The following is a 1,052,530-nucleotide window of genomic DNA, read 5'->3' as shown; positions in this document are numbered from 1 at the left end:
TGTCCCGGCACATTGGATGCTTTTCTCCCCCTTCCGGGACGGGGCCGTCCCTCTGCCCCGTGGGACATGCATGAACTGCGCCTTCACTAATACGGCTGTGCAAGAATGTACATTTTGCTGTTCCTTCCCAGTTTTGTGGATCAATAAATCCTTAAATTGCATGTTTCGGGTAAACGCGCTGTACGTGTATGGCCCCTTGAAAAAGGATTTTGGGATATGTATATGCTTTTCTCTCTGGGATCCAATAATCCCACATGGCAAGTTGGGGGCGCGTGCACTTGTGAACCTAAAAAAAAGGATTCGGCCACATCATCATTCATTATGGAGCGAGGCTGCTGTTGCCGGTGCGATAAAATAGTATTAGAAGTAGATCTCTGCAATCGCTGCTAGTCCGAAGCATATCGACCACGGGAAGTTCGCTCTTCTGCTCCCTTTTTGTGTGTTCCTGTGGAGTTAGGTTTGTGGGACGAGGACCAACCGTCGGTTTTTCTTTCGGAGAATTCAGTAGGTCACCGGGAGCCAATGCATATGCCTACATCAAGGATTTCGTGCTGATGTCCATGTCCAGGTCGTACATTGATTTAGGGAAAAAAAAGGAAGGAGTTGCGGCACCGACAGTTTGGACAGCAGACTTGGATGTGGAACACCAAGGAAAATAAGAACCCACATGCCTCCACGGCAGCCCGAGTGCTCGGTATGGATTTGTTTTCCGCATCAGTCTCCCATTATTCAGACTTATCTCTCAAATCCTTCTGTCATGTAGACAAGCGAGATCAAAGATGCTGATAAGTCGTCATAATATGTAAAGGAAATATTGCACGCAAGAGAAATTTAAAACCAAGCATCCTTGTCGCACATCTGCAGAAAATCGGGTTAGCTTGCATGCAGTTGTTTCAAAGCAAACCCCCAACTTAAAGACAAGCGGTGAAGATGACGGAAATGAATCAATCCACCAGCAAAATCCCGAGGGAAGGGTATCCAACGAGCTGCTTGCTGATCGTAGCCCGTCAAACCCCACTTCAAGTCTTGAGGAGGGGGAGTTTGCCATTGTGAGACTCAGCTACATAAGCAAGCCACTTAGCGCCGCCGTTCTGCATGCAGATTGGTCGCCGAGGTCGGGGCTGCTTCGGTGTGCTGGGCGGGCGTGTGTGAGTGCAAGATTATCGTTATGTTGGAAGCCTGTCACCGAATCGCTGGTCCAATTGCTGGTTTTTGGTTTGACTGACAGCGGGATCTGGCGAAGATCCATTCCCGTGCCTTTGGAATCCGTAATGCAGGGCTTTCGTCCGGCCTGCGTTCAGCAAGGGCTGGTTTGGATTCCAATCATCTTGTCTGCAGCGGGCATTTTTGATCATCATTCGTTCCTCATGACTATTCTTCAATGCTATTTTTCTCGTACAATGTATGCCCACTTCATGAGTCATAGCTCCCCCTCTTTCTCTCCCATTTGAATTTGTTGCAATGGGCTCCTGAATCTTCTGGTTCGTGTTCAATGGTAAAGAGAACATTCTCCTTTCTGTTGCTTTTGGGTTTCCACTTTCGGATGTTGGGTGCTTCCAGGCCAAGCATTCATTACATCATGCTCGTCCTTTGTGTGTTTCATAGTTTTGTCGTCTTGTAACGCAGAATGTTGGTCTTTCTGATGAGGCAGTTAAATGCGAAACTATTTAGAATTCTATGATCTGGCGCCTCAGCCGCTGAGTGTCACGTAGTGCCCCAGTCATAAAAAACACACGAGTAAACTACTAGTGCATGTTGTATGCATTATGACGGGACTGGTGAGGCAGTGGTACCGGCAAGACTGGATTTCATTTGATCCACTCTTTCGGGCGCTCTTGGACCCTCGTGGTAAAGTAGGTCATATGCGATACAGTAAATTCTGCATTAGCTGACGGCACTGCCGCCTAGTCGCAAGGTTCATTAGCTTGGCCTTAACCAGGAGAACGGGGCCGAGCCTATCCTGATAGTTGGTACCTCCTTGGAGTTTTGCCGGCACTGGTTGTGAACCACTCCTCGGTTACTGAACCGACCCGCCATTTTCGTCCTCGTCGCCCGTTTGAATGGACATACGACCCAACCCCTCGGGAGTAAACAAAAAAAGAGGTGCACATCAAGATACATCAGTGGAGTATTAGTTCATCAATCGGCCAGGGAAGAAGCTGAAGACCGCCGGTGGCTCCTGGAAAGCATAAGGAAGTTTCGGAACAACTAAGAGAAAATCTGCCTTGGTCGTATTTTGGGCAGAGCTCAACGAAAAAGCCCCCTCCAACCACAGTAACGCGATCATCACCAAAGACTTTTTAGGCAGGAAAGAGCTGCCATTCGCAGGAGAGGGGCGCTTTTCACTCCCAAATCGGTTGGGCTATAAGGTCTGCCCTTTCAATGGCACACTGGTAAGTACGTGCCTTGTATGAGATTCCGCGCCCCTCATACAGTGGGTTAACAGCCGCCCAAAAAGCGTCTGAATGATCCTCGAGCCGCCATCCAGTCCATCTCTGCCGTTGCCGCCGAACGTTCTTCCCCCCAAACAACACCCGTTCGCATTCATGAAAATCGCAGCACTTCATTTCCTTCCCCCCATTTGACGTTATCGGTTGATGCGCCCCTTGATCTGGAAAATTCAACCCCCGCCATTTCAGAAAGCCGGAAGACGAAACACATTCCATATATCGGCCGACTTTGCTCTTTTCGTCAACAACATTCTGGAGGAAAGGGACCAAGGTTACAATGACGTACTGAAACACCACTTCTTCATTTTTCTTTCGTTTCGACATATCTTGAATGCTGACATCGACTTCTTGGGACGCAAAAGCAATCCCGATTCACAGACCGTAGAGCTAGGTCCCGAATTTTTGGATACCATCACGGTCCAAGGCCGCGAGTATCACAAATATTCGATTGACCACCGTACATATTTCGGACCTGTCGACGACGTGAGACAAGGATGTATCTTCGGATAGAGACCCTTACTGACATTGTAAACAGGAAGAAGCACAACGTCTCGATAGCCAACAGCAAGTCTTCCAGAGGCTTTTTGATGACCGCCTGATATTCCCTCCAATCCAACGACTTCAAAGAGTGTTGGATTGCGGACATGGTGCTGCGTCTTGGGCTGTAGATGTTGCTGAACAATACCCAGATTGCGAAGTGAGTCTTCTCACTTAATCAGATCCATCAGAATCTAACTGGAATTGTGCAAAGGTCACCGGCATCGACATTGCCCCGCACATGAGCCCAGATGATGTTCCGGATAACCTCTGGCTACAGGTCAGTAGTTCACCATCCCCTGGTCCACTTCTCATGAGATATCTTGGGAGGAGAAACGAAACATTCACTCCATGAAGCCCATGAAGCACTTCAATTTGTCAAAATCCGCAAGGGTTTGTGGTGGCCCTAGCTAGGAAAGCTCGGAGGGGTTGAGCTGGGTTAACGGTCGCTAACAAGCCCCAATCTAGGTGGATGACTTGAACCGACCATTCACATTTCCTTCCAACCACTTCGATCTTGTACACTCCCGACTTCTTGCGACCGGCATCCATCGTCGTCGGTGGCCATCCTATGTTCGAGACATCCTCAGGTACGAGAAACCCCGGCGATGATTCCACGTGGCGTCTCAATGTTTCCGTGACCTATAAGTCATTTCCTCGCTCACATATATTCTTTCTTGTTTAAAGAGTCTTGAAGCCCGGCGGATGGGTTCAAATGGTCGAAATATATTACAATGTCCAATCCGATAACGGTGCCATCACCGATGAACATGCTCTGAGACGGTGGAGTACCCAGTATATGCGTGCCCTAGAGGATAGAAAGGATCTCCGAGTCGGATCAAAGTTGCAAAACTATCTGACCGGACTAGGATTGGTGGAGGTTGACGCAAAAATGATTCCTCTGCCTCTCTCGGGGTGGTCGAACGGTTAGTGCATATCTATATCTTCCCAATGATAGTTGTCTGATGGAAGCACAGATCAGAGGGCACGATCAATTGGGCAGTCCAACGGGGAAAACATCCAGCAGCTTCTCCATTCTTTGGCACTATACCCCTTGACCCAACGATTGCATATGTCACCAGAGAGTTTCGAGTCATTGGTACAAGAAGCCCAACAAGAAGCCAGGGATCATTCCTTGAAAGCATATTTCCCACTGTAGGTACTCATCCTTGCCAAGCTGCGGTGGACTCCAGATTGACAGTGTTAGATATGTCTGCATTGGCCGAAAGCCGCCCCAATAACACAGCATTGTCTCCCACGACGCCGAGGTTCCAGAGCTTCGAGAGAAAAGAGAGCTTTGTTGTTGTTCTTGCATTTTTGGGTCATCCTAGGAGTGGTGTCGCCATTCTGGGTAGAGTATTACATTTTGTCGCATTTTCAGCCATAAACCCATGTTGAATTACGTGAACGCCGGTTAGTTGAACAATTTTCCATTGCATCCTTGCCAATTAAGGCTTGTCGTATCACATATCTCTCTTTATTTTCCATTGTTCTTCGATTTCCTCTTTGCTTCCATACGTCCTTGGGCTGGGGGCGAACCGAGAGAAGAGCACTACGACCTGTTGGCATGGTCGCACAAAGGGGAGGGTCCGAGACTGGCCTGGCTGATAGGTTTGAGTCATGTAGTACACTTGTGCAGAACAGGACAACTGCCCCTGGTCCAACCCCGACCATTGAACCCAGAGAGTAGAGATTGAAGGGGCCCCAGGCGCGTCAGATCGTCATTGCGGATCGGAGCTCTGTGCGGATCGGGAGGATCGCAAGGATCGCAAAACAAATCGGGATCGAGGATCGAGAGCCGCGCTAATGACTGGCATGAGTGGTTTCGAGTTCACCAATGACATACATATTCCATTGCGATAGAGGAAGTCGACGTGTATCGTCGAGGCTGTTCAATTAGTGGTGCCCTCCCCTGTTGCGACGGGACAGCCCTTGTCGATAAGAGCCCAACCTTTCTGGCCTGGGGGTTTCGACCCGACCATTTAAGCTTTCCAAAACCGCCAGGGCCACCTCGAGTCAATGCCCTCTGTACTCCGAGGCCTTTCGTCAGATGGTCCTGCCATTTTTAAGGCGGGGAGATGAATTGGAAGACAGGAAAAGGAGGCACTGGAGGAGAGAGAAAGAGGGGGGGGGATGTTGACCCAAATTCCCGGGAAGGCAAGAACCAAATATGAACTACTAACCGCTCAATGCCGCATTGACTAGAGTTGACGAGGGATAACTCTGGGGGAGGGTTGTTCCTTCCTTGATTTCTACTGTCGCCACCGATCGTACACTTACCCCGTGATCAGATCTGATGAGGCTCTTTCAGGAGATCCACAGTGTCTAATTCATTCGTCATTTTGATGGCATACAACAAACTACGATGCCGGCTTTGTGTTGGTCTTTCACGAAACTAACCAAATAAAACCAGCCTCGGAAAAAATTATAGAAGAAAAGAAGGTCTATCAAATTTGCACCAGTCTCCTTGAGGCCATTCTCCGGAGAAGGAGTACAAATACAGCGTGCAACAGCTCGAATTTGATGGAGCCGGTGACCCAGTTGATGGTGATGGGGTCCGATCACCCGTTGACGTTCTCCTATTCATGGGCGACACCACCCGGCGCGTTGGGCCGGGTTCCAGCGTCCTATTAGAGTTCGTTCCGGAATGCCCTCGATGGAACGGGGCCCAACTTTGGATCCTCACCAAGATGATTCCGAGGTTTGTTTGAACTTCAACCGGGCAGAGAGAGGTACAACCGCCGGAAACAGTGTTTGCAATGCTTGATTTACATGATTTTCCTTTTCTCTCCTGGTTCCCCTGTCGGTCAAGGTTGCTATAGATACCGGGCTAGCCGAGACGATCTCTATTGGGGCGATGATCCATTTATTCGTCCGACCATGTCAGTGAATGGGGGAAGCCCCAGAGAAAGAGAATATAAGTCATTCAAAGGAAGCAAATCAGGATCCCGCATGATTTTATACAGCAAAAGCAACTTCCAGATTTGCTTCTTGCTTGAAATTGAAATCGAAGACAAAGATACAAATTAAGGCCGCCCTAACCATAAGACACCACTAGCACATACTTATGCTCCGATTTACTGCCTACTGCATTATAGTGTACCTGGGAGGCATTCTTCTTCCAAGGGGTTAAAATGTCCATGAGGGCCATTTGAATTAAAGAACTAGAACACACCTCCAATCCTTTGCGTGCGATGCTCTTATGTTGTAGGCCCGAGTTACCTATTGGTGGATAACTAATTGCTCTTATGTATGTGAGGCTCCAGACCATGACCTTGACTCAAAATTGCTAGTTTGATTGAGAAACAAGTAATTCTGAAATTATAATCAACCATCTAAGAGAGTTAGCACCATGTATTATGAGTTCTAATTGAATTACTATGAATGACTATATGATGAATGCGACCGGAGCTTTGCCGCAACAGACGGGTATGGTGCCTGACGCGCCAGGCACCAACAAATGCCCAATTAGGTAAAGGCGGGGACGGGAAAAAAAAAGTTGATTTGAGCTCCATCAATCCTCAAGCCCAACACCATCACCTCTTTTAATCACACCACTCACCATGCCTTCCACCTACAAAAAAGAAAAGCCATGGGACACAGACGACATCGACAAGTGGAAGGTGAGCATACAACTTCCCATCAAATCCTCCACGCAATCCCCAAAATCACAGAACCGCAGGCTAACCAATTCACCGCAAATAGATCGACGAATTCAAACCCGAAGACAATGTCTCCGGAAACTTTGTCGAGGAGTCCTCGTTCATGACCCTCTTCCCTAAATACCGTGAAGTCTACCTAAAAGAAGCATGGCCGACAATCACCAAAGCCCTCGAGAAGAAAGGCGTCGCCTGTACCCTGGATTTGGTCGAGGGAAGCATGTCCGTCAAAACTACCCGAAAAACCTACGATCCTGCCGCCATCCTCAAAGCCCGCGACCTGATCAAGCTGCTCGCCCGTAGCGTTCCAGTTGTACAAGCGATGAAGATTCTCGAAGACGACGTCGCATGTGACATTATCAAAATCCGCAACCAAGTGCGCAACAAGGATCGCTTTGTGAAGCGTCGCCAGCGTATCCTTGGACCTAACGGTTCAACCCTTAAGGCGTTGGAACTTCTTACAAGTACCTACATTCTTGTTCAGGGTAACACTGTTTCTTGCATGGGACCGTTCAAGGGATTGAAGGAGGTGCGCAGAATTATCGACGACTGCATGGCGAATATTCACCCGATCTACCATATTAAGGAATTGATGATTAAGCGGGAGTTGGCGAAGGATCCGACATTGGCGGAGGAGTCTTGGGATCGGTTCTTGCCCAACTTCAAGAAGCGCACGCTTTCTAAGCGTCGTGTGCCACATGTTGTTACCGATAAGGCGAAGAAGGTATATACTCCTTTCCCGCCTGCACCGGAGAAGAGCAAGGTGGATTTGCAGATCGAGTCTGGAGAGTACTTTCTTTCCAAGGAGGCGAAAGATCGTACACACAAGGAGGAGCTTATGGAGCGCCAACGCGTGAAGCGGGAGGAGAAGATGCGCGAGCGCGAGAAGGACTTCATTGCGCCCGAGGAGTCTGTGCCTGGGGATGTCGATGGAGAGAAGAAGAAAAAGAAGGACAAGAAGGAAAAGAAGGAGAAGAAGGAGAAGAAAGAGAAGAAAGAGAAGAAGCACAAGCGCAAACGGGACTCCGAGGGCGAAGTCGACGTGGAAGATTCTGCCGATCGCAAAGAGAAGAAAAAGAAGAAGAGCAAGTCCAAGGATACAAGCTCGGACGAAGAGTAAAACAAAAGCGATGTCTCCGGGTTTCAGTGTTTTCGGACTTTGGCGCTTTATGGCAGAGCATGGGTCTGGCGTTCTTTTGCTTTTTGGCTCTCTTGCCTGTATCTATTATCTTCGTCGGCAAAGAGCTTTGTTTCTGTAGAATTAACAATCACAATTTACAACACACGTTCCACGAAGGATTTGAATAAGTAAACCAAAAAATCAAAATCAATTCAATTCCAAATTAAAAAATCGGATAAAGCTAAAATATGAAGAATTGAATGGGTAAACTAAAGCCCGCAGAAAAATCCATAGAATCAACAACCCATTATCATCATACTAATCCACCTCAAACTCCAAACATTACCTTATTGCATTCTCTGTTCTCGAAGACTCTGAATTCCTTAGGATCATGCAGCGGACATAGAGCCGGATGTGTCATAGACAGAAGGATCATGCTCCTGGTGACTGATGGTAGGCTCAGCCTTGTCGGTCAGACCCATTTCATGCGCAAATGTCTCATGAGGCTTCCATTTCGCACTGGTCATGGGTGTGGACTCCTCGAGCATCTTGTCGACTTGTTCCAGACTCAATCCCTTGGTCTCGGGAACGCAGAAGAATGCGAACAAAAGACACAAGAAGAGAGCACTACCCCAGACAAAAAAGACTTTGACTTTCAAGTCGCCCTCGTTTTCATCCACGATGTAAGGGGTGATAACTGCAATGATACAGTTCCAGAACCAGTTCGACGCAGTTGCAAGAGCAACACCTTTGGCTCGAATTGGGAGGGGATAGATTTCACCGATGACTACCCAAGCGGCTGGTCCCCAGGTAGTGGCAAAACCTGCGATGTAAAAGCAAGTAAAAACGATAAGACAGACGCTCCTGTAGTGGTGGTGGTCAGCTTAGCCTGGAAGAAATGATGTTTAAGTACTCACGCGGCATGGCTTCCTTCATGAGTAACGCCCACTATCGCAACGATGTACTCGCAGAGACACATAACGACGGCGCCCCAGATGAGCAAGGTGCGTCGACCGAATTTCTCCACCATGTAAAAAGAGGCCGGGGTGGTGGCAACATTGACAACGTTCATAATGGTAGACATCAGAAACGGGTTGTGCATGCCTACCTCTTGGAAAAACGTGGTGCCATAGTAGACTAGAGAGGTTAGCACTAGTATCACATACTCGGGTGCTTGTCGCCAGATTTAAGACTCACAGATGAAGTTGATACCGGTCCATTGTTGGAACATCTGAAGGGCGACGCCAGTGATAACTCGACGTAGATTACCTTGCGGAAGGCTACCTCCCTTGAAGCAGTCGGCCCAGGAAGTGCTCGCGATTTGCTTTTCGTACTCGAAGTTGGCTTTGATTTCAGCAAGCTCAGCCTGGACGGCGATATTGGAGCTCGACTGGCCACGAACTAGCTCAAGGGAACGCAGTGCTTCATCCATGAGACCGCATTTAACAAGATAACGAGGTGATTCCGGGAGCATAAAGAGTCCACCGGCAAGGATCGCTGCCCAGATGAATTGGATGCCGATAGGAATTCGATACGAGGAGCTGTTATCGCGATCCTTGCAGCCTTGATCAACGCCGGAAGCAACAAGCAGTCCAATCGTGATCGCCCATTGATAGACAGAAACCAGCGTACCACGGACCCTGCGAGGAGCTATCTCAGAGACGTAAAGAACGACAGCGGCGGAAACACCACCCATTCCGAAACCTGCAACGAGACGACCGGCGACTAGGCCAGCAAAGCTGCTGGTACTAACTTGAATGGCCACTCCGATAGCGAAAACAAAACAGGCGAACATGATAGTGAGACGGCGACCGATTCGCTCAGCAGCTTCACCACCGATCAAAGCCCCGAAGAAGGTACCAGCCGAGAGAATAGAGGTGATGAGGGACTTGTGGGAGCTCTTGATGATGTACTCGGAGGGGTCATCTTTGGTTGGAGTCCGATGAACACCCAAATGTTTCTTCACATAGGGCATTCCAAGAACACCCGAGATGTATCCAGAGTCATAACCGTAGAGAATACCTGCGAAGGTAGTTATTAGATTAGACCAATCTTGATCTTTCGAATGCCAAAGTCTTACCCCCGAAGCTGGCGAAGCCACAGATCAGATATGCGCGCCAAGTGATAGGAGCCTCGATCAAGTTGAGATCATTCGTGCCCACGAGGTGATTGGTGTTTGCCATGACGATCAAAGCAGGCCAGACCGGCGAATGAGTGTAGAGTGATAGACGATATCAAGGAAAGTGGGGGCGGTAGAGAAAGCTTGGTTGTTACGTTCAATAATGGAAGATTGGTAGGAATCATGGAGATGGAAGAAAGGGGAGGAATTCGAAGTGAAGCAAGACAAGAGGAAATGAAGGAAGGAACGAAGTAAACAAACCCAAGTGAATGAAGGCCTGAAGGCCTAAATAGGCACCGGGGCTTAATGCGGAAGGTACCGTCAGCAATACTATCGTCCTAAGCAACGGTGACACACCCGTGACAACTGATTGCTACATTTGCTTGTTAGACAACCTGATTCCGTATCTTATTCTCATGGATGTCGGAGAAGATATGAAAACTGACGATGCCAAGGCAGAATCCCCACGAGAAAAAGAACCGAAGCCCTCACTTCCTACAGACCACTGATATATGCCACATATGATAACTCGGGGGTGGTTAGGTAAAATGACTGGGTATATTGCTTTCTAAATACCGAGAGTAGATCAATTAACATTTGGGGAAAGGTATCAGACATGATTTATAGTTTGCAATCCCCATGGATATCCAATACCTTGCTTCCAATTTCAAGTCTGCAATGCTGTGCTACAGAATCCGCCATGGGAGGCCAAGATGTTGATAGAATGGAACAAAGAAAGATCTATTCTATCGACCTAGAAGGAATCCAGCCGATCTTTTGCATACTTACTATCGACCTTCCTCAAATCTGCTGATGTTGACATCCATGTAGACAGTCCTTGAATTTGTCAACCTGAGTGCCACGACGGTCACCTGCAGACAGCCACCTGGCCGAGAGAAAGCTGTCGTACTGCAATAAACCCACTCTTGGGTAGGTATTAAACTTTAGGTTCAAGTTTGATGTACAAGGCACCTGATCAACAGGGGGGATGGTGGTATGCACGTAACATTTCAATCTTGGAAAGTTTCGAGTTAACGGAGTATTCCTTTTGCCTGAGCCTTCTATAGATTATTTTCGGAAAAGGTCTATTTTGTTGAACATACGGAATATATTAAAGATATTCACATGTCTACACTACAACTTGAGAGTCTGTTCATCATATTGGCGCAAGATGTGGACATTCTAAACAGTAAATTGGCGAAGTCTCAAATTTTAATACATACACTGAATCCAGAAAGTTCTAATATACTTGTACATGAATATATCCCGAGGCAACTCTCTAACTAATTTACGCGCCGTGCGCATTTTCCTGCCCATCTTTACTCATCAACATCCAATCGAAATGCAACTTGCGACACAGCGCCATCCAAAGCCTTCGCTGCATCTGATGGTAGCTCGCTTGACCTCCAGGCAATGTATCCGTCCGGTCGAACAAGAGCACAGCCGCCCTGTGAAACTCCAAAAAGCTTCTGAAAATCACCCTGTGGGGTAATGTTCGCATCAGTGCCAAACTGAACAGAATGCACTTGAATAGGAGACTTCCCGTTAACTTCTGAGACAGCCTTAGTCCATTCATCGCACTCAGAGAGCAGTGTCCATGATTCATAACCAACAAGATCAAGGCTTGAGACATTCTGCCCATCTCTTTCAATCCAGAAATGTGGCAAATGTGTACCCGGCTGACCTCTCCACTCGTCAGGCTTCATCGCTCGTGGCAAGCTCTCGTCAGCGCCAATAATTCCTTGAGAAATATATATCTGTCCGAATTCTATCGCATCGTCGTCTATCTTTTCACCGGGTGCTGTCGCGGTATCGAGGTGTACTTTGTAATCTGCACGAACAAAGATCTGGTCGTGTCTCAACAGTGCGATGGGTCTTCTTTCGGTGTTATATGTATCCAGGAGATCGGGGAATGATTTCCCAGAGAGCACGGCGGCAATTTTCCAGGCGAGGTTGTGCACATCGTGGATTCCTGTATTTGCTCCGTAGCCACCACGGTTCGGTGGGAGGGTATGCGCCGCATCGCCTGCTAGGAAGACCCGTCCGGATTGGAAAGTATCAGCTACGAGAGCTGTCAGTTCCCACTGGGCCGTGGTGATAATCTCAACAGGGAACTCGGTAATTCCAACTGCTTGGTAAATGGCTGCGTGGAGGGCTTCATCGTCGCGCTCGATGGTGTCTTTGAACATGAGAGCCCAGCGGCCGTCACTGTAGGAGGCGAGGAAGGCTTTAAGATCTGGTTGATCGATGTCGAATTGAACAAATCCCTTCGTCCACTGCTGTAGAGGGGCTTCGAAAAGAACACTCTGGATTGTCTGCATGAAGCCACGGCCTTGGCGGGGGATTTGTAGTATCTCACGGACGGTACTACGGTTCCCGTCTGCGGCAATCAAATACGAGCCCTTGATTTGTTGTTGAACACCCTGGGAGTCCTCGACAGTGACAGTCACTCCGGATTCATTCTGCTCAATGTTCAAAAGCTTTAGCTCGCGTCGAATATCGGCGCCCAGCTCGCGTGCTCGTGCTTCGAGAATCGGTTCCAGTTTGTCTTGCGGGTTGGCGTATCCCCGAGCAGCGGAGTATTCCTTCTTTAACGAAGGGCCCTTTGGCGCATCGCTTGCTTTTGTTTCCCCCTTCTGCTTTTTCTCGGTGTCGGACCAAGATGAGCTCTCATGCCATTTGCCAGCCACGCTTTCGACGTGCGCTCGTTCAAGTTTGAAGTCATCCGGGGCAGGGTCGTTGTTCTCAATCCCAACCGTGTGGTATATTTCCATCGTACGCGGAGTGAACCCAATTGCTCGAGGATGTTTGGAGATACCAGCATGCTTCTCAAGAACAATAGTTGGGACTTTGTGAGAGGTAAGACAGAGGGCGGCGGATAGCCCAACTAGGCTGGCGCCAACCACAATGACAGGCTGAGAAGCAGTAGAAGGCATGTTGATAGAAGAGAGATTTTTGTTGCTGTTTGCTGTAATAATATTAGATATTATATTGTTTATGACAAGCTTAGGATTGGAAAGTTCTCCAATTTATATAGAGTTCAAAATGAGACTCGGCGCCGATCAATGCCATTCCCCTCGGCGCCGAATAATTAACTTCGGGCCTGATTAATAAGGCCACCAATGTTGTTAGGCCTTCCGAGGTCCGAGCCACGGGTCCATAGTGCTCCATGCACCGTACATTCTACCCCGTACGAGTGAAGAAAAAGATATCATATAATAAAATGTACCAATTGAGAGCTACAGTGAGGATTAAGGATCAGAGTGGTAACAGCAGGTATGTTCATTTATGTCATAAATATAAATTTGAATTTCCTTCGAATGTCCAAAGGTCTCATGCTTACCAAGATAATGATAATAGTTACCCATAACGTTTTAAGGTTTGAATTCAGGCATTTGCCGATCACGCATTTCCGCCCGATTGTTTAGAATTGATATTCTGTAAACGTCGAGCCTTATCTTGCAAAAACTCATCCTGCTCTTTCTGACTCTTCTTCAGATCAACCCCAAATGCTAGAATACCAAAGCTGAACACGCTCAAGGCAAACAGGAAGTAAAATGGAGTAGACGTATTGCCAGTCGGGCTTGCGTCAATGATAGCACTCGACACGATAGGTCCAATGAAAGATGATGTCTTGCCGATGATGCTAAAAAGACTGAAAAAGAGGAACTCATGTCCACGTGGTGTGACTTCGGAGATCATGATCTGTGAATAGCTGTACCATGGACAAACGAAAAGTCCATAAAAGGCTTGATAGACCTGTGCGATAGTCAGTTTGCCGTCTTCTTCTTGCTTTCTAAAATTTAATGCGCGAGTGACATACCCAGACTTCCCAGACATTGTGGAAACCAAATTTGTTTGTCCAAATTCCTATCATCCCCCAGCCATCGAGAAGAATAATGCAGAATGCGATAGTGTTGAACATGGTTTTGGTTCCTAATTTGAAACGCTGTTGAATGAACCAAAACGAGTAGATACCGACAGCCTAGAAGTCATTTTTGTTAAGACATTGTCTTGAAATTTGGGAAAATAGCTTGAACTTACCTGTGCTGCAATTCCCACAATTAAGAGGTATGTCAATTCTAGAGTGTTATAGGCTACAATGCTATTCTGTAGCGTAGAAATTACCGTAACCGTAGTGTTCAGCGAATCTCCCAACAAGAAGTATCCTACAAATCGGATCAGTTCTCAAGCGCCCATATGTTGCCAACGTGTGGAATCCCGCTTACCAATGAGATACAGCAAACTTTGTTTGAGATGCCAAATCTGCCTTAAGGCATGCCAGAGCTGCCATACACCTGCAACAAGTATAGATCGGTTTCCTGGGTCCTGGCCTGGGCGACGTTTTTCAAGAAAGAACCAGGGCATGGCCACAAGAAGCCACACACCAGAAACAAACGCAATCAAGACACTGAGTCCCCAATTGTTATTTGCCTCGCTTGCATTGACATCCAAACCAAACATAATCCCGACAATTATGGCCAGAATAACAAGCTCACCCAAAGATTGAACGTAGAAGGCGATATTAGCTAGACGACTGCGCATCATAGTATCGGCGTAATCATATTGTTCCCGCGTGATCATTCCAGAGGCGTATTCGTCTGCTTTCTCCTTCATCTCGACTGTATTCCGAGCGAGTCCAGGGAACGCAGCTGTCCAGAAGGTCAATGTTGTTTGGTAGGCGATCAACCCAACCATGTAAAGGCCAACCCCGACCCGCCAGTTTTCCCAAGTATGAACACCCAGCCATGCGAATCCGATTGCCCAGGCGATAATAGATAAAACGATCAAAATGTTGGGTCGCCAATGACCGAAATCGGCAAAACTTCCAATAATTAGGAATACAACAACCTGAATGGCGAAAGAAATACCATTGCAAAGTAGAACGATGCTATTCACGACTCGTGGCTGTCCGATGAAGACTAGCATGCCATCGGGTGGGGCCGCTTGGTAAAGTAGATTCTGGAAAGCCGTGGGCGCAAAGTCTAAGCAAAACCTGGTTGTCAGTTGGCTGCAAAAGGAAATTTTCATTTGGTAAAATATTGCCAACTTGAAACTTACTGAACAGAGACAGTCCATTATTGCCGATATAGTAGCTAGATGGTCGGAGTGTTTAGTTTCTCCTAGTTCCCAGACTTCCTCAACGAAAAACGCACGAGTAGTAAGCCCAGATCTCCCTTTTAGACGTGCGGTAGTTTTCATCGAATTGATCCGGAACGATATTTTCAACCTTCCTTGATCCCTCAACCTCCTGTGGTAGTGAACCTTGTCGATCCATCTCCACCGTGGAGAGAGCGTTGTCCTTATCTTGATCCATGGCGCACGTACTACTCCGACCGAGGGCTCATTCCAGCTAGAGAAATGATCGTGCAAATATGCAAAGGGAAAATTGAGATGCAAAGAATGGAAAGAGGGGGAAATTCAAAAACCCCGGGGCAACTGCTAGGCTATCTGCCAACATCCAAACCATTTAAATTGCTTTCTGGGCCGCGGCCCCGCGTTCCAAAACCCTGAGTCCGGCAAAGGCCAGTCGCATTGGAATCACGGTGCCGATCGCGCGATGATAACCTGCATTCGGCTCCACCGCTGGCCCGACCGGGCTTAGCGATTGCTTGGTGAATTCGGCGTATGGCCCAGTGCCGTATCATCGCTGCTATTCGTTAAAAACGTGCAGACATATCAAAGCGTGGGTTACCATTGGTTCGATTGCTGGAAGTTTTCCCCTGTACTTTTGGCGGGAATAATGAAATGCCGCTATCCTTGGCGCTAGCATTGATGCCGGGATGTCGCAGCACGAAGGAGTGAGTTGAGATAGGCTGATTCGCTGAGAGCGACATTGATCAGATTGAATGTAGATAAATAATCCCGATGTCACAAGAGCACAATGTTGCATTGAACTTAAAACGCCAGATATCCTGGATAAAAGCCCCAGGATAAGGAAATGACGTGGCGCATAGAGCTCTGTTGGAAGCGGGGGAAAGCTTAAACTCGAGACACAGAATATGATTTATCGACCTGGGAGATTAGCACAGCCTCCTGAATTGCAACGACAAAGCCATAACTGTCAACTTGAAGGGGTTGTGTTGTTCTGCGGCAAAAAGAAAAAGTGGATTTTATGTCTGTAAAACGGTCCGGATAATAAAATTTGACCCACCATATACACAATCTAAAGGATGCGACCAAAAAAGTACCACCACTAAATTTATCGCACGAATATAGCAAGGCTATCATCGTGGGAAGGCCCCCTCAAGCATGTTCAACAGGCCGTTTGGCTACAACAACCACCCGCGGAATACATAGTGCTGTACCCTTGACACCTTCCTGATAGCCAGTCTGAATCAAATGAACAAAACGCGCCGCAGCCTCGTGCTGGCCTCTGCTTGCCAATTTTGATGCAAACTCTTGCATGGTCAATAGATGCAAATCGTTGAAAGCACGGACCAATTCCGGAGGATCATCATAATAGTCGCTCTTCGCATCGTGGAACCCTCCCTCCGTCAGGAGACGCGGCAGATCCAAAGCCCAATCATGTCGCCCCCCTGCATGAGATGCTTCTCTAATCTCTTCCAATGCAGGCGCAGGTGCATCAGCAGCTGAATCAAGTCTCTTGACTCGCATGTTCACACAATCTAACTCGTCCCATTGTATGTAACCACCGGGTTTCACCAAGTGGAATAAGCGGCGAATGACTGGCATGGGATCGAGACCAGAAAGGACCAGCACAAGCAAACGAACATGTACTAGATTGTACTTTGCCTCCGTACCAGTAGGAATATCATTGAAAAGATCCCAGTGGCTCAGGTTGATATTGGAAGGAAGCCATCCTGGCTGAGGAGCCTGAGTAAGGTCGATATCTAGACCGTCGATTTGAGCGCGAGGAAGCTCCCGGGCGACGTCTATCATCCATAAACCGCTCCCACATGCTACATCGACGATTTTTTCGGGGCCTGGAGGAATATCTGGGTGGATGTTGAAGCCAAAAACCTCACGCCAAAGGTAGTGCTGGAGGTTCAGCCGGATGACCGACTGGTGATCTTGTTGGAGGCCATAACCGATCCCATCTGCGAGGTGAAAGCTGGCTTCAGAAGATCTCGAGGCCCCGGGGGCGGTATTTGAATTCGACATCTCTAGCTATCCTCGGGAGCCTCGGGAGAGATTGAGGGGTAGAACTAAGCGCGATGAATGGCGCGATCTTGGATGGCCTTCAGAGAGAGGAGTGCGGAACGAGGACGCGATTAAGCGGTAATGAACAGCAAGTTTATGATTGAAATCGCTTTCGCCTTGCTAATATGAATTTGGTTTGACTCGACTACTGTGATCGGGACGTGTGCTTTTCCCAGGCTTTCTTTGTTCAAAAGAATTTTGCTGGGAGTGTTGGCCCCCACCTTCCCATCCTACGGGGATCATGACCTACGTAGATGATAGGCTCAATTGTACTGGATACATAGATCGGCAGCCAAACAGCAGTACATTGAAGGAAAAAAGAACAACATGAAGCGTGATCTTGTCTTTGCCTAGGTGAATATTTTGGAGTTTGATTGCCGTGTGCATTCGGCTCATTCTATTCATTGTCTACAATGTTTTATTTGTTCCTTTTCCCGCATTAGCATTTCCCTTGTGGCTTATACCTAAGCTAGTAAGTATCATGAATCAAACATGTCTATGACAAAGAACGTAATTTTGAACCTTGCAATTGACCGCTAGGTGCCCTTTTTAAGCACAATGCTATTTATGTTTCTCTTCGTCTTTGTCCGACTTTTTATAGCTTCAAGTTCCACTGGCATGGTCTATTGGCATCACCTAGTATATGTACTAGTTTATGGCAACACCTCAAGTTGAGCTTGGATATGCAAAACATCCGGGTCCAGGGCTGCCAGTGAGGACCCTGGATATAGCAAAACCTCAAGGAGGATCAATACTTGTATATCCAAAGATATATTCTGCGAGACTCGAAAGGCTCGCCGCAACTTGAACTTGAATATTACAAGAGCTGTTTGAGCTTGCCGCAAGTGTCGACTTCCCACACCAACTTGAAGCCGAATGCATGTGAGTTACCGAGCAGGGAAACTTGACTTTTCAACACATCATTAATCCAGCCTCAGCTTCACAATCTCAGGCTGTACCAAGTCCCCTCGTCTTCTCTTTTGTGGTGACTTTGAGCCTCACTGACATATTTATGCCTTAGGTATCCTCTTAGGTAGCCTTTTGTACAGATTCCTATCTTCTCATAGTCTAAAGCGACGACACGGGGATCCTCTCAAGTCCCAGGCTAGCCAATTTGGTTCTACGGTAAGTTCGACCGGGCTTAACTTCTCTATGTTCGCAAATAATCCTTGTAATTTGATTTTAATATAATTACTAACCATTGAATTACGAAGAGAGTTACCCTGCTGTTTCTGGAATTATGTTTGGCATCTTATAAAACACATATTTCTTTTACCAGGAGAAGGCTGGAAGATTAAGGATCGCTCAATGGCAATAAAATGAGCCAGAGTGCTCTCGGAGCCATTGCAGGGCAGTTTGAAATATTCAGTGATGATCATGACTTTCAATGAAAACATAAAATAAGGCTGAAATTGACAGCCGGGAACTTCCTAGGCCATTTATATGGGACTTGCCACAATCCATTAGATAAATACTATATAGTACGCATAGCTAATTTTTCTTCTCGTATCGCAATTTTTTCATGTCATCCACACTCTCAACTCGGATACGTGAACTTCGGATCTCGGGGTTAGCTAATATCGACTTGTACACATTTGAAAAGTCCGTGGCCTTTATAACACCATGTTGTACTGCGTCTTCATCAACTTCGACTCGAAGAGCGAGATAGAGCTCGTTAAAGCGCACATTTGTCGATTCGTTTTCACGAGCCGCGGCTGTAGCAAGCGTGAAAAGGGGGCCTTGGGTCATGCCGGGCAATGGACGCAACGGATAGTCGCCCGATGCTCCTGTGCAAATCGTCCATGTGCTGACAGGGTTATTTTGTTCCAACAAATAGCCGATAGAATCTCTATAAGCAACTGGGATTCCTGTTAGGTGTAGGCATATTTTAGAGGTTTGCGATACATACAGAAATTGGACTCGAATGAGTTGTTCATGTTCCTGCGTAGCATCTCGGTCGTAATCTCCTGCAGAGGGGTCTCAGCGTACTCGCCGCCCACTTGAAAGTGTCAGTAGTCCATATTGACTCAGAAGGGCCTCGAGGTATACCAACCACATGAAAATACATGCTGGAACGCTGGTAGCTTGCCAGCTCGGACTTGATCCACGACTCCTTTTATCCCCGAGTCTGAGGTTACATCGGCTTCGACAAACGTGATTCCTTCAGACGACTCAATATTCTTGATGAGTTTGTTTGCTGAGTTTTGATTGCGTACAACGGCTAGAACACTTCTCTTGGAGTGCAATGCCGCCGTGACAGCGGAGACACCGATATTGCCAGTGGCTCCAATGATTAAACAAGTTTCCATGATGATGGCTACGCGCGATTTAATCTGCTTTTCCGATGACTGGTTGTCTTGACACCGATTTATTTTCTCCAGCGCTCCAAAAATGACATATAGCGAATAATCGATTTCTTAAAGTCAGTCGTTCAAGGGCGAGAGTTGGCGACGCTAAGCTGATATGTTGATCAACAGCCCCGCGCAGGTTGACTGAAGGTAAATTGTGCGATTCAATCAAGGGCCCACTTAGCGCGATCTGGAAAAAGTGTAATATGAGAGGAACATAGCGCCCAGATTGTTATTTTAGACCATTTTATGAAGTGACCGACGGTTTGTGAATTTCACCGTTCGACCTTGACGAAATCTAGGAGTTTTCTAGATAGAAACTAGAAAGAAAACAAACCCCTGTTCATTGATGCATAAGTGTCACGGTTTCAACCAATGAGGGTGCAGCGCCTAAAAGACTCCTGCCCCGACATTCCCCACTTAGCAATACTAGTATGTCGCCCTTGCACTCCCGCAGTCGATCCCTGCATCTCCGATAGATATTGCTGAAATATACTTCATGCTGAAAATGTCTGTGTTCGGTATTCGGGAGGATATGTGTAAAAGACAATTTAGGAATGGCCCGTTGCACAGGTTTCATTGATATGCCTTATTCTGCTTATGAGCATTATCCATCAATTGTGGTAACAAGAGAACGAGACTTGTTGAGGGTTTTTCTGTGTCATAAGGGTCATCATCTAATCGCCAGAAATTGGTGGCCAGGGCCACAACGCCAATGAGATTTGTATGATCTGCACATGGGCTTTCAAGTTGTACAGCCTGTTCCTACGTAAGTAAGGCCTTCGGGGCCAAGCGCCTCACAGTATGGCAGTTGAGACAGACTGGAATTGGAGAATTCGACGGGTTGTTTTTGTATTCGTCCGTGAAGTTGGATGATGGGCTAAATGGACCCATAAGTACCGGAATGATCGTCATCAGGCACCGAAGAATGGTGGAGAAAATGCGAGTGGTGAAAGGCTCCTCCTAACTTCATCATGTTAAAGTTCATCATGTTGTGAATGCCGAGTCATGACATACCCCTATAAGGAATTCGCATAGCCAGTTTTTGCCTCCATATCCAGCAGACCTCAAGGATCCATATCCCTATTTTGTATATTCCGCCGACTTGGCTGCACGGCTATGGTGGTTTAGCAGTCTATACCACTACTGCTTGGGGCCACAGGATTAAACTATTAATGATAATTCGTCGTATTTAAATCTGGCGTGAATCTTTTCACATTCTCCAGTATTGGAGACAGACCTAAAGATATCATTGCGTCGTACAAGTGCTCGACTATAAAGATCGCACCGAATCCTCCAATCCATTCCCCAGCAACCGCGAAACAGCAGGCCAACAACAATTTATCACGCCTAATTACCTAGAAGCTCCATTGCTTTATTTTCATTTCGTGTCATATGCCCCAATACGCGCAGATGTAGGGGTTGATAGCCTTATCAAAATAATCTAATTGCTTGGGCTTAAAAATGCTGCTAGTCAGATGCCAGTCCGTGGAAGCTACGGAATGGGATCTATAAAAATCCATTGATATCATTGTGTTGGTGACTGTGAGTTAAGAACTCGGATCTCACCAAACAGTACATATACCATCGTAAATTGACTAGAGTAGCAAATAAAATTGGGGAATCCAATTAAAGCCGTTCAAACCAACCGAATCATCCGACAATTACTGATTCTCATGTGATAGAGTCAATGATTCGGCCACGATAAGTATAAAACATAAAAAATACACATAAAGCCGCCCATAATTCATATTTAGCATGCAAAATTACCATCATGTTTATATTGGATGACATCCAATCTGGCATGGATCTCGCAATCTACGGATGGCGCATACAAGCAATAACCCCGCGCAAAGTGGCGTGGAGGCTTGCATTAGTTCGACAGATTTCAGCTAGTAATTTGCCAGGGAACCAACAAATTCCCCTCAAATTTATCTGTGTGGTTCCAAGATTTCAAGTTCCAATGCAACCGCTGGGATCTACCTCGTGCTGCAAATTTTTGTGGTCGGGATTTGGACTGTTGACGATCCGAAGGCTCTTGGCCCGTGAGCCCGTGAGTGCGGATGTATCTTCCACACTAGTTTCAATGGGTTCGCGAGTCATTGCAAATTCAAGTAAATATTCCAATTGTGCCCTCAGCGGTGCGAAAAACGTTGCAATTGTGGTTAGTTTGATCATTCGGGGAGACCACCAAGATACCCGTGCGGAAGAACCAGTTCATGTTCAAGTTTGGGGAAGAACCACAAATTGGAGGACGAAAATCCCCTGTTTCCTCAAGATTGTCGAAATGACTCGACAAATCACAAGGAAAGTCAAGCGAACCCTTCAGATGCGGCTCACAATAGCAATTGTAGGCGGGGGACAAAATCAAGCAAACAAGTCCAACCTTCGAAGTTATGAATTACGCAACCCACAGCGACAGCACGGTTCTTAATTTCAGGAAATTGATCAACTATGATTTGTGTTGTTCAGAGGGTCTTATCAGAGTGGAGACTGCAATCCCTGTCAAAAAAGTTGATTTTCGGATCAAACTAGAAAAGATTGAGGCGACGTTGATGTCATCTTCCGCATAACCGATTCCTGTCCGTCTTTCCTTCTCTCCTTCCTTCTCGCACAACCAATATGCACAACGCACCCGGGTAGGACGGGACATAACCAAAACCAATATGCAGAGTGCATTGGGACCGTCCTGGTCGGCCTATCAACGGTAGATTCAAGTTGGCCACAGCGGGGTGGTGAAGCAAGACCAGTTCCGACGGTGCCAAACCATGGCTCAATCAAAGGCACGCGTCGCGTCCACTTGTGGGTATTTGTGGATCAGGACAGGCACTAAAAGGCTTGCACATTCCTTATGGGCTGGAATTTCTCTCCTGATGCGAAGCTTGAGTACGCCAATTGGGAGATCTCGATGATCTCGAGCCATTGCGTCAAGTTTCCACTCACTAGGGAAATGAGTGAGGGGATGCTCATATTTCTCTGGCATCCACTTTGATATCAAATTTTTATCTCTTTCTCTCTTTCTTCTTTACCGCCTGTTGGATGCTTCATCCGACCGTTATTTTCGGTCACTATCTCGGGTTCGTCGGCTCATCAGAACGTGCTGATCCCCGTTGGTCTCGGGAGCTTTCGTTTCAACCCAGAAGCTTGCCGTTTCCCGTAATAATTAATCATGGACGCTGAAGAAGGAGACCGCAGGAGACCTCGGGCGGAGGTAAGCTATACTGCATGCATGCATACAAATTTCGCTTTGCATCCTCATCCCTTTCTATCTATTCCAAATGTCATACTTATTCCGAGTTTTCACAATTTAGTCCGGTGCAAGTGTAAGAAACGAGGGCCCGACTTCTCCTACCCGGAGCTCTCGCTTCAGAGATGATGCCGTCTCTCCGAGAGGAAGAACCTCAGATGTCGCCGAAGATGATGATGGGGGTATGCGCCGACGTAGCTCAGCTAGACGTAGCGGGGATGAGCCAATTCCAAGTCTAGCCCCCCGAACAACCCTCGCAGGTCGAACACAGGGCAAGTTCACTCTTGCCGGACCTGATGAGACACCCCAATTGCGCTTGGCCCAAGAGCCTTTCGTGCAGCCTGGTTATGCTGATTTGAATCCATCATACGAGCAACCTTCCAACGCAAAGCCAGTATGGTCTTTGGCCAAGCCACTGCCCCGTGTCGTGAGACCAGGCATGGTTCCTACCAAGGAGGAGCTTCTTCAGCAACGGGCCAATGCCCAGCTCCCGACCGAGAACTCTCAGAGGCTTGGGCTGGACGTTGATCCCAATGAGGTTGAGGCGGGGAGGATCGAAAAAACCTCCGACCCGCGGAAAATGGCGGCGCAGGTTGAGGATGCTCGGTTGCAGCGTGAGCAAGCCTTCATGAACAAGGTTCTGAGTGGTGATACTCAATCTACACGCCAGGGATCACGCATGTCCCGTACCTCGTCTACTCGCCGCAGACGTACTTCTGCTTGGAACGGCTCTCACGATGCCCTGTCGGTGGTCCAGGAAGGAGATTCTCAAACAGAGGATGAACCCGCTAGACCGGGTGAATATTACAGCGATGATCCGCTGCGTCCCATTCCTGAATCGCAGGAACCAGGCTTCGATCTCGAAGACAAGATAGAGATCCCGGCTCTGGATGAAGCGACTACCCCCGAAGACCTGCACCCATTGATCCAGGATCTTGTGGAAGATGAGATTCACAACAACCACACCACCTGGTCTGTCATTCGTACACACCATCGCGAGGCCCTCGCTGAGGCTCTTGCGGTCTTCGTCCAGCTGACCATTGGTTTCTGTGCCGATCTTTCGGTTACCGTCGCCAACGCAGGTAATCCCAACACAACCGCTTGGGCTTGGGGTCTCGCTTCAATGATGGCCATCTACATATCTGGTGGTGTTTCCGGTGCTCACCTCAATCCCGCCATCACCCTCATGCTCTGGTTCTACCGTGGTTTCCCCAAGAGCAAAATGCCCGAATACTTCGCTGCCCAGTTCGTCGGTGCCTTCTGTGCTGCCCTCGCTTCCTATGGTCTCTACTATCGCTCAATCCATTACTATATCGCTAGTAATGCTGACAGCGGTATTATCACCAGCTTCGTTACCAGCCAGCGCGAAAACTGGATCGACGCAGGAACTGCCTTTGGCAATGAATTCCTGGGTACCACTTTCCTTGCATGTACCGTCCTAGCGCTTGGTGATGATCAAAACGCTCCACCTGGTGCTGGTATGAACTCTCTTATCATTGGCTTGGTCATCTCCTGCCTGTCTATGACTTTCGGATACCAGACTGGTGCTGCCTTCAACCCCAGTCGTGACTTTGGTCCACGTCTTGCTTTGCTGGCGCTTGGATACCCGAGTGAACTGTTCCTGAACCCATACTGGTTCTATGGTCCTTGGGTTGGTGCAATCGCTGGTGCATTCAATGGCGCGTTCTTGTACGATTTCTTCATCTTCACTGGTGGAGAGTCTCCTGTCAACTACCCATGGGAGCGAACGCAACGTGCCATGAAGAAGAGCCGTATGAAGTGGGGTCGTCGCCTCCATATTTCGAAGAAGGAAGACAACGTGACTCGAGTCTAGACGCTCGTAGCTGTAAATATTGTTTTACTCGCGTTAACTCCATACTTATGGGGTCCTGTCCACATCAGTTCGCTGCACTAGACATGGCCAATTGTATTTACCCCCCTGGTCCATGCCTTCAGCACAAAACGGTTGAATTTCTAAAACTGAGATCTTGTCTATATCGTTCAAATTTTTGTCGATATAAATTTTTTTTTGAATTGGTGGCGAAGGGAGTTCGGCATGCGACAATGGGCGGATAACCAAATTGATCAACTGAATATATTTCTCTATTTCTCTATTCCTTCAAAACTTGTCTTTCAATATAATGCTTTATTTTATCATATAATCCCTTTTTATGCGGTCGTGTTTGCATCATAATGATTGGATTTGAGTCTAGCGTGGGGGCCGTTTTAAGCTTGGCATCCAGGGAATTTGATCTTTAATTCTGGCGATCCGGAGAGAAATCCTAATATCTCTTCTCCTTTTTGTTTCTCGGGGCCACCGGCTGCCCGTCAAATGCCAGAGAGGCGTGAATGATCATTCCAATACCCACAGAACGTATCAGCGTCGTTCATTTCTAATCATCGCATTTGACTCGGTTGGATTGCGTGAATCTGGAATCAATCGCGTCGTTAGCGTCATCCTTTCAATGCCCCGCACAGGTATTAAAAGAGTTCGCACGGGATGTAAAACTTGCAAGTATGTGGGACAACACCATATGTTATCACATATGTCAATTCATCGTACTCTATCTAACGTCTTTTCAGGGTTCGGAAAATAAAATGCGACGAAGGCAAACCACAGTGCCTAAAATGCTTCGCAGCAGGAAGACTGTGCGACGGGTATGAAGAACCTCCGTCAGATGCATTACAGCGCAATACCTTGCTGCGTATGCAGCCCTCTCAATTTACCTGGGCAGAACCGAGGGAACTTCGAAATCTAGAATGTTTCCGTCAATTTGTAGCGCCCATGCTAGCGGGCCCGGTTCCTGCATATGCATTCTGGACCGATATCGTCCCTCAATTGACAGAGCGCGAGCCAATAGCCAGACATGCGATGATGGCGCTGAGTTCATTTTTTGTTAGTATCGGACAAGACTCACCACCTCAATTCGAGGATTTAAAATTCGCTCAGCGCCATTATGGCAGCGCTATTAAACAAATGATCTATGCCAAGCCGGCCGACATGGACATCGTCGTGACAGCTTGTATTCTTTTAATTGGGGTGGAATTCCTGCGTGGACACCCTGAAGCCGCCATTTTCCATACTCGACACGCCATGCAGCTTGTCAAGTCTTACAAGCCTAGGGCTGGACTAGAAGCGACCCTTGCATTATTCAACGCTTTTATACTTCTACTTCCGGGTTTCTTCGCAGATATGCCACGACCCATCGAGTATAAATCTTCGTGTGGTGTTGCATCTTTCAACGATCTGACTCAGGCCAAAGAAGCGCTCACAGAACTTACCAGTCGTACTGTGGAGATCGCATTTACCCGAGAAGAACAGCAAAGAACGCGACTGTCAACGCCACTCTCGGAATCGCAGGAGTCTATCGAATTCCTAGAAAAGCGTCTCAACGAGGATCTCGACGCATTCTATGCAGTTCTACTTGGTCTTGAACGATACGATGCAAATAACAAGCGTCGTGGAAATCGCCTGTTCAAAGCCCGATGGCTTGTATGCAAGATATGGGCAAATAATGGACTTGCTGTCGCTTCTTCTTATGGTTCACATGAATATTATTTCTTACGAATAATTGACCTTGTCTCTGAGGCTTATTCTGAGGGTCCGAAGTACATATTCGCGATCGAGTTTGCTACGATATTACTTTTTGTGATACAGCAGTGCCGAGATGAAGATATAAGTAATGTTGCACTTGGATTATTCAAAGATGCATGTTGTGCCAATCCGGAGAGCATTTCTCGCTCACATCCTCTGTGTGTGCGTGCCAAATCGCCTTCCAATCCCGAAAGCGTCACTTCGACATGAATATAGCACTTGAAGAGGATGCTAGTGGTCTGGACTAGAACCTAAAAATATAATTTAATAAAATATATATTCCAACCTTTAAATTCAAAATTTACTTTCCTTTTCCTACGATAATAAAACTAGATTGTAACCAGTATCATCTTCCCATGCTTGTTCTGGCGCCCGAGTCCTTTAGGCCCCCTGATTTGGAACCCCGCTTTGTTTTGCCAGGTTCGTACTAGTAGGAATCAACAATAATTTCTAGTCTGGTTGTTGGTTGCCTAACGAGTTCTTTGTTCTTATCGAACATAAATTCAGCCGTGGGCCCAATTCAACCTTCGAGTTCTCCTTACATTCTTCAAGTTTCATCATGGCAAGCAATCAGAATCAAATTTCCACCCGCATGGCGGCGATAGTGAAGGCTCTTGAACCCATAACATCTGCCACTGGTGAAGTGCACAAAGCCCATCCCAACGATATAAAGTTTGGTGATGGAGAGAATAAATTGATGCAGAGCAAGATGATTGACGTCTGCAAAGATGCAATGGCCAAAAGTATTTCCATGAAGGTTGGTTCGAATTCACTTTCTTCAAATTGAATGAATCATCAACTAATCATCATCAACGGCTTAGACATTCGCCAATCCAAACGGGTTTGAAGGAGATGAGACACTGAAACAAGCATTTGCGAGCTATTTCAATACATACTTCAATCCTTCTATTCCAGTAGAGTCAGAGCATATCGTACCCACTGCCGGATCTGGTAACGCGCTCGAGTCTTTACTATGCACCATCTGCGATGCAGGCGACAGTGTTCTTTGCCCAGCGCCCGCGTGGAGTATGTTTCATCACTACATCAATAACTTCTTTCACAATAATCCACTAATCTAAATCATGTTCAGGGGCCTATGGTTTTTTTGGAATGTTCCATGCGGGGATAAGTATTATTCCGGCGTACGTTGAGACAACATCACAATCATGGTGGGTAGATAGCATGTCACTCAGTGTTATAGCTGCACTGGAGAAAGCTTATACATCTGCGCCGGATTCTCACAAAATCAAAGCTGTCTTGATTTCTAATCCGAGTAATCCATTCGCAAGATGTTGGCCCGAGGATGTGCTTCGGGAAATGGCGAAGTTCTGTAATAAATATGGTCTTCATTTTATCTCTGATGAGGTGTTTGCGAATACTGCATTTCATCCCCAGGATGAGAAGTTCACTTCCATGCTGTCTGTTTTACATTCACAAGAGGCGATAGCGGATGAAGATTTTTCCACTACTACTGAATCGCAAGATACGATTGATTCGAGTCGCGTGCATATTGTATGGAGCATGTCAAAGGACTTTGGGGCTTGTGGTGTCCGATCAGTAAGAAACCCTTCCTTTATCATGAAACCTCTGCTATGAATTACCTGGATCAAGTTCTGACAAACTTGCTAGGGATGTGCGATGACATACAACCCTCTCGTCCGAAGTGGTGTCTCATATGCATCATTTTGGCAAATCTCATCCTTGACTGCTCATTTTACAACAGCAGTTTTGACTTCGCCACTCACACCCTCGTGGGTATCAGATACCAAGACCCAATTGCGGAACTTGCATAACCTGTGTCGGGATATTCTGGTAGTCCCGGAACTTTCAGGTAGATTAGAAATTTTACCTGCTAATGCTGGTTTTTGGGTGAATGCGATTGTCACACTGAGAGAAGGCGAGACCACGAAAGATATCGTGGTGAGGGCTAGAACAAATCATATATTGATTGATGTTGGGAATGACTTTGGTCGGTTCTTGGGTGAACGTCAGGGTGAGTTCAAAATCACATTTTCAAAGGAGGAAGGCGTTCTCAGAGCAGGCTTGGAAAGATTGAAAGAGAGCTTGGTGTGATCTATCGATTCTAGATTGCTATGGCGCCGTGCTAAATCAGCGGACAATGCAGTGGTCTAGTTTGTATGCGAGTAATGTGCTTTCCTATGGTAACGGGTTATAGCGATCCTACTTGTGTCTCTGGTCATTGGTTCGTGCGAAATGACTTGTTTATTGAATTATACATGAGTTTTCTATATAGATAGCATTCTATAAATCAAAATGGACTAGGTAGCTACGATACAACATATCTATAACGACCTCCGTATCCATCCAGGCAGTAATCACAATTTGGCCTTTGCAGTCTCTATTTGAGACCAGCTCTGGTCATCCAATGGCTCGTATTTAGTACCACTCAGCCACCACAACCCATCTCCGGAGGAATCATTGCGGGGATCCCAGGTCTTTTTCACCAAGTCACCCTTCGCCTGTTTGAATGTAACGCCAGTTGCAACTCTAAGTTTCAAGGTTAGTTTTGGTACATGCATACATTGCTTGATATCAATATCCACTTACTTCTCAGTGAACCTCACAAGTCGGGGAAAGGCATATGATGGTACGCCTTTAATCTTCAATTCCGGGTAAAGTCTAGAGGCAAAACTCTTCTGGAAGCTGGGTGAATGGTCTTCTAATGTGATACCAGCAGCGCCAGCCTGGCCATCGTATCTAGACAATGCGTTAGTCAGGTTCGGTCACATCAATACTCATAAAATCTCATGACTCACCCAGCAAGTTTCACACCATATACGACGGCATCATGAGCTCCATCAATATTGCAGATATGATCCCGAATTTCACCCGCACTAACGTTTTCACCCTTCCACCGGAATGTATCACCAACGCGGTCTTGGAAGCGGATCCAGCCATCTGTGTCTTGAACAATGAGATCACCAGTCCTCTGGAATATGTCACCCTTTGCGAATACATCACGCAGCAGTTTGTCTTCTGTCGCTTCTTCATTGCCCAAATATTCAATCAACAAGCCCCGGTCGCGCAACCGCCCAATGGCCTCGCCTTCCTCCCCCAACTTCGCCCGAACACAGAATCCGGTTTGAGGATCTCGCCATGGCATCTCCGTGTCTATATCATACTTCACAATCAAAGTGTCCTCTTCTAAAGACCGACGAATTGGACCTGAGAAGCCTATTTTTCCAGCTCCCCAAACACCAGGACCATGGTTATCAAATTTGGCAACACCCTCTGTGGACCTGTAAATCTCACGAATCTCAGAAACTCCAAAGCGAGACTTGAAATGTTCCCAAATATCACCACGCAATCCATTGCCCATAGCAACAATACAGTTATGATCGCGATCATACGGAGAAGGAGGTGAAGCAAGAAGATATCGACAAAGTTCACCAATGTAAAGAATTTTGGTTGCGCCTGAATCATGCACATCCTTCCAGAACTGGGAGGCAGAAAACTTGCGTCGAAGACAGAGTGTTCCACAGTTTCCGACCGAATAGCAAACTCCAGTGAAAAAGGCGGTGCCGTGGAAAAGTGGTAGAGAGGAATATGTACGCAAGGGAGAGTATTTGGATTTGTTGTTGGCATCGCTTGACAATGTAGTTGCGGTGATGATGGTCAGCATGTTTAAGATTGCGCATGCCTTGGGCTTCCCTGTTGTGCCTGACGTGTAGATTAAAGCGGCAGGGTCCTTTGGAGTGCGCTTAGCCGGCTTTAGGTCCGATGGTGAGAATTTCTGTAGTTCTGGGGATGTGATGAGGTCCCAGGAGCCTGTGGTCGTATCTTCAAAAGATGATAGGTTAATTGCTAAGTGCGGTAATTCTATGCAAACGTATTGCGACAGGTCTGGGGTTGAGATTATAGATGTTGCACCAGAGACATTAAAACAATGGGTGAAAGTGTCGTCTGGAGCATATGGTCAGCAATCACCTTCCTCTTTTAGGATCATAAAATAAAAGTCTACCTCGTAAATTGGTGTTGATCATGGCAGAGACGGCACCCAGTTTCGCTAGTGCATACAATGTAACCACCATCTCTGGCGAATTCGTTGTGAAAACGCCAATGAAGTCGCCAGCTTTCACACCTCGCGAGTGAAGCAAGGCGGCAAATCGATCGACCACTGTAGAAATTAGACATCTGGGTTTGATTCTAGATCCGTGGAGCACTCACAGTCTTTAAGCTCTGCATACGACCACGTCTTTTGTTCGAACCATAAGGCATCTACCTTTCCCTGTTTTTCGACTTCGACCACTCTTTCAAGCATCTTGTAAATAGTAGTCGATTCGCCCAACTGGGCAATGTGATGTCCTAGCCGTTTTCCAAACGCCTTGTCGTTGAAATAGGCAGATAAATCTGTTGAGATGGACAGTTTCGCGTTCAGGTATGCTCCTGCCGCGACAGAAAGAGCCGACGCCATAGCCACGGCGGGCATACTGGCTTCGGAAAGGATATCCATGGCGTGAAGATATTAACCAAGTTTGTCGCAGTGATATGTGTGATGCGCAAGGAATGGGATGTTTTTGTGGGTGAACTTCAAAGGCTTCCGACCGGACCAGCCCACGCGTCTAATAACTAATGTTCGACCAAGTCCCGGTAGAAGTCCCCGGAAATGATGCAGAGCAAGTCCAACCCACCCCCACACTAATGGGCGCAAAGCGGAAGTTGGCTGGATGTGATTTGCCGGATAGGATGAAGCGAACTCGGTTCTCCGTACTAATGGTAGAGCTAGCACTCCCCCAGACCGAGGCGGAAATCGGGGCCCCGTAGTTAGTGGCCCGCAGTGTCATATATCGAACCCCGGCCTTTGGATCTTGGCACGTCAACTTCAATATGACTGTCACAGAGTTTATACTCCAGAAGATTCAATTTCTAGGGAATGATTCGCGCCCGTACATTCGCCAAAGGACACGTATAGCTTCGTATCTGGGTTTTCTGCCCAAAGGCACGTTCAAACCGAAATCTCAATTTTTTGGCCGTTGATCGGCACCATCTGCAAGTGAGGCTGAATTCCGGAAAGCGTTATTCCGGTAATTTACACGAATCCTCCAATGAGAAATCCCCTGGACGAGCCGAGGACTCATAAATTACGGTATCGTACAAATCTCTCCCTCATCGCAACGGCATTTCCCTTCGGCTGGCGAACAGAACCTGCTGTCAACGGACATTTCTTTCTCTTATTCTTTATTTCGGCTTCGGATCAATTTAACATCGGATGATACCTGTTGTCACGAGAGCAACCGCGGCCCATTTTGAACCCCCCGCATGCTGCAAGCTCGGACATTATCTTAAATAGAAAAAACCCCGGAAGCGACAGCTTTCTATCCTTTTTGTAGAAATATCTTCCTCACCATTTCACCAACCATGTCGTCTCCTCAGCAGCGACTATCCTCTGTCGCAAATCAATTATCTGCCCCTGGCGCAGCCAAGCAGCGGATTCTTGCAAAGAACTCCGATGATGTTGTGAGTACCTCATGCGCCGAGCTCGTCGCATATGGAGCCGGGTCATTGATTTTTTTTTCCCCTTTTGTACAGGTCATCACATATCTCGCGCGAACACCTCTTACAAAAGCTCGCAAGGGTGGTTTGAAAGATACAACATTCGATAACCTCTTAATTTCGCTGCTTTCCGTAAGTCGAAGAGGAATATTCATTATTAGATTATGATTATGACATCAGCGAAGGTCCATACCTACTAACCACCTAACTTCAGACCGTGCGAGAAAACTCCAAAATCGACCCCAACGTAGTCGAGGATGTCTGCGTAGGTAACTGTCTAGCCCCCGGAGCTGCATATATCGCCCGCTCAGCCGTCCTGGCTGCAGGATTCCCGGTGACAACCGCCGCATCCGTCACCAACCGATTCTGCTCGTCGGGACTGCTCGCTGTCCAAAATATCGCAAACCAGATCATCGCAGGCTCGATCGATGTGGGTATCGCGGTGGGGGCGGAGAGCATGAGCTCAACCGCCGACGGTGGTGCGCCTGAGATGGCTGAGCGTATTAATTCTCACCCAATTGCGTCACAAAACTATCAACCAATGGGTCAGACATCTGAGAACGTTGCGTCGCAGTTCAAGATCTCGCGTGAACAACATGATAAGTTCGCTGCTGGGAGTTACCAGAAGGCCGAGCATGCGCAGAAGGCTGGATGGTTCGAGGATGAGATCATTCCTATTAAAACTCAGATTAAGGATCCTAAGACTGGAGAGGTCAAGGATGTTGTCGTGAACCGGGATGATGGTATCCGCTATGGTACTACTGCTGAAGGATTGGGCAAGATCCGTGCGGCATTCCCTCAGTGGGATCCTAGTGCTACTACTGGTGGAAATGCCAGTCAGATCACTGACGGTGCCGCGGCTTTGGTTTTGATGAAGCGTTCCCGAGCGCTGGAGCTCGGTCAACCTATTGTTGGCAAGTTTTGCGGTGCTACTGTGGTCGGACTAGAGCCCAGGATCATGGGTATTGGCCCTTCTTACGCTATTCCTAAGATTTTGAACAAGTTCAATATTTCAAAGGATGATGTTGATATCTTTGAAATCAATGAGGCTTTTGCCTCTATGGTAAGTTTATACATTTCATGTTGTACATTGGTGTCCTGGGTCTAACAATCTCGCACAGGGTGTGTACTGTGTTGCCAAGTTGGGTCTTGACGAGTCCAAGGTTAACCCCCGAGGTGGCTCTATGTATGTTTTAATCCAGTTTTTTTCTATGTTTGGAGGTCCATTTACTGACATTCAATAGTGCATTCGGCCATCCCTTAGGCGCTACAGGTGCACGCCAGGTCGTCACTGCGCTGTCAGAGCTACGTCGCCAAGACAAGCGCATTGCTGTGACGTCCATGTGTGTAGGAACTGTAAGTTTTGCATTCACCATATTTTAACTTATTTTATACTAATAACTTCTGATAGGGTATGGGTATGGCTGGTATCTTTGTGTCGGAACATTAAAATTTTCAAGTCAATGGTTTTGTTGAAAGTACATATGATGTGAAAAAAGCCCAATCCTTTGGTTGATTGTAGTGATGTACATAGTATACGGAAACATTCAAGTTGGTCTCGTGCCCAAATCGCACTTCATTATTTTTTTCTATCTATTCGTGACGCTCCCCCATCTCTTGAATCATGAGTGACTTTCAAATGTCCAACGGTGACGATATTTTCTAACAAGTCCGGGAAGCACCGACGAATCCGTCCGGTTTTTGACAATTTTGATACTCCTTGGTGGTCATGTTCCGATCTCTTTTACTTTAAGCTACCACTCATCTGGGAACCAAACCACTGTGGCCACAATCCGATGTATATTTGTCCCATTGATTCTTCGAATGTTTTGAAGACCTCGATGCGACCGTTCTTGACACCGCGGAGAAAGAGGTAATATGATTCCGTGATACAGATTAAGTCTGACACACATGCTAGAAACACCGGATAGGAAATGTTAAAGGATCAGACCGACATCGTTTTTATCGCATTTTGAAAATTCAATTACTCTTATATCAGATCCAATCTATCAACTAGAGCAAAGTTTCGGAAGGTCAGACGATACTCGGTCTGGTTTACTTCTGGCTTACTTCTTACCTAGTGTACCTTCGGTAGACAATCAGAACTCTCCATTTTTTCGTAGAATATCTCCAGTCTATTAAACTTTTTCATAATTCGAATGTGGGTACGTAGGCAACAATCAGGTTACTCGAAAAGGGGCCCTTCATTACGGAGTAAATCCACATCCATGACATGTCCCACTTTCCCTGTTAGGGTAGTTATATATCCGTCATTGGATTTTCGATAGTGCCCTATACAACATCTAAAATAAGCACCCCCTGAGATCTTAAATGATCGGCGAATCCCAATGATCCAAAAATAAAGATACATTAATCTATATGTGCGGAAATTGGATAGGGGATTGACATTGGAGGCCAAAAGTTCAAGTCTAGACCGATCATGATGGAGTCGAGAATCTGCGAATCATTGCTTTTCTTGTTTATTGGCTTACCGCAGTAATTTCTATGATTAAATGAAATCAGTCAATAAAATCCTTTGGTCGGGAAAACCGCGAGTTTCGCCGAGGTAAGGAGTTGATGCCTGCGGTACAAGGCAATAAGGCATCACAGCGAATTCTGATCGCGCCTAAATCGGACTAGTGGGACCATGACTAATAACCAATGACACATCAAGGACCACCCATCGTCATCGGCATTCCCACCCGTCGATCGTTAGTCCTTCATTGTGGCTTTGCCGATGCTAATGTTCCTGTCTATCGACTTGAGACATGTGGCTGACCACTGCAACATGAATCCTCCCCTATATGCGAACGGGGAAGCAGGTACATGTAATACCAAAAAAAGCTCACGGCGTTCTCCGCATGCAAGGTACCCAACGGACTGCATTAGGTGCCGGCGTTTCCGGCCCGAGAAGATGTGACCTTCGAAGAACCATTTCGAACACCATGTCCCATGGAAGAGACGTTCTCGTCGATTTCTTGGCCCAGTAAAAGGAAGAACCGAAGTTCGCCAGACAATGGGCAGAATATGGGCAGACCCTCCTGTACGGCGTTGAACCAGCCAAGAATTCCCCGGAGGCAACGGAGAACACTACCTTGGAATTGACAAGTCGTTCTGCTGCCAAGTAAGAACCCACTTGTAGTCGATCATTGGACGATGGCCGGTTGTGGGATTATTTTTAGTATTTTTGACTCGCCCTATAGCCAATTGTAGTACGTAGTACCAGAGACAAGCAAACGTGTCCTGCTCCACTTCATCCACTTGTTCCACGTAGGTTCCACCCGCGTCTTCGCTGTGGCGTTGTCTAGACCGGAGAAACTCAGAGACCCAGAAACCTGCAGTTTTTCGATTTCCCCAGAAGTACTCCGTACAGGGCCCTTTTTCTCCTCTCTCTTCTCTCTTTCTCCATTTTTATCTTTTCCCTTCTTTCTTAAACATCACAGTCACTCGTTGCACTTTTCTTTTCCATCTTTATTCCTATTTTCAAACACATTCGCTACATACACATTCATCATGCAGATGAAGCAGGTCCTCGCTCTGGCTTTGGCCCTCGCCTCCGCTGAGGCTACTTACACCGGTTTCAACTACGGTGCTACCAACGACGATGGCAGCACTCGTGTTAAGGCCGACTATGTCTCTCAGTTCCAGAACGCTAAGAACCTCAAGGGTGTCTCCGACTTCAACAGTGCCCGTCTGTACACTATGATCCAGGGTGGATCTACAACCACCCCCATCGAGGCTATTGAGGCCGCCATTCAGGAGCAGACTACCCTTCTTCTGGGTCTCTGGACCTCCGGTGGCAACATCGACAACGAGATCTCCGCTCTCACCAACGCTATCAACACCTACGGCGACTCTTTCACCAACCTCGTCGTCGGTATCTCCGTCGGTAGTGAGGATCTCTACCGCAACTCAGTCACCGGCGCCGAGAGTGATGCTGGTGTTGGTATGAACCCCGACGACCTGGTTACTTGCATCAAGTCCGTCAAGTCTGCCATCTCCGGCACCAGCCTCAGCGATGCTACTATCGGTCACGTCGACACCTGGAACGCCTGGACTAACACCTCCAACGCTGCTGTCATTGATGAGGTCGACTGGCTCGGCTTCGACACCTACCCCTTCTACCAGACCACCGATGACAACTCCATCGACAACGCCAAGAACCTCTTCGATGAGGCTGTTGAGAAGACCAAGGGTGTCGCTAACGGAAAGGAGGTCTGGGTTACTGAGACCGGCTGGCCTGTCAGCGGTGACGACGAGGCTTCTGCCCACCCCTCCGTTGCCAACGCCAAGAAGTTCTGGGACCAGGTTGGCTGCTCTCTCTTCGGATCCGTCAACACTTGGTGGTACATCATGCAGGATTACGGTGCCAGCCCTAGCTTCGGTATCGTCGGCGAGACCCTGAGCACCACCCCTCTCTTTGATCTTACCTGCTCCAACTCCTCTTCCAGCACCACCACAAGCTCTTCCGCCACTGCCTCCTCCACTGGCTCCGGCTCTAACAAGGGCTCTGGCTCTGGTTCTGGTTCTGGTTCCGGTTCCGGCTCTGGTTCCAGCTCCGACTCCACCTCCACTGGCTCCAACGCCTCTAGCACCCCTGCCTCTTCCTCCGGCCACCGTGCTACCTCTACTGGCTTCCGCTCTAGCACTCCCCTTGTGACCGCCACTGCTACTGGCTCTGGCTCCGGCTCTTCCAGCACTGGCTCTAGTGGCTCCGGCTCCGGCTCCGGTTCCGGCTCTGGTTCTGGTTCCGGTTCCGGTTCCGGTTCCAGCACCAGCGGCTCTGCCTCTGCCTCCGCCAGTGCCTTCAACACCGCCAGTCGTCCCTCCGGCTCCATCTTCGGTGCTGTCGTCGCTGCCCTCGCCCTCGCGATCGCTGTTTAAATACCTTCCTTTCTTTGGACAAATGGCGTGATGGAATGGTGAAAATACATTTATGCGGGAGTCTAGCACGGTGTGATTATTTGGGAAAATCTTCGATTCTCACTTTCGTTTATCTATGTACAATCTTAGAATTTAACTTCTAGCTCCGGCAATTCTGGGTTATGGCGCCTCTGGCTTGATTATATTCTAGACTGGTAAATTTATTTTTCGTTCACTTTAAAATTGCCTTCGTTACATCCTCTCGAGCTTCCTGGATGTGTAGTAGAACGTCTCTCATTGCTAGATTTTACGTTTACGCACATGACTCGCGGGTCGGGCTAAGCATCATAGCGTAGAGTTAATATCAATGTGTAGGTTGATCATTGCCAAGATAATAACTTGAAATAGAGCTTTGTTTGCAAACAACGAAAATGACCCCTTCTGACGCCAGAAACGGCCATCTGTCCACCAATAACTAGCCTAATCCACTCAATGATCCTGGTTCATCTTCATAACATGTCATGACTGATATCAAGGCAGATGCTGCGGGCTATCAATGTAGACATAGTACAATAGCACATATTAAAGGAAATACATCAAGTGCAAGATGAGGCGTAGTATTTGAAGCATCCGTAATGATGACTTTATCACACGGAATTATGAACCCGTCGAAGGCTTGAATACCTCAGTACATTATGACCATTGACATTCGAAACACACATCCCGCCGAAAGAAACACACTGAGAGTGACACCGAATTAAATCCTAGCCGACTAAATTAAGATACCGACTCAGCAGGAGCCCATACCCAATATTTTCCAGCTGCTCTACAATTGGATAAATGCTGATCGCATAGTTCATAGGTCCGCTATTAACAAACTCAAAGTCTTTGGTATCCAACTTCAAATTCAATGTCATTAAGAAAGCTGTATTAGCAGCCGAAGCAGCTAAAGTGGCATGTCCAAATATTGCTCTCGTGCGACCATAGAGCTACACGGTCTCCCCATTTGCTTTTGATCAATACCCGAACAGCGCTGATCCCGAATCCTAACAGCCTCTTCAAAGTCTCTCTAGATTGGAGACTTCTACTACTTTTGGCGACGAACGTGACGTCGAGTAGCACGCTTGGATTTGCTGGAGCTATCACTATCCTTGGGTGGATATTTAATGCCTGAGCTGGGACAGCTTGAATCACTAACTGCAACATCCAAATTCGTTAGCAATTAAACTTGATGTAGCAGAGGAAACAAATAGCATAAACTCACGAGGCGCAGTGGGCTCATATGTTCCATTCACAGCGCTTCCATAGACGTTGAAGTAATATTCGAGCTCATAGACTGTATCGTCATCACATAGCAAGGTAACCTCATAGCCGCCATGGATATCACCAAGGGCACTCTGGAACTCCGCGAGGGTATATGTTTTGTCGTTTGAAGGTGTAATTCCAGCATCGGACAGCGCCTACTAAACTCAGTATTTCCCACAGCCCTTTTTATGGTCGGGATATACGTACGGTATAGGTATCAAGCGTCTTGAAAAGATCAACCACCTCTTGAAAGAAGTCTCCCACTTCCTCATTCTCAGTGTAATCAGTGTAGCAGCTAGGGTCAATCGTGTTTATACATGTCCCGTGCGTGTTCCACTCATGAGCCCAGAACTCATTTGATGATTCATCGTCACTAAGCCAGTACGTTTCCATGTACTCCAGTAGTTCGGTGCGACCCTGGTTTTTTAGGATTGTCTCGACGTCCGAGACCTCGCGCGACGAATCGCAATCCTCTCCATAATCTCCGTCGCAGTAATCAGGCCTAAGACGTCTTAGCTTAATTTTATTCTCCATCGGGTTAGTGGCCTTACCATAGACCGTGGATTGTCCATGAGTCTGTTGGACCAGTTGAGGGGTCGGTGTCCCAGAATTGGACTTGGAGGAGGGCACCGCCTGGGTAGTTGAAGCAGCAGAGGTCAGAAACTGAGGTTGTATTGTGACAACTAAGGACCTCAGAGCTACTACTGCATGTTGTGAGGCTTGCGTAGGCTCCAATGGTGTTAAATGCAGCCAGGGCTAAGAGCACGGATTTAGGCGTGTAGGAAGGCATTGTAGATTTGCGACGATGTCTTGACTGTAATGATTCGAATATCTGAGGCGACAGTCACTCTGCTTTTATATGTCGAATCACAGAATTATTCGAGCCATCGTATGTACAGTTATCTAAACGAGGTGGATGAAATCAACTTGAAGCAATACAGCATGCAATGCAACGGTGAGGTTAATCGAAACCCAATGAGAGCTAATCAGGAACACACATGTAAGAATTAAATTATTACCCACTTACGGAATGTCTACAAATTGCGTTACTTCATAAAGATAGCTTTCTTCACCCGAGTAAAGATTTCTGCACGCGAACTCGCGCTAGTACTCATCTAATCATAATCCATTATCGACGTGGAAATCCCGACGGACGCCCGGGCCTATATGTAGGTGACCTGCGGCTTGACAACTTGCTTTCGCTGAAAGCCAAGCGATATGCACTTATACTCTCCAAACAATTTATTACTTTAGTTGCACGTTGTTGGTTAGGTGCACGTGTATGTTTAAGCACTATTGATGATTTTTATTGGGTTTCTTGTTTACCCCTAATTTGCGAAGTCGGACCCCGCAGGGACTAAAGACGGCTGGTCTACGCCAAAACGCCATCGTGCAGATGAACGCGTAAGCAGACAGGTACATAGCACCGTCTACGGGGGGCTATGATAGAGCCCATCAGAAAAATTCATCCTTTTCAATTCCAAGGTTCCAGCCTTGGAATATTCAAGTTCAGTAGTGAGTAACTTCGCGAAATCGAGCTTTATACTAATATCTACGAATATTCACAACAGATATTCATCTGCTTGTCTTCCTACTCGTCTTTTGACTTGTTGTTTCTTGAGTTCTCATTCTACAGTGTATCAATTCGGAGTTTATAGTACAGATAGCGGAGTGCAACCCCTAGTGGAGGCTGTAAAGGTTAAGTATGCCCAAGTACATTTTTTCCATATGTGCTGGGCGTTATTGTCCCCCCGTAGCCGTCATTTATTACGAACACGATTCTTAGATAGTAAATAAGAGTGAAAGCATTTGAAGTAGCGCTCCTAGACAAAAATCGATTTCTGCAACAACATCTCATTGTAAACCACATGCCTGAGTACTAGGTGTCGGGTATTCTGGAACGGGGTAGATTATAGATGAAATCTATGCCAAACACAAAATGAAGTATGTATTGGCATGCATGGGTAGCCCTACGCGAACCCAGTAGATCAGCCTTCTTATCAGCACCTTTAAAAACCCTCTATAGGAAATTTTCCCGTGCCCTAAGGCATTCGCTCAATTTCAAATCGGATTTGAAGCCGATTATTTCGAAACCAATTAACAATTTGGGTAATCTTACGCATTCCCCGTCCAAATGCTCCAAGTATCACACGTGCCACGAAGCGGCCGAATTTGGTACCCAGTAACGCCTCATATTCTTCAGTGCCAGTTCTCCAAAAACTATATCCCAGGTCTCTCTCTCCAAGCAATACAATTCGATGGAACGTAAAGCTGGACCTTCGAAAAAAGATAAGTTTCTGTGTCATCTGGAAGGTCGATCACAAGAATATGCCTCAGGTCGTCGATGGAAAAGTACTTCTTATAGAGCAACTGCACGATCTCAGACACATATGGGTCATTTATCCGGAACATCTTTTCAATAATCAGAGCTCTTTCGGCAATCATCACCTCCACATGATTTGAGTGTGATGTCGGGGTCAATCCGGGGAGCCGTTCCGATGCAATGGGTTTCAAGAAGGTTTTGTCGGTAATGGACTTGATGCCGATACTGCTTGCTTCTTCTTGTATCAGCTTTGATAATATGACAGTATGTATATGGGGGGTTTCTTCGCTGGGATTCTGTTGCAAATGACATTCCTGAGTTCTGAGTTTCCATGCTCCGATGTTTTCGTATCGAGTTTGGCATAGTGGAATTGGACATGGCTCGTGGTATGAACTGAGGCGTTTTTCGATCCATTGCTGGTACGATCTTCCAATACGCTGGCAGGCGCCGTACTTTAGTGCTTCACGCTTAGGCTCAAAGTAGTCCATTTTGCAACTGAGTCAAAACAGTAAAACCGCATAAGGAACAGCAACAAGAGAGACAGGCTAAATAGGTTCAAACGTGAAGCTAAGCCCAGTGCAGGATATAAAGTTAAGTAATAATGCTTGTAAGAAGGATACTTATACTATTACGTACTAGTTCCTGCAAGACTCATTCACTTCAAGTTTATTCTGGCTATTCACTTTATTTAGCTATTGGCTCTATTATGTGAGAATGAAGTGAGGGCTACTATGTATAAACAGAATCATCTATTGTAGATTCATCATAATAAAGTTTTATCTATATATTAGGTATCTATATTCTTATTAAGAGCGTGGAATAGTCTTCAGTCGAACACCCTGAGCAGTAGTCTCCAACAGAACCTCCATATTTCTAGAGGTATTCTCCATATCTCGGAGCGTAGGGTTAGACTTCAACGGAAGTGGATCATCAACCAAAAGCTGAGAGAAAAGTAGAGCTAAGGGTGAAGATTTCCAAATATATTGATCTCTGGTATGCACGATCGTGATCACCAAAAAGATGACGCTGAACAAAACCAGTACTCCTGGTAGAATCATCCATTTCCACCTGACTTGAACGAAGGACTGGTCAGTCCAAGGGGTTCCATTGACTTTCTCTTCGCAAATTTTTGACCGTGCATTGATAGTCAAAGTTGTTGCTAAAGATTGGAACACGGCGTTTATTTCTGTGAAATTGCCATAATCGCCGTAGAGGGCCTTAAGTGACTTTGGGGACCATTCTGGTCTGTTTACCATACCGAGAGATCCGGTGCCTTCCAGTAGAGGAGAAAGTGAATTTGACATGGACAGTTGACTGAAGGCGTTGACGTTGTAGGTGCAGTCTTCGGGGTTTTCCTCGGGGTATTCTATCCTTGTTCCATTCTTATAACATGTATCTGGCGTCAAGGAAAAGTCTTCGAGGACGTTAGAAGAGGCGTTTGACGATGTGGAGAAGGTAGTGCGGTTCTCCGAAAATTTGCCTCCTTCAACATTGGCTTCGTAGGTATCGACACAAAAGAAAATTGCACATTCAGTTGCGCTGATTTGGGGTGGTACTCCGTAACCTGCAGCACTAATCGCGGTAAAGTTGACAATTGGCTTTGATCCCGCTGTGTCAATCTTGACTAGAGGAATATTCGCTGTCGCATTCATCAATTTCATGTTGTTTATAGAGGTTGAAAACACGAATTTGTTTGGTAGTGTATAGTTGTATTCCATCTCAGTAGGCATGGCCCCGCTAGTGGTCGATAGCTTAAGGGAGTCTGTAATGTTGGCACAACTACTACAAAACCCGAGAGACTGATATGTCTGGAAAGTACAGTTTCCTGTCGGACAGTCCATCATAATACTTCTGCTGTTCGCCGTTTGTGTTTCGAAAAGACCGGAATATATAGCCCCAAGTGTTACAAGAGGAACTTCGTTCATTCCGGGGCCTGCACCCTCGCTATAATCTGTATAGGTACTCGTATTGCATCTCTGGATTGAGGAGTTGCCGGGAGCCTGGATTTGTCGTTCCTTCACGGCCATAACTTGCTGAACGAACGGATCTGTAGCGGTTGCCAGAACTAAAACTAGACATCCAAATGTGACAAGATGCCTTGTCGGATGTTAGTGTCCGAAAATGTATCAATGTGTATGTATTTTGCAACTTACCGAGGTACAGTCCTAAAGAGAACACGAAGAGAGCCCATTGCTCCACGACTTCCAGCATCAAGCATTGCCAGATCACTTAGCTTATTTCCACCACGAAACCACGACCACTTCAGTTGAGCTAGGCATTCAGCGACAATGAATGCCATACTAGCTTTCATAATTGTACTGAAAACGGAGATCATGGCGTTGAGAGTGATACCGTAAGGCCAATCGGGCATTGACCTTCCATCATAGTACCAGAGAACCACAATAATAGCGACAAAGAAAGCCATTGCACTGAGACAGCTCAGAATCTCCCATGTCCAACTTGTGCCCCAGAAGCTATTAACTTGGGACTGCAAGAACACTTGCTCAGCCGAAGACAAAGGACGCGTCCTAGCCCTCGCTGAGCTCTCTGCATCATCGTGAAGAGGGACATATGAAAGTCGAATTTCTTCCTTCTGGGATTCCATCCTTATGTAACGCGGTTGACGGGCCCCGACAAGAAGTATGTATCACTACCAGGCACCAGCTATATGAGACCTTGAGAAAGAAGTGGGAGAATAAGAATTCTCGGGTCTGGGGGTGACCAGGAGCATTAAGCTGAAAAAACCCCCATTTTTATTCTCTTGAGGGTCTTCGAGTGAAACTAGCGTTGAAATCGCGGAGGAATACTGGTACAGAGATGGAGGTTTCAGAAAATCTATACCTGGTGTAGATTAGCGTCCACAACAATTTTTGGAACAGACCCACCGATTTCCAGGGTCACGGTATGGTTCCTCGCCGTTCACTCCCTACAGGCCGAACTCGGTTAAATAAAGAATTTAAGGTGGAGAACTTCAATAAAAAGCAATCCTGCTCCTGAAAATCAAACGTGAAACTTTAGAAGTCAATTGGTTATTGAAGGATGTTGACTAGCCTTAGTGTTTGTAGATCCCGTGTCGCGGGTTGTTGTAGCTACTTAGTCTCGTATCTTGGCGTAAATGATATCATGATTCAACGTATTCTTTTCTTTTCTCGTGCTCATTGTTTATTCTACATCATGATACGTACTAAAAGTAACGACAAGCAAAATTTAAACAAGCCGTATGGAATTCAAGTTCGTGGTTGGGACGTCCCACAACTCGCCAAGTACATTCCCGCTATAGGCCATGGAAGCGCCCTTAGACAATCATTTGATGAGTTCAAGTTTTGGGAGAGGATATAGATGTCCTATGGTTATAATCGTGATTCCATTGTCTTTCAGAAGATCTCGAAGGCCTCTAACATCTGCTCATGCACTAGGGCTTTCAGAGGCACGATCAGTAGGTAGGTAGTACAAGTACTAGACTCTCAGATCTATCAAAATTTACAGGTCTCTCTATACTAGTATATGCCGTCACGGTACTACTATGTAGTAGTACTAGTAGTACCTAGTAAGTACGTGGTACTGGTAAATATCTTTATACAGGTAGTCAAAGGGTATAACCTGGATATCGATGTTTGTCCTTCGGGATCATGTTTGCGATGTGCAGGGGAGAAAATTATAAACTGGAACTTGAAGTGGCGATGCAATGTAAACTAAAGATACCTCTCTTTGTTGAACAGAAATTCCGTTCGGTGACCACGTAGTAGTGATACGATCATGCCGGCCGGCCAGCTTATCGGCATGGCCGATAACCAGGTGGGCCAAAGTGGATCACTATGGAGTAGTGTTCGGCCGCTTGGAAATAGTGATGAAGGAAGAGAAATTTATTGTAATAAAGCAAAGAGTGATCGTTTGAGACTGAGGAAAGCCGGGAAAGTTAAATGGCTGGCGCAAAGTGACATTCAATGCAGGAACAAGATGGAGAAAGCAAGTGAGGAGAAGTTGCGACGATCTAAACCTAAAATGGACGGATACAGTCACGTGTATCTCGTCATCTGGGCAACTGACACCAGCCTCAAGAGGCAACTCTTCAACCTTGCTTGTGTTCCCCTCGACCCCCTCACCAACCCTGTCAGATACTTTAGAAGTTCAGTGACATAGGCCTAACGACTGCCTGCAACACTTGGTCTGATAAATTACGGTTCAGCTATCTTTACCCCCCTTGGAGCTCTCGAGTTCCCCGGTCGACCACCGCAATCATGAAGTTCTTGGCTTCCACCACTCTCCTCCTCGCAACCCCGTTGCTCGCCTCGGCCGCTTCTCTTCCCAAGTTCTTCGACCCGACTCAGGCTACGCTCCGTGTCAATACCGATGACAAGCCCAAGGTCCCTGGCGATAATCCTTTGAACTACTGCAAATCCCCATCGGACTACGTTCTGCAGATCGACAACGTTGACTTGGACCCCAACCCCCCGGCTGCGTACGTATGACCGTTGCTATAGACAAAAATATGCATAATGTGGTTCATGACTAACTTGAGTTCATTAAAGCGGTCAGAAGCTTCTTATCACCGCTAGCGGTACTTTCAATCAGAGGATCGAGAAGGGCGCTTATGCGAATCTTGAGGTCAAATATGGTCTTATCACCTTGGTCAAGCAGACTGTCGACCTCTGTGAGCAGCTTGAAAATGTCGATCTGAAATGCCCTCTGGAGGAGGGCCCAATGGTTCTGACCAAGGAAGTTGACCTGCCTGGATTCATCCCTAAGGTAAGAATTGATGTTGAATCCATGATCAGGAAACATGAGAACTAATATTTGAACAGGGCACATTCTCTGTTCTGGCTGATGTCTACAACCATAATGATGACCAGGTCACCTGCCTAGAGGCGAACGGCATCAAGTTTTAATTGCAGTAGCATTACTACCTCGTGCGGCGAATCTCTTCCATTTTCTTGCACCATCATTTGCATAAACGTCCCAGATGATCTTGCTTGATCTATACACTCATGATGATTGTTGTTTTGATCCATTTCTCTATGCCGGCAACGCTTTCTATTACGTCTCGTCACGACCTTACTCTCGTTCTTGATTGATTTGTTCTTCGGTTTTTCGGTTTTCTCTTAGTTCCTTGCTGGACAGCATTGCTTTGAATTTTCGATTGTCACATTGCATCTTTGTTGTCAATATGTACCTTGACTAGAGCTTCTTAAAGCCGTGGTCGCTAATATACCTCTCAGCATTCTTCAGCAACTATGGTACTTTCTGCTCGTAAATCTCTTCGTCGCTTTATATCTCCCCACACGCATTATAGAAATGCCTACATGATACGTTCAGTGGGATTCATTTACACACGGTATGTTTTAAACCCAGGATGCCGTGCAAGTGGCTGAAAACCGGATATATTGAGGTTGTATATGTATATTTTAGACATGGGTATCTTCCTCCAAAGATTTTCATCACCCGACCAAATAAAGCGCTTTGGATGATCCGATTGGTCAAAAAATAAAATACCGGAATAGTGGATGTTAGACATCGCCGGGACAATCTAGCAAAGCAAATGAACACTGAACATGCAACGCAATGAGACAAAACTGTGGATGCCCGAAAAGCTACCCGCTTCCTTGAAAAGCCTATTCGCCAAAGAGTCGGCGCACACGCTTGAGAACGCTGTCCTTCTCCGGATCGTAGGGGTGGTCTTTGCTGGGGATTTCGAGAACGGCAGGGAAGGGATCGGCGAAAGTGTCTACGCTGTGGCGAATGCGCTCCGCGACCTGGAGGGATGTGTCAGAATAAATATGATCGGTTGAAGTGGGTGCGAATGCGACGAACGTGTTGGTTGATTAAAACGACAGCTATGTCTTTTCTCTCTTGGGTGAAGTTCACAAATGCACGCTCGATTTCAGTGGTCTCGGTCTTGGAGTCGACAACGAGGAAGTTTCGTTGTGCGTCTGGGGGATCGGTTACGTGCTATAGGATGGCACTCTGTATTAGCATGGCTGTATACTGATAGCGACAGATGTGCTGGTCGTGATAAAGCTGAATAGAAGGTACATACTCCGATGCCGGCGAGGAGCAGGCCAGTCACTGAGCTATACGAGCGAACGGGGTTAGCGAAATTGAGATACATATAGAGGTAAGCTTTGGAAGGAGAGGCATACTCTTCATCGCCAATCACGGCCAGTAATTGGCGGTCCTGTTGTGGAGGAGTTGTTAGTAGCTTTATCGGAGGGGTGTGGCGTCGAAGCTTAGGTGTCCTGGCTCACCTTGTATGATGCGGCCGACGCCGCCATATTGATAAAATGTGTGGAGGATCAATAAACGGAGGACCAGGAAGGTCAACCTTAAAAGAATTTGTCGAACACTGCGAGCGTTGTAGATTCCCGAGTGGACATTTGTTCGCCGATCGTGGTTATCAGGGAAGCGGAGGGGACGGGGCATGACTAAGCTGATGCAATTTTGTTTACAGCTCCGTTGCTATCGTGAACTATTCCAGTCCACTTCTTTGTTGTGCTCTGTATGCCTTTGTTTTCCCTATTCAACCGAGGACGAAGCTGCTGAGGAACGGCTTCTTTCTCAATAATTTACCAACACTCCTCGAGCATCATGCCGCGTATCGTACGACGTCGCCCGCTCGCAGAGCGCATCCAAGCCTATCTCAACCCGTGGGACTTTTTACTCTGGGTTTCTGAAGAAATCGATGGACATGATTGGGAACAAATGGAGAAAGATTGGGGTCTTGCTATTGGAGCTGGTCTCAATTTCGTGTTTCTTGTAGCACGCGCAAACAGTCGATCAAGTGGGAGCAAAGCTATTGATGATGTGTTTGGTGAAGATGAAGGCGTACCCTGGCTTAGTTGGCTTGTATGTGATCTCCTTCCCTCTAAATCGAGAGCATCACCATTTTTTCACGTCGAGAAGAGCTGAGGAACTAACCTTTTACTTTTCATTTTGCAGGCAGCGGTCATCACTCATTCGTTACTCCTTTTCTCCGCGGTGAATGCCATCTATACATTTTTCCGCAAGAAGCGCTATCGCATGTTTGAGGCGCCTATCGACAAAACTCTCGCAACACCCTCAGCTCACCGTGTACGAGTTGACTCAAGCCCAATGTCATCCTCTCCTTTCCGATATCTCGCCAATGCCATCTCCACTGAATCGGCTCAGTCGCGTGCTCATCCGGACGCACACCGTGATGTATGGGAGGTTGCAATGTGGGATCCTTTACCTATGAGCATTCGACTGTTATGCTTATTTAGCCCTGGACATGTCTTGATTTACTGGCTTTTCCTACCAACGCAAATTTCCGACCCCCGCCCAAGTGTCACAATCGTCACAACCGTCTTCCTCACGACTCTCCTTTCAGTTCAAATGTCTTTAATGTCCACCTCCTACGCACAACAAGCTAAAGATTCTACACTAGTACACAAGGAAGTACTAAAAGAATACGATACCAAGTTCGTACACCCCCGCACTCGTCCATTGATGAGGGATGTTGGCACACAATTTTCGGAAGAGGACGATGCCAAGTCCAGCGCGGATGCTCAGAACAGAGTCGAGGTCTATACACCAACGTTTATCATCAATCGCGGCTTCAAGACAAGTCCCAATCCAAACTACGTCAGCCATGTCGATCCCGATGGTCTGTCTCCAAGACGCCCTACCGGACCTGCTACGCCGAGCGCCACGTCCATATTTCAAAGTCAGCCGTCATTGCGTACACCTGTTGTCTCGCGCGATGGCTCTCCAATGGTGCGCACGGGAAATAATTCAATGCGGCAACCTCAGTTTCGCCCAGCGTCCACAACTACGGGCGATGGGGGTAGCTTAGGTGTGTATACACACTCTAATTCCCCGCTGAGAAAGTCTGCATCAACTGCATTTGAACGTCGGGTTCAAAATAATGGGGACTTTATCTATACACAAAGGGCGGCTAGTCCCACTAAACCTAGCCCGCTCAAGCGAAGCAGTCTTGCACCAGCACCAATGAGTCCTGCAACGGGGATGGGAGTTCATAGGGCAGGTAGCCTCAACCGTCGGGAGACTGGTCGGTTCTAGAATGAATCCATGAATCAATTTATGCTTGTTTCAACATTTTGTCATCATTGGCGTTCAAGGGTCTATTCAATCAATTTTCTTTCTTCTCCTGTTTCTTCATCCCTTGAGAACGCTACTATCTATGCAAGGATTAGACCATGATGAACTCAGTCCGGTTAAGCTTTTAGCGCATATCAAACTTCGCAATATCACCCTAATTCAGCATCATTTTGACGTCTGGACAATCCTTTCTGTGACCTACCACACTCAGGAATGTGGGAAAACTCCTCATGATGTCCTCTTAAATCTAACTAGGTTTAATTACCCGTGGAGTAATAGGAGTCGCCATTTTCAGCCCGGACTGCCGGCATAAATTTGAACGGAGGTGTTCACTTATCCAGTGTCCGAGTCGCACCTTCTTTTCGGACTCAGACAGGAACGCAGATATCGTAGTTTCTCTCCCACTTACAACCTCTATGACGGCATTGCCATGCTCAAAGTTCCATTGGTGAGCGTCATACCAGATGGAGGCGGGCCTATATCTCAAGGCATTCCAGCGCGGGGCCAGCATTCCTCACCACGGCGCATGCCATTCCACCCAACCAGACCACAGTATTCTTACTACGCGTTAAGCACACCCTCGTTTGAAAGTCGAATTGAAGTGGACGACCCCGCGCATTCTCTATCTCTGTGCTTTGTACACTTTCGACGAACACTTTCCGCAGCCGTACGACCTACATCGCCGAACAATAGCCCTAAATTGCAGCGGTCGCCGCAAAATAACTACTCACAGGGACTACGTATTCACGGCATGGGACAGGAGAAGCCTCAAATCTGGCTTGACGGTCGGGCATACTAGAACGCCTATCAGCACAAAATGGACATCGAAAGCTGTGTCGAATTACCTGACGGACACCTCGTGAACCTCTCTCCACGACCTCAACGCAAAACTCAACAATACCAAGCATATCGGGCCCACTACACGACAAATAAGATACCTGGAATTCCTACTGCACGAAACAGTCATCGCGTGCCACCTGAAGAGCCTAGAGTATCACCCGATGCCATGTTTCATAAGGAGAAAACAACCAAACTTCCACTGCCAAAGGCAGTCCCTGATAGGGCTAGAGAACAGCGAAACCAGACACCGAGTCCAACCGGAATACCCAAGCCATCTTCTGCTGGGATTTCATCTGGAGCATCTGGAGAACCTTCTACTGATCGCAACCGAGACCCGTGGAGGAAGATCCGTGACCGATTTGAAAAAGAATCACCGTTAACCCAGAGAAGCTCTTATGTTCGGACAAGAGAGGGAGACGTGGCTCGATCAAGGGCAGTTGTTGAACAACCTAAATATGAGAAGTATCCGGCTCAAATTGCCGTAGACGACCAAACGCCAAGTCGACCAAGCAACACTAGGAGCGCAATTCCGAACCCCAATGCCAATATTAGTCGGGCAGCACCAAATGCACGACAAGATCCACCTCGCAATCCCGAGTCGTCCAGATGGCGCGCAGAAAAAGAACAGCAGACCAATCGTGAAGCCCGCGTCTACATTGCACAGAAAGTAAATACGACCGATACATCTGATTCTAGCTCTCCCTCTCGTCAGTCTATCTCACCGGTCTCCGCTGAAGAGTCAGTGACGGATTGTGACTGGGAAGACCGATTTGTGGTTCACATGCCATCAGCTAAGGATCCCAACCCGCCGACCATGACAGCGGACCAAATCGCAGAGTACCAAAAAAGTATCGAGAGAGTTCGCCGCAGTGGGCGCCGCATGGTTGATCCAAACACCAGGCCAAGCCCACGGAACTCTTTGGGAGATGGAAAACGTGATCCCCCGACGCACCGGGAGAGAAGAAGAGCTTCTGCTCAATACCATACTTACGATGGTCGCAATTCTGACCAACCCGACTCTGATACTCAAGACAGTCCACCAGAACCCGATCGATCGGCAGCTACAAACTCCCAGCTTCATCCCTCTCAGGCTCAAGGACATTACTACAGCCCGGATGAGATTGGCAAGAACCGCATCAGTACTATATGGGAGGAGTCTCCCACCAAAGCTAAAGAAAAGCGAGGATCACATATTGCAGACGGCTCTTTTTTAGGGTGCAAGGAGATCAACGGGCCTGGAACAAAGAACCCGGACGAAATCCTTCTTTTCGCTTCAGGAGAAGACTCGGCCACTCTACAGCCGAGGCCACTGGCGATAGGAGCGAAGAAGAGGCTGAAAGAGAAAGCCTCTCGGGCAGCCCGGAAGTCGGCCGACAAAGTTGCTCTGGAAGAAGAGTGGTCACAAGTTTCTCAGAATTCGAAGCATGCCCAATGCTTGAAGCAGTCGTCGGTAACAATGTGCCAAGAACCCAAGTGCGCGGAGCAGGAGGTAGCAACGCCAGAGTCAAAATCGAGCAAGGAGAACTCCCGTCCCACAGAAAGCAAAGAAAACACCCCAGTGAAGACGGACGACGGACGGGGGGACGACGATGTGTTCATTATCACACCCACTATCACGCGTACTATGATTCCCACTCCAACCCCAGAAAAATCACCAAAGACCGCAAAAACAATATCCATTTTAAAAGCGCAAGGCCTGCGTCGTCCCGGTGGAACTGGTCACTCTGGGACCGGAGAGGCAGTCAAGGCCGTTCGGGCAAAGGCTCAGGTCATCTCTACACTTTCTGGGCTGCGACCCGCGACGAATCCCGCGCAGGTCAAATCGACAGTTTCCTCACTAGCTGCTTCAAAAAGCGGTCTCACCAACCTCCCCATGACCAAAAAGAAGAGCATAAAAGAGGGGTTGGCAAAAGACGAGGATACAAAACCGACAGAGACCGCCACCCCGGAGAAAGAGAAGGACAAGGAGAAACCCGAAAAGACGTCAAATTCCATCCGTGGGTTCATCCGTACCTCCGGGCTAGCAAAGTCCACAAGCATGGTTAGATCGCCAACCGGAAGTTTGGCTACAATAATCCGAAATGGCACAGAGTCACTACGCCATCGTGCTGAGTCTTTCCGCAATGGATCTGGCTCTCTTGTCAGCCGAAAGAGCTCAAGCTCACCTGTTTCTCAAATTTCTCCGCCATCTAGAGACAACTCCGAGTCTTCCAGATCTGACCGATCCTTCAGATCAGCTAAAGAAACACCACCATCTTCTACGAAGCCTTCCCCTGTGAAAGCAAAAACTCGACAGCCAAGGGTATCACTTGAGAAGCCTTCACCTAAGGAAAAGCCTCCTGTGGTGGAACCGAAGCCTCCGCCCAAGAAGGCTTCACCTCCACTAGAAAGGAACACACCTCCACCGGAGCAACCAAAGCTCGAAAAGTTGACCATCTCAGAGAAAGCGTCTCAAGCCGAACGTCTCTCTCGACAGGAAAGGCTCGAGAGATTTAAAGAACAAGCGCGGGCTCGGAGGGCAACGAAAGTGGTTGAAATTGCAGAACTGGATGGTCATCAAGTCTCCGGTGCAACCGATACCCTTCAAGCCAACATCACGGATGTTCGTGATGATCTTGGAAAACTCGATCCCATCGACAAAGACGACGACCTACCTAAAGGACCTTCTAATACCGTTGCTTTGTCCATGATATTTGAAATCGTCCTCGTGGCTGTTACAAACATGCACAAATTCGGCCTACAAACTACAGACAGTGCATACGCCAAGTTCATCATCTTGAATATTCTGAGTATGACTCAACACTGTTACCAAGTCTTCGGCACAATTTATCAGACAGTATCGGTCTACCAGGCCACAGGTACTTGGCCCAAACCAAAGAATGATAAAGCCATCAGTCGATTCATGGTAGAAACTCTCCAAGCTGCAGTTTACCTCGTTATCCTTGGCTTTGGTGCCTTGGTTCTCGGACGTACCGCAGGATACCTTTTCCTTATTGCCAGCTGGATGCTCTGGCTCGCAAAACCATTTACCTGGACATTCCAGTGTTTTACCCGTGCACTCATAACATGATCCTCTATCTTGCTTTCCTACTTCTCCCTTGATCCTTTCCTTAAACTCAAATATCCCCAAGCAGTGGTAGGCGCTTATACGCTGCAGTTCCTTTGTCTTTGATTTTCCTATTGGTCTATAATATCACGTTCTTGGTAATGGGCTTGGCGACCTGTGTTTACTTCTTTTTTTATGTGAGAGAGCGCTGTGGATAGAGGAGCAGAGAAGGTGTCCAGATAGCTGCTTTCTAGCTATTATCCTTACTTCATTCATATGCAATTATTCACCTACATTATTAATGTGCTCTTAATCTTGAAATGGTAATTCTCGATACATTGGTCTAAACGAGATGTTTCATGCACCGCCACACAAGTATGTGCATGATTCAAAAGAATACAAGACAGACCATGTAGATCATCAATGAATTACACAATGACCAGATAATATTCTCGAAGTCCGCTCAATGGCTGAGGCAAATCATGACCCGAATGAAAAACAAAGCCCAGAGCTTTCTTCACGGCTGAAAGCATTCGCACATGCTCCAATGCGCCTCAAGCTCCACTCTATGTGCGTCAAGCTTTTGTCGTTACTCATCAAGGTTCGAGAATTGTCCAAACTCTCGATCAAACGCTTCATCTTGATCCTGCAGATCAATCGCCTCTTCATTTACCGCACTCTGTTCAGCAAAATTGATACCCTCCCGTGCATTCCATGTCTGTATCCGCTCCTCAGCAGAGACTTCTGTCTCTGGAAAGAACGCACAAGATGATGGGCTCGAATGCAAATCGCTGAAAGGCAGAGGTGCCTCGTCGGCATTCATAGAATGATGCACATAAACCTGCGCGCTTCCTTCATTGGGTTCCTCAAGAGCCTGGTACTCTAGCTTTGCCTTAGGCTCAGGACGCTGGAACGTAGGCTCGGGCTCCTGTAAGTGCCGCTCGCTATTTTGACGACCTAGATCAGTATCAGGGATTTTGTTGGGTCGAGGTACGCCCAGGTAATTGTAGCGCTCAGGGTCGTGGTCGCCCCTACGGATGCCTTCCCACTTAGACCCGGTATTCGTATGGAAAACCTTCTTCGAGTGCCGATATTGGATAGTACCATCCGCAGTTTCTTCCGTTTCGAAGAGAAGGGGATGGTATTTGTTGCGCAGCAGGCGGTTGCTAGAGGGCCGCCAGTAAACTCTGGATGGGTCGATTTGTTTGCAGTGGCATGGTCTGAAGTAGAAAGCTTGTCGCAGCTCGTCATCTGTTAGGACTAGATCTGGAAACGTCGATGGAACCTCAACTGGGTAAGCGCTATGTATTCCATCGAGTGGCATGCGGTCAGCTCGACCATCTTTACCGTTATTTTCGACGGGATTGGTCGCCAATTCCCCTGCTGCGTCCATATTCATGTCGGGTATGGTCGAGTGCTCCATGGCTGACTGCGAGCATAAAAGTTGTCGGTTCTTTTGACGAGGGGTTGATAGCGCTCTATGGAGTAAAATTGAGTTGTATCACGTATGGTTTATCAGTTATTAGTTAAACATAGAAGATCATGGTGTAAATTGGGTTTGATTGATCCCATAAATGGAGTCATGAAGACAACTGAAAGGTCGAAGTATATGGCAGAGATGAAGGTCTGGAGGAGTAGTATAAGAAGAGACATACTGTGATCTTGGTGCTCAAACTGCTCTGATATCTCTAGCGTTGTTGGACTAACAGGCCACGTAAGTTGACGATGCACCTGCCCAGGTGGTATCATGAGCAACTGATACGCCCTTCTCTCAATTACTTGATGTCAAGGTTCACGTACTTAATATAATACCTATATTCCCTACTACTAGTTAAGAACTCATAAAATATACACAATATTGGAAATGGAACTCTGAAGCTTCAACTGACTCTTCCGATCCTAGTACAGTATAGTGTCATTGGGGTCTAGCGCAAGTATACTACATACTATGTTATATGATCAAGTGCAGCAAAGTACTGATGAAGTCTCGGCGTAGTCTACAGGTCATAGAGAGCGTGAAATTCCGAATTTCATCTAGGATTCAAAATGCAAGAGGACAAAGAAGAATGATTAGATGTATCATTCTGTTAATCTGCAAATCATTCGTGGAGTGGAGTGTATACCAAGAGAGAGGAACCGATGGGGGAATTAAGCGAGGCAGAATGACATTGAACGAGTAAGCGGAATATCAATATGAGTCCTATAATTACTGAAATTCAATACAGTCTACCAGGCCTTATCTGTCACATCGTGAAGTCAGCTTCATAAATCAGAATCTGAGCAACCAAACTCCAGACCTACCCTAATGTTCCAATACCAAAGTCAAAGATACTAGTATTCTTTAGTAAACATCTCACTGGGCAATCTGACTGCAACTTCTGCGGGATTCAAGTACGATGATCTCGAGGTCCCAGCTAAGTAGAGTGGGGAAACCGACCTAGGTGTAGAATAGACGGAGAGCACAGCAGAGCGGGTATATCAAGATTTCGAGGAATTGTATTTGAATGAGACTTGATATTCTTTAATATTGATTTCTTTGTTTCATGGCAAGCTTATATACCTCAACTACCCTCACAGTGGTAAGATAATCAAGTAATGCTTGTCAAAGAGGGGAAAGGAGCACGGTGTAAAACAAACTCCTGTGCTTGCAAAATGGAAGGAAGACTTCAGTCGCACCCGAGAGAAATAGTTCTCGATGCAATCTCTATAATCGGAAACCCAACAGCGGAAAGAAGAGAGAAGGCAGAATGGGAAGAAACACAAAGACAGAATAGAAAATAGTCCCTGATGGGGAAATTATGATGTTGAATTGAGCATTTTTATTTCTTTTGAATCCTCCTTTTCATCTGCACAGTCCTACCATGCCTATCAATCAATTCATCATGGATTTTGATTAATTGAGCGTAGTATGGACGTAACAAATGAAAAAGCACCAGGCCGCGGAGGACAAATGCGGAAAGAAAAGTACTCTGAGCGATGAAGCGTCATTGTTAAAAGAGACGGGGTATCGGTACAGTGGGAATGTTGGATGTTGAAATAGAAAAATGAACGCTCAGGAAGAAATCGTTGAGAGGTCTTCAATCGTGACGCCATGACACATTGCATAGAGAAGCCGAGATAGGTGTTGGATAGTTTACCTCGGACAGGTTTTGTTTTCGTTGAGTATCGTTGAGATAGGTGATGTTGAATTAAGTAAAGACGTTAAAGAGTAGTGTTGGCAGTAGATCGGAATTTTTGTTTGAGTCCAGTGGCGGGGACATGTTGATTAATTTTGCAGCTTGGACTGAACTCTCCCGGTTGAGTGGAAGAGTCTCTTAGTTCTTTGTTACGGTACCATTGGTTTCAGCGGCACCGTTGGCCTCGGGTTGCTTTCCGGGCACTTCGGTGTTGAGCTCCTTGACTTCGAGGTCCTTGAAGAGATCGAAGACGATGTTTGAGCGATGGAAGTCGTTGTCAACTATTTAATGTTAGTGATATTCGGAAGCGCTCGAATGGAAAGGGTAGTTTGTCTTACCAATGTTGACAAGGTACCAGTCATTCATGACCTGTTGGATCAACTTTCGACTGGGGCTGCCAGCATCGTGGCACTTGGACCAGTCCTCACCCAGTCGGAAAGCCTCATCCTTCCATGCCAGGAAACTGACTGTCTCCGTGATGGTAGGTTGGATGATTTCTCGTCCAGCGAAAATACCCCAGGTCAAAGCGTTCGGGCTGTCGCGCGTGTTGGTTCTTAATCCACCTTCCTTGGAAACGGCGTGGTAGGTAAGATCTTCGTTGTTCTCAATGCGGGTAATGAGTTCATCGATCAGGTATGAGGGAACCAAAAGCTCCAAGTAAGCCTTCTGGTAAACAAATCCGTTCTTGGGACCCCAGCCGTAGATTGGATGAGATGACTTGACACCATTCACAGCAGGCTGTGAGTTGATGGTGAGGAAACCTCTGCTGTTCAGGTCAAGCAATGGATCCTTGATTTCATTGGCCTCGATGGTAATTGGACTATCGCTCCAAGGCAGACGCTCCAGCTTTCCATCCAAGAAATTAATGAAAATATTGGAGATATCTTTCACTGATTTAGGCTCGCCCCACAGCTTGATGTTTTGGGCGTTTGAACCCTTCAAGCCGACACCATAGGCATCAAGCTCGCCGAACGCAGGCGACCGAGAATCGGTCCAGCGACCGTTTGGATACTCGTCCCATGTTTGTGTACGGGCAACATATGATGAGTTGCGATTACGCCAGAAGACCGGTCGCACATCCTCGCCTCTGCGACCCAAGGCCAAAGATGGTCGCCAAGGCAATGATCGTTGAATAGGAGACTCCTCGGATGGGACAAGTCCGAGCTCTTCCAGAACGAGCTTGGTTGCTTGAGCCAGGTTCATGGTGTAGAAGTGAAGGTGGTTAATACCGAAGGCGAGAAGTTCTTTGCACATTTCAGCAATGAGGCGCTTGCCAATGTCACGGACAGCAGCATCGTCGTTCTTCACAGGCTCAAGGGCCTCCATCCATGGTGAGGGCACATGGGCCTTGGTCCAGGTAGACCGGCGAATGAAAGAGTCGTAGGTCTGGATAGGCATGATACCCGGAATGATCGGGATGGTGATGCCCTTCGCACGACATTTGTTTACCCATGTCTTGAAGTTCTCTACATCATAAAACATCTGTGTAATAATGAAGGTACTTCCAGCATCCACCTTCTCCTTCAAGTGGTCAATCAGAATGTCCACGTCGGAGTTATCATCAGCGCCCTCAGGGTACGCACCCACACCGATGTCGAAGTGGTTTCCGTACTTTTCGCGAATATATTTAACCAAATCCTTGGCGTATCGGAAGCCTCCATCAACGGCCTCCCATGCCTCCTTCTCACGCGGTGGGTCACCTCGCAGGGCCAAAATGTTGGTGCATCCGGCCTTATAAGCGGTTTGGAGGGCCTGGTCAATCTTCTCGTGAGGCATATCCGTGCAGGTCAAGTGCATACATGTTTCTAGTCCATACACCGATTGAGCAACTCCCACCATCTCGCAAGTCAGGTCCGAAAGACGACCACCCGCTCCCCATGTGATGTCGATGAATGAGGGTCCTAATCCATGCATACGGTCCATACGGTCGTAAAGGTTCTGAACACCCTGGGCGGTCTTAGGGGGGAAGAACTCGAAAGAAATTCCCGGCTCCCCCGCGGCCTGCTTTTGGGCCAGCTTCTCTCGGATATGCATGATGTCGCGTCAATGTACTCTATGTATTCTGTTAGAGCAGTTCTCTTGAAGGGCAATGAAGCCCAGCCGTTATGGCTATATTTGAGGCAGAAAAAGGAGACTTACTAAAAACACCTGTGTCGAATAAATTCCGTCACGTCTATTTTCACCTAGTGTGGATCTGCGGCGGTCCGTTCTCGCAGGGTCTCGTAAAATCACCAGGATTTCTCGACCAGTGTGCTGGTACCGGATTCAAAGAATAAGGAATAACCCTTAATTTGTGAATTCCGGGGATGTAATCAAACTAAAGGCAAAAATAAAGAAAAAAAGATAGAGATTGAAGGCTCCAGAAGCAAACGGAGGTGGAAGAAGGAAAGTCGAATCAGATTGGGGATTTGGATTTGGCGGCGGGGAAGGCCGGCGATCGGAGCACGTGTTCTAGTCAACTGGCGAGTTTATGTTGTTAAACGGAGTAAGAAGTTTAACTAGGAGCTTAACGGTGATCAATTTATATATTGAACTGTTTATATATATAGATATACAGATGTACAGTTAGAATACTCAGCATACAAGTAAATAATCTCCGACTCTATTACTATCTACCTCTTCTCAATCTTCTGTACTTCAAGAATAAGCACTGGCCCCTCTTCTGCCGTGCCCCTCCTTAATAAAAAAAAATTGCCAGTCTTAGCTAACCCATCGCGGGGCGGAATTTCGCCGATCCCGCTTTTTTTCTCTCTCTAGACATCCCACCGCTTGTATATCCTCGATCCCCTCAATCTCTGCTATACACAATACAAATCGGAATTCTAGTAAGGCAACCCTACCACCCTACATCATGTCCGCCCCTCAAGAATACAAGAGCGAGCTGCTCCCCCTCCTCATGTCCAACAATGTCCTCTCCTTCGGCACCTTCGTCCTCAAGTCCGGTCGCGAATCTCCTTACTTTTTCACCTCCTCCCTCCTGCACACTGCTCCCTTGCTGCGCGCCACCTCCTCAGCCTATGCTAGTGTGCTCGCCAGCGAACCTTTCGTGAGCACCGCCGCCGATGGCACCACCAAGCCCAACTTCGACATCATCTTCGGCCCCGCATACAAGGGAATCCCTATCTGTGCCGCTGTCACCAACGAGTTGGCTGTGCGCGACTCCTTAGCTGCTACTCCGAAGGGTACCTGGGACAATGTCAGCTACTCCTTCAACCGCAAGGAAGCCAAGGCTCACGGCGAGGGTGGAAACATTGTCGGCGCTCCTCTGAAGGGCAAGCGCGTTGTTATTGTTGACGATGTCATCACCGCTGGAACTGCCATCCGTGAGGCTGTCAGCATTATTCAGAAGGAGGGTGGCATTGTTGCTGGTATTGTCGTTTTGCTGGATCGTGAGGAGCGTGTTAGCGACACCGAGTCTAAGAGCGCCATTGGTGTTGCGCAGCGCGATCTGGGTGAAAGCATCCCTATCCGTGCGGTGATTGGCTTGCACGATTTGATTGAGCAGCTTGGCGATAAGATTGGCGCGCAGGAGGTCCAGCGTCTGAAGGACTACCGGGCCCGCTATGGCGCGGAGTAAATATGGCATCCAATGCCTGTTAGCGCCTATCTATACGATGCATTGAGACACGATGTTAGAGACTATTGGAATCTCGGGGAAAAGACGGGAAAAGAAGAGCGGTTATGATACCAGGATAGTTTGGAGTTACGAATTAATATTTACGAGCACTTAAGACATTGAAGCTATGTATATTAGGGAGTGGATGCTCTGCCAAATCCATGAACTGGTAGTACAGTCTTTCAATACTGCAAACCCATCTAGCATCCAATCGGGCAACTTGGATCTGGGCTCTTCGGTTTCTATTCCAGAGCTGCTTGCCTTAGCTCAATGAGGAATAAGAATCTCTCGGAGTCTCTAAGGGGAACCAACGAGGCTTTTCATAGAACCTCGGAAGTGCCACATCCAGCTAATTGTCCCCGTTCAGAAGAGTCGGGATGTCGCACAGGATGATCGGGCGCCCCGAGTTCAACCGCAATGTCTTAGAAGGCGTTTGGGTTTATTGGACTATGAAGCCCGTGTATCTTATCCAAGGAAAGATGTATAAAGCAAGGCCCGCGTATGTAAATAGGTCACCGGGGGCGCCGGGTGTGCTGATGTTCAACTTAGGAATACTAGTCGCTCACAACACAACAGGGTTAATGCCTCAACCCGCACTCGGGGGTCATGTATCTATCCATCAGATAGAGTTGTTGCTATGAACAGGAGATCAAGCTCGTTCATGGTGCCATGAACCCACGCTCAGACAATTGTCAGCTATTCAAAAGTGAATGTTACCTTGGAAGTACCCGGAGTCAAACATGCATAGCTTATGTTAAATGGCAAGTTCATTACGAGAGAAAGTTCGTGAGATTTTACAAAGCTCCGTGGCTTAATTTTTCTACGGACGACAACGAACTGTATTGTCTTAAGGGAGGAATTACCATTCGTCCGTGGGAGCGGCAGGTCCCAGGCACTAAGACTTGGAATTAGGGACAAGCCGAAACCCCACTCCTAAGGCACAGTACTCGTGATGAATAAGTAGTAAATGTCATTGTTGCATTTTTATACGCTTCGAGTGCTAATTGGACAGCAATGAACCCAAAATCGGATCTTTCCGGCAGCTTCCTAGTGGTTGTCTGGGTGTCACAAACAGCCGAACGACAGGATCGGGTTCCAAACGTGGAGATCTTTGAGCAAAGATTCCGGAAAATGCATTCAGCGATCGAAATTGAATTTTCTCGGTCCTTGTTATACTTGGAGTCTCTTAATGAGCTATTATCATCGTACTATGGTGGTCTTTCAAAAAAAATATCGGTCTCCAGATTATATAGATCAAGAAAGGAAAGAGCACTGGCAGCAATTTAGAACTTGCGAAGTGAAGCTGATGGTAAAAACTAGTAGTAGTAGTAGTATACAAACTTGAATATCACCCATATAAGATCTAATATGTAGAAAGTTTACATTACATATTCTATCCAATAAATCGTTAACCACCTTGAGCCCCTGATAAATCTACTCATCTTTTCATCGGCCTCTTGCATCGCTCGGCGAGATGCAGGCGCCACTCTCTCGGAATACCAATGAACCTCGAGGAACTCACGGTATATTCCAAGCAATGCGGTTTGCTTTACTCCAGAGCGAAACTGTCTCCCGTGTACTCTCAAAGTACAAGAAAGGTATCATGTATGTCGTGCTATTGCATTATGATCTTCGACCCATCGATGCCACGGTTCCTTGTTCGATCAAGGCTCTTGACACCGTCGACTTATGTAATGAGCATTCCAGAGCACAAAGTGCAACAAGATAAAAAATTAAGATCGAGCTAAACTCATCCAAAATCTATCAGACCGTTGACCGTTCCATCGAGCGGCTATGGGCATATCAGTCGGCCTGGGATGGTCACTAGCATCCTGTCGGTCCCAGGATCATGGATTTTTGCTAGGTGGCCAATAGACTGACTCACTCGTAGTTAAATCAGGTCTCGAAAGGACAAGCTGTTCAGAATCAAGATAAGATAGACAAATCTACTCCGAAGCATGCACAAAGCATCAATGACGGAACTGGTCAATCCCTGGGATTAGGATCCGTGCAAAACAGGGAAAGCCCATCTACCACTACCTAACTCTAATTATACTTTTCTAGTTAGCCGAATAGAAATATCGGGATGCTAGATATGAGCTAAGAGCTGCTAAGAGCTCGTTTAAAGACTGCCGTTTAGATGCAACCCTATTCACGATACTAATGTCGGTGAATGGATCGCACGCGCAGATGTGGTAGAGATGCAGGAAGGTCTTACAGTTACTCAGCCCCCTCGTCTGAAATCAAATTTTCTGAATGAGAACCAGATTCTCTGTGAGATCTCTGCTGTAGGGCTCGATGCTTTACTATCGTACATATAAGCACGGTCTTCATTTATAGTATACCCGATCTCGCCGGGGACGCATGCTGTAGTGGTCGGAATATGAACATATATTATCTATACGGCCTAGCAGGAATTTTAAATAGTGAGTTGACTATCATTATTGTTGAATTAAGTTATAGATGAATTTATTCATCTACCCTTCAAGTTGGACGTGGGAATCAGAACAGCGATTAGAGTCGGACTATTATGATGAGCATACTATGCAATAGGTGAAGTGAACAAATATCTGTAGACCTTGAGATTGAATGTAGACAATATAAATCTCAACTAAACCTCAAGGTGAATATTCCCTCTACAGTCTCGTTAGGGCTGACAAAGCCAAAAACGGATATTCAATGCACATATGCACATGTGTATATTTTGGGCGTAGAGATAGTCAAGGTTGAAATTGGACCGATAGACGATCTAAACTTCATGTCTTGGTTTGCTCCTCTTTGTTTTACTACTCTCGCATGGTCCCTTCAAGTTATCATCCTTGAGGATCAACGTATCACAATACTCTGTCATACAAACACTGCATGTCTTGCACACTTAGGCTTATCGAGCCACAACCATTCCACGCCGGCCGTCTGGAATGAAAAGAGCTATGGATATTGCTAGAAGCTGCCAAAGGAGGACGACACGTCGTGAGACAATCTTGAACTTTGTCGTCTGAGCTCAATTGCTCTTCAAATAATATTCTTCGATCATGTGTACTTTCAGGGCCCCGACGGTTCCAGATGTATCCTCAGGATCTACCTCCTATCAGCAGCTTCTGGGAATTCCACCGTCCATTCCGGTGGTCGGAACGTCTAACCCCAATATCCACTTTCATATGGAAAGAAGGTATCTGACAATGTACTTACTAAAGTGAAAGATGTGACTTGATTATTTCCTAGAAGTATGCAGTAATAGTTGGCTTATGCGAGGTCTTTTTCTTTTGCCTCGCCTGTTTATTTGCGTTCCTGTGATTTCACTTATTTCTACCTAATAGCCCACAAATTCCATTCGTTTCGATCTTTTCTTTTTCCGCTTTTTAGGCCGAGTTTATTGATAGGACGCTTGATTGGAGCTGTTCTACGGAGTATGCCTCGAGGGTCTCCTTCAAATTGATCATTTTTGGTTCTGGTTTTTTCATTCATTAATCCCGATCTATGAATCTATACCCACCCCTCGTCTCTCGTCACTTCAATAAGTGTATGATCTAATTTCATAGTCTTATGTCCTTTTCATACCAGTTATTTTGACTAGGATATACCTTCTCTTGCTTCCAGATCTTGCTGATCTAGTTCATGTTCACGTCGTTCATATTTGATATCTACTGAAATTATAGCTTGATTAACGGCATTATACAGGAAACAAATACACCACTCGTTTCTCAAGACCTTTCGCTAGTCTTACGCGTCTGTTGGATTTGGTCTTCAATTCCAATGGGCAAGACATATGCCACGGAAATAGTATTTGTTTAGTTGTGACTTCTACCTGCTACGATGCGTTGGAAAACCACAAGTGTCGTCCTTGCCCACCTCACAGGGCTGGGACTATCTTGGCCGTACGATGAAGCACTCACTGCATACAACATCAATGAGAATGAGGCGGCTACCAATCCTGCTGAATACTGGGGAGAATGGCCCAATCATACCTATCATCCATCACCAGAAAACTGGCGCTTTCCTGTTTACACACTCTTTTTAGATCGCTTTGTGAACGGTGACCCAACGAATGATAATATCAATGGAACACTATTTGAGCATGACTTGAACTCAAATCAAATGCGACATGGCGGTGATGTAGCTGGCCTTGTTGATACCCTAGATTATCTTCAAGGGATGGGCATCAAGGTAATATTGGCGCTTTGTGCTAGAACATTTTAGGGCATTGTTGATTTTCAAATTTTTATTATAGGGAATTTATCTTGCCGGACTTGTCTTGATGAATCAACCTTGGGGCTCAGATGGCTACTCTGCAATGGACACTACTTTACTCGATCAACACTTTGGTACTATTGAGACCTGGAGAGATGCCATCACCGAGATTCATAAACGTGGCATGTATGTCATTTTTGATAACACAGTTGCAACGTAAGTGAATTCTCAGTCTGAAATGATCTCCTGAGCTCCATCGTTGATATCAGGGTTAACATGCTATAGAATGGGTGATTTAATCGGGTTTCAAGGATACCTCAATACCACAACCCCGTTTTCGGTCGACGAACACCAAGCGCAATGGAAATCAGATCGCCACTATGTTGACTTCCACTTTGGAAATTCATATAACAATACTTGTGAATATCCACGCTTCTGGAATGAAACCGGCTTTCCTGTCGACCAATACGTGGATGATGAGCTGAAGGGCTGCTACAATAGTGATTTCGATCAATATGGTGATATTGAAGCTTTCGGTGTTTATCCTGACTGGCAACGTGAGCTTGCGAAATTCGCCTCTGTACAAGATCGACTTCGCGAGTGGGTACCAAGCGTACGGGAACGAATTATCAGACACTCATGTATGATTATTTCGTCGCTTGATATCGACGGCTTCCGGTACGACAAGGCGACACAAGCTACTGTGGATGCCTTGGGAGATATCTCTGGTGCCTACCGAGACTGTGCGCGTCGTGTTGGAAAACATAATTTCTTCTTACCAGGTGAAATCACCAGTGGTAATACACTAGGGTCTATTTTCCTTGGTCGTGGAAGGCAGCCAGACATGACGCCCAAGACGCTCGACGAGGCATTCCACATGACCAACTCTTCCGATGCGAAGTATTTCGTGCGTGATGAGAATCAACAAGCTATCGACGGTGCTGCATTTCATTATTCTGTTTATCGCTCCCTCACTCGTTTTCTTGGCATGGATGGTAATCTCGCCGCTGGCTATGATATCCCCGTTAACTGGACAGAAGCCTGGTATGATATGATCCTCACCAATGACCTTGTCAATGCGAACACGGGCAAGTTCGATCCTCGACATATGTATGGTGCAACAAATCAAGATGTCTTCAGGTGGCCAACTGTAGAACAAGGAATTGAAAGGCAGTTATTGGCGCTCTTTATCACAACATTGCACATGCCCGGAATTCCATTATTGCTCTGGGGTGAAGAACAAGCCTTCTACACCTTGGATGCCTTAGCTTCGAACTATATTTATGGTCGTCAAGCAATGTCCCCTGCCACAGCTTGGAAAACGCACGGTTGTTTCCATCTTAACTCGACTCAGTATTACGATTGGCCGATCAGGTCCGGGCGGGAGGGTTGCTATGATGATTCTGTTACTTATGATCATCGGGATCCTTCAGCACCTCTCAGAAATACCATCAAGCACATGTATCAGATGCGACAAGAGTACCCTACTTTGAATGATGGATGGTGGATTCAATTGTTGTCAAATCAAACCCACAACGTGGTATATCCTGGTTCTAACCGCATTCCTACCGAAACTGGAATGTGGTCTGTTTTGCGTAGCCCATACTTCCAGAAACAAGATCTTGGAAAGGCAGGAAATCATACAATTTGGTTTTTGTATCAGAATGACAATCGCACCGTGACATATGACTTTGACTGTTCAGACCGGGATGCGGCACTTGTTTCTCCGTTCGATACCAACACCACCGTCAAGAATCTGTTCTATCCACACGACGAACTGACCTTGATAGATAGCCCGACAAAACTTCATCTCAATGGCTCATCAAAGTGGAATGGCTGTCTTGATAGTCTAACGCTTAGTCCTTACGAGTTCCGAGCCTATGTCCCCAAGAGAGAGTTCATCCCTCCGCGACCTATGATCACAAAATTCATCCCAGGACACGACGTGCCTGTACTCTCAAAGGTCGGCCCCGGAGAAAGTGAAAGTTTGGACGTTAGTCTTTATTTTTCCACGGAGATGAATTGCTCCACACTTACTCAGTCTATCTCTATTGAGTCCACCACAGAAGTCGGAAAGACCCCTTCGATCGATGACGGAACGGTGGATTGCCACTCTGTTGACCCAGAGGACTCTCCGCTTACTGGGCACATCCCTGGTGCCTGGGTGTGGACAGCAACTTTAACTGGGGTATACAATGGTATTCACCGGCTTACAGTCAACAACGCGACAAGTAGCGATGGGAGAAAAACCCACGCGATTGATCATTTCCTAATTCGCATTGGACGACAGGATAATCCAATAACTTTCACGTCAGCCAATTATTCAAGCAGTCTTCTTTATAGAGATAACAATGGTAATCTTTTCATTAGACAACATGCAGCTGGAGCAGACATGTATCGCTATTCAACAAACTGGGGTAGCACATTCTCCAAGTGGCTGCCTTATGAAGGCGGAAACCACACGATCAAGAAACAACATTGGTCAGGAACCAAGGCACAGGAATGGAAGGGAGAGCATGTTCGTGTCGAGTATTTCAGTCGCTTCACAGGTAGCAGTGATTATGTTCAGGAGGGTGATGCTCTTGACTGGGATCCGAAAATGCCACGACGTTTCCCTCATCTCTTCTTCAATGGACCCTTTAATGAGTACGGTTATGATGCTGGATTGGCAAACATCTTCAAGCAAGCTGGAGATCGTCTCTGGAAGTTCCGTTTTATGGCTGAGTGGCCTGCTCAAGGTCAAGTGAATGTCTGGGGCATCAATCCTGATGGCCAACCAGATCAAAGTTATATTTTTGGAGATTCAGATGGAGACTCTGTCCTTGATCGGCTTCCTCCTTCCTCACTCAAACACACCACGATCAACATCACCCAGCACCCACCTAGTCCACATCTGGCATGGAGAATTGAACTCGATGATGCGAATCTGAAATTCAGACTTGTGCCAGCTGGGTCAAAATATGTTCAAATGGCTCTGTTCTTCATGCTTTGGCTCATCCCCGTGATCAGCGGTACAATATGCGCATATATCTTCATGAAGACGTTCTATCGCATCAAATTCAATCAAGTCGGCGTGAGCGAAAAGAAGACTCTGATCTCCTTGGATTTCCTCAACAGGTTGAAGTCAAATAATTTGGAAGCCGGCGGATCGCGAAATATACTTGTCCGTCTTGCGAACAAGTCCAAATTTCTCCAGAGCAACTCGGCCTTTGGCAACCGTACATCTCAACGGCGAAAGGTGTTAGTCGCTACTATGGAGTACGATATCGATGACTGGGGGATCAAAATTAAGATTGGTGGACTAGGTGTCATGGCACAGCTAATGGGCAAACAGCTCGGCCACGAGGACCTCATCTGGGTTATCCCCTGCGTGGGAGGCATAGAGTATCCTGTTGATAAGCCAGCTGAGTCGATGTTTGTCATGATTCTCGGGAACTCCTGGGAAGTGAAAGTCCAGTACCACTATCTTCGCAACATTACCTATGTTCTTTTAGATGCCCCTGTCTTCCGTCAACAAACGGCTGGAGAGCCTTACCCGGCTCGTATGGACGATATGGACAGCGCAATTTACTACTCCGCTTGGAATCAATGCATCGCACAGGCTCTCAAACGATTCCCCATCGATCTTTACCATATCAATGACTATCACGGTGCTATTGCCCCGCTTTATCAGCTTCCGGAGACAATTCCCATCTGCCTTTCGCTTCATAACGCTGAATTTCAAGGCCTGTGGCCAATGCGAACTCAAAAGGAAAAGACTGAAGTCTGCTCCGTATTTAATTTGGATATAGACGTTGTCACTCGCTATGTTCAATTTGGTGAGATCTTCAATTTATTGCATGCTGGAGCAAGCTATCTACGTCTCCATCAGCAAGGCTTTGGAGCTGTTGGAGTATCGAAAAAGTACGGGAAACGCTCTTACGCGAGATATCCAATCTTCTGGGGCCTAAGAAAAGTTGGAAATTTGCCAAATCCTGATCCATCAGATACTGATGAGTGGAAGAAAGAGCTCCCCAAAGAAAGCGATATCAGTGTGGATAGCGAATTTGAGCTTCGACGAGCTGAGTTAAAGCGCCAGGCTCAAGAATGGGCTGGTTTGACCCAAATTCCCAATGCCGATCTTCTCGTTTTTGTAGGAAGATGGTCTATGCAAAAGGGCATTGATCTTATTGCCGATGTATTGCCAGGTGTGCTTGATGAACGACCGAATGTCCAGCTTATATGTGTTGGACCCGTCATTGATCTATATGGCAAATTTGCAGCATTGAAATTGGACCGAATGACGAAACTGTATCCAGGGCGCGTCTTCTCAAAGCCACATTTCACCGTCTTGCCTCCCTTTATATTTTCGGGGGCAGAATTTGCTCTCATTCCGTCACGAGATGAACCATTCGGTCTTGTGGCTGTTGAATTCGGTCGTAAAGGTGCTCTTGGCATTGGTGCTCGTGTTGGTGGCCTTGGTCAAATGCCTGGTTGGTGGTATACCGTTGAGTCGACGACAACAACTCATTTGATCAGGCAATTCAAGCTTGCAATTGATAGTGCCTTGAATTCGAAGCTTGAGACGAGAGCTATGATGCGTGCACGTTCAGCTAAGCAGCGGTTCCCCGTTGCCCAGTGGATTGAGGACTTGGAGATTCTACAATCAACAGCTATGCGAGTTCACGATAAAGAGCGCGCAAAATCACAATCTCAAACCACTCCTGCGAATTCCGCATACAATGCTATTTATGGTATGATGACTCCGCAGGTTGCTGTCTCAATGAGATCTGGTATGTCCAGTGGTACTCTCACTCCACCTTTGCAATCTCCTAGTCGCCCTGGTACCATGGCATCTATGCAGCGCGGTTCAGTAATTTACAGTCGCGATCCCAGTCCGAGTGGTGAAAGTCGACCCAAATCGGGTCTTAGTCGACAAATGCCTTTTGGCGTGCGGCCTGCATCTGTGTCACTGGATGGTCGTGGTCGACGAGACTTGGGCAAGGGGGTTATTTGTGATGTGGATGAACATAGAGAAGGCTCAAGCACACCATCTCCGGTTGCTGATGATGATAGCGATGATGAGATCATGTCTACCTGTTACGGAGATGACGAGGAACCAATAGGACCTGAAGCGATTGACGCAGGGCGACGCATAGATAATCCATCACCCGGTCCACAGTCTCTTGGAGTCCCTCTTACTCGTGATTTACTCTCAGCCCAAAGGACAAGTCAAGGCTCCTTGGTTGGTCGTTCAATTGGTACTTCATCTAGCTCCGCTGCACCCAGTACGACAGGAACGGACGACACACTTCTTCCACCGGCCCGACCCTGGGCTGATGCTGAAAGTCGTCTTAGCAATGCATCGCAACTGTCGTTCGATTCAGTTGTCGGTGACAAGAAGGACTATAAGCTACAGAAGGTTGATCCTACATTCACAGACGGCAATGAGGAATTTTATCGAGCATTTGAGAAGAAACTCGAGGATCTCAATGGCGGTAATTCGGACTCGCAACTTTGCATTGAGCAATATCTCGAGAAGAGTGAAAAGAAATGGTTTGATCGATTTAGAGATGCACGTCTCGGAAGAAACCAGTCCCCAGCTGCATCTATGCAATTCGGCAAAAATGGCACCGGTGGCTCTCCCCCAGGATCTATCAATAACGACGACATAGCATCAACCTCTCATGAAAGTGGCATTCCGGAAAGAAAAGAAGCCACCGGTGACGAATTCTTCCTCGGTGAAGACTACGTTCCACCGACGGGTCTCAAAAAATGGATGCAAATCCGCGTTGGCGACTGGCCCGTTTACTCACTTTTCCTCGGTCTTGGACAGATCATCGCAGCCAATTCGTATCAAGTAACACTTCTTACCGGTGAAGTCGGTCAAACGGCAGAGAAACTATACGGGATCGCTAGTGTCTATCTAGTCACATCTATTCTGTGGTGGTTTTTCTTCCGATTCTGCAAGTCTGTGCTTGTTCTCTCTGTGCCTTGGTTCTTATATGGTCTTGCCTTCTTAATCATTGGACTTGCTCATTTTGAACCCAATCCCTTTGTGCGAGGCTGGATCCAGAATATCGGCAGTGGTGTCTATGCGGCAGCCTCATCAAGTGGTTCGATCTTCTTTGCACTAAATTTCGGTGATGAGAGCGGAGCTCCGGTTAAGAAATGGGTTTTCCGTGCTTGTCTTATCCAAGGCACGCAGCAAGCATACGTTATTGCTCTTTGGTATTGGGGATCTACCTTAACTAAGGCCACCAACGCTGGTATTGCGAATGCCCAGGGTAACATCACAAACACCTGGCGTATGACGTATGTTCTCTTACTTTACCCAAATATCATTTCATTGAAATAAGCCAATGTTGACTATTTTTATAGGGCTGTCTGTACTCCAATCACAATATTTCTGTGGGGCGTTGGACTTATCCTATATTTCGGTCTACCAAACTACTACCGTCAAACCCCAGGCAAAGTACCATCATTCTACAAATCCGTCTTTCGAAGAAAGATCGTTCTCTGGAACTGGGTTGTGGTAATCCTCCAGAATTTCTTCCTAAGTGCCCCTTACGGTCGAAACTGGAACTGTAAGTCCAATTCCCCCATACAAATGCTCACTCAAATCTCTATTTCTCTAACAAAAAGACTACCAGTCCTCTGGATCTCAAATCACGCAAAACCATGGCAAATCCTCCTCCTATGCGTCGCATTCTTCGGCTTCGCCTGGATAGCCATCCTCTTTCTTCTCGGATACATATCTCGATCTCACAGCTGGATTCTACCAATCGTCGCATGTGGCCTTGGTGCACCCCGTTGGGCCCAAATATGGTGGGGTACGTCAGGGTCAGGCCTCTTCCTTCCTTGGGCAGGTAGCTATACGTCTGGAGCACTAGTATCCCGGAGTCTATGGCTGTGGCTGGGTGTTCTGGACGCATTGCAAGGTGTGGGGTTTGGTATGATATTGTTGCAGACGCTTACGCGAATGCATATTTGTTTCACCTTGCTTGTTTCGCAGGTTTTGGGCTCTATCGCGACTATTTGCGCGAGATCTTTTGCTCCAAATAAGATTGGTCCGGGGCCTATTTCGCCAGATATTACGGCGGGGGCTGGTGCGTTGGCGAATGCTTGGTTTTGGATCGCTCTTATGTTTCAGCTTTTGATTTGGTGAGTATACTACTCTTCCGAGGTTCTTTATATGATTTGCCTGAACTTGAATCTAACTTGGGTTTCTTACAGTGCTGGCTTCTTGATGTTCTTCCGTCGTGAGCAACTCTCAAAGCCTTGAGCGTGTTGGATTTTTCATGTTTGAAAATTTAAGTAGGGTAACAGTTAATATGTGAGAAGGGTCTTGATTTGTCAAGCTTCTGATTTCTTTGCACACATCCCTTTCTTATGTTCATTTTTCGCTTATTCTTGATATTTGGTCCCAGACCCCTTAGTATCTAATGTAATGACCTCGCATCACATCTCATCTTACGCAAATTGAATGCAATTTCGGGGATCAAAGGCATGTACTGATACTTTTACGGGAAAGAGAGCTTCGTTCTTGTTTCAAATTCATAACTCATTCTCGTTGATATTCGTAGACTACTTGTAAAACTTTTAAGCAGCCTAAAACTAGCTAAGCCCCGAAATATGCAATTCAAACAGGGAAATAAAATGGGGGAATATTGTTTCTCAAAAGACATCCAAATCCCAGACCAATCTGGGCTTATTATTATATCCATGCCCGATACCTTCCTCTCAACTTTACCAATCCAAGGGGCCCTTCACTTCACCCTTGTTTGTCTTGGGGACGGGAGCAGCGTCGATGCGAGTAGCACCGCCACGGGTACCACGCTTGAGGTAGGCAGTACCATCCAACCAAGGAGTCTCAAGGCTGCGCTGAGCCTCGAATGTGCGGATCTTGCTCTCCACCTGAAGGGTGAGACCAATGTCATCAAGACCGTTGATCAAGCAGTGCCTGCGGAAACCATCGACATCGAATGAGACAATCTTGTTACCCTGGGCATCCTTGATCTCCTGGTTATCAAGGTCAACCTCGACCTCACGACCGGCCTTGGCCTCGTCGGCGATCTTGGCCAGAGCAACTTCGTCATCGACAACAACGGGCAACATGCCGTTCTTGAAAGTGTTGTTGAAGAAGATATCAGCGAAGGATGGGGCAATGATACACTTGATACCGAAGTCAAGGAGAGCCCAGGGGGCGTGCTCACGAGAGCTACCGCAACCGAAGTTGGGTCCAGTCACGACAAGAATCTTGGAGTCACGGTAGATTCCTTGGTTCAGGATGAATTCGGGCTTTTCGGTTCCATCAGGGTTGAAGCGCAGCTCGTAGAAAAGAGCAGTGCCAAGACCAGTTCGCTTGATGGTCTTGAGGAACTGCTTGGGAATAATAGCGTCTGTGTCGACGTTGGAGCGGTCCAGAGGAGCCGCAATACCCTTGAGAACGTTGAACTTAGGGAGACCAGTGCTCTTGCCGCCACCACCAGCAGAAGTGTTGGTGTGGGGCTCGTTGTCAGCTGGTAGGTCAAGGACGCGGTCGAGCTCATCCTCAGTGGCGGGGGAGTCGATAGCGGTCTCGGCCTGCTCAAAAACGGGCTGGACCTTAGCGGAAACAGGGCTAGAGACGACATGCTCGCGAATGTCGGTGAACTTGCCGGTGATGGCAGCAATAGCGGCCATAGCAGGCGACATCAGGTGGGTACGTCCCTGGGCACCCTGGCGACCCTCGAAGTTACGGTTTGAGGTACTAGCACAGCGCTCCTTGGGGGAGAGAATGTCCGGGTTCATACCGAGACACATAGAGCAACCGGCCTCACGCCACTCGAAACCAGCATCTGTGAAGATCTTGTCCAGACCCTCGGCCTCAGCCTGCTCCTTGACTAGACCAGAGCCAGGAACGATCATAGCACGCATAATATTCGCGGCGATCTGCTTGCCGCGAACGACCTTAGCAGCAGCGCGAAGATCCTCAATACGAGAGTTGGTGCAAGATCCAATGAAGACCTTGTCCACGGGAATTTCAGTCAGGGGGACACCGCTGGTAAGACCCATGTACTCCAGGGCACGCTCGCAAGCAAGCTTGCGGGCGGGATCCTCGAAGTCATCGGGGCTAGGAACGACGCCTGTGATAGGAACAACGTCCTGAGGAGAGGTACCCCAAGAGATGGTAGGGATAATATCCTTGCCGTCGAGGAAGACGTCGATGTCGTACTTGGCGTCTGGGTCGGATTTCAAGGTAGACCAATAGCTAGTGGCGCGGTTCCACTCGGAACTACCGTACTTGGGAGCAAGAGGACGACCCTTGAGGTACTCGAAAGTAATCTCGTCGGGCGCAATCATACCAGCACGAGCACCACCCTCAATTGACATGTTGCAAACGGACATACGAGCCTCCATGCTGAGGCCACGAATGACGGAACCGCAGAACTCAATGACAGCACCAGTACCACCAGCAGTTCCAATAACACCGATGATGTGAAGAACAACATCCTTGCTAGTAACACCAGCGGGAAGCTCGCCGTCAACCTGGACGCGCATGTTCTTGCTTCGGCGGGTAAGGAGGGTCTGAGTTGCGAGGACGTGCTCGACCTCACTGGTTCCGATACCGAAAGCGAGGGAACCGAAAGCACCATGGGTGGAGGTGTGACTGTCACCGCAGACGACGGTAGTACCAGGGAGAGTGAAACCCTGCTCAGGACCGATAACGTGAACGATACCCTGACGCTTGTCGCTCATGCCGAAGTAGGTGAGGCCGAAGTCCTTGACGTTCTGCTCCAGAGTAGTACATTGCAAACGCGAGTCGTTCTCTCGGATGAAAGTCTCGGCATTCTTGAATTCTTTTCGGGATGAAGTAGGGATGTTCTATAATGAGGTGGTGGTTAGAGACTGATCCCCGTGGTAAATACTAATATGAGGAACAATTGTACATACGTGGTCGACAGTCACCAGGGTGCAGTCCGGCCGGCGGACACCGCGACTGGCATTCTTTAGACCCTCGAATGCCTGAGGGGAGGTCACTTCGTGAACAAGGTGACGATCTATTCAAATCATTCTCGTCAGTCGTTATTCTCGATCGGCAACCAAGTCACACAGCTAAAAAGACAAAGAAAAAAAAAACAATTCGGCATACCGATATAGAGGAGGCAAGTGCCATCTTCTTGCTCGTTAACGATGTGGTCAGCGAAGACCTTGTCGTACAAGGTCCTCGGTTTTGTCTCTACAGAAGGCATTTTGTATAGGAATGGAATCAATGGCCGATATCAGGACAGCAAGAGTTGCAGACTTATATTTTGCGGCAACCGCGATGTCGCTGAGGAACAGCTCGAGGGGCAACGCCGGTTTCGGCCGGTCAGCGACCAACATTTCCAATATGATTGGTCCGTGTGGCGAATCTAGGGGGGCCCGAGATCGGCCACTGAAAATCCAACATGGCGGCTAGTGGCGCTTGTGGGCGGCTGCGCCTTATAGTTGACTCATTCATATGGAGTCGAAGGTGAATCGCACAGAATGGAGCCAGAAACGTGTTGACAGAATAGGTGAAGCATTATTACTGCCCTTCAGATGGTATTAGTGCATAATTCAGCAGCATAGCACGCTGCGAGCTGGTTCTTTGATTTTCATAGCACATGACGTAGACGACCGACTCCGGGGTGCCAATGTAATCCTTCCCCGCTAATTGGATAGAACCGCCGGGGTCCGGTCGGCCCCGCTTGAAACATTAAGCCTCGATGGAGCGGTGGCCTTGGGTAAGTGGGGGAAGGAGTGTGCACGCCGGCAACGGATCATTGTTCAAGTGAATAATATAGCTGACTCTTTTAGGCATATACTTCGTAGGCACAATGGAGGTTGGCACCAGTGCCGAAGTATATTAAGTGATAACAATCAATCTATCAGCAACAGTAGGTCGTCTCAGTATTCAAATCAGATCAAAATTCTGCAACTTGAAGGACTGGGCTCAATCATGAACTTGAACTTCAACCTTGGAAGTTGAACAGGTGACCTCGGGAGAGTCAAGTACTAGTACTAGGGCACCTGTGGACGCGTGTTTATCCAGTAGTCTCATCTACTAGTACTGGCAATAAAGCTCCTTCAATGTTGGACGGCATGAATGTTCAAAGAAAAAAACATGAATCTATTTTATCCTGGTCATCCCAAATTTATCTTGATAATTTCATCCAAATCCCAGCACCACAGTTCATTTCCTGGGGAAATCTATACAACAAAATTTAAAATCTATGATGATCATTATTTAGATCCCAAATCAACAACAATCCTCTTCCCAGAAGCCTCCCCACTTCGAAGAACGTTCAACGCAGCATTAATACCTTCCAGCCCACCATCTGCATGAACAATTTCCGGCAGACTCAACGCACCCGACTCCAGCAAGCTTTCCAACCAAACAACCATACCTTCTCCCACAGTTGGCGCTGTATGGAAAAGTTTAATCGGGACGGTATGATATTTTATCGCAGAATTCCTTTCCTTCGGTAAGCCTGTAAGGCCTAGAAGATGCGCGCCGCCAGAAGTGTCAAGTGTCTTTTCCAATAATGTGGATGTCTCCCTGCCAACGATATCGATTGCATAGCGCAGTTTACCACCCGTTACTCCCCGGATGATATCTACTGCTCTGTCGGTATCGTGGCGATCTACTAGTAGATCCGCCCCGGATTGTATGAGCTTGGCGCCGTGGCGAGCTGCATCTGCTACACAGATAACGCGTAGCCCGGCGAGCTTTGCTAGTTGAAGAGCGACTAGACCGGTGGTTGTGGAGGCTATTATCATTGTTAGTACGGTTTTCAAGGACTTGGATTCAATCAAGTTGAAAAGTTACAGGGATTATGTGATTTTATCTTACCTCCCCAGATTGCAATCCAGTCTCCTGGTTGAGGCCGATCAGATTCAGATCCAACAAATAATTCATCATGAATATCAGCTGGGATATCCTTCTTATCAAGCTTGTTCACAATCTCTACCAGATTAGGACCCGGTGACTTTGTAAATCGAGAAAAGTCTAATCCGAATGATACTCCCAGTGCCAAAACGGCAGCAACGAATGCGACGCCGAGAGATGCGGATGCATGAATGGATGTTGATGAAGGTATGCGTGCGGCATTAAAGTCGGTCGCGATTGCATATTCTTGGAAGGCTGCTTTTCTAATGTCCCGGTAATCTGTGGATGGGACCAGTACGATATCTCCTACACGAAGGCGCGAAGAGTCACTGGGGACTTGAAGTACTGTTCCCGCTAGGTCGCGTCCGTTAATCCATGGTAAACTTGGGATTCCAAAGTTGTATTCCCTGCGTTCTATGTTAGTATCATGCTTCGGAGGAATATTCGATCAGATTTGAAGAGGATCGGTACATACGGTCCTTTCCAGTCAATAGGGTTGAGGCCGATCGCCAACACCTGAATATCAAGTTAGAGATGCGGACGTTTATTTTTATCTGATGAAAGAGATAATAGATCACGTACCTTCACTAATATCTCGCCGGAGTGTATAACGGAAGGAATCTGATGATTATCTACTAATGTATATTGTTCTCGGGCCGCCTTGAGGAGCAACGCTCTTTGATTTGTCTCCGAAGGAACTGGTGTTTGTGTAACCTCTCCGATTTTGGCCGTTTTGGGGAAATGAGACTGAATATTAGCCTCAGCAAGCCTATGGCTATGAAAATTCGAGGGCTTATTGTGTAGTTGTTCGATCTGGAGACAAGTGGTGGTAGACATGATGCCGGGTGTATCAAAGTGACGATATGAAGACCAAAGGCCACTAACTTCAAAGAAAACGCAAGTTCCGGGAAGAGTCTCTATACTCTAAATGAATTCTATATATTTGTAATATTGGACTGTCTCTCGCCCGAGAGACACTTATACTCCTTATGTATAGAAGCGGGGAGCACTATTATATCAGTGCTTACCGAAAGCACGTACGTACGGTGTACCTCCACCAGGCACTTCCAGGGTTAGTCCAGGACTTCCATTTGGCAAAAGTGGATCAAGATAAAAGTATCGTAGTGTTCATATTTGCCATCCAGCCCATCATGTGGCACCGAGACTTTGTTCTGGAGTTGCTCATTGCGTATGGTGGACCTAGATGGCGTGATGGGGGGTTCTTATTCGTAGCCTGTGGGTTGTAAAAGGTAGATCAAATTCGGGGTTTGTCCCTCATTTAGCTCTATAGGGTTAAGTATCATTGTCACAAGTTTTGGTCTAAACCGAGATCATTCTATGGGAGATCTTAGGGCAAAAGTCTAAAGGGATCATAAAGTAAATGACTTGCATTAAAGAGAGAGAGAAAGCCAACTAGTAATGATATTTTCTAAATTAAAATGAGGTCCAAAATTCGAGAATGAATCAGTCTGGTTCGTGAATCCTACAAACTTCCAAGGTTCGGTTGAGCACGACAGAGAAGGTGTGTTTTCGATGTAGTTTGATGTGATCCGGGGGTTCGATGACGAAAGATTGAGTCTGTTTGGCTGGGGGGTTTGGGTCCTGCAACTCCAGATGTCCGCGTCCCGGTCGCAGGGCTACGACGGAGCATATATAGATAAGATGGTTATTAATTGATAAGAATTTACTCAAAACCTTCCGATTGGAGAGTATCTCATCTGGTAGTGGTCGAAATGTATTTCTAGAACACATTTTCCATTGTTCGCTGCCATCTAGGCTAGTCCAAGTCTACGGAGTATAGTACTACAAGCGGGCCATTTCTTCTTGCTCGACATAAACTACTTTAATACCTGGAATTCTCGGTCATGATTTGTCTTCGAATAAAAAAATGAATTCATAAATGCATGCCAGTTCTATCCCCAAATACTCCATCTACGTACACTTACAAAAACCTCCGTGGCTGATGAGCGGCTCGGGGGTAAACCCTCTTCGACGATAGACGCGGGTAATTGCTCCAAATGAGGCTGTTATAACCTAGTTCGATCGATTTCAAGCAAGATAATCTTCTTTAATTTTTTTTTAATCTACAAGTTCTAGACTGAACTACTGTACTCGATGCTCCCATTCTCTTCCTAAAATGGCGTATGCATGTGCCGGGAGTTCGTGCGAGCACGTAATATTCGTCGCAAACAACAACATCCCCAGCACTAAGAAAGTATGTCATTTTTCGAAACATAGATTCTCCAAATAGAAACTTAAACGGCAATCTTCTCCAAGGCCATCCCGTTAGACGAAATGTCATTTTTTAAGTGGAGGAATGCCGATGCTAGTATGACTAGTATAAGTATCGGCCGTTGAGACGGCTCTTCGACCCGTGATTGCTTTTTCTACGAGGGGAGTTTCATTTTGAAGGTTAACTAGAGTGAAAAATTACCTTCATCAACAATGGGAGTCGAAGAAAAAGGTGTGCCGCCTAAGGATGAGGAGATCAGCGACTCTTATGATTCCCAGACTGGGGAATCGCATCCAGGTACGGATAAAATGAGACAAATCCTTTGCTAACATTTGAAAGATATATGGCTGTTTCTAACTCATAAACAGTAAAATGGTATCGCTCAACGTTTTACAACTCCGTTATCCTCGGTCTCTGCAATTTTCTCGCCCCGGGGATTTGGACAGCAATGAACTCTCTCGGTGGAGGAGGTGAAGAGAAGCCCTACCTTGTCAATGCCGCAAACGCCCTAACATTCGGTCTCATGGTCATCTCTTGCTTTATGGGAAGTACCGTCGTACGATTTATCGGGATCAAATGGACATTGATCGCTGGTACAATGGGCTACGCACCCTATGCTGCGGGTCTCTATACAAACAACCGCTTCGGAGATTCATGGCTTGTGATCCTTGGCGCAGCACTCTGCGGTGTCTCTGCTGGTATCTTTTGGATGGCGGAGGGTGCCATTGCCCTCTCGTACCCGGAACCATACAATCAAGGCCGTTTCTTGGGTCTTTGGCTTAGCTTCCGTGTTGGAGGACAAATTCTCGGCGGTGCAATCAATCTTGGTCTTAATGCCGATCGTTCTGAGGCGGGTAGTGTCTCATACACCGTTTATCTGGTTTTCATTGCGCTTCAAGCTCTAGGCCCCTTTGCGGGTCTACTTTTGAATCAGCCATCTCAGGTGCAGCGCAAGGATGGAATCCCCGTCAAGCTTGAGGTTAATAACAGTGTTGGATTTGAGATGAAGCAAATGTCGAAATTGTTTATTAACCGGAAGTTTTTGCTCATCATTCCGTTCATTTGTCAAGCTGTGTATACCGAGGCTGTCATGTTCTCGTATGAGGATCTTTGGTTCTCTGTTCGAGCAAGAGCTCTTGGCTCGTTCCTGGGTGGAATCGTTGCTTTGATTGGAGGAAATGTCTTGGGTGCTTTCCTTGACAATAAGTCTATTTCACTCAAGACACGTTCGAGATCAGCCTTCTTCCTGGCTGTTGGATGGCAAGGTTTATGTTGGATTTGGGCCACTGTGAACGTGACCGAGTTCCATAAAACGAATCCCGTTTACGATTGGGTTGATCCAGGGTTTGGAAAGGCTTTTGCTCTTTTCCTCTTCTGGGTCGCTAGCTTTCAGCTGAACTATATGTACTTGTGAGTTACCTATTCGATCAGGCACATTGCTCCCTTGTTTGTTGAACGCATGCTAACCCCTAAATTTAGATTCTTCTTGGTTGGTAATCTGGCTGATAACGACGATGAGATCGTTCGAATTGCTGGTTTGCTGCGAGGTGTTGAGTCTGCTGCCCAGGCAGTCAGCGTAAGTTCATATTTTGCCTAGGCTCTCCATCGGAAACATTCGAACTGACCAAAGAAATTATAGTATGGTCTCAGCAGTGTGACTATCATGGCAGCCATTGGAAACATCTATCTTAACATGTCACTGTGGGCAGTAGCGATCCTGCCAGCATGGTTCATTGTTAGAGAAGTCGGAACAGTCTTTGGAGATAAAAAGATGGAACGAGAGGCTCGACGTCTACGTGTGCCATCTGATAGTGAATAATTGGGTTCTAGATTCGATAGAACTTTAATGTCGCTGATAAGACGCGTCTATCTGTAAAGCACAAAAATATATCAAGTTAATTTATGTTTTTTTTGGAGAAAATAATCCACCATCGTTATCAAGAAGATCAATATTTACAAACAATAAACCGTTTTTATAATCTGACTATGCATGCGAATTGTTTATACCATAAACTGCAATGTGCGGTTATCGCTATTGAAGACGAGCAATGCCAGACGATGTCGGATAAACAAGCCCAATAGCCCACACAGAACTTGAACTCCGACCATATGCCATGCAAGAGTATCTTCTCTCATAGGTCCCATCCACACGAGCCAAAGGTTTAAGATAGTCAGATTTGTAGATTCGATAATTTGACCATCATTGTCCTTGGTGACGCGCACTAGACGAAGCTTATGTAGGAGATCCAATATCCACGCAATGAATGGAGATGGAGGAACGGTCCACTCCGTAACAGAGGTATTCAAAAGCCCAGTCGCTGCATTGAATTTCGGCAGCCGATGACGAGGACAGGGGATAAAGTGGAAGAGCTGCGGTGTAGAATACAAGAAGTTGAATATCTGAGGCACAAACAACAAGAGCAAGGTCTTGCTGAAATGCCCAAGAATACCCACAACAGCGAAAACCATTCCCGCAAAGTAGCAGTAGGTGTCGCCTACAAAAACCTTTGATGGGTACCAGTTATGACACAAAAGGGCTGCCGATACACCAATAAATGGTAGTAGAAAGTAAATGGAGAACAGGTGTGAGTCTGTAGCAGGATGCGGGTATGGCGTGATCGGTGCCAGGTACATGGCATCATTGAACAACAGGAGAATTGCAATGACAAGTGACTGCGCAACCTCGATTCCGTTGATTCCTGCCAGCATGTTGATTGCATTTGGACAGAAGATCGCCACCGCTGCCATGTACATGTAATAGAGCCATCCGAGATCAATGAAGTCTCCAAGATAGCCCTGCAGAGGAACTGGGACCACCACTTTCGTGACACCAAAATCGACAAAGTACACAATGAGCATGGGAATTGAGGCAAATGCAGGAATCAAGACCTTGTGTCGCCAACGAATATCAAGGAGATCGTCGCCGATTCCTAGGATAACCACAGATTGCAAGGATAGCAATCCTGAGAGATACGACGCAAGCTATTATGCAGACACATCAGTCTATTGCATGAAAAAAACACCAATGCTTTAAATGGCATAAACAAACCTTTCCATGGGGGAATCTGTGTAGGTAACGTCCGGTCTCAATATGTTGATCTCCAATAACCACGTCACGGTTGCCGCCACCTGAAGTTGCTGCCACGATATCCTTGTAAAAGGCGAAAGGAATGAAGATAATCAGAGACAAGATATAGACTACCGCGCATACAGCTCCCATGGTTTCAGGTCTAAAGCGCATAGTCAGCTTCGGTCACTACCATAGATCATGGAACAGGTGTATACTTGCATTTCAGGTTTTTTGGGCTTAGCCATATCTTTACCCTTTAAGCCCGCCTTGATAAACACAGGACCAAGCCATCGGATCATACTAAAGGCCACAGCAAATGATATGCAAGTCAATGCAATCGAGGCTATCAAGGGCGCGCCATCGCCCTGGAAAGTGTTTACCAAGACGCCGAGACCAGCCCCCGCGAGGATCAATAGACGCCATGTTTCCGTCCATGTCAGGACATTTGGGGTGTGCATCTTGAGCAATTGACTTCTGTGCTCAATTCTCACAATCAATACCCGAACGGAAACAAAGAAATAAGCTCGGTGAATAAATTGAACACCTTTCCTATGGAGCGCGGCTTACGCAATGTGGCTTCATGCCGAACATTATCCGATAAGCTTATCGTATCTGCCGGCGCTATCTGACCGCCTTGCGGGCGGCAGATGGTGATGATCGCGGCCAAGAAGGGAAGCCCGCGCAGGCACGCTGAGACACCTCTGTTTCATGTCACAGCATGCAGATGTGTAGGTGAAGCGCATTATTGGCCCATTGTCTAAATTTTCCAGCTTGAGCTAGACAAGGTTAAATATATATTCAAATGGGGGCGGTGGAGCACCCCGACATGGTGGGCGGGTTTGCCGACTTCGATGCTGGCCACCGGGACTTGGTGACAGTTACCAAGTTCAACTTTTACGGGAATCGGATTGTCACGGCCTCTTCCGACCATCGCATGAAAGTATGGGATCTGAAGGATGGCCAATGGCAATTGACAGACACGTGGCGAGCCCATGACGCGGAGATTCGTGATGTAAGACTTCAAGACCCTACTGCGACTGCCTGCATCGTGTAGGAGTGTGCTCTAACGTCTTACCCTAGGCAACATGGAACGGCCCCTTCACGGGTCAACATATTGGAAGCGTGGGAGAAGATATGAAACTTAAAATATGGCAGGAGGATGTCACACAGCCCCCAAATTCCGGCAGACGATTCAGATCTATCTTTCGCATGACAGCACCTCAACGGCACCCATTTGTTTCGATGGACTTTCGCAACATTGATCTAGAATCATGGATGGCTGCCATCACCCGCGATGGCTATTTGATGGTAATGGAACCTGTCAGCCCGGATAGTTTGGCAGACTGGCAGCCAGTAGACCAGTTTCGAGTATGCACAGCACCTGAGCGTGGAGAAGAAACAAGTTTCAAGGTCCAGTTTCACCATGACCCGGCAGATATCACACATTCGCTTGTCCCAGACTCAGATCCCAAAAGTCTATCGCTGGTCGTTGCTGCAATGGACACAGTGAAGGTTTATAGAACGGACGCATCCCGTCGTTTCTACCATGCCATTGAGTTGAATGGACATGCAAGTCTTGTTAGAGATATATCCTGGGCCAATGGCTCTGTCAGAGGCTATGATCTCATTGCTAGTGCAGGGAAGGATGGCCTCGTGCGCATATTTGAAGTGTACACAGCGTCGACCAATCAAGGTTCTCAATCCTCCAATTCTCGGAAAACTGAGCGTCGGCAGCAACAACAGCAATCGCCTTCCACGCGTGCTACTTCGCAATCTGGCATTGGAAATGCTCTTGCGAACCGCCCAACTTCCTCGGTCTCTAATCGGCAAGCTACTGGGGATTCTCTGTTCCGACACTCCTTCAAGCAAGTTGCATGCATAGATAGTAAGCATATCGATGTATGGCAAGTAGAATTCTCTTTTGCTGGTAGGTTCTGAAAATCCATGGCTGGGTATATCGGTTCTAATGATCTTTCTTTTTACCACAGGCGATTCATTAATATCATCTGGTGATGATGGCGCAGTTCGGTTCTGGAAGAGGTCTTTAGCGGGCGAGTGGCTCGAGTATGCTGAAACCGACCTTGTATCCCAGTGAAGCGATTCCTTTGACGGAGCTTTGTAAGATGGAGTATATCCAAGACTGCTCTGACGCACTACCAAGATAACCAATGATACCCTTGCATTTGTGTTTAGATGATTTATATACTGTCTGGCCTTTGAATCTAATTTATTCGGGGCGTTAATGCCATGTCTTGCGGGATTGAATGGATGGCGGCAGGAGCGACTTTGGTATGAACCCGCTCAACCTCCAGTCCCTTTGACTTGGACCCGTGAACTTTTGTCTTTTCTCCTTTGAATTCTTTTCCGGGGCATCCCCAAGACTTTCATTCACTCTCATCATATCTTTATTGGCTAATTCCTCGGTATGGGTGTCGGACCAACCTTGGGAACTGGTGTATTTCTCGCCGGCGGCCAAGCGCTGGCCGTCGGCGGACCGGGCTCCCTTCTCGTTTCATACATTTCACTTTCACTTCTTGTTTACTTTATGGCCACGAGTGTAGGAGAGGTCGCTACCTATGGGCCAAGACGTCATGGCACGATGATCATGCACGGTTACCGATACATGAAGAACAACAGCTTCGCATTCGCCACTGCTTCTCTCCGTTGGTATACTATGGCGATGTTTGTTCCGTACGAAATCATGACCTCGATGGTCACTATCGGGCAATGGACTCCTGGGAAGCCAATCGGAACGTGGCTGATCCTCGTCACCCTCAGTACTGTCGCGTTAAATATCGTCCCTGATCACATTTTCAAAAGCTCGGAAAAGTTGCTTCATCGGGTCAAAATCGGCACTCTGGCTTCTCTTGTCGCCCTTTCTTTGTCTATCTGCTTAGGAGGGCGGACAGGCTACGATCGTTGGGGGTTTCAATACTGGAAGAATCCTGGGGCTATGCCTGAATATTTGGCTCGTGGATCTGTGGGGAAATTCTTAGGTTTTCTGCAAAGCCTTCATCTTAGTACCGCCGCTTTCTCTTTTGTTCCAGAGATGATCGTGCACCGGGCTGAGCTGGCCGAAGCTACGGATGAGACTGAGATCACGGAACAGATACAACCCGCGGAAAATTCCAACATTCCCAGGAAGGTCACAGCGGATGTCTTTCAAACAACGGTGCCTTACATCTTAAGTTCCTTGTGTATGGGAGTCATGGCTCCTTACAACGACCCTTTACTCACCAATAACGGAACAGGGGCCGGTATGTCCCCGTTTGTCATCGGTATGTACAGGGCAAGAATTAAAATCATTCCTGTCACGGCTACGGTTGCGATCTTTCTTTCGTCGGTGGCATCGAGCCACACTTTCTTATACCTTGCTTCTCGCTCGTTACAAGCCATGGCACAAGCCGACCAGGCTCCCTCGATGTTCAAAATTCAAAATAGCTGGGATGTCCCATGGGTGTCTGTACTCTTTACTTCGACCTTCACCAGCCTTGCCTTGTTTTCAATGGCCACATCAAGCTCCATCATGACAACCTATTTTATTCTTTTCGTGAGCAGCTCTGGATACCTCTCCTGGATGCTTTCGTGTGTCATTTACCGCCGTTATCGTCAACACCTGCATGCGCACAAGGTTACCACTGCTTACCGACATTCCGTCCAACCACTTGGCTCTATCGTGAGCTTTATTGTCAGCACTCTTCTACTGTTATCCAATGGGTTGATTTCTGCCGTTCCAGGGAACAAGACTGGGCCCCGCGGTGCTAGAATTGCGATGTCGTATCTCAGTATCCCCCTCTTCGTTTTCCTATATCTCATTCATCGGTTTGGAGAGGCGATTCCACGTCATTTTGACAGCCAAAAAAGCAGTGTGAGGGAAGCACCTGAAAGTCCGACCAAAACTCCGATCACTAAATACCCTCCACCAGTACGTCTGCCACATGGGCGCTCACTTCAGCCCCCAGCTGCTATCGATTTGGATCAAGTCTGGGTGATGGCCAGAGAAGCACGAGATACCTAAGTTACCACCAAGCCTGCATCCACACATGCAAATTGGAAGACCACATGTACCTATTGACCTTTCTTGTATTCTTAATCCAGCGATGTTTTATCATTATTGCTCCTTGCCATAACCCATTTCAAACTGCATTCTGGGGTTCTTGAGATTCCTTCCTACGCTCTGGTTTTGTATAAAGAAAACAAATAGAGGACAAAAAAATAAATTTGTTTATCAGAACTAACGGTTGGGTATTTTAAACTAATATGGCAAGAATCGTGGTATCAAGCAGGATCTGGCATTTGTAGACGAATTCATACTACCTCACAGTAGAGTGGCCCTATTGGCCATTGTACCATCTAATGTCGGCAATTATAACTTAAACCTTAGCTATTGGTTCTCGGTCGATTTTTTACTCCAGATTTCTTCTTCCTTGTCGGTTTCTTTGTTGAAATATCACTATTCATTGATTTGATTTGATTTTGAAGTGCCAATGTATTAGTCGACTCTACTAGTATCGCTGTCATGTGCTGTCTCCGACCACCTGAGGAACTCTATCTTCGCTTGATCTTCCTCCTCTCACACAGCACTCTCCATCCGCCTCACCTCTATTCAAATCAATCATTTGTCAGATTCGAAAGATTTCCAAAGCATCCAGCCACTACGATCTCCCTTGACCCAGCGATATGGTTGGATGACAAGGAACATGTTCGGGAGCCCTGAGCGGCCCGTTACGAACCCGTTTCAATACTTACCATTCTCATTGTGTGCCCGTGTGCCCAGGTGATCGACTACTTAACGGTTCGGCCTGGTTTGGATTTAATTTGATTTGATTAGTCTTGTTCCTTGCGCACCTCCGACCTCTATAGTGGCAAAAAAGGCCGTCAAATCACCGGCCTGCATTCATAATATCGGGCGCTAGATGATTCTCTTTTCCCCCCCTTTTGCCAAAGCCGGCGACTGGCCCTTTTTTCTCCCTTTCCCAGCAGATCTTTTCTTTCCTTTCTTCTTCTTGGGTCTTTTTCTCGGGACTCATAAATTTCCATCTTTTATCCCGGTCTTCTCAAGAGTTCTCGTTCTCTTCGGGTGACCTTTTTCCCCCTCCCGAACACACCTGCGCCACTCTGCCACTGCCCAATCTAGTATTTGCCCATCTCCTCGGGTGATCTCCCTTCTTCCCATGGCCCATATCTCCATATCTTCCCCATTATTCTGTACTTGCCGTTTCCACTACACACACACTTATTGGGTATACTCTTCTACCGTGCAGAAACCCTGATTTTTGCAGTTTCTTCGTCCCCCTTTGCTTTCTTTTATTTCATCCCTATTTCATTCCTACTTCATCTCTACTACTGTGAAATGGTTGTCTGCCTTATTTCCTGAGCTCTTCCATGGCTCACAGGCTCCATCTTCAACAGATTTCTCCTGATGATCCATTTTCAAGCGCTTCCAAGTCTGAAAATGCGGCTCCATATTCTTCTTTGTCATTTTCCTCCTTTTCCGTTTTACTTACGGTCCTTTACTACCGGGGCTTTCTCCAAAGATGAGACGATCGGGTTTTTTGCCAGTCTCTTTGACATGATGCCCCTTGAGCAAATCAAACGGAATTTGGACCGCTTATCAAAGTAGCCTTCGGCTACTGCTCAACATGCATGGGCGTATCGGAGATATGCATCCATTTTCACTATTCAGTGCTAGGACTGTTCTCCTGGAACGATCTTCGATCCAAAGTCCATATCATTTGGGATTTTTATGATATGATATTGTTTATTACAGATGAACTACTAACGAGCAACAGATGCTAACCCAGTCTCTCTCGTGGTCTCTTGCTATGCTTTTTCCAGGTCTCTTTGACAGGGTCCCGTGACCTCCCCACCGGATAAGGCTCGCCCGACACTAACCCAATACAGACTAGTGTATTTTACGATGCTAACACAGCAAATTACAAACGTATACGAATACCGAAATTTCGCGCTATGATTGGGTGAGACTGACCAAGTCCGGCTGGAACTGGTCATTTTTGGGTGATTTTCGCGGTGTTTCCTGCGTGTTTCCTGTTTTGTTACAGTCCACGGTGCAAACAGTGTGAAGTCTGGCACTTTTCTGATCCGGTTTTGCTGTTCAGTTCGTTTTCGGGCTTTTTTCGAGTCACCAACCGCGACTTCCCACTCCCACGCTAGTCCCATTTGGACGCTCTCCTGGTTCGGGGCCTTTCGTTGCCTTAGGCCTGCCCCTTCCTCCTCCTCCTTCCCTTCCATCCCAGGTTCAACTCAGAATCACCTCTTTTTCTCTCCTTTTTACCTGCGCGCTGTTTTTCCTCCCTACCCTCGGATCCCATCCCCCCATCTCATTTGTCTTCAAATCCTCCGTTCCTTCTCTCTACTACTCTTTCGTCCCTCTTATCTTTCTCTCTACGCGATCCCGTCGCTCTCAACCCTTTTCGCCTTCGACTCCTCTCCTAAACGACTTCGACCAAGCCTTCCACACCCATCGCACCGAGTCGACTCTTGGATTTCGAATCGCTTCGACGCCCTGAACCACCTGGTGTCTTTCCCCCGTCGATTTTTCCTCTCTCCTACCCTCCACCCTTCAGGACACGGGTCAGTCGCATTCGGCTAGGATTTTTAATCTGCCCCTTGGACCGCCTTCAAGGACTCAACGGCCTCGAAGTTGGATTCCATTCTGTGATCAGTCGTCTTGCCTGTCAGGCTCGTGAATTTTCTGGTGTTCATTGGGGCTGGTGCCCTCTGCTTTATCGTAGTGGTGCCTCCCAAGTCCAACGCGTCCGGCACTTATCAGGCAGGACCGTGAAAAGATCCACCCTCCTTGGTGGTCGTTGACATGCCCTTTGAATAGGAACGGGTCGGCCACGCCATCGTTCCCTCATATAATACATTCTTTATCCTGAGAGGGGGTAAACTGTCGGACTATGACAGATACCTCCTCCCTCGCCATCACGCACGCCACCACGGATCCGTATCCGGTCCCCGCTCCTCTGGGTTCTCCCGCCAACGGTGCACTTTCTGATTCGGGTGCGCCCGATGAAGAAGAGCCGTACACCATCAAATGTATCTGTCAGTTTGACGAAGATGATGGCAGCACGGTTTTTTGCGAACGCTGTGAGACGTGGCAACACATTGTCTGTTACTATCCAGATAAACGGGTACCAGACGTGCACAACTGCATCGAATGTGAGCCTCGCCAGTTGGACAGCCGTCGCGCTGCCGACCGACAGCGCCAAAGGCGGGTTCGAGAACGGAGCGAGGACGGTGACCGACGGAAACGATCTAGTGCAAAGGCGCCCAAGAAAAAACCCAAGGATGGTGAAGTGAACGGATTTGGTCATCAGCGCAGCGAGTCTGGACTACGTGATCAACCTCCCGCGAAGAAGACGAAGACTGCCCATCGATCATCTGCTTCTATAAGTGCACTCTCAGGGGCTCCTAATCTTCCCACAGAGCCTCGTAAACGACGTTCTTCCACATCTATTGCACCGAGCCCTACAAAACCCTCTGTTCCCTCTATACCCCTATATTCGAACGAGTTCATGCATCTCTATGATCGCGACGAAGAGCATGCCGAGATGGACAGTAATCTGTTCGTCAATGTAAGCCTAGTGGGGGAGTCGGCTTCGTGGGTCAAGAACCCAGATGCCTTGGCCAAAGTCACAAATGGGCGCCGGGCCGCAGCGGATACATTCAATTGGTCTGATGCTGCTCTCGATCGCTCTCGTTGGCCTTCCCTCATGACCGACACCATAACCGACCCGAATGTCGAGATTGGTGGCCGACATCCCACATGGAAAGTTGTGAAAACTCAAGATTCAGTACAGAAGGACGAAATCGTTGGGGAAATCACAGGCAAAGTTGGAGTTTTCGACGACTACTGCCTTGATCCTAACAATCGGTGGTCCGAACTACGCCACCCTGAACCGTTCGTCTTCTTCAGTTCACACTTACCACTATACATCGATAGTCGACATGAAGGTAGTAGTATGCTTCGCTATACTCGCCGCTCCTGTCGCCCGAACGTTACTATGAAAATATTCATCACTAATGATGTTGAGTACCATTTTTGCTTCGTTGCAAAGGAAAATATTCCCGCTGGCTCGGAAATTACTATCATGTGGTACTTAGATGCTCAACTGTCTGGCTCATCTAATGGTCTTGTCAAACAAGAAGCTGGTGATGTTGCGACGGATGCTGCAGCCACGTTTATTAGCAACACTTTGTCCAATTTTGGTGGCTGTGCATGTGAATACCCTCAAAACTGCCTTCTTGCCAATATCGACCGCCGATGGCACCCACAATTGTCTGATTCCGCCTCAAAGCAAAACAACGGCAAACGAAAGAAGGCCAAGATCAAGTCTGGTACATCTCCGCTCGATTCCGGCAATGCCTCCGTCAGTCGTGCTGGTAGCGAAACCACGAAGCATCCCGAGGATGATGACGCTGCCGCTGACAGTCGCTCTACGTCTGGCTCTGTGCGTGGACAGCCACTTAGTCGCGACCTAAGCCCGACTGCGTCAACTACAGGTATCTCTGGCCTCGAATTATCGAGCCGCGAACGACGAAAGATTGCGGATGCCGAAAAACAATTTCAGGCACTAGAACACGATCATAAAGGGCCAAGGAAAAAGAAACGCACCAGTGGTCCTTCAGTACAATCTCCCGCTGCTGTTACAAGCTCAACATCAACACAGACTGGATATTTTGGACGTGCTTCTGGTAAAATGCTGCATATTGACACCGCAGCCAGCCAGTCTCGGTCACCAACTACCGCTCTCTCCCCAGGCTCCTTGCCTCCCGGGCGATATCCCTCGCCACGCAAGACATCTGGATCTAATACGCCATTCCGCTCCCCTTTTAACCGTCCTGCTTATGTGGATGCGTCCGTTCAGGTTGATATGGATGCTGTTGAACGGTCGTCAAGCAACGAGTCTCCTTTTCGGCAGCGTGTCAATTTTGTGCCCTTGACGGTGCGACTTTTGAAACGCTTCAGCATGGATCGGTTACGGGCTGAAGAAACTGTCCGCCAACAATTGTCGTCAGCTGGTTCTGATAGCGTGGCACCGGCAGATTCTTCGTCTCCTTTAATTCAGTCACCAATTGCCGCGGGTCGAAATCAGGTTGATATCTCGATGCTGGGCGCGGATACTCCCAAGGCTGCTCCTGTAGCTACCGCTGCTTCTGCAGATGTGGAAATGCAGGATGCTCCTGAAAGTTCAGAGTTCAGACATCCTTTTACCGAACGGGACCCGAGTGGACCACTAATTTCTCCACCATGGCCATCTACTGCCGCCCACAACATCCGCCTTGCGGGGTCAACTTCTTTCAATCGCGCGAACCTCCGTGTTTCCATGCCTCCTCCTAGTGCTCCCCCCACCATTCCTGTCGCAGTCAGCCCTGGGTCTGTATCCACCGCAAGTCTTGCTTCTCCTTCCACCGTTGATGCAACCTCGCCACAATCTGTACAAACACCCGTGGCAGCCACACCAACCCCGGCCAAGAAGAAACTGAGTCTTGGTGATTACCTGAGTCGTCGAGGTACTTTGACAACCCCAACCTCGGAGAAAACCCAAGCCCAAGCCAATGCCAGCTCTTCCGCTCAGAAGTCTCCCACTACGCCGGGATTAGGGCCCGCGGCAAATCCGGACGAAGCACCGACTCCAACCAAGTCTTCATCGGACAAAAACTCTGATCCCTTAGAGTCCCATGATGTTGCGATGAAAGATTCCTCCGACTCCACACAGCCTCATATACCCTCCATATCCTCGTGACATCAACTCTTCTCTTCACCTGCTTTCTAGCTCTTTTGCTCTCTCTCCCTCTTTCACGTCTCTCACGAACCCACCTCTCTCCTCTTTCGCCCTTTATTCTTCTCTTGTGGTGATAATAATGGTGTGGCGGGTTGATGAAACCTCTTCGAAATGACGTTTCTTACGACCTCAAAAATTCTTCTCTCGTGTGACTTAATTTCGACCCTTACAAGGGTGGTAATGGCGTTCGGACTACATGTCTGTGTAACGGTTTTCTTTTTCTCTTTTTTCTTTCCGAACGGCGTACACGGCGTGTTCAAGGAAATGGGAAGGTCGGTTACGGAAATACCAAGGAATCAGGCGTAAGGCCTTTTGTGGTGTTCTTGCCCTCTTCAGTGGCGGCACCGTTTTCATCTTCATGATTTGTGAGATTATTTACCGATTTCTTCTCTCCTTCGACATGGGTCATCATTCCATGATACAGGAATAGCTTGTATGATCACTATTCAATCTTGATCTTTATTTTTCTTCAATTCCGTGTATATTTTATTTAAAGATTATATATTCTAAGTTGATTCAAGAACCGACGAATTGTATTATTTTATATTACCAAAGGCACTGCACATGTGGACAGTCCCTATGTGGCGGATACATATGGATCATGATGAATCTACTACTAGTAGTCCTTTTAAGTCCCACCTTGAAGATTCAAGTTATTAGCAAAGGCTAGTATAGCCCGCCTACATAGGCAAGTACTACCTCCAGGGCTGATCTCCAGTACTCCGGATGTCTCTTACGTAAATAGGTAGTAACGGGTATATGCATATGCTTCCCTTAGTCCTGCCCTGGTTCTTTGAGCACTTCATATACCCACATATAGATAGGCACACGCGTCTAGCCAGTTCTGTAAGTGTCGGATCTTCCTACTGAAAGATACTTCTGATGAAGTTGTCCAGTTTGAGTGCTCTGAAGCTTCATTCGTGAGATTGATGCAATGTAAAGAGGAAACAAATAGGAACACTTCTTCTCGTATATGTCTTCTCCGTCTGAATGACACAAGTAGGAACAACTTTGTACTCTTTTGAGATTAACTCTTTAAACAATATCATTCCCCAAGTTCCACGTCCATATATAAGTCTCAGCAACAAAGATCAATGGGTCAACCGTTAATGGCTCCTCTCAGTGTATAGTATAAAGGCTCACCCTCACCCCAAGTTTCACTTCTCTCACCTTCAACCTCCCCATCCATACTGACTCACCTTCTACACGTCCCCAACATCTTCAATACCATCCTACTTCATACATCGCACCGTTTCTCCCAACCAAAACGTTTCCTTCAAGTCCAACTTCCACACCTCACTGAGGTCTCAACCCGAATGAACCATCATGCCTCCAACCCCCCGTCCCCGCGTCCTCTTCATATCCCTAAACAGAGCCTCAATGTTCGAATCCGACTTCGAAAACCTCGTCACAAAAATAAGCCATCACTCCACAATCCACCGCGTCTTCCTCCCCATTGCCGCAATCCGCCTCCTCGCCTCAAATTTCGCAGCAGTCTTCCTAACAGACGAAGCCCTAACCCAAACAAAATACACCCTCGTCTGGGAAGCAGTAATTGAATACCTCCAAGCGGGCGGGAAAGTAATCTGCCTAGGCTGTTTCGGCACCCAAGCCACACAAGCTGGTATGGCGAGATTCTTCTCTAAAGTGCATTTCCGCTGGACAAAGGATGAAAGACATACTGCGCCTGTTTATGTTAATGCGGAGAGTCTTTCGAGGGCTATTAGGAGGAGGGTTCCGGCTGCTTATGAGACTGATGCGGTTTATTTGGGGGGTGTGGGGGTTTGTGATTCGTGGTATCGGAGTGCTGAGGAGGATATTACTTCGGAGGTTGTTGATGCGGGGAATTCGGGTATTAATCCGTGGACTTATTCGGCTGCTGCTGCGAAGGTTGGATCGGGGTTTTTGGGTTTATCGGGGATACGCATACTACGGAGGGGTTTGAGCATGTTGTGCTGGCTATGGCTGAGTTAGTTTGATTGAGTTGAGGTGGTTTGTTAGTGGAGTTTTTTTTGTCTCTTTGCTTTGTGCTGGGAGATGAGATTTTATGGTTATGGGGCTCTGGTTATGAGAATGAGAATGGGCATGGGCATCTACTTTCCAATGGATTTTAGGGTTGGGTTCGGGTTTAGCGGTGATACAGGCGTTCAATGGGCTGAGTATCAGATCATGCGGTTTATTTGCGCATTTATTTCATGAATATTGATTACTTTATTTCAATGAAAGGTATTTTTATAAACAGGCTTCAAGTATATCATTACTATATAATATTGTGGATATTTAGTTCGGACTTGTTTATTCATCAGATTATTGCCAATTCAGGAACTTGAGGCTCCAAACATATGTAGTACACAATTGATATCGTTATACCTGAATTGAAATCCATGGAACCCCGGGAGATAATACCGTGATACGAGCTTTTCTTGGACTACTCAGCCTCTTCTTGATGTTCCCTGTAAGGGGGTCAGAAATAATAGACGAAGTGTATCTATAGCAATCCACGGAGTTCTGCAGAGGATTACTAATGCAAACTATGTGGTCATCAATTGATCTTTGGTGAGATTCAAAGTCTTATTAGGTACTGTTTACATGGTCTTAAATATTAGCTAGCATGAAATAGATGGGATGTCCATACTAATTGCCTCTTTCTACAATGATGTACAGCATTCTTGCCTAAATGGGTTAAGAGGGAACAATTTAGAAGGTTTCAGTGTTCACCGCGAGTCGCAGAAATTCGTGGAAATACACTTGGTTCAGCTGCCCCGCCAGCTTAATAATGTTGATTACTTATTATTATTATTTTTTGGCCCTGCTGTCCCCAGGGGTATTTATATGTCCCCATAAACAGTGATGTTGCCATAACTATACAAAATTGCTCATTCTTCACCATAATTCCCCCGCATTTCTACTATCTCTACGCTTGCCAAGATGTCTTCTTCCCTCTACAACACAACCGTTGTCCCTGCCAAGCAGGCCCTCAATGCCCTTTCCAACATCCTCCGCCAAGCCGAGCAGCACGAAAACGCTGCCAAGCTGCTTGATGCCGCTCTCTGCGAGGATATGAAGCCATTGAGCTTCCAGGTTTCTTTTTCCGTCCAGTTGGCCGAAAAGATGGTCGCCAGATTGACTGAAAGCCCGATCGGAACTTATGATACCAATATCCCCACTTTTGCTGAGGCCCAGTCCCAGATTGAGAAGGCTATCAAGGTTCTCGACGCCGCTGATGAGACTACCATCAACGGCAACGCTGAGAAAACTGCTGAAATTGGCATGGGTCCTGGTGTCAACATTCCTATGCGTCTGGAAAACTATGCCCATGCTTTCAGCATGTCTAACCTTTACTTCCATGTTGTCACTGCTTACTCTATCCTGCGCAAGGAGGGTGTGCCTCTTGGCAAGAAGGATTACCTGGGTAGCTTCATGGGTCCCTATATGCCCCAGGGTCAGGGCCAGTAAGGTCAAGCTCGAAAAATACGAATTCAACAGGGAGATGAAAATCGGGGATGATTTGTTGAGATGAAAAGTTACGCATTTTAAACTAGATCCCTTTACTTGGACTATATGGACATGTGGAGCTATGTTGAATAGTTAAAAAGTCCCCAATATAAAATCCCTGGCTTTCGCTGGGGACAACCAATCAATAATTCAAAACATTTTGAATACTTTCAGGTTAAAAAGGCCTTTGACACTCAGATATTTCAAATCTTCGCTGCTCATCCAAGTATGTCATAGTATTGGCGGATTTAGTTAGTTCGGGTTCCGTAATGACTCAAAGCACGGAGAGGGGCAATAGTGAAAGTACCTCATTCATCATTCCTCCCGCATCTTGCTTATTATTCTTCTTGACCATCATCTTGAAGCCCATTTCAATGAAGTCCCAACAATGAATCATTCAAACGATGAAACTCTTCATTTGGAGACTATGTCGCGACCGTCCGGAGTTCCTTCTCCATCTCTATCGGAGATCGAGCAGCCCGCTCTACCTCCAACCGACAAAGGCAAAGCTGCTTGGCTACTTCTAGCATCCTGCTGTCTTATCCAGCTTCCTGTCTGGGGTGTGTCCTGATTGAATGAATAGAAACTTTAACAGTCACTCACAATACATAATCAGGGTTCTCAACCGTGTTTGGTGTATTCCAGGAATACTATTCCACCCACCAAGTGCTGCAGGGTAATAAGGGAGACTTGGCGACGGTGGGAACAACATCAACCGTATGCAATAGCATTGTCCAAGAATTTGTGGCTTGCAAATTTCCACTCTAGTTCTAACCTCAACCTTCAAAGGGAATCTTATACCTTCTCTCGCCTGTTACTTTCACGCTATTAACTCGGTATCCACGACTACAAGTCTGGTGTGCCCCCGCAGGATTGGTGATTACAGTTATTGGTTCTTTGCTCTCTTCATTCTCAACTCAAATATGGCACTTGATTGCAACTCAAGGTGTTATTTGTGCATTGGGTAATGGCCTGTTGTTTAGTCCCTCATCACTTTATCTGGATCAATGGTTTCTACGCAGAAAGGGATTGGCCATTGGGATTATGTGGGCTGCTAAAAGTATTACTGGTGTTGCTTTGCCATTTATTGCGAGTGCTTGCTTGAATAGATTTGGTTCCAGTACCACTTTGAAGGCGTGGACTCTGCTTACGGTATAGTTTGGACCTTTTGCCCTTTACTCAAATAAATCCAGCCCAAATGAAGATATAACTCGGCATTGAATACTAACTAATTATGTACAGCTATTCACAGTATTGTTATCACTGCCATACATGAAGCCTCGCATTCCAGTATCACCATCAGCGTCGGCTCGACGTCTGGATCTCAGCTTCCTCAAAATGACTACTTTCTGGATGCTCCAAGCAGGAAACATCATTCAAAGTTTCGGCTACTTCTTACCATCTACGTATCTGCCATCCTACTCAACTGGAACAGTTGGCCTCCCAGACTTCATGGGCACATTGCTCGTCTCCCTATTTAATGCAACTTCCGTCTTCGGCGGGATTGCAGTGGGTATACTCTGCGACCGCTTCAACGTCAGCAACGTGCTACTTTTATCTTCCGTGGGATCCGCACTCTCTGTTCTTCTCTTCTGGGGAATGTCATCGTCCGGTCAAGGCTCTTCACAGGCTGGGATGGCTTTGTTAACTGTATTCTCCATGTCCTACGGTTTCTTCGCTGGTGGGTTCAGCTCGACTTGGTCGGGTGTTATTACTCAGATAAAGCGGGACTCGTCACCGTCGCTGGAGACTGGACTCGTCTTTGGTCTTTTGGCTGGTGGACGGGGTATTGGAAATGTTATTAGTGGGCCTTTGAGTACGGTGTTGATTAACCAGGGTTCTCTGGGACATGATGGGACAACGGGGTATGATACTCAATATGGGACTTTGATCCTGTTTACTGGTATCACTGCTCTTTTGGGTGCATGGAGCTGGATGTGGAAGTACATAAGTCCTGGGGCATGCTACTCTCGTTGAAAGATAATTGTGAGTGGTTGAAATATCAACATCTGTAGATCGAACCTGGGGAGCTTGTGGAGCCGTGACAACATACAACAGTCGCCTAGTTATGACGATTGAATGGGAAGGACTTATTTTTCTTCATTCAATTTACATTTCCAGTGCATAATTTATTTATTCGTAGCCTCAGGGCTAATAAAAATTAAAGTTAAAGTTCCACAATAAACAATTGCCTTAGAAGCCTCTGAATATGAAAAGTCACCATCTCCATACTAAGACCAACTGGTGAACGCACAAGTCACGTGCATCGCGCCGAGCCCCAATCGTGAAATCCAACCAACCTCACGCCGCAACCTCCGACACCTCAATCCCAACCCCCAGCTTCCTCAAGGGTCTCGCTCCCTCATCCTCATCAATGGCGACCACCGACCCAACCCAGCAAGACCCTCTCCTCTCGCTGCGTCGCGCCATTGCCTCGGACAGCCTCCCAACACCAACAACCTCTCCAGAGCTCTCCAACGACCATGCGACAGAGAACCTCGCCGAAGCAACACACCTCCTCTTCTTGCAGCCAACACCTCAGTCTCTCCCTCTAAACACACCCACTCGTTTTGTCTCCGCAACCCTTACATCCGCCGTCGACCTGCGCAGTATCTTCTTCGCGTGGCAGAAGAAAGACGTCGCTATCCCGGAATACATTGCCTCCGCCCAGGAACTCAATGAAGCGCTTAAACTTAAGGAGGCCGATGAGGTCCAGAACCTTGTTTTCGTTGAGCGTTTGGATCTGATTACTTGGCTTGAGGGCGCTTCAGATGAAAGCGAGTATATTAAGCCTCTTGAGGGCGCGGCTGCTGCGGCTGCTGCTGCTGCCGCCGCCGCTGCTGGTGCTGCGCAGGCTGATGCCTCGGCCGGTATTGCTTCTGGTGCGACGGGCGTTCCTACTGTGCCCAGTGGTGCGGGCGCGTCAACACAGGCTGGTGGCCAGGGTCGTGCACAGAAAGCGATTGATCCCCAACTACAGGAGATTTACAATGGAGAGAGAAAGACAGGAGACCGGAATACTGTCCTGAGAGGAATTAAAGCAACTGTGAGTCTTGATTCTTGCCTGCCATATATACACTCATCCATTTTAAATATCCACTTTCTTCAACATTGATTGAATTCCAACACACGAACATATAACTAACAATATATGTCCACAGGACTTCTCTCACGTCCGTAAAAGCGCCGAGATCTTCCTCGACCGCAACCGCAATCGACCAGGCCAACCCGCCAAACCAGGAAGCAAGCCCTTAATCCCCGCTCCATCAGCCGGTCTCTCAATGAGCAGCTCCCGCAAAACACACTCAAGACCAGACCCGATCATCCTCCTCTCCCCCTCCGCCTCCTCTCTAATCCGCATGTCAAACATCAAATCCTTCCTCCAAGACGGCGTCTTCGTCCCACCAGACCACCCAACCCTCAGCATGTCCACAGAGGCAAACTTCATGGAACTTAAGCGCCCCCTCCGTCTAAAGGCTGACCCATCCAATCCGAACGCCAACGCCGTTGGCTCAGGAAGCGGTAGCCGCGGCCTAAAGCCTACGAAGTTCATCCTTGTCGATGGAACAACTAACTTCAAGCCAGAGTACTGGTCTCGTCTTGTTGCTGTTTTTACGACTGGTCAGACGTGGCAGTTCAAGTCTTATAAGTGGTCTGCGCCGCCGGAGCTTTTTAAGCATGCTACGGGTATTTATGTTGGGTGGAGGGGTGAGGATATCCCTGCTACTGTTAAGGGGTGGGGACGTGGTGTGCAGAGTTATGCTGTTGAGCGGTGGGACGAGAAGGGTGGTTTGCATGGGGGTGGACGGTGGAGGGATCGGGAGGTTGTTGAGGGTATTTGGACTGCTATTGAGGAGGGGATGAGGCTTAGAGGTTGGGGATCGAAATGATGATACGTACCGTACTTAGGTAGTATCTTTTCTTTTCTTCTCTTCTTCCATACTCTGTCTCATCTTGTTGACCTCGGTTCTTTCGACTCGACTTACCCACTTACCGACTTTGATTCCCCTGTTCTTCCTGCTCTTTTCGTTTTCTTTCCTTTTCAAAAATGTAATTCACCGATATGATAAATAGGGTACATGGTTCTCTGGCGTTGTGGGTGTGTAAATCAGCCTTGAAAACATTTTCACTTCGATTTCCGGTTCCTATTCATATTCCTAATCCGTATGAGAAGTAGAAGTAGAATTAGATTAGAGTTCTGTTTTACAAAATCAAGAAGGAAGAATAGAAAAATTAAACGAACCACATGATACACATGTTGAGTCTAGTCTAGTCCATCCTCTAGTATCTGTTTATTATACTAACCTACTTCTTATTTAATATTTAGTAAGTAAACCTTGGAAATCTAAAAAACAACAGCCTGAGGGTCTAAAAGGTCTAGACGCCTGTCAAATTCTTGTAGGGCACCGGATATCTGATACGAGAACTGAGTCTGGGCCCATGTGGCGAAAGTTGGGGGAATTGGGATATCCATGGATCAATCACGCCAGGTTAGGAAAACTTGAATATGACAACCAGGCTATCAAGATCTAGATCGACATGGAAATCTAGACTCTATGTACTAGTACTTTATACATGCATATTATAAATGATACACTAATGAAGCACTTATTGAATTTGCTGGGTCTAGATTGAATCTAAAATAGGAAGGCAGTATCGGTATCTACTACTACTTTAGTTTGCCTTGGACTATGGATTGGAATTCTATTTCGACTTACTGGCTAGAACGGAATGTAGGAGATATGATATAGAAAATAGTAAGATGAGATCGTCATGTCCATTGCAATTCCATGGGAATCAATATACTATGGCATACAAAAGTAGAAACTCACTCGCTGTGCCCAAAACAGATTATAATGCAATCGACAAAAAGAAATGGACGTAATGCTCACGTAAGGAAATCATGCATGCAAGATGGACAATAAAGAAATGAATCAAGGAAATAAATGAAATAAGAAGCTAAGGCACCAAGCAAAGCATTTATGCAGAAGAGGGTAAATAAAAATAAACGCCGTGTCTGATGCTCAACAGAAAACAAAAAGGCTTGCAGGAATCAACCACCCGTCTTTTTTGAGGTCGTAGATATTTTTTTTTCTTTTGCTTTATTTTTTGCGTGATTCGGTATCCAGATAGATGACTTGGTCAAGTCAAGTATCTGATGAAAACCGGACTCAAGGGGGAATCAAATAGTCCGGGAGTAAAAGGAAAAGACAAGAAATGAAAAGAGAAAAGAAAAGAAAAAGAAATGTCGTCCAAATATTACAAGTGGTGCCTGATTTCGGCCTTCTCTATGACATGAGGCATCGATCATTAACGTCTTTCATCTGATGGTGAAAAAAAAGGAAAAAGAAAATATCTCGTGGCGGTGGAAATTATAACGAGATGAGACGAGACGAGAGCATCAGTACAGAAATCCCGTACCAGTCTCGAATCGGCATAGCATGAGTGTAAAGTGTGCAAGGAGGCGGAAGGGAAACATATGGTCTGTATAGCCAAGGCGATTCAATTATGACAATGTTGGTGTCATATCGCTGGGGTAGAAAATAGGAGATAACCCAGTTCTAACTTTCCCTAGGGAAAAGCATCCCCGTCGCGGGTGTGATCCCCGAGTTGCAGTCGCACAGCTTTACGGGAGCGGAACCGACTCGATTGGCTGGTTTCGCATCTGTCAAAGCCCGAGTCCAAGACTTTTGAAAGAAGTGAAAAGGGACAATGTCGTTGGAAGCTTGGCGATCATGAGCTGACAGGGGTAGGGAGAGCGATCGAATTGCGATGCGGCCGGGTACCGTTTGCTATATTGTAGGGAACATCAACGCTGCCTCGCGGTAATTGTCATGTTCGAACAGAACGGCTCATGCTGCGTTCCGGGGCGACGGGTGTCGGTGAGTACGAGCGAGATCCACCGAAAATGTCGACGTCGTGCTCTTGCAGAACAACGGAGTACTTGGGGTCACGGAGGAATTTGGGAACGGAATCCTGCAATAAAAGTCAATACGAATGAAACGAGGGACAAAAAAGAGATTAGCACAGGGAGACATACACTTGACATTAACTTGAAAACGGATGTCTGGGCAAGTTCGAAAAGATGCACAACTTCCTGAAGACTCTTGAACATGGACTCATCATCACCGACCGCCTTGGTCATTCGGCTAGCCAGACTGTTGCGAAGGGCGTGGTCGATGTTCAACTCGCAGGGGGAACCAGGGGCCAAGAAGGCGTTGTAAAGGCCTATTTCAGATTGTTAGATTGCAAAACAAATAAAAAGTCAAACTTTTAGATGAAACTCACCATAAGCAGCAGCCAATGTCTCCCGAACGGAGTCTACCCTGCTGAATACACCAGCCTTCTCGGCCTTGTGGTAGTTGGCAGTGAATTCGGAAACATCCAGATAGAACGACAGGTTCTCTTCGCAGAGGGAGTAACGGAGGAACTCGCGGAACAGGAGGCGGAGAGCAGGGTCACCGAGGATGTGGGTAAGGCGGGCGTTGTTGGAGTCGCGGGGCATACCACGGCTATCATAAGTAGTGTTGGCGACTTCACGGTTCTTATCACGAGCAATCCATCCACACACACGTTGACCGCGCTCTGTAATGCAGTAAATAGAGTACTTGGAAGGCTGGAAAACGGCGTTCGAATCGGGGAAAGACTTATCATCCTGAATCATAGTCATCAGACCATACTTCAGGAACAGCTCAGCAATTAAGCAAGTCTCCCGGCGCTCAATGGTAGTAGAGCAATCCATCAACCAATCTACGGCCCCCTTTCCAGTGAAGGTGTTGCTGTAAATCTTGCCATCCTGCAATTTCCGCTCCCGAGCCATCTTCACACCAATTAACCCATTGGAGTAATCGCTTAATGAATCGTTGTCTGAGGTTGAAACACTGCTTTTGATATTGGGGCCTTCCTGACCGGCAAATCGGCGGAAAATCACTTCGATTGTGGCGCGATCATGCGACAGTTTATCGGTTTCAATGTCTCGCTCCAAGTTCACCAATTGCATTGTATTACGCGGTGACTCCAAGACATCCATCACGTGACGGGCTGTGATTCCATTCCGTTGGCAGAAACGCTGTAAAATGTTGATTCCCTTTGGCGTAAGTTGGAACAAAGCACCCTTCAATGGGAAAATCGGTAAAGCCTTGCCGTCCACGGACTCGATGAATCGGGCGTCGACAAATCGTTGACAAACGGAACGGGCCATTTCCTTGGCCATGGAGAATGTGGTGGTCGTGGTAGTGGTGACAATTCGGGAGGGGTCCTTGGGGTCGGGCATGCGGTTTGATTGGGAGAATTTGAGGGAGCCAAGGTTGTTAATGGCCTCCTCTGAGGTAAAAGTGTGATCATAACGAGTGAAGCGAACACGGTGGGTGTCCAACTTCAAGCTAACCATCAACGTGGAGAACAAGTCCATAAAATCCTAGAAAATACCAATATATGAGCACTCAAATCCATCAATCGCCTTTGTTTCGCTTTTTTTTTTCCTTTTCCTTCTTTGTTCTTTTCCTCCGCCAAAGCCATTTCTCCTTCTCTCAATTTGCAATTTTCTAGTAAGTCAAACGTACCTTGGTGAAAGGGCGCTCATCTTCGGTCATGCGCAACAACCGAGACGAGGTTTGGTGCATCTTGGGAAGTGCGACTGGGACTGTGCCCGAGGAGACAGGGCGAAAATCCGAGGGAGTCTGAATGCGCTGTAAAGTCAAGCGTCGTTTCTGCGTGGTGTTCAAGTCGACCAATGCGGGAGAATCAGGGCGCGCAGAATCCGGTAGGTCGTGGGCTTCCCCGTCTGATAGTGGTGGGGTCAAGGGGGATGTGCTGAATGTTCTCGATAGTCTGGATAGGCTGCTATTTGACGGGTATGAACGTAAAGGCGCAGTTTGGCTGATTGTTGATAAACTGGCAAAGGCACTGGAAGTTTTCTGGGCCAAGGCAGCGAAAGAGCGACGATTGCGCCGGGAGATGGAGCCTACAACGGAGCCTGTGAAGGTGGTATGTGAAGTAGACGGGCCAGAGGCAGATGTTAGGGAAGGAGGGTGTGGGTGAGTAGCAGTTATAGAATTAGAATGAGGATCAGGAACTGCAGGAGAGAGAGAATCGTCTCGGTTATGATTCACGGAAGGTAGGGTTGGCATTGAATGGGTTTTTGGGGGAAAAAGGAATTTGGGTGAACCAGACTTTGGGAAGAGTGTGAAAAGTGGGTATACAGTCAAACAAGTGCCACGATCTGTACACTTCTGTAAAAGGGGAGAGGGGGGCAAGTAACAGAAAATAAAATCATAAAAAAATAAAATAAAATAAAATGGAAAAAATGGAAATTAAAAAAATGGAGACCAAAATAATAAAAGGAATTTGTATAATAAGAAAAATCAAAAATCAAATAAAAAAGGGATTATACAACCGGGAGAGAGACTGGAACTAGAGAAAGAGAAGTGGAACTGTCTCTTTGGTTTTTTTAGTGTACGAGCAACAAGTAATCAAAAAAGGGGGGATAAAAAGGGAGAAAGAATAGGTGTAATAGAGGTATTGTTCAGTTTAAGAAGGGGTTGGGGGAGTGAAAGTGTAGGGCACTGTCCATAATACTAGTCATATATATGGGAGTGAAAAATAATAAATAAAAATTATTCTAATATTATAATAGAATGGGAATAATATGGGAAATATTATGAATAAAATAAAAATAAAATAAAATAGTGAATAAAATAGTGAATAAAACAAAATCGGGAAAAGAAAAAGAATAAAACAAAATAAAATAGTAAGAAAAAAAATTAAAAATTAAAAAAAGAGGGGGGGAATGAGAAAAACGGCCCAAAACGAGTAATCATCTGGGCCGTCGATCTTCTAGAAAAATAGATAGAGGACAATAGTCTCTACTATAGGGAGTAAGTGACAGATAGGAGAATAAAAATCCTATTTCTATTTATGCATTCCAATCCCTTTCATCAAAATAAATCTAGCAGGAACAAAAGAATATATTTTTCTCCCCCCTTTGATGGTGAATACCTATGAATGCCTGTGAAGAAGAAATGCCTGTCATCCTTGACCCACAACCCACGCGTGAGCCCGGAAACAGTTTGGTGTGCTGCAATCCAAATAACGTGGGCAAGGCCAAGGGAAAGGATTGCCTCATGGTTTGAAGATCGGTGGGTTCCTTGTTTCTGATTTCGTGCAGGGTGGTATCATTACCTGTATTACACGGTATCCACGGCTCTTTCAAAACAGCCTCGTTCAAATGTTGCATCTTCCATACCCAGATAGTCTCAGGGCTTATTTTTATTCATTCTCCAGGGCTATGCTTAATTTACATTATTTATCCCTGTATCAAATCACTACCTCCCGGAAGTCCAAGAGTATATACAATATAATATATAAACGACTCAACTTCTCTATACAACTCTACTGTTGTATCTGTTATTCCTAGAGTCAATAATTCTCCTTGCGCGATACAAATATACCCACTAGTATTTATCTCTACCCCCATGCAGTCCCACCTTCAATTACACTATCGGAATTAGACATCCTCCGATCGTGTAATCGAGAAAATTGTCTAGGAGTTTACTACGTTCACACCCCCAATCCTTTCGTTCACACCCCTCCCCACATAAACTCCACGGCTGTAGCCAATCATTTTAACCTCATTCCACCGCCCTTCCCACCGCCAAACCCTCTATGTATATGTACCCAAACTTGTACAGAGAGCTTCAGGTCTCTATCCCAACAAAGTATTGAATGAAGATGTTGTATAACTTCATGTCGAGTACATGTAGCCACGATGCGACGTCGGTACCCCGCGACCTTCCCGCGCCGAGCCTAACGCTCCTTAGTCTATATAGTCAACGGTATGCATCAAGCAATACACTTGCTTTTTGAGGCAATTTTATTAGGGGCAGGTATTTGGGAATTTTCTGCCGATTTGAGGTCACGTGTAATATGGGGAGGGTGTGTCCGCAAGTATTGGGGGTATGAACGTAGTAAACTCCACAGTCTATCAGGTAGTCCTGGGGCTTCCAAATTCCCCTACTCTCTCCCATTTCTCTATTTCTCTATACTATTATATTAATTAATCAATCTCTTCAAACCAATATTTTCAGTCAATGATTTCACCACCCGCTGACCCAAGCCTTGGGCCAGGGCCAAACCTTGGAACCTCAGAGCCGAATAGATCCGTGAAGATCCTTCAAGTTGTGCTGACGACCGGGATCAGAATTACAGGTAAATACCGTACCAGTGTGAAAGGGCGGGAAAACCCCCTCTCATTCCGCGCTTGAATCATGATGTGCGCCCCTTGTATTCTGACGGGTATTAGCTTGAGTCTAATACCGCCCAGCTGTCCATTCGACATAATGAAGAGCCTCCAGAAACTGCTCTCTGCACATGTGGTATTCTCTTCTCGTACCACTATTACTACACAGGTTAGGCTTTTATGTTGCCTAATGTAGCAGGTGCTTCTATCCATTATCAGGGTGTTCTAACTCTTCATGACTCAATAGATACTCTGATTGGTTCATGATGGCGTCTTTCCCTGTTCATTGGCCCCACTCTTACTCCAATCGTGTTTCTGTTTCGTTTTCGCGATCCCCCTCCTTCTCTCTCTCTCAGGCTCTCCATTCTCCATAGCCACTGGAAATGCCCCACCAATATGGACCCAATGTGGACCTTTCTCGGCCCCCTAGACTAATCGGGTAATGATGACCTTTCGCCAACTCAAGTTGAGCCCAAAACACGTGGTAAATCCCTACAGTACATGCCCCTCCAAGGTTACTGTCAGGAACCTTATCGGTGTGGCAAAAAAAAAAGATCCATGAAATCAGCGTGCAATATGGGTGTAGATACACTGCGGTTTACACCGATCTCTCATGTTCGGGTCATACCCCAATCGGAATTATGTCGGAGGATATTCTTTGTTGCTCTCGGAAGACTGGAAAACCCCCCAACGATACGATGGGTTTGATGCCGATGCCGACGAGTTTGGATTCCGTGAGAATTTGAGTAAAGAGGGGACGCACATCACATGTTTCACTACGGTAGAACCTTGGAAGTAAAAGCGTAAGTGTACTCCGTATGGAGCTGTAGAACATTTTCGTCTTTCTAAGCAGAAGTGGAGACCGCCACTGTTTCTTCTCAATCTTGCCAGTGATCATGGTTACAATACATATGTACAGCTATTATGATCTAAGATTCCCAAGATTCCGATTTCGATTCCGAATATTATTAGATTATGATTAATATGATATGATATTTATTGTTTATCATTTATCATTTACTTACGGTTCGCTACCGAGACCCTGTTAGCGCCCAACACTATTTCTGACTCACCCCCGTGTGGTTCGAAACAACGGAGTTTCAAAGTTGTTATGGCCCCCGCGTGGCGGAGTAGATTTCTCCAAAATGTTCCACGGTCTTTCCAAGCGTCTTCGTGCGAGAGGCCCATGTGGCCCGGTTTTCATGCCCACGTGGACACGTGGAGAAAATTATCTGAGCGCACAGGAGAACTTATACGGGGGATCTGATCCATACAATTACGAGCATCGGTCCATTCCACCGCTTTTTTCACTGGTCCGGATCCTGGCCCAGCCAGTCATCGGTTCCAATCTGGGGAACCGCCATGGTTCCTGGCGCAAACAAAAAAGGGATTTTTTTGAAACTTTCCCCATTTCCCCACTATCAAGAGAGCAAGCGGGAGTACAGTAACTAAATTAAACCTTGGATAGCAAAGCCCCCAACAACAAATGGTTTGTTTCATATTGGCGAGCGATCTCGTGTTGTTCCTTGTTTTTTGGCTTCATTCTAGCCCCGGCGCGTTTAAGGGGGATTGTGGCGCCTTCTAGTTCTGATCTTTAACTAGCAAGAGTTAAACGCACGGCCGTCGGATCAATCCAAATGAACTGTGCTGTCATACTGGCTGTCCCCTGTGGAATCAGGGAGCAGCAAATTAGTTCAGATTATTCTCCGTTCCTTTCGTCTCAGGATAATGAAAATTTGGGAGTGGCATACATGACTATGATGTGTGTCATGTTTCATGTACAGTATAGAGTTAAACATAGCATATAGCCCCTTGTAATATTTGAAGAAGGATCGCATGTGTCTATCGCCATCTGTATGCACCGTTTCGATTCAGCGGTCGGAAATCCTTTAGTTCGATTCTTTTCTTAGATCACCAGATTCTTGAGCCTCACGGGACGTTGGGACTATTCCCTAATGGTTATAATATCAAACTCCGGAGTACATATCTCCATGTATACACAATTATGTACCCTTTTTCTCCTTTTTCTCTTGTTCCGCCCTTCCCGCTCCCTTCTATCTCGCCTTGTCTTCTTCCACGTCAGTAGATCTAAAACTCCACTATATCCTATAGCGCCCCAAGGAACTCGGATCCAGAAAAGGCCGCAAGCCCGAGACCATAGGTCTCTATCTTATACATTTGTCAGACACGTCAGCTGTCTTCTCTAGACTGTGCCGAGCGGTCCACAGATCATCATGTCGGGACACCAATAGTCTGGGCAGCACAGTTCGGAGATACCGCGCATGTCCTATAATCCTACAGAGCGATATTAGCGTTAACCCAATATCATCCGCCATATCCCGGTTCATCCTCATTAGTTACCGATTATCGCTCGCTCCTTTGAAGGCAGGGGCCCCCTTACTGCTGTTATTGCGCTGAGCAAGCTGCCAAGAAGACTGGTCCAGGTATCCGCGGAGTTTGAGGAAAGTTTATTATGTTATACATAGATCCAAGTGGTCGGATACAATGCACATTGATGCCATGTACTATACAAGGGGGCTTGTAATGGACTTGGCTAGTTCTTCTATGGAGATTCTATACAGATCGAGAACATTCAGTGCGTGTGATACGTCACTTAGATCTATCTATCGGATATGCTTTGAGCCACGTGGATTGGGGTTGAGCGTCGTGTATTTCGTACCCCGTGCATACCTAGGCTACAATTTGCTCGAGTATGTACAGTAAGCTCATCCATTGCTTCATTTTGGCATCTAACTGGCTCTTTCTTTCAATGCATGAACAAAGTACAAGGATGGACCTAGGTATCCAATCCGCACTGACTAAACCCATTGCTACAATGTAGGATACACGAGCATAACGTGCATAAGTCCTTGTTCCTATCGCGGGGGAAAGTACAGATACAGTAGTTCCTCCGCAAGGGGCCAGAAACAATGGGGGCTGTCAGCTCTGTTATGATGAGGTACGTGTATAGCCGTATCGGAAAGGAATATGGATCGGCCCCCAAATACACTGTATGTGTATGAGGCTCACTCTGGCACAGTGAAGCTGTCAGATGGCTGGGCTGTGGCAATTTCATTGGTCGGAAGGAGTAATCCTTGGCACTCGCTATGTATGTTTATCATGATCTTACTATAGTGAGGGGCACTTGTTCTGTACATACGAAGAGGGACCGGGACCGGGACCGGATTCGGACAGATGGCACAAACGCGCGCATAGGCAGCTGCACTAAATTGGTCTATCCGTGTGGCTGACAAGAGAAAATGACTAAGTAAGTGAGTTAACTACGAGCTTTAGACGATTATCTGTTATCTGTTTTAGTTAAGCGATAGCTTGCCAAGATATTAAACAGATGACTAGGGCTTGCTATAGTGTCTAGTGTAACCCGTACTCTGTCTGCACTGTGGATGAGTGTTAACAATCCCTGTCGCTTCAACCCGCAGTCGTGTGGGGAATCACCGGAAGACATACTGATCAAGTCGATTGAAAGGCAAAAGCTCCAATTTTGAGGCCCCGCTAAGATGTTTATGGTGAATTCTCCTTGCACTAATCTTACAAAGGGTAAGGTTAGGCCTAACCTTGCGGTCGGACCACCTTAAGTGTCTTCAATACATGGATTCGAGTGTTTTGATTTGAACAATAGCCGTCAAGACTATACTAAATAGAAGGCAAGGTAGTGATCCTCGAAACCCACCGTCGATCTTCACTAGAAGTTCAATCATTTTCATTCTTCTCCCTTTTAACGGGGAATAATTGATTCCAAATGCCAAGTGTTCCGTGGTTTCAATGTTGCTCGGCCGAACCTTAGGTATTGTAACTTTCCCTTGTATGTATCTGTATCTGTACGTTTACGTATTCCCTCCCCGACCATGCACATGTGTCCAGTAATTAACATTTGCAGCGTTGCGCTGTAAATTACACTAGCCCCGCTCCTCAGCGACTTTCAAGGTTTCTGATCCCTGACCGCCACGCGAGCCACGCATGCAGCTGCCCACTCATGATCCTACGTTTGCGGGTAACGAAGGAGCAAATGGGCTAAGCCAAAAAGGGGGTCACTAGTCCACTGTGCTGGAAACGAAAGGTATGCGCACTTGACTATACCTTTCAGGTGCTGTTGAAGGATTCTAGCACTGCCTCCTCGTGGTTCGCGTTTTTCTGGGGTACAGCGCGGCTTAAAGGTAAACTTTGCGAGTCATGTTCTCGTGTTTGAAATCGCCATGGCTAAAGGCCAAGCTTGACGGAGTAAGACATGTAAGGGAGCTCCGGGGTCCGAAGCTACGGCATCCATCCATGTATACTAGGTATTTATTTTCTACTCGGTATGTATGGGGTAGATGCATTTATGCATGGAGACAACATGTAAGTACCGTATATTTTAGGTATACATACTACAGACGGACATGAAGTACTATTCGCTAGCCGAATACTAATGCCAGTGCATTGATTTCAAATAAATAGTCAATTACCCAATCCAGGGATTTGTGAAAATAACCTACTTCCAACGAATTCTTAGGCCTCCTTCACACCTTGTTCCAGGATTTAGACGGCTGGAGCATAAACTTTTTGATAGTGCTAAGATAGAAGATCGTCAGTCCTAACCCGAATTCCAGCCAACCACCTGCACCCTTAGTCTGAATGCACATCGGCTGCTAGTGGGGGACGAGGTTCCCTACGCCTGCATAGGAAGTTGCCTAGCCAGCTCGCATGTGGTGCGACATGTAGTACATACTCACTTGCTAAGCTAAGTCTGTACGAGGGAGAAATCAGTTCTATCCGGGGAAAGAGATGTCATCGGGAAGACAGGGTTGCACAAGAACAAACACCCTCTTCTGACACAGCGATTCACCAGGCTCTAGGTCCCCTCCCTTGCTGGTCGGCATGAAGATATGTACTGTACTGTACGGACATCATGTCGACACCTACCTAGTAGCCTTACTCAGCATGGATATGCATGCATTCAAATCAAGCTACGGGAAGCATGTCGGCTGTTATGCCACGCAGGCAGTATAGTTTTCGGCTTTAGTTTCGGACTATGCTCGGATGCGCTGTTTGAGTTTGTACTGTTTTATCATTCTTTTTTGGATTTTAGTTTAACTTTACTGTAGTTTTGCTTGGCTTTGCGATTAATATTACTCCGTATGCCAAGCCTGTGATCCTCGCTCGAATCCAAGGTTCGATGTCAATAGAAGCATGCATGGAGTATGGAGTCCTGGAGTATTTACTCCGTATACATACGTATGCATTTTTTCAGATCCAATGCAATTCTAAATAATAAGTAATATTGTAATAACTCTTATCTTTTGTGGAGACATGCAATTTGGAATACAATCTACTAGCAGATGGGGTACAGATTCTCAAACCAACATCATAGGCAGAAACAAAAAGAACCTAAATTTCAGAGTGTGGACCCGGAAACAAGGAGGACCAGTGACTCTCTTACGAAGACTCAATCAATTCAAGTTTGATGTGCTAACTCTCTTTGGCTTGTCAGCAAGATTAAATGAACACATTAACTCCGCCACCGCTCAGTCCAAATCTCAAACTACAGTAAACACTAATCCTGTCGCAATTCCTTCCAGCATAGTCAGTCTTGCTTGTCAATTTTTTTTTAATTTTAATTTTAATTTCAATTTTAATTTTACCTTGCCCGCGAGACACGATGTGGAGATTTTCCCACGTGGTGCGCTCAGGGACTAGTATCCCCTAGACCGTACTAGGCAGCGATCTGAGCATGGAGTCTGAACACAGACTCCTCCCCGTATTGCTGCCATGTGGCTTGCGCATCACCACTCATTTACGTCGGTGGACACTGTGCTTTGGGCATCAGCCGCAACCGGTAGGTATTTTGCGTCAGCCGAAAGTAAAAAAAGGGGGATCAGGGGATCAGGTGGAAATGAAATTGGATTGCCGTTGAATAATCATCTAAGGTTTTTTGTCTTGAAGCTCTGATGCTAGTGCTCGTATATGGATACAGAGTACAGAGTACAAAGTACAGTCAGTATACAATACTTCAGGGCTCCGCGGAGAATGAATGGCTACTACTGTATCTTGTAGGGTTTCTCCGTAAAATTACTAGGCCATCAAACTAGTTTTAGTCCTATCTACAACAAGGTGTAAGACTAGTCTTTGGCGCGAATATCCCTGTAGCACATCATTCTCAATTGCCGGACAAGACACGGCTTCTAATCGTAAGGCTAGCTAGTCGGGCTCCCCGAAGCCGAAAAGGATTCAGCGAATATTAGGCCTTAATTGTTGGCGACATTGATGTAGCTAATGCCAGCCCAAAAAAAGGGGTAATTTGCCAAGACAGCCATCTTGTATATACGGGCTATACTAGTAGGTACTCTATACAGATACAATACAAATTCTGTACGGAGTACACGTAGATCCGTCGGGACGATCCGCTAAGACGACCGGAAAACCCGTTAAAACAGTCTCGTACAAAACGGACGGAGTAGTTAGCCGAAGCCAATCCATTATGTTGGCAATTATAACATGTCTAACCATGGTTCCAGAGCGCTCTGAATCTTGGGAAAGAAGATACGATAACCAGAAAAAATGAAGAAAAATTACGTCGAAAGCAGTTTGCCCCACTCCTCAGACTTACTGAAAGCAGTCAAGGTCTGCGAGCAATAATACTGGAGCCCCTGTAGATGGATCACGTCATTGACTTTCAAAACTGTTTGTATTGTATGTTACTACTCCCTGCGACCGTGGATATATAGAGCAGTATGGTATGGCATATACTATGTCTATTAAAGGCTTGTAATCTCTTTCAAACTAGGCGTCACCCTAACCTGTCAAACTTCGCCAAGCAAACATTGAAAGGATCAGATCTGATTCAATCGGCCATTCCGGGTGGATGGTGGCTGGCTGGTTCCAATGCTAGGCTTCCGCGTGGCGAAATATTCCAGAAACCTTCTAGAAGGATTATGGAAGACGCTAAGAATACCGCTATTCCGTACTCATCCATGGTACAGAGTGTATGGATCCACTTGATGATTGAAAGGGATATTTCTCCTTTGGCAAACGCCATGATTCAGGGGTTCGTGTTCGGGTATCTGCGCCAAAGAACTATGAGACAGACAATCTTATTGCTTGGGTCGCATATGGAATCCTCCGAACTGTGGTTGTTTCTTTGTCAATTTTTGCCATCGGTTCCTGGACCCAAGATTTGGTGGTGAATCTCCCCGACAAGAATGGCTTGGCAATCCCACTTACTACCTTGGGAGAACAGGAACCGTACAGAGTATGAACTCCGTCTTTATAGTGGGGGTCACTAGTCAAGATTTTAGTTGTATCGGAAGTGGCTGACTTACTCAAATGGCAACTTGAACACCTTTCGCCGAATACGTATGTTGGGGCGCGGAGATGGAGGAGATGGAGAAGAATAAGGAAAAACGACCCGATCTTAACCGAATATTTTCCGTTGAAGGGTACCTTTTGGTTGACCGCTAGTCAGAATTCACTTCATGAATGTCAAATTGACGGTAGAGACCTCCACTATTATCCCAGCCGAAAGGTACCACGCGGGAGAGCGAAAAAAAGCCTTCTGGTTGTTGTTCCACGTGGCGATCGACAAGAAAATCATAGACATTGAGAAGTTTTTCTTTCTTTTGATTTTGTAATAGGTGTTTTGGACTCCGCAGTGTTGAGCGGTTAAAAGGTACAAAAGTCATGCGACCGTCTGCAGCTAGTGGTGCTGGTCGACGATCGTGATTTCATTAGACGCAATGACTTGCATACAGAAACGTGTTGGATCACCTAATCCATGTGGCTCCTAAGTTACAGCGTATGTATTTTGTCGTACTTTGTCACCTTTTTAGGTGCATGAGGCAAATGCTACTGCTGTAGGAAATTGATGTCACTCAATATGCATACTCAAAATTGTATAGAGTTCGGCCAGGAATTCTCGATATCACTCCCAATCCTCCTCGTCTGAAACTCGTCTCAAGTTTGTTTGAGGTTCATCTCCACATCTTCTCTATGAAGACTACATCTTTATGTGGCCCTTTGTTGACCCTTAGCCACCCCCCCTGTAGGGCGGTCGGGGTTTCGGCGCTGCAGGTCGGAATTAATGCTGACACTCGGGCTTGATTCAGAACTATGCCCCCGAAAAGTCATCTTGGGGGCCAACTGGATAGGTGCAATGACGATAACTCCGCCAATCTTCCTGGGGAAGAAACGTCATATTCGGGTTTACTGTTTTCAGGTTTCAAGCCACCAAGAATGTCAATTGGTCTATACTATAACGGCGTCATTGAGTTGCAGAGCTAATAACAGACTGCAGAACTGAAACGCCCCCTCGTGGCACGTTATGTACTCTGTCTACCACTAATACTTCGTGCGTGGATTGGCTTTCATGCACTTTCCCTGGACATACATCGGTTATCTTCTTATTCCGCCACAATGGTTTTCTTTTGGTAATCTCAGCTAATTAGCACAGGCTTCAGACTTGTACAAGGCAGTGCATCAATTTGATCGACTTGCGCTAAAAAGCGCCATTACATGGTGGCGAGCAGCACAGGATCACTTTGATGATGGTGATCAACACCACAAATCGAATCAAGTGGCAGTATCAGCGATCTGACACCCAAGCTATATTCTAAATTCAAACCTTTACCCCCTCCCTCTCCCTCTTTCAGGTCCCTCCTCGGCAGTCGATCATTCAACAGAACCCGAAATGATCTAATTCAGCCATTAAGTCCGGAAACCCCATGCAACAGTATATCGGTCGCTGATTCGAAGGCATGTGGTCCCGCTTTTACTATTATCCTCCGAGGCCGCAGTCGCCGCAATCAACTCCTTCTGTCCCAATGTGGAGATCTACACTTCCTGTAATATGATTCCTGCAGAAAGATACTAGAGCGGAGTGATAATTTCTCTCTGCAGGTCGCACACAACCATTTTTACTTTCTGTGTTCTTCCCTGTCGCGATTGCAGATTGGCCCCATGCCAGTGACGTCTTCACGATAATTTTCTTCTCCTCCCCGAGGGAAACACAAAGAGATCGGAAGATCAAAGGGGAAACGAACAGGGGTAAAAGGGTAAATCCTCACAAGCGAGAATGAAAACGGCTCGTCTGCAACATCAAAGCGGGGTTGAGATGCATCCACCCTGGTAGCTTACATTAGTAGTGTCTTTTGGTTTCTCGTTCTTCCCGTCAACACGCGGTTTTAATAGGTGACGAGACAAGCTTGGAAAAGGCTCCACCTAACTGATCCTGGAAGAAGGTTTCATCGCAAGATTGGGACTTTTGATTCTGCAGAACACTATCGATGACCAAGTGTTGACTTCTGTTCCTGGGTACAAAGGAGAGAGATACATTACTACATGTCGGACGGGGCGGGATCCGCTGATCATCAACAAGGACTTGTGGTCTGAATCCCTGTCACTTCATCTATTCTAGCACCAGATCCCCGGAGCCTTGCTCTGTTCTTGGACTAAAACACCTCTATTGTTCTCATCCTGTACGAAGGACCATAGAGGCCTGGTGACATTACTAGAAAAGCCTACGCCAATATAATCTGTTCCCTACACCTTGCAATTCCTCAAGGCTCTAGTTCAGTCTAGTCTCTTTTCCAAGAGCGAGAAGGATGCTTGACTTGTACGGCCAAGCTAAGACTTTCGGGTTACTGCAGTTCAACGATCGGGCCATTTCAACCAATTTAATTGTAGTCCATTACACAGCGTAAAATCAATTCGGAAACCCCCCAAAATACCACCAACAATATCATAAAAATAGGTATCTAATATACTGTACGCAGAAAAAAAAAAAACAGAACAAAACAGACTCTAGACTTAAAATAGGTTAAGAACCGGAAACCAGAATATTGATCTGCACTCTGCATCATACTATACCATGCGCCTAATCCCTAGATGGATTCGCAACGGCACGGCGACCTTTTCCAAGATTCCGTCCCTTCCTTCAAGCCCTTTCCCCTCCCCGAGCTGGATCCAACTCGGATTAAATGTTCGAGCACAATGCATAAATTCCACTAAAAAACCAGCCCGATTCCTTGCATTGGGCATCTGTGGATTCCCATGAGGAGCACCATGCGAGTCCTGCAGAATTGTGGAGTCCTGCACCTCGACGAAAACTGATACCAGCCACGCACTGAATGGGTCCTTTTCCTCCCCGCTTTCTTTACCTCCCAACAGATCTGCTTCAATGAGCCATGTTCAACTAGCTAGCTGCATGGCCATGCGAGGAGCTCCGCTGCCTTGCTGAAATCGAGATCCATCGGGTCGGGTCGTAACGCACTTATTGTAGCTACGTTTTTGAGGTTTGAGGTTTGAGGTTTTAGAAGGACTGAAGATAGTCGACTAGGTACTTAGCTTCGGAATCGGAAATAATACTGTAGCTAGCTACATGGTGCAGATTTCACATGGTACCCCGCGGCCCAGTTCCCGGTTCATATGAGTGGAATTATGCAGAATTGTAAAGACTACAGGAAATAATGAAGCTGATTTTGCTTATATGCAGTGAGTATTATAGTTATCTTCTCTTCTTGTTTTTGCTCTTTTTTTTTCCTGAATAGGGTCCAAAGGGGCAGTTTGTTTGCTATGGTCGCCTGAAATCACGTTATGTAGTTATACCAATAACCGCTTGAGTGAACCTATCTATCGTGTCCTAGGTAAATTATCGGTATTTCTACATCTCAAATGATCGTCCCACACAGACTCCTCCCCGTCGCCACTTTTACCCTTTATGGACAATATTTTGAGAAGGCCCTGCGACATGTCACTTTTGACACATGGTGAGCACGCTTGCATGCCGCGTGCTTCCATAAACTTAGCCTCGAACCAATCAATCCGTCTTAGCTGTAATCCGGTCTCTGGCAAAAAGAAAAAAGAAAAGAAAAAAGAAAAAAAAAGTAAATGGGGGTTTCCTGAATAACTAAAGTTCCTTCATGGGAAGATACCGTGTAACAATCCTTAGCGACTTGTAGATCTTATCCACGTTATCCTTTCTTTGTACAATGTGAGTAAATTATCACTAAAATATTTAATTCTTTTTCAGAAAGTCAAGATATGCATATCAAAGTCGCAGTGTTAAGATTTCATGATGTAAATATCCATCCTGCGATCATGATCGACCTCGTACGAAATACGAAAATCCTTCTTGCTTATTCTCGGTTTTGTTTGCTATACCTCTGTCCCATGTGGGCAGCATAGTACAGGCATAGGTTTATGCTTGTCTATTTTCGTCTTGACTGGAACTACATGCCTCGTGGCTGAAGCTATTTGCCGGTCGACTGGGCGTAGCTCTGCCGATACATCCACCGACGAACCATCTAGTCAGGCAGGGTTATAATCCGGACTTCTATCTCCATGGCTACCTAGATTCCTCTTATTCCGCTCATCCAGTCCTCTGTGTTCTTAGCACGTTGTACTCCGTGTCGAGCGGCAGGATGCATACTCTAGCAAGGATGGCCTGGGTCAATTCATGGAGAGAAAATTCTACTAGCTAGTACTAGTCGCAGGCAATGAAGTGAGAAAATGGATCTAGTTACGATATACTACATATTCCGAAGCAGGTTGCAGGTATTGCAGAGAAGACCTTCATGATATTTAAGTGAACAAGTTCAATGTTCAACTCCATAGGTACATGTAAGAGGTGCGAGCTTAGGATCTCTCGCTACCTGATAGGCGTATGGCCCATTATACATATTCGAGTTGTGATATGTCATATCCACACTGACATTTACCGATATGAGCACGCGCATAGTCCGACAATGCACTTAGACCGCGGCGATACATACAGTAGTGCCGCGGATCTGTGTCCGTCTCCGATCTCTCCTCCCCGGGTCACCCGTTAAGGTACTCCGTAGTGAAACTTGGCAGGACCTGCATGTAGCGAGGGATGGCGAAGTTCACCATGTGTTAGGCTTTTGGGGCGTTGGGCTAGGTTCGCTAGTGTATTTGTGACGAATGCTAAATTTGGTGGCGTTAGTCACAAGGACGCGAGTGGTTTGAGAAATTGATTGACTGGATGTGTTTATCCTGATGAGGATTCATATCAAATGTTTGGATTACATATTGGATTTGATTACTCAACATATTCGTGATACTGACGGAATGCTTTGATGACTGCGTTAAGGAATAATGCAAGTTGAGTTTGTAAACTTCTTTGTAGTCACAATGTTTGAATGTTAGGGGGAAATGATTAAGGCTGAAATAGATAATATCATGATGGTTTTCGTAGAAGGAGCCTTGAACATAGTTCGTATTTGTACAGTATGCTAGAAAGCATTAACCATCTCTCCACCACTGTCCGAGGGAACTACTCGAGCCAGCCATCTCAACCACTTCTTCGAAACTGATCTCAACACGGAACATCTGTCCGTCGGCTGTGCCGTTACCGCTGCCAACAGGCGTGACAAGGCCCCAAGTCACAAGTTTCTCCCAAGACTCGCGTGCTACATCACGACCCCAGACACGACCGGGGGTAGCAGCGGCACCAGAGATTGAAGCTGATACTTTGGCGGATGAGAGGAGACGGACGTATTCGGCGTACGCAGCTGGGAAGGAAAGTGCGAGCGGTGCTAGGCTTTGGGTTTGAACGCCGTCATTGCCCGGGTCGAAGAGGGCTGCTAGGCGGGTTGCGGCGAGAAGTAGGGCCAGTGGGAGGGATGAGGGACTTGAGGATGAGGCGGCGGAGGCGAAGAATGGGAGCGGTGCGGGATCGGGGCAAGAAAGGGATTGCCAGGCGAAGGCCTTGGGTGATGGGATTTGAATTGCAGATTGTCCGGATGAGTGTGTGCTGAGATTGAGTTCACTGATGGGGACCAGGGCGCTCGTCAGGAACTCTTTCACAGATTTGGTTTGGTTGTAGATTCGTTTCAAGTGGAATTGGAAGTCCTTGTCATCCCATAGGTGCTGAAGTATGTATGTATGTTAGCATGCTTTTTCCATCGAAGCCACTCTAATATATGATGGGACTTACCTTCAGGTATAGTTGCCAACCCTGAAGAAGCGTTTGCCAACTTGTCGTTTCCAATATAGCACGATCCTCAGGATTGAGTGAATTTGCCAGTTGCACGGATTCCTTTTCATCAAGGCTTAAGCTTGCGAGACAAATTTCTGAAAAGGATTCATATGTTCGAGGAAGTGGAACATATACATAGCGATGACTGAATCGACTCTTGACACGCTTCTCTAACATCTCGGTAACATCGACCTTCGTGGTGAGTCCAACGACTGCAATTGGGGCTTTGCGTGCTTGTGCAATATCGAACAAATTATACAGCAGTGTTTGACGGGGATGAGTGACGAACAAGTCGAACTCGTCAAGAAGAATAATAATAGACTTGGCAGCCGTCACACCATCCTTGTTACCAGACGCCCCGAAGAGCTCCTCGGGATGAGATAACAGGGCCAATAGAGTTGCCATAGTATCGGCGTAGGAGTTGATTCTGACTGTGTCGTCCTCGGTGTTCGTCTCGCGGCCAAGTTGGCGCCACATCTCACGGAGAGCTAAGCGGTCATCGGTGTGCAGAAAGCCATTCAGTCGAACAACATGGAAGTCTTCCTTGTGACCCTCCGCAAGGGAGGAGATGATTGTTTCGATCATTGCTGTCTTTCCAGAACCTCGTGATCCAAGGAGCAGCATTGAGTTACCTTCGCCAACCGTAACAGTCTGTTCAATCAAATGGTTGACCTTGTTGTATTCATTTTCGAGGCCTTTCAGTGGAATTTGTCGCTTTCCAGAAAGCTTCTCAAGAACAAAATTCGTAAGCAAGCGAGTTTCCCCTCCAAGTGCCTCATTGCAAAGATTCTGCATATCTTCTACATAATCCGGATTTGGCTCTACCATTTCAGTGTTCTCCTCTACCTCCCCTTGACCCTGATGCAGATCTTGCTGAAGTTGCAGAGCAACAAGATCATCAAGTCCATCATTATACATCTCCGGGCCCGGCGACTGGTTCTCCGCTTCTACAGCATCCACATCCTTTGATTTGGGCTTGGCGATATTCCGTCTCGATCTTGTCCTCGTGAGTTTCGCAGTAGGCTTGGGCGAAGGCTCGTCAACGTCCATATCAACATCATCCACCGAGTCTCGTTTGGGCTTCTGAGCACTTCTTCCCGCCCGAGTACTGCGAGGAGTTGCAGCCGCCTTCCGTGTAGATGTTGGCGTTGACCCTTCGTATCGTTGGGGTGCTTTGCGCTGCCTTCCACTAGCCCGGGTACTCTTCGGAGTTTCAACAGCTTGTTCTTCATTTGTAGTATCTTCGCCTAGTCCATTGGGCACTTGAATGCTTTTTCGTGTTGATTGTCGGCGTGATGGCCTTGACCGGGGTCCGCGGTAGTCTTGGTCTTCTTCGGAGTCTGGGTCGGCAACAGAGTGGGCGGAGAAGGTATCTTCGTTGCCACTTTCCATAGCAATGTCTCCATCGTCATCGGGGGCAGGTTCTTCGGAGACTCTTCTCCGTTTGGATGCGCGGGGATCTTTCATGATTGCCGTCTTAATGATCGTATGGAATATATAGGGCTGAGGAAGTTCGGGTCTAATGGCGGTTGGTTCCGGATTTGGGATAGAATGCGGTAAATTTCAAGGCTCGGATTCGAGTCTGTCGAGGTTCTGCGACGCTGGTTTAATCGATATCAAGCTCAACTTGCGCCAATCAAGGATATAAGTCACTGGTCATGCCGTGCCAGGTATACTAAGTTCGGGGAATCACTGGCTTCCTCAGTGGTAATCAGGAATCCAGATTGTCGATTTTTAGCTCAATCGCCGAGTGCGAATTGTCGATCTCAACCTCGAGTGGTGAGCAATCCAGCAAGGGAGTTTGTTGATGCGCGGGAACAAATCACCATCTCCGGGTTGTAGACACCTTAGGCCATAAGTTATTAAAGCCTTGAAAATCGGGTGTCTATTAGATCAATCTAATTAGCTAACTAACTACCACAGCGATGATTTGATTGATAAAAAATGGCCTTATGGAGAGAGTCGGGATTTTGCACTCGAATACGTGAGACTTCAGCCTCATAATAGATGTTAATCACCTTTTCAGGCCATAAATCCTTATCTTAGATCGATACTATACACAGGCATAATGCAACTATACTATATATTCACCTTCAATAGAGTAGATATAGTTGTGGATCCGAGTTCTGCAGAAACTTGAACCAACTCTTTTACTAGTAGATGGCGCTATAAGCCTCAATGCTTTCAAATCCTCGAAATCTGTAATAAATGACTGCTAATAAATAGAATCAACACTAAAGACAGAAATCTATAGCCTTAGACTTGGTTATTCCCGACACAGAACCGAATCCGAGTCTAATCATCCGCACCGGGCGATTTTACTCAGTCTGATCCGACCTCGGGAGCCGAGGCTCAATCGCCGCCCCAGGGACCGAGCTACACTCCAACTGCCTTGAGGTTCGAGCCGTGACAATCCACTCTGCATCCTCATCTACCCCCAAAAATACAAGCCATACCTTTCTTCTCTCTTCAAACCACCCTATCTCATAGACATAGACCTCCAACCGCCCCTTCACATGACACCATGTCTCACAAAATCCTCGCGCCAACACACGAGCTATCCGAATTCGAACAACACGTCTACGAATGCACAGAACTAATAGGCAAAGGAGCCGGTGACATTGTAAGCATCTGACCCGCTATATGCCAACCAAATAAGCCCATATGATAGCCTCCCAATAAGTTCAATGAAACTAATGCGTCAACTTCCTTTCTTCAGCGCTGGGACGTCAACGCCGAAGACTGCCAACTCCGTTTTGAATCCGCATCCCGTGGCCCGCCCGCGAAAGTCTCATTTACTTTTACCATAGCGCCTTCGTTGTGTAATACGTTGGGCAATTTGCATGGTGGATGCGCCGCGACGTTGGTGGATGTTCTTTCTACGACGATTTTGTTGGGAGTTTCGCAGCCTGGGAAGTTTGGGTTTGGTGGCGTGAGTCGGAATCTCAAGTTGACTTATCTCCGGCCCGTGCCGATGGGGTCACAGGCGAGGATGGTTTGTGAGATTGTACATGTTGGGAAGCGGTTGGCGCTTTTAAGGGCGGAGATTCAGAAGGTGGAGAATGGGGACGTTTGTGTTGTTGGGGAGCATGAGAAGGCGAATACGGATCCTGAGGTTGATCAGAAGATTTGAGTTGCATGTGGTGATGGATTCGATAATATCATAGATGTATTTTTGAGTCTACATATGGCCTGGAAGGGGATGTGGGCTTATAGATGAGATACCCGATATGTATATAGATTAACGTAGGCTTGTCTCTCTCAGGCTTCTACTAAGATCTAGTACTTACTAGTATTTGTACTACCTATGCAGTGTAAGACTGTCATACTAGCCCAATGGGTAAGGCACAGTCGACACCTAGTAGGTACTAAGACCATTGGAAGAGGTAAAACGATTATGCAAAGTAGACTGTAGTAAACAATGATGCCCAGGTGCGCGATACATATTTGTGGAGACTTACAGGCATTGTACATACATACATTTAGCATATTATGTACTATGGGGCACCCCACTGGCATGGGTTGATTCTACAGTAGTGACGAGCTAATTTCCTTGGTACCTAGGTACTAGGGTTTGTATCCCTACAATGCGTAAATGATAATGAGTCAGGTATATTTGCGCTTGATACAACCTCCTGTTTAATCTGATTGAGCATCTGAGGCTCGTGGAGGAAAAAAAAGAACGATACAGCATCAAACATGTCCAAGAGAAATATAATTCTCCAGCATCTAAGCCATAGATTATCCCAATAGAAGGACTTTTACTCCTGGACAAGTTGCTGATCATCGCGGAGACCCTCAACCACCAGCTCCTCGCCAGTGGCGCGGCGGTAGAGGTCCCGCACATCAGCTAAAAACATGAATGGTAAGTAAAGCGAATAGAAAGATAAAAATGCGGAACGTTTTGAAAGCTTACCAGTTGTGGTCTCAAAGTGAGATGTGGCATCGTAGCTCTTGGAGATGAAGACATTGTCGCTGGCACCGCCCTCCAGGGGCTCGTAGAGAGGGATAGGAGGGGCCATGAATTTCTCTTCGATAGCACCCAGGCGCTCGAAACCTGCCTCGAGCTCGAGGTGTGGGTTGGCATCGTTCTCTGCGATGGTAGAAACAATAGCGATGTAGTAACCCTTGGGGCAGACGTTGTGTGCAGACGAGACCATGGCAATGTAGATATCTGCAAAGCGTTAGTAAAAAGGCTGGTTGAATTCAAAAATCAAAACACAGATCTACTCACCGTGCTTGCGTCCGACCTGTGACTGAGGAATGATGAGCTGGAGAGAGTCGCTGGAGTCGGTCTTATCAATGGGGTGCTTCAAGATGCAAATAGCCTTGAGCAAGTATCCAGTGGCGCGGACCTTGCCAGGGAAATAGGAGGGATCGGCAATGATCTTCTTAGTCTTAGTCTCGAACTTCATTTCCTCGGCCTTCTCATCACGGTCCCGCATGGTAGCCTTGATACCAGACACCTTTCCGTTCTCGTATGTTACCTCATCAATGTCGGTGTTCAGCATGTAGGTACCACCGTAGATGGCAGAGAGACGAGCAAAGCCCTGGGGCAGTTCACCCAAGCCGTAGAGAGGGTAGATGTAAGGTGACTTTCCGTAGCGCGCCATAGAGTTGACGTAGAGGCGGATGCGGTCGATAGCCTCGGCAGCCTCGCCGGACTTGTTGATGTAGTTGTCGGATGGGTACAAAGCCATAGAGTGGCCAACAAAGTCGCGGGTGTTATCCTCGAGACCGAACTTGTCATAGACCTCCTTCATGGTACAGTTTGCGATGTTCAATCCTATACGCAGTTAGCTACCAATGTCCCCAGCTGCCAGTCGACTGCAAATCACATACCCTGGTGAGTGGCTGGGTCTTCTGCCTTGAACTCGCCAACCCACTCCAGGAACTTCTTAGCACGACGCTTCTCGAACAGACCCATGAGGGAAGAGCGCAGAGCTTCGCCAGCATCGGAGGGGACCTTGGCAACAGTGGCCTTGGGACCCTTGCCCTGCTGGACATAGCTGCCTGCAATTTGCTTGAACTCCAAGTATCGGGTGACGTCGGTGGAAACCAGAATGTTGGTCAACTCGCCGTTGGCCATCAACAGCTTTGGAACCAAATCGATGTTCCAGTCATTGACACGGCCGTACTTCTTCCAAGGCTCCTCGCCGGCGGGGACGTTTCCGTACTTCTTGAAGAGCTGCAGGAGGAAGTCAGCGAAATGTCGCTCTTGATATAGTTATTGGACGTACTGTTTCGATGTTGACAGAGGCAGCCTCTCTGAATCCATTGTTAGCTACTTCGTGGTGGTGGCGTTGTCGACGGTTTCGTTTACGTACCCTCCGTAGTGGTCATTGCGATCAATGTGGAGAACCTTGTTGCCCTTGACACTCAGAACACTAAGAATTGCGAAATGCGAAGTTAGAAGATTTCGCATATCAGGGTCATTAAAGAGGAGCTTACCCAGACAGAACACATTCGGTCAAGCCTGCAAGAGAATGTCAGTGCTGGGGGTTAAAGTTGGAATGGCGGGGTAGCAACAAACCAGTGCCGAGCACCACGACGTCGTACTCGGGGGCGATCTCATCCATGATGGATTTAATAGGAAGATAAAGGGAAACTTAACAGATACAAAGGGGAAGAAATTATGACGGAGGCAGAAGGGAAAAGGAAAGAAGGTTTCTCCTGGTATCTTGTCCCCGCGGATCAACGAAGCGGTAAGAAGGAAAGACTATTTGACGGGGCCCGCCACTAGTGACTTAGTTACCTCATTTTCACGCAGACATTCATAAACAACCCCTTCTCCAGACAATCAAGATCCATAGGAGTCGTATATTTGACATTAAATCTCTCCTGGATCTATAATTAGCTTGTTGATTTGCCCCTATCCACTCTTGGGTAGTTTATGAATAATCTATCTCACGATATTATATTGCAATGGAGCTAGAAGCTAAAAGGCCCCTTAAAAAACACATGTTATGGCAGCTCTAATGATAAGTATTGCGGTGTTGATATTTTACATGCAGAAGACTATATAAGAAAACATCAAATGATAAGCCAACCAGAATATTGCTACAAGTTCCAAATAGTCCATACTCGCCTACAATGGGCGAGCTTTAAAATAATCCACTTAATGCCTTGGTGGTCTTCTCCTCTGCCACAGGCTTGTCCTTAGCCACGGAACTCTCAGAGGACTCCAAATAGTCGACTTCTTCGTAGGCCGGGCGAGCTCCTTGGTCGTACAGACGCTGAGCTTCTTCCCAAGCATGCCAGCGTTCACGCAGAACGTGCTTGATGTTTTGCATAGTAACGAAAACCTACAAACATAGATTAATTAGCATGATGTGATTTTAATCAGTGATGACGCTCGAGGGGAAGAGGAATAACAAATTGCTCGAATTGAATCTTGCGACTTCCTTCTCTCGTGACAGAGCTGGCCTAGGGGGCCATAGGTATGAACTTACAGCCTGGTCACGCTTCCCAGCTTCGTGGTCTCCATAACCGGCCTTCAAGCGCTCTCTTTCCACATTCGTAGTGGCAATGCGGTTCCGCTCCTTGACACAGACCCACCAGAGGGAATGGATGTCTTCCCAGCTCTTGTCACGAAGCTCGGTGATAGCCCATGAGCGACCTAAGTTCGAGGTTAGTCAGTGACCCGCGAAGAAAGACCGAACATATTCGCATGCGCTGGTTACTTACCAAATTCCAAATCAAACTCCGGGGTACTCAATGCCTCGCGCGACGGAGGGAAGAATCCCCAAAGTCCATGCTCGGGGTTATTATGGCGAGCAGGCAGAGATCCGGGTGCCACAGGCTTCGGTAATGGGTATTTGGAAACATTAAGCTTGAATCGTGGGCCGGTACGGTGAATTGCTGATACACCGCGGGTTCGGTTGAGATCGCGTCCTCGGCCGGCGGCGACGGGGGTCGTGGAGAAGTTGGAAGACTGGGTTCGGGTCATTGTGAAGTGGAGGGAGGGCGCCAGGTAAGGTGGAGGCAATTCGGCTAATGCCTGACCTCCATATTGGGCCAAGCGAGTGACGACTGGCCGATGCATGGTGTGGGGGGACAATGGGGTTCTAGAGAGAGGATGCGAGTTCGTTTTAACCAACGATGCTTTTTTTCCCGGCTTGGAGGTCACGTGCCTCCGTATCTGAGTGACGCTTTCCTTAAGTTCAAGATGCGACATTCTACCACTTGTGCCTTGTATGCTGGTCAAGGGCTATTTCAAATACCTTGCTTCTTCTACTATAATCTGGAAATATACATTTAACAGATATTTTCTCCCAGTCCTTTCTGTTTAGGAGCATTTGCTCGCGGCACGTTCAAGTTGGCCTGTGCTCTCCCCCCCAGCACCCGCGCGCCTAAATTACCCAATCGATTCGCTCCACCTCCAGGCGGAGCAGTGCCGCATCAAAGTGATTGAAGAGGGCATTTCATGGTAGACGACTACCCCTCCACATATTCGTCTTTAGTCTGGTCTTCGGCCGATTTGATACTATCTAAGTGTTTAAAGGTCCCCAAGACCATCCTCCTAACTCTGTCTTCAAGACCCCAACTATGAATCGACCAGGTTCGTCAGTTTCTTCACTATGCCTCTAGCACCTTTGGCCCTGGTCTACCTCTCGTCCACCACATCGAAACCACCTCGCTACGCCACTGGGACTTGTCTTGCGGAATTGGAGCTGGCGAAACCGAGGCCCGCTTAGTGAGATGGAAGGTTTATGCCTTTCAATGGCAGCCCTGGAATCGGACCAGTCTTCCATTTGCGACCGAGACAATTTTTTTCTCCCTTTGGCAGGGATCTCTCCACACATTCCAAGGCTGGGCCAAGGCATGGGTGCTGCGATATGACACAGCGTAGATCATGCTAACTAACTCCTTACTCTCTTCTACCAGGACCTGGCCCGCAGCCGCTACGAGGCATGTCCGGATTCCCCGCGCCACAGCAAGCACAGGCTCGAAATGCAACATTACCCTCCACGCGATTGCCAAACGGAAAACTGGGTATGTGGTCTTGGGGATCCTAAGGGATCGAGTTTTTCTATACGGGAGCTATTGGTGGATGCTAATACTGTGGGGGGTGCTGATCTAGGTGGCGCAGCGAATTGGAACTTCAATCTGCCCGCGAGTGGAACTTCCACTCTACAAAGTAACCAACAACGCACCATGGGGACCATGGGCAGCTTTGCGCAGAGTTTAGGTGGTTCTCAACCAGCTACACCACTAGATCTTTCGTAAGTCATATCCCATCGAGAGGAGGGGGTGGGCAAACGATCAACAACCAAGTGATTTTGACTGCATGATGGATCGAAGAACTGACGCGAACTTTGTCTTCTAGCGAATTCCCCTCCCTCTCAGGCGCGCCGCAGCAATCCCAATCACAGAACCCTGGGCAACTTGTGTGGGCGAATGCAAGTCAACGAGCCGCTCAACATACACCTGTTCAGAGACAGCAACACCCCCCGACATCACAAACCCCTTCTCGAACATCACAGACTCAACCCCATCCTGTACAGCAACAAGCTGAAGGACTTCACGATGACATGTTCCCGTCCGGCTCTCAGTTCGCGAATCGACTGGATGATTTCAGGAATGGTGGGCAAGGGATCAGTAGTCAGCTAGGAGCTGGCAGTCAGCCCCAGACAGGCAACATCGACGAATTCCCTCCTTTGGGTCGAAATGTTGCGGCTGAGATTGGCCAAGACCGCCAGACCTCGTTGATGCAGAATACTGCGTTTGGAAGCTACAACACCGGTATGGCCTAGTGGTGTACCCCGTTTCCATGAACGAAGAGATGGAAGAATGGGGATTAAGAGCTAATCCTGATATGCAGGTATTGGAACGTCGCGGTCGCCCGTCAACCAAGGGCCTAATGGTGGATTGGGGCAGGAGAAGGAGGTAGGTAGATCGGCGATTGTCTTTCCCAGGCCCCGCACTCACCGACACAACCACAGGAATTGACCAACATCCTCATGTCGGGTCAACGCAACTTCAGTGACCCGCAACAATTGCAGCAAAGGCAACAACAAGCCAATGAAGGACAAGATGTTCCGGCAGGTGCAAATCTTCAAAGTGCAGAACAACCACCTCTCGCCCAAATGAGTGAACTGGACCGATTCGGCTTGGCCGGCCTGCTGCGCATGATCCATAGCGAAAGTCCCGACGTGGCCAGTCTCGCCGTTGGCCAAGATTTAATGACACTTGGTCTGGACTTGAATCAGCCAGAGTATGTGCGATCATTTCTAACAACTCATTGAGCACCGCAGCTAACGTTTTCTGTGCGTTTTAGACCCCTCCACACCTCTTTCGCAACACCTTTCGTCTCAGCCATGTCCGCTGTTCCGCTGGAACAAGACTTCTCCCTTCCAGCTTGCTACGAAGTCACCAGCATCCAAGCACTTCAATCACGGATCCCTGGGTTTAGTGACGAGACCCTTTTCTATATCTTTTACAGTATGCCTCGGGATATCATGCAGGAACTGGTCGCAGAGGAATTAATGGGTCGCAAATGGCGTTACCACAAGCTTGAGCGCTGCTGGTTGACGCGAGACGAGACATATCCTGGACCGGTCGATGTGGAACGGGGCGTGAGTGAACGGGGCGTGTACCTCCTCTGGGACCCAGCGAGCTGGAAGAAGATTCGGGTAAGTCTTTGAACATCGCCTTACCAGCCCAGTGAGAGGAAACAAGATCAAAATTTGCTGACTATACGCCCTGTAGCGCGAGTTCGTTCTACGCTATGAGGATTTGGACAACCGACTGGATCCCAACCGGGCAATTAGCCGTCCAGTTGGTCAGACACACCAGGCTTCATAACTAGCATGAGAATGGTCGGGTTCGGGCACGGACTATAGCTTCGTTCGATCAGCAATGGCGTTCGGTTATCTGGTTTCTGTAATATTGCTCCAATGGGATGACCGATAGTACAGTATCGTTCGGGATCTGGGCGTGTTGATTTATCAAGAAAACTATATGGGCTATGTGAGAACCGAGTTATGATCAAATTAAATGGCCTATATGATCTTCCAACGTCTTCTAAACAGACTATTTCTTTCCAAAGTTATGTAGGACATTAAATGGTGGTTTCTATGTCTTGACAGACATCAAAAAGAATGACCATTCCTGCAAGTAAAATCACGCTACGGCTTTGCGCGCCGTGGATACAATTGCCTTCCACTCTCCTGGCACCTCTCCATCTGCACCGTAAGTTTCGACCAGATATTTCTCCAAGGTTGGTCGAATCTTTTCCTTATGTGCCTGGCGCATTTTCTCTGACCAGAAGTGCTCGATGATCACAGGGACCATGAACATGGTCATATCCACGAAACCAGCCACGGGCATAGTATTGTGTTTCGTAACGGCGTTGACACTGATATGACCAAATTCTCGTTTCTTTAGCTCAGATTCGATCCATTCCACATTGTCCCATTCACCGCTGTTTAGAAAGCTCAAGAACTCCTTTGCAGACGGCCATGGCAAGTCGTAGGGAAGTGTTGCAATTGCCTCTGTGGTGACCGGTACCCAGCCCGCTATATCAAAGCAATTAGCTCCACGCACAGGTGAAGTCTTGTATGCGACCGATACGATTATACAGTCCGTGACTGTATGTTAACTTACGTTCAATCCAGGTGGTGAAGGCAATTATACCTCCTGGCTGTAGGATACGAGTAGTTTCTGTTGAAATATGATAGTTAGCATTGGTTTTTCAGAAGCGACTTTCAATCAGATAGATGGTGAGCGAGGCTTGCGGCAATCAACGTACCATCCAGAGCACTCAACCCCTTGGGAAGGGCCATGTAGGCGAACGAAGTGAAGACATGTGAATAGTGATCCGATGGCAACTTTGTATCTTGCGCATCGACATGTTTCACATCAGCATTGACCCAACCTTCCCTTTCAATTCGGCGTCGCGTATACTCCAACATCCCCTGCGAGAAATCGGCGCATGTAAGCTGCATTTTGGCCTTGACTTCATCGTCCAAAGAGTTTTGAAGGATGCTCGAGACAACTCCAGTCCCACATGCATTGTCTAACGCCACCAACGGATGTTCTTGATGCGACTTGGAGTGAGCTACCACGTCAGTCTGGTCCACGAGAGCTTGGCCGAACACCCCGGTGACTTTCTCCCCAAGTTCGTATTGTTTGATGAACTTCTCGTCGTTGAAAACTTTGTTCCAGTCCGGAGTGGTTTCGGTGATGGAGGGCTTGGCCATGGTTGTTGGAAGATGCCTTGAAGTGGCGTTGACTCGGAATAGTATGGGTCGAAAGTTGAAAGAAACTTGAATAGCGAAAAAGTTGTTTGTTACGAACAAATAAAGTCTATGTAGTTTGGAAGAATAATGGATTGTAGCCCGACATGAGTGGCCTATTTATGTTTTTGAGAGAGACTAGACTGTGGCAATGACCTTCCATGGGCCTTGAACATTTTATGCTTGAGCTGATATATGGGTTGAAAAGTGTCCGATAATGTCTCCGCAAAAGCTAATAAAGTGGGTTGGAACTCCCATAATAAGCCCTGGAGCAGTCGTGAGATTTTAACGAGCCATTCCATATACAATTCGATGAGCAAGACCAATGGCGTTCTATCTATCGGCGGCCTGAGTCAGTCTGGTACCTGGGGGCCGAGGATTAGCGCGCCCATACTGGGTTGTTTTCAGTTGATGTCTGATGTTAGAAAATAAAATACTGGAATCACTATAACAAGTTCCTAGAGCCCTGGAAGGCTGGCTACCTCAGAAGTATTAAATATTCTTTGGGGCTTTCTGACATAATATAATATAATGGAGATAGGGGAAAGCAAGGAAAGAGAAAGGTAAAGAAAATGAATAAAGATATTTATCTAGATAGTAGGTACCTAGGCAACACTCAAAGTATTATGTATTGTTAAGGAGCCTATCCACTAGTAGTAGAATATAAAAAATAGGTAATATTAGCTATAGATAGAGAAGAAAGGGTACTTGACGCTACTCAGAATAATGAGGTGGGGGCCTGCTATGGTCCCGGGCTATTGATAATCGGGACTATGGCCACTGTATTATGGTATTTGTAAGGGCGGTATCGCTTGAGATCTTATATTTTACATGGGCAAGAACCTAAACGAGTTTTGGCAGTCCAAGTGTAATAAGAAAAGTAAAGATCTGGGGTTGTCGGAGACATTCGAAGGATATACAAAAGTATCCGAGCTGTTAAATCACAAACCGATACGGGGGACCATAGCGGCCAGCGGGAAAAAGCCTCCTTGGCGTAGTACACGCCTAGCACACCGCTACATCTTCTGTACTGTGAGTTCTACAAAGATAGAAAGACAATTAAGAAGACCAGTAGAAAAACAAATAGAGTAGCATCTCTTGTAAACATCTCGTATTATGGTAGTAAGTTTGTTTAAAAGAAGATTATATCCCAAAGATGTATCTCAAGATTAGTAGGTTTGGAGCTTCCAAGATGGGGTTTTTCCTGTGGCTGTTATGCCCTCCCCATAAACCGATAAGCACTCGTCAGTAACGCTTATCCCCACGTGATATATGTTGATTGTGATTACATCATCGTGATGGCGCTAGTGCAAAACAGGCAAACCATAAACACCTGATTTGCGGGCAAAACAACGGGTCGCGCCCCTCCTCATCTTTCCCGACCTCAAATGTACTCCGCCTAGCGAGCCGACTCGCAGTCGCAACCATGAGGATCACAGAAATTGTGATTGACGTAAGTCACCGAGCTCTGTCTATCACGTTCTTGGCTAATTGTGTTATTTCAGGGCTTCAAATCGTACGCCGTGCGTACGGTTATCTCAGGATGGTGCGCAACTGACCCGGCTTTTCTATTAAGAGGAAAGGATTGATCGCAATGAAGAGAAACTGACTTTATCTCTGCAGGGATGAAGCATTTAACTCCATTACCGGTCTCAACGGTAGTGGCAAATCTAATATTCTCGATGCGATTTGTTTCGTCCTCGGTATCACCAACATGAGCACCGTTCGAGCTCAAAACCTCCAGGATTTGATTTACAAGCGCGGCCAAGCTGGTGTGACCAAGGCCAGCGTAACCATTGTTTTCGATAATCGCGATACCTCCAAATCTCCGATCGGCTTCGAAGAATACGCCAATATCTCCGTTACTCGCCAAATTGTGCTGGGCGGCACCAGCAAGTACTTAATCAACGGCCATCGCGCGCAACAGCAGACCGTCCAAAATCTATTCCAAAGTGTCCAACTGAATATCAACAACCCAAACTTCCTGATTATGCAGGGTCGCATCACCAAGGTATTGAACATGAAGGCGGTTGAAATTCTGTCGATGATCGAGGAAGCGGCCGGCACACGAATGTTCGAGGACCGACGAGAGAAAGCGATCAAGACCATGGGAAAGAAAGAATTGAAGCTGCGGGAGATCGAAGAACTTTTGAAGGAAGAGATCGAACCTAAGCTGGAGAAGCTGCGCTCTGAGAAGCGTGCATTCCTCGATTTCCAACAAACCCAGAACGACCTGGAGCGCTTGACTCGACTTGTTGTGGCCCATGACTACGTACGCGGTGGAGAGCGCCTGCGAGTTGCAGGATCTGATTGTGACAACAAGAGGGACAGAGTCCAGGCGCTTGAAGAGAATGCGCTCAAGTTGAAGAGTGAAATATCGCATCTGGAAGAGGATGTGAAGCGTGTTCGCGCCGCTCGTGATAAAGAGCTCCGCAAGGGCGGCAAATTTCAAGGCCTCGAGGACGAAGTCAAAAGTCACTCCCATGACCTGGTTCGTTTGACAACGGTCTTCGACTTGAAAAATTCTAGTATGGACGAGGAGAAAGAGAAGCGCCAAAGCATCCAAAATTCTGTCAGTGATATGGAGAAAACTCTGAAGGAGAAGAAGAAGGTCTACGACAAGCTGCAAGCTCAGTACGATGCTGCCAAGGCTGATCTAGATGCGCAGAATGTTGAGGTTGAGCAAAAGGAGGAACTTTTACAAACATTACAGACTGGTGTCGCTTCGAAGGAGGGACAAGAGAGTGGTTACCAGGGACAACTACAAGACGCTCGAAACCGGGCTAGCAACGCCTCTACAGAGCAAGAACAAGCGAAGCTCAAGATCACCCACCTTGAGAAAAGAATCAAGGAGGAGGAACCCCGTGCCAAAAAAGCGAAGGAGCAAAACCAGGATCTTCTAAAGGACTTGGAGGGCTTGAAAGCGCAGGCCAAGAAGCTAGAGGCAGAGCTTACGCGCCTAGGCTTCGAGCCCGGCAGAGAGGAGCAGATCTACCAAGAACAATCACAGCTGCAGCGAGACATCCGCGACCTTCGTCAGCAAGCGGACGCCTTCCGACGAAAAGCGGCCAACATCGACTTCAACTACGCCGATCCTTACCCGAACTTCGATCGTTCGAAGGTGAAGGGTCTAGTTGCTCAGCTTTTCACATTGAATAAGGATCAAGTACCAGCTGCGACTGCCCTTGAAATTTGTGCTGGTGGTCGCCTATACAACGTTGTTGTTGACAGCGCCGAGACGGGTACTCAGCTACTTCAAAAGGGCAAGTTGCGCAAGCGCGTGACGATTATTCCGTTGAACAAGATCTCCGCATTCAAGGCATCTGCTGAGAAGATTGGAGCCGCCCAAAACCTTGCCCCTGGCCAGGTTGATTTGGCTTTGTCTTTGATTGGATACGAGGAGGAGGTTATTTCGGCTATGAACTACGTCTTCGGCAATACGCTTATCTGTCACGATGCCAATACAGCAAAGAAGGTTACTTTTGACCCTTCTGTGCGCATGAAGAGCGTAACGCTCGAGGGAGACGTTTACGACCCGTCCGGTACATTGTCAGGTGGTAGCTCTCCCAACTCCAGCGGCGTCCTGGTAACTCTGCAGAAGCTCAACGAGATCACCAAGGAGATGAGGAGCAAGGAGCGCCAACTCGCTGCCTTGGAAGATAACATGAACAAGGAGCGGAAAAAGCTCGATGCTGTTCGATCCATCAAGCAAGAACTTGACCTCAAGACTCACGAGATTCAACTCACAGAGCAACAAATTAACAGCAACTCCTCCTCCTCGGTATGTATCTTACCTGTTTAAATTTGCACAGAAACTAATTCCCGCTAGATCATCCAAGCCGTTGAAGAAATGCGTGCAAACATTGAGCAACTGAAGAACGATATTAATGACGCAAAGTCCCGTCAAGCAGAGGCATCCAAGGACATCAAGCGAATTGAGAAAGATATGAGCGAGTTCAGCAATAACAAAGACAGCAAGCTAGAAGAGCTTCAGACCTCGCTTAATTATCTCAAGAAGAACCTCACTAAGAACTCGGCGTCTGTAAAGGAACTCCAGAAAGAGCTGCAGTCATCACGCCTGGACTCTGAGCAGGCTGGAAGTGACCTTTCAGCCGCTGAAGAGCAATTATCCGAAACAGAAAACACCCTGCAGGCCCAGTTGGAGGAAATTGAATCCTTGAAACGCGAGCAAGCGCGCTTGAAGGATGCTCACGATATTGCACAAGCCCAACTTGACGACGAGAGGGCTAAGTTGACCGGCTTCGACGAAGAGATGCGCGAGCTTGAGGAGACCATTAAGACAAAATCGTCGCAGATCACAGAAGAGGGTCTGGAGATGCAAAAGTTAGGTCACCAGCTCGAGAAACTTCAGAAGGACCAGCATACCGCCTCCCAAGCTGTTGCCTATATGGAGCAAGAACACGAGTGGATTGCAGACGAGAAGGAACAATTTGGCCGCCCGAACACACCATATCATTTTCAAGATCAGAACATCGCCGAATGCAAGTCGACACTGCGCAATCTCACGGAACGTTCTCAAGGCATGAAGAAGAAAATCAATCCCAAGGTCATGAATATGATTGATAGTGTCGAGAAGAAGGAAGCTGCCTTGAAGAACATGATGAGAACGGTCATTCGTGACAAGAGCAAGATTGAGGAAACCATCATCAACCTTAATGAATACAAGAAGGAAGCCCTCCACAAGACCTGGGTTAAGGTCAATGGCGACTTTGGACAGATCTTCAATGAGCTCCTCCCAGGCAGCTTTGCCAAGCTGGACCCGCCTGAGGGTAAAGACATCACTGATGGGTTAGAGGTCAAGGTGTCACTGGGTAAAGTCTGGAAGCAAAGTTTGACAGAGTTGAGTGGTGGACAACGGTATGTTTCTCACTGCGGTAGTATACGTTCAAATGTCGTATATCTAATACTTTCCAATTACAGGTCCCTCATTGCCTTGTCTCTGATCATGGCCCTTTTGCAATTCAAGCCCGCCCCCATGTACATTCTTGATGAGGTTGACGCAGCCTTGGATCTATCTCATACTCAGAACATCGGGCGACTCATCAAGACCCGATTCAAGGGATCTCAATTCATCGTCGTCTCCCTTAAGGACGGCATGTTCCAGAACGCCAACCGCATTTTCCGCACCCGGTTCAGTGAGGGTACTAGTGTCGTTCAGGCACTGACTCCTGCTGACATGAAATGAGCGTCATGAACGGCCCATCGCATACTTGGGGTGTCTTTCGTAATGGTCGTTTCTGTCCTTTGTTCTTCTTGTATTGATCTAAGTGCGAAGCATTTGCTATTCCACGACTCATTTGGTCTGTGGCAGCTGGTGTTATGTGGTTTCCAGTGTTTGGTCCGGTTTTTTTGTTTGGGAAGGGATATTGGCTCACGATCTATATCATGAAGGCTTCTTATTTTCTTCTTTTCTTGCACAAGACTTCGATGTTCCTTTTTTTAGCACGAATCAAGATTCATGCACTGTGAATTGGTGTAGACCATATTATTCCAAGATGTGCATCTTGCACTCTTTGAAATGGCCTCAGTAATAGTCTATGATTTTAGTAATCGAATGACTAGAAATTCTTATTTACTACTCTTGCATGATAGCTATAATAATGCACTGCTACCTATAACTCAAGCTCTGTACGAACGAGGCTGTGGCTAAGCAATCCTTGATATTCACATGATATCATTGGGACTAGCACTTGGGTAAAGCTGGGAATGTGGAGACTAAAAGTATACCATCAATTTGAAGAACTTCTCGACACCTCGTTCACTATTCATTTATTTCTATATACCATCCATTCCCTCAGAAATACTTTAACTATTTAGCGAATCAATATGGTTATCGGCTGGACCTTTGGTTGGGCCCTTTTCGTAGCTACAGTCCTCTTCGCCTCTGACTTGTTCATTTACCCATGATGAGCTTTGAGGTACATATATGTGTGTGGATATCATGACGGTAACCTTAGAAATAGCTCCAGGGCTGATCCGAATCATTGGTTAACCACAACGCTATGGGTAGGCTGAGCCTTTGGAATTAGTACATACCTTGATATAGACGCGTAGCTTGTCGCATATCTTTGCGAATGTTTGCTCTCCATTGGGATTATTAGCCAACATCCTGTCATAATGCCTACGAATAAATCTAAGCAATTGCGTTGCACGTTCTTTGTGCTTGATCACTCTTCTGAGAGCATGATTTCCAAAACCACGTCGCGAGCTCATTGCTCAGGTCCAGAGATTCAAGTTTTGGTTGTATAACTGAACTCGTTGCCCAGGCGAATTATGATGTTTCAATATCCGTACTTCCGAGTCCCTCGGCGGCCATCATGCATCAAGGTGGTCAAACGTTTGGGTGCCGGTGCGCTCAAATGTAACTCTGTTCAGCCTTGGAAATGCTGGAAGTTCCAGGGAAGGTATGTTGTCTCCAGGAGAGAGGCCACGCCGTTTTCAATACCATCTCCAGGGTCAAACTACCCTTCGACTCGGAGTTGTATAGAAGTTGCTCATCATTGAATTGGCACTCACTGGCAACTTGAAGTGCTACTAGGATATATATATCCATATACCTATACTAGTACCCATCAATATGAAAAGCTTAGGGAATGTACTATATTTAGTTGCTTTCAGGGCTTTCTTCAAATACATGCGAAGGGCAACAAATGGTAGAGTCAAAGATATGATTATATAAACTGGAATGAACAAAGAAAGAACCTCATGGTCCGGGGGCTATCAAGTGTTTGTTCACTATTTGTGGTTGCAGAATCAAGTATCCGGCACGTGCAGCCTTCGCCCCAACACTATCCAACATCAACAACCGCCACCAAATTCCTCTGTGTTTGCTACACAAACTTTTTCCTGCTCTGACGTATCCATCTTTCGGTCCGGACTTGACCTTTCATACGTGATTCGCTTCCCGAGGTCGGCATCTCCCATCCCGCCACATGACCTCTTGCCCGACCCGGAATTACTCCGCCTCCACCCGCATCTACGACACATTTGAAGCCTAAACTAAACATCCTTCAGGGCGCACACCGCTCACGGCACAATGAACGACGATGAGCCTTCGCTCAACATCCCCTCGCTCTTGACATTAGCGGTGGTATCATATTTCGTCTTCCGATGGTTCTTTAATCGTGACGAGGGTTCTAACGGTGGCGGCCGGCCCCGCCGTGTTGACCCAGCCCAAGTCGAGCAAATATCCCAAATGTTCCCTCAACTGAGCACTCGAGAGATCATGTGGGACTTGCAGCGCAATGGTGGGAGTCCCACGGCGACAACAGAACGTATTTTGAGCGGACAAGGACTGGAAACGGTACGTGCTGGCACCTCCGAGATGTTGTCATTTACGGATATCTCGTCAATCAATCCAATGTCTCCTCGAGAGTTACTATCGTCTTTCTTCTTATACTGACTTTTGATTATATTTAGCCGCCCCCATCATTCCAGCCTCAGACCGCAATTCCTACGGCGCAAGCCCCGGCCGCTCGCGCTGCGGCCGCTGTCGCAGCAGCAGCCAAGTTTGGTGGACAAGACCTCATCACTCGGTATAACCTCGGCGGGAAAGTCACAGATGAAAGCGCTGATGACAGCCAATCTCCTATCTCTAAAAACGCCTGGTCTCAGAACAAGGATGAACGGCAGCGTTTGCTCCAGAAGCGTAGGGATGACATGATCCTCGCCGCGCGGAAGAAGATGATGGACAAGAAGCAGAGTCCAGCCCAATAAGAATATCAGCCTCCTTAAATAATGGCACCATATCTGTTTTTACTCCTGTTTCGGCTTTATCGTGTTTTTTATGGGCCTTAGCAGACTCAGAAAATCGCCGGAATTATGTTTATTGAAGGACATGTCTCCCACTCAGTTGTGCGTGCGGGTTATATACTCTCCACTTTCGTTTTAGTATTAGAGCGTTTCGCATGCTGGTATGGTGTTAGGTAAATTGGAATAACTTTGGTCTTAAACCATTGATCTTCGGACCAGAAAGTCGGGTATATGAGTCTATAAACATTGAATATTCGTTTCGGGGGCACCGATTCACGTCGCATATGCACCTTGAACGCCAAAAAATTAAAAGAAAGCCGCCGAAAATGTTGCCCATGCTTTTTTAAAACTCCATGTAGTCTTCTTCTTCGTCTTCTTGGGTTGCCCCATATCCACCGTTTGCGCGCTGGTCGGCGAGTTGTTCCCGCCGGGCTTGTTCCTTTGAAGCGCCGATTTTCCTATTGTCTCAATTAATAAAGTCATTCCAAAAAGCCAATATTTTGTGATAGTAGAAGAACTGAGAATTATCAAGGCATTGGCAACATACCGTAGATTATCCACGACGCCTGTGAGGAAGCCACGCTCTTCACCCAATTCCATTGCTCCAACACCCGTCAATGCGACTCCTCCACCGCCAGTTGCTGCTGCGTCCAGAGCATCCACACCAGATCTCATTTTTGCCATTCGTACCTCCCGTAGATCTTTCAACATCCGCCGGAGTTGATCTGGCTCCACTAAATCATCGCTTGCTGCATCAAGCAACATGTTTCCAACTTCCACCCAATGAAATGGCAGTGCTGGTACTTCTCCCTCACCACTTCCAGCCCCCGAAATATTTTGTGGTAGGAATGGAGGAGCAGCATAATATCTCTGCCCATCTGGTGTATATTGCGGTCGAGCTATAGATTCTGTTTCATGGTCTGTGACACTCGCTTGGCCTGGAAGGGGTGGAGGTGGCGAGAAGGCGTTCCTATAATCTTGATGTTGTGACTCAACCTCAAGGATCAAGCTAAGTGGCTCTGGATGTAGCCATGAGGGAGGTATTATGTGTGCACGTCGTTGGCGTTTTAGCAGGAGCGCGAGCCAGAGGGGTAAGGAAGCGCGGCGTGGTGGACCGAGAGGTTCAATAGAGCCCTGGATCAAGTCAATCCATGATCGGAACAATTAAAAACGATTAATTTAACCATATACTCACACTAAGCAATTCCATGCCTTCAAGACGTTGTCGAGGCACAATGGTTATTGTCTCCATCTCCGCAAGAAAGGCGATTTCCGAGGGCGTAATGCCCCGAGGAAGTGGGAAAGCCATTATGGCCTCAGTATGAATTTAACAGGCACAATCCACGTATAAAAGGAGCCAATTGACAGATATTCAGGTGTTTGCGCCGTCAATGCGGCATGCTTGATCTCGCTGCGGGACCGAATCGCGTCGCGATGATTGCTAAATGAGGTGTTTGGTATGTTTGCACCGCATAGCTTCTTCGTTTACGTCGTCCATTTCCTTCTCGAAGCTTGATCTTCAACTTCCATAAGACGCTAATCGAGGTTGAGAACCTGCTCTTTGAGCATTGGAACAAAATGAGTTCCGCGTCCGATTCGACTTTGAGCCGCGTGGCACGTTATGCCGTTCCATTCGGACTACTCTTGATTCCTATCTGGAGAGCCAAAGTCCAAGCCGAAGTCCCCGAAGCATACCTAGATGAGGTCTTCCATGTCCCACAGGCTCAAGCATATTGGAAGCACCAGTGGACTCACTGGGATCCTAAAATTACGACACCACCTGGCTTATACTTGTGGTCGTACCTGCTGTGCGCTATCGTGCTCTCTCGCGACGAATCCCCGAAGGAACTTGGTATCGATGCCCTCCGCCGAACCAATTTCTTCACCACCGCCATTTTTCTTCCTTGGAGACTCCAGACTCTTTCAGATGCCGTGCATAAGATTAAGAATACCCGGAAAATGGGTGCGTGGCTCAGTCATTCAGTTCTGAATATCTGTTTGTTCCCCCCACTTTTCTTCTTTTCCGGTCTATACTATACCGATATACTCGCACTCCTTGTCGTGATAGAGGCATACAATTGGGACCTGAAGCGGTCCGATGCAAAGGGTGCTAAGGGTTTACTTTCCACCCTGATGTTTCTTGTGTGTGGTTTGGCTGCTCTTGCTTGTCGTCAAACAAACATCTTTTGGGTTTCGGCGTTTCTGGGTGGACTGCAGGTTGTTCGTAAGATTCGACTTTCTTGCGAACCTTCTAAGTCATCCGATTTGTGCAGCATTGTCAAGGGTGGGTTTAAAAATCAAATTTATGATCCTCTTGTCTCAGACGCTTCCTTAGAAGGTAAGTTTATTACTATCTATCTACTATCGACTATACTGATTGTTTTCAATATAGATTACTTCAAGTCTGCAATCTCATTTGCGACTGCTAGTCTGAAGAATCCATTCTCTACTGTAGCTTCGATCATCCCCCACTTAGCCATTCTTGGAGCTTTCGGTGCATTTGTTTTCTGGAATGACGGCGTGGTACTTGGTAAGTGTTTTATGACCTTATTCTCGTTATTTCTATCCAAGATCTTCAGCTAAACCTGAATTATAGGCCACAAGGAATTCCATACAGCTGGCATCCACTTAGCTCAAATGCTATACATCTGGCCGTACTTTGCCTTTTTCTCTTGGCCATTGCTCGTTATCCCAGTCGCCAATCTCGTTTTACCAACATCGGTTTTACCCAAGTATTTCAATTATGGCTTCCCGAAGAGCCAGAAGCAACTTCCAAAGTTACTTACTGTCCTAGCCGTTCTTCCGGTTATGCTTGCCATTGTTCATTTCAACACGGTTGTGCATCCCTTCACGCTCGCTGACAACCGGCACTATGTTTTCTATGTGTTTCGCCTTCTCTTGGGCGTTAATCCTGCTGTGAAGTATGTTGCCGTATTGATATACTTCCTCTGTGGATGGGCTGTTCTATCTGCCCTTGGTTTCACAATCGACCAGGGGCCGAGAAGGATTCAGCTTCCTCCTATGGCGCCTGCAGCACCCACAGCAGCACCTGCTCCTGAGCACCCAAAGGAAAATAGAAAAACACGCCGAGTAAATGAGAAAGCCTCTGCTAAGAAGAGTTCGCAGCTTGAATCAAAAGAAAAGCCAAATAAACCTGAACCCATGTCCCCTGAAGCATTCGCTAGGCTTCAACAGAGCCTGGTCCAGCGTCGCAAAGAACAATCGGTAGCACCACGAGTTAGCTTCGTTCTTGTTTGGCTCGCGGCGACGACTCTTTCCCTTGTGACAGCCCCACTTGTCGAGCCGCGCTATCTTATCATCCCTTGGGTGTTGTGGCGTCTGCATCTCCCAGAGCTGCCGAGCCCTTCGGCATTCCAGAAGCAGCGACCTGAGAACGAGCGTGAAAAGAAACTTGTTGATCTGTCAAAGAATGCTTCTAAGTTTATCGAGACTGCCTGGTTCATCGTGATCAATGCAGTGACCGGATATCTGTTCCTGTACAAGGGCTTTGAATGGCCCCAGGAGCCTGGCAAGGTCCAGCGTTTCATGTGGTGATTGATCTGCTTCTCAAAGTTACCGTCTCATTGCAGACATATTAGTGTACATTATATTCATTCATGTAATCATTATTTTTAAATGCCAAGGAAGCTCCAATATTAATGAGTTGATCAAACCTTGGGACAGTCCTGGCAGTAAACAGTGCGTAAGAGAGGTCGGCAGATCAAGGGCGGTAGTCACGATATACTTAGCAATGACCTCGGTATTTAAGGTTATTCAGATTAAACCTGCTCTCATCACTTGTGTGGACTCAACTAAAAGAAAAATATTTTCCCAGCAACGCCTGAATGTCTCGGGGAAGAATCATTTCCTTCAATCCATTCTACATCTCCTGCCGGGGTTCATCTTCTATCCTTCAAGTTGCCATCAACTCTCGGATACAAGGCCCCACACGTCCCTTTTCTCCATCTCAATTCCATACCAGTCCAACTACCCTTTTGAGCCCACCCTTAATGGAGCGCCCTTCAAAGCGGGCAAGGCTATCGCCGGCGCTGTCTGAAAAGGCAACGGAAAGTGAAGAAACCGTACGAACACCATTGGCATCACTGCAAAGGTCCATCTCACCACCAGCCAGCACGCGGTCTGCGCAACTGCACGCGTCTGTATCAGCATGCTCGGATCTAAAAAATGATCGGTTCGATATCCAGGATGCAAATAATGCTCTACGCTCTCCTTGTCAGGTTCCTTCGCCATTCCAGCTCACTCATATTCGAGACCTGCCAGACCAAGGGGGCTTCAATGATGGTACGGTGAAACTGAGGGATATCCTTGGAGATCCGATGATCAAGGAGTGTTGGCAATTTAACTACTGTTTTGATGTGGATTTTCTGATGTCTCAATTTGATGAGGATGTTAGAAGTCTTGTGAAGGTTAAGATTGTGCATGGATCCTGGGAGAGGGAGTCCGCTAACAAGATCAGAATTGATGTGAGTTGGTACAAAGTCTTCTGTTTTCGCGCATGGAGTTTTTATCTCTCTTTCTGCTTGCCTTGGTTTTCATGTATCCTTTTTGGCACAATATTGGACTCTAGCTCATATTAACCGCGATCAGGAAGCATGCGCTCGGTACAAAAACGTAGAGGCGATCGTGGCATATATGCCTGAACGTTTCGGAACCCATCATTCTAAAATGATGGTGCTTCTACGACATGATGACTTAGCACAGTATGTTGTGATTTACTCTCATAAAAACCCAGTTGCATGACTGACCATGAACCAGGGTTATCATCCACACAGCCAACATGATCCACGGAGACTGGACAAATATGACACAGGCTGTTTGGAAATCCCCATTGCTTCCTATTTTGAAGCCGGGTTCACCGTCTTCACCACAGGGAGATACATCACTTGGTAGCGGTGCAAGATTCAAGAGAGACCTTCTTACGTATTTGAGAGCATATGGTCCTAAGAAAACTGGTCCGTTGGTTCAGCAACTAAGTCAATATGATTTTGCTGCGATACGAGCTGCTATTGTGGCTAGCGTTCCGTCAAAGCAAGGCCTCATTGATATAGATTCAGATACAGGAACCTTATGGGGTTGGCCGGCCTTGAAAGATCTCATCGGTCGAATACCCGTGAGCTCGAAACCCAAAGAAAATAAACCTTCAAAGCCTCGGATTGTCATACAGGTATGTCTCTTTTGATATCTTGATAATTATTATGGAAAAATGAATATTTAATATTATCCAGATATCCTCAGTCGCTTCTCTCGGCCAAACAGATAAATGGCTGAAAAGTATTTTCTTCAAGGCTCTCGCACCAACACCATCCGATTTGGCACCTAAATATTCAATCATATTCCCAACACCGGAAGAGATTCGAAATTCCCTGGACGGTTATGGATCCGGTGGCTCAATTCATATGAAGACTCAAAGCGCACCTCAACAGAAACAACTACAATATCTACGTCCTCATCTATGCCATTGGGCTGGAGAGTCAAAAACCATCGATCTCTCTGATGACAAGTCCACGACACGTGAAGCTGGCCGTGGACGTGCAGCGCCACACATCAAAACATACATCCGCTTCTCAGACGAAGAGACGATGGATACTATAGATTGGGCAATGGTGACATCTGCCAATCTATCCACACAAGCGTGGGGCGCAGCACCGAACCCAGCCGGCGAAGTAAAAATCTCCAGCTTCGAAATTGGGGTTGTCGTTTGGCCGGATTTATATGCAACTGCTCTTGTTTCCCCATCTGCTTCAAGGTCGGAGATGAATCAATCTCCAGATGTGCTGATGGTACCTGGTTTTAAGCAGAATGAGCCTGTGTTAACCAGCATAGCTGCAAATGCCGCTACTGTAGTTGGACTACGCATGCCGTATAGTCTTCCACTTACTCCGTACAGCGCGTCGGAGGAGCCATGGTGCGCTACAGCTCCGCATTACCTTCCAGACTGGAGAGGAATGAGCTGGCTCATCTAGAATAATTACATGATGGATCTTCTATATTTCATACTTTTATACCAGGCTTATCTTGTAGGCACAATGGCAATATGCAGAGCTGCTTACTTGGATTCCTTCATATACAGGCCCATAGTTCAAAGCAGTATAATAGCAGACAGATGTTCATTCGTGGATGCATCGCTTCATTTCTTAATACAGCAACGTTCGTAAGGTCTGATTCTCTTCTCTTTCATCTCCACAAGCTCCGGCAGCCCGATTCAATATGATTTCTCCTTCGCCCGGGCAAATCTTCCGATTCTATTGTATTGGAACTTGTTTATCCCTTCACTCGTCACGGGTATCGTACTTGCCAATGTACTCATTGACATGCTTGATGTATTGAGCCTGAGCCTTCGGGGTGCTGATGTGCTTGATCTTCTCCCACGCGTTGAACATCGACTTCTTCTATAATTTGAATACTTGTCAACACAGCTCAAGAAAACACTAAAAAACAAATTATTCAACATACCTTCATATCAAACATGCCAGGCTTCTCAACAGTTTCACCACGAGCAACCTTGAAGTTGGCGTAGAGGTCCAACATCTCGAAAGGTCCAGGTGCGGTCTTCAGCATCAGGACAGCCTTGACGGCGAACTCGAAACCAGCCTTCAGGGCGGCGGACTGGGCTTCGTCGGAGATATTATCGGTCTCGCCCATGGCAATGGCAGCTGCGAAACCGGCCTTAAGAGCTTCGATGTCGATTCCTTGAGCGGCCTCTTGGACCTCGGGAGTGAACTTGGCCTTGGCCTGGGCGGCCTCGAGGACAGTGATGAAACCGGAGATGTCGGACATGGTGTGTGGTTTTGGAGGGAGCTTTGGGAGGCGTTTGAAGTGTGTTTTGGCTGTATTTGAAGCTTGGTTTGAGGTGGTGGGTTTGTTGGGTTTGTGATGCGGAAAGGTTGAGGAGGGGTCCGGATGGTGGGGTTGCTGACAGTACACCCACCAGTTGAATGGGTTGGCCGAGTATATAATTTAGCTGTATTCAATATGCCTTGGGGACAATTTGAATCTAAATAATTGTCTTACGTACACTTAGTGATGGCTTAGTGGAAATATATGGTAATGTACATAGTTCATTGGATCTTTCAGTCTATCAAAGACGCCTGCAGGTACATGAAATAAGTCGCAGATCCTATGCTTGTTAAAATCACTCGCTATGCTCCTGACCTGATGAAATAAACAAAGAAAAAGCTATTTACAGACAATAAGGACAGAGCCAAAGAGAAATATCAGACTACCAATCTACAGCCCATCCGTTGTTGGTCAAAAATTCTTCACAAGCTGCCTTTAGCGCATAGTTGGGTCGTAAGTCCTTGACAGTCATGGAAGCCCTGGTGATTGGATCCACGCCAGACTTTTCCACATACTTGACAATACCAATGCGGTCGAAGCTGCTACCAGAGGGCGTCATGACAGGATCATGCATGATCTCGAACGTAATACCATCAACAAGATGGTCCGGCACGACCTGGATAAAGTTAGCATGTCCCGAAACATTGAATAAACCACCAAATAAAAGTTAAGAAACCCACCCGTTCCTGCACCTCTCCCTTGGAAGCAATTCTGAAAGCATCTCTAGTATCCCGAATCATTTTCTCCGCATCTTCCCGGAGCGCCTTGCAATCCTCTCCATATCCAATCTCACCAATCTCCCCTGCATCCAACTGCGTCTTCAACTCAGCCATTGAGCGCTCCAGATCTCTCTCCACAAGTCCCTCAATACCCCTTAACGTTTCATTCATCTCTCGCAAGCGAGATGTTTCCTTCGCCGCCCAGATCCGTTGCTTAGCGCGCAGTACAGCTCGCGAAAGGTTCTCCGTCTGTGAATTCTTCTCCGCCAGGCTAAGTTCGTATGCTTCCACAGCGACATCGTAAGCTTCCTGGGGACGTTGGAGCTCCAGAAGCGCCTGAGCAAGGTAATTTGAACTTTTGAGAGTTGCTTTATTCTTCAAGCCGTATATTCCAATTGCGGCGCGGGCATCATGCTCTACATCTGCCCATTTCTCTAGCCTTATGCGGGTAACGGCGCGGTTGGTGAAGAAGGTTGCATCGCGGGGGTCTTTTAGGATTCTTTAGCTCAGAATTATTGTCAGCTAACAAATCTTGTGGAGAAAGTGAAAGCAGTGCTTGCGCCTGCGTGTTTCTTGGGGTATGGTATGTCATCGCGGAACGATGCGCGTGTGGTTTGGCTTACGCTTGAGAGTAGAACTCCTCGGCACCAACGTAGTCACTTTGTTTGAAGAGCTCGTTGCCCTTTGCTTTCAGTTCTTGCGCCATTTGGTTATGTGCTGCTTTCTGCTTTATAGTCGCTTCGCTAGAGAAATGAAAAGAAATCAAAGAGAGAAAAAAGATTGCTTTATTTGAGGGCGATGTCGCTGATCAATCCGTTCCCCAGGTGGGCCTGCCGCCCCACCTTTTGCAGTGAGTATCAAACACGGTAAGACAAAGGAATATTTCAATGTCGTGCGGAGGATAAATGAGGTTGGGAATCTGAAATAGTGTTTGAAATGGTTAGAATCACCTAGATGTCGACAGCATGGCCATCTACTATTTTACTGACAGAAAGTACAAAGAGAGTCGTAGGTGCCTGATATGGAAGGTTTTCGATCCCCGCAGAACTGGATGAGTCAGCATGTCTTAAGTATCAACATTGAACACTTGAAGAATAGTGTAGCAACATGATGCAGCTATCTATTTCACGGTGGTCTAAGAAGGAGTAATGTTCTGTATAGAAGAAGCTACTGGTAAGAAGAAAGTTCAAGACTGCATGGATTGTATTGTGGTGTGTACAGAGATCTCAGATCAGTATGTAGTTTATCATTCTAAATCACAACCTGAACAGCAGGACTCGATATTAGATTCGTGGTATCATGATGCGCTTGGTATATCGACAAAGAAAAATCGAATCAAGATGCGCTTCGCGCAAATGAATATGCCAGTATGCGGAGGGATAATCTGGTCCACCGGAAAAGCAACGTCCGCGTCAAAGACGATAGGGGGCATATAGTCTCTGGCCGCAAGAAGAGAAGAGAAAACCCCCCATCATTCAAATAATTATGGTCTGGGTTGGGTTGCAATTAGGAAGAGCCAGCGAACTTGGTCTCATAGTCGGAGATAGCCTGGACCTTGGCGGCAGAGCCACTCTTGGGGTCGAAGCGGTACTGGAGCCAGTCAACGGCGAGCTTCTTGGCGAGCTCAACGCCGATGACACGCTGGCCGAAGCAGAGAACCTGGGCGTCGTTGCTCAAAATGGCGCGCTCAACGGAGAAAGGGTCGTGGGCTGTAACGGCTCGGATGCCGGGAACCTTGTTGGCAGCGATTGCGACACCGAGACCGGTTCCGCAGATGAAGAGGCCGCGGTCAGCCTTGCCTTCCTTGATGAGCTTGGCGCCCTCGACGGCGGGGTGGGGGTAGGCGGTCTTGTCGTCGGCAGTGTTGACACCGACGTCAATGATAGAGGCAACGCCGGGGTTCTTCTCGAGAACGGCCTTGAGGGCATCACGGTAGGGGACACCGGCCTCGTCGCAGGCCATAACGAGACGGAGGGGTTGAGGAGCAGACATGATGATATGTGTTTGAAAAAAGGAAGTAAGGCGGTTTAGAGTAGGATTGTTTGGAGAGTGTGAGTTTCAGAAAAGAAATCTTTCTCACTTCAAGGGCATTCCCAGTACTCTTTTATACCTTTCTGGTGCATCAATCCCCCCATGCAACCACAGCACCACAGCACCCTGGGGAGTGGAGCACGGGTTGATGGAACCAATCCTCATGGCTGAGATGCATTTCTCGGGCGACGACCAGTCTCCACTTGTTCCAATTCCAGTTGCAAATGAAGTCGGATTGGTCTGGCGCGCAACCTTGATATCGTGTTACGCCGCGTATTCCCAGCTAGCGGGGGTGGATGGGCTTTGCCCCACCATAGCGTCATGGTACTGGGCCCCGCACACTCTGACTGGCTCAGCACCGGTTCGAGTCGCTCAACGCCGGAACCAGCTTAATGAGGTCCATACGGTTTCATACACAGAGATTACGTCGTATTACATGTTAGTTCCAGAGCGAAGTATACCAAGCCCCCAGGTGCCCCGTTGGCGCATCTAGATCCCCAGATCCTCAAGAGGCTTTCTTCAAAAAAGCATCATCAGAACAGCCATCGATGTCACTGGCGCCCGGATGTGGCTTGTGCACATGCCAGCTGCATATAGAGTTCAACAATTGGTTGTAACCTGTGCGATGCCAATGGACTAATCTCCCTCCAGGGAAACGCTAGCTTTGGGTTTTCCGCAGCCATTAGGGGAGCCCGTGCGTGGTATGTTTGCCTTTAACCCCTGTAAGAAACGAAAACCCTCCTGCCGAGCCAACGGTAGTGAGAGAGGGGTAAGAGAAACCGGGTGAGGCCATTCCGGAACAATTGAGTTCCCCCTGAAGCCGAGAAAGCAAGAAGATGTGATACCAAAACCTGGCATGCTGTACGGGAGCCGCAAGACTACGTCAGTCACTTCTAACAAGTTGGAACAACTATGTACTGCTTCTATGTAGATACGATAGACTACAATCCAATTAAGTGGACACTCAAATTTCAGGTCCCATTTTCTATCTCTTGCTCGATGCTCTGATCTGTTGTTTTTCCTCTCGGAATCCAGCCTATTCGTAAACTACACAACAAAATACTGGAGCCTTTCTAGTCCAAAAAATTGCCTCGAATCGTAATGCGCATAGACCGTCAACTCCCGCATGTATACTGATTGACCCCCACTATGCAACTCCACTCCGTAGAATATCGTTGGCTAGCTAGTTGAGCGACAGGCGTGGCTAAAGCTATTTGGATTTTACTCCGGATTCTTGGGATGATCGGTCGTGTGTACTCCGGGGGAGGATTCAGCTGTCACTGCTGGAGTAATTAGACTAATTATAGAGACTCACAGAGGACTCAAAATGCATATTACTTAGGTACGAATGGACGTTTATTGGTGGCTCTATGTAATTGTTGCTATGTAAACGTGTGGACACGGCGGGGGATCATCGGGCAATACCGTGTATTTCTATTTCCCGCAACAGGTTTTATTTTCTTCCCCTTCACCCACTCCACCCCTCTCTGGTACCTGATTAGACCTGGTCTTAAGACTGTCACAGAACCGGGTTCTACCTGTTTGTAACTGGCTAGCCTTGCATTTGCTTTTAAACCGGCCTAGGTTCCGCAGATAGAGGTTACGACGTTCCAGATGCGTCTAAAACGCCGTGACATCATATCTTTCCATAGAGCTTCGAGTTGGACTGTGCACTGTGCTCGATCCCTACAGAGTAAGTTGGCGATCTGCCTAGTAAAAACTTAGAGTAGCCCTCTGTGTCGGCAACTAATGCGCGGGCGGGATGGGCGCTGACGCTCAGACACAGAAAAGGAAAAATATCTTAACTTTCCCATCTTCCTACCACACAGCCCCCGGATTAGAAGGGCACTTTGTTCATACTAGCCCTGGAGCCTAGACAAGGACACCCCGCATATCAGGATACCCCATGCAGGGAAAGTAACGCGAAAAAACAGAAGTCATCTACGGACTGTACCCTGTTGCATTGACCTTTGTAAACTACCTTTTTACCACCTCCCATCTACCTCGCACGCAAGCCAAACTACCACACTAGTTACCACTTGCCAAATACCCCGCCATGGCTCTAAACACTTACCCCGTACTCCCGCAGAAGCTTCCAATGTTCTCCTCATTTTGCTGAAGATATACCTTACTCCAGAGCACACTCTAAATTATCTTCGCGCCCTCCTAGCTCCCAACATCCTCGACTTCCAAGGTTCCAGTTTGAATTCCACAAACCGCGAGAAGAACCTCCTCGCTCTAACCCCAGACTTCCTATCTGGCCCTGCGTCGAGATTCTCAATGAATAGGAGAACCAGCTCATTGCATCTGGGATCCCTTCATCTCCACCACTGCTCCTCCCTGATGCCCAAAATTGCACATGGGAGGAAAATGGCGCTTACACAGGCGAAGAAAGTTGCTGTCGAGGTGAAGGACAGCCTGGAAATTGTTTAATTATACTGCGGTATCAGCGTTGAATATGAGCCGATGGGCCACGGATACAATGGCAATGACAACGACAGCGACAGCGACATACATAATACATTGTCATTCAGTCGATTATATTATCTATTGCTACGCCTAAATTTGCGCATTTCCAATGCAATTGGAACATCAACATTGACACAAATATTTCCAAGGTTGTCGCTGGTGTTTTATGGTTTTGTGCATTACCGCACCCCGTCACCGTTATACAACACATTACCAGATGGAAATGCATAGAAAACAAGACACGAACCGAAATGAAAAGCCAAACAGTCAAAGAAAATGATCAAATCGGTCTGGATAGCTTTCTTCGACCCACTATTTTCAATATTTTCATGCGAACAGCACAAACGCTGCCCTTTTTTGCTCTGTCCAGTGGGTCGTTCTATCTGAGTAGGATACTCCCCGGCATCTCGGAAAGCCTATCTGGGGGATCCCGAGCTGATGGAGTCCTGTTATCCACTTTATTCTGGCACTTTTTATGGAGCTGATGGAGTTGAGGGTCTTTCCCCCACGTCTCTCCCCGTCACGAGGATGATCAGAGATTTGCTCTTGGGTACAGACTCACCATGAAAGCTGGGTGTTGATGGGATTTGCTGAAGAGTGATATTGTGTTCGAAAACGAGGAGTATTGATTTCTGCCTGCGATTTTCGACCTTGGCTTGGCTTGTAGATGTATCGGATGCATGAAACTCAATTTGGATTTTCAGTGGGATGTTTGTTTTGCGGAAAATCGGGCCAAAGCTCGGATTACTGCATCAGTTCGGTGAGTCCACTATAAAGTGGACTTGAGTACCCATTGTGGGTTTGCTCCATATACGGAGTATGGTAGACGGTCACGGTACTGCCTAGATGGGCAGGATGTGTTCTATCAATAATTTGTCGCACGAGAAAAGAATTACAAATTTAACGAAGAATCAAAATCAAAATCGAATGAACGCAATTCCTTGCCATATGCTATTTACAAAAAAAAAAGAAAACATGATCGTTTATCTGAATGCGTTTCTACACCGCTTCATTTCTTTTGCAGCTCCTCGCGCATCTCCTGCTTAACCCGAGTCACCGTGCCGATACCGCCATATGTGATACCAGTGTACATCATAGCTACAGAGGCACCGGAATTGAGAGCTGCAAGGGCCTGTTGGCCATTGGTGATTCCACCAGAGACAAAGAGCACCTTGCGAGGCTGCTCAGCCGGGGCCTGCTCAGCTGCAGCATCGGAAGTCTGCGACGGTCCCTGATCAAGGAGGGAGCGGTAACGGGCAACCAGGGCAGTAGAACGGTCAAATAGCTCAGGGCCAGAGTAGCCGCCTGTCTCCTTCATAGTCTGCTGCTCCTTCTCTGGGAGAGTAGACTTAGACGGATCAGGGCGGCGGTTAGTAGTGTTTCCAACGATGATACCGTCTACACCAGAGTTCCAGACTGCCTCGCATATACCGGAGATCTGTTCGTCTGAGTCCTCATCTGGGCTAACCTTAACCATAACGTGGGGCTTGGTCTTGCGCTCAACGCTCTTTGCAGAACCGACAACAGCTGTCAAGATAGCTGTTAAAGGTGCAGTAGCTTGCAGATCGCGGAGACCGGGAGTATTGGGGCTGGACACATTAACGACGAGAATATCTGCGTATTGAGCTAGACGATCAACACAGTAGACATAGTCGCGACTGATAGCATCGATGTCATTGTCGGGTGTGAGCTTGTTTTTGGCTACCTGTACAGCGAGCAGCTTGCCTGGAACCAAACTTCCTGGAGGCACATTGGCTTCGCCGTTCAGAATACGCTGCTCGACGTTCTCGTAATCGCCGAAGCCGGTAGCGTAGGCGAAATCGCGCACACGTTGTTTGAGAATAGCGGCCATGTTATCAGCACCCTTGGAATTGAGACCGTACCGATTGATCATACCGTTTTGTGAGGGTACACGGAACACGCGTGGTTTCGGGTTTCCATCCTGGGGAAGAGGAGTTGTACCACCGATTTCGACAATAGCAGGGCCGAGATCGAATAGAGGGTCGGGGATTTCGCCATGCTTGTCTAGACCGGCAGAGATACCGATGGGATTGGCAAGAGTATGTCCGAAAACCTTAAAACGAGAAGAAGATATTAGTCTATTGTAATCAATTGAGTCTGGATATGAAGACCAAATACAAACCTCAGTACTCAAATCACCATTGCGATCTGGATTACCCCGCTCCCGGGGGTGAAGCCCATACTGATACAGCTCCTTCAAGATATCCACACCAAAGTGGTGTGCATCTTCCGCATCAGGGTATACCGCTCGAATCAGAGGCACCATGGCATACCGGTGAATGCTCGCCCGGGTATCAGTTCCATAGACATAACCCACAAGCAACACCAAAGCCAAACCAGTCGCGTAACGGCCCTTTCGAGACTTTCGAGTCGTACGCTTGGCCAATTCCTTGGGTGCCTCCTTCACTGTTTCCGCAGCTGCAGCCGCATTCGCAGTAGCATTTGGAGCTGACTCCGAGGCATATCGCACAGTGTTGGGCAAACGTTCGGTCCGTCTTGGTAGCAAGGCCGAAGGACGCTGGGTCCAGCGGGATGCAGGGAGCGAACGAGCTCTCAGACCGGCTCGGAAGGCTATCATGGCGGAAATAGAGGTCTTCCTTGGCGAAGGGGCGCCTTGGACCTATGGGACTGGTAAGTTTGAAGCCCTTGTGCTCGTTCAGTGGTGATCTGGTGGGTTTTGCAGAAGCTTTGTCGCCAATTGAGCTCAATTGGGTGAATTGGGGGTTTATCCAGAGCTCAGTCGATCCAATGGGCTGGTAGAGGGGCTCACTTACTGCAATATGGAGCTTGATCCGAGGTTCTTGCAATACACTGCAGATCCATTATTCTTCTAGGGCGAAATCGGGTTGGCGGCGCGGGCGGTGAAAACGTCAAATCGTTCAACCACAACGGGTTAGCGCGTAAGACTTTAACCGGACAGTATACTATCTTGAGGCTCGGAGATCGATCCTCTGGTCGAATATCTGAGTCTTCTTCTCTCTTTTATTTGGATTTGATGAACGGGAGGATATCGTGAACACTCTTATTTTGCCTTTTCAGTGGACCCTTTGGTAGACAATCCTCATGATTTTCGACACCACTCGAGATATCCGAGCTTCATCAGACTGCCTCAAATCCAGGCGTCAAGCCTGCGTCACTTGCCCGTGGCCGAAATGTAAACTTGTTAAATGAGTCACAAATTCGAAATGTGAAATACAGGTCGAGCCTTGAATGGTCGTTTTTTGACTCTGTATATCCATGGGCCTTGAGCCTCATCCACAACCTTGAAAGTCTTTCGATCTTCATAGTACAGATCATGATGACGCCTAAGGTCTTCTCAACCCCGTCTATTTGTATAGCTATATATATGCGGCAGGTTAAAAGCGGAATTAATAAGAAAGCAGATATTTTAAATTGATTCTTTGAGTCCATTCTCATGATTCTTTCGGAAAAGATGTCGGAGGCGCCCGGATTACTTCTCGTGGGTAAAAAGAATCGAGACAAAGTGCATATCTGTGTGCTATGCGGATATGTAATAGGCATTCTTACTCCGCGTTATTACCATCCTCCGAGTCCGCGTCGCAATTGGTTATATAATACTTATTCGTTGGTATCGGACATGGATCTTATCCGAGGAGAAATATTGCAAGAGTTAGCACCGGAATGGCTCGAAGAATCAAACAACTCGAACACCTCTTTCTGTGGAAATCCCATGGATTTGCAGAGAATTTATTTGCAACAACCATGGACTTGGGGATTTTTCTATCGAGGCAGTAAGTCTTCTCATTTCCAGAACCATAAATAATCAAGACTGAAGTTGTTATTGTTGAAAGTCTACAAACACGACGCTACCAGCCCCTTCAAGCTCACAGGCGCTGCGATGGCTAGTAACTGTCATTATTACTATAACATTGATGATGTTCCGACTCTATCTCTGCCTCTTAATCCCCAAAAGCTCATCCTAGGTACTCCTAAGTTGAACGACCCCGATCCATTAATCAACTCTCGTGTATTATCTCTCCATGGCATTTCTAACCTCCTGTGGTGGCTGGGCCATGAAGACGATGTTTCTGACCCTCCTCTGGAATATCCCCTTGTAATTCCAATGCATGAGAGATGTTGGACTTTGATGACCAGTTTATTGGGTGAGAGCCTTATCAAAGCGAATCTTGATACGTTTTTGAGCGCAAATTCCGCGACTCACATCTTTCCAAGGATAAGCTTGAATTATGATGCAAGCTGGACCGAGGAGGAGAGGGAACAATCGCACAAAAACGCACGTGTCAGTTGAGTCTTTACCTAATATGGATATGCAATAGTTACAAAGGAAACTGACTACTGTCCTTCTTATCTTCCAGGAACACAGGTTTCTGGATATGAACACCGATGATCCCTTGAATATGACGGATATCAGAAAGTTACTTGAACGTGCAAGACCGCAAAACAATTCCGATCGCCCTGTATGTCGTAGTCACAGGGGCAAGCGCAAGCAAAAGAGAATAAGAATGAAGAAGAATGTTCAAAGACCGAAAATTTCCAAGAGCCATACTCCTTCCACGTGGCAAGCTCCTGTTCCGCCGGAAATCTGTCTTCAAATTCTGGAAAACATCGATGAACCTCGAGATATAGAAGCCTTTATTGAAGCGTTTCCTGATTTGCAATTAGGCCAGAACTTTTGGCGACAAATGTTCATGAATAAATATCCAGGTGCAAGTGTTCATCTTCCACCAGTCGAATCCTGCGTGTGGAAACCTCTTTTATTGCATATTCAGCGATACTGGTCACTCAGAGAGAATGGCAGTTGGTGGAATCGGGTTCGAATCATGTCAACTCTATTTCAGACCAGAGATAATTTCTTGCGTCTCATAGATGCGAAGAAATTGGAGGTATAGGGTGTCTTCGTGGTCTGGATCTTAGGCTGGTTGACTTGATCGTGACAAAATGGCTATTTGTTAGATGAGAGACATTTGATTGCTGAAATACTTGACATTGCTATATTTACATTTACGAATTTGAACGGAGATATTAAATCGATATGAATCAGGAGGTGAAAGGCTGGCAAAAAATGCATTTCATCATGGTTTATCCGCTAGAAGCCTTAGAAACGCCCCCTTTTGTCTTTTACTTCCTAGACGCCCGCGCCCGTAATTACTCCAGAATGACCATGTGCAAGAAAGAAATTGGCCGCGATGCCCATTTACTCATCACTCATATGGGCATCCTCATCGGCGGAGGCATGCTGTGCGCCTTCCTCATCTGCAGCATCGGCAGGCTCTGGAGGTGAGGGGAGGGACCTTGCAAACTCCGGGTCGATGTTTGCGCGGTGCCGAGCACGCTTGTAGGTCTCTGACTCGTCGGGGTCTCGGGGAGCAACTTGCATCTGATCGATTTGGTCCTCCTTGACCTGGGAGGCAGTCGGAGCCAAACCAGCTTGGGCGATGGTGCGAGCCCGCTCTGGCTTGAGGCGGGTCTTGCTTAGGATGGGGTAGTAGTAAGCGGCCAGTTGCTTGTCTTCACTTTCAGTTGGCTGGAAGAGAGTCACAGCGAGGTCCCTCTGAGCCTGATCTGTGTTGAGAGCTTGAGCACTGGTTGCGTAAGTACGCAGCCGATCGTAGCGGTGGAACTTGTTACCCTCAGCGCTCTCGTGCGAATAAAGGCTTTCCTTATTGCGGTCTGGGTTCTTGATATCCATACTGGCACGGATGTTTTTCGCATTCTCTGCCTTATCTGCAAGGAAAATGTCATAGTTCCAAGGAACGGGGCCAGGGTCAGCGTAGGCCTCTGGGTTGGCCTTGTGAAGCGCGGCCTTATTGGCATGGGCCTCACATACGCGCTCCTCGGGAGCAGATGGATGCAGGAGAGCAGTGTCCATGCGCTTGTCTCGTTTACCACCAATAGCCGTTACTGGCGCCTTGTCAAACTTGAATTGGACCAGGCCACCAAGATCCGTGAAGCCCTCAAGGTCAGGCAACACAGGGAAGAAACCAACAGGTTTCAGCTTCGGGTTATCAGGGTGAACGGGATGAGCCCAGGCGTCGATTTCAGCCTTCGTAGCGGGAAGGCCGCGGACATGGCTTTCCGTCTCCTCGCCAGTATGCTTACTCTCAGGGTAAGCGATGTCGAAGCCTTTCACAAGGAATTTCTTGATGTGCTTAGGGTCGTCGAGTGCGAGCTTTGACTTTCTGGGAGTTCGACTCTGAGCACCAGTGGGAGTTGCACCGGCTGATGCGGTGGTAGCGGCGCGATCAACGGAGATGTGTTGAGTTCTGCGGAGGAAACTAACGTTGGTATTTTTGGGAGCGGGATTGCGGAGTTGGTCAAGAGTCATCAGAAGTGAAAGGTCGGCAGGATCAAGACGTTGCGGGTATTCGGGTGTCATAATGGCTTGGGATATCGTCAGTATGAGTTCATGACCGCAATGAAAGCCGAGATTTGAATGGAAACCGTATACATACCACTTTCATCGCCAAGGTGCAAGCCCGGAATTCCGACCAAGTCAATGGGCATGCCACCTTCAGCATCCACGTCGATGTTAGGCTCCTCACGACGCGCGAGGTTGGAGGCAAAGCCGGGGGTGAGAAAGCGACTAAGCCCTTCATGGGGAATATCGAGAAGTTTGGGAGGCATATCAGGAGGGGGAAGATCATTGCGATAGCGTAAGGAAGCTATGTAGTCTTGGTGAAAGCCACCGGAGGACTGGCCCTCCTTCGGTTTGGAAGACATATTGGATGATTTCGTGGTGGTAATGGCAGGTTAAAGATTGAGGGTTGTCTCAGCACCCGTCGTATCAGGCTGCTTGTCAAGAGCAATGCCGCAGTCCTGGTTGCTATTCAGGTCGATGCTCGGATCCACTCCAGCGTTGGGCGTTCTTGCTAGAGTCAGAGATAGAGCCAGTAGGGGGCGTGAAGTGGGCGTCAGATCTAGAGCTGTCTCCTGGGGAAGATTGTTCCAAGGTTCCTAAATACAAATACTTGTGAGTTGTTGCTTCGCGTGGGGTGGAACGCCATAACTTACTCGGATCGGGCGCAAACGAGATGTGGTGGGGTGGGGTTCGACCAGTGCGGTGATTTCCAGTAAGCGACGAGGACGCTGTATACGAGGAGTCTCAATTTGTATCAATTACTAGCATTGATCAGTTGGAACGGCGTACCTGCGATAAAAGCAGAATCTTGCAAAAAGTCCGAGGATGGGTTAGGAGCGGTTGAAGTGCTGGGAGGGGTCGCGGCGGAGAAATCGATTGAAGAGGTCCTAGTGAGCCGAGCCTTCGATTTCTTGCGATTGAGTGGGAGTTTAGATCGCTGACGACGAACCCAAGGACCAATCTTGGAGATCCAAGCTGGAGTAGTTGACTTGCGGTCCATTAGGTTTAGACACACCGCCTGCCTTTCTTGCGGACGGCCAAAATTCGGAGTATCTATCCACCGAGCCGAACTATGAGATCGGAAGGAAGTAATTCCGATGAATGGGATGAAAGAGCTTCAGCAAACTGTAGGGACAGTATGTTTTTGAAAAAAAGGAGATGGGTGAAAGTGGGTGAATGGGTGGCTGTATGATGGAAGGGTAGGAGATGGGTGGGAAAGGAAGGTGGGTTGAGAGAAGTGAGAGGATGGCGTTAAATAATGCACATGGGTACTTCGTCTAGGTACCAAGGGCTGTGTGATACCTCAGTCACTACATTGCAGATTCTCACGTCTCTTAGGGAATCCAGCAGGGGATTTTTATCAATCTGGTCTATTCTAGCACAGAATATTCTACTTCCAGTCCATATGATATGATATGAATCTCTAGAGCTAGTTCGAACCCATCTATATTGCAGCCTCATATGAACAGGAATAATATCATGATGACTGGCTGAAGGCGTAAGAATGGTGTTTCTACGCGAAGCCTGCGTGACAGAGGCAAGAGAATCAGTTGTTCATTTAATTAAAACATAACCTCAAAATCCATAATTTCCGAAACTCCCTTTGCGCAGTCCTTCAAAAAAGAGATTACAGCGGCTATAATGCCTCAGTATGACCACATACACTTATACGCCATGACCCGTGCGCCCAATCGGTCATACTCCAGCTGTCCGATCCAACTATCATTCGTGCCACTCAATTTACCAAAGATACTAGCACCCTTCCACACAACAACCTGAGGATCCAAGTCTCGAGGTGGAACTCCAATCATGATCTCCTTGGCAAATCCTGGGCGAAGGCTTTGAAGACGCTCTTCCAAGAATAAATGGAACCCGCTGGTCAAAGATCCACCTCCAACAATCATGATGCCACCAATGAAATCTCGCATCTTCTTCTCATCAGAGCGGGCAGCGTGAGCAATCGAGGTCAGGATCGCAGTATCAAGAGAATATACAGCTAAGATATCATCTCGCTCTTCTACTACAGGATGGGACGTTTGAGTTGTCGGCACGGAGACAGCAGGTGTACCAGCTCCTCCTGCCTGAGAAGTGCTTGTCTCTGGGCCTGGAGAGCCAGCGACTGAAGAATGAGGCGTGGCTTCTTGATCTTGCACACGGCCTAATGCGCTAGAGGGTTGGGGCTTGCTGGGTGTTGCTTGTACATCCGCTGGTGTTGATTGCGAATCCCCATTTGTTTTTGGAAGTGGAGGAGCAAGGGCTGTTAATATTTCCGATTGAGCGGCTGAGATGGGATCATTATACTGGCCGTCATAGATGTCAACTGAACGTTCAATCAGCTGCCGACGCCTATGAAGCTTTGCAGAATTATCAAAGATTGTTGGCTCAAAGAAGCCCATCGGTGCGAGATGAACTTCATCGAAAGCTTTGAATGTGTGCTTCTGAGTGTCTTGACCAGCCACCCGGAGATGAAAGTCAAAGACTTGCGGGGAGACACTGGCCTCGTTCATGGTGCAAAGATTCCTTTTCAACTCTTCTGCCAACAGAAAGTCGTATCGCCGCCACAGGTTAATATCGGCGTAAGGGAAATGGTCATGGAGCATCATTTTGGTGAAAGTTTCCGTAACATCGCGACCTCCCATCTTCAGATTCACCCGAGAATTCTCCAAGCACATGCCTTCCTCAACACAGCAAATTGATGTTTTCTGTGCTCCAATATCCACAACACAAGCAGAGGTAAATCCAGCACCAAAAGTCGCAGCCAAACTCTCCTGAATAAAGCAAACCCGGGCAAAAGCAAACTCGCGCATCAGCATATCTAGTACCTGCGTGACATATGACTTTTCGTAAAGATCTGGGATGACGAACACACAGGAGTACTGTGGCCAATCCTTTTTGCTAGTCAAACCAAGTTGATTCTTGATAGCATCCTCAAGAATTAATGAAATATCTAGGAACAGCATTCGCTTGCTGGCATAGTCGCTTTCGTTACATTGACCATTTTGGATTGGCCAGTAAAGCTTATAGCGAGGCTTTGATGCGTCCGCCACTCTCAATGCGGGATGTCCAACAATATACTCTGGTGGGGGGTTCGAGAGTTCGGTCCATTCAATACGCATGGGATCATTGTGCTCGGAAATAGTCTCAGGCACAGTTCGCCGGTTGAAGTTGACCACCATTTCCTTGGAGTTGGGCAGCATTCGTCGCTTGTTTTGGCGCATGTGCACTTTGAGATCGGCTGACATTTTGTTGAAATGAGACGACCACTGTGTTCAAATGTTAGTCTCCGTTTTCCACTCCACATATATATTTATTAAGTGAACATACCTCCGGTCCAAATAGTTGTTCTGGCTCTTCGAGCGTCCCGTCTTCGAGCTTTTGTCTCTTCGGCTTGGGCTCCTCCCGATCTTCACTTTCACTCGTCTTCGCTTTCCTCGCAATCACCATTGGCACAGTTTTTGGTAGTGCATCACTCGATAATCCAATGCGTAGGTTTTGGCTACCAATATGAATAACAATGACTTTGGAACCAACTGCTTCAGTTTGGGCCTCATCCGCATCTTCCATATTGGCATCGCCGTCTGCTTCCGTCTCTGCCTCCGCGGCTTCATTGGTCTTTGCTATTGCGAGGGCACGGTCCTGATCCTTGGCGGACTTGGTCATTTTGGTTCTTGCTTCTTCGTTTGCCAATCTAAAGGCCAAATATTGGTCGTCTCGCTTCAGGTAATCACTATACATAATGAAATACGATTAGCATCGTTATCCATTTGCCGAACAATCGATTTGTCTCAAAGGAAGACGTACGTGTAGTAGTTTTTTTGGTTGATCGCTGGGACCTGTGGCCAGCTGGAGAGATCCATGTTATTGTCCGTCCGTTCAAGGCCTGGTATTTCATGATTAGCAATTGGTCTCTCGTTGTAGCCAAGGTAAATATGCCATAATCTCAATTACTGACCTTCATCCCGAAGGGCCTTGCCCGACTTCTTTCCGACCATGATGAGCTTTGCTTTGCGCCGCCTCCGTTCAATTGATGGCAGGAGAGAGTGTATCTAGGGAGCGCGCAAACGAGCGGGCCCACTATCTCGGAGGCGTGAGGTCTGGATAGTGTGTAGGTCGATCGCGAGGCGCGGGTCGCCTGGTCGGATGAAAAGTCGAAAACGTGGGTGGATTCCGCGAGAAAGCGGAATGAAGGTGAATGGAGAAGACAAGGAGTCTTTTAACACGGATTTCCGGGAAGTGGGAAGCTTAGTTCGGGACAGTCTAGAAGCGCCATTCTTGACCCCGATTGACCGCCCACACGCACAGGCCGATTGTTCAAACAAGTCCGATGCGGTTGCCACCTTCACTCTCTCTTTCAACTCCACAGAATCTCTTGAGAGTCTCTGATCGACTCCGTCTGAGCTAAATATTGCTCTTATTCACATTTGACCTCGAAAACCGCTCCCCTGGCCCGCCCACGACACCTGAATCTTACACCTCCGACTCCGTCCTCACTAGGACCCTCCACCCTCCACCAACTACCTAACCTACCTCCACGCGCCCTTACAATACAATCATGGGAGGCTCATTATCTCGTCTTTGGTCCTTGGTTTGGACTAAAAAGGAAATCCGAATTCTCATCCTGGGTCTTGTATGTGCAGATGACGTTGCGCGGGGGGGATGGGGACCTCTAATGCGCCGAAGTGTGGAGTCTTTGTGCTAATACAACTGTTTGAATTAAGGATAACGCTGGAAAGACCACTCTTTTGTACAGACTAAAGGTATGAGTCTTAGATCTTAAAGATTCTGTTCCACATCAGACGCGTTTGCCCTTGCGTGTTCATTAGACTAACAAGCTGGCGTTTCCAGATCGGCGAGGTCGTCACCACGATTCCCACCATCGGATTTAATGTCGAATCTGTGACATATAGGAACTTGAATTTCAACGTTTGGGTATGATACTCGCAATTCCAAACTATCTTGGATCCTCTGCTGACTGGGCAATTCACTCCAGGATCTCGGTGGCCAAACATCCATTCGTCCGTACTGGCGGTGTTACTATGCCAACACAGCGGCTGTCATCTTCGTCATAGATTCCACAGACATCGAGCGGTTGGGAACCGCAGCGGACGAGTTAGCGGCTATGTTGAACGAAGAAGAACTTCGAGACGCAGCTCTCCTCGTATTCGCCAATAAGCAGGATCAACCTGGTGCAAAGGGCGCGGGCGAGATTTCGGAGGCATTGAAATTGGGAGAGTTGCGTGACCGGAATTGGAGTATTGTCGCTTGCTCTGCCATTGATGGCAAGGGTGTCGAAGAAGGCATGGACTGGCTGGTGGTATGTCTCCATTGTTCCACCCCATGTGTTGACCCTCTGTCTTCGGATTACTAATGGTATTCATCTACGAACAGCAAACCATCCAAGCCGAAAACGCATGAAACGTTTTTTATGATGTCGGGCGATAGATTTGATTTTCTTTGATATACCTTAGACCCAAGGTGCTCACGCGACTTGGGGCTGCTCTGCTGCATTCGGGGGTGCGCTGTAGTTTTTTCTCTTCGGCTCTGTGGCCAGTTTTGTCTTATATTGCTATATGTTTGGGGTATCACGTCTCGCAGCCGTTTAAAGATAATAGTTTAATGAAACTGCTGTTGGGATCGGGTAGGTATATACATTCCAAGTATATAAGTAGGGATTAAGAACACCGAGGATATCCCCATGAAAGGTTATTCCCTCTTCAAATCGCACTTGAGGGTAGTATTTGTGACATACTAAATGCAAATTCACTGATTTAATCATTGCTATCTTCCGAGATAAGACCTGCATTGACCCCCGCACCTTAAGGCACGACCCCATGTCTAAGAGTCGGGTAGTACTCATGGCATTAAATTATTTCTCTTCATCACACCATACCCTTGTTCGTAACACCGATACACTCCAGCTTCCATCACTTGCATATTGTCTCCATATTTGACCTTGGAATCTGTTCTGTGATATCAACATGGCTAGTCCAACTACTCAAATTGCAGCAGTAATCCCCGCATTGGGTCCAAGCGACGTATCGAATGTGCAGATTAGCAACACCCATCCGGTGCCCAGCCCTGGAGAAGGCGAGGTGCTTATCAAGTTGGAGTTCTCGGGAGTTTGCCATTCCGATGTGCATAGCATTCGAGGTGATACGCCCATGCGAACTGATGTAGCTGGCCATGAAGGTGTCGGCAAAGTAGTATCTGGTAAGATGGCTCAGCTTCCAATTTTACCCCTAATTTAAAGTCCCCCATTGAATTCATGTTAAAATTGGCTTTAGTTGGAACTGGTTTGGATGGAAAGTTGTGGATGGGTCAAATGGTTGGCATCAGGTTTGTGGTCTCAATCATCTGTATATGTTCTCTCGAGTCTGACCTCTGAAATACTAACTCTTGATTTTGAAAAGATGGCTGTATAGTTCTTGTCTCGAATGCGAGATCTGTGAGATAAATCATACGGCGTGCCCTAATCAAAGAAACGCCGGTGCAGTATGTCAACATCTTCCACGTTAAACTGGCCATCTTTCTCCAAGGGCTGTGATTTAATATCCGATCATCACTAACATAACGATATTTAGAATGTCCCGGGGACGTTTCAACGTAAGTATACCATTCCGACAAGAGATTGCTCCGGTCTGGGCTGGGTCAAGGCCGCTAAATTTCGATATGGCTCACGAGTTTGTTGTTGCGGATACTAGAATACATCGTTAGCCCAGCTATCCATGCTACCAAAATACCAGCAGGGCTGTCTCCCGATCTAGCAGCACCTTTACTATGCGGTAAAGTTATCAACTTCACATTAGTTTGAGTACTTCTGATTCAATACAGCTGGAATCGCCATGTACTCCTCGATAAAGAAAAGCAAAGCCAGACCAGGTGACTGGCTTGCCATCCTGGGCGCCGGTGGCGGCTTAGGGCATATGTACGTCAACATTTGCGGCCAATGGCAGAAAACCATTGATGATATTCTATATTAACAAGCAAGAGCAGGGGTATTCAAATTGCGGCAAAGCAGGGGTTAAAAGTTCTGGCAATCGATACGTGAGCTTACGATACCGACCTTGATCAATAATTGAAGAAGCTTGAACGAGCAGGTCCACTAATTAAACATTACAGCGGCGATAAGAAACAGGACCTATGTATGTCACTCGGGGCTACTAAGTTCTTAGATTTTCGCAAAGAAGACATAGTTCAAAGCGCCAAAGCAGCTACGTCTGGACTCGGTGTACATGGTGTAATCTGTACGGCGAATGGAGAGAAAGCCTACGAGCAGAGTATGCAAATGCTCCGTCCTCTGGGGACTCTGGTTTGTGTTGGTATTCCACATATTCCGTTCAGGCTCCCGGCTACTCCATTCGAGATGATAGTTAAAGGTATTGGAACAAATCATACTTCGACCTTGAGCTAGCTTATCATAATTGCTAACTGAGTCGTTCCTATGAGCATAGGTCTTAGTATCGTCGGAAATTCTGCGGGAACAGCGCAAGAAATGGACGAACTGCTGGCAATGGCACTCGTAGGAGATGTAAAGGCACACATCGAAGTGTTTGAATTGCAAGAGATTGTTGATGTGTTGAAGCGGCTTGAGCGTTCGGAGATTGAAGGAAGAGCGGTCTTGAGGATTCCAGTAGGATAGCGAAGTGCAGAGAGGAGCGAGCCCCTTTTTTAAACTGGTAAAGAATATGAGACCTTTGAGTTCAAGCAATAGATAAAAATCAAATAACAAAAAGTCATCAAGTTTGTAGTACCAATGATTGATGTTTTCTTTAGTGCGACCTGAGCTGTGATTGGCTGGAACCCATCAGCTGCATAGCCACATATCACCTGACCTGCCACTGACCAGCCACACTGTCATCTCAACGCTGATTGGTCCAGTTCAAAGGGACACTTTGCTTCTGTTTTCCAGAAACACGCATTCAGTCACTGCGATCTGCGATTTCCCTCGGGCTTCCATCTCTCCTCCCAACAACCTCTACACAATAATCATGGATGTCCCTGAGCCAGATCAGTCGCCCTTCACTGCGGTGACCGCACACACCTCCAAATTGACTAGGGTAAGTGATCCTCCGCCGTGACAGATAACATGTCTCCTCGAGTCGAATCCCCGATTCCGGAACTCAGTATCCCGCACGAACGATCACTTTATTAACACCTCGCCAGCAATACCAAGCATATCTGGATGCCTCAACTCCCCATTCCACCGGTCGCTGGGTAGGAACTGGTGTCCTGCTCCTCTGCTTCTTCCTGCGCATCGTCCTCTCTCAAGGATGGTACATCGGTACGTACCCCGGTCCCGCATGCGCCAGCCACGCAACCAAAGTCCCAACCCCAATTGAGCCTACACATAGCTCTCAGCGCAGAAACCCGTCAAACCCGTCTTATCATCCTATAAAAACAAAACAAAACTAATCAATTCTTTCCATAGTCGCCTATACTCTGGGAATCTACCTCCTGAACCTCTTCCTCGCCTTCCTAACTCCCAAATTCGACCCCTCCCTCACTCAAGACGAGGGCCTTGAAGATGGCGACGCAGGCCCCATCCTCCCTAACAAAAACGACGAGGAGTTCCGTCCCTTCATCCGCCGCCTCCCCGAATTCAAGTTCTGGCACTCCGCCACCCGCGCCATCTTCATCGGCTTCGTATGCAGCTGGTTCACCGTCTTCAACATCCCTGTTTTCTGGCCCGTCCTCGTTGTCTACTGGTTCATCCTTTTTGTCCTGACTATGCGTCGCCAAATTCAGCATATGATTAAGTACCGCTATGTGCCTTTCTCATTTGGAAAGACTCGTTACGGCCGTTCATGATTAAGTCTGTAAGCATCAGTATCAGAAGAGAACAGAAGCATGACTTGACTTGATTTCATTTTGTCCTTCGCCTTTCAATTCCTTCATTTCATCCATGCTGGTCTAGACTTAATTCACGCTTAATGGTGGGATGTGATGCTTTGGGTTCGGAGCTAGGCTAGGCTAGCTTGGCTTGTACTGATCATGATGGATTGCGATTCTGTTAGCATTAGCGATGTGCTATGATCGTTGGGAGTCCGGCGAGTTGGCTCCGTGTATTTTGTTGGAGCTTTATTTGGTTCTTTTCTCTTTCTTGGCTCCTTTCTGTTGTTATACTTGTGTGCCCCGTTTTCTTTATTTCATGTGAGATATGATTATTAGACTGGGGCTAGTAAATACACTGGCTTGCAATGCTTGGTTCGAATGTTTTTTATGATGAGGTTCTTTACTATAATATTGTTAAGATTCGAAATTTGTATAAATCTTCATTTGATCACAATTTATTCAAGTTAATTGTCATATATACAGTCTTCACTTCATGTGGAGATTACTTCTGTCCATGCTACACGCAGACGGTCATATAATCCAATCTTGTCATATCAGTCTATGGCTCCATACACCCCAATAACTATGTGCATAGAAATATAAAGAAGAAGCATGAGCGCGCAGAGGGGTAGTCATTGAATGGAAAAAGAAAAAAAAATAAACAGGAAATGAACAATGGTATCTAGGAAGGGTTGGGAACGGTCTCAATCTCAAATCTTTAGGTCCTCGACGCTGGTACTCCGTTTCGCTGTACCGACGGCACTGTCTCCAAGAGAGAGAGCAGACATCGAGCGACTGGACTGGGGGCGAATGACATCCTCGTTCTTTGTACAGATCCAAGTAGAGGCATACATGTTGACACTAAAATAAGGTGAGCTTGGGCTAATGTGAACGTTAGGTCGGACAAGACTTACCGATCAATGCATGTTCCTGGGAATCGGGAACCGACCCGGCGGGCTGTGAAACCATTTTCCTCGAAGTGCTTGATGTACCAGGGATCGATGCTGGCGGAGCGGAGGAGAATACGGCCGCCCTTCTTTAGAGCGTGGTTTAGACGGCGAGCTTGAGCTGCAGCGGCATCTTCAGCGGGATCAAACCAATCCATTGAGTCCATGACCTAGAATGCTTGTTAGAAGGTGTTTCGAGGTTAAGAGACCGGCTCTATTGTTGATACTTACCACTGCGATTGTCAATGTACCAGGGGTAATGCGATTGATCACCTCGTTAATCTCATCGGTATGGATCCGAAGACCATCGAAGGCACCTGGTGTGGACATCTTGACATGTGCCTGGGGCGAGAGGTAGGTAGGATGGCAGCTGTCATCTTGTTAGTATACAAGAGTATCATATTCGTGCTATGGAGGAGACATACCGGCGCGAGAATTTGCCCTGTAAGCAGAGATAGTAGAAGTAGTTGTCGTTGCTGAGAAGTGTATCCTTGGCCACGGGGTCAAGTGTGTTGACAACGAACTCCCAGATAGACTGTCCACTGACATCTTTGCTTTGCTTCATATCAGAGTTCAAACCATTACGACGGAAATAGTCGTCGACAATCATGTTGCGTTGGTTGCGAGGCACACCAGCAGCCTTCCAGGCAAACCACTCAGTGCTCACGATGGCCCAGTTAAGCGGCTTACTCAAGAGAAGTCTGCGAACGCGAGGCCAGATAGCTCGTTGCTCATCAAGAGTCTGGGCTTCACACATCTTCTTTACCGCACCCTCTAACCCGAAGAATTTTGATAGGTAGCGAACCATGCGAATAGCATGGCGTGAGCCACCGGTCTCATATAGACCTTGGCCAGAAGTAGAGGTGAAGACGTGGCTATGCTCAAGCCAGTACTGAAATGCCTGACTAGACAAATGAGGACTCATTTTAGAAATGAGCAGCTCGCGGAACTGGGCATGTTTTCCCTCGGCAAAGAGCTTCCACATATCGCGGTGACCCAGGGCCAGGTAGCTAGCAACCTTAAGCTCGAGAAGATGGTTTTGGTTAGGGTTCAGATCGACAGCATGCACGCGGCGTGGGTTCTTCTGGAGATAATCTAGAATATTATCACCAGCACTGGTAATTGCCAGAATCACATCATCTGGGCCAATATTGAGGAGTCGGTGGTCAACACGGGGATCTTCCCAAGTAAAGGCGTAGATATATTCGTTTTGGAACTGAGTGTGCTTGGGCAGCATGTCGTTGTAGTGGATTCGGTAGTGGTGGTTCTGGTAGAATGAAGATGGAAGAGGTAGGTTGGCACTGAGGTTCACAACAGCGCTTTCGTAGGCCTTTGATCGAACTTCCCGAGAGCTCCTTTCAATAGCCTGGTCCCTCTCGACCTGGTGGTTGGCAGGGGATAGATAAGGAGATTCGGTGAATGAGGCATCAAGCTTCTCAATAGCATCTTGACTGGATGGAGTGGAGGCGATCTCCTTGGGACAACCAACGAAGATGTAGTAGGGAATTCCGCCCAACAGATAGTTGCGGTCACTTGCAGAAATGACAGTTCCAAATTTGTACTCCAGGTAGTCTCGACGAGCAGCCTCCAAGCTAACGCGATCAAAGTCAAACCAAGCTCGCCAGAAGATACGACCGAGCCAGTTGACATGACGGTTGAAAGCGCCACCAGTATAGTTGCGAGATGAAACATCGACAATGCTCTGCACTGTTCTGAGGTTAGAGGATTTGTCTCTGCAAAATTTCAAGGGTACTCACCATAGAAGTCACAGACACCCAATACACCAGTCTTTGTTAGGCGCGAAGTGAGGGAGTCTACCACACTGTAGTAGTCTGAAAGAGTTAGCTCAAATTATCGAAGCCCGAGTAGTCCTGCTTACCTGGAATCATGGAAAGACTGTAGCTCATGGTAATCAAATCCGCCCGATCGCTCGTGGCAGAGTTGTTGGACCGTGGGTCGACCGGGCGTTCTGGGAGTTGGAAAGATCGGGCATCTTGGCAAAGAACCGTGATATTCTTCCATCCAAGGCGTTGGAAACGTTGACGGGCCACATCGCAAAGAGAAGGTGAAAGATCCACTAGATATACTTGATCGAAAAACTTGTTAACAGGTACGAAAGCGGACATGGCTTCGATGTTGTAACTATCCGAACACGCGGTTAGCTTCAGTTACTATACGTAATAACCCAAACTAGCTTACCCAGTGCCACCGCCAATCTGGAGAGTTAAGTTAGCGTTATTCACTTGTAAGTGAAACGGGCTCAACTCACGTCTACCCATACGGCCTTTCCCGGCTTGATTTCCTTGCTCTCAACTTTGTGTTTTAACTGCGCCGCCACTAAGCCCAGCATATCCTCCCTTCCCCGGAGAAGACGGCGACGGGTAGCATCGTAGACAGTCGCCTATAGAGTATTAGTGGTTTGAACAAGGTCTTGTGATCTCGGTTGGACATCATGCCTGTGTTCGGTAGAAGCTCTCCAGCGCATCTTGCTGGGCAAAAGTGGATTTATCGTGCGGCTTGAGGAAGTTGGCCCAAATGAATTTGACATAGGCTAATGGCCCATGGTCCATATCGACCTTGAGCTTTTGAGACGAGACAAAAAGAACCAACGCCACCAGGGCGAAGACCAGGAATGCCGTGCCGGCAATGTAAACGTGTAGTAACTCCATATTGAGCAAGGGAAGCGTGAACCCGGGAAGTGAATGGTCTCAAAGAAGTAGCGGGGGAGGCACGAGCAGACCAGATTCATATATACAGAGAGACGAAAACGCCAATGGAACACGCCCCATTGCGAGGGGTAGAGGGCACCACCCATATCCTATCACCGCGACACATGGGTGGGGAGGCGATAAGACGAAAAGTGGTGGGGGAAAGGAAGCTATGGCAATCAAAATGGACAAAAGTACCAGGGAACCTGAGCCTAAGGAGAAACTCTCATAGTCGGGCTATGTCACTGGTACCTACCCGTTTTAGACTTCAAACTCGCGAAGATCGAATTATTGGAGTCATTATGGATTTTGCCTCTCGTCGATCAACCAAATTTACATCTAATTATTCCGCTATCGGAGAGTGGAGTTTCTATTGCATTACGAAGTGCAGCACGGAAGAGGTCTTTGACCAACCTCTTTCTTAGTTCAACTTTAAAAGGAATTGGCTTTAACCTCCCTGCAGTAGTAGATCCGTCGTGCGGACATGGGAGCCATTCAGCGCTGGGGGCAGCCGCATGTGCTGGGGATCGCTCCACTGGGGAGCCGCTTGGGCCCCACTACAGCGACGGGAAGCCCATCACTCCGGCTCGTGGGAAGAACGAGGAGCCCCCATAGGCCCATTCTCACACTCCAATCAACGCATCGATTATAAGCACATTGGAGCTTCCCCGGGTTTGTATGGGACTCTCTCAATAGCAATGGTTGCTTGCGTCACTTTCAAATGTTAGTCTACTTAGGCAGTGTCTCATGCCTGCATTCGCATGCAAATGGTGCATTTTCGCCGTTCTAGATATAGTAGCACATGCACATGTGGGACAGATTAAGGCCGGTGGTCATCTGTACTAGTCGAAGATGGCGCCCGGACATTTACATAGAGAGTTTAGATTTATTGTGAATTTCTGGTGATATTCATGAAAGCCAGCACTAAATATGCAAGTAGATAAACGGATACTAGTAACCGGATATTCTTCGAGTTCCAATTAAGTCGCACGTTTCACGATGAGAAATACAATGGCACGAGTGACTGTCTCACAGCGACCCTCCAGATGTCCATCTAACCTGGGATAGATCCCCGGTGTGTTATAATATACCAAACTGTATAGACAAATAGTGGAAAATCAGAGGGCAGCAAATTTAATTCATTGAGGAAACTGGGAAGACTGCCAAGTTTTATACACAAACATCTAAATAGAAATTAACATAAAAGAAGTGAAGGCATATCAGCATATTTGAGCTGCAGTTTTGAGTGTCCATAGTAGTATAGCAAAAATTTGGTGCCCAAATTATCGCCGTTTGTTGCCCGATGTAGCAGTTAAGGCCCGAGGAATTAGCTTCTTCATGCATGCGAATTTGCTTCGCAACATATAAGCCGTAGTGTCTTGGAGATTTAGTAATTTCTAGACGATAAAAAAAGGGATATGTGAATATCAGAATGAATAGAACGATGTTACTATAGCTCTCCCAAGTGTTGCAGGAAGAGCCATTTTATGGGCCATCCAGGCATCCAGGCAGCGGGAGAGAGACCAAGAAACGCGCACATATACCAGGGGAGAACTTTCTTGTTATAGGAATAATTTGCTTCCTATCTCTTGTGAATCTTATTTCTTAGGAAGTAGATAACTTTAGCTAAGACTTGGAACGAATGGAAATAGCTCAATCAAGTGAGAAATCATGGATATCCCATCAGTCTGCAGTCGATCTAATGCCAACGATCCACAAATTTGATAACCTTCCCAGCCGTAGCGCTTCTTTCGAAACCCTGAATATTTTCCAGGATTGTAATCTTTGAAAGATGCTCATTTTCAGGGAAAAAAGAGAAGAAATGTGCTAGGCGTCTTAAGAGTTCATCATCAGGGATGATGCCGTCTCTTGGGGAAGACCGCAGTAAGCGAATCTCAAGAGTCGCCTCAGGTGTACCGTCTAATTTATCCAGAATAACTTGCCACTGCAGAATACCACAATCCGGGGTCTGCATAAAAGCTTCAATAGTATCAAACTCAAAATAACAAGCATACCATTTGAAGCTGAACCGCCTGTCACGGCCTTGCATTCGCAACACGCGAAGGTACTTCCTATCGGCCTCAGGCACCTTACTGTAGGCGGACTCTGGCAATGGATAAAGTGAGCCGACATCACCAGTGATGTAGCGTACTAGCGGATTGCGCAGTCGCTGAAGAGAAGTCTGCACGATAAGACCTTTCTCTCCATATGGAAGCACAGTTGAACCAGACAAATGTTCATCCTCTAGCGTGGACAAAGGCAATATCTCAACAAAGACGTGACGAATATCAAAGACAAATTCATTAGATCCAGACAAAGTCTCGGGCTGTTCTCCCGTCAATTCAGGGTTGCTGACTGCCCAAGCGCCCGCCTCGGAACTACCGAGGACCGATAATATTTTCACATTACCCAGAACGGTCTTTATGAAACTGCGCTGAGGATCAGTCAGAGGCTCGGAGGTGTAGATAATCTTATTCAGACAAATACGGCTGCGATCCTCTTGCTTCATCATAGAAATTGCATGAACGACTTGAATGATCTGACTACTATCGCCGGTCAGAGCGTTGACATGGTAATCTGCGAGAGATGATGCAACTTGAGCAGGTGGCATATAGCTACCAGCGCTGAGGACAGTGGCTCCGGCCATTTCGAATAGCTCTACCATGAGATCGAGAGACCTTTGTTCTTTTGTTAGAAGATCGCACGTAAAATTTATGTTAGGATATGGGTAAATTACCGATAGAAACCTCCTGCCAAATGTGTAGATAGTACCCAGTCTTTCGGCTCGATAACTCCGGTAATCGATAAGAATTTGCCGACTTGAGCTCTCTGTCGCCGATTTTCAAAGGCGTCCACGGCAAACAGCATAGGAACTCCACCAGAGCCACCACCAGTGATGCTCATATAGCAACCATGACGGTAGGCATTCTGGGGATCCACATCATGCGTAAGACGTGAAATTGCTTTGTACCTGGTTTAAAGGCAAAAATTAATTCATGTTCGTATAGTTGATATTCAGATTTTCCAATACGATCATACAGTGTCTTTTTCTCAAGCAATGGCTGCTCTCGAAGATCAGGCTGCACTTCTTTGTCGACTACCGAGTGGCGAATTTCTTGAATTTCAGCCGCAGTGCCGGGGTATGTAACATCCGCGTTATAAAAAGGATGCGTCTTAGCGACAGCCAGAATTTCTGCCAATGAATAGCTTTCTGTGGACATTTTTGCGCAATTGGACTGCAAATGGTCGTTCTAGTCAAAAGGTAAAATAGTAGATGTCTGACCGATGAATCGAACGATTTTTAAGACCGAAAAAAAATCCACAAAAGAGCTCAATCCAGTGGAGTTCACACGATTGACCTGAGATGAGAACAGGCAAGAGGAAGCGATATTTGAGGATTTTGGCCGTGGCCAAGGTGAAGAAAATAAATAACATAAGAAAGAATACCTGTATTACGGCTACCAATACATGCCTAATGCCCCTGCGTAAGATCGGCGGAGGAGCTGAATAGGGATCCTCCCTCCAAACTCAAGCGTAAGATCGTGGAGGAGCTGAATAGGGATCCTCCCTCCAAACTCAAGCGTAAGATCGGCGGAGGAGCTGAATATGGATCCTCCCTCCAAACGCAAGGCGCCGCTAAAAGTGGGCTAGAGCGGCACTAATGCACACGGAAGAAACAGGATATCGATTTTCAGGTCTGGCCCCTTTCAACTAGTGCAATCGATCCGTAATATACCGGTATGAAATATGGCCCTGACGAAAAAAACACTTCCAAAGATTACTAGCATTGGTTAACCTTGTTTTACCTTTGGATTAAGTTTTATAGTGCAGAACTGCCATGTGTACTTAACATGGATAGAATGATAGAGGAGCAGATACTGTATAATGTCAAGCTGACCTACAGTTTGATTTGGAATATGCTAGTTCAATTTGAAATCATATCAAGAGTACACTTGTAGTAGTACAGCTACATACAGGTGCATGCAGTGCGGTATTTTGTCTCATCTGACTGCACTCTAAATCGGATCAATCCTGTACAGACTGCATTGCCTGACTTGCATACGAGACCTCACTTTGCACCTCTTCTTTTCTTCGACCTTGTTTTCGTCTGAGCTTTCACACATTTTCTTCCTTCCAGTTAGATCTATAGGAATTCATCACCATGCTCATTAAAGTGAAGATACTTCTAAATTCTAGATGTTTTTAGATAGAAGTGATAAATAAAAGGGAAGCATGTTCTATTGTTTCGACTGTAAGTAGCCGTGCGTGCTATATTGCATTTTTACATCGCTTCAAAGACTTTCAAGCCACTGCTTTCTTGATTAACTATTATTAGACTATTGAAACCATTGAAACAACGTTACATCTCGTACATGGGAAAGCAGCGCCGTGAAGACTTCGTGTGCGAGTTCAGGAAGAAGCAACTCAGGTTTTAAGTGTGTTCCTCGGAGGGAGACGAGTCGATGTCGCTGGGGTTCAAAAAGCATCCCACAAGGACAACTATAATGAGATACAAGATACCTACTATGGTTAGCAATGTTAACAAAAGGTATGAAATGGCTTACTCCAAGTCCAATTCATATATTTCCAGCCGGCTAGCTCCTTAAGGGGACCGCCTATGATTGGACCGATCATGGTCCCGAAGGATACAGCCACATCAAGCAAAGAAAAGATGCGCGATGTGCTTCCCTGCGATCCAAAAATGCCTGGATTCTGCTTTTCGCGTAGTTTGATAACAGCTATAATGACATATCAGTATCATACAGGTGAGACCCTAGAGCTAGTGCAATTTACCGGTCATTTCTGCAGGCGCTATCCCAGACACAAATGGCCTCGCTGCTCCTATACCGATGATAGCAGCGATGTATACTGGCTTGCTCCACGCTGGAACACTGGTAGAATGGGTTGAACTACCACCGGCAATACCCAGCGTGAAGAGCAGTCCTATTTGGACTATTGATCCGGCCATGATAGGCAATCGCGCACCAACGCGATCCCGAAGCCAACCAGCAAGAGGACCGATTATAAGACCCGGAATGACTAGACCGGAAAATAATAAGCCTGCGGTGCTTGGGCCCCATCCAAACCTTTCTTCGATGTACAGAGGAAGCGTTGCATGGAAACTTGTAGTCACAGTGCTGCTGGTAAGAGTTATAAAGAGGCAGGTTAAAGAACAGCCGTCGCATAGAATGATGCGCCAGAAGGAGCCACCGTGGTCTGGACCCAGCTGCTCTTCACTGGAAGATAAAAGATGTGTAGTAGCGTCCTCTTCGTTGGTTTTTGTGTTAAGAACCGGTCTCTCAATCATAGCCAGTCGGGCTACAAGGTCTATGGCCAATACTATCAAGGGGACAGACCATGTCACCCAGTAGCTTGTAGCCTCGATCATTAAGCCGGAGATTGCCGGCCCACAAATTGTCCCCGAGTTCGCAAAAGACATCATCAGCCCCATCGCCGACCCCATATTATCTTCACTGATGATATTGGCCACAGTCGCCAACCCGACAATCCACACGGCAGATCCTGCAATACCCTGTACGACACGGCCAATAAAGAGAATGGCGACTGAGCGTGCACCCGCAACCATGAAGGTACCGATGATACAGAAGCCGAGAGACCATAATAGTGTGATCTTATGATTGGGTCGTTTATCCGCGAAATGGCCAATTATCGGACCGGAAAGCATGGCCAGAGCGCCATGGAGACCAAGGATGGCAGAGGTCAACATTTGTGTCTGAGAGGGGTCGGTATGTAGGCGGTCTTGGAACATGTATTCAAGGATGGGGACGAGGAAGCCATAGAGGAATGTTTCTTCACGACTTTAATGTTAGCGCACTGGTTGACACTCCTCATTCGGGTTCGGGGTTGAGGGGAAGCGGGAAATGACAAACCCGCGAATAATGCTATTGCAATAGTCATAAATGTAAACCATCTTGATGACCGCCATTCATAAAAGACAGCCGTAGAATCTTCATGATAGTCGTCCATGGTAGAAAAGATGGAATGGGATTCAAAAAAGGTGCAGCATCCCTCAAAGCTGCCTCAACGAGAGTGTCATCGCAAGGGTAACCGATTTTGGCAGATGGAGGTATGGGGTCAGCCACACCATCTTCACTGCGTATGCAATTAATCAATTGTCTCACGCTAGGAGAGGCGCTAAGGTTGTATTTTTGATCGATCTAACTTTCGATCTCGATCCGAGCAGTGCATATGGCCTAAGACCCGATTGGCACGGGTCAAATGTGGATCTCTGACCCGTGCGGCGTGTGTCAATGCCCCCTCGAACCAGATCTACAGCTCTTTGTGGATCCTGAAAATAACGCGATATGCATGTATTTTTGCCTCTTCAAATATTGGGATCCACTAAAATGAGCTGTCCTAACTGTACTAGTAGACATGCGGTGAAGAAGAGGAAGGCCAAGGAACAGCCTTCCCCCAAAAAGTACAATACAGAAAAGCAAAAAGACACATGTGCACTGAAAAAAAGAAAAAACTCCGTCCTACTTCGTCCTACTTCGTACTACTTCGTAGTATCCCGGGGCTGCAGACCAGTCAACCTGAGAAATCGTCGCTAGTAGTACTAGCATTAGCTTGAATTATCTGTGAGACTTCATACCATAAAAATAATTCCCAGGTTTCAGGTAATAACACCCGTGAACGAGTCATTTATGTAACTATCCACCTGAGCATTACATAAGTCAGTAAGCTTGTCCTCCTTTTTATACCAAGTCAGAAGCTGGTCGATGATGAATTTATGATGATACAATTAAGTATACAATAGCTTGATTCGTTAGCCGATCAAAATGAATCGACTTTTTCGTGTTATTCCCACAGCGAGGGCACATGTCGCTGCTTATTCTACCCAAACAATACGTATGTCAGTTTCAAATGAGATTCAGTTCTCTGGTAATTCATAACATTTGTTAATGAGACTAATTGCGACCAGGAAATCCACACATCTCAAATGCCATTCCTCTGCCAGTGGTTCAAGTTTCAGCTCCTGACTTTGCCTCCCAGCCTACTCACCTGCGACGCGTCCATGGCAATCTCCAGGCAAATGGAGTAATTCAAGTTCAGCTTCAGTTCAAAGATGCCGAAAGTAACTATTTGAAGAATCTCATATCAAATCTACACCAATACCATAACCACGGCCTGCCAATCACCCACAGTGCCGAACGCGGCTGGTTTTGGGATGTTCGACCTTCGCCCGCCAGTTTTCAACCTCAAGAACATCAAGCTCGATCCGAGACAATGTCCCAGTTTGAATGGCATACTGATTGCAGCTATGAGGCAAATCCACCGAGATTTTTCGCGCTCCAGGTTCTTCAACCAGATCGCTATGGCGGTGGCACGCTATCGGTGCTGAATGTCGACCGACTGCTAACTCTGCTCTCGCCATTTGCGCAAAAATGGCTCTCCAGCAATGATTTTAAAATTACGGTCCCTCCGGAGTTCATCAAGAATGAATCGGAGCGGCATATCATTGGGAATTTACTTGTGGTCCCGCCTGGAGGCAAGTCTGGTAGTCAATTGCGGTTCAGGGAGGACATCACTGAGGCCTTGACTCCAAATGCTGCCAAGGCATTGGATGAGTTGAAATCCATTCTAAATGGAGGTGAATCTCAAAAGGAAATTCTCCACTTAAGCCCTGAGAGACTGCCGGAGGGATCTGTCATCATGATGGACAACCGACGGTGGTTGCACTCACGTAACGAAGTCAAAGACCCTAATCGACACCTCCGAAGGGTCCGGTGGGATGCGACGCCATTTACTTCAGGAGATCATGAAGCATGTTAGTTCTGCATTAGTGTATTTATTGTTTCACAAATACACTCTTGCCCCTTACATACCGCCCACCATGCCGCCTTCCTATTATAGTATAGTGTACCTACGCGTCCACGCCGTCCACGCGTAAAATAATCCATATCACGTCTTTTTTTATTATTAGAGCATCTTTCAGAGACTATGCCACATCGTGTACAAGTAATTATTGACTCCAATGGTTGGTATACTAAAATTAGTTAGAAGTTTGATATTTTCATAAGGTTTAATCCGGCAGAATTAGTATGGCAGAAAAGGGCGGTGTATAAGGGGGGGGTCACAGACTTATGACGCGCCACTGTATGTGGCGCATTTTCTTCTTGCGAACCGACCCAGTACGACACCGGAGCTGCGGACCAGCGAGCTCAGCCGCAGCCCCCACATCGTTACTGCATACAAAATCATTAGTATACAATATTGACACTGGAGACCTTGGCACGCATGCGGTAGCCCAGATACATGCTCCAGGCCAGCGAGCTCAGCCGCAGCCACCACATCGTTACTGCATACAAAATCATTAGTGTACAATATTGACACTGGAGACCTTGGCACGCATGCGGTAGCCCAGATACATGCTCCGGACACGAGATTTCGGCGACGAGGAACTAGGATCCACTTCACTCCTTACCATCCTGGGCCCCAGTGTACCGTAAATTCATTACGAAAATAAATTTTTGCTCTTCGGAAATCTATTTTCATTATGATGAGGATGATTGTTGCTTTTGTGTTTTAATTTACAGCTAGTTGGTGTGGGGTATGTACAAGAGGTGGTCGGGAATCTTAAGTCTCGAATGTGTGGACATGCTAATTTGAGGGGAGTCACGGACATATCTTTATTTGAAAAGGATTTTTCTGTCTTTCACCCCTTTATTTTCAGAAAACTTCAAACTTGAGACTTCTTCCCAACACCAAATCAGCACAATGAGAAACAGACAATTGGATCGTCTTCATTTGGTATCTTTTCCAGGTCCTGAAGGCAGTCTCCCTTTACCATCAGGTGGACTAGATTCTGGCCTTGTAGACGAGACTCGCCGCAAGTATATCACAAAGCTCAAAGACTGGTCCTCTTCTTGGCCGGCCGAGACTGCGGATGTATCATGTCCGTATCCACTAATGATCACCAAGCGGCATCAAGAGGAGGTGAAGAACTTATTCACATCGCTGAATCTTGCCATTGCGGATATAGTTGAGCGATGGTGGACAGACGAAGAAGCCCAGTATCCTCTGAGGATGCCATTAGAGCCAGAAGAAGAGGACTTATTGCGTGTTAGTTATCCCATATCTACTATATTTGGCGCCGAGAAGGTATAATGTACTGAGTGATCGCTGCTACAATAGTGGATACATTCGAACCCAACTCTTTTTCGACCATGGAGAGAACGACAGGGATCGATGAGACCGGACTTTTTGATCGAGTTTGATGAGGCTGGGAACGAGGTTTTCCGCATCTGTGAAATCAATGCAAGATTTTGCTGGAATGGTTTCATGATGGCTGGCTTTGGTCAGCAGTCACTGTCGATATTTGACCTGAAACCCCGTGGCTTAGAACATGCTGCAAAGGGTGAAGAAGTAGGTTTTACACATAGCAATCTACCTAGTGGTTCAATCTATGGTCATGCTAAAATATTGAAACCTTCAGATCCTGGGTGGATTGTCAAATTTGTTTGACAAAACTCTTCCTTTGCATCTTCTTAAAGGCAAAGAGCATGGATATGACATACACATGTTTCTCGAGCATGCTAAGAGATCACTCGGCATCCAGACACGTCTCATAACTCCAGATAAGCTCCGGGTTTTCCCTGATCCCTCCGGAAAGTTTGGAGGAAAACTATATTGCGTTACAGAATCGGATGCTGCTTGCACTCGGGTGACTGAGTCGGGCGAAAAGCTTGAAGAAGTTCATCAGCTTGGCCTTGAGCTACACCAACAAGAACTTAATAGCCTTGACCCGGATGTGAGACGTCAAGTCAGCTTACGATGCTTTAATGATATGCGAACAATCCTCCTTGCCCATGACAAGCGAATGCTAGGAATCGTGCAGGAGGAACTTGGATCTCTTGTCTCAAGAAAAGTCATCACCCCAGAACAGGCCGAATTACTCAGTCGCGGAATAACGCCTACAGTCCTTCCGGGATCAAGATCACTTGACAGGTTTATCGAAGATTGCAAAGAATCCGAAGACCTACAGAACAACTACATCCTGAAACCAATCCGGGGTGGAAAAGGAGCTGGTATCTTGTTTGGCGATGAACTTCTACATTCAGACTGGATGACCAAGGTAGAGTCGATGCGATCGCCGTATATCGAGCCTGGGCAGACTCTCTACGTTGTTCAGCGTAAAATCAATCAGCCATACTATGATGTTCTTTTGGGTTCAAAGACCCAGACGGACCGTTGTCATTTAGTTGGCACATTCCACACAGTTAATGGCGAGTACTTGGGATTAGGGATCTGGCGATGCAGTCCTCGAAGACTATGTGCAGTGTCCGATGGGGCCACTTGGATGTGTTCTGTCAAACGAAAGGAAGAAGTATAGTTAAATGGCATGGAATTAACTTGGGAGAATGACGGATTTTCAAGTACTCACGCTCGTGAAAATGAAAATTGACTTTCGGTTTAATTCCAATGTTCTTTTAAGCTCCGAGTAACAGTCCAAAGTCTATATTTTCATGCTGAAATTGTAGTGTGTACCTACCAGTAGAACAGATACTATAGCAAAACAACAATGAATATAATAAAGTAAGCATTTATATAGAAAAGGCAGTAAAAGTAGGTCTATCTAAGCAAATAGGGTACCAAAACCGAAATTATACCTCCGGATGGAAATGTCTCTCGAGTTTGACACCCAATGCAGAACTCTTCATACGCTGAGCTTAATGGCTCAGATCAAGAGCTGAGAGACCTATAGCATGGGTTAAAAAAGTGATATGTGACTTGATTTTTAATCTAGTGATGAATGAAAAGGACCGGTAGGAGCAATCCCCCGATGCTATTGATTGATTAACAAGCTTTGGTAAAGACATTGTATGTTCATTTGAGCTGATAAGACAACGGATTTTTTCAACGGGGACTGGGGCTCCCAAATCCGCGCCGCTAGGGGAAAAGGGCTCAAGTATACGTGGAAGCTGGCAGCTGGTTACGCGTAAATACTTTGTTGCATCTGTTCCCTTGGCTGATCTGCGGGCAGCTACTAATGAATGAGATGGGTGATACAACGACTGAATCAAGTAGAAAACAACTCCACAAATTGCCAGGGAAAGCCGCACTCTGTCGGGCCAGGTTGAACTGTATGCGTTGAGTCCAACGCTATTTACGCGTATTACGGTCCTCCTAAGCCACTTGCACAGCCCAAGTCTTCTAGTATGGGCTACGAAATATTCTTGTAAGTCAAAGGGAACTTTGATTGTTTTTATTTCAGAAGAAATGTGAGGCTATATATACATCAAGGGCACGAAACTGATTTCTTGACACTTCATAGAGAATATCCGATGAACTAATTTCGACCGTGCGGCTCTGTTTTGAACAAACTCAACTTGCTTCGACAGGGGTAACCTTTTTCGGGTTTTGGCGTATGACCACGGAATAAATAGTACCAACTGTTTAATACTGGAGACGGTAATTACGGCAATTGTGCTATTTCTCACAATTTACTCAGAGTACACCAAGAAAGAATGGTGAGATTTTCCCTGACCAAATTAAGTCAAGAGTATGAGTGGGGCGCTGAGGAATAGAGCTTTTTGTGTATCTCAGTAATCTATTTTCGAATTCTTTTGTACTTGAAAAAGCAAGTTCGGTGTTTATTTGAGCTTGTCATACATAAGAATAACGCATGAAATATGTACCACAGCTGTAAAGCGCGCAGCTTTTGGTCGCTGCGCCAAAAAGACCCGGACTCACGTGACAAAGTCAATGACGTATCAAGTTTGTCACGTCTCCTGCACCTCTAGTGCCGACCTAATCCACATCATGAGCTCCAAAGGAAATATTCTGAAATTTTCCAGTACACCCTCAAGATATGCAGTCTGGGCGCAAATACTCACATCCCGAGGTGAGATTCTCACAGTAAATCATGAAAAGGGACGCTAACATTGTCTCAGCCGTTGTCGGAGAGTGAGAAAATGCATTTTAGCAAGTACGGGAAATGGCCAGGTGGGGCCGTACAAGGGAAAATTCCCAAGGTAGTTAAGACCACATGTTGTATTGCCTACTTATTGACAATATTAAGGAACGAACGTACTTTGACTCTGGTGACTTTGCCTTAGCTGAGGGTCATAAAGTCACTGATAAAAGCACTATCAAAACCGGCAAAGCTCATCCTAGTCGCGGATCTATTTCACACCCTTATTGTCCAGTTCCAGCTACCAGTAATGTTGAGGAGGACGCAAATCGGGATATGTATAGGAAAAGTGCAAGCCCTGAAAGAAGTCCTCTCCTTCAACATTCAGGCATTGAAGATGAGGAATTTATCAAAAAAGAGGACAGAGATGATCATGGGATAAGCAGGGGTTGATATGAAATCATTGGTCTCAGATTGAAAATAAGTATTCCGTTCAGCTGTTTGAATTGATTATTAGTGCGAGTTGTTCGAGTATAAGTTCAAGCTCGTCGAGCGTGAAATGAAAGGTACCGATCTCTTACCTTTCGAAATTAATTTATGTTTTTAATTATTTTGGTCAAAAAGAACTAGCTTCTGATTTTCAATCAAATGTAAGTTTAAGTCTGTATGATGGGAAATGTCAGACTAGCGTGCCACAATTGGTCAGCGTTGTTTTGGAGATGACTCGAGAAGAATTGCGTGTGAGTTGGGGATTTAGTCTCGACCTTCACTGTATTGTTGCCTATAATTCATTTGAAACAGTATAATTGGAAGTGCATTTACTTGCTTTCTGCTTAAACTCAATGGTCAAAAAAGGAGCTTGTCATAGGTAGAGACTTGGGGCGTCTGCTCTCTCATAATACTCGATCAAGATACGGAGGAAAATTTGCCATTATTCTCGCTTATCAGACGGCAAGGTGATAGCTAACGGTAAGACCCAACTGTAGGAGACTGCTATTCTAGAGACCATCGGATTCCTTTATCCTGTAATCATAGAAAGACTCCATTATGTCCCGAAGCTGATGCAGATTAAATAGGCCCCATAATCATTATTAATTACTGTATTATCGATGGACAAGTGAACGCGCTGCCAATTCAATTTCGTTCTACGCGGTTGCGTCCACTATACAGAAAATTAGCCATTACTACGATAGTTAAGCGCCAGAGAACTCTGAAATGATGGACAACGTGGATAGCTAGGATTGAGATCTATCATTTAATTTTATCAAAACCGATCCCGGCATAGCTTCCTGAGTACGACTAGACCAAAAAAAAAAAGAAAAGAAAAGAAAAAAAAGCGATTCCGTAGTTACCTACCCTTTGAGTCCCAAGAGCTGAACACAAGGTTCGAGAAGCAACAAAGCTTTCAGGGATTTTTAGATCATCTTTGGCACTGAAGAGAGTTTATATTAAAAACTCCATAGTCGACACTAGAAATAAGATGTAGCGCGAGGGAGCAAAAGAAAGATAGCTTCCTCGCGTTCAGGGGACCCAGGTATTGTTCATTATTGTCTTATCAAGATTACCTGATGGCTTCCAGAGATGCCTCTGGCAGCAGGGATTTCCTGTACGTGGTCGTTTGAACAAAGGCCGGGACCAGTTTTTGGGAACTTACGGAACAAGACCGACGATGACGCCGAGATACGTTCGGAAAAGGATGGGACTGACGACTCCGCCCTCGCGACCTCGAGCTTTCTGTCTTGCTGTAGCAGCCATCTCACCCAGCTTTACCAGCGGTTCCAGCAGGCCCTAGAGATCCTTTACGCCTATCTCGTCCTCGTGACCCAGTAGTACCCCTTCTTCCATCACGACCATCTCTTCCAGATATTCCTCTTGATTCAGCGGGACCTACATGCCCAGGAGATCCTTTCCTCCCATTACAGCCATCGCGCCCAGTCAGCTCCTGAACGCGTACAGCTCTTGGAGCTCCAGGGTATCCTTGTGGGCCTAAGGGGCCGGGCTGGTACCTGTCACTATATGATCCAGCGGCTCCCCGTTCTTCTGGTGAACCTGTCTTCTCTTGCGGTCCTTAGGGCCCTATTGGTCCTAGCGTATCTTGAATGCCCTGAGATCTTTGCCCCCCTCATTCTCCAATTGTGCCTTGAAACCTAATGTCTCCCGGGGAGCCTACAACACCTTAGTTGTCCTTTGGCCCTATGGGTCCTTGTGGCCTAGAAGGTCCCGAGAGACCTTGAATTCCAGCTTTGTCAGGATTGCTTCCCTGCCCTCGGGTCTATGAGTATATCGTCTATAGTATAAAAACTATCTAAAAATGACGAGTAATCTAACAATTACCGGATTATCGTATTAGCGGGTGAAATGCTTATTTTCTGTAAGGCGAGAAGCTCATTGACCAAGCTCGCGTTACCAAGTGTTCTTTGCGTTACGGGCTCCACGTTATCGTCTTTAAGCGCTGACTTTGAGTCTAGAAAACCATCATTTTCGAAGATTGACCTTTGCATTCGCATGTTTATATATATATATATATAGGGAAACCTAATCTGATAGGGAAAACCTATATCAAGGCCAAGTTCGAAATAATACCTGAAATAGTACTTCCCGCAACTACTCTTCCCCTGATGGATGATGCTAAGCGCATGCTCTGTCCCTGGTCCTTGCATTTTCAAGTTCGTCACTCGCAACCGACCGATAGCCGCTCCTTTAAAAAGCCATAGATAGCTAACAATCTTCAAAGTTATCTATTATATGCGGTGAGAAGTGGTATAGGTACCCGTCAGGGGCAATGGAAGCCCGTTTCCATGGGTCTGCATCCAGCAGGAGCCGTTACCAGCAAGTGTCTTTACTCTTTACTCGCGTAAACACAACACAATGTGGTTTCGATGCACACAACTCAGCACATGCTTGGTATGACAATGCTAGTGGGTATCCCGAATCCCAGGTTCTGTACTGATTCACTAAAACCATACAACATGAATTAGTGGCCTGCTAGTAAAAAAAAAGGGTGACAACTCGGAGGCTTACTCTTATTGTAGTGAAGTTTGAACCCTTTGCCGTTAATAGTGTAAATACAACCATCATCCTGTGCAGCTTCTCATTGTTAGCATATTGGTTGAAGAGAGTGTGATAAGAACTCAGATTTGTTTAGGGTGAAACCTACTTGGAGCGTTCCTCGCCATATCGGTACGGCAAGTGCCCTTGTTGAATCATTTCGAGGACGCCTCATCTAGCTTCTTCTGGCAGACTTTATTTTCCGCTTCGAGGTCGTTCCTTTCCCGTTGACATATTTTGTCTTTGATTTCGAGGGTTTCTTTCTCCCGCTAGAGGGTCTTGCTCTTGGTGTCGAGTTCATCTCACCTCAGTTTTTTTCATTGGATGCGATCAGTTATTCGAGGCCTATATTATATCCCATATAGGTGGGAGTATTGTAGTACAATGGATTCCAAGGGTGTCCTTAACTATAGGGGAAAAAGGTGAGGCCAGCAGGTACGATGGATTCCTCTTGGCGATTTTAAGTAGTACGATGCCGGCCCTTAATGTAGTTAGATAAAGCTGAGATTCGAATATACTTTTCAACGGTTGCGGAAATTTCTTCGTTTAAATTTCAAATCGTGTATCAACTTGTATAGATGAGTAGAAAATATTTTTGCAGGGGGGTTCCTGTGATGTGATAAGCACCGATGAGCCCCATTGCAAGTCTGCCAACAATCGCACAGTTTACTTTAAGTAGCATCACCCAACCGCGCCTCTGTCTGGTAATGACCAGGTAAGTTTCGCTCACCTCCTCACCGCGCGGGCCGCCGCCCCCTCTCAGGGCGCACTAGCAACAGGAACTACTGCCGCCGGTGGTGTTATAGGTAAGACTTTGCTCCAGTATACGCCATTAACGTATTGAATATCGCGCTAAATATTTGACTACGCTCTGTGATTTATCCTATTGTGCTTCACAAGCTCCTCGGCCCGCTCGGATTCGGTTGGACAGCCCGCATAATAGCCTTCATCGCCCTAGCTGGTCAGATCTTTTCCATTATTGTGATGAAGCAGCGCCTGCCACCTGCCAAGAAAGCCCGATCGTTTTTTGACCTCAGCGCCTTCCGAGAGCCCCGATCTTTTATCTTTTCCTTAGGGCTTTTCTTCGCTTTTGTGGGCCTATACTTCCCATTCTTCTATATACCATCGCTCTCCTCATCCTCTCTTCATACAGGCTCCAACATCTCATTCTATATTATAGCCATACTGAATACATCATCTGTATTTGCCCGAATCACACCGGGTATCTTAGCGGACCGCACTGGGTCCGTGAATACAATTATACCTATCAGTCTGGTTGCTACAATACTCATGTTTGCATGGATTGGCATTAAGAACGAAGCCGGGGGCTATCGTGTTTGCCTGCATTTGCGGATTCGCTTCTGGTGCTATTGTTTCGCTACCACCAACTACTATTGCAAGACTTAGCCCTGATTTAAGCATGATGGGCACCCGAATGGGCATGTGCTTCGTTTTCGCTGGCACAGGTCTTCTAATTGGTAATCCGACTGCTGATACTCTGCTGAATTAGGAACAAGCAGAGGTTTGGAAGGCCCAGGCTTTAACCGGTGTTATGGTGGCGACGAGCTCAGAATCCTTCATTGGATTGCGCCTGTTGAAGTGGAAGCAGGGCGACGGGTAGAAAGTTTGATTAGAATGTATAGATATTGCGAGGCTTAAAAGGCAAAATAGATGCGGGAGGACGTATATGATTCTAGAGGAAGTACCGCTCGGTTGAGAATTATCAACACACATTTGGGCCACGAGGAATGAGGCGACTTCCCCGCTGGCGGCTTAACTTCATCAGTGAGATGTATTATCTTAGAGTGTTTGATGCACATATTATTACTATTTAAAGTTCCAGTCTCAGGTGCTTGGTAGCAAGAGTGTCAATAGATTTTATAAAACTTTCAATAATAGGTTGACAATAGTCTCATCTAATTGGAGGTTCGTTGTTACGAAAAATATGAAGTCTCGTCTGTATACCATGCCTGGCCATAGAGCCCTCTAAATTGCATAGACACCAAAAATTTACAGGTTGGAGCTAGCAGTAACGTCTGAGGTAGAAGAAGCCGAAACATTCTTCACGATCACAGTGTTTCCACTCTCACCCGTCACCCGCACATCAACGGTGTCCGTGCCAAAGCCAGAACTATACTCAAAGTAGTTGTAAGATGTACGAGTAGTAGATGTCCAGGTGCTACCGCCATCAGTGCTAGCCTCGAGCGCAGTAACAGGCTCATTAGCATTAACAACCTGCATGGAGAACCAGTATTCCGATGTTCCGGATTTGTTGCGTAGCTTCAAGGGTCCAGAGAGGTCACAGGAGGTGAACTCCCAATCGATATCGATGACACCGGCTGAAATTTCAGCAATCTCACCGAAAGCGTTCTCGAATAGATCGAAGTGGTTTGCTTCACAGCCTGGACATTCATCGACAATCTAGTAACGCAAGAGATGTTAGCATTGGGATGATATATCTTCAACTTTTGGCTTCGGAAGATATGTAGTTACCATTGCCTTGATAGTTTTACCGTTGGGTCCCTTGACAGCAACGCATGCACCGCAGTTCGCGGAGTCGCTCCACTGGTCACCTGAGATTGCGGTACCAAAAAGGCTGCTGGGCAATGTGTAGTCGGAGAAGGAGCAGGCTCCGCCCGAGAGGTTACCGCCGTAGTAGGTGGCTGTTCCGGCGGTTTCACTGGACGAGGAGCTGGATGAGCTGGAAGACGGTGATACTGAAGTGGTGGCAGATGTCGAGGAGGTGGAAGAAGTAGAGGCCTCGATGATGGATGTTGAAGTGCTGGCCTGTTCTTGGACCTTTTGGACGGGTGCGGTTGTGGAAGGCTCAACTGGGGCCACGGTAGTGGTAGTGGTGGGCTCTTGGGGAGCTTTTAAGGTGGATGTAGCAGCAACAACAACACTGGTATGCTCTAGACTTTGAACAGTGGTGGACTCAGGGACAGAGGTCACAGATGAGGACACCTGAGCCTGAGGAGTCGATGCAGCATCGTCGCCCGCAGTAGTAGAAGTTTCAATGTGAGCACTGGTGATAGGGACTTCCGTAGTCTTGACAGGTGCCGGAGTTGGTGTGGTAGCAAACGTGATAGCCACAGTCTCATAATAGACGCTCGGCGTGTACCCAGATGGGCATGAGTTATCGCGCTTCACGAGTGGGCTAGCGGAGACGGTAGCAGCGATCCCAACAATGGTCGCACTCAGCGAGGCGAACAGTTGGTATCTCATGTTGACGTTGGATTTTGTCGGATATGTAGCGATATGCAACAAAAGTTGCTATACAGAAAGGATTGAACTTGGGATAATACAACAAAGTCGAAATTTAGAAGTGAGAGGAGCGGCAAATCTGCCAAAAAGATCGAATGGGAATGAATGGACGTCAGGATTTCAAATCCTCGACTGATGAATGAACGGCACTGTCGCAGACAGACTGGTGGAAGAGAAGGGCAAAAAAGATTGAACAGCACGAAGAGGCGCCCGAAGGGACTTCAGTTATTTAAAACGCGAGTCTCCATAGTATGAGCACATAGCCTGATTCATGTCCCTGGTGGATCAGCCGATAATTACCCTGGAGCCAAAGAAATGAGATTGAATTTATTTGAAACTGCCATCGTCCACTAGCGTCCGGATTGATGCCCGGAAGAAGCCGCAACTTGGACCCGCCGTGCCTTGTTGGGCTTAGTGGGGCTGCTTAATTAAGGGAAATGACGCTAAATGTTCTAGGCTGCACACATCAATAAATAAATTAGAGACAAAATTTCCACTGCGGCGCTAATGATATTAAGGGTAAATGGATGCGCTCAAGGCATGATAAGCAGGATCAGCTTATAAGGTGTACCCTTTTATGATGTACTATCTTGCATCCGAGTCGTTTGCTTCCAAATTAATGGTCCTGGTGACTTTTTTAAACATGAATTGACCAATATGTCAAGAGGGTCATATTCAAGAAGAGCCACAGGTATTCCAAAGAGATACTGGAGTCAGATAGTTGAATTCAATTGCTTTTGAAACCTTCCCAAGTACCCAGTATCATTCAAAGAGATACTTCATAGTATTTTCAAGCCCCTCCAGATCTCGCTCAAACAAGTTAGACTTTTCTTTACTCACCCAACCCTCCGTATGGCCTCCTCCAAAGTCAATCAAGTATACATAATTGTTTTTATCGATGGGGACATTGAATGCTTTCGCATTTCCCCAAATTATATTATGTGCATGGAGCTGTTTGATGGTGTGCGAAATCTGATCCACCCATTTAGTTCGGAGGGATGGAAGTTGAGGATCCTGTTTCTTGAAAGGATGAAGTGTAGATCCACAATAGATATATGAGAAGAGCAATCCCAGGATGTAACCACTCTCAGTACGGACTAGCCCTTCTAGTTGCGATGTCAGAACGGCTGGATTGAAATTAGCCGTGCGGACTTTTTTATAGCTATGAATCTCTCTTGTCATCATAGCCGCATCGCCCCAAATGCCTACTTTGAAGAATCTTGGTTGAATCAACACCTTGTGAGGTAGTCCTAGTGAAGTCAAATCCTTATTTAATGACATTTGTATGTCTCGGGGATGATAAACAGGGAACATCGAATAATCCACAGAGGGAGGTAGAAAATCACCAATGGAATGGGTTTCTGTATATTTGGTAGTGTCAAGATAGACCGGAACCACTTGATCTCCCGCTATATGCACGGTATAGTGGAATTCTTCTGAAAATAAGAAATCCTAAAGTGTGTATTTGTGACTCGGGTCCAGAGGAGCAATTTTGTGCATGATTGGTAGAAACGGCTGTAAAATCCAGTCAAGCATTTCCTCGAGGGGGTCTGCAAATTTTCGATTTAAATCGAAGTCAGGATCATTTTTTGAGGTCCATCCACCCTCTTGACGGCGGACGTGTCGAAGATATACTACCAGTAGAGTAGGGGAGCTTTCGAAAGTAGAAGTGAGAAGATCAATTTTCAAACGCTTATCGGAGACATGGATGTTTATCTATGTATCTTTATTCATGGTGCTCCCTCCGAATTGGCCGATCTCATAGATGGGGCGGTTGTATTCCATCTCAGTGGTTGTCATCCCGCGGTGAGAGAATCAGAGGCAAGAAGGCGGATATAGAAGGCAAGAGAGATGGTAATGAATGATATAAATAATTTATTCAATTTTCATTACGGTGGAGCGAATGTGGTGATCAACAGAGGCTGATAAATGATGCTCAAAGGCTAAGAGAGGGAGGCGACATCTAAAGGGACTAGAATCTTCAGCGCCTCAGGTACCCGTGCATAAATTCATTGCTAGCGATTGAAACGTCTTGGTGAATGCAAAGACTAGGGTTGGACTTGCACAGGACATATATAATCTCATATAAAGACCCAGGTAAAGTTTTATCAACAGACTTTGTAATGTCCCTTTTCAGTGAGTTTATGCAGCAGCCTCCACTTGACCATAAGGAAGACCTTTTGTTTTTGTGCCGAGGATTCACTTTGTGGTCCGCTGCCATACTAGTAATTCTATAGAAAAAAGAAAGTTGAAATACCCTACCTACGGGTGACCAAATGCATGATTGTTCTTGTTCGAGCTATAACTCCTCAAATGGAATAATGAAGGAGTGAAGACACTCGTGTTAGGATATAAAAATAAAGGGAAACAGGTAGCAAATCCTAATTCATTGGTCGTATGTTAGCTAATAATATGATATTTGTCATCCATTTATCTAGCATGACGAAACACGTTACCCCTCAGGCGCCTTTCATACATACACCATCCCGACAACGGCTGAATTGAGTCGATTTTGGCATTTTGCGCTAGAGACAAGCTGGAATGGTTTTGATGTTTTGTTATACTTGACGTAGCTTGAATACCAATCGACCCTGCCACCATAATCGTCTCATACAACGTCCCGTTATCATCGACAGTGACTGGTACAGAGGCAAAACCCGTTGGAACATCGGATATGTCAACGTGGCGTAATAAGACATCTTTTAGCTCCATTTCAGTGTTCCGTGATTGAAACTCCGGTGACTCCCTGGGGCGAAATATTTCGCGGCAAAAAGGTAATCCGTTCTGATCCCAGAAGTAAAACACGGAAATTTAACCCGACAATTCGTCTGACCCACTTCCATAGGCATCTCTGGCGGCACATTTACTCCAGAAGGCAGTTGACTCGGGTGATTGCGGGCTATCAAAGCAAGCAACAAAATGGTTCAGGATAGGACGAAGAAGCTGGCCGAATCGTGCAGGCTCGTCGCCTAGCTGATGAAGCTTATCAAGTTTGTTCACGAGCTTTACCCAATCCTCTCGTTCACCCAAAAGGGTCACAGACGGGATTCCATTAAGCATCACCTTGTATGAGAAGAACTTCTGCATAGCGCCCATCATTAGGACTGCCGCTGTAACTGTGTCAGACTTGGTTGTCGTGGTAAAGTCTGGTATGATCCAAGTGCGTAGATCCTTGTCAATCACACTTGCTTCAATTTGCTCAGTCATCTGCACGGCCAAGCCACCAATGTTGGCGGTAATGATATTTCCTAAACCCTTCACTGTAGCTCCTTTTGGTCCCCGTGTTCGACGAAGAGGTGTCGCAGTTCCTCTGCATGAGCGTTTATAAAGAAATTCAGCTGTGCAAGGATAGAAAACCACACATCTTCTGGTCGTATGGTGAGATGGTGATGACCGCTGTACGCCTTGAATACCGCTCGGACAAAGACATTTTCGGACGGGGAGATGTGGGAGTCGTTGAAGAAATTTGGAAGGAAGGAATGCTGGAGTAACCTTTGCCTTCTTTGATGCTCATCAGGGCATGATTTTTCGAACCACTCTTCAACATTCGAAACCGTCGGATATCTCCATTTCTCAGATGAATGGCTCGCCGCCGTGAGAGTAACAGGCTTGATTTCGGTGTGAGTTGAAATAGAGGAGTGAGATTTCAATCTGGTGTTGAAAGAAGTAAAAGCAAACTGCGGTGATTTGAAGGTCTTGTTAAGAAAGAGGGTAATTGTCACTGCAACCTTTAGGCGGTAGCAGCGATTGGCGACGGAGCTACACAAAATGGGCGATGGAGCTACGTGGTGTGTTATGGGGACGGGATATAGCAGTCACCATAGTCACCTGGGCAATGGGGATTCTGCCAATCTTATGCCTGATTGACACCTGAGACCAGACCGTCCTAGGCAGCACTCTCTCTAAGTTAGTTATGGCAGGTGACTTTGCAGTGAAACGAGGCACCAAGGCATCAAGGCGCAGAACAAGGCGTCAAAATTGCCAAATGTGACATTGGCTATGCTGGCGTCTATACGCCCGTCATATGAGGCAACGCAATGAGAGATGAGCGGGAAGTATATCAAAGTTGATAAGCTGTCGAATCTCCATGTAGGATATTACAGGATACGTTTCGCATTAATCGTCATGTTACTATATTTTCAAGGGACGTTTTACAGCTCTGCTATGCTATCAATAATTTACTTTGCAACGCGTTTCGCGGCGCGTCGGAAAACACGACGCGCGCTGCAACAGGATATGGGGCCGATCACTTTCCCCCACAGCATCAACTGCACAAACTGAATTGATTTGAAGAGCTGGAAGTAAATTTGGAAGCTTATTTATCGTTCTATCGGGTTTCATTAACTTTATGAACATTAATTCGTGAAAGAGACAGAATAAACGCCAATGTATCTCGAAAAGGGAATAAGCGGTCTATAAAACTGGGATTGTATCATGAAATGGAGCACAGATTGCAATAATCATTAGACCATTTTGCCAAACCTAAACAAATATTCGTCATCCCACAGACTACTTTCGTGATGTGATCAGTTCAGAATCCTTTAAATCATAATTCAAATGGGGAATATGTGTTTTCGCCATGAGTGCCTCAATTGTCATCATCGAGTTCTGTAAAGACTCCTGCAAATAATTGTCGTCCTCGTCTAGCATCATAGTATCGGCTGTGATATTGAAACTTTGGGTCTGCTCATTAACAATGATACGATCTTCTAGATCGGGAAATATACTTGTACTGGCGCTTGGAGTTGATATAGAGCTTTGAGACCGGGACGAATGACTGGACATGCTACCCTTTTTCGAGACAGTCCCTGCGATTCGCAAGCTTTTTAGTCTCAGTTGTTCGGTCATATGGTTGAGGCTTTTGAGGGTTCTTTGTAGAAGTAGATCAACAACGAGACGTTTCTCCTCGCGAGCCAGTCGATATGTCCCTAAAAAGGTATAGTCGGGGTTGAAATCTGGGGATGAGGGATCTTGGATTGGAGGTCTCAGTTCGGCATCACTGGGAGCCGACTGCTGTCCGGCAGTTTTGATTAAGTTGAGTAATGCACGAAGAGTCATTACGGACAGCACCAAAACATCCTTGTCATAGCTTATGTGACAGCTCTGACACGAGAGATGCATTTGCCAATCAACAAGAGCATCTCTAGCTATTGTAAGCACAAAATCTGGCTGAAGGAGATGCCTTGAATGACTGAGTGTTTTGAACTTGGAGAGCTGATCTGCTAACTTCTTGACACAGTTACACGCAAAAGGCGGGAGGCTTCCTGGCGTGGAATAGTTGACCGAAACTTGCTCGGGAACGCATCCCGAATTAATGGGGTCTGCTAATTTTGCACTCTTTTGTATATCACTAAGGTCGGAGTACTGGGGTGTGGCATCCGGGGCGGCAAGAAGAGAGTCAATCCAAGATATGTCAGGGGGGGTATAGTTGGACATATCAAGATAATTTGATGGAAGAGAGGTAGGAGAGGCTGTTGGGTCGCTTATGCTAGAATCCTATAGAAGAAAGAATTCGTCAGTTGGAGAACGTCCCAAAATGGACATAGGAAGGGGTCATTACTGTTACAAAGGGCGTGAAATCTGATTCTGATTGGCCGGCATCGCGCATCGAAAGAAAGCTCCAAAGATGACTTGGGGTATCGTCTTGATCTGTCAGGTTTGAAGATTGACTGAACGGTTTCGCAGGTGAACTTTCGCCTGCTTCATCTCCGCTCTTTGCTGCCGAGGGCCGACGATTGTTTTGGACCGACGTGATCTTCCGGCAAAGATTAGTGAAAATGCTCACCGGAGCGTTGGACAGACTTTCTTCAAGCACACGTACACATTGGCTATTCTCGTCTTCATTATCTTCAAAGTTTGCCGCACGAAGTTGTTTGATCCGCTCGAGTGTTTTCTTGTTTTTTACCCCCTTCGGACGCCCTGTGCGATTGGAAGTGCTGTATATACACCTGACTCCGAGCTTGTCACATCCTTCACACGGGGTTCCTCCGCCGCATTTGACCTTTCCTTGGTGACATAAATCGCACGCGGAGCGAAGAGTCTTCTGCCCAGTGGTGACCTTTCCGGCAAGAGAGTTCATAGTGCACGGATATGGATCAGGTTAGATCTCCGCTGGATCTGCCAAGCCCGGCGGCCTATTCAAAAGTGGATATGAGCTGGGTATAATCTGGGTGTAATGGCTATTTTAAATATACCATCATCTCTTTCGTGCCCCAACAGGTGCCCATGTAGTGCGAGTCGCCAAAACTGGAGAGTTACCATTTATGGAGACGCCCGAAACTATCTACTCTTGACAAACAGGGAAACCAGAACATAACTTGTAGCGTCATCACTAGCCAGTAGTTAAGCGTGTCTCATATCTTTTTTTTGCTTTTCCTTTGAGTGAAGTGGATGCATGGATCCATAGCAGCATGGCAAAACACCAATAGGAAGACGAGCCTTTCCGTTCTAAAGATAATATGCAGCAGATGTTGCATCGAATTAACGCCCGATGAAATGTCGTTGAAGGATAATCTAGATCGCCAGTATTTCCGAACCTCGTGGCTTTCTTCGCTTTGATCGCTGCGCGACCTGCGATCGACAGGAGCAATGATAGCGTGGTCTTGAACTAGACGCCTATTTGACCTGGTTGATGCTGTGGGCCTGGCAATCGTAAGATAGGTTCTCCTTAGCCTCATTCGACCCAGATGTTTTACGAGGGATAATGGTCGAAGCGGGGCCCATCTGTGAACCTTCATTTGAAGCCGAGTCTTCAAAATGACGTCCGTGAGAATGCTGAAACACATCCATGGTTGTGGCGAAGCTCTATATTTCCATAGAGTTAATTCACGGTTAATATTAAATGATTGGCCATAATTTCGTTTGAAAGATAGCAACATACTTTTGAAAGTATTTTTGATCATTGAACGACCTCGCTTACCTTGACCCAATTCTGCTAGTATGGCTGACCTCGTATCTGCATAGACTTCCCGCAATCCTTCTGCCCACCCGGTTAATAAACGTATCCTGATTGTGCTTATCCATGCGGGCATTTTCTTTGTGAAAGGCTATATTGATCTCCGATAAAAGACACCGTGGAAAGTATTTTTGGGTCGCGCTGATCACCCGCAGACTTGGCCTGCCACCACCGTCCCTCTTTTCATCCGCCTGTCACCTCGGGAGTTCGTCACGCACGTAAGATCCACCATGGCCCACAATACTAGCATCGACCTCGTGTTACTTGCGTCCAACCCCACTTGTGAATCATTGGAAAGTCTCGAAAAAAGCCCCTTTATCGTGCTTATTCAAGACATCGCTGATAGCCAAGTGTAATGGACGATCATAATCCGCGAAGCCAGCCGGATTGCCCCTTCAACAACGATGGCTGTGTCCAAGAACCTTTTTTGTATTCAAATCATGTAGAAGTAATCTGGATATCATCAGCTTACCGCATGGTCGAATTTATCAGAAGTAAACATGTCACTGATAGTAAATTGTCATTTTCAAAAGCTCGCGGAAGGGACTGCAACTTCCCCTTCTAGGAAGCCGTGAAGATCGATCAATGCCATTGCCACTAAGCCTTCAGATCCGGCAAGTGGAGACACCCGGAGTTATTCAGAGGTTGATATGGGATCTTCCGGAAGGGAGGCGGCACATTTGATTGACCATGTGGAAGTTCAGGGTACAATCAGTGGCTTGGCACTTTAAATTTTGAGTTTCGTCGTATTTCCCTTTGCGGTGCAGAAGTCAATCGTCCCCTGTAAAGGTTCGGGTCGTTTCAGACCTGTGGGTTCATATGCGTGCAAGGAAATATGTACCAATTCAGAAGGAAGCCACGTCATTTTAATTTGATCAACCTGTTCCTATCAAGCCAGTTCGTCTCACTGGTATGACTGTCAGATATACTGCTGTGTCGGACTGTGGCGTGGGATAAAGTTGATTCTTGCATATGTGAAGTTAGTACACTCCTGGAAACCAATATGAACCTACGCGGACGTAAATTTGGAGTATATTGTTTCGGATTTGGAATTTTCCAAAACATTTCGTATCCACAGGTGATCGATGCTCTTGTTGAGCTTTGGGATGGGCAGCCTTGAAAACTACTGTCGACCAGTCGATCTCTTTTGGATGACTTGGGGAATGTTTTATAAGAGAGTGTCTATTGGGGACTTATTGAGTACCGCCCTTTGGCTTATTAGTAATGCAACATCGGTCGTTAAACCCTCCGACACCGAGTGAAAGTCTCTCGAATATATAGGCTCGGTAAACGGCGATCAGGGCATATCTGCCGCTACAATGCCCATGCACATCGGCATGTCGGCATTTAGATTCCGAAAGAAAGAAGTATTTGAATTTGGACCTTTCCAAGTGGCAAGCCAATAATTAGTATGGGCTAAGCTGCCTTATTTGATAAAAACAGGAAGGCTGCAGCGGTCATTCCTTATTATTTGTTGTTTCCAAGACTTCAACTTCCAGCCAATTTATTTTGTCACTTTTTCTCTTCTTTCGTTTTTGAATATAAAGAATCAAAAGCTGGAACATGGCTGGACCATATCCTTCGCGGTATTGGACGCTTGGGTCGGATCCAACATCTCGTGTCGATATACCAATCACTGGTGTCTTCACTTTACTCTTCCTCGCTGGTGCCGTGACACACTTCACAATTTTCCAAGTCAACTTGCGTCGACAGCATCGATTTTTTCTTTCCATCTTCTGTATCGGTATGTAAGAGGATAGAAATAAGGTAAAATAACTCTTTCTAACTCACATTCTCTCAGGATACTCCATGTCCCGAGTGATTGCATGTGTTCTACGTATAGTCACAACTACCAAGCCAGAGAACTTGAATGTTACTGTGGCTTATACTATCTTTCTGAATGTTGGAGTGGTCTTCATGTACCTGCTCAATCTTGTTCTCTGCCGACGCATCCTTCGATCAAATTACCCAGCAATCGGAAATCATCCCATCTCCTCTATGATATTCTGGGGCCTCTGCATTTTGATAATTTTGACTATTATCATGATTTTGACGGTTATTATCCAAAGCTTCTTTACTTTGAATCTCCACACTCACCTCATCGACCGGGATATTCAACTATATGCTCTGACATTTTTTGCGGTGATATCGTCTTTACCACTCCCAGTTGCCTTCCTGGCATTAATATCACCGGATGTGTCAGGCGAGAAAAAAGTCTTTCGAAATGGAAATCCCCGCTCCAGAGCCGCTCTCTTGCTAGTTGTCGCCTTTTTTGTTTGCCTAGGTGCCACATATCGCTGCGCGACAACATAGTTGGAACCGGTTTCCTTAAAAAAGCCAGAGCCAGACTATATGGGTTTAGGATGTTTCTATGTCTTTTACTTTGCTATCGATCTCATTGTCATATTAGCCCATGCAATTGGACGTGTGGATCGACTTTTCATTGGATTGAACGAATCCTGTGAAGAAAAGGCAGAAGGCGATGGAAGTGAGCATTCACAATTTGAGCTTTGAAGCACAATTCAAGACCGCGATATATTAGTAGAGAGGCATAGAATAGAAATATACGTAAAATTGAATATGTAATGAATTGACGTCACTTGAAGTCGGGCAATTTTGACTTATTTGATTCCCCGTAAAATGACCCCCGAGTCTTCACTACGGTCGGGTGGGGCCATTTTTCCAGGCGCCATAATGCGCATTTCATAAAACAAACATTATTGTCCATTCTGTTGGTAATTTCGGGTTCGTCAACGATTTAGTTGAATTTTCTGTCTTTAACCAGACTCGCTTCACATAATCAAGGTTCACGCAAAAATGGCTACAACTTACTACGACTACATCATCGCTGGAGGCGGTACAGCCGGTATTTTCTCACTCAGAACAGACAGTCCGAATAAAGATTAAACAGGTTTATAGGCTGCGTAATCGCAAGTCGCCTTTCAAGCTATAAGCCCGAAAGCTCAATTCTGCTGGTTGAAGCAGGGCCCAAGGATGACCCACGTATTCGGCCAAGCTTGGGCCTCGTTGGTCAAGCAGCCAACGAGATCAAATGGAACATTCAGAGTACCCCGCAAGATGCAATGAACGGGAAAACGCTTGATCTGGTTCAAGGGAAGGTAATCGGGGGCACCTCGTCAATTAACCATCAGGTGTGGATTCGCGGTGCTGCGGAAGACTAGTAAGTCACATCAGCGGTATTTAGCTACCTCCAAACTAACAAAATTCAAATCAGCAACCAATGGGCAGAGGAGGTTGGTGACCAGCGTTGGTCTTGGGATGGAATGCTGCCTTATTTCAAAGAGTGCGAAACGTTCATCCCTGGCCCAGAGCTTGAGGGCAAAGACCTCAGCTCGTATCGGGGATTTTCTGGTCCAATCACTGTGAGTCGATATCATTTTCAACCGCGTTTCAGAGGCAGACTTTTAACTATGTCAATGATTTAGGTCTCCCAAACTTCCTCCAGTGGTCGTCCCCGTCGTTATCCTCTCAGAGATGCCATCGCCAACATGTATGAGGCCCAAGGAGTGTCACGTGTTGCCGACATCAACTCTGGTCATCACCTAGGCTACGCAGAGCACAGCACCAGCAGCTACGATGGAGTTCGCTACTGGGCCGGATCTAACTATACAATGGGTCCCAATGTGAGCATCATGGCAGAGACTCAGGTCACAAAGGTTGTTTTCGAAGGAAACCATGCAAAAGGCATTGAGTGTCTGTCATCCACGGGAGAAAAGAGTCTTATCTCAGCCAAAGTGGAGGTTATCATATCTTCCGGTTCTTTGGGCTCTCCTAAGCTGCTGCTTTTGAGGTAACTGGGTTCCTGGAATACAGATCGTTGAGACAAGGCTGACAATCCTTGTTAGTGGAGTTGGTCCAACTGAAGAGCTAAGCAAGCATGGAATCACTCAGGTTGCCGATCTTCCCGTCGGTCAGAACTACAGTGACCACGCCATGTTAGCAACATTTTGGCATTTGGAGAAAAATGGACTAGCAATGGGTGATGTTGAGATGCGGAATGAGATTTGCGACTGGACTTGCGGCCTACCGATTGACTGGCTTGCATTCCACCGCCACGATCAAGATCATACCATCCAGGCCCTTGCGGCCAATGATCTCTCTCCGATTGAATTGGAACGCTTTAAGCTTCCCGGTCGGGCACATACTGAGTCTGGGATCTTGTGAGTTGTCATATCTGGGTTGTCAAAGAGAAAATTATTCTAATTCAAGGTGTTAAGGTACGGACATATTGACTTCACTGGCAAAGCTGGACCTCCTCCCTCTGGCTCCAACATTACCATCATGACAAAAATTGTGACACCATCTTCTCGGGGCTCAATCACTCTTAACTCTGCAGACCCATTAGACCCCCCAGTTTGCAATCCGAACATGTTGTCGACGGAACTGGATAGAAAGTTGTTATTTGCGGCAGTCCGCCTCACGGCTGAAGGACTCGAAAAGAGCATTGCCCCAGAGTACGGACTTAGAGAGAACAATGTGGAGGAGAGCCTGAGAGGCGACTACAGTGATAGAGCTATGAAGCAGAGAGCTTTGAGCTTCGCTCGAACTGTGAACCATGGTTGTGGAACTTGTGCTATGGGCACAGTTGTTGACGCAGAATGCCGGGTTAAAGGAACCACCGGGCTTCGCGTTGTAGACACGAGTATTATTCCTTTGCCACTTTCTGCGCATTATCAAGCGCCTGTCTATGCCGTGGCAGAGCAGGTCAGTATTCACCTTTATCAACTCCAATTCTCAGATTACTAACCATATACGACTTTATAGGCTGCTCGTATGATTGCAAATGTTTAGTCGGGGCTGCTTGGGTATATAGGCTTGCCAGGAGACATAGTACGAGATTGGACATAACCAGTAGGGCCTACTTGTCACCTACATAGCATAGAGTTACAACATACTTTATTAAGAATCTAAATTGGTGTCGCACAGAACAATGGTCTTCTGACTGTAGAGAATACATACCCGTTCCTCACATAAGATAATGACATCTTGCATTAAAAGTTACCGCAATATCCTCCCTAGATCGCAGAATACGCTTGGTTGGTCCAAGGGCAATCAATACTGCTTATGCCATGGCTACAGAAAGCCACTGAAGTGATCTCTTGCAGGTAAAAATAAACTTCGTTGTCGCCACAAAACAAGTTTCAAAAAGTAGTCTACCCGGCGACTAATTCCGGCTATTTTTGTATACAGATGTTGCCCTGCAGAAATCCCAACATAGCCTAGTTGCAGATGCATGAAAACACACCGGAAAAGTTCTCACTTTCCACAATGAATCTAACCTAAAACACCAAGTGGAGGGTACTTCTGACCCACATGGCAACGTGGAGTGGAAATTCCCCGAGGGTGGGTTCTAGAAAGCATAACGAGTGTCAATGTACAATATTCAAAATCCAATACATAATGACCTAAAGTATTGTTATTTTTGGACTTATCTGAAAGATTTCATTGATCATTTCCGTTGTCTGTGTAGCTCCGAGGCTTTACTCCACTATGGTTGAAATAAAGAGCAAAGAGGTGACCCAGGTTCTCCTCTTTGGGGATCAGACAGTGGACAAGCTGCCCGCTATCAAATCCCTCGTCAACCACTCTGGAAGCTCGGTTCTTTTGAGTCACTTCCTTCGACAGGCATGTGATATCGTTCAAATCGAACTGTCGCGTCTTCGCCCACATGAGCGCACGAATATTAGCAATTTTGACAGTTTATTAGCTTTGGCGGAAGATAATGCCCAACAACAGGACCCGAACGAGATTGTGGCGACAATCCTGATGGGTGTCGCGAGAATTGGAGAGCTTATTTGGTAAGTGACTTTTTCTATAGATTTTCTCTTTGTTTGGAACAGCCTTCACTCTAGGGGAATCAATTCGCTCACAGATTCATTAGGCATGCTGAGCGTGATTCTTCGATATTGGGCTCTTTACAAAATGCGACCCATATTTTAGGACTTTGTACCGGAGAGATTGTTGCTGCCATCCCAGCAGCTTCAGAAAGTCTCCCCGAGCTATATAGCTTGTCAGTAGAGGCTGTTGGTATTTTTTGTCGATTCGCACGCGATGTTATTCGACGCTCCCTGCTTGTTGACTCCACCAACGATAGCTGGGCAACTACAATTGTTGGTATCCCAGGCTCCACAGTTCACACTATTCTAGATGAATTTCATCTGTCTCAAGTAAGTTAAAAAAATTATATTGATAAATGGAGGCATATTCTAACTTTCTCTAGAAAATTCCATCTCTTAATCAAGTCGCTGTCGGCTTCGTCGCTCAGGGATGGGTAACTCTTTTTGGACCACCTACGACGACGCAAAAATTATTGAGTTGGTCAAAAATGCTCAATGAGGCCCCTCGAGTACCCAGCGATGCACGTGGAGGCGTGCATATGCCCCACATGCCTGAGCTTGATGAGATCGAGATCGTTGGTCCGTCTCCACTTTTTGACAAGACCCTGTCACCTACAGCTATCGTCTGGTCACCGTACGATTGTCAGCAGCGCCAGGGTGGTACTCTGAGACAGCTTCTGTCTGAAATAATTCGCGATGTCACACAAAGGCCATTGCTGTTGAAAGATACGATCGCAACTTTGGGAGAGCATCTTTCATCTCATGCAAGTGTCAATATCACTGCTGCTGGATACACGCCTCACCTACCTGTGATCCATCGGGCATTTCTCTCTCGCGGTATCACATGTACTGTGACCGACGATAGGCAGAAGGATAATCAAACTCCCCAAAATCTTAGGGGTGGAACAGATCGTTTTGCCATTGTTGGCATGTCAGGTAGATTCCCTGGCAGCGAAAGCGTGGCGGACTATTGGCAATCTCTCTTGGACGCCGAAAGATTTGTTCGAGAAGTATGTATGCCCACCATCGAATGGCCAAATTATTTTCTAATTTATATTTTATATAGATTCCAAATGAAAGATTCAACCTCGATAAATGGTTTGACCCGACCGGCAAGCAAAAGAATGCCACCGTGAACCGCTCGGGAGCCTTCCTCGATCGACCTGGGGCATTTGACCACCGACTATTCAACATGTCACCCAGAGAAGCATTCCAGGCAGATCCTTTGCACAGACTATTTTTGACTGTCTGTTATGAAGCTCTCGAGACATCCGGCTACTCACCGAACGCAACTCCATCCACACAAAGCGATCGCATCGCGACCTATTTTGGTCAGACCTCCGATGACTGGCGTGACTTACTCCTTACGAAAGGTGTCGATATCTATTATGCACCGGGTATTTGCCGCGCATTTGGCCCGAGTCGTGTCAATTACCATTTCAAGTGGGGAGGCCCTTCATATGGTATTGACTCCGCTTGTGCATCCAGTGTCACTGCAATCAGTCTCGCCTGTGCGTCACTAACGTCCAGGGAGTGCGATATGGCGTTAGCTGGGGGTGGATCAATTCTGAATTCTCCGGCGCCATTCGCTGGCTTGAGTCGCGGTGGATTTCTGTCTCCGGAGAAGGGCTGTGAAACTTATCACGATGAGGCAGATGGCTATGTCCGAGGTGAAGGTGTCGGTGTCGTGGTTCTCAAAAGACTAGAAGATGCAATCGGGGAGAACGACAACATCCTTGGTGTCATTGTCGGTGCTGCCAGGAACTATAGTAGCGATGCATCATCTATCAGCCATCCGTCTCCTGATGCGCAGCAGCGTCTGTATCGCCAGGTCCTGCATCAAAGTGGAACTGATCCTTCTAGTGTCGGATACGTTGAGATGCATGGAACGGGTACTCAAGCAGGCGATGCAGCAGAGATGTCCTCGGTCCTTGGGACGTTTGCAGTTGGCCGTTCACGCGATAACCCTCTGGTTGTCGGTGCCGTGAAAGCTAATATTGGGCATGGAGAAGCGGTAATATTACACTTCTTACACATAACCCATAAAATGCATCAGAATGCTAACACATAATAGGCTGCTGGTGTGTGTGCCCTTATTAAGGCTGTGATGATGTTTCGGGAGGGTAAAATCCCTCCTCAGCCAGGCATGCCATTCCAGATCAATCGTGGATTCCCAGATCTGGCTCGAATGAACGTCCACATTGCTGGTAATGATATGTTCCTTGGTTCAAGTGCTAATGGTGATGGGAAAAGAAGAATATTCCTGAACAGTTTCGACGCTTCGGTATGTACAATACTTCGTATTCAGCTGTTAATGAATATTTGCTGAAAGATACAAAGGGCGGCAATTCTTGTCTTCTCTTGGAAGAGCCTCCGAAGGTCGCAGAAAAGCACGAAGACCCTAGGTCCCATCATATAGTGACACTTTCTGCCCGGACACCAAAGTCAATCAGAGACATCACGGCTCGTTATCGCGGGTATATTCAAAAGAACTCCGATATTCCTTTGGCCGATCTTGCTTATAGTACAACTGCTCGTCGCATGCACAGTACATTGCGGGCCTCCTTTGTTGCGACATCACTGACTGAACTGAGTGCTAAATTGGAGACCGCGATTGCCAAAAATGAGTCTAACCCTCCACGCAAGGCCGTTAGTAACTCTGTTGTATTTGCCTTCACTGGACAAGGATCTCAATATGCTGGGATGGGTCAACAACTCTGGAAAAATAGTAATGAGTTTCGACATCTTATCGAATCTTACCAAGCCATTGCCTTGGCTCTTGGGCTACCCCACTTCATCGATCTCATTTCTCAAGATACCATTGACCTGACATCGGTCAGCGCTGTGTCAGTCCAACTATCCATTGTTGCTGTCGAAATTGCAATTGCCAAATTATGGATCTCATGGGGCGTTCAGCCTAACATGGTCATAGGTCACAGTTTGGGTGAGTACGCTGCTCTATGCATCGCTGGAGTCCTGACTGTCAGTGATACAATTTTCCTGGTTGGTCGGCGAGCGCAGGCGCTGGTCGAGTCCATTCCACAAAATCAAGCAGCAATGCTCGCCATCGGCAAATCGGCAGAAGAGACCAAGAAGCTTCTTATATCCACCTGCTGTGAAATTGCTTGCTTGAATACTCCACAGTCTACCGTTGTCAGTGGTTCCCTAGACGATCTTGAGAAACTGCAGGAGGAACTACGCGACCAAGGCATTCGTTCTACACTCCTCCGCGTACCATTTGCATTCCATTCATCACAACTGGAGCCGATATTGGATACTTTCGAGTCGACGGCTAATGGTGTGAACTATTCAGCCCCAAGTATCCCAGTGGCCTCGACTCTCCTTGGACGCGTTGTACATCGTGGAGAACTTGGGATTTTCTCTCCTTTGTACCTGAGAAGACAAGCACGAGAACCGGTCGACTTTATTGGCGCTCTTCAAGCATCGAAAGAAGCAACTATTGTCCGACCAGGAACCATCTTCATTGAGGTAGGACCAGAGCCTGTGTGTTTAGGGCTTGTGCGTGGAAACTTGGCATTGAGCGTCAAAGACTTACAGTTGCTACCAAGTCTTCGATCTGGAGAAGACAACTGGGCTACTATATCTAACAGCTTGTCTGCACTCTACGAAGCTGGACTTTCAATAAACTGGACTGAGTACCACCACGACTTCGTTCAATGTCTCTCTTTGTGCGATTTGCCGACGTACTGCTTTGATGAAAAGGAATTTTGGGAGCCCTATCCTGACCCAGACGCTGCGATCAACTCTCTCCCTGAAGGAAAACCAGAAGTCAAACCCTTTATGAATGGATTCCCAACCACTTCTCTACAGCGAATCGAGAGGGAAAAAATCGATCAGGATAAAATATCAGTATGCTTTCAATCGCACACTGCCGAGCCACATTTATTGTCTGCAATTCAAGCCCATGCGGTTGCAGGTATCAAGATATGCTCGAGTAGCATTTTTAGTGACATGGCATTGTCTGCTGCGCATTACGCTCGCGAGCGACTGCAACCCGGAAGTTCAGGCGCCATTATTACCATTCGCTCACTCGATATTCGTCACGCTATTGTTGTTATGGACATAAATCCTTCGCAGATCATTGAAGTGGAAGCAGAGTATATCAACGGGACATCATCTGCACACGTATACTTCCGAACTAAGACTGATGAGTCCCCTCTGGAAGATATCGGAATCTGTGAGATCGAGTATTCTCAAAGCAGTGTCGATCTTCCCTGGAAAAATGATCTTTCACGTCGTAAACTTCTGATTGATTCCAGGGTTGAGGCTCTTCATGCGGCAGGCGAGTCAGGAAAGGCTCATCGAATGCTCCGACCTGTGATTTATCAACTATTTTCTGGTCTCGTTGAGTACGGAGATGGATTCCAGGGACTGGACGAACTTGTCATGGATGATAAATTACGCGATGCCGTTGGACAAGTCCGACTACCCGCTTCGAAAGATGGGGGTAATTTCCTTTACAGTCCTTACTTGCTGGATGCGGTTGTTCATTTGGTAGGGTTCCTGGCAAATTGCGGCCTCAAATATCCTGCCGACATTGCCTTCCTCTCGACTGGATTTGACACTTGGCATTTACTCAAACCTCTTTCTCCCAGTGCTTTGTACACTAGCTACGCCTATCTCGAGGAATCTACAGATGGCTCCTTGTTAGTTGGTGATGTGTATGTACTGGAAGGGACAGAGCTGGTTTCTGTTCTTTCTGGCATTCGGTTCCAGAAAATGAAGAAGATGGCTTTGTCCCGCATACTGCTCAGTGCAGCACCCACCTCGGGTCGCAAGAATACTCGATTTGCTGCTCATTCGGATGCGGATGATGGTCTTATGTCGGGAATGACGACTGGTCCTTCTACTTCCAGAGTCACCAGTCCCCCAACTTCCGGGGCTTCTACACCTGGTACATCTGTTGATGGGAGCCCCATTCTCGTTGAAACATTTTTGAAGGTTGTTTCGGAAGAAGCAGGAGTTGAAATTGCAGAGCTACAGCCTGATATGTCCTTTGTTGACCTTGGAGTCGATTCATTGATGACAATCACTGTCATTGCCGCTCTACGCAACGAGACTGGTTTAGAGTTATCTGGGTCTTTTTTCTTGGATAATGCCACAGTCGGAGAGGCTACTAAGGCTCTTGGAGCAAGTGAACGAGGTAGCACTCCTGAGAAAGAAGAAATTCCACTTGATGCGCAGGCCAACACGCCAACTGAAGTGCCCGTGGAAAAGGCCACCGAGATTGAGCCTTCCACTCTGGCCCCCGCCAGAGCTTTACTTCTTCAAGGTTCTGCTTCGATATCAGAAGTTCTTCCTTTATTTGCTTTGCCCGATGGAACAGGCTCTGTGTCATCATATGTCCAACTGCCTCCGCTCATGGACTCTCAGCGAATGTACGGACTGGAGTCACCGTTTGTGCGCCAGGAGTCCACATCACTGGCTCAACTGAACGTTGAAAACCTAATCGATAGTTTTGTCCGAGCAATCCGTGAGATCCAACCCGAGGGTCCTTACATGATAATAGGTTGTTCCACAGGTGCCACCTTTGCTTTCGAAGTGGCCCGTGCTCTCCTTGAAGCAGGCCAAACTGTCCAAGAGTTGGTGCTCGGTGGGCCAGCTCCAGCTCCAGCTTCGGATCAATTGCAAAATCTCAGTGTCGGGGTGCAAGAAGTTGATCAAAGTGGACTACTTGGTGTTGGCAAGAGAGGTGGATCTCAGGCCCTTCATCAAAAGTTGCATCTCGCTGCGTCCTTGCAAGCTTTGACAAAATACCAGCCTCGGAGAATGCCTGCTGAACGGTCGCCGAGTCATACCACAGTTATCATGCCTACCAAGGGGCTACATTCCATAGTCTCGGATACTTCCATCAAGGCATCTGAGTTCTTGTCTTGGGTGAACATTAATTGGTCGAACCCCGAGAAAATTGGCTGGGCCGAGCTGATGAAGGAAACCGAGGTTTTAGAACTTGACAGCGATTACTTGTCAATGATGCGTTACCCTCAGGTAAGTTAAGTTGAGCATTAGTGTCTACGTGGGTGGAGCTGACATATGATTTTAGGTTGAAACTTTGGGGCAAATGATCAATGACACAGTCACTCGCTCTTACTAGTAGCCTAGTAGTAGGAAGTCGGGACCTTGAAGAGGTGATTCAACGCGACTCGCAAGATGCGTAACTAGTTTGCAACTTGAATGACGGCATTTATTTTTCAGAATGTATATATGAATCGAGCCAGTCAGATACTGAATGCTTTTTTTGTTCACGAAATGCCAATCCTATTGTATGCAATAAACTTGAACAGATCAAGTTGAAATTCATACTGCTTAAATAAACCATGGATCAATGTTTTCAAGTTATTAGTAGTAGCATGATTATACCAAAGGCCTCGGGACAAGCGACATCATTGATGAAACCTCAACTGTCCACTGCCAGTGGCAGGGCAGGCCGCTGCATCATGCCAGTCACGGTGGCTATCTTGATACGACTACCTAGTCTCATAATATGCTTCAAATTGATACTTCAAATGTCGAGTGACCTGACCATGACCAATAATGATGTTGATCTCAGCGAGATTTCGAGGTGTGATTTAAACTAGTAGTATATGGAGGTGACTGAAGTGACTTCGTATCTCAAATTTGAACTTTGAAGGCATGATATTATCTAGCCTGCTAGCACATCATGATACTGGAAATCTCGTTCTTTCCAATTCCAACTTGGTTGTAAGGAAATTTGAACTTGAATTTGGCAGACCTCAAGTACTAGGTTCAACTTGAAGTTTCAATAATATCATGTCTCTCTTGGAAATAGTATATGTCTCCTTCATTCAAGCGCTTCTCAATATTCTTTCACATTCCTTAAAAACATTATACCCTGCATCGTGTGCAATTCTAGTAGGAAAGGTCTCGGGAACTGTCAAAATCTCCGTTAGATCTTCCAAACTTGAAGTTGAAGGATCGCGAGATAGATCAGTATATCATGCACGACTTCCAAGGTTGGACTCACATGTAACACCTTCCTCCATAAACTCCTGGACCCGCTCCTTGACCATTGCTTCCCGATTGGCGCGTACAGATGACAGAATCTGGACACGCGTTGCACGTCGCATTCGAAGTCGCTCAAACAGCTCGAGTCTGTGGGGAATTTCTGACGGTTCATCGACACCAGCTAATAATAATCCGAGGGCGCCGCCATCTTCAATGGCTTGATTGGATCCTTGTCCACCAAACGGAAGCATCTGCTCGGATTGGTCAGTCTCGGCAACACAGTGGAGCACATCCGACGCGACTATTCCTACAGGGTGTGCGGCATCGCCGATCAAAACAAGTTTGCCCGTTGTCCACTTGGAGAGCGGGCTTGTCTCAAACAGGGGCCAGCATTTGACGTCTTCAGCGAGCCTATACATCGTGAGATATTTTTTTCAAAAGCTAGGGATACAGGGACATACTTCAAAATTTCGACTACCTTTGGATCGAAATGGCCAAATTGCTGGAGCATTTGATCTTTGTGGTCCCCTGATTCCAGGCATGTTGGGTGAATACCCACGAAGTTTTCGACAGTGCCACTATATATATCAACATGGGCATTGAATCATTTGAACTAATAAGAAAATTTTTCAAATATGAAGGGAAAACATACCCGCGACAAGAATACCACATCAGGTGTCGTTCTTCCTCCTGGGTGACGGAACCTGGATCGCCCAGCAATAATGCGCCAGGCACTTTCCATGAAAGTAGCTCTCGTCCAACTGGGTGCTCGCGAATTTTTTCTGTCGGTAGAAGAAAACGAAACGCGCTCAATTTGGTATCTTTTGGGCTTGCCAGCGAAGCCACCGCGGGACGCGCGACCGAATGAAGCCCGTCCGCTGCAACAATCAAGTCAGCATACTTGACAGAACCGTCCGCTAATTTCACAGATCCTTCGTCCGGGTTGACTTCGAGAACCGATGAAGAGAGTTGAAGGGTAGCGCCCCCGGGGCCCTCCTGTGCTAGCCGCAGAAGCTCGTCGTGGAGGTCTACCCTGTGAACACTCAGGAATGGCGCTCCAAACCGCTCTACCGATGTACTCAGATCCTGGCATGCGATGCGATTCAAATTAGTTCCGTGTACTGTATCCCAATTCTTGACCGGGACGCCCCGTGCTCGCTCAATATCGAAACCGAGGCCCATGAGCGTTGCTGTGCCATTAGGCGCGAGATTGATAGCTGCTCCGACCTCGCCTGCAAAGGCAGATCGCTCCAGCACCTTAAGAATGGTCAATATTGGTTTGGTTACAAAAAAAGGGTGGCATACTTCGACGAAGTGGCCTGAGCGTCGCAAAGATACAGCCGCTGTTAGGCCGGCAATGCCTGCCCCAATGATAATTACTTTCAGAGGCATTGTTACAGGTTTATCGCAAGTGATGTGTCTTTCTATTCATTCTACTTTATACGTTGAACTCTTTATAGATCGTTCATCTATCCTGTTCGTCTATCCTGTGCCCGGCATACTATTTCGGCGTCCAAGCCGGCGACTTTCTTGAATCGCATGAAATATTAACCATTTAACTTACAATGCAAAGCCTGCGGGGTTGGAACTATGTAGCTCTAGACGTGTGAATGTCCTATAGTTGAATTTTTACATCAAAATGTCTTCATCTACAATAAGTGCTGCCATTTAAATGCTTAGTTCCTCACAGGGTACTTCTCCCATGCCTCTGGGAAAGCACACCCACGTACGAAGTCAAAATGAAGAACTCCAGACATGGGCTTATCAGATCCCGAATCAATAGCAGCCTGTGCCGCAGGCAAAAACATATGCTTCTTCATCCGGAAATCTGCATCATCCTCGTATGGAGCAGATACTTTCTGTGCGTGACGAATAACACGAATCAGTTTGATCATGTGCCCGTCATCGGGATGCTCGCAGCCTCGCTTCAATACACGGTTCCAATCAGCACCTGGCTCCTTAGGCGACTGTGAGAGGAGCCAATCGATGTTTGCTTCAGGTGATCCCATTCCAGCATACAGCATTAGGACTGTCCGACCGGTGTATTCGATCAGACGTGCCTTTTGCTCTCGAGTGAACGAGGCCTCGTTCGTCATGGCTGTCTGCCAAATTGCAGCGTTACTCCCGTGGATCAGGAAGAAGTCAAAGTGGCATTGATATGGGGCGCGTTGGGCCGATGCCGCAATCCAAACTTATAACTGTTAGTAGTCATTCTATAGCTACTGCTCATCGAAGACAAATACATACCAGCTGCATTGATTAGCTCTGCAGTCGCACGCTCGAGATCATCGTTGGGATCAACGCGATAGCGCGCGCAGACCTGTGCCATTTCGTCGAACGCCCGGCCACACACGTAGTCGCGAATCATCTCTTTTTCGACCTTCCACGAGCCGCTGACCACTTGACGATGCACGTCGATACTGGAACAGTTCAAAATCACCGGGTCCTTTCGACATTCTTCGGCACAATCTGCTAGCGAGAGACGAGGCTCTTCTTGGAGAGCGGCTTTCTTCTCCACATGGAAAAGGAATTCGTTGTAATACATGTCGTCGTGAGAGGCGGCTTGTGCTAACCCTTCAGCCAATAGTGGTAGCTGTTTGAATTCGAGTGCCTGGCCAACGTACATGAAAGAGTGGACGTATCCTAACCAGTTAGTATATCCTGGATATCTCCGGATAGCTTATTTAGCGAAGACAAACCATGATACATCCGGCCGAGAATGTCATCGGCGAGAGAAGATCCGCCGACCATGTATTCCTGCAGGACAGCTTGATACCCAATCTTCTCAATTTTGCGTTCGAAGAATGTAACAAAGTCCAGAAAGTGATCTTGGCTACCAACGTATTTTGTAAATCCTTCAGGGGTGTCCATTTCTTCGACAATGTGGTCGTCGGGGAATTTTCGAGGCAGAAGTTGATAGTTCTCGTTATTTTTCTTGTGAGTGATCATGGTATCAGGATCAGCCCCCAGGGCCCAGAGGGTCAAGACGTGATGCACAATGTGATTATGGAGATAGGCCTAGTTTCAGAATTAGATAAATTCATCCTTGAATAATTCGGTCCAAAACTACAATACGTACACCCATTATGTCAAAGTCAGTTGTGAAAACATGGTATGCTGTTCGGTTCGACTGAAGGATAAGGCTTGCCACCTTGGCGCTTTCTTCAGTCAGTCCATCGACATGACAGTAGCCAGGGGTCTTGATGGGATCGAGCTTGTAGCGATAGGGAGACTCCATTTTGAATAATTGCTGTTATTGTCAAAGAGGGTTTCAATGGTGATAGATTCCAATGTTGCCGTGATAGATTTGACTTCTATAATATACTTTTGAGGTTGCCACTCAACCTAAGCTAAGACCCGAAGTGCACATTGTGTGCAGATCATCGGTCTTCCAGACTGTACTAGCCGTCGAATTGATCGCCGAGATCAACGCCGAAAATGTTTGATACTTCCAAGGCATTAAATTAGAATCTAGATCACACGGAGACGAAAAAGATATATGAAATAACGGGGTTTAATTAAAGAACTAAAATTTAACTAATTTGGCCCCAGAAAACAATCCCATCGTTTGTAAAGGTCATCAGAAACAATGTCCTTTAGTAAAAACCCCAACTCATGGACCTGTAATTAGTTAGTACTGTCACCAATTGAATCCCCAGATGGCACTAAGAACCCTCAAGTTGGAACTTTTTTAGAACTCACATTCGGTGGGCTGATTAACGTGAAATGATTGCCAGAGATCTTGGTTGTATATAATTTGCCGCCAGGAAAGAGACGCTCCCATCCATGAGGAGTGAAATTGGGCTTTCCAACCAGAAGAAACCGAGAGACTTTGATTTTCAGATCCAAGCCTGTAGGTTCCAGTTGATCCTCAAGCATAACTCCATCTGCGCTCCAAATCACATAGACTGTAGGTGGCGGTGCGACCATAGGCGTGGGAACGTATTGCCGCACTGCACGGAGCGTCGATCGGAAATGCTCCACCAGCCACGCCGGCGTTCGCTCCGACACTCCCCAGTTGCCCATCAATCCGTGTGCGGACAGATACTCAACCACTTGGATTGGTAGCTCCTCGAAGTCAGGTCTACATGGCGAATCGAGCAAGATGAGCTTGCTAACGTGCTCTCCCTGGCGACGGAGGTTCTCAGCCACTTCGTACGAATAATAGCCACCCGCAGACCATCCTCCCAAGATGTATGGTCCCTGTGGCTGGCGTTGTCGGATCTCCTGGGCCCATTCCCGTGCCATATCCTGAATAGAGCAGCGATAATCTTCTGGGCATCGCAAATAAGGACTGTTCATCGCGATAAGGCACGTTGTAGGGGATATGGGTGGGATGCCAGCGTATGCCATTCCGGAGCCACTTCCATCAGGGAGAAGAAATATGGTCTCTGTAGAATTCGATGGGCTTCCTTGAAGTATCACTGACAAAGGAACGCGTGAGAGATTGCCCTTTGATCCATTGCTGGTCGATTGACGATTGTCATTGCCCTTCGCGATCGCGGTAAGACGTGCTAGACACTGGCGGAGAGAATCAACGGTTGGACATTCGTCTAGAACTGCGACCGGAAGATCGGGCGCCAACTCCCTGAGGCGAGCAGTGATACTGCGACTTAATGGAGCGCTTACTCCAAGATCTCCTGCAAAATCGTCTTGCTCGTGAATATCTTTAACATCAACTCCTATCTCGACCGCGATGATCTCTAGACACTCGGCCCAACGCTTGTCAAATGTAGCCATATTGAGAGAACTGGTTGATCGGACTTAGTAAATCATAGTAAATGATTTATCAAAGAGAAAGAAAGCAGAATATCCGCTGGCAAGTCACAAAACAGTAACCAATGATTCTTGTTGGTCTACTGCCAGATGCTTGCATAGAGGCCAAAGCACCCAATGAAACCTCCCGACGGCGATCAGATTCGGAGTTTTAAACAGCCATGACAGCCATTCTTACCATTATATTGCAAAAACCATGGGATTTGATACTTGATCTGAAACCGAGAAGAAAATGAACAACGAAAATTGTACAGAAAACAAAATATGGTGTTCTTTTCGACCACTCTGATGCTGGCGAGCCTTGGGTGATTCGCCGATATCAAGCTTTTGCTACTGATGAAATCACGGACAGTATTATGCCGTTTTATCTCAAGACGTCTATACTTCTAAGAATATTGTCTTGCATAAAGTATGCATTCCTTTTTCCAATAAATCGTCGTGCCACTTTGAAATTTCTCAATCGGTGCGAATACTACCTCAATGTTCGGATGTGATGCATGATTCATCCACTATGACTTCCCCACTGTCAGATATTGCCGTTGTTGGCATGTCATGTCGTTTTCCAGGCGATGGTGACTCCGTTGAACGATTTTGGAACCTCATCTGCGAAGGAAGATGTAAGTATACTCTAAATTCTGGATCCGGATCTCAAGTGCTCACGAAGTGATTAGCGGCATATTCCGAGAATCCTGAACGCTGGAATCCGGATGCATTCCATTTCCCACAGAAGAAGTTGAATACAAGTCTCCCGCGAGGAGCTCACTTTTTGAAACAAGATGTGGCTGCTTTCGACGCAAATTTCTTCAATATTTCTAAAGCCGAAGCAGAGGCTATGGATCCTCAACAGCGCATGGTGATGGAGACCACAGTTGAGGCCATGGATCAGGGAGGTCTCCCGGCTTCCAAGCTTTCTGGAACACAAACCGGTGTTTGGATGGCCAACTTCACCAGTGATTATCGGGAGATGCTATACCGTGATCCCGAATCCGCCCCGATGTACACCCTAGCTGGTGCTAGCAATACCTCCACCTCCAACCGAATTTCCTATTTCTTCAATTTCAAGGGACCGAGCTTCACACTCAATACAGCCTGTTCGTCTAGTCTGGTGGCAACTCACTTGGCCTGCCAGAGTTTATCACTCGGAGAAACCAGCACCGCCATCGTCGGCGGGACCAGCTTGCTCCTCAACCCCGACCTCTTCATGTTCTTATCGAACCAGAACTTCTTGGCCGCCGATGGCCGCTGCAAAGCATTTGACGAAAGTGGAGATGGATACGGTCGCGGTGAAGGTGCTGCTGTTGTCATTCTTAAACGTATCGATGATGCTATCGCCGATGGTGACCCAATCCGGGCCGTCATTCGGGGATCCTCAGTTAACCAAGACGGTCGCACCAAGGGAATGACTCTTCCAAGCGCCGATGCTCAAGTACAACTTATTCAGACCGCCTATAAGAATGCCGGTGTTTCCATGTCCGAGACACGCTACGTTGAAGCTCACGGGACAGGAACTAGAGCCGGAGATACCACCGAGACCGAGGCTCTATCACGCACTCTTAGCGAGGGACGATCACCTTCCGACCGACTTCTTATTGGCTCTGTTAAAGCCAACATCGGCCATCTTGAAGCTTGTGCTGGCCTTGCGTCTATTATTAAATGCGTGCGCATTTTGGAGACCGGGTACATACCACCAACGCCGAGTTACAAAAAGGGAAGCCCAGGTGTGAAGTGGGATGAGTGGAAACTCAAAGTCCCAACAGCCATGACAAGATGGCCCACCGATGGCTTGCGTCGTCTCAGCACTCAAGGATTTGGGTATGGTGGTACAAATTCCCACCTGGTGATGGATGATGCGTATCACTATCTTGAATCGCGAGGCCTGAAAGGAAATCATTGCACCATTGACCTAGCGCAGACGCAGATCAACGGATTGAAATCAATTATCGCCAAAAACAGGCCTCGCGTCTTTTGCTTCAGCGCGCAGGACCGCGATGGATTGAAGCGAATGAGAACCTCGCTCTCTCAGCACTTAGCTGGGAAAGGAGGAAAATTAGCCTTGGTTGAGGATGACAGTTACCTGGGTGATTTATCCTACACACTTAGCCAGAGAAGAAATCGCTTGCAATGGAGAACCTTCCTCATCGCGTCCTCTCTGGCTCAACTACAACGTGCCTTGCTCGAGGAGCCGTGGCCCAACCCAGAGACACGCAGTTCCGCAAGGACTACGCGAATCGGTTTCATCTTCACCGGACAGGGTGCGCAATGGGCAGAGATGGGTATTCACCTTATGAAATACGATGTCTTTCGAAATAGCATTCAGCGCTCATCTCGTTATATCAAAGAGACCCTCCATTGTCAGTGGGATGTCATCGAAGAACTATCTAAGCCCAATGACTCCAGTCGGCTTGGGCTTGCCATCTTCAGCCAAACAATTTGCACCGTTCTTCAAGTAGCGCTGGTCGATCTTCTCGCTACTTGGAATGTTGCGCCGTCTAGCGTCGCGGGTCATTCTAGCGGAGAAATTGCAGCCGCTTACTGCCTTGGAGTATTATCACAGGAAGACGCTGTTAAGATCGCTTATTATCGCGGTGTCCTTTCTTCTGAAATGAAGGAGGCAGACTCTTCTCTAAGAGGAGCCATGATGGCCGTTGGTGCATCACCGGCTGAGGTTCAACCCCATATCGATACTCTCACCCAAGGTGTTGTAGTCGTTGCCTGTATCAATTCGCCCTCTAGTATTACCGCGTCGGGTGATGTGCCGGCAATCGATGAACTGGAAGCTAAACTTCAACAGAAGGGGATATTTGCCCGGAAGTTGAAGGTCGACACAGCCTACCACTCTCCACATATGCAGACCATCGCAGGTGACTATTTCGATGCGATATCCGACATATCTACCAATCCTGCTTTGCCAGATCGCCAGATGCATTCCAGTGTTGTAGGAAAGGCTATTGCCCCTCATGAATTGGGCGCTAGTAATTGGGTTCGCAACTTAGTATCCCCCGTTCGATTTGCCGACGCGGTACATGACCTGGTCCGACCAATGGGCGAGAATGGCGAGCGAGCAACGGAGAATGCTGTCGATTTGCTGATCGAGGTTGGGCCACATCCCGCCCTCCAAGGCCCCGTGAACCAAACCTTAAAGCATTATGGCGTTAACGGCGTCGAATATCTTTCCATCTTGCGTCGAGGACAGAATGACGAGCTGATGGCTCTTTCTTGCATTGGCAGTTTGCTTTCAGCAGATATTGCCGTGGATGTGTCAGCTGTCCATGGAGACGAGTCTAACAAGCCTCTGGTTGATTTGCCCGCGTATCCCTGGAACCACTCTGCTCGATTCTGGTCCGAATCTCGCATATCCAGAGAGTATAGACTCCGAAAGCATCCGCGATTGCCTCTTTTAGGTGCACCTTGCCCTGTGATGGACGCAGAAGAAAGGCAATGGAGAGGCTTTATTCGATTGACCGAAGAGCCTTGGGTTAGAGAGCACGTCATTCAAGATGCCATTCTTTATCCTGCAGCCGGGTTCCTGGCTATGGCAATCGAGGCGGCTATCCAGAAGACCACAGATGAAGACCAGACCATTGAATCGATTAATGGCGTTCGTCTGCGCGATATTCAAATTCACACAGCCCTGGTTCTAGAAGAAGATACCGTCCCCGAGGTCATTCTTACTTTTAGACCACACCAGGCCGGCACCTTGGATTCGAGCTCTACCTGGACCGAGTTTACAATCAATTCCTGCACTGACGGTCAGCAGCCAGTGAAGAACTGCTCTGGTATCTTGATTGTTGAGAAGGAAGCAGCTGAAGGATCGTCAATGCAAGTGGAACGAAACGAGGAGGCGACTCAAGCTCAGACAAAATACAACGAATTGCGTACGGGCTGCTCAACGGAGGTTAACGCCAAGGACTTCTACAGTCGTCTTGACAAACTTGGTCTTCAATATGGTCCCTCATTTGCTAGATTGACCCAGATCAGTCACGATAACGAGACAGGCTCATGCGTGGGTAAGCTCGAGATTCCGGATTTTGAATCCATGAATCCACCGTGGCGCGAGCGTGATCATATCGTGCACCCAACAGTACTCGACAGTATCTTCCATCTCATGTTCGCTGCAATGTTGGGTCACCAGAATGGTCTCAAGGGGACCCTTGTCCCTACCTCAATAAGCGAGATCTTTGTTTCAACAAAGATTCCATTCCAGCCCGGAATACAGCTTAACGGCTTTGCATCCTCCTCTCCATTTGGATTCCGAGAATGGGTCTCCGATATCAATATTCTTGATGATGTCACCACCAAGAGTCATATCCGGATTCGAGGATTTACTTGTGCTGATGTGTCATACGGAGGTAGCATGTCGGAAAATGAGTTCGTCAAACCGATCACCTTTACCGATACATGGACGTCGATACTTGATCTCGTCCCAACAGAGGGCCTTGAACAAACAGCAGAAACAACTTTCAGTGATATCACCTTAGTTCTTCCCCAAACACTGGAAGGCGTATATACCGACATGGCTTCCAATTTGGAAGAGTTGCTTGCCCTGAAGGGAATCTCAACCTCTCGCCTGCAATGGAATGCAGAAAATGTTGCTACCCTGCATGGAAAATCTTGCATTATCCTTACAGACCTCCAAAGGTCTCTTCTTGCAGACATGTCAGAGGAAGATTTCAACTTACTCAAAGATCTCATCCTTCAATCTCAGAGCCTTCTTTGGGTTAGTGGTGATATTGGCCCCCAGGCTAGCCTTGTTGCCGGATTGGCGCGAAGTGTTCGCAATGAGGTACCTGGCATGGATTTTAAAACACTTGAGATCACCAAGACCTCCTTGAATAAATTCTCGGAGATTATTGACCGGGTCCTTTTGCATGCTGGACCTGACACAGAGTTCGTGGCCATTGACGGACAGGCTGGTGTTAGGAGATTGCTTGAAGATCAACCTCGCAACGAATCCCTGGCGACCATTCTTGGAAATTTCCCAGCAAAAGTGAAACATGTACCTTTGAAGGATGCTGCAGGACCTGTCAAGTTGGGCATTAGAAACCCTGGAATGCTCGATTCGTTATGCTTTGAGAGGGATGACATCCCAAATACTCCACTCAAGGATGGGACAGTGGAGGTCGATGTTAAGGCAACAGGAATCAAGTAAGTGAATAAGTCTAAACCAAGTTTGTTCTCTGCTTATGTGAATGGATCAGTTTCCGCGATATTATGGTAGCAATGGGGCAAATTCCAGATAGCCTACTCGGATTCGAAGGTGCGGGCATTGTTCGTCGCTTGGCTGCAGACGTTACTACAGTAAGGCCTGGTGACCGGGTTTGCTTCCTTGCTCACGGTGCTCACCGTACTGTTCATCGAATTCGTGCCGAATACGCCGTGCCTATTCCACCTGATATGCCATTCGCCGATGCGGCCGGACTTCTGCTGGCACACAGCACAGCCTGGTATAGCTTGAAGAAGATGGCCAATATCGAGGCGGGCCAAACTATCCTTATCCATGCTGCCGCCGGTGGTGTCGGACAGGCTGCGGTTATGCTTGCCCAGCATGTCGGCCTCGAAATCTTCGCGACAGTTGGGTCCGATGACAAGAGAGAGTTGATCAAAACACGCTACGGTATTCCTGAGGATCATATTTTCAATTCTCGCGACCTGAGCTTTGTTCAAGGAGTGATGCGAATGACTAAAGGCGTTGGGGTAGATGTTATTTTGAATTCGCTATCTGGTGAGGCACTTCGACAGACATGGTCATGTATTGCTCCATTCGGCACATTCATTGAAATTGGTATGAAGGATATTCTCGGAAACACACGACTGGATATGAGACCATTTATTCGCGATGCGACATTCACTTTCATTAATTTGAACCACCTTGAGCGTGACCGACCACGTCTTATGGCTGAGATTCTCCACAGCTCTATGGATCTCATCAATGCGGGTATCACGAAGCCCATCTACCCAGTTACTGATTATCCAATCTCTCAAGTCGAGCAAAGCTTCCGTGTGATGCAGGCTGGCAAGCACCGAGGAAAACTCACATTGACATACGGCAATGAGGATGTGGTCCCTGTTGTTGACTCGTTCCGCTCTGCTGAGCTCTCAGCAGATGGCTGTTACATGCTTGTTGGTGGCCTTGGAGGACTTGGGCGGAGTCTTGCCCAGCTCTTCGTTCGTCTGGGTGCCAAGAAGCTGTGTTTCCTTTCCCGGTCGGGTGCTGAAAGCTCATCTGCTCAAAATCTGGTTAAGGAATTGAAGAGTCAAGGGGCTGAAGTTCTGGTATGCAAATGCGATGTCGCTGATGCCTCATCCCTCCAAAATGCCATCCAGCTTTGCTCGACTTCTCTCGGTTTAGTTAGAGGCGTAGTACAGTGTGCCATGGTTCTTCGAGATTCTGTATTCGAAAACATGAGCTATCAGCAATGGATCGAGTCAACGCAGCCCAAGGTTCAAGGATCTTGGAATCTTCATAGCTGTTTTCCGGATGTTGACTTTTTTCTCATCCTCAGCTCCTTCGCTGGTGTCTTCGGTAGTCGGGGTCAAAGTAACTACGCGGCGGCTGGTGCCTACGAAGATGCCTTGTCAGCTTACCGCCATTCTCTTGGTATGAAGGGCACAACTATTGACCTTGGAATTATGCAAGACGTCGGTGTCCTCGCAGAAAAGGGTATCACAGATTATCTACGTGAGTGGGAAGGGCCGTGTGGTATCCGCGAAGCTGAGTTCCATGCGTTAATAAATCACACACTTGCATGTGAGCTTTCTGGTGAACCCTCGCCGTCACAAATTGCGACTGGGTTTGCCACATCACGTACAGTCCAAAAATCCGGCATCAGGACGCCATTCTACTTCAGTGATCCACGATTCTCCATTCTCGCCCAGAGTGGTGTGACTGAATCTGCAGACTCTGAGCGTGAGACAGCCTCTGTTCAAACACAGTTGACAAAAGCTTTGTCTATTGCTGAAGCTGCCAGTGCTATTACCAACGCTCTCGCTCGTCGTCTTGCTGATTCCCTTCAGAGTCCTATTTCTGAAATTGACACTGCCCAGCCCTTGCATGCATTTGGAATTGATTCTCTCGTTGCCGTTGAATATGCCAACTGGGTATTCAAGGAAATAAAGGCCAAGGTGACTGTCTTTGACCTTCTCGCCAATGTTCCAATTACTTCACTTGCAGAGAAATTGGTGTCAAAGTCTACATTGATTGCTCATATTCCTGTTGAAATTCATTAATCTGTTCTTTGGCAATAAATTTGATATATAGACTTTTGAAAGAACTTTATGTTTAGATATGAACATCTATCCAGCATTAGCATCGACCTTTAAGCTGAAGTCTAGACTTGAAGTTAATTAGCGCGAACGCTTCAATGTTGTAAGTACCCTGCTAAAATTGCCATCAATACCCAAATGTGTTTATATGTCCCTAGCCGCTTGAGCCCTTGATTATCCTTGGATTGTAATGCGCCACCCAGGCTGGTATGACCTGGTTAAAAGCAAACGATTTGGATGTTGTCATATTATTTTAGATTAGCAGCGCAGTCGCGGTTAGTGCCGTGGTTCGTCGTATTGCCGACTCGCCGTCCTACCCAGGGTTCTTTCACTCATCCTCGGTTACCAACCAAGGGGCAATTTGATGGGCTCCTGATTCTCATCCTGCGGCTCGCCCAGTAGGTACATTCCTCAAGCGAGACTGGTTTCTGAATGGCATCTTACAGGCATTTTCTTTGCTATTCATCCCCGTCGCTGGGCCGCACAGCATCAGGCATCTTCCCCACTTGCAAGGCTGAACCAGAATTTTCGTGAATTTGCAGCTATTTTCCACTCAAACAACAATAGATTTCAAGAGATTTTAGCCAATCAACAACGAGGCTTGTAATTTTTTGCCGAAATCAAGAAGTCACGTTGGCCTGCAAAAGCTTATTTGTTATAGTAGCGGAGTTGAGATACCTGTTGCTTCTGTACCTCTAGGCGATCGACATCGCCGATCGACATCCCTTGTTGAGGCTCTCAAGCCCCTTCTTCTAGATGGTAAACGTTACTAGACGCGGAATGTATCGGTGAGCGTGGACAGAGGATCACCTGACCCCTCGTGCATGCTTTACTTTGATTTTTACCCCGCTGATGCCTGGACCGTTCGAGATTCAACGCGTAAATCCCCAATCTCGCACAAGAGGTGCGATCTCATAACGAGATGAAGAATTATGCGAGTTCGAAGCATGATTACGAGTCAAATATTGGGCTGTTGGACAATGAAGCTCACACATCATTTCCATGTCCATAATCGCGCTCAACTCTAGATATGGAGTGCATGTTTTCGGCGACTGGGGCTATTCTTGAAATCTTTTCAAACCTGTGACCCAATCAATTACTTAGGTTGGATTATTATCTTTATTCTCCTTGGTTTTAGTTCAACAACTTTCGGAATTGTTCTTTGGAACCGATTTTGGTATAACTGAAGCCCGGATCAAGCCCGGAACTCCGAGCTTGTGTACTGGTTCAGCTTTAAGATCGAGTCCGCACCAAGTATAAAGTACATCTATAAAGGTCGATCGGTACGCAGTAACTACTAAATTCATCCATCAACTTACCATGTCTCCTTTACTTATATATGGCGCGACGGGCTATACTGGCCATATAATCAGTGAGCGTGCGAAGAGTATCGGCTTGGACTTTGCGATCGCTGGAAGAACAGAGTCGACGCTTAAGGATCTAGCATCTCGACTTCAAGTTCCTTACTACGTGTCCGACCTACACGAAAATTCTATCCTTGATTCAATTTTGAAAGATACCCTTGTCATCCTGAACTGCGCTGGTCCCTATTTACCAACCGCAAAGCCCCTTTTGGAAGCCTGCATACGGAGCGGAACACACTATCTCGATATCTCAGCAGAAATTGCAAGCTATCAACAAGCACAGCAGTACGACGAAGCGGCCCAGCAAGCTGGTATCATGCTTCTACCCGGATGTGGTGGGAGCGTCGCCATGCTGGGCTGTCTCGCTAGTCATGTCATCAATCAAGTCAAAAGTCCTAAGACGATCGACATCGCCCTTCATGTGGCTGGATCAATGTCACGAGGATCGGCCATTAGCGCTTCGAATATGAAAGACGGATGTCTCCAGCTTATAGATGGAAGGCTAGTTGAACAAGACACCAACAAAACTGCCGATTTTGATTTTGATGATGGGAATGGGAGTGTCGCGTCATTTCCAGTTACACTACCTGACCTGCTAACCATCTCAAAATCATCTCATATTGCAAATATTCGGACGTTTGCCCATGCATCTGGTAATAGTTTTTCAACTGGCGATATTGCATTACTTCCTGATGGTCCGTCTACTGCAGAGAGAGACGCATCGCCCTATCACGCGGCGGCCATTGTGACTTCGGAGGAAGGAATTACTCACCGGGCGGTTCTGCATACTCTCAATGGATACACTTTTACCTGTTTGGCATCAGTGGAAGCGGCAAGGCGCGTTTTGCGAAATGAGATGGGAAAAGGATTCCAAACACCTGTGGCAATTTTTGGAAAGGAATTTCTTCACGCTATACCAATGACGCAGATCAAAGATTTCTAGCTGCAACAGCTTTTAATCAGACTTTATTATCCGGCGCTTACTGCTAGATCAGATATTTCCAATCCGAATGAAGTTTTGGGCACAATGTAGCATCTCACTCAAAGTAATATTCCAGAACTTGGAGTTCCGCTTCCAGCAGCACATATATAGCTCCAAGGTCATATTTGGATTCGTAAACTACAATTGAGATTTCAAAAAGTTCAACGAGGCATTTTTCAGGCGAAATGGACTGATTTTGAAATGTAGTATGGATCTCAAGCGCTAGAAGTGGCATATGTAACGTAGGGTCAACTACTCATCATTGTGACTTTTCTCAATATTTCAACTTGAACTTCAAGTTATCGGAGAACCTATTATATATGTGTCTCTAATGGTCATGTGAGCCCATGATCGAGTCTCTTCTAGTATATAAGTGACCCCCAGTGTCTGTGAACTTGTCCTCTCCCTTCTCTCTCGGTCATGCCTTGCACATATACAGATGTGTTCAGCAGAAGTTTGAAGATTTTCGAAATTACAATTCACTGTTACCCCAAACCATCCATTTGTTCCACCCACTTTACCAATTACGAAATTGGCTTTTCCCTCACCACCAAGACTATGGCAACACCCCTATCCAACCTCGAGCTCATCAGGAGCACAATCTCCGGTGTCGTTATCGCATTCGATAGCAAGAACTTTCAGAACCTCAGAAATTTCTTCACCGAAGATTGCCTTGCTGACTATCCACGCTCACTTGGGCAGCTGCAAGGAGTCGACTCTGTCATCGCGGGCCTACAGAAAGCGAACGGACACATTGGCACCTTTCATGCCTTGACGACTCGAGCAATACATCTGACTGGGGGTAATACCGCAGAAGCTACCACTTACTGTTCTGCTGGTCATTTCTCCGTTCACAAAACATTTTTTGCGGACGCAAGATATTTTGACAAGCTTGTGAAGGTCAATGATGGAGACCATGTCAAGTGGATGATTTCCTCCCGCCAAACCAATATGGTGGGCATTCCGCGTGGTGATTTTTCCATTCTCAACATGAACTTTGATATTTGCCTTGACGAGCTGAAGGGCGAGAATGCGGCTTTCACTACATTTGGATGAGCACACCGATGTGATTAAATTTTGAAATTTTGAAATGGGTTTTAGCTGCGTCTCCGACCCTTTAGGGCTTTCGAACAATCTTCTGTAGTCTATGGCATTCACACAAAGGACTTATGTCAGTAATCCTACTAGTGGAGAGCGAATTACATTGAAAATTATTCTCTTTCATTCCAAAAAGTCTTCGGGTATCACTAAGTTAACGGTAAAGAAATAGAATATAGGGCAGGCTGCTGATGAATCTAGGTAATAGTCGGCTTTTCACGCTCTTTATACCCAGGGGGTTCAAAGTCCGTTGCATTGACTTCCACATGTGTCAGTTCATTCATCCAGGGTTTAAGCAATCAGAGAAATGACTTACGGATTGATGCCATAATAAATGCAAATTCATCAGCCTCTCCCAACCATCTTTCTGCTCTGGTGCTCAAAACTGCGCCCGGCGATATATGACCAAATTCTGCCTGCAGATAAATATGACCACTCCATCTCCCAAGCCAGAGTATGTATTTCGTGTTCCACTCATGTTCAGTATGTGCCTGCCAGAGAGCCTTTGGCGCTGGGGCTGGCATGAAGCCTAGATCTCTACAATCAAAACACGGCACTTTATGTAAAACAGAATATGCCCAATGAAGGAGATATAACGTGAGTATTGCGCGTCGCTTAGAGGTGACATGTATCCAGGCTACCCAAGAAGGCCTTGTCTGTGCCCGTTCCTCTGAGAGAAAAAGACCTCCACGAACGACGTGCCAAACAAAGAACTCAACTTTGCGAAAGACGATGTCATCATTCGTGCGTTCGTTTTGAGAGTCCGCAGATGGAGATAGTAGGATAATCGTGTACATGACGACTGCTTGTAAGCTGGCTAGAAGCATTTCTTCGTCTGATTCTTCGGACTATATCCGGATCTGCACTCAGCCAAGCTCCAAATGTTGAATTACCATGAAGAACCAACCTTTTTAATGACCTGGTCGAGTTCCTGTAGTATCGTAGCACGGACCATGTCTTCGGCGCCCGGGCATTGCCCATGCCACATCTTCGCCAAAGTAATGCAAGTTGCTAGCGGTCGCGGGAGCTTCGCCTGTGAGCTCAGCTGTGTAGAATGAAATATAGGTGGATCCTGAAAGCCTTCAGCCAACATCTGAGGCCATGTTCGAAGAACTCGAAATATAAGTTCCATGCTATGATTTGCTAAAGCAACTGAATTTGAGTCGAAGATTGATTCATACTCTTGACTTAATCCAGACTGGGCAAATCCAGGAGACGCGCAGGTGATGGGGTCCATAAACTCTAGCATCTCCCGCCCGTCTGTGGATTGAGTAGGCCGCAGGGCAAGCTCCGAGGGCTGCAATGGGGACCAGGATTCAAAGTCGGCAAAAAAGGGTTCAAACAAAGCCGTGTCGAATTTTGATGAGGGATGCTGGGGTTGGAAATTTTGTGTGGTATCAAGACCAAAGCCAAGGGTGGTACTCGCAACTCGGAGCGATGGGGGTTCCTCGGCCTGTTCTATGCTGAGGCTAGTATATACACAAGGAGTCTGGCGCAAAGCGCAACGTGAGCAAGTGGGGCGCTTCAGATTGCACTTCGACTTATTTGCAACACATTGAGCGCAGGATTTCCGTCTCTCTACTTTATTTTTGTTGCATTTGTTTCTCATATGGCGAATGAGCGATGAACCTGCGAGTGCGATGAATCAAAATACAGCACTTTTTTGACAAAGAAAAGGTGAAGATGAGAAGGGTAAATCTAGAGACTCACGATGATTGAACTGAACCCCGCATGAGGCACACCCGTTCTTTGCATCTGTAGATCGTACCTCCATACTGTACCGGAGCTCTGGCTAACTAGCTGGCCAATTACCCGGAGTAAGTCATGCTAGGATGGCATTATGCTGGAAAAGATATAAAGTCCGTCTGGATGGCGTTGAGCCCGGAATTCCGGGTTGCTTAGTCAAGCTGGCTGATGCCGGGCCCGGGCCGTCAATCTATGATGCGCCGAGCCACTCCAGATTATAGTCTCCTTCATACTCTCGCCCTAACCTCGCTCAAAAACTCGTTATTTCAACGAGAAGAATAGAGATTCCACTGAGGTGTGTTCCAATTTGAACGAGGTCACTCTCAAAATCAGCGGAATCTACTCATGCTATTGAATCAGCTATGCTCCGTGGATCGGTCGCAAGTGGGGATGTCTAAAAATGCAGATCCAAAGAGAGCGCCAAGGTGCCCGAGTGGGGGTTGAAAGGGAGTCTGGAGCCTGGAGCCTGGAATTCCGGGTTTCGATTACTGCTTACACACATCAGCCACAAAGTTTCTACTAAATATTTTATTCTCACATCTCCCCTTTTTCAAATTCCCAACTCAAAGGCAGTTAACATGGCGACTCAAATGGACAAAGAGCGTATTCTGGTAAGCAAGTATCACCCGGCACTGAATTATTATCCAGAATTTATGGCTCTAACACTGGCCCTAGATTACGGGTGTGACTGGGTATATCGGCTACCAAACACTTATTCTTGCTCTCCAAAGGGGCTATCGTGTTCGCGCAGCGATTAGAAGACAATCATCGATCATCGATTTGAAAAGAAATCCTACCATCGCATCTAGCCTTGAGCAAGGAAAACTTGACATTGTTATTATCTCGGATTTTCTCAAAGAGGATGCATTTTTCCAACATCTCAACGGAATCACTGTTATAGTTCATCTTGCATCACCTCTGGCTTTTTCGGTAACTGCTCCTATCTTCCGCTTCCTTCCTTATTTCATGCTGATTTTTTCGAATAGGCTGAAGATTTCGTCGGGGGGATTGTTAAGCCGGCTGTTGACATGGTTACGACCGTCTTGGAAGCGGCCGCCCGTACGCCATCCGTTCACCGCGTGGTGTTAACTTCTTCTTGTGGGTGAGATTGACTGTTTATTTTGGAATTATGAAACTGACAATATTTCAGGCGTAACACTAATTCCATTCTCATGGAATATGAGCCCAGACACAGAAAGACTGTATTATGGTGAGATCAGTCCAGCTTTATTAGTCAGAAGATATACGCTAATTCAATATTCAGCCAACGACATCAATCACGAGCTAGATGGGCCATATGAAACTGCGATGGAGGCATACTGGGCCTCTAAGGGCCTTGCTCGAACTGCTGCAAGCGTTTTCGTACGCAAATCACAGCCGCATTTTGACTTCGTCAATTTGTTGCCATCAGTTGTACTAGGTCCCGACACTCGCCTTGACTTTGACCCTGCTGCGACTTCCGATGGCCTCCGTCAAGGGGCAAGGGCTAACGTCCTTGCGCCTGCGCTGGACGCCTCGTTGAATTCCTCTTTCCCCTTTGTCGGGACTCCTGTCCATGTTGCCGATGTTGCGAAAGCTCATATTGACGCAGTAGATAGAGGTCTCGTACCAGGAAACTCTGAGTATATCTTGTCATCTGATACACCAGATGGAGTCATTTGGGACAGAGATGTTCAGGCTATCTGTCGAGAATTCTTCCCAGATGAAGTTTCGAGCAAGAAGTTACCTATGGAGGGATCGCTGCAAGCAATCAAGTGGAGGCTTGAGGCCGAGAGCACGGAGAGAGCTTTTGGTTGGCAGTTTGTGTCATTTCAAGATACTATGAAAGACCTCATTCAGCAGTACCTGCGTCTTGATCAGAGTGGAAAGAAATGATAATTATATGCGACTATGCTATTATGGAATATACGCCAAAACAACCCTCCTTCGTCAATTGATAGTCCTATATACAGGTCTGAACTAAATCGCAGATAAGCGTCCTTCTACCCTCTTTATTCTCCTCGGACCTAGGGTTGATATCTTTATATAAGAGATAATAATCGTCATACATAACGCTGGGCCGTAGGCCCTTGAAGTATTTAGGAGCACCCGAGGTAGCTCAACGGCAGATTTGACATGCTAAGCTTTCAATATCACGCTCCGGATTCTGAATATATTGAAGGCAGGCAGGAACTGACAATAGCTATTCAGAATTCAATTCTTTGCATTCACTCTGGAGTTATCCTCAGGATCCATGAATATCATGATGTTCATTTTTGTCTATTTTGGCGTTCGTTCCATCACTTCCCTCTCTCCTCTATGCATCTATCACTCTCCCTCTCATCATTCGTCCATCCATCCCCCCTCTCCGATCTCTTCAATCTCTTCAATTTCCTTCCTCTCAAACTCTTACATTTGATATTGAAAAATTAGCAGAGATATTCCTTCCTCGGGTGAGTATTTTTCCTACCTCAAAATAATCATGGAGCTCATCGACACACGGTCGTCCAAGCCAGATCTTCACTCTGCCTCCGATGGCTTCCAACGCTTCCGAGAGCCCTAATTCCTATCGTGATCGCTCTGAGCCTCGCGATACTGTTAATGAAAATGATCCGAGTCTCACAATTCCCGCGTCATTACTGCATCACCCAGGCTCCCCTTCAACTCTTGGTCCCTTCATCCATGTACCTCGTTCCTGGCGTGGTGACACGCTGGAGCATTTCGACCCAAATCTCTTTAATCTCAAATATAAACCTGAAGTCGGAATGGGGCCTCTGTATAATGGTTACGACTACCTCAGGCTGGCGATTAAACGACTGCGTGGTCTTCACGCGGCCGAAGACAATTGTTTAGCCGCAAGTACGGGTCTGGAGAGACTATCTACACAAGGATTGATAGCCACGATGATCAGGCTTGAAGAAGCGTTTATGAGCTTTAACATGGACTATCAACAAAATATGAATATTCGGTGTCTCCTGGATATGTGCCGCTTTTTTTACTACGCGCCACTGGTCAAGCGCGATATTGAACAGTTTCCCGATGGCGTGGAGAAGGTTTACCTGAAGGCACTGTATACGTCTATTTGTCCTATAAATCATAGCAAGGAGTCGCTTGAGTGGGATACTTGGCCGGGAATATGATTTGAACCTTAGTTGGAAGACTGGTGGTATTTGCGGGGGACATTCAAGTTTATATACGGGATGAATTGAATGGAACGGTCACGGTTCAACTCCGGAGGTGAACTTACGGAATGAAAACTTAGAAAAAAGAATATTTTGCGACAAATTGCAGTACCTTTACCTTGTCTTTCCATTATGTGTACGGAGAACGTAGAATTTATCTTCAAGAAGAGCATTTGTTGAATTACTAGGACGAAGGAACTAGTGATGCTTACATACAAGGGACTTTGATTAGATGGTAAGTTAACGAGGGCCACATTCCAATAAAAAGAAGGAACAAACGAGAAAAAAAGAGAAAAAAACTACGCAAAAGACGGTGTTAAGGCATTCAGCTGTTTCAACAAACAGTGATGTAAAGACCCAATCTAACCAGCAGTCAGTAAAATCCACCAATATTTTTGCCGAATATGTGACTTACGGGGAGGGGTTATAATCTTGAAAGAAGTCCAGGCTAGTACTGCCGGCATCCTTCATCTCAAATGCAATTGCTTTACCAGCGGGACACGAAAAGGTCGAAACAACGTAAGAGTTCCCGGGCGAGAGGGTGATATCGCCCAGGTCCTTCGAGACAGACGGTGCGTTATTAAAAGTAGTCGAGCTAGACGCAGGACCAGAGAGCTCGGAGACATCAACCTTTCCATCTCCACTGAAGGTGTAGCTGGAGGTTTCCAGGTCAGCCTTTTCGGGAAACAGAAAGACCAGACTGCATGTCTTCCCGGAGTCAGACTGCGGGATATCGAAGTTGAAGATACTAGAAATGGTAGATGTCACCTTGCCGTTGAATGAGGTGCCACTAGCAGTGCCTGGGGAGCTGGAGTCGATGGGAATGATTAAATGAGGGAACTCAAAATTTCCAGAAGTTAGAGTTGTTCCGCAGGTGGTGCTGGAAGGCGGGCTGGGACTATGGCATGAGTCTGCCGTCAGCGTGACAGTAGAACACTGACTCAAGTCATTGCTGTCGGTAGTATAGATGTTCATGCCACCATTTTGACCAGTCTGACATGAAATAAAGTCGGGGCTGCCCTTGTATTCAAGCTCGCCAGAGGGACTGATGGAGAAGCCTGGAGTAGGGGTAGCACCCTCGTCGCATTGGAATTGAGTGGTTGGTGCTGTGGCCTGTCAGTTGGGGTTCGGTTTAACATTGTAGATGGAATGCCTTACGGGTCAAAATACAGCCACGGCCGTTACCATCCGTGATGGAACCATCTGAGCTGATACAGTACTCGGCAGCATCTAGGCTATTGTCGCCAATACGATTCTGACCATCGCTCAGCTGGCCGACGGGGCCCGAAGGGCTGCTTAGGTGAAAACAGCAGCTATCCCCTCGACTTACCAAAGCCTGAGCAGTGGCAGACAAAGTAGCAAGAGTGAGAACGGACTTCATTTTGTCCGAGATAAAAGAATACTAGAAAGTATAGTGATGATAGCCTTTGTTTGATAAATTCAATGTTAATCTGAATGAGAAAAAAAAGAAACAAAAAGAAATTGATCATACCTGAGCTGGCTCTTTATAGCTGAGGTCCGTCAGTTAAAGCAGCATAATTTGGGACAGCTATACAAGCACCAAAGAGAGAGAAAGCGAAAGCGAAACCTTAATGGCACCTGGGCAGATCTATAGACATAGCAGACGTCATTGTCTCAGTTGTAGCCACTGGTTTGTTCTTTTCAGATCCTGTTAATTAGCTGTCAAATTTGGTTAAGTGCGTCGCTAAACTGGAACCCCTCAAGGGAATGGGGTAATTAGCTTGGTTAAAGTGGCGCCCAGGATGAGTTGGAAGTCCTCCAACAACCGATTAGGCCTGATCTTCGCAAGTCGGCAATACCCGCTTCTCGTGTTGGAAGGGTATTGGCTGGGTAGTAAACCATGGTTGAATATGGTGGGGTTAACATGCTATACCTTCATCCAAAATAGGCAGCTGTATCTGATTGACTGTCAACCCATCACCATTCAAGCGTCGATCGACTGGGCATTTGAAGAATTCCTTCAACCTTGAGCGTGTGTACTTTGTTATCAAGAATATAGTTTGCACGTAATGTGGTATCCGAAGGCTGTGCATTTTGAGTGAAGGGATTCTGTGGTGTCCATATCAGCATTTTCAGTTAGAATGACTCAGGCTTGGGGTTGAACGCAACAATATGAAGTTTTGGAGGGGATTGGAACTTGAATAGTATGATAGTGGATTTACACTTCGTAAGCCAAGGTTTCCTGGGGCCCCGGGGGGCAAATCCTCGCTGGCACGCTTGCCAATACATAGCATAGAGTTATGTTTGATTCACTTGAACATAACTACCAAATTCCAACATATATGAGTCATTGACTCTTCATTAATGGGATGGAGCAATGAAGATCTTCAATCCAGTTTCTGATGAGAAGCTGTTGAAAAAACTCAATCGAGTCTATAATTAGTGACATATACAATACATTTTGGAAGGAACCAGACTTTGACTAGATTTGGGTCCATTGTCCGATGACTTCCATGCGGGGTTGTAAGTAAATAGAGCAGTGACGTGCTTTTCGTTGTTGGCTAGCGTACTAGTGTGCAGTTATCCAAACAAATTTTACTATCCAAGACGTAGCAATTGAGGGGTATAGTACGCATAGACATTCAGGCCCTGAGGAATGGTAGAGCAATGATGTCAGTAAAGAACAGAGCGCCGCCTAACCGAGCCCTGGATAGCGTAATATCGATGTACAAGAAGATTTCATTCAAGATGCCGTGAAAGCCTTAATGAAGATTTTTTATTGATCATGTTGCTGACTATATCGATTCGGTACGGCGTAAATGTGGTTTTGTATGTAGTCGATATCCAGTAGAAATGAAATACTATGCAACCACTGCAAGTTTCGAAGTTGGGACCCGTCAAGCAAGAGAGCGACCGAATCAACCAAATATGTAAAACCCTGGAATTGCATATAATTTGCATTCTCACTTTTGAGAAAATTCGAAACAGAAAACGAAGAATTGGATCCCATAGTGGTGTGAGTTGATCAACATGTCAGGTTGACGCTATACGTGTAGAGCCTGAGGCACCAGTGTGGACTGTTTCCTGATTCTCAAGGCCGAATGTTCCACCGCTTAGTCATGATAACACGTGAAATCATTCGAATGGGCCTTGAATTAATGGATTTGGCGATAACCTACTAAAATTATATGAAATGCATAATCCTTTCCTTGAAAGTACATTCATCGCAATCTTAAAAAGCACCAACGTCCCAATTCGCATAATGGTTCATAAAGGAACTTACAAAATCCCTTCTGCAGAATGGAGCGGCAGCTATACCTCGGGACGGTTAACTTCGGCCCTTTCCCGGTCTAGCGGGGATCATCTACATCATACCCATACCATCCCTTTCCCATCACCAACTTTCCCGGATACTCAACAAAGCTACAAAACAGCTACGAAACACAATCAGAATGTTTGCTCGTCGCTGCGCCCGTCTAGTCAACTCCCGGACATCTGTCCCCCTCACATCTTTCCTTGCCAGAGCGCGCCCCTACTCATCCGGGCCAAGCTACGAGCACATCCTCACTTCGTCCCCGAAGCCTGGTGTCGGATTGAGTGAGCAATACCCATACCGCACGGAATACATTGAAGTCAATTGGGAAATATGTCTAATCTGATTATGTCAATTAGTTACACTTAATCGACCCAAAGCTCTGAATGCGCTCTGCAGTCCTCTTTTTACTGAGCTCAATGATGCTCTGAGCAAGTATGATGCTGATAAGGATATCGGTGCAATTGTGATTACGGGAAGCGAGAAGGCTTTCGCAGGTAAGATAATCCTGAATCCGAATTGAATTCAAATCAAATTATCTCTCCAATCCAATCTTAACAAAGCTAACATAATACCCTCTCTACCAGCCGGCGCCGACATCAAAGAAATGGCCCCCCTAACCTTCGCCTCAGCCTACAATTCCAACTTCATAGCCCCCTGGTCCCACCTCACAAACATCCGCACCCCCGTTATCGCAGCAGTATCAGGCTACGCCCTCGGCGGCGGCTGCGAACTCGCCCTAATGTGCGATATAATCTACGCCTCCACCAACGCAACATTCGGACAGCCCGAGATAAAGCTGGGCGTCATTCCTGGCGCGGGCGGCTCGCAGCGCCTCACCAATGCAGTGGGGAAGAGTAAGGCTATGGAACTTATTCTTACAGGGAAGAACTTTAGTGGGAAGGAGGCTGCGGAGTGGGGTGTTGCGGCGGAGGTTGTGGAGGGGGGTCATGCGGAGTTGATGGATGTTGCTTTTAAGACGGCCGAGAAGATTGCGGGTTATAGTCGCGTTGCTACTGTTGCGGCGAAGGAGGTGGTGAATAAGAGTCAGGAGCTTTCGTTGAGGGAGGGGGTGGAGTATGAGAGGAGATTGTTTCATGGGTTGTTTGGGAGTCAGGATCAGAAGATTGGTAAGTTGCTTGTTACCCATGGATGATGGATGAGGTGGAGGGATTTTGGAAGGCACAAAGTTGCTAACGTGATATTAGGTATGACTGCCTTTGCTGAAAAGAAGAAGCCTGAATGGTCACATGAATAAATAAGATATAGGCCGGTACACCGTACTAAGAACTTTATCAATCCCCTTTGTAATGCAATACTATTTCGCTGAACTGGTAGAAATGTATCTCGATTGTTCGCATGGAATGTCACGAAATCTTATTCCCAGCCACGGCCCGCCGCAGCGTCATTTTCCCAGTCATCCTCCACTCTCGCGGTTTTATTGTCCCAGCTTCCATCCATCATCTCTTCTTCGGGGTGAGCGTTGCCACTTGGGGTTCCGAGTTTGTACTGTTCAAGCGATCGGTTGATTCCCACAATACCCCATGCAAAGACAGCAACATCACGAATAGTGTCCATGAGATCATGTGCCTGTGGGCCGTTGGAGCCCTCAGCCTTGCTCTGAGGCTGGGGTTGAGGAGCTGAGAGAGTATGAGCAGAGGTGCTTGGTGTATAAGCAGATGAAGAGGAGTGGTCGTCTCTACACATCGTAGTCTTAACCTCTGGATAAACCGTGTGTGGCGCTGTATTCTCCTGTGCATGCGAAGATGAACCGTACGAGTAAACCGGCTCAAGTGCCCACGGTGCTGCAAAGATCCCATTTGAATAAACAGGCACAGGGCGCGGTGGTTCAGTACTAGTTGTTGGAATTGGGGATCGAGCCCGACGAAGAATCACAACTAATCCGTCTGAAGTACACGAAACAACTGCCTCCAGTTCAAGTGGAGGGATTGGATCTGAGTATGCGGCTAGCCCATGCCGAGTGAAATCGGGATGCTCGTCTTGCATTGGGTTCCGGAACCAAAATCTCAGATAGGCGATCGAGTCGTTCGCTTTTGCGCTTTCGAGGCACCGCACCGCATCTCTTAGACAACTCTCTTGAATGCAGTAGAAGAAGCTTTTCGACATGAGTTGCTCTGGGCTTATTCCGAGGATCTGTGATACGCCACTGGTCGCGTACATGATCGTCGCGGTGCGGGTAAATCTGTTAACGAACATAGCTGCGCGTGGCTCGTGGAGCGGCTCATCGAGTCGCTGTGAGAATTTTCTGGATATGAATGTAAGCATGTGGTAGCGTGGGTCATTAGGTGAGGATTCAAAAAGCTGTCGGACAATAGGGGCATCGACAGCGCGTTCTGAAATCAAGTTAGCACTGCACAAGCAACATGATGGCATCGCATCAAGCAATCAATCATAATCCTGAGATGAGAACACAATCCACATACTCTGAGTACCCTTCCCACGGCTATAAACCGTCGTACTAGCAATCAACACATCATAAACAACAGTAAAGACACATTCACACCCAACCCAATGCCCATCCCTATGCCGAATCGAACAATAATTCAACACAGCAGCCCTATCAAGCCTCACACCCCGACCATGCACACTACGCGCAAAAGGAAGTTCCTGCGGATGAAAGTATTCCCAACATGACCGATTCAGCACCTCATGCGGCTTATAGCCGAGCACAATCTGGATGCTGTCAGAGGAATAACGGATCGATGCATCGCGCGAGAGATCTGTGTGTCAGTTAGTAAGGTTAACTTTAAGTACCTACAGAAGGAGCGTTTGGCGGTCCCGACAACTCGTTAAGGAATGCTGATTGGTGCTTATGGCTTATGGGTTAGACGCGAGAATCGGGTATCACTTGCCATGGATTGTGATGAAAGTGGTGTCCATCCTGCAGAAGAGTGGGACCTGCGCCTGACCCCGCCTATTTGATCTGGGATTTGTGTGATGATCGGGGCACTGGAGAACTCGGAAACTGGACCTGAATCAACGGTCTCTCCTAGGTGATTCCAGGTCAGAGCAGATACCGGTGTAGAAATGGAAAAACGATTGCATGGGCAGCGGGAGAAGGCGTGGTCCAACGGCTGTCAACCGCGGATCGTGGGGCTGAGCTCATTCAGGGCTTAGTCGAGAGGGGACAATGGAATTGTTCACCCATGTCAATAGTATTGGAACTTGTATGTCCACGTATCTAAGCACGAAATTCTTTCGGTATATTTATTAGAGTAGAAGGTAAAGTTTGAATGCATTGATGAACAATCTAATTAGGTAAATTAAAGTTAAATACAGGTGAATATGCTATGTACATTGTAGAAAGTAATATCTCTAAGTTCTGCTTCTATATGTATGTGATGCAGTGATGAAAATAAGAATCCCAAATCATAAACATGAGACATATCGCATTACGCCGAGCCAGCATTCTTCTCTGCTTGACTCGGGTCATTGCGGGCATTCTTCTGCGCCCGATAGTCATTGATGACTCGTCCCTCAATAGTCTCGTCAAAGACATCAACTTGAGTGGTCGCAAACTTGCGAGCGCTGACGTTGCGTTCGAACAATAGATCCAGTTCAGCGAACGAACGACCTCGCGGCTCGGGGATGCGGAAAAATGCATAGATAATGCACAGGAAGCAGATACCGCCCCAGAAGAAACCGGCATAATTGCCCCAGTTCCAGGAGCCGGGATTGAGCATATATGGCGTGAGAACACCACAGATAATCGCAACGATGTTGTAAAGGCAGCGACCGAGGACAACGGTCTTGATCTGGAGACGGCGGGTGGAAAGCTCGGCAACTAGCGAGTAACAGACTGTTCCGACTGTCAATTGGTAGAACAAAGCCCAGATAAGCATCATAGAGCCAGTGGCTAGCGAAGCCGAATCCTTGTGCGCTTCTGGAACGAGGCCGAGGAAACCCATAATGAAAAGCATGAGGCAAAGACCACATAGTCCGTAGAGAATAAGTGACCGACGACCAATGCCTACAGCCATGAGGAACCAGGCGCCGAAGGTACCGACCATGTTAATTCCGTATTGACCCATTGCAAATGAGTAGGAATTGTCGGAAGATAGACCAGCTTGTTCTAAAAAGTAGGTAGAGTAGTTCGAGAAGGAGTTACCGCTGAGATTTTGCATAGCCCAGGCCATGCAAACAATCTCCGTCCGGCGTCGATCAATGCCCTTGAAGCAGTCTAAGTAACTAGCTCCTTGTGTGATTTTCGCTTCCAACGCGGTTGTATGAACCATCATGGCGATCGTCTCATCTGGATCGAAGTCCGTCTCACGGTTCTTGCTTGTCAACCGTTCCAGAGACTTCTTTGCATCACCTGTTCGTCCCTTTCGCACCAACCACCATGGAGACTCGGGCGCAAGGAAAATTCCAATAAAGAGCGGCAAAGGCCACATCCATTGTAGACCGTATGGGATTCGGTATGCCCACTCATCTTGTCGGTTCAGCATTCCCTTTATCACACCAATTCCAATCAATTGACCCAATCCCCAGCAGAAGTTGACGTAGGTGGTGAGATATCCTCGCAACGCAACAGGACACACCTCGGAGGCGTAGGTGACGGTCAACGTCTGGAAAACACCCCAAGGAATACCACACAAGATTTCCGCTGCGAGAAGGGCTTGGACGTTCGGTGCTGTGAAAAAGATTGCTGTCCATGCAGTGACTAGGATGAGACACCCCATGATAGTGTACCGGTATCCAAATCGCTCCGAGGCCCAACCATTCATAAATAAGCCGATAATCTCGCCGACGTAGGCACCGTTGCTAAGACCTGATTGCCACTGCAAATTCAATTGATATTAGTCTCACGTCACATTTTGTAGATCAAAGCCAATCCTTATCGCTGAGAGGGAAGGAGTCCTGCTTACCGACGCCGACACCTGGTATGATCCGTTCGCTTGCAACGTGCCGTATTTCTGACAGAATTGAGGAAATGCATAGAAGTTGTTGACTAAACTGATATCGTACCCCTCCATCACAATGCACGTTGAGATCAAGATACTCCACGCCACAGCCTTAGGATACAATTTGATCCCCTGTAACAAGCTCATATTCTGCTCTTTCTCCGTCGCCGCTTTGGCATTTTGAATAACCTTAGTCATAGATGAATCCGACGACGGACTCTCAACAGAATGATAGTGATCAAGAGTCTCATCCGGCTGGTCAATGGCATTTGGTGCCTTGTATTCCCTATTGCCCGCATGTTGGGAATCAGGAGCCACCGAGGTAGCGGCCTCTTGCACGTAATCTTCAGTCATCCTGAAGCGGCGTTCGGTGCAGAGGCACAAGGGAATGAATGGATGTGAGATAGGATGAGGATTTGGAGGGAGAGGGACCGAATCGCATGTGTTGAATTAGGTGGTCAAAAGGAGTTGTTTCAAGAATTGCCGACGTGGGGACAGAGACGGAGACGGAGACTTGCGGCGGGTTGAGAAAAAAACTGCACTGTACCCACCCACAGGAACATCACACACAAGCACTCAGGGGTTGCGCGATTCGAACTTCCCCGGGATCTAACACAGCATAGAAAGGTCTGAAAGTGTAATTGAGGCTAGACAGGAGATCGTGCAGCCCAGACACTTTTTATTGCGGGGGCTTTACATATCTTAATGGAAATTTTCGCGGGAATCGACGCTTGGCGAGGGCAAAGTAAGGAACCGCGTGTGATTGGGGGGAGGAATTGGGAAGCGAACGAACATTTGAAGAAAAAATCTGTCCATTGATCAATTAATGTATGTTATGTTATTATCTGTACTTTAAGTCTGTTTCTTTCAATTTTATTACCCAGAGTGCTATCGTAAAAATTAAATGTAATAACTCCCGCCCATCAAGATCCCCCGCCAATATGCTTGCATCCGCAACAGGGAATGCCGCATCCGGCATCGGAGTTGGTCCGTGCTATATACAATTGCACTGTTCACTCGACATGCTACTTTTGACAGCTAAGATGCTATGATGATGTTAAATGCTCAGAATTCTACATATGACGTACTGCCCGTCTTTGTTTGTTCTCCTTGCCTCTTCGTTCTCTCACCTCTCTTTTTCTACTACTATGTCTTTATCCTCTTTTATTAATGACTTTCTTTAGTCATATACGGATTTCAAAATCAATGACAGCTGTTACAGGAAGACAATGGCCGCCTCGTTCCAGCTTACTTCCACGGCGGGCCCAGAGGATAGTTCGCAGCAGGCGCGGGGGACTCGTATTTCTTCCTGGGAATACACCAATAGGTACCGATTTTATGATAATCAAAGCAATACACTGTACAGGGAAATGGTCAATTGGAGGCGTTGAAGTAGACATGCACCACTACCTTGTTCTGAAAGATTGGGATATCCATGTTGACGATGATGGCCAATTGGTCACATTGGCGATGTCGGATATTCGAGGTTCTGAATTTGAAAATTGAGAAGCAAATTTACGAGGGATAATCAGAAAATACGACAAGATAAAAATGAGCATGAATGAATGATTATTCTTCTCATAAGTAAACTGAATACACTTCATAAAACAACTCAGTTTCACCTCACGGCAGAAGAAGCGGATCCTCTATCAACCGTTCCATATCCTCCGCCCGAAGATGAAGAGACACATCAACGCCGTGATCAGTCCAACTACCACCTAAATCACCATTATCCTTTCCAGGGGGAGCCTCTTTAATAACAGCACATCCATCCAAATCCGCGACCACACCCTCAGCAAACCGAATTATCGGCGACGCGCTCAATCCAAAGTCAATATCATAAATACCAGCTCGAGCCCAGCTCGTCACTAGCAAGTGTCGCGATCCCAGAAAAGCCTGCCAAATTCGCTGCGGAGATGTCTCGTACGATAGCTTATGTAGATGGGCGCCGACAACAGCAGGTCGAGTCATCTGGTCAATTGTCTTGCGGATATTATGCGCAATTGTACGTATCCGTTCCTGTGCGGGTATCTTCGATGAGGCAAGTTGAACCCCACTCATTTCGACATTGACTATCATGCTCGGTGAACCTATGAAGTTCGTTTCAAGATGGAGGGCAGGACGCAGTCCAATTGTGAGATCGCAGTGTAATGGGCCTGTATCTTCGTTTTGGTTCCTGGCGCGAGCGATGCAGGACATCATGTGTGCGAGAATCGCGTCGTGGCGACTTATTCGGATAGCGCCGCTCTCGTGGGGACTTCCTTTCACTGCGTCTTTCCAGAGACTTTCGACTTGTGCATGGGTGAGATGGATTAAGTAGTGGGACACTGGAGATACTGAGTCCCATTCTGACCAGGGCATTGAGTCGCCGATCGGTTGGATCTCTTTATCTCGGTATTCTGGGGGAATGAGTGGTCTCCATGGACATTCGGCTGTCGAGATCCACCAATCGTACCGATTTAAGGGAAGACTTGCGACTTGTTTGAGAATGGCAGGATCGGGGGTTTCGGCATTAATATCTCCTGCTGCCATGGAATCTAGTTGATCTGGCTCGAATACGGGATCCAGAATTGGTGTGGGTTGTTTGGATCCAGAAAGAATCCAACGGCTGATACTCGCCCAATCTTTGACGAAGGTGACTACCGATGTTATATCGGCGAGTGGATGGCCAACCTTCACTGATAATGCGAATCCTCCACAGGCGAGCTGGGTGACCTGGACAGCCATAATAGGTGGTAAGAGACCCGGCGTACTTGGATCCTTTTCTCTGACAGCATTGACGGCAACGACCGATGGAACGAAATCCTTTAATGAAATCTCTTGGCGGTCGTAAATCGGATGCTCGGTTGTTCTTGAAGCTGGGCTGAGCGTTTCGAGGGTAAACGGGCTTTCGGCGGTCACAAACTCTACCCCGGGATCTGAGGATGTGCCATAGTGAGCATATACCCGGCCATAACGGCGCGCGTGAGGCTCAAAATGCGCCGCCTCGCTTCGAACGTCCGCTGGATCGACAGAGTGTATACTCTTCAGATGACCGGTCCACTGTGGATACGCATTAAGTGTGATTTGAAGTGACTGGCGAAAGTGGTTGAATAAGTTGAAATCTGTCTCTTGTTGATCTGGTGTTTCACAAAGCCAGATAGCACAGGACGTTGAAAAATCGACTGTTGTGGCATCTATCAGAGACAGCGCTACTGCATGTTCTTGCGGTCTCTCAAACGGAAATATTCTCTCTGACGTGAGTTCCTCAACGACTCTGGACACGTCGATGGATCCCATCGTGTTTGGTTGTGTCTCTGCACTGAGGTTACTCCTTGCTTAGGTCGGCGCGGGTAGGTAAGATGGGTCAAAACCCAAACTCAGCCATGAGCAGCAGGGGCATTATATACATGCCATCATTGGAATGTAAACACTTAATCATAAACAAATTCCTTACCGCCTCAATAATACGCCGCATTGGACCGTCCGAGTGATCCTTACCTCTAAGGTAACACATTGATCCCACCGATAAACTGCAAGGAGTAAAAGCCTAAACTTTTCCTCGGCAACTATACAACTTTTCTGTTAACTCTAATAAAATGATTGAAGATGATTGGGCCATAACTAAATATAGTTCTGAGTCAACGTGAGCAACGATATCTTTCCAGATGCCTCGGATGTTGTCCGGGGGTGGGGGTGCATGGGGATCGGAACAAACCCCAACCAACCTTGGAGAATGCGGGCACAGTGGCCCCACAGCTTCAATGACCGGGTCTGACTCACCCTGAGCAATTAATGATCTTTAAATATGAGCCTGGAAACCCAGAGGAAAGATGGTTACACCAACCGTGGATGGAATACCTAAAGCGTGGCCTGACCTCTCTGAAATGGCATTTTTGACATTCTAGCCAGCGTCGTCTTACACTCAAATTTCCAGCGCACAATGCAGGACGCCCGACCGAGCGGGGAATAGATATTATTTCAGTTCAGATCCAAGAATCTAAGATAAGGATATCGGTACGGAGTACGCATTTCCCCTGGACCCCACTATGCAATCAAACCCGGGTATTGCTTGAGGTCGTATGTTTTTGTCCTCGGCACTATGCTAGATAAAGCAAAACAAAACAAATGACCGGAGTCAATATATCTAGAGCTCGAAAATACAATGCAAAGCTTTTGTTTTCAGATAATATCTATACAGTGAGCCATGTTAGGAGAGACTCGGATCCGACGGGGCTCCGGGCAAGGCTAGCATTGAGATTGACCGAGTTGACTCTGGCCTTGACTCGGGGTTGACCAAGTCCCGGATCTATTTCAGTAAGATATTAGCCTCAAGATGATCTATGCTATGAATATTTGAAAATTTATTGTCCCTCCAACGCCCGCAGCAGAAAAAAATAATAGACTCTGACAGTTTGGTCCTTGTTTATCGATCGCACTTTTTTTTAATCGGGACTCAATGATCCTTGCTGAATATGTATTCCGACGAAGATGGGATCGCCTCAAAAGAATCAGAGGCAATCTATCGGGCGCAAGTACGAAAGTTGTTATACTTGACCTCTGCGTTATCATTCTCGGGGGTCAGCGCGATCACTCTAGGTGGCGGATATGCAAGGGAAGAATTATCTTGGTATACACCCGGTGTTTTGAGCAAGCTGTCATGGGTAAGCAATTCAAATTCAAGCAAGTTCTTGAGATAAAATTACTATTATGATATGGTATGAGAATGGAATACTTTTAAACTAACACCATATCGCAATCTAGCCCATCATTTCAATTTATAGCACTTCTTTGCATTGGCAAGAACACCCACCCAAACTATATAGCTCAGTTATCGGAGGGTCGCTTCTGGCTATTTTGATTACCTTGACTGGGATTTATACTAAACATTTTGACGATGAGACTGAGTCTTGGAGTATATCAATTACTACATCATTGGAGATATGTCTGGCTGCTCTTCTGGCCATTGTTCAAATCTTATTTCCCCGCCGACCGCAGGTTTTCCTCGCCGATGGAAGGCTCGTCGATTCAGAAAGTAGCTCTTCAGCAGTTTCACGGTACTCTATGCGGTGGTGTCAAAATGCACTCAAGATTGCAGGCCAGAGTCTTTCACTAGATAAACTCCCGGCTCTGAACTATGGGACTCGATCCATCTCCCAGCCACGGATTGTGCTCTCTGAGACTTCGCTATGGAATCATATTTTATCTGAACGTTTTCGTGGATTTGCAAAGCAATGGACGCTCATGGTCATTCGATCAGTCATCACCTTTGGCTCACCTTACTGCACTATGCAGTTATTGAGATGCTTGGAGCAGAGTGGTGCGCCCACAAATGCCGCATGGATCTGGATGATCGGTATCACGGTCTCAGCCGTGTCCGAAACCGTTCTTCATTATCATATGGCTTGGATCCAGTGGTCGGAGATGGGAATCCCAGTTCGTGCACAGCTCATAATGGCGATTTACTCGAAGCTTTTGAGGGTGAGAGATACCAAATTTACAGGTGATAAACCCGAGGCGACAAATCTATTATCCTCTGATGCGGTTTCATTCAGCAAGTTCACAGCCGTGAACTACATTTTACCATTTTCGTTCGTCAAGTTTCTCTTTGCCATTTTGTTTCTTTTGAGACTCCTGGGATGGAGAAGTACTGTTGTGGCAATTGTTGTGACAGTCGGAATCGTACCTATACATAAAATGGTCATCAAGCAGGAACGAGATGCGAAAAAGAGATTAACGGGCGCAAGAGATAAGAAGGCAAAAACGATATCTGAAGCGGTGGGTTCTCTTCGACAAATAAAATTTTCTGCCTTGGAAGCACAATGGGAAGAACGTATTGAATTATGTCGTCAAGAAGAGATCAAGCAAATACGCCAGCGATTTATCGCCACGAATATCCGATCCGCGTGGAACGTTGCGTCGCCCTTTCTTGTTACCACCGCAGCAATTCTTACCTACGCATACACTGAAGCTGAGGTCTCTTCGTCGATTATCTTTCCCATGATTGAGCTGCTGCCACATCTCCAAGGCACACTCGGATTTGTGCCCGTTGTCTTTCAAGATTATTTTGACGCTCGGGCAAATGCACAGCGTATGGAATCATTTTTGAGAGAATCCGAGCGAAAGGAAATACGCAGTCCCAGCACCCAAGGCTCAATTTCATTCAAAAATGCCTGCATTAAATGGCCTTCTGAGGGGTATGCGACGAAGCCAGACACCACTCGCCATTTCTCTCTTCGTTGTACCGATCTCGAGTTTCCAGCTGGTGAGCTGAGCATTATACATGGGGAGACCGGTTCAGGGAAAAGCTTGCTTCTCGCATCTATACTCGGAGATGTGGATCTAATCAGTGGATCTATCATCGCACCCTCAAGCCACCCAGTCGCATACGTCTCTCAGACTCCATGGCTCCAGAACGCCACTCTGAAGGAGAACATATTGTTCGGAAGTGAGTTCGACGAGATCAGATATCGGAAAGTACTTCAGGCTTGTGCACTCGAGACCGATCTCGCGTCTCTATTGAAAGGAGACCAAACGCTTATCGGGCTTCGAGGCGTCAAGCTTAGTGGGGGTCAACGTGCCCGAGTCGCTCTCGGAAGGGCATTGTACTCAAAAGCGCAGTTGTTGGTCCTGGATGATATACTATCTGCGCTTGACAGTCATATCGCAAAAGCTGTTTTCAAAGCGCTGACTGGTGAGATGTGCCAGGGGCGCACAAGAATACTTGCCACTCATCAGGTGGCTTTGTGTCTACCAAGAGCCAAATATGTTGCCAAAATTCGAAATGGCTCCGCAACAGGCATTGAGAATGTTAGTTTTATGGAGAATAATGTGGGAATATTGGAATCAGAAACTTCGGTGCAAACAACCCCGCCATTGAAACAAGAAACAACAAATATTGTTGGAAGCAAGACAAAATCCAAGCTCTTCTTACCACAAACTGACTTGGAGACATACAAAAGCTATTTTGCCGCTGCCGGGGGCGTCAAGTTTGGCTCTCTGTGTGCAATTGGGCTATGCGGTAAGCAGCTTGTACTGGGACTGACGACATGGACACTGGGGAAAATCAACTCCACGCGCCCAGAGAGGGCAGTTGGACTTGGAGAAGACACTGATCACGGCAGCCCCAAGTTCTTTCTCGGGTTATATCTTTTAGCTTCTGTGTCGGCCGTTATCTTAGAGCTGATGTTCAACGCACACGCCTTTGCAGGATCCATGCGTGCCTCAACAGATCTATTCCGGAGAATGACAAAAAATGTACTCCGCATGCCACTTCTATGGCTGGACAACACTTCACTGGGAGAAATTTTGATAAGATTCAATGCGAATATCAGACAAGTGGATGATCTTCTCCTGGAAGCCATGTCGGGATTTGTTGACTGTATGATCAAGCTTTTCATCGTCCTCGCAGTCGGGTAAGCTTTTTTTTTAATACCAATGTTCAATTATTGAAAGCTAAATCGCATTAGGATGTATGCATCTATATACACAAGCATTTTGGCCTGTATTTTGATATACTGGTGCTCAACGGTGGCCGAGGGCTATGTCAAAGCCCGAAAACTTGTGAAACGCGGTGAATCAGAAGGCAATAATGAGATATTGGAATATTTTGCCACGTCTGCAGCCGGAGCCTCAACTATCAGGGCATTCGGGGCGGACAGGTTTATCGATCAAATGCACCACCGAATTGATAACTTGACAATCTCCCAGCGACACTTTTGGATTTTCAATCGTTGGCTTGGTCTACAAATGTCTCTTTCAGGTATTCTCTTCACAACTGGAGCAGGCATTATTTTATTATTATCGAACTCTGTGACGGATCCATCTCTCATGGGATTTACTTTGACATTCTCGATGGGACTTGCCAACGCATGCTATACAGCCGTAAATAACTTCGGCATGCTTGAGACCTATATGAATGCCGCCTCTGGGGTGGTCTCTTATTCCAATTTAGAACCTGAACCACAAGGGGGTAAGTCCCCTGCAGAATGGCCCTCTAAAGGCGAAATTCAAGTTAATAATCTGAGCTTGAAATATTCTACCGATCTTCCACTTGTGATAAACGAGATCTCTTTCCAAGTCCGTGGTGGGCAACGAATTGGAATAGTCGGTCGCACAGGAGCAGGAAAATCATCATTGACACTAGCACTTCTTCGCTTTATGAACCCAGCGACTGGCTCCATCATAATTGATGGAATTGATATTTCCGAGATTCAGCTACAACACCTTCGATCGAGAATCGGATTCGTTCCGCAAGACCCGGTTTTATTCTCTGGCACAATCAAGTCTAATCTGGATTACTTCGGGCAGTTCTCACAGCAAAGTCTGATCGACGCACTTCGACGCGTGGGACTACTCGCAGAAAACGATAACGAAAAATCAGGTTTTTTTACGTTGGACTCACAAATCAGTGCAGGAGGAGCGAACATGTCACAGGGCCAGAGACAGCTGTTGTGCCTTGCGAGAATATTTTTGAGGGGGCCAAAAATGGTCATTCTTGACGAGGCAACTTCTGCTGTTGACGACAAAACAGATCAAAAGATTCAAGATGTGATTCAGAGGGAATTCAATCGAACGTTGCTTGTTGTTGCCCATCGGCTAAGAACGGTCGCATCCTTTGACAAGATTATTGTAATTCAAGAAGGCTGTATTGCAGAATCGGGTACACCAGCTGAACTATTGAACTCAAAGGGAGTATTCTATGATATGGTGCAAAGTAGCGAGGACAGAGAATTCGTCACCAAAATTGCATTGGAAGGTGGCAGTTACTGATGGCCCACTTTCGACACTCAACAACGTTCAGCATTGACATATTTGGGCGGAATGGCGGGGAGCCATGTGCGACTGACTTCCCTCCAATAAAAATGCAGAATGTTTTAATCAATCAACTGGAGGCTCTTGGCGCGCCTGTCAAAAACTATTTCTTTGCTTTCCTATGGCGTGTCCAAAACCTCCGGTGATGCAAGACAGTTGAGGGGGCCAGGACAGCCGAGGAGCCAGGGCCGCCAAGAACACGATCGCGAGGCCTAGTCTTTTAGTTGATACATGTTTCGTTAGGATCGCTCATTGAAACAAGATGCACCTTTTAAATTGTGGCGGCAAGATCAAATTGCTCAATATACCTTAAATATGTTGCGATTCAAATCCTTCACTATTCGGTGTTTGGCAAGCAGGAGATCTAGCATCGATTGCTTCATCCATCCTGGTAGGCACGACATGTGGCTGTCGCAGCTCACTATTAACCGGGATGCCGTGATCATGCCTTATCAACTGAAGTCCGTGCTAAAAATTATCTCTTAAATAAATGATGCATTCAGATCGCTGTACATCTTGTTTTTGTGAATCGCAGCCTGTCTAGTCGTGTTTACTTCGGACAATCCTTAAACATGTCTTCCGAGGAAAAGAACGCGACTGCTATTTCGACAGACCCAAAGCAATCGCAAGGAACTCTTACAGGAGATGACTCTGACAGAGAATGGCAACAGAGCACAACGCAGCTTGTACATGGTACCTTCGAAGCAACAGAGGACCATTCCTTCTACCGCCCAATTGATGGCTATGAGGGCCTTCACCGATGGGACCCAGAGTTCCAATGGACTGAACAGGAAGAAAAGCGCATTGTTCGAATGGTATGTATCTTTTTCCTTGCTATTCTCAATCAAGCGTCAATACTGATGCGCCCGAGCTAGATCGACGCGCGTGTATGCACCTTCGCCTGCGTGACGTTTTTCGCACTACAACTTGACCGAGGAAACATTTCCCAGGCACTATCAAGCACCCTCCTCGAAGATCTGAAAATGACCAGCAATGACTATAATCTGGGACAGACGATCTTTTTAGTAGTCTTCCTCCTTGCTGAGATGCCTTCCCAGCTCGTTTCGAAGCGACTGGGTCCCGACCGCTGGATTCCCATTCAAATGGTCTTATGGAGTATCCTTGCAGCCTGTCAAGCGTTTTTGACGGGAAAGAAGTCTTATTTGGCATGCCGAGCTTTATTGGGTTTACTTGAAGGAGGATTGTGAGTGACAATGTTATCTGTTCTCTACTGATTCCAACTAATTGTGCTTTCCAGTATTCCGGATACGGTTCTCTTCCTCTCGTTCTTCTATAAATCGAACGAACTTCCAAACAGATTGACTTGTTTCTGGATCTCCTACACGGTCGCTGGCATTATCGGCTCGTTCCTAGCATTCGGTTTCCTGCATATCACCGATTCCCACGGTGGTGGATCTTGGCGCTATCTCTTTGCTTATGAGGGCCTCATTACCGGCGTTATTGGAATAATCGCTGCATTTTGGATGCCTGCATCCCCGGTACAAACCAAGGGTGGGTTCCGCGGCAAGAACGGCTGGTTCACGGAACACGAAGAAAAGATCATTGTCAACCGGGTCCTCCGTGATGATCCCAGCAAAGGAAGCATGCACAATCGCCAACCAGTCACCCCAAAGCGGCTTTGGCATTCACTAAAAGATTATCATATGTGGCCCATTTATATAATTGGACTTGTCTGGCAAATCCCGACTACACCAGCCCAGAACTACCTCACTCTACAACTGAAAAGTATCGGATTTACAACGTTTCAAACCAATCTTCTTGTTATCCCTGCTGCTGTCGTGGCTATAATTACCATGTTGGGTACGACATGGCTGGCAGAGCGATTCAATCAACGTCTCCTTCTTGGTGCCTGCGCCGAGTTATGGTACTTGGTTTTGGTGATTACGCTCGAAGTCCTTCCTGAGAAAGCCATGCCTTGGCCTCGATGGGCCGTACTCTCGCTTCTGGTTGGCGCACCGAGTATTCATCCTGTACTGGTGGCTCTGACATCCCGAAATGCTGGATCTGTACGGACAAGAACGGTCGCTTCTGCATTGTATAACATGTCCGTTCAATTAAGTAGTATTGCAAGTGCTAATGTGAGTATTATTCTAAATTTGAATATAGAGATCAACTTGTATCACAAGTTGATTTCTTGTATGTGCTTAAAGCTGATCATCATGAACAGGTTTACGTTACTAAAGACGCTCCATATTATAAGCATGGAAACAAGGTTCTGATTGCGATGGCGGTTACTAGCTTTGTGATCTTCCTTTCTGGGAAGTTCTACTATGAGTGGTTGAATAGGTAAGTGATAGGGCTTCGATTATCTTCCTGAATACTTTGACCAACATAATATACAGACGTAATGCCGCGAAATGGGCCGCAATGTCAAGTGAACAGAAAGAGAATTATCTGCGCGAAAATCCAGTGATGACAAACAAGAGGTATGAGCATTGAGTCAAATCCTATATAATTGACCGTATCACAAGCTAACCGCATCTTTAGACTTGATTTCCGATTCTCGTACTGATTTTGGATATATGATATTGGGATGCAATCCATGCGATGGCATATTGTCTTTAGTAGTGAATTATTCGATATAATACTACTGTCCTAGATGAACTATGGTTCCCAAATTCAAAATAGACTATTGTCTAAAAACAATCCCTGTCAAGTTCATGTCCGTGGCACCTATAGAGCCATAGTTTCACCAGTAAACTACGAACGTATGCAAGGAAAGAACACTGTATTAGCCATTATACCGAGCTATTGCGTGCAAACGTCCCAAGAGCCCAGTCTAAATTCAAAGGTCTCGTGGTAAAATTCTCCATGTGCTTCATCGGTTATCCAAGCCCCAAGATGTTAGATCTGGGGAGTTGCTGTTATCCAGCGATGCGTTATTCAGTCAACGGATGGTTTTATTAGCTTTCCATATTTCGTTTCCAAATGTCGGAGCTTAACTCACCTATCACGTCTCTGCTGTTCTATCTTCTTGATCTGATTAGTGGCTTCCTCCTCAACAATCATGTTGCAATATGTCGTCAGTGAGGGGTTTATAGTTATGCAGCCGACTTTTCGGTAATACGCCATTGTCTCTGTGTATAGACCATGGTTTATACTGAGTTCAAAAATATGGTGCAATGTAAATCTTGAAGAACATCTTGTGCACGCTCACTCTGTAAATGGTGAGACCATTCGTAGACAAGTTTATTCAGTGGCTGTTACCTTCAGGGTTGGTCCGCTGTATTCTGACAAATGACTGTAGCTCGAGTCGCAGATATAAAGAGCACCCATATTGCACTGTAGTTTTGAATATTCAACCTTCCAAGTTTTGATCAGAAGTAATCATTACAGATCGATATTTTGCGATTTTTATTTTTATTTCTATTTGAATAATCACGATCGGTAGAACGAATATTCAATCATGGCTCCTTCAGTTGATGTGATCTCGCCTTCTGCTCCTACTCCCACTGGAAAGTTGGCATTGGCGCAGGAAACCTCCCAGAAAACTTATATTCGAGAGCCTTTGAAGTACTCTGGCTCCTTGAATGAGTACAAGAACTTCGACGTCACCCCGGTTATTGGTCGCGAGTTTTCCGGTGTCCAATTGACTGATCTCTTGAACGATGATGATAAGCTTCGTGACCTTGCCATCACAGGTAATTCCATGTAACTACCCTATAGGAACTAAAATAAACTGACGCCCTGAAGTTTCCCGTCGTGGTGTGGTTTTCTTTCGCGGCCAGGATATCAACTCTGACCAACAGAAAATTCTCGGACAGAAGCTTGGAGAGCTAACCGGGAAGCCTGCTACATCAAAGGTACGGAGTCCCCCTATATTGCCAATCAATTGACATCTTAGCTAAAAGACAATATCAGCTACACCGTCACGCTGTCAACAACAGTAAGCGAAACATTACAGTCAATGAGGGCAAGCTAGATGACGAGATCTCTGTGATTTCATCTGATGTGAGAATTGCCTCCATCAACTGTAAATATTTTAAATCTAATGAATATTCGACAGGTCAATCGCCAATTATATGGAAGCCGCTTCTCGAATGCCTCTCGTCATCTGGCTAGCGAAGGATGGCATGCCGAGTCAGTTTATACCATGCAAATCGCGTCATTTAGCGAGACATAATACTGATATTTTCTTTATAGTATTACATTTGAAAATGTGCCATCCGACTATGCTATCTTGAAGATCACCGACACTCCCGAGGATCAATCTGGTGGTGACACTCTATGGGCTTCTGGTTATGAAGTTTATGATAGGCTGTCCCCTTCGTTTCAGGCACTCGCAGACAGCCTGCAAGCGGTTCACTATCAGGTATAACGATTAAACTTTGCGATATGCCACTTGCACTTTTACTGACCATTACTCAGCCTCGATTCAATGAAATTTCCAAAGAACATGAGATTGATCTCATCGAGGGCGACCGTGGGGCTCCAGAGAACACTGGCTACAGTTTCAAGGCCACACAGTATGTTAGCTTTTTGAAATTCAAACAAACATGATTTTCTAACAAATCGAAAGCCCTCTAGTACGAACCAATCCTGTGACCGGATGGAAGAGCCTCTTCGGTGCCGCCGGCCAGGTCGAATCTGGCTGGATTGAAGGTGTCACCAAGCGAGAAAGCCAGATCTTGAAGCAATACTGTAAGTTACTTCTTTCAAGTTGTTTCCGTAGTCAGTGAAAGAAAGACATGATTAAATTTTTTATTTAGTCAACCAACTCATCGCCGAGAACCACGATCTTCAGGTGCGATACAAGTGGAACGAGAATGATGTTGCGATCTGGGACAAGTAAGTCCATTCCTTCCTATAAAGCGAATTTACCACGCTAATGCCTTTTTTCTAAAGCCGCTCGGTTTTCCATACTGCTACCAAGTAAGTAATCTTTCTCTGTGCTAAAACTTGCCGATCAGCTAACAATGTGTGCAGTGACTATGACGGAAAGAGGCAGGGTAACAGGGTTGTCTCACTGGGTGAGATCCCTTACTACGATCCTGCTTCGACTTCCCGGCGTGAGGCGCTGGCAGCGGAAGTCTGAATCAATCTCTCTGGTGGTTTGAGAAGTGCTTTGATCACACGTAATGATTTTGTCAATTAATTCTTTTTTTGGAGATATGCATTAGTCCCACAGACATGAGTTAATAACATTAAATTTGCTTTTCAAAGGAAAAAAAATCTTAACAAATAACTAAGAATAGAATAATCTCCAAATTTCGATACTTTGTGGGTTTGAAGATATGAGTAGTCTATCAGCCATGGCTCAGCCCATGTCTGGGTAGTCAGGGTGTTATAATTAGGGGTACCAAATCTAGTGTATAGAAGGAACTTCTTCCTGGTTGGTAAATCATTTAGGGTGATGTTATTCAAAAAGGTGTTATCATTGGCCCACTTTTCAAAAACTCACCTGTCAGAAAATTCCAGCAGATTCGTGGAAAGGGACTGGTTCTGCACATGTGGTGTGGGTTGAGTTGTGTCTGGGTGAATCTTCGGAACAACAGGATAATCATAATTGGTCTAACCACTTTGGGTAACTTAAGGTCCGCTAAGTCACTTAGTCATTTCTCTGTCCCACTTTACGGTTCTCTCCGACGACTTAAGTGGAGAAGCTTACGTTCAAAGAAACGTCGGCAACTGTTGGCCATGAGACTCGTAGGAACAGATTAGGGGTAGACTGATTCTAATACTTTTTTTGCTCCAAAAATTATGAGGCGCAAGGAGTAGATCAACAAGCCATGAGTCATTCAATCTTTCAACTCCAAAGTTCTTTTCACACAATATCATGTTAGCCAGTTTAGAGGTATGTACTATCTCCGAACCTTGGAACAAAAGGCCTCGGAGATAACTGCCCAAGTGGAGAATGAAGGCTTGAACAATGGATCTTTTGAAAGACCGGAAATTTTATTATGCAGAAGATATAACCGTATTCAATGTCTCACACAGCGGAAATTTCAAGTTTGAACGAACTATCGAAAGATCTGTACTGTGCGTTCCAATGCAAGCCTCCCGGGCCCCTGGCAGATCGCTAAGCCTTGCGAGTCCGAGTCTTGCCACTAAAAACTTGAAATTGGCTGTTTTTGCTTCTTATCACTGGTATTATTCTAAATGGATCCTGCGTTAGTGCGGTATCAAGTGGGACCTTGAAATGTGCCTATTCAGGGACACAGGCACAGACACTCTATCTCTCCTTGAGAGTGTTTGATTCTTTTCACTTGTGTTCGAGATCACACACCACAACAGTGAGCAATGTCAAACTAATCATTCTTTACAAAATCCCGATTTTCTACACGCCATCCACAATGGCATCCATTCTTTTGCGTGTTCTTTTCCTTCTTGCCTTCATAATCTTTACAACAGGGGCATCCTCGTCTGTAACCGACTGCAACCCTCTTAAATCGACGACCTGCTCTCCGGAAGCTGCGCTTGGAACTGAGCATACATGGCTATTCAACTCTACCCTCGACGAAAAGTTATGGGATATGGAAACGGGCAAAATCGAGTACACCGATGAAGGCGCAGACTTTGCCATTCGAGCGGAGAACGCATCCACTCTTTTGGTGTCGAACTTTTACATCTTCTTTGGGATTATGGAGGCACACGTGAAAATGGCAAAGGGCGCTGGAATCGTCAGCAGCGTGATTCTTCAATCGGATGATCTTGATGAGATTGATTGGGAATGGGTCGGATACAATACAAGTGGTGTCCAGTCTGACTTCTTCGGGAAAGGGAATACCACTACGAGCGATCGAGGCGGGTATCACGCTGTTTCGAATGCAGACACTGAATGGCACAACTACACCTCTTACTGGGATAAAGATCGTCTTGAGTGGTGGATTGACGGCGACCTTGTACGAACAGTTAACTACTCCGAGCCGCTGACTGTCTATGGAAAGAACTATCCACAGACACCATCCAGAGTAAAAATCAGCAATTGGCCCGTTGGTATCAAAGGAGAGTCACTGGGAAACCTCGAATGGGGAGGTGGTTATGTGAACTGGACTGATGTGCCCTTCATCATGTCGGTGCAGAAGGTTCGTGTTCAGGACTTCCATTCAGGAAAGGAGTATACGTATAATGGAACCTCTGGAACGTGGGAAAGTATCAATGTAATCAGGTAAGTATCCCAATTCATTCAATGGAGTGCAATTATCCGAATGCTTTGAATATCCGATTACAATGACTGACATTCCTACTCCCAAAATTAGTGGCAACTCCACTGCAAAGAAAGAGATCAACAAAGTGCCAGCAGAGACTACTGCTGAGAAGTGGGATGATCTAGGTGAAGGAGCGCATATCGGGGTATACGTCGGCGCAGCAGTTGCAGGAGCGCTTATGGTTGGCGCCCTCGGCTGGTGGTGTATACGCCAGCGTCGCCAAGGCCGGCTACAGCGGGCTCTGGATGATGATGCTCATGGGAGCCAACTTACGGATATGGCGAAGCACACTGCTCAATGGAACCAAACACAATGGGGCCGCAAGAGTTATCAACCGGTTGCCTAAAGTGTCAATTTTGTGGCATTATACAGCCAAATACACGATTAGCGACCACCCCCACCCCCCTCCCTCCCACAGAGCTCATATCTTTCTTTCGCTTCATTTTTTCAGGTGATTTTTGATAATAATTCTTTTGGACAAAGCCTCCGTCTCATGACGGTGAACTGCTACATAATTGCGTTTATATCGACGGACATATTCAAGTGATCCGATTTGCACACACAACCATTGATCGCATGCGGTATATCTATAATATAGCCCAAGAGGTTTCAAAGAAGCGGTATACCGTTAAAAATCCCATCCCATTTTATTCAGCATAGAATATACTCAAACGCTGAATGTAAGTTATAACTAGCCAATAAGAAGCGGATTACATAATGGATTATAGTTAACTATAAGTTAGTACGTCGTTTTGCTCCAAGACCAGCAAAGATTACTCTTAATGGATCATTGACGTTCTCAAGGCAAAAGTTATAGACTAGAATTTGTGCGTGAGGGGGCACTTGTACCCCAGGCGATTCGAAACTCTGCACATGTCTCATTCTCGCTCATAGCCAAGGTCTTTTATATATGTAAAATGATAGTAATAGCAATTTTGAAACCCGACACGTCTCACGTGCCATAAATGCCGACAGTATTGTGCGTGGCTTCAATGTTGGGGAGGAGGATAAAGATAGTAAGGTGTCCGTATATTCAGAATTTGTGGAAGGGAATCAGGAACTGGATAAGAGGAGGGGAAGAGACATTATACATCCGACAAAACAGCTGCAGTGTGCCAGAGACTGATGGTGATTGGTTTACCTTGTGATAGGCGCATGTTCCAGGAAACGCCGGCTGCACATTTGGGCGAGGGTCATCTCACAGGTACCCGCTCAGTAGACCTAGGTAATTTCCTCTCTTCTTGGATGGCCATGAAAGTCTATATGGCTATATACTCCGTGCCCTTTTAGCATCAAAACAAATGAATATATTCAATCTTGGACCTATCTATTTGAAACAATAATTGCGTTAATATGTGCATAGAGTATGTGAGTTGATTAATACCTTCTTTGAACTGAAAAAGAATTCGGTGCAGTCCGCCTCCTGCCTCGTTGCGATGAAGTGAAGGAGCAGGTCAACCTCGAACTGACTGAGATTCTTCGTGAATACTTAGAAAACCCCACGAGTTCTCCATGTCCACCCAATTTACTGCGACGAAGTTGATGAGGTATTTGTTATTCGTAGTGGGGTAAAGGGAACTTAGTTGGCTCGAAAATAGATGCCTGATCCGATTCCCAAGCTCCCAAGCAAATGCCGACCATCTTCGTTGTCGAGCCGTCCTTTCCCACAGACTTTGCTCATTTAGCTCACTTTGTCGATTCTGACGCGCAGTTCGTCTGCGCTGACACTCATACTCAATGGTTGTCACCAGCCCTATGTGTTCAGTCTTGCACCATCCTAGACGACGTCCGAAACTTGATATCAGATCATAGTGCTTCTAGGCTTGACGTCGAATAACATTGATTTCTATGCATTCCAGCTCACGCTTTGGTCATAATAACTGGAATATTCGGAAACCCCAATAAATGACCTTCAGTAAAAGCACTCACGCTGAATTGGAATGAGGAAGGCCTGGTACCCCAACATTCAATAAAGCTTTGTATGACCGTCGTCAAATCTCGGGGATGTCAATGAAATCATTCCCCAAAAGGTTCCCAGCAATCCAATTGACACTGATAGCGGAACAGAAGCATTCTGGAGATCGCCGTAGTGACTCTATTGAAACAACCACGCAAATAGAAAATAGAATGAAGGAGTCAAAAACACGACACTGTAAGCCGCCAGCATCCATGTCGAGCGCTCCTCAACAATGTATAAGCCCCAGAAAACTTCACGCGATGAATCCTGTTCTTCAAGGTGACTGTCCCGTTTTGGAAGCTTTTCGCTAACAACATCTCCGCATCCTGAATTAATGGAATATACCTTCCAAATCCTCTTCAATATAGTACGTGAAATACGACTGTACCAAGTGTGATATAGAAACCAGTGATTGAACTCATGTGGGGACACTGGTGGGTCAGGGAAGATGGGCTTGGGGAAGAAATGATAAGATGCCTGCTGCGGGCCAGGAAACTCGGGGGTCAAGGGAGCATATGCAGCTTGTAAAAATCTCTCGAACTATCACAAAATTAGAGATTGAGGTAGGACTATTTTCGTTCAACAAAGCAACCATGAACGTACCTTGAAAAATTCACAATGTGAATACCTGTAGATCCCAAACCAGGTTGGAAAAAACCCTCGATAGGCATAGTACATCGATCGAACCCATGAAAAGAACTCCTCATCATTCATAGAATTGACTGAGGTTTGGGCAAGTCGTTTTGAATGTCCAAAAAGGGAAGAACTTGTCACAATAAGAAACACGTGGCGATTAGGGTTACGTCCCGGACCTGACTGCTGCTGTTGTTGGGAGGGTCCAGGTTGAGGTTTGAGAGAATCTGGATTGTGAGTTCCCCGCTGACCTTGATTTAGGGGCTGACCAGACTGGCCAATTCTGGTACTTAAGCTTTGTGATCCGAAAGCAGTCGGAGTGGTGTTTGTCGGAGGTAAAATCTTGGTAGCGCCAGTGACCTTTTTTGCAAATGATAAAGGGACTTCGACCCATCGAGCTTGACCACAAGCCTAGACAAATTGTATTAATATTGAATGGAGATCATTGAACCATCATACAAACAGAATAAACAAACTCACACATTGCCAATGTAAGCGAGCCTCATCGTTCCCTAAAGCGCGCATGTAGGGCCTGAGAGGCCACCAATCCCATCTTTCCGCTGTAAATGCCTCCCATAAGCCCTTGATTGTATTGAGGATTGAAGTATCCTCATCAAAGCTCAATGCTATCTTATCCGGCGGGACATGTTGCAGCTCACTCACTACTACTTCAAGATTAAGAAGCTGTGTACTCATAAATTCTCCATTTCTCCGTTTTTCCAAAATCCATTTAAAAAGAATGGATCGCATAGACGGAAAGACAAAATCGTGAAACTCTCTCTCCATCATTTGGAAAGCATTCGACTGGAAAATGAGGTGCTCTATCCTTTGAAGATCGTCCACCAGCGTCCGTTCCGCGATCTCAGGGGCATCGGGAATGGAATCTGCCTCGGAGTCGGAGTCAGAATCCAATTCGTCACGACCCTCTGGCTTGCCTTGAATATCTGGCTCTGAATTCTTCACAGCGAATTGCTCACTTTGAATTAGCTGAGATGTGTCTTCTCGTGTTTGAAGATAGTCCAAGACCTTAGCTCTAGAACTCTCTTCCTCGACTCGGCGAATATTGGATTCCTCTAGCCCGGAGGGTCTCGTTTTGCTGAGTGATTGCATAGTAAGGCTTGCGATTCTGAGCTGTGCACCGCGAAAAAATTTGATGACGTGAGGCTCGACTCCTAATTCGGGATCGCGAGTTAAATGGGATGCAAAGCGACCAAGCGCTTTCTTCAAGTTTCTCCGAATGCGCTTTTTTGAGTAGCCGCTTTCCTCAAGCGCAAACCTGCAGACTTGTTGAAAGCTCTCCATACCCAGAAGTGAGGCCGTGAAGACTTCAACTGCGGATGTGACAATCGAGTTATTGATGGATGTAGTTGAAGAACTACTGCCCGGAATGGACAAGCTGCTAATGACGGATCCGAATTCGGAAATATCCGAGTTATCATCCTCGTCAGGAGATATACCTTGAGCTAACTTCATCTGAGAGATTTGCTGAAGTAGTAAAGTTGCTTTTGTTGCATCCGGACTATGCTTTCGGGGTTCCTTTGCTCGAAATTGAGTGACTGCCTTTGCTAGTCCTTCGGCTTCTTCCCATTGACCCATGTCAAAAAGCAAAACCGCCAAAATCTCCATGCTATCTAGGGTGTCTCCATGCTCCATGCCAAGGATTCTCTTGCGACAACTTACGACCCGACGCTGAACTTTTTCGGCCTCATGAGGGCGTTTCTGTTTGGTAAATATTAAGGCCAGGGTATTCGTGCCTTCCAGAACAACGGGATGATCTGGGCCAAGTGCTTTCTCGAGGACTTCGACTGACTGTTTCTGCAACAATTCCGCTTCTTCAAAATTCCCTTGATCGAGGAGAACTAAGGCCAGCTTCCCTAAGCTCTTTGCGGTGTTTGTATGGTCTGACCCAAGATGGGCCTTGAGTGTCGTTATTAATTGGCGGTACATTGCATTGGCCTTTGCCAGTCGTCTTTGACTTCTGTAGATAGATGCTAGAGAATCCATGCTAGAAAAGACATCTGGATGCTTAAGGCCGAGTGTTATCTGTTGGCCTTTCAGGGCTTGCTCTTGAATTGCTTCAGCTTCATCCCACCGCCTCTGGCTCGAATATATTGCTCCCAGGCTTACTTGGCTCATCAAAGTATCGGGATGGTTTAAACCAAGGATCTTTTGCCTTCCTTCAATCACCTTCACTGCAAGTACCTCGGCTTCATCCTCTCGATCTTGGGCCCGATATATCCTTGCTAGATTATCCATCCCGACAAGTGTGTCACGGTGTTGGATCCCGCGGAGTCTCCTATAGATATCAAGCAGTTGGAGAGAGAGCTCCTCAGCCCTTGAAAATTCGCCTTGAGCATGATAAACCGAAGCAAGGTTGCTCATGCTACTCAGGGTATCCGGATGCTCTGCGCCTAGGATATCCCTGCGTATCTCGAACACTGGTATGATGAACGTTCTCGCTTTCTCCAACTGACCTTGCTTTTCGTAAATTACTGAAAGATTGTTTTTGCTGGTTAATGTGTCTGGATGCTCTGTACCTAGAATGCGCAAGCGTCTCTCGTATACTTGTGAGTTCAATCTTTCGGCTTCATCCCATCGACCTTGGTTGTCATAAGTCGCCGCAATATTGCTCATGATGCTCAAAGTATCTGGATGCTCTTCACCCAGCGTGCGTCGAGCTATGTCGAGCAACTTCAAACTTGGCAGCTCTGCCTCATCCCATCGACCTTGATACCATTTTGCCAATGCGAGTTGCCCTGTGACAAAGAGGGAAATACGGTGTTCATCCCCTAGCACACGGCTGCAGCGCTCCGACTGCTGTTCTGCTAAAAGTTCTGCTTCGCACCACTGGCCCAATAGCAGATACGCTAAGATGACAGACGTGAAAGCATCTATTGTCTCCGGATCATCAGGACCTAGCAATTCCCGTCTCACCTCCGCCGCAGCCGTGGCCATTCGCTTCATGTCTACTGTTTCACTAATAGTCCAGGCATAGCGCGAGCCTCTGTGTAGTAGGGTTGCCCATTTAAGAAGTGATTCACTCTGGTCCGGAATTGGACGTTGTTTTATCATAGCCTTCACATGCGGGAAGAAAAATCGCCAATGGCTTGTACTCTCGAAGTTCATTTCTGCCAGCTGATAGCAAAGGCATTTAATAGACTGTGCTATCCATTGATTGGTTAGACCTTCTAACTTAAGCTGACGTTTCAGCTCCTGTTGCACTGAGCCATGCATTGTTATTGCGCTCGAGTCTTTGACATATATTAATGATAAATCGGCGAGAATGTCGATGGAAGCGTCTAATTCTGTGCGTGGCTGATGCCGCTGGTAAATTTGATTCAGTGATTGCGTGGAGGTCTTCATTCTAATGCTTTCATCATTCTCACTGAGGCTATTGTCTCCTCGTGTTTCAAAAAAGGTTTTAGGGATTTCCTGAGGTTCAAAGAAACTCATCAATGACAATAGCTCAAAGGCTGCCGGTCTTGTTTGTCTAATGTGATTGAATGCAATGTTCAATATGCTATGAAGCGGATGAGAATGAGGAGCAGTATGCTGAATTGGAATATGAGCATCTAGCCGTTCACAAAGGGTTGATATGCTCAACTGAGGAGGCTGAGACTTGATCAAGAGGGCTGCTTGGACAACCGCGAGTGGGTGAAAGTTAAGCTTTTTGACAAGGATGCCGAATCTCTCACCATTCGAGCCTCGACCGAGCTTTCTATGAAAGAGTGCCATTGCGAGAGGCTCGCTCATAGGCTCAATGCCAATAAAACCATCACTTGTAACTATTTCCTTGGCTACAAGTAGGCTTCTTGTGGTCAAAAGTACAGAACCGTTGAGGCCCTGAGGTAGAAATCTTTTGAGTGGGTTAGACAATGTCTTTTTTTCGTCATTCGGTATGCCTTCTAGGCTTCCTGTTGGAGCTATTTGAGGAAGATCACTATCACTATCCATGCCATCGAGAACAATGATCCATTTTTCTTGCTGCTTCTCAAGCCAGTCATGAACAACGTGAAAAATGTTTATGTCGGTGGAATCTCGATATGGTATATCGAAATTATCGGCAATATCGCGGTAGCACTGATTGAATCGGGCCGCGCTATTCGCGTAAATCCAGAAAATCAAGGTCTCTGGCGATTTGTCTCGAATGCGGTACATGCATTCGATGGCTAGGTGGGACTTTCTTCTCGATGTGAGTATGCAGTCTATCCTTGGGGAGAGGGACGTCACCCTTGGGAAACCTACCCAATACCACCCAGTCCAGCCAGAGCCACTCGAGATCCAGGAATAGAGAGCTTGCTGCTGACTTGGTCCAGGAGCTTCTGGTCCACAATGAAGTCGTTATCTCGTCGAAAAGGTACAGTAAAACTCGGATTTCGAGAAGTCCTAGGTCTTGCTAAAATAGTATCGCCATTAGCAAGTGCTTAGCCAGTGGAACGCGGAGCGGGCGATGTGTTTGTTAGATCTTACCAGTTGGGAAATCAAATTCAGAAGATCTGATCTGTCCATGATTCATGCCCACCTGGAAGCCATGGTTTGAGCTCCCAAACGTGATAGAGTTCATGATTATGAGAGGGATTCATGCCAATTCCTGGGTATTCGAGTGGGTTCGGTTTGAATGTGCTAAGCTGCGTAGCTGGAGGCCAGTGCGACGGCTGCGGGGTTCTCGCCCCATGCAGCTCATCTCCGCTCAGTCACATTCAAATGAATAATCTTTCAATTTCGACATGATGATTGGACAGGCGAGCGAGTGGTTTCATCTCTCAACTTGAAGGGGAAGCCGGTGCCATTTCAAATAATGTTTGCGTCTTTCCAAGTGTTGCTTACAAAGCGATGGAGTAGATGATGATGACTAGGTTGGTCCTCGTACGCGTACCTGATGGACCCGCACCGCAATAGATCTACGGCACGTCCTGTCTACCGTGGCAAGATATGTCTGGCAGGCGAGCAGGGAGAGCTTGTGGGGATTTATCAAGCTTGATAGAAAGAAAGATTGTTAGAATATACGACGCGTCTAGACTTTCTATAAAAAGGATCCTCAACTTCAGAATATAATACTACTGTGAGCAGTCTGACTGGTGCTCCTGAAAATTCCGTCTATCATGAGAAAACATATTGAACCCTGAGATCCTGAAGACCTGATTCTGAAGCTGATTCGTGTAAGCCCTTCCTTTTCGTTCTTATTGTTATTAATCTTCTATCTGAAACAAAAGCCCGGGTATCAAATATCAAAGTAATCTGAAACCATATTTTAGAGAGACAGTATTATCATTGTAGAATTTTTACTGCGCCCGGACGAAAAGGATACCCCAGCCCAGACCAGATTGATCTTCCCGAATATTGGCTTATTTGACCAGCATACGGTCCGTCAAACACGCCAATTATATCCAAGATAAAACGGCTTCTAATGTCGAAGTCAATGTACAAAACACTATGGCATGGGTATGAAGTATCGGTTCAACGGAGTATCGGTTCACCGAGTTCAAGTTTAAGTTCACTCGCTTGCTAAGTGAGAATTGCTTTTTGTGAAATAGCGCTATCTTAGTTGTATGACAGGAAGTGGCTGGACTCTCTGCAGTCCCAGCACTTTCATCCGGTACTCTGTAAAGCTCCCACCATCACCCCAGCCTCCCATGGGCAACTATGGGTTCTCTTGGCATAAGATTCAGATCGGATCTAATGATGTTGGCCTGTGCGAGAGCCAGGATTTCCAAAATCTGTGAACTTTGTTCTCGAGATTCTTGTTCACAAAATGGGTGAACAATATTAAAGCCCTCCACTAGAAGCCTAGGCGCAATTGTATCCACCCGAAGCCATCATTTACATGGCTAAGGAGAGAAAGAGGGCTATTGTCGCTGTTGACATTCAGTCCATTACCCGCGGCAGCAGTGTCTCGGGAATCGGCAACTCTAATTGTGCCGATCTTCGGAGATTGCCACCATCGGATTTAAGACATTAACTTCATTGTGATGTCATTTGTTTTGGGGGTCAGGCAAATTGCTTGTTTAGGTTGATTTGATGGATCTAAGCATCCAGTTATTCCGATTGATGTTATGATGACTTATTTAGAATTCATGTGACGAGGATGTGCCCCTCGTGAAGATCTCTAGACAGAAATCATATGTGTCTGGGACATATTGATGGGACACGGGGAAAGCCTCATAAGCATCAGCATTATCTTAAGCGCAGCAACGCAAGTAAAATAAATAAAATTATAATTATGATTAAATCCATCATATTCAAAAAAAAAAAAATCCAATTATGAAATTCGTTGACCTAAATCCTGGGGAATTTTATCTATCATCATCTATCTAGGATCGTGCTTTTGTCAAAAATCACAACGCATGAAAGAAAAACGTAAGTCATTGCTCTCGACAGAGGCTTTTATCACCAGCCGACAAGATCTCAATTGATGTTCTTAATCAACATATTTGGGGATAGTCTTCGCAATGCCATCTCGCGAAATATCTTCCAAAGCCTTCGTAATCTCAGTCATAAATCTCTTATCGGCACGTAAATCGTCACCAAAAAGTGTCTTGATACCGAGGATGGAAGAAGGATCAGTACCGCCAGCACGGGCCTTGGTCTGAAGCTCCTCGCGCATGGGATCGTCAACCTCAAACTTGTTTCCGGCGTCATCGATGCCGTTCACGTAGCGGAACCAAGCGGCTGCTACGAAGCAGAGACGACGGAAGGGGCCGCTGGACCAAATTGCTTCGGCGATAGAGGGCATGATGAATTGTGGGATTTTTCCAGAGGCATTGAGGCAGATGCGAGGGAGTTGGTCCATGATTGTTGGGTTGGAGAAACGCTCGACTAGTGTCTTGGTGTAGACGTCTAGATCAACGCCGGGGATGGCGGGGAGGAGCGGCTTGACTTCGTCTTGCATCATTTGGACGACGAATTTGCTGAAGACTGGGTCTTCCATCACTTCGTGGACGAATTTGAATCCCGCTAGGCGGCCTGGGTATCCGATTGCTGAGTGGCTTCCGTTCAAGAGTCGGAGTTTGTGCATCTCGAATTGCTCGACTTCGTGGACGTTCTTCACAACTTGTACACCAACCTTTTCAAATGGTGGGCGGCCATCGCAGAAATGATCTTCAATGACCCACTGTGTGAAGGGCTCTGTCACGACCGGCCAGGAGTCTTCGATACCAAAGTTCTGGGCAAGGTCGACCTTGTCCTTGGGTGATGTCTGAGGGGTAATGCGGTCGACCATAGCATTAGGGAAGTGACCTTTCTCGGAGATCCACTTGGCTAACTCGGGGTTCTTCAAGCGCGCGAAGGAGTCCAGCATGTGACGCGTGATGGCACCATTCTTCTGCATGTTATCACAAGACATCACGGTGAATGGCTTAAGGCCTTGCTGATGGCGACGAGCAAGGGCAGCGTATAAGAATCCAAATGTTGTGCGAGGGGCATTCTCGTTGGCGGGGTCGAGATCGAATTGGATATCGGGGTGGTTGCTTTGCAGCTCGTGTGTGTTTTCGTTGTAATAGTATCCGCTCTCGGTGATGGTGAGTGAGACGATGTGGGTATCAGGGTGTGCGAGTTTAGCGACAACAGCTTCACGGTTGTCTGGTGCGAAAAGGAAAGAGTTGATGCTACCAATGACATTGGCGTAGCTTCCCTTAGCGGAACGTTCGATGAGGGTGTAAAGGTGATCTTGGGAGCCCAACGCATCACGCATCGTAGCATCGAAAGGTTGCAAGCCAACGCCACAGATAGCCCAGTCCTTCACGCCTTGTTGCATCAACAGATCGACATAGTATGCCAGGTGAGCGCGGTGGAAACCACCGACACCAATGTGCACGATGCCTTCCTTAATGCCAGCGCCACGTGGATAGGTTGGAACCTTGATTTGGGCTTCACCTGCTGAAGCAATCTGCGACAGGTTGTTTTTGTTAAGCTTGAGAGGTGCCATGATGGGCAGATCGAGGGAGAAGGTGATCAGACGAAATCAATGGCAAAGATGGGAGTGAAAGAAGGGAGGAAGAACACGAAATGATAAAAATAAAAATAAGAAGAGATCCAGTTTGCCACGACTAAAAGAGCGAACAGGCAGCTTTATCAAGGTCACCGCTGGTTTCTTCTCTGCTGACAACATAGGAACCGGAAAGTGTACAGCGATGGTATTACATCATGCGGTGGGGGTTAAAATACGGGGCTCAGTGGATCTCTTTTGTGGAGTCGGATGCGATGAACTCCAGTAGAAATCTGAATCCGGATCCCCATTTCTGGACATGGAGGTGAGAGGAAGCAGGGAATCGCCACGATGAGAAACTCCACCCCGAGCCAGCCTTATCGATTGCCTCCTGTTCAGATAACCTAAACTCTCTCCAGGGGAACCCCATCGCGAGCTGTCAACCCCATAGAATCCTTCAATTGTTCTCGAATCCCCTTCGCCGAGGATTAACCCCTGAATAGATTTTTTTTTTATTCTTGATGATCCGCAGTGCTGGACGCGAGGCTTGTAATATTCTCGTACTCATTTTTAATTGGCTAAAGCTATTGTGGGGTCACATGAGCATCTTGCTACACTGAATTGGCATTTTAGCCGAATTCAATCATCCATGTTGGTATTAACACTACCAGATACTACTCCAGATACTACTCCAGATACTACTCTAGATACTACTCCAGATACTACTCCAGATACTCAATGTATCCTTGCCATCCAGTCAAGGTTCTTCATCTTGCAAGGTCTCTACCCCTCGCTTCGGCTGAATTCCCAATCGCTCCAATTTACGGAGTACAGCTCGCTTGCAGCATCAGCAGACCCGAAACCAAGAAAAACAAATACAAAAAAGCGTAAGAATCTACTTCCCGCTTTTGTAGAACACTGCCACCTCTTTTCATGGCAGATGACCTCTACGCCTCTATCAGATGACCAATTGTCTCCATAATTTGTCCTTTCTGCCGACTCAATTGATCACAAATCCATGGGCTAGATCTTGAAAGGCCCGAGATGACCCCCAATACGGGTGACAACTCGTAGATCAAGCTATAATGCAGCCCTTTATCAAATGTTAATACAGAAACTCAATGCGATCTTCACTGGCTGCAGTTCTTCGGTCGGTACGAATTGAATCCTTTTGGCGCATTAATATTCAACAGTTTCAAAGATACATGACTAAATGAGTGGTGCTTTTGTTCAATATTTCCAACGGGCTCGGCTAGAGGTACACTTATCTGTGTATCCATTTATAGTACAGCCAACAGAATTATGAAACAGTGATTCAACCAGATGTTGCCTACTCGTCCTCATTTTCCACTGAAACATTCGTTTGAATGTACTGCTTTGTCTCAGAACTACTAGCCGTCTCAATGTTTCTATAGATTCTGGTTCATGTGGAGTCATTCGTCTTACGTCGGTATCCACTTCCTCTAAACTCCAGTACAGCAACAACGTAGTAAATGTACTGCGGCTTATTTGGAAATCTTGCTTTTCTGCTTATGCTCATTACGGGATCCTCGGTGTCAGATTTTGATTTAATAGCTTTTGCATTGGGTCTGTTGTATCTTCCCAATTTTAAGAGTAGGCCGAAGAAGCCGCCGGATCCGCTAGCCCTGGAAGCCGATAATTTCACTTCGTATTGTTAAAGAAATACATTCCAATCATCCCATCGCTCAAAATTCTTAAAACCGAATCTTCTCCGTTATGCGCGTATGCACTGGCTCAGAGTCGTCAATAGCATCTTTGAAGTGAGCCATTTTGATCAGCCATTTTCATCCATAATACGAAAACGAAGGCCTTGTGTCGTGTGTCGTGTGTTCAATTCACACCGCAAGTCTTTTTTTTTTACTTCTTCTTGCCTTACGGATGGACCCCTACCGCCTTCTCATATTCTATGTAGGACTTCCATATCATCATTAATGCACTCATTTGATTTGGTAAACATTTGTAGGCGTTGACGCCTCAGGGTTTCGGGACTAGGAGAGTTGGCTAGGAGAGTTGGCCTTTGGGGGCCACAACCAAATGCCCCACGTTGGCACGGAAATCCAATCTAATTCGCATATGGCCCAACAACGAAGGCATTGAGCAGGCATTTTGCTCAATTATGCAAATCCTCCAAAAGCCGCTCCTGGGTCAATATGTGCGCGAAATAAGATACTACCGCAGGCCGACTGTAGCTTCGGTCTGGAAGAAGGAAGTGCATGGCCAACACCCTCGTGATTGGACCGATTCAGACTGCAACTTACTCGATCTGGCCATAGACAGAGCTGGTTTCTCCGGCGATGAGACGAAAAGGACCAATGTGAAACTTACTGATGGGCTTCCTGATAACCTGAAATCACTTTCTATTCTTGGACATCGAAGTGAGTGAGAAGGGAACTAACAAAACCCCCTACAAGAGTATTTCAGTTGTGGAAGATTGGTTCAAATTTTGACCGGGCTTCGTGTAGAAGATCTGAATGTGACTTCGAAGTCATTCTACAACACAATGCTATTACAGAGTATTTTGCGTCTGTCCCTAGAAACCTTTGAAAATAGTATTCCCCGGGGCCATCAATCAACGTAATATAGTAGTTAAAATCTCAGCCACGTGCCACCGTCAAACTTTAAGCTTGCTTTCAAGCCTGAGGTTCCAACTTGAAGGTTAGATATTTGATCATTATTCCACTTTCGTAGAGGACGTAACTAAGTTATCAACATTTCGCGTTGACGGTGTCTACAGGCCCATCCGATACTGCACAAATGAAGCGTCCGCCATCGTGTCATAAAGCCGACGAGCCTGCACATTGTCATGCTTTGTATACCATTGCAGACGAAGACAGCCCTTCTCCTTCGAAAGGTCCGCAACGGCTTGGATCATCTTGCGACCGAGGCCTTTGCCTCTTAATGATGGGTCAACGAAGAGATCTAGTGACTCATGTCAGTAAAACACCGAAATTCCTGTGCGAACAGCAACATCAAAGAGAACTCAGCACATACCATGCAAAAGCATAATCTGTTTCTCGCTCCACGGAGTCTGTTGAGGGAAGAAGTGTGCAATGCCGACCATTTTGGTCTTTTGAGATTTCCCTTGACGCTCTCTCATCACTAAAGCATCCAAGTCACTTTCCGGGTCTAGGATTCGTTGAAATGTCTTCTCATATTGCTCCTCGGGTATGGAGGCCCGGTAGAAGTCGATGTAGCCCTTGAAAAGGGTAGCCCATTCATCAAAGTCATTTTTATTCAGCTTTGTGATGCTAATTTCATCTGCGGATGCCATTATGGAGAAACGGGAACTTTGTAAGGAAATGGACTGGCGGTGCTTGAAATTGATGTTCCTTAGTTGAGCTTTGGTTCGAGAACTTGAACAAAAATGCGTCACGCCCGTGTTAAACGCCCTTGAGTGAGAGCAGGTCGTACTAACTATTCGTGGTTGCTGTTTGGCTATAGTGTTTGTGGTATTTGCGACCGTACGAGGAATCTTCTTCAGGTTCTGAATGACCATTCCTTATATTGTTCGTGGACGTGAATTTCAGTGTTGACCTTTGATCTTGATCGTGCTGGGAATCCTGTGTACTTTATATGGATGACTCTACGCTTGAATGATCTACGGTTGTCCGCTCAGCGTTGGGATTTGGTGCGATCCGATTGGTTCGCGGCTCCGAGGTGCTTCGCTCTCCCTTATCGGGCCTGGTGTAAACGCGGGGGATAAGAAGCAGGTCGCTTTAAAAGCAGGGTAAAGCGTGCATTGAGTCAGATTTTAACTTCAAAAATTATGCTATTTGAGAAACTGGTTTCAAGGCCTAATGCAAAACAAATGAAGCTTTTGTTTTCAAGGAATCGTCAGCTTAGACGAAATCGTTGTAAAAAAGATTGAGATAACCTTTCATGACAGCAGAAGGCAGAAATTAGAGCCTGCTCTTGTTGGGTGCGAATCGATTTGCCCATTCCGGCTGCTATTATTTTTGGAAGTGTTGCCCCGAGTCGCATATATACCGTGGTGAAACAACCAGAGTCTATATAGTGCCGAATGTACTAGTAGAAACTCATAATTAGTTTAGACAATATAGATACAGTGTAAATGGCTTATCATTAGTAAATCACTCTGCAAGACTCGAATATCCCTCACGATATCTGCTGATAGTGTGCTTCTCTGTGCCTTGGCAATGAACATACTTCCCACGTCAGCATAGCCTGCCGTAATAGCCCCAATGCTGAGCAGAGGGAATATAATAGAACGAAGGGCCATGCCGTCAGGGTCTACATGCGTACCTGTCCTACTTAAGAGATAAGGCAATTATGTCCGGAGAGTAGTCGGCGATTGAAACGGAAGATCCTTCCATGCCATGTGAATATATTGGTCGAGGAATACAAATTGCATTTCCAATGGAATCGTATTTAGCGGACCTGGGAGGCTAGGGTTGAGAAGGGGATGATAAGATGATTTGGAGGCGGCCAGCACCTGGGAAATATAAACCAGAACATCTTGATGCTGCTGACTTTGTGGTCTCGCTCCGGGATCTATTTGTAGACGGTCGTTTGATTGCAATTACAAGTCTAAGATAAGACTAAGTACGGCGGCTGATGACGTAGACCCAAAGGCTCTGGTAACGGTCCCTCGTGAGGACAGCCTGTCGCTTATTCGAAGGGTGTTCAAGATCATCTGTAGCTGGCGCAGATCCCCGTCCATCCCCACCGTGGCAAGTGACGAGGTAACATTAGTCAACGAAGCAGTGGGGAGTTGCAAGGGGGTCGATGAGATGCGCTGACTGGAGGCTCCTCCGGCTGCATCGATTTCCCGTCTCCGTACTACCTTTCAGAATTTACACTGCACCGAAGTTTTTTTGCACCGCTCACAAGGGATCAAGCCATTGCATTTCAATTTGCGTTGCCGACAGGCTTCGCATGCTTTGTAAACATTCGATCGTTGAAGCTTAGCAGTAGTCAGAATGACGTTCGATAGTCTCATGGCTTCGTCGTAGGGCATTCCCGTCATGCTGGAATTGATTTTGGTTGCGCTGGAAGTTAAGCATCAAGTGTACCCGAGTGGTTACTCATGCGGGGTCCGCTAGTAGGTCTCGGGGAATAAGTACCCCGAGGGGTCTGGACCTCGAACAAGTGTACCTATGAAAAGCAGGTGCAATAAGTGAGGCCATTGTTTCTAGCAGTATATTCCTTGTCGGCAATTCTGCTGTGACCACCTAGTACGGCTCGGGAGGTCTATACCATTTGAACACTGCGTTGATTCCACTTTTGAGGAGACTTACCACCAGGGCTCCTTTGAGCCTTGTAAACTGGAACTTTGATATCTCGAAAACCTCGGTAATTCATTTTCTTCCCTTTATTATCAATGGATATCAAGAGGTGACATGTTATTTGATGAAGCTTGACAGGCTCGGCGATAACTAACGTATTTCCCAAGCGAGCGGCCACCCCAAGCGAGCGGCCACCTGACCGCCTACTTTATAGTTTTAGTTATAATTTTAGAACAACAACGCCAATATATTAAAATATTCAACTAACTATCGCAATGGTCTGATCTATGTCCTTCTTTTCCACACTTGCGGCATGTTGGTAATTTTCTCCTAGCTGGCTGAGCTGGCAAAACGCGTGCTACTGGCTGTGCTACGGGAGGGGGAATTGGTGCTTCAATCACTTGTGTAGTGCGCTGTATAGTATCCTGGGCCTCTTGAATAGTTATTCTACCCTTATTAGGCATCTGCCTAGTAGACTGCTGGCGCTTTTGCTTTTGTTTCTCATATGCGGCGCGTAATTTGTGTGTTTTAATCTTAAGTAAAGCAGTCGAATACATCTAAATTTCACAAGCCTTTAGAACTTGATTGATCTGTTGATTCAGGGGACTTGGAGGGCTGTTTGAGCGCTGTTTTAATAGTGCTTTAATAGAACTAGCCTATTGCTGAAGTTGTTTAAAATTCTGGGGTGTTTTTGGTGAGAATTGGTTTAATCGACTAGTTGGATGACTTCCGGGAGGAGTAGGTGTTCAAAGAATAATATTTAACTTCGATAGTATATACTTTAGATCAAATAGTATTAATCCGGCTGTTGTAAAGCTATTTTGAATAGTTTTAGCCTGGAAGGCTTTCTTACAAGTAATTAGATAAGCTAAAAGGAAGTTGAACTTGTCGATATGGTTAAAACCAAGCCGCATCTAATTTTTAATAAGCCGCCTATACGTACGTTTTAATAGCGTAAAACATCCAACATCAAGTAGTTAATGAAGATAGGAAGAATATGCTGGCATACAGATCGGAATAATATTATTCTCTTTATAAATTTAATTGAATTAAGAAGTTAAATGACTCCTATAACTATCTAGAATTAGAAGTTGATATTTCCCAACTGTACGATTAGTTGTTGTTGGAATAAAGTGTTTTTAAAGCCATCGAAGTCCAATCTCATCTGTTGTCCATCCATTTGGACTTGTTTTAAAACGTCAATTAGATAGAAGGTTATCGAACTAGTCTTGAATTAGTACTTTGCCTTTAAAAATAATTACAGGAGTAAGTGTATATCTAGATCCACAGATAGTTTTAATAATTGTTACCCATTTATAATTTCCAGGCTGTAAAAGTGATTGCCGACTATAGAATTCAGAGCGAGTAATAACTTTAGTAGTTGCTGTTAATCCTATTGTAAAGCTAGTTTTATCAAAATTATAGATATTCTCTAAAAGAATACTATTCTCTTGAATTGTCTGAAAAACAAGATTAAACTATTCTTTAACAACCTTTGGATCCTCTATCTTTGTACGCTTATAATTATATCGTCTAGAGAACCGAGTAGTCAGTTCTAGATGGTGTTTAACGAAGTTTATAACCCAATTCTTGTCGACAGTATAAGAAGGGGTCTCGCCACGTACTATAAGTAGAATATTAGCCATTTCTTAAACAGTAGCTGGGCGGGGGGTAGCTCTATGTATATCTATAGAGATTATCCACTGGACAAGCGAGTTCTCTTCATTCTGATTCAGTTTGTGACTATTGGCACGAGTTTTAGAGCGATAAAGATGACCGGTAAGACGACGCCGTAATGTAGAGCGGGGTATATCGAATAGACGTGCTGCTGTGGCGACCGCTGTAATTTCTTGTTTTTTTATAGCCTCAATAGCAAGTAGGATTCTACCTTCCTGTTCTAGAGAACTTTGGCTTGATTGAGTGCGTTTTGGTGGCATGGTGGGTGTTTGAAGATGGTAGGACGCGTTCGCGACGCGATTTTTTGGTTGGGTGGCCGCTCGCTTGGGGTGGCCGCTCGCTTGGGAAATACGTTAGTTAGTTAAGTTAAATATTTGATGCCTTATTCTGGAGGCTTCAATAAGATCGATGCCTGACCGATAAGGAGATAGGCCTAACTGTATTGAGACTAGTGTCATTTAAATTATTCAACTCTGCGGCCGCGATCTGGCAAACACCTCCTGGTCGATGATTGTCATTGTCGTCTGTCGGGAAAGTGCACAATTTGGTGTACATTGTCCGATTAAATTTCAAGGCACGAAAGGGTCAGACGTGCCCTGCATTGTTTGATTATGGTCCTTCCAGGATGTGTCTCAAGCAGAGCTCTGCGCAGCCGATTATTACAGCAACAGCTCACGCGCTCCATTACTCGACAAGCTGCACCATGGACAACTTCGACAACTAGGCGATTTTCCTTGACTTCGGCGCAATCCCGCAACGAATTTTCTCCCCGTCGAGATCATGAATTTCGCAAATCCAAACCCAAATTCAAATCTGCGCCCTGGTCCAATCGTCCAGGCAAAACTTCCGTCTCGAGCACTCCGTCCCAGAAGATATTTGATCGAGGATTCGGACACATAGGCGATGATGATTTGTTGATGGAAATCGCGCAAGAAAAGACGCAAGCTGTGAATCGCAAACGAGTTCGCCTAGAGATGGAATGGGTGAAAGATCCGCTTCTGTTAGCCACGCGAGTCTCTTCTGCTTTGCGCGCTGGAAATCCAGAAATGGCAGCGAGGCTGGCTCGCGAGGCAGTAAAGGAGTCACCAGGTGACAAATATACTGTCGCATGGAATCGTATCTTTCAATATTGTATGGACCGGGGGCACCCCAAGCCTGCCTTGAGATTTTTCAATGATGTAAGTCCATCTTCTATGAGTCGGATATAAACCAGGCGCTGACCCGAATCTTTCCCGATAGATGAAAAAGCGCGCCGGAAAACCTAACACTCGAACCTTCACTATCCTACTTACTGGGCTTCGGAAAGCTCCGAAAATACCTGGCTTCAATATTGTGAAAACCGCTGAACATATCTATAACTCGATTTCTGCGACAAACTCTGAAGTCAAACTCGATATAATCCATACAAATGCTATGCTGTCGGTCTGCCAGTATCACGGCGATGTTGATTCACTGTGGCGCATTGCCGGAGAGCTCTCGGAGCAGGGGTCCGGTGCACCGAATATGAGAACCTATACGGTCATTCTAGGCGCTCTACAATATGCAGCCCGCGACGATGTGAAAAGGATGGATGCTTATGATATCAACGGTATCTTTGCGCGAAAAAATCAGCTGATGATTGATGCGAAACGAATTTGGGCCGACATTATTCACCGGTTCAAGGATGGGGATGTATTGCCTGATAACCGTGTGGTGAACAGCATGGCCGAATTACTTCTAGAGGGTGCCACTGAGCAGAATTACTATGATGTTTTCTCTTTATACAATCAAACCATGGGTATTCCAATCCTCTGCCCCCGCCTTTCAGCAAACGCCAAAAACAGGCCTTCCATCGTTTGGGAGGTTAAGCAACGAAGAGAGGGTTACCAAGCACCCGAGGAAGAGAATGTTCCGTTTGTCGACGAGAACAACCAAACTCTGAAGTTGGGCAAGGATGGAAACCGACAGGAAGAGCTTATTCGTGGACCAAGAGAAGAGACGTCGGATGTTGAGGGGGAAGAAGAGGTTGAAGAGAACTTCGATGAGCTTTTCGAACCTCTTGCCGATGGGCCTGTTCCAGAGCTCCGACCGAACAACAAAGATCTTACTCTCATTATAGATGCATGTCTCAGCATGTCGCAAGGCCTCGGGCCGGGTGCTAAATACTGGAAGCATCTTACGTTGGAATCAACGCCATATAAGATCCAACCGGATAGTGCTGCGACTATGCATTTATTACGTCTACTTCGCTTGTCACGAGCAAGTAAAATGTCCGTTCAAGTCATTCGGGACCAACTACTGCCGCTAGGAGAAGTAGATGGAAAAGCGTTCCACATTGCTCTCTCTGCTTGTCGCCGTGATAACCACAATCACGCCTGTCTCGTCAACGGAAACGAGATTATGAACATGATGGGTAAAGCTTTGATTCTGCCTGATCCTCGAGCTCTGGAGAGCTACGTCGATCTTGTCAGGAGACTTGAACGCCTGCCAAATATTCTTATGTATTTGAAAGGCCTCGACATTGATGAAAAGCGCGAGGCACGCAACATGCAATCATTAGGCAAGAAGCTGTATGTCAAGCTTCATTTACTTGCAATTGAAACTCTCCGCCCTCATATTGCCAAACTCCACGAGGCTGTAGAGAATGGAAAACCGGCTCCGCTCACTCGTTGGAATTCGGTCGCCGGCGGGAAGGAGAAGGTACATTCCCCTGTCCAAGGACTTATGCTTGTGAAGACAATGCCTCACATCCGTCTCATGATTGACGAGCTTTTGAAGTCTGAGTACTCCTCTTTCATCTCGAAAGCCGAACGTCAAGCTCTCCAGTCTGATTCTAAGCTGCTGAAGCCATACTCTGACCAAGCCACAATTGAGAAGCTCAGCGGCGAAGTTGTCTTCCCCACACAGGAGCAGCGCACCGCGCACCGCGAGGCAAACGGAGGATTTCAATTCCCTGAGTTAGAGGAGAATGCTGGAGGGGAAGAAGTGGAGACTTCTCCCTCGGACTCCAAATCTGAATCTTGATTCCTTCCACCCCCTTCTTCGGTGGTCAAGACACTGGTGTGGCCTTGATCACTTGTACAATACATGTATATCAGACATTTATTTTTATTGGCGTTTTGGCTCGCATCTGTACAGGAACATCATGGCCCGTTTCTACTTTAAGATATTTGCAGAACATAGAAATACAACTACATAATTCACTCAATATTCCTCAATCACCTTGTTATCATTGTAACGAACATATGCCCGCGTGCAATCGTTCCAGGTCCAAGAACCTGCCTCTGATTTCAACGTTCAAGTGAACAAGCTAAATCGTAGGATCAACATCTCAATCCAAATGCTAGGCCGAAGGCAACGTTGAAAAGGAAACATGACGGTACATAAAAACGGGCGGGACTGCGGAGTTCACGGTAATATTACCACGTAATGACCATCTGGGCAGCACGGGACAACGTAATGCCACTCTAGCCTTTCCGGGACAGCTTGGACCATCAACACTGCTTCGTACATAACCCCCAGTCCGAATATCTGGACACCCGGCCCTCATCAAGGAGCTTATGCTTCTGCAATCATAATACTTCAAGTCCTCCTACCCCCTTCAATCGAGAATTATACCCCGCGCAAACAATCATGGCCGGTGTGCAATACAGCCAGGCGCACGGCGACCTGCATGACGACGAATCACTCCTGGACGACGACCTGATCGATGCTGAGGACGGTAAGTGTTTATGCGCCCATCGTGGAATTACTCCGTCCGAGTGGTCCTATATTCACAGTAAACTAATGCTCTGCTGCTCATTTAGCGATCGAGGCTGATGACCCCCTACACGAAACATCCGATACAGCCCCTCTCCGAGGCAACATTGATTCCGGCTCCAGCTCGCGAGGTGGTGGTGCATCTGGCTATGGAAACTACCTGACAACCTCGATTCCCGGCGAGGACCGTCGTGCGACCCAAAATACCATCGATGAGACTGTCTGGGCTACCCTGTCGCGCGACATGATGGCTGTCTGGGAAAAGATGCGCCTGGTTCTCTGGCCTAAATATCTCCTGGGAGGCATGATGCAACGCGGTGGTGGTGGTATCAATGATGCTGCTGAGAGAGGCGAGGTTTCTGGATTCGGTCACAACATACGCGGGCTCGTTGGACGTTGGCCGGATGCCGATGTGGTTCTGCAAGGTGGCATGAGTGAAGGACTTCGGGATTGGGATCTGTGGTATGTTGCGATTCGCAAACTTCCTCTATTATGATTTTATGTGTGGATGAAATGACTAAGTCCTTTCCTCGTAGGGGTCCGTTGATCTTTTGTTTGGTCCTGAGTCTGTTCTTGTCTATCGCAAAGGGAGGACAGTCAAATGTGGTCTTCTCTGGTGTTTTCTGCATTGTCTGGATTGGAGAGGCGGCTGTGACTCTTCAGATCAAGCTCCTTGGTGGTAAAATGTAGGTTCCTTCCTCGATCCCACCCCCTGCTAATAAGCTTAATACTAACAACATGCTTCGTCCATAGCTCTTTTTTCCAGTCGATCTGCATTATCGGTTATACCCTATTCCCGTTGGTTATCGCTGCATTGCTCAGTGCAATTGGTCTTCCTACAATCGCCAGAATACCCGTTTATCTTGTTCTCGTGGCTTGGTCGCTAGCAGCCGGAGTCAGCATCTTGGGAGGCTCGGGTGTCCTTCGAAACCGAGTTGGCATTGCAGTATACCCTCTTTTCGTGTTCTACATTGCGATCGGATGTCTATGTTTCATTAGCTAAAGGTGTCTGAGCTTCTCTGTTCACTTTTTTACGATCAACAATAAGCGTTGCTTGGTCTCCGCCGATGCCCAAACTCTCCGCGGAAACAAATCCGTATGAAATTGCAGTACTGACATGTATACATATTTGATTTGCCTTGATTTCCTTTTCTTTCCTATAGTAGCTATTCAAATGATAGAGTGTATCTAACATGCGTTGTCTTGAACTGGTGCCTGGTAAGGGCGTTGCTCAATTAGGCTGTTTTGTTTGTATACCCAACATTTGTCTTCCTTTCACTTTCTCCTCTTCAACTCACCCACGTCGCAACTGCCCACGACAACCCACGATACGCTCCATTCTCATCGTTTTAGTCTTCTTCGAGAATCATTTGCTCTGCTAGATATCTCTGAGTCAAAAAACCGTCTTCAATACACTCGTCAACGCCTAATCGGCTGCTTGCTTCACATTTCAGTGAACAGGCCAATTTTGGTGAAGTGAAGGTTCACGATTTCCTAAACGAGCATTGTAACTTCTAGGCTTCACTCGCAGAGTCACAGCCTGTTCATTCAAACCTGTTGTCATACGCACACATCTCCCAAATCGGTCCAAAACGGACATTGTATTGATTTGTTTTCAATCAACGAATTCTGTGATTCACTATCCGCTGCGGGGCGGAGCGGTGACCCGACCAACGCTATTTTAATCCTCGCCGATTCCCATCTTCCACTCTCTTTTTCTCCCAACCCTATTTCCGCGTCCATCTTTGATTTAGCTGGTCTGAATCGTCTTGGATTCTTTTGTCCGTTCTTTCAATACCACCCTTTCAAGTCTCATACCTCGCCCTCCAGCAGGTATCCATCAACCTCACTTCACAAACCGATACCCATCACTCCTCGGTACTCGAGGTCTGTGTGATGACCTCCACTACGGATCCGGCACCGGCAAGCGGTGGTGAGTACAAAATTTCCTCAAGCGCATTGTCTTGACGATCCCCCGAGAAACGAGAATGTCTACTGGCGACAGCTGCAGCTGTGGGGAGAACAGCGAGGGCATAGGCCAACCACATGCTCAAGGATTCTGTGGAGAACCGTTGGTTGCTACAGCTTCCCAGCCGCGCATAATCCCCCACACACTTGCTCGCTTGCGCCATGACTCTGTTCCTTGCGCTTTTAACACTCTCTTCTTGAATTTGCGTTTGCAGCAGCTAATTACCTCACTTCTATTCCAGTGACCGGACAACCTCAATCCCCACCTTCTGACAACGATAGCGGCGAACGCCCCGTCCGAAAGCAACTCAAAGAAACGTCCATCAAGTCTGCTCCTACCACCACCGAAGAACATGGCAACGGCCGTAAGCGTTCCTTCGAAGACTCCCGCGACGAGCCCGACTCCCGCGACGACAACGGCGACAACGGCGAAAGCCGACGAAAGAGATCCCGAGACTGCACACCCCTGGATGATACTGAAATTACTACAAGCCTAAACGCAAGCGCTAGCGCAAAATCCGAAAATGTGAGTGCACTTAACCCCATGGATTCCCCTTTGGCAGACCCCCTGGATACTGCCGAAAAAAACACCTCCCCTGGACCCAAAACTGGACTACTGGAGCATGAATTGTCGGAAAATCGCCCTGTTCCAAAATCACCAACTTTTCAAACCGATTGCACGTGGAAACCGACAAGCTGGATTCCTTATGATGATCCTGTCATCTCCAATGCCTGGCTCGAATTGTTGAGCAAGAAGGCAGATCCTATTTTGAATGGCAGCAGCTCCGAAAGCGATGAAACTTCAGAATGCACGGAGCTGGATCCTGAGATCCTCCCGGACAGCGAGGATGAACAATCTGAGTGGAGTAATGAATCTGATGAGATCAACGAACCCATCGACTCGCCGGTGTATCCGCACGCTCATGAACTTTATGGATCGAATGTCACCGAGTCGACTGCGCGCGCTCAATCGCCACCTCTTGAGTTGTCGCATATCTCGATTGAGTCTGGATCTCGTGCTCAATCTGCTCTTCCAGTCAAACCCAATACACTCTTTGGATGCAGCTCCCACCATGAACAACTTCCCCATCCTGATTGCTTTAATCTTGGCTACTACGACGATTGCTATCCACCGTCCGAGCCGCTTCATATTCATTCCCCTGCTCAAGTTGGCTCCAGCAGTGCGCCGTACTGTCCTCCGGAATATTTTGATCTTGACGACGACAACTACCATCCACGATCCGACTCGGATCATTCTTCTGTTCGAGTTGAATCTCACGGTGCGCAGTGCTCTGAGTCTGACGATGACGACTGTGTTTATCTACGAACCGAGCCAGTTAAACATCCTTCTAAAGTTCGTTCCAATGGTGTGCCGTGGTGTCCTCCCCCTGAATGGGATAGCCCGCGCAGCCCTGTCCGATTGGATAATGTCAACCTCGAACGTCTCGAGTTGGCTGAAACCAACTCTGGGCATCAACGCTATCCCTCAGCTTCTTGTCACCCTCCCGAAGCTGTCCGCAATCCGCAAGCTGCTCCTGCCCTAATGCCACTCTTTTGTTTCGCTGGATACGCTCCTCAACCTATCTGGACTGGACCCTCTAAACTGCAGACCCAATATCCTTCATATTCGGATTCGCAATCCGACGGTCTAGGGATACCCTACCCACCTGATCTTTTTGATCCTCTCGATGCCAAATATGACCCCGCCACACTCGAAGCGGATTATGGTACTCCGCGAATCTGCAGTGGGCTAGCGATAAGCAATGCTGGATTCGGTGACTCTTCAAATTTCCTATCCCAGGAACCCGTGCAATCGTCATTGGATCTTTTACCAGAACATCTCTACGACCAAGCTTCGGATTATTCGGAGCTGGACATCTTCCCCCCTGGTCCTTCCGATCATGACGATTCCATTATTTTTAAAGTAGAATACGATGAACAGCCCTCGACTCCCTCCGAAGAGCCAAGTGCCCATTTCTCTTCTGAGAAAGAACTTTCCAGCCCACATACCCCATCAATGACAGACCTGGAAAAAAAAGATAATGAGAATAATAACACCAACGCAAAATTACAGGACCCCAAACGATCGACGACGACCGATACCCCATCTAGTACCATAGACGATGAATCCTTCAAGGCATTGAACAAAAAAAGAAGCCTTGAACAACTCGAAGATTCCGGTACCAAGAACGATACAAAGAACGATCCAGTACAAGAACCCACGTCCACTAGTCCCGCCAATGCGAAATCTACAACCGATGGAGAACGAGAGAAGAAAAGACACCGTGATAATTCACAGGAGCGAGAAATCAAGAATGAAAACGTATGCACATCCAGCTTCACCCTTCCCTTTTGTGTTTAATTTTTCTTCTTCTCCGCAGGATACTAACAACCCCATTTCTCACCAACAGGCATTTGCCGCAAGTGCATTTGGAAAGGCAGCAGCAGCTTCTCCATTCGCCTCCCTAGGGTCTACTAAAGACTCTGCAGATAAGCCAGCCTCCGCCTCGCCATTCGCCTCTTCTAGCATGGCTGGCTTCGCGGGTTCTGAAAATTCTCCATTTGGTACATTAGGAGCTTCGACTCCTTCTGTTTTCAAGCCTGCCGCCACTGGAACAAGCAGCTTTGCCGCCCCCTCCACAACTTCTGGCTTCGGCGCCCTGGGAAGTGGGTTTTCAGGAGTTGGCGGGGGTTTTGCAGCTGCAGCAAAACCTGGCGGCTTGACCAGCTTCGCTTCCAGCAATGCCCCAGCAACTCTGGGTACAACCAAGACCAAGACATTTGGCGCGGAAGACTCCGAGGGCGACGACAGCGATAACAATGACGATGAGGAAGAGACAAATACCTTTGAAGCGGCGAAAACCGATGAACGTTTCTATGAACAAACCAGTATGTACCATCGGCATTCTCATACATGCCCAACTTACTAACCCTGAGTTCTCAGTTGAAACTGGCGAGGAAGAAGAAGTTACTGTCTTCTCATGCAAGGCGAAATTGTTCAGCTTCGTCAACAAGGAATGGAAGGAGCGTGGCATTGGCACTTTCAAACTCAATGCTACACAAACTGACGACGGCTACGCAAATGGACGTATGATTATGCGTGCTGATGGAGCCATGCGTGTCATGCTCAATAGTCCCATCTTCTCGGGAATGAACTATGGTGACAATGATAACAATACCCCAACTACGAAACAAATTCTGCTTACTGGCAACGAGGAGGGCCGCAGAGTTCCTATGCTGCTTCGCGTAAGTGATATTTCTACCGTCGCTACTGATATCCAAAAACTTGACTGACATTTCTCACAGACTGGGAGTGAGGCCCTGGCCCAGGAACTCCATGAACATATCAAAGGATTGTTGGGCAAGTCCGACTGAATTGATCGACGATGAGAGTTTAAGATGAGGAATGAAGACATGCAAAGAGTACACTGGGGTTAGGTGCATGTGGAGTTTAGTTTCTGTGATGCCTCGGTGTAGCATATTAACACCTGGTGGGCATTGTCTGATTATTAGCGATCATCAATCAAGTTAATTATTTACACTGAACTTAGATTTAGCATGAAATTCTACACTTCTTGCAACTTGCTACTCCGACCTGCTATTCATTTGGAACTGTAATACCTATGCTTGAACCGACTTGGCGTGCTATGAACTGGATCGTATTCGTGGGCACGCTGTAAAAATAATTTGTTTCGTCCAGATCTATCAATTAAAAGCTTAGGTGTTAAATTGAAGTGTCAATCATCTCGACGCTCAGATCGCCATCCATCATGCTATGTCCGATCTCGCCACTACCAACCGCTGATGCTCCTCTCCTTTCCGAAACTCGCACTCCCCACTATAACTTGAACCACCCAAGCTTACTTTTACAAATGACCTAATTGCGCAACACTGAATTGAATTTATGTGTATCAACCTTACAGTAACATCGGAATCCCTTTGTCTACACCGATTCCACAAGACGTGACTCCACCATGGCACCTCGACTACAAATCCAGCCCCGTTATGTCTTGAAACGACCTCGAGCACAAGAAAAGTTATCAAGAGCCTGTATATGCACATCCAAACAGGATCCAGTCTCCATGGGCCTTCTAGACGACTACCTCAACATATCGCCCGCGCACTTCGCACACATCCCATCATCAAGGCTCTCCTTAAGCGTCTTCAACGATGCCATACCACCATTCTCACACCCAAGAACAACCCAAGAACAAAAGACATCACTAATAACTCGCCTAAAGCCATTCGAGGTCCTATCAACCATGCGCGAGCGCACCCCCTTCCCAGCCTCCTTGCTGGAAGAGCTCCCGAATCTGAAACTTCTTCTGGCAACAGGAACCCAATTCGAGACATTTGATCTTACAGCCGCACGCAAGCTAGGCATCACCGTTGCCGCTGCACCAGGAAAAGGCCGTGTGGACGGTAAGACGATCCCTGGTCGTGCCGTTAGCCCGAAACTCGATATCAAGAAGGGTGGCAGCCACCCCACGACGCAACATGCCTGGGCACTTATACTTGCATTAGCAAGGAATGTGGCTACAGATGACGCGGTGATGAAATGTGCTCACCCTGTCGTGGATAGTACGTGGCAGACCGGCCTTGCGAAGGGGCTTACGGGTTCGACCCTGGGCGTTGTTGGGTTAGGAAGACTTGGTGCGGCGGTTGGCAGAATTGCGGCGTTGGGATTTGGCATGCGAGTTGTCTGTTGGAGCGAGAATCTCACGCAAGAAAGGGCTGATCGGAAAGCCGAGGAGATGGGAATGGATATATATGGGCCTGATGGGACTCGGACGTTTCGAGCTGTCAGCAAGGACGAACTTTTCCGTGAAGCTGATGTTGTCAGTCTGCATTATGTGCTTAGTGAGCGGTCCAGGGGACTTGTTGGAGAGCGAGAAATAGGGGCTATGAAGAGTAATGCTCTTCTTGTGAATACGTCGCGTGGGGCTTTGATTGATGAGGATGCTTTGTATGAGGCTTTGAGTGAGGGTCGAATTGGTGGTGCTGCATTGGATGTTTTTGATCTCGAGCCGTTACCTGTGGATAGTAGATGGCGCTCGAAGGATTGGGGGTTTAATGGACGGAGTCGGTTGTTGCTGACGCCTCATATGGGGTATGTGGAAGATGGGATTATGCATAATTGGTATGAGGAGACGGTGGAGAATCTCGAGCGGTATTTGGATGGAAAGGAGATTCTTCATCGAATTAATTAATGGATTCGTTGATAGAACATCATCATATACAAGTGAATTTACCATCTATCACATTGCTATAAACTGATTGTACAGAGAAAATGGCGACTATCCAGTTTGAACGAAAACAATCTCACTGCTTAATAGCAACCACAAACAGTCGTGGATACTTAAGTAAGACTCGGCCATCGACAGAGGATGGATAAGCCTCCTGCAAACGCTTCAAGTACTCTTTCAAGAATGCCTCCTTCTCTTGAGGATCCAAAGGATCCACGTAAGGTCTGAGTCCCGTCCCCTTCACCCATTCAATAATAGCTTCATGATTTTTGAGAGAATGGTAATAGCTTGTATGGAACAAATTAACCTCCGAAGATAGAGGCTTAAGTTGATCATAAATCTCCTGTGGCGATTGGAAAGTATCACGACCAACAGACTGCAACTTAGTTGCCCACGGTCCACTTTTAGCAGTCTCTCGCATCAATACATGCGAAGGTTCACCCAAGTTATCGGGGACTTGAAACGCAAAGACACCACCGGATGGTTGAGTCGCCATCAGTCTCTTGATGACGTTGATTCGTTCTTCTTTTCCAAGCCATTGAAAGACAGCATTGGAGTAGAAGATATCAACTGGCTTTTGGGGCTCGTAAAAATTCAAGTCTTCGACGCTAAACCCAAGATGCGGGATGGTTGACTTGGCTTTTTTTATCATGTCTGGGGATGAATCAATCCCCACCAGGTGTGCATCGGGGTAGCGGGATTCTAGCACCGCGGTTGAGTTTCCGGGGCCACAGCCTAGATCCACGATTGTCTTGGGGGTCTGTAAAGGAACCCGAGCAAGAAGGTCGCGAGCTGGCTGGGTGCGTTCATCTTTGAATTTCAGATACTGCGTTGCGCTCCAATCGTGCGCGGCGTTGGCAGTTGCGGATGTAGACATGGTGACTCGTGTCTTTGATAATGCGGGGGAAATTCGTTGAGATAGAAGTAGTCTTCTTGTTGACTGTTGAAATAGACAGGACATCACAAAATAAAGTTTTTGGTTTGTGAACAAGCAACGTTAGATCCAGATGTTCAGTGGATACTGGGACTTGGCTCAATAAATAAGCAGGTTCGAGTCATCGGTTTAGGGGGCAACTGAGGAACTGAACTGTGTCGATCACTGTTCAAGCGATTTAGGATGGATGTACCCCTAGACCGGCGAATACTTTCTGTCGAATTACGTTGAAACGGATATGATCCGCTTGTTGTAAAGGTTGCACGGAGGTCCGAAACATGCTCGAATTGTATTGCGGAGTGACTCCGTGTGTGGCGTTGGAATGCCCATTGAAAGCGCCGATAATCGGAGATGGGGTAGACATCGCCGCAACGAAGTTTAATATGCATCTATGCCAACGCGGAGATATCCAGGCAGCCATTCATTTTCTAACACTGGCAGCATTGTGGAAACTACTCAATAGTCTAATATAGCTTTGTAGACAATTGATATACAGCGGTCTTTCAATTCCACGCGCCAGGCCATTTGTTTTATCAAGCCCTAGCAAAACCCGCACCGCGTCCGCTCTCTTCTAATAATTGATCACGTAGACTATCCATTTCAGCTTCCATAGACTCAGTATCATCATAAAAGCTACTGTTCTCAAAATCGATAAGTCACGCATTTTCGTCTCGGATAATGAAGTTGTATCTGTTGACATCTCCATGGAGGATGCCAATTTCATGCAAGCGCTAGAGGCTTGCTTCACAAGAACCTAGATCATTTATATCCGCGTCCCAACCTTCAAGCTTTTCTAATAAAAAGCCAATGACACGGCCATGCTCGTGGATATGACCGAGGAATTTTGGAGCAAGTCCAGTACTCTCCAGCCTTTGATATGCACTAGTTTCTTACGACAAACGAGGCACCTCCCATTCAAACCGGGCCATTTTTGCAATGAGTGGCGATTGATTCGGAATTGAAGACATATCGCCAGAATAGGTAAATTCATACGTGGTGGACGTCAATAGCGCTGTCTTTTCAAGTTAAGACAGTCGATTGAATTGGGATGCCATCGGTCCGCCATGCCCTTGAAGACTTTTTGCTGCAGTTTCATTTTAACCTGCCCGTTTGATGAATCTCAGCCAATGTCTGCTAGATTTCAGGTATTTTTGTCTTGAGGAAATTCGGACAGTGAGCTCAAAGGCATGGAAAGTGTTGAACGATCGAATGTGCCGACTCTGGTAATCAGTTATTTAATCTGGTTTCCAAACAGGATTCTGTATTTAATCGCTATAGTCCATGCTTGAGACATCCATGGAGAGTACCACGGGAAGAGAGAAGACTCGGAGCTCATCTGTAGCCTATCCTGTTTAAAACCGCACTGCCCTGCGTGTCCAGCCGAGACCCACAGTATGATGTCAAGCCGCGAGACTCACATGTCGCACTACTTCAATACCCTATCCTTCGTTGCTGGTTTTGACTTCCGTTCTCTCTGGTCCTAACCGGCCCTTGGTAACACTTCTCACGATTGTCTTGAGAGTTTACTAGAATCATTCTGTCATATTACCCAATTCTTCTTATCCTTAAGCACCGGTACTATGAAAGATGGGACGTACCCACGGTGCCTTTTTTCCTGTAGTCTGCGCCACTCCGCTGAGTAAAGAGGTCAGTATCGTCTTTCCTCTCCTCTTTCCCTCCCTGGCCTTAGCTCGATCCTAACCTCTAGCGAGGTTTGCAGGTAATGGATCGTTTCATTGAGAAAAACAACATTGATAAGGATCAGTGGAATCTTATATTCGTGGACAGCATTGACGACTATTATGATGAGGCATCAGAGGCACCAGTAGAGGATGAAAGCAGCCTAAATTCTCCATTTGCTGGAAAGACGCCTCAAGAATGCCATCAACTACTCTCGAAGCTTGTCAAAGATACAGAGTCGGAAATCATGACTGAATACTTTGCCATTATGGATGAGAGGTCAACAAAAGACGATACTGTCCTACTTGTGTGCGCAGAGAGGGATATTGAGGAAGAAGTCGTGGCCTGGCCGACTGTCCGTGCTACCTTCGAGGTTACGGCTGTCTCGCTAAAGTCTTATCATTCAGGGCACCGCAGTACAGGGGAGGATTCAGAGCGTGCTGAACGTGAACACGACAATGTCTATCGTGCACGGTAATCAACAGATACTGTTAATAAATCTATCTTGATAGACAGTAAGAGCGGAAGGAGTTAAGGGGGAAAATTGCATCGAAATAGGAAGAGGAAGAGTTACTCCCTCCGGCCAGAATCGAATTCTTACAATATCTCGATAACCAGGGCCTCTTAGGCCTTGAGAACCAGTTCATATATCAAATAACTTGCACAAAAACTCTTACAGAAATTGATTGAAGAAGAGAGGTGTGAAGAGGAGTGTACGATCGACATGAGTACTATTCCTTTTTCAAATATGCGCCGGCGCTAAATATTATTTAGCCTAGCCATAACTTGAACCTCGTCAATTCGAATGTGTTTGCACTCGTCTTGAACCTTTGATATCAGCCAGTGAGCCAGCTTTTTACAGTTCTATGACCTATCAGTCCGGATATTTCAAGAAAGCGATCCACCCATTACTCGAGCACATGCGGCCTCTCTATACTACGACCAGGACTCGCCCCGCAATAATATAGAAGGATTTCGAGCCTCAAAACTTCCCTCAAAAGACACTTGTACACTTTTCGCCTCCTGACCACGGTCGAATTAGCTTCAAACAGTTTACTGTTTCAAATATTTAAACTCATGTTGCCTTTTCTCGATATCATATTCTCAAAGATTACGAGTGAAAATATGTATACTAATTTTAGCTATAGGCGTTCTAGGCCTTGAAGACTATAGTATGAAAGAGGACTTCAATTTAAGTCTTACTTATCAGATAAATGCAGCGTATGGAGTCAGTTTTGAGCCTCTTTGTTATTATCCTGGTGATAGTATCTGGGATGCCATGGAACTTGGGATCAGATTTGATGACGACGGTGAAGACATGTATAGTGAGCTGTAATTACTTGAGAATGAGTTATTTACGTTGATCACACAGACGAGAGCTTTAGTACTTCATGGGAACAAACGAGGCTCTTCAAGAAAAAAACTACACCCTTGGGGTTTCATCATGTAGGACTTTGTCATTATATCTACTCTCGTGACGCTGGGATGCTTGACTATGTGGCCGTTTATAGATCCCTGGCGCTATATTAATTATGAATTACTAGTTAAAAAGTATAACCAGTTTAGTACTAGACGCACTTTAGCTGATTTCGAAACTCACGCCTTCAAATTTTAACGTTCTTGTCGGAAATGAGACTGATAAAATACTTTTTCTCCGATACCTAAGATATTCAAGTTACTCCAGATGTGACTCATGCGCTTGCAATGGCTATCCGATTCGTGGAGCTTATTTGTTCAAGCCCATGAGCAAGTTTGTCTTCTATAATTATCAGTATCCAAATATCTGTCATCTGTAATAGTGTCTATAGTTCACCATTAGGTACCTAACAATATGATTCGAGAACATCACTGCAATCACTCCCTAAACAAAAAGTTTGAAATGATACACATTACAGCAAATCAAACAGAAAGAAAAAACTAGATATTAATGCACTGATGCATTATCCCCTTCAAGTTCCCATTAGCCGTGTCTTACCCTACGATCTGGACACCAAACACCACTACCCGCATTTGTTCAAGGCATTGAGCAAAAAAGAAGCCGTGAAATGCGGGTACATAGTCGTGTTTGGTGTCCAGACCGTAAGGTAAGACACGGCTAGTTGGTTAGTTACTTCTTGGCCCAGCCCCACTGCTCACAACTTCCATTTTGCGTTAGACATCATGCCTCGGTGTGGGGCACGGTGCCGAATTCAAGTTGATGTGGGACTATATTGGGGACAGCGGCCACACGGGCAATGCTTCCTATTTCAAATCAAATGATCAAGTAAGAATCGAGTTCTAGTAGATCTTTGGAGTTTAATTATCAATTCGAATTTTACATATATATATGAAGGTAAAGATATTTGGCCTTTTACACATAGAGCATCTTTTGCATTCTGTCTTTCCATCGTGAGTGTCCATCAGGGCTCCTATCAGAACCCTCAATAATCGTGGAGCCATCGAAGACGATCCTCTTTTACCTCTGAACGCCCATTTAAGATACCCGACATTCGAAAAATGACGGTAATAGACCAGGAAATTGATTTCCCAGGAGAAAATGATCACTATCCAGAAGGAGGAATCAAAGCATGGTCTGTTGTTCTTGGGGCTTGGTGCGCCATGATACCATCAATGGGTCTATTGAACACTCTAGGAGCTCTTCAGGCTTGGACGAGTACTCACCAACTCAAGGAGTATTCTGAATCAAGTATTGGCTGGATCTATGGAGCTTATACTTTTTTTTTTTTCCTTGGGGGAGCACAATTCGGTGAGAATATCTTTCGGTATTTCGAAAATTGATCTAGTTGGCCTTGAACTGATCCGGATTTTAGGTACGCTTCTTGATTCTCATGGACCGTTATACATCATAGTTCCTGGTTCGATTGGAATCGTACTTTCATTGGTATTTCTGAGTTTCAGTGAAGGTAAATTCGCCGATTTTCATTATTCCCCGCCCAAAATATTGCGTCTCTCAAGTAAATACAGACACATGCAGGTCTTGAACGGCAATACTAACTTCAAAAAGAGTTTTATCAGATATTTCTTTCTTTCAGTCTATTGGGTGGTATATCGGCTAGTGCTCTCTTCACACCCCCCGTCGCCTCGATAGGTCACTGGTTCAACGACCGCCGCGCTTGGGCAACGGGGGTGGCTTGTACAGCAGGGGCCATTGGAGGCTGTTTGTTTCCTCTCATTATTCTTTATACGGCTCCCAAGATTGGCTTTCCGTGGGCAATCCGGATAATCGCTCTACTGTGTGCAGTTCTATGCTCTATTGCATGTCTCACAATCCGGACAAAACTCCCTCCCGCGAAAACCGTTGCATCCCTGAATTTCAGAGCCCTCGGAGATATCAAATATGCTTCAGCATCGCTTGGCATTTTCCTTGTTGAATTTGCAGTCTTTGTTCCCATAACTTATATTTCATCATACGCACTCGATTCTGGATTAAGTGAAAAGATGTCCTACGCGGTTTTGATATTTCTTAACCTTGGTGCTGTATTTGGACGTTTTATTCCAGGTATATTGGCTGATAAAATAGGTCGATTCAACGTCATGGTTATAAACTGTCTGATGTGCTCCCTATTAACTCTTATCCTTTGGCTGGTCGGTGATTTGAAAATTCATCCTCATAGTCTGGCGATATTAATCACTTACGCGGTATTCTTCGGATTCTTTTGTGGGGCAGCCATAAGCCTTGCTCCGGTTTGCATATCTCAAGTTTGCGAGATACAGGACTATGGCAAAAGGGTTGGTACAACTTGGACATTGGTCAGCTTCGGCACCCTCGTTGCTATTCCTATCGCTGGGGCTATCAAGCAAAGCACAGGTAGTTATTACGGTCTGATCAGTTTTGGGAGTGCTTTGTATCTCTCGTCTACTGTTGCTTTTGCTGTGTCTCGTGGTATTTGCAAAGGTTGGAACTTGTATGCAAAATTTTAAGATTTTAATTAAAATGCATTATGGTTGATCATTGTTCCTATCTTAAAACTTATGTCATGTTAATCAATCGCCATTCTCTGCATTCAATGAAGGCGATGGGTGAGAGAGACCCGACACCCGACATTCGACGACTTCTAAATCTCTCCAATGGAGCTCTGTCAAATTGAGATAAGCACACACTAACTTTTGACTATTGTCATAGAATCTCTATCGACTGGCCTTCATATTCTCCTTCTCCGCTTCTGACAAGTACCTCTGTCTCCCCGCTCTACAGCTCCTCATTTCGTTCCACCAAGATTGAGCCCACTGACATTCCCGGAAATGAGACATGAATTCATCATCGGAAAAAACTTTTCGTAGGCCATAACTATTATCAGGAGACCTTGATGAATACTGTTGACAGCCTTTACAGGATCGTCCACGTTCAATAACACCTGATTCGACGTCAAAGTAGGGCAAAGCGGTAGCTACCATGTAACGTAATGATTCCTTCTCTTCTGTCTTTACTCTGCGTCTGAAGTGGAACATTGATGGCTTGCGCTCCGACAGAGAAAAACTACGAACAGCTTCTATTGGCACTATCTCGAGCCTTCTTTCACATCGCACCTGATATTCTGTGTATTTACTCGGCAGCGATCTGACAATCGGCAGCAGATTGTAAATGTCACTTCCAGGCTTCATCTTGAAGCGTCTTTTAACGGCAGCAATAGTTAGAGTCGAAGGAATGTGGTCGTCCCGAATGCAAGAGAAGCAACATCTCGTAAGTGATGGAAGGAAAATAAAGCCACCAAAGAAGCCACAGACGGAACAGTCTCTCGTACAGAAAGTTGTGTATAGATCGGGTAATGTGAACCATGATGCAATACTTGTTTTGAGAATGACAAAAAGAGCCTTGTAAGCATGTGTCACAATTGTTTCAAAACCACGAGCTGTTTTTACAATTTGCCGAGCGCGGCGATTGGCATGGCGGAAGTTAAACAAAGACCGTATATCAAGCAAGAGAAATATGTCACGAAGAATCTCGAGTGGCAATGACTCAAGATTTCCAAGAGTTGACGAAGTAGTATCATGAGATTGAAGAAGAAAATCCCGCATCTCCTCGTGGTCAGGGAATGCTGGCAGCTGTGGGTCGCCAATGATATTACTTCCTTTAGCAACGCATAGCTCAAAGAAACCGAGATAAAATGTAGTATCATCGAGTATCTCCGCTTTTTCTGTATCGGAATACGCGCAAGCTAACGATGTCGCTTTCCCTGATACCATTTTTGGACGCGAGAAATATTGTCGGATGCGAAAAGCTGTATCTTCCGAGATTTCTATTAAAACGCCAATGGATACCAATATCGTAAGATGATCTATTTTCGAGAGGATAGAAGAGGTTTTCCTATGATATTTCAGTAGAGTCTGGTGTCTTAGGCAATATAAAGCTCCTTCATGCCCACATTTTGGTGTTGGTCATTCACTAGTCCGGAGCCAATAGAGGCGCGCATTCGTGGGGATTTAACCTCGCTGGGGGAGATATAGGGAGCAAGGATCAGGTAGGTAGGGCCCCAAGCAATGTGGTAATGAGGACACGAAAAGTTACATATGTCAGGGATGTTCAAGTTGGCTGTCTCATGATTGAAGGGTTGAAATGTTGTGGCCAAAGATAGGGGAAATGTCACAACAGACTAGTAGTTCGCCCCGGGCTAGAGGAAACATCGGATCCACTGTATTCCACCTATGACATATATACACTCTCTTCAGTTCATTCATAGTATCAAAATGCCTCAATTAGTCGGTAAAAAAGGTAGGATACATTTCTCTTGTACATCCATGGATTATTTTATTTCACTTGCCATTTTGGGTTATATTCATTGGGGTCATGTGATCTCGCGTTTTCTGGAGCCAAGATTATCAAGCTCCGTGAACCCTTGCATCTTCATATTCTCGGTTCTTGTCGAACAAAAGCCTTGAATACACTCGCGATGGAGCCATCAATATGACAGACAACTTCTTAAATACCTCCGATCATGCCAATGTTCTCAAACGCAAACAACCCCAGAAAAACGACGAATGGGCCACCGGACCCGCCGCGGCGGCATCCTCGACGGCATCCTCGAACGCGTATCTAGAATCAACCAGTGCAACGACATCTACAGAATCTCGTCAAAATACACCGGAATCGCAGACCTCGCAGGATACGCAAAACAAAAGAAAAAAGCCCACGCAAAGCAAAACGAAGGCTCCGAAAAAGAAAGCCCCCTCCACCCCTTGGCCAGATGCGCTTCAACGCCTGTCGAAGACCCACCGCGCCCTCAATCTCGTCTATACTTTCTGCTGCACGCGTAAACACTTCGCAACTACATTCGATAATATCAAGCAAGCCGTCCAGGCACAGTTAGGTCAAGGCCAAGAAGTCACAATTGAAGATGTTGCGAGAGTTAAGGCGTTGATCCCACATGCAGTGCGGTTCGAATATGTCGATGAAGCGCGGCTAGAGGTCATGACTGTTGGAGAAAAAGACACCAGTGACTACGAGTTGAAACACAATCGTACTTTTGGTACTTCGGAAGACTTGAGCGTGGATAATTCAGGTCATAATGACAACCTGGACATAAAACGAGATGTGCTATTATTCGAATTCCTCGATGGAGATCTCAAGCGAGAGATCCTGAATCCTAAAACGGGAGAGCCAACTAAACCTTTCCGTCGAATGAAAGATGAGGACTTGAAAATGCCAGTCTACAGTCAAAAGCAGATGCTGAAACTCATTGAAAAGCGAAACAATAAATTTTCTGATGCTATCAATGCATTTTTGGTCCGTTGCGAAGATCAGACTATTGACCCCGTTCTCTTGCTGGAACAAGAGAAAGATACATTCATTCCTACACCTCCTGGGAGCGGAACAAATACTCCCGCTGCATCGAAGCCCCCAGCTACTATTCCAAAGGAGCGCAAATCGATTGCCGAAATCGTTGCAGAAATTCGAGATATGGAGTGGTATCATGCCCAGATCGTCCCAGAAGGTCACCGAGTATTTGACGCTCAATCCCCTATTTATGGCGATTTGAAGTTCCAGCTCTCGCAAGATCTCGTTAATGCCTTGTACAATACAAGAAACATTACTCAACTATATTCTCATCAGGCGGAAGCGATCAATCATCTTTATGATGGTCATAACGTCATCGTTTCTACCTCAACAAGTTCCGGGAAATCACTGATCTACCAGATTCCTATGCTTCATGAGCTGGAAAAGGATCCCGATAGCAGGGGAATGTACATTTTCCCTACTAAAGCTTTAGCACAAGATCAAAGAAGGAGTATGATGGACCTTCTGCAATATATGACCGCCTTCCAGCATACAATGGTTGAAACCTTCGACGGTGACACACCCATGGCAAGTCGCAATCTCATTCGCGATGAAGCACGGATCATCTTCACCAACCCGGATATGTTACATGTTACTATCTTACCTCAAGAAAATGCCTGGCGCACATTTTTGAAGAACCTCAAATTTGTGGTCGTTGATGAGCTTCATGTCTATAATGGGCTATTTGGATCCCATGTTGCGTTTGTGATGCGGCGTCTTCGCAGAATTTGTGCTGCGGTGGGCAATCGACATGTGAAATTCATATCTTGCTCTGCTACCGTTTCGAATCCAGAAACGCATATGAAGTCTATCTTCGGCGTACAAGATGTGAAACTTATAGATTTTGACGGCTCTCCGTCGGGTCGTAAGGAATTTATCTGCTGGAACACTCCATTCAAAGATCCAGCAGACCCAAGCTCTGGGCGCGGTGATAGCGTCTCAGAGACGGCACGACTCTTCTGCCAATTGATTCTCAGAGGTGTTAGAGTGATTGCTTTTTGCCGAATCAGGAAACTGTGCGAGGTTCTTCTTCAAGCTGTTCGAAACGAATTCAAGGCTCTCGAGCGGTCCGAAATTGGTAAAATGGTTATGGGCTACCGAGGCGGATATAGTCCTCAAGACCGTCGCCAGATTGAGCGAGAGATGTTCGAAGGGAAGTTAATGGGCATCGTAGCCACCAATGCCCTTGAACTGGGCGTTGACATCGGCTCTTTAGACGCTGTCATCACCTTGGGATTTCCTTATTCCATCTCCAATCTACGTCAGCAAAGCGGCCGTGCAGGAAGACGTAACAAGGACTCTTTGTCCGTCTTGGTTGGGGACAGATATCCAACAGATCAGCACTACATGCAAAATCCGGACGAAATTTTCACCCGGCCCAACTGTGAGTTACAGGTCGACCTAGCCAACGAGCTCATCCTAGAAGGCCATATCCAATGCGCCGCTTTTGAGGCACCTATTCGCCCAGATGAAGACCAAATCTACTTCGGTGAACAACTCTACGCAGTAACAGCCACACGCCTCGTGAAAGACAACATGGGCTTTTATCACTGCCATGAACGATTTCGACCACAGCCTTCCCGCTGCGTCTCGATCCGCGATACAGAAGACCACCATTTCGCCGTGATCGACACAACCAACAACCGCAACGTGGTCCTTGAAGAAGTCGAGGCCTCGCGCGCCTTCTTCACAATCTACGAAGGAGGTATATTCCTCCACCAAGGCGAAACATACCTAGTCCAGGAACTAAACACAGAACGCTTCCTTGCCCGCGTTACCCGTGTCCACGTCGACTGGAGCACAATGCAACGCGACTTCACAGACATCGACCCCATAGAAACCGAAAGTATGCGAATGATAACTACGGATCCATCTGGCAACCGTGCATTCTTCGGCGCCGTCCAAATTCACGCCGTCGTATACGGGTTCTTCAAGATCGACAAGCGAGGCCGTGTCCTCGACGCAGTAGCAGTCGATAACCCCCCAATCGACATATTGACAAAAGGAATGTGGCTCGATGTCCCATCAAAAGCAATGGAAATCCTCAAATCACACAAACTGAACATCGCAGCCGCCATTCATGCCGCAGAACACGCAGTGCTCTCTCTCCTTCCCTCCTTCGTCATCTCCTCCCCCGGCGACGTCCGTACAGAATGCAAAGTCGCCAAAAAGGAACTCGGTCGTTCGCTCCGTGTAGCTAATGAGGCCTCTTCGTCTGAGAGGAAGGAGATTCAGAAACTTCTCCAGCCACCTGCTCGTCAGAGACCGGCTCGTCTTACCTTTTATGACGCGAAGGGTGGATCTTGTGGGTCCGGAATCGCTAGTAAGGCATTTGAGTTTATTGGATTACTTCTTCGGAGGGCTGTTGCGCGTATTGAGGCGTGTACGTGTCTTTCTCCGCAGGGTTGTGTGGAGTGTGTCTGTGATGAACGGTGTAAGGAGATGAATGTTGTTATGAGTAAGGCTGGTGCTGGTGTTATTTTGAGATGTTTGCTTGGTTGGGATGTGGATGTGGATGCGTTGCCGTGGGGTGAAGATGTTGATGGGGAGGAATTTGGTGGTGGTGCTGGTGAATTGGCGGGTGGGTTGGAGACTGTAATCCGAGCTGGGGAGATTCCGTGGAAGGCTGGCTGTAGTGCTAGTGAGAGGGAGGGTTGATGTTGATTCAATCTTCCCTCCGTGCACTCATTCTATTTGTTTGTATATTATTGACCTTGGAAAATTCCAGCTTGGGCTGTAAATAGCTTTCAGTTGAATATTAGAATATGTCCACGGATGGGATGGGCTGTTTCAAACTTGAACATCATGACACTTTGTTTCCTCGTAGGACCTTGATCAATAAAGTTGTGATTGCAGTCGATCTATTCCTCATCCCACCGTCTAGGCGCAAAAAGAGATATAATAAAGAAAAGCGAAACTAGCGCGGTTCGCAAAGGAATCACCCCAAGAAATGCGATTTACGTCTTTTCTTTTCCAATAATGAAATGTCCGGACAATGGGTATATATAATAAATTTACACGTCAAGTCATGACCGAGGAAGTGCCCAGGTGGACAACATGGACAGGAATAGCATAGGATATCAAGATAAGGAGGGTAATCGCGAGCGGAGTTGGTATCAAAGTGGGTATACATGAAGGTCAAAAGAAAAAGGAGAGGATGTGGGTGAGGTAAGGAATGCAGATGATTGGGTAAGGAATAGGATAGGTAGTTTGCTTTGAGCAGGGTTTGAAGCTGAACCGATCATCGGAGTTGTCCGTTGGTTGTATGGTTGAGTTGGTATTCAACTGCGCGAGGCGTTTTCGGGGATCGATAGACGAAGCGTATGGTTGGCCTAGTAGAGTCCGCTTTGACTACCACCTTGGCTGCCACCCTGACTACTACCAGGACTCAGTTCGTCACCCTCGTCATTCATATTAAGGGACCAGAACATCGACTTCATGTCGCGCACGTTGGAGCGGAAGTCATCGCGTGGCTGCTTTAGGCGATCATCGGTCATATTACGGATATCGCGAATAAGATCTGAGAGACCTTCGTCGTTCGGAAGCCACCAATGGTTTAATTCAGGTAATTGCCAGATAGCGGAGAGGAGTGCGCGGAATTTAGGCTGCAAGATGTAGCTATAGGGAAAGAAAAGAATTAGTAACTCGTAACCACCCCTGGGGTAAATGAAATATCCACCGGCCCATGGACTTACCCGGATTGCTCCATCTGGGCGATCTTGCGCCGAGACCACATCTGATTCTTGATGTCTCGGGGAAGAAACATGCTGGTTATTCCAATACTATTCTTGAACCCGATTAAAGCGCCGTTCCCTTTATCTCCCCAACGATCGATTGTCTCCATTAATTGGGCCTGTTCCCATGCTAGATCTGTCACGTCTGTTTGGGGAGGTTGTCGCAGCGCTGACATTGTTTGGTATTTGTACATCAGTTCTGTAGAAAGGAGATCAATCCAGATATAGTTTGCGTCCCAGAGAGCTTCTTTGTGTATCCGTCCTGGAACATAGGGGTCCACGATATCATCTTCTGTCAAGGGTTGTTTATCGGGATACTCGCGGACAGTGTACTCAGAGTCATCGAAAGCCCTCATTATATCCTTTGCTCTCTCGATTGTTTGGCCGAGGAGTTCGTTTTGAACGACAAATTCTTCGAAGGGGATCATTCCTTGAGATAACTTGGCGTAGAGCGAGGCCATATCTAAGCCGAATCGGCGATTAATGGAAGCGACTAGTTCGAGCTGTTTTCGTGCATCGGATGGGTAGAGTGCGGCTTGATCTGCGTCAAATTGTTCTTTGGTGAGATACCACTCTCGACCGAGTATAGCTTCTGTGCCGGCTAGAATTCCCGCGACGACATCGAAGCGTGCGTACCAGAGGAAAATGTTGGTGTGTAGTTCGTTTAAGTTGGCGGATTCAGGTGTGAGAAGTTCTCGCATTAAGGCGTGGGCGGCTTGGTGGTGATCTATTAGGTTTACCCAGTCTCCAATGTATTCCTGTGAAATTGAGTAGTGTGATTAGCGGGGATTTCTCAAGGTGTAACGGAAACAAGGGGTCTCGGAATCAGTCAGTCAATACCTCGAATGTAGTCAAGACCAGAACAGTGCACAGGGTTGCTTCACTGTGCTCCTCTCCAGATCCGAGTGACTTTCGTAAACAAGTCAGGGCTTTATTATAATATTTTAGGAATGTGTATAGTTTCCCGCCGGGACTCTGTATTGTGTGGTGGTAGGCTGCGAAGCCCACGAGAGCATATAGCAAAGGGTCATATTGTAGAGCAAGCTCGATAATGCTGTGGTGAATGAAGGTAAAACTGCCTCGTCTTAAGAAGAAATGACCCGGGGTGATGAACTCTTGATAAAAATTGAGATAAAATCTCACATCCTCAGGTAATCGTGCCGCATTGAGCATATCAGCCGTCGACTGCGTCACACTCGCCGACCGCACGCTCACCGACTCAAATCGCGACGACGACTCCGTAGAAGGGGAGCTACCAGGATCCATATAAAACGAGCCCGATTCGGAAACTGTCTTCAGGCTAGGTTTTTGCAATGACTGCCCGCTTTGCGTCCTATGCAGATCAGGCCGAGTCTGGCTTGTGACGCTAGACGGCGAGGGTCGCGAACCCTGCCCGGCGGCACTATCGGTTTCATCTTCATCGATAATTGGTTCCAAGGCATTGATCTCCTCCGTCTCGATTTTCCCAGAAGAATCACTTCCCTGAGAAGGCGGGCGCGCACCACGCCCCTTGGCCGAGGTACGAGCGCTAACCTTGGACGAGCTAGATGTGGGGGACGGATAGACACAATCACGATTTCCTTTCCGGCAGCGTTCGCACATAGGGCGAGATTCATCGCATTTGATCCGGCGAGCGCGACAGGTAAAGCATCCACTCCGGGTGCGTTTATGTTTCTTTTGGTCCGAGATAGGGTGGAGTAAAGTTGGTTGCTTTGAATATGACGGGGTAGGCACGGTTATTGGCGCGGCGGAGGGATCATGCCAAAAGGCGAGGTTTTCGGGATATTGGGTTGCGCCGAACATTGAGTAGGCGGACATGCTTGGATCCTGTTGCATTGAATCGAATAAGCCCGCCATAGTGGCTTGGGACTGGTGATATGAGGAATCCATAATGGTTCGTCCCAGTAGTTAAGCTCCGCGCAGATCTTCCCCCCCGCATGGAATATTAGCGTGAATCTCCCGATAATTGCATCATCGGGAAAAGGGAAAAGGGAAAGGGGAAAAGGGCGCGGGCCAAGTTTTGTCCTTGGAAGATAATCTTATAAAGTAAAGGTTTTTTTAGGGACATTGGAAGTAGAAGTACGGAGATGTATTATGTGTGGGGAGTGTGTGTAGGGGGTGGAGTGAGGTTCGACCCAGACTATTGGATCCAGGATGTGCGGAGATTAAAGAGAACCAGAAAACCTTCTGCGTTTGGGAGAGTCTTTTTTGATTTAATTGATATTTTATTCTGTTTTCTTTTTCTCTATTTTTCTAGATATTTTCCAGATTTTTATTATTCCTTTTATGCATAGCATGGATGATCTGAGTTGGAGTGCTATTTTAGTATGCCGAGACCAATGAATCATGATCGGCGTATGGCAATACGAACCCAGCAGAAAAGGGGAGTTATGTGTAGGCTGGAACGGTCAAATAGGAAAACAGTGATTTTTCTATATTTCCTATCACCTCAGCTGATTCAGGAACTACATCCTCCGCGCTATTGAACTTTTTGGTTCTTCTTGTCTTGTACGGCGGAGAAGAGCGGAGGTCGTGGAGCCCACGCAGAATTTCTAATCTGGTCGAGTTGCTCCGTCCTTTGAATTAATTAGAAAATATAGAAAATTAAAGCAATCAATCTAGCACAGAAAAAAGAAACTGATCCGCACGTCGTAGTGAGGTTGTACTGAGTTATGGCCCCTTTCTTCCCCACTCTCGAGGATCTGCCACTTGGGCTTATTTTTATCCTTAATATTCTCCCACTGGTCTCTCTCTCTCTCGGAGTAGACGGCATGAGCAATAAGAGTGGCTAGTATATTCACTAATTCCTGACTAAACTAACAAAATATTTAATATTTATATAAATTAAAAAAAGGGGGCCGGAACTCTTTCTTCTCTCGTTTTTTCTTTTCTGGATGACGATCCCTTCTACGTACTAGCCACAGGGGAAAGACAAGGTGATATCACCGGTTTCCATTTTCTACACAAGGTTTGTGGCTCGAGCCCCGACTATCCGGCTCCATACTTATTGGAGGAATAAGTGCTGTAATGCAGCCTATATGCACCCTGAATGAAGAAGGGGGGCCGATCCTGTATGATCAAAGCGCCTGTCATCCTCCGACTGGCAGTCCAGATTATGATGCTGCAAGCTGAGAGCCACTCGGGCCATTTTATTCGAATGGAACAATTCCAATGCTGATCATGGTGATCATGGGTGATCGACCTGGATCTCTTTTGACTGATTGCCCTTTTTAAAATAGAAAAAAAAAAGCCTCGCAAGGATCCTCCAACCTTGGAAAACATAGAAGGACTCCGTTTTACGTAGAGCTCTGGAGAATAACTGTAGACAAAGAAGGAAATACAAAGTATAATCAAAATGGATCAATAGATCCGCTGAAAACCAGTGAAAACCAGGAAAAATTCCCCCCCCGACGGCGGACCCCGTCCGAGATCCGACCAGGGAAAGGAAAACAATACCATGAAATCAACTCATGTGGAACCCCGACGACAAGAAATCAAAAATCAACAATGGGGCTCTTGAGGTGATTTTCCTCTTGGCGTGGGAGAGCAAGGCAGATACAATTCGGAAAGGTTCTTCTCCCGAGCAATATAGAGTGTGTGTGGTGCTACTAAACTTAACTAACCAAGGTATTTGGCACGAGGCGCATACTACTATATGCAGGCCTTGCATGTATACGGAGTAGTGTATATTAGTAGTGTATATTAGCACGAAAGGCAAAGGGTCAGCCATTTCTCGGCATATCATGTCCACGCGGGTAGGACGGAGGTTCCGCTAAGATAACCATACTCGGCAAATCTGAAACCTTGCCAGTCACCGACGTATCTCGAAAAAAAAATGCCGAAAACGTTCTGTTCGTGACGGCGATCAGATTGGGTGGAGTCGGGTTGACTAAGGGACTTTGCGGAATTCGGTGGAAACCAAGCTTCATTCCGGAAGGAAGAGACCTTTTATGATTCATGGGTCGTGATTCGTGATTGGGACCCCTCATTTAATTTTTAGTGTGAAGGACGGAGGAGCTGAAGGGGGTGGGAAGTCGGGGATCCGGCACTGGATGGGGGGAAGAGAATGGGATTGAAGGGGGCGTGCGGAGCCCTTAGAATGGATTCAATCTCTTGGCTGGGAGTTGTACGAGTTGTACATACATGGAATGCACATGTATGATGATGCTTACGAATAAATTTAGGAGATTGGTGTCTTTGCTTCCTGGTTCATCTTTACCCTTTTCCATGGAGGAATGAATCGGGGGCGTGTGCCTGATCGACAGAAGGTTTGATTGACAGCAGACACATAGGTGGGCCAAGAAGATCCAAACCACGCTAGGATGAGAAGGCTTCTTTGGGTTTGACTACTCCGTCCGGAATACTCCATTGGCCCCCAAGTCTAGTAATTAGTGTACCTAGGCCATAGACTTGGTTACGAATACGGTCGACGGAGTCCGGATATCATTGGGGGTGAAAGTGCGAGAGGGAGAAAAAAGGAATGATCTCACAATTCCAAGAAATTCCCCTGCAGACCATCGTATTCTCAAAACAAGATCATGCCCATTTTCTCAGCCCCCATAGTAAAATTGCAGGAACAAGACATACATAATGGTAGATCACAAACAAGAACAGGGGACGGATCGTGGTCCTATTCGCCCATAGGAACAGCGGCTTCAGAGCCCTAAGATTTCCCAGGCGCTACTTCGACCTGCCGGCAGCTGCACGCGCACCGACCCTCCGACATTTTCGCCATGTGGGTGAAAGGTGGCCCGACCAGGCGCTAAAGACTTAGCAGACCGTGCTTCCTGTGGGCCGTCGGTCCCATGTGGCCCGCGCCCCCTTGAATGTCTTGTCTTTCGCTGCTCCCTTTACTACATACGGAGAAGAAAGCCAAGGCGATCCTTGGTCTTTCGACACGCTTGTCAAACTAAATATTCGCGCTGGGCCGAGATTGGTAACATCTCCGAACAGATCTATGTCTCCCCACCCTATGCTGGACTTGGGGAAACGCTGGTTGATGGCCTCCACTTATTACTAGCCGGATGTGGTAGGCCTAGGGAGAGGCAAGAAAAAGAAAAAAGTCAGCCTCACAATGCACTGTCATCAATGCCTAAGCAAACTGGATCTACTCCTGAGGGGCCGGGTAAAAAGGGGGTGCGTGCTCGCAAGGTCGTATTCATCGTACAAGATCAAGATCACGACCTTGGTGTTCAGCCCTATATATTGGTCGATTGAACGGCTTATGATCAACTTGAAATTCTCATCATATGTATGTACTTATTGCTGGATTGGCTGACTAGGTAAAAATTACCCGATTGCGGGTTTAGGTACAATGAACATCGAAACGGTTGATAGGGAACTTTATAGACAATTTGAATAGATCTATAGAAGCTAGAGTGCAGCTCAGTTGCAATAGAGCCAACGATATGCATGTAAATTGATAAACTCACCGGATCTGAGCTAATTTTTGGCCAGCCAGCCAAGGCCAAAAAGAAAAGTTAAGATGGATTGCTTTCAAGATAATCAGTACCATACTAAAATAGTATGTTTCAGCTACGTTGGATCGTCAACAATTTAACCATGGAAAGAATTTCTTTTCTCCTGAGAAGACATATCAATTTCTGTCGGATAGGATGAACCCGAACACTCATGAATCCACAAATCTTAATCTCCGCTGGTATACCCTTACTATGCTAACAGTGGAACATTTGAAGTCACATCAATTCCACCAAGAATAGAAAAAAAAACGGAAAATACCTCACTAAATAAGGTTTATTTACCGACTGGTCATATACTAAGCATACAGTATGTATGGCTATAAAAATATCAATACTGTATTATCAACCAGAGCCTCCGTATAAAGATTTAGGTGTAGTACCTCGAGACATCAAGCTCCCAGGATTGAGATAATGTAAGTACCAATGCCAAACGCCACGCACCCGGGGAATTTTTATTCCCCCGACCCAAAGAAGTGTAAAGATCGGCCGATCAAACTCTCCGTCGGATATGACTGCCTGCAATTGAGTTGATGCCGGCCGTTTGGACTGTGGCCCCCGGCGCCCTGAAAGTCTGTGCGGAAAACAGTTAGTAGCTCCTCCGTTTTGCTGGATCTTCGTCCATCCTAGACAGTCCCCATCCAGGTACACCCTATATCCACCAGATTATCCACCGGACCGTATCCTGGGGACCGCACTTCAAGTTGGTTGCATGTACTTTTGTACTAACCCTTGTCCATCATGCTTACGAAACACCCCGTAGCTGGGTCACCTTACTTAGGATTCGGGACTAACTCAGAGGAATACTACGTACTCCGTCCCTTTACCAGGATAGACAAGGTTATGGGAGCGGGAGCTCGGCGCTAACTGTTCTTTGACTCGAATTGGACTAGTGGCACATAGGTACTGACGGAGATAGTGTACGGATTTTCCGTATGAGAGTAGTTTTCGTATTGGAGCTTTGGGGCTTTTGAAAAAGGTTCAGCAGGTACTATGACTACGTACAGTATACGGAGTACGGACCTCGGATGTAATTGGTACTTTACTGTACTGTGTAGTGTAGGCTGGGCACTCGATGTGACTAGGGAATTCATGGCGATGATCCAGATGGTGATCTCGGTGACTGAACCGGTGGATCGACCAGCGCTTCGTTGGCGCTGAGGACAGCCACATTGATCAGCACCTACATGGACTTCCCTGTCGATGAGTCCAACGGTGTGGATTGTGGATGTCCCAGGATTACTGGGGTATTATTGCTGGTGCGCAAGGTTGCAGTGCAGGAACATCCACTATGGATGATCCAGTGAACAGGTGGCTGAATTTGCCTCGGATTGGGAACTGTGCAGGAAGTTGCACCTATCAGCATGTGACGAGGCTTCGACCTGTGAGATGAAGCCAATTTCACATCCCTGTTCGAAGGGCGTTTCCACACTTCTTCCTTTGAGGGGTATCGGTGTGAATTGTGGACTGTGGACAATTTCTTTTGACTTTGGCTTGGTGATGAGGATTCTGGATTTTGATCTTGTTGTTCAGCGGCAATGTTTGCCGGTCTGTAATCTCCGGGTTGTATTATCCAGATTGCTTTTTAGGCACTTCATACGGAACAATTAAAGGTTCTTTCTAATCTCCACTGGCCCCAGTTCTGGCGTCCTGCTTCCTATTACAGTGGATATTGCATCTAGGCAATCTTTTTCAGATGGATGGATACTTGCCAATTGCATCATCTGCATGTTGCATCTCATATTTCTTGGCTGGCAAGTTTCTCTTCCTTCAATTCTCACGGTAGTGTATGACGGCAGTCAAGTTCTTGGTGTATACTTCTCTTATCTGCGCAAAAGGGGGAGAAAAAACCCGGGAGAATGGGAAAGTAAATCGGCAATGGCCGTTTTTTCTGCTTTGGGTTCTAAGATTCGTACATTGTATTTTAGATAGTCATAAAATCGTCAACAGGCCGATGATCTACATCATCGACGAGGGGGCCGCCTTTAGTGGCGAGTAAGCCTCGTCCAGTGATGGTCTTAGGTTGTTCGCGCTAGCGGACAGGAATATATCCGCTTCAAGCTAATTTCCGGGCCCCCAGCTCCTTGAGTACCATGGCCACACCCTCGATGACGGTACCCCATTCTGTTTCATGAACCCGCTTCTCAAATGCCTCGAGATCCTCGTCTTTTCCTTTTTGGAACGGAATCTCACGGACAAGGATTGGAGTTCCCATGTCCACTTCGGAAATGACGTCGTGGATCATGACGCCGGTCTTGTCGATCTTGCCTTCCATCCACGCGGCATGAGCACGCTCAATCGCATTCTATAGACAACAATTAGCAACGGAACTAATTATGATGCACTAACATTGTTCTGTAGAAATGAGGTCGTCACGGGGTTTTACGTATCCTCTCTTCCATTCTAGGTTGTATCCAAACTTACCACACCATTGAAAGCACCTGGCAACGCAGGGTGCAAGTTGATAATCCGCACCTTGGCCACCTCAAGTGGCTCCAGGAATTGCGGGAGAGAGAATATGCATAAAACCAAGACAAACAACCAGCTCCGGTTGATCAGCGATGATCAACCGTGCTAACTCAGCGTCGTACTCCTCACGCGCAGCCTGGACACCCTCCGTCGTAGCGGGATGCTGCTTCTTGTACTTAACAAGGTTATGATATTCTGTAGGGATGTTGGCTTTGCGCGCGCGCTCGAGACCGAAGGCATCTTTGCGGTTGGAGAGGACGCGAATGATATTGGCGTTTAGAGTGCCGGCGGCGATTTGGTCGATTACGGCTTGGAGGTTTGAGCCGTTCCCGGAGATGAGAACTGTTGTGCGAATTGGGGAAGACATTTTGAGGTATATAGGTATATTCTAATGAGGACTCAAGGGCGTTTCGTAGGTCTCGAAAAGACCGAGTATTTGGAGGGGTTGGAGGGGTGTCGGCGGAGGTTCAAGCTTGGGCTAACGGGTTGCTTTGGTGAGTTGTTGATATATACTAAGAGGTGCCACTTTGGGCGGGAGAGGATTCAATGGAGTCCAAGTTATCATTTAAGGATAAAAAAAGACATACCTGTGCAATTGAGAATGTCAAAAATCCACGATCAAGTATTTCGAGCTTCCAGAAATTCCATTCCGCACTGGGAAAGTTTTCTTGCACGTGACCTCGTGGGGCCGCGGGGCAGATTCATGTCTTGTATAGTTCGCTATGTACACTAGACTCGAAGTAGAGCTACAATTAATGGATATTTTTATTTTATTTTTTTTTGAAAAAAAGAGAAAGGAATTGAGATTGATATCATGAGATAGGACTTAAGGCTAATAGCTCCGAAATATCCAATGGCCTCTCATTGCGCGCTGGGTATTATGAAATGCCTCCAAACAGCCAAAACGCCAACAAGGAATAAGGCAGATACAAGGGGGCTTAATTGTAAAATGAACAAGACCAAATTGGAAGGGCTGAGAAACTATGCAACTTCTAGACCTCATGGAATTTTGACGATCGCAAAGATGTAGAGAGCAAAGGGCCGAAACACAGCCTGAAAGGACGGAATGCCGAAGGGGATATCAATGAGAAAAAGTCGTGAGTGCTCTAAACAGACGCTGAATGCTAGTGGTAAATGAGAAGAATACTTGAGAGCCTAGAATAGGAGTAGGGATATTTGCATGCACAGCAAATCAAATCGGTGTGCTTGTAGGACCGGGAGCTGGAGCTGGTGCTGGCGCAGCAGGATCAGAGGGGGTAGGTTCATCAGGGCTGGCTTTTTCATTGACGCCTTGGCCTCGACACAAAGGACACGAGTTTCTTCCAGTAGTCAACCACTGGAGATTTTGTTAGTAAAGATTCAACGAGGAGCTGGCTGTCCGGTTTTGCACTAACCTGATCGATGCAGTCCTTATGGAACACATGCTTGCACTGAACAAGCTCTCTGACTTCTTCGGCCACCTCGTAGTCGCTCAGACAGATCAAACAACGCTCTCCATCTTGAATCTGGATGTTTCCGGCATCATTCAAAGATTCTGCGACCAAGGAGCCACCGTATTCAACTAGTCGAAAGAGACCACCTGCTGAGTTGATGTCCGCTTGACTAGCAACCGGAGGCTTGGCTGGGCCCAGTAGTGATGAAAGAAGAATCATGTCTTCATATGTGGGGTTCTAAAGAACAATGTTAGCAAGATTATTCAGCGATACTAAGGTATGATATGATGAGGTGCGAACATACATCAGTGAAGAGACTTGGGGTAGTAAGAGCAGGATGGTTTTCCGAGAGATTTGTTCCGACAACATAGATCAGCCAGCTGCGGCCTCCGCTTGGCGGAGGCTGGTCAGGTTCAACAACGCCGTTGCGACGGACTGATCCAGAGCCGAGGGCGCGATGGCGAGCGAACTCAGAGTCGCTTCGACGACGCTGGCGCGCAGTACTCGGTGGTGGTATAGAATCTTCGGTCGATTCCACGGCCGGATGCATAGATTGATTTTCATGCAATTGAGGCAATAGACTGGGCGACATAGCCGACGCAGACGACGGCCGTCGGCTCGGAGTCGAGGTGCCGGATGAGACAGCCGATAATCCCTGATCAGCGGGTGTCGATGGTGGAGGATGAGGGCCCGGGGGGCTTTCAGATAGTGCGGAAAGGGGGAAACTGGGGATACTAGGGCGACGGAGTGGATCAGACAGTCGAGTAGATGGGTTTGTACTTGACCCTGGGTGGCGTAGGAAATCAGGAATAGCAGATGTCGGGGATCCTGCAGCCCCCGGACCGCGTGGTGGTAGATGCAATCTTGAGGGTCCATCGCCAGGTACATCCGGAGGTCGATGCATAGCATTTGGTGGCAGGAAAGGCATGCCAAGAAGAGCGTCAAGTCCTGGACCTGCTGGGCCCCCTGGACCTGGTGGTCCTTGTTCGCTGTTACCGCCGCTTCCCGCTGGCACTGATCTGACACCAACAACGACCAAAGTAACCATACGCCCTTCTCCTGTTTCCGCAGGCTCGTCTATTGACATTCCATCAGACTGAGGCGCCTGGTTCTCAGAACCAGTAGAGCTTCGGCCGGGTTGGTTAGCCCCTAGCGGAGATTCAGAATTGGCAAATCTGAAAACTCGGAGGAAATTTACTGGAGGCGATGGCCCTTCATTGACGGGGTTGCTCGGTCCCTCCCCTGGTGCAGTCGGTTGTGGCTGACTAGACGTGGCGGTTTGCAGGCTCTGAATGAAGTTTTCTAGGGAACCATCTAATCCATCATTTCCCAGTGCCTGTATGTTTGGTAGTGGTGGCCCATTAGTGCCGGATAATTGAGCTGCAATCGCAGCTGCGGCAAGTTGAAGTACCCGAGAGAGAGGCGTCTGGTCTTCCCTCCGTATTGCCCGGGTAGATCTTCGTGTTCTCAAAAGACTAGCAACATCGGGAAGCCTTGTCGCTGACGGAGAATTCGACTGACCCAAACCAGTAGTCCCATTTGGTTGCACGCTTGGCTCCACCGAATCAAGTTCGTGTAGGGGCTGTCCAAAGTCAAGACTGGTGTCCATGCTGCTCGGCAGTAGGCTGTTGTTCATAGATAACCCGGGTGATATATGAGGTGAGTTCTCATGCGGTGATGGGATACCTGATGGTGGCTGGCCGAACATATGTGAAATAGGTGACGATATGGAATGCCGGAATCGAGTAGCACTGCGCCGCCAAGATGCACGATGGGTATCGGATAATTCTTGGGCAGCATTTTCGAGGAATGATAATTGTTGGGCGGCATTATCGAGGAATGATGGGTTCGGTGTAGTATCCGCCATAATTGTTGATTCCGCACGGGGTGGTATTGAATATCCTCCTCGGGTAGAACGGCGGCGAATGCCTCGCGAGCCAATAGCACTAAATGGGCTAAAACGGCCACTGCTATGGGCCGATTCAGATCTCGGTGGTGTCCTTGATACCAAACCATGTCGATGCGCAAGTCCCTCGGCAGGTGTCTCTTCTTGACTACTGAGGAGACCACGGATCACAGAGTTAGGTAGTATTCGTGAACCTAACCTTGACATGGCAGATTGCCTTCTCGCTGCCAAGCGTCTGATGAGTGTGGAGCGGTATTCCCGTTCACTTTGTTCCATGCTAGAGACAAACTCTTCCTCGATGCTTCGCATTTGTTGCGGTGCCTCTCCGGGCTGTGGTATGTTCTGTGGACCTGGTTCCGACGGGGTATTCGATTGGACCGGATCCGGGTCCACGCCATTATTCAGGTTCATGTTCGGTGTAGATGAGGGACCTGCCTCTCTATTCTGCTCGGGGGGTTGCCTACTATCCATATCTTCATCGCGCATTCTAGAATCGCGCGCATTCGAGACCGGGGTCGAATTATCCGGGGAACCAATATCAGGAGGATTTCGTGCCGTGGAAGAAGACTGTCCCATAGTAGCAAGGTCCGATATGTCTTATTGAGTGCGGAGGATTTCAAAGGCCGTCCACTGCCATAGAGATGCCTAGATCACTAATCGCCATCATATCAGCACCCAAAGTCCGCCCAACGATAAGAATTAGGATAAATTGAGGGAAACGAACCTAATGACGGTCTCTGGGTGATGCGAGAGGGAACCAAAAATGATACTGTTTCTCTACACCATTCAATGTATGAACCTCGGTTGCTCGAAGTATGTGTGAGGTGATGAATTGAGGGGGAGTTAATCACCCGGTGTTTCAAGATGGCGAAAGAAGCAACAAAGGGGAAATCAAAGAGACGGTGAAGGGATGATTGCCAGCAAGCAATGGGCAGCTATTGTGTAAGATACGCCACTGTCCAACGTACACGAGTCACAGCAGCCGCGGCAGTCTCGAACAGTCTGACAAACCCACAGTCGAGGTCGCCGATACCCGCCGGGCGTAGCGAGAATGTAGCGATCGGAGAACGGGTTATGACGACGCCCCCAAGGCGGCGCGAGACTGTGGGGAAACGACAGGTAACGGTGTCGAAGAGAATTCAGGGGATCGAGTCTGAATAGAGAGGTAAGGGGGAGGCCTAGAAGACAGGGGAAAGGAGAAAGAGCGACGTATATATGTGAGGGAGAGCGAGAGAGGCCGGCGATAGCGATAAGTGATGTTTGTCTACTTTGTTTCGGAAAACGCCCCATTTCTTAGTCAACGACATCGGAACCAACTAACTAGATGGTCTTTCACCCTTTCAACTTAGGCTTCTGCAATAGTCTCGGCTGTCTAGTAGCCTTGGATTGAAGAATCTAGATCTTTCCAACTCTGTTAAATCGGGTTTCAGTTTATTTTCATAGGAACTTTAGCAGTTAGCATTCTAAGGGGATTTCAGGAGAAACCTTTAGCTTGGGGACATGGAGAACGTCGGCAAACCTCTAGATCATTTATACCGATATTAGAGACTAAATGATTGAGAACTAGAACTTGAACTGAATAAGCTTTGAATAAATATACTAGTATTACTACTTAAAAAAATGAATGCCAGATATATCCATCATTATATATATTTATAAGTATCACTGGCAAACAAAATATATATTCCCATATATCTCAACGTATAAAATACTTCCAACAACGCAGTTTCACCTCTTACATGACAACCTATTGTATAAGAGGTTTATAACACAAATTGACACTAATAATAGTTTAAAACTCATCTCAAATTAGACAATACTTTCATCCTAAAGCTGTAGCATGGCCATTTAACCTGGGCAGGAGGAATGGGTTCCACGTGATCACGCGGTGATCTCGTGTCGGCTCAGCCTGATAAACCGTTCCAGAGATTCTTTACCCCTGGACAAAACCAGTTATTGAAATCAACACCGGCTGTTGGAATTCGTATACAAACCTTGTTCCAGGCAAAATCCAACAAACTTCCTCCATTCATCATGGGAGTGGGCGATTACGTCCACTCCAGAGAGCCTGGCCAGCCTCGCGCACCTACAGACTTGGCACCCTCTCAACGCCAATTGCGGGCTGCCCAGGCAAAAGTCGATGTACCAAATACTCAATTAGGTGGCTTTCAAAGTCCCGTCAGGCCTTCCCCTCCAAGCTTCCAGGAACCAAGGTCCATTCCAGACCAGCAGCTTCGCTCAGCCCAAGAAAATGGAGCGCGTCGCGATGCCTTTGACACTGATGTGGAAGGGATCGATGATTCAACCATTGCTGGAACTAGTGTCTACGGATTCGATGATGGCCAGCCCCATGCATTTGTGAATCATGATGCTCCATACACGGAGACTTCCCCGCGTCCCTCTTACTTGCCCCGCCCTGTCTACCGTTCCAGAGCATCCTGGCTTGACGAATTGGGGAACAAAGCCATGAAGAAAGCAGCATTTGATTCCGATGATCCAGATGACACTTCTAGTCAAGTTACATCGTCTGCAGGAGCAGATGATGAGGGGACTGAACACCTCTCACAGCCAGCCCAGCAGCAGCAGGCACAACCACAGCAACAAGAGCAAGAACAACCGCAACCACAAAGCAGTTGGTATCATTCTCATAAGTATCGTTCAGCAGAAGAGCCGCTAAGCAAGCGCCTGGAAAGTTTCTGGTCTGCAAGCAAGAGAACATCGAAGTCAGTGGACCAGTCACAGACAAACCCCCAGCCCCGAGTTACGGTAGACCCTATTCCAGAACCTGGTCCTCAACCACGTAAGCTTGGCCACATGCTGCCACCCACAGCTGCTAGGAAGATTACTCTTCCACACAGCATGTCAGCCACACCAAGAACAAGAACACGCTTCAGTCCGCCAAAGCCGTCACTGCTGGACCAGCTAGATATTTCACCAAGCCGACTTGCTTCAGAACCACCACCACAAGCTGGACGAACCCTCAGCATTACAGCATTTGCTATAGATGATCATAGCGACCATGATGCAGGCGATGTAATGGATGAAACAATCAGATTGAGTAGCAGAAGAGACAGCGGGCATTCATCAAACGTATTCGGCATAACCAATATGTCAGACTTCGACCGTGACGAATCTTCTCTCCAAGTCGGTCAGGATCCATTCCTCAATCACACATCATCCACACGCAGCCGTCGCAATACAGTCATAAACACCAACAAAAGACACCTGGAACCAGATTACCCCCCTCAACAACTCTATCAAAAATCATTCGCAGAGCTCCAGGACGAACCATTCGAAAAAGCACAATCCACTCAACCCCCAACTCCTGTCAAATCACCCTCTTTACCACCCATGCCTGCTGTTGTCCCTAATGCCGACTCAACCGATGAAATGGGGTCTCATCTCCTAAACCTGACTGGTGAAGACCGCCGAACTTACCTATCTCGCTTGTCTGTGGATGAATGGGAATCCTGTGGAGATCAACTCCTCGACCAATTCAGTCATCTTCTATCGGAAATGAAGAACTTGCGTCGTGCTCGCAGACATACAGCGCGGGTGTTTGAAGATGAAATTAAACGCCGCCATAACCAGGTTGAAGAGCAGAATCAGGATCTGTCTGTGAAGCTGGAGGAAATGAGAACCGGAGGCGCAGAGGTTCTGCGTGGACGGAACTCATGAATATACTCCCTTTTTGCCTGATTCATACTATCGACTTCTTTTCGGCCTTATTATTTGGTTGCTATTACTTATGATATGCTCCGTCTTTCGTTTTAAAATTTATGGATTGAGACGTTCTCTCTGTTCATGCCCAATACCCCCTTATGCACCAATTACCCCATTTTGATGATTATGTTGTTCTCTTCTAGGGAATTGATTGATATTACTTAAGTAGATTTTGATACTTATTCATGAATAGAAATAATTTCCGGTCACGTTTATATGCTGTGACGAACTACTTCTCCTACCTATATGTTTCCAGTTTCCAGTCTATGTAGGTTATACGTAGCTGAATTATGAATAGGGTTCAAAATGGCACTTGATAAATTCCAAAATTCTATAGGTATCACATAAAATGAGTGTCGATGAACATATTCAGCAGCGCTTACCGAAGGCATGTAGAATACAAATGAATGAATGCTTGTAACGCCATACCTAACCCGCAATGCAACACCGTCAGAAATGTATAAGAATCAAAAATAAAAGCCAAGAGACGAAGAAGCCCTCCATAGTGGGGTAGGCTAATAGCTCAGCGAGATCCAGCCGCAGATTTTTGTAATGCAGCTGCAAGTCGCTTGTAGTCCTCTAGCAGGATAGCGACATCTCCAAGACGTAAATCACTCGCATTCTGCGTATCAAGGAAGCGTTGAATAGGAGGATCAATCTTCTGTAGAGGCAGCGGACTTGCTGGCGAACTCTTTATCTCAATTGAACTGGGCGAGATCCTTAGACGATCCATCGCTGCAGGGGAAAGCGGTCTTGTATTGGGGTTGGGAGTGTCTGGAGTAGACGGGGCATTGGGAGTGTTACGACCAAAATTTTTGATCATTCCCGGAATGTGATTGAGAGGGTTTAGTGAGTTTCCGAAATTTCGCATTGACTCTAGTGGATTCTGGGGGTTTGCTGAGGACGGACTTTGAAGGGGTTCATCGCGGAGAGATGGGGCAATGGATCGTCTGCCGCTTGCTTGTGTTCTTGCGCTGTCTGTGCTTCGATCACGAGGAGTGAATGTTCCAGCTGTTAGACCTGTGGCTCTTGAACTGCTTCGTGTTTGGACACCGTCGTCGGATGGGACTGAATTGATCGATGAGATGTCATCTTGGATTTGTTTACTGGCGAGTGGCTGGGCAACGAAACGACGGGCCTCGGCTAGAGTCTTGGGCAAATTAGGTCCACCTTGGGAATTGGGAATTTGATTTTGTAGTTCCTTGAGACGACCAAACAGAAAATTGAAAGAATTGTCTAGTGAAGTACCGATGTTCTTGAGACTTTGGTCGGCTGTCGTGCGAACTGCATCATTTGCTGCTTCGAAAACCTTTGCGGGTGGTTGGAACAAGTTGCTAAGTCGTCTTTGTTGGGGTGTGGGCGAGGGCCGAGGCCGAGGCAGAGTAGCAGATGCTGGCTCTTTGTATTCCGGCTTGGATATTTCAGGCGATGCAGAGACTGTTGTTACGGACAAGGTTGTACTTTCTTTGGTTGGTTTGAATGGATCAAGGCGCTCGGAGGAGGGAGTTGCGGTCTCGCTGGGGGTTTTAATAGGTCCTTCCTGTTGTTCATCTGCGCGCAGACTGGACAACTCGACATTCTCCAGGAAGCTGATAGCTGCTTCGAGATTGGTCAAACAATAGGCAGTTTCACCATCGATTCTGTTGGCAGATCTGAACCGTTGGATGAAGAGCAAGTTGCTAATAACGTTGATTCCATCGGGTGGGCTAGTGATAAGTGTATAGATCAAAGTTGGGAGGATTTCATCTGCAGACGATGATGATGGCAAAAGTTTCGTTAGGGCATCAACAATAGCTTTGTGCGCTGCCGCTAATTGTTGAAGTTTACCGAGAGGATATTTGTACTCGTTCATTTTTTCCAAAAAGTCTCTGGCCTGGCCTAAGCAATCGTTTGCTTCCTGTTGCTTTGCTTCCTCGATTGTTGATAAGTCGATATCGATACCCAAGTCTTTCAAATTGATACCCACCAGCAACAAAGCCGCAGTCTTTGAACGCAACTTCTCATCTCGAACATCGTCCAGGGTAGTTTTATGTCTCCAAACTTTGGCATATACCATTTCACAGACTCTTCTCTCCGCAGCCTCTTCAAGCGCAGCTCGTTTATACTCCAGAGCTTTACGTGCTTTCCGCCTCTCGGCAACTTCCGAAGCTGTCAACATCTGTCGACCACTAGATCCTTGTCGAACATCATCCTGGGATATCTTGTTGCTCAATTTTGAAAGTGCACCACCTCTCAACTTTGAAGTAACCTGAGGAGCCGGGTCACGATTGATACGAGAGGCAAGAGTAGATATGTGTGTAGCAATGTGGGATTCGGCGCGATCGTAGAAGACTTGGAAGAGGGAGGATATTTTATCGATCGTCGGTGGCGAGTTGTGTACTTTTGCGCTGAGCGAGTTGACGAACCTAACAAGTAATTAGTATATGAACATGGGTTTAATCATTGACAGCGTGTCCACCTACCGATCTGTCAAGCTAATCAGCTCTATGGGAAGCTCTTCGGAGGGATCTTGTACACTCCTCGAGAGCACAAATCCCTCGTCTGCCTGGGTATCTCCGCCACCAGAATCTGCAGAGCCTCGCCGCTCGAAAACATCAGGTCCATCTTGCTGCCCCTCAGAGTCTACGGGGAGAGACATGGGCGGTGTAGAAGTTTCTCCCTGATCGGTCGATGTTTGTCTAGCCGGTATGGGAGGTCGAGATTCTGGGCTCTCCATTCTGGTAAAGGAGCGGGTAGTATGCAGTGAATGGCCAGAACCATCGTCGGAGGGGCCAGACATGCTCTAATTAATCTCAAGGGGCGGCGACTGGCCCTATGGCACTAAGTCGTAAGTGACTCCGCTAGGGCCAGCTGATAGGCTCATGCAGATCGATGTCCGAGCTCCCGACGTGCGGCTGGTGTCCACACACGCACTCGCAAGGTAAAAACGCCCGAGCAAGAGAGCAAGAGGAACAGTTAGACACCGTTACAAAATGAGGGTTGATAGAAGGTGTTTTTCTTGCCACCTTGCCCATTGGACAAATGAATGAATGATTGATAAGAGTGATTATACTGTGAGATCGAGCACTTGAGTTCATGGTGGATCAATCACGCGTCACCTGTCACGTGGACGATAAGCTGATTAGCCTCATGCCTCGCGTCAGCCAAGGCTTTTAGGCAGTCACTTGTCCACACTTCGATTAATAGGACTCATGATGTTTTTATACGCTCATATGCTGGCACTGCGCATTCTGTTACCAAATTAGGATTCCATGTCTTACGGAGACCAAATAACTATGCGGCACTACGGGGCAACCGGGCAACCTCAAATCCTCAATAACATATTAAGTAAAAGGCAACAATCAACCAAAAAGCTTTCTTTTTATACATTACAGTATTATGTTACAGACGCGCGACAGGAGCCACGTTCGCCTCAGTAGCGGCCTCAATCTGGGAACCAAGATCCTTGTTCACATGACGGAACATCTGGTAAGTCTGCTTGCGAACACGCTCATGGGCACCGCACAAATGACCGGAGATATTCTTAACAAAATTCTCCTGCTGGCCGGGTTGACGACCAAGGACCTGCCAGAGACCATTGGCCTGAACGTAATCCTCATCGGTGACAGGAGCTTGTTCAGCAACGACAGCACCAGACCACTTCTCATGCTCCTGGCTTGCCTTGACGGGCTTGTAAGCCAATGGACGGAAAGTCGAGGGGTAATTGGGATTGGCGCCATAGTTGCCATTGACATTCATGGGACCGTCACGGTGCCAAGGGCTAAAGCCGCGAACGGGGCAGTTAACGGGGATTTGTTCGTAGTTGCCGCCCAGGCGATGACGTTGGGTATCGGGGTAGGAGAAGAGACGGGCCTGGAGAACTGGATCGGCGGAGGGCTCAACACCGGGTACCATGTGGGAGGGCGAGAAGGCAGCCTGCTCGATCTCGGCGAAAAAGTTCTGTGGGTTCTTGTTGAGAGTGAAACGACCGAAACGGCGCAGAGGAACTTCGCTCTGGGGCCAGACCTTGGTCAGATCGAAGACGTTCCAGCGGAACTTCTCAGCCTGCTCGGGACTGAGCACCTGGACATAACAAGTCCATGAGGGGTTCTCGCCCCGCTCAATGGCGCTGAACAGGTCCTTAGTATGCCAATCGGGATTCTCGGCGGACAGCTTGGTAGCCTCTTCATTGTTAAAGGTCTTGTTGCCTTGGTCGGTCTTACAGTGGATCTGAACATAGTTGAAAGTACCATCAGGCTTGATCCACTTGTAAGTGTGGCCAGAGTAGGCATTCATGTGGCGGTATGAGTATGGGGTACCGCGGTCGCTAAAAAGGTGCATCACCTGGTGAACTGCTTCCTGGTGAGTCGAGAGGTAGTCCCAGAACATCGTGGCGTCCTTGAGATTTGTCTGTGGGTTACGCTTTTGCGTGTGAATGAAGACGGGGAACTTGGATGGGTCACGCAAGAAGAACACCGGAGTGTTGTTGAATACCCAATCCCAGTTACCCTCCTCTGTGTAGAACTTGATGGCGAAACCGCGTGGGTCGCGGGCACTGTCAGGGGAGCCCTTCTCACCACCCACAGTAGAGAAACGAGTAAGCAGCTTTGTTTTCTTTCCAACACCTTTCAACATGTCGACAGTAGTCTATTGTGTTATTACATTAGTGAAAGGTTATAAGATATGGTTGTGTATGAGGCGGATACTAACGATATCGCTAATGTCGTCGGTGACTTCAAACTCGCCGTAAGCGCCAGCGCCCTTTGCATGGACGACACGCTCGGGAATACGCTCACGGTCAAAGTGTGCGAGAAGGTCGATCAAGTGGAAATCCTGAAGTAATAGCGGACCATTGGGTCCCACGCGCTGAGAGGCCTGGGGATCCATGACCTAAGTTTCCTCGCGTTAGACTGTGAGCTTTCCTTTGGGCAAGGTGTACATACTGGGCAGCCATTGGAAGCTGTGTAGACCGGAGTCTCATTATACCGGTAGGTATCTGTTCAGATAGTAGTCTCGAGGTCAGTCTTAGAGTACTCAATAGTAGTAGAACCAAGTAGATAGATAGACATACTGGGTTCATCGTCTTTGCCCATCTTGATATTGGTGATTTTCCCGACCAGTCAATTGATCAAAGCATGCAGAACAGAATTGCGGGGTCTCAGTGCCTTACTAAATAGCTTTTGAATCTGGAAAAAATAATCTTGTCATGGACCCACTGTTGATTGTGTTGATATGGAATCATCCGCTGCCTATTGGCCCAAGCACCAACATCTGCGCGGTGACCTGCCGAGTTTGTTGAATTGCCATTTTGGTGCCCAGCACGATGGCTCCACGAATACAGACTGATCTTGACCAGCAAGTAAGCTACAGGAAGCTCCCTTCTCTTTCTCCGGTCTCTGTCTAGCCTGTCTTCGGAACAGTTTCATCGCCGTTGACCAAACGATACTTTCCGGTATTTTCCGACATTCACCAAGTAATTTCAACGGTAGAAATGATCGTTTGTCAGTGGAGCAAACTGGCTCGAAATAATCTCGGGTATCAGCCCGAAAGAGCTTCACTTTAGTCATTCGTTGCCCGTTCCTGGCCCCAATGATGTCGTCGTCCCAGTGAGGAATACGGAAGCTATTCCGATCCAGAAGGTTGATCCGAGCCAATCGCCGGGGGAGAAAGTTGAAATGTGGAACACCCTATATCAACATGGTGGTGAAATGAGAGAGAAAAAGCAGGATGGTTACCTACGTGCTTAAATTTCTATTCATGGCGCATCGAGAAATTAGCATTAAGCAAAGGCAGAGCCAACTCTCCGGATTGTTCCGCTTCTCTCGTCGTATTTATTTTGTGTATTTATATCGGTGACCAGCGGGTCCAAAACAACTGGTGTAACTTGAACCAACTTCAAGCGGAGCCTCACCGAATTGTCTCTCGGCACAACGATGATGTCTTCTCAATCGACCGCATGCATTGATATTATCCAAAGGCTTATAGTGTTCTTGTACAAAACATGTATGCAACCTTGTAATTACTCACAGTGGCTTCGAGATTACATAGTACTATTATTTTAAAATGTTGTACTCCCTACTACTAGTAGCACATTGTATAGTAGATACTAGTCAATAGATACTACATAGTATAAGGGATTGAACTGAATGATTCTTTAGTATGGAGCCGGATGACCGGTAAAAGAATATATTGGAAGTTTATTTCTTTTATTTCTTTCTCTTTTTGCAAAAGTTCATCTTGCTGTTGAAACTAGAGGTCACCACCGGGGTTGTTTTGTTCGTCATTCCCCGAGACATAGGCTTGATCCGCTTGGCATTGAGGCCATTTCAGTCATAACGGCAAGTTTTAGTGATGGAACGAGATGGTATTGAGCATCAGTTGATGATGAACGTAGATTTTGCAGTGTGAATGGTGGCGATCGAGACTGCATCTGTCCAATATCTTCCAAGGGTGGCAGTAGGCATCACTTAAATGCAGCTTCAGCATTCTAATATAATGACTCTTCTTTATGGGTGATAATGACGCAATCGCTCAGCGGATAAGCGACGCAGAGTAAAATAAACTTTGCTTCAAGATGATCATCGTCTAGAAAAGATTGATCACTCTGATCAACCTCACCCGAAACGACATGTCCAAAAAGCTGATAGCTCCATTACCCCTCAATCATATATCTTTTTGTGGATCCTTGTTGTTATTTCTACTATAGCGCGCTTCAATTCAGTTGACTCAATATCTTGTATTCTTTTTTATCTTCATTCCTCTCAATACCAAGAGATTACGTTCGCATCATGTCAACAATGATTGAATCACTTCCCAATCTGAATTAATATCGCACCTAGCCAGCCTCACACCTCCCACACTCCTGGTAATTTAATTTTACACGCCATGGACAGAATACTCCACGCAAATGAGCACTGGGATGACTACCCTCTCCTCATGATGCCAAGCCACAACCCTTCCGACCACATCGTTCGTCCGCATCAATGCCAAAGAATTGGTCAGCGTAGCAAAAGAATATAAAGTCTCAAAAGCAACCTACTCCCCTGTATACGTGACAGTCAAGTAGTCGAGTCAATTGGAGGGTTTGACGTCTCAAAGGTCCATATTGCTCTGGAGCGCCATGTGGGCGTCGATAACATCACGTTTTCTCCCCCTGTTGACCCATCTCCTACACTGGAAGAATCAAAAGAGGCAAAGGAGGCGAAAGAAGTCATCATCGCCCGCCTTACTGAGTTGGTAAAGTCTACACCAGTAATGCTATTCATGAAAGGTACACCAAGTCGCCTCTATGTCGGTTTAGCCGGAGATTATATTTGTATTTTCATCTCGGGGTTTCCTACCTTTCAAGGTTAGGACTCAACCTCAATCAATGGAACACATTGGCGGGTGTGCAGAGGATCTTTATCGCTCTAAGTCAGTCGAACTTACTAGACTGTGGTCAATTAAAGGCGATATGTGCTCCGGTAAAAGAGTTCAACACCTCTTGTACTACTTTGTCCGATGGGCGGCTGGGCTACCCCACACGCGGATACTCACGCAAATGCCAATTTCGTTTGCATATAGAGAGACCATGAAGCTTTGCGGCCTAAATAGTTCATGTGACTAGAGCTGGGCGCCTAGCGCCTTCTCAGCGCTTTCACAATTTGCGTTCCGTCGCTTAAAATACTTGTATTGAACTATGCCAAATCCTTATCTTCCAACTAATTAATATTGTAAACTGAAAGACCCTCGCCTAAGAGTTATGGCGGTATGGCCTTTAATTAATTATGAGCTCCGTTACATTAAAGAGGGCGATAGAGGCTAGGATAATATCCCAGCACAAGCGAATCGGAGAATATTGAGTTTCAAGCCAGTGACATCTCCACGTTTAATGCCTGTCATTTTTTTATAGAAAACTTAAGATGTAAGCCTCGTTCGTTTTACACAATCGCCTTTACACATATGAATTGCTGATTTGCTTGGTAATTCACTCCCATTGTCATTATACCGCAACTCCAAAATGGGGTATCGCTTCAAAAATGACTCAATAGGTCCAACAGTCAACGTGATTAGCTGGTTTCTCATGGTGGTCAATATTCTAGCCGTTCTCGCAAGAATCGGGGCTAAATTCCGACTGTTTCACAAAGTGAAAAGTGATGATCTCATCATCATCGTATCAATGGTAAGGATGTATGGAGAGCGAGCAGGCACCTATCCCCATATGACATTTGAGACTAACATTTTTCTCGCTTTGGTAGTTGTTCAGTATTGTTCAACTTATATGTGTTTCTGTGGCCGTCGGCTCTGGCTATGGCAACCATTCAGACAAGATCAGTGATGCTGAAGCCGTTATTGTAATGAAGGTAAGCATAATTTCATTTCTTCCGTTTTCTCTTGCCCATTACTGGATACTATTTAATGAGATGCTAAGCATTGTGATTCCAACCCAGAACCTTTATTCAGGGTATATAGTCTTCATTGCGAGTCTCTGCCTCTCTAAATTATCGTTAAGCACATTTATCCGAAACTTCACTTTGATTCCTGAGCATCGTCGCTTCTCTAGAGTGGTCAGTAGCTCTATAATTGTGTAGACTATTATCGCTCTCATCGGCGCTATCTTCGGTGCTGCTTTTCGATGTGGAGTTTCTCGGATTTGGGCTCTCTGGAATGTTACATGTTATAATTTGGTAAGCATTGAAAAACCATCCACACCCCTGAAAACAGCTCAAGCGACGAGAGTTAATACTTCATGTCATGCAATCATAATTTAGATATCATGGCGTTACTTCATATGCATATCGAATATCTTGACAGATGCTTTAAATAGTCGCCCAGGGCTTAATGATCGCATTTCAAATCCAGGCCGCTTTAAAGAAGCGTGTGCTTGTAGCTGCTGTTTTTCTATCGAGAATCCTGTCAGTACGATCTCATGATTAACCCGTGTCAGGCCTTCTCGTTGATCATATTCAATCAAATTGTTAACTTGCATCAATTGTAGTGTGACCGGTGGCATAATTGCTGAACTCGTCTTTACGATTCGCGCCATCAACTCTGTTGATACTGCATACAAGTTCTGTATTGTCCCAATATTACAAGGCTTAGTCCAATGTTTAAGTATTGTTACGGCTTCTCAAGGCCAATTGAACCCTTTCATTGTTTTGATGTAGCCAAGACGACATGAAGTTCGCGATGACACTCTGAATCAATCTGAATCTTTGACTTCAACTTCTGAGCTCCCTTTACTAGCAGTTCCTAGGGCAGCATACATAGTTTGACGCAGATATTATACCTTGGTTTATAGAAAAGAACGAACATGCTTTTTGTATAAACATCAAATATTGATGTGATACATTGTTGCGGAAGGAACGAGACCGCCCTCGAAAGGTAGTAGCTGAGGCACTGGAATAGTAGGAAGCGATTTAGGGGAGAAGAAGAGATCTTGGAATTAAGACTTATATTATTCAGACAGATAGTTGAAAATTGAATGAGCATAAATAAACATAGTAGATCCAAGTCAATATTCCTCCAGGTATAATGTGCGCCGAATCGATATAATCTTTACATAATGCGTGTTAACCTTGAATATCCCGTTTCCCCCAGTGAAGCTCCACAATATCTTCTCCATAACGAAATCCTCTATTTTTCATGGCCACAAGGACATCCTTGGTCCATTGCCATTCATTGTGCCATCCCAACTGCCGAAAGGCCGACAAAGCTGTCTTCAAAGGAAATATGAGCCATTGCATACCCTGAAACCCGGTTGTCAGTTGCGTGAAATACGGGACTGACTTGGCGATATTACAGGCACAGCTCATAATTTCTGCATCGCTGTCTTGGGTCACGGCGCCCTGAGCAATTGAGAGGCCACGTGAAATGGCGTGCAAGAGGATGCGCAAGGACCAGAAGAAGGCCATGGCGTCGGCGACGTGGAGGTTGAGGAAGTCAAACGAGGTCGTAAATGTGCCCGGCGAGATGTCGGCAGAGCGTGATATCAGCTCTGCGGGCTGCTCGCAGTACGGTAGAACAGAGAAAATATTTAGGAGGTTATCGTGCCAGGCGTGGAAACGGCTGTCGATGCGCTGACATCTTTGCTGGATTTGTTCACGTCGCGGGTCTTTACGCAGGTCTTTTATCTCTCTCAGCTCTTCGAATATGAATGGCAGGACCAATCCAATGTCATATAATTGTTGGACATAATCTTTTGGTTTGTCTCCCCAGGGCTCGGCACACCATCGGTCTTCACCCAAGAAAGAGGCCTTGAAGAATTGAAGGCCACGCATCATCTAATTTTTTGGTCAGTAATAAGCGTCGGCATATTATTTGTTTGAACCACGCTCAGAAGAGCAGCAGCATAAAAAAAAACTTACTGCGCTTCTTCTGGTTTCTGCAAGCAACGCATAAGCTAGCTCACTTTCATATTCACTGTAGCTTGACCCTCTCAACTGGACTATCTGATCAACCGCTTCTTGATGACTTGTCCAACCGGCGATACTTCCAATCGTTCCCTCGTGCAGCTCATACGTTGCCAACACTCGTATAGCCGCCTGCGTTTCGTCTAATATTGCTTTGTTTTTGTCGTTGATTACATGCTGCAACATCCGCAAACCTCGACCATGTTCAGTCATACCTTGTCTCAGTAATACCTGGTCACCGATCTCTCTCGCTGTTTTTGTCATACAAAGAGCCCGCAAGGCGACAGTGAGAAGTGATCCACGATTGGGGAGAGTAATTGCGACACGCATCCAGGATGCTGCCGGAGTTGTGATTTTATTGGCGTGTTGAGTTGGTTTTAGAATCGATGAAGAGGGTAGATAAGCGCGAAGGAATGTATTTAACATTCCGTCAAGATAGATCGAAGCACAATTAGGCTGTGGAGGCATATTCACGACCCATATAGAAGTCACCCCACTTTGATCCTGGCCACTGGACACCGGAGTCTCCCAAGGAGCAGGCTTCTGGGATCGTTCTTCGCCCTTCCGAAGAAGTCCCTGGGGCGTGCGGTGAATAAATGCAATTTCCTTCTTGAAGCCCTCGCACTGACGGCTGCTTTTTCTGCATTGTCCACATTGTGGTTCTTGCATATCACACTATACGAAGCTTAGCATTCCAAGTTGATTTGTCATCGCAGGTGCTTCCCTAGTTATTTGATTTACCTTAATTTTTCGTCGCCTGCATGTTTTACATCCTTTGGACCGACCTGGCACCCCAACCATGACTGCCTGGTCGAGTTTCAGGCTTGAATGGCTAATGATTATACTGTTTCAGAGACGAGTAGAGATGTAACCTTGCCCATTGAGCGTTGAATCTTTGGGCTGTCCAGCCTTAGCCTTACAAAGGCTCCAAGGCGCGAGGGGAAGTACATGTGGGGGCGGAATAGGCCGCAGTGAAGAGCGCTGTTGGTCGCAACTTGCATCACACTAGACCCTATTCGGTGACACTTGCAGGACGCTAGGCTCAAGCTATCTTTATCCTCCAGTCCCCTCAGCCTTGTTACAAAAGGGGAGCATCGGGGGCAGGGTTCATTCACTCCGCCTTATGCCAGATGCTTTTGCCGACAGAAATTTAATTCAAGCTTTAGATCCCTAAAATAATAAGAAATCCGGATGGGAAAACGAGTGCTAATAATAGTTTGAGCTATATTGAGTGGTATCAACGGTAAGTCTTCCTAAGGGTATCTGGCTATGCATGGACTAAATCCCTATCTCTATCCCCTTCTCATCAATAGCGCAACTATAATAATATACAATCCTAGTGAAAGCGCTTTTTTTTAGAGTTGTGTGACGATCATCTGAGTTTTGACGAGAATGGTAGAATGTCACTCAAATGTCTAGAATTGGAATACGCGATTCTTCAGACTATATAGATAAACACAACAAAGGTCAAGAGCATGATTTACTCGGAGTTATAAACTCAGGGTTTTAGCCTTTCACTGTTTCAATCTTCAGCTTATTTCACGATGCGTCCTTATGCTCATGAATGATTCCAATGTCAGCGGCCACATTAGCCACCTAAGCTCATTCGCAATGCGATCACGCTAGAGACAGTCTTCCGCGCTGGCCTCATCTGCAAAAACAGCGTCAATCTCCTCAGGTGTCAAGCCCTTCAATTCAGGAAAAAAGAAATACACCGATAATAAGCCAGTCGCATAGAAACACATGAAAACTAAACAAGTCTCATAGCCAATGTTCGAAATCATGACGGGCGTTAACTTGTGCGACCGCGAAATTCATAATCCAATTCACTGCAGAGCCAATAGCAGACCCTTGGCACAGATATCGAGTGATGACGATTCGGCAGCGATGATCCATCCGACGGGCCCATAGGGCATCGCGTAATCCACAACAATCCAGTTCATGAAGAATGTTGCGGCGTTACCGGCGTTTTTATGTGAAAGGAAGGCATGTCTATACTGGGAAATGAGAACGGCAACGATAGCATGCGCGACAGCCAACATGAAAACAATGCACCAAGCTGAAATCGAACGCTATTTTTGCATGTTATAATTCGATTATAGACTTACCTTTCTAGAGAACTTGTCTGCAAGTGGACTGCTGCTTAATGCCTCGAACATAGCTCCCAGTTCTAGAAAGCGTACTGTGGCGGCATAGCGATGTTCGAAGTCGCCCATGACCTGGACCTTGCTGAATACACCCTATATTAAGGAAATGGTTAGGTAAATGTCTCCTGAGGGGGCTCGGTACACCCTACATTGCACCCTGATACTGTTAGTCAAGTCAGCTGCTTTCTTCTCGAATAATTTCGTTCATTTCGGTCCCTTCGCTTAGCTCCCGGCTTATCTCGGTCGCGTTCGTCTCGTTCATTTCGTTCATTTCGCTTATTTTCGTTCGCCTTGCTCATTCCAACCTTGCACCCACACACATGTACATTCAAAGGTAACTAGTCTCCGGGGCTTCAATATGCTGCTTGAATTCACGGGCTTGGGCTCAAATTGACTCCGTATCCGTGTATACTTTAGAGGTCCGTATCCGTGTCGGCACTCTCGGTTCCTTAAGTCATCAAAATCCCTCTATTTTGATACGTCGAGGTCTGAGGGCTTGTGATCTAGGCTCCACAATTCTCATGATATTTTGCTGATATCACCATTGGTGATACCCCGCAACAGCCTTGCGCATTCTAACCGGAATTCGCATCTGGCCGCTCCCGAGCACATCATCACGTGTGTTAGGGATTTCTGGCTTTTTTAAAAGAGGCCTTATATCCTTTATTAAGCCCCATGGGCATCTTTGTAATTCATATATTGCGATTGTTCTGTCAAGAAAAATGAATAGCATTCTGAATTTACAACCCAGTGTGGTACTTGTGCTGGTCACAGTACTAGGAGCCATCGCCTACATATCACTTAAAGGCTTCTTTATCCGTCGCCAGTTTGCACGCGCTCATGGCTGTGAACCAGTGGCCAAGGCCGCTAACAAAGACCCCTTCTTTGGACTCGATACGATACCAGAGACTCTCCGCGCGATCAAAGAGAACAGGATCCTTGCGAGAAGTCCCGATTTTTTTCGCCGCTTTGGCAATACACACACTTTCAGGGGTCTAAATAGTTACCAGATTGTGACTATCGAGCCAGAAAACATTAAGACTGTACTATCGCTCAACTTTAAGGACTACGGTCTCGGATTTCGTCTACCCTCGTTCAAACCACTCCTTGGGGAGGGCATTTTCGATACCGATGGCGAGCAATGGGCTTCATCGCGTGCTTTGATTCGACCCAGTTTCACTCGCGACCAGGTAGCTGACTTGACAATGCTTGAGAATCTGATTCAGGATTTTTTCGCATTGCTTCCGAGCGATGGTCAAACCGTCGATCTTCAGGATCTCTTTTTCCGCTATACAATTGACTCTGCGACCGAATTTTTATTCGGTCAGTCTGTTGGGACCTTGAAGAAGTCTGATACGGAGCCTGTGTTTGCGGAGGCCTTTCACAAGGCCCAGAAATCGATCTTGACGCGAGGTATTCCTTTCCCATTAAAACTGGTCTTCTCTCATGATGAGGCTGAAGAGTATAATGAAATTTGTCGGACATTTGTTCAGCGATTCGTGGACGAAGCCTTCGAAGCTGTGGAGCTTAAAAAGAGCGAGACGGAAACCACAGAATCGGAGACAAAGCGACCAAGGCACATTTTCTCACATGAGCTCGCAGCACGAACGACTGATAGAACTCGCGTCCTTGATGAGTTGGTGAATGTTCTGCTAGCTGGTCGCGATACTACTGCAAGTCTGCTCAGTAATATGTTCTTTATGCTGGCAAAGAACCCAGCTATATGGGACAAACTGCGCAGAGAGGTAGCATTTTTGGAAGGCCGACCACCAACTTATACAGAGCTGAACAACCTGAAATATGTTCAATGCTGCATGAATGAATGTAAGATAGCCCCATCGAGCTCACCGTCATCACCATCATGATATTCTTCTCCCCTTTATCTTGAAGAACACCACTAACTGTCCTAGCACTGCGTTTACATCCAGTCGTACCCCGTAATCAGCGCAAGGCGCTGCGAAATACCGTCTTGCCCGTTGGTGGTGGAAAAGATGGCCTCTCGCCGGTTTTTGTACCGGAAGGTGCTTTCGTGTCTTACAATGTATACTCGATGCATCGACGAGAAGATATTTACGGACCAGATGCAGAAGTCTTCCGTCCCGAGCGCTGGGAAGATGGAAAGTTGCAGCCACGCTGGGGGTATCTGCCCTTCAATGGTGGTCCTCGAATTTGCATAGGCCAAAGATATGCCCTGACTGAAGTTGGATATGTTCTTGTTCGGATGGTTCAGAGGTTCAGAACAGTAGAGAGCCGCGATTCTGGGGAATGGGAGGAGTCGAGGGGGCTGACTATGACTTCTAAAAATGGAGCGAAAGTAGCCCTCACGGCTGAGTAAATACAACGAATCGGGTGATGGCGTAGGAGTGCAAGCTCTTGTTAATGTTTTATTTTCAACCTTGATCAAAACACTATTGTCAATAAGGATCAGTGTATTATGCTGAGAACATCAGCCTTATTTATTGTCAAAATTATTCCATAATTTTCTTCTAGTCATTTATTCATTCATAAGGGAAATACTTGAAATTTGTTCCAGGCGTGGATGTCGAGAGAAGGCTCTAACCGACGACCAACGGTGACCTAGTGGGACCAACGCCGGGTCGCCGGCCTGTGGCGGATTCTTTGCCCATCGCCGGAGTACGTCAATAAACCGTTGGCATGATTGGCTTGAAGCTCGTTGAATGTCTCTGAGACAGTTATGACGGATTTTGCTGCTTCTGAAAGTGGAGACCAAGGCTAACGAAGGTCAGTTAAATTTTTTGAATGCTTTTTTTTTGAAAAAGTCTCCGCTATATCTGTGAGGAGCCCTGAAGTAAGGGAAACGGAGTCGTGATCCTCGAATCGGTCAGAGATATAAGCGGTGACTATCCTGGTCATTAGACGAGCAAAAAGGATTTATGCCTATCTCGGAAACTCACGGTTTGTTGATCAATGGCAGACAGGTGAAGCATCAGCATCTCGAAAATTATGTTAGAAACTTGCCAACCCCTAGACATGTGTAATCAGCTTACAACACTCCATCATTTCCGACGTTGTGCCTCTGTTGCTGTGTCATCCAACTTACGCAAATGAAGATCCATAGCACTAGTGACAGCTTGATTTGCGCGACTCCGCATTCGTGATAGGTTTCCCCGTTGACAGTATCCGTAGACACTCAAAGCAACAAGCACCAAAATGGGACGTAATCTTGTCCCATTATCATCGACGACAAGAGTACGCGTTCTAGTGCACCCTGTAGCCATTCCGTCGAGGTCATTCTCCATTTCACGAAAGGCTGATTCCGCATACGGATGTGCATGTGCACGCCTTTGCTGTGTTTTGGAGGGAGAAAATGCATTCAAGTCGTCGAGTATCGGTATCAACACCAAAATAGCAGATAACGCTAGAGTTAGGGAAGTCGTTGGCCAATGTGGGATGGAGGATCGATTCACAAATGTATCATGAGAATTTAAATTGCCCATCGGCGCATGATTGTCGCAATATAAGGGTGATGTAGGTGGTGATAAAATCGGTAAAAATGGATCTATGTATATGTAGTACATTTAATCTGCAGACATGTGAGCTGTAAGCCCAGTTGTGAGAGAGAACGGATAAAACACAAATGCGATGCTCAAAAACAGTACTCGCACACTCACATGTCTTGATCGGAGACATATAAACGCAGTCTAGGTGTCTCAATGCTATGAAAATTTTCGATTCCTGCACTATCACCATTGTTTGCAGCCTGTATCCAAGGGCTTGTTGGGGAGTCATTGGGGATAGCATCCAAATTTCGAACCCCACCAAAAGGATTCAACAAATCAACAACACTCTCAACTCCATGAGACGATGATGGTTTACCTGTGTTTGGCAGATTTTGTTCAGGTATTACTGGTCTTCCCTGTTGCCCCATTGTCTAACGGGTGAAGCAATGGGTTGGCCTGAGTCAAAGGAAGGGACATCCCAGCATCCGAGGTATAAATAGGTGTCCGTCGAACACCACCACGCTGACTAGGGAGATAGTAGCATGTCAACTCTTTGAAAGACCACTACACCGTTGGCTCAGTAATCACACTCCAGATACCCAGGTACAAATTTGCGACGCATTGAGTCATACCCTTCTGCAGGGTTGTTTTCCATCCCACCGGCATTTGGCGGCACGACTAAGCAAAATATATTGATTTACGGCTTTGGGCTGTGAAAATTGAGGGACGAACCAGGATATACATTCCGCTTAAAGTGGGGGCTTATGGCTTGGGCGCCCTGGTGATCCACGACTCGGCATGGTTGTGGTCGACAATGTGAAGTTATGGTCGTATCTCCAAGCCGCGCGGGTGGTTCTGGTATCTCGCCTCTACTAATTTCCTAACATTTTTGTTACATTTAAAACTATCGAGATATAACAATTTCCAGGATTTTATGCAATTTTTTTAAGATAACTAAAATAGAAAAATGCCGTGAAAGTATCCAAATTCTGTAACAAAACGCCGAAAATTAAACGAGAGCACTATTCATTGTAGGCGTCTATGATATCCTTGCATTGGACAGAGTGCCATTTAATCTCAGGAAATGTCTCATCGCCATATGCTTGGCATTCCCCTTCTCCAATGGATGTGAAAGTTTGTGAAGTATTATCAGGATCTGTACAATCACTAGTAGTGAATACATTGCATACCGCATCGGTGAAACCCCAAGATCCAGGGGTTGTTAATGGGCCGTCGGCACAGGATGTCCATGATAAGTCAGTGGATACGTAGTTCCAGTAAAGAATTTCATCATCTGCTACGGTTGTCGTCATGTCGCTTTGGAGATTGACGCATCCTGTTGTGGTACCTGATACATAGTAATAGTCACCTTTGCATTTCTCCTTGGCAAAAATGAGAAGCGACCAGCGACCGCCTGTTTCTGTGGGAGATGAAGTACTTTGGGTCTTTGTACTCATAGTTGTAGTCTTGGTTGAAGATAAGGACATGGTCGATGTCGACTGCGTGGTGGAGGTTGAAGACGAGGTAGAATGTGTAGTGGAGGTATATTTTGCGCTGGAAGCAGAATCCGTGATTGATGTCAAATCCGTGGTAGAACCTGAAGACGAGCTAGTATGTGTAGTCGACGTATAATTTGTAATGGTAGTAGTGACTGGGGACGTAGATAAGGAAGCCGAAGAAGCTGAAGAAGAGTGAGAAGCCGATAATGAGGCTGTTGTAGATGTTAAGAAATAACCTGTAGAAGAGACCAGGGAGCTGGAATACCAGTGCAGGTATCGCCGAATTTAATCAACGTAGACGAACATGCAATAGTTTGAGCCTATTCAAAATTTAGTAAATAAAGTTGACATGGTAAATTATTTTGATATCACAAACGGACAGTTGCCGACGCTATAAGTACTAGCATAAATATGTAAATGAAAATAGAGCAGTGGGCGGCCGAATGCCAACATATGGATGCCTCTCCATTATGTATACGTGCAACTGGTAAAACCCGCAACTAGTACCTCAGATAGACACCTTCGATGGAATTAATCTTCTGTTGGATATCTGTTGTTTTATATTCGCTCAAAGACAATGTCTAGGTATTCAGAGAGTATTTGAGCCGCAGGAATCTAGGCTCATAGACAAAGCCCGCCTTGCAAAAATTTTCGAAGCGACATATATGCGATAATAGATTACTGAGCACCACTGATTCATCTATGACCCATTAACAGACAAATTCACCTATCAGGTCACTTTTATCGAAACCCTTCTTTGTATTCCTGCAGTACTCGATGTTATATGCCCCTTCATCGATCGATGAAACATTTTCAGCACTCTACAAACAAAATGGCTCCCCCTCTTTTCCAACGTGAGATCTCCTTAGTCATTGAACTTTCTTTTTGTTCGTCCATATAATAAAGAATGCAACCAAAGAAGGGCCAGCAAAACAAAGGAGTCACGAGTTAGCTGGTGATTAAGCAGAAACAGCCACTCGAAAGAGCGATCACTTAGCCTATCACACATGAAACTCCTTTGTAGGCCCCTAATTGTTTCAATTATGATACCCTTTCATCCGACAAGTTACCTTTGATATTCTTCTCAATATCATGTTAACTGCACCAGACCACTGGCAGCTGTAGGGGCACAATAGTGAGGGCCCTACGATCGGATATCTAGTCAAAGTCGATAATTAAAGCTTTACCCTATCAAACCCCCTCAGTAAGCTCATTCAAGTACACTTACAAATTTATCGCTCGAAAATCCCAATAAAATCACCTATGTCTTCGGTAATCGTAGCCCCAAAATTCACACACGTATACGCACGCAATCACATACTATATATCCACTTCAGCCCTATAGATTTACTTTTCACCGGGCACCCATGGATAGCGTGGACGCCTAGAATACTGACATGTCAACTAGGTAGGCTTAAGAGCCACATACGGCTTAGTGGTTCAATCTGAAATTCTCCGAAATGCTAGTTTGTGGCCTAACGCTCGAGATTTATGCTTAAATGGCCCACAACGAGGCTGTGCTTGCTAGCGTTTCCTGGCACTAGTAGCGTTTTCACAGCGTCGATTAGGCTTACTGGAAGAAAGGTAAAATAAGAATACGCTAATGCGGTGGTGGATTTCTTTTGCTTTTTTGGTTTGGTTTGGCTTATTATATATGTCTGTTCGCGGTTTATCTGTAAATATGATGTATGTTTACTACTAAATACAGCTACACTAAGTGTGTGGTAGTACTACTACTAGGTATTACCATGATCTTAGATTAGGTATTTTGCCAAGCCAGATATATCTGGGGTTCAAGTTATGAAAAGAGCATGATTTTTTCTTTCGCTTCCAGGTTTCATTTCTTTTCATAATTAATGAAAGCAAAACTAATGGTTGAAGGATCAAAGACATGAGGGGAAATTGAAAGGCGTATGCAAAAATCCCAAATCGAACCCCGAACCTTGATCGATCGCTCCTCATTTTTGAGAAGCGCTTCCAAGGTAACTTGCCTATCTGCCAACTCACCAAAGTCCACAAAAGTGTTCATTACCGACCGGATGCAACTCGCATGCATTGAGCCCGAATCTCCTTAAACCTGCATACATTTCCTGCACCTAAATTCCCAAGAAAGCATCGTGCAGTACACCAAAACTTGAACTGCATAAGCGCCGTTGACGTATCCATGCCGTATGTTTCGTGGGATTGATTTATGTGTACCACATTTGCACACATCCTTACATCTGGGGAAGAAGACAAGAGGCAAAATCTCCCAAAAAGGAAAAAAAGAAAGAAAAAAAAACAGGCTAATGGCCACCTTCTCCTTCCTTCTCTGGATCAGATCCCGGTCAGTCTTACCTTACTGGCCTGAGCGTCAAGCCGCATTCCTGGTGGCCAACGGACGCCAACGCAGGATGCGCTAGCAGGCTACGGCCCCTGTCATGCAATGCAGCGGAGGGGAGAAGTTGGACCCAACCCGATTTCCGTCTGGTGGTAATGTACAGAGCAGCCGTAGAACATGCATGGAAAATGTAACTCTGGTCGGTTGCTTCGGCTGGTATCGTGCTTAGGGCTTGCTGGTTGCCTCTTTATTTTTGGGTTTTCATGCCCGATTTGCCTTGGCGCCTGTCAGCGTTCTGTACGGAGTATATGCCCAGGTGTAGGTATCAGGGCTTAGGGATTTGTTGGATTTGGATCTGCAATGGTTGCATGGGATAATAGATTTGGGATGTTATTATTATTGTGATGAATATTTTTAACAACTTTTCCTTGTTTTTTGTTCGGTATCCTTTATTCTTCCTGCAATCATAAGGCAGATTAAGCCTTTCCCCCACATCATGATTCATGATCATGCAGGATTCACTCCTCCCGACCCTGTCTGTATGTAAGTACAAGGTTTTTGAATTAGTAGGCGCATAGATATTATTGGTGTGTTGGACGTTGAGAATGATGATATTTGGAGAACTTTCATTAATTGTATTTCAAGTTGATCTGGGTTGATTTTATCCGGCTTGGACTACCTAACATAACCCCCCTGTCTCGGGGATTCGGATCCTTACCATCATCCTTTGAGAAAAAGGTCAAGTCTAAATTCATATTACGGAGAAACCTTTTTTCTGTCTCCTTTGGGTGGGTTTTCTTCCCCTTAATTCTTTTTTTTGTTTTTTCTATTTTTCCCTTTTTTCTTTTTATCAGCCTCTCTTAGCCCCCCGAATTCCCACACCCCCTAATTCAAATATTGACCCATTCAATGTAATTCATCTCTAACCGAGGAGGGGCCCATGTCTCACGCAATTATCTCCTTCAACGACCCAACTTACCAAATATAGGCCCGGCCCATACAAGATAGGGGCAAACCGGCACAATTGGATACAGTATCGAGGGATCATCATTTGGCATTGTTTTGCTTGCAACAGCAACCCACACTTGCTCCGAAGCGGCCTAAGTCGATTCGATCTGCCGAAGGGACAAGCGGGTAAGACTTACCGTGTACGGCGTAGTGCTGCCTAGCACGCCCATTAGCCAGCACAAGATTTCCACGGTCCCGCACAGGCCATTGTAGTGTGGATCCCAGGGAGATTTCCTATTGTTGCGGTGGCCGAGAGAACCACACTGACTGGTCCATTCTCTGAGCACGGGGCAGCTTTGTCCTGATTCCCTGGAGTCTCGGCAAGAGTGGTACCGTACTTAACTGGTAAGCAAGCTCTGGTGGGTGAGGTACCCGATGCACCAGTCCCACTGACAGGTCCGTCGTCCCTTTCCTTTCATTTCTTTTCTGTGGTCCTTGGGGAAGGATCATCGTGAAGACGTGTTCCCGCTGGCGTTGGCGTTGGCGCGCAAGCTGGGATTGGACTTGGACTTTGTTCTGGGGAACGCTGGGATCGGCTCGAGGACTTAGGTTGTGTGCACTTGCACTAGTTGACGGAGCCGGAGTATACCCGTGTAGCTCGACCAGTCTATCTGGCGATGCTTACACGTGCATTTTTGTTACGCATTTCGGAGATAATGGTGAATGGAGTCCTGTTTTGGGATAGCCCCATGTTTATTTTATTTTGTAATTTTCTGTTGAATTTTATTTTGACTTTGAATTTACTGTACACGGCTGAGAATCTTCGTCTTTCTCAACATGTGCATTCACAAATACAATAAGCCACAGCCGCGGAAGCCGCCTCATAACGGTGCCCGTTATTGCAAGGTAAACAATCACAACAAAAGATGAAGATGTTAATGATAATGATAATGATCATTGTGTAGGTAGTAGGTCAGTATCACCAAGCTCCCTAACGGGCAAATCCCGACCAATTTACTCCGTCTACCAAAAAGGCGTAATCGTATGAATTACCATCTAAGGACACGTCAAAAAAAGAAAACAAAACAAATTAACGATTCCATCCTGCAAACAAGAAAATGATAAAATCACGCCAAGCTCTCCTGAATTTCATGTCCGTACTCACCATCACAGTGGGTTCTGATTCGATCAACCAAATAGCGCTTCGGTGGTCATGAAAACATGAAAACTGGGGACACCGAGCCCACTTTCGGAGGGATCGTCCGAGGTTACAGTACGAAGGTCTAGCATAACCTCTAAGTACCTAGTCCAGTCTTTCTCTCCTCTCCCGCAACTGGAGCCCAGCGGCTGCGGCGTCCAATGACTGACGCGCTATATGGATTTGATATCGATCATCCCGGCCTTGAGTCCGGAATTCCCGTACACAGCTACTTGTGTCCTGTGCTCTCCCTCCGCGGAGCTCTCCGCGAGCGGGGCCAGCGGAGCTACGAGGTGCCGATGGATGGGTGTGGGAATTCCCATTCAAGTTCATTCCATTTATGTTTCCTGGGCCAGACTAGAGACCTGACTTGATTCCGTATTGCTTGTTTATGTATACATGGGGAAAGTTCGGGAGGAAAAGAGTGGTTCGGTTTTGGTTTTGATTTTCGTTTGGGGTGGATGGAACGAGGTTGGTTGGTTCTATTGGAGTACATACAGCTGTGTAGGTTTTGATTGATTGATTGAAATTGAAATTTTGGATGCATTATCAGTTTTATCGTATATTAGAGTACACCTGGTAGAGAGCTGAAAGAAAGAAAGGATTATGCCGAAATTGCCGTATTGCCAAGCTCTTTACTCCAACTCCAAATTGTTCTCCATACGGAGAACAGTTCATAATGTAGTAAATTAAAGCGAAAGCGATAACGCAGCATTTACATTTCGGACCCCATTCTGCTTTTGTCTTTTGTCTTTTGTCTTTTGTTTTATTTTATTTTATTTTCTCCTTCACCGGCAGTGGAATCAACAGGTTTCCGCTCTCGCGCGGGGGTGAGATCATACCCACTTGTTGTACCTTTAACCAATCAGGGCATTCACGCGGCGAAACTTAAGCAGTCGCTTCCGAGGTGAGAGCCTTGCAGCACTGTGCACCGAATTGTCCGTGTTCTCCTATCTAGAAATGAAAATGAAAATGAAAATTGAAATAAATATGTAATATGTAATTTTGTAATACAATAAGGAAGAGAAATTGTTTCTCTCGTCTTTCTCAGTAGTCCATAAATAATATCTCTTGATATGTATTACAGATATTAGATCCGCTCACTGTACTTCTCGAGGCTCCTCTAGATCTGTAGGTGCATGCACCTCAATGTTGTATGTAAGCCGGAGAGCCGCCGATGCTCCGTCGAACCAAGCAGGCCACTAGTCAAGCTCCATGGTCAATCTGGAGTAAACAGGAGCCAATGACCAATCACTGACCAATGCAAGACAGGATCGAGGGTTGTTCCATGGTGGGCGGTAAAAAGGCCGCCCCCTTTTTACTGTTTAGGGATTTTGGGTTTTGGGTTTGTCCCATCGACTCTCCCCGGCGCTATAAGAATTAACCTGATTAGCCTGGTTCATATCGTGAGTCTGGATTTGTGAAGGCCATGATGATATCCATGATACGAGTATATACTCCTTATAGTATAATTATAATTATATTATAATTTGGTTGATGGTTGATGTAGATTAATCTGGTATCTGTATCTGTATCTGTATCTACACAGTACAGTACCACGGTTTATCAGCATTATCTTTCTGGTTTTCTTTCTTTTTTCTTTTTTCTTTTTTTCGTTTTTCGCTTTTCGCTTTTCGTCTCCTCCGGCCTCTTTTCGATCAGATCAGATCAGGAGAACCTCGAAGAAACCTCAGTGGGGGTCGACCCATGCACGAAAAAGGGGCATTTTGCGACATTTCTTGTCATCGTATCGTACCTTTTCCGAGGTCCACCTCTTCTCTTCTGGGGAGTATGTATTGTTAGTTTTGGTGCAGGGTTGTTAAATCCATAATCTATAATTCAATCTCATGAATAATAATATTGGAGGCTAGTCCTAATGTTGGAGGTGTCAGGGAGATATAGCCTCCGATCACCGGACGGTGGAGAATTGAGTGTTGTTCGCTGGTTTTTTTTGGTCTTTTTTTTTTCTCTAGGGGATCCACATACGCGTTCCTGAGATTGTATGGAGTGTGACATCGGATTACGTGAGAGCCGATTTGATTTTGATTTGTATCTGTGAGTAAGAATGGAAATGGAAATGGAAAACCCGAAGTTGGAAGACGAGAAATGATACAATACTCAGCTGTCGGGTTTTGGAATAAAAGAACTTGAACCTTGGGAAAGAGTTTAGGCAAAGGGGATAAAGTGAGATGTTATACGCAGCTACTGGTGATCGTCGACAGGGGATACGGAGTACTTCTTATATGTATATCATATTAACGGTTTTGCTTCTCGAGTCCAAAGCCTTATATATCATTATGAGTAGGGTGAAGCTAAAAGCACGCTACTTTCCGGGGATATCAGAAGCCTCCAAGGGCTGTAGGTTGAAGCTGGTTGAAAGCTGTGAAAAGTACCGTAATTTAGTGTACGGTACTGTCACGCCCGGCTTCAACCGCCTCTCGGCTTTTTTCATACTTTGGCGCTAAACCCAAAACAGCCTCGTCTCCACCCTTCCACACCGTCCACGCTAGCCATTCCACTAGCCCTGGTCTTCCCGAGTACCATCGCTTCACCTCCAATCGTGCAATCTGTGTTCTGTGTTGTGCACAGTAGACAGTGGACAGTGGACAATTGTTCAATCTGCTTTCCCCAAACCTACACTAGCCCCAAGATAGGTCTAGTTCTGAACAGGCCCTAGTCTGCTTTTGGCTCGGTTCCACCCTGGCCCCCGTTGAGAAGCTCAGGTTCCTCGGGCACGCCATTCCTAACACCGGTTTGGTTTGGCCCCCTCTTTTCTTCTTTTTTTTTTTTTTTTTTTTTTTTTTTTTGACTCTTCTTTTCTCTGGGTCAGGTGAAAGAAGTCCACTGGACGGAGTAAAAATTACCGTCTAGTTCTGCCTTGCCCTGGTCTGCCCTGTCTGACAGGCTTTGCACGATCTTGGTTGGTACCCACGGACAGGAGACGCTAGGTTCACCGTCGTGAGACGCGCCCGAGTTGCGGGTAGACTAGTCTGGTGGGAGGCTAACCCTTATCACCACTTCAAGGCCGAGATCAATTTTGATATGATATTGAGCAGCCTTTTGATTTTATTAAATTGTACTTAATTGTACCCCTAGGGTATCTACTTTTCTTGAGAAGGGCGATGTAATGAATTTCGTCACATTGACGTCTTGGAAGGATCCGCTTTGAAAGAGAGAAAGGGAAGAAATAAAATAAATCTAAAATACTAAAAAATGACATAAATTCAATAATAATGGGAAGAAATAAAACAAATATAAAATATAAATATAATTCCTATCACACGGACATAAAATGGAACACTTAGCCGGGACTTGGGACGTGTGAGGGGAAAAGGGGGCCAACCCAGATCAGTATGTTCGGAGTATTGGAGGGAAGGGGAAAGGTCCGACTCATTACAGATTACTCATTTAATTCATTTTGATTTTGGTTATTATGATCGCTTGGATTACTGAGTGATTCCCCGATATTTATTATCAATGTGTAATTAGCGATATGCAAATCTAAGGGGTAAAGCGTAATCTCCAGTTCTGTGGTTTGGCTACGTTGCATTTGATGTGATGATTATTTTTTCTATTTTATTTCTATTGTATTTCTATTTCTAATTTACAATTTACGTGGATCGTGGATTGTCGTGGCCAAAGAATCAGTAGGAATGTGTCCAGGATGATAAACCTCAACGACCTATTGTAGGTATACAGATACCCAGGTGTAAATCTTCATTTAATATGTATGTAATATCATATTGTCATATTAATCCCTAATCATGAATTCCCATTAATATTATATTTATATTTATCCCATTTCCATCTGTTAATCCATTTCCTGGCTCCAAAATTACACTCCACCCGGCTCCACCGCATCCTCGGATCCCACGAGGACGTTCTGCGCTGCCGAATCGTCGTCCGCGGCCTTTTAGGTGCTTTGCCAGCCCCTCAAACCTCTTTCTTGTTCATTCTTCTTTTTTTTGTGAATTGGAGAATCTTTTACAACAATTCGACCAGAAGTGCTCCTAACCCCTAAAAAAGTCTACTACCAAGCCTATCTTAGTACGGTATTTCTCCGTACCTCGTGCTTACCGCCACCCTGCAAGGCATCTTCGTCCTAAAAAGCGAACTAAGATTTAAGCATCGGGGTATCGCTTGAACGCGCTTTGACAAGAACGCGTCGATCCGCCCTTTCTCTTTTTTCTCTTTTTTTTTACTGCTCTTTTGATTTCTTTTTATTTCTTTTTGATTTCTTTTCTTTTTGGTGCTTATTTTTTTTTTTTTAATCTCCACCATCGATCTGCATTTCACTGCTCGCCTCCCCCGGACTCAAAGTAAGTCATCTTGGTTCTTTTTTCTCTCTCTCTTTCCAACGTGGTGTTCCTTTAGTACATTGTTAGTCCCTTGCTGTTTGGCCTGGGTTGTACCCGTTGTTTCCCCATCTTAGTCAATTTCTCCGTCTCTTCTTTTTTTCTTCTTACCCTTGTACCTCACCAACCCTTCAACACCCCCCCTTCTCCATTCCCGCCCTCCTGGAAACCTCAACCTCCTCTCCCGCTAACCGCGCGCCCATTACTTGCGATTAGGCGTAGGGTGAAATTTGGTCTCCCAATTCCAACCCTGAATCTCTCTCCAACGCGCACCCCTCCCCTTTTCAATTAAAAAAAAAACGCCCCGAGTCCAATTCCTTGCGGACGCGCCGATCTTTTTATGGACACCCGGCCTGCCTCCGAGTACGCACAGTCAGGTTCGCACCTTCCAGCATCTTCACAGCTCCGGCTTTAACTACCGTGTGCGATCAACACACGAACTCTTTTTCTGAAACTTTCTCCCCCTCTCTCGCTGCAGACCAAACTGCTGCTGCCAGTACTCACTACGCTCATACCCCGCAACCCGAGGTCCGCCCAACTCAGTACACGCCCCAACCTGAGGTGCGACCCGCCAATATTTCGTCCTCCAACACGCCTCAGCCCGAGTACGGTCTGAATCCTCCACCGGCTCGTTCCCCAGCTTATCATCAGGACTACCTGCCTCGACCGCAACCGTACGCCCCGAATTCTCAACCCGGTGGTGCTCCCAGTATGGCTCAAGCATCCAGTCCGTCTCACCCCATTTCTACAACCCCGCGCAGTCCGGAAAAAAAGTCTGACGCGGCCCTTCCTATAGATCCCTCGCTCCCGGCCAACAGCCCGACCTACCCTCCTCCTTATTCTCCCTACCAGCCCCAGGGACACGAGATGCAGTACCAGGGTCACCCGCCCCCTCCACACCAGCTTTACGCGAGACCAGATTGGCCTCATAGCTATGGACAACATCACCAAGGATTGCCCGGCCCCTACTCCTCTCCCTCTACTACGGTTGGTTCCGCCTCTCCTATTACTCCTACTGCTACGACCGTTGCTCCACGTGGTAAGGTATGTTTTTGATGGTTCCTGGTTCTAAAGGCTTCTTTTACCGTTGTCTTGGACGCGCCTCTGGGCTTTCGACCGGTGTCTTTTCCGGTGTCCGGTCGCCCTCCCAGGGATCGTCAAAAACAGCACCTTTCCCATTTCCCCATCTGTTGATTTTTGTTGTCGCATGCGACATGAAATACCGATGTTGTGATTTTGAAAATTTTAGGATTTTTTTTGGCATTTTTACGACTCTGGTCCAGATCACTGATCACAATTCTTCACTATCTCAGGTCTACTCTTTCGTCCCTATTCCCGGTGCTCAACAGCACAAGCGTCCTCGTCGTCGGTACGAAGAAATCGAGCGCATGTACAAGTGTGGCTGGCAAGGATGTGAGAAGGCTTATGGTACCCTGAACCATTTGAACGCACACGTGACGATGCAATCGCACGGTGCGAAGCGCACGCCTGAAGGTGAGTTTCAATTGAGTCGTTTTGCATCATTCGCGCGTTTTGTTTCCATCTTGAGTTGGTTGTCGCAAATCGCTGGATTGGGTTAGCGCCGGCTGGTTCGCGCTAGTGAGTTACACTAGATCTCGCGGGGCCGCAGTAGCGTGGTCGACGGCGTGGAGGTTTAACTTGCCCTTGTTATCCCTTCCCGCCCCGCCAGATTCTTGTTTTTTGTAGCCGCTCATCATTGTCCCCTGCCCTTTTACATGCCATCACTTTACATTCCTCACTCATTTGCGCATTACTGACTTAACTTCCTACTACTAGAATTCAAGGAAATTCGCAAAGAATGGAAGGCTCGCAAGAAGGAAGAAGAGACACAGCGCAAGGCTGCTGAGGAACGTGAGCGCGCTGCCGCTCAAGCTTCACAGGCTAGCCAGGTCGACGCCCCTGGTGGTCCCTCTGATCCCCAGGGTGGACAACCTGGTGCTTACGGTGGTGGTGTTCGCCCTCAGCTTCCTCCTATCGGCTACCAGCCGGCGGATAGTCAAGTTCCCAGCCAGTACGGCCCTGGCGGCGGCATGGTTTACCAGAGCAATGGACAAATGGGATACCCTCCCAACTACCCGCACTCGCCTTACCAGAGCGGTCCCGTTTATCAGCAACGTGAGTAAAACCAAAAATCAAAAGGATCATTCAACAGCCAGTCGCCATCTCTGCTAGGATCGACTCTTTACCCCCCCCTCCCTCCACACTTGGACCTTTTGACCCCTTCGATCTACAATCGAAACGACCTCCCAGGAATCGGTCGGCTGATGAACTTCGCTACGGCTATCCAGAGACTCCCAACTACCCACAATAATCATCTAATCGGCTCTCTCATCAACGTTGTGGAACGGACTGCATCTACGCTTTTCCCTTTTTATCTGCCTTCACTGTTAACCATGCTCTGTCTATTTTCCTTTTTCTTTTTGATCACGATATCCCATTGCCTGTGACTCATGTCGTCTCGGATTCGGTTACCTCCCTGCTAAGTTTTTTTCCTCGATGATACCAACCTCTGCGGCCATAATCAACCCAACCCAGTCAAAGTATAAACGACTTTTGACTGTCCTCCCCTTTTTATCCCTGCAATTATCCTCCCTCTTACTCTCGCATCCAGCTTGATGGGAATGCAATACTTTCTCTATTATCGAGAAATGAAACGACCAGAAACGGCCTCATCTTCTCTTCTTCTGGCTGCTTATTGCGATGCGGGATTGCCTCACGGAACGGTTAGGTGGCAGAATTTTATTTGCATCAATGTCTTTCCTTACTTATGCCCATGCCTAGTTTTTCTAAACTTTTTTATACGTGGTGAAAACAGTTTTTTCCCACAAAACGGTTCCTATTTTTCATGGGGGTTTTTTCTTTTTCTTTTCCTATCTGTTCTCAACTGGTTGCCTTGTCTGTCTTATGGAACTTTTTGCTTTGCAGGTATGCTTTTGTTTACCTTGCCTTTACTCTCTTATCTCTCCTCTACTCTACTATAACGTACATTTCTGTTGCACCGGGTATATTGGCCTGGCATTACCTTGTGCATTTTTGATCTGATTGAGTCTGACCTGGTTTCATGCCGTTTCTCTTCTCTTCTGTTCTGCCCTTCCTTTTCAATCCGGATGGATTGTATTGTAATTTGTCTTATTTGCTTTACTTATTGCTTCATTCGGGTTGAACTCGGGTCGTCTTCCGTACATATTTCGATGTGCTAATAGTCAGAATAACAGACTTTGCAAGCTTTGATTACGATTGTAGATAGAATAAGATCTTCAATTTACCGGATGCAAGTTTAGTAAATTCATTAAGAGTAATCAGCAAAATGGCACCAGCAACGAAATAAAATCAAAATCTCCGTATTAACTCGACTAGAAACAGTGGCAAGAACGGTGCAGTCTACAATACAAACATCTGCCCACTCCCCACCAACTTGGTTAAACCCTACTTTAAACCCTACATCATAGCCAGGCAAGCTAGTCAGCCACATCCGAACCAAACTAACAAAGCAAACCCAATCGAAATAAAATAAGGTTAAACAAGCGTCTGATCTAGTCCAGTCTAGTCATGTCAAACTAAGAACATGAAATAAGAAACAGAATTTTCAAATCCACTAGTGTCATATTTCCACAATCCCCACAGGGCTGTACTTACTAGCTGGGCTGGATTGTATGGTTCGGTCCGGTTCAATTCCTTGGCTTGATTAGCTTGATTAGCGGGAGTCTAACTCTGTCAGAAATGGCGCTTACGGCGATCTTACTAGGCTTGTTTTGCCATGCCTTGCTTTGCGCTAAGTGCTGCACGGTGCATACGCATGAACTATCTATACGAATGAACGGACGGGGATGCGTCTGCTGCAGGTACAGATTATGAGGATACATTAGTGGGAATTTTGATGACGTATGCTGCAGGGAAGGTGCTATAGATCTGTCATGTAGGTTGTGCTGCGGGTATGTGCATCATGTACTCCAAGTGTACTAGTTTAGTTTATTCTATTCTATTCTATTCTGTAGAATGTGGCTTTGTTCTGTTCCAGTTCTTATTCTTGTTCTTGTTCTACTTCTCATTATGGTTAATTTAGGCTATGAATTGATGTATGATTTTATTACGATAAGGCTCTCCAGGGCTACTGCACCACTTACCGCACAAAGTACTGTGTGACTGTGATTGTGACGACTGCGTGGCTGAGTTAGTGTCGGTTCCCTGCATGGACTAGTTTGAACTCGATTAGGGTTAGTTTGTGCGGGTGGTTGCCACGTGGGACCCTGCCGATCATTGTCACGGGGTGATACTTGTACAGTACCGGCTTTAGTGTTAACCTTGAACTGTTAGCGTTGGTTAGTGTGGAGAGGTGTAGCTTTTGATCTTCTTCCAAGGTTAATATGGCAATGAGCATTTCATCTGGGTGGAATTTTGTGTTAAGTTGAAAGATGATATGCATTGATAATTTTGAGATTCGAGTTCCTAAATCCTGCACAGCCATGATCATATATTCAACTTCTCAAATCGCGAATGTCCTCCTTTAAGTCATGTCCCTCCCTTGTAAATCGCCGTTCCATTTGGTTAGAAATTCGTCGTTCGTTTTGCGATCTGTCGAGCTCATGGCGGAGAGCTTTCTTGCACATCATGGATTTTAAAGACGACCCTCAGGATGAGAGATACCTCTAACGAGTCTCATAAATTCATCCGCAAAGTTAATCCATCTCCAGCATTGTCCCAGACTTTCTGCAAGTCTTCAGCGCATAGATTGGACATCAGCCAAACCCTCACTCGGCGCGACCAAATGTCCAAGATGATACCATCCGCGTTATTCTCACGGGGGCGCATTTGAAATCAGCAAACTCTAGATCTATCGCCTAGGCCTTCAGCACTTTTCCAACCATAAACCCCACAGAATGGTTGAAGGCACTCTGAAGGCCCGTCTCGTCGCCAATGAGGTGTGATTTGGCCTCAGGGCTCTCTAAACGACGGATGCACTTGATTACTTTTTGGCTCCACTTCTCTTTAAACCTAGGTTTCCACGAAACGAAGAAAATTAGACCAACGGTGCAGCTGACCCACGAATTTGAAATAGTGAAGCGCACTGGACTTCGTCCCCTTGGGGGTGGCCGTTCAGGGGAGAATGTAGGCCGGCGTCTCCTTGGGAGCGACTGCGTGGAAGATATAACCGTTGCTGTAAGAGAAATTGTTTCCACAGAGATAGTTGTGGCCTCGGACGAAATTATTGCTCGGCGCCTTGAAATTGACTCAGTAAGGGAGAGCGTTTCCTGGTGCTCTACCCAGTCACCTTGAGTAGACGAAATCGTGGCCCGGCGCTGCGTTGCAGTTGACCGGACAGGAGAAGATGTGTTGCGGCGAGACATAGTAGTTGAATCTCGTGAATGAGGTAGAAAATGAAATTTGCTTTCAGAAACGAAGGTGGAAAGTGAGATTTCGAAGTCCACAAGATGACGGAAGGTGGAAGAGTTTAAGATGCTTGGAAGTGAGAATAAATAGGTGCCGTCCCCAGGCACCACTGGCAGGTGACCATATAAAATATTCTGGCATTCAATGTTATTTGCTCGATTTGCAATCAATCCAATAGTGATTCTTTCGAAAGACACTCTTACGCTCGCGAATAAATATAGCATAATTGATGTATATTAACTTATATATAGGACTTCTGTCAGAGAATCTTAGCAAGATGATTATATACTAACCCGTTGTAGCATTCGAATGATTAATAGCAAAGTCGGAGAGGAGAAGGGAGGACAGTGAGGCAGGCGACATGAAGATATACATGCAGCCATATGGAATCACGGGACTTCCTTATCATCAAGGGCGTTAGGCGCAGTCCGTGACGATACTAGTACTGCTCAGAATGTATGTTAACAGCGATATGATCAAACCAGATGTATTGCTATCAGTCACTCAAATCTCCAACTTTACCACTCTGACCCTGCTGCCTATTCAATCTCTTGATACTACTAAGAGGACTTCCTTCCTCCAACTTCCTAACAAATACAATCATTCTAACCAGTGAGCGTCGACCCTCCTCATTTATTCAATCCTTCCTGGGCCTGATGATATCAAGTGTACTTCGATGTTAAATCAGACTACGTTGGCAAGTGAAGGTTGTAGGCGAAGAAAAGTATTATGTACGACGAATATTCGACGGGGAACGAGTCAGTTCGTAATCAGATACTCCAAAGAGTATGAATATTGACGAACCAACTGAATTTGTGGAGAGTCAGCAATATAGCTCACCTAGTCCAGGCAAGAAGGCTTATACTCTTCAGGCAGGTCAATGGATCCACTAGTCCAGGCGAACAACCTCAATCGGTATCTTCGCATGGGACAAGGCTTGACCGAAACCTCAGGAACATACATCAGGCTTCAGATTTAGTGTTTTGATACGAGTGGCTAACACGTGACAATATAGCACTGAGCACCGTAGCCGCAACCCAAGAAGTATCTTCTTCATGATTTTGTGTGTATCACTTTCTTCATGTACTATAGAGGAAGGGGGATATATTGCTGATCAATCTCAGGCTCATATAGCGTCAAATGTTCTCCCACATCATGCAACGGGTGCTGTGGTCCAGTGGTCAAGACCTGACATTGTGGTATTCTTACTAATCTGTCATAACCCCGGTTCGATTCCGGGCAGCGCCAAGATCTTTTTTTTTTTCTCACTTCGCATTCACCTGTTTGTGGGCCGACGATTTTTTATGCCACACAACCCGGCGAGTTGCCATACACACATTACCTGGAACCAAATTTGGGAAACCTGCTGTAGTGTAATATAAGTCGGGAGCTATCAATGGCCATGTCGGACGGCCAAACTTCAAGGCCAGCGGCATCGCCATACTAAAGGCCTTTGCTTACAAGCAGGTTATTTTTTATTTTATTTTCTGTGGTCCTTCGGACCCGTGTTAAAACTTCATACTAGTACGCCCCCGGTGGTAGGATCCTGAAGAAGTTTGATATCCACGGTAACTTTCCAAAAAAAAAAATTGCAGTTCTAGTAATTCTTGAAAGCGAAGCCTTTTGCAACGCACCCAATGCTAATCTCCTACGGGCTCTGGGAAATTCCGGCATGATGGCTTCAAAACATTCAAGTTGATCGAGGCTGATTTTATACCTATATCTCAGCCTTGGAAATACGGTAGAAGCTTGGAGTGTAATCGGGTTATAGTTGTATAAAGTAGTACTCTCATGTTGCGACGTATAACATCAGCTCAAGTTATATTATACAGTATTCGGAATGTGCCACCTGCTAGGAGTAGTGAGTTGTCCGTTCAAGTTGAAGTCACGGATGTAGACATATTTTCCAGTTGGGATGGAGTGGACATGGTACCAAAGTTGGGAATGGTGGGCCTGAGGATTTCTGGGTACTAGAGGTACTCTAGGTAGTAGTAGTGTACATAGTACCTACCTACTCTCACCTGGGCATCATCCTTGGAAGTGATAAATGTTTAATTGTTTAGCTAAGACCACAGTATGGATATAAGCCCTAATTTAACGTTGTTTAATCCGCTTCAACATGCATCTATACTACCGCCAGAAATCCAAATCCATGGACTTGGCCGGTTCAAGTTGTGGACTTCACACGTTCAATTGACAGCATAAGATACAGTCGTAAGGAGAACTTTCACAATTAAAGATCTTGAAAGCCAAAAATTCGTAACTTCCAACATACTGATATGCCAAGAAATAATGTATATGCAGAGTGGCTTCTTGTACTCTTTGGCCCAGTCATGGATGTTGAGGGTCGTTATCTCTGATCGGAGTGTAGATTTACGAAGCGTTATTTTTCGTCCCAATACATCAAGCGGGTGCTGTGGTCCAGTGGTCAAGACCTGACATTGTGGTATTCTTACTAATCTGTCATAACCCCGGTTCGATTCCGGGCAGCGCCATTTCATTTTTGTTGCACCAACTTTTTAGTTGGCATTATAAAATTTTCTTTCTGGATTTTTTACTTTCAGTTTCTGTTATAAAATTAAATCATTGAAACGAAGGGGTGCTTTTCATATAATAATAGTTAGCTTTGAAAAACAAAGCAAGGAAGTAAGTTGCGGACCGTCACCTCAAGGCGCCCTGTATACCATACCGGCTTCAGCTCACGCCTTACATCTCCTATTTCTTGTCATATTCTTGCATTGACCACTATCTTGCCCCCCTATTCAGCTAGAATTTTCTTCCAGAAAACAATTAAGATCGTTCAAAACTTTCCCGGCCCGCCTCTTCCATCCGCGGTGGAGTGTGACAACAGTCAGACTACATAAGGGGAGGCGTCAGCCAGTGTCTCAGATTATCGCCGTCATGTATCCCGTTCAGCCTTACCCGCTACAAACCAATGCAAGCCTTGAAACGAGGCAGATTGGGCGAATGTAAAAGATTCAAAGGAGAAAAAGAAAATCTAGAACAGCTCTCCCAAAGAAAGTATCGTGAGAATGCACTTGCTCAGCGAGATACGCGATACTCACAGATTAACAAGCCATTAGGTCAACCAATGAAAGCCCGCTTCGAGAGAATTAACAATCGATTATCATGAGAGATCAAAATTATATAGTACAGATGATTGCAGTCAGGCGAGGGATTGTAGAAGTCTTGACGTTCAACTGGGAAATTAAATAGCTGATCATGACCATATTTCACTAGATGTACAAGAAGGGCCGAGCATCAGCACCGGTGACTGTCAGCATGAGTCTGAAACAGGTACTTATAGAGCAGCTCTATTGATTTAGAATATTAGATACTGATTCTTCTATGCAAAGTAACACTGAGCGGGTTAAGCCTTACCGAACTTGAAATTCCACACGACCAGCCATTCAGCCTAGACGATGTCGGCAGTGTGGGCTTCACCTTCCAAACCCCCAGCGATATTTGGGACTCCGAAATCATTCCACGGATCCCGCAACAAAATACGAGCCCTGACAATCTCTTCGGTTCAGCATCAACACAGGAGTTAAATGAAACCACAAGTAGCGAGTCGAATACCGGGATCGGCAGGACGAGCTCTAATCAAACTATACCAACAATCCCAACCTCCCCTATATCAGTAGCTGCGATATCTCTCTGTGAAAGGGTCGAGCATATTATCGAATCGAATGTGCCAAAGAAGTCGGCTTTAACAACGTTGACTCCTTGGCCGCAGCATACTATAACGAAAGCTTCAGTGATTTGTCCTCTGTTGCTTATGACACGGAACAGCGACTCAGTCGGAATAGACGACTTCCTAGAGTGGTTTCGGATATATTTCAAGCAGCCTGTGGTTGGAGTGAGTGGGAAAGAAGAGGCTTGCAGGAAGAAATATTGAAACAGACGGAGTCCATGCTCTTACTTTTTATTTCGCTAAGGCAATGAGGTATATCTGTATGATGAAAATGGTCGCTTGAATCACGTTTGATCTTGGAGCTAGGCGAATGGTGTTCCTTGCGATGATTCAGGGGATTTCTCCAATTCTACCTGTAGTATTCCCCGTATGAGAGACACACAATGCATCGCATAAAACATCATATTCCCCTGGCGAGGGTATATGTCTCATTGTAATTGGCCCAAATGAAACCTTTTCGCTTTGCAGTTATCGCCGCCTCAAATTATTCATCATTTTCGGGTGACATGTCTTTGAATGTCGATATTTCTTTGAACATCTTTACCCTGGACTGGCCCGCTTCTGATCGACTTGAACCTTCATAACAGATATGAAGCGGCGCCCTAGAATAAGCCTGGAGCAGAAACGCTACGAAGACAAATCCCAATAGCGCTATACTGACTGAACGCCATAGTGATATTTGCTGCGCAGAGAAGCCCATACTTGAGATAGGTGGATAGTTCAAATCTAACTTGCAAGTCAACTTGATGAGGATCGAGGCATCTGCCAATCACCGAGATGCGTTAATCGCAGAGACTAGCACAAGATCCAAGCATGTTTCACGATTATTATGAGAATCTGGCTCGGAAATTCCAACAACGATCTAGAGCTTGGTTACAACTTTAGGCGCCCAGCCCAGGTCGAGGTTATTAAAGAACATACCTTTACATTGGCCATTTATCTATGTTCATTTTCATTTTTTCATAGTTGAAATGCCATTTATCTCGATGTTTAATCGCGGAGGGTTCATAAATTTAACCTAGCCGTGAACCCCAGGTAACGGGCTTAGAATAGAGACCAGATAATATGTAGTACTCTCGGTGCTCATAGTAGCGGGAGCAACGTAGTGCAGCCACCCCTACCTTGGAGAATAACATGCGGGGTTGATTGTAATAACTCATTTACCCCATGACATGAACCTAGATCGATATTAATGTTCGCCATTAAGTTGCAGACACGTAATAAAACTTACCAAGGTTGAATTATCTCCCTCGGTGTTGTCGCAACACCATCTGGGCAATAGAATCCTTAATTGAGGTAGTAATTACTGTTTAGATGAGACGAACTTGCTCCCAGCTTCCAATTTTCTCTTGTCTACCATCTCTTATCGAATATGATAAGGCGCCGCACAATCCTTTTAGTTCTAAGTTCAGTTTGTTGTTAAAAATCACATCGCATCTTCAAGGTACCATCCCTGCTGTATCTGAACGATCAAGGACTGTTCCAAGGTCTGCTTCAACACAAATTAAATCCTTCAACGTTATAAGTAACCATAGCATATTAGCTTAGTATAAAATAAATACATCTAGCCAGGTTGTCTTTAATATAGCCATTCGGATCAAACTTAAGAATTGGGTGGTGCTTGCGGCCCCAATTTTTAACCTTGTCGAAGTCCCAACAGCTATGAACATTGTTCGCATACGCGACGGCCCGTTGACTTCTTGAATCAAACGTCTAAGGAATAACACTGACATCTGAAGCGCAAGTCAAGGCCTGTCCAACAATTTCGAGACAATGACTGATATGGCCCCATCCCGAATTGCCGTCTTCTTCGAATTCCTCTGGTCCGTAAATATCCTTGTAGTATTCCACAAACAAATCTTGATGAAGTCGATTCTATGACAAAGGTTATTATTTGTACAATACTTATCGAGGTACTGGCACTTACCAAGCAGTGAAGCTGGTGGGATACAGCCAATTCACCAATGTAGTAACCTGGATCACCAGGGTAAGGGTATGTCTTGTTGAGTAACCGACCAGCCTCATCTCTGTTCATTCGAAAAGTACCCCATACTTTGATGGAAAATCACTGTTAGCATTTATGTAATGGACTAGCAACTGTGTATGACACATCAAAGGATCTCCTCACTGTCATTTAGGTCAATCCACGCTTGGTCAACTTCCTGTGAAGGCTTTTTCTGATATATGCTAATATCATGATAGAATCCCGTTATGAAAGCGACTGGGTTATAGTTGGCTTCGTCTTGGGCTGGGGCTATTCAGGAGTTAGAAATCAACGCCAATATAGGGAGGAATCGCAATTACAGTATGCCGTTTGCTTGTGCAAAGGCCCACTTTCTGTTTTATAGATCATAACTTAGAGTATCGCTAATGCAATAACCACGTTGAGAAGACAGGAAGCTCCTAATAGTGCTTTCAAGACTGGTTTTTGAGATGTTCATGTATCGATGGGCTCGATTGTGTTACTTGGTGGGAAGGAGTGAAGCTGTCAAGTCAATCGACTCTTCGTCGATCCCTGCATCGTCAAGTTTTCCGTAGCGAACATTTGAGCTTGATATTGTCATTTTTCAGTATATTGTTCCAATACAGGTAACTTCACGTCTTGAGAGTCAGAAGGGTGCTGAAAGTTCCAGGAAATGGAAATTGGAGATCTATACTCGGGGATTTGATTCGCTAGATTTCAGCCTCAGTTCTTGTTCCACAGTGTTTAACCTTTCACCATCTTGGATTATCACCGTGTTCATCCAACGTAATGTGGATCCTCGAGTATTAAAACTTGGAGAGTATCAATCTTACATGAATCGAACCACTGATAATTGCCACGCCAAGATTCACTTAACTCATTGCACGACTTTGAAATCCCCTCCCATAACACCTATGAGAATTTAGAACTTAGATTGCTCTCTGCCAAAGACCATTTGTCTTATTTAATGACTCGAACTGTCCTCGTTAGTTTCGAAAGGACCAAAGCGGTTAACACTACACTCTTCGACGGGAGTGGTTTTCAGTATATTGAGCAGCGAAAATCGTTTTCAATATGAAGAACATTCTTCAGATTGTCCTTCTACTTCAAGCATCTCTTGCTCTCGGAGCTCCAGTGCCTGGAGTAGGATATGAACACGCCGTGTGAGGTACAACTGATGCTTTAAACAGTGTCCCCGGCAGCCGGACTCCTCCGAGTCCCCCTCCGAATGGCATCATGGTCATGACAAGAGAGAAAAGATCGATGCCTCAACCGAGGCTTCGACCGATATTGTGAATAGTGGTCCAATCGCTTGGATTTGTCCCCCGCCTCCTCCTCCTCCTCCTCCTCCTCCTCCTCCCGCCGAAAATCATGGTGATCATGATAAGAGAGGCATGGCCGATGCTTCGTTCGATGCTATGAATACTAGGCCTGGTATCTGGACTCCTCCGCCCCCCCCCCCACCCCAATGTGAATTATGTCACAACAAGAGAGAGCAGCTCGATGCCTCGACTGATACTCTAAATTATCGTGCTGGTACAGAGTGGGCTATTAATCCTTCCGTTCCAGACCCAAACGTATGATATTGCTTGGGCCCCACGCCCAAAGCGCAAGATTCAACCAGTAAGTGCCGTTCTTGCCCCTTTGCCATTAGCAACAAAATGAAAGCGGGCTAAGACGCTGTTTATAGAGTATAGCGCGTTGTTGTTCTTTACTATTTACTATTCTTGTTGTTCCCTCTAGTCGGACTGCTTTCCCTCTTTCATAAGCAGATCGCATTTGGAGAATGAAAATTGGCAGGAATTATCCTCTCGTTACAATATGGGAATTTGCAAGGTCGCGGTTGATTATCATTTTACTATCTAACTTGTGTCGAATGAAGGTTGCTGCTGTATGATACCTTCTTCTTAGCAAAATGAAATATGATAGTCGTTGTGTTACAACTAATCCTTTCCCCATTCTAACGTGACATAACATACATTCATGCTATAATGATCATCAGGAAATGATAAGAGTCCCTTACTAGTATTTAGCTACCAGACGTTGCAATTCTTATTTTATTTTCCATATCATTTTTTCCAAATAAACATATTCCAAACGTAGAAACACTGGAGAATAAAACAAAGTCCTACCATATAGAGCCAAACAAAGCCAAAGTTTCAATCGGACAGCATATCGATCTACATGATGGGTATTGTGCTGTCATATACGGTTATGGGGCCTGTGGTCACTAGATTATTTTAGCGGGGTGCTGGAGGCTTTTGAACCTTTGAACAATTCTTCTTCCCCGGTGATTTCTATGGAGCAAGCGTATCGTTTCACTCTCAGATCGACTCTTCCTCAATCCATAAAAATCTTCAAGTTCACTCTCGGTGTTGGGATAAACAAATCCGACGGAAAATTAATTTCCGTTCATGCAGATCGAATTACCCCGGATACTCAGTGATATGCGGGGTTAGATGCCAGATGCAGATCCGTGGACATTTATATAGGGTCGATCTTCGAACACGAATATGCAAATACTTGCGAACATCAGAAGACTGGAAACCGAGCCTAATACCTGCTATTTACGAATAGGGAATAATTACTTCACAATGTTACAATCCACTAGTAACGTGATTGTGACTGCTCTCGCCCTGGCATCGGGGATCACCGCATCTGCAGTGCCCAGATCAACAGAGAAGTTTAACTGGTCCGCCAAGAAAGGCTTGTGAGTCTTCATGCACTTGTGAAAAGCTTGAAATTACTAGTCTATTTTGATTCTTCACTTACATCTTGTTTAAGGCTCGCTTTCGGAGATTCGTATACTTATGTCCAAGGAACACACGGACATCAGAATTTCAGCTTCATCGGCGATCAATTCATTTACGCATATGATGAAGAGACTCTTCTTTCCAATAAGATTGTCCAAAATCAAGTGAGTAGCCCTCAAGTCATCCACATCCACATTCTCATCTGCATAGCTGATATTGACCATACCTTCTTCTTCATAGACAGGAACCGCAGAAGGAGGTCCAAACTGGGTAGAATACCTTACAGGATGCGGCGAACAGCCAGGCCTGACATCGCCACGTACATGCAAAAAGCAACTCTGGGATTTTGCCTTTGCCGGTGCAGATATCTCTACTGAATAGTAAGTATTCTCTATTCTATTCAAGCTAATCAGCATTTTAACTTCAAATGAATACTAACATGATACATATCAGCACACCCCTACACCACAATTTCACCGTGTCCCTCGTAAACCAAGTCGAACAATACGCAGAATACGGACATAAAACTCTCACCAGCTTTCTACCCACAAGCGAAACACTAGTAGCCATCTGGATCGGTATCAACGACGTCGGCGACAGCGCAAAATACGCTGTGAATTTCCCAGACTTCTACGCAAATTTGACAGGCACCCTGTTCGATTCAGTGGAAACGTTGTATGATTTTGGATACAGGTCTTACTTGATTATGAATTTACCGCCGATGGATCGCGATCCATCGAATTTGGGAAGTAGTCTTCCGACACCGAATGCGACGCAGGTGAGTTGGTGGAATGAGGCGTTGACTGGGAGGGCGGAGAGGTTTGGAAAGGAGAAGGGGAATAGTGTGGAGATTCGTGTATTTGATGCGCATGAGCGGTTGAGTTGGATATTGGATCATCCGGCGGAGTTTGGGATTGTTAATACGACGGGTTATTGTGCTGGGTATGACCAGCCGGATATTGAGTGGAATTATCGGGCTTATGGGTGTCCGACGCCGCTGGATGAGTATTTCTGGTATAATACTGGGCATATGACTAGTCATACTCATCGGATTCTGGCGAGTGAATTGGAGGCGTGGTTGGAGAGAGTTTAGCTTGTTAGCATAAGGAAGGACATAAGTCTGCACATGTAGTCTATTTTGTCTACTGCTACGAACGAAGGACGACTTGTTCCATGAAAACAAGACAATGATGAAACATATGAATGATGATAATCGTATTCAATTATGGACATACAAACAACACTACCATCGGCGAAGAGTACAACAAGGCAGTGAGCCACCGAGACAGAAAAGAAACTTTTTGCGGATAGTCGACATGCATGAATTGGCGTGAGAATCCAAGGTCTAGGATTGCCGGGGAACTGGGAACAAATATTCGAAACAAGGAGCACGTCGATATGGGAACCCCCAGAGAACAGGTGAAATCATGTAAGACTGTCTATGACATCGAAGAAAAAAACGCCGTCCGTACCGAATTACGCGGGAAACCGTAGGAAAACAAAATGGAAAAACGGGAAAGGAAGTCTACCAGTATCGCAAGACGAACAAGCTCATGAGTGCGTAAGATAACGCGTCTACCAGCGGCGGTTGCCGGCAACAGGAGCAGCGTTAGAAGCAGTGTAACCACCGCCGCCGCCGCCGCCACCACCACGACCACGACCACCCCAGCCACCACGGCCACGGCCACCGCCCCAGCGACCGCCACCGCCGCCGCCGGAGTAGCGGACCATCTCGGCCAGACGAGGATCGATCTGTTGCTTTGCCTCGGTGAGAATGGTGACCAAGTCACGAGCCTGCTTAGAGTCTGGAGAAGAAGGCCAGTTAGCTATCATGTAACCAAATTTGGTTCGAAAGGGAGAGGGGACGAGAAAGACGTACTGTCAGTGGTAAAGAAGGTGATGGCGGTACCCTTGGCACCAGCACGAGCAGTACGACCAATACGGTGGACATAGTCCTCCGAGTTGTTGGGGTAGTCGTAGTTGAGCACGTGAGTAATGTCGCGCACATCTTTTTACAAAATTGTTCGTTAGCAAACAGAGCATTAGTGGGATAATAATAGGGTGACCAAAAAGAGGGCCCTTTTTTTCACAGTCGTGCAGGACTTGATGCATCACTGCTCTCTTAAATGACCTTAAGGGACTTTCTTGAATAATCATCTTTCTTTTCAAGAAAGCCCCAAGGGGAAGCAAGTCCATGGGAATGGCGGTGGATACCGCGGTCCTAGAGAAACCTTGGAAAAAATGCAGGTTTAAAACAGTTCAGGAAAAACGTGGGAATATATAGACTCCAACTCGCTTGCGAGTTTCTGCCAAAGGAGTCGGAGAAAAATCCTGTTAGGTCTGCTTTCTGTTACGCTGCACTGTGAGTCCAAGATCCTCCTGGCATTATAACCATTTGAGATGACCTGACGATCCGCCTGGACGAGGCGTGTTCACACCAACACGCTTCGAGAGAGGTTGAGCACCGTGCCATTGTATTATACAACGTTCAACACGGGTGAGTTTTACAAAGGGCCCCATCAAGGGGGTATAGGGAGGGGGAAAGGAGGGGAGGGGGATAGTAGTTTGATCATACCGATACCACGAGAAGCCACATCAGTGGCCACCATGATTGGGCTCTTGCCCTGCTTGAACTCGTTCAGAACCCAGTCACGCTCGTTTTGTTGCTTGTCACCGTGGATGGCTATAAGATAAGAGGTTAGTGAATGAAATTGCAAAGTAACAGGCGGGAATTCAAAAACGTACAAAGTGCGGGCCATCCGTCTTGGCGGAGGAAACGGGTAATCTCGTCGGCAACACGCTTGGTGCCAGTGAAGATGAGGATCTTGTTGGAGCGGTCCTCCATGATCTTCTCCATGTGCTTAATCATACGGTCACGCTTCTCGAAGTCGGACATAACCTCGACGATTTGGTGAATACGGTGGTTGGCAGACAGGTCGGTGGAACCAATGTTGACCTGAATGTACTCATTGAGGAAGTCAGAGGCCAGCTGGCGGACCTCCTTGGGCCATGTAGCGGACCACATGCAAGTCTGACGGTCAGGGCGAATCTGGCCGATAATCTTGCGAATTTGAGGCTCGAAACCCATGTCCAGCATGCGATCAGCCTCGTCGAGAACAAGGTAGGTGACACGGCGGAGGTTAGTGCGACCAGCCTCCAGCATATCAATCAGACGACCAGGAGTGGCAATGCACACCTCAACACCACGAGAGAGGTCACGAATTTGAGGACCCTTGGGGACACCACCGTAGACACAGGTGTTGCGAATGCGGGAAGACTTGCCGAACTTGGTGATCTCAGTCTGAATCTGAACAGCAAGCTCACGGGTAGGAGCCAGAACCAGGACGATGGGACCATCGCCAGGGGCGAGGAGAGGCTGAGCGTTGATGTGAACAATAGCGGGAAGACAGTAGGTAAGGGTCTTTCCGGAACCAGTCTCCGCAATACCGACGACATCACGACCGGAAAGGGCCATAGGCCAACCTTGAGATTGAATAGCGGTAGGGCGCTCGAATCCCTGAGACTTGACCTCAGTCAGGACGTAGGTAGGGAAACCAGCCTCGTCGAAGGTCTCGACGGGGCGAGGGACATTGCGGCCTTGAACAGCCATATCCTGGGCCTTGCGGTACTCCGCAACCTCGGCATCAGAGCGAGCAGCAACATCAGCGTGCTCCTTATAGAAGGACTTATCGAACTTGGGGAGAGTGTCCATGTCTAAGATATTCTTGTTAGTTATACTGCGTTGAGAATCACCAAATGACTAAGGTACGCTGGAACTTACCCCAGTCTTGCTTCTTCAGGCCAGCGCCGAGGTTGGACATGCGATCACCACCGGCGCCGCCGCCGAAACCACCACCACCTCCGCCGAAACCACCACCGCGGCCACCACCGTAGCCGCCGCCACCGCCGCCGCCGTAGCCACCACCTCCGTTGGAGTGACCATTTTCATAACCACCACCGCCGCCGCCGTTGCGGGAACTGGTTTGAAACTATGTCAGCGCATTATTCATTTGGATGCAAGTGATGTTAAAGAATAGCGGATGATGAATGTTGGAATGAAAATCGGCCCTGGTCGCCAGCCCAACAAGGCCCAATGGACCATTCTGTGCAGGTTGTCCCAGTTACAGCCAAAAACATCCATTCCAGGGTATGAAGTAACACAGAAATAAATCCGATCACGGGAATAAGATGTGCAAAGAAGAAGGATAGTATGAAAAACAACCATGAATTGTTAGGCAAGGACATACCGGTAGGAATCACCGCCGCGCTGATAACCACCACCGCCGCCGTAAGACATGATGGATAGAGAGAAGAGTGTTTCGGTAAAGTGAAAGAAGAAGAATGTCACAAGAAACCGTCTGAAACACTGATGGAGAGAAGGGAGAGAGAGAAAGAGAGAAGAGAAAGAGGTACACGAATGAACTTGAGAAGGAGCAGAAAAAAAAGTTGTCGCGCCAGGGGAGAAAAAAAGGAAGGAGGCAAAAAAGACAAAGAAGACAAACCAGACAAACCGAACAAAAAGAAAAAAGAAAAAATCAACTCCTTTGCCGTATTGGGCTTAGGGTACACGTGATTTGTAAATTTTTTCTTATTGTAATTTTATTTTTAGTCTTTGAATGTATACAGAAGTGATAGCCCTGAGATCCATATAAATCATAAGAGAAATACTATATATTAGATGAAAGAATAACCTTAATTTTATTTCAGAACAATAAAATATGATCGTAGTTTAGATACCTTACTATTTTTGCCCTCTCATTTTATTCACAGTTTCTTCTCGCTCATTCCCATGTCCCAGAAGCTGATTTCCAGCTCGGTGGCTCGGACAAATATTTTAATCAAAGACTCGACGCGATCGGGAGATACTTTGTGCATATGCTTTTCCAGTAAAGCTGTATTGTGAGAATTAATTAGTAATGAGCAATCGTAATAAGAACCTTTAGAAGAAATATATTCTTACCTGATCCAAGTCGTACGGCTTCACTATAGTCATCGGCGACGTAGTTCTCGATCCATTTCCAATAGTTATTTCCCTCGCGAAGAGTCCCTTTGTCGGAATGAAGTCGTTTGGCAATGGCTCCATACCCGATCAAGCAGGGGGCGAGAGCCATCTGCAAGGCAAGCCAATCCTCAGACTGACCCACATCAAGAATGTAGCGGCTGTATGCGGTGCATGCTAATTGATAAAAAATCAGTTAAATATTTTCTTGCACAGATGTAAAAGGCGGGAAGCCTATTTATATATTTATTGATCATACCGATGGTCTCCGGGTGTGCTTCCATCTCCTCCTTGGTCAGGCCAAAAGAGGCACAGTATTCCAAATGCAGCGCCATTTCTCGCTGGATGTGCAGAACAATCTGGGCAGACTGAGGTATAAAGTCAGATATGCTCAGTATCAATGCGCTTCGAAATATACTTACTGCTGCTATTGAGTCCATACTTTGGGACTTGTATGAGGCCAGTGCGTTGCTTCGGGCAAATTGAACCTGTGCCGGTATTATTAGACACGTTCTTGCCACTCAACTCCAGTTCCAATCACTCACCAAGTACAGATAGTCTTGAACAAGATACTCTTTGAATCTCTGCAGGGGTAGTGTTCCATTACCCATTCCCTCGACAAAGTCATGATGAGTGAACTTTTGCCATACCCGTTGAGTATCTGGGCGATCCAGTACATACTCGATAAATCGACCACTAATAAAATCAGTAAATAAGCCATATATTTATAGCGAAGAGGGAAACAAACGGTGCAAAAGGCATAGTATATATCGAATGGAAGTGGTTAATCGGTCCACTTCCCTTTCCTAGATCAACGCTGGTTTTGATACCCGCCTCAACAAATCGCACGGCATTGCGCACAGCCCGCGACATATCCTTCCCCATCGCAAGGTTAGCAGCGATCGCCGAAGCGAGCGAACAGCCAGTTCCGTGTGTATTTTTCGACACCAGGAACTCCGTTTCAAAGAGTTGCGTTTCGTCGGTGACGCTGTCATAAAGAATGTCGATTACTGTTGTTGCTTCTTCGGGGCTTCTGGCGATCTTGTGGTCATTGGTAAGTGGGAGATGGCCGCCTTTGAGGAGGACAGCTTTCGGGCCCATTGCGCAGATCTTCTTTGCAAGATCAATTAAACCAGCCAGATCGGAAGGTTCCGGGGCATCAATACCAGAGTCCTTGAGTAGGAGTTGTGCTTCTGGAATGTTAGGGGTCAAGATTGTGGTGATTGGGAGTAGCTTGGTGCGAAGCTCCTTCACGGCTTTTTCTGGGAGTAGCTGGGAGCCACTGGTAGATACCATGACCTAAGGGAATAATCAGAAAATCTCATATATCGGTAAATCAAAAGACGTGATTGAATTACCGGGTCGAGAACTATAGAGGGAACCCGGTGCGCTTGTAGCGTCTCGGCAATGACATCAATTGTCTCCGCGGACGACAGCATGCCTATGTACTCAGAGTAAGCAGAGATATAGAACACGGAAGGTTTAAGGTAACGAACCTAGTTTGACTACATCTGCACCGACATCCTCAAGGCCTGCATTAATTTGCTTCCTTACAAATTCCGACGGGACGACAAAAATGTCCTGCACGCCGAGAGTGTTCTGTGCCGTCAACCCGGTGGTAGCTGTGAGGGCATAGCATCCATGGGCGGCAAGAACCCGTTGATCGGCCTCAAGACCACTTTGAATAAGTAAGCGATCATGTTATGTATATCTCCCTGGTTACTGAGATTGATGATTGGCGAGTGAGGATAAGTGTGATGAAATTGCCGAAATGAGCCAGGTTTGGACACTTCCGCTCAAGGTATTGATACATCATATCGGGAAAGAGGATTGACTTACGCGCCACCGGAGCTGTCAGAGCCGGCAATAACGAGCACACGCTTGACCGACATAGTTGCAGGAGCCAATCGGGGCGAGACGACGATAGTTCGATGAAAAAGCCGAAGATGGAAGAGCGTGGGGGACTTGATGGGGGGTTGATAAGGGAGATAAGATAAGGATATACGAGGGGAAAATTTGACACCGAAAAATTCTACAGTTTATACAGTGACGAACAACAAAGTCATAAAATAAAATGATAAATGACATTATGCAAACTCAATCCATCAAGTAAAGAAACCCCGATCCCAAGAATGTAGTAGCTATTTACAAATCCCCAAAGTCATACGCCACCGGGGCGGCACTCATTGTATCATGAACTGGAACAAAGTATCCATCTCAACCCATTGTCGACCACACTTCTTCAAGTAGGCATCCGCCACAGTCCGGATCGTGTCGAAGCGACCACGGTTGAATTCGGCCATGGCGGAGATACTGTCTTTTTTCTCGCCAGCCTCCTTGCTAGAAGCAGCCTTGGCCTTATCCACATCCCATAGACCCGCAAAGTACAGCAACTGGTTGTACATCTGTTTCTCATTATACTCGTACGACATACGACCCGAGCAGCCTTCAGCACGACCTCGGGATCCCAGACAGCGATGTCCATAAACACTTATTTGGCGAGTTCGGTTACCACAGGCAGAATCATCACAAACCAGCCAGCCCTCGTAGTATCGGTTCGTCTGTTCGCGAATCTGGCTCTCCAACTGGGCGACCAAAGTAATGACTGAGAATGATTTCTGACAGCTCTCGTTAGGGCAGACAATACCGTTCGCTGTGCACATCTCTGGCGAGCCTGCCAAGCCTTCAAAAACTGACTGCTCTTTACAGAATCGGCATGTCAGACTCAATCGTGCTGAATTGGCAAAGCGGACTGCGTCGGGGATCTGCGATTCCAGCGGGAAGATTTCCGCATTTTGTTGGTTGCTAGCGCTGGAGGTGTTGATCTGGTACTTGCGAGTATCGAGTCCCAAGCATTCTGCCAAACGAACGGCGTCGGTGCCAGGAATTGGGGCACACAGACGCTCAATGGGAGGGAAAATTTGCTTGAGAATATAGAACTCAATATCAGGTTTGAGCTCTGATGTTGGCTTAAGCACATCTTGTGGGGTATAAGATCGCTTGGCGGGTGGAAGAGAGGACGTATCAGCGTCACCGGTTGTCACAATGTAGGAGATGACATCGTTGGGTCGAATATTCCTGCCTCGGGCGATCTCCCTAAGAGCAACCTGCGCTGGAGGCATTGTCTCCTTGTTGGGATATTCTTCTGGTCGCTTTGAGAGTTTCTGTAGAAAGATTAGCATTGAATTGAGAGCTTTTGCTGGGGCGTTGACATACCGTGTAAATGACATATTTCTGATTAGGAATCTGATACTCTTTCATCTTCTCTGCAAGCTCTCGCAGGTAGTCATGTACGTTGTTAAGGACGACTTCTTGATCCTCCCCAGAGAGAATCTCGTTCAGCAGTCTTGACGACACCTCCTTTGAGAGAGCACAGTATTCACGTCGCTTCATGTCCAAGCCCTTGACCTCAAGCTTTTCAACGTACTTGCCATCTACTTCTGTCATGTTGACAGCTGCATACTTCTTTTTGGCATGTAACAGTAGTCGACGGAAGACATTATCAATGTCAATTTCCAAAAGCCTATACCGCTCATTGACCGATCTCTTGAACTCCTCTCCAACCTTAAGCGCTTCGCTCATGGTGTCCATATTCGTGTTGATCATGACGGAGTCAGTATCACCATAAATGACACGCAGCTGCCTGCTCTCCGCCAACTCTTTGGTGCTTCGTAAAATCTCACGACCCTTGAATGTGGTGAGCATGGCCAGAGGACGGGCATAGAATCGACTTTGTGTGTAACCCAAACAACCGTACATAGAGTTGGCAGTCAGCTTGAAGGCAAGTTGCTTTGTATCCCACAAAGCGAGCTGTTCAGGCGTGGCATGTTTGTCTTTCATCAAACTCTTCACTTGACGACGACGACCGACCAAAGTCGCAATAAGCTTAGGAAGAATACCCTGAGATTCCTCCGAAGAGGGGATTTCAGGAACCTTCTCTTCATTTTCGTTCTCCGCCTAGCAGAAGGTTAGTATGAGACTTGGGTAATATCAACGAAGGTTAAGCATTCCATACCGAACTTGTACGATCAACTGTAGTGAAACAGATGTTGTACTCTTGAATAATCGAAGGGTACAAACTGTTGAAATCCATGACCAAGATGAATCGGTCGTAGAGTCCTTTCTCAGGCTCGAAAACGAGACCACCCTTGTATTTATCCTTCTTTTTCTTGTCACCGGCTTCATCGTCATCGGCGTCCATCTTCTCTTCAGCCTTTTGCATGCGAGAAGAGTACTTGTCTGGGCAAATATACTTATTGCGATGGAACTCGTGCAGCAAAATGTACTCGTTTCGCTCAGCACGAGTACCACTGAGAGTACGTGCCCACGAGTTACCGGCAATGTTGGTCAGGACCTTTGTGAGTGGCAGCATCTGCAATCGCAATGCCAAAGCAGCAATGAAATACGTGTCAGTATCGCAGTGGTTTACAAAGTTCATCAGGCCATCCTTGGTCGAAGCCCAAGACTTCAAAGCTCCTTCAACATCCACGTCTTGACGGCCGTTGCCCTCGCCGAGATAAAGTTGACACATTTCTGTCAAACTCCAAGATTGACATTTCATCATCAAAGACTATGATAAGTTAGCACCTACATTTTGATAACTGTTAAGTGATGTCAAGGGAACTTACTTTGCCCATATCGTTGGCCAGATCACACATCAGTCGCCCAGCAATCAGCTGTCTCTCAGCAAAGAAACCACTGTTCTTACTGTAGTTCTTAGGCCAATCGCCACGCTTGAGTCGACCAAGACGATGCCATCCAGGAGTTTTCTTTTCTCGTAACCGATTGAGAAGAATTCCTAGGTCGACATCTTGTAACTGATGGCCCATGATCACATCTGGGTCCATTTTCTCGAAGAGGGCCAAGAATTTGCTGAGCAGAAATTGCTCACTCTTCTCAAGCATGACAGTACCCCGCTGCTTTCGGCACTCGGCTTCAAAATGCAGTGGATATGACGAACCAGATGGACGCATCACAGTGAATGTTTTACACGGGAGTTTCTCCGGTGGTGTGGTATCTGAGAGGGAAACATTCTCGTACACTCGTGCACTTGCGACCAAAATTTCCTGCTTATTCTCCTTCACATTAAGTTGGGTTCGGAAAGAAAGAGAAATCAGAGTCATTGGTGGCATCTCCAGATTTTCCGTGTCAGGAACAGGAGTTATCGATTGAGGTTTGGATGCTTGGCACTCGAACTTGCACCAAGAAGCATTGTTGACAGCAGAAAAGTCGGCCTCGTCAACCCTGAGCCAGCATGGTCCCATAATGTTCTTCCACAGAACGAATTGCTCGAAAAGAGAAGTGTTTGTGCCGAATACATGAGAGAAGGTCTCACCCTTTGTATCCATCTGCAGTTGTGGTTTATCATAAGGATATAGTAACTTCAGGTATTCCGCCTCCTTGGGCACACCGCGAAGCTCAAACGCATATTTTCGGGTGCAAGGTTTGATCTTATGCATGCCAACCTTAAGACGAGTCATCATCTGATCGACTTCTTCGTAGACATGCTCCATGCCGACCTCCTCGTCTGTCTCTTTCATATGTTTGTAGCGGTGTTCACGGGGGAGGAAGTAAAGTTTTCGGAGAATGTTATCGACTTTCACGAAGGCACTGGCGTATGAGTCGGTTTGCTTGTTCTTAACTTTTCCGAATAAACAAAGGCTGCCATTGACTTCTGTGAAATCAAGCCAAAAGAAGCGCAGACTGCCATCCTCTTCCACGACATCTTGGGGCCGGAGCTTTCCGAAAGAACGCATTTCCGGTGCAGGGCTACTAAGAACATTCAACTTGTTTCGTACATCGTTCCAAGAGGCATCGACGACCTCTGGTGCAGCCTTGACTGGTGACGAGCTCGCGGGTGTTGTTAAGACTTCCTTCTTGAGCTTAGGCGGCGGACGACTTCCAGTCATGTTGATGTTTTCTGTCTTGATGTTTGAGGATACAGTGGCTTCTGCAACATCCATCATATCAATATCCTCCTCATCTGAGTCCTCCTTCTTGATAGGCACTGTGATCTTTCTCTCTACAGCCTTGCTAATTGGAGAAGAGGGCATTGGATCGCCCATGGAGATATCATCGTCGTCCATTATAGGTAGCGGAGCGTCATCAAGGTCATCGGAGTGAAGTGATGGCTGGCCCTTCGGTGGGGAGCTGGGAACTTCATTTTCGTCTTTCGGTTCGAATTTCGGGCGGCGTCGCTTCTCGACCAGTGGTGGTGAGAGAACGCGAACTTTTCGGCGGGCATCAGACTTAACAATGTTTCGCGTTGGAGCAGGGTTGGAGACAACGTTGCTGGATACCTCTCCGAGAAGGTCTGCCATGAAGGCATCATCTTCAGCAGTCGCAGCTTGCTGTTGGCGAAATCAGTATTATCATTGTAGGAAAATCTGAGATGGAAACGTACCTTAGGCTTGGGAGCCGCAGCCGCCGCAGTCCCGCTGTTAAAGTATTTTGAAATGCCATTATTCATTTTCTCTTTGCGTTGTTTCTCCTCTTCACGCTTTCGCTTAGCCGCTTTGCCTCTTGCCGGCAATTCATCGCTGTCGTCACTGTCGTATTCAGCTTGGCCTTCATTCCAGACCTCCCGACCGTCGTCTGCATATCCGGCACCATTGTCGTCGACGACAAAGTCGTCCTCGTCTAGTCGGCTGCGAATGATCTTTTTGTAGCCGTCGTCATCGACCTCTTCGTAGATATCGCCCTGTTCCTCGACTTCATAAGTGGAAAGACGTTTTTTTCCGGAGGCACGAAGAGCCCTGAGCTCAGCCAGTCTATCTCGAGCAGACGGCATGATTGTTGGAAATTATGGACAATGGCCCATTCACAAAGTGGGAACACAAAATCACAATGGTTGCGGGGAAGGAGAAAAGGGATCACGACTTGAATCCAAATCCAGGGCGCGCGACTGGAGGACGCGCAGATCCCGCGACGCGTTATAGTGGTTTAGGTAAGTTAGGAGTGGGTTGGCTCCTGAATTGTAAGGCTTCAAGGCATCAAGGTACACGACGCCAATATGGTTTAGCTTCGATCTGATATCCAATCCCCACCAAGATTTTACCAAGGATGTATACATGTATTCGCATTTGAATTGGCATATACGACGATCATTCATAATATACCCTAAGTATTTAGGCTATACCAATAAGCTACATGAGCCTGGAGCTAAATAAATTAGGAGTTCCCAAGCACTACTAATTCTTGCTTTACAACATCGAGAATCCTCTTCTCCCCATGTATCCTTAACGATTTGCAATGAACAACTTTAGAATGCCAAGTTCATTTTCTCTCTTCTGATTTCCGCCGACCACAGGTGTAGCCTATGACATGAAAATCATCTTGTATAGTATAATTTCTGTCAGCCGAACGTCGTAGCTGAACTATATAGGTAACGCGAGGGTATCGAAAAGCATATTAGCCATATATACACCTAACTCTAAATTGCAACTATGCATTTATCTACACTCTAAATTAGAAGTATTCAGTACTATGCATAGGTCTAGTGAGATGACTGACGTCTTCGGCCAAGAGGATACTAAGGCGTCTAACGAGAAAACTTCAATTGGCCAGGCAAACTAGCTTCGTACTCAAATTTCAAGGAAATGGTTAGTCTCTATTATTACACTGCACACGGCTATATCCATGAATGCGTGGCATCAGTTTCTGCCCAGGTGCAACTTGAACTTCAAGTTTAACTCGTACTACAGTACTATCACGAAGCCGATCCCTCCCGTGAAGACATCTTAAGAACCTTGGAATATGTATATACCTTTGAGAATCGTAAATGAACATCAAGTAGTATACTATGTACGCTTTCAATGTCCACTTTACGGGCTTCCAATTTCTATCTCTCTTACAACCCCATCCTTGTTGTCATAGACATAGCTAATAATGTGGTCAGCAGCCTGAGGATGTGGCTCGGTTTCCAACATTCGGCATCGGACTCACCATACCTACCCGAGGAGCTAAATCTCCACATGGAGCTTACGCGACCGGCCTTTGCAGCTCTTGGTCTTACTAGTGATCTATTTTTCAGAGAGAAAGAGCGACAGAGCACAAGGAGTAGTGGGAGAGAGTATATCTAATACCGTGGGTCATTGCGTAGGAGCAGGGAGTGAGTGATATCACCGCTATACAGATCTGTGAAGCAACTCCGTATTTGAGTGAGTTCGACTTGGGCGTGAAAGAGACTAAGGCCATTCAGTGGCTTGTCAAGCGATACATGGGTCTATCAAGAGACTGTGTGGCGTACTATAGTGGGGAATCTGGTGTGGAGTATGCATTTTCCAGTCTACAATGAGGTGGATTACGTCTGTTTGATTCATTGCGGGTTCAAATTGAGGGAATCAAGTTATCGTAAGGTGGGTGTGATATTGATTCGGCATGCAGTATGGATATGGCGGGTGGATTTTGAATAAGTAGCTGGCAGAGTATAGATAGATATCTCCGTCATCGTATGTGTTGTCGGCCGCGAGGTTGAGTAGAATCCAGTTGCGATTTGCGATTTGCCCATGCCCAATATTCGCAATAGGCACAGCCGTTTCCTACATATCAATTTCCTAGTTTTCCCCACAAAGTTCACTGTCGAGATTACCATGCATACGTGGAAGAAACATACGAGCACGGACTATGCAACCCAATGAAATGAACAATAAAAACCCGGTGTATTTGAGCAGATTTTCCTGACCTATGCTAGGTATATTTTCCAGCCATCGTGAACAGCGCCAGTGAAAAAATGACATAGGATATCCAATCCTCCACAACACATCAGCACCGGCACCGGGAACGAGGGCCTTGAAACGTAGACACCCCGCGACACCGATCCTGTTCTCGCCAACCCACGAATGATCCAGTTACCGAATTCATCCGCGGCAACAAATCCTCCCTAGTTACCCAGTCCAACAAGAGTCGATGGAAAACAAGTCGTAAAATGATAAAATGAAGACATAATTTTCCATAAACCCCAATATTTTTCCCGTTTTGTTTTGCAAATTTCCTTCGTCGCAGTTTTTCTTGTGTAAAAACAGAAAACGGAGAAAATTTAACGGTAAGACTTCTGGTAACGAGAGCGGGCACCGCGACCTCCGAACTTCTTGGGCTCGGCGCGACGGTTGTCGGCAACGAGCAGGGTGCGGTCGTACTGGGCGAAAGCCTGCTTGAGCTGGTTCTTGGAGTGCTCGTCCACGTACTTCTGGTAGTAAGCGACAATGGACTTGGCGATGGCCTGACGGATGGCGTAGATCTGGGAAGTGTGACCACCACCGGTGACGCGGACGCGGATGTCGACACCAGCGAACTTGTCAGAGCCGACGATCAGGAGGGGCTCGTAGACCTGTAGCGATTTCCGTTAGAAAAATGATTCCGATATTGTTTGCTCCACCATGTAGATGGGAATGTTTCCGGTAGTAACGAAACATTCTCGTATTCAATTTTGGCGAGTTGGTGGTTGAAGTATGGGGTCGGCGAAAGGAAAAGGGCAAGTGCGTACCTTGAAGCGGAGGATCTCAGGCTGGACCAGAGCGAGGGGCTGGCCGTTGACCTTGATGAGGCCCTTGCCTTGCTGTAAATCAAAAAGTCTCAGTATTCTGTCTCTCATTTTGTGTTGTAGTCCCATGCGCCATCATTGCGTTGAATATTGCCCGTCCAAAAATATCCATGATCAAAGTCTTATATCCACCGTGCACCATGTTTATTTTTGGCATAATTCGATCCTCCATGTCGTAGTAAAATTGCCAGGCAGTTCCATCGAGCTCCGATTGACGCAGTGGGACGTAGAAATTGGGGGGAGGCATCGTCTTCATACCTTGCAGTGGGCGACAGCGGTGGCTATTGAAAAAGGCGATTAGGAACATATTCACGGAGCGTTTGGAATTTCGAAAATGCAAAACTCACCCGTCTTCTTCTTGCCGAAGCATTGCACACTCTGGACGGAAGCCATGATGGTGAAATGGCCCTTGTCGGTTGTCGATAGAGGGAGGGAGTGTGTTGTCGAGGGAGATGGAAAAGAAGTCGACCGCGAATCCCACACTGCAGTGATTCGCCTGAATTGCTGGTTTGTTAGTGCGGGTTTCGCTTAGGACGCGCTATTCCGAAAGAGGGCTAGCTGATTAACCTGGCTTAGGGCTTTGTCACATGACATCAATTTACAGGCACGTGACCGGGTCCAGGCGGAGTCCGAATCTGGCAGGCGCAGAACTTCGGGGATTTGCTGAGTTGCGGTTGCTGTTGTTGTTACAAGTTTACCCTTCATATTCACTAGATACAATGTCGCAAACAGTCGGCAGGGTAAGTCTATCCCAAATCCTTCTGTGCTACATGGAATATTGCTCTTTCCATTCAATTGCATAACGGAAACGCCGATGCTAAAATTTATCTTCTCCCCAGACCCGTCTTGCCTACTCCCGCGCATGGCACTATGTCGATGCCGGATCTGATTCACGTTCCCTCGGTCGTCTGGCTTCTTCAGTTGCACTCGTTCTGATGGGAAAGCACAAACCGATCTATGATCCCTCCACCGACTGCGGTGACTACGTTGTTGTTGCCGGCTGCCACGACCTTAAGACCACCGGCAAGAAGCGTTTCCAAAAGCAGTACTACCACCACAACACACGCCCAGGTAGCTTGAAGAGCATGACAATGGATCAAATGTTTGCCAAATGGGGTGGTGGAGAGGTTCTGCGTCGCGCCGTCAAGGGAATGCTGCCCAAGAACCGTCTCCAGGACTCGCGATTGGCACGGTTGAAGAGTGAGTTTCTCTTCATGAATCGACTTCATGAACCGACACTACCCGTCAAATCATGCGGACTACTAATATAATATGTCTTACAGCTTTCGAAGGTCTTGCCCACCCCTACAAGGATAATATCGTCAAGTTTGGCGGCCAGTCAGTGATTGGTGCTACCCGGGAAGTCGCAGAGGCTTTCAAGGAAGCTAAGGAGGCCCAGCCTTCCGCTTAATTATCTCGTTCTATCTTACAACATCTCTTCTGCTCATAATCCTTGGCCTTTGCCAAGATCTCCTGTAATTTATATCTGCGTTATGATCCAAAACCGCAAGCGCATGGGTGTGGAGTCCATCTTGGGATTTTTTTTATCTTTTCCATTCTCCTTTCTTTTGAACTACTTTTGTTCCAATACTGTTGACATCTAGGATGTTTCCTACACTGGCATGTACTTATATATAGCAAAGCTCCTGGAAATAAAGAAAAGAGAATGTGTTGCCAAACTGAAATTGGGATGTTCATTCCCAGAGGTATATAGAGATAGGTATGTACAAGAATAAAACATTTGAAGGGAATGAAATGGTATGCAAGGGACTCCAGAGTCCGGATCCTCCACTACGCGTTTACAGCTTGGCCTTCTGTCCGGAGCGACCAACGGTGCACTTGATAAGACCGTTGGGGTTGGACTGGGGAGCGTACACCTCGGCATCCTTGCCGGTGTTCTTGATACCCTTGTGCCAGCTGAGATCTATATATTCCATTAGTTCGACGGTTCCAAAGAACGAATATTTTGGAAAAGGAAGAAGATGACATACCAATCTCGAAGTAGTGGTTGTTGGGGAGCGCATACTCCACAGTGTCGATCAGAGGTGCTCCAGCCAGAATCAGCTCGCCCATCTTGTACATGGTAGCCTGCACACTGGCGCTGTTATCCTCTGCGAAAGTCTTCAGGGTGATATCACGAGCAGATTGCCAGGCCTTATCGAATCCGGCAGTGTTGGCCCGAACCTCTGAGACGCTGCCGAAGCGGCGCCACTGCCAGTTAGCATTGACATCAGTGCTGAGAATACGGTCCCAGGTCTCCTTGAGAGTAGTGAACTCATCACGGAGGAAGCCCCAGAACTGCGAGCCAGTGCTCTTCAGCACGGTCAGGCCGTTAATGGAGGAGTTGATGTCAATGCCCTTGCCCTCGATCACATCGACCTGTGTGTTACGGGTCTCGGGGCTGTCCTTAACGAACGAGTGTGGGTGGGGCTTGCCCTCGATGTTCATGCGCACCCAGCGGTGGGTGATGATGCTGACGTGCGCGGCGTGGATGTGGTTGTACTTCTCGACGAAGTGGGTACCGAGAATGGCACCGAATACTTCGGGGGTAGTAACGGGCTGCTGCTTAGCAGTGATGTAGATGGTGTTTTTGATGGAGTCGGTGGCGACAACAACGCTATTATCGGCGCGAGTGTAACTAAAGCGCAATTGTGTTAGTTGTCGGTTGCTTGTGATTCCCCGCTGATAAGGCTATGTGAAGCGTATCGTTCGGAGGTTTCGGGATTATTCTCGGGAAATGTTGATTACTTACGAGGTTTCGATGTCGCCCTCTAGCAGGACGCAGACGGTCATCTCAACCACAGTCTGGACACCGGTCTTCTCGTCACGGTGCACCTTGTACACACGGACATTGTCCTTGCCGTAGCGGGCAGCAGCGAGAGCGCTCATGATGATGTCGGTTTTGGGATAGGGAAGGTTAATGGGGGAGAATATTCGTAATTGGACAAGCTTCAGAAATGCAAATTGAAGATTGGGGTAGCTCTCTCATGAGAAGGAAGAGCGATCCTTATTTATTTAAGTGAAAAATGGGCTGATGCGCTCGCCAGCGACTAGTATCGGGCACCTCCGATGCCCGCGAGTGGCCGCGGATCCCCACTTTGCAGCGATCTTATCGGCTCCTGCAAACGGTTGAACGGCATTTCCCTCCCTTTTGGATAAGGGTTCAGAATGAAAGGAGTAGATATTAGAAAGAGGAATCCTCAAATACATATGAAAATCTAGCTATATGAGTCTCTAACGCGTGCAAACACTATCTAAATCATGGAGATATCGAGCTGAGTTTTCTCCCCCAGGTTTTCGGCCTCGAGCCGCAAGAGCTTATTATCCGGCAACGAGAACGCGCATTTCTTTTTACGTATCAACTATTCCTACCTGGGCCTTAGTTCCTTTCTTGCTGCTGTTTTCCAGGTCCGAATCCCGATAATCCGACGGCCGAGTTTTCCATAGCCCTTTTTCCCCCTGGTGTCTGCTCCAAATCCCTTTGTTCAGCAAATCCCGCAATCCGGACGGCGATCTCCACCGGTCGGGGAAATGCGATTATGCGGCTGTTTTGGGATCGAGGGATCTTTATATAGCACGTCAGACCATATGGACAGATTAATCTGCGGAGAAGAAACGGTAAAATAGATAGTTGGTTATCTTAATTTATTTTGGTCTGTGATAGGTATGCACGCATAGGCCATCTATTACTATTACCAGCTTTTGATTGACGACTGACGTCATTCTGGTCATGGATCTAGAATATTTACAACAATGGAATCTTTAAAACACATCATTAGCTTTGAACTCCGTAAAACAATATCCCATATTCGAGTTATATTCCTCATTTTCTCACAGACGATGTTCACGGGCAACTCGTAGCCCATTTTGTGTATCTGGGGGCATACATATACAAGATAAGCACACATTGAGCCCTGCACATGTGGAGTATAGAACTAACATGGTTCATATCGATCAAAGGCAACATACACAACATTTGGATGTCTGTTTCCTCTAAGACAGATTTTCCCAACCTTTCTGATCTCCGTTGAAGATTGTAATTCCTACCTAGAGTAGTTCGGGCGATTTCCAAGCCCTGGCGGAGGTTGTTTTCAATTATTTATGTATATATATATCTCGTAACTGGTCGTCATCTTCATCATGATACTAGTAGGTACCGTTCATTGGTGAAGGCTCTCACCGCGGAAGCGTGCCCTGTTGATGTTAGGGTAGAATTGAACGTCTTGTCCTGATGACAGTTGACAGTGCAAGAAAATGATCCGTGAAATTTTTCACTCATAAACGATGCAGTAGTACTTTGGTATTAGACGTAGAGCAATATTTTGAACTTGCATTCTTTTCGTGCGCTAGACGAGGTCGGCGTTCGGTTGGATTTACAATCATCGAATCAGATAATAGATTCGGTAATACAAACCAAGCCCAGTTGATCGGTGGTGCTTTTATGCAGTTTCGATCCGAAAGTGGTTTGGACGATTTATGATTAGGCTGGGACATGGAAACGAAACTGGTCGTTGCAGGAGATTAATGCACTCATCGACTCACAAATTCAGCGCGATTAAATTGCAAGGAAGACATCTCCTTTCCTATTTAACTGTCCCTTCTCTTCAAGGTTGTTTCTGCCTGTTATGATTCTTTTACTGTCCTTTTTCGAGGACGAAAAAGATTAGTATTGCCGATAACCATGGTGTCCAATATTATCGCGGGAGATAGAAGTACTCCATGTCTATTACGGATTCGGTCTTCGAATGGCTTTATCATAGCGGCTATTTGGATGTCTACATTCACGATATGTTAGATGTAATCAGTGGAGTTAAGAAAATTCAACTAATAGAGACATGACAAGGATTTCTTGTTATATGCAATGGTAAGTAGTATGCGAAACAAGGCTCCTCTTGAATCGCTATACAGGAAATAACCCAGATCTTGTAGATCGTCCCAGTGATGCCTAAGGCGCTCATGACCCGAGCAAATATCCCATATAGTGAACGTAAGCGCTTCAATCAAGTAAATCTATCAGCTTGCATATACTTATTAGGATAGGTGAATATTGGGTTAGCGTTCTACTCATGTGCGAAGCTGACACCGCACTCGCTTTCTGTCCTATCTTCGGGTACCTCGTCGATAGAGCTCGTACGCGCCGATTCCCTTTCCTAACCGCCCTGGTCCTGTTAGCCGGGTGCATGATTATCCTGCATACAGCCCATTCTATAGCGATGTTTATCATCGGTCGGCTGTTGCAAGGCTGCGCAGCCGCAATAGTTGTAGTTGCATCTTTCGCGCTTCTCAATGATTCCATCCCACAAAACCGCCTTGGTCAAGCGATTGGGTATTTGGGTTCAGCGATTGCGCTTGGTTTCTTGTTAGGTCCACTTTTGGGAGGTCTTGTTTACCATAGCGGTGGGTATAATGCTGTTTTCTATGTGGCGTACTCGATTATAGTGATTGATTTTTGGGATGCGGGTGACCATGATTGAGAACCGGGTTGCAGATGAGTGGAAGAAGTGCTCACAGCCGGAACAGACGATAAATGGGGATACTGTTGATCCTAGCGTTGCTGATGCTCCCGCCGAGCCTGTGATATGCGAGCAAAGCCGGGATGACTGATCTCAGAGGCTGGGGGTTAAATTTGCGATCTTCCGGAGTATCAGACAACGACGAGTTTTGATATCTTCGTGGGCACTGTTGGTGCAGGGGATCCTGCTGTCTGCATTTGATGCTGTTCGTGATCCTTCTTGAGCCTTCTTTTTATTGTTGAACTGCCGAGTATGAGCTGACTGACTCCCGTTAGACACTTTCTATCTTCGTTGAAACACGATGTGGCTGGTCGGCATTAGGAATGGGCATGATCTTCCTTCCCATGGCGGCCCCCGCGTTTTTCGAACCAATATTCGGTCAGGAAATGCTCCACTGTGAATCTTTTGCGAATATCGCTAACGTGACACAGGCTTTATCACCGATCACTGCGGCACTCGAATTATCGCCTTTGTCTGTTTCACCCTTCTATCTCCCGCACTGATATGTCTACGATTCGTGGATCGAGATGACACGTCAAATATCGCCCTGCTTATCACCCTTCTTTTTCTGATCGGTCTCTTCATCCACGCGTGTGCGCCCGCAATGTTCGTAGAGACACAGCAAGAATTGATAGCCATGGAAAGTCGAGAACCAGGTATCCTGGGATCAAAAGGTCCGGTGGCGCAGGGGTTTGGGTTACAATGTATGTGCCAGTTTGCGGGGGTGTTCTTCGGGCCACTCTGGGGAGGCCTGGTGGAATATCGGTTCGGGTGGGGCACAATGTCGGGATCGCTGGAAATATTGGCGGTTGTATCGGCCGTGCCGATGCTCTGGTTGGGAGGGGAGAGAGAAACGGGAGTAGATGAAGACGAAGAGCCGATCTGCGGGTGCTGAGAATGCATGAATTTCACCTATTTAGGCATCTGTGAAGCATTTCAAGATTTGCTATGTCGCGTTCTCTGGGGGTTGCATGAAAGAGGAAGTTAAACTGAGTTTCGCTGTTGGATCATCGGTTCCGCTTTCCCTTTCGGGGCAATAACTGACAGTCGCTGCGATCGACGTCACGCTGGGATCCACGAGTCAACGATCCACGGGTCTTTTTTTTTTCTTATCGAAGTTTTTGAGTGCAACCAGTCATAAATATTTAATACCGAGGAATGCCTCATTCTTTTATTCAATGTCAACTCGACTTGTGTCTTATTCTACGCGCCGTGGACTTTATCACAGCTACACCGTGCCTATAGCGAATGTGGGTCTTGTCATCTGTCTATGCGCTGCAGGGTCCAATTTTAATATATGACTGACTTTGATATAGAGCTGCCTGAAAATTCCACAATTTTCTACGAGAATCAAGCTGTTTAACTGGAGAATACTCCCATTAACGCCATACAATTGCTTTACCACCTCAACCACCACCATGGCAGCAACAAAGACCCTTCAGACACAGAATGACCCCACAAAACAATACACATATCTCACCGAAACAACTCCTCACATTGCCACGATCCTAGGCTTCCCATCGCGTCCTTCAACCTTCCCAGCGCTGTATACTCGCACCTGCACCGAGATAGTTGATCTAGCATGCACAATCGCAGCCTTCGAGCCCGTCCGACTCCATGTCCGCCCAGAGGATGTCCCTCATGCCCAAAATCTGATTTCCAAACGTCTCCCAGCAAATGATACCAACAATGCCACGCAAAAAGCCAACATTACCCTCACGCCTGCCCCGACAAATCACTGCTGGGTCCGCGATACTGGCCCTGTCTACGTACGCGGTGTTAAAGATCCTAACCAACGATACGCAATCGACTTTCAATTCTGCGAATGGGGAAACAAGATCAAAGAACTTCTCTACAATCATTCGGAAGACAAAGCTCTCGCTGGAACAGAGGAGGGAGACTGGCCAACCATGGACTCATCGCGACAGGCCGAAAACGGACAATTTGCGCGCCGAGTCCTGGAAATCGAGAACACGAAACTAGACTCTAACCATGTTATCCGGGTTGAGTCAGCCATACGCCTGGAAGGTGGTGGGATAGAAATGGACGGCGAGGGAACCTTCATGGCGGCTGAAAGTAGTGTGATTGTCCCATCGCGAAACGCAGGTATCTCGCGTGAGAAGATCGAGACCGAATTATCGCGACTACTCGGAATTAAGAAGTTCATTTGGATTCCCGGACGAGAGGGACTCGATATCACAGACTGTCACATTGATGCGGAGGCCAGATTTGTGCGGCCCGGTGTAGTTGTGGTATGTAAGCCACATGTGAAGTGTGAGGCTGTTTACTGGGATATCTACCGGGAGGCACGGGAAGTTCTGGATAATGCCGTTGATGCCCAGGGGCGGAAACTGGAAGTTATCGATATCGAGGAGCCGGATCCTGATCTTGTCAAGGGGGATGTGCCTGGCGAGGAGTCTTGCCCTGCAGCATCATACGTGAATTACTATTTTGTGAATGGGGGACTTGTAATTCCTGCCTTTGGGGACGCAGAGACCGACAAGAAGGCCTTTGAAACGCTCAAAGCGCTTGTACCGGAGCGTGAGGTTAGACAGGTTTCTGTGAATGCGTTGCCGAGGACTGGCGGTGTCTTGCATTGTACGACACAGCAGGTTCTGTGAGATGCCTAGCTTGTTACTGTGTTTATGGCTTAGCATGGGTACTTGGAGTTTTATCATTACCATCTCATCTTGTATTTGCTTTATTCAAGAAATCAATCATCATTCTGATATGACTACTGAACAATCTTTCAATGTATGACGGCTAGATAAGAATGAAGATTCTAAGGCCTCGAAATAGGTAATCTGCTATAGTTCTACATTTGATTTGATCTCTTTCTATTGGCTATGTTTATACTAATTAATCCTCTCACTAGCTGAATGCTTCGTATTTCTTTGCTATTGCTCCTCGGCGTCAATAACTCCTCGTGGTTCAAAGAAAGTCTGATATAACTTTACATCGATAATCTGCTATAGCCTTACAGTTGCTCTTTTTACAATTTTTTGTCTATGCGTACAATTGATATCTTTCTCGAAAACTAGATGTTTCATATTTCTTTGATATTACTCCGCGTCATCAAAGACCCATAAATTATTATCAAGGCTACTACAATCCTCAGCTCTTTGTCTAACGCGTATCAGCCGAACAAATATGAAGCTTTCAAGGTCTTGATATTGATAATCTACTATAGTCCTTATTTTACTTTGCTTAAATTTCTTTCTCTGTATACAACCTTGGAAGCGATCCCTTTGTCACAAGCTGAATGTTTTTTATTCCTTTAAGATTGCTCTGCAGCGTCAAGGACTCGTTGTAGTCCAAAGGAATTCCGATATAATTGTAGGACCAATGCAAATCAGATATCACTGTATAAAGCGTTGAATCTTTCCTCGTGTGCTTCATCTTTTAAGATATTTTAACCATTATCACTACTTCAAATTATCAGTTCACGGGCGACAGTGCTGAGTACAAAAATACTTGAATCTATCCCAACATTCCATAATCACCGTGTTTAGACCAAAAGACCAAAATTTCCAGACTCCAGAACAATTCTTTTGCTTTGTCTCGCATAACTCGAGCTCTTGTTCAATCTTAAGTTTTCTCTTACAGCCTGAAATGGGGAAGCCAATGGACGTCGACGTCGATCCAAAACCTTTGAAACGAAAGGGGAGTCCAAGCGGCTCAGATGACTCGGGTATGTATTCACCTCGTGAATTCATCTTTCAAATGAAACCTCAAAAAAGAGCAAAACTAAAAACCCCATCTAGAAAAAGCGAGAAAGAGAAGAAAATCTCGAGCAAAGTGTGACGGCGAGCCTCCAGCGTGGGCATCGGTAAATGTTGCATTTCCCATTATATGGAGTAAAGCTAACCGCTTCAAAGGAACGATTTGACCTTTGTCAGACGATAAATTGGTTCCAAAAGTATTTGGCAGGTAATCATGAGATTAAAAAACGGAACTGCATTGGAATTTTGATAGACGGTAAATCGGTTACGGGTGAATATATGGATGAAGAAATTATCATAACACGAATAAGGTGCAAAATTTTATAAGTCGCTCTACTTATGGTCTACTGGGATCCTTGCTAATCATTTAAAGTGATGGGAAGCCTTTTGTCAACCCCGGTGATCAGACCGTCAAGGAATCCTTCAATGCAAAGGCGATCGCTCACAGTATGAGAACGGGTACACCAATTGGGGTAATTATAGGTAATTGCGGCTCAACCTTTTCTTGTGAGAACCTACAAAATGGATATCAAATTGACGTAAAGGTTAGGCGACAAGAGTGATCTTCCCAAACAGAAGATGCCACATCGTTATAACGTCATAGATTTCTTCATGGTTGATGCTATCTGGCATGAGAAGATAGGAGAAGATACTGGAGTTAAATTTCGACTTCAAAAGCTTGATCTCTCGAAGAAGAGTTGGTGGGCTGAAAAAGGTTCGCCTGATCCGACTCTTTGTAGTGAAAGAGACTTCGATCTAACCCCCGACTCTCATACATGTGGCACATGCAATACTACAAATCATCGGGTTTACAGAAATATGGAAATGTGTCTTAATAATGAGTGTCCTGAATTCTGGAAAGTAAATGGAGTCGATCCACCTGAGACGCGAGAACTTGATCCAAATTTCTTGGCCTGGCGCCAGAACTATGACCTGAAAAAGCACCTTGATCTAGCCCCTCACGAACTGATCCCTCAGATTCCGGATATTACACCCGAAAACCACAGAGAGTACCGCTCAGGAGACAAGGCAAAGATGGGGATTGTTTGTTCGCAGTGTGGGAGATGCCTTCCTCGGATAAAACTCAACGGTTGGAGGTGTGACTTTTCGCATATGAATATTGTGAGTTATTATAACTTGGAGAACTCAGAATCTCGAGATAATGACACTGGCTGCACCTGGAGCCTCTTGTGTGACCCCGATCCTATCCGAGTCGAAGGGTTAATCGACCTGGATAGCCTAAGCCGGTTTTATGCAAACCCTCATAGTGATATTAGCGGGGAAGCCATCACGAAAAGTAGTGATTATACTTCTTTTGCGCCTTACAAAATGGAAATGTATACGATTGCTGGTGTAGGAACAGTGACGCATTTTATCTCCAATACAGACATCAATCAAAATTTGAATGGACCAAATCATCTATTCGAGAGCTTCCAGATAAATGACCTTGGGCTTCGACGACATCGCCCTGATAAAATACAGGGTGAGTTATGGGGATTATGAACCCGGATATCTAGTAAGATGGTCATTGCTAACATCATGAATAAATAGATAACACAGCAAGTGCAGTGACAAATCAATTCTTAGTCAACATCGTAAGTGTTGAACAAATCTGTCATTCCTATGTTTCTGTTGTGAGTACCTTTGCTAAGCAAACATTGAAATAGGGTCTGCGATATCAAAATTTTACTTCACTTCACTTTTATGAGACGCATCGGGATGTTCGTCTCGCATACGCGCGCCTCGACTGGGCTATTCGGCGTGTAGTTTTAGCATCCCGCATTCAATACGAACTGCCAAACGAACTTTCAATTATAGGCTATGTAAAGAACATGGCAATGGAGGTAATGAACCCATATCTACAAATAGATGGAATATTTGGAAGTCCGCTAATGCAGGTTTTTCCCTTAGTTTCATGATGACGGAACGGTAGGCTCAGCAATTGCAACCCTTTCTCTAGGAGAAAGGGCCACCATGACCTTCCGGATGAAGCAGGAATACTACTACGGTATGAATAAGTCAGGAAAATTAGTTGAAGATGACCCTGTACTACCAGGGTGCCGGAACTATAATGCCAGAAGGGAACTCAAGGACAAATTTGATGGAAATTTGTTAACCAAGAAGGAGTACGATGATCAGCGAAAGGAAGTTTGCAAAAAAGCCGGCACTTCTCCAGTCTGTCTCACGATACAGCTTTATCATGGCCATATGACTGTCATGAATGGAACTGATATTCAGAAATATTACGAGGTATGTATCTACTCTCTTTTCTCTGTTTTTTCTTGCCACATCGAGTGATTCTGATCTCTTTAGCATTGTGTGACACCTGATGGTGGGCTGCGATTTGCAGTAACGGCTCGACATGTCCCTGAGAATACTGTTCCGCGGGAAGATCTCTCGAAGGGTCAGATTGAACTTGATGTCGACGATTTTTATGATGGAGATCCATTGTTAGCTTAAATCTCTCGAGTGGTCAGATTGAACTTAATGTCAGCGATCTTTATGATGGAGATAAATTGTTAATTTAACTTGAAACTGGATCAATCAATCACAGTAGGCAGATTAGGTTGGTTTTCCTAGCAATGGAGGCATCTTTTATCAAAGTTCTCATGAATAAAGAAAATCATGATATAATTACTACTATGTATTCAGGGCGAAATTTGGAATAAAACTTGTACATTACAAGACTAGAAACCTTGGAATATATATGATCATATTTAACCGATCTATACTCCACGATGCACCAGCTGACCTATTTTTTATATAAGAACAACATCACGTTGGATCCGTCAGCACTTGAGCATTCTCTGGAGGCCCTCATAGAGGCGGAACACAATTACGAGGCATTGTGGATAAACTTGTGTATGTACAGAGAATAGAGAAATGATAAAACCATGTTGAACAGGCAACCATGATCCTCAATTCTCTCTGATTTTTGTAGTCCTCGTAACTCTCCCGGGGCTCATTCATGGGAGACTAGATGGGAATATCTGAATGGACATGGTGTTGAACCTCCGACGCAATAATGGGAGTGCTACCCACCGACACAGACGAATTTCCTATCACATCCGCGGTGTTAGATTTTTCCGAGGCGGTACATCAGGGAGCAAATATCAACATCCCTTTACAAGAACTTGAACACAATGGATCGTCCTCAATCCCCAGACTACCAAAAGCTTTATTTAGAACTGATGCAGACAAGTGACAAAACTACATTTGCTGAGTTTCTACGCGGTTGTCATGATTTGTTGTCTCGACCCCTGCAAATAGAACCGCCCTCTCGCCCCACTACCGGACAGGTCCCGTCCCCGATAGGAAAATATTGCCCAACGAAGCTACGGCAATGGGCGGATTGCGCATCCCGACAACAAAAGATTTATGATTCTGTTTGCAAATACTTCGGAGACATTGATAATCAGCCACACCGCTTGTTTTGGAGTATTGGTTGTCTGCAAGCCACTGCCCGACATTTACCGAAATCAATACATAGTGAAAGGACATTACGGTTCTGTGAAGACATTGTTGTCAACGCAAATGTGAGGAAGATAATTGAAGGGCTATGTCAATTCCGTCGGGCTCGTCAAGAATTTCAAATTGAAAGAGGGGTGTTTTTTGACAGACATTCCAATTCATTAGAAGTGGACAATCCAGGAGATGAACAATCACGACCTGATCATGACTGTATCCACCGACTTGATGGTACACGCTCCTTGCTTATGACGTTGAAATATCAACCGCCGCATATATTGACTACGGAGCATCTCCGACTCGGTCTACGTGAAATGGACTTTTGGCAAGATGTAGTACGCAAGGATTCGGAGACTACAGCCGCAGAAAGTTCTGAGAAGATACAGCACGATGCGGAACGAACTGTAGGAGCTGTTTTAACTCAGGTGTATGATGATATGATTTGCCAGGGGCTCGAATATTCATGGATCACAAATGGCCTCGCACTTGTTCTTCTCCACATACCATATAACGAACCCAGTACTTTGGAGTACTTTCTGTGCGACCCTCTCCAAGTTAAACCGGGCGATCTTCAAGAGCCAAATACCGCCGTCGCTCGGGTACTCTGCCTTATCTTAATGGGCTGTCTTTGCTCCCCCCGGGATACTCCATGGCGAGAGTCTACGAAACGCTCGCTCCACCGATGGGGTTCTGCTCTTATCTCCAATGAGAGACAAGAAATTTTCAACTTTACATACCCCGGCTCTAGTGTTGATCCTGATTTATCATCCTTAAGACCTTTTTGCACCCAAAAATGCCTCAAGGGACTCCAACAGAACAAAGACTTAGATCCTGTTTGTCCTAACGTTCATCTACATCAGCAGGACAAGAAGGACCAAACCCAACATTTGATCACGATTGAAGAATTTACTCAGCAGCTGAAAGAGCAGATAGTCCATAATATCGATCGATGCTGTATATCTTTAGGAAACTGTGGGATTTCAGGTGCACCTTTCAAAGTTATCTGTTCTCAATATGGCTATACAATCTTTGGAAAGGGAACAACCGACCAGCTGTGGCCACATGTGTCTCGGGAAGAGCAGGTATATTACATTCTACGAGATCTGCAAGGCTCAATTGTTCCTGTTTTTCTCGGTCCAATTGATCTCTGCACGACATTTTTCCTTCACGGAGCTGGACGAATTCGACACATGTTACTAATGGCCTACGGAGGCGAGCACATCGATTATGAAAAACCTTACCCCCGCCAGATACCGAAAACCAACCGTGCACGGAAGGCAATAAGTTCCCGGGGAATAGAACATGGCGACTTTCGTCTGGAACATCTTCTATGGAGTGCTGAGATGGAGTCGGTCATGGTTATTGATTTCCATGCGGCCATTTTATTAAAGAAACGTCGACCTGGACCCAAAGAGAAGAAAAGAAAAGGAAATGAAGATCGACATACATCCCATGTACGCCAAAGCGGCCTTAAAGAAAGCATGTCGAATTAATACCGATTTTCCGCTGTAAAGATACTCTCTATAAGAAAAAATAAAACAAGCCCCGTGTACGTGGGACAAGAACGATCACCTGGGAAAAAACCTACCACATATATATATCTATTACAGCGTTACCTGTACTGTGAACTCTACATAAATAGAAAACCAAGTGGAAAGACAAATGGAAAGACAAATGGAAAGACAAGTGGCATATTTGAAAGGGAAATAAAGAAAAGTCATTTTTTCAAATATCTTAGATTGTTTTAGTGAGTACATTTAAAAACTCAATAAGAAAGAAAGAAAGAAAGAAAACCTATATCTCGAACGTATACCTTAAGCCACCTAGCAAGATTGAAACTCATGGACTTACAAAGGCGTAATGGGGTGTTATTGCAATACAGATATCGTGGTTTTCTGCCGGCCGAATCAGGCAAAAATGAAGTTTTTCCAGATGATCGCTATTGTCCCCGTACTCATGATCAATTGGATTCCTGAGAAACTCTCAAAATTGATTAGCGCCGCTCAATCATTAGAATACTTCCAAAACATTTTAAAGCAATAAAAAGCTGCACATGAGGCACCGGGAACATTTGAACATTCAAATGTTGAAGACTATACATGTATTACGTAACCCGCGTTTTCGCGATTCTGGAACGCGAATCTCAGACAAACCATCAATCCTAAAGAACACAATATCCACTCTTTTTGCTTCAGAGAGAATTTTGAATATCTCAAATCCTCGTCCAAAATGACGAGTCTAAAATTATCACTCGCCCCTCCCGCTTTGGTACGACTACACGATGCGTTGACCTGTCTGGCTAAATTCAGCGACACCGTCGCCATCGAAGCCGAGCACGACCTGGTTAGACCCACAAATTTACAATACTCACTTGAGCACAACTAATTATGCTACGCTATAGCTGCGACTAAGTGCCCTTAATTCGACGAAGACGGCATTTGCATCTTTTGTGTGTGAACGGGAGCCGTTTTTTGAATCTTATGAATTTACTCTTGGGATGGCGAATCGAGCTTCGGTTCAGAGTCAAGGTGGAGATAGGTTTTATTGTCAGATTTTACTTAAGGTGTGTGAGATTTTGTTCTTATGAAGACTTAGATTCAGATTAGGATTTGAATTCGGATTTGAATGTCTAAATCATGAGAGAAGTTTGATATTTTCTGTGTTCGGTACTGATATTCTCAGGCTTTATTATCTGTCTTTCGAGGAAGAGTCGACCGAAACAAAGATACTGCAGTTGAACGATGCGAAATGGAACTCCATGAGGATCCGAAACAGACAGAGTGTCGACTTACTATCAAGATGATTTGTGGTCTGGACGTTATTAAATTGTATAAGTTGACCTATGAGCCTGCAGCAATTCAACATGCTGTTTTTGATCGCAGGAAAACTTCGAATCAGTGGAGTGCGGATCCGCGCTTCTTAAGAAGAGTTGTTGATCATTTTAGTATGTCGGCTGAGCAACTTGATATGTTTTCTCAGGGGGAGCAGGCCGTGTTTACGAGTTTCACGACTAAGATTACAGAGGGGAAAGGTATGTGAACCATCACTGGTGCTTCTGTGAAAGATTACAATGCAGTGTATGTGAGAGGGTCTTTTTTAAAGATATCTAATTGCTTTATAGAAATTCTAAAACACCCAGTCCATACATCCGTCGCTGCAGATAAGAGAGATTTCGAAGAATACCTCGTCGAAGACAACATGCACGTTGCTATAAATTTAAAAGATTTCAAAGCCGTCGTCTCCCACGCCGAGACAGCAAATGCTACTGTAACAGCCCGATATACTCGACCATGCAAACCACTTCAACTCGCCTACGAGTTCGAAGGCGTCAGTGCAGAATTCACAATAATGACACGGGGCGAGACAGAGAACGAGGAAGCACCATCTTCGTCACGGGCGACTATTCCACAGCTCTCAAGACGGACTCAAGCTGCGCCAACGCCTACTCCTGCCCCTGTACCGATTTCAGTGAGGAGTGAATCTTTTCGTGCGACGCAGAATTCGCAGATGCCTCCGCCTCCGTCACGGAGTAGATCTATTAGGCCGTTGAATGGGTCTTCGACGCAGCAGCATCTTTCGCAGACGCCTGTGGTGGAGAAGATGGAGCAGAAACAGGAACAAGAACAGGAACAGGGACTTACGGGGTCGGCGTCTATAGAGTTTGATAGTCTTTTTGTTCCGCAGGATGATGATAGGCAGTGGGATGAGATGAATGATGAGGAAGAGCCGCAGGATATTCTGGGTTGGGATGCGACGGGTGGACAGGTATGTTATCTTCTCTTTCTTTTTCTTTGCTTTGTTCTACTTTACTTGGTTTGTGAATATGTCTAATGTGTTGAAGGATACATTCGAGGGATCACTTCGTGATGCGGAGCCGGATTTCCCTAAGACAACGATATCTCACAAGCCACCGCAGGATGATATGGGCATTCCACCCACACAACGCATGTCACAGGTACCTCCTTCCTTCTCTCCTTCTCATCTTTCCTGTTTGCGTTTGTGCTGATGTTGATATTTAACAAATCCAGGTCCGAGGACTCGGTCTCTTCGACTAAACACTTTATTATACAAATCCATTCATCCAATGTGAAGAACAGAATAGATTCAACGTAGTTCAATTCAACCTTCAACCTTCAATCCAAAATAACCCAACTAGTCGCACACCCAGCCCCAACACCAACCACCCTCCCACTCCCTCGCACCTTAGCACTAGTATCAGGAAGCGAGATCACCTTGTACCCGGACACATTGCCGCGATTGTCCGTATCCGGTCCACAATTCCCATGCTCGCCCCACCCAAACGCCGCCACGGACCCATCCCCCAAAAGCACAAGCGCATGTTCACTCCCAACAGCAAGTTTATGCACTGATGGAAGTGCAGCGTCTGGAAGTTGTCCGCGATCATTTCTTCCCCAGGACACAATGATTCCATTCCCATTCCCATCTTCGTCTTTTTCATCGTGCTTATCAGAGTTGGGATTAACAAATCGGCCATGACCATGACCATGACCACGAGTGCGAACAAGCACATATATTCCATGCCAACTAGCTCCGATATCCTCAAATCCAAATCCCCACTGACACCATGACTGTGACATACTAGTACTACCAGTAGGGCTAGTAGCACTAGTACTAGCGTGAGAAGATAAACCCACACTAGCTCTAGCTCCATCTCCATCTCCACCTTTTTCTTTTTCTTTTTCTTTTCTTTGTTCTCGGTCTTGGTCTCGGTCGAGTTCTGATTCTTCAACTTGAATCTCCGAGTCCCATTCTCGTATCCGTGTCCGTACTCGTTCCCTCAATCCCTCCCCATCCCTAACATCACATATCCCCCACCGATTAAATTGATCCCCAAAAACAATAATTTCTCCCTTCTCTTTATCCCCAACAATGACTGTGAATTCACGTCCGGATACAGCGTTCGTAGCGTGGAACGGAACATCGATTTGCGATGGAGTATAGATGATTTTCCCGGCTTTCAGGTTCTCGCCCAGTTGACCTTTTCGTGATGCGCCCCAGCCGTAGACTGTACCGTTGCATAGAACAGTAACGGTGTGGTTCATGCTGGATTTAATGCTTCTTATGCTGGTGTTTGATGGTGGGAAATTGGGTATTGATGTTCCGGGTTGAAGAGTAGATCTTTCAACTCCCAATTCTCCCTTTGCTGACGATCCATGCACGAATACTCTATCTTGTGCAGTTCCGTCGTTTAGTTCGATTTCAGAAACAAGAAGAGATCCCTCCCACGTAGCGGCGATACATTTGAATTTCTTCACGGTAGTGCCCGTTTCGTGATCAATGAGGACAACCCTTTGAAAAGTGTTGATGTTGATGTTGCTATTATAATCTTGAGTCCCGGCTTGGGTCTCGGCCCGGGGTTCTTGGTCGTTCAATTCTTGTGCTGCTGGTGATGGTATCCCACAACGACTGTCTGTATTGCAGCCTGATGCGTAAACAGTTCCGGTTTCTGTGAGGATAAGGGTATGGTTTCCTCCAGCGACTATCTGGATGATTTTGTCATCTTGCTTTTGTTCGGTTGGATGTGTGAAGAGACATTTGGTTGGTGTTGATACGTCTTCCTCGTGGCCGAGTCCTAGTTGACCGGATCCGTTGGAGCCGAAGGCGAGGAGGTTCATGATAGCCCCGCTTTTTGTTCAAATTGTTTTTGCTTTAAGAGTCAAGATCTGGTTCTTGTTTTTGGAACTTTAGGACATGCCTGTGGGTTATTGGTCTGCGGTGGGGTTTAATTGTGTCTGAGGGTGTGATTTGAACGGATTGGCAGCATTACGTAATTCGTTGAAGCTGTGTTCAAGATCTTAACGTCGAAGGTCCTCGTGGTTTAATTACGGTAAAGATGGTTTTATGAGACTTTAAATGAAATGGTATATTATGTCAGAATAAGATTCAAATCGAATCTATTATCATTCAAGTCGAAGCAGGGTATGTAAGGTATAAATCAACATCTAATAATAACCAGGCGCCACATCAATGCAAGTCATGTAATGTCCAAACAAGCGACTAATGTGCTTGATCCAATGTAAACAGCCCAAAACCAACTTTTCCCGGTCCCAAACAGAAAGAATAAAAAAATGTATAAGAATAAAAAGAAGCAATGCCAACGTATGCTATATGTACCGAAGAGTCTGAAATTTACAAGACAGCGTCTATGAGTGTTTCTCACTCGAAGAATATGTATATGTCTCGCTTGAGGATCCGCGTTGCTCGCTGCTATGCGTATGTGTGTTTGTGTTTGTGTTCGCACTGGCAGATAGCATCTGCTGCTCGTTTGGAGGAGTCACGGAAACCATTGCGGGGTTATCGTGTCGCTCTGAGTGATGGTATGCGTCTTCATCCAATTCTGCGGCGGGGGGAAGTGTGAAGTCGTCCTTCTTGATTGCACTTGATGATCCGGGCTTCTCCATGGGACTCATACCCTTGAACATGGGACTGGTGCGGTGGAAATAAGTATGCACGTGGCCTTCAAGGAGGGAGTCATCTGTGTCTTCGACGATGCTCTCTTCACTCTTGTCTTTCTCGGCAAACTTGGATGCCATTGCGGCTTCCCATTCGAGACGGTATTCCTCGACCTTGTGCTGATAGTCTTTTTCGGCATCGTAGTTCTTGCAGAGACGGAGCACGAAACGCTCGTACCAGGAGAGATGCTTAGGGTGTACTGCGGGGCCGTGGTATTCTTGATCACGACCTTGGCGGATGTACTCCCAGCGACGCTCTTGTTCCTTCAAGTCCAGACCTGTTGTATCGGGGAGGAAGGCCAGAGTCAGGACAACACCTGCCAGGCCGAACCAGGGCACGACTAGGAACTTGGTTTGGTCGTCGATGTAGTTGTATAGCACGGCGGCGAGGAGAGCTCCGGATTTACCGGCTGCGGCGGAGAGACCGTGGGCGGTGGCACGGATGGGGGTAGGGTACACCTCAGCTGCGACCAGGAAGGTCACGGAGTTCGGACCGAATTGGTTGAAGAAGGAACTGAGGAAGTACATTGCCTGAAAGCCCTTGATGTGTTCGGACGAAGTATAGTACTTGTAGTGGAAGGCGGGAATGACGAAAAGAATAAAGCACATCAGGAAGCCGAATGTCTGCATCCATTTGCGACCATAGAGCTTGTTGTCGATGAAGAACGAGGCACAGTAATATCCGCAGAGAGATACACCGACGTTGACTAAACTCCATAGCCAAGTAGGCATAATTGAGTCTGATGCTGGGCTAATCACAGCAATGAATTCACTTTGGAAGAGCTTGTTGCCGTAGAAGAAAACGTCATTGCAGAACCAACCGCCTGCAGTGGCAATCAAACGCGGACCGAAGAATTTGAATGTGAGGCGCAAAGAGTCGAAGTCGTAGCCTGTCACTGATGCCTTCTTCTTAGCTGCAGCCAATTGTTTACTCGCAGCCTTCATGTGGTAGGCACGGTAGTAAACCAGCCAAAGTGTTCCGACGGCCGGAAGAGCGAAGGAAATTCGGTATGTCCATTGAGTCGAAACGGCGGAGTAAGGGTTATTGCCACTGCCATGGTGGAAAATGAGCAGAAGAATGATAAGCAGAGCCTGGTTGAAGAATTGACCCCAACCCTGCATCAAAAATGCGCTAGTGACTTTGCGACCACGGTGGAGACGGTCCTCCTTTGTCGAAATCTTTCCTGAACCCACAGCATTTTCCATACCACTCGTCGCAGTCATTGGGTATTCACCGCCTGAATAAAGTGTGTTAGTGACCGGCAGAACTATTTTTTTTTGGGTGAGGCGCAGCGCGAAGGCGGCGAAACTCGAAGGCGGCGAAATCCGAAGTTAAGACTTACCGACTCCAACACTGTAAAAGAATAGGGACCATGCATAGCAGATCACCCAGCCGTTCATGGTCAGACCCCACGCGGCTGTGAGCATAATGAGACCGAGAAACATGATTGTCGCATCTTGAATTAAACCCCAGCGACGACCAAGCCTGTATCCATGTTAGACTGATACTAAATCTTTTTGTTCCCACCGCCGAGCTTCGACCGAAATCATGAAACTCAACAATTTTTTTTTCCGTGTTCGAACATACCAATCACCAACAATTCCCACCAAAATCTGACCAAAGATAATTCCAATAATTTCCAAATAATCCACCGCATTAATCCATTGTTTATTGCATGTGGTCGCTGTGTCCCAGCAGTCGGGAAAGGTTTTCTCGAACAGCGGCTTGATGTTACCAATGGAGAAAAGCACGTAACCTTCCAAGCCGAGACCTGCACCAGGCAGAACCATGTTGTGAAAATAATATGAGATTGGCGAAAGAGGATCTTCTTTAATCATTCCCCAGATTGTACCGAGTTCCCGTTTGGCCTCGCTGGCATCGTAGGAGCTCACGAATCTGATCTTCTGGCCCAGCGGCAAATCCGCCCAGTAGGTACCATCCTTGGTATAGCTGTCGTCTGGGCGAATTAACTCGTCAAAGGCGCCTTTTTCGTTGGGATCCATATTCATCTTCTCCAATGGGTTGTGAGTACCCGTCATATCTGGCCCATGAGGGGCACGTAAACCGAAGTCGGCCATGGCGAATGGAAGCTGCCGCCGAGCTTGAATCGTAAGTTCAAGCAGGAATTGGCGATGTTTTATACCGGATCGGAGGGGAGGAGGGAGGGAGGTGAAGGAGGAAAAGAAAGTTCAGAGTGGAAGGAAGTGGTAGGTATGGTAGGGACCACTATTAAAAAAAATTGGGGGGAAGAAATGTGTGTGGCTACTGTTCCCTAATCCGGGCGATCAAGATCTTATATTTTTTTTCTTTACTACAACCTGGGCAGGCAAGAGAGGAACGGGACAAGCGGAAGGGAAGAGTCGAGCCCCGCTCCAGAACTCCAAGGAAATGGTAACTGATGAAAGATAAGTGGTGGCAAGCTCCACTGTGTTCTGGTTTTTTTTTCCATGAGGCAAAACGGAGAGGAAACTGGAAACTTGGTGGTGGTTCGCAGTAAAATCTAGTAAATTTCAATATTTTACGTTCGAAATTTCGAAATTTCTAAATGCGGTGTTCATCCCCCGAAAACAGAAGGCGCGAGTGGGGCTCCTCAGTGGGGCTAACTGGACCCCGATGGAGAATACCCATAAACCAATCAACTCTGCACGTGGTGGCAGAATCCGCCCATTTTCGCACGAAAAGGACCCCACCGCCTGCGAGATTAGGTCGCTAGATCTACAGAGTGGAGTCATGGCTTTGCTGCTCGGATCCATCGCGGCCGCACAGAGCCCCCCAGACCGACAACTGCTCGTATGAGGGGGGATGCGATCAACAGATAATCCTGGGGTTTACGGCTCCCAATTGTAAGAAGGGTTTTAAAAAAAAGCAAGAATGAATATCATCAACCCCCAGGCTTTGAGTCGATATACATGACATTTGTGCCTGGACGCTAGGGGACCGGCAATGTCCGAATTCCAGTGCTCGCGTGCCTTCTCCCGCAGCTTCCAGCAGCTTATCCATTGCACACGTGCTGCATTTCCTGAGTCTGACTAGCATGAGAATCCCTCGGTCTTGCGTCATCTTGGCTCTGTGGTTTTATTTTTCAGTTTTCATCTTCTTCCCGTTATTTTTGTATGGAAGTGTGAAGGATCGCTTGAACCCCTCAATGATCTGACGTCGGAAACCTTTTAACTTCCACGCTAGTCTCTGGGGAGGAGGTGCCCCATCAGCCAGTCAGATCCCCGGATATGCGCACATGGTGTCCTTAGCGCCCTTTTCATCTCAGTCCGTGTCTGTGTCGTCTGCGGTCTGCCCCCTTACGGACAGGAATGGAACTTGAACCGCCCAGATTCAAATCACTGTACGGAGTACCAGCCAACAAGCATCTTGGCTGCTTGGCTACTGTCGCTTGCCGCGGTATTTCATTTCATTTCGTATCTTGAAACCGAGACTAATATTGCAATATTCATGTTGATTTCCCAATTCGATCTACATACCGGCTCTACCTCCCACCGAGCATGCATCGTCGGCTCTGACATACTGCGGATCCACCGAACCGTTGGATTGCTATCAAAGCTGTGGGACTCTGGATACCGCTGACGATTGTTCGTTTAATCTTTAACCGAATGATAACTAATCAACTGACAATTTTGATCCTTAACTATACAGTCTGAAAGTTATGCATTGTCAATAATCTCAAAAGCCCTTTCATTCATCATTACCATTAAACACTACATCATCTTCCCGTTCAACCCCAGCCCACATCAGAAACCAACAAATAACTCCGAACTTCAATAGTTCACCCGTATTGCGCCCGCTACGAAGAATGCGAATGCCGTCTCCACTGAAGCTGACGCAGGTCGGCATATCAAATCTTCTTTGCATACCTGCCAGGGGCTGGTGGAGAGCTCGTCGATCTACATCAACCCTGGAGCTAACAGCTATACCCCAGCCAATAAGATTGCCCAGTCATGCCATGTTCTCGTCCACAGGTGCTTTCAGCCCAGCCAGGCCAGCCGAAGGAGCCGCCGCCTGCATGAACTACCGACTTTGTCCAGGAGCCCAACCCCTTCTAGAAGGTTGCCTTGTAGAGGAAAGTGCCCCGGTGGACCTACCTTTCATCCTGGCGATCGTATTGACAAGGTCCCGAGTCTGGTGGATCTCATGTTGTCATAAACCTGTTATTTTGGGTTTCAGGTTCAACTACGGTGCTCTTCGGAGTACAGAGTTTATTCTAGACCTTTCTATTTCTTTGTCAGGTATACTGTAATCTCCCTGCCGTCTGCATATCCCCTTTTGGGGCTATCATTGCGCCCGACTTATGTACAGGCACTAAGATCAGCTACTAATAGTACAGAGTGCGTCAATAGATCGTCCTTCAGTACTCGGGAGAGCGGCATCTTTCTCGTTTTGTTGGAAAAGCTGGATTATCGTTAAGTAGTTACGGTATACAAGTGCGAAAACGTGTTTCAGCCAACTGTTTAGTTCAGGGCGCTTTATCTTTTACTAATATGGCACAAGAAAAAACAAAATTCGATTTGCGTTCATTAAACTTTTCTCGTTTGCAAAATTCGAAGTTCAAACAACCCCATCAAGATCAAGATCCTCCCAACTCATTTCCCATTCCACATCTCACATCATGAATCCACGTCCATAGGTCCCTGTCCCTGTCCTTGCACTTGTACTCCTCTCTCCTCTCCTCCTCTCTCCTCTCCTCCTCTCTCCTCTCCTCTCCTCTCCTCTCAAGTATCCACCGGCTGGATAACAGAAGCATCTCCCTTCTTCCAAATAATTTGCATAACAAACTTTCTAACGTACCATAACTCCCATCCTCCGAGTCCTGTTCCTTCTCATCCCTAACAAGCAAAAAGTGAAAATCCCCCCCCCCAGTCGTGTACTTCGAATGCTGTACCGTCCCAAGCGCAAGAATCAATGCGCATTTACTTGCTTCCCTTTCGCTTGCGTACACACGAACAATACTCAACATGTGCGTGGTATCCATTGGTCCGATTTGGTGAGTTACCCACTTTGTGACAGAATTAAAGCCGAATATAGAGCGTGACATATTGGGCTTTGGTGGGTTGTTTTGTGTAAGATCGAGGTTAAATTCGGCATTGATTTTAATTTTGGGTGTTCGTAGGGAATAGTTGGTGGATATGAGATTTGTTTTGACGTTTGAGGTGCTTTTTGAGGGTTGAATTGGGTTCCCTGGGGTTGATTGACTCTTGTCGGGCTGGATTGTTTCAGAGCCGAGGATCTCGTCTTCTTCGTTCAGGTTATTGGTTGGTGCCATCTTGCTAGGTCTCGTTGATTTAATGATGTTGGGATTGGGGTTGGATTGGATTGGACTGGTGATGTGGAAGGTAGAAGGTGGAAGGTAAGATGATAGATTGTTTGTAGCTTGGCCCCTTAGGTGATATCCCCAAAATTTAGATTGTGTCATTCACAGTTGACATTTTCGGCCTAAAATCCTGAATGGGAATGAATGTGAAGATACTATACTCGATGTGGCCCGAAGTAGTACTTGTGAAGGAAGCCTGGTCATTACGCGGCTGTCGTCAACATCCCATTTCACCTTCTTGGCCGGAGGTTCTTGCTCGCCCTCGTCACTGTCACGCTCAGGGTCATGCTCAGTTTCCGATGTCGGGGCGGGTGCAGGGAAGTTCGCAGGCGGTAGTCAATTCGAGAAAAGAACGAATTACCTGGTCAATGAGTTGTTTGCACCATTTGGATAGAGAGTATGGCGCCATCTGTCCTGGCAGATTCGCGAACGTAGTCCAGGGCTATATCCCCACGTAATATATTAGTATTGTATCTTCACACAAGGTGTATAGCAATGCTAGTAGTGTATTCCACCAGTGAGTTCGACAATTCCAAGGCCTCAAGAGGAAAATTGGATGCACAAATTCTTCCTGCGTACCCCTTGAAAGCAATACAGCACATCCTGGATATCAACATAACAAAACCAACGTTCCTCATCAGCAAACACGCGCATCTTCACCCCCTTTGCATGAGCAAGAAGCTTCTCAGAAACAAGTGCGATTTAATCTTTGTAGATTGGAACGAAGGCAACTTCAAGTTGAAGACAGCCTTTGGTTGGCTCTCTCTTTGAGGGAAATCCGATGGCGAGGCCTCAAGTTCTTCGAGGTCAGATTTTGAAATAGTGTTTGGCACTATCAGGAGTTATTCGGGATCGGACTCATCCTCTTCACCTCCCCACTGGCTCTGCTCTTCCACTACCAGTAGGTCTTGAGTTAAACGATAGCCCCGACTTGAAGTACTTCTGCCCAAGTGGTTGAAGGTGTACAATATTGAGCTTCTCTTGATTGTAATTGGGATCGGGGTCGAGATCGGGATGGCCTGATATCCTCTGTAGCCAATCTTGCTGCTTCACAAAGATGCTGTAACTTCTTTCGAGCAAAGCGTATTTGGACTTCAAGATTATCAATATCATCATTTTCATCCATCGAAGATGCAGAAAGCATTGTATTACCTCTTCTTGCAATAGCTGCGAATGTTTTAATGATTTGGAATGGCTATAAATATATACTACACCTTTGGGGGTATATCACGGCGCAGGGCTTCCTAATCATGGCAAGCCATTTCCCGAGGTCCTTTCAGAATTCTGTAGCCACTGTTACAGGCAAAGCTGACGAGTCGGGGGAAGCATAAGATTCTAAAATCCCTGGTGTGCTATCAGTATTTGTGGTGAATGTCTACTTGAAACGAGATCAATGTACTTTGTTCCATTGTTGAAGTTGTTTGCGCTGGCAAGAGTGACAAAGGTAACATCGCACAGAGAGTGGTTCACATCCCTTGACGCCGAATACATCGATCATTTTGTTGTTACCCGTAAAATAACAGACCTAAGGTACTTCACGATGAAGTGGCGGGGTGAGTAAGATTAAGAAGCATAGGAAGGAAGCCTCGGAGAAATATAAGAAAGAAAATAAGAACCAGTACTACTAAGAAAGGGGGATTAGGTAGGGTATCAGTGAAGAGAAGATAAGTGAGAAAGCTGCTGGACATCAGGTTTGATTTTTCCAAGTCCTTCGGCTAACTTGTCGTTAGGCTTTCAATCGGTACTTTCTTCATCATTTTCTGTGGTGGACGCTGTCAGGCTCCTTCTGTCTATAAGTATCCTACTAGTAAAGTAGATTGACCCAGTGAGTGGGGAGGCTTTACTTACTTCGTGCATCGCATACAGGGTTTGCCTGAGATGTTTCTAATTGCCATCTGGATTCGAGCACCATTCTTATGCACACGCAAGGCATACAGTATCATGGCATGAATTATGTGGAAGGCAAAAAACGCGTTCATTATCGACCTTTATCAGATTGCATTTCGGTTTTGCATGCTGAAGCCATGACCTGAAAACCGCCTCTATATATCCATTGATATGATGTATGTTACGGAGAAACAAGAAATGTGGGGAAGTCTCTTGATATTCTGACTAGGCTATCTAGCGAGGAAGAAGGAAACGGGGGCCACATGACACACGGCAACAATGTATGTGGTTATGAAAGCATACTGGTATCATGATGTTTTGTATCTTGATGAAAGGCGGTCAATGTGTCATAATATCGATTGCGAAAATCTTCCTAGCGGTTTCTTGAGGATGGGATGCTTCAATAAGCAGATATTTCTTCCTCATTCGACGATTTGCATATATACTCGCATATAGGCAATGGTGTCTTCATAGATGCGATGCGTTTCTTGGAACTGTTCAATTGCACACGTAGAGAAGGTATATAGGAGATACCATGATGAAGCTGCAATGAAATTGGGGGGTTTGAAAGGGACAGAAGAAAGGATCATGTATCTTGCGATTTGGCTAATTGCTCACGGTCGATTAGGCAGTAGAATGACTTGTTCCGCCACTTTTTTGCGAGCTTCTTCAGTCGCGTATGCCTTCGTATTCCTTTTCTGAAGAAATCTTGCACATGTAGAGTTGCCTGATAAGAAGATATCAGAATCGAGACTTGCTGTTATTCCCAAGGATAACAACAAAGTTACAGAAAAGAAGAGAGAAAGGAATGAATCAAGTAAGATGAAGAAAGGAAGAAGGAGAAAAAGAAAGAAAGGAAGTAACTTGAATATATAGGCGTCCGTTTGATATTATGGGACTTCCATATCTGCACATACTACTACATCCATTGCTGCCTGGATAACCTCATCGATGTACAAACAAGGCAGATCATTTCAGGCACCTACCAGGTTTGACTCATATAGTAGTTACAATTTGATCTCTCTATCTCCCCAAATCATATTTTCTCTCAGTAAAAAGCTGCCTTATCTATAAAAAATAGCCGCTTACTTCAAATGTTGGTGGTGTGGTGTGCAAGATCCCAGGTGGCTGGCAACATTCCAACCACATCGTCCGCCCACTACCCCTTCCCGGGCCAGATCACCCACCAAGCCAAGCCCAGGATGAGAAAAATTCAAGAATACTGTTATCATTCTTATCCCGATCGATACATTTTCGGGGAATTCATCCTGAATGACAGCCCCCCGATATGAAGGGTTCTGCTTAATCTTGCTTCTCCCTGTTTGATGGCTTGCTAGCCTACAGTAAGAATGAGGCACACATTCACAGTGGGGGATTTTCAAGCTGGTGGGAAGTTATAAGAATTAACGGACTTGCTGAATCGAAGATTCTTACTTTCGTTAATCACATTTTATCTTCATCATTATTATCTACAACTTTTGTAGGTCCTTCATCTGTTGAAGTACTAAGCTTGCTAGTACTAATCTATATGCAACCAAATAGGCTTATGCACTGTTGATCCTTTGATCTTCAAAAGATCTGAATACTCTAATCCCAGTTCTTGGCTAGGTACATCAGATCGACTTGGTGCGCCCCAATAACTATGAGGCTCATCCATACTCCCTGTACTAACTGCATCCATCCAGTCAACTCCGATCATTCAAAATGGCTCGCCCAGACCTAAAACGCATCTTCCCTGAAGTAACAGCATTCATCGCATTCATCCTCACTCTACTATGTTTATTCGCGGGCACACAACGAAACCTTCTCGACAACGCCGATATCCTCACCGTATGTTCATTCGATCTCAAGCCCCTTCTCTTCCCCGCAAATGCAGTGCATGAAACCCAAACCCAAGCCCTAAACCAAAAGCTAATCACCACGTCAGCTTTACACACCACAAACAGACCTAGCATCCAACGCCTCAACCTTCTACTCCATCCACGTCATGTCATATTGCCAAGGAACAATAGGATCAATGGAATCGGGTATGCCAGGTAGTGCGCGCAACGTAACTTCGTGTTCCGATCGCAATATCCTATTCTCATTCGATCCTACTGAAGCCTGGCCGGAGGAAGAGACGAATGGGACATCTTTAACCTGGCCCCGGGTTATTAGTGATGATTTCCATGCATTCAGACTTACTACCCAGTCCATGGCTGTGTTGTATTGTATTGGACTTGCAGCTATTGGGGCTGTTCTCCTGGTGCGCGTGTCGTCATTTCTTGCGCCCAGATCACAGTATGGAATTTTTGAGTTTGGATTCTTAGTGGTGAGTCTCTTGTTCAATGCTTTCATTTGTTCTTGTTCTTTTTAGAAGTGCTCGCACCTCTTTTCTTACCCCCTTGATTACTTGAGATCATCCATGAACCCAAAACATGGCCAAAAGAAGAAACATGCGGCTAACAGTCATTTGTATTCATCAGCTGGCTTCTCTAAGTATGAACATTGCCTCGATTATTACCACGGTCATTGCGTTTGAATTCGTGGCTTTGATCAATGCACATGGGCATGGGCTGGATGTTTCGGCTAGATACGGAGAAAAGTTTCTCGGCATGACTTGGGCTGCGGCGGGTTTGTTGCTTGTGGGAAGTATTGCTAGTTTTGTTAATGTTTTTGTGAGGGAGACGCGGGCGGAGGCGCCCCCTCCTTCGAAGGATGAGGAGGACCTCGAGGGCTGAGCCGATGCTGAGGTCGGACTCGAGCTTGAGGGGTTTGGGGTGGACGTGGACGGATGGAACGGAAAGAGGGGGTAGTGCTTGTGCCGGTGCTTGAGCGCGGCGTATCGCACTAGGGATGCATTTTTCGGGGAAATTCGTACGATGTACGGAGTACAGAAGCGCATCTTTTTTTTCGTTCTCTTTTATTATTATGTTATTTTATCTTGTTCCGATATTTAGTATTATATGAGCGGTGATGCCACCTGAATGAAATTATTATTTGCAAACTAAATTGAATTAATATACTAGGGACATCAGAGCATGATCAGATCATGATACTTGAACTAAAAAGAAACGGAGATGATTTTGCCAAGCACTATACTACGGAGTAAAGAGTGGCACTACGGGGCTAGGTTAGGCTAGGACTCCACTCCATACATGAGGTTAGAAGATCCTAGAAAGACCAAGAACAGACTAGTTAAATTGCCAGCAATGAGCATCAGGATCGTATCCCGGCGACTTTCCTGACTTCGTTCCCGGTGAAAGAAAAGGCAATGAACAGAAAAAACAGACAAGAAAATCACTCAGTGCACTGTTACTGTCACGGCCAATGATACTGCACTGTCAAGGAAATCAAAACCCGTGCTAAACTAGTGACCAATAGACAAGAAGATTGTACCCCTTTTAAGGCAACAGGATCGATTAGGCTATAGGCTATACAACCCCCTCTCTTTGTCTCAAAGGATCAGATCAAATCAAATGCAAGCACATCATCAATAGACAGTGATGGAATGTTGAAGACGACAGAGTAAACTCGATTAAACCTCGGGATCCTAGGGTACTCATCTGCGACTAACGGAGAAAAACTGGGTCTGACGGCTTGTGACGACCTATCACCCGTCGCACCCGGGTGCAACTCCTCTATGAGAGTGGGGAACGCGACAAGCCGATCAAGTAGGTTGTTCTGAACTTTGCAGCCAGTGCGACTATCGCGTATCAGATTGATGTGATGCGATGCCACCTAGTCAGCGCCGTAAGCCATAGGACCACAGTACTCCGGCAGGGCTTGTTATAGTCCGGGGTTAGTGAACAACCGGGTTGAGTTAGGTTGGGTTGGGTTAGGTTACTCGGCTAAGCCTCTTCAGCCCAACCGTTGGATGGAGAACTCTGGAAGGTTCGGGGTACGGAAATTCGGGAATACTACGGAGAGTTAGTACATCATCGTGGAGTGCCGGGTTAGTGGTGGTGCTGGGGAGTTGCGCGATACGGGATTTCCCGGTGGAAGGGAATAGGTGCATATTTTGCATATGTGCATGAGTTTCTAGTTCCTATTTACCCCCCCCCCCCCACCTTTTTTTTTCTAAGCGTGCTCTTGTTCGGGGCCTGGAACAAATAATCATCGAGATTTGGAACATGAGGTGGAGATTGGGGAATGAGGGAATGGGGAGGGCCTGGGTCTAGCAAAGTTTAGGTTCCCGACGTAATGCAAGCCATACGCCATCACTTTTCGCATACTCTCTACTATGAGAAGTTACCGTTGAGGTTGTACATGGGGAGATGTGTTACACTAGGGATAGTGATAGTAATTATTGTTTTTATTATAATAATGAATTATAATTGTAAAAGGAAAAGTAAAAGAGAAATGGAAACAATCAGCTATCATAATGTCCTCATGGCAGTGATTCATATTTGGCGCCCAAACAAGGCGGAGGGGACTTCCGTGCGCACCAGGGATCGATGAAGTCATCCACTTGATACTATCGTGGGTTCCCTATGACATTGACAATGACTCTGACTCTGACCCTAATAATAATAAATAAATAACCTTGGAATAAATCAACTTAAATCGTACGCAACAAAAACCCCTCATTTACCCTTTCTCCTTGATTTCCTTCCTTCCCGATTCGGTCTTCCCTCCAGAGCTCCTTCCCTTTCCCCCACCTGCTTGAACTCTTTAAATACTCGCTATCTCTCCCTCTTTCACTTCTTCCCCTGCATCTCAATCACCTGCATATCAAGCCACCACTACGACCACATCAGCATCCTCTCAGATCACGGGATTTATATATCCTTCTCTTATTCCTTCTTCTGTCCAATTACTATCCTCCATTTCAATCATGGCTAAGAAAGCCATCCATTTTGGCGGCGGCAACATCGGCCGTGGCTTTGTGGCGGAGTTTCTTCATACCGCAGGCTATGAAGTTGTCTTCATCGATGTGATGGACAAAATCATCTCCGAATTGCAAAACACCAAATCCTACACCGTCACAGAAGTCAGTGATGAGGGTGAAACCACCAAAACAATCACCAACTACCGTGCCATCAATTCCAAAACCAATGAAGAAGATGTCATCAATGAGATCTCTACCGCTGATATCGTCACTTGTGCTGTTGGTCCTAATATACTCAAATTCATCGCCCCCGTCATCGCCAAGGGTATCGAGATCCGTTCCACTCCAAAGCCATTGGCTGTCATCGCTTGTGAGAACATGATCGGTGGTACAGACACTCTGCACGGTTACATCAAGGATAACACCGACTCGGCCCGATTGGACTCTCTCGGCGAGCGTGCTCAATTCGCCAACTCCGCCATTGACCGTATTGTTCCCGCGCAACCACCTAATGCCGGTCTGAATGTACGCATCGAGAAGTTCTACGAGTGGGTCGTCGAGAAGACTCCCTTCGGCAATGTCGGACACCCTGATATCCCTGCTATTCACTGGGTCGAAAATCTGGAGCCCTACATTGAACGCAAACTCTTCACCGTTAATACCAGCCATGCCACCGCTGCTTACTACGGGAAACACAGTGGGAAAGCAACCATTGCTGAAGCTATGCGCGATTCCTCCATCAAGGATGCTGTCCGTGACGCCATGAATGAGACTGCCTCGCTGATCGTCGATAAGCATGAGATCACCGCGTCGGAGCAGCAGCAATACGTCGAGAAAATCATCAAGCGTATCTCCAACCCTTATCTGGAAGATAGTGTCGAGCGTGTTGGACGTGCCCCCATCCGCAAACTGGGTCGCAAGGAGCGCTTTATTGGTCCTGCTGCACAATTGGCTGAGCGCGGTGCACGCTACAAGGCACTTCTCGGATCGGTGGAGATGGCACTTCGTTTCCAGAACGTCGAGGGTGATGAGGAGAGTGTGGAATTGGCGAAGATCCTCAAGGAAAACTCTCCCGCTGACGCTACGGTTCAACTTACTGGCTTGGAGCGAACGCACCCTCTCTTTCAGTCCGTGTCGGATGTAGTTTACCAGGTGCAATCCGAGTCGAAGTAAGTTTTATTGTGGCGAACAACTCTTTTTTCTTTGCTTTTTCCTTGAGGGAACATTCAGACTAACTGTTCCACCTCAGGGAAACGGGTCAACCCCGTATTTAAGGGCTTCTTTATGTTCCCTTGTGTACTCTTTCTCAGCATGGACCACGGGCATACACGGCGCGTGGAGTGGCTTCTGTCTTTTTATTCTTTCTCTTAATATGATGTTACGATTGTGAAAATATAAATAGCAAGCAGTGAGCTTTAAGCTCAAACTTGAAATGAAACAATATACTTTAAGAAATTGTGCCTCGTAGATATGAATAAGTTCAAGTTGTTGGCAGTAGTTCTTTGTGTACATTGAGTAATCAACTCCACGCACCTACACTACATCTGCATCAAGACGCTTAACTGCTATTATCTTCACAACAAATACTCAACTTCCAAACTTCCAACTTTACCTTCACCCAACCCAAAAGTATCGAGAAACCATGTCCTCCATCGAAATACCATATCATTCCCTCCAAGACACAATCAACACCTTCTTTTCCAACCGCACCATCACACAAGAAGAATGCGACCGAATCGCAGTTGAACTTACCAGTTCAGCTGTAGAACCCGTTCCCCTCCAAGAATCATCCAGTTATACTGTAGCTACCGGTGAGTTTATTGTAGAATTCCGTACTCCCAGTTCTCCCCTGGATGTCGAAATTCTCGATCTTTCCCGAAAGATCTATGGTCCCTTAGTGCCAACTTATTTTCATAGGGGTATTGTTGGAGCATCGCTTTCTCTTATTGTTTATGTTATGGAGAGATGTCCTGGGGTAACTTATATCGAAGCACCCAGTATAAAACACTGTACGCCACGGCAAGAGAGAACACTATCCGATTTTGCAATGTATACTCTACATACTCCACTCTGTTCTAATCGACTCTGCCCGACTCCATTACATTCACGACATCAAACATAACTACAGCTTGAACCTGAACTAAAAGATACAGATTCTTCGCAAAATCATGGATAAATAGAATATCCACTATCAATGGCATTCAACCCTCCACAAAACCATCACTCGACCTCCAAAAAGACTCAATTTACTAATCTACTACTTCCCACTCCGCTTCACAGGTACAATCCGTACTCTCCTCGAAGAAATTCCCACTCTGTTCAATCAAAACTACCCCCTCATCCTATCACACAGCAATCTATGCGAAAAGAACATCATTTCCGTTCCAGATTCAGGGGGGATCAACGGTATAATCGATTTTACCATTTGGATTATCTTTGTGGAGTCTTTGAAATATGCTTGGATCTATGGACGCGGGTAGTTGGACTTATTACGAGGGATATGAGAGATTAGAGGCTCTCTTCTGGGATAAATTTTATGGTTATGCTCATGCTGATGTTTCTCATGATGATAGGAAGAGGATTAGAGTTGCTGAAGGGGTTGGATTAGTTCTTAGGTATGGGTATACGTTAAAAAGTGGATTTGAGATGGTTGCCAATGGTGATGATTCGTCGATTAGGTATTTAGATGCTTTTTTGGATCGTTTGAATTATTCGGGTGATTAGCTAGAGCTATGGATATTGCTTAGAGTCTAGCGGGTTGTATTCGGAATTGATGAGTCGATGTCCCGGTCAACGTCGAGTCGACGGCTAGATCCACATTTTTTTTTCCTGTGGATGTCATTCATGTTTCTTATCTGCCTCATTCGTCATCGTGCAATTGTAGTATGCATGTGTTATACCCCTGTCCGTCATGTTTTCAATCCAGCCGAGCTGATGCAATGCCTACGCAATCTAGACTGCTAGTGGGTCTATCAGTACCGACTCCACTTCGGCTTGAAACCCACCTATAGAAATGCGTCGAAAGCGCCGCCTAAACGTATATCCACATGAACATTTACATCATATACGGAGTAAATAATCTGGAAAGTTCTTTGTTTATTTCAGCTCTAGAATATTCTTTGTTGGTGTTCGGAATGAATTGCTTTGATATTGAGAGAAACACCAAGAGGAGATCGCTCGCTGCACAATCTTTCTATGGCGTGTTCTGAAAAACCGAGGACGACCAACCATTGATTCCGAGTTTCGTCCTTTTGGAGAGACTCAAATATATCCATTGAAGCCTTACGAGATTGCGGAATATTAGACCAGGTTCGGACAGTGTATCCTGGTGGAAATTGATCCATGAAACCACTAGACGCTCGGCTTGCTGATTGTTGACTTGCGAAAGACATTGTAGTAATCGTGCTTGCGGTCAGTGCCCTCGAGGTGGCACTCAGGCTGTCTCCACTGTCAGAATATATTAATGCCATCATGTTAACTGGTCTAAGTCAAGATTGGGGTGATATGAAATGAGACGTCTACATACTGAGGAAGATGGACTGAGGGGAGCAGTCATCAGCAGCACACCCTATGGAACTTGAAGGTTATAATTATCAAAAAATCGTTTCCAATCTATACCTGGGATATAGCATCTAACATGCTCGTTTTCTTCTCTCACAGCATCGCAGCCTCAGGCTCCTTATCTAGATACAGATACAAAACATCCATAACACCCGCCGCTTTCTTTCCCTCCTCTTTGTTTCTTTTGTTAATGATGGATCTCTATAATTTTAATGATTGATATTATTTTGATAATCATACCTGGATATTTGAGGTTCTAGGGTCTTCAAGTTCCCCAGGTCCATAGTCCAACTTGAAATTTGCCTATACACCATCATGTAAATGCCTTGGTAGGTAACATGTGAACATTGAAGCACTTGAGGTTACTTATAATTTTACTGCTTTCGAATGACTACATTTGATAAATCTGGTGCTTTAGTGATTCAACGTTCTATCATTTTATACCTATATAAATGAGGTAAGTTCTGTCAGCAATTGAAGACTCGGATGAACTGTGGCTGCTCTAGTCTTCTCAGACACAGAGCCTCATGAAACAACATCAAACATCTGACATCTTCCCGCAACAACTTGAAAACCCCACACTCAAAATATTTTGATACCTTACCTCATCCCAATCTTTTTCACCCTCGCTTCATTTTCTTCCAAACTCTCATTCTACGTCCAAAATTCATACCATACCCGCGTGGTATTCATCTCGCGGCGCAAAAGTCACGTACAAATTTCTCAGTTTATTCTCACTCGGTGCCCAAGAGCAAGAAGATATACTACCACCTCCGAATTTGCCACAAATGGCTACTACGGACATGTTCCAAGCGAACCTGGTGCCAAATTTCTCTAGTGTGCGAGGAGAAAACGTCAACGCGTACTTTCGATCATGTAGATTGATGTGGATGCATCTTCACCCTGGCGACGAGTACCCAACCGCTGCTCTAAAGAATTTCAACGAAGCATGCGCAATCCAGGCATACAATGGTCTTAAGGATGAAGCCCTAGAATACGCAAATCAGCTAGAGGACTTTCATCTATCGAACTGGGACATGCTGCAGATGGAGTTGAAGGGCCGTTTCCCTTACGAGCCAGAGGAATCCGAACCAGTATCTACCCGGGTTTTTGGCCTGAAACAGCATGGCAATACGTTGGATGCCTACTTTGAAAAAGCAAGAGACATCCTTTTTTGCTATTGAAGGCAATAGATCCCTGGAATTGATACTTTCTGTATGGTGGCTTCGGGGTCTCACCGACGAAAGGATCCGTGATCACCTGTGGAGTCAATGTGGTAGGCAAATGTCGGAGGGAAAACATACCGTGTTATCGACATCGTGAGAGGTATTCCCCAATATTACGATTCTGTTTAGCTTCCACCGTTAAGGAATTTGCTGGGACTGCTTAACTTCTCCGTGTGCTGGTTGATGGGGCGAGTCTATTGAGTGGTGATGGGGTGATTTATTGCAAAGGATTCATATGGGGTCTTAGTCAAGGGTGCGTCACGTTTCCACGGTTTCAGATAGTTTGAATGAAAGTTAAGCATGTTCTCTTCGTACTTTCGTGGTTCCTTTTTATGGGAGTATACTTTTGTCGTTATTTTTCTTATATCGTCCTGTATCCTGTATCATCCTGCCTTCTGAATTTTCCTTTATGGGGCCATCTACTTTGTTAACTGCAGAGTAAGGCCATCTAAAGTACTGTAATATGGTGGGACCTCTCACCTCACTTGTGCCGGTTTTACTACCACAAGTTTTGGTCACGTTCTCACACCATGTGGACCCCAAGCTACTCTTACACGCCACCCGCCACCGGTGATATTCCTCGCGAGGACTGGGAGGTTTTCCCTGTCAATTGCATTTCCCACTTCTACTTCAAATTGGGATACTCGGGGTGTTGATACCTATTTCTGCACTTCAGACACCTGTAGAATATAGTACTACCTTCATCGGCACTCTGGCGCGCAACGACTTTCAAACGAACTTCTATCAACCCAGGATTCGATGACTGGTATCCTGATGGCGCGGAAGGGAGAACTAGCGGAGCTTCAAGTGGAGGATTCGCTGAAACTGCAGTTTCTTCGTGGTTTGATTGATGAAGAGGTACTTACATTGAGCGGTGATGATGCGGGCTATCGTAAAATTCTCATTCGAGGTTTTATTCAAGGATGCGCTACTGGTATTTCTGCGGGTTTGAATGATTTGAATTATGGTGAAGCAAAGTCTCTTCATACTTTTATGGGGAGTTAAGGATTGCATCATGAAGAATAGCAGGACCAGAGCGACTCATATTCAACAAAATGTGAATTTCCACAGTCAAAAACCAGAGAACGAATATCAAAATCTCTACTACAATTTACTATCCTTCCAAACAGGCGCTCTCTTCTCCACAAAAGCCTTCAATCCCTCCTTAATATTCTCCCCATTATACAACCTCTTCATCCAATTCTCACTCAGCATCACCGTCGCCTCATCAGCCCCAATGCCCTCCCACCCAAGCTTGATTCCCTCCCGAGTAACCAGCACCGCATCAGGACTATTCCCCGCAATAGTCCCCGCAACAACAACAGCACGCTGAACAAGAATCTCATTGCCCTTTTCAAGAGATAAATCCTTCTCAATATCAACAACTTCATTCACTAATCCCCATCTCTCCGCTTCAGCAGGTAAGACATTTCGTCCTGTAAGCGCCATCTCCATGGCCCGTTGCTTTCCCACTGTTCGCACAAGACGAGGCAGTGCACCGGCTTGCGCTACGACGCCGCGCTTTACCTCTGGTAACCCGAAGACAGAACGGGAGGATGCAAGAACCAGGTCGCTGTTGATGATCATTTCGCTGCCTCCGCCGAAACAGAGACCGTTTACTGCGGCTATAACGGGCTTTTTACCCTTTCGGCGGGCGAGACCGCCAAAGCCGCTTGATGGTGTTGTTGCGCGGCCGTTGTTGGAGGCACGGTTGTTCCATTCTGGGATTTGTTAGTGAGGATCTTATGATTTTATTCGTTGGTTTTGGTTTCGTTGGGGTTTATTTACCTTTTAGATCTGCTCCTGCGCAGAATGCTCGACCCGTTCCTGTTATTATTCCTACTCGTAGCGAGGGCTCTTCGTCCATCCATTCCCAAATGTCGTGGAGGTCATTGTGACCTTGTGAATTGATGCAGTTTAGTTCTTTTGGTCGATTGAGCGTTACTAGGAGGACATATGGGGCTGGGTAGGAAAGGAGGGCGTGTTGAGGGGTTGGGGGTTGAATGGTGAAGTTCGGCATCTTGATTAGCACTTTTTGTGCTTTGATGTGTGGAATGGTGTTGAGCTAGAGTTTGCTCAAAATTTGTTATTTATAAATGCGCGTTGATGTCGAGGGTCAAATCTATTGATTGGAGTGAGTATTGATTTAGGTGACGATGTTGGAAATGATGGGGGTTTAGTGCGGAGAAGCTCCAAAATGCCGAGGGCCGATGTGGAGAGGATTCGGGTATGGATGAGCTGGACAAAGACTAGTGATTTTGGGGATATTTGGTTTTTAACGGCCGGGGTGTATTGGTTTACGTTCGTTTATGGGTATTTGATGTTTGGGTGCTCGGTTTCTACTAAATTATGTATTACGATCGATAGGAAAGGCATAGAATATTCCAATCGGTGTATCATTACCACCCCAGTGTCTTGGTATGTGAACACATCAAATCAACACCATCCGTCTTTCACGTTGTAAACGCCCCAAACATACATAAAACGCTTCCAGATCAAATCACAAATAGATGTCGACAGCAACAGAGACTCGGAAAGGTTCGCGCTCAAGCATCAAGCCTAAATCTTATTGATCCATCCACTATGCACCATGAATTCGTAGATACGGCTGGTTTTGGTGCCCTCGATCTAGAGAAAATTTTAGCTTGTTTACTGATAACCATTTTTATCAATTATTGGAACTCACCTTGCAGATCGCGCGTGCATCCTTCTTCTTTAAATTGCCGCCTTGTTTCATGGCCTCCTTCAGTAATGTTTCCTTGACAACCAGGTATGGCTTTGGCATCAAGCGAAGCATGTTACACACTTCAGCCTCTTCTTTTGTCAGGAGGTGCATGTCAGCCGCTCCTTCGCTATCCAGTTTCCAAGGTGATACCCCACTCAATGGCTGCACCACGTATTTCGTCTTGGCTGGTGTAGGTGGAGGGGCATCGCCGTTCATCTCAAGAAGACGATCAAACTCGTTTATTTCTGCAGGGTCGGGCTGTTTATGTGGGTTTGCAGCGCTCTGAAGACGTAGGGGAAGCTCGGGTGTTGTGAGTTGGAGCGCGGCAGGCGAAGCCTCAGGCACCTGGTTTTGCTTAGGTCGAGAGGTGGCAAAGCGATCGAAAGACCCTTGGGGCAGCATTCGCTGTACTCGTTGCTGTTTGTCCGCCTCGAACTTCTCGCCGGTTTTCAAGTCACCGATACCCATTTGGCGCCACTCTTGAAGTTGTGAAATCGCCAGGCGCAAATTGTGCTCGTATTCCAGACCATTATTGAGGTCCTCGAAGTCTTTCATGTTCATCATCCGAGCTAATGGTTTTGCTTTGGCGAGGAGATCTCGCTCTTCTTTCGAGCGTTTCTTCTCTAGCGCAGTGTTCTTTCGATACTCTAGGAGATTATGCTGAAAGAGGATCTTCTTGCGCTCTGTACGTGCTGTGAGTCGGGAGTTGTAGATATCAACAACAGTCATCTTCAACTCGGACTCCGCATCCATCTCTCCGTTAGGGCCAATGCCTGCGCCAGGTTCAAAGGCCATGTGTTGAACAGCCTCTTCTGCATCGTTCAAGAATTCTGTTTCGAACTCCAGACGACCGGGCATGTAGCCTTGTACTTCGTGACAAGCCGGTACACTGGCAGTGGGCTTCTGCTTAGGGGTTGTAGGGGGTGCAGCCTTAGCCGCCTCCTTGCGCTCTTCAATGCGCCGCTTCTTGCGCGACTGAAACTCTTCTTTGGGAATTGTATCCTGAAGACTATGATCCTCTGGATCGGCGCGGTCGGGAAGTGGGAAATGCGAGCTGTTTATATAGGTATCAACGTAGTGATCGCGTACTTCATCTTTGCTGCGGTAACCACCGATATGGTCGGCGATATCGGCCCAAGAGCCGAGTCCGTAGATCTCAGCGCCCTCGAGCAAGAGGAGCTCCTCATCAGCACCCCATTCTTCTTGAAAGATAGGGACGGAGTTTTGTTCGATAACTTGGAAGGGGTGGGTGGCAGGGTCGTGGTTCTTTGATTTCTCGCCAGCAGCGAAACAGGGGACACAGAGGTCGTATTCAGGGCAATTTGGGTGGGCGCAGGAGATACGGACCTAGACCGTGTATCAGTATTCCGTGATAAATGCGGTCGCATCATCCATATTCCCATAAAAGACTCACTGTTGATGTCACGTCGACCGAACACACGTCGCAATGGAACTTGGTGCCAGCTTCGGTGCCGCGCGAGGCGGTCTTTTTGCGTATTACACCCATCGGTTCTTGGGTCCTTTCATCCTCCACTGAATCCGAAGCCGTCGCGAAACCCCAAAATCGCCCTCCAGATATCTGAGAGGACAATGACTGATGTAGGTTAAGATTCCAGGAAGGAGGGAAAGTAGAGGTGAGGTTGACGTGATAGCTGGGGTAGGATCTCCGCGCAGATCGGGAGCGTGGGGAGATTCGATTCGTCGAAGGGTAAGAACACGCAGGGAACAAAGAGTCAATGCGGGACAAGGACAAATTGATAGGAAGAAATCAGGATTTTGAGAAAACAATTGAATAATTATTGGTCTGTTGTCTGTTTGAACTTGCAGAGATAATTCTCCACCCAATAACGAGTAATAGCACAGTGAACAACAAGCTTAAGCGTGTAATGAGCCGCCAAATCCCTTTTGTGGCGCAGTCAAGCACTGCCCTGTGGCTGGTATCTTACATAACCACTGCAATACGCAAAATAACCAAAGTTACAGCCCTATTGCATATTCAACTAACCCCCTCGTGTCACTCCCGAGTGGAATCCTCGTATTATCCATACACCCACTTCCCCTCTTTCTTTCTTCTCCCCTGGACAACTTCTTTCTAACCCTCGAACTCTCATAACTTCCGGTTGTTCTCTCCTGCCAAGAGAATTCACAGATCCGTCGAGGAAAATAGGAAACAACTGTCCCGCGAAAAAACAAACACAAGAAAGAGATCAGGATAGAGGTAGGATCGTCTCGCTGATCCTGTCCCGTGTGGATTGCAGAAAGGGAACTTTCAGATGTTGACTTTGTTTGGTGGCCCAGTCTACAACAGTCGTGGTCTTGGTCTTCCTTGTTGAACCGTTTTTGGAATAAAACAACAATATAACAAGACCGCCCACCATGTCCTGGAAGCTCACCAAAAGTATGTTCAGTTGGTCTCCCTATTCCCTTATCCTCCCCCCTCTTGATTATACAAATGTCGCCCCTCCGCGGTGGATCGGTGTGCATGAAGTGATTAAAGGGATTCCCAGGGGTAGAACACTCCGGCTAACATTCAATTTTTTTCTACAACAGAGTTGAAGGACACGCACCTTGCACCTTTAACAAGCTTTGGTCGTTCCTCATCTACTTCGACTATCAAGGGCGGCGAGTCAAATGGCGGTGGTGACGAGACACCGGTGGCCTCCCAGGCCCCGAGTATTGCTCCCACACCCTCGTCAAATGGCATTGGTAAGGCAGAACTTTGGAGTCATATGAGAAATTCCGGACAATCAAGAATTCCATGCTAATACTCATCATAATTGCAGTGGCTTCAGAATCCTTGGTGTCGCCTCCCGTGACGCAAGTCAACCCCGGCATTCTTATTGTCACACTCCACGAAGGCCAAGGACTGGCCCTCTCCCCTCAACTTCAGCAGATCTTCAACTCCCATTTCCAAAACAACTCCTACGCCCCCTCCTCATTGCGTCCGAGCACATCCTCTTCGTCTCATTCATCTCATGGCCAACCCGGTTCTTACATGCAGTCTTCCCGCCCGCAGTCCACCAGTGGCGGTATCAACGCAGCACCGACTATCCACGGCCGTTACTCCACTAAACACCTCCCCTACGCCCTCCTCGATTTCGATAAGAACCAAGTCTTTGTCGATGCTGTGTCGGGTAATCCTGAAACCCCGCTGTGGGCAGGCGACAGTACTGCCTTCAAATTCGATGTCTCACGGAAGACTGAGCTGAATGTTCAGTTGTATCTGCGCAACCCCGCGGCCCGCCCCGGTGTTGGTCGAAGTGAAGATATCTTCCTTGGAGCCGTCAAGGTCCACCCTCGTTTTGAGGAGCCAGGCACTCCCTTCGTGGAAGACCCCAAGCTGAGCAAGAAGGATAACCAGAAGGCAGCTGCTGCCCATGCCGAACATGAACGCGCACGGGGTCAGCTCGGTGCTGAGTGGCTGGATCTTCAGTTCGGAGGTGGCTCAATTAAGATCGGCGTATCATTTGTTGAGAACCGACAACATAGCTTGAAGATGGAGGATTTCGACTTGTTGAAGGTCGTTGGTAAGGGAAGTTTCGGCAAAGTCATGCAGGTCATGTAAGATCTTAGCCCTCCCCCCGCTCTCTACTTTACCCCCGTTTTTGAATCTCATACTGATCGCTATTTGGTGAAACAGGAAGAAAGATACCGGCCGAATCTATGCCCTCAAGACCATTCGCAAAGCTCACATTATCTCCCGGTCTGAAGTTACACATACACTTGCAGAACGTTCAGTACTTGCGCAAATCAACAATCCCTTCATCGTCCCCTTGAAGTTCTCCTTCCAGTCACCAGAGAAGCTGTATTTCGTACTGGCATTTGTGAATGGTGGAGAATTGTTCCACCATCTGCAAAAAGAACAGCGATTCGACATTAACCGGGCTCGTTTCTACACCGCGGAACTCTTGTGTGCTCTTGAGTGTCTCCATGGGTTCAAGGTTATCTACCGTGATCTCAAGCCCGAAAACATTCTACTTGATTACACTGGCCATATCGCTCTATGTGATTTCGGTCTGTGCAAGCTGGATATGAAGGATGAGGACCGTACCAACAGTAAGCATTCTTCCCTCCATCGTTATTGAAGATATTTATTAACCCGATTTATCAGCATTCTGTGGAACACCCGAATACCTTGCACCTGAGCTTCTACTTGGCAATGGCTACACCAAGAGTGTGGATTGGTGGACCCTGGGTGTCTTACTTTATGAGATGCTTACAGGCTTGCCACCCTTCTACGATGAGAACACCAACGAAATGTACCGCAAGATCTTGCAAGAGCCTCTCACATTCCCAAGCAGCGACATTGTACCACCTGCTGCTCGTGATCTTCTGCAACGTTTGTTGGACCGTGATCCCATTCGCCGTCTAGGTGCCAATGGTGCAGCTGAGATTAAGTCTCACCACTTCTTCGCCAACATTGACTGGCGCAAGCTGCTGCAGCGCAAATATGAGCCTAGTTTCCGCCCCAATGTGGTATGTCATGATTCCCTCTCAAAATAATTATAAATCACAACAGATGTTCTAACCTCTTATCCCAGGTTGACGCCCGTGACACCGAAAACTTCGATGAAGAATTCACCTCGGAGAAGCCACAAGACTCATACGTCGACGGTCCCGCCCTGTCCTCAACCGTACAGGAGCAGTTCGTAGGATGGTCATATAACCGTCCTGTGGCTGGCCTCGGCGATGCTGGTGGCAGTGTCAAGGACCCGTCTTTCGCTAGCATCCCCGAGTAAACCGCCCACAGGGAGCGGAAAGGAAAAAAAATGGAAAGAAAATTAAAGCTGGATTTGCTTTGGCCTGCTTGATACATCGACTAGATCGAGCGTGATCATGATCATTCTGCGATTCGGGCCTCATAGACACGATTCTCCTTTGTACTGTGTTTTTGTCTTGACTCCTACATATCACCAACAATCTTGATCATCGCTTTTCGTCGTTCTTCCTTTCTCGATTCTTTCTCTGCTTGGTTTTCTTGTTTCTGTTTCTGTTACTTTCCATCCCAAGGAGTCCGTGGCATCCTGGTCTCGGCGTCTCTGCCAATATCCGAGACTTGGTTTTGTTTTTTTTAACATTTTCCATTTATCTTTCTTGTTCTCTCATATTGTGTCCCTCTTTCCCATTGAGCGCTTTGATTCTTTTTGTCTCCTGGTGATTCCATCTCAGCGTCATCGAAACCCTTTTAGGCAGGCTCCTTCCAACCCTTGTTTTTTCGTTCGACATTCTCAAGCGGTCGTTACCTGTTGTGTCTTGTCTTTCTGTTGGTTCGGGTGTGAGATTCCTCTTTTTTCATGTATACTTGAAAATTTGCAATGGACAATGCCAAGTACATTTTCTGATCTGAATTCCGTGACATACTATGGTCAACCCAAGTAGTTAACTCTTGTAAGAAACATGGCAGAATTGAAAATGTTAAGGTGTAGAGAACGTATTTACCCATCACTACTATGGTATGGATGGAATGAATATACGTATTAAGTATTGCAAAATTAAGTATTGAAGCGCGATCAAGATTACTGTCTCTATCATGATGTATGAAGCGCTGGAGCTTTTTAAAGCGCAGGACTCATATATGGTGGTCATACTTTCATAAGGTACGAAGAGTATACCTCCAGGAAGGGTTGTTGAAGGTCTAAGGTTGATATTGTTGATTCACTGATACCTATCACATCTTCCAATTAGGATCAAATGTGGAGGACGTTGCAGCAATTAATAAAGGAAGAGCATATAGAGAAAAAAAGGATCAAATAATAAAAAATAAGTTAGACACACGTTAGGACGCCGCTCGCATCAATCAAAAACGATAAATGATGTCTTCTATCAACACTTCTTCACCCGAGAACGTACGAATACAAGCCGAGTCTCTTTTTACTCTTCATCATCGTCAACTTCGGCTTCAGCCTCCTCCGCCTCAGCGGTATCAGCCTCTACCTCAGGTTCACCATTCGCTGCGCTCTCAGGCTCCTTGTCATCATCCGCATTGATATCAATCAAAGACTCGGATGACGGGGGCTCAGGAACAACACCCTCTTTCTCCATGCGGATGTACTCATCCCACTCTGGGAACAGGTCATCATCAGTTGAGATGATATCGGGAGCACCGGGTGGAACACCAATCAAACGAGCAACCTTGGACTTTCCTGTGCTCTCGAGAGACTCCTTCCACTTAACAACGAGTGCCGGGGCACTGCTGGGCTTGTACGTTTGGGCGAAGAGAACAGCCTCGGCGACTCGGTTGGTCTGAACAAGTAAATCGATACAGCTATCGATGTCACCGAGAGACCAGAGCGTGGAGAAAGCAACGTTGTGCAGGCCAGATTCCGAAGCCTGGGTAACCAGGGCGCGGAGACCGGGGCGGTTGTTACTGGCGGTGTGCAGGAGGAGAAGAGAGCCTACGTCCTTAGCTTGCGTGAAGCATTCTTCGGCGAGAGAAAGGTTCCAGGCGGCCAGGGCGGCGTCACCTAAGCTCTTGTACTTGTGGGTGTTCTCTACCTTGGCCTCGCGGATGATCTCAAGAGCTGTTGTGAGATCGTTCAGGGATAGAGCCAAGTCGAAGCGGTGCTCTGGATCTGTGGCAACTTCAAGGGCCATCTCCTTGTATCCTTGGCCCTCGAGGAAGCGAGCGACCTTGTTCATTTGGTCTTGGGGAACATCTTGGAGAAGGTCCGCGGCGGCTTCCATGTCTCCGCGCAGAACGACGGTTTGGTACTCAACCATGCTGAGAGAGAGACCGAAAGAAGTAACGCTGAGGGATTTGTCGACGAGATAGATTCTACCATCGCGGGGCAGGTAGCCCAGGATGTATGCTGGCTGGTCGAAGTGGGAGATTGAGTAGGTTTGGTCACCCACCAGGTAGTTCATGCGGTTGGCGGAGTTGACGTAGTTGAAGATATCTCCAACCCAGGTGGCGCTGACAACGGTTTCGTTGATAGAAGCGACGAGTTCAACGGCTGCTTCGACTCCATCTTCATCGGCTTCTCCGTTGTCCATGCCCTCGCGGAAGGCGTCCTTCGAGTATCTCAAGACGTAGAAAGCATCCTCGCAGGCCAATGTAACAAGCTCACCAGATTCAGACCAGTGGACCTATATACAAAATTAGTCTATCGTGTTTATAAATGATAATTGGCTGTGAACTTACGCTCTTTGGGTCAACCTCAATTCGGCGAACCAAGCTACCAGACTCCCAATCGAAGAAACCAATACCGCCTTGACCCTTAACACCGAGAAGAACACCGGAGCTCAGGCCCTCTGCTTGGAACCCGACATCTAGACCACCACTTTGTTCCTTGAAGTTCTTGTAAATCTTGACACTGGTTGCAGATTCGCGGATAGCGAAGTCATTGCTGTTGTCTTTGGAACCCCAGGCGAAGTCCAGACCTTGACCGAACAGGCGGTTTCGGAACGCTAACGATGTGTATACAATCCACTCCCCGTCACCGCAGATGGAGACAAAACGTCCATTGGGAGAGTGAGTCAGAGTCTGGGGGTATACCTCACATGTTCCCAAGTCCTTTGTCGCCAAAATGAGGGGTTCGCCGTCCTTGACTGTCTCATCGCCACCTTTGATGAGTGACGACACAACCTCGCTGTTCTTTGCCCAGATAAGCTTTCCAGATCCGTCCATTGAAATAGCAGGCTCCTCGCGACCCATTTTGACGACGACCGCACCATCGTCGAAACCCATGGCAACGCCCTGTTGGCCCCTTTGGTAGGCTACACACCATGCTCGCTCCAAACCATAGCTTAGTGATTGTTCGAGGCGGTAGGTGTTTGCGTGCCAGATCTTAATTGTTCCATCCTCAGAACCTGAAATAATCACAGGCAATTCAGGGTGGTAACAAGCAAAAGAAACATTGCTTGTGTGGCCCTCCAATGTAGCGACAAGAGCTTTGGTTGTGTAATCCCAGACCTTGATGGTCTTGTCGTCACTAGTAGTCAGGAGGTATGGCTTATCCGCGCCAGGATAGTAGTCGACATGGTTGACACCCTTAGTTTCGTGGGCCTCCAGAGTCGAATTGGGGTGTGGGGAGCCGAGATTCCAGATCTTGACTGTTCTATCCAAACAAGCGGAAGCAAAAGTATTGGTGTCCTTGGGGTTAATCGACATTCCCATCACGTAGTGGCTGTGACCCTCGAAGACCTGGACACATTTCCAGCTCTTGTCCCAATCCCACAACTTAATGGTCATGTCATCACTGGCGGTAAGAATATAAGGAAGGGTTGGGTGGACGACAATAGAACGAATATAATCGGGGTGCGCTTCGAAGGAGGTGATTTTCTCGGAGGTGTTGTAGTTGTAGACACGAAGCTGGAAATCATCCGAGCCGCAGACAATCCAGTTCTTGCGCGCAATGAATCGACCAGCACGAACGGGGACATCGGTGATCTCGAAGGTTTTGATAATGGACTTAAATTATCATGTCAGCTCGGTGCAGCGCAGTCTGCTGCTTTAGAACATACCTGTGTCTCGTATGACCAAATGTAGACGTGACCTGTTGCCATTGGGCATTAGCATAAGGGAGATTTGCGGCGATGACATCCCTTCGAAAACATACCGCTGTACAGTGTAGTCAAAATCTAATAAAGTATTAGCAGTGAACTGGACCTCCGAGAAGTATCATTCAAGCTTACCCAGGGCTCTGTGGGGTGGAAATCAATACCCTTCACCCGCTCGGAGCGGGCAAAGAGTTGTCTCTGTATCCAACCATTGCTGTCAGCAACCTCGCCAATTCCAGTAGTGAACATTCCACCAAGTCATCTCCTGTGCCGCTAAATGCAGCTGCCACCTCATTGACTGGATCTGCGTACCTTGATGTCAAGCCGCATGTTGTGTTGTGTGGGGGGTAGGTGTGTTTGTGTGATGCGACGGTTGGGCGTGCACGAGCGAGGAGGTATCCGCGAGCCGCTCAGACAGCCCGAGGAGTAATAAACAGATTAAATCTCAAAGTAACCAAGGAATCCTGCGAGAGAAATACAAAGCTTTTCCAGGCCGGAGAGAGCACTTGAGCTGGATGGCACTCAGGGACAATGTATGTGTCCACAAGGGATTCCCGCTCTCACCGCCTTCCGCATGATTCGAGATCTGACCCACGTACAAATAGGCCACTAGTAAGTGTAGGTGCAGATATCTAGTATACAGAGTATATTCATCTCTGATCTTTTGATATTCCTAAATGTTTTCCTAGTGTGCGGTGCACTTCGGGGGTCACCTCCAAGCCGAAACACCTGGGAACCTGCATCAAATTAAACTACACCATCTGTTAACTAGTGCCGAGCTACTATATATCCTAATCTTGCTCTATACCTAGCCAGTTACCCATTTATTTACTTTGAATCAATGCGTTATATACTACCAACCAAAACATTGATGCGATACTAACCTCTAGGGCTCAAGTAAATCAAATGTCTACACATTAGCTAGGTAAATACATAAATGCCTGTAAGAACTGGGGCTTGAGCTACAGGGGCAATAATTAATGCTGCAACCACTGGCAGGTTGTAAGATTAATAATCTTTCACGTCATCAATTGCATTCAGCAGTCAAAAGTTCAAATTAAAAGTGAGAAAAGATATTTATTCGAACATTCAATCCTTTAATAGTTACAGAAACTGGCATTCGCGGCCTTTTTCTAGGTATCTCTTAGTTACCACGCTCAAAGTAGGTCCACTGACCAGGAGCGGGCTTCTCCTCCAGCTCTTCCCAACTATAAATCATATGTCAGTTCGTAATTTTTGAGCCAAAAGAAAAAGACCATTCAGCCACGACTTACACCTTGGCCTTGTAGAGTTCATCGACAAGCTGGGACTCGGCTTCGGCGACCTGGACAACCTCCTCGATAAGACCAGCGCCGATCTGTTGCTCGATTTCAGAGATCCTATTTTCACTGTTAGTTCTTGAACTTGTTGGAACAAAATTGATGAATAGAGTGTCGCGTACTGAGAGGCCTCCAGGGCAGGCTCGTTCTCCCACTTCATGGCAACTTCGAGGAAATCACTGTGGTCGTTGGCCGATTCGCTACCCTCCTCAATGATTTTCTTCCACTCAGCCTCTTCCTCCGGAGTGCGAGTAGGACCCTCGGTAGTAGCGGAGAGCTTCTCGCCATCCCACTCCTGACCGCGCGCATTATCTGTAAAATCCCGCTCTTGCGAAGCGGCGTAGGCGAAAGTGCCATTCTTAAGCTGGAGTTGAGCGAATCGCTCGGGCTCGGCGCCCACGGTCTTCTTCACGCGCTCCAACCATTCCTCAAATCCTGGAGGCTTCTGCGATTCAACGATTTGGAGACGGTGGCGGGTCAATGCCTCGACGGACTGGCGGTAGGCGGAAGATTCGGGGAAAGACTGCAGCTTCTGCAGGGTGTTGGTGTAGAGGAAGATCAAAGTCGGGCGGGGACTTGGGTGAGTGATAAGACCAGTCAATCCGGTAGGAGCAAAAGGCTCCAGGTACCGGGGCTTGACATTGGCCAACAGTCGAAATGTAGACCTCATTGTGATTGTGGTGTAATTGGGGATGGAGGGTTTGCTGATTGCGGAGCGCCCAATTGGCCAGGGAGCAAGTTCGACGGTCGGGACCCGGATTAACTCAATTTCCTCCCCGTACACTCAGACGCAGGGGCAGGCCACCTTTTTATTAACCACTTTATCTTCTTCACGCGCGCTTAAGCCGAAACTTCGGTGTGTTGTCTTATTTTGTTCTTTTAACGGCTCAGGGCCTGGTACATCCTCCCTGCTGCTTTCAAGCGTCCCCCCCCTCCTATCCCGCGAACCATCCCGCGCTACGATTCGCCTCCCTTTGTCCAATGTGCCACCTGTGATACTTCGCAATTCCTACTCTTTCGCCCCGGTCCTTCGTTTGAACAGCCTCGAAAATCATAAGGGGCTGACCTTGTACTTTCCTTCCGATTTCTCCCTTTTCGGATCAATATACCATCTCCCGCCACAATGAGAACCTCCTGGTTGGGGCTGTCCCTTATCTCTCTATTAGCCGGTCCGTCTTTAGCTGCTCCTTCGGACGTTGAATCGAGCGATGGAAACCGACTTCAGAAGAGAGCTACCAAAGGGGTTGACCCTGACGAGCCCTCTGTATTCAATGGTCTCGACGTACCCCCGCTTGTCCACCTGACTGCGGACAATTTCGACGAGCTCACAAAAGATGGCACTTGGTTAGTACTCTATACATTCAACCTGTCTCAATGGTAGGGGAATTCGCGGCTGATTATCACAGGATGGTGAAACACTATTCTCCCAATTGTGGTCACTGCAAGAAGGCTGCTCCTTACTACCAAACCGCCTACGAATACTATTACGTGAGTGATGGACATTTCCACAGAACTGATATCAATACCATATACTCATATACAGCCTAGACCTCGAATCCCGTTTCACCAGCTTCGGCGAAATCCCCGGATCCCAAATCCCTCAACTCATTCACGAATTACTATAACTTCCACTTTGCGTCTGTGAACTGTCTCGCCTACGCCGATCTTTGCGAGAAGCTTGGGATCACAAACTATCCAACATTCGGCTTCTACGAAAATGGTGTTCAAAAGGAGGTTTCTATTGGCGCAAAGAAGATTTCAGCCCTCAGCAAGCTCATTGAAGAGAAGCTTGAGACCATCAAGCCTGGATCTCGCCCTGCGTCAGGTATTAAGTTGCCAGAGGTTGGCGCCACTCGCGTAGATTCCACTGCAGAGCCAGACTCTCAGGTTGTCGAGGACGAAGACCAAGAGACGGTTGCAAAGACCGGGGAACAACAGGAGCTGATCTCAGAGAAGGGTTCTGGTTCTCCTGTCGATACCAAGGCCACCGATTACACTGTCTCCAAAAACAAACCTGGGAGCGCCCCTCCTAATCCGCAGGGAATATCTGTTGACTTGACCGCTGAAAGCTTCCAGAAGCTTGTTACCACCACTCAAGACTCCTGGTTCATTAAGTTTTACGCTCCTTGGTGTCCTCACTGCCAGGCCATGGCTCCAAACTGGCAGCAGATGGGTAAAGAAATGAAAGATACTCTGAATGTCGGTGAAGTAAACTGTGACAGGGAGCCCCGCCTCTGCTCAGACGCTCGCGTTGAGGCTTTCCCCACTATCTACTTCTTCCGAGGCGGCCAAAGAGTCGAATATACTGGTTTGCGCGGTCTGGGCGATCTGCTCTCTTTCACCAAGAAAGCCATCGGTCCCTATGCGAGAATCGAAGATGTGGATGCCGCAACGTTCAAAGAACTCGAGGAGACTGAGGAAGTTCTGTTCCTGTACTTCTATGATCACGCGACAACTTCAGAGGATCTCAGGGCCATGGAACGTCTCACTCTCAGCCTCGTGGGCCATGCTCGCATCGTTAAAACTAGCAGTGCTGCTTTGGCGGAGCGATTCAAAATCTCCACTTGGCCACGCCTCTTGGTGGTCCGTGATGGTCGCCCCAACTATTACAACGCTCTTGCTCCCAAAGATATGAGAGATTTCCGACAGGTTCTTACCTGGATGCAAGCCGTGTGGCTGCCAATTGTTCCGGAACTCACAGCTGCAAACGCCGAGGAGATCATGAATGGAAAATTCGTGGTTCTTGGTATCCTCAGCCGTCGCCGTTCCGATGACTTCAAGCAGTCCAAGCGTGAACTAAAGGAAGCAGCGTCCGAGTGGATGGATAAGCAAATTCAATTGTTCAAATTGGAACGTTCCGAACTGCGCGACTCTAAACAGCTGCGTATCGAGGAGGCCGATGATCGAGACGACCAACGCGCTTTGCGAGCGGCCAAGAACATGCGTATCACTATCCGTGAAGATGACAAAAAGCCCGTTCACTTTGCCTGGATCGACGGTGATTTCTGGGAGCGATGGCTGCGTACCACCTACGGTATCGACGTAAGCAACGGTGACCGCGTCATCATCAACGACGAAGATGTAAGCTCTCTCCATTGACCCTCTTGACCCTCTCTGAAACGATCCTTTAATACTAACTTCTCTCAGAACCGCCGCTACTGGGACCTTGCCTCTAGCGGAGCACCCATCATGGCCTCGCGCACATCGATCTTGGAAACAATCCCTCTTGTCATTTCTTCTCCACCCAAACTGTCCCCCAAGTCCACCATCGGTACTATAGAATCCTTCTTCTTCTATACACGATCCTTCCTTAGCAGCCACCCCATCCTATTCTTCATTCTCTTGGGTCTGACAGTGGCGGTGGCAACCATCTTTGGCCGTGGACGTTTCTTGCGCCGCACTGGCCTTGGCCGTGGTGGAATCCTGGGCAACTCTCCCAGCGCCGGCAGTGGTGGCTTTTTCCACCTTGATGGGAAAGAAGGATTGTTAAACGGAGGCTCGACCGGAAAAGTCGATTAATGAGAGCATGCACAGTTCCGGTGTTTGGCTGCACGGATTCTTATATTTTCTTGTTTTCCCTCTTCTCAATTGTATTTGATTCATCCCAGGCTGTTTTCATATTGTGCAGTCTCCTGGTGTTTGCATGTTCGAATCTGGGGGTGTTGTAGCACATACTTTTTTTATTACTGTTTCATTCTGTCTTCATCCCAATGACCAATAAAGAACACAATTTCTCAATTCCCTCTGTTCCAGACTCATTACAGTAAGATCATTGCGTATTGAAGGTATAGACAAATGGCACTTTAGTATTGTGGCAGCTCACCTGGGCGGTTGGCTATATACATATATGGCGGCCTCCGGCTATTTCAATCAATTAAGCGATCTCTGATTGGATGAGCGTCTCTTGGTCACGTGAACTCATGAATACTGAGCAGTGATTGGCTGGAGAGTCGGGCGCTCCCGGTTTTCGTCGACCACCAAAGTGCCAGCTCCTGCTCTCCAGTAATTGTCCCACGACCTGCCCTCGCTGACAACAATGGTATGTTGCTATCAATTGCGTTTATTCATGCGAATATTTTTCCCTCTCCTGAATCGATTCCCGGGACTCTCACGGAATCCGCTCAATCTGAGCGCTTCGTGTCATTGAATGCGACCTCCCGGGATAGACACGGAACGTACGACCGCTACTTAGAATCAACTACTGACGCGGACTTTCTCAATTGATAGGTTTTCACTCCTACTCTCCGCCGCGCTGCGGCCCAGGCCACCAGCTCTGCCTTTGCTCCCAAGTGAGATTCCCGGACCCCAAGCCCTGATTACCGACCCTCCGATTCTACGCCAGACCAGTCTTCCGAGATGGACGATAGTCGAGAACAAGCAATCACCGTGTCGAATAAGGAGTTACAATCCATGATTCATAGAACGCCTACTTGTGCCATATATGCTCTCCCACTCAGTGGGGCTAGACCATGGATGGCTTCAAGGTTCTGGCGGACTGTGCAGTCATCGCAAAATCGGCCATCTCGGGAGATACTGTTCTTGGAGCGCCACGAGTTTCGGATGAAAGAAAAAAAAACAGACGACTAATATCTCTTGTGCAGGATTGCCATCCCCCGCCGTGTTGCTGGCTTCGACCTGACCAGCGCCATCAAGGCGTAAGTCTACCCCATATAACCCGAAGTTTCTTGGCATTATCATATCGAAACATATCCTTACATCTCACAGTGGTACTCTTGCCGGTTCTTTCGGTGTCTTCGCCGGTACCGCTGCCCTCTTCATGCTCGGCGAGGTTCCCCGTGTTCGCCGTGATATCCTCCAGCAGTTCCCCTTCCTGGACACCTACTTCGACCGCACCATTGCCCCTGAGGACAACGTGAGTCTATCCGCACGAACCTTTTTCAAATCTTTGCCGAATACTAATCTCTGTGATAGCCCTTCTAAATTATACCACTGGGGTACATAAATTGGTGGCGACAGGTGATCAGCCCCTTATTGATGAAGAGGCTGTGTGTAGAATAGCGATGAAAGTCCCTTATGTTTTGAATAGCACATAGAGGCAGCAGTTTCCAACCAAATCCATGGTTAATCTTTTTTGTGGATATTATTTATGCCGATCTAGACCTCTAGAAGATCCGGGTAGGCCGTATAATCCTTTTAATAACCATGTGGTGCCCAGATAGGATAAGGCCCACAAGTATACCGACCTTCATCATCTGATATCATCTACCTCGCACCAATTTAGATAGATACTTAGAAAAGCCATTAAGCCATCAAATCTGAAGTCAGTTGATATCAAGTAGCCCAGATTCCTATCCAGGCAAGTCCATCCAGATAGACAAAGTATACCAATGTCGTTGATACATGCACAGGCCGGAACGCGCGAGGCTTATCTCTGGCCCCTGATATCATGGACTGATAACGTACTTCTCGCCTCCTGCGACGCTTCGAGCTTCCCTGATAGGTTTGGGCACTTTCCTGCCAAGCTAATCAGGGTAGCACGGATCTCATCTTTCGATCGAATGACAAGAAGTTTAAGTTTTGAGACTACGAATCACAGCACCGGCCGTGCGGAGAAGCCCATGCGCCCTGCCCAAATCATGAATCAACTTGGACTTTTACGAGACAGCGGCTCGCTTAAAGATTAATCTATCGCAATAACTATGTGTTTAATCGGCTGCAATTATTATGCAATCGAATGTTTTTCGCGTGCTTTTCTACACCATGTGGAGAAAGATTGCGATTATGTCCACTTTCCTCGAGGCTTGTTGTCCCTGTTCGTCCCACCCCTCTTTTTTTTCGGAATTCCTACTGGTCTTCCATGGTCCCACTAGATCGGGTTGGATGGGGTGTGGTTGGTCCCAGTCTTGAAACAAAGTAATCCTACTGCTGCCGTGACAATCGCTGAAGCGCGGGGAAGCCGTCCAAGCTACCGTCATAGATAACAGCCGAGATGCTCCTAGCTTCCTGGCGTGCGATAATGTGGCTGCGGATCATTTAAATCACGCCCAAGCCCTCTCGTGGCCATGGTTTCCCACTCTATATCAGTGATACATTAAAGGCGCATTGCTATTTTTGGTTCATAATCGAGTCTTCGCATACTCTGTTTCTCTTTCGAGCCTCACTGTCCTCGGGGTTATTCTTCATGAACATATTTCAATACAAAGATGAGTTCTGATTTATCTCCATCTGGCACGAAGCAAACATCCGATGTGTATAATGATGTTCATCATGCCCCTGTCACGTCCGTGCTTGCGGATGGCGATGTTATATATGCGGACCATGAAATGGACGCTGATGAGCGCGTGATTAGAGCTCTGGGGTATAAACAGGAGTTCAAACGCGAGCTTTCTTTATGGACTACTTTTTGTATTAGTTTTTCTGTTCTTGGGTTACTTCCATCGTTCGCGAGTACAGTCTATTATGGTACGTTCTTCCGAATTCTCATGCGGATGATTGATTGATCTAGCTAACATTCTCTCGTTTTAAAAGGTATGGGATACGCAGGGACAGCTGGCATGGTTTGGGGGTGGCTCATCGCTATGATATTTATTCAATGCATTGCCTTCTCAATGGCGGAGCTATGCTCTGCTATGCCTACAAGGTATGCAAGCCCCGGGCTTTCATCGCTTCTCAATCATGAAAGATAGTAGAGCTAACGCTTCTTGTGTCTTTCCAGTGGCGGGTTATACTACGCAGCAGCAGTCCTTGCACCTCCAGGCTGGGGTCCCTTCGCCGCATGGCTTACAGGATGGTCAAACTGGATCGGACAAATTACCGCAGCTCCCTCGGTTGACTATGCCCTGTCTGCAATGATTCTAGCAGCCGGATCAATCACCAATCCAGGCTATGTCCCAACAAATTGGCAGATATACCTTCTAACAGTCTTGATACTTATCATCCACACCGTGATCAGCAGTCTCCCCACAAAGCGCGTTGCCCAATTCAACTCCTGGGGCTCAACATTCAACGTAGTCGCACTCATAGCAACAATCATCATCATCCTAGCAATGGTGAAAACCAAGCCAAAATTCACAAACGCCCACGAAGTCTGGAGCGATATCAAAAATCAAACGGATTTCCCGGATGGCGTCGCTGTACTCATGACTTTCGTCGGGGTAATCTGGACCATGTCCGGATACGACTCGCCCTTCCATTTGAGTGAGGAGTGCTCCAATGCAAACGTTGCTTCACCCCGTGCGATTGTTTTAACCTCCGGTGTTGGCGGTGTGATGGGTTGGTTCTTACAGCTTGTCGTTGCATACACGGTTGTTGATATTGATGCCGTTATCGATTCGGAGCTTGGACAGCCATGGGCTTCATACTTGTTGCAGATCCTGCCACAGAACGCTGCGCTGGCCATTTTGGGATTAACCATTGTTTGTGGCTTTTCTATGGGTCAGGGATGTATGGTTGCCGCTTCGCGTGTGACATATGCCTATGCTCGCGATGACTGCTTCCCTTTCTCGAAGTACTGGAAGAGCGTAAACGCAACTACACAAACACCCGTTAATGCCGTTATCCTGAATACTGTTCTGGGAATATTAATGTGTCTCCTCGTTCTAGCTGGAACTGTCGCTATCGGTGCTCTATTCTCCATCGGTGCCATCGCACAATTCGTCGCTTTTATCATCCCCATCTTCATTCGAGTTTTCTTTGTTGGAACACGCTTTCGCAAGGGTCCGTGGCATTTGGGTCGCTGGGGTCCTCTTATTGGTGGCTTGGGTGTAGCATTTGTGGCGCTCATGGTGCCCATTCTGTGTTTGCCTAGTGTTACGAAGGGTGACTTGTCGCCGGATCTGATGAATTGGACTTGTCTGGTTTATGGTGCACCTATGTTGGTTATTATCATATGGTGGTTTGTTGATGCGCACAAATGGTTTAAGGGGCCGAAGGTCAATTTGGAGCATGCTATTCATCCTGTGCATGATGAGCCTGAAGTTAGTGAGGGCGTGGAGCCGGGAAATGTTCAGGTAGCGGCGGATGCGAAGGGGTCCGAGAAGTCGGATGAGCCTCTTCCAAAGTAGTACATATTGTTGTCAGAATATTTAGTTCAATTTCCTGTTTTGTATATATTCTTTCATTGGACTACGATGCGAGTGCGTCGTGTGTATAGCTAATATCTCTTCTGTGGTAGCCGGTGGTCGAGATTTTCACACCCCATATTCGCCTGTCCTGAAGCAAGTGCAAACTAATTCTCTAATGTTCATATTTTCAAGGCTTATTTTGCTGAACATTATTATAATATCTTATTCTTTATATTGATCATAAATAATCTCTTAACTCATGAATTTCAGGTTCTTATTTCTGCGATGATAGAATTTGGCCTTTGAATCCACACCACTTCCAAGTACCTCCATGACAGTCACTTGCTTTATTTGCCAACCATCTCTGAGGTTTGTATTTAGAAATCAAGTTGGTACAGCTTTTAATGTTCATAGAGCTCGTCAGGTGCGTTATTCAATATTTAATTCAATAATGTACGTGAATATGCTTTAACCTGAGGGACTAGTAGTAGTCGACATATATTTCTGATGAGCCCTTTGACGATTCCCACATTTTATGAGACAATTATTATCTTATTTTTTCGACCTTGAAAACTTGAACTATTTAGAGACCAAAATTGTCTAGACCCACGTGTATCTTTGACACCTTTCAAGTTCTCCATTTAATTAAACTCCAAAGTGGATTTGTGTATATCGCTCCACAAGGCTGTCAAGAAGTCTCTCCACAATGTACCGCTGGGTCTGAAACAGAAACATAAGTCAATGAGAACATGCCATGAGGCCAATGATTTCAAGTTTTAGAAAGCCTTTATAGATTCAGTTGGTACGTCCTCCTAAACATACTATTTTCGCTTTGTTTGACTGTTGCAGTGATTGCTTATATAGCTAACCTCGGATCATGTACAGCTATGGGTGACTTTGATAAACCCCAAAGGCTTCATTCTGTTTATTGTATCAAAATAAAACCTCTTTTTATCCGAATGTATATTCTTTCATATAAGAATCAACGGCTAGACATGCATATGCAAATAGCCGATTAATTCTGCCTACATACCCACCTGCCAGCATCGTACATCGTACATAGTACAATAGTACCATGACGCAAAGAGATATGCAGCACTAGTAATGAGATCTGATCCCACCCACATAACCAACGAAAACTGACAGGCATGCTCGAGCCCACTCAATGCAAGTACTAAAGTGGGCGATCACCGAAACCTAGCCCAAACACCATGCAGTATAAATGTACAAAGTATATACGCAATCTTAAAGTATTAGGTACCCCAAACCTCGCAACGAGGAACCCAAAAAACCACACCCAAAGCCACCTAGAAACCAACCAAAGCCCTAAACACAAAACAGAGTAAGCCAGAACAACCCTGCTACAAAAACTGACCCGCGTCTTGTAAAAAGTTCCAAGCCGAACTCCATCTCTTCATCTCGATAGGGTACCCTATACATCTAACCCTCAGTATCCATCCATGTACGCTGGGATCCCCGGGGAGAATCCTGCGAATAGATCCACCGGCTCCCCTCCCCCCAGGGCCCCCTGAACAGGTCCCACAGCTGGCGGTGGGCACTGGACATGGATGCAACGGAGAAATACTCTAAGCCGATGGGACACACAGATATGCTTAATCTGACTCCAGATGGGGGGCATCCACATTCCCCCCTCTTTCTTTTCTTTTTTTTTTCTTTCTTCGGCGTTTCCCACCCCCCTGACACGAGGGTGTTGGATCCACATCATCTACTCGATGGTGAACTCTATCTCCAAACGCTCTCCAATTAATCTAATACAAATACGGTGTGGAATTACAGCTATTAAGTTTTTATTTGGGGTTGGGGCTATCAGGAATCAAATCAACCCGACAGTATGTAGTAATGTACGTACGTACTCACCGTCCACGTCCACGGCGTGTAAGTACTTTGCCCTGAGCCGCGGAAAAACCAAAAAACCCAAAAATAAAGAAAAGAAAAGGAAAGAATTAAAAAAACTTTTGGTTTCGGATAATTTGAATTTCTGATTTCTCATTTCTCTGACTGTATCGTGTTCACCCCTATTTTTAGTAGTATATAGTACGTACCAAGTAGCCCTGTAAGGATTACATATTATTTTTATTCGCGTGAAGCGAATCGAAACAAAACAAAACAAAACCCCGGTGAGATAATATCACTCAACATGGTTAATCCTGCTCGTTCGATTCGTTTCGGTTCGGTTCGGATGCACCACCTATTTAGGAATTGAGCGCGTTTTCCCTTGATTTCTGGGTGCCAGGCGGCCGATTGATGCGTGAAAGGCACAGTACACCGATCGACAGTGTCAGGAGGGTCTGCGACTGGTCTACCTTGCCGAGGGATGATGTATGCGGTTCCTGGGATGCAATATTTGGGTTCCTCGCCACAGTTCCTTGCTGGTGGATCATTTCGTGGCTGTTCCTGAATCGGGGACCCATTTCCCGAGGGACCGAGGGACTGTCACTGGATACGAATCTACCCAGGTGACCAGTGACAGTCGTTAATTAGTCTATATTGGGTCACTTTGGCTTGGTTGGGAGTAAAATTGTCGCGGTAAGCGAGTGGGTGGTGGAGGCGAAATATCAGAAATGGATTGAATTGATTGATTACATTGATTTGCCATGGGGTTTTTGTTGGCGGATGAAGATATTCCTGAATCGAGGAGAAAAGTTGGTACGGAGATGGTAATTTTGGTAATTCGGGGGGCTGTGGAACCGTTTTGCCATTTTACGGGCCCGCCACTTTGAGAGGGAAATCACAGAGAATTACGGGCAGCTGGGCACCTGGGCAGCACACTATGAAAATTACATCTGGTTAACTCTGTTCAAGGTTCATTCTTGCCATAATGATTGATGTCTACTCTCTTTCTCATGTACTGCGTACATAGGGGCGAATTAATGCATATCGTCGGACTCTAATACCCAATCATCAAAGACTCGATCTGGTAGCATGCATGGTTCAGGCAGCCATGGTCGTGGACGAATTTCGATTTTTTTTCTCCAGATTTTCACTTTCTCCTTTGGTGCATTCCATTACACATAACCTGATGAATGTTTTTTTTTTGCAAACAGTAATATGTCCCCGTATGTGAATTACATACCCGTCCACGGTTTAACTCATCCTGTGCCGCAACTCGTACCATTGCCGCTGCGACCATAAAACACGGTAGAAGAAATCATAGCAAATTATCTCAACCTGCTTTTCTGAAGGATGAAATTTAAACTTATTTTGCCTTCTGCTGTTTTACTCCATTGAAGTCTATACCACATGACGTGGCTAGTACCAGAGCAAAGAGGAAAATAGACTTGCTATTGTCAATTGATGGTCTTTCCACGACACCGAATACAATATTCGCCCCAATACAGTAATTTTTCAATTTACCTTTATGGAATTCCAAGTCCACGGTTACAACTACCGTATAGCGGCTAATAATGTTAAAGTGACTTTTTTGCGGCGCTCCCTAACCCCCCGATCCACCTTTCAAGCACATGGCGGAAGATTTTTTTTCTGTTTTGGCTTCATTTTATTGAATTTTGATAAATGGTGAAAAACACTAATTCTCGGAGCGACGGCGCTAATTTACATACCGAGCCTGCAGTATAGTTCTTTGTAGTAGTACCTATGGAGAAGGGAGTAGGTGATCTGTTAAATTTTATATTGTATGTGAGCGTATCAAGACCATCCGATTTTAGCGGGATGCATCCGAGGACCTTTGGGATGAGAGTAAAATGAAAAATAAAAAATACTGAACAACTTCTCTGAGCCTATGAGGTGGGTGGCGTCCGTGATCCTCTTGTCCGCTAGGGTCCGTGGGGGGATTTTATTGGTTGTTGGGGTTCTGAAACTCGGCGATCCGGACTTGGCTTTGTGCTGTTTTCCGGCCTATGCCGGCACAAGGCTCCTAATGTCGGATGAGTTGCTTGGTGTGGTTGGGTGGTTTTATCGGAAGAGGACTTTATTTTGAATTTCAATTTGCTTTTCTGTTGGGCTTTGGCTTTGGCTTTGGCTTTGAATTTGAGAATGGGGCCAAATACTACGTCTACATATTTCATGTTGTTCCTTTTTATTCTTTTTTCTTTTCTTTTCGGTACTGTAGATATTCATACGTACCGGCAAGTATTTTCATACTAGCTGAAGGCTAATATTGAATGTCTTACCATGGCAGTTCTTATTAGTAGAATATTCATGTCACCGAGTCAAACGGGCCGACTGGACTGGACTCGACCGACTCACCGTTTTCTCATGTCCTCGTGAGATGCTACCACGACCAGTTCGGCCGAGGTATTCCCTTTCCGAAGAGACTAGGATTGGCGGAGACAATTAGCGGAAATCGACATGATCTCAATACCGCCGCGCGCTATTTTGTAATGAATGCCACTATGATGCATGGTGAGCCTGACTACTGTTCTTCCGGGTCGGGATATAGCCCTACTGGCGGGGACTGAACAGATTTACGGAGTATGCTGTCGGCAGCTGGGGGGCAGCCGAAGGGATTGCCGCGGGTCCAAAAAATTGAACCAAGCTTTACATTAGCACGCAGTACAGTAACTAGCATATTATGCTATCTGTCCATAACCTGTATGGTAGCAACTAACCGGCCCCACAATTTTTCTTTCACAAAAATAATGAACCCTCGCTTACGAGGGTCCGCCACCCATATGGAACAGATCACCCAAATGGAACATTTTTGCTAAATCGTACTACAACTACTATTTACCACACCACCATATAGTTAATTAATTAACTAAAAATAATAAACAAATCAATCAGCCATTTTAATATTAGAATACAAAATCAAGTTAATTTCCCCGGCGTTTTTTGGCTCTTCCATGCTTCCTAATTTCAACCAATATCTTCTTCCACTTCCGCTTCGTCTTTTCTTGATCGGCTTTTTCAGTCAATTTATATTCTTTTAGCTTCATTTCTTTGATCTGGCTTGAATTGATAATACCAGTGATTTGCGTATAACGGCGAGAAGCATCATACCTAGCGTGACGTGCTCCCATAATAGCTTGTGTAGAATCGAATTCCCGTTGCAGTTAGACAGCCAACATTGCCTGAGTCTCAGCACCCTTTACAAGCTTTGCTAGCCCTTCTTTAAAACGTTCAGTAGTAGGATCATATTGATTAATACGATCGCTAATTCTTCGAACTCTCTCAGCGGTTTTTGGGGTGCTAAACTCAGTATTTTGTGAGTTAACTGATAGTGTATCTTCCCGGGATATATTATCATAATATGGATCGTACGAATCCAATTCATCGGTAATAAGCTTAGAATTAATTGGCCAAAGGCCAGTTAATTTAAACCCAAGCTTGATTATATGTGGCCGGAAGGTTTTGCGTCTAATTTCACTGATTAAATGTAGGAATTCATCCTTTGAAAATTTACGGCATCCAGTCATTGTAGCCGCCTCAACTGCCTCACTATACCAGTGTTTATATACACTAAACACTCCAACATCTAGAGGTTATAGTATATGGCTAGTATGTAAGAGTAAGAAGAATAGAATGATATCATTCTTCTCACAAAATTCAACAAATTAACGCGTTAAATGTGATCCAAAACGATCGCATAAAACTAGCCTCTTTTTCCCAATGGTACGAGAAATTGTCTATTTATAAAACAGCTGAATCCATTGATATGCTAATATATTATTGATATAGCCAGTATCAGTTATAGCAAGATGCTCATCGTCTTCAATTTTATCAAACCAACGTAGTAATGCTTGTTTAGCGCTTAGAATAATCAGCGGTGGGCATATAAAGCCATCAGCCGAAACAGCCTCTAAAACAGTAATAGACTCGCGATTGGTAACTAAGCCATTAAATAGCTTCTTTTTTGGATGTCTTATAATAATAAATTGATCGCGACCGACACCAATTTGGAAGCCAGTTTCGTCAAAATTGTAGATATCTTGTTGACAGATGCTATATTTAGCCACTATACGTTGATAGTCTTAAAACCATCTCTCTATAACGGATTTATCCAGTACAGTAGCTCTTTCAACATCAAGAGCTCGCCGACGTCGTATATAGTACTTAGGATACCGTTTAAGAAAACGCTTTAGCCAATGGTCGCCAATTTGTGGGGGATCTGTGGTGGTGTCGGTATGATCTTCTTCCAGAATTGAATCGGCAGCAATAGCAATTTGACGGCGATTTATTGATGCTCCGACCGCATCAAAATAATCAATATATTCACATAAAGCCTTCTCCTGTGCAATACTAAGCTTCCGGCCATTAGGTTGTCGTTGGAAAAGCGATTTTCCACCTTGCCAGCGCCGACGAAGACGGCCTTCAGGAACCGCGAATTCTCGCGCAGTCTTCCTAATATTAGGCTTAGATTGCTCAGAGAGAGACTCTATTGCCAGCTGAATCTGGTTCTCTATATCTTTATTGGTTTTAGGCATTGTTGGTGGTGTGGTAGATGATAATAGTGGTTGTGGTAAGATTTAGAAAAAATGTTCCATATGGGTGATCTGTTCCATATGGGTGGCGGACCCTCGTAAGCGAGGGTTCATTATTTTTGTGAAAGAAAAATTGTGGGGCCGGTTACTAGCAAGACGGGTGGACATTTTGCCGATCCTTGTGGATTGGATCTCTGCGCTACGAGGTTTAGACTCGGGGCGGAGGGGATTCTTCAGCGCCGCAGTATGAATCTGGTAAGTCTTGGAACTCTTTTGGGATTGGGGGTTTTTTGGATGCCGGAAAACCGTCTCACCGTAGTTTTGTTCGTCGGGCTAGTTTGTTAATTTTTATCTATTTCTTGCTCCTTGAGTTGTTGAAGTTACTCAGACCGTATTTGTAGTCTCTCGTGGACCGAACCGTCTTCGGGAGCCCCTGGAGTGGAGTTCTGTAAGCCCCCGGCTCTGCTGCCGAGCCTCCATTATTGTACGGTACATACAGTGTTTCAATGTTGTATGAATGGATGACTATTAGTTCCTATTTTGGGAGGTGGGTTTTTATTTTATTTTGTTTCCTTTGATATTCTAATTCACGTATTAATGTAAATGTAAATAGGCCCGATATCCTCACCTGCCAGATTCGACACACCGCGATCGTGCAGTAGTCAAGCCACAACTTGAGTGTTCGAAAATGTTTATCCCGGAGGCCGCCATCGCAACATGCCGAGATTAAATTGAGAAGGTTAAGCGAGGAGTTCATTTTTATTTTATTTTAATAATTTCAATTATGGGATTATTTAATTATATTTTTATAATCTTCCATTTGGCCTGCCTGTTTAGTCGCTAGCTTAATACCAGTGTCCAAGTAGTTTTTCCAGATACCAAGAAAATAATAAGGAACATCCATGGCACGGATGATGGTCATCTTCGCCAAGGATCAGATAGTTTCATATGGTGGAAGTCACGAGATATGATGGTCAGATCCGATTGATTATTTCTGCAGAATCCTGGTCGAAGCCTTTTTGTAGGTCCACAATCGAAGCGGGAGAAGCTCTTGCGAATTTCTGCTGGTGGAGAACGGAGGGGCCAGGGTCGTACCTGGTACCTCTTTCCACATAGTATACAGAGCATAGGAATGACTATTATCTTTCAGTTTTTTTCTTTCTTTCCAAATATCAATATCTGAATTTATCCGGGCAACCCTGGTACAGAAGGCTGAGACATACCATGATTCCCCTCTTCCCAACCCCCTGGAAAGTGGCATTGCTGGCATTAGGTAATCCTGGTGAGTCGAGATCGGGCCAAAGTACACTGCGAACGCCGGAACTTACAGTCGGAAAATGACACGCGGTCCAATGGAAGCCCCTGACGATGGCTGATACAGTACGGAGTACATAATTGTGATTTATAATTTGCCTTCTGTTGCGGCCAGAAAGTTGACTTTGACTTTGACTATTCAAATGTTGATGTTTAGACTTAAAAGTATTCTATGCATTGCGAACCATATAAATTATAAAAAGTAATATACAAAGGAAAATATAGACAAATGCGACCATAATATCCCTCGGTCCCTCGGAAACAGTCAAGAAAGAAGGCGGCTACGGCGCATGCACTAAAGTATGTAGGGCAACAATGCATGACCGTTACAGGAAAGAACGACCGTACCAACCCCAACATGAATATGAACACCTAAACTAATGTCGAGGTACCTAATGAACCGAGTCTACAGCTACACTACACTACACTCAACTAGGTAATTCTAGTCGTCTTTACATAGGATTGAACAAGGTATACTCCATCAAAGACAAAGAATAAACCCGCACCCCTCCGTACCCACCTGCATGTACTTACAGAAAGCCAAAAAGCCACCCTGCAGGCCTGCATGGGGGAATACATGATTATTGGGCTATCGCAATGCACGATGAGGTTCTTTTGGTACTCCCTAACTACGAGGTGGTATGTATTTGTACTTGATTGAGCTGTCGCATCGGGGAAGAATCCAGATTGCGTGATGTGATGCTTTCCCGTGTCGCGATCAGTGCGAGTGCAGATTGAGCTCGGCTCGTGCTCATGCGCGACTAGGATGCTCGTGCCTGGTTCGCTGGTAGAGCTCCGGGAGCTTTGACGGCGTAGATTCTAGATTTTTCAAGTTGTTCTGTGCTTGGTGCTTGTGCCAGTGCTTTGATTACGTTGTAGTGTGCAATGGATGCAGAGATGCATGAGATGTGTGATCTGTTTACCTGCGGGGCGTGTCAAGCCACTGCGGAGCCTGGCTGGGATGTCAGAACCGGCGGAGGTCTCCAGGGCTCCAGTGACTCCAGTTCTCCATCTCCATCTCCATCAGTCTCCGAGCTCCAGTGCGATCCATCAGATCTGGTCTGTGGTTATGTATAGAGTTGATCTTTGGTATGTACATGTCGTACTACCTGGAGTACATAATTCTATATTATACGGTCGCGTTGTTTATGATCGTGTAAATTGATAGTAATGTTGGTTTATATTTATTTCATTACTATTAGTTGTATTATTTATTGTTTTGTCTTCCAGGAACGGCATTGGTCGTGTCATTCAACAGGGCGTTAACACGAGGCAGCTTGTAAGGGCCGCGATCGGGGAGGATGAAGGGAAATTGGGGTCCTGAACGCAGTATGTGGTTTTTTGTCTGGTAAGCGGTCCTCCGTACATAAGATCTGATATTTGGGTTCTTTTGTTTTAGAATTGGATTTACCATTTACTATTCTTAGTATTTGGAGTAGATACAGTAATAGGGGATAAATTGGAAGAACCAGATGATTATAAATCTAAATCTAAATCTCACAACATTATAATATTATAAAATTATAAAATTAAATATAAATGCCATAATATCTAATGTCTTCAAGTATATTCTATATTCTCTGTATAATTCGGAACTGTACACGTACTCCGCTTGCGAGCATTTGGGATCGGCCATTCCTCTCTGGGCTGTCTTCGGAAGAAGGCCGCGCATATCGTCATCGTTTCCAGAAACAGCGGCATTCTGGCTCGTACGGTATTACGTATGGTAAGTTACGACCTTGAATAAGGAGGCGATAACTATGAATAGTGATTACTATGGAGAATATTGTAGAATTATCTTCACTGTTAGTGATATTAGTTATTCTTCTCATCCATGAATTGCCTATGTCTGGTAGTCTTTATACATTCATAATTCATATTATAGTGTTCGGCGGTAGTTAAGTCTCTGATCATCCATTCAGGAATTTTCATCTTTTTAATTTTTTTTTACCAAATAGTTTTTTTTTTTCAGTTGAATTTTATTTCGATTTTATTTTATTATTTCAATTTTTCCACTGAAACTTTCATGTTTTTTTACTAATAACCATCTGGTAACTTTGCCCGCCCCCCATTTCGCTATTCCCTCTTTCCCTTTTCCCCCAACCCAATTCCACTCTTCTTCTTACTTCCCTAAATTCGAAAAGTTGCAGATTTTTTTTCTCTCTTCTCATCCTCCCCTTCCATCCCACTTCACTTTCGTTCGAAGATTCGAAATTGACTTGTTTGAATTTCTTTTTTTGGGGCGATCTCGTTTTTGGGATCTCGACGCATTCCGTGACGCGAAGCAGATCTGACTAGTTGTTGTGCTGCGAGTTGCAGACCCACTTGCACGCCCGCTTCCTTGGTGGATACAGAACCCATCGAGACGCTGACAACGTGCGGATAACACCAGTTCCCACACGACTTTCTTCGGTGGGTGACCGTGGGGAAATCTTCTTTCCCAAAAGCTTCCTACACTTCTTCACTTCGTGTCTTGAATCCCAAATCCATCGTGAACTGACCTTTGTTCGGCGGAAGTCCCAGACATTTGCCAATTGAGAGAGTTTTCACCTCGTGACCTGGCCACCACCGTTCCGCTTCCGGGAAAATTTTCAAAGAAACAAGGAGCTCGAATTCTTCTCTCCCCTCTCCCGGATCTTTTTTTTTGAAAGAGGGTGAAAATTTGCGGTGTTCGATGATTGCTTGATTCGTGTTTCTCACCTGCCTCGAATCAATTCTTCCTTCCCTCCTCCACCTCACGTCCCTCTCTCCAAAGTACCCACGCGCTTTTCACCCGATCAAACAATGGATCCCCGATCGCACCCTTCGCGGCCTCCATCAACCACCATGCCTCAGGGTTCCACGCCGCTCTCCTCCACTCCAATCTCGAGCATGCCTATGCCTCAATACCAGATGCCGCAGTATCCGGTGACTCAGGCGCATACGCTGCCTCCGCTCCAGCCTCACCACACGCAGTCGCCCGCACCGCATCCCTACATGGGTCAACCTTACCGGCCTGATCTTTCCCGGTATCCCGCGTCTACTCACGACGTGTATGGGGCTTCCACTGCTCCCATAATGCCGCATTCGACTGTCGGTAGCCAACCACCGTCATATTTGTCGCATCCTAATCATTCACAGGGCCATCACTCTCAGTCTTACCCGCCTCCTCCTCAGAGCGTGTTGCCTCCCGCATCCTCCGCTCAGAGCTACCCGCAGCCTATCGCTCCCGCGCCTCCCCGTGACCGTCGCGACTTCAACGGCCTTCCTTCCGGTGCATTCAGTTACTCCGATGGCAAGTCCTGGGGAATGGGACCCGAAGTGAATGGCGGGAATGGTTCGCCATACGGAGCTAAGGAGCCACCTCGCACGCAGGTCGTGGGCTCCCAGGGCCGTCGTGGTATCTTACCGAGTGTCCCGGGCCGCGCGACTCCGGTTAGCAATGGAGTCAATGGCACACCAAAGAGCACCACTATCCCCGCGAAGGATGCCGATGGCAAATTCCCTTGCCCTCACTGCAACAAGACCTACCTCCACGCCAAGCATCTTAAGCGCCATCTTCTGCGACGTGAGTTAATAATATTATATTACCCCTCTCTAACCCGCGTGGGTTCTTTCAATCTTGAATTGAGATTTACAAAATGTCCGAAAATTGAAGACTAATGACGCGTTTAAATCTTTTTGATGACTTCTAGACACCGGTGATCGTCCTTACATGTGTGTGCTTTGCAAGGATACGTTCTCTCGCAGCGATATCTTGAAGCGTCACTTCCAAAAGTGCTCAATCCGTCGGGGTAACCCCACTGGTGCGACCCACTTGTCGCACCCTCAGGCCCATCTGAAACGGTCACAACAGGCGGCCGCTGCAGCTGCAGCTGCTAACCCGGCTAAGCCTTTGGATGAAGTCAGTAATCCCGTCCCAACCTCCAATGGTGTTATGGGTGCGCAATTCAGCGATGGGCATGTGAATGGTAACGGGATGGCCGTTGGTCGTCCCGGATACCAAGATCAGCAGCATCTGGGGTTCAGTATGTCACCAGCCAACGGCATGAGCCGTGGCCCTAGTGACAACGCGTATGCCGATCAGGCATCCGCGCGAGCCTCTTGGATGAATGCGCCTAAGCAGAATCCGTACCTCATGCAACATGGTTCTGATGCCCATGGCCAGCCACTGAGCGTTGATCGTACTATTGAACAGGTAAAGCCCCATCTCCTCCCCGATCACAAACACCCGGGTATGCCCGGTCCCCATTCGACCCAGCCGGGTGTTGACTGGTCTTCGATGTTTCAGCACGGACCCTCAGACGGTTACATGAACCCCGTTTTCCCTCACTCCATGGCTGCCGGCCAGGAGCCGATCCACGCTCCCGTTGACTCCGACCGCAAATTTTACCCCGCTACGACCGCCGGCGGACCCGAAAGTGGCATGAACGGATTGTACCTGGCTTCGACCACAATGGGTGGTGATGGTAAGTGAAATCAATTGCTTGTTTTTTTTTATCTTATACCGCGGGGCGTCGAAAATATGGATGTTTGAAAAAAGAGAAATTTTGATGAACGACCATATTAGACCGCATGTTAGAACAGTCTTATTAATTCAAAGCCCCCATCCAAACAGGCACCGTCCAACCCGCACGACAGTAAATCGTTTTCCTTTTGGATCAACCGGACGCGCACCGTTCGCTCAACAGTGGAATGACTGAAAGATTGATATTGGATGGGAAGCAAGAGTAATGACCTATTCTGACCATCGTGAGGATTCCTGATTCCCCCCTCTTTTCCTCTTATATATACGCGATGGATGCGATTTGCCTTCGTTTGCAGCCTCGACTTTTTGGATCATGTTCGAGGCAGCTCCAGATATAGTTTTTCTTTTTTGCATTGGATATCTTGTTTTGTCTTCTTCTGTCAGCAACGGAAATCGTTCTCAACTTTTTTTGGGGTTTTGTTTCTTGGTTTATATACTCTTCCTTGCTACCACCCCCCGTCTCCTGTCTGATCCACCCGACTCCGCTCGACCGAGCTCGCAGCGACGTTCTCTTGTGATTCCGGCGTCTTGTCTTGGTTTGTTTTGACTCATTTATACTTTTTTTCCCGTGTATTCTGCGTCCTTGATGGCTTCCTTTTATTTTGTCCCTTCTCTACTGGTTCAGATCCCATCCGGTGTGGGACCGCATTCTTCTCTCTACGGCGAGTACAACTTACGGTGGTTGATTGCGAGTCAGGTTGTTTTTTATGCCCTCTTGATGAGGTGGGCAGACAGTATGGCGGGTGGTTTCGTTCGGCGTCCACAACTATAGACTTGGGCATGTGTTTTTGAATGATTCGACAACAGAAAGAGAAAAAGCTTTTGTGGGAAGGCTATTGTCGACAGCTTTTTTTTGACTTGATTTTTCGATTTTTCCTTCTCTGTCTCTTTTTTTCTCCTCTTTTTGATATTTCTTTCTCTTGTGGCTGTTGGTCTCGTTTTATCTTTTCCCCTGATGCATCCGCATGGCCTTGTTCCTGTAAGTAGATCGGCACGGACATATGCGCTTGGGAACTGTGAGAAGGTGTGATATAGGGTGTTGTGTTATTTCCCGTGATATCTTTTCATTTCTTAAGGAGAGAATCTGTTCTACTCGAAAAGCATTCTAGAAATAGACCCAATGATCCGTTTTTCACTTTGTTCTGGTAGATGAAGTACATCATGAGGCATAATAAGCCTAGTTGATGATGATCCCGACGATCTCGACTGCCAGGTGGACTCTACTACTACCATCTACATACTTAGTATGGATGTTCAAGAGCCTCATCACTAGTAAACAATCTACTTCATTTATTCACATTCTAATACTTAAATCCCCCCATATCCCTCCACACTCTCAAACCTGTTCATTCTATTTTTTGAACCCGGAATTTCCCTGTCCGACGTCATATCCATAATCCCCGCCATCTGATTGGACCCTTCAACTCGGAAGAAGTTGGATTCGGGATCTCTGAACTTCCCTCTTTCCCCGCTGTACTCCATGCTCCATGCTCCGCAAATCTATCCCGGATCAAAGGATACAAGACTTATACTTACTTACTACACCTGCCCATGCACACTGACCTGACCTGATCTCCATTTCTTACTTGGATCGAAAGATCCCCAACCTAACACACACATACGCTCGGGATCCCAAGCGCCAACCCACACAGACACAATGTCAACCAACAGACCCTTCCTCTCGAACTTCCTCGCCGCCTTCAGAGCCCAATCAACATTCAAGACTACCCAGCAATCTACTCAGAATGTTTCTCTCTCCTCGTCTATCTCGCAGAGCGCTCGCGCAATAGCCTCAAAGGCTGCTGGTGCCTCTGCTGCACAATCACAATCACAACCATCATCTGGACCTACCTCTACATCAACATCTGCATCTACAACCACGCCGTCAAATGCCCAATCTACATCTCAGCATAATCATCAGCGTCAGAATTATCACCATGCCCCTGCGGAGCAGTCACATTCGACATCTCCACCCCCTACACCGGCTTCGGCTTCATCAACGCCTATCCCGATAAATGGGTCCGCGGACCGGAGAAGGCGGGGTAGTGATTCTTCTAGTGGCTCGGGTGGATTTCGAGATGCGATCGGTGCTGAGAAGTGGTATATAGGGGGACGGAATCAGGCGGGTGAAGAGCGGTTTTATCCGCTTGGTATGGTTAGGAAGAGTGGGGGGAGGGTTGGGAGTATTGATCAGTTGAGTTTATAAGGACTGACTTGATGGGTTCGACTTGACTTGATGAGGATATGAGTTATGGTTATGGTTATGGTATGGGTATGGATGGCGTTGGATGATGGAGTTTTTGACTTCTTTTTCTTGTTTTATTTTATTTTCTTCAAGCCTGTGGTGATTCATTTTCGCAGAAAAAAAAGATAAAGTTACAGCTACAGCTACCGTTGCTGCGTTTCTTTGTTGGTGATCATGATGGTTGTTTGATATCATGGTGTTGGTTTTGGTGTATTGGGCGATGGATGGATGTACTGGAGCAGAGCATTGGTTTTGTGTATATATGAAAAATTCATATCTCGACTCTTCCTCCTGGTTTTTGATCTTGCTCTTCAGAATAACCTAGGGGATATGCTGGACACTGGATTTTTCTATAAGTCGTGATGATCGATAGAGGACCTTGGGGATGTTTACTATGGTTAAGTTACAAAGAGTCATTTGAGAGTTGGCACAAGGGACTACATAGGATTGTTGGGTCTGGGAAGTGGGAATATGAATGAGCATTTAGGTATAAGTAGTATACATGTATGGAATTTGCACAATAGCACAGAATCGATGAGATGTCATAGTTCAACTTCAAGTTATCAGAAGCATTATCAAAATCTTTTGCCGGCGATTCTGAATTGCAAAAGAGAATAGTGATTGTCTTCACATGGATTTTTCAATCGATTGTTCTGCAATCTGCCATTTCCGTGAATGATGATGCTCATTTCTATTCTTGGTTTTTCTTACCATCACAATAGGGAGTTATTCTTCTCCAAAATGTCCACGGTCTACATGACATTGATAATGACGACTTGCATCGCCCTTATCGTTCTCTTGCGCTGTCTATGGCACAGACATTGTTCTTATTATCTTGTCGACATTGGCATCGATTATCATCGTTCTTGTTATCTGCCAATGGACGATACTATGTGTCTATATAAGGAAATGATCATGATGGAGAAGACAATGATTGGGGAAGGGAAAAGATGAAGGAAGCAGGTTCAAGTTTGCTGATGTTTAGTATATTAATCTTGAGGTCAGATAATCTCCATCGTATACAAAGATCCAATATTGGAAGAAGAGTTTAAGAACCTGAGCATTGAAATAAGGCAATCTACTTTTATTCCCCCTCACAGCTTAATATGATACTGGTGGCAGTGATGGAACTGCCACACAAGCACTACCTAGTGCGTAGGGAACAGAAACGAGGGAATAAGACACTGTATTCTGACTGCGAATGGTGGTGGCGGGAGGTTATTCCTCCCAGCCCTATAACTATCTAAACTTGGCGAATGGCGGGCAGAATGCACCGCCGGCCTAACTCCGCGCATGGCTGCATCTCCCATGCCATCAGATACCCCGATACCTATACTACTACAATAAAATAATGTACGAGCTAAAAATGAACTTGTAGTAGACCGCTCACAGATTCAACAACATATTATAGTGGATCAAAGTGGAACCAGCATCGTTCCACGAAATAGTACATAGCCCCGAGACTAAATTTTAGTGAATGGATTAGGTCCATCCACGCTGATCCTTTGACACATTTTCCAATTTGAATTTGTCTTTTCACCTTCCATTCTGGCCACACATGTTTGTGATGATCATCATGTAAAACTTCCTAATTGGAAAAAGGAAAAAAAAATGTCGGTTGCAATGAGACTTCCATATTTGTTTTTTTAATAGAGAAACTTTCGGGCTTTTACGTTTGCCTTCACTTAGACATCGGGAAACAGTGCCAGCATAATGTCCAACTCTATCTCCGATCTAGAGGAAGACGCTGGACAAGTTGTCCACGAGGTGGACTGGGACGGCCCCGGTGACCCCAACAAACCGATCAATTGGCCAAAATGGAAGAAGAGAGGAATTATCACTGCTGTTTGTGCTATGAGGTTCACAACGTATGGTTTATTTGATCTTTCAACCTCGGTATGGCCTTCTTGCTGACAGTTGGGTCTTACTAGGCCATTCGCCTCGTCTATGATGTCCCCGGCCTTGCTAAACATTGGCAAAGACTTTCCAGGCACATCCGATACAATTCTTAGCTTTACAGTCTCAATATATGTAAGTAACAGCTGATTCATGGGATTTCTTCACTTCATCCGCTCATCTCTCTAGATTATCGGCTTCGGTCTAGGCCCCTTAATCCTTGCTCCTCTTTCTGAGGTATACGGCCGTAACATAATTTATCATGTCTCAAATATTCTTTTCACAGTTTTCACGGCATGCTGTGGATTGTCTCCAAATATTGGCGCCTTGTTAGCTTTTCGTGTTGCTGCGGGCTTTTTTGGAGGTGCGCCTCTGACGAATGGTGGGGGCACTATTGCGGATCTTGTCGTTCCCCAAAAACGAGGATTGTACGTTCCATGAGACTATCTTGGCTAAATACGATAATCGACATTCAGTCTAGATGTGAGCAAGAAGATCTAACGTATCTTTCAGAATCATGAGTATCTTCTCCGCAAGTATGCTGATGGGCCCTGTTTTGGGCCCCGTGGTGGGTGGATTCCTGGCAGAGGCTAAAGGCTGGAGATGGATCTTTTGGATCTTGACAATTATGGTATGTTACAAAATTGTCCTTAAATTCCCTCCAATTGGAGATTTTATTCTAAAATATGACAGAGCGGCGTGACCAATATCTGTTGTTTCGCTTTTCTTCGAGAAACTTATTCTCCTGTTTTGCTGGAATGGAAAGCTCGCAAACTGAGCCGGGAGACAGGCGATCTATATCAAGCTAAAGGCAAATCGCCGAAAAGCTTACGCCACCTCTTATTAACTTCTATCACTCGGCCAATTCGTATGCTTTTCAACCCTATCATCCTTGGAACTTCATTATACATGGCTGTTGTGTATGGTATCATCTACGTCTTGTTTACGACCTTTTCTATTGTCTTCCAGGACACATATGGGTTCAAGGAGGGAATTGCTGGTCTTTCGTATTTGGGGCTTGGTGTCGGGAGTGCCTTAGGAATGGCACTCTTTGGTCGATATAGCGATCAGATATCTGCTAAACTGACTGAAAAGCATCAAGTAATGAAGCCTGAGTATGTTGAATACCTATCTTCGGATAACAGTGCCATGTTCTGACTTATTGATTTCTTTGACTAGATATCGATTGCCTGCATTATTGCCCAGCGCTATTGCGATGCCAATCGGGCTCATCATTTACGGGTGGACAGCACAATACCATGTTCATTGGATAGTGCCTATTATTGGAACTGGGTTCTGTGGATTCAGTCTGATGGGATGTTTTGTACGTCCCTTTACCCCTTGATTAACATTGTTCTTCAAACTAATGGGCCTCTTAGGCTGCTATCCAAACTTACCTTGTCGACGGGTTTACTGTTTACGCATCTAGTGCCCTTGCAGCTAATAGTCTTGTTCGCAGTCTTGCTGGTGGTCTCGTTCCTCTCGGAGGACTAGGTCTCTATGACCGGATAGGCCTAGGATGGGGTAACACATTACTTGCATTCCTAGCCATTATCTTCGGCTTCTCACCTCTTTTCTTCTACAAATACGGGGAGAAATTAAGAAAAAGTCGAGTTGGGATGGATTAAAATGTAATTTAACCCCAGATAAAAGTTAAATGTCATTGATACCATAATATAAAAACTTTTCTTGCAATCTGATTATTTGAACTCGAGATCTATCAACTCCACATCCTGCGGGAGCTTCCCTTCGGCATCGCAAGCGAAGAACTTCTTCATAACTCCCTTCTTCGAAATTTTGTCCGTGTACGTTAATGGCATGGTCTCATGTTCCTCAAGTAAACGTAACGCACTGGGAAGCATGTGAGGCAGAACTAGAGCTGCGAGATCAGCTCGTACTCTGTGAATATCAACTGGTTCTGCGGCAGGTCGAGCAATAACTCCAACTCTTCGTCCCACCACTTCATCCTCTACGGGGATAACGTATGCCATTTTGAAGTATTTAAGGTTTTGAACCACATCTTCGAGTTGGCACACTGGGACTGGACCGCCAGCAGTTTTGATGACTGCGTATTGTTAGTAGAGGTTTGATGGGAATAATGGGTGAGACTCACAGTCTGCAGATGCCCGACCGTCGAAGAAATAATAATCTCCATTTTTGTGACATAAGTCTCCTGTATGGAACCATCCTTCTTCATCGATAGCTTTCTTGGTTGCAGCTTCGTCGTTCAAATATCTGAAGAAGGTTAAAATCCGAGGACGTAGAGTAGAAATTGGAAACCTTGACATACCCAAGAAGAGTCGTCAATCCTCCAATTAACAATTCTCCCTCATCAGAAATCTTGAAAGGGTGTTCTGGGAATAGCTGTCTCCCAATGCATCGCTAAATTTATTTGTTAACCGAAATTTGACCTTGAATCACCAAGCTGTTGTATGTACTCACATGCTCCTCAATACTGGCATCCTCTTCATCCGTCATTCCAGCGATTAGCTTGCCAGTTTCCGTCGAGCCATACCGATGCGAAAGTGGCTTTTTCAATTCATGACGATAGAAATTCAATAAAGAAGGAACCGGTACGCTAGCACCAATCATAGGAGAACGCAAATGATGCAGCCCAGCAACATAATCTTCCCTCTCAGGGTGATCCATAAGATGATCCTTGAAATGGTGAGCCAGCTTCTCCCAGAGCACTACCGTCGAAGTAATTCTAGTGACTTTATCCGTTCGTAGACGATCCCAAAATTCCTGACCCGGCGCATAAGGGCTAATAATCTCGGCACGGGCACCGCCCAGAATGGCAGCTACTAGTGGCATTGTTCCTGCGAGCCAACTGGCAGGTCGATGGACGAAGAAGCCTTCATCGGAGTCAAGACGAGGTCGGTCGTAGAAATAGGCTCGGCTGTGAACGATGCCTTTGGGTACTCCGGTTGAACCCGAGGAGAAGAAGATGATACCGGGACGGGATTCTGGAATGGTAGTTTTTTCGGAAATTGGGAGGTTTGGTAGATCCCATAAGGTGGCGGGGCAGGTGTTCATGGTTGGGATTGACTCGACTCGGATTTCTGGGAGAAAGTTCTGGTTTGCGAATGCCTGAAATTGGCTTGCTGTTTCGCGGAAGTCGGCGCTCGCAAGGACATATTTGACGGGGCTTCTGCGAAGGTGGTGCAGAAGAAGCTCGGGGCTGGTATTTGTTGCTGAAAAATTGAAAAGGTTAGTTTTTGTCTGCATGGATTTGTTCAAGGAACTGTTGTGGCTAGAGCCGCGGATTCACGTACGTATGGGCACAAGTGTCGCTCCAAGGGCTAGAATTGCGAATGCGGCAACTGCATATTCGTAGTTGGCGTGGGATAATGTGCAAATCAACACTGAGTCCCCAAAGATTGTGGGATTTTCAGGGTCAAGGTATGTCGAGAGATGTTGTCTCAATTGGTGGCGCGTATGAATCACATCAGTGATGAATTGGTCATATGTGGCATTGACGCCCTTCGTGGGGTCATGAAAGATGGCTTGGTCTATTTCACGAGCAATTGGGAGAAGTGTGTTGAAGATGTTGTCATTAGGAAACCCTCCATCTTCCTCCATGAAGGTCGCCAATGTTTTCGATACTGTGTCTTCCATATTTGCTGGTATGAATGAAAACACAGATTATGAAAATTCAATCGTTCGGCAATAGATCGCGACGGAAAACAATTAAAAAAATCTGCCATCTTGAGATCTACAAGAGCAATCCTCCGATCGACCCCAAGCGCTACACACGGAGCACATCATTTCTCCAATTGCCAGGGAAGGTTGCAACATGTGGATCTTGCCGAGTCACGGTCCATGGTGGCGTGTTGAAGCGGCCCCCAATGTGGATCTTAGATGCTCCGTAAAGTGGACAACGACACGGCTGATGCCGGTCTCACCCATTGTCCAGATCATATTTTTCTGAAGCTCCATATTTTTTGTGCCAGTAACTCCTAAAGTTGCTGTTTTTGTAGATTGAAATCGTTCCATAAGCCCTGTAATTTCTGTGGAGTATCTTAGGATTGTCGAAAAGGGCTCGGTCTCATAGATACAGCCCAACTCGGCCAATTCCCGTCGGAAGAGTTCGGCATCTTGTCACTTTTTGTTGATCAGTCGTGACCTCTCCACCCTGAGAGCTGATTATAGCTAGTACTCCGAGTAGCGTAACAATGCAAGGCATGGCCAGTCGGACTGGCTGACTAGATGCCAATTCAGAGCTTGTGTGCAGGGATCGGCAGATATGTGGATCAAGCTAAATCCTGGAAGCTTAATTAGGAATAGGGGTTATGGTTTGCACAAAATAACCTGTTCGTGTTCGCATATGCAAGTGACCTCGCCTAGACACGGCAGGAATTAATATTTTTGAGAACCTTTCATATGACCATGAAGCTGAGCTAATAATTTTCAAAATGGTTAAAGTAAATAATGGGACGGGGAAAATGAATAAGTCTAGGAAAAAGGAGAAATTTGCCTTATGAAAATGATGTGGATCACCCATTGACAGGGGCTTCGTTGTCCCCAACGCCCCATCCAGCGACTACGGTACGGACCCGGGGTCCTCGTTAGGGGCCATTGAACGTAATGTACTTGTTTTCCATTGTATGCTGTGCAGCATAGCGTGCTGGATCCTCCACGCGCCCTAGAGTTAAACCTTGAAGCCAGAATAGATATGAAATGCAGCGGGTATGATAGTGAAATTTTAGATAGACTTTGCAGATCAGCTACCGGGACTCGGTATGCCTTCGCAGCAATTTGGCCACCGCTTTATGGCCATTTCGAACAGTAAGTGCTAATGCTGTATTTCCCTCGTAATCACAGCCCTCCACGTCGATGTCTTCCATCTGAAGTAATCGTTTCACAATGCGTTTATGGCCCTCCTCTGCTGCCTTCATGAGCGCCGTTCGGCCATGCCTATTTTCCTCAACATTCAAATCTTCATTTCCTTTTGCCAGCAATAGTTCCACAACAGATTCATGCCCCGACTCTGCAGCTAATAATAGAGGTGTTCGATTGAGGAGATCCCTTGCATGAATATCAATGAGGCCTGATCGAAGCAACATTTCTACCACCGCTGCATTTCTCCCCCTTGCAGCTTGACGTAGTCGAGTCTGTCCAGAAGAGCTTCTGACATGTGCGTCAACGCGTTTAGTTGCGAGTACAGACTCCACAATATCCCCTAGTCCCTTCTACACGCGTCATCTATGGTGCTGGCTTATCATCCAGCGATTTATGAGCGATGTATGGGACCCTTCGCTTGTTTTACAATAATCTACCAATGTCTCCGGGTGAAACGCAAGATACATAAAAAGTAGCCGAAGAAAGAAGAGAGAGAAAAAGAAGGAAAAAAGACTGTAAAAGCACTTTCAATGTCTGGATCTTTTACATGAACGCAGAAGTTTTGCTTCATTCATAGAGAATCATTGAGAGATCCCATGCCAAGCTCTACTAACTCAGACTCTAGGCTTGAGAACTCGGGACAAAACATATTGAAATCAGGTGTAGGAATAAAGCACGGCTCTGGAAGTCTCGTATCAAATGGAGCATAACGGCGGTTCCGATCGTCGATCGTGTCAATATTTTGAAGAGGCTCGTAAGCCTGCGGTGGCTGTCGGAGACGGCTGATGCTGTTCATGACATCGAAAGGCGCGTCTCTCCCTCTAGAAGATTGCTGCCTGTCGGAAGCCCACATACGCTTGAGCAAGCTTGCAAAACGGCTAGCAATATGGAACTCGCTGATCGCTGCTTGCTCCAGCGCTTGAATGTATTGTTGAACCAAGTAGGCTATCTCTGTATATTCCGTGCTCACTAGCGCACCGAATACGTCGGCTTTGTATAGGAAAACGGCGGAGTAGACGGTGTACCTATATAAGACAGAGTTAGTCAAAGTGTGCGAAGAGAAGCGGAAATATATGTCTCAACACCAAGTACGAAAGAGATATAGGGAAACTTACACGTAAAATCGGAATGGCATATAGCGAATCTGTGCTTCAGAGCTCGTCTGGACCGCTATTGTTAGAATTCTTCGAGCAGCATCCACTGATTCAAGAATGTATGTGCCCTCTGCAGTGGACAAGATTCCTCGCGGGAACAGTGAGGCGACATCGTTTGGCCCTGATGTGAGAGGGCCTGGCTCTCTTCGGTCAAGATGCATAGCTTTTGAAAGAAGTGACTGGAAGGAGAAAGCACTCGCATATAAACGGACATATTCTTTGAATATGTGCATAGTGCTGTTTAGCTTTGGCGATGCTTCAAGACTATCCCATCGTTCTTCCCATGCTGCGATGGACTGTCGGAAATCATCGAGATAGCGATTGTAGTCTCCCCGTCGTACCATTTGGGCTCTGCGTTCTTTGGATGCGTACAGTATGTCATGCACATTATGGAGAAGCTGAGTGAGCTCTATTGTAGCCTGAAGAACATGTGCATATTTGTGCTCTGCATCTGCTGGAAGCCGAAGACTTGGGAAGTCGTTCGCCGTGAAGTTTGTGGAAAGAGATGGCCCGCGGGACCAGAAAGATTGACCCATTCGGACAGATATCTGCCGGTCGGAGATGTACACAACTGCAATAACAGATAAGACACTGTACAAGTTAGAAACAGGGGATGGGCAGACGTACATATCCATGCTAATAGCTTTCGATTCTCTAGTTCCTGCGTCTCGCCCATTGCTGTCTCCCGAAAGGATGCCTTATCTAGACGGAGCAGATAGGAATGCCTCACTGCTTGTCCAATAAGAGACCAAGCCATGTTATCTTCCACAGCACTGAGGTTCATCGGGAACATATTGGGATAAGAGCATGTTTCCAGCTGTAAGTAGGGAACCCACTCTGCGAGAAGCAAAAGACCCTCGACTGATCCCACCCTCAAAGTCGCCGGTGTGGCAAGTAATACGTCAAGCAAGTGCCTTTTCAAATATTTCCAACAGTGTTGATGGATCTCTCTGTATGCGGTCTCATCTTTGGATGCGATGGTCAAGATTACAGTCAAGAGGAAGGGCTCCTCTACTGCTGTTTTGCGCGGATCGGTTGTTGCTATGACTTTTCTCGTTGCGAGGGGGCAGAATGTGTGGTATGTGGCTGCGTAACTAAATATGAACACGTTAGAAAGGTGAATGCTTTTGAGCGAGATAGTTATGGTTCTTACTGTTGGACCAAGATGTTCACCGTGTCTATACCCAACACACCAATCACCAATGTTTCTGTTTCGGAAAGCGTCGACTGCAGCATAGGAGGTGCTATCGGATTTGCAGGACTACTCCCTGCGGATGCCACGTTCGGTGGTCCATCCGAAACAGAAGAGCCAAATGCATCTGAAGCCGTGGAGTTGGGCAAATTGGAAACTCGGTGATCGTTCGCTGCAAGCCGAGCAAGTATCTGGAGAGCATCGCCTGGATTAGTGAGCTCGGCGTATATCGGATCCTCATCTCCTTTCCCTGAGTCTTTGTTTGGTCGATCGGTAGACCTCTGCTTTATTCCCGGGCGGCGGACGACTGGTGTGGAGTTCTGCTTCTGTTGCGACCCACGAAATCGTGAGAAGTCGCCCCCTCGCCGCGATCCGGCAAGTACACATTCATTCCCAGCTCGGAGGCATTGTACACATGAGATTGATGCTCCGTCCGGTGCGTTTGTCCTCCGTAATGTTAGCGGGAAGGCTTCTTGGGAAATATTTAGAACAGACTCAGAGGTACATATATCCACTCACTGATCACATTTGAGCTTTCGTTGACGACATCGTTGACATGCACGGTAAGCACGAACGTTTTGACTGCGAGTCATTGTACTTGTCCGTATAATCGTGATGGTGAAGTGGGAGGAGTTTGGAGTCGGGGCAAATCCGATCTGGGGAACGTCAAGTGCTGCTTCCCCACATTTGAATAATCCTCGGCAATAGATGGAACCAGCCGTGGCGTTGTCCAATCTCACCCATGGTCCTAGCTTTAACAGTCTTTCCCATTTCGATTTATTGCTCATCTCTTGCCGGATTTTGCTCTCAGTTTATACTTAAATATACTTTGACCTTATCTTTTACAATCATACCGAATAGATCTTTATACAGCTAGATGGACTGGGCTACCCGAGAAAGAGGATGAAGTAGAGCAGAGAGGCATCTTCGCTACGCAGCTAGTGGATCTGAAAGCACACATCTTCTATCAAATAAAAATAAGAAAAATCTCGCAATAGAATCCGTCTAATCAGATTCATTTACTACACTAGGGCTATTTAAAAACATGTACAACTTGGGTGTTACAGTATTCGAGAAATCCAGTGGAGCCCCATTCCCCTCCCAGCCCACTCTCCTTGTGTCCTGACAACATTGCGCGGGGTGTTGTCTTCGCCCAAGAATTTACAAAAACACTTCCAGCTTGCATTGATCGAGCAACTCGTTCCGCACGAGCGGCATCACCACTCCACACCGAAGCGCCGAGTCCGGAGGTAGTTCCGTTTGCACTGGCGATAACATCCGCCTCGTCGGACCACTTGAGAACCGGCACAATTGGGCCTGATTTTCAAAAATGTTAGAACTTGATGTAAGACAAAGAGTGAAGATATCCGCATTCAATGCGTGGGGCTTACCAAATTGCTCCTCGGTGACAATTCGAGATGTTGCAGGTGGGTTGTCGACAATACTTGGGGCGAGGTAAAATCCTTTGTCGGAGGCAATGGATTGGGGTGGAAGAGCAAACTTGTATCCTTGGGCTTCGCTGTCTTTGATCAATTCTTTTACCTTCTCGTATTGCATTTTGTTTTGCATGGGACCCATCGTCGTGGTAGGATCACTTGCCTTTCCAACAACCAACCGGGAAGCGGCATCAACCATGGCTTGTAGAAAAGGGTCATAAATACTCTCGTGGACATATACGCGCTTTGTGGCGACACAGACTTGGCCAGTGAAGACGAAGCATCCTTGAACGACTTCTGGGGCAGTCTTCTCGATATCAGCGTCGGGATAAATGATAGCTGGATCATTGCCACCCCTGAAAATTATTAGCAAAAGTGGGGTTGAATAAGTTTTGCGAAGAATGTACTTACAACTCCAGAGTCACGCGCTTCAAGGTTCCAGCAGCGGAGGCCATGATTCTCTTCCCGGTAGCACTGGACCCCGTAAAAGCGATTTTGTTGATATTGGGATGATTAACAAGTGCGGGACCAATAGAATCGTCGCCACCAATAACTTGCACCACACCGGGAGGGAATATCTGCTGGGCAAGCTCGACCATCTTGAGTGCAGAGTAAGGTGTGAAGGGTGACGGCTTCACAATGATAGTACATCCGGTCAACAAAGCAGGTATGATCTTTCCGACCGAGAGAACCATAGGGAAGTTCCATGGGCAAATGGCGGCAACGACACCAACAGGAACATGCCGAGTAGTCTGAATACGTGTCTCGTCCTCAATTCGCTCTTCTGGAATGCGAAGCTCAAGATTGTGCTTGAAGAGAGCCAAAATCTCATTTGCCTCGCCGGATGCCACAGCATATGGCTTTCCGCACTCCGCCATAAGTAACTTGGTGAAGTCTTCCATATATGACATGTAGAGATCCCTCCATTGTGCTAGCTTGTTGATTCGCTCTTCAAAGGGTGTGGCGGACCAGAGTTTGAAGGCTTCATTCGCGGAGCGGATAGCATCCTCAATGTCTTGTGGGCTGGCTACAGGTACGTCCCATAGCTTGGACTCCGTCGAAGGATCGACGCTGGATGTTGTTTTGTCGGAGCTGCGGCGCTCGCCATTGACGATGTTGCAGAAAACTTCGAAATTGAGATCCGTTCGTGTCATTTTGGGTAATGTGAATCTTGTCAGGTGTTTGAATTCAAATGTAATGGAAGTGAGGGTGGTTTAAGTATTGGTCCACACGTAAGGACCCATTTTATGGATGGATGCTCGTGTGGATTCTCAGCACGCACCTCTTCGCATGAAAACGCCGGGGAATTCCATTGCAATGGTTTCTTCCCACGCATCTATAGCCGTGCCGTAAAATAGAGACTTGTGGAGGGTGGTAAGGAGTGGTATGTATTTTGGACCGTCGGACGACGGCTGTAGATGGAAAAATTAGTATGGGCCCATTACTCCATACCCCGGACCATGTCTCCACAATCTTCTCCCGAGGTCGTTTTCAACGGGATTGGAAATGGAATGGATGAATTTAACACCGTATAAAGTGCAGCAGTCGCTGTTGACAAAAATTCAAATTTTTTTATGTCTTTGCTTGCCTCTTTCGCCATCAAGAACTGAAAATCCATCTCAATCGTTCACTTGTCCAAAATGCAGATTCCCATAACCCACAAGGCTATCGTCTACGATAAGCCTGGAGAAATTTCCACGAGCATAGTGGAAGTGAACACTCCCACCCCAGGACCTGGGCAGATTCTGATCAAAATGTAAGTGAAGCTACCCGATACCAGGTGAACGTAAGAATATTGACATATCAATACAGGACCCATTCTGGAGTATGTCACTCCGACCTTAGTCTCATGACAAAAACCGTATGTCGTTAAATCCAAGAACAAGAACTATCCACTGGAAGACATAATTAACATCGCGTTTCCTAGTGGAGTTGGCTCCCCGAAACCATCAAAGCCGGACAAATTGGTGGCCACGAGGGCGTCGGCATTGTTGCCCAGCTAGGACAATCATGCGAGGCTTCAGGTGTCAAGATTGGCGATCGTGTAGGAATCAAGTGGATCGCGTCAGCATGTGGAAACTGCATGCCTTGCTTAGCCGGAGCAGACGGTGTGTGTGACAATGCAGTGATATCCGGATTTACATGTCCTGGTACATTCCAAGAATATGCCCTGGCTCCCGCACACTACGTAACACCCATCCCAGATGGACTTTCCAGTGAGATTGCGGCACCTCTGCTCTGTGGTGGCGTGACTGTATACTCGGCTCTCAAGAAAAGTAGGGCTCAAGCTGGAGATTGGGTAGTCATTGCCGGAGCCGGTGGTGGACTTGGCCATCTCGCAGTGCAACTTGGAGGCCGAGGAATGGGATACAGGATCATTGGTTTGGATATGGGGCACAAAGAAGAATTTGTGAAACAATGCGGTGCTGAGGCTTTTGTTGATATTTCAAAGTATCCAACAGCCGATGGCAAGAGCGTTGCTGATGAGATTTTGAAAATTACCGGTGGTGTGGGAGCTGCGGCGTCTGTAATTTGCAGCGCCAGTAACGCTGCATATGGTGAGGCATTGTCCTATTTGAAGTTTAACGGTACACTTGTTTGCGTGGGTGTTCCATATGATGCGAAGCCAATCGCAAACGCCTTTCCTCATGCACTGGTTGGAAAGCAGCTGGCAATCGTTGGAAGTACCGTGGGAAATCGCCGGGACGCTATTGAAACATTGAATATGGCCAAGCGAGTTGCGACAACCCCGTTCCGCCTTGAGAAAGTTGAAAATATTGGCAGTGTCTTCAAGGAAATGAAGGAAGGAAAGCTGCAGGGACGGGTGGTGTTAGACTTGTGCTCATGTACATAGCCGTTCTAAGGGGATATAATAATATAACCCTGGAGATAGATTTGATTAGATTCAAGTTGCTATATTTATTCATAACGAGATGTAAAATTGTTCGGAATTCACAAGCTGAATGGTGTTAATCCGCAATAGGCTACCAGTATCATGGTAAGCAGCAGCCTCCACACCTTAAAGTTTTTTAATCAAATGCATTTGATATCGGCCCTGGATAGATTTAGACACAACCTGTGAACACAAAGACGCGTTCTAGATATTGATAAATCAAACTTGCCGATAGAAGTTTATCCGGATGGAAAAGAGAGAAAAATAGGAAGAAATGGAGGAAGGGGAGAGGTTGGGGTTGAGGATGAGGCCTAAAAACCCTCTGGCCGCTATGGTCCCCCGTACTGAACCCTGGAGTTATCTACTGTAGGATATTCAGGAAAACTTCAAACGCCCAACTATCTTTCGTTGAATATTAAGAAACGAACTCTTCAACGTAGTATACTATAAACATAATACAGCGACGAGAGCTACTAACCGAGAATTTGTACACATAAAGAATTAAGCCGATCACTAGTATGGAGCGGTCTAAGCCAATGGAAAACAAATGCCTCGGTGTTATTCCTAGGAGGTCAAAAAGCAAATATGACAAAATTGAATTTACCAATTGATTGATACTGAATTATTCAAAGCTAACGTACTAAAAAACACTGGAAATATTGGATGTACAATTTGCAAATTCAAGGAAGGCCTTGTCGGACGTTGGTATGCTCATTCAATCCCCACGCAGTAGAACTCGAATCATGCACAGTAGTCCGTCTCATATCGCGCTTGTACTTGCGAAGGAAAGGACCTCCAACAGCCCGGTGCATTGTGCAAGTGTTATCCCAGATGACCAGATCACCAACGTTCTGCCACTCGATTTCGACTGTGTTTTCATCGCGTTTGGCATAATTATACAGCTTGTCAAACAGCTCTTGCGATTTTTCGGAAGCAACACCTTCAAGATGGTGAACATGTGCTGCAATGTACAAGTTCATACGGCCGGAGGCTTCATGGTGCTGCACGAGCTTGTGTCGTCCCATGGGGTAATCAAGGGGCTCTAGGTCAGCGAAGGCCCCGGGCGCAGCCAGCTTTCGAGAGTGGAACATCGAGTGACAGGCCACATAGTCCTTGGCTAGAAGTTCTTCTTTGAGTTCCGGAGAGAGGCTTTCAAAGGCTGTTCGTGTGTCTGCAAATGCAGTGTGACCGCCCATACCGCGTGGAGGAAGCTCGTGTGCCAGAAGTAACGAGTACCCGGCGCGACGAGGGTTGAAGCTCGAGTCAACATGGAAAAGATCATTTCCCTATGCAAGAATTGTCATCAGAATCAAATACATCTTGATAGGAATGATTTGTGAGACGTACCCTGTTGGCCTGTCCGCGGAAGCTGTCGGGGTTGAGAATAGTTCCGTCGGCCTCGACGTTACTGACATCGAAAAGTTCAATATGTTTGAGTCGGTTTTGACGACCCTTGGTAATGTATGGGGTCACATCATCCAACTCTCCAAATTTTCGAGAGAAATCAATGTGCCCTTCATCATTCAGACCAGTGCTGCGAAAGACTACAACTCCATACTGGATTGCAAGAGCTCGTCAGATCAAAATCGCGAGGAACCTCAAGTGGGATGGACTGGAATATACCTTGGTTACAGCTTGATAAATCTCTTGGAACACTTCGTCACTCAAAGGAGACGCAAAATTTACACCACTAACTTCAGCAGCGAAAGTAGAGTGAAGTGGTCTCACGGAGATATGAGAGAATTGGGTGGTGTTCCGAGTAGTACCCGTGGTGGTGGTGGTCGACATGCTGAATGTATTCAAGTTTTCCGTTGATTTATTTGATAAATGCCTCGCTTACAGACTTCCAGGGTTTGGATAATGATCTTTTGGATTTCAGGTAGCTCGAATAGTGCGGGGTATCGCTTATATAGAACTCATGCCAATCGAACCCCGCATGATCCTTTCATACGATAGAGTAAAGACATCAACACAGGGCAACTGAAAGCACTTTTTTAAATCCGCCCATTGCCGAAAGTTTGTTGGAACACCTGAGCAGTGAAGTTAGACGATGCCTTGGACTGAGGTTGTGGCCGGTGGGTACACAGGACTCTTCATTTCCCGCATCCTTCCATCAACCCAATTGTACTCTGGCTACGTCAGCACTATGTAGATTTGCTTCCAATTTCGTGGTATCTACCTATAGAAGGCTAATATTTAGAGCGGAATGAATAAATCATGAAAGAAGATTCAAAGTTTGAGAGCTTCTATAACCGATATTGATTCCCCACATGAACGGGTCTTGAACCATCTGTAACCGAAGGCTTGATATTCCGTACTGAGAAGATACACCCCGAGGAACATAACGGATGAGGTCCACCACACCCTGACAAATATTTGGCTTTCCAATAATGAGTACTCACCAGAACCTGTACGTATGTAGTTATTATATATGGGAAGAAGGTGAACAAGAGAATAGAGATCCTGTTATGACTCGAGGTTAGTTTCTTATTGATGAAAATAAAGAAAAAAACAAACAAACAGAGCCTAAGATCCACAATGAGACTAATATTTAAAAAGAAATTTTACGCAGGTTGACTTTATTCTATACCCGTCTCGCTGCAGATCAGTCACTGTTTGACATTCTTCCTGGTGGTGGCCGATGCACATCTCGCCTCCGGGAACGCTTATGGCGCGAGCACATTTTCAGACACACCAAGTCGCTTGGAATGTGTACACTAAAGACCCTAAAGACATCGTTGCAGTTACAATGCTATCGCATAGCTGCGTTGCATTGTGGCACAGCACGAAGCCACTGTCCACTGATACTTCATGCGTGGTATATGAGGAATGGCTCAGAAATACCATGATATTCTACATTATTGAAGACCGTTGGAGCGCCAGAAAAAGCCGTGGAGGTCAAACCGATGTGTCTGACATTTGAAGTTGAATTAATAAAGTTTTCTTTTCATGATGATTTCAGTTCTTTTTTGCCAGCCATCTATCATACTCAATGATTCCATATCGTCTTGGTTGAAAAAGTCCCTATAAGCAGAGTCCGAATTTGGCCCAAATTACTAGTCAAGCTTGGATAGCCTGACTACCCTGTGGTAATTGCGCTTTCATAAACTCGCGGGCCTACGGAAATTGTACCTCCTTGATTCCGGAAAGACTTTCCATCGCATATCCGAGGTTATCACCATGTAAACCACACTCCATCTATAGCCGTCCCCACATTTACGCATCCTCTCAGATGACGTTCTCATTGGACTTTGACACGCCATAGAGTTTTAAAAGTGGGGCAACATCCCCGAAAAACACCAATATGCCGAACTTTCACTTTATCGTCTGTGAGAGTCGAGAGCTGCGGCCGGAGGTATGGCTATAGATGTAAACGCACCCCGATACTTCCCCGGAATCTCCCCACGAGCTCAAATCTGGGGAAATTAGGGCCTCGTCATTTCTGGGGAACTTGACATCTGGGGCAGGTCGATTGTATATTAAGATCCACGAATTCCTTTGCTTTAACACTGGGGAAAGAGTCTTCTTTTTATTTTCATAATTTATGACAGAGTCTTGGAAGTAAAGCTTTTGACTTTCAACTCGACGATATGATCACAAATCTATATGTTATCACGGCAATATCCGTGATCGGAGGGGCATTGTTTGGTTTCGATTTGTCCTCTATGTCCGCGATGTGAGTTTCAAAGCATAATAATCTTTCAAATCGACATCATGAGCTAATATTAAATCAGCATTGGAACAAATCAGTACAGATGCTACTTCAACCAAGGGCCTCATGGGCCCCCATTCAATGACTCGCCCAACTGCTCGGGCCCATCTTCTACTGTACAAGGCGGAATAACAGCATCTATGCCGGGCGGTTCGTTTGTCGGCTCTCTTGTCTCGGGATTTCTCAGCGATAGGTTCGGTCGCAAGTCCTCAATCCAGATCGGCTCTGTGATCTGGGTGATTGGAAGTGCTATCTCCTGTGCAGCGCAGAACTACCCCATGTTAATCGTTGGCCGCTTTATCAATGGCGTCTGTGTAGGAATTTGTTCAGCACAAGTCCCGGTCTATGTTTCTGAACTTGCGCCTCCAAATAGAAGAGGACTTGTTGTAGGTACGCAACAGTGGGCTATTACATGGGGAATTCTTATCATGTTTTATGTCTCATATGGGTGCTCGTTTATGTCTGGGCCTGCTGCTTTCCGAGTACCATGGGGAATTCAAATGTTACCCGCATTTGTTTTGATCGTGGGTCTGTTCTGGCTACCAGAATCTCCGCGGTGGCTTGCACGAAACGATCGCTGGGAGGAATGTCAACAAATCTTACAGTTAATCCATTCTGGCAAGCATGAGAGCGACGATTTTGTGAGCTTAGAAATGAGACAACTTAGGGAGGCCTGTGATGATGAGCGTCTCCACTCGGATGTTTCATTCGGTGAACTTATTGAGCCAAAGATGCTTTGGCGTGTTCATATTGGTATGTTTGTACAGATATGGTCTCAGCTGACAGGAATTAATGTCATCATGTACTGTAAGTATGCGCTTTCCATTTGATAAAGTTGAGGCAAAGAAACTAATAAACCATGAAACAGATATCACATTCGTCTTCGGCATGGCAGGTCTCAGTGGAAATTCAAACTTGGTGGCATCCTCCATCAGTTACGTGATCAATGTTATCATGACAATTCCGACGCTATTCCTTGTTGACCGCATAGGCCGCCGAGTTATTCTACTGTCAGCCAGTGTCTCTTTAACCGTCTGGTGGTTTATTTGTGCCGGGCTCATGGGAGGATACGGTCATGCAGCTCCGCCAGGTGGCATAGACAATGTGCCTGAAGAAAGCTGGTCTATCACAGGGGGCCCAGCGAAAGTCGTTATTGCATGCTCATATCTAGTCGTCGCTTCGTTTGCCCCGAGCTGGGGTCCGATCAGCTGGGTTTATCCTCCCGAACTCTTCCCGCTGAGACTAAGAGGCAAAGCTGTCGCCCTTGCTACTTCCAGTAACTGGATTTTCAATTTTGCTCTGAGCTATTATACCCCGCCAGCTTTTGTTAACATCAAGTGGAAGACCTACCTAATTTTCGGTGTTTTTTGCTTTGCCATGACTGTGCATGTATTCTTTTGTTTCCCAGAGACTGCTGGAAGAACTTTGGAGGAGGTGGATGCATCTCTTAATTCTAACACGCCTGCGTGGAGAACTAGAGTTGGGAAACGCAGTTTCAACGATGATTCGTCGGATTCGAATGAAAACGAACGAAACAACATCACGGAGAACTCGGATAAAGGTACGACTAACTCGGACGCGTTACACGTAGAGAAGGTGTGATTGAGATTTTTTGAGCGAAATGGCAGGCCGAATTCTTTTTCTTTCTTGATTATTTTGCCGTGGTTGTACAATGATATCCGAAGAGGCTCATTCAATGTCGCAGGAAACGTGACAGGAAATAACTGGCAGCGCAGCGCGAGGGGTCGAAGGAAGATCGCACTTAAAGTTTATTACCTAAATTCAAATAAGAAAACCATGATCTAGCCTTATCGTTGCTAATTTTCAACCAGCAAGCCTTTCCGAAATCAAAGTGGCAGTTGTCCCCCGGAACAGAAGTCATCCATAACCAAACCCCCCCCCCCCCCCCCCACCTAATCTGCTGGCGATAACTTCCTATATTCAATTAGCGCGTAGCGGGGTGAGCAAAACACTAATGAACCCGCAGCCCCTCAAAACCTATATAGTAGCGAGTTGGCTTTTCTTGGCCACAGCTACTTTTTAACCATTGCCCTCAATCTGCGGACTTTCATGTAAAGCAACTATATTTCATCATGACCAAGAGCAGAGTTCTCCTTGTTGGCACTGGTGGCATAGGCACCGTATCGGCATACCATCTGGAGAAGGGAGGCCTTGCTGAAGTCACGGCCGTAATGCGATCGAATTACGAGGCCGCAATGAAAAATGGTATCGATATCGACTCCGTGCAATTTGGTCAAATCAAGGCCTGGAAACCAACTGCCAGTACGTCGAATTTACTTGCAATCAAAATCCGATTTCTTTTCAGAGAAACTAATCTAACTCGTTAAAAGTTACAAAGAGCGTGCCAGATGTCTCCAAAGAAGACACTCAACCGTTCGACTACATCCTCGTCACCACCAAGAGTATCCCTGATGCCCCTCCAACAGTTGCGGACATCATTGCCCCAGCCGTCACCCCAGGCAAAACAGCCAATGTACTTTCTCAAAACGGCATCAACATCGAGAAACCTCTTATTACCCGGTTCCCAACAAACACTCTAATTAGCAGTGTCGCATATACCGGTGCAACAGAAACAGCACTTGCAGAGATCTACCAGACGACGACGATTGCCAGAAGATCGGCGCATTTTTCAGTCCCCAAGTTCCCACTGAAGCCGCCGAAGCCGCCGCAAAGCAATACGTACAGATATATAACCCAGACGGCAAACTGGATGTCATCTACGCACCTGAAATTGACAAGATCCGCTGGCGCAAAATCGCGTATAATGCATCAATGAACCCCGTGGCTACTATCTTGCGCATGGACGTTCCTCGCATTAAAATGAGCAAACATATCGTTGATGACTTGATTGTGCCTATCGTACTGGAGATTCGGGCTGTTGCCGAAGCTAAAGGAGTTACACTGCAGCCTGATCTTATTCATGCTGTCACTCATCAGGATCCGAATGATACAGCTTTCAAGCCGAGTATGTGCCAGGACTATGAGAAGGGAAATCTTATGGAGATTGAGAACATTGTTTCTGAGCCATTGCGTGAGGCAGAGAAATTGAATATCCCTACACCTACACTAAAGACTGTTTATGGTATCACGAAGGGCCTGCAGTTGAAGGTCAAGGAAGAGAAGGGTCTGTGGGGGCCGAAGTTTGAGCCGGGAAATCCTTATGAATAATTACATCAGTTGTGATTTATATTTATTCTGGCATGACAATGACAAGACCCAGAATTTTTACTGCGCTGCAAGAATATAGATCCTGGGGAGGAATAGTATTATAACTTGAAGTGTGACGTCCCCGTTTATAGATTAGAAATACTACAAGACTACATAGTATAATGCGTCCCCTTTGTGCTTGCGACGCTTGTTTCTTTTTTATTTGTATTTTTATTATTATTATTTCCACAATGTTCAGCCTACGACCGTTGACTCAATCAGATGATTCGTTCCATCTTATTCCTAACTCTGAAAACACGAAACGAGCCTCCCAAATGAACTTTTGTGTAGGATTATTGCTGAAATATTGTATCCGACTGGGGGAAATCCATTTCCTTTACAGGAGACAAAAAGAACACGGCATTCCCCGATGATCTTAGTTGGGATCAGTTGTCAGATTTATTTGCGTCATTACTGAGACCACGGGCAAATAACGCTGCCTATCGACTTATTGGTGGGCTTTGCTTTTGTGTTTACTTTGGGCCTGTTCCACTAAGATTCAAGCTTCGCCTAAAACTTATAACTAATTCCCACCGTTGGCTACATTTTGACCTGCTGTTGGTAATGTACCTGAAGTAGTGAGCTGGAATTCTTTGCACGCAAAAAGCGGATCGTATATGGAGAGGAGAATGTTGAGAAGCTCGTCTGAAGAATTTCTCGATAGGCCCCTGTAGCTGATACGGGGGCCCGCCACATTAACCACCCGCAGCCCAACTCAACTAATCCTGCGCGTGTTGACCGGGGAAGTGTAGGAAATCACATCCAGCCAATCAACCCTACGTCTTCATTATAGATCCACTCCACATCATTCCTGATCAAGCCCCCGAGACGAGGATGACATATTACCCCGCAAGAATAAACACGCCTGTTGGCTGTTACAACCACAGTCGTGCATGATATCAAGCCACTGTAACGATGGATGCACGAATGCCCTCAAAACGGTCCCGCGTACGAAAGTCCCGCGGTCGCGGTCTGCGAACAACAAATGGCCCCAAACCCACTTTTGCGGGGGAATATAACCCCCCTGCTAAGGAGTTAAGTTTAGAGAAAGCTGTCATTGTCCACATGTCGGTCACTCCAGCTTCATCTTGAAAACAATTGCACCATTCAGGTGGGACTTCAAACCTGCTATCATGGCTTCTCTTGCGGCCAGAGTGACCCGAGTGTCGCTGTTTCAGAAGTCTTTTATCTCATCTAAACAGTCTTTCACTCGCACCCTGGCTACCCGAGCAACATCATACACACTCAACACTGGCGCGAAGATCCCAGCGCTCGGGTTCGGCACATTCCAAGACCCCGATTCTCAAGAAGAGACAGTCAGCCGAGCTCTACAGAAGGGCATGCGCCTAATTGATACCGCCCGGGTTTACCACGTCGAAGAACAAGTTGGGAGAGGAATCAAAAAGAGCGGAATTTCTCGTGAAGACATTTTTCTTGGCACGAAATTATGGTGCAACGATTACCACCCCAAAGACGTTGAGCGTTCCCTCGATGACTCTTTACGCGATCTGGATACTCCCTATGTCGACCTTTTGTTAATGCACTACCCGTGCACCTTTAAGCGGGGACCTGAGCGATTCCCTCGAGATGCCGATGGCAGAATGATTCATGGCACAACCACATTTGTGGATACCTGGAAAGCAATGGAAAAACTGACCAATACTGGAAAGGTCAAGGCCATTGGAGTGTCAAATTTCAGCCAGGGTGAAATTCAAACCTTGCTCAATGAGAGTTCTACAGTCAGTTATAGCAACCACCACCGAATTTAATAAAAAGGCTAATCAATTATCCAGGCCCCAGCTGTTCATCAGATGGAAGTCCATCCCTATTTACAGCAGAAAGGCTTCAACGAATGGCTGAAGACCAATGGCATTCATGTTGTTCAATTCAGCCCACTTGGTAATATGAACGATTTCTACCGACAGACTGGGTGGTCTAAGGATGTTGCACATATGATGCGGGTCATTGATCAACCGATTTTGAAAAAGATTGGCGAAAAATATGGCAAAAGTGCCGTTCAAGTGGTTCTTTCGTGGGGTATTAACAGTGGTCGTTCTGTTATCCCTAAGAGTGTTGTTGACTGGCAAATCGAACAGAACCTTGAGGCAGATTTCGAGTTACAGCCTGAGGATATTGCTCAAATCGCAACATTAGACACTAAGGCTCGGTTCAATGATCCAAGCTTAGACTATGAATGGCGTTTGTATAGCGATCTGGAAGGTATTGACGGTACTATGAGAGGAAAGACCCATTAGATATTTACAGCAAGCCCCGTGAAATTTTATACTAGTTCTTTGACCAGGCTGAAAATATGATTTCTCCGAAGTCAAAATGGTGACACATATTCTACCTGCCTTCAAATTACGATCAGAGAATACTAGTCACATATGGCTATGATTGTTCATCTATTTAAGTAATGTGAAAGAGACTATATTCAAAGATAAAACTTAAATGACCCAAGTACCAATCTTGATGATGATAATAACTATCTACTAGTAGTCGCTAATAATACTAACTTGAACTACATCATCATTCAACATTCCAATGTTGCTCTCCCACGCCTACAGTCCACTCTATTCCAGAATCTCTCGCAGGCTCAATCTAGTCCTGTAGCTTCGCAATATGTGATGTCAAACATACTTAAATTTACGAGTGCGGAAATGAAGGGTTGCTAGTAGTTTGCTGACTAGAACAGTGATGCGTGCAAAAAAGGGTTTACTGCAGGCGACCCACTATACTATACGATTTTGACTTTCGTGCAGCAACGCCGGGAGTGGACCCTGGCGGGAAAGCAGGGTCATTCGGCTATTAGTAGACCCATTTCAAAGACGAATAGTAGGAAGGAGAAGAAAAAAAAATTCGATCAATAGAGACGAATTGATGGTCTTCCATTTTCTGAGCTCCTCTATGACTTGATCAATGGCTGCTATGATTCCTTTCGGGGCAGTAAGGTCGGCTTTAGGCGCGAGCTTCCCCAACTTCTTGCATGCCTAAAGCTAATATTACCTTTCCATTTCTGGAAAGGATTATCGAATGGTGGATAGAATTCTCCGTTCCTCTGTCCTCGTGTCGAGTGTACATCTCCATATCACGAGAGAATTCGAGGGAGGACCTTCATCTGCACATGCTGGATTCATATCAATACCCCCCTCACCGAAACAAGCCCGCTGACCTTACTCATATAGAGTGCATTAGTGGGGGACTAACTAAGCCGTCTATTAGTTGTCTTATGAACACCCAGCCAAGCTCATATCCCGAGTGTTCATAATGAGGCAAGCTATGACACAGGGTTAAGACAGATCTTATAACCGAGAGACAACCCGCTCAATATTAGACACCTAAGACCACCAAATAATCCTTTCATTGTTTTTATTCAAGTTACCAATTTTTTTTAGTTCGGCGGACCGAATTTAAATCCTTCATCATGTTTGCAGCGTTGAGTGATGAACGGGCGACGTGGAAGGTAGCCTCCAAGCTGGAAAAGAGATCACTTTTATTCTCCGTTAACTGCCTTGCTGGTCTTGCGATTTTTTCCTTCGGTAGGATCTTTGGCCACCTCCAGATACAGACCGAACTGTGAGATATTGATAACTTAGACAGGCTATGACCAGGGTATGATGGGGGGGAGTCAATGACTCTCAAGCCTACGTGCACCGAATGCGATTAGGATACGAAGACAATGGGTCAATAACTGTAACAAATACCTTTGTTGCAGGGTGGTATCATTTCAGTTTATTACCTTGGGACACTTCTAGGATGCTTCATGGGCGATTATGTCAGTGATCGATTCGGTCGCATCAAGTCATTTGCCTTTGGTGCTGCTTGGGGGATACTTGGAGCAGCACTCCAATGCACAGCAATAAATCCGACATGGATGATCGTATCGCGCCTTATTAACGGCGTTGGCACGGGAATTTTGAACGCTACTGTACCGGTATACGGCTCCGAGCTTGCTGACTATGAGTCTCGTGGAATGTTCATCGCAATGGAGTTCACATTGAATATTGTCGGTGTAGTAGTAGCTTATTGGCCCGGATTCGGACTCAGTTACATCAAAAACGGGACATCAGACTTTCAATGACGTTTTCCAATTGCCTTCCAGATTATTATGTTACTTTTCCTCATCACTGGATGCTGGTTTTCCCCTGAATCTCCCCGTTGGCTTTGCATGATGAACGCCGGGAGGAAGCAATGTATGTCCTCGAGCGTCTTCGTGGTTCCGGCAACGAGCGTGCGATCAGGCTGGAAATGTCAGAGATCGAAGCCATGGTCGAATTAGAGGCTGAGTCGGAGGCAAATATCACATATTTCCAGATGCTATTCGGGACTGGCCAGGGAGACTTGCATATTGCGCGACGTGTGCAGCTTGTCATTTGGCTGCAAATTATTCAATGCTGGTCAGGGGATTGCTGGGGTTACCATGTATGCACCAAGTAAGTCTTTTGTCCTCTGATCTGAATCATTCTAAACGCATCTACAGCCATCTTCAAAATTGCTGGCTTCGACTCTCAAAAGACCATGTGGATCTCGGGGCTTAATAATATCTTCTACGCATGTGCAACATTGATTTGCGTTGTAACATTGGATCGAATTGGTCGGCGCTGGACCCTGTGGTGGGGAGCAGCAGGTCAAGTGGCTGCTATGTTCCTCGCGGGTGGTATGGCTCGTGGTGGAATCGCCAATCCGGATAACCAGGCTCCATGGGGTATTGCAGCGACCTCGATGGTTTATCTGTATACCTTCGTCTTTGGTGCTACATGGCTCACTGTACCGTGGCTATACCCAGCAGAAATCTTCCCTTTGAAAGTTCGGGCCAAAGGGAACGCTTGGAGTGTTGCGGGATGGAGTGTGGTAAATGGGTATGTGTTTCGTTCCGAGAGGTCATTTGCATTTTGTGCAGTCTAACAAGCGTCAGGTCCTTGACATTGGCACTTCCCTACGTTTTTGCTGCCATTGGAGAGAACACCCTACATGTATTTGGCGCAGTAAATCTTATCAGTATCCCTATTGGTAAGATGACCGATTCGCTACTTTCAGATAACGAAATATCCGGACTAATGATTACTAGTATGGGCTTTCTACCCTGAGCCTAGTCAGCGTAACCTGGAGGAGATCGACATGCTGTTTATCTCTAAATCCCCCTTTGTGTGGGATGCAAAGTCGAACTTCGCGAGACTCATGGCTGAGAACCCACATTTTGGAGCGGCTTGTACTCGAAAAAGTGTTGTGAATGATCCTGAAAAAGAGATGAATCTTCAATGTGAACATGAGGAGATAGTCTCGACTCATAGAAATTGAGATATCGACTCAGTGTGTATATAGTTGAATAGAAGCTTGGCCATGATTCGCCTACATGATCCCTTTTAAAACTTGAATTAATGAAAGCAAGGAAAAATGTGATAAAGTTTCCGTGGTGCATTTACTAAGTATCTCTTATATGCAATTTGAAAAGTAGAGGCAAAAGATGTTGGGCAGAGTGGGCGATCAAATAAACCACAGCAGTGAAGCAAACGCAATTCTTAGGCTAAACTACGAAAACGCTTGAGTGGGTTGAAATAACAAGCAAGCAGGATTAAATTGAAATTGAGATGGAACTTCATATTTTCTATTATTGGAGAAACCTGTACACATAGTCATATATAAGAGTTTTAATTTCGCGGGGTTTTGGGTCCACCACCATTTAGCAAACTGTTTTCGTTAGGTAAGTCTTCATATTATACGATAAACGGAGGCACTTACTTCCAATAACACCATTAACTGGAATATCAATAGATGTGGTGTAGCTGGCTGCCTCACTCAAGAGGTAAACATAGGCACCGCCGAGCTCCTGCACCTCAGCTAACCTTGGAAAGCCACCATAGTACTTAAGCTGCTGCTCCCAGTCTGGCTGTTGAGGAACCCAGTATGTCATAGCAGTCTTAACCAAACCAGGCGACACACTGTTGACGCGAATACCGTACTGTGCCCATTCCATTGCCAGAGTGTGGGTCATGTTGCGAACACCTGCCTTTGAGGCACCATAGGGGGTGGAGGGAACGCGCTAAAAAAAAGGAAAGAAAGATTAGACATGCTTTTTGGAAATTTGAAACTGCAGGTAATACCTTATTGGGACGATAAGAGGCCATCGAAGCTGTGAAAACAATAGATCCCTTGATCCCCAATTTGATAAATGCACGGGCGGCGGCGCGTGCGCTATAGAAAGCCCCGAAAAGGTTCACGTTGAACAAGCTCTCAATCTCGTCCTTGGTGAAGTCAAGAGCAGCCTTATGGTGTGTGCGTCCAGCATTAACTACCATTCCGTGCAGAGCGCCGGCCTCCTCGATTATTTTGTCAATCGCAGCAGTGATAGTCGATTCTTCGGTCACATTGGCGGTGACAGCAAATAGTTGATCGGGGTAGCGCTTCAACAAGGCAGCGAAGTCATCTCCAGTCTCTCCAATGTCGATGGAATAGACCTTGGCTGCGCCGTTTGAAAGGCAGCATTCGGCAATACCGAGACCGATGCCGCGGTTGGCACCAGTAACTAAGCACGCTTGAGATTAGTTAACGTATTTCTAATTTCAAAGTTCTGTTTCCAAAATCCATACTGGCAATGACTTTTCCATTGAGGCCAACTTGGGTTTGAGGGGCGTTTGGTGTCTGGGCCACAGGCAGTTGGTCCGAAGTCACAGAGGGGGCCATTGTGGAATGAGGTGCGTTCAAAGCGGGCAAAAATAATTTACAAGAATGAATCTTAATCAAGAACAGGATACTTCTCTTTTTTTTATAGACTACCGAATACCACAACACTTCTCATGTTTCCCCGTAACACGCACATCTGCATCGATACAATACCCCCACTTCATACGTCCTCAGCCAAGTGGCGCCCGAAATGAGAAGAAGTTGAACTTAGAGCAGGTTGACCCTCGAGACGAAATAAGATGACCCACTTCACGCCTGATTGGGGGCGATTTCGAAGATCGGTGCAGGACCACGGGGTCAAAGAGGGGTTGGAATTGCATTCAGCCGTTAGAGTAAAATAAATCCCAACTCAGCTAATTCGGTTAAAGCCCAAGCTCTCATCATCAATGTACCAACATATTCACCTTGTTCTGTGCTCTAGCTTGACTGCTTGATCAACAATGGCTGCGCTTCCCGCCTGGAATCTCCTCAAAGGCAAAACTGCCGCAATAACCGGCGGCACTACTGGTATTGGTCGTGCGATTGTTTTGGCATTTATCACACAAGGTTGCAATGTCGCTGTGAACCATCTGGGTATGCCTCAAGATGAAAAGCATCGACATAGTCTCCTGGAAGAGATCAAGGCAATCAAAAACACGGGTATCAAGGCGGGTGACATCCTAGAGCTAGCCGGCGACGTCACAAATCCTGAGACTAGCTGCAACCTCGTCAAAGAGGCTGTATCCCACTGGGGCAAATTGGATATCTTTGTTGCCAATGCTGGCGTATTCAAACAAGCAGAGTTTCTCAAGTGAGTCAAAGGATTTGCGTCTCTTCTTCAAATCCCGAGCGAAACAAGCTAATACAATTGTCCAGAATTGAACCGGCTCTTCTTGATCATAGTGTTGACGTAAACATCAAAGGCACCTTCTATTCCTGCCAAGCTGCCGCTCAACAGATGGTGAATCAAGGGCACGGAGGTTCGATCATCGGCATTTCTTCTGTTAGCGCTCTACTCGGTGGCGGCTTTCAAACCCACTATACTCCCACAAAGGCCGCAATTCTTTCTATGATGCAGTCTATGGCTATTGCCCTTGGAAAGGACAAAATCAGATGCAATGCATTGATGCCGGGGACGATCGCCACTCAATTGGCTGATCATGACATGAAGAATCCTACGAAAAAGGCCGCTCTTGAGGAACGCATACCCCTCGGTCGCATCGGCGACCCGGAAGACATGGCGGGCCCTGCGGTCTTCTTAGCCTGCGAGGAGATGAGTCGCTATGTGAACGCGACAGGACTGTTGGCTGATGGTGGCATGTACAGCAAATTGCAATAATTGGACGGGTAGTATAACTTGAATTTCAAATGTTCTCCTCGCCATATCATGTAGACCAAATGGACATATACTATAATTCAAGCCAAACCCAATTGATGTCTCTTTTTCTCTAATTTCTCCATTTAGAAATATTCCGAATTATAGACTAGCTCAATCAGGCACCTCCGGCTCCGAGTCGCTGGGCCTGTCGATATCATCATTAGAGGCTCCCTGCATGGATAAGAGGATCAGTGTTCCTTTATTCAGTCCCTGAAAATATGTACCAATTATGTATGGGAGAAACATACACAGCGACTGGGTAAATTTTAGGAATGAACTGTTAAGAAAATTCTTATGATACAATATTTCTATTTATGAGTCAAAAACTCCAGTTACACCAATATTTTCACAGTTTTGCACAACTCTCAGCATCTCGTCACGCCCTACCAGCTGATCCGCAAATCTCCATCCACTTGATTGTCAAATCAGCCACCTTCTGAATACCTTCCTCAATAAGCTGGGTATGCGGTATCTTGCCCACATTTGCATAAAGGTGGTCATAATAGTCATCTAGCACCAGTCGATTTACATTGATTTTGGTGACGCCGGCGGCTACGCAGCGTTTCAATAGCTCCGGAGCGAACCCATTGGTGCCGTGAAGGGCTAAATGAACTCTTCCATTCGCTTGAACACGAATCTTCTCGAATCTGCCCACGTAAATGTTACCAACATTGTCTCCCGGAAACTAGTCACTCAAGCTCACCTTTCGAAATCCAACTGTGGACCACGGAGACCATATTCCCCATGAACATTGCCAAATGAAGGGGCAAGTACATCCACTCCCGTATCGACAAACTCGTCCACTTCCTCAGCGGTCGTCATGCATGCATCCAGTCCCGCAGTATCCATGACTCCATCCTCTCCTCCTTCAATGCGACCCGGCTCGGCTTCTGTCGCCTTTTCGCGCTCGTTACAATATTGTACCAGCTCGCGAGTCATTTTCAAATTGGTTTCCTTCTCGTAGTGCGACATATCCACCATGATGCTATCGAATGGAAGATCTGCTGCGCGCTTGATGATAAATTCAGATTGAGCATGGTCGAGGTGAATACTGATCGGTACGTTTGCTCGCTTAGCAGCATCGGCTGCGACACGCACTAGCATGCCATCTGTGGCTTCGATGGCCCAAGGGAAAAATTGGATGATGAGTGGTGAGCGGGCAGTCTCTGCAGCTCGAACCAGTCCTAATATTTGTTCGGTGTTATAGGCAATGGCGGCGATGACGCCGTACCGCCCACTTTCAGCGTCGCGGAGAATGCGCTTATGGCAATTTGAGTCTTTCCAAGACATGGTGGGTGCTGTGGAGGAAGCAAAGAGGCGAGAATTTGATTCAATTTTTTAATATTTTTATTTTTCAATTCCTGCATAACAGCTCTTCTTTGTAAATCTGAATACTCAATTTATTTCAACTTCGCGTTGTACCGCGTTGAAGCGGGACAAGATGACTCGGGACGGGGATATGATCTACAAGAACAGGCTGTTGGCCGTTAGCCGTGCCAGACGAATACTAAGGCAAATTCGAAATATAAAGTTTCATTCTTTTTAAATTCACCTACTAGTATGATCTAAAGTACTAAAAAATGTGTTCCTTCATTTGTTTTTTAATTGTCGTTTAAACCCCTCTTTTTAAACGTCTTTCTAAATATCTTTCCACTTGGGTTTCTCTTTATGTCGAAATTACAGTATAGATAGCTGTGCCGGAGGACACTAATTGCCCCCCCCCAATCAGTGCCACCGTGACAGAAAATATCACCACAAGAGAAAACGTACCTTTTGTATGAATGTGTCATACAAAAGATACCTATTTGTGCTTCTTGAAAATTCTTGAATAACGAACTACTTTTATGAGTAATCCCTATAATTTAAAATATAACGTGAAAAGAATTCGTCTGTACCTTCTCCGTTCTTGCAAGACAATGTGCCGTCCTCGTCTCGGGGGTTGCTCAGGAATGATGTCACTGGTGTAGTTGATCCATACTGAAGGCGCGGGATTGGCTGGACGTGATTTACCGCACTTGCCCTTATCAACGCAATCATATAGTGATTGTTATAGCAGGCTGGGATCGCCTTACAACCGATCTCAACTTGTTGCTCAGCTTCTTTAACCCAGCAAGGGTACCCCTAGACAAGATATCATTCTTCGTCTGGGGTATTAGAAGGCGGCCAGATGACCCATCGATAATGAGAGATGAACCTCGCGACTTCCATAGAATCAATCTACGTGGTGTATGGAGTTTTTGCCAGGCCGCAAGAATAAACACGCCTGCGACTAATCAAATTACCCCGCACTCACGATATTACATATCGTCGCATTTTATCTCCAATCACGGAACTTTCCAGTCGGGAGAATTGCCGGCCACAGATTACACTCATCATGTCTAGCAACTTCGAAAGCTTTTTTCAAATCCATGACCAGCGTTTTGCAGCAATTGTCGGCCCATCCCCAACGATAGAGCTTCTTGCAGAAAATAAAGACTATCCCTTTGCTCACGAAGCTGGAGTATTCTTTCCCGAGACCAATTCCCTATACATTACGAGCAATAGATTTACTAGCCATGAAAACCAAAAAAAGATTTATATCACCCGAGTGAATCTCGATCAAAAGCCAGTTACCTGTGAGGAAATTTCCACTGATGTTCCCATGGGCAATGGAGGGATCAACTACGGCCGGGACCACGTCCTCTTCTGCGGCCAAGGAACCATGACTGAACCAAGTGGATTATATCGTATGTCTACAGCTTCGCACAAATCTGAACTTTTGAAGGGTGACTTCTTCGGCCGACCGTTCAATTCTGTAAATGATGTGGTGGTACACACAGACGGGTCAATCTGGTTCACTGATCCCATTTATGGGTATGAGCAGGGATATCGGCCTCAGCCCTGCCTACCAAATCAAGTTTACCGGTGGTGTCCAAGTACCGGAAACATACGAGCTGTGGCTGATGGATTTGGGAGACCGAATGGGATATGTTTCTCGCCCGATGAGAAAACTGTTTATATTACCGATACGGATCGAGTTCATGGCGATGGAAGTGTCGTCGATGGGCGAGTTTCTTCCATGTAAGAGAACACTGCCCTGTATTATTGTTTTAGTTGACTGTGCATAGCTAATCGTGAATCTAACCAAGATATGCCTTCGATGTGGCTACGTACCATGGAGAGCCCTTCCCCATCAACCGACGTCTCTTTGCTTTAGCGGATAGTGGTATTCCAGATGGAATTAAGTGCGATCTCAATGGAAATGTGTATAGTGGCTGCGGAGACGGAATTCATGTATGGTCTCCGGGGGGGGTCCTACTTGGAAGAATTCTTATTGAAGGAGGCGTTGCAAATTTTTGTTTTGGAAGAAACGGAGAGATTTTCGCTCTGAATGAACACCGATTATGGAGAGTCGAACTGAGCGGGGCTGTTAAAGGAGCTTTACTCGGGTTGTAGGTTAATTTTTGGGATAGAATGATATAAAGAGTGGCTGCTTACGGTAGAAATCATAATAATTGTAACACGATAATCTCTATTTAGGTCCGTGGAATATCGCCAACCTTGGAAGTTGAGCTTCAGTCCTGCTATGTCAAGATCATATCGATATCTTGGAAAGGGAACCTTTATCTAACATATTTGGAATTAAGAAATTTCTTCATTGCCCTTGTGTCTTTCCATACATCTTTTTGAAGGTCTTTTTGAATGTCTTTCCATTTGGTTTTCTAACGATATAGAGCTTACAGTATAGGTAGTAGTGGAATAGGCGGTAATAATATCTATGGCCAAGTGGCTTCTTTCTGATGATCACTTTAGGCCCCCGTATCTGCTAAAACAAGCATTTCAATTGATCATCGAAAAACCCGAGTTGAAAAGTCCGTAACTTCTGCGCCCGTTGTAGTTCCTTGATACTCCCATTCCCAGAACCTTTTTAGCTCTTTACCTAACGACTTGACTGGCCATCCACTTCGCTCTCGGGAGGAGTCCAGCAGTTCTATTATAAGATCCCGGGCCCCTAAGTCCATAGTAAAGAGACCCGCTGTTTATTGTGAGCCTTGCCAGTTATTTAGTGTACATTTGAAGAACTCACCGATGTATAAAGCTTGCGATGACATAACACTTGATGGATTGTCTGTAAGTGTCAGCGCAATAGAGTAAATATTCTCTGTGTGGCCCTTGATTCTGCTCTGCCGCTCGAGGTGTTGGTCTATACCGCCCAAGTTGGGTTCGTGCGCGAGTAATAAAAGTTTTGAGACGTTGTAAAATTGTACAGCCACAGCTACGGGATCGGGTTAGTCGTACTGCAAGAATCATGCATAAGCTTGGGAGGGGGGGGGGGTTATCGATACCAAATGAAGGTGGCCGGATCCAGATCGCCGGACAATATGAGTGCGAGCTTCCACTGAATGGCAGTGGTGAGAATTCAATGGCCAGATGTTTATGCCATTCATCTAGCACGTTGTCAAGATGAATCCCCTCGTCAATTCGCCGTAGAATGTTTGCCTGGGTTGTGATATCAGCGCAATAGCTGATCACCTTTGCAGTATTGTATATTGATCGAGCGGCAAGTTCGTGAGGCGATAGCACAGAAAGGGGCTTCTGTGGAACCCAAAATGTAAGAGTCTTGCGTTTCTCGCGGAAGGCTGCCCAAATGTCCTGACATAACCATGCCCACCAAACCGCCGAATGTAGCCCTCCGGACTCGCCATGGATGACCTGGGATCTCTGTATGAGAAATACACCTTCAAGGTGCCTCTCCCAATCTTTTGTGGAGTTGTCGAGCATCTCGTAGGCAGAAATTATGAGTGTGGTTGCAAGGAGCTCCAGGCTCGTTTTATAGCCAGAGTACTTCATGGCTTTTTGCACATAGTGGAGGGTCTGGTAATAATATTGCAGAGCCTGTTCGTCCTTTTTTGGCATATTTTGATCATCGAGTTTGGGGTTCAACGCCAGATGTCGAGATGAAAGAGCTATTATAGCATTCATAAGGCCAGCATTATATATCTAAGAATAGGAAGTTAGTCTTCTGGTGGAACATGGGGCTTTTTCTTTTTCTTTTTCTTTTTTTTTCACGGCATGGGGCTACTGTACAGCCAAGTGTGCAACTAGTGTGGAGAACTGGGCTGTGACATCAAAAAGGTCAATCTGTCAAGAATCATTATGAGTGAAAACTATCAATACTGCAAATAAGACGATCAGGCTTACCCAGGGGCTGACGCGATTTATAAAATGTTCTAGTAACTTCGTTTCAGTTGTCAAAAGCTGGATTGGCTCCCGCGACTGCCAAATCTGCCCCCCTGCTACCAGTGTGCTATTCCCTGAAGCATCAACCTGGGTTGGATCATGATCCGCATAGGCAGCAGGGCTGTCCAGCACGCGAGTCGCCCGTTGAAGCGATGTAAGAGGGTTCTGACCCCCAGAATTAGCATCGTCTAACGAGAGGCTTTCGTTCGCCCAGGAGTGATGGACAGTCGAATCTTGTAAATTGTCCCTGGCTGCATCATTCGCTAGAAGCCCGAACCATCGTAATGCAGCTGTCGATGCATTTGAGGGTGACAAAAATGCATGTTGAAAAGCTACTGGGCTGTGGCTCAGGACGGGGTCTCTCTCTACGAACTGATCGTCTTGAACGGAGGGAGAAGGGTTATTGTCCGCCTCATAACCAGGCCAAGTCGGACCGGTGGTCTCATCTGGCTCAAAGAGCGACTGATATGTTTGATTTGTAGTCGGAAAGTTTTCATTGGTCCCCAGGGCAGAAGGAGTCTGCACTGGTGTCCGGGGCGATGTCACTGAAATTGACTGGTTCGAGGGCGGAGGGGTTTTGGCCCTGAGCCGGCTTTGAGATGTGGGAAAATCGCAGGCACTGCCTTTTTTGGCACACGCACCGCAAATCGGCTTTACCTCATCACATTTCAAGTGACGTTTCCGGCATGTAATGCTGCAAGGATCGTTTTAGACAGAGCATGACGCGCCCCAGTCTGGACGCGAGTCACTCACCAGCCATTTGTTGTCCGCAGACCGCGACCGCGGGACTTTCTTACGCGGGGCTTTCGTACGCGAGACGGTTCTGAAGACGTTTGTAAGTCCATCGTTATAATAGCTTGATACTATGCACGACTGTGGTTGTAACAGCCAACAGGCATGTTTATTCTTGCGGGGCAATATGTCGTCCTCGTCTCGGTTGATCAAGAATGATGTGCATGTGGAGTGGATCCATAATGAAGACGCAGTATTGGCTGGATGTGATTTCCTGCACTTCCCCACGGCTTTGGCTTTGGTCTCAAGTTGTAGAAGGATGGGGTAGTGAAGAATTCATAGATGTGTGTACGACGACACAATAGCTATACAATTGTATCGATATCGTATTGTTAATTGGAAGTTCTTAACTATATAAACCAGAATTGACTGTGTAAGTTGTATACTTCATTTTGTATGGGCGGTGATACGGTATTACAGGTATTTAAGTTTTCTGCCGGATAAAATTACATTGGCCGCCGAGGGCCGCTATCGTCGCCCGTAACGCCCCATACTGGCATACCCCTTACCCCGCGTTCTCTTTCATCATTATGTGGGGGAGATGTGAAATATTTTTAATCCCTATATATTTTTACATGGCGTCACTATGGGTAGTCCGTCTCGTGGCTGATGGTCTTTGTTTTTGTGAGAAATATCCAGGCCCGGGGCTCTTGCTGCACGGGATGGACGGGATGGACATGCAGGAATAAATAGTCGGGATTGTCTCCGAAATCTGGGGAAGGCCAGATGCCAACATTTAGAGCATACACTACAGAGAATGGTCGACTTGGCGAAACCGTATTTTGGCCTTCGAGGCGCATGGCTGACCTTCTGGATAACGTTGGCCTGCGGTGCTGATATGACCCTCTACGGATACGATCAGGTGTGTAAGAGAAAGTGACCCTCCAATTGCGCGGGACTAAAACTTTTTACAGGGTGTTTTCAGTGGAGTTGTGATCTCGCAGGACTTCCTCCGTTTGCATGATCTTCAAGGGCCATCTAAAACAACTCTCCTTGGCACAGTCACTGCCATCTATGACATTGGCTGTTTTCTCGGATCTTTATTTGCCTCGTGGCTAGGAGAAAGGCTAGGTCGCAGAAACACTGTCCTAGTCGGCACTACTGTTATGTCAATTGGCGCCCTTTTGCAAGCTTCTTCCTACAGCTTAGGCCAGATAATCACTGGTAGGATCATTGCGGGGATTGGGAATGGTAAGCATACGCATCAAACCCTCAAGCCGCTATATTGACATTCGTGGCCCCAGGTCTCAATACATCCACAGCACCAATATGGCAAGTTGAAACCTCTAAAGTGCAACTGCGAGGCAAACTTGTTATTCTAGAGAATGTCTTGGTGCTTGTAGGGTTTTCCCTTGCCAATTGGCTCAACTACGGCCTCTCCTTCGCCAGTGGGCCTATATCGTGGCGCTTCCCCCTGTCCTTTCAATTCATATTTATCATCATTCTCTTTGCGACAGTGCCATGGTTACCCGAATCCCCTAGGTATGGAAGCAAAAGTTCGATACCCATTGAGTCCCCAAAGCTTATTTCGTCATAGGTGGCTAATTTCCCACGATCGCTCGAGTGAAGCCGTACAAATTATTGCGGATCTTGAAGAAAAGGATATCAACGATCCTTTTGTCCGACTTCAAATGAGCGAGATCGAATACAGCGTGGAGTATGAAAAAACAAACAGCGTCAGCTTCAGTGATATTTTGCATGGAAGAGCCCATGAAAAGGCAGGTACAAAGACAATTCGTCGTCTCATCCTTGGCATGGGTGCCCAGGCGATGCAGCAATTCTCGGGAATTAATGTCACATCTTACTATCTGCCTACCGTACTGACCACGTCCGTGGGCCTAGATGAGTCTTTGGCGAGGTTACTCACAGCATGCAACAGTGTGCAGTATCTGCTTTTCTCCTTGATTGGCATTCCCAATGTCGAGCGATGGGGTCGTCGTATGCTCATGATGTTCGGTGCAGCGGGCATGTGCTTCTGTTACATATTCATTACAGCGCTTATCCGGTATAACGAGATGCCTGGATACTCCCATCGCGAAGAAGTAGCCTCAGCATCAGTGGCTTTCTTTTTCTTATATTACATCTTCTTTGGGATTGGCATGCAAGGTGTGCCATGGTGTATGTTAACTGTTTAACTTCCATCCTCTCTCAAAATATGCTAACCGCGTCCTAGTATATCCCACCGAAATCAACTCTTTAACCATGCGCACGAAGGGTGCTGCGCTTGGCGCCGCGACAAATTGGATTTTCAATTTCATGGTTGTGGAAATCACTCCGATTGGTATTCAAAACTTGGGATGGCGCTTTTACATTGTTTGGGCCGTGTTGAATGCGGCTATGGTACCAACTATCTATGTCTTTTACCCGGAAACAGCTGGCCGTACGTTGGAGGACATGGATGACTACTTTCGTCGCAACCCTCCTCTTTTCGCTTTCCTTGATAAGGAGGCAATCTCAAGTAAGCGTCCTGGGAGATATGAAGCACGAGACGGACACATCATGCGTGAGAAGGAAGAACAGGGTGCGGTACAGTACCTGGAAAATCCTGGGCCAATGGATGCTTGATGGTCAATATATTCATGCTATCCCCGTCACTGGCATTTTCCAGGGTCATCAATTTGGCAAGTTGTACTATGGCACACGTTGTCACTAGAAGGAGTAACATGGCTATTACTTTATTCTTCCTCTTTCAAATTCAAGTACTTCAGTCGAGTAAAGTACCTGTTTCAAGTTTCTTCCAGTGACATTGGTGCTTTCTGTGGGCTTCAAGCTTGAATTTTATATGAATTCTAATAGATTTTTATATCCAAACTGGACCCGTATACTATGTCAATTACCATAAACTTCAAGCTGAAGGTATATACTAGTACCGTTTGCTTTCATTTTGGGAATATCATTTTATTTCCACAAGATGGTAGTTCATTGGGTTCATATCCCCCCCCCCCCCCTCCACATAGTAGCCCTCATGAAAGGGAATACGAGAAGAATGTTGAAAATGTGGGGCCATTTGCATGCCTCCTCCAACAACCGCACCTCATGCTCCCTCGTCCCACCAAAATGATCGGCAAAATCATTACCAAATACCTCACTCGCCACACCAATCCTCGTCTCGGCCGCTCTTCTCCATTCATGCATTCCCCGCTTGCTTGGCCGATCATCTACCCATCGAGATTTGACTTCGTCTCTTTTCAAGCATATCACCCCGAGTCTCTCTGTATATAAGCTTGAAGTATTTTATTTCAGAGGTATCTCAAATCGGTAGAACGTTGTCTCATCGAATAGTGAACTTCGACTAATCAACTTCGACTATCATGGGAAGCATAGGCTCTTTTAATTTACCTCCTTTGATGCGAGCCCTGGGTGCGTTTCAACCTGCATTGGAAAATATCAGCATGAATCCCGCTAATATTCAAGCATGGCGGCTCAGAGTATAGCGAAGCTCGAAAATTTAGTATTGTGAAGAAAGCTCTTCCAAAAATCCGAGAGCAGGATGTTTTGGTAGGCTACAAGAATTGTTAGCGACGAAATGACGTAAATTAATTTCCGAAGATTAAAGTAAAGGCCTCTGGGGTGTGCGGAACAGACTTGCATATCCATGATGGCGAATTTGGAGCTCAGGTAAGCCACATCAGTCCTGTCAATTTCGCGCTTGCTGAGAAGGAAAATAGTTCCCACTTGTACCAGGCCATGAAACCGTAGGTGAAGTTGCTGCATTTGGTAGCAGCGTCCAAGGCTTCAAGGTCGGTGATCGTGTGGTCGCAGACAACTCTGAGTTGTGCGGGCACTGTTTTTACTGCCGTCGGGGGCAAGAGCTCTTCTGCGATAACTTCATTGCTCATGGCGTTATGGTCGATGGTGGCTTTGCAGAGTATGCTAACTACCCGGCATGCCGTGTATTCAAGTTCAAGAATCTATCCGATATAGAAGCGACGCTTTTGGAGCCTGCATCCTGCGCGGCGCATGGACTGGATAAAATTGCGCCTCGAATGGGGTCAAGCGTACTTTTATTCGGAGCAGGTCCTACCGGGTTGATCTTGGCTCAACTTCTGCGCCAAAATGGCGGTTGTCATATGGTGATTGCTGCACCGGCTGGCTTGAAGATGGACCTTGCAAAGTCTCTTGATGCCGCTGATGAATACATCGAGCTTCCACGCGAGGCACAAGCTTCAGCTACTAGAATGAAGCAGCTTCAAGCGGACCACTCTTATGGCTTCGATATTGTTGTCGAAGCTACGGGCAACGCGAAGATATTGGAAAATGCTATTAACTTTGTGACAAAGGGTGGCAAGCTAGTTGTGTATGGTGTTTATGGTGATGAAGATCGTGTTGCATTCTGTCCAAACAAGATTTTTAAAGATGAGATCAACGTGATTGGGTCTTTCAGCCAAGTTTACAAATTCCCTGCTGCCATTGCTTATCTTGGTTAGTGCTCTGCTATGCTTATCCTATTTGCCTGCTAACTGAGAATCAACTGAACAGATGAAAAGCGAGTTAAGGTTGAAGGAATTGTCAACAAAGTATTCAAGCTAGAAGAGTGGCAATCATGCCTGGACGCACTGAGCAACAAGACCGTTATCAAGGCCGCAATCGTTTTCGACTAGATTGTGAAGGCTCCACAATGCGACATAAATGGCTATCGGTTATGAAAACTCCAAATAAAAAAACTTTGCTAGGTCAAATTTACCAATCAGTCCCATCATTTTTCTGTATCTCCCATGTGTGAAGTGCCCGCCCCGTCTATGAGAGCATGGCACATTTTGGTCGCTTGATCGCCATAAACTCTCACTGTGACGATACCCCTCGTATCCTTTCTATTGTAGTGATATCTATGAGCTGCCTTGCCACAGTTGGAGGAATTGATATAAACATTCTGAGGGCTGGCTCGTGTCACCTTTCCGAACTTCTGAAAGTATCGTTAGTAAAGCCTCTAGCACCTCGGAGGCTTCTGTTCCCGTTTTTCTTTTGGAGTACTCTAACTTCTTCGCACCGCCCTCCGAAAGGAAGCAGTTCACTGAGTTTCGTACCGAGGTGCGCAGACGCGATCGAGGAAACCCAGTGAACTCAATATCGCTCATGATTTCTCTGAGGGGACCCTGACCCAGCACGATGGGTACATTATCCGACGGGCTGCATGCTGTATTCTCTGGAGATTTCGAACGCAATGACACCGTACGCGTATCACGTGAGGTATAGCATGGCGAAATCTTCGAAGGAGCATCTGTGATGTCGTCTGGAGTACTGCACCTTGAGTATGATGGGCTAGTATAGGCTGTACTAGACGAAGATGACCGATTCAAAGATGTGTCACTGGTATCATTATCCTGAAAACTTGATTTTGAAGACGCGGAGGTATTGCAAGTCATGATGTAGGACTGACTGAAGCTGAGTATCAAACAAATACAAATTATAAGATAATGGATCGCTTTTGACTGATGCTTTCCGAAAATTGGACGAAGACTATAGGAGATACTTATATATAGGGCTCAATAAAGCATCAATTGATACAATGTTCTTATACCATGATGGATGTTTAGTCTATATAGTTAATAATCGATTCAACTATGCCCCACCATGCAATGGAAATACTCTTATAGGGAGCCTGAAAGATAAGGAAATCACAATAGTGCCAAGGAAGGGATGATGAAGCGCAGCTTGAAGGCGAAGAGAAGGCAGATTTTCTGTCATTTATGAAGGGCATAATTCAATGGCGATCTGAAGATCGCAAGACAGCCGCCCAGCTCCTCGAACATCCGTGGTTAAATTTTAAGAAAGAGTATTGCTAGATTCGAATGAGTGCATTCCAACAATTCACAATTGAGTCTTTTAGTTGTAAATGTGATTGAAAATGCGATTCTTTTATTTCCTAATCTTCATGCTGAAAGTTGAATGAGAACAAGTATGCGGGGGGAAAGAATGGACCAAAAGTATAGAGTGTAATAGATTAAAGTGCCGAAACATGGGTAAAATATGCCAAGCTCCATATGTCCCCTTGAAAGGCCGCCAAGGAATCTCTTTGAAGCAAATACGGCTCCTGTCTTGGCAATATTGCACTGCCACCAAACTGCCACCAACAGTGTCTGTGCAGAATGGGGGCGTCGAAGGTCAACGAGAATCGACCTATCATTTGTTCGCTGGCTTTGAAGATTGAACCTGTTAGCTATTGGTCTCGGGGTCATTCCAAGGCATGAATTTTACTATTTTATTCATCTCTTTACCCTTTGAACTAACTTCAAAGTACATGGCTGAATAACAATATCTTAACTTGCGATGTTAGAAGGTGGCTCGTGCTCCGTAGTTCAATCTGGTTGGTTTACTTTCAATAGAAGTATAAAACAAATCTCAGAGACAGATATCAACATACTACGCATCCATAAATATCTTGTAGTGTTCGCAAATCAAATTCTTCAATTTAATAACTCTTCTCATCGATGTGCCAAGCCGACTGACATGGTTTTAAATCGCCACACGCAGAAAATGAATGGTGTGTTCCACCGAGTAATTTTCCGGTATGCATGGTCCTTTTCAGGGGGCTAGAACTTATGAGCTATTTTCATACATGACTAGTTACATATTTTTTCTGTGCCAATGTTACGAAATTCAATTTTCTATCCAGCTGGTTTGGATATTTTTGGACGGGTGAACAATGTTTAGCTCTCGATCCACCCACCTCGTCACATACTAGTAAATCTCGCACTTTGCGCATTTATAATAGCCAATATGATATAAATAAAAAATCGGCGACTTCATAGAAAGAATTGAACTTTGTAGGATGCCTGTCAGGCCTCTATAGACCCACCTCACCCTCATGTAGTACCATTTCCGCACAAATTCCGCGTGAATAGCACAAAGGGCCCCTTATGTTCTCATTCATCTTGGCATGTTTCTATTTTGACGCAAATCATCCATGTGAGTCTCCCTAATCCTTGCATCTGCCAAGAAGCTTCCGCCCACTGATCGACGTGGGTCTCTGGTTCCTTGGGACACTACAAAACATTGGCATGAGATCATGGGGCGAGAATCGTGTTGGGGGTGAAAAGGAGCGTTGACAGCTCGTTTACAAGTAATTACGATTATAAAAGAGCCAAGCGCGCCAAGTAGCTTAGGTTACGGAAAGTAGATATGTTTTCGCTGTCGCGATAACCAAATTAGAGCCGGGAAGTCATGACGCGAATCGGCCCCATGGGGCCACAAATGGGTTTCGCAACACTATTTTAAGGCTCCCTAGTAAGTGTGCGCAGGGGAAGTTCATTGGAATATTGTCGCTTAAACTACAATACAAAATGAGAGCGGTTTTTGTGAGAAGTAATTAAAATATTAAAAGTAATATGGTGGAAATAACGTGAAACTAGGCCTGCAAATATCAGCACTTAGTTATTTGTCCTCTAGCTCCTTGAGCGCAAGCGTGAGTGCCAAGTGGGGACAATAAACCAGTCTAGCGGGCCTCGCACTTACAAGCCAGTCGTGAGGCTCGCGTTTAAGGTGATGACGTTATATTGGATGGTGCCAACACTCCGCATCCTCCATCGTGGGGGTACCACTAAGTGGGTAAACCCCCAGAGTATACGGAGAGATAATCGCATGCGATCAGTACGCTAAAGTCATTCGGAGCACGCTAGACTACTAAGATGCTAGATGCATTGTTAGAATATGGAAATAGGTACGAGATGTCCTAAATTAGATTCTAAGAGTATAGCATTGGCAACAAGCCTGCAGCGACATCTTGCCACCGAGAAGGAACAACTTCGCAGTTTCTTGCCATGTCAGGCTGCCAATGAATATCGGTAAAGCTCGGCGGCCCCTGGGGCTACCTAGAGCGGTAGCCAAGTGAATCGTTGCGATTATATGGGGATCCTTTATATTCTAATTTTCAACATTCTATTGATGAAGTCGAAGGATAAAAGGTAGACGATCCTCCGGCAAAGTTGATCCATTCATTCATCACTCAAATCATCATCCCCATCTAACTTACTTTCATTTCTATTCCTCCAGCGCCGATCAAAGAGCTTTGCAGATATGCGTTTCTCTCATTTCTATTTTCTCGCCTCATCGGCAGCAATCTTGCAAGCTCTTGCAGCCCCTACCACTCAGGCTTCCCTCAAAAACGCCGCCGCAGCCGTACCTGGCCAGTCGGAGCTTTTCGCCAGCTACCAGGGTAAAAAGACACCACTTGCGGAAGATTGGAACCAAATCATCCATCCTACTGCATCTGGTGACCCAGGCCCCGACGATCAATTATTCCAGAATTTGCTCAGTGCCGAGTGGGTCATTTATAACTTCTATCAGGAAGGTGTTGATACTTTCACTCAAGTAGACTTCACCAAGGCCGGACTTCCAAAGAATACCTACGAGCGTCTTAAGCAGATTCGAGACAACGAAGCCGGACATATTCGGATTTTCCAAGACCAGATCTCAGGTACCTCACTCAAGCCTGGTCCCTGCACATATGACTTCGGCTACAACAAGAGTAGCCCGTTGGAATATTTAGGACTACAGGTTTACATCGAAGTCACTAGCCAGGCTTTCTTGACTGGTCTTGCATTGGAAGCCGTCTCAGACAAGTCTAAGGCTGCATTGATGGCTATTGGCCAAACTGAAACCCGTCATAACGTATGGGGTCTTATGGATACTTTTGGTGTATCTCCGATGGCTGGACCCTCGGATACCACCTACCCATATGCGGAGCAGATCTTGGAGCTCACCAACTCGTTCATCACGAAATGCCCCAGTGAGAACCCTGTCTACCCCAGTCCCCGCCAGGAACTACCACAGATCGCCATTTGGGCCAACGGAACCACCGGTGCTCCTGGTGATAAGATTCAGCCTATATTCTACCAGCCAAAGAACCAGCCAAAGTTCGAAGATGGAAAGGACTACTGGGCTGTTTTCTTCCACGGAATTGCCACCGTCAATGTCCCTTACACTCCCGGTCAAGAATTTATTACTATTCCCAATCAGTTTGAGAACAGCACTGGTATTATCATCATGAACATTGCCGACACTCAAGACTCTCCCACCGCCGAGAGTGTTGTCGCTGGACCTCTCGTTTTAATTGAGCAGCCTAGGCTTCTCACCCTGAAGGCCCCTAGTGTCGTTTCTCTCTGAGCGTGAAGATTTTTAGAAGTTGCGAATGAACTGGCAAGTTGGAGATTTGGGTAATTTCTTTTTCAATTTTATATAACCTTTGCGTATAGATTTGCTTTTTTTTTTTCCTTTTCATTTGTCTTCAGCTTTCATCTATAGATCTGGTATCCTAGTTGAATGCACACACTCTCCTTGCTTATATATATTTCCCCCCAAAACGAAGGTGTAGTTCTTTCTTGTTGTAAGTCTTTCCACTAGTAATGGGAATGCTCATGAATGTGGACTGGAGACCTTGGAACTTCTATATTTGCCGGGCGGATAGAACAAAACAAATAGTCCTCCGTCTGTAACCGAGGGTCTATGAGCACAATCGTCTCTGGAGCTTTATGTCAATTATTCTCGAAGAATGTTTCACTGCATAGACATGAGCGGCCGCGCTAGGCCGATTGCAGAACCGATGGCCTCGGAAAGCGATGATTTGAGTTGTGATCAACATCCGACCATCCGAATAATAGCCCGAGTAACCGTGTTATGCAGATAGTTAACTATTATTTAGTTATGCGCTCATCGGATGACTAAGACTTTTGTGCTTGATGTTAGTTACTTGATGTGAATATTTGATCGTACTTAATCTTGACAAAGCCCAGGATCAAATTTGCATTAAATTTGACCTTTGGTGCATGGCCACAGTCCGACTCCAAAATGGCTAACTATTCTGTTCATACCGAAGCAGCTCGTGTGCTAAATGAGCACCTTATGGAATCCAAAGATATTGACCTTCCCCAGTCATTCAAAGAAGCCGCCAGATTCGTGAACTTTGTCGGCAGTGAGACCCCTTTTATCCCAACTCCTCTTAAGATCCCAACTCCTCTTAAGATCACCGAATCCAGCTCCGCATTAAATGCATTGGTCGCTTCCGCTGGTAGTGTAATTTCGAAGGATCGATATGGGATTGACTATCAGGAAGTTGAGGTCAACAGGTAAGAAACTTTCCCTCCGCTTACCAGACCACGGTTTTTAATCAAATCTCCAGTGATGTTGCCTCTCTTTTCTTGATGTCGTCAATACTCTCGAGTACCAATGGCATGCTGGCCTCGAACACCCTCAAATACTGGCTGAGCTTCAGAAGGGAAACCAGTATTCGATGGAGAAGCCCATTCATCGCCAATGCACCAATGTTTACTAAATTAAAGACGGTCGTTGGTTCCATCTTCATGGTTCCATGAATGCTACTTCCACTATGCAGATGATGGGCGTCCCTGAACAAGATGTTACCCACGAGGAAGCGATGAAAATTTACATGGCTAAGGTCGCCGAATGGAAGGCCGACGACATTGACCGCACTGCCAACGACGAATATCAACAAGCTGGTGTTATTTGTAACACTCCCGAGGAGCTTTTTGCCTCTGAACAGGTAATATTTCTCAATTGGGGTTCTTCACCTTTGGCATCGTATAAAGCTTATTACGTTGATTAGGGGCGAGCTATGGGGGATGAACCTTTGTACAGGCTGAAGAAACGACCTGCACGGATAAGTTCATGGCCTGCAGCCAACGACAGCCGTCGACCACTATCTGGAATTCGCGTCATTGACTTTTCACGATTCATTGCTGCCCCAGTCATCTCCAAGGTTCTCGCTACATTTGGAGCTGATGTGCTCAAGGTGACGTATGATCAGCTTCCCGATATTAGTCCCACCTGGGTTGACATTAGTGCTGGAAAGCGCGACACAATTCTGAATTTGAAGTCTGCTGAGGGCCGCCAGAAGTTCCAGGAGCAGCTCATCGACAGCGCAGATGTTCTAATCGATGGATATCGCCCCGGTGTCCTGGAAAATCTAGAATTCGATGCGGATACTATGCGCCGAAACAATGAATCTCTCATATATCTTCGTGGGAATTGTTATGGGTTCGTGGGACCTCTTGCCTACCGTTCTGGATGGCAGCAGATCAGTGACTGCCTAGTGGGCTTGGCTTGGCTTCAAGGAAAGTTCTTGGGATTAAACGAGCCAGTTGTTCAAACAGCCAACTCAGACTGCCAAATGGGCCTTGCTGGAGCAGCAGCTGTCTGTCATGCATTGTTCGCTTGTACCAAGAAGGCCGTCACATTTGATATCGATATATCTTTGACACAGTATAACATTTGGTATTACCGTTTGGGCCTTTACGATTATGAGCAACAGAAGGCTCTTTTGAATCTCAATCAGGGGATCTCCTTGCGTCATTACGATGAGATGGCAAGTCTCATCACGAAAACACATGCCGCGATCACAAATTCTCGTCCAGATATCTTCGAACCTCCTGAGTATTTCGAAGAGATGAGCGGGAAAGAGTGGGGTATACAGGAAAAATCCAAAATACTAGTCCCTCCCTTCAAACTTAGCAACTCTACTCTAGACAACATGATTCCATCAGGAAGCCGCGGTCGCTCAGAGCCGGCTTGGCTAAGCCGTCACGCATGAGCTGTTCATGCAATAAGGTCTTTCATTCTGGCTTGTCGAGCGGAGTATTTTGAACTATAAAGCCAAAGAATATATGCATCAGACTATTAATTCATTGTCACTAGTATCTCCCAGTTTGAGAAATAATTCATTAGGGCACCCGTTGCTTCTCCGAGTTGACTTCGCTATTGCCTGGTACTAACTGAGACCAAGCTTGATCTAAATGTACCAGGCCCGGCGGGTATGACAGCATTCAAAAAACAGGAGATGTAGATGATTGTGCCCAGTGCATCATTAAGTAAAATCGTATTTCAAGACCCACCGAGAGCCATATGTCGGATGTGAGGATCTCGGGAACACGGACATCTATTCCTGTTTGGGCTTATAAGAGCCGCACGCATGTATCTTCTGAAAGTCGGTATCGATCAATTCCATTCTACTAAGTCCCAATGTTAGATTCATCGGACTAGAGCCGAATCCATCATTGATTCATTTGAAGTCAATGTATTGGATTCTGAAACAACTTGAACCTTAGAAAGTAAATCCAGCAGAGACTCGGATATATTCCACACCACTTGTCTGGGCAGATCGGCTTTCAGTATAATGAGATTAAGCAGCAAACATCACACCTTGAACGCCACTATTCTTCAGAAAGAGTACCAGGGTGACAATGAACAACTCTGTGCTTGGCCGCTCCGCCCTTATTGGGTTAACAATGGCAAGAACTTGACTTGTCAGTATGACCAAAAATCTATCGACACATTTGATTACAACTTCGATGCTTACAAGCTTTCCTTGTATTATATGGGGATGAAAGCGGAGTTGTATTTGAGTCTCCGGCATTGAAGAAAGCAGAGTGCCATTTTGACTCTTTGGTAGAGCTTGTGTCTGAGCTGTAGTTGATCTTTGTGCCATTTTTTCTTGTCTAACAACACTTTTTTGTTTCGATTTTGCCCTACCCATTTCTTTCTCTATTCAAATGACCGCAAGTTTACTGTGGACACAATTCCTTCCATATATCATTTTTCTATATCAATTCCTTAGATCTAGTGAATATTTAATTCATCGGGTTACAAAGAGGATGAACACTCAAGGGCAATATACCTTTGTAAAGTAGGCCCCGGGTGAGAATAGTAGAAAAATGGCACAGCTTCCCAAGGTAAGTGCAAATATACTTTCATACTCACAGCAGGCCATTGGTATTATATCATGCCCTGGCTTTTTTCAGCAATGACAAATGAGCTTCCCCACAGATTGTATGCATGGTTAATTAGACGGTAGCGCGGACACTATGTGATTGACGCGCGATGGCGCGTTCGATCACGTCCCAGACGATACGCGCCTCGGATCGCCTGTTTGAAAGATTGACAGGTCAAATTGATGCTGAGTAGCCCACAAAATTGAGATTTCCGCCATTGGGGAGCATCTTCTGTATGAAAATAATTCATTTGAAACTCAAAACAGTCGAATGACACTGGCAGATTTATCCAGGACATGTCGTTTCGCCCTTGGGCCATACTCTGTACCAGAACAAGCAGACCCACTTTTACCGCCACCAAGATCATCTTCAATCGTGGATCAAGACGAATAAATCTTGACGCTTTTTTCTCTTCGCACAATAGCAACGCATTGGGTTCATTTGTTACCCACTTCGCCAATCATTATGGCACAGTGGCCAAATTAAGACCTTAAAGCAGATCAGCATGATGGACCCTTTGAGCTGGTCGATAAATTTAAGGGGTTCTACCAGGAGATATTCTTCCATACAACGAACCACCCAACTGCCTCTGCCCCGGCAGACTATGTCATGAATTTGATGTTTCATGCAAACAAAATAATTACTCTGCTTATGGATGAGGCATATATCTCTGAAATTCGCGACCATGCAAGAGAGCAGCAGAAGGCTTTGCCAATGGCAGAACCTCGTGCCAGGCAACCTGCGCCTGCCCCTACTCCCCATTTGTCATCTGCTCCAGCTCCTGAACCAGAGTCTGTTCCACAGCGAAAAAAGCCTCATTTACAGTCTGCTCCATCTTCTGCTGCTGCTGCTGCTGCTGCTCAACCGAAATCCCATCCACAGCAAAAGAAGGCAGCCGTCCCCGAGGATCCAGAATTCGTTCTTGAGCAGGCCCCGGGGGTCTCTGAATCGGACATTGATTATGAGAACGAGGATGTTGTTTTTGGCAACATTGACGATTTTGCGTGCGAGAATGACACTTCTGCGAGTTACAACTTCTCTGAGGACGTTGTCTACCATATCCCTGAGAGCTTCGATGGTGGCAGTGGTGATGAGATTGATCAAGAAGAGATTGATAATCTCCGTGTCAAGGACGAGCCTATCAGTCTTTTTGAGACTGACTTTGCTGAAAATCATAAATCCCAAACCAACGCTGTACACAATTTTCCTCTCCATATAGAATCCATGGGAACAACTGCACGTCAAAGCGGCGCGCATTTGAAACCACAAATGAGCGGTCAGGATGGTTCTGGTAACGTTTCTACCGACACATCTGACGTGTCTATACATCCAAGCGATGAATCAGATGATGGCACAGACCTCTCTGATGACGAACTCTCTGCCTGCATTACTCCACAAAGTACGCCACAGCGAACAGACAATGCTGTACCGCTTTTCTCAAAGCCAGATCCAAATTCGTGTTCGACAACCTTCTTTTTTACGATCCGATGACCCTTTCAATCTTCACCATATTTCAGACATCGCTTGAGTCTAGAATCCGAGAAACGATTGCAAGAGATAATTGAAACCATGTTCAAGCGTAGCGGTGATCCTGTACTTGAGACTGTGGTTCTTGGCGGGTTTCGAGCATACTCCCGGTCTGGAGATCTCAGACTGTTTTTCACTCACAAAACTTGGCGGGACGCATGTATAAAAATGTCTGATAAATGGCTTCCTTGTTTTCCGGGCGGGAAGTCTGCTCGAATCTCAATTCCCAACCCTACTAGAGGAAACACCACTACATCATCAATCCCGAATTCCTCACGGAGTCACTCTACTTGTAATCCGCAAACCTCGACATCTATTGAGCTATCGAGAAAGCGCCCGCGCATTGTATGAGTCTCATTTCGATTCTAGTCTTCCCATCTTATTGTCTTTTGGCTTTCGCCACCAAGTCTCCCAGTCCGCCTAAAGGCAAACCAGCGTTGTCAACCCAGGTACTCTGTTGATTGAGCAAAGCCCTGCATACCGGATTTATGGCAGCAAACAATTGGGGGGCGGCTGCCACGTTCGACGCTTGTGGTGGTGTCAAGGATACCACACATTGGCGTATTTACCCCCATGCTGTGAATGATAGACAGCTTGCGGCTCCAATTCAACAACAGTGCTGATCAGCCCAACAATCCAAGGGCACTCAAAGGGATATGGCATCTCCAGCTTAAGTTGCAGAATTGTGTGGCTTGTATTGGACCGGACCTGTGCTTGTCCAGGCTTACGAATATTCATATTTTGTTTGCCCAATTCCTCTTAACCAACGAACAAAATCTTGAAATGCACAATTCACATGCTGCATACTCTTCACCACACAAGCAACATGATATCCCGTTTTTCCTTTACATTTTCTTCTTCCCATCTCATTTCCCAGTGGACAGTCACTCTTTCCAACACATTGGGCATTTCTTTTCTATCAATTTCCCACATCCTTTTTAATCTCATATTTTATTGATATACCCATGCTTCGCGGCATTGGTCACAATATGAAACTACTTTTTTGATATTGTATTCTTGTCCATCCTCGGGTTCTTTGTCTCTGTCTCACACTTAAAACTTACTAGTGTGTAGAGTGGAGTGCGAAGTTTCTGACCATTCAGGATGAAGTTGTGGGTCATTAGCACGTCGTCTCTCCCAAAATGAATATTGGATTCCTCTTCTCCCCGCTCTTTAACTGGTTGGATGATTCAATATGGGGGCCAAATGATTGGTGTCCAACGTCCACGATCCTTCGACGCACGCCCTGTCAATGAGTCCCTGCTGCACGGACACCGCTTCCTCCGTTTAAAATGGTCAATTTACAAGTCTTCACTCCTTTTGATCTCACTGTCAGGTAGCCCGACATCTAACTATCTCCTTGTCGTCTCCCTGTTTAACTACGACAATGGAGGACGTGACAAGTTCTCACCTGTCATCAAGTGAGATGGAAAAGGGGTATGACGTGCAGCAAAATGGGTCAACTGGCGCTATTCATCTGTCCACCGATGATGAAGGCGCACGGGAACTCCCACCCATTGATCGTGGTATGGATGCGTGGCTTTTCCTCGCTGCGTGTTTCGTGATGGAGGCTCTTGTTTGGGGTTTTGCGTTTTCATATGGTGTCTTCCAAGCTTATTACAGTGAAATGGATGATTTCAAGAACTCGGGCAACATCGCCGTCGTGGGAACCTGTGCTATGGTAAGATAACTGAACGTATTTCATACGCTGACAATGAATAAAAATACCCGAAGCTAACCTGCTTTAATTTCCAGGGAATCATGTACCTCGATCTTCCCATCGTTTTCGCTGCCTACAGGCAATGGCCTAAATATCAGCGCATCGGCTGCGGCGCCGGCGTAATACTTATGTGTCTTGCGCTCGGCCTGAGCTCCCTCTCCACAAACACCACACACCTAATTCTGACTCAAGGCATATTTTATGCCATTGGTGGGAGCATCGCTTACTCACCCTGTATCCTCCTGATGGAAGACTGGTTTGAGAAGCGCAAAGGCCTCGCTTTCGGTGTCATGTGGGCTGGTACTGGTCTCGGCGGTGTCATCCTCCCCATTGTGATGGAGCAACTCCTCGACCGATACGGGTTCCGAATTGCCCTGCGCGCATTCGCGATCGCTCTATTTATCCTGACAGCGCCACTAGTGTACTTTGTGAAACCTCGCGTGCCGATCGCAAAAAACAGACCCAGTCCACCACCCCCGAACCTGGGATTCTTACTTACCTCCACATTTGCTTTGTTTGAGGCTTGCAATATTGTCGAGGCTCTCGGGTTTTTCTTGCCCTCTATTTATCTCCCGACCTACGCAGCTATGCTTGGAGCATCTAGCAATCTTCAAGCGTTAACGGTTATCCTTTTCAATGTCGCTTCTGTCGTTGGCTGTGTACTGATGGGTGCCATTGTTGATAAAGTTGATGTGACGACCTGTATTCTTATCTCGACGATAGGATCTTCAATCGGCGTCTTCCTGCTGTGGGGATTCTCCATGTCTCTTGCCCCACTCTACATCTTTGCCATTGTCTATGGTCTTTTTGCTGGCTCGTACACGAGCACATGGCCTGGTATCATGAGTGATGTTGTTAGAAAGAAACCATCTGCTGAATCCAGCATAGTCTTTGCTTGCCTTGCTTCTGGCAGAGGTATTGGGAATTTAATCTCAGGTCCCCTGAGTGAGGCTCTTGTTAAGGGCTTGCCTTGGGAAGGTCAAGCGGGATACGGATATGGGAGCGGATATGGATCTTTGATCGTTTTCACTGGAGTCACTGGAGTTGTTGGTGGTGGGAGTTATATCGCGAGATATTTCAAGTGGCTGTGAAATGGTGGTGCTTGAAACCTAGGCTACGGCTAGACATTAGACATTAGACACAAATAAAAATGTCCAATCCTACTATACTAAAGCCACAGAAAATTGAGATGATGACAGTTCGGGCTGTCCACGATATCGTCTGCAATTTTCGCACGGTCGCTTCGAAATAAACCGCACCTAAACCCACCCACTCTATCTATGCCAGCTACATCTCGCCTATAAACACGAAGCGCACCACAGTGCCAATAGCTACTACTACCACAAGTATAGATGGCAAGCCGAATTTCTCAGACGGGTTTCCAAATGCAACCAGCGTGACATTTGCCAATGGCAGTTGTAATATCGGATCCATATACCGCGTCGAGGATACAACAAGCCAGACGAGAGTCCAAATAAACCCGATAATCTTATATCTGATCAGGGTGACCGTTGGCATCTTCATATCAAACTGAACCTCGCAAGAAGCACTTTTTCCTTTCCACAATGCCAGCACAATGTTTTTGATCATGAAGCCTAACGATCAAGTTATATCAATAAAAGCAAGTCTCCCCAACACACCAGTTGGCTTAAACAGATGGCCGAGCTCTAGGGTGCACTATTGTTCGTATACCCTATAAAAAATCCTCTAATTTTTGTTTCAAGACTAATCTCCTTCTAGCAACTTTGAAGATTGTCTTGGTACGCTTAGTGTATCTAAAATCCCTGTATCGAAAGATTCGTGGGTTCGAATCCCATTCTTGTCATCGCTTCACTTATTTTCCCCACTTTTTCAATCTTTTATCAAATTCTATCTCCCCTTTCCTATTCTCAATGGTTCCCTCCTTTTTTATCTCAACATGACAAGACTGCAAAAATGTGTATCCAAACGGCAAGATGGCCGAGCGGTCTAAGGCGCAGGATTCAAGTTTTATCTTGGTACACTAAGTGTATCTGAAATTCCCTGTATCGAAAGGTGCGCGGGTTCGAATCCCGCTCTTGTCAATTTTTTTTTTCTCACCTCATTAAACTCAGGCCAACCCTAGCATATCCTTTCGCGGCCTATCTTCTTCTATCAATTGTAGTGGGGAAAACCTCCACCCTATGTAAGAAACAGAAGAACTTTCGTACAATTTAACTGGAGTATCAAAGATGAGGAAAAGGAAAAGAAGGGAGGAAGACTTCTACATATTATTATATAGGAGAATCAGATGGGTTATAAATTATATAGTCCTATTATATAAGTTAATTTCGCAACCTCGACATCAGTACGTTATCAACTTAGTATCGGTTCATTATATTGTAGTATAACTACATGGAGGAGACTCGGGACGGGTATGTTTGCATGTTTACATGTTTGTGCGGTTTGACCCACTCTCGGATACAGACCAATTATTTATAATTAATTTAAGCAGTTTCACGCTCAATTAAGTAGTATTAGCTTAATATTTAAGTATTCCTTTTCTTATTTAAGACTTTGTAGCATTAATATAATATTAATATTAATTATCTAACCCTTGCTTATATTATCAGCGGTATTTCGAGCCCGGTCGCACTAATCAAATATTGGAATCATTTCCGCCTAGGAGAAAGAGTAAGCCAACTTAGATCTAAACTAGCTAACATACCTAGTTTATACTAACTACGATTTGTAAGAATATATTTTGCAAGAATGTAAGTAACACAGACGCAATAACACAGTCTAATAAGTATTATACGAAGGAATAAAGAGAATTCACCCAGTTTAATCTCGTTACTATTATTTATGACGATTTTAGTTCGACTCGGAGATTCAATAGTAGGCTCAGTTGTCTTTACAGCGAAGACCGGGATATCCATCCAGTTAAGATCTCTTAGCGCCAATATATTCTCGGTAGAGAGTAATTTTAAAGTATAGTAGAACAAGGAGTCGGGAGAGATACACGGAGAGCTGAAGAAGTTTGAGAAGGCTCACTACCGGGACGAGAATGGAGACATCGTGACATGGAAAGAGAAAAGAAAAATACTCTCCGGAAAAGGTGAGAAGCTCCCTAGGTGGTGTTGAGAGTTCATAGCATGAATTATATGGTTGATGCGGAAGATTTCTGATCTCACATTGTCCAATGAATCTTCATCGTTGGAGTGTCTACTACCATGTGAGCTTCCTCTTGAAGTATGGTTAGCATCAAATTTGATCCATCGGCCCCATCCTTCTAGAAATCCCCTTTCCCTGCAACAACTCCCCCTCATTTCCACCCTTTCATGACATCCTACTTGATCACTACTAACGCGTCATCTGTGGGCAATTGGATCCTGTGAGTCACGCTATCCTCTCTACGGGCGAGGCTCCGCTATGTGAGTGGGTTGAGGTTGATTGCTTTTTTTTTCTCTCTTTATCTTCCAATTCAACTTCTTCAATTGTATCAATCAGGTTACTGTTATTTGTCTTGCTCAGTCCCTCCAGCAATGCCAATAGATAAATATCTCAAATGTTCGTTCAAGCACCTCTAAGTACATTTCTTACTGCGCTGGCGTCTTCATGTGGCTTCATAAGATAATGTATAATCACACCTAGGGCCAAAATGACCCCATATCGCCATGGTGATCTTTTAGGTGTTGCGACAATGGCAATGGTAGGGATTGGATATGCTAGTATTCAGCTACCCAGGAAGTCGAGCAGGCCAAGGGGCAAGTACATGAAGTCTGATCTCACGACCGGAACGGGGTTCAAGTGCGAGAAAAGGGACCGCTGGATCCTGTGCCAGAGGTTGCTCGATGAACTCATGACTCTTTATATCTTAAAGCCTCGTGTGTCTTCCAAAGCTTATTCTCAACATGGAGCGCATGACTCAAAGATTGCTCAATCAAGACAATGTTGAGAGATGGATTACGCCGGAACCAATCAAAGTCCTGGTTGTTTTCCTAAACAGGTTCACGTCGGCGGGCTTTGATCAGCACACAGAAAGAAGACAGATTCAATAGCCCCAGCTGCCATTGTGTGTCAGTCGCTGCTTTTTAGAAATTCTCAAGTGTGCATAGCTGCGCTTGACTCTTTGCAGTTTCACAGAGTACCTCATCGATAAATTCTGCACAAGTGAGAAATTTTCTCCCATTTCAAAGTTTAATTTTTCTAGTTTGCTTATGGTAAATCGACTGCGCGCAACGATGTCGGGAACTATTCGGAAGAGGCTGCGGACCAAGCGTGGGTACCGTCTTTCGTACTAATTATTCCCTAATGTAGCCTTTGTTTCGTCCTCCACAAGCTGCTTCCTCGGGCCCTTCGATGCTTTCATATGTCCTAAATAATCTACAAACATAACACACTACCAGGCGAAATCTGTGTATGGATTTAGTTTCTACAGATGTGTGGGTGGGTATGCACGGTCGGTGTGGCTGCACGTTTTGGCCCCATTTGGGATCGACATCTCAACCAAAGATTCAAGCTGTGTGGGTGACGCTAAACTCGAAATAGGTCGAGTACATACTCGATTTTTCGATCGGTTTATCTCGACGGAAAAGGCGCAAGTAGTTACTCCATTGGCTCCATTGATACCTTTGCAGGTACTTCAAGCTTTCGATGCATTATAGACTAGTTGAAATATTCTAAATATAAATAAGAGAGCATGGCTCCAAAACCTGGTAAATTCTTCTCCTCATATCAGCCACCTAAGCAAAATACAACTTGAATCGAATTTCCAGTCAATCCTAGCAGTAGTATGCATTTGACAATCCCGGAGAAGTATCGTGACAGTTTGGAGCTCATAGAGCCAACTGATCTCCGAACTGATGAAGAAATCTTGGCAACCTTCTCAGAATACAAGCCCGTCACTGGTGAAAAGAATGTCTGGGCCTATTGGCATGCCGGAGTGCAGAATATGCCTAACTGGAATAAAAGAAATGTCGCCGACTGGGTTCGGCTCCTGGGTCCCGAGTGGACTGTCCGTGTCGTGGACAATTTACCTGGCTCAGTTAACAATGTCCTTCAATACGTTTCCAAGGACCTTTTTCCATCGGCCTTTGTGAGCAATACTATGGATGGTCAATTTGTGGGTCAACATGGATCTGACTTGTCACGGACGGCTTGCTTATACGAGTATGGTGGAGTATACATGGATGTCGGGAGCCTCCTTATTCAACACCTCGACCGTGTCTGCTGGAACGAGATTGGAGACTCTAACTCGCCATACAGAGTCGCTTTGCCAATGGTCTGGCCCCTCCTCGCTGGAAACTATTTCATAGCAGCTCAAAAAAAGGATCCTTTCATTTATTCATGGTGAGTCTGCAAGTTATTCAAAACTTTCCTACTGGATATTAACTGACCGCCATCGTAGGCATCGCCTCCTGCTACACCTTTGGGGTGATAGCACCCGCATGGAAGGAGGTGTCAACCATCCTTTGATCGAGCTGATCGCACCTACGGTATTCGAGCACATGGACCCAAAGTTCAACTTAGACTGGAATGATATAAACCTCTCCGTGGTATATGCCTCGCAAATGGCATGCGCTACCCGGCTTTTCTGTCTCGAGGAAAACGATGAAGGGTTCTCGGGCGTTGATTACTACCGAAATCACATTCTCGCTTTGTCTGGGGAACTCGATTTCGCGCGCGCAGAATACGCAAGGGGAATGCCTGGATTCGGCCCTTTTGCTCTCGGAGTCCTGACTCTTCCATACTCAGGACCGGATGCAGATCCGACCTCTGAAAAGTACAAGGATGCCGAGGACATGATTTGGGATCTTCTGGCAAATGCTACTATGTGGAAGATCTACCACGCCAAGAACTTGACTCTCACACCCCATCTGGGAATTTTATTGGATCTGCCTGAGAATGAAGGCAAGGATGCGCTCCCTGGTAGTTTTGGTGAACTTCTTCGGTATGGAACATTGCATCTTCGCCAAACGAGGGAACGCTCTGCGAGACCGGAGAAGGTGGAGCCAAGTCAAACTTGGAAGAAGGGAATTATTGAGCCGTAGTAGTCAACATGTTACTGGGCTACAGATGTGCTCTTTTTGAGTGGAAGTATATCAATGGTTTATTTTAGCCGTTTTATGTTTACAGATTTACACAACTGTACAGTCAGCCTTTCTCGTCATGCATGTGGCTGCTCTCAAAAGCCTATTCCATAGCAACTCGTTCCCCGCGCCATCATGGGACTGACTTTTACTGATAGGTGCTTGGATGATAATGCCATATTACACTACGAATTATCCGCTCTTTACCCTAAGCTTGAAAGGATATAAGGAAACAGGTGGTAAAACGCCTGTGGACAGGATGTTCTAAAGTTTTATTACCTGAGTCACCTCTAAATTCTAGGTAGGGTCCGTATTTAGTATTCAATTGGCTTGAACGATATTTGGTATCAAAGAAAACCTTCATGAAAATCCCAAAAATTATATTGCGCCCAACTCTCTCCTGCCTTCGGAGGGAAAAGAAAGGGCATGATGGGCATCCGGCTAAATATTTATTTGATGATTTGCTCATTCTTTGCCTTCTTCAAAGCCTCATTAACGAGTGTCTCCAACGCAGCACTGGACCCTTTGCTTTCGCACTCGTCCAAAAGATGCCTCCAGATCTTCTGCGCTTGTTGATCTTTTGATAGTATATCCTCATACTGCTGGATTTCCTCATCAATTGAAATATTTCCACTACCCTCGGGTATCAGCTCCATCATCCTTGATGCTGCTGCCCCGATATCCTTCAATTCAGGCAAGGTTGCCAATAAAATCATATTGATTACCATTTTGAACGCATCTTGTGTTTCCTTTTCTTGGAAAATCCATGTTGTCAAAAGCTTATCCTCGTCGGTAAAATGCGTGGCCTGGGGGTACTTTCCGCTCGCTTGTTCCAGCAAGACCCTTTGCGGAGATAGCAGATGCAAACGATAATCTAAAATTCCCTTCAAGAGTGATGTTCGCTTACCATCCGCGCTCTCGTACCCTGGAATATCCTTCAACAGTTGGAGGACTGGGGATACTTCCGACCCCAACGGTATGGTTGGGTCAGAGATGACGATAGAGTATGTCATTATTGAGATTGCGATCCATTTCACAATCCTATCCAATGCCAATTCGTCGATCTATGTCTCATCAGGGTATTACTTCTTGATGAATACTCGGAGTTAGGGTTGACAAAAATTATACTGGTATTCCCAGCTATAAGACGAGCCATTCATGAAATTTTACACATTCCTTCTGGCTCTTTGAATTTTCTGGTAATCGGTTTCTGCCATCACGTTGATCTTTTGAGCCGTGCGGCGGATCTCTGCTTCACGTATCGCCTGGGCTCACTAAGGCGGTCCCATGCTGCATTTAAGCGGGATTGGCCTCCCCGCAAAGTACTGACTGACTGGCATCTAGAGTATAGTATGGATGAATGAGTTGGTACGATTTTTTCTCAACAAATGTAATTTCTTTTTTGAATGATTAAATATTGGCCACGGAACGGATGTAGGTTAACTAGTAATCCCACACGGCAACTTTCTCCTTTCCATCTTTTCTATGCTACTAGTACATGATCGCCACTGGCAGGAGGGCTATATATATATTTTGTACAACCATGATCCTGCATATTATCTAAGCCAACCAGGCACACCGACAACTTGAAACCCTTGGTCCACCTCATTGGCAATAATATTCTTGCATACCCTGTGTAACTGCCGGAGGGTCTAAATGAAGGACTAGAACCCATGGTGGCTTATTTTTATTTATCTCGTCTTCCTGTCCCACTTTTTCATGGAGCTTTGACTCAATAACGGAGACAAAAAATAGATTCCACTGTATAGTGATCTATCAGCAAAGCTCGAGTGTGGCAGTATGTAGATGCTAAGACACCAGCGTTTCAAAAGCCTGCGCAGGCTTCTCACCCTGTCTAGTGAGCACTTATACTTCTTACCCTCACCCTCATGCGATGAGGATTTCTGTTTTTACGTGATATCCATGGATATGTTTCACTTAAGGTCGTACTTCCAGTACATACGACCACAGGGTGTGGAGAACAGGGCTTCCCGTCCGCTCAGCCGTACTTAAGCCACACGCCGGTCAGTTAGTAGTATGGTGGGTGACCACATGCGAATCCTGACTGTTGTATGTTTTTGTTTTTTGATATTTCTATCTTTTGAGAAGCGCTGGGTGCCTTTCCTGGAGTGTCGGTTATCGATCGGGGTGAAACCTGCAAGGCTGGTGTTGAAATTTGCCGTTGGTTCTGAGAAGAATCAAGTTTTTGCAACACACAGCATATTTGGTTCTACGATAGTTGCCTTGTATGGAATTCATCGGAAGAGCCTGAGGTACTGATAATACAGAGCATGTTGAATTTGAAATCTCAATATCTAAGCCCCGTACTGTTTCTCTGGAGGATTGGCCACAGTCGGAGTTGGAAGCATGCATGCTCTTTTCAACGATTTCCAGGCAAGTCGAGCGATGTAAAATGCCAGTGTGCCGACACTTATCCACGCAGTTATAACACAAAATATTATTAATTTGGGCGGCATCCAACCAAACAGCTTGACAGGGTCATATCCCGCCTCTTCATGGAACTCAGCTATTTTAGCCATGGCCTCCTCCAAGTCTATCTTTGCCTTCTCCATGTCGGTCGTTAATTCAGCTGAATCTCCATCTTTGGTTTCGTTGTCATGGATGGCGATCTCAAGGTCCTGCATTAAATGGAGGGCAATCATGGCGCTTGACATGAGTGTCATCAGCGCCAATACAAATATTTTGCATACAAATTCGTAAATCCAGCCGCATGAGAACACGAGGGTCGCAAGTGCTCGGCGACGCGAGCGGGAACGTGCAGTGACGATCATATGTGCCCATGAGCTATCACGGCCGGGTTTTTGGAAAACCACGATCAGGCGACAGATCAAATACGCGAGGAGACTGAGCGAAAGGAATTGATGGGTGTAGCCCCAGCCGTCCACAAAATCGAGGACAGCGAACCCGGTTGCAGCGAGTATCCATAGGGTCAAGAAGGTGATCGTGATCACTTTGTGAGCTCGGTGGCTCAGTAGTATTAGAGTAGGAGACATCTTTTGGTTCACGGATGATGTTTCCAGGCACACGCTTTCAGGAACGAGTAGTGTAGAGGGTTGAGGTGAAAAGTGGAAATCGTCAAGATGGCGGATTTCAGGGCGTTGTGTCTTTTCTTTTGGCCCCCAAAACTGCGCAAACTCCATCCATCTTTAAATTGAGGCTCAGCAAATTCATTTATCAGGCTAAAACTAGTAAAAACTAGTAAATGTGGAAGCCTTGTGCTAGCGCGTTAGTGTTGATTTTCCATACAGTATCGGGGAGCGACCGGGGCTCGGGCGCCGGCCGCCCGAGCCATTCTTGACTCTTGAGTTGGTATTCCATCACGACGCAGAACTCGACTGCAAGGCTAGGTGGACATTATTCAAAACTGAATGGGCCAGTTGATTTCATTCGATTTGTAACGGTCCTATGAATCACGATACCAGAGGAAGGTTACATGGTCAATGGGACGAACGTAGATACAAGGATGGAAGCAGAGAACTCTCAGTCATTAAATGCTGGAAAATTGTTCAAGTGATAAGCCTGGCTGACCTACATCTATTTCACAACATTTCTGATAATTTTGACGCAATTTACCTACCTTTTGAACGAACCTGTTGCTCTATTTTCCTCGGAGAACTAGTGCGGGGGTTCTCCTCCGCACGAGGGGCGGGGTTATCGCGTGCTGCTCACGGCTTTATAATCGTTCAAGCTCATTAATCTCGTCGCAGTGCTAATAGGTGTCTTGTTTCGATTATTTCTAACTTACCGACCGATTCTCCAATTTGCACCATCTACAACCTCAGCATGGCTTCTCCGGCACAAGTCCCCATTCTTGACCATTTTGTCATCCTCGTATCTCACAAAACTCTCCTGGAAATCTCCAAATACACCGAGGGGCAGTTTACTTTAGCACTAGGTGGAAACCATGCGGACGGGCTGACAACCAACAAGCTGGTTCTTCTCCCAGACGGTGTATACTTAGAGTTCATCGCATTCTTCGACGACGTGGACCCGGAGAGACGTCGCCAACACCGATGGGGCAACGAAAAAGAAGGAACTATAATTGACTGGGCCTTCACTTTGCCTACGGAAGAAGATTTCAGCGCTGTTCAGCAGAGATTTCAAAATGCAAACATCAATGTCTCCTATACAAATCCCATCGCGGGTGGTCGCACAAAGCCAGATGGAACTGTTCTGAAATGGGCAGTCTGCACCCCTAGAGATGCTGGAGATAAGGCTGTGGCCCCAGGATCTCTGCCATTTTGGTGTCTTGATAGAACACCCCGAGGAAATCGGGTTCCTTATGAGTCAGAGCCATATCTCACTCGACATCCCAATGGGGTGCAAGGGGTCTCGTCCGTGTCGGTGCAGGTTCCCACTGGTAGTTCTTTGAATATACAGGGTGCCTACGATGCTGTTTTCAATGGTGTTTGGAGTTATAACGTGCCTTCTAGTTCAGCCGCCGGCAAGCGTGCAGTATCTCTGTCTGAGGGTGAGGCAGGTATTCGGCTCGTCTTTTATGGATCAAACCCTGGTCAGGTACAACTTTTGCCTGGGCTTCTTATTGATATTGAGGTCTCGGAATAGTAGTACACTCCCATTGAATTTAACATAAATCTTTATATGAGTGTAGAATACTATCTACATGGATATACACTCGAAAGTATATATCATCCGTGGGTGTGCACTCCAGCCAGTCTTTTACCTCTCTCGAGAGATTGAACCATTGCGCTCCTATCTCATCATTGGTATATGGGCGCTGGACGCTGTTGTCAAGGACGTGCCAAATGGGGATCATTCCAAGTAGCAGCCTCTGTGACTAGGGTGAAAGACCTAGAATAACAGATTACCAGATCGAAGACCTGGTATTTGATCACGCTTTATATAGCAAGTCTTTAGGTACGTAACAACGTGGAGTATCATCATGAGCTTTCTCATTACTGGCGGGAGTAGAATCGCGGGTCATGCGGTGATAGGCGGTGGCCTTCATTTGTTCCCTGGGTAGATTTCATGTTGCTGAGGAGTTTCGTAGGGTATAGCATTCTTATGGATTCCATGCGTTGGCAATGGCCCATTTGACATTCGGGTTATACCGGAATTTGGGACGTAAGTGTTGGGGTATCTCGGCGTTTAAGGCTGAAGAAACAAATTTAGATCTGCGTCACGTTCGGTGGAAGATGCTTCCGAGCGCGTAAAACAGATTTATTTCACTTATGAAGTGAAATTCATCATCTTTAGCTCGTGGAAACGCAAAGGTGGCGTCCTTCGGCAGCGAGAAAGGTCTCAAAGTTGTCGATGAGCTCGCATCTGCTAGAAAGACATGCTATGCTAAAGCATGGAAGAGAGGAGGAGGAACTTGAAACATATGGCAGAGAATGGGGTCTCTTATATAGTAACATTTGAACCTTGGAAGAGACCTGATCACGTATCATCACTCATCACATGACCCATCATGACAGAGATAGTAAAACCGACCTGGTTGATGAATTATGGATATATAAACTGCATTTATGAAAACATGTAGGCAGTGGCTTGGATTAAATAGCCGTTATGATGAACTATAGATGGTTTGAAGTAAAGATACCATGACATTTCATGTAATGGACTTTCTCCTTGTGGTTGTTACATAGTAGTACCGGCCCAGATGACGTATCCACGATAAAGCCATCAGATTCTGATATAGTTGCACAGTTAGTCGAGGTTCCAAAATTGAGCTTCAGCGATGTGGCAACCAACCATCAATCTTGGTTTTCGCCGACTATAGAGGATGGTAAGGACTCGCTGAGATAGTAGATAAGATAGTAGACTTTAGGATATATCCAGCACCCAGGATACAATTTCATCGTACTAGTTCAAATTTCTATATTCACACAGCAGTAATCATTCCTTAGAAGAAGCAACACTCTCAAGGTAATCCTCTGGGGGCCAAATTTCTACTATATCACTGCCATCTACATTGGGAGATTTTACTGTAACGCGCTTGGCATGATTTGAGACCATTCTGTAATTCAAGTCTCCGCATCGTGGGGCAAATATTTAAACCTATAACGTGCCAAAGAGGCAGTTCCCGCTTCCCTTTTTTGGATAGCTTGGTCCGACATTATCATACACATCATGAATGTAAGCGACTGGTGATTTTAAAGTTTCAAGGCGATGACGATCGCTGCGGCTCCATTTAAGGCATGATGATCGGGAATTGTTCATCACGACCCTATTCTCCTTTTTCACACCTGTTATATGTCCATTCAAAGATTCAAAATGTTTTCACCATTATGATCTCTTTCCAAATCCGAAATCTTCGACCAGAGGAAGCATTACAGTGACGACGCTTGACTAATCATCCCCGTACCCCGGTATCCACTAGGGAACCCTGGCACAATCTCTAGACTAAGACATGAATGATGTCAAGGACCGACTCAATCATGTTTATTTAGTTTTCGTTATTCGCAATGAATGATAACACGTACGACATCTTCAGTGGCGTTCTGGCTTTGTTCGATCCGATCGGGATCCGAACGTCGTCCATTCATTGACCACAATGTACCGTTATCTCTGCCTTGGCAACTGAACACCGCAGCAACAACCAAGGAAACCATATGCGACATAGTAAAGAAAGGGGAAATTATCTTAGTAGATCCTTACGTACGTTGTTCTAGCTTGATCCATGATCTATATTTGCATAGGGCTGAGTGCCCATCTTTTCAGGCATAAAAGTAATGTGGCGTGAATGACGTTACCCGTTCTACCATGTCATCGATGTTTTTTCCAAGCTTCCAAGCTTCCAAGCTTCCAAGCTACGATCTGCACATCTCTGGATGGTTTTCCCCACATTTAATTCCAGCACGTTTGAACTTAGTTAAATTAACCACTTGACTAACTTGATATCCAAGGCGATCCGATTTGCGGGGCACGTCATATTACTAGCTTGTTTGCCCCTCCAAAATGGCGTCACGATGTTGGACAAAGCTATATAATCTGGCGTTTGCTATTTGGATATTGTCATTATTCAACAATAAATTCTAAAATACAATACCTTGAACCTAACCTACTATCTCTTCTACATTTTTTACATCTTCAATTTTCAAGACGATACCTACCATCACATTACAATCATGTCTGGCATCATCAACAAGGTCAAGGACACTATTGCCCACCACAAGGACGAGAAGGCAGAGAAGAATGTCGAAAAGAACTATGCCGAGTCCGACCAGACCGCTGGTACTGGATACAACACCGGCACCACCGGTAACACCTATGACTCCCCTCAGTCTTCCAACCGTGGTCCTCACGACAGCAACATTGCCAACGAAGCCGACCCTCGTATCGACAGCAACCGATCCAACTTGACCGGCTCAACCACAAATAACTATGGTCCTCACGATAGCAACATTGCCAATAAGGCCGATCCTCGCATCGACAGCGATCTAGACAGCCGCAACCGCAACACCTCTACTGGCTATGGATCAACAGGTCCCACTGCCACTGGTGCTGGTGTTGGCGCTGGCTCTGGCTACGGATCTACTGGTCATACTGGCACTACCACTGGTACCGGATACGGATCGACTGGAGGTTCCACTTACGATTCCGCTCGTTCTTCCAACTATGGTCCCCACGACAGCAACATTGCCAATAAGGCCGATCCTCGTGTCGACAGCGACCTAGACAGCCGCAACCGCAACACGTCTACTGGCTATGGATCAACAGGTCCCACTGCCACCGGTGCCAGCTATGGATCCACTGGTCCTACTACCACTGGTGCTGGTGTTGGCGCTGGCTCTGGCTACGGATCTACTGGACCTACTGGCACTACCACTGGTGCCGGATACGGATCGACTGGAGGTTCCACTTACGATTCCGCTCGTTCTTCCAACTATGGTCCCCACGACAGTAACATTGGCAACACTGTCGATCCTCGTGTTGACAGCGACCTAGACAGCCGCAACCGCAACACCTCTACTGGTTACGGCACCACTGGCAACACCTTCGGTACCACTGGATCTTCCAACTATGGCCCCCACGACAGCAACTTGGAGAACAAGGTCGACCCCCGCGTCGACAGCGACCGTGATAGCCGTGCTGCGCACCACAGCACTTCCTCCGGCCACACCGCCGGCTATGCCGCAACTGGCGCTGCTGCTGGTGCTGGCGCTGGCGCTGGATACGCCGCTTCCCACCACCACCCTTCGGCCCACTCTACCTCAACTGGCCCAGCCAGCTCTACCACCGGCCCTCACTCTAGCAACTTGGAGAACAAGGCAGACCCCCGCGTCGACAGCGATAGACCTAACGATCGCTACTCTTCCTCCACCGGCCCTGCCTCCTCGACTGCCGGCCCCCACTCAAGCAACGCTGCCAACGAGGCCGATCCTCGCATCGACAGCGACCGAAGCAACGCCAACTACAGTGGCGTCTCTCGGTTCGACAATGATGTGCACAAGGGAAGCCTTGGTGGCGGTGATATGATGCACCTCTCTAATAACAACCAGAGTGCCCCTACCACCACCCACACCTTTGAAGAGTCGCAGAATGAGAGCCTCGGTGGTGCTTCCGCTGGTAGCAGCTACGGATCTAAGAAGACTGCTGGTCCCCACAGCAGCGATACTGCCAACAAGCTCGACCCTCGTGTTGATTCGGATCTTGATGGTTCCAAGACTGTTGGCTCTCAGCGTTATTAAGTTAATTATGAAGTTTACGATACCTAGCTACGTTAGTTATGTGAAATGAGCAATTCTGAATTTTCCCTTCAAACGATCCGATTCCTTGACAAATTTCGAAGTAGTCATCAACAGATAACGTTGACCAGTATCCCACAATTAATTGCTGTCTGATTACCATTCCATAGAATAACTGAGAAAGTTTACACTGCCATACATAGTAATCATTCCAGGGCGTACATTCCCAGCTCACAGTACGATCCAGGTGCCTGAAATCCAGAACAACCCAGTCATGTTTCAAAGACGACCAGCTGCACAATGCAATATGACGACTTGATTACGAAATTCTTTCTAGCGGATTGAAAGTCTCAAATTATTGGTCCGATTGAAAAAAGTATGCATAGTCATTCGGAGGGGATACACCTAAAGTCAAGCAGCGATACCCTTGACTTGAATCAGGGCTACCTGAACCCTGTGCGAATGGGCTTTCAATATTACCTCATCAAACAACTTTTGTTAAAAGATGCTTGTGCTACTATTAGGCCCCACTTGGAGTCCTTTGAGGGTTCATTAAGAGCAATATCCAAGAAATGCCTTATGGCTTAAATCTCTGGGTCGTAGTCGTGTGAAAAAACCGCACCGAAACGGGGCTGAGGCTCTTGGCATACATGTACCCATGCCAACGTCATCGCCATGGAGATCCTTGTTGTATATAGAATATGAGCTAATTTGAATTAATTTAATGACACCATATGCCAAACGTCAGACATCAAATACTGGAATTTTCGTAAGAGTTATTTCTGAATTTTAATGTCAATTGGGCTCTTTCATTTAGTTGGCACTACAAAGAGAATATCATCTAGTACCTCTGGTCCGCATCTATTGATGCTCAGGCACGGCTGTCTAAGACATTGTTAGACGAAATACCTTTGAATTACCGAGAGTTGATATAATTTAGCTACCTACATGGCTAGAATTCAAAGATGCAACCACGGTAGTCGAAGTGGCGGTAGTGTTAGCCGAAGATTGTGATGCAGACAACCCGGCATACAACTGATTGGTTTCCTCGAGGCCTTTACCAGATGTTTCAGGAAGCCATACAACAGCGAAAGCCAGTCCTATGAATGAGATCCCTGAAAAGAACCAAAATGTCCCGGCTGGTGTCAAGGCAGATTCTAGTAGCATAGAAGGTGTAGCCTAAATGTATATTAGGACCTCATCGATTCAAGAGCAAGGATCAGATGCGTACTACCTTCGATGTACCAATTCGGTTACCAAAATGAATGCATGTTGCCAGACTTGCACCACAAAGTCGGACACGAAGAGGGAAAGTCTCTGCTGTGACAAGATACTGAATCGAGTTCCACCCAATGGCCCAGCCAATACCAATAAAATACATGAAAACGATCGATCCGACCGCAGCTTGTAGTGATGAAGTTGAGTTTTTCGCTGAATTGGAGAGATTTGAATATACTGTGAGGAATATCGAGTCGTAGATAAGTGCGATGAGCTGGACAGTAATACCGATGTAAAGGGTTCTCTTCCGGCCCAGTCTGTCGATAAGAAATACTGCGCATCCAAATGCAGCCACGAGCTTGATGAGTCCAAAGATCGCTGTGACAAAAAGCTTTTCATTGTTTCCGGCAACTCCAAAGAGCCCAAACAGTTCGGGTGCGTATGCTGAATACTATCAGTAAGGTGATTTGATAACCATGAGCTAGACGTACTTGTTACTGAGTTTGGACCAGACCACTGGCTCAAAATCTGCAAGCTCACAATAAACATGATTCGGCGAAGGTTGTCCCTAGCTGTAAGTAACTCCTTCAAAGATGATATTAAGGATCTATTGTGAGACTCGGTCTGCTCTTCTTCGAGCTGCTTCCTGATATTCCGCATTTCAATTTGAATGGCAGCATCCATAGGGTGAAGATTCCACAATGTAGCAAAAGCCTCGCATGCTCTTTCGGGCATATAGCTTTTGCACAAGTATCTAGGGCTCTCTTCACAGAAAAAAGAAGCAGTCAACAACAAAGTTGCCCACATCGCTTGTACACTCTGCGGGACAATCCACTGAGCAGCATTAGAATTCGAGATATGAATCGATGCACCCCAGATCGCGAAATACTATCACAATTAGCAACATCAAATGAAGAAAGCATATGTGTGGGCCGAAGCTTACTCCAATAAAAATTCCAAGGTATTCGGACATGCCATACATGCATACCATCATCCCCCGCATAGTTGGAGGTGCGACTTCAGCCAAATATACGGGCGCAATCACACCCGCTTGTCCAATTCCTAACCCCATCACGAATCGTCCTGCGTATACCTGTCCAATATTATGAGATGTCATGAAAATAATCGACCCAATTATCCACGTAAAGCACAATTCCCTCATTGTCCAGAGAATCCCAACCCATTCACATAAGACAAAACCAGCAACTGCCCCTGGGAGACTTCCAATGTGAACCATGGATGTGACATTCGATAGACGGTTTGCTTTTTCGGTAGCACTTAGATCATCTTCCTGTAATTTGAATTGCTGGATGAATGAGCCCTCTGCAACTGTGCTAGCAATCAGTCCTTCATCCAATCCTATAGAAAGGTAAGCTTCATGAAAAAGACACGAAATTAGAGCCTCCGCATAAAGAGGTGGGAAGTACCTCTTGCAGCTCCTGATAATCCAAAACATAATGCCGCAAATAGTAGTTTCCACGTAAATTCTTTAGGAATCAGATTTTGTATCATGCTTTTGGACATGTTCTACCGATTGAAAGGGACCTCTGCTAGGTAAAAATGGTTGAAGAATGGCTGTGATATTGAGAAGCCTGCGATTTAATTGATAGATTTGCTCTCGGGGTATTTATCGGAGAAGTTAAAACTGAGAAAATGATAAATCAGGAGTCTGCTAAGTCTTTTGTCAATTCTCCGCGGACTCATTGTGGATACCATGCGATCCAGTCAATGTGTTGTGGGGAACTTTGGAGTGTTCATTTCACCAATCCACAAGTTAACATCGTTGCCCAATTCTACTGGTGCAGATTGTTACTTTTAACTGGGACATTTGAGATTGTCCTCCAGCTAATCGACAGATATGAGTACAAATTTCTCTCATGCATCCGGAGTCGCGAATGGCAGATTACGTGTCTAACTGCAACACGGTGATCCTACCTGACTAGAGGTATTCTAAGCTCGTGGAAAGGTGATTATCTTGGTGATTGAATGTGCCTTTTAGGCCGAAATATCCGAAATGAGCACAATAGGGGGGCTCTTCCCTACACAATAGTGGAGTCGGAACCAATTTATTGGCCACGACGTTCAGCCCTACGGCAGGGCTGAGCTCCACATATTCCTCTAGTCAATTTTGGATGCTGGTGTCTCCTTGGTTTGATCGTAGTTCTGAGTATAGGGCAGGCAACAATATTCTTTGAATTTCTACAGGGTTGTTATTTTTGGCACTTGGCTTTTTGACTCGTTTCAGGATTTCTCTAATAAAGCTTAACTTCGTTGAGAAGGTTAAACCGGAATTGAGATACTTATTGGAAAAGATGGCCATATGTTGAGAGTCGACTCGCCTTACGATCCACTACAGCAAAGTGCTCCGGGGGGGTTTGGTTAGATCATATTGTAGATGACTTCATATGGCCAGTCACCTTCCATGAAAGATGGGGATTGATCTCCACACGCATTCTTCACGGACTCATGCCCCTTTTTCGTTTTAGAAAGCGCGTACCGCATTATTTCCCCATTTGATTCGTCATTTTGAAATGGATATCACCAGATCAAAACTCCAAGGTTTTCCATTGAAATAGAGAGCCGTGTAGTGATTAAAATTTTCACAAAAGACAATCCAGTCCAGATAATAGATGTTGAGTTTTAGATAATTCCCAGGACATTTGTTCTAATATTCGTGTATGTGCAATAGAAATGTAAATTCAACATGCAGGTGGGATATCAATACCGAGTTAGCATCAAAGACAGCATCAAGTTCAAAACAGATTGGAATTAATGTACTATCCAATTTCCTGGCCCACGCCAGTCGCCGGGAGCCCGTCTTCCTCATTTCTTCCGACGTCATTCTCTTGGTTTCTCCCGATCTCCCGATTCTGTGCCCTAGGCTGAGGAGGAACTGGCTGTGGAAATTGCAGCTCCATAGCCTGCCTCCCCTGCCTCCCCTGGCGTCTCCCTGTTCGCACGACTTGCAAGTAATTAACGCCAACTTGAGCTAGAAAAATTGCCAAGAAGGCCCCGATAACGAGTGTATGGGGAATGTACGTCTCGGATGAAGTATCTGTGGTATTCTGCAGGGGCTCTTTTGGATTGCCTAGCTGTCTTAGGGAGCCTGGGAATGGCCCTGAGCCACCAAATGAGACTGAAATCGAAAACGAGAACGGGGTAAATGACGTAAGAACATTCGGTGTTATTGATGAGAAAACATCCGAAAGAGGACTTAGTGCCAGTGGGATGAGGCAGCAGAGAAGAAGAGGGGCGGCTAGTCATAAGATAGAACTTATGGATGAACGAGATGACCTGAAAATAAGAAAGAAAAAGCCATTAGATATTTGATAATGAGCGTGCTGTGTAAATTCACTTACCAATCGCGGGCTTCGAGTTCTCTCGCCCACCGGGCGCAGATTTTAAGTCGCTCTCTAACACTCACGGCTGACAAAATGGGATATTTCTCTTCTTCAGCGATCGGTAGAATACTAGCAAACCACCATGGGAAACGGGCCGCATCCGTCGGAACAGGTCCATACGCCAACATCACACGCGGATGAAGCCACGGTGCACCCGACTGCCGCTGCTTGCGAATAAATTCTCTCGTTAAAAGCATGAGGTCCTGAGTCGAAATTGAATCTAAGGGTGCTTGCGTGAGATTTTCGTCGGGCAGTAAATCTGGGACCGCGTTAATCACTGTCTCCAATGCCTCGAGCCTTTCCTCTTCAGCTAGAGAGATGTCATCTACTCGCTCTGTTCTGGCAATATGGTACCCATCGAGCATGCCGGCTTCAAGTACTTTGAAGCGTGAGACTCCCGTGGCAATTACTAGACTTCTTCCATCTGGAAGTAGCTCATAGCGCTCAACCATTAATAAAGTGCCATACTGCATGAATGGAACACTGCCGATGTCGCCACCTTGCGGTCGGCCTCGACGATTATACATGACCATTCCAAACTTGCCATCGCCGTTTTCGACGACTCGTCGTACCATGAGCCTATATCGAGGCTCGAAAATATGTAAAAATGTTGGCATTGTTGGGAATGATAACGTGCAGACGAAAAGGGGTAATTTCTTGTCGTGCATCCCGCCCAATTCATCTTGCGCGACGGCGTCTCGTCGAGCTATAATTTGATCGGCAAAAAGATTGTCTATGAGACTTGAAAGAGTCGCATTAATCGGTTCAGACTGTATAGATGTAGGCATTCCAACTTTTCGTCGACATATGGGGCATAAATCTGAGTGATCGAGTACTCGTGCAATACATGTTCGACAGAAAGTATGTCCACAAGGTAAAGTCATGGGTTCCAATATAAGAGCATAGCATACTTGGCAATCCAGCTCTGCGCGAAGCCTTTCTCTGAGGTTTTTGAAACAGAGCCGATCGTCTTGCGACAAGGTTTCTGGCTTTAAGCTCTCATCTGCTAGGTTGGCATCTTCATAATAGACGTCTCTGGCATCATAGGGGAATTGACCTTCGGATGTAGATTGATAAATCCCATGTAACCATCCTGGTCCACTTATTTTAAGGCTGTGTGGTTTGTCTTGTTGGCTTCCGCCCCAGCGAACAACCCGACCATTATCATCATGGCGTGGGCCCGGCTCCCTAATATCCGGCGTCATTCGCGTGAGCTCCTCATGAAAGATCCCAGCCACGAAGCAAAGCACAACGTCAGTGCCGCAATCTTCAACACAATGCTCGCCTACGCAGCCATTTTTGCCTTCCCAGTAACATGTAAAGCCTTCTTCTCTACCCTGCGCAATGGGGTATGTAATACCCGTGCGCGGCCGCGAAGCCGGCAGACATTCCCGACATACAGTATTACCGCATGGTAATCGGCATGGGTTGCGTAGTGGGTTAGAGCAGTGCTGGCATAGGATAAGTCTTATGATAATGTGAGGGGGGAGTTCTAGTTCAGAAGAGCTATGTTCTTCGGAGCTGGAGATGTCTGTACTCGATGTGTTGGAACTCTCCACGGTCGCGGGTTCAGCCTCGGCTGAGTGCGGGGCCTGCGGGGAGGATGTGCCAGTTTGCTCCATGGCGTTGGCCCTGTAGGAATAGCAGGTTAAGTAGTTTAGAGGCGATCTTCAATCTGTAAAATACTTGGGGCATGCGAAGAAGGAAGTAAAGGGAAATATCGGGGCGAAACTCTGGAGCACAGGTGGAGATCGGCAATCAAAGCGGGTCAACTTTAGATAATCGCCATCTGCAGTGCAGATTGAGTAAATTGTGTAACCTGTTCATGCATTATCTCGGTCTTTAAGGGACCAATTCAATTTACGTAGAAAACTTATTTGATATCATTTCGTGTCTCATTTCCAAGGCCAGTCCGCCGCCATGCCAAATACAAATGCTGAGAACCGGAAAATAAAATAAAAAACAAATAAACAAACCAGTACCCAGTGCAAACCAGCATCCACGCCTTTATAGAAACCTTCGTTGGTGTTTATAGCTTACAAAAATTGCCAGCTTATAGATATCGAGGGTAGAGGAAGAATTCAAAGGGCGCCAGCATATAAAGAGAAAGGGGGGTGTTTTGTTGGATGATCACGAGCGCGTGGAGGAATCGGAATCGGAATCTGACTCGGAGTCTTCTTCAAGGACGATACGCCTCATGACGCTCTTATCGAAGAGGTCGAGAGCGAACCTTCGGGATGGTAGTCGGAAGTGATGGCTTTCTAAAATGCACAAAGCCTTTCGGAAAAGGTGAACCTGGTGGAATCGTTCGGGCTGCTTGGATTTGATCCTGTAACAATCATGAGTATTAGATTTCAAGGAGAGGATGAGGTGGAACATTCAAACTTACTTGTGCAGTTCCGATGCGGATCGCTTGGATAGGACGGTATTACCCATATCCACAATATGCTTGAGGATTTTCTGGTTGGTGGGGTCGGGGTCGGTGGTAGCCTCCTGAAGGGCTACTTGTATGCTGCGCTTGGATGGGGAGGTGTATCCAGGGAAAGAAACCTAGACTAATTAGCTTTGCTATATTGGGAAATTTGTCTTGAAAACGTACCAGAAATAGCCTTCGGAAGTCCGTCGGCAAGCAAAGGCCAAGTGAGTCATGCTCTTGGTCGACAGCTGAATCCCAACCCAGTCGACGAAGTACCTTCAGTCCATGCCGACTGCGGGATATCAAGCCAATGACGAAGAAAGCAGTACCTCGCATGGTCAGAACACCAGCACCCTCCGCAATCTCTATAATCTGCTGAACGATTTCAGCTTCGAGGAATCGGGCGCCAAGCTCCATAGAGCCGACATTGCCCACCGCCCATAGACATCCTTTCACTTTGAGGAGAGACTCATGGTCTTCATCGTCCAAGCTGAAGTCGCGGATTGTCCACGCAAACTCATTGAAATGCCCAGACTGCTCCAGCAGCTTACAGCCTTCTGCAGTCCGTGCGAGCTCGCGATAGAAGTGAGGTGGAACCACTCCGATATCCTGCATATCCACCAGATCCTCTGGTGCATAGCTATTGCGTCGTGGTTGGTCCACATAGGCTCTCGACAGAGCTGCTTCCACGAGTCCAACGTAAGAGTCATTCCGACCGAGGAACCAGTCATCCATCTCTTGTGTTATATAATCTAGGCCATCAAGATAATGGTAGCCGACTGAGGTTGATAGGAAGCGTAAGAGGAGCGGTGCACCGATCTCACCCAAGTGATCAAGAGAAGGGCGGCATTTGACCACGAACTCGAGATAGTCTCGTTGGTTGCACGCCTCTTCAAGGATCTTCACGGCAACCTGGCAGACAGTAACATCTGGGTCGTAAAGTTGAGTCACGAGAAGTTTCACCACCCACTCTGCATTTCCAATGGCAACGTGGGGTGTTATTATAGCATCTCCGACCGCATATTTTCGGAGAAGTTTGGTTGCAAAGATACGGATTTCTTTGGAACCAATGGTAAGTGCTTTGGAAAGCATCACTCTGAGATGGCTTTCCCGGCTGTAATCCATATTCCCCAGGAGAGTCTGAATTAGATCATTTCGATCTCGCAATTCAATGATATGATAAAACATGTTCAACATGTGCCATCGTTCCATCATCAGAAGCCCATTCGCATCAGCACTCAATGTCCCCAGCATTGCGAAATAGCCACCGCTCAAAGTGTCTGTCATTTGCTCTCGCGAGAACAATGGAGAGGCAGATGTCAATCCACTCATACGGTCCAACTGTGCCAGACATTCGGCAACTTGCCGGAGAAATTTGTTCTCGGCAAGATATTTGGTACCTTCCGGGGTCTGAACAAGAGTGCGCATCAGAGCGCACCCGGTCCTGACATAGCGCTGATTCGGTTTCGAGTTTGAGGCCATTGAAAAGCGATATTTAAAAGGTCGGTAGAATCCAATGAGTCGTTTTATGAATTTCGAGCCCTTGATGGCTTCATCCATCCTCTTGGGATTGGTGAGTGGTCCCTCGACAAGACGGTGAATCAAATCCCATTTCCATTTCATATAGTTGACGGTATTTAAGACATGTGTCTCCAAAATCGCGTTGCGGAACTGTGTCTCATCCATGGAAGGACTCAGCTTATCTTTGCCTTGCTCGACTGGCAACAAAGAAGCTGATATGTCAGTGTCCACGTTATATCGGCCAACTCCATTTGGGACAGCTACGGAGCGTGCCAATGTGCGATTAATACTCTCAATTTGAAAGATGGTAGAAGTTGAAACGTCGTGGTTCTCGGTGTCGAATTTTATGGCGGGTGGGAGGAGGTGTGGGAGTACCTGCAAGTTTGCACTGACGGTTGCAGGGAGTGAATGGTGGGCCAGTTTCAAGACTTCGGTGAGAAGAAGGGTGGCTTTACGCCTGAGTGACAAATCTGTTTCGTCTTCGATAAGATCCGATAGGGCCTGGACATAATTAGCTTGGTATTAGTATCTTTCTTAGTGAGACGCCATACCTTTGGTAAGCCAGCTGCAACTAAGGCTGCCAGAATGAGAGTAGAGAAATGGGCCGTCAAGTCAAACTTGTTGGAGGCGCTGTCTGAGAAGGTACGTGGGTATTTTTGTTCGGCATCAGATCGTAGATTCGACACGCGGCCATAAGTGGTCAGTCTCCTGCCCGCAAGGAAAGAAGACGACCAGGAGGGTGGCTTTATTCGTAGTGCGTCAAACAAGAGCTCCATGATGAGATCACGAGCTTGGGGATCTGGGTATTGGAGAGACTCTAGTAGAGAACGCAACGGCTTTGCATCGTGCCTAGCAAGGATTACCAGACCTGGCCAAGTCTTGAGCATTGCCGATATTGCTCGGGCGGCAGATTTTAACCGACCATTGCGTAATGAGTCCGCCAACGAGTCGGTGTATGGCGCCAGAACAGCTTCCAGTTCACAGCCTTGTAAATACTTTCGGCTGCATGGGGTATCAAGAACGTGCAAGAAACTTGAAATCAAACTCTCGGAGGCACCAAATGTACCTTCAGAGAGAGCGTCATGCAAAGCAGCAAATCCACCAGCAGAAGCTACAAGCTCTGGATCTTTGACCAACATCTCCGCGAGGGTCATTATAGATATGTTACGCAAACGGTCTTCGTGATGCTCAGCGATCGAAACGATCGTTCTCACAATGGCACGAGATATCTCCTTCACGCCATCTTTCACATCAAGAAATGCCCTCACAAACTTCAAAGCTTGCTCTCTCTCAATACTGACTTTGCTCTCTTTGACAAGTGACAATATCACAAGTTCATCGGTGTGTAGTGCTCTGATTGTTTGTAGTGACTTTCGATCGGCAATTGCGTAACGAGTCAACCGGTACCCAGCAGCTACCAGTTCTTTGCTGTCGCTGAGAAGCATGACTTGGACACGAAGCCCAAATACAGGCCACGCGAGATCATATTTCAGTGTGCCGTACCGTTTGAACAGCTCGACCAAGCTGTTTGCATGGTCAACATAGAAATCGGGTGCCATTCCCTCAATCTCCAAGGCTTGAAGGGTTTCCGAGAGGACGTAGGTTGGGGATTCCATATCTCCTTCTGCACCATTTCCTTCACCCTCGTCCCCTGGCACATTATTAATGTGGTTTCGTGAAGGCGAACGCATAGGACTCCCTCGAAAAAGGCTCGAAAGGCGACTGCGCGGGGGGGTGGAAGACGGCGCCTGCGCACGTAAGAGCTCCTCCTCAAGCTTATGTTGAAGCTCAGCCAGTTTTCGATTGGATGAGCTCAACTCTGATTCCACTTTCAGGCGCTGTTCCTTGGTCTGTTTGGGGGGTTTCGCGTATAATGCCTCTAGCATGTTTTCCGTCCCAGTCTTGATCTTGATCTCCTTCGCAATCTTATCTCGTAGAAAAGCCTGGCGTTCCTCGGTTGTGGGGAGATCGTCTTCGCCGATTGATCTGCTCGCTCGCCTCGTGAAGGTGCCGTCAGGACGGGGTGTTACGTTGCGGGAACTCATGCTCTTGAGCTCCGAGCTGAAGCCGCCTGGCCCGCCGAAAGACGGAGCCAGTGATGATGCTCCGCGGGGAGCTGTGGACATGCTGCCTCCAGAACCCGAGCGCCCGTTGCGCACAGATCGGGAGGTCCCATCAACATAGCTCCCGTCGACTGAGGTGCCATCTTGGCTGAAAGAAGAGCGACCATCACCCAAGGCGCGGTGCTGGGTCGAGGCGGAGAACGCTGAAGTATGTCCGGAAGCCATGAAGCTCCATCCAGCCACGGAGGCAATTTATCACCTATGACGAAGGTTCCGAGTACCAAGGCGCTGCATTGAGGGGGTCGTTGGAGGAGGAAGAGGTGGGATCGCGGCGCAAGGGTCTGTGGAATATACGGGGAAGCGGTGGTAGGAAGTCAAGGGAGGGGAAATGCCTCCGCACGGTCACGGGTAGAAGTGCTGTTGATCACAGAACACCTGCATCTGCCATGGCCATAAAGTGCGCAGGTCAAAATTGAGGAGGTCACGTCTCAAGCAGACGATCATCGCCTAGATAATCGATTGTCCCACTCCGATCGGTTCAGCCTGATCCACGAAAACACAAGGATGATGACTAAGGCAGACATCTTCTATGGATATTTCAGCCCCAGAGGTTGAACAACGTGTAAAATATTTAACTCAAGATATATTCAGTTATTCAAGTGTCCAGGTGTTTTATTATATGCTTAAGAAATTATGACAGTGTGCAGATTAATCCTCAAATGGGACTTTCCCTAATCAACACTCAAACTTCAGAAGCTATACTTTGCCCAGCCCAGGATGTTACTATGTTATGTTATGTTATTCTGTTCAAAGGTGCTATATACCAGTTGTTGCACATATCACTCCATTTGAAAGGGTTCAAAATCAAAGAATTGTGTAGGTGATACTGCAACGTCATCGCCATACCGAAAGGTCACCCCATACTAGTCTGCAAGTTGTTGTCTGGCCCTGTTCGGTATATATAGGCATATCGCTAGTGCCTTCATGTAGTAGCGATGATTGATGATTATGTGCCACCGAAGCCACCGCTGGTGGCACTTTCAATCTTGTCAAGTGGGGCTTAGAGGTTGTAGAAGCTCCGGGTCCAGGAGAGAAGGCTCAAAAATAGGAGGTACAACTTCAAGTTTGTTAATCTCAAGAATGTCGCAAGAAAGGCTCCGATCAATATGAATGCTATCATTGTTTGAATCCAATCTTGACTGGTAAGAAGCAGATATGGAATCTGAATGCTTAGGAAATTTTTCGGCCTATAGACTGTCAGTTAAGCTCAATACGCAAAGGAGTTTCATTACCATATGAGAGAGTGCTGGCCACACTTTACCAAGCTGCTGTAAAAAAGGATGTCTGTAAGTATCTCAGTTACTAGATACGAAACCATATGTAATTACAAAATGCGCCTGGTCATCTCACTAAATCATGACGAGGTTGATGTCTATTATAGGACCACCCTTCAAACAGCTCAATCGTTTCATCCGAGATGCGCACTCCCAAGGTAGATTCCATGTCATACAGCAAGTCTCGCATCTTTTTGCCCTGAGTAATGGACTCCCAATCACATCTGAATGAAATTGGGTTGCAATTATATGCGCGGTCTGCTGGTAAACAACAATCCGAAAGCTTCTGAAGGAAAATGTGTGGCGGGTTCGCGAGCTCTTTCACTGTCCGTGATGAAGGGGATGCTCCGTGACCAAGTGTCTCTTGACTTGCATCTGGCCCCTTGTCGCCCAGTCAAGTGCAGCCCAACCATATTTATCGGGGGTATTCACATAGACCTCCGTAACATCAAGGAGACATTTAACGTCAAATTTGCCTATCGACATGATGCTCGATTCCGTTGCTTATCATCTGATGAGAATCAACACTTCAGCTGTCATTCCTTTGAGGAGGCATAAGAGAACGGGGTTTGAGACAGTTATCAAAACAGTCTCAGAAGATATCGCTCATGACCCGAAAATGTGTTGATCTTCGCTGAGGCCATCGGTTCTTCCGGAGAGGTCCTGAGAAGATCGAGGCCTGTTCAGGTCAAAGATCGTGCCCCTTACAGTTCTCAGGAGTGGAGTTTGGGACCCTTGGGCCACACTGGAATGCCGCATCTACAGAATGTTCTTGAGCTATAGATATATCCCATGTTCTTATATTCTGCAAGATATCACGTAGAGACAAAAGTCGTACTACTTGTCTGACGTTTTTGAATCCTGCAATGCGGGCATCGTCTATGAAAAAACCATGTTTACCTACCCACTTATTTGATTCAACTTGATCCTCAAGGATGTTTATAATACTAGGAAGAACCCTAATCCCTGTAAAATCAATACTAATAGTAGTCTAAAGTTTATATAGTATAATCTATTACTTACATTATTAATTTCTTCGTGTAAGCAAACTTAAGAACACGTAGGGAGCTTTGACTGCCGAAAAAATATATTGAAGTGGCCTTGCGGCGAATATATCCGAAGTTAATGTTGCTGGCCCTGAATAGGAGCTCTCGAAGGTGCCCGGAAAGTAGATCGAGGTCCCTTTAGCGGGTCTCGGCAACCTAGAAGCAGATAAAGTACATGTCGTTTTCCCTTCATCTTACAGCGCTTGATATCATACTGCGACTTGATGATATCAAGGGTTGTTCGTGGTCTTTTCCAGAATTGTCTTCATCATCTCGTTTCCAAGCGTAGCTGCTTCCGGGAAACGAGGAGCGAAGTACTGTGCAATGCGTTCGAAGCGATCGCGGTAAGACTCGAAATCTCCAAAGGAGACACAGTCGGACCATGCCTGATTGATTTCATGTGGGGTTAGTATAATTCCTTCAATTACTATTCATAATTCTTCTTGCGGACTTACTCGTGCAGCAAATGTAAATTCCAGATCATCTGATCGGAAAGTGTTATCATCAATGGCAGTATCCAGGGCTTCCTCTAGGAGCTCAGAGTTCCGGAACAAGTATTCTGTCACACCCAGCCAGAGACGGAAAAGCTACAAGATCATTAGCATGTTAATCCGAATGTGTATCGGCGATTACTCATAATCTCATACCGGAGTAGAACAAATCATGTGGTCATAGGGGACGATGCCGAGCTTAGACCAGCAGTCCACGATGGCAAGAAGGCTCAAGTGGCTGTTTGGGGGTGACGCTTCGCGAGAGCGGTTTGACAAAGAGAACCGATCTAGTACTTCGTCCTTCAACAACAAATCCTGTCCTTCTGTGCCCTCTTTGAATACAGATGCACACGCAGCCTTCACTCGGCGCTTCAGTTCTTCGCGGTGTCCCCCAATCATCAGTTTGTACAGATCCGTCACGGACTCAGAGTACTGTCGAATCTGTTCTTTGGCGGCCGGATTGAGTATAGCGAGACCAGCGTAAACATGCCATTTGTTTGCATAGATGCGCAATGTAATGTTGATCTTCACGTTCTCAATACCACCAACCCATCTCGACATCTCCCAAGGGAATTGTTGGTTGGCCTGCCATGCAGTGCCCATGCTCAGGAAAGCAGCGTGCGTAACAGCCTGGGTATCGGCAGTGATACGATCATGCATCTCACCGGTGAGGTAGACATGTTTGGAACCGAACGAGGAGAGGATTTCTTCGACGAATCGAACGCTTTCATCGGATGCACGATGTTGAATGATAACCTAGTCCAACAAACTGTTAATGTCGGTTTGATCTGAATTGGGAATGGGATGCATGTTAGCGTCAAAGCCTACCAATGGCTGCCCTTGAGTATTGACTTTGGGTCCGTGCAGCGAATGGCACGATACAATCTCTACATCCTTCGGCAGGTGTTTTTCGAACGCAGCAAGTTCCGGGGCCTTGCATGAGGTTTGACCGCCAACAATGGCGCCGACCTTGGTAGCTTTTTAATCCACGAGTCAGATATACAAGTCCTAAGGTTTGTTTGGCTTGGGCTAAGCGGGTCCGAAACATACATGGCCCATACTCTGAGACGACTCGGTCGATCACACCAGCTTCTACACTGTAAAGAATAAAATCGCTAATTCTGGAGACCAGATGGCCATTCGGGAATATGGTGACTCCTTGCTATATACGATGAGTGTCTGGGTGGGATGATCCCAGCGGGAGACGTACTTTAGAGGCAAACTCATGTTGTAAAGATTCATAATTTTCAAGTCTATCACAGGCGTTTATCCTTGGGAAGAAGAATGTAAAGTATGTTAGTAAAACTGATATCCAACCATGTCGACCTCGAAGATGAGCATAAAGGTGTGCCAGACATCCGGTATGATCTATTGATATCACTCGTTAGCATAAGATTTTCAATAGATAAATCAAGAGCGATGCAGTATCAAAATATTCGATCAGACAAGAAAATTTTAGGTAGCGAGATAATTTACTTCATGGACAGCCCAGGATTGCACAACCGACCATAACGGCGTGGAAGTGCAACCGCCAAACCATACTCGAGCCAAATGCACTCAAGTCATCATTCGAAGTGGGGGATGTGTTGGTATAACGAAAAGAAACTGGGAAGCTTACCATCTCAAGAAGATATTGCGAACATGTTGGCGACTGAACACAGAACAAGATAGGTATTTACCTCCATCCAGCATCGCTCAGGCGCTGGGCATACATTTTGCCCATGTCACCCATACCGATGATGCCAATTGAGGCATTTTCTTTGGTACGTGCCATCGTAGCTTGAGTCACACCAGTCACTGGGGCTCTTGTGCTTGCACTCTCACTGGTCCTTTCGTCGTATCAAGTTAGTGAACTGGCTGGTTTTGCTTTCTTGGTTCCAAGACTCTGGTTGTACACAGGGTCTGCAGAGTTTGAAAGAGCAATTGCAATGACAGAGAAGGTGTAACCTGCGTTCGGTGAAGAAAAATTAAATAGGCGAAAGGAAGCTAGCACTCACCGCTCTCGGGCCGACTATGAAACCGGCAAAATATGAGTCAGCATCTCGCTTATCCACCATTGAGCAGCTAGCCAATCAGACCCCACTTTGAAGCCGAGGGCACACATCCACTTTTTCTTTTTCACGATTTCTTTGTCGGCTTCCTTTCTTTCCATATTCCATCCACGCCAACTCCATCCAAACCGTTGCAATGGCCCCTACCAAGAAGGCTCCCGCCGCCGCTAAGGAAAACGTCTCGCTCGGCCCTCTGGCCGGCGATGGTAAGTCGCGCAATGCCTTTTTTCAATTTTCGTCAATTACGGTCTGTCTAATAAATGCATAAAGGCAAGCTCGTTTTCGGCGTTGCCCGTATCTTCGCCTCTTTCAACGACACCTTCGTTCACGTTACCGATCTTTCGTACGTTCACCCAATACAATTTCCCTAAAAGTCTCGCCGCCCATATTTTCTGATATGGTGGATCGATACTTGGCGGGGTCTTGCCATGGATAAGCCCCAAGACAAGAAAACTAACAATCTCTACAGCGGCCGTGAAACCATCACCCGTGTTACCGGTGGTATGAAGGTCAAGGCTGACCGTGACGAGTCCTCTCCCTACGCCGCCATGTTGGCTGCCCAGGACGTCGCTGCCCGCTGCAAGGAGCTCGGCATCAACGCTCTCCACATCAAGATCCGTGCCACTGGTGGTAACGGCACCAAGACCCCCGGCCCCGGTGCCCAGTCTGCCCTCCGTGCTCTTGCCCGTGCTGGTATGCGCATTGGCCGTATCGAGGACGTCACCCCCACTCCTTCCGACTCTACTCGTCGCAAGGGTGGTCGCCGTGGTCGCCGTCTGTAGATATTTGCGGGCTTTTCCTATATCCGACTGCGACTTGTTTCGCTTTTGGATTGGAGACTCCTTGCGGGTACTACTTGCAACTGTGGATGGAATAAACGCGAAGAACGGCCCTCATTGCCTGGTCTTCAATTATTTTCATACCCTGAAAAGTTTATGCTCAGTTTTGGTTGTTTAGTCCGGTGGTCTTTGGCTGCTTGAATATAATTTTCTGATTCTGGGTACTCATGTTCTTCATATTGTAGATTTCTTTTTATTTGTAATATTCGTAGATCAATTTCTCTTGTAAACGTGATTACCCATGGTCAAGCATGATATCATGTGCAAAATGTGCCATGTGCGGGGAGCTTATCGTACCCTCCGATAGCAAAAAAATGAGAGCTGGTCCATTCAATGTTTAGCCTCTCTAGCTATTTAAGCTCCCAACTCATACCAAAACAACTATCGCGTCAGCATTCGAAAGAAACACAGATCAAGCCTTTGTCTTAGAACATGAATTGAATCTGAGAAGCTAAAATATCTGCTTCCAGCCCAAGTGGCATCCTCATCACTACTACTCTCGTCGCGCCCGCCATCCCAGACAACCAACCCCATAAGCCTCCCCACACGCTCCCCTCGATACATTACACGTCCTTAACCCTCATCACAACGATCAATAATACAACCTCCACTACAAGCATGTCTTCCATCCTCGACCCAGCCCCAACAATGCTCCTCCCCGGGCTTCCACCGAAGACCCTCGTCGGCATCGACCTCATAACCTTTACTTCGACGCCCAAATTCCACGGAATCAGAGATCTCCCAGATGGATGGCACTTTCTGTACACTGGAACGACAGAGAGCTTGTCCCTTCGCTCTGGCGCATGGTTCTACGTTGGCGATATCGACGCACTTCATCGCGAACACAAAGACACAGCGCTAGTCCTGCGCAAAACGAACGAAGACCAGAATTCCGGACCGGTGGTCTACATCTGGAACTGGAACTCTGATATTGAATCTCTTATCTCGTTGAAACCCGGTGACGCTGCGGATACTCGGATGGCGATGTACTACAAGGCCAATTTGGCTGGTATCTGGCAAAGTGGAGGGTTATTTCGATATCGAAGTAGGATAACTAGACCACCGGCAAAGAATCCAGAGTCAAATGAGGATTCTGAGCAGGTGGAACAAGCGCAGATCCAAGATGATGAGGAAACAGAAGAAACGGGGCGCGAGGATTGGAGACTTCTTACCAATCGCTTGTCGCCTCCTCTTCTAAGCCGTATTGTCGGTGATCCGAACTATGATGTCGATACTCATCCTCGGTGGATGGTCACGTCGGCTAGCACGGCGGAGTGTGATGCGGATCGTATCCCTGGACTCGATCCACAGACAGTTGGGGGAGATGGTGTTCCGGGGACAACTGGGGAGCAAGAGCGAGCCTTCAGGTTCATCGAAATTGACCTGAAATATACATGGCGGGAAGGCGCTGTCGGGCGCGAAAGAACGACGGCAGCTCTGGATCGGTCGTGGGCACTGGGAGACTTGATACATAGTTTCTCCCGATATACGCATCCGATTTCTGGAGAAGTATCCTTCGATGAGACTGTTGGCGAGCGACAGCTGCTTGGAGAAATGCAGTTTACATTTTTAATGGTTCTGACAATGATGAACTACTCTTGTCTACAGCAGTGGAAGCGAATCCTGGAACTGGTTCTGACTTCCTCCGTTGCTATCATTGAAAGGGAGGCATTTATGACTGAGTTTTTGGCTCTGTTGCTTCGGCAGCTGAAACGGTGTGATGATGTGGAGGGGGGATTGTTTGATATGGATGGTGATGATGGGGGTGCGTTTCTGCGTGACCTGCTTAAGAAACTTAGGCGGTCTGTTGATGAGCGTGTTGGGGTGGACGACAAATCTCTGGTTCGAAATGAGCTTGCTAGTCTGGAAAAATGGGTTAAAGAGGAATATGATTGGGAATTGGCGCATGAGAGTTTTGTTAGGCGTGGAATGGTTCGTCTTGAAGATGGTGAGGAGGTTGAGATTGATATGAATGATGATGACGAGGATGAAGAGACTGGTGAGTATGCGCCGATGGTTGTTGACTCGGAGCAAAATAAATTTTGAATGGGCTGCGATGTCAAATAGCAATTTACATGAAATGATACCATGAGTTACGTCTAAAACTGGGCAATTAGAGTATGCTGTAGATATAATAATATCTATCGTGATCTCATTTCTTTAGATGAAGTTCAAACCAAACTAGCTATGTGCATAACTTGAGACTCGTCCAAAAAGCACACAATATAAATCAAACTTCTATCTATTTAAACTGAAAAGATGCAAACAGACCTTCCTAGTTCTCCTCGTTCTCAATGACATAGGCCCACTCATGCTCTTCCTTGCCATACATAATCTGCCCCAACCAAGACTTGATCAAAGCAGCATAACCGGCAGGCTCACCATCAGGACCCAAAGTACTGATATCATTATCATTCTCCCGAATCATCGCAACAGGAGTAATGAAATACTAAAAGAAACCACAAATTAGCATCAAGATCAAGACCAATCAAACCAATCATCAACTTACAGCAGTACCCGACACAAACGACTCAACAAGACGTCCCTCCTTCGAAGCCCTCTCAATCTCCTCAATAGTAAACGTCCTCTCAACAACCTCTAGCGGCTCCAAAGACCCAGCGGCCCCCTTAGAAAGCTTCTCTGAGACTAACTCCAAAACACTCCGCCTAGTCACACCAGGCAGAATAAGCTGATTACCCAAAGGAGCAGTAACAAGTTCTAACTTCCCTGTCTGCGCATTCTTCCACACAACGAAAAAGTTACTAGCACCCGCCTCAGTCACCTGGCGATCTTCACCGAATAGCCAGAGAATCTGATCGAAGCCCTGTGCTTTTGCTTTTCCGTGTGCTTGGAGCGAGGGCCCGTAGTTTGCGCCTAGCTTGGCGTAGCCGAAGCCGCCAGGCCAGGCACGGATGGTATCCGGTGTGGAGGCGAAGAGCTTCAGGCCCTTGGAAGGAGATGTTTCGCCTTCTTTTGTTGTGTTTGTGAAGTCTGGCCAGAGGACAGCGATGATGAATAGGGTTGCTTCTTTGGGGACTTGGACTCCTAGATGGGGTCCGCTGCCGATGATGGTTGGGCGGATGTATAGGAATGAGCCGGGGCGGCTCTTAGGTAGCCAGCCTATATAATAAATATAAATTAGTATGGGATTTCAATTGGAATTGGGGATATATGGGAGGTGGTACGTACGGGGACCGTCAATTTGAAGCAGCTTGCCAACTAGCTTCTTTAGCTCCTCGTGCTTGAATCCTGGCATCGAGGAGCGCTGGGAACTGTTGCTCAGACGCTCACCGTTGCAGTCTGGACGGAAGAGACGAAGCTTCCCGTCGTAACCACGGTATACTTTCATTCCCTCGAAACATTCCGTAGCGTAGTGCAGGCATGAGGCTGTGGGTGGTATGCTGAGATTCTGGTATGGTTTGATCTCAGGTGTTTCCCAGCCATTGACATCGGTCCAGCGGACAGTGACCATGTGGTCAGTGCAGTGGGAATGGCCCAGTTCCTCGGGGGACCCGGGGAGAGGCACATCACGGAAATTGGTAGTCCGGGTGACCTTGAAATTTGAGGCGTCGAGCTCAGCTAGGTGCTGTGAAATAGAACCCATGGCGAAGTGATATTTGGATTTCGGATATAGTGGCTAAACAAGACCAATTGATTGAATGAAGGGGATTCTGGGGATATTTAAAACGTATTGATATGTGGGGAATGCGGAATCAATGAGTCAATGGCCCCTGGCTGGTGGGTCAATTGGATATCCGACTGGCGGTGTTTATCGAACAAGATATATATTCCAATGGAATTATAGACAAGGAGAAATAATGACAGATAACAGGAGTGAGACTTATTTATCTTCAATGTTCGGTTTGCCCCGGACTTAACGTTATCTTGAACCGATGAAGAATTTTCCCGCCGAACGGGTAGGGAGGGTAGGGCGTGTTCTGGTTTTTCGCCACGCCTTTTATCTTTTCGGGAAATTGGATCTCTATATTGATAGGCGTCTATACTATATCTGGACTCTTGCATCTCGCACTTCCAATCCTGATTGTCAATTGTCCAATGGAGTTCACTGTGCGATATCGTTTTTTGCATATTTACTACTATGAGGGGCGACGCCCTTTCCATGACATGACAATAGAGGGGAATCTGATACTCTTATCGCTGATTAGACCCACTTAATATGGACAAGTGCCGAGGATAACCGCCTGGAATGAAAGAATGTGCGCTAGAAGGACTAGAAAAACTTTGAATGTTGGCTTTAAATCATTCAAGTTGTTGACCTAGAAAAATGCTTCGTTGGGGATGGATCTTTGATACAAAAGGGATGGCCAACCACGTCATAGTCATAGTCATACTATGCTGCATAGATCGCCAGAATCTATAGAATTATTTAGGTATAGTGCAGGGAGGAAGACATTTCACGTTGCACATATTCTACAAAAAGGTTATCGGCAATTCATTCCGAGGGGCTTGGTTGTACAGCATGCAGGAATTTTCCAAAAAAAGATAGACTTGCCCGCTAAGAGTGGTATCTAGCACATATGCTTCTACATCAGTACGACTCGTTTAGGTGCTCCATTACGGGATCGAGCCAATAACAGAACAGGATCAAAGTAATAATAGCCGTGTGGCATAACTTAATCATTGAGCTGCGTCATCTGATTGCTAAGTCCATATTATGGCAGACAACAGAAACTTCCATGCAAATTGACGATGTGCTTGGAACAAAGAAAAAAGAAAAATCAAACTCGTGTTTTGCAATTCCGTGTACTTCATGACTGACTGGACTTTGTGGTTGACTGGACTTCATGGTGGACTTGCGGGAATACCGCCGTAGTGAATATTGCGGGTCAGATCATATATCTGCGCCTTTCTGGCGTTTGTTTATTATCCCCATCCCGTTTCTCGCGCTCGTCCTTCATACGTTCCCAGCAGAAATCAGTCGCGAACCCAGGGACACTTTCAATGAATGAGCGATCCAGTTGAAGAAACAACTTGTTCAAATTAGTACCGGAAAAACCAATCCGACACAAAATAATTGATCGGAGCTCCTTGTAATCTGCTCTTGCTGACCACAACTCAAGAATGAGAAGTTCCAGTTTCCAAACGACAGTGCAGGCTCTAAGAGATTCATCAAACTTGTCCTTTGCCTGCTCTTTCAAATCGTCGAGTAGAAAAAAGTCTGCTTCAGCAAATATTCGCGCATGGAAGTAGCTCGGTGGGCAGGTGTTCAATGGGGGCCAATCTTCGGCGGGTTTCTCAATAATCTGGCTCAGTGAGCTATCTGAGGTCTGGGGGGTCCGTGTCTCACTTGGCTGGCGTTCATGAGTCAGATTCACTTTGATGCTATCACCTGGAAGCTCCAAAGTTGATCTAGTTCGCTTTCGTGGTGGCTCCTTTGGAGAGGCGGTAGTCTTTGTGCTGGCAGTGGTGCTAAGCTTTCGCTTTCGGAGCCCAAACTGATTGACGCTTGGCGAGTTCTCATTCACGGGGGTACATAGGTCCATGGCAACCTTCTTGAGGCTGTAGTCGGAATTGTACAAGTATTCCAGGATTTTCTGGACCAAAATTGGATCTTTGTCGGTTAGGTTGATCTCCCCAGAAGACTCCTAAAGGCCATCGTTAGATCCCGTAATAGAGGGTAGAACTTTCATGAATAACTTTACCTTGAACCCACTGCCACACGCCACTTTGAACCAGGTTGAACGTCTACAAACGACTAGCTTGTGAGCCGGGAAAGTCTTATCCCCGCAGACGATCTTCATATCGCTGTATTCATCTTTCAAGAAAACACTGATCACTTTCGTTAGTCGGGTGTGGTTCTGTTGAGACTTCTTAGATGAGCCGCTTACTCTTCGAATGGCTTTTCCATGATCGCGTTTGGAGGCGACTTTGGAGACCACGGTGAAGGTGACTTTGGAGCCTACTTTGGTAGATGAGCTCGCGGGCTAACAGCAGTAGGACGTAGCGGGGATAAATCCATGAAACCAGCTTTCCAGCGTCGGACGCTTGGTAATATGATCTCTTCTACCGAAGATGGCGCGTGTTCTTTGATAAGACCGTGACTTTGAGGTTGATCTCCACGGTGTAGGTTTTGAGGGTCACGAGGGTGGTGATGAGAGTCGCGTCGTGGAGAAAGCGCGCCAGTACTAGTAAAAGAGGAGAGATACTGGGGTAAGAGCGGAGCCGGCTGGATAGAGGTGAAGGAGTAGATTGAAGTTGCAATGGAGTCATTGTGAATTCAGCGCGTGAAGGGCGTTTGTTGTAAAGTCAAATGGCAAGTTGGCTGAAAGGGAAAGCACACAGCTCTGATCAAGCTCTAGAGAATTTGAACTTGAAATCAGAAGCCAAAAATTACAAAAAGAATATTCCCTGTGAAACATATCGCTCAATTGATGCCAAAGTGTCGATGAATATTGGGTGCTATATCTCCTCTTCTCTCACTTTCAAAGTTGGCACTAAATCTATACATAAATATAGCTACCTTACCAGTATCTATTAACCACAAGACATTCAAGTTTGAAATTAGACAAATTCGAGAATTTAAAATTCCTGATATATTTATTTTAAATTCGATTTATAAAGGTAACAAAGTTGAATAAAGATATAGTATATATACGAACTTAGGATAGGACCTTCCAAGCTTAGAATCCATAGTATAAGAAGAGTAACAGGAGAGACTTACTACATATACTACACCGTGACGACCGTGACTCCACCAGGGACAGCATACTTATTTTTATACTTACAGAACAGCAACCACTGTAACAATTATTTGTAGTATTTCCTAAGCACAGCCCTGGAGGTGATATTCCAACAAACCCTCATAGAACAGAATTCCACCGAGCAAACCCCAAATAGAACCCAGCATCATGGTTACCCCTACCCTACAAAAAAATACAAATACAAATACAAATACAAAAAGCCAAGTGTATGATGGATAATACAATGAGGCAAAAGCAACATCGGCAAACAGTCTTGATTTCCAATCAGAGTCAACTCAAGTTGATCAAACAATATACAGTACTTCATAGCAAACAACAAACAAAGAAAAGTGCAGCCTAACCACTTCAAAAATAATGACAAAAGTCCCAATCTCAACCCCTTTAAGTAAGTTCAATGCACGATTCAATCCGAGATCTACAAAAACGACACACTTGGTTCCCGGCGTTAGAGCGACCAGGTCGTGCAAGATTAGCGCCAGCCCCCTCTCTTTGCTGTCAGAACTAGACCCCGGGACCCATTTAATTCAACGGTATCCACTCCCAGCCGCTTGCCTTATACCAATGGAGTAGGAGGGGAATCGTGGTAAGACGCTAAATCGACAGGGGTTCAGAAGTACGACAAACAATTTTTAGAAAAGGATGGAGTTATGCAAGAGGGGTAATCTTTGGGATTGGGTATCAGGAGACTAGATGGTGATTTGATGGTATGTATGATTTAGTTTTAGGATCCGGATGCAAATGATTTTTTTGTTGTTTTATCTTGTTTTCTTTGTTTTCAGGTTGTGCCGATGGTATCGGAATCCATTAAAATCACATCCTAAATTCATAAAGACACACCCCCCTACATAGGCTAGTCCTATTTAGATAAGGCATAGAATCTGTGTTACCGCCGTAAGCTATAGGTATATGTTACGGCTGATATACATGTTGATATTCCAAAGGAATGATCGAACAATGTATGTTGATATCTGTTACGGCATACATGCGTGTTGATATTCCAAAGGAATGATTATCGAACGGACAAATAAATTACCGAGGGTTCCAGCCCTGGACCCCTCACGTGAGGCACACGAACCATGGTTGATATAAATGTATGAATGCTTGGAAGTAGTAGTCTTTCAAAGATTAGTTTCTGTACAACTTCATCAAAAGAACTCTATCTAATATCATCATTCTTTATCTGCCTAACCCTTTGACGTCAACCTTAACATATTTATTGAAACTAGGGCCTTCCGTACGTCTACTATACTAGGTTGAGGCTGTAGAGTATAATAAATTCGTTGTTGATTATATAGATGATATAAACCTGGATGATTTTTTTTCTATAATGATTAAAGTTGATGTTATACGTTGATGCGGTCAAGGAACTGCCCGTATTTTAGGCGGGGGTAATGTAGTATGTATAGCTACATAGAGGAGGTCGGCCGGCGGGCATGTTTATATGTTTGGACGTTTGCTTGGTTTGACTCACTCTTGGATACAGACTAATCAGATGACTGGTCCGGGAGTGCGCTCTCTACATATACGTAGTATAGCTCTCTCTCTCTCTTCTTCCCTTTTCTTCAACGTTGTTATTCGTTGTTTTTGCACCCTTCTGCCATTCTGGTAGACACAGGCACCCTATCACAGGACGTAGGCCTGGCTTGGCACCTACCTACGATTGAACAAATAGCGGGGCTATTCTTATCTGCATTAGGTGGTCAATCGCTATCACAGCCAGAACGGTAGGATGTACTCCATTTAGATATTGTGAAATACAACTTTTAAGTAGAAGATTAATACGAAACCTCGGTACCATTCAGGTGACAGAATCTTAGGTAATCGTAGGCAATGGCCATCTAACAAAGATGTCCATGTCAGCCCGGGGAGCGGAATATGGATGTTAAGCCCATCCACTCGGGAAAGCTACCAAAGCAAGTATGTATACATAAGTTCGTGAACGTCATCTCCTGCGCGGGTTATAAGACCAACGATATATGGTCTCTTATGGCCTCACGACTGTTCATTCCCACATGGGCGGCGCCTACTAGTCAGTAATAAGGTTATCGGATGCTAAGCTTAGGTGGCTTTAAGATAGGTTTCAACTTCATATCCAAATCATTTCCCGGTCATTCCAGGTCAATCCAGATCCGCACGGTCGGGTATGTTAGCAATCGCGGAGTGAGCGAGGGAGATGGCCCCACGGCGTTCTAACCGATTGGACGGTTCACTTCCGGCCAGTCAACATCGTCGGAAGAGATTTGACCACTGGTATTTTGAATGAATAAAGCTGGTGCTGAAAAAAAGAATTGGAAGTTCTCCATCTCCAGCAAATGATGTATCGTCAACAGTGATCTATAATACAACGAAGTACCGCTAAAGGTTGCCTGGTTCAGATTTCATACAACACCGTCGCAATGGTTCATATTGGTTTCGCCACAAAATCGAATGCTCGAAGGTGGTGCATATGTATGCTCGTATGGAATTCCAGAGCAAGCATTTCGTACATATGTATGTATGTTTCCCAGGACACGAGTCTTGATTGAGACTTCAAGACATTCGGACCTAATTCTGGAGTATTGGGAGTATTGGGCCATATAGTCGATTAGATTCCGCTGCAACAGAGTGGGTCGCTGTGATGTAAGAGCGTCAACTAGTTACGAAGTCTACTGTACAGTATGTTCAAGTTGACAGAAGGAAATATTAATAATAATCATGATATAACCAACGAACCGGCTTCCAACGCATCCGCAGTCTATTCTCCATGTGTCAAGATCCGGATTCGACCCTGACAAAGAGGGAAGATTTTCATGTCTGAGTGGACCGAGATTGATCGACCATCACGGGGCAAATTGACGGAATGGGCTGTCTTCTCGCACGCGAAGGCTCAAATTCTCTTTGTATTCTCCATTTTTTCCCATTTCTTTTTTGTAATTTTTTTCTTGTTCTCCAACATTTCAAGGATCGCCACGCCCTTGTTTTGAGACGGTAATTCAACTGTTTCCTTCTTGGGCGATAGCGGTCACTTTCACGCATTAGCTCCAGTCGCAAATATCTCGCTGAACCAGACTCTGGTCTAGCCTTGTCTTCATGGAAGACATTATGACCCCTGTCTTGATTTGTATGCCATAGCGGCACAAAAGATTGGCACGCCGCCAGATCCTTCCGTCCTCCAATCATCGTTTTTTGCGATCTTGGGCCATTTGCCCACTGGGCCACCCTGGCTGTCACACAGCCGCCGACCCTGGTGTGTTTGCAAAACGCGTGCCCCTTCGACTAGGTTCGGTTTTCCTTAGTCGCCTGCAGGTGGAATCAATCGGCGCCCCGCAAATATCATTCCCTATTATAATCCTTCGCCTCTCTTCTCTTCCCACATATTGTTGAGTAAACGAAGAAAGCGAGCCGTCGTCAATACCTGTAGCCTCGGATGTTCCCTGGAGCCTCAACCGTTTTGATGGAATCGAGAATGCTCTGAATCAAGTTTTCTTAGTTTAGATGTTGATAAGCTGGATACGCATGCGTGAAGTGATATTGTTAGTGCCCTCCATTCCATCATTACACTGGTGGTTGACGAGATAACCAGCTGACCGTCGTTGTCCACAGCTTATAGCGTTATACCGGACCGAGTGGTATCTCTTGAGCCAACGTTTCTGGAACAGACGGTACAGAAGTTTGACCCGAGGATCAATCATTTGGTATACCATGAAATGAACCATCACGACGCTTCGAAAGCCTTCCCTACATTGGCCCCAGGACCACCCCGTACATTTGCGCAACAGGCAATGGCGGCTGTAGGCAAGCCCAAAAAGAACTCCACGGCCTGTCTAGCCTGCAAGGCAGCAAAGAGGAAGGTAAGTCACGCGTAGCCTATTGAAAGGAGAAGATCTCATATTAAGAAGATTTGGACTAACTTGTCGCTTTCATTCTGCTAGTGTTCCGGAGCCCCTCCCCCCTGCAAAGCCTGTATTAGCGCCGGTGCTGAAAATGAGTGTCATTTTGACCCAAGCCGAGATCTGAGACGCAAAGTCGCCGTGAAGCGCACAATTCAAGAGTTGAGAGATTATAAAGATCTACTCGACTCTCTGCTTTCGACAATCCGCGGGGCGCATTCCGATAAGGTTGAAAAATTGGTGGACTTAGTCAAGAGAAATGGACCCCTGCGTGATCTCGCTCAGGCAGTTGACTGTCCGGTTACTCGATTCACGGATTCAAATATACTCTCAGCAGCGAGTCTATCATTAGCAGAAGACGCGGATTCAAAACTGGAGGGGCAGTTGATAGGACAGACTGAAATCGAAAACCGGAGACCTTCAGATCTCGACTCGGCATCTAGCTGGTCTGAACATGACAAGCCCATTAGCTCCTCGAAACTTGCATTCGACCCATATGCACGAGTCACCTTGGATCGTCTCTGTGACGTTCCCTTGCTCGAGGTGCCAGCTAGGCCGTGGACCGAGGTCACTGGTGATGACGATCTTGTCTCTCATCTCATTTCACTATATTTTACATGGGATTATCCATGTGCACAATTTTTTGACCAAGGAATATTTCTCGACCACATGAGACAGGGAGTGCTCAACTCCGAATTTTGCTCGCCAATCCTGGTCAATAGCATTCTCTCTGTCGCAAGTGTACGAAGGCCCTCCCAACATCAGTCGACTTGTTTCTAACAAATTGAAACAGACATACTCGGATCGCCCAGTCGTGCTCTCTGATAACGGCAACCCATTCTCGCGTGGTCAAAACTTTTTCGCAGAAGCGGAGCGGCTGCTACGTGCTGAAGATGGGGAACCACGCTTAGCTACTGTGCAGGCTTTGCTTATTATGTCCTCTGTGTAAGCTTATCGACTGTTGAATTTGTGTAGTTTGAATTCGAACTGAGACGAAATATTGAATAGGTTGTCTTATCAGGGTAGGGCCAATATGAGTTGGCAGACATTAGGAACGGCAGTCCAAATGGCACGAGATTTGGGACTGTTCAAGCATCTCAAACGGCGAAACGTTCAGCGTCGTGAAACGCCCTTGTCACAGGATATGGAAAGCGTTCGCACAATCACTGAATGGGGGATATTTAACCTGGATACGTGAGTGACGTATTCTCCGTTAACCAAAGCAAAGAATGCCATTAACCTACAATCAGACAAATTTCGATGAAGCTCCAAAGAGAACCCAATATATTACAACCCACACATGGAGTTGAATATGCAGGCAATTTTGATTGTGAGTGGATTGCATACCCACGGGCAAACCAAGTGGTCTCGCCTACACGGGCAGCACGGCTTCCTCAGGTCAGGGAGGCCCAGGTAAGGTTGAACGAAATTATGATCCATATTTGTGACCTGCTAGACGAGGATTATCTGCGTGAAGACTTTTTATCCCTACTAGGTGTAGCTAAAGGACCATTTGCCCACCTTCTGCAGTGGCTAAGCAATTGGCCCGATTTGACCCAAATTGGCAAAGAGCCAACTCCACAGCTTTTAGTTCTCCGGTAAGCATGACACTTCTTCCCAGAACTCCAGTCGCGAGCCATATTATCCAGAATCTCTTATTGATCATGCCACTTCTAGTATTCATGCTCTCCATATGATCATCAATCTTTACGAGGCGCTGATTGAACGTGACGACGGGGAATCAATGGCCCTCCAATTGCGGCAGGGTTGGCGTGAGCACACCAAGGAATTGACACAATGTCTTCATCTTTATCGCGTTTCCTATGCACTTGGGCAGATCCCCAGCCAGCTGGTTGGCGTTGTTCAATCGGCCCTCCACGCTCTCGTCTATCAGCTTGACGATTCCAATGAAGCAAGGCATGCGTTCATTGAGCTCTGTCATCTTGCTATGAGCCTGAGAAAACGGTTCAAATCAATTGCAGACTCAATCAACATCATCCTGTCCTTGGCTCAACACGGTACTGCGAGACTCCCTGTTGAGGCGATCGCAATTCTTGATGATTCCGATCTCTGAATGGCGTCTTTGTCATCTCCTGACGTGAAACCAAGAGATGTGGATCATTTGAGGCCCATAATTCCACTTGAATGGTATCAGAATGGCAGTCCGGACGGCCGGTAAGAGATAAGAGAAGGGGTGCAAGGAGGTGCCGATGAAAGCGCGACGACGTTGGAGACTCGTGACAAAACAAGGGTTTCTCGAAAACGGAAGACTTCCATACAAAAATTCAAAAGGGGGCTGGATCGGTTCCGGTACGAGGGAGGCCGTCTGATCAAAAAGCTCTCTTGTTGATAGGCCTTCCAACAGCATGGTCTTGACCAAGTCGTGTTGTGTTGTGTTGTGTCTAGGGGACTGGGGGTAGAAGGTAAGAGTGTCCGTAGTAGATACCCTTCTCTCAATAGTTCCTGTCCCATATCACCAATAGACCATTCGTGAAACCAAATTTGGACCCTCGAAGGGACTGAAGAACGGCAGAAACTTGGGATTGGGCTTTATTTGCTCCTTCCTCAGGATCAAGCGAATGGGAGAAACTGCCAGGTGGGTGTTTGATGATATTGTCACTCATGCGGAATAAATTTCCGGTAGCAATCAATCAATCAATCAATCTTGGAAGTGGGTACGCAAACCCAAACCAACGCAACACCAATCGCAATTCGGCCTGACTGGAAAGCACCTGACGGGGTGAACTTACCTCATAAATCTTGTCGTTGGTTGAGGGTCGCTTATAGCCCAAGAAAAGGAAGAGCGCCACCCCCCGATCCCTATTCTTAGACCCTTACTATGTGAACCATCTATCATGTCCAGTATAGTCCCAACAGAGATCAATCTGTCTCTAAGTAATTTCTATTTCACTGCTTCTTTTTTGCTCTAAAGGATATGTTTGTTCCCTTCGTTATACTAGACTACCATTCCAATGCTTGTTATTGTTAAGTTTACCGCGATTAAATAAAACACAATCATTCTACATTAGGGCTTCAACATCAACGTCGACGGGTCCTAAGTGTTTGGTCACTCTGGTTGAAAAATGTAAGAAAATAGGACTTGAAATGAACGGTGGCTGCCTTTTTAGCAACTTGGAAAAAGGCCTTTGCGTGGGAGTCGTACGTTTGGAATAGTCCATGGAGTTGAAATGGTCTAATGAAAGCCCTGGAGTCGGCCCTCTGCAAATGTGATTGACCCGTGCACAAAAATATGCTGCTTAGTCACCCACATCTGTTATGCGCAGATAAGATAAGCACAAACACCGAAGCGAAAACCCTCAAAATTCAACTTCTGGTAGTAAATCCCACACGCCGACGACGGACGTGCACCCCCACACCTTCAACCCTCCCTTTCCGATCTTTGCCGGCATCTCGGCATCTTGGACTAGAGACATTCTCCTGTCATCTTTCTCTCCACTCGCAATTCCTACCGGTCTCTCACAACTCTCCCACAATGTCATACGAAGACCGCGCCAATGCGCGCCCCAACCTGAACGATGAATCCGATGTTGAGGAGGAAGCCCTGGTCAACGATTACCGTGAACAGGTCAACTTCGATGATAGCATGAGCGAGCTGGATCGCTCAAATTCTCTGGGTGGTTCACAAGCTCAGGACCTCCAGGCTCAGCTGGCCGCCGCTGCTACCCCGCTGGAATACCAGGCTACTCTGGAGACCAAGTTCGCCAGCTACGATAACTACTGCAGTCTTTTCCACTACATCCTCAACTCGGAGGGTCCCGTTGATTTGGAAGTCCCTTCGGTAGGTGTTCAATGAGGCTCCTCCGACCTCTGATGATCAAACAAAGAAATTGAAGATCGAGGAAGTGATATTGTGAATAATCAAGAATCCCTTGCTGACCATCGCTTTCTTTCCATTTTATCTAGTACTACTGGGCCTGGGATGTCATTGACGAGTTTATCTACCAATTCGAGTCGTTCTGCCGCTACCGCAACCGTGTCGCTCGCACCGGATCCAACGAGGAGGAGGCTCAATTGCTCCGTGAGAACCCCAACACATGGGGCTGCTACTCCGTTCTGAACGTGCTCTACTCGCTCATTCAACGCTCTCAGATCAACGAGCAGCTCGCCGCCATCAAGCGTGGTGAGGACCCCGTCGCTTTCGCCGGCGAATACGGCTCCCGCCCCCTCTACAAGATGCTGGGCTACTTCTCCATCATCGGTCTGCTGCGCGTTCACTGCCTGCTCGGTGACTTCAGCTTGGCCCTGAAAACCCTCGATGACATCGAGATGAACAAGAAGGCCATGTTCGCCCGTGTAATGGCCGCTCACTTCACCACCTACTACTACGTGGGTTTCTCCTACATGATGCAGCGCCGTTACGCCGACGCCATCCGCATGTTCAGCCACATCCTGGTCTACGTTTCCCGCACAAAGAACTTCCAGAAGGGCGGCAACAACTACGACGCCATTGCCAAGAAGAACGACCAGATGTACGCTCTGATCGCTATCTGTGTGGCTCTCCACCCCACTCGTCTGGATGATACCATCCACTCCGCTGTCCGTGAGAAGTACAGTGAGCAGTTCCACCGTATGCAGCGTGGCGGCCCCGAGGCCCTGCCCGTCTTCGAGGAGCTGTTCCGCTCCTCTTGCCCCAAGTTCATCAGCCCTACTCCTCCTGACTTCGAGAACCCTGCCTACAACGTCGACCCCGTCGACCATCACACTTCCATCTTCATGGATGAGGTCAAGAACACCATCTTCAACCCTACTATCCGCTCCTACCTCAAGCTCTACACCACCATGGACCTTAAGAAGCTGGCTGGCTTCCTTGAGGTTCAGCCTGAGCAGCTGCGCTCCTGGTTGCTTGTCAACAAGCAGCGTAGCCGCCAGATTCGCTGGGTTGAAGGTAGCCTGTTGGAGGGTGACTCTGTCGTCGCCAATGACCTTGACTACGCTCTTGAGAAGGACCTGATTCACGTCAGTGAGACTAAGGCTGGCCGTCGCCTGGTGGACTGGTACCTCCGTAACCTTGCCCGCGTGTATTAAGTGCACTGAGTCACATATATATGCACATGCATATAGTACATCCAAAATAGACGTCGTGCGACGCTGGTTCTGTGTGGGGTTGCAAAAAAAGTGAAGAATGGAATTTTTTACATGCAAGAAAGAACGGACATGACTCGAGATGATTTTTTCTTTCATATTATTATCCCGCCCCCCCTTGTTTTTCTCATCTTTTATATTGTCCTCATTGCCCTGATTGCTATCCGCTTTCTTATTTTTCCATCCTTCTCCTTTTTTTTTACTCATATTTCCTGTGATCTTTTTTGTGTTTGATTCCTGGTCTCTTGGTTCCATGGAGTCCCTATGGATTCAAAATCAAGTCGGGCTTCTGCGACGGTTCAGGAGGGCGTAAGATTTCTCATATTTGCCCCGGTTCTCTATCCTGCTTCGTCCTCCACGAGAGTGTACGGAGTGAGGTAGTAAAATAAAATAAAATGAAGACTTGATGAAATGCATAGATCGATATTGCCTACTTTTCCTCACGTAGCGTAATCTTGTTATACTTCAAAAATACCAATGAAGCCAAGTAATCAACCCCACCATATTTACAAGTAGTCCACAAATATCAAGAGAGGAGGGTATAACATGCAAATTAATCTATCTAGCCGCCACGAAATGCCATATGTGTACACGCAAAGTAATTACAATACAATTTTTCCTCTTCCCAATACTATACTGCGGGGAATCTAAGCTTGATTGATCATGATCAACCATTCACATCGAAACTCGTTCCACACCCACAGTTACTTGTTGCCCGTGGGTTATCAACGATCTTAAACTGGCTTCCAATCAGCTCGGTCGTATAATCAACTGTACTTCCAGAGAGAAGCTCCAAAGAGGGTTCGTCCATAACGACTTTGGCTTCTCCGGCAGACTCGGCTGCTGCGCCCTCTGCCTCGCCTTCGAAAATCGTGTCTTCCTCCGCGTCAACCTTGGACGCTGATTCGAGAGACATCATGTATTGGAAACCGTGACAACCGCCACTGGTAACAGTGATACGGAGATGATGGTAGGGGTTTTCTTCTTTAATGGCGGAAGGTGAAGATGTTGGGTCGGTGATTTCACGAAGACGCTAGTATATGGTTAGAGTCGTTCAAAATAAAATCCATGAGAATAAAGGCAGGAAACCAAAAAAAAAAGGATCAAAAGTAGAAACATACAACAGTCAGGATTCGCATGTGGTCACCCACCATACTACTAACTGACCGGCGTGTGGCTTAAGTACGGCTGAGCGGACGGGAAGCCCTGTTCTCCACACCCTGTGGTCGTATGTACCAGCTAGAGCATTGAACTGGACTAACCCGCGCCAAAACTTTCTCATCCATAACAAAACAGAAGAATACGACCGCAAAGTCACGCAAAACAAGTCGAGGGAAACACCATAAGCGCATTATCAACCTACCTCAACAGCACGAGGAGAGATCTCAACCATCAATGTTTCCCCATCTTCTCCCGCGCGCGGGTTCTGTACTACCTTGGTAGCCTGTCTCACCGACGAAGACGAAAATGAAGCAATAGGCGCACGCAAGTGAGAGTTCGTAATCAAGGACTGTGAAATAGATCGTTCATATCGCGGTGTAGAGGCGAGGGTTGTTTTCCGGAGAGGAGTGACTTCGCCGACGGAGAATGTAGAGAGTCGTGCCGCAGGCCGAGAAGAGAGGAATCGGCAGGGTTGTTGGGAGAGTCGGCGAGCTGGAGCGGATGACCAGAGTGGTCGAGTCATGTCTGGAGGTTTTGTGTGTGTTTCTCTTGCTCTTTGGGGGATAGGTGGCAAGAAGATGTTGAAGGTTGATTAGTAGTTATTTGATTGCATCGTCCCATCCGATTACAGATATCGGGTTTGTCAGATCGGGAGTGGCGCGATTGGTCAGCGTGGGCGGATCGGAGTGGCAGAATTGTTTAATTAGAGGAAAATCGCGGGGTGAATGATGCAAGTGTATATAGTTCACTTCATCTTACACATCTTCAATATCTTTCAAAACTTGAATGTATATCTTCTCGTGTCAAACATGAACACGCAAGTGGCACTTATGGATGTGGACTCGACACTCCTAGCTTGAAATTTTAGTTTCATTGTCAAATAGTACTACTAGTACGCGAATGGGCAGCCCTGCACTCGGAGGATCCATGGATATATTCATTGAAGCCTTCCATGATCTACTAGCACTACCATTTGACGGAAATTTTCTGAGAAGAAACGTTTACATCAGGACCCGTGGACGGGTGGCATCAAGATCAATATTTACACTAGATATTCTACCTACCTGTCAAAGCACATGCACTGCAGTGATAGGCATCATCATGATCATCATGATGGTGACTCAGATGTGAATTGGCATGTCTCTACATAGTATAAAATCAATGATTTTCCAACTTCCCGATCATACATAATATTCGAATCATACATTGACATCATCGCAGTCTGTAGAACCTACAATCTCTTTCCAACTATCAAGCATATCTTACTCTTGCGTAACGCTGTCCCTAATAATAGTCAATGAGTCTCTACCTAGAGCCAATCTTCCAGGAATACTCCGTCCCTCCACAAGGTCCAGTCTTGGTAAGATCTTCAAAAAGAACCTGAGCACCCTTGACCGGATCACCAGGCTGGTGTAGACTATAGGCAGAAAAGACATCACGGGAAGATTGAATGGCGCAGTCCAGCTCGGGAATCCGTTTCTTAGCAGTGACTTTGTGGTTTCCAGTGAGGAAATTGGTTCGGAAATGGCCAGGTTCAATACAGGTAACCTCGATGTTAAAAGGACTCATTTCGCTCCGCAGGGTCTCGGTATAAAGAGCAATAGCAGCTTTAATGACGCAGTACAGTCCAGCGGCGGGAACTCCACTCCAGCCTCCAAAGGATCCTAGATTGGCGACTAGCCCTGATGTTCGGGCGCGCATGGAGGGTAGAACTGCTTGGAGGACACGGATCTGCGAGAAGACGTTCACGTCGAACTGGTCGACGATTTCTTGGTGACTGTATCGATTAGTATCAGGGCATTCCAATGAGACAGATCTTCGCGTTGGAGTTACAAACCTAACCTCCTCCACTGCTTTTTCTAAGATATAACCTGCGTTGTTCACAAGGATGTCGATTGGCCGAGCCGTGGACAGCACATCGTCGATTATTGTCTTGATTTCTGTATCGTTGGCTGTCACATCAATTTTCTTTGCGATAACGCCCAATGGTGCTAGATCGGCTAGTTGAGGGATCGCGGGAGGTGGCTACAACGATGTCCTTCTTCTGGGCTGCTTTGATGGCTAAATGTCGACCAAAGCCTGATGAACAGCCGGTGATGAGCCAAATACGAGGCATTCTAGCTGATTGAGAGAGTATCCCGAAAGAACAATGTAAGTGACAAGATTATTTGAAAGGTATCTTGGCGTACAAAGACAAGTAGAAAGAGAGACGACAACAGATGGGACAGAGTCTTATTTGTAAATACTTGATGTAGCTTGCCATTCTAATTGATGTCAAAGTCCACTATCTCCGAATCGTGCTGCTGGAACCCCTCGTTCTCAAGGATTGGCACTAATCCTTCTGTTTTTTCACCCGGGTCTATCGGTTTTAAGGCGTCATAGCCATACCCCTTCATCTTACAAATCCAATTTCTCATATATGAAAACCCTCGCCAAGAGACTATAAATCCGATAGATCTAAGACTTTCACGTTTTATCCTAATGCGGTAAGTGAAAGGCACGAAAATGGCCGCGGATGCATTCTTGGCGCTGATCCATTTTTGGCTCTAGATTCTTCATCGTACCTTTTTAAACGAAAAGTCTTTGGGGGTTCGTATTCTATGTATTGATGTCACTCTTTCAGCATACCTGTACGTCGACTGTTGATCATGTCAACCTGCCATCATGAAGTATGTCAAAGATCTGCGCATACCCAGTTGAGAGCCAATGCCGATGAAACTCATCTGCTAGCCTTCTATTTTTTCTCCTTTTGAGAAACTCTAAGATTAAATTCAGCTGGTATCTGAAGTAGTCTGATAAAATGTAGTATAAGTTTGCTAGGTGAATATCAATTAGATAGCGGGATAGTTACTAGAATTGGGGCATTTTCCGCATTGCGGATAGCTGATTTTGGCAACACTCCGCTACTCCACCAAGGATTGGGGTTCGACGGGGTTCGACCTGAGATTGCGGGGTGACTTCCCCAACTTGCCCCTCTAATTCGCATCATTTCTTCATAAAAGTCATCTGCTCAGCTGTACTTCAATTCAATAAACACAGTATTGCTGGATTGACACTGCGAATCTTTGTTACTCTATCTAGGATCCAAGTCCTCACATATCCATCTACCTTAATACCACTTTACCGTTCAATTTGATTCCTGGCAACTTGAAGATCATGGGAAGCGCCAACACTCAGACATGGCTCGATGTTGTGTCAACACAGCGTGAGCTACTCTAATACTACCCGACAAGATAGAATTTGTATCGCTGACTTCCAATTGAATATAGTCAACGTTGACCTCGACTACATGGACCCAGCTTTCACATTGAGCCTCCTTCCTGTCATACCACATGATATGACTAGCAACCAGTTCATTGTACATGATCGGATGTGCCACCCCGACAACGAAGCTCTCCTCAAAGATGTTGCGAAGGAATACAAAGATCGTGGCTGGCTGGCGATTTATACACGCATGGTATTGCTATTTATGCTCCGACCTATTTCACTTCATTGATATACTAACATCAGTATATTAGGCGGTCCTGATGTGCAAAGCAAACATTGACAACATTAAGGGTCGAGTCCTTCTTCAGACTCTCCCATCATACGCCTACGACACTGATAAGACAGTGGAGCACGCTCGGGCATACGCACGCGAATTCGAGAGTGTGGGTATATCCAAGGATCGTCTCTGCATCAAGATCCCAGCCACTGGTCCTGCCTTGAGCGCATGCCCAATCCTCCTCAAGGATGAAATCCGTACCCTTGGAACTGCAGTTTTCAGTGTTCACCAAGCTATTGCAGCAAGCCAAGCTAGCTGCTTGTACATTAGCCCTTACTACAATGGTAAGTCATCATGGCCCACCGGAAAGGCATTCTGGACTTGATACTAACGACGAGCCTTTTGTAGAGATTCTCGCCCATCTCGACCAGACACACTGGCCCAAGTCCGCTGATCCAGCCCTTCTTCATCCATTTTCATCTCGATTCATCCAAATTCTGGAAACATACAAGCGCCTCTACAAAGAGACGGGCAAAGAGCAACCTTTTATCAAGCAAGCTGGGTATGTCAAATATTTGATGAACCTTAAGATCTTTGATAGCAGAATAACTGATTGGATACTAGATTTCTATCAGCACAAGAGGTCATGGCATCTGGGGAAATTGGTTGCCACTCAGCAACAATTCCCCGTCAAGTCCTCCAGGAACTCTCAGAGCTTAAGTATGATGCCTCTCGGCAACCTGGAGGAGGATTAACCAAGCTGCCTCATCCCTATTTGGATGCACCGCCAGCTCCTGCTCGACTGCAAAAGGTTCTAGGAGTGGACCCGCTTACCAGCAATTGGGATGGGAAATTGGCGGGTGCTGATATTGATTATTTGGCGGATAACGGTGCTATCTTGGACAAAGCCAATGAGGCGGATCCTGAAACCAAAAGACGACTTGCTGAAGCCTTGGAGGCGTTTGTGGGAGCGGAGAAGAGAAGTCAGGCTAAGATTGAGGAGGTGATGAATGCTTCATAGATCTGGGTATGCTTTATGTCGTTAATAGAATCTACAATAGACTGGTTAGACATAAATTTCCATTTGCAGCACATTGAAGAACTCAATAAAAGATTAGATCCATACATACTTTTGTAGGGACTCTGCAGGAGTTAAGCGGGGGTAACCTTGCAAGACCCGCTTTTCGCTTGTCAGAACAGTCGGCAACTCGGCACAAGCACGACTTTGGGCTCCACACTTGCCTCTCGAATATACTGCAATTCGTAATTTTTTGGCGGCAAGTGACTCTAGGTAGCTTAGCTTGGTCTCATCATGCAGAAATTCTGACTGGGTCCATTCAGGGTTCGTTGAGCATTTACTTCTAAGATCTATGTTTGTTCCTCTTTAACACCTCTTAGGGATACTTACTGCCTTTCACCCGAGATTTGGCCTTTAAGTGGCCATGGAAAATTCTACTACCCCGATTGATCTGGAGAAATCTCAAGATCAGAATGTGGGGAATCACCCAGTGCAAGTCGCTGATGTCGACTACTCGGTCTTTACAAGGAGCCAGAAGAGATTTATTGTGTTCATGGCATCCTGGGCGGGGTTCTTCTCCCCGGTTTCTTCACAGATCTACTTCCCAGCGTTGAATACCCTTGCTAAAGACTTGAATGTGTCTAATTCATTGATTAATCTTACGCTCACGAGTTACATGGTTAGTACATCCAGCTTGAGATAAAAAATAAACATAGAAGCTTTCCCATGCCTACATTTTATACCCTCGGCGACTGAGCTAACACGCCGAACTGAGCAGATCTTCCAAGGCTTATCTCCAATGTTCATCGGAGATTTCGCCGACAAGGCCGGCAGGAGACCAGCATACGTTGTATGCTTCACACTTTATACGGCCGCCAATATCGGCTTGGCTTTACAAGATAGCTATGCTGCATTATTCGTTCTTCGCTGTTTACAAAGTGCCGGAAGCAGCACCACTATTGCTCTCTCCTCCGGCGTTGTCTCTGATGTCGCAACTGTAGCCGAAAGAGGCTCATACATGGGGTTTGTTACAGCAGGTTCGCTCTTAGGTCCCTCCGTCGGTCCTGTCATTGGAGGTCTGTTAGCTCAGTATCTGGGATGGAGGGCGATTTTCTGGTTTCTCGTGATTTTTTCTGGGGCCTTCATGGTTCCCTTCTTGGTCTTCTTTCCTGAGACTGCTCGTGGTGTGGTCGGTGATGGATCGATACTTCCTCAGAAATGGAACATGTCCTTGATTAGCTACCTTAAATCTCGCAAAGCTGGAGAGGAGGAAGAAGGATCTTCGACGACTTTGAAAAAGCAGAAGCTTGGCTTTCCAAATCCGTTTCAGACCCTTGCTATTGTCTTTCAAAAGGATACTAGTATCATTTTGCTCTGCAATGCGATTCTGTTTGCAGGCTTCTATGATGTTAGCGCGACAATTCCATCAATCTATAATGAGTTGTATGGACTTGATGATCTTCAGATTGGTTTATGCTATATTCCATTTGGTCTCGGGGCTACCATTGCATCGATACTGAATGGCAAATTCCTAGACTTTAACTATCGCCGCCTCGCAAAGCGATTGGACTTCCCATTAGTGAAGAATCGCTTCGTCGATCTGCAAAAGTTTCCTATCGAGAAAGCACGTCTCGAAATCGCGTTCCCATTGTTAACAATTGGAAGCCTGAGCATTATAGCCTTCGGATGGTGCTTGGATTATGGTGTTCATCTTGCTGCCCCAACTACCATTCTGTTCATTATGGGTCTTTCTCTGACTGGGTCTTTTAATACTGTCAGCACGCTTCTGGTCGATTTATATCCCACCCAAGCCGCCAAAGCTACCGCTGCGAATAATTTCGGTCGGTGTCTACTTGGAGCTGGTGCTACAGCTGTTATCGATCTCATGTTATCAGCCATGGGCCGTGGCTGGTGCTTTACATTTGTTGCTCTTGTGATGTTGTGCACAGCACCGCTGCTTCTGGTGGTCATTTCCAAAGGTCCGCAATGGCGAGAGGAGCGCCGTTTGAAGGAATCCACCAGGGCTCTTGGAGCTGAGCCCAGCCATGAGATATCTCAAGAAACCGTCAAGAATGGTTAAGATTGCTCTTGTAGATCATCACTTGTATGTTTAATGGAGTTACGATCGAATGATTTATGTTAGATAATGCCTATCTCCTCTTCCGTCTTGAAATGAAGTCTGTAATATGCACTTAATATTTGAGGACTTCATTGATGATGAATACAAAGTTCTGTCAATGCAAAATTGCTTTATACTACAAAAGACACCCTGTTATCTGGATAAGATCATTTAAAGGCAAAGTGGGCCCGCTTCAGAGGCTGTCGTTCTGATTCCCATGCTAGCCAGTCCGATCTCGTTGTTCTAGAGAAATATTAGTGCTTGCTGTAAAAATGATAAGACCAAAATCGGTGCAACTTACGGCAGTAATCCCATCGCATTAACTTTCCAAATTCCCAGAGCCAGCAGTCCCAATTGTACAAGCACATAAACAGCCTTCACACCGAGCAAACGCCCACGAGTGGTCGGGGTCTCGAATTTCGCGAACACCGCATTGGTGCCAATCAAGCCCTGAATGGGGCCCTTGAATAACATGAAAACCATCATAATACTGAAAATCTGGAGACTGTTGCCGGACATGTACATCATAATCGCGTTCATGGGGATTTGCTTGGAGGGCGCGATGGCGATTTCCCAAGCCTTCTTAAGCTTCAGGGCGTCGGTTTCTTCGGGCTTCTTCTCGATCGGTTGCTTCTGCTGTTGCTTCTGCTGAAAATTTTGTCAGAACCTATTTCGATATATAGTGGGGAAAGGGTCCTCTTACCTGTTTACCTCCGCGATTGCTGGAGAAGCCTGGTGGATCCGGAATGCTGTTGGCGGCTTTGGTGGGACGCGGCATAGGAGAGTTTAGTGCGACCACCCATTGTGGAGGAGGCGGAGGAGGAAGCGCAGACGACATTATGTGATGATACCTTGATGGCCCCGGTTGTGGTGGTGGAAAGACCAGGTCAAAAAGTGGGAAGGTGATGACGGGGGGTTCTGGATGAGAGGTAGGAGGTTGCTCTCTCCGCAGCTTCTCCCACTCCGCCTTGAATCCCACTCCTATTCTCTCCTGAACTTCTCACCTTTTCCACACCACCAACTTTAACCTCTTCCTTCTCAATTCAAGCGGTCTTTTCTTTTTGATCATGCTCAATCATTGATCATTCAGTACCTACTATTTTGAACAGGTTACAATGCAGTGAAAAAAGTTCCGGATTCGCCGTCCTTTCTTCAACGCCTGTTCTCTACACCTACAGGTCAATCTCACCTCGATCCATTCCCTATTTCGGCCAGCTACTATCTGACGTCGATAAAATCCTCGATTTACTCTCGATCCTCCCTCTACAATTAATTCCTTGATACTCGAATATCGCCTGTTCAATTGTCGCATGTGATTGAATGCACGGCTGCTAGATCCGCCTAAAACACCGAAGTGAAGGAACCGCGCTAAGAACCCCTCGCGATTCGTCCATACCATAACCATGAGTTCCGGAGGAGATGCGAAGCTATTCGCTAGGGTATGTGCCGTGTCTTATCGTCTGATCTCCCGCCCAAAAGTCCCAGAGCCTATTCCCCTCTTCCCCGCGCACCACTGGTGAATGCATCTTGCGCCTTTAGCGATAAGCAGGAAGATCGTCGCATCGCTATTTTTTACAGAATTCGTGTCTATGCCCATTTTTGTTATCACTTTGCTCTTTTATTACGCCCTAATGTTTCTCGCATATCCTATGAATGTACCACATTACTCACTCTTCCCTCGTACTACACAGGGCAAGGTCGCTGAGCTGCGAACTGAGCTCCAAAGCGGCGGCAAGAAGGACAAGAACTACTCCGCCAAAAAGATCGCCCTCAAGAAAATTGTCGCAAATATGACTATGAGCAATAATGATATGGTTGCACTGTTTCCCGATGTGATTGAGTGCATGAATCTGCCGAGTTTGGAGATTAAAAAGATGTGAGTCTACGCCTGGCTCACGGAAGGCCGCTCGGAATGTCTCCTATGATGACGCTTTGCTGATACGTAATAGGTGCTTCTTATTCTTGGTGAACTATTCGAGGATCAAGCCCGAGGTCGCATTAAAGGCCCTACCTACTCTGGTTGATGTATGGCATCTTCTGTACTTGGATACTGGTTGCGCGCAGGATGATTTGCTGACCAGCCACCATAGGATATGGGAGACAATAACCCTCTTGTTCGAGCACTCGCTCTCCGAACCATTTCATACGTCCATGTCCGCGAATTCGTCGAGGCCACCTTCCAACCCCTTAAACGCCTCATGCAGGACAACGATCCTTATGTCCGCAAAACTGCCGCTTTCTGTGTCGCCAAATTATACGAGCATGACAAAAAGATGGTTGAAAACTCAGATTTGATTGATCGGTTGAATCGGATGTTGAAAGACGAGAACCCGACTGTCGTTTCTAGCGTTCTGGCTTCATTGACGGATATCTGGGGTCGTAGTGAATCTATCTCCTTGACCATCGACTATACTAGTGCTTCAAAACTGGTGTCTATTCTGTCGGACTGCTCAGAGTATGAATACCCGCTGCCATTGTATCCTATATGATGAGAATGCTAACAAACACTCCAGATGGTGTCAGACCTATATCCTCGAGGCTTTGATGTCTTATGTCCCTCAGGATACTGCCGAGGCGCTTCTGCTGGCAGAGCGAATTACTCCACGGTTATCCCACCAAAACTCTGCAGTTGTCCTGACATCTTGCCGTGTGCTTCTCTATTTAATGAACTACATCTCCGATGAAAAGCACATCACCTCATTAAGCAAGAAAATGTCACCCCCACTTGTCACCCTCCTCGCCAAACCACCTGAGATTCAGTACCTGGCATTGCGAAATGCCATTTTAATTCTCCAGAAGAGGCCAGAAGTCCTCCGAAATGACATTCGTGTATTCTTCTGCAATTACAATGACCCGATTTACGTCAAGGTTACGAAGCTGGAATTGATGTTCATGTTGACTACCAAGGATAATATCTCTGTGGTTCTGGCGGAGTTGAGAGAGTAAGTTCTTCTGCCTGTGGCTCGCTTCTCGCTATTTTCTGATTATATTCTAGATACGCCACTGAAATTGATGTGCATTTCGTACGCAAGGCGGTTCGCGCCATTGGAAAGCTCGCAATTAAGATCGAGTCAGCTGCACGTCAATGTATCGACACACTGCTGGAACTCGTCGATGCCAAAATTCCTTACATCGTCCAGGAGGCTACAGTTGTTATTCGCAATATTTTCCGCAAATACCCTAACCAGTACGAGGCCATCATTGGACAAGTGATTAGCAATATTGATGACCTTGACGAGCCGGAGGCTAAGGCCGCTGTCATCTGGATCATTGGCCAGTATGCAGACCGAATTGAAAACTCCGACGGCCTCTTGCAAGACTATTTGGCCACATTCCATGACGAAACAGTAGAGGTACAGCTGGCTCTGCTTACTGCCACCGTCAAACTCTTCATCCAGCGGCCTACTAAGGGTCAACAACTGGTTCCCCAGGTACTTAAATGGTGCACAGAAGAGACAGACGATCCAGATCTCCGAGATCGTGGTTACATGTACTGGCGCTTGCTTTCTACCGACCCCGCAACCGCCAAACAGGTCGTCATGGGCCAAAAGCCACCTATCACAGCCGAGAGCGAGAAACTCGACCCGCGCACATTGGAAGAACTGTGTCTGAACGTGGGAACACTAGCCACTGTCTACCTCAAGCCTATCCACCAAGTCTTCCGCGCAGCCCGAGCACGCCGCCTACAACCTAGCCCGGCCCTCCAGAGACCCCGCGTCGAAGATGGCACAGCTAGCATGCTCGAATATAACCCTCCGACTGCCAGCCTTGCCCCCGCATCAACAAGCAATAGCGGTCTCGCTACCATTACTACTACCGGCAACCCAATCAGCCCTATTAATGCCCCTCCGCCTCCTAATTTCCCAGTTAGCGCCACTCCTCCGTCTGCAGGAGGCTTAAGTCCCAACTCTGCCGCTATTCATGCTGCAGACTCTTACTTTAACGGTGCTGGGTCGCAGCAGATGGCGCATATGAATCTTGGAGGACGTGATGATGGAGATGTCATTGGTAGCGGCGCGCCAAATCAATATGTCGTGACGCAGAACTCACAGCAGGTATACCAGCCTCAAATGGCTGGTGGTGCAGCTACTGGTGAGTTGCTGTTGCTGTAATTTTACTTTTACTTAACTTTTTTACTTCATTGGATATGACAGTTTGCATTGTAATGCGAGAATATGTGAATGTTCAATTCTCGATGTGTTTGCCTCCCTAGTTGTAATATTCGTTGGCCAAATATGTGCTCTTGTCCGAAATCTCCATAACACATTCACAATTACGAGGATAAGTGAGCAGAGAGATGTATCATACTTGAGAAAGCACAAGAACCCAATTATTGGAACTTGAATCAATAATCCAAGAACTAGTGAAATAACCGCATGAAACCACTTTACGGCTGTAGAGGTGCTGTATTGCTGAGAGGCTCATACGCAGAAAGTACCACATTCCAAGCTGCCGTCTGGCAGGCAGGCAGTCACTGGCATTTGAGCCATTCGCGCTGCATACCCTGGAGGCATCTGATCCTTCGACGACTCAGCATAGCCATCTGCCTCGGGGTAAAAACTTTTCAACGTGATCCGAATCCAAAACCCCTAATTTCGGTCTTACTCATGATCTATTTCATTGTATGACCAGGCGTTATAAATGTTCAGAGAGCGTTCTGAATGCTCAGAATCCAAAAGGGCAAAGGCTTTTTGCGGTTTCTTCGTATGCGTCAAATGTATGAGTACTAAGTTGAGGGAGGTGTGGCTTCACATAACCGCGCTACCAATTTTCCTTTCTCTATTCAAGTTGTTGAGAATCAGCATCCCCGATGACAGGTGTTTTAGGTGTTTTCAAGATCCAATAGCTGTTAGTGGAATTCAAGTTTTTCCCGCCCGATTAGATCATGGAAAAAACGTGTGTAATGCCGCGTCGTGGGCTCCTCCTCCCCACCCTCTTGTCGTCACTTCCATTATCAGTGATATCCTACTTTCCGATGAACGAACTGAAAATTCTCAATTGAAACTCCGGTAACGGCGTCATGGCTTACGCCTCTCCCGCCCCCTGAACTTGGAAGTCGGAGATCGACAAAAGACCCACATTTACATCCGAACTTTGTTTCAAGTCTCGAACACTTGCCGTGCCACAAGACGAGATTCCCTTCGGATGAGGAAGTTTGGAGGGAAGATCGGAGATCAGTGGCCGCGTAAAGCAACTATCGATTCACTGACTTTTAAAATGCGGCGCCGCCAGCATGAGACCGCAGCATCCATTCTTTTCTGAATTGTCCTTTCGTTTCCCAATTCATTCGTTCATTCTGTATTCTCTTATCGGGGCTTTTCTTTCTTCCCATCCATCATGAAGCTGGCCTCCGCACTTGCCGTTGTGGCAGCTTGCGGCTCATCACTCGCTTCTGACCTGAGCCCCCCGGTCATCCATACTCACTATGGAACCATTCACGGCGGTCTCTCCCCTTTCCGTGGAGGCGACAAAGCTTTCGTTTACAAAGGAATTCCATATGCTCAGCCGCCCACCGGTGCAAACCGCTGGACCCAAGTATCTGGCCCAAGCTACTGGGGGAAGTTGAATGCCACTGAATTCGGCCCACAATGTGCCCAAACAATCAGCGACGCGGGGATCTTCTCTAGTGGCAAGAACACAACCAGCGAAGATTGTCTATACATGAACATCTGGACACCGGCGTACAAGAACCAAACCGATATGTCCTCCAAAAAACTTCCCGTGCTTTTCTGGATCTACGGTGGTCGTTTCACAGGTGGCTCTGGTGATGTCAAGACTTACGATGGAACCGGTTTCGCGCAAAAAGACATCATTGTGGTCACAATCAACTACCGTCTCGGACCCTTTGGATACCTGGCGCATCCTGAGTTGAGTGCTGAATCAGGCGAAAATAGTTCGGGTAACTATGGTATCTTGGATCAGCAGGCTGCTCTGCACTGGGTCAACGAGAATATTGCCAAGTTTGGTGGTGACCCTGATCAAATCACCGTTGGTGGACAGTCCGCTGGCTCGGCTAGTGCTCTCGATGCTATGTGGAGCCCCCTGGCTGAGGGTCTTGCAGCTGGTGTTATTGCGGAGAGCGGTGCACGCGGTCCCCATGATCCAATGACTGGTACGGTGGCTACTTCATACCGCACCAAGAAGGCCGCTGAAGCACAAGGAGGTACGTGAAAAAAAGAGTGAAAAAAAACAAGGGCAAAAATAAAGCTGCAATACTAAAGTTTCTTTTTCATATAGTCAGATTCCTGAAGACCATGGGAGTCAAATCCATTGCTGAGCTCCGGAATGTATCTATGGATAGCCTTCTTGAATACGATGGACTTTCCGACACTATCTGGGAGGGAACCCCCTTCGAAAACTTCACTGCTGCATTTATGGAACCGCCTATGTGGCGTCCCAACATCGATGGCTACGTCTTTCCCGACACCTACTCTGAAGCTTTGCGTAACAACTCCCATGCCAACATCCCCATCTTGACCGGAAACAACGCCGATGAGTCTGGTGCGACTCCAACCCTCACCTACTCTGCCTCAAGATACCACGATCTCTTCAGCAACCTTTTCGGTGATCTTTCCGACGAATTCTTCTCCCTCTACCCAGGTCAAAACAGATCCCAGGCCGCGGAAAGCGGCAAGGAGTTTTGGAGAGACCTGTCCCGTGTTGGAACTTGGCGCTGGGGTCTTGACTGGGCTGCTGGCGGCGCCAATGCATCAGTCTACACCTACTACTTCAACCATTGGCCGTAAGTTGAGCCTGTACTGCCCTAGAAGGAAAATTTATATGTACTTGTTGACTAAATATGTTGTAGTGCCGAACAAAAGTCAGGGGGTGCTTACCACGGCAGTGAGCTTTGGTATACGTAAGTTATTTCTCACCTACAATACTCTTCATCGACAGCAACTGATGAGAATGCAGCTTCAACAACTTGCCGTACAGCTCATACTCAAATGTGACATGGTCGGAAGAGGATTACGCTATTGAGACCAAGATGGCAAACTATTGGGCCAACTTTATTCGCAATGGTAACCCCAACGGTGATGGCCAGCCTCAATGGAAGGCCTCCAAGAAGGAGCCAGAGACTATGTGGCTGGGAGACCAGTGGGAAATGGGTCCCCTGACCACAAACAGCAAGCGTATCCAGTTTCTGCACAAGTGGACTTCTACCTTGCCTGCCTGGTAATTGAGCTTCTCGTGGCTCATTATTGTGCCCGACCTCCGTGGGTTGGAGATTGGTTTGACATTAGAATCTACTTCACTTTTGGGTGCGGGGCGATACATGTTTCTAGAATAATTTTTCTCTCCCCATGATGTGATTGAGCCCCTTGGTCTTTCATTTCTTATTTTTATCTATATAAATACACAAAATGGCTCTTCCAAGGTTGACGCTGAAAATATAGTTACTTTTTCCTGATCTTCATATGCTTCTTTGCTTTCTTTATTCTTAGGCTCGTACATCATGGTATCGATACTCCGACTTAATCTCTGTGGGGTGTGATTTTAAGTAATAACTTGAATAGGTTATGACGAGGAGGCTTCATCTGCCGAATCCACAATTACCTACACTCCACTTCATAGCATGGGACTCAACTCACGGAGACTCCGCGTTAATCCGCCGTTAAGAAAAAAACGGGGCCCTGGACAAGGGGCGTTTACACTATTTCACCCTGTGCCCACCCTTGGCCTTGCAGATCCTCTCGACCCCGTAAAGCCCGAGCTTCTGGAAATCTGCAAGGGCCCACCCACGCCCCGTAACTGGCAACTAAAGCCGAGCAGAACCCGGTTTTTTCTGCGAAATGGACCACTATTTGATTCTCGAACTTTTCAGTCTCGACTTGTTCTGCCAATTAGCCTTTTAGGAGAAGATACGACCAAGTTAATCTTCGATTTATTACCTAGGAGTGCAGTTCTGGATTTGAAACGTACGCACCTCCTTGGCTCGGGAAGTGGCCACTACCTGATTGCAGATATCCATATACATGTAACCAGCCGCAATCGTTCTCATTCTTCTTACTCCGCAATTGCAAGGTTCGATTCTCTTTTGATTGGACATACTTGCTAAATCAAAGTTTGGGAAATAGTATCCTGGGTATAACTTCTTCCCTCGCGGTACATACTTGCACCTATCCTTCAGGCCGGAATGGCATGATGTTAGAAATGGTCCTGACTCCAGCCGTAGTGGTTCTCCTGGGAGAACAGAATAGCCATTTATAACCCCACAAGTCAAACTGTCATTTCTTTTTAAGATAACGAACGTAGTTAGAGGCCTTCGGTTGGCGCGGAAAGTCCGAGAAGTCCATATCGGAAACCACGAATGTTGATCTATTGCGTTGCCTTGGCAGATGGGCACGACCCATCCAAAAAGTCTTTAGCTCCATTCGAAAACACGTTGTCTAGGTGTCGGCAATAATCTGATAGGCTATTTGTTCGATGGTCAATCTCGGACATATGAACGGAGTCTTCAAAACGTAAGCGCAGAAGAAAGAAACTATTATAAAACCTGCAAATGGTACCTTGCGTCGTTCATTATCAGCAATTATAACTTTTTTTTGACCCTACAACTACTTGGGCTCTTTATTTGATCGCCATAGACAGCCAGAATGCGTCTCAGCATTGCTTCTGTCGTCGGTCTCGTCATCGCTCCTGCGTTGGCGGGTTGCCCATATGCTCGGAATCTAGGCTTGGATGCCGACAACGAAAAGAACCCTCACATCAATGTAGCGCGAGATGCTGCATCGGTGAGCTCTTCGGCATCTATCCCATCTGCAACGCCTGCTGTTGGGAAGAAAGGCGTTTTCTACAGTAAGTCGAGGACATCGATTTTCAATCATCGCACAGCCTGATTCAAAGGATAATTACTTATCTCCAACAGTGAACCGTATCGGTCCCTCAGGATCACAGCTTTGGATTTCTAACGCAGATGGCACCAATGCAACTCAATTAATGGGTAACCAAACTGGGGCATTCGATTACCATCCTACTTGGTCACAAGATGGAAAATGGATCGTATTCACCGGTGAACGACGCGGAGCAGGCCAGTCAGACCTATACCGTGTGCATCCCGATGGAACTGGCTTAGAAACCCTGATAGATACTGACAGTGTGGAGGATGCTGGCACACTGTCGCCGGATGGAAACACTCTGGCATATGTTTCCACACATGGAAATTATACGATGAATATTTGGGTCAAAGATCTTCGCACAGGCGTCGCTCGCAATCTTACCGATACCCCGGCAAACCGTGCGGACAACACTTGGCCTACTGGTCACTACCGTCCTTCATGGTCCCCCGATGGCAAGTGGCTTGCGTTCAGTTCTGATAGAGATAACGACTGGACCGGCCATAGTGAAGGGTAAGTCGTTCTGCTTTTTATTTTCTCTTCTTTCACATAGAAGTGTTACATTCAAGTTCGCTGATCAATTCTCTTAGAGTCGGTTGGGAACATACCCAGAATCTTGGAATCTATATCGTTCGCCCAGATGGTTCAGGATTCCGCAAGATTCTTCATCAGCATGGCTTTGCTTTGGGTACACCCCAATGGTCACCGGATGGCAAGCGCCTTATCTACAACAACATGACAAGGGAGAACACATATTATGCGCACGGTGTTTCTACAGAACAATTGTTGGTTCCCTCTCAGATCTACAGTGTTGATGTTGCCTCGGGCAAGAATATCATCAAGCATGTCTCCGACGATAACCTCAAGGTTGGCCAGCACTATATCGGCAATTCAACCAAAATCGGTTATTTGATTAAGGCTGGCACCTCAGAGGGAATTAGCTACAGTTGCCCTGATAGGACGCATAAGTCCTTCAACTTGACGGGTCTTCGAGAGCCATCCTGGTCTCCCGATGGTTCCAAAATTGTCTATAATGTACTCAACTGGGACCAGCAGGCCGGTGATCTTCAACTGTGGAGCTTCGATAGCGAATGGGATTATCGGTATGAAGCCAGTCACAATCTGATATGATTTAATGATTTCTGACTGTTCACTAGGTATATGGATGTCTTCCCCATGCACAATGTTGCTTCCAACACACTTGGTATCACTCAAAAGGTACTGGGAGGTGCAAACAGCTCACTTGTGACTTCATCGACCAAGTACACCGATCTGATTGACTCGCTCGACTCTTACGACATCTATTCCTTCGATAATAGCACAGAAGTTGAGTGGTTGGTAGAAGGTAACTCCGGTGCCTTCCAGCCTTCTTTCAGCCCAGACGGCGACGAACTCGTTGTGGGATTCGGTGCCTGGTTTGTAACTCGCTCCACCGATACTGGAGCTATCTACCGTGTTGCAGCCAATGGTAGCTCCCATACCAATTTGACTGATTGGGAAAACAACGCCGGATTTCCTTCGTGGTCTCCTGATGGAACAGCAATGGTGTACCGTCTGTGGAATATTGAGTCTGGCGCCCCTCAGGGAATCCAGATGTATAACTTTACCACTGATGAGACGACCAAGTTGACTCATGGTTGGGATAACACTCCTGGTTGGTCACCTGATGGTGAGAGGATTGTCTTTACACGTAATAACAACTGGACGGAGTCTTATGGAGCCCGTTGGTATGCCGATCGTTTTGATATCTATACCATTCGCCCCGATGGTTCCGATTTAACCCAGGTCACCGACAGTCTGGCCAATGATGCACAGTAAGTTCCCTTTATTTTTTTGCAACTTTATCAAAGCTTTGTTACTGACTCTTTTTCAGTGCTGTTTGGTCTCAGGATGGTCGTATTATGTGGTCTACTGGAATGTACGGTTTCAAGGATGAGAGCGCCCTCTACGACAACACCTTCCAGCCATACGGTCAGATCATGGTCATGAACTACGACGGAACCGACAAGCATATTGTCACAGACACAATTTGGGAGGACTCCATGCCCCTGTACATGCCTAATGAGTACCTTCAATAAGTGTTCCTCAGATATGCACTGTGCTGTGTATTATAGATGGTTGAGCAATCTAGACTCCTCATGTGAAGGTATAGAATTGAAATGATTCAATTAATCTCATATTATCCACTGGCTCATTCCTGTTCATGGATCTGTATTGGCTAAAGAGCCAAATGATTCGAGTAAAGGGGTTTGAAAAGACGTATCGAAAGTAGGTGTACTGTGAAAATCCCTCTACTCATCTAGAATCTACCAAGGTGTCTAGACCGTGAAGTTTAGAGTCGTAGTTCAATTCGGATTTAATAGCAATAAAGAGAAGGTGACATAACCCACGGCTAGTCCAACCCCGAGGCCCACTCGCGGAGTTGGTCAAAATTATTGCATGCAGATCTGGGAAACTTTCCAAGGTTGATATAACTAGTTTCAGATATACCCGCAACCTACAAGCCGTGTGGACCCTCGCCTTTAACTACTTAGAATGGATAGGGCGTGGAGTCCCAGTCGGGGGTAAACAAGATCATCTACTAACCAACCTGGATAGTTTATCACTAGCATACTCAGGCTCCAACGTGACAACTAGTATTTGCGGCGCTCTTACGACACATGATTACGTGTCGATAAAGATATTCATATCTGTAGCTTCTTTATATAATCGAGAAGATGGATGGTTTACACCTGTATATCGGGATTATTACCTGTATGGGTGAGTGCCATTATTACCTGATTAGCGTCTTAGATATGCAGTAAATGTTAGATACCTAGTTATATGAGGCAGTTGGATACTAACCCGTTCGGCGGCACGGGGTTGGTCAAGCTAAAGATAGCCCACGGAATCTGATGAAGATATCACCTGGAACCGCCCGATTGTAAGTTTATTGCCCCGAAAAAAACTCAAAGGCTCATAGAAAGATTAACCAGTAAGAACCAGATATATTACGCAACTGCGACAAAGAGCAAAACTGATCGCCAAGAGGCTATTCAGCGCAGACGCCAAGCTGCCGTGGCTTTATTAGGTGGACATGAGATGCCACTTGATCTCATCTTCCCGGCCCTATCAGGGTTAAAGAACGACTGGTTGCTGGTGATCATCCCACGGATCTCAAAAGATATGACGATGCTCGCAATAACGCCAGTACAATGGGATCAGATATCTTCTATTGTGTCAGCGACCTTGGCCAACTTTCAAATGGCTCTATAAAAGGGCTCATCTTTGGTCTCGAAATTCTTTCCTTCTTCATCTTCTCGCCCCAGAGCGTCTCAGCAAATGTTACGGAATCCTCCCAGAGGGCTCGAAACAAAACGCGAGGAACAGCGGGGAGTTGTCATTGTCGACAAGTGACTTTGCTACCTTGGGGGAGGATGTAAATGTGCATAAGGATTCGGTCACTCCAGCCCAAACCGAAATGGAGGCTGCTCGCGACACAAGTCTAAACAATTGTGACGAAAGAGAAGTGATGGGTTTTGTGAGACTGCACATGCAGAATGCCATGCAAGACAGGAATGGACAATCCTGAGTCTCGAGATCAATCCCCAATTCAAACGGAATATGCGGTGATTTAGTTAAATATAAGCATCCATCTCATGCCAAGGTCATGACTTCAAATTGGATATCAACGCTAAGAGGATATTGAAATGTAATAAATACATAATGTATAAAAAAACCCCGAACCAAAAAGAAAGTACAGTAAAAAGAAAACAAATGCTTAAAAAGCCTTACAAGACTTGAAAATAAAATACCTTATTCATCATCCATCTTAGACAATCCACCACGACTGCGCCGAATACGCTCATCAAGACTATCTTCTTGCGCACGCTTGTGCACACCAGACATGAATGCACCACGATCAGAACGTAGCTTATCATCAGATTCCTTCTCAGCTTCTTCCTTCTCGGTAATTTCATTGATGCGCTGCACTCGGTCTGTTTGTAGTTCGGTAGCATTCGATTGCATCTCAGCTAGCTTGCGAGCTCTCTCTTCTTCTAGAGCGTTAGGATCAGCCTTTGGCTGTGAAGGTGCAGGACGAGATGGGCGATTAAACGGCTCGCGGCGGGTTTGATGAATGACATGATTTTCGCGTCGAGAGTAGTCGCGCGCATTTGTTTGACTGGGAGCACGGTCATTACGCTCGGAACTTGGGCGCGGAGAGCGGCTGCGTCGGCGCTCCTCTTCTCGTCGGGGAGATCGTGCGCGCTCTTTATCATCTCGATCGCGGTCGCGTCTGTCTCTATTATCGCGGTCTCGGCGGGTGGAGTATGAATCTCTTTTTTCGCGATAGTCGCGACGCTCTCGCTCTCGGTCCCGATCATCTCGACGACTCGTATTGTCATCACGGCGTCGGTGTGATTCTCTCTCCTCTCGTCGGGGACGATCGTTTTCAAGGTCTCTCTCACTGCGATGTCTACGCGAGGACCTCTCCCCCTCAACAACAGGTGATCTAGATCGATGACGATGCGAGCGATGTCTTCTCTCCTCCCCCTCATCACTATACCGTCTTCTCTTCGAATCATGCTCGCGATGTCTCCGTTCACGATCATGATCGCGATCCCTTCCGCTCCCCCCACTCCTCCTCTCCTCCCTCTCCTTCTTCTTAACGGTCTCCTTAACCATGTTCTCATAAGCAGCCTGTTCCCGCTTCTTAATCTCCAGCAACGGATCAGCCATGACCTTACTCATAGTATCCCTCGCCGACCCAATAGAAGGTCCCTGGCTAGCCGCCTGCGCCGCATTAGCCCCAACTAAATCCGCGCCCTTCTCAAGCTTCTGCGTATCCGTATCCTTCTTCAATAATATTCCATCAATCCGTCGCTTGCCAAGCAGGTAACCCTCCATTTCTTCGGTGTAGTGTCCTGTCGCGCTTGAGGGGGCTTGATACATCCAGTCGACGCGGTTATGCTGCTTTGCTTTTCCGGAGGCTTCTTGGAGGTTCTGGAGTTCTTGGATTTGGCGCTCTTCTTCGCGCTCGCGGCGCAGTTGTTCGACTTTTTTGCGCTCATCTAGGGCTTTCTGTTCTTGCGACCAGACACGCTCTTGGTTCTTGAGGAGGGAGGGGTGCCATGATCTGTTAGAAGTGAAGTGGAGTTAGTGAGTGCTCTTTCTGAGTTTGTTTCGGGTGGTATTGAGAGGGGATGGAGATGGATGCCTACTTCTTCAAATTCAGATCGCCACCCATCTTGGCGATTATATGGGGGGTATCGAGTTGGTAGAAAGAAAGAAGTTGGAGGCTGGAGATCGAGAACTGATTGCTCGATGGGGAAGGTGCAATTCTGGCCTGAGGCAGAAATCTATATCATGTGATTTAATGCCTAATTTCTAAGGCTGCAATTATTGCCTACTTTGTACAACTACTATACGTCCCTGCAGGTGAAAATAAGTTTTAGAGCTTTTGCTTCAATGGAATCAAAATGAATACATTGCAAATAGGTACATATAATGGAGAGTAAAATAGAAAAGGTCATAACAAGCAAAAACACATTTCATCATGCAGGATCTGCTGGACAACGACGGAAGGCGAAGAAAGAGGGTACACGCTCGCTCAATTGTCCAAGGCAAGAAAAATGGGTTACCATCCTGTGTCTTCCTCATTAACACATAAGCAGGATGGGTGAAAGGTGGAGAAGGGATGATGTAGAGAGAGAGAAAGAGAGAAATTGGGGCACAAAACACAAGAAGAGAGTAAAAAGGTGCCAAGATACACTCGTACACAAATCCAACAGATCTAAATGACGCAGAAAGGAGGCATTGGTAGGCACAGGGGGTGGCATGTATGACTCCAGGCTTATTTGTTGCTTTCCCAACCAACCCAGCTTCGAGGCATCACTCGCCAGACTTTGCACTCGCCACTGCGCATGTCATTCAGTTTGAAGCTCTCCATTTTGACCTTCTTGCTCTCTCGTCCTTGTTCCCAGGCCCGGATCTTCTTCTTGGTACCGTCCCAATCGACAACAACACCAACGTGATCAGGCTTGCCTACCTCGGCACTGTACTTCTGGTGCATAGTACCGCGGTGGCCCTGGAAGCGAGCATTTCGGAAGCTCACAATATCACCGGCACGAATTTCATCATTCTGCGAAACGGATGCGTTGGCCAGATTGGAGTAAACCAAAGCGCCATATGCCCGGCTGCCAACAGGGAGCAATGCATCACTCAGTGGGTTGAGCAGATGTTGAACAAGAGCTAAGGGGGTGCCATCTCCAACTGTGGAGTTTTGGAAAGATGTCACTGACTCAGCGATTCGTGTACCGATTTGATTATGTGCTTGCTCCAGTTGATCTTGACGAGGCTGGAGTGGAGGCGACTCCTGACGTTGCTCAAGGGAGACATCGGCAGGGTTCTTAGAGTCGAACTGAACCGCTATAACAGTCTGCGAATAATCTATGAAGAGAATATAAATGTCTTTGGATATGGTTGTCTTTCCACCTCGCTTCGTGGAAGAACTCTCCTCAGTCTCGTACAGGACGTCTGGGCGATTTTGGAGTGAGGGGGGCACGGTGTTGGGTTGAGTCCACCAAAGAGTGCTCTCCGCAAAGTCCACGTCTGTAGCAATGTAGCCTTGGTCAATGGAGGGGCGAGATACATCCATAGATCGTCGAAGATTAGATGAGCCTCTCATCATGTCCATGGAAGGTCGCCCACTGCGGCTTGCAGAAGGCGATGGCATAGGTGGGGCCTGGCTTTGGGGAGGCATTGGGGCAAGAGATGCACGCTTCTCATGCTTTGGAACGGGTGGCGGTGCCTCATTTGACGGGCTTTGCACTGGAGATTCATCGTACAAGTCATCGTATCTTTCATTTGCTGACTGCGGTGGCATAGGAGGTGGGACCTCTGGGCGTCCACTGGGAGGGGCCGGCGGAGAATACAAACCGTGACGAGGGTCAGCGTAGTTAAAAGGATCATACTCTTCATCATCATCACCATTATCATCGCGTGGAGGCTCTCTACCCGGTGGAGGTGGAGGCGGTCCCCGAGGTGTATCAATAGAAGGCCTGTGGGGAGGTTGGGAGGGGGGAAGTGGCGGAACTGCTCTGGGGGCAGCAGTTGGTGGAAGTGGTGGAGGACCCCGGGATGCTGGGGGGCTCCGAGGAGATTGAAGAGAATAGTCATCGGTGATTGTGCCCTCGTCGAAGCTGGAATCGCGCTCGTGAGCTCTCAGCGCATCTTTATGCGTGGCACCAGATGCGATATCAGTATCGTAATCTCCATCATACTCTGTGACCTCTCCTTCAGCTTCTTCACCAGCCTGACGGGGGGCAGAAAGAGCACTAGTCCGACTATCTGCGGTTGAACGGCGGCGTGGCTGGTTTGGAGGAGGTGGAGGTGGAGCGCGGCTTTGCGCAGGTGGCACAGGTGGGTTTGATGGGACCGGAGGTGGAGCACGACTAGCTCTCCTTTCGGCATTCGATGCTGGAGGTGCAGGGGGCGGGGTTTCATAGGTTGAAGAGCGACGAGAATCAAGATGATCAGGAATGGCGGGGGCGGGCGCTTCTACGTCTTTAGAATCTAGTGATAGATCCTTTGCGTGCACAGACAATTCGTCGTCAGACTCATCGCCCTGATCAACTACCGGTGGCCTTGGTGGCGGAGGAACAGGCCGTCCTATTTGTTGGTTTGTTAGTATAATCTTCCGGGGGAAAATGTATTGGATTTGCCATGAAAAAACTTACCTCCAGGAACTGGCGGAGGAGAGCCCAAATCGGTAGGGACTCTTTGAGGAACAGGCCGGGTTTCTAGAGGAGGGGCGGGGACTGCTCGTTCTAACAAATGTTAGTTAAGGTCTTTAGATTTCGGGCAGTGAAGAAATAACTTACCACGGCTAGGTGGAACAGGGGGAGCTCGGTCAGTTGATGAACGTGGGGGAGCCTCATGAACAACTTCCTCGACATCCGGTACTTCTTGTGGAGCATGCTGTTCACTGACAGGAGTCGTTTCTGGCTCTTCCTCCTCCTTTTCAACATTTGTAGGCGGAGCTGGCTTGGTGTTCAAATTCATTCCAGGGAGAGGAATCATTTGAACTGGAGGAGCACCGGTAGGGCTACTTGGCTCAGGCTCAGCAAGTTTCTTCTCAGACTCTCCAGGAGTCTTGGGCTTGCGAGCTGGAGGAGGACCGCCCATGCCAGGTAAACCGCCTCCTGGACCGAAGAGACCCATCATACCCATGCCGCCACTCATCTTCGCCATTCTCGCACGAAGCTCCATCTTGTGTCTAACTTCAGGGTCCATTTCCTCCTCCTCCTCCCCCTCCTCCTCCTCGTCCTTTCCTTCCTGTTCTCTCTCTTCCTCCTCGGAATCCTCTAGCTCGTTCTTCTGCTCAACGGTGCGGGCCGGTGGTGCTGGAGGCTGGCGCGGACGTTCATCTTCATCATCTCTGCTAGTAGAAGTCTCACCGGCATCCTCGGAGTCCGCAGCAGCAGAATAATCAGCATCGTTAGATTCACTAGCGATCTCCTCCTGTGGGGAAAACGGCGGAGGCTGAACCGGGGGAGCTTTGCCTCTCAGTGTATCCACACTTGGGTCCCGCGGAGCCGAGGGAGGCTCAATGGGGGAAGCCTCCAGTAGCTCATCTCGTTCCTCGTCAACTGGAGCAGGTTCCACTGGCCGCTCAACGGTCTTCTTAGGTGGCTTCGGTTTCTCCTTCTTCTGAGCAGCATCCGCATGGCGCTGAGCCTGTTCTAGTTGCTGCTTCTGGAGAAGTGCAATACGGTCCTTGAGACTGGTAGGTTTAGGCTGATCCTCCGCACCTTCTTCCGACTCCTGTACAGGGAGTGCAGGTGGTGGTGCTCGGGTTTCCGAAACGGGCGGTTCGCGGGAAAGTTGCTCCTGGACCTCCGGGTCTTCCTCTCTTTTGTAAATCTTGGTGGCAGGCTGACTTGGCGGGGCCACGTAGAAGTCCTTACTCGGGGGCGGGGCAACGAATTGCTTCTTCACGAAAGAAGATGACTGCTGGCCACCAGGCTTGATCGGAGCAACTGGCGCCGCAGATTTATTAAACGCGGCAATTCGATCTTTGAATGAGTTTCCGGAGGGTTTATCTGCTACAGCCGGAGGTGGGGGCTTTGTAGATGCCTTGGTCGGGGGCGGGGCTGGGGCTGCCGGAGCAGGGGCAGGGGCAGAAACCGGAGCAGGCTGAGGAGGAGAGGACGGAATTGCGGAAGCTGTAGGACTTGAAGCCAATAACGGAGACTGAGGAGTTGGCGGTTGTTGGGGAACTGGCTCGGGCTCTTCCTCTGCAGGCGGCGCAGTAACTTCGGGTTCTGGTTGAATTGGACTCTCCACAACCGGAGTAGGTTCGACTGGCGGCGGCGCAGGCTCGGATTCCTTCTTCGGTCTGGTCGGACGAGTCGGACGAGGAGGTGCGGGCGGGTCGTATTTCTCAACGAAGTTCTTTGGGAAGATACCTTCTTGTTTGGCCCCCGATCCGTCTGTATATGCACCGCAGTACCATTCGGCATCCTCTTCCTCGGTCACAGTAATAACTTGACCGATTGGGAAGCTTAGGTCGTCATCGTGGCCCGAAGCATACTCGAAGACCGCTCGAACCGTAAAAGGCGGGTTGGACATCTGGCAAGTCGAGACACACCCACGATCGGCGAGGCGGGAGGGGTGGCTTTAAGAGACGCTAAACGACAAGTGTGTAAGGGAAATCAGGGTGAAGAAAGAAATGTACAGGACCGAGCACCAGCTCAAGTAACTTGCAGCATGCAGTAGTCCGAACGTTGAGTTATTAAAGGAGGGCAGATTTGCCTGGAGACCGGAGAGTCGGTCAGCGGTGGGATGATCTAACTGGTGCCTAGGGGAGTAGGAGATGAGGGGGGCAGTGTAGGGAAGGTCCAATGTTGGAGAATGAGGGCGGGTCTGTAAATGGAACTCACGGTGTGTCCAAGATAATCGATGGGAAACTATCACTTCAAATCGAACTGATATGGGAAACTCAATCCTCAAGAATGATTTACCTAGGTAAGAGGAGAAAGAAACATGGGGTGGGAAAGGAAGGTGAGGTGTGGTCGTCACTTAGCGGGATGAGGGAACAGGCTCCACTGAGATCAGCGGCTAACAGGAATCAATAAACCAAGGTACGGAGTCACTGTAAATACTGGCAAGTATCATCTGAAGGATCTCATGACTTGTCAACCTACGTGGTCATGCATGCAGCCTCTGAGAAGCTTTATTCTATGAATACAACATTGAAGCAAGTATTGATAGCTCCGAGTACGTCAACTGGCTCTGCTTTGCGTACGGTAACTCTAATACACAGGCATGACGCAGCTGGTCATTATTGGATCAATATAGATGCATAATCACAGAAAACTAATATTGATTTGCCCCGGGGTGAACTGTCAAAGTTCTGATTGGTGATATACTATTTATTTTTCCCATTATTTGGTTTATTCGTTGTGTCCTGTACCTATTAGAAATCGGTCTTTTTTTTCTTTTTTTTATCTGGAACAAGCAAAGACCCGCAAACCATAAAAACCATAAAAACCACCGACAAACTCTGGGTGCTTCCTCTCTCTCTATTATCTTCTTCCTTCCTCACCTCTCCCCTCCGTGGCAAACAACACCCCATACAGAAAAACAAATCTCCACCAAATCAGAACTGTATCTACACCTACACATTCACCATGGCCCCATCCCAAGGCCCCTCCAAGTCCGCCCTCAAAACCTCCCTCCCCTCAGCATACGCCGCAGTCAACGCCGAACAACCACAAACAGACACAAATACATACCTCTCCCCCTCCCAAGCAGAACAAGAAAAATATCTCCAAGGCAGGCCAAAAGCAACCCCACATCATCTCGGAATCGCTCTCCAACATGCCCACCAGATCCAGGCCCAAAAAGACGCCGAGGGAATGATCCTAGACCGCACTGTTGAACTTCTCGCTCTCCCAGCGGACTCCTCTGCAGACCCCGCCGCACCCTCTACAGAAGATGTACAAATCTTCAAATCGGCTCTGACTGCCTTTCGACCAACCGATTATGATAATTACATTACTGAACGAAATTATGAGAATCTATGTGGTTATGGGCTTTGTCCGCGCGAGAATAGGAAGGCGGTCGCTAATGCGAAGGGTCAAGGCCAAACGTTTCATTTTAAATACGGAGCTAAAGGGAGTGGACCTGGTGGGAGGGGAAGGAGCATGGATATTATATCGAGGGAGAAGTTGGAGAAATGGTGCTCGGATGAATGTGCGGAGCGAGCGCTGTTTATTCGAGTTCAGTTGGCTGAGGAGCCGGTTTGGGAGAGACGAGCTGATGATATGAGTGTTTTGAATATTCTCTTGTTGGAAGAAGCGAGGGCTAGACGAGAGAACCAGCCACGGGCACAACAGTCACAGGGTGAGAGCTCTTCGGCGGCAGCAGTGGCTGCGGGCATAAAGGACTTGAAGATTCAAGACCCACAGCGTTCACGAGATCTTGCTATGGAGCGTGGTGATAATGCACCTGCTATTCGTGATGGAAGGGTTGAAGTGACTATCAAGGAGAAGGAATATGGTCCCGAATCTTCTGCTTCTGCTTCTGCTCCACGATTGCGACCGGAAGATGCAATGGGAGGTTCCATTGAGGGATACGTTCCACAGGGACAGAGGGATAAACGCTCTGCTGAGGATCAGCATCCAGAGGATGAAGGCGATTTGCTTGATCAAATCTAATTTCATCATGACACTCAAGTTATGGCATCGTTGGCGTTTTCGGCATTTTTACAATGGTTCTGCCTGCTTTTCTACTCATAAATACCCTGGAAACACGTACTGCATACGAGAGCATGAATCCAAGTCTACAATGACCACATATCATAGTTTCGAGCTTGAGCTGCACAATACTTAGTCTCAATGAAACCAGTACATGAGCATAGCATCGACGATAGATGTAGGTCCGGGTCTGTCTCGAAGAGATCCAAAAACCCCTACGCAGTTCAACCTAGGACATAATCCACAGGCGCTAGAACACGAGGAACAAATATTGGCAATCAAGCATCATCCAGAGGAATCAGCGACACCTTTGTCATTGGAACATTTCTTTTTTCATTCTCATCCATAGATAGCCTCCATTCTCAGACTAAGAGCCGGGGAAACAAAGCCAGCCAGAACAAGTATGGGCGGTGGCGGTAGCCGGAGCCGGGCGAGTCGACCGAACTGAAAACAGCGCTTTTGAGATTATCCAAAATGCTGAATTTAGCGGGGACCGAAGCGGCGGGGACGCTCGGCCTGCTGCTGCTGGGAGACGGTGACAAGGTTGACCTTGAGGCTGTCGAACTGTTCATTGAATAAAGTTAGTAAACGACATCCCAAGTACATATAGCATGTAGTATGTGGTATAGGGTAAAAAACTTACGCCAAGGTTCTTGAGCAGGTCCTTGGTGTCGGCGTCAACGTCGAGCTGGCCGGACTCGGTCTGGGAGACATCCAGAGCAGAGACCTCGGGGACGTACTGATCCTTGCGCTCACGCTCCTCCTCCTGAAGCTTGAAGGAGATACCGCGGACGGGACCACGCTGGATACGCTTCATCAGGTGAGTGGTGTAACCGGCGATCTTGTTGCGCAGGCGCTTGGAGGCAATGATGGCGCTATTTCAATGCGTTAGTATGTTTGATTTTGCCGTTTCTCATGCGGTTTTGGGTACTAACATCTCATCGCAAATGCGCTTGTTGGTCTCGAAGTCCAGGGTGAGCTTGGGGTAGTAGCGCTCAATGATGACCTCTGTATAACATGTTAGAGACTGTTTTTGCCAGATATGCGGAGATAGGGGTACAAACTGGCAGAGCGCTTGACGGTCTTAGTACGTACGCGACCCATTTTGGCAGTTTGTTGTCGGCTGGAGGGATGTTCGAAGAAAGCAGGAAATAGTTCGCGATATCAGAGGTTTTGGATAAGACCCGGCGGTTGGATTTCGCTTGTGTGATGTGGATCCATGCCCTAGGACAGCCCTAGATCACGTGAATGATCGGGTTGATTATGTCATATTGCTGAGCTGCTGCCTCAGGTATCAACATCTCAAAAATGGCTACATACAGAACAAGGTGTCTTGTCACAAATTTTAAGTACAGACGATGAAGGGATAACTGAACAAGCTAGTCCCAAAATTCATGTAGTGAGAACTCTATGCATATCATCGGTCAAGTAACTTACCTTACATGAGTTGTTATAACCGGAGCTAGTAACTTATCAGCTTGAGGTTGGCAATGGCTCCACTGTAACAGTCAAGAGTATTCAAGTTACTTTTTGAACATGATATGAAGTGTGGATACATGAGCATGGTGCTGAGATTGGATACGTGAAATTTCACAATATACATATGCCATTGAATTCAAATAACGTACGATTGATGCATCGAGTTTATATCACATGTTTAAAAATGAAGATAAGAGTAGCTTTACAAAAGTACCAGGTCTATTCGTACAAATCGCTGAAATCTCGCTCCGCCTGAGTTCCCCAAATCGAAATATTGGTCTAGTTTCCAAGGCTCTCAACAAGGTTACGAGCAACCTCATCAGTGCTCTGCGAGGGCTGCTTTTGCCGACCTTGGCGGCCGCCCTTGAAGCGCGCCGCTTTGAGATCTCTGTCCAATCGCGGAACAGCAATAGCGTCACGGCGGGCAGCATCTGTAATGCTGGTAGTTCCTGGCTTCCTGTATTCTTCAATGCCATATGGTGCCTTTGAGCTGGCACTAGCGCGGAAAGTGGACATGCGGATTCGGCCCTCCGAGTCAACAGCAGCGCGAATGGGGTTGACCCAGTACTTGCCACCTCCCTCGATGGTTGCGTCAAAGTAGCCCATGCCAGCTGGTGTGCCCTGGTCGGAGAAAGACATGGCGTTGAGATCCTCAATAGCCACACCACCAACACCGGCAATGGCCTTGGAAATTCGTCCCTTGAAGCGGCCCTTTGGTCGCAGAATACGTGCCTGCACGGGGCGCTGGTAGATCTGAGGACCATACTTGGGGTGGTTGTATGTCAGAGCGTGGGATCGGGCGTAGGAGAGACCGGCGGAGGGATGTGTCTTCGGTGGGCCGGTCACGGCATATTCAGTTGCAGACATCTTGGTGCCGGGTGACTGGAAGTATTGAGTGCCAATGCGTTCGCTGGGCACAGCAGGGGAGGAAGGAAGATCCAGCAGTTCGAAAATGACGGGACCCATGGAGAATGGATCAGCTCGTAGAGACTTGATATATGTTTGGAACTCTGCATCAGTGACCTTGGTTGGCTTCAGGTTCTCGAGATCCTCGCCCTTGTCCTGGGCCTGCTTCCGGGCTTCAGCAAAACGCTTGGCTTCGAATCGTTCACGCAACTTCTGCAATAATTCAGGCTTATCGCGACGAATCGTCTTCAAATAGGCGTCGAACTCTACTTGACTCAATCCAGACAACCAAGGTCCAGAATGTCTATATTGTTTGGCGCCAGGCTCGGAGAGAGTCTTGCTAGTCTCTGTGTTATCGACATGGGCATCGAAGGGACTTTGATGACGTGGGACAATGCTGGAAGCGTAGTTCATCTTAGTAGGAAGAGACATGGGCATGTGTAGCTCTTGGAACTTCTCCAAAGTCATCGTGTGATCGGCTGCGGATTCGAAGTCGGTGACATGCTCGTAGGTGTCCAGCGCTTGGACTCGAACAACGGGTCTCGATGATTTCTCCGAGGTCGACTTAGCCGGTAAAGAACGTTTCAATCCCCAATCGCCTCGAGCGAGGGACTTAGGAGGTGTGACGATGGAGGCTCGGATGGGGTGAGGGAGTGTTGCTGTTGCCGACTCGAATACGGTCTTTGAGGATGGCGGATCCTGTGGCGGTTGCAAAGCTTGAGGAAGCGCAAATAAACGGGACTTCCGTAGAAGATTTGCCGTTGGCGAAACCCTGACGGCCGCCATATTTGCTCAATGCCACGATATTGCGGAGCTTAACGGACCTTGGGGTCGCGCAAAGAAAAGTTGTCTTGCGGACACGGATCTACGGTAGATTACAATACCCAAAAGCGCAGTTCCGCTATTATGGGCTCCACCGTGGATCAACATCTACGTAGTATCCTACATCCATGCCATGCAATTGATAGGATACTGCTTTCGCAAAAGCAAAAAGATTTCTTTGTAACAAAAATTAAGTTTGGATACATAGATCTAACATTGTTTTTCTTTCGTGATTCATGGCCATCCTTCGGTATTCTTTTATCGATTCCAAGAAAGCTGCGCCTCCAAGGAATTCTTTGCACGAGTGTCTTTTTTTTAAATTACTTGAGTTTCTCGCGGCCTACATCACAAATTCAAGGGTCTCCTCTACAGATTCCGAGCCAAATTAGTTAGATATATTTATTTTCAACATTGATTCAAAAGGGTTGTTATGTAATCAATCATATAAGTCACACAAATACTAGTATATAACTAAGCACCAACTTCTAACAAAGAATCGACTGTGTCCGAGATTGTCTCCTTAAAAGGCTTATACTCGATTCCCAGAATCTGTCTGGAATTGCTGTTATCAATCTGGAAGATATTACCGGGAAAGTCGTCCGCCACATCTGCAGGAGGTAGCTTTGATTCCAGCTGAGGGTGTGTCTCTCGAATAGTATCAGCGATCTTCTTGTTGGAAAAGTAATCTGCGACAACAAAGAATCGCTGGCCACCTGCTCCCCGAACTTTGATTGCCTGAACATGTGCTAATGCAACATCACGCACATCGACCCAGATAAAGGTGCCGGTTGGTGGAAGTGACTCTTTGAATTTACCCTGGATCAGGTCTCGTACTCGTTGGTTGGAGGTGTTGAGTGAATCCAGAGAATTCAAATAGTGAACGATTGGTCCCAGAACCAGTGGTGGATTAATAGTGGAAATATCAAAGTTGGGCTTTTCTTTCTCAACAAAGTCCCAGGCCGCTTTCTCGGCGAAAGTCTAAGAAGTATATAGGTCAGTATATTTAATTTAAATTCTGAGATCGAAGACAATAATTCTTACTTTACTGCCTCGGTAGACATTAGCATGATCCAGGGCTTCCTCCCAGAGGATGGGATTCCACACTGTTTCGTTATAGAGCTTCGGGTGCTGTTTGCTGTTGATAATCGCGGCAAAGGATGATGTGATTACAACACGCTTCACGGAGGGAGCATGGGCTTTGATCGCCTTAAGAATTCCCGTGGTTCCCTTAATAGCGGGATCTAAGAAATCCTTAACAGGGTCACCAACATTAAAATGGAAAGGCGATGCCGTGTGGAGGACGTAGTCAAATGGGGGGTCTGATTTCACAGCCTATGGAGCAGATTAATGTCGATTGCGCTATAAATCAGCCATTGGTTTAAGATATTACCTCGTCAAAAGCTCCATCCTCCGCAACGTCCTTGACAATGACATATGAAAGCTTTCCCTTGGGTGTGTCGGGGTGAGCATCAATAATGCGCTTGCCCTTCTCCTCCGATCGAACAGTCACCACAGTATCAAAGCTGGTTGTTATTCGTATTAGCACCCGAGTATATTCGTTGGTGTGACTCATTTCATACTTATTCTGCAAAAGGATTTCTACTATATGAGCAGCGATGAAGCCACTGCCGCCTGTTTGATAAGGACATGGTTAGATCCATAACAGTGGGTCATGAGAGAAATGAGGAATCCATACCAGTGAGAAGAACCTTGACCATTTTGGAGAGCCCGAATCAGCGAATTGGTCCAAATAAATTGAGGAAAGAAGTGTGAGAGGATGATAAGAACCAGCGGGCACCCCTCCAGCTTTATGGTTCTTCATACCCCTCGATCCCGTCATCGATCCCCACCGCAGCCCACCATAACGACATCTGGAGGACCATAGCCGATTACAAATAAGAATTCGCCATATTTAATTTTCAGTTTCCTTCCCGAGGATACTGAACTTAGTGTCGATATAGAGGAATGAATCCGCTTAATTCCGCTTTCGGTCATGGTGCTAAGTCCTCCTGCAAACCTCATCCGTGAGATAACCGGTCAGCATGCACCTGCGGATGTTAAAGTCCGGTAGCCGCTGGAGTTAATTAAAGCCCAAGGACCAAAGTCCGTGGTCGTCATGATTCGATATCAGTTTCACACCTTACATTGTACTTTTGTGATGTACACTTAATTTAAGGCGCATCATTTTTTGGGGGCAGATCTAAACTGTATGGTTCACCCAAAAGATACTATTGTCCTCCCCAAGTAGATACCTTAAACATAAACTACCTCTACCTGTATCTTTTTCTACGCCTTTTCTACAACTTTGGCTATAAATTTGCCTACACCTTTCCAAGGTTGTGTGTACATACTGCTGCCTATAATTGTACCATACTTTAGTACAGTATGGTCTCAAAGGGACAAATTAACTGCATCTGTATCTTAGGATAAGTCAAAGTGAATAGGTCAACTGAGATCAACTGACGCCGTATGTAGTGTGGCTTCAGAGGTCTTGTCCATGTGTACGACATGATGTCATGGAGCTTGCGTAACACTGGTTTCTACATATACTGCTATATGGAGAGGGTTGATAGCAATTCTAGAAACCTTCGATCTTCAAGTTTAAGAGGGGTATCCATGGATACTGCACATGTGCCACCTGGGCATCTACTAGTCCAGTCGCATGTATAAAATGCCTCATACTACTACTAGCATTATCTATGAGCCTACATAATTATCATTCAACTGCTGATTCATTCTATGCATGACTTCGAATGTTTTCCTTTTGAAATTCCCCCGACTGGATAGGCTGATTGTTGGCGGAATCCCGCACCCCACAATTGACAAACGTGCATGTTGACATATTCTGGAAAGGGATGGATATCGTTTGCTGATACTTATGGTACGTGGTCTTAGATCGCGTGTTACCTCAGGACTGAATATTTTTTTTATCCTGTAGTGGCATATATAAAACCCGTTTGCCTATTTGAAATAACTGTTACTCGATAGGGTCCGCTGTCTAACGGCGAAGCTGGGGAAGCGTTGATAGTCAAGAAACAGTATCTAGGCTTATTTTGCTCAAACCCTTTCAATTAAAGCTCATAATCTGGGTCAATAATTGAACATGCAGTTGAACCCTGCTAGTTCTACAACTACAGACTAATAATTTGTTCTAGACCAAACGAAAACGCCCGACGGGGGGAACAAGCACTGGGGGAGAACATCAGGTGGCCGAAGAGGCCCGTGCACACTGCGGTCATCAACCCGCCTTCAGTGAGCCTCACCACATGACCTTCCCTCCTTCACCACTTATGTGCCTTGCCTGCTTTCTCCTGTAAGGTTGGTTTCCAATGTCCACCTTGGGGTGTAGCTCGCAAATATGGCGCAAGCAGGCCCCATCACCGATGTCACCCAAAGGCTCTTTGGGGATCTGAAATCGAAGAACGAAGAGACCCAGGTCAGAGCTGCCTATGAGCTCTACGACAATGTCCTGTCTGTCTCAAGAGGTATGGAACTGACTCAATATCATGCAACACACACTTGACACTTAGCTGACATGTATCTCTCACTGATAGACTGGCCCTCCGAGAAGTTTGTGGAGTTTTACAATGCCGTCAGTCAACGAATTGCCCAGCTGGTTGTAACAGGTAGCGATGCAAATGAGAGAGTCGGTGGACTTCTCGCCCTTGACCAGCTGATCGACTTTGACGGCGTCGACGCGGCCCAAAAGACGACTAGATTTGCCAGTTACCTCCGAAGCGCCCTCCGAAGCAATGATATTATGGTATTGGAGCGTGCCGCCCGATCGCTTGGCCGACTGGCTAAGCCGGGCGGGGCACTGACCGCGGAGCTGGTAGAAAGTGAGATCCAGTCGGCGCTGGAGTGGCTCCAATCAGAGCGCCAGGAAGGTCGACGGTTTGCTGCAGTGCTCGTGATTCGGGAGCTCGCGAAAGGCTCGCCAACCCTCCTGTACGGATTCGTGCCGCAAATCTTCGAGCTTGTCTGGGTTGCGCTCCGTGACATGAAGGTTCTCATTCGAGAGACAGCCGCAGAAGCCGTGGGACAATGTCTCGAAATTATCGTGGCTCGAGACGCACAAGTTCGTCAATCATGGTTCGCTCGAATCTACGACGAGGCCTTGCTTGGTCTAAAGTCTCACAATGTGGACTGGATCCATGGATCTCTCTTAATTCTCAAGGAGTTGATCCTGAAAGGTACCATGTTTATGAACCAAGGAGACAATTATCGCAACACCTGTGAGATCGTCCTACGCCTCAAAGATCACAAAGACGCCAAAATTCGCACCCAAGTCGTCCTTACCATCCCTATCCTCGCATCCTACGCCCCAACCGACTTCATCGAAATCTATCTACATCGCTTCATGATCTATCTCCAAGCACAACTAAAGCGACAAGGGGAGCGCGACGCAGCTTTCATCGCCATCGGAAATATTGCCAATGCCGTCGGACCGGCCATCGCTCAGTATCTCGAAGGTATCATCGTTCACATTCGAGAGGGACTCGCCATGAAAGCGAGAAACAGGTCCCATGTTAAGGAGGCTCCGATGTTTGAGTGTATCAGCATGCTCTCCCTGGCGGTTGGACAAGCCCTCAGCAAATATATGGAGGGTTTACTGGACCCCATTTTCGCCTGCGGTCTGAGCAAATCCTTAACGCAAGCCTTGGTCGATATGGCCCACTACATCCCTCCTATTAAACCCGTAATCCAAGAGAAACTCCTCGACATGCTCAGCATTATTCTTTGCGGGACACCCTTCCGCCCACTCGGCTGCCCCGAAAACCGTTTGCCGCCCATGCCATCGTTCGCGAAGGACTTTGCACCACGAGATCTTCATTCCGACTCCGAGATTGCACTAGCACTTCATACCCTCGGCAGCTTTGACTTCTCCGGTCACATATTGAACGAGTTTGTTCGAGATGTTGCAATTGACTACGTTGAAAATGACAACTCCGAAATTCGAAAAGCGTCAGCACTTACATGTTGTCAACTATTCGTCCATGATCCGATCATAAACCAAACCAGTGGCCATTCAATTCAAGTAGTCAGTGAAGTCATTGATAAGCTATTGACGGTCGGTGTTGGTGATGCAGACCCAGAAATTCGTCGCACAGTTTTGTGGTCACTAGATGCCAAGTTTGATCGACATTTGGCACGTCCAGAGAACATCCGTTGCTTGTTCCTTGCTGTCAACGACGAAGCGTTCGAGGTCAAAGAAGCGGCTATATGTATCATTGGACGTCTTTCGAGTGTCAACCCTGCCTATGTCTTCCCGCCATTGCGTAAGTTGCTCGTCAACCTTCTGACTGGACTAGGCTTTGCAAACACAGCGCGTCAAAAAGAAGAGACTGCACAGCTAATCAGCTTGTTTGTTTCAAACGCGACCAAGTTGATCAGGTCTTACGTTGATCCTATGGTGACAGCGCTATTGCCTAAAGCCACAGATACCAACCCTGGTGTTGCGGCTGTCACTTTGAAAGCCGTCGGCGAACTTGCTAGTGTCGGTGGAGGGGAAATGAGGCGTTATCTATCGCAGATCATGCCGATCATTCTGGATTCCCTTCAAGATCTATCTTCGCATACCAAGAGAGAAGCTGCCCTACGAACTCTGGGACAGCTGGCGAGCAACTCGGGTTACGTGATCGAGCCATATCTCGAATACCCCCATCTCCTTGATGTCTTGATTAATATCACTAAGACAGAACAGACTGGATCCCTAAGGAAGGAGACCATCAAGCTTATTGGTGTTCTCGGTGCGCTTGATCCTTACAAGTACCAACAAATCAGTGACGTGGAGCCTGACGTTCACCACATCAACGAGATCCAGAGCGTATCAGACGTTGCGCTGGTCATGCAAGGCCTAACTCCCTCTAATGAAGAGTATTATCCCACTGTGGTCATTCATACCTTGCTGCAGAATATCCTCAGAGAGAATTCTTTGGTACAATACCACTCGGCTGTCATTGATGCAATCGTCACAATTTTCAAAACTTTAAGCTTGAAATGCGTGCCATTCCTTGGGCAGATCATTCCCGGCTTCATCGGAGTGATCCGAAGCTCCCCTACAAGTCGCCTCGAATCCTATTTCAACCAAATGGCTATCCTGGTGAATATTGTACGACAGCACATCCGTGCATTCCTTCCGGAAATCATCGATGTGATTCGGGATTTCTGGGACACTTCGTACCAAGTGCAGGGTACTATCCTTTCTTTGGTCGAGGCCATTGCTAGATCTCTAGAAGGAGAATTTAGAAAGTACTTGGCTGGCCTAGTCCCACTAATGTTGGATACTCTTGACAAGGATACTTCTCCTCGTCGTCAGCCATCAGAGAAAATTCTCCATGCTTTCTTGATATTTGGCTCAAGCGGCGAAGAATACATGCACCTCATCATTCCGTCTATTGTTCGTCTCTTCGAGGGATCACAGCATCCTCAAAGCATTCGAAAGTCTGCCATTGACAGCTTGACAAAGCTCTCTCGCCAAGTCAATGTTTCGGATTTTGCATCTCTCATGGTCCACTCCCTATCACGAGTTGTGGCGGGCAGCGATCGCGTTTTGCGGCAAGCCGCGATGGATTGTATTTGCGCTCTCATATTCCAGCTTGGTCAAGATTTCACGCACTACATGCATCTTCTGAATAAGGTCCTCAAGAAGCATGGAATTAGCCATGTCAACTACCAAATATTGGCAAATAAGCTGCAGAAAGGAGATCCATTGCCGCAAGACCTCAATCCCGAAGAAAGCTATGCATTCCCCGCTGACGATTCCAACTTCGCAGAAGTCGGACAGAAGAAGATGGTTGTTAATCAGCAACATCTCAAGAATGCATGGGATTCTTCCCAGAAGTCTACTCGTGAAGACTGGCAAGAGTGGATTCGCCGGTTCAGCGTGGAGCTTCTCAAGGAGTCGCCATCTCCTGCGCTACGGGCCTGTGCCAGCTTAGCTGGAATCTATCAGCCGTTGGCCCGTGACCTTTTCAACGCTGCATTTGTCTCCTGCTGGACTGAGCTCTATGACCAATATCAAGAAGAGCTGGTTCGTTCCATCGAGAAAGCACTCACCTCGCCGAACATCTCTCCAGAGATCTTGCAGATTCTACTTAATCTTGCAGAGTTCATGGAACATGATGACAAGGCCCTTCCGATCGATATCCGCACCCTTGGCAAATACGCGGCTAAGTGCCACGCCTTTGCCAAAGCCCTTCACTACAAGGAGCTCGAATTTGAACAGGATCAAAATTCAGGTGCGGTTGAGGCTCTTATCACAATCAACAATCAACTCCAGCAGTCTGATGCTGCGATCGGTATCTTGCGTAAGGCACAAGCGTACCGTGACGTGGAATTGAAAGAAACCTGGTTCGAAAAACTTCAGCGATGGGATGAAGCCCTTGCTGCGTACAAGAGACGCGAGAAGACTGATCCTGACTCATTTGGTATCACTATGGGTAAAATGCGTTGTCTGCATGCTCTGGGCGAGTGGAAGGTTCTTTCAGACCTTGCTCAAGAGAAATGGAACCAGGCGTCATTGGAACATCGCAGAGCCATTGCTCCGCTTGCTGCAGCTGCAGCATGGGGTCGTCGCCAGTGGGAGTTGATGGATTCATATCTCGGTGTCATGAAAGAGCAGTCTCCCGATCGATCATTCTTCGGTGCTATTCTTGCTATTCATCGCAACCAGTTCGAAGAAGCCAATATGTACATTGAGAAAGCACGCAACGGGTTGGACACCGAACTTTCGGCTCTTCTTGGAGAGTCTTACAATCGTGCTTACAACGTTGTAGTCCGCGTCCAGATGCTTGCTGAGTTAGAAGAAATCATCACCTACAAGCAAAACGTTGGTGATCCAGAGAAACAGGATGCCATGCGCCAGACCTGGAACCAGCGACTGCTTGGCTGCCAGCAAAATGTGGAGGTGTGGCAGCGGATGCTCAAGGTCCGCGCACTTGTGACCGCTCCTCATGAAAATCTTGATATGTCTATCAAGTTTGCCAACCTTTGCCGAAAGTCGAACCGTATGGGTCTGGCTGAACGATCCCTCGCGGCCCTGGAGACAGTTATTACTGATGCGAGTGGAACACAAACAATCGCACCTCCCGAGGTCACATATGCTCGACTGAAATTCAGCTGGGCGAACGGCCATCAGCAGGAGTCATTGGAGATGCTGAAAGAATTCACTTCTAACCTCAGCGACGATCTCTCTAAGTACAACACTCTCATGGTTTCCAACTCTTCCCATGAACACCACGGTGTAAATGGTGTCAATGGAATTGCAGATCCAAGTCATCCTGATGCGATCAGCCTCCGTGACCGGATTGGGGATCCTAACAAATTCCGCAAACTCCTCTCCAAGAGTTACCTCCGACAGGGTGAATGGCAGACAACGCTCCAGAAAGGCGACTGGAGGCCGGATTATGTCCGGGAGGTCCTCAATGCCTACTCAGCAGCCACTCAGTACAATCGGGATTCTTACAAGGCTTGGCACGCATGGGCTCTTGCCAACTTTGAAGTGGTCACAGCGATTTCTAACCAAGCAAGTCGAGACGGCAAGCCAGCACCGGTTCCCGCGCATATTGTCACGGAGCATGTCATACCCGCGCTCCGTGGTTTCCTACGATCAATTGCTTTGTCCTCAACATCCTCCCTGCAGGATACTCTTAGATTGCTCACCTTATGGTTCAGTCACGGCGGTGATCACGAAGTCAACACAGTCGTCACTGAAGGTTTCACGACAGTGAATATTGACACTTGGCTTTCCGTCACACCTCAACTTATTGCTCGTATCAATCAACCTAATATCAGAGTCCGTGGTTCCGTCCATAGGCTACTGGCGGAGGTTGGCAAGACACACCCTCAAGCTCTTGTGTACCCATTGACAGTAGCTATGAAGTCAAATGTGACTCGTCGCTCGCAATCTGCCAGTAGCATTATGGACAGCATGCGCCAACATTCCGCGAAGCTGGTTGAACAAGCAGATCTTGTCAGTCACGAACTGATCCGAGTGGCCGTTTTATGGCACGAACTCTGGCATGAAGCTCTTGAGGAGGCCTCTCGTCTCTACTTTGGCGCCAGCGATACCGAAGGCATGTTTGCAACTCTCGCGCCCCTTCATGACCTACTGGAGAAGGGAGCCGAGACGCTTCGTGAGGTGTCTTTCGCCCAGGCATTTGGCCGTGATCTTGCGGAGGCCAAGCATTATTGCGCAGTTTACCGCTCAACCGGTGAAGTCGGGGATGTGAACCAAGCTTGGGACCTTTACTACACTGTATTCCGCAAGATCCAGAGACAGCTTCCACAATTGTTCATTCTTGACCTCAAATATGTGTCTCCTCGACTCAAAGATTGCTCAGGCCTCGATCTCGCTGTGCCAGGAACTTACCAAAGCGGTCGCCCTATTATCCGCATCATCAGCTTCGATCCAATTCTACATGTGCTCCAGACTAAGAAGAGACCTCGACGGATGACACTCAAAGGCAGCAGCGGCCACTCTTACATGTACGCACTCAAGGGTCATGAAGATATTCGCCAGGACGAGCGAGTCATGCAACTCTTCGGACTGTGCAATACTCTTCTGGACAACGATGGTGAGAGCTTCAAGCGCCATCTTTCGGTCCAACGTTTCCCTGCCATTCCATTATCACAGAGTTCCGGTCTCCTGGGTTGGGTATGCAACAGTGATACACTACATGCTCTTATCAAAGAGTACCGAGAAAGCCGCCGCATCCTGCTTAACATTGAACACAGGATCATGCTTCAAATGGCACCTGACTATGATAGCCTCACTCTCATGCAGAAGGTCGAGGTCTTCGGATATGCTATGGACAACACCACCGGTAAAGATTTGTATCGGGTTCTGTGGCTTAAGAGTAAGAGCTCTGAATCTTGGCTTGAACGACGTACCAACTACACCAGATCTCTGGGTGTCATGTCAATGGTTGGATACATTCTTGGTCTGGGTGACCGACATCCTTCCAACTTGTTGCTGGATCGTGTCACGGGTCGGGTTGTTCATATTGATTTCGGTGACTGCTTTGAGATCGCTATGGTTCGGGAGAAGTACCCTGAAAGGTAAGCTTCTATCTACCACATTACCTTTCCTCCATGATATAAGTTCCAGATAACTAACACACCATTTACAGGGTACCGTTCCGACTTACTCGTATGTTGACCTTCGCTATGGAGGTCAGTAATATTGAAGGCAGCTATCGCATTACCTGCGAGGCAGTGATGAGAGTTTTGAGAGAGAACAAGGACTCTCTGATGGCTGTTTTGGAAGCCGTAAGTCCCTTCAACCGTTTTGAGCACAAGAAAGTGGTCTAATATCGCATTTAGTTCATTCACGATCCCTTGATTACTTGGCGTCTTGGGGCTCAAGAATCCCCCGACCGCACATCCTTTACCGCCGAAAGACGCCAGAGTCTCATCGAAGGCATCAACTTCCAAGATAATGCGCAGCCAAGCAACTTCTCTCGTCGCCGACCCTCAATTCTCGAGGGCGGCATCCTTGATACCCAAGAAGGCGTGCCAGCCGAGGCTCGCGAGGCCCAAAATGCCCGCGCCGTACAAGTTCTTGCTCGAGTTAAAGAGAAGCTCACTGGACGTGATTTCAAGAATTACGAAGAACTCAATATCAGTGACCAGGTTGATAAACTTCTTGCGCAGGCTACCAATGTAGAGAATATCTGCCAGCACTGGATTGGATGGTGCAGCTTCTGGTGATCTCTTGTGAAGACCGTGTCTTGCTTTTGGAGTTGGGTGTGCCTTTGATGCGATATGAATCGTCTTAATCTCCCTTTTACGTCCTTCTTTTCTTCTGTACGTTCTTTCGTATCGTGCGACTGTATCTAGATAACCTTGCGTCTTTTCTGTTTCTCGTCGTTTCAACTTATACTTCTACCTGTCGTCTTCATGTGTACTGGTGAACGTTGTTACGGCCCCAGCCCATAATGATCTGGACTGGTCATGTTATTACATTTGATACCGATTGCAATAAACTTTGAGATATCCATTGCGTTGAAGTATGTTTTGCTATTTTCTGTTTGGAACACCAGCGGTTTGCATAGTAGAAGGTGCACTGGCCCAGACCTAGATGATAATGACCGACAATCCACTTAAAATTAGAAGCAACAATCTAAACAGCGCTTGCCATAACAAATAAGCCCATATCTAGTATAAAAGCCGCCGCTAAGTCAAGTTTCCAAGCTTTAGCGAAGCTTTGACGGCTCACGCCTAACAACGCTCGGAATGCCGAGGTCCATTGGGGTCCGTGTACGGGGTACCTCATCGTCACTCCTGGACCCCATCTGTCGCGACCCCCATCTCTTCCGACCCCAACCTCTCACACAACATTTTAAACATTCCATGGGCGACTGATTTGGCTGCTGGCACAAGTCTGATCATGTCTGCCCCTACTACTTCCGATAGCCCAGCGGCCTCGGGGGATATACCAGACGTCCACCCCGCCGTCCGCAATGCCGTCCGACTATGTCTCAGCGCCAAAGAATACAGGGCTCTCTATGAGCTCGCAGCGAAACGCGCACCCGCTCTGAAAGATAAACTACCGATTGCGCTGCGTGATGACTCGGTCGCTCAGTTAAAAAACCGGCATAGCATTGCGGCGCTCCGTACGTCATTGCGTGTCTTCGTCGGGACGGGTGTTTCGATGAAGCTGTTCGAGTTGATTATGAGTCGGGTTAAAAAGGATGCAGCGAAGTAAGCGAATTTTATCATTCCAAAGTATTCATTTCCTTCATTGAATATTCTATCTCACGTGTTTCCCATCGTTATCTAGGACCAAGACTCGTACTCCGTTCCTCCAATCGCCTAATGTCCGACTCTCCTTCTCCCTATCCCTCCTACTTCTCCTCCATCGCCTCATATATCGATTCCTCGTGAGACTACGCTCCAATCTTCGCACTGAATATGCCCGTCCATTCCGTGAGCGAAACCCGCAAATTTCGCGCGCGTTGACATCGCAATATGCGCCCGCTATCGGTGCTAGTTTGGCTGGTTTCGCGCTGGGCGGATGTCCACAGGACCAGCTTCGTTTGACGGCGTCTATCTGGACTTCTACGCGGAGTTTGGAGTATCTCTATGACGCGCTAGAGATGAAGGGGTGGAAATTGCCAAATTGGTTCGGCAGCTGGCTGCTAATGCCTGTTTCTTGTGCACAGCTTTTCCATGCTTTTGTATTTGATCGCGAAACTACTCCTAAGGTGAGATATGACTTAAATGTTGGGAATGATGTATTGGGGTCATTTTGCTGACGTTTCGGTTATAAATAGTGGTTTGAGGCGGTTGTACGCAGGCTCTCTTTGAGCTATATTCAGGGCCGACCGGAGTCGCTTCCTGATGATGTTGCTTGGCCGGAGAGAGAGGAGATTGTAGACTCCCTCGCATCTATTGCAAATCTTCGCTGGCCGTATGTTCATATTTTTCTGGTTTTGAATGCCGCTTCAACATTTGTAGTCCTGTGCTAACATGGTATTTAGGGCGTTTGTGTCTCCGATTCTCCACCCGTCTGACCCTAATACCTTACCAGCAGCTGTTAAGGCTATTTCACCTATTACTGGACCTGCGCATCCATCAATCTCCAGTCTATCATGCGCACTACTTCACCCAAGCCTACCTAATTGTAGCACCGCATTCTTACATCAGATCCTACTCTCAGTGCCCCGGCTTGCCCGATTCATCACAGCTGTCGTCGTAGGATTCAGCCTACTTGGTTTCAAGAAAGTCCTGGCACATCCTATGATGGCTATTAATGGCATGTCGAAGAAAATTCTTGTGATGACGGCTGTTCTCTCTACTGGTATTGCCTCCTCCTGGGGTAGCGTCTGTATGCTCAACAACACGCTTCCTCGCTCGACACTCCCCACCAAACGCTTTTTCCTGAGCGGTGCTCTGGGCTCTCTCCCATTCCTATTATTAAGTAATAACCGCAGCTTGTTCACTTACTTCTTCCGTGCATCACTTGACTCAGCCTGGAAGGCGGGTGTTAAGCGCAAACTTTGGAAGGGCGGTCGTCGTTACGAACTGACTGTATTTGTACTGTCCTTGGCTCTCATGGGCTCTATTCTTGAGTCCAGCCCAGAGGCTGTTCAAGGTGCTGGTGTTCGTAAAGTGTTGACTTGGTTACGGGGAGACGGATATGTCGATCCTGTTGAACTTGAGAAGCGCAAAGCCCGACGGGCATCGAAGAAGGCAGAATAATTGGAGCCAGACTGTTTATTTTCTTTTTTTATTATTATCTCATTTCCCATCTATCTCATGTCTACACTCATGTCCTATGGCTGGAACTCACTTTCCGACCCCGCAGATCTCGAATTTCGGGGTTCGTCGCTTTCTCCACACTCGGATTTTGGCCTCCGCACCTGCAATTAAATATCCAGCTTGGCTTTGGTAGAGAGTATTTATTACGTCTACAATAATTGTTCGGTTCCTGTTCTTGCTCCTGTTATATTTGTAAAAAAGCTCCAACATGTCTGTGCAAAGAATGAAAATTGGCTGTGCTGGCCTTGGTCGCATGGGCAAACGTCATGCTCTGAACTTTTTACAACGAACTCCCCGAGCTGAATTGGTTGCTGCCAGCACACCTGATCCCGTCGAGCTCGAATGGGGCAAGAAGAACCTCGAGCCATACGGTGTTCGTCTATACCAGAATTACGATGACATGTTAAAGCACGAGGGCCTGGAGGCCATTGTCGTCGCATCTGCAACAGCCGTGCATGCCGAACAAGCAATCAAGGCAATCAACGCCGATAAGCATGTTCTTTGCGAGAAGCCACTGTCCACCAGTGTCGAAGTTGTAAGTGAACTAGAAGCTAGGACCAATCACACATAAAACCAATGCTAATATCGAACTTTCTAGTCCCAATCCGTCGTCGACGCTGCCAACAAAAAGCCACACCTAAAGGTGATGTGCGGATTCTCCCGTCGCTTCGACAGCTCCTACCGCGACGCATACAACAAAATGCAAGCCGGCGTAATTGGCGCCCCCTCCATCCTCCGCAGTCAAACCTGTGACAAGCTCGACCCATCCGGCTTCTTCGTCGCCTACGCCCAATTCTCCGGCGGAATCTTCGTCGACTGCTCCATCCACGACATAGACCTAACACTCTGGTTCTTCGGCGCAGAAAGCAAAGTCAAGACTGTCTCTGCAGTAGGCAACACAGCCGTCGAGCCTGATCTACGCAAACACAATGATAGAGATAACGCCGTGGGACTTGTAGAGTTCCACGATGGCAAGATTGCCTATTTCTATGCCTCTAGAATGATGGCTGCTGGTCAAGAAGATACAACGGAGATTATTGGTACAAAGGGCAAATTGGCTGTTAATACGCAGCCGCAGATGAATCTTGTTAATGTTTCTGATGCCTCTGGTGTTAGGAGGGAGATTCCGCAGACTTATTGGGATCGATTCGAGCATGCTTTTGTTACTGAGGCTAATGAGTTTACGGAGGCGGTCTTGGAGAATAAGCCTCTTGCTTTGCAGTTGACTGCTGCTGTGCAGGCTGTTAGAATTGGGGCTGCGTTGCAAGAGGCTATGATTTCTGGGAAGAAGATTTCTTTTGATCTAAGTGGGAATCGGGTTGAGGCTGCTAGGTTGTAGATTGGACTCGAGGGCTTTGGTTATAGTTCTTCGGGGGTGTTTACTTGGGATATATTGATTTTGTCAGAAAATTATTCTATAGACTGCCAGTGGTCTGGTGTGACGAAACAATACATAGTATCAGTTTTGAATATGAATTTGAACTCGATCTCTTAATTTGCAAACGTATTGTATCTCAAGCTTTTAGGCATTCGAGTCTTTCACTTGCCTTTCGCATTTACCCCATCGTATAGGCTCAAGCTAGAGCCTATGCGAATCTTTGTTCAAGATGAATATCTTCAACTTCAATTGTGCCCAGAGCCTTGGAATAGCCGGTCTTTGTCAATAGCGGGGTTGATTAAGTCGAACAAAATTGCTACTAGTATAACTACTACCTTCACAGACTTCAGGAAAGCTAAAGTATACTAAAAGTACTACAGATCAAAGAATATGAAGAAGAGGCCAAAATTTTCTCTTTGAGAATATCCAGTAGTGAGTAGCTGGATTCGATAGAATTCATTTATGTCGTGTAGATATTTATATGAACGCTTCATCATAAAAAAAAGGAAGATAAAACAAAACAAATATGGTGTAGAAAATGTATGGGAATCTCATGAAAGTGTAGTGAGAAAGCAAGAAATGGAGAATAGTCTATCAAATGTCTTTTCTTTTCGAAAACATTTACCACCGGATAACCTTGTTGGGGAAATACTCATTAATGAGCTCCATGTAGTAAGGCTTCAGCTCCTCGGCACTGGGAATACCGTCACTCTTGCTGTACAGGTCGTATGGGTTGAAAGCCTTGACAGCACGCAACATCTCCTTGTCATGATCATCCATGAGCTCGTGGTAGGCACCAGCGCTGTGCCAGGGGTAGAAAGAGTGGTAACGGATCATAGCGAGAGCCTCATCGGGAAGAGTAGACTGCTCCTTAGCGATGTGGTAGAGGTATTCGTCGTGGCCCCAGGAGAGCATAACCTTGTCAAGGCCACATCCAGGAGAGTAGATGCCGAACTTAGAATCGTAGATAGGGTGGCCGAGATCCTCATTATCCTTGAAAGATTCACGGCCGTAGATAATACGTTCGTCAAAGGCACAGCCGACAGGGAAAGTGTCACCGACAACATCCCACTGGCCCTGGGCGTTGTAGAAGAAGAGCAACTTGCCCAGGTCGTGAATCAGACCGGTCAGCTGCATCCAGCGGGGCTTGCCGTCGCGGCGGATGGCCTCGGCGGACTGGAGAAGATGCTCGATCTGTGACAGGCTGGTGTCAGGGTCGGACTCGTCGATCAGAGTGTTTAGCTTCTCCATGGCTTCCCAGATGGTCATCTCGGCACGAGTTTGGCTGTTGAACTCGTGGCGGGCCTTCAGGTTGTAGGCGACGGTCTGCTTGGTGTGTTGCTCCTTGTAGAAGTTCTTTACCCGGTCGCAGGCATCTTCGTATTGACGAAAGTTTGTCTTGTCTTTGGACTTGTCGAACTCGGATTCTTCGTACAAATCCTTTTCTTCTTGCTCCTTCTTCATGTTGGCCTTGAGGACGTTGACCTCATCGATGGCATCGGAGGTCTCCTCCAGAGCCTGACCGTCCCGCACCTTGTTGATGGTGGGAGGTGGGCTGTTCTCGATGGCGATGGGTGCCATTGTGTGTGTTTGAGAGGTAAGAAAGTGCTTTTTTAAAGGACTTTGTTGTTTTTTGTAGGGTGTGGTCTTAAGAAACCCAACAAATCAAGTGTATAAGTCTTGTAGAACACTCGAATATAATTTTCAAGAGTGAGAAATACAAGTCTTCTTATTTGCGAGAGTCTGAATGCTTGATGGATATCCGGGGAGACAGGAAGAAGTCAAGATCCATTTATGCCATATATAGAGTCGCCTACACCACGGCGACCATAATAGCAAATCGCATCTAAGTTTCCGATGATCATAGTATGATATCGGGCGAAATTTCTTGTCCCAGGCAACTTTCCCCAGAAATAGCCCATGATTTGCAGCCATGCCTTGTGCGAGCATGCATCTTTCACCAAAAATGTCGGATTCCAGTATCCGGACCGACCACACTCCAGGAAAGAACAGGGGAGACCCCACAGAAGGCTAATCCGTGAACGAATCACAATGGGCCCGGGTCAGCATCGTGGGGGAAATGATGTCAGGTGGAACCGATGCTAAACCAAGACTCAAATTGTCTAGGATTTCGGTTTCCGCGTTTTACTCGATTTGGCGCATTAGGTAGTTGCCGCCGAGATCTCCTTGAATAGTGTGGGTGAACACTCTTTGAATCATGTCTGGCGTGTATCTAAGCATAGTCACGAGATATTTTCTGTCTCTGGCTTGTGTTCGGTAGAGGAAATTGCTTGCCACTTTATTCGTGATCCTTGCTGATTTTTCATTGAGACAGGACGGACTGTGATTGATGGGTAAAAGGTGGCGGGGAATGAAAGACGGAGAATTGGTGGGGGGCGGACTTGTACCCCGCGTGAGCGTGGGGGGAAGGAATCTAGTTAGTCTCGGTATATCATTATAACGAGCTACTTCTACGCGCCTCTCGCCATTTTTTTTGACTTCTTTCTTTTTATTTTTGTTCTTTCTTTCTCTGTTCATATTCTTCAATCCTGAATTATTGATCAGTAATTCCAAAATTTCAACCAAGAATTTGTATACATCATAATGGCCGCCTCAGACATCCACTTTAAGCTTAACACTGGCGCTGAGATCCCAGCTTTGGGTCTTGGAACATGGCAAGCTCCCCCTGGAGATACTGCTCGTGCTGTATTCCACGCCATTAAGTCTGGTTACCGTCACATTGACGCTGCTTTCAACTACGGAAACGAGGACGAGGTGGGCGATGGTATTAAGCAGGCTATCGATGCTGGCCTTGTCAAGCGCGAGGAGCTGTTCGTTACTACTAAGTTGTGGTGCTCATATCACGCTAAGGTCGACGAGGGTCTTGCTCTGAGTCTGGAGAGATTAGGTCTGGAATATGTGGATCTGTACCTGATGCACTGGCCATTGGCCATGAACCCCAATGGTTAGTCTTCTTCCCCTCCAGTTCCAAAGTTGCCGAGGGTGCGCAGCATGCATACACATGCATGCAAAGATGGAAATGAAAGCGGAATCCAAGAAATACAAGACTAGAAAACTAACTATTTGAAAAGGAAACCACCCAGTCTTCCCCAAGCTGCCAGATGGATCCCGTGATATTATCCACAGTCACTCCCACATTACAACCTGGAAGACAATGGAGAAGCTCCCAGCTACCGGCAAGGTACGAGCTATCGGTGTCTCCAACTACAGTGTCAAGTACCTTGAGCAGCTTCTGCCCGAAGCCACCATCACCCCCGCTGCCAACCAGATCGAGAACCACCCATCTCTGCCACAGCAGGAGATTGTCGACTTCTGCAACCAGAAGGGCATTCATATCACTGCATTCAGTCCCCTGGGTAGCACTGGTAGCCCACTGTTCACTGCAGAGCCTATCGTGGCTGTTGCAAAGAAGCGTGGTGTCACACCTGCCGCTGTTTTGCTAAGCTGGCACAGTAAGCGTCCCTCTAAGCCCATTATCCTCTCATTTCCTATGTTTCTCTTGATTCTCTCTCAATTCCTTTCCATTTCTTCTAAACTTAGTCCTTGGAACTGTGATTAACTCGTTTCTTTTCTTCTAGTTGCCCGTGGCTCCTCTGTTCTCGCCAAATCCGTTACACCCGCTCGCATCGAGGCCAACCGAACCGATCTCATCAAGCTGGATGCGGACGATGTTGCTATTATCCGCAAGTACTCGGACTCTTTGGCTGCTACCAACTCTTTCCAGCGTTATGTCTACCCTCCTTTTGGTGTGAACTTTGGTTTCCCCGATAAGCAGTGACTATTCTGTTCTTTATAGATCTTTTTTTAAAATTTAGGATACATAGATTGTATTGAAATGATTCATGATACCTTTTATGACTACTTACTCTTATTATCCGCATTTGAACTGACTAGAAGCATGTGTAAATTGTATAGAAGGTGTCAGAGATAGACTGGTTCAAATCAATGTATCAGTTTCATGAACTGTGGCTAATTAGAAGTGTTATAGTAGCGAAAGAACAACATTGAATAGTCTTACACATGTGCACATGTGCTACTACTATTGATATGTACATAGTGCATATCTTTCTTTGATACACTTGATGTGCACATCCATGGATGACAAATGCCCAGGGCCACTCGCCGGCTCTTTCCTACATCTGCAACTTCCACTCCCACCCGTTAACCTCAGCTCCACTGGCTACATTAATTGATCCGTTACAACTTAGAACCTACAACAGATGATCTATGGATGAGTTTCTCATCAGGAAATAGCCTCCAGGGCTTCCTTTTTGAATTTTCAAGTCCACCAATATCTCATTGATACAGGACCTGCCTCACCTGGTGGACACTGACTGCATACATTTTTCACTGGTCATCTCAGGAACCTGCTCTCAACCCAGATATATGCTTTTCTGCACCATGCTCCTCCCAATCCTTCTCTTCCTCATCATCATAGGTCAATCATAAAGATTTCTTTTCATGGTAGCCATCAAGGTTGTCGTCAATCTCGTTCTTCATACAAAAAAAAGACGCTTACCAATTTGATTTCTACCAATTCTTTTTTCTTTGCCAACGAGCGCCAACGTGCAGTGCATGAAAGTACTGTACACTCTCAGACGGAATTGACAAACTTTTCATCGATACCCAAGTGGTTCACTGGCCAAGACATTCGTCGTACAACGCGTGGATGCTTCCGTTTCCAGACAAAGGAAGAGTCTTTGGTGAATTCCCAGAGAAAGTCGGGCTCTTTAACGGCACCAGATACACCGCCAATTGGAGTGAATAACTTCGGGGCATCCCATGCAGTGGAACTGAGAGACGACGTGGGTGTGAGCTCAGGGATGTGTTTAAGAGACAACGTCTCTACAGCCATGCCCTGGCTGGGTGAAGGGTCTTGGGGTGGGGATGGACCAGGAGAAGATGTATCATCAGACCAGGTCATCTGATTTTTCTTGAATTTAATCTTCTTGCGCTTTCTTCTCGGCCACTGCTTTCTCCTCCTTTTCTTTGGCTCGGGAGAAATCAATTCGGTCTCTGCCGGGGCGGCAGGAGGAGTACCGGCAGGACTAGCAGGAACGGCCGGCGCTTCCCCTCTCTCGTCGGGAGACCTGATTGCCTCTTCTTTTTCTTCTCTCTTGTCAGGCGTCTTGGTTGCTTCGTCGGCCTCAGAAACTCCGGGGGCAGCAGGAGTAGAAGTGTCGACCTGATCAGGAGAAACGGACGGTGCTTCCTCTGTCTCGTCGGGCGACTTGGGTGCTTTTTCGGTCTTGGAAACCGGGGTTCCAGGAAAACCTGTCTCGGCATCGAGTGCAAACTGACGAAGATATCGCTGATAAGCCGCTTTCTGACCAGGATAGTTGCAGTAGCTGGGGTAGTGAAGGCAACAACACCAGCGAATGCGTTTCTGACACTTTGGACACCAACACAATTTGTCCGGGCTATGCTGACGGCACTCGGTGCAGAAGTAGCACGCTGAAGGGTCATCCTCCCGATTCAATGTTGAGATGTCGACCTTCACCGTGCTCCAATCCTCATGTATCCAGTACAAGTGCTCCCTGTCGTGTTGGTGAATGTTCCACCAGGAATAAAAGTTCGGCTGATCCTCGAAGCTAGACCAAGAGATAGTGGTAGGGTTGAACGAGTCTTTTGGCGATACCTCTGGTACATTATCTGGTGTTGCTGGCACTGTCGCTGACAATTCTGGCTCCGTCTCTGGTGGTGTTGAGGACAGCTGAGGAGAGGACCTGTCGGAGCCTGCATGCCGGGCAGGTGACGGAGGCGAATCCGGTCTCTCAATGTCACTCGCGATTACCTCCTGGGGATGATTCTCTGCAGCCAGCTCTTCAGCCGGCCGAAGAGCCACATCATTAGGACTGAATTTCCCCAGGTAAACCGCGGTGCAGGTTGAGGCCGGGGAAGAGAGAGTGGAGACTTTGCCCGTGCTCTCCTCAGTCGAAGGTAGGATTGGGCAAGTAGGCGAAGGGCCCGACTTCTTTGCCAACTTCTTCTTCTTAGATTTCTTTTTCTTCTTTCGCGGCATGCTGGGCTCAGAGGAAATAGGCTCAGAAGTCGTTGGCGCGCAAGTTGTCGTTGGAGAGTCCAGGACTGGGGAGCGTGGAGGAGAAACAATTGGGTCGGTGATTCGTTGGATATGGAAAGGAATTTGAATTTTTGTCACTCCATCGTGAGCTTTTGAGGATGGAGAAACTGTCGTGTGAAACGAAGGCAGTAATGAACAGCTTCGTTGTGATATTTGAGTCGAGGCCTGAATAGGCTCCTCGGTGCCATTGACCAGCTTATTGACAATCGCGCCAGCCGTAGCCTGCTCCTGCACCCCATGGACCATCAACCTCAGAATATGTCGAGCTGATGAGATGAATTCTTCATTTCGGCCACGGCCACTCGAAACACTCACATTGCCGAACTTGCTTCGGAGGTGGTCCTGGAGAGCCGAATCTGCGGTTGAATATCAATCAATATCTATTGTGCTGAGCCATATTGGCTAGGCATTCAAAGGGTCTCAGAGTATCTCACCATACTCAAAAGCTTGATCTAGAGCCGCATCGTCCGCATCATAGCTGGGGGCCTTGGATTGTCGCTGTTGCTGTAGCCCAAGCTCATTGTCATAATCCTCGACAGTCATTTCGTTTGCCTCAAAGTGGAGCCCCATACATCCACTAGCTTCTGCTTTCCTTGCAAAGTTGGTCTGGTTGGCAATGATTTCTTCTTCTCTCTGTGGGTTATGGATGATTCTCCACGCCTGGCTGGAAACAGGAGGCAAGTATGAAATCCAGGCACCCGACTGCCTCATGTTGAAGTATGTATCCCCCAAGTGCTCACGCGCGATGCGAGACTTGCCTGGTGCCATAGGAGCTCCGAATTTTCCGCGTTTCAAAGAATCGAGACTCGATATTTGGCCGAAGGAAAACAAATCTGGGCGCGTGCGTGTCAAAAGGAAAAGAGTGTGTTTTTTAGAGTGAGAGTATTCTCTCAGCTGCCTGAATTTAGGTAATCCTATTTCTTAAAGACAACTTCTGCCTCGCTGAGAACAACTATCCTTTACATTATACCTCCATAGTCTCTTGCTCAAAGTAGACAAATCGGTGTTTAATCAACTTTATTTTGCACACTTTTGGTGTTTAAGTGTAGAGATAATAGCAACAGAAGTGAAGTGCGGCTTTGCTTAATACCAACTAGTTATGAACTAGAGATTAATTAGATACTCTTAGCATGAGAGGCTATTAATATACTACCTACTAATAGTAACTATAAATAACAAGACGTGGAATATCAATAATACTAGCTAGTTACTTCAAGTTTATAGACAATAAAGAAATTTTAGAAGTCAACATGTGCTACGTCACGGTGCAGGCACATCCCTAATTAGACAATCTGTTAACCCTTATATCAATTGATTATTTAGATCAGCAAAAACTTCAAGACTATTAGCTAATAGTATATTAAGATATAGATTTAAATCTAAGCAAAACACATATTACAATATATAATAAGAGAGAAGATTATATTCGTCATAGTGAAAATCAGTATTTATCCATTTAATTTTTATAAAAAATATACCTGGGTACACCTCCGCTCTGGGATATTCACGAAACAAAAAGAAAATAAGACATAGTAGATAGACAAAGATAGAAGACAGAAGATAGACGCTCAGAAATGCACCAGGTGGTATATGGTCATGAAGAATCAGAATCGGCAATTAAAGAAATCGGGCTAGAGCAGCCAAGTTGGAAATCCGAGTGTATATCGGATAAAGAACGTAATGTGCAGAATTATGCTTTGAAGCACAAACATAGATATAAAGAAATCAAGATCAAAGAATGCATAGCGGATAGGTGAGTTGGTATAGATTAGAACATGCCACCATTCACAGGTATCGCGGGAGGAGGATAATGCGGTACAGGTAGAGCTGGTGGGGGACTCATAGCTACCCGCTCACGATCACCTCCCTCAATTGATTTCTTGCGAAGACGGCTGCGGGAGCGAGGGCGCTTCTCATCGTCGAAGGCGAATGCACTAGTCTCATCGGAGATACTGGGTGCTGGGGACGAGACGCGGGATGAGTCAGGCTTGAACGCTGAGAGAATTGTCTGTGTGCCGCGGCGGCGACGGGGGTTCATGGGTGGGAGTGGAGGCGGGGCTGCGGCGCCATTTTGAAGACCAACGGTGGGAACGTTGGAGGTGCAAGAGACGAATGTTGGTTCGGAAATGATCTTCTTGTTCACTGCGCGCTTGTGGAGCAGGTTGTGCCCTGGGGCACGTTGGGGGAGAGCCTGCGAGCTTGCCGCGGAAGATGAAGAAAGGCTTGTTGTTGGGGATGCGTCCTCATTTAGAGGAGGAGTTGCGTTGGCAGAGTATGCGGGTGTAGCGGGGGAAGGACGTGGAGAAGCTCCAATCATGGATGATGAAGCAGGTGCCTGGGCCTGGTTGAACTGGAATGGGCGCTCGTATTGGAAGCTGGGGGTTCCTGATCTACTTGCGCTTCGGTACCGGCCTGAAGCTGCGGAGGTAGATCGATCGAATGGGACGGAGTTTGAGTCGCCTTCTAGTGATGGGCGTGCGGAACCAGGGACTGAGGGTGGAATGTATGGCTCAAAGTTTTCTGGGGCGACGAAGTTCTCGTGCGCGATTACTGCGCCCTCTTCGACAGTTTCGAGATCGTCTCGGTCTCGGTATCTGGTTCGGCTTTTGGAGCGGCCGGAGGCATCGGAGCCGGATCGGTCTCTTGGTGCCCGGTATCCTGGCTGTGGAGATGTGCCACGGCTATGGCTTGACTCTCGAGATGCGCTGCGGCTGAGAGTTGGCATGCGGGATCGGAAGGATCGCTCTGATGATATTTGGGGCACGCTGGAGTTGGAGTGGCGGCTGAACACGGAGGGACGGTCGTCGCGGGGCACCAAGTCATCTGGCACAAGGGAAGGAGTGGAAGAGCTGTTGAAACCGTATAGGTCTGCCTTTGAGACTCCTTGTTTGTTGGACTTGTGCTTCAGAAGAGAAAAGGCGTTGCCAGTCTTGACATTCGAGTCGGGAGTATGCTGGCTCGGTGTAGGGCTACTAGAACGACTCTCGCTTTCTGCGACACTTCGTAGCTTCTCCTGGATCTTTCTGCGGCGTTCTGCAATCTCCATAGCAAACTCTTCGCGTTCTCTCTGGGTCTCTGTGCTGCCGTCGCGGCGGTGATGGTAGGACAATTCTTGCTCCCAAGTGGGTACATTTCTTCCAGACAGACCAGTGTCTGAGGAATTTGAAGAGTCCTCGCTGCCACGGCTAGTCATTACCTCGCCAGACTGGCGGGATGAATCGCGATTGCTTGAGGTTTCTGGCTCGGTCGATTCACCAACGGTATCTACGCGAAGGTGGTCCTCTGATGTAGGACTAGGCTGGACCTCAACAACTGAGATCTCAGGCTCGTGTTTCTTCGGCTCCAAGATGGCCACAGGAAGTCTGAGAGGCGATGGAGGAATGTCAGATGATTGCTCGCTTGCAGACCGAAGGCGAGTCTGGAAATCATTGTGAACGACTTCAGATGCTTGGATTGTTGGCGAGTCTGGTCTCTCCGGGGTCACAGAGCCAGTGATATCAAGAGGCTGGTCCTCCTCTGGGATCTCATTCTCTTCGATTGGCTTGAGATCACCAAGATCAGAGTATCGTACTTCGGGCAAGCTCTCCAAGTGGTGCTCACCGGTTGGTGTAGGCGGTTTAGAAACATTATTACACTGGTGCAGTGGCGGGCCATAATCCGTAGCTTGAGATGTGATAGAAGACACTTCATATGATTGATGATCATCTCTCTCATCGCCTGAGTCATCGGTCGATGCCGCGTAAAATGTTCGAGCACCAGGAATGCGGGGAGATGCCTCCACGCTGGATGCTCTGGAGTGCTCTAATCCATGGTGTGCATCACTGCTGTAGTGTGAGGAGGCAGACTCGGCTCGGGAACGGTAGCTTGATTTTGAAAGTCCACGTGGACGAGTTGGCTGTTCCTGGGACATCATGCGGCGAGGAGAAGAAGGTCGACGAGGTGGTGGTGTCTCTCGTCCCTGATGCATCTGCAGCTGTCGACGAACAAATTGCTGTTCATCAAAACCTGTAGCGGGCCTGTTGAAAAGACCCATCGCAGTTGCTTTTCCACGATCCTCTGGGCTCAGTGCCGCGGCCAACAATGAATTTCCATCACCTGTCTCGCTTGAAGGCGGGCTCAGAGGGGGTGCGCCGAAGTTGGAGGCTGTCGGAGAAACATGATCCTTGGGTGCAGGTTCCGGGTGGTACAATTGCTTCGGCGACGTAGCAGATGAAGGAGGGCTTGTAGGTCGAGAAGCAGTAGGCTCGTTGATAGCAAGCTTCTGTAGTCGGTCACGGAGGTTGGAAGCGCTCCTTGAGTAGTTGCGGTTCAACAGGTCTGGGGTACCGGATCGTTGACGGCTTAAACTTTCCAATCGGTGCAATGTTGAGTTTTGTTGGCTTTGCACGTTCTGAGTCAGACCTTGGCCATAAAGGCGGCGGGATCGAACTGAGCCAGGGCGTGGGTTCATAAGGGGAAAGGGTGGTCGAACATCAGCCGGGGACTCTGAGGGTTGTGATTGGGATGGATTGAAGTGTGACTCGTCGATAGAAGTAGCCGCAGTTGAAGAACGAGCGTTGGCCGTTGGTCCAGATGCTGTCGATGAGAATGTCGTACGGTTTGCGGATGAGACAGAGGGGGTATCCTCGGAATCTGGTGTTGCAATATCGAGGTTCAGTTCCTCGGTAAATCCCTGCTGTTGTTGCTTCTGTTGAAGCCTCATGCGTTGGAAAGCAGACATATTAAGATCATGTTCATAAACTGCTTTGCCCATTCCTCGCTGGGTTTCAGAAGCAGGTGAAGATGGTCCACCTGGTGAGCGAACAGGAATTCGGTACACCTTTTGACGACCTCCAAATAGGTTGTTGCCATCTGCTCGTCGAGCTCGGCTCATGATACTCCCACCATGTGATCGGTCATCGTCTGTGCCGTAACCTGCATCACCGCCAGATGCGTATGAGTCAGTGCGGCCCAGGGCAAGGGAAGGCCGACTGCCATCATTGGAAGAAAGTTCGTCGATGTCTGTCAACATTGCGGGGGCGTGGCCGAATAGATTCAAACGAGATGCTCGTTTGGGGAAAAGGACGCTATCATCGCTAGCCTTGCCGATCAATGAGGCTGGATCGTCTTGCTCTCGTAGCATGCTGAATCGGGCAGAGAGCTTTGGCATAAGTAGACTGGTGCGGAAATCATCTGAGGAAGGTAGGGCGTCGGCTAGTTGGAGCTTTGGTTCTTCCTCTGGTACATCTTTTTTCTTTGATAGCTTCAAGCTGAATGGTAACGGAGATGGGCCATTCTCCAGGTCGTCCGAGGCCGAGATCTCCTTGACCTCCTTGGCCTTCTTATTCTTGCGGAACCGGTTCATCATTGGATCGATTGGGCGAGGGGCGTATATATATGAACGAGCGACTATAGTTCACACAGTGTATATATCTGGTTCGGGGGAAGGTAATGAAAGACAAAAAGTGCACAAGAGAGTGACTGTGACTGTGGACAAGCAGTACATATTAGCGTCTAGATTTGATGGGGTATATTTCTCCTGTCGATACTCACTAGGCAATGCTTATCTACGATATGAAAAGAGCGGCATGACCGTCAATCGCCAGGTCAAGTTGAAGCTGAGTCGAGAATAGATCGAAATTCGGGACTCCTGAGGGGGAAATGCGCGCGTAAAGAATGGTTCTCCCCGCGGTAGGTAGGATTCCTCGCGTACAGTGGACAACTTGGCAAGCTGAGGCAGGGGGTTCGAGCACCAATGAAATGCAGTTGGGGCGAAGTTGAGTAGCGAAATTGGTTTGATTGATCACACACGAGTACAGTAGGAGGGATTGGGCGGGACCGATAGGGAGTCAACTTCTGGGACCTGCAGGAGACTCCGGACGGAAGTGCAATCTTTGTAGATTGGGATTAACGAGCGTGTAAAAGAGAGGGAAAGCGAGTGTGAAGTAGGGGAGACAAAAAAGAAAGAAAAAAGAAAGAAAAAAGCAAAAAAGCCCAAAGAGAAAGGGAATAAAATATGACAGGACCTCGTCGAGGAATGCAATTGGAGGTCGAGAATGGGGGGGAAGCCGAAAAAGCCAGCCGGAGAAGGTACGCTGTACCTGTACCTGTACCTGGATACGAGGGACCCGTAATTTTGATAGATTTGAGTGTGGCCCCAGGTAATATAAGGTTACAAAAAGTGTAAATACAAGGTATGACACTAGAAATTCACAGAATTTATTAGAGATGAAATTGAAAAATTGAATTAAAATTAAAAAAGAAAAAAGGAAGAAAAACGATCTGGATCCGGATCGTCCCCGACTTGGTGTCCACCAGTCCCATTGATCTACTCTGTCGATTATGATGTGTACACATAGTTTGAAGGGGATGGACACCTTGATCGGAACTCTGGAACTCTGGGACGTGTTTGTTTATTTATCGAGATTGTTGAATCCATGGGTATTTTCACGGATATTTCCACCGTCAGCTACTCCGCCTGGCAGCTGCAGCGGGTTATGCCCATGAGGCAAACCAGGGGTCTTTCCCGTGCATCTATGGGGCCTTGGAGTACTGAGACATGGGGATATCAGGACTACCTAGTACATAATATCATGCACAGTAGATGAGAAATGAGAATTCGAAATTATTATTATTAGGTACATGTACAATATAATTAATTTCATGGATCATCCATCCTGCAATGATTGGACCTGCTTGTTCTAATAGTGCAGTCCCTTACAGTCCGTTTCCAAATTACCATCTCTTCCAACCGGGGGTGTCTGTTTCCTGTAAATTACCGTAACTTTCCTCGTGCTGCGGCATGTGGAACCTGGGGCTGAACGCCACAATATCCCGGTCGCACCCAATTATCGTGTTGTTTGAACCCTCATAATTAAGGATGGAGCGAGATCCATACCGGCGCGGGGCCTTGTTTACCAAAGTCAATTTAACACCTACACGCGTTCCAGGGTTAGTGCTATACTCGGCTATTCAAATAAGCTGCTAAATTGCTAAGTAGTATCATCGGCTGTAGCTAGTATACATACGGATAACTGCAACTACGGACTCGCAGTAGAAAGTAAACATGTTGATGGAACTTGATCCCACTAGTCGTTCCGACTGTTTGGGACGCGGGAGCCTTTCAACTGCCAGCGCCTGCAAAATGGATTTTTTCCGTGCCGAGGACTGACTAGTAATTTCTTTTTTTCTGATGGATTAGGAGAAAGGAGTTGCCAGTGGGTAAGTGGATGAACTTCGGTACGACCGGTGGGGAACTTAGGGAACCGGTCGTTGATCTCAAAGAGGCTGAGAATATGTATATCCTTATGTCTTTTCTGTCCCTGTATCCGTATGATTCAAGTTCAAGTTGGACGGAGTATCCGTACGGAGAAGGTAGTTTATATGTAATATGCAGGTGGCCTAGCACATGTATGGTATATCCCGTCCCCATAGAAAGCGCATGGAGCTTTAAACTATCCATTCCCCTTGCATGGCGGCAAACGGCAATCAGCGAGAACAATGGAATTAATCCCGGCTATTCGTCTATCATATTGATCGGACATGAGTACCAGTGCATAAATGCAGTATATACTTTCTCCAGCCACGCTGGACTGTGCACTGTGTAAGTACTCGCAGAGACGAGATGATGGTAAATTTAGCCCAAAGTTCAGGATATTTCTCCGATGTGCAGCACCTCCTGCGTCGTGCAGGACATGTATCCGATCATATTATTTACATGTTGTGTCACCAATGACGCCAAATGACATCTGGATACTAGTATTCGGGAGTATCTACTCGGAGGATGTATGCACACTATTCAGTAACTATTCCGAGATGGATATGGATCTGGATGTCACAAGTAGAGCACAGTAGATTATGATATACATCTGATTTTTCTGATTGATTTCAAGTTCATCCTCCGGAGCCCTCCGTAAATGTACCATCACAGTGGGCTCGATTGAATAGGGGACCTTTCCCGATGAACCTATCCCCCACTGTACCAGGATAATTGCTTGTTTTGATTCCTGTTCCGAAGCGCGACCCAGAGTTGCATCATAGATTTAGATTTTTTGGCTGGACATGGACCTGGACCTGGACCTGGATCTGGGTCAAATCCGGATTATTCCCTGTCCCAATTCTTTCCAGCCAGCCCGGTGGATCTATGAGATCATGAGCACAGGCCAAGAAGAACTAGTTGTTATTATCTGTAATGGACCATGACCATAACAGAGCCGGGAACAAGGAACAAGAACAAGGAAAGAAGAACATTACAAAGACACCTTCGTCTAGCGCGTTCAAGCGTTTCCGGGTCGCGTTTTTAGTTTTTAGTTTTTAGTTTTAGGGGCGTGGGATTGACAGCCGTTTTTGGGCCCAGCCGCGGGCAAGCTTTGCCCAGTGTCATTTGAGATTTATTATTTGCGGAAAAAGTACTCCGTACCTTTTTTGTGTCTAGTTTAGATTGTGGAGCGAGCGAAGAGAAGAGAGAGAAAAAATAAGGGCTGATCTGTAGTGGGGACTTGGACTCGCTTGGATTAATGAGTTTCAAGTGCGTCGTTGTTGGATCCACGCCCTTTTTTGTCGCCTCAAGGCGGGTTTTTAGTGCGTGGAGGTAATTGTTGCCAAGATTTGATAGTAAAATACCGTGTGAGTAGTACTAGGCTAAGAAAAACCAAGAAAAACCAAAAAGAGTCTTCCTGTTCCCCGGTGGCGTGGATTGGTTGGATATCGGATGGCGCCCCTGACTAGTCCCCGTTTTGGTGGATTCGGTAATTTTGATATTTGTACGGAGCTGGGGTACAAGATGCAGGATGCAAGATGCAAGATTCCTTTGCACCTGGTCTGGTTGGATTGGTAATATCGTAGGTCTTGGATATGGTTTACGGAGAGAATATCAAATCATTGCAGACATGATTGAGTGGGATGAAGAACTTTCCATATCTCTGTTGACTTTGTACTTTGTACTCGGTACCTGGTGCCTGGTACCTGGTGCGGTGGAGTAACCGGTAATGAACCCCCCACCCGGTATGAAATGTGTTCAATACGCGACATTCTTCTTCGCTTGTTGCTCCGTCTTCGCTCCGACTCTCTCTTTCGGTCTTTCTATGGATTTACATGTCTAATGAATGGCCAGGGCTCGAGGCTCTCTCGATATTAATTCCGTTTGATCTTATTACGATCTATCACTTCCAGTCCGATTTACAGGGCTGCTTGTCATGCATTGATTAAAATAGCCCGTATAAACTTCGACAGACCCTGCAACTAATATTAGTCAACTATCAAGTACAATTGCAATTGTTTCCGGTGATTAAAAATCAACCTTTCGAAATTCGAAATCGATCATTCATCGCAACCCTACAATCCTGCACTGATCGCTCGGTACGGGAACCAACGCGTGCATTGGTTCGATCGGTTCTTAGATTCCGGGTCCAGATCCAGCGATTTCGATTTCGTGTTCCTGCTTCGTACATGTACATACAAATGAAGGAAGGTTTACTGATTTGGTTAAATGAAGGTGAACGTTGGGGCCGCGAAAACGGAGTCCTACTCCATTGAATTTCATCCATTCATATCCCCTGGATACGGGGTTAGTGACCAATCCCCATCGGCTAGTCTCCGCACTATGAGAAGGTTTGACCGATAATTCAAAGCCCCGCGGCGCCGTTGTTTCACGTCCGATCGGAGTTTCTGGCTCTTTTCCCCCTCTCGTACTGTTGGGGGGTAATCTGTATGAGGGTGGGGGGCTGTTTTCATTGATGAATTGGCCTAGCCTAGAGTATGAATGATTACAATGGTTGGTTCTTTGGTTGATTTTACTGGATCCTGTGTTGTTTCGCCTATCCAACGCAAACCTTCTTGCATTTGGTGTCTAGAGAGGAAGGAGGATGGGTCCTGGGTCGGTGGGGCCGTGTTGAATCCTGGCGTTGAGATGAGCTTCTAGAGCTCCCGGGAATTATTCCTTATAATCTATTCCAAACGGCTCGAGGGCTGCCATGCTCTAGTTGAAGGATTGAGATCCCTGCAATTGTTCTCGGTCGGCTTCCAGAGCAATAGCTTTCAATGAACTTCAAATTTGAGGCGGGTTAATTTCATCTCGGAATCCTCAGGCTCAAGCTTCTGTGGGTGTAACACTAGTCGTACGATCCTCTACGGCCCCAATGAACCCCCGAGATATTCTCGAGATGCATATTATTAATATGTATCTAGACCTCGGGTTGAATGATTGGCTCCTCGGGGCTGCAGCTGGGAAATACCGGAACATACCTTCCAAGGTTGGAAGCAAATGACTTCAGGGTTTGTTAGATATGCCTCATTTTCAAGCTTCTAGGGTTCGACTGGGGCAAGGTTTCATCTCACGAAATGAAAGGAATTTCAATGTTTTGCCCCGTAGACTGATTGCATTGATCGTGGGTTCTGTTCTTGGAATTCGGCCAGGAAATGTCCAGGTGCTTGTGTCAACTTCCACGTTCCTTCCACCTAATTTGAGTGTACGTAGCCATGCCCGTGTAGGGCCCTCACAACCCGAATAGCTCCAGGTCTGATTGTTATACACCCATATCAACTACACCAGGTTGGCTAGCCATTGGGCTCCAGGGCGCATAGATATTGGCGGTCTAAATTCGCCTTTTACAACGCCCATGTTTTTCCCCAACTGATACTTTATTCAAATCTAAACGTCGCGTTATTCGAATGGTTTCTCTGTGATGCTACACGAATAATTGATCTTTTATCTTGGTTGCGACAATCTATCGCATATAATGATTGGAAATGGACAAAACCTATCAGTGAAGTCTACCTACCATTCTTTCCACCTGACTTGCTCTAATTTTCTTAGAATCGATGGGTTAAAAATTATCAGACGTCCGACTCAGTTCATGAACTTGAGATGGTTTGAGTCTTGGTCTTGATAGCCAGTGTTCCCTCTTTCAATAAATTGGTCACTATTGAAGACTTCAAGTTCATGGCACACAATGTGAATTTGTTGAAATCAACTCACCCTGATGACTTGTATGACATCCAGAACTGGAAAAACAGAAAGGTTTCGCAATTATTAGCATGATCCCAACAGAGGGTTTGTGAGTCGATCGGGAGAATATTTTATCCACGCTCTAGATCCACGCTCTAGAACTGAGGTCCGATGTTCACATTCAGTATTCAAGGTAAAGAGCGCCGTCAATAGTAAGCACCATCCTCAACACAACAGCTTACCTTGCGAATCCTATCATGCCGTGCGTAGCAGAGCTTCAACCCAACAGACTATTACCTACACCCATGTGGGTATGAATGATCCCTTCTTCTCCGAGTCCTAGATCCCTAAATAGATCACGTCGAAAGTCCACTCCTGCACCAGGTCTATCAACTAAGAAAAAAATCAAGCATTTTTCTACCGGAAATCACCTGTCAAGTTTCCTGCACGGCTCAGAATGAAATATCCTCATTGGATGAGTGGGCTCGAGTCGGTCCATGATGAAACCGGGGATCCAGACTAATTCATTCAATTTGCCGAATATCCCCCGATATTCAAGAATATAACCGAAATTTACACGGCTTTCTCGCCTATACTGGCACACTTCCCAAATACCCCTGTCGATCGACTTGTGTATTCCCATATATGGAGCTGTCCGCTCTTTATGAGGTTATGATAAGCATTGTTGGGAGATTGTCAGGGTTGTCATTATGTGGCGCTTATATTGGGTGGGTTTGGTGTTTTGTTGATGTCTCACGCGAAGAAGCTGCTAGTATTTTGAGGTAGTTATATAGCCTAGACACCTATGCTAAGTTCAAGTTTTGTTTTGTTTTCTATTTAAACAGTCGTTCTCTTTTTTCTGTCTCTTCTTATTTTTATACTTTATTGAGCTGGTTCTCATACATTCATTCATTTTATACGCCTGGACGATATGCGTACCTCTTTGATATCTCTGCTGGCTGTGGCCTCCGTGGCTTTCGCCGTACCTACTCCTTCTCGTGTCTCGCAAATGAAAAGGTCTACCTCATGTACCTTTACTTCAGCCGCAAGCGCAAGCGCAAGCAAGAAGTCCTGCACCACAATCGTACTAGACAACATCGAAGTACCAGCTGGTGAAACTCTGGATCTGACCGACCTCACGTCTGGCACTAGAGTAAGAAAGGGTGTCCTTTGGACCCACAGTTCAAATTCACAGACTAACAGACATGTTTTCTTCGAAATAGGTCATTTTCAGTGGTGAAACTAGCTTCGGTTACGAGGAATGGGATGGTCCACTGATTGAGATCTCTGGATCTAACATCATTGTTGCTGGAACTTCTAACCATACTATTAATGGTGGTGGAGAGAGATGGTGGGATGGCGAGGGAACAAATGGTGGCAAGACTAAGCCGAAGTTCTTCTATGCGCATGATTTGGATGATTCGACTATCACTGGTTTGAATGTTAAGAATACTCCTGTTCAGGCGTTTAGTGTTGAGTCGAACAATTTGGTTCTCAATAGTATTACTATTGATGACTCGGATGGTGACGCGAACGGTGGTCATAATACCGATGCCTTTGATGTTGGTGATAGTGACGGGGTTACTATTCGAAATGCTGTTGTGATGAATCAGGATGACTGCTTGGCTGTTAACTCTGGCAAGGTAAGTACTCAGTTATCAACGTTGTAACGCGGGATAATTAACGTGTTTTATTTTAGAATATTGTCTTCACTGGGGGTTCCTGTTCCGGTGGCCATGGTTTATCCATCGGCTCTGTTGGTGGCCGCTCCGACAACACTGTTCAAAATGTTACTATCTCCAACTCTGTTGTGAAGGACTCGGAGAACGGTATCCGGATCAAGACTAACTCTGGAACTACTGGGTCTGTTTCTGGAGTCACATTCTCCAATATTCAGATCTCTGGAATTACCGACTATGGCATTGTTTTCGAACAGGATTATGAGAATGGTGATCCTACTGGTACCCCTACTGATGGTGTTCCTATCACTGATCTCACTGTGGAGAATATCACTGGTACTGTTGAGAGCGATGCCATTGAGGTCTATATCCTGTGTGCTTCTGGTGCATGCTCGGACTGGACTTGGTATGGAGTCAGTGTCACTGGTGGGTCTAGTAGTGAGAAGTGTGAGAATGTACCATCGGGCGCATCTTGCTAGATCTAAAGGTAATTAAGTAGCTCTAGAAGAGCGAATTAAACAGACCTGACTCGTGGTTTCTCATAAAATCCTATTTTTCTCCTTTTAAACATGTTTTCAGGGCTATAGTGCCCTATAATTCTGGATTATAAATACCATCCATTGTGCTTTTTCCATAACGTCATAGCTGACCTGCAGCTCCCCCACAGGCCACAGCTGCTTCATCTCAGATGAGACGAAACAACCTACCTTATCCCACTACCCCACAACTATTTTCAACTGAATCAAAGGTTCCATATTCAAAATGCATGTTCTTCTTCTTGGTGGCCATGGCAAAGTGGCCCTACACATGACCCCGCTGCTTCTCAACCGCGCCTGGACTGTCACTAGTGTTGTGCGAAACCCCGACCATGAGAGCGAGATCCTAGCACTTGGAAAGGGCCGGAAAGGCAAGCTGGATGTGTTAATCTCCAGCCTAGAGGATGTTACGAGTGCCAACGATGCTAAGAAGATCATCGATGCTGTCACGCCAGACTATGTGGTTTGGTCCGCTGGTACAGTGCCCCTCACCCCACTTTCACCCACAAGCCGTAGATCCATTACGAGCTACCAGCCCACGATTCAATTTATACAGTACAGTTTCTACATGTACTATGTATAAGAATGGAACAAGCAAAACAATTAACACTAACAAACCCCCAGGCGCCGGCGGCAAAGGAGGCCCAACAAGCACAATCGCCATCGACCAAGAAGCAGCCAAACACTTCCTAACAGCCTCCTTCGCATCAACAAGCATCTCAAAATTCCTAATGATATCCTGGATAGGTAGTCGCCGAAACCAGCCTAGCTGGATGCCCGACGACGCATGGGCAGGTATCATGCTCGGAAAAACCGAACGGCTACCCACATATGCTGCGGCTAAACTCGAAGCGGATGAGTACATGACTGCGCTGGCTGCTAAACGGAAGCGGGATCCTGCATCTGTCTCGCGCCCGTTCCAGGCTATTAATCTTCGACCGGGCGTTTTGACTGATGAGCCTGCGTCGAGGAAGGTGGAGTTGGGTACTACGGCTAAGGGGAGGGGAAGTGTGAGTCGTGAAGATGTGGCTATTGTTGCGGATCAGCTGCTTGCTAGGGCTGATGTTGATGGGTGGTATGATCTTGTTAGTGGGGATTTGGGGGTTGAGGAGGCTGTGGAGAAGGTTGCTGTTGAGAAGATCGATGCGGTTAAGGAGGAGGATGTGGAGGGGATGGTGAAGAGGTTTTTTCCTTGAACGGATTCGAGGCTCTTTGGTTTGGAATGGGGATGGAGATTGTGAATTTCATGATCGATTTGCATACTTCATTTGATACTCGGAGGGTTTCTGGGTTTCTGGGGTATATTGACTGATGAATTATCTTTTTTCGGCATATCATTTTAACAAAGAAAAAGAAATAAAAATTATTCACATGTTCATTTCGTCTTTATTTCCCATCTATTGCTGATATTTGCAAGGTTCTTTGTATGTTTTGTCAGAAATACAGATTTACAGCTTGGCCTTGGGACCCTTCAACTCATCCTTGAACTTCAACTTCAACATGCGACGGAGAATCTTTCCACTGGGGTTCTTGGGAATTTCATCCACAAACCGGACACCACCACGGAGACGCTTGTGGTGAGCGACCTTGCTATCAAGCCACTTGACAATATTCGCTGCCTCATCCTGTTCACTCGAACCAGAGGACTTGCTCTTTGCACTGCGAACAACACAGGCAAGCGGCACTTCAGATCCATGAGACTCGCTCTCAACACCAATAACAGCTACATCGTCAATAGCCTCATTATCAACCAAAATGCCTTCCAATTCGGCAGGGGGCACCTGAAATCCCTTATACTTGATAAGCTCCTTAACTCGATCCGTGATGAAGAAGTTACCCTTGGAATCCTGGTATCCCACATCACCGGTCCGGAACCACCCATCAGCAGACAGGCACTCACTGGTAGCAGCCGGGTTCTGGTGATAACCAAGGAAAACATTGGGTCCGCGAAGAAAGAGTTCGCCAACCTTTCCAACAGCAACTTCTTCTGACTCGGAGCCATCTTCGGGCATGCTCATGTACTTGGCTTCCATGTTAGGCATGAGGCGACCGACTGAACCAATGTGTTCGCGCCAATCTTCCCATCGCTGGGAGTGTGTGGTAGGGCTAGTTTCACTAAGACCGTATCCTTGCTTGATTCCAACTTTGATGCGAGAGTATACGTTCTCCACCAGTTCTTGGGTAAGGGGTGCTGCGCCAGAATTCATCATGCGAAGACTGGAAAGATCGTATTTGGCGACGGCGGGGTGTTTGCCTAATAGCAGAACCACGGGAGGAACGATGTAACTAAATGTAACGCGGTATTCCTGGATAAGTGAACACCACTTTTCGATCTCGAATTTCTTCATGACAATCAGGTGGTAGCCCTTATACAAGGATTGAGTGATAAGGCAAGTCAGCCCTAAAAGAAGGAACGTTGTTAGTTACACCCATCTCTCACGCTGGGAAAGGTTCAAACTCCCAATGAGCTAGAAAATCATACCATAGATGTGATAGAATGGCAGGAATGCCAAAATACGATCTCCCTTTCCATCAGGGCCACCCTGCCAGCTTAAATGGCCGCCTTCGCCTGCAACTTGTTGAAGGACATTCGCAACGATATTTCGATGCGATAGCATCACACCCTTCGGAACACCAGTGGTTCCAGAAGAGTAAACCAAAAAGGCAACATCTGACTCTGGACTAATCTTCTGCCGACGATAACGAGTAGCTCTCGAAATATTCAGCACAGAGGTAAAATGCTTAAACCGGGCCTCTGGATCACGCTCATCCCCAAGAAGGATGATGTGGTCCTCGGCAATGCCAACTTTCTTCGCGGCAGTCTTAGCGACAGAAAGAACAGAGGCTTGGGTAGCGAGAACTCTCGCACCGGAGTTCTTTAGCTGAAAAGCTAACTCCTCCGCTGTGTATGCTGGGTTAGCCGGGGATACGACACCGCCAGCCCACAATGTGCCCCATGTTAATACAGGGGTGTCGATGCTGTTTGGTGTGAAGAGGGCAAGGACATCACCCTTCTTCCAGTCATATGTAGCCTTGAGGCCCTTTCCAAATTCCAAAGAAGCATCCTTCAGAGTCTTGTAGGTGTGATAGCGCTTTGTGTCGGCATCCTGGTAGAGAACTAGGAGTCACGCGATGAGTTAATACAAATCCACTAAGGTATCCAAGAGTGTTATTGTGCGGATTGGAGGCCTTACTCTTGTCATCTGGAAATGGCCTGTCTTTTCGCTCGAACAGAAAGTTCCAGAGGTCGGTGTTGGGGATGTCAATTGGGGGATAATTGGAGGCGACGGGCATTTTGCGGGGAAGACCTGACAGCCAAGTGCCGATCAGGGAATATGGGGATATGGGGATATGGGGAGTGAGATCTAGTGTAACGAGGGGGTAGTCCCAATTTGATCACAGGGAATCAGATGTAAGAAGGTAGTATGCAAGGATTTTCAAGGAGAGGTAAAATAGTAGAAGAAATGCGGAGTAGAAAGAAGTTCCCTCCGCATTATTTGGTTCTCGGTACTTTCGGCGGCGGGTTGCCTCGGCCCATTGATGACTTCAGTTGGCTATACCCGAGAAAAGGTGTCCCACCCACGTCGGAGTTGACGAGTTAAAGAGCAATATGGCTGAAAAATAATGGAATTTATAACTAGAAGACCGAGATTCTAACAATGGAATCTTTGGGACTTGAAAAATAGGTGTTAGAACTTCAAGTTGGAATTCATTGTCTACTAGTCGTGAAGGCTAAGTCAAGATATATAAGGTGGGAACCTCGGGCCTTTGTATTGCCAGTGTGAGTCACATCATAATTCAGCCATGGATTTAGAAACATTCAAGAATCAACGTATAATCTCATAAATAGGTCTAAGTTGAGACAAGCTCCTAGTAGTATCATGTAAATACTAGCACTAGCCCTAAAGTCATTGCCGGACCTATACTAGACTTCGGAGCTGTATTATAGCTAGGATGGATATATTCCTTTTTTTCTGAAAATCATTATTATTTGGGATTTTTTATCATCCAAAGAATTAGATTTCGATTAGATAAATCTGAGATAATAATACGTTGCCCTTTGAACTAGTGAACTGATTTGATGAAAGCCTTTCAATGTTGAAGAGGCATCATGCGCAGGCATGTCGATAGACCAAGTACTATGCAGTAACTTGAAGTTGGTAATCTGACATGACCACCAATCAACGAAGCAATATTTGCGATATGGGGTATATGGGTCCACGCAGGGTTCCAAAAGGACTGGCCCCAACTTGAACCTACAGCCTGAAGCTGGGTCCTACATGCAGCATTTCATTGATACAAAGCCAACGTCAAGTGCTATCGGTATGCGAAATATACGAGAATCTACGGAATAATCTCAAAAAATCTCATACTACGATGTTGCAGGAATGAAGTTATCATATCATGAATTTCACGCCCTCCCTAGCAACGTAATTGTAACCAGAAAAAAGGGCCTTTGCTTCGTCAACCTTAACAGAAGCTGGAAAGGAGTTTGAAAAACCCCATAGTTTTTATGCCGACAAGATCTTAAATTGAGCTGGAAACAGCTGACCCGCACTGGAAATACAAGCTGAATAAAGAAACCCAGTTAAGGGTGCTGGTTTCCATTTTTCTGTTCCTAGCACCATCTCCACCACACGCCACTCCAAGGGGAATCGTTCGAATCGTTTATTTGAGGGGAATGAAACGGGAAGAGTGGGTGGCACCAATACCGGGACGACCGTGCTTGACGGGCTTGCTAGAGGACTGTTAGAACCATGCGATATGTCGGGGTTGTATATTTTGGAAAGAGAGTAAAAACGTACTAAGAGATAGAGAACTCAGCCAGGTAGTGGCCAACCATCTCAGGCTTGATCTCGACCTGGTTGAACTCCTTACCGGAGTAGATACCGATGACGGAACCGATCATCTCGGGGACAACGATCATGTCACGGAGGTGGGTCTTGACGAGGTCGGGCTTCTCGTTGGGCTTGGCCTCCTGCTTAGCCTTGCGGAGCTTCTTGATCAGACCCATGGGCTTGCGCTTGAGACCACGGTTGAAACGTCTGCGGGCACGGGCGTGGACAACATCGCGGAGCTGCTCAGAGGAGAGGTCCAGGAGCCTGAAGTTTTGTTAGAATATAATTTTTTTTTTAAAATTTAATGACGATTCTTTTCTGCATGCAACGTGACAAGTCTCGACCACAAGGACCAGAAAACGGTGTCGCCAAACGAAGATGATATCCAGACTGGTCCTTGGTGGCTCTCGAAAACTTGTGCATGTTGCAAGTGGGGGTGGCGGGCAAATGAAGTTTGACGGAAATAACGTACTGGTCGAGGTCGATACCGCGGTAAGAAAACTTGCGGAACTGTCTTCTCTTCTTGATCTCTGTTGGCGAAAGTCTTGTCAGCAACCAGTGACGTTGACCATGGTGTATCCTGTCGTCCTTGTCCCCCTTCCTTCAAGCGATATCGAAATTTCAATCCAACGGTTTTTCCATCACGCAGCGTTCATCGTTCCACCAGTTCCAATTTCGTTGTATCGCTTGACGGTCTTCGGGTGTTGACAGAAAGAAAGGATCGAGTTAAAACGTACCGGCAGCCTCCTCGGCGTTCTAGATTAAAACATGTAAGTGATTGAGACTTGTGGGCGCAGGGCGTGCGTAGGCGAAAAAGAGGTCAACTCACGTATTCAATGTCAGCCATTTTTGCGGTTGTTTCCTGGAGCTCGCCTTCCGAACGGTATCTCGAAAAGCGAAGGAAGATAGATTGTCGGAATTGTCGTGTCGCTAGAGCGATCTCGCCTGTACACTGAGACTGGTGAGGTGGGCAGGGGCTCGCCTAAGCGACGGGTAGGTTAAGCCCTAACCCGCTAGTCCTAATGGGGTAATATGTAATGGGATTGTAATTTACGGTTTTAATGGTAACTTTTGTCTGATGGGTACATTTAAATCAGTGCATATGGCCGTGACTAAGACTGTACCCTTTAAATCGAAAGCACTGTATCTTAATTACATATCCATTTGACCCATCCAAGTCGGCGGTTTTCCATACTCTCCAAGTAGACATCATGTATATCAGATCGACACCATGACGCTCTCGATAACCAAGTTTATACACTTTCATCAAGATAAGCAGCTGAGTCGAGGCCTCATAGCAAACCAACTGTTGACTGAATCAACAGTAAATGGAAGTATAAAAAGAATGAAATGGACATTACGAAGGGTTCAAGTCATATCCTACGGACTACGCAGAAAACAGTAGTGGAGGACAAATAATCTGTATTGGCTAGGAACTCTTTCGAGCTCACATATGTAAAAGTCGTAACTGCGTCAGGACAGCCTGAACAAAGCACACTTGAGATACCAGTCGGTGAAACTCCTTCCCGAACTGACAAGACCATCCAGATATCTGTTCCCCCGGGTCGTTCTTTTTGAGGTCATGAGGTTTAGAATTGGTGCACTTAGTCGAAGAGACCGAATCCCATGTCCTCGTCGGACTCCTCCTTCTCCTCCTCCTTGGCGGCAGCGGGGGCGTCCTCAGTGGCGGCACCACCGGCGGCGGGGGCAGCAGCAGCGGCACCAGCACCACCGGAGGGAACGGAAGCGAGCTTGGAGGTACCCTCAGCAATCAGCTATAGTAGCAATTTGTTAGTTCATGCAACGAATTTTTCATTTCAGGTTTTGGAGTGATCACTAACCTCCTCGAGGTTCTTGCCCTGGAGCTCAGAGATGAGCTTGTCAAGACGGTCGGACTCAGCATCAATACCGACGGAAGAGAGAACGCTCTTGATGTCGGCGGCGGAGGGAGCCTCCTTGCCGGCGAGGGCGAGGAGAAGGTAAGCGGCGAGGTACTTCATTTTGAATGTGCTATTTTTTTCGCATTCGATGTCAGTGGATTTGGTCTCGAAAAATGCGAACAGCGTGCGATGAGGCGAAAAGTCTTGCGAAGAGTATTTGTAGTAGATGATTTGCATGAAACTTACGTTGTCTTTTAAAGAACAAGAGAAACAATCGATTTAACCGCGTAGTTGGGCGGAGACTGCAACGTCGAGTTCGGGAGGAGGTGGTTGAGAATAAGACTCAAAAATGCACTAAAATCGTGAAAAGTGCGTTGCGGCTCCATGTGGCTGTGCTACCGCCCGGCAGAAAACAGTCTAAGCGAGTGTGGCGCAAAAGTCACGTGAGGAGATTCTTTGTCGACAGCGAAAGTTTCCAAGTTTAGATGGTTCAAGCGTGGCTTCTTTTCCCCCACTATTCACGGTCGCCTACTTGTCTATAGAAGTGCTCTAGGTCTTGCGTGAGTGGCTCGGCCTTTTCTTTCATCAAATCCTTCTCTGGACTTTCCAGTGATTTCTTGTCAAGTGGCGTGCATCCTTAGTCTCTCCGAGCGGAGATCCATTTTTATGGTCTCGCGTTCGGAGTCATGAAGCTTTCTACTTCGCTCCTCTAATTGATACCCGGCAACTCCCTCTGTATCTGGTCTATTTGGCCATTTCCCACTCACCTTATCACACCACCCTCTTTTAAAGCTGCCAAAATGAGTGTATGTCGATGTTCTCTTTGTCTTTTTCTCTAGTTTCGATATGTCTTTACTGACGCATGGTATAGTTCCTCGACTCCGTTCTCTCATCTCTCCAGACTGGCAAACCTTCTCAACTGCCAACCTCAACGCCCCCCGCTCCTCCTGCTACCTCTTCTACCAAGCGAGATGACCGCAATTTGAGTTCTGCGCCCCGGCAGCCCAACCCGAGCGCAAACGCCAATGGAGGTATCAAGCGCAAAGCCGACGATCAGCTTCCTCGCCCCGACGCCTCGAAAATCACAAAGTCGCCCGTACCTCGGCCGCTAGCCACACCAGCAGCCTCCAGAGTCGCAAATAAGCCGGCAGCTGCCTCTACCTCTAAGCCAGTTCCCAAGAACGGCGCATCTGGCACTGCTACAGCAGCCAAGAAACCTTTACCAGCCAGACCAGCACCAGCTAAATCCGCCCCGGTCAGATCTGCGCCTGTCAAGCCTGTCAAGCCCGCTGCTCCTGCCACTCCTGCCGCTCCTTCGAAAGCGCCACCAAAGGGCTCATTTGCCGACATCATGGCAAAAGCCAAGGCCATGCAGGAAAAAGCTCCCACTAATCTGCTTACCTTTAAACACCAGACCGCCGCAAAGGACCCGTCGAGCCATCGAGGCCTGAAGAAGCGGATGGGCGAAGCGAAGACGAAGGCCAAGGTCGAGGCGCAAGGAAAGAAGTTCACCCCTAAATCATCATCTGCAACACGCTTTGGCAAAAAGCCATCTGCAGAACCTCCATCCCGCAAATCATCCGAGGGTCCGACCTACAAAGGCACTGCGAAGCCAACAACTCAGACTCCCGAGCCCCCCTCTTACCGTGGGACAGCAGGCCTACCTGGCAAGAACGGTGGCAATGACCACCGCCGCCAGCAGGGCAAGCGTCGTATGAATGAGTATATGGGAACCGACGAAGAGGACGAAGGAAACTATGGAGGTTATGAAGATGACTTCTACTCCGATGCGTCCTCTGATATGGAGGCTGGCTTTGATGATGTCGAGGAGGAGGAAGGTGCTGCTCTGAAGAGGGCTCGCAGAGAAGATGAGGAAGAGCTGCGCATGGAGATGGCCGCTAAGCAGGAGAAGATGGAGCGGCAGAAGCGACTGGCTGCCCTTGCGTCTCGAAGACGCTGATTTCACTCGAACAATTTCTGATTTTTACATACTTTTTTCTGTCACCACTTGCTCACCCACTGCTTATAATTTTCTTTTGTTTGGGATGGGGTGTTTTTGAGGAGCATTCTGAGCGATTTGAGGTGTTGACTCTAGATGGTAGTCTTTTCTGACATTTTCAATACAATCCATAGCGGGCGTCTTAGCAATTCTAGTTAATTACATCTCGGTGCTTTGAAAATACATGACTACCATGGCGTCAGTAAAAAGTGTACTAGAGCAAGGTGGTCGATCTAGCGCGGGAACCCATCTATCTAAGTTCCTCCACTGGATTTTCCAGATTAAGCCTTCACGTTCAAAAATTCGGAGCCAGTCTATGCTTACGGACAAGGGCGATAGAGGACCCCAAGGTGGCGATAAGTCTGGCGCGTCAAGCTGTTGAATCTACTCCACCAGACTATCCGGACCGAGCGGGAAGGTTAAGCTATCTTGGAAGTTGATCGGTGACCTCCTGGCCTATAGTCAACAACGTTTTCTGTACGTGATCAGGCCAATGTCCTGTTTATTCTGACTGTAGGAATAATGTTATTAGTGTTCTGGGAATGAATAATCTGGCAGAATCCGTGAGAGGGTTAAAAAGTCAAAGGTTATTGGCTTGCAGTTTTCTGTTTGCTAGGCAAAGAATCATCCATATCAAACAGAGAAGCCTTGGGACCCACCTAGGGTACAATCCAGTAATCCGATTGGCCACACTGCAGAGTAGGTTAGGCGATGATCGCTCGGGATTGCTGTAAGTTGAACGGCTACGTAATAAGGTCATCGGCTTGTGACAACTCCACCTCCAATTACTGTACTTGGCCAAAGTTTGGCATGCTTTAAACATGCTTTAGATATACTTCAGATATACTTCAGATATACTTCAGATATACTTCAGATATACTTCAGATATGCTTCAGATATGCTTCAGATATGCTTCAGATATGCTTCAGATATGCTTCAGATATGCTTCAGATATGCTTCGACGTACTTTTAAATATGCTTTGAACTACATTTAAATATGCATCGCAGTATACTTTAAACAGCGTTTAGGTAAATCAACTAGATTTTGCGGTGCTCCTGCCTATTTTATTTGGTCTGGATTAGACCTAGTAGATAACCTTAGAACCTTCCGTTCCCCCATGGCCATCATCTTCTTTCCTGTTTCTCAACCCTGAGGTGCTTGAACTCATCCAGGGAACCCTTGAAAGCATAACGAATATTAACTCCTACAAACGTGGTGTCATGATGGCCGAAGAAGGCTCTTTCGATGCTCTGCCCGAAGCTGCTCAAATCAAATGTCGAGAGAACAAGAAAAACATCAGGAACTACTACGCGAAGATAGACGAGATTACTGCTTTCTTCAACAAGAGCCGCCAGAATGTTGGATATGCCTTCATGACATCGGGAATGAAGTTAAAAAAGTTTCATGGAACGCAGGAATACGACATGCCGACGCAGCTTGACTGGGCCCTCTGTTGCCGCGTGTCAGGTGACCCCCTTTCCTTCTGCCTCGCAAGATAGCCTAGCTAGTATGAATATCAGAGACTTCCCCTGATTCCATGATTCCCAGTAACAACTGGTAGCATTGCTTGTGTGACATCCAGGAGGGAGCCTCCGAGGGTCATACGATTTCATTAACTCTTCATTTTCATTCATCTCATGCGCAACGCACGGTGAGAACTCACAAACCTGTGACCTCGTTCTCACGAGCTAGCGCCGCATACATCACGCCCCACATTAGGTGGAGCTGGTGAAAACCAATCATCAAGCGTTGGTTCCAACAACAACTACAACACAACTACAACCGAAAGAACTTCATATATCTCGTCTTGTGGACTAATTACTCAGTGTTGCGATCAGCTACACTTGTTGACACGCCGACTACAAAAATATAGTGCTGAGGTGTACACGGTACACACAAGTACAGCAAAATCTTTTTTTACTCCCACAGTTCTTCAAGTGTTTCATCAAAAAGTTTATTTTTTCATCACTGTTTGTTATTGACTGTGCGACTTATTCTGACATACAATCGTCGTCATCTGATACGAAACGTCGAGACTTTGCGTCATTGTTCCACAGGAAGACATACGGGGAAAGAAGGTAAGATACCCTACTATCACTTCAATTTACTGTTGATATATGATAACTAATCGATTTTAGTTTGAGAATATGAATGGAGGCCCAGCCTTGGCGGCGCCACCGGACTTCACAACCCTACATGGAGAGAGGATCTTTCTTCGCGGTTTCCGCTCTGGTCTATCATGGGGGTAACATAATGCCCTCAGATCGGCCTTTATTAAGACCGATCTATTGAACGGCACTGTGCGACAGATTGCAACGGTTGAATACTGCGTGACCGCGCCTGGGTCCGGAACTGTATTTGCGGCGCCTGGAGACTCCGGGTCCTTGGTCTACCACCCCGCAACGGGGGTTGTTCGAGGGATGCTTTTCGCTGGAACATTCGATGGAGTCGGTTATTTTACGCGGATCGACTATCTTTTCGATGATATCAAGGCTAAGGCTAGGGTGGCCGACATCCGGCTATATGTAGAATATTCTCCTGAGTGAATTACCATCCTGCGTCGTTTTTTATATTATTCATGTTTCTGACTTTTGTGTTTTCGTTTTCCCATCAACGTGGAAAAAGGGGGCTATGGTCCTACCCTTAGCTAATAGCGGAGTTGATTCGCGTCTCGGCTATGCACTATTGCTTTTTAATCAATGCTATTTTAAGCGAAATCCAAGAAACTTCGACAACCCGTTGCTGTTTCTGAGTTTTATATACTTTCTCTGTGCTGCGCTCGTCCGATGACCTCGAGGCATCAAGGTGCTGTCATTTGGCAACAAAAGTCACCCCTGGCTCATGGCAGTCAGCCTATATTATCCCCCAATATAATTGCTCTTGATACTATACGTGTTTCAAGTTGATGACGTGCCTACATATATGAGATGAATTGGATTGGATTCAAATTATTGACAGATTAAGTCATTACATATATATATGGAAGTAGTATATATGCTCATTTAGTCGAAGGGTTATTCCAGATTCAACCCGTGAATTCTTTCTTACCCCCAAAAATATAGGTATCATTACGCACTCATTGATCCATGAATACCTTCAGAAGCGCCGGGTAATTAGGAGATCCAAGTCCAGTGACTGGATCCCAACCTTCAGCAGCATAGAAACCAGGCGTACCACAGCCAGAGTTGTTACCCTTTGTGATGTCAAAGAAGGCATCAGGGTTCTCATACAAAGTAGGGTTAACAAAGCCAACAGTGGACCTGCCAGCAGCCAATCTCTCTTCATTGATAAGAGTGAGAATAGCCGCAAACACGGGTGCCGAAGCTGATGTTCCACCAATGGAAGTAGGCAGACCCTTATTATAGATGACGACGTTGTCACCAACAGCCGAGACATCGGGGTACCCACGACCAATCCGGTTGTAGATACCGCCGTTGGCACCGAAGCTCTTGTTGTTGACACTCTCATAGTAGGGGTAGTCAGGCTTAGCCTTGGAAAAGTAATCCTCCACAGCCTTGGATTGCCAATCTGGGCGCTCGTAGATGTTACTGAAGCCACCGCCTGATGGGAAGCGAGAGACAGCAACTTCCTGGTGGTCTTTGGCGTTGCCACCTGTTGGAATGTAGGTTGCGCCGACGGCAGTCATGTAGGGGCATGAGGCTGGGAAATCGGGGGCGAAGATCTGGCCCTTGTCACCGAGGCAGTTGCTTGGGGTGGGATCACCGTCACGTCCGGCGACACCGGAGTCTCCCGAGGCGACGATGACGGAGACACCGCGCATGCCCAGCTTCATGAATTCGTTGCACTGGCGGCGCTGGTAGGCGATGGGGAGATCGGCCTCTGCGCTTCCGTAGGAGATGGAGATGACATTTGGTGGGTCGTAAACCCCGCACTGTAGAGATCCCTTGTATCCTCCATCTTGTGTATCAGGGTAAGAAGGATCCAAGGGTGAGATTTCATCACAGTATGAGCCATCGATGGCGTCTAGGAAGGTGTTCAAAAAGCCTCGGAAGGTGTAGTTATCCTCGTAGACCATGTCGTCTGTTTGGAAAAGGATAGAGTTCTGGGGCCAGATGATCGGGTATGAGATCTGGAAGTCGAGATCGGATTCAGCACCTGCTTCTAATATCGAAACTGGTGCCTTGCCGCCGTCAACGGCCTTGAGGGTTGGGTGAGTTCCACTTGGAATTTTGCTATAGAGGTATTAGTGTTTGAATTCACGAGGGAGAAACTTTTGATATAATGTATACATACCTTGCCAGTGTTGTGAAGAAGAGATCCAGATCCTCCTGAGCATAGACATCTCCGATGCCCTCAAAGATACCCAGCTCGTTACCCTTCGTTGCAGTCTTTCCTTCGGTGATATTGTACATGTCTTGTTGCAAGTCAGCAAAGGTCAAACAATGGCGCAGATTTCATCAGTCTCCTACCTGTGATACACTGAGGAGTGATTGCAACATCGCAGAATTCAGCCAGACCATCGTTCAACAGCTCTTCAATAGGCATCAAGATTGGCTCGAGAATTGGAGGGATTCCACCCATAGAGCGCTTTCGAAGCCCGTTGCTGACCCTCCCGGTCTTTGTCACTTCGCGAAGGGTAATTCCAGGAGTGATGTAGTCGATATGGTCACTGACGGAGTGTGGGACATGATACCTATGTTGCGCGAGATTAGCCCATGAACCCCATGAAAATTGTAGTGATAACCGGTTGAACTTACTCTCGGCAGGCCACATGAGGTCTACCAGTCTCGGAATGAGAGTAAAGGAAGTACTCAGTACGCAAGAGTTCCTCAAGCTCACTGGCATCCGCATCAAACTGGATCCATTGCTTGTTTACCGATTGGGAGATGCGGTGGGGAGCAATTCCAGATGACTCCAACCACGAGCGAACATTGTCCACACTTTCGTCGCTAGGAGCAAACATATCATGGATGTCTGCCTCTGACATATGCTTTCCATAGTGACCTGAAGCAGGGTTTGACCTGAAGGTGAATGTTAGATAAGCTCAGGAGATTCAGATATGGGGCATTGTTTTACATACATCTCCATTAGAAGGTCATGTCCGGATTCCAGATTGTTCTGAACCAGCCCGATTCTTACAGGAAGTGAAGCAAAGCCATCAAGGCGTTTCCCCTGGGTCCACGAAGATGGGATGAAATCACGGCGCTCATGCACCTTGTAGTTGGAGGCAGGAACAGCCGCAACGCCAGCAGCGGCAGCTCCCAAAAGGACAATGGAGAGTTTCATTATGAATCTGGATGAACGCACACAATCCAAATTACTCCATACACAACGGAGATAAGAGAACGAAACGGAGACCCGGGAAGCGCAGCTTTATAACCTCTTTTCCAGACTCCGCTCACGCAACAGGTGCTCCATCGTTCCTCCAACTCGGCACCTGCTCAAGCGCAACTTTTGGAAACCTCCAATGATCGCGCTTCAGCGATCAAGAAGCTAGGCGGCAATGGACCCATTTTCGGGATTATACCTCGCAGTGGAGAGACGATCGTCGAAGAGCGGGTCTAGTACGGAGCATTCACCCCGAAGATAGCTAGTCCAGTCGGTGAACTTAGTGTCCTCTGGCGAACTGATCAGGAAAGCTGATGGAAGATCGGTGATGCTTGGGCCTGAGCCGGAAAGAGGGAAGCGGGACCAGACAGGCAGGTGATGATGGTTTTTTACCTACAACCTTAACAACCTGCGAATTGTTATCGTGCTTCTTCGTATTCATGCGAGAGTTGACAAAACACCCCACCATGTAGTAGATCGAGGGGACGAAACGGAGATCCGATGGTCAATGGGTTATCACACCAATACCATGTGAGATCCTGAATGAGTTGGCCAGAGGCTACTACATCCTTCCAGGAATAGGCTATTGCCGTAAGCTGCTATGGAGCAAGTCGATCCTTTCAGCGCGCTGATCCCCACATTGCGCGATTCTTCCCAGGCCAACCGCCCAGAGAATCATGATGTAGACGTTGGCAATCATAATCATAATAAAATTAGGTTGAATGGGCGAATTTGGTAGAGCTTTGCATTCTGATGGCGTTTATTGGTAGAAAATAAGTTGACCTCGGAGTAAATGCACACCATGTGAAGAGAAGTATATGGCCGGGACGTTCTTTCTCCAGCAAAGCCAAGAAACGAACGAACAAGTAAGCACAGACCAAGCATGCTCGGCGCAGTCTTGTACGTCCTAGTCAGTACAGACGGAGTAGGCTGTGAACTCCAAAAAAGGGGACCATGCCCTGGCATTCATCGTCAAGATTTCAGTACACGACCCCACTGAGCGGGTAAAGTGGGGTAATATAATGCTCCATTAGGAATGCTTTTGTTGAGTCTTCATCCTGGGATTCAGTAACCGTTGATGTTGACCAATAATGGTTCCCGAGCGACGATCCTGATATGCCCCTGAGAACCTTTCCCCGCACCTATTTTCCGTATTTCGGCATCAGGGATGCACACGAGGAGCGGAGAATGACCGCAATGATTTGAGACTAAGGAGATTTCCAAGATTGTGTCTCGCTACTTTGAAAAAAAACTTACTTTCGGAGTGTTAAAGTTTCGGGATGTAGTGGGAAAAGTCATTCTACAAGAATTCCAAGCCTATTTCATGTGCCGGACGGAGTACACATCTCCCCAAAGTCAAGAGCGTGATATGATAAATATGATATTATTAGGAAGCATCTCCTTAATATGGGATGAAAGCTAAGAGAGTAGATTGACAAGATCGGGTTGCCGGTCAGAAGCACCAATATTACGAGTTAGTGGTCACAGATTGCGAGCGAACTCAATAATATCAATAGGCCATTTCGTTATTGACATGCAAGTCGAATTTGGGTATGGTATATGTGAATAAGTTTGCCAATTGAACAAGAACAATTGATAAAAACGTACGCCGGCACTTTCACGGCCCTCCGTCGCCTTGACCTAGGAACAAGAACGTGATTGGAGAGATTTGCTTGAAAAAGGTTACCCGGGTTGTGGTAACCGCACAGGAACCATGCAGGCTGCAATTTTCAGTAGGCAATGACAGCATCACTGCGAGCCCATTGTAAGTGCCTTCCACAATGAGCGGGTGGTTGTTATCAGGTGGGGGAAAGTGGCGAATAGTGATTGGTGTAGACCTGCATGCCGGCGCAGGGTCAAAGAGGAGTTCAAAGCTCGACGATCTGTGATCAGGGAGGGGAACCTTGTATTTTGGAGCTGGAACAACCAGCGGGAAAAGACAAGGGGAAAAAAAGAAGCTGCCTGCGCCGAATCGCGCTAGGAACGCCCCGGTGAATTCCCTCCATCATTTGTAGAGCTTTCTCAGCATATACGTATAAACACAATCTTAATATTGTGGCGATAATCAGTCTCAGTGAAGGCCTGTGTTACAAGGCTAGAGACCGACGTAGTGAGAGGGGAAGAGAAGTGGCAAATTAAGCTATTTTTGGTCGCAGTTCAATTATCTTCCAATACAATTTGGGTGGTAGATGCCGACCAGGGCAGTTCAAGTCAAGTTGGGGGCGAATTGGAGTAAGTAGGTGGGAGAATGTTTGATCCGACCATCCACCATCTTTCAGTGTTGACGTGGGATCAAGTTCACTATCACCCTCTTATGCTCCGCACCATTTCCAGAGCATATCTACTAACTGTTGCCGGTGAAGCGGTTTCGCAATGTAGTCATTCATGCCCATCGCCAGGTACGTCTCAGCATCTCCTTTGAGGGCATTTCCTGTCAATGCAATGATGGGGACATCAATTTTCATATCCCGAATGTGCGTGGTGGCTAGTAATCCATCCATGACGGGCATATTGATATCCATTAGGATGACATTGTATGCAAGTGGCTTTTGCTTCACCATGCGAACGGCTTCAGCGCCATCCCAGGCAGCATCAACCCGTCCAAAGCCCAAAGACCCTAGCAATTTCAGCATGATGGTTTGGTTTACTTTATTGTCTTCAACAAGAAGGATTTGCTTTCGAGATGCGATTGTCTTGAGTAGATTTGTAGGATCGAATATTGTTCGTTCAATAGGCGACCTCATTTCTCTTGTTGTCGCCGTTGGCGGATCAATGTGGCCCATCTTTGTAGACATCCAAAAGACACTGCCGGGACCATCTGGGTTCGTATAGAATCCAACAGCACCATCCATGAGCTCAGCTAAACTTTTGCAAATGGAAAGTCCTAGTCCAGTCCCTTGATATCGTTTGGTCGCAGAGTCTGCAAATCGGCTGAAAGGGGTGAAAAGGGTATTGACAGCATTCTCTGGGATTCCAATACCAGAGTCTACCACCTGGATCGAGATGGCGTATGAACGAGGATCAGTGGGGTCTTTTGAGTAAGACGCATTGATGTGGATATAGCCCGCTTCTGTGAACTTCACTGCGTTACCAACAAGGTTTTGCAAGACTTGACGAAAGCGTAATGGGTCGCCCTTGACATTTGGAGGAAAGTCCGAAGCCACTGAAGATTTGAATGAGACACCGGGCTTCACTGAGGGCTGGCAATTTCGAATCACTGCATTGATCACACTGGGTATGTTTACCACGTCGGCGGTGATGGAGAATGACCCAGATGATAATTTCGAGTAGTCCAGGACATCGTTAATGACTTGCAGAAGGATTGAAGTTGAATCTTCCAAGATTGACGCAAATTCACGTTGTTCGTCCGTTAAAGAGGTTCTTGTCAGCATGCCCAAGGCCAAAAACATGCCATTCATCGGAGTTCGGAGCTCATGCGACATATTGGCGAGGAAATCGGTCTTCAACTTCGAGGATTCTTCAAACGCGTCGATGAGGCGCGCTTCTGCAGCTTTGCGCTCCGTCAGATCTCGAGTCACCTTCACGAAGCCCACATGCCGACCGAACTGGTAGATGGCAGTGATCATGACATTGGCCCAAAAGCGCCCGCCATCTTTTCTGTAACGCCAGCCTTCATCCTCGACCTTCCCTTCGCGCATGCAGACTTCGAGCTCCCGCCCTGGTTTATCATTTTGGCGGTCCTCTTGCCCATAAAAGATAGAGAAATGCTGACCGATGATCTCCTGAGCCGTGTAACCTTTGAGAATAGCAGCGCCAGAATTCCATGTTGCGATGTAGCCTCGGGTATCTAGCATAAAAATTGCGTAGTCTTTGACCGTGTCGATTAGAATTTTATAAGTCTCGTTGAGATATGCCTGTTCACTAATATTTGAATTTCTTTGTTTTCGCTTCTGCTCGTGTGCTTCGAGAAGAACGTAAATCAATGAATCCTCGTCAAATATCGGCGTTACCCTCAAAGAATAATCAGACTTTGAACAGTGGACTCGTTGAATCACTTGAGTCTGTTTCGTCGCGATCGCGGCGCCTAATGCACCACTGAGAGAGGCAATATCCGGCGCGGGGATGAGCGCTGGTATCATCTCATATATACTCGCTCCCAGAAGTTGCTCCCGAGAATGGTTGAATGCTTTTTGATGGCTTTGTGATGTTTCTATCACCTTCAACGAGCCATCCAAAATAAGCGTAGGAGTTGGGGTGAGTCGATAAATCATTGCTCCATGGTCAGGTTCCACTGACACAGGCACTTGTTCAGTGGGTGGAACTTCCAGTTTCTTGTTGCTTTCATTTGAATCGCAGTCTTCTGGTGGTGTAATGACCGCCGCAAAGTCGACGGGCCGGCCATCATCAAGACGCATATGGAGCATGTGTTGGTCTAACACCATTGTGTCACAAACCGCCCAGCCCGGCTGGGTGTACCGCAAAAAACGCCTTCCAAGCCTCAATGAGATATGATCTCCACTCACGGCCAGGTGTGCATTCTGGCTGCGTTCAGGAAGGACATCTAGGACGAGGTTCAATTTAAGAAGGGTACGGCGATCTGTATCGGCGCTCTGAGTTTGATGCGTGCTCGTTCCTCACTCAAAATAGAAAGAAAAAAATTCAAATCAGGGAGAAAAATCAAGCCATGGGGATTTGGAGGTGAAACAAAATCTTGAAAAACCTGTAATGGTCAGGATCTTTTGACTGTAGCCGGAATGCCGTGAAGTTCAAGTGGACGGCAAATTTGTCCGGCGGGGGAGGAACAGAGCCGCTAATCCGGATTCAGTACAGCGAACACGTGGGAGAGAACAAAGAGGCAAAAGAGGCGACGATAATAATGATGTAAGTGATATATAGCGAAAATTGCGTGAAAGTGCTGGAGTGGCGAATACTTATGAAAGAAAGGGGGAGGCAAAGAATTTACCTTGATTTTAACGCCACTAAGAGATATAATGAGGTCTTATGCAGCAGTCTTGGCAAGGGAATTTGGTACACGCAAGATTTAACGTTAGAAGTGGGAGGTTCTAGATCTATTACTGTGTGAGAGTCTCCACTTCTCGGTCGGGATCGCTTCCATAAGGCTAATCCTGTCGAGATATGAACCAGTTGCATGGATCTATGGAGGCGCCACCTATGCAAGACTTCAAGATTTTGATTTGTTAGATCTAGACCCGGGGTTAAAAATTCAATTATGAAATTCAATCTATCAATTTTGCCCGTTCGGTCTTCTCTACCATCTTCAATAACGCATCTGCGATGCCGTATGAAAATGCATATCCACCACCACCAAACCCATAGGCAGATAGAACTGTATTATCCCCTCGTTGCTCGGAGTCAAGTCGATAACCGCCCCGTCGAGACGATCGGATTCCAATAATATGACTTATATCTTCAACTGCGGGCTGTGAAGGGACAATATCCGGGGCGAGTCGATGGGCCCGTGCAATCTCGTCTTGGGCAATGTAGGGATCCACATCAGGCGATCTGGAAACACGATTAGCGATTAGCGATTAAGGTTTGAGAGGATCATTGTAGGAACAAAAAAAGCTCAAAAATGAAAGAAGGGTTGACGCTGCGTACAAGTTATCGGTCTGTTTAACACCTCCCAACACCACACCCTGTGAAAGTGGCCGTGGAATGATATAGGTGTATTCTTGGCCATTTCGAAAATACATTGTATGGAATTTATCCGTTCGAAGAAAGACATTTTGTCCTCGTTCAGCAAAGCAATGGTCATCTTGCACATCCTCCAGGGTCTTACTACCCAGTCCACTGGCATTGATAAAGATGCGAGACTCAGGGAACTTGTCGAACAGTTCCTGGAGAGACCGAGCTCGATGTCGAATAAATATTCCGCCCATACCGATTATCTTCTTCTTTAAATACGGTATATGTAGCGTTGGATCCGTGACGGGCGTTTGATAGGCCCAGGCTGAATGGAAATTGTCAGGATATTCGCCTTGACTCATCTCCCGAAACTATCTCAAGATAATCAGTGCCCTGAAAAACAGAAAACAGAACGAGTAAAATAATCAGTGGTCACTCATTCAATACCTTTTTGACAACAGTTCTACCCCAGATTGCCGAGTCTGGACCTGGCTTTTGTTCTAGATATTCACGCACATCGACGATGCTGACTCCTGAGTCGGGATCTTGTGCCATCTTAAGGAGAACGCGATGGGTGATAGCCTGTATATAGCGCTGGTTAGGGGTGATACCGCCTGCTGGATGCCATGCTGCGCCTGCCCATGCGGAAGCATATGTGATATCTTGATCGCCTGGTAAAAACTCCGCCACTAACACTACGGAGAAGCCGTGTTGCAGGAGCTGATGGGCTGTGGCACAGCCAATAATGCCAGCGCCTAGGATAACAATCGGTCGCTGGGCAAAAGGGAGCTGCATAGTCGCAGAATCATGACTGATATCGTCCATATTGGAGCGAAGGGTCTGGTTGCCTGCTTGGGACGATGAAGTAGGGGGGCGTGAGCTGGGAACAGCAGGCCACGGATGGCTTGATTCTTTCCTTTTAGGTTCTTATCGGCTATCCCCAAATGTGAAGTGTGTATCGTATGTTAGATGAGCGTGTGATCTATTGATCAGATTCCCACGAGATGGGGGTTATGCCATACACATATAGAATGCGAGTGGTTTCAACTTGAAATTATCGAGGATTGCGGCAGGCGCCATGCTCTCAATCAGTAATGATCCTAGTTATTTGGCGTGCGGCGGATATATATACCTGAATTTGTCATTTATTATCAATGCTTAAATTGAAAGATCCTTCTTTTTCGAGGGGAAAGTTAGCCTACCCCTTCCACAGCGCTCCGAACCGCAGAGTGGAGTCTATACATAAGGTACATAAGAGGAGGTGTGGCGGGTAAAGCCGACATCACCGGAATGTCATGGTCGGAACTCCAGTCTTGTTGGTCGGAAAAATTGTCGTGGACTTGATTAAAGATAACTAGGACTTCCTCAAATTCTGCTAATCTATACCTTAACTTCATTCATTCAAAGATTGTTGAGAATACCCTATTAAAATCCATGGACTCCGTAGTTCGTACTATGATGGGAGGCTAAAACAAACGTTCGTAATGACGTGGACACTCGTTTTCTCTTATTAATTTTTTCTCTTTCAAACCATTTTTGTCTTTGTAACCTTCGTAACCTTTGTACATCTTGACTTTCTTGCGGGCTGAAGCGCATCTCTCCGATCCATGCGGCTTGTAGCGCAACCCCCCTTCATCTATTCTCCATCTTATTGGATCTAGACTTTAAGCTGTGATTGGATTTCGGTGATCCTGCATTCCCTCCTGTTGGGGGAGTCCCCACCCTTTTTTTTTTCGGTCGGATGCCAGCATGGAAGATGTGACCGAGGAGGAGAAATCTCGGCGACAGTCCTGGTCTCAGGTATGTGGAACGAATCCTTTCTTAAAGATTAGTGTATCATATTCTGGCTTTATACGAAATGATCATCCTTTCGCACTTCCCTCCCCACTGCGATTGAGCTCTGGGTATCCTTGGCGGCCCGCGGCGTATCCGTTTCGCTCCGGGGGCTCCACGAGGGGGTGCTCAGGCTAATGCATCTCGTGCATCTCGTGTAGTCCTGGGTTTGATACATGCAGGAAATTGATGCAGATCCTCTGTACTCGAAATTAAAATGAAATTTGGCCTTAACAAGCTTTGGATGTTGACAGGCAACCCCTGATGATGATTGTGAGGAAATCTCCGTTCTACGCGACCGGGATGCCGACAAGACCTTACCTTTTGATGCCGACGATTCTCCGTTCCCTGAGGTACGGGCTGTCATTCAGCCTGTCGATGACCTATCCCTTCCCGTGAATACGATTCGAATGTGGACGATCGGTCTGATATTTACTATTGTAAGCGACCAGAACCGAAATACCTTGCCACGCCTTTGTTCGCGCCCGGACTTAACTAACTCGACCGCGAATTAAAAGGTGGGAAGCGGATTGAATCAGTTTTTCAGTCTACGACAACCGAGCGTTACTATCAGTGCATTGGTGGCTCAACTATTGGCCTTTCCGGTAGGATGTGCCTGGGCGAGATGGGTGCCAATTGGTGTGCTGAATCCCGACCGACACTTCAATATCAAGGAGCATGGACTGATCACCATTATGGCTAATGTCTCCATTGGTTCCGCTGCTGCCACGCAAATTATCGAAGCGGTAGTCAAATTCTATGATATGCCTTCGCACGGAGGACTCGAAGTACTCTTGTGCATAACTACACAACTTTTCGGATTCGGTCTCGCTGGGATGACAGTTCGTTGGCTCGTCACGCCCGCGTCAATGATATGGCCGCAGGTACTGTCAAATGCGGCGCTGTTGACAACTCTTCATTCGCGAGAGAATATGATGGCAGACGGTTGGAAAATCAGCCGACTGAAATTTTTCCTCATTATATTCCTAGCGGGCGCTACCTGGTATTTTGCGCCGGGGTATCTCTTCACTGGCCTCAGTACTTTCAGTTTCATTTGCTGGATCGTGCCGTCAAATGTCGTGGTGAATCAGCTATTCGGCCAGGTGACAGGTCTGGGAATGTCAGTCTTGACTTTCGACTGGGCACAAGTGGTATATGCTAATCAGAGCCCTCTGTTGGTGCCGTTTTGGGCTGGACTCAATGTGATGGGATCATTTGCTCTCTTCTTCTGGTTGATTTGCCCTATTCTCTACTATACTAATACCTGGTATTCATCATATTTGCCTCTTCTCAATTCCAACACATTCGACAATACAGGTCAAGAATACGATACATCGCGCATTATGAATGAAAATGGATCAGTCGATCCAGATGCATACCGGAACTACTCGCCGATGTTCCTTCCAGCTGGATATGCGGTCACTTTCGGCGTCGCGTTCGCCAATCTCACTGGTATCCTCTTCCACATTGGTCTATATCACGGAAAGGACATGTGGGAACAATGGAAGGGAACAAGCAAGTCTGATGTTCACGCCCGAATGATGTCCATGTACCCGCAAGTTCCTTCGTGGTGGTTTTTGGTAGTCACCATTCTGATGTTCGTCTTGAGTATTGTGACGAATGAAGTTTGGCATACTGATTTACCAGCGTGGGCTGTGTTGATCGCTTTTCTACTACCGATGGTCTATTTTATCCCTGTGGGTATAATTAAGGGATCGACCAATATTTCAAGCAATCAGTTGAATTTGATCACAGAATTTATTGGTGGCTATGCATTTCTTGGTCGGCCAATGGCGAACATGGTGTTCAAATTTTATGGATATGTTGCAATTCAACAGGGACTAGAGTATGTTATCATTCTTAAAAACGCACTGGTTATATTGTGATGCTAATTGATTCATCATAGGTTCGTTGCCGATATGAAACTGGCCCACTACCTCCATATTGCACCTAGGTTGTTGTTTGTGGCACAGGGGTTAGCTACCTTAGTTGGAGCTATTGTACAGTGCGGCGTGACAGTCTTCATGATTACTCGCATTGATGGAGTTTGCACATCTGATGCGGAGGGGAATTTCAGCTGTCCCCATGGCCGAGTAACCTACTCGTCATCTCTTATATGGGGTATGCTATTGGTCCATTTTCTTAATATCTCTACCACAACCGGTCTTTAGGTCCGCACCCTTAACTTAACCTGTTGCTAACCATATCGTAGGTGCGGTTGGACCCAGGCGCTTATTCTCTCCAGGTCAAACCTATAGCAATCTACTTTGGTTCTTCCTCGTTGGACCGGTCGTCGTAATCACCACTTACCTCATCGGTCGCCGATGGAAAGCTGTGAACTATCTATCTTGGCCGGTCGCCTTTGGTGCGATGAGTCAGGTACCCCCTGCTACAGGTGTCAGCTTTTCATCCTGGTGGGTGATTAATGCTATTTTCAATGGTTTCGTACGCCGCCACAAACCCGCTTGGTGGTCCAAGTACAGTGTGTTACCCCTTCTCCTACCGTATCCTTGTTTCGCTACTGACGTCTACACCTCAGACTATATCTTGTCCGCTGCACTGGATTGCGGCGTGGCCGTTTCTACTGTCATCATATTTTTCTGCATTACCCTGCCGGTTGGTTCTTTGAGCTGGTGGGGAAATACTGTATTTAGTAATACTGCTGATGGCCTAGGCACACCTTATAAAGGCCTTCCGGCTAGAGGCTATTTTGGACCTGAAAGAGGGACTTGGAGTTGATCATGCTTCTAGGTTAATCTTGTATGGTCGATGTCTGCATTGTAAATCTCTTTGTTCATATGCATTTTTATACACAAACACATTTTTGTATTATACACACGAGGGCATATTCAAATCTACATATCTGCATGTATTAAAAATTTTAAATAATAATATTCATATTGTAGAGATTTTCAAAATCAAATGCTCCATTAATCTCATGTTTTGACAGAACGGCCCTGAACATACACCTTCGCAATATTTCTGTCATCGCCGGTCATGACCCATTTCTCAAATATCACAGACAGTGTGTCTTCTTCTTCAACCGGGGTCATGATCCCGGGCGTGTCAAGTTCAGTCGTATGAATCTCAAGGGCATCAAAGTCTTTACCGATGGCAAAGTTTCCAATCCTCTCGTCTAACCCACACACCTGAGCGCCACCAAGCGTAGCAAGATAGAACCCCTCGGCCAAAGATAAGGCCACATCATGACCCTTGGTAGCCTCTTGACGTGCAATTGAAACTACAAATGCTTGTCGCATGGTCTCAAGCATGGAAATAGAATGGCCACCACCGCAATCTGTTCCTAGACCCACATTGATTCCCTTTCGTAGATATTCACGTATCGGCGCTACCATGAATGAATCCATAGTTGTATTTGAAACTGGACAGTGAGCGACTCCACAGCCAAGTTTTCGGATCTCTTCAATCTCGTTCTCTTCTAGAAAGATACAGTGAGCGAGAATGGTGCGGTCGCCCAATAGTCCGAATTTCGTATAGAGCTCCGTCTCGTTACGAAAGTCTGGAAATAATTGTCGAGTAAATTCCATCTCCCCTCGGGCTTCGTTAAAATGTGTTTGAATCGGCAACTCGGGATGTTCTTTGGCAATCACCCCTAAGCCATGCAGTAGATCTGGCTCGCACGATATAGCAAATCTTGGAGTTATAACAGGCTTGACTAGCTTGCTTTCTGGATCTATCTTGCGTATATGCTGAATCACCTCTCGAGTTTGGTCGAGAGACTCTTGAACCGAAGAATCAGTATACCAGTCCGGGCAATTTCGATTCATATTGCATTTTCCGACTAGCGCACGTTGTCCCTTCTCCAGACAGGTATCGGCTAGTATTTGCGTGGCTTTCCCGTGAAGAGAACCATAGTAAGAAGCTGTTGTGATGCCCTGTTGTAGGAAACCGGATACGCAACGCGAATACATGTTTTTGGCATATTCGGTATCTTTGAATTTGGCTTCGTGTGCAAATGTGACTGTATTTAACCAATCCATTAGTGTTATGCCGCGGCCAACGCCTCGTTGGGCATATTGAGGTGCATGGTTGTGAGTGTCCACGAAGCCTGGACAGAGGAATTGGCCACGCTGTAGGTATTTGACGGGGAACACGTCTGGGGCGTAGCCGAGTTCTGAGATCAAGGAGTTGATCTGGTTGGGGTTCACGTTGGGTCGTAAAGCTTGGATTTTGCCTGAGTTGTCCACTAAAATGAAGCAGTTCTCCAGGATCTCGAGCTCATTTAGTCCTCGAGAGTGGGTTGCGGTGCCATAAAAGGCTAGGGGTAAGCCTAATGTTTGAGGTGATTGGAAGTCGAGATTAGCCATGAGGTGCCGAATGAACTTTTGTAATAATTACAATCAAGAGGAGTGATGTTGTGGTTGTGGTTTGGATGGTGTGATGTGTATGTTATCTCTTATCTGTAGGCGAGGGGTTCAATGTTTGCATCTTGACCAATGACGTCGGGAGAGAGAAATACATCTCCATGGCGACAGCATAGTAACTACTGCGCGAGTTACTGTCGGTAATATACAGCTATGGTTGATTGTTATTACCTTCGCAATTCTATTTACAATTGTTGACTATGGTGGGTCTAACAAAACTTCAACAGTAGAAAGCGTGCAAGACAATAGACTGAGACTGGTTTACATAGAATGAACGATCCATATTGTTGCGACTTGAAACCCACAAAACTGTAAGCTAGAACTACCCTATCTTAAGATCCCTTGGCAAACTTCTGCAAGGATGATTCATCGCCATTCCAGAGGTCAGAATCACCACCGTAGGTGTACTTGTCAGCGTTCTGCCAGATGCTTTGATAAGGCCAGCCTCCAGGGACTGTGCTAACAGAGCTACTATATTGAGCCAAAACAAGGGGATAGTCCTTGCTAAATGCAGTGCTGTCACCAGTGCAAGTACTCCACCAATCGGCAGTAGAATAAATCATGGGGTAACGACCAGTCTTGCTGTTGTAGGTTGCGCCAAAGTCTTGGATCCACGAAACCATGCTTGAGGCACTCAGACCATAGCAGGTGGAGCCGGAGGGGTTATATTCAATATCTAACATGCCGGGCAAGGTTTTGCCATCATTTGACCAGCCTCCTCCGTGAGCTAGGAAGTACTCTGCCTGTGTTGTGCCAGAGCTGCTGTCAGGATGGGCGAAATGATAGCCACCCCGAATGAGGCCAGCGCTGGTTGCACCGTCATAATGGCTTGAGAAAGATGAATCGGTATAAGTGGTACCCTCTGTCGCCTAGAGTTATGGGATTTAGTAACGCCGAGTCAGGTAATAAGGGGCTCGTTTGTATATACCTTGATCATGACGAATCGAGCACCAGCTCCATAGGCTCCGGAGAAGTCTACAGTTCCTTGGTAGCTGGAGATATCAAAGCCCTGAACAGTAGTCGCGCGAGACTCGAGAGGGCTTGCTTTAACAGCGCATGCTGCTGCAAGAAGAGAGAAAGCAGTGGTCTTCATGGTGGCTTGTTATCAGGTATGCTTTGTTTGATTGAATCTGCTGGTCAGTGTGAAAGGGGGTTCTGTCTCGAGTTATTTATGGATTTCTAACCGATAATGTTGATGTAACTTCGAAGTACTGGATAGATTGCCATTGGATCGGAATGTCAATCATATCCTAGAATAATAGGCTTAGGCTTAGCCTGGGGGCTGAAGAGTGGAAGAGAATACGAGGGTCTAGGATGCCCATTATAGTATGAAAAGCAGTCGATCCCGACCCACCTCGGAAGATTTAGATGTTCGGCGTTTCAAAATAATCAATTTAAGCAGCCCTGAAGAGTAATTCAAGAGTATGGAAGGTCATAAAGGTTAAAAAGCCACCATCGAAGTGGCAAGCGCCACTCTGGAGTGGAAATGCAACGATGAAGAATCTAATCTATGGAGTATTGATGAGTAACCTATATTAATATTAGAGAACCTTAGAGGCTTCGACTATAGATCGCCTTGATTTATTGAAGCCAACCTTAACAATGGATGAATAAACTCAATATGTCTAAATATATAGCCATATGTAGTTATTCTGCTTCTCCTATATCTGGTCAAACAGTCTCAGGAATGGTCCCTGGCAGCTTTGCATTAAGATGGGCCCAAAAATTGTGCCTTGCAGATCCTCACTCGTATCCATGTATGCCTTACCGGGTCTTATCATCCAGGAACCGATGAAGATGTGAATATTGACCTCGTGTTGATTTAGTACCCCTATAGAGACCCAATTACATGCAATGTAACTCCACTGGGCTCGTATTGCCGAGGTTTCATATATTCAATATCTCGACGTCCTTTGATAGGTTTATTGAATGGATTAACAGAGTACTTTCAGTATTCCACACTGTCACCGGCAATGCGACTTACATATGTGGCGCAAGAAGGTTTCATGAGGTTGTTTCGACTGCACCTCGCAGAATCACACCGGAATGAGTTCTTTGGATCGGCGATCGGCTTCCCGTACTAAGCGAAGCAGTGCAAATGCGCAAATGCCATCAACCAATTTCCCGGAGACTTCCCCCACTCTCCAATCTCTGTCCCCTCCGCCTTCCCTCACTCCGCTCCTTCAACGCCCAACCTTCCCCTCCTTGCATGTGAACTCTGGGTGGCTGAGATGGACTGCGGATCGAGCCGCCGTCATCATGAACAGCTCCGGCAACAAGGACTTTCGTGATCAGCTGGGCAAGTTCCGGCTAGAATCAATGGGGCCGTCCCCGACGGCTTGGTCGCAATCCACCGTACAGCCCCCCGCCGACCCCGTATCTGCAGCTCTTGTCGCATCCACCGCAGCTTCACGCACAAAACGGGTGTCCACGGCCTGCGACTTTTGTCGCAAACGCAAGAAAAAATGTGACTTTCGATATCCGAACTGTTCCGCCTGCTCCCGTGCTGGACTCCGTTGTACCATTCCTCCCCCCGGTCCACAAGCCGCCAACTCATCCGTGCCCCGAGACCAGCTTGAAACCCTTCAGAAACGAGTACAATGGTTGGAGGACTTGGTGCGGCAGAAATCGGGCATCGCAGTCGCGGAACTGCCGACGGGTGCCCCTGTGGATGGAGCGGGAGATGTGGACTTCTGGTATCAAGTGCCGGCCATGATTGCTACTGGGAGTCGTGTCTCTGCCACATCAGTTCCCAGTCCACATGGCAGCGGAAACTCGTCGGGAGCGACCGTACCCACGGCTGAGCCATCCACTGGAGTCGCGGCTGAGCTGCCAAACGTGGGGGAGATATTCAGAGATCAGCTAGAGAATCGCCGCCCTTCTATCGCGCGTCCCTCGGTCGCACCCCAGGTGCTACGTCTGTCATCTCAGGAGGAGGCCGAGCAGGTGGTTGGTCAATACTTTGATAGCATGGGCTATCAGTACCCTTTTATGGCGCGATCTGAATTTTTGGCTCATCTGCATGATATCTATTCGGGCAGCGAACCTTCGCCAGAAGTGCATAACGCCTATCATATAATCATTGCCATTTCGCTGTTGATCGGTTCGGCGGATCCCACTCGGGCGGCTGAGTTTTACCGGGCGAGCCAGGAGACACTCCCAGCTGCACTGCAGAATGAAGACCTTCCCGCCGTTCGGGCTTTACTCGGGCTGGCTCTCTATACTATGTTCGCTACTGCAGGTCCAAGTATTTGGCATGTGCTAGGAGCTGCCATGCGGCTCGCTACGAGCCTGGGTCTTCATAAGGCCCGATCCTATTCCAGTGTGGTCGAAGAGGAAATGGCCAAACGGGCTTTCTGGAGTCTGTACAATCTTGACCGACTCATCGCGAGTACTCTGGGCCGCCCGCTGGGTATCGCAGATGATGATATTAGTGTTGGTCTCCCACGAGAGCTGAACGAGGATGGTACCGAAGCCCCTGGCGCTAGCGCGATGACCATCCCACTACAGGTGATTCGTCTGCGTCGGATCTTTTCACGGATCTATCGATACTGTAAGTTTGATTCTTTTTACCGGACCAATATCTTCTTGTATGATTCCGTATTCTGATTGCAGCGAGATAGTATACAACAACCAGCCACGTCCTCCATCACAAGAGCTTATCGCAACCATGGATCAATTCCGACGTGAAGTGGACGATTGGCGTATGAATGCTCCAGTCTACCCGCCCGCTCTCCTATATTCTACCTCCTATTACGATTATTTGTATTATACAACCCTTCTTCTCATGCATCGGCCCAGCCCTCGCAATCCCACGCCAGATGTGACTAGTATCGTCAGCTGTGGCGATTCCAGCGTCCAAGTAATCCGGTCTTACTGGGAAAGCTATTCCGTTGGGAAGCTCAAATGGATCTGGTTAACGCTGAGTCAAGTCTACTTCGCGGGTATCACTATACTATGGTGTTTGGAGCAGAATGCGCGTTCATTGCGTGACTCTCAACCTGCGCCGTGGTGCCCCGATGAACAGATGATGCGACGTGGAATCCAGGCAGTCGTGGTATTATTGGAAGAGTTTGGAAAACGAAGACCCGGAGTGAACCGCCTCGCAGAAACATTCCGCCACCAAAGCACCGTGGTCTTCAGTCAAATGGTTTATCAACAGCAAAAACTGGAAGAGCAACATCGTCAGCAGCAGCAGCAGCAGCAACAGCACCACCATCAACAACACCAAAATCAACAAACACAACCTCTCATGCCCCCTCAGTCATCAATATCACTAGCACCAACATCGATACCAGCACCGCCGGTTCCATTGGCCCCTGTTTTGGACGATGTATTACTCGTTGATGGCAGTGGAGCCATGCCAATGATTGATCCCCAAATGGCGGAGCAATTATACTACTCTTATAATTGGTTTCAGGAGGAAATGGCAACTTACTATACCCTTTGAGCGATTCTCTGTATCATCATAGAAGGACTGTACTTGATTCCTGAATTGCCTCGATGGGCTGGAAGGAGTTTTGGTTTGCTTTGAAATAATTTTATTGTATAGAAATAGTGAGGAAAGATAAACGGTCTGAATTGAGACCATCCATTGTATATGATTTGTTCTGTATTTATCTATATAATATGCATATGATCTTTAACATTCACTTAGCCGCCTCACCTTCAGCTTGACGGATATCGAGTTATGTAACAAGTTGATGCTTTAAGGTCTACCACGAATGACCAGAGCGGATGCATGAAATGTAGAAGAATCTCTCTCACTGATCAAATTCAAGTCTCCCAGTGTAAATGTCCGCGTTAATGGGACGGACGAATGCAGGCCGAACGATAACCTTGTGTCCAATATAAAGAACTGCGAAAAGAATCAAGCTCAGATAGTTGATAAAGAAATCAGTCACTTGAAATGTCGGGATGAAGGCAGTAAATCCTTGAGTAACGATAATCAAGACGTTGAAAAAGAGCCCATAATAGGACAAATATGGCTGCCACGTTGCTTTATATGGCAAAGTATCTCGTGAAATGCCACGAGCTTTCAATGCATTCATGAATCCCAGATGACAGATAATAAGGGATGTCCAGGTAATGAAGCCTGCAAGTCCAGCAATCTGCATAAGCCAATTGAAGACCGTGCTTCCTGCATTCGAGATATTCAGAAATCCAAGCAGGCCAAAAAGTGCCGTAAAGCCCACACTATAGTACGGCACTCCCCATTTTGTGGTTTTAACAAAGAATCGAGGAGCAAATCCCTCGTATGCCAGTCCAACGAGAATTCTGCTGCCACTATAAACATTGGAATTGGCTGCAGATAGCACCACTGTGAGCAGTACTGCATTGATGAGTGATGGGAGAACGCTCACGCCAGCTCTCTTAGCAGCGATAACGAAAGGAGCCGAATTCGCATTGTTGGCGCTTGCACCGCTGCCATCAGCGCCAGTTAGACGACCATCTTTAGATGGAACAACAATGCCAATAAAGAAGATTGTCAGGATGAAGAAGAAGATGATTCGGAAGAAGGACTTTCGGATGGCGGAGGGGATTGTTTTCCGGGGATTTTCAGTCTCGCCTGCTGCGATTCCTACAAGCTCGGTTCCTTGATATGAGAATCCGGCTTTGATGAGTACTGCCCAGAAGCCGATGAATTTTGCTAGGCTATCCTGGTTAGGATCTTTCAATAGATATGCTTTGAAGGGACCTGGGTCAACCCAGTAGCGAAATCCAATGTAGCCTTCCTGGCCTACTCCGGCGTTCATACAAATGGCGAAAATCATAAAACCAATCACGGTAATAACCTAGATATCTCGAATTTAGCCAAAATCATTCTGGGAAGATTTCATATCTCCACAATAAGGGTAAAAAGGGGGTTAAGAAACAGTGATATAGGCGAATCGTAAAAATATGGAATTCCTCACCTTTATACTGGATAGCCAGAACTCTGTCTCACCATAATAACTGACAGGCATCAGATTCAAAAGTATGATTAAAACCCAGAAGACTGCGATAAATATTGCGATAGGAATTGATTTCTCCCAATATTGAATAATCAAGCCCGTGGCGGTTAATTCGAGAGCAAACGTTGATGCCCATGAAAACCAGTATATCCACCCCATCGCAAAGCCAAGGCTTGGATCGACTAGTCGAGCTGCATATGAAGCAAATGCTCCCGGTATAGGTAAAAAGGTAGCGACTTCTCCTAGAGATGTCATTACAGAATAGACGATAGACCCGACAAAAATGTACGCTATGAGGGCACCGACAGGTCCTGCATCGGCTATGGCTGTTCCACTTCCGATGAAGAGACCAGTACCTATTGTACCGCCTGTGTTTGAGTTAGACTTGTAAGCTCCATTGAGGACATTGTGCGACAAACTCACCAATTGCGATCATAGCTAAATGGCGGCTTTTAAGCCTTCGTTGGAGATCAGGTAATGGATTCACATCTCCAATGACATTCTTTTCCTCTGCATCGATATCATTCTGATAATCGAAGTCTGCTCTTGATATATGGTCTTCATTTTGTTTCTTTTGCCCGAAGGTAGCTGGGTCGGTAGAAGGTGTCTCAGTCATTATCTGGTGTTCTCTTAAGGTGACAGAAAATCGACGATGCAATGCGAGCGATGATGGATTGAACTGAATTGAGTCTCGTTCCAAATAGTTACTCACCCCGGGAAGTATTATAGGTGCCTTGTCGTAACCCCAGTGACTCTCTCCGCAGCGGGGTATTGTTTTCCGGGGCCCCAGGAAAATGAGGTTCAGAGTTGGCCGGCCCGGTACGCATCTTTAAAAGCTCCACCGTTGCTACTAAAAGAGAATATTGGAGCGAAACCGGTGGAGTATAGTGGACTTGGGAATAGAATGTCTCCATAGCACGAGGCCAATCAAGTGAAAGTCTAATCAGTGACGCCTAGGAGAGCTGAAATACGAATGGAGGAAACTTACTGCCCCACGATTCGGGACCCACGTCTTCCAGCATGATGCGTGATGCCGGGCCGGTGTTGAGCCAAAGTGGGTCGAACGAGCGATCTATTGTTCATATACTTTTAATTTGAGCATTTACACGAGCATTATATTAAGAAGGCGTCGCTCACAAAAGAGCTGATCAGCAGCACTATTCGTATAGCATGCTGCTGGAGAAATATCCAAATGCCGGTTGAAGTGTGAGGGCAGTAAAGCAGTAAATAAGAAAGGTAAGCAGAAGGCCACGGTTCTTCTTACCCCAAAAAATGTGAATGCAGAGAGAGCATCCTATGTTCAGCAACCCTGACAGATCAATTGCTCCACATATCGATTTATTACACTTGAGAAAGCACTTTATTACTGATATGGATGCTCGACATTGAATGATAGATAATTGGTCATAGAAAATAGAAAATAATATCAAATTGATGAACATAATTGTGTTTTTTGAGATAAAGAATGACCGACAAGTGCTTCCATCATGATACTTAAACGATCAAACCGGGCCTGACTTCCCATTGGGCAAGCTGTTTTCCCTCACGAATGGCAGTGAACTTGAAAGTCCCATCGGGTTCTCCCATCTGGACTGTAAGTGTGTACATAGCCAGATATCATGAAGACTTCAGAAACCAAAAAGAGTACCCAGCCTGTAGATTTCGAGAATTCGAAACGCTCACAGGTGAGGTTTTGTTGACCTATCATGTATCATATTGGCTAAATGTCATACTGGATGGCAAGGAGTGCTCCAGTAAGATTAATGATGAGCCATTAGACAGCAAACCAAAAAGTAAATTCCAATCAAACACGTTGCAATCATCAGAAACGTCCGAAATGATCGGAGGAAAACTGAACGATGAACCATCGGCAAGGTCGGCAGAAGATCCTGAATGGGATCATCGTCTCGTGGATGTTTCGAAGCCGAAATGGAGGGTTATGGTGGAAGACCCATATGTCCAACCGCAACGAGAGCCACCAAAACCACCCTATCATAGCGAATCTTTCAGAGAATTTAGATTTGCTGCTACCAATCCCCAAGGTGAAATCGAAATCATGCAAAGCGATCTGTCATCGTGGATAGACAATTACTATTTAGAGAATTATTAGGATAATAAGGAGGGGAATCGGGATAAAGATGAAGATTATGATGAGCGTGACGATGACATGTCCCCTGATCATGCCGCATTGATTGATGCACGAATGACCCCAGAGCAAAAGTATGTGATTACGGATTACTTAGGAGACTGGGGCCTCTATTCTGACTGGGATACTATGGTTGCTACCTTTCCCTTGAAGGGCCTTCGCCACGGAGCCTTCATTAACGCTGTGATCTCCAAAGATATCTTTCAGAACTTGGTGGCGAACCCGTTCTATTACATGGACCTTGGAGACGGATGGGAGGGTAATCATAAAGAACTACCCACTCCACTGGCTGAGGACTTGCACAAGCTCTGGCAAAATATGAAACACGCTATGCCATATAAGTGAAGTGTTTTAAAGCGCAAAAGACTAAGCAATCAGCAACTAATTTGTTCCGATATTAGTTGACAACCCCCGCGCTTCTGAATGGTGCACATCCACAGTGTGGATGAGGAAAAAGTACCTTAAGCCTCTCGATTCTAAGGAGGACTTGGAATGCATTCGAGAAGCCCGATAGGGTAAAATGAGACCCATGGAGGCCAACGACCGTACAATTGGCATACGGAGCCACAACACGCGAGAGGCATACATCAACAGACTCGTCAAAAAGATGCTTGCGCCTGACAGTCTTATCTTCCCAATGAGACCCGAGGGTAACCCCCAGGAGGAGCAAGATGAACAATATACACGCCGTCGAGTTCTTGGACTACGTAAGTGCTACAAGCGTGCCAGTGACTGCGCAGTCGTATGTGGTCGCGCAGTTTATGCATAAAATCGACGTAAGCATACACGGCATAAGGCCATATGAGAATGGACCACCAGTCGGAGCATTTGATCCCGAAACACCACCAAAGAATTGGCATGCCTGCGATATGCATGACTCTGAGGATATTTCTCGGTTGGAAGGCCGTAGGACTGTGTTGATTGTGTGGCCCGCTTTTTGGTATATACTATATGAAAAACGCGACAAAAATGGGTTAATAGAGAGGGAATCTTGTGAGCCGCCCGGCTACTGGGAGGCGAGAGACTGGTGGTATGTGGATGAGGAGGGCTAGAGTCATGATATTGCGGTTCCAGGAAGCGTTTTGCTAGGAATTGATGCTGTACCATCGGAACGGAAGAATTCTTCATCGGGATGAATTATGATGAGCAGGTAGTATACTATCTTCTATCAAGGTCACAGTCATGCTGTTTCCAACTTACCGTGGCTGTGCATGGTTCTCACTATTGGCTGATCTCGCTCTTTGTTTGACGCGGCTTTGTTAAATCTAAATTTTTTGCTATATTTGTTGAATTTTACTTGTTTAAATCCTTCTTCAAGATCTTCGTTTTTCACCTTATCCTACCTCAGTCCCAAATACAGTGATTACATGGGCAAGATGTTTCGACTAGAAGTAAATCTGCAGGGTCCATTTTTAAGGCGCGGCCGAACTTCCCTAGTCGGGAGCCTGGCGCAGAACTCAATTTTGGGTCAGTCCATATCCACAGCAATGGGATCCGGATAACCAGCCTCTTTAGTAGGTGTGGAATGATTTTAAAATACAGAACACATAGTAGTAGGACTCTCAAGCTAATTAGACTAAACAGCGCCGATATGTGCATTCTTCGTTGAGTCTGAAATTTGAATCTCTATGGAGCAATTGAGACGAGCTTTGCCTTGAAGAGTGTCACCTATACTCCCTGAATTTCATCGTAATCAGTTGTACTCCGTAGAATCCAACTGGGAGGGTCTCAAGATTGAACACGATAGACATTTTTGAACAGGGACCAGTGTTTCAGCTGCGTGGAGAAACTCCAACGTTTCGTGGAAATTGGAAGGGGATCGCGAAGGACACCAAGTTTGAGCTTTGGTTGCTACTTTCTTCCTAATTATTTGTTCTGGCCGGAGTGAGTGTCCATATTTAAAGTCATGGATTCCCGAATAATCCGAGAAAACCGACACGTTTCCTCTACACCTTGCACAGGTAGTCCCACAAGCCAACCTTAAGCCTTGATTCAAACTTCAAACATCATAATTGGAGATTTTCTTCATTTATTACTTTAAACACCATGAAGACCGCAATGCTTCTTTCTCTGGTCGGGTCTGCCCTGGCGGCTCCCACCCCGACAATTGAAAACCGACAACTAGGTGGTTCTGGAACCACCGGTGGTCTTGGAGCCCTAGCAAGCCTACTCGGCGAGCTTCCAAGTTCGGCATCCGGACTAGGCGGGTCTGGTAGTGGCTTTTCTTTCCCCACTGGGGTCTCTACCCCCTCCAGTTTTCCTAACTTGGGGGGTTCCCCAGGAAGCGGATTTTCTATCCCTTCCAGCTTCCCTAGTCTGGGGGGATCCTCGGGATTCAAGCGTCAACTAGAGTCCTCAACGGAGAATGGCGTGACCGAGAATCAGGACTGTCAAGAACTGACTTTGATTTTCGCTCGTGGAACTGGCGAGCTGGGCAACATGGGAACTGTAGCCGGGCCACCACTCGCAACGAAACTCCAGTCGTTGACAAACAACAAAGTCACCATCCAGGGAGTAACTTATGATGCCTCTGCTGCGGTATGAATCTCGTCTTTCAGATATTGATTGAAATCTTGACAAGTGCTAATCGGCCATGTAATCCAACAGGGTGATGCAACAATGGGCGCAGATGGTGGTCCCACCATGGCAAGCCTTGTCAAACAGTCCCTCAAACAGTGCCCCAAATCCAAGGTCGTCCTGGGCGGATACTCCGAGGGTGCCATGGTTGTGCATAACGCAGCAAACAGCCTTACGGCGGACCAAGTTACGGCTGCGGTGCTATTTGGCGATCCATTGAAGATGGAGAGTGTTGGCAAGCTTTCAAGTGATAACGTGAAGGAGTTTTGCGCTACTGGTGACCCTGTTTGCGAAAATGGCGCGAACGTCATGGCTCATCTTACCTATGGAAATGATGCCACGGAAGCGGCCCAGTTTTTGATTAAAGCTGCTGGTATTTCCACCAGCTCCTAAGATGTGCGACTTGGATCAGAGTCGAGCCGAACATTGGTTCCTAGACAGACAAGAGCAGGCCTCGTTGTTTTGTACGGTATATAGTTCACGTATCTAAAATTCATGTTGAAACGTTGTGTCATTTTGAATCAAGTATGAACTCCAGTGATGGCTGATGGGTAAAACTCATCATCTGGCAGGTAAACTCGTGTGTCAATGGAGCTGTTTTCATCGAATCTAGAAATATTGCATGAATTTCTTCAAAATGTTAGTAGAATTGCAAGTAAGTGCGGTCATCGCTTGAGTAATAATGTTTCTTGGGCTGTGTATTTGGTGGCGTCTTTGGTTGTTTGTGTATCCTTGATTTTCAACACCCGGGGGGCTCCTGTTCTTAATGACTGTATGTGGTAGGTACACTCGTGAAAGCATCAAGCACACTATCAGCCAAGAATGATGATTATTCTCTAAGTCGATAATATGGCTTTGGTCTCCGTTGATGCTGTACAAAAGAAGTCCCTTACTTCAACGGAAAAACGTTTGCCCAGGATCCACCTCTCCAACTGCGTCACTGATTGTTGTGGTTCCCACTTTCTCTCTGGTACTCGAGTTCGAATCATTGAAAAGTTCATGAATTGCTTGCGTTTAGCTGCGCAGCTGTACTCCACGATGTCGTCTACCCCTTCTTGTTCACCATTCACACGGGCTGTGGTTAGCTCCATGAGAAAGCTGTATGTCGCCGTGATTGGCTCCGTGAAATTTGCCCTTGGAGCTTCGTACACATGTTGACCCGCTATCAGGTACCCTGAGGCATTGGCTGATAAGAGCTTTGACAATACTGGATGTGAGTGGGATGAAAAAAATTACTAGGTCATGAGATTCACGGATCATATTTTACTAACAATTTGTTATATATAGTACTTCTCGAAGCTCCGTTCGACCCAACACGTCGCCAGAAGAACTCAGTCCTATTAGCCATTGACCTAACCACGGCAGTCGCCGATGAGGCAATCCGTCGTTCCGACTCGGCCATTGTTGCATACCGTATGTTTCAGCCCGATTTTTGACGTGGGTTATTCTGTCTAGGGATAGCTGCCTTGTCAAGTCTTTTCCAATTCAAACCCCTTGACTAATCTTGATACTAGATCCGATTATTTTCCGCGGTTTAAAATCGATCACCCTCGATGATACCCAGCAACGATCCCTTTTACGACTTGTTCAGCATGGAATCAGCGTCTATTCGCCCCATACTGCCGTTGACACTGTCCCTGGTGGCATGGCCGATTGGCTCTGCGACGTTGTGACCGGTACATTTAAGTCCGACCAGACCCCACAGCTCGCTGTTCACGACTGTGCATCCTCTCTCTATTCCGCACCAACATATCCGCAAGCTGAATCTGTACCGACGGCCGCCTCCGCAAACCCTTCTCAACAAATACCTCACACTCGAACCACGATCAACCCCTCGCCTCCACCTTCCATCCCAGAAGGATTCGAGTCTGCTGGCTCGGGACGTCTAGTTACCTTCAACGAGCCCCAGCCTCTCACTACACTGGTAGACCATATCGGCCGTGGCGTGGGCCTTCCGGGTGGAATTCCCATCGCTACTCCCCAGGGTCGGCGTATCAACGATATCAAAATCCGCACAGTCGGTATGTGTCCCGGCTCCGGCTCGGGTGTGCTTCTTCGCGGAAACGAAATCCCCGATCTCCTGTTCACTGGAGAGATGAGCCACCACGAAGCTCTGGCTGCTACAGAGAAGGGGTCTGTCGTTATTTCATTGGCCCACACCAACTCTGAACGCGGATACCTACGTGCTGTCATGCAAAATCAGCTCATTCGTCAAGTTTCGCAAGTGTGGCAAAATGAGAGGAAAACAGCCCTGCAGGCATTTCAAGATAACGCTAAGCAGGGTGGAGCTTCCTCCGCCCCGTCATTTGAAGAGGTATATCAAGATAGCAGCGTTGAGGTTTCTGTAAGCGAGGCTGATCGTGATCCGTATGGCATCATGATCTGGCGAGGTTGAATAATAGTCAGACTCTACGGGTTCGGAGGACAATAGAGCTTAGCAGAAAACCCGCCCCCCCTGACCCAATATTAACCTTTATCCCTTAGTATAACCCTATCTGTACTGTATGCTTTATACAGATAGAAAATCAAGTAAAAAGACAACTGGAAAGACAATTAGAAGACAAATGAAGAAATTTCTTTGAGAAATATTTCATATTATACTAGTAAGTATATTCAAAAATAAAGAAATTAAATAACTCGAAGATATATCTTATAATCCTAGGATTGCAGCTCAACTTGAGGTTGGCGATATCCCATCGGCCCATGCAAAAATGGGGGTTTCCCCACGACTGCCATTTCCCACGTATACTACAGACCCCCCATTGAGTGGGACAAGCAATGCTAAAAATAAAAACAGCCTAGGTGCAAGCATAAGTACGATAAAATGAGAGACACATACACTTTTGGCATATATTGACTTGATAAAAAAGTCGCCCTGAGATTTCGAGGGGAAAGCTCTAATACCATGCTTCTTCGTAAGACTGAAGTAATTCTTATATACAATGCCACCATTTCACATGGGGTTGGGTTGATATGTCCTTGACGATGATGGAAAGTTGCTAAGCTCCATGGAAATACAAAATTTCCACATCAATACTCAGGCCACTGAGGATCGATTTGCTCTTTCCATGCACGGAAACCACCTCGAATATCACCGATAAATCGCCGGCCACTTCTATCCAAACCCATGTCTTTCAACTTCTTGACAGCAATCTGAGAATCGTTTCCGAGGCGGCAAACTACGTAAATGGGATCATTAGAATCCTCTCCTGCAACTTTTTGTGGAACCCAAGGCGCGACTGGATGTATCGATTGATCAGTCTTGTCAGAATCCAAACCTTGCGAAGGTATTGAGGCGAGGACTTTCGAAATCGGCACATTCACACTATTTTGGAGGTGGCAGATTCCAAATTGAGCTTCATCCCGAACGTCAATAATGGTGTGCGGACTTCTAAGTGATTTTTCATCACCACTCTGAGTATACTCTGGGTGCTTTTCACGGTACTCTTTAGGCGTGACACGTTCGTCCGGTCCCAGCAGTGACGGTAAGCTCGCCGAGCCGCAGAAGAATACATAGTCCGTAGAGCCTGACTTGATTGTATCTAGTGAGATAGTCGCAGCAGCAGAGCAGACTGCACAATTGGGCCGACGGGATCGGAGGCGGATTGTGCGGAATAAAGGATTCGAATATGCTGAGAAGATATGAAGAACTGGAGGATCATGTTTCGAGGATGTTTCCAATTGTGGATCGATATCGGGTGTTGTTATGACCTTGATCGCCTCTAGCGCTTGCAAAACACCCATAGTACCAACTACTGGGCCGATAATTCCACCATCCGCACAGCTGACGACACTGTCCGCTGGTGGGGGTTTTGGGAATACGCATCGATAACACGGACCGCCATATTTATCACCGGGTGGTCGGGGAGGATGGTTCAGCACGACAAGCTGACCTTCTGTGCGCAGTGCAGATGCTGAAACTAGTGGCTTTCCTAGGAGCACTGCAGTGTCGGAGATCAGGTATCGGGAAGCGGGATTGTCGGTACAGTCAAGGATGATGTCGTAGTCTTTAAAGATTGTAGGCGCGTTGTCTGAGGTAAGGTGGGCTCGATGAGGAGTATAGGTTACGTGGGGATTGAGACTGTTTCATTAGAATATGATTTCAAGTTGCAACTCATAGAAGGAACAGAACTTACTCCTTTAGCGTTTCAATTGCACTGTCCACCTTATACTTCCCCACATTATAACTCCGATGCAAGACCTGGCGATGTAAATTTGACACCTCAACTTCATCCCCATCGATCATTCCAATAGTCCCCACGCCAGCCCCAGCTAGATATTGAGCTGCCGGACATCCAAGTCCACCAGCTCCAACGAGCAAGACTTTCGCAGAACGCAACTTAAGCTGACCTAGTTCAATAACAACAAGTCAATCGTTAGTGGGTATGACCTTCCAACATTCCAGCAGCATAGCTTCACTCACCCGGAAGACCAACTTGAGATACGATCATCTGTCGACCATACCGCTTATATTCCTCCTGTAGTAAGGGCCATGGCGATTGTGAGTTCGAATGTTCCTCGGCGCTTCCCGCGGGCGCTGTATTCTCCGAGTTCGCCGCGGCTTGACTTTCGGCGCGCGCAAGCTCGCGTTTGAGATTGGCTAGTTGGGCTTCGGTGGTGGCTATCTGTGCCCGGAGTGAGGCACAATTTTCTTCGATGCTTCCCATTAGGGATTTAGGGTAGCTGGGCGAACAGGGTACAGGAATATGAAGAGATAGTGTGAAGGGCTTGTCGGTGTCGCGGGGCCAGTGGACATTCCGTGCCCGCCACCAAGCGATAAGCGATAGGAGATAAGATAAGCTGCTTTGCGGGTGCATTTGCAGGTGTACCGAAGACTAGGCCATGGGTCTATCCAGTTCATGCATGATTTATAGTATGTAGGCAGACAGGTAAAATACTGGAATCCCTATAATAAGGCCTGCCTCCAGTGCTAGATTGTTCAATTAAGCCAACCAACTACATATATGCTGCACATATCTTTCATGGTGGTGTCTTATAGACCTTATATACTAGGCAGGCGTCAATCGTAAGCTTGAGCCGTTATGGCCTTCAAGTTCTGTACAGTTGCTATGTATATGGTATATATTCAGCGAATACATTGTAGAATATTTATATATATTTTACTTTCACTAGTATAATAGGTCGAGGTATGTATTTTGGTGGGAACAGTTTGCATATTTAAATGGGAAGACAATAGGCGATAGGATAAGATAAACTGCCTTTTCGGCGCGTATGCAGGTGCGATGTGATACAGTGGTAGATCATGACGATTTTGTGAATACATCTGCATTCAATTTATCCCTTGCTTATGCAGGATATCATTAAAGCCAATTTTTAAATAAGGAGTATTCTACCTAAAGACAATCCGGTCTCGACAAAAACTACTTACTAGAGATCAATGCAGCCGAAGGATTTAAGCCATAGACTTCGAAAAAGCACCTCTGATATTTTGCCACCACCAAACCTAATAAATACTTGATTAGTTCTGAGATAGGTAGACTAGTTCACCGGAAGTTGTGTTACACTAACTCAGCTATCTTCCCTCGCATCTCATTAGATCTGTGAATTTCGGGATGGTCAGGGAAAATCTTCCTCTTTACCAGTTCCCTAGGCTGTCTTGGTGAATATTTGACCCCTCACATTTTGTTTATTAATGCGAATGACTAGTTTGTTCTACGAAAAACTCTATTTTTGTTGTTGCTTTGTTTTGCGTGTACTTGACGCGCAGCATCAAGTACAATTGTCTAACCATATGATATAACCAGGCCAATGTATAAGCACCCTCTCAGCCCTTAATTTGGGTAAAATATTTTCGTTCTTATAAGTGTTCACTGATCAAGATGCTCACCGCTCACCATATGTCTACCTTGGGTAAGGTGCTAGGAGACATACGTGTGCTAGGCGATCAAATTGACTGGATTCGGCTATGGTTCACTGGCGGAATACCCATGGTTGCTATGGTCATCGGCAGCCTGTGGGTACCTTTACAGTCTCGAACTGCAATTTTTGCTTGCGTTTACGGGACGGTCGGTGGGATTAGTATCACTGCTGGTAAATCGAATTGGTCGCTTACATACTGGGTCCTCTTCTAACGAGATAATAGGGTATCATCGCCTTTGGGCACACCGGGCCTATTCCGCGGGGACGTTTCTGAAAATTGCTCTAGCAATTACAGGAGCTAGTGCAGGACAGGGCTCGATTAGGACATGGTGCAGGGATCATCGAGCGCATCATCGCTATACAGATACCGACAAAGATCCATACTCTGCCCATAAAGGTCTTTTCTATTCCCATTACGGATGGGTCGTGGTTAGACGAAAACCAGAACAAACAGGCCGAGTGGAAATTCAAGATCTCTCAAATGATTATATCATCATGTGGCAGCGTGAACACTACCTCATGCTACTCTTTTTGACGGCATATGTATTCCCGACGGTATTATGTGGACTCATGTTTGATGACTTCGCTGGAGGATTCATATGGGCTAGTTGCGTCCGACTGTTCGTAATTCAACAAGGAACCTTCTGTGTCAATTCTCTCGCTCACTGGGCTGGAGATCAACCTTTTGCAAATAAGCTGTCGCCGAGAAACAGCTGGTTTGTTGCGCTTGTCACTTGGGGAGAGGGATATCATAATTTTCACCATGAGTTTCCGGTTGATTACCGGAATGGAATTAGATGGTATCAATGGGATCCGACGAAGTGGTTCATTTGGCTCTGTGAAAAGGTTAACCTTGCTTCGGACTTGAAACGGTTTCCTGAAAATGAGATTCAGAAGGGTCAATTTCAGCAGATTGAGCGACGGATGGAACTTCAGCGAAAAGAGATTTCTTGGGGGACGCCAATTGATCAGCTGCCGGCTTGGAGCTTTGGAGAGTATATTGAATATGTCAAGAGTGGGCGTTGCTTACTTGTTGTTGATGATGTTGTGCATAATGTTGAAGATTTTGTGGGCCATCATCCTGGTGGAGAGAAGTATTTGCTGGAGCATATTGGGAAGGATGCTACGAAGTTGTTTCACGGTGGTGGAATTCATGCTCATTCAAACGCGGCTGAGAATTTGCTCTCGACGATGCGACTTGCAAGGATAGTGGATTCTGATCATCGTCAAAGTTAGAATATTTTGTCGGTGTCTTCTGGTACGAGATCGACAAAATTAATGAGAGAGAACAAGGACCGGGACTGTATACATTCGGGGAATAGACTAAAGAATGTTTATATTATTTACTTATATTTTACCTTCACTAGTATGGGAGATGGGGTATGCATATTGTGGGAATAACTTTCACATTTAAACTCGAAAAGTTGGAGATATGTACATATAAGACCTGTTCTAACGCAGTTCTATGAGTTGATGGTCAATGAAACCAGATATAAAGACGACGGTCCATCGATCCCATGCTTCATGTTGTTCTTATGATTCGTATGCATTCATTCATTCAGATTTATAGACGGTGCTGTACAGGAGAAGAAGGTTCCCCAAGCAAAGGTGTAGGTGTTTCAGTCTGACTCTCCCATTTTAAAATAGATCCCATCTTGTTATAAGAATCCATACCCCTCCGTGCATGATCAGCAGGAGTAAACGGATCAGGATCAGCGAGGGTCCTGCTGAAAAGCTCCAATGAGACCCATCCAGTGAAACCAAGATCCTCAAAGAAGACCCGCGCAACATCTAGAATAGGCAGATAGCCACCGCGGGATTCCTCGAATGGGAAAAGGCGCGCATTACGAGACCAAGACATGCGAACTGGTTGGCCCGCAACGTGGAATGGGTGCTTCTCGTCTAGTGGTGCATCAAGACGTTCACCGTCAACGAGTTGAACGTAGAAGATCTTAGCAGGATCGATCTTAGCGTTGCGGAGACGATCCAATGACGCGGCAAGATCAGCTGCGGCATTTGGTGTTTTGCCGGATGGAGAGGCGGGATCGGCATATACACGACCGGCAATGTTGAAGGAGTCCAGACAAAGACCGAAATTAGGTCTATCAACGTCCCGGACTACTTCCCATGATGCTTCCCAGGTATCAACGTGGTCACCCCAGCATAGAGCCTCATAGACAAATCGGAATCCGGACTTAGCGCCGATATCAGCGATGCGCTGAAGGTCTGCAACGATAATGGCGCGATCGCCTGTCGTGCGGGCGGCGCCGGTCTTGGGGTCCGGCCCCAGGAAGTTAGATGGTACTTGGATCATGTCTGTGCCTAGTGCTCGTGCGAGGGTGAACCATATTGGAAGCTTTTCTGTCACGAGACGATCGGACTCTGCGCGGTCGATAAGACCTTCGTACATTGAGAATGGCTGGAGACAGATAATGGTCATCTTGAGACGCTCGCAGAGGCGGCGGACCTGTCGAGAAGCTTCTAAGTGGTCGCCGTTAAATGTTCGTTGGGCGTAGCAGTCCAGGTCGTCGAAGAAGAGCTCGATTCCCTCGAAGCCGTGTGCGGCCGCTTGCATTAGTTTGCCGGGCAGGTCGTGGAGCCATGGACGGCCAAGGGACATGGATGCAATGCCGGGACGATTGAAACCCATTTTGGCGTCTGTATGTGTTGAGGAGGTAGGTTGTAAGTTGTGGGGGTGCAGTGGTGTTTGACTTGATGTGCACGGTATATTTAGTATGTCATTCAAATTTCTGTATGTGTAAGGTGCAAGGCTGTAATAGGAAAAAATTCCAATGCAAGGAATTAGCGTGAGATGTTATGAATCGGCAGGATACCCCGGGCTTATCATTTCTCATTTTTTCTTTTAACTTCTGAGCATATCCTCGGATAGAGAGGGGGCGTCAAAACATTATCCCCGCCCGTTATTGTGGTTCTGGGGTCTGCATTTTCCCAGTTGTAAGAGAGTAATCCGGATTCGAGGCGTGGAGATTGAGGCGGATAAGCGTTTAGGGCGGGATAGTGGAGATTGTTTATCCGGATTAGTAAGGTTGATTCGCGGCCACAGGAGAATGTGTTAATCCGATGCCGAGAGGTTGACCAGTTGGTGGTTGGGGCAGCAGTGGAACAAGCTATTAAGTTCTAAACTTTGGTCAACTGAGTTACGGGAATATCATTCAAGTCATTAATTTGGTATCGCATTAAATATTTCGGACATTAAAGAGAAACAAAATCCATCAACTATCAGGATATGACGAAGCGACCCAGTTAATGATCAAATCTCGGTCATCTGGCCCGACATCCTGCAATATATCTTGGACATGCTCATTCTCTTTCAAGAAACCAGACAAGTCAACAGGGGCTCGCGCATCTCGCTTCTCAAGCTCCTGAGCATTGAGCGAGGTCAAATTCAAGTCACCCGTCAAATTTGCCAAAATGCTCGATGCATTCCCTTGCGACTTGAGATGTCGGAGAGTGTTCTTCAGCACATCTCCAATTCCAATCTCGGCTGTGAGAGTTAATTCCTTCAAGATGTCTGTATAATACGGAACAAGCGTGTCGTTCCAGACAACAGAAGATGTTACCGCGTTGATACTCAGATTCCCGTTTTTAATCGCTGACGCTTCTGCTTTCAGGACGTCGGCTAGGTTCTTGATGACTGTTGTGATGTCTAATATCCCGTACATGGGGAAGGTGTTATCACCTGGTACGAGGGTGACATCTTTAACTGTTGCGTTGCCGATGACTATATCGCCGGCCTTGATGTCGAGGGTAAGTGTGCCGACTTCGAGTTGAAGGACTGTTGGGTTTGGAAGCGTTGTGTTGCCGATGAGGTTTGTTCCGTTCGACTCGGCAGGGAGGAGGAGAGTTGCGTCGGAGATGGCGAAACCTTTGAATTTGTTCAAGGCTATGGTTCTTGTTAGCAACGTTGATTCTTGTCGCATGGAGAGAGAATACGTGGAATAAATGAGGGGAGAGATAAATACTAACTTGGCGATTTGATATTCTTGTTCAACTTAACATGCGATTTCAGAACACCCAAGTACGCATTCGTCGTACCTTCCACGGCCAGAGAAGTTTCCTCTTGGAAAACGACCTGACGAACAAACTCATTCCACGCCGTCATGTTCCCAAGCGGTGTGAATTGATCTGTTACTCCCATAGTATGATTCCCTTTAATCGTCTGACCGGGAATAGTGATCTCAGCATAATAATCGCTAACGCCAAAGGCCCGCTCGAAGAGTTTCAGAGGGAGCTTCTCGATTCGAGCTGGTACAGCGAGCTTCAAGTCGACATTTGTTTGGAGTGTCAAGATCACCGAGTCTGGCTTTGGTGAATTGACTACCGCGCTGGTTAGCCATAGATCCGACTTGTTGACAACTAATTGCGCGATCGCAGGAATGCAGATCAAGAAGCTAAAGTTGGTCAGTCAGTGTTAGTTGATGAATCAATATCGAAGATGATATACATAATGCAGTTCTTACAAAATTGGGAGAAAAATAGCTAAGAATATGACATTGCCAATACAATAGATCAGCCAGAATCGCTTCCAATGGCGACGGAATTTCTGGGTTCGTGTAGGTGTCCTGGTTAATGAGAGACCTCCCGCTGATTCTGTCTTCTCGAGTCCCACAGCGCCGCCTTCAGAAGTTAATAATGGTCCTCGGTTTGCACCGAGAATGTATTTAGACTCGAGAGACATCTTGGTATTCGAATCTATCACTAGGTCAGGGGACCCGCGCAATGCGGACCTGGCCAGACTATAAATCATAAATTGGGAATTTCGCATTTCCCAAAAAGAAAACACTCAAACTCAAATTCTACCATATCCAAGCTGCCAATACAGATTGCATCATTGGCCGGACGATTATAACCCCACGGGGAAACTTGGGATCTGCGCGTCCATGCGGGGAAGGCGAAGAGGCCGAAGCCCTGAGCGTAGATTGGGCGAGAGAGCACACGAACATACAGCCACAATAATGGTAGCTCCTCGGTCTCTTGAACTAAACTCTGTATCTTGTGATAGCCAAGTCAGGTTTGGAGACGAAATGTGTAGCTTTGACCCCTTCTCTCCTCTTTCATGAGCACGCCAGGAACCTTTTAACTCTTTTAAACCTTTAATATTGCAGGAACCTCGGTCTTGAGCACTGTTCTGTTCACGATCGTCTTGTGCATTAGCCAATAATTTGGATTTAAATACGCCATTCATTTAACCGATCGTAGGGACTGGTGTGCCTGTCGTACAGCCTATATGCATGCTGTGGTGCATGATGCGTGTGCCTTATCTTCCCAGATTTCAATTGTGATTGTCCTACCATAACTAAATTTTGATTAATGAGAATATTAAGCCTAGGTATTAAGCCTATTGTATATTTATCTGTTGGGCGTATTCTAGTGTACTGCCACTTGTACAAACCCGTTTGATAGCAAAAGCGGGGATGCAAGACTGGAATGGATCAAGATCATCGTTGCTAGTGAAATGTACCGTGTGGAGGTGGGGCCGAGGCCGAGCTTGTATTGAGTGGAGACTGAGGACGATAGCTGTTAGCTGTGTATAGTTATGAAGAATAGAAAACAAATAACAAATAATAAATAGTAAATAGCAGCTAAGTAGTAATTAACACACTGGATTGATCCGAACTACCATCATTCCCCCACGTCTTCGTCCCGCAGCTCCAGCCGCTTTTCCCTCCAACAATTTCGCCGCTGTACTCAAATCAACCATTTGTTCCTCACGCCCCCTCAACACGCGATCCTCAACCAACTCCGAGATTCGCTTCATCGCCACACTATCAGGATTTACCGGAACAAACCGACTCCTTAACCCTCTCTTCCGCTGCTTCAACATATCCTGCTCATACGTCGTCGCTGGATCCTGCACAGGCTTAGGATCCACCGCTGTCAAAACACACCCAGAATCCCTAACCACGTCTCGAGAATGCGCCGCCCGAAAGACTTCCCCGCCTGTACAGTCGAGCACAATATCCACGGGATCCCATTTACGCGATCGAAACATACTCCCGAGATCGCATTCCTCTGTTGTAGGGAGGTGGGGAACCACTAGGATTTCATCGACGGTCCAGTAATCGCGGAGAACGGTCTCTTCGGCAACGGTGCAGGTGACGCAGATCCAGGGTCGAGGAGATGTGGCTGGAAACAGCTTTTCAGCTCGTAGCAGTTGGACGGCTACTCGGCCTACTTCACTGTCGCGGGCATTTGTCACTAAGATTCGAAGTGGTTTGTGTTTTCTGAACCCGTTGCCACTCCCACTGCTGCTGTTGCTGTTTGTGAGGCTGAGTCTGCGACCACTGGCTGCGGCGAAGTTACCGATACTCGCCATGCTAAGTTTGCGTCCACTACCGCCAGTGCTCCCACTTGCAGTATCCTTCGCAGCGCCGCTGCCGCTGCCACTAGCACCACCACCACCTGTGAGACTGGCAAGACTGAATCGATGTCCATTGCCAGCTCCCTTTTCAGAACTGCCGGCTCCAAAGCCGAACCCACGCCCACCCCCAAAACTGAGCCGAGATAAACTGCCTCTTTGTTCGCGGTCACTCTGGCCATCGTTACCACTTTGGCCACTTTTACCACTCTGGCCACTCCCTTTCCCACCAGTGGCACCGCTACCAGTCTTCGTTTCTTCGGCATAGGTCTCCCGAGACCAGACATTCGGATCAATACCCGCTATCCGGAACAAAGCTCCCCAGGCTGTCAAAGCAGGTAAGGCAAGTGCTGCCGCCTCCGCAGACGTGATATTTGGCGGCTTCAAAGCGAGTTCGTTTTCATTCGCAATCACATAATCTGCCGCGCCACCATCACGGGTATAGCTCAGTACTCCCCAAACCACATCGCCAATCTTGTATTTCGGACCTAGAGGCCGGTCATGATCCTGTGGTGGAGTCGTAATCACAGTCCCACATACACTATGTAGTGGGATTTGAGGCGTAGTCTTCGACGGATTAAGCGTCATTGCGAGTCGTAGTTCATCTTGACAAAAGGCCGCAGTATGCACTTTGAGTAGATACTGATGTGTAGCTGGCTGAGGTGTCGGGAAACTAGTATCGAGAATTAAAGTTCCTGCTGGACTGGTACTTGCTCTTTCACTGCCACTACCACTGGCACCTGGTGATGCGATACTGGTAGGCTCTGTGACTGTTCGTGGGGCAGACGAACTAGGTGCTATTTCTTCTTGAAATGCAATTGAGCCAGTTCGTGGGTTTATGATGGTATTTTCTCGTTGAACCATTGATGCCGCCCGGGCATCGGGTGCTAGACTTCTTTCCTCTTGTGCGGAGATGGAGGCTCGCGTTGGCTGTGTGCCTTTTACCTGGGAGGAGCCGGGGGAATAATATAGAGCTCGCATTGTGGGTGGGATGAAGCTTTGATCGTCTGTTGCTGTGGAGAATTTCTTTGGAGGTTGGGCGGAGGGGGAAAAGGCCGTTGATGGATTCAGTATGTCCGCGGCGATGTTCTCGGAGACCATTGGTGATTCGACGCTCATTCTGGCGATTGATGCTTTTTTTTTTAACTTGAGGATGCTTGAATATGGAGGAAGTGGTCTGAGTAATTTGGATTTTCTGAATCGCAGCACCTTGGATGTATGGATGTTATGGTTATGGAATTATGGATCCGGGGTTTACTTCCTAACATTACGTAGGGAGAATGGTTAGATCAGTATGACTACAACGGCCATATATGCGGTGCTATCTGTAATGCACTCTACCCTCCAAGGAATGTATACGGCGTATATTCTATTATGCGAGAACGACTGTGGTTAGAGGGCTCATAGAAAAATTGCCACTGGCACCAGACCTCCTCCATTGTTGTGGAGAAGTTGAGACATGAAGAGAAGGTGAAAATCTTCGGTATCTTTGGGATTTTGTTGGTCTTAATGGAAAATAAATTTGCAGATATGTTTGGGAATAGCATCCGGCGATGTGGAATTCAGCGAGAAAGCCTCCAGAGCTTATTGTAACCGAGAGATACATAGTATACATGTGTATCTATCTACCTGAGTGCTCAAGTCAAAGAAGACAACTCCAAGAACTCTCGACGAATAAGCCATTCTTCAACAATCCCAGCATACACATGCGGCTCATAAACACCGATGAGCTCTCTCAATAAACCTCCTCCCAGACGATAAGGGTTCAGCCCCAGGTCGCGCAAAAGTGAATCATTGTACTATCAACAGAAATTAGTTAATAGACCATGCATGACAAGAAAGAAAAGGCTTACATCGATAGCATCAACCTCTAAACCACTACCGGTAAGCGATCGAAGAACAAAATCTTCGGCAATATTTTGCTCCATATCCTCCCTCGGAAAAGTCTTTAGATCAATTGATCCAGGCGGTCCGGAGATATTCTCTTGTGCTGTATCCTTGTCCAGCCCCCCAGTTAAAAACGCCGTAGCCCATAGAGCTTGGATTTCGGCAACAACTGCAATTGTAGAAGTGAGGACCACGCCAAGTACGATGAATGATCGGTCTCTTTTTGCGACTAGTTCTGGGACGACCATTCGGCGGAAGAGACGATATGGGATTGTCGCGCTTTTTGTTGTGGAGGAGGTCTCATCCTCTATTGGGATGCATCCAGCTGATAGTAGTCTTGACTTTATGGTGGCCTTCTGGTTGAGATCGATGGATTTCCAGTAGTTATACTGATCATTTGATACTTGGTCTGGTGGGATATGAACTGGGCTGTTGTTATGCTGCTCTGGTTCGTTGTTTATGTCTTCTTGACTTAGAGTACCGGATAGACCAAGCTGGAGCCTGAGACTTGGTGGTTGGAAACGAATCGGAACGATGGGTTGATACCCGGTTGCATGGATAATAAGATCGACACCCTCAATTGTTTCTCCATTGAGCATGGATACTGAAGCGCCTGAATTTTGAATTAATTGAATACCTTCTTCTCGCTCTAGCTCCATGATTGAGTGGATTGATGACCGGTAGATTTTGACATTGGGTGATCTAATCGCTTCCCATAGATTCTGCTGATTAGCGATACCAACACTAGCACCGCATGAAATAATACTATGGAAAGATATCAGTATTGTTTATAACTCCACAAAAAGACTTCCTTCTCACCTCTTCGATGGCCTAAGCTTCCGCATCTTCTTATCAGCATCATATTGAGCGAATCCCTCTAGTTCCCGATCGATCGATTCCCAGAACCAACGTATAGCCCATCGCCCAAGAATGTTTCCATGAAATATTCGGGCAAACCATGAGTCTTCTTTTGAGGTGAAAACTCGAAAGGAAAGTCGTTTGGGCAGCTCGTATGAACAAGGACTTAGGTGGTGGAGGAATCTTATACTAGCTGCTTTGTCGCTAGCGACTATCTGTCCATTGGGAAGGGAGGATGTAGGAGGGACCATCCATGATGGACCTAAGCCTGTATCGCGGATTATCCAGTGTACTTGGACGGGATCACCGGGTGTGAACTTTAGGTGTAGAGTGGGATCTTTTCGATGGAGGGTTGCGAAGAAGTGGACTATATCGAATGAGGATTTTGCGCCGCCATAAATAACGACGGTGTGAATTTTTGAGCTTGGTGGGCGTGGTAAATTTGAATTTTCTTGTTTATGAGTCGGTTTACTGGGCTCAGGCAGTGGGTGGTAGCCCAGGTGCGTACGAGACCAGGCCCCGATCTCCTTTGCGTGAATAACATGTGTTGCACTCGGGTTGGGGTTCTGAGTCGTGTGTATGCTCGGCATATTTGGAACTGAGGTCAAACCCGTTGCTAATATCAACTTGTCGCATATCACAGGAATGATGATGTGGTTGCCATCGTCTCCCAGGACATCAACGGTAAGACACCACTCTTGCGTTTCGAGACGAGAAATGCTTACAACCTAGCGAAACTTAGAATCAAGAAATCCGAAACTCAACGGATAGATTAGAGATAAAAACCTTCGAATTCAACTTGATATGCTTCGAAAGACCCCATTTAGCAACCCATGCGTGAAGGTATCGATTGATCTTCCACCCAGGAATAAACTGTGACTCGCCAGCATTATCTTCATCCGGGACTGCATCAGCCAGCGACATATCGCTAAACTCATATAGTCCATAGGAGTTTTGACTCAGAAGATTAGGGTAAAGACGGTCCTCTGCCCAGGTTCCTCCGATGTCTGATGCAGCGTCGAACACAAGTAGATGGCACCCGGGGGTGTTGGAGGTGTAGTTGGTGTTTGAAAAACATGATGGGATGGTTGATTCTGTGGATCTTTCTCCTTCGTCAGTGCCTACAGCTTGGAGGTATGTTTTGGCTGCAATTAGGCCGTAGAGCCCTAAGGAGAGGATTAGTGCTTGGTCATTGTGTGCTTATGGGTTGCTCACCGGCGCCGACAATTATCACTCTCTCCATGAGGGTTGAATAATGATGATGAGAAGAATATGAGAGAAGAGAAAGCAGGGAAGGAATAAAATATAAAAGAAGTCACAGGTCAAAATTGTGATTTGTTTAACCTGGGTATCTTCCCGCTATGCGATCTTCGAACTGGAGACAATTGTTGTCTTGATATTGTTCCGGTGGGGCCTAACAACAATGAATGAGAAAAGTGTAAAGTCACCACATCATTTTGAAATTATGCATTCTTCGCATCTTTACTATTCAAACTCTTCTATTATTGGGAATTTAGCAATATCCTTATCTCCATACAAATCCTTCAAAGCTCTCCCTCCAAGGATCCACATCCGCCGTTAACCCTCTTCCAATAAGCACAATTTTACATTGAACCTTCTCTTCCTCGCCCTCACCACGAGCCTCTCTCGGCCTTTCCGAATCCCGAATCTCGAAAACATCTCTCACAGCCTGGATAATTTTACTTGACCCATCCTGAAAAACCAAAATGCCCTTTAATCGATGAATCTCAAAATCTGCTGGATATGATGCCGAACCCGCATTTTCTGCAATAGGCAGTTTGGACTCCCAAAGAACCTCTCTGAGCCACTCATCCACTTTTCCGACCGTGTCAACTGGAATTGGTGGAGTGACGATCGCAACTGTTGAAATAGCAGGATCCATATGACTGTGGCCCTTCTTCCCGAAATCTAAATCCGCGAGATGATCATACGCATGCAAATCGAGTACTAATCCCTCGATTTGTGGCGTTCGGCTATGATCAGTCACATGGATTTTCGCAACGCTGTTAATGGACAAGATTCTGTTCTTGACGGCTTCAAGCTCAGAGTCCATGACTAGGTCGGCTTTGTTGAGGATTATCACGTCGGCGTGCGATATTTGCATATGGGCCATTGATAGAATGGGTCCTTGGCCGTGCCCATGTTCGTGATCGTGATCGTGAGTTTGCACTTCCTTTGTCTCAGGTGACGAATTGTCGTCGGCGTTAGCAGATTGTTTGTGAGAATCAACTTTCTCTTCTGGTAATGGTTCATCGAGTAGTTTCAATATGTTTTTCGCGTCGACGAGCGTGACGATACCGTCGAGGTAGATGGAGCTGCCGAGTCCTTCGTCCATCCAAAACACTGGCGCTATGTTACCTGGATCTGCGAGACCGGTTGTCTCTAGCAGGATGTAGTCAAAGGTACCACGGCGTTCCATTAAGGATTCTAAGGCCATGACACCCGAGTCCCTGGATGATGTTGTCAGTATTGGGTTTTCCAAGGGGTATTATTACAGTAATCAGGGGAATGCAGCGTCAGAGTAAGACAAAGAGAGTCTGTGGGGATATCATACTTGACAGAGCAACATATACAGCCGTTGCCAACTTCCATCCATTCAGTGACTTCTTGCCCGTCCTCATTGACAGTCAAGGGCTTCTCGATATCCGAGGCTATATTTCAATTGAATTAATTAGAAAGCCTCTCATGAAGCGATGGTTGGTAAATTTGGGATATTCGTACAGTCGCCAAACTCTGTTTCTCATTAGTCTCAAATTGAACCATACGCAGACTCATAAAAACAAACCGTTCATTATCACAGCTATCTTTTTGCCGTGCTTCTCCGTCAAAATGTAATTCAACAGTGTCGTCTTTCCCGCTCCCAAGTATCCTTCAAATACAGTCAGTTTCGCATAAAACCATGGAGGCTTCCTACCCGACAATACCTGTTACAAGAGTAATGGGGACTCGACTGGTTGGTTCGTCGGCAGCCTCGGAGGAAGGCTCCTCTGATGGCAGCGCTGTGACATCGATAAGATCCGGTGGCGCGTCGTCATCCTCTAGTATGCCGGACATTTTGATGCTAATACGCGCAGTAGAAATTGTGGAAGAATATAGACAAGAAATGGGCCTCGTGTCGATCTTCGACCTGGATCTAATATCAAAACAGCTTAGATGCGGATGACGTTGTTTCCCAGAGTGGATAGTAGGGCTTAGGGTACCGGGCGGTGTGTTGACATGGGCATCGGCAGTTCAGTTAATCCGGGCTGTACCCCACAGTGACAAATTGAGATCTGATTGGTCAATACCAGCTATACTCGTGCATACATATAGTCTTAAGGGACTGAAGGTGCCCAGGTGGAATTAAGTGTTCATAGACTTGATATTATTCAAGAAACAAAAGGAAAATTCAGAATCATTGCCTAAGATACTAGCTGTAGAAAAAAGTCACATTTTTTGTATATTGTGCATAATGCAGACGCAAATTCCAAAATCAATAGGACACCAAACACCATTTAAACTCACGAGGATTAACACCCGACCACCATTAGTACATTCTGGAGATGCAAAGTAAAATGTGAGAAAGACTGGACAAGAAATGAAACAGAAGACAAAACAGAAAACAAAACAAAAGAAAAGAAAAAAATGAAGAAAATAAAAAAATAAAGGAAAAAATAGCTGTCTGCCTTTCCTCCTAATGCAACCGTTCAATATCTTAGCATTCAGTCTCAAACCGAGGGCCAGTCACGTATATCATTAGATCTCTCAGATGGTGTCTCTAAAGACTTGCAAGCCAAGTCTATAATTCATGAATTTGAGTTTACGCTCATATTTTCACGAATGTCGAGTCGTCCCGTTCATCAACTTGGAGACCCACCCTTTGCGATGTGCGATGAAATCTATTTTTCATCACTGGCAGCCATGACCTTCTTCTGGCGCCAAAGAGCGACATTGCATATGGCTGAAATAAAAAACAAAATGCTACAAATGATGTTAGTGACTCAACGGTGTTTTATGGGACCTTAGTCTCCATGAGATCGCTATAATCACTCACCACAACGCAATGCTCAAGCCCCAGATCGCTTTCGTTTCCAGACAAATGGTCTTTGATGCCCCAATCCAGGACTTATATTCTAGTTTCCCACTGAGGCTGGAGATGTAGCTACCTAGATGGGATGCAAAGGCGTATGCGGCTGCATCTGCATCGCCAAGCTCTGACAATGCAGAGCAACCAAGGTATGAGAGTGGTTTTCCCAGAATCACAGCAACAACAATCATGCCGATGAGGATGAGGAAGTCGAGAACTGCAGTATAAAGAAAAGGCAAGATATCATCCAAATAGAGAATCTGGCTGATGATGCAGTAGATGACAGCGATGCAAGTCTGAAGGAGTGGGTATATCGATTAGCAGAATCCAGTATCATGGGAGAAGACTATCAACCTACCACGCTGATTGTTCCGATCAGGATATCTGGCGGAGAGTCATCCAAGTTCACGATCACCGCGATGAACTTGGCTACCATGCCAATTATCGCGATGAGCGAGCAAGCCTGGAAGAGGCGAGCGATCTGGAAAGTAGCGCCGAGGGCTCCGTAGCGGGGAGCCATCGTGTAGAGAAAGATAGGGCTGAAATCTAGAAGCTTTCACTTGTTTCGAGAGAATGTATTTGCTGCGCCGACCGAAGTTCTTTCTGTGTGGTGGTTGATATTCACAGTTAAGTGAAGCAGCGCCGTATATCGTCGAGAGAGTGGGGCGATTCAATGCGCTAATATGAATAATTATGATACCCGAAGTAAAATATAATGAAGGAGATCTTGAAACAATTCAAAGTCCAATGCAAAAAGAATAAACAAAGAAAGCGTTGAATGAAAGTGAAGTTGATACCCTTGAAAGCAACCCGAGGGAGACGCCTCTTTATACCATGCATCCCAAAGATTGACCCAGCGCTATCTATTTACCCCCATTAATTAGCTTGAAAGGATCCTAAAAGGCCCAGAACACCCAAAATTAACATCCCAAAAATCTAGACTGCCTCTTCATGTCGATCCCGCTTCTTTGAAGATGAGGCGCTGAAATTGTCTGACTTCAACCGCCTGGATCAGGACCAATCCTATATTCCCAGAGCTAAATTAGCACCAATCAAGAGCTTTACCTTGTCGTCGGTGCAGAGCTCTTTCAGTGCATTCATGCAAGAGCTAGTTGCGCCTTTGTAGATCTGCTGCTGGTGCTTTGCGGGTGGCTCCACCCCGGCGCGTGGAGAGGAAACCCAATTTCCCCGGGCGCTTCTGAGCCACTCGTTGCTTTAGGTTGATTCAGATCCGACGCAGGCGGCTCGTAAACTTAGGTCAGTGTATGAGATCGTGTTTCATCCCGGTCGCTTTGCTATTTTTGTTGTGTAGAGCCATCCCTTTGTTTTGGGAATTCTTCGTTTCTTTGGGTTTTCACTCGTTGCATTCCTTCGTAAAAATAGAGAATGAAACCAATTAATAGTGCGACTAATATTCCGTAGTAAAAAGGAATCAAAAATCCAGAGCTCGAATTTTGAAATAAACCCACAGAAAAAAGCAGGTCTTTCGTAAAACACTCGATCTGCACTGCTTATAATGTACTTTTTCGACGTCTCCGTTGCTGTATGCAGTATTCATGAATGTTTTCATTTCTATATCATTACTTCCGAGCATAACGCCGTCAACCATCTATGTACAAATATGAGAGAGGTAAAATGAAAATAACCAAAATTTATAAATCAATCAGGGGGTGTAAGCGAAACGGAGGGAACTTTTTATAGCTCAACAAACTCGCTCTGGAGATACTCATCTCCCTTAAGCTGATCAAGGTATCCCGCGACCTTAGAGGTCAAAGTATCAATCTCGTAGCCAAAGAACTTGTACGCCGCCTTTCCAGGCAAGCTGTGACCAAAGCGCTTGAGATTAATACCCGCATTAGCGTAGCGCTCCCATCCATTGGGCGCATAGGGCTCAATCACAACAGCAGGAATGCCACGGTGACGACGGAGGGTATCACGCTTATACTGAAGAGACTGCTGCTCAAAGAGGCGTTGGCAAGGGAAACTGACCACACGAGCATTGATTCCCTTCTGGGCTTTCAGCTGCGAAGCAACCCCCAATGCGAAGGAGAGCTCAGCTCCAACGCCGATCAGGGTCAAAGTCGCCGACTCGTCTTCTTCAAGAACATAGGCGCCACGTGCGACAGATTCGCGGCGGGTCTGCGAGAGCTGGGGCAGGGCATGACGAGACGTAGAGATGATGGTTGGTGTTTTCTTTGCGTTAATGGCTGCAATCCAGGCGCCGGCCACCTCTTCGCTGTCACCGGGGCGGATGTAGAGAATGTTGGGCATGGCGCGGTATAGAGCCGCAAGTTCGATTGGCTGGTGGGTGGGACCGTCCTCGCCCATGCCTATGGAGTCGTGTGTTGCTACGTGGATACCCTGGAGGTGCTGAAGAGCTCCCATTCGAACTGCGGGGGCGGCATACAGGTAGAACATGAAGAAGGAAGAGGTAACGGGGATGATGGTGTTTGGAGAGTATGCGGCGAGGCCGTTGGAGATAGCACACATTGCGTGCTCGCGGATGCCCCAGTGGATGTAGCGACCGGAGTAGTTTCCGTTGATCCCACAGGTAGTACGTAGATCGGGCTGGTTGAATGTGTTGGTCGAGAAATCAAAGAGGAGACAGGGAAATTTTCTACTTACATGCTGGAAGTCGGTCTTCCCGGGCCAAATCATGTTCACAGATGGAGACAAATCAGCGGTTCCGACCATGAATGATTTGACCTCCTTTGCGATGGGGTTGAAGACAAGTCCAGATGAGGCACGAGAGGCGGTTGGCTTCTCAGGAAAGCTACTGGGGATATGATCTTGCCAGTTTGCTGGTAGCTCACCACGAACACGGGCTTGAAACTCGGCGGCAATTTCTGGGTGTTGGGTAGTGTAGTCGTTGACCAATTGCTTCCATTCTTGAACCCATTGCTCACCACGAGCTGGTAATTCCTGAAAGAACTGACGGACCTCGTCGCCAATCGCAAAGTGCTGCTCCGGGTTGAATCCATAGAGCTTCTTAATATCGGCCACGCTGTTGACACCGAAGGCAGCACCGTGAGCAGTAGCGGTACCAGCGACGTGACTATCAAGACCAATGACTGTCTTGACATTGATAAAGGTGGGTTTCTCTTGAGAGTCGCGAGCCTGCTCCAAAGCACGTACAATTCCCTCGACATCGTAACAGCCATTCTCAACATCAATCACATCCCAGCCACTAGCGCGCATCTTGTCATTGATGTTCTCGGTATTAGTGAGGTCGACAGATCCATCACAGGTGATCTGGTTATTGTCGTAGACCACTGTAAGATTATTCAAGCGAAAGTGACCAGCCAGCGAAATTGATTCAAGCGCAACACCCTCTTGTAAGCAGGCGTCACCAATCATGCACCATGTGTGGTTAGAGACAACATCGTAGCCAGGACGATTGTAAGTTGTTGCGAGATTCTTTGTTGCCATGGCAAGACCGACTGCATTTGCGATTCCCTGTCCCAAGGGTCCGGTCGTGACCTCGATTCCCTCATGTTCAATCTCAGGGTGTCCCGGACAGAACGCGTCAACCCGATCTGAGTGGTAGGACTTTAGTTGGTCAAAAGTCATGGCTTTGTATCCAGTCAGGTGCAAGAAGGAGTATTGGAAGAGACATGTGTGTCCTTGAATTTGTCAGAATATAAACTCTGGGCTCAGGTACTCGATATAGATGAATGTCATACCATTAGACAGAACGAAGCGATCGCGATTGAAGAAATCCGGGGTATGTGGGGCGTAGCGCATAACGTATTTCCAAAGAGCGACACCAATGGCGGCCATGCCAATCGCACCACTGTTAAATAATTAGTTTATGCATAAATCAAAAATAATTTCAGGGTCAAAAATACCCAGGATGGCCACCCCCAAACTGCTGACAGAGGTCCGCAATAAGCAGTCGGAATGTTTTCAAGACAAGGTCATGATCCTTTGTAGACTTTTGTACCAGAGGCAATGCCGAAGGCAACGCCTTGTGAACACCGTTGCTTTGCACAACCGTCATGATGGAATACTTCACGTTACAAAGCCTAAAAAGAAATCAAATCGTGAATCAAATTTGACTCTACCATCCGTCGTGCCAGTGACTTCAAATAGTTGAGCGACATCGTCGATAAATACAACCTAATTGGGTAATGTCCTAAACGGGTATCTCCAAGCGCCTCTCCTCCTTCTCTCCCCATAACTTCTTCCCCACACACGCAATTTTCTAGGTCTTCACCAAACATGGCAGGTTGAACCCCCCGCATTTATGGAGAAGAGATCGTTAACCATGAAGTGCACCAACATCTCGAAATGGTCTAGTTAGCCTCTCCGTCTCCGACCTCCGATGGTTACCGAAGTCGCACATCGAGTCGCTCATGAGCAATGTGTTCCCTTCTGAAGGTCGTCTAGGCTGTTAACGAATCCTTGAAACAGCGGTACCGACTTTTGTCTTACGTTCCCGACCGGCATTGTTTGCAGCATTCTCTGTTCCTCCGTAGAGCCCGTCTAGCAACCCCCTATGTACCGGAGCCATCACTCAAACCTACTATTAGAGCGCTCTTTTATCGCGTTCGGATTTCCAAATCATATGGATCTCACGACTTTTTCGCATTATCCGGCATAAGGCTCGGACACTAGGGTATACACAATACTACATATTACAGTCAGGTCGGCCTATGTCTCTCGTCTACTGTACCGGTTGAGTGGCGTGGCGGATTCTTTATGGGCATGAACTGTGGCCAATGCCCTTGAAGTGTTGTGAGAAACTGGTCATTATTTAGGCTTAAGTCAGTCCTGGCCCGGCTTTCCCCATCTCTATCTTGCTATGTGGAGATACCGACGACATGAGCTTAATTTAAGTAGAAAAGCCTAAATGAGGCTCCGTAAAATAAGTTGTGACGTAAGTAACATCTGACCTACAACTTGAAAGGGTATATCATGTAGTAATAGCTAGTTCGCGCGTGGTTCGCCTCTTTCGAAGTACAGCCCATTGGGGCTGTCCATGTACAATGCTCAGTGAGCGCCCGCGAGATATGTACCGGTCACTGTGTACCAAACAAGGCACCTAAGCATTTGTGAAACTAGCAAGGCGCGTATTTATCATGCCTTTTTCATCATTTTACGTGCGCTAAGATCGAGATCGAGTCAGATTTATCCCAAGTGAAAGTTGCACAGGTGTCACCAAAGGCGCTTATCTACCCAGCCAGCTAAAGATTACCTCAACCATATCTTAGATTCGAAATTCAGGGTCCTGAGACCTTTCGATCGGATACCAGGATATCAAGAGGCTCCAAACCACAGCTGGCCATCCTCTACAGCCCACAGGCAACCCGGGCTAGTTTGTCGGGGGCTGTGTGGTTCTAGGCTGAACAAGGTGCATGATGTTCGCGCGCGGTTGCGAATTGATTCGTCCCAGATGGCTGTCGCCCCGCCCGCCCGCGAGCTATGATGTGTCAACGGAAAAACAGCAAATCACACGGGAATTTCGTCTGACGAGGGGTAAAAAAAAATTTAAAACCCGGCGTCTTATGAATGAGGATTCTGACCTAGTCTTCGAATTTTCTTCCTTGCTAGATCTCTTCTTGCGAGCTTATGTCTATTCATTATAGCATCTATGGCTGAAAAGATTGACAGCACAACATTGCCGACCCTGGATATTTTGCAGTGGAACGAAGGTATGATTTGTGGATTCCGAGAGTCTTGACTTGTACTAACCGGATACAGATAATGGATGGCAAAAAGCTGAAGCTCAGCTCGAGGACTTGTACGTGGAAAAAGCGACAGGTCCACCCGGAATTATTTCGCCAAGTACAAGACTTTTTATAATGTAGGGCGATCCATCTCATCCTTATTTTCCTCCTTGATAAGGTTAGTTTATCGAGGAAATAGTACTAATAAGAGTTCTTTGGTCCAGAGTTGCAAAGAGAGCTCGAGGGTCCCCACAACATCGTCAAGTGTTTACCGAATCCTTTTGCATGCCTGACCTATGGTGGTCGAAGAATCTAGACAACGCAAATGGATATTTTGGTTGCGAGGCTACTCGTGAGGGAGGTTTGATAACTGGATTCAGTATGTTCATCTAATGAGACTAATAATAAACAAAACTAACCCGATTAGATACCTGGTCGTTCTTTGAGGTCAAACACCTGCCACGAAGATCGAAGTACTACTGGTCTAAGATCAACGTATTCACAAGATGGCTTCCTTCGACAAAACAAACTTGTATCTTATTGTTTGATCCGACCGATGATCTTGAAACGCCTCTTCTAAACCCCGATCCCAGCCAACTAAATGACCCCTTTGGAGTTTATTCGGGTATTTTAGCAGAAGTTGCCCGTCTTCAAGAGAACGCTGTATGGGGAATCCGCGACCATGTTCGAGATATCGAAAAAGCAGAGACTCCTTCAAAAACTAAACCCCAGCCTAACTACCGACAACTCCACGACATAGCCCGCCATGCAATCCATGTTACCGAATCACTTGATGTCGCTGTACAGAACGTAGACCATATAATCAAGCAACATGAACTATATGCCAGTTTATGGACCGAGGGTTCCACACCAGACATTCGCCAACACGCCTCTTTCCAAGATACGTCGAGCCGTTTATCGTTCTTTCAAAGCCATATTGAAAGTATTCGACATCGATCTATATCGAATCAAAAACGACTACAGAACGAAATTCAACTTGCTTTCAACATTGTCTCTCAACACGATACGAAGCTTACTGTCGAGATCAGTGCTGCTGCACGGTCGGATAGTGCTACCATGAAAACACTCGCTTTCGTCACTCTGACCTTTTTACCGCCAACTTTTATCTCTGCTATATTCAGTATGTCTTTTTTTAACTATGATAGGGATACGGGGTGGGCTGTTTCTTCTGATATTTGGATTTATTGGGTTTTTGCTATACCGACGACTATTGTCACTGCTATGGTGTGGCAATACTGGCACAAGATTTTCCCAAGTCATACTAAAGCTACTCTTGACAAGGAAAAGGGAAATGAAATACCTAGTTATGAAGTTTGACACGATATGACTCGGATGATTTATACGATGAAATGATATACAATTGCAATTTGATTGAGATACATTGAAAGGCATGTAACTAGCTCCAATTCTTTCCTTGAATTGAAACATCAACGAACCAGCACGGACACAAACTCTGGCTCAGAAGAAGAGACTTTTACCAAGGCATTAGAAATGCCAATTTGATTCAAATGGTTGCCATTTTTTGTCGGTCAGAGGAATCGATATGGTCGCGAGCGGGCTTCGGAGTAGTCGGGGTGGAGTCAACATAGAAAGCCCCATACTAAAATCCGGAATAACATAGATGGCTACAAACAGAGTAAGAAATAAATACGGAAGTACAAAAGGGATTTTGTGTCGATTATTCCTTGAGTCAATTCGATTTCGATATTGGCACTGTCGACAGTATGACGCATACTGATTCACCTCAAGCGATCAAAATCGCCGATTACCTCTTCACCAGACTTCGCCAATTAGGCATCGAGTTGATATTCGGAGTACCTGGGGACTGCAACCTCCGACTTGTTGACTTCGTGGAACCATCAGGACTTCACTGGATAGGGAATTGCAACGAGTTGAATGCCGCGTACGCTGTTGATGGATACGCGAGTATAAATGGTCTCTACGCTCTCATTACCACCTACGGGGTTGGCGAGCTTTCTGCAATTAACGGGATTGCAGGCGCATTTGCGGAAAAAGCCGGAGTTATTCATATTGTCGAGGCACCAGATCGTAAGTTCCAGAGCTCGCGGGCACATGTGCATCATACTCTATCTAACTGATGGTGACTATCGTCATTTCGCGTCTATGGCATCCCATGTGGCTAGGGCCCATTTCCTTGAGCAGTATCATAAGAAGAACCGCTCGGAATGATCTGGCAAGTCGTATCGAGGAGTCTGCCTATCTCGGCCGGAAGTTCGAGTTAGAAGAGCAGTCACACTGGTATCCGCTTCGACGGCGACTGTGAGTGTCGAAGGAACAAAATTATTTCCTAGCACGGAGACTTCTTTAGACACCGAATGAGTCGGGATCTTTGTTTAGCCATCTAGCGGGAACTTGGCTATTGAAAAGGTCCCACATCAGCCGGTCGGCTGAAAAGTTGACATCTGGATCAGACACGGGCTGTAAATCATCTCCAAACGGCACCATCGAGGGAAATAATCCAGTAGTGTCCAGGTCTGTGCGGTGGTCATCCATTGTCACAATATCATGCTGGTTGTCTCCCTGGGGTGAGGCAAGACCGGGGTTGCCAGTCAGTTGCTGGAACAAAGGCTCACAAAGTCGTTGTATTGATTGTAACAAGTCCAGAAGTTTTCCCAGGTGGGGGTCCTTTTTGAAAGGCGACAGTTCCTTAATGATTTGTCCCATGAGTTCATAGTCATCTTGGTCTACAGTTCCGATGATGTTGCAGAAGACCACAAAAAAGGCGCTGAGTGGATAGATAAACAAGGTCCTGGGGGAGTCTGTGAGAAAGAGTTCCAAATCTTTAAAGAAGATATGGACATACCATGTCAAAAAAGATGGGAAGGGATCGTCGAATCCGGGCATCTCGGCAGAGTGCTTCTGGATGAAATGAAATGCTCCCAGGGATCTTCGAGCATAGATCAAACATGTTCGATGCGCAGCTGGGTTGAAAGCATTTTGTAAATGAGTTCGGTATATCTCGACGAGTATCGCGTAGTAGCAGAAGTCAACAGCAATCCAATCGTATTGTACTATCTTAGGCTCACAGTCCTCGTTCTGACAGAATTAGAGCGGAAATCGAATGACGGACAATTTGATAAAGACATACCGATTGCAGACGGGGGAAAATGTCTTGCATTCTAGATTCGAGAAGCTGACATAATTCGACAGCTCTTTCTTTGGATTTATCTGTGTGGCCACACGATACCGTCAGTAATTTTCCCTGTACCTCGGCGAGATCTAGAATCACACGCAACAGGTTGTTATATGGTGATGCTGGGTTTATTAGGAGAAGTTCAGCGGGGGAGACTTCGAGATCTGGCAGCGAAGGAGGTCGGCCGAGGAGAGAGCTCAAAGTTCGGTCGAGATAGTAGCACCAGTAGACGGCGTCGTGAATTTCTTGATCGAGATCAGATACAATCGACAGTCTCCTAATTTTGTGAAAGTTCAGAGCAATGATCTGCCGTGCAGCGTAGGAGGTGAAGAGCCAACATCGATTGGGCCTCCCCATGTGTTGCATGAGCAACGCCTGAAAAATAGAACATTAGTTACGTTGGACAATTGCAAATTGAGTTTGTCAGTCTTGAACTTACACTTGATAGAAGGGATTGTATAACGGACAGATCTGGTGGGCTTAGTATGTTAAAAAGCTTAATGCTGCGCATTGCCGCTATTATATAGGAAGATCGAGAGCGCGAAAACTCGCTTTTTAGCACAGGATCTTCTGTTGTCCGCGAAGCTTGATACAAGTAAGAAACTGCTTTCACATATACGCAAATGCAGTATTGATGAAACCTGTGGTGTTCAAGCTCCGAATCATCTCTTAGCAATGCTCCAACCATCCGGGAGTAGGCTTTCAAGGATATATGATCCGGCCAATGGGCACGCACGGATTCCGGTGCACCTGTGTACTATTAGATGGAGTTCAAAACCAGTGGTTTTTTCTAAATACCTGGAAGTAGCATAAATAGTAGCTCGCGAGATGGCTTATCTGGGATCGCGAGAGAAGTGTTTGGTGAGTGGTATTCTTCTTCCGCGGCAAGATCGTCAGGACGAGGCAAACTGGTGGCGTTATCATTTACCAGTTGAAGCGCAAACTTGAGTAAGGACTGTCGCTCAAGACTAATAGAAGGATTGCATATATCTATTTCAATGATGTTTCTTGCTTGTATGGCATGATAGTTCGAACCATCGTCGCTTCTAGTTGAGAGCGCAGCTGGAGTGGGACAACTACCAACAGAAGTTTGGTCTTGATTCTCAAGTCGACTCTTAGTTGAAACTGCTGAGGGTATACCTCCTTCTCGTATGGTAGTTTTGGGGGTCCAACGATGCCTGCAAGTCATTTCATCATTAAGCCGGAACATTCATCACCATCACTGAATTCTGTACTGTACCCTTGCGTCATATATGAATTTCCGTCAAATTGCACTATACTTTCCTGTCGGGCCATATCACTAAAAACATTTTAGCACTCATTCAGCCCGAGTTCAAGAAATGCGAGCTGACCTCTCTGACGTTCTCTTCCTTTTTGACCGACCACGGCGAAACCGTTGACACTGCGCATCGGCATCCACGCAATTCGCGCATTTTGCCTGTCTATCACACTTGATCTATTCAATTTTGCATATATGAGCATTGATCAAAAAAATACGTACCCCTCAATGGGATATATCAACCTTTCTAGAATGGCAAAGATCACACTGGTCGCTATTGGTCAGCTATCTGTCCACCTCGCAGGACCAATGTTATTTTCATCGAGAGAAAGAGAGTACGTACGGCAGGGAGAATTTCACCAGCGACTGTATGATAATCGGGCATAATTGAAAACAACTACTCCCAGTGCTGTATCCGGCTACTAATATTGCAGCGGAAATCACTAAGGGAGGCGGAGCGGCAAGCCGGTGGAGAGAAAGAAGCATACATCGCTGCCTTGCTGCCTTACAGCGCCTACTAACTAACTAACTAACTAGTTACACGAAGATAAGGGATATTCGCCCATGCATTATCTGAATTTCATTGCATATTAGAATTGTTTGATATATTTTATGAGACTTGGCTCCTTATTGTAACACAATCTATTTAGATGCTAGGATATACCCATTCTGATTCCCAAAAGCGATTAAATCGATTCCCTCTCAACTGCCGATGTCCGGATACCGAGCCATATTGAACCAAACGTATGTCTATCTTGAATATTTCATATGGCCCATGTATCGATCACCATTCTGAATACTTTCCATCATATTTGTCCCATCCTGGGATAAAAATGTTCTTAAAACTACCATTGTCCTGGCCAGTAGCGGACATCACAACCTTCAACACAGCTTCCGCGCCTTGTGAAACGGTGAGATCAGCTTCCTGTCCATCCATATCACTCTTCATCCACTAAACATATTAATCAGTATAGAAAACATAAGCCAGACGTCAAAGTTTGACATAGCCCGGGGCTGACCACGAGGAATACGTAACCCTCATCTTCGTATGACAGAGCATATTGATTGCACCATCAAAGCATTCAATGCAGCCTTGCTAATCTTATATAACGGACAAGGGGCATACGCAACTTGTCGGGCATTTGCCAATGATCTAAATATGCAAGATGCGCTGTTAGTAAGAGAGACTTCCCGAGAATGCAAATTCTGGATTGCCTCAATGTTGTAGTGACTCACATGCTGATAACCTTCTTCTTGGAACTCGTCTTCATGAAGGAGATGTAGTTTCGAGTGACATTATGTACGCCGACCACATTGGCCAGAAATTGATGCTCTAACCCAGACCTAGTTGTTTCATTGGCCCATGCTTCTGCAAAGTAGTAAAGGGATAAATAGGAATATTCATACATTAGAGCAAGTTTTCCATGGGTCCCCCCGTGGACACCCTCACAGTTGAACAATTTTCTAGACTTCGCCCTTTCAGGACGAATTAAACCTCCGTCTCGGAACGCACAATGGATTCTTCGTCAGTTACATCCAAAGCGACGAAGACAACAGAGCCTTTTGCCTGCAGTATCACTTCTTGCAACTCTGAGGTACATTTTTCGAGCAGTTGCTAGTACTGAATCCGCTTTGAATTCTGCCTTCATAGCAAGCTGTTTCACTAACTCTAGGCCAAGGCCGCGAGAGCTCCCAGTAACAAGGACATTCCACATTCTTCAATGTGTGAGGGGTGGATTGGTCAGACAGGATGCAAAGAAATTCAGTAATTTTCTTTTGAATCGCAGATGTGTCTTATATAAAGAAATTCTAATCGTATAGAATTAAATGCTGCAGGCTACAACTATTAAAAAACACAATCTAGTTCCCGACAATTTATGGAGATATGCATATATACGCGCGTTCGGATTTCCGAGCCAAAACAGTAATCGAGTGGGTCTTCAGGGGTCCCTTGCCACACATCCGGCCAGTCATTTTTTAGAGGTTCACGAAACTACGCAAACGTTCAGAGAAAGATCGAAAATAAGAAGGCCAGGAAATAATTATTGCCTAGTAGTATCTGTATGTCTATCGTGGTTGTTTAAAAGCTTGGATTTAGCTTTCCATTGTATAACTATAGTATCATGAGAGGCAAGAAATCCGGGTAATATTTTGTGGGTCCTCTGAGCCTCCAAAGGTGAGGGGATTCTAGGTACCAGGTTGTATGCTATCACCTGTGCCACGAGCGAAATACAAGGCATGAATGCTCCATTTACCAAAATCTTGATCACAATCAGATATCGTGTGACCAATATTTGGCCAGCCAGCCTTTATTTCTAGTCATATCCGTGGTATGCCGAGGTACTGCTAAGCAATATGACATCACCACCCCAAGGTGTGCGCCTTTATCCACAAGAGATGGGATCATAGACTTCTGGCCCTTTATCATATAGTCTTTCGTTCCTAGCAAGATAGAAAGTCGGTTTTTCTTACTGAATGCATCATTTCCCCATATCGCTTTTCTACTAATAAGACCCGGCATTCTTCTTTTCTATCTATTAACCCTTTGATTCTAAATTTCGTGTCTCTTCATTATGGAGACTTTTTTTAATCATGGATATGGCATGGTCAGCTATGTCACTCGCTTCCTTCAGTTCTTCAGTTCTATCATCATTCTCGGTATCACTGGATGGGCTGTAAGGGACACAAAGACCCTGACTGTCATATACTCTCTAACAATTGTAAGCAATGAGCAACCACCATGGCATTCAGTATACTAATTTCACTATAGGCTGTTGTCACAATCATTTTCAGTGTGGCCGCAACCGCCATCGGGTGCCTGGTGAGGCAAAAGAGATGGCACGTCTTTCCAATGTTTATCATCGATGCAATCCTTTCTTATCTGTGAGACATCCCACGTTCTTCCGTCTGGAGTCAAATGCTAACAAGCGGAGTCTAGATGGCTCACGTCCTTCATATTTTTGGCTCTTGATTTCAATCGGCACAGTTGCCGCTCGAACCGATGGAATGGAGAGCTTGTTTGTAGTCGCCAATACGCAGCGGAAGCTTTCAGTTTCATTGCATTGTAAGAAGGCCTCCCGTTGGATGTCAATATTGTATACGGACGCTAATACTCGAAACTGACAGCTTTGCAACACTTATCACCCTCGGTCTTGAAGTGGGGTACATTAACTCCCCTCGAACTACCCGTGTCGCCAGTAATGAAGAAATGGCAAGAAACCAACAACTTACCCAGAGGCTAGATGACGCTGGAGTTTCGTGATATGGTTGAGTGTTTTCTTGGTTCATGATACTACTTAGCCGAATTTGTACTAAGCAAACAAAAACGAGATAGTTGGGTCAGGACAGGCCAATATTCATAATGCATCAATTATTTATACAATTTAAACCGCCAACAACTTCTATATACTTTAAATATAACTGGAATCTTCAAGCCCCCTGGTGATTATCATATCCCGTCTCGTATTGTGCCATTTCCTCCTGGATCTCCTCCTTCACTTGAGCCTTCTGCATGGCCCGTGCGCGAGAGATCATCTTATAAGCAGACAAAACTTCTTGGAAAATGTCAATCGGATTTAAGTAAACAGCCCAGGCATGTAGTCCCCAGCGACCACCTTGGTAGGTCTTCTGAGTGTTGTTCATCAAGGTCTCTTCATCTCCATCGCCGAGGGGATGGTATGCCTGGGGTCGGAGGACATGCGGCTTGTATGGAATCTCGTAGGGCTTTTTGGGATAAGCGTATAGGATAAAGAAGGAAATTGGTACCATTTGTATGCAGATTACCATTGTTGGGAGACCCATCATTGTGTCGATGTAGGTCAACGTCGTCATTTTGTTTAGAACGCCCGTTGCTGTAAGGACGAGGAAAATAATCTGCGTTGCTGGTTAATATTCATTCCTCGTTTTCATTTTAGAGCCAAAAGCTTACCTGCTCCAAAATAACCAGTCCAACGGCTAGCTTGAATGCCACCAGTTTAAGGAGTGGCCGGTGCTCTTTGATGTGTTCCTTTGTTCTCATGTAGAATTGTAGAATGGCGTTTACTGCGATTGACGTTGACAACGAGGTAGCTACTTCCAGCTATTCAAGCTATCAGTTTAAAATCAAGGACTTGTCAAGCTAAGGTGGCACATACCCAGACGTGAGCGAATTTAGGAGATGTACTTGGCAGGCAGTAAAGGTGGAGTGCTTGGGTCACAACTTGGCTGACAGCGGCAATCCAAGTGATGACTGGATATTGAACAACGCAATACCATGTTAACTATAAGCAGCCCACGGGTCAGTTATTTATTCAAACATTCGTTTGATTTGCTTTTCGCTACCAAATGACTTACTTTCAGGAAAGCAAGACCGTTTCTTTTCTTCTTTGGTTGCCATTGTCTCCTTATCTCAAGGGAAGAAAAGAGCTTCACTTTAGCCTCATCGGTCGGGGCCATAAAGTCGCAAAGCAGCATGACGAATGAATAGAGAGCTACGCCCTGCATCACCTCGCCGAAGCCTTTGAGGTAGATGTAGGAGTTGGGAACAACGATTGAAACGTAGGATAGGACTTGGTAGGAAGGGATGAGATTGCAAATTCGCATAATTCTGGAAGAAGTTATGTTAGAATTGCCACAAATTCTCCATAGAATTAAGGCTCTTACTTGAGCTGTTCGTTGGGGTTGCTCATGTGTGTCGCATGGCGTGCCATCAGCGAAAACATCACAATCAATACTACCACAGTGCAGGCACCGGATACGATCATGTTGAAGTGGTAGAATGAGAGATTTCCCACAAATGGTGCAGTGGAATCTGTTGATCTGTTAGTGTTTCCTTGAATTTGTATAATAGACTGGAGCCTTGACATACATTGTGCAAGGTGGTCGGGTATTTTGCAGCCACCGCTACCCAAAGACGCCCTCGGACTCAGAAAACCCATATTGAATGTATAGCTTGATGAAAAGGCAAGACCAAGTATACAGAGAAATGAAATAAAAGACTGCGGAGCCCCCTCCTTATACTCCGTAACACGTATCCACCGACGAAATTCATAATTTCAAATCTAGGCCCATCTTCGAGCTGACAATTCCTTCAGGGGCCGCGCCGATCACCATTCTCCACTAGGAAATTCTTGACTTGGTGAAGCCCAATCAGCCTTGAAGATTCACGTTGCTTGACTTCCAGCGTCGCAAGGTCTACAGGCTCCGCCACGCTTTTCGTTGAGCAGGCACAACCCTCGGGTCGGCATTTCGCATACATCAAAGCCCAGTTTTGATGCGTCGCCAAATCATATTCTATTTCACTGTATCTTTAACAGTTTAGTGTGTTTAGGTGGGGCTGATCGGCGGCCCCACATAGCTTATTTGCGCGAACTTCCGCTATCCTCGAGAATTATTGCGCGCAATCATAGATACGCGCGCAAATTAAAAGCTGACGTCGTTGACCAGCTGTCAACCCAGTTTTTTTCTGCCTGATTCATTTTTATCGATATCAATGTCGGATTCTTTGCAACTTTCAATGGATGGTATATTGACCTTTGGGGATGGTTGCGAAAGCGCGCTGATTTCAGGATTGAATACTGACATCACTTCAGCATGTGTGCAGACGTTCATTAATATTCAAAGTTGAAACAGGCTAAGCCAAGACCCATTCGTTTATTGCTTAAATTCTGCTTGCGCTTATACATCGTATTTAGCTTTGTGCACGGACGGAAATAAACACTTCAAGCCACTTCAGTCATCAACACCGGTATGTCAACTTTGGAATTGTAAAAATAGCAATGGCGAAGGTAGCTTTTCACGAATTTGGCTGCGTAGAGAATAGCCTTGGAGGTTGAGAACTTGAAGTTATTTTTGTCAACTTCAAGTTGAACACATCTGTATACATATTCATAAGCAACATTCCCCTGGTTTCATTCAAGTTTTGGAGTGATCGAATGCTCCTTAGATCTACCTATGTCGTCACTAGGTACAAGAGGAGAGTAGCGCTCCTAAGAACCGCTCTCAGCTGCCATACTCAATGTTAGATGCTCCAGACCGCCCAGCACTGCCGCGATCTCGTGCGAGCAATTTACCCTCTGTTCCCCCCTCTCTTGAACCGTATTTCTTTCATTCATCTACCCCACCTGTTGATACAAATGATAATCAATGTATGGGAACGCCAAACATTGTATACCCACTATCATGGGAAATCCCGAGTGACCGTACCCTTCGGCCCGCACATCACATCACATCGACGGACTTCATCACGGACTTCAACGACTCAGCCACAACTGCCGGGACACTAATCATTCCTGTGATAGCCCCAGCGGCCAGCTATACCTGCCCTATGTCGCTTTCTGGCACGCGCTCGCATTCTCTGATAGAACCTCCCATATACATTTTCGCCGCGTGGTTACGATAAGGTAAGGATCTGACGCGCGACGCGTTGATGCCATTGAAAACCGATTTAATATCCCACGGATGGAGTTTCACTCTATGAACAAACCCCAGGCAAATCTCTTACAAGCGCATTGTCTACCATCAACCACACGTCATGTCGAGGAAACGAGCTTTATCGGACTATTTTAGTCTAGAAATAAAATTATGACAGCAATCCCAAAAAGAAACGAATCACTTCTATCTAGTACAAGCGCATGGGACTGGCTGCCCTCGCAAAACTTGAGACCGTACACGTGCATAAATCCGTCCACGGGTAACTTCTAGACCTTCACTGCCCCAACTCTTATAGCCATATCTGTGACATTTGCCGAAGTTCTGGGTACCTTAGGAGGCTGATACCCCTCAAGATAAGGAATACGTTCATCTTCTATCCACCTATTAGCAAAGTTTCCAGTCAATTTGGGAGATCAGAAAAACTTCATACCAAAAAACGCACGAACCCACGCCTTCGGGGCAGCACCGAAGTTATCGTCCCACATAGTTAGTAAGTAAAGACCAGTAGTCCCAGGACTACCACTCATTTCATTAGCCGAAGCGTTGAAACTCGGATTCACTTTCTTAGCCTCCGCCACGCGTGCAGCGCGAGCCTTAGCCGCCATTTCAACAGTAACATAGTTATTCTTCTCTTCACCCAATGTCTCATATAAGCGAAGGTGTTTAGCAACTGTCCGCCAGATAACGGGGTCAAAATGCAAATTATCGCCGAAGTAGATGTCGTTTCGGGATAGTGACCCGTCAAATTCTATATCGTCGTGTTTTGCTAAGTCTGCAAGGTTTATTGTTGAGCTATTTCCGGTCGTGGTGAGGTTGAAGTCTAGGGCTTGTTCGAAGGCGAAATCAAGTGCAGTTGGGACGTAGTTGTAGGCTTCTTTTATGGCTAATCGAAACATTGATATGTCGATATTTTTCCCAGATCGTGGTAACCAGCCGTGATTTGCTAGGACATTTAATCCGGGACATGGGGATCTGCCTGTATGTTTGTTAGTTATTTGTGTCTTTTGAAGTCTTGAGGTCGCTGGGAAGTCTGACTGTCTGTTGGCGATGCTGGACGCCATGCGTGGAGATCGTGTGGCCATGCGTAACAAGCCTTTGTAAAGCCGAAGATTATGGTGCTGAAAATTACTAACTTCATATTCGCTGTTGCTGGACCGACACTTGTTTCTTTATCTTTTCGAAGATAGCTGTGAAGATGATATTATAGTCATAAGGCGCGATGTCCCCAGGACTTTATACACATACTTCAAATAACATAGAGAGCAGTAGTATGGTAGTGATCGGCGCGCGTATTCATCGCTGCGCCCATCAGCCAAGCCGTAGAGCGCATTTCAAATGCGGGTCATTTAGTATCAAGTCGACTTAACTTGGGCAATTGATCATAAGCCATGCTTACTGCCCAGGTGGCCTAAGTATTATTACGTCCCTGGCCATCAAAGAGCAGCATAATTTGGGGTCAAAGTTAGTATCGGAAATGTAAAAGGTCTGCAATCCTGCTTGCTGGTGGTATATGCCATTCCAAGCTTATTTGAAATTGAATAATATCCACCTAGTCATTGGTCAACGCCCGTCAGACACCTTTAGCGAATACGCACTTGCATGAACCGCCCCACATCGTCCAGACCTTCTTCGTAACGATCGATTTAATTCACTGATCAGGTTAAGAGTCTAGCCACTAACGGCTAAACACCTTTTAAACTTAAACGAGCGCCTTGGTCTTGGAAACTGTCATCATTCCAAATATCTGGCCACCGAATGGCTGTGCAAGTAAGATGAACGGCTAAACGGCTGGCATCTTAGGCTGCGCAACCCATGCGCTTATTATCTTCGAGGCCCTTCCAAGGTTTCTCTACGTCTTCCAAATAATTCAAAACCTTCACACCACCCCATTCGACCTTATGCGGCTCTGACCATGGAATGCTGGGGTTTGACAAATGTTCGGCGGTTCTCCGCCCCGCAAGGCTATGCTGCGCAGCCCCCTATTCCCTTTCTACACTCTTCGGGAAAATGCTCGGAACATTCTATGACAACTCGATGAAGTTCTTCACCGTCATTTGATATTTAGAGTACTACAAGGATCCAATAAGATACACTTTCACCTTTGAATATTCCGAACTTCCGATGAGACTACCGTCACCAGGCTCGGTAGCTGAAAATTGCCAAGCATTTAGCGCCAAGACGCCATAATGCAAAGCTGACTTTGAATTTGGAGATTTGGAATTATGAAATCGTTTAAAGGTCTTCGCATCGCTAGATATGAATTGAAGATATTTTCCAAGTAAATAACCACTCGAATACGAACAATTATTATGGATACCATCACAGACCAGGATCATGACGATCAGTCCGGTTATAAGACGCGCCGGCCACATAAGAAATCTAGATACGGATGTAAAAAGTGCAAAGACCGCAGAATTAAAGTATGTATGGGTTTAGTTTCGACCATTTATGTGGATGAGAAAGTTAAATACAAGTGTCTAACCAATTCGATAGTGTGACGAATTGAAGCCAAAGTGCACTAGATGCATTCATCTAAATTTGCAATGCCACTATGCAAGAGAAAGGCCAGACATCTCACCATATGCGCTAGTAGAAGATCCTTTCTCCGACGAACCTGAAATGTATCAATCGGATTATCAGCAGACTCGCCTTGAGATTCTCGGCCATTTGTCTTCCACCAAACGTGCAATGTCATCATCAAGACTTCCCTGCGAACATGAGAATAATAACAATAACGACCCGCTACTACAGCTACGACAAGTGAAAAGGCTCACGCCGCCAGAATACAAGTTACTGAAGCATTATATCGAACACACGAGTCGAGATCTTACAGTCGATAATCAAGATCAATATGCTCTACAAATCGGCATTCCAAATTTAGCATTGGAGAGTCGACCTCTAATGAAATCGTTACTGGCGTTATCGGCTGTATGCAAATGCTCAGATATCATTAATCAAGCGCTTTCGCCACGCAATTGTCGCAAAAGGGTCTTGAGCCTTTTGAATTTCGCAGATCAATATCATATGGAGTCTTTGAGGGAGATTCAAGCCACACTACCGAAGACAAAACATTATGATCATGTTCTGGCTAATGCAGCCATGATGGGAATGTACGGATCAGGAAGTCACTGTGTTCGTATTTGGCTTACTGAAACTGCGAGTATTGATGGGTTCTCTGTGGATGAGATTAGACCCAGAGGCGCTCAATGGATTAGTTTCTTTAGAGCTGCTCGGATTGCGTATGCTGGCCTTGTTGGTGGTATACGTGAATCTGGTAGTTTGACACGGACTCGAGATTGTTCAGCCGCCACTACTTTATCAGATGCCCGGTCGAAGTTGTTTAACCAATATAGGCCCTCTGTGCCAACGACCTCACAGGGGAGTCCGTCTGCGCATCCATTATATCCGATATTTGCCGAAACTATTCCATCGGCGTTGGAAACGTTGAATCGAAGGGCTAGAGGACTTATGGATCTTCTCTCTACCGACCTAATAGAAGACCGCCATAGACCTGATATCCATGCTTGCTTTGCTGCGTTGCAAATTTTCAACGACATAGTTTCCGTGACCTTCGCTGTCAAAGCAACCAACTCAATGTCACCGAGCAGCTTCAGTGATGCTTTCAGCGATGACTCTGGAATCGAATCAATTATTCAAAACCTCAATGTCTCCCCTTGGATAGGGCGGTATACAGCAAATATAACTTCCATGATACCTTCAAATTTACCTCGAAGATTCATCATGGCGTTAATCCACAAGGCTCCATCGAGATACTTGAGTCTTGTCGAGGAAATGATTGACATTGTGCAATCTGATTCGGATACGTCGCTGAATAGCACAGCTCCTAATGGGAGATGGGGATATGGCAAGGCGGAGCCTAGCTTCGCGCATCAGTTTGCTTTTGATATATTCGCTCACTGGTTGGTCTTGGTAATTTTGCTGGAAGATGTGTGGTGGATTGGTGGTATTGGAGCTTGGGAGCTTGGACAGATTGTCTCTTTTAAGAGGAGTTCACGATCAAGTATGGGATTATGGAGTCGTGAGGGGAAGTGGTGGCCGGAAAGCATGTTTGATATTAGTCGTCAGTTTGATAAGCATAGTGTATACGCTTAAATATGAATTTGCCAGGATTAAATGGGGTTTCCAATTCTATTTTCGGAATATTTGCAATTGTTAGATGGATAGTAGATAGATAAGAAGACGCCGGGCTGGTACCTTCATATTGATAATGTTTAGGGTATACAAGATCTAATTCACTACGAGTGTATCTAGGGTGGAAACTTGACAATACTGCCCTGTGAGTCGGTTTGCCACTTTGATCGTATAGCTATCGCTGGAAAGAAGCAAATTCCCGAAATATAATACTCGGAAAACTTGTTAAATTTCATGTGTCAGTGGCCTTGCAGCAAGGTACTTTCAATTACTAGTAGAGGCGGAGCGTCAACAATACGCTTTGGCCCGATGATGTCATATAAGCCAACAAATAGCTAGCAGCTCTTGGCACATAAGCACTTGAGATGGCTTTGCTCAGATCCAAACGAAGAGACAAAGTCATCGTGTACGAAAGAGTAGTAGAAGGAAATTATAGCGTTGCGAGACTTTATTGCCAGCGAAATAACTGGCGTACAAGTTTTGTACTACATAGTATATAACAACTTGAAGGCGGGTGAAACTTGGGGGCCCGAAATCAGTCCAAAAGCAACGAAATTGTTCATGTACATATTCCGAAAGAGAAAAAGGGTATCTAAATCTTTACAGCTTGGCCTTGCCCTGGGCCTTCTTGAGTACGGGCTCCATTTTTGTAGCCTTCATGATGTTACCCTTGATCTTGAGCTTGCCGCCCATGAACAGACGCTGGGCATTGGCCTTGCCAGCAACGAGGGAGGCGAAGTCGGAATCGGAGAGGGAGAGAGTGACTGTGTGGAAGATTCATATTAGTATATATTGCGATTTCTCTCAGATAGTGATGGGGCTGTCATCTCACCATCAGCCTTGCCGCCCTCGGGAGCGGCACCTTGGCCAACCTCGCCTTTGTTCTTCAGGTCGAGGAACCAGCTCTCCTCCTTGCCTTCCTTGTTCTTGATGTTGAAGGAAACGATGGCCTTGGCACCGGCGACAGCCTCCTTGCGACCGGCTTCATCGCCTTGAAGGGTCTGGTGGATCACGTCGAACGCGGCGGAGGAGGGGTGAGAATCTGTGGTGACTAGTTAGCGGTGTGTTCAAAGCTGGGAATGGTTACTGAGGCTTGACGTGGACACGAAAGAAAACACATACCTTTCTTGAGAGACATGATGAATGATCAGTTTTGAGTGTCAAAAGTGTGGAAAGTGGAACGGGGCGAGATCTTGAAGTTATATAGCGATGATGAATTTAATGGGCCGAACATGAACATGGGGGCGCATGTGAACTGTTAGCTCCGTGCCGAGGCCCCCGTGAAATCATACTTTCTCCACACACGCGACCGAGGACGCTTTACTCCATACTTTTGAGTGAAAATCCACTTTCAAGATTAACCTTGTGCCTGTTTTGATGCTGTTGAACCTGCAAGGTTACTAATTTACTCTAGAGCTATCCCTCTCTCCTTGTTTTCCAAGCCACAATAGTGGGAAATGATAGACATGATGATCACACAAACGGCCCTTTCAAACAGCCCCTTTTGCCCCCAAACTTACAGTACAAACCCAAGTTTCTGATCGGCTTTATTGATGGAGTCGCACAGATTCGGTATGCACCGCGGAATCTCATGCTTCTCATTACAATGCCAATCGCTTCCCTCCGAAGAATTCACTCCGCCACTCCCCACATTATCATTACCGCCAGCTAAACACCCATGACGGCTACATCCGCTTCATATGCTCGGGTTTTCCCCAAAGTCGCTCCCGCGCCCGCGCTTTCTTCAATCCGCGTAGCCCTCCTCGCTGTTGCTGTGCAGCACAGATGACTCGCTGCAATTGCTGTTGACTGAGTACGAGGGGCACGTCGACGAGACTTCTCTGGCGTGGGTTCTCTTTGCATTGCCTCTGAGCCCCCAGTTGGTTCATTGGGGCCAATGCGTCATCCCACGTTCCAGTACGGAGGGTGGATTCTAGAACGTTGAATTCCATTAGCGTAGGGCGGTGAACTGAGATGAAGGATGCTATTTGCGACGCGTCTGTGATCACGTTGGCCAACTCAATCTGTTCCAGATGATGAAATCGCAAGCCTCGCAGTGATGAACTCCGATTCAAATAGCTGGGTGTGGATTCTATACTGCTGGTTGTACTTTGGAGATATGGCTCACTAGCGAGGGATAAGGGAGATAAATTCTTCTCTCCGACCCAGTGGAAGACCAATTTCCTGAGCTCATAGAAGCTCTGCAGGTATGCATGAAGCAATTTGAAATGATCGGTCGGCAAGCCAGGTTGGTACTGGAAACTATCCATGTGGATTGTGAGGCTTCGAATCTGTGACCATCGCTTACGAGAAGCAGGGGATCCACCAAATCCCTTATCCGGCCGTAGATACAACGCAGCGGCCGGGTGCACTGAAAGCAACGAAAGACTCTCCAGTAGGGGCAAGGCGGCACGTTCAACCGCGACTCGCAATGAAATCAACGCATAATCTACCACACTCCGGCGATAGCGATGACTTGGAGGCTGGCCGCGGCAGTAGATTCGAAGATGGCGGATATCTCGCATGAAGGACAATGCACGCTCAAACGCGACAATATCGGTGGCAGTGTGGAACAACGGCGGGTATTGCTGCACCAACAAATCTGTCGTCTTGTGGCTTCCATATTTGTTGTGTCTATAGGACGCCCGGTGGCCCTGTGACATGTAGACGAATGTCTGCTCGGTGCCTGTGATCCTGTCAATCACTGGGGGCGGAAAGGTCTCTGTGGTGTGTGGGATCTTGAAGGTGATGGTTTGGATGTGTGCTCCAATCCGCTTCAGAGCTAATAGTCGAGACTGTCGGGTCAACGCGCGGCGACGGAGTGTTATTGTTGTGTCTACGAAGACAATCGGTGCTAGTTCGGCTGCGAGGTCCCGACAAAGCAAACGGCACGGAGCTAGATCGGCATTCGTCAAATGACATACTAGGCGATCATGGATAGCTTTCTTCCTCCATAATTGTTTTAATGTAGGTCTTGGCGTCATGACTACTAACTAAGAACAGCTCTCAAAACTGAGCACGGTCGGTGGCAGCCACTGTGATACTGCTTTTTATTATACTAATCCTGCGGGTACCAGGGAGTACTTATTACTGTCTATTTTTCGAGTGCAACCCGACTACTTTTAAACACGAATCGAACCAGATAATAACCTGTTCCTGATCATATGAAAATTATGTTTTTGGCTACACAATGTATACTCAACCTTGGAATGAGTCATTGAAGTTGACAGCAGTCATGATGATAATTGCAGAGTGCATGCAGGATGGTCGTATTCAATATACAGAGAGTTACTATAAATATAATCCACCCCGTGTACGGTCTAAGGCTGGATAAGTATACTGTAATCTAGCAACTTCAAAATATAAGTTTATCAATGAGCAGATCAATCTGAGACAAGGCCAGGTCGATTAAGGAAGTAGTAAATCTTCGTATCTTGATCTATAGATACTCTATTTCCCAACTAGGAAGCTAGGGCTGGCCCTCTTATAGAACCATGTTTGTATTGTTTGACTCATAACGCGTGATGCGCCTTATCAACACGTGCCGATAAGCAGGGAATTCAAGTTTTGACGCGAATTTTAGAGAAGCAAATGGGGGAAAGGAAAATAGCGTTGAATAGTATTAAAAAATTAAATAAATTAGATAGAGAATAAGAATAAAATATGTCCGTGTCAGCAGAATGTTAAAAAACGAAGAAATGTAAGATTTCGTAGGAAAGTTGGTCACTAAACTTGTACAATTGTAAACTCGACTTTGCCTCACCTGTTCCTCAGCACGGGTTTAACCTGAGCAAATACTCAACATAACATCTCCGGCATCAACAGCGACAACAAATAGCATCCACCTGGACCGAGCGCAAGGTGTCCGGCCTGTTTCTCAAAGAATAAACTGTACATTTGATCTGAGATTCTTATCATTGCTGGGGTCCTTGCCCCATTCCCCACTGCGGACCTGGGACCTGACTGCCTAATCACCCCAACTTAAGCGCCATCATTCCTGCAGTCCTTCCAGCTCAGAGGTGGGTTATCACATAATCCCCACTTCACAAGATGAGATGTATCATCATCTTTCTACACATCTGGCTTCAATTTCTCACGTTGCCATCCCACTAAACCTCTGAATCCCTGTCTTATCAACTGCTACCCAGATAGAATGAGGGCGCCTAGTCTATAGCTTACTCTCAGCCTTCTTCCTTCTGCACCCCACATAGCAACAACCGCCTTCCCGTTTGCACCTGCTACATCTATGTATGCATTTGAAAGCTAATGCGCTCGCCAGTTTCACAACATTTAAATTTTTGTCTTGGGGGCTACGGTCATTTCCCCCTTCAATAGAGCTCATTTGCTTGCTCTAACTACCGTGGTCCTTTTCTCTCAATTCTCTCCCCACTTCCTTACCATCACCATCTCCACCACCTCCACTCTCTATCTGTGTCCGAGGGTCACTCTTATCTGAAAGTTCAAGGTCATCACAGCGGTCTATCTGCCAAAATGGCGGACTCTGATAAGGGTCCCGAGTTTGAACAAACGGTGAAGATTCTTTGCGATGATGTGGATTTTTACAACTTTATCCTCGAAGATCAGCAAACATCTGCACCTGATGATCATGATGCCATCTCAGAAACCCGTGACCACATCAAACGGCTCCAAGCAGAAATTGGCAAGCTTCTGGGAAACGTTGCCTTGAATTCCCCTCAACCATCAGCCCCGGCAACACCGCAACGTCTTCCACAACAGCCTACTGCAACGCCGCCTGTACTCACTAGAGAACCTCAGAGCATGCCATCACACACCCCAAACAGGATTGGAGATCCTTCATCAACTCCTGGTACTTACTGGCCATCTTCTGCGCCGTCTCCTTTTTTGAATCACCCGAACGCCCCCATTCAACCATACTACGCCCCGCATGGTCATCCCATGCTGCCTCATCCTTCTGGGCAAGCATATTACCCCGGCCCTTCTTCCTCAAAAAATCGACTGCCTGCTTTTTCTGCTAACGGGTCTCGCAAGCGTACCCGAGAAGACTCCAATAATTTGCAAAATCCGCGACAGCCATCCAAGAAAGCAACTATTAACAGCTCTCAAAGGCGAGTCGAGGAGCTTGAGGTAAAGCTGGACATGCAGCTGGAGGAAAACCGACGGACTTACGCCATCATGAGAGATCCCGAAGAAGTTAAGAAATCAGCTAGGCTCGAGGGATTAAGCGAAGAGCAGGTGTTGCTGGACATCGCCGAAGAAGAAGCGGAGAATGCCAAGTGCATCCGAACTTTTATTCAGGCTGAGAAGGATGAGGAATACGCTCGCATAATACAAGCTCAAGATGATGAATATACGGAGTCTTACCCCTCCACACATCCGAGCTTCAATATCCCTGATCGGACCCATTACCCCCATCCTGTCGTCAAGCAGGAACCATATCTGAACCCCAAAACCGACTATCGTAACCCCAATCCAATATACTTGGATTCCGATGATGATATTGAGGAGATCACTCCGGATACCTTCTTCTCTGGTGGAAGGGGTTCTCTACCTTGGCCTTCGCAAAGTATCCCGAACAAAGGTGGCCTCTACCCGTCGCAACCTTTGCTGCCAATGCCAGGGAGCTTTCCCGGGATGCCACCGTCGATGGGAATGACCAACCCCCATATGGGCTGGAACCCTATGAAACTTGGTCCGCCAGCCCCATCGTCTCTTCCTTATCCATCACAATTACTTGGCAGCACCCCTTCTAGACGACTCCCATGGATGCCGGGCCAGCAGCATCCTGAGATGAAGGCGTTCGATCTTGTCCGTGAGCAGCAAGATATGGAAGAGGATACGATTGATTTCGAGTAAGTTGGTTCAGCACCCCAAAGTGGTCTTTGATAGCATCACTCTACCGTCAGATACTAATTTGATTGATCTAGGGCGTACAAGGAATCAGATTTCCCTGACGATATCAAGAACTTGCTTACAGGTATCAAAAATATCAACGATGCAACAAAAGCAAACAATGATGAGAAGCCTCAAGCCTTGAAGGTCACATTGATGAAGCACCAGACGATTGGCTTGGCATGGCTCAAGGCAAAGGAGGAGAGTAACCACAAAGGTGGAATCCTGGCAGATGATATGGGCCTTGGGAAAACTATCCAAACCATTGCCCTCATGATTGCTCGCCCACCGACTGATCCTGATCGCCATCCAAGTCTAATCGTCGCTCCGAAAGCCTTAATGGAACAGTGGAGACTTGAGATTGGTCGACACGTCAATCCTGGCCACAAATTGTCTGTGTTCATCTATCACGGTCTGGGAGGACGTCATATTCCTTGGAGAGACCTTAAGAAGAACGATGTAATCATCACAACATTTGGCACGTTGACTGCTAACTACAAGTACATAGACCAGTCAGAAAAACTCCAGGAGGAAGGCAAAGACGCCAGTATCGTTCGACACGTCCGGGAAAAAGCGGTGCTGTTTAGCCCCGCTGCAAAATGGTATCGCGTGATCATCGACGAAGCTCAAAATATCAAAAACCCAGCAGCGAAGTCAGCGAGAGCATGCTGCCGTCTTGACGCTACTTATCGTTGGTGCTTAACTGGAACGCCCATGATGAATCGTCTCGAGGACTTTCAGTCTTTGCTAGCTTTTCTTCGGATCCGACCATACAACAACAAAGAGAAATTTAAAAGAGACTTTGTCAAGCCTATCAAGGCGCAATGGGGCGATGATCATATCATGAAACAATTACGTGTTCTGGTCAAATCAGTCTGTTTACGTCGGACGAAGAAAACAAAGATTGATGGACAGCCGATTCTGCAACTTCCACCAAAGGTCATTGAGAAGATCCATGTTGTTTTCAATGAAGAGGAGAAGGCGGTCTACGATGAGCTCAGCTCCGATACACAGAGAGTGATTACCAGATACTTGGACAACGGCACTCTGGGCAAGAATTACAGTCACGTCTTGGTTCTTCTTCTTCGACTCAGACAGTGCTGTGATCATCCCCTCCTGATTCGGGGCTTCAACAATGATGGCTCGACAACCGTGCAGGGCGTTGATCTGGTTGCGAACGCGAAACTATTAAGCGCGGCGACGGTGGAGCGTATTAAGAGCAACACAGACGATGATGATGGTGCTTGCCCTATCTGTATGGACAGTATTGAAAATGCGGTCATCTATATCCCTTGTGGACACTCGCTCTGTTCAGAGTGCTTCGCGCGCATATCAGATCCCACAATGCTTGCTCGACAGGATTCCGATGCACCCGGTATGATCAAGTGTCAAAACTGCCGTGGTCCAGTTGACCCTCTCAAAGTCACGGATTCCACATCATTTAAGAAGGCTCATGACCCAGCCGATAGCACAGAGGAAGGATCCGACGAATCAGCACAGCAAACTGAGGACTCTGGCTCCGAAGCCTATGATACGGATTCCGATTCCGCCACCGAACCTGATGGATCTGATAAAAAGCCCAAGAAGAAATCTCTCGCGGACCTGCGCGCCGCCGGATTGCGGAACAAAGCCGAAAAGAAAAAGTACCTCCGTCGTCTAGAGAAAATGTGGACCCCAAGTGCCAAAATCGACAAGTGCATTGAGATCCTCGAAGCAAATGAGGCTCGTGGGGCTGGTGAGAAAACTATTGTCTTCAGCCAGTTCACCTCTCTTCTGGATCTTTTGGAAATCCCAATGAATCGCCGTGGATGGGCATATGTCCGCTTCGATGGCACAATGAACATTCATGACCGCAACGCATCTGTCGCTGCGTTTACTGATGATCCCGATTGTAAGGTTATGATTGTTTCGCTTAAGGCTGGAAATGCAGGACTGAACCTCGTCGCTGCTTCTCATGTTATTCTTTTCGATCCCTTCTGGAATCCCTATGTTGAGGACCAGGCAATCGATCGTGCTCATCGTATTGGTCAAACAAAGGATGTCTTTGTTCATCGATTGCTTATTGAAGGCACAGTTGAAGATCGCATTGTTGAATTGCAGGAGAAGAAGCGAGAACTGATTGGTGGTGCACTGGATGAAGGTGGCACAATGAATGTCTCTCGACTCGATACGAGAGAACTGGCTTATCTATTTGTAAGTTCTGATATTTTATATCCTATCCTACTTATGAAGCAGTCACTAACCAACTCACTTTTAATAGGGCGTGACGGCTTAAATCATATCAGCAACTTACTTGGCACGTCTTATATTCTACGTTTTTTTCATCGTGTTTTCAAAACAAGTTCGCACCTGTTATTGGTTTATTACTGTCACTGTTACCGAACAACAATTTGTACAATTCATGTCATGTCATGTCATCGTTTTGTTTCGTTTTCGCCCTCAAGGATGTTCTAAGGCTGCTGTAGACGGAGACCAGCCGTCCGGGCAGTTGGGTAGTCGGACAGCACTCATCCGGACTGGTTGCCTATGCTGCCTATCAGTTTTCTGCCTAAGCTAAGTTGGCAAGACAAGATTTCGTTGTGTTTGTTGCTTTGATTACGTGCCAAGTGAGCAGTCTGTTACTCCTTTGTCTGTTTTTCTATTCTCTCTTTCTTTCGGTTATACAGATACCCTTGCGTTGGTTTCGTGATTCAAGTTTGATAGGACCCATTGATCCATTGCTCAAAGAATGAAAGATAGAACATTGAATACAATTTGCTATTTTTTCTCGGGTTTCAAATCAGAATCAGCTTTGTTTTATTTTATTTGGCACCATAGTGCCATTGTATTTTGGTTCGTTAGAATAGTAAAAAATAGGTTTTAGATATTGTTGAAAGAAGACGTGCTTTTTGTGCAGCAACGCATCATTCGGGAGTGAAAAAAGACATTGAGATGGTAAGTCTAGCTACTAAGATTGGGGGAGGAGGGAAACAAAAAAAAAAGAGGAAAAAAAAATGCAAAATCGTGCCTGTCCCTTTCTTCAAACCGCCACTGCCCCAGCCGCTTTCATTGTATCGTGATTCTGAGTAGTGATTTTGCTTTTATGGTGCAAAATCAAGCGATCATGGAATGGAATTTACCCTCTCTTCTTGGCACGACTTCAATAACAAACTCGCGCTAACATCGGAAGGTTTCGAGATTCGACACGTTTAAAGGTCGTTGTCATCCTCATCGGGAAGGGGCTGGTTAGCAGCAGCGTCCATCTCCTGGCGGATCTGCTCGAGCTGGGCGTGGTCGACCTGGACCTCGGGGGGAGCGAGAGCAGGGGCAGCGACGAACTCCTATGAATTCATAGTTAGCGATCTGTGGACAGAGGAATTTGATCGGTTTTCATCAAGGGAAAGGACAGGAAAGTACGCACCAGCTGGGGGTTGCCGACCAGCTTGCGAGCGAGCCAGAGGAAAGGCTTCTCGAAGTTGTAGTTGGACTTAGCAGAGATATCGTAGTACTGAAGGTTCTTCTTGCGGTGGAAGGTGATGGTCTTGGCCTTGACCTTGCGCTCCTTCACGTCGACCTTGTTACCGCACAGAACGATGGGGATGTTCTCGCAAACACGGACGAGGTCGCCTGGAAACAAGAAAAAATGTTAGAAAAAATGCGTACATTTCAAATCGCGCTATTGTCGCAGTCGCGTAAACTTACGGTGCCAGTTGGGAACGTTCTTGTAGGTGATACGGGAGGTAACATCGAACATGATGATACCGGCCTGACCGTTGATGTAGTAACCATCACGGAGACCACCGAACTTCTCCTGACCAGCGGTGTCCCAGACATCGAACTGGATGGGACCCAGATTCTATCATATTCATCGTAATGTTAGTTGGATATCGCAAGATGGGGGGGTAGATTGAACCGTTTCGAAGCGGGGCTCGGTTCGGCGGGGTATGGGTATAACATACGGTGGTGAAAGCAAGCGGGTGGACCTCGACACCGAGGGTAGCAATGTACTTCTTCTCGAATTCACCAGTCAAGTGACGCTTGACGAAAGTGGTCTATCGGATTGGTGTTAGTTATCGGGCGTATTTCGAGGATGAGGCGGGCGTCGGGCAGATAATATTTTTTGGCGTCTTTGTTGACAATGGCGGGGCAAGGGAGGAGGGGAAAATCAATAGTAGCGAGTTTGTCATGTATCGCACATCTGGTGATGATAGTGGACATTGCTGTAATGATTTCCTCTCTCTGGATTCTTGATTCTTTTTTTTTCAAGATATCCACCCGACGCCTGGATCTTTAGTAAAAAGCGCTTACCTTTCCAGTACCACCGTCACCAACCAGGACGAGCTTAAAGGTGGGGGGGCCCTGCTCAGCCATTGCGGAAATGCGAAGTTGATGGAGATTGTAGGGATTAAAAGACAGAGGCGAATGGTGATATTCGCAGGATTAAGAGAACTGGGAAGGAGGATGATAGACCAAGGGGGAATGGAAGGGAAGAAGGGAGGTGAATAATGCTCAAATGGAATTTTTGCCCCGGTCGGCGGCGGGTCACGTGGTTGTCTGTGTGCCTGAGGGCCTGACGTAGCGTCAAACAAAATTTGTCTTTGTGTCTTCTACACTTCATTCATTGATGGTGGGAAGAGGCAGAGGGTATTTATGTTAATTCCATCTTCTTGTTTAATGATTGATTTCTTTCATTATGTATTAAATATACGTCCTTTTACTTTTTTCTTCTTCTTCCAATCCTTGTATTTCCAAGGTTCTGCATTGACCATGTATTTTATTCAATACCAAAATCGTATGTTTTTTTCGGGTTCATTATTCATCAATTGGAAATGACGTTACGGCTCCTACAGCCTTACAGAGCCGCATCAAAACAATCTGTGAGGGCCCGACTGACCTCAATCAAACCACCCACCCTTATCAATATCCAAGTAAAAAGGAACCAGCCTCTTTACAGTGGAACCAAATGGCATCCCAGAAGACCCCGACCTCCCCAATTGCGCCGAGGAGTCAGCTGCAGTTCTAATTCTGTGGTCTGTGACCCACCCTCCTCCTTGCGCGATACCTTAACCAAGACCGCCCGCTGGCGCAATGATGACCGTTAGCGTGAATCCCTCATGCAGCAATACGAAGAACAAGTAGAGCCCAACATACCCCTTCATTCTGTTGTACAACCTCAGCCACCTTGGAGAGGCGTTCGTGGTTTAACCAATGGACACTTCCGAAGCCCCGAACCAAGTCGCCTGCCTGGAGACCTGCTTGGTCGGCTGGGCTCCGTGGTTCCACGCTATTGACCTTCGCAAATGGTGTTTCAAGAGCGCTGGGGTCGGTAACGCTGCTCGGGGGAGCTACTGGTGATGCGGTAGAAGGTACGCTAGTGCCATTGGTTGTTGCGGAGGCCTGGGCTTCTTGTAGTTGGGCGAAATGGGCATGAATGCCTTTCTCCAGGTATTGCATCACTTCCTTGTGGTCGTTTTGAAGATGTATCATTCGGACGCGTGTAGCTCGCACTATTTCGGTTTTCTCAGCAATGGCACGGTCCAAAAAATGGTGCTTTCTCATGTACCCTGAGGAATGTCAATGTCATCTCGAGGGAAGCCGTCAAAGGTGGTCAAGGTTGATCTCATAGTCACTCCATGCTAGAGATATTGGATCTAGTTAGCCAAGGTCCTAAAATTCAAGGTGGGTGGAGTGAATAGCTCACTGAGTTGAGGACTGTGCTGAGCGCCGAGAGCTCTCCCTCAATCTTCTCCTTCTCTTGCATCAGGTCTGGCATCGACAGTTTCGACCAGTCGCGTTGAACGGGTCCAGATGTCGGCCCAGAGGCCACTGTGGGAGCATGAATATTATCACCCATGACTGAAATTATCTCATCGGGGAATCTGGCGAGACACAGAAGGTGGGGGAGAAAGAGAAGATCAGTTGATTGTAAATGGAAGAAGTGGGGCAGCTTTCTAAGCGCCATGGTAGCCGCGTCCAACATCTTACAGCGATATACATACATCCACTGGCATGCCTTGTGTATTTTGTCTTACATTTTTATAATTGCAATATTGATGGTAATTATTACAGCAGGTACTTCCGATGACTTTTGAGATCCCTGTTTAATGTTCCGGAGCGTACATATCTTCGCCTACAAATGATCATTCAACCCCTGCAGGTTTCAGTCCTGAAAACCGAATTTGATAATAAATTTCAATTCCACCTATTGAGCTGCCTTCCAATCATGATGTACATGGATATGATTCAACTGGACGGTTCCTCTGCACAACAGCTGCCTGAAGCCGATATGAATGTCTCTGTGTTGCAAAGTTCTCCTTCTGTGGCAACCGGGATGAAGCGTTATTCTACAGAGAGAAAGAACGGAGAGAAACACGTTGTCTTTGTGAAGACATCTTTCTTTCCCTCTCAGCATCCCGTCCCTCGCAACTGCCAAATCATGACGCTTGGTCTTGTTTCGGATGCTCTGTGTGGTACGATTGGGGTCGCTCACCCTGGTCGTCAATCTTCATGACTCCTGTCTCTATGCCAAATCAGCACGTCGCGTTGGAGCTACATTATGGAGTATAAGGACACAGATGAAGAGATCGAAAAGCTACTTGATGAGGAGTTAGCTGAGGACAGCGTCAAGGATAAGGCATCAACGCTGTTGGCATCGGCTCATGCCCCATTTAAAAGATGGGTGGATATTCTTCGCAAACCGGCCGCGCCGAAGATCCCTCAGAGGGCTGTGGAAGGCTGGTCTGATGAATCTCAGGAAAATCCAACTTCACCCCAAGATGCAGATATTTCTTTCCCTCCAGCAGACTTCCTGCCGCCTCTAATCCCAGTGCAGGATTCCCAGTCGGAGAGAAGCTCCCGGCGCTCATATTTGGGAACGGTTAAGACCACCACTTTGAGCATTGCAACGAGATCCAGAGGTACAACTCATAGCACCACCACTCAGAGCGCGATGTCTGATGCGCGAATCTCAAGAGATAGCTCTCGACCATCAACCAGACATTACATGGATGAAAAAGCGGAAGAACGGGCGGGCAAGCGACGGCTGATATTACGGGAACTGGTCAAGACGGAGGATGACTATGTCACAGGTCTTAAAGCCCTGACTGGTGTAAGTACTAGTAATGGAGTTTCTGACGGTCTGGTATGCTAATGGTCGGTTTTCAGGTTCTCTCCATTTTCAACACCCGAACTCTGATTCAGCATAACATTCAGCAAATCCACAAGATCCATGAGCAGTTCTTAAACAGGCTTCGCGAAATCTCTCCTTCGTCGTTCTCTGAAACTCCAGATGAAGTTTTAGATCTTACCACTCGTGGATTGTCGAGACGACTAGGCAATATCGATCTACCAGGGCTAAAAGGGTTGCAGAATAGGTCTTTGCGGACCCGCAGGTTTAAATCAGACATGAAGCAGCGTCGCCGATCCCTTATCGCAGAGCCAAGCGAAGTTTACGAAGTAGCATGCGAACTTGGAAACTTGGTAAGCTTTGTGAATGTTCATGTTGCCTAGAGAGCTCAGCACTAAAAGTTCACCAGTCGGCGTCCTTTTCGGCATATGAGGAATTTTGCGGGAACTATGAGCTACTTTCCCAGGATATAGCGATTTTGCGGCGATCGATCCCAAATTGGTCAGTGTATGATCAGGGTATTGAGGCATTGTCAAAGTCTGTCGCTTCTACGAATAGTCGCAGATATGAGGATAACAAATCGATGACGATGAACGATTTGATGATCAAGGTTTGATACGGCGCGTGTATCTGCTTTGTTCTCTTCATACTGATCAAGACATAGCCCATCCAACGCTTGTGCAAATACCCCCTCCTCCTCCAAGACCTCAACCGAAACACCGACGTTGCGGACTGTCCAACTTCTCGGGAAGTCATGATGAATATATTGGACAACCTACGCGTTCAGGTGGCGAGTATAAACTCGGCGACTGGAAACCCAGTCAACAAAGATCGCATCCAAAAGACTCTTATATTACAAGATAGAATCCGTTTTGATGATTCGGTATTTGATGACTTCATTCTAAAAAGCCTCATAACGATTGCTAATTATGCCATGCCTTGAAAACAGTCCTTGCTACAAGATATTTACAGAGACCTTGGTCCAATGTCAATGTGCGGAGTTCTTCATGTCACCTACCACACCTCAGCGCATACGGCCGGTGAATTCATGGTTTGCGTCTTGTTCAATTATTATTTACTTCTTGCTCAAAACATCGACGAATCCAACCGACTGGATATTATCGCCTGTATTTATATTAACGATTTGAAGTCGGACACCGTGCATAATGGACGTGGTAAGTTGTGCACTTGGGCTCAATATAGTTGGATAAATCTAACTTTTCAGGTCTAAATTGTTACGGTTGTCCTTTTTCATGGAAAATATTGTTTCAAGAACAGGATGAGAACTTCGAGTTTGTTCTCAGTGCAGCTACGGCCATCGAGGAAAAGCAATGGACGACAGAACTATTGCTAAAATCAGCAGCTTTGGTCAACATGGCGGCACCGGGAGGTAATTGGAATCCTCGCAGATATTCTCTGTTGAATCTTCCTCTTGTCGCGTTGGATAGACCACAATATACAGTGGCGTCTCTGCCGCGAAGATCGTCAATGGAATCCATGGCAGTTTCACGAAAATACAATATCCAGCAAATAGTCATCCGGAGGACACATTGTCCAAACAACTACGATGAGTCGACCGGTTCGGGTTCAACCGGTTCCGCCGGCGAAATTGAGCGTCTCAAAACCCCAGGGATGCGCGGTTCATGGACTGTCACTGCAAGGCGAATGGACAGGGTTCGATTGGAGAAACTGATCTCGGACGTGTATACGCGGGATGTGCTACCATACCCTGGTATGGTTCTTGGTCGAGGGGATCTTTTCCGCCGTGGGTCGATCATGAGACGTCTTAGCTTCCGTGCGGGATTTATCAAACGGTCTAGCTCTGTCAGCACTTCGCACTCCGGACCTGTTGTTACTGAATCCCAGTCTGTCGACGAATACGATGGCGAGGAGAAAGGCCTAATCACGGCACAGGATAGGTGCAGCGACCAGCCCTTACATGGAGGGGACTGTGAATCACCCAAAACGCCGACAGCCACGCCTATATCGCCCGTGGGGCGTTCAAAGACTCTTCGATTTAGAGATACACCCAAAAAGTCGGGCTCTTTGTCCCGCAAGGAAAAGCGCTCAAAACAAGAGAAAGTGAAAGAGAAAGATGGCGAGATGTCTCCACGTAGGAAATGGGGCACACCGATAAACCTGTTAAGTGTGCTATCCCCGAAGAATATTATTCGGTCCCGTGGTGAGCCAGGGGGCAATTGAGGTGGAGGGAGGATCGATTATTGACGCTTGGAAGTGGGGTGCATGAGGGGCTGTATGAAGCAATCAAACATATTATTGCTTCAAAACATATTATTATTAGCTTGGCGAAACGTAAGGAATGAAATCGATTCCATTCATCATTCCACATTCCCCACTATTATTAACCCCAGTGGAGTGGCTTTTTACTGGTTAAATGACGTCGGAAGCAGGGAGCAGCCCATGTTCCATGACACACGAGCATTGCCTATAGCAGCCAGCTCCTGACGTCATATACTATCATCCACAACTTTAAAGCTCCCCATTTTCTCCTTTCTCTTGAACCACACTTCCTATCTCAATTCTACCTTCTCTTGATCAATTCTACCTTCTCTTGAATTACTTCAACTTCAACTTCAATCAAAAATAATAATTCACCATGCCTCGCGCCAACGATACCGCTCACAAGGTCTTCTACAAGGGCAAGTCTGAGGACTTCATTGTCTTCGTTGACGACCTTGACATCCTGCAGAAGTGGAAGACCGACCGCAGCATCGCCCTGGCTGATGTTTTGAACGGCTGGAAGATTCTGGTCTCTCACAGGTATGTTTACTTTCTCATTCTTCATCAAGGACACATGTAGCTAACAATCTCCTACAGCCACGGTGCTCAGGGTATCCTGGACACTGCCAGCAAAGCTGCTCTTCAGAATGAGTTCGGTACCTCCAACGAAGATGAGGTCATGGCTAAGATCCTCGAGGGTGGAGAATACCAATCCAACACCGTATGTTCTTCACTCATAACTCATCTTTCTCATCTTCCTATCCTTTCACATGATACTAAAGTGCAATAGAACCGTGAGCGTGAGGGCAGCAAGAACGACTCCAAGGGCACCAACATCGGCCGGTAATCTCCCTTTGTTCACCTACCTATGAATGGGAATGGATACGCTATCCATACTCCCTCTCTCCTGTCCGACTACTATCTCGGAGCTGTTTATTCACACTTCTCTTCCCTTCCCTTGGCGTGACTGGACTAGTCCCGCACCAATCTACCTACCGATTTCTATTTCAGAAATGAGATGCTCTGGTGAGCCATTGAATCATGCAAGGGGAGAAATATTACCTCCTCAGGGAGTTCGTGTCTTCCCTTTCGGGTTGTATTGCATCTGCGCAGTGGCGGGGATTTTTATGAATGGATATCATGAGATACGAGACGAGCTAGAGCTCGTGACAAATACCAAATACCAATATTACAATTATTCCAATATTCAATGGTCATGGAGAAGAGTCGTAGATTCGTGAAACTCAGAATCTAATGATCGTCATAAACTAATGACGTAGACACCTCAACAGTACACGAGCAAGCTCAAGCTCAAGCTCCAGCTCCAGCACCAGAATCCACTCCAACTTGAATCCCTCCAATCCCCCTCTCAGCTCTACATTGAACAACCCAAGCCCCCAATTCAGCCCAAATTCCCTCCTTCTCCTTCAGACTCATCCCTGCCGCAAGTCCACTCGTAGTAGTTGCCACAAAAATCCTCGCTCCTTTCCATTCCACACCAGGAAGACGTCCCATATTCTCACTTGGATCCTGCCACCCATATTGAAACTCATCTTTCTTCATAGCTCGCCCATACCGAACCCTGAACACAGCCTCCCAGATACTTTTACCCACAAGACAAACCGCTTCAGGCCGCTGCGCTGCAATCTTTTGTTCGAGAATAGATACGCCTTCGTCCATTTCTGCCTTGCTGAGCATTTGTGCATCGCGCGTAGGACGGACAACGATGTTTGTGTTTCCCACGCTGTAGAGGTCTGGTAGATCGTATGTATCTCTTGGTTGGTGTCTGAGGCTTGTTATGCCTGATGAGTGGAGGAAGCGCCAGAAAAGGTTTGTGGGGTGGGCGTAGGCGTATCCTGTGCTTCCGGTTTGGAGGCCTGGGTTTACGCCTACGAGGAGGAGGATCAGGTTTGGTGGGATTGTGTCGCGGAGGAGAGAGCTTGAGGCGGGTGGACTGTCGGATGGGGTTGTAGGTCTGCGTTTTGCGCGGCGGATTGGACCTGGTGAGCGTGAGGGTGTTTGAGCAAGTGGCAGTGCCAGTGGGCGTGGGGGTGTTCGTGGTAGTTGGAGTGAGGACGTGTGAGAGCGTGTTACTATGCGTTGTGTTGGACTCGGAATAGGTGATGTTATTGGGAGTTGGGGTTGTTTGGGGCTTCGGGGATCGAAGATGTTACTTGTGTTGTCGCTCATTCTTGTTTTGTCTGATGGTGGAGGTTGGTTGTGGTGTGGTGTTTTGGGTGAGGCTGTTGGATTTATGAAGTGATTTAGTCTTCCATGGAAGCTTGTGACCTTATTTATAGGCATTATGTCGTCGAGTTCTGTGTCTGAAATGGAATCGGTCTGTGATTTAGGTTGTTCATGGGAAGATGAGGACATTTTGATCACTGTTTGCTGATTCCAATCTAGTATTAGTGTTGTGTATTAGTCTAATCCTTGAGCTAAATTTAGCCTGAGATCATTAAGGTAAAAGGATTAAATATGGTTGATATGTCAAGATGAACTTGGAGTGGCGAATTGATTATTGACAGAGTCACGTGTATTGTGGCCATTGGGTGCCTTGGAAACCAGGCATGGATCTACTTGTATGCGCCATCACCATGAACATGAACATTATGAATTTTTCTTCTCTATTTTGGATGAAATTGCAGCTTCGACCTGAAAATACATGTGAAATAGTTATTGTATTCTTTTTCTAAGCTTCTATGGAAAAACTCGATTAACACTTGTCAGTTGCAAGCAATATATACTCCGGGTGGGGAGATGCCCAAGTAATCAAGCTAGTAGATGGGGAGGAAAAAAGATTTTTGATTATTTGTCTTCAAATCAATGCTTCATTGGGTATTATAAGTCATTACTACATATTTACATGATCTGCGTCCAATACAATCAATGTATCGAACCGAACGAACTATTGGCTATGCCTTGAGGACCATTGATCGTTTCGGTAATGTCCATGGCTCAGGACATACGACCTCCCCCTCGCTATAGGCCCAGAAATAAACGGCAATCCCTATGAGATAATATCCCGCAGGGTCGGTGCCTTGATATAGTAGCGCTGCGAGCAAAGCGCTGAGTGGATATATGATGAGTCGGATTTCAATGCTGCGGTGTGGGAATGTACCCGCCAGCGGTTTTAACGGCCACTCCCATGCGAGCCCAATGATGCCCATGATCAGGTTTAATATTTGTAGAACGGGTATTGGGTTGACTGCAGCATCAAGATTCTTGGAAATGAAATCCCAGAAGACTTTGGGCCAGATGAAGCCTTCAATAGCACTGGCAATTTGATCTATGTGTCGGAGCAGGTTAGCGCTGGAAATTCATTAGGATATAGTAGAATGTGACACTTACAAGCTGATGCGGCCATGATAATTAGACGACCCCAGTGATTCTTGATCAATCGGCCCATTTTGTCGTATTATGAAGTTGACTCGACCAGCGAGCAACTTGATTGTGAGGATAGAGGGGGAGTTGAGTACGGTACTCGCTCGCAAAGCGACTCCGTTGCGACAGAAAACTTGCTGTCTTTTGTTCTCAGCGCGACGATCCCAACTGCAGCCCAAAGGTTTAAACAGGCATAAAGCAGAGGAAATGAAAGTCAGGTGTGGGTGGGATGGTGCGGAGAAGTGCTGCACTTGAAGGTTCTAGGGTTATTGCGCTGGCATGGCTGACTTGATCGGAGGAAGAAAACTAGCAAAATCCTGATAAGACAGTCTCTGTCCTGCAGGCGGGGGAAAGGACATGCATCTATACTTAGTGTCTGGTCGCCACGGTGAAGATGGACGGAACGGAACCTTGGTGAACAGATGTGACATCTGGGCGCCAAAAAAGTGACCGCTGCACGTCTGGGCCATTCAATGCCTTCGGTATGGAGACCGGAGTAAAAAAACAAGGCCTCATCGTGATCCGCACGGATGTAGATTAAGCGCTGCGGGCCAATCACTATGCTCCAGTTCCCTAGTCCTCGACGTTCCCCTCCTTTCGGGTTTTCTTCACGAGAGCACGACCCGCTGTGATTGGGGGAATGGGGATGTGACGGGGCGGGTCTTAATGTCGGTGCACACCTATCAGGAGGCGCCGACGCGAGGCTTGGCGTGATTAGATGCAGCTCGAAGCACGCGCTGCCGGGACAGCGAGGATGGAGTTTCACACACAATTCGAATCGTAGGATTTCGAGTGGCTGGGAAATTGTCTCTCTCGTATCCTCCTAAACCTTGCGAATTGTATTTTTATCTTCTTCTTCTTTGTGGCGCTTCTATGCGTACTCCGTACATAGCATCGGAGACAATATCCAAATATCCTAGATAACTGGGTCTATTTACAATTTGCCCTATCAGAAGATCATTTGAGCAGTGGATCCTATCACAATACAGTGTATACCCTGGGGCTTCCTGGTTTCACATCCGCTTTTTGCGCAACCCATATAGAGTACAACTGGTTCATAAGGATATTCAAAGTGATGAGCAGCTTGGTGATGCCCAAAGGATGATGGGGTAGTGCTAGGTGGGTCAATTCTGTCCAATTTCAGCGATAAAAGACGATAAAAGACGAGCGATCATTTACGGAGTTCGGAAATAGAGCGTATACACAGATAACCATAGTCAAAAGCCAGGAATCACTCCATGAACCCGCTCCCTTTTGCTTCTAGCCTTGTGAAAACCTTGACAAAATCTATATTTGGGATATGGACTCGCAGGATATTCCCGAACCGAATGACATGCTTCACCGACTCCTCCCTGCCCCAGAATTCTCGTGTGATGAGAATCGAGCGCTTGCAGATGGACTCTGATAGGCCGACTCCACAGTAAAGTTTGACCTTGGCTTCATTTGGCGCTGACCATTCACCATCCTTGGAAGCGTACGAAGCGATTCTTCCTTCCCATGTTGAACTAAACCATCGGAGTCTTAGGGTGATGGGCCAATTTTAGAAACGGACCTTGGGGACATGGTCAGGATCCATAGATGCACACGGCGGTTTAATCTATTATGATTCGCTCTCCTCGTAATTACATCAATGCATATGGATGATGATCCACCACGTTTTCGTATTTTGCATAATCCGTAAGTGTTGCGCGTCCAAGTTCATCATGCTTGAACTGGATTCAGCGAGGTTGGCGCCACATTGTCAGGGTTGATCTTCCTTCCCCAAAGACCATCGCGATAAGAAGAGGCTATTTTTAAAAAAAGAAATCGCCAAGGCACTAAGATATATTGAACAAACGTTCGGAGTAGTATTTGACGAGAATTGCGGGCTTGAAATAGCAATTGTACGAATCGAAGAAGTGCAATGAACTCTATACAGCAATGGGGGAACCACTAGGCCCATAAATCCACTCCCTATCACATCTTACAAAGAGGCCATGGCCCTGTTATTGTAGAAGGAGACACAGAATAGAAAAATGCACAGACATTTACGGGGTAGAATTTAGTTCATTGGGCCATCGTCCACTCATTCGCTCTCGGTTGGCAGTGGAAACCGACGTAATTATAGATCGGCCCCCCCCCCCTCTCCTTCCCACCCCTGCAGCTCAAACCACAACGCTGGGATTTCTGAACCTCCAGCCATTCTCAAGCTCGCCTTTACCTATCCCCAACTTGCAATACACGCCATGAATATAGTCACCTGGAGTCTGCACCATTTCACTCCATATATCTAAAATAAGTCTCCACGTTCGCGAGGCGCAAATATTTCCCGCATCCTGCATGAATCGCACATGTGCGCCGCTAGTCCCGCCAACTCTGCCATATTTTCGTGTGCGGTGTTTTCGACCGAATTCGCTGCCCTTGTCTTGAATATCGAGAACTGGATTCCTCACTTGTACAGGCTAAGGCATTACTGATTTACCTCACGAAGTCGGATTCATTTTGTTATTCAGCGGGGTCTTATCCGGGGGCGAAGTTCATGGAGAAGCAAAGTCCAAGACGAAATCATCTCCTATTTAGCAGGATATCATTTAATCCTTGATCGCAACCGAATCGAAATTTTCAAAGGGAGCTTTCGCGGATTACGCACACTAGGCTTCTCATCAACAGCTCTAGGTTGCTGGTCAACCTATCTTGCTCGTCGCTCCTTCAATAATCATTCTATTATTGTCGCTGGCCGACAATATCTCCTTTTTTCGACAGGATGGTCGTATCTAATGAAACTTGGCTCAAAAGACATGATGTCACGGTTTCCAAGGTGGGGTTCTATGTGTTGTTTTGGATCGCACACTTTGGCGTTTTTGCGGCAGGATGGTATGTTTGTGATCGAGTCAAGAGATGGAATTATTAGAGTCGCTAACTTGAAGATGCAGGTATGCACAAGAATCAGATTCAAGGTTAGCGGCGCTTAACGTACTAAGATACTCCGTCTGGATTTCCAGAGGAGCAGGTTTGGTGCTTTCCATAGACGCAAGTTTGATTCTTCTTCCTATGTGTCGGAATGTTCTTCGATGGATCCGACCCCAGATTAGGTGGCTTCCTCTTGATGAATCTGCATGGTTTCATCGTCAGGTAGCCTATGCGATGCTATTCTTCACTCTCCTTCACGTCGCAGCGCACTATGTCAAGTATGCTCTACGCTATTGTACCCTCGGAAGTCACAGATGCTAATCAATTCCCAGTTTCTACAATATCGAAAAAGACCAGATCCGCCCCGTACTTGCGATTGAACTTCATTACAAGAGTGCCGCTGGTATCACAGGCCATGTCATGTTACTATGCATGCTACTCATTTACACCACCGCTCATGCGCGAATTCGACAACAAGCATTCGAAACCTTTTGGTATACTCACCATCTGTTTATTCCGTTTATGCTTGCTTTATACACGCATGCAACTGGATGCTTTGTTCGAGATAGCGTGGAGCCAATTTCCCCATTCGCTGGAAAGAAGTTCTGGGGCCATTGTCTAGGATATGAAGGGTGGAGGTGGGAGCTCGTGGCGGCGTTCCTGTACATATTTGAGCGATTGTACCGTGAGATCAGGTCTCGACAGGGGACTGTGATCACCAAGGTCATTCGCCATCCATATGGTAAGTTCTGGTCCTGGTCTTTTTGAAGTAATTCATTGCTAACATTAAACAGCCGCCATGGAGATCCAGTTTCAAAAGCCTAGCATGAAATACAAAGCAGGCCAATGGCTCTTCCTCCAAGTACCCGATGTTTCAACGACTCAATGGCATCCGTTTACCATTACTTCATGTCCCTTTGATCCCTACGTTAGTGTTCATGTCCGCCAAGTCGGAGATTTTACTCGAGACCTCGGAGATGCGCTTGGTTGTGGTCCTGCCCAGGCCAAGGATCTTGAAGGTCTCGATCCAAACGGAATGTATGAGGTTGCCCTTCAAAATGGACAAACCATGCCGAACATGCGTGTTGATGGGCCCTATGGTGCTCCAGCCGAAGATGTCTTCGAGAACGAAATTGCTGTCCTTATCGGAACTGGAATAGGTGTCACTCCCTGGGCCTCTATCCTGAAGAACATCTGGCATTTACGATCAGGCCCGAATCCGCCTCGTCGATTACGCCGAGTGGAGTTCATCTGGGTTTGTAAAGATACATCGTCCTTTGAATGGTTCCAGGCTCTTCTCTCATCCCTGGAGGCCCAATCTGCAAGCGCTGCTTCAGCCGATGGTAGTACGGAGTTCTTGCGTATCCATACCTATCTAACGCAGAGGCTGGACGCAGACACTGCCGCAAATATTTACTTAAATTCCGTCGGCCAGGCACTTGATCCGCTTACTGAATTGCGAAGCCGGACAAATTTCGGTCGCCCGGATTTCAAACGCTTGTTCACTGCTATGCGCCATGGATTGCTTGATCAGACTTACATGTCAGGTTTGCAGACTTCGTCTAGTACGGAGATTGGTGTGTACTTTTGCGGGCCTAATACTGCGGCCAGGCAAATTGATGATGCTGCCAAGGCTGCATCGACGAAAGATATTCGTTTCAAGTTCTGGAAGGAACACTTCTAGCCTTTTGTTCGCGCTTTGCTTTCTGTTTTTGTGTCATTTGTGCTGTGAATGGCATCACATTTGATCTCATGAGTTGATGAGTCTCTTCTTTTTTTTTCTTTTCTTGTCCCTACTAGCTTCATGTTTGACTTGATCTTTTGAACTCAGGTATCTTGTTGCTGGAGTATACATACGTTGGACTAGTTGTTTGTCCTGTACTATAGTTGATGATACCCGATGTGTCGTCAAAAGCTACTTATACTATATGATATGAAATTATTTCGTAACTTTCGTTCATTCACTCGCTCCTTCTTGCCTGTAGACTATTATACATAGATGAGTTGTTCCTTTTCCTATTTTCATCGTAGAGTCACTTCATCTGCTCGACATAATGAGACAGTTAAGTCTCCATTGCCGGAGCATCTTCCATCTCCTCATCAGCCTGAAGCCCTTCGGCAGCTTGGCTTACGAGCTCGTCCTTGATGTTCAAGTGCAACCTTAGCTGCCGTTCCTCCAGAACGAGGAACAAGCGTCTAAGCTCCTCGACACTGAGTCCTTCAACCTTACCAACCATGGCCCCAGAAAGGTCCGGCATGTCACCACGGAGATGTTCGAAAGCAAAAATGATTAATTCCTTGGACCACGGACAGGCCTGAATAGCGCGGAAAAACACAGACTTGGCAGCTGCAAGATCTTTCACACGATACAATTCATAAAGAATATACAGCTTCCAGATAGTGAGGTTGGACCTGGCGCTATTCTCACCAAAGCGCGCCCGCACAGCTGCATCTCCCGCACGAAAATCAGTGGGGTTAAGGACCTCGCCAAGAGCTTTCTCAAACAATGGACGTACAACCCAGTACTCGCCGCTGTTATTTCCACGAGTAGATATCTCGGCCCAGATCGGGAGAAGATATGTTGAAATTGCGATGGTCTGGGGTAGAAGCGCGGTAGATACCATGTGATCTATCTGATACCGCTGGTTGGAGTCTTGTGTGGTAAAACTTTCTAGGTTTCGAAGGCGGTCGATGCGGAGCATCCGAGATTCATTCCACATGCAAAGCGTCGAGAACATGGTGTTATGTGGAAATAGTGTGATGCTTTCTCTGAGCCTGTCGCGGAATTCCACTGGTTTCCACGTTCGCATATGGGGGTCCCTATGCATATGCCTATAGAAGAGTCTTGCACGAGCTTGGTGGAGGAGTTCGGCTGTGAAAGCTTTGAAATCTTCGAGTTCCGAGGGGAGTTGCTTAAGTTTTGAGACGGCGTTGTCATATATGTCTGCGGCTGTGTTGAAGGGCCAACCCATTAGATAGTAAATGAGTGCGATACAGTCGCTCGATGCAACATATGCGTGGGGATTCCTAAGGAACAAGGCATCTTCTTGAGATGCACTGAGAAGTCTTTGGACTCTGACTGTATCGGTCGGGCTGAAGACTGGAGGCTGCTGGCCGACTTGTGGGATCTTCGCCGGATCTATCTTTTCGTCGGCGATGCTGTGTAAGATGTACGACGCGGCCGTATCGTCTCCTTTTTCAATGTAATACCAAACCCAAGATTGCCAAAGGATGCTCCGTTGGATTTGTTTCGCGGGCTCCTTCCACTTGAAGCTGGTTGCGAGAGCAGTTGTCCATATCTGTACTGCTTTTTCGTTGTTATTGGTTCTCGCCTCCATCATGGCCAAGGCGTTCCACAGTCTTAACATAGAGGATCTATCTTTCAGCAGCCTCTTTGCCATCTTTTTTGCCATGACGGGATTACAAGTGAATTCGAAAGCTAGAGAATACTCAGCCAATTCTTCATCCTCCGGGTGCCTACCGATAAAAAGTTGTAAGGTGCGCTGGGCCCATTCGCGTCTTTCGGGCTGTAGCTGTACTGAGCAAGATTCACCCCACCATTGAAATGAGTAGAACCATTGGGTTGGATCGGCGAAGAAGGTTTCGGTGCTGTGTAGATAGTTTTGAAGGGGATAAGAGAACGGCAGAGCTGGCCTGCACTCGTCTTGCTCATCAACTGGGTATTCGATTTCCTTGAATGGCGAATTGTCATCTTGTTTCACATAAGGAGGCTGCCAACAACGGATGTCGAAACGATTATCCTCAACAAACTCATTGCGCAAGAAGTTATCTCCACTCCATAGCCGAGTGGATTGGAGATTGCTGGGAGATGCTAGGTGTGGTAATTGGCTGAAGTACAAAAAGGCATCAATCAACTCATCTGAGTTGGTGAAGCCTCCAAATAGAGGTAAAATTTCAGCGAGATCAGAAAAGAGAACGACTCGGTACGGATCGTCGATCTTAGAATCTGACCCATCTAGACTGCGAGCTGGATTTCGGCATTTGCCCATCCGCTCCCTCTCGGCTTCTGTCCAAGACTGCAGAATTGAGGAAGAGTCCAATTGGGTCGAATACTCGGTTTTTATGGGGTCAACGTCGGGTTTCTGTTCACTATTCCAGCCCTTTGCGCCTTCTTCTCCAATCCGAGGCGACTCTGTCTCCCAAAACTCGCGGAACAAGCCCAACGCGACATCCACACTATCAATCGAAGCTGGTTTCAAACAGCAGAATTCCAATACAGCCTGCCAGAGACCAATAGCAATCTCGTAATAGCCAGCCTCTCTGTACAGGATCGTGAGGCGAATGAATACATATGTTTGAACGCTAGAGTCCGCCAAAGATGCAGACGCGACAATTCTCAAGCATTCCTTATGGGTAGCTAGGCAGTGTTGGAACGTGAAGTCTGGTGAGTCTGTTTGCGAAAAGTCAAGATATTTCACCCACAAGTTGATAAACTGCGGGTTTTTATGTAGGGTTGCTTTCCATTGTTCCGACAATTTTTGCGAACTCCAGAGTTGCGCCCCAGTCTGTAATCTCTCGAGCAGAAGACGATCTCTGTGGGGGCTTTCGCCAATCTTTCCAAGAGCTTTTTCACACAAAGACAGCTTCACATCTGCAAGGCTGTGTCTTTCGTCTCTCGTTAGGCTATGAGATTCGTCCCGTGGCCCAAGAATTAACATATCCTGATGGTCAAGTAAACGGAGCCAAGCGCCAACATCCTCGGGGCTATCTTGAACTGCTTTCCAAAGAATTGCGCTACGGGCTTTTCGTTCGGCGTCGAGGTCGATGGCTTCGGCCCGTTCTCGATCGGTCTCTGTCTCTGGATCTAGACATCGTACATTCCAGTTAGCATCTCTCATACTCTTCACGGAATTCATGTCTAGATAGTTCGAATCGATAGAAGGGAGACTCACCCCAGTCATCTGTGTCAAATGAAACATAATCGGCATTCGAATCTAGCTGAGAATGCCCTTTGAGGGCAATCCGAAACTCGGGAGGCGGCAGCTTAGATACCTCGGAGAGGGGGGTTTTAGACACCATTTTCCTCGAAGAGTCTGCTTGAGCTGCTGGGCGCAGAACCACATAATCTCCCATTGACTGATCACGGTCAATCTTATGAGTTAGTCCCATCCCAAGGACATAGCCTCCGCCGGATCGACGGTAATTTGGAATGTCCCATTTGTTGCTAATCCCATACTTGCGGATGCCTTCGTCAGCTTTGAGATCAATGAAGAAGGGCAAAGTCAAGGATGGCGCCGCTTGTTGTTCACTTCTTTCATACTGTCCAGTTTGAGTAGAAGACTCGAGCGATGGCTTGCTGGCTTGGATGGTTCCGGTGGGTCGAAGGTTCAAGCTAGAGGAACGGTGCTCGCTGGACTGGGAATGTGTAGTCGATTGGTGACGACGGTCGGAAGGTTCATGGCGATGGCGACGTGAACTATAGCTGCGCTCATGATATTTCTCGCGGTCTGCCCTGTCTGATCGTCGTATCGACTCAGAGCGATCGCGATGACTGCTGTGCTTGGAGCGATCAGACTCAGGCTCACGAGTGCTGCGATGGCGGTGGACGGAATGCGCTCGCCCGTCAGAGGCCGGCGGGGGCGGTTTGAAGCTGCTGAATTTAGGGACGGACTGCTTGTCCTAACCTATGGAGTCAGAACACATTAACCAAAGCTTAAGGAAGAGACTAAATACCTTGGAATCAGACAAATTCATCTTCAAGGACGGTTGGATCTTTGTTATCGATCTATCAAGCTCAAAAAGGACGGCAGAACCTTAAACCTGATGTGGCAGGCGGTGGGCGGAAACCGGTGATAAAGAAAAAAAAGTTGCGATCCCAATGTTCACGGACTGCGCAATCAACTCCCCACCAGGGCATTCTGCACAACAACACTTAAGCAGCACCCGGACTAAGAGATGGCCTGTAGTGATTTTGTGTAAAGGCAGATTAATCACTTCGCACAATGGCTTCTTCTCTCGCCGCGCAGCTGTCGCAGATTGCGGCAAAATCCACCCACGAGCTTGATCTGAAGAGACAGAGAATCGCCCACTCACAGTCTCTAATCTTTGACCAAAAAGTTGCTGGGACCCAGGATTTCGATACCGTCTATGATATTTGTTTCGAAGGCTTCCGGGAGCTATGCTCTCTGGATAGCCGATTTGAGGAATTCGGGCGCACGCTCTTCAGTGAACAGAGCAAGGCCGAAGATCGGACACAGATGAATGCTTCTCAAAATCAGGAATTAGACACAGTGATTGAGAATTTCTTGTCTCTTGTTGGAGGCAGACTGCAGCTTAGTCCGGCAGTCAAAGCGGTGGATTGGTTGGTGAGACGATTTAGGTACGTCCCAGCAGTTTAACGTCAAAAGATATTCTCCCAGGAAGAAAAACTAATGGACACAGATCCCATGAATATAACACGGCCTACATGATCCTTTCTTTTCTACCATATCATACCACTCCGCTTTTCTTGAACCTACTCTCCATTTTACCTGCCGATCTTACCTCGACATTCAAAGTGTTCTACCCCTACAAGACTGGTTTAATCAACCCCCCAAGACACCCAATTGTTCATAGCGCTACTACAAACAAGCCCTTTTTCGCCGCTTTGAATAACTATGTGTTGAAAACTTGTCAGCAAGGGGCGCATAGCCATACACTTCTTTCCTTTTGGGCCGGTATCATTACTGAGGCGGTTGCGGGAATGTTAGATGCTGCCCGCTCAGGTCGCCGTGAAGCTGAGAAGCAGAAACATGAGGATATAATTATTAGGGTGCTCCCTGTACTCAGTAGCGGTTTCGCCATGAAGAGGGTGTCAGAGCTGATAATCAGCTGCTACATGGTCTCTGTCGTTCTAGCTCAAAAGTCGACTCTTGCCGAAGACGTTCTGGATGGCCTTATGGAGAGCGTGGTTACTTCCTGGACAGAGGAGACGTTCAGCTCGGGATTGATTTGTTTGGCCGTTCTCGCTCAGCAAAAGCCGTCAACCTCCTTGCCAAAGAAAGTTTTCAAGGCTATTATTCGCCTCGAGCGGCCTATACAACAGCTTGCAGAAATTGCAACTCAATACAATACATCCAGGCTTCTGCTCGCTCTCGTTTCTGGCTGTGTCGCCGATTTGGATAAGCAGAAGAATAACTCGCAGCTCACTCTGTTGTCATCCGTTTTCGAACAAAATGTGTTCCAAGAGCAGGAGATGAAGGAGGCTATGAGCATGGTTCTGAAAGCCGCAAGCGATACTGAAAAAACTGGAGATTTGTCTTTGGAAAACCAAACACAGCTTTCTGAGCTGGTCCAGGGATTTAGCCGATCTGACACCCTTCAGCCTATTTTCCAGAATGTCCTTGCGGAATCATCTTTCAACATCCCGGCATTGGAGCACAATTTACAGACTGTGGTCGAAGCTCCCATTCAGCCTCAGGTCATTGAAGACGTGGAGATGGAAGATGTTGACAATCGCGACATCGACCATTTCACGCCTGCTTTTGAATCTCTTTGCAAGGAACCTAAATTCCCATCTTCATTCCTGAGCAAACAGTCAATTCCAGAATTCAACAACCTTGTCCAGGTATTCGCTATCGCTGTTGACTCTGAGGCCCGGATTGCCCAATTTCTTGACCTCCCAATTCTTGGCAAGGCTGAGGCAATCAAGACACCCCAGTTCCTGTCGTTCTTCATTCGTGTTCTATCTGGGCCATACCCTATGGGAACTAAGATCGCTGCGTTGAATGCCATTTCTTCTGTGTTATCATCAGCTGATGGCAACTTCGATCCCCAAGCCCTGTTGCCGTTCCTTCTTGTGGCCCTTGCGGACCCATCAGAGCGCATTCGCCGTGAAGTCACCGCGGTTCTGGCACTTGTTAACTCAATCTACAAGAAGAGCAAGGGTGACAGCGCCGGTAAGCCTTGGGCTCACGATCAAATTTACGGCAAAGGGAAGCAATCAACCGGTGTTTCATGGCTGTCATCCAGTGACGTACAGAAGGTTCTGGACCGCGCATTACTCCCTGGGCTCGAAGAGTACATTTTGGATTCTACCCACATTGCCAAGGTCCTTGATGCCTTGATGCGAGGATCCGTCTTGTCTGACGACTCCGGTGCTTCTGAATTAAAAAAGTCTCTTCGTGTTGCCTTTTTTACTTGCCTTTCTTCACACGCCATTCATATGTCTGCGTATGGTCCTAAGTTTGGATTGCTGCGACTTTTGAACCGCGTCAAGAAGGTTCCGGGAACCACTCGTGCCAAGGAACTGCTTCCTTTGCTCCAAAACTGGCGTGGCTTGAGCCAGAAAGATGTCGAGCAAATTTGCGTATCCGATCGTCTTTCTGCCTCTGATGCTGAAAAGGAAGTTGTTGGTATTGTTACCTCGAGAGACAGTGATGCGATTGAGATTTTGTTGTCTAACGTGAGCCCCGTGTCCGTGCGTTCATCTTTTGTGGCAGCTGGATTTTCTCGCATGAAGGAGGTTTGGAGTAAGATTCCCCAGGAAACACAATTGCCAGCAGCCGAGAAGCTTTTGGACATCTCCCTGGGTCTATCGGACAACGTCTCTCTCGCAGACAACTGTCGCGATCTGCTTCGTAGTGTCGAGCTTTCGGGCCCCATTCTCCTTAGCTTTGTGAACAAAATCCCTGTTTCCTTGACCAATATCGAAAGCCTCGGCCCTGCGCCAAAGCGGAGACGCACCAGCCAAAATAACATGGTTGCCATGACTGTCAAGGACGAGGCAGAGTTCAGCAAGCTGATGGATAAAATGACTTTCATTCTTGAAGTTGTCGATAGCTCCGCCCCTGACTCTCACCCTGAGTTGGCGTCTGGCCTGTTCCAAACTCTTGCTGCCCTTCATCACTTCAAGTCTCAAATCCAATCTGGCATGAGTTACCTTCTGAGCCTCACATTGGGTAGCTTATTGGCAATTGTCAACAAGTCCAAGGGATCATCGAAGCCGTTGTTCGATACTTCCGCTATTCGAGCTGATCTGGTTGTGGATTGTGTACGAACAACAGAAAGCCCACAGGTGCAAAATGCTGCTCTTCTTCTCGTTGCTGGTCTCTCTGTTATTGCGCCCGAGCTCGTCCTCCACAGCGTTATGCCCATCTTCACCTTCATGGGAACTAGCGTGCTTCGTAAAGACGACGACTATTCCGTTTCGGTTATCGACCAGACTATTGATCACGTTGTCCCGGCGCTCATTCAGTCGCTGCGCAGCCAGAAGCGGGATATTGTTTCTGGAACCTCCGAGCTATTGCTCAGCTTCACTGCGGCATTTGAGCACATTCCTTCCCATCGCCGTCTGCGTCTTTTCCACGCGCTGATCACGAAGCTCGGCACGCAAGACTTCCTCTTTGCCGTTCTTGCCATGCTTGCCAACCGTTATTCCAATGACAAGGATGTTCTCACACTTATGACTGGGTTGGTGTCTGATGCTACACCTGTCACCGAGCTCACATCCTACAGCAAGTACCTCAATCTTCTCATCGACGCCTTTCAACCCAAGGCTGGAATCTCTCAGGTTCTGCTCGGAATCGGAAGCGATGATGGCCGTGAGCCCCAAAAGGTTGGCGTTGATCTCTTGCGTGACCTAGCTCACTTGCTCAAGCATTCGTCGCTTAAGTCGAAGCTGGAAGCCGCTTTCGAGAATGATGACGAGACAGCAGCTCAAGTTCGAGCTTGCTTCTCTCGTGTTCTTGGGCAAGTCTTGAACATTGGAGAATCAGTGCAACATATGAAGCCCGTGAGCCAAGCCTGTGGCGATGTCCTTGGTGCTCTCTTTGGTACTTTGTCTCTCGTTGACTTCTTGGATACGATCGAGGTCCTACTTCGAGAACCCAATGATGAGCTCCGACGCAAGGTTCTTCGCCTGTTGGAGAACCGACTACGCCAAAACCCTGAGCGCGATAGCGAGTCCCAGATTCGGGTCCTTGACTTCCTGCCTACCTTGGTCAAGATCATTGAATCATCGTCTGACCCTATGCTCAAGCATGCTGCCGTTGCTTGCGTCGATCGCATCACCGAGAAATATGGTCGCAAAGATCCATCGAAGGTCATTTCTGCCGCCAAGGTCGTTGCTAGTCCATCATTCCTTAGCATTGATGATACGCGCATCCGTATCATGGGTGTCCTCTGCCTGGCTTCTATGGCTGAGGTTCTGGGCCAGTCTATGATTCCTGCCCTTCCAGATACTCTTAACCAGTCGTTCAACTTGCTGGAACTCAGCTTGGTCCCCGGAAAGGAACAATCCCGCTTGCACGATGCTGTTTTCTCGTTGTTCTCAGCTCTTCTTGACCACCTTCCTTTCATGATGTCGGCTGCCAACCTCGACAAGATCCTCCTTCTGTCCTTCAAGTCTTCTACTGCTAGCCTCGAGGAGACTTGCGAAGATAGTCGCCGGGAGACCCTGAAACTCATGGCCGCTCGCAAGATGGACCTTGCAGCTACCCTAGGTGCCTTAGATCGGAACTGGCAACATGCGGTCGAAGCTGGACCAACTGCCACAAACGAAGTTTTGAATGCCTTGAGCCTTGCTGTTGAGAAGAACTCCAAATCGGCTGTCTCTAATAACCTTAGCGTTCTCACTACTATTCTCTTCAAAGCATTCGACTTGCGACGTGAACAAGTGGCCCTCGGCGCTCGCGCTAAATTTGATGCAAGCGACCTGGATACAGCAGAGACAACTTTGAACGATTTGACAATTAAGATGATCTACAAACTCAACGATAGCACATTCCGACCACTCTTCAGTGGAATTGTGGATTGGGCAACTACTGGTGCTCCCAAAGATGAACAAGGTCAACTTTCTCGCCTCACGACCTTCTACAAGTTCCTCCAAGTGTTCTTTGGTACTCTCCAGGTAAGCAATAATCATTCTAATCCTCAATTTTCAGTGATACTTACCATTACCCTAGTCTATCGTCACTGGTTACTCCAGTTATATTTTGGAGAATGTCGTCCAAATTCTCGGCACAGCCAGTCCTGCCAAGGCCACCAAGCCCCTCTGGTTGGCAATTCTTCGCACCCTGCGCAACTCATTTGAACATGATCAAGATGGTATCTTCCAACCCTCTCATTTCCCTCTCCGCTCATACGCTAATCAATATCAGAATTCTGGCAATCTCCTTCCCATCTCACCGCCATCTCTGGCCCTCTCATCTCACAATTGGCTCACGCAACCACTGCCAAAACAACAAATGCTGTTGCTGAGGACGTTATTCCGGCTATCACGGAGCTTGCTGTTGCAGCTGATTCAACCGACAACCACAAGGAGATCAACGCTGCCCTTATGAGGTATCTCCGTCCCTCCACCGCTCCCAATGCGAAGTCGGCTGGTGGCGATAACCCCTTCACACGCCTTGCTGCCCTGAAGGCGGAGCAAGCTCTTACCGAACAGCTTGGTGAAGAATGGCTGGCACTTCTTCCAGAGATGCTGCCATATATCAGCGAGCTTATGGAAGATGAGGACGAGAGTGTTGAGAGAGAAGTACGGAAGTGGGTTAAGCAAATTGAAGGTGTTTTGGGTGAACGACTAGATGATATGCTGACTTGAACGGCTTGACCCTGGTGGCCATGTACAAAAAATCGCATTTTTCTGGCGTTTGTAAAAAAAATAGATCGTCTTGAGGTCTTTGCAGCTTTACGGCCTGCACAAAAAGAATATTACATACAGTTTATTATATTGAAGACTTACTACTACTTCCATTCAAGTTCCTGCTATATCACAACCTGTAAGCATCGCGGTTATCTATACGGACGAAATTTCACTACTGAATCGAAACATGTAAATTTATGGAGTGCAATAATTCATGTCATTTGACCCCCAGAAAGGCCGTTGGTGCAAGGGTCTTGTTCTCTAACAAATCTAGTTGTCTGGTACTGGATGTGCCTCGGCATCAACCCCAGCTTGCCATCTGTACTTGGCCGCAGGGTGGTCTGACGGTGGACCAGATTGTCCCGGCTTTGAATACAAGTTCTCACGGTATGTTCCCTTTTGTACTGCATAATCATCCCAGAATAGCCCGCGACGGCGCAGTTCAGGAATCAAAAGCTCAATGATGTCCTTGAATGAACCAGGTTTAATAGCATACGCCTATACAAGCAGGTTAGAATCACAAATTTGGTTTCGCACCATGGATCGAGTCTTACCAAGTTAAATCCATCAACATCAGCTTCAGCAACCCATCGTTCCATCTCATCGGCAATCTGAACCGGGGTACCAACAGCAGTAGCACCGAGGCCACCTACAGTGATATGCTGACCGACGGTCTTCTTGGTCCACTTCGCAACTCCGGGGCTTGCCTTTGACCATCCTTCCACGGCAGATCTACTCACAATTAGCATCTTCACTCCATGGGGTAAATATAACGCCTACTTACCTGATAGCGTTGCTTTCAACATGGCGCAGTTCCTCATCATCACCATACTGATCCAGATCAATACCAGTCCATCCACCAAACAATGCCAAGGCTCCATCAATAGAGCCCAAGCTACGGTAGTGGCTGAACTTCTCGTTGGCCTCCTCTTCAGTCCGTCCAAGCACTGGACAGAATAAAGCCAAGAATTTGATACTCTGGGGATCGCGACCGAACTCCTCCTTCGCGATCTGTCGAATCTCCGCGACATTTTTGGCGATCACGGATGGGCTGTGGCCTGCAACGAAGATTGCCTCGGCGTGTTGAGCGGAAAATTGCTTGCCGGCTTTCGATGTGCCTGCTTGTAGGATGACGGGTGTGCGTTGGGGACTTGGTTGGGTTAGATGAGGCCCTGGTACATTGAAATATTTGCCGTTGTGATTGATCTGGCGAACTCGGGATGGTTCGGTGTAGACTCCGCGTTCGCGATCCAAGACCACGGCATCCTGGCGCCAAGATGATTCCCAAAGCTTGTAAGTCACCTTGATATATTCTTCTGCTAAGGCGTAGCGGTCGTCATGCTGTGTTGTGTGAGTTTATTGTCTCGTTACAAAGTTATGATAGAGGGTTTGGCTTTAAACTTACGTGTGGCTGTTCAGCTTGTCCCAGGTTTCGGGCTGCAGAATCCAAATACCCTGTCACAACCTATATTTTTTATTAATTTTCGTTCACTTTGTCTTTGAAAGCGCGCTACTCACATTCCACCCCAAGCTGGAATAGAAAATACGTCAGTGGCTTCTCGAATATTGTGCGATGGCTGGTATACATACCGGCCTTTCGAGAGATGATCAACGGTTGACAAACGTCGTGCCAGATGATAAGGCTGTTCATATGTTGTTGCGACGGTCACACCGAATCCGAGGTTCTTGGTCGCTGCCGCCATGGCTGGTACAACTGCTAATGGCTCGTTTACTGGCCATTGCGCGCCAGAGATAACGGCAGGATTCAAATTTCTTGGACCCTTGTACACATCGTATCCGCCTGCAAATTCCTTGTCAACCTTGGATTTAATGCTGAACTACGTCAACAAGTAATTGACTTACCGAGGACATCTGCAATAAAAATGCCGTGGAATTTGGCCTCCTCCAGCAATTTGGCGAGTTCCACCCAATGCTCGATGTCATTGAATTTATGAGACTCATCTTCTGGATGTCGCCATAATCCTGGAGACTGGTGTCCGCTACCTGCTTATGCCATTAGATCTCAAATTCGACGCCATAAAGTTGATTGCGACCGACGACGTACACATCTCAACGAAAGCATTTAGCACCAATGACTTGCGAGGCTTTTCGCCTCCAGCTTGGTTGTTACTAGTAGACATATTTTCACACTTTGGAACTTGACTACTGCAGGTAAAATGTGATGGTGAAAATGAAGACTTCAACAATAGCTGCAAAAAGATCACGCAGTTCAACCTCGGCTAGTTTTTTTTTCGAATTTCCTTCTTTCAAATCTTCCTCACTAATAATTAGAGAATTACACCTAAATATGTATTCCAAACTATTGACGAGCACATCATCAGCATTGTATCCCCGCATGCGTATTTGGTCGATTGTATAGTATAGCATCAAAGTGGGCCGTGATGGCGCCATGTGGTAGATCGTGATGGCCCTGGAATGGATCAAAACTCGATCTAACTGGTTCAAATTAGATCACACTTGGACCAGCGGGCGAATAAAGAATAAGTTTATTTATCATTGCTTTTTGTCTCACTTTTTTTGTCGCTGCTTGCTTTCTCGCCCGAGAGAATAGAGCCCTAGAGGCCTTGTTGATGCTGTGAACACGATGCCACAAACCTTGAATTACAAGTCGCATCTTGGGTCCAATTGTGGATTTCGCCAATCACATGCTGGAAAATATATTGGCAAAAGTCAGCAAACGAATCTAGAGGCGTCATTCTGGATCTTCCGGCTGCTGCAGGCTGGGATAGTATCTCATATCTATCAAATCTTCCCTATCGCCTTCAAGTTCACCGGGCGCTCTCATACTACTACCTCGGATATTTCAATCCAAAGAGTTGAAATAACCATTTGCGCACGTAAAATGTAAATCAAAAGGGGCAAAGGAAAATTTTCGCGACTAGAGCAACAATCCATGGTTCTCAGCTGTGGAATCTTTTCTATTCCAATGACACAATTGTCCCCATCGGCCGAAACTCTAAAATACGCTTCTTCATTAGTAGGCTTTGGTCCCCTTAAAGCACCTCATAGCACGCAGATGTAGAATCATCGCAGATCTGGACTTCATTATTCGCTCAAATGCTACCGATACTCTGGTTTTTTCGATGGGGGGTCCTGCGTACCCCTAACCCGATGAACTCGAAAAGTACATGTACTGGGCCCACTATGTACATTTAGACGCATATCAGCCTGGCTTTCCCATAACCTCGGGACTATATGTAGACGCGTTTCCCAAGAAGTTGCAAAGCTAGCTGATGCTTTTCTCTCCTCGCGCCTTGTACTAGAACACAGGCTTAACACCCTCTATTCTATACTCGTCTCTTATCGCAATTGAGACTTGACTAGGATGTCCAATTTACACGGTCGCGATGGCCCGGCAAGCGTTCAACCTCCACTGTCTCAGGCAGTTGGATATGTTATCGTGGTTGTAATCGGTTTGATCATAGCTCTTGGTATGAATGTTGTGCATTTCTCTATTCTGTTTCAATAACAAACTTACATGAATTCAGTTATGATGTTTATCACCAAAATACTCAAGAAAACAACAGGAGAAGATAATAAAAAGACTGAAATGTAAATATGCTTTGCTGTCGGTTTCAAACCACATACTGATACACTGTATAGGTTTATGACGGCCAACCGAACCGTTCGAACGGGTCTAACTGCATCGGCTGTTATTTCCGTAAGTCGTCCGTTGTGCCAGGGATACATTTCTATGCTTTTACTAATATTTTCTAGTCCTGGCTTTGGTCTACAGCTTTACTCGGTTCATCTTACGTTGGGTATAGCTATGGCGTTGCTGGTCCTTTCTGGTTTGCTGCTGGCTGTAGCCCCATGATCGTGTTCTTTGCGTTGCTGGGTATATCCTGCAAGCGAAAGATCCCTGAGGCTCACACGTCTCTGGAGGTGGTGCGAATCCGTTATGGTGAGACCCTCATCCTTACATTAGAGCTTTTTTCTAATGAAAACTTGAACTTCATTTCTTTTACTCGTTTGACTAACTGCTTTCTCGCATTAGGACGCACGGCTCATATTGTGTTTATTATCTTATGCCTGATCAACAACATCTTTGCATGCGCGAACATGCTTCTGGGTGCTGCTGCTGTGATCACCGCAATGTATGTCTCATTTTATTTTACTTGGTAACTTAAGCTAATATATATAGGTCCGGAATGCATATTATTGCGGCAACGTTTTTGCTTCCGCTCGGAACGACGATATACACGTTTGTTGGAGGCATCAAGGCAACGTTGGTTTTCAACATACATATCAATAATTTTGGCTGAACTGAGGCTAACAAATACTAGTTTTCTGACCGATTACTTCCATACTGCAATTATTCTGATCATTGCATGCTACTTCACTGCCAAGGCTTTCTCTGACGATCAGATTGGTTCTGTTGGGAACTTGTATGAGCTTGTCAAGGCCGCTGCTGAGCGCAACCCCGTGTCTGGAAATTACGCAGGGACCTACTTAACCATGACATCAAAGAGTGTGCGTGTATTTTGCTATGGTCTCAAGACTTGTTCTCTCACTGACTGTTAATAGGGAATTCTTTTTGGAATTTTACATACCTTAGGCAATTTTGGTCTCGTCATTGTAAGTTGAGCCGTCTCGTTCTTGAACAACATTATATCTAATGCCATGCAGATGGATACGAGTTACTTTATCAAGGCCTTCTCAGCCTCTCCAGCAGCAGTGGTCCCTGGGTACACAATTGGTGGTATCGCTTACTTCGCCATTCCTTGGGGACTGGGAACCGTGATGAGCTCTGTCGCTCTAGGACTTGAGAATCAACCAAACTTCCCCACATTCCCTCGAGTAAGTTTCATTGGTTTTGGTGCATTAAAATATGCTCATTAACATTCATATTTTTCAGCGAATGACCTCGTCTGAAGTGAGCAACGGATTGGTCCTTCCTTATGCTGCAATGACAATTGCCGGCAAAGGTGGCGCGGCAGCATCCCTCCTCATTACTTTCATGGCATGCACATCTACGCTCTCGGCTCAAGTCATTGCCGTCAGCTCGATTCTCAGCTTTGATGTATATCGCGAATACTTCAAGAAATCAGCGACCGACCGAGACCTGATTCGCTCTAGTCATTTTGGTGTCATCTTTTTCGCGGCCTTCTCTGCAGGTTTCAGTACTATGCTTCATTATGTTGGCATTGACCTTGGATGGACTCTTTATATGCTTGGTAAGTTTCAATCCATCACTCTTTAGAATCCTTCATCTGAGAAAAAGCAATATCATAGGCGTTGTCACTTGCCCCGGCATTTTCCCAATGATCTTTACAATTCTTTGGCGTCAACAAAGCAAGGCAGCCGCTATTATATCTCCGGTCCTGGGACTAGCAACTGGATTAGCAGTTTGGCTGGGGACAGCCTCCCATTTTGGCGGCGAAGTCTCAGTAGCATCAACTGGCGAGGTTCTTCCTTGCATGTATGGCACAGTGGCATCTTGCTTTTCACCAATCATTTACTCGGTTGTGATTACACTCATTAGGCCCCAGCACTACGATTGGAATGACTTCAAGAAAGAAAAACTGGCACTTGAGAAGCTGGAAAGTGATTTGACTACAGCGCATCACCAAGAGGCGCCCGATGCAACCAGGGAGAATAGTCTTGAAGACGGAGCTGGGTCAAGCTCAAAGCTCGATGCCCAGGAACTTAAGAGGTGGGGCCGCATTGCCGCATTTTGGTCTATCGCGACTTTCTTGGGTCATTGGGTTATATGGCCATTGCCCATGTATGGGTCTCATTATGTGTTCGGCAAAAAGGTAAGTACTTTCTACAAATTAATATGCTCAGAGATTTCTAATCCTTTTGCAGTTCTTTATTGCATGGGTAGTTGTCGGTATCATTTGGCTATGGGGTACAATGCTGATCGCCATTTTGTACCCACTTGTGGATGGTGGAATTCAGCAGATAACTGAGGTTTACCGTGGCTTGACAGGACATAAGGATATTGCAGTGCATGAATCTCACGTTAAAGATGCAGGGGATGTTACTACATCCCCGTATTCTCCTTCGGCAGCGTCTGTCAGTGATGAACCCCAGGATAAGAAGGAGTCAACTTAGCTCTGAGTGGAGAACTTGATATTGGATTGGAGGTCGGCCAAGACTTTCAATGTTAGAGATAATATCATAACCTCGTGGCAAATCTTGGACAACAATTATCATCAAATCAAGTTTGTGCCCTATGAAATAGTCACATGTTGCTTTTATGCTTACAGACCTCGAAATCCAACGTTTTCACTGAACTAGCTTGAGATTTCGAGACACTATAAGATATTAAAGGGTCTTGGTTAGCGGTTGCCGTGTTACATGTATTGTTTGATGTTTCCCCAAACATGTTATTTGCTCAATGAACTACTTAATACAAACAAGTCATTTATAGAGACGATTACGTTGAATCAATGATATCATATTCGTATTGAATCTACAAATCAATGCCAGATTCAGTGATAGATCAAGCTAATGGAGGATATTCACGTTAATGCCGGCTTTCAAACCCGATATCATAGCTCTCGAATGCTCAACTGACATCCATCTGCATTTCCTCTAATGATGTTTAGCTATGAGCATGATGGTGTTTCATTCTCGTGCTGAACTTCACTCAAACGCCAACAAACACTTATTGCCTAAGGCATTCCTGCCTGCATGTTGGCGTATACAGAATCTGGGTAGCTCAGTTCATTCTGACTCTGGAGCAAGCCACCTGTGCCTCCAAATGCATTAACGACCTATATATTGATTAGCCATCGGAGCAGGATAATTTGTGAGAATATTTCAACTCACAGTAGTTATCAAACTGTCTGAGCCGTTCTTATCGGCGCTGCTTTCCCACCACATACCACCACCGAGTCCCTTGGACATGATATATGCAGCTTTCTGCGCAGCAACTTCGGGGGTATCATAGCTGACCATCATCTTCTGAGAAGCATCATAGCTATATGCCGAGATTGGCTGTTCTTGGTAGTTTACCGTTGCTCCAGTCAAGGGCAAGGCTTTGTAGTCCCACACACCGTTCTCCCAGCTTCCACTGCCCACTCCACTGAAACTGGTACCTGGCCCATCTGTGGCCATGAATGATCGACCATAAAGTGGCATTCCCATGACAATCTTGTCGGCAGCAACGCCATTTGCTGTATAGTAGGTAATAGCTTGATCAGTGTTAAAAGGAGTGCTTGATGGGTTGCTAGTGTCTGCATAGACATTGGCGTCGTCTCCGGAAATAGTATCCCAGCTTCCAGCATAGTCATATGCCATCAGATTCCAGAAATCAAGATATTGATCCATGCCTGCTAGGTCCATATTTTGGTAATTCGCAGGGCCTATTAAATATTAGCGAAATTGGAAAATATGATCATTGATGAAATATACTGTCATACCAGCTGGAGAAGCAGCAGTAATGAGGAAATGGTATCCAGATGCATTGGCCGCGCTATAGGCATCCAAAGACTCTCGAAGTGCTTTGAGCGTTGCTACCATGTTAGCAGCTTCAGTGCGGTCCGATGGATACTATTCAAAGATTTCAGTGTCTTCCTCTAATGATAACTATATTCGCTGTAACTTACCTCCCAATCAATATCGATTCCATCAAATCCTAGGTTCTTCAAAAGAGTGGTCGCCGACGAGGCAAACTCAGATCTACCAGTTTCAGTGCTAAGCGCACTTGGGAAGTTTGTCGAATATGTCCATCCACCAATAGAGAGAAGTACTTTGAGGTTTCTGTTCTGCTTCTTCAACAGATATAGCTGCTTAACACACCCGTAAACGTTGTTTCCTACGTCATTCCAGGAGTCGTTGTCGAAGTGTTTATCAGTGTCTGCCCAGGTGTCTGAAAGAACAACCTCTCCGGTAGTTTGGAGGTTGGCAAATGCGTAAAGAACGTGAGTCAGTCGTTCGACAGGAAGATTTGCTGGGAAGAAGTTTCTTCCATAAATAGCCTAGATTCAACATAGACCCTTCGTTAGTCCCACATTTAAATCGAGAAGGCTATATGTTAATTTAAGTTTGCAGCTTACCCAGTTAACAAAATATGCCACAGAGCGATAGCCTGCATCAGCCCGGGTTTCAATTGTTTTGCCAATTTCTTCTCCATATGGGAGAGAGGCAACACCATTAAGCCAGCTAAAGGCCAGCAAGGCAGGAAGAATCAAGCGCATCTCGATGGATGGAGATCTGAGTTTGGAATTTGAAGGAGTGTGGGTATGATAGTTGGAGTTCATGGAAAGATGTCACTATTTGTAGTCAATCACAGCCAAGCCTGTTCTTTCTTTCAACAACGACCACCCCATTCTCGAGTAACTGTAATTCAATCAGAGGGCCAAACATCCGCAATACCGAATACCACCGTTCCTGCAGAGTTACTGTGATTGAAAACTTCTATTGCATTTCTTTGGGGCGAATATTCCACATGTGGAAATTTGCGTCCATGAAACGAGGCTCATCTCCACATCACCGGATATTTCCAAGCATCTCCCACTGATAGTGTGGGTAGTTTATTCGATCACGGGGATTTCAAAGGTATAATCGGGACACATCGCATTCCAGAATCATGCAAAGAGCCCTGTGGACTGGCCATTCATAGGTGGTTCAGGTTAGCGTGGAAGGAGATTAAGATTCTTGGCTCGTGGCATGTAACAATACCTTGGTAAGGAATAAGGCAACGTGCACCCAGGGCGCTAAATATTTCATGTTAATCTTCAGCATCTGCTCGCGTGGTTCGCATACATCCCCGACCAATCGGCGGTCGTGATAGCGACTAGATCTGAGGGATGGGTGACATCGTCATTCAAAAATTCTCCCTCCCCTCGATCAAGCTCATCTGCTCGGAGTGTAAATATCGACCCTATCTCATATATTAACGCGGGGGTGAAGAAAGCCTCCAGGTAGTTACATCCACCTCCAAATTGCTAGTCTGTGGCGTTTGCGACTAAACTGCTTACTAGCGGGATGTAACTGTGAAAGCGACTAGTATAATGATAGTGAGGATATTGAAACACTAGTAACAGGGTCCAAGAGCGAAGGTTATCGACTATCTAATCAAATCAAATCAGGAAAGGATCGAAGGATCTCGGTAGCGTCCGCCCCAGGAACAGATCACCCGCTCCACAGAGAAAAGCAGAATGTAACACTCAGGCCATGCGACCGAAGCATGTGCCACACTACCCCCGTGGAGCTTACCACTATCATGGATCTCTGCAGGGCTTACATTAACAGCATCCGGTCCAGCCAGACGACGAAGAGGGTGTGATGGTGGAGCGGGTGTGATAATAAGTTTAAAGCACTGACCCCGCGCCCACGGGTGATTCATGCACATCACATTCTCTCCTGAATCCATTCTTATCCAAGGATATGACGGCATAGATAGCCTCATATTCTCGAACACGTGCAATCCATGGATGCAAAATCTCTAGAGTGGGTTACCAGCTTTGTATGTGCTCACACCTCCGCCCCATCCAATGCCAGCAAAAAGGGGGAAAGAAATTATGATGGTACGAAACAAGGTTCTATTGAGTCTTTTATCTAATCTCCTCGACCGGCAACTAGCTTTCTCTCTGCATATCTTCAAATTTTTCCTGCATTCTTCTGCGAGATCAGGTAGAGTTGGAGTTGTCACTGCACGACCAGGCCGCAGAACCTCCAGACTGATTGTAGGTGTCAATGATGCTGACGATGGATCCATAGGTTCCTGAGATCATCAAGAAAGTGCCTGATATAATCACAAATATGCACCAGCAAACCATCAGTATCCATTTAGTGGATCTTTCAGCTTTTCCATGGCTCCAGTTGTCGTATAGCCACATAAACCCCATTGGCTGGAACGACATCAGAGTACCTAGCAATGCCCCTACAAGGGAAACTAAGTTGTTAAATACTGGAATGGCACTAGCAACGACATAAGCTATTATAGCTATGCCGAATGTGCATCCAATCCAAGTTGTCCAATGTATAAGTGTAGGTTTCGTCAAATGTTGTGAATCATGTAGGATAATGAGAAAGATATACTTGGCCGGCAGCTTATCGAGGTATCGTTATTACTCATTTGTTTTAATGAAGGCGGGTTAAACTCACATGAACAACCAGCATAGTCGTTACTATCAAGCCAGGTAGAGCAAAGCCGTAACTAATCTTCTTCATCAAGACACCCGCAGAGCCAAGAGCAGGCGAAGCGACATATGAGCCACAGAAGTAGTAAACAACGCACCCAATAATTATATACACTCCAGTAACCACACTTTGGCAGACTATTAGTGATCGAGTATATTGACGGGGATCGCGCATCTCGGATACTATAGAGAAGAAGGATGGGGTGCCGGCATATGCATTGACTAGCATAGCGATCGCAGTCATATTCTCGGTGAAGCTTCCGCTGGCAGCAAGCTTATAATCAGAGACCCAGGGACCATCACCGTGTGGTGCACTTGCAGGGCGAGTTTGAACACCAACAGCAATAGTTACCATGAAGACTAGAAAAACCCCCGTCAATTGCGTACCAGTGGCTTGGGAGGCACAAACTTACTTGCTGTCAGGATACAAGTCAAGCCACCCCATGCAAGCCAAGTCATCCGACCCAAGGTCTGTATACTTCCTAAGATAAATCCTATTGCTGCGGCGACGGCAACAAAAACTGCAGTGCAGGTGCCATGGGCCGAGACGGCATTCAATGCAATAGAGATACTAAGCATTCCAGACCCGGCTATAAATATCCAGTCTTCTGCTCTATTAGTCAAAATATACCGAGCAAAAGAAAGCAACAGAATTAAAATCACAAGGAGACAATATGATGAGAACATTAATTTTAATGCATCAAGTTATTCACTCACAAAGAACAAAAGTAGATCCAAAAAACAAACGGCCAGGGCGACCAAACAACATGCCACCCACATCAGCGATACCATAAACTTCGGGATGCCGAAGTTTGAAAGCGCCAACCATGTAATCCGACCAGGTTGTTATAACGGCAATAACAAGCATAATGATAGTTCCAGTAGCAATGCCAAGAGTGTCGAAGGCAGCAGGAATGGAAAGTACTCCAAGTCCAATCTGGCTCTTCATCATCAGTGCAGCTGTACCGAGCCATCCTACCTGAGAAATGTTAGTTCTCAATCGTTATGCCAAATGAGGCTGCGCATACATTGCGGTAATTAGGCCCTTCGCCCGTCATCTCTCCAAAGACTGCATCATTCTCATAATATGTGTCTTCATAGACTTGCCCTTCTTGTGAAGGAGCATTGCTTATTTCGTCATCGCCTTTCTTATTCGCCATCATGAAATTTAAAAATAAAATGAGAATTTGAAAAGAGAATTCTGCTTTACCTGACACCGAAATCCGGGGAATGACTTCTCTTCTTAAAGGGTTTGGTGCAGCTGGGCAATTTTACCGGGTGCGAGGCCGGCGTGACCTCATATTTCTCTTCTGGTATCTCTCAGCAAATAGAGAAATTGAAAGCTTATCCACTAAACAGGTGGAGATATACTAGTTACTATAGGAACATGCAAGTGAGCGAAAAGATTCACGGGTGTGCTTCCCTCGATCAACCGTTGTACTTTAGTGAACTTCAAATTTCCACATTGTTATCAATTTTATGACTAGTAGGTCCCGAAAGTAAACTTGAATCATTTGCGAGGTTCATTGTTTATATATCCGTAAATTTATAGCCAACATTCGAAGGTAAATGGAGACCGCTTGGTTTCCCGATCTCGGCTCAGCTTCCCCGGGGAGCTTCCCGGGCCCGACGTGACGTTGTACCCAACAAACACACCCAGAGCTGGATAAATCTAGACTTCCCTTGCATAATCCAAGATATGCCGAGATAATGTGACTGTTATTTAATTTTTTATCCGGTTCGTTCCACATATCACCCCATTCTGTCAACCACTTGCCCCGTGGAGTCATTTGTGCCCCGTGGGGGGATCTGCATGGATTTCTTCAAGGCTGGCAAGTTCAGCGAGAAAGCACAGAACCTCGTATCGGAAGAATTCCCGAAACTGAGATATTTGGCTTAGCATCGTATGGATTGATAATTAATAAATTTCAGATTGACGTGGATAAATAGTATGCACAACGGAGTGACGGCGCATACAACAAAGGTCCTCCGGCCAAAGCATATGACTTCCCAGGCAGTCTATGAAAGGGGCGATGTATGGCCTGATGAAAAAACGTCGTTGCTTTACGGCAAACCCTCCGATGACCCTCAGAGCCCGGGTATCTTTAGAGTTAACTAGTCATGAAGTCGATGGCTCATCTCCGTCTGGGGTGCAACGATATCAAGCATACAGCGAAACCTCCTTGGGTCAGCAAAGATTACAATGAAGTATTGATAGTTCCATGATGCTGCCTAAACTTAATTCAAGTTTTCCCATGCCATCTCTCTAAGCACTAATGTTGCTACCGCAAATCAAGTTACGGGGGCCTAATTAGTGTCTAAGAATACCCATATGTAAGGAAGTCTTTTAAAAAAGGTCCTCCTGTTGGATTTGATAAGGTCCCCGCCTTTCTCGCCGACCATATAGACGCATTCTGAATATGACAGTCCGGAATGACAGGGAAAACTGAGGTATCAAATACTCGAAGGTTCTTGAAGCCATGTACCTTCAGCTCCCCATCCACGACGCCTTGCTTGACGTCCTTTGAGAGGCGACAAGTTCCACAAGGTTCTGTACTCAGACATTAGTCACTAAGTATTTGTACAAGAAGATGTGCGCGATACACATACGGAATCCAGTTTGCGATCGTTCGAGAATCAACTTGTCCATTGCTGCATCTGAGTTCCGCGGCATTTCCAGGTATAATCTTCACCAATTATAACCTTGAAGCCTTCGCCGGTCATGAGTACATCATCAATAAATCGAATGCCTTCTCGCAAAGATATCACATCGAGGTGGTTGTTGAAATAGTTTGTGTTGATGTGTGGATCGTCGAGCGGGTTACTCGATCGCAACTTCACCCAACCTGGTTTTGAAACGGGGCGCAGCAAGTCAACGATCACTGTGAGCCAACTTCCTTCTGGGGGTACAGGAAAGTGCCATTGAAATGCATCGAAGAACATAGGCTGTCATATTGCTAGTTAAACACTGATCATCAGGAATTCAACGCTCAAATACTTACCACGAAGCCGATTTGGAAATGGGGCTGCCCTGCTGGTCCAAACGGATCTTTTCCACCATTGTCGTGCTTTGCCTTTACGTACTCTTTGATCCTCGCGAGACGTTCGTCAATACGTGGGAATCCCACCAATTCCAAGAGACCACTACCCAGAGGTCCCGAGTGGTCCTGGTTGTATACCCTCACTGCTCCATCTTTTTGTGGCCCCGCCCGAAGTAGGTGATCATCCAAACCCAAACCGTTATGCAAGCGGAATACATGCGGTATAATAGGATGATCAAGCAAATTTTGGCCAACATGGGGGGGGGTTGGAGAGGGTTTTGATGCCGAACTGAGTGAGCTCCTTTTCAGGGCCGATGCCTGACAGCATCAATAGCTTCGGGGACTCATACACTCCAGCAGCAACGATAACCTCCTTTCGTGCCTTAACAGAGATTTCCTCTCCATTTGGCCCTTGTATATCCACCCCCGTGACGTGGCCCTCACTGACTATCAAGCGTTTGCAGTGAGATGATGACAAAGTATGAACATTGGACTTTCCGACAAGGAATGACCAACTCGAGGAACGAGTACCTTTGTAAATGGTATTTATACAACGCGTCAGTCCTTTCATCGTTCCATCATATATGTTATCGTTGATTTCAAGGCTTTTGCTCTTCCATGCCTTGAGAAGAGCATCGCGGAAAGGTCGCAGCTCGGGTACAAGATCCGCATGCTCAATATGGAGAGGGCCTCCCAGGCCAATGTTTCTCACATGAGGATAGTTATCGTCATCGTCAGGGTAGGTCGCGGGCTGTCAAGTTAGAATTGGCTAACAAATGTAGTCGCAATGGACACACCTTGTCAAAATAATCTCTCACTGCCTGCCAATTCCATCCCTTCCCACCGAATTCTTCCCATTCATCAAATGTCCCCTTACTGCCTCGAACCCATGTATAGTAGTTGAGGCAGCTGCTGCCGCCAAGGACCTTGCCTCGATTGTTTGGTTTCTCAACACGAGTATAATCAGGACGGTCGATTAAGGTCGCCTTATACTTCCAATCATTTGGACCATTGCGGCTTTCGAAAGCTCGAGCTGGGGTTGTGATCTCAGGAACCTTCTCTGGGTCCCTAGGAATTGTTAAAAACGTCGCTGTCATTTAAAGGCCATGGCTTCAGTAACTCACCCTCGACCGGATTCAATAATCAAAACTGACACTTTGGGATTTTCGGCCAACCGACCAGCTATCACATTTCCAGCTGTGCCCCCTACAAACATTAAGCTTTGTAACCCTCATTAGTATTCCGGCTCTTACCTCCGACGACAATGAAGTCGTATTGATCTGCGGCATTGGATGCAATGATGTTGACATGCCCTGTAGACATTGTTAATATCGTGGTGGGTTCAGCACTTTGCGGGACGACGGGGGTAGGTTGCTAGTGATGTGTTTGGCGTTGGAGCTCGTAACTTGACGAGATAAAATGCGTGGTATGCATTGCAGATCCAAATTGGTGATTTTGGTTCAACTTGAATCATTATGAAATGTGATGGACTCCTATAATGGGAAGACTGGGAAGGGAAACGTAGCTATTATCCAACTTCGACGTCAGGGTCTTCACAATCAACATCGACGGGATATAATCGCCGCCCATAGTCATTCCGCTAGTAAGCAAGTTGCTGCCTCATTTGTGCCTTATCTTAAAACGCCCTGCGAACCGCTCCGTGCAATACATCTACCATGGGTGGCAGCTATAACCTTGCGCAACGCGAAATCTACCTTCGGCCTCGATTTCTTCACTGTATTTATTGATCACCTTTCAATAGCCTACTATTGCTATTTATAAATCACCACAGGACCCCCACATCAATCATGAACTTGAATGACAAAGGATCTCACTCATTTGAATATTGTAGTACTAATAACACATTCCGGACTCTCCTGACCACGCGCAAGCCAACCCTCTATTACCATTACCAAAAACTGTCGCCATTTGTACGATCGCGTTCATTTTTGGAGAAAGCGAGGTTTTTAGTTGTTCCTCCTTAGGTGCCCACAGCCTTTAAGATCCTTTCATTTCCACCCAAGCCTCAATATTAACCATCAGTAGTTGAATCTATCTCGCTTCGTCTAGGTAGCACTAAAGCCTTTCGGTTTGCAATTTTGTATGCAAATGCCACCTGTCTCGCCTGAATATTTCTTTCGCTTATCGTTTCAAGAGCAGGGTCATTTCTTCGTCAGAATTCGATGGGAGCAGGAAATAGGAATCTTCATTTTACTCCGACAGCCTCTTGTATCATCCATCTAGAAGAGGCTTCTGCTAGAAAGTCCCTGGCTCGGTCGTTGCCAACCTCCGATCTTGATCTGGAGCCCCCACGGGCCTTCGCTATGATATTGGAGAGATAAGCTGTCGCTGTTTCTTCGGTCATATTCTCTACTGTTTCTCCTTCCTTTGCCATCTCACAAAGAATATTATAAAGGAGATATGTATCCATCGGTGATTCTTCTTGATCCAGTTTCAATTTCAACGAGGTGAAGATGCCTTGCTCCGGTTGATCATCCAAATCTTTGATCAATTTCGAAGTTAACCGGAACTTGTTTTGCGCCAGTTGTCTAAATAGACTATATGTTCGCTCGTGTCTTCTCCGTGCGATCGTGCTAGCTTTCTGGGGAGATCGGGGAAGCGCCCATTGTAGGAAAGATTCATTCCATTCAGCTTCGTTGTTTGGTTGATTATTCCAGAATAGCATGTTCCCGTGCTTCTCACAGAAGACTTCGAGGCGGGCAATAGGATCGATTGTCTTAGATAGTCGCATAAATACGTAGAGATGTGCGGTCATACAAATTAAGGGTCTCTCTAAAAGCGGTCGAAAGACTTCATGTAAATGGATCTCGATCCACATCGATATCGTGCAAATCATCGGAAGGCATGTTAATTGAGGAATTAAGCTTTGGAAGCTTACCACTTGGTTGCAAAATACGTTGATGTCACCTAGCATGAATTGGTGAACCACGGGGTGCTTCATCACGCCACCAAGATATCCCAGTTTTTTGAGGGTGTCTGATTTCAAGTTCTCGAATTTTTGCTTGTTTGTCTGTTGAATGGAGTCAACTTTGCGTAGTATATACAGCCACATGCTGCACTGGAAGGTATGGAACGCTGGGGTTTTTCCGATCATGATATATCGAATTGATTCATATAGATTAGTGATGAAGGGTGGTAGGATACTGGGTGGAATCTTTAGACCTTGCGAAATGATTCTAATGTCCGTTAGAAAGATCCAATCTCCTATTATCGTAAGTCTGATGTCGATTCTTCAACATGTTGACTCACCTGGTTAAAAAGTCGAAATCCTTTCCTTCAGCGTGCCGAACATATCCAGATATGATTATCAACTCCTCGCGAAAGAGATCTTGCTGGCTTATGAGAAATTCCATATCGAACCAATGAGGTGCAAGTAATAGCGCTTCTGCCAAGTATGAATGTACCTCGTTGTATATGCACGACGAGACTATTATGATGTCGAAATATCAGTACCTAGGCATAACGGTTATTGGTACAGATGATCTCCTTACCTGTATCTGAAACTGAGGGGTTGGCCCCACTTTCTAGCACATCTTCCCACATCTTGACCATATCATTAAGCAAAATTCCAAGCATACTGCAAAATATTTGGAAGTCTTCCTTGTCAATCAGCCTTTCATCCCGTTTCAAAGGTGGCTTTGTCACGGATGTGCGACACGTGTCTTGCCTCTCTAAAGAAAGGGAGACAAGGAGATCAGGAGCCACGGCGTCCTGGATATCATGCAATGGCTCGACTATTGCTTCGGGCGGCGCTGGACCAACTTTAGATCGCTTTTGCTCGTCAAGAAACCTTTGCATATGAAAGAGATAATGGTCATGGGTTTCAATGGAGGCGTCGTAATATGACACAAGCTCCCATTCCCCCCGCTTCTGGGCATAATTTCGAGTAATGACATATTCTTCCTTGCATTTTTGTCGAAAGTACATGGCTTCCTTTAGAAGGTCACAGACCCTCTTCTTCAGTTTGGGCTTCTTTTTTACAAAGGTTCGCAGCTCCTTTGTCAACTGTACAACAGAGATCATTGGCCGGTGGGTATTAAATACCAGTTTGAAGACCTCTTTCTCCTTGGTTTTGTAACTCTTCCATAAGTGTAAGACGAACTTCCGAGGCATTCTGACGGGCTATGCGACAAGCATCACGGGATTGGGGGTGCTTTCGAATGAGTATCCAGGAATCTTTGTTCGATACAAGTCAGGCTATGGGCTAGATAAACAGAGAGATGGCAAGAATGACTGAAGGTGGGATACGCTGAACGGGGCAGAAAGGCGGAGGCGGTGATCTTCCTTTGCCGTGGAGCTAGCCATATAGGGTTAGTGTTGAAATTGTATTACTCGTAATATTACATGGAAGAGGGGAAGGAAAGAACAAGCAAAGAGAGCTTGGGGCGCAGGTGTAGTAGACATGGAATGAGCTACTCTGGTTCTGCTTTTATGGACAATTTGAAACTGGCCTGTACCCTCTCATGATGTTTTATTTGTATAATAACCAACCTGTTTCATCCAACAGAACATTTGGCCACGCCTCCAGGGCTGGAAGCCTGAAACTGCCTGGGTACAAGAGCTATGACGTACCCAGGCGTTGAAATTGTAGCAAAGATGAACATGCTTGATTTAGAAAAATTTTTAATATCTAGATCATAACTTGATTGCCGTAATATTTTCTTCTTTACTCCCTACCACTCTGCATCAATCCAAATTTCTCCACTATAAGGACTACTCTTCGTTCCGTATAGGTTTATCTCCACTGCTCCCCGATGTAGTCCAGTGACCCCCCCCCATACCAGGCTCATTCGCCTCGTCTGAATCAAGATTAATACCTGTTTTGTTTCAAAGTCATTTGTTAGCCCGAATCTTCATACAATCAAAGATAATAAACATGACAAACTCACGATTCCCATGATACTCAACATGTTCTATGCTCACATGCCGCTCATAATAATCAGCATTGAAACACGCATATCCAACTGGCTGACGATAGACTTCATCTTCCCCTCGGCCATAAGCATGATTAAAGTAATTGTATACGCGCTCTCGGCTATCTTCAGGAATATCTATGATATTTATCTCGCTCAAACGATAGAGAAATTGTGAACTAGATAATATGTGTCAGTAAATGCACTTGTTTGTCTCTTATTGGCCATGCAAAAAAGGAACAAAACTCACATGAAGTCTTTGCACCCATATGCCACAGCTGTCTCGCTGTTAAATCCACATGGGATCATTTTGTTCAGAAAAATCACATCAAGAAATTCACTGAGTGTCCTATATCTCTTGGAAGTGTAACTTTCCGGGCGAGGTTGAATGGTAAGCTCGAGAATTCTGACAGCGTTTCGATGCGATCCCTCATAATTGAAAGTTTTGACTACAAGCTCACCCTTCGCACATTTTGTAGTGCTACGTCCAGGGAAATCTAAAAATGCAATATAACCCCTTTTGAGCCAGCTGGTGCATAACTAGCATTATTTGGGACCTCATGTTGGAAGATCAACCTGATAATCGTGTGATTGGTTGGAGGGCCAACTTCTCTCGGAGCTAATGAATCATCGCCACCTGTTTGAAGTTCATCTATAAACTCGACAACACACTCCGCAATATTTTTGCGTCGAAGACTCGATGGAAGATCCTCCATACCCTCTACCCGGTGTTTTCCAGTTAAATTCACAGTGTCAGACCTTTGACCCCTCTTAATAGCCTTCTTAGCAGGTCTTTTGTTGCCATCAGCGTGGGGAGAGCGTTTCCGCTTTGTACCTTGTTGGGTTGAAGCCATTTTCAAGATATGGCAATTTTAGGGATCACAAACTGATTGAGTATTTATAGAATGGTCTGGGGCTGATGACAGAAGTAAAATATCTTTGAGATTTGATGCTTTCGATTGTGATTTTGAGTGCCTAATCATGTCTTGAGGGCTTGTATTTAAGTTATTCAACGAGTCGTCTGTCGAAACTAAAAGATCTTAATTTAGATTGACAGAGCAAAACAAATAAGCTGCTTTATTTTTTTCTGCTTCATGTCAAACACAAAGCCTCATTGTTCTCGGCGGGCGAGGTTTCATAAACTCAAAGCTCACTTTCGACCCTTACAAAGGATATCAAACGTTTTCAAACGTTTCAAGGATTTAAATCGGTATCTTGGTATCTCAAACTTAGACGATGACATTGTTATACTGTATTATTATTATCAACATAGAGATACTATCATAATTACAATATCCATGGACTTAGATTTTTCAAGGGTTTCGCTTCATTGTGGTGGCAATTGGTACTGTTTTATTTGTTTCTATTCTCATCTTCAAAGTCATGCTTATAATATTGACCCGGGGCATCAATAGTCATACCCGATTTCTTTCAAGCCATAAATTTACTCAAAGCATGCCAGATTACCTGATCATATATTAGGATATTGCACTGTGAATATGAAGAAATCTATACAGCAGCATTAGGGCAGCCAAAGAATGGTAATCAATTTAAGTTTCTTTGATCTATTTAATTTCAGCTCTCCAGTCTTTTGTTCCCTCTTAGTCGCGTCTGCTCATTTTGGAGATAGGATTCGGGTATATTGTGCTCATTTTAAACCAATCAATTCAAAGTACAGAGTTCAGGAAACATAGAGTAAATCTGCGAGACTGTAGTCACTCAAATCTTGTAACGGACCAGAGTGTTACCACTCTTTGCCGCAAAATAATGTCTCATCTTGGGCGGATGTCTGGGTCAAAACTCCGCTTGGTCTGTAGGAACATGGTAATCAAGAATTCCATCATCTTTGACTACAAATCAAACCACAAGTATAATAACATTTTTAGGAACACAAACACTTTATGAGAAACCATTTTACATTTTCGAAGGAATTTTTTTTTTGATTGACCGGATTCCCATGTTACCTTTGCTTTGCTTTGCTCTGCTTTTCATTTCAAGGGAAGAGATCAATTGGCAGAAGGTCCACCTCTAGAGCTAATTAGCTCTCTCGCATGGGGCTCATGCCTGATAGAATAGCTAAAAGGATTTCGATCGGGGAGTCGGTAGAAGATTCCGCCCAACTTACGATTGAGTTATTTTCTTACTTACTCTAAAATGCTTGCCTGTGTGAATTCGTGAACAATCTTCCAAAGCTTTTGCTATACAGTAAAATCAACTTAACTGTATTCATGTCTCCAGGGCTGGGGATAATGGCGCCTTGCAATGTTGTAACGATGATCTATGCTAATGCCAATGCGCCACTGTTGACTATTTTACTCTGAAAGATCGGCACTTCTGGAAGGATCGGGTATTAGCTCCACGTAAACCCACATGGGCTCCATTAGGAAAATAGAGCGAGGAGATCAGCCCAGATTGCTTAGCGTAGCTTGTTATGCGAGAGCCTGGAATATAACGGTGTATGTTAGTTCATCTCGCAAATTTTTGTATTCGTGCGATCGCACTATCCATGTTTCATCCTCGGGCCGTACTACAAAGCTTAGTCGATGAAGATCTTTGCAATATCAATATGAATACCGACTAATTATAACAGTGTTATATTTCTTGTTACAATGAAAAAGCTACCCCATAGCTACAGCGATAGTGTATTGCGTAAAATTCTTTCAAGGCAGAGATCGGCATACGATGATCAGCGGACTTATCGAAGAATTTGGGATCCTCCTCGCAGCCCCCATCTCAGATCTGCACTGCGAGGTGACCCATCTACAATTTGAGTGGCCCACAAGGACTGTGGGCTTGATTGGTGTTTCTGTCTCCCATTGGCCAATACGATCAGATAACCCTTAAATCCCATCAGATAATCTACCTTTTCAGGTAAATCAGAACACTAGGTCCAGCTTACAATAATTTGAGCGCGGGATGTTACGGATGTATAAATCAAGTATGAAAGAAAATAAGGGCAGGAAATGGTATAAATAGGGCCATTGTGTCCCTCGAAGAACAACATCAACCATCCATCAATCAAACTCTGATAAACTCTCAATTCCAACTTTCATCGCCATGAAGTTCTTCAACGTCATTCTTGCCGGCTTCTTCGCTGTCATCGCTGTTGCTGGTCCTACCGAGATGCCAATTGAGAAACGTTGCCTCGCTGGTATTGATCCCTTACTTTTAAACCTATGGCCTTGGTTTCAAGGTTCACTGTCAGATAGAGTCAATAGATTTGCTAATGTGTATCGTGAGTATAGCCGGCGCTGCTTGTGGCTCTGACGCCGCATGCTGCAGTGGTGCATGTGGCATCGCCCAGTACAAGCCCGTTGGCAAGTGCGGTTAAATTCTTTGGCTTAAATCGCTGCATCGATAGTAAGTATCTTGTTGGTTTTGTTGAAATTATAAGGGGCGATTGAGCTGACTTCATCATAAAGGATCATTTGAAACTTCCACCTATTTATTAGAGCCTGTATACTCGGTTTTAGTGTTGAAAGAAAAGATAATGTGATGAGGTGCCTATGATCTACTAGAATAGAGAAGAGTGCGAAGAACAACGAATAACAACGTTGAGGAAAGGAAAAGAAGAGAGAGAGCTATACTACATACATGTAGGCAGATGCCACTCTCCAGGCCAATCATCTGATTGGCCTGCATCCGAGAGTGGGTCAAACCGCATAAACGTACAAACAGTACAAACATACCCGTCCCGAGTCTTCCTCCATGTAGTTATACTACATCACTCCCACCTAAAATGCAAGCAGTCCCTTAACCGCATCAACGTTAAAAATATCAAATAAATACAAGAAAAAAAATTAACCAGCTCTATTATCATCTATATAATCAACAGCAAACTTATCTTACTCCACAGCCTTAATCCAATAGGGTAGACACACAGATAGCCCCAGTTTCAACGGGTATCGACAGTAGAACTCTAGGATCGCACATATAGAATTCTTATAATCACCAGCTGGATACTATACATTATCCTCGATACCAACCTATCTAGTACGGTATTATAGGATCTTCTTACAGAAAAGATATAAATCAATCACCTCTATAACCTCCTATTCATTCCTACCGTCTACCTCTACTAGCGGTTGTAGATCCAGGATCTAGCCAATTAATAGGATTATATATAAGGCTAGTCATAGCTTATTAGAGGAGAATATATTATAAATACTCTACAACTCCGCCAATAGATCCAGATAATAAGAATTACCTACCTTCTTAGTAATTCGAAAGGGTCTAAGAGCTTTCTCTAATAACTTCCGAGACAGTCTCTCTAAGTATAGATACTTCGTAGATAGGAAGACTATATCATCAATATCAAAATTAACAGACTAGTAAGATCAATTAGTATATAACTTCTAATATAATTAAACCTCCGATATCAAGTAATATACCTCCTCCTATACCAACTTTAGGTTATATACTACCCCCTATCCGGCCTTCTTCTCTAGAGAATCCTTCTTAAGTAATATCTAATTAAACAATAGTAGCACCTTATACCTATATTTAATAAAAAAAGACAAATATCCAGTGGTCACACTCAGTATATTCACTACCACAAAGTTAATTAACCAAAGCAAATCTAACTAGTTATCCTAATAGTAGTTTATATATAGTTATAGCCTCTACTCTATATAGTAATTAGCTACTTCCATCTAACTATCTATCTACAGATAATATATAGTAGAAAGCTTCTATTTAATTCCTAGAATACAGCAGAATTCCTCCCAGAAATCAGCCACGAACTATGGTCCTCAATCGCTAATCACTAAATCAGGAAGGCTAGACTAATATAAGATATAATCATAGAATAGACACACTATACTATAAGTATCAATATTATAGTAATATAGGATACTAACCATCCACTTACTAAACCTATCTACCACTACTATAACTTCATCATACCCTACTTTATCCTTCAGTAAGGTATAAAAATCAACTAAGATACTCTACTAAGGCCGCTCTAAGATAGATAAAGGGTTCAGAAGCCCCAGAGTTCAATCTATCCAAGGTTTCATACACTTACATATCGTACAGTTATTATAATATCACTCCATATCTTTACTCTATCTAGACTAATAGTACTAACAGGACAACAGAAGCTTCATCTTCTCTATACTAGGATAGACAAGGCCTAGTTAACAGTGTATCTCATCTAATAACCATATATATAAATCGCCCTCGTCAAGCACTACTATCTTCCTATTAGACAGTAGTAGCCCTTCACTAAGTGACCAATCACCCAGCTCCACAGACATCGCACAATCACGCAACCCTTATAGACTCTTATCCACACAGTTCGATACTAATACACAATCAACCATATTAGTATAGACTAGAGAGAGTACCAGCTTCGTCTAGAATCAGGGAGGAAGCACCACCTACTCCTCAAGAGCACCAAGAAGAGTCTCTTTCCAAGAAAGCACATCAACTAAAACATTAGCCTTCCCTGGTCAATACTAGATTATAAACTAATAACTAGCTATATCCTACATCCAATGGATCTACCATACATTAAGACACTTCTTTATAGCAAACCACTACAACACTTAGTAATCAAAGAAAACATCAAAGCCAATACCTTACAGCTTAGGCCTCCATTCTTATAACACACGGATAATAGCCAGAAGCTCCTTATCGTAGATCTTGTAATTCCGCTCTATAGCTTATATAGCCTTTAAGAAGAAAGCTACTAGATACTAAAAGTCATCCTTATACAACTACAATAATACTCCTTCTATTATACTATCTAAGATATCTATCTCTATATATATCAATAAGGATATATCGTAATAACATAGGATCAGTATATCTACCATCACAGCTTTTAAAGTATTAAATACCTCCTAGCAGTCCAACGTCCAGGACCAGGGTATCCCTTTATATATTAAATAATATAAGGGACACACAATTTTACTATAATCAGCCACGAATCACTAGTAAAAGTTATAGAACCCTAAGAACAATAGCACCCTCCATACTATCGTTAGAGTCTCCCAATCTTTAATAACTACTACTTTATCCGGGTCTATATATATACTATCGACACTAACAATAAAGCCTAAGAACTTAGTCTCCTCTATATAGAACTCATACTTATATAAAATAGCCTAGAGGCCAGCACCCTATAGGTACTTAAGTATATAATATATATACTAGATATACTCCTTAAGGATCTTACTATAGATAAGGATATTATCTATATACACAGTTATAAAGACGTCTAGATAATCGGCCAATATATTATTAATATATTATTAAAAGGTTATAGGCCTATTTATCACCCTAAACAATATCACTATATATTTAAACTAGCCATATTATAACCGAAAGGATATTAAATCCTACAATCTATCTACTATCCGAATCTTATAGAACCCTTACCAAATATCCAACTTTATGAAGTACCTTACTCCAGCAATATACTACATTAATTTATTAATCAGAAGAAGTAGATAGCTATCTTTCTTTATAATTATATTCAGCTTACAATAATCAATATAGAACTAGAGTCCACTATCTAGCTTATATATAATTAGGATTAGTAATATAAAAGATACTATACTTAGTATTAAGAACCCTTTCCCAATATTATTATAAATATACTAACACAAGAATTTAAGTTCTTCCCTTAATATCTTATATAAAAAACAGTATCTAGGATTAAATCCTTCCCCTTCTAGTTATATCTTATAGTCTACCCCTTTATAATATAAAGATATTACATCCAATATCTTTTTCAAAAAGATATCTATATAATTATAATAGTAATATAGTACCTTCTACTTCATATTATCCAGCTCCACTAAATCTTCTATCTTATCTAGTACCTTCTCAATCTATTAGAGACTAGATATAAAGACCTCTATACCCTTCTCTTACTAATACCAATAGAAGCTAGAAGCCCCCACAATCACAATCTAGAAGCCCGCTAGTATAGTAAGCCAAGTCTGCCTCACCCTAGGTAGTCTATAATCGTAACTCTCGTCCACTAGAGACCAATATATCTTCACCATTATATTAGTCTGATAGTAATTGTTATACATACGCCTCACTGGTCTAGACGCAACTAATACTACTAGCTCAGATGTAATAAGCGCTACCAAAGCCTCGTAAGACAGCCAGCAAAGACATCGGTTCTTACAATCGATCAATACACTAACCTCTTCGAACTAGAGTAGTCCAAGCATCAGATCTATACCTACCAGCCTCATAACCAAAAATAGGAGATCTTACTACTCTCAGCTATCAATTATAATATTAAGTATCACATAACTTATAATCTATAGTGCCGGACTACCATCAAAGCCTATCAGATCAATTAGATCGGCCAGCTTCCACATTAGTATATCTAACAATCGGCAATACCCTTCATCTATCATTATATATACATTCACTCTACTATCTACTAATACCTTAGAATCCATAGAGAAAGAATTATAGATAACTTTAAGATTTATTATCAAACTATCTCTATATACTAGCTTCCTAGTTACCTCTAACAGACCACATATTAATATATAGCCTAAGAAGAAGACTTCTCTTAGACATAGTCTTTTCCCATATCCTTATTATCTATTAGAGTATCCACTAGAGTATCCACTACTACAGTCTTTATAATAACCTTAGTAAGGTAGTTTCTACTAATATAGTCTAATAACTTATAGATAAAGTATAACCCTAGCTTTATAAGCCAGCTCTACTTATCCTTAGCCTTCATCTTATCCACATCAGCTATTAAGACTATCCTTACTACTATCAATATTACAAGAGAGAAGGAAGGTTTAATATCCTTCTTATAAATCTTCTAGAACTTCTATTACTAAGAGATAAAACTCACCATAAGCTAGTACTCCTATACAAAGTTATCTATTAAACCATCACAACTAAGCAATATTATAACCTAGTTCTAGATCTTAGTCAGGAGTTTAAAGTATAGATCATATCTTCATACCTTCTCTAGGCAATATATCTCCTCTATAAGCTAAGAAAATAAAGCTAGGAAGTTTTTAAAATCGTCTACTAGCACTATTCTAAGAATCTTATACTCCAATATAGCTAGCTATACCTAGTTCAGATCTAAGAAAATACCCTATAGATAGTCTAGGACCTAGCAGACATTCTAGTAAGTAGTCATAGATATATAGTTTATCTAAAAGTTAATATATTATAAGGTCTTCTCTTTATAACAACCTCTTAGATATACTATTCAATAATATTTAGTTAGATAATAATTAGTATTTAACTCTAACTTATCTAGGATCCTATCCTCCTAGTCCTTAAAGCAGACTTCCTTTCCGTCCGACAGTATTGTAGGATCAACAACCTTCTTAGTATATCACAAACTAGGCTTAGATAATACTATCTTCAATTATATTAGGCCTATAGATAATAGAGAGAGAGACACAGAAGTAGAGGAAATATACTTAGTTATCCAAACTATATATTCTATAGGCTTAGTTAAGACTAGAAGATAAAAAGCAGCCACAAGAGTATTACACTCCTTCTTAACTAACTTAAGCTATTATTTTATATTCTAATACTCCTTCTTAAGATTATTAACCAAGTTAGCTAAGTGGTTACTACTATAATATCTATCCTATATCTTCTACAATTCCTCTTAGAGGACCATATAATTAGTATACATTAGTTATAGCTCTAACTCTATCTCCTTAAGGATAGTCTACAACTATTTAAGGGCATTCCACTTAGACACTATTATCCTCCAGGCTGTTTCAGGATTATTCTAGATCCATACAAGTAGCTTATTAACTATCTTTATAATCTAGCTTACTATATCCGGTCCTATAAAGGTTAGTAATTTACAACACCTTAGTATCGGGTTCGGTTTAGGCTAACCAGTAGTATCAATATACTAGTTAGTTATCGATCTATGACCAGCAGCATTAGTATACCAGTTATCATCAATATCTTCTCAGCGTCCTACCTCTTATCAGCGACGCAAAGACAATCGGTTTATTATATTTACTAGTAATATTATATTAGTTTAAAGTAAAAGATAATAGGTAACAGTCGTATAAGTAAGCACCGTAGTCCGTCTATTATCTAAAAAGATGGGATAAAAAAGAAGAGGAACGTTGTTATTATATAATAAGGTACCTATAATCTACTAGAATAGAGAAGAGTACGAAGAACAACGAATAACAACGTTAAAGAAAGGAAAAGAAGAGAGAGAGCTATGCTATATATATATAGGCGGATACCACTCTCCAGGCCAATCATCTAATTGGCCTGCATCCGAGAGTGGGTCAAACCGCACAAACATACAAACAATGCAAACATACCCGTCCCGAGTCTTCCTCCATATAGTTATACTACAGATAATACCATATACTCTGAGGTGATTATCATTTGATCAGCGGCTCCAGGACTGAATTTGTTATCAGCACACTAGAGTGAACATGTTAGATAAGTGCTCTATAGTATACATAAATTCTACGCCGGCAGCAGCCAAGGTCATCAGAAAGGATCTACTCTTTACCTACTATTGACATGGACAAGACGAATGCTTCTGCGATTTCTCCTGCTGTAAGGTTGTATTTTGTTTGGAGCAGCGGAGGGAGTATATGGATTTAGAGGCTTGCTACTACGGGAGTCCCTTTTCGAGGTGCTTGAAGCCACATATGGCGGGAGGGTGTTATTATGCGCCATGTTAACTCTGGAAACAAAAGTAGTGTTGGAATAGATAGGCTGGGTGATACGAAGAGGAAGCAAAAAAAGGTCCTACCCGGATTCGAACCGGGGTCACGCGGATCAGAACCGCGTGTGATAACCAACTACACTATAGAACCAGTTGATAAGTGGCGTGAGATTCTTTGGCTATTCGAAGGTACGCAAGTTTTTGGGTCAAAAGAGGCTAGCTTAGTGCTTAATATCGACAAAAATGATTTAGTATATGAAAGGTATCAAAATGGTCAAAACAGTACCAAAAAGTTAGGCAAAAAAGGTCCTACCCGGATTCGAACCGGGGTCACGCGGATCAGAACCGCGTGTGATAACCAACTACACTATAGAACCAGTGATGAGGTCTTGGCAGGAGTTGAGGCTATTCGAAGGGAAAAAATCATAGACGAGGAAAGTGGGGCTAAACATCTCGTATCGTCTTCTATGTCTTATCTGTCTTATCTATCTACCCATCTGGGTGGGATCGATCTACAGTCTGATTGAAGCAAAACGCCTATAGATATAACGTTGGAATTGCTGTGGAAGTCAAGAAGAGAAGCCATCTAGACCAAATAAAAGAGAATTGAATGAGCATATAAAAGAGGTCTTGATCTTCATTCCTCTGCAGTTCGTCCCACGTTTCCGTCATACTTGTTATTTCGAGATGAAGCACGATAAGATGTCTGTGTATTTTTGAGCGTCGAGTCCGAATCACGAATGATGGCTCGAATGCTGCTAGCGAAATTATCACACCGGAAGATTCCCAGCAGAATGGCAAGAATAATGGTTAAGACTGCGTGCAGTTCCACTGTGGTGCGTACCCGCATCGCCCTACTACATACAAATGGGTTGACCACCACATGGAAATTTGTGCCGCATTACCCGGCATCAATGCTCACCCCGTCAGCATTGCCAAAATTGTTTTTCTTTTTACATCAGGAACAGAAGCAAAAAGATTACAGTAAAGGCAAAAATCAAAGGTCCTACCCGGATTCGAACCGAGGTCACGCGGATCAGAACCGCGTGTGATAACCAACTACACTATAGAACCGTAGATGTTGCATCGGCCAAATTTTGAGTTATATGAAGAAGTCTCATATGAGTGAGAATCTAGCTGCGGATCCTCGTTTGTCAATAAGCAAATTGTTTACTCCCAACTACTTCAAGGCCTGTTACCCGAACAATCTTCACATGCAGTGCTCGAAATTTAATCTTTATGTTTATATGTACCTTTTTTCCAGATTGCCCAGGTGACTTCTTCAAACTAACGCCGTTGCCCGCTAGGTAGGAAACTAAGAGCGCAGTGCGATATCACTCTCGAAATATATATAGATACCATACCGTATAGCAATAGCCACCCACATACTAACTTCACGTCTGATATGCGCGTATGAATAAATTTTTGGCTACAGAAGCTCTCACTTGGAAAAATACACAAGAAAGTGCATATAACGGACTTCTCCAGTCTTTTCTGATTGCAAATTTGCCAGCTTCTCCTGTATGGTGCACATTGATGGAGATGACATCTGGACCGCCCTAGAAACATTAGGTAGCACGCACGGGCCAGCGCACGCTCCATCGCTGTATGCTGGTGCCTATGGATGCCCGAAATATTTGAAAGTGATTATTTGAAGTCCTCTGTACAGCATCGGAGGGGAAACGCGCTATCTATGGCTAGATGTCTACAATAGCTGCGCCTCAAGTGTCGCTGATATAATAATACATAACCATGCATCCCTCAACATCTCAAACTGCATTCGAACCGACAAATCATACTCCCCCAATCGCGGACGCGCCACCAACACCGTGACTTCCAGTAGCCATTGAAACCACAAGACGGCAGCGAAATTGTGAATTGGACCCTCAAACCCGTCTACGGATATCGACACTCAAAGATATTGCTGGATGATCATTCGAACAAATACACGAACGATTCCCCGATCTCCCAAGAACACTTATCGTATCGACATGTAGGAAGGTACGCCAACGTGGATCGGTCGAGTCACGCAAAAGATCTGTTAGGCCAAAGATTTCAAACGCGAACGATCGCCAGAAACTCATTCGGAAGATTAAGGTTAAGGAGGAACCGCACACCACGTACAATGTCTTACTCGACATGGTTGGTAACAAGTGTAAGGCACACACCATCGCGATGTTCTTCGCCGAGGAAAGGATCGATGTCCACAACTTGAACTTGCGGGCTATGAAAGGGCCACCTGCACCACCGCCAATCCCAAGTCCTGTCCCGTATCTGATGGCGCGCATATTCCCCAACAACCAATCGAGCAACCGACACAGCAGCCTGCACCTAGCAGCGTTTATCTAACTAGGGCTCAGCTTCTAGACTTCCGACTCAGAAGAAGTGACGGCAATCGGAGTTGATGAGCGAGCCCCAAATCTAGGGCCCCGTATCTGCGAGTTCTGTCTTACGCTAGACTTGATCAACAAATCAACGAATCAAGAAAACTGCCTCGATAGTCAGTTGAATCGAAAAGGCAAGAAAAACACAATGAATTGAGTTCCAATAGATTGTGCTGTGAAATATTCCACACCAAATAATTACCAACGAGTCAAATATGAACAAAATATCTAGAAAGAATTCCTTGTTTGGCTTCTGTACAGCGTCTATTCATCAGAGGTGCCAATGTTCTACAGTTGAGAAGTCAAACCAGTGTCGAGTGCCTTGACAACTTCTGCCGCCGCTTGCTCTCCACTACGGATTGCTCCCTCCATGTAACCCTTCCATTCTCCCGCTGTCTCAGTACCCGCAAAATGCAGATTGCCAGCATTTTCGCGCAAAGGCATCAGGCCCAAAAGTGTCGAACACACCGGGAGTGAGAGCCGTACAGGGGCATCCCCAGCCGGAGAATTCATCCTGTACCCATTCGTATGCTGTCATCTGGATAAATTCCGCATCTATATTCGTGACACCATAGAGCTTGCTCAATTGCTTCAACAAGCTCTGTTCACGCTCCTTAGTGGGTAGCGCTGCCCAGGCTCGACCAGGATCACCTCCCATGAAGCATGTCAGAACATACTTCTGATATTCTGGGATGGAGCTATCTCTAACGACACCAACAGGCCCAATAAAGGATTGCGCGAGGCCACAGAAGCCTGCCTTCACCCAGAATGGTGAGCGGAACTCCATAATCGCCTTCGGGTAATAGCCATAAGTGGTGGATTCCGAGAATGCCTGCTTTGCGGGAGGAAGCTTGGGGTGGAATGAGATGTTTTTCAGAGAAGGACTGGGGATGGTAATGATGACCTTGCTAGCACCATAGACGATACCGCCTGCTTGGACTTTGACCGACCGGTCGGAGCTTTGAACGATCGAATCAACAGGCTGGGAAAGCTTCACGATGACTTCTGGAAGGGACGAAGCGAGGCCTAACGCGAAAGCTTGTGTCCCTTGACGAACTCTTAGATACTGACCGCCGTCTTTTCGATCAGATCGCATCTGTAGAAGACCACCACCTGGTTTGCATTAGTTTAAGAAATAGAGGGCCGAAATATCCTTGGGTTCCTGCCCGAGCATTGCCCGAGTCCAGACTGTAGCAGTAACCAGGGCGGTTTCCTTGGCTCCACGAGATCGGAGGTATGCTTCGAATGTGACGGAATCCAGGCCTGTGCCTTTAGGCCTCCAGGCGTCAAGTGCTTGACAATCAGCCTCACACATATCGCGGATCTCTGCTATGTGATCCTGTGTAGCTTTATCGAACTATGTCACAACGCCTTTGGTATTCGTCCATAGTCTGTGTTCTTTCTTTCTGGAGAGGAATGATCTTACCTTAGGTAGCTCCCCATAAGCGAAGGGAGTGCATTTCCCATCAAAATCCTCCAAAACAGCATTTCCTTGAGTGTTTTGCTCAATGAGGTCCACGCCATAGCGTTTTGCCAGAGCATAAACCTTGCTTTGGTTTGTATCATTAATCCAAGCAGCTCCCAAATCAATCGTGCCTCTGCCATCATTGATTGCTTGCTCAAGGTTTTACCGCCCACACGATCGCGTCCTTCAAGAACAACACAGGAGAGGTCCGCTCGCAAAACATAATGAGCAGCGGTTAGGCCTGCCAGACCCGCCCCAATTATAATAACGTCGGTTGTATGAGTGGCAGCAGCAAGAGCGGGGACAGGCGAAGGCGAAGGCAAAGCGATAACGGCGTCGATCTCAAACAGCCATGTGGGGACAGCAAGTTTAGAGACTGGGACCAAGGTAATTGCTGGACGGTGTCAATTCAGAAATCGTTGAATGTGACGAGTATGTTTGCGATTGCCCGCATCGTAGTCGACAATATACAAGTTCAGCTTCACAATGTGTTCAATCGAGGAGCCCGCAGCAATAATGAGCTTTCGAAGGTTTAGGAGAGCGAGATGGATCTGTGACTCGTAATCAGTCGGTACGGTGCCATCCTTCGTGCTCCCAGGCTGGCCAGCGACATGGATCAGCTTGGATGGAGAAATAACGGCTGGCGCATAGTAGGCGCTGGTTGTGTTGGATAGATCAACTGTTTCCACGATCTTGGGCATGTTGGATTGAGGATAGAGATGAATACGGGAGAGAAAGAGTGATGAGAGAAACAACCTTTGGGTCAATGGCTATATATTCCATCCTGGAAGTGAGCGGGGAGCTACCATCGTGGAGATAACTATCACTCCTCCTGTTTGAGCTTGCTTTCTACTGTGGATCCTTGGTGTTCACGGTTCTCTCTCTTGACTGCCATCGTCTCGGAGAAAACCACCCGCTGGTGTTCACCCCGCAGAAGATCCACACGCCAATCAGTAGAGGGGAAGATAGAGCGGCATCCAGGTGCCACCTCTGGCGCTGTGACTTACCTGTCCTGCGATCTATGAAGTTCGGCCAGAATGCCGGGCATGCTGTCTTAAAATGACCAACGAGCCAATTTTACGATTTGTTGGAGTCATATTACGAATGAAACGATTTGAAATTGAACCAAGAATCAAAATGGCTATCTCCGATATTCAGTTGAAGGATCCTTCCTTGTTGATCGGTCAAAACTACATCAATGGAAAATGGATTGAATCTGAGTCTGGCAAGCGGTTCAATGTCACAGGTAGGAAGAAAGTCCAGATTGGAAGCGAGATTGAAGCATTCACAGCCATCTCTGACCGACCCTCTGAACATCATAGATCCCACGACCGGAGCTCTCATCGGATCATGTCCCGAATCTGACTCGAAATATGCGCATAAGGCGATTCAAGCGGCGGCAGCAGCAATGCCCGCATGGCGCTCGCGCGTGGACCGTAACCGAGGCCGCATTCTTCGCCGGTGGTTGAATTGATCATGGAGAACCAGGAAGATCTGACCAAACTCATAACATGGGAAAACGGAAAGGCAAAGCCCGATGCAAATGGCGAGGTTATTTCCGCCGCCAGCTTCCTCGAGTGGTTCTCTGAGGAAGCGGCGCGAGTCTATGGCGATGTCATTCCTCACAGCCAGCCAAACTTCCGCGTCTCTGTCCTGAAGGAACCTGTTGGTGTATGCGGACTTATCACACCGTGAGTACTCGTTCCACTCCCTTTAGTTATCCAGTACTGTATAGCTAATATTGGATCCTGTAAAATACAGTTGGAACTTCCCCGCCGCTATGATTACTAGGAAGCTTGGACCTGCATTGGCCGCTGGATGCACAGTAGTCGTTAAGACTGCTGGCGAGACGCCGTTTACAGCCAATGCCGTGCTTAAGCTTGGTGAGCGAGCCGGAGTCCCAGCTGGTGTCTCATTAACAGCGTGACTGCACTTGAAATACGCCCGAAATTGGACAAACTCTGTGTTCTTCTGATATTGTTCGCAAAATATCCTTTACAGGGTCCACACGAGTTGGGAAGTTTCTCATGAATCAACCAAGCAGTACATTGAAGAAGCTCAGTTTGGAACTAGGTGGCAATGCACCGTTCATTGTATTTGATGATGCCGATCCTGAAATGGCAGTCCAGGGCACCATTGCAAGCAAATTCAAGTGATCAGGGCAGACATGCGTGTGCGCTAATCGTATCTTCGTCCAGAAGGGCATCTATCCCGAATTCATTGATCGTCTGAGACACGCAGTGAGCCAGTTTCAGGTTGGAAATGGATTTTCCGAAAATGTCACTCATGGTCCTTTGGTGACACCCGCAGCCGTGGAAAGAGTTGCTGGTCTTGTAGATGATGCAACTCGCCGCGGCGCGAAAGTGGAAAACGGCGGGAAGAAGAGATAGGACCTTGGTAAGTAATATATTTTCGAGAAGCATTATGTACACTTTGAATTTGAACTGACAAAATATGCTGCGATTTAGGGCCGAATTTCTACGAGCCCACGATTCTCACCAATATCACCGCTGATATGCTAGTGGTGAAAGAGGAGATATTTGGGCCTGTAGCACCGATCTTCACATTTGATACTGAGGATGAAGCGATCGCGACTGCAAATAAATGTAATGTGGGCCTTGCATCGTACATTTTCACCAAAAATGGTACTCGAGCCAATAGAGTTTCGGAACTTTTGCAGTTTGGCATGGTGGCTGTCAATACTGGTGTTGTCTCTGATGCTGCTAGCCGTGAGTTATTCAATTCGCTTATCACGGAGTCAAGTAACTATTCTAACATCATCTGATTCTGACAGGTTCGGCGGAATTAAGAATTCTGGGATGGGCCGTGAGGGCAGCAAGTATGGAATAGAGGACTACCTGCAGATGAAGACTGTCGTGACAGGCAACATCAATGTAGTTTATAAAGCTTCACTTTAAATGTTTGTGCGATTAATTATTTTGAAAATGAGATACAATGGATTGCTATGACTTGGTTTGATGGTATACTTGTAAATGAATGAATGGCCTTCTCCTAAGCTGAATGGAAGCTGCGCCGGGGAAGTAAAGACCATGTTGTCTATGGTTACAATTAATGTATGTCCATTGCTACCTGTCGTAATTTTCTTTGATTGGCATATTAACAACCATCTTTCAGGTAATGTCAGGGGATACCAGTACTTGCAGCGTCCACCTAGACGGAGCAGAGAAACTGATCAGTCACATGAATATACAAAAGTCCATATTTTCACGGAGAACGAAATCTCTTCACCGTATATACCTTCACTTGCGAGTGGTCTACGAGAGCACAGCTGTGAGAACTACTCGAATTGGTGTTTCTCGATTTTCACCATCTTTAGGCTACCGTAAGACCTTTGGCCCGCAGCCAGTGGTCAGAAGTCCGCATTTCCCCATTGATGAAGAGGATATGCCCTCTTCTACTATACCCATGGCCGGAGATATGGAAATGGATGGAAGCCCATTGCCAGGCCTATAATCATATGAATGCATTTACGGCATTCCTCAATGTATTTTGCTTCTCTTGAAAGAAACCATCGAGGTTATCGAGGAGGTGACATTACATCGCACGAATTCAGACACCGCGAACATTCCAGAGCCGTTAGTTCAAACATGCGACGATCTCGAACAGAATATTATGGATTGGCTCCTTAAGGAGTGGTTAAATCGACCGGAAGATTCCAGAACAGGAACCAGTGTTACAATAATCTACCATCAAACGCGCGCATTTATCAACGCTCTCATAATCTTCTTTTCTCAAGGCGTGAGATTACTGAGCCATCGCTATCTTCGCCAGTATGCCCAGAAGCTTCTAGAAAGCATCGAGGCAATTGAACAAATTAAGGCAGAGGCAAAGGTGCTTGCTGCTCCACTATTTTGGCCTGCATTCATGGGCGCCACGGAGGCATTTGAGCCCACGCACCAGGAGCGCTTCCGGAGGTGGTACGCAAGAGTCGAAATTTATGGAATTGAAGCGGCAAGGACCGAGATCAAAGTTGTGCACGAGGTTTGGAGGCAGGGCCCTCCCGATTATCGACAGATGCACACGGGCTGGCGCGGGGCTGTAAGACAAAGAGATGAGTGTCTCATGTTGACCTGAAAGTGGCAATATGAGTTTCTGGCGAGCGATTGAACATGTATAATGATATTTCCATATATCCAAGTGGCCCTAACCCTCCAAGGGCAGCACCCCTTAAGGTGGCCTAGTGCTCTAGAAGGGCTGTTTGGCAGTGAGACTGATTCTCCTCCACTCCAAATAGCGTTCTTTCCCCGTCAATCCTGAGGCAAGTTGCCGTTCAAACTCATCTTGTGCCCCTGGCTGGCCAGGCCGCAGCTTTAATCTGTAAGGTGACTTGTCCATTATAGTCTGCTTTTTCTTCATCTCCACATTAAAAAGACTGGCAAATTCGAAGACCTTCAACTTTCGGAGATACCTATATAAAGTCCCAGATAAGCTTCGTTCCATAGCACGTGCAATTCGCTATCTATCATGCACTCACTGGTTGAATATGTCATCGTAATTTGTGACAAGTTCCCGGCAAAAGTTGAATTTAATGATGTCAGGGTCATACCGAGAGCTCAGACGTCTAGTTGGAGGTAGGTATTTCATCAGTGTCTTTGTTGCCGGACTGTCCCAGCTCGCTTTGCGTAGTCTGTCTTGGTCAGTCATACTTTCCTCAATAGCATTCATAAAGAGAGTTATGAGAGTAGCATGAGGATTTTTCAGAGGGGACTGAAGTAATGGCATAATCAAGCCAAGAGTTCCATGTATTCCCAACCAGCCCGAATCGGAAATATTAGAGACCTGAATGAAGTTAATAAGGCTATTACCCAGAATAGATGTCATGCCAATTTTGGCTGAAGTAGTATACAGTAACCCACAGGTGGGCCAATGGCTTACCTCAATTCTACTGAAACTGTCTTTCTCGAGGTGCTCCGGAAGCAAAGATGCGTCCATCTGAAACAAATTTAATGAAGCATTCATCGATGAGAGTTGAAGGAGAAATGTTTGGAGAGCTTCACGGACGTAGTAGAAGAGTTTGCCGTAAAGATCAGCTTCTGCAGGTCCGCTTGATGTATTCACAACATCCTCCAGGGACCATCCGTGGAGGGGGTCAGCACTGTCTTTCATATTCCAGGAACCATCATCTCGGAAAAATGTCCTAATATTAGTTAGCATACTATCAATTCGAATATTCTTTTAACTCACGGGTTTGGAAACTGGAACTCATGGCGGGGTTGTCCAAATGGTAGTAAAATACCGTCTTCCCTAAACTTGACGAAGGGTATCCGATAGGAGATTGGTAAAAAGCACATGTGGCGATCCCGATAGTCCTTTCTGGACTCAGCCAGAGTAGTATCTGTGCGAAGCTTTTTCGCTTGTTCATTGGAAACCCGGTCTAGTCTATTAACGAAAGATGCAAGGCGGATCCATGACGGTTTCTCAAGAACGACTCTCAGGGAAGATTGCTTAAATTTCCATGTCTTTCCAAATAGCCCGTTGGATGATTTATCGTTGATCTTGTTGCAGACATCTTCGATCAATGGGCGAACACGAGATTCAAGGATGTCAATATGAGCCTCACGGATATGAGCTGAGTACCAGAGATGAAGAATACAGTCAGCAGCCTCGTTGACTTGCTCGACCGTCAGAGCAATAAGAAGCAGGATTATGTTGCGAGCTACAATATCAAAATCCATGTCATTGAGGGTAATATCGATAGAGTGATCGTAGGTGTCGGGAAGTCCATTGATCGTCATAATGAGATTTCTAAGGTCTCCGGAAGCTATTGAAGAAGAGTTGTTAACATCCAGTCATAGAAGGAGAGTGGGGATCCAAGAAAAATAGAACCCACCAGCAAAGAGTAAGCATAGATTTTCTGCATAGTCCTTTCCTTCATTTGATTCAAGTCGGAGGATGTCGAGGGCAGGAATATTTCCCCATAGGTATTTTTTACCGCCGAATTGCACCCCTATGCCACCACCCATAAACTCGGGCACTCGGTCCTCTGCAACCCAGGCAGGCTTCCATGTCTCACGACCTAACGGCGACCTACAATCTGGTCTATGACAGCTCCAGTGTGACTTTTGGCATGTTGGACCGCAGTACTACAGGAACATCACTTAGAAATAACGAAGAAGCCCGTATGATAAGCAAATCTCTTCACTTACCACGACGAGACGACAGTTTTTGCAAGAATATTTGCCATCTTGCTTACAATCATTGTTACCGGGGGCCCAGTTAGCGCAGACAAATTTGAAGGCCATCGTGGATATTGCCTCAAGATTTTTGCTATAAGGCCGTAAACGTAGGTTCAAGTTACAGGTTATAAAATTTCAGGGGGAAAGACAATGCAAATGTATACCGAAAATATACTCAATAGCAATAATGATGAAAGAAGAACAGCTTAACTACCCAGAGAGCTAGGTAAATGATGTATGTATATCGAAAGATGCCGGAGACATAGGCATTAGAGTCTTCAGAAGTATCATTTGCCAAACTTTCTCTGAGGACAACCACGGTTTTTAAATTTGTTCGATTGCATGCTACAAGCCAAGGTTCCAGGTAATTCGTTCAAACCTTATTAAGATACCGTGACTTGGGCTTTCCGTGAGGTTGACATCTAAAAACGCTGCCGGGAGCTCCAAAGTGACCAAAAGGTGATTAGACAGTCAGCCTGGGGGGTGCACTAACAGGGTTCATAGCAGGTTTTGCACATTTTCTAGCCTGCGCGTTTACCTACCCAACGCCCCAAAATATGTTGGTAGGTGTGACTGATCTTCTGATAGGCCCCCCTTTTTTATTTTTAGGACTTACTTGACGTACTTTTAGTACCGACTGCATTGCAGCACAGTAGCTCGTAAATTCGCCTTGCGCTCTACCACATACTCTTTCCGCACCGGTTTCAATCGCCCGCTTTTCGGGAACTCATTAAGGGGCGCGATAGGTGGCTCAGATCGAAGTTATTTTACTGAATCAGAATAAAATTGCGTTCGCTGCTTGCATTATCGAAAGTCCCGGGGAATTTGTATACTAGCGTTGATGGCAAAGGAGTAGTGCTCACTCGGTTAATCGCAATCTTATAAAACCCATGGGGAGGGGCATGTGTTATACTCGTTGATGGATATACTTCTTATTCTCTGATGATCCATAAGGGTCCACTGTGTTTCGTTTGGCCTCGTCACTTCACGAGCGCCGGGAACAAGACGGGAGCGAGACGAACCGCAGCCCTACAGCAATGCAACAACGTGGGGGCCATATCCAGCACAATTTTTGTTTTTCCAGATGTTCGCACTTGTGGAACCACGTGTTTGATTACGCCGGGACCCCTGCCGCCACTGTTTGTTCTCGTTAACCTGGTTGTCGCTCCACCCCTGGGATTTTGGGCAGTACCTGGTTTCCTAGTTTCCTTGTCGCTTTCAACTACTTCCGTCATTTTATTAATTGCTTTTATCTATCTAGCCATCTATTTTCTTAATCTATTTTCTCAATTAAGCTCTTGCTTATTTTCATCTCCAATTATCCTGAATAATGGCCTCCAATAAAATTGGCTCTCGTTGGGCTGACGGCCCTTGGCAACTCATCGATACTCCCTCCAAAACACAAGACACTGTATGACACTGTTATCTCACCCCATATTTCCCTGTTATCGCTCGTCTAACGACAGCAAAAACTGATTCAATAGTCCAGACACGCCGCTGTCTATATCGCGAATGAGATGGCATTCGCACATAATGCAATGCTTCGCGGTTTGAATGCGCTCTACCTCCAGGCCGATCTATCGGAGCCGCAAGACATCAAGGACTTCTTGTTCTTCCTTCGCAGTTGGGCTGGATGGGTTTCTCACCACCATGTCTTGGAAGAAGAGCAGATGTTTCCACAGCTAGAGGAAGTGATGGGCCAGCCGGGTTTTCTCCAGGGAAATGTTGACGAGCATCATACTTTTCAACCGATATTGAAAAAGCTGCTTGCGTATGGTAATTCGAGACCGGAGGACTACCAAGCGTCGATTGTCCGGAGCTTGATCGAGGAGATGGCTCCTGTCTTTCGCAATCACCTTGCGAAAGAAATCACCACTCTATTAGCTATGGAGCCTTATGATGGCCCTGCTTTACTGCGGGTCTACAAAGGATGTGAGGCCGAGGCAGGTAAACAGGACAAGGTAAGCATCTTCTATTTCCTTCAAATTCCTTTACTCTTATTCTTTTGACTTTTTCTTTCTTTCCCCCCTCTCTCGTGTCCAGATTTTGACTTTTGGCAATTCATAATTAACAAGTACTTTTTCATTAGAATGTGATTCCTCCGATGGTTCTTGGACTCCGCGATATTACATTTGAGGGAGGTAACCAATGGCCAAAACTACCACCACTATCTACCTACTTCGTTCATTATCTTTTAGCGCGCAAGAATGCCGGCGCTTGGAGATTCCTGCCATCCGATGCATGGGGTAACCCGCGGCAGTTGGAATTTGCCAGCTCTTGATCTGATACAGATTCGCGCGACTGGCTTTATCGAATAAATTTAATCTGTTACAACCGATCTATACCAACCAAGTAAATAACTTATTCCAAAACTATTATCTGAATTATGATCCAATAGTCTCGCCTCGCTGTGAATATCATTCCATGATTTGGAAAATTAACCGCTAGTATACTGCACGACCAGAGCTCGTTCATATAGTATTGTGTGACTTCTGTCGAAATGAAACAGCCGATGACATCTCTCTTAATTGTCCAAATATCCTGTAGATAGGTCATTTATGGATCAATGGATCGATTGGGGGTGCTTAAAGGCCGATCATTATTGGCTATTTACTTCGGTATAATGCACAATATCACATATGACATATGATGAGTTTGTGGATTTGTAGTTCATGAGAAATGAAACATTTTGAGAGTGAATCAAGTCACAAGGATAATTTCCCCAAGACTGTATATGAATAGCTCCTGTTCACTCGATGACCCACCAGATCACTAAGGTACCGCACTTTAATGCGAGATGCGTCATACCAGAAATGATAGTCAAAGCCTCCCAATACTTACCCCGCTCTTTCAATTAACTCCATTTCAGTGACTTGAACCAAATCAATATTCAGACATTCTTCGTTGAATAACACAAAGAGTTTCTTTTGACGCCCAACTTCATTGGATGATCATATAACACCTTGCCTCTGACAGCAAGTTCTGATTCAAGCCGCATCGCGATGTCGACCTTGGAGATACCCGATGATCTGCTAAGGGAAATTACGGGAAAGACGATTGTGATAACAGGTAACGCGACTTTCCCTTTTCCTTACATCGGATAGTACTAACATCGAAAACAGGCGGAAGTTCAGGAATCGGTAAAGCAACTGCAGACTTGTGCATCAAGCTTGGTGCCCTGGTTGTGATCGGAGATATCACTCCACCTCCAAACTTTGAGGCTACAAAGCGATACAAGTTCCTGAAGGTAGATGTATCAATTTGGGAGAGTATTCGTGGCTTTTTTGCTCAGGCAAAAGATTTATTTGGCAGAATCGACCACGTCTTCGTCAACGCCGGAGTGGCGCCAACAACAGACTTTCTCAACCACACACTAGATAGCGATGGAAATATCGCTCCGCCAAATCTCAGAACAATCAATGTGAACCTTATTGGGGCTATTAATACGGTTTGGCTGGCAACATATTATCTTCAGAATGACACGCGCGAGTCTTCACCCGCAGAAAGAAGTATTGTCCTCACCGCATCTGCCTCCTCTTTTCAGAATTTCAGGGCTGCGGATTACACAACTGCAAAACACGGAGTGTTGGGTATTTTACGTGGCCTCGTGGGGAAGCTTGAGGGGAAGGTCAGGATAAATGCTATTGCTCCTTCTTGGACTGCGACTGGTCTGATTCCACCCGAACCATTCGAGGCGCTTGGGGTGGCTGTTCAAAATCCAAAAGTGGTGGCTCGAAGTGTGGTGTTTCTATTCGCAAGTGGGACGCGACATGGAGATTTAATTTATAGTCGAGATGGTATCTATTTGGAGATAAACAGGGCCACAGGTGGTCTTCTTGAGAATACGGAGAGGTTATTGGGTGGTGTGATGAACGAGGATGAAGTATACCGGCGAATTTCCTGATATTCTCAGTATACACAAGCTTTAGTATTTCCAGGTTCTTTTCAAACTAATCAAAGGTACTTGACTGCCCAGATGGATGTCGAAATTATAGATCTATACAATACTATACTACATCCCGGTAATCAAAGCTCAAAACTAGAAATCCTTTCCAAGGTTATGTATTATGGCTGGTCTTCGACTGCAACCTCTCCATGCTTCCGAGTCCTTCCCTATATACCTCTCTCATCAACAATTTATTGAATCATCTTATTTTCAAATGTTATCATATTAAATATCATAAGGGGTTGGATAGCCTTGTACTAAACGTGACCTGCTACAAACAGACCTCCGCGATAAGAAATACGATTTTCGTGCTGAGAACTGTATTCTGCTTACACGTTTTCATTCAAGGGGCAAATTGGTCTTTGGATAAACCTAGTAAATGGGTCAACTGATGGCTCACTAAGCCAGGTGCCGGCTTCCAATGAGCTCTATGCCAGAGGAGCTTAAATCTCTACTAGCATATTTAACTTTGAAATTGACACTAGTACACTAAGTATTGCATGAATTCAATTCAACAAGAATCTTTCTTATACGAGACACCATAAAACTTTAAGAGCCGAAAACCTTTCAAATTGCCGAGATATCCATGCAAAATTCCAAACGCGCCATAAGGTATACAAACTAAAACCACATACTGGTATTCCCCTAGCACATTCGAACGCGAAAGCTATTCTGTATATAATCAGAAATCGTATGCCGTCTTTCTTCTTTTCCCTGTACGTAGTTTCCCTTCTCTGTCCTCGTTTTCTCGTTTTTTATTTTCTTCTTGTTTGGCCTGAGTCGAAGCCCTCAAGTTCTTGCGGTATGTACTTTTTTGAGCCTCTTTTGCCATACCAGGGTAGATTGGCTTTACATCCCATGCTTTTGGCTTTTGTGGAGCCGAAGGTGGTTTCTCACCTGTTTTCCCCTCCCAATCTCCCTTCCCATCTCCCTTCCCATCTCCCTTCCCATCTCCCTTCCCATCTCCCTTCCCATCTCCCTTCCCATCTCCCTCTTCCACTCTTTTCAATGCTTCTGGCAATCGAACTGGGGGCTGAGTTGGTTCAATCTCAAACATCAAGTCAGTGAATGGAAAGTCGTACTCTTTATATTCCTCAACTTCCCCCTCTTCCTCTTCTTCCTTCCCTTCAATTTTCTGAAAGCCAAGTGAAATTCCCACTGAAATTGAGACAATTTTACAGCTTCCACGCGGATAACGCGCCAGAACAAAGCGGCCTATAAATTTCCCAATTCCGGTACCCAACAAGGCATGATATTCAGGCGTTTTATTCGTAAACTGTCGTGGGTTCGGCATGTCCTTCTCCAGGGGCCAGGTCACTCCCCCCCCCCTGGCCGTAAAGATCTTGATCGATAAACATCTTGGTATCGAGGTTAACAACGTGATGTACGAAGATATACTTAAGTTTGTTCCCAGGAACAACATGTGAGTATATTGCATTTGTAATTTCATGCATATAGTGCTCGCCAGGCCGATGTGCCAGCCATGAAATAACCATACTGCCCTTAGTTACGACTCCTTCCCAGGCTGGATCATCACACTCTCTCGAACGTGATCTTGATCTCCTTCGCTCCTCAGATATCTTTGGCTGCCCTGCCGGCGGTGGTGTCAACTGTTCTCCATTTTGTACACGCTTAATTCTCTTTTTGTAATCGTTCATATTTTCTTGTGCAATCTCTATTTTATTTTGATAACGATCGATCGCTTGCTTCTTGTCCTTAACGTGGCGTTCTAAACGTTCGATTTCCCCACCTTCTCCCTCGTTGCTCCCATTTTCAGATATGAGGCTCAATGAGCTCCCCTGTGAGGACTATGAGGAAGCGGAATCTTTAGTGAAATCATATTTAATAACCTGACACGCGCGTTGCTTCTTTCCATCATCGTTGATCTTATATGGTAGCTCCACATTGAAGAGTTCAGCCATTCGGTCCAAAACTGACCATGCGTTCTTGTATGGGTCTTCGGGGTCTCTATCTTTGCAAGGGTATTTTCATCCCGTATCTTTTGAAGGAAAGCCTTATATTCTGGAGTTCCCTTTCTTGGGACTGCCAAATGCAAGCGATCGCGTTCAATTGCTGTATCTTCCATTATTTTGTTGGGAATTGATTGCATTACCGACTGACACTGTGGAATAGGACACAGCTCCTCAGTAAACTCGAGTTCAATCCATTTTCGATATTTAATTCCTTGTGCCTCATGTCCGTTGTACTTATATTCAGGAGCCATAGATGTGGATATGAACACTGATCTTTTCTCAGAGTAATCGATTTGAACACAGACACAAAATCGTTGTAGTTTGGCTCGATGTTATGTGGATTATGAATTCGAAAAAGAAATACTGGGAACACCTATCCATCTGTAAAACCAACCCGGTTGGTTATATACATACCTATTTATGATCATTGCCTATGAAGCAAGGACCAAAAATAGTCAATATTCACCCTGGAGATCGAGTTTCATGAGCATATTATAGGATGAAAGAACTCAAAGTAAACATGGCAAAGTAAAATCTCTGAGTTCGATAAATGTGCACCCAACAATAAGGTTAATGAGTTATTTTTAAGAGGTGAAACTTAACTGATTGTCATAAAAGAAGAGTCAGAAATAGCCCCCCTGTATAGCTGCTCCTGATACAGAGAAATATTCCTCTACTTTTGATTCATTTAGTGGCTATTGAATTCTTTTTGTTTCCGCCCTTTGAAGTACATTCGAAGAATGAGAGCTGAAACTTTGGGTGTTTCAATGCAATTATCAGCAGCTACAATGTGAAACGTAGTTCTAAGTTAAAATAGCTATATAATAAGCCAACCTTGATAGAACAGACTCTAGGTTATTTGCTAACTTTAGTACATTATTCCAAGCCGCCTACCAGACATAGTTAACCTTGACATTTCTTCACCCCCCTCTCCCCATGATGTGGTACTTGGTACTTGGTTGACATCGACAAAAATAGTCTTAATACAATAGAATGGAGCTTCAAGTTCACTGCATCAGTTCTTAACGATTGTATTCACATTGATTTGGTGCCTGTGGCCTCGACCGCATGAAAAGTAAAGTGTGGGCACATGCACTGCGAAGTAGTTATAGGGAACGTGTCGCTTGTGTAAACCAGAATTTACAGGTAGATGTATCTTGGTCATTCCAGAAAAGCAGTATGGATAGTGTGATTCCCACTATGGCTGAAATGTGGACACGTTGTATAAAGGGTCAACCGAAAGCAAACTGGACTTGGTGGAAACAACGCGTCCGTCCTTTATTATAGCCACAAGATTGTCTTGGATATGATCAAGAATCGCAATATCTTCCAGGGGATTGGCCGTCAGTATGAGCATATCGGCAATACTTCCCTTCTTAATACAGCCAAGCTGATCCTCCATTCCCAAATATTTTGCTGCGGTGATTGTAGCGGACTTTAAAATATCACTTGCACACAAAACAGATGACCGGATCGAGAATTCTTGGTTTTGAAGAGGATGCAAGCCTGCCAAAAGGTCGGATCCATAGCAAATAGTTGCCCCTGCATTTTTTAAAATCGACAAAGCATTCAGCCCGCTAGCTAAGACCTGTCGGTTTTTAATTTGGCTAACCTCATCCAAGAATTTGTCGAATGGAGGCTTGGACATCCCGTAGTAAGTCACCAACGTCGGAGTAAACACAACCCCCAATTCAACACAGTAGGCAGCCGTTTCCTCATCGATGAAATTCCCATGCTCGATACCTCGAACGCCATTATCCACGGCGTGGCGAATGGCATCGACGCTGTATGCATGTGCTGTGACGTATGTTTTTGACTGTCTGGCTGTTGTCGTTATCGCACGGATCTCCTCAGCAGTGAATTGAATCATATCAAGGGCATCTGAGGGGCTTGCGACACCTCCACCACACATAATTTTGAGAAAATCGGCTCCTTGTCTGAGTTCATCACGCGCCGCCTCAAGACACTCGGGGATTCCATTACATATCCGTGCGAGGTTGGGGGAATGTCCCCCGCAGCATTTATCTTCTGTCCCCTGATAACGGGCACGCAAGTCCCCGTGTCCGCCAGTCTGCGAGAGAGCTTTGCCAGCGATGAAAAGCCTTGGTCCCATGACCAGACCTTCTTCTATAGCTTCGCGAAGGGCAAAATCGGCGCCACCTGTATCACGAACCGTGGTGAAACCTCGAAGAAGCATCTCTCGCGCTACATATGCGGTGCGATACACGATGCTGTTGGGACTCGCAGAAAATATGTCTCGCAGAGAGGAAGAGCCCGGTGTGGCAGTAAGGTGAACATGGCAATCAATTAAGCCAGGACAGATATACTTGCCCTTGAGATCCACTGCATTGAGGTGCGTAGAATCTATCCCTGTAGGATCGGATGACACGTCCAGAATACGCCCATTCTTGATGTGCACAGCTGCATTTCGAGTAATCTTCCCCGCTTCCACATCAACCACATTCGCGTTGTAAAATGCGATCTCTGGGGCTGCTGTTTTGGGGCAGCCATGGTTTGCTGTCCTTGCTGCTCATTTTGTTGGATCGAAACTGATAGTGCGTGCGGGGGAAGGTGAACAGCAAGAAACACAAAGCATGAATTTAATTTTCAGTTCAAGTTGCTTTGCTTCGAAGGCCTACATAACCTATGAATGCTTTCTCATTGGATGGATAATCCTCCACAATAGAATGATAATCCGTTATCTCGGAGATAACACCGGGCTCTGATGTTACATTCATCACTTAAGAGCGGGGAAAGATTTAAGAGCGATATAACCACTTCTGATTGTGTCAAGTAAAGCTTTGGGCTTTGGTCAGCATAACAATGCTAGCGATGAGTGGGTTCATGGAGTTTTCCTTGTCTCAACGCTGTTTAAACGCTCGGCTTTATCCGAAATCTGACTCCCTTCGATCACAGCTATATTAAATTCCCCGCTATTATTTGCTGGTACTTTAAGCTTATTTTTCAAATCTAGAAAGCTCGTCAATGATTCATAACATGCCTTATTGTGGACATGTTCCGAAATCATCATCTTCGGCTCACATCCGATGCCAATTGAGTGACTACCCAAGACGCCTAACTGGTGAGTATTCTCAACGATTGAATATATTTAGCTGAATAACGCTCATATTGATCTTATTCAAAGGACTCGGTAGCTTCAAAAGTCTTCAAGTGCTTGGATTGGGGTACATGAGAGAATTACTTATCCCGCCTGCTTCGGCGAGCAGTGGGAAATCGAGATCCTGTCGGTCGCATCAAAAGAAAAAGCATATTGCGATAGTAGAAGAGACTTTGTAATCAGGAGAACGAAGCTTCTTCCTATGTCTGAATAATATTGTCAACGCTAGAATCATATATCATCCCTAACCCTATATTCTTTGGTGTTTTCTGTAAATACTTCAAGTTCGGTGTACTTCGGGTGAATTATCCCGAAGCCCCGCTCCACACCGGATAAATCTCCGAGATTCAGACACAATTCCATCCAACGTGAGTCGAACGAGTGATTAGAAGCTGAGCGCCCGAGCCTCAAGGGAAAGCATGGTGGCTTCAACACCTCGATCAGCAAACGCGTATGTAATTCTTTGGTGTCTGTGGGCTCCCTTAGTGGTGTTTCTTGGAGAGTGGGTACTCACCTCGGACCAGATGCGAGTCGTGCCGACGACGCAAGGTGAAATGTTCCGGCGAACAGCCCTGCAGCGGATGCATTAAGCATAAATGGGAATGCGCTTACGCCCATACTGGTCGAAAGAGATACTCTGAAGCGTGCGTACTAGGCCATTTCTGTACTAGGATAATATTAACTGTCGTACCAGTCAGGTAAAGCGGTTGTTGGAAAAGATCGAAAACTATGAACAGCGACTTGGGGTCCAGTCTGAGGGTAAGTGAAAAAACAACTTTTTAAACACGAAATGTCCAAAAATTTAGCTTATAACATGATAGACCTCTCAATCCCTTCGCAAAATGCTTCGGATCCAGTTCCGAGCCGACCACCCACTCAGCTTGAACCTGCAGCCTCCAACAATCCTATCACGCCAGGCAATCATTCGCCCAGTAATCAACGATCAAATACGCTAGCGTATGATGACAGCGTTAGCAGTATTAGCCCAGGCAAGTAGTCGGCGAAGTTACTCAGCCCGACAGACCCGCTGACTGCATATCAAGCAACCGACTTAACTCCCGGTCCTGCATTCGAATCACAGGTGAGATCTTTGCTCGACAGATCTACCGCCTACAATCACCTATCCAGGGGAGTGCATCATAATGACAATCAAACGGCCGGATATGCAGGCCAGTGGACATCCCTTCGGGGACTCGATGATCTGGACGATCCCTTAACCCCAGCCATGGAAGAGTCCCAGTATTTACTCGATCAATTCCTTTATTACATGGGAGTCAGCCAGCATTTTATCGATCCACGCTCTTTTTCTGATTCCATGGTGTTGCTGTTTCAAACAAAAGAAACCCGAGAACAACAGAAACAGACTACATGGTATACGGAGTATCTCCTTGTGATGGCAATGGCCAAACTTATCGAGGGTGACCAGCCCAAATCCCAACCACCGGGATCGGATCTGTTTGCAGAAGCACTAAGACGTCTACCTCCATTGCATAAGCTTGGAGAAGAGGGGATAATTGCTGTGGAAATTCTCACCTTAGCTGCTACTTATTTACAGTGGTGTGATCGAAGGCATGACGCCTATCTTTACGTGGGTCTATTTTCCTTTATAACTTTACTGCTGGCTTATTAATTAATGCTAGATTGGAATGGCTATGAGATTGTCAATTGCACTTGGGTGTAATATACCTGAGAATAAGCAAATTTGCCTACCCTCACAGAGTGCACATCGAGTTAGACTATGGTGGACCGTTTATATGTTGGACAGGTATGCATTTTGAGATTATGCAACAGTCCTTTATTTCTGTTCCTCTTTCTTCTTTTCTCTTTCGTTTTTAGACATCTCCATACTGATAAATCTAGGCGCCTATCATCTGGTCTTGGTCTGGCCGCTGGGGCCGATGAAAGACAGCTCCAAACAGGCCTTCCTCGACATGCCGTGGGTTTCGCATCGCCCGTGCCAATTAAGATTAACGTGCGTATAGCACGTATAACGGACGACATAATGTGCTGTGAGTCGGATCTTCTTTTTATCCCTCTCTTCCTTTGTTCTTTCCCTTGCATTCTAACACTCTGAAATCAGCTTTATATGGGAATACTTCCATAACCCAACTGGAGCTCGTGGGGAAAATTCAAGTTATTCTTCAAGAGCTCTATGATATAGGAAAATCATTTCCCCAATCACTAATTATAGACTTCAACAGTCAACAACTTGAAAAAGTGACACGCACAGGATCCTCCCTCTACCTGATGTTGTTTCAAGTATAGTGTTCCCTTCATATCATTTCAAAGAAAATTACTGACCAGCATATAAGGCCATTATTCTTTGTACTCGACCGATACTCTTGAGGAGAGTTCGCTTGCAAGTTCAAAGAAAGCAAGAATCTTTACCTGCAGAGGTACTCCCAGAAGTATTAGCCCGACTCTGCGACACTTGCTACGAGGCTTCCACCCGAAGCCTAACAATTCTGTATAGCCTTCGGCAAAAAAATCTCATCCGTATGTATCGAGCGCGCCATTATTTTCTGCGACGGATTTTTTAATGTCTAACTATGGTTTGCAGCACGTTATGGATTCTTTGACTTAGACGCAACCTTCTCTGCTGCCTTTGTGTTGGTAATGACTGGGGTCACAGAATACACTCAAGACCAGCCACCAGTAGCTCTGGAACAAGCATTCAATGTTCTTCGATTTCTCTCACTGTCCGGGAATCTTGCTGCCGAGCAACGATTCCAAGACATTTCACAGTCTTGTTCTCGGGTCTGGCCGAATTACGTTATTCAAGGAAGCCCTTCAAATGATCAAACAGCTCAAATCGATCTAGAGTCACAGCAACAACAAAGTACAAATTCAGCACACGACTCTGGCAGGGCTTCTGTATTACATCCGTTTGCTTCTCCAAATCACATTACCGCCTCTCAAGATTCAGATTTCGAACACCATAGTCTGGATGAGAGTCGGCTTCTTGAGACGGGGGCTCAAGCTGGAGCCTCTGGGGCAGCTTTTGATATGGAAGGAGATTGGGGAATGGATCTGGCAGGCGAAGCGGAAAGAATCTATTCAAGCTTTCATAGTCCAGTACTTCCTTTGACGGGTGTTGACTACATGGATTGGCTTGAGATTGAAAAGGTGTTCAATTTTCAGGGCGGCGCTTAAGTTGCACAGCCTACCTTGTGAGACCCTTCTCACATTTTGATATCTTTATACTACATAATATTACAGGGTTATTCACTCATTATGAAAGGTACAAGTCCTTTTCAAACTTATATCTGGAATCAAAAGAAAATGCTCCTTAACAAAGAAAGGTTATCTACATGCGATTTGCCGAAATTTCTGAAATATTGTTATTCTCATTGAAACATAAGTATATATGTGCGTCATCATCAACTTGCCATGCTGCATAGATTGATCATAATTCCTATCTAATAGACTATACATAGTGAAGCCCCCGACAAAGCGAATCTTCCTCTCGAGCTCGTAGCATCCGCGACAGGGTTCATCATTGCCACCATAACACAGCAGCAGAGGTGGTGATTCCGGCCAAACCAGCAGTCAAAAGCATCCTGCGCATGATATTGAAAGAGCTCCTTTTGACAAGATGATCTTTGCGCTTCATGAGGTCGCCCGGGGTATTGTTGTGAGGGAAGGGCTCGTCAGGTACAGGCTTGCCGAGAAACTATTCATCTCGCATCAATATTCATTTCAATCTTTTCCAATATTAGAATTTAAAATTGATGTATCTTACCTTGCATAGAGGTTCCCAGCCATCTTCAACAGACCACTCAAGTAAATTCTCTTTAGAATTAGGCACCATCCCCCGAACCATATTACAATGATCGCGATAAATCCATTTAGCATTTTGTTGGATACCATCCGTAGCACTTCCAGTACTACTTCGAAACACGCCCGGAATCCCACCCCCTATAAATATACCAGAGAGCCAAAAGGCTCCTCCAGAGAACCATTTCATCACCCAAAGTAGCCAGGATTGGTCAAAGGTCTGAACAACAGTCTTATCAATACTGCGATACCAATCGTCAAGATCTGGATCTCTGGATCCCCGTAAATTGAGAATCACTTTCGCGTCTGGATAAGCCTCAACTAGCTCTGGAGCGAATAGTAAGGGTAAAGTATTAATCACGGCTTCGCAGTCACCGAGTAGAATATCGAATTCGGCACTGCTAATTGATACATTGCCGTCGCGAGCGCCGGAGTATTTTCGTTGTACTAACTCATTGCAGTGTTGGAGTTTGCTGCCGTCAGTTTCGAAGACTATGTCCCAGCCGTGGTAGGTTTCCAAGCCTATGGTTTGTAAAGCTACACTTAATGACTCGGTTCCAGTGCGTGGCATGCCCAGGCATAGCACCTGGACGGGTTTGGTGCGCTTGTACGGAGTCGGTGGGGGGAATCCATAGATCAATCGTTGAAGGGCTTGCATCACGGCTTTCTGCTTAAAGAAGATGAGAATGAGAAAGAAAAAAGAAGAAATATTATCCGCAGTAATATCGTGTGAGTAGTTTATTTATATAGTCATTAACAAGGTTCCTTTAGCTGGGCGTCATCGGGGACAAGGTGGCCAGCATATAATAGCCCCCGGGGCGGACTCAGTGATGCCAAGCCCTTAGATCTATCTATGAGCGTGCTAAAAGCTTGAGCATGCACAAGCAATCGAGGCCAAGGCGCTCCTACCATGTTGCCAAGGCCGAAGATCAGGGCCGAAAAGGACAGGACGGAGCAAGTTAAGACTACAATGCAGAGCATTTCCCGAGGGCCAGATTGTGGGCTTCCTGCTTCATGATGTAATTAGCCCAATCAGCCCACTGGCACTTCTAGCCTATAAATAAACGAGACAGACTTGCCCCCAGAATACCCCCGTCAGGACCCATTTTACCCGACTTTACCCATTGTAGACATGATACCTTTCATATGCATGTCAATAAATGATTTTGACGTCATTTATTCGATCAGATAACTGAGTTGGGGCTCAGGGTGCAGAGGTGCAAGAACTTGAATGAAGATCAGAACGCCCAACCCCCTGCATTTTGGGGCCTCCGACCCAGATCGGAGTTGGGATTTGTCCGTGTCCGCAGTACGAATGACCTTGCATCGTTAAGTCTGACCCTACCTCTGTCGAGGCGAGAGACGAAGTGTTTCCCTTCTTCTGGTCGGTCAGTAGATGTTACCTACATATTCCATTATGATCGGGAAGCGTATCAAATGTGAAAGGAATACCAAAATAGTAATCAACAATACATTCTACTTCATTGGGTCTTGTGTTGGCCATATCGCCGGGCCCCTGATGGCAAATCAAACTGCGCCGCAATCCTCGATCCTTCGAGTGAGTTATCACTGCAATTGTTAGATGATTCGTTTCAGCTTTAGATATGTTTGTTCATTGGTACATATGCCGAGTGAAGAATATGGAGCGGATCAAGACCAGATTTTTGTCGATCGCATCCATTATACTGAAGATGTGACTGATATTGAAGATCGGAGTTTTGAACAGAAATATTGAAATTTCGAGAATTGCATACTGGGGGTTTAATGTTGAGTTGATATTAAGAGCGATGATGATGGAACTGTGATGGTTAGATCTGAGTTTTAAAACAATTCTGTTAACTTGACAACAACAATTTGCCAACTCATTATTTCAGCTACCTACTCGATGAATGTGCTCGGACTCGCTATGCACTATGTGCATGGACAAATCCAGAAGACAATTTACAAGATCATTAGTATTGAACATTGGGGGAAGCTTTCCAACTAATAGCATAACTAACCTGGTTCTTTGGGGTAGTTCGAAAGTACCATCCGTGGGATGAACTACCATATACTGGTATGTTTCAGAATATCCTGATAATAAATAACACAATACTGAGAACTTTCTAGAGATGAGGGTTCTAGCTCATGACTTCTGCTGGCAAAGGCTGATGAAACATTTTGATCAACCTCCCCATCTCGACAAGCTGATTGAGGTCTTGCAAGAGACATCTGTACCATACTATAAGTCTCCACAAGGGAAATATTTTGAAGAGGTATTTAAAGGCTTCATAGTTCTGTATTAAATGGTAAATACTTAACTGGTTGATTAATTAAAAAAGATTCGTCGTTTTCCGGAGCAGACGTCGGCAATCAAAGTAATGCATATTAAAGACATCCGAATGTTTCTTCGATCCCACAATTTTCCGAAGAAACGAAGACCGAAGCCCATACCAATTAATTTTGAAACATGGCCCGAGGCTGATAAACTTCTATTACTTCCAGTGGAGATTCGGTTCAAAATTGCTAAAAACCTCTCCACGGCTGATTTTTTCAGTTTCAGTATCGCATCAAAGGCCATGGCCCCTTTACTTTACTGTGAGCTTTTCTGGAGAGGCCAATTCACCCTTCTTGGTGAACGAGGCTGATTTGATTTCTTTACTAGAGAATTCGGGAACGGCTATCAGGACTGGAAACTTCTCTATCGATGCACTGGCATATCCACTCGCCCAAGGACAAAGGCTACTAGTACCTGGTCTCTTAATTTCGACGACTGGAACATGCAATAGCTTACTTTTGAAAATATACGAGATTTATATGTCATGATTGAGCGGATAGAGCCTAATTCAACGAATAGCAGCGAACTTGACGCCTCGAATGGATCTTTACCTTTATATTGGACAAGAGACCCCATAATCTCGAACTGCCTCTATTGGCTGCATTATCCTCAATTTCGTCATCGCCTTGTAGAAAAATACACCTCTGCAGAGTACTCCAGATATTAGGAGCCTGGATGTAACAAGACGAAGTGCGGTATACCAGGATATTTAACGAATACGCATACTGTCCTGATCCCTTCTGGTCCGATTTTGATAATTAACGTTTCCGTCCTTCTCGAATCTAAACGCACATTCACAACTGGCTTCGTGTTGTTCTATTCGTCCGATCCAAATGTACTAGGAATACTGTTTGGCTATAGAATTCCTGGAAAGGAAGTTAGCTGGCATCTCGGTGGGACAACTTTGAGGGGATTCGAGATCATCATTGATAACAATACGTGTGGTACTCGAGCTATACGACCGACTATAGAGGATAGATCAGGTCAAGACGGATACCTTGGTTGGACTGGTATGCCCGTGCAGAAATATGAGCTTAATGACTGGTGAATCTATGAAACATCGGGCTTGCAGAGAACAAGAACTATACGACTTCCTTCTGATGGTGATATAGCGGCTATTTCTGGGGAGTTCCTGGTGGGTCATTGGCTTGATTATTGAATTTGAATTTGAATTTCTTACACTGACATATATTGTTTGCAGAATCGAAGATTGATGGCCCTTTCACTAGGCTCAATTGCTAAACCTATTGCTGTTGTGGAGGACTAATGATGGGGGTCCATTGTATACGTGGGGATAACAGTTTACACACGGGACTACGACCGCGAACGACTAATGTCCACTTAAATTTGAACTATGGGCAATTTGCATGAGAAAAATAAAACTTAGAAGAATATCAAGAACATTGTATCTAGTAATGTAGGATAATGAAAAGTTTATTAGGCGAATTGGAGAATCGCACTGGGAGCAAAAAGGGAATTTTCACGGTAAACCGTGTACGCACCAATCAGCGTCTTGCTAACAGTCCACTTTGTGTCCACTTATCTCAGTGTACAGGATGTATAGAAAATAATATGTTGGTGAAGTATTTAAATTGATTGAATTGATGATTAGGGGAAATGTTGAGATGCATACGCTTTCACTTGGAGAAAGAAATATTGAGTAATTGATAACTGGAAGAAAATGGGTATAGTAACACAAGAAAGAAAGCATATTGATCGTAAGCGCCAGGCCAGGAAGAACTTTTGAGAAGCAGAATTGCTCAAGTGGGTATATGAATAGTCAAGGACAGAAGATGAAACCATATGTATGCCACTCGCCAATCACAATCACCGGGCAGCTCGTACACTCCCCATATTAGATTGAGAAATTGTCTCCGAGTACCCCGGTGGCGCGGCAATATCAATAGTCGCATTCGCCACGGCAGGACTAATAGAGCGAGGCTGAAAGAACTCATCCAATTCTTCCTGTGTCACAACAAGACCAAGCGACGACTTCATTGAGTCCGCATACTTAGGTTCAGTAATAATTTGAACCGGAAGTCGAAGTTTAATTGTTGGAGTCAAAATATTTGTTCCAGGCGTATGGTACGATAAGCTCAGATCAAGCGAATAAGAACGAGACATTAAACAGCTGTGAAATGTCGGAACGAATGTCTTCGATGTCGGAAGCGTAACTGGGATAACGAGTGAAGCTGTATAATATGTATCCCCTGTAAACGATGCAGAGGGCCCAGTCGAATCATCAGAGCAGCTTGAGACTAGCGAATCGCGACGCTCAATACCAATGCTACCGATTCCGGAAGCAGAAGCACAAGTGTGCTTTTCCCATTGAGCTGATGCGACGCACATATTTGATAAATTGACGGAATCGTGGAAAATTCCTTGTCCAACTTGGGAGAGTGGGACAGAGGAAGACTGGCATGGAAAATCTTCCCAGGGATCCGAGCTGTAGAATGTACTCGCTTTTATCTTACTGCTCATTGATCCTAGTCGTGGTGGTTGTTCGTTTGCCACGGGATCAAATCGAAGCGACACCTTTGCAACGGTGCTAACTGTATCCTGTGGTTCGCATGTTGTAGCATGTAAACGAATTGGTTGTGGTTGAGATGCAGATACAACTAGGTGTCCTTGTTTACCACGGAGTAGACCTCTTTTCACTGTCTTTTCTTTGCGAGGACAGTAGTATGTATAGTCTGATGTGTTGATTGGTGGTTCTTCTGAGACTGTGGGGATTATGCGGACCTTTTTTCCGACGTTTGCGAGTGCTTTGAGAGAAGCGTGGTTTGTTGATGAGCGTTTGAGAATTGCAACGCGGATTAGATAGGAGATTTGGCTCATGTCTGGTGCCATGTCGTCTAGGAGGGTCCTGGAGTTTGCGTTTGTGCGGAGCATTGGATCTCCGAGTGTTGGGGGGAGGAGGGTGTGCGAGGTGTGGATTTGGTGGTTTACTCGGGTGTGAGTGCAGACTTGGGGGAGCAAACGGTCTGGTACCACGAAGGTGAATGGGAAGGTGTATTCATGGCCCGGTTCCAGTATGCGAGGGGTCGGGTATTCTGTTTCTTCGATGGGTTGGCGCAGCTTGAGGAACATCTGTTGTGATCCTGTGCGACCAGGGCAGGCTGCTCGTTCGACAGATGTGATTGACGTGCCTTGGGTGGGAGAGTTAGCTTTGGTGTTTCCTGGTAACGATAGAGGGATATGAACCTTGTAAATTAATTTCGATCTCATCAAAGCGAATCTCTGTATCGACTGTGATCTTGGCGACACCTTCAATTTGGTCTCCGGTTGTGTATGAATTGACGAGGCCGGGCTTTTGTCCGTCGAGAGTAATTTCGATCTTTGGAGTTGAGCGGCGTGTCCATACATCGAGGGTATCGGAACCCCGACTGACGATGGAGGTCGCCATTATTTTTGGACCGGGGGTCACCCTTTGTAGAGTTGAGCTTAGAATAAAGGGTGGGGGGAGAGTGGAAGTAATATGAGCGACGACACTCTGAAGAAGAAGAGAGAGAATCAAAGCCAGGATATAAGGTGGATGGAGATATGTTGTTAAGTAAAAGAAAAGGGAAAAAGTAGAAAGTAGAAAGTGGAGCCGTGGACAACCGCGTTTAGCAGTATGTATGGAGAGTCTTGCTGTTTACACCTGGAGAAAAAGGAGAAAAGGAGGGGGGCCTTATTTTATACAAAAAGATGGAGAAATAAGCTGGAGAATAGTAGAAGAGGATTCCTCATGAGTCACTGTCATCACTGTCGCATAGTAATACTGCCCTCAAGTGCTGGTCTGATTGTTGGTCTGTGCATTTGCGCCCTTGGATTGACATTCTCTTGTCAGATGTACTCTCTTGTACTTCTCCACTATAATGTGTACGCCAAGATACATCCCGGTACTTCCCCTTCCCATCTACACTACACTCCTATACATGATAAATACGAACACTCAATTTCTGGCTCAACAGTGGACCGCGCCTTACGCCGACATGCGCGCCCTTGGTGGCTCCACTCGATCCACTCACATTCTACATACACTCAATATACCCAATCACACTTCACCCAGCTAAAGCCCAAGCGTCGTCATAACCAACGGACCTGCTGACCAAAACAACAATTTCAAAGCAACTATAAACTATAATGGAAAGATGCCGACATCTTATAGGTTGGCAAATGTAGAGTTTAAAGCTGATCTTCTAGCCAACATTTGGCCCTAGAATAAAATGAAATGACACCATGAGGACTCATTTACTATACTAGTTACTAGGCTAGACTAGTCTTTTTGATTCTTTCCCGCGGACGAGACTGGGGCTCAACGAGGATAACCGCTGGATCCAGATTTTTCCGACCGTAGCCGTGCTTCATGTCGTGACCAGGCCGAGTGTGGGCGTTTCGGGATTTTTTTCTCAGCACGAAATCAGGGTATTCGTTTATGCAGGTACTGCTGATGGACCGTGTGAAAAATCGGCGTAAGAGATCGGCATCTTTTTGAGGTTCGCCGGGTTTTTCTGTGCCCAGGTCTATAGTCATCTCGCATTTCGTTCCATGCAATAAAATAAGATAATAAAATGGAAATTTGAATTCAAAACTATATAAACTAGAACTATCATACTACTACTATCTCTTACAAGATGTTCCGACAGATAAATTACGGTGTAGATCCGTGGTGCTTTGCGGATAAAACCGTACTCAAAAAACGTCGAGGCGTAGAGAACCACGCTCAATCTCGTCTCATACAAGTCCTGTTCACAATTGTGGCCAGACTGCATCCAGCTCAAGATTAGCCGAGAAAAGCGGCAGACCGAGCGAGGCAAGAGACATATCTTAAAAGATAGAAGATGGGAGGATCAAAGGTGAAACTTGTCTACTAGAACTGGAGCCAGCGTAATAATTCATTGCGGTTCTTCGCCGCCAGTTGGGATATCGATTATTCATTGTACCTAGATATGTGAAAGAAGCCTGAAACAAGCCCAGAGAGCAAACGCCGATCAGCCCCCCCGAAATTAATATGCCACTCGTGTTCGCATGTCCTGTATCATTTGAGTCAGCTAACATTCCTCTTCTCTTTAACCTGGTGGTACTTACCGAGATCTTACGCTCGATCTCCCGAACAGATCGATCAAGCTCCGCGGCAATCATCATCTTCGTGTTGTTGGGCAGCAGGAAGTACATCTCACACAGGTCACCGTCGATCACGCCCTTAGACGGTGCGTAGTAACCGCGGTAGATTAGGTGGTCACGACCGGCCAATGGAGGGTTTTGCGCAGCCAGCTGCGTCTCCAGGCTTTGGAAGAAGTCAACGTCTTCACGGCTAGCAAAAGGAACAAACATGCCGATCGTTCCTTGGAAGCCGGTCCAGACGATAATATCCCGACCACCCGCCACCAGCTGGGTTTTGTGCAGACTGGTCGGGATATCTTGGGTATAGTAGTGTACCATCAGTTCAAGACGGTTCGGGGTTCCCTGCAGATAACCTCGCTCATGAACAAGATGAGCACCAGATCCATCCTCATCCGCCTCTTCGGAGATCTTGTTGGGGCATCGCAACAACCACAGGTTGCCGAATTTGTCACCACCAGCAACAGTTTCGTAGTCAACCATAGTAGTGGAAGAGGTCCAGCGCGCAATAGAATCATCCACAAACGGAATCAGGATATTTTCCTGTTGCTTGTAGACCACGAATGTCACACTTTCCCGCACATCACTGACCACAATACGGCTACCCTGGGTTTGAAGTCCGACGATGGTGGAGGGAACCGCAGGAGCCTGTGATTTGCGCAGGAGCTGCTTCACACCGAGATCATACAGGCGGAGAATGGAGCCGATTCCGGCTAAGAGCTTGCCTTGGAATGCGAGGAGAGCAAGCGGGGGGTCATCAACCTTCGTCTTGTGGATGAATTCTAATTCGCGACCATTTTCTTGGAAGCGATAGATATGGATGAAACCACCCTTGGATCTGGGCGGGCTGACCTCCATGTCCTTGGCAGTTCCCACGACCAAAAATGTTTCATCTTCTTGACTAGAGAAGGGAACAACAGCAACACTGACAGCCGCCTCGTTCTCTTCAATATCAAGAGTGAAAACGACCTCGTTAGAGGTAAGCGGGTCCACTACTTGAATGCAAGATGCCCAATGACCAGTTCCACGTGGGTAGCCAAATTCGGCAGCTGGCAAAGCCGCAGCATCACCATTTTGAGCCCCTGAGTCTTTAAGAAGGCTCTCGCGAGTTGCAGGAGCCAATACATTATTGTCGGATTCAATAACGTAAAAGAGAGGGTGATCAGGGTGCTTCACGAAGCGACGTGGGGTGTAGGCTAGGGGAATTGACACCTGAAGCATGTTGTTGTTGAGCTTTTCAATGGAGAAGATCCTAAATAATGTCAGCGACACAGTTTCTCTCACTTAAACACAAGTTAAGGTGATAAAGATTGATAATGGTTTGATCTCAGTAGGAACAATTGGAATATAAAAAAAAGTTCTTCCACATGGTGGTTCGGTTCCCTTTGTTTCATCATATGATCAAGATTTCGGCGAGTGGGGGAGAAGGAGAGGGGCATGGGTAAAGGGCATTGTAATGAGAATGATTTGGGGGAGAGAAACTCACCGGAGATTGCGGCCTTGGATACCAACCATACCCTCCAGACATTGCTCACTAGAGAAATTCCAAGCCCACTCCAGACCACCGTAGTCCAGCGGGGTGAGCATGAAGCTCTTGGTCTGAACATCAGAATATCCAAGCCATGATCGAGAGCTCAGGGCCAGCACGGCAGTTTGACCTTGGACAGAAACCTGAGAAAGCTTGACAGGCTTTGCTCCTAAGAATCGAGTGCGAGTATCAGACAGTTCACCGGTCACTTCGTCCAAAACAGTACGAAGATATACACCAGAGTAAAGACCGATATGCAAATATAGAGTGGTGCCCCCTGAGCTAGAATCGGCCATGGACATGATGTTCAGCGCCGATGGTGCCGACGTAAGGGCCTGAACAGACATGTTTTCAAGCATGTTCTTCGTGTCCAAGCTGAGAATGCGAACGGTGGAATCATCGCAGCCAACAGCCAAGAAAGAACTGCGGACACGACCTTCAGGGACCGCTCCAAGACTGAGACAAGTGACTGTGCCCGACATTTGACGCCTATCATCGTATTCTGCGAGTGATCCATCGGCATCCATTTCAAAGTAGACGATCTCGCCGGAACTGAGGGCGACGGCAACTTGGCGCTCGTTGGTTGCAGCAGCAACGATAGAACGATGTTGTGGAGCAGGCCACTCATTAACTCGATGATCCGCTAGGAGATGACGGATTCCGCGAGGGTGGACTTGAATGAGAGAGTCCTCGCCGAGCTGTTGGACAGCCAAGGTAGGGGCTGTCGAAAGGAATCCGGAATCTTCGGTGATTTCTTCAACGATTTCGCCAATACCGAGAACGATGGTTCCGTTGGTGAAAGACAGTACAATATATCTGTCGTACTCGTCAGACCGAGTGAGCTTTGTCGTCCACACAGCAGAAGGAACTGCACGCAGCTCTGATTCTACCAGCTCGGACACTTCTAGCCCATGCTTGAGGGTTCGGAATGTGCTTCGGGCACCAGTGCCACAAACAGAATAAATTTGCGGGGCATCATCCTCTGTGAGATTGACAACCTTGCTGTCAATCAATGGATTAAGGGAGTTGATGGATTCCATCAAGTTCAGGTTCTCTGATGGCCGAGTGTGGAAGAACACTGGTTCATATGGGGCGGAAGGATCAGCAGAAAAGGAGTCGCTGCTGAATTCAATTTCTTCGTCATCATCGCCAAGTTTCTCAAATTGGTAGAAATGATGGTTGCCAGATTCACTGGCAACGAAAAGAAAACCGCTCTTCAGGATGAGAAGGCTCGATGCCACAGGGACAGTGTCGAAATATTTGATCTTCAGACCCTGGACCTCGCCAGTCATTTGCCCATTGTCATCTTCGGCCATATCAAGCATAACCTTGAATATGTCGCCGTCCTCGGTTTGGAGGAGGAAGAAAAAGGCACCCCTCATTTTGTGCATTACACCCGCAACGATGGTTCGCTTTCGCTCGGGGTTTTCTGTAGGGCCACTGCGACGGGGGATGGGGACCCGGAATGCATCTTGGTTTGAATGACGGTAGGTGATATTGTCTTCAGCGCAAACCAAAACACCACTTGGACCATCTGCACCCCCAGGGACTTGGAAGAGCATGTTGGCAGTACGGTCGACTGGATCAGACCACTTGCGGACCACATGGTTGAGTCCCAGGTCCAGCTGATAGTACACCAGGACCTTCTCAATTTCTTGGTAAGCTGTGCCAGTAGGATCTTGATCGGCCTCTGAGTAGTCCACTTCGAGAGCAGCGAATATGGGGTTATCGTAGCCGACATCCAAGGAAATCATCGCAAACACCAATGTCTGGGGCTTGTGGGCCTCGAGGGGGGATGAAATGGTGAGCTCAGCCTGGGAATTGCGGTTGAGAACATAGACCAGCTTGTTCTTCTCCACCGAGGCGATGAGGCAAGCACGTCCCTTGGGATCGACTGCGAGATACTGTCCCGGGACAACCCTACGGACTCCAGACTTGCCAAATGTTTCCAGATGAATTCGGTTGAAGCGATTCTGAGAGGGGACATATTCAACGATCGTGATACGACCCGAATCCGAGCCGATGATCAGATAATCTGCAATTCAAAAAGGAATGACTCAGCAAAGGTTCACGCATTGGGATCACAGAGCGTTCGCGTTGCTGGCCAGGGCAGGTCCCCCGCCCGTCAAGGGGTCGGCTCGGAAAACCAGGACCGTGCTACCCGGGAAGCTTCAAGAATCACTAAGTTGAACTCGTAAACAGACAGGGGGACTACATAAGGACATACCTTTATTGCTTCCAGCCAACCTAAACACTGCCAATGATCGAATGATGCCGAAGACATCTTGAGAGAAAATTGGGGTGACTTTTCCCAAGGTCGGGTCCGGCCGGTGAATGGTGAGCTTGGAGCCAGAGGCTGTGATGACCTGCTGCTCTTTGGTTCCAGCAAATTGACCCAAGACAGCTTGAGTGACGGCAGTTGGAGGCTGGATCGTCAGGGAATACATAAACATGTGGGAGGTAGTCGCCATGATGGGCAGCTAGGCAGCTCAAAGAGCTTTCCACCTTCCAGCAGCAGGCAAGGAAAATGTGGGTGCTATAACGCGCAATTGCAGTCCAGGAAGATGGAGTAATCACATCAATCCCATATCTGCTTCAAGGAGTCACTAAATAAAAGAATGACTCCGGGTGTTGGGAATTCCACTTTGGATCAAGAAACGAACGTGGGTTTCAGGATTCTGCTAGGACTGAGACTTCAAACGGGAACAAAATGCAAAATTCAAGTGGGAAGCTGGTCTGGTCACGTGATAGCACCATCAGTTTCGACCGCCTTCTGCCCCATCACCGCCCGCTTTATGTATGGTAGATCAGTCAGGAAGGCACCGCATCGACTTGATCTGACAAGACTTCGGCCATTCCTCCTCTCTTTCTTATTCCTTTTGCTTGATACAAGTCCTTGATTTTACATTAAGCCTCTCTCCATCTCCTCCTCGATCGCCGTCTTTGTATTCCTCATCGATCCCATACGAAGCTCCTTTGAACCCCACTCCCCCAGCTTCAACCTTCGCAATCATGGCCGATGACGCTGGTGTGGCTGATGAAGCCCCCATCACTTTCACAGTCAAGTCATCCACCGATGCCAAGTACACGTTGACTCTCCCACTCTCAACTCTGGTCTCCGATCTCAAGCAAAAGCTCTCGAGCTCGGAATATGCGGATACTCCAGCTGATCGTCAACGCCTGATCTATTCTGGTCGGGTATTGAAGGATACTGAAACTCTGGATACCTATAAGATCAAGGACGGCCACACTATTCATCTTGTTAAGAGTGCTGCAAGCAACCAACAACGATCCAACACATCCGGCCAGTCTTCCTCGGCAACGGCGTCCGCCGGCACCACACCAAGCCAACCTGCTGCCGCCGCCGGTGTGCCTGCCAATCTCGCTGCTGGTACTGGTAACAACCCTTTGGCTGGGTTGACCGGGGCTCGATACGCTGGGTTTGCCCAGTTACCGGGTGCGGGCCTCTTTGGTCCTGATGGCGGGGTAAGTCAATTGAATCAACCCAGATGACCTGTGAAACCACGGTGACTTTCTGAGATACTAAGTTCCCTCTTTCATTCTAGATGGGCCCACCTCCGGATAGCGAACAGATGCTTAACATGCTTGAGAATCCTCAATTTCAATCGACTATCAACGAAGCTCTCCAAAACCCCGCCATGATTGATATGATGATTCAACAGAACCCCATGCTTCGGGATATGGGGCCTGGAGTGCGACAGATGATGCAGAGTCCTGAATTTCGTCGTATGTTGACAGATCCCAGCTCAATCCGTAATATGATGCAGATGCAGCGGGCGATGGGAATGGGTGGAGGTGGTATGGGTGGTGACGAAGGTGCCTTTCCGGCCCCAGGTGTGACCAACACCACACCTGAAGACAATCAAAACGCACAGCAGCAAGGTGCCCAGGCCAATCCATTTGCTGCGCTGGGTATGGGCATGGGCCAGAACCCTATGGGTCAGAATCCAATGGGGAACCCATTCGCTGCTCTCTTCGGGGGCAACCCCGGGGCCAACCCATTTGCTCCTCCCGCGCAACCGGCTGCCGCTGGAACAACAGGCAATGACCAGGCTGAGGGTGCACAAGATACTACAGAACGATCCGCCACTGGAGAGACACCCAATGCTCAGGCAGCTCAGAACCCATTTGCATCTTTGCTCAATCCTTCCCTTTTCAATCCTTCCGCCCAGGGCCAAGGACAGGCAGGCGTCAATCCCTTTAACCCACAACAAAATCCATTCCTTCGCGATCCAGCTCTCATGGCCCAGATGATGCAGGCAATGGGTGGACAAGGTGGGGAAGGAGGGGCTGGTGCAAACCCTATGGCAGCCTTATTTGGAGGTGGTGGTGGCTTGGGTGGTTTTGGCTCCCCAGCTCCACCTGACAATCGGCCTCCAGAGGAGGTATATGCTGATCAACTTCGCCAACTGAACGACATGGGATTCTACGAGTTTGAGCGAAACATCCAGGCTTTACGACGATCCGGTGGCAGTGTGCAAGGAGCTGTAGAGTACCTATTGACCCAGCCGTCATAGAAGCTTATTCTCTGGTGTGCCACGCCGATTGCGCCTTGTCAATCTTACTTCATTCTACGATTCTATTCTTTATCTCCTTTGATGTACTTCATGGCCCTAACGACCGGCCTTCTGGATTGACGACTTTCCCATTCCCCCTTTTTGCATGACTTTTGGATGTGGATTATTCTTTTTCTTCTTTCTCTCTTTCTCCCTATCTCTCCCTCATTTTTTTTACATTGGCTTCATTTTAGCCTGGACAGCCCTTGATCTCAGCGTTTATCTCTGACGGCAAATGATCATCTTCAATTTTATGTCTGGCTTTTAGGTTGCAATGGTATACAATTTGTAAATTAACCATCTCCATGGCATCTATGTAGCTGGACCACTAGTTGGCCTTATTCAGTATATAAGCGCGGTTCGAAGTACCAAGAGATTCGAAATTAGCTTCCATCTTCCAAGTTTAATGGTAGTTTAATTTTTGCTGGGCGAGTTCCAAGTTTTGTACAAACATTGAAGTTCATGATGTAGTCTTCCAGGAAATAGAAGTAGCAAGGCACAGCCCGCCTTGGTCAACAGCTCTAGAGTATAGCTTCTTATGGCGCTTGAGCTTTACATCAAGATGCTCCAACAATATTCCATATAAAATGACACAGATGAAGCAGTGGGGGAATCAAATCAATACTTGCAAGAAATGCTCTAGGGAATCTACATCTACCGTCTCTAATTGGTGGTTCACATCGGCAACCTTATCTATGGGGAGCTTCACAGCCAAGGCGGTCAGCTAGTAATCCATGTTGACACGCTGGAGTCTCCGGACATACTGCACATGCTGTAAGTCACCTTTCTTGGTTACTTTCCTCCCCCCTTAAATACTCCGACTTCTCTGGACGAGCACCGAATCTCCCTTCTGCTGGCATCTGTGGCATTCGGTGCCAATTACACTCGTTACTGTTTCCCCACTCTTCCGAAGCCTTCGATTGCCAACCCTATTTCCTGCTGCTCCACCTGTAGCGCTTCTTGATCTAAGACAAGCAGACTGGACCCTAGCGGCCGCCAAGCATCACCCTAACGAGCATCCGCCGCCTCCTTGGCAATTGTCTCCGACTCCGCGAGTCTACACCAGACGAGGGACTGCGCATTTCAATCTGTCGTCAAAGGATAAGGGGCATCTCCGCATTAGGGTTTGCTGATCTGCTCTCCGATCATTTGGGATCAATCATTCCCGAACTTGTACTCGGCCAAACTGTCTAGAACTAGAGCTTCTGGATTCGATTACTCAAGGGAGGAGGACAGGAACCAACGTCCTTGAGATATATACACATGGCGACTTCAACATCCTTAGGCCTAGGTGCCTGGATGCTGTGCTTGCTGTCGTTAGTGTCCTGCACATGGGCTTTCTACATTCCGGGTAAGCTCCCTTGTTATCTATGATTTTTGGACTCTATTGAACGATTCCTTTCGTCAACAGGCTATTCAGTTACTCGGTATAACGATAATGACCCGATCCCCCTCCTCGTGAACAAGATCTTCTCCGATTACACGCAACTTCAATATGCCTACTTTGACCTACCCTTCGTTTGCCCTCCAAGCGGCAAGACACACGGCGGTTCACCTTTCGGATCTGGGCAAAGCATTTCGTTGAATCTAGGGGAAGTACTGCGCGGCGACCGCATCATGACTTCCGATTTCGAGCTTACAATGGGCAATGATGTGGAATGTCAAGCTCTCTGCACCCGCGAAGTCAGCCGCTCGAATGTTAAATGGGCCCGGGATCTTATCAAGGAGAACTATGTCATTGAATGGATTGTTGATAACCTTCCCGGCGCTACGAGCTTCGTTACCGTTGACCGAAGCCGAAAATACTATGCTTCCGGGTTTAAATTGGGATATCGCGATATTTCTCCGGCTACTGGCCAGTCTCGCTATTTCATCAACAACCACTTCACGATCGTTGTCCGCTGGCGGAGCGCGCCTGAGGGAGGCAAGGTCATTAACGGATTCGAGGTTTATCCTAAGAGTGTTACTGCGGCGGGCCGCAAAGAGGGTAGCTGTCCAGCGGACGTTCATACGGAGCGAGAAGGGCTTGGGTTATATATTGCGCCAGATGAGTTGAAGCTGAAGGAGAAGTATGCTGGTTTGTCCTATATCCCGCATGATGACGATGAAGACGATGGTGCAACTTTGAAGATCCCCTATACTTACTCGGTTTACTTTCGGGAGGAGCCGAAGGTTGAGTGGGCCAATCGTTGGGACCTATACTTTACCAACCAAGAGGAAGGCTCAATGACCCACTGGTTGGCTATTGTGAATTCTTTGATTATTTCCACTATTCTCGGTGTCACCGTATTCGTGATTTGGAGCCGAACCGTGCAAGGCGATATCAAGGGACGGGGCGACGGAGCAATGGATGATCGTAAAGTCAAAGGCCAGTCTCGTCGCAAGCGTTCTGGAGATAAGAAGAATGAGGGATTGCTTGATAATGCCGACGTGGAAAATGATGCAGACATGTCTTCTGATGATGAGCCGCTTGAGGACACGAGTGGCTGGAAACTCCTTCATGGCGATGTTTTCCGAGTCCCAGAGTACAGCGGTCTTTTGGCCCCGTTGGTTGGATCGGGCATGCAACTTTTGTTCATGGCAACTGGCTTGCTTTCACTTAGCTGTTTGGGTGTTTTGAACCCTAGCTTCCGCGGTGGATTTGTCAGTGTTGGAATGGGCTTGTTTGTATTTGCTGGACTCTTTTCAGGATACTTCTCCGGCAGACTGTATAAGACTTTTGGGGGAACCACATGGCGGAAGAATACTCTGATTGTAAGTTTCTTGAGCCTTCTTTGGCTTTGATGGCTGGTTGTGTAGACTAACTTTGATTTCAGACTGCGCTGCTATTTCCCGGGTTGTCATTCCTTTTGGTGCTCATTCTGAACTTGTTTGTGTGGACTCAGGCTTCTAGCACAGCCATTCCATTCAGCACATTGCTCGGTTTACTCCTCTTGTGGCTGTTGATCCAAGTCCCCCTTGTGTATCTCGGTAGCTGGACCGGATACGTACGAGCGAAACCCTGGGAACACCCTTTGAAGACCAATGCTATCCCACGTCAAATCCCTCCCCAGCCGTGGTATTTGATCAGCCCAGCCGGACCCATTTTGACTGGCCTTGTCCCCTTTGCTGTCCTCTTCATTGAACTGTTGTTTGTGTTCAAAAACCTATGGCAAGATAAGAGTGGATACTATTACGTCTTTGGCTTCCTAAGCGTGGTGTCGGCTGTGCTTATGGTAACCGTCATCGAAGTCACTGTAATCGCGACATACAGCCAGCTCTGCTCCGAGGTAAGTTCTTCTGGTCTGAACTCATACCACCTAACATCCCGTTAATGCTTTCTCTTAGAACTACCACTGGTGGTGGCAAAGCTTCCTAACTGGCGGCAGCAGTGCTTTCTGGATCTTCGCCTACTGCATCTGGTACTACATGTTCAAACTGCATGTGACTGGGTTCGTCTCTACATTGCTGTTCTTCAGTTACAGCTTCCTCGCTTGCACAGTCTATTTCCTGTTGACCGGCACTGTCGGGTTCCTGGCTGCATACGCCTTCGTCCGCCGCGTATACAGCGCTATCAAGGTTGATTAAGTCATGTCAACAGTTAGTTGTTTTACCCTTTTTCATCCACTTCTGATATCCGATTCCCTTGATCTTCTTTCTCTCGCCTTTAAACCTCTTAACGAAGTAATCTGTTTCATAAGCGGTGATGTAGCTTACCATGGCGTACTGTCTCATTCCATTGCATCTTTCTGCTTCTCAATCGTCGAGCGCCTTCTCTTCCTTTCTTCATTGTAGGGGATTATTCACTGACGATATGTCTCTGTTTCTTTCTCCTGATCTATTCTTTTCTAGGCGCGTCTCCCCATCTGACTGGGGCTTTTTTATTTTCGTTTTTTGCCTTCTCACCTTGCCATATGGGATATGGGGGTGTGCTACTAGTGGGTAGATAGTTGACTGTCTCTATTCGATAGTGCTAAATGATACACGTGCAATATACCATGTCCATTACTAGAGCTACTCTAAGTGTTCAACTTATTCATGTACCCGGCACAATGGGTCTTCATTCCGTATCTGGAAACTTCCCTCACTCCAGATGTCATTATATGTGAATGTGAACCAGTACGAACTGTCTCCAAGCTCCAATTGTCATTGACTCCCTGCTCGTTCCATTCCCATCTATTCACCCCTTCCTAGTCCGTATCCAACCCAGAGCTAATCCGTTGCCCGGGTTCGCTGTCACTTTTCTCAATATATAAATTTCCCCTCTCACTTCCTTTCTCTTTCCCTTCTTCTCTACTTCACCCCACCCCGACTATATCTCATTATTCTCAGTCAAGATGAACTCGTTATCACCGGGCCATCCTTTGTTCAACCCCAGGCGTGTCCCGCCAGCATTGAAACCTATCGAGGAGACCGAGGGCCATTACTGGTCGATGCGAGAGCTCACTCTTTTCGAAAGGGAAATAAAGCGTCAAACTGATATCAGGATTACTGAACACACACCCGCTGAGCTCAACAAAATGCGTCGCTGCAAGTATTGTGGAGGTAAGTCTCTCGTCTGTTCTATTCGAGACCACTATTTTCCTTACTTACAATTTTTCATAGCGGCCGGCGGCTCGCATCACAAGAAAACAGGCCCCCCGAAGAAGAAACTCCGAATGGATTTGGGGTGCTTTTGGCCTGACAAAATGAACAAGATTTTCTGTCACGAAGTGGCCCGCGTTGATTTAGGAAAACGGGAATATGTCAAGAAGGCAGCCATTCCGAATGATTTCAATCGCGTCTTGAAGGCTTACTTCGAGAATGCCCAGCTTGGTCGAAGTAAAGTGGTGCTCTGCGATCAAGTCAAACTCATGGAGATGGTTGTGGATATGGAAAATCAGCTGGACAACACGCATTTCCTCATCGATCCTAAGAATCACCATCTTTGGGTCGAGGTAACCGGGAGTTCCAGATCCGGTTATGTGATGTTCGAGATATATCAAGTCTCCGAAGAAAAGTGGAAAGATAGTTTCTCCAACGCATGTGCTCCGATCTGTGCTTGGCATTTCGGCGCCTTCGATGGCAATGTCAGTGAATTCCCCGTGCCACGGCTATTGTATTCATACTAACAAGAACGAACAATAGGCATGGAATTGCTGCAAGAAACCCCTGTTTGCAGAAGGGTGCTATACAGAATTGATACACTGCATGAGGCCACTATACAGTTGCGCCCATGTTGCCACGCGTAAGAGCAGCTACCCGGGGCCTGACTGGGGTGATCCCGTTGAACCAGTTGAACCTGTTGAAGAGGAGCCGAAATACACATCACCAATCGAGCTCTTCGACACCCCGGACTTCGTAACTGACGCCCGATCCGCAATTGTTCTGCATTGCGCAACCGGTAGAAATTACTCGGGCGAAGCGGAGTTGCTTCGTGTGAGTGCCGTTGATTTTTATTCCGGCGAGGTCCTCATCGACACTCTGGTCTCACCATATGGTATGTTATTGCATACCGACCAACGCAACTCCGGAATAAGCTCTGCGATGCTTGACAATGCCGAGAAGATTGGCTACATTTCCGAGGATCGGAACGCAGTGCGCGAAGCCCTTTTCAAATTTGTGAACCCTCAGACGACTTTGATTGTCCATAATGGCCAGCAACTCCTGTGGTTGTTAAGATGGATCCACCTTCGAATCATCGATGCATACGAGCTCCAAAAGAGACGATTCGGAGAAAGAGCCCCCTGGGACTTGAGTCAATTGACTTCTGATCTACTATGTCGTCGAGTAGGACAGAATAACCGCAACGATAATCTCGAAAATGTCTTTGCTATTCGAGATTGTGTCCATTGGTTTGCTGTCAATATGCCAGAAGCTCATAGGAAAGAGCCAGAGGAGCTCATCCTCAAGTATCCCTCACGTCATCGTACTGATGAGGAAAGACGGGTGTTCTGGGGACGATGGCATCATGAGTGGCGATGGTTCGCACGGATCCAATGGGATTGCTTGTGCTAGGTCGGGTAAGTGTCCAGGGTGTGGTGCTTCGGTGTTTGTTGTTTTAGTCTGATGCGTTGCTCACAGCTTTTTTCGTTTACAGGCTTTTTTAAGCGCGGAGGTTTCAGTTCCACTATGATGTGATTTTGCTGCTGGTTATTTGCTGGCCGTTTTCCTTTTCTGATGGTTTTCTTTGCTGGCCGTTCTCTTTTTGCTAATGGTTTTTCTTGCTGGCCTTATTTTTCGCTGCTCGTTTCTTTTGCTGATTATCTCTTTTCATTTCTGAAATTTAAGTCGGATTTACTTCCAAGTTGACGGTTCTTTGCCTCCAAGTTGTTGTTGCTTTCTTGAGGAACACATTTTCAGATAATACTGATCAACAATGATAGTCAATCTAGTCAGAAGGAAGGTTTATTTTTCTTTTCTTTTTTTCGTGTTAATCTATCTCGCTCACATTGATGTAACATTGTTCTGCTTATTCTGCTTATCATGACCAGTTTTATTCATTGCAAGTAAAGGCCAAGGCCAAGGATGAAGGGGTGCATTAGGGGATTAATAAGTAGTGCCGGTTGTAGTGTTACCAGGGTCATGCAAACCCCAAGGCTGATCTCTACTAGGTCACCTGCTTATCTCTGCAGTTTGTCCTCCGTAACTTGAAACCTTGCAACCCTCCTCGGGGTTTAGATACTAATCGTGGTAGCCGTGCCGGAGGACACTAATCCGGCCACCCCGAATTAGTGTCCCCCACCGTAATGCAAAATATCACCGTAATGCAAAACACTTTCCCGCACGTCTTCTTCCCTCAATTATACATCCTTAACTATGGCCGATTTCTATGAAAATGAAGTATTTCGTATGGAAGAGGCTGTTGGATATGCCTCTACCCTCAAAAAGCCAAATTTGACGCAGATCGCGGAGGAATATGCTATTTCGTATTATACTCTGTACCGCCGAGTCCGTCAAAAATCAACGCCCAGAATTCAACGAAAACCACAAAATAAGGCTTTAAATGACGTCCAAGAGAAAGCTTTATCCTTCTGGATTCGATCATTGGATGAAGCTTTTATCCCTCCGACACCAAATATTATAGAACAGTGGGCAAATCTGACTCTTGCCCGATCGGGAACATCAGACCGAACAGTCGGAAAAAACTGGGTTTATCGCTTTATTCAACGTTTCCCGGATGTTGATTTTGAGATGAGACGACAGAAGGTTATAGATTTAAAAAGAATGAGCCACGAAGATGTTGCTATTCTAGAACATTGGTATGATTTATTAGACAAAATTCTTGATGGTGTACCAGAAAGGCTTGTCTATAATTTTGATGAAACTGGCTTCTAATTGGGCCAAGGACAAACTCAGAAAGTCTTTATACGTTATAAAACAAAGATTCCACGTCTTGCCGGTGAAGAACATGGAGAGCGAGTTACTGTCGCAGAATGTATTGCGGCTGATGGTTGGAGAATGGAACCCCTTGTTATCTTTAAAGGACGCCATCAAATGGAGGCTTGGTATGATACCAAATTACCTGAGGAGTGGATGACTGCAACTATTGAGAAAGGCTATATGGTTGATGAACTTGCTGTGCTTTGGATCAAAGAATTTGACCGTCAAACGCAGTATTGTGTTAAGCAAGGCGAGCAAAGAATTCTTTTAGTTGATGGCTGTGGCTCATATCTGACATTTGAATTCTTAAACTCTGCTGAAAAAGCTGGTATTAAGATCTTTGGTTTTCCACTAAATAAGATAAATTATATTCAACCTTTGGATGGTAAGCCATTTTTGGCTTATAAGGCTTATTTTCGTTAATAAAATAACCTTATTTCACAGTGGGGTGGGGGTCTTACAGCAAATAAAAACTCATTTCTCGAAGACCTTATGGGCTTTAGAGATAAAGCTTTGACACAGAGAGTTTGCCGAAATGCGTTTCGAGAACGAGGAATTTATCCAGTCAATGCTAAAATTGTCTGTCAAAAACTGGAAGATGCCCTTCTTTCTATCCTAGATATATCAATTGATCTTCGGGATCAAAAAACACCATCACCACCACTGGAAAATATACTATCTTCAAGTCTAGAGAATATACCTTCAAAGACTACAGAAGACGTCCAGAAACGCCGCAAAAAACTAGCTCCCTTAATGGAATTAGATAGTATTACACCTCGGCAAAAACGGACGTTAGATCAAATACTTATAGAGATGGATTTCCACGTTCAGGCGATTCAAAACGCATCTTCTACGATCGCAAAAATAGCCCAAATCCAGGCCCCACGGGCTAAAAAATCTACCAAACGGCGATTATTAAACCTCAAAGATGATGGAATTTTACGTGTTAAAGATGCAAATCGATCTATTGCTGAGCGACGTGCTAAGGAAGATGAAAAAGAGGATAGACGGGTGGCCAAAGATTTTAAAAAACGCTTTGGATTTGAACCTTCTCGACCCTCAACAGATAAATCACCTATTGTGTCTTCTACGCCGATTCTTGGAGATAATGGTGATATAATTGCATATCAAGATTCATTTAGTATTTAGTTTAAAAATTGATGTTTTGTTGCGTGTTTTGCATTACGGTGATATTTTGCATTACGGTGGGGGACACTAATTCGGGGTGGCCGAATTAGTGGCCGACGGCACGGCTATCAGGTACCAGGTATCATTTGACGCGGACGCGCAATGAGTTTCCCGTCTGCCTTGACTGAATCCTGAAGGCCCCTGAAGGGAGGATCCTCCATTTTCCTGTCTTGACATACGCCATTCTGCATCGGGTGAAACGATCCCGCCACTACTAGTACATGTACGTACACAGCAATGCTGCACGGAAACTCCTCAGCTCCGAGCGCCAGCGCCATTCCCGGATGAGCCGCCACAAAAACAAATCAGAAGAACAACTGGCGGTGACGAACCGCTTAGTAGCTGCTTGGCATGATCAATGTCAATCCGGGGAGGCGAAGCTCATTGTGAAACGCGGATTCTCATGACGTGATTGAAAGGGGGGATGGCTCATTGTGGATTTTGTGGATTAAAGCTGGGGAAGGGGGTGGATAGTTCCCGTTGGATTGACCAGATTTGCGCAATATTGATAGATTCCACGCGGCCTTCAGGAGTTCATGGTGAGCTATTGTTTTGTCTGGTGATGCGGAACTCTTAGACTATGCTGTATACACCGCTTGTTCCACTTTCGTCGGACTCCTCCGCCACCACCCACACTGGGAAGACAGGCACGTTTCTTCGCTTTTGCGGCCTCTGAATTCGGACGCAACGCAGTCGGCTTTGCTCTCCCGTGATTGGTTTAGATAATAAGCAAGTGGAGATCCTGCCCCTAAGTGCCCCTAAGCATCCAGACTAACTGGGTTCGGTAGTCATAGGGGCAAATCGGTTGTGTGCTAATTGCTTCTCATTGGTTGGCAAGGCGATGACACGATCCGGTGGAGTATAGACTTTGCAAACTGGTCGGTTTGGATCGTCGGCGTTACAAGGGTCTGTCAGGGCTTCAGCGGCTGCACCGAAAGCTTCCTGTCCACTCCGGGGTCGAGTGGACTCCGTGAAAAAGCCGACGGGATCAGATAAGTGAGAAATCCTTCGAGTGAAAATTATGGACAGAAGTTGATTTTGGATGGTGGTTATGGGTGGACGTCGTGGTTGAAGTTACAGAATGCGTTTGGTATTACGGTTGTTTCGGTCAGTTTTTGAGTGACTGATAAGTGTAATGTTGGACTTGTCCAGGTGGCAACTTGTCCTATGTCGGCAGAGTCACGCACTGGGGACTTTTTCATTCTTTCGATTTCTAGCGGGACAATTCCCACTTTCTAGTGGACAGGATTGTCTGCCTCGAGGAGGATAGTCATTCCTGATACTTGATTGTTTTTTTTAAATATTTTTTATACTGTTTTTTTGTCTTTAATATTGGTGAGACAGTGAAAGGGAGCGAGTTACAATGCGTAAAAATACAAAATACCTAACGAGGCACATGACCTTGAGGCCTCTTTGTGTTGTTCCCGATAGCCATTTCTTACATTTCTTACGGTTAATACATATCGTTACAATACACACCACCTGGCCCCTATGTACCTCCTGTCTCCTGTCGATCGGGATACTCCACCGACTTTTCCACTTTTTCTCATTCCTGGGTCTAAATCACACCATCGCACCTACAAATTGTGCTATCTTGCGCCTTCAAAAGCGTACGTCAGTACCGGATCATTCCCCTGATCTCCATTGCAGTAGCACGCACGCTACTGTGGGACTGATCGGGGTAAAGATCTGGGCTCTGCAGTACTGTACATACCCTTACCTTGGACTGGGAAGCTGGCATTTGGCAGTGTCTGAAGCGGTCTGTGATACCTTGTGGGTTATGGGGTTGTTCTGGTCTAGTTTAGTTCTAATACAGTAGTACATACTTGGTACATATGGGGCTCGGATTTCGGGACTGTGCGTGTATGTGGGTTCCTCCTGCTGGGAAGTATACCCCGGGCCAGACTGATACATCCGCGCTTGTAAAACACATTACATTGGGGCTAATCTATTCGATTACTCAATTATCTTTGGCCCCTCCACTCTGCACGGTACATGATATTCATCTGGCATGCGTGGCTCGCTTGCTCTCGGGCCCTTTTTATCAATCACCGGAGAAGAAGGGGGTGAAGAGTGGGAAAGTTGAAAAAAATGGGTACTCAAAAACAAAATTCCCTAAAAATCTCTTTCTACTGTATGGCCGGGGTCCCCACATGAGCCTTCGGGAATCTTATATGAATGCCTCCCCCGTCCTCAACCTTGGTACTCTCTTTTTTTTCTTTCCTTCTATATTCATAATCAATCACTTCTTTATCTTTGTTCTTCTGCCATCTTGACTTCAATCCTTCATCATGGCGACTAAGAAGCCTAATATTTTGTACATCATGGCTGACCAGATGGCAGCTCCATTGCTGTCTCTGCATGATAAGACCTCTCCTATTAAGACGCCTAACTTGGACCGTCTTGCTGAGGGTGGTGTCGTCTTTGACTCGGCTTATTGTAACTCGCCTCTGTGTGCTCCTTCGCGTTTTGTGATGGTTAGCGGACAGTTACCCTCGAAGATTGGTGCTTATGATAATGCTGCGGATTTACCTGCCGATACGCCTACTTATGCGCATTATTTGCGCCGGGAGGGCTATCATACCGCTTTGGCGGGGAAGATGCATTTCTGTGGTCCTGACCAGCTTCATGGTTACGAGCAGCGTTTGACAAGTGATATTTACCCTGGTGACTACGGCTGGTCCGTTAACTGGGATGAGCCGGTGAGTTACTACATATCTTGTTTAGCTTGTTACGTGGAAAGGAGAAAGTTTTCTGACATCTTTTCATAGGATATTCGTCTGGATTATTACCATAATATGTCCTCGGTTATGGAGGCCGGTCCCGTGGTCCGAACAAACCAGTTAGATTTCGACGAGGAGGTTATCTACAAGTCTCAGCAATACTTGTACGACCATGTGCGTCAACGCACTGACCAACCTTTCTGTCTGACAGTCTCCATGACACACCCCCACGATCCGTATGCCATGACAAGAGAATTCTGGGACATGTACGAGGACGTCGACATCCCTCTTCCTAAGAATGGACCCATTCCCCATGAAGAGCAGGACCCCCATTCCCAACGTCTACTCAAATGTATCGATCTCTGGGGCAAAGAGATGCCTGAGGATCGTATCCGTGCTGCCCGCCGTGCATACTATGCCGCTTGTACTTATGTCGATACAAACATTGGCAAGCTCCTGAAGGTGCTACAGAATACTGGCCTGGATGAGAATACTATTATCTGTTTCACCGGTGATCATGGTGACATGCTTGGCGAGCGTGGGCTATGGTACAAGATGAATTGGTTTGAGAACTCTGCTCGTGTGCCTATGCTTTTCTATGCTCCCAAGCAATTCGGAGCGAAGCGTGTGTCTGAGAATGTTTCAACTATGGATCTTCTTCCTACGTTTGCGGATTTGGCGGGTGCGCCGCTTGTTAAGGAGTTACCGCTTGATGGTGTTTCGCTTGCGCCGTATATAACTGGTGCGAAGGGTCCGAAGACAGATACCGTTTATGGTGAATATATGGGTGAAGGTACACAGGCTCCGCTTATTATGATTCGGAGGGGAAGATATAAGTTTATTTATTCTACTATCGATCCCCCGATGCTGTTTGATGTTGCTGCAGACCCTTATGAGAAAAATAACCTCGTGGCTGGTCTTCCTATCCCATCTATCGGCCAGAACCGTGCTCCTGTGTCTCAACTGAAGCCACTTAACCCTGTCGCTGTCCCAGCTACACTCCCCACACCAAGCGATACTCCACACGCCTCTCCAATCCCTCAACGCGCAGTGGATGGCTCCGCATCTTTCCCTTTTCCAACACCTACCCCGCCTCGGACTCCTAGCCCGGCGAAATTCCCCGCCCTCCCTGAGACCGGAGACCCAGTTAAGCTCCTCGCTTATTTCTATGAGGAGGTGACTACGCGTTGGGATTTGGAGAAGGTTCGTCAGGATGTCTTGACTTCTCAGCGCCGCAGGAGACTTGTCTACTCTGCCCTTATTCAGGGCACTCCACAGGTTTGGGATTGGGAACCTCGCGTCGATCCTAGCACGCAGTATGTTCGTAACCAGGGCAAGGGCGTGCTTGATGATGTTGAGCTTATCTCGCGCTGGCCTCGTGTGTTGCAGCAAGCCGCTAATGAGAGCGGCATTAAGGTTTAATTAACCTGAACCTGACTGGACCTATATGCATAACTGCATATACTGCATGTATCTGTCTTTACTCTCATTTTCCTCTTGTCGGGAAGAGGAAAGGTCAGATATGAATATCTATCTACCTGACATGACAGGCTGAACAAAAGCATACTCATCATACTCATGATTATCTATGATTCTATCTTTTATTTGTTTCAGCATGTTATGCATTGCATTGTTATTGCGATGTTATTTTGTCTTGTCTTGTTAGCATGGCTGTCTTTCTTTTCTTGTTTGTTATCTTGACTTTGTCTTGCCTTCTTTCTTTACATCAGCGAGGCGCTATACCCGGGAATCTACTTTTTCTCATTCTCATTCTTATTTTGAATCTATTACGCGATCTTTCTGCATGTTAAGCCTCTGCTCTGCGGCTGCGGCTTTTGTATATATGATTTCTCCCGGGTTGGGTGTCTTCGCACTGTCAGTGGTATTTTGGTGTTGGTGTTAGTGTTGGTAGATACAATCAGACTGATATGGATATATGATATTGATATTGATATTGATATTTATTATGCTAGCTCTTGATATTTATGTGATCTGATCTGATTTGATTTAATTGAATTGAATTCTGCATTTCAAAATGTGCACTTCAAGTTGTACTTGTGTTTTATCACTAGGATGTAGGATCATGATATAGGAACATGGTATAATTGCTTTTTCTGTATATCTCCAATCTACATACTCGAACCCTTTAGGTTCTGTATAATGTCTTCAAGAGAACAGTGACTACAACGGATTCACATCAGATAGATCCATTTTCCTACATGGACTTGTATTCTAGATATAACTGTATATAGAAATCCAAGGTTACCACTACTCAGCACTACATCTTATCAATATTTCATCGTCTCTATAAGGTATAAATTAGGGTTCACCATGGAGAATCATCTAACCAATTGCGAAGATCCACGGATACTCCCGTGATAGCATCACCCCTCTACCTAATGATGTCACGCTGCACAGACGTTGGAAATCTTTCTCCACAGTTCGTAATCGCGGGACTTAATGATGAATCGGTGGCTGCCCTGGTGGATTTAGTGGGTTTCTTTCCAACATTGAGATGGAGGGTATGGTATGCTACCCTTTATGGATTATGTGGGTGTTTTGATATTCAAGTTCTGTTAGAGAGTTCAAATATTTCGGATTATACTGGCTATACTATGGGTTATGTGGTTGATTATAGGTTCTACGCTGTAGGTTATCATATGGATAAGGACTTATATGAGATTGGTTTTAATTGTTAATATTCATAAAGATCCATGATAATGTCCATGAAATGCCATCTAGTTGATTATAAGGTAATGTAAACGAAAGAACACTTTATATCGTGAGAACATCCGTGATTGGTCATCGGATGCAGATGCTAGATTTGCAAGAATTCAAAGCAGAAAAGAGGAGAAAGAAGAAGGGAAGAAAAGAGAAAACAACATGGAAAACAATTGATTTCCGATATCAAACAAAACCTCGGAACCCGCCACCATAGAACAGCGAAAACACGATGGGGATATCATTGCGATCAATCATGGTTGTCATCAAATGCCAACTAGTGGCACGGTCCAATTATTTACATCAACGCTCAGAGTTCTGTTTCGTTATATTCCTCTTATTGGGGGGTATTGATATTGATCTTATCTTTCACTTCACTCTATCAGCCATACAGGCGCTTGAACGAGAACAGTCGCTGGTCCCTTGCCGCGTACTTCTACCGTGAGGAAGGATGCGAAGCGGATTCGAGGCGTCTCAGGGATTTCGGGTTTTCCACCACTAGCTGCTCGAGCGGGTTGTTCTGTTGCGGGGCGACGACCCATTAAGGCACCGAAGACTGATCGCCTGCGAGGTTCACGGGGTGCAGGGGATGGACCATCGCCGCCTGCTCCGCCGGTGGAGTTTGAGCCGGGAGAGGACTCGCCTTCATCGTCTAGATCTTGGTCTGTTGGTGGTGGGGGTTGATGAGTGAGCGGTGGCAGTTGACCTTCGACTTTCATATAGTTTTCATGGAATGTAATGTTTGGAGGAAAGTACTCGACACAAACATCACGAGCTTCAAGTGGGATCTTCTCGATAATGTTTATCGTGTTTTCGATTATCATCCGCACACCAGCTTCTAGACCTGGTAGTGCTTGTTCTTGAAGCTGGGTGCTTAGGAATGTGGCCAGTAAAATGGTTAGATGTTCGATTAGATCGGAGCGGCGATCTTGTGCGGTTGGGTTTGCGAGTATTTCGCCTAGTCCGTCGAAGGTTGTGCGGCGCCAGTTGGACAATTTGGCGATTGCGTTTTCGCGGTCTTCATCTGTTACCGGTCGCATTTGTTGGCGGCGGAGATTCATCTCGATTTTCTTTAATTGGATGCTGAGGCCTGGCTCTAAGCCTGGGTGGAAGTGTTTTTGGAATACTTCTTCGACTAGCCAGCGACTGATTACTGCTCGTCCGAGGGCCATCATTTCCTTTGTTCCTGTGGTTACTGCGTCGTCTGTTGTTAGACCGTGTAGCCAGGGTGGGATGGCACGCCAGTCTTTGCGAGTGGAGAATGCCAGGTCTTTGATGGCGCCGTCTAGTCGTTGAAATCGGTTTGCGTATTCGTTGTCATCGAGGACGGTGCGAGATACGGCCATGCGTTGGTGTGCGACGGTGTTTTGGAGGTGTTGTACTTGCGCCTCCTTTTCGAAGTAGTAACGCTTGACCTTGGAGTATTTGCTTTCTATAATGTTCTGTTAGTATCACGTTATACCTTTTGTTGGCTTTCTTTCTTTTTCTAATTTATGGGCACACATAAAATCAAGACAAAGTAAACATGACTTGAAACTTACGGAGTTCATCATGCTTTTGAATCAATGCTCGGACATCGATATTTTCAAGCTCATCACGAGTCCGAGACCCACTAGGTGTACTGCGCGCCTGTTCCGTCGGCATGGTGGACGGTTGGGATGCGCTGCCCCTGCGACTGGAAGGTCGATCGTTCGCTTGTTGAGCCTGGGATGGCGCCTGCGCGGAGACCTGCTGCATGGCGTCAGGATGAATCTGCTGACGACTTGGGGAATGCGGCTCGTAAGTCTGCCGGGAAGGGGGCCGGGAATTGTGTAATACCAGATCGTGCTCGCTACGAGACTGTGTCGAGCCCCGGTCGCCTTGTTGTTCGGCGGCGTAACGAGGGGATTCCGGGGCGCGATCCGTGGGTGACGGGCGGGCACTGGTCCGTTGGACTAGAGTTGGGTCGGTGTTGGATCGTTCAAGTCCTGCCGGTCTGGGCAGTTGGAGGGTTGGTTGTTGCTGTTGCTGTTGTGGTTTTGTGGATTGTTGAGACGGTGACCAGTCTTGAATATCGCTTCCTATTGAGGGGTGCGATTGGTGTAGTGATCGTTGTGAATGTTGGAGGTGTTGATGTTGGTAGGCTAGGGATGCCGACCGCGGTTCATACGATGGCTGGGCGCCAGTTGGGGATTGATCGTCCGGGTAGAGGTTCTGGTTCTGGGTGCTGCGCTGTTGTTGTTGTTCGGCGAAGGACTTAAGCTGTTGAGGCGAAGTTGGTTGGGAGGCAGGATGTGCTGTTGCAGGAGCAGCTTGTTGTTTTCCCTTACTGATTGAGGGTCTTCGGTCAAGAATACCGGACGATGGCCGCACAAATAGGCCAGTTCTCCCGGTTCTACGACGAGGCTGCGGGTCTTCAGGGGCGGCGACTCGGTCGCGTTGCTGAGGCTGTGATGGTTGTTGAAGCTGGTGCTGACGTTGGCTCTGGGCGCGAGTCAACGAGGATTGTCTAGGTTCGGTCGGGGGCTGGGATTGTGGATTTGAGCCCGGTCCCTCGTGGTAGGCGAGACGAGGATCTGAAGGGTGGCGGTCCACGTAGTTCTCAATGGAGCTTGAGTTATGGTCTGGTGGAGCCAACGCGGGGTGGGCCAGTTGCTCAACTGAGCGGAGAGGGAAGCGACCAGAGGACGGGTTTGCAGACGCCTTGGATTTCTTGAATAAGGGCATCCTTGAACTGGTGAAATCACGAAGGCAAGCAATGCCCAGGGCCTGACTTGAATGGAGGGGGTGGGAGGGCAAAGGGCTCTCAGTGGAGATGGGATCGGCAAGCAGTGATTGGAAGGTTTGGAGGTTTTGTTTCTATATATAAATACGGGGAAACAATGTGGATTAGGGGAAATAAACAAGCGCTTGGGATAATTACACAAGAAAGAAAATACGCAAAAAGTAAGTTAAATGAAAGAAATACTGGGCTTGAAATGTCCACATAGTATACCCAGCTAGGGTATTATTTTACTGAGTACAGCAGTAAAAGGTCGATCACTGGCATGAGAGAGAGCGAGAAAAGTCCATCTAGTGCAGAGTTTCCGCTCCGTATTTCCCATAATCCATTCGCTCAAAGAAAAACCGGTTGTTGCGTGGTCAACAGTTTGGGGGCGAAATAGGAGGCGGAGCATAACTGAGTCGTAGCGTAACTCGGTTATATCCGAGAGGCGAATGAAGGTATCTGGTATCTGATATCTAATATCTAATAGCTCAATTATGTGAGGAGTTACGAAATACGCTTCAATTGAAGCATCGGCTATGTTTTATCGTGGATCGTGTTTAAGTCTGTAGGGCTGAACAAGCACCATCATACTACTGAGATGTAGTACTTAGTATGTAGACCAACACTCTACTAGTACTTTTCTTGCCTAAAAATAAACAACAATCATGTAAATCTATTATAATTCATCTCTTTTATCTTGACTATCTCCCTCTCTTCTTTATTACATCACAACCATCTCCACAATTTAAACTCATCGAACTAGTCTACACTCTACCCGTGGACATACACAGACGTCAAAGGTGAGCTCAGGTCGTCTCTATAAATAGTATCAAATAATATACATACAACTAGTACCTGGATACACCATTTACTCTACCTTCAAGAGCAAGGGATAAAAGGTTCCAGAGGTACTGCAATGCCTGCATTGGTGGCAATATCGCAACATTCAGCTGTTCATGCATGCATCGGCCCGCATATCGCCACATCTCATGCATACTACACAACATTTGAACGTATGACAGCAGCCATATTTATATACAGTACTGCCAGTGAAGAATACTACATAACGTATCTCAGCTGGGGCTTGGAGGATTATTTGCATATGCACATCTAGGTACACATGTACTAGAGGTGCTGGGCTGAATCCCGGCTACTTGGTTTCTTTGTTTGACATTCCGGAGAATGGTCTATGCGGATATTGAGTTTAGTAGCTGTGTTTTACCTCCTTTCTGCTATGTTCAATATTGTGAGTTCAAATTGATATACTTCACGTTCCATGTGATATCATCTTTCGAACTTCGGGAGGCTCAACCGTGATCTTGCACTGTATGAACCATGGGACCAGATATCCAACCTTGGAGGATTAATGTACGTTATATCAAAATACGAGCACTTATAGGTACTTGAATCAACTAGAGCCCGTGAGATTCAAAGGGTATCATTATATACACTCAGCCCAGTTCCATCAAAATCCAATCCCAAATGACTGCATATCCCTCGCATGCGGATCACTAACACGAACCACGATCTTCCCCCTCGCATGTCCAGATCTCAACTTCTCAAACGCCTTAACCACATCATGAAACTCATAAACCCCATCAGTCTGTACCTGCACAGTCCGATCCCCCAACCACTCCCCAAGTTTCACAAGCCGTCTATTATCATCCACCCGTCGCAAAATCACATATCGTCTCCTCCCACCCCCAAGAAAAGCAGGCCACACAGCCCGTAAATACGTCCTCACCGACTCAACCCCGACTTGCATGAATACCCCTTCCTCTTTCAGAAACCGATGACACTCATAGTATAGCGTTGACGGAGTCCCAACATTATCGATTATACAATCGAATTCCATTCCTGATCCCCGAGAAGCTAATTTGCGCACTAGATCTTCTTCGGCTGTGTAGTCGATTACTTCATCTGCACCGATTCGGAGACATAGTTCCATGTTTCTTGTTGAGCAGGTTGCTGTAACGCGACACCCCATTGCTTTTGCGATTTGGATCGCGAATTGTCCGCATCCTCCTGAACCGCCATTTATCAGGACCGATGAACCGGAACCAGGTTTGACATTCCCTTCTAGAGCTTGGTAGGCTGTTATTCCGCAGATGCTAACCGCAGATGCAGAATTGATGTCAACTCCATCAGGTAAAATGGCGATTTTATCAGCTTTTATAACGAGGTATTCGGCTAATGTCCCGAATTGAGTGGGGCGGCTGTGACAACCGTAGACTATTGTGCCTTCTTTCAAATGCTGTGCTAGGGGTCCTGTGGCTGTGACTCGACCACAGAATTCTATTCCGGGACTTGCGGGTGTGCCTATTATTAGGCGTGCGAGGCCTGAATTTAGGAATTGCTCTGGGTATTGGTAGTCTGTGTGGTTTAGGGATGCGCTGAGGACTTGGATGAGGAGTTCGTTGTTTTTTGGGGTCGGAGGTGCGAGGGCGTTGTTGTGGAGGGTTAGGGACTTTTCTAGGCTTGGTGAGGTGGTGGTGTAGAGCCAGGCTTTCATTGTTTCTGGGTGGAAGGATGGGAGGCCTAGGCCTGGTAGACCTATTATGCCTGAGAGGCCTGGTGGTATTGATGGGTTCATTTTGTTGTTGATATTTTCTCTTGCTTTTCTTGCTTGGGTGGTCTCCTTTTTCGGTTATTGTAGGTAATGTAATTGGAAGCCCAGGATACACTCTTGTGTTAAGTCGATTTATTCGAGAGATTGTGGGTTGGCTTGTGTGGAGTTTTGTGGGAGGTAGTTTGGTGTTGACGAGGAGCTTTGCTTGCGGCTGTTGAACGTGGGACTTGGTGCCAAGCTATGTGCGGGTCCGGAGTTGTCGGGGTTAAGAGTGTGTTATTGGCTCAATGCAATTAAGGTTGTTTTTCTCTGCTGTTTACATTAAGAGATTTTATTTACTAAGTAAGATCAGAAATTATCAATTTAAGCCTCTGCCAGTCGCATTAATTTGAAACTTTGGTGTCTACGTGTTATCCTTTAAACCCCCGTCAAGATTTACATATTCAAATTCAATAATTATTGATTCAATCAAATCACATCGTCAAGATCATCCTGCTATGAGACAGGTAATACATACAAATGGTTGGTCACAACAACCTCCAGGGCTGAAGGAGAGGGAAACATAGTTGACCACGATAATTGCTGTGCAACAAGGAGAGAGAAAAGATTTGCAACGAAGAGAAAATTTCATGTCATGTGTCGGATTTCATAAGAAATCTAGCACACTGGGTGGCTCTTGCCGGTCTTACCCTGCAGAGAGTGCTTCTCGCCATGGTAGGCGTGGTGAGTGTGCTTGTGGCGGGGATGAGCACGGTGGCTCTGTATTTGACTGTAAATACGAGGTTAGTATGGGGGGAAATAAAAGGAGGAAATGATTAAGTGATTATCACTGTTGAGTGAAACTTACGCCTTGTACTTGGCCATCATGGACTGGTCCATGTCCTCTAGGGTCTGCAAGGCCAGCTTGAGATCAGTCATCAGACTGTCAGCGCGGTTCATGCTGAAATCCTCGCGGACAACAACACGCATCAGCTTCAATTCCTCGCTGTGAGGAGCCATGGTGTAGGCGGGAACAATCCAGCCACGCTCACGAAGCTGATGGGCAATAGCGAACTCGTCGTACACGCGGTCCTTGTTGGGAGGTAGACGGAATGCGACAAGAGGAAGACCATTGCCTCGGGGCTGACTCATAATGATCATACCAAGCTTTTCCAGCTCGCTGGTCATATAATCGGCGATGCGGGTCAAGTTGACCATGATCGAGCGGAAACCGTGCTTACCGAGACGGATCAGCTGGTAGTACTGGCCGATGACCTGGGCAGCACCCTTGGAGAAGTTCAGAGTGAAACTAGCCTGGTCGGCACCGAGGTAGTTGATATTGAACACCAGCTCTTGGGGAAGGTACTCGGGAGAACGCCAGACAACCCAGCCAACACCGGGGTAGACGAGACCGTACTTGTGTCCAGAAACGTTGATAGAGATAACCTTTGGCAAACGGAAGTCCCACTCCAACTCGGGGACAGTAAAGGGAGCTACGAAGCCACCACTAGCAGCGTCAACGTGGATAGGGCAGTCGATGTTACGCTCAACGAGGAGGTCGTTGATACCCTTGACATCCTCATATTCACCGGTATAGGTGGTTCCGATGATAGCACAGATACCAATGGTGTTCTCATCCACAAGGTCAACGGCCTGCTTGGGGTCGATTACAAAGCGAGTGTCAGTACAGTAGACGTACTTCTCTTCGATATCGAAGTAGCGAGCGGCCTTCTCCCAGCAAACCTGGACGGCACTGCTCATGACAATGTTGGGGTTGTGCCAATCCTTGCCCTCGGCCTTGCGCTTGTTCTGCCAGCGCTTCTTCATGGCCAATGTAGCCAGCATGATGGCCTCGGAAGAACCAATGGTCGAGGTACCCATGGCGTTCTCAGATTCGGCGTCGGTAGGGCAGTTGTACAAACGGGCAATCATGTTGACACAGCGGTTCTGGATTTCGGCAGAGTGGGGGTACTCTTCATAATCGATGAAGTTCTTGCTGAAGGAGTCGGTCATAATCTCCTCGATCTCCTCTTCCTGTTACGTGACAGAGATTGATTAGCTGATGTTGTCTTTTGTTTGTGGGAGAACAGTGGTCATTCTTCGTCTGTGAGTTATCAGCCGTCACATACCATGTAAGTAGTCACGAAAGAAGCCAAGCTATAAGAATTGATTATCAATTGTCGTTCCTCATACCCAACGAACTCCCTCTGGGGGGGGGGGGGGGGGGAGAGAAGAAACACCAGCTCCAAGAACTTACTTCAACTTGGGGTTACCATCCAAGCTCAGCTCATCCTTGATCAGACGAGCAGCAACCTGACGAGGCATTTCACCCTCCGGCATCTCATGCTGGGACATGTGGTCTGCGGCAAAGTGGCTACCATAGACATTGGTGGAGATATCATCCTGAGTGGGAGCGGCACCAATAGAGTCGAACTGACGAGAAGAGGGGTGGAAGACCTCGTTGTCCTTCTTAACGGTAGCCAGATGAACCATGATGGGCAATAAGAGAAGAAAACAACAATAAAGGATTGAAAGAGACTAAATCAAGAATGAAAGGGAAAGAGTTGGGAGGGATAAAGACGGGAAGAGGGAGAGGGTTTGAACCTGTTATGTATTATTGAACTACAAAATCCGCTGCGGGGACCATGACGCATTTAACATTCAGCTGCTTTTTCAGTGCGAGGAAAACTTCATGTTTCACCCTAACCCCTCTCATTGACTCAATTAGCGCCCATGACGACGCTTTTCCATCCCCCTGTCTCTGAATATAAGCCTTTGTTATCACTTTTACTATTTTGGTTGCTTTTATTGTTCGTGGACCAGCATCAAGCTGCCAAAGCTTGGTCAAAAGCTTGGCAGAGGGGGGGATCCTCGCCAGCTTCGGGCTCCCGATGTATCCGATCAACCCCTCCTCATCGCCAATTATTATTGGGGCCACGTTACGCCACGTCTTGCCCACAACTAGCGGTGTGGATCTAGAATTCATCCCCGACCAGGGTTCATGTGTGGCTGTGAATTGGTTTCTCATTTGCTAATGTCTATCAATTCAGCTCCTAATCCTACGATGCGTTGGCCGGAAAACCTACCAGTTACCCCTCTTTAATCTATGTCTCCAGCCGCTTACAGCTTACTTTCCCGCACGACCTTTTCAATTTCAGCGAATCGATAGTAATACTCCAGACTGCCGGGGTTGAGAAGTGTGCCAGAGGGTTGGATCCGTTTGCCAGACACGATTTGCTTCACAGGGAGCTCCACTTTCTTCAAATTGACGGTGGTCTGATTTGCTCCGTTAATTGCTACCCGGGTTACGAGGAGGGGAGGGGAAGGAAAGGAACGGAAAGGAGGAGGGGTGGTCTAACCGGGATTTCAGGGGTTTCAAAGATGAACATCGGCACATGGCGCGCACTAAGCTCGGTTCGGATCGTACGCTTCACTCGATTGACCAACTCTGTCGTAAATTTGGTCCCGGGCTTCATCAGTAAGAAAAGAATCACCCGTTCATCCTCGTCTGTGGGTCGTCGCTGTCCGACACAGATCGAGTCGCTTATTTCCCGCGTGAAATATTCTTCAAGTACCCGATAGATTTCTGCGGATCCGAACCGAACACCTGAGGGATTAAGGACTCCATCGGCACGGCCGTGGAATATGAGTTGCTTGGTGGTCGGGTGGATCGACACAAAGTCTCCGTGGGTCCACACATCTGATGAGAACGCAAGAACCGATAGTAAGTATACTTGTTGCTTCATACTCATACATAACAGAAGGGAAGATAGTACGTACTCTCGAATCGTCCAAAGTATGCACCATGGTACTTTTTACCGTCATCGTCACCCCAGAAATGCGTGGGCATGTTGGGAAAAGCTGACGTGGCTACCAAATCTCCTGGGATGCCTTCTTCCACGGCTTGTCCTTTCACACCATCGCCTTCAATGATAGAATCGTAGACTTCGACGGGTATACCCAAGCTAAGTCCACCGCAGCCCCCGACGTAAATAGGCGTTAGTGGATTGCTTACGCCAAAACAGCCAGCGAGGTCTGTGCCACCGGAGATATTGTTGAGGCGAACATGCGGTGGAAATCCCTCGTCGTAGAACCATTCAAATAAGGCATCTCGCAGGACCATTCCAGTACTGGTTACCACGCGGAGAGAACTCAAGTCGCGCATATCTCGCGGCTTAATCTTGGCTTGCTGTAGCTCATGTAGCCATCGTGGGGATATGCCCAAGTGTGTCACCCTACAAATTTGTCAATAAGTTATCTTGGAAGTCCTTTCAAGTCGATGGGCACATACTTCTCCTGGGCTGCCAAGTCAACCAGTGTCGTCACATTAGGTATGAAGGGGCTGCCATCATACAACACCACGCGTGCTCCAAGCACCAACGTCTGTACAGCAGATAGATACATAATCCATCCTGTCGTTGTATACTGCAATGCAACACTTTCTGGACCCAACTCCGAATGCAAACCACCTTCTTTATGCCCGTTCAAGAGTACTCCACCGACCGAGTGAACAATACACTTCGGCTGCCCCGTCGTACCAGACGAGTAAACAATCAAGAACGGATCTCGGAATCTAACACGTTCAAACTCAAGCCGATCATTCCCAGATCCCTTCTTAAGAAACTCCCCCAAAGTAATACTCATCGGAATATCACCCAAATCAGCTGGTTTCAAAAACCGCGACTGAGAAACAACACCCTGAAATTCCGAAACAGATCCCATCCCCAACACAATATCTTTCATCTTCCCTCGCAAATCAATCGTCTTCCCATTATAAACCGCAAAATCATCCATAAAAAGCCACCGAGGCTTAATCTGAAGCAACCTATCCAAAATGCCCTTAACCCCCATATCAGTTGAGCTAGATGAAAATATAGCTCCAAGCGCGGTAGTCGCCAAAAACACAAGGAGCGTATCGATGCTATTCGCAGAGCAAACTGCGATTCGATCGCCCCGTTTAACACCGTGGGCTTTCATAGCTTGGAGAAGTAGACCGGTTTTTCTTCTTAGTTCTCCCCAGGTAAGATGGATTGCGTCTGTGATAGCTCCCTCTTGAACCTCGGTTACTGCGATTTTGTCGTCTTCTTTACCGCTTGTGTGAGTGTGACTACTGTTCCCGGCAGTGTCATTGTGAGTGAAGAGTAGGTTCTCGGCAAAGTTTAGTTTGATTCCTGAGAACCATTCGGGGATGCTGTCCATTCGAGCTGTTTCATCGTATACACGTGTGTAAGTACCTTCGTGGATAATGCGGAAATATTTCCAGCAGAATGCCCAGAATTCAGTCCGGTTTTGGATAGAATAGAGATACATTTCGTGGAATGACTAGGGTTGGCTATGTTTTAGTTTATGTATGTTTGTTTGCTATTTGTAATAAAAGAATGAATCTTACCTTGAAGCGCTGCGTCGTTGATCGTTCCAGTTCCTGACGAAATTGTCCCATTGTTGTTGACTCGGGGCTGGGATGCTCCCATAGTTTTCTTGGGATGGGAACTGCTTCCATTGCTGTATACTGTATGTCTCTAACTTTCTCTCCTGGGTGAAATTGAACAGTGGTATTAAGAAAGTGATTGTTCTTATTTTCCGACGGCGGATTCGTGGCTTTATCAGTATATGTATCCCTTCGTTGGAGTTGCCGAGGCCTTGGCTAATGTGGAAGTGGAAGCTGGTCGGCCCGCATTTCCCCCGCATGGCTCAGGGTGAGATGAATATCATCATGCGGGGTCTAAGGGAGACGTGAGGTATCAGGTATTCAGGGGTTGTATATGTGTCCTGACTACGATGATGACGGGAAATAATCATGTCAATCCATGACTTTGGATCGGATGCATAAGTTTGTTATGCACAATCTTCAAATGTTATTAAAGCGGATATCACGCTTTAATAAATCCAAATCTATCATGTAATAATAACTGAATTACTTAAGTCGTACAAAGAAGCGCATGACTATCTATATTGTATATTCAAGTTTTAAGCCAACCAGGAACAGAATTCATCACCTGTCCCACGCAAGCAGCATCGACACACTGCCTTAGTCCCCCGAACCGCATTTTCCGACCAGTCAAACCCTTACCGTAATGAGCATATTTTGCAGAATTCGTCATAATAACCTTTGAGTGAAATGGAACTATAGGCTCTTGAATCATGCACCAGCATGTATCTGTGAGAATCTGAGCCCCAAAGCCCTCCAACGCAGAGATATACCCTTCCCTACTTGCTTTGGAGTATGTGTCACGATTACATGTTATTACGAATGTAACTGTATCGTTTTTCTGGCGACCACTGCAAAGGGAAACAAGCTTTTTGATCTCGATATATGAGAAATGAGGGTTTCCAAGGGATACAAGATCGATGTTCGTGTGAGGTTCATGGTTCTCGTATTTGTTGAATTGAAGCCATTGTTTCGCTAGATCGGATCTTTTGATCGAAGCCTGTGCCGTGTCTTTCGTCTGCATCTTTATCTCTTCCGCACTGGATGCCTCTAATGTGATACCCGCAATATGAAACATCGGCGCACTTGATGTTGTGGCAAAGGCAGCTCCAAATGCTTTTAGGTCTTCGGTACTCGCTTGCTTCTTCTCTAGACCGGTAATAATAGGTATCCGATCAGCCGCAATATCCCCAGCAATGTATCCCACAATTGGAAATAGAGAGTCATCGGCATCATCCATATCCTCAACATGTATTTGTACACTCGCTTTGCGGTATTCCGTCAAATGACAGCCCGTATTCAATGCCCGCCCCGTCAACGCAACGCATACATCGAGAAAATCAGGGCACTTAATCGTTCTCGCCCCAAGTATACTATTGGCGAACACGACTGCGTTAGATTCAGCCCATGTAATGTGTTCACCAGGTTGAGGCGCTGTCTCAAGTAGATATGGAGCGCAGGTGAATGTAGGCTGCGCGCCCATATCTAGGTATGCTTGTGCTAGGGCTTCCGAGGGCTCGCCGAGATCTTTGTCAACACCTTGTGAGCGCCATAGTCTTCTATCGACGGATATGGAGTTCAGAGATGTGGGGATTCTTAGTTTTGCGCCCCATGAGCATAGCTGTTGCGCGAATTTCAGTGTTGCGGGCCCTGTGTAGATGCAGCAGTCGATGTGTGCTTGTTTCACATCTATTAGTTCAGTTACGCCTTGTATTTGGGCTGTTTGGAGAATCACTCTCATTGCTATTTTGGCTGCTTTGCCGTGGGATCCGCTTAAGAGCTCGTGGTCGAATGGTGTTAAATGTGGTGCAGGAAGATGAGAATCAAACGACGGAGTCGCAACTGATGAACTATCGAGAATTGTCTTGTTGATCATTTCATCAGACTGGTCTAGATGGATCTTATTCTCGGTGATATGAATCTGTGTCCGGTTATGCTGTAACAGCTGCTCATAAGAGGATATAGGAACCTGTAAGACGGGAAGACTTTTCTGAAATATTTCTTGTGCGACTAATACGCCGATTGTCAGGATCATTTCCTCACGTCCGAATATTAATGCTTTGGGACAGGTATCATTTAGTATCATCTCGAGGATGATACCGCTTCCTGTGCATGAACCACGACCACTTGGGATAGCGAGAATTTTCCCCGCTATACATTCTCCAACGAGGGGGTGATGGCTATCGATTATGATGCCTGTTTTGGGATCGACGCCTCCCCAGAAACTGAGGGCGATGTCGCTGGTGATGAGTTCGCCTTCTGCATGGCCGGGGATGATTTGTTTTGCTTCAATGATTTTCTAGGCGGGGTTAGATTTGTTCAGTCGATCATGCGGGGTACTTGTAACTTGCGGTCATTTCTTCAATATTTAAATGATGGGATGAAATTGGGATGAAATTGACTGGAGTATAGATTTGCTTGTTTCTAGTTGAGAGGATGTAATTAAAGGAATGAGTCTATGAAGTGCCAGATCATCATGGTTGTCGGGTCGGGAGAGCCACCCGATACTTTGCGAAGTTCGGAGACTTCGCCGTGACCCACACCCCATACTGACGATCTCCCCAAACCAAAAATAAACGTCTAAATCGAACAATAAGAATCAGGTACGATGTAAATGCAGTTGCCCTGATCAGGTACCACCTCATCGCCAAGTCCTAGCTTCTTCTACATTTGCATCTCCAAGGAAATACATTGCACCCGTCAGCAACTGGACCCCTGACATACGGCTATACGGCACACTAGTGCTGATACTGCATGCAAGCGACTTCCAATTCTAAGCGAGCTTCTTTCAAATTTGGTCACTTTGTCTCCACAAACTAAGTATTAAAATCACTAAAAGAACTAGACATCCCTGTTCTATTCCCCTTATTGGAGCAAAAAATAAGGCTCGCTCACACCCCACATACCCTTGTTCCGATGCTTCCGGATTGTCCCTGTAAAAGCTAGTCCACATGCCAAGCAGGGCTAATCATACTCCCTAGATGGCTAGTCTATGTCAGGAACCACACTAAGGGTCTTTAGGGTGCGAAGTGTGAACCAATTGAGAGTCAAGGGTAAAGTCATGCGCAGGGCAACAAACTTCAGGGTTTTTGCCGAGCAAAGCCCCTGGCGATGAGGTCCCTTAAATACAGCTTGTACCCGGATAAATCTAGCAGATCCCTACTTACTCCATACTCACTCCACATTCGTTCAAAAATCCATCGCATAAGCCCAAAGTCACGATGCCATCCTTCAAGAATCTCCTGGCTGTTGCCCTCTCCGTGACTGCCGCAACCGCAGCGGCTACCTGTCCTACAAACTGGCTCTCAGACACATACAATGTAACAAGATGCTGTTACGGCAATATGCTTCTTGAAGATACCACGGCTTACTGCTGTGTCTACGATACAAACCCCGACGCTACAGCATCCAGCACTGTGACAGCAACCGCCTCAGGTGATGCGTGCTTTACAAAGATCCCTTTCACTGCGACTAACTACTCGGATCTCGTTTCTTCGGCTTCGTCTAAGCTTGTGGCGACGGCTACTGCTACCTCTTCGGATGCTTCTTCTTCGACTACTTCTGCTGCTACAAGTGGAAGTTCAGGCTCTGCTTCTGTCTCCGGTGCTAGCTCGACATCTTCTGCTGCGGCTGTGCCGATTGCTACGGCTTGTGAAGTGATTATGGGTGGTGCGGCTATTGTTGCTGGTCTTTTTGTGCTTTGATAGAACTGAGCTTGAGTTTGGGATTGTTATATCATGAAGATCGTTGCGTCTATTATCGACATATGTATACTTAGTGGTTTCAATTGGCATTAATTGGTTGTTAAATTCATCTATGTAATTCTTTACTTGTGCTTCATGCTTCAATTTGAGGGCGCATTAATAGAAACTTTTTTATACATTTACTATGTTTTTGAATGAATTCAATGCTGTTGTCCAATTGAAGATGAAGCGTGGGATCGCAGCACTGAGTAGTTATGATTGGCCTACTAGGTAATGCACTATTTCAAGTTCAAGTTCAACCCCACAGGCAGGTCACACCGTGGGCAAAGCTTAGCTGGTCTAATTTATGGTGAGGAGTCCAACGTATTCTAGATGGTTATGTTAACCTTGGAATGGAATAGCTTTTACAAATATTCTTGAGTTTCTTAGGATCTAAGATCACATATTATCTTGGACTTAGCGAAATAGAATAGGCGCCATTCATGATGTGTATAATACCCACATGGTAAGTATGAACACAGGGTTCCAAGTTGCCATATCGTCAAGCACAACGTTCCTTCGAGACTCCAAGGTCAAATAGTACCATGCTATGAAATATCACTTATGCACACTGTACTGTAAGTCTAGGTAATCCATAAATTTAATACTGTATCTAAAATCACGATGTTATTCCACGTATGTCCAGGTGAGGATCCTTACGTAGGAGGCTCCGCCGATACCCAACATCGCCACGTTTTCACCGACATCATATGTACACTAACCGACTCGTCATCGTCCCCACTCAAGACCCAGACCCCCAAAACAGGAGGAATAATGACGAGATGATCATCAATAGCCCCATTAGCTATCAATACTGTACTTTACACTGGCAGTAGCCTCCTCGTATATCCACCGCCTAGACGCCTAGACACCAACCACCGCATTGACCAAGCCTAAGCCTACAAACTAGCGGTGTGTCTTTACTAAGTAGGAATAGTACAAGAGAAGATCCTGAAGGTGAAAAAAAAAGGGGGAAAAGGGGAAGAGAGAAAACAAAACAAAACAAAGCCCAAGCTTGCATTTGAATTTGGTTTGAATTTAGTCAATAAGCACTATGATATATAATTTCGGTCGGTGTATCATCCAGAACTAACGGCAAAAATGGAATAGGAACAAAAGCAGAGCAGGAACAAAGAGGAACGAAGAGAAAATGACCCTCCAGTAGGGCTTTTCTTTCATTCGTTCACCAGCAACAGCAGAACAAGCACAGGCACAGCAGGCACAACAAGCATATCAGGCATCACGCATATCGTACATCCGATCTTCACGAAGCAACAGCAATTATGAAGATGGGAGAGAAAATTGAATGGTCGGTGTCAAATCGAGTCGGAAATTAAATCAATCCAATCACTTGAACATCCGCTTCAATCGCGCGAAGAACCCTCCCTTCTTCTTCTCAGCTGCTTGCTCGCTTGTCTGGGTCTCGCTGGCCTTGGACCCCTCGGCGCTAGTCTCCTTGGCTGGTTCCGCTGCAGAAGGAGTAGAAGTCTCCTGTTGAGGTGCTTCAGTGGCCTTGGGCTCCTCGCGCTTAACAGCTGCCTCGGGCTTCTTCAATTCACTCTCCGCTGAGGCTGAGATACTCTTGTCAGTCTTGGAGTGGGAAGTGTTGATAGCTGCGTTGGCGGCTGCGACGGCGGTGGGGTTCGCCTTGTTAGAGGTTGAAGTCTCAGGGGACTTGGAGATAGGCTGAGGAGCGGGCTTCTCCTCGACCTTCTTGGGAGCCTCGGTGACAGGCGCCGCGACGGGAGTAGAGGCAGATACGGGCTCAGGAACAGGCTCGGGGGCAGTGTAGGCGGCTGTTGAGGCGGGTCCGGCACCGGTCAGGTTCTGCTTCTCGACGCTACTGGCGGCGGCGGCTTGCTTCTCTTCCTCCTCTGTCTTGGCCATCTTGTGTGGCTTGACCTCGTCGTTTGAGAAGATGGGTTTCTCGTATGGGCGCTTGGTTTGCGCTGCGTCGAGAGTCTCGGTTGGGACGGCGGCGGGCTCGGCGGAGGCGGGAATCTTGCTTGATTCGGAGGTCTTAGGACGCTCGGGGATCGAAGCAATGGGTGCTGCGGCGGTTGAGGTGGCGGATTCTTCGGCGGCGGCCTCGCTGGTGGAGGGGTAGATGTCTGCGCCTAGGCTGGTTTCCTTGACGGTGCTTTCGGGGAGGACGGCTGACAAAGGAAGAAATACGGTCAGTATTGATGTGATGTGATGCGCTTTGTTTGCTTTTTTCTTTGTTTCGCTTTTGCAGGGAATTGCGAGTTCAATTGGTTGTTGGAATGAAACTTACTCTTGGTTTGGTCCTCGCCAGCATCCAAAGCGCTGACCTTGCCGGCCTTGGAGGCTTGCGCCTTGTCCACGGCATCTTGCACTATACTCTCATCCTTCTTGGTCTCAACCACTGGTGCAGACTTCTCGACCTCCTTCTCGGCATTGCCAACAGTCTTGTCCTCAGCCTTGGACTCGGTAGCGGCGGGCGCAGCGGCGCCCTCAGTGGCTTGCGATTCAGCAGCGGGAGCTTCTGTCTGCTCAATGGACTTAGATTCGGCCTTGTCGGCATCTGTGGTCTCCTCATTGGGCTTTCTATAACAAAGAAAATGAAAGAAAGACGTTAGCGATTTTGCGCTCGAAAAGAAAACCCGCCAGTCATTGCGCGGGAAAGGCTGACCACCACCACCAAAAAAAAAAAAAAAAAAAAAAACTTTCAGGCCAACGCAAAGCAAAACGGTTACTTACACGACATTTTCAACTTTGTCGGCGACCTTGTCGACAGCAGCAGCAGCGGTGGCCTTGGCGCCACCCTTCTTGCCCTTCTTGCCACCTTTCTTAGCCATGATTGATGTGAGTGTGGTAGTGTGGTCGTGTTTCTGCGACGAGAGAACAGGTCAATATTGCCACGGAAAATTATGATGACGATGATTATGATTATGGTTATGACGACAGAGTGCGCGGTGCGGCTTACTTGTAGGGAAAATGACAATTGCCGAAGCTTGACACTGACAGGTGCAGGATACTTACAGGAGATGGAGAGGAGGAAGATTAAGGAGAATAAGAGTGCGTCGGGAGTGGCCAAGTAAGGGATGGCGGCGATCCGGTATGCTGGATTGGAGCTGCCCTGGGGATCCGTGGTTCCTTTCTTCTTATGCTCAGGTCTGGAACAAGGGAAATTAATTACGTAGTCTAATTCAGATCATTCAATGCTGTCTAGGTGCTGGAAATAGCAAATCTCTTTTTTTGGGTTCTTTTCGTCTTTCAATGTGCACATGTGGCCGTGTTTACCCGCATCATCAAAATAACCAACTATACACTGTCGAGGGTCATGTTCTGGAAGCAGTCGCAGTCCCAATGTAGATATAGTAGATACAGAAGATACCTCACTTTTCTCCTGCATATGACCCATTGACCCTAGGACATCAGAATTGATATGCTTTCAGCGTAATGACACCCCTTTCATAGTTCCGCGCTCGGGTGTCGTGTGCCTCCTGCAGCACGCTAGGACGGCAGGGCAACCCTAACGCTGAATCGGGTAATAGGGCTGCTGCGGGTGCGAACACTAACAATAGCCGTTATGTAGGAGGCAAAAGGATCCCCAGAGACCTATGTAGGGTCTACTATTCTACTGTATATAGGGTAGTAAAGTCCTTACTGCACTCCTACCTAGGGTGTTTATGTTTATCATGTTGAACATGGATCTTCAACTTACAGTAATTGACCCTTTGACACGAAAGGACAAAGGACACGGTATGTGTTCTTCTCCAACATTCTTCAAGCGGGCTGGGAAATGACATCATTCCTCGGATCAATGTTAGTCAGACCGAAATTGTACCATACATAATGCGCAAGCCCAAAATAGTAACATGTAATTAAAGATATCCAAGGATCCTTCAGGGCGATGAGGCAATGGCTGTGTGAGACCCACGAGGAGTGGATTGGGGGCGGTAAGCGTGTACAATGGTGAACGATAATGAGAGCCTTGGAGTTCTATGAGGTCGATGTATAGGGTGTGCTGGATTGTTTCGAGGGGAATATTGAGCAGGAAGAGCTCGACGAATCGACTTTAATCGTTGTCGAATTGTTCTATGTTTTCGGCCCAATGGAGGACAACTAAAGGAGCTGGCAGCGCAACGCTAAATTCACTGTTGGGGTATATTGCTGCTCACTTTTGATTCTGCGACCCTGGATGAAGTTCAATCCAGCGGTAAGCCTGAATACTTAACCGGCAGCAAATGTTTGTAAATACTCCCCGGGATGTTTAGCCGGTGTAAGTAGTAGTGATTATTGCATTGATTACCTGGATTTGTTAGCTTTTTCTCGGTATAAGACTTAGGTATACTATGCACATGTATAGTCACCCCTTGCTTCAGTAATCTCACGACTTTCCATTTCACCACTACTATGTTAGAAACCCGGACCAAAGTTTCGAGTATAGGTTTGACCCTCTCCAGCTAAAGTACTTTAGACCCTAGACAACAGTAGCGCTAGAGGAAGATTCACTGAATATTACTTCCGATACAATATTTGATTTACCATACACTGTACCATACTTTGAGACTTCTGGTTGAGCTTTGTAGTTTGCGGCAGGCTACTCCTTATTGACGTTGCTGCCTTTGCACAGCCCCACGTTTATCACCCCTCCCCTTTCTTCTCCTTCTTCTTCTTCTTCTTCTTCTTCTCGTTTTCTTTTCCTTTCATTTTCTCTACAACAATTTGGTCTTTTTTCCAAACGAATACTGGAGCGGCAGACATGATCTGTATTTCGGAGCGAGGTATGGACAGGGTTATACGACATGTTGATCGATTCTCGCTCTAATCATTGACCATCTTGACTCGTTGGTATGCTATCAGTGTAACAAATGCGACTGTGATTGGAGGGCAAGAAATTGGCGGTCGCGAAGATGAGAGAGTAGTAGACCCAAAATTGCAAGCCCTTGACGTTGCAATAACTCCACGATTACTTTTTGCTTTGTCTTTTTGGATTCAGTTAGCCAACCTGCTATTGCAACAGACCCTGAAGCTTCGGCTTTGTTATATAGAGATGCGCCAGCGACAATGGGAATGGCGCTATTTCATCAGCTTGCAGCCTCACTGAGACACCCACTCTCAGAGAGCATCGCTAGGAGGATTCGCTGGCGGAAGACCGTGGAATCTAGTCATCCAACATCAACAACGTCCAAGCGCCAACATTCAAACACCCACATACCCGCATGGCCGCTTTCTTTCTTTCTTCCTTTCTTCCTCCCACGTACCCTCTCAATCCGTATCAGCTGTGTCTTCAAAGAGCAGTATCGATTTGGCATTGATGTCACCTCTGTGAAGGGTGTTTCGCGGAAGGACAGTGTCCAACCCATCATATAGGATCACTGAAGAGCGAAGGTGTGCCCTTCAGGTCTTTGAGATTTGAAGGAGAGGCGGTGGAACTGGGGTGCTGCTCAGGAAACGGTGACCTTCGCAAACTATTACCGCCTGTATCATCTTTAATTGGTGTGCTATCTCTTCCAAACTTTGTACCACGCAGGATGGACCCGGTACTGGAAAAGTCTTACCGGCTCTGTTTCATCAAAGCGCAACGGAAGCTCCGGAAGAAGCAGAGTGACAAGCTTTAGTACTAGTTATGGTAAGGACTATGTGTTATTGATATAAATTGACGCAATCACTAACAGAGTTTTTGAAGGTACACAAGCCCCAAATATGAGACGCGCAATATTATCATATTCTGCGTATAGAATAGATCCCCTGTCCTTAGGCCTGACCTAATTCACAGAAGAAGCACCCCTCCCAAAAGTTTCTCCACCTCATGAATTTTTGGCGGCGCATCAACTGACCACAGCTAAGACGCAGGGCTCTTCAGAGCCGTCCTTGAGGTATGGTCCCGAAATGGAAACGCCTAGTCTGTTTCAACCGAAACGCAAAGCACTGAGGTATCTTCGTATAATATGACCGTACCAAATCGTCGCATATCCAATTCCATTGCTTTTTAAGGGCTTTCACCCAACCACTCCGCGACTTGAATCCTGGGCACCATATGTCTCACAGGTAGGATACATATTACCAAATGTAGCTTCTGAGCCCCTTGTGGCTAGAGATGCATGTTAAGAGCGCACTTATACCAACCCCTCGTCGGCCGGCGGACAACAGCACTCTCCAAATTCCAACTCTTCACGACCAATCTCCTCCCCTCCATTAACCAATACTTCGAAACTCCATCTCAACGAGGAACTCATCACAAGACTCAAAAGATACACATCCTGCTTCAGGGAATTTAAATCCCCAGATTACCATTCCGTTTAAAGATATTCGACCAGTATTGGCTCCCGCGCCTGGTGACTCTACTATTGACAATACCGATGGAGAAACACCCCAAGGATCACCTATACAGATTATTACGGCTGCGAAGAAGCGTAAGTTTTCACCAAATTCGAAAGATACAAAACAGCAAGAAAGGGAGCTTAAGGACCGTCAACGATTAGAAGAGAAAGCTAAGAAAGATAAAGAGAAGCGTCTTAAGAACGAGGAGGAGAAGAAATATAATACAGAGCAGAAAGAAAAAAAAGAGGAAGTATAGCTAATATACCCGATTGGACTAATTCCCGCAGCAGCAGCGTAGATAGGGATAGCCATATAAATCAGAACTCGCGACAAACCTCAGTCCTCCCCTCCATTAATCAAAACTTCATGCTTTATCTCAACGAGGAAGTGTGGCAATGTACCTGATTCCTGCCGCATTATCATGGACGGGGACGGCCGTATAAATCAGAACAACCACTCACTTGCTATCGACCTAGCCTCACCCTAAGCACCATGACATTTAAGTCAAGGAGAAATTGAACCTGATTCGCAAGTCGAAATCTTGATCGTAACTCCAAATACTGGCAGTTTGGCCGAGTGGTCTAAGGCGATTGACTCGAAATCAATTCTCTTCGGAGGCGTCGGTTCAAATCCGACAGCTGTCGTTCAAAACTTTATTTTTTCTTCCTTTCCTTTTTCCTCGTTCTTGTTCCTTTTTTCATGTCTGTTCTTCTTCTTTATTTCTTTCTTTCTTTCTTTTTTACTCTACTTTTCTTCCCTACCACCAAAGTCACCACCGAAACTCAATATTAACAATACACTCTGGTATGAATCTCTGCGGAGATTAGAACCGATGACCCGATTGCAAAAACGCCAACTAAGGGCTGGCAATCAGACTGCCTAGCACTTTGTTAATGGCCTCTTCCCTGCGTTTGCTTGGCTTTGCTGTATTATCTCCCTTGTTAAACCCAGCCACACTCTGATATTCGTAATGATGGATTATCTTGGTGGATTAAAGTTTCTGTAGAAGGGTTTCTTCCAACAGCACCAACAGCAGTAACGACTTTAGGCTACAGGCGTCGCTGCTCTACTTTCCGAGCGTTTCTTGAAGCGATTGATTTTGGTCGATTTCAGCTTATAGACAACACCATGTCGGGCATTACTTTGACCTTGACCGAGGAGGGTCATCATTCTGAGTCCCTACCAGTACGGGCTACGTCTTACGATGTTGAAAATTTTATATCGCTGTGTCTCATCGAATGCGATATCAAATTGAGGAAGATCCAAAGCGAGTTATTTATCCTCCTTTCAGCCAGATCCAGTGCCCTCTCCAGATATTTGATGCAAGTTGCCTTCAGTCCGGCAAATTTATCGCTCCCGCTGTATCTAAAGTCATCGTTAAGCAGAAAAGGTATGTTTATAAGACTATCGACGGGCCTTCATACGAGCCTAGAGCCACACAAGATATCTTGTATGAGATCCATGCACTTGCACGATTTTATGGACAGCCAAACATTGCACAAATTGTTGGCCTTGTGGTTTCAGGAAATCCGTACCAGACATATCCATCGAACAATATGCCTCGGGTAGCTAAAGGTTTTCTTCTTGAATATTATCCTGGAGGGTCTCTAGAACAAGTCACCAGTGAGGGGACAAGCACAGATGACCTCTCGCCATTGAGATGGGCTATATAGGTATGGAGAGCATTGAGACAACTACACGAGGAGAAAAGAAGTCATCTTGATGTGAAGCCTTCGAATATTGTTCTAGATCCTGAAGGAAATGCATTTCTTATCGATATTGGCGGGGGTTCTTATACATTGGACTGGCTCTCACCAGGAATGAGACTGTTCCTTGAACAGAATTATGAACAAACACCTGCCAACGCCTACTTATGTGCGCAAATCGGTACAGACACTTGGGCCTATGGCAAACTACTATCCGTCATTGCGAAGAAAAGCGGCCCTAGTCTTGCGTTTGAGGAACTGCGTAAGGCTGGTAGTGATTTGGCAAAGTCGGACTTAGAATCTCGCATTGATCTGAGTGCTGCGCTAGAAAAACTGGAATTATATGGGAAGAAGCGTCGCTACAGATAAATCATAACTTGTTTGTCGGTTCGTCACTACAATAAAAGCTGGCGCGTATAATTGATCTTAATAATCCTCAGATTACAAAACATTGAATGTTCAGACGTCCTCTTGAGTAATGCCAAAAATGTGTGTGCGTGCATAGCGCTATTAAGATAAAATTTGATGCTCTGTGGTGTAGTGTAGCTACATCATGATAATCATGATAGAGGCGGGGAGGCGGCGTGTTTGCTTAGTTTGACCCATTCTCGGCAGCTGATTGGTCCGAGAGTGGGAAGCCTTAAGTGCTCAAGTGCTACATGTACGGAAGCTGAGCTTCCTTCTCTCTGTCCTTATTCAACGTTGATATTGCTTGTTCTTCGCACCTTCCTTTAGGTTAAGTCACGAAAACGGATACATAAACGACCATCTGTCTACGGAACGCTGATTTGCTTCAGCCCCTTTGAAATGCAATGGCGGATTTGCACTGTCTCTCACCACCAAATTGCTCTTCTCGAAGTCTTTTAGGATCATAATAGAATCATACAATAAGTGTATACTTTCTAGCTAAATGACAATTCATGCATCTTCACTCAGGGTTTTTCGTTGAGAGACGAAGGTTATGGATCATTCGTGGATACTATCACTCCTGCCAATGCCTCTGCACTATGCGCCATCGTGATGCTCTGAAGCACATCTTCATAGTAGATATATGTTCCCACTCCCGAAATCAAAAATTGAGGGCATATCCTCCGAGATAATTCAGTTGCTCTGCAGAGCTTCTCAATCTCATTTGTATTCCCAAGGGCGTACAAAGGCATTCGACATAGTATAGTATGGCCATGTTGACTACAGACCCAAAAAAAATATCTTGCAGCTTCGGCTCAATCTGGTTGAAGCAGAAGAGCGAAAACAAAAAGATTGACCGACGCAGGGGTCGAACCTGCAATCTCTTGATTCGTAGTCAAGCGCCTTGCCATTGGGCCAGCCGGCCTTGTTGAAGATAAAAGAAAATATCGGTTATAAGAGGCTGCACTGGGGTCTGAGTGGACCCTGTATGTACTAAGTGGCGTTTTCATCGGCAAGTGTGTGCCGTGGAGTACAAACCAGACAAACAGGACGTCACCAATTCCGGTTTTCTGCCTTTTTTTCTGTCCCGCCATGATGCAACTGTGCTGTGGGTGTCTGTGGGTGTTCTGGAAGGCTTCGCTGCATGGCGTAAACCTTGTACCTACGAGTGTCTAGGCACGATCGACGCACGGGATGTTGGAGTCCATGGTTCTTTACCTACTGACACTGACATGCAAATTAACCTGCTCAGTACAGAAGATAATGATTCATGGGGAAAGTGATGGCCGATTGCAGACATTCTCCGTACACAATGTACATTTACATTTCCCTGTTTAATTTAATTGTATACTTGTATGTAAATGATTGTGGTAAGTGGAAACCCCCATCATTTATCGCCCCGATTCCGCGTTAGCCCGGCGGCACCACAATGAGCAATCAGAGACGCCATTCGCCTCCGTGACTGGAGTCGGTCCCCAGTCTCGCGCCCCGGTGTACGAAGTAGTCTCGCACAGACAGTGGATATCCAGTTCACCAATGATCAGTTCTGATTGCAAAGTATTTAGTGGTGCAAATGTAATGGGGATAATACATTATTATCCGCCGGATCTGTCTGGGGCTACTTACTCGTAGTATTTGGTAGTATTTCCGTAGTCTCGTCCACGGTTCCTGGGGCTTATCTCCCACTCTCTTGTTGCATCCACTCTTTTCCCCAATTTCCTCATATTCGCCCCGTTTTCCCTCCGATTTACCCGGTTCTTTTCTTTCTCTCAGTTTTGTTACTTTTGATTTTCCTTTTTCTTTTCTTCCATCAATTCAACTCTCCCCTCAACCACCTCTCTTCCCCCCTTGTCCTGCAGAGAATGGTAATTCAGTTCCTGCACCGTTCCACCACTTCGTGCTTGCACATCCTCCGCGTCCGTTCCGAATCCGGGATTGGTCTGCACTAAACCGGTACCTGTTGGACTTCAACCTCGCGTCTTTATTTTGCCTTTTTCCCTTTTCCTTTTCAACATGACTTTTCGCGAAAAAGTGAAGCGAGTTTTTCATCGCTCGTCCAGCAGCACCAGTCAAGTCAATGGAAGACCCAAAGTGGAATATTACCGTCGTCATGAAGTGCCTCCATCCAAATTTCGTGGTCCCTTTGATAAGGAACACCAAAAACGTTTAGCGGCTTGGTCGTTCGACCGCGCTATGGTCGACCGCCCACGTTCATTGGACTTGGATCTCTCTCCCTACGCTACTTATGAAAATCCTTGCGACTCTGATGATATGGGTGATATCTCTCCCGACGACGATGGTGTTGCATTACATCCAGGTACGTACTAACGCCTATCGCCATCACCACTTTCTCGGCCTCCCGGACACTCTCCGTGTTTCCTCCCCTCTTTCTCCCGGACCGGCATTCCCCACCCCACCTCTTCCTTGTTCGGTGAAACAAATCCATTCATTCAAATGAAACCTTCTCAATTTCATTTCCTGACATCGCCACAGACTTCTCGGATTCTCCTGTCTCCCCAATCGAGATCCCCACCGATTCCCCCCGCCCCACATACGCGGGCTCGCAATCATCAACCCTCATCAACTCGGATAGCTACAGTGGTTCGGTGATGACTCTCTTCCAAGAAGGCTCTTTCTATGAGATCCCAGAGGACCCGATCGCCCAGTTAAAAGAATCAGTTCGTTACACTTCACCCATTGTACGCGCTATGTCGCCCGCCCCCAAGGCTCCGATGGCGACCGCCGCCACCAAACAACTCCCTTTTGCGCCCGAGGACCTCACCCGCGCTCTGATCGGATTGCAGGTCTGCACGTAATTTTGTACAACCTTTTCTTTCCCCCCCCCCTTCCTCTCTTTCTCGTTACACATCCCGGAGAGTGTCGCACCTTTATCTTCTTTCTTCCCTTCCTTCGATTTTGTTCTCGTCCTGGCTTGATGTGAACGATCTCCTCTACCTCTTTTCTTCCCTTTTACCCTGACTCCTTATTGGTTCCCGGGCTGGGAACAGGATCAGGATCAGGTCTTGGCTGATTGATTGATGTTCAACGCCCATCACGACCCCTGCATGATTCCTACGATCGAAGTGGAATGGGAATGTAATCCCATTCTCTTCGGTTAGACTAGCTTGTGAGACTGGTTTACATTTTCTCCCCGAGAATGTAACCGGATTCATTCCTCGCTATGCTTTCCCTTTCCATTTCCCTTTTCCAGCTCCAGTTCCATTCTTTTTTCGGAACTGGAACTTGTCACCACTGCATTGCATTTGAGCGTATACCCGTTCGGAGTTTTTGCTTTCACCCAGGTCTACGGGTGCATTCATGGTATCGCTGCGACCGTTAGTATCTACTGGTCATAGAACAGCAAAATCAAGTCGCTAAATATTGATCTGATCTGAATTTGAAATAGTAACAATGATCGTAAAATTTGCATGTAAAATTTGAATGTTCAATTCATCCCCCACTCCAGGGCTGCGACCGACAATCCACCAAGCAGATAAATAGCATATCCTAAAGCAATACCAATCCAAATAGCCACCTATCCATATTATAAATCTAAAAGATCTCAAATCTAGAGCATATAGACCTAACCCCGCGTGCACTGGCACTGGCATAATATCCCCGCACATGATCATCACTAAAAGCTCGGCGTCGCACAAACGGGGTAAAGATCCTTCCTGATCCGCTCTAGATCACAAGTCCTATTTTTTGAGTGGCTGGTACGATTTCCTAGGTTCGAATGACGACAGTCACTGCAATTTTATATAACTTTGTTATAATGTTGATCTTTATCACTTTACTATATGCTCGAGGTTTATTAATAGCCATCGCCCATGGTGGTTAGGGCATAATATCCATACACAGTCTTGTAAGACTTGGACTTGAACTTGTAAATGAACTTCCTAGAATCACATGCAGATTGCTTTTTTGGCTTGGATGGTAGTTGCGGGTAAATACGTCGGTCTTCAAGTTCTGCATGAGATAGTATCCAGATGAATGGATTGAATCGTTTCTTATATTTCATTTGGTGTATCCAGTCTGCAATAATCGCAATATACAATATCTAACTCTCTACAGGAAGATCCCATCACTCTCAGTTCAGTGTACTTCGATATGCAACATCTCTCCCAGCACGAGGCAAAAATTATTTTCATGTCCAATCATCATGGACATGAATCGATAGCTACCTGGTTCCCTTCTTAATATGGAAACCGACCGTCACCACGTTCTGTTCATCTGTCTTGTCCCTACTGGTCTTGTGAGGCTTTGTTCCCCTGAAATCAACATTAGCAATTGCTCAGACTAAACTTAAGGCACAAAAGGACAGGTTATCTATTGATAAAAAAACAAACAAAAACATACTGGATTCTGAATTTCACTACCTCGGGATACTCGGGAACTAAGCAGATGAATTAGTTATACTGTACTAAGGATTATTTTGGTGTCAGGTTGAAAACTCAGAATCGATTACCTTTTTTTTTTAATTGTCGTGCTGGCTGTTCTGAGAGTATCGCTGTGGCCTTCTACTGCTTTTTTGAGACAGTTTTTAGGGATCGACCCTCGTGGTTCATTTTGAATTTTGAATTGAATACTTTGAGCTGGTGTAGTTGATTTGAGCTCTTGTGGAGTTGTTCGGCAAATTCAGTCATGGTGAAATGTTTATGGTGAAGTGTTTAGATCCATTATGATCTGGTTAATTTCCACCTCGTCGGCGAGCTTCGTTATTAGTCCGTTATGATATTGAGAGTAAATAAAGTCGTCTTTGTCCGCATATTCGATCAAACAAAGTACAAGGGACTTGGGTATTCGGATAATTCAAGGCGGCGAATAGAAAGTATAATGCAAAATGTGCTAACTTGAAGTCACGGCGTCTAATAATGATGTACAAGGTCAGTTCAAAACTGATGATATGAGTATGGATGTATTAGGTAGGTAGATAGGTACCACTTACCAAGGTGGGCAAGAGTGAGCACTTGGGGGTATATAAACACACCAATCTTGAAAGTCAAACAAATGACCGCAGTAGCAAACCTATACTCTTCACAAGCTGCTTTGCAATCTTGTATGAAAGCCACAGAACAAATTTTAGATCCACAAAAAGCGCACTGATAAGTTGTCGTGGATTAAATGAGCGGAGTCTGTTATTATACACAGCATCGCTCATGATGAAAGTCCGAGGCAAAGACTCAGTACCGAGAAGCACCGAGTACTAGTAGAATGTGACAGCTAGTAAAACTCGATTTGAACTCCGAGTCTTTATCAAGAGCTAGATCAAGAGATCTAGATGGTAGGTAAGATTATGGCTGTTCCACGTGGAAGGAACTCAGCCTAGAAATAAGCCGCCATCCTTCTGGAAGGAAGAAAGATGATTTATTCATTTCTTTACTTTCTTTTCCCCTCGTATTTGTATTTGTATTTGCAGTGGTGTGGTGTGGTGCCTCGCTCATGCACAGCGCAAGCTGACGCTGACGACTCATCCCCGGCGCTTGGGTGCCAGCTGGCTAGTGTGAATTCTCCGCTTTGGCGTGCTGGGATCCAGACTTGCATATAATCCTTGTTCGATTTTGTTTATCGCTTCTTCTCCCCGTTCATCATCGTCGTGTCTTTGGTCAGTTCAGCTCTTGTCTTTGTGCTCGGGTCTCTGGGATGTAGGTCGTACAGGGGTGGTAGGGTTGCTTCCGGGGAGGGTGCCGTATCGGGGATTCTCGCATGGTCTTTTGGTTCGTGGTCAGATCTTTGAAACTATTTGTGTTGGATTTATTTTATTTTTATTTCCGCCATGTTTTCACTCCTTTACCATGTTTCTTGGCTCAGGCTCAGGCTCAGTGCAGCGTGGCGGTTGCTGTGGGGTTGTTCTTTGGTCTTTGGTCTTTTCTTCTTTTTGTGCTGGTTTGGTCTTATGCTAAATTATAAATATACGGTTGGTGGAGGGCGAGGTAATTGGGTTTATTTTATGCATTTGGGTGTTTTTATTGGATGCGTTATACGGGGCATCCCGTATGTCTTTATCATTCTTCCCAGGTTGGTCCATTCAGCTTTTTACTAGTAGGAGGGTTGGTTCTTCCAAGATTGTTACCACCGGCCAATATTTGTGACTTAGGCTGGCCCAGGCAAGGTGTGAGTAAAGTTCTGAAAGGTCTATTTGCGTGCCTTGCTTTTGTGAACAATAATAGTAGTAACTATAGTCTATAATAGTGACTCGAAATGGTGATTTGTAGAATATCCCAGTCTATAACACCGTCCCATGACTTGGCGCACCCTAGAAGCCATGGAGCCTTCGTTCGGGGATGCAAGATAGAGAAATGTGGAAATTTAATTTAATTAGCCCGGTTCATGAGAATTCAATAATCTGTCTTGATCGTATACATAGCCACACGAATGAGGCGGGATGGCCAGTTACACATTGGTGCAGGATGTGGCTATTACCATCTCAGCTGATGAATATTGTTTTCAAAAACCCAAAGTCGAGATTCAACTAGCTGGAATATTACACAGTGATTTTAATATGAGGTGTTTCTCGATACGGAGATCAAATTAACCTTGGAACACCTGCTCTAATCGGTCATCCCGACTTGTCAATGGTACATCTACGCCTCACCCGCGAGGCTTTCAGCTGTACCCGGGCGATCTACGTTGGACCAGGATAGGCTCCAAGGTATATATGTAACATCGTATATGCTTACATGATGAATAATTTACGTATGTAGATAGAAGACCCGCATTTTGGTATTTATATCTCTACTGTTTATAGTAGTAGGAGAGGGAACTCGTTTCAAGTTGACACCGGTGGGCCTGAGGCGTGAGCACGATGTCAACTCCGTTCTTCACACCATCTTGATCTGCCCAAAAATACCGGGCTGTGCCATTTTGAATGCTACGGTATGATCGGCATTGGACGGAGATTGGGCAGACTCTGCTGTTTGTTTCGTTGGCGCCAGGATTCTGCTGAGTTATTGCACATTGCTCTAGCTGCGTACTAATTCCCCTCTCCATGCGCACTAGAGAGTGGGGGTTAACCTATAGAATCTGCAGTTCGAACTAACAGTAAAGAGTTATCGTGAGGACTGCCTGAATAGATTAAAGTCCAAAAATAAGAGAAAAGCCCATAGGCGGCATCAATTAGTACGGTGGAGCTAGAGACATAGGAGCGGGAAGAAGACATTACCCAGGTACGCAGATGAATTGGACAACGTGCGGGAATTCGGGGATATTTTATTAATTTGAAGACTTGAAATTGGAAATTCAGTTCATTCAGATCGTCACACCGTATTTAAGCCAGGCACAAGCCCGTCAGCTGTCCCATCTGCATCCTGTTGTATAACTTCATTCACCGTCTCTTCCACGTGGGAAGCACATCTTCTATTGCATATCTTTATACGGACGAGATTTGCAGTCTTCAGTTCAGGACCAGCAGTACAAAAGTGGCTCTGCTCTTCTATATGTACCATTGAACTTCCTCGACGCACCAGGACGTATCTTGTTACTAGTTGCATTGTTCAGGACTACAGTCTGCAACAATGTTCAAAGCTCTTCGATTTCTCTGCTTTGCAGCTCACCAAGATTCCAACCCTTCCAAACCTTCGATATCTACAGATAACACACACAATATCCCGCGCTTAAGATCCATTCGCAGAGCAAGAACATACTGTGCCAGTGTCCCTTGCGTGGTGCGAGAGAGAGCACTTTCTCGAGAGAAGAGTGTATCTAGACCAGCACCAAATCGTCCTCTAACTCCTCCCGCTCCATTAACCGATACTATCAGCACTTGTTCTTCCACATTCGTATCTGATGCAGATTCGCATATTACTACCTCTTCAGTGACCACTGAGAGTGCTTCCCACCATCCGGGCCCACTTGCCAAACTGCCTGGCACTATACCATCTCAGGATAGCGACTTACCGTATATTTCAATCCTGCAGGCAGATGGAACTCTCAGACCACCACCAATCACATACGATGGCTATGGCCCTTATGGGGGCCGGTTCGCACCTGAATCCATCATAGGTTTCCTCGCAGATCTGACCTCATTCTTCGAGACTACAGTCTCAGACCCCTCATTCTGGTCTGAATTCGCCACATACCAGCGTGCCCAGCCCACTTCTCTGCAGCTAGCTTCCAAGCTCACATCCTGGGCAGGCGGTGCAAATATCTGGTTAAAGCGCGAAGATCAAAATGAATACGGAACTCACAAATCACGCACTATCATCGGCCAACTTCTACTCGCTCGTCGTATGGGCTTCACAGAAATAGTAACCGACTGTGCAGCTGCCAAGCATGGTAATTTTACTGCTGCCATGTGCGCGCGTATGGGTCTCCGCTGCGTGGTCCTCATGGGCGCCGACGACGCCTTAGCCCAGGAAGAAGATGTTCTCGAAATGAGAATGCTCGGGGCTAAGGTCTTGACTGCACGAACCCCCTCTAGTATGGGTTCGCTGCGAGCTGCAACTACTGAAGCCCTCCGCTATTCAGTATGCAACTACGAGTCTGCTTACTACCTCATGGGAGGACCGGTGGGTCCTTCTCCTCTCCCAACCCTGACGCGCACGTTCCAGGCTCTTCTAGGTGAGGAGGTTGCGGTCCAGATGCACGAGGCGGCTGGTTGTGGTCCTGATGCTGTCGTCACTGCCGTTGGTAGCGGGAATGGCGCCGTGGGATTATTCAGGCCCTTTCTTCGGGATCCCTCTATTAGGTTGATTGGTGTACAGGCTGCCCAGGCCGCTGTTTTATTGGATGGGGAGGTCGGTGTGCTTCAGGGGGCGCGCACATTGATGCTTCAGAGTGAAGATGGTCAAATCCTTGATTCGCATTCTATCTCGCCGGACCTCAATCTCTCTACTGTGGGCCCTGAGGTGGCTCATTGGAAGGATTGTGGTCGTGTTGACATTCGAACGGCTACTGATGCGGATGCCCTGGATGGGTTCAAAATCTTGCAGCACCACGAGGGTATCCTGCCTGGTCTGGATTCGAGTCACGCGGTAGGAATAGCCATTGATCTTGCGAAGGAACTTGGGGCTGGCAAGAATGTTGTTCTGTTGGTTACGGGCTGTGATTCGATTGGTCCTCGTGGATTGGATGTTTGACGATGGCTTGCTGAAGGCAGGAAGAATGAGGGGTTTGCATTAGGGTGACTTGGTATTCCCCGCTTGACTTATTTGTTGTTTGTTTTGGGAAGGACTCAATTCTCTCAATTTTGGTCTTTTCTTTTTCTTTCTTTAGCGTTGTTTGTTTTTGTTTTTGTTTTTGTTTTGGAAGGTTTGCTTGAGGATACCCGGGCGTTTTCTGTTAGTATTGTGATTTGATTCGATTTGATTTGATGTTCATTTTGGGAGTGATGCCCTCATTAGTTGGACCATAAGGTATATCTATACGAATTGATCTACTTGGACATCAGTGATGCAAGTGTCTGCTACTTCGTACATAAATTCGACACTCTGTAGTCCGTTCGCCACTAGTATCTAACCGCTGGAGATCACCCGAGGATAGTGGGTGTCTATCTTGTCCCTTTAGGTACCCGACTATGCATGAACATCACCTTGCATGCGTGCAATACGAAACCCCTCATTCAGGAATCAAGATACGAGATAAAGACTATTGATGTTCATAATGGTATAGAAAATACCTAAACATCAATCAGACTGGCATTATTGAAACTTATTTCAACAATTCAACAGAGAAACTTTTTTTTATTTGCTTTTCTAGCGAGATCATCAATCATTGGGCATGGTTCGTCATGTACATAATGCTTGGCGTAGTCTATGCAGGTTCCCGAGGCCAAATCAATCCTCATGTTTCACCGACATGTCCAAGACCTCAACTCGTCCTCTTCCTCGGGTTTCGTTGCCCACGAACTCGTTTAGTCCCTTGAAGGCCCCCGGCTCAGCGAATCCAACAATCTCCCACTCGTCTCCTCCAACGACTTCTTGTGACTCCACTGACTCAATGTAACCCATAATCTTGTCTTTAACGGTACCCGGGGCCTTAGGAGCACTCTCACCAGCAGAGTCTCCAGCCTCAGCATCCGAATCATCTCCCCGCTTAGCAGACTTCTTCGAACCCTTACCCTTCTTGTTGGATTTTGATCCACCAGAGGGTGCCTCCTTCTCCTTAGCAGCAGCCGCACTGGGTGCAGCCTTAACAGACTGCTTCAGAAGAGAAACTGGACAAGTCACACGCAGACGCATTCGCGCGCGCATCACAGGAATCGGCTGCCACGCAATGAGAGCCTTCATAGCATCTAACGCCTGACTCTTTGCAGGTTTATTCGAAGAAACACCAGACCATAGAGGCTTCTTGACTTGATCTTCGCCTGCGCTAGGCCCGTCTGTATTTTGTTGTCCACTGGCTGAACTCAGTTGATCCAGTGCCTTCGAGATCATGCCGGATGTATAAACGCGCTTGGTCGTTGGGTCCACTAGTCGACCAGATACAATATCTAGTACCTCCTTTTCTACTCGCTCGATGATATCCTTGCGCTCTCGCTCGCCTACTTGCACTTCTCCTTTGCGAAGAATTTCTTGCAGGATCTCATCGCGGGGTGTGTCGGCACCGAAAGACTTGGCGAGTTCGGCTGTGGGAGCTGTCTGGGCTTTTGATACGGAGAGAAAAACTGTAGGAACTTGGAGGACGTTATCCAAGTCTTTTTCGGCGCCGGATCGGTATTCTAGTAATTTGTTCTTATAGCAGGCGAGTTCGAAACGTTTTTTGCCTGTTTCCCAAATGATAGGTCAGTTCACAGAGGATCTTCTGAACACATAATAAGTTATCTTGCGCTCACCCTTCTTTAGTCGAACAATAGACACATTTGTGAATTTGATTTGGTTGGAGGGTTGGTTAATCGGCATGGCGAGGGAAGCCGCAAGGCGCGGGCTTCAAAATTCGAGATAAAAACGTAGAGAGGATAAGGTTCAGGCCAAAAATAGAGACAGAGAGAGAGAAGCGAAAAGCCGGTTTTTCAATATATTCCGTGTCGTAAATCTAAAGTGAGTCCAAGAACGAGTGACGAGGTATACATTCAGCTTGTTTCTGGCCGAAATGACGAACCAAAAATTGCAAAGGCGCAGATCGGTTGGCTGCACGTGATCCCCGCCCCCGCAAACAGACTCCGTCATGAGTCCAGATGAGTCAGCCACGGTCAGGTCCGCATCGTTCCTATCTCTCCTCCAAGGGTCCCCCCCTCTCTTCTCCTCACGAGAGTACAGGTCCCTGTCACTGTCATCACCTAACCGTTTTTCTTATCATTTTCCATTCTTATTGGGTATCCCGGTTCCTGTAAGTTCTATTCATACCCCTTCCCTTCACTTTGAGCTTGACGATTGTTTTTGATGAGCACATGTACTGATAAGCAACCGCCTAGACCCTCCGGTACCCACTGTCAAACAAGCTATCATTAACATCATCTTTACTTTCTTTCTCATCACGAATCATTCAGAATGAGACTTCTCCCTGCCACTTTGCTGGTGGGAGCTGCTTCGGCGGCTGTCCCACCCGTGCAGCAAGTCATGAACGGCCTGTATGAGCACAAGGAGGCCGTGGCTTCGGAAGCTGAGGATATCCTCTCGAAGCCCCTTCAGAAGCTCCAGGATCATTTGAAGACCCTCTCTAATGAGGCTGGTGAAATGTGGGAGGAGGTCTCCAACCTTTTCCCTCATATGGACCACAGTCCCATGCTGTCGCTCCCCAAGAAGCACACCCGCCGACCGGATTCCCACTGGGACCAGGTTGTTCGTGGCGCTGACTTGCAGAAGATCTGGGTCGAAGGTACCGATGGCGAGAAGCACCGCGAAGTTGGCGGAAAGCTCGAAGCCTATGATCTTCGTGTGAAGAAGGTCGACCCCAGCGCTCTGGGCATTGACCCTGGTGTCAAACAGTACAGCGGTTATCTGGATGATAACGATAACGATAAGCACTTGTTCTACTGTAAGCTTTATCTGAACCAAGCTTAGCTCTCATATTCATTTTACTTACAAAGTTATCTTACAGGGTTCTTCGAGTCTCGCAACGACCCTGCAAATGACCCCGTTGTCCTTTGGCTGAACGGTGGTCCCGGTTGCTCTTCCCTGACTGGTCTGTTCGTGGAGCTTGGACCTAGCTCCATCAACAAGAAGATCGAAACCGTCTACAATGAATTTGCCTGGAACTCCAATGCTTCCGTGATCTTCCTGGACCAGCCCGTCAACGTTGGTTACTCCTACAGTGGCTCACCCGTCACCGACACTGTGGCCGCAGGCAAGGACGTTTACGCCCTTCTCTCCCTGTTCTTCAAGAACTTCCCCGAGTATGCTAAGCAGGACTTCCACATTGCTGGCGAGTCCTATGCCGGCCACTACATCCCTGTTTTTGCATCGGAAATTCTCTCTCACAAGGACCGCAATATCAACCTCAAGTCCGTGCTCATTGGTAACGGTTTGACTGATGGCCTAACCCAGTACGAGTACTACCGCCCAATGGCCTGTGGTGAGGGTGGATACCCAGCTGTTCTGGATGAGAGCTCCTGCCGGTCTATGGACAATGCCCTTCCTCGTTGCCAGTCCATGATTGAGTCTTGCTACAACTCCGAGAGTGCATGGATCTGTGTCCCTGCCTCAATCTACTGTAACAATGTTATGATGGCCCCATACCAGCAGACCGGCCAGAATGTCTACGATGTTCGCGGCAAGTGTGAGGACCCTAGCAACTTGTGCTACCCAGACATGGGCTACGTGAGCGAGTACCTCAACCAGAAGAGTGTGCGCGATGCCCTCGGTGCCGAGACCGATGGCTACGAAAGCTGCAACATGGACATTAACCGTGACTTCCTCTTCCACGGTGACTGGATGAAGCCCTACCACCGTCTTGTCCCTGGTATTCTCGAGCAGATCCCCGTCCTCATCTATGCCGGTGATGCTGACTTCATCTGCAACTGGCTTGGTAACAAGGCCTGGACCGAGGCTCTTGAGTGGCCTGGTCAGCAGGAGTACGCCTCCCTTGAGCTGGAGGATCTTGTCATTGAGCAGCAAGAGCACAAGGGCAAGAAGATCGGTCAAATCAAGTCCCACGGTAACTTCACCTTCATGCGTCTGTATGGCGCTGGCCACATGGTTCCCATGGACCAACCTGAGTCTAGCTTGGAGTTCTTCAACCGCTGGCTCGGTGGTGAGTGGTTCTAAGGGCCTTGACGGTCTTATTACCAGACGATTACCTTATCTGCATTGAATTTTTGCTTCCCTTCCTATCTGCTTTGAATATCTTGGTCTAGACCATTTTCACGTACAATGTGCAACTACGCAGAGTCTGATGGAGTTTCAATTAGAGTCGATTTGATTTGCAGTTTCTCTGGTCTTGCCGTCGCGGCTTGATTAATGCCAAGTATATACGCGCTCAGATATTGCAAATGCATGCCTATTTTAATCACATATCTACCTATACCACTAACTTAGGCCCTTAATGTATTACAAGTAGCAATTCTCAACTAAAAAAAACATCTCAAGTTCTTTGTGGCTTTTGAAAATCGTCAGAGACGTACTTCCAATGCTTTAGACACTTGAGAGGTTCTGGAAAGCTTCGTCAAGTTTCTTTGGTAGAAGACATTAAGGAAGGAGAATATTTCTGTGAACTAGATAGAGCCAAAGATCACGAGGAAATTCAATTTTGTAGGACGTTGGTTGAAGTCGTCGACCCCACCGACACAGCAAGATAAGTACTAGGTGGAGCAGTAGCAATTACAAGGCTAAGCATGATTACACACGAGATGTAACACAAGATGCAAGATCTACGCATGTTAAGGGTGAAATGATTGAGTTTCGACCTTCACACCAAGCTACTACCAAAACTACAGACAAGAGACAAGGCATTAGAAGCCCACCAACATACGCAAAGAAAATAAAAAATCAATCGGTCATTTCATTTGGTATGATTCATTTTCAATTTTTAAAACTGGCTTCACACCTAATAGCCAGCGGGGAAAAAAAGATCCCACAGATGCCCATAGAAAACACACCGACAAATAAGGAATCCCTCCAAAAAAAGCCCCCAGAAAAAGTGACAAGACGAATTGTTTAGCCCTTCTTCTTGGACACACCGACGGTGCGTCCACGACGGCCAGTGGTCTTGGTGTGCTGACCACGGACACGGAGACCCCAGTAGTGACGGAGACCGCGGTGGGAGCGGATCTTCTTGAGGCGCTCGAGATCCTCACGGAGCTTGCTGTCAAGACCGTTGGAAACCACCTGGTGGTCCTTGCCGTCGGTGATGTCGCGCTGTCTGTTCAAGAACCAGGTAGGGATCTTGTACTGGGTGGGGGTCTGGAGAATGGTGACGATACGCTCCAGCTCTTCGGTGGTGAGCTCACCAGCACTGTGTATAGAATCCGTCAGCATTTCTGTAGAGTAACGATTTTAAAGATTGACTTAGGACTCTGCAATGTCCTATTCTTGAATATGAAGCGGGGTTGAGTTTGAATGTTTTGTTGTGCGTTCCCCCTCTTCCATAATGAATTTTGAAGAACGTGGTGTTTCACGAGTATCCGTTCCCCGTTGCCAATAATTCATTCGTTCGTTCGTGCGTTCATTCATTCCATCCCATTGCATTCAAAATTCAAGTCGAGAACATTGCAGAGTATTTTCGCCAGTGTTGTGATATATTTCGAACGTACCGCTTGCTGAGATCGACATCGGCCTTCTTGCAGACCAGGTTGGAGTAACGACGACCAACACCCTTGATCTGGGTCAAGGCGTACATGATCTTCTGCTTGCCATCGACGTTGGTGTTGAGCAAACGCAGAATGTACTGGAAGTTCGTCTTCTCGCCGGACACGAGCGCTGAGAGAGAAAAGAGAACAGGTTAGCTCAATTATTCCCTTTTTTCATTATCGTCGTCGCTATTCTTCAAAATTCCAGCAATAAGGGTTGTGGTGTATGTTGCATTTCATAGGATTCGGTGCGGGCGTGGGATAGAGAACGTACACATGATGGGCGAATTGGCGCGAACTCTCGCGATGACTTGTCGACAAAGGGATGGAGAGGAGGAAGTCTCGAGTTACTTTGCTGTCCGTTGTGGGATCGGGTAATTGGAACGCTAACCGTATTTGGTATTGGTTGTGTGTGACTTCTCGCTTGATTGACGCTAGTACGTATTTGGGTGGATTTGATTAGGTGATCAATGAGCCGATCACATGATTCTACACGTGATTTGGTCTGTATTGCAGGATTGTAAGATTGTATATTGCACACAAATTTAATTGCGTGTAATACTGGTATTTAACATCGATGTGGTTCCACGGTTATTCCTCGTTCACGCTTTAAGGTTCCTTTGAGCAACTATGATCCAACTCTTCTTTCCTCGACAGCATCCTTTGATCACCAAAAGGCTGTAGAACTTGAAGGATCATTCTATGATAATTTTAAGGCACTAATAACAATGCATGTTCTACCGCGGAGTCTGACATATTTCCACGATTTTCATAACCTCATAACCCAGACCCGACTTAGGATCGACAACATGTTGGCAATATCAACATGTACAACCTGGAAATACTTGTCCCTCTGGCATTGGTATCCGATGTGAGTGAAGCCCACAAGATCATCCAAGGCTTTCTCTTTGTTCTCATTGAAGTAGAGCTATGAAAAGTTATCTTAAATGAAACCACTTCTATTGAATTCCATCTCCATGTCAGTCGTGGCTTGAGATCAAAGCCACGGAGAATGGTCCTCTTTCATGACCTTGTGAATGATTCTGAAGTGCCAATTTTAGAAACGCATTACCAGAAACCTATACTTTGTCATGGTATTCCAAGTCTTTCGGTTCTCGAGTTGTGTGGTTTTCTTCTTTGTCTTCGACCTAAGGCGTATTGTTTGGAAGAGACCCCTTCTCCGTCACATAAAGGAATGTAATTCCTCGCAGAACCTTTTCATTTCGAATTATGCTTGTCAAGTGGCCTTTCTCTTCTTTTTGAAATACTACCAACGACTTTGGCTCTTTAACGCCGTTACACCTACTTGTAAACCAATATCTTCTCTTGTCCTACAAATCTTCCTACAACAGACTATACACAGACCAATACGCCAAGATGATTCCGGACATTGATTTTGCTTCTCCCAAAAAAGTCTATTTTCAAAATAATAAGAAAGAGCACTTTGCCAAAGTACTGGCAACGCTCGATCTTCCTCCTGGACCCAGGTACCGTTTCGACTTAACGCAACTCGACGATCCTCCAGATGATTGGGTGTTTCTTGAAAAACCATTCGACAAGGTCGAGGGTAGAAACCACAAATTCTCCGCTTTACAGACGATGGCTCATTTGCAGTTATGGGGAATTCACTGGACAGAGGAGAAAAGCCCGACCAAGTTGCTGATTATGCGAGCTGTATGGAAGTACCATTACTATGTGCCGAAGAAATTCCATCCAAAATTCTTCGCTGATCTATACAATTTGCAACGAGACAGTGGTCCCCGCCTTATAAAATGGGATTATCATGAAGAGGACGTTGGGCCGATTAGCCGGCTTCATCCAGTGAGACCGGATCCTTATAGACCTGTGTGTCCGGGTTATTTGCGACCTAATGATGCAGCTTGGCATGTCGCTGATATTGATATTGAGCGATATCTTTTGCCAATAATGGTGGTTGTACCAACGTTACCGCAGATAAGACATGCATTTTCTATGGAAGGTCCGATGCCAAAAGTACCAGTGCCGGAATCACCACAAAAAAAGAAGAGAGATATCATGATCCGACCCGTAACACCGGACCCCAACGCTGCGAGAGCTTTCACGCCACGTGGTATTTCCCCTGTCATTGAGGCTCCTCAATTTCCTTTCAATTACCAGCCTCTCACAGAATCTCTGGAAAGGGCTATTGTGCACTTCACATACAGGCATCTGGAACGATCTCCTGATGCCCCGGCAAAAGCTGACAAACCTCCATACGGGACTGCCAATTCAGAGGCGGACCTGAAGCAAGTTCAACTTCATGCCTATCCAGCTTATTCGCATCTCAGACTTAATCCCTCTACACTTGAATTTGATCGAAAATCTACCTGTCTTTATCCATACCGAGGCCGCGGACCGATCTGGAGTAATAAATCCTGTGCCATAGATTGTGTCATTATGTTAGGCTCCTTACTCCAGGCTGGATGCACAAGAATAGATCGTGAAAGCCCGCGATTTCTCGATCTGACTGATCTGGAACACGCTTTTATTGAGGTCACAAATACCAACTGGGATGCGCTTGAGCCGCAACAAAATATACAAATCCGAGACATGTTCAGACAGAAGCTCTGTAACATTTACCCCTCTATCAAAATGACTGAGTCTTGTCCTGTTTGGGCTGTTTGGGCAGAGTCCACAAGAAATATGGCACAATTTTACTTCCGTTTTACAGATATTTACAACGCGTGCCCTTGTACCAACATGCAGGTGGCGGAGGTAAATAAGTACGCTAACTGTGTGTTGCCTGCAATGCAAGACAGTGATAGGGATGGCGTGTGGCTGCAGGAATTGATCGAAAGAACTTTATATAAGAAGAGGTTGGGTGATTGTCCACAGTGTGGTGCACGTCAAGATCAATGGGAAACAAGAATTCATGAACTTCCACCACGAATGATTGTTTCAAATTATGCGGGTGTACGTGCTCGTATCATTAATCATACGAGCGATGTTCGCTTTCGATATATTGATCCAACCGGGGAAGATAAAGTAGCTACTTATCGTTGGCTGGGAGGTGTTTATCATCAAGACGACCATGTGCGACTTTACTGGTCAGATCAGGAGAGAGGTAATAAGGAGCGTTTTGAGGTTGCCATGTTCGATGACCAAGTAAGTGGAGGTGCGTTTTTTGGTGGAATTCAGCCAACGCATGAGACCGAGCGTGTTCCACCCGATTGGACAACGATCGGATTTTTGATCGGAGCCTATGAGCGTGTCATGAATCCTCCTGAGGTTATGCTACAAAGCGCCGTGATCACTGTTCAGAATCTTGAGTCAATAGTGAAAGCTGGATATCCTGTACTAGATAGACACAGTCCTTGGGACCACCGGATTGCGGCCAACACGGATGATCCCTCGTTCCGCTTTATGGACAGCTTGGTCAATGAGAAACGGCTTATCGCTGCTCATATTTTCGATGAAGTTTTGGAAGAAGGTGATGATGAGGATGAGGATGGGGATGAATCCGACCAAGAAATGCTCCAGGGGCAGACATACGAGAACCTGGCAAATATATGGCCACCAGTTGATGGTAATGTAATGCCCGAGGAATACACAAATTTGTTTGATGGCATTCTGGACACTCCGGGTAGCCTTTCACATCTTCCTGAACTCTGGCCGAATGGTGTGCCAGGTGATCATGGTGCTCTTAACTTCCCAATGCTTCCACGTTCTGAGCCTTCCCATACTGTACCAAACAGTCGTCATACGAGCCCGGCAAAGCCCTTTGATCACTGGCCTAGTCCTAATAGGCCTCTGAAGCCAAATGGATGGGGAAGGCCTTTTGGTTGGGATGATATACCATTCGGTACGGAGGTAACGCCAATGGGTCCAAATCGAACGCCATATGGCTTCGGTGGCGCAAGGCCTGATTCCTTCGATAGACCTGGTCGTCGCTCTTCGGAGATTTATCAAGAGAGTCCGAAAAGCAGATATTATCCCTATAGTCCTCGACGTACACCATCTGTCTTATCTAAGAGTCCTGATAACAATCGCGTTATAAAAAGCCCGACCAGTCCGAACGTGAAAGAGCGTCGTGCCGAGAGCCAAGAAATTATGAAGAAGAAAGATAAGAAAGAGGGAGCTGAAACCAGGCGCAAAAGAGCTCTACCTAGAAAGGAGAAAGAGGAGGCTAAGCGCCGGAAGAAAACAAACGAAGAAATGGACACCGTGAAGCAAGTCGAGGAAGAGATCAAGGATAAGAAAAGGAAGACAAGATCTGAATTGAAGGGCCATATGGCAGATGAACATGCCAAGCGCCAAAAGAAGAAGACTAAAGACTCTAAAAAGAAAAAGGAAAAGGCCAAGGCAGACGATGATAGCATGAAGACATGGAGGGGCAGCCTGGTACCTGCTGTCAGCTCAACCTCGAACTTTCCTTCTCCGCCCTCAAGCGTGAGTAGGGGGACTCCTGAGGTGACTTCATACAGGGGAAGCAGAGGTGGAAATCCTTCCCCCCGAACGACGACTTCCCCTTCTCCCAGGATTCATTCAGCTAGGTCGAATGATAGAAATACAAGAAGCAATGATTCAGCCGAAGATAGTACGGATAAGACGAAGAAGTCAAATGATAAGCAAGATAATGGCCAAATACCAAAGAAATCAAGTGGAGAAAAGAAGAGTACAAGTAAGGAGAAGGAGAAGAAGAAGATTAAGAAGACGACTACAAATCCGAGTCCATTGCGAGTCTCCAAATCAAAATCGGCTAAAGATAAAGGTATTTATTTTATTTCTACTCATATTAGTACTCTGTCCCAAACTCATTATTAAAGCATCTTAGGTTCGAAATCAGAACCCGGTAAAAATGATGCTTCTCCACGTCAACCAACAAGCATTGCGGCCAACAAAAGTGAGAACTCGATTCGTTCCACATTAGTATCACCAATCAGTCCTCTGCGCGGGGCCCTTCGAAGCCCACTGGTTCGAGCAGCTCCAAAGACGGCGCGGTTTTCGGAGACATTGGAGCAGGGGCCTTCTGGGTCGGGGATGCAACATTAACAGCCTCGGACTTGATGGAGAGAGATGAGAACGGAAAGAAGAAAGAGTGAATAGTGTGATTTAATTATACTAGTATTTGCTTTGCGTAGTATCTATTGAGTAATTGACGATTTGAATGTTTTATGCTTTATATGAATAAATTCCTGTACTTATGCTTATACTATGCTTCTCGGCTACGCAACGTATTAATAAAACCTTGTGAATGAATCCCACGGAAAACTCGCTGGAAAATGGCTCCGACATGAGTATGTACTAGCCGTGCCTTACCCTACGGTCTGGACACCAAATGAGTGGGGCCCCATTTGGTGTCCCGCAGCGCAATGCAATTCTCACCGCAATGCAATTTTTTCGTCTTTACATACAATTTTCTTAGCAATTTAGAATTAATCACAAAAAGCAATGACCTCTCCCGAGTCATCGTATATCGGCTCTGCGTTTGCCTCCATCTCAGCGACTTTCTCACGTGAGAGGGCCGCTGGACCGTACTTTTTCTCCATCTCCCTTGCCGTACGTCTTTCATCTTTTTTAACTTCTTTTGCCTTCCTCTCAGCTATGCTACGTTTAGTATCTTTAACACGTATCACACTATCCTCACTAAGGCCCATAATACGCCGTCTAGTAGTTTTTTTTTCTCGTGGGGCTCGGATGGCGGCCATTTCTCGTATAGTAGCCGTAGTATTGGCTAAGGCGTTAAAATAGAATTCTTGCTTATCTAGAACCTGTGCAAGTGTTTTTTTCTCTTTGGGCGTTAAATCAGGCCGGCAGAGAAGAGGAGAGAGATGTTTCTGTCTTTTTTCAATATCTCTGAAGGTTTTTGAAGGTGTATTTTCCAAACTTGATGATAAAAGGGCTGGTTCTGGAGAGGGTGTTTTCTTTCCCGATAGATCAATTTCGATATCTGGGATAGGAGGAAGAGTATTTTCGAGACTCTCACAAACTTTTTTTGCGTCAACTGGATAAATTCCTCGATCTAAAAAGGCATTCCGACACATCCGGGGTGTAAGGGCTTTGTTACGGAATTGGTAAAGGTCGTTTAAGAAGGATGATTTTGATGCAAGAAGACCTCCACCCCATTGAGAAATAAGGTTATTTTGCGTCTTAAAATAAGCCTTATAAGCCTGAAAAGGCTTACCATCAAGAGGTTGAAGATAGTTTGTTCGATTTGGCGGAAATCCAAAGATTTTAATACCTGCTTTAGTCGCAGTATCAAGAAATTCAAATGTCAGATGTGAGCCACAGCCATCGACTAAGAGAATACGTTGTTCTCCTTTTTGGACGCGACCGCGTGTTTCTCGGTCAAATTCTTCCATCCAACGCACAGCAAGCTTATCAACGATATAGCCTTTTTCTGCGGTCGCAGTTATCCATTCATCAGGTATTTCGTGGTCATACCACGACTCCATATGATGCACTCCTTTAAAGATGATTAAGGGCTGCATTCGCCAACCATCAGCCGCGATACATTCTGCGACTGTAACCCTTTCACCGTGCTCTGTGCTGGAAAGGTCTGTAGCTTTGCCTGGTTTACTAGTAAACACTCGGCGAGTCCTTCCTTGCCCAATTTGAAAGCCAGTTTCATCAAAATTGTAGATATTCTGTGGCTTTATACCTTCAAGAGCTTTGGCCAATAAATCATACCAATGATATAGCTCTGCGACGTCCATATACCCTAGACGCTTAGAATCAATGATTTTTTGCCTTCTAAGCTTCATTTCTGTATCTGGGAAACGTCTAATATAGCGATATACCCAATCTTTTCCAACCGTCCGATCTGGTGTCTTTGACCGGGCCAGCGTAGCATTAGCCCAATATTCTATAATAGCGGGCGTCGGGGGGAGGAAAGAAGCATCCAGAGCCTTTATCCAATAGCCTAAAGCCTTCTCCTGCCGGGCATTTAGGGTGTAATTTGATGGTTTTATCTCTGTTTTTGGCCTTATATTCCGTTTGACACGACGCCATAACAAATTGTAATTAACGCCAAATTTCCGCGCGACCTCGCGTAAATTTGGCGTTTTTTTGCTTCGAGCGAATTGCACGGCCTCATTTACACGAGATACCTCAGTTTCAGTAGAATCGGGCATAGTTAAGGTAGTATGTTGTGGCGATAAAGATGTGTAAAAAGAAAAATTGCATTGCGGTGAGAATTGCATTGCGCTGCGGGACACCAAATGCGGGTACACGCGTTTGGTGTCCAGACCGTAGGGTAAGGCACGGCTAGTATAGAAACGAGCGTGATACTAGTCGATGGAGTTGTATGGGGTCTCTGTGCCAATCATAACGATGCTATTAAATATCTCGCTGTACTCGGTTTAGATACCGGTGTCCGTGCGACTGGCGGCCCCCGCTTCCCCATCATATTATTCCATCATACCCCGGACTTGGCCTGTTCCCAACTCTTCACTCTTTCTTCTCTGTTTTTGTTGGTGTTTTTCTTGTAACTGGCCTTGAGGTGCTTATTTTGGTGGAAATGGTTTTGTTTTATGCGCTGTATATGTATCTGTTTACTTGTTGGGAACTGACTTTCAATTATTAACAGCCATTCTTCACTTACGCTTGGATACAGGGGTAGACATTGGAAATCACTACAATGCTACAAGTCTACTGGACAAGGGCTGGAGCTGCTTAGGCGGTCTTTCAAGATTAACAATCCTTCGCTCATGATCTATGATCTATTTACAAGTTTGAACTTGGCCAAATAACAACAGCCAATTCTATCAACACATCGGGGAATTAACATAGGAAAGGGAAAGGGAAAGGAAGGGCAAACACGACAGAGTAAGCAAAATCAAAGACGAGCACGAGGTTCGCTCTTCTTCTTACTAGGCCCAGTAGCCACATCACTCTTCTTCGGCGCAGAGACATACCCACCCATCTGATTATCAGTATTGATAATCACACCCTTCTCATCACGCTTAATACCAAGCTCAACCAACTTCGCAAAAACCTTCGAGAAATGATCAAAGAACAACTCCTTATCATTCGCATACTTCTCCACCCAAGGCAAGAAACCCGGATCAGTCTTCAGCGCCATATCAGTCGGCAACATCATCAGCGGTTCCTCATCCTCCTCAGCATCAGGATCCTCATACACAAACTGAGACATCCCCGTCGTCAACGTCCTCGGCTTCCAATCAAGCGATAACAAAAGCTTAAAGAATGAATTCGAAAACCGTGTTGGGTTCGTAACCCACGGTCCTTCAAATCCACTACGATCCCCATGGCATCGACCCAGATTATGTCCACCGGCTAACGCGACAATCTCCTGGTCGTTGAAGCCCATTCGATTGAAGATGAAGCGGAGATGCTCGGCGCCTAAAGCACCATCGGGGAGTCGGCCTCTAGGCGGGACTTTGGAGTCGCTTACTAGATCTGTTCGGCCGCCGGACCAGGGGATGGAAGGTCCACCTAACTCTTTTATGGCTACTACGCCGGCTAGGGTCCAGAGATCGGAGTATGTGATCCAGGGATGTTTTTGTTTGACGGGTTCGAGGAATGCGCGACCGTGTTGGAGGCCTGCGTTCGCTGGGTCGCCGCCTTCTGCTTCGTAGCGCATGCCGGCGCCGTTGGAGCCGCCTGTGTCGGATTCGAGGTCATATGTACCGGAAGAGTGCCTGGATGAGAATTTGTGGTTAGTCATGGGCTCTTTTTGAGTGTGTGTTGTCGGTCGCATTGCATTGTTGGGGGCTGGTTCTGGTTGCCACTGCTCGCTGTGCGAGGCGCGTTTGGACAATGGGATTTTATTTTCCTGCAAGGCCAGAGAGATATGATCTGTCAACTTACCATGCTAGTCGGACGAAGACTGGTCCTGCACTCCCATCGTCGTAGCCTGGCTTCTGTAGCTGGGCGACAATGTCCTTACGGACAGCGTCATAATCATGGGGAGCGCTCATCCTTTCGGCCGATAGTGACGTTGGCGGTGAGTTTGTACGGTTTGTATGGGTTGTACGCAAAGATCGGATCACAAACTCTGATAGAGCGTATATGGATGAGAGTTTCTGTTCTATGAGCAAGAGAAAAGGATACAAAGAGGAACTTGGGAACTTGGGAACTTGAAGAAAAGGGACTTTTCTAATACTCTCCACATGAAGGGGACCAGGAGTGGATCCACTCACGTTATGCCGAGGTCGTTTTTCGGGCGATAAGGTACAGTCAAACACACGCTTTGCCACTGGTTATTGCATGATCAACCTGATAGAATCAGACTACAGTCTGCAGTCTGCAGTCTACAGTCAACCATCCCGAATATGATCGGATCAGATCGGACTATGCCAGAGTTCTGTTCAGATGAGCAACTTTGATCCTTGGAACCCGAATATCGCCATTTACAGTCGAGTCTGATGAATTGCAGATTGCATTCTCTGGGTTTCAAATGCCGTCGGCCCAGTGGATTCTAAGCCTCGGAACTTGGAAGCCGACTTTACTTCAGATATCCCGTGTTTTCAATATGCATAATGATCGAGGCATGATTCTGCATGATTTCAGGTTCATTTATGGTCTGTATGCGACTCAGAATATTCTAGATTACAACCATCCCTTTCTATCTGGACCAGATGAAATCAAACATGCATCAAACCATCTCTTCATCAACATCATCAACCTCCAAATCCACATCCACAATCACTTTGACTTTCACTCCATCAACCTCATTTCCCACAATTTCCCTCTTCTTCGCCTCAAGCCGCAACCGCAACATCTCCTTCTCAGCTCTCAATTCCCCCGTCTCCACCATCAACCCCCGATTCAACCCCATCAACTCCTGCACTTTAGCTTGATAAGCTAGTCCCAATTTCTCAGCCTCCCGCACTAACACCCGATACTCCCGCTTCACATGTTCTTTCTCCCTTCGCAATCGTTGCGTTCTGCGCTCCAGTGCTCGTCGATTAGCCACTTCTGTGCCCCGGATTGTCTCAATCACAGTGTCGATAGATTGTGTTTGGTTGTGGGTGAGCTTTCCTGCTTCCATGTGTTGCGCGATGCACATGAATGTTGCGCGGATGTCGTCTGCGATAGAGGACATTGTGTCGGACTTGGCTTTTGGATTCCAGGTCTCTAGTCCTGTGAGGCGGTATGCGATTGGTGCGGAGCTGGTGTTGGTCTCAGGTTTGTTGGGGTTGAATGATGCCATTTTGTCTGGTCGCTTTGTAGATGAGTGATTTGGTTGTAGTGTTTTGAATCGTAAGAATTGGTATTTGGACTTGGTTTGTTGTTTCATTGTGCTGGTAATTTGGTGGGAGTGGATTTTGGGCTGGGATGCTTGTGAGTTTCGTAGATGGTTGGTGGTTGGAAGAAATGAGAAATGAGCAATGAGAGAAGAGGGAAGTTCAGAGAAGATGAGGCGAAATCGTTGGAGCCGCGTTCAAACAGACTTTTCTTTGACCAGGCAAACAAGTTGGTAAGTTGGCCTCATTTCATTGTTTTGGATATTTGTTTGATATTGGATATCTTAGAGTAAATATGCTCTTGGTTCAATACAGATGAGGATTGCTTAAATCGATTCGTCTATAATTTGAAAGAGATACATTCTCGGTAAACTATCCATTGTATATCAATTATAGCATCTTCATGAAATGAAACTATCAATGTACTCAACCACCTACACAATGATGTCTACAAAGCAGCCACAATTGCATCTCCAACCTCCGAAGTCCCTGCCTTCCCTCTCAAATCAGGCGTCCGCACTCCAGAATCCAACACTTTACGCACAGCATTTTCCACCCGCTGCGCCTCCTCTTCCATATTCAACGAATACCGAAACATCAAAGCAACACACAGAATCATAGCCACAGGATTAGCAATATTTTTCCCAGCAATACTAATCCCAGTTAGTCATATCTCGTTCTTTGAATCTTAAAAACAAACTTACTCCGGTGCAGACCCATGCGTCGGCTCATAAAGTCCATACGGCCGCGTCTTCAACGTCTTATCCCCCGGTAACCCATTCAAACTAGCACTAGGAAGAACTCCCAACGTTCCCACAATCGATCCCGCCTGATCAGAAAGCATATCTCCAAATGTGTTATCGGCGAGGATAACACCATTCAAGGCCCGTGGGTTCACGGCCATAATCAATGATGCGGAGTCGGCTAGTTGATGCACTAGTTTCACTTGAGGATATTCTTCACACATTGTCTTTGTCACGACTCGGCGCCAGAGTCGTGATGAGGCAAGTACGTTCGCTTTGTCTAGTGAGATTACTGGCCAGGGGGGAGTGTGACGGAGTGCTATTTCTGCGGATAAACGGGTTATGCGTTGTATTTCGGCTTCGCTGTATCCCCATTCATCCATGGCTGTGCATATACGTTAGCTTAAAAGTCTTAAAAATGATACTGAAAGAATGAAAGAAAGAAAGAAAGAAAGAAAAAAGAAAGAATCAACGAACCATATGTAGGTTCCTCAACCTTCCGTCCAAAATAAGCACCTCCACAATTCTCTCTCACAACCACAAAATCCACCCCCTCAATAACCTCTGCTCGAAAAGGACTAAACTCCCTCGCAATAGAAACACTCGGTGAATCAGCAGAACAAGGCCTCAAATTAGCATAAATATCCATCGCCTTTCGAAGCTGTAACAGTCCCCCTTCCGGTCCATCTAGGCCCTTCCGCGCATTATCCCATTTCGGTCCTCCGACTGCTGCGAAAAGCACGGCGTCTGAGTCTAATGCTGCTGCCTTTACTTCTTCTGTGATTGTCTGGCCGGTTGCATCAATGCTGCAGCCGCCTATCAGTTCTTGGCGGAGGGTGAAGGTGTGTTTTGGGCTGGAGAAGGCTTTAAGCACTTTTATTGCTTCGGTCATTACTTCGGGGCCGATGCCGTCGCCGGGGAGGATGAGGATTTTGTGATTGTGTGTTTGGGCCATTTTGTTGGTTTGAGTAAATTCAAGTTATGATGTAGGTATTCAATGTTTCTGGCTTAACTTGGTTCGGGTTAGGTTTATTGATTTTGATTGAGCATTCCAAGGTTGTATATACTCCGCATTTGCTTTATAGGCTATTGGTCTCGGGGTTTCGTCCGATTAATGCGGGGTTGAGGTGTTCGGGCGAGCCCCGATGTCTTGGTCCGATATGCGGAGGTGGTTCTATTTAATGCTTCTTTACTTGGCGCAGAGATTCATTTGTTAATGGGTTTCTTGGTCGATTATATCCACAGGGACTATATCATGGGTACTTTGTTGCCGGCATCGGTATCCACCGCGGGATTGAATTCCCTTATTTTATGGGGGTGTATAGTAAGTCTATGGTTTTATTGATGTGGAAACTTCTTTAATATATGTTATTTTCAATATTCTCTCTTTCTGGCTTACCATTGTAGACTAAACACATAGTTGGGGGCATGCTCAAGACATTACCTACCAATGGAAATGGATGCAGCTTTATAACTACAGTAGTTCGTATAACTAGTTATTAGTTAAGTTAACAGTTATTTAGTAGACACCTGGTAAATCGGGCTGCAGTCATAGGGCTCTCTTTTTGCATGTGATTTCACCGCTCAGTCCCCCTCGTGTTTGCACTGTTTGTTCTTGAATTTCTTCCCCGCGGAGTCTCACTAATCAATCTCCAAAGGAAAAAGAAAAAAGTGCAAAAGAGACATCCAGAATCTCTCGCACTATATTCAAAATGTCGCGGATTGAAGAACTTCCCGATGACTTCGACGAGTCACTTGACCTCAACCAGGCCCCTCCAGAGGTCACTCAAGACCTACCGCAGCCCGGGGCCGCCGGATTCGATGGATTCGCGTCAACTGAAGCACCGTTCCCAATCAACGAAGAGCGCTTGAAGGAGATGCAAAATGATCCCTCTGCGCCTGATATGCCTCCTGCGATGGCTTCGATCAAATCGCATTCTAAAGAAGAGCTTTTGACAATGATGAATAAGACACCGCTGTTCATGACGGATATTGAGAATGCGGGCGATGAGAGTATGTCTGATCTTTGTACAGAAAACTGTTGTCATGGAACTTGTGTCGCTAATGTTTATTTTGTTTTTTATAGATGGCGAGAACACTTTACTCGATGCGCTCACTGCGCTGCAGAATGAGGGTACCCGTGGCGAGGTTGCGCAGAGCTTCAAGGGACAGGGTAATGAGGCTGTTTCAGAAAAGCGATGGATCGACGCTAAGGAGATGTACACGAAGAGTATTGCGGTTATTTACGCCAAGGAAGATAAATGGGAAAAGCCGGAGAGCCTTGATGAAGAGAAAAAGTTGCTGCGTCAGCTGGAAGAGGCGTCGCATATCAATCGGGCTTTGTGTAATCTTGAACTGGGTATGTATGATCACACATCGCCATGTTGATCTATAACTAACAATTCGCTCTATTTTCTTTTAAACAGGCAACTATCGCGCTTGCACTCTTGACTGTGCCGCTACTATCAAGTTGAACCCCAAAAACGTCAAAGCTTACTACCGCTCTTCAATGGCCTTGCTGAAACTCGAAAGAGTTGACGAAGCCGAAGACGCCGCTGCTAGAGGTCTAGTCGTCGATCCAGAGAATAAGGCTTTGCAGACTGCCGCTAAAAAGATCGCTGACCGCAAGGCAGCTATCGAGCGTGTCGCCGCTAAGAAGAAGGCTGAGTTAGAGCTCGCACGCAAGAAGAACCTCGTTCTTAGTACTGCTTTGCGTGCGCGCGAGATCAGAACCCGCAAGACTGATCAGCCACCTGAGATGGAGGATGCGAAGATCAAATTGGTTCCCGACGCTCTTTCACCGGAGAGCTCTGTTGAGTTCCCTGCTGTTTTTCTTTATCCCATGGATGCCCAATCGGACTTCGTGAAGGGCTTCTCGGAACTTCATTCTATTGCCGATCATTTGGATTACATCTTTCCTTTGCCATGGGATACTAAGAAGGAGTATACTGTGGGTAATGTGGAGTGCTTTATGCAGACTGTCTCGGGTGGTCTGATCAAGGCTGGCAAGAAGTTGCCTTTGCTTCAAATTCTGACTGGTGGAAAGGTTGAGGTTGTTGATGAGCTTGTTCGCATCTTCATTGTTCCGCTTTCTAAGACTGGTGCATTCATTGCCGAGATGAAGGCTCGCAAGACGGGTTGAAATTGGAAGGTTTAATTTCTCCCGTCTTCAAATTTCCTCACTATCCATGGTTGGGGTGCCATTTATCTCGATTTTGCCACTTTGGTGGGGTTTATCCCGTGCCATGTCCAAGCTAGCTCTCGTTGGCGGGGTTATCTACCTCCTCAACTCCGTCCCCTTCAAACTATACTAGCTTCGGCGACGATTCAAATCGGGTGCATATCATCGCGATTGGCGTGTCCTGAGACTTATCCTGAAAAGTTCGATACCCTTATTCTTCATGTACATAGAAACTTATCTGTATAGATCAAGTCAACTGATATGGATTTGACCCCTTCAAGTCTCAAGATACTTCGCTTCAGTAACTTCCCCCCCCCCCACGTGGGGGCAAAAAGAACCTGAAAATTCAGCATTATGATTCGTATACATACATATATTGCGCTCATGATTTCTAGAGCAACTTGCCGAGCGCTCAGCCGTTTCTGAAAGGGGCCTCGCTTCGCCTCAAGCTTTGCGTGTTTATTTTTTCTTCAATATTGATTGAATCTGACATGTCCAATCCTGGACCTCGGAATTCAGCCAGCCATGTCTTATGAACGAATACTACAGCTAAGGGGCTGAAGGGGCTCAAGGGGCCCGGGGTGGAGAATCTACGAATACGAACATAACTCCGTAGTCCTAATTCCGCGCCTCTAAAATATGTCTCTTCGTGGTGAAACAAATCTGATCTCTGTAGCGGTGTGAAGGGGTTATACTCTTGTGTTATGTACGACTGCATGTGCATAGGCCCAGCATAGATGAGTATGCAGATCTCTGAGGGTTATGTTATGTTATTCAGTTTTACATCTAGGGAATGTGGGCGTAGTCCGCCCTTCAGGCCTCCCATGGGGCATAGAGATGTGCTAGGCTAAAGAATTACATACAAATGTGCCATTCGGACACCCTCTGTGCGACCTTTTGCTAGCAAAGTCCTGCCTCAAAGCGTGGTAAGCTTTGCTCGTTATGAACAGGCTTTGGTTCCTCCGTGGGGATACCTGCCGTTCTGCTTTCCATTAATGTAGGCAGTATGTAGATCATTGGAGTTCATGTGTAAAGTTTCAATATCTTATTTGGTGAGAACAATGGATGCTCTGGGTATTTTGGCAGCTACTTCATGAAGACACCTTACTTTTATACCAATGTAGTTTTGTCTTCATCTCATTATTATGCTACAATGAGATGTGGCATTTCATCCTGCCAATGAACACTATTTGGATTCACGGAGTTCCAATGGCTATGTATCGGAGAATTCCATCTCATATTAAACTCCAATAAAAGAAAGTCGTCATCATAAAGCGTTAAGGAAACAAGAACGCTCAGTATTGAAAATAGTACGGAAATGTAGACGAGTCCATATCTTCGCCAAATGACTCGTTGGGCGGTTGTTGTTGACCTGATATAGGATCTTGGGGTGGAAATCCTTGAAGCTCAGGGTAGTTCTCTGGCATGAAGGGCTGTTGTGTTCCGACATATGAAGATGTGTAGTACTCCAATGGATTCGGAGGAGCAGTAGGTTGAATTCCCGTCTCGACGCGCTGACGCTTTCGGCTCGAATCTTGTGCTGAGAGGGAGGCGGCTGACATGGGGACTTGGAGGGCATCCACACCAGGGTGGATGGGGAGTTCTGGATTGGTGTATTGGGTAGGACTATGGGAGGATGCAAGAGGAGGATTTGGTGATATTTTTGTTGGGATTTCCCTCGGTGCAAGTGCGGTTTGGGGTGTGCTTGGAATTCGCGTCGGGCCACCGCGAATACACATTGTTTCGGCGAGGTGGTCTTGACTGGGTGCTGTTGCTTCCTCGGTAGGTGTGTTCTTTCGAGTGGTCTGCTTTGGAAGGTTTGGAGATGCTACAGGGTCGGGTAGGTTCGAGCGTGAAATGGATACGAGGGTTTTTCCATCTAAAATTATTTATGAGTACAATGCGGTTTCTTCAAGTAGCAGGTCAAATAATTACCTGTTTTTCCGTCGATGAACTTTTCTTCTTCCCCTCTCACTTCGTACACTTCATCCATTATTTGCAATCGTTCGGCTGGGACGATTTGACGCCGAATGGGCTGGTCTGCCTCCTTCAGTCGATGGGCGGTGATGCCGTGACTTGTACGCAGTTCACAAAGTAGATGGACAAGAAGTCTGATGCGTTCTTTGAAGGGTTGTTGTGGTTAGTTCTTTGGGATGACGGTGTTTGAAGATGAAGGTCGAATGAAAAGAATGCGGGTCTTCTTACCAGCTTTTGGAAGATGATCGGGCTCTCGATGGCTTACCCCTGACGGCCACCATGGTGGCTTGGTCTCATCTGGGTCGAGTTGTTGAGTTCTACCACCAACTAGCTTTCGTCCATTGTATGGATAATTCACTTGCTTCCTTGGCTCTACCAATTTGATGTAGGCTTTGGCCAGAACACGGCAATTGGTCTGTTGAAGGTTTTGGAAGACCTTTTCATAGTATCGACGTACAAAGTCTTTGTCTCGGATAGAAATCAATGACTTCTGGGTACTAGTCATGCTGATCTCTTCAGTCCAGGGCTGTCTTCGTCGATTTTGCGGGCTCTGGTTGGGCCATTGTGATGGCGGCCATGATTCCTGCTGGCGTTGAGTCGGCCACATGGTCGGATCCATTGGCGGTCCTTGGGGAACAGGCACGACTCGCCCGTGTCGTTCGATGCCGTGGGATTCATTAATATGAGGCACTTGGCTGAGCTGGGGGAGAGGAACAGGACCTTGCCCACTCGTCGTTGCTCGTGGCGAAGCGACTGGTGCGCCCGTCTCAACTGCATTGGGTCAACAAACTGTTCCATGGAACTGTAGAACTTTTTGAGGAGGTGAGTGACAAATATGTGATACACTTACAGTGAGAATGTGATGGGCCGGGATCCCTCGACCTAGCCACGGCTCGCAGAAATGCGTCCGTAACTCGGGGGGAGAATAGATTCACGACTATTGGCGACAGATTGCGAGGCTTCATGGCGAAGATTGCCATCGCGGTCGATATAAATAAGGGCGAAATGGGGATGAGTTAACTCATCCTGTTGGTTTGACATGGTTGGCGGGATCTATCGATGATGGTGAGTCTTTTGGCTGCCCAACTCAAGACTATCTTCGGAAGATCACGATCAATCAATAATCGGTCGTACCATATAACCCCAGCTCAATATTTGGGGATGAAAATTCGATTTGTCTGAAGAATTGACAAGAGAACAGGGACTCCAATCAGTAACCTGAACGGAGGACCAAGAGGGTTTGCAGCCAGGGAGCATTGTCTGTGGGATTGGGAACACACAAACAACAGTATGAACAAGATCGCTAACAACGACCTGGTCCCACTCGACAGAGACTAGAGAACTGCCACGGAGATTATATAGTCGATCTTTAGTCCGCCACCAGGCAGTGGGGCGCAGGGCCGAAGGGGCCTGGTGACAGTTTGGAGAAATTGACTCTCATCTGTAGAAGGCAGAGAGAGAACTGCGTGAGAGGGAGATCAAGCACGGACTTGTGACTTAAGATACTGGGAAAAGCGGCCCCAACAGGGCTGCTTGACCACTAAGCCCACGCACTCATGGCTGTTTTCCCGGTAATTTCCTTACCGTTGGCCTAAAGATAGGTGGAGCACCATGCAAAGCGGTTCTTTTCTTTTCTTTTTCTTACTTTTCGTGCCTAATCACTGACGATCGTGGGACTTCACGCTTAACATACATGTCTCTCTATCTACTGCGTGGTCAATGGTTGTATTTTGACAAAAAAAGGAGAAATCACAACTACATATTATGAAGTAGCTACAACGGTCCTTGGCCCATTGCAATTTTTTGTTTTACATTTTACCACTTTACATGATAAAAAGGATCTTACCATACACGTTAGAGCCGCTCCAGTACCATGGATCAAACTAAGACTATGCTAGGATGCAATAGACCAGTAGCTGTCGATAATACCGCGGATTTATGGGATGTGGCTCAGCAAATCCCGACCAGTCGGCTTCTTGGGGAATAACCAGTGTCAATCTATCGGTCAAAAGAGGTGATAGTCCCAAATATAGGGTCTGGACCCCAGAAATCTACGCGAAGTAAGGTTGGGTTTTTGGTAGATTACGACGGCTCGGCCGGTTGTAACGGACACTTGGGAATGCAGATCAATACCAGCTGCTGAGAACATAGAACAGAAGTACGATACTCCTGTATGTCTTTGAGTCAACTGCGTTTTTTCTCTCTTTGCGGCTTTGTGCAGAAATATACGAATCATTCGGATTCAAGATTCAGGCACCTAAAGAGATATCATCCCTATCCGAATCAAACCAGCGGGCCGCACTAGGATCTTGCATGACCCGGTTTGGAGAGGGAGACACCGTGAGGAACCAGAGAGGCTCGAGGGGGATTTGGCAGATACCGGTGTGGCTTTGCCGAGTGGAGATCCCACTAGAGGCTTAAGGATCTGTGGCTCATGTATTCAATATCGTAGACTTTACTTGTTTGACTTTTTTTGGTTCCATTTTTTGTTTTTTGTTTTTTCTTCCGGTCCGCATTGGCCCATCCATGCAAGACGATCAGATATATCTGTACGATACCCGAGTCTATCCACATGGACCAAAGTAATTCTTTCAGCTGGTGTGGGGTTCATTCACTTCGACTTCACTGGTTCAGCCACTCTTCTGCTGTGGCTCATTTCATTGGGACATCGATGATCATAATAAATACCAGGAAATGCAGGTGCTCACGCCACATGTGCAATTCGATAAACCGGTGCATTTGTCCCTTTTTGGGAAGGAGTTTGGGATGTAGAATATTCACCGCGGCTAGCTTGGTTTTAAGTTGCGTTATATGTGGTAGGCCTTGCGTGTGATATTGAGGCAAAAGTTGAATACTCCTGTCTGCTACCTATCTGCTACCTATCTGCATAACGATAGCGACTCTTTCAATTGATTTGCGTCTAATAGTTGAAAATCCAATCTTTGGCATTCGGCTCAACTTTTGCTATCAGATGCTACTTGTTGTTTATTAAATTTGTTCTCAAATTCTTGAGTCATTTTTTCTGGTGGGACCATCAAAAATACTTGAAGATGATCTATCAATTCGCGCCACGCACGTAAATTTGTAAAAACATAATATAATGTATTGTTCAAAAATAATCAAAAATCGAAAATGCATCTCGTTCAAAAGGGAAATGTTGGAATGCGGCTAATCTAGTGTCCCAAAGTTGTGAGTTTACGACCATGGATAGCGCTTTCTACCTATCTCCACTGCGGTGCCAGGCAAGATACCCCCGGAATGCATGTTGATGTACGATAACGGTTTTTAAATACGAGTAGCTCTATTAAGATATCATCCAGCTAGATGAAGCCCTTTGAAGTCAGGGATACCTGGTCAAGAACAATCCCCAGCAGTTCCTGGGGTTGAGATGCACGATCTTGACTATTGTTGAACAAAATGTCACGCCACGATGTGGCTGAGTCCCGTCCATTGTCGATCAAACTCGCGCTTCACCGAAAAAAGATGATCCTTACCGCGTGGTCCACAACTTATCGAACATTGCAACTGTTCCCCCGCGAGGAGCTGGAACCTCGCCGAAAGTTAATGTAGTACAGCGAACCTACAAAATCGCCATCAAGACTGCCCCCCTTTCTTGTTTGTTTTAGTTCATTTTATTTTATTTTACTTTATTTTATTTTATTTTGTTTTATTTTAGTTCAGTTGAATTAGGTTTAGTTTAGTTTAGTCTAACTTTTGACTTCTCGTCTTCCGATAGAGCGGTTCTGTCTACATGTATTTGCCACCCAAACCAGAGAGAGGTCTGGGCAGCTCGGCCGAATGGATGCCCTCGGTCTTTAGGCTTAGATTGTACTTTCAGCTCCGAAGCTGAAGCCCTAAAGCAGTCAAATATTTGGTTCAATGTCTTTATGTACACCGTTTCTACCATTTTTCAAAAAGCCTTGTTTGCTGTCCCTTGGGGGTGGCTTTATTTTCCACTATATGACCCACTACGGGCTTGTTTAGTTGTTGGCGTATAGGAAATAGCCTCTCTACCTCCCCGAAAGTCAGTCGCTCCAGGCCCATCCGGGAGGCCTGTCAGCGAAGAATGTCGATCCAACTGCCAGGGTACTTTTTCCTCGGAGAAACTATGCGCCACCAATGGCCCACATGCTGTAATACTTTGGATCTGTGTCTCTCTCAGATAGGAGATTATCCACTTGCCAGCAAGGCTCGGCGAAACCCCTATGTAAATTCAAGTTTTACATATATTCAAGTTCTTGGAGGTTTTTTTCTCCGCACCAAAGATTATTGTGGTCTGCAATCTGCAATATCCTAGCCATAAGTTTTCTACATGGGGGGTTGGGGATAGTTAAGGGCACGCACCCTGCAAACATTGCATTGACACTCATGTTTTCGGCTTTCGAACGAATACATGGTAAAACGGAGAACATAGATCATCGTTCTCCGGATGCAAGTCATGTAACACTGTGTGGGCCAATGAATTTAGGGTTGACAAATCTTTGTGCATAGCGGGGTTGTAACATGCATGGCCTTGACGTATACATATCCCGGTACTCGAGCTACTCTAAGCCAGATAATCAGGGTTCACTTAACAAAAGGTTTGAGCATGGTTGTGTAGCATCATAGGGCTTTGGACTATCGGACCATGCATCCTTACTATTTGGTATGCAGTGCGGTCTAGACTTGAGTAGATCCCTTGAAATAGGATTCCGATTTTGAAGTCCTAAAGACATACATACCCCTTCATAATAAGAATATTGGGAGGACTTGCGGGATCCTATGACTGTCACTTCTTGAGGTGCATTAAGAGGATTTAATTCATGCGCCTGTTTTCAAGAACCGGGATATTAAACATGCGGTGTAACACGGGTCAGAAATGATGTGTGGGGATGAATCATGTCTGGCATTATTTAAAGAAAAGGACCAGTTGCCTTCTGCAGCTCATAGGTGACCCTGTTCACGAAGACAATGGGTACCCACTGTTCCTGACCGGGAATGTACACCCGGTAGATTCTTGAACGGTGGCTGGCTGACGTGGCTGCTGTCATTCCCCCTTTAGTTAACCCTCTCTTCTACTATTGGGGTCTAATTCTGGCTCATTCGCTCTCGCTTTGGTTCATTCATGGAAAAGATCTCCTACTTGCATAACCTGGAAACTGGGAAAGAATGGATCTCTCTCAAATGGAGATTGGTGGCGCTGAATTTACATACAACCGTTCCTTGGTCCATAACGCCCCCCTTTTTTTAGCGAGCTGCACGACGCCCGTTCTAGATAATATCCGTCCCCAGCCCAACTGTGGGTCGCCGATACTACCACCGAGTGAGCACCGAAGTACTCGTACTTATGTCCTGGACACCCAGTAGTCGCACACGACCAGGGGCTTGTACATAGATTTGGTGTGCAAAAAATGTAATCTAAACCCTTCCTCTATTATGTTCATCTACCGCCAATTTTCTGCTTCGCTTCACGGACCATCGTGTCTAGACTCTCTGGGGGTGCGGATCGGGTTGCAGATCAGGTGGCCCCAATTGGTTGTTTTGCTTCCCGCTTGGATCACATAACGGCCTTCCTGTTGAATCTGATATCAGATCTCCCTTCGGAGTCGCCGTTACGAGCCAAGGAGCAGGTTCCACGGATACATCAAGTTTTTTTGAATTTCTTTTTTTTTTTGACTGCCGATCGGTGCAAGATCCCTATTCTCTGCGGAGTACGGTGACGGAGCCGAAGTAAGAACTCAACAAGCAGTAATTGTACTATGTTTATGTTTTTTTTTTCATTCGACTGATTGAATCTGTTGTAATCCGTACTCCCCATACAATTAAGTATATAAACCATCAATTGCGCTTAATATATTTTGTTGTAACCAGCGATTGGGCGACTCGAACCTTCAAAGGAAGCATGGACTGTGCAAACAGAAGATCAAATTTATTGCATGATGCTAGATATGGTAAAGTCATCCTTGGACAGGGCCAAAACTATAGAGCACTTTAGAGAAGGTGAATGACCATTTTGTCTACAGATTTCTTTGTGGGGCTGCCAAAATCTTGGAAGGTTTGGCCCAGTAAGCACACTGTTAGGGCTGTGGATTACTGCGCCACAATGGGTACATATATGTGGCGCATGAGCCCGTGTTTGCGGCTGAGAACCCTCTGACGCATGATGAACGCATCATTACGACCTCGGGAGTTGGTTAACGCCGAGTATCGATCTATTTCCAATATAGTAACAATGCAGTGTCTTATTTTGTTGCCTCAGGCATCCAGGACCACCATATGTTAACTAGTTACACGTGGCTTTGATAATTATCACATGTCAGCCCCCTATTTCAGGCATCAAGGCACTAAATACTCTCCGGTCATGTGCTCTGTTGCTTCCAAAATGCTACTAATTTTGATATATTGAGATCACCCCGCAACTGTGGACATCTTGATCTTTTTTATAGATCTTTGACCAAAATAATTGGTCACTCTCAACCTATCAAGAGTTCGCCACCACTAAACCTCCTAAAATATCGGGGTTACCTCCCTGAATGTCACCAAAAGTACTTCTCGGTTTAGCACAATACTCTTTCGTCCCGTGACCATCGTTCTCGTGACTTTTAGTCACTTTCTCGCATGTTCTCATCAACATTCAGTCTTGCAGCCTTTTGCAAATCCAGCCAAGCTTCATCGAGGTTTGAAATAGATCAGCAATCAAACTAATCCTCCCAAGAAAGCAAGACAGCTCTAATCCACCATCGGGTCCGTGTCCCCACTCCCAACCAAAAAGGCTCCGCTGCATTAGCCCGTCCGCCCACGGCTGATCACTCTGAATCCGGATCACACCCGTCAAAAATCTGTCTTGCACCGAGTCCAGCTCCGTCAAAGCAGCGGGCGATCGTGTTTTGAGCACCCCTGGCCTATCATTGTCATCTAAGCCAATCATCACTCGCTATTTCCTGTTATTTTATATTGTCTAGATCCCTTCCCATCCACACACGTTTGCCCATTTGCCCGGCCCATCCCTGGATTCCCGCCAGTCAAGAAATTGCGTCCAGTCCTTCGCTCGTTCGTCTGTGCGGCGCGTGCGTAATCGACCACTGATTCCCTGGTCTTTTTGGATCATTCAAAGGGCAAGAAAAAGACCCCCGTCCTCGCAATAGGAAGGATTGACTGCGGGCCAACTTTGAACGCCCTGACCCCCCTTTTAACGCCAATAGACCACCTTCGTGATGGGCACGCCCTTTTATGCAATGGACCCTAATACTGGCTATCCCGCTGGCTATCCCGTGCCGACGCAGAGTCCCCAAAACCAAATGTCTTTCTACCCAAATCAGATACCCCAACAGTTCCCCCAGTCCAAGGCCCCGTCACAGCCTGGACAACAGCAACATTCCTTTGGCAATATGCCAATGCAGCCAGGAGTTCCTGGTGGAGCTATGATGCCTTCAGGCTTTCCCCAACAGAGCACTGGTACGTTAACCAATCCCCCTTCCCCGTTCTTTGTTGATTTTTTTTGTCTCCTTTTTTTGTGCCCCATATGTCATAATCATGTACATTACAACGGTCGCCTGCCCATGCGGGCTACCCTTGTTCTTTCCCAGTGGCATGCCTTTGACATCCACCCTCAGTGTACTGCACCAGGCGCGACATGTTGGCCCTGAGTGTCTGCAACGCGAATGGATCCTCCCGCTAGATGGCGTCCGCCATGCTCTGAAACGTTCCTTGGCACCTAGATGCTCTGATTCGTTTACTTGTTTCCTCTCCTCTTTCTTTCTTCGTCTGCCTACATGAACACTTCTCTCTTCTCTCTAATCTATGTCGATGCTTATCACAAATGGAAATCAGCCCGCTAATATAACCCCAGCACAAATGGAGAATTTCTCTGCACCTTTTAATCAACCTACTATGCCCGCAAACATGGGCCAATTTTCTCAGCCCACCCCTGCCACGAACACACCCTCCACGGTTGCGCAAACATTCTCTCATAACATGGCTTCCCTCAACGCAAACAACTTGCTCGTCAATCAGCAACGGGCTCAGATGAATTCCTCCCAGCCGGCGCAACCAGGTACCCCAAACCAGGGCCAAAATCAAACTCCAGGACTACCCCAGGGTCAAATGCAAGGTCCATCCCAGGCTCAACTACAAGCGCAGGCGCAGGCAGTAGCACGGGAAAAGGTTCGCATGACGACGCTTCTCGAGATCAACTCAACCTTGTTGGAGGAAATTGGAAATCTACAAAAGGCGGGTAAAACAGGTTCTGTCTCGAGCGCAGATGGGGCAACCCCTCCTCAGAAACCAAGCCAGGAGTATATTGATTGCATGAGACGGCTGCAAGCAAACCTCTCATATCTCGCGGCCATCACAGACAAGCAAAAAAGGCTACCAGCCCCAGCGATCTTGGCCCCACCTCCAAGCTTACCCGGCCTTAATGAATTATATCAGAAATTAAATGAGCTTTTCCCTCGATCGGGCCAGGCTCCCACACAGCGCTTTAGTCCCGCGATGATGCAGGGTAACGGTGGGCCTAGCCCTTCCCCGATGCCGGAGCAAGTCGTCTGATGACCCGAGGTCTGTGTGTCTATTATGTGGATGTGGGTGTAGGAAGTCAATTATGACGGTCTTTTTTGGGCGTGGGATGAGATTTTCTGGTTTCCACCCTCCCTTTATTTCCGATGCCATAGCTTGATCCTGTTTGATCCCTACGATCGCCCAGTCAGACGGACCACCATGACAAACTATGGCGTCCCACTGTCTCGATCAGTTTGAACAACGGCGCCTCCCGTCTCGAGGAGCCCCGCCCTGACTTACGCCACTGAAGCTCGGCTTATGAACATTGTATGGTCTTCAACGTGAAAGCTGGGCGCACTCTGATGTCATGAGTACCAGTGTGGTTTTTTGGCTTCATGGGATTTCGCGAAGAGGAGAAGAAGAAGAAAAAAAAAAAGAGGGGCGCAAGGAAATACAACGTATTTGGAGGCATATACACCTGGGCCAAGGGATTTTTTCCCCGATGAACGCTATCGGACGTCGTAGATATTCTTGAATTTTTTTTTGTTTTACAGAAGCGATCAAACCAACTTTTGGACATGTTCAATACCTATCTATGATCTATTTAATTTGACTCCCCTCTGTTTACACCCCCTCCCATTCCAGCATGAAATAATCCTGTATACGCATGGAAATGCCACTAGCACTGTCGATCTACTTCTAGGCGCGTGGCCCAGGCATGGGATCCGATCGTGTGAACGGGTGCGCCCGCCAATCAGCTGGGCTCCTTTTCTCTCCGCCTCATCTCCCGAAGTCTGCAATCGCGAATGTCTTGGGGCAGAAGGAGCTTCCCAAGGTTGATTACTACTGCTTCTGCTGTGGTGCATTGGCCGATCAGTCTCGCTCCAGCTCGATCTTTGACATATTTCTTTCATAATTCACCTGACCACCGCTTTTTTAACTCCGCCACCCGTCTGTCTTTCCCCCAAGTTCCTTCGTCACTCCAAGCTTCCTCCAACTCTCGACGTCCCTCTCTTACAAACTACATCATGGATGCGAATGGAGATGCTGGTGCCAAACGGAAGCGCACCTCTGTGTCTGCTGCGGCTGAGCGCCCCTTGAAACATTTGAAGCCTGAAGGATCGGCCTTAACACCTGGGGATGCAACCCCGGCCAATGGAACCGTGTATGACGTGGAGGAAGAAGACGATGCTGGTCGCATGCTTCCTGTTGCTACCGCACAGGCTGACTCGCCGGAATGGCAGGCCACCATTGAGGCCGTTGTGAAGAGTGTGGTCTCAATTCACTTTTGTCAGACCTGTTCTTTCGACACAGAACTATCCATGAGCAGTCAGGCTACTGGCTTTGTTGTGGATGCAGAGCGAGGATACATCCTGACTAACCGTCATGTTGTTGGTGCTGGACCATTCTGGGGATACTGTATTTTTGACAATCACGAAGAGGTAAGTTGGTAGCACCACGGAATGAAAGAGACAGAAGAACAAGGGCAAAAGTGGCAAAAGAAAAGAAACACCGCTGACTCCCATGGTTTCGATAGTGTGACGTTCGCCCTGTATATCGAGACCCCGTACACGATTTTGGCATCCTTCATTTCGACCCGAAGAAGATTCGATACATGAAGCTCACAGAGCTGAAGCTTCAGCCGGATGCAGCTCGAGTTGGCACAGAGATCAGGGTAGTCGGTAACGATGCAGGAGAGAAGCTGAGTATTCTTTCTGGTGTGATCAGTCGATTGGATCGCAATGCACCTGAATACGGCGAGGGATACAGTGATTTCAATACCAATTATATTCAGGCTGCTGCTGCTGCCAGTGGCGGTAGTTCAGGAAGTCCAGTCGTCAATATCGATGGCCATGCCGTTGCTCTACAGGCGGGTGGCCGAGCGGATGGCGCTGCAACAGATTATTTCTTACCTTTGGATCGCCCACTCCGCGCTCTGGAGTGCATTCGCCAGGGCAAGTTTGTCACTCGAGGTACCATTCAAACACAGTGGATCCTTAAGCCATTTGATGAGTGCCGTCGTCTTGGACTGACTCCCGAGTGGGAGGCTGCTGTACGCAAAGCTGCTCCAAAAGAGACAAATATGCTTGGCGCCGAGATTATCCTACCTGAAGGTCCCGGTGATGGGAAACTAGAAGAAGGTGATGTTCTGTTGCAGGTAAATGGCGAACTTCTGACTCAGTTCGTTCGCCTCGATGACATTCTGGATTCCAGCGTGGGCCAGAAAGTCAAGCTGCTGGTTTCAAGAGGTGGTGAGGATGTCGAGGTTGAGTGTGAGGTCGGTGATCTGCACGCAATCACCCCAGACCGGTTTGTGACAGTTGCTGGGGGCACCTTCCATGATCTGTCCTACCAACAATCACGTCTCTATGCCATTGCCACCAAGGGTGTATATGTGTGTGAGGCCGCAGGTTCCTTCAAGCTAGAAAATACCCTTTCCGGATGGATCATCGATTCTGTCGACAAGCGACGGACTCGAAATTTGGATGAATTTGTAGAGGTCATGAAAACCATTCCCGATCGCTCACGGATAGTCATCTCGTATCGCCATATTCGTGATCTACATACCAGGGGCACTAGCATTGTCTATATTGATCGTCACTGGCATCCAAAGATGCGGTTGGCGGTTCGTAATGATGAGTCTGGAATCTGGGACTTCTCTGATCTCGCCGATCCCATCCCGGCAGAACCTCCAGTGCCACGGAAGGCAGAATTTATCCAATTAGATGGTGTAAGCCAACCTGCTGCAGCTGAGATTGTCCGCAGCTTTGTGCGTGTCTCGTGTACGATGCCCCTCAAGCTTGATGGATATCCTCAGGCGAAGAAAACGGGCTTTGGACTGGTGATTGATGCTGAGAAGGGCTTGGTGGTTGTTTCACGGGCCATCGTTCCTTATGATCTTTGCGATATCAACATTACCGTCGCTGATTCGGTCATTGTCGCTGCCAAGGTCATCTTCTTACACCCGCTTCAGAATTACACCGTCATTCAATATGACCCCAGTCTTGTCCAAGCACCTGTACAAAGTGCCCGACTCAGCTCGGAATTCATCAAGCAAGGACAAGACACTCTATTTGTTGGTTTCAATCAGAACTTCCGCATTGTGGTCGCTAAGACCGCCGTTACGGATATCACGACCGTTTCCATTCCCGCTAATGCTGCTGCTCCTCGGTATCGGGCGATCAACTTGGACGCTATTACTGTCGATACCGGACTGAGTGGCCAGTGCACAAACGGTGTTTTGGTCGGCGAGGATGGTGTGGTGCAGGCGCTATGGCTAAACTACCTTGGAGAACGCACACCCAGTTCTCACAAAGATGTAGAGTATCATTTGGGATTTGCCACACCCTCGCTTCTCCCTATCACCCAAAAGATCCAGCAGGGCGTCATCCCCAAGTTGCGCATCTTGAACATGGAAAGCTATGTCGTTCAGATGAGTCAGGCCCGTATCATGGGTGTCTCTGAGGAGTGGATCCAGAAGGTTGCTGAAGCTAACCCATCGCGTCATCAACTCTTCATGGTTCGCAAGGTTGACTGTCCACCGGCCGGTTTCACATCTTCTTATGATAGCTTTAAGGAGGCAGATCTTATTCTCACTCTAGACGGCCAACTGATCACTCGTGTTTCTGAGCTAGATGTGATGTATGAGAAGGAATTCTTGGATGCATTGATTGTGCGAAACGGTCAAGAGATGACTATCCGTGTTCCCACGGTCCCAACAGAGGACTTGGAAACTGATCGCGCCGTGGTCTTCTGTGGGGCTGTCCTGCAGAAGCCTCATCATGCTGTGCGACAACAGATCTCTAAGCTTCATAGCGAAATCTATGTGAGCGCCAGGGTACGTTCGATCTCTCCAAGCTACCTATTTTCGTGGTAATCAGCAATGTTACTGACAATATTCACAGAGTCGTGGCTCACCTGCCTACCACTACGGGCTCGCACCGACCAATTTCATTACAGCCGTTAATGGCACCCCAACCCCCACACTTGACCTCTTCGTCGAGGCAGTGACCAAAATTCCGGACAACACATACTTCCGTCTTCGTGCAGTCACTTTTGATAATGTTCCTTGGGTTGTCACCATGAAGAAGAATGACCATTATGTGAGTACCGCGTTTCCTGCCCTGATCCCGCAATGACTGCTATGCAGCACTGGCTAACAATAATCACCCCCAGTTCCCCATGTCTGAATACTTGAAGGATCCCTCTGTCGAAGCTGGTTGGCGCACGATCTCCCACGGTAAGCCTGAGGACAAATTGGGAGTTGCACCAGACGCGGCGAACCTCAATCCGGATGCGATGGATGAGGGTATGGAAGGAGGAGGAAGCGATATGGAACCCGATATGGAATAAATAAATAGTTTCCTTGTGCATGTTGAGGATCTTTTTGTATAGTATTTATTTTCACGGCGTGAGGTCGATCTGAGCTTTGGATTTTTCAATGTCTTGGAATTTATATTTTTATTTGTCTTGATGTTGACTTCTTTCATCTGACTTTTCTTTCGTCGTAAGAGTTGGATTTTACTTGTCTTAGTAGGCATTCAAACTGATAATCTTAAAATGGACATAGCTGACTTGAAACGCGTACGTTCAATCAGTATATTTAAGATGGTGGTGCTTTGACCCCTGCAACAAGGTTCATATGTCAACGTGGGAAAATCGTGGCACCACACGACGATACTTTCTAAGGCTCCAAGCAGGGAGTTCAATGTTCTATGACATGACTGGAATACAGTTGGAATACTAGCTGCTTACACTAATTCCGTTAGTACATCCATAGATAACAGGCAAACTAGTACACACCAGGTATATTACCACGTTTTTCTCTGTTATGTAGGTATTGACAAAGTTAGTAGATAATTCCAAGGTTAGCAATACATACTAGAAATATAGCCAAACACTTTCAAATGAATAAAAAGGACTCCTCCACCGATCCATTCAATCAAATCTGTAAATCTCGAAAAGCATCAAGATCATTCCTTTCAACCGAAATATCAACTGCATGATCATGCCAATGGTGCGTTCTTTTCGTCTGCATCTCACGCAACGATTACCCAATATACCGACAACTATCGAAATCAACGCGTCCCGTCTTCGTCAACCATAATATTTGCAGGATTGATATCATTATGAACAAGACCAAGGGAGTGAAGATGTTTTATCGCCGCTACAATCCCTTCTAGGCTGCTTTCATATTCAAGTTCGTTTGCACTAGTACCCGTCCGCTGGAAAGGAACATCTTCTTGTTCAGGCGAGGATTTACCGTCTTGAGTAGGGATTTGTTTGGGTTCTTGGAGATCGTGGAGTGTCTTTGGGGAAGTGAATCGATTTGTTCACTTTTCAGAATATAGTATGTTATCTTGTCGAACGTAGACCTTGACATAGGAAAACTTGCATTTTGCCATCGATCTTCTTGAATGCTTCATTTTTCTGATTGATATCCATACTGCTAGATGTAAGCTGTGTTGGCGAGAGAAAGATGAATGTTGACTTTAAAGGTGTTTGGCCACAGGGTGACTTCGCAAGTAAGACTGACAGGGATCATACTGCACAATTTTATTCAAGTTTCGTCGCGATCACTAGTATGTGGAAGTATCAAAGGTAGATAGATTTGTGCATGTCCAGGTGGATACTACTACTACTACTACTATAACATATATAACCCGGCCGCACCTACTATTTCGAAGCCGCGGGAAAGAACCCCATACTTAGGACTAGTACCTAGTTCCAGATTAACCACGGTCCAACACTAAAAGCATGAATTAGATCGTGCATGTTATTGATGAATGCATGACAAGAAAAAAAAGACTCCTCGTGGACACAAATTGGAAGGTTGATAATGGAAAAAATAAGATCAAAAGATAAAAAAGAAATGCATCATCCGTGAATCGAACACGGGCCTCGTCGATGGCAACGACGAATTCTACCACTAGACCAATGATGCTAGTTGATGTAAGGGATTCGGTTTGTGGACATATGAAGCATGATAAGCCGACCCCCTTTTAACCAGGGCTCGGCTTCTTGGTGCTTGTGTGTGTTTGTGTGTCCGTGTAATTGTTTATTGTCACAGCTACAAGCCACTTCAGCCGAAGCCTCCGCGCGAGCTAAGATCTCCCTAGGGATATAAGTGACATGCTAAGCTATGGAATTAAATACAAAGCATGACCACAGAAAGCCAACCTAGCCTCAGAAGGGCGTGGTCCCCCAACCGTTCATCGTCCAAGAAGGGGTGCCAGGTGTCCGTCTACACACTTCGGACACCTGCCACCAAAAAAAAAGAACCCGAGGCGGGAGTCGAACCCGCAACCTTGAGATTAGACTGCATTCTTGTTAGTGATGGGCGCGGTGCAAAAGGAATTTTTAGTTACTGACAGTCTCACGCGCTAGCCATTGCGCTACAAGGGCTTAATCCTGTATTGACATCAAGTAATATATCTTTGCTGATATCCACTGCCCAGATTAAACTAACACTGTAAAGCTGGAACTGATTATACCGATTTGGGTATTCAATAGACTCAAGTTCAATTAAACCATATACACCGATGGATGCTTCATATGCCGCTGTAGTCTAAAAGATCAAGACTGGCAAATAAAAATACAAAACGCCAATAAATCATGAGGGAATCCTTTCCCTCTTCCAAAACGCCAATGCCCAAGGAACCTGGATTGAATAACCCAAGAAACAACGCCTCAACTGCCGACCGCTGCTGTTCAAAAGTACACCCAGATTGTTCTATCGATCTCGTGATCCCATGTCAATTAGCTAGCTATTAAAGGACCACCCACCATCCATGCGTAGTCGTTGTCGATCGGCTACATCTCTTCGGATTTCCTCTTGTGTAAGCCCGTCTGGACCAGACCAGTGAGCACTGCTGGTTCGCTCGCGGTATTTCTTGATCTTCTTGTCTCCCTTGAAGGTTTCTTCTAGGGAGAATGGTGCGATTGGCCCGAAGATTGAGTCCACTTCCATTCCGTCCTGTTGTCGGAGCAGATCTTGAAGTTCCTTCGGTTGTGCCCACTGGGGAACTGGGAACATCTCGGAGTCTGAGTCATCCTCATCCTCGCTATCGGTGGCAATCTCTGGTAGGTGGATACTGTCACCGTTAGGATACTTGGGCGACGGCTTGGCTGGGCCCGGAGTGCGTTGGGAAGAGGCCTGGGCAGGGGCCCTGTGTGCTGCTGGGGGAGGTGCGTGGTTGGGTTCGGCGAAAGGAATCTTGCCGTGTGCCAGCTTGGACATATCCATTGGGTGACCAGGGCCTGGTCTCTGAGGTTGACCGGCCTTCAAGATAGATGAACCTGTCTGAATGCCAGACTGACCGAACATGGAAGGCTGTTTATAATCATGTATTGTTAGTAACCATATATTGGATATAGATGGGGCAAGGGGAAAGGAAGAGTGCATACCTTTCGAATGGTGCTGGGTTGGCGAATTGGACGGGCCGATGCCTGTCGCACAGCTTGCCCTTGATTGTACTCATCCTCAGTCTTTCGACGCTTAGCTTCACCAGAAGGCTGGACATTGCTAGGCTTAGAGACGGCTGCTCGGTGGCCGGCCTCATCGTCCATATTTCTCTTGGGCGGCTTAGCAGGATTAGCAGCTGGTGGGTTGATAGGTCGTCCATAAGGTTGTTGAGAACCCAGACGCGAGGCAGGTCGGGCAGGGTCTTGCCGCCGAGCATTTTCCATTCGCCAATTCTCAATCGCCGCTTTGTTAGCGGCCCTCTTGGGATCGCCTTGAGCAGATTGTTCCCGACGCTCGCGTTCGGCCCCGGCACGGCTTTCAGCTTGTCGGCGAGCTTCCTCTTGCTGCTGCAACTGTAAAGCTCGCTTTCGTTCTTGCTCTCGCCTCTGCTCTTCCTTCTTACGTGCATCACGCTCCTCTTGTTCTCGTTTCTTCTCTTCCTGCTCCCGTTTTCTTTCTTCCTGTTCGCGCTTTCTTTCACTTGCAAGCTGGGCCTTTCGCTGGGCCTGAGACTGTGCTTGAGAATGAGTTGAGACGGAGCTCTTGAAACTGCTTGTAGACGAAGTCGTATGCAAGGAGTTATTGCTGGGCTTCTTTTTCAGAGTGCTCTGCTTGGATGCAGGCGTGGGGGCAGGGGCGTTCATTTCCTGAGTATTAGTGTTGGTAGAAGTAGAGGAGCCCAGTGTCATTCCGCGGGGAAGAGTACTGCCAACACGCACGGAAAGAGGCTGAGGTTTCGGCTTTTGCATAGGCTCGCGAGTTGGTCTTGGGCGTCGATCATTCTGCTTCGATTGGGGCATGGCAATTCTGGAGCCTTCATGAGCAGATTCAGGGTCACGGCTTGGTTGTCGCAAGTGCGAGGTCTTGTAGGTTGTTCGTTCCTCTGGCTCCACAGATGACCTTTCTTGAGCTGCTTTCAATTGAATAGCGCGCTGCCTCTCCTGTTCCCGCAGCTGCTCCTGACGCGATTCTTCGCGCTGTCGCTCCTCAAGCTCCCTCAGGCGCTGTTTCTCCTCTCTCTCTGTCGAGCTACGAGTTCGTCGGCCTTCCTGTCGTGGGGGAGTGGCCTTGCGAGGCTCGGGTGCTGGAGATTCATTTTCAACATCGTGTTCTTCTGTACTCGCCCGTTCCTTGACACGTGGTTGCTCGGGAGAGGATGGTTCAAACTTGGTGGAACTTCCAGTGCTTGTGAACAGTCCCTTCGCGCTCTTCATAATTGACTGTAACCTCATCTTTGAAGCGCTGAGTGGGCCATCATAGCGCCGAGGCGATCCGGTCGGGGTGGTAGAAGCTTCCGTGTTCAGAATGGATGTAGAGGCGCTCTGTTGATGACCATGAGGCCGGGGCGAGGAGAATATAGAATATGAAGATTTGGGGCGTTCTGGCTCAGCTGACTGTTTTTCTTGCGCGGCAGAAGTGTCTTTCTTGCCCACATTGAGATTCTCCATGACATCCGCTGTTTTACTCCTTTGGAGAGTAGACGTTTGGGGAATCCAGTCTTCCTCTCCACCGGTCGCACGTTCTGAGGTTGGAGGAGTTTCACGAGTTTCACGAGTTTTGGAGCCAGAAGTCTCGTTTCGCGCATCTGGTTTAGAAGCAGGTAGATCTGGGTAAGCAATTTCCTTGGCAGATGCCAGACCTGCAGCTGGGGCTGCAATGGACTTCTTTGGCCGTGATGGTTGTGCCTTTCCAAGCATGCTAATTCTTTCGTGAAGACTCTGGGTTGATTTGGTGCTGTGCAATTTGCTAGCCTGCTCTGCATCCATATCATTGCTGGTATCCTTCTGTTCATCAACATCCATGGAATCAGCGGCATTGATGTTTTCATCTGATCCGACCTGGGTCGTTCTGTTCCCTCCAGTCTGTCTGCCCAAGTAGCTGAGTCGACCGGTGCCGCTCAGCTTTGGAAGATCAATGTGGCTGGTACGAGATAGCCGCGAGCCTCCAATGCTCTTTGTAAGAGGCTCACGCGCTGGAAGAGAGGCAAAACTCAGACTGCTTTTTCGAACAGGCAGACGTTCGGGAGTAGAGTTGTCGGAGGGAGACCCAATATCATCGAAGTCCAAGACAGTGTCTTCCTTGTAATTATCTTCCAGCTCAGTATCTTGATCTACAGAGTCCTGGATACGAGTGGATTTGGTAGTGGCGACAGGTTTCTCAGGTGAAGATTGAGGGTTCGACGAAGGTTCGTCATGAACTTCGGGTTCTGGCGAAGTTGTCGGCTTCGCAGGCGGGTTTTGTTTGGCCCCAGTGGCTTTGGGTTGAGATTTAGTCTTGGGTGTGGGCGTGGAGCCTAGTTCAGGTTCAGGTTCGGTTTTCTTAGAAATCGCGTTCTTCGGTGTTGCAGTCTGCTCTTGTGTGGGAGTCGGGTCCATGTTCGTGGGATCAGCAGTTTCTCCACGGGCGCGAACATCTTCTTGGGCGGAATGGAATGAATCCTCGGCTGTTTGAAGACTCATGGAAAAATTGACTTGAGTAAGTGAGGCTACTTGTTCATCCACCTCCATTGGTTGTGTGGAAACTTGCGTGTCTGGCTGTGTAGCGGGCTGTGTATCGGAAAATACCATGTCGTCATCTTCCATGCCATGATAACCCGAGTCAGTGTTGTATTTCTGGAAGGAGTTGAGATTTTGGCTGAGATCTGGGTATTGAGGTTGTGGCTCCTTCTCTGTGTTCTTGGGGCGGGGAGAAGCGGACGCAGAAGCAGAAGCGGCTGTCGCTGTAGTTTTGGAGATTACGCGATGAATGAAGGGACTCGGGCTGGCCTTGTTACCGGCTTGTTTATGAGTGGAAGAGAAGATCTCGCTCAGAGGCTGTTGAGGATCAGTTAGCTTGGCAAGCAACAACCGCCGGAAGACAACACGGGTCAGTCTCACCACTCGGCTTTCCTCCACCACATTTCGCTTCCGTGCGGTGCGAGGTGTCTTGCCTCTCATTTTGCCAGGTGTTTTGAACACATCGGTGAAGTTACTGGGCATGAGATCAGCATCAAGTCCATTATCTTCTATGTGTTTGGTTAATCGAAACTCACGATTGACCATTCGAGAAGATCTCAGACATGTGTTCATTTAACCAGTCCATCTCATGGCGGACAGGGTATTCGACCTCTTCCATTTCCTGCTCGACTAGCTCCGCCATATTTTCTTTCTCTGCCGCGATCCATGCGGCAGAACCAACGGGCTTTTGAGCCCTCGCGCCAGCCGCGGCCATGATGTAAACAACGCGCCGAGGGCGGGGGAATTAAGAGAAAGATTGATTGGTACGGGTTTGCGATAAAATCGGAGTAGGCGAGTAAGGTTGATTAGTTATAGTCCACCATGGGTGTATTGTATGGGGAGGAACCAAATGCGTTGAGTAACGAGGAAACAAACAGAGTGTGTCGTGCCGGTAGTGTTGGTCGTGCGTAGTGCGGGAAATCGACTTGCACAATCAAAACAGACAACCCGATTGGGTAACGCGTAGGTCACGTGTACGCATAACTATACAGTGGAGATCGAGAGGGCGATCGACTAAGAAGGAAATATAGTAGTATATGCTATCTTTTGATCTCTATTGTCTCTAATAGGGGATTATTTCATTTATACAAGATCGATAAAATTGAGATTCAGGAGATATTCTAGCTGTTTAGAGCTCTTAGTAGAGCTGCATATTGGATTTCAAAGCTGATGGGTTCTTTTAAGAACCCATGGAGAAAGTAGCAGCCTTGGAAGTTACGGTCTGTATTGTAATCTATTCCCCTTGAATGAAAGAGTGTAAGAGTCCAGACCCAGGGTACATAGGCCCTAGCGAGCTAAAGTATGGTCAAGGCAGAGGTGCAGGTATGGTGCGATTGGGCCGAGATACCGGACCATCAGCAAGCTACAGTAGGAAGGCCCCCACTAGTAATGAAAGCCAGTAAAGGAGTCGTTTTGGGGTCACACAACCTTGAAACTCTTTGGAAGTAAATGGAAAAATAACAAGTATATCAAGTAAAGATCCACATAAAGAACCTCTACCATGTAATAGTCATGAGGGGATCAAGTAGTTGACATCACTATTTTTTTCGGCAGCGAAACCTTGGCGGACGCACATGACATTGCATCACACCAAAACAACTCGGTTGCTCTTATCGCTCCCTTTTTTTCTCTCCTTCTTTCCTCTCCCCTCCAAACCCCCTACTCTCTCGATCCTTTGGTGATTTTATCTCTGAAATCTCCGCCATGGCCGATTCTGGTGACGTGAACTACCCAAACACCGGTAGTAAGGTATGTCTTTCCTCCCCCTCCTATAAGGCCTTACCAAAAAAATTGTCGACCCGCGACAGCCAATCCTGGACCTTTCTGGTCCTTTGCAACACATAACTGACCGTCATTTTGCGATAGTATTCTCCGTCCCTCTGATTTGCCCCTTGATTTGTCGCGACAACCCTGGATTCGACCTAGAAACTCTCATGAGTTCAGGTTTTCGTGATATCGCGACATAGTGTCACTGAATTCGCAGTTGTGCGATAAGGGGGAGATTCTAAAACATTCATGGATCTGAATGCTTACTTTTTGCCCCCTCCCCAGGCCCGGTTGTCAACACTGTCAAATCCGAGGTCAACAAGACCTCTGGAGAGCTCCAAGACTTGAAGAACTCCCGTGTTACCCCTTCAACTACCACCGACAATGGCCAGCCTTTGACCCGTATGTACCGACTGAACCACGACCTCCAGATATGCATTACGACAGTTTCCCAAGCTAACAACGTTCACTAGACTACCACTCCCTTTTGTACAGCCTTTTGAGCGTGAGTGAAATTTCCCATGATCGGATCTAGAGATTTCTCTACCTACGAGGGGTTTGTGTTGGCTAACTGACCTCTCTTCTGATATACAGTGGGAACAACCACGCGCGACCGCCGTTTCCTACCTCAGCATCATTAGTTTCATCTTTGCCGCCCGTTACCTGCCCCTCCTCCGCTGGGCCTTTAAGTTTTTGTACATGTCATTGGGATGTGAGTTGGTCGCGTGACCTAGTTCTCTGAAATCAGCCGACTAATCTATCACGCAGTGACTGCCGTCGTGGAGATTGCCGGTCAATTTATTCTTAGACAAGGCATTGCTAGCTCGTTCCGCCCTCGCCGATACTATACCATCCCCAAGGAAACCCACGAGGCTGTGCTCGAGGACGTCTCTCAGTTGGTGGACTTCTTCCTGATCGAGTTCCAGCGTGTTCTGTTTGCCGAGAATGTTGTCCACACCGTTGCAGTATGTTATATTCTCCTAGTCAGCAGGACAGAGTTATCACTGACCATTTCCTAGGCTTTCACCGCAGCCTTCCTCGGCTACTGGCTGATCCGATTCGTTCCGGTTTGGGGATTGTCTGTGATCGCAGTGACCACCGCCTACTTTGCTCCTCTTGTGTATATCAGCAACCGCGAGATCATCGATGAGCAGGTTAAGAACCTCCAGGATATCATCACTGCTCAGACCAACCAGTTGAAGGACCTGGCTGGTGAACACACTTCTCACGCTACTGGCTTGATGAAGCAGTATGTCGGTGACTACAGCAACAAGGCCCAGGAGTACATGGGTCGCCGCTCTGCCTCCCCCGAGATGGCCAAGGCTCCCGTCCCTGTGAAGCCCGAGCCAGTTGCCGAGCCCGCCATCAAGACCGAGGACTTCCCTGAAGCCCCTAAGGTTGAGCCTGTTGACGAGGTCGTTGAGTCAGTTGAGACAGCCCAAGAGCGGGAACCTCTTCTGGCCGCGTAAGTTAGCACCGAATCCAGTTTAAGGATTCCGGGGTCTAATTTTAGCCCACGGCGATTGTGTTGACGGGGGTCGGAATACGGTTTTACTTCTTAATGGATATGTTTGACGGAGAAAGGTTGACAGCATCGGGCCTTTCCATTTGTCCTTCGGGTACATTTGGAATGTACATCAGGGCCCCACGTCTCACGATTCTTTTACTTGACGACGAAAATTTTTTGTGGAATTCTAGGATAATGAACTTTTCATTTGCCAGTGATTCTGTACTTGCACCTTGCATTTTCATATTTCCCCTTTTTATCTAGTACCTCTTTTTTTATCTGTCCATGCAGTTTTCTTCCGCCCTCTTGTTTATTTTCTTCTCGGGTGCATATTTGTCTAATGCAATTATCTTAAGTTGATAGTCAACGGGTTCAATACATGTCCCAGATATCTGACACAGGATCATCGCAATAGCCTAGGAAGTAAAGTATGTCAATTGTGACGCAGTGACTTAATTACCTTGTAGAAGTACTAGACGAGTACCTATTCCACCCCACGGCGACTGTCTATACATCCATCTGCAGCACAGAAGATACAATCAACCTCTCGTTTACATCTACCACCAATGACCCATAGCATTGACCACTATGAAATCCCCTCAAGAGTCTGAACTGCAACAAAACTGCAGCACATAACATGGTAAATCTGAACAAGCAGGCTGAGCCTCGACCTCGACCAACTTGGGAATTTGTTGCCTAGAGACCCCTGTACTTCCACGTAGCCTTGCACTGAACTCGGCGCTTCTTTCCACGCTCCCGCTATGAGTAACAGAACAAGCGGTCCCCGCGCGCCGTTGGATTTCAGTTTGGCCTGTGCAGCTGCCCCCCAGTCCCCCCAATTCTCCGCATCGTGATTTGGGCTGGTTTGGGCTGGGCTGGGGCGCATCTTGTCTCCTTCATCTATGATAGTGCGCCCTTCTCTTTTACCCATTTTAAATATTGGCATTATTTGAGCATATTTATATCATATTGTGCTCAGATTTCAGGTGTATTCTTCCCTCCGATGTCTGTGTCTGTGAGATCTGTTGATCAACTTGAAAATTCAGTTCTTACTACATACATGATACACCTTATACTCCGCGGATATGCAGGCTTATCCAATGTTCACAATAGTATATCACCTTAGATGTATCAAGAATGAACTTGAACTTGAATTCGTCTGGTCCTGCAGGGGTTCCTGGACTGGGTAATGCTGATATACTAGCGCTTGTTTGGAGTCGAGTCTCGAGTGCATATGTGCCTGATGCTGATTGCCTGATTCTCGTTTGACCTATCGGATGGTCAGATCACCAGAAATGATTGAATCACATGGATAGATACATATATTTATCATATAGAAAAAAGTACCAGATATGAAGGGACGTTGCTTCTATTGAGCTCCTGAGGACATGGTTTGAATGGGCTCGAGCCCTAAGAGCAACATCCCAATTCAGATCTCCCCCAGTACCTCTGATAAACCCCTTTCTAGAAGCCCAGAAGAATCTTTTGAAGAAAGGCATACTATAGCTCGACCGCTCTTTCAGTTTTGAAATGGCGGAGTAGCTATCCATTCCTACGAGTGTCTTAGACATCGGTATCCTGACTTCTTTCTAGTTGGTCTCAGACTCGTATGGTTGGGCCGCAGTCTCAGTCTATCGCTCATCCAGGGGATTTGTCAATACTACCGAACCGATATTTTGGACTGGGCGGTGATTCCCATTGACTTTTCGGTATGTAGCCTTATTTCTGTGAATTTTGACTTTTGACTACGAATTGTACAGGGGTTATTTCATTATGAGTGTAAGTGTAAGTGTGAGGATGTTAGTGTGTGTACTGCTTCATGCTGTGCTCGGGCTCGGGCTCTTGATAACACTTTACCCCGGGCACCAATTAAGAGACTTTCACCCCTCCCCACCCGTATTCATTTGGATTCTATAGAATTATGGTGGAGGTGGGTACAATGGAATGTTGGAAAATGAACTGGAAGACCAGCCAGTGTGGCATGCTGGGATTAGACCATGGACCATCTGGATCCAGAGCAAGGATGAAAGAGAAGCGTTTCTGGTTTAACCGTCCTCAACGTGTCAGACTCTTTTAATAAATGATTTAAATTAAATTAAATTAAATTAAATTAATTAAAGTATTATTTCTATTATTTTCTTCCCCCCTGCAAAGAAATATGCATGGAAGCTTCTGTAGGCTTTTCTTACCGAAGAAGGCTGCACCCGATTGATCTGAGATGTACGCAGATCTTCAAAGAGTCTCTTAATCGTATCAAACGTGGATGCGATTGCGTATGTTTCTCTTCTATTTTCATTTTCGTCGTTTGATACATTTTCCGGAAAGAAAGGAGTGTGATGATCTTTCAACCTGAGCCCCTAGTGAACATGTATCTCTCCCTTTTGGAAAATAAAAATATACATGTGCGTGGTAGAAAAGGTCCCAGCGCATACTAGTATCGTTGATCGGGTCAGAAGTTTATCTCTGTACACTGCACTGTTCTCTCATGATGATGCGGGCCTCTCTAAGACTCGCCAACAGACTATGCAGTTCCCCTTTTGGCATGGAAAGCTTTGCGGCCCTGCATCTATCCGTTGGACTCAGACCTCTCTTAATGTCTGTCTCATCGAGCCTCCATGAGGCAAGCCTAATTGTGATTGTTGCTCGGATATTCCTCCTAAATCTCCGGTTCTTGCAGCACCCTGCCCGCTGTTTCTACTGGCGCTAAGACCGAATGGATTCTGGCATGGGAGCGCCGAGTGGTTGAGTGGGTGGGTGTATCTATCTTTTCTTTTTCCCTTTCCTCTATCTTGGGGAGGTCAATCCTGCTTCTTCTCGGAACAAAGCGGATTTGAAGGTTGCATCTTGTCACTCTGCGTAAAAATAAACAAAGTAAAGAGGGTGGGTGAAGTTCAAGATTGATGTTGTTTTGGATTGGAATAGTCCCGTTTAGCCTAGCTCTCGTTCTCTATCGGCAGACTACCGTTCTCAGCTGTTTGCATGCATATAGAGGGTTCAGGTTCAGAAGAGAAGCGGTGTTTAAAGTGGACTCTCCCATGCTCCTGCTTCATCACCGCTCCGATATATCCACATGGCGATGATGAGGTGCTTTTAGTGGTTTCCAGGGCTTGGGTACCCACATCTACAACGGTGAAACGAAGCCTCGAAAAAGCTTAGAGATATCCGTTTCATTTGTCAGGGGCGTTATGTAGAAGGTTGGTGACAACATGCACACCGGTCAGTCCAAAGTCGAAGAAATCACGATGGGAAGCAGGAAAATCTTCTCTGGCAAGAGACAAACAGCGCCATACGAAGACTCGTCCGACTTGGTGCTCCTCGTGATGCCATAATGTCACTTGGTCTATTCCGATCCGAGGTCAAGCTACCATGTATAGAGCATCGACCTTGTCTTGCCATCGGATCCTTTTCTTCTCTTGCTTTCTTTTCTCTGACCCTTCAAATTTCATCTTCACCTGTTTCCTCTTTGCTCTTTTCTCTCGTATTATTTTTTTTCTGATTTTTTTCTCTTATTTGTGCTGTCTTGCCTGCTCTGATCCCGCTTTGATACCTGAAAGTGTGTTCAAACAGACAAACAACTGTACTCCCCCTCAGGCAGAGTCTGGCGGAACAAACCTCAGAGCGAGACAAAACAACAAAGAGTGGGGGATGGGTTCATATCAAACCACTGTCTTAATTCATGGAACTTCCCATTGACGTATCCCTGCTTGACGAGATTTTCTGGAAAACGCCTTCTTGTTCCACTCTCTTAACTTAACTCGTCTTCCTCGTCTTCTTCTTCTTCTTCTTCTCCTCCTCCTCGATCATCTCGGTTTCCATCTTTTCCATTCCACCTCCACTTCATCAACTTGAACCTGAACCTTTCTTCCTTTCTGAAACCTTTCTTCTCTTCTGTTGAATACTGAGCTCTGGATATTGTCCACCTGCTACTTAATACAATGTCATCCATCAAGGATTTGTTGAATCCGATGCCCGAGGAACGTGAGATTGACGGTGACCGTGGACGTGAACGCCCACCTGCCCGTGAGAAACGAACAAGGATGCCGAAGGATGCTGCTCTTTTCCGTCCTGGCGAGCCTAGAGGTGAGGTTCGCTATCCTCCCATCGAGATATCTGATGAGAGCCTCCTCGAGAAGCATCGAAAGTTCAAACTTCATCCCATGGGCAGAATCGCCGAGTTCCCTCGCCACATCCCCTACCAAAGTGACAAGAAGAGCTTCCAAGAGAAGACAGGACGTGATAGTTTCAACGGTATGCTACGTCTCCTTTCCCTGTGAAAAAAAAAATAATGTGACTCAGGACTAATCTTCGTCTAGTCTTCCAATATACCTTCCAGATTCCAGGCGAGGAAACAGTTTGGACAGTGATGTGGGATTACAACATCGGACTAGTTCGCACAACGCACCTGTTCAAGTGCAACGGGCACTCAAAGGTAGCTTACCCCACTCCACTCCATCATATCTCGACTATGAACATCTCTAACATGCTCTAGACTGCCCCCGGAAAAGTTCTGAATGCCAACTCAGGCCTTCGAGAGATCTGCCATAGTATCACTGGAGGCTCCCTTGCCGCTCAAGGTATGTCAGCCCTTCTTTTCTTTTCTTTTCTTTTCTTTTCTTTTCTTTTCCTTTCCTCCTCAGTTTGAACCCACCCAGACTAGGAGGGCAAAACGGAGAAAGAAAGGTAACTAACATGAACCAGGCTACTGGATGCCCTACGAAGCCGCAAAAGCTGTAGCAGCCACCTTCTGCTGGAAAGTCCGCCACGTCCTAACACCTCTCTTCGGCACTGAATTCCCAGCCATGTGCATCAAGCCCAAAGAAGGCTCTGGCACCCAAACAAGCCTAGGCCAGATAATCATTGAGGCTGATATAGTACATCGCGCAACTCAAACAGCCCGTCTGTACCGTTCTCTCGAGATGCAGAAAGATCACACCCGCACTCACACTCACAGCCCCGGACCTGAGAACACAGGGAAGCTTCTCACGGCGGACAGCGAGAATGAGAATGACTCTGTTGCTTCTGCGCCCCATCGTCGGATATACTCTAAGCTGGCTCGTCGAAGCTACGCAGTTAGTATCTGTAGTGCGCGTGGTTCGTCTACTGAACCTCCTTCTTATTGCAATTCTCCTCAGAGCCCTACGGTGAATAACTTTACGCCGGTTAACATGCCTAGGACTTCGAATCCGGTGCAGATGCAAGCTGTTCCGTCGCCGGAGGAGTTTGTGGAGAATTGTAAGCTTACACGGGAGGCCCAAGCTCAGACTGAGGCTCATGCTCATTCTCATGACCGTGTTCGGGACAGGCTTCCGTTTCTAGGGGGTCTGTTTCCGCTGACGAACAGACTTGTCAGTGAAGAAAGTGATCTTGGCTCTACCTCTTCGATTGGGAATGCCTTTCGTTCTACTGCGTCTACATCTATTGATGTTCCCATGGGAGATGATAATGAAAACAAGCATACTGTTATGCGTTCCGGCTCAAGTGGCTCGGATCATAGCTTCGATTCTGATGACTCGGCTGAATTGGCGGATGATGATACTGATAAGGATTACTCTGGTTTTGTGGGACCGAAAGATCTCTGTTGCGCTGGTGAGAAGCGTGGCGTTGATCGTGATCAAGGTCGTAGGAAGAAGAATCCTGTTCGTCCTCTGCAGAATCGAAAGCGTGGGTCTGAATTAGGCCATTTTGCACATGAAGTTAAGGCTGCGCATGCTTTGCTAAGGCTTCATATGGATGAGGCTTTGGCTAATGACGAGCTTTTGAAGGAGTCTGATTGGAGTCCGGATTTGGGATTTCGTAAGAGACGGCATGCTTCTATGTAATTGATTTGGCCTGTTGTGAGGGGATGAAAACACGGTCTCTGATCTACTTTTTCTTTTCTTTGTTTTCTTTTTCTCGCTGTGCTCTCTGCTTGGTATTTCTTTGTTTCATTTGTATGCTTGATATGATTTATGGGATAGACAGGATGGTGTTGAATTGCTGTTTCTTTTTATGCGTGTCCAGGGAGTCTGTTGTTTTCTGTTGATATTGGGAATTTGGTGCTGGGAGAGGCTTTTGTTTATGGATATGCTATGATATGGACAATGCAGCTTTACAGAATACAGAATGGCGATTGCTTCTACGGGATTTAACAAGGCAACAGCCTTACAGATCTACTTTATTGTAGCCGAAGCTAAAATTTAAAGCTCAATGGACTGGGAATGGGAATGGAAAATTCAGTTAAGGTGGATTGCATGCAATGGCCGGCTCTGCCTCGTCACCATTAAAGGAAATAAAATCAATAGAAGAGAGATATGAATAAAATGAGGTGACCAGAATAAGAAGAAAAATGGAGAAAACGAAAGCAGGAGACTGAAAAAAAGAAAAAGAAAAAGAAAAAGAGATAACCCATACGAAAGTAGCTTCCTCGCTAATTCCACTCCTCGACGCCCTTGAATGGACCAATTTAATCACTCTCGTCCTCATCCTCATCAAAGTCATCCACCTCATCCTCGTCATCACTGTCGAGAGCTAGAGCATAACTCTTCTTTGCTTGTGTTGCCGTACGACGGGCAGGGCGGGCAGCAGCACGACGGGGTGCAGGCGCTTCATCCGAATCATCATTCACCTTGCCAGCAGGGGAGTCAAGGATCTCGTTGGCCATGGCGTCGATGTCATCATCGGAGTCGTCGTCCACTATCTGCTTCTTGGCCTTCGCCTGCTTTGAGGCATATGCCTTGGCTGCAGGAGACAAAGCTGGGGGAGCGGGTTTGGCAGCGGCGGCCTTGCCCCGAGCACGCGGCGCAGCTTTGATTGCAGGTGCCGCCTTAGCAGCGGGCTTCGCAGCAGCCTTGGGAGCCGCTCTACTCCGAGCAGCAGGCTTGGCGGGTGGCTCCTCCTCCTCATCGTCGTCGTCAATCTCAACTTCGTCATCGTCTTCAATTCGAGAAACCTCCTTAGGCTTGACTAGGAGAGAGCGTCGGGGGGAACTTTGAGGGACAAGCTTGCTGTAATCAGTCTCATCCGCGTCAAAGTCGCTGAGCTTGGTCTGCTTAGTTGGGGCCATCAAGCTGGCACTGCTTCCGGCACGAGACCGCTGCTCGGAGAAAAGCTGTCGCGAATCTGAATCAGCACCACCAATGCCCTTCACCATTTGGCTGACATCGCCAAGGTCTTCATCATCACTCTCAGAATCACTAGGAGCGGTGTATTTGGCAGGCTTGCGGGCGCGAGCAGATGTAGGAGCTGGCTTGGGAGCCTCGCTGGCAATTTCCAGGAAGTCATCATCCGAGTCTTGAAGGGCCGGCTTGGCCTTTGGTGCTCGCTTTGCAGCTGGCTTCGCTTTGAGAGCAGGTTTCACATCCTCCTCTTCATCATCCTCCAATTCGACGACCTTGGAAACAGGCTGAGCCGATGCGCCTCGAGAAGTAGTCAATGGTGCATCATCAATGTCCATAATATCAACATCTTTCTCCTTCTTCGGTTTTGCCGATGCGCCACGACTCTTCGCTGGCATGATTTCTTTGTCAAAATCGAAGTCATCATCTGAGTCGATATTTCCATCGCCGGGCGTTGGTGTCACCTTAGCGGCTGGTTTACTGTTGAGGAAATTGGCGAGACTGTTTGTCTTGGGCGCCGCAGGCTTCTTCTTGGCAGCTGCTGTCTTTTTAGACTTGGGGGCTGCAAAGTCTTCATCATCCGAATCATCGCCGGCTGCCTTGCGCTTACGGGCAGCAGCGGTCTTGCCGCGACCTCCAGCAGTTGCGAGCTTAGTGGAGGCACGGCGATCCAGGGCATTTGCCTTGCGCTGGCGGCGATCTTCATCTTCAAGCTGGAAACGCCACTCGGCAATAAAGTCATCCAAGTCCCTCGTCCAGATATCCTCCTTGGAGAGCTTGATTAAAGCGTCAATCTCGGTCTCACGATCGCCAACTTGGCGGCGGAGTCTTTCGACACGCTCTTGGGTAAGAGACCACATGGACATGCCAAGTAGGTAGTCATAGGCGCTTGACAGCTTTGAGACCTCGACATCTTCAGCCTCCTCGGCCTCTTCAACGACAGGCTCGTCCTCGCCCATCTTGGAAGCGTCAGAGACCTTGGGGAATGGCTTGAATCCCTTCTCCCTGAGCTCGTTGATTAGGACAGCCTTCTTCTTCTTAGAGATGACAAGCTTTCCATCAATGATCATCTGGATGAAACGTGCTTGGTTGCTCAATTTCTCCAACTCTCGCTGGAGCTCTGAAAGCTGATGCTGCTTACGACGCTCGTAGTACTTGAGGCGGATAGCGTAGAACTCCTTGAGGATGTCATCAACAGTGGCATACTTGGTGATGCGGCCTTCAGAGTCAAACGCCACCAAGTTGGTAGTTGTAAGAGTCTTCGACAGCTTGAATTTCTCTTCCAAGCCCTCCGAAATCGCACCCTTCATGTTTTTCTCATCCAGCTGAATTACAAAGTGGACCTTGCTGTGAGTGTTGTAGTCCCTGTAATCTTTGATGAAAGAAGGTGTTTTCTCGGCCTTGATGATTTCTTCGAGCTTGTCCTTGAAGTCCTGGGTCCATGTGCGGATGGGGAGTTCGGTGATTTCAACTTCCTTATCACCGGATTCTCGGATTATTCCGCTAAACCTGAATCGATCTCCAGGCGCAGCGACGATTTCACCGGTAAAGCCACGGAACCACGGCTCCATGGGTTTGGTCTCTTCACCCTTCATTAAGGCTCTGAGGTTGTTCACAATATCCTCAGGATTGTAGTTTGGAATGGAAGAACTCCAACCAGTTCCAATACCATCGGCACCGTTGATAAGAACCATAGGGACTACAGGCATGTAGACCTCGGGCTCAATGCTCTTACCATCATCCTCGTTGTAGGTCAGCAAAGGCTCGTCGGCCTGGTTGAAGACCTTTCGCGCAAAAGGTGACAAGCGAGTGTAGATGTAACGAGCGCTAGCACAATCGCTACCTCCTTGAAGACGACTACCAAAGTTACCACTGGGCTCGAGGCAGTTGATGTTATTTGAGCCAACGAATGTCTGTGCTAGACCGACAATGGTTTGCTGAAGAGAGGTTTCACCATGATGATAACCAGTCATTCCGGAAACAAGACCCGCTAGCTCGACGACCTTCATATCCTTCTTTAGGTTTTTGCGGAAGCAGGCATACAACACCTTACGCTGACCGGGCTTCAGACCATCGATCACGGAAGGAATTGAACGTTGGTTGTCCGCCATACTGAAAAGAATGAGTTCCTTGTTGATGAAATCGGTGTATGAGATCTTGGACATGCTGTGATCGAGGTATGTACCAGGCTTAAACTGGCGCAACCACTCCTTTCGCTCGTCGGCCTTCTTTTTAGAGAATGCCAACTCGATGAGCCCTGCCTCGTCTTCCTTCATGGTATGGAATTCCTTCAAGTGGCGATCAAGATCACGGAAGTAGACCTGTGCATCTTCAGTAGAACTGGTACCCAGACCCTTGTAGTACTTATGTTCCCATCCACGCTCTTCTCTGTGTGTCTCCAACCAGTTTTCGTACTCAGGCATGGTAAAGAAAGACTTGGATTTGGAAGGATTCTTGGGGTCACCCTTCCAGACCTTGATGATAGGAGTGATGAATTCAATAAGGAACTCGGGGATCTTCAGAAGACTGGGGAATTGCGCCTGAAGGAAGTTTATAAGCAATCCCTTGATGTGACTACCGTCATGATCCTGATCGGTCATGATCATCAGATGGCCATAGCGAAGACCCTTGGTCTCGGTGTATTCTTTCTTGTGTTGCAAGCCAATAAAGTTTTTGATGTTTTGGATTTCCGCATTTTTCGCAATCTGGTCAAATGACGCATCCCGGACATTAAGCAATTTTCCACGGAGGGGAAAGACACCAAAAAGATCTGGTCCAACGACCGCACGGCCAGCCATGGCCAAACCCTTAGCTGAGTCACCCTCAGTCAAGATGAGAGTACAATGGTGGCCATCCCGAGTACCAGCTTTGTTGGCATCGACAAGCTTGGGATTGTTCATGCGAGAGCGTTTACCAGCCTCGCCCTTCTTCAGAATTTGATCGGCTTTTTGTTCAGCAAAATGCATGATGTTGGACATGACTTCTGTCTTCAAAACCTTCTTGTAAAAATCTTCTTCAAGAACACATTTACTACCAAATTGGGATGGTCTTGTCGTCAATTGCTCTTTGGTTTGAGAAGTGAAGGCCGGGTTGACAATCTGAGCATTCACAAAGATGAAGATATGATTCTTAATTTGAGCGGCCTTCAATTGCGCACCAGCTTTGTTCTTCTTCTTCAATTGGTCGGCCAGTCGATTGCAAATCTGATCGGAGATGTAGTTGACATGCGAACCTCCAGATGTTGTAGCAATCGAGTTAACAAAGGAAACCTGCTGGAAAGCGCCATCGGAGACAGCAAAACCAATTTCCCACCGTGGATCAGGTTTACAGGTGAGAATTTCATCCTTGGCAGGTGGGCTGTCGTCACCTCGCTCTTTGCGAATGGCCTTGGTGTACATTTCCATGTACTTCTTGAAATCACGAATGGGAATGCGTGTACCATTGAGTTTCACAATGACTCCTGCTGTTCCTGCCAAATCGTAGACACGACGCTTCACAAGGGCTTCCAGGTCATCGTCGATTCCAGTCATGCCAAACTTGCTAAAGTCAGGCTTGAAGGTGACTTGGGTGTAGTCTTTACCCTTGGCCTCTGTAATTTTCGCCTTGCCCATCTTAGACATATTCGCTGTCCATGTCTGCTTGTACTTCTTTTTTTGATTTGAATCCTGAGTTTCCAACGTAAACTCAGTAGAGAACACGTTACAAAGTTTGGCACCAAAACCATTTCGACCACCGGTCACCTTCTGCTGGGTATCATCGTAATTGGAACCGGTGAGTAGATGACCGAAAATAAGTTCCGGAACATAAATGCCTTCCTTCTCATGGATCTCGATGGGAATACCACGACCATTGTTCCACACACTGATCTCGCCGGCCTCGCGGTCAACAGTAATCCGAATTTCATTCATGCTGCTGTCGTTCTGCCTGTTATCGGCGGCGTTGACCACGATCTCATCGAAGATCTTGTAGAGACCGGGGACAAAGGTGACGGGACGGTACTCCATCATCTCGGATTCGGAGTTGTAAACCCACATCTGCTGAGTGTTGGCTTCAACAGATCCGATATAGGTATCGGGACGCTTGAGGATGTGCTCAAGTTGGGTAAGCTAGGACAATTAAAATTAGCCAAGAAATTCAATGGCTTCTTACGGCCAATATTCCAGGCCCTCTCTCATGACGACTCACTTTCTGGTACTTCTGAGACACGCTGGTGCCTTTTTTGGCGTCGGAAGCTCCCTCTCCCCCAAAAGATTCATTCTCGACATCACCCAGAGGCTTTGAGCCAGCTCGCTTGGGGGCGGCGGTCTTCTTAGCCTTGGGAGGTGTTTGAGAGAGGGACTCGACATCGGACATCTGCACGTCGGACATTTCATCTTCACTGTCAGCCTTTGCCTTCTTCTTGGCAGCAGGCTTGGCCTTGAGAGTGGTTTGTGTTGTTTTCTTAGGGGCGGCTTTCGCAGCAGGCGCCTTCTTGGGCGCGGCCTTGGCCTTAGGCTTCTGTAAATTTGTTAATTTAGCCATGTCAGTCGACAAATAGATGCATGAGAAGAGATTGTGAATGGTGTAAATGCAGATGGAGAGAGACGGAGGTACGTACTGGCGCGGGCTCTGGGGCAAAGTCCGAGCCATCTTCAACGTCACTTTCGACGTTGAAGATGTCGTCGTCCATTATTGAATCGTCGCTCATGATGAACAAGCGCGGAACAGGAGTGAGAGATCACCCTGAAAAGTTCAGGGCGATGTAAAACGAGTGAAGGAACGTGAACGGGTTAGGATGAAAAAACAAAGATAACTAGGCGCTCGCGAAACACCAGCCAAGCATGCTCGTATTGGCGATTGGCGATAAACTGAGAGGAGGGGAATGTGTTGTTTTTTCCTTCTCACAGAAATGAAAATGAAACGCAACGCGCCTGCCCGTTATTTCGGGCGGTGAGAGGTGACGGGCCATATGGATCATTATTCTTCCTCACCGCCTAGGAGTGCGGACCCAATTCGGAAGTTTCTAAACAAACGTTCACAACGGGCGGAGAAGGCGCGACTTGAAAGCTCCGACCACCAGTGCCTTCCCCCACCACAATTCTAAAGCGGTCGCTAGAACTTCCGCTATTACTCTAGATAAGTCCTAGAGGTAAGACAATATAAGCCATGACTATGAATTGGACTTTCTAGCATTGAGTCTCAGAGTAGAACCATAGGGAACCATTCAAAATATTCAGTCGCTGGAAACCTTGGAAATGACGTAAACATTCGAATATTCACATGGATAACTAGGAGGTATAGTACATAGCATCAATCTGGAAGGAATCTACGGAGTTTAAAATTGAAAATTCAGGTTCTCCATATTATCACCAATTTTGACGTCGCATTCTACTCCTTCAAATGTTATAACTGTCATGTAAATGCCAGTGGATACATGAAATTAAACTTCCCTATGTGAATTTGACATTCGACGTTGGTTCATTTTCAACTTGAACAAAACAAGACAAGGCATATAGAGATTCAAGGTCTGGTCAATTTTGTGAAAGCGATCAATATGAAAGAATAAAAAGGAGAACAACTCGCAAGGAAAAAGGGCGAATGTAGGTTTCCTTGTGTATATACTGTGATATGCAGAGTGTTGTGTTAGCTATATCGATGCCAGCCTCTGGGGCTTAATGAGACTATCATATTCAAATGTCAGCCCCCAGCTTATTACTAGTAGTACTTGGCGGGTACTAGTAAAAGCGATATTTATTTAATACTATGTGATGACAACAAATATATAATTCTTCCTAGTACTTATATGATGCGATGGGGCAAATATCGAGCCATATTATCATTATTGGCGTATTGTATGCACTGATATCATAAATCTTCAAGGAGGATACAGTATCAATCAACGAGCGAGGCAAACCCCCACCTCCCCGCCTCCCCTCCATCATAATCCTTACAGGGTCCAATCTCAAACAGGATCGGCAGAGATGACAGACCTCGACCCCGCCTACTACATCCTTAACTATAGAACTTATTCTATTCAAGTGCTTATGTCTAGTCAATATTGGGATAATGTAATGTAGGTTTCTATGAACTAGAATTAAGCCCCTGTCATGTCCTATAATTAAATCTATGATATCTGCAGTCCAGTACTGTGGCTCGAATACGCCGTACGAGCATGGGGGCGTGAGTTGAGTAGTTCAGCCGTTTGTATCTCATGGCCCCTCGAGAACCAGAAACCAAAAATCAAAAGTTACTGGATGTAGGATGGCGTTGAAGTGTGGCGAGGGAATAAAAATAAATAAATATAAATAAATAAATAAATGAGTCAACCAATAATGAGTTTACCAAAGTTGCCAGCCCCTCCATCAATTTTACATGCAGTTCACTTGCATATATGTGCATTTCTGCATGTACATGTCGTATTCCGGCATCGACTTGCACAGACTTGCAGTTGTGCTGGATCCAGGGGCAGTACATATTGTATTTACATCGGTGACGGGGGCAAGTGGACAAAGATAACTAGAGGAGAATTCAAGAACCCAATAAACAGAGAGATAGATTACCAGGAGGAACTGAGTTTGTATTGAAACACTCAATTTGATACGGGCTTGGCATTTGGCAGGGTTCGTTCTCTCTTAAATACTGCAGCACTTAAGGTGTGTATGTTTGTGCAGAGCAGAAAGGGGCTGGAGATCAGATTACTCGTTTAGGAAGACCAGTGGCCACTCTAAGAAAAGTATTCACAAGCACTCGATATTCCTTATCTATGTCATTCTATCTTGTACTTTCGAGTGCTCGAATGCTCGAGTGGGTCGATCGAGAGTTCCATGGTACAATGATCGGAGACGCGAGACGCGACGAAGCATGAGAACGACCATAGTTACTAGGTAATCGAATAATAAACAATAGTCAAAATAAAAATAAAAATAAATGACATGCAGGGGGTAAGGGCATTAAACTGCAATTTATCTGCATACTAGGCCAAGTACTTGAATCATTAGCTGCAACAGTCGGTGTATGAGATCGACGGGGGCCGAGACTTTCTCCGGAGAGGGGGAAACACTAAAAGGGGAGACTAACGAAATAGTTTACTTCCGACCTCCTGAACCTCCCTATTTGTTTTTCTTTTTTAAACTTCTCTGCTTCCCCCCTGCTGCTTCTTTCGTGTAAATATCGTTGGTTCTATCTGGTGCTGGGTCACCTCGAGGTATGTATGCACTGTAGTTGCTTTTTTATTTTAGTTTGTTTTTGTGTGTGTGTTTTGTGGACTTGCCCCATCCTCGATCTTCATCTGCTTCAAATCTTTCCCCGTTCGACTCACTGATCCCCGTCTACACTCAGAAATGAAGCTGGTCTTACATATCACCTCGATTACCGACCTGTCAACTCACTAAATTGCTGTGTCGAATTGATCTGTACGACTGATCAAACTCCCCCCTTATCATCCCCGTGCACTTTCCGATCTTGCTTGTCCCATCATGTCTGGCTCCGAGCCCACCTCACCTTGTGGGCCGTATGCCCCAAATCACGATTCGATGGTTACCGTCTCACTATCAGACAAACAGTCGAGTTCGGAACATAGCCAACCAGACTGGCGAACCCTCAATATTCCCCCGATACCCGTTGAATCTGTCCATGAGTCCCCCATCAACCGCAACACCGCCGACTCATTCGGTCCCATGCCCCTCAGAGATGCCGCACAACGCACCCCCCTCCCCGAAGATGAACTTTTAACCCCGACATCGCCAGAGCTAGAACAAGTGGAAGAAGAACCAGAGCATGAAGTGGACTGGGACAATCTGGTGAAAACAGAGGAACAGGAACCCCGCGGAGAGGGTTCAGACGATGTGAGTGGCGTTCTTCCAAACAACCTCCCCTAACAACAACATTGGAAAATGCCTGTGTATATTGACAAGAGTTCTCAATCTACAGTCAACTGCGTTATTACTCGCCCGGCTGGAACAGGAGAACAATGCTTTAGCACATGACCCCAAAGCTGGTCTGGCCAACGCTCAAGCCGAGTTACAACATCGCCAATCCCGTTCGCAGTCGCTCCACCAAATCAAACGACTTATCAATGACCCCGCCCGTGCAGAATTACGATACTCACAGCTGGCACCCCCACCAATGACCGAACTGGAATTCTGGGCCGCCCTCGTCGCCGATTATCCCCAAACCGCCCAACGATTACCCACCCTCACCTCGAATAAAGTTCAGGGAGGTGTCCCCCCACCTCTGCGAGGTGTCGTATGGCCCAGCTTGGCCGGCGCCCGGGATGCCAATCTGCTGGGTGAATTCCAACGACTGTCCGGCGAGAGCAGCCCCTACGATGGCCTGATCGGAAAGGACATTGGTCGCAGTTTTCCTAATGTGGAGATGTTCCGGGACCCCAATGGAGAGGGTCAACAGATGTTGGCTAGGGTCTTGAGATGCTTCAGTTTGTATGATGCGAAGATTGGATATTGTCAAGGTCTTGGATTCGTGGTTGGTCCTCTGCTCATGCATATGTCCGATGCAGAGGCTTTCTGTGTACTTGTTCGCTTGATGGATCATTACAACCTCCGACAGTGCTACTTGCCAGATCTCTCGGGTCTTCATCTGCACGTTTATCAGTTCCAGAGTCTCCTGGCACGACACCGACCCGTCCTGTTCGAGCACCTGGAGTCGCTCAACGTGGAACCGGTCTATGTATCCCAGTGGTTCTTATCATTTTTCGCGACAGCTTGTCCGCTACCGATGCTGCTCCGCATTTACGATGTCATTTTCCTTGAGGGCGCTTGTGAAACTCTAATGCGCGTTGCGCTTTCTCTGATGCAGCGAAATGAGAAGAGAATCTTAGCATGCGCCGAATTTGAAGATGTGATGCAATTACTTTTGTCGCGCAGCTTGTGGGACACGTGAGTCATTTACAACACTTTATGTGGTACCGGGTTTTGAAACTAACTGACGGTTTTAGATACGCATTCAATGCGGACGATCTTGTAAATGACTTTGTTTCGCTGACCCCCCTTGTGACCAAAGAGAGCTTAAAAACCCTCGAGGCCGCCTATAACCAGTCCCAAGGTGTTACCACTGGAGTTTCATTCCCAAAGATGCAGGCTACGGCATCTCGATTTTTGGGAAGTCTTTGGGCTGGTTCGAGCAGTCACAATTCGGTCAAGTCTCTGAACCCCAACCCAAGCCCGTCCCGCCCTGCCAGCACACTTCGCCGCTCCGCATCGAAACAAAGCATGGCGTCCACCCTCAACTCAGTGGAAAGCACATCCGACGCGAGCACCGCGCCGACAGAACTTTCTGCAAATGTAAACGCGGATGGTCACAAATCTCGCATCAAGTCGAGCATGTCAACAAACCAGAAAGACCGTGATCTCCACACACAAATCGAGGATCTTTTGATGGCTTTCAGCGATTTACAACGCCAACACTCAGACTTGAGCTTGGAACTACAGAAGGAACGCGAAGAGCGGGAAGAAGATCAAGCTTTGGCGAAGGAGATGCTCAATCACCTCCAGGAACTTCCGACCGAAACGCAGCCTGCGGATCTTGTATCTAAAGCGCAAGCCCGATACGCGTCAAATGAGCCCAAACACGCGTCAATCCAACAAACAAAGCAACAACTACATCATGATATGACCCGATGGAAGGAAATGCACGAATTGGAGGCGGGTAGATACATGGACCTTTCGCGGCGGATGGATGACTACGAGAAGGAAAACACATCGCTCAAGGACCAACTCCGGGAAGCACGTGGACGAATTCAAGATGGATACCGCGAGCGACAGCGCCTCGAAAGAAAAAACACAGAACTTCGATCCTTGAAGACAACTACCTCCGAACCCAGAACCCCACCTGAAATTGTTTCCCCCGCGTCTGATGCCAGCCAGGCCTCTCCGAAGGGTCTCCGTGAACTAAAGCTAGCGCGCAGCAATTCTCAAAAGACACCTACATACAACAAACGCTCCAGTAGCCTCGGTCTTCAAAACATTCTCTCTACAGAACAGAATAAGCCTGCCCCCGAAGAAGCATTGCTTCTAGAGTTGGTAGCGGCTAAGACTGCCGAAGCAGTTGCTAAGCAGGAACTCGAAGAAGTAAAGGGTAAACTTGATTCTCTTCGGAAGATGATCAGCGCCCCTTCTCAGTCTGTGACTTCTAAGTTGGAGAATAGGCATTCTTTCATCGGTCGCTCCTCAAATAGGAACAGTATTGCTAAAGCCCCTACTGAGCCTATTAGGTCTCCGAATCTCGGTAGTGGAGGGGGTGGAGGCGGGTTTTTCAGTGGATGGGGCCGAAGAGCTGCGCCAAGCGTTGAAGAGCCTTGAATTTGTTATGATCACGCATACCCTGTAACTCTAGTTGTGAATGTTGAACGTTGAATTGAATCCGCAATGGACCTTGTGTTAGTGTTTACATGGTGAAACTTGTACTCATTCGGACAGTCTTGTTGTGTTGCGTTCTAAATTCTCTATGTACTTGAATGATATCCCAGAAAGACAAAAACCCATGTTACCGTCCTGAAATTTTCTCCTTTATCCTTGATTTGATTTGACCACCTCAAACAAGCCAAGTCCGAAATAACCATTGATCTACCAAGACCCTATTTAGGAAATTCAATGTGAGTTACTAGTGAACTGCATTATTGCCCAATATTGGTCCTAGCTTGTAGATCACTTTCGCTTTTCGCTGAAACTCTCAGTTCGAGGGATGCTATTGGATTCTTTGTCGTGGGGGCCGCTGTCAACACGTTGATTGGAAACGTATTGATAACGCCATGTGGAGGCGAAGTTTGGATAGAAGTAGTGGTGAGTGGCAACTGAAGATTTTGATAATAGGTCTCGGTTATAGAGTGGAAGTAGCAAGACTGCTATTTTGTGTCATTTGGGATCGGGATTATTTATAAATGATTCTGGGGGTTGATGGTGGTTATTGGATGGGATTGTTGTAAAGATTTGTTACGGACCTGAAGTCTTGCTATATAAAGCGTGATCAAATACCAGATCTTCGATCTGGTATTCTAAGTCTTTTGCCATAGTCGCAGAGGCTGCTACTTGGAATAATCCCATTTAGCACGTCCTTGACACACGGCCAGACTGTAAATTTGCCAGACGGGGTTCCCCTCTTTAGTACATATCCATGTATAGTATGCAGCTCTCTCTACGCCATACAATAATCTCATGTATGTATGTAAGCAGTACTCCATCTCAATTTGAGAAAAAATCGTGAGAATCATAGCCAAGGGGGGGGGGGGACTTAGTGATAGGCTCCGTGATAGTATGTCCCCCTCGGTATCGTTCTACTTAAACCTGACATCCCTCGAGGTAACCTTTCAGTACAATGTCAAGGGTTCCAATCTCAGAAATTCCAATTTTAGCTCGCGATCCACCAGCTAGCAAGAGCATAAATCTCTGAAATTTGAAATTCGACAGTATAATCATCTAAAGGTCAACTGCTGAACAGTGACCAGACTACAGCATGGGAAATCGGATAGTGATGTTTTGTTATGCGACGAGGCTATGGTCGATGCCCAGGTGGCTGCAAATCGTCTCTATTATGAGCGCCGTTCTTGTGGCTATGAATACTGTGATCGACAGCTGTCGGCTCATACATAAAGCCAAATTAAAAAATTTGTGTAGCACCCTGGGGCGGTGGCACAGTGGTAGCGCACGTGATTGCAATCTTGGAGCACCTCCAACACCAATATCACGCGGTCGTGGGTTCGATCCCCACCTGTCCCTCTCTTTTTTTTCTTTCTTTGGTTTTGTTTTTGGACGAGAAATTTAAGAGCATATATACAGCCATCTATCGATTGCATTATCTTAAAATCAAGCATATTCTTCTGTTTGCGCACTCACAGATCGCGCCATTCGAGTGAGCCGATCAGTACGCCGGAAGCCGTGCTCAGTTCTACTCGTGAGCAAAAGTGACGAGTCAGTAACTAAGCACTAATGGAGAAATCCACTACGTAGACCAGACATAATGTCCATATATGATAATAAAGAGAAATGCAAACAATTCCAATCAAAGTAAATCAATTATTTTCAAATGCAAAACTACCCTCTAGGTAGATATTCTCTATAAACCATAAATTACCACATCTTACCCCAGCCCAGCCCAACCCAGCCCATCTTCCAAAAGAGCGACAATAAGAAAAATCTAAAAAGCACCAAGGTCCAGCCTTAGCATCCCAGTCTAACAATCAAGTCTATACCTCTGCATCCATCCGTAGGTCATCAGGTCCAGCCTTTGAATCAACCTAGTAAGCACCAACAGCCTCGTTAATAGCATCAACGAGGGAGTTCAACTCCGACTCAAGGGTACCACCGCAGACAGGAGCACTGTCAATGATAGGGTTGATATAGCCCTAAAAAATCCAAATATTAGTATAAATCTTTTTTTTCTCTTATTCATTTCATTGTACGCGAATATGAAATCAATAAAAACTCACATTAGTAGCCGAAGCAAGTCCACTAATCGCGCCCTCGACGGCGCTAAGCCAGATTGTATCAGAGAGAACAGTGCGCTTGCTGCTTAGAGTTGAGACAAGAGTCTTATCCTCCTTAATGAACTGTACAGTACAGTATGTTAGTTCGTGTACGTGCTAAAAGCTAGTTAACTAGGAAGGAAGGGTTTACCGAGCTGGCAGCGTCACAGATATCCTCTTGGTTTTGGCGAGTCAAAGTGCTGTCGCATGGTAGACTAAGTCCGGTGATAAGAATAGTCAAAATGTCACTTGCGAAGCCGGCGATGATAGCCTAGATAATTATTATTAGATGTGTCTTTTCCATACTTACTCCATGAACCGTTTTGTTTTTGTTTTTGTTTTTTGTTTTTTTTTTAAAAAAAGAGAGAGAGAGAGAGAGAGAAGAACAAGAGACAAAACTTACGTTGGCAAGAGCAACTGGGTCCTCTTTTCCAGCGAGAGCGCTATTCAGATCAGTTACTTGGCTTGTTAGACCGTTTAGTGCTGAGACGGCGACACTGGCACAACTCGTTTGGGTAGAGGGAACTGGGCTGGCGATGGCCGAGACGGCGAAGAGAGCGGTGATGATGGAGAGCTTGAATTGCATTTTGATTGAGGATATGTTGGTAGGTAAGTAGAAGAAAGACTGGATTGAGGGGGAAGACTGTTTGAAGGGAAGACTGATGGAGTAGACTGCTGCTGGTTGAACAGGTTACTTTGGAAATGGTTCTGGTTTTATTTATACCTTGATATCGGCAAGGCCTCCCGTTGAAATGAGAAGCTCATGGCCCCAGGGGAAAAATTCTAGATCAAGACCTCGTCTGCTCTGAAACAGTGGCAATAGTTAATATTACCCAATTCGAGCCTATTAAGATTGGCCCCATTGTACCTGGACCCTGGATTAGGTGGGGGTGGGCTGAAAATAGCTATGAACTTGACTAGCGGAGTGGTATTTTGAGATAGCTGCTTGCAAATGACGGTTGAAACAAAGTGTGCATGGCCCGGAGTTCTCAAGGGTATTGGTCTTATTGTTGGGAGTTCGTTGCGTTGTTGCAGGCTTTGGACTTTTTGTGTGGGTTGGATGGTGTTCGTGGTGCCCCGATTCTACGCCCCCAACTTGAATCATGCATTTGCGATCCTGATGTAACCTTAGCTGGGCTTTGAGAGGTCTGGCATATTGTTATGGTTGTTTCGGTCGGGGGATCAGATTATAGTGCTTACTGTAGGAATATGATGGACCCTATTTGGGAACGAAATACGGGCACTAGTTGTCGTGCAAAAAGGCGAGCGAATGTCAACGACGAAATGATCTATGCTTGAAGTAATTTATTTAGCCATAATGCACTCATATTGTTATTGAAACAGGATGCTGGGAAAGCTTTGTAGACTTCAGTATGGTCTTTTCATCATTGAAGCAAAGGACCTCTAGGGATATCAAGGACAAGAATTTTGGATAAATAGATATAATATTTCTCTGGTAAGATGCAAATGGAAAAAAAAACGAAATAAGTAAAAGAATCGCTTTTAGATTGACCACTGTCTCAATCGACACTATTATCATGTCGTAGCTAACTGCATTGGTGAAAATAAGCAGGCCAATCTGTGGTCTCCGGCCAGCCGTTGATTTCTGCTCCATTATCTCTCCTCAAACGGATTGCGGAATTCTTCCTCTTCCATCTGTTCTCGGGGTATCAGGATTTTATTCTCAATAAGCCAGGCTTCAAGCTTCTTGTGATCGTTACGGGCACGATCAGAAATGGTCGGAAGGGCATTGTAAGCTCTCAAGGCCATTCTCGGGTCCTTCTTTTGGCGGAACACCTCGGGATCGTCGAGTGGGGACTGAAACCATCTGTCATCGAAAGGAATACCGGTCTTCGAACGATTATCAAGTTTCATCTTCTTCCACTGTTTTGGACTTTTGGGTTCAATCAGTGGGGACTGCAACTGTTCGTTGTAGGAATGCATGCGGGTTCTCATATGGTTCTCGATATTCGCCATAATATAACTTTATGCAATATTTTTCTGTTCTTGTGGGCTTTGGGTCGATAAAAGGGGGACTGAGACCACTCGTTGTAGAGAGGCATGATGGTCTCGGATAACTCTCGATATTCGCAATAATACGAGCTTGTGCACTCTCGTTGGAATTGAAATCGTTCTTTATAAATCCAGAGGATTCGATTGTCAGTTTGCCTACGGAAGACAGATCCTGTCACATCATTTAGCCCTAGGCCATTTGTATAGAACAAGAGAGAAACATACCGACGAAGTATCACTCGAAAGACTTAGATTCTGGATCCTGATCTCTTGTTGGATCCATGGCGCCCGAACATTTTCTGCGTCCCCTAATAATTTGTTAAACGAAAGGCTATGGTATTTGTGTAGGACGAATGAACACTGACGGGTAGAACATTGGGTGGGCCTGGAAAATGCGCATCCCCCACAAGCTCCCTTGAAGAAAGCCTCCCCATTCACAATCAGAACCTTGCAGAAATTAAATAATCCCAGGTCACTCGAACACCGAGAGCAAGCTTCACCGGGCGGGGTTTCCCTTCCAGCTTGCTGAACGTAGGCTGCACGGGCTTGCCCGGCATTGGTGATGTGATTGGTCTGGCCGTGTTTACAATCCACGTCGCAAAGCGGTTTTGCGACAAGCATCCTCATATCCATATCAGTATCGCCTAAGATAGGGTTTCCATTGTCATCGAGACGGTAAGCTTCGGGTGAGCCTGTGAGCGATTCGATGGGTTAGCTATCTCCAAAGTTGTTTAATACTAGTTCAAGAAATGATACTCACCGGTGCTACTGTCGTCATCATCATCGTAGTGCTTCCTTTTGCCGCGCAAGCTGGTGCGATGAGAGGTGAACAAGTCAGATCAAAGGATATGAAAACACGGCATGCCGACAAAGATCTTACCCATCTTGGTGGTATGCCGCGAAATGTGAGAGGACTTGGGATTTGCGTCGATGAAGATGACGCGTCTAAGGCTGAGTGGAGTATGGAGAAGTAGACCAAAGATATATGAGGTGGAGAGAGAGTGGTGGGGATGGGAGAAAGAGAAAGAGAAGGAGGTGAGGGGAATAATACTTGGAGTGAGAGAAGGTTCCAAGGTGGGAAAGAGGGTTCAACTCAAGTGTACTATGTATAGAGGCAAGTTCCAAAATTGCATTCAAATGAGAAAGTATAGTGATGATTCATGTAAATATACAAGGTAAACTCAATGTATAATAGTCTATTGCTTCATAATCTGTCGTCAAACTGGTCTCATATCTCAGCGTTATCCACCATGTCCCATCGTTGCTGAAGCGTCTGATATGGTCTTCTCATCGGCCAGACATGCATCTCCTTTGTACGGTTAATGATATCAACCAATGCTTCTCGCTCCCGCGGATCTGTAAAATATTCACCGTACATAGTGATAGCAATGACAGCATTGAGAAGTGCAGATTGGACCCGAGGATGGTTTAGACCCATTCCACATATATTCAACACGATCGATCGTACTTGAGCTTCTAATTTGCGATGAGCAGCACGAGTTGCGTTTCTTGTAATTATTAGCCGACGTTTCATTGATGATCTTTGCTTGCCGGTTGGAATATTGGAAGAAAGACTTACTCTAGATGTGGATTCTCGGCAGTGAGAATCATTTGGGCTAAACGGAAGTGTTGGATGGCTGTCACTTGGACATCGAAGCTGTACCATATCGTAGGAAATATTTCTCCTTTCTTCCGGTCGGGCTCGAGATCGAGAATAGGGTCAAACACGCCGACTGAGTCTTGGGTAAGCTGTTGCTCTGTGTGCTTGAGCTGTGCTGTTTGGGTTCATTAGCATGCATCCTGATTGAAAATCGAGAGGATATCCTACCCCATTCCTCAGGTTGCTTCTGGCCCCAGCGCCACCTAGCCACTTGACTAGCAAATACAATCATATTGTTTGCCACTGAAGCGCTTTGCCAGAAATCAACGTCAAATCTCAAATGAGGAACAGTCTCTCTCGTTAGAGCGTAGTATGTTTCTTGGCGGACGGTGATCCAGTATGCTGCAGTCGCCAGCGACTGATCCATAGGAGAAGCAACCATGGAATCTATGATCGTTTGTGTAATGGCCAAGAAGTTCACTCGTCCTTCAACGAAGTATTCGCCGTCGAGAGAGTTCTCGTCTAGCTCCTCTTCCATCTCTTCATATTGGCGGAGTATCACAGTAGCCGCCATTATGTTCTCTTGGTGTTCAGGATCTTGTATTTCAGGGAACTGGATAAGATCGGGGATGCACTTCAGCATGTATTCGAGGGCACTTGATTTGGTTACATGTGGTAGTGATTGTCCGCAGTAAACAAGGCCGTGGGAAGTCTTGTATTTTGGGAGACGACCGAGATGAAGGGCTGCCACTGCACAGATGGCATTTCGGAGGGTAGCACAATGTTTTGCACGGCGGGGAACTACCAGCTGGAAATGTCGAAAGTCATCGCAATGATCGAACTGGAAAATTTAGCATATTGTGACTGAGTGGAGCTAAGAGTCATCTCTTACCCATGGTGAGAGTTCTTCGGTGAAATATTTCACTAAGCAGGATTCCTGGACGGTTCCGTATGGAGTGAGAGCGGGCGGGTTTGTAGCGGTTGGAAGCGTGTCAATTTCGGAGAAATGTCTTTTTGTGCCGGAATGACTGCCATGTGATGCCGTGGAGATGTGTGTGTGCAAGTTGCTGGTTAGTGAAGAATGCGGGGAAGATGCAATGGGGAAGGGAGAATATTGATCGGGCGGGCGTTCATGCTGAGCTATCCCATTGAATAGAGCCGTTGTTCCGGGACTAGTATCTGTAGTATCATTCTGTAGTACTGATACTGTATTGGTATTATCAGAGGGAGAATCTGCGAGATGCTCCGTTCTCGGTTGCCTGGGTGGTGAGGCGTCATTCATGGAGTTGTCGCCTGCATCATCCCAAATCGGCGGGGCTGGGGACATGGGGGACGGGCTTGACTCTGACGGCCGCTTCGGCGGTCTCCATCTCTTTGGCTTGCTATTAACCCATGTCTGTGCTTGATGGAAGTTTGATTCTAGATTGGCCGTTGAGCCGTGCCGAAAGATAGCCTTTTTTTGTACAGGTCGGCACTCAAGACCTTTCCCTTCGCATCTTTGGCAAATCGGCCTTCGTTTATCACCTGCAAATAGACGGGGCCTTGATTAGAATTCATTCCAATGCAAGGGATCTAGCAAATCTTACATTTTTGGTGACTTTCTGTTCTCGCCGTTAGTACCTGTTCCTCTTGAAAGTTTACGCGGCAGAATATACTTACCTCGGCAATTTAAGCAAGGCGCTTTGGCCAATTGAGAGCTGCTCGACATTTCTAATGCAGCTGTCTAGTATATGACAAGGAAGAATGTCTGCAGTTGATGCACTTGACGGCGCAGTAGTAAAATGTCATTGCGCAAGTGGTGCGGCGAGTGTTTCCTTAACAGGCAAGTCTTTAGTGGGGACTTACCCCGCATGGCAATCTCGCTAATCTCCGGACTGGGCAACACTCGCCGCGACCGCAGTCATGTTGGGATATTCATCTACCAACACTTGAAGTACCATTTAAACTACGTTTGTCTCTTCCAATGTTTCAAGGTTAATGACCTTGATTTTTACAGTCTAGTTATTCTGGATTGATACATCATCTCATATGAAGTGTATAGTGGGCTCTGATCTTGCCAAAGACAGCCAATTTACCCATACAGCAGAGAAAATTCAGTATTCACTTCGCTAGAACGATTTCTTTCTTTATTTGTGGTTAAATAAAAAAATATATTAAGTTAATAACTGCCTATTGAATTTGAGATTAATCTTCTAGGGCTACCTATAACCAGTCTACATGGCAAAAACCTCATTTGTATGTCCACGTGAGCCTAGGGCGGTAAGTAACAGCAGGTACTAGAGTGCACAAGTATGCAGAAAGAAGGATGCACAAGCAAGCGGAGGCCACGCGCGTTAATCTAGTCGGTGCCTGAAAAATAGGGTAATCATGCCTGATCGACCACATGGGGCAGATTGACTTCGCCCCATGGCCCCCTGGGGACTCGATCGAAAATCGAAATCGAAATTCAAAAGTCCTTGAACTTTCATGTAACCATAAACAACCCATAGGAAGCCATGGTTTCCAAATTACTTCTACAAACTTCCGCTTCTCAAGTCATCACACTACCTGATGGTCGAGAAATCGGCTATGCAACATACGGGCCTCCACCATCATCTGAAATCCCCACAATAGTTTATTGTCATGGTTTTCCAGGTTCCCGCTTTGAAGCCGCTTTCATCGAGAACAAAGGGATTGCTGTCCACACAGTCGCTATTGATCGACCGGGCATGGGATTATCCACCTTTCAGCCATCTAGACGAATTATTGACTGGCCTGCCGACGTGCTAGCTGTCCTTGATCACCTGAACATCTCTCAATTTTATGTAATAGGCGACTCTGGAGGGTCTGCCTATGCACTAGCATGCGCGAAAGAAATTCCACCGCACAGATTACTACGAACAAGTGTGGTGGCTGGATTATATCCACTTACACTTGGAACTCAGGGCATGTCTATACCTGCTAAAGTGTTGATGACTGCGGCGAACTGGCTTCCTTCGTCTGTGATGGCGAAGTTATTGGGTTGGGAGTTTGGAACCGTCGTTTGGAATGAGGATCAGGAGGCTGCTGAGGAGAAATTCATGAAAGTCATGGAAGGGAAAGCCAAGGAAGATGTCAAATGCCTAGATGATTTGGAGTTTAGGTACATTGTGATTGAAAGCATGAAAGAGGCTTTCAAACAGGGAAGTCAAGGGCCTGCGTGGGATTTGGGTCTATATGGGGACTGGGGCTTTAAGCTGAAGGAACTCAACGGAAAGCGAATTGATCTGTGGCATGGCAAGAAAGATGTGAATGCGCCGTTTTTGATGGCTGAGAAGGCGGCTGCTGTGCTGGAAGGTTGTGACTTCCACGGCTTGGAAGAAGAGTCACATCTGAGTCTGCCTTATAATTGTATAGACAGTATTTTAGAAAACTTGGTACAGCAATGAAATTGACTCCCGCCGCTCTTCCCTCGAATGACATTGGAAGGAAAAATGATATTTGGCTGTGCATGTTTGTAGAGCACATAAAACTTGAAGATCGCTAGTGATGGCTTCCAGATATTTCGATAGTTTAATATCTGAAGCTAGGGGGCCATGCACAAAGAACGAAGAAAGTAAAACTTTGAATAGAGAATGCAATAGCTCGCGGTTCTTTCAAAACTTAGAATATAATCTTCGGTTTCATCTAATAAAACACTCATTGTCTTCGACTTTTTATGCCACCCTTGTCTGTTTCAAAATTTGTATTTCATTTTTAATGCTCTATTGTAGTCATTGTTCTTTTCTGGTCAGTCTATTTCGGTCTCTTTGTTAACACAATGCCATCCTCGAACTCGACTTGCTACTCGGTATAAAAGGTCTCTTGAAGACTAAAATAATGGGTGTGATTCAAGACTTCGATGGCCCTAGCTCTATAGACCATTTAATCTGCTATACCTTCTTCAATTATCTAGCCTGCCTCAAAAACGTACGACCTTTCCATTCCAATATGGCCTCTTCTTTCAATAATAATTGGGAAGCAAAGGGCGAAATGTTCCAGAAATCCATGGAAAGCGCCAAGTATAATGGAAAGATAATCAGAAAAGCTAGACTAACCATTACTGACCTGATTGAAGATGACTGGTCCATTATCGATAACAGGCAGCATCTTACAAACGCGGAATGCCATTGGATTCAATCCCTCGATCTGCCGCCAAATTTCGATCACAAAGGTAAATCACCTTATCGAAATGTCATATATCTCCGACAAAGCTTTCCAGCAATGACACTGACGGGAAGAACCGGACCAGGCGTTATTTTCGTCGAGGTTATCAACCGAATGGCAGGTAATGATTTCTATATCAGTGATTTGATGAAGCTAGTATATGAGCAGAACTTCCCTCTTAACGGTCTTAAGCACATTTTTGCAGTGAGTGTGAAGAATACTGATACTACTGACTGCTATCAGAAAATTTGTCAGAAACATGGGATTGATTTCAGGGCAATGGGGGAAAGAACTTGGAATCTGGGGTCGAGTGAGTTTAAAGCGTTGCTTGGGTGTGGAATCGGTAAGGCGATGGCGTCGTTCGTACTTTGTGCCTTTGGACAAGGTGTGAAGCGTATTTCGCGAATTGTGATCTGGCGTGATAGACAGGATCTCAATATGCGCTTTGATATTGAGAATGTTTAGCTTTGATTATGTATACTTGTAGCATATGTTTTGTTTTGCAATATTTCCAGTTGTCTGATACTCAATGTCCTTTGTTTGAGTTCAACTGCATTGTTAATAAAATCAATTGTCTGCGTTAGCTGATCCGAATCTCTGTTTATAGATACTCTAAAAATTCCGCACATGGGTTATCCTCAAGGGTTTGATAAAGCATCGCTGACAACCTTCAAATATTTAAAAGCTGGCTAAGTAAATAATCATATGGTATATTTTAGTTATTCATGAATGCTGGTGAAAGGTACTTTACATTAGTATTATGTTGTATGCACCTCCAACGAACGGCCTAGGCGACCTTTCCCGGAACTCGGGAGCACGACGCCAGTATTCAATTTATTGAGAGAAATCCATATTTAATTATAGTGAAACTCAATGTGTCTAAGCTGTGCACCATGTATAACGGGTATTTGCAGAGCAAGAAAAGTCCTCAAGTACTGTCTCTTCATCGCATAGGATCAGAGCACGTCATGTGGCATGGGATTGCGAAACATCTTGCCCGCATCGGCGTAAGATTGCTGACAAACGTCTATCCCATAACTTCGAATGTTGGAAGCAAACAAATAATTTAATCAATCCATTCAAGAAACCTTTTACAAGATTCTACTAGGGACACTAAACATGGCAAAAATAAAGTCAGTCGCCATAATCGGGGCTGGAGCTTCAGGTAACTTTCTCAGTCAGCACATGGATCACGCTCTAGGCCAACCTTGACTCAAATAAAATTATAGGCGCAGTTGCAGCATCGGCCCTCGCAGCGGAGAATGTATTTGATAAAATTCGAGTATTTGAAAGAAGAGAGACAGCAGGAGGAACATGGTAATTGGCTCTGGACAACGCTGCATACTTTGTTCAAATTTCTAAGATGAAACTATTTGATCAGGATGTATGATCCAGACCCCGGTCTGCCACTTCCACTTTCACCGGGGAATCTTCCACCTGTTGTAGATCCTTCATCGAAGATACCACACTCGCTCCCAGCGCTGACCTCACCATGTGGAAGGGAGAGATATGAGCGTACCCCCATATATGACAATCTCACGTCCGTTTCACCTGTTTCATTTTGTGTCTCCTACGTTCAGCCAATCTGAATCTGACTCAATTCGGTTAACAATTTGAATAGGACTAATGTACCCGATATCGCTATGTCTTATTCTGATCTTCCGTTTGCGTACGGGCCTTTCGTTCCCCACTGGGTCCCAAAGCAGTATATTGAGAATTATTTTTCTGCTCATCACACTGATCAATATCTTGTCACAAATACCACAGTGGAAGATGTCTCCAAGGTGGAGGGGAAAAACCCACATGATGCGCCGCGGTGGTCGTTGACCCTGAGACGGTTCAACGCCGTCAAAAAACAGGATGAATGGTGGAGAGAGAATTTCGACGCGGTAATAATCGCAAATGGCCATTATTCTGTACCTTATGTAAGTTTCCAGATCTTTCTTCCTTCGTGGTGATATATACTCGAAACTCACTAGATCTCGTGCGATCAAATAGATCCCAAAAGTTGATGGACTCGAACAATATATCGCTAAATACCCAGGGCGCGTAATGCACTCCAAGCAATTCCGATCGGCGACGGATTTTGCTCAGCAGAAAGTGCTTATCATTGGAAACTCTTCATCTGGACAAGATTTGATTACAGCGATTCCCGAAGAAGCTGCTCATCCTGTTTATCAGTCGCGTCGATCACCCGGTCGATGGGACGGTGACACGCCGCCTTCAGGCGTGGAATGGAAGCCTGTCATCTCAAAATATGATTCGTCGGGGACAATACTTTTCTCAGATGGGTCGACTTTGTCCGAAGATGAAGTGGACAAAGTCATATATTGCACTGGGTATAAGCCATCGTTCCCATTCTGGAATGTGCAGCAGAATGGGCGACAGATCTACGATTACCGCCAAGACCGTCTTATTGGCAGTTATCTGCATACTTTCTTCGAAGAAATACCCAATGTTGCAGTCATTGGACTCCCAAGAGTGTTGACTTTTCGATCGATGGAGTACCAAGCGATCGCGGTTGCGCGAGTCTGGTCTGGTCGCAGATCATTACCTTCTTCGGATAAACAAAAACAATGGGAAGCAAATCGCGCTGAATTCACGAAGCAACAAAGACGCAAGTTTCATGATATTCCTTGGGATAATGGGGAAACTTATGAGTACCTTCAGGGTTTGTTTGATATTGCTGGGCTTCCTGAGTTAGATGGTGATGGGAGATATCCGCCTGTTCTTGATGCTAGAACACGATGGGCTATTCAAAATCTCAAAAAATATCCGGAGCCGAAGCAGGACGAGGAAAAAGATGGATTTGTGGTTGTGCGTTCTCTAGAAACTAAGGATAGTCTTCACTTTATCTAAGACCGGATCACGTTATCTACTTCAAGTTTTATCTGCAATGCATCATGAAACACAATGATGTTCTATATTATTCCTTGGTAACCAGTAGCAAGTACATACGACCACAGGGTGTGGAGAACAGGCCTTCCCGTCCGCTCAGCCGTACTTAAGCCACATACTAAACGCAGTCAATTCTCGAAGAGCCCTGAGTCTGAAAGCGGCGTTACAATTTGCCTTAGGGTGAGTATGGGTGATATAGGTGAGATTCTGGTGACTCGGGGTGAGAGGAGGGTAAGAAGATATACTCAGTTATAGGATATCAAGATAAGCAGGGGCTTATATGATTTGTTTATTATACAAAAGGGGTTTGGGAGTGAGTATTTAAGAGAAAAACCAGATTCGGGTGGAACCGTAGTACTAGGCAGAGTAGATAGTAGCAAGGTGCAAAGCGTAGAAGAGTATCTCAATTTTGTCAAGAGACTAAAGCTTACTCCCTCCAACATAGGAGGTCGTAGATAATATTATACACAAGGGGCCGGAGTGATTCCTGTCATAATGACACGAAGATCCGGGGTCCATCATCCGTGATTATCCCTACACTTCGGGGACCTGTAAGGTCAACTGGTCATCCTTCGACACATCCTTAGAGAGGAGTGGTCATCTTTTCGACAATCACCCCTCTGTGACCCTCAAAGCCATAGCGATTCGGTATTGTTCCACAAAGCAATGGAACAGCAATGGATTAAGGGATCTTCCTTGACAGTGGGATAATGATAGGCTATATCGCCTTAGTTGGACATATATCACTAAGTCCATTTCATTGTTATGGGGGGAAAAGTCTGGAATAAGAGCAGTAAATATACGTAAAAAGACTGTATAATGCGTGCAGAAGAGAGAAAGAAAGAGAGAGAGAGAGCAAAGAGATATCTACACAAATATGATCATATGACCCAATATCTCCACCAATTGTTTATGATCTAAAGTACCCAATATTGGAACAAGTGTACATACGCTTGTGTAAGGCCTTGGGATAGTACGTGAATTTATGAAGACAGTATAACATTGGCATACACCGCTGACACCAGGCTATTACTGTTCTTATATATGATAGCAGGATAGAGTCTACAATGGAGCACTTCATAAAGCAGTAGATTAATTCTGATACTAGCAAAAGAGACGGGCGAAGGAATAAGAAGAGGATAGCAAGCAAAGAAGGGAGCTATCTAGTCTGCTCCGGATCAGCTGACCACTACCCGCATCCCCAACAGTAGGTACGTTGACCTAATTTAGCAAATAATCAAAGAGTAAAGCTTTCTCTGGAAGCAATCCCAGCGGCGAATTTCCAAACATTATTCACCATCGAAGTATTCATCTGAAGAGCTCTCGCCTCCAGAGAAATCGTGCCAGATATACTCATCATCGATTGAGTCGAACTCAAGGGGCTCATCCGAGTCATTTGCAGCCTCTTTCAGCCTCTGATAATGTATTCTCCTGTCCAAATTTCGTCTAAGAGAAGACTCAGCCGGGATGAGTGACTCGGCAGATTGTTGAGCTCGATCGGATTGCGTGGATGGCTCTTGCGGTTGTGTCGATGGCACAATCATGGCCTCCTTCAATACATAAACCAATAAACTGAAGGCTTTTTTTAGATCCGTCTGAGAATCGAGTGTTGAGGTGACAAACTAGATTGCATTAGAACAAGCACCTTCAATCAAGAGACACTTATTGAATAAGCATACCGAGGAGTCATCATCTAGTCTAACAAAGTGAAAGACTCGCGAGTCTGTTGCAACCCCATACAACGGACAATTTTCCTTGTTTGCATTTTTGCGATGGTGATAAATAAAACCTTCGACCAAGTTAGCTTAAAAGCAGTCCAGCATGATAAGTGGTACAGCATACTCACCCAAATATCCTAGTACTTCCAAAATTCCCTTTTCGGACGCCCTGAACCTCTGATTTTGGGCCACGATAACATTCGAAGCGGCTTCATCTTCGTCTCCGTACCACAGGGCGTAAGATGGGTATCCTGATAACTTGACGGCATCGCCCTTGTATTTAACGGGCCCGAATGACCATCTAGGCTCATGCGTGATCTCCAGCAGTCTTCCATCTTCAGAACGTGATTCCACTGCTACATTGAACGCCAATAGAAGGAAGTTATTCATCCTCCAGCGCATTTTCGCTTCTGCGCTTGTTTCATTCCTCAAAGCACCGTCAGTCATAGCGAGACTTTTGACTAAATAAAGTCAGCGAGGTTCCTGTCTCCGATTTCCCTTGCTTACCCAACATCTCCGGCACGGGAACAGCAGGAAAAGAATTCAAACCCTGATCGTTCTTGGCAGGCGAGAGGGACAGTATATGCTCGACTTCAAAGGAATTCAACGACGATAGACGAATGGAAGGGACTTCCTCATCACCATCGTACTCGCGCATCAGTTGATAATATTGGCGAAATGAACACTTGCCCTGGGCCTTGCAGAGTTCATTTATGGCGTAGCTCAGGTCCATTGCTGTTGAAGGATTTTTGGAAGTTTCCAATACCACTCTCAAGATACTTTGAGTTGACTAAAAATGAATGACTCAAAGGAGCTGATACAGAGGCGGCGCTGAACCAGCGGAGCAGCTGACCTCGTGACCTGGGCAGTTGAGACTTATGTCAGAACCTAATAGCAAGTTTCTGTAGTGGTTGTAGCTATACCCAATGTCACCTGCCCAAGCGGATTTGCCTATTGACATCAGCCCAATACATCATTCAGATATAGGATTGAAAAAAAAGCCTACTGCTAGAGTTTCTTATGTAACTTGAGCGGATCCAGATAGTCTTTTGCGCCACATCCGTATTGCCAATTGCAGGATCAGCCTTGATCTCTGCCGCATCCCGACAGGCTGACGTGTGGAAACCTTCCCTTTTTGGTGAGCGGCCACAGATAAACCTTCCGAGGGACGAAATGTTGCCAGCGGACACCTCTGAGGACCGTGCGCAGAATTTGGTCTGAACCTCATTTCCCCGTCTTTTCTTTTTTCTCAGCAGACTCATAGAATTGAATCCGTTGTCAAAATGTTCTTTTCCATCCTAGTTTCATCAAATCTTTGTTGCCCCAGTAACTAAGGATAGAAAACGGGCTGTTTGGCCGAGTTCTTCGAGTCCTGCAGCCTACCGCGGAGCGAAGCGCCGGGTGGGTCAGTAGTGACGGGTGATTTTGACCTATCGCAGGTTTGTTCGTCGATCCTTTTGTGGAACCTGGATTCGGCCCGCTCACCTTCCAGTAGACCATCAATCAATATGGAAGATGCCAAAGAGGTCGTTGCCAAGCATCGCCGGAATGGCTACAAACAATTAAAATGCGTTGTGCGAAAATTCCTCGGGAATAATATTGACCGCCGTCAGCTGCAAGAAGCGACGGATCAGATTGACGCCTCGGAAATCAAGTTTCCGACGGTTGCTATCACCACGTTGAGTGTGGAGGACGTTCAACGATCCCTCCAGCTTGAACTAGATGTCGAGGACGCCGAGATGCAAGGCGTGCAGCCGCTCCCCCTCCCTCCCCACCTCGGTATACAATCCAAGACATGGATTAGAAGGGAAATGTAGCTAATTGAATACAGTGAGCATCCTTGGCCTAATCGAAAAGGCCATTGGTAACTCGAAGATCAACGAGGCCAGCGCACTCTGGGTTGTAGATGCCGTCATCCTTCATGCGTATGAGGCGGCAACCACTGACATCAAAAATGCACAGCTTTTAAGTGTGCAATGTGAACGGGCCTACCAATTCGGCCCAGTGATGCTGAACCGCAAAAAGGTCATCTTGAGTGGCCGACCAGACTACAGTGTCTGGTACGGAGAGAGTGAGGCTTTGTGCCTCAATGTTTTGATTGTTGAGGCAAAGGGGCCGCCCAAGGCGACAAACCCGATTGCCCAACTGCTCGGGTACATGGGTACGTATCTCAATATCTACATTGGTTCCTTTTTTTTTTTTTTTTTTTTTTTTTTTTTTTCAAAAACAGCTAATTAGTAAAGGCTGCATTCACCGTGCCCGCAAGTCAGAGGGCAAGCGCAACTGTGGGGTGTATGGACTGGCCTCCACCGGCGAAACTTGGACTTTCCTGAAAATCAGCAACGACTCCAAGGTAAGTTCAAGCCATATCAGCCAAGACCTGCACTCATATATGTGTTAGTGGACAGAACACCCGGTTGCGGGCCGTCATGGCCATCTGGAGAAGCCATTTGGCTTGCTTGTATGGATGTTGAAGAGGGCTGCTGCTCTCTCCTCTTCCCATTCCAAAGAGACCTCCGCTGAAACGGATGATGAGGCGGGCCCGTGCCCAATGGATCTTGGATCAGCTGAGTGAGAAAGGGGCAGTGTACCCCCAGTGTACCCCCCGTCGAGCTTAGCTTGACCTAGGCTCGACATTAGCTTTACCACTATGAATTATTTATAGTATTACAATTAACGAACCGTTGCCGCTGGAGGCAGCCCGCAAAGTGATTATAGTCCTGTGAGGTCAACGATATGCTGTTGACTGTACATCACTGGGGAAGGCGAACCTATGTAGACTGGTTCCATTTCGAGTATGAAAAAAAAACTCCCCCCCGAGCGAAGAGAGAAAGCACCAGCAGGACCCTAGGCCCAAAGGCCAACTATATCAATGATAAGTTACATCGACAATCTCAGTTGCGCCATCATCGCGAGGATCTGGTCGACCTCGGCCCGTTTGTTCTCGGCAGCCCCTGTTGGCATTAGCTCCTGGATTAATGAGATCATCTGGGGAGCATTCTCCTGGGCGATTGCGGTTCTGGGGGCCGCCAACTGAGTCTAGTCAATGTGGATACGTACTTGGAGCTGTCTTAAAGCCTCCGGTTTCTGGTCCAGGGCCGCCTTTGTGGCCTCTCGCTCCACGCCCACAATGAGAGAACACCCCCCCCCCCCGAGGATGTTGATGACCGGCCTCTCCGATGACCGGGGGTGGCTTGCTCACCGACAGGCGGTTGATAGAAGTCGCAGCGCTTCTTATTCCCGTTCCACTGGCAATTTGCACACGCTGTGACGGTACGGGTGATGTCGTGGAACCGTACGCAGTGGGCCCAAGGGCCATTCCTCTTGAGGCATCTTTTGCACTCTTGCTCTGCCACACTGCCAACTACCTGCATCAAGATTAACTCGGCGTTGGCGGCACTGGTCGAGACCCGCTCATCCAGTTTCTTTCCGGTATACTGGGTTGATGACCGCTGGGCAGGCTCACGTCGGGAGGGGGCCTCAATAAGTAGCTCCAGGGCCTGCGTTTTGACAAAACCGCCCGTCCTCGTGACTTGCCAGGGGAGCTGTTTGGCGTGAGCCGCCCACTCACCCGGTGGGAGTTCCTCATCACCGGCTGGTGCTTGAGGCACAGTCAATGGTGTGCCGACGGTTTGGTGGCTCGACAACTCGGCGGGCGAGCTTGTATCATATCAGTTATCAAACAGTATATTCATATCTCTCAGGAGGAATACTCACTAGTTCTCTAGCTCTGGCGCCCGTACCTGTGCGCGATGTTGAATTGGCTGCGTGCCGGTAACAGTGAGTGGCTGCGCGCCAGTAAAAGGAGGCCGCGGCGTGTATGGAGGAGGGGCTGCGTGTTTGGTGGGGTGTTTTGATCCATATTGACGGTTGGTAAACTTGAAGCGAGATAGAAAAGTGGTTCAGACTGAAGCGAGATATAAAGGGTGGAGAGGAAAGAGAAGATGAGAGAAGTAGAGCTTGGAAAGGGACGAAGACAAAACAATCAAGTAACAAGTTCCTCCTTGACTCTTGAATGTGCAAACACAAAATCTCAGAACAATGGAGCCCTCACTCAATTCATGCCCCCCACCGCTAGTCGTAGAAGATCAAGATCAACCTGCATATTGGGCGCAAAGTGCCCTCCAAACCCCATGGAGTCGTGGGCGACATTATCGTCAACAGCCGGGCACCCTACTCAACGCACTCCAAAGCCACAAACTTCGCCGTGAACCAGTCATACGCAGTCCAAGGCAGGGAGACGACCTTTACTACACCATCGGCACCAAGACCGCCAATATCGAAGCCTTGCTGGTACAATCGACAGGGAAGAAAATAGCCGTCGACGCAGAATGCGAATCTTGTCAAAAGTCGCAGGGGCCCCTTGCGAGGGATTCAGTCCGGGCAGTTCTTCGCGGGCATGATGAGCGGATCCTCGAGCTTCAAGCTATGAAAGTTGCCTTGCAAGACATCAACAAGGAAGCTCAATTCGGTTTGGCGTCATAAGCCTTACATCTCTAATCACCATCTCTAATCACGGGCTAGATCATAATAGCGACCTTCAGTCGCATATTACGTATACAGGGTTATACCGGAGCATAACGCTAGTCTAGCTCTATCGTCGAACAAAAAAATGGTATTTTGACCAGCAGATACTGTTTACCTCTAGATAGACGAGGCAAATCATGAATTTGATAAATTGCTTCTAATCGTGGTAACATGCAGATGCCAAGATTTCGGGTGTTTCAGGTGGAGAGATATAGCCCAATAACAATCTACCCTGATCAGCCAAGGGGATCAGTGCACAAGTCGCGCAACTTTGGGTGATTCTCGCACTGATTCTCACCCCATCTATAGCACACTCACCCTTGTCACCCCCGGTCGCGCGACGCTAAAGCGGCGCTCACCCTAAACTCACCCGGGCGACACCCACCGAACTATTGACTGCACATAAGCCACACGCCGGTCAGTTAGTAGTATGGTAGGTGACCACATACGAATCCTGACTGTTGTATGTTTTTGTTTTTGCTTTTTGGTCTTGTTATCTTTTCTTTCGTTAAGAAAATCGCCCTATAAGAGGAGTCATGCACAGGAATCTCACTTTTCATCAAGACCAAATAAATTGCTATCTTGGTAATCAACAATAGTAATTTCAATATAGAAGTCTCTTTTTATTTTAGCTTGATGAATACATATTGTATATAGTGGGAAAAGCCGTGGTCTGTACGGTCGCGGAGATATTATCTCCTTTTGGTTATTACAATAGAATATAGCTGCGTGCTAGGAATAGCTTCGAATAACACACTTCTTACACTCTTTTACAGTCTGTTGCTACTATATAGTAAACTCCGTGTAGACTAGGAAATGATATAGGATGTTTTTGTGGGTGTTTTTCTGTGCACTTTCGATCCTGTAAGAAAGTGTCCATTTGAATAGTCGCAAGTGTGTCCTGGTGGCAAATTGCACGAAAATATACAATTTGCTGAGTGTGGTTGCACAATGAATAATGAACCCACTTTCCTTTGAAATATTACTACTGATTGGGAGCCACGGGAGGTGGATGGAGAGGTGCTATATGATAGAGAGTCGGCGAGGCAGGAAACTTTGAAGGAAGCATGGCTATATGTGTGAGGACCGAGCCCTGTGTAACATCAATGACGCTTCCTGGACGTCATACTTCGAATTAATTCCCTGATATGAGAATCGACCGTAACTAATATTCCGCTATGTGGCTCATTACCTGCTACTTGTAGTCCCAAAACCTGCTGAGACTTGAAGTGAATTATGTACAGCGTTGTGATCGTCTTTCTGATGATCATACGTGTCCAGTCAAGATTCCCAATGCATACACATCCTATGGGTCTAAAGACTAATCGATGCAAAGAAGATCGACCTCTGGCCCTAAACAGTGAAATATCTTCCAAGGTTGTATTGCCGATGAAATTCGACACAGCATACAGCGTTCCCTAATCCACTCACATGCATCAATCAATACAGAAGCAGTCATATCCACCAATGCACCAGACCGTAACTGGATGCGAATTAAAGTTGATGGCTTGCTATGATCGGCGACCAGGTATGAGCAATAAGTCATGTAATTCAAACAGTGCCCGTTCTCAACCAGCACCAAGTAGTAGTATTTTGAAGTTTATTTACTAACAATTGTAGTCCAGTATACTGGCGGTCACAATATATAAAGACCAATCCTTTCACTAGGTAGGTATTTTGCCCTATTCCACAGCATACTAGTAAATGAAGAGCATTTAATTGACCGCGCCATGCAGACTCAAATTCAATCTCCAAAAACTTCAGAGCACCTCCTGTCATGGGAGCTGTTCCAGCATCATTACGAAGATGGCCCACGTTTCGACGAGCTGGAACGTTCATATCTCAGAGCTAGGGCCATTGGCCGGCTGCATGGTTAGTGATCTGACCTAATTAAAGGCCGTTTGTCTAACGAAATCAGCACTAACGCTTGAGGATGTGCTCCATTTGAAAACTAAATTCTGGGATGTACATAGAGACAAGATCATTGTGCGAGACACCACTGCACAGATATTGGTCACCATCCAATATAATTTGGTAGCCGGCACAGTCGCACCTTTTGCTCTGGAACGACCGGACCTGCAGCCACTGATGAAGGAGATCCTGAATTTTGATATCTCGTGCGTCCCAATTACAAGACTGCTTGCCTATTCAGCTAATCAAATCTTAGATCGCCATTCATGTTGAACGAAGTGGGTCATGGTTGTGATGCTAGAAATATCGAGACAACTGCAACTAGACAGCCTGATGGAAGTTTCATCCTAGACACACCTACACCCGAAGCGAGGAAGTATGGATCCACGTCCGTATAAAATATGAAGTAATACTGACTTTGGTTAGGTTCATGCCCCCATCTATGCCAATTGCCGGAGTCCGACGTATAGCTCTTGTCTTCGCACGTTTGATAGTGGATGAGGAGGATCGTGGCATCAGGCCATTTATAGTCCCCCTCAATGACGGAAAGCAGATGAACAAAGGTGTTCAGTCGTGGTATGTGTTACCTCGAGCCTCGCACTATCACACTGGAGCTGACAGTGTTTCTATATAGGCTTCTTCCCTCAATCACCGGAGGCAAGATGCTAGACCATGCCCTGACTTCCTTCGACCATGTTGGTCTGCCAGCCAATTCAATGCTCGGGGACTTCGGAAAACCTGCCAATCTGCGTGTACAGTATTTAGCAGCCATTCATCGGCTAGGTCATGGGGCACTGGCATTGAGCCTCTGGGTGATCCCATTTCTCAAATGTGCCGTTTACTGTGTAGGCAAATATAGCCAGCGTCGAACCGTCCAGGAGGGTGCAGGAGGAAAACGCGTACCCATAATTTCCTTCAGGACGCAACAACTTCCAATTTTACACTGCCTGGCACAGATTGCGGTCATGGACGCATTCGCTGACTGGGCAACGGATCAGCATAGCAACAATACAGCTCTCCACCCTGGGACGAAGCATGGCTTGGCGGTGATCCTCAAAGCCGTATTTCTCCATGATGGACAGGCGAGTCTGGCAAATCTAATTGAGAGAAGTGGTGCCCAGGGAATGTATCCGCATAACCAAATGGCGGCATTTGAGGTGAGTTAAATTATCACAATAAGTTACACTAAGATCATCTAACCAACAACATAGGCCTTGACCCGAGCTACCGGTATCGCGGAGGGTGAGATTTTGGTTTTATCTATTCGTGCGTATCCTCATTCTCGTAACCTCGACAAAACGTGTTACTGATTTCCATAGGCCTTGCCACCGAGGTCTTACTCGGTCGATACACCATTCCTGAACCCATCCAGCCTGGGTGTCTGCTAGCTCAGCATGAGAATGGAATTATATCCGACCTAGCTGAAGCTAAAATGAAAATTTCCGACCACCGTAATGATGATTATAATCGACAAATCCTCCCACATCTTCGGCCAATGGTTGTGGCCATCGGACAGCGCATGGCGTACGAGGCTGCCCTCAATGCTGGAGTAGACAAGGATCTCCTGGCGCTATACGAGGCTGGTGCTGTAAAGTCGGACTCTGTCTGGTACTCAGAGAACCTTGGTATCGGAAGAGCAGACCAATCCCGAACAGAGTGTCATGCACTTGATGCTGTTCTACCCCGTCTTGATGAGCATCTGGAGAGGCTGGAAATTGAACCATATTGTACTGCTCCGATGCTATCTCCTGACAGGTGGCATGGAATTGTCAACGCTGTTCCTACCCTGACAGGAAATTCAGAGGCCAGGTTTACGGGAGCTGAAAGGATGACTTCTAAGCTCTAGTGTCTTACAGTATAGCCATCGGATGTCATCTGATTCCATGGAATTTCATGCTATTAATCTGCGTTATATTTCAAAGATGTTACATAAATTGTCTTAAGTCAACAAGTATTGAGTCATTAACAATGGAGCATGCAATGTTTAATCTCCTGTTCGTCGCAACCGGTGTGAATCCCACGAAGCCTTTGATGCGCGTATTGGTCTTTCATGGAGACAAAAGTTCCATAGTGCGCAGCCATGTACCGTCAACCACAATTCGAGACAATATCGCTGGTCTATATTGTGTAGGTATATATTTGAGGACCGGTCCTCCCTCAGCTACAAATCCTGCAAGTGTCATTTCTATCGGGTTATGAATTGAGGTTTACCGTCATGATGGAGAATAGGAAGTGTGTTTGGAGGTAAGTAGGATATCTTTGCTGTGATAGTAGATTGGCCTTTCGCTTTCGCAGCTTGAACTTTTCTTTTCTTATGGATGTGCGGTGTAGGCCTCGCTCCGATAAGGGTTTTGTCTGAAAGAAGGGAAAGGAACGAAAAGAGGCAGAGTCAGGAGGAAGGGAGGGTGACGGAAAAAAAGAAGGTAAAAGATGAAAGAGGGAAGGACGACTTGGAAGCCTTTGAACTATTTTCTGTAGCAGCAATAGCCGAATTTTAGCCATATCACACCGCTATCTATAATGTGAGCTCTACAAGGACAAAAGTACCACTGGAAAGGCAATTAGGAAAATGATTGGAACTTTGCTACTGTCGAGGTCAATTGCTCGATATACATTCAAGCCTGGATCAAATTCTCAAAGACACTGCGAATACCAATCATTGAAGTAGGTGCAAGTGTATCCACTAACACAAGTGGTTGCCCCTGTCCAGCCACTTCCTCCACATTGACCATAACGCTGAGCACCACTTGAAGAGCCAGTTGAGGTAGCGGTAGAGGTAGTCGTCGTTGAACCACTCGCCGTAGATGTGCTTGTGGCAGTTCCTCCCAACGCAGTCAAGATACCCGTATAAGCTGGCTTCTTTACCAGATTCGCATCCCACGGACATGCCGCACCCTGTCCAGAGAATGTACTCGGAACCCACGAGTACTTATCCGTCCAATCCCAAATTGTAACTCCTACGCAGGCCTTTGTCTGCGCACATGCAGCAACAGTACCCGCGTAATCTGTCTTCTGCTGAGCAAGCAGAGCATCCGTAGAAGGGAGAGTCATGCGAATATCCAGCTCTGTAATGGCGACTTCAACGCCCAGAGCTGCAAATGTAGCCATGTTGCTTGCTTGCGAGCTCTGGCTTGGTGTACTTCCGACGATGAAGTGTCCTTGGAGACCTACTCCGTCGATCTTGGCTCCGTAGGACTGGATCAGTTTCACGATGTTCTGTGCAGAGGTTGCTTTCGCGCCTGCATATTCGATGTTATAGTCATTGTAGTACAGCTTGACATTTGGGTCGGCGGCCGCGGCTGTCGCGAAGGCAATTGGGATGTAAGCTTCGCCGATGTATTGGTAGAAGATGTTGTCGCGGTATGTTCCGTCGTCGGCGAGACCTTCGTTCACCACATCCCACGCGTAGCATTGGCCCTTGTAGTGGGTCACGACGTTGGTGATGTGGTTCTTCATGGCGGCTAGGAGAGTGGCGTTGGTCCAGGTACCACTGGTCACTATGCAGATAATTGAATAAGTAATGCTGAACGCGCGGGAAAATCTAGATGGAGAAAGATATACCCCAGCTTGGGAGTTGGTTATACCACACGAGATTGTGACATCGTAGCTTTTGGCCATTAGCCTCTGCCAAATTGGTGATCACGTCGCCATTGGTGAATGTGAAGGTATTTTGTGTTGGTTCGGTAGCATCCCACTATAAAAAAAACCAATATCAGTCTAAGTATGCATCCTTAGCATGAACTCGAGTTTCATCGTACCTTTTGAGAGTTCCCGGGTGTGATCTGACCAAAGTCGTCCGTGTTGTTCAGCTGCGTTACGTAGGCTGTGTCGGTCAACTCTGGATTATCTGTCGCAGTTCCAAAGTAAAGCTTTCCGAGAGCAACAGCTGCGGTGTCAAGTCCAGCAGACTGGGCACTGAAGTGTTGAGTGTATGTTAGTTCCTGCCTGGTTGGCGCTAAAACATAGAAGGCTCATTGACATACAGCTGTGGCAGAAAACCAGCTGCCAGAAATAACGCTTTAGCAGAAAGGCCGAGCATGTTGAAGATCACTCAATGAATATTTTGGGGCTTTGTGAAAGCTTGCTCAGGTCGCGGGTCAAAGTGATTAAATAGTAAACAGGGGACAAGGGACAGAGGCTTGTCTCATGTCATGTGTCCTGAGGGTAATTAACCACATGTTCTCACTTATCCACACTGCTATGTCGGATCATGTTGTTCATTCGGACAGACACCCCGTGGCGTAGTGGGTGCGGGTACTGTGAAGAAATTGTATTTAGGCTCATTCAGGTTGGCTTTGTTGTTCATCGGTCCGTTCCTCTGGACGCCGGGCGAGGACTGGCTCTTCACAAACCTTATCCGAGCTTGAAGAGTTTAAAATATATATCGATTGTTGCAGGAAGCTCAGAAGCAAGATATGGGCAAGTTGTTGGAAAAATAAAGATCATTGAATCATTCGTTCTGCCAAGTACATGCATCCGAATACATACTAGTCGGTTCAAAGCCCAAACCACGAACGTTTCAAGTGTTAGATAAAGGCGCGGACCTCAATTTGCAAAAAGCAAAAAGGGACACTCGCCTATTCTTGCAAAAGATAAATATAGGCTAATTTGCCAATGCAAAAAGGTCTTTTTTTCCGGCTATAATAAAGTTCCGTGCCTTTTGGCATTTCCCCGCACTCAGCCATTCCGGGGAATTCTCCGTCTTCCACCTACATTGAGGTAGGTACAACTTGAATGCATGAAACTTGAACGAATGACAGGTAAGTTTGGCAAAGCTCCACAAATAAATGTGCACATAGTGATTGATGACTTAGAAGGTCGGCAGCAAACTCCCCACAAACATTCTTGACGAATAACAGCATTATTCACCGCAGAACTTCTCCTTTTGACTCAGCGACAATAAGATTGAACTCCGGTTGAAATTCGTTATAGAAGTTGTGCTAGACCGCAAAATGAAAATTAGTGATGTACATGATTGAGATTGATAATTACTCACAGCTGACTGCATCGAATTTGCCGAATACTGAGCAATATTATGAGGAATGACTTTCTTTTTCAGTCCATTTGCAGCGACAGCCTCAACTAGCAGTTGTGTATAACAGGCTCGGTCAAGATCATAAAATAGGGACGCGGCTTCGTCTACGGTTGTTCCGCAAGTGATGAGTCTGTCCACGAATTATATTAGACCTCAACACAGTTGAAATTCAATGAAAATGCTTCGGGAACGTATACCCATGAATCTAACCAAGCACGCCCATTCCCATTCCTCGTCGCTCACTTCAGAGAATTCAGGAATCGGTGTGTCTACCATATCCTCGATAATATCTTCATCAAATGAGAAAAACAAAAATTCCAAGGCACCAATGATATCAAGCAAAATTTATAGTCTCCTCGCGACTTTCATTCGAAAATCGAAGCTTTGAATAAAGTCACCGACATATTTCTCGCCGAAATGCGCAGTTCTTCTAACATTTATCATGACTTTCCGGGAAGCAAAGATTTGAGACTCTTGTTCTACTATTCCCTTTGACTTTCCTTCTTTCGTAACCTCTTTATAGTCTTGAAGCATATTCATGAGTGCAAGGCGAGATTGTAGCACATCATAAATCGCATCCGTCTCCACAGCTTCGATGCGCGCAAGCAATACACCCAATTGAAACCCCAGAGGGGCACCGAAGAAGTTCCAAGTTGCATTCTCAAGGTTATCGAAAAGCAAGGCACATTTCGGGGCAACGAAAGTTCCATCAGGCTGGCCATCGCCCCCATCCTCTTGCGATATTTCAACTGAAAGTCGTAGACATTGCAGTCCCCGAGCTTGACAGTTGATTGGGGTGTTGGTGGAAGGCTCTTCGCGAGATGCGATCATCTTTTGGTATTTTGCAGTCCTGCTCTGAGAGCAAGCGTAGTCACGTTGAGCACAGCGATTGCACTTTTGCCCCAGCCATTTTCGATTGAATGGTAGAAACTATTCAAAGTTTCGATTAGACCTAATGAACAAGAGAAAGGGTCCAATCGAGTTCATCGCCTTTACCTGCTTCTTATCGTCTCGACATCGAATGCACTTTAAAAAATTCAGGCGCTGGGGTACAGCACCCTGTTGGCTCTCCATGTGCTTTGAGGATTTGTCTTCGGATTTGGAGCGACTGGAGTAGCGGTCTTGTAGTCTGGCCAAGATCTGCCCAGTAGAATGGTTTTGAGTGGGAACGCTAACCTTAGTTTGGTCCTCCCCCGTCAACAGTGCGGTGTGTGGATGTTTTAGGTGAGCACTTCTCAAGTGCCACCGTATGAAAAATAATGATCTTACAAGAGGAAAAGGATTGATCAATAGTGAGTGGGAAAAGAATAAGAAGAGATAACAAGACCAAAAAGCAAAAACAAAAACATACAACAGTCAGGATTCGCATGTGGTCACCCACCATACTACTAACTGACCGGCGTGTGGCTTAAGTACGGCTGAGCGGACGGGAAGCCCTGTTCTCCACACCCTGTGGTCGTATGTGCTTGTATTGAGTGCAGAGGGGAATATATAGTACAAATCAGTAGAAAAATCAAACATAAGCCGCTTTATCGTCGCATTACCTGGGTAAGAATGGCCCATGGGCGAGCGCACAAGATAGAGGGCGAGAACCAGGTGGAAACAATCCGCGGTCGCGCAACTGTCCCCTTGACCCCTTGGGAGCAGGGCAGAAGTTGAATAACTAGGTTTGCACTATATATATATATATCATATGTTGTAACTAGGTAATTTGTAATAAACTGATATTAAGTTGATACTGATGTTAAGTCGACTTAAACGACGTTGCGGGATTATGTGATGGGATTATATGATCTATAACCGGTCGGTACTTTTGTATAATAACGCGTGGGAGCCTTCCTCCCTTCTTTCTCTTTTCTTATCTTTGATGCTTTAGTTAAATTATATAGAAAGTTCTTTTGTTTTCGAGTCTTTACATTTACCACTAGAATCGATTATTTGCCCACCCCTTCTCATAATTTCACATTCCCTTGTGTTTCTCAATTTCCGTTTTTTCTTAAGTGTCGAAAATAGCAAAATGATAATGCTATTTCTGGTTTTGATGCCCCCTCCTGCTAGTTAGTATATAGCCCATAGTTACCTCCGCTAGCATAAATTAGAACACAGTTATAGATTCTCGGATGGCTGATGAGCCGGGATATTCGAGCCATGCCCCTAATATGCATCATATATGTCAAAGTCACGCTATATAAAGGCTTTTGCTTCCACTCAGATGCATGTCTTGATCTGTGCAAGTGACAAAGTACTATTTGCTTTTTGCCTAGCGCGGTATAAGATCCTTTCTGATAGTTCGCAAAATTGTGATGGTCCCTCAAGACCTCAAGACACTAGTATAAATATATGTAAACTTTGCTAGAATGGTGAGCCTGTATGACGAAGAGGTGAGCTTCATTTCAGAATGATGCTACATGAGCGGTGGAATGGTATATTTCTCTCTATATATTAACCTATGGTATTTATATAATACTTATAATAACCTTGGAAAATAGGAATTCCTTCAAAAAACTCCCAGGAGGATCTCTACGCCTTCCGCTGGCGAAATATGAACGGCCTCCTCCTCCCTTCTACAAGCCACCTCTAGGTCTCCTATTTTGTCTCCCAATAACCCTAGCGAACCAGCTCATCTCCAAGAGTCTGCTTCGCAGGCGAGATCGTGGATTCGCAGACCACACTCCTTCCTTCAATAGGTATGCTAGTGGCGCTGAATGACTTTGACCTATACAATAGGAGCCTCACCCATCAATATCTTGTAGGAGGAACTTCTATATATTAGACACTAGGTCTAGGTGTCCGCGTAGTCTAAGCAAATTAGAGAAAAATATCATAGGTAACCAAACTATCACTCACTCCCTGTCAGGTCACTTGTTTCACTGTAGAGGGCATGACCTTTTTGTAAAAAGCATCCGTTTCCGTTGAAGTACTGATATTCGGTTCTGATGAGCAGCCATAAAAGGAGGCTTTATCGCATTCGGAACAATGGCCCGAGGAAGATGAGGAGACAGGCGACCGAAATGGTGATCCTAACGGGTGATTGTCCGGGCACCGGTCGGCCGAGGGGCATAGGGGTCGACCGCGAGAGTTAAGGATGAGTCCTAATGGTTCATAGACTGCAGAGGGGAGGTTTCCGAATATGGAATAAGGTACAAAAACACCACCATTGTAGAGATGAGTCGAGGGGCCAGAGGGACCTCCTTGTACGAAACTGATTATAGGGTAAAATTGATATTGTAGAATAGATATAGACTTCAATGCGAACTAAATCTCGAGCTTCATAAACAAAATATGAGTTAAGCAGGGCCACGGTTTAGGCAAGGCCACGTGTTGACACGCATGTCATGGACATGCCTGCCTAGCGAGTCAGGCCAGCGCCCCACGTGCCTTGCTTTTAGATAGATTTCTCCTCTTCTCCTCTTCTCCTCTTATCCTCTTCTCCTCTTAGACAGCTCAATCCATGAAGTTTTCCCCGCATTCATCGTTCCCCTTCTACTCCAGACACAAGTGGCTAATCGAGAAGGTTGGCAATAGTCTAATTTAATCTATGGCCTCGGTCACATGCAAAGAGAAGCCCCTCTATGTTTTTGAATTTTACCTGTCAAATGTTGTGGAGTTAGATTGAGAATGTGATTCTAGGCGCCGTGCTCCAATTATCCACGCCAATACTGACATATCCCCGCGTTTGCTTTTGCTAGCTTCCAACGGCGATACTACGGCCAAACAAGTTCTCATTCTTCATACAAATCTAATCAGCGGTTTGTACACAAAAGAAAACAAAAAAACTTCCATGACATCATATGCGCCTGTTCGTACATAGTATACATCCTAGCTGCGTCCGGGCCGATTTCAACATCCAATTCACGAATCGGATATTCCTCACAACACTCCACTCCCTAGATTCCTTTCAATCCTTCAGTATCTCCACCTTCGTGCAGGTTTCAAAAAAAAATAAAAATTTCCGACCGGCGATCGGTATTCCTTGCTAGGTAGCTTTTTTATTTGAAATAATCTATTGAGGAGTCATCACTAGTTTTTGAGCTTATGCGAAGCTATAATTGCAAGGTCTCAATCAACATGTTTTTGAATTTCGACGCGGAATCGTGGACCCCGCACCTAGTCGAGGGAATATAGGAGGATCCACCTTAGGCTGCTGTTCTCACCTCTGTCACCCCAGTCTCGAAAATTCTCACCCATATCACCCATCCTCACCCTAAGGCAAAACCCACTGCCGGTTTAAAGCCTAGGGCACTTTGAGAATTGAGCGCACACTATACTTGGATAAAGTACGGCAGAGCGGACGGGAAGCCCTGTTCTCCACACCTTGTGGTCGTATGTGCTAGTCTTGCCTTTTCTTTATATGATATACTGGCAGCGGATGAACAGTTGGTGGGCATCTGGGTGAGAACAGGATGTGTACGCTGTATTTGGGGTGACAGTCGGGCATTATCAGTGGAAGTGTACATTACCAACCCCCTGGTGCGAGCTTCTTCACGGTGTGATTAGGAGTTCCTAGCTGTCGGGCTTTGGTTTGTCTGGACTTACTACGTGAAAGCGTTGAGCTGCAATTTCTAATGACTCTTTTTAAAGGTCTAAGCCGGACTTTCTATCTAAAGGAGGTCCAAATCAATCAACATTGATAAATGTGCCGTGAAGGCTACTCTTATAAATCCGAGTAGCAAATAGTACTACTAATCCCCGGGGACCCAGATGTTCAAAACATTTGAATCACATACTAGTATAGTGACATACTGTGTACTATGCGGTAGCACTTGGATGCTCAGATGCCCTTAGTAGAAAAAATTAGATAAATTCAATGATTTTGCTCGCATCATCCACAGGGGCCTTATCATCAACGAAACCCTTGCTTTGGCTATCTTAAAGAAAATATCCATGCTGCCCACCTCTGGGTGAATTGGTATTCTAGTAGCCCTGCAGGACAAGGAGGGGCTTCCAAGATTGCCAGATTCGACCAGGTGTAGAAAGAATAGTAGCCAGAGTTCCCGGCACCGCCTCCTGCTCGCAGTCATTCATACTGTAGACATCATGGCTTTCAAACTCTACATCAACATCATTTTCCTCCATCTCGTCAAGCTCTGCGGTTGCATATTGAGGCAGCTCTACCTTGAGCATGGAAGCCTTACTAGGTGTGCCGTTTCCATCAAACACAAACAGCATGTACCAACCGGGAAGTAGAATGCCAGAGTCTGCGGGTAGCTGAGCAGTGAACTTGTGGTTTTCATGGGCAACTACGTCAAGTGGCACACGACGCTGGTCAGTGTTAACAGTATGGGTAGTGGTTCCCTGTCGAACGAGAGAGGCGGATCCAATGTGCGAGTCGGTATTAAACGTGAGAATCTCGCCCACATTAACTCTGCCATCAGCGCTCAAGATGGAAGGACGATCTCGCAGTTCTCCAGTGGGGGTGAGGAGGTAGGGGGGTGTGAAGATCTGTGCGTCGTAGTGGTTCGCAGAGCAGTTTCCACAGAGACCACCTCCACCGTTCAGGACGGTCGCATCGGGCAGCAGCATTGAGATACTGTGGTAGACACGAATAATGTTTTGGCCGTTTAGAACCTCGAAAGTATCGGTCTCCGGGTGGTATAGCTCCGGGTAGAACTGGACGGTATGTTCGTTGAATGGCTTGCCCCAGGCCTGACCACCTGCAGTGAACACCTTGCCATCGGGAAGAACCACGGACGTATGGTAGACTCGGGGGTAGTTCATACCACGACCAGAGCCTCGACCGGCAATCTGCACAACAGGATCTTGGAGCGCACTACCCAGTGTAATGATATGTGCGTTGCTGGACCCGTAGGAGCCATCGTAGGAAGGTTGGCCTCCAAAGGTCAGAATCTTGCCACGAACAGCGTCAAACATGACAGCATTTCCTGACATGGAGTCACTGTCATCTCCTCGCCTCCCGGCAGGTTGGGTGGTACCCTTGCCTTCGACGGTATACCAGTTCATTCTGACACTTGGTCCAGCCTGAAAGACGCTTCCATCCTTCCATCCAAATAGCCAAGCGTGATTGTCGGCACGCCAGCGGCCAAGCCGGTCACCGGTTAGCAAGTCGTTGACCTTTGCGCCGGAGCGAGTGTACCACTTCCCCTTGAGAGGGTTATACACCTCGCCGTTCTTCTCAGCTTTGTTACCACCGCTCCAAGAGCCACCAATAGCGAAAATACGGCCATCGGATAACGTAGTTGTTGCGTGGTATCCACGGGGCATGCGCATGTCAGGGCCGTACTCCCAGCCCGATCCGTTGAAAATACTGGTTCGGCCAGCGTCGCCACCGCCGCTCACGACGATGTTTCCGTCAAAGTCCATAGACATGCCGGGGCAGAACATATCATGATGAGTGTTGCCGACCACAGTCTGCTCGATGGTCTTGGTCTGGGGGTTCCAAGTTGTGGTGAGTGTTTTACCACCGGGAGAAGCGAAGAACTGGTCATCTGCCCAAGCAGACCAGAGGATAATCTGACCGTTCTTCTCCTGGGCTGCGCCGACTGGAATAACAGGCAAGTCCAGGGTTGGACCCCAAGCACCCTTGCCAGGCTCTATGGGGAGAGTATAGTTGGTAGCGTAGATACCGAGGTTGACAATTGAGGCAGGTTCATGCCACCCAGGGGCTTCCGGATTTTCGGGGGTATCACCGACAAGCTTCACATAGCGGGCGGCTGTGGGATTAAAAGCAGCAAGCTTCATACCCTTATTTAGACCCCATGTTCCGTAGGCAACCTTTTGCCATGTTCGCTCATCTTTACTCAGATAAACATGGTGCTTGGATATCTGACCCTCGGTGACACTGTCATCCAACCGCGGCAACATAGTCAAGCCGCTAACGTTGTGCACAGATTTTAGATCAATGGAAATCCATGGTTCTCCTCTTCCAAGGTTGTCACTCTCCCAGTAGGTGTCAGCCTTCCCGTCAGTGGCATATTCACAATTCTTGCCCCATTTGTTGCCAGTGCAAGTCACACGGAAGTTCTTGACATCCAGCAGAGTCGAGTTGACGGGCGGCGACTGCCATTGAATTTCGCCAGAAACTCGACCACCTAAGTCAGGACGGTTGTTATCGGAGGATTCGTAGGAGTACTCGGCTGGTTTGTGGGCGCCGACTGAGACAGCCCCAAGGAGGAGGCCGGCTGTATATACGACCTTCATTTTGAAAGGATGAACGAATGATGGTCTACATCGTTGACGAGTTCTTCACCTGCGAACTTATAAGGAATGCATGATATCCGGTTTGAGAGTCAAATGAGGGAGGAAGCTGTACCGAGGGCCCTGACGCGGTGGTGGAGATGCCTGCAAGCTCCTTTTGGTCCCCACTGGGCGGGTCCACTCTCTGTGCTATTGGGAAAAGCTGCGTGGAGATCTTGTTCATCTCGCTGCAACACAATCTGCACGCTCACCGACTAAGAGATTTCCAGAGATTAGCATGGTTTCGTCATTTTGGGCGTTCAATATCGGAATACTTTTGTCGATCAATCTTCAGCTTCAGCTCCTGTTACTGTACGTGACGTACATGGAGATTGAGTAATATATGTCAGATTTCCACGCAGTGTACCTCCCCAGCCCCCTTTCTTTATTTTTCTTGTCATCCAACTTCGTCATCATGTAGCTGGAAGGGAAAAAAAGTGATTACATGCAGAATCTACTGTGGTGCATGAGCATGAAACATAATATCTTGGTATATGATTTAAAAACATTCCAAATTGCATGGCAATAAAAGACCACTAATTCGGCCTTGGAACTTGATAACAAATGTCCAACTGAGAGATATTGCAACCCGCGCAAACCAGATAATCAGCAGAGAACACATTATTATGGATCCCTGCTTCGTGATTATCGATTTCAGACCTTCTCAACGATCCACTGAGGGCCCAGAGAAAGTTTACTTTGCAGTCAATCAAATCTTAGATCGGCATTTACTATCCCACCTCCTGATACTAGTTCAATGAGTGTCTCAGATACGTATAATATCGCCACCCATTCAAATCCGACTTGCGAACGCCAGTTCGTCATGGAGGAACAAATGAGAGATACTTGCTTCGTAGTCAAAAGTTTTTGATTTGCTATTATTTGCCGATCGCAGGGTACGAGGGTACGCTAGTCGCTAGTTACTGCGGCGATCGAGCTGTGTGAGAAAGTGAAAATCGTGGCGTTCGGGGATACGGAATTTGCTATTCCGGACCCACAAGGACAGGCCCGTGAAGCGGTCCGGAACCTTCTCGGGTCGATTCCAACTTTCTTTTCCCGAGTCCTTGGTCGTGAAAACTTTGATAGTTCGACCCTGTATATGCCATTCTTCACTTCACGGGCGGTGATTAGAAGGTCAATTTACTCGATAAACGATGACGCTCCGAAATGCCTTAGCATCATTTGTCTATAATGCATTGTCAAGTTCTGACTCGGCTCAAGTGAGTAAATATCTCGAAGATCCACTACGACAATTTATCTCCACACCTCAGCTTGGCGGATCGAGCAGCAAATGGTGGCACGATGGTAGATCCACCAGAAACTTATAGCGACTTTCAGGTTTGCTGATCACTGCTCCAAGTGCCATGGCCAATCTTCACTCACGGCTGTCGAGTTCACGCACCACGTCATGATGTACTTACTGCACGATAAATACGAGTTTACATTAGCGCAAAGGCCATTTGAGAGATCACTAGAAGCCCCACTGATCAACCAGCACTATTCCTTTGGGCCGAAGCGAGACCCTGCCACAGTCGGCACAAAACTTAGATTGGCATTGCCGATCTTCAGCTTGCAGAAAGTCTAGTTTAGAAGGAAAGTAAAGCGAGAATTTATGGATCTGATTGTCTAAGTTGTGGCGCGTCATTGAAATCGAGATCCTGTCATTGGACGCATTCTGTTTCAAAACCTCAACGCAGAGACCCCGGGACTTTCACGAAGACAGGAGGACAAGACATAAAAACTCAAAACTCTCCTCACAACTAATATCTCCTAAAAAATCTCCTAAAAATCTCCTTTACATTTCATATCGAAAGGAATATTTGGAACCATGGCGGACAATCCTGTGAACAAGAGCAACATCCAAGGCAGCATCTGGCCGCGAATGCCCAAAGAGTTCGAGTCGTATCTCTTTTACAAAATCACCAATGTGAATAGATTCCGCCTTGATCTCAAAGACTTTATTGGGAACATCACCACAGGCCTAGAGTGTGAACTCCTTCTGTCAAAGGTGAAGCAGGGACAAGAAGCTGGCATGCCCATCAAGATTCCCATGTCGGGAATCAATGTGGCATTCACCCAGAAGGGACTGCAGAAGGTAAGTTAGTTGTTGTGAATTTAGATGATATCGTAGCCAGCGAAGAATAATTTGCTGATCTGGGTGGTGACCAAACAGCTTGGCAGGGCCGAAATTGATGACGGACTATACGAAAAAGGAATGTACAGCGATCTTATCTTTGAGGGTGCCGACATTCCAGAGAGGCTGCTTCCAGAGTTCAAGCCTCCGCCTGGACACAATTCTGAAGATGACAGTTGGCGGTGCGATTTGGTATTCACAGTGGCTGCTTCGGACGAGAAAAATCTGAACGAGGGTATCGCGAAAATTGAGACTAATTTCCATCTGAGGGACTTGAACAAGGCTAGCTTAGACTTGGTAGTCGCAAAGCATGGACAGCGTCGACCAGGAGAACTACGAGGCAGAGAGCAGTAAGTTGGCATCCACTAATCGTCGTCAATTCGAAATTCTGACATTATCTCAAGTTTTGGATTCGAGGACCACATCTCCCAACCTCAAATCAAGGGACTGGATCCCGAACCAAAGCCGCGTGAGCCACTTTCTTGTCTTCCTGGGTAGGTGTTCCTCTCTTATCACCAAGGACATGAGCTGATGCGGTCAGATACATCTTCGTTGGTCACGACGGCGACCCAAGAAAAGACCAGATGCCCCCTTGGTCCTACGAAGGCAGTTTCCTTGTGTTCCGTCAGCTCGATGAGAAGGTTCCTGAGTTCAACAAGTAAGTTCTATTCCTGCCTCACAGAAATATTTCAGCTAAACATCAGCACTGTCATCATCAAGATTCATTGCGCAAGCCGCCAGCAAAATTCCAAACTACTCTGGAGAAAACGGCGCCGAGAAATTGGCAGCCCATATGATGGGACGTTGGAAGAGCGGTATTATAGCCTTTCCCAGTTCATCATACACTATAACATACTAATACTCTCTAGGTGCACCGGTGGCTCTAACACCAGACCACGACGACCAAAGTCTTGCATTTAGAAATGACTTTGATTTTCGACCCAAGCAGAGCATTCTGGGATGCCCGTTTGCCGCACACGCCCGCAAAATGCGCCCAAGAGCTGACCACAAACGTGACCTTGGCAATGACGATGACTTTGTGAAAGGCCAATTCACCGATCCACAAAAGCATGATACCAGCAATCCCCCTGGTCTCGAATCCGATAGTGACGAGGAGCCTGATCAGGAGCCAGACAAGGAAGACGCTAGCGTAATCCTACGACGTGGCATCACATTTGGCCCTGAGCTTGGAGAGGATGAGAAGGAAAAGACTACCAAAAGCCGTGGCATTTACTTCACCTGCTACCAGAGTGATATTCGAGATGGCTTCAACTTTCTGATGACTCGTAAGTTCCCTTCACTTTCACCGTGTTATTTCACTCCCTTTTGACCGTTACTGATAATCAAAAAGGCTGGGCAAGCAATAGCGTTTTCCCCACGTCGAAAAAGAGAGCTTTCAAGGACGGTCCGGGAATGGACCCCTTTATCAACCAGAGACAGCGTAAAGATCACCCAGAAGGCCATATCAGTCTATACGACGGACTTGATAAAGAAAAGACCCACAAGCTCGAGCTTGGTACTAGCCCTTGGGTCGATCAGCGTGGTGGTGAATATTTCTTTACCCCATCAATCAGAGGCCTGCACTGGTTCTGCCATTCCCGCCAGTAGGGGAGTTGGCCTTGCAATAATCCCCCAGTTTGATTTGGCGGTTTTTGAATGGCTTTGCGTTCCATACGCAGTAAATACAACTTTCAGATACTGGCTTCGATTAAATAAACCTCTGCACTTCGAATACCCAGGGAGTCGATTCCACTTGCACTCTTGTAATATCTCTTCATCCTCAAGAAACCCGAATATCTCATGACTTTTAGATAACTCTCAAGATAAGAAATAGCTTTCAGAACCTTTTAGTGTCCTAGAGCTTAAAACAGAACAGCGGCAGTATAATGAGTTGGCAGATAACCATTTGAACTAGTCCGCGTCTCCAGTACATGGGTTATTCGAATAATATACCTCAAATACTTGGTCTGTAGAACAGACTTATGTAGTGTATATGAATCCCTCATTCTCTTTATCCGTCAAATCGAGCCAGTCATGGTCTGCAGCCATACGACTTTCAATCGCTTCAGCCCGTCCTTTGTTGCTAGTATAGCAGATAAAACCATACAGAGAAATGGATATCATGGCGACCACATAGCATACGATCATAGCGATAGTGCCACCCGTGTATTCCGGGGCTTGATCTGCGCGGAAGCTCTGCGGTCCAATAATGTTCCCAACAGCCCATGCGATATAAAACCAAGCGTATAGAACAATTCTGATGGCAAAATTAGCTGTTTGTTTTATTGAGGTGTTGTACAAGTTAGGCTGGGAACATACTTTTTGGTGTGACCAGCTACGTTCGCTTGGTAGATCGAAACTAAGGTCACATAAGGAGCCCAGTATGTACTGTTTGATTATTAGTATATTGATAAGAATGATTAATCCTCCTGGGAAAAGACATACTATAGAATACTGAAAGTAATATATGTCAGCATGTTAACTTAGGCCACCTTGAATGTTTCACTGTACTTACTATAAACCGACCAGCTGGCCTGCGAGATTAGATCTTGGCAAAGCGTAACATAGAACTGCGCCAAGGAGAGGGAGTAGAATCGACATGGTAACGAGAGGAGTCCGATATCTCCTCGTAGTTGCCGCTAGATATGACAAGGCGATTCCAGAAAGAGTACTCATTGCACCGGGGGGCATCGCCAACAAAGAAGTCTGTAAAGAGTCGAATCCCAGCCCGGATATAATGATAGTGTTGAATGTTGTAAGTCCACCATTAGGTACTTGCAAAGCTGCAATAGCAATCCAAATAAGCCAAGTCTTGATATCCAGGGCAGCCTCCCAAACTTGTTCCATTTTAAAAGTCTTGGATTCAATTCCGGTATTGTCGGCTGCTTTCCTTTGAATGATGATATACTTTTCGCGAGCTGTCAGAAATTTTGCTTCGAGTGGGTTATTGGGCCTTGGAAATGTTAGCATAGTCTTCAAAATATTTTTTGTATTCACATACAGGACAAGGTAAACCATGAGCGCGGTAAGAATTGTAACTCCACCAATCAGTAAAAAGATTATCTTCCATGTCTTGAAAGAACCAGTGTAGTATCCCACAGCCCAGGCGATGAATCCATTTAATATTGGGGCAATAACGTTCAGAATAATACTAATCTGGTTAGCAAGAGTACCAAAGTCTAGAAAGTCTGACGAACCTATTTCTCTTAGGTTGTTCCTCGGGTCGATACCACATAGACACAACCAAGGTTACTGCAGGGATTAAGAGGGCTTCACAGCCTCCTAATAGAAAACGACAAACAAAAAGTCCCCCGAAGCTTGTACAAGCTGCCATGCACATCTCAAGAATACCCCAGCAAAGTACATTGAATGCGAAGAATGGTATAGCAGGGACTCTGTTTTGATTAGCAATTTTAATCTTTTCTTCCAAGGATTCGAAGACTTACTTTTGTAGCATATATGCAGAGGGGCCCATGAACGCTAACCCGCCAAAGAAAGGGGCTGACCCGACCCACGAGTATTGGTCTCCGGTTAGGTTCAAATCACCTTTGATGTTATAAATGGCAGCAGCGGAGATAGCAGTCTTGTCGAGGCCAGAAAGCGTCGCACATATGAAGAGCTATAAAGTCTTAATGAGTTGATTGGTTCTGAATATGATCATTGAAAACAGGGAATCCATACCGTAGGTATGAGTCGCCAGTCAACCCGGCGAATCAATTTCTTCTCTTCCTCTAGAGACCAGCTCTCACCGTCTCCTTGATCCGCATAATCGGCAATGATCTGAGCCGCAATGTCGACATCATTTTTCTGACCGGCTTTGATTGCTTTGACAGCTGCCTCAGCAGTAATGGCGTGGTTCTTGGTCTCCTCACTAGCCGTCACTTCGTCATTTGTCGCCATGATTCTGGAAGTACTGACTTGCATGAGCGCCGTGTTGGCCAACAGAAGCTCGCTCGTTACTTACCCTTCAATATATCCAAGATGTGATATCTAGATTGCTTACATTGCAATCGCGGTGACTCGCTATCGGATACAAGATCAGTGATAGGCTTATCAGTGCCCAACCCCAGCTTCCCATTTAATCCATTAGCTATGAGTGAGATAAGCTTATCTCCGCTATTCCCCACACAACGCAGATAAGCATAAGCCGATAAGCCGCGTTTAGGCGTTTTAGAGTTGCCCGTCGCGGCCAAGAGTCTACGGGGAACATTGAGATGCTTTTTTTTTCGGCAGTAGAATGAATATGATATGGTCCTTTTAGTGTGTAACCTGAATATAACTACTTGCTGTCAGCTGAGACTGCCCCAAACATTTTATCTTTCGTAAGCAGCTTTACTCGAAAAATGGTGTCCGAAACTATCGAGAAGGGGCCATTGTACCCTGATTATTTGCGTATGTACTTCGATTCCTGATACTCAAAATACAAACTCCAGAGCTGATTACCGGTGATAGCATTTTACGACCCTCTGGAAAAGGTTGAACCCGTTGGCCCATTTGAACACGATGATCCGGGACACCGTGCCGATCCTTCATTCCCAAATCTCCTCAAGAATGCATCAAAGGTGGTAGAACTAAGTCCGCACTGCGGTACAGAGCTCCAGGGTGTCCAAATTGTATGGTATAACATTTGTGCGTCTCTACTCGATACTGACTTATTGTTAGTCCGATCTGTCTAAAGAAGGGCTTGATGAGCTTGCACTTCTGTGCGCTGAAAGAGGTTGTCTGGTATTTCGTGACCAAAAGTTCACAGACTTGGGCTTTGAGGAGCAGAAGGACATTGCCTCGTATGTTTTCCGGTGGCACTGGTGTGTCCGACTTGGATGTTAACGGATTTTATAGTCATTTTGGACCCCTGCATAAACATGGCTGGATGCCGCATCCTCAGAATGGCCCCGTGGAATTCGTTATTGTTTATGATTCTAAAAAGTGAGTTGACTACAACACCCTCAAACTACTTAAATTCTGGGATTAATGGTGTTTTGTGAATAGCGATCTACGTATCCGCAAGTCATGGGCAAGAAAGAGTCCGGTTCAATTCCACGTCGACCAGGTATGAAGCATCTCTTCTGTTTGAGCTAACCAACCTAAACACTGACAATAACAATACAGTCCCCTGAAACCCAACCCCCAGGCGCGACCTTTTTCTGTATGTTAGAGTCTCCACCGGGCGCCGGGGGAGACACCATTATCTCCAGCGTAAGTCCATCGATCACCGACTCACTTCTTCTCACTAATGGAATCAAAAAAGATGACCCGTGCCTATGAACGCCTTTCCCCCTCCTTCCGCAAGCGCCTCGAAGGCTTGAAAGCAATTCACACCACCGCGAACCCCGTCATGCGCGAGATTCGAGATAACGGCGATAGTGCCGTGCTTCGACGCGGAATTACTCGCTCTATTCATCCCGTCGTAGTCGTTCACCCAGTAACGAAGAAGAAAGCGCTCTTTGTCAATTCTTCCTATACTCAGAGCATTGTCGGTTGGGATGAGGAAGAATCTGACTATCTTCTCAAGTTCTTGTTTGACCATATTAATCGTGGGCATGACTTTTGCTGTCGTGTAAGATATGAGCCTGGGACTGTGGTTATCTGGGATCAGAGAGTTACGCAGCATTCTCAGACGCTGGACTATGCTGCTGGATCGAGGAGGCATGCGTTTCGTTTGACGCCTTTGGCGAATGTTCCGATTCCTAGTTTCGTTGAGGAGGATGATGGGGAGTGTGCGAAGGATGAAGGTCGGATGTTGCTGAATCTATGCTGATGCATAGTATCTCAGTTTCAGATTGGTTTTATGTCGATTGTATTTTATTTGGATACATTTCCCATGAGAGCCTCAACTTTAATAAAAGCCAAATTTGTCAGCCCTTTAGAACCTCCAGCACCATTAGCAGAAATACGTGTTGCCCATCTCCATCTTCGAATCCAATCTTGGAGCTCATTATAATCCTCGTCGAAATTGTAGATACTGCTGATCAGTCCGGGTTGGTCATTCTGATGCTGCGTTGGCTGTATGATATTCGATAAATGAACCATAAAAGAACCGGCAATTGCAAAGTTAGGCCGGCTCCCTAGTCATTCCATTAGAGTCACAGCATTGTCGCCACAAAGCACGGGGTATACTCACAGCTGTGCCAGAAGGAATTCCACTGTGCCCCGGTGAGTTTCTCCACGAACTCAACGAACTCTTTCACACAAACCAATGCACCCTTTATGATAGCTTTAGCGGTTTTGAAAATCACTTCCATGTTTTCCGGATCATTCAAAGCTATCCCTGGCCACTGGCCCAGCGGTCGGAGCAATGCTTTCAATAAAGCAACATGCGTGACAATGTAGCACAAGTAAAGAGAGCCGTTACCATCTAACTCATCAACCCGTTGGGCAGCTGCCGACTCAATGGCGGGATCAAATCTTGGTAATAGGTGCACTGTGAGCCTTTCACGCCATTCCTTTAATCTTGTCCGCATCGGTCGCGCGATTTCCAAGGAGTAAGTCAGGTTATGAGAGGTTTTCGAGGTTGCTTTGACACTGTAGAATGCTTTTTGAATATCAGATAGGATGTTAGTGAGGACGGCTAGGTGTCGAATATGCGTTTTTGTATTGAGACATTGAGAAGACAAGCAATCATCAAAATCATTTCGCGTAAGACCAGATACATCATAGTCATCATCATGAAAATGACTTGGCATTCCTCGCGTGAAGGCTACCCACTTCTCCATGATGTAGATACCCCACCAGAGACGCCGGCGCACATTACGCTCCCATGTAGGGACAGATGCCCAGCCTTCTGGATCTCTGTGTAAGCCAATAGTTTGCGCAACGGACAGTGCAGTGGACATGAGAGTCCAGGCGAACGCGGTATCAGAAAGATACATATTGCTAGGTAGTCGCTGCTGAAGCAAAAGACAAGCCTGTAAAGTTGCGAGTGAAGGGGCATGGAGGTCTTGAGACACAGCAAGCCAGCAAAGCTGATACAGGTCCTCGGCTTGTGGCGGGTGTAGTAAGAGTGTATATAGCGTCTCATCGTACATCATGAAAGGAAGAGCGGTGGCGCACATTGCTGTCAACAGTCCAAGTGGCATGAACTTTATCTCTGAAGGTGATGATGGAATCTGATTTTTAGAAATAATCGGAAAGTATGGATCGATATAGCGTGCGAATAGCTGTACCATTCGCCATGCTGCCGTTGTATCCACCATACCCCAGAGGCGAACCCATGCATCTTCAATTCCGTCATAGCCGAGCTTTGGTTGCGCTTTATCTATTAGGGAGTGGTCTGTGATGCCGAAAACGGTTCGAGTGGTGGATAAATGCTCGTTGTTATCTCCGACTGAGGAATTCACAATGCGGTACCGTAATCCGTTGACTTTGGGCAGAGAAACATTCTCACTATCGTAGGGTTGGTTGCTCAGAACATGAACGTCCGATACTCCGGTTGGACCTATATAAAAGCTGAAGGCATTCGGGATGTCTTCTAGTGAATGAACGCGAGGTGGACCGCTCCCAGGTACCGGAAAGCTATCGAATGGCAGGACGCTGACAGGTTGAGGCGACATTTGCATGCCAGGGCTGCTGTAAGTTGAAACGCTTTTGTTCGCAACTTCGGAGCCGCTATTTGGGCTGTTTATTGGAAACTGGGAATTTTGGTCGCATATAGTAAACCCCATTCCCTCAGCATTTAAATCATTGTCCTGCTCCAGAACATGTTCGCTCCCTGGGCCCAACACACCATCGGGTAAAACATGCCCCCATGGATCTGCGTCTTGAAAAGCTTCGAGATCTGAAAACCAATTCACTATTTTCGTCCTTTTCCGAGGGCCAGGTTCATCCTCAAATGTGCAGGGTTGGCCTTTGTTCGCGCATCGATGACACGGAGGCCCATGGGGCATATCACAAGTGACTTTACGATAGCGGCAGAAATCGCAGGGACGTGACTTTCGAGATTTGTATACACGGCCATAGCAATTAGAAGCAGAAGTATTCATTCCGACCGTGACTCGTGATACAGCAAAGATAAAAAGTGAATGCCAAAAGGAAGAAGGAATGTCTTATCTAATAAGAATCTCTCTCTCCTTATCTCTTATCAGCAAAACATGGCTCCTTCCCGAATCCCCCGCTTTGTCCTTCGCTCTTTCCCCGCACGGACATTCCCTTAATGCATTACAATGTAAGTTCTAGATCCAAAAGAGCTTTCAAGAAGGGATCATCGAATACTGAATCCGCGACTTGGTCATCCATGGGCAATAACGGTAGACGTGGTTTGTCGCCATAGCCAAAGTGGCGATGCAGGAGTTTTTTCATGCCCGCGATCTACCCGAGATAATTCATGAGTTGATAAGGTCCAATCTTAACTTCCAAAGGGGCAGGATACTTACGCCTATTTTGAGAGCAATGCCATCCGCTAGAGCAATGGTATTTTGTAATTCAATGGCCTCCTTGAGAGAATGAGGATCTTGGCAAAGATTCCATAACTTCACACACGATTTCTAGGTTCCATCAGTCTGTTAATTCATTCACGGGCGCAAGAATACTTACAGGTGCAATATTGGGCAATCCACTGATTGCTCCAGCCGACCCAACAGAGATGGAGGGGAGCAAGAAATCAATGAAACCATCAATCGCACGAAATGGCGTGGCTGTAGACCGAGGGTACTGTTTCTGGAACTCGGGAGTTGAGACTTGACTCATGATTCGAGTCAGCTTCCCAACGTTGGCGCATCTTCAATGAGACCACGTTAGATGACACGTTCAACTGCCATGTGTGAATAGACTCACGTAAGTTTGACACCGCATATGTTTGCCGAGGACTTTACTATTGAGACGATCAAGTCGCTGTCCATGTCGATGCCGCCAGCCACCGCAGGAAAGTTATACACTATCCTGTTCGTTATTAGCGGAGAGAGTGGTCATCACGTCTTTCAATAACACTTACACTGGGACGGGAGATGCTTGGGCAATGTCCGTGAAGAATTTCTCGGTGGCTTTGGTGTTAGAAATCAGCGCCCCTGAATAGTATCCAGGTGGTATCACCATGACATAGTCGGCCCCGGCATCGGCAGCATCTTTGCAAAGTTCAATGGACTCTCTGGTGCTAGCAGCTCCAGTTCCAGCGACGATGGGAACGTCATGGAGATCGATGTCATTCAAAGCCTGTCGAGCGGCATGAATGAGTCGTTTCCGTTCCTCCTGATTCTGTGCATGGCCATATTTAGTTATTTATCGATTATATCCATGGTAGGTTAAGAGCAAAGTACCAAATGGACGGCTTCACCCATAGAGCCAGAAAGAACTGGAATTGTCCCAGCTTTGGCGATGACTTCAAGTGTATTACAGTCAATATGATTCTGGGACATTTCATAGTGGTGCTTCACGTACACTTAACATGGTTTTGGAACGCTTCTAGGTCTATCAAGTACTCAGCAATCATGATTTTGAATAATTGATAGAGGAAGATTACCAAGGTCTTCATTGTCCTTGAAAAGGCACGGCAAGGGGGTGTAAATTCCGGTTGGTAAAGGCCGCATGTTTTCTGAGTTGAAGCACCGTTTTAGATTAATATCTGGATGTCAAGCAGATAATGAAATCAGATCGTTGCTTTATTGACGATTCCCTTCTTATACACCTGTTTTCCAACGCAAGCCTCTACTATCCCCCACATTTTGAATCGCTCTGTGGTACTAGTCCAGCGATAACGATAACCGCCCTGGAGATAAGCCCGCGGCCACCTTCAGCTATTCCAGCCCGTTGAACAAAGACGATAAGAGGTGATAAGGTGTATCGTTTATCGATTCAATGTTTGATCATTTGTAATTGGCAGGAGAATTGAAGTTTCGAAGTACTAGTATTCGGCATTTAAATGGTAGTATTCAAATTATAATCAAAGCCCATTGGTCCTTATAACGCCTGCCTACTATATCCTGTTGAACTCCCATAGCCTTCCTGGCCACCCGATCTCCTTCAAATTGTCTTAAAAATGTAGATTTACAAGGTGAATCTGAACAATGGACTATCTTCGCCCATTTCTGCCAACTCATCCGCGGTATATTTCCCCTCGGTCTCGACAATATCCAAGGCATCTCGTCTCTTGTTCTCCTTGCGCATCAAATACCAATGAACGGTGGCGGGTATCATTGCACCTAGAACGGTCGCGCCGACGGAAAATCCAAATCCCAACGGGTACGTGGGAGCCTATTATTTTCTTTTAGTACTTTTCGAATCTAGGAGCCAAACACGTAATTTGCCATACCTCGCTAGAAATGTAGATATTGGACCCGATACTGCCCCCGCCAACGCTGCCAAAAAGCATGAGGAGACCGATGGCTGCGGCTCGCTTGGAAGGGTTCAGAATGTTCGAGCTTGTCCAGGCACCGACCTAAATAGCAATGGACGATAATTCACAAAACTGATCAATGTTTTATAAGATGTGGAAGAACTTACGATCGGAGCCTGTGCCGAGTATCCTCCTGCAGCAAGGAAAATAGCAAAGTAGCTCACACCCGGCAAATGAGGGTAGTGAACCGTGATCCAAAGAATTATGATTCCGCTATCTTTGTCAGTGGGTAGCAGGTAAAGTCAATAATGAGGCTCACTCACAGCAGACCCAGCACATATGCACTCATAATACACAGATAGCGATTTTGCTTTCGATCGCTGATATACCCCACAGCTACACAAACGAATGTAGCGAATATGTAAGGAGGCGTTGTCAAGGCTTGAGCCTTGACAGCACTGTAGCCCAGATTCGCGACCATAGTTGGAAGAGTATATGAAAGCGAATAGGTGGGAACTGATCCGCCCCACCAAAATAGCATCATCCTGATACGAATGTCAGCCATGTCAAAGTGATCATGAAAGGGACTTACTCACATAAAATAAGTCTTCCTGTCCTTGGCAGCTGCTGCTACATCGCTCCATCGAAATTGGTATGTAGGGGAAATAGGACCATTCGCATACTTAACCCGAAGCAACGCATACTCCAACTCCTCTGGTGATAGCCATTTCGAATTTTTCTTCTCTTCGTATTGATGAGGAAAAGCACTAGACCAGAGTTAATAACTTTTGTCTGGTCTTCAAGAGGAAAGGAAAAGAACTTGCGGTAAACAAAAGATACAACACAAGCCTGCAAATATAGTAATGCACCCCTCGATGAGAAACAACCATCTCCAAGCTCTCCATCCCATATGATTATCCAATGATCCCACGCCGTAAGCAATGACTCCTCCAAATGCACCAGCTGTGGTATTTGCACCATAGAAAATAGCCATGCGAGTACCGATCTCTTTAGGAGTGTACCACATTGACAGAATGAAATAGGCTCCAGGATAGAGACCGGCCTCCGTGATACCAAGCATAAGTCTTATTGCAACGAAACCGCCATAAGAGCTTACTTGAGAGGTGAGTGTTGTGATCAAGCCCCATAAGGTGACAATCAGGGGAAACCAGATCTTGGGCCCGACTCGACGAAGCATTATGTTTGAAACGGGCTCAAAAAGACCATATGTAAAGAAGAAGTACATTAGACCTAGATTGTATTGGGTGCCGCTCATGCCGATGTCTTCGAGGAAGCCGAATAACTTTTTATCGCGTTAGTTTGAGATTAGTCGGTTGAGAGCATCTGGGACATGATAATACCTTTGCGTTTCCGGCATTGGATTTATCAAGTGAGCACATCAAGTATAGAAAACTTAACACGGGAAGCAAGCGGAGATCGACTGTGAAAGTTAATTTGTTGGTTCACTGCCACTATTAAGTACTTAAGGTAAACTCACGCTTTCTGATCAGTTTTCTCTTCTTCTCTCCACTGAGTGTGTTTTCAAGATGCAGAAATCGCTCATATTCAGGAGCTGCGCTCTGATCGGCAACGGTGATTGATGCATTATCCTTCGCTTCCAGGTCCTTTAATACAGATAGCTTGTTGCCCTTGACCTCGGACATTGTCGTAGTGGGCATCAGTTAGCGACAACAAAATAGGGTACAAAAGGAGAAAGATAGGTTCCGATTTTGAAAGGACTTTGAAAATTATCTATGCTTTCCTTTAACCTTGTTGCCGCAAAGCCTTGTACCAATACCTCTCATCAGCAAGATACCAAGATGAAGTGGGTCTCTCAGGCCGGCTGGGAAATACATTATCTAAACCAATAACGGAGTTCTATTTCAAAAGGCATTTTATTGAAGTTTATCTGAATTTTTATTGGCCATCTACGTTGATAGAATGATAAGCCCCGCGCGCTAGCCTATCGTCGGCCGTTAGGGGCGGCCAACTTTAATCTACGAATCCGCGGCCAAGATAGCGGAAAGTTGTACCTGAAAGGTGAGGCACCCAACTATTTGTTTCCACTGAGAGTGTATTTATTCATTCAGAGATCTCCGTGTGCATTTAAAAGCAGAAATGAAATTTGTTAGGATCATTCATCTGTAGACAGAATCAGAGTCCAGTCGGAATGCCCACTACAACGACAACGACAACTACTGTCCCGGTTGTCATGACCCGGGAAAAGGATGCGAATGGCGATCCTCTGTACCCTGATTATATGCGTAAGTCAAGATATCCAGCCTGAGTGGTACCTGGATCTGCGTATTGACTGGGAAAAAAGCATTTTACGATCCTCTCGAAAAAGTCGAAGACCCTGGCACCTTTGAGCACTTTGATCCGGGCCATCGCGCAGACCCCAAATTTCCAAATTTACTGAAAAATGTTGAGAAAACGTGGGACTTGTCACCACATGTTGGTACGGAAATCCATGGTGTTCAGCTATCTCAGCTCAATAGCGCCGGCTTGGATGAACTAGCTCTTCTTACAGCTCAGCGCGGTGCGTTGGTATTTCGCGATCAAGACTTCGTGACTATTGGCTTTGAAGCTCAAAAGAAACTCGTCCGACACTTTGGCCCCTTGCATGTTCATGGATGGGCGCCACATCCTGCTGCTGGCTCAGAGGAACATATGATTATTTACGACCACAAAGAGTATGTCAGGATTTTTAATGAGAGTTTTATTCTGGTGAACTAATTTCGTCATCTTTAGTGACTTGCGTGTACGCCAATCTTGGGCTGGAAGAAGCCCTGTCCAATGGCATACCGATCAAAGTCCGGAAAAGCAACCACCTGGAACAACTTTTATTGCTATGCTCGAGTCCCCTACGACCGCTGGTGGTGATACACTCGTGAGCTCTAGTGTTAGGGCCTACAGTAGTCTTTCGCCTCGATTTAGAAAGCGCCTGGAAGGTCTTACAGCCATTCACTCAAATAATGATGGCGTGGCACAGGAGCTTAAGCATGGCCAGAAAGCTGTTATGCGTCGAGAGGCTCTTCAGGCCGAACACCCTGTTGTTTTAGTTCACCCTGTCACTAAGCAGAAGGCACTATGTGAGTTTGGACTTTTTGCACTAATCGATTATCCTTTAAAGTTCTATTCACTAATCGGTTACCTAAATAGATGTTAATCCAGTGTACACCAAGAAAATTGTAGGATTTGATCAAGAAGAATCCGATTGCATATTGAAGTTTTTATTCGATCACATTGCAAAGCGACAGGATTTTTCCTGTCGGATTCGCTATGAAGCTGGAACGGTTCTTGTCTGGGATCAACGCGTGACAAATCATTCACAGACGCTTGATTATCCTGTTGGTGATCGGAGACATGGCTTTAGACTTACGCCTCTCGCTAATAAACCGATCCCAGCCAGGATTGAGAAAGATGATGGGGAATGTGCCCGCGATGAGGCGCGTGTGCAATTAAATCTTTGTTAAGGGCCTAAGTAGATAGATAGCGGAGACCTTCCTAGATCCATCTAGAATGGGTACTATTCTTCGAGTAGTTCTAATATTGATTAGTCTTTTGTTTTTCCTTCAGAAACGGACCATAGAAAGGGTTGCACATATCTTTACGCGTCATTTTCTCATTTTCAAGGCCAAAGAAAATGGGGCGTGCCCACTTCGGTTTGTGTCTACCAGAATAGGAGTGGCGTCCCATTCTAGCCCTAAATGGCAAATGCTTACCGAGTGTAATATAAGAAGGCAGGTCCGCCCCCAAATTCGTACACACCTTCGTGGCTCTTTCCCCGATGCCCCTTTTGTTGGGCGATTCATTTCTACTCAACGTCAAGTTTTGCTCTGACGCCATATCATATCTCTGTCTATTGTTTGTAGCATCTCATATGATACGATAAAATAAAACTGGGATGCGACGAACAATTAAAGCATTACCAAAAAAACTTGATACCGGCAGATGTTGGTCGGGAAAAACGAAACAACGCCCCTTTGACATCCGGAATAAAATCCTTGCCTTGCTACATTTCGCTTTTGCCTCCCTGTGCACCATAGCCTCCAAGGTTCTGGGGACATGATTCTAAGGCCTACAGTCTAGTTATCAACAGCCTCGGTGGTGTAGCCGGCAGCATGCGAGTAATAATACTCTGATGAGGACACCTTCGGGCACCCTTCAGAGTGCTCGCGGTCCAGGTTCAAATCCTGGCCTTGACAACTTTCTTTTTGATTTGCTTTACTATCTACTAGCACACCTTCTCGGGATATGATCCTAAAACCTCCATCTCCAGGTACCTAAGCCTCGGTGGTGTACTTGGTAGCATGCGAGGTGACACCTGATGAGGAAAACTTAAGGCACCCTTCAGGGCTCGCGGACCAGGTTCAATTCCTGGCCTTGGTATCTTTCTTCTTCTCCCCATTAGCTGGTATGAATCTAGTTAGACTGGCCGCTGCTTCTTTAGGTAGCGGAGCGGGTGCTGTTCACAATATCACAGTCATCCGAGATACGTCTTGACCTACCTACTCCAATTAACAATTTGAAATGTCTCAATCGTGGCCATTTTACCGTCTCTTCATTTTTTATTTGTCACTGCATGTTGCTGTCTTTACATGAACATATATTTGGTTATCTACTATGTATACTAACTTATGTACTAGTGTAGCTTAAGTGCGGCTCTGCGGACGGCAACCCCCGCTCTCCACAGCGGACCCCGCACATGTGGGGTCTGTGTTGTTATCACCTAATCAATGGATCACATGTAACTATGTAGGACATTGAAATAGAAAGAGGTGCGATTCGAACTCGCAAATTATAAGTGAAGGATTAATCCCGATTCATTTGGAGTTTGGGCAGTGGTGTTATGAAAATCCCGCCGCCAAAGAACTTCGCAGACAATTTATAACCAATTGTATTTTAAGCACAATCTCATTTCCATTAAGGTTTCAAATAAATGCTTAGAGCCATATTTGAATACTCATTGGAGATTACCAATCGATATACCCCTAGCATGCATCGATACTTCCATTAATTCTACTCTGGTGTAACATCTCGGGCTAGGCGCCCAGTCAGGCCCCCTGTCAGCCATCAGGAACCACGACCTCAGGAGATTTCACCTGAACATGCCTACTTGACACACCGTATTGATCGCACCAGTTACAAATATAATAATCCAAGGATACGTACCTTGCCATTTTCGTGCACTTGCATAGCCCCCATTATAAGGCGAGCCCTTGCATCAGAACTCGTGACATCGGAAGATGGATTGTGCATATTTTAACTGAGCCCCGTTCTGCAGGATAGATGCTACATTAATTGTTTGCTAGTCACATTCTTTGTGGCTTTTCTTGTTCCTTTGAAGGATTGGAATGGAATGCCTGATGACCGAGACTAACTTGATTAATCTTGGTGATAAGATCTGGGAATGTATAAATAACAAGGGACAGGTGGGGAGGAAGAGGAGCTTTACATATGGGTAAACAATCTCTACTGTTCATTCATTGCAATCATGGTCAAACTTAGTAGCGTCACTGCGCAGGCCCTTATCTCATTGACTTCAGTGTCATTATATGCCGGAGTTACAGACGCATCCTATGATCCCCTCTGGCATCCTGAGTACACCAATGAAGACGCCGCATATGCACGTGTCATTGAGCTCCAACATGCTGATGATTCAAATGGAAAATTGCTAGCTACCTGGGAGCACTGGTACTCCAATGGTTCGGCTGGTAATTTCATTATTCGAGAAAGCAGCGATTTAGGTACAACATGGGAAACAATCGCAACTGTCTACGCTCCAGAGGGCGTTCCAAACACCTACTTCTATCAACCGTTTCTTTTCGAGTTCCCGCAACAACTTGGGAACTATCCAGAGGGTACGATTCTATTAGTTGGAAATCTGCACGATTCAAATGTTACCAATTTCTTTTCTTGGAGATCGGCTGATCATGGGAGGAACTGGGATCCTATTGGTATATGGCAAACAGGGTATTCTAGCGTTTCAAATGGTGCCTCTGGGACCGTGTCTGCCGGTATTTGGGAACCTTTCTTATTTCTTGATAGTCAGGAGAGACTCGTGGCTGTCTTTTCTGATGAAAGAGACTGGGGAAATTATTCGCAGATGCTTGTACATGTTATCTCGGAAGATGGAGGTGATACCTGGGGTGATGTTGTTCATGATGTTCTTGGGTATGAACAATCGTCGCGACCTGGGATGGCTACTGTTGCCAAGATGGATAATGGGAAGTACTTTATGAGCTATGAGTGGTGTGATAATAATTATCTGGGTCATGCTTGCTCCGTGAATGGGAAAACGTCTACTGATGGAGTATCTTGGAATCCAAGCGACAATGGGTCATTTGTTTCTACGCCGGATGGTGTTCAGTCGTCTGGAAGCCCTTATGCTATTTGGGATTCTGTGGGAAAGCAGTTGATTGTTTCTAGTCGGGCGCAGAGATGGTTTAGTACGTTTGCTCCTGCGCTTGATCCACCATTTACTGCTGAGAATCAGCATGTCGTCCATATTAATACGAACTATGGAAGCGGGGATTGGTGGTGGGCTTCGGCGCCTTGGTATGTGCCCAGTGGTACAAATTGTGGAACTAATTATAGTCCCAATCTGCTGGCATTGTCAAATGGAACTATTCTCTATTCTACAAATACCCAAGCCATCGGCGAACAGTGTGAAGAAAGCACGGGTGCAGCACCAATTGGGATACTCCCATATAATTCCAATTTTTCCTTCGAGGGAAATGCAGGCTGGATTGAATTCGACGCACTGTGGTCTGTCTCCGATGGTCAATATAACTTCGCACCAGTGACTACTCCCGCAACTATCGTTCTTACCGGATCCTCTGGGTGGACGGATTATGAAATCAGTGCAGACGTTATTGTCACGAGTACATCTGGTGTCGTGGGTGTGCTTGTTCGGGCATCAAATTCAAATACTGCTCCGAATTATTTGAGTAGATACACGGCTGTTGTTGATAGTAACCGTGGTGATCTTACGCTGTATCAAGTGGGGGATACGGCAACGACTACTTTGCAGACGGAGCTTGTTGAAGGGGGTGTTAAAGTTAATCAGATTTATCGATTGTCTCTTTCTGTTAAGGGGACGAGTCTCGTGGGTACTTTGAGTGATGGGGATGGTGGAAATACTACTGTTAGTGTTAGTAATGATGGGTTGTTACGTGGTGCGGCTGGTTTATATGGGAGTTATGGGAGTGGGGGGTTTAGTAATGTGCAGATCACGAGTTTGTGAGGCCAATTTGTACTTAGTGAGATGAACACATTGTTCTTATATCAGACTGTCTAACGTTGAGTAGTCTTTTTATTTCACCTCAGAATATGGCTTCAAAGCATCATGCAGGTCGCCAAATACACCCCCATGCCACGCCCTAATATGTTCCCACTCTTCCCTCGGAAGCGTAACAGCCTGCATTCGCAACCATCCCCCAACAATAAAATCAGCATGACTAGCGCGCTACGATAAGGTGCCTATAATCTACTAGAATAGAGAAGGTATAAAGAACAATAAATAATAATAATAAGGAAAAGAGAAGAAGAGAGAGAGCTGTACTATGTATATATAGGTGGATATCTACTCTCTAGACCAATTATCTGATTAGTCTGCATCCGAGAGTGGGTTAAACCGCACAAATATACAAACATACAAACATACAAACCCACCTGTCCCGAGTCTTCCTCCATATAGTTATACTACATATAGTAGATTAATAAAGTATAAAAGATTAATAAGAGGAGAGACTTAGATTATTTAGTATATATAGACTTTATCTATATTACTCTCCCTACTCTTTAATCTCATCTTGCAGAAAGCTTATCTCTTCCGATTTGTCTCGACAAAGTAAAGAAGGAAAATGCAACCTGCTAGAAAGGCTAGAATTCCTGCCTACAATAATTAGTAGTTTCGCGTAGAGCGTGGCGTGTGGGGTTTTTTTAGATTACGACGCCGATTTTTCTCTTCGATTTTATACTTAGATACGGTTTTAATAATAGCACCAATCTCTTTGGCTATATTGTCAATAGTGCTTATCTACTCTCTCTGAAGAATGCTTGAATTCTGAACCTTTCTTACGATATTAGTATAGCTTTTAGTATCTTTAGTATAATTGTTATTAGCTACAACTATATGTATTACTATTATTACTCCGGTAGTATATTCTTTTTTTTAAAGTCTACTTCAATATACTAGTAGTAAGCTGAAGAGAATATTAATTATCTTTGTAAATATGTTAAATTTCTTACTTAGAATTTAAAGAGCTATAGGATCCTCCTCTATAGGATTAGATATTGAAGGCTAGTAAAAGATATGTTTTTTATCTTTCTTATTTAAAATAATAGTAAATATAAGCTATTATAAATAATATATTAAATATATATATATATAGAAAGGGAAAAGACCTAGATTCTATTTATAATACTTACAGTAATCGATATTTCACTTAATTATACTAATAATAAAGCTTAAAGTCGATTTAACTTTTTTGATACCTTTATTAAGTTTCGAAATTATCTCTTAGGTATTCTATATATATCGAGATCAAATTATAAATTTATACTAGGGATCTATCTCCTTAAGTATTCTTAGGATCTTAGTGTTTAGAATATTACTATATCTGTTACAGCATATATATATGTTTATGTTACGGGTTAAACCCGCAGGCTACTATATAGCCCTGTTATATAGCCTTTACCGCCTACTATTGTCACTGCCTATCGTTATTGTCCTACTAACCCTATCTATAGCTACCTAGCTTACTTTACTTCTTCTCTTCTCTAAGCTTTTTGTACATAGATCGTGGTATAGTTAGAATTAAATATAAGTTCTACTTTAGCCCTTCACAGTTTATATTTAAATATTACTACATATATATATATATATATATATTAATATTCCAAAGGAAATATTAACGAATAATATATATTAATATTAGAACGGGTATATAACTTACCGAGGGTTCTAGCTCTGGTCCTCTTATATAAAGCATACAAACCATAGTTAGTATAAAATATATGAATACTTAGAAGTAGTAGACTTCCAAGGATTAGTTTCTATATAACTTTTATAAAAGAACTCTATCTAATATCAATATTCTTTATCTACCTAAGCCTTTGACGTCAACCTTAATAATATCTTATATTTCTAAAATTAAGAGTATTTAGAAATTGTACCTAGTTACTAGGGAGTAGTTTCTATACTCTAATCAGAATATATAGGAGATTAAGACCTAGATTAAGAGTCTTTAAATATAATTAGTTATAACTAATATATTATTAGTATAGAATAAAAAGGGTAGAATAAATAAACTATATATATAGATAGCTATAGTAAAAGTATATAATAGTAAGATATAATTAAGATTACCTTCTTTTTCTTCCTCTTCTACACCCTATTTATATCTATTTATTTTGTATTATATTTGTATTAATTTAAATATAATTATCTTTTTTATATATATTATCTCCCTAATACAAGATATTTATACCTATCTCTTTATAAGTATCTATATCAAAGTTGTAATTAGGGGCTTCTAATAATAGACTCAATATTCTAGCTCTTAAGATCTTCTATCGAGTCTTTAATACTAAGACGTGAAGATAGAGTTACTATAGATATTATACTATTCTATAAAAGGAATAAAGAGGCTAGTTTAAATACTTCGGGCTAGTTGCTGAAGCTACTTATTGTCTGTACACTCGGAAACATTATCTTCTAGATATTTCTATCTATCAGGACGAAGGACCATACAGAAGATTTCAAGATACAATTTAGTGTTATATATCTTGTTAAGTTAAATATAATCTTCCAGTCTGTGATCTGCCTTCTAGCTTGAATATAAGTATTGAAAAGACGAAAAGACTATAAGACAAAGGGGGACTTGCTGTCTTCTGAGATAGACACGGTGAAATGTGGCGTCGCGGTGATGACAAGAAGAGACAGCCGAAGAGACAGCCGAAGAGACAGCCGAAGAGACAGCCGAAGATACCACAGAAGAGCTCCCGGTGCTATGAGGACCTGAGAAGTAGCGTGGTATAATAGGATAAGCGGTTTTGCGAATTCTCTCACTCGGTTGTCGCACCGGTCGCAACGCGAAACTGTATATGAAAACGCATATGGCGGCATGGTCATTGGTAGACGCGTGGTATTAGTATAAACCAGTTCAATCGTTCCAGGGGCGGCAAGAGGAGAAACCATTAGCAAGGAAGCAACAGAAGAAGCAAGGTGGTCGAGTTGTGCGATGGTGATGCTGGAAGGCCGACCGAGCGTGGCAGATGAGAGGGAAACTGGAATGAGCGCCTCAGGCCTCCAGAAAGTGCTTATATTCGAACTCTTACCCCAGCTCTTTCGGCCAGCCGAATCGAGTTATATTCACCATCAAAGGCTGTCGATCAGGAGATTTTGACTCTCTTGTTTTTTCCTGCACCTGTTCTCTCTATTTGCTTCATGAGATTTCGCTCCCTCCCAATTGTAGATACGCAGGCTTGTAAGCCAGATCCATAAGCTACATTTTCCATCATGAGTTTAAGCTGTCGCGTCAACGCTAGCTTGCAGTCACGTGGCGGTTGGCATAAAGGCTTCATGCTCATGCTGCTTAATCCCCCTTGTCGCAGCAGGAAGCTCTGCGACGATGGCATGTTTGATGTATGAAAAGTAAGGCGGGAAATCCAACCCCATCGTAAAAATTGACCTAACTGTTGATGATCGTCGAGGATGAGAACTTTCATGCAGGGCTCCGTCAGCCGTAGATCTTCGTAACATGCAGCCTTAAAAATGGGGACCGGGCGCTAGTCCTGATGTGGGTTCTGATCCTGTATCCTGATTGGTCAATTGCGACGATCACCTGCAGGCACGTGTGGGTCCTCCCGCAGTTGCCTGATATCTCGTCCAGACAATCGTCCCATACAAATTTGTATACAATCCTCGTTGCTGCTGCCTCAACTCCTCTCCAACAGCTCATTCGGATCACCCCCCATCCGATTGGTTAAACGAAGCGAGACTAGTGATCTACCGGTCCCCCATGACCGCCCTGGACGTCTATAAGACCCCCTTCTCCTCTCTCCGTTTTCCTTTTTCTTTTTCCCTCCTCCTCTCCCCAAATTCCCCCGGCTTTTTTCTCGTCCTCACGCTGCCAGGACCCGCTGCCACTTTTTTTCTTTCTTTTTCTTCTTCTCTCATAGGCCTTCACTCTTGTCATGAACTTCTTCAAAATGTTTTTTTTTCCTCGTCATGTTTTTCGTTTTTTTTGTTTGTCGTGCTGATATCCTTCAGGATGCCCTCTCCTCCTGCTTGCCTCAACTTCATGGCTGCCAAACCATATGACTTCCGTCCACAGGACATAACTCAACTACATGCCTTCCTCACTATGGTTTGTCCCTTTGTCCCTTTTTGCCTGCTTGCCTTACTGACATCCATGCTGCCTTGTTGACATGACCACATGACTTCAACTTGCCTTGATCACATGTCCTTCAACCTCATGGCTGTGATCACAATGGTACTTCCTTTTTTTCTTCTCTTGTTGTCTTGCTGACTTGACTTGACAGATCTTCCACTGCATCAGCCAATGATCCTTCATCTTCATCTTCATCTTCAAACTTCTTGTCTTTTCTCTTGACCTCTTGCTCGTGCACTTGCTGGCCTACCTGCCTATGCACTGACGCCTCTTTTGACCTGTCCTTCGACTTGCCTGCCTGCTGGTGGGTCTACAATTTCTCAACTGGTATGACTGCCCTGCCTACTTCTTCTTGAACTTTTCTTCTGACTTGTCTTTTCTTCAGGCCGTCTTCCAACTCTTCATCCAACTCTTCATACAACTCTTCATCCAACTCTTCATCCAACTCTTCATCCAACTCTTCATCCAACAACCCTCCACCCAAATCTTCTTTCAACTTGTCTTTCAACTTGTCCTCCTGCTGGCCTACCTGTCCATGCACTATACATCCTTCGACTTGTCCCTTGACTTGTCTTCTTACCCAGCCTTCATCCTTTTATGGATTGGTCAGTCACCTTGTTCTTCTTGATCATACAGTCTCTAATAAGTCTTACAGATTCCTGTTTCCATTCATGCCTCAACTTTCATGTATCTACTCTACTCTGCCCTGCATCGTCTATATGCAACCCCGCTGGCTCGTCTTCAGTCTCAGTTCTTTGAACTCTCACAGCCATCCACGGATCTTTCTTCCATCCTTGACTCGAATGTTCCTGAGCCAATACCCGCAGCTTGCTGTAGTTGGTGGCGGCAATGATGGTCCTGCTTGTCCTGACTCTGGACTATCAACAACATCTGCCGACGCCTGTTCCATACTCTCGACTCGATGTTCTGTTAGCGATTACATGTCTAGGAATTTCTTGGCTCAACTGGTGCAACTTGCATGTCTAGTTCCTGAACTTTGTTCGTGGTTGACTGGTGTATTTTGCATGTCTAGTTGCCTTGATGAAACCTGGTGTGATCTGCCACGATCAGTTCTGCTTGTCTTGGCTCTTTGGTCTTGTCCTCTTGACAGCTCTAGATTTGATAGAATCCCTCTGGTTATGGTTTGTTGGGTTTTCATTTTGCTGTTTCCGCATTCTTGCTATGGGAAGTGGCTTCTTCAAAACTTTGTATCATCTTTCTGTTTTGTACATACTGTTGGGTCTTCTTCATCTCACAAACGTCAATTGATATCCTGCCGTCAACACCTCTTCTTTTCTTCAGTAAACTATAAACTTATATATAAAGCAGATCAAACTTAAGCTTGTCTTGTTTTCTTCTGTTGTCTTACAAGCCCCAACAATAATTCCGAATCAAGTTTCAGTATCTTAGTGTTTTTCAATAGGCATGACTGTCTGCAACAGTTTTGTGTTTTCTCTTTTTCTTTCATTGTAAATCCAAAAACCTTTGCAGACTTGGTGGTTAATTACCTTGTGTGATCGGCCTTCACGGTCGGGGGGCCAAGATGCATCCATGAGATCTGGAAGTTCGGTTAAACAGTAGCAAGTGTTATATTACTGTGGTAGTAAATACTCCAGCTTGCTTGCAGCCATTTCTCGTGTTGGAGATATGAAGAACAACGAGTATGAAATCAGAACTTTGAAAAAAGAATGCATCTCGGTCGCGCTTCGTATGTTAGTCGCGAGGGGAATAACAGTGAGGATAATTGAGACACAGAGTAAATGGAGCTCTTCCCGATCGCTTTCCTAGGGGTACAGATTGGCAAGTGAACCTTCCGAGGGTGCCACATGGTGAATTCTGATCCGAGCAGCCAATGGTACAGTAATAATTATGGCCGCCCGAATCTTCGAGCAATCCAGACCGTAAGAGCGTGGATTGGGACACATGAAAATAGTTCCAAGATGCCAGAGCTTGAAGTTTGCAGTTTCCGTGAAGATTGATCGGACAAGCACAGTAGTGTATGTATCGTTTACAAGGCACAACTCAAGACTGCAGCTTAACTTGGTGCAGGTCTCTCAAATCTACGATCCGGTTGGCGCATTGAAAGTGGACACGGGAATTTGACATTCATCAACTCTGGATGGAGAGGAGAGATACCCAGACCGTGTTCTTGGACTTCGAAGGTCAATCGAATTTTATTCAGCTCAACAGCGGCCACCAGATTCGGAGGGCTGTTCTGTGAATGAGGCGCGAATGCTCTCCTCTTTCTGGTTAGAGCAATATTGGATTGAGGTATCGAACCCCCACAATAAAGGTGTTTCTGGGGTATGGATCATGGTCGATCAAATGGGGGTCAAGGAATCGACTATGCCTCTATACAGCCTACCTACTTCATTTTCCATTTCTCACTCTTCTTGCTAAGACTTGCCCTCTACCCCAGAGCCTTTTCACAATCACCTGCAATGACGACCTACAATATTTACAACGCCGACCGTGCAATTGATAATTCTTTCAACTCCAGCACTACTGTAACAAGACTTCAATGTGATGAGTTTGCTGTTGCTCACGACTGCTTCATGTTTATGAGATGGAAACACTCCCTGGAATTTCCCAAATCATTGCAGGAATCCCACATAATGATATCTCTCGACAAAGTAATAGCATAATTGACTTTGCAAGGTGTGTACATATATCTTCTCACCATACAGTCTGCCATAGTTAATATTCTCCAATAGATTCTTTGCGCAATCATGGAATAACAGCCACCAGCTAGACTCGAATGAAACAGCCACCCTGCTTAAAGAACTCCAATTGAATTTTGATCTTCTGATTCAACATCTCCCATCCCGCTTTCAAACAAACCTACTAAAAGTCCACAGAACCCTCCCATCCCTCTTCTCAAAATCTTTCCCCTGTTGTCTTGAATTGCAAAATCTGTTCTGGAGAACGTTTCGGGAAGAGGTGCATGGGTTTTTTAGTGCTGATTTGGGTTTGGTGGTCGCTGCGAGGATGGCGGGGGTTTTTTATCGGTATGGATTCAATTTTGATTTGCGGGGTGTTGTGAAGAGTGTGAGGCTGGAGGGGGATTCGATTCGGTATCTTGATGCTTTTTGTACTGCTAGTGAGTGGACTCCTAATAAAGACCAGACCTGGGCTTAGAACTGTGAGCACCTTTCCACAAATGTCACTAATTAATTGTTACATTTAACTAATTTCTTCCCCTAGTGAATCATATACCTTGTATGGACAGAGATCAATTCCGTTCGCGGTCGAACCTTGCAGCTGTCGTATTTTTGTTTTTGTTTTTCATCTTCCCTCTATCCTCCTGACTAGGCGGTCCTAAATCAATCATTATATCGGCTTCAAAATTTGAAATGTAATTGTCAATTGTTAAGGACGGTGTAGTTGGGTTTTCGGGTATCGTGCAGTAACCGCGGAGCACGAATTGCCTTTTTGGGATGAAACCCATCTACGTGCAGCTTGAAGTTTGGAGATACTCATGTACGCAGAGGTCAGGCTTTCAACCATCAAATGGCCGAATGGTGTAGTTGGTTATCACGTATCGTTAACATGTCACATGACATTCCTTACCGATAAGGTCCTCGGATCGAGCCCGGGTTTGGTCACTTTCTTTTTTTCTTTTTCAGGAACGTATAAATTTTCAACTATATTCTTATCACTTTCCCTATAGGAGAAAGTCACATCTTCTACTTTGGTTTAACTGCAACCCGAGGAAGATTGAGCACCTACTAGCGACACTTCTCGTACTTGCTCTTCATGTTATGAGGCCAATACTACTGGAAGGTAGTGTGCACAAATACTAGGATATTGCTATGGAGAGGGGAAGAATACTGGAGGGAATTTATTCACAGATATGTGGGCCTGTAGCTGTTCTGCCGCAGCCCGACGCTCCGGCTTCATGCTGCCATGGCACACCTCCCGCACCTTAGCCCGCAGGGCTCATAACACTTCAGTCCTCGACTTCAGGACTTCATGCCTTCCTTTCTTGATTTTAACCATTACTGTCAAGGACGTGCTCAATAGGGATCATTCCAAGTAGCAGCCTCTGCGACTAGGGCAAAATTTATACAACAGTCGTCAGAGTCAAGAAAAAAATAAAAAGTCGCCCGACCGGGGACTCGAACCCCGAACCTTAAGATTGCTCCTTCACCGAATGGTTAAAAGTCTCACGCGCTGACCAATTGTGCCAGCCGGGCTCCTTGTGGGGTAGCTCTCGAAACATAGCTACAACAATACGCTTTAATTTGTCAGACGTCTAAATGATTGATTTCCTGTTCCCCTTGTGTCTTCTTGACTGAATATAATTTTGGGCCTAAAACCTTGGAGTCAAATTCCCGGACATCGGATAAGAAGCAAGGATGTCACTTCCAAATAGCGTTCAGTCTTACTGGCACAAGCCTAGCCTTTGCGCGAATTTGAACAGATTAAAGTACCAGTAGGAAATCCTTGGGAATTACCTCCATGTATTTGTTAACTGTTTAAGTTCCGTGTTTGTGATCATATCCTTAAGTTTCCAAACCCTTTCGCGACTGTCGTAACTGCATCAGTATAATGGTTTTCCACAGTCGAACCAAATACGACGACGCGGTCAACATACACACGGCCACGCTCGAGGCAAAGACCAGGGAGGATCAAGTTTCAACATTCTCATGCGACTACTCATGACGCATACCCTGGTCTTCAGAAAGCTGAAGCTACGGCTCTGGTGTGGTCCAAACAAGCGCTATATATCACTTATGCCTGGTACGTTGCAAAGATTTGATTATTCCGTCATATGGATTATTACGGTAATTCCTTTGTCCAAGTTACAAGATATTACTGAACTAATATTAATCAATATGAACTCACAGGATCTGGGTGTGCTTCTTCGTTCTGTCAATGCAATCATCGATTAGCAACAACATGATTTACTACGCATACGCGAATTTCTGTTCCGCGCCTCGAACCTCCCAGGCTTACATCGTCTAGATCATGGTCGGCCGAGTCCCTCAACTTCCCATCGCAAAGTCACTGAACATATGTGGCCGAACAGAGGGGTTCCTGGTTTTCTTTTTGGCGGTTTTCATCCTAGGACTTATCGTCATTGCCGCTTGAAATGGCCCAAATGGGTTTGCTGCTGGCTACACCTTATACTGGATCGGGTATTCAGCCCTGAGTTTTATTCTATCTGTAATTGTCGCAGACACGTCTGGGCTGAAAAATCGAGCCTTTTTTTATGCATTCATCTGTACACCAACTTTTTGCACCGCTTTTGTCGGGCCTCTTATTGCTCAGCAATTTGTCTCTCACTCAACTTGGCGCTGGGCCAACGGCTGTTTTGAAATTATCAGCTTTGTGATTTTTGTGCCGCTCGCCGTTGTTTCAATTCTATCGGAGAAAGGCTGCGAAGCTAGGACTTTTTACGCACACCTCTACTAGTCGAACTACCGTCCAATCCATCGTCCAATATATTCATGAGTTTGATATTATCGGTGCTTTGATTCTTATGGCTGCTTTCATTCTCTTCCTTCTGCCTTTTAGTCTCAAGACTTATGGCTATACTGGATATTCCTCAGCGATTTTATCGCTAAGGTGGTTGTCGGACTACTGCTATTCCCGGTCTTCGCTCTATGGGAGGCCTACTTCGCCAGAATTGCATTCATCCGCTGGGAGCTGTTAAGGAAGCGCACAGTCCTTGGAGCTTGTGTCCTATCCGCCATTATCTTCTTTAACTACTACGTATGGGATCAATACTTTACTACTATGTACGAGTAGTGTAAAATTAGTGTACAACCTCAACACATCCAAGACAGGATACGTGACACAGATCTATGGTGTCGAATAAACAATCTGGGCCGGGCTCTTCGGTATCTGGATCTGCAAAACAAAATATTTCAAGAACGTCTGTCCCTTCTTCGGCGCATCACTCCTTCTCCTCGGCGCAGCTCTCATGATCTACTCCTGAGGCTCGCAAACCAGAATCGGATACTTAGTCATGTGCCAAATCTTCATCGCCCTCGGTGGTGAAACCCTTGTTATTGGCGACGAAATGGCGGTTATGGCGGCGGCCGACCGTGACGGTGTCCCATTGCTGATTGTCATGATCAGCCTGTCTTCAGGTATCGGTCGCTGCGTTGGCTACGGCGTTGCAATCCTCATTTATTCCAACACTTTCCCTCAAGCACTACTTCGGTCTCTTCCTGAGTCGGCACAGGCAGATTTCACCACCAATTACACTGGTGAATCAGCTGTTCAGACGATGTACCCTGTAGGCTCTGAGACTCAAAATGCCATCAACTATGCATGGGGCTATAGTCAGAGGTACGAGTGTATCACGGCAGCCTGTCTTCTTGTTCTTGCCTTCTCTGCAATTGCTTTATGGAAGAACTACAATGTCGACAGGAAACAGGTGAAGGGCACAGTTATCTAATCGGACTTACGGTCATTTTTGAGGTGCAGAGTGTTAGTCGTAACATTCAGGTTCCTGATGGTTGCGTTGAAAATGAGATGATGATTTAATGACACTAAAATGAAGCTAGTTGTATATTAAGAACCTTCAAACAACCAGTCTTAGTGCCTATGTATCCTTGATTAAGGATTTTAAACCGAAAAGTCCGCCTACGCCGCATTTATCATCGGCTAATAGCAAATAATAGTAGCTCTAATATCTGTTCGCCTCGTGTTCCAGTGTGCCCCCACTCTCATGCAGAATTGTGCCCAAAATCACGCAAATCCTTTCAGCTTTAGGCGTCCAGACTGGTACTTTGTGCTCTCCGAATCAAGTGTCTGATGGAGGCAACATGGGAGGAAAATGAAATCGTTCCGAACACTAACTGGACTTGAGATATTAATAATTCTGTTGCCTTGATTGTGTCAGAGGGATTTTTTAGGGCCGGGGGATTTGGGGGCGAGCCTGGCCAGGTGTATACCGACTTGTATACAGAGTTATGTACGGAGTGATGAATTACTACCCATATCAAAATTCGGAAGGAGAACCAAAAAACATGATAGTATTTGCCTCAAACATGCTCTCCCAGAGAAAAAAATACTGATAAAAATTTCTAACATCTTTTTGCTTTGGGCCTGTGACTTCGCCATCCCTTGCATTAGCCTCGTAGCCTCGTAGCCTCGTAGCCTCGTAGCCTCGCCACTAAGTCTGCCCATATTTCTTCTACACAAGCTAATTATGCAGGTAAGAAGTAGTAAGCCTGGGTCTCTCTACTTTCCACACTATTGCACACGAGTAGTGGGCTAAAGATACTAGAACGTATTGAAGAGGGGAGATAGGCCTGTATCGGAATACTAGTCAGGAAAACCCACAGCAAAACATCGATATCTTTCCCTGGTCCACGCTGGAAATCAGAGAAATCAGAATCGCAGAACGTGTTCAAAAGAGTGTAAGAAGTGTGTATTCTCTGTGTTCTCCCAAGAACTGATCGCAACGCGAGACTATATAAACCGGAAGAAACAAAAAGGGATAATAGCTCCGCGCCCGTAGGGTCATTCCTGATAGGGTGGAAGTTTTCCCCACTACAGTATGTAGTGCCGTTATACGCTGACAGGCTAACCACGACCCAGTCCTTCCGAGCCCCGGGGTTGATCGATCGAATTCAAAATCGTGAATCGTCCATATCTCACCGTTGGTACGGACCTTCTGATCTTAATCAACACAGATCCTTCTCTTACCTCCTTCATATCTGCTTGGCGGGTCTGAACAATCCCTTTAAAGAATAAAACCCAAAGAATTACTCAACCCTCCGAAATTATAATCAATATCCTCAAATACACTCTGCCTTGTTTTTGAGAACGTTTCAACTCGTATTGAAGTCTATAGTCTGATTCAGTTCTCAAAAGTCCGCCTTGGCTGTTCCAAGTACTACCTAGGGATGCAAACCCTGAACGTGGGACCCCATAATGCATGCGTCTTTCCATTTTGAGATTGGGTCCCTGTAGCGCGAATGCTCAAACCGGACTGAGAATAAGTTCTCAAGAGGCTCCACCGAATTTGGGTTTCTTTGCTGTTGCCCATTGCATTGAAATCCTCCATTGTGCCACCACTGTCCCGTTTGGGACTATCCAGCTTCCAGCTAGTACAGTCTATTGCATGCTGGAAGGCCATGCCAGCGCTAGGCTTTGCTAGGCCTAGTACGGGCAATGCCATGCCGATCGCTATCGGCTTGCCTAGGCATACATCCGAGCACTAATGCAAGGCCCACAGCTGCATGTTTGATATTTGTTGTTTGCCATACTAAGATGCAAGCTTCATCACAGTGAAAATTTCAATATCGACTGACTATGATGCAACGGTTTTACGAATGATTTGGAATAATGCTTTCTGCCATGTTTACTATGGTAGCCGGAATTATGTCATCCTCTAGTTCTTTATGTATTTAAATGGCATCCTTCCAATATCTTTGGAAGGACACAGTTCTCTATCATTACAATAGATTCACAGTCTTTCTTCTCACGCCACAGTGTTATCACTCTCCTCATTTTAGAAATCAACTTAGTCATCCCAGACGCTGGGAAAATCAATATAGAATGGCATCAAATCAGTCTGACTCTGCTCAGCTTAAAGCAGAGCCTCAATGCTCGGCAGCGGAACACCTTGATACCCCTGTTATTAATGATGCACAATATTCAAGTGATGTGGATCTTATGTCCCGGAGAATCTTGAATGTGTTTTTGACATATGCACTGAACAAATTTGAATATGCACCAAGCCATGTGGACGGTAGTGAAGAAGGCTTCCTCTCCGTGATAGGCCGATTCGTCGCCCAAGGTGCCCGAGTACAGGCTTGTCTTCCTGCATTTCCCTTCAAGTCAGCGAACAATGTCTACAAAGTCCTTGGGAGCTTGCCAGATAAAGCAGAGGAGCTGGCGCTTGAAAGACTGAACTTCCTTTGCCATTCTATAAAAGAATTCTATGCTCCAGGTGCCGAGATTGTGATTATATCGGACGGCATCACCTACAATGGTCAGTGATAAGTAACCCTTTCATCAGTGCTTTTGAGAATTACTGTTGCTCATTCTGACGACTTCGTGGTCAATTATAGACTTGTTATGCATTTCAGACAAGGAAACTTGGGAGTATGGTGAATCCCTACGAGCCATGGCCATAGAGAAGGGATTTAACAACATATTGTTTTCGCGAATTCGCGACCTCCTTGACATATCTCTTCCAGATAAAATGACTGAGATTGTCTATGTGGCTAACTGCACGAACTTCCGTCGATTGCTTTTGAATCAATATGGGAAGGTCAATCTCAACATTGACGAGGAAATCGCCAAAAATGCAGATACAAAGCTGACATATCTTGGCTATAAACGTTTTCTGGAGTCAGACCTGCAGCACATCTTCCCTCGAGGAAAGCGTCGCTCCGCTCACAGTTACAAGCGGGACTGCAAATACCTAGCAAAACAGATGCTTATAAGAGGATATGTACGTGTTGAAGTTGTTGTGCCCCATTTATGTCGTTCTGTTGCACGTGACAATAATGCCTCAGGCACCACTTTTATCCCCCATCCTTCTCTCTCCCTTCCTTACTTTCCCCTTTACGCGTCACCACCTTTGACTATTTATTTTTTATTTTTTATTTTTTATTTTTCACTTCATGATGCTCTTTACTCGGGACTCGAGAAGACCTCACGTCACGCTAGTATTTTAGGAAGCCTACCACTGACCTCAAGAAATAGGCTTTTGCTGGGGCTGTGAAACACGCCTTCCCACACCATCTGCGACTCTCAATCCACGAGTCTATCAGTGGTAACAAGATACCAATTAGTCTGCTGAATACGAAGACAGGCTACACCACCCCATGGCACTGTTCTGTTGCCCAACTTGCAGACGGGGTATGGGTGAGTGCCCCGATGGGCGCATTCAGCCAGGATGATCGATTGGAATTGGTTCATGTCAATGGAGCCCCTAGTCACTACAAAGAGAAAATCTCCAATGGTGGACATATTCTTGTCAGCGAGATGATGGAAAGCTATCTTCAGCCCGTCAAATCCATCAATGCCACTGCGTACATGAACAGTGCGTTCAACGATGCATCTTCACTTGCATGCTCTTCTAGCGAAGGTTCTGTAGCTTCATCCGAGGGCAAATTTTCTGACAGCTGTTTCACTACCCCTGAAATCTTAGCAACATCAGAAATCTTGTCTCCTCCGTCTAGTCTATAAATAGAGATACTCTCGAAGCCTGAAGCTACTATATCATCAACATTGGAGACAAAAAGTGGAGTATCAACTGATTATGGCAGAAGGCTTATCCCCCAGATAATGGATGACCTTGCTGCCTCCGAGCCTGAAAGGACCGTTTTTTCCCTTGCATCACCCTCAAATGGACTTCTTACACTCGGCCCAACTTCCGCACAGCAATTTACTAGAGCGGTGGATAAGACTGCTTAGTGGCTTCGTGATCAGGTTGGCACAGCCGACTCTATTCAGCCCATCGCTTACATTGGACCTCGTACGTCTTTACTTCCTACAAATAACCCCAATCTGGCTTTAGAATTCTTTTGCTGACGGCTCTCAATCTAGGTGATCTGAGACATGTGCTCTTAACATACGCGTGTGTTAAAGCTAGCCACTCGGTATGCTCGCAATAAAATCAACAATGCTCTCCGCTTGAACGCTTTTGATTAAGTTAACCCGAGCCATGGCATGGGCATCATGCTGTACGTTTCCATCCATAAAGAAATTCCTTATGAGCAAGTGTTTCAAAATCTTCAAGAAGGTCTGAACCGCACATTGAGAATGATAACAGCTCTCAGTGGAAAAATGATGTTTTGCTCAGAGTAGGAAATTGAATACACGAAAGGAGATCTTTTTGTGACAATTCCGCCACTTTCCAAAGCACACACTGTTAAAAATCCGTCTGGTATATAAGGATCTCTCTGATGTGCTTCTATCATTGGAGAAATTGAGAGAAGCAGGTTTCCCACCTTCTGTTGTCCCAGACGGCCTCGTTCTACTAGACGATCCGTTTCCAAGATTCCCCGCAGATATCGTGTCAGGCCAAGTAAACTTCATTTCCGTTGGTTGTGTTGTTGCTGTTGACTTAAATCACTGTTTTCTCGATGGTCTAGTCGTCGTGATTGCTCTTAAGGCTTGGGCAGACAATTGCAGATACCTTCAAGGTGATCAAGGAGCAACCTGTGTCTGATACCATCCACAGAGCTTTAACCACGCATTGCCGGAAATCATCCACGAGCAAGATGGCTCGCCCGGTCGAAGTAATTGACCCTGGGACATGGGGATATCTACCTTCCTCTTCATCTGATCATCACAAGAAGATTATGTAAGAATTTACCATTAATCATGATTACAAGATACATGCCATTTGGCCGCTCCCATGTGCTGGGCGTTGCCCCGAATCCACGATGTTCCTCATCACGCGCGAAAAGCCGGAGAAAATGAAGCAAGAGGTCGTCTCCGGTCCCGAAGCCAAGGGAGCCATCATTTTAACCAGCGACATTGTAAAAGCCTTCTTGTGGCGCGCTGCTATTCGAGTCCGACGAATAGTTGCCACGGAGATTCGGAAGCAGACATTCAAGCCAGATGAAGTTTCCATCCTCGAGCTGCCAACTGACGGCCGCCCATACTTCTCGCAGCTTTTGCCGAGACATACATTGGTAGTATGCTAATTCTCAATCGATCAACGATGCCTATCGAGACTCTTTGCTCCGATAACACAACAATTGGTTGTGTCGCGTACCTTCTTCGCGAATCTGCTCCGCGCCTCACGCCTTCAGTCGTCCATGATGCTCTGTCAATTCTGCAGTCCTTGCCAAATCATGAGCGAACTTCGACCGCGAACATGGGTCTTGAGCAGATGCATGCTATGATCTCCAATATGATGCTTTCCCCATCAAACGAGGCTTGCTTTGGCGAGTCCCTCTTCGCCAATGGGGGTTGCCCATAATCACTGAGACCACAAGTTGAGCGTGGTATTGGGCGGTTCAGATTCCTGATCATTCTGTCTACAAGTAATGATGGCGGGATTGAACTTCTCTTTGGTACACATCCGGAGGAACTGGAGATGTTCTTGGAAGACGAGGGATTCACGAAGTATGCTGAGCTTCTCCCTGGGCTCTGATGAGTACATAGTTTATTCTTTTCCTGGAATTGGGGGACTTTTGTAATATAAATCGATGCTAGTTTCAATTTTGCTTGATGTTATTTGATAGTTACATACGAATAAAATTTGTTCCTAGGGTCTAGAAGGAAGTCAATCTTCAAATGTTGTGTTATCAAAGATTGGAGAATCAGATTTCCGCACGACCGACGTTCTCAAGGCTAGGGCCTGATTTCGCGAGCTGGTTTCCAAAACACCATCGACAGAGACGGATATATATTATTCGTTGATGGTCAGCCAATACGCGATAAGATGGGAGGAACTCCCATCCATTTCGGAGCAATTCAAGAGAATTGGACGGCTTTCCAGCGTATGAGCGAGCTATATGATGAGAATGAGCTTTTAAGACCCGACAACGATGCTTGGAGTCCGCTCTTCTGGGCCCTTCTGAACCGCAGCGCACCCGTTGAAATTGTGCGGCATCTCATTGATCATGGAGAGGATATATAGATGACAGTCAAAGGCCCTAAGTCAGTAGAATGGTCTCCACTAAAACTAGGCAGGTATATCGGCATCTCTGATGAGGTTTTATCGCTGTTAATACCTGATCCCCTCACGCGGCTCATTGGAACTCAAACCGAGAAGGAAAAATGGGACAATGAAGCTCACATTTCCCGCAGAGCCGATGACAGGTTTGCATATTGTTTAAGTTGCCGTGTCGTCAGTCATCTACACCAGTTGCTTACTGCCTTCGGTGGTTGTTCTAAATTGCTGAGGTTGCCTCCAAGTACATTTATGGAATTTGTTTCAGTTGCAAAGAGATTGAATTATGTTTCAGATGCTACATGCCACGAAACACCTTTCATGAAAGCGTCAGTGAATACTCACGGCTTGAAACAGCCCCCGAGTTTGAATACGAAGACTTAAACGACAAAGACACAAATCATCCAGGAAGTGTATCAGGGGACGATAGCTTGCGGCCTGAGAGCCATGGTGATGATTTTGACGTTTTGCATGAAGATGGTCAAGGAAGAGATGAATGCATATCTTCATCAGATGAAAGCTCGTTTAATGAGTCTGAGGACCAGTCTTCTGATGACGATGTTGATGATTAGGCGATCGCATAGAATAACCGTTCAACTTGAGACATATGTAAGTTTTCTTGGTTCTGTCCGTGTGGATGTGTGATATCTGAAAATGATGAGGAAAGCGCGACGCGGAAATACAGCCAACCTGGTAGAAACTCTTGGTTCCCGATTCGTACGAATACATGAAAATATTTGAAGAGAACCTTGGGTCAAAAGAAGCTTCCCTCTTCTGATTGAGGAAATTATATTCCAGTCACTCGGAGACGGTCCTGGGGATTACTGTAATCTTCTTGGCAAGTCCAGCCATGCTTATTTTATTTAGAATGTTAAATTGGGCAATCGCAGTCTTTGTTCCAACCAGAGGCCATATCACTGATTCCTTTCCTCCTTTCCTGCGCTAGAGCAGGGCACCATAGGGGATATTTGTACCATAATCACGATTGACCTTTCTGGAGAAGGTGTTTCTCAACTCAATTCAGGATTGAATTTACATCCAAAAATACGATAATCTGTTAAGTCAATACCGAAAATGGCAGCTCTCAACGCCAGAAGTGGTTGCCTTTCCCCTCGTAACCTTAGGGGACGACTTCGTCCGGCAACCCCACTATTTTGCACCTTCATTAATTTGCACCCAACTAAACTCCTTAGTCATCATCAAACGGCTCGAGCTTTCGCCGGCTCTGATCTTTCTTTGAAGTTGGCACTCGTCCAACAATCATCGTCTGGGATACCCGTGACCCAAAACAACGCCGAAAATGGCACCCCTTTAGTGGTCGCATCCAGGCTGGAACTATCCCATAAGCTTGGATGGCTAGTGGCTGGCTATTAGATTGCCACCGCCACTCTGTACAGGAATCAGCTACCGTGACTACAGATAGCTGTGCCTCCTCGCCTAGTAAGAGAATGATTGTCACACCTGTACCTCAATTCAAGGTCTCGCTTCGACGAGGGATCAGGATAAATGATTTACACACGAAAATGCAGTACTGCCCCTTTCCATACAATTTCATATTCTGTACTATCTAATTTTGGCATTCCCATTTCAACTCTCTCCATTGGAGGGAATTTGCGGTCCGTCCGGGGTATTGGCGCGGGGTAGTGAATGTCCGGGGTAAAACTAGCCGAGCCCCCAACCCACGGATGAGATCACACCGAGCCGTGTCCGATTCTGGAATTCGTTAGGTTCTTTAAAGATCGATGATGTTTATCTTGAATCTTGTGGGTCCGATTGCACTCCACCGAGCATGGCATTCTACAGAGATGGAGAGATCAAGCATCATGAGCCTCCGACTTCACGTTTCCAGGCCGGCGTTCGAAGACATTCTTTTCTGAATATCTGCCCATCGCAGGGGTATTAGATCCCGAGCACAAAGCGCGGCGAACTAATAATTTGCGCTTATCCTCTCCCGGCTTCTCGGTATATTTTACATTTGTTCGCTTATTATGATAGGCCGAACGGAGTTGAGCGATGCCGACAGGGAATCAGGGGGTTTAGAGTTTAGAGTGCACAACAAGGGGAAAAGAAAGCTGGGATCGGGCACAGACATGGCTCGAGTCTCACACTAAATGAAAGAAGCAGGATTGTGGATCCAGAATAGGAAATTCTCCTGCGAATGGGACGCCACAGCTAAACGCTAACCACCATATCAGCAGACCCCGCAAAGAAACCCTTACATTTCCTTCCGACATGTACCTACTATCTCGTTAAGAGCCTATTGTAATCTAATAGCGCTGCTACCGTAGTGCTCAAAGGAATGGCCCTTATAGGGGGAGGAGATGTGGGGTTGAAGAGGCCAGGGTCCGGACCAAGCTTCACTCAATTAAGCTAAAATCAGGATTACAGTCACGAGCGCGTCGTCGGCGGTATAAAATTCCGTAATTCCCCAACCGTGCTGCCTCTCTTTCATTTCTCACCTCTCATCTCTCATTCACCCGCTTCTCTCAGAAATCGGCAACATGAATAGCGACATCAGTGAGAAACAGACCACTGCGGAGGAGGTCGAGGCGCAGCCTGGACCTATTTACGATGCTAGTGAGAAGGTCGACTATGACAGAGCTGGCGCCATCGAGGCAGAGGAGGCCGAGCATAATATGACTGTGCTCGAGGCTGTCAAGGCGTACCCCGCTGCCAGCTGGTGGGCATTCATTATGTCATTCACCATTGTCAGTAAGCTCTTACCTATGATATGAAGATCATTTCTCTAACGTTACGATAGATCATGGAGTCATACTGCGTTTTCTTAATGGGACAGTTCATCGCTACCGATCAATTCGCCCAGGACTTTGGTGTATACAGCGAAACACAAGGGACGAAGATTATCGCAGCTGCATGGCAGTCGGCATTCCAGTGCAGCGGGCCACTCGGTGCCTTTATCGGTGTATTCCTCGCAGGTCCCATTACCAGTTGGATTGGATATCGATGGGCAACCATTGGTGGTCTCATGTGTTTGAACCTCTTCATCTTGATCTTCTATTTCGGTACCAGCCAGGGGATGTTCTTCGCGTCCCAGATCCTGGAAGGTATTCCGTGGGGCATTTTCATCGCTAATGCACCCGCCTATTGTTCCGAAATTGTGCCAATGAGATTGAGAGCTCCAGCAACCCAGATGTTGCAGATGTTCTGGGCCATTGGATCGATCATCGTCGGCGGTATCACTTACCACTACCAATCCAGAAAGGACTCTTCAGCTTACAGGTTGGTCCATCCCCATAGATTGTATAAAAATGCACCATTCTAACAGAATTCTCAGGGTTCCCATTGCACTCCAGTGGATTTTTCCCACTCCCCTCGCTATCCTATTATTCTTTGCACCTGAATCGCCCTGGTGGCTCGTCCGAAAGGGCCGTCTGGCTGAGGCAGAGAAGTCTGTCAAGCGCCTTGGACGCGCGAGTGCAAATGATAATCCCGCTGACAAAGTTGCTATGATGCGTCGCACAATCGAGCTCGAGAAGAGCGAGAAGAAGCCCAGTCTCATTGAGCTGTGGAAGGGTACCGATCGCTACCGCACATTGATTGTGTGCGGTGTGTACGCATCTCAGAACCTGACGGGCAACCTGATTGCTAACCAAGCGGTTTACTTTTTCAAACGTGAGTCAACGCACTTTCTACAAGTCTATAGAAAACTAACACCATCTCAGAGGCCGGCATGGCGGACAACACCGCGTTTGCACTTGGTCTCATCACTTCAGCCCTCCAGTGGATCATGGTCATGCTCTCTTGGGTCCTCACCACTTACCTCGGCCGCCGAACCATCTATGTCTACGGTCAACTCATCAACTGTGCATTCTTGGTTGCCCTGGGTATTGCGGGCTCGGTTGGTATTAGTCATGCGTCTAGTAATGCGCAAGCATCGCTTGGTTTGATCGTGTCCGTCCTGTTCTGCTTGGGACCCGCCCCTGCCTCATGGGTCATTATCGGCGAGACGTCTTCCGTTCGCCTCCGACCTCTGACAACCGGTATTGGACGAGGTGCCTACTACCTGATCAATATTCCTTGCATCTTCCTTTCCAGCTACATGCTCAACACCGATAAGTGGAACTTGGGCGGTAAGAGTGGTTATGTCTGGGCTGGAACCGCCTTTATCTGCACTGCCATGTCCTGGTACTGGATTCCAGAGATGAAGCACCGATCCTTCCGTGAGATCGACATTCTGTTCAATCGTCGTGTTCAGGCTCGTAAGTGGGAGAAGACCGTCGTTGATATTCGCGATGATGAGTAGATGGAAATCGCTATTTGAGGAGGCCTGAGTGGCTCCGCTAGCCTATGGAAGAAGCAGCATTTGATCTAAGTGCCTAATACAGAACGTCTTTCGTTCCTTGTCTTTTCCTTTGCTTTATCTTTATCTTTCCCACCCCCGAGCAAGGGGCCAAGTATACCAAATTTGTAGAAACATACCAAGGCTGTCATTGGCCGCTTTTTCTGTGTGAACTTGTACATTGCTTGAGTTAATTAAACTAACATAAATATCTCTGGGATCGTAGGGGCCCATGCGCATAGTTGTTCGCCATACACAGGAACCACAACGCAACTCGATGTAAAAGACCTCTGGTGATAAATCAACATAATTTGGAAATACTTTTGATAATTCGCGGGTCTTTTTTTAATCAAAAAGGAACTTATAGATCCGACTATATAAAAGAATCGAAGGGAACATTGGTTTCAAAGAAGCTCTGGGCGAAACCTATTCCAGTCGCTCGGAGACGGCCTTGGAAACTGTCGCGATCTTCCTCGCCAGTCCAGCAATACTTATCCCGCTGAGAATGTCAAATAGTGCAATCTCAGCCTTTGCCTCAGTTAGAGCCCAGGTCCGGATGTCAACAGCCATCAGTGAGTCCACACCATATGTATGCAACGGCTTGCTTGCATCGATATTTCCGACATCAGTTTGCAAGCCGCGAGCAAGCCTCTCACACAAAGTCGCAGTGGTGACATCGCTCACATCCCGCAAAGATTGGCACTGGCTAAGTTTGAATTCCAGTGATTCCGTTTTCTCTTCGTTGGATTCTATGCCGTCCAAGTGTAGCTTGTTCAGAATTGCAAAGCGAGGGTCTTCAATATAGAAAGGCTTCTCAAGCTTTTCGCGATGTAGGATCCCTGCAGTTGGAAGACCAGAGATAATCTGAGACGGAATTGTGCTGTTCTTGAATGAGCCTGACATCGCGGCAATCATGATGGAGTGGAACTGTGGTTCGTTGATGCCAACAGTCTCCCACCTCTGAAGGTTGGAATGCCCACCTCGCTCGGCGACTAATCCAATTCCCAACATCAGACCAAGGTCCACACTGACGGCGGACAGGCCCTGGCGTCGTCGGTAAGCTGCCATACCATCTTGGAAAGTGTTGCCTGAGGAGTAGTTGGCTTGTCCTCGATTGCCAATGACACCAGCAATGGAACTGAGCATCACAAAGAACTTTAGACTGGTGGGGAGAAGCTCGTGCAACAGCTGCGTTCCTTGAACCTTGGGCCTGATACCATTGTTCCATTGCTCTAGGGTCATGTTTTCGAATAGTGCGTCGTTTAGCACTACTGCCGACTGAACGACACCTCGAATTGGGGGCATTTCCTCGGCGCACTGGCTCAAAATTTGTTTCATTCCTTGCTCATCAGACACGTCGCAGGCATATATCTGGACCCGGACGTTCTTGTCAGATAGTTCTAGTCTCAGGGCCGGCGCGAGGGGAGAGGCATCTCCTGAGCGGGAAATGCACGCGATATTCCGAGCTCCGTTCGACACGAGAAGCCTAGCCAGACTCCGACCTAATCCTCCAAGGCCACCAACCAAAAGATATGTGGCATCGGCCTCTAGCGATAGTGAATTGACAACATGTGTTGGGACAGAAATGCGGTCTTCTGGGCTAAATGTCATCACAACTTTGCCCATACTAGACTGGATATGTGCCTGCACAAAAGCTTCTGCAATGTTGGTCGATGAAACAATATTCAACCCGCGCAGACCCTTGATTGTCTGGCCAAAGAATGTCTCTGACAAGTTCGCAAGTGCTTGGTTCATAATTGAGGGGTTAGTTTGGATAAGCGTTTCCATATTCAAAACCGAATAGGAGGCCCCTCGCCTGAAAGGACCCATGTCCAAGAACGAAGAACCCGCCGCATCATCTTTAGTCATGGTATCAATAAACACACCAGAAGGCGCAATAGAGTGCCACATCTGACGTAAAGGCTCTCCCGTCAGAGAGATGTTGAGGACAATGTCGACGCCCTTTGTGTTCGTAAGGCGGGCAATAGCTTCGGTCAAATTGGAGTCGCCATCTCTGAGAATGTGTCGCATATTCACTCCAAGGCTTTCCACTGCTTGGCTCTCCCGAACCGTGCTAACAGTAGCAATGATGGTTGCGCCCTGCAGTAGGGCAAGCTGAACAACGGCCTGGCCAAGAGAACTGGCCGCAGACTGGACAAGGATCGTGTTGTTGGATTGAATGCGACCAACCACATGCAAGGCGTGGTACGCAATTGCGAAAGAAATTGGCCAAGAAGCAGCCTCTTCGAATGCAGTGACATCCGGTAGCAAGGCGCAACTTCCCTCGTTGACCCGGAAGAATGAGCTGTAAGGACCGGCTTCGATTGCGCACACACGGTTGCCCACCCTCAATTTCTCGCAACCTTTACCGACCTTGGAGACGACACCACTGAACTCTTTCAAAGAATGTGATTTTGAGTCTGTTACGTTGTGCTCACTGGAATCATGTTAGCTTCGACTGGCTTTAAGAGACAAAAAGGCGATCTTACTTGATGGAAATAGCCTTCACCTCAATCTCCACTTCGTCTGCACTTAGCTCCGCTTTGACTTTCTCGTCAATATCAAAGTAGAACAACTTGCTTGAATCATTGTGTGAAACAAGCTTCAATCCACTGGGAGCCTCTCCAAGCTGGACATATTCACGACCTTCGACATCGTTACTCGTTGCGATAAGCCCCGCGAGATCATCTCTTGGGACCCAGCGATTGATGCACAGCAGTCCATCCGTCTCGACATATTCGCGGTCGGAAGTCGATACGGTAGCAGTTTTGACAACAACATTTGCTGTCCGGTGGAAATTTGCTGTTTGCTCGAGATGGAGGTAGCGCAGATCAAGGTGAGGGTTTTCGTTCTGCAGCACACGCAAATACCCAACTGCCACCTGTAGCAAAGTATCATCACCCATAGAGACCCACATCAGACGAGCACTTTGCAGAGTCAGAGACTTTAGATGGTCAAACTCCTCTGGAGAGAACTTGGTCCAAATGGAGTCCTCCAACTCCACCAACGAGATCAGGGATTTGCCTTTCAACTTAGACAGCTCTGTAGTCCAAGGAAGAACGACGGCGTTCATTCCCCGGCTTGTCAGTTCAGACACAATAGTTTGACTGACTTCCTGAACTCGGTGGGAGGAAATTGTAGGCTCAAGGATGTAGAATGTCTCCGTAGCAAGTTCGCTTTCCAGTCGCGACTTGGAAACAAGCACGAGCGTGGGTGAATCCGACGTAGGATCAAAAGTAACCTCAGCCAGAAGCGAAAGAGACGGGTCGGCAAGGTTCAAATCGTACTTCCAGGGCCTAATTAAATCGTTAGTTGAGATTTTCGCGGTCGCATTTAGAGAAACTTGCAATGTATCGCTCCCGTCCTTTGCATCACTAAGTAATGCAACTCCTCCCATCTTCAAAGCCTTCTTCACCACAGCGCATACATCCTCTTTGTAGTCATCTCCTGAAACATCGATTGCTGTGATAATGAGATCGAATGATTCACTGTCAAAGGTCTCATTGGCCAATTTGGGTTTGAAGAGTTTAAAGTCCACACTGCCGCTAAATTCCTGTAACGTCTCATTGGCTTTATCGATCCATTCCGGGTCCGTGTGAGCCACGGTGTAGCTTGTGAAGTACCCGGCGGATCCTAAATCCGCTCTTAATACTGATAGCAGTTGACGAGTTAAGGTTTCGGTGCCTCCGATCTGCAGAACCGACAGATTGGGATTTTTGTGGGCGGCGAGGTCGGCAATCTAAAAATGGTCAGAAGATGTAAGATACATAGAAGCAAAAGAAAGCAAGAAAACGACCAAAAAAATGGAGAAACGACAGGTGAAACTTACAGCGCAGATAGAGTTCTCTAGAACCCTTTCTGTGTCGTCACCATTGGAGACGGTTTTATAATTGTCCACATTGCTGGGCCCTGGACTTCCCAATGCTTTGGAAAGATAGCTTTTCAATGCAGCCGCATCCATTGAGTCAATGTCTGGCTTCCATGCCAAGGTACCTAAGGGAGCCTTCAGATCGTTGGAAACAGTAGCCTCGCTAGAGGGAAGCTCGCGGCAACGCATTCCAGTAACTTGCACTTTCGGCTCCTCCCATGCAGAGTCCGACATGTATATATCAGCTAACAAGTCTCGCGGGCCATCCCGAACAACACTGGCAAAACCATTGAAATGAGTGTCAGGGTCTGATGTAAGGTTGGCCGAGATTACCAAACGATCGAAGGCAATGGGAACGGCTGCATTCGTGAAGTCCAGGCTTTCATCTCCCAAAGCCGCAAAAATGGAATGAAAAATAACATCGAGGGTGGAAGGGTGAATGAGATGCGGGCTCTGTGCCTTGCCTGGCATATGATTTTTCGTGTCTGGAACTTTGATCGTCGAGCAGCAGCGATTCTCGCCAGCCGAGATCTTCTGTAAGCCTTGGAAGCACTCGCCGTACTTGAACCCTGCCTTTCGCGTGGCCTCATAGAAATCCGTTGGCTCAATTTGCCGAGTGCTCACTGCTTTGGCCGCTGTATATTGGTCATTCACAGCCTCGGAAGCAATGGCTGAGCCCCAGGTCCAATCTTCGGGGCTCGTCGAGGCGTAATGAATAAACACGATACCGGCACTGTTTTCTTCAAGGGTGCCATTCTCAGGACAGCTATGAACAGCCCACTCCCAGCGACCGGTCCAAACATTGTTAGGGCGGCTTCGCTGCTGTCGGAATTGGAGGATGGTTTCCACTCCAAATTGATCGTCTGGGATCATAATAGCCTTTGTAATACGTATATCCTGCAGTTCAATTTTGTCGATTGTCTTTTCTGGATCTGCCATTTGTCGTGCTGCTTCCAATACCATTGCAACGGTGCCAGAGCCAGGGTACAGAATGCTCGAATGCACCACATGATCCCGAATCCATGGCTGCTCATTCACACGAACGAAGTTTCTCCAGCGCGGATCCTGTTCATTGAAATCAGCCATGGGCGCTCCGAGAAGGTCATGTCGGCCATGCTTTCGATGGTGGTAGTTCCTGCTGATGCGAGGTTCTGCCCAGAAAGTGAGAGAGTGATTCCATGGATAAGATGGGAGGTCGACGAGCGGTCTTGGCGTCCATCGTAACAAGTTGACTGCAGAGATATCAACACGAACACCTTGAAGAAGCAGCTCTCCAGATGCTGTGATTATTGCCTTGGCGTCATTATCTCCACGGATGAGAGCGGATTGATAAACCGTGTCCTTGATTCCGTGATGCTGCATAATCTGCCGGATCGGGCCTCTTAGTGCGCCATGTGGACCAACCTCTAACAGGATGTCAAAGGCCGACTCACTATCGCGTTGTCGGCGCCGCCGACGTGACGAGTCTTTCATCAAGGCTGCAGTGGCATCGGAGAACAACACTGGCGAGACTAAGTTCTTGACCCAGTAATCTGGACCTAGCTGAGCATGCTGAATCACGTCACCAGTAACGCTGGAAGCCATTTTGACGGGTGTGGAAGCTGGCTGATTAGGTTGAATGTGAGATATCAGTTTGAGATATCTGTCTGCGAGAAGCTTCATGTGATGCGAATGATAAGCATTTTCAACCTTCAGCTTTCGACAAAAGACGTTATCCGAAGCGAGGTTCAGCTGAAGCTCATCGATGCCGCTTTCATCCCCGGAGATAGTCACAGATGACGGCGAATTGACGCAAGCGACGTTAATTTTTCCCGCTTTGACTGTTTTGATGTAATCCTCGGCCTTCTCTTTAGAAAGGCCGGCCGCCATCATGGAACCCTTGACGTCTGGCGCCTCTATACATAGCTTGGAGCAAATATCTCCTCTCCAGTACGCGATACTCCAGGCATTCTCGCGGCTTAAGGCACCGTAACAGTATGCAGCCGCTATTTCACCACTGGAATGGCCTACAACACCTGTCGGCTCGATGTTCCAAGATTTGAGAAGATCCAACAACGCAATCTGAAGAATAGTACACACTGGCTGGCTAATCATTGCCAGCCCAACTCTGGAAGCAGATGGATCAAGTTTAAGCTCCTCAATAACAGACCAACCGCAACCAAGGGTTTCCTTCAGATATCTGTCGGCTTCACCAACGGCGGAAGAAAAGACAGGGTAATACATGAGCTCTAGGCCCATTCTGGCCCACTGTGCTCCTTGCCCAGTAAACACGAAAGCAAGTCGGGATTTCTCAGGCGAGCGGATGGTCCTTATGGAGCTAGTTGATGTGGCTTCAATAAGCTCTGTTATATTTGATGCTGTGCAATAAGTCTTCCACCCATGCTTTGATCTTCGGTTACTCAGGGTGTAGGAAAGGCGGTCCAGATAGAGGCTCTCTTCATCTTTGGAGATATCCAACGACTCTCGACAGATGGTGGCTGTGCAGTACAACCATACGTTTTAGGGCGGCCTCATCGGGTGCACTGAATACAAAAAGGCGATTGTGCTCACGGCCAATATCAGTTTCTTCTGAGCTGATACTCATCACCTCATCGTGAGTGATTTGAGCTTGGCTTAAAAATTGTTCCGTATTGTCCAAAATGACATGAGCATTTGTTCCGCCGTATCCAAAGGAGTTCACACTTGCTCGTTTGAGGCGGTTTTCTGGCCATGGAATGACCGAGGTGGGCACCCGAATCTTCCAAGAGGAGAATGGAATGCGCTTGTTGGGCTCATCAAAGTGGATGTTTGGTAGGATGCTTCCATTCTCAAGCATTAGAATACACTTTATCAACCCAGCGACCCCAGCCGCTCCCTCGAGGTGACCAATCTGCACAGCATAGGGATTAATAAACACGAATCAGGAAGCAATTCGAGTATAAGTCTACCGTGACGTACATTTGATTTCACCGATCCAATATAAAGCTCGTCTCCAGGCTCACGCACGGAACTGATTGTTTTGGCGACAGCGCCCAGCTCTAACGGATCTCCAGCTGCGGTACCAGTGCCCTATATTCAAAGTATTAGTGCTACTCATTTAATTGTATCCAGATAGACAGTCTTTACATGTGCTTCAAAATAAGAGGTGTCGGCAAAATCCAGCCCGGCTGCCTGATATGTTGACTTGATCAGGTTCATTTGAGCATCACTATTGGGTAATGTGATACCTGTCGTGTGACCATCCTGATTGACTCCGGTGCCTCTAATAACAGACCGAATGGTGTCGCCATCTCGCAAGGCATCGCTGAGGGGCTTCAAAATGACTGAGGCGATGCCCTCTCCACGCCCGTATCCCGTGACGCCTTCAGCAAACGACCTTGACAGACCGTCCTTGGATGTCATATGTAAGTTAGAGAGCCATAAGCTCAAATCGGGGCTTAATAGTAAATTCGCTCCACAAACGACAGCTACCTTTGACTCGCCGGCGCGAAGGCTTTGGCATGCAAGATGAAGTCCAACCAAACTGGATGAGCAAGCTGTGTCAAGCGTCATACTAGGACCCCGGAAGTCGTAGAACCAGGAGATACGGTTAGAGAGTAAAGAGAAACCCGTTCCTGTAATAGAATACATAGGCGCGGTTTCTGCATCACGCATAAGCATTTCATGGTAGTCGCGGGTGAAGCAACCCACATAGCAACTTGTGTCGCTCCCGGCCAGGTCTTCTACCGATAAACCGGCATTCTCAAGGCCCTCGTAGGTGACCTCTAACAGCATTCGTGCTGCTGGATCCATTGCCTTGGCCTCTTGAGCTGTGATGTTGAAGAAAGGAGCATCAAATGCTGCAGGATCTTGATCCAAGAAATGAGCACCCGATGAGCTCAACGTGTTCAGTTTACCGCCCTCCGCAGAGTGAAATGCATCTGAATTGTAGCGCTCGGAAGGTACCTTGCTAAAGGCAGCTTTAACGTTCGAGGATTGATGTTAGTAGTTTTTTCAGTCAAATGATGCAGACCGATACGTACACCTCTTGTTGTGCAATAACTCCCAAAATTTGGTAGAATCTGAGGCCCCCCCGGGGAACCGGGTGGCAAGGCCTACCACAGCAATTTCCGTGGAAGACGATAGTATTGACTCTGCAGGGATGGCCATGGTAAGTTTGTCGAAATATAAAAAGAAAAAGAAAATAAAACTTGAGTCCAAGATAGCAAGGCGAGAGTGAGGGGTTTGGAGACTCTCTTTATATCCGAGGGCAATAGACTGCAACCTCTTGAGATACCCCACTAAGTTATCGGCAGGAGTATTTAGCTAATGCCCTTGTGAACTAGCTCACAACATACTAGACCTGCTACTAGTACCTCGAGCTGTTGCCATTGCCGAATATGGGGGCCAACCAAATACGGGTCTACTCCATAGCCCCAGCTCCATATCTCATGAACACATTACCATGAAGATGGCAAACCTGCTTCTTTGATGGGCTAGTAGGGGAAGTGTCGTCGAATCCTGCAAAAGATAGTTTTTGAAAGTTTCCACTTCATAAACAGCCCCTGGGTTCCCTTCCCCAATAGGCCTGTGGTACTTGTATATTATCCACTCGGCTCCATTTGACACTATGTGCGACACTCTTCCACGCGAAACAGGTAAATAGTGCGCAATAAGATTGAGTACCAGTGGACACGCTCGTTTCCGGAATTTACACTAGATGTGGAGAGTCGAATCTATCTGGATATCGACACTAAAGCGGATTAAACTGCGACATGGCTACACCGCAGTCACACTAGCCATGTCCTTAGCTCACCCCACAACGGCAGAGTACGGAAATGATCTCCAGAGGGGCAACATGTCATCCCTTCCCGCACAGTGTCTCAGTGTCTTCTGAGTGTTTCTCGGCTTTGCGCACGTTGATAGATTAATAGATTGACAAGTCAAGGAAAAGATTCCGAGAAGCTTGTCTCATTCCGGGCGATTTTGAGATGCTGTATTTTCGGAGTTTCGCGTCACAGGATTCTTCAGACATTCCTGATCCTGCAAAACGTTATTTCAAGCATCGGAGCATCGTTCATAAATGCAACCGCCCCCTATCAATAGTGCAAAACAAGTACCTTGTTAGTGTTGAAAAAGCGGGCCAACGGTGCCGATTGGATTGTCGAATTGGGGGCCAAGGAGAGGCCAGAATGCAGGTGTCAGTTAGCTTATTGCAGAGCAAAGTGGGTCGCGGGTGCAGAGTCAGCTCCATTGTTTTTACTTTCTGCTAATCAAGCCAACTGCCGATCTGCACCGGCGTGCCGTAAGTCAACTCCACAGTATCCACCTACTAGAGCGTTAGTAGCGAAACAGACACCAAGCAATGGTTTGTTGAAAGTAAGCGAAGCCTCGATATCACCCCAAAACCCAATACCAAGGGTTTGGGGCTTTAGCCTCGAACTGATAATCAACGGTTCTATCGCTTTTGTGCTGGGGCCTTGTCGGGAAACTGGTCGGATTTCTGAGGTTGTTATTCTTGTTGTCGCTGCTGTTTACTCCTGTTCGCACACCACATAACATACAGTCACCATGCGTTTTCTTTGTCTACATGGCAAGGGAACTAACTCTGATATCTTCGAGGCGCAACTAGGTAAGTCATTTGCCTCATTCAAGATTTGTATCGGGATACCAGGCTTATGATTCTCGATGTCCCAGCTTCGCTTCGCAGCCGAATCTCCCGCGACCACACATTCGACTTCGTAGATGCTGAGGCCGATTGTCCACCGGCTCCCGGAGTCGACCAGTTTTATCCGGGTCCATACATTGGCTGGTTCCCAACGTATGAGCCTGCATCTGTGAAGGAAATTCAAGACACCATCAAGGAGATCATCGATGAGGATGGGCCATATGACGGGGTCATTGGGTTCTCCGAAGGTGCTGCTCTGGCTGCGAGTCTCTTGTTGTGTGACGAGCACTTCCAGCAAGATCCCATGTTCAAGGTCGGCATCTTTTTCAATAGCGTCATGGTATTTTCCCCGTCCGACGATATTGGGGTGAATATCAGGCAAAAACTCAAGAATCAGAAGGCGGAATTTTCTGGCTATCTTCATGGAATGAACAGTGACCCTAGTGATCCTGATAGCATTCCCGACATTTACGCCTTCACTACTGGCGTTCCCACTCGCATCTCCGTACCGACTTTGCATGTTATCGGCTCAGCGGATGTCTTCTCCGAGGACTCGCGAGAGTTGGCCAGATTGTGTCCAGACAAATCGCAAGTTCTGTTCCATGACGGTGGGCATGAATTCCCGAGGACAGAATCCTCACTGGATCGGTGCGGAGAGCTGTTTGAGACTGTGATTGCGCTGGCTTCAGTTGGTGGGGCATAGGTGTGTACTTGCGAGGCGGTGTATATAATACTCTACATGATGTTATTCCATAGTCTAGACAGTGTTTATGTTTGTGCCTCAGGCACCTATTGCCCCTTTTCCGTTTCGTCGCTCAGTTAGATTTCTCTCATCATTTACACACATTCTTCCATTCTTATTAACCATGTATACGCGAAATGCGGGAAATGACAGTTCAGAACTTAATATAATGTGAGGCGTTATTAGCAACATCCTGTGGCGTGACTGAAGGATTCGTCAACTTCGCGAAGTCAAATTCTATCAAACGGGCCGACCCACCCTGGAACCGCTACCTGGTGTACCCCTGGGACGATCATAAAACCCTTCTGCACTGTCGATCCTAGTTCATTGTTCATTCCCGAGAACTTTTCCTTGGCCTGTGTTCCAATACTACTTGGAGTTCATCTTGTTAAGGGGCCGTTTCCACATTTAACTCCTGATTCTACCGAGGTACGGAGGCCGACAGGCTCGAAGGTGGAGCGGAGCCTTCCCCTGAAAATACAGGCAGTTCTTCTCGCCTGCAACGTTTCCAAGCTTCACTGCCAAGTTTAATGGCAGAACCACTCAGTTAAACCGAATGTAGAAGGTGGCTTGGGGCTAGTGTTGGCCCCCGGCGCCCCACGCGTCGCACTCCATCGGGGGCTGGGGGGGGCAATTTTGCAACGGTTATCCAGGTCCAAACTCTACTGCAGGACACTTGGCAAGTGGAATAATATAAAATGACGCGAAACTTGAAGAATAGCAGACACGTCGCTACTTGGACGGACACAAAGAAGCACTCGGTGTCGTCTTCCTTTCCTTTCCTTTCACATTTTCTTATTCTTCTTTGTTGCAAAGCTGCTAGCACAATGGAACCCCCTTCTCCAAGCGCAGATCTATTACTGCCCGTTGCACTAGACCAGCGAGCTCGCAGCAACCCTCAGGGCGTCTGGGCCAGATTTCCTATTTCCGATAATACTTACAAAGATGGGTTTCGTATAGCCACAAACCATCAAGTAGCCAATGCAGTCAATCGCATAGCATGGCTACTTGAAGAGGAGCTAGGACGAGGAAAAGAATTCGAGACTGTCGCTTATATTGGGCCCAATGACTTACGATCCTATATTGTACTGCTGGCGGCGATTAAGGCCGGATATAAGGTACAGAGTCCTATTCCACGCTACCAGAATATTGACCCGGGCTGAAGATATTTCTAGGCATTTTTCCCCTCACCACGCAACAGTAATACAGCGCATGTCAATCTCCTTGAGCGGCTAAATTGCCAAACTCTGCTTTCGACTAGCCCGGAGCTGCCATGTGTTCCTCAAATTTTGCAGAATCATAGTCAACGGCAGATTCACATTCCCAGCCTCGTAGACCTCCTGAGTAGTGACAATGTCCCTCACCATGCTTATGAAAAGTCATTCGAGGAGGCCCAAGATGACCCTATTTTTGTTCTACATACCTCTGGCTCTACAGGTGCGGATCTCAACTCAACAAACCTTACTGGTGAATTTTTTTTAACATCGCGCGGACAGGAATACCCAAGCCACTTGTTTACACGAACGAGTTTACCAGTCGATTCGCAAATGCGATGTCGCTCCCAGCACCCAAGGGACACGTTTCCTTAGCAGAGAAATTTCTAAAAGGAAGCTTTTTTACTGTGCTCCCAGCATTTCATGTACGATTATGTTCATTTCCCGATTTATCTAGGACAAACTGGCTAATTTTGATATTCTCTAGGTTGCTGGTATTGGATTTTGTCTCATCGCGCCATCGTTCAGCGAGTGTATTCCAGTATTCCCTCTCCCAGGGAAGCCCCCTACCACAGATGGCTTTCTAGAGGCTGTCACACACGGCGATTTCGATTGGGCTTTTCTTCTGCCTAACATATTAGACGATCTGAGCCAAGACCCCTTGGCGCTTGAGATGGTGTCATCCAAGCTCGAGTATCTATATTACACGGGCGGCAGTCTTCCTCAGGTAGCTGGCGAAACTATTTCTGAGAGAATCCCGGTTCATCAATGCATGGGCTCAAGCGAGAAGGCCGGCCTCCCATTGATTCAACCAGAGGGTAGTCATTCTAAGGATGACTGGATGTACATCCAAGTTCATCCAGCTGTTCATGCCGAATTCCGCCACCGCTTTGAAGACTTACATGAGTTGGTGATTGTCAAAAACCAGGACTCTGAGCGATCCCAGCCGGTATTTACCCATTTTCCTGGATTGGATGAGTACGAGACGAGAGATTTGTTCAGTGCTCATCCGACTTTGGCGGACCGGTGGATGCATCGCGGTCGCATTGATGACATTGTGGTATTTAGCAATGGCGAGAAGACGAACCCCGTCACATTTGAACAAGAAGTGAGCCGTCATCCTGAAGTTCGCTCGGCTTTAGTGGCTGGCGACCGTCGATTTGAAGCATGCTTGCTTGTAGAACTCCAAGATCCGGGTCCCTATTCATCAGAAGAGCAAGCCCGGATTATCGAACGGATATGGCCGGCTGTGAAAGACGCCAATAGCCGATGTCCGGCTCACGCTCGTGTCTCGAGAGCGCGATTTATGTTCACTCATGCGACTATGCCTATGCCGCGTGCGGGGAAGGGCACAGTTCAAAGACAAGCTACTTTGGATTTATATTCGCCACTTATCGATGGTTTATACGAGACTAGAGGAGATGAGCCGACTATGTTGATCAAAAATTCAGTTGATCTATCCGATCTACATTCAGTTACTGAGACAGTTCGCAAACTTGTCTTGGACCTGACCGAGTGGAATGAGCTCCAAAACGACCAGGATTTCTTTACTTTAGGCATGGATTCCTTGCAAGTACTGCAGATTAGTCGGGAGCTCAAATCCCTAGGTCTAGAAAGTATCGCACCGAGCAGGGTCTACAATAATCCCTCTGTCGAACTGTTGGCGTTGAGCATTCTGCGCAATCACGGGCAGGCCTCTCCATGCAACGAAGATCCCGAACATAACCGACTTCAAGCAATGGCTTCAACTTTACAGGAATACGAAAACGAGATTGGTGAACTTCAAAAAGAATTTGGGAAAGCCGAACCTCGCCCGAACGCGCCTGACTCGGAGGTGGTAATTCTCACTGGTTCAACAGGCGCCGTGGGGTCGTACATTCTGCACGAAATTTTGCAAAACAAAGCGATATCTCACGTCTACTGCCTAAACAGAAACAGTGACTCCCGTGTTGTTCAAGAAACCCGCAATGCCCAGCGCGAAATCCCGGCCATATTCCCGGATGCTCAAGTTACATTCCTTGGAGTTGACCTGAGCAAACCAAAGCTCGGCCTCGAAAGCAGCGTTTATGATACAATGCTGTCAACGACCACTCAGATCATTCACAATGCCTGGCCCGTCAATTTCAATCAACAGCTTCATTCGTTTCAGCCAATCTTGGACGGTGTTTTTAATTTGATTTCTTTCGCCACCCGTGCCAAGTGGACCCCATCGTTGTTCTTCCTTTCCTCCATTACCGCCGTCGCTAACTACCACGATGTCCCCGGCGCAGAGGCCCAAGTTCCAGAGACCGTAGTGACGAATCTTGCTTGTCCCGGTCATATGGGATATGGCGAGAGCAAGTATCTGGCCGAGCGAATGCTCGACTATGCCGCTGTACACCTTAATATCAAGACCGGAGCCGCACGAGTGGGTCAGGTCGCTGGAACGGCGCAAAATCCTCGTGGGTGGAATCAACACGAGTGGTTCCCTAGTTTGGTAGTGAGCTCAAAGGCTCTGCGGGCCCTTCCCCTATCGCTTGGAGCCTTCGAGGATGCCTCCTGCAAGAGCGGACTGATGGATTCAGTGGATTGGGTTCCTATTGATCAGCTTGCATCCGTTCTTGTGGAGCTTTCCATGCATCTCTCGACTCAACCTGCTGCCGCGGGCATACAGATCTCTCACCCCCTCAACCCGCATCCCAGACAGTGGAAGACTATTGCGCCTGTTGTTGCATCGACTATCCAAGCAACTCTGGCAGCGTCGCACGGCGGTGACTCTGTAGACTCAGAGATCCGGCTGGTGAACTACGCTGAATGGCTGGATCTGTTGCGATCTAGCTCCAATCGCCTTGAAACGGGTGATAAAATTCTAATTCTCCGTGAAGTCCCAGCTATTAAACTGTTGGAGTTTTTCGAAGAAAGCCTTGTGCTTAAGCTCACGGATCAAGCCCCTCGACAGTTGCTCGTTGATCATGCTCTTAAGGTTAGCCATTCGCTGCGATCCTTAGAGTCTATTCGTGATGAGTGGGTTGAGGGATGGGTGCGTGGTTGGATGCCATAATCACGACGAGTCTGTTATATTTTATTATGCGGCTTGCCAGTCGCTCGAAGGAAGACCCTACCTTTTTTATACCATGTTTCAAAAATGTAATTGCGTAATCATGTATATCAGAGCGTGAAGCCTGAAGTGAAATCGACCCAGGCGAGCGCCGAAGGGAGAAGGGTTTTCAGGGTTGCATTCATGTGGAAGAGATCTAGTTAAATATAAGATGGAACTTGATGAAGATAACATTCTGTCCACTTCAGTGGCGTCGATGAAGACCCTTTCTCAAACCGCAGCAGATTTATACTCATCGTACTCGTATATTGCTATTATGACTTGACCTTGGAATCTGCGGGTAAATCTTTAAGCCGATAGTGGGTCCAAAGTTCAAATTCGGGGATCGATTTTTCATTATCCTCTACCAATATGTTATATTTTCTTTTATCGCCTAGGACATGCAGAAATTTGCATCCAGGAATTCAACGCCCGTATTTGGATACAGCGATACAGAAATAGTACCTAAATGTCCTGCAATCGTGAACTAATGAACCTTAAACTAGTTCTCGTACCAGTATTCCTCGTCCATAGGGATTAGTGACAATATTGGTTGTACTAGTCATTATCCCGCGTAACGCTGTCCCATATTCTAGATATAGATCGTGCGGGTATATCAAGTCACCATGCACGATTGGTTCAAACATCTCTTCCTTTCCTTTTCATCACTCTATTTCTACCACGGTTCACCCCTAATCAGCGGTATGTCTTCCGACTACAGACTTTACAATTATACACCATCGGTAGCTGCCGTGGCCATCCTCGTCATCATTTCGTCGCCGCCACCTACAGTCAACAAGAACAAACCAAACGTATAAAAAATAAAAACATACAACAGTCAGGATTCGCATGTGGTCACCCACCATACTACTAACTGACCGGCGTGTGGCTTAAGTACGGCTGAGCGGACGGGAAGCCCTGTTCTCCACACCCTGTGGTCGTATGTAATAATCATATCTGATCAAAGAAATTATATAGAGACATATTGTCTACGAAGACTTAGAACTTGCTGAAGATGTTCCAACGAACGTTCCATGGTGAGTACCCATTACACCACTTCAGCGGGTCCACAAGCTTGGTCCATTCTTGGGCCAATAAAGTATTATTTGTTAATAAAAAATCTATACACTGGCAACTAGAGTATACCCTAGACAATTCGCAAGATTTCTCTATACTAGTATGATCTTGGATACTTCACTCTTCAACTTCAAGTTGTTTATCCTAGAAGAATGTATATATATATATATATAAAATGTTAAATTCCTATACTCCGAACCCTGATTTTGTTTCTTTCTTTCCAAGGTTCTTGCTTGCTTTTTTTTGTCCCTACCCCTTCCTTGAAAAATATGACTGACTGGTCTAAATGCACTTGCATGAGCGCTCCCCTCCAACACCACAAATCAATTACGCAGCTACTCCTGTCAGTAAAGCAGACTACTGAACTTTAACGCAATGTGCCGCGTCAAACGATGTAACCAGTCACATGGACGAACCTGGAAGGGGAATATCTGCAAGTTATGTAAGAAGGACAGGGCGGTCGGTCAAATTTGATAGGTGTTTAATAGGTCAATTACTGGAACTTTCTGCCCAATAAGTGATGAATTCTCAACATACCACTCCAGCAGTTACCTTATAAACTAGATTATAACTTACCACCAACGCTCTAGATCTGCATACTTCGAAAACAATACGCCAGCGGTAAGTACTGGAGAATGCTTACCCATAAGCACCACCTCCCCCAGGTCCTGCTTCATCATTATTCTCCAAAGCCTTCTACTCAATCTATCTTCAATTTATAATAACCCAAATCCCACTACGTGCTCTTGGCATAGTGTCGCCCAAAAGTCAGTATTAGGTTGAAAGCTGCGATTCTCTCGATTCTCTCGATTCTCTTATACGGCCTATAGTCAAACTCCTTGAAAGTCATGGTCTCTACGAAGCACCGAAAAACGCCTTTCCAGATACCAGACTATTGGCAGTGCAGAAATGGAAAACGCGCATCCCATTTACCTTTGTCATTAACAACAATGAATATGATTTTGATTTGAGTCACAACTAGGACGAAGAGAAAAACTATCCACTTATGATAATAGTCAGCCCCAGCGGCTCTGGAAAGGCCTATCAGGCCAGTCTGGGTACACGCAATACAGTCAACAACGAAATCATCCGTCTTCACGATGCAAATGACTTTGAAGGTTTTCTCCCCTTTTCGAGGATCATACATCAACAACACCGCCCTGCTATCCTTATCCGCGAGGCTTGAAGTATGTTTAGGTTGGCGGTGGGCGAGGAAAGGTACATCCTGTGCATCGGCCATAGACATAGTTGCGATTGAACCCAGCCGCCTGGGAACCATGATTGCCTCCACACTCGATTGTTTTTCGAGTTTTGATGACTCTTCGGCAAGATGGGACACCACATAGCTTGATTTCCTAGGTGCGCATCTAAGTCCTACAGTTAGCGCAATTCCTTCACGCCTCAATTTCCTGCCACTTACATTGGTAAATTGGTCGAGTATTCAATATGTGCAAGTCCTGGAAACATATGGTTTTTAAATGCTTTAAGTGCAATCGGTTAACTCCTCCATCTAAATCAGCCTTTTAAGTACGCGCACGCTGCAATTCTTGTTTTCCATTAGTTTGTCACAAAAGCTGGCTTCATTACTCGACACGTTTGAATCCACACCGCTCTCCCAAACCTTCCCTCCAGACCAAAGCAAAGATCTAGTGACCCAAAATGCCAAATGCTACACTTGATTCTTCGACAATTGTCATCTATTGGCAGCAGCTTAGAGCTTGCTTGTCAACTTAACTGATGGACTGCACATTGATTCATTCGCGTTATCTGCATTACATTCTAAGATGGATATAATGATAGCTATACGAGGAATACAAAGCAAAGTTTATATCGGGGACCCTCCTGACTGGAAGCAACATGGGATCAAAATGAGATCAAGATGGCGCTACACTAAGATGTATGGCCAACATAAAGCCATCCTCGGACCCAAGACAGCGATCGGATCCGAGGACAACACCATGTCTGATAAGATAGGGGCCCGATAAGATAAGATCTTTATCTACAGGCATTGGGACAATGTAGAATGTGAAGAGCAGGGCTTCATATTAGGTCATCTTCTGTCAAGAATATCATAATTGATTGTAAGTTTGAGCTATATCAGTGGAGCATGAGGGTAGTACCTAAAGATATACTGGCCGAGACGAAGAGCATGTTGACGTCTAATGCAAACCTTCCGAACTTCCCAAGCGGAGTCAGGATTTCAATCGAGTGTTACGCATGGAATATTAAACGGCCATCTTAAAACCATCGAAGTATGTAGCCATGGTTTCATTCATGAGGAAATGTTAAATTGAAAATTACGAACGAGATCAGCAATCTGTGTAGTTCCATACTCTAGACAAATAAAACGCCCAATGAAACAAAACAAGAAAGATCGAAAAGAAAGCGTCGTCGATCAGGGGCTTGGAGAGACGACGGGAGAACATAGCTGAAAGAAAACAGGTGAAGGTGAAGGTACAGCACATGCTAATCTATTTGAGAAAGCCCATCGATTTCCAGGATGCCACATAGGCGCGCGCGATGTCATCACTTACAGGGCCTTCAGCGGCCATGACGGCCGAGTGCTTTTTCGCTTTCTGAGTGTCAAGAATTATGCCACCGCAAGACATGCGCTCAAAGTGACCATCAAGGAAGTCCACGATGCGAGCAGCCGTATTCTCGTCAGTCGATAGTGGCGAGCGGCGCACAAGTTTGATCCAGTCAGCATGGGGGATAACATTCTGCGGAGGAATGCCGAGAGCTGCGGAAAGAACGAGTGACATACTCTCCCAAGGCTGACCGACCGGGTTGTCAATGTGGTATGCAGAGTAGGCCGGTTCGCTGTCATTTTCTAGTTTCAACAGGTCGACCATAACAGCTGCGCTGCGGTCGACTGGTAGCCATTGCAGGGTGCCGCGGAAATCGGGGAATGCGCGTAGAGCCTGCGAACTCTTAATGAGAAATGCAAAGTGCTCGACTGGGTTCCAGAAGCCACTGTGACTGGAGCCAGCTATTTGACCGGGCCGCGTGACGGTAGCTCGGAAAAGATGCGGGTATCGGTGTAGGGTCTGGTCAAGCATACGCTCGTGCACCCACTTACCATCGGTGTAGCCACCAGGCATGACAGCACTTATAGGTACACGATCTTCAGCGATGCGTGGGCCAGAAGATGTATCAGCTAAACCGACTACGCCGATCGAGGATACAAATTGGAAGCCAATGCGTGTATTTGGATTTCTCAGAGCCATCTCCCTCGCCAAGTCCAGCAGATTGCGCATTGTACGCATTTGGGGGTCAAATGCTTTGATGGGACGCGTGCCACTCATAGGCCAAGCATTGTGCACAATGTGGGTGACATTTGCGGTCAGCCAGGCGTATTCTTGAGTTGAGAGGCCGAGCTGTGACTTGGCAGTGTCAGTATCGTAAATTCTCAGCTTCTTTTGGGCGTTGGATGAGAGAGTAATGCCCCTAGAGGAAAAAGCTTCAGACTGGCGTCGATCGCCTGGGACTGTAGAGTGACGGTTCATGCAGACAACAGTGGAAACATCGGGGCGCTCCGCCAAGCTCTGCACAAGGTGAGCACCAAGGCTACCGGTTCCGCCGGTGACAATCACTACAGCTGGGGAAAGGGTGTGAGAGGCAGCTATAGTTGCAGAATCAAGAGGTGGCGTCACCCAACCATCGGTGAAAGAGGCGACAAGTCGTTCGGCCTCAGCTTCGCGGGCGACTACATCGCCTCTATCAATCGCTTCGATGGTTTGCTGAGGTTCGATCCTTGCCGGGAGACGAGACTCTTGTGGTCCCGCAGCCAAGGCAATGATAACCTTCTGGAAGGCATTCTCTGGTCGATTACCGTCGGTCCAATCGACATGACCAAAGCCGGCGGCGTGGAGAGTGTGCTCCCAGTGTTCGGCAGGGACAACAGCATGTGTACGACCGTCATCGAATAGCCACCAGCCTTCAAGAAGACCGAACACAATGTCCACAAAGGGTAGACTTTCAGTCATTTCCAAGACCATGAGGAGGCCATCAGGACGCAGCGCCAGTCTTGTGTTTTTTGTGGATACAAGCAAGCTATGGGTGGCGTGAATGGCATTGCTAGCCAGAACTATGTGCTGTCCTCGGATATCCTCAGCTGGAGCCTTTTCGATGTCGTGGACAGCGAATCGCATAAACGGATACTCCTTGGCAAATTTCCGACGGGCGTTGGCCACCATGGATGGTGAAAGGTCCGTAAACGTATACTCAACAGGGCGGCCTAGGGATGCCGGCAGCGGAGCCATCACATTTGTTGTGCCGCCAGTTCCACCGCCCATTTCAAGAACTTTCAAGGTCTCGTTACCTTGGCTGAGGCGGCTGGATAATCGAGTAATAACATCTGCCATCTGGTGATAGTGCATGCGATTGAAGGCATAATCGCAATACATGGCCTTCACCAGCTGACGACCTTCGGCGCTACCAAATATAACACGGATCCCGTCGGTAGTACCGGTGAGTACACCAGAAAGATGATTACCAGCATAGTTCGCAAGGCGATTCGGGATGGCGGACTCTGGGTGTGCGGCAACTATTTCCGCAAGCAGGGCAGTGCTGCTTTTGCGCGGCACCGCATTGTGCGTACGCGTTATTTGCTTTGTGGTTGGGTCAACATCTATCAAACGAGCATCATGCTCAAGGAATTCGTAAATAAAGTCCATCATGCGAGTATGCTGTGGCAAAAAAGGGACCCGATCCAACACTTGTCCTGGACTGGCGGTTCGTAGGGGGGGACCCGAGCTTGTCGAAAGCCTCGACGACCAAGGCCGTGCAGAGTCTGTTGCTTCCAGACAGACTAACATTGGCTATATCGGCGAGTTTAAATTCACGAATCTTGTCATCAGTCGTCAGTTTCACCTGGCCAAAGCACTCAAGGATGTCGGAGCGCGATATGGTAAGATCGCGATCCCGGAAGGAAGGAACGGTTGGGAGTGAGACATGCTTGAAAAAAGCAGCCGCCGCTTCTGGGTCAGGCGTGGAGAGATCAGAAATAGTGTTACCGTCCTCCTCTCCTGACGACGTATTTTCTGCAGAAGTATCACTGTTGGTGTCACTTATCTCTTGCTCAACGAGATTGTCACCGATGTCCTCTCCAAGCTTGCGTAGCGCATTAGAGACACAGGCAACAAATTGGCGGAGACTAGTGGCCTCCATCATTTCGTGTTGGTCGAGGGTGCAATTGAATGTGGTTTCGACTTCGCGAGCTAGCTCCATGCCCATCAGCGAGTCGATACCTAGATCGGCCATCTCGCTGGCCAGAGTCATCTCACTGGCTTCGACACCGGAGACGTTAGCTACCAGGTTGCGCACGTCTTCGGTGATGACTCGGCTTGTGCTCTTAGCTTTGATCAAAATGGTAGTGTTGTCTTGAGTAGGGGCTGCGATTGCGATTGAAGGGGTAGGTGCAACAACAGTAGTGGTAGTTGGTGTGATCGAAGCCGGCTTTCTAAGGAATGCTTGATTCGTGGTGAAGCGCGAGAGAATCTTACTCATTGAAGCCTTGGAGACACGCGCATACCGCAGGCCTAACATGACGTCGGTCAGGGTACCTGTGGCGGCATCGAAGATAAAGACATCTGTCGTGTATGCCTTCTCCAAATGGCGCGCGTGTCGTGCGAGGACATGCCAGACGCCGGGGCCATTCTCCTGGCCGGAAATTTCTATCCGAGCCTTGGGAGATCGCATGACCAGCTCACAGCCAGTGGCAATAAACATATCCGTTGATGGTAGTTCATCAGTCAACAGATTCACATAAATGCCAGCAACTTGGCCAAAAGAGTCGCTCATCGGGACATCAAGCCAAGTCTGACCCTCATGACGTTTATGGACGACACCAGCACTCTCGCCAAGGTGCCCGACAACATATTTAACGCCACGATAGACCGGGCCGAAGTCAACAACCTCATTGAATGCGCGGTACACATTGCGACCGTGCAAAACTTCAACATCGCCATCGTCGAGATTGAGTTTGAGCAAGGATTGGCACTGTGAATGGCTAATCAGCCGCTCGTAGCGAGCAAACTCTTGCAAAAAGGAAGAATCAGTTGGGGCGCGCATGTGCATCACGGCCTCGGCGTGGGGTTGGGAATCGCCGTTGCTACCAACACTGTGTAGTTTGAAGTTCCATCTGGCCTCAGTACTGTCGAGTGGGGACAAATCCATGTAGAAAGCACGGGTCGAGTCGGCACAAACTGGTGCGTGACTAATGAGATCCTGCACCGTGGGTGAATAACCAGATGCCCGCCAATCAGAGTTGAGGCTAAAGAGAGCCTCGATGGCCATATCAATCTCGAGGGTGGCCGGGCAGATTGGCGCTGTTTGGGCAATAACGTGAGATGCAAAAAGGCGTTGGTAGGCATCGGAGTCGGTATTGATACGAAAACGCGCCAGCTTCTTGCTCTTTTCGGCTACTTGATAACCGATGAAGGTCCAGGTAGACAGGCTTTGTTCGCCATCAACTTGAGCGACAGAAGATTTACCTACGGAATACCCTCCAGCCTCGATCATAGCCTGGGCTGCCTTGGTGACAAGCTCCGTCGGCGACTTGACGTCCAGCCAATGACGCGACTTCTCGAACTGATACGGTGGTAACAACAACTGTTTGTATTCCTGAGCTTGAGAAGGATGATGCAGCCAGAAGGATACACGCAAGCCTTGCTTCCACAGTGCGACTGTAGCATCCGTTAGTCCATCGAGGCCCTTGTCAGTGTTATTTATTGAGACCGCCCTGAAAGCAAGTTTGTTGGGATCGGCAGAAGTAGTCTGGGCCAAAGCACGGCTCGCCATAACGGTGATTGTCGAGTTGGAGCCAGCTTCGAGGAAGATAGCTTCTGGATGTTTCTTCGATAGTCGCTGGATAGCACGGTTAAAGAAGACAGGTTGGCGCATGTGGGACGGCACAAACGTCCAGTCCAGTGGGGCTGTCGATTCATTCTCAGTTGTCCGTTCAATGGGGATAACTGATTGCTTGAAAGTAAGAGTTTTGCCGACTTTTCCGAGTCCACCGAGGAGCCTCTCAACAAGAACAGAGTGAAACGCGTTGGTCACATTCAGGCGCTTGCTTTTGATGCCGACTGATGAAAATTTACTATTCTCAGCGAGTGTTGCAGCCACAGCATCAATATCCTGAGTAGTACCGGCCAGTGTAAAGCTGCGAGGGCCGTTGTAGCAGGCGATACACGCGGAGCCATCACTTGTGAGATTGGTCAGTTCGAGCAGATCATGTACAAGTAACTCATCGGCCTGAACGGCCATCATTGCCCCTGAATCCGGTCCCCAGGCATCACGAACCAGCTTCGCGCGTCCAGCAACCAGTCGCACTGTATCCTCAAGACTTAACACCCCGGCCACACACAGCGCAGTGATCTCGCCAAAACTGTATCCTACAACCGAGACAACCTTCGAGTCTAGCCCGCAGTCCATCCATGAACGGGCGCTTGCATACTGCATGGCAAATAGTGCTATTTGGAGCTGAACCACGTCTGTGATTGGCTCGCGCGAGAATATGGCAGGGAAAATGCTTGAAAAACCAGCCGCCTTCACAGCCGCATCGCACGCAGCCAAGTGTTGGCGCAGAATAGTTATCCCTTCGTATAGCACGGGGTCTAAACCGACAAATTTCGACTCTTGGCCGCCGAAGCAAAGGACAACTGGGCGCTCCGTCCTCGATACCGTAATACCGCTGACTGCAGCCGTTTCCTTTGTAGCCACGGCGGCTTGTGCAAGCTTTTCTTGTAGCTCCTCCAGGCACTTGCAGCTGAAGATCAAGCCTTGCGCTAGACCAGGATTGGATTGTCGGGCTAAGTTGAATGCGATGTCAGACAAAGTGGCTTTTTTGTCTCCAGCATGACAGTGGAGGTACTGGGCAAGCGTTTTGCTATATGTGGCGACGCTGCGACTGTCGAACCCAGGGATCCAGAAAGGTTGCGGAGCTGTTGTCTCAGCCAACAAGCGATTTTGTACGGTCGGATTGTTCGCTGAGTAGTCCAACACCAGACTAGCGTTAGAACCACACGCACCATAGTTGTTCAGTAAAGCAGTCTTGTGCTCAGACGACCACGGTCGTAGTGTAGTCACCACCTCCATCATATCGGTCGGCGACGCATTGATATTTGGATTGATACGCTTGAAACTGGCCTGTGGAGGAATGAAGCCGTCCCGCATCATCATAAGCACTTTCACCAGTGCGACCACTCCAGATGCGCCTTCGGTATGGCCAACATGACCTTTAACTGAGCCAACGGCCACATTCTTGTCGCGCTTTGGGCTAGCTATCGCCAGCTTGACACTGTCATACTCCGCCGGATCACCAACTGCTGTACCAGTGCCATGAGCCTCGACTAAAGAAATCTCGGCCGGGTCGACACCAGCCTTGCGAATCACATCTTTGAATAACTGTGACAACGACGGTACATTCGGTACAAAAAGGGGCGTGACATTCAGATTCTGGTAAACTGCTGTAGCTCGGATCGTTCCCAGTATTGTGTTACCTGCTGCCTTTGCGTCAGATAGTTTCTTAAGGAAAACAAACGCGACCCCTTCCGCTCGGCAGTATCCGTCGGCATCGGCGTCAAATGGTTTGCACTGCCCTGTGGGACTTAGGAAGCTACCAGCCCCGAGATTCTGCATCCACTGCATACTGGTCATGATATTGGCACCACCAACCAGCGCTGCTGTCGCGTCTCCAGTAAGGATATTACGACAAGCTGTGTGAACAGCTACAGTAGACGACGAGCATGCCGTATCAAACGTCATCGCCGGGCCTGTCCATCCGAAGAAGTGGGCGATTCGGCCTGTAATGAAACTTCGCAGGCCACCGGTGGCTGTAAATGCGCTCGGCTCATGACAGGCAATATTCTGTTAATAATCAACACCACAGACACCAAGATAGCAGCCAATGTGTTCTTTGGGGTTCTTTGGCTTGGGTTCGGTGAAGTATCCCGACTGCTCTACGGTCTGATAAGCCGCCTGGAGGGACAGCCGGCATTGTGGGTCCATAGCCTGCGACTCGCGCGGGCTACGTTTGAAAAACTTATGGTCGAATGCATCCGCGTCGCGTACGAAGTCACCATAGTACTTCTTCCCTTTCAGGCCTGCTGCGTCACGGAACAGCATATCCTGCATCATACGGTCGGGGGTGATCATTTCGTGCTGCGACTGGCCCGTCTTGAGCATGTTCGCGAACTCCTCCACATCGTCGGCGCCAGAAACTTTTATGGACATTCCTACAATGGCGATGGCTTCTTCGGTGTCTTTCTCAGTCTCTGTGAACTCCGATGAGCTTTTCCCAGCCGACAAACCCGTTGGATTGCCGTGCTTGTCTCCATTCGCCGAGTCTTTGGAATTCGTTGACACCAACGAAGCTTTTTCAACCCTGTGGCTCTCAATTTGACCCTCGAGCTCTTCATAGTATACGTGCTTCCATCCAAATTTCCGCATAATGGTTGGTGGAATACACCGGTCTAGTCCGAATGCCACCAGTGAGATTTCGGATGCTGACGGCGACGACGACTGCAGCTTAGAGACTGTCCCAGCCCACTTGAACTGCTGGGTTAAGATCGCTCGCAGAACCATTCCAGTGAGATCAATTTCATCTAACTGTATTTGCCTCCCATCTGCTGAATTGTTGTACGTCGGAAGTGCTAGTTGATCTGCGGTGGTCGGAAACTGGAGCTGGTCTTTGTACAGTTGGCTGTGGCACATCTCGATCAACGCCTCTGTATGTCGCTTCCGCTCTGCTCCTGGTGCATGCAGATGACCCTTGAATGCCAATGGGACCGCTGTCACACCGGCTGCCCGAAGCTTCCGCAGTAATGTTGGCGCTAGACGCTCCGAGGTTGTCAATGTGGCGCGTGCCTCATCAAAAAGCACTGAGATATACGCGTCTGGTGATAGCGACGACACGATTCTGACCATATCATCAATTTGCTTGGTCCCGCTACGCCACGCCAGTCCGAAGGATATGGAGCCTCCTTTGCCTGCAGCTTTGTCCCTGGCCTCTCGCACATCCACGAGTGCCGCCATCAGCATGCCGAGACGAAGTGCGACTGCACCATATTTTTCAAATTCACTCCGATCATGGGAGCTCGCCGCCGCTACCGCAGCAATCAGACCGGCGCAGAAACCCAGCGTCTCAATCGGGCGAGTAGTCTGCTGTTGTTGTCGAACAAGCTCTGCTTGGGGATCCTTGAATTCAACATGCCCCAGCCGGAATTCCAGATACCGCCAATACTGGTCGAGTTGGATAACCACCATGAGCGGACCAATCAAAATATTGGGAAGCTCCTCTTCCTGGCCGATCAAATCGTCGGGCGAGATACCGTTTCGCAGCCATGAGTCCAAGTCGCGTAGAATCTCTGGTCCTTTTATAACGCCGGATGCCTCGGGAATGTGCTTAACCAAGGCTTCCCAGTATACTGGCAGGTCGGCGACAGTTTCTAGGATCCATTTTGCGTTGTGTCCGGTAAGAAATTGGTTTACTGACTTCTGCAGTGATTTCTTGCTCTGTGTGCCGATATGACCCCCAAATACCAAGGTTGTTGCCTTCAGTGCATCTGCTGCTGAAGGAGATACATGAGGGCTTGACATTGTACTTGGATGTATGTGTAGTTCAATCCTACACCGGGAATTACTAAGTCAAACAATTGGTTTTCAACCCGAGGCTTTGTATGTCACTTGTATATTTGGACTAACAGCCGAACTATATCCAAACCGATATCTTCTACAAGAGGCTCATATGGCGGTTTACACGTTGGGGCCTTCGCTGATTCGTCTAGAATTTCCTCCAGATACGCAATCACGCCTCGGACGGACTTGTCCGTCTTTCACTCGATGATAGGGCTAAGGCTGATTCTCGCGGAACTTTCATGCCTGAAGATTTTATCGCGCTTGATATTTTACCCGAAATACCATTCGAAACATTTGACGACTGAGGTTCCGAATCCCTTCCCCTCATATGTAATCCTGGTATGGACTGTCAGCCATGCGGAGAATAGTAAACTCCACCTCAATAAAACTCCGCCTCGGCGTCAATGCCCCATCGTAAAACGCCTCGTATTCTAACGCAAGCAACACCAGGTTTCTGGTGTTCTATCGCCGGCCATACTAAATCATTTCGAATGCTTGTCAATGTTTTACTTGGCATGGAGTAATCATGACCTTGAATCCGAATCATTAATTAAGTGTGGGGTCAAAGTTGTTGGCATCAGTAATACACGGCCAACTCGCCAACCCGCCGGTTACTCATTATCTACACCAATAGAACAAGTCAATGATTCGATTTCATTTTAGTGAATTTCTAGTTATCAGTGTATGTTGATCAAGGTCTCAAGGTGGCTATAAGCCTTTTTCACCCCGTTTCTCTCTAACTGGAGTGGTCAGATCATATCAACATCCATTACGCGATCGGATCGATTCTCCCTCTATCAAAAGATTATTTTTGCAACTCAAGGATATGACGAACAACGGCAGTGCTGCATTTCGCTCCCTTGAGGTGGCCATAATTGGAGGTGGCATTATTGGTGTCCTGACAGCTCTTGGCCTCATCCAACGAGGTATCGAAGTGACCATCTATGAGCGCGCTCCAACCTGGCACGAAGTCAGTGCAGGATTCGCTTTTACCGGTGTGGCTCGAGAATGCATGGAGCGTCTAGATCCCAGAATCCTAGACGTACTGAGCCGCATCAGCCAAAAGACAGACCCCAATGATGCCAGCACAAGTTACTGGAACGGCTACCACCCACAGACCAAAAGTGATGCCCAGGATGAATCTAAAGCACTACTCTTCCAGATGCCTGGGAATAAACTGGAATTTTGGGGCTGCGTGCGTGCACATTTCTTGCTCGGCATGGCCGCTTTGTTACCCGACGGCGTGGTTCAGTTTGGGAAGCAACTTGTTAGCTATAATGACAGTGAGACAAATGAGAAAGTTCTTCTTAACTTCGCAGACGGTAGTATAGCTGAGACTCATGCTGTCTTGGGATGCGATGGCATCCATTCAACCATCCGAGAAGTGCTTGTAGGCGCTGATCACCCGGCGACTCGCCCCAGCTATCCCCACACGGTCGCATATCGCACAATGATACCTATCGACGCAGGTATAGCTGCAATTGGGAAAGCTAAGGCGATGACTGGATGTATGCATTGTGGCCCAAATGCGAACGTCATGTCATATCCAGTAAGCGAATACCGATGTTCCGTCTCATTTCATGCTCTCCATTTTGAAAATCGCCGTCGCTAATATTAATATTAGGTGATGAATGGAACGCTTCTCAACGTCGCCTTTTTTGCCCATGACCCCTCAGACTTTCCAGGGCCTGAGAGAATGACAGCCCCGGCTACACGCGAGGAACTCGAGCGTATCGTAGTCGGATGGGGCCCACACATAGTTGACATTGTGCAGAGTTTCCCAGAGGAGATGGTGAAGTGGGGAATCTTCGACATGAACGAACACCCGACACCAACATATGCACGCGGTCGCGTTTGTCTTGCAGGCGATGCTGCTCATGCTAGTAGCCCATTCCAGGGTGTCGGTGCCTGCATCGGTGTCGAAGACGCGCTTGTACTTTCTGAAGCATTGGTTGCGGCCCAGTCCAATACCATTAATGGAGGCCATCATGGCCAAAGAGCGGCCATTGTACACGCTTTGCAAGCATATAGCCAGGCACGTATGGATCGTGGCCAGTGGGTTGTGCGCAGTTCGCGGGAGATGGGCCAAATGTACCAGTGGCGGTATGGGCGAACTGGGCGGGATGCGGAAAGGAGTAAACAGAAACTCGAGGGAGCCTCACAGATCATATGGGACTATAATGTTGACAAAATTGTGACTGAAATCAAACTCGCAGCTTCTTGATATAAAACACACTTTCTTCTACCCTTGACTTACATTCGAAGTACACTAGTATAAACCCGAATTGACCCATGTAAAAGTCACAAATTAGTATATCATACAGAAAGGGCACCACTTCCACGCAGATCAGGTGCCTATCAAATAAGAATTCGCCTCGCGTCAGCTTCGTAGAATTAGAGCCCAGGGTGTCTAGGTAGCTTAACTCGTTATGTGAACTGCAATCGTGTATACGTCTATCACTACGTAACTCCTTCGCAATCAACAGAGTTATTTGCATTTCAGATAGGATATCAATATAAAAGGTCAGGAGTCGACTAATCTCCTTCTCGATATCGTAACTGCCTTTTCTAGTAAAGAGGTGCCCCATTTCCAAACACAAAGTCGGGGTCCCATTTAGCCTTAAGCTTGCGAAGCTTGGGCAAATTAGCAGCAGAGTACCAAGCAGCTGCTCCTTCATCCCCAAAGGCATAGTTAAAGTATACATGAGGTGTAGGGAAACCACTTGTCTTCTGAAGGTTAGTGCGTTGTCCTCTCATGAGATGATCGACCTTGGGTCCGATCGACGCGTTAGTATATTTGTTTTGCGTGAGCCTTTATAGAAAGATTTAAATTAGCACAATTGAACATACCAAAAATGAAAATATTACAAAACAAGGTCACTTACCACCAAACTTGAATATCACGCCATGGGAAGGCAGTTTCAGACTGCGGTGTCTGACGAGTGACATCGTTACTATAATACTGAAAGACAGACTCTCCCTCAAAAGACGGATTCGCCTTGTAAAAAGCCACTAGATCCGCAAAATGAGCCTCATAACTTGAGACATCAGTCTGATTAAATCCCAAGGTATTTGCACTGATGATGTTTCCCCTATCACAGACTCCTGCTGTCTCAGACTGGTAATATAAATCAGTCTGGGGAAGATATGACGATGATGTCGTAGCAGGGACCGCAGCAGCAAATATATCTAAATAAGGCTGTGCCTCTGTCAAAGGTCCAAAGTACCAAACCTGGACGATGATAATCGGTGAGTTAGAGGTTCGGTCAAATTTGATGACCGCCTGGAATGACAACTTCGCTGGCTGATTACCGTCGAACTTCTTCAATGTCTCCCAAACTGTGCGATTGGATGCTGCGGTGAAGATGAAGTTGACGGCCGTTACGTTGCCGTTATTGGTTTGGTCGTGAATTCCGTAGGTTGCTTCTGTGGCGATTCCAAAATTGACGCCAGCTCCTCGAACTGCCCAGAAAAGATCACTGTTTTCAGTTGCTGAGGCCTTGACGACGTGGCCCTTCGCAGTTACCACGCGGACAGATTTGAGTGTGTCGATCATAAGGCCGTACATGCCTGTCATCATTCCAATTCCAGCACCAATGGTTACCCCGATAGCACCCGGGCAGATGGAGTTACCAGTTTCTAAATATTGTCAACTTTGTCATTAATGTGGTGACATTAAAAAGAAAGAGGCTACTTACGGATTTCTTTCCCGACATCGTACAACCCCCTTTGGACATCCCAAAGTTTGACGCCAGCTCCAAGAGTGACTAAGTTATTGGTAGTATCAATGCTCACAGTATTGAAGTTGGCAAGATTCACATTGATACCAGTGAACTTGCCTTGGCCAGTCTTCGGACCATGGCCACCATTAGTTGCAATAAAGGGATCTTGTTTGCCACTGAAGTTGAAACCTGAGATCTGTATAAGCTTTTTTTCACATAGCAATGTAGTCTACTTGCGAATCAATCAACACTTACGACTTTCTGTAGATCTTTTTCTGTTGCAGGTTTAATCGCCCCAGACCAATGCGGAGCTTCCCAAGCTGACCATCGAAGCCCAACAACCCTAGAAAAGTCTGACTCTGTAGAAGACGCAATTTCTGTCGCTGCTGAGACCCACGGCCCATACAGCTCCTCCAGTGTAGATGCATTATGTCCAGTAGAATGGCTGTGGACCATTAAGGAGGGAGCCACACTCGCCAATGCCAAGAGACGAATCAACATGATTGGACGATAACGGAGATTTTCAGGTACAGAAATTTGTGCATAGAAGAGCGCAGCTGCTAAAGTCTACGCAGATATGTATGACCCTTATATTACTTAACGGCAGGTGGGTATCAAATTCCAGAAGCTCCGAGTCCATGAGAATCGCCAATCATAGCCCGACGGCGACGTTGCCGCTCTACTACCAATTGTATTCATGATATCGTCTGATGGAGGGGCTTTGGAGAGTAAGAGCTAATTTCGGAGAATTTCGTATGAATATACATTTGGACCAATATTACTCTAACGCTATGTTATCATTGACTGCTCAACTTATAAGCGGGAATAACTTGAGTGGGGCTGTTGAAACTAACCCTTAAGTTGTCTAGTCTCATGCTAATAAGCAGCTTGAGAACCATGTGGAAAGCAAATAAATCCCCCGGATAAGGTCTGCAAATGCGCCCATTTGAGAAAAGCGCATAAATTAAACCCCGTCGGAGTTTTGCAGGGGCCAATAGAAGCGATCCGCCAATCTAGAACGGCTGAATTGCGACCACGAGAGGAGTAATCTCATCATCATCATCATAATACAGAATTCTTTGCCTGTCGTTGTAAGGTAGTGGACCCAGATTATCAATGCTAAGCATTATCTTCTTACAAGCTTCCGTCGTAAATTAATCTAGAACCCCTTACTAGCAGTAATGTTTTGAAGTGTACCTAGATTCCTCTCGTAATGAAAATTCTAGAGGCGTTCTCAAGGCTTACTAGTGGAACAAATTTGTTGACTCACATTTTAGTTTCTTTGAACTACACTCGCCTATTTTTAAAGACAGTTGGGTAGATGGGAAACAATGATCAAGACGATACTTTTCATGGGAACATCGAAAACCTTTCGGATGATAAACCGCATATCTTTCATCATCTCTTTCAATGGGTGAAATAAATTTCGCCAGAAATGGAACTACCAGACTATCTCCCATGGTTCCGATTTGAATTGAACATTTTCCCAAAAATAAAACGTTGTATCTAAGCAACCATAACAGATGGATCACCATCCCCCCAAACATGATTGGCCTTCCAAGTCTTCATTTTCCAAATATCCCCCACTTTAACAGCATCACAATCATAAATAGCACCAGTGGTAAACTTTTTAGGCCCAGACTCAAAGCCCTTTCCACGACGACAATGCTGAGCAAGCGAGGTAAACGTTACTCGGGCGGTGGTAGGTGTATCAATACTGATTCGCATATTGGTAAGATAATGAATGGTATCAACTTTGATAACATTGTCCCAAACTTTAGACTTCAATTCCTCAGCACTGCTGACAGTTGTGCCGGCAACTTCGGCATATATGTCATCTGTCACTGCCGACCAGTAGAGTTCTTCGCTGGCATGGTCAATTGAGGCCGTGGTACGGTAGCAGGCATCGGCGACTGCTTCACGGTCGCTCAAAGGCGGGCCAGCGAGGGTGATGGATAGCGGAGTAGCAGGCATGGTGGTTCAGCTTAGGATCAAATTGTAGACAGCAAATGAGTGGAATGGAGGTTTGAAGGTGGGTTTGATAGCCTGTACAAATATTTTGTTGCAGTAGTCGGATTTTAGTACTGTTTTTATGCGCGTTTCCAAGTATCAATACTGAATTTCAAAGTGTCATGATATAGTTACCAGGTGATAAATCTGTCAGAGAGGCAAGCAAGCGGACTTGAAGAAGCTTTATTCCCCCGCCGGAGATCAATTTTGTGCTGTATCTATTTTATAAAAAATCAATCAATTTCGAACTTTAGAGCATTTAAGGTGTTGTATGTTAGCGGAACATATACACTCCGACCGCAACAGAGCCGTTCGGCGGAACAACCAATCGCTTCTATTTTAATAATTCATACTTTTTTGAGCTACTTATATTCCGCTGAATCACCTGGGAATCAAGATCCGAGTCCCCAGGTGCCTGCTTCAGTTGCTTCATGCAAATGTCTGGCAAAACCTCTACACTCGTAATAAAAGAGACATGATTCCTGGTCAAGTTTTGGTCGTAGCCTTGCAAATCTATGCCCTTACAACACTCATACTATCCCTGTGTTAATTCTTTTCAACGCGTGCTTCGTAGGAACGGAGCCTTTTAAAGCTCCGATCGAATGCCACGGCCTGAGATACTTTGAGGTTGTTCTTCGTCGTATCCACTTCCGATCGATCGACAGGGAGTCCTTGGGTGATCCAGGGTTAAGAGCGGCGCTTTGTGATACCACGAAGCCACTAAATCCGGGGGTCCTTTGAGATTTATTCGTATGAATGTAAAAATATCCGGCCATTTCCTTGCGTAGACAAGTTCTCAACATTAGTGGATGATGGTGAAGGAACTAGGAGAAAGAATGGGGCGAAGTTGAATAACGGCTGTACTTACCGTATGTTACTTGTATAATTCAATTGAGCCCCACGATACGGCAATTCTTTTGCGGAAATCTTCAACCTTTCCAGTAACTTGGTATGTCATGGTATACTTAATACTGTAGATTTCCTCAACGGCCCCTTGGATAAGCCAGCACGCCTTCAAGAAGAGATGAGAGAATCAAACTCCCTTTTAATTGTTTTTTCAAGAATATTGCCAATAGTACATTCAAATGTACTAATATAACAACATCTTCAATACACTCTCCGTGCATTATCTCATTCTCGACTGCTTGGCCGTTTTAAGCCGTCAGACCCCTGGAGGCTCATGTGATCTGCCTCATCTATATACACTCGGTTTTCGAGCTCTTCCTTTACCACTCTCTACTTCCACAGGTGATCTGCATCCACCACACTTTCACATCAAGAACTCAATTTTCTTTTATTTCTCCTCTTCCTTTTCCCACTCTCTACTTTACCACCCCACCATCACCGGGTAGAACCGCATCACTCTCCACTGCCCATCTCCACTTGCAGAATGCCTGGGGCAGCCAGATCAACTGGCCGGTCGGCCCCCTATGGCCAAGCTTGCTTAGGCTGCTTCAAAAACAAATCTAAGTGTATCCCCCGCGTTGAAGGCGGTGGTTGTGAAAGGTCAGTCGAATCTGTTTTTTGGGAGTCCTGGAGGTATGGTCCGGGTGGACTGTTGATTTCTCGGGTAGATGTTATCGTCTCAAGCGCCCGTGCAATTCCGCCGATACCTTACGCCGTCGCAACGATAAGAAGCCAAATCCAACAGATGTCCGCGTCGCCAAACTTGAGGGCGCAATCGAACAGTTGGTATCGTTGATTCAAGCAGGCAATTCGATTGTTGATGTTGGGGGCATCGTGAGCAACCTTTATCCTGATGCTACCCAGAGCGACCGTGCCGAAATAATGTCACCACGACAAGAAGATCTACAGCACAATCAATATCAGAACCAACAACAGCACCAGCTCCAACAATCACCGTCGCAATTGCAGCATCCAGAAAATCAACAGAGTCAACAAGAGCTACAGCAAACCCAATATTATAATCAAGAACAGCCTCAACTCCAACACCAACAGTCACCACCCCATGTGGTTCAGTTTCAGAACATGGTCGGTGCGACTGACGATACTATGGGCACTATGGAGAATTCGAACGCCGATCTTATGGAAGCAGACGACCACAATTACCACACAAACACAGGCATAAACACAAACAACATAAACACAAGCAAAATCCCTTCTTCAGCGTCCTGGTGGTTGATGCACGATACAACCATTTTTAATTCGAATTCTATCGCTCTTGCAACTCCCCCCTCCTCGACAATATCCGACCCGTTGATGTCGCCGTCGGTATTCCCATCTACCGCATCCATCTGTCTAGACAACTTCCGATCGAACATGCTGCACCACTTCCCTTTTATTCATTTGTCCACCCATCTCACAGCCCACCAGCTCTCTCTAGATCGCCCTCTTTTGTTCCGCGCCATAGTTTGTGTGACGTCGGCATCAATTCAAGAAAAGAAGGCACGGTCGTTTGAGCTGAAACGCATGCTCTCGGAAGCAATGTTCTTTCAACAATTATCACTGCAGGAACAGTCACAACCCCGGTACCAGACAGTTGATATACTCTTAGCTCTGCTTGTGTATATTGCATGGGGCTGGGAGCACTTGCAGAGCCGTAGCACCTTGTCTCGACTCATGGGAATGGCTATATTATTAGTTGGAGAACTACAATTTCTAGACCACGAGTTTCCAGAAACAACACGAACAATTCTTCAACTCGAACCCAAAGGTGGACTTACAGATGCGTATGGCAACACAACGGCGAATACGACACACGACACCTATCTTTACTTCGAACGTCAACGAGCCATTCTGGGCTGCTTTGCCATTGGCTCGGCTGTCTCAGCTTACTTCCCCGAGCTCGATGCTTTGCGGTGGATCCCTCAAATGGACAAAGGTCTCTCTGCTCTTATTGTCCATGGTGCTGAATGTCCATCTGATGCTGCACTGACTACACAAGTGCGCCTACAATTACTCACCATGAAGGCTGCACAAGTTCGGGAGCGAGCGCAACTTCCGGATCATCCTCCCCCAGAGAGCCTTTCACTTCAAGACCTTCTATACATTAAGGGACTTATGGGGCAGTTACAAGAGCTCCGAGCATCCATTCCTCCAGAATTTCAACAGCACTTTGGTAAGTTTCCAAACTCGACTCAGTTTAAATTCCATGCTAATAGGTAACAGTCCTACTCGCACAAACATATTACACAGAAATGTGCATTATCCAAACTATTCACACTCAAGAGTCTACTCGTCCCCAACCGCCAACATGTGGACCCACCCGCCAGTCCTGCTTTATCCAGGCTGCACTAGCGATCAAGTCATGCACATCAACCTTTCTCACCCTCTCCCCATCGGGGCTCCTCGGAGTTTCTTTCATTCAGTGGGCTCAACAAGCACGCTGTATAGCGACTCTGTATCAACTCGGCAAACATCAAGAGTCAGGCTGGGATCCCGCCACTCTGTGCAAGCTAGCTGATCTATCCGATGTGCTTTCAAACATGATTAACAAGCTAGAGCTCGCCGCTCTGGAAGCTGGAGAGCAGCCGGGTTCAGCTGACGGAACCTTCACCCAATTAGCCCGCGGTTTCCGCATGTTTGGACAACAAGAAGACACGCGAACACCTGAGGAAATGAACAATATGAGACAACAGTCACAATCAAACATAGACATTCTTCCAGCTACGGCTCCAGCGGTAACAGCGGCTGGTACAGAAGTTTCAGCATATGGCCAACAGACAAATTACTTTATCAGTCCTACAACATGGTTTGACCAGTTCTTGATCGACTATCAAGATCAGACAATACCCTCTATATAGAAGATTACCTTGCCATCTATCACACAATTCCCTTTGTTTTGCACAAATCTTGCTCACGTATTTAGGGTTTCCACGCGAATATGGATGAGGCGCGCAGGCACAATTTGGTCGGAGAATTAACCACGTTCTAACGTATTTCATCACATTTTTGTGATGTTTATTGTACAATCCGATGTTACACTTTAGCTAATTAGATAAACGTCTACATTTACCAATAGCTCGACCTTCGAGACATACGATGTACTTTCAAGATTGTATGTCTCACAATAGACCAATGTGGCATAGTATCTGCAAGCCTGCCTTCCTTGGAGATGGGCGTGTAAACATTCACTCATAAATCACAGCAAATGAGATCGATCATCTCGAGTTGAACTAGGTATAGTTCCTCCGACGATTATTCGCTATCTCCATTATTAATGTGAAATGTTTCTTGAGTGCAGCTTGCGGGCGTACATGACTGCGCAGGGGAACTAAGGACCGGATTTCACATTCCGGTCCTAACTCCACCCGACTCCACCCGACTCCACCAATAACAAAGGGCCCGGCTCTATACCACTGGGGATAGGCTATCATCACAGTTCGCGAATCCGGTCCATAATGTAGCATCGGCTTCATAGTCCGTTAAAGCTTTATATTATTTATACCTTTTTCTTCAAATTCTTCGCGCTTCAATATAAATCTTCTTTTCTTCTTATCCTCATCTATCACTATTCATTCTATCTGAGCATTCAACCCATCAATTACAGCTAAACTTACAGAAAGGATACATCTACGATCATCGCAATGGCAGACACCCAGTCTGTAAAGGGCCAAGGGGTCCCCTTCGAAGACAAAACCGACATCGAAAAGTCAGGCTCCACAAGCCTATCTTCAAAACCCGATGCAACAGACGAGGAAACCAAATTCCCCACTGGAATAGCTCTATGGTCCATTCTAGGCCCAGTCACAATCGCATATTTCCTCGTCTTCTTAGATATGTGTGTCGTATCTACCGCGACCCCTTCCATTACTGCCCGATTCGATTCTCTGGTCGATGTAGGCTGGTATGGTGGTGCGTATCAGCTTGGGAGCTCTGCTCTTCAGCCCCTTACCGGAAAGATTTACAGTCACTTTAACATCAGAGTGAGTGGTCTTCGTTCTTTTGGGGGAGAATTTAAGTCTTGTTGCTAAGTTTATTACAGTGGTCGTTCCTTGTCTTTTTCTTCATTTTCGAGGTTGGATCTGCCATCTGTGGAGCGGCTACTTCGTCGTCCATGTTCATTGTTGGAAGGGCCATTGCTGGTGCTGGATCATCTGGTATTGGAAACGGTGCTCTTACAATCATTTCAGCTGTACTACCACTCCAAAAACAAGCCGGCTTTCTGGGAATAAACCTTGGAATTGGTCAGCTCGGAATCGCTTTAGGCCCTATTATTGGCGGTGCATTCACACAAAGGGTATCATGGCGTTGGTGTATGTACTTCTCATTCTCCAAGACTCATCATATGACCAATTCTAACTAACCATTCTTTAGGCTTCTATATCAACCTCCCCATCGGCGGTGCCCTCGCAATCCTACTATTCCTCTTCAAAATTCCCGAGCCAACAACCAAGCGCCCTCCCCGCGAAGTCCTCGGCACAGCCGTAAGATCTCTCGATCTCCCCGGCTTCATGCTCATCAGTCCTGCGGCCGTAATGTTCCTCCTCGCCCTACAATACGGCGGTACAATTCACCCTTGGAACAGCGCAACTGTTATTGGACTTATCGTTGGCGCGGCCGCTACATTCCTCGTTTTCCTTATTTGGGAATACAAGCAAGGTGATGGGGCTATGGTACCTTTCTCGATGCTTAGAAAGCGCACTGTTTGGGCCGCGGGTGGAAATCTCTTTTTTCTTCTTGGGGCTATTTTGGTTGCGGAGTATTATCTTGCTATTTTCTTTCAGACTGTATTGGATAATACGCCTATTATTAGTGGTGTTCATTTGTTACCGACGACTCTGGGGTTGGTTATTTTCACGATGCTTGCTGGGATGATGAGTGAGTTATCCTCTTTTCTTTGATTGTCAATCTTTCAATTGCGAAGACCATTTATACTAATTTAATTATTGACAGCTGAGATTTTTGGGTACTATATGCCTTGGAACTTGGGAGGAAGTGCCTTTACCGCTATTGGCTATGGTCTCATGTCCATGATCAAACCTACGACGTCACCTTCAAAATGGATCGGATACCAAGTTCTCTACGGAGTAGGCAGTGGCGCCATGAGTTCCGCAGTAAGCCCAAATCCAATCCCTCATACCAATATTCAAAATAACATGTGAAATAACAAATCTCCGATTCAAATAGCCCTACATCGCAATCCAAAATCTCGTCCCACCTCCCCAAATCCCAATCGCAATGGCCATTATAATTTTCTGCCAAAACATGGGCGGAGCCATTTGGCTCATCGCAGCCAACTCAATCTTCACAAACGGCCTGAAAAATGAACTAGCCAAACACACCGATGTGATCGGAATTAATCCAGATATCATCGCCAGCACCGGAGCAACCACCATTCGAACACTAGTATCTGGTGAGGCACTTACCGTCGCGCTACAGTGCTACACTACTGCAATTAGCCATGTGATGTACCTTGGTATTTCCCTTGCGCTTGCTACTTTTGCTTTTGGGTGGGGCTTGGGTTGGGTTGATATTAGGAAGGTGAAGAAGGTGCAGGCTATTACCGCTGATTCTTCTGAGGAGACGAAGGCTGGGGAGGATGTTGACTCTGGTGAGAAAGGTACAGCTGTTTAGGTTGACAGGACTAGGATTTGAAATGGGTATGTGATTTGCTGGCTTGAGGCTTTACGCTTTTGTTTAGATGGGATGGATAATTGGTAATATTTGATTGATGGGATGGAATTTACAAAATTTGCTAGACGCACTCTTTCATTTTCGGAGTATTAGTTTCAAATATCATTTGACTTTGCATCTTGCATGGAGGAATCTGTCCACTTTTGTAGTAAATGCTTAGCGCCAGAGCTTGAAGCGCATGATTTTAATATAATGAAGTTCGCATTGATAAGTCCATCAGGGTCTACATTCTTATCTTAAGGAGTGATAAAGAAACTCCTGCTCATCAAGGGCTAAAACGGTATGACTTAAACGGTTATGAAAAAGCGTGTTGTTATTGCTGTTACCTGATAGCTATTGGAACCAGCCACACTAGATCGCGCAGACTGACATCATGAACTCATTTCAAAAGACCCTACAGCGATACCACAATCTTCTTCGCCGAGACACCCTGCATGTGAATACCAAAGGCCTCCTGGATCTTTTCCAATCCCTTACCCACAACAACAGGCTCAGGTGCGGGTACAAACTGCCCATTCAAAAGTGCATCGGGAAGGTAGTTCGTATAGACTTTGCTGATGACTGAGTCGGCTCCGATCGCGTCTGGGCCAAGAAGAATAAATTTGACCTCAACACTTGGATCAACAGCGCCACTACCGAGCTGGCCACCTGCAAGAGCAATAAACTTGTTGGTAGATGGGCCGTCGTGTTTAGCCAAAACAGCGGCGAGCAAGTTAATGGAGCCGTCGCCGATTGAATAGCCACCGGTCAGATGAAGACCTTTGACCACGGCGCTAATATCATCGACCACAGTCTCGCTCTTGTAGTCAAAGACGTAAGAGGCACCGAGATTCTTGACATACTCGAAGTTCTTGAGCGATGCAGTAGAGATAACGTCGTATCCGGCAGAAACAGCGAGCTGGATAGCAGTACTTCCAACAGCAGAGGATCCTCCAGTGATAATGACAGTACCTTTATCACCGCTCTCCTGGGGTGCAGGAGCACTAGGCAAGTCGAGACCCAGATAGTCAGAGTCGAATAAGCCATGCGAAGCTGTCAAAAGAGCCAATGGCAGCACACTAGCCTGCTCAAAGGTAATACTATCAGGCAGCCGGGCAGCCATCCACTCACGAACAACAGTGTACAATTGGAAACCGCCCTCAAGGGCATCATTGGCAGAAATGGCCGAGGCAGTAGCAATGACACGATCACCAACATTGAAGCGATCTACACCATCGCCGACTTCAACGACGGTACCAGCGATATCCTCACCAAGGATAAACGGGTACCTGATATGGCCCAGCAATCCTTCGCCGATTAGCTGCTTCGCCCAATCGACCGAGTTGATACCGAGTGCACTGTTCTTCACGACAATCTGGTGGTGTCCCGGTGCAGTGTAAGGGGCCGAACTGATCGAAAGCGGGTTGACCTTGGAGGCAGGTAGCCAAGCCGCCTTGTTCTCTGGTCTCTGACCCATAATGTGATGAGTATGTCGTATGTGTGAAAGTGTGTGTGATATGCAGAAAGTTCAGATGATAGTAATCGCAGATGATTAAAAATAGGGGTTAGATATGGTAGTTCTGTAGCTTGTCGCTTTAAAATGATACCAGAAATGTTTGAGGCTTGCATCCGAATAATATGCAATATACTCCGTAGCCGATTGAGTGTGGCTGCTGCATTTCGGAATTGAGATAATCAATTGAGACAATCGGACAAAAGAACCCGGAATTAAAGGCTATAGTTGACGAATACGGCCGCACCGCGCTGAGTTCCGGTGCACACACCGGATTTTACATGACCTGAACTCCTGTGTCTCGTATTTTGGATGGGCGAAGGAGAGACCGGCGTGTGAAATCCGGTGTGGATTGTTCGGATTATCATTCCTACGGATATCCAAGATCTACTCCACCTGGACTCTATACAGTGGGGGTCAAAGCCACTTAGGCAGCATTCTGTGTTTTAGCATAGTCTAACGTGTTTTGGCAACTAATGAGTGAACGCCATCCCGCCTGGGCCAGGCTCTTGGATAAGATACGGCTCTCTGCGTTTTCTATCGAGGTGCGCATGAGCTCGGAAGAAAGGATACCAGATACCCGCTTGATACCATCTAGTCAGAAGGTGGACATCTGGATCATCAAAAAACCCACCCACATCGGCACCCGCAAATGGGAATCCTGCGATTCCGTTGGTCAGAATCATTGGTAAAGAGATTGCTAGATGCTCCCATTTGGCTTGATTATCTCCCGTCCACATTGCAGTAAGGCGTTGAGAGCCCGAGTAGAATGATCGTGTGAGTATAAATGGACGGGTGTTTGCTTCACGGTCTAGCAGTGCCTGGAAGGTTGCATTTATAATAGTAAGGCCGTTCAAGTTGTGAACGTCGCGATGCTCCCAGTTACCGTGGTGGATATTATCTCGAGGCATTGTAAGTTCGGGTCCGTGAAATACAGGTTGTTCGCCCATATCATTTTCAATAAAAAGATTTGAGCAGGAACCTTCGTATCGGTCATATCTGCTCGAATGTCAGTAATATGATTTAAAGCCTTGCTGTAATCGTACTTATGGAGGGTATTCAACCATGCCGCCGCTGCGGGATTAAATGCATCAATCCAATTCGATAGACCTGGCCAGCAAGACCCGTCGTATATCTTATTATCTTTGTTTAGGACAGCTAAGGCTTTGCTTCTTAGCTCATCTGAGACAAAATAACCGCTCTCCTTCTTAATGTGAGAATCCATCAAGACAACAAGTTTCCTCTCTGATTCCATAAGCTGCTTTTGCATATCTTTGGGGTTTGGAAATCTTAGAGGATCCCATGTAAAATACTTTCTCTCGTCCATATATTCAATATCAAGCCAAATGGTATCGTACGGGATTTGATGTTTATCGAATGTCGCGCCTACGGTCATGACATCCTCATCACTCATATAGTTCCACCGACATTGATGATAACCAATGGCAAATTGCTGAGGCAGTTGGGGGTAACCGTTCAATCTGCCGTATGTTTGCCCGATATCTTTGGGTTTATCTCCCAAAAATATAAAGAGGTCAATGCGCCCTGATTCGGAAATCCAATGAGTAGAGGTGTGCTTGTCATTGGAATCATGTTGCTTCACGATGTCGATCCACGTCTCGGCTGCATTCAACCAAAAGACCCCTACTGTCGAATCAACTCGATGCGCTTGCATGTATGGGATCGCTCCATAGAGACTCATGGGGCTATTAAGCTTGTATTCAAAAACGTCGGAATTGTATAGGCGATATGTTTCTTCGTGGTTCCCTGGGTCTCCTCTGAACAGTCAATATGCCGTTGCATGTACAAATCAGGGAAAACAGGGTAAAGGTAGAGAGAGGAATTACCTGGTTTCGCGCAATGAAATTTTATCTGCATGTTCAGGAATCCCAAATACGTGGCTGTATCCCGTGAATTTGATATCCATCGCACTCTTTGGGCCACGGGGCTTGGAATCTGTAAACTTTGCAAATGTCTTCTCCCACCAGGTCGACTCATCCTCGTTCGAATCTTCGCCACTTCCCTTTGGTATCCAATGTTCCAAGTTTAGCAAGCTTCTGGAATTGAGAAGTATGTGAGTCTTTCCATCGATTTGAAACTCCACTTCAAATGGAGAATGATGCAGAATCGCGTTGAACCGATCGTTAGGCCCGTGTTTTATTACCGAAGATCTAGGATCAGAGGTATCTGGCAGAAAAGTGGCAGATCCACTCAATCAAGCTCCCCAGCAGTCGCCCACTTCCACGCCTCGTCATATCGCTTTTCATTCGCTTTGCTGTCGTGTCGGAGCTCAATGAGACCTTGCATACGCTTTTCCTCGTCGATGACCACCCTCGCTGCTCCAGAATCGTAGAAGCTCATCACAATCGGCAATTGAATATGTTCATCAGAAACATCCCCTTTTCTCACAACCCCACTCAAAATTCCGCCGTCGAAGGTCAAGGTGTCCGGGATCAACGCATATGGCGAGCTCCATGATTTGCCGGTCACAAAAGCTTCATCTGCCAGATCGCGGTTTCTTTTGCAAAATCCAGAGTGGGCACATGTTTTGAAGTCTTCGTGTGTCACGGCCACTATGGGGAACAAGCATGTCAGCTGTCAAACACCGCCAAAAGTCTCCTTTATCATGCGTTTTGCCGACGGGATAGTTTCCACTAACGACAAAATCTAGACATTGCACGTCATTATTTTTCGCATATATAGTTACATTGATTGGTAATCCTAACTACTTAAATTATACCTATATAATAGCGCACAGACTGGTTTTGCATCATTATTTGAATATCTGACGTCGCAAGCAACCGCCCAGAAAACCTTGGAAATATGTCCTGCACCATCGAAGAAGTTGCCGCTCAGAAACGCGTACCACGCCCTTACCCCAACACACCCGAAAATGTAGTTGAGCAGTTCAGCTTGAAGGGGCGTACAGCCTATATCACCGGTGCTAGCGATGGTATCGGATTTGCAGTCGCCGAGGCTATGGCTGAAGCTGGAGCCAACCTTGCATTATGGTATAACAGTCACCCCGCCGCCCAAGTCAAGGGGGCCGAGCTAGCGAGAAAATACAATCTCAAAGTGAAAGCATATCAAGTCGAAGTCTCAAAGCCTGAAGTTGTTGAAGCCGCTGTAAAGCAAGTCGTTTCTGTCTTTGGAGGCCTTGGTGTCTTTGTCGCCAACGCTGGCATGTGTATCTCGAAACCTGTCCTTGAAACCAGCATCGATGAATACCGGCACCAGATGAGTGTGCATGTTGACGGAGTATATTACTGCGCCAAATATGCCGGCGACGTCTTTAAGTTGCAAGGCTCGGATAATTTGATCATTACGAGCAGTATTCCGGGTCACATTGTCAATGTACCTGTGGATCAGCCAGTGTACAACGCGACAAAGGCGTACGTGAGACATCTTGGGAAGTGCCTGGCGAGAGAATGGAGAGAGTCTGCGAGGCTTAATATTGTAAGCCCCGGTTTCTTTGACACTAAGATGGGTGCCGGGGCAGAGGATGAGAGTGAGGTGTATCGCATGGCGGTTTCGGGTCGACAGGGCCACACCGAAGAAATCAAGGCGGCCTATTTGTATTTAGCAAGCGATGCGAGTACTTTCACAACCGGTTCAGATCTCGTCGTCGATGGGGGTTACATCTTGCCATAAGGTCTTTAACGCCAAGAATGGTATCGCACTTGATATGGTTGATGAAATTGATGAAACCGACATTGCCCATTACGAATTGATTGTCTCTATCTATCAAATCCAACCACAGAACTGATACTTTAATAAATGTCGGCATCACATGTGAGTATTTATATTAGAGGAGCACCGTAATTTCGAACAATAGTTTCCGAAGGATATGGTTTCAAAAAGGATACCCGAAGAGTAATTAGACCCATCATCGTCACGGCTGTGTTAGTAGCGCTATACGAATCTTTGACCGAATTTCGTACTTACAAGTTTACTAATACTTACTCTTGAAAGGTTGACGAAATAAACATATTAACATACTAGTATTTTATAGGAAAACATGACGAGTTTTTGTAAAGAGTGGTTCCTTTCCGCGTTTACATTCCAGTGCCTAAGTGGAGGAATGTGTCTTTTACAAATTTACAAATATGTAATAGATCTATTAGCTAAAAAAAACACGGTACTTGAATCTTAAAAGGGTCACCACCTCACCTGCAGTTCTTTGTCTACATGAATACTAACTAATGTTCCTATAGCAAACTAATGTCAAAAGGAGTTTGATTGTTCCACATGACAAGATACTATAAATAGAAGGCTTAATGCAGGGGCAAGAATGCTTGAGAAAACGCTATACCCATTGTGTGATATCTAGGCGAGTTTTATCTTACCGATCTCACATATACTTTGATTTTAGAGATAACGTATGTATGTTGGGTGCTAAAGCAGTCCCGATTCGCTCAATGTGTAGTGCCCATATAAAGGTATCTTCCAGACTTCTTACCCATGTGCTCGAAACGGCAATCGAGTCATTTCTGGACTCAAGGTATTTCTTCCAGTACTTAAAACCTATTCCTTTTCATTAATTCATAATTATGCAAATTTGTATTACGAATTATCCATTCCTTTATGGTAAAGATGTAGATAATGACGTAAATAGCTATAGTATGATCCATGTGATGGTTTTGAGACACCAGAAAGAAGCATAGGGGTTAAGATACGAGGTGAGAATTGGCAGTTCTGAATCTCTTCGATTGTGGGGGCGCTGATACCTCCGTCTGGGTCAACTCGGTTGGTAGTACCAGTCTTTCCCGTCCGCCACCGTTACCGAGGGAAACCGATAAGATCCTACCGTGCTCCACGTCGTTGAAGGAAGTACGGCGCGGTCATTTCGCACCAGATCCGGAATAGTTCAAGTGAAACGATGGTCTTTATCTTGAGTTGACTTGGAAGCTTGGAACAGATGCTAATCGAGTACGGCATCATCTAAGTGTGTTTTGAAGACACCTGCTGCCGCCGCCGGAGTTTTTAGAGCTTGGGCAAGCTCTACATCATGTTCCCTATCAGCGTTCCTTCCACTTTTCATTAAACCAACCTGATTGGTTCGAATTCCTCCGCAGCAGAATCATCGCATACTCTTCATTGGGATGCTGATCCACTCGGGATTTGAATCCGAGTTTAGGTGCAAGGGCCTTGAGTGTTAGCGGGTCTGCCAATTAAGGCAAATATTCCCCTTTTTTGGATGTTTCTTTGTTAAGGATTCTGGTTCAAAGTTAATTTGAAAGTGTATTATTGATTCCATGCGGGTTAAATGCTCTATACTTTGGTTAGCTTGGGATGACTTTAACTAAAACGACCGATGGCCCATCCAGCTCAGCTGGAATAACCAACGTGAGATTTGTAGGTCGAGATAGCGAGTTATTTGCAACGCTAGAGTGCTTGGATATAATCGTTGTTGACATTCAACGATTTTAATATATTCAGTCATTTGAGAATCAATGGGTATCCAACTCCAAGATAGGGAGTGGCTAGTATATATGGATTTAGTAGGCTACTAAACTATAAGATTCTCGTTATATTAGTCAGAGATCTTCAAGACTGTCGAGATAGATACAAAGCCTACTGCTATCATCTGGGGATCTAACTGATAACTATTTTCGGTGCTTCGCGGAAATCGACCATGCTTTCAATGAGTTCGACATCATGCATTGCGAGTCTGATGAAACATTCTTTCCTGACACATGCATTAGACCGGGATTTTGTATAAGGTTTATGTGGCGATTGGGAGCTATATCCCAATATAGAGATAGAGACGCCCGGTTAAGTGCAGCCTAAAAAGGATACGCCCTAGCAGAACTCAGAAAGGCCCCCTTTCCCTTCTTGTAATGGCTCGAAGCTAATGCCGAGAACTATGACTAGTGTTTATCTGCGGAAAACCCGTTTCCTGTACGAGGTATCTAACCATGGTTTCAAATCTCCAGATCCTCGGGTATCAGGAATCTAGGATGCGTCACTGAGAGTTGGTTTAGCCTGAAGTTACAAACCTGTATCTGACTTGATATTTCTCGCTCTTCCTTATCTATAGAAGTGACTTGGGTCATAAAGCGAAGGTTATCAAACATAAGACACCACAGCACCCTACAATCAACTTTATACTTTCCTAAGACCTTCGAAAAGTGAAATATAATATCAACACTGCGTGATGATAAATTCAATCAGAAGCATACACAATGATGGCGATGAATGCATGGATGTATCGCAGCCAGCTTATGCGGAAGAATTGCCTCGCCATCTAAGTATGATGAGTATATTTGGACTGTAAGATTCCCGTTTGCCGCTGTGAATATTCACGATACTAATGAGAAATTCACACGTCATTTGCTATTATTGCTGTTCCCTTCGGCCTAAGCACAACTCTCTATATTGGGCTCATCAATGGGCAGTCGGTTTCAATCTTTTATGGATGGATCATAATGTCAATCCTATCTACGTGCATTGCAGCGTCTTTGGCAGAAATATGTGCTGTCTATCCTACTGCAGGCGGAGTATACTACTGGGCAGCGCTTTTCTCTAATGAGAAATGGGGTCCTTGCATCGTGAATTACCGGCTGGCTTTATCTCGTCGGTAACTGGATGTTGACATGTTCTATCGCTTTTGGTGGTGCTCAATTGATCCTCTCAGCGCCGACATTGTTTTCCAATGAATACACGCCCACGGCATTACATACAGTTCTCACATTCTGGGCTGTTCTGTTGGTGTGTATGATGATCAACATCTTCGGAGTGAAGTTACTCGACAAGATAAATCAGGTCTGTATCTGGTGGACTGGTGTAACGGTAATTGCCACTTTGGTAGTACTGCTGGCCATGTGCAAGGAAAAAAGAAGTGCAAAGTTTGTTTTTACACATTTCGATGCGTCGGCCAGTGGGTGGTAAGCAGTTTAACTTTTCTCCCTTCAAGCATGGAAACTAACATTGTTCAGGAGCGACGGATGGTCGTTTTGTATCAGTTTGCTTCAAGGGGCATTCACACTAACAGGTTATGGAATGATAGCTGTCATGTGCGAGGTACAAAACGCGGAGAGAGAGGTGCCAAGAGCGATGGTGTTATCTGTCGTAGCATCTGGTTTCACAGGCATTATTTACTTGCTCGAATTGTCACTCGATGTCATAACCTTTGAAGTCGAACTCTCAACTTAGACGGAAGATCAAAAAACCAAGAGACCCATACCCGTCGCAACAAATCAGTTAAACATTTTGAAGGGGTCGGTTCCACCAGAGCTTCAACCCATATCTCTTTCATTATGTACAGAGCTTTTCCACAGTCGTAGTAGTCCGCTATCACAGCAATATCAGCGAGCATTTCGAGGGTGACCTTTTTAAGGACTTCATGGTATTGACCATAAATACCGTGGAGGATGATCAGAAAGGGTTGTGATTTCTAGTCATCTGCAGTAATCTCAACAGGCCCCTTTTCCGAGAGAGTGGTGCTTTCCTTCAGGCCTCAAGTAAGCAAGTTTTTGAGAACCGGAGAGGCAAATGTGAGGTGCTTTACGAGACTTGAATTCGATGTTCCGTCGTGCCTTGGACATTACCAGGTGACGTTTGCAGAACTTCAGGTTCGGAGCGTAGGGTTATGACCACTTCACCATCCGGATCTAGAACATGAGTCGCAGGGTTCATCATCACCTGGACATTGGAAGGGAATGTCTGCAAATTGTTGACATCTGGATGTTTGTGTCTTCTTATCGGCCGCCTTATCGTGGATTAGTCATCCATACCCCAAAATGGCCGTGTGATGGAGACCCCATCTCTTTACCCCCTTCAGCACGTCGACACGTCCACGCTATTTTCCCATGATATGCCATTGAAGACCTACAACCATGGGACTATGCGTCGACTAAACCTCCGGTCAAACTTCCGGTGAAACCGGACCGGGTATTCAAAATCCCCTGGGGCTGACGTCGATCCGAGTATGCAGAGCCCAGAAACCTAATGATAAATATTTTCGTTTCTCCAATCATTTACAAGCTCGAATCCTTCACACTCCCAAAATCTTTGCGAATAGGGAGATGGTACTTTTGTGAAGTTACGTTGAACTTTTTCGACCCAGGAATAAGCTTCAATTCAACCAATTATAAGGTGTCATTTGTGCATAAGAGGTGGGGCATCTGGGCGCGAAAGCAATCGGGGCTGAAACAGGGTCCTCGAGATCGCCAACAGCGTGGGATTGACGTCTGTTATCCTGATGTTTGTTTTTAATTAAACCTGTTCAGGGTCAATGGGATGGTCAACCATTTCCAATTTCTGGAATTCTGAAGATGGATTACTAGTCGCGGCTAATAGATACCAGTCATAAAGAATGCTCGCAAACTCACATAGAAATCACTCTTCTTCACTCGCTTGGAAGAACTTGAACACGGATTCTTCACATGCATCTTGAAACTCCGCCCCGGAACTGTCGGTTCCTAACCGGTTGAAGAGGCGCCTCCGTCGTAAAGCAGTTTCCTAAAGCAAACACGGCTGCTGATTGTTACATGGGGCTTGCTTTGGGAATTAAGCTAGTTCGTTTCATATTCGCCTAGGCACTTGCAGGGCAAATTTATCAACATACTTCATACGAAATCAAAGGCTGATACAGACTACCTCGCTTCCCACCCGGGCACTTGCGATGTTACTTTCCCCTGCCAACCGTATATGAAGCACCCTACCCTCCCAGGAATAAACTATGTCATTGTGAATCATTCATCTGTTCCCATTCATTTCATACATCCATACTACCGTCTCAATCAAAATGACTTGGAAATACCTAACTCTTGCGACCTCTGGACTTGCCATCTTCGGCCAAACCTTGTCGCAAAGTGTCGATGGCTCCAAGTATAACAATCCAACAGCTGGCCCTCCAGCTAGCTATTTTTCCGCTACCACAACTATCCCTGTCGCTGCACTTCAAACTGCTGCTGCAAAGGCTAGCAAAGCCGCCAAAGATGCGACTTATCCAGTGAATAGCGACTCTGGGGCCGCTAAAGTCACTATTCACAGCGATTGGTCGACATTCTCAACAGTATGAAGTACATGGAGCCGTTATCAGGTAAAGACTGCTGACTGGAATTATAGGGCGCTGCTTTTGTCTGGGTTGCTGATATGGACGTGGACTGTGATGGACTCGACTACAAGTGCAAGGTACTTAGCCTCGACATTTATTTTATTTTCGGACATTTACTAACTCCAAAAAGGGGAATCCAGACGGACTGCCACAGACTAACTTCGGTGCTCTGGCAGCTTACGAGGTTCCTTGGATTGTTATTCCTGACAAGTTTGGTACTACTTATGAGAGTGTTCTTCCAGGGAACAATATTGGCGCTGTCATCTGGTACTGACCCTCCTGATCTCATGAAGCTTTTGCAGACTAGAAAGCTAATCCAGTGTCCTACAGTGACGGCAAGATGTTCTATGGCATCTACGGGGATTCCGACGGGGATGACCCACAGGTGATTGGGGAGGCATCTTGGCTGATGGCTCGAACATGCTTCCCCAATGATGATCTGAATGGAAACAGTGGCCATGGAGGTGTGGATGTGACTTGTGAGTATTGTATCCTGTTCCAGATGTCATACTGTAGTATGCATCACTAATCGATCTTAGACATCCTGTTTACGGGCAAGGACGCAGAGCTTCCAAGTAGCGCACTTAGCAATAACTATGTGACTAACTTTACCACATTGCGATCTATGGGTGACAAGCTGGTTTCCTCCCTTGTGAAAAGCCTGGGCCTTGGTTCGGGTTCAGGTTCGGCCTCTTCGTCTTCATCATCTACCACCACCACATCTAGTGGGTCCTCGTCTACATGTTCCTGGTCTGGGCACTGTGCTGGTATGTAAGGATCCTGTCGAATACTCGTTTTCGTACTAACTAATCATTCTAGGTGCTTCCTGCTCAAGTGATAACGATTGTTCTGATGATCTTGTTTGCACCAACGGGAAATGTGCTAGCGCTTGAGCGGTAGATACTAAGCGCTATCAGTTCTTTACCGGATGTTATAAGGATTGTAAATAGGAACAGTGTTCGTTCACACTTCAATGATCTGGGTCTCACGAAAGACTATTATATCTAAATCTATGACTCCCCAATTGTGAATTAAAAAGAGAAATTGAACCACTTCTTCAAAACTGCCATCTTCTCGCTCTCCGTCTTCGCAGTATCAATAACCCTCGACTTACCACCCATATTCAACTTTACAACACCATTAACATACATAATCTTCCCAACGACAGGAACATCATTTTCTTCATCGCGACCGGGGCCTTCTCCTTCCAGTAAAGGCAGTCCATCGGTCTCACCCCCTCGTAAGAATCTGACAATCCAGTAATTACCTCTTTCAACTGCCTCCCAGCTGGTATAATGATTCATGATCTCGAAATCATCCTGGAAAAACTCGAATTCTCCAAAGCTGTAGAATGAATTCCACTCCTTCTCCGCGCCATTCCGATACTGATATATCCAAACTTTTTGTTCGGTTCGTGATTGCTTCGGCATATTGCCGTGGATCAGCCGAACCTCTTGAGGTCCCAGATTCTGAATCGAATAACCCGAGATCAACTGTAGCGGTTGTGTGGGACCATCACCCCCAAATGCCACATCGACATGATATTGCTCTCCGGTCGGAAGTAAAACAATATTCACGATATGCGTCCTAGTTCAATTAGTCTTTAAAATTTATTTATCTATTCATTCATTTTTGGGAGCCCATCTCAGTTGACTTTGGCTTCTGGCTTTGAATCAAATCACATACCATCCTTTAAATTCACCTTGTGGAATACCATCGATACGAGCTCGATTTCGCACTCCAGTCATGTAAACCGAGAATCCAAGACCACGGAGAACATTGTTGAAAAATATACTGCACTCAAGACAGTACCCTCCTCTTCCTGTGGGTTTTGTACCATCCTGTCCCATGAATTTCTCATAGATACTACTGGGCTGAATATCCACGATTTTTGTATCGGTATAATGAAGCGTTAGATTGTCATATGGGAATCGCGTGATTTGGGATCGAAATAACGTGGTCAGAGCTTCAATTGTTGTCGGGAAGGATTGTGGATTGTTGATGTAGGGTGCATATTGTGCTGGAAGTGTAATGTATTGCAAGTATCTGGTCAATTGTGCTGAGGAAAATGCTGATGCCATTTTTTGTGAATGTTGCAATTAGACTCTTAGAGTAATTGACGTGTGACATTGGGTGATATTTATAATGCGCTTGTATGAAGTTGGTACTAGTATGACTCAGACTGTATAGGGGAGCCGTGGCGGCTGGACTTGCTTCCTAGGGGCTGGTCTCGATCATGATGTAGCATTTCCTCCCAATATCATTGACTAGAACATGTATGTTGAAGGATGTTTTTTTTTTGTTTTGAATAAAGATTGAATTGAATAAAGTAGACGAGGGTATTAAATGTAATTACAAAGAAAGAACACCATCGCGCCAGATGTAATAGTAAAGGAGAGAATTACCTCGAAAGATTGTAGAGGAAGAATATGAATATCGATGCAAGGCAGACCTCACATCGACTCAATTTGCAGCTCCTGTGAAACAGCATGCCGATGTCCATACTGTACATCCGTGATCGTTGGTGTCATAGCTCGCCGTTCAACCAATCGCTCGCTAGGATGTAATTGGTCCACTCGCGATGCGATAGGAACAAGCATCTGCTTTCTTCCTTTGGATACAGAAATAGACCTTGCCGTTGAAACTTCAATTTTCGGTAGTTTTTTGTTCGTATAAGACTCTGGGGATTTGATCTCGCGTTCTGTGATGACTAGACCGGCGGCGATCTTGGAAGGAGTTCTCACAGTTAGTTGAGGTGCTATCTTCGCGGGCGAGTTGATGCGGGAAACATCGTCCATTGATTTGCTCTTGATGGGGATATTGGTCGGTGATGGTTTGTGGGAGACGCTGGTGCTGTCCTTTGCTGGCGGCTTTGGGGGTGTTTTATGGCTGCTTTTGACAATTGGAGCCGGTCGGGCTTTATCAGTTGGGCGAATATCAGTTGGGCGAATATCAGTTGGGTGAGTCTTGTGTCGGATCTCAGTTGGTTGTTGATGACTCCGGCTGTGCTTTTGTTCGGTCGGCTTCTTATTTGTGTTGAGATTATTCGTATGTGTTGGCGCCTGGCTTGGTTTCGGCGGAACTTGGGGTGAAGAAGTTTGCGAGCGTGGTGGAGCAGCAGGTCGCTCAGGCTTAATAGCTGGAAGAGGCTTCTCGTCTCTTCGGATGGATCCATTATATGACTGTGGTGTATTGCAACTTTCCGTAAACAAATTGGCAATGACTGGTGATTCGAACGAGGAAAGAGAATTATTATTAGCGAATGGGCGTGGCTGATCATGCGACACTTTGGATGGGCTCTCCACGGGAAGCGTATTGGATCTCATTAAGGGACTGGGACCACGAGAGAAGTTTTGGGTGCCGAGAACTTGGGCGGCCTTTGATGGTTGCGACGTAGGGAAAAGAGTGAAACTAGATCGCGCTGGGGAGGTCGCTCGGCGTTGGGGAACGGGTGGTGCTTTGCTTGTTGTTATGAAGTCCTGGGCCTTGTATTAGCATATGTCTTAGAAATATCGGTTCTTTTGAATCTCGTCTTACATTGGAGCTGGGGACGCGAAGATGGTCCAGAGTCTTACTCCTCCTGGCCAGCAGTGAGGGTCTCTGGTTCTTCGTCATGACATTGCTAAACATGACGCTGTATCGCTCCATCTGCACATCGGGTATGTTGAGTTCCAACATAGGACTGACGTCGCCGTTCTTCTCTTTGAAGCTTTTCTTGTTCGAGAAAGAAAACTTCCTGCTCCGCTTTGCCGGTGTATTCTTGTCGCCGGAAGATTTAGACTCAACTTCTATCTTTGGCCACTCCTCAGTTGCTTCTTCCTTTTTTGTTTTATTCGGGTTTGTATTCGCTTTGTCCTTCGAATGAACTTCGCCGTTAACCGTTGTACCATCAGCGTTGGTGGTGGGTAGCGCTAATGCGTTCTTCGCTTTGAATAGCCCGCCGATCTTCTTCCATCTCGACTTGCCTAGCTGAGGTGATTGTTCTGATCTATGAACCGATGCATTGAATCTTGGTGGAGGAAGTTCATTATGAGAACCCAGGATTCCCGGGCTCCCCAATGCGACGCCTATTGTATGAAGACCGATCGGGCTCCGGGCCGAACGGGCGCTCAAGGGAATGATTTCGTCTGGTGGGGCAGTAAGTTGAAAGTCGAATGTAGCGCCAATAGAGGGTGGCGGGGGTTTTCTGGATGATCGTCCCTCTGCCGCTTTGGGTCGTGGAAAGTCCCACTGCGTGACATTTTCATTCGAATGGTGTTGGGATCCACTGATGTGAATATCTTGAAGATCATGACGAGGCTCGGCGTCGGTATAGGTTAACACGGGGAAGGAAATAGTATCATCATCCTGCACGTTGCGAGTTTTGGTCACAGTCATCGCTCGTGCCATGTCTCTGCTGTTGTTGAATCGTCTCTTGAATCGACAAAAATAAAGTAAAAAGACAAAAAATAGAATCAAATCAAATCAAAGAATTTAGATACCGGATCCAGAAAGGAAAGGACAGTCTTCCAGAAGACCTTGAAGAGAGAAGAAAGAAGTACAAAAACAAACCACAGTCCCGCGCGATTCAAGGGGATTCAAGAGTTATAATTGATCTAATTAATTAATTGATCAGGACCAAAAGGAGTGGCGCCAGTCGATATTGCTGCATAAGTGGAGAGGCCCATTACGCCAAGCTAGTGTACATGAGACACCGGGGCCCTTTTATCCCCTTTTCGTGCTCTAATCTTGGGAAAAACAACAACAAAACAAGTCAAAAGATCTTTAACTCTAGACCTATCAAGCCTGTATTTTGTGCTGGACAGTTATAGCGTCAGGTCAGGCTGATCCAACCAGGATACAGGATTGGGACGAACCCCCGCGATAAAAGAACATTCAGCCCGTCAGCGCTGAGATGGGATTCAGCGGTCGCAAAGTCTGCAATCGACTGGCTTCATGGCTTGCGCCTGAGAATGCCTAGCGCCGCAACGGTCGGATTTCGGGGAACCAACCAAAGCACTGAGGGATTCAGGGCGGATTGCTATACGATGCTTATTTAATTCATAGCGAATGAGGGTGGGCGTCGCGGATTGATTAGAATTCATTAGCTCGCTACCACGTTCCAAGGGGCCACTGGGGTTGTCGCATTGGCCAAGACCATTGAAAAAAAAATCGGGGGCGTGTTTCATCCATCCGCCAGCTGAGACAGGGGAAGTCTCGAGTCGGGGAATTGTCCCGCATTGGCCACGTCTCGTCTGTAGTCTGTGCTGAATCTATTCGTATTAATTTTGATTAAAGCACTATCGATCATATATTTCGTGGTTCTAGTTAATTGGAATGCTCCGGTCTTAGTAGGGTACACGATGCTTTATAGGTAGTCTACTGTGATTCACCTGTTCAATCATGTACTCATCGCAGAATCGGAATTCATATTGCTATTAAAGTCCTCCCTGGCAGCCAGAATGAATTGCCGACCGGTTTTAGCATACAAAAATCATATTGTCCTTTTGTACCATCCATATTAAGCCTTGGCCTTTGAACCCTTACAAGACGGGGCATTCTCTGGCAAGACCTGGCCAATCTCACTCGCTCGTTCTTCACAATAATTTGCCATCTTGGTGTCTTTGCTAGAAAGTCCTGGGGGAGTATGTGTAGTCCATTCGAAAGTCGCCGACGAAAATTTCTTTAAACCGGTCAGTCTGCAATTAACAAGTGCTGGGAAAGGGGACTCTACCAGGGTTGTCACTGGATGGTGGTCCACGGACTTGCATCTCACTCCGACGACATTGTTAAAATCCTATTCAATCGTCAGTATCCGTTCCCAGTTCAGCACCGACTCGGATCTCCAGAGAACAAACCAAAACTTTAGTATATGTTTTAAAGTGAAACTTTTTTCGAATGGTGTCATCTCCTATGAGTTCCCAGCCCTTGTTGTCGACCAATGCCTGGATTTCCGCCTGGATATACTCGGCGTCCTCACCTTGCGAGACCTTTAATTTCAACGAGGAAGCCATCGAATTATTGTGATTCGATAGACCAGACATCAACCATTGTCGTTGACATTGAGCTTAAGCGGGGTAGAGGGAATACTGGACCCCACCTCGCGCGATCAAAGTACCTGATTGCGTTCTTAGCTGATAATCCTTATCAGAGCCCATTTTCAAATTGCATCATAAAAGGCTCATCACACACTCTTCTACTAGACCTAATCCCGGAAATCCCCCAGGATACAAGCTTTTTGGATTGTCGTCGCATGCCAGAGGGAGAAAGGCTGTCATTTTGGAATTTGCATTACTACTATTCACGCGACTCGCTAGGTGGGATGACACAATAAGTCCCGAGCTCCACGCTCTACTCTGCAACGAGAAGAATAAAAAGGTCATCATATATCTCTTCCGAGAACAGGGCCCTCAAAATGTTGACGGGTTCAGCCACTTATCGGGCTATAGTCTCGAAAACATGGAGAGGCGCCGGTTCGTTCGCCGGCGCATCCTTGACCATGAACTTGATAGAGCCTCTGACAAAACAGCGCATTTGCTACGTAGATAAAGATCTGCCAATTTGAAGATGGTGATAGCTGGGAATCGAAGTACCAGGGGCAGCTTCTGGTCGACTTGCAGAGCAATTTCCAGGAAATGATGCGGATTGACCCTCAGCTCGACCGGACTCGTCAACGCTTTTGCTGGGTCATCATAAATTACGATTATATCTACTATAACTCGTTCACACGCCGGGAGAAAAACGAAACTCAAGATCTGACAAGTTCAAATGACCCGCGTGTGATGATATGGAGCGGAGAAATCGCTGCCAAATTCTGGCCAAGGGGAATTCACAACTACGATTCTTTGATGAGGGGTGAAGATGCCGAGATTACCCGTTTCAAGCAGTGGATGGAAACGGCTTCCAGTCAGCTTTCTTGTTTCAACCGGTATATGGAAGAGATTCCAAAATTAGGCTCTTTCTGACAAGAATTAAATTGGTGGGGACTCAGTGCTTTTACTTTCATGTCCAAAGCCTACACCGGACCGAAAATGTGTTTGGAATGTCACTCGTTGAATGCGTCTTGTTCATGGTGCCAGAAGTATGATGTGGACAGGACAGGACATGCCCATTATGTGGCCCAGACCGAGCAGCAGGGGAGTCCTTTCAGAAACCAGAGATTATTTAGCCCGCGTACTTGAAATAGTCAAAGGGATAATCTTTCATCTGAAAATACACATGGAATTCATCACTCTTTTGTCAAAAGATCTTTCATCGTAAGGCTTTGTTTCCCGCATGGTGGCGTTATTAAAGAAAATCTGCGCCTCGTAGTTCCAGACTCGTCCGAGCCTCGAAGTCTATATAATCCGAGCCATGGCTACCTGCTTATCATAAACTTTCCCATCCAAAATAACAACAAAATGTCGATCTCATTCAAATCTCGAGTTTTGGGCGCTATCTGGGGCAACTGTGTGGCGGATGCCCTCGGGGGCCCGGTTTCATTCACAGAACCAGGGACGTTCGAGCCAATCACTGACCTGAGATACGTAACGCCAATGAGACAGCCAGCTGGGTATAAAAAAAAAGTCCCCCTTTGACATATCATCTATCTAACCGTGTATAATAGATCTTATTCGGATGGTGGAGCTATGACCCTTGCCCTGGCACAGTCCATTATTGATACAGACAAAGTGTACGATCAAACTCTAGTTATCCAGTATTTCCTGGAATGGTTGAACTTCGGCCGTTTCAGTACAACTAACGAGGCGTGGGATGTTGGTATTTCTACCCGATTGGCGTTGAATCTCTGGAATCAACACGGGGTGATGAATCTAGACGCAACGCAAGCGATTATTACGAGACAGCTTAGTGATGAGAGGCGTTCTGGAAATGGAAGTCTTATGCGGATTGGACCAGTTGGTATTATGCTGCACTTTCAGCCTGAAATTGCACTTCAGGTTGCAAAGGAGCATAGCGATATTACCCACCCCTCTCCTGCTTGTGGAGAGGCTTGCCAGGCTTATACGGAACTCATTTGCGCAGCTATGCGAGGTACTTTTTTCTTTTGTCCCGTTTGAGTTGATTTGGTCCTTGATAATTCTAACGGTGTCTTAGGAGAATCCAAAGAGCAACTTTGCGCACGAATTAACAATTTCTCTTTCACTCACCCTGCGTTATTTGCACGTTTTGCACCTTATAATTCGATGGCTGATTGGAGATCCAAAACCCATTCCGACATCAAGAGCAGTGGTTGGGTCGTAGATACCTTGGAGTCAGCACTATGGGGCTTCTTCAACTATGCTCGCTGGGCTGATGGTGCGTTGGCTGTGGTCAATCTCGGTGGCGACGCCGATACTGCTGGTGCTATATATGGGGCTCTTGCAGGTGTTTTCTATGGGTACGAGTCTATTCCGGAGAGATGGATCTTCGGAATGGTTAACTCGGATCAGATACGAGATTCGGCGGAGAACTTTGCCCAGCGAGTTATCTCCGAGCATTCTTATTGATTTGCTCTTTGATTGATTTCCAAACGTCATCCTGAACACGTCGTCCATTGTCGTTGATTTTTGTCATTTCATGATCTGACTCGTTTTGGTCTCATATTAACATCGTAGTACCATAGGTAGCTAGTTAGGATTAAAAAAATCGTTTGATGGCAAGAAATCAAGATAGACAGGAGTATTGAGTAAATCAAGATTCAGAATATTCGGCCCTTTTAACTTAAATGGGAAACATAAGGCCGCTATCTGCTCGGTAGTCTCCGCAGTTTGACCCACAATTCCGTTTACATAACTTGAATAAAGAAAAATTAGTGGCGAGAATCTATATTTCCCCCTCGAATCATTTTAGCGCCGGTGGTTCCTGTGCATCGTGTTCTTACGTAGGCTAGCTATTGCACCGCGAAAAAGCTGACGTGGAAGTGGGCCCACAGACCAACCCTCGGCGCGCTGGATCTCCGACCGCATGTAAATAACTCGACATCCCCATCTCATTTCAAAAAGATGCAAAGAACGATAATTTCGATTTTTGATGGGGTTTTCACAAGTGCTGGGTGGTGATATCTCTCTTGTCGAACAAGCGGTGTGACAATATCTGGTATTTGGGTATACGATGCATTGTATGGAGAGTAAGTCCCCACTTGAACTGGACTCCTTGGCTTGAGCGAGGAGCTCAATGTTGAGGGCCAGAACAGCTCTATGCATGTGTATCAATACTGACCGCTGTATTCAGGTTCTACGTGAGGACTTTATTTGGTCTTAAAGACCCATCACAGATGCACCTATCGATGCCCAACCTTTCGAAACGAACAACGTTATTGAGACTCTTATCTTCAAAGCCCTGAGACAAATTGTCATATTCTCGCCGCAGCTTTTTATTTCTCCTCCTTCACACAACCGGTTATCTTTTCGCGAGATGTTAAAAAACAGAAATAATATACCGGGCTACAAATGGCGGTCTTCAAATTGGTTTATCATTTGCTGTATCGCCATTGCTCTTTTCTCCGGTTCGCAGCAAGCATTTCCAAGTGGGCTATATGGAAGATAGCTAATTTTCGCAGAGAATTTCTTGTATAGCTACATCGTTCCCATTTTACAGGTAATCCTAGAAGACCGATTACATATCGACGAATCTCAGACACAAGCCACCACATCGCTTGTGCTTACCGTCCATGCATTGGTCTGCTTAGTGTCAGGCCCATTGACCGGTTACCTGGCCGATAAAGCTTCAAATCGACAGCTACCGCTACTTGCTTCCCTGGGAGCAGAGCTTATCGGAACAGTCATCATTATGGTATCCCCAACTGGTACGACTGAACATTTCCCGATCGCACGGAGCCAAATCGCTGACTGGCCACTCTAGTACCAATACTTCTACTCGGGCGTGCATTTCAAGCCATAGGTGGAAACGCTGTATGGATTGTTGGGCTTGCGACCGTGGCCGATACCGTCGGACAAGAAGATACTGGGAAAGTGTTAGGAGGAATCTCGTCATTTTTCGTATCGGGATTACTGTTTGGCCCCATGGCTGCAGGTACTTTGCTCGACCTTGTTGGCTACTGGATGACTTGGATGGTCCCTATTGCCATACTTGTCGTTGACATGATAATGCGCGTGGTCATGATCGAGAACAAAAATGGTCAAAACGTTCACTTGACCAAGATTCCATCTACGGACAGCACTCTATGCGATTACAGCGATTTCAACGAATTTGGCTATTCCAATGAACGATGTGATTTTGATGAGTACCATGATGTAGAAGATGATGACGATACCGAGTCAGATTTGGATATACAGACGACTACCCCCAACAGGAGGTCTTTCAATTCCCAAATACATTACGATATCGAACCGAGATCTTTGAATCCAGAGGATGCGACGAGTTCTCTGCCGCGGTCCACGAACTTTTATAAGATGATCTTATCGGATCCTCGAGCAGTTGCCGCACTGATCTGCAATTTCACCCAAGGGGTGATTCTGGTCAGTTTGGATACCACATTGCCACTTCATTGTAGTAATGAATTTGGCTGGAGTACTGCTAAGGTCAGTTTGATGTTTCTGCTTCTGCAGATCCCATCATTTATACTGGCGACGCCCACGGGCGCTCTCAAAGATAAAATTGGCACAAGGCTCCCTACTAGCATAGGATTTCTTTCCGTCTCCTTTTTCATTTGGCTGCTGGGTACAGCTGGGACGGATGGACTTTCCTTTGTAGGTTCTGGCAGCAAGGGCCAAGCAATCTATATGGTTGCTGTCGTGGGCATTGGGATAGCCCGGACGCTAATTAGTGGATGTGGCACCATCGAGATTACCAGTAAGTTAAATGTGTGAGTTGAACTGAATGATCAAATACTAATCCTTTATCTTCGCCTTCTAGATGTGATGAAGGAATTTCAGCGAGACTATCCTGAGAGATTTGGGACCACGAACAACTTTTCGTCTGGCTATTCTATGACGAATTTCTGTTGGACTGCTGGGATGCTCGTGGGTCCCATTTTGTCCGGTGGTTTGACTAAGAGTGTTGGTTATTACTATATGAATTTGACATGTGGTATGTTCTTTTCGAAAATTTCAATCATGAAGACAAAACTAATGAGTTCGAATCTTATTTAGCCTTAATCTCTTGGATAGTTGGATTGATCGGGATGGCATTCTTACCAAGCAAAACTTGGAAAAAGGATATCGGACATAGCTTCTTCAAATGATACATTCTGTGAATAATAATTTTATTTCATTTCCTCAATATCTCACCGTCGTATGTTTTGTCTGCATTTTAATATTGGAGATTTCATACTTCATCCATCAAATCCGTGACTTGCTCAGTGCCAATATGTACATACATGCCACCAACCAGCGGAGACGAGTGGACCCTCGGGAAGTTGACGTTGAAAGAGAAAGAACGTAACATTCAAAAGAGGAAGGAACGAGGGAAGGTAGTTCCGATCACGTGCCAGAATTCGTGAATATGGCTTACGTGAGCATCGACACGATTGACACTTCAGCTGCACATCATTGTGTATTTCGTTATCTCAAGTGGTTAGTGCCTGAGTAGTTTCCTCATGACAGTCCAAATATACACTGGCTCACAAATACCAGCCCCGCTCTGGCTATGACGCGCCGTGCCAAGTCCCATCGTACACATGGGCTAGGAGCGTGTACCACATGTAGACGTCGACATGTCAAATGCGATCAGAAGCGACCTTCATGCGAAACATGTCGCTCAACAGGCTTCACTTGCGACGGGTTTTCCGACGAAGTCCGATGGGTATCCGAGAAACCTCATCATACTACCCAGCGAAATCAAAATGAATCGCCTCACCCGACCAGGAGAAGTGGCCTCCGGCGGCATTTATACACTGGTAAATACTCCATCCAGATACTAGCAATATTCTGTTCAATATCAAGCGTTGCGTTGGATTGTAATTGATTCGTACTTTAGAAAAATCAAGAGTTTCCATGGGCTCCGCCTTAAACAAGGGCCTAGTATCAGGATCCGTTGATGCCTCTTTGGATGAGATTGAGGCCAAATCGACGACATCATTATTTCCGCCTGGCGATATTACTATTGGGCCATTTTCTGTCCTCAGTTTCTCCCAATCATCTTCCGCTAATCTACATGGCGCACCTGTCGGCGATCCTACGGAGAGGGCAACTGATCAGTTCCAGAGGGGAATTTTCAGCGATAGTATACATCCGTATCAGACACCCCTGCCGCCAGGGGAGTTCCCGGGGTTGGAAGATGACTTACTTCAGTGGACGGACATATTCGGTCTGAATGATAACCTGTTCGGGATCACATCCAATGTTTCGGTCGCGTCAAGGAGTTATCATGACAACCCCGCTTCTTCCCAATGGCTTACTTCAGAAAACGAGATATACAATACTTCTTTTCCAATAGATCTGGATTCAATTCAAGACATCTCTCGGGTCCACGAGGAAAGCGTTGAACATGTTACAAGCGTTCTCCATCCACAGATGGCTATGGCTAGCCCAACAAGTACCCTTGATACAATCGACATCCTCAATCACGCCTCTTTCCTTCTCAAAACTTTCCAAAAAGACGTGGTGCCACAGCTGACTGTTGTTCCTCTTGGTATTAAAACGCCGTGGCACATAATTAATATCCCTTGCGCAATCTTAACGCTTGCTGATTTAACTGTCATGGAGTCGCAAGATGTTACGCATGCTCGACAAGCAAATCTATTTAGTCTCCTTTCTTGTTCGGCAATGTACCTTTCTGTGACGCAGTCATTTGGATATGGTGATAATATCTCGACGATAAGTTGGCCACAAATTGCGAGTCAAGCTTATCAGGAAGCCAAAAGTCACATGGGCATCTCGCTGAGCGAAGAGATCGACGGCCCAAATAAAGCTAAGTATAAGGACCAGCTGATGGCTGTATGTGCAGTGATAGAATCTGCGGTAAAGAACGCCCATGCTCTCATATCTTCTCATTTTGAATTGCCTACTAATAAAATCAAAGATCTTTCTTGGACAACACCATGACGTGCGATTGTGGGTGATGGGCGCTGAGCGCATCCTTCGTCTCCGTGGATTGGTGAAAAGCAAAACATCACACAAAGCTCGGCTCTTGATCAATGTCTACTCGTGGCTGCGTATCGTGGGTGAAAGTACATATCTGCTGCATGACTTCAGCCCTTCGAAGCTGTTCCTCGACGCTCTGAGCCATCAGATCCGTAGCTGCGGACCGCCCAGGAAATTAGGTAGTGTTCCTTTTACGGGACGAAACATTCACCTGGATGAATTTCTTGATCTAGAACACTCGGATGATGATCTAAACATCGATGAGCCAAAGGACCGGAACAGAGATATCCCTGATATTCACCTCCACGACTCGAGAAAGTCGGCAGACACACTTTCAAAGCAAGCTTACGGCCTCTCGGAGACTTGGCTAAGCCTAGTCTCCCAAACCATTCGAATGGCCAATGTTCTAGAAAAGTTACACTCCGCGCAAGACACAGACATACAGGTTGACTCCAAGGTCTGGAACTTCCTGCATAAACGAAGCAATCGACTTGAAAATGTCATACATGCATATAGTACTAAGAATAATCACCCCGATAGCTCGGAGTGGCCGACAATACCCTACAACCAAATATTGCGAGCGTTCAACGCCGCACTGATAATTCTCTTCTACAGACGTGTGAGGAAGGTACACCCAGGGATTTTACAAGGCCATGTTGATAGCATTATCAATGCTTTTCTAGCCGTGCATGCTACTTCATCTGAAGTAGAGCACACCGGCCCGGGGACATTATGGCCTATATTCTTGGCCGGCTGTGAGGCTACTACAAAGGATCGACGAGAAGCTATCTTAAAGCTAGTCGAGCTGTCAAAGAAAGGGTGCGGCCTTAGTCCTGTCGAGCTTGCCAAGAATATCATGACTGAGGTCTGGAACAGACAAGATGAACACCTGAAAGATAATCGCCGCGAGCCTTTCCCAGCTTGGATGGACGTCATCAAAGAACGAAAGCTCTGGCCGCTTTTTTGTTGACATGAACTCTAGCAGTCAACCCCTTTTCCTGTAATTTGCCACTCTTCTTGAAGCCGGTATATTGCTGAGGGTAAGCTCCAATCGCAAACAGCCAGGCAACTTGTTCCTTCAAGGCGTCAAAGTTTTGAATCTTGATAACATGTGGGCAAATCGGGTAAAGAGGCGATATCATATCTCTCTATCCTCGCATAGCTCAAGGCCTCATTTTGCTTCCTATCGGTAATTGGGCGGGGTTCAAGGTGTAGGGTGGAGTAAATGTGCAAGTCGTTCCGGACCAACCAATCCGCTCTGCTCTCGAATAGCGGATGACTATCGCTTCCACCCCCATGAAACCTTGTTCGATGATAGAGACTTATTATAAGTAGCCATACTGGTATAGAAGCTATGGAGCTCTCTAACAGTTCGTGTCTATACAGAGCTCCCATTTCTCTATTTAGTGAAACACTCCAACCAATTCTTTCTTGAAATTACGCTCTTCAATTTTCTCCAGTGGCAACCCAGCAATGGATGAGAAGATGAAGGAGGCTTTTGATACAGAAAAGGGTGTATCGGAAGAACAAGGCGATATCATTGAACTCCAACACAACGGCACCACTGAGCGAGGCCTCAAGTCCCGGCATGCTCAAATGATAGCCCTCGGTGGAACAATTGGAACTGCCCTCTTCGTTGGATCAGGCCAATCTCTACATATGGGTGGACCAGCTTTTCTATTCCTCTCCTATGTCCTACTTACCCTACTCGTGTTCGGAATCGTGACTGCAACAACAGAGATGTCGTCTTATCTACCAGTTTCCGGTTGTTCTATGGCCTATTACGCGGACCGTTTCCACTCTCGAAGCTTAGGGTTTGCGCTTGGTTGGCTTTATTGTTATGTTTTTATTATTGAAGTGCCTGCTGAGATCACTGCAGCAACTTTGGTAGTTCAGTATTGGAATCCCGGAGTTCATGTTGCCGTGTGGATCACTATCTTTATGGTCCTCATGATTGCTCTCAATTGCTTCCCAGTCCTTGTATACGGGGAAACAGAGTTTTGGTTTGCTTCTATCAAAGTCATGGGCATTATTGGCCTCCTAATCATGGCCCTTGTTTTGATTTTCGGCGGAGGACCAAACCATGAAATTTTAGGATTTTATTATTGGAATCACCCCAGCGCCGTGAACGAATATATCAAGACCGGGGATTCTGGTCGGCTTTGTGCCTTCATATCCACCATCTGCTTTTCGATGTTCGCATTCGCGTTTGCCCCCGAATTACTGGTTGTAACTGGAGGTGAGATGCAAAATCCTCGTCAAAATCTTCCAAGGGCCGGGATTCGCTATTTCTATCGTCTTGTCTTCTTTTACGTTCTGGGTGCTCTTGCTATCAGTATGATCGTGCCAAGTAACGAGCCGCAGCTATTGGGAGGTGGTTCTGGCGCTGGTGCATCGCCCTGGGCAATCGCAACTCGAATTGCAGGGATCAAAGCGCTTGACTCTGTGATCAACGCTGTGATTCTGATCTCTGCCCTCTCATCTGGGAATTCGTTTCTCTATTTGGCTACCCGCTCCTTGTATTCGTTAGCAATTACCGGAAATGCGCCCCGGATCTTTGCCAAGTGCACAAGATCCGGAGTTCCATATAACGCAGTCGCCGCATGTTCGGTGTTTTTGGCCCTGGCATACCTCAATGTTTCCAGTACAGGAGCGGTGGTCTTCAACTGGTTCGTGAATCTGATCAATACTGGAGGATTCCAAAGTTGGATCTGCATATGCATTGTCTACATCCGTTTTCGCAAAGCAACCGCCGTTCAGGGGGTGACTGACCTGCCCTTCCGATCCCGGTTTCAACCGATAATGGCGTACATCTGTGGGATAATGTTCACATTGCTTTTGTTACTGAACGGCTACTCGAATTTCTTGAGTGGCCAGTGGAACACTTCCAACTTCTTGACCGCTTACATTGGCGTTCCCATATTTTTTGCGCTTTATTTCGGTCACCGTTTCCTTGTCTGCAGGAATGAACCCTGGGTTCATGATGTAGGGGAGATCGACCTGGCTACCGGTTTACCGGAGATTCTTGCAAACGAGACACTGGAGGAAAAGACAGCGAAATGGTACCAATTCTGGAAAATCTTGTATGAATAAAGGAACCAGTAGTTTCGATGAGCTAGGAAATGACACACTGTTTATAAATACCTGCCTAGCACTAGAATTGATAAGACTGACCTTTATCATCACCACCATGAACCTTTATCACTATCAAATCTGCCACTAGTATAGTTTGTTTCTAGCATAGCTGCACCTCATTTGATTAAAGTTCGAACGTCGGGATAAAAAAGCAGGCAGGTTATGAGTAATAGTTCGAGGTCCTCGTATCGGTACTTCCTGTTCTCTTATTCCTATTCTGTATTTATAGACGGCTTCTAACAATGGGTTTTACCAGTCCCATCGAATCTACTAAATCGCGAATCTTCATCGCCACCCCGTAGCTGTAGATATAACCAAGACTGCCGAATCCATACGCGTGCACCACATTCCCTTCAGGCTCCAGGCGATAACCTCCTTTCCTGCCAGGTCTAAAGGCCACAATATCTTTGATTTTGTCGTCCTTCAAATTCACCGACTCCGAACTGCTCGGCGCAATATTTTTCGTTCTTTGCAGAATATCCGATCGCAAGTCTTCGTCCACGCCAGGTTCCAAATTTCCTTCCTGGCTCACTCCGCCCATGATCACACCTCCACTATACATTCGTGGGATAACATAAGTGTATTCCGATCCTTGGAACATTACCACTTCATCAAACTTGTTTTCCACGAACATTGTTTGCCCCCGAATAGCGACCACGTTTTTGTCGCCCGCCAGATGATATGCACCGAGTCCGGAAGCATGAACGACAATCTTACATCCTGCAATATTTTGCGCTTCTTCGATGCTTTTAACTTCCCTGCGAATAAATTTCACTCCCATAGTCTCTAAGTGCTTCTTAATCCAGGGAAGAAACACCAGCGGGTTGACGGTCATGGTTTTGTATGTGAATCCCATTTTGGCACCCTGTGGAAGGTCTTCTGTTGGGATTCGGTGATAACGCGGCACAAGGTGTTTATACCAAACACTGGAATCATCGTCTCGATCGTCGAAGTACTCGGTTGCCTTAATTGTCTAGTTTTTCCCATATTGGTCAGCACGCCTCTTTTAGAGAAGTTACGCCATAGGGACTCTTAAGATATCTTACCTGGACTCCACTAGTAGGGTCGCGGTGTGCCAGAGCCCAGTAATACCGGAATGTTTCTACCTGAAGGGAGTGGCCATTTGAATCGGGGTATGGGAATATAGCCGCTCCGGCCCTGTAGATTTCTCAGTAAGATCCCATGCCAGTGGCAAGTACTCCGGTACAGCAGAGACTCAGTGGCAACCTACCAAGGACTTGCCCAACTCTGCGTCTCATCTCCTGGTAAATCACGCGCGATGATCGTGACTTTATATCCCGCTTCCGTCAATGTGAGAGCAGACAGAAGGCCAATAATGCCCGATCCGATAATAACTACACTCATTTTGATTTCCGGTTGTCGCGTCGCACCAGTATGTCAAAGCGATACGCTGGCAGATCTTTGTTGATATAATCCAAATTTGAACTTCAAGTTGAATGTTGCCAATGTTCGAAAGTTTCCGACAGAAGATATATAAGTGTGGTTAAAACGTATTCCGACCGCAATGTTGCGTACCTCAGAACCGGAAGAGCTTTCCTTTCTCCCGAAAAGCCCTTCCCATAACCTGAAAATATATCCTAAGAGTCCAAAGATGATACATAGGACTTCTGGATCACTTCGTTGGCCATTCAAGTTGAGGCTGGCATGGTCGGTTACAGTGCGGGGAAGGTTATTATGGGGCAACAGATAGCCTCAAGGCTTGTGATTGGAGGTTGCGGAACAAGTTGCCATCTCTTTCGCCCATCTAAGTTGTCAACACTGGTCGTCAAGAGTGCAAAAATGGGGTATATTCTACCCTTCCTAGGTTTTATAGCGGGGGCTTTATACAAAATTGAATGGCTTTATTAATATTGAAGATGGCTCGTGTAAAGAACAGTGTGCCTTGACCTATAGCTGAAGCTTCAGAGCGAAGGGGAAGGAGAATCATAAAAAGAAGCCTAAAGATATATGAGATAGATTCCGACACGCATCACAGCTTTGCCTATGATATAGTTGGCCAAATTCCCGACTTGTCCGGTGCTAAAATGCCGTCCGGATCAGAGGCATCCTTCAATTTCTCGCCTCGTGATCTTGGATACCTTCTGTAACTAGTAGCGGACAGAAATTTGACACATTCTAAGGTTTGTGTCAAATCCAGAAACTACCAACTTTACCTCTCTAGGTAAGGCTTACATCTTTTCCTCTACGGGTCCAATCGGGTGATATCATTTCTAGATAGTTTGCTGCCCGGTTAGGGGGCGACCGGAATTGAGATGCGGATTCCAACAGTCCAAGATACAGTACTAAAAAAACCCCTCCAAACTACCAGGGCCAAGACTGGGGTGAAATTCCACGATTGGACTGAGTTTGCAAAGATGCCATTTGAAATACAATAAAGTCAAGGATGACTCCGGTCCTGGACTCGCAAACATATCAATGTTTCACTCAAATCATAAAATGCAAAGCATAATACGACTTTAGAGATTCATTCCTCAAACAAGTTCACTGTGCAGCATCATAGCTTCAGCGCCAATTTGGTGCGAGGTTGGGGTCTCTCTCAAGTAGAAGAGGGGCCCCACAAACAACATGCGGTTTTTGAGTCATCGGGATCGGTCTGTCGAAAAGGACATTCTCTGAGATAGAATTTCTGCCTTTAGCCTACTGGAGGAATGATCTTTATGGGTTCTCACCATGAAAAAGGAAAAAGAAATTGAATGTTAGACGGGACAAGGAGGAGGATGAAGATGTTCTTATAGACAAATTGGTGCTCTCTATACATAGTATTTAATCGGTGAGAATGTCCGTTCTAGTCATTCAGCTAGTAAGTATCCTATAAGGATTAGGCAGTGGTGATAGAAAGCTCAGAAGAATTGAAATGGGTGACATGAGGACTAAAAAGGTCTGTTTATGCGCACGTATCGCCCCCATCGAGGTCAATTGGGTTTGGATGAAAGATTAAACAGGGACCGAGGTAAATTCAGCACAGAAAAAGCTAGTTTTTTCCAATTATCGAGTATTTGAGCGTGGTTATGATGCTCATTCGGTCGATAAGTGGGTTCTGTACACCGCCATCCCAGGCCCGTCCCGAGGGGCAAGTTGCGCCCGCTGTCACCTAGGATGATTCCAGGATAATATGCAGGTCTTAGATCTGCAGTCAAAGATCACATAGATGGATGATCAGTATCAGGCTTCTAAAAACCTTGGAGCACGTGGTGTGACGGCATGCTGATCGACTATGCAGTGAGTCGCGAAAAGGAGAAGAGATTAGTGCCTGTAGATCTTGCGTGTTTTGGTCACTGCCTAGGTAGCTGTAGAGTAGTAGCTGAGCCTCAATATTCACTTGTACCAGTAGTAATCATAAGCATGTATCGAGGCAAGTCATAAACTGCCATGAATGTTGTCAGCCGAGATCGACGGGAACCGACCAGAGTTGGAGAGTTGGTAGTGGCGGGGTCTTATTTACCGCCAAACCACACCACAACCCCACTTACACCTCTTCTCAACCTTCCCAGCTCCTTATATTCTTTTCCTTCTCTCTTTCTCTCCTTGTCTTCTCGTTCCTTGTCATCTACCCTCATATCATTCATCATGGGCGCACACTCTGCTGTTTGGCAAGGTCAGTCCCCTTAAATCATGATTAAGTCATGTCATCTCGACAAATCAAGATCTCCCCTCACTAACATCGCTCCCTTACTTTAGGTTATGTCGACTCCAGGTACGGCTATTCCGATATCTCCATCTCCCTATTTTCCTCTGCGTCTACCAGTTATATCTATACTGGAACTCTACGGAGAGAATGACACCCAATGACAAACCAACATGTCGCGCCACCTTCATCCCGATGCGATGCTAACAATCTTCCAACAGCCTGATGGGCTCGGGTCAATTCGACAAGGCCGGTATTCTGGCCGCTGACTTCTCCGGCCTCGAGGCTCAGTCTCCTGGTTTCCAGGTATGAGAATTTATATTCCTGTTGATCCCGAAATGTCCAAATTTGGATCGAGGGGGCCAACCGTGTTACGGTGGAGTTTCCACGACATTAGAATTAACGTCTTTGCGTTCTATGTAGCTTTCCCAGGAGGACATTAACTCCTTGGCTGCTGCCTTTACTTCTGATGCTACTGCTTTCGCCAATGGTTTCTCTATTGGTGGTGAGAAGTTTGTTACTATCCGCGCGGATGCTCGCTCCCTATACGGAAAGAAGGTACTACACTACACTACACCCCTGGCTATTTTAAGATGGGCGCATACAACGATTGATTATTGTCATTATCATGATTGTGGGTTCTGACTATTTATCTTTTTAGGGCAAGGAGGGCGCTATCGTTGTCCGTGCTTCCGCTTGCACTATGATCGCCCACCACGGAGAGAACGTTCAGACTACCAACGCTGCTACCGTCGTCGAGAAGCTCGTCGACTACATCAACAACCCCCAGTAAACGGGTGTTTTCTTGGAGTGATCGAGGTTCATCATCTGGATAGATGATATGAGAATATGAGACGCTGTGAAGAATAGCAAATAAAGAAGCATCGATTTTTCCCTTTCATTTATGTCGCTTTTATCTTGTTTTTGCTCTATGCTACGGCTGTGAGCTTTTTGTGATTCTATTATGATGCTGAGTAGATATATTTTCAAGGTTATGAGTGTACCTTGAATAGTCGGAGATACTATATAGGAATTATTCACATACTTTTCAAGTTCTGCTGATCTTTTGTGTTCTGCTCATTTTCTCTTCTTGCATTATAATATACTAAATCTAAGAGTTTGAAGAGCTGAAGATGTATAAAGAAAAAGAAAAGAGTCATTAGTAATTACGTCGCTGTGTTCTAAGCTTCATGTCCCGTCTCAAGCCATGCTATGCGCCCAGGCACCACAATAAGTAAACAGGTGCCTCGCACTGCAAATATCTATGCAAAATAAAAAGAAACAGCCCATATACCATTTTATTCCGGAGCATGCAATCCAAAAACTCATGCCAATGAATCATCCGACTCAGCATTCAATATCCACGATATCTTATACAGGCAACTCGGCGTTACTCCGACCACCCGCCAAGATCTCAAGCCCACGTTGAATATAAGGTCCAACCACGGGGACGTTGCCAGCAAATTGTCCGATGGTGATCAAGAAGTCGCCGAAGAGAATGAAAAGTCCGTATAATTCAATAATGAAGCCGCACAATGGCCAGCGAAAGAGGATGAGGAGGATTCCGGCGGCGAAGGCGGCGGTGCCCTTTAGTTTTTGAGGACGGGAGAAAAAGACGAGGGTCTTCTGGAAACCGATTATTAGGGTGAGGCCGATTAGGAAGAGGATCTATGTAGGCTGTGTTAGTTTTGATTCTTAAGTCAAGCGGGTTTTGTTTTGGAGTGCGGCGTACGTTTCCCATGGCAAGTCTGGTGGAATTATTGTTAGCTTCTCTTCTTCGGTATGGATAGGATTTGGAGATTTCTTTGTGGATCTCTAATGTGAAACGTACAGTGATCGGTCGAAAAACATGATAATGCCTCCGAAGAAGAATAAGCCACCTATTCCGATCGTATGGTTAGTGGGCGATGGACTCGGTGCATTGAATTAAATTTGAAAATCGGATATATTCGTATACCTGCACAGCAGAAGATCACTCCGAACTCTGTAATTGCGTTAGTTAGACTTCTTTGTGGCTGTTGCGACACATTTTCGATTCGGACAAGTGTCGCGCGACAGTGGTGTAGTATAGGGGTGGAACTCACTCTGATTTTCTGAAAGCCACATACTCGGCATTTTGGCGGTAGGAGATTCTCCTGTGAAGTAGAAGTATGGAATATGAAAAAGGAAAAAAAGGGGAGAATAACAGACGTAAGTGAACTGAATCAATTGAATTCGCCGTAAACAGAAAGAGACGGTTTTCTGCCCGCCACCGAAGGCGGTCGGGCCGGCCTGGTTTAAGCCGCGCCAAATTGAAACTTTTGCTCATTCTCTTTCTTTCACTACAGAGAGACAGGGAAGGTTACTGGTGATTACTGCCCACAACTTGATTTCACTATTGAATTGGACTATTCTATTTGATATTCATGAAGAGAAAGCTTGGACTTTGATGTTGGTCGATGCTGTGAATTTTGAACAAGCCACTCCTGGAATACTGTGAGGCAGTCCCTTCTGTAATACATAGCACCATGTTTCCCTATACGGATAAATTTCTGTATATCCCCGCCGCGACGACAGCATCTTCGGATGTTGTAACTGACACACCCTCCCGTGGAGTGTCGGTAATAGTCGAGTGCATCCTGGCACAAGGCGAAAAATGACCACGGTTGCGAATAAGCCGGAGCGCTTTCTTGAGCCTGTCTCGAAAGGGGCATGGTGGGATGGAAAGGGCTTGACTTGGTTGATCGGACATTCCTATAGTACATAGACAGAATTTATGAATAAAACTTGATCGTGTTAGTGAATGATTGTCCTTGTATATATATATTTAACTCCTTCAAAGCCATGCGTGGAACGTACTTGTATTCAAGCTGAAGAAAATTCGTTAAATTCGTTAAATCTTTTAATGCTCTTTGCTTATTTCAGAATGGTATGCGCGCCACGAGCTTCCAGGTAGGTCTCCGGCACACCCTGCGATAGATTCCGAATGACTCCAAAGATCTCCTTGTCGTGGTACCGTAGTCTGGTCTTGGGGTCAGTGTACGGACCTGACAGACCAGTGATATCGCAATAGTGTCGTGAATGAGCTGGGCTCAGCGAAGGTGCGGATTCGATATTCGTGTAGGTAATTGCTGGTCCAGTTGGGAAATTGGCTCTCGCGTTCTTCTCTAGAACCAAAGTGGACAAGTTCTGCGCGGCTTGAGCCAGGTTGGGAGCTTTGCCAGCTCCTTCGGCTGGTGTCTGGGCGCCATCGGTGGTCGTTCCTCCTGTGGCAGGGAAGGGGGTGGTCGCGCCGGAGTTGGCTTGAGTGGCCATGACGGATGCTTCTTTTCGTGAACTCTCGGAGATGATTTGTTTTAGATTCTTATTGCGACGCTGGGAGGGTTTCCAGTTTGGGTTGCGGTATGGTTTGTGGACGTTGGCGATGTCAAGCTGGTTGAGAAGCAGCTGGTGCGACTCGTCGTTGGCGGGTGTTGCTGGGGGCATTGTGGGTGACTAGGATGTGCTTGAGGTTGTGGGTGTGTACAAGAGGTCTAAGAGAAGGTGATGGTTCAAAGAAGACAGAGAAGACAATGCTGCAGCTTCACATGACATTGAAGGGAGAAGGCGCAACAGCCAATCGGATCTCACATGACCGTCGACCCAAACAATCTGCATCATCAACATTGATTTCTCTAACAACAACTTCATTGACTGGATCTTGGAAGATCATGGTATGTATATTGTTTGAAGATTTATACGTCCTTGTGTGTGTTTTCTATTCTACAGTCCCGAACTAACTCCATGCAGGAGAGTCCCCATGAACACCAGCAGTCGGTGCTGCTTTCGCGTATCATCACCAATGTGGTATGTTGCGATGCCCAACTAGGTCACTTTGTCTGGACAGATTCGCTAATACGCACACAGGAGAAGCTCAATGAAGCGGTTATGGTCATGAATAAGAGTCTTCAGGTCTGAACTCCCTCTTGCTACTGAAATACTGTGCTGTTGCTAACCTCGCGCAGGAGGTCAATATCCAGAACATGAACGTCGAGTTAGTGGCTCAGATGTTCAAAAACTACCAGTCCAATGTCCTATTCCACTTAGAAGGTATGTATATGCAGACTCCAGCAATGCATCAATTATACTTAACAGAATTGCAGCCACCGAGAACCTCAGAGAGCCTTCGCCTTCGCAGTCTTCATCCTAGCGACAAGATTCATTTATATTACGCCGCGATGTATGGATGATTGGATTATTTTAATGATACATATTTGATTTGCTTTTACTTTAGAACATATTCAATTAAAGTATCGTTGTAGAGTGAGCATACTTGAGTATATAATCCCCCATAGCACTCTAGTCTTGCCTATAGTAGATCGCGCATCACCGCTTCCCCATTCTTGGCGCAAACCAAACCTCCGACTTTCATTCACGGACAGGGATTAAAACACGCCCATCCCCTTTGTCACTTCAATTCCCAGCTGCCTTCAACAATATCCAAAATTCCCATCTGCGTATATTTTGCGCTTTTCCCTCCGCCCCCCTGCCATGCAGTAATCGCCATTAACACAATCCCCGATCTTCGATCTGAAAGCTCCTGGTTTCCGCACCGGTGCAGCCCACCATGACGATAACTTCAGTACATACCATCTTACCTAGCCGGTTTGTCTCAAGTTCAACTGAGAAGCGAACTCCGAAACCTCCACCGGAGCCTTATAATGCCCAAGACTTTCCCTTCAAAGGCTACCAGCCTCCGCAACCTGATGGCTATGAGAAGAGCAAGGCCAATCCGGACACCAGTGCTATCGTCATCGACAATGGTTGGTCTCAACAGTTCAATGGGTATTCTGGGATACGTTGCTAATGAATCTATTGCGCAGGTTCTAACCTTGTCAAGGCCGGTTGGTCCTTTGATCAGAACCCTCGATTCATCCTCCCTCCCGTCATGAGCCGTTACCGAGATCGCAAGCTCAGTCGCCAGTGCCACTTCATCGGTTACGATGCTTATGTCGATGCGACCACTCGCGGACAGCTGCGCTATGCCTTTGATCCTGGTTCCAGCGTTGTGGGCAACTGGGATGTTATGGAAGGCGTCCTCGACTATGTGTTCCACAAGTTGGGTGTGGACGGTGTTAATGGCGGTGTTGACCGGCCCATCGTGATGACTGAACCAATCGCCAACTTGGGATACCCAAGAAGGAGTATGTGATTCACTACGATGCTTATTACACGATTGACGAAATGCTAATCTACCATCGCAGTGATGAACGAGATTCTCTTCGAGTGTTACTCTGCGCCATCTGTCTCCTACGGAATTGACTCCCTTTTCGCATACCGATATAACAAAGGAACAAACGGACTCGTCGTTTCCTCATCCCACACCTCCACACATGTTATCCCCGTCCTCGATTCGAAGCCACTTTTATCCAGCTGCTCTAGACTTAATTGGGGTGGTCTACACAATGCCGAATACCTCATGAAATTGATGAAATTGAAGTACCCGACCTTCCCGGCACGTATGACCGATAACCAAATGGAAGATTTGGTGCGCAAGCATTGTTACATATCACAAGACTACGACCGCGAGCTGAGTGGGTATTTGGACTGGACGGGTCTTGAGGACCGTGATCATGTTGTGCAGTATCCTTTCACTGAGCATGTTGTGGTCGAGAAGAGTGAGGAGGAATTGGCCCGAATTGCGGAGCGCAAGAAAGAGAGTGGCAGACGGTTACAAGAGCAAGCAGCTAAAATGCGACTCGAGAAGTTAGTGAAGAAGGAGGGAGAACTCGAGTACTGGAAGAATCTGCAGGAAAAATTGGCGACCGAAACAAAGAAAGAAATCAGACGTGTACTTGAGGCAGAGGACCTGAAGGATGAGGTCCACCTTGAGCGGATGATTCGTGACTTGGAGAAGTCTATCAAACGGTCGCGCAATAAAGATCTCGGCATTGAGGAGACAGAAGAGCAACCAGAAGAGATGACTTTCCCACTACTTGATACTCCAGATGATCAGCTTGATGAGGCTGGTATTAAAGAAAAACGACATCAACGTCTGATGAAATCCAATGTCGAAGCTAGAGCGCGCGCCAAGGCGGAGAAGGAGCGTGAAAAGGCACGACGTGAGGAAGAAGAGCGTCTTGATCGAGAGAAGCGGGAGAATCATTTTGAGGAATGGATTGAGGAGCGGCGAGTCAACCGCCAGGTAACTTTGCCCGGTCTAATATAAATATTATAACGGAAACTAACAAAGATGATAGGCTCTCCTCCAAAGAATCAAGGACCGCGATCGCATGAAGGCTGACCTTGGAAACCGAAAGTCCCTTGCTAGTCAAATGCGCATGAAGACCTTGGCTAATTTGGCCTCTGACGGTCCCAAGAAGCGCCGCCGTGGCGGTGATGATGATGACTTTGGTGCTAACGACGATGACTGGGGTGTCTACCGTACCGTCGCAACAGGCGACCAGAGTGACGAAGAAGAGGAGGAAGATCTAGGTGGAATGCTCAACGGCGTTGAAACCGAGCTGCTCGAGCATGATCCCGAGTTCACTGAGAACCACACTCTTGCCGCACAATCTGACTGGACCAAGAGTATGGTGCATGCGTTCCTGCGTGGACCCTGGCCTTTCGACCCGGAGAGTCAAAGGGAAGCGCACCAGATCCATCTCAATGTCGAGCGCATCCGTGTTCCTGAAGTTGTGTTCAAGCCCTCTATTGCCGGCGTTGACCAGGCCGGATTGATTGAAATTGCTGCCAATATTGTCAACCAGCGTTTCTCAGGTACTGAGGACCGTGCCCGTCTCCTAAAGGATGTTTTCTTAACCGGTGGTAATACACTTTTCACTGGATTTGACGAACGCTTCCGAAATGAACTTCGTGGTTTCTTACCCATTGATGCGGAGTTTAATGTTCGTCGGGCGTCTGATCCTGTGCTGGATGCTTGGAAGGGTGCAGCGCAGTGGGCTTCTGGTAAAGATTTGGGCCGATCATCTGTGACTCGGGAAGAGTATCTGGAGAAGGGCGGCGAGTATATCAAGGTGAGTTGATAAGACTGGTCCCTTTGGAAGTGTCCTTTGTTTTTTTTTAAATGACATTTTGCTAACTTTGTTTTCACAGGAGCACGAGTTGGGAAATGCTACGTGGTGAGAGTTGTGTAGGCGATCGTGGATCCACAGGCGTAATGGAGTCAACTTGTCCGGTTATGGGTTGGCAATGGGTATCATCATTTACATGTTTGAATGAAAAATGTCATAATTAAACACTTGCCATTTCACAATACACAATATTCTATACCCTCTAGCGTTTTTATGAAGTTTCACAAATCATCTTTGAAGCTTGGTATACCTGTATCATCCTCTGCCTTGCATGGTATCATCAACCTTGACCGTACATACAAACATCTTGAAATCAATGTTCTATGTCAGGTACATCCCGAATTCGAATACAACAGCCAGACCTGTTCGAACCTTGGAACATTTGCGTCGAGTCTTTCTCTGTTCTCCCACAATGACAAATTTGTATGCAAGTATAGGTCCTCGACTGTTGGGTACTAGGACATACGGCTGGGGTGTTGAATCTTCTCATTGATCTTCACATTTAAATATCTCTATATTCCTCTTCTAGTACCCGAGAGCTAATTCAGCAAGCTCTGCCGCGTACATATGTGGGGAATACCCCGAGCTGATTGATATTCGGACTATACAGCTGTAGCCCGCCAGGATGCCTGTCGCTGCAGCGGGTCCTGCATGTATCTTGTAAGCTAGTTTACAGCGATCCATTCCAGCATGGATCGGGCTAAAGTGCTTACACTCACGCTCCGTACTTGGTCCTGTGGTTCAAGCTTACGCATTAAATTCTAATTTTTCTGTGTCACGCTCCATTCGGTTCGAGTGTTATTAACCATTTGCCAGCGGGATTCATGACGGTGAAGTGTACATCTGAAGCCTACTAGGCTATCCATGTTGTCATTTAGTTTGAATGTTGATATGTCTCACTTTGACAATGGGGAATCTTTATTTCATTTAACTCTATTCTGCGCAGAAATTATAAACGTTCTCACGAGATTTGCTGATCTTCATAACAAAGTAAATAAACAAAGTACAATCGAAGACACCTTGTATGGACTGGTTCGATTTAGAATTTTGAACATCGTACGGCGCAAAAGTAATTTGCCACAGGTGCATCCACACTTACATTCTGCATAGATACATGTACAAACATTTCAATTGAAAGGAGGTGCTGGTTCTGACTTCTTGCCGGTGCCATAATGATGCGCTGAGGACCCCGGCTACATTCTCGTCGGATTCTTTTCTTTGTGACTTGTAGACTCTGGCTTGGAGGAATTACTTTTCATTTTTGTATTTTTGTAATTTTGTTTTCCTCAGGTTCCTCGATCTATGAATTTGGGTTTGGCTTGACTCCGCAGTAGCTATCTGTGTCTCATGCTTGATGCTTCTCGTGTCCAGGAATGGACTGGTGATGCGATCATGATCTGGGGTTTGAGAACATAAAGGCCTGCATTGCCACGTAGGTTATTGTCTTTTGTTGTCAACTCTGCTTTTACTATATTTCTTGATCCAGTTTTCCTTGATATTTATATGAACCATACCTATAGCCCGGCTTCGACTACATACCATCATGCGCTTCTCGTCGAAAATCGCTCGGCCCCTACAGCTGGTCACTAGGGCCCTCCAGTGGTCTAGTTCCGTTATAGTTATGGGTCTAACATCATACTTTATCATGAAAGGGCCTCATGGACAGCATATTCTCTATCAAGATGTTATTGTGAGCATCACCGACACCCTCCAAATCTTTCAACCCCACAACTAACTAGTTCAAACATCTAGGCCGTCCTCTCCGTCGTTTGCTTCCTCCCAGCCTTCATCTCTCCTTTCCTCCCAACAACCTTGAGTAAATTTGTCCTTCTAATCGACATCATCCTCTCCTATCTGTAAGTTGCTAGGTCTTGCCTCGCATGAGAGACCAATCAGCTAATGCATCAAGCTCTAACTAACTCAGCTGGTTAACCTCCTTCATCTTCGCGGCTCAGGACTACGACCGGCACTTGTGCTACTTACGTTCCCCGCCTGGTGTAACCTGTGGCCGTAAAACTCGAATCAGACTTTTATCTTCTTAGCCTTGTATGTTTGTTTTCTGTCCCACTGCATCGAGATTCCAGACTCCCTGTTCCCGCATGCATACCATGCACTGCACGAGGTGCGATGTGAGTTTAACTCGGACGATTGCTAATCCTTGTATAAAGTGTTTTTACATTCGTCGGTATGTTTCTATAAGTTGCCTCCCTTTGGGCTTATCAGAAGGAGAATCCTACTCAGGCTGTTGTGGAGAAACATGATGGAACCTGTCCGCCTCTCGATGCGCCGGCCGAAGTTGCTGCCCCGGTGGCTGAAGCCTAGTTGATTAATATGCTGAAGTCTGTACTTCAGCGTTATTCCACATGGGGCTGGATCACGGTCATTGGATGATTTTGGTGCGCTTTAGGTTGTGGGCTGCTTGGCTTTGATTCTCGTGTTGATGTTTGAGTCGATTTTTTTGATGTGAATCTTTGCTTGTATCACCTTGATGGGTTGAATATGTAGTTGTGAGCTGGCATATTGATTCTGCTCACCTTTTGATCTATATGTTTTTCATTAATTTCTAATATTGGGTCTCTTCTGCAGGGACTTATTAATATCTTCTGGGTTTCATCTCGGGCGAAGGAAGATTGGGTTTCTCGAGCCTTGCTCGGCTATCCACTTATCGATTTATCATACTGAATACTGAAGTTTGATCCAGTCGCATATGAAGTAGGAACAATGGAATCATCAGAGCTGGGGGAATATGCCTGCGATCAAGAGGAAATTCCTCCAAATTTCTCATTTCCCGTCGATATATGGCTTAGATTTTGCATTTCTTGATCCCAGATTGTCTTTGGACTCGATGTTAGCTGGCCATGGGATTTTCTATTTCTTTGGGGCACCGAAGTCTTACGAAATCAATCAAATCAAATGCTGAGATGTTGGCAAATGTTTCATGGCTCTGTACTGGCTGGCTGGAATTGTAGGGTATAGGCTCGTTTGGCGAATCGTAGTCTCTGTCCACATGTATAACGTTTTCCACGTTCTCGCTGGTTTTGATATTGGACCCTGTTATATGGCGCTCGACTCTCCTATCATTGATGTCGATGAGACGTAGCATATGACGGAGAATACTGGCAGCCTTATTTGTCTCCATAGATGGACGCGGGCATTGTTCCCAATAAATTCGCGAGGACTTGACAGTCTGAATGAGCTCTTCTGATGATCCATGATCGATCAGTTCATTACTCTTGAAACGACTCAAAATCTCCAGGGATATTACCATGGCTGCAGTCAGGCAGTCGCATATAGATCGGGATATGCCGAACCAAACTTTGTGCCTACATTGTGGCTGAGAGAGGATTCCTTGCAATAGCTCGATTTGACAATGGAGGACCCTTTGAGCTGCGTGGACACATTCAATTCGAAATAGTTTATAAGCCGGATCGTCACGACTGTTTACCAAGTACGGACGGTGCAGAATGCAACGGGCGCGTTGATATGTCATTTCGAGAGTAAGGATATGTATCATTGTATCAGAATCGATGATGAGTAGAAGTCTCTGCTTCAGATTAACGGGAACCTGGCTCCAGGCTGCTTTTAGTTGCTGTTCAAGACTTATTGTTCTTTGCAGGAAGGGATATGCTTCTGAACTTCGAGTGATCGTATTGGCCGCCATTATCAATCGCTCCTGGGCGATGACGTAGCTGATATTGCTCGATAGTTCGCGGTCTGGCGTGGATGGTGGTAGGATCTCTGTCTTAGAATCAAAGTCTTCATCGAAAAGAATGCGAGGTGATGCAGTATCATCTATTCCCTTGGGAATTACTGTAGGAAGTCCCGATTGCCAAGCAATAAAGTAATCGATCATGGATAAACTGAGCCACACTCTCCGTCTCATCTCGCCCTCGAATATAGATACCTTGGGATATAATTTGGGGTCTCTATGATATCCCATCATGATCGCCAGCCGAAACACCATACTAACAAGAATAGACACACTAGTCTTTAATCCGTCACTCGACAGGTTTTCAACACCGAGATAAAGCGTTGCGGCCTGGACTTTGTAGGGGCCAGGTGTAGTGTAGTTGGAACTAATCAAAGCAATGCAGCATTGCTTTTTGTAGTAGTTTAATATTTCCGGTGGCTCTTCTTCTGCCATTGCTGGATTCATGGAATGCTCGATCCAAATTGCACAAGACAATATTCCAAATAGAAGGGCTAGCCAGGCGCGAGATACGTCGCACGGGTTCTCCCAGAAATAGCTGTACTTTACTTATCTGTCAACAATGAAACTTTTGGTACAGTTCGATGCACGATCGCCGTATAAATTGCCTCCTGTTTGAATGTGGGGATATGAATAATCACTTTTGAAGAGCCAGTAAGGCCACGACCTAGATATTATCGAGTGCGGAATAGTTCAAAAAATGACAAATAGTGGAAACGTACTGAGAGATGGCTCGGCGGAATCTAGGTAGCGAAGGACCAACGCGTCTGCGATGTCTCGTGGTGGTAATACTCGCAAAAGGGTTTCCATATCGTCGACTCCTAGTGTTCCCCTTAGAAGCATTGGAATTTGAATTGGCTCGTATTGGGGCATTACATCTTCATTCGCGTCAATATCGCGGGTCTTTACGCATCTCAATATCAGCAATCAGACTTAAATGCCCCTCAAGGTCCGATGAATCCTTCTTACTGCGTGTTTCGTTATAGCTCGCCAATGATTTCGGTTGAATGACCGACTTCCGGCGTTCTCAACCAGCATAACTTCAGGCTCATACATATCAGCGAGCAACGCTTCGCCAACGTGCTCCTCAGTGGCCTGGCTCGTTTCGTGAGAACCAGGCGTGGATAAACATCGCAGCGAACAGTGTTGATTTTGAGCCTCGGCTTCAAGTTGAAGCAATCTGCTCTCGAGATTTCTCATTCGGGCTTCGCAGTCGCTGTGTGTCTCATGGCTTTGCTGGATGCTCCTCGTTCCGCTGTAATAGCAATTCGTCTCCTGACCTTTCTTCTGGCACTTATCACAGGGATCCCGACGATTACACGTTAATCTTGTAAATGGTAAGAAAACAAAACCTTATTTTTGCGCGAATCAGAGGTAAAACTGCGTACTTCTTCTCCCTACATGATGTACAAGAGGGAAACACTCGGGGCTTCTGATCTCGTCTCTTCCGGTCAACACCGACTCTCGAACGCTTCTGGGCTAGCAATGACTCCATCGCTGCAATACAGTATATGAGGCAGTCTATACAATACCAGATCCCTTCCGCTCATTCAGTGTAGGCCGGAGAACGTCGGTTTCCGTGGGGTTGTTGTAATTATAAGTATTGTTGTCTTCGGATTTCTCGGGTTTCTTGGTACAGGTGGATCCACCTACAGGGGCGATCATCAGGAAAAACCCCTTTGCGATAGAGAATTTTTACCTACTATTACATCGCTACCTGTATGTAAGCTTTAAATCGATAGATATTCAATTCTTAAAAACAAGTGGAAATACAAAACGAAAGAGATGTAGAAAAACATGTAAAAAGACGAATGAGAGGCCTCAGAAAAAGACTTTTATACAGTCCTGTTTACATTCTCAGTTGAACATTCTCATGAAGACACAATAATAAAATAATCCAGGTGAAGAACCAAGATTTCCCATTCTCCACCCGCCTTACCATACTATGTGAGATTTTTTTGGTTCCTGTCTGACTCCCTCATGACGTGGAATTAATTCTTCAGGCTACTGGAGCTACTGAGTGGCCCCACACTGGTAATATCTTTTTGTTTAAGGTTCCCACTATGCACATTTTTGTTTCCAATTATGCGTCAAATACAAAAGATGAATTTTGTACAAGGTAAACGTTATGCATATTATTCTGAGCCGTGTATGCCGGGCACAATCCGAGCTGGCCATTTATTTATTCAAAGGCATGCCGACATTTCAAGTGTCAATCTGTTGAGAACCTTTGCATAATGCCAGCGAAATCGCAAATTTCCGAGTCGTCATCGTTGAGGATCTGTTGCAGGTCTAACTCTAGCCCATTGCCTCTGGAAAAGGAACATTGATTTCGTCATGCTAGAGGCGTACAGAGAGATCGCTCCTCAGATTGGTGCGTCAATCGGGATATGTTTGATGATGTGCTCGATGCTGTTGAGCCTCTGCAACATTCCTCGTTTTGGGCGGACTCTGGCAAATTGATCATGAGTTCGAACGCACCGAAGATACTACATGAAAGGTATTTGTCTGAATATTGGAGCTTAATTATTACTATAGTAGTCAATTTTGACTGACCTTACTTCTAGACATGGGTATCCGATCAACTTCTTAGATTGCCAGACTCTCCTAGGCATTCTCTATGCGCATTTAAGGGAATGTCAGGATAAAGTACTCGTAAATAAAAGAGTCACTCAAGTCACACACCACCCAACGCATATTGTTGCCGAATGCGAAGATGGTTCTTCCTATCAGGGCGACTTGATCGTTGGGGCCGATGGTGTTCGGAGTGGCGTCAGGCAACAAATGTGGAACTATATGGTATCCCTGGGTCTCTCCAAGGAGATTGCACCAGACATGAGAAGTAATCTTAATCTTCCCATCTTACCCTACTTAATCACAATATTCACCAAGTCACAGCCATGATTTCGGAATACGACTGTGTTTTCGGCATTTCACCAGAAACACCTGGTCTTATCCCAGGACGTACGCACAGGACATTCGGACAGGGATACTCTTTCCTCACTATATCTAGTAAGAATGGACGGGTTTACTGGTTTTTCTTCACGAAGATGGCTCGCAAATATGCCAGTCATGAGATTCCGCGTTTTCGTCCTGAAGATGTAGATGAACATGTTGCGGCTTGGTTGCAGAAGCCGCTTACCGGAGATGTACATTTAGAACCGTCTACGAAAGAGCTTTTGTGAAGACACATTTGCCTCTAGAAGAGGCTAATTTTGAATACTGGACTAGAGACCGCTTTGTCTGTATTGGAGATTCAATCCACAAGGTATGTCTGTCCCTTGGAAGAAAGTGTATTCCCCGCGACTCGTACTGATAACTGTCTAGATGACGCCGAACGGAGGGCAAGGTGGTAACAGTGCAATTGAAAGCGCAGCTACACTTGCCAATAGTCTCTCAAAGCTCCTTCAGGAAAATACTTCACCTCAAACTCATGATCTTGCCGATTGTCTTCAATCATGGCAGAGTGGCCGTCGTCCGCGAGTCACGAAGATTTGGAATTCCGCGAACGATCTCACTAGATTGGAGGCTTGTGCAACTTTTAAGCATAAGGTCATCGGAAACTACTTGCTGCCCTATTTGAATAACGTATTGCTTGATAAGTCATCTAGTTCTATCGTTGGTGCGGCTAAGTTGGATTCTGTGCCTTTGCCACCTAGGTCTTTACGTGCAAGTATGCCGTATACCAATCAGACTGTGGTTCAAGTTTTGGATGAAGTCAGTCTCTGTAATAGAGTCCTTCTACACAAGCTATGCATACCGCTTTTTGTATGCTTCATTGCTGCTCTGGTCACTATGACACCTCTGATCACCAAAGTTGGGCATGGGCGGGGATACCCTTGAAACTTGGGCTTTGATTCAATGTAGACCTCAGGCTGAAGCCTTGGATATTGGATTTCTAATTTATATACAAACGAATAAAAAGTATCACCAACCTGCGAATGGGTGTATCTTATGCAATTGAGCAAAGCAGACGCGGAAAATGAAACTGAACGCCAGAGCGACCGACTCCAATCCAAATGGTACTTAATCTGTTCGGAACTGGAAAAGACGACATATTGATGATACCGGAATCATTGCGAAACAAAAAAAATAATAAACATATGACGTGTTTAGTCATATAACATGCAAGCTCTGTGATCTCTGTGATCTCTAGATACTGGCTCGTCGGGGTGCCATAGTCCTCTGTAGTTTGCGCTTTTCCTCCGTCTCCTCAGGGATAGGGAGAGACCCTTCGTTCTTGAGCTTGTCAAGGAACTCTTTGCCATATGCGTACCCGACTTGATAGATTTCATCGAACTTGCCAAAGTCCAGAGTACCGTAGGGATCAATGGGTGGCCGCATATAGAGACAACCCGTTAGGTTCTTAGCTCGTTCCAGGTTATCGATGGATGAGACATATGCTAATCTGGCTTGGATTTCAGAGAGTGTGGGTGGGTTCGGAAGGGATGAAAAGGGGTTCCAGCGGTTGAACATGGACCAGAATCCAGATAACGAGTCACCGTAGCCCTGGGGTGTGTTGTCGTCGAGGGAACCAACATCCACGGCGAAAATGACATCTGCGCCTAAACTTTTCATGTGCGCGACCGTGAGATTGTCGATGTATCCGCCATCAAGCAACATGCTGCCTTCGTCACAGATGGGAGGAATCAATCCAGCGAGTGACATGGAAGCTCGCACATACCGCCACACATATCCGGATGAGTGGTACTCTGCCCGAGATTTACTGATGTTAGTCGTGTTGCAGTAGAACTCCAGCCAGAAATCTTCGATCTGACTGTCGCCGAACGTCTTGAAAATTCCACGATTGAATTCGTGGCCAGTTGTGTATGAGACCGTGGGATAGGTCAAATCCAGAGCAAATCGCCACATACTACCCATCCGACCGGAGAATTTCTTCGCACGACCATACATGGGTACCACATCGGCGTCTCGGGCATACAGGGCTCCAATAAACGATCCGATGGAAGTTCCACCAATAATATCAATTGGAATTCCTGCTTCCTCGAGAGCCTTGATGACACCTACTTGGCTGATTCCCCGGGCACCTCCACCGCCTAGGACTAATCCCACGGATTTGCCGCATAGTCGTCGGGCAAGCCGATGAAAGTCACCCTTGAAGGGAGTTTGCGGTGAATACACAGGTGACTGCTGGATCCGTCGTGAAGTGTACTTTTGGATTTCGGCCTGCAAAGTCTGCACTCGCTTTTTAAGAACGGTCCCAAACCTCTTTGCTTGAGGGTGGGATGGTTCAGCAGTTAGGCGGAACGCCATTTGAATATGGTGATGGCCTCCGTTGATCCAAAGTCTGTTCTTGAGCCATTGGCGCGTCAGGCCAGGCGAACAGTACCTTTCTGAGTGTAATAGCACAAGCTCCTTCCGTGCAGTAGTTTTCATACCAAGCAAGAAACGTTCATATTCCCCGATCCTGGGAGACGCTTCAGCTACACCGACCAGCAAAATGGAATCTGCTTGTGCAATACAAGTTTGGGTCCACGGAGCGTTGACATTTGTATCTGCAATGTACAGTAACAGACCGTATTTCTCTTCCAGGTCTGCTAGGTACTGAGAAAGTTTCAATTTACCCATCTTGCTGAACGCATGGCGACCTAGATGGTTCAAAATTGCAGCTTGGTTAAGGGATGTCACGCCCCTCGTCACGCCTATCTGGTGCAAGGCATTTAGCAAGCGATTGCCGAATTCAACCACGGGAACACCAGCAGTCACTGGAAGAATAGCGACCGTGCGAAGATTGAGGGTTGATGTCGCCGTCTGGACTCCACCAACATGGCCTTGCTCCAGGCCCTTCTCCAATAAAGGATGTTCCACCAAGTCCCGCATACGCTGGGCAATTAGCTTGGAGACCTGGATGGTGATTCCAGGGTGTTCTTGTGCCAAGCTATTGAACAGGGATCGAGGGAACTTGGCCAGTTCGGTCTCTCGAATAGCATGAAGAGTAGCTGGTCGCGTGGATTCGGTCATAACTTCCAATTCACCGACACTTTCTCCTTGACCATATTCACCTATCACGTTCATCTTGCCATTGGGGCCTTCAAGAACAGATCTGAGACGACCATTCAACACAAGATATATGGCATCGCTTTCATCTCCTTGGTGATAGATAACTTGGCCCGCTGCTACTTGCACCCACTCCAGTGCAAAATCAATGTGCAGTAGCAGGCGGGGAAGGAGATTGGTCAATCGCTTAGCCAGGGTCAACAAAGCAATGGGGTATCGGTCTGCAATTCTCTCCAAAGATGCGCGAGGCAGGAAACCCACGTAAACATCTGTCTTGGCCACGACGTCGGTGTATGAGCGGTAGGAGGCAAGAGCACCAACATACCCTTGCATACCACCGGGCTTAATTAGGTATAGCGATTTTCGTGACTGAGGCTTGCGGCGTGATTCCTTGGCACCTGTTGTGCCCGACGTTCGAGAGGATCCGGTTGTGGTTCGCCCCAACTTGGGAAAAAGCTCCTCTTGCGCATGGGATACTGAAGGACGTGATGAGCCAACAAGATCATCTCCTCGTTCATTGATAGGAATGCCAACGTCTAAGAATCCATCTATAACATAGTAAAGGCCCGGATGACGCTCGCCTTGCTCTACGAGAACGGAGCCCTGTGGGAAATAAACAACCTCGATATCGTGACGAAGTTCCTCACGGAGGTTAATCACGGGAGAGGTTCCACCAGCACTGGTAACAGACATGGACATCATTGAGTCGGTCTCGCCATCTCCAGAACCTTCGTAGGGGTCGATGAACCCGAAAGCATTGGAGAAAACGGCCTTTTGTCGCCGGGAATCATACGAAAGCAATCTAGGCGATGCTTCTCCAGAGGCATGGCTACCTTTACGCAGGGAATCCTGGGTAGTTTCAGTCAAACCGATCCCCTTCATCATACAATCCAGAATCGATTCGCGAAATAGTGTATCCTCGTCGATAGATTCTTTGCGTTGGAAAGGGGAAGATGTGAGACCATCCATAACCGCGGCAGATCGAAATAGGGGCCGTTCTCGTTCTGTCAGGGGACTCATAAGGTGAGGGCCGGCATTATCGAATCGCGGTCCAAATCTAGAGAGTTGAATTGTTGATAACAGGTCGCCTGGGCTCACTCCATTCGATTCTCGTCCGGTGTCAAGGGGTGGTGATCGCTGTGGAGTCAGTGCGACGGGTCGGTTGGTGCTATTCAGCCGCGTATGCAGAACGGCTTCCTTTCGGAGCGAACTACTAGATCGTCGCCTCCGTCCTACAGCAGGATTGTGCAGTGCGATACCTTTCCCAACTTCCTCGGGTCCAAGACGGTCTCTCTCTTGCATGAACTTGTTCTTCAGTCGGTCCAATGCGCTGCCGCGGAGGTCATTCGGCAAATCCCAATTTGTATATTTGGACATTTGTCGTTCAATTCCTAGCACATCTGTCGTCAGACCGAGGTAGGAGTGTGCAGTAGCGAACGTCACTCGCTGGAGACGAGTGAGAATCACTTGCACAATATGGGCGGTCGCCCTTGGGTATACTCGAGTTAAACGACGGAATGCACTGGCGGGGATGATAGCAATCGTTGTATCCACAGTGGCTCGAGCAACAATATCAGGATGCACCGATTTCCGTCGCTTGAGAGGTGATCGCGTAAAAGGCGGCTGTGAAGATCCCCCTCTAAAGGAAGATTGACTCTCTCCTAATTGCAGGGGAGGGACCGGCAGTAATGTCTCGCTATTCTCATTGAGACCGTGGGTCGGGTCAGAAGGATCTTCCGCATGAGCGCGAGGACTACCCATCATATCCACGCCTGGGCTCACAGGAATAGAATCGGGAGCTCGCGGCGTATGAGAACCGCCAACGCTGGACGCACTTGAGCTATGGCTTCGAGTATTGCGCAATTTAATATCTTCTGTGAACAACTGCAGGATTGAAAAGAGAGATGACATAGACGCGCCATTCTTTACTTCGGTCAGCAGTTGATATCCCTGGCGACCGTGCATACTATGCTCTTCTTCGTCCGATGTCCCATCTTCCATGTGCAAAGTCTCTTCCGTCAACTTGCCCTCTCGAGTGGATTTCACAAATATTTGAACCAGGCCATCGACCACCAGACAAAACCCTTTTTCCTCCTCTAACATCAATGTTTCCCCAGCAATCAGCTTCCTCGTCTGCATGGTCCGGGTCAACTCATGGAATACTGGTCGTTCTAGATAGCCGAACACTTTAATCGCGCTGAGGAATTCGTCGAGGTAGTTGGCTAACCCTGGTTTGGAGTCGCCTTCTTGGATATCGGGGAAGAGATCGACCTGGGCTTCTTTGCGAGGGGGTTCCGGGGGTAGGCGACTGTACATGTTCAGGAATCGGTAGCGAATGAACCAGCTCACGGTCGATATGACGGCGAGGATAATTAACATGCTATAGAGTGCTTGGTCAGTCTCGCCATCTGCGGGATATAGGGGAATCACATGCAAAAAGCCCAGCGTTCCACGATAGACGTGTGGGAGAGTTTCTTTGGGAGCGCGAAGACCTACAGCGTCGTGAAATTCATAGTGAACGTCAAGCTCATGGAGAAGAGCGTAAAAAGCCATGTAGGCAATGTGATGGTGGTGAAAGTGATGAGCCAGTACAGCGCGCGCGGAATCACCTGAAAGGTGAAGGTAAACACCCAAGCGATCCACCCCGCCATAGTTGAGGGAGTTGGTGGAAAGAAAGGCGGGGAGGGGAGATCAGCTGCAGATACAGCGGTAGCAGCGACGGAAGATGTAGTTGAAGCCAATGAAGCCGTGGTGGTGGACGTGGCCGCCGTTAGGCTCAAAGCAAGCGACGGAGCCAAGTTCGGCATGACGTGTGGGCACCGAGACACAAGCTCCGCTTTTAAACCAGTAAAAACCAAGAAAATAAGCAAGGTAGACCCAATGGATCGCAACCAGGGCTATCCCAGGGCCCAACCACACTAACTCAAAACTGACCGTGGACGACCATTCACGGTAGATATCGGAAACGTGCGGGCCCTGACACCGGTGGATGGTGGAGATGGGAAGAGGGGAGAGCGAGAGGGAGGATCTAGGTTTGCAGCAAGATAATTTATCTTGGCAGTTGGGAATAAAGAGATGAAAATGAAGATCAAGACATTTTGAAAGGTTCAGAACAAAGCGCAAAGTAGCTCAACACTACTATATAGAGATTAAACAAAGTCACAGTTGAAGTCTCCTTGATAAGCTTGAGGTTGTTGTGGTCAGTAGAGGGATCAGGTGGCCCACACGTATAATCGCCGGCAGAGCTCAAATGTACAAGTGCGGCCCACACTAACAACGTGCGGGCGGAAGTATCTAAGAGCATATGTGAAGCACAACGTCAATTCTTGCTTAAAAAAATGTAATAAAATTAAGTATACTACTGTCCTAGTAGTTTAGCTATCTTAATATAATATTACTATAATTCTTTTTACTTCTTTATAATTTTACCAAAATTTGAATTATCTAGATTTTAATATATGTATTATATATTAAATCACTAAGCTCTTGAGATAATTTTACCCAATTCTCCCTATATATTTCCTAAGTTACGTTCTATTACATTCTTTTATATATAGCAACACCTATATCTATATCTATTGCTATCTATTTACAGTTATCTGATCATATATAATCAGACCTTATCTATTTACTATATTTGTTTACTACTATATATATATTAACTATTAGTAGTAGTAGTAGAATTCATTGACCTACTATATGTTACGGTGTGGATCCTCGTACGAGAGGATCCCCGTTCCTGTTATCATGTGACCTGTGAGTTTATCGGAACTTCCTGTTCCTATTAGACATAGCTCTTTAAGCTACGTCTTGGTCAACCTTCTATCCTATAGCCCGCCGAAATATAACCTGTTCCTTAATCTTCTACCTGCTGTATAAGCTAGTCTACTAACTTAATATATATCTATCTATATCCTAATACTATATAGCTTCTACCCCTATATTTGTTACGGTTACTAAGTTGTCAGGCTAGAGACCTGTGACTAGGCAAGGATATCGGATGGTAGAGATCAAATAGAACAGTTGATATACAGAACTGATTCTTGTAGGATAAGAATCGTAGCTATTATTCGTGCGTTTTAATATTGCTAGAGCTTACTAGGGCTTAGGGTAGTTATATATTAGTAGGTGTATCGTGATAGATTCGTCCGCGGAGTGGCTATGAATTATACCCGAATTGTATCCGAAGGGATTTAGGAATCCTATGATAATTTATCCTCCCCTTTTAAGGATAGTTAACTCAACTATCTATATGATTTATATTTAATTAGGTAATTTATATCTAGTAGTATTATATTAAATAAAGATTCTAGAACTAATACTATCTTAGGTATCTTTATATATAGATATAAACAAAGTAATTATCACAGGCCAATGCCCGGTATAAGGTCACGTAGTATATGTGACTATAATAACTTAAAATATAGAATACCTACTTAGTAATTCTCTCTTTAAGCTTTTTATATATAGTACGTGGCCTAGCTTAATTGGATATAAATTCTACTTTAGCCCTTTACAAATAAAAAGCTTCTAATTGGATATTATAAAAATCTAAAACTATATATAAATCGTCCCTAAATCAAGAGTAATTTAATAATATAACCCCTAAGTAAAAGATATAGAAGTCTATAAGCCTACTATTATAGGTATAGATACTACTATAGTAAATAATATAATTATAAGCTATATAAAGTAAATAAAATAAATAAATTAATATAGAATATATAATATAAAAGGAATTAATATAATAATATAACCAAGAGTATATTACCTAAAATAAACAAATCTATTATCTAGAGACTATAATAGAGTAATTAGTCTTATAGTTAATAATAATAATAATAAAAGAACTAACTCTAGTATAAACTATAATTAAATTAATCTTAGAACCCCTATAATTAGAACCTATATATTACCTAAAGATATAATTATTAGATCTAATTCTATTTAAGGAAAAAGTAGCTAACTAGCTAATATAGTATATAATAATAAAGAATAAACTATATATTAATAATATAGTAATTAACTTACCCTAAGATTAATTTATATATATATTCTCTAAGCTTAAGAAGCTTATTTAGAAGAATATTAGAATCTTTATAAAATTATAATAAAATAATAGGGATCTATAGATAATTCTAGACTATCTTAAGGATATTTATAAGGATCTAAATATTAAAATATATACTATAAGATATCTCTACTAAATATACTAATTAAATAGTATATCTTTTATAAAATTCCTTCTTAGATTAAAGAAAGAGTTTATAGATATAGATACCCTTAAATAATACAATAAAATAAAAAGATAGATCTTATTAGGATCCTTAAATAAAAATATAACGAATTTATTAATAAATTATAGTATTCTTACTATATTTTTAGATCTTATTACTTAACTTTATAAAATTAATATTAATATAGATACTCTTAATATTAATATCCTAGAAAGATTATATTATATATATATCTAGTAATATTAGGACTTAATAGATTAAACCCTAACTACTATAGTTAATTAAGCTAAATTCTATATAAAATACTACTAATTAGAGCCTAAAATAAATAAATAAATAAAGTAGATTAATTATAAAAAGATAGAAAGATAATAAGATAAAGGAAGATATCTTTATTATAGTAAATAAAACTATTTTATTATAAAATATTCTTTACTAACTATATAGTACTAAGAACTAAGAGAGAGAGATATCCCTATAGAATTAAAGATAAAAAAACTAAATATATAATTAATTATAAGTTAAGTATATTAGTTTTTAAAAATAAACTCTTCTTAAATAAAGATTTAGAAAAAGAGTAACTCTAGTTCTAAGTTATAAATAAAAATAAAAAGAAGTTAAAAAGCTACTAAAATAAGAAATAATATTATTTCTAGTTAATATTAAAATAAATAAAATCTAATTTATATAAGCCCTAGTTAATAATAGTTATTATTATTATATAACTATAAATAAAATATTAGTTTAGTTATTTAATTTTCTATATATTAGAATATCTATATAGATTCTAGATAGAGTAGTCCTAAATTAGGATTAAATTACCTAGGTTATATATTTTAATCTAGATAAATATAACTATTAATAAAAATAAATATTTATATATATTATTTCCTAGTAAAAGGATAGTATAATATTAGAAGATCCTTAGTTATAAGATATTAATAATTAATATTTAGTAAGAAAAGGATATATTAATATATTTATAAGAAATAGAGAGTAGATAAAGTACTAGAACTATATAGACTATATAATTAGACTAACTAATATAAGAAGAATATAGATTAAGAAGTTAATAGTCTAATTATTATATAACTTTATTTATAGAGAGAAGTAGCTAAATTAATTATAAATAAATAAAGTTATAATAGATAATATTAAGAAAGTACTATATCTAAAGAAATAGAATAACCCTAAGAATAAGCTATTAAGATACTATTAATAGTAGTTAGATATCTTTAGTTAATAGTTAACTAATAAATTATTTCTAAATTAACTAAGAATTAACTATAAAATTATTCTAAAATAAGACTATAATAATATTAAAGAACTATTTTTATATAGTTCTCTCTATAGTATAAATAAAGAAAAGCTTCTATATCTATAGAAGATATTAATAAACCTTTTTAGAAAGAGCTTTATCTAAGTAAATAAATTATTTACTATAATCCTAATCTTATTAATAAAGAAGCTAAATAAAAAAGTATAATTCTATATTAATTACTATAGATTAAATAAATTAATAGTAAAGGATTATTATCTATTACTACTAATTAAAGAGATACTAAGAAATATAAGATAGGCTAAATAGTTTTCTAAGTTAGATATTATTATTACTTTCTATAAGATTTATATTTAATTAAGAGAAGAATAGAAAATAATATTTTAGATATAATATAATCTATATAAGTAGAATATTACTTTATTTAGATTAATTAGTATACTAATAATTTTCTAGAGATATATTAATAAGATCCTATAAGAGTATCTTAATAATTTTATATCTATATATATAAATAATATTATTATATATAATAATAGATTATTAGGAGATTACTAATAGAAAATAGAATAAATACTATAGAAACTATAAGAAGTAGGCCTATAATATAATATTAGAAAATCAGAGTTTAAGTAAGATTCTATAAAATATCTAGGGTTTATTATATAAATAGATAAAAGAATCTATATTAATCTAAAAAAGGTTATAACTATCTAAGAATAGGAAGTACTAAAATTAATATAAGATATATAGAGCTTTCTTAGATTTACTAACTTTTACTACTTATTTATATCCTAATTTACTAACCTCTTAATATCTCTAATAAAATTAATAAGAAAAGATATCTAATTTATATAGGATAATAACTATTAATAAATATTTAAAGAATTAAAAAGTCTCTTTATTAATATCCTGATTCTAATATATTTTGAAAAGAATAAGGAAACTATTATTAAGATAGATATATTAGGATAGGCTATAGGAGCTATCTTATTATAATATAGGTTAGATAAGTAGCTATATCTATATACCTACCTCTCTTAGAAACTATTACTAGTAGAATTAAATTATAAGATTTATAATAAAGAGTTATTAGTAATTATATATATCCTTTAAGAGTAAAGACTAAAGTTAAAGATAGTACCCTAATTTATTATTATAATAGACTATAAAAACTTATAATACTTTAGTAAAATATAATATCTAAATAAATAATAAATAAGATAGATAGATATTCTTATAGAGTTTAACTATAAACTAAAATATTACCCTAGGAAGCTTATTATAAGACCTAATATACTTTTATAATAAAGCTAAGATATCTTATAGTATATTATAGATAAAAGGCTATTAAATTAGTTCTGAACCCTATTAAAAAAGATATAGATTAAGATAGGATAACCTGACCTACTAATAGTAAAGGAAATTAATTTTAAGAAGAAAATATCCTTATTTAAGAAGCCTATACTATAATAAGAATAGAAGAATATAAGATCTACTAATCTAAAGTATTAGAAGATATATAAAATCTTAGAAAAGGAAGATTAATAAATCACTATTAAAGTAAATATAAAAATAAGCTTATTAGAGTATTACCTAGATAAATAAGGGCTACTTTATTTTAGATAATAGATATAGATCTTAGATAATAAGATATTATATATAAAGATTATATAGAAGATCTATAACTCTTATATTATAGTATACCCTAGTTAAGATACTACCTATATAATACTATTATAAAGATTCTTCTAGCTAGAAATAATAAGAGATATATAATACTTCTTATAAAACTATATAATTTATAGCTATAGTACTATATAGTATAATATAAAATATAGATTACTAAAACTATTACTAATTCTATAGTAAATATAGATAGAATTATCTATAGATTTTATTATAGAACTATCTCTAATAGTATATATAGATATAATAAATTTAATAGTAATTATAAACTAGCTTATAAAGAGTATAATTCTTATAAGTATAGTAGAGATAACTACTAAGAGAGTAGTAGATATATTCTTTATTTATTTTTATATATACTATAAGCTACTATAAGTAGTTATAAATAACTATAGGTCCTAATTTATAGGTATATTCTAATAAATAATATATAAGAAGCTATTAATTTAATATTGACTATTAACTACTTTCTATCTATAATCTAATAGTACTATAGAGTATATAAACCAAAAAGTTAAATAGATCTTATATATATTTATAACCTATATATAAAATAATTAAGATATACTACTCCCTATTATTACTATAGTAATTAATAACTATAATACTAATATAATAGGACTATCTCTCTTTTTCTTTATATATAGTTATTATATTAACCCTATTAAGATAGAAGAGATAGAAGAACCCTATAAAATCTATATATAACCAGGAATCGTAGGCAAAATATTTATAAATTAACTATAAGAAGCTATTAATTAGATCTAAGCTGCAATTATTTCTATATAAGCTCTATAAAAAAAGTAATTAAATAAGTAATAATAAGCTATACTAGTCTATAAGAAAGATAACTAGATATAGTTAAATTTATAGAATATATATATATAATAATAATTAAAGAAGCTAAACTAGCTATATATTTAATATTAAGTTTTAGATATTTCTATATTTTATATAGTATAATTAGAGGTATTTACTAATATCTATCTAGTATTCTATATAAAACTAGTTAGACTTATTACTTTAGATCTATTTCTATTATAGATTATAAATAATTTATATCCCCTATTGATACTAGTTAATAGAGAACTTAAATATAAAATAGAAGAGATAGTAGATATAAAATATAAGAAAGTTAGTTAAGGATATTATAATAAAGCCTTAATAAAATAGATAGGTTAGATAGAATAGACCTAATAGAGTCTTAGTAATATTTAAGATTACTCTATATTAGATATCTTTAAAAGACGATTTAACCCTATTTCAACTTTATTATAAGCCTAAAGATAACTAAATATAACTATAATATATATAAGAAGGACTACCCTAAAGAAGGAATACTATTATAGACTAATACCTAGTATAAGATTATATAGTATATATAACTATAATAACTTAATATATAGAATACCTACTTAGTAATTCTCTCTTTAAGCTTTTTATATATAGTATGTAGCCTAGCTTAATTAGATATAAATTCTACTTTAGCCCTTTATAGTAATATAGGTTTTTTAATATCTTTGAGATAAGAGCTTCTCCTATCTTTTTAACTTTTATCTTTTCCCTTTTCTTAGTTTTTAATTCTTGACTTTCTATCTTCTTACTCTCTATTTTTATCTTATTTCTTTTTAATATATCTAAGATTACTACTTCTAATATTTTTAGTAATCCTTCTTATTGTAGTAGTTATTATATAACTAGAGATAAAGGTTAGGCTAGAGATAGAGATAATAGTAATAGTAATAGAGATAATAGGATTAATAAAGGTAATAGAAGTATTATTAGTACTTCTACTAGCTTATATTCTCTTTATAATTAAATTACTTACTCTTCTTTTATATTCTATATTAGATATATTACTAAAATAGCTCTTTGTTCTCCTAAGGATACTATTTCTAAGATCTATTATAACTAGGATTATATAAACTTGATTACTTATACTTTATATAAAAAGTATAGTAAAAATTACTTTTAAATAAGGTTCTTCTTTAAGTTATATTTAATTTAGTACTAATTTATTTTAGATATCTTATAGAATTTATAATAATTTATATTAGTTTTAGTTAATTCTTAATTAGATATATAAAGTTTAAAGTAATAGTACTATTATAATAGTTATTAATAGTATTATATCTATTTAGAATAAAGAAAATAAAACTATAGTTATAGAAGGATCTATTTATCTCTTAATATCTTTTTAAAAGATAATATCTATTTATTTTTCTAGTTATAAGCTCTATTTTAATTTATAGAATATAGACTAAGCTATAGGAGTATATACTATATTTATTATTAAGTAATAGAAGAAATTAAATATTAAAGCTAGTTTATTTTTTATTTAGTCTCTTTATTATTCTAATAATCTTTTATATCTATAGATTAGTAATACTAGTTTTACTCTCTAATAGAATAGTATTTAATCCTTCTTTATAGAGATTATAATAGGATATTAATATAATATAACTCTAATTAGGATTACTTTAACTCTAGTTATAATAGTAATTATTATTAATATTAAGATATTTATAACTTAGTATAGAATTCTATAGTAATTTATTATTTTTTATCTTATTTATCCTTCTCTTTTTTAACTAAATAATCTTATTTAGTATAGCTTTTCTTTATCTAATATTAATTTAAAGATAATTTAAAGGGGTTTTAGAGGGTTTTTAGTATTATTAGAATACTATTTTATAAGCTTAGTTTTTCTTAAATAAAGCTACTATATCTTTTATATTTTCTAAGTATTTTATATAGTAATATAATACTTTATTAAAGATTTTTTTATCTTAAATCTTTTTAACTTCTTATTCTTCTTTATTTTTAAGTTTTAGTATTAGTATTTATAAGTTATTATTATTTTAGTTATTCTATAATTTAAAAAGAGAGATAGAGAAGACATTATATAATCTTAAGTATTTTTCTAGTAATATAATATAATAGGTCTAGATACTAACTTTTATAAGAATATAGAAAGATCTAATTTAATAGAAGAATAACTTTCTTTCTTTAGTTTTAAAGTAGAGATTCTTTATTAAAAGGAATATAAAGGTTTTTATTTTAAAGTTCTTTAACTTATAATTTTTATTATAGGATCTCTATTATATTTTCTATATAATTTAAAGCTTATTTATAGTCTTTTTATAGATATTCTAGAGATAATTTACTTATTCTTTAGTATTAGAGATCTCTTTTTTAAATATTTTATTAAAAGTTTAGATTTAGAAATTAAGATTATATCTAAATAAAATATAAAAAAAGGTTTTATTAGTTAATATATTAATAGTATTATTATATATAAATTATACTATCTTAAAAAGTTAAGTCTAGTTTAATTATTTTTTATTAATAAAATATTTAAGATATTTTTCTAAAACCTAGTTAAATCTTTCTATTTATCTATTAGTTTAGAAATAGAATATAATAAAGAACTATAGTTTAATCTTAAAATAGTAATAAAGTTATAATTAGAACTTATTTATAAAAATAGGTTTTTAATTAAAGATAATTTTCTTTAGATTTCTATATTTAAGTTTAATTTAATTAAAAAAAAGTTTAGTAAGGTTTTTTATAGATATTATTATTAATATAAAAAGGAATTAAAAGAATTTTATAAGTTAGTAAATAATTACTAGGATTATATTATATTTTCTTTTTTTAAAGATTATAATTAGAAGTTTTATAATAAAATCTATATTTAGCTTTATAAATAGTTTATAAAATATAAGAAAGGATTAGAATTCTTTATAGGAATAATACCTAAATATTTTAACTTCTTAATATATTAGATATATTTTAATATATTCTTATATATTCTTTAATAGATATTCCTAATAGAATTTCTTTTTTAGAAGTTATTCTATATATATTCTTCTAAAATATTCTATAAGTTACTTATTATAATAAAACTTAATTAGTTTTTATCTTAGATTCTTAGTAATAGGAATATAAAGATATCTTTTATAATATAAAAGTTTCTTAAAATTAATATTTTAATACTTTTCTTATAGAATATCTTTTTAAGTTATATTAATTTTTTTTAGACTATCTTATTTTTATCTTAGAGTTCTTTAATTAATAATTTTAGTTCTTTTAGGGATTTATCTATAAGTAGATCTTTATTTATAGTTATAGTAACTACTATTTAAGAGAATATAAATTAAGAATAACTTAAAACCTTATAATATATTATATTATAGTCTTAACTTAGAAGAAACTTAGTTATATTATAGTCCTAACTTAGGAAAACCTTTTTATTATCTTTTAGATCTAAATAATTAGTTTCGCTAGACTTATTTATAGCCTTCTCTAGATCCTTCTAATCTATAGGGATAGTAATATTATTTTAAATTTAGTTTAGTTTTAACTCTAGGTTATTAGCTAAGTTACTTATAATTAAGAAGAAGGATAGTAATAGACTACTATAGGCTAATATAATTATAATTATCAATTCTTACTTCTCTTTACTTTCTTCTCTAGATAGTATTATATTAGTAGTAAACTACTATACTTTTATAAATAATTTAGCTATAATTCTCTTATAAATTAGCTTTAATATCTCTTTTATAGATAGAGGCTTCTCTTCTCTTAGAATATAGAATAATCTATCTATAAGATTAGTCTTCTTAGAGTAATAATATATTATAAAGTTAAATAGAGTAAGGGAAAGATATTAATATATTTATCTTCTATTAATCTTAGATTAATCTATAAATAGCTTTAGGTTATAGTAATTTATTAGAACCTTAATTTAATATTAGCTTTCTTTAAGATATTAATACTAGTATTTAAATAAATAAATAATTATAAATAGCTCTTAATCTAATATTATATAGTTCTATTCTATAGATAAGAATTTCTTTAACTAGAAGATAATAAGATATTATATTCTTTAATTATCTAATTATAAAAGGATTCTATCTATTCTAAAACTTAAAGTATTAGTTTTAAATTAGATAGATCTCTCTAGATTAAAGTATTATAAGAGAAATATAGTTAAAAAGATCTTAATAAGATCTTAAAATACTTTTAATTTATAGTTATTTAGCTTAATATTCTCTAGTTTTTTCCTATCTTTGCTTTCTTTAAGAAGCTCTATAAATAGTAATATAATTAAGAAGTATTTTTTAATAAACCTTTAATAAAAATTATAGAATCCTAGGAAGATTTAAATCTCTTTATAGGATATAGATTATTTCTATTCTTAGATAGCTTAAACTTATTCTAGATCTATAGAGATATTATTTTAATTAATAATAAAGTTAAGGAATTTAATTTATTTCTTATAGAATTAATATTTAGAGACTTTTATAAATAGTTATACTTTTTTTAATCTTTTAAATATAAGATAAAGATATTCTATATATTCTTTATAGGTCCTAGAGAAGATAAGAATATTATTTAAATATATAATATAGATAATATTAAGAAGACTATAAAGTATAGTATAGATATAGCTTTAAAATATTATAGATATATTAATAAGACTAAATAGTATAACTATATATTTAAAATAGCTATATCTTATATAAAAAGCTATTTTCTATTCTTCTTCTTTTTAAATATAAATTTAATAGTATATATCTTATATATTAATTTTACTAAGGAATTAAGTCTTAGAAAGATAGTTAAAAATCTTTAAAATAAAGGGTAGGGGGTATTGATTTTTAACTAAAATCTTATTTAAATCTTAATAATTAATATAAATCTATTACTCTCTATCCTTTTTAGATATAAATAGAATAAGTATACTAACTAGGCTTTTTAATAATCTAATTTAATTATTTATTAAGTTTTTATTAAGATATTTCTATAACTCTATAAGTTTTATCTATAAGAGGGGATAGATTAGACTATATAAAGATAATATATCTTTTTTAAGTTTGATTAAGTAGTTAGTCTTTTTTTATAGTAGTATAATTTTAAAGTTCTATATTTTAAATATATCCTAGAATACTAGTAATTTAAGAGGGATTTAGTCTTAATTTATTATTAATTTATCTTCTTCTTCTTTTAGAGGAAGTTAGATTTCTTCTAGGATTTTAATAATTATAAAGATATAGGCTTAGTTCTTATATACTTTTATAAACTAATAAAACTTTAATTATTCTATTATTTCTCTTTTATATTTAAATTACTATTATTTCTACTATAGGGTTAATATAATTTATATTTTTTAGATAGTTATATTTAATAGTAATACTAATAATCCTAATAGATAGAGATCTCTATTAACTATAATATAAGGATATAAAAACTTTTATTTAGTTTCTTAAGAGTTATATATAGTAATTAGAATAGTCTATATACTATAGATAAAAGTATTTTATTAATCTACTACTTCTAGAATAGGGATATTATACTTAGTTTAATTAAAGTAATATTTCTAGATAAATTTATAATTAATAAGATTTATCTTTATATAGGTATTGATATCTATATATATCTTAATATTATTTTAAATATAAATTAAGATATAGAGGTAAATAACTATTTCTATTTAAAGCTAGAAGTTAGAATTTATAAGAGTTAATTTAATTCTAATACTTTTCCTAAGTCTTTTAATTAAATATTATAATAATAATATTAGGGTCTTAAATAAGCTTCTTAGATCTTTATTCTTAGGGCTTATAGTAATAAATAATATTTATTTACTTAGTAATCTAGTTTACTATAATTAAAATAATTATTTAAAGGGGTTCTAATAGATAAGTTAGATAGATTAAATAGATTAGTTCTTTTAATAGAAGTATTATTTAGATTATTCTTATTCTAAAAGAGAAATAATTAAGGTTTATCTCTAAAATAAAGGGAATTTAGATATAACTTAGAGTTATTATAATTTAGATTAGATCTAAGACTATAAGGATCTTTTAAGTATAGATTTCTAGGACCCTTTTGTCTTATTCTATACTATTAGACTAATTTAGAAATAAGTTATTAGATTATAGATATTTTAAGCTTAAATTTAAATTATTAATAAATAGATTATATTTATATATCTTTATTTTTATAAATTCCTAAGTACTCTATACTTTTTTTACTTATTATATTTAAGTCTTAGAAAAAACCTTTATATATTAGTAAATATATAGTATTAACTATAGCTATAGTTTTAATATATAGTAATATATTTACTTATTCTAAAAGATCTAAGAAAGATAATATTCTAAATCTATAAGATAATAATAAAAGATCTTTAGTTCTTTATTAATTTATTAGTAATAATATTCTATCTTATTATTAACTTCTCTAATAAAAGTATTTTTATTATATATTAAGATAAAAGTCTATTTCTTAAAGTATTTCTAGTTATTAAAATAATAATTATTATTATTTTTAAGATATCTCTTCTTTATAGTCTAGTTATTTTTATAATTAGAGTTAAGATATTTAATTCCTATAAGAATCTTTATCTCTTTATTCTTATAGATCTTAGGATTATTTTAAAAGATATATCTAAACTATAAGAGTTAATTTATTTATTCTTAAAGACTAAATAATTTCTTAAATTTATTAATCTTAAAATCCTCTATTTTCTTATATATTTTAATCTTAGTTCTTCTATAAGCTATAAATAGATTATCTAAGAAAGCCCTAGTATTAATTCTAAAGACTTAAATAAAAAGCTTTTTAAGATAAATATAAATTATAAGGAACTCTTCTAGATATTCTAGTTTATATCTTTTCTTTTCTAGGGTATCTATAGTAATACTTTTAGATCTACTAATACTTTTAATTATAAGACTATTAATAATTTCTCTAATCTAGTCTAGATTAGATTTAGTTAGATTTATATTTTAATCTAGAACTAATTTAATCTTAGATTATCTAATAATAAAAGGAAAAGATATAATAGACTTAGATTAAGTACTATTATAAGAGAATATAGGGTTTTAGTATATAGAGAATACTATTATTAATCTTTAAGTAATTAAAAGAGAAGAATTATAATTATAATAATTACTAAGTTATTAAACTAAAGATCTATAACTAAATAAGAATATTAGATAGTAGAGATTAAATAGAATAGTTAATATATAGAACTAATTCTTATAGGATAAGAATTGTAGCTATTATTTATATATTTTAATATTGTTAGAGCTTACTAGGATTTAGGGTAGTTATATATTAGTAGATATATTATAGTAGATTTATCTATAAAGTAACTATAAATTGTACTTAAATCGTATCTGAAGGGATTTAGGAATCCCATGATAATATTAAGAGTTAGACTACTTATTAACTATAGATCTATCCCTAGAGCTTATAACTAGAAGCTTCTCTACTACTATTCTTATTTAAAATCTTTAAAGAATATACTAAATACTATAATATAAACCCTAAAGTATAGCTAATATACTATAAATAAATATATAAATAACCTAAAGAAGTAAAAAAGATAATTTATTTATACTATTAATAATACTATATTATCTAATATAAAATTACTTATCTAAATTAAGAACTTACCTAGACTAAAGAAGAACTTATATAAATCTATAAGAAACTATCTAAAAAGAATAATACTTTTAAGTACTAAGAAAGAAAGATAATATAAATATAAGAATCTCCTAGAATATATCTATAAACTTAAAGCTATATATTAAAGATATAACTAAGTCTTAATAACTACTACTCTAACTATAAATATCTTTTATATAAATCTAGTTCTTAAAGTACTTACTAAAAGAATATTAATTCTAATATTAAGAATATCTTTATTATCTAATTCCTATATTATCTACCTTTCTATTCTTTCTAAATATCTTCTAAACCCTTATATATTTATTAGAGATTATAAACCTCTACTAATTTATATTCTAGATTTAAGAAAAATTAATTATTATAGGATTCCTGAATCCCTTTAGGTATAATTCGGGTATGATTTATAGCTACTCTATAGGTAAATCTACTATAATATATCTACTAATATATAACTATCCTAAGCCCTAGTAAGCTCTAGTAATATTAAAATATATAAATAATAGCTATGATTCTTGTCCTATAAGAATTAGTTCTATATATTAACTATTTTATTTGATCTCTACTATCTAATATCCTTATTTAGTTATAGGTCTCTAGTCTAATAACTTAGTAATTATTATAATTCTAATTCTTCTCTTTTAACTATCTAAGGATTAATAATAGTACTCTCTATATACTAAAACCCTATATCCTCTTATAATAGTACTTAATCTAAGCCTATTATATCTTTCTCTTTTATTATTAGATAATCTAAGATTGAATTAGTTCTAGATTAGTATACAAATCTAGTTAAATCTAATCTAGACTAGATTAGAGAAATTATTAATAATCTTATAACTAAAAGTATTAGTAGACCTAGGAGTATTATTATAGATACTCTAGAAGAGAAGAGATATAAACTAGAATATCTAGAAGAGTTCTTTATAATTTATACTTACCTTAAAGAGCTCTCTGTTTAAGTCTTTAGAATTAAAGCTAGGGCTTTCTTAGATAATCTATTTATAGCTTATAGAGGAACTAAGATTAAAATATATAAGAAAGTAGAGGATTTTAAGGTTAATAAGTTTAAGAAATTATTTAGTTTTTAAGAATAAGTAAATTAGCTCTTATAGTTTAGATATATTTTTTAAGATAATCTTAGGGTCTATAAGAATAAAGAGATAAAGATTCTTATAGAAGTTAAATATCTTAACTCTAACTATAAAAATAACTAGACTATAGAGAAGAGATATCTTAAAATTAATAATAATAATTATTTTAGTAATTAGGAATATTTTAAGGAATAGACTTTTATCTTAATATATAATAAAAATATCTTTATTAAAGAAGTTAGTAATAAGATAGAGTATTATTATTAATAAATTAATAAGGAATTAAAGGCTTTTTACTACTATTTTATAGATCTAGAATATTATTTTCCTTAGGTCTTTTAGGATAAGTAAATATATTATTATATATTAAAACTATAGCTATAGTTAATACTATATATTTATTAATATATAAAGGTTTCTTCTAAGACTTAAGTATAATAAGTAGAAGAAGTATAGAGTATCTAGGAATTTATAAAAGTAAAGATATATAAATATAACTTATTTATTAATAATTTAAATTCGAGCTTAAAATACCTATAATCTAATAACTTATTCCTAAATTAGTCTAATAGTATAGAATAAGACTAAAAGGGTCTTAGAAATCTATATTTAAAGGATCTTTATAGTCTTAGACTTAATCTAAATTATAATAATTCTAAGTTATATCTAAATCTCTTTTAATTTAGAAATAAACCTTGAGTGTTTCTTTCTTAGAATAAGAATAATCTAAATAATATATTTATTAGAGGGACTAATCTATCTAAT

At 46.1% G+C, this 1,052,530-nt stretch overlaps 372 protein-coding genes across 372 annotated transcripts; 191 read left to right on the top strand and 181 right to left on the bottom strand.

The window, feature by feature from the left end:
* Positions 1–2,597: 2,597 nt before the first annotated feature.
* On the top strand, positions 2,598–3,918 carry N7478_008372 (class I SAM-dependent methyltransferase; the record flags this gene model as incomplete). The annotated part of the gene is made up of 5 exons (XM_056924586.1): positions 2,598–2,933; positions 2,986–3,147; positions 3,202–3,267; positions 3,456–3,577; positions 3,675–3,918. The coding sequence occupies 5 exons, from the start codon at positions 2,598–2,600 to the stop codon at positions 3,916–3,918; spliced, it is 930 nt and encodes a 309-aa protein (XP_056777312.1).
* A 2,632-nt stretch (positions 3,919–6,550) lies between these two features.
* N7478_008371 (KRR1 small subunit processome component) lies at positions 6,551–7,766 on the top strand (the record flags this gene model as incomplete). Its single annotated transcript, XM_056924585.1, has 2 exons — positions 6,551–6,610; positions 6,693–7,766. The coding sequence occupies 2 exons, from the start codon at positions 6,551–6,553 to the stop codon at positions 7,764–7,766; spliced, it is 1,134 nt and encodes a 377-aa protein (XP_056777311.1).
* A 389-nt stretch (positions 7,767–8,155) lies between these two features.
* On the bottom strand, positions 8,156–9,949 carry N7478_008370 (sugar porter family MFS transporter; the record flags this gene model as incomplete). The annotated part of the gene is made up of 4 exons (XM_056924584.1): positions 8,156–8,630; positions 8,684–8,903; positions 8,964–9,788; positions 9,847–9,949. 4 exons carry the CDS (start codon positions 9,947–9,949, stop codon positions 8,156–8,158), a joined length of 1,623 nt encoding a protein of 540 aa, XP_056777310.1.
* A 1,255-nt stretch (positions 9,950–11,204) lies between these two features.
* Positions 11,205–12,821, bottom strand: N7478_008369 (uncharacterized protein; the record flags this gene model as incomplete). The annotated part of the gene is made up of 1 exon (XM_056924583.1): positions 11,205–12,821. One exon carries the CDS (start codon positions 12,819–12,821, stop codon positions 11,205–11,207), a length of 1,617 nt encoding a protein of 538 aa, XP_056777309.1.
* Positions 12,822–13,287: 466 nt separating this feature from the next.
* N7478_008368 (putative autophagy protein (Atg22)) lies at positions 13,288–15,202 on the bottom strand (the record flags this gene model as incomplete). Its single annotated transcript, XM_056924582.1, has 6 exons — positions 13,288–13,644; positions 13,709–13,870; positions 13,930–14,054; positions 14,115–14,870; positions 14,947–14,981; positions 15,042–15,202. The coding sequence occupies 6 exons, from the start codon at positions 15,200–15,202 to the stop codon at positions 13,288–13,290; spliced, it is 1,596 nt and encodes a 531-aa protein (XP_056777308.1).
* Positions 15,203–16,131: 929 nt separating this feature from the next.
* Positions 16,132–17,010, bottom strand: N7478_008367 (uncharacterized protein; the record flags this gene model as incomplete). The annotated part of the gene is made up of 1 exon (XM_056924581.1): positions 16,132–17,010. The coding sequence occupies one exon, from the start codon at positions 17,008–17,010 to the stop codon at positions 16,132–16,134; it is 879 nt and encodes a 292-aa protein (XP_056777307.1).
* Positions 17,011–18,540: 1,530 nt separating this feature from the next.
* N7478_008366 (uncharacterized protein) lies at positions 18,541–19,358 on the bottom strand (the record flags this gene model as incomplete). Its single annotated transcript, XM_056924580.1, has 3 exons — positions 18,541–18,908; positions 18,959–19,048; positions 19,103–19,358. The coding sequence occupies 3 exons, from the start codon at positions 19,356–19,358 to the stop codon at positions 18,541–18,543; spliced, it is 714 nt and encodes a 237-aa protein (XP_056777306.1).
* A 3,208-nt stretch (positions 19,359–22,566) lies between these two features.
* On the top strand, positions 22,567–24,478 carry N7478_008365 (MIP/aquaporin family protein; the record flags this gene model as incomplete). The annotated part of the gene is made up of 2 exons (XM_056924579.1): positions 22,567–22,608; positions 22,709–24,478. 2 exons carry the CDS (start codon positions 22,567–22,569, stop codon positions 24,476–24,478), a joined length of 1,812 nt encoding a protein of 603 aa, XP_056777305.1.
* A 631-nt stretch (positions 24,479–25,109) lies between these two features.
* Positions 25,110–26,449, top strand: N7478_008364 (Zn(II)2Cys6 transcription factor; the record flags this gene model as incomplete). The annotated part of the gene is made up of 2 exons (XM_056924578.1): positions 25,110–25,159; positions 25,228–26,449. 2 exons carry the CDS (start codon positions 25,110–25,112, stop codon positions 26,447–26,449), a joined length of 1,272 nt encoding a protein of 423 aa, XP_056777304.1.
* A 349-nt stretch (positions 26,450–26,798) lies between these two features.
* Positions 26,799–28,312, top strand: N7478_008363 (pyridoxal phosphate-dependent aminotransferase; the record flags this gene model as incomplete). Its single annotated transcript, XM_056924577.1, has 4 exons — positions 26,799–26,996; positions 27,061–27,265; positions 27,330–27,796; positions 27,869–28,312. The coding sequence occupies 4 exons, from the start codon at positions 26,799–26,801 to the stop codon at positions 28,310–28,312; spliced, it is 1,314 nt and encodes a 437-aa protein (XP_056777303.1).
* A 263-nt stretch (positions 28,313–28,575) lies between these two features.
* Positions 28,576–30,713, bottom strand: N7478_008362 (putative bifunctional fatty acid transporter/acyl-CoA synthetase (FAT1); the record flags this gene model as incomplete). The annotated part of the gene is made up of 5 exons (XM_056924576.1): positions 28,576–28,747; positions 28,808–28,957; positions 29,017–30,163; positions 30,222–30,377; positions 30,428–30,713. 5 exons carry the CDS (start codon positions 30,711–30,713, stop codon positions 28,576–28,578), a joined length of 1,911 nt encoding a protein of 636 aa, XP_056777302.1.
* Positions 30,714–31,618: 905 nt separating this feature from the next.
* N7478_008361 (putative peroxisomal 3-ketoacyl-coA thiolase (Kat1)) lies at positions 31,619–33,203 on the top strand (the record flags this gene model as incomplete). Its single annotated transcript, XM_056924575.1, has 6 exons — positions 31,619–31,717; positions 31,790–31,885; positions 31,968–32,816; positions 32,875–32,939; positions 32,998–33,109; positions 33,165–33,203. The coding sequence occupies 6 exons, from the start codon at positions 31,619–31,621 to the stop codon at positions 33,201–33,203; spliced, it is 1,260 nt and encodes a 419-aa protein (XP_056777301.1).
* A 2,063-nt stretch (positions 33,204–35,266) lies between these two features.
* On the top strand, positions 35,267–36,637 carry bgt2 (GPI-anchored beta-1,3-endoglucanase EglC; the record flags this gene model as incomplete). Its single annotated transcript, XM_056924574.1, has 1 exon — positions 35,267–36,637. The coding sequence occupies one exon, from the start codon at positions 35,267–35,269 to the stop codon at positions 36,635–36,637; it is 1,371 nt and encodes a 456-aa protein (XP_056777300.1).
* Positions 36,638–37,703: 1,066 nt separating this feature from the next.
* On the bottom strand, positions 37,704–38,711 carry N7478_008359 (T2 family ribonuclease; the record flags this gene model as incomplete). The annotated part of the gene is made up of 4 exons (XM_056924573.1): positions 37,704–37,813; positions 37,881–38,076; positions 38,129–38,423; positions 38,473–38,711. 4 exons carry the CDS (start codon positions 38,709–38,711, stop codon positions 37,704–37,706), a joined length of 840 nt encoding a protein of 279 aa, XP_056777299.1.
* Positions 38,712–40,141: 1,430 nt separating this feature from the next.
* Positions 40,142–40,732, bottom strand: N7478_008358 (uncharacterized protein; the record flags this gene model as incomplete). Its single annotated transcript, XM_056924572.1, has 1 exon — positions 40,142–40,732. One exon carries the CDS (start codon positions 40,730–40,732, stop codon positions 40,142–40,144), a length of 591 nt encoding a protein of 196 aa, XP_056777298.1.
* A 318-nt stretch (positions 40,733–41,050) lies between these two features.
* N7478_008357 (DUF3176 domain-containing protein) lies at positions 41,051–42,849 on the bottom strand (the record flags this gene model as incomplete). The annotated part of the gene is made up of 2 exons (XM_056924571.1): positions 41,051–42,341; positions 42,398–42,849. 2 exons carry the CDS (start codon positions 42,847–42,849, stop codon positions 41,051–41,053), a joined length of 1,743 nt encoding a protein of 580 aa, XP_056777297.1.
* Positions 42,850–44,482: 1,633 nt separating this feature from the next.
* N7478_008356 (ML domain-containing protein) lies at positions 44,483–45,130 on the top strand (the record flags this gene model as incomplete). The annotated part of the gene is made up of 3 exons (XM_056924570.1): positions 44,483–44,703; positions 44,774–44,990; positions 45,047–45,130. 3 exons carry the CDS (start codon positions 44,483–44,485, stop codon positions 45,128–45,130), a joined length of 522 nt encoding a protein of 173 aa, XP_056777296.1.
* A 723-nt stretch (positions 45,131–45,853) lies between these two features.
* On the bottom strand, positions 45,854–46,513 carry N7478_008355 (H(+)-transporting V1 sector ATPase subunit F; the record flags this gene model as incomplete). Its single annotated transcript, XM_056924569.1, has 4 exons — positions 45,854–45,994; positions 46,053–46,190; positions 46,279–46,416; positions 46,487–46,513. The coding sequence occupies 4 exons, from the start codon at positions 46,511–46,513 to the stop codon at positions 45,854–45,856; spliced, it is 444 nt and encodes a 147-aa protein (XP_056777295.1).
* A 313-nt stretch (positions 46,514–46,826) lies between these two features.
* On the top strand, positions 46,827–48,278 carry N7478_008354 (Nur1/Mug154 family protein; the record flags this gene model as incomplete). The annotated part of the gene is made up of 2 exons (XM_056924568.1): positions 46,827–47,084; positions 47,178–48,278. 2 exons carry the CDS (start codon positions 46,827–46,829, stop codon positions 48,276–48,278), a joined length of 1,359 nt encoding a protein of 452 aa, XP_056777294.1.
* Positions 48,279–49,134: 856 nt separating this feature from the next.
* Positions 49,135–52,227, top strand: N7478_008353 (putative NTP binding protein; the record flags this gene model as incomplete). The annotated part of the gene is made up of 1 exon (XM_056924567.1): positions 49,135–52,227. One exon carries the CDS (start codon positions 49,135–49,137, stop codon positions 52,225–52,227), a length of 3,093 nt encoding a protein of 1,030 aa, XP_056777293.1.
* Positions 52,228–52,792: 565 nt separating this feature from the next.
* N7478_008352 (uncharacterized protein) lies at positions 52,793–53,626 on the bottom strand (the record flags this gene model as incomplete). The annotated part of the gene is made up of 1 exon (XM_056924566.1): positions 52,793–53,626. One exon carries the CDS (start codon positions 53,624–53,626, stop codon positions 52,793–52,795), a length of 834 nt encoding a protein of 277 aa, XP_056777292.1.
* Positions 53,627–55,517: 1,891 nt separating this feature from the next.
* N7478_008351 (methylenetetrahydrofolate reductase (NAD(P)H) MET13) lies at positions 55,518–57,413 on the bottom strand (the record flags this gene model as incomplete). The annotated part of the gene is made up of 2 exons (XM_056924565.1): positions 55,518–55,660; positions 55,718–57,413. 2 exons carry the CDS (start codon positions 57,411–57,413, stop codon positions 55,518–55,520), a joined length of 1,839 nt encoding a protein of 612 aa, XP_056777291.1.
* An 817-nt stretch (positions 57,414–58,230) lies between these two features.
* On the top strand, positions 58,231–58,956 carry N7478_008350 (orotate phosphoribosyltransferase; the record flags this gene model as incomplete). Its single annotated transcript, XM_056924564.1, has 1 exon — positions 58,231–58,956. One exon carries the CDS (start codon positions 58,231–58,233, stop codon positions 58,954–58,956), a length of 726 nt encoding a protein of 241 aa, XP_056777290.1.
* A 3,852-nt stretch (positions 58,957–62,808) lies between these two features.
* On the top strand, positions 62,809–70,447 carry ags2 (alpha-1,3-glucan synthase Ags2; the record flags this gene model as incomplete). The annotated part of the gene is made up of 7 exons (XM_056924563.1): positions 62,809–63,159; positions 63,224–63,399; positions 63,469–69,477; positions 69,544–69,749; positions 69,816–69,995; positions 70,056–70,326; positions 70,399–70,447. 7 exons carry the CDS (start codon positions 62,809–62,811, stop codon positions 70,445–70,447), a joined length of 7,242 nt encoding a protein of 2,413 aa, XP_056777289.1.
* A 464-nt stretch (positions 70,448–70,911) lies between these two features.
* luA (3-isopropylmalate dehydratase LEU1) lies at positions 70,912–73,397 on the bottom strand (the record flags this gene model as incomplete). The annotated part of the gene is made up of 3 exons (XM_056924562.1): positions 70,912–73,029; positions 73,099–73,205; positions 73,298–73,397. The coding sequence occupies 3 exons, from the start codon at positions 73,395–73,397 to the stop codon at positions 70,912–70,914; spliced, it is 2,325 nt and encodes a 774-aa protein (XP_056777288.1).
* A 1,015-nt stretch (positions 73,398–74,412) lies between these two features.
* N7478_008347 (zinc-binding alcohol dehydrogenase family protein) lies at positions 74,413–75,895 on the bottom strand (the record flags this gene model as incomplete). Its single annotated transcript, XM_056924561.1, has 4 exons — positions 74,413–74,939; positions 75,023–75,465; positions 75,534–75,574; positions 75,641–75,895. 4 exons carry the CDS (start codon positions 75,893–75,895, stop codon positions 74,413–74,415), a joined length of 1,266 nt encoding a protein of 421 aa, XP_056777287.1.
* Positions 75,896–77,503: 1,608 nt separating this feature from the next.
* On the top strand, positions 77,504–79,110 carry N7478_008346 (DUF895 domain membrane protein; the record flags this gene model as incomplete). Its single annotated transcript, XM_056924560.1, has 4 exons — positions 77,504–77,588; positions 77,660–78,701; positions 78,771–78,867; positions 78,931–79,110. The coding sequence occupies 4 exons, from the start codon at positions 77,504–77,506 to the stop codon at positions 79,108–79,110; spliced, it is 1,404 nt and encodes a 467-aa protein (XP_056777286.1).
* Positions 79,111–79,292: 182 nt separating this feature from the next.
* N7478_008345 (UDP-N-acetylglucosamine--dolichyl-phosphate N-acetylglucosaminephosphotransferase) lies at positions 79,293–80,532 on the bottom strand (the record flags this gene model as incomplete). Its single annotated transcript, XM_056924559.1, has 2 exons — positions 79,293–80,273; positions 80,341–80,532. The coding sequence occupies 2 exons, from the start codon at positions 80,530–80,532 to the stop codon at positions 79,293–79,295; spliced, it is 1,173 nt and encodes a 390-aa protein (XP_056777285.1).
* Positions 80,533–81,163: 631 nt separating this feature from the next.
* On the top strand, positions 81,164–82,456 carry N7478_008344 (putative nuclear pore protein (SEH1); the record flags this gene model as incomplete). The annotated part of the gene is made up of 3 exons (XM_056924558.1): positions 81,164–81,373; positions 81,442–82,288; positions 82,350–82,456. The coding sequence occupies 3 exons, from the start codon at positions 81,164–81,166 to the stop codon at positions 82,454–82,456; spliced, it is 1,164 nt and encodes a 387-aa protein (XP_056777284.1).
* Positions 82,457–82,786: 330 nt separating this feature from the next.
* Positions 82,787–84,379, top strand: N7478_008343 (putative proline permease; the record flags this gene model as incomplete). Its single annotated transcript, XM_056924557.1, has 1 exon — positions 82,787–84,379. The coding sequence occupies one exon, from the start codon at positions 82,787–82,789 to the stop codon at positions 84,377–84,379; it is 1,593 nt and encodes a 530-aa protein (XP_056777283.1).
* Positions 84,380–87,284: 2,905 nt separating this feature from the next.
* N7478_008342 (putative PHD finger and SET domain protein) lies at positions 87,285–90,134 on the top strand (the record flags this gene model as incomplete). Its single annotated transcript, XM_056924556.1, has 1 exon — positions 87,285–90,134. The coding sequence occupies one exon, from the start codon at positions 87,285–87,287 to the stop codon at positions 90,132–90,134; it is 2,850 nt and encodes a 949-aa protein (XP_056777282.1).
* Positions 90,135–91,499: 1,365 nt separating this feature from the next.
* N7478_008341 (uncharacterized protein) lies at positions 91,500–92,147 on the top strand (the record flags this gene model as incomplete). Its single annotated transcript, XM_056924555.1, has 1 exon — positions 91,500–92,147. One exon carries the CDS (start codon positions 91,500–91,502, stop codon positions 92,145–92,147), a length of 648 nt encoding a protein of 215 aa, XP_056777281.1.
* Positions 92,148–93,101: 954 nt separating this feature from the next.
* On the top strand, positions 93,102–93,629 carry N7478_008340 (DUF1993 domain-containing protein; the record flags this gene model as incomplete). The annotated part of the gene is made up of 1 exon (XM_056924554.1): positions 93,102–93,629. One exon carries the CDS (start codon positions 93,102–93,104, stop codon positions 93,627–93,629), a length of 528 nt encoding a protein of 175 aa, XP_056777280.1.
* A 427-nt stretch (positions 93,630–94,056) lies between these two features.
* N7478_008339 (putative MFS monocarboxylate transporter) lies at positions 94,057–95,645 on the top strand (the record flags this gene model as incomplete). The annotated part of the gene is made up of 4 exons (XM_056924553.1): positions 94,057–94,228; positions 94,285–94,385; positions 94,458–94,820; positions 94,911–95,645. The coding sequence occupies 4 exons, from the start codon at positions 94,057–94,059 to the stop codon at positions 95,643–95,645; spliced, it is 1,371 nt and encodes a 456-aa protein (XP_056777279.1).
* Positions 95,646–96,042: 397 nt separating this feature from the next.
* N7478_008338 (RNA polymerase II accessory factor CDC73 family protein) lies at positions 96,043–97,558 on the top strand (the record flags this gene model as incomplete). The annotated part of the gene is made up of 2 exons (XM_056924552.1): positions 96,043–96,714; positions 96,830–97,558. The coding sequence occupies 2 exons, from the start codon at positions 96,043–96,045 to the stop codon at positions 97,556–97,558; spliced, it is 1,401 nt and encodes a 466-aa protein (XP_056777278.1).
* Positions 97,559–99,500: 1,942 nt separating this feature from the next.
* Positions 99,501–101,797, bottom strand: flbA (developmental regulator FlbA; the record flags this gene model as incomplete). The annotated part of the gene is made up of 4 exons (XM_056924551.1): positions 99,501–99,644; positions 99,709–99,896; positions 99,957–101,085; positions 101,231–101,797. The coding sequence occupies 4 exons, from the start codon at positions 101,795–101,797 to the stop codon at positions 99,501–99,503; spliced, it is 2,028 nt and encodes a 675-aa protein (XP_056777277.1).
* Positions 101,798–116,157: 14,360 nt separating this feature from the next.
* Positions 116,158–118,360, bottom strand: N7478_008336 (origin recognition complex subunit 4; the record flags this gene model as incomplete). Its single annotated transcript, XM_056924550.1, has 2 exons — positions 116,158–116,784; positions 116,852–118,360. The coding sequence occupies 2 exons, from the start codon at positions 118,358–118,360 to the stop codon at positions 116,158–116,160; spliced, it is 2,136 nt and encodes a 711-aa protein (XP_056777276.1).
* Positions 118,361–119,417: 1,057 nt separating this feature from the next.
* On the top strand, positions 119,418–120,026 carry N7478_008335 (PaaI family thioesterase; the record flags this gene model as incomplete). The annotated part of the gene is made up of 2 exons (XM_056924549.1): positions 119,418–119,516; positions 119,613–120,026. 2 exons carry the CDS (start codon positions 119,418–119,420, stop codon positions 120,024–120,026), a joined length of 513 nt encoding a protein of 170 aa, XP_056777275.1.
* Positions 120,027–120,654: 628 nt separating this feature from the next.
* On the bottom strand, positions 120,655–122,472 carry N7478_008334 (secretory pathway gdp dissociation inhibitor; the record flags this gene model as incomplete). Its single annotated transcript, XM_056924548.1, has 8 exons — positions 120,655–120,743; positions 120,810–121,067; positions 121,128–121,679; positions 121,736–122,081; positions 122,134–122,161; positions 122,221–122,280; positions 122,345–122,369; positions 122,427–122,472. The coding sequence occupies 8 exons, from the start codon at positions 122,470–122,472 to the stop codon at positions 120,655–120,657; spliced, it is 1,404 nt and encodes a 467-aa protein (XP_056777274.1).
* A 525-nt stretch (positions 122,473–122,997) lies between these two features.
* On the bottom strand, positions 122,998–123,938 carry mrpl4 (mitochondrial 54S ribosomal protein uL29m; the record flags this gene model as incomplete). The annotated part of the gene is made up of 3 exons (XM_056924547.1): positions 122,998–123,198; positions 123,346–123,512; positions 123,581–123,938. The coding sequence occupies 3 exons, from the start codon at positions 123,936–123,938 to the stop codon at positions 122,998–123,000; spliced, it is 726 nt and encodes a 241-aa protein (XP_056777273.1).
* Positions 123,939–125,050: 1,112 nt separating this feature from the next.
* Positions 125,051–126,700, top strand: N7478_008332 (NOT2/NOT3/NOT5 family protein; the record flags this gene model as incomplete). The annotated part of the gene is made up of 6 exons (XM_056924546.1): positions 125,051–125,118; positions 125,223–125,638; positions 125,718–125,782; positions 125,839–126,110; positions 126,174–126,528; positions 126,605–126,700. The coding sequence occupies 6 exons, from the start codon at positions 125,051–125,053 to the stop codon at positions 126,698–126,700; spliced, it is 1,272 nt and encodes a 423-aa protein (XP_056777272.1).
* A 318-nt stretch (positions 126,701–127,018) lies between these two features.
* Positions 127,019–128,097, bottom strand: gtmA (gliotoxin thiomethyltransferase; the record flags this gene model as incomplete). The annotated part of the gene is made up of 3 exons (XM_056924545.1): positions 127,019–127,413; positions 127,502–127,558; positions 127,647–128,097. 3 exons carry the CDS (start codon positions 128,095–128,097, stop codon positions 127,019–127,021), a joined length of 903 nt encoding a protein of 300 aa, XP_056777271.1.
* A 1,462-nt stretch (positions 128,098–129,559) lies between these two features.
* On the top strand, positions 129,560–133,339 carry N7478_008330 (condensin subunit SMC2; the record flags this gene model as incomplete). The annotated part of the gene is made up of 5 exons (XM_056924544.1): positions 129,560–129,586; positions 129,639–129,679; positions 129,757–131,914; positions 131,963–133,011; positions 133,075–133,339. The coding sequence occupies 5 exons, from the start codon at positions 129,560–129,562 to the stop codon at positions 133,337–133,339; spliced, it is 3,540 nt and encodes a 1,179-aa protein (XP_056777270.1).
* Positions 133,340–135,190: 1,851 nt separating this feature from the next.
* On the top strand, positions 135,191–135,870 carry N7478_008329 (CUE domain-containing protein; the record flags this gene model as incomplete). The annotated part of the gene is made up of 2 exons (XM_056924543.1): positions 135,191–135,457; positions 135,574–135,870. The coding sequence occupies 2 exons, from the start codon at positions 135,191–135,193 to the stop codon at positions 135,868–135,870; spliced, it is 564 nt and encodes a 187-aa protein (XP_056777269.1).
* Positions 135,871–136,249: 379 nt separating this feature from the next.
* psf2 (DNA replication protein PSF2) lies at positions 136,250–137,215 on the bottom strand (the record flags this gene model as incomplete). The annotated part of the gene is made up of 3 exons (XM_056924542.1): positions 136,250–136,364; positions 136,454–137,040; positions 137,102–137,215. The coding sequence occupies 3 exons, from the start codon at positions 137,213–137,215 to the stop codon at positions 136,250–136,252; spliced, it is 816 nt and encodes a 271-aa protein (XP_056777268.1).
* A 269-nt stretch (positions 137,216–137,484) lies between these two features.
* On the top strand, positions 137,485–139,461 carry alg10 (dolichyl-P-Glc:Glc(2)Man(9)GlcNAc(2)-PP-dolichol alpha-1,2- glucosyltransferase; the record flags this gene model as incomplete). Its single annotated transcript, XM_056924541.1, has 3 exons — positions 137,485–138,244; positions 138,299–138,436; positions 138,503–139,461. 3 exons carry the CDS (start codon positions 137,485–137,487, stop codon positions 139,459–139,461), a joined length of 1,857 nt encoding a protein of 618 aa, XP_056777267.1.
* A 455-nt stretch (positions 139,462–139,916) lies between these two features.
* Positions 139,917–141,890, top strand: N7478_008326 (tyrosyl-DNA phosphodiesterase 1; the record flags this gene model as incomplete). The annotated part of the gene is made up of 4 exons (XM_056924540.1): positions 139,917–140,390; positions 140,515–140,627; positions 140,683–141,091; positions 141,153–141,890. 4 exons carry the CDS (start codon positions 139,917–139,919, stop codon positions 141,888–141,890), a joined length of 1,734 nt encoding a protein of 577 aa, XP_056777266.1.
* Positions 141,891–142,196: 306 nt separating this feature from the next.
* Positions 142,197–142,704, bottom strand: N7478_008325 (uncharacterized protein; the record flags this gene model as incomplete). Its single annotated transcript, XM_056924539.1, has 2 exons — positions 142,197–142,316; positions 142,381–142,704. The coding sequence occupies 2 exons, from the start codon at positions 142,702–142,704 to the stop codon at positions 142,197–142,199; spliced, it is 444 nt and encodes a 147-aa protein (XP_056777265.1).
* A 442-nt stretch (positions 142,705–143,146) lies between these two features.
* Positions 143,147–144,189, bottom strand: N7478_008324 (putative U-box domain protein; the record flags this gene model as incomplete). The annotated part of the gene is made up of 3 exons (XM_056924538.1): positions 143,147–143,380; positions 143,445–143,982; positions 144,107–144,189. 3 exons carry the CDS (start codon positions 144,187–144,189, stop codon positions 143,147–143,149), a joined length of 855 nt encoding a protein of 284 aa, XP_056777264.1.
* Positions 144,190–144,989: 800 nt separating this feature from the next.
* On the bottom strand, positions 144,990–145,475 carry N7478_008323 (RpiB/LacA/LacB family sugar-phosphate isomerase; the record flags this gene model as incomplete). The annotated part of the gene is made up of 1 exon (XM_056924537.1): positions 144,990–145,475. One exon carries the CDS (start codon positions 145,473–145,475, stop codon positions 144,990–144,992), a length of 486 nt encoding a protein of 161 aa, XP_056777263.1.
* A 202-nt stretch (positions 145,476–145,677) lies between these two features.
* On the top strand, positions 145,678–146,007 carry N7478_008322 (uncharacterized protein; the record flags this gene model as incomplete). The annotated part of the gene is made up of 1 exon (XM_056924536.1): positions 145,678–146,007. One exon carries the CDS (start codon positions 145,678–145,680, stop codon positions 146,005–146,007), a length of 330 nt encoding a protein of 109 aa, XP_056777262.1.
* A 2,985-nt stretch (positions 146,008–148,992) lies between these two features.
* N7478_008321 (dihydroorotate dehydrogenase 2) lies at positions 148,993–150,582 on the bottom strand (the record flags this gene model as incomplete). Its single annotated transcript, XM_056924535.1, has 1 exon — positions 148,993–150,582. One exon carries the CDS (start codon positions 150,580–150,582, stop codon positions 148,993–148,995), a length of 1,590 nt encoding a protein of 529 aa, XP_056777261.1.
* A 1,020-nt stretch (positions 150,583–151,602) lies between these two features.
* On the top strand, positions 151,603–152,274 carry N7478_008320 (uncharacterized protein; the record flags this gene model as incomplete). The annotated part of the gene is made up of 2 exons (XM_056924534.1): positions 151,603–151,756; positions 151,817–152,274. The coding sequence occupies 2 exons, from the start codon at positions 151,603–151,605 to the stop codon at positions 152,272–152,274; spliced, it is 612 nt and encodes a 203-aa protein (XP_056777260.1).
* Positions 152,275–153,180: 906 nt separating this feature from the next.
* On the bottom strand, positions 153,181–154,706 carry N7478_008319 (uncharacterized protein; the record flags this gene model as incomplete). Its single annotated transcript, XM_056924533.1, has 2 exons — positions 153,181–154,367; positions 154,439–154,706. 2 exons carry the CDS (start codon positions 154,704–154,706, stop codon positions 153,181–153,183), a joined length of 1,455 nt encoding a protein of 484 aa, XP_056777259.1.
* A 30-nt stretch (positions 154,707–154,736) lies between these two features.
* Positions 154,737–155,344, bottom strand: N7478_008318 (uncharacterized protein; the record flags this gene model as incomplete). Its single annotated transcript, XM_056924532.1, has 2 exons — positions 154,737–154,909; positions 155,134–155,344. The coding sequence occupies 2 exons, from the start codon at positions 155,342–155,344 to the stop codon at positions 154,737–154,739; spliced, it is 384 nt and encodes a 127-aa protein (XP_056777258.1).
* A 646-nt stretch (positions 155,345–155,990) lies between these two features.
* N7478_008317 (putative chromatin remodeling complex subunit (Arp8)) lies at positions 155,991–158,336 on the bottom strand (the record flags this gene model as incomplete). Its single annotated transcript, XM_056924531.1, has 4 exons — positions 155,991–157,607; positions 157,669–158,071; positions 158,146–158,224; positions 158,297–158,336. 4 exons carry the CDS (start codon positions 158,334–158,336, stop codon positions 155,991–155,993), a joined length of 2,139 nt encoding a protein of 712 aa, XP_056777257.1.
* Positions 158,337–158,896: 560 nt separating this feature from the next.
* N7478_008316 (ADP-ribosylation factor) lies at positions 158,897–159,759 on the top strand (the record flags this gene model as incomplete). The annotated part of the gene is made up of 4 exons (XM_056924530.1): positions 158,897–158,971; positions 159,190–159,273; positions 159,335–159,658; positions 159,733–159,759. The coding sequence occupies 4 exons, from the start codon at positions 158,897–158,899 to the stop codon at positions 159,757–159,759; spliced, it is 510 nt and encodes a 169-aa protein (XP_056777256.1).
* A 563-nt stretch (positions 159,760–160,322) lies between these two features.
* On the top strand, positions 160,323–161,324 carry N7478_008315 (Alcohol dehydrogenase 1; the record flags this gene model as incomplete). The annotated part of the gene is made up of 4 exons (XM_056924529.1): positions 160,323–160,554; positions 160,926–160,947; positions 161,059–161,126; positions 161,176–161,324. 4 exons carry the CDS (start codon positions 160,323–160,325, stop codon positions 161,322–161,324), a joined length of 471 nt encoding a protein of 156 aa, XP_056777255.1.
* Positions 161,325–162,332: 1,008 nt separating this feature from the next.
* N7478_008314 (Rer1 family protein) lies at positions 162,333–163,152 on the top strand (the record flags this gene model as incomplete). Its single annotated transcript, XM_056924528.1, has 3 exons — positions 162,333–162,401; positions 162,469–162,625; positions 162,773–163,152. The coding sequence occupies 3 exons, from the start codon at positions 162,333–162,335 to the stop codon at positions 163,150–163,152; spliced, it is 606 nt and encodes a 201-aa protein (XP_056777254.1).
* A 734-nt stretch (positions 163,153–163,886) lies between these two features.
* N7478_008313 (class I SAM-dependent methyltransferase) lies at positions 163,887–166,792 on the bottom strand (the record flags this gene model as incomplete). The annotated part of the gene is made up of 9 exons (XM_056924527.1): positions 163,887–164,037; positions 164,091–164,293; positions 164,355–164,493; positions 164,549–165,830; positions 165,881–165,955; positions 166,003–166,265; positions 166,323–166,339; positions 166,393–166,524; positions 166,670–166,792. 9 exons carry the CDS (start codon positions 166,790–166,792, stop codon positions 163,887–163,889), a joined length of 2,385 nt encoding a protein of 794 aa, XP_056777253.1.
* A 1,738-nt stretch (positions 166,793–168,530) lies between these two features.
* Positions 168,531–170,052, bottom strand: N7478_008312 (uncharacterized protein; the record flags this gene model as incomplete). Its single annotated transcript, XM_056924526.1, has 3 exons — positions 168,531–169,509; positions 169,569–169,802; positions 169,871–170,052. 3 exons carry the CDS (start codon positions 170,050–170,052, stop codon positions 168,531–168,533), a joined length of 1,395 nt encoding a protein of 464 aa, XP_056777252.1.
* A 1,211-nt stretch (positions 170,053–171,263) lies between these two features.
* On the bottom strand, positions 171,264–172,559 carry N7478_008311 (MFS transporter; the record flags this gene model as incomplete). The annotated part of the gene is made up of 3 exons (XM_056924525.1): positions 171,264–171,352; positions 171,397–171,570; positions 171,626–172,559. The coding sequence occupies 3 exons, from the start codon at positions 172,557–172,559 to the stop codon at positions 171,264–171,266; spliced, it is 1,197 nt and encodes a 398-aa protein (XP_056777251.1).
* Positions 172,560–173,634: 1,075 nt separating this feature from the next.
* On the top strand, positions 173,635–174,628 carry N7478_008310 (Taurine catabolism dioxygenase TauD/TfdA; the record flags this gene model as incomplete). Its single annotated transcript, XM_056924524.1, has 2 exons — positions 173,635–173,704; positions 173,778–174,628. The coding sequence occupies 2 exons, from the start codon at positions 173,635–173,637 to the stop codon at positions 174,626–174,628; spliced, it is 921 nt and encodes a 306-aa protein (XP_056777250.1).
* Positions 174,629–175,573: 945 nt separating this feature from the next.
* On the top strand, positions 175,574–177,188 carry N7478_008309 (uncharacterized protein; the record flags this gene model as incomplete). The annotated part of the gene is made up of 3 exons (XM_056924523.1): positions 175,574–175,918; positions 175,991–176,221; positions 176,292–177,188. 3 exons carry the CDS (start codon positions 175,574–175,576, stop codon positions 177,186–177,188), a joined length of 1,473 nt encoding a protein of 490 aa, XP_056777249.1.
* A 3,102-nt stretch (positions 177,189–180,290) lies between these two features.
* Positions 180,291–180,539, top strand: N7478_008308 (uncharacterized protein; the record flags this gene model as incomplete). The annotated part of the gene is made up of 1 exon (XM_056924522.1): positions 180,291–180,539. One exon carries the CDS (start codon positions 180,291–180,293, stop codon positions 180,537–180,539), a length of 249 nt encoding a protein of 82 aa, XP_056777248.1.
* Positions 180,540–180,902: 363 nt separating this feature from the next.
* On the bottom strand, positions 180,903–181,216 carry N7478_008307 (uncharacterized protein; the record flags this gene model as incomplete). Its single annotated transcript, XM_056924521.1, has 2 exons — positions 180,903–180,981; positions 181,044–181,216. 2 exons carry the CDS (start codon positions 181,214–181,216, stop codon positions 180,903–180,905), a joined length of 252 nt encoding a protein of 83 aa, XP_056777247.1.
* Positions 181,217–183,767: 2,551 nt separating this feature from the next.
* N7478_008306 (putative extracellular cellulase CelA/allergen Asp F7-like) lies at positions 183,768–184,982 on the bottom strand (the record flags this gene model as incomplete). The annotated part of the gene is made up of 2 exons (XM_056924520.1): positions 183,768–184,178; positions 184,251–184,982. 2 exons carry the CDS (start codon positions 184,980–184,982, stop codon positions 183,768–183,770), a joined length of 1,143 nt encoding a protein of 380 aa, XP_056777246.1.
* Positions 184,983–187,832: 2,850 nt separating this feature from the next.
* Positions 187,833–188,228, bottom strand: N7478_008305 (DUF4419 domain-containing protein; the record flags this gene model as incomplete). The annotated part of the gene is made up of 1 exon (XM_056924519.1): positions 187,833–188,228. The coding sequence occupies one exon, from the start codon at positions 188,226–188,228 to the stop codon at positions 187,833–187,835; it is 396 nt and encodes a 131-aa protein (XP_056777245.1).
* Positions 188,229–189,530: 1,302 nt separating this feature from the next.
* Positions 189,531–191,100, bottom strand: N7478_008304 (Zn(II)2Cys6 transcription factor domain-containing protein; the record flags this gene model as incomplete). Its single annotated transcript, XM_056924518.1, has 2 exons — positions 189,531–190,517; positions 190,588–191,100. 2 exons carry the CDS (start codon positions 191,098–191,100, stop codon positions 189,531–189,533), a joined length of 1,500 nt encoding a protein of 499 aa, XP_056777244.1.
* A 2,439-nt stretch (positions 191,101–193,539) lies between these two features.
* Positions 193,540–194,289, top strand: N7478_008303 (uncharacterized protein; the record flags this gene model as incomplete). The annotated part of the gene is made up of 2 exons (XM_056924517.1): positions 193,540–193,720; positions 193,778–194,289. 2 exons carry the CDS (start codon positions 193,540–193,542, stop codon positions 194,287–194,289), a joined length of 693 nt encoding a protein of 230 aa, XP_056777243.1.
* A 504-nt stretch (positions 194,290–194,793) lies between these two features.
* Positions 194,794–196,788, top strand: N7478_008302 (GMC family oxidoreductase; the record flags this gene model as incomplete). The annotated part of the gene is made up of 7 exons (XM_056924516.1): positions 194,794–194,842; positions 194,896–195,157; positions 195,212–195,359; positions 195,423–195,787; positions 195,843–196,157; positions 196,215–196,701; positions 196,762–196,788. 7 exons carry the CDS (start codon positions 194,794–194,796, stop codon positions 196,786–196,788), a joined length of 1,653 nt encoding a protein of 550 aa, XP_056777242.1.
* Positions 196,789–197,487: 699 nt separating this feature from the next.
* N7478_008301 (uncharacterized protein) lies at positions 197,488–203,949 on the top strand (the record flags this gene model as incomplete). Its single annotated transcript, XM_056924515.1, has 7 exons — positions 197,488–197,795; positions 197,879–198,164; positions 198,218–198,844; positions 198,901–199,848; positions 199,909–200,118; positions 200,175–203,843; positions 203,899–203,949. 7 exons carry the CDS (start codon positions 197,488–197,490, stop codon positions 203,947–203,949), a joined length of 6,099 nt encoding a protein of 2,032 aa, XP_056777241.1.
* Positions 203,950–204,811: 862 nt separating this feature from the next.
* On the bottom strand, positions 204,812–206,213 carry N7478_008300 (FAD-dependent oxidoreductase; the record flags this gene model as incomplete). The annotated part of the gene is made up of 2 exons (XM_056924514.1): positions 204,812–205,232; positions 205,474–206,213. 2 exons carry the CDS (start codon positions 206,211–206,213, stop codon positions 204,812–204,814), a joined length of 1,161 nt encoding a protein of 386 aa, XP_056777240.1.
* Positions 206,214–206,497: 284 nt separating this feature from the next.
* N7478_008299 (questin oxidase family protein) lies at positions 206,498–208,059 on the bottom strand (the record flags this gene model as incomplete). The annotated part of the gene is made up of 4 exons (XM_056924513.1): positions 206,498–207,012; positions 207,069–207,464; positions 207,521–207,839; positions 207,901–208,059. 4 exons carry the CDS (start codon positions 208,057–208,059, stop codon positions 206,498–206,500), a joined length of 1,389 nt encoding a protein of 462 aa, XP_056777239.1.
* A 437-nt stretch (positions 208,060–208,496) lies between these two features.
* On the bottom strand, positions 208,497–209,561 carry N7478_008298 (thioesterase domain-containing protein; the record flags this gene model as incomplete). The annotated part of the gene is made up of 1 exon (XM_056924512.1): positions 208,497–209,561. One exon carries the CDS (start codon positions 209,559–209,561, stop codon positions 208,497–208,499), a length of 1,065 nt encoding a protein of 354 aa, XP_056777238.1.
* A 583-nt stretch (positions 209,562–210,144) lies between these two features.
* Positions 210,145–216,824, top strand: N7478_008297 (type I polyketide synthase; the record flags this gene model as incomplete). Its single annotated transcript, XM_056924511.1, has 3 exons — positions 210,145–210,214; positions 210,269–214,742; positions 214,796–216,824. The coding sequence occupies 3 exons, from the start codon at positions 210,145–210,147 to the stop codon at positions 216,822–216,824; spliced, it is 6,573 nt and encodes a 2,190-aa protein (XP_056777237.1).
* A 1,356-nt stretch (positions 216,825–218,180) lies between these two features.
* Positions 218,181–219,167, top strand: N7478_008296 (saccharopine dehydrogenase family protein; the record flags this gene model as incomplete). The annotated part of the gene is made up of 1 exon (XM_056924510.1): positions 218,181–219,167. One exon carries the CDS (start codon positions 218,181–218,183, stop codon positions 219,165–219,167), a length of 987 nt encoding a protein of 328 aa, XP_056777236.1.
* A 597-nt stretch (positions 219,168–219,764) lies between these two features.
* On the top strand, positions 219,765–220,262 carry N7478_008295 (nuclear transport factor 2 family protein; the record flags this gene model as incomplete). The annotated part of the gene is made up of 1 exon (XM_056924509.1): positions 219,765–220,262. The coding sequence occupies one exon, from the start codon at positions 219,765–219,767 to the stop codon at positions 220,260–220,262; it is 498 nt and encodes a 165-aa protein (XP_056777235.1).
* Positions 220,263–220,603: 341 nt separating this feature from the next.
* Positions 220,604–222,078, bottom strand: N7478_008294 (uncharacterized protein; the record flags this gene model as incomplete). Its single annotated transcript, XM_056924508.1, has 3 exons — positions 220,604–221,152; positions 221,212–221,762; positions 222,015–222,078. The coding sequence occupies 3 exons, from the start codon at positions 222,076–222,078 to the stop codon at positions 220,604–220,606; spliced, it is 1,164 nt and encodes a 387-aa protein (XP_056777234.1).
* Positions 222,079–222,628: 550 nt separating this feature from the next.
* N7478_008293 (NAD(P)-binding protein) lies at positions 222,629–223,925 on the top strand (the record flags this gene model as incomplete). The annotated part of the gene is made up of 5 exons (XM_056924507.1): positions 222,629–222,661; positions 222,726–222,980; positions 223,037–223,148; positions 223,201–223,260; positions 223,315–223,925. 5 exons carry the CDS (start codon positions 222,629–222,631, stop codon positions 223,923–223,925), a joined length of 1,071 nt encoding a protein of 356 aa, XP_056777233.1.
* Positions 223,926–224,563: 638 nt separating this feature from the next.
* N7478_008292 (uncharacterized protein) lies at positions 224,564–225,169 on the top strand (the record flags this gene model as incomplete). Its single annotated transcript, XM_056924506.1, has 1 exon — positions 224,564–225,169. One exon carries the CDS (start codon positions 224,564–224,566, stop codon positions 225,167–225,169), a length of 606 nt encoding a protein of 201 aa, XP_056777232.1.
* Positions 225,170–225,622: 453 nt separating this feature from the next.
* Positions 225,623–226,592, bottom strand: N7478_008291 (uncharacterized protein; the record flags this gene model as incomplete). Its single annotated transcript, XM_056924505.1, has 2 exons — positions 225,623–226,317; positions 226,370–226,592. 2 exons carry the CDS (start codon positions 226,590–226,592, stop codon positions 225,623–225,625), a joined length of 918 nt encoding a protein of 305 aa, XP_056777231.1.
* Positions 226,593–228,624: 2,032 nt separating this feature from the next.
* Positions 228,625–229,743, top strand: echA (enoyl-CoA hydratase echA; the record flags this gene model as incomplete). The annotated part of the gene is made up of 4 exons (XM_056924504.1): positions 228,625–228,769; positions 228,845–228,982; positions 229,073–229,615; positions 229,694–229,743. 4 exons carry the CDS (start codon positions 228,625–228,627, stop codon positions 229,741–229,743), a joined length of 876 nt encoding a protein of 291 aa, XP_056777230.1.
* A 119-nt stretch (positions 229,744–229,862) lies between these two features.
* Positions 229,863–231,551, bottom strand: N7478_008289 (PAS domain-containing protein; the record flags this gene model as incomplete). The annotated part of the gene is made up of 4 exons (XM_056924503.1): positions 229,863–230,839; positions 230,930–230,949; positions 231,010–231,226; positions 231,524–231,551. 4 exons carry the CDS (start codon positions 231,549–231,551, stop codon positions 229,863–229,865), a joined length of 1,242 nt encoding a protein of 413 aa, XP_056777229.1.
* A 347-nt stretch (positions 231,552–231,898) lies between these two features.
* On the bottom strand, positions 231,899–233,764 carry N7478_008288 (putative MFS alpha-glucoside transporter; the record flags this gene model as incomplete). The annotated part of the gene is made up of 2 exons (XM_056924502.1): positions 231,899–233,287; positions 233,375–233,764. 2 exons carry the CDS (start codon positions 233,762–233,764, stop codon positions 231,899–231,901), a joined length of 1,779 nt encoding a protein of 592 aa, XP_056777228.1.
* Positions 233,765–234,639: 875 nt separating this feature from the next.
* On the top strand, positions 234,640–234,916 carry N7478_008287 (uncharacterized protein; the record flags this gene model as incomplete). The annotated part of the gene is made up of 2 exons (XM_056924501.1): positions 234,640–234,709; positions 234,777–234,916. 2 exons carry the CDS (start codon positions 234,640–234,642, stop codon positions 234,914–234,916), a joined length of 210 nt encoding a protein of 69 aa, XP_056777227.1.
* A 117-nt stretch (positions 234,917–235,033) lies between these two features.
* Positions 235,034–236,689, bottom strand: N7478_008286 (transferase family protein; the record flags this gene model as incomplete). Its single annotated transcript, XM_056924500.1, has 1 exon — positions 235,034–236,689. One exon carries the CDS (start codon positions 236,687–236,689, stop codon positions 235,034–235,036), a length of 1,656 nt encoding a protein of 551 aa, XP_056777226.1.
* Positions 236,690–237,864: 1,175 nt separating this feature from the next.
* On the top strand, positions 237,865–242,161 carry N7478_008285 (P-loop containing nucleoside triphosphate hydrolase protein; the record flags this gene model as incomplete). Its single annotated transcript, XM_056924499.1, has 3 exons — positions 237,865–238,053; positions 238,154–240,804; positions 240,859–242,161. 3 exons carry the CDS (start codon positions 237,865–237,867, stop codon positions 242,159–242,161), a joined length of 4,143 nt encoding a protein of 1,380 aa, XP_056777225.1.
* Positions 242,162–242,775: 614 nt separating this feature from the next.
* Positions 242,776–244,736, top strand: N7478_008284 (Major facilitator superfamily domain general substrate transporter; the record flags this gene model as incomplete). The annotated part of the gene is made up of 6 exons (XM_056924498.1): positions 242,776–243,018; positions 243,079–243,407; positions 243,462–244,302; positions 244,392–244,510; positions 244,567–244,650; positions 244,712–244,736. 6 exons carry the CDS (start codon positions 242,776–242,778, stop codon positions 244,734–244,736), a joined length of 1,641 nt encoding a protein of 546 aa, XP_056777224.1.
* Positions 244,737–245,630: 894 nt separating this feature from the next.
* On the top strand, positions 245,631–247,259 carry N7478_008283 (TauD/TfdA dioxygenase family protein; the record flags this gene model as incomplete). Its single annotated transcript, XM_056924497.1, has 10 exons — positions 245,631–245,865; positions 245,918–246,027; positions 246,086–246,175; positions 246,231–246,304; positions 246,368–246,536; positions 246,593–246,690; positions 246,744–246,865; positions 246,934–247,012; positions 247,070–247,096; positions 247,151–247,259. 10 exons carry the CDS (start codon positions 245,631–245,633, stop codon positions 247,257–247,259), a joined length of 1,113 nt encoding a protein of 370 aa, XP_056777223.1.
* A 1,258-nt stretch (positions 247,260–248,517) lies between these two features.
* Positions 248,518–249,718, top strand: N7478_008282 (glycoside hydrolase family 16 protein; the record flags this gene model as incomplete). Its single annotated transcript, XM_056924496.1, has 2 exons — positions 248,518–249,332; positions 249,424–249,718. 2 exons carry the CDS (start codon positions 248,518–248,520, stop codon positions 249,716–249,718), a joined length of 1,110 nt encoding a protein of 369 aa, XP_056777222.1.
* Positions 249,719–252,415: 2,697 nt separating this feature from the next.
* N7478_008281 (P-loop containing nucleoside triphosphate hydrolase protein) lies at positions 252,416–256,120 on the bottom strand (the record flags this gene model as incomplete). Its single annotated transcript, XM_056924495.1, has 1 exon — positions 252,416–256,120. The coding sequence occupies one exon, from the start codon at positions 256,118–256,120 to the stop codon at positions 252,416–252,418; it is 3,705 nt and encodes a 1,234-aa protein (XP_056777221.1).
* Positions 256,121–256,203: 83 nt separating this feature from the next.
* N7478_008280 (uncharacterized protein) lies at positions 256,204–256,526 on the bottom strand (the record flags this gene model as incomplete). Its single annotated transcript, XM_056924494.1, has 2 exons — positions 256,204–256,358; positions 256,433–256,526. The coding sequence occupies 2 exons, from the start codon at positions 256,524–256,526 to the stop codon at positions 256,204–256,206; spliced, it is 249 nt and encodes an 82-aa protein (XP_056777220.1).
* An 869-nt stretch (positions 256,527–257,395) lies between these two features.
* On the top strand, positions 257,396–257,685 carry N7478_008279 (uncharacterized protein; the record flags this gene model as incomplete). The annotated part of the gene is made up of 2 exons (XM_056924493.1): positions 257,396–257,404; positions 257,497–257,685. 2 exons carry the CDS (start codon positions 257,396–257,398, stop codon positions 257,683–257,685), a joined length of 198 nt encoding a protein of 65 aa, XP_056777219.1.
* A 695-nt stretch (positions 257,686–258,380) lies between these two features.
* Positions 258,381–259,886, bottom strand: N7478_008278 (mannitol dehydrogenase family protein; the record flags this gene model as incomplete). The annotated part of the gene is made up of 1 exon (XM_056924492.1): positions 258,381–259,886. The coding sequence occupies one exon, from the start codon at positions 259,884–259,886 to the stop codon at positions 258,381–258,383; it is 1,506 nt and encodes a 501-aa protein (XP_056777218.1).
* A 2,137-nt stretch (positions 259,887–262,023) lies between these two features.
* Positions 262,024–262,354, top strand: N7478_008277 (uncharacterized protein; the record flags this gene model as incomplete). Its single annotated transcript, XM_056924491.1, has 2 exons — positions 262,024–262,282; positions 262,329–262,354. 2 exons carry the CDS (start codon positions 262,024–262,026, stop codon positions 262,352–262,354), a joined length of 285 nt encoding a protein of 94 aa, XP_056777217.1.
* Positions 262,355–262,635: 281 nt separating this feature from the next.
* On the bottom strand, positions 262,636–263,178 carry N7478_008276 (GNAT family N-acetyltransferase; the record flags this gene model as incomplete). The annotated part of the gene is made up of 2 exons (XM_056924490.1): positions 262,636–262,826; positions 262,899–263,178. 2 exons carry the CDS (start codon positions 263,176–263,178, stop codon positions 262,636–262,638), a joined length of 471 nt encoding a protein of 156 aa, XP_056777216.1.
* A 4,263-nt stretch (positions 263,179–267,441) lies between these two features.
* N7478_008275 (pentatricopeptide repeat-containing protein) lies at positions 267,442–269,833 on the top strand (the record flags this gene model as incomplete). The annotated part of the gene is made up of 2 exons (XM_056924489.1): positions 267,442–268,008; positions 268,070–269,833. 2 exons carry the CDS (start codon positions 267,442–267,444, stop codon positions 269,831–269,833), a joined length of 2,331 nt encoding a protein of 776 aa, XP_056777215.1.
* A 609-nt stretch (positions 269,834–270,442) lies between these two features.
* On the top strand, positions 270,443–271,571 carry N7478_008274 (Yip1 domain protein; the record flags this gene model as incomplete). The annotated part of the gene is made up of 4 exons (XM_056924488.1): positions 270,443–270,530; positions 270,616–271,030; positions 271,105–271,254; positions 271,322–271,571. 4 exons carry the CDS (start codon positions 270,443–270,445, stop codon positions 271,569–271,571), a joined length of 903 nt encoding a protein of 300 aa, XP_056777214.1.
* Positions 271,572–272,464: 893 nt separating this feature from the next.
* N7478_008273 (uncharacterized protein) lies at positions 272,465–275,911 on the top strand (the record flags this gene model as incomplete). Its single annotated transcript, XM_056924487.1, has 5 exons — positions 272,465–272,501; positions 272,779–274,859; positions 274,918–275,425; positions 275,481–275,782; positions 275,843–275,911. The coding sequence occupies 5 exons, from the start codon at positions 272,465–272,467 to the stop codon at positions 275,909–275,911; spliced, it is 2,997 nt and encodes a 998-aa protein (XP_056777213.1).
* Positions 275,912–276,618: 707 nt separating this feature from the next.
* N7478_008272 (D-2-hydroxyacid dehydrogenase family protein) lies at positions 276,619–277,746 on the top strand (the record flags this gene model as incomplete). The annotated part of the gene is made up of 1 exon (XM_056924486.1): positions 276,619–277,746. The coding sequence occupies one exon, from the start codon at positions 276,619–276,621 to the stop codon at positions 277,744–277,746; it is 1,128 nt and encodes a 375-aa protein (XP_056777212.1).
* Positions 277,747–277,858: 112 nt separating this feature from the next.
* On the bottom strand, positions 277,859–278,659 carry N7478_008271 (uncharacterized protein; the record flags this gene model as incomplete). The annotated part of the gene is made up of 1 exon (XM_056924485.1): positions 277,859–278,659. One exon carries the CDS (start codon positions 278,657–278,659, stop codon positions 277,859–277,861), a length of 801 nt encoding a protein of 266 aa, XP_056777211.1.
* Positions 278,660–280,439: 1,780 nt separating this feature from the next.
* On the top strand, positions 280,440–280,874 carry N7478_008270 (uncharacterized protein; the record flags this gene model as incomplete). Its single annotated transcript, XM_056924484.1, has 1 exon — positions 280,440–280,874. One exon carries the CDS (start codon positions 280,440–280,442, stop codon positions 280,872–280,874), a length of 435 nt encoding a protein of 144 aa, XP_056777210.1.
* Positions 280,875–286,298: 5,424 nt separating this feature from the next.
* N7478_008269 (ATP-dependent 3'-5' DNA helicase) lies at positions 286,299–289,826 on the top strand (the record flags this gene model as incomplete). Its single annotated transcript, XM_056924483.1, has 1 exon — positions 286,299–289,826. One exon carries the CDS (start codon positions 286,299–286,301, stop codon positions 289,824–289,826), a length of 3,528 nt encoding a protein of 1,175 aa, XP_056777209.1.
* A 674-nt stretch (positions 289,827–290,500) lies between these two features.
* Positions 290,501–292,759, bottom strand: N7478_008268 (Zn(II)2Cys6 transcription factor; the record flags this gene model as incomplete). Its single annotated transcript, XM_056924482.1, has 3 exons — positions 290,501–290,786; positions 290,864–291,660; positions 291,743–292,759. The coding sequence occupies 3 exons, from the start codon at positions 292,757–292,759 to the stop codon at positions 290,501–290,503; spliced, it is 2,100 nt and encodes a 699-aa protein (XP_056777208.1).
* A 5,544-nt stretch (positions 292,760–298,303) lies between these two features.
* On the bottom strand, positions 298,304–299,215 carry N7478_008267 (phosphoribosylglycinamide formyltransferase; the record flags this gene model as incomplete). The annotated part of the gene is made up of 4 exons (XM_056924481.1): positions 298,304–298,411; positions 298,472–298,684; positions 298,804–298,854; positions 298,919–299,215. The coding sequence occupies 4 exons, from the start codon at positions 299,213–299,215 to the stop codon at positions 298,304–298,306; spliced, it is 669 nt and encodes a 222-aa protein (XP_056777207.1).
* Positions 299,216–300,040: 825 nt separating this feature from the next.
* On the bottom strand, positions 300,041–302,763 carry N7478_008266 (RING-H2 finger protein; the record flags this gene model as incomplete). The annotated part of the gene is made up of 3 exons (XM_056924480.1): positions 300,041–300,184; positions 300,243–300,518; positions 300,586–302,763. 3 exons carry the CDS (start codon positions 302,761–302,763, stop codon positions 300,041–300,043), a joined length of 2,598 nt encoding a protein of 865 aa, XP_056777206.1.
* Positions 302,764–304,221: 1,458 nt separating this feature from the next.
* On the top strand, positions 304,222–305,865 carry N7478_008265 (uncharacterized protein; the record flags this gene model as incomplete). The annotated part of the gene is made up of 1 exon (XM_056924479.1): positions 304,222–305,865. One exon carries the CDS (start codon positions 304,222–304,224, stop codon positions 305,863–305,865), a length of 1,644 nt encoding a protein of 547 aa, XP_056777205.1.
* A 568-nt stretch (positions 305,866–306,433) lies between these two features.
* On the bottom strand, positions 306,434–308,626 carry N7478_008264 (VPS9 domain-containing protein; the record flags this gene model as incomplete). The annotated part of the gene is made up of 2 exons (XM_056924478.1): positions 306,434–308,315; positions 308,373–308,626. The coding sequence occupies 2 exons, from the start codon at positions 308,624–308,626 to the stop codon at positions 306,434–306,436; spliced, it is 2,136 nt and encodes a 711-aa protein (XP_056777204.1).
* A 665-nt stretch (positions 308,627–309,291) lies between these two features.
* N7478_008263 (catalase) lies at positions 309,292–310,982 on the bottom strand (the record flags this gene model as incomplete). The annotated part of the gene is made up of 4 exons (XM_056924477.1): positions 309,292–310,536; positions 310,600–310,779; positions 310,833–310,885; positions 310,961–310,982. 4 exons carry the CDS (start codon positions 310,980–310,982, stop codon positions 309,292–309,294), a joined length of 1,500 nt encoding a protein of 499 aa, XP_056777203.1.
* A 2,906-nt stretch (positions 310,983–313,888) lies between these two features.
* On the top strand, positions 313,889–314,340 carry N7478_008262 (uncharacterized protein; the record flags this gene model as incomplete). Its single annotated transcript, XM_056924476.1, has 3 exons — positions 313,889–314,050; positions 314,127–314,231; positions 314,332–314,340. 3 exons carry the CDS (start codon positions 313,889–313,891, stop codon positions 314,338–314,340), a joined length of 276 nt encoding a protein of 91 aa, XP_056777202.1.
* A 1,100-nt stretch (positions 314,341–315,440) lies between these two features.
* Positions 315,441–317,081, bottom strand: N7478_008261 (Zn(II)2Cys6 transcription factor; the record flags this gene model as incomplete). Its single annotated transcript, XM_056924475.1, has 3 exons — positions 315,441–316,151; positions 316,236–316,955; positions 317,022–317,081. The coding sequence occupies 3 exons, from the start codon at positions 317,079–317,081 to the stop codon at positions 315,441–315,443; spliced, it is 1,491 nt and encodes a 496-aa protein (XP_056777201.1).
* A 1,025-nt stretch (positions 317,082–318,106) lies between these two features.
* N7478_008260 (galactose transporter) lies at positions 318,107–318,496 on the bottom strand (the record flags this gene model as incomplete). Its single annotated transcript, XM_056924474.1, has 2 exons — positions 318,107–318,352; positions 318,389–318,496. 2 exons carry the CDS (start codon positions 318,494–318,496, stop codon positions 318,107–318,109), a joined length of 354 nt encoding a protein of 117 aa, XP_056777200.1.
* A 653-nt stretch (positions 318,497–319,149) lies between these two features.
* Positions 319,150–320,762, top strand: N7478_008259 (cytochrome P450; the record flags this gene model as incomplete). The annotated part of the gene is made up of 2 exons (XM_056924473.1): positions 319,150–320,251; positions 320,338–320,762. 2 exons carry the CDS (start codon positions 319,150–319,152, stop codon positions 320,760–320,762), a joined length of 1,527 nt encoding a protein of 508 aa, XP_056777199.1.
* A 682-nt stretch (positions 320,763–321,444) lies between these two features.
* Positions 321,445–321,687, bottom strand: N7478_008258 (uncharacterized protein; the record flags this gene model as incomplete). The annotated part of the gene is made up of 1 exon (XM_056924472.1): positions 321,445–321,687. The coding sequence occupies one exon, from the start codon at positions 321,685–321,687 to the stop codon at positions 321,445–321,447; it is 243 nt and encodes an 80-aa protein (XP_056777198.1).
* A 1,223-nt stretch (positions 321,688–322,910) lies between these two features.
* N7478_008257 (uncharacterized protein) lies at positions 322,911–323,375 on the bottom strand (the record flags this gene model as incomplete). The annotated part of the gene is made up of 1 exon (XM_056924471.1): positions 322,911–323,375. One exon carries the CDS (start codon positions 323,373–323,375, stop codon positions 322,911–322,913), a length of 465 nt encoding a protein of 154 aa, XP_056777197.1.
* Positions 323,376–332,548: 9,173 nt separating this feature from the next.
* On the top strand, positions 332,549–334,352 carry N7478_008256 (putative C2H2 transcription factor (Con7); the record flags this gene model as incomplete). Its single annotated transcript, XM_056924470.1, has 4 exons — positions 332,549–332,585; positions 332,687–333,252; positions 333,522–333,702; positions 334,006–334,352. 4 exons carry the CDS (start codon positions 332,549–332,551, stop codon positions 334,350–334,352), a joined length of 1,131 nt encoding a protein of 376 aa, XP_056777196.1.
* Positions 334,353–337,067: 2,715 nt separating this feature from the next.
* Positions 337,068–337,574, bottom strand: N7478_008255 (uncharacterized protein; the record flags this gene model as incomplete). Its single annotated transcript, XM_056924469.1, has 1 exon — positions 337,068–337,574. The coding sequence occupies one exon, from the start codon at positions 337,572–337,574 to the stop codon at positions 337,068–337,070; it is 507 nt and encodes a 168-aa protein (XP_056777195.1).
* Positions 337,575–343,024: 5,450 nt separating this feature from the next.
* Positions 343,025–343,346, bottom strand: N7478_008254 (tat pathway signal sequence; the record flags this gene model as incomplete). Its single annotated transcript, XM_056924468.1, has 2 exons — positions 343,025–343,186; positions 343,239–343,346. 2 exons carry the CDS (start codon positions 343,344–343,346, stop codon positions 343,025–343,027), a joined length of 270 nt encoding a protein of 89 aa, XP_056777194.1.
* Positions 343,347–344,348: 1,002 nt separating this feature from the next.
* N7478_008253 (uncharacterized protein) lies at positions 344,349–344,857 on the top strand (the record flags this gene model as incomplete). Its single annotated transcript, XM_056924467.1, has 2 exons — positions 344,349–344,417; positions 344,534–344,857. 2 exons carry the CDS (start codon positions 344,349–344,351, stop codon positions 344,855–344,857), a joined length of 393 nt encoding a protein of 130 aa, XP_056777193.1.
* A 1,011-nt stretch (positions 344,858–345,868) lies between these two features.
* On the top strand, positions 345,869–347,120 carry N7478_008252 (SGNH/GDSL hydrolase family protein; the record flags this gene model as incomplete). The annotated part of the gene is made up of 4 exons (XM_056924466.1): positions 345,869–345,984; positions 346,059–346,191; positions 346,268–346,407; positions 346,481–347,120. 4 exons carry the CDS (start codon positions 345,869–345,871, stop codon positions 347,118–347,120), a joined length of 1,029 nt encoding a protein of 342 aa, XP_056777192.1.
* Positions 347,121–347,602: 482 nt separating this feature from the next.
* N7478_008251 (DEAD-box ATP-dependent RNA helicase DBP2) lies at positions 347,603–350,324 on the bottom strand (the record flags this gene model as incomplete). Its single annotated transcript, XM_056924465.1, has 6 exons — positions 347,603–347,832; positions 347,907–348,035; positions 348,603–348,710; positions 348,773–349,741; positions 349,809–350,005; positions 350,275–350,324. The coding sequence occupies 6 exons, from the start codon at positions 350,322–350,324 to the stop codon at positions 347,603–347,605; spliced, it is 1,683 nt and encodes a 560-aa protein (XP_056777191.1).
* Positions 350,325–350,791: 467 nt separating this feature from the next.
* Positions 350,792–352,918, bottom strand: N7478_008250 (uncharacterized protein; the record flags this gene model as incomplete). Its single annotated transcript, XM_056924464.1, has 9 exons — positions 350,792–350,919; positions 350,988–351,203; positions 351,286–351,394; positions 351,449–351,514; positions 351,572–351,722; positions 351,775–352,325; positions 352,385–352,467; positions 352,523–352,704; positions 352,866–352,918. 9 exons carry the CDS (start codon positions 352,916–352,918, stop codon positions 350,792–350,794), a joined length of 1,539 nt encoding a protein of 512 aa, XP_056777190.1.
* Positions 352,919–353,209: 291 nt separating this feature from the next.
* Positions 353,210–357,816, bottom strand: N7478_008249 (DNA-directed DNA polymerase alpha catalytic subunit POL1; the record flags this gene model as incomplete). The annotated part of the gene is made up of 5 exons (XM_056924463.1): positions 353,210–354,190; positions 354,243–354,983; positions 355,042–355,596; positions 355,655–357,376; positions 357,430–357,816. 5 exons carry the CDS (start codon positions 357,814–357,816, stop codon positions 353,210–353,212), a joined length of 4,386 nt encoding a protein of 1,461 aa, XP_056777189.1.
* A 2,247-nt stretch (positions 357,817–360,063) lies between these two features.
* N7478_008248 (40S ribosomal protein uS9) lies at positions 360,064–360,960 on the bottom strand (the record flags this gene model as incomplete). Its single annotated transcript, XM_056924462.1, has 4 exons — positions 360,064–360,354; positions 360,511–360,582; positions 360,826–360,848; positions 360,915–360,960. The coding sequence occupies 4 exons, from the start codon at positions 360,958–360,960 to the stop codon at positions 360,064–360,066; spliced, it is 432 nt and encodes a 143-aa protein (XP_056777188.1).
* A 326-nt stretch (positions 360,961–361,286) lies between these two features.
* N7478_008247 (mitochondrial 54S ribosomal protein uL13m) lies at positions 361,287–361,978 on the top strand (the record flags this gene model as incomplete). Its single annotated transcript, XM_056924461.1, has 3 exons — positions 361,287–361,307; positions 361,407–361,767; positions 361,851–361,978. 3 exons carry the CDS (start codon positions 361,287–361,289, stop codon positions 361,976–361,978), a joined length of 510 nt encoding a protein of 169 aa, XP_056777187.1.
* Positions 361,979–362,366: 388 nt separating this feature from the next.
* Positions 362,367–363,456, bottom strand: N7478_008246 (urate oxidase; the record flags this gene model as incomplete). Its single annotated transcript, XM_056924460.1, has 3 exons — positions 362,367–362,491; positions 362,559–363,205; positions 363,320–363,456. The coding sequence occupies 3 exons, from the start codon at positions 363,454–363,456 to the stop codon at positions 362,367–362,369; spliced, it is 909 nt and encodes a 302-aa protein (XP_056777186.1).
* A 4,042-nt stretch (positions 363,457–367,498) lies between these two features.
* On the top strand, positions 367,499–368,701 carry N7478_008245 (agmatine deiminase family protein; the record flags this gene model as incomplete). Its single annotated transcript, XM_056924459.1, has 1 exon — positions 367,499–368,701. One exon carries the CDS (start codon positions 367,499–367,501, stop codon positions 368,699–368,701), a length of 1,203 nt encoding a protein of 400 aa, XP_056777185.1.
* A 991-nt stretch (positions 368,702–369,692) lies between these two features.
* N7478_008244 (uncharacterized protein) lies at positions 369,693–372,262 on the top strand (the record flags this gene model as incomplete). The annotated part of the gene is made up of 9 exons (XM_056924458.1): positions 369,693–369,771; positions 369,980–370,010; positions 370,176–370,249; positions 370,353–371,285; positions 371,354–371,397; positions 371,470–371,646; positions 371,714–371,810; positions 371,859–372,052; positions 372,116–372,262. The coding sequence occupies 9 exons, from the start codon at positions 369,693–369,695 to the stop codon at positions 372,260–372,262; spliced, it is 1,776 nt and encodes a 591-aa protein (XP_056777184.1).
* A 683-nt stretch (positions 372,263–372,945) lies between these two features.
* Positions 372,946–374,763, top strand: N7478_008243 (uncharacterized protein; the record flags this gene model as incomplete). Its single annotated transcript, XM_056924457.1, has 1 exon — positions 372,946–374,763. One exon carries the CDS (start codon positions 372,946–372,948, stop codon positions 374,761–374,763), a length of 1,818 nt encoding a protein of 605 aa, XP_056777183.1.
* Positions 374,764–375,499: 736 nt separating this feature from the next.
* N7478_008242 (uncharacterized protein) lies at positions 375,500–377,325 on the top strand (the record flags this gene model as incomplete). The annotated part of the gene is made up of 6 exons (XM_056924456.1): positions 375,500–375,613; positions 375,672–375,719; positions 376,250–376,301; positions 376,392–377,035; positions 377,112–377,225; positions 377,299–377,325. 6 exons carry the CDS (start codon positions 375,500–375,502, stop codon positions 377,323–377,325), a joined length of 999 nt encoding a protein of 332 aa, XP_056777182.1.
* A 78-nt stretch (positions 377,326–377,403) lies between these two features.
* N7478_008241 (Regulator of chromosome condensation RCC1) lies at positions 377,404–378,906 on the bottom strand (the record flags this gene model as incomplete). The annotated part of the gene is made up of 1 exon (XM_056924455.1): positions 377,404–378,906. One exon carries the CDS (start codon positions 378,904–378,906, stop codon positions 377,404–377,406), a length of 1,503 nt encoding a protein of 500 aa, XP_056777181.1.
* A 528-nt stretch (positions 378,907–379,434) lies between these two features.
* On the bottom strand, positions 379,435–381,822 carry N7478_008240 (putative MFS phosphate transporter; the record flags this gene model as incomplete). Its single annotated transcript, XM_056924454.1, has 3 exons — positions 379,435–380,981; positions 381,087–381,229; positions 381,332–381,822. 3 exons carry the CDS (start codon positions 381,820–381,822, stop codon positions 379,435–379,437), a joined length of 2,181 nt encoding a protein of 726 aa, XP_056777180.1.
* Positions 381,823–384,320: 2,498 nt separating this feature from the next.
* N7478_008239 (uncharacterized protein) lies at positions 384,321–385,016 on the bottom strand (the record flags this gene model as incomplete). The annotated part of the gene is made up of 1 exon (XM_056924453.1): positions 384,321–385,016. One exon carries the CDS (start codon positions 385,014–385,016, stop codon positions 384,321–384,323), a length of 696 nt encoding a protein of 231 aa, XP_056777179.1.
* A 3,639-nt stretch (positions 385,017–388,655) lies between these two features.
* On the top strand, positions 388,656–389,671 carry N7478_008238 (SUR7/PalI family protein; the record flags this gene model as incomplete). The annotated part of the gene is made up of 3 exons (XM_056924452.1): positions 388,656–388,781; positions 388,879–389,262; positions 389,417–389,671. The coding sequence occupies 3 exons, from the start codon at positions 388,656–388,658 to the stop codon at positions 389,669–389,671; spliced, it is 765 nt and encodes a 254-aa protein (XP_056777178.1).
* A 2,096-nt stretch (positions 389,672–391,767) lies between these two features.
* On the top strand, positions 391,768–392,934 carry N7478_008237 (mannitol-1-phosphate 5-dehydrogenase; the record flags this gene model as incomplete). Its single annotated transcript, XM_056924451.1, has 1 exon — positions 391,768–392,934. The coding sequence occupies one exon, from the start codon at positions 391,768–391,770 to the stop codon at positions 392,932–392,934; it is 1,167 nt and encodes a 388-aa protein (XP_056777177.1).
* Positions 392,935–396,110: 3,176 nt separating this feature from the next.
* Positions 396,111–396,506, top strand: N7478_008236 (uncharacterized protein; the record flags this gene model as incomplete). Its single annotated transcript, XM_056924450.1, has 1 exon — positions 396,111–396,506. The coding sequence occupies one exon, from the start codon at positions 396,111–396,113 to the stop codon at positions 396,504–396,506; it is 396 nt and encodes a 131-aa protein (XP_056777176.1).
* Positions 396,507–397,078: 572 nt separating this feature from the next.
* Positions 397,079–397,553, top strand: N7478_008235 (uncharacterized protein; the record flags this gene model as incomplete). The annotated part of the gene is made up of 2 exons (XM_056924449.1): positions 397,079–397,153; positions 397,242–397,553. The coding sequence occupies 2 exons, from the start codon at positions 397,079–397,081 to the stop codon at positions 397,551–397,553; spliced, it is 387 nt and encodes a 128-aa protein (XP_056777175.1).
* A 99-nt stretch (positions 397,554–397,652) lies between these two features.
* On the bottom strand, positions 397,653–398,568 carry N7478_008234 (enoyl-CoA hydratase/isomerase family protein; the record flags this gene model as incomplete). Its single annotated transcript, XM_056924448.1, has 2 exons — positions 397,653–398,269; positions 398,337–398,568. 2 exons carry the CDS (start codon positions 398,566–398,568, stop codon positions 397,653–397,655), a joined length of 849 nt encoding a protein of 282 aa, XP_056777174.1.
* A 539-nt stretch (positions 398,569–399,107) lies between these two features.
* Positions 399,108–400,780, bottom strand: adaB (chromatin-binding transcription regulator ADA2; the record flags this gene model as incomplete). The annotated part of the gene is made up of 3 exons (XM_056924447.1): positions 399,108–399,176; positions 399,235–400,620; positions 400,688–400,780. The coding sequence occupies 3 exons, from the start codon at positions 400,778–400,780 to the stop codon at positions 399,108–399,110; spliced, it is 1,548 nt and encodes a 515-aa protein (XP_056777173.1).
* An 869-nt stretch (positions 400,781–401,649) lies between these two features.
* On the top strand, positions 401,650–404,012 carry N7478_008232 (serine/threonine-protein kinase; the record flags this gene model as incomplete). Its single annotated transcript, XM_056924446.1, has 6 exons — positions 401,650–401,671; positions 401,824–401,979; positions 402,057–402,834; positions 402,914–403,329; positions 403,385–403,749; positions 403,815–404,012. The coding sequence occupies 6 exons, from the start codon at positions 401,650–401,652 to the stop codon at positions 404,010–404,012; spliced, it is 1,935 nt and encodes a 644-aa protein (XP_056777172.1).
* A 1,132-nt stretch (positions 404,013–405,144) lies between these two features.
* Positions 405,145–408,102, bottom strand: N7478_008231 (coatomer subunit beta'; the record flags this gene model as incomplete). The annotated part of the gene is made up of 6 exons (XM_056924445.1): positions 405,145–406,359; positions 406,415–407,683; positions 407,737–407,768; positions 407,832–407,853; positions 407,908–407,970; positions 408,085–408,102. 6 exons carry the CDS (start codon positions 408,100–408,102, stop codon positions 405,145–405,147), a joined length of 2,619 nt encoding a protein of 872 aa, XP_056777171.1.
* Positions 408,103–408,916: 814 nt separating this feature from the next.
* N7478_008230 (complex I NDUFA5 subunit family protein) lies at positions 408,917–409,761 on the bottom strand (the record flags this gene model as incomplete). The annotated part of the gene is made up of 3 exons (XM_056924444.1): positions 408,917–408,980; positions 409,047–409,151; positions 409,214–409,761. The coding sequence occupies 3 exons, from the start codon at positions 409,759–409,761 to the stop codon at positions 408,917–408,919; spliced, it is 717 nt and encodes a 238-aa protein (XP_056777170.1).
* Positions 409,762–410,214: 453 nt separating this feature from the next.
* On the top strand, positions 410,215–412,610 carry N7478_008229 (putative disulfide isomerase; the record flags this gene model as incomplete). The annotated part of the gene is made up of 4 exons (XM_056924443.1): positions 410,215–410,435; positions 410,498–410,579; positions 410,640–412,172; positions 412,239–412,610. 4 exons carry the CDS (start codon positions 410,215–410,217, stop codon positions 412,608–412,610), a joined length of 2,208 nt encoding a protein of 735 aa, XP_056777169.1.
* A 517-nt stretch (positions 412,611–413,127) lies between these two features.
* N7478_008228 (cytochrome b-c1 complex subunit 10) lies at positions 413,128–414,032 on the top strand (the record flags this gene model as incomplete). Its single annotated transcript, XM_056924442.1, has 5 exons — positions 413,128–413,130; positions 413,319–413,380; positions 413,693–413,746; positions 413,817–413,964; positions 414,024–414,032. 5 exons carry the CDS (start codon positions 413,128–413,130, stop codon positions 414,030–414,032), a joined length of 276 nt encoding a protein of 91 aa, XP_056777168.1.
* A 1,223-nt stretch (positions 414,033–415,255) lies between these two features.
* On the top strand, positions 415,256–417,115 carry N7478_008227 (amino acid permease; the record flags this gene model as incomplete). Its single annotated transcript, XM_056924441.1, has 3 exons — positions 415,256–415,514; positions 415,581–415,692; positions 415,768–417,115. The coding sequence occupies 3 exons, from the start codon at positions 415,256–415,258 to the stop codon at positions 417,113–417,115; spliced, it is 1,719 nt and encodes a 572-aa protein (XP_056777167.1).
* A 5,951-nt stretch (positions 417,116–423,066) lies between these two features.
* On the bottom strand, positions 423,067–423,519 carry N7478_008226 (DNA-binding domain-containing protein; the record flags this gene model as incomplete). The annotated part of the gene is made up of 1 exon (XM_056924440.1): positions 423,067–423,519. The coding sequence occupies one exon, from the start codon at positions 423,517–423,519 to the stop codon at positions 423,067–423,069; it is 453 nt and encodes a 150-aa protein (XP_056777166.1).
* Positions 423,520–427,614: 4,095 nt separating this feature from the next.
* N7478_008225 (C2H2-type zinc finger protein) lies at positions 427,615–429,286 on the top strand (the record flags this gene model as incomplete). Its single annotated transcript, XM_056924439.1, has 2 exons — positions 427,615–428,377; positions 428,505–429,286. The coding sequence occupies 2 exons, from the start codon at positions 427,615–427,617 to the stop codon at positions 429,284–429,286; spliced, it is 1,545 nt and encodes a 514-aa protein (XP_056777165.1).
* A 1,708-nt stretch (positions 429,287–430,994) lies between these two features.
* On the top strand, positions 430,995–431,543 carry N7478_008224 (uncharacterized protein; the record flags this gene model as incomplete). Its single annotated transcript, XM_056924438.1, has 1 exon — positions 430,995–431,543. The coding sequence occupies one exon, from the start codon at positions 430,995–430,997 to the stop codon at positions 431,541–431,543; it is 549 nt and encodes a 182-aa protein (XP_056777164.1).
* A 1,752-nt stretch (positions 431,544–433,295) lies between these two features.
* On the top strand, positions 433,296–435,106 carry N7478_008223 (MFS transporter; the record flags this gene model as incomplete). Its single annotated transcript, XM_056924437.1, has 7 exons — positions 433,296–433,450; positions 433,514–433,613; positions 433,668–433,906; positions 433,992–434,109; positions 434,172–434,593; positions 434,658–434,802; positions 434,858–435,106. 7 exons carry the CDS (start codon positions 433,296–433,298, stop codon positions 435,104–435,106), a joined length of 1,428 nt encoding a protein of 475 aa, XP_056777163.1.
* A 72-nt stretch (positions 435,107–435,178) lies between these two features.
* N7478_008222 (class I adenylate-forming enzyme family protein) lies at positions 435,179–437,096 on the bottom strand (the record flags this gene model as incomplete). The annotated part of the gene is made up of 5 exons (XM_056924436.1): positions 435,179–435,543; positions 435,592–435,713; positions 435,769–435,860; positions 435,921–436,672; positions 436,754–437,096. The coding sequence occupies 5 exons, from the start codon at positions 437,094–437,096 to the stop codon at positions 435,179–435,181; spliced, it is 1,674 nt and encodes a 557-aa protein (XP_056777162.1).
* A 1,109-nt stretch (positions 437,097–438,205) lies between these two features.
* Positions 438,206–438,544, bottom strand: N7478_008221 (ankyrin repeat domain-containing protein; the record flags this gene model as incomplete). The annotated part of the gene is made up of 1 exon (XM_056924435.1): positions 438,206–438,544. One exon carries the CDS (start codon positions 438,542–438,544, stop codon positions 438,206–438,208), a length of 339 nt encoding a protein of 112 aa, XP_056777161.1.
* Positions 438,545–438,891: 347 nt separating this feature from the next.
* N7478_008220 (uncharacterized protein) lies at positions 438,892–443,256 on the bottom strand (the record flags this gene model as incomplete). The annotated part of the gene is made up of 8 exons (XM_056924434.1): positions 438,892–439,345; positions 439,436–440,045; positions 440,102–440,568; positions 440,628–441,138; positions 441,186–441,248; positions 441,732–441,983; positions 442,058–442,458; positions 442,514–443,256. 8 exons carry the CDS (start codon positions 443,254–443,256, stop codon positions 438,892–438,894), a joined length of 3,501 nt encoding a protein of 1,166 aa, XP_056777160.1.
* A 486-nt stretch (positions 443,257–443,742) lies between these two features.
* Positions 443,743–444,956, top strand: N7478_008219 (zinc-dependent alcohol dehydrogenase; the record flags this gene model as incomplete). The annotated part of the gene is made up of 3 exons (XM_056924433.1): positions 443,743–443,858; positions 443,915–443,963; positions 444,030–444,956. The coding sequence occupies 3 exons, from the start codon at positions 443,743–443,745 to the stop codon at positions 444,954–444,956; spliced, it is 1,092 nt and encodes a 363-aa protein (XP_056777159.1).
* A 719-nt stretch (positions 444,957–445,675) lies between these two features.
* On the bottom strand, positions 445,676–446,783 carry N7478_008218 (TauD/TfdA dioxygenase family protein; the record flags this gene model as incomplete). Its single annotated transcript, XM_056924432.1, has 3 exons — positions 445,676–446,281; positions 446,343–446,552; positions 446,619–446,783. 3 exons carry the CDS (start codon positions 446,781–446,783, stop codon positions 445,676–445,678), a joined length of 981 nt encoding a protein of 326 aa, XP_056777158.1.
* Positions 446,784–448,585: 1,802 nt separating this feature from the next.
* Positions 448,586–450,309, top strand: N7478_008217 (sugar porter family MFS transporter; the record flags this gene model as incomplete). Its single annotated transcript, XM_056924431.1, has 3 exons — positions 448,586–448,671; positions 448,730–449,514; positions 449,576–450,309. 3 exons carry the CDS (start codon positions 448,586–448,588, stop codon positions 450,307–450,309), a joined length of 1,605 nt encoding a protein of 534 aa, XP_056777157.1.
* Positions 450,310–450,800: 491 nt separating this feature from the next.
* N7478_008216 (ketopantoate reductase family protein) lies at positions 450,801–451,896 on the top strand (the record flags this gene model as incomplete). The annotated part of the gene is made up of 3 exons (XM_056924430.1): positions 450,801–450,990; positions 451,059–451,248; positions 451,314–451,896. 3 exons carry the CDS (start codon positions 450,801–450,803, stop codon positions 451,894–451,896), a joined length of 963 nt encoding a protein of 320 aa, XP_056777156.1.
* Positions 451,897–453,068: 1,172 nt separating this feature from the next.
* On the top strand, positions 453,069–454,190 carry N7478_008215 (aldo/keto reductase; the record flags this gene model as incomplete). Its single annotated transcript, XM_056924429.1, has 2 exons — positions 453,069–453,674; positions 453,729–454,190. The coding sequence occupies 2 exons, from the start codon at positions 453,069–453,071 to the stop codon at positions 454,188–454,190; spliced, it is 1,068 nt and encodes a 355-aa protein (XP_056777155.1).
* A 1,169-nt stretch (positions 454,191–455,359) lies between these two features.
* N7478_008214 (uncharacterized protein) lies at positions 455,360–457,233 on the top strand (the record flags this gene model as incomplete). Its single annotated transcript, XM_056924428.1, has 7 exons — positions 455,360–455,474; positions 455,536–455,547; positions 455,691–455,950; positions 456,121–456,292; positions 456,416–456,794; positions 456,851–456,945; positions 457,004–457,233. 7 exons carry the CDS (start codon positions 455,360–455,362, stop codon positions 457,231–457,233), a joined length of 1,263 nt encoding a protein of 420 aa, XP_056777154.1.
* A 382-nt stretch (positions 457,234–457,615) lies between these two features.
* On the bottom strand, positions 457,616–458,616 carry N7478_008213 (uncharacterized protein; the record flags this gene model as incomplete). The annotated part of the gene is made up of 4 exons (XM_056924427.1): positions 457,616–457,623; positions 457,675–457,975; positions 458,037–458,458; positions 458,523–458,616. The coding sequence occupies 4 exons, from the start codon at positions 458,614–458,616 to the stop codon at positions 457,616–457,618; spliced, it is 825 nt and encodes a 274-aa protein (XP_056777153.1).
* Positions 458,617–459,056: 440 nt separating this feature from the next.
* Positions 459,057–459,934, top strand: N7478_008212 (SDR family NAD(P)-dependent oxidoreductase; the record flags this gene model as incomplete). The annotated part of the gene is made up of 2 exons (XM_056924426.1): positions 459,057–459,406; positions 459,472–459,934. 2 exons carry the CDS (start codon positions 459,057–459,059, stop codon positions 459,932–459,934), a joined length of 813 nt encoding a protein of 270 aa, XP_056777152.1.
* A 415-nt stretch (positions 459,935–460,349) lies between these two features.
* N7478_008211 (class II fructose-bisphosphate aldolase) lies at positions 460,350–461,263 on the bottom strand (the record flags this gene model as incomplete). The annotated part of the gene is made up of 2 exons (XM_056924425.1): positions 460,350–460,620; positions 460,677–461,263. The coding sequence occupies 2 exons, from the start codon at positions 461,261–461,263 to the stop codon at positions 460,350–460,352; spliced, it is 858 nt and encodes a 285-aa protein (XP_056777151.1).
* Positions 461,264–462,347: 1,084 nt separating this feature from the next.
* N7478_008210 (SMP-30/gluconolactonase/LRE family protein) lies at positions 462,348–463,037 on the top strand (the record flags this gene model as incomplete). Its single annotated transcript, XM_056924424.1, has 1 exon — positions 462,348–463,037. One exon carries the CDS (start codon positions 462,348–462,350, stop codon positions 463,035–463,037), a length of 690 nt encoding a protein of 229 aa, XP_056777150.1.
* A 763-nt stretch (positions 463,038–463,800) lies between these two features.
* On the bottom strand, positions 463,801–466,038 carry N7478_008209 (Zn(II)2Cys6 transcription factor domain-containing protein; the record flags this gene model as incomplete). Its single annotated transcript, XM_056924423.1, has 5 exons — positions 463,801–463,988; positions 464,040–464,228; positions 464,299–464,953; positions 465,155–465,887; positions 465,947–466,038. 5 exons carry the CDS (start codon positions 466,036–466,038, stop codon positions 463,801–463,803), a joined length of 1,857 nt encoding a protein of 618 aa, XP_056777149.1.
* Positions 466,039–466,742: 704 nt separating this feature from the next.
* Positions 466,743–468,550, top strand: N7478_008208 (uncharacterized protein; the record flags this gene model as incomplete). The annotated part of the gene is made up of 4 exons (XM_056924422.1): positions 466,743–466,847; positions 466,900–467,176; positions 467,468–468,103; positions 468,159–468,550. The coding sequence occupies 4 exons, from the start codon at positions 466,743–466,745 to the stop codon at positions 468,548–468,550; spliced, it is 1,410 nt and encodes a 469-aa protein (XP_056777148.1).
* A 346-nt stretch (positions 468,551–468,896) lies between these two features.
* N7478_008207 (zinc-dependent alcohol dehydrogenase family protein) lies at positions 468,897–470,586 on the top strand (the record flags this gene model as incomplete). The annotated part of the gene is made up of 3 exons (XM_056924421.1): positions 468,897–468,899; positions 469,654–470,407; positions 470,465–470,586. 3 exons carry the CDS (start codon positions 468,897–468,899, stop codon positions 470,584–470,586), a joined length of 879 nt encoding a protein of 292 aa, XP_056777147.1.
* A 3,412-nt stretch (positions 470,587–473,998) lies between these two features.
* On the top strand, positions 473,999–475,087 carry N7478_008206 (uncharacterized protein; the record flags this gene model as incomplete). The annotated part of the gene is made up of 1 exon (XM_056924420.1): positions 473,999–475,087. The coding sequence occupies one exon, from the start codon at positions 473,999–474,001 to the stop codon at positions 475,085–475,087; it is 1,089 nt and encodes a 362-aa protein (XP_056777146.1).
* A 681-nt stretch (positions 475,088–475,768) lies between these two features.
* On the top strand, positions 475,769–477,527 carry N7478_008205 (uncharacterized protein; the record flags this gene model as incomplete). The annotated part of the gene is made up of 4 exons (XM_056924419.1): positions 475,769–476,046; positions 476,100–476,265; positions 476,313–476,480; positions 476,544–477,527. The coding sequence occupies 4 exons, from the start codon at positions 475,769–475,771 to the stop codon at positions 477,525–477,527; spliced, it is 1,596 nt and encodes a 531-aa protein (XP_056777145.1).
* Positions 477,528–479,523: 1,996 nt separating this feature from the next.
* On the bottom strand, positions 479,524–479,961 carry N7478_008204 (uncharacterized protein; the record flags this gene model as incomplete). The annotated part of the gene is made up of 1 exon (XM_056924418.1): positions 479,524–479,961. The coding sequence occupies one exon, from the start codon at positions 479,959–479,961 to the stop codon at positions 479,524–479,526; it is 438 nt and encodes a 145-aa protein (XP_056777144.1).
* Positions 479,962–481,618: 1,657 nt separating this feature from the next.
* On the top strand, positions 481,619–483,042 carry N7478_008203 (uncharacterized protein; the record flags this gene model as incomplete). The annotated part of the gene is made up of 2 exons (XM_056924417.1): positions 481,619–481,912; positions 481,987–483,042. The coding sequence occupies 2 exons, from the start codon at positions 481,619–481,621 to the stop codon at positions 483,040–483,042; spliced, it is 1,350 nt and encodes a 449-aa protein (XP_056777143.1).
* Positions 483,043–486,704: 3,662 nt separating this feature from the next.
* On the top strand, positions 486,705–487,962 carry N7478_008202 (uncharacterized protein; the record flags this gene model as incomplete). The annotated part of the gene is made up of 2 exons (XM_056924416.1): positions 486,705–487,261; positions 487,320–487,962. The coding sequence occupies 2 exons, from the start codon at positions 486,705–486,707 to the stop codon at positions 487,960–487,962; spliced, it is 1,200 nt and encodes a 399-aa protein (XP_056777142.1).
* A 488-nt stretch (positions 487,963–488,450) lies between these two features.
* N7478_008201 (uncharacterized protein) lies at positions 488,451–489,014 on the bottom strand (the record flags this gene model as incomplete). Its single annotated transcript, XM_056924415.1, has 1 exon — positions 488,451–489,014. The coding sequence occupies one exon, from the start codon at positions 489,012–489,014 to the stop codon at positions 488,451–488,453; it is 564 nt and encodes a 187-aa protein (XP_056777141.1).
* Positions 489,015–490,316: 1,302 nt separating this feature from the next.
* Positions 490,317–491,162, bottom strand: N7478_008200 (uncharacterized protein; the record flags this gene model as incomplete). Its single annotated transcript, XM_056924414.1, has 1 exon — positions 490,317–491,162. The coding sequence occupies one exon, from the start codon at positions 491,160–491,162 to the stop codon at positions 490,317–490,319; it is 846 nt and encodes a 281-aa protein (XP_056777140.1).
* A 643-nt stretch (positions 491,163–491,805) lies between these two features.
* On the top strand, positions 491,806–492,588 carry N7478_008199 (VOC family protein; the record flags this gene model as incomplete). Its single annotated transcript, XM_056924413.1, has 1 exon — positions 491,806–492,588. One exon carries the CDS (start codon positions 491,806–491,808, stop codon positions 492,586–492,588), a length of 783 nt encoding a protein of 260 aa, XP_056777139.1.
* Positions 492,589–495,113: 2,525 nt separating this feature from the next.
* On the top strand, positions 495,114–496,676 carry N7478_008198 (uncharacterized protein; the record flags this gene model as incomplete). Its single annotated transcript, XM_056924412.1, has 1 exon — positions 495,114–496,676. One exon carries the CDS (start codon positions 495,114–495,116, stop codon positions 496,674–496,676), a length of 1,563 nt encoding a protein of 520 aa, XP_056777138.1.
* Positions 496,677–497,534: 858 nt separating this feature from the next.
* Positions 497,535–499,415, bottom strand: N7478_008197 (quinate permease; the record flags this gene model as incomplete). The annotated part of the gene is made up of 6 exons (XM_056924411.1): positions 497,535–497,558; positions 497,622–497,852; positions 497,905–498,335; positions 498,383–498,779; positions 498,880–499,250; positions 499,319–499,415. The coding sequence occupies 6 exons, from the start codon at positions 499,413–499,415 to the stop codon at positions 497,535–497,537; spliced, it is 1,551 nt and encodes a 516-aa protein (XP_056777137.1).
* Positions 499,416–501,246: 1,831 nt separating this feature from the next.
* On the bottom strand, positions 501,247–507,586 carry N7478_008196 (putative cytosolic regulator Pianissimo; the record flags this gene model as incomplete). The annotated part of the gene is made up of 7 exons (XM_056924410.1): positions 501,247–502,062; positions 502,204–502,924; positions 503,460–503,621; positions 503,682–503,842; positions 503,892–505,730; positions 505,781–507,495; positions 507,574–507,586. 7 exons carry the CDS (start codon positions 507,584–507,586, stop codon positions 501,247–501,249), a joined length of 5,427 nt encoding a protein of 1,808 aa, XP_056777136.1.
* A 2,316-nt stretch (positions 507,587–509,902) lies between these two features.
* N7478_008195 (prephenate dehydrogenase (NADP(+))) lies at positions 509,903–511,937 on the bottom strand (the record flags this gene model as incomplete). The annotated part of the gene is made up of 6 exons (XM_056924409.1): positions 509,903–510,058; positions 510,128–510,259; positions 510,320–510,919; positions 511,167–511,325; positions 511,374–511,434; positions 511,843–511,937. The coding sequence occupies 6 exons, from the start codon at positions 511,935–511,937 to the stop codon at positions 509,903–509,905; spliced, it is 1,203 nt and encodes a 400-aa protein (XP_056777135.1).
* A 413-nt stretch (positions 511,938–512,350) lies between these two features.
* Positions 512,351–512,996, top strand: N7478_008194 (40S ribosomal protein uS11; the record flags this gene model as incomplete). The annotated part of the gene is made up of 3 exons (XM_056924408.1): positions 512,351–512,420; positions 512,485–512,557; positions 512,684–512,996. The coding sequence occupies 3 exons, from the start codon at positions 512,351–512,353 to the stop codon at positions 512,994–512,996; spliced, it is 456 nt and encodes a 151-aa protein (XP_056777134.1).
* A 675-nt stretch (positions 512,997–513,671) lies between these two features.
* On the top strand, positions 513,672–515,099 carry N7478_008193 (AAR2 splicing factor family protein; the record flags this gene model as incomplete). Its single annotated transcript, XM_056924407.1, has 1 exon — positions 513,672–515,099. The coding sequence occupies one exon, from the start codon at positions 513,672–513,674 to the stop codon at positions 515,097–515,099; it is 1,428 nt and encodes a 475-aa protein (XP_056777133.1).
* A 229-nt stretch (positions 515,100–515,328) lies between these two features.
* N7478_008192 (branched-chain amino acid aminotransferase, cytosolic) lies at positions 515,329–516,657 on the bottom strand (the record flags this gene model as incomplete). Its single annotated transcript, XM_056924406.1, has 3 exons — positions 515,329–515,502; positions 515,563–516,173; positions 516,243–516,657. The coding sequence occupies 3 exons, from the start codon at positions 516,655–516,657 to the stop codon at positions 515,329–515,331; spliced, it is 1,200 nt and encodes a 399-aa protein (XP_056777132.1).
* A 1,243-nt stretch (positions 516,658–517,900) lies between these two features.
* N7478_008191 (BTB/POZ domain-containing protein) lies at positions 517,901–519,284 on the bottom strand (the record flags this gene model as incomplete). Its single annotated transcript, XM_056924405.1, has 3 exons — positions 517,901–518,659; positions 518,717–518,990; positions 519,082–519,284. The coding sequence occupies 3 exons, from the start codon at positions 519,282–519,284 to the stop codon at positions 517,901–517,903; spliced, it is 1,236 nt and encodes a 411-aa protein (XP_056777131.1).
* Positions 519,285–523,461: 4,177 nt separating this feature from the next.
* N7478_008190 (putative C6 transcription factor) lies at positions 523,462–525,718 on the top strand (the record flags this gene model as incomplete). Its single annotated transcript, XM_056924404.1, has 6 exons — positions 523,462–523,605; positions 523,687–524,385; positions 524,438–524,589; positions 524,653–524,838; positions 524,895–525,242; positions 525,322–525,718. 6 exons carry the CDS (start codon positions 523,462–523,464, stop codon positions 525,716–525,718), a joined length of 1,926 nt encoding a protein of 641 aa, XP_056777130.1.
* A 1,419-nt stretch (positions 525,719–527,137) lies between these two features.
* Positions 527,138–528,690, top strand: N7478_008189 (putative eukaryotic translation initiation factor 3 subunit EifCl; the record flags this gene model as incomplete). Its single annotated transcript, XM_056924403.1, has 2 exons — positions 527,138–527,443; positions 527,569–528,690. 2 exons carry the CDS (start codon positions 527,138–527,140, stop codon positions 528,688–528,690), a joined length of 1,428 nt encoding a protein of 475 aa, XP_056777129.1.
* Positions 528,691–529,414: 724 nt separating this feature from the next.
* N7478_008188 (HesB/IscA family protein) lies at positions 529,415–530,431 on the bottom strand (the record flags this gene model as incomplete). The annotated part of the gene is made up of 2 exons (XM_056924402.1): positions 529,415–529,780; positions 530,111–530,431. The coding sequence occupies 2 exons, from the start codon at positions 530,429–530,431 to the stop codon at positions 529,415–529,417; spliced, it is 687 nt and encodes a 228-aa protein (XP_056777128.1).
* A 782-nt stretch (positions 530,432–531,213) lies between these two features.
* N7478_008187 (uncharacterized protein) lies at positions 531,214–532,024 on the bottom strand (the record flags this gene model as incomplete). The annotated part of the gene is made up of 3 exons (XM_056924401.1): positions 531,214–531,685; positions 531,746–531,876; positions 531,938–532,024. The coding sequence occupies 3 exons, from the start codon at positions 532,022–532,024 to the stop codon at positions 531,214–531,216; spliced, it is 690 nt and encodes a 229-aa protein (XP_056777127.1).
* A 1,040-nt stretch (positions 532,025–533,064) lies between these two features.
* N7478_008186 (uncharacterized protein) lies at positions 533,065–534,413 on the top strand (the record flags this gene model as incomplete). The annotated part of the gene is made up of 5 exons (XM_056924400.1): positions 533,065–533,113; positions 533,178–533,365; positions 533,427–533,736; positions 533,801–533,954; positions 534,017–534,413. 5 exons carry the CDS (start codon positions 533,065–533,067, stop codon positions 534,411–534,413), a joined length of 1,098 nt encoding a protein of 365 aa, XP_056777126.1.
* A 796-nt stretch (positions 534,414–535,209) lies between these two features.
* On the top strand, positions 535,210–536,490 carry N7478_008185 (uncharacterized protein; the record flags this gene model as incomplete). Its single annotated transcript, XM_056924399.1, has 1 exon — positions 535,210–536,490. One exon carries the CDS (start codon positions 535,210–535,212, stop codon positions 536,488–536,490), a length of 1,281 nt encoding a protein of 426 aa, XP_056777125.1.
* Positions 536,491–536,696: 206 nt separating this feature from the next.
* Positions 536,697–537,367, bottom strand: N7478_008184 (ER membrane protein complex subunit 4; the record flags this gene model as incomplete). The annotated part of the gene is made up of 3 exons (XM_056924398.1): positions 536,697–536,772; positions 536,831–537,177; positions 537,233–537,367. The coding sequence occupies 3 exons, from the start codon at positions 537,365–537,367 to the stop codon at positions 536,697–536,699; spliced, it is 558 nt and encodes a 185-aa protein (XP_056777124.1).
* A 793-nt stretch (positions 537,368–538,160) lies between these two features.
* Positions 538,161–540,641, top strand: N7478_008183 (putative AP-2 adaptor complex subunit beta; the record flags this gene model as incomplete). The annotated part of the gene is made up of 5 exons (XM_056924397.1): positions 538,161–538,405; positions 538,479–538,554; positions 538,620–538,984; positions 539,043–539,471; positions 539,525–540,641. 5 exons carry the CDS (start codon positions 538,161–538,163, stop codon positions 540,639–540,641), a joined length of 2,232 nt encoding a protein of 743 aa, XP_056777123.1.
* A 1,225-nt stretch (positions 540,642–541,866) lies between these two features.
* On the top strand, positions 541,867–543,709 carry N7478_008182 (carboxylesterase/lipase family protein; the record flags this gene model as incomplete). Its single annotated transcript, XM_056924396.1, has 4 exons — positions 541,867–542,692; positions 542,767–543,271; positions 543,338–543,388; positions 543,445–543,709. 4 exons carry the CDS (start codon positions 541,867–541,869, stop codon positions 543,707–543,709), a joined length of 1,647 nt encoding a protein of 548 aa, XP_056777122.1.
* Positions 543,710–545,126: 1,417 nt separating this feature from the next.
* Positions 545,127–547,444, top strand: N7478_008181 (tat pathway signal sequence domain-containing protein; the record flags this gene model as incomplete). The annotated part of the gene is made up of 5 exons (XM_056924395.1): positions 545,127–545,328; positions 545,399–545,879; positions 545,957–546,469; positions 546,524–547,180; positions 547,240–547,444. The coding sequence occupies 5 exons, from the start codon at positions 545,127–545,129 to the stop codon at positions 547,442–547,444; spliced, it is 2,058 nt and encodes a 685-aa protein (XP_056777121.1).
* Positions 547,445–548,260: 816 nt separating this feature from the next.
* Positions 548,261–548,621, top strand: N7478_008180 (uncharacterized protein; the record flags this gene model as incomplete). Its single annotated transcript, XM_056924394.1, has 2 exons — positions 548,261–548,289; positions 548,342–548,621. The coding sequence occupies 2 exons, from the start codon at positions 548,261–548,263 to the stop codon at positions 548,619–548,621; spliced, it is 309 nt and encodes a 102-aa protein (XP_056777120.1).
* A 540-nt stretch (positions 548,622–549,161) lies between these two features.
* On the bottom strand, positions 549,162–550,593 carry cwc25 (U2-type spliceosomal complex subunit CWC25; the record flags this gene model as incomplete). The annotated part of the gene is made up of 2 exons (XM_056924393.1): positions 549,162–550,482; positions 550,568–550,593. 2 exons carry the CDS (start codon positions 550,591–550,593, stop codon positions 549,162–549,164), a joined length of 1,347 nt encoding a protein of 448 aa, XP_056777119.1.
* Positions 550,594–551,199: 606 nt separating this feature from the next.
* N7478_008178 (SH3 domain protein) lies at positions 551,200–554,978 on the bottom strand (the record flags this gene model as incomplete). The annotated part of the gene is made up of 3 exons (XM_056924392.1): positions 551,200–553,016; positions 553,085–553,174; positions 553,229–554,978. 3 exons carry the CDS (start codon positions 554,976–554,978, stop codon positions 551,200–551,202), a joined length of 3,657 nt encoding a protein of 1,218 aa, XP_056777118.1.
* Positions 554,979–556,039: 1,061 nt separating this feature from the next.
* On the top strand, positions 556,040–557,068 carry N7478_008177 (Rtr1/RPAP2 family protein phosphatase; the record flags this gene model as incomplete). Its single annotated transcript, XM_056924391.1, has 1 exon — positions 556,040–557,068. The coding sequence occupies one exon, from the start codon at positions 556,040–556,042 to the stop codon at positions 557,066–557,068; it is 1,029 nt and encodes a 342-aa protein (XP_056777117.1).
* A 522-nt stretch (positions 557,069–557,590) lies between these two features.
* Positions 557,591–558,211, bottom strand: N7478_008176 (40S ribosomal protein eS17; the record flags this gene model as incomplete). The annotated part of the gene is made up of 4 exons (XM_056924390.1): positions 557,591–557,671; positions 557,751–557,982; positions 558,043–558,115; positions 558,172–558,211. 4 exons carry the CDS (start codon positions 558,209–558,211, stop codon positions 557,591–557,593), a joined length of 426 nt encoding a protein of 141 aa, XP_056777116.1.
* A 654-nt stretch (positions 558,212–558,865) lies between these two features.
* On the bottom strand, positions 558,866–560,278 carry N7478_008175 (mitochondrial 37S ribosomal protein bS1m; the record flags this gene model as incomplete). The annotated part of the gene is made up of 1 exon (XM_056924389.1): positions 558,866–560,278. The coding sequence occupies one exon, from the start codon at positions 560,276–560,278 to the stop codon at positions 558,866–558,868; it is 1,413 nt and encodes a 470-aa protein (XP_056777115.1).
* Positions 560,279–560,785: 507 nt separating this feature from the next.
* On the bottom strand, positions 560,786–562,032 carry N7478_008174 (SDR family oxidoreductase; the record flags this gene model as incomplete). The annotated part of the gene is made up of 5 exons (XM_056924388.1): positions 560,786–561,292; positions 561,356–561,646; positions 561,705–561,837; positions 561,895–561,946; positions 562,011–562,032. The coding sequence occupies 5 exons, from the start codon at positions 562,030–562,032 to the stop codon at positions 560,786–560,788; spliced, it is 1,005 nt and encodes a 334-aa protein (XP_056777114.1).
* A 1,640-nt stretch (positions 562,033–563,672) lies between these two features.
* On the top strand, positions 563,673–571,027 carry tor (putative TOR pathway phosphatidylinositol 3-kinase TorA; the record flags this gene model as incomplete). Its single annotated transcript, XM_056924387.1, has 4 exons — positions 563,673–563,799; positions 563,869–570,376; positions 570,448–570,586; positions 570,641–571,027. 4 exons carry the CDS (start codon positions 563,673–563,675, stop codon positions 571,025–571,027), a joined length of 7,161 nt encoding a protein of 2,386 aa, XP_056777113.1.
* Positions 571,028–571,706: 679 nt separating this feature from the next.
* On the top strand, positions 571,707–573,520 carry N7478_008172 (uncharacterized protein; the record flags this gene model as incomplete). Its single annotated transcript, XM_056924386.1, has 4 exons — positions 571,707–572,020; positions 572,100–572,523; positions 572,593–572,729; positions 572,800–573,520. The coding sequence occupies 4 exons, from the start codon at positions 571,707–571,709 to the stop codon at positions 573,518–573,520; spliced, it is 1,596 nt and encodes a 531-aa protein (XP_056777112.1).
* Positions 573,521–573,788: 268 nt separating this feature from the next.
* On the top strand, positions 573,789–574,919 carry N7478_008171 (putative NAD binding Rossmann fold oxidoreductase; the record flags this gene model as incomplete). The annotated part of the gene is made up of 2 exons (XM_056924385.1): positions 573,789–574,115; positions 574,179–574,919. 2 exons carry the CDS (start codon positions 573,789–573,791, stop codon positions 574,917–574,919), a joined length of 1,068 nt encoding a protein of 355 aa, XP_056777111.1.
* A 660-nt stretch (positions 574,920–575,579) lies between these two features.
* On the bottom strand, positions 575,580–576,539 carry N7478_008170 (inositol oxygenase; the record flags this gene model as incomplete). The annotated part of the gene is made up of 1 exon (XM_056924384.1): positions 575,580–576,539. The coding sequence occupies one exon, from the start codon at positions 576,537–576,539 to the stop codon at positions 575,580–575,582; it is 960 nt and encodes a 319-aa protein (XP_056777110.1).
* Positions 576,540–577,562: 1,023 nt separating this feature from the next.
* Positions 577,563–578,757, top strand: N7478_008169 (putative glycerol dehydrogenase; the record flags this gene model as incomplete). The annotated part of the gene is made up of 3 exons (XM_056924383.1): positions 577,563–577,923; positions 578,051–578,431; positions 578,558–578,757. 3 exons carry the CDS (start codon positions 577,563–577,565, stop codon positions 578,755–578,757), a joined length of 942 nt encoding a protein of 313 aa, XP_056777109.1.
* Positions 578,758–579,573: 816 nt separating this feature from the next.
* N7478_008168 (uncharacterized protein) lies at positions 579,574–581,307 on the bottom strand (the record flags this gene model as incomplete). The annotated part of the gene is made up of 1 exon (XM_056924382.1): positions 579,574–581,307. The coding sequence occupies one exon, from the start codon at positions 581,305–581,307 to the stop codon at positions 579,574–579,576; it is 1,734 nt and encodes a 577-aa protein (XP_056777108.1).
* A 174-nt stretch (positions 581,308–581,481) lies between these two features.
* N7478_008167 (uncharacterized protein) lies at positions 581,482–581,829 on the bottom strand (the record flags this gene model as incomplete). The annotated part of the gene is made up of 1 exon (XM_056924381.1): positions 581,482–581,829. The coding sequence occupies one exon, from the start codon at positions 581,827–581,829 to the stop codon at positions 581,482–581,484; it is 348 nt and encodes a 115-aa protein (XP_056777107.1).
* A 1,000-nt stretch (positions 581,830–582,829) lies between these two features.
* N7478_008166 (uncharacterized protein) lies at positions 582,830–586,408 on the bottom strand (the record flags this gene model as incomplete). Its single annotated transcript, XM_056924380.1, has 1 exon — positions 582,830–586,408. One exon carries the CDS (start codon positions 586,406–586,408, stop codon positions 582,830–582,832), a length of 3,579 nt encoding a protein of 1,192 aa, XP_056777106.1.
* Positions 586,409–592,916: 6,508 nt separating this feature from the next.
* On the top strand, positions 592,917–594,143 carry N7478_008165 (glycoside hydrolase family 28 protein; the record flags this gene model as incomplete). The annotated part of the gene is made up of 3 exons (XM_056924379.1): positions 592,917–593,138; positions 593,209–593,628; positions 593,685–594,143. The coding sequence occupies 3 exons, from the start codon at positions 592,917–592,919 to the stop codon at positions 594,141–594,143; spliced, it is 1,101 nt and encodes a 366-aa protein (XP_056777105.1).
* A 283-nt stretch (positions 594,144–594,426) lies between these two features.
* Positions 594,427–595,396, top strand: N7478_008164 (uncharacterized protein; the record flags this gene model as incomplete). Its single annotated transcript, XM_056924378.1, has 2 exons — positions 594,427–594,712; positions 594,825–595,396. The coding sequence occupies 2 exons, from the start codon at positions 594,427–594,429 to the stop codon at positions 595,394–595,396; spliced, it is 858 nt and encodes a 285-aa protein (XP_056777104.1).
* Positions 595,397–595,648: 252 nt separating this feature from the next.
* Positions 595,649–597,494, bottom strand: N7478_008163 (acyl--CoA ligase; the record flags this gene model as incomplete). The annotated part of the gene is made up of 3 exons (XM_056924377.1): positions 595,649–596,601; positions 596,683–597,318; positions 597,395–597,494. The coding sequence occupies 3 exons, from the start codon at positions 597,492–597,494 to the stop codon at positions 595,649–595,651; spliced, it is 1,689 nt and encodes a 562-aa protein (XP_056777103.1).
* A 1,374-nt stretch (positions 597,495–598,868) lies between these two features.
* N7478_008162 (40S ribosomal protein uS19) lies at positions 598,869–599,885 on the bottom strand (the record flags this gene model as incomplete). The annotated part of the gene is made up of 5 exons (XM_056924376.1): positions 598,869–598,938; positions 599,006–599,302; positions 599,511–599,568; positions 599,776–599,794; positions 599,868–599,885. The coding sequence occupies 5 exons, from the start codon at positions 599,883–599,885 to the stop codon at positions 598,869–598,871; spliced, it is 462 nt and encodes a 153-aa protein (XP_056777102.1).
* A 757-nt stretch (positions 599,886–600,642) lies between these two features.
* aspf8 (ribosomal protein P2) lies at positions 600,643–601,038 on the bottom strand (the record flags this gene model as incomplete). Its single annotated transcript, XM_056924375.1, has 2 exons — positions 600,643–600,813; positions 600,880–601,038. 2 exons carry the CDS (start codon positions 601,036–601,038, stop codon positions 600,643–600,645), a joined length of 330 nt encoding a protein of 109 aa, XP_056777101.1.
* Positions 601,039–601,718: 680 nt separating this feature from the next.
* N7478_008160 (uncharacterized protein) lies at positions 601,719–602,878 on the top strand (the record flags this gene model as incomplete). Its single annotated transcript, XM_056924374.1, has 2 exons — positions 601,719–601,724; positions 601,790–602,878. 2 exons carry the CDS (start codon positions 601,719–601,721, stop codon positions 602,876–602,878), a joined length of 1,095 nt encoding a protein of 364 aa, XP_056777100.1.
* Positions 602,879–604,141: 1,263 nt separating this feature from the next.
* N7478_008159 (uncharacterized protein) lies at positions 604,142–604,417 on the top strand (the record flags this gene model as incomplete). Its single annotated transcript, XM_056924373.1, has 1 exon — positions 604,142–604,417. The coding sequence occupies one exon, from the start codon at positions 604,142–604,144 to the stop codon at positions 604,415–604,417; it is 276 nt and encodes a 91-aa protein (XP_056777099.1).
* A 648-nt stretch (positions 604,418–605,065) lies between these two features.
* Positions 605,066–605,464, top strand: N7478_008158 (uncharacterized protein; the record flags this gene model as incomplete). The annotated part of the gene is given in 2 exon segments (XM_056924372.1): positions 605,066–605,163; positions 605,182–605,464. 2 exon segments carry the CDS (start codon positions 605,066–605,068, stop codon positions 605,462–605,464), a joined length of 381 nt encoding a protein of 126 aa, XP_056777098.1.
* Positions 605,465–605,994: 530 nt separating this feature from the next.
* On the bottom strand, positions 605,995–608,165 carry N7478_008157 (S53 family peptidase; the record flags this gene model as incomplete). The annotated part of the gene is made up of 5 exons (XM_056924371.1): positions 605,995–607,111; positions 607,173–607,293; positions 607,349–607,572; positions 607,637–607,900; positions 607,960–608,165. The coding sequence occupies 5 exons, from the start codon at positions 608,163–608,165 to the stop codon at positions 605,995–605,997; spliced, it is 1,932 nt and encodes a 643-aa protein (XP_056777097.1).
* Positions 608,166–610,519: 2,354 nt separating this feature from the next.
* N7478_008156 (uncharacterized protein) lies at positions 610,520–612,610 on the bottom strand (the record flags this gene model as incomplete). The annotated part of the gene is made up of 1 exon (XM_056924370.1): positions 610,520–612,610. The coding sequence occupies one exon, from the start codon at positions 612,608–612,610 to the stop codon at positions 610,520–610,522; it is 2,091 nt and encodes a 696-aa protein (XP_056777096.1).
* A 795-nt stretch (positions 612,611–613,405) lies between these two features.
* N7478_008155 (FAD-dependent oxidoreductase) lies at positions 613,406–614,639 on the bottom strand (the record flags this gene model as incomplete). Its single annotated transcript, XM_056924369.1, has 3 exons — positions 613,406–613,691; positions 613,788–614,185; positions 614,331–614,639. 3 exons carry the CDS (start codon positions 614,637–614,639, stop codon positions 613,406–613,408), a joined length of 993 nt encoding a protein of 330 aa, XP_056777095.1.
* Positions 614,640–615,563: 924 nt separating this feature from the next.
* Positions 615,564–618,386, top strand: optF (uncharacterized protein; the record flags this gene model as incomplete). Its single annotated transcript, XM_056924368.1, has 5 exons — positions 615,564–615,614; positions 615,902–616,087; positions 616,166–617,493; positions 617,554–617,768; positions 617,893–618,386. 5 exons carry the CDS (start codon positions 615,564–615,566, stop codon positions 618,384–618,386), a joined length of 2,274 nt encoding a protein of 757 aa, XP_056777094.1.
* Positions 618,387–618,583: 197 nt separating this feature from the next.
* Positions 618,584–619,975, bottom strand: N7478_008153 (putative guanine deaminase; the record flags this gene model as incomplete). The annotated part of the gene is made up of 1 exon (XM_056924367.1): positions 618,584–619,975. The coding sequence occupies one exon, from the start codon at positions 619,973–619,975 to the stop codon at positions 618,584–618,586; it is 1,392 nt and encodes a 463-aa protein (XP_056777093.1).
* A 389-nt stretch (positions 619,976–620,364) lies between these two features.
* Positions 620,365–621,125, bottom strand: N7478_008152 (lysozyme; the record flags this gene model as incomplete). The annotated part of the gene is made up of 2 exons (XM_056924366.1): positions 620,365–620,901; positions 620,961–621,125. The coding sequence occupies 2 exons, from the start codon at positions 621,123–621,125 to the stop codon at positions 620,365–620,367; spliced, it is 702 nt and encodes a 233-aa protein (XP_056777092.1).
* A 953-nt stretch (positions 621,126–622,078) lies between these two features.
* On the top strand, positions 622,079–624,482 carry N7478_008151 (putative C6 transcription factor; the record flags this gene model as incomplete). The annotated part of the gene is made up of 2 exons (XM_056924365.1): positions 622,079–623,585; positions 623,656–624,482. 2 exons carry the CDS (start codon positions 622,079–622,081, stop codon positions 624,480–624,482), a joined length of 2,334 nt encoding a protein of 777 aa, XP_056777091.1.
* Positions 624,483–624,795: 313 nt separating this feature from the next.
* Positions 624,796–626,602, bottom strand: N7478_008150 (uncharacterized protein; the record flags this gene model as incomplete). Its single annotated transcript, XM_056924364.1, has 3 exons — positions 624,796–625,827; positions 625,948–626,354; positions 626,410–626,602. The coding sequence occupies 3 exons, from the start codon at positions 626,600–626,602 to the stop codon at positions 624,796–624,798; spliced, it is 1,632 nt and encodes a 543-aa protein (XP_056777090.1).
* A 1,221-nt stretch (positions 626,603–627,823) lies between these two features.
* N7478_008149 (uncharacterized protein) lies at positions 627,824–628,477 on the top strand (the record flags this gene model as incomplete). Its single annotated transcript, XM_056924363.1, has 2 exons — positions 627,824–627,928; positions 628,097–628,477. The coding sequence occupies 2 exons, from the start codon at positions 627,824–627,826 to the stop codon at positions 628,475–628,477; spliced, it is 486 nt and encodes a 161-aa protein (XP_056777089.1).
* A 184-nt stretch (positions 628,478–628,661) lies between these two features.
* Positions 628,662–629,184, top strand: N7478_008148 (uncharacterized protein; the record flags this gene model as incomplete). Its single annotated transcript, XM_056924362.1, has 2 exons — positions 628,662–628,839; positions 628,862–629,184. The coding sequence occupies 2 exons, from the start codon at positions 628,662–628,664 to the stop codon at positions 629,182–629,184; spliced, it is 501 nt and encodes a 166-aa protein (XP_056777088.1).
* Positions 629,185–630,178: 994 nt separating this feature from the next.
* Positions 630,179–631,102, top strand: N7478_008147 (carbohydrate esterase family 5 protein; the record flags this gene model as incomplete). The annotated part of the gene is made up of 2 exons (XM_056924361.1): positions 630,179–630,670; positions 630,740–631,102. 2 exons carry the CDS (start codon positions 630,179–630,181, stop codon positions 631,100–631,102), a joined length of 855 nt encoding a protein of 284 aa, XP_056777087.1.
* A 645-nt stretch (positions 631,103–631,747) lies between these two features.
* N7478_008146 (Nif3-like dinuclear metal center hexameric protein) lies at positions 631,748–633,104 on the top strand (the record flags this gene model as incomplete). Its single annotated transcript, XM_056924360.1, has 4 exons — positions 631,748–631,809; positions 631,879–631,922; positions 631,997–632,122; positions 632,224–633,104. 4 exons carry the CDS (start codon positions 631,748–631,750, stop codon positions 633,102–633,104), a joined length of 1,113 nt encoding a protein of 370 aa, XP_056777086.1.
* Positions 633,105–633,739: 635 nt separating this feature from the next.
* On the bottom strand, positions 633,740–635,376 carry N7478_008145 (uncharacterized protein; the record flags this gene model as incomplete). Its single annotated transcript, XM_056924359.1, has 3 exons — positions 633,740–634,790; positions 634,846–635,059; positions 635,133–635,376. The coding sequence occupies 3 exons, from the start codon at positions 635,374–635,376 to the stop codon at positions 633,740–633,742; spliced, it is 1,509 nt and encodes a 502-aa protein (XP_056777085.1).
* A 1,173-nt stretch (positions 635,377–636,549) lies between these two features.
* N7478_008144 (acyl-CoA desaturase) lies at positions 636,550–637,825 on the top strand (the record flags this gene model as incomplete). The annotated part of the gene is made up of 2 exons (XM_056924358.1): positions 636,550–636,760; positions 636,813–637,825. 2 exons carry the CDS (start codon positions 636,550–636,552, stop codon positions 637,823–637,825), a joined length of 1,224 nt encoding a protein of 407 aa, XP_056777084.1.
* A 328-nt stretch (positions 637,826–638,153) lies between these two features.
* Positions 638,154–639,239, bottom strand: N7478_008143 (sugar phosphate isomerase/epimerase family protein; the record flags this gene model as incomplete). Its single annotated transcript, XM_056924357.1, has 1 exon — positions 638,154–639,239. One exon carries the CDS (start codon positions 639,237–639,239, stop codon positions 638,154–638,156), a length of 1,086 nt encoding a protein of 361 aa, XP_056777083.1.
* A 583-nt stretch (positions 639,240–639,822) lies between these two features.
* N7478_008142 (DUF3712 domain-containing protein) lies at positions 639,823–641,288 on the bottom strand (the record flags this gene model as incomplete). Its single annotated transcript, XM_056924356.1, has 3 exons — positions 639,823–640,493; positions 640,577–641,001; positions 641,071–641,288. 3 exons carry the CDS (start codon positions 641,286–641,288, stop codon positions 639,823–639,825), a joined length of 1,314 nt encoding a protein of 437 aa, XP_056777082.1.
* A 915-nt stretch (positions 641,289–642,203) lies between these two features.
* Positions 642,204–644,069, bottom strand: N7478_008141 (uncharacterized protein; the record flags this gene model as incomplete). Its single annotated transcript, XM_056924355.1, has 1 exon — positions 642,204–644,069. The coding sequence occupies one exon, from the start codon at positions 644,067–644,069 to the stop codon at positions 642,204–642,206; it is 1,866 nt and encodes a 621-aa protein (XP_056777081.1).
* Positions 644,070–644,605: 536 nt separating this feature from the next.
* On the bottom strand, positions 644,606–648,788 carry N7478_008140 (uncharacterized protein; the record flags this gene model as incomplete). The annotated part of the gene is made up of 9 exons (XM_056924354.1): positions 644,606–644,767; positions 644,822–645,620; positions 645,675–646,441; positions 646,500–646,879; positions 647,322–648,184; positions 648,289–648,385; positions 648,456–648,467; positions 648,520–648,603; positions 648,659–648,788. The coding sequence occupies 9 exons, from the start codon at positions 648,786–648,788 to the stop codon at positions 644,606–644,608; spliced, it is 3,294 nt and encodes a 1,097-aa protein (XP_056777080.1).
* Positions 648,789–649,612: 824 nt separating this feature from the next.
* N7478_008139 (uncharacterized protein) lies at positions 649,613–650,320 on the bottom strand (the record flags this gene model as incomplete). The annotated part of the gene is made up of 3 exons (XM_056924353.1): positions 649,613–649,694; positions 649,768–650,096; positions 650,159–650,320. The coding sequence occupies 3 exons, from the start codon at positions 650,318–650,320 to the stop codon at positions 649,613–649,615; spliced, it is 573 nt and encodes a 190-aa protein (XP_056777079.1).
* Positions 650,321–651,495: 1,175 nt separating this feature from the next.
* On the bottom strand, positions 651,496–653,800 carry N7478_008138 (uncharacterized protein; the record flags this gene model as incomplete). Its single annotated transcript, XM_056924352.1, has 4 exons — positions 651,496–652,368; positions 652,426–653,423; positions 653,484–653,593; positions 653,649–653,800. 4 exons carry the CDS (start codon positions 653,798–653,800, stop codon positions 651,496–651,498), a joined length of 2,133 nt encoding a protein of 710 aa, XP_056777078.1.
* A 1,954-nt stretch (positions 653,801–655,754) lies between these two features.
* On the top strand, positions 655,755–657,774 carry N7478_008137 (uncharacterized protein; the record flags this gene model as incomplete). Its single annotated transcript, XM_056924351.1, has 4 exons — positions 655,755–655,848; positions 655,897–656,610; positions 657,240–657,539; positions 657,635–657,774. The coding sequence occupies 4 exons, from the start codon at positions 655,755–655,757 to the stop codon at positions 657,772–657,774; spliced, it is 1,248 nt and encodes a 415-aa protein (XP_056777077.1).
* A 41-nt stretch (positions 657,775–657,815) lies between these two features.
* On the bottom strand, positions 657,816–659,155 carry N7478_008136 (fungal specific transcription factor domain-containing protein; the record flags this gene model as incomplete). The annotated part of the gene is made up of 3 exons (XM_056924350.1): positions 657,816–658,547; positions 658,600–659,019; positions 659,084–659,155. 3 exons carry the CDS (start codon positions 659,153–659,155, stop codon positions 657,816–657,818), a joined length of 1,224 nt encoding a protein of 407 aa, XP_056777076.1.
* Positions 659,156–660,707: 1,552 nt separating this feature from the next.
* On the bottom strand, positions 660,708–661,194 carry N7478_008135 (hydroxyacyl dehydrogenase; the record flags this gene model as incomplete). Its single annotated transcript, XM_056924349.1, has 3 exons — positions 660,708–660,875; positions 660,995–661,076; positions 661,160–661,194. The coding sequence occupies 3 exons, from the start codon at positions 661,192–661,194 to the stop codon at positions 660,708–660,710; spliced, it is 285 nt and encodes a 94-aa protein (XP_056777075.1).
* A 1,302-nt stretch (positions 661,195–662,496) lies between these two features.
* On the top strand, positions 662,497–663,046 carry N7478_008134 (uncharacterized protein; the record flags this gene model as incomplete). The annotated part of the gene is made up of 2 exons (XM_056924348.1): positions 662,497–662,598; positions 662,717–663,046. The coding sequence occupies 2 exons, from the start codon at positions 662,497–662,499 to the stop codon at positions 663,044–663,046; spliced, it is 432 nt and encodes a 143-aa protein (XP_056777074.1).
* Positions 663,047–663,352: 306 nt separating this feature from the next.
* Positions 663,353–664,839, bottom strand: N7478_008133 (OSTA/TMEM184 family protein; the record flags this gene model as incomplete). The annotated part of the gene is made up of 6 exons (XM_056924347.1): positions 663,353–663,796; positions 663,852–664,001; positions 664,057–664,182; positions 664,256–664,508; positions 664,565–664,712; positions 664,770–664,839. The coding sequence occupies 6 exons, from the start codon at positions 664,837–664,839 to the stop codon at positions 663,353–663,355; spliced, it is 1,191 nt and encodes a 396-aa protein (XP_056777073.1).
* Positions 664,840–666,600: 1,761 nt separating this feature from the next.
* N7478_008132 (Chloroperoxidase) lies at positions 666,601–667,416 on the bottom strand (the record flags this gene model as incomplete). Its single annotated transcript, XM_056924346.1, has 2 exons — positions 666,601–666,707; positions 666,765–667,416. The coding sequence occupies 2 exons, from the start codon at positions 667,414–667,416 to the stop codon at positions 666,601–666,603; spliced, it is 759 nt and encodes a 252-aa protein (XP_056777072.1).
* A 1,537-nt stretch (positions 667,417–668,953) lies between these two features.
* On the top strand, positions 668,954–670,447 carry N7478_008131 (uncharacterized protein; the record flags this gene model as incomplete). The annotated part of the gene is made up of 1 exon (XM_056924345.1): positions 668,954–670,447. The coding sequence occupies one exon, from the start codon at positions 668,954–668,956 to the stop codon at positions 670,445–670,447; it is 1,494 nt and encodes a 497-aa protein (XP_056777071.1).
* A 639-nt stretch (positions 670,448–671,086) lies between these two features.
* Positions 671,087–671,624, bottom strand: N7478_008130 (SCP2 sterol-binding domain-containing protein; the record flags this gene model as incomplete). The annotated part of the gene is made up of 3 exons (XM_056924344.1): positions 671,087–671,250; positions 671,319–671,528; positions 671,609–671,624. The coding sequence occupies 3 exons, from the start codon at positions 671,622–671,624 to the stop codon at positions 671,087–671,089; spliced, it is 390 nt and encodes a 129-aa protein (XP_056777070.1).
* Positions 671,625–672,171: 547 nt separating this feature from the next.
* On the bottom strand, positions 672,172–673,470 carry N7478_008129 (uncharacterized protein; the record flags this gene model as incomplete). Its single annotated transcript, XM_056924343.1, has 1 exon — positions 672,172–673,470. One exon carries the CDS (start codon positions 673,468–673,470, stop codon positions 672,172–672,174), a length of 1,299 nt encoding a protein of 432 aa, XP_056777069.1.
* Positions 673,471–674,977: 1,507 nt separating this feature from the next.
* N7478_008128 (DEAD/DEAH box helicase) lies at positions 674,978–678,632 on the top strand (the record flags this gene model as incomplete). The annotated part of the gene is made up of 3 exons (XM_056924342.1): positions 674,978–676,317; positions 676,393–678,550; positions 678,618–678,632. The coding sequence occupies 3 exons, from the start codon at positions 674,978–674,980 to the stop codon at positions 678,630–678,632; spliced, it is 3,513 nt and encodes a 1,170-aa protein (XP_056777068.1).
* A 913-nt stretch (positions 678,633–679,545) lies between these two features.
* Positions 679,546–680,707, bottom strand: N7478_008127 (Ran family GTP-binding nuclear protein; the record flags this gene model as incomplete). The annotated part of the gene is made up of 5 exons (XM_056924341.1): positions 679,546–679,677; positions 679,758–679,963; positions 680,039–680,192; positions 680,296–680,388; positions 680,645–680,707. 5 exons carry the CDS (start codon positions 680,705–680,707, stop codon positions 679,546–679,548), a joined length of 648 nt encoding a protein of 215 aa, XP_056777067.1.
* A 577-nt stretch (positions 680,708–681,284) lies between these two features.
* N7478_008126 (putative 26S proteasome non-ATPase regulatory subunit Nas2) lies at positions 681,285–682,190 on the bottom strand (the record flags this gene model as incomplete). The annotated part of the gene is made up of 4 exons (XM_056924340.1): positions 681,285–681,416; positions 681,488–681,843; positions 681,900–681,972; positions 682,038–682,190. 4 exons carry the CDS (start codon positions 682,188–682,190, stop codon positions 681,285–681,287), a joined length of 714 nt encoding a protein of 237 aa, XP_056777066.1.
* Positions 682,191–682,559: 369 nt separating this feature from the next.
* On the top strand, positions 682,560–685,664 carry N7478_008125 (putative Rho guanyl nucleotide exchange factor; the record flags this gene model as incomplete). The annotated part of the gene is made up of 7 exons (XM_056924339.1): positions 682,560–682,801; positions 682,871–683,444; positions 683,501–683,815; positions 683,872–684,072; positions 684,127–684,345; positions 684,412–684,637; positions 684,688–685,664. 7 exons carry the CDS (start codon positions 682,560–682,562, stop codon positions 685,662–685,664), a joined length of 2,754 nt encoding a protein of 917 aa, XP_056777065.1.
* A 415-nt stretch (positions 685,665–686,079) lies between these two features.
* On the top strand, positions 686,080–686,550 carry N7478_008124 (SBDS family protein; the record flags this gene model as incomplete). The annotated part of the gene is made up of 3 exons (XM_056924338.1): positions 686,080–686,243; positions 686,301–686,424; positions 686,494–686,550. The coding sequence occupies 3 exons, from the start codon at positions 686,080–686,082 to the stop codon at positions 686,548–686,550; spliced, it is 345 nt and encodes a 114-aa protein (XP_056777064.1).
* A 464-nt stretch (positions 686,551–687,014) lies between these two features.
* N7478_008123 (mismatch-specific DNA-glycosylase) lies at positions 687,015–688,079 on the bottom strand (the record flags this gene model as incomplete). The annotated part of the gene is made up of 1 exon (XM_056924337.1): positions 687,015–688,079. The coding sequence occupies one exon, from the start codon at positions 688,077–688,079 to the stop codon at positions 687,015–687,017; it is 1,065 nt and encodes a 354-aa protein (XP_056777063.1).
* Positions 688,080–688,618: 539 nt separating this feature from the next.
* Positions 688,619–689,112, bottom strand: N7478_008122 (uncharacterized protein; the record flags this gene model as incomplete). The annotated part of the gene is made up of 2 exons (XM_056924336.1): positions 688,619–688,992; positions 689,055–689,112. The coding sequence occupies 2 exons, from the start codon at positions 689,110–689,112 to the stop codon at positions 688,619–688,621; spliced, it is 432 nt and encodes a 143-aa protein (XP_056777062.1).
* Positions 689,113–692,210: 3,098 nt separating this feature from the next.
* Positions 692,211–693,660, top strand: N7478_008121 (putative NADPH oxidase (NoxA); the record flags this gene model as incomplete). The annotated part of the gene is made up of 3 exons (XM_056924335.1): positions 692,211–692,254; positions 692,309–692,718; positions 692,771–693,660. The coding sequence occupies 3 exons, from the start codon at positions 692,211–692,213 to the stop codon at positions 693,658–693,660; spliced, it is 1,344 nt and encodes a 447-aa protein (XP_056777061.1).
* Positions 693,661–694,039: 379 nt separating this feature from the next.
* N7478_008120 (uncharacterized protein) lies at positions 694,040–697,691 on the bottom strand (the record flags this gene model as incomplete). The annotated part of the gene is made up of 3 exons (XM_056924334.1): positions 694,040–696,801; positions 696,890–697,616; positions 697,671–697,691. 3 exons carry the CDS (start codon positions 697,689–697,691, stop codon positions 694,040–694,042), a joined length of 3,510 nt encoding a protein of 1,169 aa, XP_056777060.1.
* A 248-nt stretch (positions 697,692–697,939) lies between these two features.
* On the top strand, positions 697,940–703,518 carry utp10 (snoRNA-binding rRNA-processing protein UTP10; the record flags this gene model as incomplete). Its single annotated transcript, XM_056924333.1, has 4 exons — positions 697,940–698,316; positions 698,379–702,825; positions 702,881–703,022; positions 703,076–703,518. The coding sequence occupies 4 exons, from the start codon at positions 697,940–697,942 to the stop codon at positions 703,516–703,518; spliced, it is 5,409 nt and encodes a 1,802-aa protein (XP_056777059.1).
* A 312-nt stretch (positions 703,519–703,830) lies between these two features.
* N7478_008118 (LLM class flavin-dependent oxidoreductase) lies at positions 703,831–705,701 on the bottom strand (the record flags this gene model as incomplete). The annotated part of the gene is made up of 8 exons (XM_056924332.1): positions 703,831–704,058; positions 704,115–704,292; positions 704,345–704,901; positions 704,966–705,025; positions 705,079–705,091; positions 705,151–705,361; positions 705,424–705,564; positions 705,626–705,701. 8 exons carry the CDS (start codon positions 705,699–705,701, stop codon positions 703,831–703,833), a joined length of 1,464 nt encoding a protein of 487 aa, XP_056777058.1.
* Positions 705,702–706,906: 1,205 nt separating this feature from the next.
* N7478_008117 (sodium:solute symporter family protein) lies at positions 706,907–709,641 on the top strand (the record flags this gene model as incomplete). The annotated part of the gene is made up of 12 exons (XM_056924331.1): positions 706,907–707,012; positions 707,070–707,133; positions 707,185–707,242; positions 707,299–707,485; positions 707,579–707,678; positions 707,726–707,809; positions 707,868–708,054; positions 708,109–708,159; positions 708,211–708,381; positions 708,440–708,758; positions 708,817–709,340; positions 709,393–709,641. 12 exons carry the CDS (start codon positions 706,907–706,909, stop codon positions 709,639–709,641), a joined length of 2,100 nt encoding a protein of 699 aa, XP_056777057.1.
* A 563-nt stretch (positions 709,642–710,204) lies between these two features.
* On the bottom strand, positions 710,205–711,731 carry N7478_008116 (glycoside hydrolase family 18 protein; the record flags this gene model as incomplete). Its single annotated transcript, XM_056924330.1, has 5 exons — positions 710,205–710,306; positions 710,362–710,897; positions 710,955–711,084; positions 711,141–711,512; positions 711,591–711,731. 5 exons carry the CDS (start codon positions 711,729–711,731, stop codon positions 710,205–710,207), a joined length of 1,281 nt encoding a protein of 426 aa, XP_056777056.1.
* Positions 711,732–713,619: 1,888 nt separating this feature from the next.
* N7478_008115 (amino acid transporter) lies at positions 713,620–714,838 on the bottom strand (the record flags this gene model as incomplete). Its single annotated transcript, XM_056924329.1, has 4 exons — positions 713,620–714,038; positions 714,092–714,291; positions 714,422–714,657; positions 714,707–714,838. The coding sequence occupies 4 exons, from the start codon at positions 714,836–714,838 to the stop codon at positions 713,620–713,622; spliced, it is 987 nt and encodes a 328-aa protein (XP_056777055.1).
* A 1,477-nt stretch (positions 714,839–716,315) lies between these two features.
* N7478_008114 (GMC family oxidoreductase) lies at positions 716,316–718,042 on the bottom strand (the record flags this gene model as incomplete). The annotated part of the gene is made up of 6 exons (XM_056924328.1): positions 716,316–716,624; positions 716,681–717,008; positions 717,070–717,470; positions 717,517–717,787; positions 717,844–717,925; positions 717,973–718,042. The coding sequence occupies 6 exons, from the start codon at positions 718,040–718,042 to the stop codon at positions 716,316–716,318; spliced, it is 1,461 nt and encodes a 486-aa protein (XP_056777054.1).
* Positions 718,043–720,193: 2,151 nt separating this feature from the next.
* On the bottom strand, positions 720,194–720,853 carry N7478_008113 (uncharacterized protein; the record flags this gene model as incomplete). Its single annotated transcript, XM_056924327.1, has 1 exon — positions 720,194–720,853. The coding sequence occupies one exon, from the start codon at positions 720,851–720,853 to the stop codon at positions 720,194–720,196; it is 660 nt and encodes a 219-aa protein (XP_056777053.1).
* Positions 720,854–722,150: 1,297 nt separating this feature from the next.
* Positions 722,151–722,507, bottom strand: N7478_008112 (uncharacterized protein; the record flags this gene model as incomplete). Its single annotated transcript, XM_056924326.1, has 1 exon — positions 722,151–722,507. The coding sequence occupies one exon, from the start codon at positions 722,505–722,507 to the stop codon at positions 722,151–722,153; it is 357 nt and encodes a 118-aa protein (XP_056777052.1).
* Positions 722,508–724,710: 2,203 nt separating this feature from the next.
* Positions 724,711–724,984, top strand: N7478_008111 (uncharacterized protein; the record flags this gene model as incomplete). Its single annotated transcript, XM_056924325.1, is given in 2 exon segments — positions 724,711–724,888; positions 724,899–724,984. The coding sequence occupies 2 exon segments, from the start codon at positions 724,711–724,713 to the stop codon at positions 724,982–724,984; spliced, it is 264 nt and encodes an 87-aa protein (XP_056777051.1).
* Positions 724,985–733,453: 8,469 nt separating this feature from the next.
* N7478_008110 (uncharacterized protein) lies at positions 733,454–733,663 on the top strand (the record flags this gene model as incomplete). Its single annotated transcript, XM_056924324.1, has 1 exon — positions 733,454–733,663. One exon carries the CDS (start codon positions 733,454–733,456, stop codon positions 733,661–733,663), a length of 210 nt encoding a protein of 69 aa, XP_056777050.1.
* A 432-nt stretch (positions 733,664–734,095) lies between these two features.
* On the bottom strand, positions 734,096–735,864 carry N7478_008109 (uncharacterized protein; the record flags this gene model as incomplete). Its single annotated transcript, XM_056924323.1, has 5 exons — positions 734,096–734,811; positions 735,010–735,055; positions 735,125–735,276; positions 735,330–735,539; positions 735,594–735,864. 5 exons carry the CDS (start codon positions 735,862–735,864, stop codon positions 734,096–734,098), a joined length of 1,395 nt encoding a protein of 464 aa, XP_056777049.1.
* Positions 735,865–736,300: 436 nt separating this feature from the next.
* N7478_008108 (uncharacterized protein) lies at positions 736,301–738,081 on the top strand (the record flags this gene model as incomplete). The annotated part of the gene is made up of 6 exons (XM_056924322.1): positions 736,301–736,409; positions 736,486–736,592; positions 736,652–736,854; positions 736,925–737,046; positions 737,632–737,896; positions 737,958–738,081. 6 exons carry the CDS (start codon positions 736,301–736,303, stop codon positions 738,079–738,081), a joined length of 930 nt encoding a protein of 309 aa, XP_056777048.1.
* A 132-nt stretch (positions 738,082–738,213) lies between these two features.
* Positions 738,214–738,637, top strand: N7478_008107 (uncharacterized protein; the record flags this gene model as incomplete). The annotated part of the gene is made up of 2 exons (XM_056924321.1): positions 738,214–738,237; positions 738,299–738,637. The coding sequence occupies 2 exons, from the start codon at positions 738,214–738,216 to the stop codon at positions 738,635–738,637; spliced, it is 363 nt and encodes a 120-aa protein (XP_056777047.1).
* Positions 738,638–738,796: 159 nt separating this feature from the next.
* Positions 738,797–739,258, top strand: N7478_008106 (transcription factor domain-containing protein; the record flags this gene model as incomplete). The annotated part of the gene is made up of 1 exon (XM_056924320.1): positions 738,797–739,258. One exon carries the CDS (start codon positions 738,797–738,799, stop codon positions 739,256–739,258), a length of 462 nt encoding a protein of 153 aa, XP_056777046.1.
* A 111-nt stretch (positions 739,259–739,369) lies between these two features.
* N7478_008105 (DUF4470 domain-containing protein) lies at positions 739,370–741,368 on the bottom strand (the record flags this gene model as incomplete). Its single annotated transcript, XM_056924319.1, has 6 exons — positions 739,370–739,592; positions 739,659–739,963; positions 740,060–740,321; positions 740,369–740,945; positions 741,015–741,211; positions 741,331–741,368. The coding sequence occupies 6 exons, from the start codon at positions 741,366–741,368 to the stop codon at positions 739,370–739,372; spliced, it is 1,602 nt and encodes a 533-aa protein (XP_056777045.1).
* Positions 741,369–742,690: 1,322 nt separating this feature from the next.
* On the top strand, positions 742,691–743,641 carry N7478_008104 (hemerythrin domain-containing protein; the record flags this gene model as incomplete). Its single annotated transcript, XM_056924318.1, has 3 exons — positions 742,691–742,771; positions 742,845–743,321; positions 743,450–743,641. 3 exons carry the CDS (start codon positions 742,691–742,693, stop codon positions 743,639–743,641), a joined length of 750 nt encoding a protein of 249 aa, XP_056777044.1.
* Positions 743,642–744,362: 721 nt separating this feature from the next.
* On the top strand, positions 744,363–745,264 carry N7478_008103 (uncharacterized protein; the record flags this gene model as incomplete). The annotated part of the gene is made up of 2 exons (XM_056924317.1): positions 744,363–744,429; positions 744,483–745,264. The coding sequence occupies 2 exons, from the start codon at positions 744,363–744,365 to the stop codon at positions 745,262–745,264; spliced, it is 849 nt and encodes a 282-aa protein (XP_056777043.1).
* Positions 745,265–745,988: 724 nt separating this feature from the next.
* Positions 745,989–746,363, bottom strand: N7478_008102 (uncharacterized protein; the record flags this gene model as incomplete). Its single annotated transcript, XM_056924316.1, has 1 exon — positions 745,989–746,363. The coding sequence occupies one exon, from the start codon at positions 746,361–746,363 to the stop codon at positions 745,989–745,991; it is 375 nt and encodes a 124-aa protein (XP_056777042.1).
* Positions 746,364–748,477: 2,114 nt separating this feature from the next.
* Positions 748,478–750,017, bottom strand: N7478_008101 (metal-dependent hydrolase family protein; the record flags this gene model as incomplete). The annotated part of the gene is made up of 2 exons (XM_056924315.1): positions 748,478–749,772; positions 749,924–750,017. 2 exons carry the CDS (start codon positions 750,015–750,017, stop codon positions 748,478–748,480), a joined length of 1,389 nt encoding a protein of 462 aa, XP_056777041.1.
* Positions 750,018–751,622: 1,605 nt separating this feature from the next.
* N7478_008100 (fungal specific transcription factor domain-containing protein) lies at positions 751,623–752,618 on the top strand (the record flags this gene model as incomplete). Its single annotated transcript, XM_056924314.1, has 4 exons — positions 751,623–751,985; positions 752,038–752,162; positions 752,258–752,369; positions 752,589–752,618. 4 exons carry the CDS (start codon positions 751,623–751,625, stop codon positions 752,616–752,618), a joined length of 630 nt encoding a protein of 209 aa, XP_056777040.1.
* A 395-nt stretch (positions 752,619–753,013) lies between these two features.
* N7478_008099 (uncharacterized protein) lies at positions 753,014–753,550 on the top strand (the record flags this gene model as incomplete). The annotated part of the gene is made up of 1 exon (XM_056924313.1): positions 753,014–753,550. One exon carries the CDS (start codon positions 753,014–753,016, stop codon positions 753,548–753,550), a length of 537 nt encoding a protein of 178 aa, XP_056777039.1.
* A 343-nt stretch (positions 753,551–753,893) lies between these two features.
* Positions 753,894–754,832, bottom strand: N7478_008098 (sulfotransferase family protein; the record flags this gene model as incomplete). The annotated part of the gene is made up of 2 exons (XM_056924312.1): positions 753,894–754,070; positions 754,140–754,832. 2 exons carry the CDS (start codon positions 754,830–754,832, stop codon positions 753,894–753,896), a joined length of 870 nt encoding a protein of 289 aa, XP_056777038.1.
* Positions 754,833–758,318: 3,486 nt separating this feature from the next.
* Positions 758,319–759,897, bottom strand: N7478_008097 (arrestin (or S-antigen), N-terminal domain protein; the record flags this gene model as incomplete). Its single annotated transcript, XM_056924311.1, has 2 exons — positions 758,319–759,670; positions 759,696–759,897. 2 exons carry the CDS (start codon positions 759,895–759,897, stop codon positions 758,319–758,321), a joined length of 1,554 nt encoding a protein of 517 aa, XP_056777037.1.
* Positions 759,898–761,482: 1,585 nt separating this feature from the next.
* N7478_008096 (DDB1/RSE1 family protein) lies at positions 761,483–765,596 on the bottom strand (the record flags this gene model as incomplete). Its single annotated transcript, XM_056924310.1, has 4 exons — positions 761,483–761,509; positions 761,565–762,849; positions 763,084–765,160; positions 765,353–765,596. 4 exons carry the CDS (start codon positions 765,594–765,596, stop codon positions 761,483–761,485), a joined length of 3,633 nt encoding a protein of 1,210 aa, XP_056777036.1.
* A 541-nt stretch (positions 765,597–766,137) lies between these two features.
* Positions 766,138–767,663, top strand: N7478_008095 (ubiquitin domain-containing protein DSK2; the record flags this gene model as incomplete). The annotated part of the gene is made up of 2 exons (XM_056924309.1): positions 766,138–766,611; positions 766,692–767,663. The coding sequence occupies 2 exons, from the start codon at positions 766,138–766,140 to the stop codon at positions 767,661–767,663; spliced, it is 1,446 nt and encodes a 481-aa protein (XP_056777035.1).
* Positions 767,664–768,965: 1,302 nt separating this feature from the next.
* Positions 768,966–771,269, top strand: N7478_008094 (transmembrane 9 family protein; the record flags this gene model as incomplete). The annotated part of the gene is made up of 4 exons (XM_056924308.1): positions 768,966–769,053; positions 769,114–770,456; positions 770,519–770,971; positions 771,030–771,269. The coding sequence occupies 4 exons, from the start codon at positions 768,966–768,968 to the stop codon at positions 771,267–771,269; spliced, it is 2,124 nt and encodes a 707-aa protein (XP_056777034.1).
* Positions 771,270–772,018: 749 nt separating this feature from the next.
* On the top strand, positions 772,019–772,792 carry N7478_008093 (uncharacterized protein; the record flags this gene model as incomplete). Its single annotated transcript, XM_056924307.1, has 1 exon — positions 772,019–772,792. The coding sequence occupies one exon, from the start codon at positions 772,019–772,021 to the stop codon at positions 772,790–772,792; it is 774 nt and encodes a 257-aa protein (XP_056777033.1).
* Positions 772,793–772,871: 79 nt separating this feature from the next.
* On the top strand, positions 772,872–773,678 carry N7478_008092 (uncharacterized protein; the record flags this gene model as incomplete). Its single annotated transcript, XM_056924306.1, has 1 exon — positions 772,872–773,678. One exon carries the CDS (start codon positions 772,872–772,874, stop codon positions 773,676–773,678), a length of 807 nt encoding a protein of 268 aa, XP_056777032.1.
* An 801-nt stretch (positions 773,679–774,479) lies between these two features.
* On the top strand, positions 774,480–775,466 carry N7478_008091 (transposase; the record flags this gene model as incomplete). The annotated part of the gene is made up of 2 exons (XM_056924305.1): positions 774,480–774,869; positions 775,047–775,466. The coding sequence occupies 2 exons, from the start codon at positions 774,480–774,482 to the stop codon at positions 775,464–775,466; spliced, it is 810 nt and encodes a 269-aa protein (XP_056777031.1).
* Positions 775,467–775,856: 390 nt separating this feature from the next.
* On the top strand, positions 775,857–776,192 carry N7478_008090 (uncharacterized protein; the record flags this gene model as incomplete). Its single annotated transcript, XM_056924304.1, has 1 exon — positions 775,857–776,192. One exon carries the CDS (start codon positions 775,857–775,859, stop codon positions 776,190–776,192), a length of 336 nt encoding a protein of 111 aa, XP_056777030.1.
* Positions 776,193–778,522: 2,330 nt separating this feature from the next.
* On the top strand, positions 778,523–780,376 carry N7478_008089 (putative choline sulfatase; the record flags this gene model as incomplete). Its single annotated transcript, XM_056924303.1, has 2 exons — positions 778,523–778,933; positions 779,003–780,376. The coding sequence occupies 2 exons, from the start codon at positions 778,523–778,525 to the stop codon at positions 780,374–780,376; spliced, it is 1,785 nt and encodes a 594-aa protein (XP_056777029.1).
* Positions 780,377–782,049: 1,673 nt separating this feature from the next.
* Positions 782,050–784,381, bottom strand: N7478_008088 (uncharacterized protein; the record flags this gene model as incomplete). Its single annotated transcript, XM_056924302.1, has 2 exons — positions 782,050–783,107; positions 783,217–784,381. The coding sequence occupies 2 exons, from the start codon at positions 784,379–784,381 to the stop codon at positions 782,050–782,052; spliced, it is 2,223 nt and encodes a 740-aa protein (XP_056777028.1).
* Positions 784,382–785,886: 1,505 nt separating this feature from the next.
* N7478_008087 (NAD(P)-dependent alcohol dehydrogenase) lies at positions 785,887–786,933 on the bottom strand (the record flags this gene model as incomplete). The annotated part of the gene is made up of 1 exon (XM_056924301.1): positions 785,887–786,933. One exon carries the CDS (start codon positions 786,931–786,933, stop codon positions 785,887–785,889), a length of 1,047 nt encoding a protein of 348 aa, XP_056777027.1.
* A 714-nt stretch (positions 786,934–787,647) lies between these two features.
* Positions 787,648–789,462, bottom strand: N7478_008086 (glutamate decarboxylase; the record flags this gene model as incomplete). The annotated part of the gene is made up of 4 exons (XM_056924300.1): positions 787,648–787,759; positions 787,838–789,003; positions 789,099–789,126; positions 789,227–789,462. 4 exons carry the CDS (start codon positions 789,460–789,462, stop codon positions 787,648–787,650), a joined length of 1,542 nt encoding a protein of 513 aa, XP_056777026.1.
* Positions 789,463–790,089: 627 nt separating this feature from the next.
* On the bottom strand, positions 790,090–792,469 carry N7478_008085 (acetoacetyl-CoA synthase; the record flags this gene model as incomplete). The annotated part of the gene is made up of 5 exons (XM_056924299.1): positions 790,090–790,245; positions 790,329–790,669; positions 790,750–791,204; positions 791,261–792,291; positions 792,359–792,469. 5 exons carry the CDS (start codon positions 792,467–792,469, stop codon positions 790,090–790,092), a joined length of 2,094 nt encoding a protein of 697 aa, XP_056777025.1.
* A 460-nt stretch (positions 792,470–792,929) lies between these two features.
* On the bottom strand, positions 792,930–794,483 carry N7478_008084 (Aconitase/3-isopropylmalate dehydratase large subunit alpha/beta/alpha subdomain 1/3; the record flags this gene model as incomplete). The annotated part of the gene is made up of 1 exon (XM_056924298.1): positions 792,930–794,483. The coding sequence occupies one exon, from the start codon at positions 794,481–794,483 to the stop codon at positions 792,930–792,932; it is 1,554 nt and encodes a 517-aa protein (XP_056777024.1).
* A 1,135-nt stretch (positions 794,484–795,618) lies between these two features.
* Positions 795,619–796,101, top strand: N7478_008083 (uncharacterized protein; the record flags this gene model as incomplete). The annotated part of the gene is made up of 1 exon (XM_056924297.1): positions 795,619–796,101. One exon carries the CDS (start codon positions 795,619–795,621, stop codon positions 796,099–796,101), a length of 483 nt encoding a protein of 160 aa, XP_056777023.1.
* A 1,386-nt stretch (positions 796,102–797,487) lies between these two features.
* On the bottom strand, positions 797,488–798,959 carry N7478_008082 (uncharacterized protein; the record flags this gene model as incomplete). The annotated part of the gene is made up of 3 exons (XM_056924296.1): positions 797,488–798,296; positions 798,416–798,708; positions 798,862–798,959. The coding sequence occupies 3 exons, from the start codon at positions 798,957–798,959 to the stop codon at positions 797,488–797,490; spliced, it is 1,200 nt and encodes a 399-aa protein (XP_056777022.1).
* Positions 798,960–802,469: 3,510 nt separating this feature from the next.
* On the top strand, positions 802,470–802,687 carry N7478_008081 (uncharacterized protein; the record flags this gene model as incomplete). Its single annotated transcript, XM_056924295.1, has 2 exons — positions 802,470–802,523; positions 802,559–802,687. The coding sequence occupies 2 exons, from the start codon at positions 802,470–802,472 to the stop codon at positions 802,685–802,687; spliced, it is 183 nt and encodes a 60-aa protein (XP_056777021.1).
* An 872-nt stretch (positions 802,688–803,559) lies between these two features.
* N7478_008080 (uncharacterized protein) lies at positions 803,560–804,506 on the top strand (the record flags this gene model as incomplete). The annotated part of the gene is made up of 3 exons (XM_056924294.1): positions 803,560–803,702; positions 803,723–803,996; positions 804,105–804,506. The coding sequence occupies 3 exons, from the start codon at positions 803,560–803,562 to the stop codon at positions 804,504–804,506; spliced, it is 819 nt and encodes a 272-aa protein (XP_056777020.1).
* Positions 804,507–806,558: 2,052 nt separating this feature from the next.
* On the top strand, positions 806,559–807,361 carry N7478_008079 (uncharacterized protein; the record flags this gene model as incomplete). Its single annotated transcript, XM_056924293.1, has 2 exons — positions 806,559–806,862; positions 807,039–807,361. The coding sequence occupies 2 exons, from the start codon at positions 806,559–806,561 to the stop codon at positions 807,359–807,361; spliced, it is 627 nt and encodes a 208-aa protein (XP_056777019.1).
* A 4,698-nt stretch (positions 807,362–812,059) lies between these two features.
* Positions 812,060–813,622, top strand: N7478_008078 (tryptophan synthase; the record flags this gene model as incomplete). The annotated part of the gene is made up of 1 exon (XM_056924292.1): positions 812,060–813,622. The coding sequence occupies one exon, from the start codon at positions 812,060–812,062 to the stop codon at positions 813,620–813,622; it is 1,563 nt and encodes a 520-aa protein (XP_056777018.1).
* Positions 813,623–814,318: 696 nt separating this feature from the next.
* On the bottom strand, positions 814,319–815,383 carry N7478_008077 (guanine nucleotide exchange factor SDO1; the record flags this gene model as incomplete). The annotated part of the gene is made up of 2 exons (XM_056924291.1): positions 814,319–815,247; positions 815,317–815,383. 2 exons carry the CDS (start codon positions 815,381–815,383, stop codon positions 814,319–814,321), a joined length of 996 nt encoding a protein of 331 aa, XP_056777017.1.
* A 588-nt stretch (positions 815,384–815,971) lies between these two features.
* Positions 815,972–817,687, top strand: cp3 (carboxypeptidase C PRC1; the record flags this gene model as incomplete). The annotated part of the gene is made up of 2 exons (XM_056924290.1): positions 815,972–816,458; positions 816,522–817,687. 2 exons carry the CDS (start codon positions 815,972–815,974, stop codon positions 817,685–817,687), a joined length of 1,653 nt encoding a protein of 550 aa, XP_056777016.1.
* An 888-nt stretch (positions 817,688–818,575) lies between these two features.
* Positions 818,576–819,485, bottom strand: N7478_008075 (40S ribosomal protein uS13; the record flags this gene model as incomplete). Its single annotated transcript, XM_056924289.1, has 3 exons — positions 818,576–818,873; positions 819,172–819,337; positions 819,482–819,485. The coding sequence occupies 3 exons, from the start codon at positions 819,483–819,485 to the stop codon at positions 818,576–818,578; spliced, it is 468 nt and encodes a 155-aa protein (XP_056777015.1).
* Positions 819,486–820,584: 1,099 nt separating this feature from the next.
* N7478_008074 (uncharacterized protein) lies at positions 820,585–823,989 on the top strand (the record flags this gene model as incomplete). The annotated part of the gene is made up of 1 exon (XM_056924288.1): positions 820,585–823,989. The coding sequence occupies one exon, from the start codon at positions 820,585–820,587 to the stop codon at positions 823,987–823,989; it is 3,405 nt and encodes a 1,134-aa protein (XP_056777014.1).
* Positions 823,990–824,600: 611 nt separating this feature from the next.
* Positions 824,601–826,298, bottom strand: N7478_008073 (transcriptional regulator family: Centromere protein B DNA-binding region; the record flags this gene model as incomplete). Its single annotated transcript, XM_056924287.1, has 1 exon — positions 824,601–826,298. The coding sequence occupies one exon, from the start codon at positions 826,296–826,298 to the stop codon at positions 824,601–824,603; it is 1,698 nt and encodes a 565-aa protein (XP_056777013.1).
* A 704-nt stretch (positions 826,299–827,002) lies between these two features.
* Positions 827,003–828,107, bottom strand: N7478_008072 (peroxidase; the record flags this gene model as incomplete). The annotated part of the gene is made up of 2 exons (XM_056924286.1): positions 827,003–827,828; positions 827,998–828,107. 2 exons carry the CDS (start codon positions 828,105–828,107, stop codon positions 827,003–827,005), a joined length of 936 nt encoding a protein of 311 aa, XP_056777012.1.
* A 677-nt stretch (positions 828,108–828,784) lies between these two features.
* Positions 828,785–829,342, bottom strand: N7478_008071 (uncharacterized protein; the record flags this gene model as incomplete). The annotated part of the gene is made up of 1 exon (XM_056924285.1): positions 828,785–829,342. The coding sequence occupies one exon, from the start codon at positions 829,340–829,342 to the stop codon at positions 828,785–828,787; it is 558 nt and encodes a 185-aa protein (XP_056777011.1).
* A 482-nt stretch (positions 829,343–829,824) lies between these two features.
* N7478_008070 (3-isopropylmalate dehydrogenase) lies at positions 829,825–831,074 on the bottom strand (the record flags this gene model as incomplete). Its single annotated transcript, XM_056924284.1, has 3 exons — positions 829,825–830,029; positions 830,081–830,504; positions 830,597–831,074. 3 exons carry the CDS (start codon positions 831,072–831,074, stop codon positions 829,825–829,827), a joined length of 1,107 nt encoding a protein of 368 aa, XP_056777010.1.
* A 757-nt stretch (positions 831,075–831,831) lies between these two features.
* N7478_008069 (HSP70/90 family co-chaperone CNS1) lies at positions 831,832–833,261 on the top strand (the record flags this gene model as incomplete). Its single annotated transcript, XM_056924283.1, has 3 exons — positions 831,832–832,132; positions 832,206–832,478; positions 832,546–833,261. The coding sequence occupies 3 exons, from the start codon at positions 831,832–831,834 to the stop codon at positions 833,259–833,261; spliced, it is 1,290 nt and encodes a 429-aa protein (XP_056777009.1).
* A 1,334-nt stretch (positions 833,262–834,595) lies between these two features.
* On the bottom strand, positions 834,596–836,242 carry N7478_008068 (DUF2841 domain-containing protein; the record flags this gene model as incomplete). Its single annotated transcript, XM_056924282.1, has 4 exons — positions 834,596–835,179; positions 835,236–835,421; positions 835,506–836,048; positions 836,128–836,242. The coding sequence occupies 4 exons, from the start codon at positions 836,240–836,242 to the stop codon at positions 834,596–834,598; spliced, it is 1,428 nt and encodes a 475-aa protein (XP_056777008.1).
* Positions 836,243–843,110: 6,868 nt separating this feature from the next.
* On the top strand, positions 843,111–843,803 carry N7478_008067 (uncharacterized protein; the record flags this gene model as incomplete). Its single annotated transcript, XM_056924281.1, has 1 exon — positions 843,111–843,803. One exon carries the CDS (start codon positions 843,111–843,113, stop codon positions 843,801–843,803), a length of 693 nt encoding a protein of 230 aa, XP_056777007.1.
* A 977-nt stretch (positions 843,804–844,780) lies between these two features.
* N7478_008066 (putative nuclear serine protease HtrA2/Nma111) lies at positions 844,781–848,105 on the top strand (the record flags this gene model as incomplete). Its single annotated transcript, XM_056924280.1, has 4 exons — positions 844,781–845,194; positions 845,290–847,590; positions 847,658–847,855; positions 847,929–848,105. 4 exons carry the CDS (start codon positions 844,781–844,783, stop codon positions 848,103–848,105), a joined length of 3,090 nt encoding a protein of 1,029 aa, XP_056777006.1.
* Positions 848,106–850,515: 2,410 nt separating this feature from the next.
* N7478_008065 (uncharacterized protein) lies at positions 850,516–854,427 on the bottom strand (the record flags this gene model as incomplete). The annotated part of the gene is made up of 4 exons (XM_056924279.1): positions 850,516–851,085; positions 851,160–854,030; positions 854,094–854,187; positions 854,249–854,427. The coding sequence occupies 4 exons, from the start codon at positions 854,425–854,427 to the stop codon at positions 850,516–850,518; spliced, it is 3,714 nt and encodes a 1,237-aa protein (XP_056777005.1).
* A 989-nt stretch (positions 854,428–855,416) lies between these two features.
* N7478_008064 (uncharacterized protein) lies at positions 855,417–856,948 on the top strand (the record flags this gene model as incomplete). Its single annotated transcript, XM_056924278.1, has 6 exons — positions 855,417–855,456; positions 855,765–855,881; positions 855,953–855,984; positions 856,074–856,191; positions 856,248–856,444; positions 856,499–856,948. The coding sequence occupies 6 exons, from the start codon at positions 855,417–855,419 to the stop codon at positions 856,946–856,948; spliced, it is 954 nt and encodes a 317-aa protein (XP_056777004.1).
* A 3,973-nt stretch (positions 856,949–860,921) lies between these two features.
* Positions 860,922–862,805, top strand: N7478_008063 (uncharacterized protein; the record flags this gene model as incomplete). The annotated part of the gene is made up of 4 exons (XM_056924277.1): positions 860,922–861,234; positions 861,300–861,415; positions 861,476–861,560; positions 861,685–862,805. The coding sequence occupies 4 exons, from the start codon at positions 860,922–860,924 to the stop codon at positions 862,803–862,805; spliced, it is 1,635 nt and encodes a 544-aa protein (XP_056777003.1).
* Positions 862,806–863,428: 623 nt separating this feature from the next.
* N7478_008062 (DNA topoisomerase 2) lies at positions 863,429–868,767 on the bottom strand (the record flags this gene model as incomplete). Its single annotated transcript, XM_056924276.1, has 3 exons — positions 863,429–868,186; positions 868,266–868,577; positions 868,678–868,767. 3 exons carry the CDS (start codon positions 868,765–868,767, stop codon positions 863,429–863,431), a joined length of 5,160 nt encoding a protein of 1,719 aa, XP_056777002.1.
* Positions 868,768–871,534: 2,767 nt separating this feature from the next.
* Positions 871,535–874,375, top strand: N7478_008061 (putative GTPase activating protein (Evi5); the record flags this gene model as incomplete). The annotated part of the gene is made up of 3 exons (XM_056924275.1): positions 871,535–871,903; positions 871,989–872,953; positions 873,013–874,375. The coding sequence occupies 3 exons, from the start codon at positions 871,535–871,537 to the stop codon at positions 874,373–874,375; spliced, it is 2,697 nt and encodes an 898-aa protein (XP_056777001.1).
* A 1,931-nt stretch (positions 874,376–876,306) lies between these two features.
* On the bottom strand, positions 876,307–877,120 carry N7478_008060 (uncharacterized protein; the record flags this gene model as incomplete). The annotated part of the gene is made up of 4 exons (XM_056924274.1): positions 876,307–876,414; positions 876,499–876,618; positions 876,686–876,805; positions 876,938–877,120. 4 exons carry the CDS (start codon positions 877,118–877,120, stop codon positions 876,307–876,309), a joined length of 531 nt encoding a protein of 176 aa, XP_056777000.1.
* Positions 877,121–878,148: 1,028 nt separating this feature from the next.
* Positions 878,149–881,474, bottom strand: N7478_008059 (uncharacterized protein; the record flags this gene model as incomplete). Its single annotated transcript, XM_056924273.1, has 7 exons — positions 878,149–878,457; positions 878,773–878,855; positions 878,913–879,239; positions 879,308–879,357; positions 880,127–880,322; positions 880,376–880,988; positions 881,040–881,474. 7 exons carry the CDS (start codon positions 881,472–881,474, stop codon positions 878,149–878,151), a joined length of 2,013 nt encoding a protein of 670 aa, XP_056776999.1.
* A 1,168-nt stretch (positions 881,475–882,642) lies between these two features.
* Positions 882,643–883,554, top strand: N7478_008058 (alpha/beta fold hydrolase; the record flags this gene model as incomplete). Its single annotated transcript, XM_056924272.1, has 1 exon — positions 882,643–883,554. One exon carries the CDS (start codon positions 882,643–882,645, stop codon positions 883,552–883,554), a length of 912 nt encoding a protein of 303 aa, XP_056776998.1.
* Positions 883,555–884,095: 541 nt separating this feature from the next.
* N7478_008057 (uncharacterized protein) lies at positions 884,096–884,776 on the top strand (the record flags this gene model as incomplete). Its single annotated transcript, XM_056924271.1, has 2 exons — positions 884,096–884,318; positions 884,367–884,776. 2 exons carry the CDS (start codon positions 884,096–884,098, stop codon positions 884,774–884,776), a joined length of 633 nt encoding a protein of 210 aa, XP_056776997.1.
* Positions 884,777–885,954: 1,178 nt separating this feature from the next.
* N7478_008056 (uncharacterized protein) lies at positions 885,955–887,170 on the top strand (the record flags this gene model as incomplete). The annotated part of the gene is made up of 2 exons (XM_056924270.1): positions 885,955–886,236; positions 886,310–887,170. 2 exons carry the CDS (start codon positions 885,955–885,957, stop codon positions 887,168–887,170), a joined length of 1,143 nt encoding a protein of 380 aa, XP_056776996.1.
* Positions 887,171–888,498: 1,328 nt separating this feature from the next.
* Positions 888,499–889,660, bottom strand: N7478_008055 (uncharacterized protein; the record flags this gene model as incomplete). The annotated part of the gene is made up of 4 exons (XM_056924269.1): positions 888,499–888,831; positions 888,889–888,998; positions 889,056–889,388; positions 889,435–889,660. The coding sequence occupies 4 exons, from the start codon at positions 889,658–889,660 to the stop codon at positions 888,499–888,501; spliced, it is 1,002 nt and encodes a 333-aa protein (XP_056776995.1).
* A 775-nt stretch (positions 889,661–890,435) lies between these two features.
* Positions 890,436–891,502, top strand: N7478_008054 (uncharacterized protein; the record flags this gene model as incomplete). The annotated part of the gene is made up of 4 exons (XM_056924268.1): positions 890,436–890,706; positions 890,759–891,088; positions 891,171–891,280; positions 891,329–891,502. 4 exons carry the CDS (start codon positions 890,436–890,438, stop codon positions 891,500–891,502), a joined length of 885 nt encoding a protein of 294 aa, XP_056776994.1.
* Positions 891,503–891,807: 305 nt separating this feature from the next.
* N7478_008053 (DUF3716 domain-containing protein) lies at positions 891,808–892,789 on the bottom strand (the record flags this gene model as incomplete). Its single annotated transcript, XM_056924267.1, has 3 exons — positions 891,808–891,881; positions 892,130–892,587; positions 892,671–892,789. 3 exons carry the CDS (start codon positions 892,787–892,789, stop codon positions 891,808–891,810), a joined length of 651 nt encoding a protein of 216 aa, XP_056776993.1.
* A 179-nt stretch (positions 892,790–892,968) lies between these two features.
* Positions 892,969–893,412, top strand: N7478_008052 (uncharacterized protein; the record flags this gene model as incomplete). The annotated part of the gene is made up of 1 exon (XM_056924266.1): positions 892,969–893,412. One exon carries the CDS (start codon positions 892,969–892,971, stop codon positions 893,410–893,412), a length of 444 nt encoding a protein of 147 aa, XP_056776992.1.
* A 1,772-nt stretch (positions 893,413–895,184) lies between these two features.
* Positions 895,185–897,211, top strand: N7478_008051 (putative acyl-CoA oxidase; the record flags this gene model as incomplete). The annotated part of the gene is made up of 7 exons (XM_056924265.1): positions 895,185–895,326; positions 895,373–895,571; positions 895,622–895,741; positions 895,792–895,941; positions 896,000–896,522; positions 896,577–896,631; positions 896,685–897,211. 7 exons carry the CDS (start codon positions 895,185–895,187, stop codon positions 897,209–897,211), a joined length of 1,716 nt encoding a protein of 571 aa, XP_056776991.1.
* A 788-nt stretch (positions 897,212–897,999) lies between these two features.
* N7478_008050 (putative endo-1,4-beta-xylanase) lies at positions 898,000–899,404 on the bottom strand (the record flags this gene model as incomplete). The annotated part of the gene is made up of 4 exons (XM_056924264.1): positions 898,000–898,862; positions 898,927–899,059; positions 899,124–899,280; positions 899,349–899,404. 4 exons carry the CDS (start codon positions 899,402–899,404, stop codon positions 898,000–898,002), a joined length of 1,209 nt encoding a protein of 402 aa, XP_056776990.1.
* A 1,341-nt stretch (positions 899,405–900,745) lies between these two features.
* On the bottom strand, positions 900,746–901,474 carry N7478_008049 (uncharacterized protein; the record flags this gene model as incomplete). The annotated part of the gene is made up of 2 exons (XM_056924263.1): positions 900,746–901,330; positions 901,397–901,474. 2 exons carry the CDS (start codon positions 901,472–901,474, stop codon positions 900,746–900,748), a joined length of 663 nt encoding a protein of 220 aa, XP_056776989.1.
* Positions 901,475–905,314: 3,840 nt separating this feature from the next.
* Positions 905,315–907,558, bottom strand: N7478_008048 (uncharacterized protein; the record flags this gene model as incomplete). Its single annotated transcript, XM_056924262.1, has 1 exon — positions 905,315–907,558. One exon carries the CDS (start codon positions 907,556–907,558, stop codon positions 905,315–905,317), a length of 2,244 nt encoding a protein of 747 aa, XP_056776988.1.
* Positions 907,559–909,422: 1,864 nt separating this feature from the next.
* N7478_008047 (Dyp-type peroxidase) lies at positions 909,423–911,336 on the top strand (the record flags this gene model as incomplete). Its single annotated transcript, XM_056924261.1, has 7 exons — positions 909,423–909,689; positions 909,768–910,078; positions 910,133–910,222; positions 910,270–910,386; positions 910,449–910,543; positions 910,598–911,014; positions 911,080–911,336. The coding sequence occupies 7 exons, from the start codon at positions 909,423–909,425 to the stop codon at positions 911,334–911,336; spliced, it is 1,554 nt and encodes a 517-aa protein (XP_056776987.1).
* A 372-nt stretch (positions 911,337–911,708) lies between these two features.
* On the bottom strand, positions 911,709–913,628 carry N7478_008046 (uncharacterized protein; the record flags this gene model as incomplete). Its single annotated transcript, XM_056924260.1, has 7 exons — positions 911,709–911,985; positions 912,048–912,116; positions 912,244–912,681; positions 912,730–912,879; positions 912,926–913,123; positions 913,175–913,347; positions 913,410–913,628. The coding sequence occupies 7 exons, from the start codon at positions 913,626–913,628 to the stop codon at positions 911,709–911,711; spliced, it is 1,524 nt and encodes a 507-aa protein (XP_056776986.1).
* A 443-nt stretch (positions 913,629–914,071) lies between these two features.
* Positions 914,072–915,486, top strand: N7478_008045 (TauD/TfdA dioxygenase family protein; the record flags this gene model as incomplete). The annotated part of the gene is made up of 7 exons (XM_056924259.1): positions 914,072–914,120; positions 914,181–914,341; positions 914,391–914,512; positions 914,568–914,654; positions 914,718–914,778; positions 914,838–914,924; positions 914,977–915,486. The coding sequence occupies 7 exons, from the start codon at positions 914,072–914,074 to the stop codon at positions 915,484–915,486; spliced, it is 1,077 nt and encodes a 358-aa protein (XP_056776985.1).
* A 325-nt stretch (positions 915,487–915,811) lies between these two features.
* On the bottom strand, positions 915,812–917,707 carry N7478_008044 (uncharacterized protein; the record flags this gene model as incomplete). The annotated part of the gene is made up of 1 exon (XM_056924258.1): positions 915,812–917,707. One exon carries the CDS (start codon positions 917,705–917,707, stop codon positions 915,812–915,814), a length of 1,896 nt encoding a protein of 631 aa, XP_056776984.1.
* A 175-nt stretch (positions 917,708–917,882) lies between these two features.
* N7478_008043 (dihydrodipicolinate synthase family protein) lies at positions 917,883–919,149 on the bottom strand (the record flags this gene model as incomplete). Its single annotated transcript, XM_056924257.1, has 7 exons — positions 917,883–918,032; positions 918,098–918,208; positions 918,258–918,441; positions 918,498–918,602; positions 918,655–918,914; positions 918,977–919,038; positions 919,098–919,149. The coding sequence occupies 7 exons, from the start codon at positions 919,147–919,149 to the stop codon at positions 917,883–917,885; spliced, it is 924 nt and encodes a 307-aa protein (XP_056776983.1).
* A 554-nt stretch (positions 919,150–919,703) lies between these two features.
* N7478_008042 (Major facilitator superfamily domain general substrate transporter) lies at positions 919,704–921,656 on the bottom strand (the record flags this gene model as incomplete). Its single annotated transcript, XM_056924256.1, has 8 exons — positions 919,704–919,910; positions 919,969–920,094; positions 920,160–920,265; positions 920,316–920,537; positions 920,589–920,759; positions 920,862–921,295; positions 921,354–921,433; positions 921,491–921,656. 8 exons carry the CDS (start codon positions 921,654–921,656, stop codon positions 919,704–919,706), a joined length of 1,512 nt encoding a protein of 503 aa, XP_056776982.1.
* Positions 921,657–922,162: 506 nt separating this feature from the next.
* N7478_008041 (TauD/TfdA dioxygenase family protein) lies at positions 922,163–923,468 on the top strand (the record flags this gene model as incomplete). Its single annotated transcript, XM_056924255.1, has 4 exons — positions 922,163–922,256; positions 922,316–922,685; positions 922,744–923,084; positions 923,155–923,468. 4 exons carry the CDS (start codon positions 922,163–922,165, stop codon positions 923,466–923,468), a joined length of 1,119 nt encoding a protein of 372 aa, XP_056776981.1.
* A 2,021-nt stretch (positions 923,469–925,489) lies between these two features.
* Positions 925,490–927,241, top strand: N7478_008040 (sialidase family protein; the record flags this gene model as incomplete). The annotated part of the gene is made up of 1 exon (XM_056924254.1): positions 925,490–927,241. One exon carries the CDS (start codon positions 925,490–925,492, stop codon positions 927,239–927,241), a length of 1,752 nt encoding a protein of 583 aa, XP_056776980.1.
* Positions 927,242–931,488: 4,247 nt separating this feature from the next.
* Positions 931,489–932,063, bottom strand: N7478_008039 (uncharacterized protein; the record flags this gene model as incomplete). Its single annotated transcript, XM_056924253.1, has 3 exons — positions 931,489–931,704; positions 931,765–931,934; positions 932,048–932,063. 3 exons carry the CDS (start codon positions 932,061–932,063, stop codon positions 931,489–931,491), a joined length of 402 nt encoding a protein of 133 aa, XP_056776979.1.
* Positions 932,064–937,368: 5,305 nt separating this feature from the next.
* Positions 937,369–937,803, top strand: N7478_008038 (Major facilitator coppper-regulated transporter crmC; the record flags this gene model as incomplete). Its single annotated transcript, XM_056924252.1, has 1 exon — positions 937,369–937,803. One exon carries the CDS (start codon positions 937,369–937,371, stop codon positions 937,801–937,803), a length of 435 nt encoding a protein of 144 aa, XP_056776978.1.
* A 2,111-nt stretch (positions 937,804–939,914) lies between these two features.
* Positions 939,915–941,555, top strand: N7478_008037 (isocyanide synthase family protein; the record flags this gene model as incomplete). Its single annotated transcript, XM_056924251.1, has 3 exons — positions 939,915–940,350; positions 940,430–940,815; positions 941,070–941,555. 3 exons carry the CDS (start codon positions 939,915–939,917, stop codon positions 941,553–941,555), a joined length of 1,308 nt encoding a protein of 435 aa, XP_056776977.1.
* Positions 941,556–942,757: 1,202 nt separating this feature from the next.
* Positions 942,758–943,299, top strand: N7478_008036 (Isocyanide synthase-NRPS hybrid crmA; the record flags this gene model as incomplete). The annotated part of the gene is made up of 2 exons (XM_056924250.1): positions 942,758–943,012; positions 943,051–943,299. 2 exons carry the CDS (start codon positions 942,758–942,760, stop codon positions 943,297–943,299), a joined length of 504 nt encoding a protein of 167 aa, XP_056776976.1.
* A 465-nt stretch (positions 943,300–943,764) lies between these two features.
* Positions 943,765–943,962, top strand: N7478_008035 (uncharacterized protein; the record flags this gene model as incomplete). The annotated part of the gene is made up of 1 exon (XM_056924249.1): positions 943,765–943,962. One exon carries the CDS (start codon positions 943,765–943,767, stop codon positions 943,960–943,962), a length of 198 nt encoding a protein of 65 aa, XP_056776975.1.
* A 335-nt stretch (positions 943,963–944,297) lies between these two features.
* Positions 944,298–944,567, top strand: N7478_008034 (uncharacterized protein; the record flags this gene model as incomplete). The annotated part of the gene is made up of 1 exon (XM_056924248.1): positions 944,298–944,567. The coding sequence occupies one exon, from the start codon at positions 944,298–944,300 to the stop codon at positions 944,565–944,567; it is 270 nt and encodes an 89-aa protein (XP_056776974.1).
* A 1,929-nt stretch (positions 944,568–946,496) lies between these two features.
* On the top strand, positions 946,497–948,259 carry N7478_008033 (putative MFS maltose transporter; the record flags this gene model as incomplete). The annotated part of the gene is made up of 4 exons (XM_056924247.1): positions 946,497–946,703; positions 946,757–947,235; positions 947,291–947,628; positions 947,679–948,259. The coding sequence occupies 4 exons, from the start codon at positions 946,497–946,499 to the stop codon at positions 948,257–948,259; spliced, it is 1,605 nt and encodes a 534-aa protein (XP_056776973.1).
* A 462-nt stretch (positions 948,260–948,721) lies between these two features.
* On the bottom strand, positions 948,722–956,291 carry N7478_008032 (type I polyketide synthase; the record flags this gene model as incomplete). The annotated part of the gene is given in 7 exon segments (XM_056924246.1): positions 948,722–950,684; positions 950,785–952,034; positions 952,125–954,640; positions 954,660–955,032; positions 955,101–955,211; positions 955,269–956,101; positions 956,165–956,291. The coding sequence occupies 7 exon segments, from the start codon at positions 956,289–956,291 to the stop codon at positions 948,722–948,724; spliced, it is 7,173 nt and encodes a 2,390-aa protein (XP_056776972.1).
* A 1,401-nt stretch (positions 956,292–957,692) lies between these two features.
* Positions 957,693–958,492, top strand: N7478_008031 (EF-hand calcium-binding domain protein; the record flags this gene model as incomplete). The annotated part of the gene is made up of 2 exons (XM_056924245.1): positions 957,693–957,753; positions 957,819–958,492. The coding sequence occupies 2 exons, from the start codon at positions 957,693–957,695 to the stop codon at positions 958,490–958,492; spliced, it is 735 nt and encodes a 244-aa protein (XP_056776971.1).
* An 866-nt stretch (positions 958,493–959,358) lies between these two features.
* On the top strand, positions 959,359–962,785 carry N7478_008030 (NRPS-like enzyme; the record flags this gene model as incomplete). Its single annotated transcript, XM_056924244.1, has 4 exons — positions 959,359–959,649; positions 959,707–959,968; positions 960,028–960,170; positions 960,233–962,785. The coding sequence occupies 4 exons, from the start codon at positions 959,359–959,361 to the stop codon at positions 962,783–962,785; spliced, it is 3,249 nt and encodes a 1,082-aa protein (XP_056776970.1).
* A 3,584-nt stretch (positions 962,786–966,369) lies between these two features.
* N7478_008029 (putative polyketide synthase) lies at positions 966,370–974,500 on the bottom strand (the record flags this gene model as incomplete). The annotated part of the gene is made up of 3 exons (XM_056924243.1): positions 966,370–968,586; positions 968,615–972,769; positions 972,794–974,500. The coding sequence occupies 3 exons, from the start codon at positions 974,498–974,500 to the stop codon at positions 966,370–966,372; spliced, it is 8,079 nt and encodes a 2,692-aa protein (XP_056776969.1).
* An 865-nt stretch (positions 974,501–975,365) lies between these two features.
* Positions 975,366–976,763, top strand: N7478_008028 (FAD-dependent oxidoreductase; the record flags this gene model as incomplete). The annotated part of the gene is made up of 2 exons (XM_056924242.1): positions 975,366–976,088; positions 976,164–976,763. The coding sequence occupies 2 exons, from the start codon at positions 975,366–975,368 to the stop codon at positions 976,761–976,763; spliced, it is 1,323 nt and encodes a 440-aa protein (XP_056776968.1).
* Positions 976,764–977,107: 344 nt separating this feature from the next.
* Positions 977,108–978,762, bottom strand: N7478_008027 (FAD-binding oxidoreductase; the record flags this gene model as incomplete). The annotated part of the gene is made up of 4 exons (XM_056924241.1): positions 977,108–977,351; positions 977,425–978,178; positions 978,238–978,457; positions 978,517–978,762. The coding sequence occupies 4 exons, from the start codon at positions 978,760–978,762 to the stop codon at positions 977,108–977,110; spliced, it is 1,464 nt and encodes a 487-aa protein (XP_056776967.1).
* Positions 978,763–979,767: 1,005 nt separating this feature from the next.
* Positions 979,768–980,235, bottom strand: N7478_008026 (uncharacterized protein; the record flags this gene model as incomplete). Its single annotated transcript, XM_056924240.1, has 1 exon — positions 979,768–980,235. One exon carries the CDS (start codon positions 980,233–980,235, stop codon positions 979,768–979,770), a length of 468 nt encoding a protein of 155 aa, XP_056776966.1.
* Positions 980,236–981,661: 1,426 nt separating this feature from the next.
* N7478_008025 (uncharacterized protein) lies at positions 981,662–984,035 on the top strand (the record flags this gene model as incomplete). The annotated part of the gene is made up of 3 exons (XM_056924239.1): positions 981,662–981,777; positions 981,846–983,350; positions 983,401–984,035. The coding sequence occupies 3 exons, from the start codon at positions 981,662–981,664 to the stop codon at positions 984,033–984,035; spliced, it is 2,256 nt and encodes a 751-aa protein (XP_056776965.1).
* A 783-nt stretch (positions 984,036–984,818) lies between these two features.
* N7478_008024 (MDR family MFS transporter) lies at positions 984,819–986,808 on the top strand (the record flags this gene model as incomplete). The annotated part of the gene is made up of 5 exons (XM_056924238.1): positions 984,819–985,157; positions 985,217–985,487; positions 985,549–986,052; positions 986,128–986,288; positions 986,362–986,808. 5 exons carry the CDS (start codon positions 984,819–984,821, stop codon positions 986,806–986,808), a joined length of 1,722 nt encoding a protein of 573 aa, XP_056776964.1.
* A 454-nt stretch (positions 986,809–987,262) lies between these two features.
* N7478_008023 (zinc-binding alcohol dehydrogenase family protein) lies at positions 987,263–988,324 on the bottom strand (the record flags this gene model as incomplete). Its single annotated transcript, XM_056924237.1, has 1 exon — positions 987,263–988,324. The coding sequence occupies one exon, from the start codon at positions 988,322–988,324 to the stop codon at positions 987,263–987,265; it is 1,062 nt and encodes a 353-aa protein (XP_056776963.1).
* A 509-nt stretch (positions 988,325–988,833) lies between these two features.
* N7478_008022 (uncharacterized protein) lies at positions 988,834–991,134 on the bottom strand (the record flags this gene model as incomplete). The annotated part of the gene is made up of 5 exons (XM_056924236.1): positions 988,834–989,359; positions 989,407–990,138; positions 990,208–990,417; positions 990,600–990,933; positions 991,101–991,134. 5 exons carry the CDS (start codon positions 991,132–991,134, stop codon positions 988,834–988,836), a joined length of 1,836 nt encoding a protein of 611 aa, XP_056776962.1.
* Positions 991,135–991,183: 49 nt separating this feature from the next.
* Positions 991,184–992,011, top strand: N7478_008021 (uncharacterized protein; the record flags this gene model as incomplete). Its single annotated transcript, XM_056924235.1, has 1 exon — positions 991,184–992,011. The coding sequence occupies one exon, from the start codon at positions 991,184–991,186 to the stop codon at positions 992,009–992,011; it is 828 nt and encodes a 275-aa protein (XP_056776961.1).
* A 5,098-nt stretch (positions 992,012–997,109) lies between these two features.
* On the top strand, positions 997,110–998,321 carry N7478_008020 (glycoside hydrolase family 75 protein; the record flags this gene model as incomplete). Its single annotated transcript, XM_056924234.1, has 7 exons — positions 997,110–997,379; positions 997,433–997,498; positions 997,552–997,688; positions 997,752–997,900; positions 997,961–998,092; positions 998,148–998,188; positions 998,241–998,321. The coding sequence occupies 7 exons, from the start codon at positions 997,110–997,112 to the stop codon at positions 998,319–998,321; spliced, it is 876 nt and encodes a 291-aa protein (XP_056776960.1).
* Positions 998,322–998,452: 131 nt separating this feature from the next.
* On the bottom strand, positions 998,453–999,502 carry N7478_008019 (uncharacterized protein; the record flags this gene model as incomplete). The annotated part of the gene is made up of 2 exons (XM_056924233.1): positions 998,453–999,008; positions 999,108–999,502. 2 exons carry the CDS (start codon positions 999,500–999,502, stop codon positions 998,453–998,455), a joined length of 951 nt encoding a protein of 316 aa, XP_056776959.1.
* Positions 999,503–999,874: 372 nt separating this feature from the next.
* On the bottom strand, positions 999,875–1,001,810 carry N7478_008018 (uncharacterized protein; the record flags this gene model as incomplete). The annotated part of the gene is made up of 2 exons (XM_056924232.1): positions 999,875–1,000,900; positions 1,000,959–1,001,810. The coding sequence occupies 2 exons, from the start codon at positions 1,001,808–1,001,810 to the stop codon at positions 999,875–999,877; spliced, it is 1,878 nt and encodes a 625-aa protein (XP_056776958.1).
* A 1,111-nt stretch (positions 1,001,811–1,002,921) lies between these two features.
* Positions 1,002,922–1,003,414, bottom strand: N7478_008017 (4a-hydroxytetrahydrobiopterin dehydratase; the record flags this gene model as incomplete). The annotated part of the gene is made up of 3 exons (XM_056924231.1): positions 1,002,922–1,003,083; positions 1,003,135–1,003,197; positions 1,003,259–1,003,414. 3 exons carry the CDS (start codon positions 1,003,412–1,003,414, stop codon positions 1,002,922–1,002,924), a joined length of 381 nt encoding a protein of 126 aa, XP_056776957.1.
* A 1,386-nt stretch (positions 1,003,415–1,004,800) lies between these two features.
* N7478_008016 (ADP-ribosylglycohydrolase family protein) lies at positions 1,004,801–1,005,886 on the top strand (the record flags this gene model as incomplete). The annotated part of the gene is made up of 3 exons (XM_056924230.1): positions 1,004,801–1,004,952; positions 1,005,007–1,005,431; positions 1,005,495–1,005,886. 3 exons carry the CDS (start codon positions 1,004,801–1,004,803, stop codon positions 1,005,884–1,005,886), a joined length of 969 nt encoding a protein of 322 aa, XP_056776956.1.
* Positions 1,005,887–1,007,168: 1,282 nt separating this feature from the next.
* Positions 1,007,169–1,008,208, top strand: N7478_008015 (uncharacterized protein; the record flags this gene model as incomplete). The annotated part of the gene is made up of 2 exons (XM_056924229.1): positions 1,007,169–1,007,184; positions 1,007,241–1,008,208. 2 exons carry the CDS (start codon positions 1,007,169–1,007,171, stop codon positions 1,008,206–1,008,208), a joined length of 984 nt encoding a protein of 327 aa, XP_056776955.1.
* A 1,125-nt stretch (positions 1,008,209–1,009,333) lies between these two features.
* Positions 1,009,334–1,011,392, top strand: N7478_008014 (uncharacterized protein; the record flags this gene model as incomplete). The annotated part of the gene is made up of 2 exons (XM_056924228.1): positions 1,009,334–1,010,275; positions 1,010,361–1,011,392. The coding sequence occupies 2 exons, from the start codon at positions 1,009,334–1,009,336 to the stop codon at positions 1,011,390–1,011,392; spliced, it is 1,974 nt and encodes a 657-aa protein (XP_056776954.1).
* A 503-nt stretch (positions 1,011,393–1,011,895) lies between these two features.
* Positions 1,011,896–1,013,515, top strand: N7478_008013 (uncharacterized protein; the record flags this gene model as incomplete). The annotated part of the gene is made up of 1 exon (XM_056924227.1): positions 1,011,896–1,013,515. The coding sequence occupies one exon, from the start codon at positions 1,011,896–1,011,898 to the stop codon at positions 1,013,513–1,013,515; it is 1,620 nt and encodes a 539-aa protein (XP_056776953.1).
* A 265-nt stretch (positions 1,013,516–1,013,780) lies between these two features.
* N7478_008012 (FAD-dependent oxidoreductase) lies at positions 1,013,781–1,014,922 on the bottom strand (the record flags this gene model as incomplete). The annotated part of the gene is made up of 3 exons (XM_056924226.1): positions 1,013,781–1,014,530; positions 1,014,604–1,014,715; positions 1,014,789–1,014,922. The coding sequence occupies 3 exons, from the start codon at positions 1,014,920–1,014,922 to the stop codon at positions 1,013,781–1,013,783; spliced, it is 996 nt and encodes a 331-aa protein (XP_056776952.1).
* A 2,223-nt stretch (positions 1,014,923–1,017,145) lies between these two features.
* Positions 1,017,146–1,017,996, top strand: pfy1 (profilin; the record flags this gene model as incomplete). Its single annotated transcript, XM_056924225.1, has 5 exons — positions 1,017,146–1,017,173; positions 1,017,257–1,017,272; positions 1,017,425–1,017,509; positions 1,017,627–1,017,761; positions 1,017,865–1,017,996. 5 exons carry the CDS (start codon positions 1,017,146–1,017,148, stop codon positions 1,017,994–1,017,996), a joined length of 396 nt encoding a protein of 131 aa, XP_056776951.1.
* A 578-nt stretch (positions 1,017,997–1,018,574) lies between these two features.
* Positions 1,018,575–1,019,318, bottom strand: N7478_008010 (uncharacterized protein; the record flags this gene model as incomplete). The annotated part of the gene is made up of 5 exons (XM_056924224.1): positions 1,018,575–1,018,871; positions 1,018,936–1,018,951; positions 1,019,035–1,019,083; positions 1,019,161–1,019,187; positions 1,019,288–1,019,318. 5 exons carry the CDS (start codon positions 1,019,316–1,019,318, stop codon positions 1,018,575–1,018,577), a joined length of 420 nt encoding a protein of 139 aa, XP_056776950.1.
* Positions 1,019,319–1,020,098: 780 nt separating this feature from the next.
* N7478_008009 (uncharacterized protein) lies at positions 1,020,099–1,020,668 on the bottom strand (the record flags this gene model as incomplete). Its single annotated transcript, XM_056924223.1, has 1 exon — positions 1,020,099–1,020,668. One exon carries the CDS (start codon positions 1,020,666–1,020,668, stop codon positions 1,020,099–1,020,101), a length of 570 nt encoding a protein of 189 aa, XP_056776949.1.
* Positions 1,020,669–1,020,769: 101 nt separating this feature from the next.
* On the top strand, positions 1,020,770–1,021,371 carry N7478_008008 (DASH complex subunit DAD4; the record flags this gene model as incomplete). The annotated part of the gene is made up of 5 exons (XM_056924222.1): positions 1,020,770–1,020,895; positions 1,020,972–1,021,028; positions 1,021,089–1,021,133; positions 1,021,187–1,021,271; positions 1,021,325–1,021,371. The coding sequence occupies 5 exons, from the start codon at positions 1,020,770–1,020,772 to the stop codon at positions 1,021,369–1,021,371; spliced, it is 360 nt and encodes a 119-aa protein (XP_056776948.1).
* A 417-nt stretch (positions 1,021,372–1,021,788) lies between these two features.
* On the top strand, positions 1,021,789–1,024,307 carry N7478_008007 (actin-related protein ARP5; the record flags this gene model as incomplete). The annotated part of the gene is made up of 5 exons (XM_056924221.1): positions 1,021,789–1,021,984; positions 1,022,045–1,022,365; positions 1,022,426–1,023,366; positions 1,023,422–1,024,198; positions 1,024,278–1,024,307. 5 exons carry the CDS (start codon positions 1,021,789–1,021,791, stop codon positions 1,024,305–1,024,307), a joined length of 2,265 nt encoding a protein of 754 aa, XP_056776947.1.
* Positions 1,024,308–1,025,798: 1,491 nt separating this feature from the next.
* On the top strand, positions 1,025,799–1,026,577 carry N7478_008006 (uncharacterized protein; the record flags this gene model as incomplete). The annotated part of the gene is made up of 2 exons (XM_056924220.1): positions 1,025,799–1,025,945; positions 1,026,479–1,026,577. 2 exons carry the CDS (start codon positions 1,025,799–1,025,801, stop codon positions 1,026,575–1,026,577), a joined length of 246 nt encoding a protein of 81 aa, XP_056776946.1.
* A 526-nt stretch (positions 1,026,578–1,027,103) lies between these two features.
* N7478_008005 (fungal specific transcription factor domain-containing protein) lies at positions 1,027,104–1,028,399 on the bottom strand (the record flags this gene model as incomplete). Its single annotated transcript, XM_056924219.1, has 1 exon — positions 1,027,104–1,028,399. One exon carries the CDS (start codon positions 1,028,397–1,028,399, stop codon positions 1,027,104–1,027,106), a length of 1,296 nt encoding a protein of 431 aa, XP_056776945.1.
* Positions 1,028,400–1,028,509: 110 nt separating this feature from the next.
* N7478_008004 (uncharacterized protein) lies at positions 1,028,510–1,029,459 on the bottom strand (the record flags this gene model as incomplete). The annotated part of the gene is made up of 4 exons (XM_056924218.1): positions 1,028,510–1,028,631; positions 1,028,687–1,028,867; positions 1,028,934–1,029,291; positions 1,029,353–1,029,459. The coding sequence occupies 4 exons, from the start codon at positions 1,029,457–1,029,459 to the stop codon at positions 1,028,510–1,028,512; spliced, it is 768 nt and encodes a 255-aa protein (XP_056776944.1).
* Positions 1,029,460–1,030,354: 895 nt separating this feature from the next.
* On the top strand, positions 1,030,355–1,031,149 carry N7478_008003 (monooxygenase; the record flags this gene model as incomplete). Its single annotated transcript, XM_056924217.1, has 3 exons — positions 1,030,355–1,030,464; positions 1,030,532–1,030,806; positions 1,030,863–1,031,149. 3 exons carry the CDS (start codon positions 1,030,355–1,030,357, stop codon positions 1,031,147–1,031,149), a joined length of 672 nt encoding a protein of 223 aa, XP_056776943.1.
* Positions 1,031,150–1,031,291: 142 nt separating this feature from the next.
* N7478_008002 (FAD-dependent oxidoreductase) lies at positions 1,031,292–1,031,807 on the top strand (the record flags this gene model as incomplete). The annotated part of the gene is made up of 1 exon (XM_056924216.1): positions 1,031,292–1,031,807. The coding sequence occupies one exon, from the start codon at positions 1,031,292–1,031,294 to the stop codon at positions 1,031,805–1,031,807; it is 516 nt and encodes a 171-aa protein (XP_056776942.1).
* Positions 1,031,808–1,032,116: 309 nt separating this feature from the next.
* On the bottom strand, positions 1,032,117–1,036,535 carry nte1 (lysophospholipase; the record flags this gene model as incomplete). The annotated part of the gene is made up of 1 exon (XM_056924215.1): positions 1,032,117–1,036,535. The coding sequence occupies one exon, from the start codon at positions 1,036,533–1,036,535 to the stop codon at positions 1,032,117–1,032,119; it is 4,419 nt and encodes a 1,472-aa protein (XP_056776941.1).
* Between the last annotated feature and the right edge of the window lie 15,995 nt (positions 1,036,536–1,052,530).

Source organism: Penicillium angulare, assembly GCF_028827245.1.
Source record: "Penicillium angulare strain IBT 27051 chromosome Unknown utg000005l_segment0_segment0, whole genome shotgun sequence".
Lineage (NCBI taxonomy): Eukaryota > Fungi > Ascomycota > Eurotiomycetes > Eurotiales > Aspergillaceae > Penicillium > Penicillium angulare.
Note: the sequence above shows the minus strand (reverse complement) of the source record. Positions and strands in the feature narration are given on the sequence as shown.